General features: G+C 43.6%; 7 protein-coding genes, 3 long non-coding RNA genes and 1 other non-coding gene across 37 annotated transcripts; 5 read left to right on the top strand and 6 right to left on the bottom strand.

Moving 5' to 3' along the window:
• The first annotated feature begins 9493 nt into the window (after positions 1 to 9493).
• Positions 9494 to 36690, top strand: LOC128323114 (uncharacterized). The gene is made up of 2 exons (XR_008306174.1): positions 9494 to 10396; positions 35186 to 36690. It is a non-coding gene; the product is annotated as an uncharacterized LOC128323114 (long non-coding RNA).
• A 27459-nt stretch (positions 36691 to 64149) lies between these two features.
• Positions 64150 to 111330, bottom strand: LOC128324757 (uncharacterized). 4 transcript variants are annotated; one of them, XR_008307082.1, is made up of 5 exons: positions 111290 to 111330; positions 98798 to 98982; positions 73046 to 73178; positions 68429 to 69865; positions 64150 to 67525 (listed from the first exon to the last, which is right to left on the bottom strand). It is a non-coding gene; the product is annotated as an uncharacterized LOC128324757 (long non-coding RNA). The 4 variants fall into 4 exon arrangements; XR_008307081.1 differs by lacking the exon at positions 111290 to 111330 and adding an exon at positions 103020 to 103217; XR_008307080.1 differs by lacking the exons at positions 98798 to 98982; positions 111290 to 111330 and having other exon boundaries at positions 68429 to 68514; positions 69824 to 69865; positions 73046 to 74340.
• A 24261-nt stretch (positions 111331 to 135591) lies between these two features.
• LOC128352884 (uncharacterized) lies at positions 135592 to 142981 on the bottom strand. The gene is made up of 3 exons (XR_008320677.1): positions 142925 to 142981; positions 140308 to 140367; positions 135592 to 138117 (listed from the first exon to the last, which is right to left on the bottom strand). It is a non-coding gene; the product is annotated as an uncharacterized LOC128352884 (long non-coding RNA).
• A 173948-nt stretch (positions 142982 to 316929) lies between these two features.
• On the top strand, positions 316930 to 332151 carry LOC128325171 (zinc finger BED domain-containing protein 4-like). 6 transcript variants are annotated; one of them, XR_008307296.1, is made up of 4 exons: positions 316930 to 317178; positions 318195 to 318337; positions 328035 to 328644; positions 331053 to 332151. XR_008307296.1 is itself a non-coding variant. In XM_053250679.1 (3 exons), exon 3 carries the CDS (start codon positions 321243 to 321245, stop codon positions 323052 to 323054), a length of 1812 nt encoding a protein of 603 aa, XP_053106654.1. In that variant the 5' UTR covers positions 316930 to 317178; positions 318195 to 318313; positions 319728 to 321242; the 3' UTR covers positions 323055 to 325466. The 6 variants fall into 6 exon arrangements, 1 of the variants encoding a protein (XP_053106654.1); XR_008307294.1 differs by lacking the exon at positions 318195 to 318337; XM_053250679.1 differs by lacking the exons at positions 328035 to 328644; positions 331053 to 332151 and adding an exon at positions 319728 to 325466 and having other exon boundaries at positions 318195 to 318313.
• Positions 332152 to 343976: 11825 nt separating this feature from the next.
• Positions 343977 to 687865, top strand: RALGAPA2 (Ral GTPase activating protein catalytic subunit alpha 2). 9 transcript variants are annotated; one of them, XM_053246349.1, is made up of 41 exons: positions 343977 to 344725; positions 366699 to 366809; positions 371614 to 371663; positions 382767 to 382824; positions 395116 to 395159; positions 405695 to 405872; positions 408129 to 408244; positions 410177 to 410315; positions 414975 to 415174; positions 418279 to 418503; positions 432065 to 432238; positions 434687 to 434824; positions 436504 to 436652; positions 443311 to 443422; positions 444297 to 444534; positions 451869 to 452033; positions 457309 to 457449; positions 462928 to 463095; positions 464101 to 464195; positions 466178 to 466256; positions 466480 to 466656; positions 474129 to 474322; positions 477160 to 477258; positions 480474 to 480629; positions 510689 to 510817; positions 524785 to 524910; positions 526879 to 526937; positions 527410 to 527518; positions 528343 to 528453; positions 529737 to 529805; positions 530225 to 530362; positions 548716 to 548899; positions 553363 to 554134; positions 558813 to 558884; positions 568233 to 568356; positions 570968 to 571123; positions 594784 to 594942; positions 600920 to 601047; positions 645667 to 645788; positions 667105 to 667144; positions 682478 to 682612. In XM_053246349.1, exons 1-40 carry the CDS (start codon positions 344620 to 344622, stop codon positions 667107 to 667109), a joined length of 5775 nt encoding a protein of 1924 aa, XP_053102324.1. In that variant the 5' UTR covers positions 343977 to 344619; the 3' UTR covers positions 667110 to 667144; positions 682478 to 682612. The 9 variants fall into 9 exon arrangements, 8 of the variants coding, with proteins under 8 accessions (XP_053102324.1, XP_053102325.1, XP_053102326.1 ...); XM_053246350.1 differs by lacking the exon at positions 682478 to 682612 and adding an exon at positions 680147 to 680219; XM_053246351.1 differs by lacking the exon at positions 682478 to 682612 and adding an exon at positions 668456 to 668636.
• A 19069-nt stretch (positions 687866 to 706934) lies between these two features.
• On the bottom strand, positions 706935 to 709854 carry INSM1 (INSM transcriptional repressor 1). Its single transcript, XM_053242846.1, has one exon. The coding sequence runs from the start codon at positions 709354 to 709356 to the stop codon at positions 708016 to 708018; it is 1341 nt and encodes a 446-aa protein (XP_053098821.1). The 5' UTR covers positions 709357 to 709854; the 3' UTR covers positions 706935 to 708015.
• A 13070-nt stretch (positions 709855 to 722924) lies between these two features.
• On the bottom strand, positions 722925 to 953656 carry CFAP61 (cilia and flagella associated protein 61). 8 transcript variants are annotated; one of them, XM_053247240.1, is made up of 28 exons: positions 953067 to 953654; positions 945577 to 945751; positions 945318 to 945468; positions 940648 to 940724; positions 938698 to 938765; positions 936974 to 937094; positions 923974 to 924106; positions 908702 to 908852; positions 891902 to 891969; positions 886461 to 886577; positions 877481 to 877650; positions 873028 to 873067; positions 870239 to 870378; positions 854556 to 854682; positions 852756 to 852833; positions 851247 to 851453; positions 848946 to 849080; positions 819172 to 819299; positions 795649 to 795747; positions 784338 to 784506; positions 783712 to 783886; positions 775899 to 776191; positions 770381 to 770708; positions 763036 to 763127; positions 759649 to 759854; positions 737267 to 737395; positions 726261 to 726351; positions 722925 to 723434 (listed from the first exon to the last, which is right to left on the bottom strand). In XM_053247240.1, exons 2-28 carry the CDS (start codon positions 945741 to 945743, stop codon positions 723234 to 723236), a joined length of 3861 nt encoding a protein of 1286 aa, XP_053103215.1. In that variant the 5' UTR covers positions 945744 to 945751; positions 953067 to 953654; the 3' UTR covers positions 722925 to 723233. The 8 variants fall into 8 exon arrangements, 7 of the variants coding, with proteins under 7 accessions (XP_053103215.1, XP_053103216.1, XP_053103217.1 ...); XM_053247241.1 differs by lacking the exon at positions 953067 to 953654 and adding an exon at positions 952060 to 952191; XM_053247242.1 differs by lacking the exon at positions 795649 to 795747 and having other exon boundaries at positions 953067 to 953655.
• On the top strand, positions 953209 to 979658 carry CRNKL1 (crooked neck pre-mRNA splicing factor 1). 2 transcript variants are annotated; one of them, XM_053247251.1, is made up of 14 exons: positions 953209 to 953350; positions 957705 to 957857; positions 959517 to 959608; positions 959723 to 959881; positions 960320 to 960486; positions 961035 to 961213; positions 963407 to 963577; positions 964001 to 964192; positions 966952 to 967011; positions 967815 to 967895; positions 969197 to 969436; positions 975717 to 975818; positions 978403 to 978651; positions 979421 to 979658. In XM_053247251.1, the coding sequence occupies exons 1-14, from the start codon at positions 953303 to 953305 to the stop codon at positions 979583 to 979585; spliced, it is 2058 nt and encodes a 685-aa protein (XP_053103226.1). In that variant the 5' UTR covers positions 953209 to 953302; the 3' UTR covers positions 979586 to 979658. The 2 variants fall into 2 exon arrangements, with proteins under 2 accessions (XP_053103226.1, XP_053103227.1); XM_053247252.1 differs by lacking the exons at positions 953209 to 953350; positions 975717 to 975818; positions 978403 to 978651; positions 979421 to 979658 and adding exons at positions 953672 to 953902; positions 970192 to 970897.
• Positions 979659 to 981990: 2332 nt separating this feature from the next.
• Positions 981991 to 988439, bottom strand: NAA20 (N-alpha-acetyltransferase 20, NatB catalytic subunit). Its single transcript, XM_053247253.1, has 6 exons — positions 988305 to 988439; positions 986759 to 986783; positions 985669 to 985759; positions 984356 to 984491; positions 983574 to 983719; positions 981991 to 982341 (listed from the first exon to the last, which is right to left on the bottom strand). The coding sequence occupies exons 1-6, from the start codon at positions 988355 to 988357 to the stop codon at positions 982256 to 982258; spliced, it is 537 nt and encodes a 178-aa protein (XP_053103228.1). The 5' UTR covers positions 988358 to 988439; the 3' UTR covers positions 981991 to 982255.
• An 8174-nt stretch (positions 988440 to 996613) lies between these two features.
• RIN2 (Ras and Rab interactor 2) lies at positions 996614 to 1123367 on the bottom strand. 3 transcript variants are annotated; one of them, XM_053247249.1, is made up of 12 exons: positions 1122399 to 1123367; positions 1091376 to 1091462; positions 1057316 to 1057410; positions 1050797 to 1050989; positions 1049670 to 1049781; positions 1046483 to 1046555; positions 1044217 to 1044308; positions 1037123 to 1038253; positions 1014327 to 1014632; positions 1011661 to 1011792; positions 1006743 to 1006906; positions 996614 to 1002837 (listed from the first exon to the last, which is right to left on the bottom strand). In XM_053247249.1, the coding sequence occupies exons 2-12, from the start codon at positions 1091430 to 1091432 to the stop codon at positions 1002517 to 1002519; spliced, it is 2676 nt and encodes an 891-aa protein (XP_053103224.1). In that variant the 5' UTR covers positions 1091433 to 1091462; positions 1122399 to 1123367; the 3' UTR covers positions 996614 to 1002516. The 3 variants fall into 3 exon arrangements, with proteins under 3 accessions (XP_053103224.1, XP_053103223.1, XP_053103225.1); XM_053247248.1 differs by lacking the exons at positions 1091376 to 1091462; positions 1122399 to 1123367 and adding an exon at positions 1075011 to 1075257; XM_053247250.1 differs by lacking the exons at positions 1057316 to 1057410; positions 1091376 to 1091462; positions 1122399 to 1123367 and adding an exon at positions 1054826 to 1055422.
• Positions 1040317 to 1040394, top strand: TRNAV-UAC (transfer RNA valine (anticodon UAC)). The gene has a single exon. It is a non-coding gene; the product is annotated as a tRNA-Val (tRNA).
• Positions 1123368 to 1153433: the final 30066 nt, after the last annotated feature.

Here is a 1153433-nt window from a genome sequence, read left to right as displayed (position 1 = left end):
ACTGGTTTGAACCAGATTTGGAACAGTTGTAGTGAGTGACACATAGCAACACCTCAGTGATATAGTTTGTGATGATGTCATCCACCCCAATTCAAGATGGCAGAGGTGTGAACATTTAAGGATGAAGTGGGCTAACTTGTGAGGATGGTAATTATCAATTAAAATTATAGTGAAAGGAAAATAGGCAGATTAGTTCTTACCAGAACAACATGTTTCAAAACTAAAAAGCCCCAGATGTCATAGCCTTGTCTCTCAAGGAAGGTTCTCTAGGCCCCTGATCATCTTGGTTGCCCTCTTCTGCACTTTTTCCAGTTCTATAATTTCCTTTATGAGACATGGTGACCAGAACTGTGCACAGCACTCCAAGGTGGAGGAGGTGGAGCATTAACTCTCCAGCATTAACCCTCAAAGATAGATTTTTCATACACTTTGTTTCATTTACCATAAGAGACACTCTTATGTGTCTTAAGTGCATTTAACAGTCTGATCTCATACAGAGGTAGGTGTGCCTAAGCGAAACAAGTGAACTTAAACAACTTTTCAGACCATGCTTCTCATTGATTTTGATGGGAGAGTGAAGCATGCACTTTATTCTGGTTTTGGTTAGGGGTTGTTTTAAAAGAAAAAATGTGACCATAAGGATCTAGATTGGTTATCTAACCCCAAATAATGGTTTGGTGGTGCAGAAACAGGTTCTGTGCTCACATTCTTCAAGTAATGGATTGCTTCCTGTTTTGCAACAAACTGTAGCTTGCCACTACATCCAAACTAGAAGACTACGGTATGCAGTTGTCCTCCAAACTTGGACTATAAAAGACTTCAGTCCATAGTTTGCAATCCTGGTTTGGAGGACAAGCACAAACCATAGTTTGTTCAAATGCAATGACAAGTTATGGTTTCCTGCAAACTAGGAAGTAACAATCACAAGGGGAGAAGGGAGCATATGAGTCCAAGATTTTGTCCCTGCTGCACCAAGTCATGGCTTGGTATGACATGGAAACCAACCCTCTATTTGAATTATATGATTTACCATAGATATGCTATATCACATACTGTTTGGTTTTCTTAACAAAATACTTCCTTGTGTTGACAGAGATGTGATGTGAAAAAGTTTGTGGTTTTGTTTGTTTTTTTAAATCTCAAACTCCACCCTTGAAAAAAGATTTGACTTTTCTGATTAATGGAGCCTTTTATCCAGAAAGATAATGTGTTTCCTGAATATGGATTGCTCTTGTACAATGAGACTATCAGGACTATGAATAATAGTCAATATGATAACAGCATCAATAAATTACCCTATATATGACTAGATTATTCTCTAAAGTGTGAAGTGTCTCAAGTTCTTTGTGTTTATATTATCTGTAATTGTCTGCCACTTCTTACCAGGTTGATATAAGTGCACCAAGCTTAGTGCACCAAGGATATGAAACATAAGAAGTGCTTGGATTTAACTTGAAATTTAGCTGTAAAGTGAATGCAAAAAAGGAGAACAAGCAGTAGCCCTGTCCTTTGTGAGTCACCCCAGGCAGTATTGCACTGGAGGGCCAGGATATAAATATTTTTTTTAAATAAATAATCTCCCCCACCTCCACTTGAATTATTTATTACCTGCAGCTTTGTGTGTAGAGTCTTCCATCTGCTGCCTGGAATCCAGAAGTAAATCAGGCTCCCACCTGCAGTTTTCCTTTGGGCACCATTCTGAGCTTCTACCTTCTCTACAGCTGCTGCTAACACCAGGTCCAATTCAAGGTGCTGGTTTTGACCTTTAAAGACCTTAATGGTTTGGGACCTGGATACCTGAGGAACTGCCTGCTCCCAAAGGTTGCTGCCCACTTGACGAGGCCATATGGGGGGGCTCTACTTCAGGTGCCGACAATGAGGGAGGCTCAGCTGTCGTGCATGTGGGACAAGGCCTTCTCAGTTGTTGCCCCCAGACTCTGGAATGCTCTCCTGGTGGCCATTCGCTCCTCAATCCCCATCACAGTTTTTAGAAAGTGTGTGAAATTTTATTTTACCCAGGCTTTTATATTATTGTTCCTGTTGCTGCTGCTTTGTATCTTTTATGGTTATATTGCACTTGTTTTTAATCTTTTAATCAGATCTGTATTTTTATATTCTAGCTGATATTTGATTGTGTAATTTAATTTTTGTGTGAACTGCCTAGAGATTGTTTTTAATGAAAGGCGGTATAGAAATTTAACAATAAATAAATAGCAGAAGAACAGTCATTAGCCACCCAAAAGGGAAGAATGGGTCTTCACTCTCTCTGATTTTGTCACAATTGAGCAGGGCCTCAGTCCTGAATGCCCCCTTTTAAAGTGAAAAATATTCTCACTGAATTATGAAGGATACATCCTCAGGGCTCCAGTCTGACATTTTCTCCTCCATGCATTAGCTCATTAACCCTAAGTCAGATTGACCTTGATATGTTGCCTGTACTCAGTCGTGGCTGGACAGTAAGGGCAGGAGGGGCAGTGCCCCTCCAAACAAAAACAAACAAGCTAAAGGCTCAGACTTACCAGTAGCCAGGAAAACCTTCAGAGCAGGGAGCTTCTTTCAGCCCCTCCTCCCCTGACTGTAATTTGTTTTGGCCTTACTGGCTGGAATAGTTGCTACTCAAGCTGCTCCAGCCAATCTGATTCCTAGGGGGCTCCTCTTAGCACTGCCCCCAGGAAGAACTACAATAATGGGTTAAAATGCACTTCCTGGTTGCTTCAGGGAGTATATTTTTAATACATTTCCCCCCTTCTTCCTGGAGCCAGTGTCAGGAGGAGCTCCCTAGGAATCAGATGGAATGGAGCAGCTTGTGTAGCAGCTGTTCTAGCCAGCAAGACCAAAAGAGGGAGTTTCAGACAGGGGAGAAGGGGCTGGAGGAAACCCTCTGTTCTGGAGGATTCCCTGGCTGCTGGTAAGTGATATTTTGTTTGTTTGGTGAGAAGGAGGGAGGATGGATGCAATCCCTGCTTTCTCCTTTCTGTCCCTCTTTCTGCCTTTTGCCCTTCCTCAGGGGCATAACTATAATAGGGCAAGAAGAGACAGTTGTCTGGGGGCCCACTGCCTTGAGCCCCCCCCGAGGCAAGTCACATGACTGACTCCCCCAGCCACACACCCGCCCGGGCTTCCTTCATTTGTATTCATCCTCCAAAACTGATGTGAGTGTTAAGACTTGGAGCTACCAGAACAGCATGTCTTTCTCTAGTACCATTAAATGACTTGCATCGTCCACAATTTACAAAACAATTTTTATGCTTTTTGTTACCACTGTTCAGCTTCATTTAAGATTTCTTTACTTCATGAGCTGCGCTTCAGTGAGAGAGGGGCCCATTTTAAAATCTTGTCTCTGGGCCCACTCCAACCTTGCTACGCCCCTGCCCTTCCTTTCTGCTTTCTGCCTTTCCCCTTGCTTTTTGTCGTGGCTTTTTTGCTTTCTGCCTCCCCCCACCCCACCCCACCAAATCAGTTTTCTACTTTTGCCCTGCTTTTCTGCTCTTTCTGTTTTCCTCAAGCTAGGAGGCCTAGTGTGGAGGAAAGGGGGAAAGCCCATTGGTGTGGAGGAAGGGGGGGTAGGTTTCTGCCTCGGTGACCAGGTTCTCCCCTGCTCCTCCCCACCCCCCCGCTCCGATGCCCACCAGCCACTACTGCCTCTACTTAGAATGGAGTTTAAGTAGAAAGCTGTGCAAAGTGGTTAAAAAAAAATCTATTGGCGGATCAACTTATGTTTGAGAACTGCTGGGCCAGAGAGCAATTAACATGGGGTACAATCCAAGCAAAGTTAAGCAATTTTAGATTACATTGTTTTCAGGAGGAGAGTTAATCAATTTCTGTTAAGCATGTTTTCCATACCATCTAAAAATACCTGTAGATTATATTGCTAAACATGTCCACTCAAGACATTTTAGAATACATTTTCTGCATGAAAATTATGAAACTACTCCCCACCCCCATATACTGTATATTTAGTTTAGGGCTTTAGTGAAACAAACATAGCACAACACAGCAAAAATAACTGTGTGTATGTATGATACAGAGAGAGAGAGAGAGTATTTGCAGATTTAATTTACTTTTCTAGGGAGATAAAAAGAAAGGGGAATAGAAAAGATAATTTGCTAATCCTCTGTATCATAGGCTCTTATTCTGACCCTTATCTCCTTTTTTACATACTATTCCGACAATCAGGCTGACCTTCCAGAGAGAGATCCAGAACAGTTGCCCTGGAATATTTCCCCCCTAGAATTGGAGCATATAAGTGATGGGGGCAGGGTGTGATTTGGAATTGTGTTTCTTCTTCACACCAGTGTTTTTGAGAGCACTGTGCCTAGCTACCAAAAAAAAAGAAGCAGCGTGATTCTTCAACAAAATTGGAATCTGATCACTTTCACTCAAGCTCTGTTAACTTCTATTTTGAATTATTGCAACATGCTATTCTTTACTGTGATTTGTATAGTGAACCCTGTTTAAGACTTATATCTCCTATGTTAGATAATTTGCCTGGCCGGTCTGATGAATTTTATTTAAATTATCTTTTAACTAATGTGGACACTGATAGTATCTCTGTTGTGGCCAGGTTTTGTTATATTATTTGTAAAATATGTACTGGTTTATTGTAAATGTTTGCTGGTCAACGGCCAAATAAACTTATATCTATCTTATTGCAACATGCTGTATGGAGGCTGCTTCTGAAGATGGTCCAGAAGCTTCCACTGGTAGAGAATGCTGAGATCCAGGTAGATCAGGTGGAGAACATTCCTTTCTGGAATTTGGACATAACTGTCCTGGTTGCCTATTAGCTTCTGCAATCAATTCAAAATTCTGATGTTTCAAAGCCCTACACAGCCTGAACTTGTCTTATCTTGAGGATCACTTTCTCCCCATAAACCACCTCCTCTTCATCCTTTCAGGTCATCTGCGGAGGCACTGCTTTTGTGAAGCAAGGGTTGCAACAATCAGAATTAGATGATTTTGTCCCAAGGGGACAAGTACATATGTAGATTGATAACTAACTGGTTGAAGGACAGGAAACAGAGGATAGGACTAAATGGAGAGTTTTCACAATGAAAGTAAGTGGGTTCCCCCAGGGATCTGTACTGGGACGGGTGCTTTTTAATTTATTCATAAATGATCTAGAAGTAGGGGTAAGCAGTGAGGAGGCCAGATTTGCAGATGATACCAAACTCTTTCAGGTAGTGAAATCCAAAACAGATTTTGAGGAGCTTCAAAAGGATCTCTCCAAACTAGGGGAGTGGGCAACAAAATAGCAAATGTGGTTCAGTTTTGGCAAGTGTAAAGTGATGCACATTGGGACAAAAAAACCCCCTAAATTCAAGTATATGTTGATGGGATTTGAGCTGTCGATGACTGATCAAGAGAGGGAACTTGGGGTCGTGGTGGACAGCTGAGTGTTGACTTAATGTGCGGCAGCTGTGAAAAAGGCCAGTTCCATGCTAGAGATCATTAGGAAGGGGGTTGAAAATAAAACTGCTAATATTATAATTCCCTTATACAAAACGATGGTGCAACCACACCTGGAGTACTGTGTACAATTCTGGTCACCACATCTAAAAAAGGACATTGTATAACTGGAAAAGGTGCAGAAGAGGGCAACCAAGATGATCAGGGGCCTAGAGCACCTTTCTTGTGAGGCAAGGCTACAACACCTGGGGCTATTTAGTTTAGAAAAAAAGATGACTGCAGGGAGACATGATAGAGGTCTAGAAAATCATGCATGGAGTGGAGAAAGTGGATAGAGAGAAATGCTTCTCCCTCTCCCATAACACTAGAACCAGGGGTCATCCCATGAAATTGATTGCCAGGAAATTTAGGACCAGCAAACAGAAGTATTTTTTCACACAACGCATAACCAACTTGTGGAATTCTCTGCCACAAGATGTGGTCACAGCCAAAAACCTGGATGGCTTTAAGAGGGGTTTGGATAACTTCATGGAGGAGAGGTCTATCAATGGCTACTAGTTGGAGGGCTATAGGCTACCTCCAGCCTCAAAGGCAGGATGCCTCCCCTTGCAGGGGAGTAACAGCAGGAGGGAGAGCATGCTCTGAACTCCTGCCTGTAGGCTTCCAGTAGCATCTGGTGGGACACAGTGTGAAACAGGATGCTGGACTAGATGGTCCTTGGGCCAGGTCCAGCAGGGCTGTTCTTATGTTCTTAAATGGTTCATCTTCTAGTCCAACATCCTGTGCCACATAGAGACCAACCAAATTCTTCCAGGAAACCCACAATTCCCTTATAATCTTGGTTGCCCTTTTCTGCATCTTTTTTTTGGCTATACAATAGGTATTGTGAGACAAGGCTACCAGAACCGTATACACTATTCCAAATGTGACTGCACCATAGACTTGAATAAGGGCATTACAATATTGGAATTTTTGTTTTCTAGCTCTTTCCTAATAATCCCCAGCATGGAATTTGATCTTTTACAGCTGCCACATGCTGAGCTGATGTTTTCATTAAGCTATCCACCACAGCCCCAAGGTTTCCTGGTAAATCACTATTAGTTTAGACCACATCAGTCTATATGTGAAATTGAGGGCATGAGTTGCCCCAGTGTTCATCACTTTATACTTATGTACACTGAATTATATTTCATATGCTGTTACTCAGTTTGGAGATATCCTTTTGGAGTTCTTCAGAATCCACTCGGGTTTTCACCATCCTGAATAATTTGGTGTCATCTGGAAACTTGGCTGGTTAACTTGCTCACTCCTAACTCCAGATATTTATGAACAAATTCAATAATATTGGTCCCCCCCCAATAGCAATCCTTAGGATAACTCATTTCTTTCTTCCTTTTTTGTGAGAACTGTCCATTTACTTCTACTCTCTGCTTTTTGTTTATTAACAACTATATGTCCAGTCTTCATCACAGACATAAAGAAGTGAGATTTAAAAATGGGTAGTGGAGGGCAGGGGAGCTTCTTCCTACTAATTATCATAGGTTCAGAGACACTAGAAACAGTTACAGCTTTTATTTAATATTATCAGTTGTGGTGTGAGTTGTGACAGCATCCCTGGAAATAGGATTACCTTTTTTTTTCCTTTTTTGTGTGTGGGGCCCTTATGCCTTTGAAAGATGCTTAATTAAGAGCCAAGTCAGATGTCAGAGTCAACTGCCTGTTTGTTAAACACTTCCTTGTCCCATTCACCTATAAAATGGAGATGGGGGTCTAGTGTTTATACCAAAAGGAACGCATGGCAGAGGCCAGCAAAACCCAGCCACTTACCTCACTGCACCCTGCTGCTCCTAAGCAGTTTTTTTTCCCCCCTGGCCTAGTTCTAATACTGAAAGTGATCTGGACTGAGAGAAATTAAGTAAAGCAGTTGGGTGCAGTGAACTAAGAGGGGTGGGTTTTGCTCTCTTCTCCTACACACTCCTTTGGCTGTAAAAGTGTACACACACACACACACACACACACACACACACACACACACACACACCTGCTTTATAGGCAAACAGAGCAAGCATGTTTTTAACAAATACATGGTTCCCTGGAATTTGACAGATGATAATGATAGCCACTGTTTCCCCTGGGTTGCATCTTCACTGGGAACACTACCCCGCTCTATTTCTATTTGTCATGGACTTTTTGAGATCTGTGAGGGAAAGGGGGACAGCCCTAAATAAGAACAACTGGTTTCCTACTGCTGTTGCTGCCACTGCCGCCTTCTGTGATCTTCATGGCACCAGGTGAGGAACATCCTTGCTGAACATCCTTCCTGTGAGCATTGGAACCTACTTGTGGAGAGAGAAGGGAGGCTTGGCAAGAATACAATGCAGTGGTCCACAGCTGCAACAGACTGTACCTATTACCAGATGTGCATTAGGGTTGGGTGAATGAGTAACTGCAAAAGGTTACAGCCGTCTTCAAAAGTAGTGAAGGTATCATGAAGCAGTTGTACCAATCAATTACCCAACTGAGGATAAACAACTAAGAGTCTCATGACACCTTAAAAATTAAGACACCTGCTACAACACAGTTTTCATTAAATAATACATGTGTTAGTCTTTGAGATGCCACAGAACTCACTGTTGCTTTTGCTATAACAGGGATAACACAGCTATCTCCTCCTGCTAGAATCTGTTACCAAACAAGGATTGGAATGGTTCAGTCAAAGTCAATCATGTCTAGCCCTCCAGTAAAATCAATGAGACTTTAAGATGCTTAGCTTTAGCTAGATTATGTTCATACTTTTCTTTCTCTTCTATGAAAACATTTCCCTTTCTGTTCATGTTAATCTTGCTGCCCTATCACTTTCATTGTGTGTCTCTTGGCCTGTGTTATCCAACAAGAAAAATAACCATTTCCAATCATAGAATCTAAGAATCATTGGAAGAGATCAAGTGGATCCATTATTAATAAAACACCATCCATCACACTTTTGAATTAAAAATAAACATTCTAAACTTTCAAGATGAGATTACTTTTCAAAATGGGGTGGGATTAGATCTGTAGGACTAGGAGAAGTAAGGAGGGAGATTAAAATAAATTAATAACACTGAACATTGGTAGAACTTATTCCAAGATTCACTTTCATTATTTAGGTAATCCTTATAACAACCCTGCAAGATAGGCCAGTACTATAGCATAATACTACAGATAGGGTAGAACTGAAAAAAATACCCGAGGATCTTAGTGACCCGGCTTAGATGAGATTTTCCTGGTTGAGCTACAACAGTACCAGCTTTGATTAAATAGTTCACTAGCCCAAACTTGTTTTGATGCTGTGCTGCCATAACATTTAAGAAAAGGTGAAACTGAAACACCTACAAATGACAATCTTGTTGCTTAAGTGACAGACATATATAGTGTGTATGACTTAGTCTCCCACAACCCTCTTCTGCCATCCTTGATCACATGAGAGTCAAGAGTGACAATACTCTATGGACAGTAGACTTCACAGATGAACTGCAGTAGATGGTGTGAAGATTCTCCTCTAATCCTTACCATATGTTCTTGACTAGTGGAAATAATATCTTGTCTGCTTAGAATAAAATATCATCTGGATAGTAGTGTATTTAGTTCATACAAATATACTAGTATTATCTGCCTCTGTGTTGCACTGCATATTTTTTAATAGAGAAGAAATTCATTAAATAGACAATAAGCAAGCAACTAGCTCTCAGCCTCAAGCCTCCCCCTCCCCACTCATTTGCAATATGGAGATAATAGACCTGCCCTACTTTACACGATGTTCAAGGATTACTAGAATAATGTGTGTGAAGAGCTTTAGGCTTTACCCCTACCAACACCAAAAAGGAAGGAAGGAAGAAGAAGAACAAAAAGCTATATACATGATAAGTATTATTATCATTATTAAGAGGGCTATAAAGGGACACGTGTACAAATCCACATACTGGACCGCAGTGGGGGTGAGGGGAGGCGGGGTCCTCTCCAGCAAAAGAAGATGAACAAATTGAAAGTTACCTGTGAAGAAGGTTGGAAGAGAACAATCCAAACATTATTAAAGATAAAGGGTACAGGCAGCTCATCCATACTGTCTTGAGGTGTTAAGCAGTCTTTTGGGGCATCTGTAATCGTTTTAGCCCTGCATCATCACAAAATAATCCCGGTTTACAACAGACAGGGGAAAGACAATAAGATACACCCTCTTAAAATCTAACAGTGGATGATTAATTAAATGCCTGATGGTATAATACCAATTCTAATTCAATTATAGAGATTTTGGAAACTTCCTTTCTGGAGACCGAAAAATTTTGTGCAGCAGGGTGAAGCTGGGCTACTGGGAGTCAAGGTGGTAGGTCTATGCGCCGTGAAGGATGCTTGAGGTCGCTCGGGCAGGGCTTTCTGCTTGGTGAGACATACCCTTTGGCGAATCTTGCCCAGCCAGAGAAGCCAGCAGGGGAAATCTGGGGCCATATCCCTGGCCAGAGCAAGTACCTTTTTACTAGAAAGGAGGGAAGAAGGGACAGGACTGCGAGTGAGCACCCCTCTTTTCCTGAATTCAGCTGGGGCGTTCCGTATTTTCAGCCAAGGTGCGTTTTTATTGCGCCATCTAGCCCCTGAAAATCTGATAATCCCTGGAAAGGCAGCTTCAGGACGGGGCGCTGGAAGGGCTCAGAAATGTGTGCGCATCTATGAAGAGGAGTAGTAGTTCAGAAGTGAGACTAAGCTGGGGAATATTAGCAAGCACAATTTGAAACTTATCTAGTTATTTATTCCGCCTATGTACAAAGCGCTTTACAGAATACCGTAGGCAAAAAAGCAGGTCCCTGCCCGCAAGAGCTTACCATCTAAATTGCAACAGAATGGAGGCTAAAGAGAGGAGAGGCAAAGACAACAGGGGATGATTACGCGCAAATGCATTTACACGTATTGGGCTTTGTTTGGACTAAGGAGTTAAGCCAAAGGCTCCACAAAAGAGGTAGGTACCGCAGCCTCTCCCGCGTTTTGCATGCTGTCAGTGGAGTGGATTGTCCAAAGGGCGGGGGGGTGGTGGACCTTTGGCCCCTCTCCCCCCCCTTCTCGTTCTCCGCTCCCGCTGGGGTCGCCTTCAGGGCTCCCTGCCCTGTTCCCAAGGAGATCGCCAATGTGGTCTCGAAATGCCAGGTCAATCTTTGGCTGACATTTTGCGGAGAGCTTTGGGGATGCATGCCTTACTACAAAGACCTTCCCGAGGCTCTCCATTAGTGAGTGCAGATGAACGCCAAGAGTCTTCTGCTTCATCTTCGATGTTCAGTAAAAGATACATTTTGTTTAAAAGCAGGCAGGGAAAATTAGCCCAGACGGAGAGACAAGGGGGGAAGCAGCAATCGCAGCGTTGTGTCTCCGCAAGCAAAACTGTTTTTGCCTCCGGCTTTGATGCCCATAGCTTTCCGGGAATGGTCAAATTCGCGTTTTAATCCTTCCCGTTGAAATGGTGATTAATGGGGCGGGGGAGTGCAGCCTAGCCATAATCATTTGATGGTGCTCGTTTTCTGTTAATAAATGTTGAAGTTTAGGGTGCCACATACCGTCCCCCCTCATCGCTTTTGGTGTGCTGAGGTTATTCATTCCGGTGTGAGTTGATTCAGGTAGGTAGGTTCCTTTGCTTTTTACAGCTTCTGGTGTGATTTCTTCTCTCTGGATTGCTTTTCGTTTTGTTTCGATTTGATTTTAGTCCAACAATGTCATCATTACAAAGCGCCATGCACACTGGCGGAGCTATATACATCATCATAATAATTTTAAAAAGGTAATTCAGCTGGAACAGAGCACTTCCAATGTAAACTGACTGGCACCTCATCTAAAACCACCCCTTGGAATATAGTCCCATGCTCTTCAATGTTATTTACTCCCAGGTAGATGTGTCTTTCGGATCTCGGCCTTATTTAGATGGTAGCTGCCATTTTCTACAAACACTTCCGCTTAGAAAAAGTTGTAGGAGGAGTTCGTCTCTGTTTAAGACATTAACTTCCTGCATTAAAAGTAGTTACCTTTTCGAGATTCGCCTCCCCCCCTTTTAACTCGTACTGACAGCCTGATTTTCTTGGGAAATAAGCCCAATGGGAATCGATGGGGACCTGTTTCCAAATCCCCCTGTTTAGGATCAGGCGTAGGAAAATGAATGCTAGAATAACCAGCAACAACCCACAGCTTTCCCTAACGATGCTCAGAAGAAGGCTAAAGGAGTTTATTCCAGCTTATAGTGTGTTTTATGCTTAATAGGGATTACTTTCAAATATAAATAGGTTAGAATCCAGAGAGGGGCAAGGATAGGATATCTGAGAACAAGAGCAACTTGGCGGTGCACTTGTAGTGAGAGCTGAAAACACTTTGGAACCTCACAGGGTATATAGAATGTGAAAAGGCACCCCAGTGCCCTTGAGGGAGAAAAGTACGTCAGTGGTAAGATAATGCAGGGCACTGGATGTGGGCGCAGGCATTTAATTCATAGGGTTTAGTTTCCTCATCCACCGGTGTGGATTCTAGTTGGAAAACATGCACAAGTGACAAAGGTACCATAATAAATATATGCAGATAAATCCAAGAGTACCATCCAGCGGGAAGTTCTCCTGCACAAACGCCATTGAAATGAATGGCCGTGGAAGAAGAGCAGTTCCTATTAATGTCAATTGAGTTCATGCAGAAGGGCTTCTCTTGCACCAGCTCATTTCTCTAGTCATTGGAATTTCGAAAATTATAATTTATTTGGTGTAGGAATGTGTGTGTGTGCGGCACACACACACAGTCCATAAAAACTTTATAATATATTGTAAATCAGGCCAAAAGTGATACAACTTTTTTAGTGTGTGTGTTTATATTCCAACAGTCAGAAATGTCTGTTGACATCCACATGAGGATTCTGACAATCTTGACCTCTTTTTTTTGTAAGTTCAAAAAAGAGAAGAAATACAAGAAAATGTTGCCATATATATCTAAGTGTGACTGTCAACAGTCAACAGTGTTGCGTCTGAAAAACATACATCCAGACCCTTTCAAAATCAAACTCCCAAAGTACTCCTAGCCTGGAATCACTAAATCTCTTGCAGTGATTGCCATGATGAAAAGAAACAATATAAGGGGCTAATTATCCCAAATAAGGGAGAAAGAAACCCAAAATGGAAACTAAAAAAAATAAAATAAACATAGTTCTAAAATTCTCCGATAAGTATACTGAGGTAATTGCATGAGAAGCGTCTGAATTATTAAGAAAGTCTCTTTCTAAATATGACGTACGGATCATTAAAGTGTAATCTATAAAAACAAACACAGATTGCTGAAAATGTGGACAGCTCCTCGTTCCTCTCTAGACTAGTCAGTCACACGGGCTTGGTCCGCTGTTTTCTATAGTCCATATTTGAAAGTGTTGCCTGGAGGAGAAAAATCACTAGCAAAACAAACCTGATCTATATTCCAGTTAAGCTGAAATACTAAACTCAGAGTCTACTATTCAACTGGATTATCGTTGGAGCTGTAAATAAATATATATTTTAATAGCAGCACAAATTGAGAACCAGCGTTGTGAAACCATATACCATGATTTTGCCTAAATCGTGTATATAACTTTTAATTAGTTGTAATCACTGCATTCTTCTTTAAATTCACTGTACAAATTGCTCTGAGCTTTGTTGAGTGCCCGTGCCTGTGAGTATTGGAAAGTGCAGAGAGACATTCTGCAGAGACCAGAAAAACGCCACTATAGGAGCATTTCTTTCTCAAGCGAAAGATAAACTATTGTGCATAAAACTATTGGGTAGTGTGTGAAGCAAAGACTAGAACCATAATCTATATTTAGCTCCCCCAAACAAGCAAATAATATTCAGGTTTAAGAAGGCAGTTTGAAGCTTCTTATTCTTATTCTTCTTATTATTATATAAAAATATGAAATAAAATTCAGGATGAAGGGCCACCGGTTTGGAATTTCATATAGGAAAATGTGTTCTTATAAGGAAATACGTCTCTTCATCTTTGGATTCATTTCAACCATTCATAGTTTTTTGACCGAGTGAATTCCGTCCTCTCCAGCTTTTTGCTGGTCACAGAACAGGAAAGCATCGTATTTGTTGACAACTTTTAAATCTAAAGCGGCTTGAGAAGTTTTCAGCGAATGACAAGGGAAACTTGGGTCTCCAGTCTCCCTTTAAGTGAAATAACTATAGAACTCGTCAGATGCGTTCACCAAGAGGAAATCATACAGGCTGGGCAGAGAAGTCAGGGAATCGATTTAACTTGCTAAAATGTGGCTGGGGTCTCTTTTTGTATCATCATTATTACAGATTTTCAACCCACCGCACACGCACACTTTCTTTTCTCTCTACCTCCCCCCTTCAGCACAGCTGCAGAATGCCGTTTAAGGCCAAGATTGGGGATAATGGAAATATCATCAGGAGACAATTACCCCTTTCAGAGTATTCACTTCTCCTCACAGACACTGTTATTTCAGAAATAGGATCATTTGATTTCATATTGCACTAAATAATACCCAGCCGTCTCAAATTGCCAGCTTCTGAAAAGCCACCCCTCGGAATAAAATTGCGGGAGCCTCGCGGGTTTTTCGTTGCTCCCGCTTTTAGGCAGACTTTTAAGAGGAAAGCGCGCGCTAATCCCGCGCAAAAGGAGAGGCGCGAGCCCTTGGGCGCAATTTTTTCACCGGGAAGGCATCCTCCGGAAGCCATTTCTAGAGGAGACCTTTATAAGTGGCACATTTGCTCCCAGTAGTCTGCAGGAGGGGCCCAAAGCTATCATTTGGGCTGAAGAGAAAAAAGGCGGGAGAAAAGGAGGCTGCGGAGCGGACTGGGAGAGGCAAGCGCGCGCTGGCTCTCTCTCCCTCACTGTAACGCGCAATCCGCAATCCTCCTCCTCCTCCTCCTCGACACTTTTTCTGCGCGCGGCTCGCATTGGCCGAGAGAGAGAGAACAGAAGCCGCAAGCACACACATACCGCCGCCGGCGCAGCTGGTTGGTTTCGTCGTGCGGGTGGCGCGTGGGCGGCCTGGTAGGATTTCTCTGCCAAGAGCGTCTAGCCCGCGCTCTGTGATGTTAGGCAGGCTTGGCTGTGTCTGGCTTCGCTCGGTGGGTTCGCCTCCGCAAAGAAAGGCGCCGCCGCCGTCGGTCCTTCCTTTCCTTCCTCTCCTCCTCTCGCCGTTTCTGCTCCTTCCCTGGAAAAGGAAACATGTGCGCTTCCCCTCCCGAGACACATACGCCGCCGCCTGGGTGACATTTCTGAGGCAGATAAGCGGCGCTCAGCGACGTGCCGAATGCCCCCGCCCCGCCGCCCAGTAGATTCTTTTCCGCCTTGGCGTTGTTTCTTCTGCTCCGCCGGCGAGCCCAAACCAAGCGCAGGCAGGGTAGTTCAGAGGTGCTTCTGCCGGTTTTAGCCTCACAGACTTGTAACACTTTGTCTTAGCGTTACCCCCTGGATTACTAATTAGATGGGGAAAACAAAACAGGAAGGAAACCAGGCGTCTGGAGTGTGTGTGTGTGTGTGTGTGTGTGTGTGTTTCCCCTGCTCAAGAGGTAAAGACGAGGACGCTGCTGGCCAAGCGTTTGCAGTGACTTGAGATACTCAGGTAGTCTCCGACGTATTAGGCAATACAAAGACACTTCCCGCGGCATCCGAAACAAGCAAGCCACACTGAATCAATAGGATTTACTCCCTTGTAAGTGTGCTTAAGATGGAAGCTTTAACACGGAAATAAGTTCCACTAAAATAAATGGATATGCTTCCGAGAAGACTGATTAAGGACTACGCTAAAATACATTTGGTTCAACTGGGGATTTTTAAGGTTGCAATCCCATGAACATTTATTTGGGAGCAAATCCCACTGAACTCTTTATTGAGACTTGTTTCCTAGTAAACATGCATAGGATTCGGCTACACAGTTCCCAGTGTTTAGCTCAGCCCACGCGATCTGTTGGATTTCCTCTCTAGTCTCTACCTCCACCATGAGTCAAAGAAGTATTTTAACTAATTCCCATTGGTGTAAATGGGACAATGAATGGAGAGATTAGTACTACATGCATAGCTTTCCCACTGAAAAACAGTGATTTGAGTTCAGTCCTAAATATGTTTACCCATAAACCAAATATACTTCACATCGTTCAACTCTCTTGTCAGACCGATTTCTGGGCATTTTAATAAGGACACTGATAAACCTGAATGTGTTCAGAGAAGAGAATAAAGACTGAGAGGGACCTAAAAACCCAGTCCTATAAAAAAAAGTCGAGTATTTTTAACCAGGAGAAAAGAAGACCAAGGGGAGATATGATACTTGTCTTCAAATATATGTCACATGAAATAATTGGGCTTGTTGTGGGTTGCTCCTGAGAGCAAGATTAGAACCAAAGGGTTGAAATTACAATTAAGCAATTTGTTTCAGGCTAGACAATAGGAGGAATATCCTAACGTAAAAGCTGTTCTAGAACAGTCTGCATCATAGAGGCTGGACTCTCCTTTGCTAGAGGTTTTCAGAGACTGGACCACCATCTATCACTGATGCTGAAGCAGTGAGTGGGTTGGATTAGACAGTCTCCAAGGTCTCTTCCAACTCCATATGATTCTATTATTCTAAGTCCCACTGAACAGATTTGATTAAGTGAAGTTGGTGTTGATTCTTAGCAACCACATAGATGGTTTCTCTACAGGATAATCTCTCTTCAACTTGGCCTTTAAGGTCTCTCAGTGCTGAGAGACCTTAAGTGCTGAGAGACATTCATTGCTCTCCTAATCGAGTTCATCCACCTTGCTGCTGGTCATCCTCTTCTTCTCTTTCCTTCAACATTTCCCAGCATTATGGACTTCTCAAGGGAGCTGGGCTTTCAGATAATGCGTCCGAAGTATGATAGTTTGAGCCTGGTAATTTGTGAACAGAACAAAGCAATGAGATCATTCCTAATAAGCATGCTTAGAATTTCAACCTTCAAACTGCTTGACTTTTGCTGGATAGTACCCATGGAAGCAAGTCTTCTAGTCACAATCCAGCCATCAATAGGTCTTATTTCCAATCAAAACAGCAGTCTATTCACATATAGATGGGAATGCATCCTGTTGAACACAGGAGGACTCTGCATATCCACTTGGGTTTTACACAAGTACTCAATTGTCCTTGCTTAAATTTTGCTCTTGTATTTTCACTGCTTCCTATTAGATGGTGCTGGCTCTTGGTCTTTTTTCTAAATTCCTTTGTGAAACCATTTCCTCCCTCTTAGGGTGTTCAGTGGGATCCCTTGCCCACAAATGAAGTAATTACCATAATTTGTCACTACCCAAATTGCATATTTAGTGTCACCAGCACCAATCAGGATGCGCCTTTCTTTTCTCCCCCCACACCCGCCACAAGGGTGGGCAGGGTCTAGCCCTGCCCCAACCAATCAGAAATCAGAATCACTTACAGGCACTTGTTCTGACCAACAGCCAGCAAAGAAGGCGAGCACAATCATTTGATTTCCCAGGATCATTTTAGGCAGGCTGAGCAGACTCTTTGAAGATATTTATGCAAAATGGGAGCATGGCCTGCAAGCAAATGGAGTTCAAAACAGGTAGGAGTCCTGACTACCTTTCTCCAGAGGGAAGCCAGCTCTTTTCTCCTCACTCAGAACCACAACCAAGCCTTCAGGAGGCACTGGATTTCTCCAGAGTTTGCTGAGAGCCCTTTTCCTTTCCTTTTAAAAAATGCCACTAGCAAATCTTGGCAACATTCACAGATCTAGAGAAGCGGGGAGTGGGATATGGTGGATTTACACTTCCTCTCAGTAGTTCTTTTACTAACAAGTAAACAGCCCCCCCACCCTTCCTTCTTCTGGGACTTTAAGGAAAGCCTGTTGGTAGCTCCTTTATCTTTCTCTTACTCTCTTTCCTCTCTTGAGGATGAAAGAGAAATAGTGAGTTATGGTTTCCAAATAAAACAAGGCATTTTAACTGAAATTGCTAATTGGACAATTTCAAACTTATCTTGTCTGAAATATGTGTCTTTAATACAGAAATGCTTGTTTTTATTTTTTAAGAATTCTGAGATTATTGCTTTCTATTTATAGACAACCAACAGGCACAGTTTGGAAAGCAGGCCCGTCCAAAATAGTCAAGTAGCTCCACCACTCTATAGTCCTTATGCCAGGTTTTTTGTGGTGTTTGGTTATTTTGTGTTTTACCTTTGGGTGTGGGGAGTGGTAATAGTATTGAAAGGAGAGGTTGTCCACATAAATTCCTGGACAGGTTTGTAGCTTAATTTTCAAATCTGATAAAAGACCTCAAGTAAATGTTGCCCAGAACTGTAGGCAATTCCATACAGTTTATTCCAAGTAAAACCTAACGAACTCATTGGGGGTTACTCCCAAGTAACTGCTGTTTATATTGTGAGAAAGGGAGAAATAAGGCTTGCTTAAAAAACAAACAAACACCAAAGTATCTATGTGCATATTTGTGAGAAGAAAGGAAAGTAGTGGGCTCTGTGTGCAGCCAAATACATTGTGGTATTTTCAAGAAGAGTAAAACTTGTGTGTATGCAGGTGCTACCTGCAAAAAGACACTTAAGACTCCAACAACAACAGCTTCAGTAGATCTTGATGCTTGGTCCTCCATGGAGTGGGGAGGAGGGGGGGATGGAGGCAATGCTGATAGAAAGTATGGAGCTACTGAGGGGAAGAAGTGGCATGGGGACGAGAGAGGGCATTGCTACTTTCCACACTGGCACCCACAATTGAAGAGGCTAGGGGCATGATTCCTTCACTCACAGCCAACCAAGTGACAAATTTAGCACTAAACAGCCAGCTGCCAAGTGTTGGTTTGAATGATGGAGATTTGGGTTGAGACAAGAAAACAAGTTTACAGATTGGCAAAAACCATGGGCTGGTGATTACTCTTCCACTGATTAGGGTTGTTGAACCTGCCTACAATTAGCCCCGCCTATGGTTACCCCTGCCTCCCTCCCCTCCTTTCTGCCCCCTCCCCCAGCCCTAAGACGCAGCAGCCACCACTGCTATTCACTGTATAGTTATGGATGACCCGGCAATTCTAGTCCGTATCAGTGACTGTAAATACACATTCAGGCAGTGATTATTGTTATGAAGCACACGCATTTGAATGACCTTATGTATCATTTCATCAGTTACACCTTCTCCTAATTACTGTCTGTCCTCTGTTTTAACCATCTGCCCTGCCCATCCTGGACTAGATGTATCGGTGCCATCCTACCTAACTCTACTAAAGTAATCCATTATCCCGCAGACAACAGTGTGAGGTTGGGACGTTCCCTTCATAAGCGTTCAACTTCGAGAAATCCAACATCACTCATTGTCCTTAAGATCACTATCATTACTCTGATTCATATTAGGGTTTTATTTTCTACATCTTTGGTACCCACTTGGTCGTTTAAAGATGAGCGCAGGATCTATTTATTCATTGAATTCATTGAAGTAATTGCCACAGAAACGCGCATGTGTGCAGTTTGGTTTCTTGATTGAGTTAAGACTGATATCCCAACCTCAGCCTCCATGCTTGCGGTGGCGTGCCATACAAAATAACATTTAAAAACAGGGCCCAGGAGTTTTCTCAGGGCATCCAGGAGTTTTCCTCAAACCTCATTGGAATCAGTGAAAGTGGCTTACCTACTCTTGCTTGGTTCCGCTCAAATTAGGCTTGCTTAGGCGAATTCCCCCATGTATTGGGTTCAATGTACCACGTCTCCTATTTATTTCGGTGAGCCTTGCAAGATTTTGTCAGGTAAAATATCAGGACAAATATGGATCGTTAACCGGGTTTCCTTCAGCGTACTGGTGGCCAAGGTCTTAAGGAACTGTTTATATAAGGTAATTCTGGATATTGCTTTAGAATAACTTCCCAAAGACTACATTTTGCATCCGTTAGTGATTGATTATCAATGTCATCATTACAGATAATCATCATGACATCACTACTACACCACACTTAAATATACCCAAACACCATTTGGGAAACTATAGGTTTTAACAAGTTTATTAGGCCTGCCACTGATTAAATAATTTTAAATTGATTAATCATTTGCCTTCATCTGATTAATCAATTAATTTAAATACATTTGCACAATCAGGAAACATTAATGTAAATGCCCTTTTGAGATATTAGAGGAAGTGTGAGATAATGTTTACCATTTAGAAAACAAAAGGTATGTTTAACATTTTCTTTTTCATTCCTTAATACAACAGAACCCCAAAAGCAAAATAACATCAACAATGTCCTTATCTATGAATCCCACCTATTACAATGTGGTCTCTCCAGGTTATCAGTGTTAACAGGCTACTTCTATAAATGTTTGCTTGTAAGCAAGCCCATTTAGTTCAATGGGCTTCTTCCCAAATAAATATGCATAGGATTGTAGCCTACAACTGCAGTCCTATACACACCTGGTGCCTGAAATCAGAAGGCCTTGCTTCATAGCAGCCAAATTTAGGATTGGACTGCAGAGCTTTAAACTGATTAATCTAGAGATTAAAGTAGTTAATTCTATTCTGAATCAATCATTAGTTAAATTTAAGCAAGTCCCTTAATGGATATGCCATAAGCATTCTAACCAGACCGGGATGCGGTGAGGATGAGTAGAGGGATATTTTAAGCAAGCCTTCCGTTTTGGAGAATGCGCTTCTCTGTGAAAACTGGACATGTGAGACTGGAGACCTGTTCCAAGCGCAGATTTGCACGTTTGCACATCAGCAGGAGCTTTCCAGTTCCTTGCCAACGGGTTTGTCATAAACCCTCAGCAGACTGACAGTCTTGCTTCAAGATAATAAAAATCATCAGCCTGTCCGTTGGTCCCCGTTCTCCAATACACAGAGTATTTGGATCTAAACAAATCAGCGCCCACAATCCTGCCCACTGAGTTCAATAGGACTTGCATCCAGGTACGCCGACACTTCTTTCATTTGCACATTTATTTGAAAATAAATCCTATGGATAGGATCTCACAGTACTCTGATCTAACCTGTTTCAGAACTGGGCATCTCATCATCACATTTTAATCTTTCCTCCAACGAGCTCAGGACAGCCTACAGATAATTTTTCCACGTCCCGCCTTTATCCCCACAACAACCTTGTGAGGCGAGTTAGATTCGGCTGACTGATTAGCCAATGAGCTTCACGGTTGAGTGGAGATTTGAACCTAGGAGCCCCAGGTCCCTCCAAGGCCAACTCTCAGTCTCTTACTCCCTGGTGTTTTAAATCCACAAAGCAAGTGTAATGCATACTTGGGAATTCCTCACACTGAAGGCACCTGTGTTAAGTGAACTTGAGTATGCACTGTTGTCAATAATATAAAATGTGCCTTACTGGATCAGAACAAAGTCCCAATACTGCAGCATGATTTGCAAGCATCCAGCAGGTCCACCGGACATTAGCCAATAGCTATTGCCTACCCACCCCTGCACAATACCACTGGTTCTTAGTGCTTGGTCATTCATTTACTTACCTGAACCTGTCTATAATGACTAGGAAGGAAGGTGCATGCCTGTTTCAGCACACCAACTCTTTCCAAAGGGATACATCTTGCAGAATCAAATCTGGGTGATGAGAATTCGAGCTCAATCACATACTTGAATTACTTATTACTTAAGCTAACACGTCAGAGCGAAGGCTAGACTAGCCCGATCCTCTGCATGTTTACTCGGAAGTAAGTCCTGCACCAAAGGCTCTGAAATTCTGAATCTCCTAACTCCCTGGTGCCAGTTTCTTTTCGCGAACTAATGATGATAATAAATTAGATTGCGACAGCACTTTAGAGTGTTCTGAGGGCTTCCAGTATATTATCTTGTCGCAGACCTCCTTGCAACTACCCTGTAAGGTAGGTCAATGTTATTTCAGCATTGCCGATAGAATGCTGAGGCTGAGAAAATAGTGGCTTGCCTAAGGCCTCCTAAGGGACTTCAGGCAGAGGAGAGGTTTTAGCCGAGATTTCCAGATTTATAGCGGAGTCTATTTCCAGCTAAGTGACACCAGCTAACTACATCTAATGTTTTTTAGATTTGCATCGAGATGCAAATAACGCCTAAAGCGACAGTAAACAGGTTCGCAGGTGATTGTCAGTTCGCATTTATCTGGAGCGAGGGATACAATAAACATCTTCTTCTTCCTTGTTTTTCATTTAAAAGCCCAGGCTGACAAACGCCCGAATCTAACAGCGCTGCGGCCACATTGCATTCTCTGACCATTGCATTCTCCACGTCCTCCTGAAAGAACAAAGAAAACCACGGTAGTACTGAAATAAGAATCAAACATCTTTTAGGAAAGTCCAACCTGCACTGATATTTGATGATTCGGTGCAAGGAACTGTTTTCCCCCGCAAGACAACTGTTGATGGCAAGTGATGAGCCATTGATTTCCATTCAGCTCCTTTCCGGGTAAGGGCCTTGAAGGTCCTTTACAACGTGCTCGGGCTTTGCGATTACAACAGCAGGCGTAATCATACTCCTAGTAGTATGATTCATGTGATATCCGAGCCATTAAAAAAAAAAAAAAAAAGCAGAGGGAGCTTCTGTAAAGGGTTTGTGACAAAGCTGCAGTGCGGACAGACGTCTTTTGCTTTTATCCCCCTGAACTTGAAATAAACTACTCTGGTCCTGGCATGCTAACATCCCATTAAGCACTGGCTCACGTGCACAATAACTTGATTTCTCTACACGTGATGTCTTCTAGCTGAATGTGTTATTATGTGGTTACAACTGAAAACCACTGCGTTTGAACTGAACCGTGCTGTTAGATTTGCGATGGCTTATTCAGTCTGTCATGTATGCATGGCGAACCATGCATACATGACTTTTGCTTTCGACAAGTTTGGTTCCAACTACGTCTGTTTCGGATTCCAGCAGTGCAGCCTGATCCTGTTCTTGTTTACCCGGAAATGTCTCCTCGAGCTCAGAGAGAGTAGAAAGTGCTCATAGGATCGCAATGTCAACAAAGCACTCTTCTTTCACCAGAGTTCTATTGAAGCCAGGATAGCATACTTGAAGGCTTCCCAAGGTAAAAAAACAAATGAAAAACAACCCTCTCTGAAAGGAGAAAGTAGCAAGGGAACAGCGCCCTCTCTAGGATGCTCAGCTTCTACATTCTCAATGCTAAATATGCAAGGGAGACATACTGCAGAAGTAAGGGGATTACCTGACTTAGACTGGGAACAATTAACAAACTAAGTGTGAATATTCATCTAGATAGCAATTTACATCCAGTCTAAGTAGGGACTCATGAGTAATTTAGTCTGGTTGTCAGCCAACATCTGCTTTCTGTGCCCATTCAAGGAGTTCCCTCCCCTCTCCCCTTGCCACAGTGCGGATGAGGTTGCCCACTTCCTCTGGGTTGCCACCCCGTTTGGAATGCACTTCCTATCCACTGCCTTGAGTGGGGCATCCTTTATAGCTGGAACTATTCTTGGATATGCAAGTTGTGATCTGGGAATACTTTACCGCTAAATCAGTGTGATGTGCTTAAAACAGTGTAGGACAAACTATTTTCTGCCAAATGATATACCCGATTTGGCATCAAAGCTGAAACTGATTTATTATAATCATAAGGGTATGCCTACAATAAGATGAGACTCCCATCATAGTCTACAATATGAATGGACATTTCATCTTTATATCAATACAATATATCAAAACACACGGGTGAGGTGGTGTGAATCTACGAAATATCTACACACACAAAGGCGCGCGCAGCCATAGAGATATTTAAGATCTCCACACACGCTTATTTATCATCAGCGGCCTCTACTTGGTAGCGGAGCACACTCATGCTGATTGCATCTTGTATTAATTTGACTGGGAAGCACGTTCATTTGTGCCTCGCATTGTACCATGGCATATTTACTGCTATGGCTTGGGTTGTTTGATATTTTGGTCTCACAGCCCCAAATAACAAAAATAAAAATCTGTTTCTTTCCACCCTTTCTGTTCAGAGGGTCCCCATACTAACTTCTGCATCTGAATCACGCTCTGGCCCAGAAAGCTTCTGCCACAAATGTGTTGGTTTTCTGGAATACTTCACAGTTTTTGCTGCAACAGACTAAGCAGCTACCTCTACATTATTATTTGTCTTGGCAATGTCACTACGTCCCTTTTCTAGGACGGGTCACCTGACACACTGCCACTATGCATCGGAAGGAGACTCGCGGAAGATTCCCCACCCCCTCCCCTTTCCAGAAAAGAAAAGGGGCGGGGGGGTGCGTGTGTGATTCTTACAGCGAATAAAAAGAGAGAGGTTGGGGCAGAGACTTGGATTAACTTTCATCTGACCTGCAACCTCAGTTGAAGCGAAACATGAGGATTTAATGCCGTTTATGATGGGCATGGTAGAGCAAAAAATGCAGCCCGACCCCATCGAATTCAATGGGACTACCTCCCAACTAAGTGTATGGGATTTCAGCCTTAAACACCGTTGCTCTACCAATTTCAGTTTATGTATGTGTGACTACAGCAAAATGAGTCACTGGGAATAAACGTTGCTTAATTTTGCCTGGATCGTGCCCAACAATCCTCCCTTCTAATAAAGCGGCTATGTATGTTCATGCGGAAGTATCTCATCTTGAACCGAGTGGGGCTGACTTCCGAGTAAACAGGGTAAGATCGGGCTGCCTAGGTTCTTAGGTCGCCAGTTGTTAAGTTCGATTCTAGGCATATTTACTCGGAAATCAGTCCAAAGGATTTCAGTGGGATTTTCTCCGAAATAAAAGTGCAGCTTTAGTGGGCTGGAAAATCCAGTTTTGTTTTTTTCCTGTTTAAGGAAAGCGGTGGATCCATTTGTGAGTGTAGATGTTCACGCTGCTGAGATACTACGTTCACTTGCTTAGGAGTTAGTCCCATGGAACACAGTGCGACTGAGCTCCGAAGAAATATTTTATTTATTAATTATTTATTTGATTTATACACCGCCCTTCTGTTGCTGTGTTTTATTTTCAGAGCGCCATCATCAATCTGCACGGCTCTTGACAGAGTACCAGCACAGAGCCGTAGCTAGGGGATGGGGGGCGTTTTCGCCCCTCTCGCCGTGGCCCCTTGGAGTGAGGGAGATAATGAAGGGGTGGAGCTGGGCGGCCCTTAGGGGCCCCAACCCACCCGCTCAATTAGAGTTACACCCCTGTACCAACCAGTTGTCAAGACCTTGCCCCGAGGAGCTTACTCTCCCTCTCTTCGTGGGGCCGGCCTGCTTCTTCGGCTGCGTGGCGATCCACGTCTGTGAGCCTTCGCGACTGCGGGGCTCTTTAAGCAGGATCCTTTTCCAACAGACGCTAATCAAGTAATTTCCCCATCCCAGCCCCATCAAATTGCTCTTTAGCTGTTGAACTGTGGAGTTTTGCTCCGCTTTTCTCATGCTAATCACCCCCATTCAGCAGCTCTCTTTGAGGCTATTTGTAGTGGAATAAATCTCCTTGTTTGCCTGCCGCATGATTAATTGATATTGTAGTATAGCTTTTGTTGGGAGGGGGGGCGGCGGCTGCGGAGAGCTGAAAAGGCAGCGCAACACAGCTCGGCGAAGGCGCTGGAGAGACATCATTGCGCCGTCGAGGTCTCCCAAAGGTCGTCGTCGGAGGGAATAGACGGGTCGCATTTATTTGGTCCTATTTATTTACTCCTTATTAGAAAATGCGATAAAGGGGTGGGGGGATCAAACCAAATGCGGGGGCGGGGGGCTAACAATAAACCCATCTCTCTTTTCCCTCTTCTGGCTTACTTGATGAAAAATAGCCCTTTCCCAAAGACCGTCCTAATTGAATTTCATGCGGCCTGGGATTTATGACGCCCGTTTTCCTTAAACACACACACACACACACACACACACACACACACACACAATCAAAACAAGTGTGTGTGTGTGTGTTTGAGTTTGGGGTCGGGGGGATAGCCTAAAAGCCTTGGCCTTGGCCAATTTGCCTTTTTCGAAAAATCATTTCCCTGTGTAATAAAAAGCATCCACAATAAAAGGAGGCTGGGAAGGGGAAATAAAGAGGAAGAAGACACAGAATATTTACTTGTCATTCATTTGGAGGGTGTTGAGGGGGGGGAGTAACGGCAGGATGCAGCGGCAGGATGCAGCGGGGAGTTCTCTTAGGCAAGTCCCATTTAAATGTAGGGGAGCTGCGCAAGAGCATGTCCTGCCTTAGTAAAGCGATGGGCCGAGTTCGACGTTGCTCAGGAGGAAATGGACCCCATCAGGTCCTCAGCTCGTAGTCCCGGACGAGGCGTGCTGTTCGCCGGCTTCAGAAAGAGCCTGCGAACGTCTCTCCAACACAGATACCCGGCCCGGGTCTTGCTCATTCAGACATGCCCAAGAAATCCCGGTGGTTGTCAATGGCCGCTGTTAGTTCGTTTTTGCAGGGGAGGCGGAACGGGGAGCCGTCCAGGTTTCCTTTGGCCAGGGCTGAAGTCCTTTTAGTCCCCGCAGATGCACAACTATTTAAGCTCACTCTCGCCCAGCATCGCTTCCTCTCCGGCCACCACGGACGGAACACATCTTGCTTCCCAAACCACATAATTGCGGCTTGGCGCTTCAATTAAACAATCCCAATCTCTTGCTTCTGGCTTCATTGCAAATATTTTCCTTTTTTTAGAAGAAGGAGAAGGAGGAGAAGAAACTGTTTTCCCTTCTTTCTTCTTCCTCTGTGCAGGGTAATTGATAGGCTCTAGGAGAGGTCAGGATTAGCATAAGAATTAAGAGCAGTAAATTAATTTAATATTCCATGCACATCTTCAATTATTCCTCCAGACCTTTGTCTCCGCGGCTGGCAGCGAGAAGGTTCAGCTGCTCTTCAGCCAAACAACATCTGTGCAGTTAATAATTTGATAAATAGCTCATACAAATAGTTTCTGAATTATCTGCCAAGCCGGGACTATTCAGAGTTGAAACGTTTGGCAAGGCCTCCAGCGCGAAGGCTCGCCTGCCGCTGCGTACTAACCTCCGTTCCTGGGGTGATGTAGTTGCCCGGGCAGGCGTCTTTCTCCCGTATCTTTTCATCTTGGTAATCAGCGACTTCCAACAAAAGCCCGGGAGTGCTGGCAAGACTGTGCCAAATAATCAATGACCAGCAATTAATAACAAGGGTGGACCGTGGGCTGTTTGGGGGCTTAATTCAAGATGCTGACAGACCATGGGGGAAGGGAGGGGGAAGGCAGGTCAGTGGCGGCGGGTGCGGGTGGGAGAGAAGGAAGCGGGTCTTAAAATGCTTCTCAGGGGACTTGGGGTCCAGGCCCCATTGAAAAGAATGGAAGCAGCCTATCCAGAGCAGTCCTGGCCCGGTGAAACAATCCTGGCGGGACTGAGTGCCCCAAGTGCCGGTTATCTCAATATCCAGTCAGTGATGTTTGGGGATCGGGCCGTAGCTCAGCGACAGAACCACCACCACAACAAATACTTATATATCGCTTTTTAACAAAAGTGTCCAAAGTGAATGGATGAATAGAGAATGGATGGATGAATAAGATGGCTCCCTGTCCCCAGAGGGCTCACAATCTCAAAAGGAACGGAAGATACACACCAGCAACAGTCACTGGAGGGGAACTGTATTGGGGGTGGATAGGGCCAGTTGCTCTCCCCCTGCTAAATAAAGAGAATCGCCATAGCAAAAAGGTGCCTCTTAATCCACTTAACAGAGGTATTGGTAACAACACCTGCTTTGCCTGCAGAGGGTCCAGGGTTTAATCCCTGGCATTTTCAGGTAGGGCTGCAAAAGACCCTTACCTGAAACCTTGGAAAGCTGCTGCCAGTCAGTGTAGACAATGCTGAGCTAGATGGACCAAGGGTCTGACTCGGTGTCAGGCAGCTTCCTCTGTTCCTAAAAGAGCTATCCCATACAAAAATGAGGTCATTTCCCCTCTGCTCACCTCAAATGCAATGGATGTATGTCAAAAATAACTTATTGTGGGCGGGAAGTTCTAGACCTGAAACAGGTTACAGGAAGCTGCTTTCTGTTGAGTCCATCTAGCGCAGTGCGTACACTGACTGGCAGGGCTCTTTCCCAGTTGTTTTCCTGGAGATGCCAGGGATTGAACTGGGGAACGTTTGTAGATATTTGCTGTACCACCGAATCCCTTCCCAATTTTGTCAGCAAATTCAGTTCTGTTCAATTTGACTTAATAGAGGCTTTCCCATTAAAGGTGTTAGAAAGGTTGTTTAGAAAGGTAGCAGGATCACCAGTGACTGCTCTGGTGAATGGGCCACTGTTTATATATATTTGAGTCCTATGTAGAAATGTGACAGACCTACGGCTACCCTTTGGACCCACTGTTTACAAACCCTTTCCTCTGTACCCATCTCTCTCTCTCTGTGTGTGTATGTATATATATACAGGTGAAACTCGGAAAATTAGAATATCGTGCAAAAGTCCATTAATTTCAGCAATGCAAATTAAAAGGTGAAACTGATATATGAGACAGACGCATTACATGCAAAGCGAAGATAAGTCAAGCCTTAATTTGTTATAATTGTGATGATCATGGCGTACAGCTCATGAAAACCCCAAATCCACAATCTCAGAAAATTAGAATATTACATGGAACCAAGAAGACAAGGATTGAAGAAAAGAACAATATCGGACCTCTGAAAAGTATACAGTGTACTGTGCTTGATTGGCCAGCAAACTCGCCTGACCTGACCCCATAGAGAATCTATGGGGCATTGCCAAGAGAAGGATGAGAGACATGAGACCAAACAATGCAGAATTGCTGAAGGCCGCTAATGAAGCATCCTGGTCTTCCATAATACCTCATCAGTGCCACAGGCTGATAGCATCCATGCCACGCCGCATTGAGGCAGTAATTGCTGCAAAAGGGGCCCAGACCACGTACTGAATACATATGCATGCTTATACTTTTCAGAGGTCTGATATTGTTCTATTCTTCAATCCTTGTCTTCTTGGTTCCATGTAATATTCTAATTTTCTGAGATTGTGGATTTGGGGTTTTCATGAGCTGTACGCCATGATCATCACAATTATAACAAATTAAGGCTTGACTTATCTTGCTTTGCATGTAATGCGTCTGTCTCATATATCAGTTTCACCTTTTAATTTGCATTACTGAAATTAATGGACTTTTGCACAATATTCTAATTTTCCGAGTTTCACCTGTATGTGTGTGTGTGTGTGTGTGTGTGTGTGTAATCAATCTGCCAAGTGTGGATGGATGCATCTGACAAAATGGACTCTAGTGCCACAAAGCTCATAGAAAAGAAAAATTTAAGGTGCAATTTTTGCTTCATCCGACTAACATACCTTCCTGTCTGAAATCCACAGATGTTAATGAGCCACTGCAGATGAAACATCTGTCAAAATTTTCCTATCACCTTCAATGCCAGGCCTTGGAAAGGGCTCCCTTCACACATACACCTGTGAGATTCCAAGAACTGGGTAATCAAGTGATGAGAAAAATCAAGTGATGAGAAACCAGTCATATACGTACATATATGTATGAACTTCCCCCATTTTTACAAGGAAGTCATCCTACTTTGTGCCCCAACTACAGAAGCTACCACATGTGAGTCTTCACATTTTTCAAGGTTTCAAGACCCATATGTGGGTCTTCTTATATTTAAAGGAAAGACTATGGGTTTAGTTCCTTCACTTTCCTTCTATACTTGTTCTTCAAAATCTGTAATGCGGTTTAAGAGAGGAACTCATGGCTGGTTCACACATGCATATTCACCATTTGATAACTGCAACATCAAATGGTGGCTTGCATGTGTGAATGAGTAATCACAAATACACCATCACAGCTAAGGCTTCCATGTAACCTTCCATGGCTTGCGGAAAGGTTACCTCAAGAGTTGTCTTCTCCCACATGAACCTCCTTGGACATTAAGATCATCCTCAGAGGTTCTTCTTTCAATCCTGTTGCCTTTGGAGATGAGCCAGATGGTGACCTGAGACAGGGCTTTTTCAGCGGTGATGCTCTGATCCTGTAACATTTTCCCAAGGGAACGTTCCCCTCGCCCCCACCGGCACCAAGTTCAATGCCTTTTCAGCACCAGGCAAAGGCCTTTTGATAAGGCTTTTTAAAGAGCTGCAACTCGTTTGCTCTTTTAAGCTGGCCTGGTACTGATATGATCTGGCTGCTCTGTTAATTTTTACTGTATCATCAGTTATATAGTACTTAAGTGATATGCATGCACATTACAAGTGATGCAAACTAGCCCTTAATGAACCCTGACTCAATACATTAATATAGGCTAATTAATATTTCCATTGTGAAACCAGCAAAGAATCTTGTATATGATCTTATGAAGATTAAGTTTTATCTGACAAAAGCTTTTGTGGTCTACCGTCCACTATACTACAGATGTTCAGATGATACTACATCCAGCAATATGGCTTAGTCCATGAAAACCTATGTTACAATAAATCTGTTAGTCACTGAAGGTATCACAAGATACATTCCGCCCTACAACAAATTAACATGGCAACCCCTCCTGAAACTGTTCCATAGTAAAAGTATAATTTAAAGTATGATTTCATAGTAAATTGGGAACAATTTATCTGCAATCTTATGCCCATTTACCTAGGAGTAAGCTTCACTGAACACAGTGTGACTTGCTTCCTAGTAATTCTATACAGAATTGGACTGTAAGTACTTTTAAAGCCCATGAAGTTTAATGGAAGAGAGTTAAGCATGTGCTTAATCAGTGAGGCCCAACGCTCTTATTTTTGGCTAGATCACCTCCTGAATTTCTATTTTAATATTTTGTTTAATTCTGTGACTACATTAGATGTACACAAGAGAGCCATTTCTTTCCCTCTTAACAATGGCACTGCCTAGACAGATACTTGGAAGTCATTGAAAACTACACCAGAGTTCAGAGTAGTCTTGAATAAGAAGTAAATAAACTGGATGTCCTTGCACTTTAATGAGAACATGGTAGTGCTGATCCTTAAATGCTGGCAAACATTCTTCAAGCTAAGACCCTAATAACAAACCACTTCCCAGACCTCTTTTAAAAGATCATACTGTCAGGCATGTGGTTGAATGAGAGAAACCTAGCTTATTAGAGCTGGGTGAATATCACAAAACAAAAAATTGCCAGGAGTGTTCACTTGAATTCAGGATGATGTCCTCAATCTCTCTTTTGTATTGGCTTACTGCAGACATTTGAGGGGGGAAAGTTCTCGTTGTGCAGCTCTCAGAGAAATCAAAATTTGAGCTCTTTAGCTTGAGTGCAATATTTGGGCGAGAAGTAAGAGATTTCATGGAGAATGGGACACAGGATGACCCAACAGTGGGCTAAATCTCCCCAAAGTCCTTCTCCAAAGCCTCAGTACACAGGCAATTAAAAAAAGAGAGGAAAGGCCCTGACCTACCTCCTTACAAGCAGCCCTGACAATTTAATTCAGTTGCTTTGTCACTATAAAGTGGTAGTTATATGTGAGAGCTGAAGTCAGTTAATAAATTTTGCAGTGGGCCTGCTTTTCTAGTAATAATTGGAACTTCACTGAAGGACAATTTTAGTGAATTCCATGTTTATATTTAACAACTTCCTGACCACACTAGAACTGAATTGCAGCACATTGAGTGCCTCTGCTGAACCTGATGGAGCCTCATCCGTCTCGTTTGTCTCTACTCATATATGGTGTGTCTGTACTCAAAATTCATATATGGCGTGTCTATACTCAAAACATGTATAAAAAATGTTCATCGTTTGTCTTTTTGTTTGAAGTTTTTGATATATTTATTTAATTTATTTACTTATTTAATGAATTTGTATACTGCCTACTACTGAAGTCTCCAGGTGGTTTACAGCACAAAACAAACAAAAACAAAACAAGAATGTAACAGTTGAAACATATAAAAACCAGATTAAAATATCCATAGAAACACCAACTAACTAAAAAGCTTGACTGAAGAGATGTGACTTTAGTTGTTTCCTAAAGGCCAACAGGGATGGAGCAGTTCTAATCTCAGCAGGAAGTGTGTTCCATAGCTCTGGGGCAACTACAGAGAAGGCACGCCATTGAGTCGCCACCAGATGAGCTGGTGGCACCCTCAGACAAACCTCCCCTATAGACACCAACTTATATAGACACCAACTTATGGTAAGATATAGATACCAACTTGTGGTAATTATGTTTTTAAAAACGTTTGCCCACAATTTTACTCATAAGGAAAACAAACACATTTCTAAGTTGTAAGAAATATATTCCATACTTTAATATTCCATCTCCCATTTGGACTGTGTCCAGGGCTTCTCAACCTGTGGGTCCCCAGATGTAATTAGACTTCAACTCCCATAATTCCCAACCAAAGGCCATTGGGGCTGGGGATTATGGGAGCTGAAGTCCAATAACATCTGGGGACCCACACGTTGAGAAGCCCTGGGTATACAGTCATAACTATGAGTACCTGTTGGCAGAGCTGTCTCTGGCTTGTGTGGGACACTGTACAATGAATGCATATTTTTCCAGTTCCACCGGTGCCTGCTGCTGTGCTGCAGCATGAGGTCCTCAGAGGGCAGGGGGCCTAGGCTACCAGCCTTGTGTGCAAGGCTGAAAAGCAAATAATGGGGGAGATCTTCAGCTTCTCCTGAGTTGTATCTGGCAGCCTGTGCCTTGACAACATTGGAACACATTTGCAGAAGACCAATGAAAGTTTTATGTCTGAATTATGGAACTGCTGACTGCATCAACTGAATGTTCATCTGACTGAACTTTTGTACAATCAGTATGATGATGTTTGAAAGCAAATGAATAATTTAAAAAAACCCAATTTAGGGTATTATGCAGCTGAAGTGAAGCAAACTTAAGTCCCACTGGTTTTAATGGGAGGAAATTAAGCAGACAATAAAGTTTCCCATTGAAATCTACAGGACATAAATATGCCTAGCTTGGGTCAAATCATGCTTATGTTTAATTCCTCTAGCAAACACATTTATGACAAATTACATTACTACAACAACAACTGCCACCACCACTAATCAGCTGAAGTGTTAGAAGAAGGCACTGTTCTAGCTGGATGAGTAATTCTGTCAGTCTCTTTCCAGATAACTGAATCTGTATCTATTGCCTCAAGGGCAGTTTTAATATTGGTTTTCATCTGCCTCAAGGTCTTGTATTTCCACCTCATTCCAGAATCTGCCTCTCATGTCTTCTCTCATCCATCCTAATTATATTCCCATTTCTCTCTTTGCTCCCTTACTCATCAGGTCCTTTGAAGAAGTGCTTCTGATTGTGTCTTCTGCATCACGTTTTGTATACCTCAAATATTTTCCTTATCATGTTGTTTTGCAAAAATAAATGTTCTTTCTGCCCACGATTCACATCCATAACTAAAGGCTTGCTGAATAATTGTATTATAAAAGTAGATCTCAAGGTTTCTAGAGGTATTCTGGAGGTTAATGTCAACTTAGCTAGGCTTAAAAGGCATATATTAGCACTGTTTTGTTATGCAGTTGTCCTTAGTCATTATTGTTCTTAGAAATCTGAATTTTTTTCAAGGCCACTGAGCTTTAGAAAATGAATTGGGCAAGCACAGAACCTCCAATGTGCTGGTAGGAAGGGAAGTGGTTTTGGCGAATATACCATAAAATCCTACACTTAAGATAAATGAGAGCTACTTCTGTGTAATGGTAATTAGGACTGAAATGAAAGGACATTTTTTACACTGTCCAAAAAAATGGTGTGATGGTAATCCCCTCTTTACTGGGGATATTGGGAATTATAGTTTATTGCTTGGTGATGATGCTGATGATTCTTTGTTAGAGCCCCCTAGCGCTTCTCACAGAACTACACCCACCAGAATTATCTGGGTGAGGAATGACTATTGTGCCAGTATAAACCTACAGCATAGATAAGAGAATCCAGTGCTTCTAGCAACAGTTATGACCATGATGTAACCCCTGGCCATTCACGAAATTGAAAGAATAAAAAACAATCATATCAAAGGAGCAAATAGAAACAACAAAAACAGAGCAGAAGAAAACCAGATAAAACCACAGCAGATAATAAATTCAGCACTAAATGTAACATACCAAGCAATCTGTGCTCTGGTTGCCTGCAGGTTAGACTGTTACGTGTTTTACCTGGGCCTACTTTTGAAGACCACTTGGGAACTGTGGTTAATCCAAAACACAGCAGCTAGGTTGCTAACTGACCAGTCATTGGGAACATGTCTTGACAGTGATTAAATGGCTCCACCCAATTCATTTTGAAGCACAATCTGTCAAGCCTGTCTCTTGTCCAGAAGGTGCAGCAGCCTCAACTGGTAAAAGGCACTGTGCCACTGATACCATGAGCCTCCAGTGACAAAGCTGGCTCTATGAGCACCCCAGACTGGAATCTGATCATTTAGAGGAAGTGTAACCCATCCTGAAAAGGCTGGACACCACCTCCCTGAGCAGAAGAACCACCCACCAACAGTACTTTCATTTTTATCAAGGCTGAGCTTCAGTTATTTGAGCCTCATCCACTATATTACTGATAGCAGAAAATGGTTTCTACTGCCTCACCTGAATCAGATGTAAAAGAGATCTTCATCAGTATGATGATGACACCCTATATCAAAGTCCAGATGATTTCACTCAGTGTAATGTAAAATTTAAAAAGCAGAGGAGATCAGATGGAACCCTGTACATACAGGAGTTTCCCAGCACCACCTTTTGGAATCTCCCTCCAGATAGGACAGCAACTACTAAAACACCGTGCCCCTAGTCCCCAACTCAGACAGCCTATCCAGAAGGAGACTGTGGAATTAAACACTCTGAGAGGTCTGGGAGTATTAGCAGGATTGCACTCCCTCTGGTCTCCCATTTATCAGGACAGTTTCTTGTTCTTGTTCTTTTTAAATTTTTTATTTAAAATCACCAGACACCATTACAATACATTTATGAAAACCATCTTTAAAAAGCAAAGAAAAAAGAGTCCCAAACCTATGACTACAAAACAGTAGATATATCACACTCTGCAACGTCATTCTTGGTCATTATATCGGGACAGTTTCTGTGCCCAAACCAGGCCTGAAACCAGACTGAAATTAGGCCACTTAATCAGTCTTGCATAAGACTCTGGCTGCATGGCAATCACTTGCTTGAGCACTTTCCACAAGAGGACAATATATTCACAACCAGCCAATAGATATTGCAGTTTTCAGGACAGTGGTGACTCAAGATCTCTGTGTGCCTGTGGCAGGAGGCCAAATGTTCCCCCCACCCACCTCTGCATGCAAACTTCCCCTCTTTTTAACCAGGACCAGAAGAGCATCTTGCCATCTCACTGGTGCCCCAATAATCAGCTGCCTGAGGCAATCGCCTCACCTTGCCTCATGAAAGGGCTTCAGGGCACAAGGAGGACTTGCAAAATATACACTTCAAACATTTTTAAAGCACGTCATATACATTACCTGCTTGTGATTCTTACAACAACCTCATAAAGTAGGTTAGCAGTTAACATTCCACATATTGCAGATGGTGGGCTGAGGCTGTGTGTGTGTGTGTGTGTGTGTGTGTGTGTGTGAGAGAGAGAGAGAGAGAGAGAGAGAGAGAGAGAGAGAGAGAGAGAGTTGCTAAAAGCCACCGAGGTCTGAACCAAGACTTCTGAGCTATAGATTCTTCCCCCTCAGTGACAAAGTATGTTGCTCATTTACTGGCTGGGGGGAAGTATTCAAAGTAGTAATTTAAAAATTTATCCATTTAATCCCAGTGTCAGTCAGTATCTTTTAACTGACATTGCCTTACTCCCTTTCACCTGATTTCTACTTTGGGAGGAGATCTGAAGAGTTGTGTGTCTTTGTCCTCCTCATTCTAGAGATAAACAGAATCAGCAGAATCAATTTTCGACCTGATCTCCAGCATCTCCTCCAACATCTTGCTATTGTGGGAATAGACTGGAGGTGCCTCCATGGACTTTGGATGGTGAGAGCAGATTCATGTGTGTGACAGATTCCCATCTGCAGTCCACCTTATCTGTGTTCAGGGCCATGTGCCACTGTGTTCAGTGTTATTCCAACAATGCTGTAACTATTCTAACTTGAGATGTTTAAAAATAAAACGTTGTGTTAACATGCAATGAATAATACATTATTTATAATCTTGGCTTGTTATGGATATTATCATTTGTTATAGTATGTTACATGCTATAACATCCTATGTTACTTTATTATATAGAAAGACCTTGGTTTTGCTTTGAAAATAAACTGAACTCTCTGATTCAGATTTACCTCCCCACAAACCTATAAACTCACCATTAAAAATCAACTCTAAATTAATTCTGCTGTGGGTGCATTAAAAAAACTCATTTATTTAAATATTTTTGATTGTTTGTTTTAGAGTTCTTTTCCTTCCCTTGGATGTCTTGCAGTTATATGGATCTGTCTAGGCACTAAATGTTAGGAACATAGGCAGCAGCCATATACTAAGTCAGACCATTGGGCCATCTAGCCCAGTACTGTGTACAATACTGGCAGTGGCTTCTCCAAAGTTGCAGGCACATTTTGACCTGCATATGCAAGACAATGGTGGACAAGTGTCCCAAACTTGTTCTTTTATAGATCTTTTGCTGTTCAGACTTGCTTAGTCATTTAGAATTATACAGATTGAAAAATGTTTTTAGGGCTAAATCACATGGGCTGCTAGCCTAACTAAATTACTCCTGAGTAGTGCTATTGAAATTAAGTAGTCCTTTAGAGTAACTCCTGAGTAGCACTGTTTAGCTGCTTCCTGCCCCCTTCACTGCGTTCGCGGCAATACCAGGTGAGCAGGGGACGGAGTTGCGGGCTTAGCTCAGGAAGCAGGCATGCAGGCCTCCATACTGGTCCCCCGTCAAATGTTGTGGGTGGACCAACCAGAGAACAAGAACGCCTACATAAGCAGCCAGCTCTGTTCAGTTTGTTCTCAGTTGCTCTGCGGGCAGACACTCTCCCATCCATCCCTTGACTCAGTGAGGGGTATTCCGGTCGCCTTTTGGGGCCAAGTAGGATTTTTTTTAGTGTCAGCGGATTGGCTATGTTTGGGGACTTTTTTTTTGCCTACTTCTCACTAACTTTGTTAAGGTTGTCACTGGGTTGTTTGGTCACTTTGCAGATGAAGTGGGTCGGGGTAGGTTAATTTGTAATTATTTATAATTATTTTGCCTCGTAGTAGAGATAAGGTTCAGACAAGTTCTGAGTCTGAGCCGAATCAAAGCCTGGTCCTTTGCCCTTCTGTGGGCATACCTCCTATAAGATTGACCAACATAGGGGATACTCACATTTTAGTTCAATTCCTCATTGCAGGTTTGTAATTTATTCAATAAAGTGGTCCTAGTTTCTTCCAGCTACGTGTATCCTGTCTTTATTTGGGTCTGGGTTCACAAAACTTTACCCAGGTGTCAGCCATGATCAAGAGAATGCTTTGATGTAGCTGTGTCTCAGCTGTGGTCCCATTCTGCAGACAAATGTTGGCAAGGCGAGGTAGGTTGTACTACCATAGACAACTCTGTGAGACAAGTTGAGAGGAGAGCTGGTCCACCCTGGTTGCATATGAATGAAGTGTGAGCACTGTAAGATATTCCCCTTTGGGGATGGAGCCACTCTGGGAAGAGCAGAAGGTTTCAAGTTCTCTCCATAGCATCTCCAAGATAGGGCTGAGAGAGATTCCTGCCTGCAACCTTGGAGAAGACGCTGCCAGTCTGTGAAGACAATACTGAGCTAGATAGACCAATGGTCTGACTCAGTATATGGCAGCTTCCTATGTTCCTAAGTTGATCTGACAATAGTCAGAGGTAGACTGAGTCCAACCCAGGCAAAGTTTTCCACATTAAACGGAATCCCAGATTTTGCCCCAGAAAAGTGAAGAGTGAGCTGTCACCTAGTCAGGGTCCTCAGAGGCCCTGGGATCACCCAGTCAGGGTCCTCAGGAGCCCTGGGATCCCACTATGTCTCTTCTCTGAGGGTGGTATTTTGTGGGGCTCAGGGTTCCTCCTACTTTTTTTCATCTAAGTGCAGAATGAGTTTTGTTTGGGCAATGGTATCAAGGCAATGTGCACACATGTGCATTAAGAATGGGATCTTCTTGATTCAACTTGAGCAGGATCTAAAATTAACTGAGCGGACATTACAAAAATTACACACAAACACACACACACATACACCTTAGAGGGAACACTGCTCCAGCTCTGAAGCTTTTTCAGGTTTTGGCCGAGTGTTCATCATGCCTCCTTAGGGTCAGACGAAGAGTCACTAGCCAGGAGTCATTGCAGTTGTACCATTTTAGACCACATCTGAGAGGTCACATATTTGAACGCTCCCCTATATAAAATAATTTATATGCACACAGCATGGCAGGGAGAAGCACACTAGCAAGTTAGTTTTTAAATGTGTAGGAAGGGTGGGGGTGGGGTTCAGAGGCAATTCCATCTTTCTTAGGCCCTAATATGCAGAAGTGGGTGTGTATTTCAGGGTAGGGGTGTGCAGAACTGATTCGAATTGAACCTGGTTCAATTCAAAACAGCCTGGTTTGAGTGGTTTGAGCTTGAATAGGACCAGCCCCCAAAAGAGGGGGCTGGCCTGAGTTTGAACCAAACTGGGCACGGTTCAAATCGAACTAGTTCGGCCCGGTTTGGCCAGTTCAATTGCCTTGCTTGTAAAGGGGAATCTGGTATGGCTGGCCACAGTGAGTGTGGGAGCACCAGTGTCCTTACCGGATTCCCCTTTACAAGCAAGGAAACCAAACTGGGTCGATCCTGGCTGAACGGGTTTGACCCAGTTCGACAGCATGAACCCAACCACTACTGGTTCTAATGAACCGGTTCATGGTCCAGGCAGTCTGGTTCAAATTCAGTTAAAATTGCGGAGGGACAAGCATAAGGGAAGCTCCAAGTCCCCTCTTGTCAGTCAGCCCAGGAAGGAAGGTAAGAAACTCTTACTCTAGTAGTCTTAAATGATCCTGTTGACCAGGAATGAGGCCTCTTCAGCCTGCTCATGAGTAAAGGACTGCTTGTGAGGAAGGCCTATGCACGAGCAAGACAAAGAAGGCAGGAAATGGGCATGATTGGAGAGCCCTGTAGAAAAAGCACCAAGAACACCTGAGGAAGTAGGAGCTGTGTGACTTTCTATGGTCAAAGGGGAGGATCAAACTGGATGCAGGATATATAACTAGGATCTCTCTCTTTTTAAATGTTGGGGGTGGATAGATTTCAGACTCTGGCACAAACAGATAATCCTCCCCCTACATTTCCCTAGTTGAAATTGCACCCCAAAGCTGCACTGTGGAGAAAAACATACAGACACCCATATGGGCACCTCTGTGTCCCCCATAGATTCTCAAGATAGCAGCTTGAGGTGATTTCAACCAGGAAAAATGGCACAGGGAGGAATGGTTAACCTCCCTCCCCCAGGTTCAGTCACCATCTGAAGCTGCTCCTTGCAGATGTTTTTTGAAATAAATGTAATACATTTCCAAAGTGAGAAATTCAGTTCACAGATCTCCTGTGTCATGTCCTGTATGGTCCACAAAGGACAAGGAACTGGGTGATATCTAGGGATGTGCATAGAACTGGGTGTGTGTGCGAAGGGGTGGGGGGGTAGGACTTTAAGGGTGGGGGAAGGTGCAATTACCCCTCCCCCACCCCCCACCCCCGCTGGTGCTGGAGTTTTGTAAAATCCCTTGGGGCGGCAGCATAGTTCCTTGCCGCCCCTTCTTCTTCTTTGGCCAGAAGTGGCCAGAAGTACCAGGCGTGCATGTGTATGCTGGGCGTGCGCTTGCGCAAGTCAGACCAGCGTGTGCACCCAGTACTTCCAGCCACTTCCGGCCAAAGAAGAAGAAGGGGCAGCAGGGAGGTATGCTGCCGCCCCGAGGGATTTTACAAAACACCAGCGCTAGTGGGGGGAAAGCGGGGGGAGGGGTAAGTGCATTCTCCCCGGCCCTTAAAGTCCTACCCCCACCGAATGTTTGAACCGGCCAGTCTTCAAACTTGTTCAGAGGTCCGTAAAAGGGCCTCTGAACAGATCCGTATACATCCCTACAGGGTTGGATTGGGTCCAGAGAGGAGATTTTAAAATGCCCCCCCCCAAGTCCAAGGCCTCCGCACACCTCAAGCCCCCAGGGATTTAAGTCTGATATTTCAAAATAAGAATGCTGCCTGGAAATACATCTCACTGAATACACACACGCACACTTCACAATATATAGTGATACACATTGAGTACTATATATTTGTGCCACTTTTAATGCCTAGAACACACTAGAAACACTAATTATTAAAATGGGACCCTTGCAGCAAATTAGCAAAGGCGACTTTCAACCATGTAGTGTGAGCCTATGTATGTTTTCTCAGAATTCTGAACAAATTCAGTCAAGTTTGATTGCAGGAGGTTTTTCACATGGGGCTTTTAAAGCCCTTTAACACACATCTCCTCTGGAATGGAGGTGCTGCATTCACATGTTGGCCAGATTTACCCTGAAGTCCCTGCGAGTTATTGGGGAGCAGTTCACACGCATTTCAGGTTTTTCACTGCTCGTTAGGGTGTAGCTTGATTTATATCCACCCAGTGTTAAAACAAAACAAAACTGTTTTGCATTGGTTCTTCGGGACAACTTCAGTTTTGCAGTAAAGCCTCACAGTAAACTTGCAGGAAAGCCTGCTGAGTGTAAAAGTCCCAGGTAAGTGTGTGGAGAATTACAGTCTCAGGCAGCAAAACGAACCACATTTAGCTGGAAGTATATTTCACTGAAACCTAAAGGACTTACTAGCAAGAAGAGCATGTCTACTTAAAAATAAACTCCATTGCATTCAACTGTCTGAGATCCTACCCTGGTAAGTGCATATAGGATTGCACATGCTCAGGCATGTAAACCAAACCAAACTAATTTCTGCTCCCAGCATATTTTGCTCCCTCTAGGAGACCAGTAAGTCCCACTGAAGCAAGGAAGATAGGTGGGGAGAAATAGAGAAAAGAGCAAGAATTAGCACCATTCCTCAGGTGAAAAAGAGGGGTGGGGGGAGAATGAGGAATTTGCCTCTTCTTGGTAAAATTTTAAGATAGATGAGACATGCTGGGGCTCAAGGAGTTACGCTTGAGTTATGCCCTAGTCTGTCCAAAAAGTCATTCTCCCTGCTCCCCAATGTAGAAGTAGGGCTGGTTGTGGTCTCTCACTGTACTGAGATAAAAACCACTCTCTGCAGGTGCTCAGAAGCAGGGTCATCCCTAGTGGGGTGCAGGGCTGGGGGGCAAATCAGCATGCCCAGGGCCTCCTTAACATTTCATATCATTACACAATAATACTGACTGATGGCATACAATGTAAATAGTGTGAGTGAGGTTTTTGGACATGCCCAACCAGCTTGGCATTTCTAAAGAAAAATAAAATAAAATAAAAGCACAACACATGCTTCACAGTTCTCACTCAGACCTTCTGGGTTGCAAAACAACTTGAACATAAGTGTATTTATGAATGAATGAATGAATGAATGAATATTGTTTGTTCCAGAAGTTTTTGTAATTTTCTGCCATGAAACAAGCCACCTATAGGACTTTTTAGATAGTTAAAAAAAGCCAGCAAATTTTCCAGTCTGTTTTAAATTAAATATTTAGAGACTTCTCAGTCTCTCCCCTCATATCAAAGCCTTACAGCAAGCAAGCAGATCCCTATATAGTGGGGTGGGGGATAACTACAAAAAGGAATTCACATTCTACCTCCATTCTGGCAAAGACTGGGCTGGCTGGCCTGGGCAGAGGGTCTGCAGAGAACTGTGGTGGTAAGGGCAGCCAGCGCTGGTCACTCTGCCTGCCTGCCTCCTTCCTTCCTTCCTTGCTGCCTGCCGGCACTCGAGTTCAGGCTTCAGGGAAGCCTGCAGGGAGGCCTCTCTGGAAGCCCCACGCACCTGCCGATCAGCTGAGAGGTAGAGAGAGAAGGAGCTCTAGCAGCTTGCAGGCTGCTTAGATTGCCGGCCAGGAGGGCAAGCAGGAGAGAGGGCGAACAGGGCAAGGGGGACTGGCTGAGTAAGGGGACTTGGGGCTGGGTGGGTGGGCAATGGGGAGTCCTGAGACATGTCTCGGGGGGGGGCTTGAGGCAATGGGGCCCCCAGACAACTGTCTCCCTATGCCTGATCATAATTACGCCCATGCATCCCTAGTAATAACAACAGCCTCTCTCCAGCAGAAGCCAAATGAGCTTGGAGCTTGCCACACCTATCTTCCCCACAAAGGGAGTTTTTGTTGTTGGTTGATTGGGATTATCCCCTGCTTACTGAGCAAAGAAACACCTTTTAAAAATGGTGATTCTCAGATTCTCATCCATTTAGCTGGGGGACAGCAACTGTCCCTTTCCATTTCCCGCACAGCATCCGTCCAGTGGCTGTTGCTGGTGTCTATCTTATGTTTCTTTTTCAGATTGTGAGCCCTTTGGGGACAGGCAGTCATTTTATGTATTTATTTATATCTATGTAAACGCCTTTTGGAGCTTTTGTTGAAAAGCGGTATATAAATATTCATCGTATTCATATTTTTGTCAAAACTAGACAAACTGAAAATACTTTTTAAATCATGGTGACATTGCAAAACACAAGAATTTGAAAAAAACACATTGCAAAACACAGGAATAACTGAGGAATTTGGAACTGTTGCAAAGTAAAAAATAAAAATAATAATGTCACAGCCTACTTTGACACAGCCCAATGTAAACCTCAACCATCATATAAATATGAACACTTTTAATTCCATCCATATACTTTTCTAAATGGAACAATGTCTTCAGGAAATGTACACCAAGATGGGTTAAGTTTCCATGGATACAGCTGAATATTTCGTTAAGTTTTGTGATGGCTGACAGATGTAGTGGAAAACACTAGACAGTGTGATCTTGATTAGGTTCTTTCTGGGGAATGAATATCTATTATTATTATTTTTAAATGTACTGAATTTAAAGTTTGCAAATAGAAAAAAAGATATTCCTCTAATTCAGCATTGTACTGCACTATAGTTTAAGGATATGTTTCACAGCAATATGCTTTTTAAATTATAAATATGTTGACAATGCATATAGAAACACCAAATTCTTCAAAATATAGTTGCCTTGGGGTTACCAGTCAGGAAAAGTGGAGTATAAATCCATTAAATAAATAAAACAGATATATACTAATTTAATTGCTGTTGTGAAAACAGGCCATCAAATATAGAGGGAAGAAACAAGATTTTAAAGACTATAAGGATCAAGAAGTACTGTAATGAGCAAGGCGGGGCAGTGAAACTGAGTTTAAATAAGACTCATGTTTTTAGTCTAAGGCCTGGGTAAAGAGGAGACCAAGCAAGTGACAGGAGGGGGCTGGTTACAGTGCCAATAGAAGTTAAAATAGCCATATATCAATTTTCAATTTCAATTTACTATGGTCAATGACCAGCATAAAATGCACATCACATTTATTACACATCACATACATTAAAATATGCATTACATCTTTTTACTAGCATGTACATACAATAACCTAAAAATCAGCACTTGGACCGTTAGCATCTTACGTAATTTTAACACAATATGTACAGCAGCATCTCTCTCTTTCTGTGTGTGTGTGTGTAAATGAAGTCTAGTGAAGAGATGATGTAACTTGAGCAGAAAAGTCTGAAAAGGGGACATTTTTTCCTATCAACTTCCTCCATGAAATCTACCAGAACAGGAGACAGAAGCAAGCTGAGCCATATCTTTAGCACAACACAGGGTGTGTAACACTCTTCAGTCATCCTCATAACCTGTGATTTGCACTATCTAGCCGGAGAATGCAAGTTGTGTTCATGGGTGCCATGCAAATGCACTAATGAGTAAAACACCAGACCCTATGCGGCCAGTTTTTTCTAGTCTTCTTTACATCATTAACAAACACCTGTGTCTTATGAAGCATTATTATCTCAATTTTATAAAGGCCTAATTAAGACACAGATTGACTTGTCCACAATCATACGTTAATTACTGAAACCAGGAATAAAAACATTTCAAACTCTGCCATTTTACTTATTATTCCAGCTACTGCATAAAACTAACTGTGGCTCTGATTCACATTTGAGATTCCCTCATAAAACACAGGAAAAATTAAGTGCAAAAATCTTCAGCTATATAGTCCATCGTTATGAACAGTACTCTTTCTTTGTATGGCCAGGCTATGTACCTTATAACAATTACTTTCATTGCCTGATCAAACTTGCTGTCATGACCTCAACAGCTTTGCTTGGGAGTACAAGGTATATGACGTAGATAATTAGTGTTTAATTGAGCCTAGATGACCCAACAATCCTTTCAACTTGTCAAAATCTACCGGTACTAAAGTCCAAAACGATAGCCCCAGAGAGCCTCAAAGGAATAGCAATCTGCCGATCTTCAAATCAATCATAATTTTCAATTCTATGCAAGTCAATCTTTACAGCATTTTTTCAGCTTGGACCTGGAACTTGATTCCAGGGAGCGATAAAGTGCTTTCACCTTTCCGCTGGCAAGATTATACACTGAAAGATGTTTTTGGCCTGGGATCAGGTCTTAGACACATATTTTCACTGGGCCAGCAATATGACCCCTAGTATTCCTAAAGGAACTGAATAATGCCGGTATGTTCAATTATCCCTATAAGAAAAAGATCCGACATCAGTGTCAATGAAAAATTTCCTCACAGCAAGAAAGCAGCCCAGGGTTTACAAAAGCTGAACATGAAAAGCAAAACATAAAAAATATAACTTGGAAATAAATTGGATGTCTTTATTCCTGTGTACTCTTGATACATGTGGCATTCATAACTCTACAGACCTTTTGCTTGATTCAATCACTGTGTGGATTATTGAACATGAGTTGTTCCATTGAACAACTTGTCCACTGAGTAAAGAATTATTAGTTTTTTAAACAGTTGCAATTTAAGCAACTGAACAATTAAATAAGTTTTCATATTACCAAAACCACAATTTTTTTGTAATATGAACATAAAGTTAAATTAATGTTCGTATTACCAAATAGCAAAAATCAGTAGTTTGAGATACTAATGTGAGAAAACCTACAATCTGAAAAAAACAAAACACAAACTATCACTCCTTATTTTTAGGAGGGAAAGGCTATCAAGAGTAACATAATAGCAAAATAGCCTTACAAATAAGCAAGTGTGCCCTTGGTCCTCGGTTCCACCATATAAAATTTAAGTTCATTGATTAAAATTTGTACCTCATCAAAGAATCAGCTTTATTGATTAATCTATCAATTTAAACCTTGCTTAAAAAAAACAACCAAAATATGGTCACCCTTTGCAGAACTCATTTAACACTAATCAAAATGAAAGTTGATAATTGCAAGGTACTGGTTTACAATGAAATTTTGCGCCAAGAGATTTTGCAGCCCTCTCAGAAGTGGAGCAATATTACCTATTAACTAATGCTTGCAAGCTGTGCTCATTGCAACATTCTTAATCAAGGATTATTTTTTTAAAGTCATGGGAAACAAACATTCTAAGCTGTGCCTCTATGGGGGAATGCTCATAAAAATGTGTTTGTGCTGTCTTTTCCATGGCTACAGGTTAGAGAGCCAAGCTCATGAGATGTACACACTACACTGTAACTTGCTTTCATAAGGGGACTTAGCAATACACACATCATAAGGTGTAGGTAGAGTTTGTGTGAAAAGAAGGCCTGTATACTACAGTGTCTCCTGAGGCATTGCAATGTGTGCTCTGAGCTTTGTTTTTCCACTATGAGTGAACGGCAACCATTCAATCATATGGGGGGAAGTAAAGAGGAGCACTTGGGGATACTACTGGAGTGAGGCTAAACCTTCCCCTATTGTCCCTATTGTCCCTGTGTTGAGGGTCAGGCTTTGCTCTGTCCCTCTCAATTTCATTTTCATGCAGCTCATTTACGTTGTCCCACAAGTATCTTAAAGGTATCTAGTAAGAATTGCACCAGCCTGAATTTGCATGCCCCATCCCTTCATCTACATATATCTGCTTTGGGGTCTGTTACTCAATCGCCCTATTCACATGTCCAATCTGTGTACATTGCACATGCAATTATTCAGACAATGGCCACCTTCAGATGTAACATGAAACTGGAGTAGCAAGGGCCTCTGCTTAGAATTTGTGTATGTCTGAATGTGTGCAACTGCCGTTCCCACTGAAAACAGTTCCATGGTCTCCCTCTCCAGACTGATTTGTATCTTCAGTTTGTAGTGAGTTTTGCTACCCGTACTTCCAGGTTAGCAGTGCAAGCGTTAGGTCTGAACGTGGCACCGCAGTCTTGATGTTCGGTAACTGGAGGTTTAGGGAGGAAGCTCCTCCCTCATTCCAGCTGCTATTGGCTGCCGGGGCTGTCCTTCAGTGAAGAAAGAAGCCCAGGTAGCAAGTTCCCCCTCCCTCTCTGCAGTCTCACTGACTGCAGAGAAGGAGCTCTCCGTTATGTCCGAATTCAGATGGGAGCGCGGGCAGAGCGGGGAGTGGAACTGTGGGTCCATTGGACCTATGGTTCCATGTGAATGTGGCCATTATGTTCAAAATATGTACAATAGTACACTGCCCATCTATGCCATACACTTTAGGAGACCTGTGCCCAAGTTCACTTTTAAAATGAATGCATGTACATTCACACAAAAACATACACATGTGTACACACACCTGCATGTCCCCATAACACAATGTCTAAATAAAGCGAAAGTGATACTAGAATGTGACAAAACTCTGGAAAGACAGCTAGCTTTTATATACATAGAACGACTGCAACTAACAGCAAGCATGAGTGAGGGCAAGCAGAGGCGTATCTAGGGGAAACAGCACCAAGGGCAAGCACTGAAATTGCGCCCTCCTGTCCAAGCATCTGACACCCATCTTTCAGATAACTTTACCATAATATCATCTGAAAAATACAAGTCAGGCTTGTTAATCTTTTAATATTTCAAAAACTATTTAGCAGTGGACTTAGCCAGACCAAAAAATGCTGGAAAACTACAAATTTCAGTATGCTGGGGCTCATGAAATACCCAAATACTATGTGGAGGTGTACTTGGAAAACTAAACAGAAGTGCCTGTCGAATTCTCTGCTATGCATTGTAGCATCACCATGACATAAGTTTTAAAAATAAATGGAGAATTTGACCTTTTCCCAGATACTCTGAAAATAATTAAAGGATATGCAGAGTAAACTGTGTCACTGCTTGGAATATATTCTAGTCTTTCAGAAAGACAGTTAAAATGAGAGAAAGAAAGCAAGAAACTCCCACTGGGCCTTAATATTAAGGCTTTCACACTGATTCAAAGACAAACTCACCATTAATAGCCATAGTATTAAGACATCACATTTAACTCACTTATCACAAGAAGCAAAGTAAGAGCAAATGAATACAATCCTAGGTCATAAGCATCAGCTCAGTATTCACAAACCCTGATTCTCTGTACATAGTGCCAATCTGAATATGTGTACAGTGTCTTATATTATATTAATTTTTTAAATTTTTTTTACCTGTAGCCCCTTTGGAGGGCTTCCTAAAGGCTGTGGGGGGCGGTTGCAAAGGTTCCCCCTCCCACCACTGGCCTCTAGGGCCTTGCAGGTACCATTTGAGCATGTGCAGTGGCCATTTTTAAAAATAATTTTTTTAAAAAAAATGGCCACTGAAAACAAAATGGCCACCGCACATGCTCAAATGGCCTCTGCGATGCCTGGCATGACCTAGGGCCTGGCATGACGGTGGCCATTTTGTTTTCAGAAGCCATTTTTAATTTTTTTTTACATTTTACAAAATGGCGCCCCCCTTCAAGTGGCGCCCGGGGCACGTGCCCTGCCTGCCCTACCCTAGATACGCCCCTGAGGGCAAGGTCATTTATGCACTAATCACAGCTGAAGGTGCAGTTTCCCATTATGTGTGCTCAGCACCACACTTTTAAAAAAAGGAAACAAAATGCAGATTCCCAATTGATTTAAGTAACATACTAAAAAATGAATGCAAACGTGCATGTCCAAAACCATCCTAATTTACCTTATCAAAGATGCTGTTGGCTGTATCAGCAGCTGACTTGGAGTATTTCCTGTTGGCTACTTCACACATGCTTCCTGAACATGGAAGTATGCAGTCAAACGCAAAGACCAAACTCATGGCTGTTCATTGCACCATGTACATGGGGAGCTGATTGTTCATTGTGGCCTGCCCAAATGTGTACACAGTAAGATAGCGATGCATTGCAATTAAAGAGCACATTCTGCATGATCAGCCTATAACTGGGCAAAGAGGCACCCCCTGCTAACTGGGCAAAGAGGCACCTTTTACCTCTTTATTTAGCAGGGGGAGAGTAACTGGCCCTATCCACCCCCAGCACAGTACTTCCAGTGACTGTTGCTGGTATCTATCTTAGGTTTCTTTTTAGAATGTGAGCCCTTTGGGGACAGGGTTCCATCTTATTTGTTTGTTATCTCTCTTTGTAAACCGCTTTGAGCCATTTTTGGAAGGGCGGTATAGAAATCGAATTAATAATAATAATAATAATAATAATAATAATATTCCATGAGTATAATTTCTGTAATTCCTAGAACACCTGTAGAGTAGCTCAACACAGTTATCTTCATTTTGCAACACAAGCAGACTCAGACTGGCCCACAGAGCAAAAGGGCATATTTCCGGTGTGCCCCACCCACGGGGTGCCCCTGCGCTCCGACTCCCACCCTTAATCACTCATTCTGCTCAAAACCTGGTGCCCTCCCACATACATCCCACCACCCTCTTAGTGCCCCCAGTCCGGCCCTGAAAACAAGGGTTGAAGCTGAGAGAGAATGGCTTGCCTAAGTCCATACCAAATTCATGACAGAAGCGGAGGACTTTCCAATTCACAAAATGCATACTTAACCACTAATTAACCACCAGCTTTTAGAGGTAAAACTCTCAAAGGTATGAGTTGCTCAGGAAAAAAAATAAGGCTTAACCCCTCAAGGGACACATGTACAGCCTCTGGTTCATTCAAATGTTGTCCTCTTTGCCCCAGGGGTGTAGCAAGGTTGGAGTGGGCCCAGAGACAAGATTTTAAAATGCCCCCCCCCCTCACTGAAGCTTAGCTCATGAAGTAAAGAAATCTTAAATGAGGCTGAATAGTGGTAACAAAAAGCTTGTGTGTGTGTGTGTGTGTGTGTGTGTGTATGACCTATGTGCCACAATAGAACATCAGCCTAAATTATTTTTAAAAAGATTTTGTTAATTGTGGGTGATGCAAGTCATTTAATGGTACTAGAGAAAGACATGCTGTTCTGGTAGCTGCAGGTCTTAACATTCACATCAATTTCAGAGAATGAATACAACTGAAGGAAGCCTGGGCGGGTGCGTGGCTGGGGGAGTCAGTCATGTGACTTGTCTCGGGGGGGGGGCTCCCCAAGGCAGTGGGCCCCAGACAACTGTCTCCCCTTGCCCTATTATAGTTATGCCCCTGCTTTGCCCCCACCCCCATGCTTCAAGTGTGCTGTCGGATTTGTTTGTTTCCAGCTGCAATACGTATTCATGCCCCAACATTTGTCTGGGGAAAAAATCTGATTATACTTTTTGCTGTTACATTTTTAAAACTGCTCTGAGAAGATGGGGGATGTGGCTTCATGAGTCAGCCAATCAGCAATGCACACAGTCCTGCTTGCAGAAAGGTGGAGCCACAGCACAAGCTCCTCCTATGTGGCCTAGAGCATTGAATATTACCTTTGCAATATGGGGATGGTATTGTGTCCTATTGCATGATGTTATCATGGAAGGTGTTGTTTAGAGTGTAAGCTCTCAGTGGGCTGGAACCTGTCTTCTGCTTATGTTACTAGGGAGTAACACAAGTACAGGGATAATGTTATAAAACTCTACCACCACCAGAACCACCAACACCACTACTGGCTTCCAGTCCAAGTAAAATTAAACATGCATTTAGTAGATAGTGCAATCTTCAAGGAGTGGGGGAGCCCACAAAGGCAGAAGGGGGAAATCCATTCCCTGTGTGGTAAATTATCAAACCTTTAGAAGTAAGCAACCAGCAGCTTGGGGAGATGGTGGGGGTGGGGGTTGGTTGTTTCTCTGATTTCTTCCCTGCCAGTAAATCATTGGCCTTGCACGGCTTTTCAGGAGCTGTGCCTGAATAAAATATGACAGGTCTCTCTCGTAGGGCCGATATGTGTGGCTCTGTAACAAGTCCCATTACTCTCTCGCCATGCATACTGACTGCAAATTGTGTAGGTTATCATGAGACACCATAAAAAAAAAAAATTCCTTCCCCCAACTGATTATGAACCTCATGCATAGCAAATGACGGCACAATAACGCTCCCGATTTCCTGTAGCGGAGGTAAGAAAACAAATTTACACACTGACAGGCTAATGGATACTTTCCCAAAGAGCGGTTAGAAAGAAGTAGTAAATGGGACTGCGCTGATGCAGGGCAGCAGACCCGGTCAAGGATCAAGACACCCAGCAACATATCGGATAACACATAATTGGCAGGTCACATCCAAATGAGTGCAGCCGTGCATCATGTGGACGGCTTTTGCCAGCGATAAAGACACTTGTAAACAATTCAGTCACTGAACATGGCAATAATATGTTGATCCAGCATGTAATGAGGTGTTCCTGGAATCAATAAACTAGTCATGAAGAGCAGGGAGCAAGGTCAGTGTCTGCCTGTTTGATGACCTTTCCTTTCCAGTAAGGACATCATATACTCTGAAGAGGCCTTTTTCTCATATTGCAGGAAAGCACCCGAGTGTCAGAACTTTCATTCGCAGCAAGCAAATGAACAAGCAGGCTCTGCATGCTAATGAAGTCCAGGCTATTTCCCACCTTTTCATCTGCACATTATGCTCTTGACTTTGGAGAAGGTGGGAATTAGGTTGGACCCTGATGTCAGGCTGCCTGATGGCTCGGCTCCGGGAAAACTGGTAATTGAAGCTGATGACTGATGCGGAGGAGGCCTGAATTTGGAAATAAACAGTTTCAAGCACTGCATGTCATTTCTAGAGAGACTGCTGAGTGAATGGAAATGAGCTGTGTCCCTTGAATCTAATGCAGTTTCTCAGCAGGAAAATCGCCATCTTTTAGGCAACAATGCCCGTCATTAAGATTTAAATGTTTGGGTGATAATGTAAGGAATAGCTTCTGCTTTGACAAACAGCACTTATGTAAATTCCCTTCAATTCCAAGATCTGCATTTAATCCACACCCAAGAAGAGAGCACTGTTTTGGAAGAAGAAAAACCTCTAAATATCCTGCCTTGGAAGCAAAAGAAAACAGTGACATTATTAGCCATCTCATCAGCAGAGAATGCAGTCTTTGTACCTCAGAAAAAAGGGAACACACAGTGAGTGAGTGAGAGAGAGAGAGAGAGAGAGAAAACACTTGTTCTGTTGGGTCACAGTTTTTATTAAAATTCTTAATGCTTCTTTTTCAATCTATGCTCCATACACACTCCACACACTGATTTATGGGTAGGTATGCATATCTGGGGCCATATCTACAATGGAGCTGCTTGGACTTGCATGAGCTGAGGATCAGGCCATTGAACCTAAAGGCTACAGCAGAACACTAATCTCTGAAGACTGTTTCTTGATCCTTGAAACCTAGTGCTCTCTGACTAGGGAATGGATTATATTATCTGTCAGCTGTCTCAAAATACACACTGGAAATGTCATAAACTGTTTTTAAATCTTATCTGATCATGTGAAACTAAATCTAATGACTAGCTCCTTTATGCAGAAAAAGAGAGAGTGTAATCCTAGCCCAATTTATAATAGAGATTTGGAAATTCTCCTTCCAAGGTAACTATTATTCATGAGTGGATACTTTTTCTTCTGTAAGAACTTACTAGTATGAAAGCATTTATCTACTTGAATAATTGCCAATTAGCTGTTTTTGGCAGCCTCCAGAGTAGTGTGAGGCTTCTCTTCACAGAGGAAATTGTATGATCAGACCCTGTTAAAAGCCAGCTCCTGATAACACAGCTGACACGTGAATCCAGTATTGACATTGTGCGATTCTTGTTTTACAACAGGGTGACACCATGGACTTCTATAGAATCTAACTGGCATGAAATTAAAGTGATTACATGGTAAATTAGGCCTATAGTTGCCTGGCCAAGAGGCGCATCATTTAAGAGACTGCACACCCAGCACAGTGGGGCTAGTGAACAAAACGGTGATTTCAGTGGAAGCTGGAGCACATTCAAATGTATTGTCCGGTATTCTGAAGGTTTAATAAAGTTAAGTAGGAATTTAATTGTTAATAAGACTGGAGAAGTGCAGTGGTTTGCATTGTCATTTGCTCCATTGTCACGTTCTTTTATGTTCTGGACATCTCAGAATTTTAAATATTTTGGCCATGATCCAGCATAGAGTAAGTCAATTGAAAACAATGGCTAAAGTGTGCTTAACTCAGTGCCGGTATGCGGCCTTTGTATTTAGTTTTAGAACATCAGTGTGTGTGTTGTATAATGCAGTGGTACTGTTTATGTGGACTAGTTCATTCACTTTCATGGAAGGGCAGCCCTGCTGAAAGTGGGGAAGTCTGGATGGTGGAGGGAGCTCCATTTGTTCATCTGGAGACCTTGAATCCATGAGGAATTGGATCACAGCAACCCCAACCACTACATTTGGTGCATTTTCTAGCTGCACAAATTCTACCCCATGGTAAACCACATTGTTCCCCATTCAAGATTTATCCTTCTTTGTTATCTGCTTGTTAGTGGAATGACTATAGACCCCTGGTTCTGTCAGCATGCAAGATGCAAGCACTATGTTCAGAAGTACTGCATAAGTCATGTCAACTTTTGTTGTCATCCTGCTAGATAGATCTTTCAAGAGCAAGTATTTGACTGGGAATTTTCTGTAACAACATGTAGGTCATCCATGTATTTTCTGAGACAGAACTAAGGTCAGGTGCGAGACAGTGTGTTGTATGTACAACTATCCAGACATACACAAATTACTGTTGGAAAGTGCAAATTGACAGGAATTGGAAGTATCTCAATGAAAGCCACATATCTCATTACAGTGGATTCCAATTGCTCAAAGGATGCTCTAATAAGCTGTCAGCATTTTGCTAAAGTGGACTTATTCTACTATAGCTTTTTAAATATACACTGGCTTCTAGTTTCACAAAACAATTTTTGTTAACCTACATGTTGATAAACAAAAACTATCTAAATTCTGAAGAAGAAAAAATAAAAGTTGGTCTTAGTTGTAATCAGCACCCCGCTCCCAGTACTGTGCTCCCAATATTTTCTCTGAAATGAAAACCTGTAATGATTTCACTGAGATAGCCTTCTTTACTTATCATGAATCTATATCTTTCAAATGTATGAATCACTGAATTAAAACAGTGTTCTCCCCTGTTGAATGGAAAACAAATTTATCCAGTTTCTGAAGATGTTTGTTATGTAATTGAATATCATGCAAAAGAAGTGAAACAAATGGATATGGATCCATTCATAATGACAGTGATTCATTAAGGGGAAGCAGTGATAGTCACTTGGGGGAAATAACTGACAAGGACTACAAACCCAATCTATTAAAGTGAGAGTTTGCCACTGATTTCTGTAGGAGAAGGGAATTAAATTTACTTTTATATTTAGCAGGAAACATGAACAATAAATATCAACAGCAAACACCCCCCCTTTCATTTTGTTTGATGAGCACTGCTAAACATATAAATAAGATTTAAATGAGAAATGATGATAGAAACGCTACATCCCCCTCCTGAAAATTTTGTTAAATGTATTTTAATAAAAAAAACATTTGGGAACTCCAAAAAGAGTTGATTTTTCAGAATATATGCATATAGGATCCAAAATCCAGTGACCTCTACATGCAACATAAACATAAGTACTGTAATATAGAAGATGTCATTCTACAACCTTTACTCGCCTCAACAAGAATTTTTGAGGACATTTTAACACCTGTGTGGCATAAAACAACATTTCTCAAAAGCATACAGTAGGAATTTTTCACTTGAATAAGAGCTTGCTACCTCTGGAGTATGTTTGCGTCTGCCTCCCAAGTCCTGCAGGTTTCTGTGATGATGGTATTAGAGTTTCTGTTATGATTGTAGTGCAGTTGCCAGAAGCATATTCATTCTATACAGTAAGCCTATTGACTTTAGGAGGTCTGCTACACATCTCTTGCTTTCATTCTGGGTGAATGGACCGATAGCAACATTCAGTATTTCAGTGTGGGGAATGTGATCTTCCTATATTTATTTAAAGGCAGCAACTTATATTTTTTTAAAAACTGTGGTGCACACAGCACACTAAAAACACAATAGCAGCAGCATTGCAGCAGCAGCAATGTTAATACATGCCTTTAAACATCAAATAATAAAGATTTCATATTTAATAGTTCCCCTTTCAGATTTCAAAATCTTTTTGTTTATCTTTCATGGACTACCAGTCATTAAATGCTGTAGCTATTGGAACAGTTTGCTCTGCTATTTATTTTCCTTCAAAGAAGTTTTCAGCCACTGGGCTTTGAATTCCCACCCCCAGCCCCTGATAATTTTATACTGTTTAAGTTGTCAGATCTCTGTTTTGTTTTTGCCACATCCATATTGTAAATGGAAGCGAAATGCATTTGATATTTGCATCAGGAAAAAAAACCCACAAGTCTATACATCAGTGGGTCTTTGAGGCTTGTACTGAACAACACATATTTCAGGGCAAAATCTGTACAAGGTTTTGAATGGGAGAGCCTTTTTACTTTTGTCCATCACGTACACAAAAACCTCTTCATGGTCCCCAAACTTCATTAATAATGTCCTTCTCTATGCTAATACAATCAGAACATTATGCAGACTGTTTATATTTCTTTACAGCCTGAACAGTCTGATGACACGAATCAGCCATTAGCGATGCACATGGAGGAGTCGCCACTAATTGTGCAGAATGTAATTAGTGATTATGTAATATCTAAGCTCTTGCAACTGTCATTAATGTCCACTATTCACCAGAGATAGTTCTTACTGAATTAGAGAATGATTACTGCATGCTAAATCTACTTAATCATAAATATGCTAATTAACACTGGATGCACTTTAGCCAGTGGTTAAAAGCACTAGTCACCTCAAGGAAAAAAATTGCAGCACACCACCATCTAAATGGCATGCAATGAATTTTCCTTTAAAAGGTAAATGTAGCTAATTAAATGGTTTCGTAGAATCTAAGGCAGGACTATTGACTACTGCAACCTAAGTAAACCTCTTCTGTAATCGATATTGTTAGGTGCTAGTTAAGAGCAGAAATGTGTTCTTGCCATCCAGTTTGGGCTTAGAGGGGCAACATCTCAGCTTCTGGTGCTACACAGGGCATTTTCCAAAATCCCCATCAAATGAGGTACGGAAGAATAATGTGTTTGAAGTCAATTGTTTTGACTGTATTCTTTAGGAAACAACATACAAAACAGCTAATAAATGCATACAGATAGAACAGTCTTCCCTATAATTTTGCTCCTTCTTTTTAAAAAGATTAATTTATACGGAGTCAGATTTTAAATGCTATATACCAAATGAATAGAACAAATGCAACAATAATCCAGTTTTTGAAACCTTTCCCCAGTGCCTACATTATTTAATGTATTCTGGTTTTCTGTATAAAAAAGATATAGCTGTCATGAACCCCTAGGATAATACCAGCTTGTGATTTATGACAATTCTTCCTGCTTATATATTTTGTATAAATATAAACACTCCTGCATGTATCACACAGCACTCACTCATAATCAAAAGATGCACAGGCTATTAAAAAAAGTGTTTTCCGAGTAACATATTTAAAAATCAGCATATACAATTGAATAACTCATACAACAGCACAAAATAAGTCATTGTAACAAACATACTAGAAAGAAAATTAACAGCCCAATGAAATACCTACCATTCTTTTATCCTCAGGCAAGAATAGCAAACAAAGAGCACAACCGATCAGGAAGTTCTCTTGCGTAAGCCCCATCAAAATAAATGGGAGGTTTGAAATAGAACTTCCCAGTGGATTGTGCCCAGTATAATTCTACAGAATTGTAACCTTTAAAAAAAAAAAAAAAGTCAGGATGGGGAGAGGAGGAGAATAAGGCATGAAATAAGAAAATGCTATAATTTACTTGGGCAGATTTAACCTTTGCAGCTGAAGATGAGATTCCAAGTGTCCTTGGAATGTCTGTGGAGGTGATAAATATTCTACTGGGCTGCATAAATGGATGAGAAACTTTTCATGTCAACAAAGGCCAGAGCTTTGGCTAGTCACCTCTGCTTCTACCCACCAAGTTCATTCAGCAAGACTCAAAGGGAGGCCTAGCAACTGCCAGGACTGAACCTGTGTGTAGAACATTACAAAAGTTAAGCACTTCCACAGTCAGTAAACACCACATCTTTCATTTGAACTAGACTTCTGTGGAATTTAATGAATAACGTGCACCATGGGCCTCTCTTTGCCCCAGATATAAGCAGGTGCACCTTTTACATTCTTACACAAAGGCATCAGATTTCCATCTCCACTTGCCCTTGCTGAGCAACAGCAAAGTGAGGGTAGAGTAAGGCCCCATGCCATTACCAGTAGCATTGCACACTGAGAGTAGAGGCCGGGGCAGCTGGATGCTGCTGGCCAATCAGCAGCGGAGTGCCTGGACAGTGCTAATTCCAGCCGCCTCTGCTTCTCCCTTTTGAGAAGTGGGGCTTCTGCTTAGACACCAGTAAGAGTGTAGGTTCTCCTCTACCCCCTGAGTACTGCCTCCTGTCCCACCTCACCAGCAGTTGGAGAATGGAAGGTACAACCAATTATCTCGGCTGCCAACTTAGCAACCAGAGGAGCAATGGGAAGGCTGTGTGTTCTCCATCATAGGAGCCAACTGTAACTATCCTGTCTACAGCCTTGCCAAGCTAAAACAGCACCAGTGAGGGTGATGGAGCACAGTTGGTCATGAATGTATACGTGAGGAGTGAGGAGCATGGTCACCTGTGCTGGCCCAGCTCCTGACCTCCATGCATTCAAGAGTCCCACACCATTTGTACAAAGCTTGTGCACATACCTTGTGATTGACACATTCAATTAATCCAGGGTATGGATTGTCATTCAGAAGTCTATATATGAAGCTCTGCAAATAGGTCCTTTGAATGTGTGGAGGTCAGGCCCTGTGCCAAAGCGCATGATAACAACCCTCCTTCTATTCATTTCTACATGGATGAATTCAGGAACAGGGTTGGGGTCCACTGGGACAGTAAAAAATGGATATAGGCAAGTAGCTGGACGAGCATACAGGAGATGTGGCTTGATGGCATGGACCAGGCAACACGAAAAGCATCCTGGTGCATAAGCAAGGCAGGCAGTTTGCAGAGTGAGACCATTGGTTCATGTATTAGTCACTATCAGGGCTGATCCACTAAGCAGGGATGGGTGAGGTGACTGCATCAGGTACTGAATTGGTCACCTTCACTAACCCACTGCCTCCAGTCACCTCACCTGCCCTCCTCACCAAACGTCATCTGATGGTGGTGTACATGCATGTACGCGTGCCAGCTGCCGCCGCCACCACCTCCTCCTCGTCCTGTCTCCTGCCTTTTCAAAAAGGGTGGAGAAACAGAATGGCAGGAAGTGTCCTTAGATCACTTTCGGCTACTTTGGATGGTAAATCCTCTGCCTTTTGAAAAGGCAGGATGGGACAAGAGACAGGAGCAATGTCAGTAGCTGTTGCCACCACAACTACTAGATATGGTAAGGGGAGTTGTGGCGGGAGGGGAAAGGCATTAGGGGAACCTGGGGGTGGAGGGAATAAAGACAGGGAAGGAAGGCATCAGTGCAGTATGAGTATTGGTAGAGTTTGGGGCAAGTTCAGGTGGGGTGGAGAACCTGTTTTTCAGGAATGGGGAAGGGGATCGAGGCTGTGTGGGAAAGAGGGTAAGTAGTGGGGTTTGGGGCATTTTTGCACACTGCGGGGACAAGAGCAGCTGCTTGCCAGCTCATCTCAAATATTGTTGGAGCTTGGGCCAGGCCTAGCCACTCTGATTGACAGTGGCAATGCACTCTTCCCAGGACATGCATTCCTTCTTGGGCAGGAGTGTAGTGGAGGGGAGAGGCACAGGGACAGAGTGCCGGTACGTCTCGGCTTCTCTGGCTGTTGGGGTGGGCATGGCCATGGGGGCTGTCATGGAGAGCGCCTGCACTTCTGAATTTGCAACTACATCACTACTCTTGGGCCACCAGTGTGCTGCTTCTTTGGTAAGCTTAAGCTCTGTAATTCAAGGGCTAGATCCAGGCCTGAACCATATCACCAGACCTCACAGACCAACCCCAGTTCTTCAAGTCTTGGCCTCTGACAACTTATCTTCAATGTAAGGACTCTGCTTACTCTCCTGGCTTGTTTTCCCAATCCCCCCGTCTCCTGCTTTGTAGGAGATGGGGTACCTACCCCCCAGCACATTACCTCCAGTGACTGTTGCTGGTATCTATTTTATGTTTCTTTTTAGACTGTGAGCCCTTTGGAGACAGGGATCCATTTTATTTATTATTTCTCTATGTACACTTTGTAAACACTCCCCCGGAAGGAGCAGGTACGCAGCTTGGGGGTACTCCTGGATCCAGGCCTCACTCTGGTATATTAGGTGAAGGCTGTGGCCAGGAGTGTTTTTTATCAGCTTAGGCTGATTCGACAGCTGCGTCCATTCCTAGAGGATGACCTCAGAACAGTGGTGCACCAGCTGGTAACCTCCAGGCTTGACTACTGTAATGCGCTCTATGTGGGGCTGCCTTTGTACGTAGTTCGGAAACTTCAGTTAGTTCAAAATGCAGCAGCAAGGCTGGTCTCTGGGGCAACCCGGAGAGACCATATTATGCCTGTTTTGAAACAGCTGCACTGGCTGCCGATATGTTTCCGAGCAAAATACAAAGTGCTGGTTATTACCTTTAAAGCTCTGAACGGCTTAGGTCCAGGTTACCTTAGAGACGAGAGTGCCTTCTTCAGTCTGATCCCCACCACACACTAAGATCATCTGAGGAGGTCCGGCTTCAGTTGCCACCGGCTCGGCTCGTGGCGACTCAGAGGCGGGCCTTCTCTGTAGCTGCTCCTGGACTGTGGAATGCGCTCCCTGCAGACATCCATAATTTGAATTCTGTATTGGAATTTAGGAGCCCTAAAGACCTACCTGTTTGGCCTGGCCTTCCAGTGCTCTTAAATTGTTTTAAAGGGTCTTTAATGTATTGGGTTTTTATAAGGTTTTGAATTGTTTTATTTTTTAGCTCCTTTATTGTATTTTTAAAAAAATTATGCCCGGTCATTGATTGATTTTAACTGTTTTATGATGTTTGTGAACCACCCTGAACTATTTTGTAAGAGTGGTCTAAAAATCGAATAAATAAATAAATAAACTGCTTTGGAAACTTTTGTTGAAAAGTGGTATATGAATATTTGTTGTTGTATTCCCAGAAAGCCCTGCCTGACTTGACCTCACAGCTGCTTCTGGCCTATGTACTTATTTATCTACCCCAGTACTGCTGCCTTGATCTCAGTACCCACCTTTTCCTGACTAAGCCTTTGCTGATGGCTCCTCAGTCTCTGAACTGCCTTCTCCAGAACTTGACCTGACCTTTTTTGGATCACGGCCCTCTCCCCGATCCTGACTGGGTCAGGGACCCCTCTGAAGCCCAACAGAGACTACAAAGTTCTCCTCATATACTCTGATGTTCTCCTATGACTGTATGTGCCCTGATGTGGGAGGCTTGGGTTCCAGTCCTAATGGCTCACCTAACATTATTGTTGCCAGTAGGATACTCAAAAGGCTGGCTTTTCTTGTTGTCAGCTCAGGCATTTGATTAAAATCCTCTAAACAGGGTTTTAATCCTTACTCTTGGGAAGCCTGGACTGATGGGTACTATGTATGTATGTATGTATTTATTTATTTACATTTATATCCCGCTCTTCCTCCAAGGAGCCCAGAGCGGTGTACTACATACTTGAGTTTCTCTTTCACAACAACCCTGTGAAGTACGTTAGGCTGAGAGAGAAGTGACTGGCCCAGAGTCACCCAGCTAGTCTCACGGCTGAATGGGGATTTGAACCTGGGTCTCCCAGGTCCTAGTCTAGCACTCTAACCACTACACCACGCTGGCTCTTACCACGCTGGCTCTATGTACAAGCATATGTCATAGGGCACATGCTATGTGCTTTTCTAGCAGCCTGCTTTTGGCATTTTATATGGGAGAGGATCATGGAATTGATTTAGAGATGTCATCCCAGTGCATCTGATGTTGCTGCATACAGATTGTGCCTTCCATGCATGGCGAATGTGGGGCTTCAGTGAGCTTCATGACCGCTGGCTGGTAGCGTAGCTGCCAAGGGCTCTGTGGGCGTGGCCACTGTAGCAAAGTTGCCTCTTTTTCTAATGTGATCATGCTTTTGATTTTGCTGCTAGGACAACATAGAATTCTAACTAGATTGCACCAGGATAGGCCCTGGGGCAGGACGACAGGCCCTTTAAAAACAACCCCCTCACCCACTTTGTTCAAGGGCTGTTAATAAAAACAAACACCCCACCCATACTTCTTAAAGCCTGACCATTGAATTGCCATCTTAAAGAAGTATGGGTGGGGTGCCAGAACATGGGAGTATCACCAGAAAACATCTATGCTGAGACTCTGATGGACCTCTAAGAGAAAAGAGTGCCAGAATTGTTGGAAGTCATCGAGAATGCCCCCCTACCTGCCATTGCCATTAAAATCAGGGGCATGGATGGCACAGGCAAATAGATGGATTTAGTCTTAACAACCAGGATGGTTCAAACAAAAGAAGAGAGTCTGCATTACAGTCCAGATGTGGAAGGTGCTTCAGGTTGCTTAATATGCACACACACATGACAGGAACTGGCATAGAACTCGTACTGACAGTTCCAAAGCTGGCTTCCAGCAGTGAGTATGCATGCATTCTAGGGAATAATAATAAACAACATTTATAAAGGCCTAGGAGACGTTATCAGGTTCTTTAGGGTCCAGATTGTCATTCACAGCATCCTGCTTCATCCCAGATAAAGTACTAGGCAATCTTTTGGGAAAGTATGTTCTTAATAGGGCAAAGAAGCCAGCCTACCAGTTACTTCTGCATATTTCAACATACAGCTTGTCACTGAGATTAGTAATGCAGGGAATTTGCAATTTGTCAGCATTTGTAGTGGTACAGCAGAGTGTGGAATGGGCAGTAGTGGCCTGTGGCAAACGTATCTTTCCTAATAGGGATAGAAGACTGGCACCTGTTTTGATTAGATGTGAAAGGATTTTGCAGAAGGAACTGTTGTGTCTGTGATGGAGACTTAGTTGAGAGGAGTAGGGAACTGCAAGGACATGTGTAGTAATTGGAGGACATGCGGGTGAAAAGGTCTAGCAGAAAGTTGTAGAAGAGAGAGGTGTAGCTTAAGAACTTAATCAATGGTCCTAATACTTGCCCCCTCTATCAAAACTAGTGATTTATTCCTGTGAAAAATCATGGGCATGGCCCCTGGGCATCTATTGGTTGGAGAGTTTGGTCTTCCAACCATTTTATGTTTGACGGTTTTCATTTAGACAGTGCCTTTTGCATTTTCAAAGCAATCCACACTCTTTATCAGAACTGGTTATAATATCCCTGTAAGATACCCCTGCTAACTCAGCAAAGAGGCAACTTTGTAACGTGGTGATTCTCTTTATTTAATGGGGTGGGGGGAGTAACTGGCCCTATGGGTGGCCGCAGCACAGTACCTCCAGTGACTGTTGCTGGTGTCTAGCTTATGTTTCTTTTTAGATTGTGAGCTCTTTGGGGACAGGGATCCATCTTATTTATTTATTATTTCTCTGTGTAAGCTGCCCTGCGCCATTTTTGGAAGGGCAGTATAGAAATCGAATGAATGAATGAAAATAGATAACTATCATTACCCACCACTACTGTCCCCCTTGTAAAAGGGGAATTGAGAGACAGTGGCTTGCCTAAAGCTGTTTAGTAAACTCTTGGCTTAGGTGAGATTTTAACTAGGGGCTTCCCATTTTACCTGCTTAGCCACTTTAGTGCATACGCCTTTCACTGAACACCTTACAAGTTCCCAGATGTTTGCTAATACTAACCCTTAAAGCATAGTCCTGTGTCCCCACCACCACTCTGGGATTAAGCCTGTTGAGTTCAGCATGACTATTTACTTCTGAGTAAACTTCTGAGTAGCAAGGTTGGAGTGGGCCCAGAGACAAGATTTTAAAATGCCTCCCCACCCACTGAAGCTCAGCTCATGAAGTAAAGAAATCTTAAATGAGGCTGAATAGTGGTAACAAAAAGAAAAGCATACTAAAAGTTATTTACACACACACACACACACACACACACACACACACACACACACACCCTATGTGCCACAATTGAACATCATCCTAAATTATCTTTAAAAAGGTTTTGTAAATTGTGGACGATGCAAGTCATTTAATGGTACTAGAGAAAGACATGCTGTTCTGGTAGCTCCAGGTCTTAACACTCACATCAGTTTCAAAGGATGAATACAACTGAAGGAAGCCTGGGCGGGTGTGTGGCTGGGGGAGTCAGTCATGTGACTTGTCTCTGGGGGGCCCCCAAGGCAGTGGGCCCCCAGACAACTGTCTCCCCTTGCCTTATTATAGTTACACCCCGGGTACTCAGGAATGGGCCATAAAAGTATTTGTCGTGTTTCTAAAATTGTATCAATGCAATTGTTGTTGGTACACATGGCAAGCTCAACAAGGTCAGTTGAAGGAATTGAGCTGATACCAATGTGAGTTGAACTGCAGTCAGTCAACAATATATAGGTCACATATGCAATAGATTTTGTATTCATATTCATTTTTAATGAAAATTTCAGAAAGATTCATTGTGAGTCAGCTCAGTATGCATGAGTGACAACTACATAATCCATGGATTTAGCAGTTCCTATTTATTCACTTTCAAAAAGGAGTCATTGCACTTGAAGGAATCGTAAATGAACCCATGTCTTATTAGGTTCCTAAATAAAGACCAGATCCTGAAGCTGACTTGGGGGATTACTTTCAATCAACATGATAAATAGTATGGGACCTGACCTTGCAAATGCTTACTCACTTGAACAAGGTTCTCCAAGATCAACTCTGTGTACTTTAAACTGTCCTGGTACATGCTGGTGTTCTGTAATTATCTGCTAAGTGGAATGGTGCTGTGTTTCAGCTCTAGACATCCATATGAGGTTGTGTTCATCCATAGATCACAAAGTATTTCACATGTATCTATGGTGTGTGTGTGTGTTAAAAAAATAATTATATATATATAGAGAGAGAGAGAGCGCATCTGTTTAAAATAAGAGTTAAGCTGCTTAACATTTTCACTCATGTTCTGAAAAGGATGAAAGTTGCAAGTTAAGATGGTTACTATAACGTCTGCACTATGTAAGCAGGAAAGACTTTGTACAGTTTCATATGTTAGGCATTACAAATGAGGCTCCATGCACCCACACCAGTAGCCGCTGGTGAGCACTGGAGGAAAGGGGGCAGGAGAGAACCCAGTCACCAAGGCAGGATTCTCCCTGCTCCTGTGCTGCTCCACACCAAGCGGGCTTGGGTACTGTCATCCCTCACCAATCGCAAGGGTTCCGTTCTGGGAAAACCTCATGGTTGGCGAATTCACGGATGGAGAACCATTGAAATCAATGGCAAACAGGGAGTTAGGGGAATTGCGGTCATGAAAGGACCTCAGAGTACAGTGAAAAATGGGGGGGATCCCTCCAAGTCACCAAGAGTCAGTAAGAGGAATGAAAGGGACCCCCCAAAATGACCCCATATCCCCCCAAATGACCCCTGACCTCCCCAATGATCCCAACCCTCCAAATGACCCCCCAAATTGCAGCACCCCCCAAATTGCAAAAAAATCTCACCAACCCACAGATACTCTGGTTGCAGTTGGTGAGACCTGCCACAGTTTCCCGGTCACGGATACTGAAAACCGCAATTGGGAAATCCACGGTTGGCAAGGGAGAATAGTATTTACCCACACCTTCAAGCATGGAGGAAAAGCGAAGGGGGAAAGAAGCAGGAAAGCAGGGGCAAAAGGCAAAACACAGCAATGTTTGTGTGGGGGGGAAGAGAAGGCAGAAAGCAGAAAAGCCAAGGGCAAAAAGCAAAAGCAAAAGGCAGAAAGTGGGACAGGAGGGGGAAAGCAGAGATTACATCCCCCCCTCCCACCAAACAAAACAAGCTAGGAGAAGATCAGACTTAGTGGCATCCAGGAATGCTCCAGAGCAGAGAACCTTTTGCTCTTACTGCCTGCAGCAACTGCTACTCATGATGCTCCAGCCAGTCTGAGTCCTAAGGGCCTCCTCCTGGCATTGCCCCCAGGAAGAACTAAAATAATGGGTAAAAAAATACACTTCCTGGTTGCTTCAGGGAGTATATTTTTAACATGTCTTCCCCTTCTTCCTGGGGGCAGTGCCAGGAGGAGTGCCCTAGGAATTAGGCTGTCTGGAGCAGCTGGAGTAGTAGCTGTTCTAGCCAGTAAGAAGTTACAGGCAGGGGAGGAGGGGCTGCAGAAGGCTTCCTGCTCCGGAGGGTTCCCTGGCTGCCTTCAAGTCTGAACTTTTACTAGCTTGTTTGTTTTTGTTTGGGGGGGGGCACAGCCCCCTACTGTCTTTAATGAGCAGCTACCACTGTCCTACATCTATCTATCTATCTATCTATCTATCTATCTATCTATCTATCATATTTTCATACTGCCCAAAACCTACGCCTCTGGGAGATTTACAACAAAACAAAATTGACAACAGACAAATTACAACATTAGTTAAAAATAAATGACAGCAGCAAAGGTTAACACATTACAAAAATTTAAATTTTTAAAACAACATTTTTTTAAAAAAAGTTAAAACTATTAAAACCGTATTTAATTAAAAGCCTGGCTGAACAGATGCGTCTTTAAAGATATGTCTGACAACTTTAGAGATGGGGAGACTCTTATTTCAGCAGGGAGCGCATCCCAAAACTTCAGGAAAGCAGCGCAGGCCTGCCCCCCAAGCAGTCACCAGATGAGCCGGTGGCAACTGCAGACAGACCTCTCCGGATGATCTCAGTGGGCGGTGGGGTTTGTGACAAAGAAGACATTCTCTTAAATACCCAGGGCCCAAGCCATTTAGGGCTTTATAGGTTATAACCAGCACCTTGTATTTTGCCTGGAAACATATCGGCAGCCAGTGTAGCTCTTTCAATACGGAAATAATATGGTCTCTCCGAGATGATCCAGAGACTAACCTGGCTGCCACATTCTGGACCAACTGCAGTTTCCAGACAAAGGCAGCCCCACATAGAGCACATTGTAGTAATCTAGCCTAGAGGTTACCAGCATATGTACCACTGTTCTGATGTTATTTATCTCAAGAAATGGATGTAGCTGACATATCAGCCAAAGCTGATATGAATCTGATATGATATGAAGGCACCTCTGGCAACTGCCTCAACCTGGGACACCAGGGAGAGGCTTGGATCCAGAAGCACCCCCAGACTGCCTACCTGTTCCTTCTGGGGAAGTGTGACCCCATCCAGAACAAGCAAATCAAACTCATCTCCTGAGTTTCAACCCCGCACAATGAGTACCTCTGTCTTATCAGTCTGTTTGTTATCCCTCATCCAACCCATCACCGCCTCCAGGCAGGGATTTAGGGAGGTTATGCCCTCTCCCGATGATGTTGACATGGAGAAATAGATTTGGATGTCATCAGCAAACTGATAGCACCCAGCACCAAATTTCCTGATGATCTCTCCCAGCAGTTTCATGCAGATGTTAAACAACATTAGAGACAATACGGAGCCCTGAGGAACAGCATACAGAAGTTCAGATTTTGAAGAACAACAGTCTCCAAGAGACCTGCCCGAGAAGTAGGAGTGGGACCACTTTAGTCTTTTAAGTGAACATTGGGGTGGAAAGGGCAAACATTCAATGTGTGTGCCTTCTCCACTCACTTTCTAGAGATATACTTGGATTTCTGCCTGATGACCACTGTTTCTGCAAAATGGCGTTTTTGGGAAACACTTTAAGGCTGTTCACATGAGCAGGCTTGTGCAGCCCTACCTATACACGAGGGCTGCTTGTGTGAGGTGCCGAGAACAATGCTGACCCCAGTACTGCCCTGCTGGGTAGCCTGGGGTCCTCCCCCCTGACTTTTACTTCACATACGCCCTCTTACCTCATTCCCCAGTTGTGTGTGTGCTGCAGGCAGCCTGAGCAGACACAAAGCCTGGTGCCTAGAGTGCCCTGCTAATGGGGAAATCTCCCACTACACCACGCTCCTCACATAGTGTACTGTGGGATTTCCAGAGGCCAGGCTGCATCTTCCTGGCCTCCAGAATGCTGCACTGCTCACCACAGTGGTGCTCATCTGAGAGTGTGGTGCAGCGAGCGGGCTGGCCGCATTGCTCGTGTGGTGGAAGGCAGGAAATTCAACATGTTCACTCCTGCCTTCAACATGATCACTCCTGCCTTCCCCACTAGCCTTCTCTTGCTCCAAGAAAAGCAGGCCATGTGTATGACCTCTCTGTCTTGGAGAGGTGTGTCACGCAAAAATTCGTCAGGTGCATCTCTCTAACAAATGACTGAGGAAGATGTACATGTTGAATTTCTGCATGGACATCTCTCTCTCTAGCCAATGTTGAGCTGAAAGACAAAGTTGGGGTGCATGGAGCCTAAATTTTAAAACCAGCATATGTGAGAGCATACAAAGGCTTTACTGTTCACAGAAATTAAGGTGGCCATCTTAACTTGCCATTTCTACCTTCTTTTTTAGTATGAGTGAAAACTGTTTGCACCTTCACTCTCATCTCAAACTGAAAGAGTTTTGATCTTTTAATTTATTTGTTCCTTGAAAAAACACTAAATCATGTGATGCCTGTGTGTGTGTGTACGTGTGTTACAGTTGTACCTCTATAATTCTACAGCATTTTGTCCCATGGTCCCTCCTTAGAGTATCCTGGTGGTATGAGAGGCATTGCAAACCTGTGCAAGAAGCTTTCCAACACAGTAGCCGGGCTTAGGAGGGGCAAGGAGGCTATGCACAGGGTCTGAAGGAAATGTTCTTGGCTTCCTTCACAGGGCCTGAAGGCTAAGTTCAGCTCGGAGCCATAGGGAGCGGAGACAAGTTTGGAAAAACATGTCTGGCTCCATTCATTTACTCTTCTGGTAGCAAAAGACTCAGTCAGTTGTAAATAGGAGAGCAGGGAATGGATGAATGAAGAATTTTCCACTTTCATCTCCTTAACATTCTTTTCATCATTGAGGTTGTTGCTGAGGTAGTGAGTGGAGCAATGGGTGGACACCTCCGCTTGGGTTGTGGATGGCAATAGATGGGCAGAAGAGTAGAAAAATCTGTTCCCCCTGCTTCTCTACCCACCCATCAAACTTGTGCAGATGGAAAAATGGAGCTATGCATCTCAGTGCTGGCTGAGTTCTTAGTGGCTTCAATTGAATTCTGTGGGACAGAGCACACAGGTTTTGATCTGGGAAACTGTTGCGAGTGAGCAAAACTCATTCCTAGTTCCAGACATAGTGAATGTGCATGAAACTTGTTCGAATAATTTTGACATCGCCCAAAGTCAAATTGAATTTGGTCAAATCGATTCAAATCAATTTGAATTCGATTCTAAATCAATTTGAGCGAATTTCGTGCACATCCCTACCAGGCATGGAACTCAGGGCCATATTTAGTCCCCATCACTAGTGATGTTCTTGCATGCTAATCAATGCACTACATTGGGGATAACGTAGAGAAGGAAAAACCTACCCACCACACCTCACACTGAATGCCCAGCCATCACAGATGAGGAGTCCACAAAAGGAAGCAATATTTACATCCTGAAGACTGCTGAAGTGTTGCTGAGCAAAGAACAATGTTTCCAGTGTTTCTTCCCTCACTAAACACTCAAGACCTAGGCTCAAAAGAGAAGGAGGGAATGGGGAGCATAATTATTACTAAGCACATTTCATTTTAACCTGTTTTCCTAAACTTTACATGGCCTTTTTGTGCTGGTGTGCAGCCAGCTTCCCAGATGGTGTAAGTCTCTGGAGTTCCATTGGACAACTTTGAAGGTACATAATGCGATTTACATCACTAGTGTCTGCAAGCCCTGGTGACCTCTAGGACGCATCTTGATTCATATGCAGTGCCATCTGGGTAAACATCTCCTATTTCATCTTGTCCTAATCCACCAATGAATGAAACAAAAAGCCTGGTTAGCTTAAGCCCAAATAGGATCTTCTTTTGGCCTTTTGCATAGGCTTAACTTCAATGGTTTAAAAATCATATCAGATTCATGTTTTTTTGCCCATTGCTTGATTTAGCTAAAGAAAAACATAAAGTACTGCCTCACTTTAAGAACAGAGTTTCAAATAAACCCTTTTGGGGGGGGAGGGGGATGGGTTTGAGAATGGTGAAATTAATCATGTGGAAAAATCCACTGGAAAAGAAATTGCTCCCTTTGGCTTGACTGAGAGCCTGGCTGATCTGTAAAAGCTTTTCCATTGTCTCAGCATGCCCCCAACTGGCAGATGGGCTGAAGGAATTCAGAAAGCAACGAGCATTGTCTAGTGCTGTTCTAGACTTTACATAGAATATTTGCAAGATGTACACACAGGAAAACTACCTAAATATAAAGGCCACATTGGGCATTCTTTCTTATTATTTAATGCCAATTCCAGATTAGGATCTATTCTGGTGAAACACTAACTTCTTTTCGCATAGTTCAGAGCACCATGGTTTTCAAAGGTGTATCTCAAATTTCAGTTCTGTTTTCTTGGAAAGAAATAATCATAACCCAAAATGTATTGTTTAACTAAAGGGCATCATAGTGGAAGGACATCACATAGCAAAAGTGGGGAGGGTACAACATCAGTCCAGGCAGGACAGTGGAATAACTTCAGAATCCTGCTTCTTGTTGAGATTTTTAAAAATTCCAAAATGTAGCAGATGCAGCCCTGGCCTGGATCAGGAAAAGCTGTGCATCAACCCAGCATGAAACAAGGATTTTATGTCCCCAGATCTTGAAGGCTCAAAGCCTATCAGTATGCCTGAACATGACAAAGAGACAGGCCTAGCCAACTCACCGCACAAAATGGTGACAATAGTGCAGAGGTACTGTGAGTCCCTTAACTGAGGAAGTGTCTGTGGTCACGATGGGGCAGCTGGCCTCCTACAGAAAAGAAAAGAAAGTGGAGTGGGCTCTTATAATACGCTCAATTAGGCACCATTTAATAAGACACTGGCAAAGTGTAATGAGGTGGCAGCCATGCCTGCTTAGGCATCGGGGACTGATATTTATTTATTTATTCGATTTTTATACTGCCCTTCCGAAAAGGCTCAGGGTGGTTTAAAATTAAAAACAGAAACCATTAAAACCAATAACAATTAAAACAGAGATATAAATATTAACACCAATTTTAAAAACATCTTAAAAAACAATTAAACTAGCATAACAATTAAAACCCCCCAAATCAGGTTGGCATTAAAACAATTAAAACTAATTAAAAACTTTACAGTAAGAGATAGTTGCTGAAAAATTATGTAATCCTCCTCATAAGAAATGAGGATTTAAAAAGCAAACTCAAAGATATGAACATGTGAAAAACCTTGGGGAGAAACATGACTCCATTTTCAGTGGGCTGAATGGTGAAGTGATGCAGGTCTTTGAAACAGACATGGAGGGGGCCCACTGGCCACTACCTCCCATCCCTTGCAAGAGAACGAAGGACATTGTCATTACATAATCTAATTATGGGGTGGGTGGGTGGGTGGGTGGGTGTCTGTTCATCTGTTCCCAGATCCCCCAACTGCAAAGCATTACTGATAATGAGAAGCCAGTCCTGATGACATATCACCAAAAATCCTCCACAGGAAAAAAGGTCCTTCAAAGATCCTTCCACAGGTGCAACCAGAACTGGTGGGAACCAGAGACAGCTGTGTCTTGTTTGGCGCCTTCCTTCCCTCGCTCATTAGGATGAGCTGCTAATGTGTAAAGGACAATATATGGTTCATTCATACACAACACCAAATAAGTGGGGGACATTTCTGAAGGCATTCAAGCAGGAGATTCTTGAGATGCAAATTGAGCAAAGAGGCACCTCTTAAAAATGGTGATTCTCTTTATTTAGTAGGGGAAGTGCAACTGGCCCTATCCACCTCCAACACAGCATCCCTCCAGGGGCTGTTGCTGGCATGTTTCTTTTAAGGATTGTGAGCTCTTTGGGGACAGGGGGCCTTTCTTAATTAATTAATTAATTAATTAATTAATTAGTAAACCGCTCTGGGAACTTTTTGTTGAAAAGCAGTATTTAAATATTCACGGTATTCATATTCGAAGTGGATTCTACAATAGTTATATCAGAGATTCTAACAATCAGACATAAATAAGGCTCTCCAGAAACAGAAAGAACAGGTTCCCAAGAAAATCAGCATTCTCCTAACAATTGTAGACCTATGACTTAGCTTATGAAGAGACCCACACTGGAGATGATGTTCTACTGTTCTGCTCAATCCACTGGCATCTGCAGGGAAAGATACTTTTTGTGACTAATCATCACTCTCATAGAGCACAACAATGAGTATGCTTGCAATAGGATCCCTTCTTCTTCTCATGAGACATCTGGGTCCTGGCAGGGGGCTGCATCTTCATTGCTGAGGCAACCAAACCATGGCATTCCTCAACCCTTTACAGGGCTGAAACAACAATATCACAGTAACTGGCCACTTACAGGAAGAGCTCCTTTTCCTTTATCCTTTGTACGGATGTGCATGAACCGATCCGGCATTCAGCCAGTTCAGTGGCGGGGGGGTTACCTTTAAGGAGCAGGGAGGGTACCATTAACCACCACCCCTGCACACTGTGTTTCCCCCATTTGGATGATGCCAGAACTGGTGCTGCAGGGCTGCTGTGTACCTCCTTGCAGCCCTGTTCAGTGGCATACCAGAAGTGGCCGGTGCACATGTGCACATCACGCACGAGGACTGGTCACTTCTAGTATGCTACTGAACGAGGCTGCAAGGAGGGATGCAGCAGCCCCGCGGCACCAATTTTGGTGGCTGAACCGGCGGGGGAAACATGGCGGGAGGGTAAGGCCACTTTCCCTGCTCCTTTAATGAAACACCCCTCCCCCACCGAACTGGCCAAACACAGGAACATGCACATCCCTACTTCTTTGTGAGTGACTGTGACTGGCAGTTTGGGGTAGCGTGAGTCAGCTGGGCACTTCCAGCCTGTCCCATGAACAGAGAGTTCTAGCCAATAGGATAAAGCCAGCACTTTGATTTATGCCCAGAAAATAGGTTGGTAAAAACTGAAAGACGCCCATTGGCTGTGATTCTCTATGGGTGCAGAGTGGCCATGTGCTCAGATTTTGGCACCTCTATATATACTTTGCAATGGAAATTAGAGTGGAAAACCAGATCAGTTTTATATCAGAAGTGCCAATAAGCTAGAGGTGTGCATGAAACCGATTTTGCATTTTGTTTCAAGCTCGAAATGAAATGCAAAATTCTCAAAATATTTCATTGAAACAGCAGCCAAGACAGATGTTTCAACAAAACAAACTCAAAACGTTTCGAGAGTTTCAGTCATAGGGAACAGTGGGGAAATCGAAACACCCCATTGTTCACCATGAGTAGTTCCTAGGGACACCAAAGTGGGTTGTGCAGTAGGATATGATCCTTACTTCTTAGCATTGCAACAGCTGCCACAGCAGCACACTTAGAAGCAAGCATAGCAATAAGCTCAACTAAAGTAACTTCAGCCACATGTTGACCGAGTACACTTTGCAATGCAGATTGTAGAGCAGTGCGTGAAGAACAAGTTAATTATCACAGCAATCACCAAGAAATATTACACACACACACACACCTGCCACTGTCCATATCTTGCCACAACACTATCTCAGAAACAAAGAAACAAAACAAACCACAACTCAAGGAAGGAAGGCACCCAAGTTCTGCCTTTGTCAATCTGAGAACCAAGAAAACCACATAGTTACAGCAGCAACAGCATAGCATATTATACTCAGTGCAGACTGGAAAACCACAAAATCAAACCTTCCTTCCTTCCATCCTGCCTGCCACAGAGAGACAGCAGATGCGGTGTTGGTGGCCATTGATTGCCAGGTGGAGGGATGGCTGTCCGAGCAACTAAACCTTCACTGAGGGTTCATGGTGATTGACAATGCTCTTAACATAGTTAATGCAGCCGAGCAGCTTCAGCTTGTGTCCATTGGTTGTGTGATGCACACTCTGAACCTGGTTGTGTGGGATACGTTTGGCCTTTCTGGGGCTAAGGTCAGGCGAAGCATCCCTGCTGTAGGAGCGTGCACGGAACCGATCCGGGGCTATGTAAGAGGCCTCTGGACCGATTTGGAATTCGGCCGGTCCGGCAGGGGTAGGGTGGGGAGTGTGGCTTTAAGGGCGGGGAGGGTAGCCCTCGACTTTTACGCAAAGTTTTTGGGGCGGCAGAGTTCCTCCCTGCCACCCCTGCCCCCATCGTTGTCTGGAATGCCCCCATCGTTGTCTTGAACAAGGAGAACTTGACGCCACGGATGTGCCCATCGTGGTATGTGCCTGCTGCCGCACACCACATACGTCACAGACAACGTGTGACGTATGCGACGTGTGCGGCAGCAGGCGCATGCGTGGGACCAAGTTCTCCTTGTTCAAGACAAGGATGGGGGCATTCCAGACAACGATGGGGGCATTCCAGACAACGATGGGGGCATTCCAGACAACGATGGGGGCAGGGGCGGCAGGCAGGAATTCTGCCACCCCAAAAACTTTCCGTAAAAGTCGAGCGCTGGAAGGGGGAAAACGAGCGGCGGGAGGGGTAAGTACTACCCCCCCACCCTTAAAGCCACACTCCCCCCAGTGCCGGACCATGCCTCCGCGGTTCTGTGCACAGCCCTACCCTGCTCGAGGCACTGAGCACCAGTCTGCTACTGCCACGGCTGCTTTTGTGGGAAGGAGCCACAAGATAGCAGCTTACTTCCACTGGACCGAAAAGGGTAGGCAGATGCTCAAGAAGCAGCAGCTTGAGCTCCACCTACATGAACACCTGATCCCTCAGGATGTTCCAACCTGGTGGAACTCCACCTTTCTCTTGCTCTGGCGCCTGCAGGAGCACACACCCCAGACATCTTGAGGATTTAAAAATTCAAGCCTTAACTCTGATGGGGGTGGGGGAGAAGAAGCGTCTTTAAGGTTCAAGGCTCAAGGTTGACTCAGCCTTCCATCCTTCCGAGGTCGGTAAAATGAGTACCCAGAATGTTGGGGGCAATATGCTAAAAACCATTGTAAACCGCTTAGAGAGCTCCGGCTATAGAGCGGTATATAAATGTAAGTGCTATTGCTATTGCTATTTAAGATGGGCATTTTCAAATGGGGTCAGAGTGGTCTATTTATGCTGTGTGTGCCACACACAGTGCTCTCTATAGCACTGTAGTGCACATTCAGAAGCTAGAAAAACTAAATCCCCCCAAATAAAGAAGTGGGCTTTATTGGGGTGGGGGATTGTTCAGAGGGAAGTGAGCAACAATGGGTTAAATCTAAGGGAAGAGAAAAGGGATTACTGTGGCCTGTCTACTAACCCGCCCCTCTTTCCTACAGTGCTATGTACCTTTCTAGTATCTAATCCCTTCCCCATATTAGCCCTATTTAGAAAAATCTAACCTGACCAAGGTTGGGGTACTTACCTTCTTGTATCTTCTGCTGGAATCTGGTCAGGTGCCACCCTCAGAGGCACTTGGGCTAAGCACACTGAGACTCAACAGCTGGGGATAGGGCAGGTGGGTGCCAGGCGGGTGGGCACCCAAACCACTCACTCACCTGAAAAGGAAAAAAAGGAAAAGGCACACGGCAGCAGCAGCAAAGGTGGTGCAGCTTAGGACTGCAAAAGCAAAATATGTCAGCATTGCACCCCAGCTATTAAAGCCACTGAGGGCTGGTTACAAGAAGAAGAAAACACCCAACCACACATCAGCACCCAGTTAAAATAAGTGTGACTGCTGATACAATTAACAACAAATAGAAAAAAATAAAAATAAAATAAAATAAAAAGGAAGAGAAAGAGGATAAGCCACAGGCACTCTCTCTCCCTCTCTCCACACAGGTAGGCCCTGGTCCACCCATCTCAGTCTGTGCAGCTGAACCTTCCTTCTTTGAGAGGCACACTGTAAGGCAGCTCTCTGGCCTCCTAGTCCCTTAAATACATTTTGAATATCTCTCCTTTGGCTCCCCCTCCCTACCCCAGCCAATGGGGGCAGAGTTGCCCATGACAACACTTGATTTGGGTGGTAATAAGCCAACCAAGAAGCAAGGAGATCACAAGCCAATCGGAAGCCAATACCAGAAAACCAATCAGCAAGTTGAAAAACAGGCCTCCAAAATGGCACTCAAAACATTTTAAGCTGAAAAGGGGTTGTTTGGTTTCGAGCTTGAAATAGGCCCTTTATTCTAAGGGTGTTTTATTGCAAGCTTGAAACATTCGAAACATTTGAGCTCAAAATGTTTTGCACATCCCTACAATAAGCACTTCTAGTCAAAAGCTTTCTCCTGTAAGCAGGCCCATTTAATTGTTTATAACAATAATGTGTAACACCAGCCAATCAGCCAGAGATACAAGAGCTGCTGAGCAATAATCTCATGGGCCTGAAACCTGGGGTGGGATTACGGACTGCCTAGTCCTGCCCACTCTAAACTGCGGCCCTTAGGGTAGTTTTATTCACTTGTTTTCCTTATCATTTCCCTCTTCTTTGTGCTTTCATTTCCTTTCTCTGTTTTACATCATGAACCTTCATATCAGGGCTTTTAATACTTGCATAAATCTGTCACCCACTCAGAGTCCTTGGGAAATGGGTGTGCTATACATCTAAATAAATGCATAGCAGCAGAACAACTCCTACACACCTTATTTGTGAATAATGCTGCCAGCCTGTGGGACTACTTCAGAGAGTTCAGTGAGCAGGCATCGGCAGAGAGCATAAGCCTATAATGCCATCGAAGCATGCCGGAGATGAAATTGTAAGGAGCAAGGTCAAAGTTCAAGTGCTACCAGCACCTGAGAAGTGTGTCTATGACACAGTGATCACACACCCTGAAGTATGTCAGTGTGCATATAAAATGCTTTTTTCGGCATAATAATTATGGATGATGTTTTCATTAATGAGCTGAAACCAATGCAGGACCAGGCTCACAATTACGCAGTTTGGGAGCTTCCTTAGTGAGGCTGATTGCAACATCAATCAAAGCAATTATCAGTTGTGAGGTGGAGCCTGTCACACATTGGTTTGCCAAATTCTTCCTCAGATAATCTTAAGTGCCCTACGGCCACAAGGAGCTTTTGTTCTGATCCATCAGAGATGGAAGAAGCAGACTTGCTTGGTGCCAGAATCTTTCATGGATACCATCGTTTCAATGCAGCAGAATGTTTGGGGTTCCTCTGAGGACCATGCATTGTAAAATGTCAAAAGAGGTGGGGAGGAGCGTGCACTGAGAAGCCCTATAGCAATGGCAACAGTGCTAACCCCTGCTAACTTAGGAAAGAGGCACCTTTTAACGTGGTGATTCTCTTTATTGAGCAGGGGAGAAGTAACTGGCCCTATTCACTCCCAGCACAGGACCTCCAGTGACTGTTGCTGGTGTCTATCTGGTGTTTCATTTTAGATTGTGAGCTCTTTGGGGACAGGGAGCCATCTTATTTATTTATTATTTCTCTGTGTAAACCACCTTGAGCCATTTTTGGAAAGGCAGTATAGAAATCGGATTAACAACAACAACAACAACGACAACAACAACAGTGGGTGGGTGAGATAGGGTCAAATACTTGGAAAACTCATAGAACTGCATTTGTTGTGCATAGGTGATCAGACTATGTCAAGGCAGTGGCATATTATGACCAGTAGGAGAAGGGAACTATGAGGGCCAGTGTGTACCACCTGAGGTTAAAAAAGCGGGGTGGAGGTAGGGGCTGAGATCTGAACTCTTGCTTAACAGGATGCACTTAAATCCCAGCTAGCTGAGATTCTTCCAGCAGTCAAGGCTTAAACATGTGTGCTTGAAACAGAGCTTGCTGAGTATTGGGGAGGGGGGATTATCCACCATCCATTCCACGCCCAGTTTCATTGAAGCTGCCCTGTTCTGTTCAGGGTCAGCTGCATGGTCCTCACAAAGATCATTAGTACTCAGCAAGCACATGCAAGGAAGTGATTGTGTTATATGAAAGAAGCAAGTGGACACCTGCCTAAACAAATCTCATTTGGCTCCTGTGCACATTTTTTATTTGGAGAGGGAAGGGGACAGAAAACTGGTGGCCAGTACAGAAGCAAACTTGCTCAGCTTGGGAAGTTCCTGGCCTAAATGGGTGGCCATAGCGTCTGCTGTGGGAGCAACAATTATTACTAGGTTTCTTTCCTGTGGCTTGCATTGGGGACAGGATAAGGGGAGGCTCTTCTACAAATTATAATGGGCCTCCAGTTGTGTATGCATGCAGATCTATTATATATCTGAAGAAATTTGGTGTGTGGTTTTTTTAAGCATGTTTGTTTCTGCAAAATAAAGTCATATTTCCCAATGACCTACAGATACCAAATTTTGCATACACAACCCTGCCACTGAAATTAGCAGAATGCACAACTTTTTACACTGGAATATGTTTGAAGACATGTGTTTTTTTAAAAAAAAAAATTGGTGTTTTTTAAAGCACAACTGAATTAATCATCATATTTTAACTGTTATTGTTCTCAACAGATCCTTAATACTCAATAATCAAATCAGTAATTCCAAAATGCCACAATGCCCAAGAAAAGCAGATCTTTCTCATATTCAAATTTACTATGAGTCAAATTTATGATATGGTCATTATACCATAAAATGAATAATGTTTGAAGATGAAATCCTACAAATTTAAAACTGTTCTTTTACTTCCCTTTTGCAAGCACATTAATCTTCACCCAGAGCCATGATTTTTTACACATGAGTACAACTTTCTACTTCCAAGTGTGTATGCCACTCAAGGCACCCAAGTCCCACTCCCAAAGACTGGATGTCACCCAACATTTTCAAGCCACAGAACCCACAATAATTTAACATTTCACTCCAGGAGTGTGCAACGGTGAGCCCCACATCCCAAGCATGGCGCCTTGTGTGACTGCACGACTCACTGAGAATGTGAGCTATTAGCAAAGAAAAATTTCAAACCCATACTAATTAGGATCCATACTCCAACATCTCAGTTCTCAGCATTTCAGCTGAAAGAACACACTGTGACTGATCTGAAGGCAAACTGGTAGCTCGTCAAGCTACCTTGCTACACCCCTGCTAACTTGGCAAGAGGCACCTTTTAATGTGGTGATTCTCTTTATTTAGCAGGGGGAGAGTAACTGGTCCTATCCACCCCAGCACAGCACCTCCAGTGACTGTTGCTGGTGTCTATCTTGTGTTTCTTTTTAGATTGTGAGCCCTTTGGGGACAGGGATCCATCTTATTTATATATTATTTCTCTGTGTAAACCACCCTGAGCCATTTTTGGATGGGCGGTATAGGAATCGAATTAATAATAATAATAATAATAATAATAAATAATTTACTATGAGTCAAATTTACGATATTTTCTAACTCTCCTGATGTATTCACTTCCAATTTTTCTTTTAACTTCAGTGTGTGCGATGTCCAGGCTGATAACATCGCACACACTGAAGTTAAAAGAAAAATTGGAAGTGAATACATCAGGAGAGTTAGAAAAATCCTCAAGTCCAAACTCAACGGTGGGAACACCATACAAGCCATAAACACCTGGGCTATACCTGTTATCAGATACACTGCAGGAATTATAGACTGGACCCAGGCAGAGCTAGAGATGCTAGATCATAAGACCAGGAAAATCATGACCATCAATCATGCTCTGCACCCCCGCAGTGATGTAGATAGGCTCTACCTCCTTCGCAGCTCAGGTGGAAGAGGAATGCTGCAAGTCCATCAAACAGCAGAGGAGGAGAAAAAAGGCCTTGAAGAATATATCAAGGACAGTGAAGAAGATGCATTTAAAATGGTCAAGAACGTGAAACTATTCAACACCAATGAAAGAAAGCAGGCCTACAAGAAAGAACAAGTCAAGAACCGAGCAGAAAGATGGAGAAATAAGCCCCTGCATGGTCAATATTTGCACAATATAAGTGGAAAATCAGACATCACCAAGACCTGGCAATGGATTAAGAACGGCAACTTGAAGAAAGAAACAGAGGGTTTAATACTGGCTGCACAAGAACAGGCACTAAGAACAAATGCAATAAGAGCAAAGGTCGAAAAATCAACCACAAACAGCAAGTGCCGCCTTTGTAGGGAAGCAGATGAAACAGTGGACCACCTGATCAGCTGTTGTAAGAAGATCGCACAGACTGACTACAAACAAAGGCATGACAGAGTAGCAGGGATGATACACTGGAACATCTGCAGAAAATACAAGCTACCTGTAGCCAAGAAATGGTGGGACCATGGAATTGAAAAAGTTGAAGAAAATGAAGATGTAAAGGTATTATGGGACTTCCGACTACAAACAGACAAACATCTGCCACACAATACACCAGATATAACTGTAGTCGAGAAGAAAGAAAAACAAGTCAAAATAATCGACATAGCAATACCAGGGGATAGCAGAATAGAAGAAAAAGAAATAGAAAAAATCACAAAATACAAAGATCTACAAATTGAGATTGAAAGGCTGTGGCAGAAAAAGACTCAAATAATCCCAGTGGTAATTGGCGCTCTGGGTGCAGTTCCAAAAGACCTTGAAGAGCACCTCAACACCATAGGGGCCACAGAAATCACCATCAGCCAATTACAAAAAGCAGCTTTACTGGGAACAGCCTATATTTTGCGACGATATCTATAATAACCAACAGTATTGATGATAAAATTCAGCCATCCCAGGTCCTTGGGAAGGACTTGATGTCTGGATAAAACAAACCAGTCAACAACACCTGTCTGACTGTGTAAACAAGAAATAATAATTATTATTATTCTACAGGCCAGTCACCCACAATCATAAATCACATCTTTTGCTTGGTTTCTTGTCAACTGTCCTGGGCACAGATTTCCTGGGTACACACAATACTGTCTTCTATCCATCCAAGCCAAACACAGATGACAGTGCTTCCCTTTGAGAATGTGGTTGCATCTCTGGGGGTATAGCTGGCTTGTTGTGTCTCATAGTGCCTACATGTGTCAACCCCTTGCTCAAGAGAGCATCAGCCAGCTATCTAGAAAAATGTTATTCCTCACCACAACTCTCTAAGGGCAGGTTCAGAGGAACATTGTCCTGCACACATGAAAACCTATGGTCTGTGGCAAGAACGCACCTGCCCTGAGGTCACTGGTGGATGAACTGATGCACTCTTGGCACATCCTTTAATCGCATGAGAGGGATACTCATCTGAATCACCCTTCTACATGTGCTTCAACATGCAGCCCCAAGTTCTTGTTCCATGGCTGTACATATTGCTGCACAACTTGCAGGCCTACTTGACTTTGTTGCAGCCCTCCAGCTGGCTTCTCAAGGTAACATTCCCTGTGAGTGGGTAGGATGTTTTTGCATTACAGCACCATCATATTTTCAGTCTGTTCTTCTTTGGTTTCCTTGGCAAGGGAAGCCTAGGAAACCTAGTAGCGGCTCATCAACTGCTGGTCAGACCCAGGAATGTACAGTAGCTGTACAGCAACTCTTGCACAAACAAGGTCCAAACAAGGTAATGGTTGCCAGCTTGGCAGTAACTCTTTTCTCTTCTCTCAGTGTGGTTTGTCATCCAATCTTAAATTTCTTGTGATGTCCTCAAATCGTCCCAGCTGCATTGTGGCAGAAATAGGAGGGCCCCAAATGTTTTGCCCACAGTCCTTGCAGTGCTTCATGAATGGCATGAAACACACCAGACAGGACTAGCAGGCCAAGATACGCTTTCAGTTCTATTAGGTCAAGGTGATTCCATCAGAACATAGGAAGCTCCTTCCTACTGAGTCAGACTGTAGGTCCATCTAGAGCAGCATTGTCTAATCTGACTGGTGGTGGCTCTCCAGGAGTTCAGTCAGTATTTGGATTCCTCCTTCAAGTTTCGTAATGGTACCTGCCCCTCTCTCTCAGTCTCAGATTGAAGAGGAGGAAATTGTTTCATTCACTGCCTCCTCCTGCTGGACTAAACTTATCTTGGTCTGGCTTCTCATTGGAGGACCCAGACCCCACCTCACCATTGTGCAGTAGGTGAGTGATAGACTGGTTGTAGACCACCATTTCTACTTGTCATGTAACCCATTATCTTGGTACCTTCACTGGCAAGTAAGTAAGGTTCAGCAGACTGTTCAGTGTCACACATCCCACCTATACAGTACATCATCTTGCTCTCTCCACCTGGAACCAAGCTCCAACCCCCACCCCTTCTGGGCTACAAATCAATAGGAGAAATGGGAAAAGACCAGAGATGTACTGTGGATGGTTGATCCACTGGTGCAAGGCTTACTGAAGGTGACACTTTGTGGTCTACATAGTGGGAGGGGCTGGTTTCATCTGTCCTAACTCAGGAGCAGTGCCTCAAGCTGGTTTTGAAACAATGAAGTGGTTCCCACGATCAGTGGGAGCCACCTGGGGAGGGTTAGCAGGGAGAGCAGGCTCAGCCCGCTCTCCCTGCACACGAGCTGGCAGCCTGCTCCAGGCGGCCAAAGCGGTCACCCACATGACTGTCAGCTCCGTTATGGAGCTGGCAGGTTCTGGGAGGATCGGGGGTCACGTGGCCCCCGGAAGCTCCAGCATGCTCTGCACAAGTGCGCAGGGCATGCTGGAGAGATCCCTGAGCCGGGAGGCTGCTTTTAAGCCTCCTGGTCGGGGGTCACGCATGATTAAAAAAACCTGGTTTGTGGAGCGCTCGGCCTCCACTAGCCTGATTTTCTCCCATCGTGTGAATAGCCTATCAGCATCAGGAGGAACAAAACTGAAGTTTCCAAAGAGAAAGAGGGTGTTCTCCCCCATCCCAAATGGTTTAACATGGGCATGAGATAGAAATTACCCCACCATAGATAGTCAATTTATTTCTGCGGTGGTTTTTCTCCCAATTGACTTATAATGAGAATTTGATAGAAACCACACCACCATTCATTCCTGGGGAGGCTTTTCTCCCAACTAACTTATAATGGGAATGAGATAGAAACCACCCCACCATAGGGATTCCATTCATTTCAGGGGTGGCTTTTCTCTCAATCGACTGACTGACTGACTGACCATATTTCTATACTGCTCAAACCCTGCATCTGGTTAACTTAACATAGGAATGGGATAAAAATCACCCCACCACAGAAAGCCCATTCATTCTTGGGGTGGTTTTTCCCCCAATTGACTTATGATGGGAATTGGATAGAAACCACCCCACCACAGGGATGCCATTCATTTCTGGGGTGGCTTCCCTCCCAATGGACTTAATATGGGAATGGGATAAAAATCATCCCATCATAGGGAGTCCATTCATTTTGGGGTAGTTTTCTACCTTGTGTCATACCTCTCTCTGTATAATTCGCTAAGACATACCCGTGGCTAATCCCATGCGTGGCAGCTCTCACGAGATTTCATGAGCGAGGGAAGGGGGAAAGGAAGGGGAGTGGCCAGCAAAAGGAAGCAGCGGCAGCAGCCACTGAGAGAAAGTGCTGCCCGGTGAGAGGAAGTGAAGCAGCACCCAGGCCGGCCGCTGGGCGGCAAGAGGAAGTGAAGCAGTGGCCAAGACGTCAGCTGGGCATCAAGAGGAAGTAGCAACCAGGCCTGCCACTGGGCAGCAAGAGAAAGCACTGCCCGGCGAGAAGAAGCAAAGTGGCAGCCAGGTTGGCTTCTGGGTAGCAAGAGGAAGCACTGCTCGGCGAGTGGAAGCAGCAGCCAGGCTGGCCGGCCAGCTACCAAGAAGAAGTGGCAGCCAGGGCGGGCGGGGGGGACAAACTGGGGCTGAAGGGAGGGGAGAGAATGAACTGGGGCTGAAGGGAGAGGGGAGAATGGGAGAATTAGGGACACAGATGCTCTGCGCCAGGTCACCTAGTTTTTATTAATAACATATATATCATAACCAGGGGCGGAGCCACCATTCGGCGAACGGGTTCAAAGATCCCAGGCCGCCAATGGAAAAGGCCGCCAAAGTCCCGCGGCTCGGGCTCCAGAGGAGCCTAGAGCGAACTCCCCCCTCCCACACCCAGGCCGCTGAGAGCCCGGGCGAACTATCTGCTAGTTATTTCAGGCAGCGCAGACTGCCTGATAGAATGTTTTCCCCTTCCTCTCCTTCTCTGGAGGGAGAGAAAGGGGAAAACGTCCTATCAGGCAGCCGATACTGCCTGAAATGATGAGCTGAGAGCTTGTTCAGGCTCTCAGTAGCCCAGGCCACACACCCTTTGTGTGTGTTTCCCCTTTCACTCCCTCTAGAGAGAGAGAGGAAGGGGAAAACGTTCTATTGGGCAGTCTGCGCTGCCTGAAATAACTAGCAGATAGTTCACCCAGGCTCTCTGCGGGCCTCAACTTTGGTGGATGGCTTCCAATCCACATGGAAGTGAAACAATCCTTACTTGGACTGTCCCCTTCCCACCTACTTTCCTTGGGTTACGAACAGGGCAGAACACTTATCAAACAGAGCTTTATTTATTTATTTATTTATTACATTTTATATCCCACTCTTCCTCCAGGAGCCCAGAGTGTACTCCTCACAACAACACTCACAAGTTTCTCCTCACAACAACCCTGTGGAGTAGGTTAGGCTGAGAGAGAAGTGACTGGCCCAGAGTCACCCAGCAAGTATCATGGCTGAATGGGGATTTGAACTCGGGTCTCCCCGATCCTAGTCCAGCACTCTAACCACTACACCACGCTGGCTCTGCATCGTAATGCATCATAATGGATGCAGAATGCCAAACTGACTTAGATAGGTCCCCAAACTTTCTTCTCTCTGATAGTCTAAGGTACATAATACTTGCGGGATATCTTATACAGCTATTAGTACCTAATCACAGAAGGGCCTTTGACCTGGCTTGCTGTGATGCCCTTCCCTCAACTGTCCTAGAAGGAAGATACAGGAAGATCCCATTCCTGGGACATCTGTGCCAGCAACATCTGTGACACAGGGCGAGTTGAAACTATCAAAGATGTCCTCCTTCACCGCCTATTCTACAGAGATTTACAAAGTTACATTATTCTCCTACTACTTGACAGGGGGCCAGGATGCTCAGGCCAATCCTATGTCTCCCTATTACTCTCAGACTGTAATCCTTCCATAACATACAACATTGTCAAGTTCTGCACGGCAATGCACAGAATTCACCGGGCTCTGACCGCCAGCAAGAACTAACCCTTCAGCTATTCAGCTGTCTCAGTTTATCTTTTAATATTTTACAGACAGATTTTAGCATTGCAGCAATTTTATAGCATGCAACTTTTAACAGCATCTTATAGATGTTAGCCCTACTGTGACTCTGCAGCCCTCATGCTACTGCTTTAGCAATTTTACAGTTCCTTTTCTGCTTTCGACAGTCACTCACAGATTTTAGCCTTACAGTAATCTAATCTTAATTTTATAGTAACCTCACAGTCCTTATGCTAATAGGCATAGACTCTATCATTTTAAACTGCTTTTAATTGCTCTTAACATCACCTGTTACATGCTCTGTTTACTTTATGCTAGTCTAAGACTGTAATAAAGAATGATTGAATCCCATAGATGCAGGCTTTGGGCGGTATATAAATATGTTAGTTAAATAAATAAATAAATAAATAAATAAATAAATAAATAAATAAATGGTTGTGAAGTTACCATGGGTGTGGGTAGACCCCATCAGATAATTTGCAAGCATTCTGATGAGTTGTTCATCAGAAAGTGAGGGGGGACTAAATGCAACCACCAGCTCTTACATGAAGAATCATGGCTAGTTCAACTCTGGAAGCACACAAATGCAGCCCTTGTGAAGCCTACCCTATTGTTACCTGGATGAAGGCAAATGTGTGCATGTATATATGCATATGTATATATATGTACACATACACACAGCACATAGTCTTAGATGACAGATTACCAAGGCTATATGTTAATTGCTAACTGGAAATGAATGGATTTGTCACACAACAAAGGTATTAATTGCTTGCCAAAGCCTTATGGGACATTATGTAGATTTGTAACTGCTGCTAGAGAAATAAACTCCTGTATCATTAGATAACAAAGAAAGAAATAGGTTATTTCCTTTTTGAAAGCTTCCAATTGCCTGATGTATTTGCTCAGTAGATTATTTTCTGTCATCTCAGTTAATTGAATTTCATCCATTGCTCTTAGAATTTTTCCTTTTCATAGAAGGTTAAAAAGTTCCAAGGAGTCACATTTTTGAACCTTGTCAATTTATCGCATAAACCAACTTGAGCTGCACAAAGTGTGCTGGAGTTATGTGGAAATGGAGTAACAAAAACTATAAAATAATTGCTTTTCAGTGTCTGGGTGAAACAGTGTTCAAACAATTGTTTGTAAACCATCGCTCTGCAACATGTCACCCAACTGAGAGACTGTAACGAGTACATAAAAGACTTCCACAGATACAGCCCCATCAATAAATTTTCCTTGGGAGTTCCATAAAGGACCCTGATGTTCCATAACTTTCATTTTTATTCGTTAGAAAAACAAATTTAAAACTCAACATTATGTTAAAGTTTAGCCACAATTTGATTTATGGCACAATCTTTAGCTTTCTACCTCTCCATGAAATACTGCCCACATTGAATTATTTCCATACCTGTACAGGATCAACATGGAATTTTTCACAATATGTTTAAAACAAACAAAAACAGTTGTAAAGCTTTAGTGCAATTACAACGAGCAGAAGATGTTTAACCTGATGGCTGTGTCAAGTAACTGGAGGAAATCTTTGCTCATTTAACAAGCTCCCTTCATCCCAAAATTCTGTTTTTAAAAGAGGTGTTTTTGAGAAGAGGGTTTCAATCTTAGGTCCAATAAATGCCCAATAGGTGTATGAATCATATTTTTTGTGACACCACAGCACAGCTGACACACTGACACTGAAATAACAACATGTCAGTTAGTCAATAAAAAAGCCAGAGAAGACTGACAGATTAGTTGCTCTTATCTCCCTGAATCAGCTCATAGTGCAGACTGAACTGAAGGTCAACATCTAGTGATTCTTCTGTGGTAAGAAAGTGTCTAGAGACTATGGATTTTCTGCTATGTAAGCTGCACTGTCCCTCATTGTTGGGCGACACAGGACCAATTTCAAAACCGTCAACGTGTATTATGGAAAACCTCCCATGAACAAAACCCCACATACAACATTTGTTGACATCACTCAGTCTTAACACCTCCCCCAGCCATCTGTGGCTGACAGCAGTTCTCCGCTTCAGGCAGCAAACAAACCCAAGGTACACTCAGAAGTGTTGCTTTCTTTCACTTCGCTACCATGCAGCCAGCTAAAGCATGCATAATGTCAGATATCAGAAGGAATGTTTGAGCAGTCCAGGTACTGATTTCCCAACTATTCTACAAGTAGAGGGGCAGAGGCTGCCAAAGAGAAAGGGAGAGGGACCCTTCCCATTTCCTGGGACACAACCCATGGTTCTGGTTTTGGAGTAGAGCCCCCAACTAGAAGCATATGGATGTGCACTCTGATCATGCCATAAGACATTGGCAGAGGCCCCATTTCATACTGGAGGTGGGAGCAGAGGAGCACCTAGTTAATTTTGGAGCCTGGACATAAAGGCCTTTGGAGGCCCCCCTCCCCTGCAAATTAAGCATCATCATGCTTGGACAGCCACCACACCATCCAGAACAGACTAAAGAGGATTTGGGGGCCCCAAGTCTGGGGTAAGAGTGCCTCTGGGTGGGAAGCCAAATTCAGCAAAGGCCCCCACATGAATATAATTAAGGTTGAGAGAGAGAGAATATTGCAATTATTTATTCTCTCATAGTAACAATAATACTCAGTCCTCCCGTTCTTTTCTTTTGGAAGCAAAGGGATTCATTCCTTTAGCATTCATGCATAGTACATAAACTCAGTGGTAAAACCAGTAAATTGCATGGGCCACAGGTATTGGTGCTTCAAGGACAATGTCATTTAGTCTGAAATATGGAGGGCGAGACTGCCCCTCTATACCTAAATGGCCTGAAAGTTACCCAAGCTATGGGTTTTCCTACTGACAGCAGAAATGGGAAATCAGAAGCATAAGACATTTATACTTCTGACATCTCCACTGCTTATGCATATCTGAATCAGTTCTCCCAATCCTATATTTTGTGACTGCACACTTGTTATTACACTGGAGAACACAGTGTACCCTCTAAAATATTAAAAAGATTATGGACCATTTAAAAACATTTCACCTAGATACAGAGTAAATTCTGATGATCTCAGGTCCAATGATTCAAGCTGTTCATTAGCAGCACAACCAATGGACTTTGACAAAGGATTATTGATCCATGAAGCAAATAATCTCACCTACTGTGTAAAACAGATCTGTAGGCATGACATGGACAGACACAGAGAACAGTATGCTGTGTGTGTGTGTTTCTCTTTGGTAATGCTTAGTAGCATTTTGCTACAAAACACAGGATAATGGTATTAAATGCCTGGAATGGTAACAGTGTCAAGATTCTCTGCTTTCTTAATTTATTGAACAAATATTCCAGTTAATTTAATAAACTTAAATCAGATGGGTGACTGTTGACATTCACCAGTGTCTCTATATTTCCAGACATTCACTAAGTTTATATGTTGCCCTACTCCCATAGGACTCAGGGCAGCTTACAAGCAATAACATACACAGCAACACAATTCCATTAAAATATATCTTACTTGTCAATAGTTAGAAGATGGGGCCACAGCTCAGTGGAAGAGCGCTCTCTGGCATCTCCAGATAGGGCTGGAAGAGGCTCCTTCCTGTAACCTTGGAAAGGCACTGCCAGTCAGTGTAGACAATACTGAGCTAGACAGACCAATGGTATAAAGGCATAAAGCAGCTTCCTGTGTTCCTGTAGTCACATGTGAATGCTGACATTCACCAAATTTCAGACTGTCAGAAGTGGAGTCTGGTCACTAGGAGCCATGCGTCTAGGACCAGGACTGGGAGAGTGAGGGAAATGCCAGATTACCTGTTGAACAGTCAATTGGGGGTCAGGGGCCGAGAGCCAGGAACACACCAAAAGTCAAGCCAAGTAGCAGTCAGGAGCCAGAGGATCAGAAGAGGAGCCAGGAGTCAAGAACAAGCAAAAGATCACACCAAACAGACCATCAAGAGAAGTAACAGGACCAGTTCAAGAGTGCTGTGATATTGAGACAAGGCCTGCCTCATCCTGGAAGCCTTTTATACTTCCTGCTACAAGGAAGGACCAATGAGTGATTCCATAGGGTGGGGCCTGTCCAGGGCTTCAGAACAAACACATAACTAGGGTAGAGGGAACTCATGTTCGTCCCTCTCCTTGGCAGCCCCTCATGCACACCAGCCACACCTCCTCCATGTGATGTCATATGCAGGGAGCATGGCCAGCACACATAAGAGCCATCACAGCCCTCAAAAGCTCATTTCCCAGCTGGCTTGGCTTTGCTGCTGGCTGGATATTTTCTTCATTCTCTCCCTCACTAGGAGGGACATCACCCAGAGTATGTGTAGAAGGGCCAGCTCTGTTCTCCAGAGTTCATTCCCAGATGGCCTCATTGCTGGCTGGGTGTTAAATACTAAGCCAGCAACAAAGCCTGCTGGGAATGAGGTCAGCTGGAGCTTGTGGGGAGGGGCAAGGGGTGAGCCAGACAGCTCCCAGGAGCTTAGTGGCTCGGGTTCTTTGAGTCTGCCCAATTGTAGCTCCACCCCTGCTTCAGAAGTCTAGGAGACTGCTTGCAATGTAGTAAGTTGTCATAAAGAGCAACAGTATGCAGGGCAGGCAGAGCATGCCACAGGGCAGAGACAAGCCATCTCCTGGAGCCTCAGGGCAGGCAGAGCATGCCACAGACATTCACAGTAACACAAAATACTTGGCCATTGCATTCTTTGAAACACATTGTACAACAAATAGTCTCCAGGAATCAAAGGAGCAGCTGAATGATATCACTGTGTGTTGAAACTGGATTAGCCAAATCTCTATCCATTAAGTAATATTAAGGACTCATTTTACACCATGACATGTGAAAACAAAACAAAAAAAGAGAGACTTCCAATATGAAGTAATCAGTCATCGACATCAGTCATCGACATAGTTTCCAAACTGCGGTTGTCATGAGAAGAAGTGAAACCCAAGTAGGACTATGCAAATGAAGCGGTAGGGCTGCCTCAGTTCTGAGTGCCTCCTATTAAGTTTCTGGGGCACAATGAATAGACTTGCATGGGATAATGTTGAGAGTGTGTAGAACAGGGTTGGCGTAAATGGTGGCCATGGTACTACAGCTGGCCATGCTCTTTACGCCAGACACAGATGACAGCATCAAGGGACTGGCCAGCTTGGCCACCTCCATCCAGGGCGGTCCTTTAGTAGGGTGAATCAGGACAGATGCCCCAAGCCCCGCGCCATCGGAGCTCTGTTCCTGGTCCCTTCCCCAAGGCTGCTGCTTCCCCATCTTTTCCCCATCACACAGCACTGCCTTACATTCTAGGCAGCCTGTGATGGGATGTTAAAGTGGACAGTAGCAGTGGCTGGTGAGGGATCTCTGGTGGATCTGTACTTTTAATTCTGTAGCACAGTCTGCCTAGAAAGTAAGGTAGCGCTTTGCAACTGAGGTGAGGAAGGAGGGGCTGTCCTAGCTGTGCCAAGGGCAAAAGTGGCGGCAGGTAGCACATACATGGAGATGAGGGAGGTGACTATCACATTCTCCTGGTTCAAATTGCAGCCAGTTCTCTAGCTCCCTGTTAACTTGGCAAAGAGGCACCTTTTAACGTGGTGATTCTCTTTATTTAGCAGGGGGAGAGTAACTGGCCCTCTCCACCCCCAGCACAGTACTTCCAGTGACTGTTGCTGGTGTCTATCTTATGTTTCTTTTAGATTGTGAGCCCTTTGGAGACAGAGATCCATCTTATTTATTTATTATTTCTCTGTGTAAGCTGCCCTGAGCCATTTTTGGAAGGGCAGTATAGAAATAGAATTAATAATAATAATAAATAATAATAAATAATTACTAATAGATGGAGGGATTGCTTTCTCTCTTGCAAGCCATCCACCTAGTGAACTGTCTGCAAGCTGGGCTCATAGAGCCTGACCAAGGGCACAGAAAAAGAAAAAGAGGTGGAATGATGATGTATGTTTTGGGCGGTATACAAATATGTTAAGTAAAATAAAGTAAAATGAAATTTAAAAGTGTGTGTGTGTGTGAGGGACATGGTGTCACACCCTCGATCTCAGATAGCGAGGAGAAAGGGGAAGCTGACAGCCTTTCAGCCGCTGTGGGGGTGCCTGAGGGGCAGAGCCCGGCTGTCAGTTCCCAAGAGATGGCTGAGGAAGGTCTGGCTGATGTTTCAGAGCAGGCACAGCAGTCTGAGGCAGCAGAGACAGCAACGGACAGACTAGAAGATGATCTGTGCAGGCAACCCCCACTAACTCCACAGCAAAGGCGTGTCACAAGATGAAAAGCACAGCTGGGAACTATCAGGAGGAGTAAACGCCTCTTGCAGAGGGCTGATAAGCCTTGAATCCCTGCCAGCTGAGAGTTATCAGCTTGGACTATAAAGCACATCAACAGCTTTCTGTTAGCCACTGGAAGACAACATTTGTCAACCCTTGGGTCGTGTTACATTTCTGCAGCCCAGTTTGTATTGTGGACTATCTTCCTGGACTTCCCTTCTAGGTGGCCAGATTGCTGACACATGGCTGGGGCCATGCTCATGTTTACATTTGCTCTGGGCCCCACTCCCCCATGGGATGGCCCTGCTTCCACTCCCCCTCCCCCTAATTGTTTCACCCACCAGCCTCTGAGCGCACAGGGATGACGGTATTTGAGGCGCTGTCTCCCTCTTCTCCCACCACTCAGCAGCATCGAAGCACTTAGGGATGGGAAATCCCATCCCTGCGCGTCCAGAAGCTAGTGAGCAGTGGGAGAAGGGAAATGGGGAAGGTAGTGTGTCAGGAAAACAGTGGGCAACCAGGGGAGTAGCAGGTAGGTGAAATGATGCCCACAGGTGGCAGAGAAGGATGCCAAACTTGCTGCCTTGGGGCACAGGCACCACCTGAGACAGTCACCTCACCTCTCTTCATTAGCAAGCCACCTTAGTGTAAAACTAGAAACTGCCCTTAGAAACTACAGTCACTCCCAGGCATCGTATAGGTTCCACCCCAGAGGTGGTTGTGAGTACATCCCTTTACTTTCTCCATAAAACTGAGTGGCTGGTCAGAGGTTTGTTTGTCCATATTTGGTATGTTCTGCTGAGTAGATCATGGAACCACATCATTCTTGTATCACCTCTGCCGACCCAGAGACTGGTACCCCAATCATTGTAATTGGGTTGATATTGTCAGGTACACCAAACATACATAAAGATTCATTGTGAATATACATGCTTAAAGATATCTGAAAAGATGTCCTCCTTCCATATATACTCCTCTCAATACAATGAGAAGCAATTTGCTGGAAGGTAATACAACTTTTTCATATAGAAGACAAAATAGAAGATAAAAGTAAAAATCCAAGAGGATCCAGTTTTCAGTGGAAAGAAAACACAAGTTGATCTTAGAATATATCAATGCTAATGATACACGAAGGAGACAAAATATTAAGAAAAGTTATTGCAAGCTTAAATGAAACTCCCCACCCCAAAAACAGCATACCGCTGATTGCCTGTATATCTAAATCATGTATCCATTAAGTGACCACATGCAAAGAGCTCTTTAACTTTCTCGTCCTCCCATCATGAACAGCAGAAAAGACTTTGGCACAGCCCTCACCATATGATGCACCACTTAGGATGCACCATTCATTCATTCATTCATTGCTACATTTCTACAATGCCTTTCATTAAAACAATCTCAAGGCAGTTCACACAAAAGTTAAAACTTGCTTTGTCAACTACTCTTTGACCCCTCCCACATACTGCAAGCTGCAATAGAAATTCTGACAGAAGTAGATCTTCTTATGCACCTTAGTTGCTCACTCCTATGCATGGAGTAGAAAGTAAGACCAAGCACCTAAGGTGCTCCAAGGGCATTGCTGGGGAGGAATTCTGTCTGAATCTCTGTTCACATTGGTGGAGGAGGGGATGGAAGAGCCCTTCACCTGTGTGTTTGAGGAAGCAATTGGGGTACATAAAGGGAAGGTTCTGAGAAAGACACTGTTGCTATTCATACTGGGGAGGAGAGAGTGAAAGAGCCCTTGGCCTGTGTCTCTGAGCCTACACAGACGAAAGTAGAGCAGAAGATACGTAATGACGGTTGAGTGGGGGAGGTTTTTATGGGAATCACACTGTATACCAGATGGGAAGGTTCTGGGGCAGAATTTCCATAAAACACTTGTGTGGGGTATTCAAAGCTTTTGAGCAAGTTCCAAGTGTGATCTTATTCTCTGTACACATGCTGCCTCAGACTTCCGTGTTGCTTTCTAGCATGATTTTACCCTCTATATGCATGCCAAGCAGGAACCTCACACGATTTCCGCAGTACTGCCTGCCAGCCAGCCAGCTCTTGCATTCCGAGAGTAACCCACCTTTTCTCCCAGTCACCACCACCAAAGTGTTCAGGCTCTCAAGCCACCAGTTATATATCCCAGATGCTCAGGATCTACCCAGAATATTTAGGTAGCAGGATGCAATGCAGCTTAACTGACCACATTATAATGAATACACAGAGCTATCTAACAACTCTCATCTGGGTGTGGGGGGGATTGCATCTTGGCTCCTCATTACTTTGGAGAAGAGCACCACTCAATAATGAAAGCTGATTGCCTTACCACCAAACGATTACCCAAATGATCAGCTCCTGACTTCAGAGCTGCTTGATTTTAAACACTTTGGAAAACCAGCTCCATTTTCTGCTTTAGTGAATAACAATTCTCCACACTGGCACATTAGAATAAATAAGCTCCAATTGTATTGCATTGTTATAAAAAGTTCCCAACTATTATAAAATAGTTTCTACCAGACCAGTTTTTCTCCATAGCTAGTCAAGTGGAATGATTCCTGACAATTGTTTGTGGCAGAAGAAATGTGCTCAGCCTTCTTACTTCAATCTCCTTATCAGAAATTTCTGATTTAACAAATGCCCTACAAGCAATTTGGGTGCCTTTGTTGTTAAATGATTAGGAGGCACTGAAGTAGACAAAGGCCAAATAAGAAGCCAGAATCCCCAGCTATGGAGAAGGATAGAAGCAATGAAGCAAATCACAGTAAGATGAAATGGAAAATCTGCAAAGCAGTAGCAAAACTTCTTAAAATCTCTCTCACAACATGCATATTATTCTGTGTGCATGTCACCATATGAAGCTGCCTGTGTGTGGAGGAACGAGGCCTAGACCTCTTGGGTTTCTGTAAATAAGCCCCTGTATTGTAAAGTGTATTAATATTCCCAAACCTTTTTTTAAATAGCCCTTGTATTATGAATGAATTATATATTGCATTAATATTCCTAAAACCTCTGCATTGTTGTAAATAGGATTTCTGTGCTTGCAAATCCCTAGTATGCATGGAGAAGGTGCAGGGTCAAAAGTTCATATTTGGTTTTCTGTAGATTGACAGTTGATTTCTGAAGGGAAAAGAGATTTTTTTAAATGGAGGGAATTTTTGTTTGTTCTGATTGGCTGGGCTGAGAAACTGTTGGGGCAAAAATGTACATATACAAAGAGAGTTTGAGAGAGGAGTGTCAGTCTGCTGGAGAGAGGGAGAGCTGCAGGTTGCAGAATAAAGAGAATGAGTCCAGAGCAGTCAAAGAGAGCAGTCCAGAGGAGTCAAAAGTGAGCAGTCAACAAGAAGAAGAATCTGTCTGTAGTGGAAACAGAAGAGAAGTTGTGAAAGAAACCTAGCTGAAATAACTGGAAGAAACGATTGAGCCCCAGACCTGTGCTGAAACCAGGACAAGAAGAGACTGCCCCCCAAGCCAGAAGCTTGGGCTGGGGGCGGGGAGGGGAGGAGTACAGAGTAGGGACTAGTATAGACCAGGGTAGTGATTGTGTTTTTCCAGCTTTTTATTTGCCCTGACATGCTCTGAAAGTAATTGTTTTTAGTTTGTATTTTTTTGCTGCAGAAGTAATGTTTTAATTGAACCAATTTTTATAAAAGTAAACTTTCTTGGTATGTAAAAAATAGAGGCTTGTTGATTTGTTTCTACCCCATGCCTATAAGCCTTTCTGCACTACTGGAATTTTTTGGTTTTGGTAACTTTTGAAGGGCTGTTGTAGTGGACTCATCCATACAAAAGATCTACTTGGTGGCTGTGGCATAAGGTTTGGAGGAACAGAGAGATGTTCCTCCACACTGTGTCAAATGGTTAGTCTAGCCAAAAACTACTCTGGCAACCAGAGGTGCTCCTACCCCTGGACTTTGGTGCCGAATTCCAGGGCCTCCACATCCCCTGAGGGCCCCCAAATTCTCTTTAGTCTCCTGGGTGTTGTTGTTTGTGTCCTCAAGAACCTATGTGTTAAAAATTGATGTTTAACTTGCCGGGGGGGGGGGGAGTGGGGCTCCAAAGGCCTTTGGGTCCAAAATTACTTAGGTGGACCTCTGCTGGCAACAGTCCTCCATGTCCTTTCCTAGTCTTGATGTCCAAGATTCTTTTAGCTGGAGATTAATCCTGGAATTTTCTATATGCAGCATGTGTTATATCTTTTACATCACACTTTAGGATGGCCAAAGTAGTTCATATCACTAATCCTTACAACAATCATGCAAGGTAGGTCAATATTATCTTCCCCATATTGCATCTTGGGCTGAGCTGGCTAATTTTGAGAGGTCAGAACTCAATCATGTGCAACACAATCCTATGTAAATACTTACAAGTCATTTTAATATGTTCAATGGGGTTTACTCCCCTGTAAGTGGGCACAGAATTCCAGGAACTTGAAATATGGGGTACATATTTACACTTAGTGAGTGCACCACACAAAGTCTACATGCAAGTGTCCCACCCCATATGTATGGTTTCATGTGGGTGCCCATTTTTGTTTGCTCCCTTGCACATAGAATGGAAGCTCTTTGGTGTGTCTATGCCTTTGTGTCTCTGCACTAGTGAGTATCTCTGCCAAAGTGTCTCCATTGCTGTGATTTTTGAGAATTTTCAAATTACCACCTGATGAGGTCATTCACATGACCTTTGAGAGCGCCAGGGAAGGTGGTGGGAATAAGGCAGGATAGCACCTACTCCCCCCCCCAGACGATTCAGCATGGTCCTGAGTAGTGCAGGTCATGTGCTCACATGACTGACTGCTTTTGCAAGCCATGCGGTGTTCTGGAGGCTGGGAAAATGCGCCCTGGCCTCCAGATATCCCACAATGCACCATGTGATGAGCTGCCCTCACTGAGGGATCCTGCCATGAGTCAAGAGCTCTAGGCGCCTGGCTCTGTCTGCCGGGTAAATATTCTGGGCTATCCAGGAGTGCAGCACCGGGATTGGCCCCAATCCCAGTGCTTCATACAAGCAGCTCTACCCAGGTAGGGCTGCCCAAGCCTGGGTAGGGCTGATCACGTGGCCTCAAAGTCTCACTGATAGGCCTAGGGTAAGTGATACTGACCAACCTTCCAGGGTTATTGTAATGATTATTGATATCAGGGCTGGAAAAGATTATACAGAGCCACTATCAGTCAGAGCAGATAGTGGCTAACATACTGCACAACATTATGTGTACCTTGCAATAGAACATTCACGCTGTTGCACTAAATGCAAGAATTGCACAACTGCATTTTTAAAATTGCATTTGTGCAAGAGCGCTCTTATGCAACTGTGCACATACTATGTTGCAAGGGCACATAACATTGTGCAGTGTATCAGCCAGTATTGGGCTAGACTAAGCCACAGTGTCCTTTGATCTTTTTAGGCAGCCATACAACTATAGTTCTGGTCCTTAACCTTCTCTTTATTATGGTAGCTCCTTGTAGGTGGTGAGAACTTGGTGGTGAGAACTTCTCCCCAAGTGTGAGTTGCTGCAGTCTGTAGGGAGACTGTGGGAACAGTAGTAGCAAGAGCCAAAGCTTATGCGTCACTCCTTGAAAATCTTGGGCTCATATAAAGCCAAAAAAAGAAATAAGAAGAAAAACCCTCCCAGATTGGTCAGTAATCAATCTCTCTCTCTCTCAGAAGGGGTCATTTGAATTCACTCCAACTGTCCTTATCTACCACGGACAGTCCCTTTTTACTATATCTGTCCCTATCTTGCCTTTGGGGAAGAAATTGGGGATGCCTTTTCAAAATATGTTTAGTATACATACACACATGCATTCGCATTCTTCAGTTTCAACCCCCGCCCCCCGGCAAGTTACCATAAATTTAATCTGAGTCAGATGAATGCATCATGAATCTAGTGTGCATTATTTCTCTGTGTAAACCGCCCGGAGCCATTTTTGGAAGGGCGGTATAGAAACTGAATAAATAAATATGTCCACAAAATACCTGTGTATTGCTCTCCTCCCATCACCCTATATAACTACCTTTGCAAACAGTAAACAAATAACTGAGTTGCAATTATTCTGTAACAGATCTAACCAGTTCCATTGTGAGACTAAGCATTGTATTAAACAGCCGCCATGTGTGTTAAAAAAAACACCCCTAACTATGTTGTGATCAGTTTATATACACATCCTGTTTCAGAAGCCAGTGTAGGATAAGCTGTTAGAGAATATATGAATACATAATACAGCAGCCAGAGAAAAACCAGGCCAGGAAATCCTATACTCCAATTATGCCACCATCCTGCTTTCCTGCCGTCAGCTTAATGGTATAACATAGTTGGGATCCTATATTATTTATTTATCACATTTGTACACCACCCCATACTTTCGTCTCTGAGCGGTTAACAATACTGGTCCAACACAAGATGAGAGGAGAAAAGAGCTTAAAATATAAAAGCTAGCGGTGGATCCTACCAGCCACACTCCCAGCATCCATGGCAAGACTGCCAGAATGCACCAATCATGGGGTGGCATGCCAGTGACACTTCCAGATGGGCTAGGCATGGAAGGGGCCAATCCATGCATTGCAACAGAGACATGCTCCCACGATGTCCACACATCAGATCACAGCCCTGGGCTTGTGGAAGGGCTACCTACAGAAATCAAAAAATGACAAAGAAAGTGTGACACAAACTGGACAGCGGCAGCAGCTCATGGTTTCTGGACCTGGACACATGGCTGGTATTGGCGAGTGAATGATTGTGCCAGAATAATTGTGGTGCCACCTGAGTGCTCCAGTCCCAGACTGGATTGCTTGCTGGGGCGAGAGTGCCTTGACTGGGGACAGTAGTTTTCTCTCCCCTGTGGAGAGTTGCAGTGGGACTCTATGTGCAGTGACTGTTTACTCTGCTCCATGTGGCCAGGCTGCAATCCTAAAAATCAAAAGGCCTCATAAAAGCCAGCAGCAGCCATGATTAGACTAGAGTGTCTGCCTGGCATTCACCAAGAGACAGCATGCTTACCCTGTGTCTCCTGTGTGGGAGACATTGCTATTAGCTGCTGTGAAAGAAGGAATGATAATGTTGGTTAATCAGTTTATAGCCAGAACACATTTGATAAGTGGAAGGGAGAGAGATTTGTGGCATTTGAGGCATGTCTTCCCCTCTCACTTTGCTTACTTGTGTTCTATGCACACTTACTTGAGAGTCAGCCTCATAGAATTAGTAAGATCAGGTTGCATATGGCAAAGAAGGAAACAGACAGATTTGAGTTAGGGACACATTCTAGCAGGGAATCCTTTGGTATAAAAGAGAACATCTGCAGATGTTTTATATGGAGACACACCCTGGGTCCATTTGGTTTAGAATATATTTATTTAAAATCTTTAGGAGTGCCCAAAGTGGGTAATAATCAAAAGTTTAAATAATAATTTAACAATTACCATGATTATCTTCTCTGACTGGAACAGCTGTCCAGGGATCTGAGTAGGGGTCTTTCCCAGCCTTGCTACTCAAGATCTTTTGTCACAGGAGGACATACCAAGAATTGAACCTAGAAAAAAGCAGGTACTCTGCCACTGAGCGATGGCCTCGCCTTTCATAGTAGACTATACCCTGTATCTTAATTAGTTGCTGGCAAGGGGAGTGCCATTTGGATTTTTTGCCTCAGGCACAAAAGTGTATTGAACTGGCCCTGCTCTGTTGAAAGGCCTATGCATAGGGTCACCATCTTGTTTTCCAGGCCCTGCCTGCTACTTGAGCTTTCAACAGTGCCGTGTAGCAGGTGACACTTTTCCTGGTGAAAAGACAGTGATGGGAAGAGTGTCACCTGTTAAATGTCTGTGTGTCAAGACTGCTGTTAAGAGTCACAAAGCCAGTTAAAAAATATAAATACGGAAGGAAGGGAAGGGGTGAGGCAGCAGCCATATTTGTGCATGTCCCCCTACAGAAAGCAGATGTAAATAAGGTTGAAGGAAGGCAATCAAGTAAGGGGCAAATAACAGCAGCTCCCTCCCTGAGTCTTGGAGCACTAGTCAAGCAGCTCTTGCAGCCCAGCTGAAAATGATGGACACATCCTTATTTGTAAGTATTTAATGTTTCTTAGGAGGCACTTCTCAAAGAAATTGGTATGTAATGGCAGCACTCACTGGAAAAACAGGCCGATTAGAAAATGCACTAACTTATCTGGTATTCATTTGAAAAGTAAATGGATGCAAGCAAAGGTGAGAGTTCACTACCAATTCAAATATTTTTGCTTTAACAGGCTCTAGCACTCCTGCTTTAATTCAAGCAGAAACACAAGTATGAATAATCAAAGTGGATGATGCTCATATAAAAAAAAAAACCCTTTGTGCTTTTGCACCATTTCCAATGGCCATTGAAGCTTAATGGCACAAAATTTACATTCTTCCCTTTAATTTGTATTCCGTTCCTTCCTTCCGAGTGATGTGATTGTGATTTTTCTCTTGCCTGCCGTATTATTTTGATGCAAATGTTATGTTACGTGTTGCTCCAGTCCAATTTCCTGCCTTGCTTCAACCAGCGAACCCCCACCCCCCGCACATAGACGGGGAAATAGTGCAAAAATTGGGGTCATCGAAATAAGTTCCTCAACTCCTGCTTCTAATTAAGGAAAAACAAGGCAGGGATCTTGAAACACTCTGAAAAGCATGAAAAGGAATCATCATTATATATAAAGTTGCAAGCTGAAGGCACCATCCTCCCGCCCGCTCGCGGAATCCAAATTCTGTTTGTAATGCGCTTGGAAAGTCCCTTTGGCTGGCTTCTAATCACCCAGGGACGGGCTGCTTTATTGAGATGCATCGGGGTTTCACGCCAAAGCCTGCGAACGGAAGGCCCCGAGGGTGCCCACTGCCATGTAATGTATGCGGCAGCTAATTTAGCGTCCTGTGACTAATTTCCATTTCTTGTGCTCAGAGTTGGCTTGCTAATTACAGGGATGTTGTCTTAACATTCGTTAATTACATTTGCCTGCTTTTCTAGCAGGCAACGGAGCAAATGAAGGAGGCCGCGCGCTGTGGAGGCTCTCCAAGGCAGCAGAAGTGCCAGGAGAAGGAAGAAGAAAAAGGCGAATGGCGGCTTCACGCAGCCTCCCAAGCTTTGATCGCGGTCCGCTCCGATGTAGCCGGCCCGAAAGGGACGGTGCATAATTAGATTGACGGCCCTAATGAGGAACCGAACTGGACTATGCAGCACAGGCGTCGCAGCGCTCTGAAACTCTGGCGCTGAGCCGTGCGGCGCTCGCAAGAGAGCCTGGGTATAAAGCTCTGTGTGTGTGTGTGTGTGTGCGCGCGCGCACCCGCCCTCCGCGTCTCAGGAGCCTCTCCGGCAGCCGCAATAAAGTCCCGCTGGAGAAGCCCCGGCGGACAGCTCTTCCTTCCTGCTTGCAGCCTCCCTTTTCTAAGGCTACTCCTTTAACCTAGCGCTCTGAGCAGCCGGGTGTGGGTGGGTGTGCGCGCGCGGGCGCGCCAGCCAGAAACCACCAGTTCTTTCCTATCCATTCCCGCTATAAACCAATTGAACGAGCAGCAAGCAACACAATTCTTTTATTGGGACCAACTAAAGCCACAGTAGTAAGCTAGCTTTTGCGTCTCACAGAACTTCTCCCTTGACTCAGTGTTAAATTAAGAAGAAAGACGGGGGTGGGGGTGGGGAAGAAGTTATTGCCGAAAGGGGGCATGGCAAAGAAACTCGTCTGCAGTCTGTGGCGATCTTAAGGTTCAGGAAGTTCTTGCAGACTGATTAGCTACAAAAGATCTCAGACTGCACCAAAGCACATTGGGGCAAAGAAGCAATGGCGACTCTCCCTTAGAAATATAGTCGCGACTCTCCCTTTGAAATATAGTGGTTATATTGCTGCTTATTCGGCTCACCTTCGTGCAGAATGTTGGGTAATTTTGTGTAGCCCCTTTGCAGATGGTCCATTTCCCAAACATGCAGATTGCTCGATCAAACAGCATCTCGATCAAACAGCATCTCCTGAACTGGAAAGGGACTTGGTAAAAGCCGGAATGGAATCCAATGGGTTGAAACGACCTCTTAAAAATCAAACTGGATCCTAAAACAAGTGGGATGTGTTAGAGACACTGGATAACAATATTTTAGCACTGAAATATTTCCAATATTACACAAGGACAAAAATGGAACGTAACAGCACAGCATCCTACAGCCCAGGTTATTGCACTTTTATTAACCCCTTCACAGCTGGAACAGTGCAAAAAAACCTAATATTGCAGCATTGAAATATTTTTGATAATACACTTGTATTAAACCCTACCATGCCAAAAATGGACTGGAATGATGCAACCAGCTGAAATAGTCTGGAACGCTGGAATGGGCTGCTGGAGAATTGTAGCACTGACCTATTTCCAAGATTACACTTTTATTAATAGTTCCAATGCCAAAAATTGATTGGAATGGTGCAATGGCCTGAAAAACCCAGAATGGCCCCCAAATTGTCAAGCTGCATCCCAAAAACGGTGGAATGGGCTGCAGACACTGGAGAAGAATATTGCAGAGCTAAAATATTTCTAACCTTGCAATTTTATGAATCCCTTCAGTGCCAAAAATAGACTAGAATGGCACAATGGCCTGAAACAGCCCAGAACAGCACCTAACTGTCTTACAACCAATTTTTTTATTTTATGACAAGTGCTATATACTTTTATACGCTATGGATCTATCTACAAATAAGGAATGCATGCTTTTATAGATTTCAAAGCTCTTTAATTATTCCAAAGATATAACATATTAGTAGCTGAAGCCACATTCTTTTGTAAACATGAACCAAGGAATATAACTAGAATGTTGTCAGCAACTACTTTTTTGTGCTGAAAAAATTGTTTACTCTTAGCATTATTAAAAACAAAGCATTTCTAATTCTCTTCTGTTAGCATCACTACTAAGTTCCATCATAATGAAGGGTGTGTAAAAGAAAAGAGTGTAGCCTTCTTTTAACATTTGTTCCTTTCATCACTTATGTCAGTCACCACAGTTTGGAACATCTGTATATTCTGCAAAGCGCTTCAGTTATCTCAAGACAGGACAGATGATACCAGTCCTGATACATATCTTGGCAAAGGACTATTGTGTCCTCCTTTGGTTTTTTGCACAGTTTTCCCATTAAGCACAAGGACCAGACAGAAATTTGATGAGGACTCTTGAGGTGCATTTCTGGAAACGGCTGTCTTGAAATTGGTTCTGACTTTCCCCTTTATTTCCTACTTTGTTTTGTGCAGCTTTCCCTGTGAAAAATTTGGCTGTGGAAGAAATGATTTGTGTCTGAGCACCTCAGTAACAATCTATTGTTTTGGAGATGCAGCTTGACAACTGGGGGGCTGTTCTGGGCTGTTTCAGGCCATTGTGCCATTCCGGGCCATTTTTGGCACTGAAGGGATTAATAAAATTGTAACTGCTAACTTGGCAACGAGGCACCTTTTAACATGGTGATTCTCTTTTATTTAGCAGGGGGAGAGTAACTGGCCCTATCCACCCCCAACACTGTACCTCCAGTGACAGGCGGCTGTGGCATTCCGGTACATTTTTGGCACTGAAGGGTTCATAAAAGTGCACAATTGGAAATATTTCAGTGCTACAATATCAGCAGCAGTGTTAGCAGCCCATTCAAATGTTTTGGGAATGCAGCCTGACTGTTAGGGGGCAGTTCCGGGCTGTTTCAAGCCATTCTGACTCTGAAGGGGTTAATAAAAGTGCCATGGCCCAGGCTTTTGCACAGTGTTCCAGGCTGTTCTGGTCCATTTTGGGCTCTGAAGGGGTTAATAAAAGTGTAATATTGGAAATAAGTGCTAAAATATTGTTCTGTGATGCCTCCAACACATCCCTCTGGTTCTGGGATTCAGTTTGATTTTTAAAGGGTCTTTCCTGTTGGAGATCCAGCTCCAGATGACATCCACTTTTTGCACCAGTAATCCTAATGACCACTAGGGGCATTGGGAGCAGAGATAGATAGTTAGGGTCTCCTTCTCTTTCCTGTTCATCTCTGCCTCTATGACCCCTCTATGGATAGAATGTACTCAGGAACATCCTGGGATTGACTTTCTTCTTCTTCCGAGAATGCATCTAGCTCTCCCTCTGAGCACCATGCCTCTGTAGGTCTCTCTCTGTCCACCATGTAGCCAGTGGTTAGATGGTTAGATATAGGTCTTTCCTATCATCATTGACTTCTGAATAAAGTAGATTAGTTTAACCTTACACGGATCTCCATGCTTATCATTTACAAGCTGTTGCTCCTGTTAACTTCTGCTGTAATGGGAGTGAGTTAGCTCCTGAAATACTCTGCTGTATAAATAATTATCCCCAACAGTTCCACTTCGTTCTGGCGTGTACCAGCTTTCACCCAGACCCAACTGGAAAACTGCACTGCACTGAGGCCCTGCATACACCAGACTTTCCTCTGGAGTTTTGATTTTCCCCCTTTTGTTTTGATTTTATTCCTGACCCTGAGCTGCACATTACACAGAATGGGGCGACAGAATTCTGCACTATACCATTCAGATTGCAGGTGGTGGAGTCATATTTAGAACGCTCTCTCATGTAAAAAGCTGTCTGTATCTAGTAAATTAATACATCAAGTAAAAGCCACTTTCTCTATTTAGTTTCACATCCAGTTTATTGGAGAGTTAGAAAGAAATTTGACAGGTGACCCTTTACATGTCGTGGAGATAAGTGATGGGAAGAACTTCACCTTCTACATTTCTGTGCATGAGGCTGCTTATTAAAGACACAGGAGCAAGACTAGTTCTCCCCCACCCCCATCCCTGTTTTAGTGGAACCTAGTTTAAATTTTAGCCATTGGGGTTTTCAGCATGGGGACTCATGAGTGCCTCTGAACACGTACAGAGTGTTCTTTCCACAACACAGCATTATCACAGCCAACTCTCAAGCAGCAGGGATGAGGAATAAGAGATTTGGGGCAGAGGCTGTGTTGATTTAGGTTCCATTATCTCTTTAAAAATTAAGTTATATAACACCAGGCCTACACAACATGTGACCCACCCAGCACAACATATCCTCCAGCCATGTAATGTGATCTACCCTACCAGGTGCTTGGCAACCCTCCCTCATTTTGCAGTCCTAAACAGGCAGCAAAGTCAAGAGGTTTAGTAAGCATTGCAGGAGCGGTGAGAGAACATCAACCTCCCTCCGAGGCAGAGCCCCAAGGACTCCATCACAACCAAGACTGCCCTCTGGTCCCGGCCTAGCCCACTCTGCAGCACCTTTCCCAATGGTTATCATGGGCAGAGCTGTCCCTCACACGGGGTGCCTGGCTGGGGGTGAAGCAGCATGTGTGGGGCCTTCTTAACATTTCATATCATTACAGACTCATACTGATTGATGACATACAGTGTAAATCGTGTGAGTGAGGTTTTTGGATATGTCCAACCAGCTTGGACATATAGCACATTTCTAAAGAAAATAAAAATAAAAGCACAGCACATGCTTCACAGTTCTCACTCAGACCTTCTCTCTCTCTCTCTAGAAATATATACAGTTTGTTTATTCCAGAAGTTTTTGTATTTTCTGCCATGAAACAAGCCACTTATAGGACTTTTTGATGGGGTTTTTTAAAATTCAAAAAAATATTAAAAACCAACAATTTGTCCAATCCACTCCAATTTAAATATAATTCAATTCAATTCCTTTATTATGATCACAGACCAGCATATTTAAATATACATAGTCCTCCCCCCCTGCCTTACATCTCTGCTCAATACCAAAGCCCTATACCAAGTCATTCCAGGTGATCTAAAGACTGGGGTAGAAAGGGGGATGTTTTACACTTTTTAATGGAGGTGACAGGCAGATTCTTCCATATGGGGGTGGAATGATGGTCTAAGGGGGGGGGGGCTTCAGTTCCAGACATTTTTGTAATTTTCTGCCATGAAACAAGGACTTTTTTGTATGGAGTTAAAAAAAAATTAAAACCCAATAAATTCCCCAATCTGTTTCAAATTAAATATTCAGAGTCTTTCCAATCTGCCCTACATTTGTGCCAAATATAAAAGCCTTATGGCAACCCAATCCCTAAATATTTAAGGGAGGGGAAACAAGCACAAAAATGAAATCACATTATACCTCCATTACTAAGCCTGAGGAGTCCAACTGTTGGCAGGCAAAGGCTGAGCTGGGCAGGGCAGGGCAGAGGGTCTGCACAGAGCTGTGTTGGGCAAGAGCAACCAGCGCTGGCCACTCTGCTTCCTTCCTTCCTTGCAGCAGGCAGCAGGCAGCCTGCCTGCCAGCCAGCCAGCCCTGGAGAGCTTCAGGCTTTAGCAAAGCTCGAGAGGCCTCTCTGGAAGCCCTGCCCACCCACCAAATGGCTGAGAGGCGGAAAGGGAAGGAGCTGTAACAGCTTGCCTGGAGGGAGCCTTTCAATCGCAGGCAGGCCTGAGCTGCATGTGCGTGCACACACACACACACACACACACACACACACACACACACACACACAAACAGTCAGCTCTCAGCAGGGTTGAGTGGGGAAATATAAATTTCTGGGACTGTGAGAGAGAGCAGGGCAGGCTGCAGTGTGCCCAGAGCAGGGCCAGTGACAGCGTGGGGTTGGGGGCGATTGCCCTGGTCGCCCCACCCTAAGAACAATATTGGCCATTGGAAATTGGTGTTGCTGCTGCAGAGAAAGAGCATCCCAGGTGCAGAGAGCCAGCATCTGCCTTTGTCCTGGGCAGAGCTCTAGAGGCATACTAAAATAATCATTCCTGGAAACAAGCTTAAATAACAAAACAAAAAACTTGTAAGCCCTTTGGGGAATTTTAGAAAGTCTGCTGTAAGGCACTCTGAACCCATGGGATAGTCTGGGATGGGCCCATAGTGGGCTGCCATACATGGGTGGTGGGCAAAACAAGTCACAAGTTGTGTAGGCCTGTTGTGGGAGATGCGGATATCTAACTAGATGTGCACACAGAGCCTTAATAAAGAGGCGTGCTTTCAACCAGAAGTGTCTCTAATTTCACCCCAAACAGTTGCAGGGCCCACAATCCTGATTAGGCCTACGCCTATGGCAGAAGGTAATTTCCCCCCTCACACAGTTTCCCCACCAACAATCCTCCCAGTGGCTATTTGCAGAAAACAGTTGCTTGAGGAGCAGTCTTTAATGGGAAAGAGTTAACCTCCCCAAAAGGTGCAGTCCCAGACAGTTCTGGCCTCCTCACAGGTGTTTGGGGTTTTTTAAAAAAAGGCACTTACCATTGGAAGCATGCCTTTTTAGTGGTATGCTCCCATTTGCATGCACAACTAGTTTAACACTTAGGCCCAGATGGAGCTGCTAGCAATCACTAGTGCAGAACAAAAGTACACTACAATTACACACTGATGTGTATATGTTTCTGTTATATCTGTATGCTATTTGTACATGGCTCATCAACAGAGGCTTCTATACCATTTGAACAGACAGCCACACTCATAAACTCTCTCTCAGATTCTAGCTTTAATCTGAACTCTATTAAAAATGTTTAGGCTAATGGAGGAAAGGCAGTTAACTAAATGCAATGGAAGCAACTTGCCCAGTTTTCATGAGACTTGGCTTGAGAATGGTGCATGCACAATGGATTTTCTTTTTTCATGCATAAATACTTTCAAATGCCAAGGACAGCAGCAATAAGCAAAAGGACAGCACTGAACAATGGACATGCAAACAAACTCCTTGTATTCAAGCCCTGGGCAGAGATTTCCAGCTCCATGCTTCCTTTCACATCAAAACAAGTTGGGGGAGGGCAACAGAAAAGAAAGGCACTGCTGTTTTCAGATGGGGGACTGTACAGCTGTCATTAATAGGCCCAGACAACATTGTCCCAACAAGTGCTTCCGTTGTGGGGGAAATCACAGTTCTTCAGCACCCCAACCACTAAATAAATTATTCCTGCCTCAACAATTGTAACTATTCCTGAACCAATATTTCATGGAAACACCACCTGTGGACAGCTTTTGGATGGTACCTATGCCCTTGCTCTGAGCCACATCAGAAGTCCCTCCTACATCTACCTATGCAATTCAGAAGGTCCCTCTATTTTTAAAAAAAAATCCCCCCCCACTTTGAAAGGCTGTGATTCTTCTCTCCAGAGCTAGAATGCAAATCTCTTATAATATCCAAACATGCATAAGTGTATGCCCACACAAACACTCATTGCATTCCTTATCCTTACCATTAAATCTGTCTATCATCCAGCTCTTCTTTCTGCTCCCCCATCCATCATATATACCTATCCATGACTACTCTCCTGAGCACTGCCCAAAGGTCTCCTGCCCACCTGGGCTTATTCTCCCTTGCTGCCTCCTATGTCTAGAACTTCTTCCCAGGACACCTCTGTGATGTCACCTCTTTCTTTCCTACTTTTAAACCCTTGCTTAAAAATAACATTTTCCATGAAGCCTATCAATTAACTTCTCAGGCGCATCCCCACCAGAACTTACAATTTCATACATGTATTTGCATTTGTTCCTACTCATCCCTTGTCCTCTCAGTTACCTTGGTTTTCTCCCTCCCACTGCTGGTAATAGGAAGCACTTTGGGGGTGCAGTTTTGAAAGGCCCGAAATCTTTGTACTCACATAATTAGGATCAAGAGGTTCTGCTGCCCCATTTATAAACCAGCTTCTGACTTAGAAGCAAGTTGTTGAGCTGTTTCAGATCATGACTTGGACCGGCAGCAGCCAGCCTCAGGCAGAGGGTCTTTCCTGGGCTCTGAAGCTTGAGATCTTTTAATGAGAAATGGCAGGGATTGAACTGGGGGCCTTCTGCATGCAAGGAAGTGTGCTCTTCTACTGAGCTATGCTCCCTTGAGGTACTTTCCTGTAGCTAGAGGACGTAAAATGCCCATTTGGGTGCAATCGTTCAAGAAGCAGTTGGAGTCAGTGTAAAACTAAGAACATGACAAAATAAGAAATCTATTGTCATGTTCTGGTGTTGACTTTAAATCCAGAAATTAGGAGAAAGATACCTCTGGAAGGCAGTACAAATTGTGTGTGTGTGTGTGTGTGTGTGAACAGTTGCTGTTTTGGACTGCAAAAGCCACACTTTTTGTGACAGCCTGTCACAAAATGATAGGCTGTTCTTTGGCCTGTCATTTTGACTGCCAGGGATCAATACAAGAATCTACACTGGCACAACATTCAGGTGGTTTGTGCGTGTTAGGTGTGCTTTCTTTCAACAGAAAAGATAGTTGTTTGTAGCTTGCTGACAAATCCTCCCCCCCTGGCCCCGGGAGGAGGGGGGACATAACACAGGTAAAAGCTATTAAGCCCACTGTTCCACCAAGTACAGCTAGGCAGCATTGGCCAAGGAAATCCTGAGGAGTCACTTTAATTTGTAGCAAGATAACAATATGGACAGATATATTGACTTTCAGTTATATGGACAGTTATAGCATTCTATGACACGTAAAATTTCCATTCTTTCAATATATGCAAATCTTTTTCTTTTTCTTTTTTTTTTTAAGGGAGGGGTGTAGCATAAAATGGAAAAGTGACATCCAAACTAAGCAAGCACTAGTACTGAGAAGTGGCAGTACTCCTGATGGCTTTGACTAACTCAGCAGCAGCTATCACACAGGGGAGTGGATTTCAATGGCCTCCTCATGCAAGTGCTGGTGTGCCATAAGTTGGGAACCTTTTGGAGCACCACCACTTTTCACGTGGCAGCACCAGCACTTTCTGAGTATGGATGCTGGCCATTATTTTCAAGCATACAAACATACAGTTTGAGAAGCTAGTAGATGGTGCTTTCTTTTGGTCACTATCTAAAACATATACCATAATCCATAAATTGGAAAATGCAAATTCTGCATAGTACCGTATACCTTAACAAGGAACTGATGTCTGTACATATAGATATTTCAGATGAGGTGTAGTAGTATTTGTTTCCAAAAGGTTCCCTGTTTCCTGTATCCTTATGATTGAGAGGAAATGGTTTCACACTTGACACCATGGAAAATAATTAAGATCTAGATAACAGAACAAGAAGTTGCTGGCCAACTTTTATCATATGTGGTAACAGTGCAATAGGGCAGTTAGATTCTGGAACATGGATATACACAACAATAAATGACATTTATTGTTTATATTCATTTATTGTCAGATCCTGCATTGCATCACCTTAACTATGCAAAACCAGTGACTCCACCAAATGTACAAGGAGTAACCAGAGCAAGGTGGAGATTTGCCCCAAAATGGACAAATCAATTTAAACTAATGAGAGAGCAGTTAAACAAAATCATGGCTGTAATTAGTTTAGTAAAAGTTACAGAATATCACAGATGTAGCAATAATAATTATAAAACGACAGTCTGGAATCCTGCTGTGGTGAATATTCATAGCACTTTTGGATATCGCATTGTTATGAGCATGCAGAATCTTATATTGGAATACATAAATGCCTTGATATGTGATTTCTATATCTTTGCCTTTATGTTTTATCATTTCCAGCTTTTTGGGGTGTACGTTACACTTTTAAAAAGAAAAGAAAATAACATTCTGAAGAAGTTCATTTCCTCATGTCTATGGTCTTGAAAGCCAGTGAGCCAGGAATAAGGTTGCTATCCTAAGCATGTTGATGTGGAAACAGGCTCCACTGAAATTAATGGGATTTGCCTTCTGCATGGTCGTTTCAGGCTCCCATCCAGTGTATATTGCCAAAAACAGGCATTCATATAAGGGCATCACTTGCTCTTAAGAAATCCCCAGCTCTGGCAATGTCTCAAGATTTGCAATAATAAAAGCCTCCACCTTTTCCCATAGCCAGTTGTGCATGCCTGCCTTGCCCCCCTCATTAGCAATCTATTTGTCCCCTCTTGAAAGTCTGCTGTGAAAAACAAGTCACACTCTCAATGGGACCATTGAGCAAACACGAGGCTCTCAATGGGGCTTTGTTGGAGAGAAAGTGTGAATAGTGTCCTTTGGATCTGGAGGAACTGGCCCACACGCCCCTCGTGATCAGCAATTGTTCCTGCCTATTAATAAATCTGCTTTAGCAATGCCTCTCTTTAAGCGTGTGCGTGCGCACACACACACACACACACACACACACACACAGAGTGGCGGAGAGATTTTGTAGCTGGCCTAATATAGACTGGTTGTCCCCCCAACAGCCTTAAATACTTGAAACCAAGGGTTGCTTTCCACATGAAATGTAACAAAAGCATGTGCACTGAATATACACCATGAATTTAAAACAAAAAGGCACATGTTTATTTTATGGCAGTCATGTTGTGTTTTTTTGCTGTGTGCACTCAAGGTGATGCTGTACAGGGCTGGACAGATTTCTGTGCCCATCTGGGCAAGAGACCCAAAGTGACTTTGCCCCCTCCAGGTAAAAACCTACAGCAACCTTCCTGGGATAATAAGAGAACTGCTCTTCCCCAGGAAGATCAGTGGACTGGTTCACTTCCACAATCTTTAACCTAGCCACCAGCTGACCCTTAATCCACTATATCCCATAAAAGCAACAGGATGTATTAGGGCTTGTTCTGGATCTTCAGACAGCTATACGGCCTGGGCAGCTGTCTGCTTTTGCTGAATATGCCACAATGGTTTACATGTATTATGTATGCTTTTTCTTTCCAAAGTAGCAATATCCATGAAACACATTAGTTATGATTCAATGCAGAATCCAAGCATGCTAAAGTCTATTCAACTCATTGGAGTTAAAAGCACTTAACACTGTGTTGGACTGTGGCAATCATATGTGAAAATAGTCCCAAATCCAACTGATGCAGAAGAGGACAACCAAGATGATCAGGCGCCTGGCGCACCTTCCTTATGAGGCTAGGCTACAGTATCTGGGGCTCTTTACTTTGGAAAAGAGGCAACTAAGGGGAGACATGATTGAGGTATATAAAATTATGCATGGAATGGAGTGAGTGGAAAGAGAGAAATTTTCCTCCCTCTCTCACAACACTAGAACCAGGGGTCATCCCATGAAACTGAAGGTCAGGAAATTTAGGACTAACAGTACTTTTTCACACAGCACATAATTAATGTATGGAATTCTTTGCCATGGGATGTGGTGATGGCCACCAGCTTGGATAGCTTTAAAAGGGGCTCTGGGGGTCTTTTATCACACATCTGAGGTCTCTGGGGGCCTTTTAGTGTGGCTGGTTCTCATTACACCTCAGTAATGTGTGCTTACAAAAATTAATACTAAAACAGAGCAAAAAACATGAAGTACAAACTAATAATTAAGCAGCACAAAAACAAATAACCAGGGAGCAGTCAATAGGTTAAAAAAAAAAAAACCTGCAGAAACAGCTCAGAGATACCCAAATAGCATCTGAAAGAGTACACAGTCTTGGCCTAATGGCAACAGACCAACATAAAAGGAGGGAAGCAAACTTTCCCTAGGAGGAAGTTTGGTGCCACTTCTGAAATGCCCTGTTCTAGGTAATTCTCCATTATATTCCAGGTGGCAGAGGGACGAGAAGCAGGTGGGCATTTATGGTTAAAAAGTGGTCCTTAAGGTATCCTAAAGGTAACGTTGTGTTGTCGAGTCGGTGTCGACTCCTGGTGACCACAGAGCCATATAGTTTTCTTTGGTATAATACAGGAGGGGTTTACCATTGCCATATCCCAAACAGTATGAGATATATATAGGTGTTTACCAGCAGGGCTCTGAACCAGCAACCTCTTGCTCCCTAGGCAAGTTACTTCCCAGCTGCACCATTAGGTATCCTAGACCCATATTATTTAGAGCTATTGAACTAGGCAAACAAGCCCACTGGAAGCTAGTTTAGCTGTTTTGAAATGAGCAAATGTTCCCAGAACCCCACCACAGTAAATTTATTTTATTGTTCCATTTATAATATGGTGGGTGCATATTGAACAAATTGTAGCTTCTGAGAACCTTTCAAGGGTATGGGAAGTTATTACCAGAAGTGGTCATATCAGGTGGCCTTCTCACATGATCATTGATGATAATGGTAACTGAATAGCCTGTGAAGCAGCTATGCAAAGCAGTTCACATGCTACACAAGTATCAGATCAGGTCAAAACCAGCCTAAGACTATCACCTGCCACTTCAACCCAGTTGGTTTTGCATCAGCAAATAATCTCTCACAAATCTTAATTAAGAGAAGTTATTTAGAGCAATACCCATTCCCTAAAATAACGGCACATCTGTACACAGAAAATGTTTTGGTGATTATTATTCAGACAAAAGCATACAAAGGCACACACCAGTCTTTCATCTCTGGTTTTCACTGTAAAGACAGCACACAGCATACCTTGGTTTCCTGCCCCCATCCCACCCTTCTCGTGTTTATTGTTATTGTCAGAGATAACAATTCTCTCCTAAATCACCTTTTAAAAAAGAACCAGTAGCATCAATATAGTTGTGCTGCTTTTCACATTTTAAACATAGCTAGGAACATGATACCTCTGCCGACCTTAATGTTTATACACTGAAATAATTCATCCATTTAAAACTATTACACAGATAATCACTTCCTTGAAATCATGTCAGTACTCATCTACAATAAAAAAGATTTCTTTCAAAGGACTCTTAGGTAAATGGGCTCAGTGCTACTTTCTGTATCATGCAGGTCAATTTAATTCCGCTCTATACTCGCTACACAGCTAAACAATTGCTTTTCACAAACTAGAGAGCAGAGTAAATGCAGTTTGTAATATCCATCTAGAGGTGGCCTTGAACACTCTCCTTAATAAAAAGCTTGACACCTGAAATTCTGCCTCTTTATTCATTCTCTACCAAAGAGTTAGTCAAGATTTCAGAAAATTAATGTTGTATTAATGGTAATAAGAACCAAATGAATGGCATCAGATATTTAAAATGCCATGAATGCCATCTCTTTTCAACACTCCCCTTTGCTGCATCTCCATGTGCAGGTTTTATAAATGCTCAGCTGAATAACCTGGAAGTTTTTCACAAGGGCTTTTAAAGGCCTTTAACTTGCATCTCCTCCGGAATGGAGGAGGTACATTAACATATCAGCCAGATTTACCCCAAAATCTTTGCGAGTTATTGGGGAGCAGTTCACACACAATTCGGGTTTTTCACTGCGCATTCAAGTGTAGCCCGATTTATATCCGGGGTTTAAAAAATCCACTATTTTTGTCGTTTTTTTGGGACAACTTTGAGTTTGCAGTAAAGCCTCCCAGTAAACTCTCAGTAAAGTCTGCTGTGTGTAAAAGTCCCTGGAGGCCTAGCAATCCAGCAAGGCCCCTGGTCCCAAAAGATTTCAGACGATACATAGGAAAGCTAATCAGTTGAAAGAAAGCTGCAAGCCAGAGGAGAATTTACAGCTGGTATGTATTCATCTGTCAGGGCAGGTAGGCAACCGACTATCTGATCAGACAATTTAGCAGGGAAACTGTCACACTTACCAGCAGGTACACAGTGAGACTGAGAGTAGCACAGTCTGTACTTCAGCAACAAGTTGCACATACTAATGAGCCATGCCAGGGTAAGCAGTTTTATAGGATCGGGTGATACATTATTCATCTTTTGAGTCACCTGATTCCTTCTAAACTGGTGGTAGCAATACAATCCTCTGGCCATCCCTGGTGGTAGTGCTGAATTTAGCAGGAATAAAGAAAGTAGCTCCATTCTCTGGCAAACTGCTAGGGTGGTGCAGAGAGCACAATCCCAGAATGCCCAGTTCATGACCCCTGACACTCTATATTGCTTTAGATCAGGTGCCAAATGCATTACCTGGTGAGTGTAGGGATTATAGGACTGCGTAATCTCTGCAGAGGTTGTGGGCTGGTTCAGATGTTCTATTCATGGAGTCTGCTAGATCCAAACAGCTTTTAATTTGCCCTTTGAGAGCTTTTGGCTGAATTGGAAAGCTCTTCTGTCAATGTCCTAGGAATGTGCAAAAAGTTTCAAGCTCGGAAAGAGCTGTTTCAAGTGTTTTGAGCTCGAAACAACACACCCTTAAAATAAAGGGCCTGTTTCAAGCTCAAAATAGAATTACGCTGTTCTGAGTGAAACATTTCAACCACTATTTTGGAGGCCTGTTTTCCATTGCTGCATGGTTTTCTGGCACTGGCTTCCGATTGGCTTGCGACCCCCTTGCTTCTTGGTTGGCTTGTTATCATACAAATCAAGTGTTGTCATAAGCAAGTGTGCCCCCATTGGCTGGGGGAAGGAGGAGGGAAGGGGAAACATTTCAGTAATCCTATGTACACTTACTTGGGGGGAAGCAAGTGCTAAAGGAGTATCTGGTAGGTTCTTTGGTTTTTATGGTTCTCAGTTTGTAATTGGAAACTTAATTAAAAAAATATTTAAATGTGGTTTTAGCCTAGTATTTTAATATAACTTTTTTAACTTTATTAGTCTTATTTTACATTGTATCTTTTTTATTAATGTTGCGAGCCGCCCTGAGCAGTAGTGTATTGGAGGGGCAGGGTATAAACAATGGCAGATTAAAGAATAGGCAGTAGATGCCGCTGCCTACGGTGGCAAAATTCCCCCAGCGGCAAATCTGGGAAATGTTTAGTTAAATGTGATGACGTCTAGTTGTTGTTGTTGTTGTTTTAAACCTTTAAAATTGCCCCTGCACACAGCAGCAGCACAGCGACAAGAGCTCCTCGTGTGTACCCACCTGCCTCCTTAGGATGGTGTATGTGGCTGGCAGGATGGCAATGTGTGCAGCCACGCAGCTGCATTGGTGGTGGTCCGTTGGAAAGGGCAGGCGGTGAGTGATCTGTGCTCCTAACTCCAGCCTGCCTACCTCCCAAATGAAAGAGATCACCTGAATTTGGGCCTTTCTGCGCATGCACATGCATGCTCAAAGAGGTCCAAAATGGGGCAATCTCTTTCATTTGGGAGGTAGGTGGGCTGGAGTTAGGAGCATGAATCACTCGCCTCCTGCCCTCTCAGGACCGCCGCCAAGGCCGCTGCGCAGCTGCACACATTGCCATCCTGCCAGCCACATACACCATCCCAAGGAGGCAGGTGGGTACACACGAGGAGCTCTTTTCACCGTGCTGCTGCTGTGTGCAGCGGCAATTTTAAAGGTAGAAAAATTGATACTAAACTCCACTGCCATGCTAACTTGAAAAGGCAAGGGTAACCCTTGCCGCTCTAGGGCGGCAAATCTTTGGCTGCCTACTGGCAGCAAAGACCTTAATCTGCCCCTGGGTATAAATATTTTAGATAGATAGATAGATAGATAGATAGATAGATAGATCCCAGCAGTAAATATTCTGTATATCTAAGGTGTACAAAAATTGCACATGCTTACAAATCTCCTGATGCCAGTAGCAATACATCTGTTGCTGGTAATACCCAGCAATACAATACAGAAGCCAACTATATCACAAGCAAAAAGCAAGAACAAAAGTGCATAACTAGCTCAGCCACAGATTACACATTAAGACACATGTACAATACACTTTTAATATATACAGCAATTGTTAAGGAACTAAGGAATTGTTTTATGTTCTAGAAATGTAAAACAATTCTAGGAAAAAAACAGTCGTTGCATTTAACAGATAGGGGCAACACTGAGGATGAGAGTTCCTAGTAGCAAGGATGATCAAAGAATCCCAGACAAAATTCAAAACCCATGCTCAAGTAGGTGGCCCAAGCCACAGATCAAATGAATACATAGCAGAGAATTTAAAACGTATGCAACAAAACAGCTTCAGCTTAGGCTGATACGCCAGCTGTATCCATTTCTCAAGATAAATGACCTCAGAACAGTGGTACATATACTGGTAACCTCCAGACTTGACTTCTGCAATGTGCTGTATATGGGGCTGCCTTTGTATGTAGTCTGGAAACTGAAGTTGGCACAGAATACAGCAGCCAGGTTGGGCTCTGGGTCATCTTGGAGAGAACATATTACTCCTGTGTTGAAAGAGCTACACTGGCTGCCTATAAGTTTCTGGGCAAAATACAAGGTGCTGGTTACAACCAGGGCCGGACTGGGGACACTGAGAGGGTGGTGGAATGTATGTGGGGATGGTGCCAGGTTTTTAGCAGAATGGGTACTTAAGGGTGGGAGTATTTACTGCTGCCGAGTGCGGCGGGGCGCAGGGGCACCCTGTGGGTAAGGTGCACCAGGAATATGCCCTGTTGCCCTTTGGGCCAGTCCAACCCTGGCCCTAAACAGCTTAGGCCTTGGGTATTTAAGAGTAGGTCTTCTTCACTACAACTGCCACCCCCCTTTGAGATCATCTGGAGAAGTTTGTCTATAGTTGCCACCGGCTCGTCTGGCCGCTACTCAAGGACGGGCCTTCTCCATTGTTGCCCTGAGGCTATGGAATGTGCGCCCTGCTGAAATAAGAGCCTCCCCTTCTCTGACAACTTTTTAAAAGGCTGTTAAGACACATTTGTTCACCCAGGCTTTTGATTAGATTTACAATTTTTAATAGTTTTTAACCGATTTAACATTGTGTTAAATTGTAAATTGTTTTAATTCTATTTTAATTTGTACTGGGTTTTATTGTAAACTGCCCAGACACACAAGTTTTGGGTGGGATATAAATTTGTTAGATAGATAGATAGATAGATAGATAGATAGATAGATAGGTAGGTAGGTAGATAGATAGAAAACAGAATGCACAAGGAAGTGAGCTGGCTCTTTCCCAGATATACCCTCTCTCATACATAGGTTGTTGTGAACTATACCTGGTTTCGCACTCTGTACATGCTCAGAGGGAAAGAGGCAAAGTCACATCATACACAAACTGAGTTGGTTCTTGGAGATGGTGACCATGTAGGATCTGGGAGCGCAAACAGAGATAGAGAGAGACACACTCAGAAAGTTCAATGGGCTTTATTATAAAGAGTTGCTCATCAGGACAAAATAATCCACATTAAAAACATGTTTCCGATTCAAGGTGTAGTGTAATGTGCCTAACTAACATATGTGTGTGCATTAAATCTTCCTAAAGCCTAATACAATTCAGATACAGGCAGAAAAGGGGCGGGGAGGTCGACTGAGGGCTGGCATGGTTTGGGGGAGATTCAGGAATTAGTAGGGGGACGAGGGGAAGGGAGAAGGAGAAGGGGAAGGGATGAAGGAATTCCAGGCTTGTAGAGACAGCATATTTACCAGGAAGAGACTTGATAGCGCAGGATCTTTCAGCAGAAGGAGTGAGGCCTTTGGCAGGAGACAGGAGCATTCGCAGTTGCTCAGATCACGGCTGAGAGCCAGAGCACCATGGCTAGTCTTGACTTCTCACTACACAGTAGTGAGGAACAGACAGTTCCTGTCCATGGACAGAATTCCTGCTTGTTGCCCTGCGGCTTAGCAGCAAACTCTGGGATGGCTTGTGTGAGCAGGACTGCCAGTAGGCATAAGCACTGCTGACTCTCTGTCTAGTAGCCTCATTCTTTATAGTATATTTTCCTTTGATCTATTCAAAGAATCTATTCAAATCTCATCTTTTCCTGGGTCCTCAAAAAGGTGACAACTTGCTGCTACCTTCTGGACAATGTCTTTTAATTATTCAGGATATTGGCCAGATTAAGAGAAGTCTGAATCTCATCTTCTGTAAACTGTGCGCTTAGGAAGCGGGGGGGGGGGGGGACAAGTGTTAGTAGAAAGACTAAATCTACAGGTGTTGTCCGAGGGTGGAATTTCTATAGACAGCAACTGAATGATCCCCTTTGGGCATAGCGGAGCAATCATTGACAAAGATTAACATAGATTTTTTGCAACAGAAAAGAGGAGTTCAGCCCCTGGCCTTTTCCACAGACATTATCTGGTGGTCAGTTGCATTTTAGCATATTGATATAGCTCAGGCCCGGCCCTTTGTGTTTTCTTAAGTATCCAGTTCACAATGCAATGCTGGAATGCCTCTCCCTTCGCAGAGCAGGCAGGTCACCCAGAGTTCAGGTGTGATTTCATTTCTTAATATAAAATGAAATCAGACACAGGCCTATATTCCAGGCCTATATTCCACAAACTTCTGAGTGGTACATTACAAGGTCCGTACCCAGCACTGTCCCTTTCCATCTCTGTCATAGAGGCCCCTTCTCTCCCTCTCTCAGTCTCTCTCACACAGAGACATATCCCACTTAGCAGTTGTCTTCTATTCACTGCTCTGGAGCCCCTGCTGAGCCAAGTGCAGGAACATGAGTCAAAGCAGTGAGTGAGCCTGGCATGTGGGCACGCATTGATTGATGCCCAGCACCAGTACTCAGGACAAGTGGGCTAGACCAGGCTGCCTCTGCCACCACTGCTTTTAGCCCACTGCTGGCCCAGCTGGTATGAGACTTGGCCAGCACCACAAGAACAGCAATAGTACTGTCAGCTGCTGCCTGAAGTCAAGCTAGCTCAAGATGGAACCACTACCATGTCCTCTGACCTCTTCCCTTTGAAATTTTGCACATGGGCACTTAAACACTTCCAGCACCTCCTTTCTTCATAATATGCATGCATGCCCAAAGCATGTACATGCAAACTAAAAATAAATAATAGAGGAAAACCAGAGAAAAGGGAAAACTCCCTGCCACTCTGAGTTGCCCATTATTAACTCCCCCATCTAGCAACTGGCCAAAACAAAAAAATAACAATAAATAAATAAAAATCAAAGCATCCAGATTTGTGAAAAACTTCTTGCTTGGCAACCCTACTCCTCACTCAGTACTCCATTTTCCCAGCCCTGCTAGCTGAGGTTGAAATGATACATTGGCTGAATTCAGTTTCGTCTTACATCTGTAGTTAAATGGGGCAGAGGTTGGAACTCCATTATGTCCGAACTCGTGCAACTGCGTTTTTGAACAAAAAACTCAAAACACCTGGTTTGCCTCACCAAACTCTAATTTGACCCTTTAGTTAGCAGTAAGCTTCACCACCGAGACATCAGATTTGGCTGTCCAAGCATTACATCCAAACCCAGATGCCATAACTGCAGTTGCGTGCTGTTTTTTAAACAGCAATCATAGAGATGGCAGTGCAGACTTGCCTGAGATTGCATCCGCTCTATGCCTGTGGCTCGTCTCGCTGGCCTCCTCTCTGAGCACTAGCCCCTTCTGTCACCAATCCCAGCAACACGGATGCTGCTATGTCCCATCCCAAGCTTGTCAGCCCTTCAGGCGGCAAACTCACTCAGGGGCATCCCCTTTTCCCACTCCATCTCTTGCTCCTCCTTCCTGGCAAGCAGGAGGGAAAGGGGATGGGATGACAGGGTGGACATAAAGTGCTTTGCTCCTGAAGAATAAATGTATGTTCACAAACACAAACACTCCAGGTGGCAACATAAGCAGGGCACCCCATCACAGGACAGGAACAGATGGCTGGGGGTGTGTACTTGGGGTCAGGTTTAAAATGCAGCCCCAGCCAGGGATTCTTGAGTAGCCAATTTCTATTTTTTTCCACAAAAGGGTTGGGGAAGGCAGGGCAGCCCCTTCCCCTTGAGAGTACCTGTGCAGTCCCTAGGCTTACTTATGGGAAGTGCCGGGCAGCAGGAACAGCACTGCCGACACTGAGAAGGAAGACTCTTCATATGTGATGATGACAGATGCTGATCCCGAGCAGACCGCTCACTCACGAGAGTGTAAGACCATGGGGACACCCTCTCACAACTGATGAGAAGAACTATCTGTGGGGACAGGGCAGGGTTGTCGGCCACAATCTCTAATCATGTGTGATGCTAAAACAACCCCTTCTCCCAAGGACAGCTTTCTCACGAGAGTGTCAAGCCATGGGGACACCCCCTCAGAACTCATAAGAAGAACTGTCTGTGCAGAGTGTTTTGGAGGAATTCATGGAATACTGAGGAAAAGCAATTTGTTTAGGTTCCCTCCCTCCACTTAAAATGTAAAGGTTTAAATATCACACTCAGAATTTTTGGATGGAGTTGAATATCAATCAATCAGTAAATGAATGAATGAATGAATGATCAGGTTGTTTCCCATAGGTTCCAGGGGAATTCTAAAATTCTGAATTCTAAAATTCAGGCTTTGGTGGACCTAACAGGGAAAAGAATTACAGATCTGGAGCAGAATCATGAAGTCCTTGCTAGAGACCACTGTTGCTAGTATGTGTTTTCAAGCTGTGCAGTTATAAACTCTGTGTCCCCGCACAAACTATTATGCACATTTGCTGTGTGTACTGCAAGTATGTGTGCATGACCTTTTGTGGGTGGGGTGGGGTGGGATGAGGCACAGTGCAATGAATGTGTGTTCAAATATCTGTGGCTGTGGTGACACTGAGGATGAATGTGTGGGAACAGAACACATGAGGTTCTGGGAGATATGTAATGCCTTCCTCTCAGCATGGAAGATAAATATTGCCTTACTGGGTTGAACCAAGGTCCGTCTAACCAGTCCACTGTTATGTCTCTTAGTGTAGGCAGCCAGATGCTTTTGGACGCTGACAGGCAGGGTGTGATATAATAGCCGGGCCGCATTGCCTGCCCTCATCAGGCGGCCATCAGTGGGCTAAGGACATAAAGAAGCAGAAGAGAATGACTTCTGGCTGGAGCCTCATCCACGGATTCCCAAGAGAAGCCTGGCACGTATCCCCCTCATGGAGCGAAGTGCCCGGTTGTGCTTGCCATGCCAGAGCAGGCACACCCTTTCCCTAATCATTTCCCAACATGAAAATGGCTCCATTGTCATTACAGTGCTGAGATTGAATTCGCCTCATCAAAGCGGAGGGTGACAGGTGCCTCAATAGGCTAGTGCCAAGCGCGGAGGCAAGGAGATTAGCAGGCCACTGATATCATTATTTCCGCCTATCACAGATTCGGCAGGGAGGCAATTGTAATTTCTGGGTTTATTAGTCTGCATTCGGAGGAAAAAAACCAGCGATAAACCTCAGTGTGACAGCCAGGCATTTGTGCAGCAAGTGCTGTCATAGCGACACTTACAAAATGCCAATGCGGTTGTGTCCTCCTAATCCCCCCTAATGGAGGTTAAAGCACCGCGCAAAAAGCACTCTTATCAACGATCAGGGCACTAATTTGCATTTTTAACTTCAACACAGGAAGTAAGGAATCTTCTGTGCAGTTTGGGCAATTAATGTTACATTGGAGTAATTCAGATATCATACTCGGCAGAAATCAGTCAGGCTACCTCCACCTTCCCCATTGCCTGCAGAAATAACACGGAGAGCTGCACGGATGATGTCTGCTCCATCTCCAGTGACTCCCCAAATGCTCCATACCTAATGGGGAGCTGACTAAATGTTCTATACCTAGTAGGGAGCTGGCCACACTTCTGTTTTAACAGCCACATTTAAATCACCTCTGAACAGTCTGAAGAGCCGTGCTAGAAACTCTCAGCACAGAGAGGCAGATAGCAGAGGCGCTCTCTGCCTGATGAGCCAACGTGCAGGGCTCTGGAAGCACTTCGCCTGCTGGGCGCCGGGCAGGTACAATGTTTTGTACTGCATGACTAAAACAGGGAAGGGGAAGGGGGATGTGTGAGAAGGTTTCCATTTGCAGGCACTGGTGATGGCTTAAGGTGTCTTGGACTCTCCCTGCCCTCTCATCTGCATATTTTAAGTCAATACAAATTGTAGTAGTTACACCTATGACTGTTCTTAACGATATCCATCTCTCTCTCTCTCTCTCTCTCTCTCTCTCTCTCTCTCTCTCTCTCTCTCTCATATGTGTGTGTGGTAAACTGTTACTTTCCCCCTTTATTTAAATAAGAGACCAATTAAGATGACTGTGTAATTCAATTCTTGAGTGACTGCCAATGAATTCAATTTCTTTCAGGTCAATGAATATAATGTGAAGTCATTAACTAAAAGGTCAGGGACTGCATATAAAATATACAAACATGACACAGGCAGCCATAATTAGTACACACGTCACATGTACCGTTGTTTCGACATATGGTGTTGAAAATCTTAACAGGATTAGATGATAATAAATGTTTGGCTCTCTGTGCCTGACTGAAATTGGTTTTAAAAAATAGCCCCATGTCACATTCCCAAACCAATGACAATTCAGCAGAGTATGCAGTGCTTTTTAGTGGAGCTCCTGAAAAGCTTATCAGGAGTTTTTCAGTTAGAAGATCAGTAATAGTGGACAAGCTTCTGTGAAAGATAGCTCATCTGCCATTATCGGTCTTGTCCTACGATATGTCGCCTCTTGGGATTGTTAGGTACATTCTAGGCTCTTGCCCTGTATGGAGCATGTGCCATAGAAGGTCTCCTAAAATCTCCTGTAATGTGTAGGGTTCCATTGACAGATCTGAGAAAAGGATTCCCTAAGGGCAAAAGGTTTGAAAACTACTTTGGTGCGCAGTGAGGAAATGACTTGATTAGCAAGCCAGAGGTTGCTGGTTCGCATCCCCGCTGGTATGTTTCCCAGACTATGGGAAACACCTATATCAGGCAGCAGAGATATGGGAATGCGCTGAAAGGCATCATCTCATACTGTGCGGGTGATGGCAATGGTAAACCCCTTCTGTATTTTACCAAAAGACAACCACAGGGCTCTGTGGTCGCCAGGAGTCGGCACCGACTCGACAGCACACTTTACTCTACTTTACACAACAGCATTCTTCTTCAGTGAAAGAATGTTACATACTTTGGAGGCCCGGTTTATTTCAGATATCCCCCTTTTGGCAGTCTGAATGAGAACACAATGAAGTCCAGTTGGCAATGTCTCTCCTGTTTGGATGTGCCAGATAGCAGGCCAGCTCCAGGATTGGGGTACCCTCTGCAGGATAGTCTTTGTGAGCCCCTCTTCTCTCCCCCTCCTGGGGACAATTGGGCCCAGCCTACAACTGGAAGCTGCCAGCTGGGTAGGCCCTCAGTTCCTTACCTGTACAGGTGCTGCATCATGCATGGTCACAACATGGCACTCTCCTCTATGCCCTTTCTTCCTTTTTGTCCTTTTCAACATTGAATAAGTGAACAGCCACATATCCTCTTTCTCCTCCTTGTCTACTCAGAATTCAAAAAGAAAGATGAAAAGGTGCTTGTGGGGGTGGGGGGAGGAGAGGAGAGAGCCATGCAACAGAGGGAGGGAAGCTTGCCTGCCCAGCCACCATTGTGTGACACAAGACCCACGCACCTGCCAAATAAAGGTGAGGTCTGATACCAGCTGGTAGCTGCTGATTGGTGACTAGGCCAATCCTTCCTGTGGGGCCCCAGGGGACAAGGCTGGTGTCAGTGGTAGGCTTCTCCAGGGCACTGGGCTCCTGGCAGCTCTCTGAGAATCCAAAGGTTCTCCAACACAAGTTACATTGGTATGAATGGTCGCTGTACAAGAAAAGCTTGCACCTGGCCTGGGTTCGCCTGATAGGTTGGGTGAGAGCTATGTCTGTTGAGCTTTTAAACCTTTGGCCCTTATAAAGGGGAGCAACACTGGGGGTGCAGTCACTATCATGGCCCACCAGTGGGTGTGCCATCTGCAGGCGGCCACCTAAGGGGACTGGACTTTGGTGGCGGCCTTTGGGGGTGGGACTGAGGGATGGGGCCAAATGTTTTGTTTTGGATTCCTAAGAAGATTCCTGCTGACCACAGTATTATTGTTGCCTAGTAATTGGTTTGGCCTGGTACAGGTATGTGTCTTGGGTTGTCCAGAGATGGGGAGGCGGGAGACAACTCTGGGGCAGCTATTCCAGTGGTGGTGGGAAATTGATGAAGATATGGCACTGGCAGTTCAGCAGGCTGTTACAGGGGAAAGGAACTCTGAAATGTAATTGCTATTTCCCCTTCTAGCAAGCCTACCAGCTCTTTAGTAGGCCTACCAGCTCTTGGAGAGCAGTGCCAATTACTCACATTACTTTGTAATGTCAGGCTGGTCCAAAATAAGTCTGAGATCACCCATGACTTGATTGTGAATGAAGGAGCCAACCTGGTATGCATTACAAAGACCTGACTGGGAGAGGCTAGTGGTCCAGTTTGGTCCCAGCTTCCCCTGGTGGGATGCTCCACGGTGGAGCAGGTGAAAGGATGTGGGCGGGGAGATGGGGTAGCTGTGGTCTATAAGTATGCCATCTCCCTTACCAAGATCCTTATCAGGCAGTTTTGGCCTACATTGAATGTGTATACCTAAACCTAGGGACCAAGGATAGTCTGGGACTTCTGTAGCTGTACTCATCACCCCGCAGCCCAACAGAGTTCCTAACTGAGCTGATGGATCTGGTTGCAAAGTTGGCATTGGAGTTGTTGGTGGTGGGGGACTTCAATGTTCATTTTGGAATTGGGTTGTCAGGAGCAGCTCAAGAGTTCATAGCAGCTTAGGCAATTATGGGCCCAACTCAACTGGTCTCTGGAATGACATATGATGCTGGTCACACACTCGATTTGGACATTTGCTCTGATCAGGGTGGTGTTCCATGGGTGGGGACTCCTGTCATCTCTCCATTGTCATGGGTGGACCACCATCTGCTTATGGTAGGACTTGCAACCACAACCCACCTTTGCAGGGTGAAGGACCTATTAGGTTGAGAAGGTTATTGGATCAAGTAGGATCCCAAAAAGCCCTGGAAGGGTTTAGAATTGGCTCTGTCGATGATTCTGTCAATGCTCTGGTGCAAACATGGAATAAGGAACTCACTAAAGCAGGAGACGTAATCACTCCTAAGTGTCCTCTCTGACCTGCTTCAAAGTCAGTTCAGTGGTATTCAGAAGAACTACAGGAGTTCAAGTGGCAAGGTAGACGACTAGAACGCAAGTGGAGGAAGACTCAGAGGTGTCCAACAACTCGTCTTATAGGATTAGATTGGATCACTTTCAGTTTGAGACTCCTGAGGATGTGGACAAGCTGCTTCAGACTGTACGTCCTACAACCTATTCTCTTGACCCTTGCCCAACTTGGCTTATTTCATCTGGTAATTATATTATCAGAGAGGGTCTGGTAAATATTATAAATGTTTCTCTAAGGGAGGGCAGCATGCCTCCTTGAGGCTATTCTCACGATCGGCCAAAAGCGGGCTCCTAGTCTGCTTTTGGCCTATTGTGTGCTGCAACGGGAGCTGTGTGGCTCCTGGCAGCAAACCTCCCAAAGTACCCCTCTCCTTAGACGGGGTTAATGGAGTGAGCGCTCTGTTAGCCTCATCTATTTGAATGTATGTTGCCATGGCGCGCAGCAACACACGAGCAGACCCCTGACCGGGAGGCTGCAAGACCCCCGCAGCCCCTGCCGGTTCCGTGATGGAGCTGGCAGAAAGCCAGACTGCTTTCTGATCATCTGCGGGGACAGTGGGCTAAGCCCTCCCCGCAGACCCAGAAGAAGCTCTGCTCATTCATTGTGAGAAGAGCTTCCTTGTCTTAAGAAGGCTATTATTAGACCTTATTTGTGGAAACCTTCATTGGATCCCTAAAAGTTAGCTGATTACAGACCCGTTTCCAATCTTCCATGGTTGGCTAGGATGATTGAGTGGGTGGTGGCCTCTCATCTTCAGGCAGTTTTGGATGATACAGATTATCTAGACCTATTTCAAACCGGCTTTCAAGCAGGCTATGGGGTTGAGACTGCCTTGGTCAGCTTGATGGATGATCTCCATTTAGATACTGAAAGAGGAAATGCAACTCTGCTGATCCTTTTGGATTTCTCATCGGCTTTCAATACCATCAACCATGGTATCCTTCTGGATCGCCTGAGGGAGGTGAGATTGGTTGGCACTGTTTTACAATGGGTCTATTCCTACCTCTCTGGTAGATTCCAGATGGTGTCACTTGGAGACTGTTGTGCTGCAAAGTGGGAGTTAATGTATGGAGGTTCCATACTGTCTCCTGAAACATGAAACCGCTCGGAGAGATCATCAGGAGTTTTGGTGCAGGGTATTATCAATATGCTGATGACACCCAAATCTATTTCTTCATATGACCTCATTAGAAAATGGTATAACTTCCCTAAATGCCTGCCTGGAGGCGGTAATGGGCTGGATGAGGATAACAAACTGAATCCAAAAAAGATGGAGGTACTTACTGTGGGGGGTCTGGACCAAAGATGGCTTAGATTTGCCTGATCTGGTTGGCATTATACTCCCCCCAAAAGAACAAGTATGTAGCTTTGGAGTGCTCCTAGATCCAAAACTATTTGGTTGAGGCAGTGGCCAGGAGTGCTTTTTATCAGTTTCAACTGATATATCAGCTATGCCCATTTTGGGTGGTAAATGATCTTAAAACAGTGGTGCATATGCTGATTACTGTAATGCACTCTACTTGGGGCTGCTTTTTTACATAGTCTGAAAACTACAATTGGTACAGAATGCAGCAGCCAGACTGGTCTCTGGGACAACCCGAAGGGATCATGTAACACTGATTTTTTAAAAACTGCACAGGCTGCCAATATGTTTCCAAGCGAAAGACAAAGTGCTGAGTATTAGGTATAAAGCCCTCAATGGCTTCAGTCTAGGATACCTAAGAGAACACCTTTTTTGTCATGAACCCTGCCACCTATTAAGATCTGGGGAGGTCTAGTTATGGTTGCCACTAGCTGGTTTGGTGGTGACTCGGGACTGGGCCTTTTCTGTGGCTACCCCGGGGCTTTGGAATATGCTCCATGTCAAAATAAGAGCATCTCCATCTCTGATTGCTTTTAAAAAGACCCTCAAGACACACGTTTTCTCCGGCTTCTAATTGAAATTAAAACTGTTTGTTTTTATCTTGTGAAATTGTTTTAACTGTTTTTATTCTGTGAAATTGTGTTAATTGCTTTTTCTCAGCTTTATCATTGTTGGGTTTTAAATTGTGTACACTGCCTAGAGACACACATATCAGGTGGCATATAAATATGATAAATATTTTATCATATGGTTAATGTCTCCAATCTCCCTTGGTTGGGCAAGGTGATTGAGAGGGTGGTGGCAAACTAGCTCCAGGCAGTTTGGAAGGAAACTGATTATCTAGACTGGCCTGATGGATGACCTTTACCGGGGAATCAACAGAGGGAGAGTGACTCAGCTGGTTCTTCTGGATCTCTCGATGGCGTTTGATACCATCGACCAGGGTATCCGTCTGGATCATCTGGGGAAGGTGGGGATAGGGGGCACTGCTTTGCAGTGATTCTGCTCCTATCTCTCGGGTAGTGTCACGAACTCACTTGACAGAAGATGCTGGCCAGAAATATATGACACAATAGCCAGTAGCTCAAGTTTCAGTTTTACTGCTAAATAACCGCCCAGAGATGTAAGTTTTGGGTGGTATACAAATATGTAAAATTAAAAATAAAAATAATAATTAATAAATAGTCAGGTTAAACAGTCTCACAAGGCTTGGCAAAGAAGCACCTTTTAACATGGTGATTCTCTTTATTTAGCAGGGGTGAGTAACTGGCCCTATCCACCCCCAGCACAGTACCCTGCAGTGACTGTTGCTGGTGTCTATCTTATGTTTCTTTTTAGACTTTGAGCCCTTTGGGGAGAGGGAGCCATCTTATTTATTTATTATGTCTCTATGTAAATTTCCCTGAGCCATTTTTTGGAAGAGCGGTATAGAAATCGAATGAATGAATGAATGAATGAATGAATGAATGAATGAATGAATACAGAAGTGAGAAGCCCAAATTCCAAAGTCACAATCTCTCTGACAAAAGCCCAAAGCCGATTTGACGTGTTGTTTCCAGCAGTTTGTTCAAGGCACAGGCTGCCCAATTTATAGTCAGCAGCCACATGCACTTAATCAACACTCCACCCCCACCAACTGCCATAGAGTCAATCTGGCTCCTGCTGTCTTCTTGCCAGTCAACTACTCTGTAATTCCCTCACCTACTGATGATGTTTTTCCTATCTGCGTCCTCGAGGAGATAGTGGCCATTCAAACTCTGGCTCAGATCTTGACCCTTCTCTCCAAAGATCACCCGGCCTTGCCCTAGTCTGTCTCAATTACCTCCCCATTCACATCACAGGCCTGCTCCTCCTCAGGCACCTCCCCACTTTCTAGTAAGTTGCCTGCCCCCCCATCTCTCCAATGTCCTCAAGTGGGGGCATGACAGGTAGATTCCAGATGGTGGAGTTTGGTGACAACTGCTCCTCAAAACAGGAGCTGTTATATGGAGTCCCTCAGGGCTCCATTCTGTCACCAATACTTTTTAATATCTACATGAAACCGCTGGGTGAAGTCATCAGGAGATTTGGAGCTGGGTGTTATCAATATGCTGATGACACCCAAATCTACTTCTCCTTTTCATCTTCATCATCAGGAAATGACATTCATTCCCTAAATGTCTGCCTACAGGCGGTAATGGGCTGGATGAAGGATAATAAATTGAAACTGAATCCAAGCAAGATGGAGGTGCTCATTGTAGGGGTTCAGAATCTGAAGGATGAGTTAGATCTTCCTGTGCTGGATGGGGTTGCACTTCCCCAGAAGGAGCAGGTACACAGCTTGAGAGTACAATGTAAGTGCTATTGCTACTCCTGGACTCGGGCCTCACCCTAGTATCTCAGGTGGAGACCATGGCCAGGAGTGTTTTTTATCAGCTTCGGCTGATTCGACAGTTGCACCCATTCCTTGAAGAGGGTGACCTCAAAACAGTGGTGCATCAGCTGGTGACCTCTAGGCTTGACTATTGCAATGCGCTCTACATGGGGCTGCCCTTGTACATAGTTTGGAAACCTCAGTTAGTTTAAAATACGGCAGCCAAATTGGTCTCTGGGGAAACCTGGAGAGACCATATTATGCCTGTTATGAAACAGTTACACTGGCTGCCGATATGTTTCCGGGCAAAATACAAAGTGCTGGTTATTACCTTTAAAGCCCTGAATGGCTTAGGTCCGAGTTATCTTATAGAGCATCTTCTTCTGCACGATCTCCATCACTCATTAACGTCATCTGAGGAGGTCCTTCTTCAGTTACCACCAGCACGTCTGGTGGTGACTCAGAGGCGGGATTTCTCTGTAGCCGTTCCTGGGCTGTGGGATGCACTCCCGGCAGAAATCCGTAATCTGAGTTCATTATTGGCCTTCAGGAGAGCCCTTAAAACCTATCTGTTTGGCCTGGCCTTCCAGGGTTTTAAAACTGTTTTTAAATTGTAAATGTTTGGCCTGGTTTTCCAGGGTTTTAAAAAACTGCTTTAATTGTTTTGATTGTTAATGGTTTTATGTTGTTTTTATAGTTTTGGATTTTAACTGTTAATTAATTTTAGTTGTTTTTGTTTTAACGTAAACTGCCCTGAGCCACTTTTGAAAGGGCGGTATAGAAATGAAATGAAATGAATAAACAAACAAACCTCCATGAGATGTTGTTGTTGGCAATATACAAATATGCTAAATAAATATTATGCTAAACAGATATTGTGAACAATACACAGAAAACAAAATGGGGAAAAAATCTTTAGGAATAGCTTCAATCAGAGTTGGCATCCCTGGATACCAAAGAGGTGCACAAGTCACACATCCACAAGTTAAAGAGATGCAAGTGCACTGTAAGCCATTAGTGCCTCAAGACACAGGTTATTTGTAACCCCCCTCCCCTGTTTATATACAGCCTAGAGGTGGGCACAAAAAAGCCACAGGTAAGAGCTGTTTACGTCCTGTTGCTATCAGTGAGAGAGACCGAAGTGCATGCTTAACTCTCACTCTAAAATCAATGGGACCTAGAAGTGCTTAATGTAGGTTGGATCATGTCCACATTTTACAGCTTACTGGTCTCAGCTCAAAAAGATGTCACCAACTGTTCCCCAAGAAAGAGGAAAATGAATTTCTAGTAGCGAATTAAATTTTCGGAACATAGTTGGGCACAAAACAGTAACAAATTGTGACCGAGACAATTTGAGCATTATCAACATTAAATTGGGGGCTCCTTGCTCAAATGTGGGCATTGCAAAGTTACGGCTTTGGACAAAGTCCCAATGAGAATTCAGCCATTTTCGATTTAAGAATTTTGTTACATTGCACATCTTGGAAAAGATGCCCTCCTGGTTTGGGCAACAGCACAGAAAGAATAGTGTAATGCAGCTATTGCCTCTTACAATTTGCTGCCCTCTCACAAATTAACACCACCCACATTGCACAGCTGAAAACAAAGAAATAAAAGCCGAGACATCCATTCAAGGGAATACAGTGCTGTCAGCATGCCAGTAAATCAAAACAACAGCTAGGACAATAAATTACCATTTGTTTGGCAACACTGTTCATCCATCACTGCCTTCAGCACCAGATGACTTGGCTGACTTGTGCTTCAGCAAAGCTATAGACAAATGTTTTTGGTAGAAAAATGGGAGGACATTTTAGGAGCTGTTTCACTCTTTTTCTGATATATTATTGCTCCTGTCATCCATGTAATGTAGTAGTTAAGACACTGCTCAAATCCTACCAGTGCCACAAACTTACTATGTGGTTTTAGGCAATTCATGCTTTTTCAGCCTCTCCATCTGCAATATGGGAGTACTGTATAAAAATGCTGACCTATCCTGTAGTGTAATTGTAAGTTTTAGGGAGATAATGTAAGTACAGCATTTTGAACATCAAGGTGCTGTATAAATGTTGTTATGTTAAAGTTAATGAGACCCAGCTGAAAAATTAACTACAAGTAGCAGCCACAAAAGCAAAGAAGCCTGAACGGACATACCAAAGAGGTGGTGTGTGTGTCAGACTTCAGTATAATTGGTACTACAACAATGATCAGATTTCATAAGGCCAGAAGAGAGTTCCCTAGATGGGAGCTTCGAAGTCACTTACCTGGGCATAGCCATCAAGGCTCCACAGGCTCTACAATGACAAATTCAAGGAGGATTGGTCTACCAACAATGATTAGCCACAATATCTAATAGCTCCTCCATGTTCAGAGGCAGAGTACTAGCTGCTAAAGACAAACAATGGGGGAGGGCACTTGTCTTCATACACTGTGAACTTGCCAGTAATATCTGGGGTGGCCGCTGTTGGAAACAGGATGCTGGACTAGTAGATGGACACTTGGCCTGATCCAGCAGGGCTCTGCTTGTATTTATTTATTCATTCATTCAATTTCTATACCACCCTTCCAAAAATGGCACAGAGAAATAACAAATAAATAAGATATTTATTTGTTTATTTTATTTATAAATTTAATAACAATTATAACAATTATTTATTAATAAACAATTATAAATTGCTTATTTGTTTATTTTATTTATAAATTTCTGTGTTCTTAATGCATAGACATACTTTCCATAAATGCAGGCCTCTTCATTTTCACCAGTGTTGTGATGGTAAATCTGAATCCAGTGAACAGAACAACAGCAGCAACATATGTGATCACAGTAATCCTTTCAACAACTGTGTAAAATATGCAGAATGATGATCTTCATTAGACAGGTAGAAATGAGGCAAATCAGGCTGAAAAGTGGCTTGCTTGAGACCATTCAGAGAATCCAAGGTGATATTCGAACCAAGATCTTCCTTACTCATAGCTCGTAACCAAGTACACAAATGCAGGAGCTTTGTATGTTCATTGAAGTATTAACATTTGGGGGGAAAACCCTGGACCAGGCTACAGTTAATTAATATTATAGCCATCTTCAAAAATATATGCATAGAAGTCTAGAGCACAATAAAAAAGAGTCACCTGTTAGCCTTTCAAACATATCAGATTTAGCAGTCATCCTCATGTTATTCTTCTTCAGAACCCAATTAGTCCAGTCCTAATCTGGAATTTGAATCCCATACCCTCCAACACTTCACCAATGAAAATAGTGACATGCTTATGAATGCACAGGAGGGGGTGGGGGTGACTAAACAATTTGGGAAGAGTGGTGTACAATGTAGGGAGTGTGGTTTACAGTTTTGACAACAAGTGTGTAAAGGGGGTGTGGTTTACTGTTTTGATTCCAGATTACCAAAGCAGATCTAATTCAAGAGCAGACTCTTACACTTAAGCTATTTTAGCTTTTTAAAAAAATCTGATAGACTATGAAATCCTGCTTTTAAGGCAAGATCAAGTTTGGAGGCTACACTCTCCAGTCTACAGTCCCTGAAGCTGCTTGCTGAGATTAAATTGCAGCATGTTTGAACCAGAAATCTTATGCACTGTGGCTGGGATTTCATCTAAGGAACTACATGGGTCTGGGCCTGCTCAGTCCTCAGGCCACTTCATATGGTTGGCAGGCAGTAAAAAGCCCCAGGATTGATTAGGCCTAGTATAATTTATTTATCTATTATTTGCCAAAACATATGTGGAATCATTAGGAAAGAGATTGTAAATAAAACTGCTAGTATTATAATGCCCTCATACAAAACTATGGTGCGGCCACACCTGGAGTACTGCATACAGTTCTGGTCATCATACCTAAGAAAGGATATTATAGAACTGGAGAAGGTACATAAGAGGATAACCAAGATGATTGAGGGCCTAGAGTACCTTCATTACGAGGCAAGGCTACAACACCTGGAGCTTTTTAGTTTAGATAAAAGATGGTTGCGGGGAGACATGATAGAGGTCTATAAAATCATGCATGATGTGGAGAAAGTGGATAGAGAGAAATTTTTATCCCTCTCTCATAACACTAGAACTAGGCGTCATCCCATGAAACTGATTGACAAGAAATTTAGGACCGACAAAAGGAAGTACTTTTTCACACAACGCATAATCGACTATGGAATTTCCTGCCACAAGATGTGGTGATAGCCACCAGCCTGGATGGCTTTAAGAGAGGTTTAAATAAATTCATGTAGGACAGGTCTACCAATGGTTACTAGTCTAGGGGCTTTAGGCCACCTCCAGCCTCAGAGACAAGATGCCTCTAAATATCAGTTGCAGGGGAGTAACAGCAGGAGAGAGGGCATGTCCTCAGCTTTTGCCTATGGGCTTCCCAGAGGCATCTGGTGGGCCTTATCCAGCAAGGCTGTACTTATGTTCTTAATAACCAAGACAACTAAAAACAATACACACATTTTAAAATTACTTAAAATCAAGGTGCTGGTTATAACCAATAAAGCCCTAAACAGCTTAGGCCCTGGGTATTTCAGAGAATGCCTTCAGTGAAAACTGGTACAAATCATTTAATGCTTTGCAATTTTCCTGTCTTTCTTTAGTACTTGTGTTACACCTTTGTCATCTAACTGTCCTATTGCCTTTTTGACGGGTTTCCTGGACATTGTGTATCTTAAAGAAAATATTATTTTTTGTTCCTTTAGAATTTGTGGTCAAATCACAATCACTTTAATGTCAGTTTTGACAATGTAATTATACTTGATAATAATGTAAATGTAAAACTTCCTTAAAAGTCAAAAGAAAAATCTCTAAAAATGAGAAGATTAGTTTATCTAGGCATGTTCTCATTCACATACAGGCAAACCTTATTACTCGTGGGGGGTTTCCGTTCCTCGCATACTACCACAAGTAATGAAACCATGAGTAACAAGGCATTATGCCTATGGGGACAGGGCAGTTATGTTTCAGAATGGACCAAAAGGGTGGGGTGGGGGGGAAGGAAAAAGTAATTGAAACTGTTTACTTATTCCATGTGCTTAGGAATGCCCCCCCCATCTGCAAAATGCCCCCCAGACCTTGGAAAATCATGGGGGAAATGTTTGGTTTTTTAAAAAGAAAAAAGCCACAAAATGGCTTCTCCCGTCTCCTCCTGACAAGATGGTGGTCGGAAGTGACCTTCACAATCAGGCCTTCTAGGAACTGCAGATATGTGGGTTTTAACCCTTTCGTGTCCAAGGATAATGAAACCAGGTCTCAATTAGACAACCACAATTACGTGAAACAGCGGATATAGAGCTGGCACACATTTGTTTGTTTGAAATATATATTGCCTGACTCCAAGGCTCTAGGTGGTTCACAAAAGTAAATACAATAAATCAGAACAAAACAACCATTGAAACAATTTAGTTTAGTAACATTCACAGGTTACTAAAAGCCAGGCTAAAAGATGCATCTTAAGGGGTCTTTTAAAGGCGGGTAAAGATGTTGAATCACGAACGGCTATAGGGAGCACATTCCAGAGCTCAGGAGCGACTACAGAGAAGGCCTGTTTTCGAGTCACCGCCAGGCAAGCTGGCAGCCTCTGGAAACAGACATCGCTCGAGGACCTTAATGTATAATGAGGTTTGCCTATACATGCTGATTTTGACAGTCACCATTTTCATACCTTCAGCAATATTTACCTGTTGCACCAAATCCTCAGTATAATTTAAGATTAAATATCACTTCTTGTCAGTTCCATGACTAACTGCTTGAAGGCACAAGGACTTACTGCATTTAGAAATGTTCTCTTAAGACCACAATATATTTAACCAGACAAATTTTAGAGAAATTAAAATCGCCCACTACTACCACTTTGTAAATCTACCCCTGATTACTCTTTTGCATCTCAAAATTACCATCAGAAATTTGGTAATTTATTTATTTATATATTTGACCCATTTTTATACCGCTCCAAATACAAGTTCTCTGGGAAGTTTACAAGAAGACAATAAAAACAACCAATAAAAAGATTAAAACATTTCAACAATTAAAATTTAAAACATTAAAACTATTAAAACACAATTAAAACACAATTAAAACACTATCTAATTAAAAGCCTGGGTGAACGAATGCATCTTGAGTGCCTTTTAAAAAGTTGTAAGAGATGGGGAGGCTCTTATTTCAGCAGGAAGTGTGTTCTAAAGTCTCAGGGCAGCAATGGAGAAGGCCCGTCCCCGAGTAGCCACCAGACAAGCCGGTACCAACTGCAGATGAACCTCTCCAGATGATCTCATTATTAAGTGCTTTTATTAGTATCATAGGTAGAAATAGAAAGGTTACATGATCTCAATAGGCGGTGTGTTTCATAGCAAATAAGACATTTTCTTAAATACTCATGGCCCAAGCTGTTTAGGGCTTTATGGTTTTAACCAAAACCTTGTACTCTGCTGGGAAATGTATCGGCAGCCACTGTAGATATTTTAAGATAGGAGCGATATGATCTCTCTGAGATGACCCAGAGACCAACCTGGCTGCCGCATTCTGGACCAACTGCAGGTTCCATACTACGTACAAAGGCAGCCCCACATAGAGCGCATTGCAGTAGTCAAGTCTGGAGGTGACAAGCAGATGTGCTACTGTTCTGAGGTCATTTATCTCAAGAAACAGACACAGCTGGCGTATCAGCCAAAGCTGATAAAAGTCACCTCTGACCACTGCCTCAACCTGAGACACCGGGAAAGATTTGTGTCCAGAAGCACCCCCAGACTGTGTAACTGTTCCTTCTGGGGATGTGTGACCCCATTCAGAACTGGAAGATCATAATCATCTCCCTAGTTCCAACCCTGCACAATAAGTACCTCCGTCTTCTCTGAATTCAGCCTCAGCCTGTTACCTCTCATCCATCCCATTACTGCCTGTAGCCAGACATTTAGGGAATGAATGTCATTTCCTGATGATGAAGAGAAGAAGATTTGAGTGTCATTAGTATACTGATAACACCCTGCTCCAAATCTCCTGATGATCTTTCCCAGCGGTTTCATGTAGATGTTAAACAACATCGGAGACAATATGGAGTCCTGAGGGACACCATACCGAAGTTCAGTTTCTGAAGAACAACAGTCCCCGAGGGACACCATCTGGAATCTGCCTATGAGGTAGGAGTAGAACCACTGCGAAGCAACACCTCCCACCCCCAACCCCCTCAGACGCTCCAGAAGGATACTATGGTTGATAGTATTGAAGGCTGCTGAAAGGTCCAAAAGGACCAACAGAGTCACACTTCCTCTGTCAGTTGCCATTGGAGATCATCCATCAGGCCAACCAAGGCAGTCTCAACCTCATAGCCCACCTGAAAGCCAGTCTGAAATGGGTCTAGATAATCAGTTTCATCCAAGACTGCCTGGAGTTAGGAAGCCACCACCCTCTCAATTACCTTGCCCAGCCACGGAAGGTTGGAGACAGGCCTATAGTTGCTCAACTCTGAGGGATCCAAGGTAGGCTTCTTCAGAAGTGGTCTAATAATTGCCTCCTTAAGGCAAAAAGGCATCCTGCCCTCTCTCAAAGAAGCATTTATGATCTCTACTAGCCTTCTACAATAACCTCCCTGCCAGATAGTATTAGCCATGTCGGGCAAGGGTCAAGAGAACATGTGGTAGGCTGCATCACTCCAAGCAGCTTGTCCACATCCTCACGGGTCACAAACTGAATGGATCCAGCCTAACCACAAAAGAGGAGTTGCTGGACACCTCCAGTTCAGACACTGCAGTAATTGTGGGGTCTAAACAAAGTCAGCCAGAATACAAGAGATTTTATCCACAAAGAAATAATTAAACACGTCACAGCGGGTAATAGATGGTTCCAAACTCTGATTCAAAGGAGGAGGGACACTCAGTAGCCCTCTCAGAATCCTGAACAACTCCGCTGGACATGAACTTGCGGATGTAATACGGGCCGAAAAGAATAGCTTCTTTGCCACCTGTATTGCCAGAGAGCATAGGTCTTCAAGTGTGCTCTATGTTGTAATCTGTCGGATTCGAGTCGAGTCTTTCTCCACTTGCACTCCAGTCATCTACCTTGCCGCTTCAGCCTCTGTAGTTCTTCCGTATACTGAGGGGACAATTTTGAAGCGGGTCAGAGAGGACGCTTAGGTGCGAACATGTCTACTGCCCTGGTGAGCTTGCTATTCCAGTTCTTCACCAGGGCATCAACAGGATCACCAGCAAAGCCAACATTAAATCCCTCCAAGGCTTCTTGGAACCCTATTGGATCCAATAACCTTCTCGGGTGGACCATTCTAATGGGCCCCTCACCTCTGCGAAGGTGGGGTGTGACTGTGAGTCCCACAGGAGTCTCCACCCATGGAACATCACCCTGATCAGAGTGAAAGACTAGATCAAGCGTGTGACCTGCAATGTGTGTCGGTCCCAAGACCCTTTGGCATAAGCCCATAGTTGTCATGGCTGCTATGAACTCCTAAGCTGCCCCAGACAAATTGGCCCCAAAGTGGACATTGAATGCCATCCTACTGGTGAACCTCTGGATGTTTCATCAGTTTCAGTTTACTGATGGTGATAGTACATAAATAGCAAATATAATAATCACCTTAATTGAGCAAGGATGATGTGTACATAGAAGCAGGTTTCTGTCGTCTATCCCTTGGTGAACCATGAGTGCAAATCTGTGCTGCATGTGCTGTTCCTAAGCCTGAGAAGTCCCATCTAGCTACCAGGCATCAAAGCCAGCACTCCTAAACAAGTGATTGATGGGAACAGTAGGTGCTGAAGAGTGAGTAATGTCACTTGGCTACATGTCCAATATATGTACAGCTGGACAGCAGCCCAAAAGTAGTTCAAATACATGGTTAGTGTAGAAAAATGTAGAGATCTGACAACATTTTATTCTTCTCCGTTGTTCCTAATGTTTCCATTCATGGCATATACATTAAATGGAATTAAATGGGGGCAGCAGTTCAGTCTTTTTGTTGCATGCTTTATAATTTTTGTCTGTTACAATTCTGCTAAACATCTAGCTGTCCCTGCATCTTTGGTATTGCTGCCATCAATTTACCCATCCATTCATCTATTCTCTCTTTCAGGGGTTCTAAAATACTACATCCCAGTGTTCATATGATAGGCTACCCAATTACAACCTCCAGGGGTGTAGCTAGGGGCCTGTGTCCCGGTGGCCTCTCAGAGTGAGGGAGATAATGAAGAAAATAGGAAGAGGTGGAGCTGGGGGCCCCTCAGGAGTTGGGGCCCCCAGGTTCTTTGAATCCATCCACTCCATTATAGCTACACCCCTGACTACCTCACAGGGTGGTTGTGAGGATAAACATAACCATGTACACTGCTCTGTGCTCCTTGAAGAAAGAGCAGGATATAAATGTTTTAAAATATGATCAAGATTTTTATCAAGATTTTTATTATCATTTTATATGATCAAGATTTTTATCAAGATTTTTTATTATAAAATCAAGATTTTAACTTATCATATTATGCACCATCCATATGAACAAACAATAAAGGTCAGCCTTTACCGAAAAATCTCGGAGCTGGAGATCATCCAAGGCAGAAGTATTGCCTTCGCAGTGCAGACAAGGAAAAGCGGTATGGAATCTTGCAGTATCTTTGCCATACAAAGAAGCTGTGTGCCAACTGGGATTCAAATTCAGATTTCCCAGTCTCTTAAACATGAGAGCCCCATTCATTTGTTCACCATCCAAGGATGGATGGCAAATGCATGCATGGGATGAGCAGGAGTGTGCCAGCTAGCCATACTATCATTTTGGAGCCTGTACAAATGTTACACCAGTCCAACAGCCCCCAATGAATGCTCACACACTTATTGTGTTGTTATACCTGAAATGCGGATTTGTAGAAGGTCACTGGGCAATTTGTTTGTTTGTTTTTAAACCACCATTTTTCAAATAATGCAAGGAGCTGCTATGAACTCGTATGTCCCAATTTCACATATTCCTTTCAGACATGAAAAAGCAAATATTTAGCAATTTAAAAATCTGCACTGGATCTTGCCATCCTGTCATGACTGAAGCATGACTGGCCTACACAGAATACTCTGTGAAGCCCCAATGAGATGTTAAGCCTTTAAATAATGAAGGTACCCACAGCTTCCTTCAAAAGACCATAAAGTAGTAGGTAAAACACTTCCTCCACATCTCCTTAATTTTCTTCCTCTCAATTACAGTGCCATAACATGTGCTTTTCATTACATGTCTGCTGTACCTCTTTCATACTTCAGTAGTAGATTGGTGGTAGTTGTTCTTAGGTTACCTCCTATTCTTTATCTAAAGCAGAATGTCTGCCTCACTGCTTACTTTTGGCTGTTCTCTCCTTCTGATTTCCATGTGCAGCGTTTGGGAAGTGGGTTTTGAGAAATGAATGCAAAAGCTTCCCTGCACCTAACTATATAAAAGGGGGGAAGTGCCAGCTGCCAATAGTCTCAGAAGCTTGTATTGAAGCATTCCTATCTGAGAGGCCCCCCAGACCCACAGCTCTCCATTGGGCTGTACCACTTCAGATTGCAGGTGGGGAAAATTGCATAAATGAGTGAATGATCCCCCATATATAAATTGCCCTGGACACTGATGTCTAACATGTCAAAGAAGAGTTTTAATCTATATCCTGGCCTTAGCCCTAGCACACTCGTTTTCTATGTTTTGCTTTATAGAATTTATTTGAGTGAGTACTCATGCAATCTATCTGCTGCAGTCTGACACAATTCCATTCAAAAACACATAAGGAACCTCTTTCCCAGAAAAGCCTCCAACTGCCAAATGATATTAATATTGGGGAGCAAACAAATAGGGAGCTGCCATTTTGTATGAGAGCCCAAGTTTCTTGGGTCCTACAACTCTCTGTTGGAAAGTGATCAAACTCTGCTGCTCACTGACATTGCCTTTTGTAGAGACATTTATCTGGACAAACAATATCATCTGATGCCTATTCAGAAATTTCAATGTCTGCAGCATCTTGACCAAAGTTTAACTTTTCAAGTTAGGTGAAGATGTGCAACTGAGTTCTAGGAGTGCTTTGTATGTATTTCAGGATGGTCTTTATTTCCCCAAACCTTCATCTTTTGTTTCCTACTTTTATGACCACTTCTTTGTCCATGGAGCATTCAGTTAGCAAAGAATCCTACAATCCCTATTGACAGGCAGTTTTACTGTTTGTTAATATTTCCCACACCTTCTGAAGAGAATTCTCTTAAGGCAGCAATTTCAGACATGTTAAACAAATTAACAATACAATAATCTACTAAAACAGCAATTAAAACAAGGAGGTGGGGGCCCACCATCAGCAGAACAAACAAAACTCCACATGAGGTCAATAATTAAAACTCAAATGGCATTTTTAGAAAACAGCCTGGGGAAATAAGATTTTTGCCTGGTACTAGAAGTCACGAGAGGGAGGGAAGCCCACAACCGGGTTTCCTCAGCCAAAAAGGCCCTCCCTGTAATGGCCAAGTGCCTGACTTCAGAAGATGGAGGAACCAAGAGAAAAACCTGAGCCTCCAGCAATGATCTTAACCACTGGCAATATCTGTGAGGAAAATATGGTCTTTTGGGTACCCAGGTCCTAATCTTTAAAAGGCTTTAAAGGTAAGAAACCAAAAATATGAACTATGCTTGGAAATGGTTGGAGATATTTTAAATGAAGATGTTTCAAAACTGGCATGATGTCTCCTCAGTTTTTGCCTACTTCAAAGGCAGCACCACATATAACACATTGCAGTAATCAGCCATGGAGGTTCCCAGTCCATGGATTATTGTGGCCAGGCTATCTTTCTCCAAGAGAGACCACAGCTGATGAAAACACCTCCATGGTCAGAGAGGCCACCCACAAATCGGATCTGTCTTGTCAAGGTTGAACTTCAGCCTATTGGCCCTCATGCAGTCCATCATTGATCCCAGACACTTTTTCATCAGCTAACCTGAACCAGATGAAAATGATAAATAGGTATAATCAGTAAACTGATATTACCTCACTCCAAACCTTCAGGTAACCAGATTACTTCACCAAGCAGTTTCATATAGATGCTTAAATGCATGAGGGACAAGATGGAGCCTTGAAAGTGAGAGAAGAGCCATTATAGAATGTTGTATCCAGCCACTAATCCTGACAGCCTCTTTGGCGGGTGCTGGTGGCCTCCATCAACCTGAATGAATTGTTTACTGGGCCTATATTCAGCCAAAGCAGAATACTCTGCACAGTCTCCCTGACACATGCAGAGATGACTGTTCTCACCATGCACAGCACTGGAGCTCCTTTAAAGGAAATTGAGACTTGCATCCTTGTACCATCTTGGAAGACATGCACAGAGTGCTGGGAAATCCTCCCCAGTGCTTTCCTTCTAGAGCTCTGGAGACGGCTCCATCTCTTTCTTAAAGGGCCCTTCCAGCACCAGGAAAAGCACAAGACTGTGCAGAGGTCAGCACAGTGGGAAATGGCTCTCATGTTGAAGGTGTGTTGCCAAAGTTGCCCCCCTTTTAAAAAATAGTAAAGATAACTGGTTTAGAGAATCGAGTTGAAGCAATTGACATCTATAGATTTTGCAATTTGTTATGATTGCAGTGGATGCATATTATTACCATATTCATCAGTTATATGAAGTTATAATATGCAGTTAAGCATATTATTAGCTCAACTCATACTACAAATATTGGTGAGCGTTGTGATCCGGGATAAAAGGTAGACTCCATAATTTGCCAAAATTCTTGTAATATGCTACTAGTACTTAGGAGCGGCCAGTGCAGGCGCCGCCAGGGGTGTGTGTATGTGTGGTGAGAGGCACTTTTAAGCACAAATTAATATGTGCTTACCTCCAGCTGCAGCTGCAGCTGCAAACTGCTCTGAACAGCAGCACGCTGCCTGGCACTTCCTGCAGCAGCGGATCGGCTCCGACACGCATTTGGCTTCCGCGGAGCCCATCCCCCACCGGTGGCCAGGAGAGTGGTGGAGCCAATCCACCGCTGCATGGAATGCCAGACAGTGCACTGCTGCTTGGAGTAGTTTGCAGCTGCAGGTAAGCACCTATTAATTTGTGCTTAAAGGCGCCTCTTGTGGCTCGCCACCGCCCCCTCCCGGCGGTGCCCACACCGGCCACTCCTGCTAGTACTCCAAGATCAGTGATAAATGTGGGTGAGAAGTTTTGCAGGAAGTCCATTCATGATTAAACAGTACATCTCAAAACCCCTCAAGGGCTGGATGCTCTTTGGACACTGCTGGACAGATTTTGTGCTGTGGTTGGCTTTGTAACTAAAAGCAAATTAATAAGAATCTGGGGATGACAAATGTAAATTTTGCTCATTTTCCTCCTCTTTTATTATTAGTGGCTGACATCCAGACTAAAGTTCTGCATGTTGAAAAGGTTTTGCACACCCAATGGGGGACAATCTCCCTTCCCTCTGCAGCCTCCTGAAAATGCATCCCTAGGGGTTCCGCAACTCTCAGGGACTTATTTCTGGGCAGCACAGTGCATCATAGAGGAAAGGGGAGACCGAGGAGAATCCCTGCTCTCTTATATGCATGTGAAACCTTTTGGGCTATGTAACCTTAGTCTGGATGTCGGCCTTTGTTTGTTTTGTTTCTGGCAAATGAACAGAGAGCAAAAAGTAGAAATAAATGGACTATACTTACAATGGAAGCAAGTAAGATGTGGCGTCCCCCAAGAATCTGTATTAGGAGTGATGCTTTTTAATTTGTTCATAAATAATTTGGAGTTAGGGGTGAGTAGTGAGGTAGCCAAGTTTGTGGACAACACTAAATTATTCAGAGTGGTTTTTTTAAATACTCTTAAGTGGCATATAAATGTTGTATTAAATACGTCAACAAACAAATGATACCAATGGCAGCAATAATAAAGGCGTGGATTTTGTTTCTTCCTTCTGCAAATACCCCACTCTATCCATTATCTATCATTAAAAAAGACTTGCATTTCTCTAGCAGAGCATATTTTGCTCCTATCACAAACATACACAGGTAATAAGAGGGTACATTGATAAGCTATATCTTTGAAAGAAAAAAGAACTGCATACCACTAGGGATGTGCTCAAACCATGGTTTGAGCACATTTCAGCATTGGGGCCTAGGAGCTTTAAGAAAGAGGAGAGCAGGTCCTTACCTGCTCTCTGCTGCCCTGTGCAGTTTCCTGCTGTTTCTCACACTGGCCAACCAGATGCCCCTGGAGAGCACAGAAACAGGAACAGAAAAATTGAATAGCCCTCTCCCACTGGTGCTTCCCAGCAACTGGTATTCAGAGGCTCTGCACCCAGAAGAGGTACCATATGGTCATAATGACTAACAGCTACACTTTTCCTCCATGAATTTGTCTAATCCCATTTAACATCACTTTATTTATTTTTTATTTATTTATTTTTGCATTTTTATACCGCCTTTCGTTAAAATATAGCCCCAAGGCGGGGCTATAAACTTAAAGGCGGGGCTATAAACTCCCACTTAAAGTGTGAAGTCGATTTTGACTCCTGGCACCCACAGAGCCCTGTGGTTTTCTTTTGGTAGAATACAGGAGGGGTTTACCATTACCTCCTGCACTTTATGCGATGATGCCTTTCAGAAGCTTCCTATATCGCTGCTGCCCGATACAGTACCAGAAGGGATTCGAATCGGCAACCTTCTGCTTGTTAGTCAAGTATTTCCCTGTTGCGCCACTTATGGTGTTTTAACATCACTAGGTAGCAGTGAATTCTGTACGTTAATTAGGCACTGTGTGAATGAGTTTTTCGTTTTGTCTGTTTAGACTCTCCAGACACCTGTCAATGAGCTTATTGGGTTGGCTCTGGGTTCTAGTGTTATAGCAATAGCAATAGCAATAGCACTTACATTTATATACCGCTCTATAGCCAGAGCTCTCTAAGCGGTTTACAATGATTTTAGCATATTGCCCCCAACATTCTGGGTACTCATTTTACCGACCTCGGAAGGATGGAAGGCTGAGTCAACCTTGAGCCCCTGGTCAGGATCGAACTTGTAACCTTCTGGTTACAGGGCAGCAGTTTTACCACTGCGCCACCAGGGGCTCTTTACCACTGCACCACCAGGGGCAGGGTATAGGGCAGTTATAGGATAGCAAGAAAAACTTCTTCTTATTTAATTTGGCTACACTATGCATAATTTTATAAATCTCCATCATGTCCCCCTTCAGTCACCTTTTTCTAAACTAAAAAGCCCCAAATGCATTAGCCTCCCTTTGTAGGGAACATGCTCCCGGTCCCTGATCACGGGAGACTTACTAATGAGGCAAGGTGAGATGACAGCCTTAAGTGGCACCTGTGCCTCAGAGTGGCAAGTACTGGCATCTTGCTTCAACCCTATGGCCCATGGGTGTCACCTCGTCCGCCTGCTGCCCCCCATGCCCCCTGCTGCTTTCCCTTTAAAACCCATCCATCCCTGTGCATTCAGAAGTGACAGTGGTAGGAGAATGGGGAAGCATTGCCTTCTCTCAACAGTGTAACATCTCAGCATGCAGGGATGGATGGAAACCTCATCCATCCGTACACACTCAGAAGCTACAGCAGTGCAAGAAGGGCAAGGTGGCATGTGAGAGAGATGGGTGGAGCAGGCCCAGCCCCTTGACATCAGAGGGCATGGTGAGCAGCGCTTAAGCCAGCACTGCCCCTGATCATTTTGGTTGCCCCCTTCTTAACTGTTTCCAACTCTACAATATCCTTTTTCAGATGTGGCAACCACAATGGTACTCAATATTCCAAATGTGGCTGCACCATAGGTTTGCTTAAAGGCATTACAATATTGGAAGTTTCATTTTCAGTCTTTCTCCTAATGGTCTTTAGCATGGTGACCACCTCTTTCACAGCTGCCACACACTGGGTTGGTGTTTTCATTGAACTGTTCAGCACAACCCCAAGATCTTTCTCCTGGTTAGTCACCCCAGTTCAGACCCCCATCAGTGTATATGTGAAATTATAATTATTTGCTAGTTATTCAGCATTTCATACTTATTTACACTGAATTGCATTTGCCATTTGGTTGCCCATTCACCCAGATTAGAGAGAACCTTTTATAGCTCTTTGCAATTTGCTCTGGTTATCACCAAGGAGAAGGAGAGTTGTGCTCATGCAAGGACCCCTTCCATTTGCACAAGGACCCCTTTGAGAGAACACGTCTCCATCCACTTGCAGAAGGAGCATCCATCAATGCAAACTACTGTAACAAAGGTCTCGATGTCACCCAATCTATCCTGCTACTGTGCCCAAAGTTTTGGTGCCACCAAATCTCTAATCATATTTATCCTTCTAACTATAACTTCCACACACATGTGCCATCCAGATGAATCTGCTTAGTCCAGATTTCAGGATGTTTCAATGGGAAAGTAAAAATATAATGCATTGTACCAAAAAAGGAGATAATTTCAGATGATTCAAGAAGTGAACTAGCAAGAAAGCAAAGAATGCTTAGGGTCATTTGCAAGTCTGAACTGCGAGATAATACTCCAAACACCCTACAATATTTTTTCTTTCCAAATCAGCTGCAAACCAGAGGAAAAGAAGTGGTAATGAATGAGCACAAAGATCCTGCAGAAGTTAAACAGTTAACATTTTAAAATTACTGCAAAACTTTAAAGTGCTTTAAAAACTATGTACAAATGTAGTGTCAGAGACTAATGCTGAATGAAATGGAAGTTTCTGTTTAAATTTTTAAATATATTTTCTGTCTAGGATTATAGTTTCATCTACAAGCCCAAGTGCTTTCCCTTTAAATACCTCTATTATTCCTGTGCTGTTGCTGCTGCCCTTCTTGTTATACTGTGAGCAGCTACCACTAAAATGATACAATAGGACGAATCAATAGCACACAGATAAATCAGTGCAGTAAACTTTGTACACTCAACAAGTCCTCTTTACAGACAATTAGGGCCAAAAGATAAATATTGACACATTAGACTATTTCCTCAAATTTGTTTTTGTTGATTGCCTGAGCAATCTGATGGGGGCAAAAATCCACTTTTCTGATGGTGGAGATTGCTTGGCTAATAGAAACAAATAAAGTAAAAGCTTTTGTCCACAATGGGTTAGGCACATCTATTGTTGGGAGGTACTAATCGGATTAAATTGGCTCCTGGTTCCATTGTTAGGAGGCTAACTCATTCCAAAAAATGTTCACATCTCAAGGAGATGTGTCCTGGTTGTTTTCTCACTATTTAAATCTGATGGAAAGATATAACGGAGAGCTTAAGATTGTAACTGGGCCCGTTACATAGTAAAATGTACACACTGCAATTAAGCTCGTCCATGGAAGATAACACAAGATATGTGAACAGCTATTTCCTTGCCTCATTTTCTTCATTGATAATAGGCCGTGAAGAGTGGGTGAGTGGGGTGGGGGGCAGGGGAGACAAAGTAACAGTGGATATATAAATTTATATATGGCGCGCGCGCACACACACACACACACAGAGCTTCCTAACAGTCCTGTTGTCATTCTGTCAAAATATCATTTAAAAATGTTAATGGAGTAAGGGTAAATTGTTCCATTTTCTGTTTTGGGTTGTTTTCTATTAGCATTTTAATATATATCTGTTAAATAGTTCCCCCTAAAAGAAACAAACACATTTATGCAGGGGATAATTTTTTGTTAACCTTAATAGGCAGCAGCCTTAAATAATGTCACTCATCTTTCCATTTGGACTTGAGCCTGTGAGTCAGGAGGTGCAATTTTTTTAATTTTTTTATTTTTTGCCTACAGTCTGATAATTTTCAAAGCTATTGGCAACCTGGGAATTTTCTTTCCTTATCACTAGGGCTCAGCTAACTTCACTAACACTAATCAGAGCTGGAATCATTCATTCAAGGATTGCATGATCATGTTTTTCTTTAGCAGTGACAGCTGCCTGAGCTACATTAGCAATGCAGATGAGTCAGCCTAATAGGTTAATGCAGAACACGCGAAAATTAGGTTTAATCCCCAGTGAAATAATCTAACATTTTCACATTTCTTGATGTTAGGATAGAGACATTGGTGGTGACTCAATTAGGTGTAATGTAGATCAAAGCAAATTTACCTTCTGGCGGAACCTTCCCAATAGTTTAGACAGCCGAATATAAGGGTTCTATTTTATACTAATTGGTGAAGGCTGTAGGGGAAATTATACTAAAAGTACAGGTACAGCAAGAATTGATTTCTGGTTTAAACACAATTGAAGAATTTTGTAAATGTGTCAATGTATGCTATTTAGTAAAAAAGGAAATAAAAACTGTTTTCTGTCTGACACAGCTAGAAATATTTACATCAGTGCTTTAAAATTAACAGATTTAGAGCCGTATCCCCCCCCCCCCAACATAACCTATTTATTTAGAGAAATATCACCACTGGGGTTTGAAAAGGCCCCCTTAATTATACAGGAACCATAAAGGAGAGGGGCAGTAGTGTGTGTAGCTAATGTTTTCATTCTTGGGGAATAACATATCAAACACCCATCTCCTTCAGCTGTAAAGGGGAAAAAAAATTACAAGCCCTCCGTTGTTATATATATATATATATATATATATATATATATATATATATATATATATATATAGCCTTGACATCTTAATTCTTAATCCTTGTGTGTGGTCAAATCAGTCTACTATAGACAACCAATCAAGCAATTATTCCTAAATTATATTTGCCCAGCTCACATTGATTGGTTATTCTTTTCTTATTGAGTAAGCTCATTAATTCTGAGCAGCTTGCTTATTATGCTTTCCACATCATTTTCTTTCTGAGCCTATCTCCGCTCACCAGCCTGCTGATGTTTCAAGATGCCATACAGGGGGAAAAAAGGGCCCAGTGATCTATTGCATTGTCTCTTCCAGCAATTACAATTCACATTGCTGATTAACTTTGATGTGAAAACTAATGAGATAAGGCAAGTTATCAAGGCGGACCTGATCGTCATCTCATTTATACAGCATTTGCCATCGGTGAATGACAAAAACTAATGAAGATGTATCTGACAGCAGGCCGAGCCAAGACAGAATTTCGTTTCTCATCAGCAAGTGCTTTGCTTCTTACTCATCAGTCTATCTGAAACATGTTGAAATTAGCTTAATAATGAAAACACTTCATCTAAACGGGTGAATGTTTACATTAAAATAACTACATGATAAATAGATGTGAAAGATTTTTTATGCGCTCCTGAGTTTAAACAATAGAGTCAAAATGTTCACTTAGCATTCCTCAGACTGTGGAGTTTCCCCCCCCCCCCACCCCAGTTGCAATTTATACCTGCTACAACTCAGCTCTCCTTAGTTATATAAAATTTTGGGTCTATATTTTTCCCAATAGTAGTGCCAGTATTACTTTAATTATTTATTCCAACAAAACAGGATAAGCAGGAAATAAAAATTGTCTGAGGACTGGTTATTCCCCACCCTGCCCCACAATAGAGTGTGGAAAAATCTAGTGACTGTATTGATTTCCAGATTGGTTGTTTGTTCTTAGCCATACTATACATTTCTTAGATTATGCTAATTTTTTACCTTCTGAGTGCATGTTTAGGACAATTCTCTTTTCTTTTTCTACTCTTTTTTTAAATGTATAAAAATGTGACATTGCATAATATCCTCTGAGAGCTTACTGTGCTGATCTGTGTGTGAGACCATGGGAGTGCATATATTTGTATATAACAAAGCAATCAGACATCGGGCAATGCTAGTCATGTAAGTAAATATTATAAAATATCCAGACCAACATCTTGCTTCCAAAAGTTTGATGCAGTAATACCACCTACCATAGAACAATGTCCTAATAAAACTTAAAAGCCACCTCAGTAATTCCTGTCTTTTAATATTTGGACTTCAACATTTGGACTTCAACATCTTTATTTATGAGATGTTATTTCATATAGCTGTTATAGAGATCCCAGTATTTATATAATGGTACACATATCTGTTGCAGAGATCCCAGAATCTCTAAATACTTTCCAGCAACAATTTTGTATCTGGAACAAAAACATTATCAATATTTCTACCAGTGGTATCCTTTCCTTAGTCTGATAACAGATTGGTTTGGTTTTTTGTTTATTACTACTACTACTACTGTTGTTGTTGTTGTTGTTTTTGTCGTTAGGATTTTACCAAAGCTCACTTTTAAAATTTTTATAAATAATTTGTGTTGACATCTTTGGTTTTTAAGAGATTATATTTATTGCTATGATTTCCCTCTTTTGCCATTCCATACTGCCAAGTTCTTATGCAAAATCCACATTTCCAGTTAGAGCAATGCATATATTTGAGCGAATAAGGCAGTGCAGCAACTTTAAATACCGATCACATCCAGTGCTAGCCAAATGCCTTGATCCTAGACACATTTACCTCAAATCAACTTCAAGGAAGACTAATTCCTAGAAATGGCATTTACAGTTCTAGCTACAAATCTCAGAAGACACAGATAGTATAATAATTTAATTTTTCTACAAACCCTAAATATTAAGCTTTAAAAATAATATCTGTGTGAAAACGTAAAAAATGTGATAACAATGTTAACCTATGTTTAAACTTCTGAGTTTTAGTGCTCAGAGTCAAGAAACCTTGGGGAGGGGGTTGTAAACCAACCTGGAGATTCTTCTTGAGCTTAGAGTATCACCCTAGACAATTATTTATCATCCTTATAACAATGGAGACCTATATTTTAAGTGTGTCTGAGTTCCAAAATGAGACACAATATCCCCCCACCATCCCGCAAACTAACATTTCATTTTCAGACTGCTGAGACAAAACTGTCTGCATCTTGAGAAAGTTAAAAGAAAATCTTGTTTTAAAGCTGTGGCAACAAATTGCTACTCCAGTGCTGGATTAAATTTAAAAGCTCTTCACATGGCTGAAGATAAATCCTATATATTAGAGGAAACCATAAAAGCACTTGCTGAAGAGACAAGGCACAAGTGGAGAATTGACCCCTTACGTTTCTTTTAAATGGTCTACTAAATTTTATAATTTGTTTCAGGATGTAGGGTGAAGGCTGCATTTCCCATGCTACCCTCTCCCACCAATATTCAGAAATGTGATGCCAGAGAGTGCTTTTTAAGTAACAGAGTGAAATCTGTTTTCCACAATGCATGCACTTCATTAAATGAAAACATCCCAATGTTTTCTTTGTCAAATTAACTTCTAGGTTCACATGGGATCTATGCTCAGACTGTATTGTTTATTTAAATATTTTGTGGCAAGCTTGGGATAAGGCAGGAGACGAGTTGTGTTCAGCTTTGCTTTCTTCATACATGCACAACCTCTTTGCCCAACCTCGGCAAGTCACTATTTGATTACAGTTGTCTCGCTATTAAATTAAATGGGAATGTTATTCTTTCAATGCATATCTAAGCATAAATCTGTATGGATAATTTATCAAATATTTTCCTTACTGAGTTTTAATAGTTATTTATGCTAGCATCCATAAGTGCTGTTTCTCTTCCCTTCTTTCCATCCTCTGTCCCTCTTCTCCATCTTAATAATTACTGACAACTGAATAATTTGTGTATACCAAAAGGTCTCACCTTCATGTATTTCAGCAGTTCTGCTCAAGGAAACACAACCATAATAAGACTGACTTGAGATCCCTTCTTCACAAGGTCATTAGGCGCTAGCCTTTAAAATGTGTATGTGTGGGGGTGGGTGGGTGAAACTGTACATTATACCTAAATAATAACAAGGTTACAGCCTCATCTCCAAGAATATGGAATGTTGATTGCAAAAAGCAGCTAATCCAAGAGCAGCTTTGGAAGAAGATTGGGGGGGTGGGTGGAATTATGTATACACTTCATACTTTAAAATGCTCATTTACATATACAATGGCCAGGATTAATCCTCTGCTAATACAACTGCTTTCATATTATTTTTCCTAATTATCTTCTAAGTTTCCTGCCTAGCAGCTTTTTTTCATTTTTTCTCTTCTCTTCTGCATTTTTTTAAAAGTATCAAGTCCTTTATTATCTGACTTTTAACACTACACAACAAGTCATTACTAACCAATGCAATTTTCTTGCTTAGAAATGTGCTGAAAGGATTATGCCTTGATACTCAACTCCTTACACACAGAGTGAGAGCCCAAGTAGCTGGTAGCTTCCATTTTGATACTGAATTCAAAATGAATGATGAAAAAGAAAATGAGTTGGAATATATTGGCTGGGGTCCAAATTTTTAAAAATTGCTGATAATTAATATAACCAGCAATGTTATTGCAGAATTTCCCTGTACTCATATTTGGATCTTTTGGAAAGCTGAAGCAAATAGATCTCTAATTCCTTGTTCAAAATGACACTTAACAGAAACATGAAACTGTAGCTATATCTTAATTTTAGCATTACAAAATTGTTGAATTTAATTCCAGTTAGAAAGTAGCTGCCAAACTACTATTCTAAGAAGTCATCCTTGCAAATATATTATTAGGCAATGATTGCGGTGTGTGTGGGGGGATGTAATCCTACTGTGTATAGGGGGGAGTGTGTGTGTTTGTGTGTGTGCGTGCATGTGCAGGGGTTTTTTTTCCCCCAGGCAAGAGTAATGTTTTATTTAAAATAGTTACAGTGTGCCTTTTGATTTAGAGTTTAAAGTAAATAATATTTGTACATCTAAAACATACTCAAGACAAATGAAAAGCCTCTAGATGCTTTTGTATGAGATGTTGAAGAGCTCTACAAACTTAAAAGCACAACCTCAATTAAGCCCATCTTCATCTGGAAAAAAAAATTAGCAACTGAAAGCTGAATATATTAGATAATGCACACTTGCAGAAGAGCATTCTCTTAGGGAAAAAAATTCTTGATAACCAACCTAACGCCAGCCTAAGAGTTGCTCGATGCTAATTTTGTTTGAAACTGTCTAACTAACTCTGAATAGCTATCCATATTCAACAAAGGCATAATTAATGGCAACCTTTTCTTCCGCTTATAAGACATCATAACAAGTAGGAAAGTACAAAAAGATTTTTATAGTAACTAATTTAAGGACAAAGGGTTGACCTCTAGCATTTCATTAAATAAACTGAGTGAATAAAAGGAGACTGGCAGCATTCATCCTTGTTCAATTCAAGCAGTCGATTTCAAAATGCTAATCATAATCTGCAGATGTTGGAGGCTGATTTTTTTCCCCTTCAAATATAATTTGTTTAATTTAAGAACATCAGACATTTGAATTTTAAATAAAATCAAAACCCAATTTTAAGCACAGGCAGAAGTTATTCATGGTACAGAGAAGGTCTCCAGGTTAGCTTTCTTCCTTTCGAGTGTTTAAAATTATTATTGTAAACCATTAATTTCTTATATTATTTCTAAAACCTTTTAATGGAGAAGTTCTATTAGGAAACACACACACACACACACACGGATTACCATGCCAAGTAAGTGCCAATGTGTTTAGAACCTTATACTGAGCGGGGTGGAGGAAGCAGCTATCTAACTCAGAGATATCCCATTCAGAGATGTAGCCATAAACTTGGCCAGGCACTCCTGATTACAATCTATAATTTACTCTAAGGGCCACTTCACACATGATGTCTTTTCTACACAGAGATGTGTGCAGGGTTTTCTCCGCTCCCATACTTCTGGCACTACACAAGTGACAGCATACAGGGCTAGGCACATCTTAGTGAACCGAGATGATCTTGGTAAGAAACACTTTACGTGGCCTGAAAACTAAATACGTACAGTTGTTCCATGTTTATGAGAACTGTGTCATCACACGGTACCCTTTTATTTATTCAGTTTCTTTCTTTATATCATTTTTTCTTCTGCTTTCCCATAGCAGTGCCCAGAATGATGTCTTTTCACACTGATGGGTCTGCTACTGAGGAACCCCTGTGTAGTGTAGAAGGTTCTGAAGGAAATTCTCAGGTGCATAGTCAGCCCATGCTGAGCACTGGACAGCAGGGGCGTAAGTATAATAGGGCAAAGGGAGACAGTTGTCTGGGGGCCCACTGCCTTGGGGGGCCCCCCAGAGGCAAGTCACATGGCTGACTCCCCCAGCCACACACCCGCCCGGGCTTCCTTCAGTTGTTTTCATCCTCCGAAATTGATGTGAGTTTTAAGACCTGGAGCTCCCAGAACAGCATGTCTTTCTCTAGCACCATTAAATGACTTGCATCGTCCACAATTTACAAAACCTTAAAAAATAATAATTTAGGATTATGTTCTATTGTGGCACATAGGAGATAGAGAGATAGAGAGATAGATTTTATTATGCTTTTTGTTACCACTATTCAGCCTCATTTAAGATTTCTTTACTTCATGAGCTGAGTGAGCTTCAGTGAGCGGGGGCCCATTTTAAAATCTTGTCTCTGGGCCAACTCCAACCTTGCTACGCCCCTGCTGGACAGGCCTATCATTATCTTGTATTAACTAAGACCGCTCCTGCAGCTGTGCATTCCAGGGGAAGATCAACAGTGAGGGGAAAGCACTTCTGACATGCTCAGAGGCATTTTATTGTTACTTCACATATTCAAGAACTCAGCCTTGATATTTAAAACATATTCCTGGGCTCCTGAGCCCTGGCAGAGATTTGGGTTGCTGATTTGTTGTATTGTACTGGATAAGAAAAGACATTACCTCAGAGAGCCAGAGTAAATTGCTCATGAGTGGTCCCACTGAAATTAATGGGACAAGTTAGTCATGCTTAACATGCCTCATTAATTACAATAGAATTACTCATGAGTAATTTAGGTTTTTAGGCGTAGTCATTGGTTAGAACATAAGAACAGCCCTGCTGGATCAGGCCCAAGGCCCATCTAGTCCAGCATCCTGTTTCACACAGTAGCCCACCAAATGCCACTGGAAGCCTACAGCAGGAGTTGAGGGCATGCCCTCTCTCCTGCTGTTACTCCCCTGCAACTGGTACTCAGAGGCATTCTGCCTTTGAGGCTGGAAGTGGCCTATAGCCCTCCGAATAGAAGCCATTGATAGATCTCCATGAAGTTATCCAAATGCCTCTTAAAGCCATCCAGGTTGACAGCGTCATCAGTAGAGCACTTGCAGCTTTATATAAATCACAGTGTGCATGGACAGGATTTAATTAAACAAACTTATTTTTATATTATAGCACATATATAAATAAATGTTGATGGTTGTTTTACTAGACGTTAAAAACATGGACATGTTTTTGTTACTGAACAGGAACATGGTCAGCCTTTGAGGTTGCAGGAGCATGCAAGTACCCTGGAATGGTGTGCAGTGAGAGTCACACAGATCTTTTGCAGCATGCCCTTACGGAAACACCACACCCACACCTGCCCTATTCCATTGTGGAGATGGGGTAGTTGTCATTTGGAGGCAGGCTGGCTACTGATTGGGCAGTAGCTGCTCATTAATGTTTACATTTTATGCCTATCATCTCCTGCCTCTTAAGCTGGAGATGGGAGACGGAGGCATTCTAACACTCAGTGCAAATGTATCGGGTGAGTTACCAATTAAAGGGGAGAAAGAGCTGGCATGAATGAGGAGAAGAACAGGACTTTCTTTCTTTTTTTAAGGGTCAGAGAGGGAACTTGTCTTTCACCCCCACCCCCGGCTAGGGAACATATTGTGGGGGTGGGGAGTGGGGTGAGATGCAGAGAAGAAAATGAATTTGAGAGGAATGTGGAGTAAATGAATGTGGGGGAAGAAATCATTTTTGGAAGGAAAAATGGTTTGGGAATGAATATGGGAAGAAAACTAATCTGTAAAGTGAGGAAATAGGTACATGTCGGGGAGTGGAGTGGTAATTGGGTTTGGCCCTTGTATGTCAGACTGAGGTCCAGCTATTGCAGCATTCTGTAACAGCATTTAGCCAGATGTTTCTGGGAAGTTCACAAGCAGAACATGAAGGGAGTGGCCTTCCTCTGTTGTTTGTCCCTCGCATCCAGTATTCTAAGGTGTACTGTCTTTCTACATGGAGCGGAGGTGTCATCTGGCTAATAACCATTTATAGACTTATCCTTTATGAATTTGGCAAATCCTTTTAAAGTCAGGGCAGCAATATAGGGTGCCTCTATAGTGAAACGTGATCCAGAATCGGAATCAAAGAGAAGGTGGAGTCAACATTCTTCATATGGCAAATGCAAAAGAGAGAAATGAAACTTAAAAAAAGAGGTGAATTTTTGTTCCAATATAATTCACGAAGGCTGTTCTGTATTCTTCAAGAAACAAAAGTAGTTAGTGAATAACATACAGATTAACCCAGTATGCCTCGCTCTTCCACTTGGTGAGAGGAGAGGGGTGATTTTCAGCAACCTCTCCTTCCCTCTGCTGCTGCCTCTTAGGGGGCACTCACGGAGATAGTTCCAGGAGGCACAGGCAACAGCAGAGAAAAAGCAGGGAGGGGTTTGCTGAACATCTCCCCACCTCCCATCCCGTCTGAAGGAAAACCCTGGCATGCCAGCACAGGATTAGTCTGGATGTTGGCCTACTCTCTCTATATGTTTGCATCCTTGATCCCTCTTCTTGTTTGACAGCAACACTGAAGGAGACTGTTGTGTGACCATTCTGAAGAGTCTTCACTAGATCCTCTTGGACCTGAATAACAATCAGATGGTTTTGCATTTTCTATACTTTGCAAGGTGTTTGACTGTATGGTGGCAGCCAGAATTAGAATGGATGAGGCTGATTATCTGGATCATTAAAAAAACAAAAAACAAAACATTTCAATCCAGCTTCTGACTTGGTGTAAGAAGTGAAACTGCTTTGATCATCCTAGTGGGGATCTGTGCCAGGAAATAGATTGAGGGAACACATCCATCAAGTCATACCATTAAACATTTGGATTCAGTTCTGGTTTAGGTTCATCAGTATTTGTTTAACTCTCCAGTGCAGTTCTGGTTCAGAAACTGATTTTTAAAAGTTCAGATCCATTAACCATTTTTGAATTGATTTAGATGCATGGAGAATAATTGACTTTTATTAGAGAATATTTAGCATATGGTTTATAAAAGCAACAGTGAATAGAATTTCCCGATAAAACACGGCCGCATACTAACGAATGTGTGGTTGCAATGGTAGAAAGAATATAGCACAGTATGTGAGTTCCTATGGGTTTGGGTAGAGTCCGGTTAAAAGAGTTCAGTGAGAGGAATGTCCAAAAGGTCCAAGGGAGGGACAGATCCCAGCCTCACCTTGCGTGTGGCCAGCAGGGCCGTGCCAGTCATCTTCTGCCAACTGCAGCCTCTGGGCGTGGGTCCTTGATGGCGGAGGGTCTTCTCCAGGTCCAGGGGGTCCTCCAGGGGTGTTGTCAGCAGGAGTTCCTGGCATGGTCAGCCGCTGTGCTGGCATGGTTCATTTAGCATGCCGATATGTTATAGATCACGTTCCCGAGGTGGGAGGGGAGGTTACATACATACATACATGCAGGTCAAGACAGCCATAAGAAGATAAGTGTCCATCTGAGTTAGTCGCGAGCTGCAAGGCATCGCCAATGTATGTAAGTCCTCCGGTTCCACATGTATGTGAATCTGGACAGAGTCCAGGGTAGAGTCCAAGCCAGAAGAGCGGGGGAACCCGGTCTCAACTTGTGGGTGGGAGGTGGCACATCATCCGGGGTGTCCTCTGGGGGTTTCCAGGTGGTCTGGTATCCTCCTGCAGGGGAAAAAAGAAATCTCATTGGGCTTGTCCGCAGCTCTGGTGGAGCTCCTCCTTACCAGGGTAGGGTGGAGTGTGTGGTGGCTTGCCCCTCATGGGCGTAGCAGGGCAAGCCGTAGGTGTCTCCCATCCTCTGGGTTTTGGGAGGGCGAGCCATTTCCCCGTAGGATGTGGTGGCTTGCCCCCTGTGGGCTAGCCCCCGTGGGTGTAGTGGGGCAAGCCGTAGGTGGCTTCCCTCCTCTGGGTTTGGGAGGGTGAGCCATTTGCCCGTGGGATGTGGTGGCTTGCCCCCTGTGGTCGTAGCGGGGCAAGCCATGGGTGGCTCTCCTCCCTTGGGTTTTGGGAGGGTGAGCCGTTTCCCCCTGGGATGTGGTGGCTTGCCCCCTGTGGGCGTAGCGGGGCAAGCCATAGGTGGCTCCCCTCCTCTGGGTTTAGGAGGGCAAGCTGTTCCATTCAAACTCTCTTGCTTCCAGTATAACTCTGTAACAAGAGTACAATGACTTTTTAATTTTAAAAAAACTATTTGTTTTTGAATGTTTATAAAAGGTCTTATGAACAAAACACATATAACAGGGTAAAAAAACATGAAGATAAAACGCTAATTTTGAATTAGCATTTTAAACCTTGCATGTTTAGGGGTTCAGCTCTGGTTTACATCCAAGGCAATGAAGAGGTTTGATTGATTGATTGATTGATTGATTGATTGAATTTATATACTGCCTAGTATAAAAATCTCAAGGTGGTTCCAGTTTTAGGTTCAGTTCTGGTTCATTAAAAAAAAGGCTCATCACATCAGGTGCCTCTCCCTGAGTGTATTCCTGTTGATTCTTCAACACTTCTCAGCAGCTTTCAATACCATTGACCTTAGTGTCCATTCGGGGTGCCTCATTGGAATGGGCTGCACTGTAATTCAGTGGCTCCATTCATTCCTCAAGGGTCACTCACACAAGGTGGTGATGCTGCTTGATCCTGTAGTCGTTGGCTTACTTCTTGCTCCTGTCTACTTACATCTTGTCTCCCATGCTGCTAAACATCTACATAAACATCTGGGTGAAGACATCTGGAGATTTGGGTTGAGGAGTCATCAGTATACCTATCAATAGATACCCAGCTCTATCTCCCTTTCCCACCAAACCTGAGGGAGGCAGAGGAAGTTGAGTTGTAGCCTGAGTGCAGGTAAACAAGCAGAGACTTCAGCCAGATAAAATGACCATGCTAAACTGGTTGGGAGCAGTGCTGATCTGGAAGTAGGGATCAGTCCTGTTTGGATGGAGTTGTACTCCCTTTGTTCATTGATGCCCAGGTGGCAGTAGTGGCTGAAAATGTCTCTTTTCAGCCTTGGATGGTTCACCATTGACCACCTTCCTGGAATAAAACACATCTGGTCATAGTCATTCATTCCTTAGTAACATACAGATTGGACTATTGTAACACACTCTACATAAAGCTGACTTTGAAGAGTATTGGTAACTTCAATTAGTGCAAAAGGCAACCATCAGAGTATTAACTAAAACGTGAGACTTGCTGGAGTGTATAACACCAACCTTGTTCCAACTTCATTGAGTACCAATTTGTTTCCAGGTGAATTCAGACTGCTGTTTCTGGCCATTAAAGCCCTAAATGGCCTCAAACCAGGAAGTCAAAGCTAATCAATTCCAATATGTGCTTACCCAAACACTAAGATTAACAACTTAGCCCATTGTCTCATCTATTCTCCAAGGCATGCTGATGGGTTGGCATGATAGACAGGACCTTTTCAGGCATAGCACAATCGCTGTGGAATGTTGTCCTCCACAGAGGTGAACTTAGGTAATTTTGGAGCCTAGACCTAAAAGCCTCCCCCACACACACATTGCGCTGCCACCTCCACCACAAGATAAGCTGCAATGCACTGTTTTTTTACACTAGGGAAAGCTGGAAACTCTTTTTTTTTTTTTTTGGTAGAAGAAATTTTGAATAAGATACTTCCCACTGACCTGCAGATACCAAATTTTACACAGACAATCCTACCACTTCAATTAGCTGAATGTACTAATCACTCACCCACTCAATCACTGTTACCTATTGCTGCTCTCTGGACTGGACTGGTCTGGTGGTGGTTCTCTGTTGGTCTGGGGTGTGTGTGCACGATGGCAAGGAAGGGAGGCACCTGCTGGATGGCTGGCTCGTTGCAGGTGTTTGCCTGGCACTACTGTTTACCTGCAGTCACCGCTCAGCCCGGGGTGGGGTGGGGGTGTCTCTCCCTCACTCTCCATGGCCCTCCAGGTTCCCTTTGAAAACCTCTGATGAAGGAGAGTCCTTTCTCGCATGAGTTTCAATACACATTTCTCTTCCAGAGAGTCTGTGTTTCCGTTTTCCTTTTCCTTTTTGTTTCTTAAAAGCAAGCTCCTAATCCATTCTGCCTGAGGAAATATTAGAATGGAGATGGGAAGGGAGAGCAGATTACCAATAGTCAGGAGACCCTGCAAGTCCACTCTCTCTCTCTCTCTCTCTCTCTGGAGCTTGGTGCTCATTCGCAGCGGCTTCTGCTCGCACACTGCCTCGCCTCATGTTGCATGCAACACAAGTGCTGTGAGTCAAGTTACGTGCATCACATCACATGTGTCACGTCACTGTGACTGTGCAGGCAGTGCAGGCCCAGCCACACTTGGCTCTGAGTGGCCCACCCGCTGTGCAATAAAAGATAGGATGGGTGAGCTGCATCGGCCAGTGGGCGGACTGCATTGGTGGGTGCCTGGTGCTGGTTGCACAGCGCAGGTCCCTGGTGGGACCTCCCCCCTGTGGAAGAGGTGGGGTGGGAGTGTGGCCAGCCACCAGGAAAGAAAGCAGCGGTGATGGGTGGAATAAAATGGCGACAGCTGGGGGGGCAGCGATGGGGTGTGTGTGGGCGGGAGAGAAAATGGTAATGGGGGTGGGTGCAGGGGCGTATCTAGGGTGGGGCAGGCAGGGCACATGCCCCAGGTGCCACTTGAAGGGAGAGCGCCATTTTTTAAAATTAATTTTTTTAATGGCCACTAAAAACAAAATGGCCACCGTGCATGCTCAAATGGCCTCTGTGAGGCCCTAGGCCATGCCAGGCCTCACAGAGGCCATTTGAGCATGTGTTGTAAATTATTTTTAAAAATGGCCACCAAACATGCTCAAATGGTCCCTGTGAGGCCCTAGAGGCCAGCGGGGGGAGGGAGAACCCTTGCAGACCCTCCCCGCCACAACCTTTAGGAAACCCCCCAAAGGGGATACAGGTAAAAAAAAATTAATTTAATATAATATAAGTCACTGTACACTATTCAGACTGGTACTATGTACAGAGAATCAGGGCTTGTGCATACTAAGCTGAATCTTATAAGTTAGGATTGTATTCATTTGCTCTTACTTTGCTTCTTGTGATAAGCGAGTTAAATGTGATGTCTTAATAATATGGCTATTAATGGTGAGTTTGTCTTTGAATCAGTGTGAAATCCTTAGTATTAAGGCCCACTGAGAGTTTCTTGCTTTCTTTCTCTCATTTTAACTGTCTTTCTGAAATACTAGAATATATTCCAAGCAGTGACACAGTTCACTCTGCATATCCTTTAATTATTTTCAGAGTATCTGGGAAAAGGTCAAATTCTCCATTTATTTTTAAAACTTATGTAATAGTGATGCTACAATGCATAGTAGAGAATTAGACATGCACTTCTGTTTAGTTTTCCAAGTACACCTCCACATAGTATTTTGGTTTTTCATGAGCCCCAGCATACTGAAATTTGTAGTTTTCCAGCATTTTTTGGTCTGGCTACGTCCACTGCTAAATAGTTTTTGAAAGATTAAAAGATTAACAAGCTTGACTTGGATTTTTCAGCTGATATTATGGTAAAGATATCTGAAAGATGGGTGTCAGATGTTTGGACAGTGTTTGACAAGCAATTTCAGTGCTTGCCCTAGGTGCTATTTTCTCTAGATACGCCTCTGGGTGGGTGGCCAGTGGGGGGGGGGATGGGGATGGGCAGGTGGCCAGTGGCCAGCTAGTGAGGGAAGAAAATGGAGGCTGCAGAAAACTAGGGGCACAGATGCTCTGCGCCTGGCCCAGCTAGTTATTTATTATTTCTCTATGTAAACCGCTCTGGAATCTTTTGTTGAAAAGCAATATACAAATATTTGTACTAGTAGTAGTAGTAGTAGTAGTACTAGTATTATCTGCATTGGTTCTCAGAGAGGCTGTTGGCCTGCAGCTCTATCTAGCAAGCCCTGGGGACAAGAAGAATCAGCTACAGATGTGAGGGCTCATGGCCCTTTAAGAGGTTCACCACTGGAATTATGTATTGGCAGGATTCAGACCACTGAAAGCAACCCCCGCCCCCCAAAAGAGAGAGTGGCTCATCAGGGTCCCTCCTGCAGAACAGCATATAAGGCAGCCAGCTCATTCTACCAGGAGGAGGAAGCAGCAAATCTCTCTCTGCAGAAAGGAATACTAGAGGGCTAGAGAAAGCCGAAGGGCAGCAAGAAGCTGTAGGGCAGAAAAATGTCTCTCTGAGCCTAGAGGAAAAGAGAGAGAAAGAAAAGTAACAAACAGCTTATACACTCAAGAGTGGGTTTTAAAAAAATTAATTAATTAAACATATTTTTATATGGTTAATGCCAGAGAACAGACTGGAGCTTGCAGGAAGACTATCTGGCTTGGAGTGCAGTACAGCAACTCCAGGGAGAAAAGGAGGGGCAACCAGTGGAGTAACTAGGGAAAACGGCACCCAGGGCAAGCACTGAAATTGCGCCCCCCCGCCACCCCCCCCAACATACATCTGACTTACACACGTTTCAGAAAACTTTTATTTAAAAATTTTTTAAAATTACAAAAATTACCAATATCATACATGTGGTCAAGCTCCTATCTACCACTTCAGATTTATTTTTTTAAACTATCCAAATTGTGGGGCTATCATTAATTTGTTTGGATAGCTCAGGATAAAATGCTGGAAAATGACAAATTTCAGTATGCTGGGGCTCATGAAATCCCCAAATATTATGCGGAGTTGTACTTGGAAAAACTAAAAGAAGTGCCTGTCTAATTCTCTGCTATGCATTGTAGCATCACAATTACATAAGTTTTAAAAATAAATGGAGAATTTGACTTTTCCCAGATACTCTGAAAATAATTAAATGATATGCAGAGTAAACTGTGTCACTGCTTGGAATATATTCTAGTATTTCAGAAAGACAGTAAAAATGAGAGAAAGAGCAAGAAACTCCCAGTGGGCCTTAATACTAAGGATTTCACACTGATTCAGAGACAAACTGACCATTAATTGCCATATTATTAAGACATCACATTTAACTCACTTATCACAAGAAGCAAAGTAAGAGCAAATGGATACAATCTTAGCTCATAAACTTCAGCTCAGTATTCACAAGCCCTTATTCTCTGTACATAGTGCCAATCTGAATATGTGTACAGTGACATATTATATTAATTTTTTTAAAAAATTACCTGTAGCCCCTTCGGGGGACATCTTAAAGGCTGTGGGGGGTCTGCAAAGTTTCCCCCTCCTCCCACTGGCCTCTAGGGCCTCACAGGCACCATTTGAGCATGTGTGGTGGTCATTAAAAAAAAATTTTTTTTAAAAAAAATGGCCGCTGAAAACAAAATGGCCACTGTGCATGCTCAAATGGCCTTTGCGAGGTGTGGCATGCCCTAGGGCCTCACAGAGGCCATTTGAGCATGCCCAGTGGCCATTTTGTTTTTGGTGGCCATTTTTTAAATTATTTAATTTTAAGAAATTGCGCCCCCCCCCTTCAAGTGGCGCCCAGGGCACATGCCCCCCTGCCCCCCCTATAGATACGCCCCTGGGGGCAACAAAGGACAAGAGAAAAGAAGTAGTAACCTGTTCTGGTGGGGGATACAAGAAGCCTGCAACCCTACCAAGCTGAAGAGTGAACTGTAGCTCTGGATGTGTTAAGTGATAATAAAGAGAGAACTAACAGAACTGCAAGTGTTGCAGCTGCATTTTTTTGTTTTGCCTTGCCCCCGCCCCTCCTCCACCTGCCAGATGACATTGAATAATCCTCCTGGGAGGAAGGCGAGATAATGGAGGCATACTTCTGAATAACTAAATTAACCCTAAGTTCAGAGTTGCATCATCCTAACTGAGAAAAGGATAAACAAAGCACAAAGTGACTGATTTGTCGTATTTGATGAAATCCCAATGAAATCAGTGTGATCATAAAACTATTCCCTTGATCTAGCATGAGGCCTCTTCATAAGCAAGAGCCTGCTTATAAGTAAGGGCTGAATCATGAAGCAAGGGAACCAGGAAATGGGTGTAGCTGAAGAGATGCAGGTACACATTGGGCCCACTCAGATGACATGATTGTTAATATCCCTATAGTACTTCAGACAGATCCTGCATGAGGATCAAAACTGGTCGTTTGAAGTTGTCTGAAAAACAAGTGCTTCAGTTACTGAGGGAGTTGCAAAGAAAATATTTTTATGACCCAGTCACTGTCTTCTGAGGTTCTATGGTCTTCCATCCCTCTTCCAGAATCTTCTTCAGGTCCATGTGGCACAAACTGAGAACTTGCGTTTTGGGCGGTATAAAAAAGTTGTAAGTACACAGCAAGCTTCAAGGGTACACTTCAGCCTTGTTTGTCCTGATCTAGCTTCTGGGGCTGCAACTAACATAACCCCAAATCAGAAAACTGGGCATAGCACCAATATGCCATTCAAGACTGGAAGTGTGGGTAGAAGTTTGGAGTTAGGTCCCACTCCTGAAACTCGCTGCTCTTCAACCAACTGAGCGATGCCATAGATGATTAACTCATCAAAACCAAGAACGTGCTTTCTGTTCTTGCTGCCTGCGTGATTGCCGGACTGGGTCTTTAGTTTCAGGAATACATAAAAATGTGACTTTTCATTTTTTATTTTTTTTTGCTGTGTGTTTTAATGCACACCTTTGTTGCTTTATGACTGTTATTGTTTTTATTGCTTTTATGTTTGTCAGTAGTTTTTATTATTTTAGCTTTGGAAAGTGTCTTGTGAATGGACCTGTGGAAATATTTTGACCAGCAGCATAGCTATAACTGAGCGGATGGGTTCAAAGAACTCGGGCTCCCCAGCTCCTGAAAATGGCCATGACTTTGGTAACGTAATGGGAAATCTAAGAATAAAACTAGTTCCATGTTAGAATGATGAAGGGAAAACATTTTCCCCTTCCTTGCCCTCCACTCAGATCAGCCACTGCCCTGTCAGGGCATCTCTCAAAGGAACACTGGGAACTGTAGTTTTGAGACGAGGCAGAAAATGATCTGTCAGAGATCTGTAATCTGCCCTCAAAATTGCAGTTCTACACAACTCAATATAGTTCTTTTCACAAATGGCTATTTTTAGGAGTAGCCACCACTGTTCATGATAGCAGACTAGGGCTAAGGTGAATGTTTGCAGTGTTCAGTTTTCATCCCCAAAATGGTTGTTCAGAGGGCTGGAACTATTATTTGCTGTATATGTCGAGCCTCTTGGAATGAATAAATATTTGCTTGGTGGGGGGAGGGGACTGGTGTTCATTTAGCTCAGTATTTTCCCTAATGCACCAGACAGTCATTTATGAGAAGCCCTGTTCACAAGGGAAGATGGGGAGTTATGGGAGCCACAGGAACAGTGTTCCCTGTAACAGGGATTCCCAGATGTTGTTGTCTACAACTCCCAGAATCCCCACGCAAAAGCCATTGCAGCTGGGGATTCTGGGAGTTGTAGTCAACAACATCTGGGAATCCCTGTTAGAAGGAACACTGCACAGGAACCCGCACTCTTGGAGCTGCTGTTGAGGAAGAGACTACTGCCATTCTATTTTCAGTCATGGCTTTGGTTAAAGTCATTCACGGTTCAGCACTGCCACCAGGAGAGCACAGAATTAGCAGAGCAATGTTGTGTGAGGGTGATGACACACCAGGGAGTTATGTCACTGAGTGTTGCTCTATAGAGTCACATGGGACAATACAGCAAATCACATGAGATGCCAGTAAGTATCAACATGTACATAGCATGTACATGTATCAGCCCTGATAATGGAGAGGAGAGCTGGTCATGCTGGTCAAGCATGACTTGTCCCCTTAGCTAAGCAGGGTCTGCCCTGGTTGCATATGAATGGGAGACTTGATGTGTAAACACTGTAAGATATTCCCCCCAGGGGATAGAGCCGCTCTGGGAAGAGCAGAAGGTTTCAAGTGCCCTCCCTGGCTTCTCCACGATAGGGCTAAGAGGGATTCCTGCCTGCAACCTTGGAGAAGCAGCTGCCAGTTTGTGAAGACAATACTTAGCTAGATAGACCAATGGTCTGACTCTGTTTATTTGTTTGTTCGATTTCTATACCGCCCTTCCAAAAATGGCTCAGGACAGTTTACACAGAGAAATAACAAATAAATAAGATGGATCCCTGTCCCTAAAGGGCTCACTACCTAAAAGAAACAAGCTAGACACCAGCAACAGTCACTGGAGGTACTGTGCTGGGGGTGGATAGGGCCAGTTACTCTCCCCCTGCTAACTTGGCAAAGAGGCACCTTTTAATATGGTGATTCTCTTTATTTAGCAGGGGGAGAGTAACTGGCCCTATCCACCCCCAGCACAGTACTTCCAGTGACTGTTGCTGGTGTCTGTCTTACGTTTCTTTTTAGATTGTGAGCCTTTGGGGACTGGGAGCCATTTTGTTTATCTTATTTATTTGTTATTTCTTTGTGTGAACTGCCCTGAGCCATTTTTGGAAGGGCGGTATAGAAATCGAATAAATAAATAAATAAATAAATAAACAAACAGAATCACCACGTTAAAAGGTGCCTCTTTGCCAAGTTAGCAGGGGAGCTACATGGCAGCTTCCTATGTTCCTCTCTAACTGATTAGAGGCACCTTTTAAAATGGTGGCTCTCTTACATGTCGCAGAAGGAGAGCACCTGTCCCAGCCTAGCATAGAGCTTCCCCAGTGGCTGTGGCTGTTGACTTCTTTGCATTTAGTAGTGGAAGCTTCTATTTATGTGCTCATATTGATGTGCTCTAGTGAAGGCTCATGCAGTAAACTCCAAAGGTGCACAAACATTTCAAAAAGACCCAAAACAAAGCTGGTGTTTTTTTTTAAAAGAAGATGAAAAACAAAAAAAGCAGTAGGTACTTTGGAACAGTCCTAATGTATACAGAATGAGAGTAACTGACTGATAGTGTGCAGTATGCATAAGGGCAAATGGCATCTATACTTCCTTTGCATCTACCTTAGTAATGATCTTCAATGGATGTGTGCCTTTTATGCCCCAGTTGCAAATTATCCTTAAAATCAGCCAGGAAGCCAGTGCCAGCCCAAGCAGGGGCCTAGCAAAGTTGGAGTGGGCCCAGAGACAAGATTTTAAAATGCCCCCTCTTCACTGAAGCTCAGCTCGTGAAGTAAATAAATCTTAAATGAGGCTGAACAGTGGTAACAAAAAGCATAGTAAAAATTATATCTATATCTATACAGACACACACACATATATGTATATGTATATGTATATGTATATGTATATGTATATGTATATGTATATGTATATGTATATGTATATGTATATGTATATAACCTATGTTCCCCAATAGAACATCATCCTAAAATTTATTTTAAAGGTTTTGTAAATTGTGGGCGATGCAAGTCATTTAATGGTACTAGAGAAAGACATGCTATTCTGGTAGCTCCAGGTCTTAACACTCACATCAATTTCGGAGGATGAATACAACTGAAGGAAGCCTGGGCCAGTGCGTGGCTGGGGGAGTCAGTCATGTGAATTGCCTCTGCCCCCCCCAGGCAGTGGGCCCCCAGACAACTGTCTCCCCTTGCCCTATTATAGTTACGCCACTGAGTCCAAGTCATTTGTATGACAGGCACCCCTTTCCTTTTATTTCCTTTCTTTTATCATGCCCCTCCCCACTTCCTTCCTCCTTTCACATCTCTCCTCTTCCCTTCACTTTTAAAATTTCATTTCCACCCTCCTTATATCTGCATGAAGGAGCAAATATGAACTTAAGGATTTCCATTTGGTTCTATCGCTATTGCATGTAGTAGGGATACTAAGCAAGTCCACTTACAAGTGAGTGAGTAAGTAAGCATGTGTGACAAATCCACTGACTGAAGCGGCCCATGTCATCTGCTACGTGGCAAGGCTCACCTTGCAGGTGACAGACCAAGGTGTGCATGCAGGGTGCCAATTAATCCCCTTGAAAACACCTGATTTATATTTTACAGTTCATTTGATGCACCATGTGAATCTATTTTTGTTACGTGCTAGGAAGAATGAAAGGTGCAGAATTTTACTGAGCTACCTTGGTACAACTATCTAAATCAGATCCATTATGGCTGGCTTGATTTAGGTAACATGTAATTATTTTAAAGGAGTGAATGTTTTTGACTATCACTGCTTATATCTGAAAAACCTTTGCTGATACATTTTGGAAGGAGAATGACAAACTATAGAAAGTGAGGCAGATCAACATATTGGCATTCTTTGAAATCAAAGAGTGCCATCATGCAGTTGAGAAACAACGAGCAATTCATGCTCTAATATTAATACTAGCTTCCTAATACCACAAGGCGCTCTTCAAGGAAAGGGCTTTTAATAAAGAACAACTCCAAACTATGCACAACAAATTAATTCTGATCACATCTTTGTATCCTTTCGGAGTCAAAGCTGAAGTCCGCCCCTTCCGTCAGCTGTTGACTTTCTGAGTGTCTCAGACAGCTGTGCGTCTGTCTATAGCTCCCTCAAATGACTTGTCTTGCTCTGATTTTTTTTTTTTTTTAAATATAAGACTGCTGACTTGTAATGGGGCTTCCTGACAAAGGCTCCACTTTGAGTCGGATGTGTGCTAGGCTCCAAGCCAGGATGCAGGAGGAGATCAGGGGCCAGGACCAGGCAGTGCAATCCTCCAGAACGGCCTCTTTAAAACCATGTCACGCTCGTGTGACAACTGCTCCTCTGTGCTTGTTTGAACTGTCCCTCCCAATTAGTGGTAATAAGTGACTCTGTAAAGATGAGCAAACACAGTGCATTCATTAGCTCCCTGCCAACCTCAACCCTTTCTTTCCCCCCACCCCCACCCTCTCCCCTTCTTCATGGCCAATCAGTGCCAGAAATCCTCCAGGGGCTCTGCTCGGCTCATAGTTGGAGAAAGCTAAGCGCAGCTCGTTTGGCTTGAACAAGTGCTGGCAAAAGGCAAATTAATGACAAGAGTTGGCTTGAAATTATTTTATTCTGTCCTTCGGCTGAAGGATTGTCTTATTCTCTGAGTGAAAATATGCCCAGATCAATAAGCTGAAGCTTAAGAGCAAGAAAGGCATGCTCCAGCCCCATTTATTTAATCCACTTTTTGGTACAAAAGGAGCACATAATTTACAGGACAGGAATTGCTAAGCTGCTTCAGAGCAAGAACTAATAACAAGTTCTGGGAAGCCTGTGCAGCCATCCATCTCCTGCTTGGACTACAAGCCATTGCGTTCTCCACTCACTATCTCAGGCATGGTGAAAATGGCTCACAATGTGCCCCACAATGGACTTGCCATCTCTGTCAAACAGAGGTGAGGAGCATTGCCCAGAGTTCCAACCAAGCAGGCAACTTCAAATCATTGCTATGAGCAAAAGAAAGCACAATCAACACAAGGAGTTCAACAGAGGAGATGAACATTGGGACAACACTTTTCCATGTGCCACTTAACAGCCTATTCTTGTATTAGAAAATGCCAGTGCACTGATGAACAGAGTGCGGTTGTAGGGGTTGGACATTCCTTGAAGAAACAAAGATCCTGAAGGTTTGTGTGATTATGGGCCTCATCTAGTTATCTATTGGTGCTGGCCCAAAAAGCACACAGTTGGAGGTGCCAGTGTTGATGTGAAGAAACAGCACTTGCTTTTATGCTAGAAACAAACAATTTGCAACCCAAGATTCCAGTCTAGCATCTTTCCTGCCCCATAGCAGAGCTCCTGTGTCACTAACTTCTATTACTTCTAACTTCTGCTACTTCTAACTATGTCACTAACTTCTATTACTAACCCATCTTATGGTATCTGGATTCCTTCTATTGATCCCAAGCACAACATATAAATAGAGAGAACCTCAGGTCTGGCCTAAATTGAAAATAAATGTAAAGTGCATTAGTGCTTATGTGCACTATTGTTAGTGCATTCTGATATACACACCACCAAGCACTGGAATTCGCCATGATCTTTAACAAGTCTATTATTCACTGTCTTAAATTCCAGTGTTTGGTGGTATATAAAAGAATGTGGTGTATATATAAGAAATGAAGAATTTATTATTCATTTGAACTGCATAGCCCTTAACAGTGCTAATTTTGCAAGAATTATTGTTCCTAACTCCAAGGACATATCTATATTGAAATCAGTTTCACATCAGTTTACCTATTGTAGCTTCCTCCCAAAGAATTCTGGGAACAGTAGGTTGTTGGAGGTGCTGATAATTATCTATTACAATTTCCAGGGTTCCTGGGGAGATGGAATGACTATTGAACCACTTTAAGTCCATATTCCAGATATGCCTAGTCAGTATCCATAACTTATTCTATGTCCATGATTTTATATCATCAGTGCCTGAAGGAACTATAATATAGTTCACTGCCATTTAGTCATTATTTACTACCCTTACCCAAGTAAGAGAGGAAAGCTGATTTAGGAGAGGAGAACTGATCTTGTGGTAGCAAGGGTCTGCCCTGGTTGCATATTAATGGGAGACTTGATGTGTGAGCACTGTCAGATATTCCCCTCAGGAGATGGAGCTGCCACTCTGGGAAGAGCAGAAGGTTTCAGGTTCCCTCCCTGGCTTCTCCACGATAGGGCTGAGAGAGATTCCTGCCTGCAACCTTGGAGAAGCCGCTGCCAGTCTGTGAAGACAATATTGAGCTAGATCGACCAATGGTCTGACTCAGTATATGGTAGCTTCCTATGTTCCTGATTATGCTGGTCTATGACCAAAATAAAAACTGAACTGAACTATGTCCCTAAGTGCAGAAGAAATGTTGAATGTAAGTGGGGAAAAGAGGCACAATGCCTACACCTAGGTTAGAACATGATGACGATGGTTTTATGTATGACATTTCCACTTACAAACCACTTTACAAACATTATCACAGTAATAGACACACAATAGTCTGTACAGTAGGGCGATATTATTGCTCCGATTCTGCAGAAGGAAAGAGGGTAACTTAAGAGACTGATGAATAATGGTTTATCTAAGACCACCCAATGAGTTTGTGACTAAGGTGAGATTTGAACCACAGACTTCCCATCTCACACTCCAAGAAACAGTGCTACACCAGCACTCATGCCCCATTGTCTTTCTTACTCTCAGTTCCTTAGATATATTAGACATATTTCTTATAATGTTGTCAGTGTTGAGGGCAAAGGGTAGACCAGCCATGACAATCGAGTGGAACATGATGAGAAGGGGGCTGTTAATTCTGTTCTTGATTTCCATTATGTGCTATTAAGATGCCAGTTTCAAATTGTTTGATGGTTCTCTCTTTGGCTATATATTGATCAACAATCATCAAATGCTATTGTACATCATCATTTTTTCAATACTTGTGCATGCAGAAATCAGCATTTCAATTCTAAATATACTATGTGAAGATGCACTACAGTAACAATAATTCTCAGAGGGTTTGCACAAATGTCAGCAGAACCGTCCCTGAATCAAATTTATTGGCTGGTGGAGACCTTAACAATTTTACACAGAGACTGATAAGGCCAGCTGAGACTTCCTTTCAATACTATGTGATTTACAGCCCCTGTAGAACTCTCATTGTGTTTTTAGAATATGTAAACAGTTTCTCAGAATGAAATATAATACCATACCCAAATAGTAACATTTTCAATTTATACCATTTAATCTGAAAAATGTACATTACTTTAATTAAATAGTACCATATATATTTGTAAAAGCCTACGTACAGTTTAATTCCCACCATGACAGGCCAAAACAACATGCTTGACCTGGAATCAGACTTTTTCATGAGTAGTGGCATGTTCTGAACACAGGCCAGCTTGCAAGTTGCCAGTAAGTGAAGAAAGAGAGTGGGGAAATGGGTGAATCAGAGACCATATATAAAAGGTAGAGAAAGAGGGAGGCCAAGGAGGGCAGAGCTTTGGGACTCCCCATGGTTAGAGAGGAGCCTTGGAGGAGACAGAACAAGATAACCAGAACCCCCTTCCCTGCTACTAAGGCTAAATGGCCTTGAGGCAGCCCCCACCTGCCCTGCCCCATGCCCATTCTCATATCAGCTATCCCCATTTTAGCTATAAAGGAATATAAAGGCAAATTTCAGCAGTAAAGGGAAGTCTTTTCAGTCTGCAGCTTAGGGCTCGGGTCAGCCTACTAATACTGTCATCCTATTAGCATTCTGGTCCCCACCCCCCACCCCCAGCTTTGAATAAGATAGAACATCATTTTATATATACCATAAAACTGAAAAATAGATGCACCCATCTTTCTTTCTTTCTTTCTTTCTTTCTTTCTTTCTTTCTTTCTTTCTTTCTTTCTTTCTTTCTTTCTTTCTTTCTTTCTTTCTCCCTCCCTCCCTCCCTCCCTTTAATTGCTGATTTTTGCACACATTTTAAAAGATGTGTCATTTGCATTTTATTCGATACAATATCTGCTTCTTTATCTAATCAATTGTTGTGGTTTTCTAAGCCCCAAAGGATACAGTCTTTTGATTTTTCACCCCACATATAAACGATTTCCCAAACCTGCAGGAGAGTCATTTCAATTAGTGCAAAGCTGATCATTAGCTAACTAATAAGGACTAATTTTCTATCACAATTATTTCCTAATTAAATCCCAAACTGAGATTTCTAACCCAGATGGTCAGTGATGCTACAGATTTGTTTAAATTTCTTAGCCCAGTAACAAACTGCTAATTAGGTTTTGTAAATACATCAATTCCCTTGTGATTCAGTTAATAGTATTGCATGCTGCCAGTTTATTAGCGCATTAATTGTGACAGGCTTTACTTGGTCTGACATATAATCCACTTATCACACACTAGTACTAAAGAGATTATACATGAAATCATAAATGAAGCCTTCCCTGTAATTCAGAAGTACTGTGGTCAATGTTTGACGTCACACTTAAGGAATATTCTGTTCCTGTATTATTTCTGCAATTGCTTCAGATAGCAATTTTATCGGTTCTGTATTCTTTCTCTCTCTCCCCCCCTCCGCCAATAGATTGTTTGATGCTCCCCACTTCCCTGAGCGATAAGAAGCTCAAAGGGCACCCCTTTACAGGGTCAGCTTTGGGATGAAAGAGGACAGGGGTCTTATGAGATTCTTGTAACATCTGTTTATTTACAAATATACAAATTGATATGAGAGCAGGCAGCCACCCAAACAGGCAATTCTACCCTTGAAACAGCAGCAGTTTCCACCAAAGCAACAGCACCCCCTTGCTCCTCAAGGCTGCCCCATAAAGGGTTAAATACCCTCCCCACATGTCTCATCCACATGTCTAATCCTGATCAGGATTAGAGCGTCAGCCCTAATCCTGAGCAGGAGTGTCCAGAGCTACTAAATATAAGCACATATTGCCAAACTATGCATTTAATGTAATGTGTACTTTGGCCCTAAAACTTTTCTCTCCCCCCGCCCGCTACTTTGAACAAGAGACACAAATCCACCTCTCAAGGACACTGTACAACAACCGCACTTTCTGTACCGCCTGAACAGGACTTTGAAGAGCAACTGAAATGCTGCTGTTTTGCTCCTAAATCCCATAGGCTGTGATGTCCTATTCTGAGCCTCAAGGAGTCTCAGAATACCCTTAGTCTTCATTCAAGCATACCTGAGACAAGACCGAGACAAGGGACCCCAGCTGTGTGTTGGTATAATTGAAGAGATCTGCTTTCTCCTGGGCAGGATGAAGGATTTGGGTCTCTGAAACCAGGTACCAGTATTAGTCTAATAGACAAAGCCTAGGAAGCTCCCATCATTCAGTTCCTTCTGCTCCAGTTGAGGTGGTCTCTGTTAGAAGAGAGGATTCTAAAACATTGCTCTTAGCGCTGCAGTAACTGCTTCTGGACACTAGAGGCATGAAGAGATGTTAATAGGTCTGTCTTGGCCAGTTAAGAGTCAGTTAGAACTGTTCAGTTGTTGAAGGCTAGTGCCTTTTTGGGTAGGTTGTTCACTGGCTCTCTCTTAGTATGTGATGTTTTCATTTCTTAATACATATTGATATGTTTTTTGAACTCAACCTAATGTCTCCAGTTAATAGCCACATTTGCATATAATGTGTAACCACAGTTAAATGGGGCAGAGGTTGGAATTTGTGAACATCTGAATGTGTGAAACATCTGGATGCGGCAAAGGCTACTTGCGGTTTCCCTCGCCAAACTCCAATTTGAACCTTTGGCTTGTAGTGAATTTTGCTGCCCCAACCTGAGGTTTTGAGGCAGCAGTCTTACTTCTAAACTGCTGTTTCTGGAACTGTAACCATAGAGAGGGTGGCCCAGACCCGCCCGAGATTGAACCCGCTCCAGGCCTGTGGTGCTTCTCACTGGCCACCTCTCCAAGCACTTGCCCCACCCCCATCTACAATCTAATAAAGTAGTTGTCCAGCAACAGGTATGTCAGCATGTCCCATTCCAAGCTTCCAAGTCTGTCAAATGGGAAAGTCTTAAGGAGGCATTTCCTGCTTCCATTCTGTCCCTCTTCTGGCAGTCAGGAGAGAAAGGGGATGGGATGGCAAGACAGCCACTATGTGGTTTGTGCTCCGAAAATGAAGTGATAAATATGTATGTTCACAAGCACATGTAGTCATAGTAGCAATGTAAATTGGGCAACCCCATTAGATCACCGGGATGGCAATATATGGTAAGGCAGCAATACCCAGGGTCAGGTTTAAAGGGCAGCCCTGAACAGGAGTTCTTGAATGGCTCAGCCTCCCCTCCCTCTAAAGAGTTAACAGGGAGTGAACTCTCAGTTGACAGGCTGGTGAACTACAGGGCAGCCAATCAGTACACTAAGTGAGTGGGACCTAGAGAGTGGTTGCTGGGAATTCTGGGAACAAGAAGGGTGGTCTTTGTTGGAGAGAAGCGAGTGCAGAAAGGCTTAGTGAGGGGCAATGGAGTTTTGCTCCCTCATGGTTGAAGCCAGCGTGGAGGCTTCTCTCATGGAATAACTCTGCAAATCCATAAAAGAAAGAATTGCATGAAGCTTGATTCTCATCGGGAATTGGGTCAGTTCAAGGAAAAGGGAATTCAGTATAGGGAATAGTTTGTTTAGTCAGACTGTGTGTTAGGAACTTATTTTTCTTTGTATGTGTGTGCTTTTGCATATTACTGATACTGTTTTATTATTGTTTACCTGTAATATAATTTTAAAAAGAAACACTAGCCTATGCCCACCCTACCTAGGGCATTACAAAAGACTCTATAAACATTTAAGCGTGCCTTAAGACAACTTATTTCTGTAATCCTAATAAGTATTCTTAACTGTATCTAAAAGTTGAGAAAGCCTCAAACAGAAACAGTCTGTAGTAATTGAATAAAACTGGGTTTTAAAAAGTTCTTTTCTTTTTAGAAGCCTCTCCGAGTTGGTTTTTAATTCAGGAAAAGGCGGGGTGGGGGGCAAAGGGGGATTTTTCTGGTGCAGACATGTCCTCAAATGTTCAGCAGCTATCAGTTTTCTCACCATGTGTAGGCTTGCACGTGGAAGATTTTTGTACCTGTCCAAGAGCCAAATTAAGAGAGTTTTTCTTTCTGGGTTATCTCACCCCAAGCCCAGATAGTTTCTGTAAACAAAAGCGGTGGCAGTGGCAGCATTTTGAACCTACCGATAATACAGAATAGTTTTAGGAGAGGCCTAGCCAGGCAGCTCAGCAGGGATGATTCAGCATTTCTTTTCCTCACGTGAGCTTGCTCTGAGACAAAAGCTTTAATTCGCTACAGGCTCAGGTCTGTTTTTATTTATTTATTTATTTATTCCATAATGATGTTGGGGAAGGGGGGCTCAGCCCCTTTCCCTTGGATGAATGCATGTACTCCCTAGGCTTATTCATGAGAAGGGCAGGGCAGCAGGATCAGCATTGCCTCCAGTTAAAGGAGCAATTCTACATGTATGATGAATGACGCTGCTCCTGAGAGGATCGCTCTCTCATGAGAATGAACCTCACTCATAATGTGTGATGAAAGCCCTTCTCCCATAGTCCGCTCTCTCATGAGAGTGTTAGGCCATGGAGACAGGAATGCAGGCCCGACGGCAGTAGCTGCCCAGCTTGGTTGCTCCGCACAGGCAAGCTGCAGGCATGGGCACCCTGGCAGCACTTCTCTGTCTTGGTGACTGCCATGAAGAAGCAGTCAAACCAGGCCCTCTGCCAGCCCATCCACCCATTTGAATATGCCCATCTTTATTTTTGCCCGGAACTGACCCCACTCTCCTGGGGTCATAGATAACCAGGGCTCTCCTCTCCTGTGATTCCCCACAGCAGCAGGTCTGCATAAGCTGCAATGCTGGTCTGAACCCAGGAGATTTGAACGAGAGTAAAGATCTGTCCCCAGTCTCGATGTTTCCCCAGTCTGCCCGCCTGGCAACGTTCAGACACATGGAGTGTCAAAATCTCCTTTAGGTGTGTCAAAGTGTTCCCTGGAGAGGAGAGGGTTACTATGCATAAGTGATATCATTAACCAGAGAGAACGGGGGGCCCACTTTGAATGGCTCAACACATGAGCATGCAGTCTGATGGAAGACTGAAGGTTGTCGAGCCTAAGGTCCTGCCCAGTAGACTGGCCCGCCCTCTCATGAGAGAGATAAGCCTATGGCATCAAGCTGCCATGGGGGGCATGAGTGTGGGTTGGTCTCCATGGACGGCTTTCCCAGGGTAAGCCATCACATCCTTGGTCACAGTGGGCCAGGCCCCAGGATCCTTTGCCCTCCCTCAGGGGCGGAGCCACCATTGGGCCAACGGGTTCAAAGAACCCAGGCCACTGACCAACCAGTGGCATCAGATACGGGGGCGGTAGTTTAGCTCCCGAGCGGGGGGCTGCTCTGCCCTTCAGGAGCTAAACTAAGGCTGTTGCTGCGTTTGCAGCACCAGCCAGGAGCGGCTCTTCCCTGCAAAGGCAGGGAAGAGTCACTCCTGGCTGCGCGCTGTGAACACAGCGCCAGCCTAACTAGGTCCTTGAGGGGCCATGCGGCCCCTTCAAGAGCTAAAAGACTGGCACTGCCTTTGCAACGCAGCCCAGGAGTGGCTCTTCCCTGCAGGGAAGAGCTGCTCCTGGGCTGCGCTGCAGCGCCAGCCTTCATTTAACTGCCAAAGGGGCCGCGCGGCCCCTTTGGCAGTTGAGGGCAACTCTGTCTGCTCTGCAGTGCCGAACGGAGCCTCAAGGCTCCGTTTGGCCAGACCACGCCCCCGCGTCTGACGTCAGATGTGGGGGCGGGATTAGCGGCTGACGTCAGATGTGGGGGCGGGGTTAGTGGGGCTGCCACAGCGGCCTCACACAAGCCACCAGCGGTCCCGCTCCGCCACTGCCCTCCCTCATATACATATCTCCTCCTAGTAAGTCATCATGTTCCTTTCCCTTTCCGGAGTAACAGAAAAATAGTGCCCCTCAGCACACACACTCACACACACACACAACCCAGAGTGCTTGTGTGAGACTGTTTTGTTGCAGGGCTCTTACAAGGGTGGTAGTGCAATTGCTGTCAGAGGAAGGGCTTGCATAAGGCATTTAAAGGAATTTAAATGCCCTTTCCCTGCTGAGGGTGGGCGGTCCATCTAGGGGCGTAGCTAGGGGAGAGGGAGCCTGTGTTCATCCCTCTCTCTGGCGGCCCCCCAGAGTGTGGGAGATAATGAACCCTTTCGCTCAATTATAGCTACACTCCTGGGTCCATCCCAAAAAGGCATGATTGCACTTGGCACGCTCCCTTGAAGATCGTGGCCAAAGGCTGTGACCCTGGAGACTTCCTGGCATCGTAGCAATAGCAATAGCAATAGCACTTACATTTATATACCGCTCTATAGCCGGAGCTCTCTAAGCGGTTTACAATGATTTAGCATATTGCCCCCAACATTCTGGGTACTCATTTTACCGACCTCGGAAGGATGGAAGGCTGAGTCAACCTTGAGCCCCTGGTCAGGATTTAACTTGTAACCTTCTGGTTACAGGGCAGCAGTTTTACCACTGCGCCACCAGGGGCTCATCTTGCTTGCAGTTTGGTGATGTGAGTGCTATGGAGCTTGCTGGATGCGGCCCTGGTGGACCAGGAAGAGGGAGGAGTCCCCCCGCCCTGAAAATTGAGGTTGCCAGGCTGCAGTTTGACAGATGTCTGAAATGTGATTCATGGTTAGAAAAATTAACTGTGGGTTCAGCAACCTCCAGCTTCATGTTATGTTTGAATGTGGCCAGTCTCTTGGGCTGAACTTCTTAACCACCAGAGCATACTTTGCTATGTGAGGGCTGTAATGTTTCTCCTCACACCCTTCAACAGTCCCTTGCTCCCCAACTGCCCCCATAGAGCTAGCTAAAGACCATCTTCCTCCAACGGGATGAGAGAAGGGACAGGCACAGCCTCTCAGGCTGTGCAACATGAAAAGATTTAGCTCTTGAAAAAATCTTTTTGTTGCTCTACTTTGCTGCTTTGTTATATAGCTTTTAATGGATGGGTATGGTTTTAATGCTTTTATGTAAACCACTTTGGAAGTTCACCTAAAAATGGTGTATAAATGGAAAACATTAAAAATAATCATCATAAACTTCTTTTGAAATTCCTCGCAGTTTAAAAAACAAACTGTTACAAGTCAAGGACAACTGCTGTTCAAGGAACACAAGTTTAAAACTTCCTTGTTTGGGCACTCTTTTTAAAAAATGTGATCCTTGTGATCCAAATCTTATTATGCTCTCAATATACACAGTGCTTTAACAGCCCTGCCGGATCAGTGGCCCACCAGACGCCTCTGAGAAACCCACAGACAAGAGGTGAGGGCATGCCTCACCTCTCTCTTGCTGTTGCTCTTGTTTTTGCTCCCTTTGTGGTAGCAAGCATGAATTGTCCCCTTTGCTAAGCAGGGTCTGCCCTGGTTGCATTTTAGTGGGAGACTTCATGTGAGCACTGTAAGACATTCCCCTTAGGGGATGGGGCTGCTCTAAGAAGGATCCACGTTCCATACCTGGCATCTCCAAGCTAGGGCTGAGAGCGATTCCTGCCTGCAATCTTGGAGACGCCACTGCCAGTCAATACTGCACTAGATGGACCAATGGTCTGACTCAGTATATGTCAGCTTCCTATGTTTCTATGTTCCTAGCTGGTATTTAGAGGCATCTTGCCTCCGAGGCTGGAGATAGCCTATAGCCACCCAATTTACACCAGGACTATCTCTAGCTTTTGTGGGGCTGAAAATAGTTTGCTAGTGCATGGTTGCATGGGGAAGCAATATGGTTCCAGTCCGGTTGTAACGAGAAGATTCTGTTGCTGTGCTGCGCTGTGCAGGGCCCATAGACATGGGGCCCTGCCTGGACAACCGCCCCCAGCCCTGCTTCATGGTCTGCCTTCAGATAGCCCTGCTTGCTGCTTCACAGTCTAACTAGCAAAACAAGGGACTTAGAATCTAAATATTAATAGTTGGGGAGAAGTTGGGCTGAACTTTGGTGTTCCAATTGATAGAGGGTACTGGAGGTGATATTAGTGGTATTAGTCTTCATTGTTTCCTTCATATTACAACTGCCCCCCTTTGTATGCACAATACTGCATGTAGTGGGTGGAAAGTGGCAAGCAGTGTTTGGGGGTCAAAGGGCAGCAGGGACACTGCACTTCATCACCAGAAATGGATTGGTGGTCGTGATTCACTAATATGCCTAGCCCTGATTTCATTAGAGACATGTTCATGTTTAAAAGCCAGCAAGCGGCTCATTGTATTGTATTTTACTCACTCTCTTATTACATGCATGTTAACCTGCCACATAGAATGCATAGCTAAAGAATCTTAACTGTAATCATTCCAGTTGAGGGCCTGGAAACCAGGGACTAAACGATAGATAACTCCAAGTGGCAAGATTATGTAAACATTGCAGAGTTTTAAGGGGTGGGGGAGGGATTATATTAAAATATCAATAACTTTGATTGTATATTATACTTATGTTAAACAGAATCATAGTGGACTACGGATTAGGTGCAGAAGAATCCACTACAGTTACTACTACTACTACTACTACTACTACTACTACTACTACTAAATCTAATATAATATATCTATAATATAAAGCTGCTTGGGCCTTACTCACTCACTGACATAAAACTCCCATACCAAACCACAAAAGATAGAAACATGCTCTTTCCACAGGGAGGTTCCAGGCCCCACCCCAAAAAACTAATAATCCCAGGAAAATTCATTAATGTTCCAGAAAATGCAGGAACACTCTCCCACTGGGAAAGCAGGAAATAGGCATAGGGTGAGAACAAATTTTGGCAGTTTCCTTGAGTACTTTTACACACAGAAAGTCTGGGCTTTCTGGTACAGGAGGCATGCTTGCAAACCAAGCCCTTTGCTTTGTTGGTCACCTCTGGAATGCCTAAATGTATAGAAACTCCAGCACATTCTATGTGGTGGTCGGAAGCATGCTATAAGTGTGCAAATACTCCAAGAAATTGAAAATGTAGTAGAAGGAGGGGGAGGGGGAGGTGAGGGGAGGTCACTCACAGGAACAGCTTTTGTCATCATTTATTTTTTAAAACCCACTAGCCATAATGTCTATGGCTGGTTTTTGCAGGGTGAATTGGGGTTTGCTTTAGCCTATTTTGGTACCAGCACAAATCAAATGTCACCACTTAGTATACATTTCTTGGTGCTCTGTAGCAGGAGTATCAGGATATACAGTTAGGTTATGATGATGGAGGAGGAGGAGGAGGAGAGCAAGGAATAACACCAACACCATAATGTTGGAGGTATCTGAGCAGCAAGGAATTAGTTTATTATTAAATCCATATTTGATAAGAATAAAAGAGAACCATAGTGATATGAGGCTTTTGACCTATCCTTTCTCGGAACTGAAAACAAAAGCCATTATTTTTACATTGCTAATCATAGGCCGCGTTCAGATGTCACGAGAAACCTGAGGCAAACTCATCTCAGGTCCCCCCCCCCCATGATAGTCGGAGTCATGGTTCCAGGACCCAACCACTGCTCTGATTCCCATCCCCAGCTTCTAGATGAACCCTCGGTTGTAAGTAAGGTTAGCTTACCAAACTGAGGATCTGGAGGCTGGAGCATGTCATCTGGTTTGTGCAACTTGCCCAAACTGGAATTAGGGGAGGAAGCTCCTCCCGCTGCTTGAACTCCATTGGCTGGCGCAGCTTTCCTTCCTGGGTCCCAGAAAGCCCATGCAGCCAGTTCCTGCGCCCTTCCAGGCTTGGCGAACGCAGCTCCGGCTTGTCTGGGAGCGTGTCTGGGGACGGGGTAGAGAACCGCAGGTTCACTGAACCCATGGTTCGTAACCACGTCCGAATGGGGCAATAATGTTGTATCTGTATCCGAATTCTTTATCATAATTGTCATCCCAGGTTCAGGTGGCAGTTCTGATGCATCAGTTTCATCACTGTTGCAGCATTTGTAGCTGATGTATTCTTTCCAATTGCTTACCCTGGGCTACCATAACTGGCAATGTATAACAGATCAGAAACTTGATGTATCATAAAATTATTATTCCTGAACCTCAGATGTGTTGCTAGACAAAGGCAAACTTCCCTAAACTGACAAGAAGAAGCCTCATTAATTGTGTTTTAAAATTCCACTTGTTATGCACAGTAGGTAATAAATTCTAAGCAAAGCAGATGTTCTAATTTTTTAAAACCATTAAGTTGTGCGTCTGATACACAATGGGGAGGAGCTGTCTAGGGTGCACATAAGGCACTCCTTGAGATATGAAACATTCCCACTCTTGTACATCTGGGTCAGACTTGCATCTCCTCTCTTAGAAGATAGTTTATGAACCCAGTGAATAGCAATTTATATATAAATATACATGTAGAACATAAACACACACAACACATATGGAGAGAATAAATAACAACTGTGAATTAAATACACTAAATGAGTTTGTTAACATTATAATAAACCACAAGATCAATATCAGAGAGTGCTGGGTTGCCACTTAATGTGTCAAAATCTATTGGAGACTTTCTGCCCAAAGTATATCTGCTCCACTGTTGCAGCTGGTTAGAGAAACTAAGAAAGTGTACAGCCATGCTCCCCTCCCATTCGCCACTGACACATCCATAGCCTTGGAATGCACAGAAAGATGCTTCAGGCTGCAGTCCAATGCACACTTAATTGGGAATAAGCACGTTCTAACTCAGTGCTCCTACTTCCAAGTAAAATTGCATGGACTGTTAAGGCTGGAACTATATATTACAGCTAACAAATGTCTGCCACTGAAAGTAGTAGCCCTGTTACCATTTTGTAAAGGAAAAACACATAACAATGGCATCTCTCATTGGGTTTATTTAATTTTTTTAAACACTGTAGCAGATTAAAGCCTTTGTCTCAGAACAAGCTCATGTGAGCATGGATGAAATAAATAAATAAAATAAACCCAATGAGAGATGCCATTGGATGAGGAGATACAAATGTCCATTGGACAAGGGGATGCAAATGGACGAGGGGGTGCAAATTGGACAAGGGGGTGCAGATGTCCATTGGATGAGGGGGTGCAAATGTCCCTGGGCCTGGAGGGTCAAGGGGCCCAAAAGGCCACCGCCGCCCCACCCCTGTGCACCCCTGCACTCCCCCCACTACCATTTCCCATTTAGCCTTGGCGGTGGTGGCGACAGGCAAAATTCTCCCCCCTCCCTGGCTGGCATGTGTGGGCCTCCCCATTCTGTGGCCAGCATGCCAGCTTCTCTCACACCTGCATGCGAGCCTCCTCATTGAGTAGGGAGAGCGTTGCATTCCATGCCATCATGACATGCAACACTCTCTGTACTCAATGGGGAAGCCTAAATGGATGCAAGAGAGAAGCCGGCACACCAGCCAGAGAATAGGGAGGCCCGCATGCACCATCCGGGAAGAAGCTGGTGCACCGAGAAGCCCGCCTGCCAGCTGCCACCACAGGTAAATGGGAAGGAAGTGTGGTGGGGCAGGGCTGGAAAGTAGGGGCCGTGGCTTCAGAGCTGGGGCACATGGGGAGCCCCGAAAACAACTTTTTCCCTGGGGCACTAGGAGTTTCCCTATGCCACTGCACGTGAGGGAAAGAAACACGTGAGGTTCTTTGTTAGAAGAAGCACCTCCAGCCTAGCTTGTTCTAAAAATGAACTTCCTTCTTCCTGGTAACGGCTCTCTAGGTCCCACACAACTGGTGTGCTGATTGGCGAGCCCTGGAGTTTACCAGCCTGTCAGTCAAGACAGGGTTCACTTCTGGTTAACTCTTTAGAGGGAGGAGATGCTGATCACTACAAATACATTTATATTCCACCCAAACCTTATGTCTCTGGGTGGTTTACAATACAATACAATACCCAGTACAAATTAAAACAAAATTAAAATGTTAAAACCTAAAAATAATTAATTTAACACAATGTTAAAAACTGTAAGTCTAATTAAAAGCCTGGGTGAACAAATGTGTCTTAACCACCTTCTTAAAAGTTGTTAGAGATGGGGAGGCTCTTATTTCAGCAGGGAGCGCATTCCAAAGCCTCTGAGCAGCAACGGAGAAGACTTGTCCCTGAGTAGCCAGATGAGCCAGTGGCAATTACAGACGAACCTCTCCAGATGACCTCAATGGGTGGCGGAGCTCATGGAGAAGATGACATTATCTTAAATACCCAGGTCCTAAGCTGTTTATGGCTTTATAGGTTATAACCTATTTCGTTTTGGGTGGTATAAAAATATGTTAAATAAAATAAAATAAACCTTTAAAAAGGCAGTCAAAACACATTTGTTCACCCCGGCTTTTAATTAGATACTGTTTTAATAGTTTGATGGGTTTTAATAGTTTTATCATTGTTTTAAATTTTAAATTGTAATGTTTTAATCTTTTTACTTGTTTTTATTGTTTTGTTGTAACCGCCCAGAGACTTGCATTTTGGGCGGTATACAAATATGTTAAATAAATGGATGGATGGATGGATGTCTGGCTGGCTGGATGAATATCCAGCACCTTGTATTTTGCCCGGAAACTTATCAGTAGCCAGAATAGGAATTATATGATCTCTCCCAGATGGCCCAGAGACCAACCTGGCAGCTGCATTCTGTACCAACTGCAGTTTCCGGACTATGTACAAAGGGAGCCCCATGTAAAGCACATTGCAGTAGTCAAGTCTGGAGGTTACCAGCATAAGTACCACTGTTCTGAGGCTGTTTATCTTGACTGTTTATTAACGGACGCTGCTGGTGGCGTCTACAAGTTTCCTCACCATTATACATAGCAGTCAATGAAGTAGAGCACTGATAGGGAAAACACACAATGTATGGCATCATGAAAGGAAGGAAAGGTTGTGCCTTCAAGTCAGTGTCGACTCCTGGAGACCACAGAGCCATGTGGTTTTCTTGGAAGAATAAAGGAGGGGTTTACCATTGCCTCCCCCCATGCAGTATGAGATGATGCCTTTCAGCACCTTCCTGTATTGCTGCTGCCCAATATAGAAGTTTCCCATAGTTTGGGAAACACACCAGTGGGGATTTGAACCAACAGCCTCCTGCTCTTTCGGCAGGATACTTCCCCAATGCGCCATTAGGTGGCTGGTCATACATCACCCTTTTCTTTTGCTAGATATTCTGTGGGGGAGAGGAAGAGGAGGAGACACCACCAGGCTACGGCTTTCAGTGGTAGCCACACCTTAGCCACTAAGTGCTATTTCTGTTTAAGTCTGGTAGGGTGCTGCTAGCCAAAACACAGTTGAAAATGGGGTGTCTCTGTCCTCCAATCCAAATTTAAAATGTAATTTTCTGACTTGGGAGGTGGGCTAGACTTGCTATCCAACTTGTGACACATCAATCCAATCCCGATCTTTAAAGCACTTCTTAGACTGTCAGTCAAAAACATTATCTTCCTAGTAACAAATCAAATAAAATCATAAGAGTGTGTTAAAGGATGTCATAATCAAAGCTCTCCTGTGGCTTTGTGATATCTCACAGAGGCCATAACTTGCCTTTAAGGACACCGCCATAAAATTGCCTTGAATCAAACATGCTTAGATAGCCCAGCCAACTAATGCAGGGTCCCAAGGCATCACCTGCTGTGCATTAGAGATTATTTTTAATGACTTTCCAGTTCCATCCCACTTGCCGGAATAAGGGTGCAAAGACATTCGAATCATAGGTGGCCCTACTCAGCCACTCCAGCAAGGCATCCCTGAGCTCTTGCTGAAACGTTTGCTGCATTTTTGGTAACCAAGACAATCGCTGCTCATGCCTCACAGTTTCAACCGGTTTGCCTGCAGAACCAAATATGAATATTAAAAATGTGGGAAATGAGTGTTTCAAAATATTATGAGATTGATGTTGCACTCTCTTAGTTGCTGCTCATTCCCTCTTGTGTTCAGACAGTTGTCCCCATAGGATCTCTTTAGCCTGGCCCTTAGGATGAGGCTTCCCACAATGCTCATGGAGAAGGAGGCAGAGACAAAGAAAAAGACTGAGGAAGGGCAGGGGCTTTAAAATTATGTGGATATATCATTTTGAGCTCAAGGATACTAAGGCTGGACATGATTACCTTGATGCCTGTTGGTCCTCTGTAGCCTCATGGTTGATTTCAAACTATTCTCCGCAACCAGACATTGTCAAAGACTGTACCCCTTGAATTTCATGGCCATTTGACTTCGTTGTTCACACAGTGGCGCACCTAGGGCAAAGAGGAGCCTTCGGTGGGGCCCCCACGCCACAAGCCCCTCCCCCCATTAATTTTTTTAACCTGCTGCTGCCTCCACTGGTGCTCCTGTCTTGGGGAGGCTCCAAATGATCAGGGGGGCCTCCCCAGGGCCCCGCTGCTGCATCGCTTCTCCATGCCTGCCTTGCTGCTGCCCTGCACCCACCGCTGCCCCGCCAAGATTTGTCATCCTCACCACCAGGGCCGAGCAGAGCAGGCCTCCCCTTGGTGGTGGTGGCGGCGGCAGCAGGCTGCCTCTCCACTACCAGCAAGCAGTTGGTGCACTGGCAGCCCCACCAGCAGCAGAAGCACTTGTGGCCCTTCAGGGAGGACACGATGCCATGGTTGCGGCAGCGCACACACTTGGGCATGCAGCTCAGCTTGCGAGTCTGCTGCTCCCCAACGGCCACTGCTCTCTCCACCCCGGGGGCAGAGCTGGTCTTGTGGTAGCAAGCATGACTTGTCCCCATAGCTAAGCAGGGTCTGCCCTGGTTGCATCTGAATGGGAGACTTGATGTGTGCTGCAAGATATTCCCCTCAGGGGATGGAGCCGCTCTGGGAAGAGCAGAAGGTTTCAGGTTCCCTCCCTGGCTTCTCCAAGATAGGGCTGAGAGAGATTCCTGCCTGCAACCTTGGAGAAGCTGCTGCCAGTCTGTGAAGACAATACTGAGCTAGATGGACCTATGGTCTGACTCAGTATATGGCAGTTTCCTATGTTCCTATGGAGCAGGAGGCTGCTGCTGCTGTGCCATAGCCTGAGAACCCCGCCGGCTGACCCCTCCTCCTCCTCCTCCTCCTCCTCCTAATCTCCACCTCCCGCCCCATCCTTCTCCTCCTCCTCCTCCTCCTGCTCTTCAGCCTCCTCTCCCAGGCAGGGTTGTGGTAGCTGCTGCTGTTGCAAATATTGGCATGGCAGCAGCAGGGCAGGCATGGGGCTGCAGCTGGGAAAGTGCAAGGCAGTGATGCAGGAGGCCCTCCAGACAGAGGAGGCCACAGACCTGATCCCCAAGGCCCATGGCTAAATCCGCCTCTATGTTCACAATTATTTTCCTTTCTTTTTCTCTATACCCATATATATTATATTATATTATATTCCTGTATCTGATGAAGTTGAGCTGTATTGTATGAAAGGTTATGAAACAAGAAAGGTGCCTCAAAACTCTACTACATACTAACACAGCTACCCTTGGGGAGTGGGTTTTCTTGACTATTTGTATTGTTTTTTACTGTTGTTTCAGCTATGCTGTACGATAAGCAATAAGTTTATGCTTATTGCTTATTGTTTGCAATTGAATTTGTGTAAGCTGTCTCGAAAAAGGTAGAGTATACAGGGAGGGAGGGAGGGAGGGAGGGAGGAAGGAAGGAATTTCCAGGCTCCTTTGCTGAATTTCTAGTTTGAAAATTTGAAGGCCCTATCCTTTATATTTATGAAAACCTAAGAAAAAGCCTCCAGGCAACTGTTTAGTAAGAAGTAAACCTCCTCCCACCTTCCAGTATCTTGTCCAATTAATGCAAAGATATCCAGGTGACTGATAGACTCTTGTAAGTTATTTAATACTATTTATTTAAGTTATTTAATGACATATTATTGATTTGAATGGAACTTTATAAATCCATTACAATAATTTGTACAGAGACAGCTAACAAGATGATAATATTGCTGGTTCAATATATTAAGGCCCAGTTTACACATGCAAGAATTATGGTGTTGGTGAATCTACTAATGAGGCAAATTTAACCATGTCAGCCCATATAAGAAAAAGGAGCTGTAGGAAACTCAGAGGCCGCTATATGCCACTGTAAGGTATTACTACTGCAAGAAATTAGCACAAATTTCTACACAGTAGATGCCTCAGACAGAGAAAACCACTCTCAAAGCAGCAATGTCCGATCATATAGGAAGACGCTGCCAGATCTGAATGAATCAGCATGGTTCATTACCAGAGCTGTATGTGCCCCTCTGCCAGTGCCTGGATCCCAAACCACATCAGTAAATATCTGGGAAGGAATGTGGGATGGGCAGATCACATGGGAAATAACCACCTACGTCACCACCTCCCCCCTGATATCTGTGGCACTTTGGTGGCACTGACTTACTACATGATACATCCACCCCATTTGATTCCTTTATTCATATGCTGCCATTGTGATGCAGGATCCACTTTAAAGCACCAGAGGGCAGCTGGGAGGGCTTCCTTATGCAGAGAGCTCTACGAGAAGGGCAACCACCGAAAGTCCTGCTTCTTAGAACTGCCTTTTAAGTATCTGAAACCGAAGGCTCCATCTGATAATTTAAGCATATGGAAAGATTCATATGGGAGTAGTCGTGCCTTTAGGTACCCTAGATCCATGCTGTTTGGGGCTTGAGTGCTTTACAAGGTTGATGTATTTGTAAAGCCAGCGTGGTGTAGTGGCTAGAGTGCTGGACTAGGACCGGGGAGACCTGAGTTCAAATCCCCATTCAGCCATGAAACTAGCTGGGTGACTCTGGGCCAGTCACTTCTCTCTCAGCCTAACCTACTTCACAGGGTTGTTGTGAGGGGAAACTCAAGTATGTAGTACACCGCTCTGGGCTCCTTGGAGGAAGAGCGGGATATAAATGTAAATAACAATAATAATAACAACAGCAGCAGCAGCAACAACAACATTGACAATAAAATTCTGGCATCCCAGGTCCTTGGGAAGGACTCGATGTCTGGATAAAACAAACCAGTCAATAACACCTGTCTGACTGTGTAAAATAATAATAATAATAATAATAAAGAAAGTGCAGGAATGGGGTGAGCACTCTGATTAGAGGGGCTCAAAATGCTGCTCCTTGGCACGAGCCATTTCATGTCAGTGCTCAGATTGCTCTGCAAAATAGTCCATGAATGCATTCTCTTCCCCTCCCCTGCCAGACCACTCCTCTTCAAAGGAAAAAAAAAACCATTACAGTTGCAAAGGGGTAACCTGTGGCAGGAGGAGCCTAGCAGGCTGGACTGCTGACTGGCTGGCTCCCAATCTTGAAATAATAGTTCTGAGCATAAAAAAGAACTGTAAAGAAATGTAAACTGCAGCCATCTAATGGTGGGAACTGGTACTGCATGGTGAGAAAATCCAAGATGCATTGGGGAGAAGGAATGGCATGAATTAGCACTGGGCAAAGGGGCATATGCTCCAAATTTGGCTGGGTATCCCAAACCACTTACTTGCTTGCTGACCCCCACCACCAACCTTGTTTGGATGAAGAAGGAGCAAGTGATGGAGCAAATTAAAAATTCCATCCTCTGCCACTGAGCCTCCATCTTTGTGCTCAGGGCTAGCTTTTTTTTGGTCCACCCTCAACGGTATGCCCCCTCAATGGTTGGGGCAGTGGAACAGCCCAGGAGGAGGTGGCTGACATACAGAGCAAGGATGCACTGGTGCAGTGTGAGAGCAGCCTAACAGAACTTTGCAACAAATTGTACCAATGCAGTGGAGTGGGCACAATTTGTGACATCCTCCCCTTCCCCAGGAAGCCCTCTGTGCCACCCAAAATGATGTCCTGGAGGGCTACACAACCCTCAGGGACACATTTTCAGATGGCATAGAGGGCTTCTTGGGGAAGGCAAGGGTGAAATCCATTGCCTCTTCCCTGTCACACTGGTGCAGTTAGTTGGGAAATTCTGTTCAGCTGCTATCTCGCTGCATTGGTGTATGCTTGCACAGCAGCAAAAATGCCATGGCAGAGAGAGAGAGAGAGAGAGAGAGAGAGAGAGAGAGAGAGAGAGATATGCACAGTATCCAGAGGTGCTCTTACCCCTGGACTTCGGGGCCAAAGTCCAGGGCCTCCACAGCCCCTGGGGCTGTGGTGATGCTTAATTTGCAGGGGAGGGGGCCCCCTCCAAAGGCCTTTAGGTCCAGGCTCCAAAATTACCTAGGTGCACCTTTTACAGTAACTCTCCCCCAAATTTTATGTGATGGCAAGGCCATTGCCAGGGGCATAGCTTGGGGAGAAGGGGGTCCATGTTCACCCCTCTCCCTGGTGGCTCTTTGGAGTAAGGGAGATAATGTAGAAAATAGGGAGGGTGGAGCTGGGGGGCCCTCATGAGCTGAGGGCCCCATCTGTTCAATTACAGAAACACCCCTGGCCACTGCAAAAAGGGATTGCAAAGTGGAGGGAAATTTGAGAATAAAGTAAGTAGTGTGGGTCAGTCAGAAATCCAATCCTAATAAGACCTTGGCATGCCCTTGCCATGCCAGATATAACAAGGATATACTGGTAAGTTATGATTTCAAAAACTGGAGGATAGGGATACGTGGTACCTGTTAGATTTGGGCTGGTTAGACAAGTTCGAACCCAGACTGGATGGGCCCCCGAAAAGAGGGGGGGGCCAGTCCAGGTTCGAACCGAACCAAGCCTGGTTCGACTTCAACCAGTTCAAACCAGTTTGATAGTTAGAAAGTTGAGGAGGCTGCCATTTTGTCTGGTGTGTTTACAAGTTGTCTCCTTTGCTGATTGGTTTTCTGCCACTGCCTTCCGATTGCCTAGCGATCTCCTTCTGGTTGGCTTGTTATCATTCAAATCTGAGTGTTGCCAGGGAAACTCTGCCCCCATTGGCTGGGGGGAGAAGGATGAGGGAGCTAAAAGGAGGGAGTTTCAAAGTGTATTTAAAGCCAGACAGTGCCTGCCTGGCTTCACTCTGCCTCTGGATTCTGGAGGAAGAGAACTGCCTTGTTTTGCGGCATCGCTGCTGCCTTGCCTGACCTGCTGCTGTTGCCTGCCTCCCGGCTTTGGCTGGGCCCCTGTCCTGCCCTGCTGGGTCTGCTCTGCCTAACCCCTGCTCTGCGGCTGCTGCTGGATCACCTTGCTGTTGCAAGCTAAACCAGGGCCCAGCCAATCTGGGGTCAACTTATTCCAGACACGAAGAGAAGAAAGACGACTTCTTGTCAGAGGGAAGTATGTGGTTTTATTTTCTCAGGACTGTTTATAATATGCTTGCAGTCCTATTGCTGACTATCTGGTTTAATCTTAGATGGAGAAAGGCAGAACTTTGGGTGCCTGTCTTACCTGAGTTGTGGTGGTTGGGTTTGTTTGTGAGATAAGTTGGTGAGAAATGGACAGTGGCAGTGTGAGATTTCTTGGTAACTGCTGTGAGCACCATGTCTGGCCTTGTGCTTCGTGCACTGCTCTGGTCTGGTGACTCTGCTCTGCAATCTGGTCCAGCAAGGTGCACTATCTTAAAATGTGGCTGGACTGGAAGTTGCTCTCTGGTGGTCTGCTCTGTCTGTAATCTGCGTTGCAAGGTCAGGTGTACTCAGTCAAAATGTGGCTGAAGCTGAAGAGGTTATGCTAGTTGAGCACAGCTTATGGCTATGCTTGCAAAGGCTGCTGTTGCTGTTGCAATGGAGTCATCACTGTGAGTGTGTCAGTGTGTGAGAGAGCAACTTGTGCCAATGATGCAGCGTGGGCACCTGGCACAGTGGCTGGCAGAGTCTGGCTCAGTGATTCTTTTTTTGACTGTGTTTTGCACACCATGTGTTGTGTTCTGTGCTGGGAGATTCTCTTTTCACTTGTGTGGCGGTGCACTGTTTTGCCAATAGGGAATAAAGGGGGACACCAAAGCAGGTTGGGTGGTAGGGTATGATGGGTGCTACCTAACCCGCAAAACAATCGGGGAATTGGATTATTTTCATTCTGGATTTTTTTTCTGGATCAGTAGGTCAGCCCTAACTTAAGGGTGACCTACTGACCCAGAAAATATTCAAAAAACCATTAAAACTCACCCGATCACCTGATAGTTTTGCGGGTTGGGTGGTTGGTAGTACCCATCATGCTCTAGCACCCAACTCACTTTGGTGTCCCTGCTACCCATGGGGAATAATGGGCTTGTTCAAGTCCACCATTATACCCTATGGGTGAACTGGTTTGAATCATTTCAAATTCGAACCAAACCAGTGGTCTGTTCGATCGAACCAGTTCTTGAACCTGCAGTCTGGTTCGAATTTGAACTGTACAATGGAAATTGGTTCTGTACATATCCCTACTGGAAGAGAGTATTGGATTACTTTGGAGAACATGAAAAAGTCTAATTATCAAAATGTGGGGTTGGCTGTGGCCGTGAGCCAGGCCCTGTGTGCCTGAGCCCTGGATCTTTTAAGTACTTATCAACTCCCTGAATCAGATGCATGTTGGGTGATGGTTCATTATATGGCAAATTGAGCCAATTTATAATATCTGAAGCAACAAACACATATTTGGAGCACTTTTACCTGTTCTCTAGCCATCCTTAGAAAGAGTCTGGGTCATGGAAGCTCAGGGCTGCAGCTCTTGGCAACAAGGAAATTTCTTATTATAAGGGGGTGTCTGTTTTGTTTTGTTTTTGTCCTGGGAAGTTCTGTGGTCAACAGGTTTGTTTAGCTTTAATAGGAAATAATAGTTTTGAGTGTGCTTGGAATGGTTATGTCAAACTTTAGAGTCTACTGGTCAACATGCAAGCCTGTCTCCCTGCCTAGTAGTGAGATGGACTTTGTTCAATTAGTGCCTACTTTCATCTCATAGACTTGGAACAGAATGCATTTAATAGAATGGATGCCAATGCATTTAATAGAATGGATAGAATATGTCTCTGAAATATTCTCTTCAATTATAATTAATGCATTGGCGAATATTCTTTTCCAGGTCTAGAAAGTAGGGATGTGCACCGAACCGTGGAGCTGCAGTCCAACTCTGGTGGGGGTGGCTCTTTAAGGGTGGGGGAGGATGCACTTACCCCTCCCACCGCTTTCCCCCTGCCGGCGCTCCCCAAAATTTCCCCAAATCCATGGGGCGGCAGCATACCTCCCTGCCGCCTCTTCCCCCGTTTTTGGCTGGAAATGGGGAAGTACCATGTGTGTGTGCCCGCTGTTGCGCCCGCACGCCTGCTGTGCACATCACATGTCACGCACGCACGTCACGTGATGTGTGAGCATGATGTGTGAGTGTGACATGCGAGCGTGACATGCAACGTGCCCAGCATAATGAACCATCACCCAACATGCATCTGATTCAGGGAGTTGATAAGTACTTAAAAGATCCAGGGCTCAGGCACACAGGGCCTGGCTCAGGGCCACAGCCCTCTGAGAATGTTTGAGTACTTACAAGCAATGCCTGCAAAGCCCAGGTGACTGATGAGTCCAGTGGGAGATTGTCCATCCATTCCTGTGAAAACGTATTGGAAAGGAGACATGGTGATCTTGTAACAGCTGAGTCAATTTTTTTTACAGATATATATGCAGAGAAGATGGGAAGCAAGTATGCACACAGGCAGGCAGTGTTGCACTGCTACTGCCCTCAGATAACATGATAGTACCCTGGCAACCCTACAAAGTTAGTTTCCATCCCCAAACTCCGTCTCTTTTCTTTTACCAAAGTCATCAATCTGTCTTTCTTTCCTTTTCTGTCTTCCTTTACCACCCAGACTGGGTGCCTTTTTATAAACAAGGCAGCTTAATAGCCTATCACACATCAGTAACAAGAAAAAAGCCACTCTGTATGACCAAAGAGCATACAACATTAATGTTTGCAACACAAATTATCACTGATGCCTGTTAAAATACAAACCTGCATATAGCCCACGATCCATCTCTTTTCAGTCAGCATCCCCAGAAATGTGACACAGCCAGTAATGGTGATGAAAAAACTGAATGTTTATTATAGGAATTGTGCATAATTTTTTAACATATGTGGTCAAACATGGATTTCTCTTTGAAGGAAAGTTACAATAGTGGGTTATTAATTTTAATTCTTCTTAAATACTTCAGAACATTCTTTCTACAGTCCTGAAAAACACAACTGGATATAGCTATGCAGAAATTCTGAAAGAGGTTTTCTTAAATACCAAATTATTTCAGCAAGCATCATGTTCTTTCCTCAAATAGACGTTTTGACATATTTAAACAACTATTAAGCAACATATTGTCAGGTATCCAGTTACTAATATTAGTAGCAGATTATGCTATAAATGATGTTTTAATTCTTTAAAAGGAACTTTAACCATGAAAATCCACATAATGGTTTTCTTGGTTAAAAGAAAAAATATAGGGAGAAATTATTGTTCTCCTGAGAAGAAAGGCAGAATTCTTTGTTAGTGAAAGGCATGATTTTAATAAAAGAAAACACACAAGAAGAAAATTAAGAGATATATCTGCCCGATTTTAGACTCTGCAACTCATGCAAACCGGCAAGGCTGGTTGGACTTGACATTATTTCTTGTACAGAATTTTCTAATTCTCACAAGTTGATAAGATGGGACGATACAAAATTATCACGTATGAATAAGCTTGTATGTCAGTTGCTACCTGGCCCATGAGTTGTAGCATTGTCTTTTAACACATTTGTAAAATACACTTGCAGAGCTGCAGAATAACTGAAAGCATAGATCCTTAGCTGGTGTACAATGATATGTCATTGGGCTTACAGTATATATGGATGTTCAAGTACTGATTGCTGTGTAGTTGCTGAAGTACTTCAATGAAACAGTGTGACACTATTAAACAAACCAAGCATAAGGCCCAGTTCTTATGAACTGGGCTTTAATTCACTGGAAGTAGTGGGAGATGGAGTCTATTCTACTTCCTTTCTTGCAACAACTTGTTTTCTTACCCTCACCTGATCAGGCCCCACACATTACAGATCAGCAAACTCAGGTTTGAAGTTGCCACTGGTGAATGCCAGATAGTGTGCAATCTCATACACATTTATCTGGCAACAAGCCTTACGGCTGGCAGTGTGCTAACTTTCAAGGACCTCATATATGGAAAATTTCAACGTTTTAAATACACATTTATTTTTTTAGAAAGATACCTGCAACTATTTTTTTTAAAAAAAAGAGTGAAGGCAGTGCTAGGCAGTGATCAGTCCATGTAGTCAGCTGCCTCGGGTTAGGGAGTCTTCAGAGTCGTTCCCTGCAGGCTTGATGGACAGGGCACGTGTGGGGAAGGAGATCAGGAAAGGATGTTCACTTCTTTCCTCTCCTCACACACTGCCCCGCCCTCCTCACACACTACCCCTGCAGGGCAACTACTTTGAAGGCTTTCTGCTTCTGGACAGCTTTGACTAACTGGGCAAAATAAACACTTTTTTAATGTGGTGATTCTCTTTATTTAGCAGGGGGAGAGTAATTGACCCTATCCACCCCCTGCACAGTACCTCCAGTGACTGTCTTATGTTTCTTTTTAGATTCTGAGCACTTCGGGGATAGGGATCCATCTTATTTATTTATTACTTCTCTGTGTAAACCACTTTGGAAACGTTTGTTGAAAAGCGGTATATTTGTTGTTGTTGTTGACTACATCAACGGATCTCTGCCCATCATTCATTCATTGATTTTAGCATGCAGGTGTGTGGCCAGCCCATGATTTTTATTTTTTATTTTTAAACCATATATAAATCACATGTCCGTTTATACAGTCAAAAATAAAATTTGTCAATGTACCTTAAAAAAAAAAAAGCAAAGCTGACCCTGCCTGGAAAATTCATTTTAAGAGAAAGTCAACATGTGGCAAAGACATCCCACCAGGCTTGTCCTAATGTTTTTACTGTGAAGAAATGTGGACTAGGTTAGTTACCAACTGAGGGATAAGCAGGCAAGATAGGGTTAAGCTGCCAGAAACATACGCCTGTTATCACACATGCGCATTCACTCAAATCCAAAGTGGCTTATGGGAGAGAAGAGAAATAACTGAAGTCTTTTTCCCACACAGCCTGACATTCCCTGAAAAGAAGCATACAAACCTTGTATGGATATCTGTCAAGGAAAAATCCTCACTAAATAAAGCTGTCAGTCATCCTTGTTGGACAAAACATAGGACAGAACGGATTACATCAGTAAAACTCTAATAAAGAACTAGGGTAATACAAGTGATGCTCCAATGTTCTCACCAGTTGCACACTCATCAGACTCCTTCCTACCCCTCTTGTTGGCCTTTTAAGGAAAACTGTTCTCATCCTCTTGGCCAAAGATTAGGATTCCACTGTGGAAGCAGGAGCTATTTCTGGCTGCCTTTGTCAAGACAGACATCTTTACCTACTAACACTTTCCAGGAGCAGTGATGCTGCCCCACCATGTTCCAGAACACATGTGACTATTCCTAAGGCGCACCTACAGCTCTGGTTAACTAAGTGGTTCTTCATAGTGACTCTTCTTAGAATGGATCCCTGTGCTAGGATTGTTTTTAAAGAAGGAGTTTACTGTTGGATCTATGCAAGTCACATTGTTCTAAACTATTAAGAGATATTTTAAAAAATAACATAGCCACAACATATGCTAATAAAATACATTGCCTTTTTTGCAAGTTAGTCTTAAATACCTTCAGTGTGCCTTGCTGTGAATCCTTCAGTGTGCCTTGCTGTGAATCCCTACTCCTACCACATCCATCTCCTCCCTGCTTCCATCACTGCCTCCCTGCCTGAATCCCTTCCTCTACAATGTACCTCCAGTTAAAAAAATTCCTCGGAAGTGGAAGTGACTGTTGTCTGTCATTTTCTTTCAGTGTAGAAGATGCTTTTGAAACAAGCAGGAAGCAAAAGATCTCTCCCCTATCCCATGCTACCACAACTGGAAATTATATTCTTGGAAAAAATATTTTGTTTATTTCATGGTCTTCTACATTGAAGGAAAATGGCACAGAGTTAGAAGAAGCTCACTGGTTAACTTTTGAGGGTGTGTGTGTGTGGTGTTGTTTTTTTTTAAAATGAGGTTCATAGAATGTTTTAGAAAATTAATTATATATATATATATATATATATATATATATATATATATATATATCTATCTCTCTCTCTCTCTCTCTCAAGACTCTCAGGTACATCAGTTTTTACTGCAATATGCATTTAGCCCAGAGGTGCACAACTCAAATGCCCTGGTGGGCTGAAAGCAACTGTGACTTGGCGTGTGGGAGCCGAGGTCAATTTTTAGGGTGCAATTTTAAATTAAATTATTTAATTTAATTGGGAGCCAGCGGGGGAAGCAAGCGGGGAAAATGTAAGCCATGTGGAGGGCCCAGGAGCCAGGGGGAGGTGAGTGGCGGTGCCTTTGCTGCCACAGCAGCCACAGCATGCCACTGCTCTTGCTGCCAGCCTTTGGGATTTGAGTGGTGGCAGTGGCTGCAGGGGTGCATGGATGGTAAGACCCTTCAGAGGGAGGGCAGCCACAGCATGCAGCTCAGGTAAATAATTAATGGCGGTTGAACTGAGAGGGAAATGGCCCTGTGGGTCAAGAACAAATGACTCGCGGGCTGGATCCGGACTGTGGGCCATATGTTGAGCAGGCCTGATTTAGCCTGATATTCTTCTATTTAAGAAAAACATTCAGTGTAACAGTTTATTATAGCAATATGCTTGGTTGAAACCAACAAGACTTAAATGCAGGATTGCACCCTGATTGACTGAGTGTTGACAGTCACAGAAAGAAGATATGCTAGTGAATTTATAATAAGCAAGTATGAATGTATAACGATACATTCCATTGGTTCAGAAATCTTGACATTGTAAGATCAAAAACAAATTAATGCTTGTTTCTCATGTTTTCATTTTAAATTGCAAGAATGTCTTCTCCTGTGACATAATATGCTTTAATTGCCTACGTTTAGTCATTCAGGATGCAATCCTGCTCTAAAACAAAATATTCACAAAGTCTTGTTGATTTCCACAAAGATCAAACATGCATCGTTGAGTTCAGGACTGAAGTCTTCCCTGCATTATTTGAAAGGGCACAGCCTACCTGGAAGATTTCCTGCACAAGCCCAGCTGAAATGGTTGGGAGTTGTGCAAGAGTGCTCTTCATTTCAAAAGCAAAGCCCTTATGCAGCTCCCATTTATTTTGATGGGCTTGTACAGAAGACATTCCTGCCCATTTTCTTCGGAATTCTCACTCTTCATCTTTCTGAGGGGAAGTGTGTGCATGTGGAGCATTCGATCCTGAGGAAAATACAAATGAATGTATTTTATTTTAAAAAAAATTAAGCACCCTTGTTCTGTGAAAATATTACAACAGTTCCGCATTGCTTAATCAGGGATAATATGCATATTGCTCAGAGCGGAAGAATATGGAACACTCATGTCAATATAATTGACTGAAAACCAGCACAGATCCTTTAAAAAGTGATCACTCCCTATATTTTAATCTGATTTGTCTCCAAACCCATATTGTCTCCCTTAAATTATGTTTGAAGTGCCACTTCTGCAAGGTCATTATTAATGAACTATGAGGCTCTCATTTTGCACGGTAGACCAAAAGATACAAACACACGAAGTAACTTCAAGTTTTACCCCTGAGCTGAAAGTTAATCTAAATTCAAGAACAAAAGTATTCATATTTGTCCTTGTATGTCAAGGATTACTACTATTGAAAGTGTTTTCCATTATCTGCTTGTCACTTTCTGAGCTTCTTAATCTCTTTCTTTCTCTTATTCAATGGCTGCTCTTGCTTTCTTTCCCACTGCCAAAGTAGTCCTTTTTCCCTTCTCGGGGTGGTGTGTGTGTGTGTGTGTGTGTGCGCCTCACTCCCTTTTAATGCTTCCAAAGTTAAAAGGACTAGGCTCAGCCTGGCCACCTGGGCATAGCAATGGAGCTTACACTCAGGTCTGGCTCCCAGCCAGTTGCCAGCTGTGACATTGTATGCAAGCAACTTACTTAATTCCATGCACTGGGATTGTACTGGTTCTGTTTACAACAACCTCTTGTCCCTGCTATGTCCAAACTCAATTGTCCCCAACGTTCCTTGTTTAATACTGTTTTGCAAATTATTAAGCACTGGAAGTCTATTAATCACAGTTCATGCCCTGTGCAAGCCCACACAACGAAGGGAGAGGACGGCGAAGGCAGGATATGTTCAGATCCCTGAAAGAGCTTGGATGGTGGTCCATTCAGATCCCTAACGAGATCATTAATGCTAACTAAATACAAACCTGACCCCACGACCCCCTGGGAAATTATGTGGGACCAGTGCAAGACATTAATATGTATCCCAGCCCCCTGAATCCCTTGATAGGCTGAACGCTAAACCTGTGATCAAAAGAGGCCTAATCACTGCTCTGATTGTAGTAAACCAAGCCGGACACAGAGTTGTCTGAATCCTCAATAGCTATTGCAGTGCCACCCCCACAATCTTCCCCCTGCTTCCAGGCTTCTGCATCAGCGAATTGCAAAGAGCCCCAGCTTTTCAGTGCATTTGACACACTGTGTCTAGTTTCTGGGACCACCTGGTAGGCTCATTTTAACATGACACCAGTCCAGCACTCCCACTTCGTCCTCCACTCTCCCACACAGCCGAAAGGCAGCGGAATTCCTCAATTCACCGGCCAACTGGAATAGTTCAAATTAAAACAAACAAACAAAAAACCATAACACAGACTATGGAATAAAGGAATACGTGATTTTATTCTTTGTGGTGACACCTGGGATAAAAGAAAGAAGGGGGATGGGGAACAGGCCAGACATTGATGAGGCCCCAGCCTTTTGTAGCATAAAATGTACACCTTTTCATGTTTGTTTGCTTGCTCACTCACAGCAGTCTGCTAACCCATCCATAAAGACGAAGCATCACAAATTTTACATGAAACAGCATGACAAACCAGACTTTTCTTGCTTACTTAAAGAAGAATAAACAGTCTCTAGCATATGAATGGGCTTTGCTCCTGTTCACTCTCACTCTTCAACACCATGCTTTCACTGAAGAAAATAAGACAAGTTTTGCAACACTGTTAGTACAATAACTCTACCATTACCATTTCTCTAAGTGTTTCAACAAAAGATGGATCCTATGTTTTTAAAAAAGCAATTTTTCAAAAGCATGACAAAAATCATGCTACCATTTCTGACATCGCTAAGGCATCCTGAAGGAATTTTAGTTGCCTTATCCTGACCACAGTCCCATCTTGCCCAGGACTTGTCTAACCGGACTGGAAGTGCTGTCCAAAGGTTTTCACAGCTCTGCAACTGGAGATAGTTTTAAGTGGAGATTCCAGGGATTGAACCTGGAATTTTGTGCACGCAAAACTACACTCCACCACTGAGCTGTTTTGAACATTTCAGCATTCTAAATAAAAAGGCTGAAATCTCCCTGCTCATAGGGATGTGCAAGTCAATTCGAGTACAAAACAATATGTACCCAAATCTACCTGTTTGGGGCAATTTGTGGACTAAACAAATCACCCCTGTGCTAGCTGGCCAGATTCGGGTCCAAAACATTTCTCCATGTGATAATGGACCTCTGCACACTGACTACCTTTTGGATCAACGGTGTGCTGCATGATGGGAAAACTCACAGCCAGATCCTAGGGCTGCGTATAGAGTACCTCTTAATGGACTGAGGTCATGTGTACATTGCTAGATAAAAGGTCAACTTTAGGATTATGTAAGTATGATAATATAGCAATATATATGCACATTCACCCAACTAAGTATAACATACAATTCTATCTAAATTCCTTAAAACATAATATAAGAAAACCTTCCTGTGAATCTCACTTACATAATACAGTGAGTTCCATTAATGTGTATTTCTATTTTATAACATAGATTTAAAGCCATCATATTTTGCAGACATTTTTAGTTCTGAAGAATGATTTTGCATATTCCATTCATTGCAGTGAATGGAAACCATACACTGAAGTGTTCCTCTCTCTAATGACTTCATGAGCTTCTTCATTGTTAGTGTTTCTGGTACTTCAGGAAACAGAAGAGTTTCTACATTCTTTCCAAAAGAGGAAATAGACCACCTATGCAAAGGGTTTATGGGTAGGGCTCTTGATTAAGTGAACAAGGAAGACCACATACACATGAACTCCCCATGAGTGTCTGAGTTTTGGATGAGGTGGTATCTTTGTTTGTTTTGTTTTTAAAGTAAGGTGTGCCATCGAGTCGGTGTCAACTCCTGGCGACCACAGAGCCCTGTGGTTGTCTTTGGCAGAATACAGGAGGGGTTTACCATTGCCACACAGTATGAGATGATGCCTTTCAGCATCTTCCTATATCGCTTCTGCCCGACATAGGTGTTTCCCATAGCCTGGGAAACATACCAGTGGGGATTCAAACTGGCAACCTCTGGCTTGATAATCAAGTCATTTCCCTGCTGCACCATTAGGTGGCTTATGTTTTATCTTTAGCCCTGTTCATATTCGCAAATGGGATCCTGCATGTGTAGAGTGGGGTAGCAGATGAAATGAGCCCTATACTCGCTGACTCTTCTACATGGAGCCTATGCATATAGAAGTTGTTTGTGCATAGGCTCTGTGCAGAAAAGCAACTAAATACTTTCTGCCATGTGTTCTTTATCCCTGTTTGGTCAGCTATGTCATGTACAGGGTTTTTATGTATGTGCATGACATTATTTTGTAGTCTACAACTCTTGTAATACTGTACATTTGGAAAACCTGGTCCTCTCAAAACCTATATGCTTTTTAAGAGTCACTTTTCACTAGTGATTTCTCCATCCCATTCTAAAGAACCTGATGTTGAGTATGCTACTAGGGTTTGTTGGTTTGTTTTAAAAAACTGGGTGCATTAACCTGCTGGACAATGAAAAAGAGAACAGATGCCTTTTTCTGTCAGTCAGTCACTAAATGCCAGCCCTTATAACCTAATATCAGGGGAGAGCTACACACACCGTTTAATATATAACTAGAATATATTTTCTGCTAAAAACCATACACATTTTTGACAAACTGTCTATTATATTTAAAAGTGTTTTGTGCTGATATTAAGAATTATATTGATGCCCATGTAGAAAATATGCCCAAACTTCCTGATGTCAATAAACAAACGGTATTTAACTATTTGCTTCATTAGTACAGTAGCTGAATGCAACCATTCTTCTATTTCCAAGTTACTGTCTGCAACAAGGTCCCTCTGATGCATTCCATCTAGTACTTAGTGTTTTTCCTCTTACACTCACCTCTCTCTCACCTATACTTTAAGCACAGAGTGTAACACAATCCACTACAACTAAAGACTCAGCTGAGAGTCAGATTAAAATTATCCTCGTCTGCCCTGACCTCTTTTCTCTGCAGGTGAGAGTGTCCCCCTTCACAAGCTAAATGAAGCAGAAATGATGAAGTGTTTGTTTTCCCTGACTTTTCCTCAGCCTGTCAGTAAATTTACAGGCACGAATATGGAGTGTTAATTTAATGTTCCCACTGAGCATCTCATTGTCAACAAAGGCTTCAAACCATAGCAGAGGAAAAGGTTAGCTCATGCAGAAAATGACCCTTATGGCTTGATTGCCTTGTGGTCCAGACTAACAGCAAGTAAAAAGCGGAAGGCTTTGACTTCCAGCGCCATGCATTTGATGGTCGTAAATGAAAGCTCTCTACCTTCGCTCAAATAAAGAGACACCGGTAATGCTCACTTATTTATTATCTTTGCAGGTAATCCTTGGGAAAATAGTCCAGTCTTTGCACACTTTCACTAATTTGTCTTAAGTCAAAACATAAACCTTTCATTATCAACACCTTAAGCAAAATCATATGTCTCTCAAAACGTTATTTAAAACACCACAAATGATGGCATGGCCAGGAAATTGCTTTCTTTACCTGACTTTTTGCATCCCGGAGATCTCTGTTGTCAAGTTGCGCAGAACATCCTGCTGGAAAGAGTTAAGTTCAGATAAACAGGCAACAGGCATTTCTCCCCTTTAAGGGAGAATAAAATATTTACACAGTTGAATGTGTGTGTGTGTATGTATACACACACACACCAGGCTGGCAATCTGAAGTGTCCTTTAAAAGAAATATAAAACCCTGGTGTAATGTATGGTGCTTGGGCTGATAGGAGGGCCTTCTCTGTAACCACCACTCTTCTTTGGAGCACCCTCCCCTCCAGATTCGTTCAGCCTCCTCCTTCGTGGCTTTAAAGGCCCTTCTTAAGACCTACCTTTTTCTCCAGGCTTTTGCCCTTTAATTTTTTTCAAATGGTTGTTATTGTTATTGTTGTTGTTGTTCGCCACCTAGAGTCTTTGGAGGAGGAGGTATACAAGAAATTTTTAAAAAACAAACTCATTCAGTGTAAATCATTAGATTTTAAAAACCCATGGCTGAAATGCAAGCATAGATTTTTCCTACAGAGAAATAGCAAATATTTTATTGAGCGGGGGCAGGACTAAAATTTCATGAGGTCAAATAAATCTGGAAGATATCAGTAATATCTTTTTTACTGGTCCAACTTAAATTGGCAAGAAAGTTTAACTATGTTTCATTAAATGTGTGGCTGCTGCTGGAAAGGGCAATTGCATTTTTAATTCCCGCTGTAATTGCTACACCAATTTATCTGCATTTTGGCTTTATGTATGATGGGTTTTCCATCCCACATCACTGGCAGCTAGTAGGGGGTGGAGAAATTACAATGTCATGATGTCAGGGCATGGGTCAGTGGTCCTAGACATTACAAATAAGATGTTTGTGACTCTTTTATCTATTTCCAAAAGAGCAGGAAATGTTATCCTTATGGATGGATGACGGGAGCATCTGTGGGTGAGTGTGTAGTGCCAGCAGACTCGGGGTTGCAGAGAGATATGTATGTTTTCAAAAATTTGGGGATGGGGGCTCTAAGGGGATCAACCCCTCCACAACTGCCCCATGTTAGTTGAAGTTTTTGGGCAGAGTGTACTTAACAGACAAGCAGGAGGACAAACCTAATGGAACTCTGTGGCAAGGGGTGGGGAAAGAGGGCTTGAACAAAAAGAGCGGGAAATTTCTCAGCTTGAGGAATACTCCCTCAAGACAGTCAGAAGCACTTCTGCTTCTGGGGGAGAAAGGTATTTAAAACCCTTTTCTTTGCTCACCAGACATTTCACGATTTTGTGTTTCTGAGGGGAAAGGGGCTGGAGAAGGAGCTGGGACTGAACACCAGTGCCTCACCCCCCACAAAATAGAAAAACTAAAATTTGCATATGAAGTAAGACCCAAGTTACAGCAAGAAGTGCTGTCTGTTGCTAACGCTTGTTTTTCAATCATGCTCAGCCACAGGCTCTGATAACACATTCAGGGGAAACATGGCGACCTTTTGTTGCAGGGCCATACTTGTTAAATGTAAAACAGGCATTTTCAGTGTCTTAAAGACACATCTAGATGGGGTATTCAGTCCAGAATTGTTGCACCTTGTTCACACAGTCTTTATAGGAGGTTCAGAAGACATCATCACCCATCTGTTGTCCAGCAGCAACTCCACCCACCACTGGCACGGGGGCAGGGGGCAGGAGGCCTGCTTGGCTCAAACCCCCGGCCGTGCACATGGTGGCTAAAATTACAGAAAAGCCGCAGTTCGGTGCGGTGGGACCTCGCGGTGGCAAGGGGGACCTCATGGCAGCGGGAGCAGGGGGCTTGCAGCAGTGAGGAGAGCCTCATGGCAGTGGGGGCCTTGCAGCAGTGCGGGGGCCTTGCAGTGGGTGCGGTCCAGGTGTCAAAATCACCTAGGTGTGTCACTTATATCAACTAGGATAAAATACTGGAACTGGACTATAATATGGCAAGTAATTTTGTGGATAACACCAAGGAACAGCAATTTGTGGTACAGTTGAAGGAAGGCACTGGTAGGACAGCATTCTTAATTTGCCATAGGTCAATACATGTGCGGCCTGTTCCTTTTTCACTGGACGCTGATGGAGAAATTCCAGGGATTCTGGGTTCGTTTAATGAGCAGATACCCTCACCATCTATCAGGTTCAAGCTTTTATTTATCATGACATGCTGGGTGTCTCTCTTCCAAGTGCACACACTCAGGCTTTTGGCAAGAGTCTTTCATGCTGTTTACAGACTATAGGATTGAGTAAAGAGCCTATCAAAGGCCAGTGTTTCATGGTATACACCAATCATACTATTACAAGCAGAATAAAGTTTAGCCATTGTAGACAAGGTGAACCAGTTACAAGGCAGAAACCAGCAATAATGCACCAATCAGCTTTAACTGTGCTTATGCCTAGTCAGGCAGGGCAAGCTATGATCAACAGGTGATTACCTCTACTCAGGCAGGGCAGAATATTGTTTCCAAGAAAAGAGGCCCTTGTAATGGCAGGGTACAGAAACTAGTGACTTTTAGGGCTTATATATGTAATACAGCTAGGTGAAAGGGGATAGTGGAATTTTCCTTCATCAATGCCTGCCACATTTGGACAACATCCAGTAGACTCAGTCTCAGGAACCTCCCCACACTCAGGTACAGGAGAAGATTCCAGCCTTTCTACACCTTCTTCAGGTAAATCATAGGTTGATCTGCAGTTTTGGAAAGGTCAGGGATGGCAGGAGTAAGCTCTGGTTCATCAGGAGGGGGAAAAAGATTTGTGCATTTGGGCCAAGAGTGCCCACTATGTGCTCTGTATTTTGTAGGGGGGCATAATATAGATCAGGGATTCTCAAAGCTGGATCCCCAGATCTTATTGAACTTCAACTTCCACAATCCCCTGCCCCAGGGGCCTTTGGTTGGGGATTATGGGACTTGAAGTCCAATAACATCTGGGGACCCAACATTCAGAATCCCTGATATAGGTGATCTTCATCATCTGAAGAGTTGGAGTCAGTGTCCGACTCACTGGATCTGGGATACATACTACACTTGTGGTGTTTTGATTTCTTGTGTAATATATGAGTGATTGAAGCTTTACTCCAGTGATAAAAAGTGGCAAGGATGTAACAAATTACGATGAAGGACCCAAATGTCCCCATTGCCATTTTCCTCTCACAGTGCATACACAGGGTCATCACCTTCCCTCTGGAGCATGACATGTATTTTGTCTTCCCAATAAGCTCTCAGTTTTCCAGGGCCTCCTCTTCTAGAAATATTCCAAACTAGCACCTTGTTTCCTGGCACAAGGATAGTACCATGTACCCCCTAGTAATAAGAGTATTTTCCCTGGAGAGACATTTGAAAATCCTGTGATGCCAATTCGTATGATTACTTCATCTGTTGTTTCCATCTGTCTATATAAGTAATGTGGTTTTTTGATGAGGATTCAGTGCTTGGTGAAAACCCAAATGTAATGTCTATTAGTAAGTGTGACAATCTCCCAACAACAAATAAAAGGGAGATAATCCAGTGGCTTCATGCTGTGTACAAGTGTAGGCATGGGTCACCTTGTTAAGGTAGTCTTTCCAACTGGCCTTTTGTTTCTCTGGCAAAGTGTGCAATTCATTCTTTCTACTTGACTGTTACCTTCAGAATGATATAGTGTAGTACGGGAGGAGCTGATGTTGCAATAATGCTGAAGTCTTCTGAAAAGATGATTTTCAAATTCTGATCATGATGTAGTCATTTGGGGAAACCAAATCTCAGAATAAAATCATTGAAGATTTTGTCCGCTGCTGTCCTCCCAGACTTATTGGCAGTAGGATATGCCTGCACAAATCTCGTAAAATGATCCACCATAACTAAGATATATTTATATCCTCCTTTACTTATGTCTAAATGCAAGAAATCAAACGACACTAACTCAAAAGGCTCTGAAGTAACAATATTCATTAGTGGGGCTTTAACAGAGCGATGAGATTTCTTTTGCTTGACACAACTGCAAATGTTGGTAATATAGTGTTCAATGTCTCTCTTCATGTGAGACCAATAGAATCATTTCCTAGCCAAGGCAAAGACCTGTTTACCACCAAGATGTCCCATGTCCTCATGCAGTTCATGATATACTAGGATCTTATATATTTTTTGGTAACACAAGTTGATTCCCTGACTTGTGCTTCTGATATAATAAGCCCTCAAAGTTCATACAATCAGTGCCATTCCCATAAAACAAGATTTCCCTTAGTATGGGCAGAGTTGGTGGGCTTGTGCTCCAAATTCTTATGCCATAGGATGTAAGAAATATCTGGATCTTCTTTCTCAGCTGCTCAGAGTTCTTCCTGAGAGATGGGATGAAGTGTACAGTCCACACCTTCCTTAAAATTGTCCACAACCACTGGACTGCAGGTCACAGCTGTCACCCAAGATACAGTGCCCCTTTCCTGCCTATCTGCAGCTTGTAAAATGGCACCCACAATATCAGTAGTTGTTTCTACAGTTGTCATGTAACTGTCCATATCAATAAGCATCCTATATAATGCATTAGCTTCCACATTTAATTTTCCTGGGTGATACTTTATGCTGCAATTAAAAACAACCAGTTCTCCTACCCATCGATGAGTTGTAGCATTGAGTCTTGCAGAAGTAAAAATATGTTAATGGGCTATTGTCACTGTACACTGTGAAAGAGGGGGCATAATAAAGATAGTCTCGGAACTTGTCTGTGACTGCCCACCTCAGTCAGGGCCAGAAACTCTAGTATCCCTGAGTACATATTTTTTTTCTCCTGCTGCTGTTAATGTCCTTGACCCATATCCAGTAACACAGAGTCAGTCTTCCTTTCGTTGACAGAGAACTGCACCAAACCCTTTGTTGGAGGCATCTACATTTAAAAGAAAGAGCAATGACATATCTAAGTATGCCATTACTGGGGGTTTCACTAGGTGGTCAATCAGCTCATTCAATACATGTTGATGATGTTCAGTCCAAGTGATTGGTTGTTCCCCAATGGGCTTTGGAACTTGTTCTGCCAGGGAGCAAACTGCCAAAGTGCCAGCAAGATCCATTCTGTAACCTTCAGCAGACACCACCATCTACAGTTAGTGTACTTCTCTTTTAAAGAGATTGTACTTAGAAGCTTTGAGTTTGATGCCATATTTCTGTAGCTGCTGTAACACCCTTCTCACATTCTCCACACGTTTCTCAAATGTTCCATTGTAAACTAGGACATCATCGAAATATAGAATGCAAATGTCATCCCCAAGTCCTTCTAGGCATACACCTCTGGAAAGCTGCAGATGCAGTAGTCAATCCAAATGGGATCTGGATCCACTCATATAGCCATCACTTATATAGGGAATGATGAAAGCAGTTGGGTGTCAATTTGTTCAGTGATGTAACAAAGTGATTCTGGGAATGGACTGCCATCTGATTTTGTCTTCCTGTTCAGTTCCTGATAGTCCACACAGAGACAGATACTCCTCTTGATATCTGGACCAATGGTTCTTCAAGGTACAGGTCCTCAGGCCACAATGTAGCTGGATCTGACTCAAACATTGTAGTCAGGCTTTCCTAGTGAGGCTGTACCCAACACTTCATATATATGGACTTTTCTTTACATCCCTTTTCCCTACCTTAAGGCCACATAATTGACCAGAATTGTTGCCTCTAATGAGGTTTACTAAAGTCTCTACTTTTCCAGTGTCAGCATGTGGGACCACAAGCTTCATTCTGATGAGGAAAACTGGACGTAGGTGCTTTCCTGGTTGAACTGCTTCTATGGTGTTTTACAACCTCCTCAATAACATTGTAACCAAAGATCACTTGCTTCATTTCATGTGAACTGACAAGCATAGGAGCAGCTTTCAGTTCCAGTTCACTGTCTCTACCCTTGGCCAAACAGGTGATGCCGTCCATGTGCTGGCTCAGTGCCTAGAGGCTGTCAGGACCTGGATGGGCCAAAACAAGCTCAGGCTCAATCCCTCCAAGACTAAGTTGCTCTTGTTCAGTTTGAGATCTGGCCAATTGCCGTGTGTGAGTTTATCTCTTGATGGGGTTGCTCTTCCCTTGAGAGAGACAGTTCGTGATGTGGGGGTCCTTCTGGACTCGTGGTTCTTGCTTGAACAGCAGGTGGAGGCCATGGCCAGGGGTGCCTTTGCCCAGCTTTGGCTGTTCGCCAGTTATGGCCTTTTCTCGAGTGGCAGGCCCTGGCAACAGTAACTCATGCCTATTACCTCTCGTTTGGATTACTGTAATGTGCTCTACCTAGGGTTACCTTTGAAAAGGCCCACCTCCTTATGGGTGGCTGTAGATTTGATAGTGTCACACCTCTTTTACGGTCATTGCACTGGTAGCCTGTTCACTTCTGGGTCCAATTCAACGTGCTGGTTCTCACCTACAAAACCATAATGGACTCAACACCTGTATATCTGTATATACAATGATTTGCTATTACAAGTTTAGGTAAAGCTTTTGTACTTTATGTTTTGCTGGTTGAATGACTGTAACAGTAAAGATTTAGATTTAGATTTAGATTACAAGTCTAGTCCAACTAGAAGTGATTATTTAAAAAGAATGTACCAAATTTGGAAAGAGAAGCATCCATATACAGAAATAACAGAACAAAGGCTAGCAGACCAGAGAAGATTCATAATAAGAAATAAAGTATTCACAGAAGCTGATCTGGAAGAACTACAAAGAGCAACACAGGTTCAAGATATGGAAGAAGAATTACCAACAACTGAAGAGGTTGCTCAGGCGCAGGTGGAGGAGATGTCAGAAATAGAGGATGTCACTGTTGCTGAACTGTTTCAAAATCAAAACCAGGCAACCTCCTCTCTACTTGCACTTCAAAAACCTGAATGGTGTTTAACAGAAAAGCAACAAGAACTAAAGCAAAAAATAACAGCACATGAACCAAACAACCACCAGGGTTCGACTTCCAGCTCTAAAAATAGTTGCCAAAAAACAATTTGCTCAGGCATTAAAAGATGTCAATGCTGCACTTGCAGAAATAACAACCAATAATTTGCAAGAAACAAACCAACTAAGGTACAGTGCAGAAACAATAATAACACAAGAGATCAGATATAAGATCAGTGGACCTGTAAAAAAAGAAAGTAGTACATCACCTAAATGGAAGATTAGATTAGAAAATAAATTGCCAGGCTTAGATCAGATACTAGTAAATTGAAAGATATGAAAGACAAGAAGCTGAAGAATGAAAACACCAAACAGTATCTGATCCAAAAATACCATCTAGATTCAAGGAAAATTTGAGAAGTCATGGAAATAATAAAGCAGCAGATAAGAGCAGTGTCAAGGAAGATTAGCAGATACAAAGCCAGAATTACACAACACAGGCAGAACCTCCAATTCCAGTCGAATCAGAAATGTTTCTACCAAAGCACAGAAGGAGAAACTGCAAGAAACCTAGAAACACCAAATAAAGAAGAAACAGTGCAATTCTGGGGGAAATTATGGGACAATCCAAAAGATTATAATAAAAAAGCAGGCTGGGTAAAAGAGGTCAAAAATGCAACCCAGAAATGTAAGATCTAATAATAACACCAGAATTAATAAGTGAAAGAGCAAAGAAAATTAAAAATTGGACCACACCAGGCGATGATGAACTGCATGGCTTTTGGCTTAAACACCTAACAAGCCTTCATAATCAACTATCAAAACACTTCAATCACATTTTGCAAGGAGGTGATATTGAACAACGGTTAACAACTGGGAAAACTCATCTCATCATGAAAGACCCAGCAAAAGGTGCAGTTCCAAGTAATTATAGACAGATTAACCTGCCTGCCAACCATGTTCACATTATTAACTGGAATAATAGCAGATGAAGTGATGCAACACTTATTAACTAATAAGCAGCTTCCAGTTGAACAGAAAGGAAATTGCCCGGACACCAGAGGCACAAAAGACCAGCTGCTGATTGACAAAATGATTTCAGAAAATTGCAAGAGAAGAAAAACAAATCTAAGTGTTGCATGGATTGACTACAAGAAGGCCTTTGACTCATTGCCTCATACATGGATACTAAAATGTTTAGAAACAACTGGTGTCAGCAAAAACATTCATATTCATATATATATATATATGCAATGAGCATGTGGAATACGCAGTTAACAATCAATGGCGAGACACTTGGACAGGTTAGCATTAGAAGAAGTATTTCCCAAGGGGACTCACTAACCCCTCTGTTGTTTGTAATCGCCATGACTCCACTTTCACAAATACTAAACAAAACAGGCCTCGGATACCAAACATCTAAAACATCAAGTAAAATAAACTATCTGCTGTTCATGGATGATTTGAAGTTGTATGGAAAGTCCCATTCAGAAATCGAATCACTGCTAAACACTGTCCGTATATTCAGTAGTGATATAGCAATGGAGTTTGGACTGGGCAGGTGTGCTGCATTAATAATGAACAGAGAAAAATAACAAAAACAGAAGGAATAAAACTGCCCAATGGAAGCAACATCAAGAAACTGGAAGAGAAAGAACATTATAAATACTTGGGCATTCTCCAGGCTGATAACATCGCACATAGTTAAAAGAAAAATCGGAAGTGAATACATCAGGAGAATTAGAAAAATCCTAAAGTCCAAACTCAATGGTGGGAACACCATACAAGCCATAAACACCTGGCTATACCTGTTATCAGATACATTGCAGGAATAATAGACTGGACCCAGGCAGAGCTAGAGATGCTAGATGGTAAGACCAGGAAAATGATGACCATCAATCATGCTCTGCACCCCCGCAGTGATGTAGGTAGGCTCTACCTCCCTCGCAGCTCAGGTGGAAGAGGAATGCTGCAAGTCCATCAAACAGTAGAAGAGGAGAAAAGAGGCCTTGAAGAATATATCAAGGACAGTGAAGAAGATGCACTTAAAATGGTCAATAATGAGAAACTATTAAACACCAATGAAACAAAGAACAAGTCAAGAACCAAGCAGAAAAATGGAAAAATAAGCCACTGCATGGTCAATATTTGCACAATATAACTGAAAAATCAAACATCACCAAGACCTGGCAATGGCTTAAGAATGGCAACTTGAAGAAAGAAACAGAGGGTTTAATACTGGCTGCACAAGAACAAGCACTAAGAACAAATTCAATCAGAGCAAAGGTCGAAACATCAACAACAAACAGCGAGTGCTGCCTTTGTAAAGAAGCAGATGAAACAGTGGACCACCTAATCAGCTGTTATTGGGTTGTTATTGGTATTGTTGTTGTACATCACCTAGAGTCTTTGTAGGAGGAGGTATATAAGAAAATTTTAATAAATAAATAATAAATAAATATTTTGTACAAGGGCTGGAACATACTTTAAGCCAGAGTTTGCTTCTTGTGAGGCAAACAGCCTACCCATTAGTAGGACTAGGAAATCCAGGTGTGTTTCCTGGGGTTTTTGCACTGCTTTTGATGAGGATATAACTCCATTGCAACTTTTTCCTGGTGGTAGGATCTCATAATGTGTCTCAGTTTTGCTAGGCTGAAATCTCTTTCCCCTCCAGATAGCTTCTGAGGCCATCTGGGAAATAGCCTAAGTGCAGGGGAAATAGCCGTAATTACAGCTTCTGTGATTTCTGTCTCACTGTAACCCTTTTGGACTCTACCTTCAATCTGACAGACCAAGCTGGTGAAACTCAGTCTGTCCTTTTGCTGAGGGTTGCCTATCTGCCCATTTACTTTAAATATTTCCTCTGTTTTGGTTCCACTCTCCTCCAAAAATTGGTTTTCTCTCCAAAAAGTTTCCTCCATTTCCCCCCACCCCCACCCCTGGAACTGGTCTTCTAATAGTTTTACTTTCTCAATATATTGCTTCTGTAGTCCTTTCTCTTTAGTTACAGTTCTGAACTCCTCAATCTGATCTTTCACTTTCAATAATATGGATAGGCCCTCATTTTCTAATTCTCCTTGTTCAGCACTTTTCAAATGTTGCGCTGCACATTTGAATGAAGCAAAGTGGCTCTTGCTTGCGATCTTAGAACGACTTTGCCCAGAAATGCTCCAGGAGTCACACACTTCTTTTAACTGCTCCTCCTGCAGTTGATACAAAGTCCTTCCACCTTCATAAGCAGGCCTTCTAAATCATTACCAGCCATGATGCCTCTTCCCTGTGCAGAGGCACAAGGCCCCTCTTACTGCATTAGTCTTCAGAAATTCCCCCTTGTAGTACTTGGTCCTCCAGAACTGTATAAGCTCATCTCTTGGGGGTGAAGTCTATTAAATTCACCCTCCTAGCTGGCTCACCAAAATGTACACCACCATGCAAGGAGATTGTGGGGGGAAATCAAACCTTTATGGCTTCACAGGTCAGAAGATACTTTTACAAGCTTGTTGCTCTCTGTTAGGGATGTGCACGAACCTGTTCGGAAGCCCTTTTATGGGCCTCCGGACAGGTTTGAACACTGGGCAGTTTGAAAGGTTCAAAGGCAGAGGGCATAACTTGAAGGGCAGGGGAGGGATGCACTCCCCACCACCACCACGTTTCCCCCACCAGCGGGAGAAAAAAAACAGTCCGGCTTAAAAACTGGTCCCGCGGGGCGGCAGCATACCTCCCTGCCACCCCCTCCTCTCCGGAAGTGATTGAAAGTAGCCTGTGTGCACATCATGCGTGCATCGAGCGTGACATGCATGCACATTCCCTCCATTTGCACTTACACAGGCTACTTCCAGTCACTTCCAGTCTGAGGAGAGGATGGGGTGGCAGGGAGGTACACTGCCGCCCTGCCTGACCAGTTTTAAAGTGAGCGCTGGCAGGAGAAACGTGGGGGGGGGTGTTAAGTGCACCCTCCCCACCCTTAAAGTTATCCTCCCCTCTGAACTGGCCCCCACTGGTTCCATACACATCCCTACTCTCTGTCTAGGCTAACACTAGAACTATTCTGGAGTATCCCCCTCCCTTTCTCCAGAGTTCCAGTAGGCTTTCCTTTTTAAAGTGACAATACCATATCAACAATAAATACCAACAAAGCCTTTACGAAACTGGATTGCATTTTAATTCCTTTCACATCAACACCCTTTCCCATGTGGTAATTATTTCTCATGGTCATTGTTATGGGCAGGTCCATCCTTCTAACTTTCCTGATCACTCCTAAACTAAACCTGCCCTGTGTTGCAAAAGAAAGCTTTTGTTGGCATTAGGAAATTCAGTGTTAATACATTAGGTCCATCCTTTCGAGGTTTATTTTAAAATCTTAAAAGGTAGAACAAGAATCTTAAAAAAAAAAACACTACTTGAAGGATTTGGCTTTCAATGTTTTATCTTTACTTTGAAGGCTAAGCATGTATTTCTCTTCAGAAAGAAAGCTGAGGTTCTTGTGATCTTTCTAAACACAAGGAAAATAAAGAGGGAAATTTCCAAAGGATCCTATGGCCAATAATTAATTCACAATAGATGGTATTTGCAAGTAAGGCATGTCACTTGCCTCTTTGAATTCAAGACTAAAACCTTGAAACCTGAGACCTGGAAAACCTAGGCCACAATCTTACACAGAGTTTAGGTCTAAATTCATTTAAATAAATGGTTTTAAGCATGTCTAACTCTCTACTTCATTGCATTCTTAATAAGTAATGTTTCCTGGTGAACAAATTATATTCTGTACTTAACCACTACCATGATTTCCTTTCATTTATGGATTGCATTGTCATTTGCACTTCAGAATTATCATGCACACATTATAAACTGGATTGCATTTAGAAATACATGCTGCAATTGACAAATGTTATACACAAAACATCCTCCTTTCTTTGGTAATCATTTGCCAGTTAAATTGTCAGTGAACAGGACTCATTTTGAAAGCAGTGGTTCATTCTGTACAGTCCTTTCTTAACACAATTTTCAGCCTGCAATTTAGATGATAGGAAAATTACAACCTTTCTGAGCTATATTTTGCAATATAAATGTTATTGCAATTAAGCCAATGAGAAACCCCCACAACACACAAAGCTTCCCCCCCACACACACCTTATTATTTCCTTAAAATTCATTGGGTCAAAATGTGGAGGAAAAGGGGCAAATGAATTTACATTAGCAGAGTATGCTTGCAAATAACAATAAATCAAAATCAACAGAGAAACACAGTTGGCAGGCTAGCGTTTTGGGAATTTTAAAACAAAACAAACAAGCTATTTTCTTTGGGTATGCATGAATGAGGACAGACATTATCTGAATTTTAAAATAGGACTTGAAAGGCAGCAGAGAGCAAGGAATCCTGGCAGCTGATGAAATAAGGAAGGAAACTGCCCTTCATACAGTTCTTCACCCATACTTCCAAATTAGTTTGTGTCACCTCCTTACTCCATTTGTCTTCTTGCTTAATATTCACAATAACCCTTCATATGGATCCTAATTTCAGTAGATTGTACATTTGCTTATATCTCACTCAGATCTCTTGTTAAGACCAGTTTTTCCCTATACTGCTGCACTTAACTCCAGTTCCTTGTAGCCAAATGCATGCTAATTTATGGTCATGTATACAGAGGCGTATCTAGGGAAAATAGCGCCTAGGGCAAGCACTGAAATAGCGCCCCCTGTCCAAACATCTGACACCCATCTTTCAGATAACTTTACTATAATATCAGCTGAAAAATATAAGTCAAGCTCATTAATCTTTTAAAATTTCAAAAACTATTTAGCAGTGGACGTAGCCAGACCAAAAAATGCTGGAAAACTACAAATTTCAGTATGCTGGGGCTCATGAAATACCCAAATACTATCTGGAGGTGTACTTGGAAAACTAAACAGAAGTGCCTGTCTAATTCTCTACTATGCATCTACTAGCATCACTATTACATAAGTTTTAAAAATAAATGGAGAATTTGACTTTTCCCAGATACTCTGAAAATAATTAAAGGATATGCAGAGTAAACTGTGTCACTGCTTGGAATTTATTCTAGTATTTCAGAAAGACAGTTAAAATGAGAGAAAGAGAGCAAGAAATTCCCAGTGGGCCTTAATACTAAGGATTTCACACTGATTCAAAGACAAACTCACCATTAATAACCATATTTTTAAGACACCACATTTAACTCACTTATCATAAGAAGCAAAGTAAGAGCTTCAGCTCAGTATTCACAAGCCCTGATTCTCTGTACATAGTGCCAAACTGAATATGTGTACAGTGACTTATATTATATTAAATTATTATTTTTTACCTGTAGCCCCTTTGGGGCGCTTCCTATAGGCTGTGTGTGTGGGGGGGGTGTCTGCAAAGGTTACCCCTCCCATTGTTGGCCTCTAGGGCCTCGCAGAGACCATTTGAGCATGTGCAGTGGCTATTATTTAATGGCCACTGAAAACAAAATGGCCACCACGCATGCTCAAATGGCCTCTGCAGGCCTGGCATGACCTAGGGCCTCACAGAGGCCATTTGAACATGTGCAGTGGCCATTTTGTTTTTGGTGGCCATTTGAAAAAAAAATTAATTTTAAGAATTTGCACCCCCTTCAAGTGGTGCCCAGGGCACGTGCCCTGCCTGCCCTACCCTAGATACGCCCCTGCATGTATATAATAAGAAGCCACCTAATGGCTCAGTGGGAAATGACGTGACTAGCAAGCCAGAGGTTGCTGGTTCAAATCCCCGCAGGTACGTTTCCCAGACTATGTTTACCAGACTATGAAAAACACCTATATCGGGCAGCAGCGATATAGGAAAATGCTGAAAGGCATCATCTCATACTGCACGGGAAATGACAATGGTAAACTTCTTCTGTATTCTACCAAAGACAACCACACGACTCTGTGGTCACCAGGAGTCGACACCGATTCGACAGTGCACTTTACCTTTATATCATAATAGCTATAGAATGAGATCAAATTTTGCATTTGACATATTATTTCTAGGGGAAATGAAAGATTCAAAGACTTGACAGGTTAAAAGTGCACTCCTTTTCAGCTTTCAAATAATCCAAAATAGTTCATAATTTGCTTTCGTGTTGAAACAGCAGAGAACTTCCATATCTTCCTCTCATATTATCCTCAAAATACTTTATTTGCCTTAATCAAAGAGAAGGCTTTTCCCAAGTTCTTTGATGTTAGAATTTGGGTCGTGTGAAGGAACGAGGCCTAGACTGCTTGGATTTCTGTAAATAAGCCCCTATATTGTTATTAATATACCAAAACCTCTTCTTGTAAATAAAGGAAAAGTGTCCTGTGGAGTTGGTGTTGACTCCCGGCGACCACAGAGCCATGTGGTTGTCTTTGGTAGAATACAGGAGGGGGTTACCATTGCCATCTCCTGCCCTGATAAATGAGTTGTATTATATTATATTCCCAAAACTTCATAATTATAAATAGGATTTTGTGGTTGCAAATCTCTGTACATGGAGAAGGCTGGCAGGTCCAAAAGTTCATTCTTGTTTCACTTTTGGTTTAGCATTTTGATAGTTGTTTTTTTGGGGGGGAGGGGGAGAGATTTTTAAAAACGGAGGGAATTTTTGTTTCTTCTAACTGGATGGCTTAAAAAACTGATGGGCCAGAGAAACTCTATATTTCTCTGTATATTAGAGTGGGAGTGTTTAGGTAGGGAGTGTTTTAGAGAGTGAAGTCAACAGAGTCCTGAGAGACAGAGGCCTGAAGATGGAGAAGTCAAGAGTCTGCTGGAGAGAGTCAGAGCTGAAGGTTGAAGAAGACAGAGTCCTGGAAGTCAGTCTGCTGGAGCAGGGGCGTAACAAGGTTGGACTGGGCCCAGAGACAAGATTTTAAAATGGGCCCCCCCTCACTGAAGCTCAGCTCATGAAGTAAAGAAATCTTAAATTATTGTGGACGATGCAAGTCATATAATGGTACTAGAGAAAGACATGCTGTTCTGGTAGCTCCAGGTCTTAACACTCACATCAATTTCGGAGGATGAATACCACTGAAGGAAGCCCGGGCGGGTGTGCGGCTGGGGGAGTCAGTCATGTGATTTGCCTCTGGGGGGCCCCCCAAGGCAGTGGGCCCCCAGACAACTGTCTCCCCTTGCCCTATTATAGTTACGCCCCTGTGCTGGAGGAGAAACCAGTTGAAATCACTAAGAAGAAAAAGAAGAGCCAGGCTGGATTGAGCCCCAGACCTGTGCTGTAATCAGAACCACCCAGCAAGCTAGAAGCTGACAAGGAAACACAGCGGACTTTGGGTGGGGATCAGTATAGGGTCTGGTAAAGGTAAAGTCTGCCGTCGAGTCGGTGTCAACTCCTGGAGACCACAGAACCCTGTGGTTATCTTTGGTAGGGAGGGGTTTACCATTGCCTCCTCCATTTTTCCAGGGTCCCCCCCCACCCGCTGACCTGATCTGTCAGCTGTTTTGAATTTGAATTTATTTATTTTATGCCTGCAGAGCCCCGTTAGGTTCCACACACCGCTCGTGTGGAGAGCCTCCTTGAATGCCATTAAATTATCTTGGGCCACAGCTATATCCTTTAATTGGAGCTGCATAGAACACTGCTGACACCCACAAATATTAGTTTTGTTCTAAATTTCCCACAGGCTGGTTTTATTAACTGAGCCATGGCTCGTAACGTTCAGAGACAGTAAACAACTAGTGTTCTCATTTTGACTCCTGAATCTTTTAAAATATTTATGACTTTTAAAATAATTTCTTCTTCTTCTTCTTCTTCTTCTTCTTCTTCTTCTTCTTCTTCTTCTTCTTCTTCTTCTTCTTCTTCTTCTTCTTCTTCTTCTTCTTCTTCTTCTTCATGATGTCTCCATTTATCTCCCTTTGTGTCTTCTTTCTAGGACCTCAGCCCTTCTCTGAATTCACCCAGCAAGTCATTTCTCTCTCCCCACCCCCACCAGTCCTGAATTCCTGGTGAGGATATATTATAGAGGTGTACGTATGCATTCTAATCCTTTCCATACTATTTTCCATTGCATTCTTTATACATTGCAACTCCCTGTTTGGACCTTCTAGCAACATAAGGAAGAAGTAATTACAAAAGCTTGTAGTTTTTTTTTTAAAAAAAGTCCCTTTACAATGGATACAAAGAAGTGTCTGGAGCTATCCAGCACTCTAAAGAAACAATTATAGCATCTTTCTGAGGCAAACACACAAAAATTAGATTACCTGGCATTCTTAAAACAGAAAAAAATGGGTGCTCTGTTGCCCTATAGTTTGTAGCAATAGCAAAACACATATGAAAGAAGGCTTTCAATTATGGTTCTTTGTTTTATATCCAGGACTAGCATGCATATTCTCATACCTTTGCTGTAACAATGTTTTGTTTAAACAAATGTTTACATTAAATGTAATGACTTCCCATGGAAATATGTCAGCCACTTTGAGCACACTAGCATAGACTGTATACACAAAAAAGATCTAGGTCTGTCCATCAATCAGATAGTACGATATAAGACGGCCTCACATTTCTTTATATGCTGGCAGCTTTTATGGAGATCAGATGATCTTTGAGAACATATACCAGAACCAAAAGCAATGGGATAAATGGCTCAGATGGGCAAAATGTGTTTTTAAATGATCAGAAATCTTAATTAGTGAAATTGATTACACAGGCTGATAGCCTGACTTACTAAGAGAATGCAGAAGGACATTACACGAGCATAAAGCTGTTGCACTAGCTACTTGCACTAAGTCAGGAGCTTGCATTGCAGACTACTGCGGTACAACTGCAAGTATCTTCTTGTGGTAGCCCAACTTTGTAATACCCGCACTTTGTTAGTCAGGATGTCAACCACAGACTGGATCTTAATCTTTGTGCTTCTAGAAGTTCTAGGTCATTTGAGAATCCACTTAAATACATACAGATGTTCTCCGCAAAAGGACAAATACAAAATAGGACTATGTATGTAACTATAATTCTTTGCAGCTTTGCCCTGTGATAACAGTATTATTTGTTGTTGTTGATTGCAGGGTTTTAAAAAATCTTATCCTTCCTTTAAAGAGCTCTGGGTGGTCTTTACATTTTAGTAAAAAGTATAGAATTAGTGTGACATGACAGAAATCACTCAATGTTTAAACTGAACAAGAGATGTGATGATGAATTAATCTGGAAAATAAAGTGTATCATATCAAAATGTTTTCCAAATTGCCATGAGGATAAGGAAAGCTTTGTGAAGACAGAAATAAAGCTGGGAGAAGACTGCTAACGAGACTGCACTCCCATTATTGTAATTTACTGTGTACTCTCTCTGACACACCCAGATACAATGAACCCTGGGGACTCTATCAGTGGTGAACATACTATATTGTCACACTACTATCGATCCATCTGTCTGCTTACTTACTTGCTTTCCTAACAGTTCAGAGCCAAACTAGATGTGATACTGGTCATATAATAAGTCCTGGCATGCATACTTTGTTGCATGTTAATATGAGACCCACATCTAAATTTGGATCATGGGGGTGGTGTCGGTGAGCATTGTTCTCTCTAATTTTTTGCATCTGTGTGTGGAATGAGTTTTGTTCTGGGCAGCGGAATCAAGGCAGTGTGTGTGCACACGTACTCAGAGTGGGAACTTCCTGATTCAACCTGAGTGGGATATAAAATGAATTGAGCAGACATCCAAAAATGTGTGAGTGCATGCGCATGTGCACACCTTAGAGGGGACACTGGTGGTGAGAAACACTTGTTTAAGGAGCAAACATGAGGGCCCCAATCTGGTTTGGGACCATGGCCGGGATTGGGTTAAAGCCCTCTACCATTGTCTGGAGCTGGATTGGGTCCCTGTAGACGTGCTATGTACACAAACAAAAGCAAACATGCCAGGGCTAATGACAGGATTACTGTCATGTCTAGTTTGGCCTTTGTTTACATTTCATACTAGAATCAGTCCCATCATAAGTCAAAGAATACTGAGATACCATCATGTGATGGGACAATTCCCATTCCTTTTTTCTGAAGGGCCTCTATTGTATGTATCATCATCATCATCATCATAAGTAACAACAACACACTATTTTATTTTAATTAATTAATTAATCTATTCTATACCCTTTATACTCTCATCTCTGAAAAGGGAGAGACCAGGAGCAGAACATTAGATTATAAAAGATGTAAAGTGGATCTTTCCAAGTGGCATATTAAATATATATGTGTGAGAAATATTTGTAAGCTGTATGTTCATGAAAAAATACATACATCAGTTTTTTCATTGAAAGAAACATACCCAGTTTATTTTAATTATTGTTACTATTTTATTCAAGGAGAGATGGCCTTGAAGAATCTTCAAGTACCAACTAATGAATTGTCAACCACAGAAATAATAAAAAATATATAGCCATTGACAGATACATTGGGGAAAGCATGAACCAATCTTTTTGTAAAAGCAAATAGTTCAGCTTATTTCTGAACCAGTTCCACAGCTTCTGCTCTAGACTCCTGCCAACAATAATAGCACCATGAGGAAAACAAATAAAAACAACCCTGACAAGGAATCTTGAAAAATAAGAGACAGAAGTTGCTATAATTCTGAGTCCTTTGCATGTACTATAGATAATCACAGAATAGCTCTTGTGCACAAATTAATGCTGAGGACAAAACATATGGTGATTTGTTAGAAAGCATGTGTACTTAGGCCTTGAAGACCAGCACAGTGTACAATAATACTGCCATTAAAAAAAATCAGCAAATGGAAACTAAAAATCATTTTTCATAATTCTGTTGGACATGTTTTTATCTGAGTCCAGAGTCCAGAAAAGAATAGTTTCCTGGATATTCCATTAGCAAAATTGCTCTCATGACTGTCAGCTGGAGTCACGGGAACCACCAAAGGATAGATCAGAGCTTGGAGTCAGGACTGGGAGAACCCCACAGAAGACCAGCAGCAAGAGAGCCAACCAGAAAGCAAGATCAGGAAACATAGTGAGAGCCAAGATCAAAGCTGAAGGTCAAACCAAAGTGAGAAACAGGAACCAGGTGTGGAAGACGAGCCAAAATTGAACTGAAGCCAGGGATCAAGCCAAATGAAGCCAAGCAGGAACCAAGATCAGAAAGCACTATATTCCAAAAATCTAGGAAACACGGAAACTGAGGTAAATTCTGAGCCAAGACAGGAAGCCCTTTCATCTTCCTGTCCTGGAAGGATCCAATAAGCAGCCTGGTTGGGCAGGGTCAGACCAGGTCTGGAGCAGTGGCCCCTCTGATTTTTTTCATCTCTGTGCCGTATGAGTTCTGTTCTGGGCAGCAGTATCAAGTCTGTGTGTGTGACTTCAGAGTGGGGCCATCCTGATTCAACCTGAGCGGTATCTAAAATGAACTGAATGGGCATCCAAAAACGTGTGAGCATGCGCACAAGTGCATGCCGTAGAGAGAACAGTGGTCTGGAGTACTCCCTGCTAGGAGTGTGCAGGTTCGACTTGACCCCAGACTGAAGGTGCGTTTGGAGGTGCGTCAAGCCATTCTTTAAAACAAAAATTTTCTTCTTTTTTTAACTTACCCCCTCCGGGGGCTTCTCTGAGGTGGAGGGGTGACCATGGAGGTTCCCTCTCCCCCTCCAGCCTTCCTTTATGCAAAAATTGCCTGGTTTGGGTGGTCTTTTGCCCTTTCCGGGCCTATTCCCCCACGCGGCAGACATTTTGGAGGCTGCTGTGCATGTGTAGTGGGACCCTGCATGGCTGAGTCAGGCCACACAGGGTCCCACTGTGCATCTCGGAGAAGCCCACAGAGGGGGTATATTAATGATTTTTTTTTAATTAAGTTTGATGAACCTCCCCACACCAGACCAAATGGGGTGTTCGATGGGGGGCAAAACCAAACTGGCTTGGTTCGGGTTGGATCTGGTTTGAACTTGAACCTAACTGGGCTAGGCGGTTTTGTGCACACCTCTACTCCCTGCTCTGACAAAACTTCAGCTCAGTCCAAATGGGGCAGCACTATCAGGTTCTCACATTCCCAATCCATTTAGTTCCTATGAAATAAAAAGGAGGGTAGGGGTGACTGAAACTGTTATGTATGCCAGGGGGTTCTGTGTTGTTTAGTTGTGCTTTTGTTCCTCTGCAGCTCCTGTAATTTTTCGGGAGCTGTGTTGGGTGGAGCTTCTGCACATCCTAAGTGTATCAATAAAGAGCTCTTGTGTTGTGTGCTTCCTCCATTTTTCCTGCTACCAACACAGCAGAAACCTACAAATTATCAGGGAAACTGGGATAAACCCGCCTTGGCTTCTCCTTGGCTTTGGCATCCTCCATTCTGCCTCTAGACCCCATGCTTTTTCTTTCTCCTGACTCTGCCTCTTGCTTCAGTGGCCCCCTTTCCTCACACATACCCCTGTCTTTTCCTTTGCTTTCCCCCACTTTCTGAACATGCTTCCCCAAGTTATCCTCTCTTCTGTCCCTTTAGGCCCTGTTTTCTCCTCACTTAAGGGCCAAATCAGATAAGAAACACAAATTTATGACCGACTCCCTCAATATTTCCATTTTTCCTAAAAGCAGTTGCAGAGGATTTCAAAATTCAATGTAGTAATGCCAGGGTGTGTGTATGTTATCCCTCTATTTCCCTCGATTAAAATTGCCTCACTAGCTTCTATAATTTTGCCTTAAAATATACCTGTTTGCTTTTTGTGCACAATGACATGTTTTGCAATGGTACTTTTAAATTCTCCTTTAATGTCTGTTTTGTTGAGCAGGCAGGTGGTTCTTTTGTGACTGCAAAACTGCCGTTAGCTCCCAGGGGATGAAACATGATTAAATTGAAATTTAGACCCTTAGGTAGTTTGGCAGTCATGATTTTGTTGACCTGTCTGTATGTTGGTGCATTCTTCTATTTTTAAGAATAGAAGAATCTATTCTTCATTTTATTTCACTGGAAAAAAAGTGTATTTTTAAAAATTCTTGGGGGAGTGTGTGTGTGTGTGTGTGGATAGATAGATAGATAGATAGATAGATAGATAGATAGATAGATAGATAGATAGATAGATAGGAGAGAGAATAACATTAATTGGCATGAAAATTGATTAATGGGTTGATTGGTGCTGTCACAAATATGGTGAAGCCTAAATATCCAGTCATTCTCCCTGTAGCTTTCATGGTTTTTAGAGCGTACAGTCATTTGTGGGGGGTGAGAGTTGTTTGAGGTGGTAGGTCACAGAAGGACCAAATCTAGGCTATTACTTTCTCCCTTCCTCTGACCATTGCAGTTGTGTCTTGATCACCTGGATTCATGAAGCAGCTCAGCACCTTCCTTCCCACCAAACTATCCAACAAGGGTGATCCCAGTCGCACGGCTCACATGCCCACATGACTGGTGCTGCCGTGAGACACATGGCATTTTGGAGGCCAGGAAAATGTGTCCTGGCCTCCAGATATCTCATGAAGTACCACAGGAGCAAGATTCTCCCATGAGATGGTTGCTCTAGGTGCCAGCTCTGTGTCTGCTCAGGCTGTGTGTACCTACCTGGGTAAAAAGTAGGTGCCTAGAGTCATTTGGATGGGGTGGTATATAATTGTAACGAATAAATAATAAATACATTAAATAAAATAAAAGGGCGCTCTTGTGGCCTTCTACCCGTGTAAAAGGTCAGGTTAAATTCCCAGGCTACCCAGGGAGGCAGTGCCAGGATTGGCGCTTCACACAGGCAACCCTGCCCAGGTTATTTTCTTAGCACTTGGTAGGTTTGAATACTAGGGGAAATATGTGTCTGTAAAGCTTGCAAAGCAAAATTAAGTTGTTCTTTTCCTTCTTTTCGTCTGCTGGACTTGGGATACTTGGGGAGTTCAAACAGAAATGAATGGTGTTTCAGGATCTTTCAGTGTTCCTGATCTTAATAGGGGGGCAACAGGCAGCAAATAACAACAATGATTATTTTCAGATGTTATCACAGATCACTGTAAGTTTAGATAATTAACCTATAGAAGGGAAGGGGAGGCACAGAAGTTTTGAAAAAATCTACACACCTGAAAGAGAATAATGCTTATTACACCAGAAATGAACTTGCACTGCATTCAGACATACAATTCAGGTATCATAGCTGAAAACCACATCAGGAATCATATCAGGAGTTGGCCGAGTCAGGCTCTGGCCAAAGGCCCAGGACCATAAGAGGGCCAATGTCCCAGTCTGAGGACCCTCCCAGTGCTCAGCTCAGTTGAAAGTCCAAAGCAATCCAGCTGCTCTGACCACTGTTGTTGTTTTAAAACACACACACACACACACACACACAAAAACCAATGCAATGCACTTGTCCCATTGTTGCGCAGTTATAATGCAGCAATGGGTTGCGAACATTGCATTGTTGTTTTTAAAAAAATGGTGGTGGCCGCCATAGAACACTGCACCACTGCCGCTCTTGCCCAGCCATCAGAGGTGTCACAGGGGCCCTAATTATGATCTTTGCCCCAGAACCACCACCCCAGCCCATCACTACCTACCCAGCACCAACCCTGAGAATGGTACCCATATTTGGAGCAAAAACAAGTCTTGTGGCACCTTAAAGACTAACAAATCTATTATTATATAAACTTTCATAGATTAGAATCAATGGCATCAAATGCACGAAGTGTTATCCTCACTTGAAAGGTATATATCTATAAATGGGCTTGAAGTAAGTCAATTAATTACATTAGTGCTTTTGGATCAGGCCAAATGTGTGTATAGGATGTAAGGCATTGGAATCTTTTGCCCTGCTCCAGCAAGGGCAATTCAAGCAAAGGGTATATGGATTGCCCTTCTGGAGCCAATTTCATGTACGCCAAAGGGTGAGGCAGACAGATGGGAAAAGACACATACTGTACCTGAACATATAAATGTGATCTTCTTGTAATACATGCACAACACAAAGTAATGGCCAAGGATGCAGTCATCAGCTCGGTAACACTAATAATCTCATGTGGGTGAGTGTAACTGAATTCAAGAACCTCCTCCTATCCAACAGGTATCCTGCAGTGTCAGAACTGGTAGTACCAATAACCAGTTCAGCAGTGGAAATCCTTACATCATGTAGCGGCAGCATCTACACCCAGGGCCGGATTAAGCTAGTGTGGGGCCTGTAGCATATGTTATAAAGGGGCCCTAAATTTTAAAAAATGCACATAAATATTAAAACATAAATTATTTACTTGCATAGTAAAGTAATTCAGTTTTTTCATTTGCTGTATTTTGGAGCATGAGGACCAAGCCACAAACTCACACTTACTGCAACAACATTTATATACCGTTTTTCAATCATAATTCTCAAAGTGGTTTACATAGAAAAATAAAGAGTGGATAGATGATTCTCTGTCTCCAAAGGGCTCACACTCTAAAAAGAAAAATGTGGTAGGTACCAGCAACAGCCACTGGACGAATGCTGTGCTGGGCCTTCTCTTAAAAGGCACATTTAGCGCAAAAGGGATATTTTATCTAACATGGACCAGATAAAACAGGTAAAGTTTTAACTTTAATTCCCGGTTGGAAGCCGGGCATGCAGGGCCCTCGAAAACGTGGGGCCCATAGCAAATGCTACATTTGCTACTACGTTAATCCACCATAGTCCACACCACATGTATCTGTGCGTGAACTACTCTGTGGGAAGGCCCTGGATTGAAACAACAAAAGCTGGGATATAAATTAATCCAAGGTTCTTCCATAGACTTTATGCCTTTGGAGATTTCATATGTTGTTTTATTACTGTGTTAACTGCTGTTGTATGCTGTTTAAACTGCTGTTGCTTTTGCTCTGTTATTTGTTGTTTTTATTATTATTTTTCTTTTTTGTATGCCACTGTGTTGGTGTATTATCAAAAAGCAGTCTAGAAATTGTCTAAATAAATAAATGTACATCCTCATAATCTATAAATGTAATCAGTGCTCTCTGTTTCATGGGCTCTGTCTTATGTACAATTTTCAACTAAATTACATGTGATGGTAACTCTGACAGTACCATGGCTCGGCTGCAATGAAAGCAACTTCATAAGATGCTACTTGATCAGCTACATCTCATCTGTCATTCCATTTTTAAAAATCATACTACCAATAAAAGCAATGTGTAAAAAGCAAACGCCTTTAGGAATGGTCATATAAATTATTCTTTAATAATAATAATTAGGGCTGCAATCAGGCTCATCCATTGATCAACTAAATGGAGATCAATGATGCTATATTAATAATGATATCTGTCATTCAATAATTAATGGGAAATATTTCAATGTAGTGATTGACTAAGACTGAGCTACAGATTAGGAGAGCCCAATCTGAATCTCTCTCATTCTCAGCACACACTGCCTGCCCTTGCAACATGGGGATAATAACCTTGACTTACCTTTCAGGGCTGTTATAAGCATTGCAAAAAATGTAAATGAAGCACTTGGAACACTCTGAAGTGCTGAAAAAATGTGAAGTATTAATCAATCAATCAATCAATCAATCATTAATGTTACTTATTAATTAATAACAAAGACAATAATATATGTATATACCAATCATATGTATGTTTACTCCACTGTGTAAGCTCCACTGTGTACAATGTGATTTACTTCTAATTAAGTGCCCATAGAATTGTATCCCAAGTTGATCAATTGGTGTGGGCCAATTTTCATCAGTGAGGTTGAGTATTAAAAGTACACAAGTTTTCATTGTATAGCTCTTTAGGTTCTGATCCTGTATTTGGGAATTAAAGAGAAAATAATAAAGATGGACTCTCCTTCCAACAATGAGTTTTGTTTATTCAATTATAACAAAGCTCTCTTTAGTACAGAAAAAAGTATCTCTATTGAGTTTTTAGTTATCAGTTGATTTATATTTAATTGAGTACGGAATTAATTAAAGGGGAGATAAATAATCAATTAAATATTTGTTAATTGTTTGACAGTCATAATTGTAATTCATGAGCAATACAGGAATCTTCCCATGTAAGAACTTTGCAATAACCCAATATTCTCTTTTCAGTGTGCAGTTCTTGACTATTAGGTTTGGGTACACAGAAGCTGACATTGCAACATTATATATAGCAAATCCATATTTTTGATGAGTTCTGATAATCAAGAAAAAATCAGAATCTCTGCAAACAATTTTCACTTAAGGGCCTTCTTCTGAAGGATGTCTGTTTACTATAAGCCATGCGTTTTATTTCTTCCTCCTGTTTTGGATTATATACAATGTAGTACATTTGCAAATGTTTCAACTAAACAAATTTAGCTCCTGTTCTGCTTGACATTCCTTGTTAGATTTATTACTTTATTTCAAAAACATATTTTAATAGAGCATGCATGCCTGTTCCACAGCAGGGAATAATCACAAGGTTCCAGACTCAGCAAAAGACTCACAGATGTAGCAAAATTAATATGGGTAAGAGCAAAAAAACTGTTAATGATCAAAAAGCAGCTACTGCAGGTTCAACAACAAAGTCTAGAGGAGATAAGTCTATATGTATGCCACTATATAAAAAGTGATTATTCAGCCATTCATGGGAACTGAGCGATTGATTTCAGTAACAAAGACCCCTATCTAAATTTCAGTGTTTTCTAGAATGGGAAAATTGATTTTTAAAAATAAAAATAAATCCTTGAACATTCAATCAGGGTAAGAAACTTAATGCAGCTTTAAAAAATCTGCAATAAATTAAACATATACAAATTTATTTTGTATATTGTTGTTTTCTGAATTTAAAGTAAAACAGTGGAATTTAACAAAAGGTGAGACAGTGACCATTGACTTTCCCCTTATAATACATACTTTATTCATTAAAGAAATATTTAAATACAGAGGAATTATCATGAATTCTATAGAAAATGATAGACACTCTAGTCAAAAGGTATTTATCTAATTATTTAGTAGTGTTTAGTTTATTTTGGAAGATGTTTTTATTGTGGAAAAATAACAGTGGAAAATGAAAGACTGAAAAAGTAAGCCTACAATATATGATTATTGCAGCCTCGGATGACAAAAGTTATTTATTTATTTATTCATTCATTCATTTATTTATTTATTTTATTTCTATACCGCCCTTCCAAAAATGTCTCAGAGCGGTTTAGACAGAGAAATAATAAATAAATATAAGAAAATGGATCCCTGTCCCCAAAGGGCTCACAATCTAAAAGGACACATAAGATAGACACCAGCAACAGTCACTGGAGGTACTGTGCTGGGGGTGGATAGGGCCAGTTACTCTCCCCCTGCTAAATAAAGGGATTCACCACGCTAAAAGGTGCCTCTTTGCCAACTTATCAGTTAATTATTAACTAATAATTAAATAAATACAGTTAATAAATAAATAGTTAAATACAATGCAAGGGGGAAATTCATATTACATGTATGTTTTACATTAGCAGGAGGTAAGTAAATTATAAGATGAAAGGAAACAGGAGAGGAGAGCTGGTCTTGTGGAAGTAAGCATGACTTGTCCCCTTAGCTCAGCAGGGTCTGCCCTGGTTGCATATGAATGGGAGACTAGAAGTGTGAGCACTGTGAGATATTCCCCTCAAGGGATGGAGCCGCTCTGGGAAGAGCAGAAAGTTTCAAGTTCCACCTCTGGCTTCTCTAAGATAGGGCTGAGAGAGATTCCTGCCTGCAAACTTGGAGAAGCCGCTGCCAGTCTGTGTAGACAATACTGAGCTAGATGGACCTATGGTCTGACTCAGTATATGGCAGCTGCCTATGTTCCCATTGGGCACACTCCATATGCATTTTTAAGCTGCATTGATTCCAACAAGAGAAAGTCCATGTACTTAAATTGCCTATATTGTTTCTGTTTTATTAATGTTGTAAGCCACCGCGAGCAATAGTGCACTGAAGAAGTGGGGTATAAATATTGTTAATGAATTATAATTAAATCACTCCTCCTGATCAATCATTTCTATTCTAATTCCCATTCTTATTGCACCAGTATTTGAAGTATAATATAATCAATTATCATTAATATAGAAATTTTCCAGGGTCTGATTGTTGTATCAAACCCTGGAAAAAAGAATAGATAGGAACGATAAGGTTCTTTCCCTGTAGGACTGTAACCAGCTGCACAGGCAGCTGAAGAACATCATTACCAAGGACAGTTTAAGCAATTCTGGAAAGAATGACGCTCCATCTTATTACTTTTATTGGGATAGGATGAAGTGAGAAGATATGATGGTGTTGCAGAGTGTGTGAGCTGTGAATCAGGAAGTCCCTGTGATTCAAAACTCCTCTCAGCCACAAACTCATAAGGTGACTTGTATGGAATGACCAGAACTGTGATTCTTCCTAGGTCCCAGAGAGGACCAGGAACTCAGGTGACAGAGAGATAAATAAAGAAGCCCTCTCTTGTGAGGAGCAACTAAAATGGTGACTGGTTTTCCTCTAGCCTAAGGGCCAAACTACACTGTATGTTAATGACTGCATTATTAAGAAGTGTGCCACTTAAGACTGGCAAAGAAATTACCAGTCTGCAGCATGTGTAATCATAATGCAATTAATGCCATCTGTTATTTGGTCATTGGGCAAGTTGCTATTCTCCCATCCTTACCACCTCCAATCTGCAATATGGGGTGAATAATTCTGGGCTACTTTACAAGGTTGTAAGGACTGTACTATAATAGCCAGTAAGGATGTAATTTATGTGAAGCACAATGAATATCCAATGTCAAATATTGTTAATATCACAAATTGAATTATACACAGCAATAATGTTCACAAATCTAAAAGAATTATTAGACTTCACAAATTTCAGGCACATCACAGGCAAAGAAAGAGCTCTGGAACTTAAAAAAACACATAAGCACACACTTAACATGCTTATCTTTGTGGGCTCAACATTTTTCCTGAAAGAGTAGAAAAAAGTGTGTGTGTGTGTGTGTGTGTGTGTGTGTGTATAGTTAATCTATTATACCCCATAATGATATTATGGGGTATAATGGGTTAACTAATAATCTTATGATATTTGAAGTGAATGATAAACAAATATCTATCTATCTATCTATCTATCTATCTATCTATCTATCTATCTATCTATCAGAACATGCAACAAAAATATTTTATATCTGTGGTAAAAGTGATATGTTTGAAGGCATTGTAGATTACAATATGGAAAAATCCATTAATTAAAAAAAATTAAATTGAAAAAAATGCTTGTAGGCATGTGTGATTTGTACAATTATGTTCACACTGCTAAGCGCTGGATTTCAATTTGTTGTTATTCTGTGAGAAGTTTTCATCTTTTTTATTTTGTCTCTTCAGTATTTAATAATATTCTATTTCAAACCACAGGTCATTTCTTCTGTCTCTGATATCACCCACATTTTATAGCTCAGATGAAACTTGTTTGCATCCAAACCGCTTTTATCTTGGATTTTTGGATCTATTTATAGGCAGGGTCACCATAGTCATTTACAAGTGACAGTTCGTGTTGGCTATACAAAGCAGCTGCTACAGCTGTGTTTGCACACCTGCATGCTCAGTGCCAGTGCATTGAAGAAAAATCTTGCTTGCTAACCCATAATGCCGCCACATGAGCTAGAATATCCTATGAAAATGCCCCCAAAGCAGCAGGGGCAACGAATGAGGCAATGTGGCTTGGAATTTCCCTCTGCTGGGAGCTAGAAGAAAGGAAGGGTGGACAAATACGCTAAGGACCAACACATGAGTGTAGTCTGAAGCCTGTAATTTACATAATTATATTCTACAAGCTAGAGTCAAATACTGTCAAACCAACTCTCATCATGAGGTTTTACTATGCACTTTGGCAAATCTATAACAAATCATGCCAGTTAGAAGTGATGGTAACAGTGCTGTATGTTTAAGCAGAGATTTTCCCCAATAATGTAGAAATACTGAGAATAGGAGCATCTAATTTTAACAGCAAAAGGAGAATGTGGGTGATAAATACAGAACCACCACCCCCAACCAACTCCAGCTATTTTTGTCCTTGTTGTTTTTCTCCTCCAGCACTTTTTCTTCTCACCTCAGTTCTAATACCAGTAGTGACATACTCAGCTGAGTGAAAAGTGCTTGTGGAGAGAGGCTGTGGGGGTCTGGCCCAGAGGCGAGAGCAATGAGAATTCAGAAAAGCCATTTTATTCAATCTATCGTGTGTGGGGAAGAAGGAGAAAGGCATCACAGTAGCAGACTCTTCAACCCAGGCCGATGCTGGGTTGAGCATTGGAAAATCTATAAAAAATCATGCCATCAGACGATCCTTGGGGGATCAAACAAATCAAACAAATCATTGAAATCAAATATTTGAAATCAAACAAATCATTGTTTGAGCATCAGAAAAGAGCCTACACATATACTGTACAAGTGTATGCACATAGGCTTGCTTCTCACTTTTAAATGATCCTATTAATATAGGGTGAGGCAGAACCTGCCACCCTACCTGCCACTCTACCTGCTTGCACTTCCATTCTACTCAACGAGAACGTTTGTAAGGAGCCAGTCCTCATAATTAGCTTCTGAGCTCTTGTAGCACGACATAGCTAGGGCTTGAATAGAGTGAACGTGAATTTCAATATAACTATATATAACTATATAACTATAATTATATATATAGTGGGGAGGGAGGTTGGTTTCTAGATGCCTCTACCTGGGAACCACAGAAAACATTAATGCAAGTTGTTAGCCAAGCTCCTCTCACTGGATGTCCTCATGGGAATCTGGGGCTGGCAAAATAGCTCTTCACCTGGGACTAGAGACGCTGCAAATTTTGCATAAAGCAAAGTTTCAGGTAAATGTCCAGGAGCCTGCTTGGGAGAAACACGTGCACAACTGAGAGGAAATAAACAGAGTTTTGACAAAACTAGTGAAATTTCTCAAGAGGTTCCACATATCCTTGATAAATCCTTCCCTTCACTCACTTTTTATGATGCGTTTCTACTTTCAAAGCACAGAGCTACCTACTAATCGGAAAAATGACCATGTTAATGTACTATTGAGGCTGGTCTCACACACAGCCTAACCTGGGCTAGGGACGCCCAGCCTGGGTTAGGCTGCATGTGAGAACCACCAGGATCAGGCCCAATCCTGGCAGGCCAGCACCTCCTAGTCCGGCTTTTAAGGGGGCTCCCTTACCCTCGGCTACCTGCTTATGTGCGAGCACATGCTGCTTCCAGCTCAGCCACATACAGAGACGAGTGGCTAGGGCACCCATCTCTTGGGGGAAGCCCCCAGTGCAGTGCACATGTTATGTGCACTGAAGACAAGAAGTCCCAGCCTCAGATTAATCTGCATGGAACAGGGCTGATGGTGTGGGTGTGTGTTCCCACTGAGCAGCAAAGGATCGTCTGGGGGGAAGACAAAGTTTGGGAAGCCTTCCCCCCTGCCAGCTTGCCTGCCTGGTAGGTCATGTGAATGGCCCCATTGTATAGCAACCAGAATAAAGTGTTTTGCACAACCACGGGTCTTGCGGACAGTCTGCTTTTCTCCTTTTCCCCATATTGTTTTTCTCATGCACTGTGATGTGAATGAACATGTGCTTTTTAATCTGATTTTTTTACTTTTTAAAATGCTGCCAAATGACTGGGTCCTTCTGCTCCATGGAAACAGGGAAGCATATTTACCTTGGAAGCAATCAACCTGGAAGGTCTCCTGCACCAGCCCCACTGAAATGAATGAGAGCTGTGCAAAAGCACAGTGCTTTTGTAGTTGTTTTAGAATAGGGATGGCTACACTGTGAACCATGTCCAGCCCCCTGAAACAATCCTAATTGGCTCCTGGCAACCCTCCTAAATTTTGAACAAGGTGTGGTAATATGTATCTGATACCTTCATTCCTAGGGAAGAAATTTGTTTTCAGAAGTTGAAAGTCACAGATCTTCCGATCTTTAATGTTACATCTCTTTACAGATTTCATACGTGGAACTTCAAGAATGCCTGAGCACCACTGCCCCATAACCATGAGGCCCTTACTGGCTTTATGCTAAAGGCTTGCCACCTGAGAAGGGGCTAGGATGTATAACAAAATAGATATCTGGGCACCAGAGCACTATCTGGACAATACGGTGGCATCCAAGAATCCAGGCTGGTTACCTGTAACTATAGTTTGCACTTTCTTAACTTTTCATCAAAATGGAACATCACAGTGCACGATGTCCATGAACAGCTATGCACTTAATGTAGCAAAATATACCTACATACTCTAAATATTTCTGCCCTGTGTTGTGCCCCAGGTTAGATTCTCATAATTCTAAAATGATGATCAACAACAGCTTTTAAAAAGACAAGGAATGTTAAGCAACACCTATCTTTTGTATGCTGCGTATATTATGAAGACATAAACCAACATGCTACAGTCCTATGATCTGCCAGCTGACTTTCCAACAACAGATGTCAGCTCACTGTGGGAACACAGATCTCTTGTTATCAATGAGGCAGATGCATGAATCAGGTAGGCTTATTAGCAACTCTGTAACCATCTTAGAAGAAATTAATCAATTAGATAGGAACCCATATGTGTGGGAGAGGGACTTCTGAGATATAAAAATGGTTTTATTTTGTCAAAGCATTAAGTGATTTTTTAAAAAAGAAACACCAGAGTTGCTTTTCAGTAGATAGTAGTTGCTTTCTTCATCCCAAAATTAACAAAAAAGCAGATATATATTTTTATCAGACTAGTTACTGATGGGAAAGGAGTTTGGAAGCTTTTGAGTTACACCAAATTTTTCATCAAGAAGAAATGATGCATTGTTTTAAAAAGAGATTTTCTGTAGCCCAAACACTCATTTTAGTGGGATGTGTGTCATCTCAAAAAAAACCTCACCTCAAAGTCATGCCAAATGCCATCTCAAGACAAAGAAAAAACGGGGTTCACGGAATGAAGGAAAGGAGAGCAAAAAAAACCCTGTGAACAAAAAATAAATAAATAATAAACAGCTCTCAACACACAGTGTTGAAATGCTATCTCAAGCATTTTATCTGGCAAAAGATACTGAAATCAAGAGAACAAGCACTGTGGGCATAATTCACTAAGGACTTCTGTAGCAAAAACCCAGTTTCTTTCCATGAGATGTGTGGCACCAGGGCTAACAGGCAGAGGTGCACTTAGGTAATTTTGGAGTCTGAACCTAAAGACGTTTGGACACACGCCCCCCCCCCCCCCACTGGAGGCCGTCCCTCCTCACCACTGCAAGTTAAACATCATCCCCCTACACACACACCGTGACAAAAACAGTATTTTTAACACATGGGTTCTTGAGGGCCAAACATCTACTGAACGCACAAGTATGTAAGAAATGAATATTTATGCAAATATGTAGTAGCAGAAATATTTCAACATGCAATTGTGGAGGCCCTGGACTTCAGCCCTGAAGTCCAGGGGTAGGAGCACCACTGCTAACAGGTCCTGTAACCCTTACATCCTGATCTAGAAAAAATATATTTATCATTTTTCCTCACCAGGACAGTCTTGTGGAAATATTCACAAGACTGTGAGATTGTTCACATGACTGGGCAGGCAGGGCAGCGGGTGGGTGGTGGGGAGAGAGTCTGGTTTAACTCACCTTCCCCCAAGATGACTGCTCCAATGTTGCTGGGAGCATGGAGCGTGCTCCACAATGAAGAAGTGTGGAGCTCCGGGGGCTGGGATGGTGTGTCCCAACCTCCAGAGATCCCACAATGCACAATGTGACCCACGTGATGAACTGGAGGATTCCCACAGGAGATGTGTGCTCTAGGCACCCATATCTAAATGCAGCCCCAGCGAACATACGATCTGGTAGCCTGGGTTAAGGAAGCACTTGTTCCTTTAACCTTGGCTAACAGCCGGGCTACAAAGCAGGGCTAGGTTGCCCCACTGGGATTGGGCCCAATCCTGGTGGTTCTCACGTACAGCCTAACCCAGGCTGGGCTTCCCTAGCCTGGGTTAAGCTGTGTGTGAGAACAGCCTCTGTAACTATGAATAAGATTGCAAACTAAATGTTTACTCTCTTGCAGTGAAAAACAGAAAAATTTTCTTATGTTTCTATAAAACATAGAAACTGGTAAAGAGGTACTCTTTTAAAGGATGTCTCTCTTATATTTGGCAAGGGGAAACTAACTCTCCCAATTCAGCCCAGAATCTTTCCAGTGGCTGTTTCTGGTGTGGTGTGGTTTGGTGTATTGAGTTGTAGGGGTGTGTTTGTGTGTGCGGGAGAGAGAGAGAGAGAGAGAGAGAGAGAGAGAGAGAGAGGACCCAGGATCTGGGATCCTTCCCTTCACTTGAGGTATGAGGTGGAGAGTTCAGGAGATGAGATATGGGTCAGGATCTAGCCAGGATCCAGACCCTGAGAGACCCCTTGCTACTGGGAGAATGAGAGGAACCTGAGCCAATGGCTCCACCTCCAACTCTGAGGAGTCCCCTGATGACCTGCCAGTCATAGTGGCTGTGGCTAATCCACCCTGTCTAGATAGCAAATATAAAAGCCAACCACCTTCTAAACTTGGCTAGAGCAACCTTGTCTCGTGCTGCAGTACTCAGTTCTGTTACTTTTGCTCTGGCTGAAGTTCGGGCTCTTGGAGCTGTCTGTGGTTAGATGCTGTTGTGGAGACCCTGGTTCAGTATGGGATAGTGTGTTTAGACTGTGAACCCTTCTTAGGACTATCTTTTGGAATGTGAACCACTTGAAAATCCTTTGACTGGAAAATGGTATATAAATATTTTAAATAGCTATAACAACATCATACAGGATATTTGCACTACTGACTTAAAGTGGTTTGGTAGTTATGCCCACTTCTTAGGAAATTTTGGAAAATGTAGCTCTGCGAAGAAGGCTAGAATTCTTGAATAGAACATTCTTAGCAGTTTATCAAAGTAGAATTCCAAGGATTCTTTGGAGGAAGCTGAGAAGGTTAAAACAGTATCACACTAATATACATTTGTAGTATAGAGAGTGCCATTTAGGCCAGGATAACTTATTATTTATGTTTCACTGAAAGCACATGATTCCAACGTATGTTAAACACATACACATGATTCCTGACAACTATCAAACTATTACTTTATTTTTAAGAAACATGGAACTGAGGGAGCTGTTCCCAAGCACCTGGCTCCATTAGGGCTTAACATAGATTGGGATCAAGGACCAATTTCACTCACTACATATGTTTCATGACTAAAGTACAAATGCAAGAGGATTCCAAAGCTGAGGGTAAACTGACTCTGCTTTGAGATCGAAAGCTTTTCTGGAGTTCACACATTGAAGGAGACCAGAAAAGGTAACATACGCACATACACGTCTATGAATGAACAAGTTCTAAACTTCTTTTTGTAAATAAGATTTCATGTTGTAAATTGCCTTGCTATTCACTGTATTAAGAAAGAGTAAGTTGGGGTCAAAAGTTTGAGGCTCCTGCTCTGTAGTTCTATTTTTGAGGGAGAACAGTTTGACAGTTTGAAGTTTGGAGGGAAAGGGAGGTTTAGTTTTATTGGTTATGTTTTGAAAAATGGAGGGAACTTAAGTTGTGTTAATTGGTTTGTTTGGAGAAGGGAGGGAAATTTGTGTATATAAGGAGGCTTCTTTCAGCAGAGTTTTAGTGCAAAGTGCAGAGTCAGAAAATGAAAGTGGGAGCCTATTCCCACGATCACTAGAAAGAGGGCTAAGGGAGCCTAGCCCACTTTCTAGTGAGCATCGGAACCGCCAGGCTTGCGGGCGAGCCCGCTGGTTCCACAGCGGCTAGCCCACCTAATTCTCCCTCCCCTTAAACAAAGTTCATGGAGCGAGTGCTCCATTAACCTTTAAAAAAAAAAAAATCGTGTGCTGCCGTGGCACTAGAAGGCAACAACAAGCCTCCCAGCCTTGGGTGTCCCCCCAGAATGCCCCTTGCACTTGTGCAGGGCATCCTGGGACTTCCAGGGGCCAGGTGGCCCCTGATCCCCACAGCCCCCACCAGCTCCGTGACGGAGCCGGTAGCCGTGTGGGCGGCCTCTGGCCATCCAGGGCTTCATGACTGATCGTATGTGGGGAGAGCAGGCTAAGCCTACTCTCCCCACTGAACCCTCCCAGGCTCTACACACCGCTCATGTGTAGAGCCTCTGTCTGTTGGGAAAGGAGTTTCAAGGATACAAGTTAGAGTGCTAGAAGAAGAGTCAAAAAGAATACTGTACAGGAAGAGTCCAAGTGAAAGAACTGCTGGCAGAGAATGGAATCTCCCTGTAGAGCTAAAATCACTTACAATCAAGAAGAAACAGTCTGGGGCTAAAAACCCTAGAACTGTTAAGAGCAGGACCTGAGGCTGAACAAGGGACAAGCTGGGTTGCTGGAAAAACTGAATTGACTGTAGAGGACTCTGATTTAGGGGCCAGTGTTAGACTGGTCAGTTTGGATGAGTTTTGATCACATTTCATTTTCCTTATGCTCATTTGGTTGCTGTTTTGAACCAAACTTTTCAAAGAAACTATTGGGTTAAGCTGAGCTATTTTTAAAGTAAAAATGTAAAAACAGTAGCTTCTGTATGTTTTCTCCACCCCGCACCTAAAGCCTTTACCACTATACTAAAGTTGTATTTTGGTTTTGATACAACAAAGGTTGGAGAGGCTGCTGTAGTAGACTCAGCCATAGCCTAAAGGTCTCTTTGGTGGCAGTGGTAAAACTCAAAAGACACAGGGCCGTGACAAATGGTAGCAGCATGGTGCGATCTGTGACAACCACCACTGCCACTCTGCTGCTCTGAGGTACAGTCAGGGCCATGAGGCAACCTGAGGAAGTCATCTCAGGTGGCAAATTATCAGGTAGGTGGCAGCTGCCCATCCCTCTGCATGTGGGAAAGGTTACAGAGCAGCTCTTTGCACGTTTCATGTATTGCCTCCACAAGCCAAGCAATGGTGGGGGACAGAGAAGGAGGATGTGGTGGAGGCAGTGGCAGTGTTGGGCAGATGAGGAAATTGGAAGCGGTGGGACAGTGTTTAATGCCTCACTTCAGGTGTGGAAAGGTCTCGGACTGCGTCTGGATAGAGTTGTCAACTGACTTTTATATGTAATTGGCTGTTACTGGCCTAACAGTCTAGCAGGCAACTAGTATTCACATTGTAAAGTCAGTGGCTGATATAATGCGCAAACCTCTGTGCATATCGTAACACTATGGGTGCACAGTTACGCAAAATGCACTCTTATGCACACACCAAAATTGCACAAATGTGGTTGCTTGATAGTACGACCATTGGAAATCATGGCCATATCACATAACTGCAGTTGCATAATTTTTGCATGTTGCATTACAATGTGCACAGAAGTTTGTACAGTATGTCAATCAATAAACTTCAGAGACAGCTTGACAAATATATTCTGCTACTGATACTGACCTCCTTCATCAACCCACTATGATCTCCCCATTATCCTCCATTGGCTTTGCCCAAGGCCTACCAGATCCTGATCAGGCTATTCTCAGACTCCCTCCCAGGCTTGTCCTTTTCCAGTCCTGTTCTTCCCATCATTTGCCAGATTCTAGTAGGTCTCACCCATGACCCACTTGATTTCACAAGAGCCTGATCCCACTTTTAACAGATTTCAATGATTATGTATTTGTAACAACTAAGAAAAATAGTTTAGTTTATTTTAAAGCAAAAACAGAACTAAAATGGATGGCAATTCATTTGTTCCCATGGCCATTCATTTCAAAACAAATGGAAACGCATACAAAAGAAAGGCATTCATTTCTGTTCATGCCCCAAATGACTGCATTTGACTAGTTTGTCCAGTCTGACTCTGACATAAAACATTTTTTCACAGGAAATTGTGCTATTTAGGTCTCTTAGCTGAAACCCAGGGAGCATATCAGTAAACTGGAGGAAGATGGCCAGCACATTCTGAAAGAACACAGAAATCACTTTCTGCTTTGAGGATGTGAGCTTCAATCCTAATTCATTATTTTCCCAAATTGCTATTCTTTAATCTTACAAATAAGTATCAAAGAGGTTTTATCACAATATGGGCCTGAAGCCCAGGTCTTTTGTATGCCAACCCAATGGCTTGAATGTCCCTTATCACTCTGTTAACAGTACTACAGTTTCAAGCACCTGCTCATCTTAAAGGGAGAACCGTACAATAACAAGTTCTGTTCTCCTCAAACAACAAAATAAAATCAAGGTAGCAATCTTATGCACATTTACAAGTCCCATCAGCCCAGTTGGACTTGTTTCTGAGTAAATGTGCATGGGACTGGCTAAAAGTTAAGTGATTGTTCCTGTGGCTCAAGTGCTTATACCTTGAGAGTCAGTCTTATTTGCACTGCTGTAAATCCTTGCTGATAAACAATCAACCTATGGGTGCTACACCACTATGCAGGGCAACTGTGCATCACAAATGAGCCAATGCTCATCCGAACTGGGGATCTAAGTTGCTGAACAACATGATTGCCAGTGTAAACATACCACAGAGGTTTGCAGTATCAGAGTAGGGTATTTCTCCACCACACCATTTCTTTTGTAATGGTAATGTTATCCCTCCACAAAATCCACCTTTTCTGTGTAGCCTTTAGCACTGCCCCCTATTCTCCATTTTTCTAAAAACTAAGCCTAAGTATTCACAACTGAAATACTTGCATATTCTTTCCCTTTTTATCCCTGCCTCAGTTTCCATTCCCTTCCAATGTAGTCTACCTTGTGTCAAAGTATGAGATTGTAAGATCCTCAGGGAAGGGACCTATCGGCTCTCATATTCTGGAAAGTGCCATTCACATTGATCATGCTAAAAACTGTCTCTCACATACAACCTTCAGTGCTAATTTGCTACCTTTAAACAACATTGTGTGCATACTCATGACCTAAAATGGCATCAAAATGTAACTTGGGAAAGGTAATATTGATCTACTGTTAACAAACCTGTCTGTAGCATGCGGATTTGCTAAGAAGAACTTCCTGCAGTCTAACACATCCTCCGGCAACTCATTATAGGGCCTGCTAAAAATAGGTTTGGGTGAAAGAAACTGCATACTCTGAGAGTGAAAAAAAACTAAAATCTCAGATTTGGAAGCACTAGGATATCAGTGCTTGGTTTCAGAAACTAATCAGCACATTCCGCATTCCACCATATTTCCTTTTTGCTCAATGGAAGAAGACATGGGTAAGTAGACCTAAACATTGCACAGAAGACAAGCCCACAGTTGTGCTTTAAAAACTAAAAAAGAATGATTGCTTTTTATAAGACATAGACTTATATTTTGAAGGCTGATTAGAAAAAAACACACAGAAGCTCCATCTTTCATATAAGTTCACAGGGTAGAAGATTTGGAGGTTTTCGCTGTTAAGCAGCAGATGGAGAAGCATGGGTATCGCATTGCAATCCCAGCATGTATTCCTCTACTCTGGAAGAGGAGCAGCAGGGCTGGTGTGGAAAGCTGCCCTTTTTCAAGTTTGAAGCATTCATCCTATCCTTCCACTGACACTAAGACACTAAGAATGTGTCTCTTGCACAGAAGGAACCACAGTAAGCCCACTCCAGGCCCATCTGAAGCCACAGTTCACAGAGAATATAATTTGTGTTAATTAAAACCAACCTAGCATTGTAGGTTAAAATTGTTCCCTGGGTGGCAAAATATTTTTAATTTAAATGATATTTTTATTAACTTCATTGAAGCTGTTAGCCAGCTTAGCAGCCGCTTTAACATGTATAGTTTTCTTTTCCCACTAGATTGCCCATTAATCCTATCGAGGAATTAGCTTGGGCGGGAAAGAACAGACTAAGACAGGTAGTGCCTGGCAATTATGATCCCAGGGGCTAACAGGAATGTAAAATTCTAGGCACCTGCTAACTGGAGATTATGTTTGGCAGCTGGGTCTGAGTTTGGGTATAAGGTGCTTAAGCCCAAGTAAGAGTAGAAATCAGAGTTCTCCCCCACTTGCTGGCTACCTCTTTTCTGATCCAGATCGGGGCTCCCATGTGGCTGATGTTTACTAATAGCACACAGCCTAGGTCATTACCTTCTCCTCCCCTCCACCATACTCAGCAAGAATGAGCACACGGAAGCTTCCCAAGCTCTTAAACTGAAGTAGGCAAAGCTGGACTTACTTCCACGGTATACCCTTTTCTTCTTATTTCCATTTGCTCCATGACCCAGACTTGATGTGTGAGCACTGCAAGATATTCCCCTCAGGGGATGGAGCTGCTCTGGGAAGAGCAGAAGGTTTCAAAGTTCCCTCCCTGGCTTCTCCAAGATAGAGCTGAGAGAGATTCCTGCCTGCAACCTTTGAGAAGCCGCTGCCAGTCTGTGAAGACAATACTGAGCTAGATAGACCAATGGTCTGACTCAGTATATGGCAGTTTCCTATGTTCCTATGAGTGTCCTGTCATCGGCCTTCAAATACATTACTTCTCCAAAAAGGCCAGTTGGCACTAGATCTTGAAAGGGGAAAAGATGGTGGCAACAGCTTCTCAAAGTTCTTTGGGCTCAGGCCACTCAAGATATAAAAACCAGCACTTTGAATTGTCTTCAGAAGTTTAATATAATCATCCGTAACTTTTGAACTGATATCATATATGATGGTAAATAATGCTAAATAAGGTGTGTAGGAGATTCTAGGGTCTGGTTCTAGGGTCTGGTCTGGTCAGGCCAGATGAGTTACAAAATGCTGGATCTCTTTCAGAAACGGACATAATTTCAAAATCTCATATGAAACGAAGTCAATTTAATAGAAGGCTAAAACTCAACAGTGGCTAAAACCCTGTGACCCACTTGTGTGGCAGAAACACAACATTACATAATCATTACATATGATTGTCTCTACTGCTGCTGCTTTGTATTTTTATGGTTATATTGTGCTTGGGTTTTTAATTTTTTAAAATCAGATCTGTATTTTTATAACCTAGCTTCATATATTAATTTTGTAATTTTTATGGTCTTGTGTTAACTTTTGTGTGAACCGGCTTGAGATTGTTTTAATGAAAGGCAGTATAGAAATTTAACAATAAATAAATGTAAATCAATAAGGTTGCAGACTTATAATTGCTCTATGCAGAATAGTGTACATTTCTGCCCTATGCAGGGACTTTTCTATGAGACAATTTTCTAGCAGCACCTTAGGACACAACATTAAATGAATGGGATTTGTGTATATGTTTGAATTAATGCTATTTGTATGAGGAATGTATAAAAAGGTTGGTCATTACTGGGCATTGTGGAGAGTGTGCACATAGAATGGGAACTTGTGTATACTGTCCAGCCAACATCCCAACCTCCAGTTGACCATGAATGTGCATAATATCCAAGTGGAGAATAATGGTTAAGCAATATGTGACTATCCTGCGGATAGATGAAAGTTCTGCATATTCTGGGGACCCTAGAGAGAAATAACACATTTTCACTTCCTGCCTCTTGCTGGAAATTGATATTTTAAAGCTATTTAAATGTAAGCTGTAGGAGATCTCAAAAGTTACAATCTGCAGAAATGCAACCAATTTGCAACATATAGGCAATATGCAACCTATTTTAGGAGAATATAAAGACAATGGCGGACATCCTAAATAACAAAGCATGCATGTTAGGAGGCTCTGTGGGACTCAATGGGGGCCCACGTGCAACTCCCCCAGCCCTCCTCCATGAACCCCTTTATGCCAGTGGATCAAACTTTCAAGCTCTGCCTGCTCTCTCCAGAAGCACTCTGTAAGAAAGGAAACACATTGCTGACCCTCACTTCCAGACAACAAGCAGAGTTCAGAAGTCCAGCTTGATGCTCACTGGCACAACGGTGTGCAAGGAGGAGGATTGGGGGAGTTGTGTGTAGGCCCAATCACATCCCTGCAGAGGCTCCTAAACCATGCATTTTGTAAGAATGCAAGCCACTGAACAGTTTGATGTTCTCCTTCTTGGCAAACTTGAACATTAATAGTTCATAGATTAGTATTGTTCTTCCAGTCATATTTTCTAATTAAGTTTTCTTTCTTTTTAATTAACGTCACTTAATTGCATGGGCTGTAGTCATCTGCCAAAGGACACATAATCTGCTACCACAGCAACAAAATATTGCAGCTTGAATGTTGTATTTCAACAACAAAAGCGCTGCCTGGCAGACAGAGTTCTGGATCCCAGTCAGCAAATAAGCAATTGGTTGAATGTAAAAGACAATTAACTAGGGAGACTTTAATTCCAACACTTAGATCAGTGACCAGTGAGCAGTTTCTGCTGGAAAGATTATTGATGGTTGACGATCTGATCACATGATGCTCTGTTACATGAATTCTGGTTGTAAGTCCAAGCAGCCAGTGTGTTGTGGTGGTTAGAGTGTTGTTGAGGATAAAGGCGTGCCAAGATCACCGAGCTTCTTCAAGAAAGGGTGCTGTAAAAACTTCGTAATGAAATAGACTAGGGTTTCATTGAGCTGAGGGATACAAGTTCTCCTTTGGGGAGTAAGAGTGTGCATGCATTCAAAAGGAAATTTTATCTGAACCAGTACAAGTGACTTCTATTTGACAAAACAGAAATGAGACAACATACAGTTGTTCTTATAAGGTGTATGTTTTTATTTCTGTTGTGGAAATAGTGTCCCCACTATAGATGGAACCCTGAGGCTAAGAAGTAAGCAAAAGCAGAGCACTTTTGTATCTCAGATGGCTCCATCTCTGTTCTTGAGAGGAGATCCACTAACTTCCACACCCAGACCAAGTATTCATTTGCCATTGCAGGTGCTGCTGCATTCTGAGTATCCTTGACAAATTCAGAAACCTGAACAGAATAAATGATATTCCCATCATCTTTGTTCACAAAAGTATTTTGAACTAGCTTAAAAGGACAATAAAAATCTTTAATAAAGTCAAAATTATGGAGTTTATCCAGTTGCTTCTTGGAATCTATCCTTTAAATAAAATCTTGATAATTTGGCAGCCACATTGAGTTGGAATTTCTTCTGTGAACAGAAGACACTTCCACTCATGTGATTTTCACTAATCCTCTCTTATGTCTGCAGTCCCAGGCACCCAAAGATCCACTTCTGAGGGCTGGGGGATCTTCTGGAACAGGATGTTATGTTGCGTAGCAGACTGCAGCAGGCAGGGAGAATTATTAAAAATCTCACCTCCCTTTTGTGCAGACATGCCTTCAATTTGTGAAATTGAGTCTTTATGATGCTCTTAGACTTTGGGATGTGAGTTGCCTTGGGTGCTTTCAAAGGAAACCGGAACTTCCTATTCAAATGAATAAATAGGAAGAATTGCAGAATTGCTTTTTTCATATTCCTTGCTGTTGGCTCCCATTTACGGTACTGTTGCTCCATAAGTGGTAGAGATGGCCTTGTTTGAGGTTGCTGAGTATTAAGGATAAAAAGCCTACATTAAAATAATAAAGGCTGCCCAAGGTGTGTCTGTGTGTGTGTATGTTTAGTGTTTCGCCAGTATTTGTCACTGTCATCCACAACAAGCCCACAGCTTACCCCATGACAATTTTTAGGAATTTTAACCCTTCCCTATGTTTGACACACACCCTTATTACTAATCAATTAAGATGAAGCACTGGGAAGAGCAATGGGTGTGGGTGTGGGTGCAGATACAAGGGGTGGGGGAATGACTACTAAGGCAAAGCGCCAAGAAACAATCATAATACATGGCCTGTTTGAGCCTCACCCCTAACTTTACCGAAGGAGGCTTGCTTCTTCTGTGAGGCTACAAAAAGCAGGCAACAACAGTCAGAGAGGAAACCAAAAAGCAGGCAACAACAGTCAGAGAGGAAACCAGTCCCTGGACTAGTGTGCGGGTGGATAGTGAATATCTTGAACCAAATGATGTATCTCCTGCACCCCCTACTGGATAAAATGTTATATATATGATCCAACATTTCATGGAGGAAAACAGGTTTGCTTTTGTGTGCACTGCACCCCTATTCCCACTCTAAAAGGATCACAGCCCAAGCCTCTCCACACTGTTGCAGAGACGGAGGGTTCTCCTCAGCCTGCATTATGCTGTATTCTGTCATCCTCTAAAACCATTTGTATTGCTGTGATTAAAAAATAAAGATGTTCATTCTTTGGGGTAATTATATACTTTTTAAAAAATGTGCTGTAATGTTATTAGCTGTTCGAAAGGAACCTTGCCACCTGCAGCAAGTGAAATGGCAGCCTGTGTACCACAGGCTTAGTGGTCCACTGGCATGCTTGTGCATCAGACACAAGATGCATCCACCCCCCTCAGATAGTTAATGTCTAAGAACACCGCAGGTGAACAGGCTAAAACAAAGCTGCTCAACTTCAGATGCAGATGTTGGCCTACAACTCCCATAATCCCTGGTTATTGGCCACTGTGGCTGGAGAATATGGGAGTTGTAGTTTAAAAAACAGCTGGGGGGCCAAAGTTGAGTAGGCCTGGGCTGAAACCTGCAACTCACACTAATGCCCTTTTAAAAAGGCACCCACAAAAGACCAATTAGGGACAGTGATTTACTCAACTGGTCAGGTGCTAAAAACCAGAGCTGAAAATACTGTATTAAGCCAACATCCAGGATGATGTAGAGTTCAAAACTGTATCATCTTACTGAAATGATGACACCTGGTGGTGATGAAGTGTGTTCGTGTTTTCCTGAGATGATGACACCTGGTGGATGTTCAGTGTTTTAGTACACATCTGAACATTTCCAAACTAATGCAACGAAACCTATTACCAGACAGAAAGGAAGGCAAAGGAAACATATAGGATAGCTGACTTTGGCAGTGTAGTAGAAACCTTGCAGCATAATGGGTTTCAAAATGAACTGTAAATAGCCTAGGAAATACATCATATCCAGCAAAGCATATGGCCAAGTTCTTACCATTTTCTCTCTGTATCACCTAGGGAAGGTAGTGCACTAACGTGAATGCATTACTCTAAGTGTTCAGCTGTAGATCTCATTTTCCGAGATGACCTGAGAGGCTCTGAAAACAAATCAGATAATGCTCATAATTTAATGGAAAGAAATGAGCAATATAGCTTTGTTGGGGCTTTGGCATTCAAAGCCTTCATAAATTTCCAGAACAGATTTCCTTTTTTTGTCAGGTCATCCCATGCTGAACCAAAGTTAACATCTAAGACCCATCTAAGAACATCTAAGAAGATACTCAGTATAGTAAGTACTTCATCAAACTGCTGTCCAAATAAGAACACAAACACCGATTCCAGACAAATCCATCATATATTTGTGTGAGATTTAGTTGCAAAAGCAGAGCCTTGCAACATGGGCTGCTCCTTAGTGCTTAATCTCTAAATCGGTAATTTCTAGAAGTGAAGCCTGTATACAGCAGCCTTGGAAGGTCTTGCTGTAATCAGGGGCATCATTAGGGGGTGGCCCGTGGGGCACAGGCCTCCAGTAAATTGCTCAGAGCCCCAAATCTCATCATCAGCCACCTCCCTCCTCCATGACCTCTCCCAGAAAGGAAGTGCTGCAGTGGAGGCACCTGCGCAGAGCATGGGAGGGAGAGGGAGCTCCTAGCCTCACCTAGCTCTCTGCCGCTTCCACCTTCATAGCTGCTGCATGATATGATGTTAGATGTTATGATATTAGAGACTTTAAAAATCATACATAATTATTCTTGGAAGGGCTAGGACTGAGTTTAACTCTCAAAGGGGGGACTGTGGGCCTGGACTTTTAAAGTACTTAGCAAAATGCCTTGCTGTAATCCCAAATGTGAAATTAGGGGAAGGCACTCTCTAAATGGTTATGGTCCAAGACACCTCCTTCTTCTTTCTGTTCCAGGGTTGAGCCTTGGCAATACAACAGGTAAACTTGGGTAAATCCTAGCATCAATTGATCATTGGTCCTTGCACCAGGACAGTTCCACTAGCAGCATAGGCATCCATCAGACTTTTTCCGGTGGGTGGGAGCAAAGGCTAAAATCCTATAGCCACTTGATTCATACTATGAATCCTATACCCCCATTTAATTCAATGGGGCTGGCTTAATTGGGGGCGGGGAGCAATGGCTTCTCCCCGTGAATGCCCATGAGTAGCAGTAGGTTCTTTCAAAGGAATCTAAATGCAGAGTTGCAATCCTAATAAATAGTAATAATAATGGCTGTCATCCAGAGGAGCCTAACACAGGCACTCCTAACAGAAGTAACCACACAGTACTAGCCTCAGTGCTACTCCACCCTGAAGCATGTGCGGTCTTGTTCTTGCACAAGAGCACCATAATCCTTCTCAGGATTCTTGTGGACCTCAGAATTGCCATGGAGGGAGTTTTTATAGCATTCTTGTCTTTCCCTGACCTAGCTCTTGTTCAGCTATTTACCCTTCTTAGTTTTAAGAAGAGGACTACACAGGGAGCAGAATGAGTTAGTTTGACTCCACCCCTTTCTCCCCCCACTTCCTCTTCTTTCCTCTTTCCTCTTCTTTCCTCTCCCTCTCCTAATAATTTTCCTTTCCCCCTCTCTTTCTTAGGTGTTTCTCTTGGCATTGCCTGATGGCCATGCTCATATTCTTGCCTTCAAACTGAGGGGTCCTCTGTGATTAGTATCCTGCTCCCAATCTTCCCAGGCTTTCTGCCTTGTCTTCTGACTCCACTAAGGGTTCCCTGTTGCTTCTGGTTTTTTAGGGCAGGCCCTGTTGTGACCACCTAACAAGCGCAAATGATCTTGGTGCTTGCCCATGCTCTGGAAGTGAGGAAATATATTAGAGAGGAAATATGTCATTTGACCATCAGCTATGTGCTCCTCTCCAAAAGAATACTTCCGGAGGACAGGCAAACCCTACAAAGTATTTGCAGCCTTGTGCAGGACTGTCCATGCTTCAGGGAGAGTGCTGCAGATTAGTGCCAAGACTAGTGCTTTGTGGGCGCTTAGGCTGATCTTGATGTCAGTCACAAATAAAATAAAATAAAAATAAGAAATTGCATATTTCAAAGCATTTCACATATGTTATATTCACGATCCTTATTACAGCCTTTACAGCAGCTCAGTATTATTCTTCCAGTGTGGTAGGTATGAACCTGGGACTGACAGAATCTGGCTTGTTAAAGGACATCTAGTGTGTTCATATGCTGAGGTAAGATTTGAAGTCTGGACTGTCCAGCTCACATTCTTAGTCAGTACAGTACACCAGCCATTCACAGTGAAGACTCTTGGCATGGTAGTTCTCTCATAAATGTTAAAGTGGTCACTCAAACATTGCACTTAAAAAACAAAATTATTCAAATAAAATGCATCTGAACATCTTTAATTTTCATAATTCATCTAGTTTGCAAGAATTGCATTTTCAAGTGCTTCAGATTCTCAAGGAGTTGTGTTCCAAGGGAGGAAGAGAGAGATAATACTCATGATGATACAGAGCAGGGGACTATAGGAGCTGGGATTTCCATCTCTTTTTAATTGAACCGACCCAGTCCTCCTCCCCTAATTTTGAAGCTTGTGGCAGAAACTGACCACATTCTTTCTAGTTGTTCTCCATAACTTTATGGGTAAATAAGAAACGAGCATACAAAGAAGCATTTAGAAAATTCTTCTACAAGTTCCAAAGGCTTGAGTAAGCCAAACATAATAGCCAGAGATACATCTTCAAATACTAGTCTTGGGATCTAGTATTGGAGTATTATAGGGTAGCCAACATTTGGCTTAAAATGCTACCCTCTGTACCCCCAGCTATAACTAGGGAGTGTAGATAAGGCATATACTCTCAAATGTGGATAGATGCTAGTGGAATCTGGCTGGGTATTAGTGGAGCATAGTAAAATCTGGTGGGTCATGCACAGAACTAGAGTGTGATATGGTGGATGGGTATGGCACCAAGGCAGAATGTTCTGGATCAGGAATGGAATCTGACAGTCATGGGCAGTCTGGTGGTCCACGGGGTTAGCTGAATAACACAATGTTGCTGTTGTTTTGACTTTGAATTCTACCAGTTTTTCAGAACACTTTGTTTATTTTGTTTATTTATTTATTTCATCCTTATACTGCCATATCCAAAGGCTTTGGATGGTAGTTTACCTAACTTGTTGTTTCCCAGAACATGATTTGACTGGATGTAACACTTAAGAAACAGACTGGATAACTCTAGAGAAATGAAATGGCATTATCACTCATCATACTGGATCCCTCCTTGCTGTTGTTCTGTTACCTGTACTTCCCACCTGAAGCTCATCGACTGCATAAAAACTCTTTGAAAAACTAAGTAAAATAACACCCTGGACTTTGCTCTGTTAAGCAGGAGGCCCAAGAAAGGGAAGCACAGTGGGAGAGCAGTAAAGCACCAGCTGTCAACGGGTGGGAAAAGCAAGCTTGAAATAGAAATGACTTTGGAGCCAGGTCTGCTTCAACCTTTCAGATAAAAAACTGTAAGTAGCAAACAAATAAAGTTGTCACCGTGTGTCTCACATACACAGAGAGAGAGAGCGCGCGCGCACACACACTCTAACACTAACACTTCTAGTATTAAGGCTGTGTTACACAGCAAAAGACACAATTTTAACTTTTAGCAGAAAAATCATCCAAAGAAAAGGAGGCAGAAGAGTAATCAGGCATTCTTTTTCCCCAGTGAGTTACAGCTTGTACGCCCTGGTTGTATAAACACATTATTTAGATATAAATCCCATTTAAATCAATAGAAGCACTTCCATGTAACATGTTAGAAACTGGGGAGACAGGGTCTCATAGAGAACCCCTTGGAAAATTTTATCTGAACATCTTTTTTTAAAATCACATTATCAGCTATTTGGTTAAATAAAAGCAGAAGCTTTTGCAGTCATCTTAGTAAAAGGTTAAAAAGCAAGTAAGAAGCACATGTTGTGCTAAATCCAGGTTTTGTATCAATTCAGTTGATCATTGTTGATGTGGGAAAATAGCTTCAAGGTGATTTCTTCCCCATATGATTGAGTGGCCTTGGGCATATGCCCCCAAAGGATAATGTTGCTGTTATTAGACATGAATGTGGTAAATAGCAGACTTTCCGTATAGGGGAGGGGAAATGTGAACTTTCAGTGATTGTCTGCCCTCAAGTGGTCAGATTACTCAGTCAACTTGTAAGTTGCTGCTATCTCAGGAACCACCTTTATGAAACTGACAAGTGTGTGTGTGCGGGGGGGGGGGGACCCACAAACAAAAAAACAAAACTCCACAACAACACAGTTGATATAGTGCATGTCCCTACCATCCAGCACACAACCAAACTAGGTAATATAAATTAGCACCACTGAAGTCATAGTTCACCATCCTGCAGTTTAGATTGGTAACTTAACTCCCAAGCATGCATGTGCTGTATTTTCAGACTGCCTTTCAAATAGCTGGAGCTCTTGAATAGGTTGAAGCATAAGTGAAGGGCAATGGATGCAAGCCTTAATACACAAGTGTTTCAATTTCAAATCATACTCCTGGTAATCCATTTGGAGATGTAGAGTTGCAACAGAATTTCACAGTACTGGCAAACTTGTCCATGGTCAATTACAATTGTGTTTGCGAGTGCTAACTATAGACCAAACATTTTGCCCTCTCTCCCTTTACTTTTATGATTTCTCCTATTTATGGGTTATTGTTAATAACAGCACAAAACTGTTTTTTATTTTCTTCTGTTCACTGCCACCTTGTGGCTGTGCAGTAGAATTCCAAGCAGTGTTGGAAATTTTCAATATTCTCTTGCAAATGGAGCTCCTCACAGATGGTTTCAGCTTGCTTCATTTTAAAGGGGTTTTAATAGAAATGTACATAAATATATACACACGTATTTGATGGAAATATACACTCACACAATGTGTGTGTATTGTATACCTACAGTTTACAGCACACACACATACAATACACACACATACAATGCCAGGTTTCTCAGCTCTCCTGTTTCGTTGTCTTTTTTATGGCTAGTATTTTGGAGTTCTATGGTTTTTATTGTTTGATGGATTTTAAGGTTTTATATATAATTTTTATGGAATGTTATTGAGTGTTGACTTTTGTAAATCACCTTGATATGCTTTATGAAAGGCAATATAAAAATTGAACAATCAATACATACATCTTATCAATAAATCTTTCTTTCTTTCTTTTTTGCAGCAAATAGCAGCTTTGTGGGGAGTGATTTCTGGTGGAAAAATAAAGCATGGGAAACCCTCCCTGCCCCCATCCACTGCAACACGCACACAATACAGCAACACATAAACACTGCAGTCCTGATCTGGAGACTCCATGACTGTTTGTTTTTGTTAAAGATAGAGACTGAAGAGAAGGACTTCAGCACACCTTTTTGCAACAAGTTTGGTCCCCAGAGGATCACAAGGCCCTAGGTATAGAAGGGTTAGTTCCCTTAGAGGTATGGTTCTCAGTCTCTACCGGACTTGTGGAGATAAAGAATTTTAATTTTGAAAAGAGTACCCAATAAAAAAGACACAAATATAGGTGTTAAACATTTGGCCAGCAAAATAGACTTGATTTGATTGATACAATCAAATAATTTTTCTCATAAGGGCTGTTAAACAAAATAAGACTCTAGACTATGGTGTACATAAAGAACTTTTAAAGCCCATTGTATATATAAGAAACTTATTTACATTTGTTTCAGGTGACACACATGTGGTTATATCTGATTGATGATGGAGTTCACAATAACTCCATTTCTTTCATGAGATTGGCTCGCTCTGTTTATTTAAAAGCAAAGCATAACTTTAAAACATACAACAAATGCACAGACACCATTTGTACATGTATTTAGCACTTGCATATCCATACCTTATTGACTGGTGAGCTAACTGGGTAGCAATTTACTTAAAAATAATTTTGATTCAGGACAATGTGAGTTAGATCTTGATGTCATCTCTTTTGCTGCTACTGGAAGACACTGGTAAGCAAGTGTTCTCTTTAATTGGGAACACTTTGATATAAAAGGAGTTAATGTTCTTTTTGTTTTAAACTCAGAATACTTTTGATGTTAGACAAGATAAGACCTTACTCATTAAAGCAGGCCTGGATTGTGCATATTTGTGATTTCAATTCCTTGAGGATACCTGCTGTGCTTCTGAACATGCACATCCTAATTAATGCCTTCAAGATTACAATTGCTTTGACTAGGAAAGTTTCAAGACACTGCTGCCCTCAGTACAAGCAGATGCTTTGAAGTCACAAGGTTACTTTCATGTATTGAAGGACAAGCCAAAAAGGGAATATCCAGGTGATTTGGACATGGTTCTGCTCTTCTACATTAACTTATGCCCATGGAATCAGTGCACCTGCCTTGTAACATTTGGAGCTACCTAAAGCTACTGGCCTGTATCCAGACTAGGGTTATGATGGTATAATGCTGTTGCACTCACTTTAGGATGTTGCTCATTGATATTGTACAAAGAAAGGAAACTTTGTTCCAGTCTAGTTGACAATTAGCTGATGTTGACATGTTGCACAAACATTATACAGACTGTGTTTGTCCAAGAGAAGATCTTCCACAGGTGCTTATGCAACATTGCAGAGCACCACAAACCACCTAGAGTTGTGTATCTTCTCTCATTATGCTAGTACAACATTAGTCTGGATGTAAGCCATTCTGTGTAATCCAGCAAAAGTAAAGCGCCATTAATTCCCATGAAAGCCATTAATTGTGCACTTTGATTCTGGTGACTTCACTAGGAGACAGGCAACTCTCACAGTTAGGCAACTTTCACTGAGTTATAGGCATTGGCTGTGATCTTTTTAACATGGCTTTAAAGAGTAAGTAAAGTGTGCCGTCGAGTCTATTTTGACTCCTGGCACCCACAGAGCCCAGTGGTTTTCTTTGTTAGAATACAGGAGGGCTTTACCATTGCCTCCTCTCGTGCAGTATGAGATTATGCCTTTCAGCATCTTCCTATATCACTGCTGCCCAATATAGTACCAGCAGGGATTCATACCGGCAACCTTCTGCTTGTTAGTCAAGCATTTCCCCACTGCACCACTTAAGGTGGATATCTATATAATCTTTCCAAAACTATGCCAGCAAATATGGAGAATGGCACAATGGCCAACAGATTGGAAGAGGTCAGTCTACATACCCATATCAAAGAAAGGAGACTTAGATTGCACAAACCATTGCACAGGATCCTTAATTTCACATGCTAGCAAAATAATGCTCAGAATCATCCAATGCAGATTAGGGTCCTGCGTGGAAATGGAAATGCCAGATGTTCAAGATGGTTTCATAAAAGGCTGAGGATCAAGATATATCATTGCTGATGCACGCTGGATTATTTAGAAAGCCAAAGAACACCAAAAAGAAGTCGATATGTGCTTTATTGACTACATAAAAGCCTTCGATTGCATCGACCATGTCAAGTTGTCGAATATCCTTAGGAAAGTGGGCATCCCAGAACATCTCATTGTTCTCATGAGAAACCTATACATAGGACAGGAAGCCACAGTCCAGATGGAACATGGTTAAAAAGAGTGGTTCCATATCGGCAAAGGTGTAAGACAAGGTTGAATCCTTTCTCCTTATTTATTCAGTTTATACGCTGAACAAATACTGAGAGAAGCTGGATTGGAAGAAGATGAGCGTGATTTTAAAGTTGGAGGAAGAAACATCAATAACCTGCACTACGCTGATGACACCACTCTGATAGCTGAGAATGTGGATGATCTGCAAGCTCTAGTAATGAAAGTCAAGGGGCACAGTGAAAAAATGAGACTAGAATTAAATGTCAAGAAGACTAAACTAATGACAACAGGTACAGCAACCAGCCTCAGAATTGACAATGAAGACACTGAAGTGGTGGATAGCTTCTGCCTTTTAGGACCAACCATCAACAGTAAAGGATCCAGCAGTCAATAAATACGCTGCCGACTAGCACTTGGTAGGGTTGCAGTGAGGGACTTGGAAAAGATATTTAGATGCTGTGACATGTCTATACCTACAACGATTAGAATCGTTAAGACAATGGTTATTCCCGTGACACTCTATGGATGCGGAAGCTGGACTTTGAAGAAGCAAGATAGAAAAAGCATTGATGCTTTTGAACTTTGGTGCTGGAGTAGATTTCTGAGGATACCATGGAAAGCTGGGAAAACAAACAAATGGATCATAGAACAAATCAATCCAGAATTTTCACTCGAGACACAAATGACCAGGCTCAAACTATCATACTTGGAGCACATTATGCAACGTGCACATTCTCAGCTCCCTTGAGAAGTCCACAATTCTGGGGAAAGTTGAAGGAAAGAAAAGAGGATGACCAGCAGCAAGGTGGATGAACTCGATTACAACGGTAATGAATGCACCACTAAGAGACCTTAAATGCCAAGTTGAAGATAGATAATCTGGAGATTATCTATCTATGTGGTCACTAGGAGTCGACACCGACTTGACGGCATTTAATCAATCATTCATTTCCAAAAGAGCTAAAAATGTTATGATCCTAATGGAGGGAGAACCAGAGTGCCTGTGGGCAAGTGAGTGTAGTATATATGTCCTGTCTCTTTAAAACTAGGTTGTGTTTAGTTGGGTGTGGCTTAGCTTTCTGTTTTCTAAGGGCAAGCTGCCCAGAGTTTGTTGCAGCCTTGTCTAAATAAAGAAGGATTCTAAACCTACTTTGTCTTCTGCTCCTTCAGGCCCAAGGTCAGGCCAACAAAATGACTGGTTGTGAGTATGCCTAACAAGCTTACCAAGCGGAAGATACTACATGGTGTCAGAAGTGGGCCAGCACCTTTAGCAAGCTTGATGTATTCTGCCTAGACTTGGAGAAACATGATAATAATTGAAGTTTTTAAGCCACTTTCTGTGTTATGTTTGTCTGGCAACATGGGGGGTAATTGGAGAAGATGGGAACAAAAGTTTTGTCTGTATCTGACTGTGACTAATTAAGAGGATAAACCAGATGAGTATAAGATTGCAGTTCTTCTGCATTGATAAGGCATTGAAACTATATAACAACATGTAGGATGTTTATGTAGATTCTGCCAGGAAGACCTTAGAAGAAGCCTTGAGAGCTTTTAGAACTTATTGTGAGCCAAAGAAAAAGCCAGTGTGTGAATATTATCAATTCTGGAAGATCAAATATGTTGAAGCAGAGGGAATTGATAGTTTTGTTACCCAGTTAAGAAGTAAAGCACAAGATAGTGAGTTTGGAGCCTCAGAAGACCTGATGATAAGAGCTAAAATTGTTTTCAGTATTCCTGATTGCAAACTCAATGAAAAATTGTTAGGGCATTCAGATCTTATGCTCTCTCAAGCAATAGATGTTTGCAGTTCTCAAGCCCTTAGTCATGCACAAGCACTTGTGATGGCCACTGAGACTCTGATGCCCATGCATGTAGTAAGCCAGAAGGAAATGCAAGCCCCTTTATTGCAGAAGGCAAGGAAGCCTTCAGTAAAGTAAATAGCTTGAAGAGACAAGCTTTCAACAATGAATTATTCTTGCAACAGGTTTGGAGGCATGCATAACCCCCCAAGCTACAAGGGAGTCACCATGGTTCACTGCTGTTGCCAAAGCAGGTGTGACTGTGTCATGTAAACTTTATACTGGAGCCGAGACAAATACCATATCTCCTCTGTACCATCAAGTGTGCAGAGAGTACCAGTGGATATGATCCCGGTGGCCTTTGGGGGAGCCAGGATCAAGCCTAGGGGCACAATTACAACATGTTGCAAGGCTAGTTCTCATGACACAACTTTAACATTTTATATCACCAGAGATGATGAACCACCTTTATTAGGAAGGCAAGCCTGCATTGCACTTCATTTTGTAAGGAAAGTGCATAAAGTGACTCCTATAGAGGCCACTAAGGATGACCTGTTGAAGACATACTTTGATGTTTTTGAGGGGCTTGGTCAGTTCCCAGGATCTTTTCACATTTATGTAAATCTTCAGATACCGCCAGTGATTCATGGGTGTTGGAAGATTCCATATACTATACTATATCATATTTAAAGATACAATAGATCATCTGGATATTTCTAAGGTTATTTCTAAGGTTACAAAGCCAACATCATGGGTCAATAACCTTGTCAAAACTCAAAAAAAGGATGGCTCACTTCACCTTTGTCTTGATCCTAGAGATTTGAACAAGGCTATTAAAAGGCAACATTTCTCTATCCCAACTATAGAAGATGTACAGAGGAATTTTGCAGGAAAAAGGGTTGGGTTTTTTTTTACAATTTTAGTTGAAAAAGATGGTTATTGGCAGGTCCAGCTAGACAAAGGGGCTATACACACGATCTGCAAAAATCGGGCTAGGAGAGCCTAGCCCGATTTTTGCAGATCATAAGAACCACCAGGCTCAGCTGCAAGCCCGGTGGTTCTAGAGTGGGTAACCTGCCCAAGAACCTCTGCCCTAAAACCAGGTTTGCGGAGCAAGTGCTCTGCAAACCTGGTTTTCTAGATTGTGAGTAACCGCAGCTTGGCTTTGTGCTGCGCCTACTCATGAGGAGACCCCCGGAGGGGAGGTGAAGAGCCGTCTCCCAGCTCCAGGGGTCTCTCCAGCATGCCCTGCGCGCTCACGCAGGACATGCTTGAGCTTGTGGGGGCCAATCGGCCCCTGATCCCCCAGCCCCTGCCAGCTCCGTCATGGAACCGGCAATCGTGTGGGCAGCCGATCTGGCCGCCCAGGGCTCCCTCACCGCCCCAAACTGGGTCTCACTGATCGTGAGACCCGGCTCAAAGAGTCTTCTGAACTGTTTACATTCAATACTCCATGGGGTTGTTACCATTTTAATAGGCTACCCTTTTGAATTAAATCAGCAAGTGAAGTTTTCCGGCAGAAAAACTATGAGTGTGTTGGTGATATATTGCGGGTGCACATTACAGGTGAAACTCGGAAAATTAGAATATCGTACAAAAGTCCATTAATTTCAGTAATGCAAATTAAAAGGTGAAACTGATATATGAGACAGACGCATTACATGCAAAGCGAGATAAGTCAAGCCTTAATTTGTTATAATTGTGATGATCATGGCGTACAGCTCATGAAAACCCCAAATCCACAATCTCAGAAAATTAGAATATTACATGGAACCAAGAAGACAAGGATTGAAGAATACAACAATATCGGACCTCTGAAAAGTATACAGTGTACTGTGCTTGATTGGCCAGCAAACTCGCCTGACCTGACCCCATAGAGAACCTATGGGGCATTGCCAAGAGAAGGATGAGAGACATGAGACCAAACAATGCAGAATTGCTGAAGGCCGCTAATGAAGCATCCTGGTCTTCCATAATACCTCATCAGTGCCACAGGCTGATAGCATCCATGCCACGCCACATTGAGGCAGTAATTGCTGCAAAAGGGGCCCAAACCAAGTACTGAATACATATGCATGCTTATACTTTTCAGAGGTCCGATATGGTTCTATTCTTCAATCCTTGTCTTCTTGGTTCCATGTAATATTCTAATTTTCTGAGATTGTGGATTTGGGGTTTTCATGAGCTGTACACCATGATCATCACAATTATAACAAATTAAGGCTTGACTTATCTCGCTTTGCATGTAATGCGTCTGTCTCATATATCAGTTTCACCTTTTAATTTGCATTACTGAAATTAATGGACTTTTGCACGATATTCTAATTTTCCGAGTTTCACCTGTATAGCAGATGACATGATAATATCATCTTCAACAAAGGCAGAACATGATGCAGTTCTTAAACAGGTTTTGACATGAGCATGCCAAAGAGAGGTATAAAGTTCAATCCAACCAAAGTCCAGTATTTGGTTGATAAAGTCATTGGGACATGTTTTATCAAAAGACGGTGTGCAGCCTGATGATGACAAAGTGCAAGCAATAAGACAAATGCCTTCACCAGTAGATAAGAAGGGTTTTCAGAGACTTTTGGGGATAATACACAATATCTTTCTCAGTGTATTCCTAACAAATCGGCTCTGACAGCCCCCTTGAGTAGGGGTGTGCAAACTGGCTTGATGTTGAGCCAGTTCAACATCGAACTGGTTCGGTTCGATGGTTTGGGGTCGAACCAAACCATCCCCTGTTCGGTCCGACCCCGGACCGAACACACACCTCCCCGAATGTTTGGGGGGTTCGTGGAACTTTTTATGTAAATAATAATATTTTTTTTTACTTTATCCCCCTCTGGAGAGTTCTTGGAGGCAGTGAGGGGGCCCAAGAACTGGGGTGGCTGCTGCACTACACTTAGCAGCAGCAGCAGCAGCAGCAGCAGCAAACAAGCAGCAGTGGCAGAGGGTAAATGCCTGGCTTTTCTGGAGCACAGTGCTTGGCCAGCGGCTCCCAACCTCCCCCTGCCCTCTCCCTCTCTCTCTTTGTACGGTGAATATTTATATAATGCTTTCCAACAAAAGTTCCCAGAGAGAAACTGCTTTCGGAACTTTTGTTGCAAAGCGGTATATAAATATTCATCATATTTGTATGTAGTGCACAGACGGCTCTGCTGCAGGAGTGCTGGCGGCATCATCAGGGGGCAGGGCTTGGTGATGTCAGAGACAGGGGTGGGGCTTGGGGGGCACTGGGGACTATTTTGGCCAAGGGCACCAAAACCCTTTGAGCCGGCCCTGCCCTTGGGAGCCCTTTTACAGAAGGATGTTATTTGGCAATGGGTCTTAGTTCATCAACAAGCCTTTGATAATCTGAAGTCAGTGATTGCAATGGCCCCACTGTTTCAATATTTTTACCCTAAGGAACAATTATATGTTCAGGCAGATGCATCCAAAGATGCCTTGGGTGCATGTCTGTTTCAGAAAGACCAGCCCATTGCATATGTCTCGAGGGCCATGACCATGACTGAAAAGAATTATGCACAAATTGAGAAGGAACTCTTGGCTATTGTCTTTGCTATGAGAAAGCTTCATCAATATCTGTTTGGTGTACTGGTTCTTGTTCATTTGGACTATAAACCCTTGGAAGCCATATTTCCTAAACCCATTGGACAAGCTCCAGCTAGACTACAACGGATGCTATTGCAGCTTCAAAAATATGACATTCATATTATTATAGTATATAGTATATACTATATAGTATATACTATATTATTATAGTATATAGTATAGTATATAGTTATAGTATATAACTATATCATAGTATAGCAGATACATTGTCGAGAGCAGCTCCATCCATCTCGTCGAATGATGATGTAGATCTAGATGAGAAGGTTGTTTATGGGCTTAAAGGGACTGATCATATTGGTGACCCGTTACTCCATCAGTTGCAAGAGTGTCCTAATGTTGACCCAATTCTTCAAGGTCTTAAGGTTCAGCATTTCATTGGCTGGCCACAGAAGCAGAAACAAGTTAAGCCTGAGCTCAGAGTGTCTTGGCCCTTGAGGGATCCTTCTCCTCTCCTTGTTACTTAACTCGGCTGCATTCAACATGGGAGAGGGGCTGCTAAGTGGGATATTTGCACTTGAAGAGGGACTCAGCTTGTTACTTAACTTGGCAGAGGGGCTCACCCTGTACTGTATTACGCTGCACTTGGGTGCAGGGACTGCTGCATCTTCTTCTCACTCTGGCCTCTTGAGGGGTGGGCTCCTCACAACTCCAAATCATGTTTGTTACTAGTCATCAGGGTGGATAAAAATCAATGATTTTTTAAAAAAAAAATCAAAAAATCGGATTTTTTTTATTTAAATCAGATTTTTTTGATTTAAATTGGATTTTTTAAAATAAATTGCTTTTTAAGGAAAATATATTACCATCCAAAGGTTATTCCATCATGAAATAAAGATTAGTTTTTTAATTATGTAGAATAAGGCTGTATATGTTTAATTTTTTTGGTAAATAAATTCCATTAATCCATTCACAATGTCATGCTCTTCCAGAGGTTTTTGTAAGATTATTGGGCAGTTTCTCTGCCTACAAGATATTATCACAGATGCTTGGTTTACTTTTGCAGTTCTCAAAACTGAATTTGACTCAGCAGAGATCACATGCCTCTTCTTCACAGCAAAAATGTTATGACATGAACAGAGTTGAGAAAAAGACCTTAATCCTATTGTTCTACAAACCTATGAATACAGAATCAACCTCTTCAGTGCTAAGTTTCAAGAAGTTCAGTGAAATAGAATAGAAACAATATTTTTCTGATTGTTTGGAGTGGAATAGATCTGCACAAGAAGAAAGTGAAACTAAGTGTGAGGAGGGGCAAGCAGACAAGCAGTACAAAATGAAAGTGAAACTTTCTGAGCACAATACTGCATAGCCACAGACAGACAAGTCTTTGGATCTTTTTGTGTGTATGACCTGAGGTTTATCACATTCTTTCCTTGGAGGAAAAAACCTATAATGGCAGCAGGCCGTAAAAGAGACCCAGTTTGGCAATATTTTAATGAAGTTCCTTTACCTATCGGTAAGGCAGGCATGCGTGCAAAATGCAAACACTGCAACAAAGAAATGCAAGGCCTGGTGGCCCGAATGGGGCAACATCATGAGAAGTGCTGTGATGAAGACGACCAAAGAAACACATTTGAACAGGCAGGATCTTCAGGTTGGTAAACATTTTTATTGAATCATATAATATTTCTAAAGACTGCCTTGAACTGTCATGTTTGAGCAAAATTATATTTGTTATTATTACTGCATGTTACTGTCATTTGGTACAGTTATGAAGAAAAGCAAATATTCCTTTTGGGGCAGTGCTGTGTATAATAAGCAGAAATTGTATAAACAATAAAATAACAGCATTGACTTTTTTGTTTAGGGGAATTCATGGATTCTGGAAACTATCCACCTTCAAGATCACCATCCTCCTGTTCTACAGTTTCAGAGTTATCCATCCAGGATAGTGCTTCATTAGCATCATCATCAGACACCCACAGCCACATATCACTATCACCTAAAAGAAAGAAAAAATCTTTCCCTCCTGGAACCACCATAGATAAGTTTGTGATAAAAACTAGCAGATTAGAAAAAGAGTTAATTGATGAAAAAATTGCCCTGTTTGTTTATGCAACGAACTCTTCTTTCCGTCTGACTAAGAACCCACATTTCATTAATATGGTTCAGTCACTGAGACCAGGATACAGTCCACCCAGCAGAGCAGACGTTGCAGGGGAACTGCTGGATAAAGTGTATGACAGAGAAATGGAGCAATGTGCAACAGCTCTGGAGGGTAGAATTGTTAACCTAAGTATTGATGGGTGGAGTAATGTCCACAATGATCCTATTGTATGTGCTTGTATAACAACAGAAGAAGGGAAAGTCTTCCTTGCACAAACAACTGATACGTCAGGAAATGCACACACAGCAGAATACTTACAAGAAGTGGCAGTAAAAGCTATAATAACATGTGAACAAAAATTCAAATGTCTAGTACGCAGTTTGGTCACAGACAATGCTGCAAATGTATCCAAGATGAGAAGAAATTTAGAAGAGCAGGAAGGGAATACAAAGCTAATAACATATGGTTGCAGTGCTCATTTGCTGCACCTCTTAGCCAAAGACTTAAGTGTTCCAGAAATAAAGACTAATGTTGTTGAAATTGCTAAATACTTCCGTAACAATCACTTTGCTGCAGCAGCTCTGAAAAGGATGGGTGGAACCAAGCTAACGCTCCCACAAGATGTTAGATGGAACTCTGTGGTGGACTGTTTTGAGCAGTATATCAAGAACTGGCCTATTCTGATGACAGTTTGTGAACAAAATCGAGATAAAATAGATGGCACTGTCACGGCCAAAATCCTCAACATTGGGCTTAAGAGAAATGTCGAACATATGCTGAGCATCCTGAAACCCATCTCTGAATCTTTAAACAAAATACAGAAAAATAGCTGTTTTATTGCTGATGCTGTTGAAATTTGGAAGGAACTGAGTGAACACTTAAAAACAGAACTACACATGGACAGAATTAAATTACAAGCATTAAAAAAACGAATGGGACAAGTACTGTCTCCAGCTCATTTTTTGGCAAATATTGTCAATATCCAGTACCAGGGTCAAAACTTAAGTGCTGAGGAAGAGGAGTTAGCTATGACATGGGTATCCAGCAATCATCCATATGTAATGCCAACTATAATAAACTTCAAAGCTAAGGGGGAACCATTCAAGAAATATATGTTTGCTGAAGATATTTTAAAGAAAGTCACACCAGTGAACTGGTGGAAGTCACTTAAGCACTTGGATTTAGAGACTGTTCAAGTAATGATTTCACTTTTAACAGCAGTAGCTTCTTCTGCAGGCATTGAAAGAATATTCTCTTCCTTTGGACTCATTCATTCTAAATTGAGAAATCGTTTGGGACCCGATAAAGCAGGAAAGCTTGTTTTTCTTTTCCAGATTATGAGCAAAGAAGAAGATGAAGATGATGAGTGAGCTACAGAGGACAGTATTTAAGTTTTTCATGTGTAGGCTGGGCTGACAGTCTAAGTTTCTTAAAATATATATATTTTGTTTAGCCAAATTAGTTAACAAACATGGATGTTTGTTTAAGCAAATAACATATGCTGTAATGTTATTGTTTCAGTTGAATAAATCTATTTAAATTGTTATTATTAAGGTAATGATTATTTTTCTCCTTCCTAAGTACAACAGAAAAGTTGTCCAAATATGAATGATTAACCTATTAAACTGGGGATAAAAAAACTAATATGAAAAGTTGTTATTCTAAAAATCTTCATCTACGTGCATATTAAAGTTATACCAGCAAGAATTAGTCTTTATGTAGAAAACTATGATTTAAATCAAGCCTTACTGACTAGTGATTTAAATCGTGACTTAAATCATGAATTAAATCAGTTTGATTTAAATCAAATCCACCCTGCTAGTCATGAGATGAACAGTGCAGTTGAGCTGCATGTAACAGGGTGTATGGAGATGGATAAAAAGGCCTGTTGCAACCAAAAGCAGCAGGCAAAGCCATTCAAACAAATGAACAAGAGGAACGTGTAGCTGGTTGGGATTGGCCAAAATGAAAGGCAGAAAGAGGTCAGTTGAGACAGGCAGCTATCTGATAGTGATTATTGCATCACTCCCTCTGCTTGGCCACAGCTCTTGATTGCCTTGAGAGTGTCTCTTCTCATCCCTTTATCCTGCATATCCATGGCCAAGGATTGAAGCAGGGTCATCTTCTGCATTGTTCCACTGTTATGCCACTGTGCTACTGCTCCTTTAGTACTAGACTAAATTATTGGAATCATTTCATGTGTGGCTCTAAGCAGTGATGGAAGGAGGTATGGCATGGGTCAGACCCCCAGGAGACTACAAAGGCTCCATCATGAGCTGTGTTGCTCTGTGGAGTTCACTGTCTACCCCTTTCTCTTCTAAAAATATTGTTGTCAGCCAGACCCCCCAAAAGGTGGGCTTTTGGAAGTTGCATTTCCATAGACTTGGGGTGGTCCTCGGAAACCCATTCCCCCACATTTATCTTTGCTGTGTTCCTCCCTACTTAACTGTGGACAGTGCTCAGTGCTGCCTTCTGTGAGCTTGCTGTTAGCTTCAGTTCTTGCTTTTACATGTGGCGGCTTCTTTGCAAATCGTTTGTTCCCCTTACACAGACAATGGACTCAAGCCAACAGTGGGGCATGAATCTTTCTTCGTTGAGGAAACAGGGATAGGTTCTCCAAGCAATAGACTGTGGAGGCTGTTGACTCTAGGGCCACATTCTATCTACCCATGATGTAGCCTTTGGTGTTTTTCTGGCAAAAGGACTGTGGTCTTTGCTTGAGCTGCTATGGGATTCAAACCTCTGCCTGAAGTTATAAGCTGCTTCCCACCTGACCTGAAGATCTGCAGCATTTGAGGCACTAATGGAGGCATGGCAAACTTTTTCTGGCAGCATAGTTGTGCATTAGAACATAAGAACAGCCCTGCTGGATCAGGCCCAAGGCCCATCTAGTCCAGTATCCTGTTTCGCACAGTGGCCCACCAGATGCCGCTGGAAGATACAGGCAGGAGTTGAGGGCATTCCCTCTATCCTGCTGTTACTCCCCTGCAACTGGTACTTAGAGGCATCCTGCCTTTGAGGCTGGAGGTGGCCCACAGCCCTCCGACTAGTTGCTGTTGATAGACCTCTCCTCCATGAAGTTATCCAAACCCTTCTTAAAGCCATCCAGGTTGTTGACTGTCACCACATCTTGTGGCAGAGAATTCCACAAGTGGATTATGCATTGTGTGAAAAAGTGCTTCCATTTGAAAAAGTACTTCCATTGTGTATGAAATGGGTTGAGTTATACACCAAAGCACTCCATCCTGCTGCTGCTACTTGCTTATTGATGCCTTTCCTACAGAGGCAATAAGAAAGCATCACAGGCAGTGATGTTGGAGCTGGTGTGTGGTGATGATATTGCTAAGGTCTCTGTGGAAGAGGCTGTCACCATTGCTGTGTTGGGTCTCTTGTTGTGCTTTTGGCATTGTTGCTAGCAGAGCATAGGGTAGAAGCTAGTTATCTCAGGCTAAATTTTTCCGGACTGTCTCTTAGCCTCTGTACTTCCCCAGCTTTGCTTTATTTTATTTTATTTTATTTTTTTACATTTATATCCCACTCTTCCTCCAAGAAGCCCAGAGCCCAGGGTTGTTGTAAGGAGAAATACTTAAATTTCTCCTCACAACAACCCTGTGAAGTAGGTTAGGCTGAGAGAGAAGTGACTGGCCCAGAGTCACCCAGCAAGTATCATGGTTGAATGGGGATTTGAACTCGGGTCTCCCCGGTCCTAGTCCAGCACTCTAACCACTAGAAATAAGCAGAAATCGCCAGAATGTTGAAGATCATGGGGAAGCCTGTATACAGGAGCTGTTGAATTGGGGCAGTGTAGAAACTGAAAAATGTGAAATAATCTGTGAGGATCACCTTTGATTTGATATACACCCATACAATGCATGCAGAATTGAATAATGAAGGGGAAGGGGGCAGAGTCCATTTGCATGCTGCTTTACCACCCCTTAGGCGACAACAAAGAGATGATTCGTGGACAGTGTTGATTAAACCAGGTACCTCTCTGAGGGGACGGAAACTGGTTCCCAGCATCTGCTTCTGCTGTAATCAGCTCTCAGATCTGACAGCACTGATAAGCTGCTCAGTGGGAGAGAAGGCCTCTCTGTGAAATTGGGTTCTGTAGGAATTTAGAGATCAGGTTCTCTAAGGATAAGATACTATCCCTAATTTAAAACTCTTCCTCGAAACCTTTTGCTTAACTCCTTAATCCCCATTCTCAGCTATAAACACAGTTTAAGTACATGTAACTGTGTTTGTCCACATTCATCCGTTGCTACCCATAGCTATCCTTGCCTCCCTCGGTTGTTTCACCATTCTCTGTCTAAGGCACAAATTGCTCAATGTCCAGTTTGGTGATAAATTCTTGCTGAGGGAAGCTTCTTTTGGAGGAACCTGCTGATCTTCTCCTGCCCTCCAGACTCTCTCCACCTTTCCTGGGTAGAGCCCTGCTCGAACTAGATCCAACTTAGATTAGAATTAGGAAGAACTGGGACTAAAACAGCATGCACTGCATGTCAAGTTATTCCCGAGAAGAGATTAGACTAGAATGGATGCTGAACAGAAAACAGGGCCCTTCCACTCCGTTTGCAGTCTGCTCCCAGCCAACAATACATGCATCCTGTCCTCTCTAAGGCTGCTATCTAGTAACTCTGATGCAGCACAGTTTTATTTTTTGCCTTCAGCTTTCTGCAGTGCTCCTGCTCGCATAATTTCCCAACCATGCCTTCCACTGATTTGCTGATTAAATAGCAACATTTTAAATTAATGTTATTGAGTTGTATATACAAATATGAAACACAACATATACCATACTATCCCCCCCCGCAACGCTCCCCCTTTATAACACTTTAGATGTATACATACACAGAGGAAAGAAACAAAGAACACCCCCCACACACACACACACACTTTACAGAGGAAGAGATATGACCTACTTGATAGAAATTTCCCTTTCTCTGGTGCCATAAAAAGTGCCAATGCTTTAAGCTGATATTTCAAAAACACTAATTCAAACATGCAGATACAATAAACTCAAAGCAGCGATTTCAGTAGTCATGGAAGGTGCTATAGGTCTTTTTCTTTTTGTTTTTGGTCCCTCCTGATTTGATTAGGAAATATTTTAGAAGTTTAGTGCTCCAAACACGGTGTAAACTTCAAGTGATTCTTTTACCCCCAAGTCAAGCTGCCAGCCAAGCTTTATTGGTGGGATCCCTTACCATGCATAATACCCTCTCTCCATCAGTACCAACTCTCTTAATTACTGTTGGCCAAACTAAACTAAACTAACCCTTGCTAACTTGGCAAAGAGGCACCTTTTAACGTGGTGGTTCTCTTTATTTAGCAGGGGGAGAGTAACTGGCCCTATCTACCCCCAGCACAGTACCTCCAGTGACTGTTGCTGGTGTCTATCTTATGTTTCTTTTTAGATTGTGAGCCCTTTGGGGACAGGGTTCCGTCTTATTTGTTTGTTGTTTCTCTGTGTAAACCGCCTTGAGCCATTTTTGGGAGGGCGGTATAGAAATCGAATAAATAATAATAATAAATAAACATTATATAGGAAACCCGATATTGGCTCTTTCAACTTTTTGATTTTTACTTAAAAACTGTGTAGAAATCCAAATTTGACTGGAGCAATGGTTCTGGAGGAAGGGGTTGTTTACCCTTACCTTTATGTGTCATTTTGCTGATCTGAATTGCTCCCACAGCTGCTATTGGTCCCTCTGGGGAAAACATAGGTGCCTATATCTCCATCCTCACCCCACCCACAGTCCTAATAGCCATTTTAGATAGATAAGATAGCTCAGGAGGAATAGGTTTTTTAAAAAACCCTCCCTCGGGGGTGCTGTCTTATTCAAATTTTGAGGCCCCATAGTTGCTTCTAAATATCAATTAGGGACTAGAGACAGGGCTTTTTCAGTTGTGGCCCCTTGGCTTTGGAATGCCCTCTCTGAAGAGCTTTGCCATGCTCCCTCCTTCAGTGTTTTTTAAAAACATCTTAAAACACACCTTTTTAAGGAGGCTTTTTAATGCTCCATTTAAAAAAATTATATCTGGTAGGTTCTTTAGCTTTTTATAATTTTCAGTATTTAGCTTTTAAAATAACCTTTAATTTGAACCCAATAATGATTGTGGTTTTTAATCTGATAACTTTTTTGTTTAATTTAGTTAATTTTATTACTTTTATTGTATCTTGTATCTATTTTAAAGATTTGAGCCGCCCCGAGCAGTAGTGCACTGGAGGGGCGGGGTATAAATATTTTAAATAAATAAACAAACAATAACACCAACAACAGGGAAGATCTGATCTTGTAATATAGAGATCTGTGTATTGGTACACTGGAAATGGAAAACAGATAAACTTTTTGTATGGTAGCAGCTCCCTCTTCTGGTAACATTGAGGTATATATTACTAACTCTGTAAGGAAACATATTGGTATATACATTACAATACTACCTCCACAATGGAAACAGTCAACTACTAAACAGTCATACATCTGCGTCACTCGAACTTTAATTTTAGATAATCATGGAAGACCTTTTCTCCTCCAACAGACTTTTGAGATTTTTCGGAACTGTGAATTAGTTTTTAGATGGCATATAAGATGGCGTTCTTTTCTTCTTTTTTTGTTTTGTTGCAAATTTATTTGTATTCATATTTTATCAGGATTTTATTGTTGCTATACTACTTTGAGGGCCTTAGTGGCATGCTTTTTTGTTTTGTATTTTGATTTTTAAACCTGCACTTGTGTGTTGAAGGGTGGGATACAAATCTATTAAATAAAATTTAAGAATGATATTTTTAATGCAGGACAGGACTGATAGTTTGCACAAGTTTTAAGACACCAATTCTTCCTTCACAAAAATATAGACAATCTTGATAAGCTTTCCACTTATTACTGTACATCTGGACAATGCACCTGAAAAGATGAACAGCTCATAAAAATTATGTACCGGCAACACATAGGTCAAGCTCAACTCTGGGCAGGTCCTGACGACCAGCAGCAAGTAAGGTTAGTGTGAAACCCCCAGTTCCTGAGTGTGTGCTTCCAGTACAAGCTGCTATTTCTGCCCCTTTCATGTGGTGCAAACCCACCAATGTTGTGTTGCAAGCCACAATTTCCTCTGCCACCTGCCATCCAACATCAAATCTTGGCTACAGATGTCAAATGGTGAAGGGAAGTGTGGCTTGGTTATTCAGCATAGGCGAGTTTGCATAACACAAGGGGCAGAAGAACCAGCATGTACGTGCTGGGAACTGACAGTTTGTGCTAACCTTACTTGCTGCCGGTTATCAAAATCCACTGTCTGAGGCACCTCTCTTTCAGATGGGCCAGTAATTCTCTCAGACAGAATCTCATGGAAAATGCCCCTAGGGGGACATTAGGGTGGGAAAATGCAACATTTTATTGCAGCTCTTGCAGACATCTAATTTCAGACTTGGGTTTGAACAGATATGAGCCTTTGTGTCTGCAGTGCATCTGAAGAGTTGAAACAAGAGGAGGCATATTTGAATGAGCCAGATAATTAGGGAAGAAGAGAATCGCTATGTCCTCTCCTTCGGGTGGCCAGGACCTAATAGGGAAAAGGTAGTTGGGTTGCAAGGCAGCGTAGAGGAAGTGGGTGGCATAATTTTGGTTTCCCCCTCTTTGAGACATGCATATCTCAGAAAAATGTTAAGGGGTAAGTAAATTAAATTAAGATTACAGGCCTGAATTCCAGATCCAGCCACAACATTTATCATTTTATTGCCACAACAAAATTCAAGGGTTCTCCAGTTTTAGGTTCCTGTTGGAGCATGAAATATCAGCAGGTGGTGGACAAAACTATGAGTCCTGGATGCTTTTCTCAGCCCCTTCACAGGCTCTACTGAGGACAAAAGCTTTGATCCTAGCATGCAAGAGGGCCAAAGCTATCATAAGGAGTCCCATTCGCAGGCTCTTCTTCATTAGCAGGAACTTTTACACACATGGCTTTTAGTTCACATCTCCTCTGGAATGGAGGGTGTGAGTCCACATATCAGCTGGATTTACCCCGAAGTCACTGTGGACTATCAGGGACCATTTCAGACATGGCTCTGTTTCCCCCCCCCCCCCCAATTTATGGCTGCACATTCTGGCTTAGCCCAAGTTCTGTCTGGGATTTTTAAAAATCCTCTAATTGTGGTGTCTTTTTTGGGGGGTGGGATGACGTTTCTGGTCTGCCCTGACACTTATTTGTGATGTGTGAAGGGGCCATTGCCGATAACTGGCCTTTTTTCAAACATGCACTTTCATGATTTTTAAAATCATGAAATCATGCTGGGTGGATTTCCAGAACTCCAAGTGTCAGCAGAGGGCTCTGCTTGGCAATTTGTCTCGCTGACCTTCCATAACAGGAGTTTGACAGAATCTTTGCCCCCATGAGCTGCCTGCTCTTTTCATGGCTCTTTTTCTGAAGCTGACTGGGACAACCAGCAGGCAGGGGAGACCAATTTCCTCACTGGGAAAGAGGCAGGAAAAGAGTTAGCCGAAGCTTGATTTTGTAGGTCTGGCAAGTGTGACAACACTGAGATGAATCACCTTAGCTAATGAATTATGTCCTGGATTGCATGGAAGGAAGTCAGGCTGGAAAGCACTTAAAAGGGATCAGGACAGGTTGGGTGAAATTCTTAATAGATTTAGATAGGTCATGTTTGGACAGATACCTGGGCTTCTCCGAGGCTAGCTGGATTCCAGCAACGGGTCCTTCGTGCAATGAGCACCCCTCCTTCCCTTTCCCTTCCCCCCCTTTCTCTCTCACCTGCCTTCCTGCACCATTTGAGGAATGCAAAATGCAGGCTTCTCCTGCTGTTCCAAGCCTTCATGCTTTCCACCCCTCTGATTAACGGGGCAGGGACATGAGCAGAATGTTCTTCAGTGCAAATGCCCTGGCCACAGGATTCGTGCATGCCATTGCGACTTGTGCATAAGAACTTTCCACTGGATTGAACCTTTGAGATGGTATCCCACACTCCATGCCTATACTACTTGGGAGCTGATCCCATTGTCTGTAGTCCCAAGAAAGATGCATTCAATTGGAGTGCTCCCATTCAATTGGAGTGCTCCCATTCAATTGGAGTGCTCCCATTCGGTTTAATTGAGCTGGAGGCGGATAACTTCTCAGTAGATTGCACCCGAGGTCCAATATCTTTCTTTTTTCCAAGAGGGAGGGAGGAAAATTAGTATTCCTCAGGGTGGATTTGATTTAAATCAAACTGATTTAAATCACGATTTAAATCACGATTTAAATCACTAGCAGGGTGGATAAAAATCAAAAAAATCTGATTTAAATTTAAAAAATCCAATTTAAATAAAAAAAATCAGATTTTTTTTATTTAAATCGGATTTTTTTGATTTTTATCCACCCTGCTAGTGATTTAAATCGTGATTTAAATCAGTTTGATTTAAATCAAATCCACCCTGGTATTCCTTGCAAAAAAGAATAGAAATCCTTCTCTGGGAGCCTGCTGCAAGAGAGGTCTTACTCTATATTGGAGTAACCTCCTCTAGATGTGCTATTCTGAGTTGTAGTTATCAGATTCCCCTACCCCTAAAGAGTCAACAATGAGCGTGGTTTTTAAAGTTGGAGGAGGAAACATCAATAACGTGTGCTACGCTGATGACACCACTCTGATAGCTGAGAATGCGGATGATCTGCAAGCTCTAGTAATGAAAGTCAAGGAGCACAGTGAAAAAATGGGACTACAACTAAATGTAAATAAGACTAAACTAATGACAGCGGGTACAACAACCAGCCTCAGAATTGACAATGAAGACATTGAAGTGGTGGATAGCTTCGGCCTTTTAGGATCAACTGTCAACGGTAAAGGATCCAGCAGTCAAGAAATACGCTGCAGACCAGCACTTGGTAAGGTTGCAATGAAGGCCCTGGAAAGGATATTTAGATCATAGAACAAATAAATCCAGAATCAATCCTTTAAATTTTTCTTATTTTTATGTTAGTTCTCCTCATTTTTTAATTTCTCTTCTGTACTCCAGGGCCCCCTGGCGATTGGCTATTGTTGGAGATGCCTTTTTTACTGATGGGAGAAATGGACAGATTATTTCAACAGTGACTGGCGTTGGGAATTATAGTGGGAGGAGGAGGTTCTGTTCTTCTAAGGGGGGGAAGTCATACCACTTGAGGCGGGCTCTCTCCTTTGTCCCCTCCTCCTCTCCTTCCAGTCCTCGTGATCAGATTGTAGCCACCCATGGTCTCAGGATGCTGTTGTTTAATGCCAGATCTGTCTGTAATAAATTTCTTCCATCTTTGATCCCCTTTTAGATGAACAGGCAGATTTGGCTTGCATCACTGAGACCTGGTTAGATCCGGATGGGGGTGTTCCCCTCACTGAGATGTGTCTACCTGGCTTCTCTGTGTTTCATCATCCCCGAGGTCACGGTCGGAGAGGTGGTGTCGCGATGATTTTTAAATAAGATCTTATGTTGATCAGGGGCCCTATCCCACAGGTGACGGGGTGCGAATGTCTTTCTATAAGTCTGGGTCGACATGACAAACTTGGGCTTCTCCTGGTTTATTGACCTCCTTGTTGTCCATCTGCTACACTTTCCGAGCTCCTTGATTTGGTTTCAGGCCTGGTGATCATGACCCCTAGACTTATGGTTCTGGGGGATTTTAATCTTCCAGCTTCTGATTGGGGTCATAGATGGTTCGGGAGTTCATGAGTTCTATGGCTACCATGGGCTTGTCTCAGATCATTTCGGGCCCGACTCATGTGGGTGGACATACCTTGGACTTGGTTTATCTTTCGGGGCAATGGCAGGCAGATCTGGTCATGGAAAATATTGTCATCTCTCCCCTGCCATGGTCCGATCATTTTCTGATTAATATGCAGATTGCAGCGGCCCCCTGTCTCTACCGGGACAGCTCTACAACACGGATGGTCCACCCCAGGCACCTCATGGATCCTGTCGGATTCCAGGAGGCTCTGGGGACATTCCTTGCAATATGGTAGGCGTTTCTCCATCACAGCTCGTGAAATCTTGGAACATCGAGGCCACGAAGGAGTTAGATGAAATTGCTCCCAAGCATCCTCTTATGGTCCGTGGATCCCGGCTCCCTTGGTTCTCTGAGGAGCTTAGGGAGATGAAACAGACCAAAAGATGCTTGGAACGCCGTTGGAGGAAAGCTGGTGCCGAAGATGACCGAATACGACTACTTGCCTATATTCAGGAATATTCTAGGACGATAAGATTGGCGAAATCCCACTATTTCTCCGCTCTTATCGCATCAGCTGACTCTCGTCCAGCGGCCTTATTTCGGATTACCTGCTCCCTTCTTAGGAGAGAGGAGCCGGTAGATGTTCTATCTGGCCGCTGTGATCAATTTGCTCAGTTCTTTGCTGATAAAGTCACCCACCTTCGGCTAGAGTTGGACTGTACTTCTGTAGGATCTGATCAGATAGAGGAGATTCTGCCCTGTGATGTTATATGGGACACTTTTGAGTTGGTCGAGGATATGGACACGATTCTCTTGGGTATGGGTGCGGCAACATGTTGCTTGGACCCCTGTCCCTCCTGGCTGGTTAGAACAGCTGGTGGGAATGTTAATTTTTGGCTATGGGAGTTGGTTAACTTCTCATTACGTGAGGATTTCATACCAGCAGCCCTTAAAGAGGTGATAGTTCGCCTTCACTTGAAGAAACCCTCTCTGGACCCACCCTGATGTCCTTGACAACTATAGGCCGATCTCCAACCTCCCTTTTGTAGCGAAGGTGTTAGAGAGGGTTGTATGTGCCCAGCTTGAGAGGGTCTAAGAGGAAAATGGCTATCTTAATTCTTATCAGTCAGGTTTCAGGCCTCTGCATAGCACAGAGACAGCATTGCTTGCTCTGGTAGATGACCTTCTTCAGGACCTTGATGAGGGTCGTGTCCCTCTCCTGGTCCTTCTCGATCTCTCAGCGGCTTTTGACACTATCAATCATGCTATCCTCCTTGACTGCCTGCGTGGGTTGGTTATTGGGGGCACTGTCTTACAGTGGTTCCGTTCTTACCTTAGCGGGCATGTCCAGTCGGTATACATTGAGGACAGATGCTCTGACCCATGGCCACTCCTTTATGGAGTTCCCCAGGGTTCAGTTCTTGCCCCTGTCCTCTTTAACATCTATATGGAGCGGCTGGGTCAGGTCATTTCCCAGTTTGGGGTGAGATTTCATCAGTATGCTGATGATGCTCAGCTGTATTTGCCATCCCAGACCATTCTGGAGATGCTGTTTCTGTGCTTACTTGATGCCTGGAAGCTGTTAAGGTCTGGATGAAACGAAATAAACTCAGACTGAATCCCACCAAGACTGAACTACTTCTACTCAACCCTCGTACCGGGCAACAGCTGGATGTGAACTTTGTTTTAGATGGGGTGGCGCTGCCCCCGAAGGAGCTTGTATGTGACTTGGGGGTCCTTTTGGATTCGCACCTCCTGCTTGAACAGCAGGTGGAGGCTGCAGCCAGAAGTGCCTTTGCCCAGCTCCATCTGATTTGTCAATTATGCCCTTACCTTGATCGGCAAGCATTAATGACAGTGACCTGTGCCCTTGTTATCTCCTGCCTAGATTATTGTAATGCCCTCTATCTAGGGTTACCTTTGAGGACGATCGGAAAGCTACAATGGGTCCAGAATGCAGCGGCTCGTTTACTTATGGGTGCCAGGAAATATGACAGGGTAACACCTCTCCTGCAGTCATTGCACTGGTTGCCTATTCGCTACCAAGTTCAATTTAAGGTCCTGGTTTTGAGCTTCAAAACCTTGCGGGGTTTGGCACCTGTTTACCTACAGACCCGCCTCTCCCATCCAATTACATCCCATCTGGTCAGATGGCCCTTTTATCGGTCCCCAATTTCCGAGAGGTTCGGGGTGCTAGAACCCGTGAAAGGGCCTTCTCGGTTGCCGGCCCACTTCTCTGGAATTCCCTTCCCCTGCAGATTCGTTTGGCTCCTTCTTTGTCGATTTTTAAATCCTTATTGAAGACTTTTCTTTTTCGCCAGACTTTTAGCCTGTAGTTTATCTATTCCCCACCCCCACCCCTGTTAGTTATTTTAGTTTTATTTAGAATGTAATTTTAATGCTGTCTTGTTTTGCATGTTTTTGTACACTGCCCAGAGTCTTCAGAGTGGGTGGTATATCAAATGTTTCAAATAAATAAATAAACAAACAAATTTTCACTTGAGTCACAAATGACCAGGCTCAAACTATCATACTTCGGACACATTATGCAAAGATCCAGCTCCAAGTCTACAATGCTGGGGAGAGTTGAAGGAAAGAGAAGAAGAGGATGACCAGCAGCAAAGTGGATGGACTCAATTATGACAGCAATGAATGCACCACTGAGAGACCTTAAAGGCTAAGTGGAAGACACATCATCTGGAGAGAATCTATCTATGTGGTTGCTAAGAGTTGACACCGACTTGACAGCACTTAATCAAAGAGTTAACTGGAAGTGAACCCTGTCTTAATGGACAGGCTGGTAAACTCCAGGGCTCAGACAATCAGCATACCAGGTGGGTGGGACCTAGAGAGCTGTTGTGAGGAAGAAGGAAGTTTCTTTGTTAGAAAAGAAGCTAGGCTGGTGGTGCTCAGAGGAGGACATGTGGCCATGGAGACTGGCATTAGGAGAATGACTCTGCAGATCCTTGAAAGATAGGAGGGCAGGAAGCTTGAATTCTCATCTGGAGTTTGGTGAGTTCAAGGAAAGGAAGCCTGGGCTTTGGCTTCAGGAATATTAATTTAGGGAAAGGTTTGGTTAGTCAGACTTTGTGTTAGAAACTTTGTGTGTGTGTTTGTGTGTGCTTTTGCATAGTCCTGATACAGTTTTATTATAGTTTTCCTGCAACATAATTGAAATAAGAAACACTAGCCTATGCCCTTCCTACCTAGGGCATTGCAAAAGACTCTATAAACATTTAAATGTGCCTAAGACAAGTTATTTTTGTAATCTACTAAGTATTCTTAACTGTATCTAAGAAAGCTAGAAAGCCTCAGATGAAAGCCATCTGCAGTAATTGAATAAAACTGTTTTACTGAATTAAAAAAAAACCTGAATAAAACTGATGGCAACTCTTATTTATTTCAACTCATACACTCTGTGGTGGTTAATGGCATCTTATCTGATCTTTGGGACCCCACACTGGGGTGCCTTTTGTCACAGCTTCAGGTTGGCCTTTCCCTTGGTGCCCATCTCATTCTAACCTCTGGCAGTTGTGTGGCCCAGATGCTTTTTCCTCCTGCCAGTCAAAAGGAGATTTCCCATTAGTACAGGTAGCTGGCACCCTCCCCATTCCACTCTCTGGCTGTACCATTGTTCTCCAGATGAAGGGGTGTGAGGGGCATGGGTCGCACTCACCCACAGGTCTCAAGTGTTGTGAATTTATTTATTTATAGTTCAGTTTCTATACCGTCTTTTATAAAACCCATCCCAAGATGGTTTACAAAAATTAAAATACAATAAAACTCCATAAAAAGCACATTAAATAATTAAAATCAGGTGTCAGCACTGGAGAGCTTCCATTGACTGTTCCTTAACTGTGGGTGCCCTATAGGCCTGCCAGCCACTCTCACACCAAGGCAAAAGTAGTTGTGATAAGGCCTGTCTCCACCAAAAAGCTGGAGCACAAGTCAAAGCTGTGTAAAGGTGCTTCTGGTCGCAGCAGCCACTTGTCTACAGGAGTAATGCCAGGTCCAGGAGAACCCCCAACCCCTCCTACTTGCTATGGGCTATAACAAGGTAAAAATGGCCATCAAACAGAGGATTTTGGACACTGAGTATAAGGCTGACCTTGGCAGGACACTAGGCTTCCTGTCCTCGGAAAGACTGATTCACTGTCTCCCCTGCTGCTTACTTGACAAAGCTGACACAGAAGTAACACTAAAACTTGAATCACCTGTTCCTAACTCTGTGATGTGGTCTTGAAGGATAACATGGTCAATAGTATTAAACATTGCTGAGATGTCCAAAAGAACCAACCAGAATGCACTCCCTCTGTGCAGTTTCCAGCATAAGTTGTCCATCTGGGTGACCAAGGTAGTTTCAGTGCCAAAACACAGGTGGAAGCCAGATTGAAATGGGTCGAGATAATTCACTTCATCCAAGGCCCTCTGCAGCTGGAATACCACCACACCCTGTGTCATTCTTATATTGTTGTTCTGCCTTGTATATCTTACAAAAGATTTTAATGAAAAGGCAAAAATAGGCACAGGAACAACCCTGGTAGATTTCATGTTTTATCCAAAACTCATCTTATTAAGTTGTTGGTTAATTAGAAGCTTTGGGGTTATGTGTATTAGGGATGTACAGGTTTGATGTTCGGGAAGTTCAACGTCGAATCTGTTCGGTTCAAAGGTTCGGGGTTGAACCGAACCATTTCCTGTCCGGTCCGACACCGGACTGAACACACACACACACGAATGTTCGGAGGGTGGGGTTGTGAACATTCGTGAAGGTGTTTTAAAAAAAAAATACAAAAAAAGTGTTTTGCATTATCCCCCTCAGGGGAGTTCCTGGAGGCGGCCGGCAGGGGGGTGGGAAGATTCCCCCACCCACCCCCAGCTCTCTCTATGAGCCCATCTAGCCAGTTCGGCCGGCTCTTCGGCCGATATTTGGCCTTCTCCCCTCAGTGCGGCGGTCATTTTGGAGGCTGTGCGCCTGCGCAATTGGCCTCTGTGAGGCCTGGGCCATGCAGAGGCCAATTGTGCAGGCATGCGGCCTCAAAAATGGCCGCCACGCCGAGGGGAGAAGTCCTAAAACCAGCCAAAGAGCTGAGTGGACTATAAAGAGAGCCACAGGGGGGAAGGGGGAACCTCTGTGGACCCCCACCGCTGCTGCCTTCTCCAGGAGCTCTCCCAAGGGGGAGTAAGTTTTTTGGTTTTTGTTTTACAAAAAAAAATTGTGAACTACAACCCCCGGACCAAGCCGAGCCGGGCAGGCAGTTTCGATTGGGTGCCGGACCAAACTGGCCCAGTCAGGTTCGAATCTGGTCTGGATTTGAACCGAACTGGGCCAGCTGGTTCCATGCACATCCCTAATGTGTACTATGTCTACTCATTTACTTAACATTTCTCCATAATCATAAGCTCCAAGACATTGGTTTGTTTGTTTGTTTTAAACCTACTCCAGTCTGTCAAAGGTTTTTCTGACATCTACAAAATTTGTTGACTATTTATTTGCAAAAGGTTCCTCTAAATGTTCTGTGATTCAACTTTTCTATCTTTTCTTTATATGGAGGAATAGTTGTCTATCCCACCGCTTGCCACTGCATGTGGAGGATCCACTCTGCCGCTAGTACGAGACATGGATTTCCCTGACAATTAGCCATTTAACCACTGCCACCAAGTAGACTTTTGTGCTGAGTCTATGACAACAGCCTTTCAACCTTCTGTTGCAAAAACAAACTTTGGTAGGGTAGTTAGGCCTATAGGCTTGTGGTGGAAAAAACCAGAAGCTACAATTTTCCTTCAGATATAAACAATAAATTTTACTAATTTTACAATTAGCCATTTAACCACTGCCACCAAGTAGACTTTTGTGCTGAATCTATGACAACAGCCTTTCAACCTTCTGTTGCAAAAACAAACTTTGGTAGGGCGGTAAGGCCTATAGGCTTGTGGTGGGGAAAAACAGAAGCTACAATTTTCCTTCAGATATAACCAATAAATTTTACTTTGTAATTAGTTCAATTAAAAGTTGTTTCACAACCAAAAAACATCAACCAAAACAGCACAAGGAACAAACAAAATGTGGTCAAAAAGCATCCACTAACCTGACTTTCACTGAGCCCTTAGAGTCCTTGATGATCACTTTTAGCAACTCATAGTTCATTCTCAGATCTTGTTCTTTCCAGTCCTTAGTGATTTCCTTTCTGCAGAGATTTCACCTCTCTTCCAGTGATTTTAACAGCCCTGTGCCAGCAATTCTTCAGTTCTGCAGTCTCTCACCAGACTCCAACTTTTTCAGCGTGGGCTGCAGCTTCAACTAACTCTTGGACTCTATTCTTCAATTCCAACTCTTCTGACTTTCTCCGGGACTCTTTCTCTCAAAGCTTCCAACTCTTTCCAGCTCCAGCTTCAACTCTAATTAACTTTCTGCTAAAGCAGACTCCTATACAAGGGTGTAGCAATGCCGCCGCTGGCCTGTGCTCAGCTGCTGCCACCCACCCACAACACCCTAGCCTTGCACAGCTCAGTTTTTGAAAAGCATCAGCCAGTGCTGGGTTCCCAGTCTGGCCGAGAGCATGTCTCCCTGCCTTTACAAACAGGAAAGGCTCTCCCTGCCACCACTGCAAAGGTGGCGCTGACTCTAATTTACTCGCAAATGGGGCACACAGCCCCGCTTGCGAACCCTAGCATGCCCCCTTCACGTCTGTCATCAGACACAGGGGCATGGCTGAGGGACCCGGCATGGCCCCCAGGTGGGCCTGGGTTCTTGGGGGGTGGGAACCCTGCACAATGGTGGTTCAGCCCCTGCTTTGATATGTCCCAACAGTTAGTTTTAAACAATCTAATCCATATAACACAAAGTTCCCTCCATTTTTCAAAATGTTTCTTCCCTCCGAAACCAAACTGACAAACTTACATTTTATATGTGAAACTAAAATAATATAGCAGGCATGAACTCTTGACCCTGTCAGCATTGTTTGCAAGCATATTAATACAGAAATCCTATTTACAATAATGAAGAGGCTTGTGCATATTAATACAATTTACAATTCAATACAAGGGTTTATTTTACAAAAACCAAGAGGTTTAGGCCTCATTCTTCCACACTTTAAGATGACACATTTTAATTGCATTCCTTTTGGTAAAGAATCAACAGAAATGCACAAGGCCAGGCTGAGAACTTCAAGCAGCCTTCTTATTTTCTGTGCTCCTATTGATACATGGTATTTACTTGTTATACTATAGTTATATAGTCGGTGCTTTTTTTCTCCTTTTTTTTTTTGGAGTATTTTTATTGAAGGCTTCTGCTTAGTGTGTTTGTTCTTCACCCGGCAATCCAGATATTCAGTTATTTGATCCTGAGAGCAGCAAACTGCTGAGAAAGAAATAACACCCTGAGGCAACAGTTGATTGCTCTGCTTTCATTATACAGTGCAAAGTCCTCACACTTCTCAAGAAAGAAAGAAATCAAGGAAATCATCCATATATGTCCTGAGTAGACCCAATTTCAAGAATGTGCATCTAATAAACTCTTTTTGTGCTTCAAATGTATGTTTTTCCTAACCAGACCTATAGGAAGAAGGGGAAGATTAAACAAGATGTTCTATTTAATGAGCCATCTTTTCAAAGTAGCTTCTGACTGGACAGAATCACTGAAGCTTGGCAAACAAGTGGATAGAACACCAGTGAGCAGGAGGAAAGGTAGCCAACCCTTGGGAATGGGAAGCAGGCCCATAGCCAGCCAAAAGGTCTTCGGAGGGAATCACAAAAGTTTATTGCGGGGAGGGTTTATGGCCTTTTTAAAACAATTTGCCGCATGGGACACATATTGAAGTAGTGCAAAAGTAAACAGAAATTGCAATTTTTTGAATCACTGTCTAATAAATTCAATACAATTTAACATTTCACAGTATGTTGTGATTTCACATTTCACTCCCCCTTCTGTCTCTCAAGAATCCAAAAGCACATTTTTGCCTTTAGTAATAGATATAAAAAGAAAACTTTGGTAAATGACATTTTTCTTAATACACTATTGCAGTGTTGAACTTGAGCACAGTAGCACTTAAGGTTTAATTAAAGCATATTAAAACATCTAGAAGTTTGTTGTAATCTCAGCTGCTCCCCTCCCCTATGTGATTTATGCATGAGCTATTATAAACACAGAGCAAAAGATTTTTAAGCCGCTAGTTCATTTGAAGAAAACCATATGGGACCAGATAACCATTTTTCATATCTTGGAGTGGGTAATTACTGCTTTGGGACCTTTTTTTTTTTTTTAAGTGATGTTTGTGTATAAAGAAAGAAAGGCAGAGGCGGGAGGCTATCCAGTTAAACCAGTTTAAAATTAGCAAACACTCTTCCCCAACCCTCAAGTATTGTAAGCCATTCTGGGAGCAAGGAATATTTTCTAAAATGCCCTGCTATATATACCATTTTGAGAACTTGTTTGGTTGAAAAATGATTGAATATATTTTCAACCACCACCACCACCACAGAGCAACCAATAAACCACCCTCCACCCCGCCATACTTCCTGCTCTTTCCTTTCCACGGAGAGGGCAATGAGTCATTGCAAGTTCCAAGGGGAAGATCACATGGGTCAGGACTTTGAGGGAAGAACCAATTCATTTAAAATCATTTTTTAAAAGTTAAAAATATATTGGGTACAAACAAGGGCTGGGGGGGGGGGACACAGACACACAAAGGGAGGCTTTTAATTGGGATAGAATCTCTCTCTACACACAAACACACACACGGTTCCAAAATGTGGGGAGTAGGGAAAAAACATTGGCTTCTGAGGGGAAATCTCTCTCTCACGCACGCACGCACATGTTGTTTGTTTGACTTTCCTTTTTATTTGAGCGCAACAGACTGCTAGATTCCAGTTCCTTCACTTAGCAACTTCATTAAATTGTCGAGTGGGGGAGGAGCACAAGACAAGGAGGACCAATCAGAGGCTGCTGGTGCTGGGGCAGTGGTGATTTTTAACCCTTTGCAGCTGTTGTCCTCCTGACTGAAAAAAGAGAAATTGGGAATCACAGAGAACTTGGATTGGGAGGACTGCAGCTGGGGGGGGGGTAGATAAACTTTTTGGGTGGAATGCCACCCCCTGGCCACGGATCTGTTGGGAAGAAGTATCTTGAGTGAGGAGAGGAAGAGAAACAGAGTTACAGATATGGATACCAATGCACTCAGATGTGACCAGCTCTCAGGGGGATCACACAACATTGTCCAACTGGCTATAAAGTACAATTGAAGAAACGATGAAGCAGCAGCACACAGCCAAGAATACTGGAGGACTGGGGTGGACATTTGCACCAACTTTCTCCCCCTCCCCGTACGCTTCTACTGTGGTTACTGTAGCTTCAAACAAGAGCAAATGGGGCTCATTAAATAGCTTAGTCCGGTCTCCAGAGGAGGAAAAGTGTCTTGAATCAAACTCGATTCAAACTGCGCAGGCGTGCTGGAGTGCCTCGCAGTTCCCAAGGGCTGCTGGGCCAGATGGTCAGGCTCAGCGGCCACTCCCACCCCACAGTGGGATGCTCGGCTCACCCCCCACCCCCTGACTGCACACATGGAATCTAGAATTATTTTAAAGATCAGTGGTTTGGCAGTGGGGCGGGTGGGCAGGCAGTGGTGGCAAGAGGCAAGACAAAAACATACGCATCATATTTGGGCCCCGGGACCCCTTCCGGATTGTCAGACCCCAGTAATTTGTACCGGCTTGCTCACCCCTCTCATCGGCCCTGCATATGCTTTATGCGATGGAAGAGGATCAAGATTTTGACTTTGAGTTAACTACTGAGTCCCTTCCAGGATAGCTCCTGGTAACATGTGTTAAGATTTCTAATTTAGTCATGTCACTTAAGGCTTGGAAGGCCCCCCAGGAAATTATTTTTTACTGCTCCAGCTCATAAAGAACAGCCTTGAATGGTAGGCTCCTGTTTTAGCTTCGCTGTTCACGTATATAGATCGGACTGCACACATACCCAAAGACTGGGACACAGCTATCATAATCCCTATCTACAAAAAGGGCAAGAGGGACCTACCTGCAAACTATTGCCCTATAAGTCTCCTGAGCATTATAAGTAAGATTTATGTAAGACATTTATGCAAGATTTATGCAAGAAGCTGTTAGACTGGTTTGACTCTGAAGATATCCTTGCATCAGGACAGGCAGGTTTTAGAGCTGGCCACTCTCCTATAGTCCAGGCTCTGATTTTGCTACAGTTGGTAGAAAAATACACCTCAAGATATAAGACGGCCCATTATGTAGCATTTGTTGATTTTAAGTTTGTCTTTGATCTTACATCAAGGGAAACTTTATGGCGTAAACTGAAAGCTTTCACAGCTGATCGCTGTTTACTTCTTCTCATCTATAGTTTGTATCAGAAAACCTGTTTGAAAGTAAGGTGCTTCGAGAAGGTCATTTCTCCAAGGGAATTTTAACATATAGAGGCATGAAACAAGGTTGTATTTTAGCACCGCTCTTGTTTAACTTTTATATAAATTATCTTGTTGCCTTCTTAGTTAATTCTGATTTCCACCCTCCAAAACTGGCCTCCATACCTGTATCAATACTCCTTTATGCAGATGATGCTGAAATTCTATCCCAAACACTTATTGGCTTGAGAATGGCAATTAATGATCTTGCTCTTTATTGCAAGGAGCATGCCCTACAGATTAACTATACCACAACCAAGATCGTGAGGTTTGCAAAGTGCCCAAGGACACTGGCTTGGTCTATCGATTAGATGCAGGATTGTGCAAGTCAGTTGTTCCAAGTATTTAGGTACAGTTTTTCAATCTTCTGAGTATGTGCTTCAAAATGTGTTCATATGTCTACATCAGCCATTTTGGCTTTTTTCTACTCTAGAGAGACCTGTTTTATTCCTGCTGTAATAAGGCTGTTTGATTCCAAAGTCCTGGCTCAGCTGCTATATGTTGCCCAACTTGGTCCATACTCCAATTTCTTAGTATTGGAAGCAGTACAATCTAAATTCCTTAGGAAGTTGTTCCAAACAGCTCACGGTATCTCCAATGCCGTCTTCTCAGGGTAGAATCCAAGATTTGGCTTTCTATATTTAAGGTCTGGCTTAAGTCAAATCTCTGACCCCTGGGGCTGACACTGTGGATGCTGGTGGATAAATTAACTTCTAAATGGGAATGCTTACTTAAGCAGAAGTTGCTTGCTTATGGACTATCACTGCAAGCATTAATAGTCATGGGCTTTGATCAGGCCAGATCACCAAAGTTGCTGCTTTACCAAAGAGTATTGGATGTTGGATGGCATACTGATCAAAGCCTTATCCCAAGGGGAGTAGTGTTGGGAAATCAAATCTTTATACACCCTGCAGAAATCTTAACCAGATCACAATAGCTAGGTATTGCAGGGTGTGTACACAGGCATGGTTCAATGTACTGCACACTGCAGTGCTTGAAGGCAGATTTAACAAAGTCCTATTTTTGGAGCGATTTTACCCCTGCAACTCAGGAGCCTTTATTTATGCATTCATTCATTCATTCATTTATTTATCATTTTTAATACCACCCAAAACTTATGTCTCTGGGCGGTTTACAACAATATTGTTTCAACCATTAAAACAATAGCGCTCATGTTATTGTAGTTTTTACAGGGACATTCCTAGTGTGCATATGACTCCACATTTATCAAATCCTCCAGGCTGTTCTTAAGATTTTTACATATGTTATCTTTTATTGGATCATGATTATAAGATTTCTTATGTAGTTGCAAAGTTCTGCCTAATTGCCAGTAAAATCTGTAAGATCATGTTATGTAGTTGAATAGTCAAATATTTATATCAACTGAAGACAGTTATTATAAACTGAGTTGAGGTTCTTTTTTCTTTTTGAAGAATGTCTTTATGAATCTTACATATCTATTTCTCTCTGTATTTTTGGTGGTCAGTAACCATCGCCCAGTTTTTCTGTTTGCCTTAAAGGAATGCACACCTCTGTAGACTAGCCCATGGACTGAAACATGAGAGAGAGTTCTGTAGAACACACAGAACAGATATGACACCTCTGTATGAAAGGATCATTCTGAAATGTTTGTGAGCCAGTAATGTTAAACTGTAGTAAAGTTAAAAAATAACTGCAGAACTTTTCAAAATGTAAGATAACATAGAGAATGTCATTGCAGATACGATATGGAAAATCTTTTCACATTTTTCTGATATTACATTTTGAGTTTGGATAACATTGGGAATTAAAGATTTAGTGGCCAGACCTTCCTTCCTTCCTTCCTTCCTTTCTTGGCTGTTATGTGCCAAGTGAATGTCTGTGTTTAAATATTTAAGCTCATAATAATGAAATTTAATTTTGTAAGATTGAGCAATATTCAAAACATTTATTTCTTTTCTTATCAACTATATTTAAAGTAGTTCACACAGATTTAAATATTTAAAAAACAAAAAAGCACTAAAACAGCACAATAACTGCAGACATATATTGATTACATTAACAATAATAAGACACAATGTCAGTTAAGCAACTTTCTAATCTTTTATTTCATGTTATTTCTAAAAATATAAATAAAAACAATATTTTATTTATTTTGATTTCTTATACAATGTATAGAATGCAATTGTACAAACTATACCCAAGGCACTGGACAATTTAAAAAGCTCAAAACCAAAACACCCTTGATCTGATTGCTGATTTTTGAATATTGTTTTACATTAGCTAACTTATAATTATGTTTTGTTTCATGTTTATTTAAAGTATTTTAGCATGTTGAATTTATTTGCTTCTTGTTTGGTTTTATTATATACTGCTTTGGGCACAATATCATGGAGATCAAATTCAGCATACATGCGGGGAGAGAATCACCAAGGAAGTCTAACACAGACATTTTGAATTTCAGAAGAGGAAACTTCTCCAAAATGAGGAGTATGGTGAAAAGAAAGCTGACGGGGAAAATCAGGAGAGTCACTTCGCTCCAGAATGCATGGAGTTCACTCAAAACCACAACACTAGAAGCCCAGTTAGATTGTATACTCAAAAGGAAGAAAGGTACTACTAAGTCCAGGAGGATGCCAGCATGGCTAACAGGTACCGTCAAGGAAGCCATAAAAGGGAAGAAGACTTCCTTCCGAAATTGGAAGGCCTGTCCAAATGAAGAGAACAGAAAGGAACACAAACTCTGGCAAAAGAAATGTAAAGCAACAATAAGGGAGGCGAAAAGAGAGTCTGAGGAACATTTAACTAACAGTATCAAGGGGAATAACAGAAACTTCTTTTAATACATCAGAATCAGGAAACCTGCCAGGGAGGTGGTTGGACCATTAGACAATGAGGGAGTGAAAGGGATTAGTAAGAAGGACATGGAGGTTGCAGAGAAGCTAAATGAGTTCTTTGCATCCGTCTTCATGGCAGAGGATACTAAGCATATACCTGTTCCTGAACCAGGCTTTTTGGGGATGGAGGCTAAAGAACTGAGTCAGATAGAAGTGACAAGAAATGATGTTCTATACTGTCTGGAAAAACTGAAAACTAGCAAATTGCCATGGCTGGATGGCGTCCGTCCAAGAGTCCTCAAAGAACTCAAATGTGAAATTGCCGACCCTCTTGCTAAAATATATAACTTATCCCTACAATCAGGCTCTGTACTCTGTACTCAGGACTGGAAAGTAGCAGGGGTTATCCCATGAAATTGACTGCCAGGAAATCTAGGACCAACAAATGAAAATACTTTTTCACATAGCGCATAATCGACTTGTGGAATTCTCTGCCACAAGATGTGGTGACAGCCATCAACCTGGGTGGCTTTAAGAAGGGCTTGGAAAACTTCGTGGAGAGGTCTATCATCGGCTACTAGTTGGAGGGCTATAGGCCACCTCCAGCCTCAAAGGCAGGATGCCTCTGAGTACCAGTTGCAGGGGAGTAACGGCAGGATGGAGGGCATGGCCTCAGCTCCTGCCTGTAGGCTTCCAATGGCATCTGGTGGGCCACTGTGTGAAACAGGATGCTGGACTTATGTTCTTTAAGTTCTTATCACTGACTCAATCTCTTTTGTGAAGTGGGAGAAGGCACCTCCCGGAGCCTTATCTGTGTTCTTCCTGCTGAGTTCATTGATGCATTAGCTTGCTGCTATCTTTTGCAAAAGGAGGAGATGATGAGCGAGTTCACTCTGAGTGCAGAGTGACCTTGGCAGAGAGTTAACTTGCTTTAGTTAACTTTTGGGGTCTACTTAGGGTTTCCCAGCATAGGGAGGGCGTGCACCTGCTCCCCTTTCCAATTTGCATGCTAGGAGCCAAATCTAGGGGCGACTGGCCCACTGTCAACTAAGTGACCTGTCCCCATGTGCCATAAATGGAGAACTCATAATGCTGTGAGGCTCCTGAGCATGTAAAGAGTGAGATCTCCAAGTCTGGAGACTCAAACACAAACAAGGTTGCTCCTGGAAGCCAGCAGAAAAGCACTGCTCGCAACAAGTGAGGAACTGTGTTTCATTCTGTATCTCACTTACTTTGATAGGATAGTTTGGGCATCTAATACAACAGATGCCAGAATTATTTCCAAGGCTATCAAGACTGAAACTACTATGTAAGTTAAGTATTATACTACAAATTGAGCAAAGAGGCACCTTTTAAAAGTGGTGATTCTCTTCATTTAACAGGGGGAGAGCAACTGGTCCTATCCAATCCCAGTACAGCATCCTTCCAGTGGTTGCTTCTGGTGTCTATCCTATGTTTCTTTATTAGAGTGTGAGCCCTTTGGGGACAGGGAGCAATATAATTTATTATTTTTATATATATCTATGTAAATTTCTTTGGGAACTTTTGTTGAAAAGCAGTATATAAATTTTCATCATCCTTCGTCTTATTTATTTTACCAAACACTAATGTGTGGAGGAGGAACAGATCTCTCTCATTGCATTTCGTTTAGCTTGTAATTAGTTGACTGAGGATCTGTAAGCAGGACCTATTTAACGTTTCATTTTTAGACAGTTTCTAGTGGTTTTAGGTACTTTACAAATAATTATCTATCTATCTATCTATCTATCTATCTATCTATCTATCTATCTATCATATTTTTACTACATCCAAAACTTACGTCTCTGGGTGGTTTACAACGAGATTAAAAGTAAAACATTAATTAAAAACAAAAACAAAAAATTTAAAAGCAAGAAATTTAAAACACAATTTAAAATTTTAAAACAATATTCCAAAAACAACATTAAAACAATCAAAACAATATCATTTAAAAGTCTGTGTGAAGAAATGCATCTTTAGAGACTTTTAAAAAGATGTCAGAGATGGGGAGGCTCTTATTTCACTAGGGAGCGCATTCCAAAGCCTTGGGGCAGCAACGGAGAAGGCCCATCCCTGAGTAGCCACCACCAGATGAGCTGGTGGCAAATGCAGACGGACCTCTCCTGATGATCTCAATGTTGGAGATGAACTTCCAGTGCATCGACCTTTTGCACCAACTGTCCTAATGACCACTGGGGCATTGGGAGTAGAGACAGTGAGTCAGGGTCTCCCTATCTGTCCCTACTCTGTGACCCCTGAACTGACTCTGCAGCACTTCCTGTGCTGAGTAACAATCCTTCCTTTCTTCCTAGAGAGCAGATGGAAACATCTCTCTCTCTCTCTCTCCTTACCTATCCATTATGTTGTCCTTTACATTAGATATAGGTCTTTCCTATCTAAGTGTATTTAACCAATAAATATTTCGTATTTAGTCATACAAGGATCTCCACGTGTTTTCTCTAAATAGCTGAAATATCCAAACCATCCTCTGCTACCTACTCTGTAACTGGAGTGTGTGCTCATTCCTTAGTGCTCTGCTGTTTTACCGATTGTGGGTAAAAATCAACAACCTCTAACACTCAATGGGCGGTGGGGTTCATAACAAAGAAGGTGTTCTCTTAAAAACCCAGGGTCCAAGCTGTTTAGGGCTTTATAGGTTATGACCAACACCTTGTATTTTGTCCGGAAACATTTTGGCAGCTAGTATAACTCCTTCAATACGGGAGTAATATGGTCTCTCCTGGATGACCCAGAGACCTGCCTGGCTGCTGCATTCTGGACCAACTGTAGTTTCCAGACTACGTACAAGGGCAGCCCTACATAGAGCCCATTGCAGTAATCCAGTCTGGAGGTTACCAGCAGATGTACCACTGTTTTGAGGTCGTCTAACTCAAGAAACGGACATAGCTGGCGTATCAGCCGAAGCTGATAAAAGGCACCTCTGGCTGCTGACTTGGATCCAAAAGCACCCCTAGACTGCGTAAAATAATGCAGTTTGTGGCATATGGGTACTATCTCTTTAAGAATAAATACAGTTTATATAAGGTTTTCCTTCAGAACGGTGTGGGTGGAGTTTGTCTAGGATTCTGTCCTGGTCTTGTGTCTATAGTGTTTTCCTGATTGTTCTTGTTGAATTGCCTGTTGTAGCAAACCTAGTGTGCCAGTCACTTTTACCCCCAGAAACCTTTGAGGAAGGACATCATCCGCAAAATGAGTACACCCAAGGGACCTACAGTCATAGAAGACATCACACTGTTAGGCCTTCAGAAAGAACCTAATGGATTATTTAGGCCAGACCGCAACCTGAAAGAGAATATTTCCCCAGTTAATTTGCCATAGCCACCACAGAGCTCTCTGTGTGTAAGTATATATTTATTGCATTTTTGCCTCCATAATTAACAGAAGAAATACGTTGTAAGACGTTTTCAATTTACTCTCTCTCTCTCTCATAGGATTTCACTGCAGAACAGACAAGGATTTCTTCTCAGATGCACAAGAGATCATAACATATGTGGAGTACCAAAGTTATCAGCCTCTTGGCCATACAAGGATTCATTATAAATTCTGTAAAAGGACAAAAAATAGAACTGACGAAAGTCCCAGTCTTATGGCTTACAATTCTTACCCTTGTCTTGACAATACCTCTTTCATAATAAACTCAACTGTGAGTTCATTTTGTGATTTCTAGCCTCACATCATCGCTTTGCTGAGCAGCAAGCCACAATAATCCTAAGTAGCAGTGGAACATGATATAGTATATGAGAAAACAGTCCTTATTACTATATACGCCTCTGCCTCAGTCCACTAAGGTGCTTTATAAAGCACACCACGTACAACTGAGGTGTCTCATTTATTCTTTTCATCACCCAAGAGTTTACCCTCCAAAGGATGCTAAATTGTCTTTCTGCAGTGGCAATACTTATTGGTATTAAAGCCCAAACTATTGATGCTGCATTAATGCTGAGGTAAGACTTGAGGTTTAGTTAGTGCTAAAGTACATTTGCACTGAGCTTCACAAGAAATGGGACATGCATTTATTTGCCATGTCAGCTCTATTGCCAGGAATTTTGAACAATTCCTGACAATACAATTTATCACTTGTTTAAATTACAGTGAAGGGCAAATTCAAACATGAAGCTTCTGACATGATATAATCTTGTCATGTGATGGAGAATTTGCAAACATGTTTGCATGCATAAGGCTCCTGGTTCTGTCCCATTCCCTGGCATTTCCAGGTAGAGTTGGGAAAAATCCCTGTTTGTAACCTTGAAGAGCTACTGTCAGTCAAGGATTGCTAGCACTTCCAAGCAAGCAAGACTGCTCTGGTGCAAACTCTGAGGTAGTAGTCACATGGGAGAGAACTGTGTCACATCAGATGCTGCATGTCTGAAAGGACTTGAACAGAAATACCTGTACAATTTTGCTGCATATCTGTAATGCCTTCCTAATATTACTGGAACACCCACTATGCCAGAGGCATAGCAAGGTTGGAGTGGGCCCAGAGACGAGATTTTATAATGGGCCCCCCACCTCAGGCACGGCTCGTGAACGCGCCTCCGAGGTGGGGTGGCGGGCAGCTTCTTTAAGGTAAACGGAGCCAGTGCTCCGTGCTGCCCAGCAGCCCACACAGAGGGGAATCACCTCTGCCACTCACCTGGCTCCAGCGGAGGCAGCACGGAGCACCGGCTCCATTTACCTTAAAGAAGCCGCCCGCTGCCCCCCTGGAGGAGAGTTCACGAGCAGCACCTGCCCCACCTCACTGAAGCTCAGCTCATGAAATAAAGAAATCTTAAATGAGGCTGAATAATGGTAACAAAAAGCATAGTAAAATTTTATCTAATCTATCTATCTATCTATCTGTCTGTCTGTCTGTCTGTCTGTCTGTCTGTCTGTCTATCTATCTATCTATCCTATATGCAACAATAGAACATCATCCTAGTTTTTTGTTTTTAAGGTTTTGTAAATTGTGGACGATTCAAGTCATTTAATGGTACTAGAGAAAGACATGCTGTTCTGGTAGCTCCAGGTCTTAATACTCACATCAATTTCGGAGGATGAATACAACTGAAGGAAGCCCGGGCAGGTGCGCAGCTGGAGGAGTCAGTCATGTGGCTTACCTCTGGGGGGCCCCCAAGGACAGTGGACCCCCCAGACAACTGTCTCCCCTTGCCCTATTATAGTTACACTTGTGCACTATGCATTCAGGGGTAAATTCAGTTTCATGGCTGACCCAAGCACTTACTCACTCGAGTCTGTGTTTCCTGGTTTGTTTTCTCCAAGTAAAATGTCATACTTGTTGCCACCACCATTTTACTATTTTCAAGCTTTTGTAAAGCAAAAATGTATATATAGAGAGAGAGTATGAGAGAGTTAGTCAGTCAGAGCTGGAGCTGGAAAGAGCTGAGTTTGGAAGTTTTGAGAGAAAGAGTCCTGGAGAAAGTCAGAAGAGTTGGGATTGAAGAAGAGAGTCCAAGAGTTAGTGGAAGCTGAAGTCCAATCTGAAAAAGGTGGAGTCAGTTGGCATCTGGTGAGAGACTACAGACCTGAAGAACTGCTGGCACACGGCTGTTAAAATCTCTGGAAGAGAGGTGAAATCTCTGCAGAAAGGAAGTCACTAAGGAAGGGAAAAAACTAGACCTGAGGTTGAACTATGTGTTGCTAAAGGTGATCGTCAAGGACTCTTAGGGCTCAGTGAAAGTCAGGTTAGTGGATGCGTTTTTGACTACATTTTGTTTGTTCCTTATGCTCTTTTGGTTGATTTTTTTTGTTTTTGTACTGAACTTGTGAAATAATTTTTAATTGAACTAATTACAAAGTAAAATTTCTTGTTTATGTCTGAAGGAAAATTGTAGCTTCTGTTTACTGCACCCCAGGCCTATAGGCCTCACCAACCGGTTGTTTTTGCAACAGAAATTTGAAAGGTTGTTATGGTAGACTTCGCCTAGAGCACAAAAGTCTACTTGGTGGCAGCAGTTAAGCGGGCAATTGTCAGGGAGATCTGTGTCTTGTGTTAGCAGCTGAGCGGATCCTCCACAATGAACAGCAGCCTTCTTCTAGTGTCTTCTTTGTTGGGAAAGCATTTTTCCGCCATAGCTGCTTTGCTTCCAGCTTCCACAAAAGGGGAAATGCTCTACTAGCAGAAGCATTACTGCAGGGCATAACAGGCAGATTCAGGGGCCTAGCCCTACAGATATTTTTGAACTGAATCCATTGGAAGCTGTGCTTATCCCAAGGCAGTGTTGGTAGTGGAAGCAGCTTGAACTTGTTTTGATTCAGCCTCAGCTTTGGGGAGCAGGCAAAGATGGTAGCAAAATATTTAGGCATTAAAACATTTGTATTCACTTTTCAGTTTCACTATATAGAACCTCCAAGGTGGCTTACAATATAAATAAAACTTTTAGTTTTTATTTGTTATTATTATTGTGTTATGATCTGTGCAAGTCACTCTCAGGGTTTCATACTGAGGCAAAAGAGTGGGATACAAATGATAATATCTAATAAAAACAAAACAGTAAAATAAAGCCACATGCAGCAACCATGGCAGGCAAATAGGAGTCTGTTAGTGGCTGACATATCTAAATAACAAGAAGTTCTGGTAAGACCTAATCTGCCTACTTTCCTTTCACTATAATCTTAATTGATTACCATCTTCACAATTTAGCCTACTTCTGCCTCAAATTTTCACATATCTGCCTCAAATGTTCACATATCTTGAACTGGGGTGGATAACATCATCACAAACTATGTCATTGAGGTGTCCTATGTGTCAATACAACTTTATCAAATTTGTTCAAAATCAGTTAGGCAGTTCACAAGTTAGTCCACTTCCACCTCAAACATTCATGCATCCACCACCTTGAATTGGGGTGGATTACATCAACACAAACTACACTGTTGAGGTGCCTCTCTGTGTCCCTACAATTGTACCAAATTTGGTCCAAATATGTTCCCACTTCTAGGGGTGTGCACTGAAAATCTGGTTCAGTTCGAGTAGAACCAGACTCTAACTGAACCGGTCTGGTCTGGTTCTGTGTACACTAGAGCTGGGTTGGGCCCGGCTCGGGGGGAGGGAGAAGGAACAATCCCCCCCAAATGGAATTACCACCATTGTGGGGCTTCGGGGTGGTGGTGACACAGCCATGGGAGGGTATCCTGAAGTCTCGCCTCCTCCAGTCTCAAACTGCCCTTTTTGGGCCAGGCCTCTGTGTGCTGGCAGCAGCCATTTTGGAGGCCAGTGCACATGCACAAAGGCCTTGAAAATGGCCACCACCAGCGCACAGAGGCCCAGAATGGCCTGAAAATGGCCTGAAATTGACAGTTGGTGACTGAGGGAGGCTGTTGGAGGAGAGACCTCAGGAGACATCCCCCGTGGCCAAGGAAGCACCCCCCCCAAAGCCCCATAATGGCGGTAAATTCACCACTTTTGGGGGGGACTCCAAACTGGCTGTGGACTGGACTGATGGGGTCAGTCTGGCTGAAGGGTGAGCCCTCGAGTTGGGCCAGTTTGAGTGCGAGCCTGCTTGACCTCGAGCCGGCTCACATGTCCCTACCCACTTCAGCCTCAAACGTTCATGCATCCACCATCTTGAATTGGGTTGGATGACATAAATTATTATGTTGTTCTAGGTGATTATGTCATTTGACACCTTTTGAGGTGTCTCTATGTGCCCCTACAACTGTACCAAATTTGGTTCAAATTGATTAGGCAGTTCATAAGTTAGCCTACTTGCGCCTCAACATTCATGCATTTGCCATCTTGAACAAACTATGCCATTGAGAAGTCCCTATGTGTCCCTACAACTGTACCAACTTCGGTTCGAATTGGACCAGGTATTGTGAAGTTGATAGGGACACACACACAGAGACATGCACATGGGCACACCAACAGAAAGCTGTGTGATCTTTCCTTAAGGAAAGTAGGCTGAAAAAACCTTTTAGCTGCCATCTGAAAGTGGATAGGGATGAGGCTAGCTAGCTCTCATATTACAAAGAGCTTCATAATCTGGGTGCTATTACCAAAGGAGTCCTGTCTCTTGTGCCCACCAACCAATAATGGTGAGACACAGAGCAGCCTCTTCGATTGTGATGTGTGGAGCCAGATTCATAATTTTTAATTGATTGCTTTATTGTTGATAGTTGTATATGATTATAAGCCACTCTGAGGGCCCTTAGTGGTAGAAAATGTGGAATAAAAATGATTGTAATAAATCTGGTTTACACATAAATAGGCTGAGATAGACCTCCAGGACAGGTATCCAGGTCCAAGTTAAAACCAGCACTTTGAACAGAAGCCCAGAAACAAAGTGGAGGCCAATGAAGTTGTTGCGAGGTAGGTGTAATGTGCTTTAAAAAGCCTTTCCCAGAATATATATTATTAATAAAATCTTCTGTTACAGTAAGCAGGAATCATCCTTTCATTATATAGGCACAGTAGAGCCAGTATAGTGTAGATGAGGAGTTGGTTCTACATTGCTCTGAATATTCAGTTCAGTTCAGTTTATTGTGATCTTTGATCAAATACACAATCCAGATCAAATAAAATAAACCTTGAGGGTAGATACCAATATAAACATATACAAGCATATACACATGTAGAATTTGCTGCATAGGAGATTGAGATAAAAGAGTATAGGATAAAACAAAATTTAAAAGAAAGAAAAAGGAGGGATGATTAAAATAGACCATTTTTGATACACCGTGAGCAGATTTTAATTTAAGCCGTACAGAATTTGGCTACTGTGTGCGAGACATAAGTGTGTTTATCAGAAAGAAATAAGTTTTTATAAAATTCATCTGAATTGTCACGGTATCTAAGAAGGAGAGAAGCAATATATTTTGGAAATGGCAAGCGAGCAAGTTCTAACAAATTTGTAACCTTCCCCCCAAACCTCCATAGGATCCTATGGAGGGGGGGGGAGTTAAACATGAGTTTAAAACCACCCGCTTTCCCATTTCTTTTGTGGGTGGTAGGTAGCACCCATCATGCCCTACCACACAACCCACTTTGGTGTCCATAGAAGCTACCCATGGGGAACAATGAGGTGTTGCTGGTTTCCCCATTGTTCCCTATGGCTGAAACACATTTCAAGTTTGTTTCATCAAAACAGGTGGCTCGACCTGTTTTGGGCCGTTTGTGTTTCCTTTTCAGCCTAGGAACTACCCATGGGGAACAATGGGGGTGTTGCAGGTTTCCCCACTGTTCCTTATGGCCAGAACAAGCTGCACTCACAAAGTGCTCATGACAAGTTTTGCATTGCAATTTGCAGTGCATTTTACAACCCTGCCTTGAAAAACACTGCAGAGCAGAACAGTAGCACACAGTAACAGGGAATCTGTCCCTCCCAACACAGAACACACATTTCAAACACAGTCCAAAAATGGCCGGAAAAGAATCACTGACCCAGAATCCACTGCCAGCTACAGTGCCTGCGCTGCATAACATCATTGGCACAAGTTGCTCTCTCACACACAATTATGACTGCTTATGTTACTTCCTGGCATTGAAACAGCTGAATAAGCTTCTCATATTTCTGGCAGCCTGATTTGTACTTATAGCCAGACATGATGACAGAACATGTATATAACTTCATTGTATGCAAGTGACACATTTCTTTAGACACTGCTTCCCATCCCTAAGATTGTGTGTCAGATTTGCTATGCACTCTAGAAATTAATTAATTTGCTCCGATCTGTTCTGAGCCTGTCAGTCTTAGCAGCTGCAGCTCCCATTGTCTATGATCTGCATATCCCAAATTATGATGATGCTTGTCTCCCCCTCCCAGTGGCAACACCAGGAAAAAGGGGGGGGAGACACACAGGGAACAAAGGGCATTTATGGGTGGATGAGCTGTGTCCCACATATCATATCTCTGAAACAGAAATGGAGGGCAGGTGGGGGGACAACTACTTGTCTGATGGGCCCCTGCCCCTGTGAAGCCGGCCTTGCACCCTTCTACTGTTGGTTGGATGATATACCATGTGGGCACCTCCTGCCTGAACGTGGGACATGCCTGCAAGAACTACAGTAAGTAAGTAATACATTTATTGTTACGATCACTGGTCACAACATAACATGACATAGCAGAACATAAAATCTCTCTATATATAATTCTCTTAGACGTACCCATCGCTAATCCTATGCATGGCAGCTATTGCAAGAGTTCATGAGCGAGGGGAGGGGGAGAGGAAAGCGATAGCGGCAGAGAACATAAGGTCAACAGACAAGCCAGTGAACAGGCAGGGAGAGAAAGTGACGGCAGCGGGGTGGGGGAGAGAAAGCAGTGATGGTGGGGGAAAGAGAAAGTGGCGGCAGGGGGAAGAGAAAGTGGCAGTGGGAGGGAAGAGAGCAGTGGCGAGGGGAAGAGACCGGAAGGGGGAGGAGAGAAAATGGCGGTGGGGGAAGAGAAAGCAGTGGCAGCGGGGGAGGGGAAAGAAAGTGGCAATGGGGGGAAAGAGAAAGCAGCAGCGGCAGTGGGAAGAAAGTGTTGGGCTGGAAAACACGGCCGGCCAGAGAGAAAAATCATTGGAGGGGGGAAGAGGAGGAGGAGGGCTGAGAGCAAGCAGCCGAGAACGAGGGAGGGGGGCTGAGAATGAGGGAGAACTAGAGGCGTAGATGCTTTGCAAGCGGGCAGGCTAGTATAACATAAAAGACTAACAAGAAAGAACTCAGCATACCATAGAATTACTTAAGCAGTCTACCAATGCTACAATTAGGACAATGCTATACTAAAATCAGTGCTACAATTTAGGACAGAGCATAGCAGCTATATATTTCCTTTTGGATTTAAAAGAAAGTAAAGTGAAAGTGGTACCTTAACAGCTGACATATGGAAACACATAGGCAAGATGATAAGTCAAACATTCTGCATTTGAACCCTTAAATTTATCTATAATCTGTCCCAGCATTTTTTCTCTGATCACAGCATAGATGGGACAGTATAAAACATGGTGGATGAGCCCCTGGTGGTGCAGTGGTAAAACTGCTGCCCTGTAACCAGAAGGTTACAAGTTCGATCCTGACCAGGGGCTCAAGGTTGACTCAGCCTTCCATCCTTCCGAGGTCGGTAAAATGAGTACCCAGAATGTTGGGGGCAATATGCTAAATCATTGTAAACCGCTTAGAGAGCTCCGGCTATAAAGCGGTATATAAATGTAAGTGCTATTGCTATTGCTATTGCTATTGCTATAATATCCTCCACTTGGCCAGCACCACAGGGGCAAAGATGCTGTTCCACTGGAGGATCTCCCTTCAAGATATACCATGGATATAGTTTGGAAGCGTAACATTGTGAAAGCCTTTCTCAGTAATGCACGGGCAACATTAGCCAGATACTGTGAGAAATTTCTGTGTCTCTTATAATAGCGGCACCAGAGTGAGAACTTTGAAGACTGCACTGCAGCAGTATCTCTACTGGCAGCCCATTCAAGGAGCTGATCTCTAACATTTTCTCTGCTCTAAGATCTAAGTTCCCCCACTGAAGGCAGGGAGTAAAACTGTAGGATATAAGGAAGAAGCTTGGTCCATTGATTCCCACCCACAAAATGTGAATAACAAAATTTGACTTCATGATGTTCTGGGAGGCTGTCTTAGCTTCTTGAAATGTCTTAGCAATCCTAGAAGGACTCTAATGGAGACGGAAGGTAATCCTACCTTCATTCTTAAATAAGCAACAGGAATGCCCTGGGGCATTCTTCCTTAGAAGATCCAAAATCTTCCAAAATCTTCCTTTCCAAAATCTTCCTTAGGAAATTGTTCTGGACTATTTCCGCAAGAACTACAGGATTCTGGTACTTCTATGTCTAGAATGACACTTGTGCATGCTGTCTTAATCTCGCCCTCCCTCCCTGTTCTAGAGGAGGGCCCAGATTGTCAACACAATATTCAGATCAGACACCACTCAGTGCCAGATCAGTTCCTTAAGATTTGGCACAGATAATATTTTGATAGTTAGTCCTCTTGGCATCCACCAGGCTGGTGGCTACTGATGAATTAGCTTTTTTGGTAGTGTCCTCTAAGCTCTGGAACCAAGATAGACCTAGCAGCCTGTCCCTTTTAAGAGGGCAGTGAAAGGCATCATCTCATACTGTGCAGGAGATGGCAATGGCTTTTTCACACAACGCATAATCAAATTGTGGAATTCTCTGCCACGAGATGTGGTGACAGCCAACAACCTGGATGGCTTTAAGAGGGGTTTGGATAACTTCATGGAGGAGAGGTCTATCATCGGCTACTAGTCGGAGGGCTGTGGGCCACCTCCAGCCTCAAAGGCAGGATGCCTATAAGTACCAGTTGCAGGGGAGTAACAGCGGGAGAGAGGGCATGCCCTCAACTCCTGCCTGTGGCTTCCAGTGGCATCTGGTGGGCCACTGTGTGAAACAGGATGCTGGACTAGATGGGCCTTGGGCCTGATCCAGCAGGGCTGTTCTGGTAAACCTCTCCTATATTCTACAGAAGGAAATCACGTGATTCTGTGGTCGCCAGGAGTCAACAACGACTCAATGGCACACTTTATCTTTAAGTTTTAAGCTTGTTTAGGCAGGTTACATTTTGAATTGCCAGCTGATTGGTTTTAACTTGCATCCTCTGCTGTATTTTGTTGTTTTATGATTTGATATTGCATTTTACAGTCTTTATTCTTTGCATCTCACTTTGAGAATCTCCAGTGGAAAGTAGGATATAAATTATCTAAATAAGTAAAGTAAAAAATAATTATAACTGGTGGCAATAACTCCATGTAAGAGCATCAGGGACAAACTTGGCTTTTTTGGTTGTTTTGTTCTTGAATTTCCAGTTATACAAAAATAGGTGAACTTTCCCTAACCTTTTTGTTTTTATGCATGAGGTTTTTCAGTTTTATTGGACAGGTCATCTGCACTCAGTCATGATGAGACTGTTGAAATTTCAGAGTTTTTGATATTTTGTAAGCAACCTCCTAGTGAGCTGGATGGATTCAGCTGAGGTTTCTAAATACCTTTCCTGAATATGAAGTTTATGGACTGTCACTGTTTACAGTATGTAGATAATAAGTACAGTTATCATGAAGGACTCTGTGATAAAAAATTATATCCAGGACTTTGCTAATTCATTCTGATCCAAACAGCACATATTAAAATACTATATGTTGTTGAATCAATACAGAACCATTTATTTGATTAATAAAATAATTTCAAATGTGTTATCTTGTTTCATTGGCTACATATCCATTCCTGGGCTGAAATTAAATTGGTGTTTTTGACCTTAGTGTATTTGGGGCTGAATGCTCACCTCCATGCATATGGACTGCCTGTGCACTTACAGCTGAAAACAAGTTACAAGCGATACTTTGCTGTTTCAGTAAATTAAGAAAAATGCTGATTCCAAAAAGGAAACATAGTTCATGGTGATGACACATAGTATTGTCTGCCTATACAATGCTCCATGGTTCCATGCTTATAAAGATGTCTACTGGTGCATCTGTTGTCTCTTCCTGTCTTTACTGCAAGAACAGGAAATATTCAAGCAAAAACATAAAGCAGAAATAATTAGCTGTGTATGATAACCCCACAACCTTTCACTTGGGAAAAATCCATTCTCCCATTGACTCTTCCTTCTAGATAACAGAATAATTTAGAATATGTATATGCTGCTTTTCAACAAGTTATCAACATAGTTTATATAGCAAAGGAATAAAGAATGTGGTTACATGTTCAAGGAACTCACAATCTTAAAAAGACAAGAGACACATCAGCAAACAGTCACTGGCAGAGACTTCATGCTGGGCTAAATAGGGATAGTTACTCTCTCCCTCCTAAATTTAAGATAGCCACCACTTTAAAAGGTACCTCTTTGTCCTGTCAGCAGGAGTCAAGAAGGGGTCAGAGAAGGCAGAAAATACAGCAAGGCTGACTTTTTTGTGATATAAACAACAACAATAAACTTTATTTGTTAGCCACCCCATAACAAATTGTTCTCTGGGTAGCTCACAACAGAGGATTAAAACATGCAATAAAAACACATAACACTTTAAGTCATAAGACAAAAAAGGTGAAAAGAAAATACAAAATACAATACAAACTAATTTTAAAATAAGTCAAAAATCAGATCAAATCTGAAAATCAGAATTTAAACGGCCTGGGTGAACAAAACGGTCTTTAACTGGCACCTGAGTGAACAAAGTGATGAAGCCAGGAGAACCTAACTGGGAAGGCTATTCCATAAATGGGGTGCAACCAGTGAAAAGACCCTTTCCCTGGTAGCCATCTGCCTCACCTCGTTTGGGGCACCCAGAGGAGGGCCTCCGAAGAAGATTTTAAGGTTCGGGTTCGGACATATGGGGCAAGGTGCTTTCTCAGGTAACCCGGTCCCAACCCATTTAGGGCTTTAAAGGTTAAAACCAGCACTTTGAATTGGGCCCAGAAATGGACTGGGAGCCAGTGCAGCTGACGAAGCACTGGCATAATATGATCAAAATGTCCAGTCCCAGTTCATAATCTTGCATCCCTATTTTGTACCAGCTGCAGTTTCCAGACCGTTTTCAAAGGCAGCCCCATGTACAACACATTGCAGTAATCTAAGCGAGAGGTTACTGGACCATGAGTAATACCTTATTATTAAGAATATGAATATGCTGCTTTTCAACAAATTTCTCAAAGTGGTTTAAATAGCAAAGCTATGATACATCGCAAAGCTATTTTTTTAAAAATGGATCCCTGTTCCCAACATCTAAAACTAAATACATGGTGGAGACCAGTGACATCCATTGGAAGGATGCTGCACTAGGGATGGATAGGGACACTTGTTATGTCTCGGATAAATATAAGAGAGTAAAGGTAAAGTGTGCCGTTGAGTCAGTGTCAACTTCTGGCAGCCACAGAGCCCTGTGGTTGTCTTTGGCAGTGGCGCTCTTACTCCTGGACTTTGGGGCCAAAGTCCAGGGCCTCCACATCCCCTAGGGGCCCCCCCATCTTCTTTCGTCTGTCCTGGGTGGTGTGATCGCCACTGGATTGCACTGCACTGAGCGGCTGAGTGGGATTATGACCTGTGCCAGGTGCCTTAGAAACAGAGGCAGGGAGTGGGGAAAGAATAGGGGGATGATGCTTAATGGGCGGGGGGGGGGGCTCCAAAGGCCTTTAGGTCCAGGCTTCAAAATTACCTAGGTTCCCCTCTGGTCTTTGGTAGAATACAAGAGGGGTTTACCATTGCCATTGTCTGAGAAACAACCACCACTTAAAAGGTGTCTCTTTGCCCAGTTAGGAGGAATTTCCTCCTCTCATACCTATTTGTATCCTTGGAAAATGCTTCTTGCACAATATTTCTGTTCTGTGCCAAGATCACATGGGTGGTCTGTGACTATGAGAATGAGGGAAAAGGAAGAAGGGAACACCCACTTGCAGAATTGTACAGCTTGAGGGGCACTCAGTAGAGGAAAGTGTGGAAGTGAAGGGGGTTTGTCTTTTGGTACCTTGGTTAATGGCTCTGAGCTGTGGTGAGAATGGGGAGGAGCAATAGCTGGTTGGCATTCCCAAGGAAATGGGAATAGGTCGTCACATCTCCTGAACTTGTTAACTTGTAGAGCCATGCACCCATGTAAACTATACATGTATGCCAAACTTGAGAGAATTTACTGAAAACCAAACTTGCAAGTGTGGATAACTTGTAAGTGCGGATAACAAATGGACTACAGTGGCAAGATAATAAATCAGAAATCATCCACAATCTGATTATGGATGAAGGGGCCAACCTGGTATGTATCACAAATACTTGGTTGTGGGAGGCTGGCGGCCTAGTTTGGTCCCAGCTTCTCCTCCAGGGTACTCTGTTGATGAGCAGTGAGAGGATGCGTGCAGGGAGGTGGAGTGGCTGTCATCTATAAGAATAACATCTCTCTTACCAGAATCCCTCTTGAAGAGTCGGACCATATCAAATGTGTGTACTTATGTTTGGGGATCAGGAATAGACTGGGATTTTTGTTGGTGTACCGATCACCCCGCTGCCCAACAGAGTCCTTAATTGAGCAGACGGCCTTGATCTCAGATTTGGTATTGGAGTCTCCCAGGCTTTTGGTGGTGGGGGACTTGAATGTTTATTTCTATTTTATTTATTTATTTTTTACATTTATATCTTGCTTTTCCTCCGAGGAGCTCAGAGCACTGTACATGCTTATTTTTATCCTCACAACAACCCTGTGAGGTGTGTTAGGCTGAGAGATATATGGCTGGCCCAGAGTCACCCAGTAAGTTTCATGGTTGGATGGGGATTCGAACTTGGGTCTTCCTGGTCCTAGTCCAACATGCTGGCCCTCCTATGCTATGCTGGCTCTCCGTTCACTTCGAGACCAATTTGCCTGAGGAGGCTCAGAGTTCATAGCGGCCATGACAACTACGGGCCTATTCCAAGTGGTCTCGGGATCTACGCATGTTGCTGGACACATGCTTGATCTAGAGCCAGGTCTCATGATCAGTGAGACCCAGTTTTTATGAGTGTACGGGGAGAGCAGGCTAAGCCCGCTCTCCCTGCACATGAGCAGGGAGGGAGCCCTGGGCGGCCGGATTGGCCGCCCACACGATTGCCGGCTCTGTGACAGAGCCGGTGGGGGCTGGGGGGAGCAGGGACCAATTGGCCCCCGGAAGCTCCAGCATGCCCTGCGTGAGCGTGCAGGGCATGCTGGCAAGACCCCTGGAGCCGGGAGGCAGTTTTTCGCCTCCCCACTGGGGGTCTCCTCATGAGTCGTCATGGTGCGGAGCCGCACCGCGGCTACTCACGATCAGGAAGCCCGGGTTTGCGGAGCACTGACTCTGCAAACCCGGGCTAAGGGGAGGGCTACAAAAGCAGGCTAGCCTGTGAGCCCGGTGATTTACATGATCAGCAAAAATCGGGCTAGGCTCTCCTTGCCCGATTTTTGCTGATCGTGAGAATAGCCCCCTGGTCTTTTATTCTGTTCAGATTGATGTTCTGTGGGTGGGGACTCGCTATTGTCATGTACTGACCACCATCTGGTTAAGGTTGGACTCACAATCAAGTCCCACCCCTCAGGAGTGAGGGGCCTATTAGGATGGTCCACCTGAGGAAGTTATTGGATCCAATAGGATTCCAAGAAGCCTTGGAAGGATTTAGTGTTGGCTCTGCTGGTGATTCTGTGGATGCCCTGGTGGAGAACTGGAACAACAAACTCACCGTCAGTAGATATGATCGCTCCTAAGCACCCTCTCCAACCCGCTTAAAAATTGGCCCCTTGGTATACAGAAGGACTATGGGAGCAGAAGTGGCAAGGTAGACTACTGGAGCACTAGTGGAGAAAAACTCGACTCGAATCCAACAGATTACAACATAAGAGTGCATTTGAAGACCTATGCTCAGGCAATACATGCAAAGAAGCGATTATTTTCTGCTCATATTGCATCCGCAAGCTCACGTCCAATCAAGTTGTTTAAGGTTGTGAGAGGGCTAGTACATGCCTCTCCTCCCTTGAATAAGAATTTGGAACAATTGATTACCCATTGTGACATTTTTAATGAGTTCTTTGTGGATATAATCTCTCATATTAGGGCCAACATAGACTTAGACCCCCCACAATTATTGTAGAGTTGAATCTGGAGGTGTCCAGCAACTCCTCTTATGTGGTTAGGCTGGATCAGTTTCAGTTTGTCACTCCTGATGATGTAGATAAGATGCTTGGAATTCACTCCAACTTCGTTGGACTATTCATATCTCCTCCACAGCTGGAAGCTACTGATCTGGAAGTTGCCAGATTATGTAACTTTTACCAGCATGGATACTTTATCGACCTAGAGGCTATAGGGGAAATTCTGGATCCTCTGCACTGTACATGGCTACATCTTTTACAGAGCAGATCCATTATATCCACTCCAGAAATAACAGCACAAGTCAACAAACAAAATTCAAAGTTCTGGTTTTGGAAGCCAAATTCCAAAACTATATGAGCTGATCATAAACCACACATTTAATCCACTACCTAGCCTTAAAGTTTCTTGGTAAAATGACTTCAAACAGGAAATTAAAGATCAGGAATGGCTGAACATATGGAAATGCAAGCCAGTCCAAATGAAGGAGAACTTATTAAAAAATTTCCATCGATGGTAACTAACTCCAGTAAAATTAGCATACATCCATAAAGAACATTTTCCACTTTGCTGGCGTGGGTGTGGGATGAAGAGAACCTATTTTCATCTTTGGTGGTCCTGCCCCAAGGTCTTACACTTTTGGACAGAGGTATTCAGAGAGATGAGTAAAATCACAAATCAGAAAATAAGATTATGCCCTTCACATGGCTGAGATTGGCCAATGAGGGAAGGAGGCGGGCTGATAGGGTCCTGGCCGCCTCCATTTTCATTCAGTTGCTCTGCAGCTTGGCAGGAGGAGGGATTGCTGCTGCGAGCCCCCCTGCTGCCACGTGGACCAGCGAGCACATCTGAGCGGTGGCAGGGTGAGCATTTGGGCAGTGGGGGGAGAAGCAGCAATGAGAGGAGGAGGAACGGCAGGGCCCATACGGAACAGCTTAGACGTGGCGGTAATGAAGGGAGAAGTGGCTGGCTTGTAGCCCCTTGGTGAGATCGTTCTGTTCCATTTCCTTATCTTACACCCCCCTGCCACTCTTGCGGCCTACCTGGCTGCATGTACCTGACCCAGCCACAATTGGACCTCCTTGCTTTTCCGGTTGTGATTGCGCCTCCTGGTCTCCTGGCCATTGTGGCCTCCTAGACTCTCTTACTCTCCAGCAGTAGTCCTCTCCTGCGTGGCGATGTGGATGGGCCGGATAGGGCACCATTGTTGCCGCTGAGGCCACGGTGGCAGCGGGGAAGGGGAAGCAGCGGGTCGTCCAGGCCCTGAGTGGAAGTCCCCCCACCGCCCTATTATCCCTACCGCACGCGGTTGTTGCATGGATGACTTACTGCGGCTCAAGTTTTCAACTTCCAAAGGCTACACAGACCGATTTGTATTCTTAGATTTTAATGTGGAGTCTTTATTCTTTAGGAGTCTTTATGCTTTAAGCAGTTCATCCAGTATCAAGCTGTCTAATGTAACCATTAATCAACTGTGTGCATCTCAATTGAAACCAATTAAAAATATCACTAAATGAACAGCACATGGCAAAAGTAGCTTCAGTGTTTGAATACATTATCAGCTTTCCCCTCATTTTCATCTAAGATGTTTATTACCCTGAGAAGAAGGATGGACTTCCTTGGCCATCACATCAAACTAGTCTGGACAACTTGCATTATTTCAGCTGTAGAATCATTTTCTTTTGGTTGGGGTAGGTGGGACAGCATACTTTAGTTGTCTTAGCACTACATAACCAGATCCCCATGTATCTATCAGCCTAATCTACAGGTATCTCACGGAGTTGTGAGGATATAAAGGTAATAAATTACATTAATTAATTAAATAAGGCAAGCAGCATTTAGAATTCACTGCTATTAAAGGCAGCTACAGTTTAGTCTTGTAGGCTGACGCATATTCAAAGTCCATGTATCTCTTAATAATTGGCTCGGATTAATCCATCTCCCTCACATACAACAGGCAGAGCAATTAAGCTTCAAAACAGGAAGGCTCATGAAGTAATGGTTGACCAGGTTAGGTCCATAGTTCTTTAAAGCTGTTATTTGAGTTGGACTCAAGTGATATGTTTATGAACATAAACCAAGAACAAGTAGCCTTTGCTTTCTAGTGGAATGCATAATGAACATGTCCTAAGCTGTTGCAGAAGTACTTCAACTTGGCTGCCTTCTTCTCTGGTGCAGGTTTTCCACATAAGTGAGAGTTCTTGGGTATCTTCACAGCCTTCTGGCATGCTTCAGGAGCCATGATGTACTCTAATCCTGTGGTTAGGAGGGCATCAAGCAACGGCTCTGGGGACCTGCAATCAACTTTGTCTTCAGCCAATACTAGCGGGACTAGTTGTGGGGTGGCTTTTAGCTGGGATCCCCAACCTTTTGAGTGCAGTCCGGTCATTCTCTCTTTCGTTTGGGAGGCGCCCATGTCCTTCGCCTCTATTTTCTTCAGGCTGTGAATCTCTTGGCTGTTGTGTTCCCTTATGTGCAATATTCAGGGCTTCACCAGGACGGAAGCCAACTTCTCCGTGCATGAACCCCTCCTGGAGCAGTGGTCAGCTTAGTTTTTCATTCCATTCTCTAGCAAAGGATCCATACATGCTGTTTTGCAGTTGGTACACAAGCCTCTCTTTTCCAGGTTCTTCAAAGCCTGGGGTGGCTGCATATAGGGGTCTTCTCCCATTTCCAGGTAGGGAGGCAGGCTTGCATCCAAGTGGTCAAGGTGCTGCTTTTGGCTACTAACCTTGCCTTATAGCACAGTCCATCCACTTCTGCATTTTGTCGGGTTAAGGACCCACATGCATCCTGCAGCCTTTCTTCCAGCAGGTAGTACCACAGGGGTTGCCATGAGCAGGGTCACCCAATTTAGTGCATTCCCCGGGTTCTACGTGATCAAATTAGGGATGTGTGAAACATTTCGGGTACAAAACGTTTCGCCCCGCTTTTGTCATAGGAGAGTGCGGGTGTGGGGTGGGTAGATTGAGTAATGGTGTTTGGCTGGAGCGCTATTTGGGGTGGGGTGGGGTCAAGGAACAGCCCTTCAGGGGTTTTGCAGCCCGGAGAGCTGGGAATGGCCCCTGCTTGGGGGGTGTCTTGACTCACCAACTCAGAGTTTTGGTGGCTTGAGGGTGGGTCAGATTGCCCCCCCACCCCACACAGAGAAAAGCCTTGGGGTGACAGGAAGCCAGGACCTGGCGCCTGACTGAATCAGTATCTGGCCCTTTGCCCTGGTATGGGACGGCCATCCCTAGGAGGCAGTCCCACACGGGAGGAGTACCTGCACTCTGGTTACTTAGGTACTTCGTTGCAAGTCTTATTCTGCTATTCATTAATACAGTGGCCGTATTTTACTCTAACTATACGTGTCCTGTCTTCCTTGGGGCTGGGGGTGCAAAGGCTTTTTATAGAGTTTTTCCCCCTGCAAGGAGGGAGAAAGGAGAGAAAACTCAAATACAAAGGAGACAGTGGGAAAGGTTTCAGTGCAGAAACTAAATCAGGGGTCTCAAACTGCAGCCCTCCAGCTGTTGATGGACTGCAACTTCCATCATCCCTAGTCAAAATGGCCAATAGCCAGGAATGATGGAAACTGTATGCCAACATCTGAAGGAGGGCCTCTATTTGAGACCCCTGTTCTAGATGAAATGTGTGAATTGGGTGAAGGGCTCTATCATACAGTATTTAATTAGCTGTCTAGACATTTGTCTAGATGGCATGGTAGGGTGGGGCTGTTCAAGTTCTCAGAAATGTTCAAAACTCCTAGTTAGCTTTGTTGGAACTGGCCTCATTAGGTACATAAGGAATTCTTGCTTAACGAATTCTGCTTTCCAAATGCAGTTTACAACACCTCAAATTGGCAGGATAAAGCAGTTCTGACCCATCTAAAGGCTACTTCCCTCTTGGCACCAAATGCCCACCGATGCATGGAATTAGCCTTGCTTAGGTCAGAGGCCAGTTTCCAAGATGGGAACAGTGGTGGGGGGAGGCTGTCTGGCGATTGCTTTGGTCTAACATTTTACATTCTGAAAGGCAAGTTTATGATCTACTAGGAGCCTGGGTTTCTGTAGTGGTCCCAGAGCTCTGAAATGCACTTACTTGAGAAGTTTATGTATCTTCCTCTTTGGCTTCTTTTTGGGAACATGTTGAGACAGAGAGGGCAGACTTAAGGCTCCTGGGAGCTGGGAACTACTAGCACAAAATAGCAGCGTTGACTCAATCACAAAATGGTGGCTTGGGGAGGTGGAGCAAGTCACAGGATGGTTGCTTGCCCAAAAATTTACATTGTCAGGAAAAGGGATTTTAACATCAACACCCTTGAATTCCTGGAGCATTTTGGTGTAGGGTAGGAAGGGAACAAGAGAGGTAGCTTTGCAAGAGAAGAAATGGGAGAAATTTTCAGGAAAGTAAAAGCAACCCTGGTCACTCAAAGAGATAGAGAGATTAAACATAGTACAACTATGCCCCCATTCAGCCAGCCAATCAGATTTGCAGAATGGAAGGGAGGGAGGGAGAAGCAAACCCAAACACCTGGAGAGCTACTTCAAACAAGCCCAAGAGTAACAACAAAAATATTTATATACCACTTTTCAACAAAAGTTTCCAAAGCAGTTTACATCGAGAAATAATAAATAAAAATAAAGATGGAACTCTGTATCCAAAGGGCTCACAATCTAAAAAAAAAAAAAAGCTCTTGAGCTACCTAATGCCTGCCTCGGGTTTAAGGCATACTTGTTCTGTTGGATTTTTGAAATGGATAGGCAGTATTACACTGCAAAAGCAACAGTGACACTATAAGGCCATTCACACAATCAAAACTTGTGTTCTACCCGGTTTGGGAGCTGTGTGTTAGGGATGTACACGAACTGGTTCGGCGTTCTATTCTGAGAACGTCTAACCGGTTTGGAAACCCCACGTTCAAATTGGTTCGAACGCCGGAGTGGTGGTGGTGTTCCACTTTAAGATGCAGGGAGGGTGCCCTTATCTCCCCAGCTGTGCCTCCCCCTCTGGCGCTGCTTCAAAAAACCTCTGGTGCAGGGCGGCTGTATACCCTCTTGCCACCCCGGTCAGTGTAAAACTGGAAGTGCATGTCATGCATGTCTACTTCCGGTTTTACGCTGACTAGGGTGGCAAAAGGGTATATAGCCGCCCCTTGCCAGTGGTTTTTGAAGCAGCACCAGAGGGGCAAGTGGGGCGGGGGAGGTAAGGGCACCCTCCCCGTGCCTTAAAGAGACCTCCCCTGCCTCCCAGGTGTGCACAGAACTGGTGCTGTGCACACCCCTACAGTCTGTGCTACCCGTTTTCGGTTCTGTGTAATCAAGGTAGGAAGAAAACCTGGGTAGCATTGCCTCCTACCTTGCTTCCACACAACTGAAAATTAAAACACACAGAGCTCCCAAACACAGGTAGAAAAGTTTATGATTGTGTGAATGACCTCAATGTATGCTCACTCAGAAGTCCGCCCCACTGTGCTAATCCCACTTGCATAGGGTTGCAGCTTTACACTCTCAAAATTCAAATGATATTTATTGAATGTTTTGCACTTTATCTTATTCACTATCTTATGTGCATATGTTGAAATGTGGTTTATAAATACTGTTAATAAGTGTTTAATGTAATTAATGGGTTCCTTAGGTCTAATCCATTAGAGATAGATGACTCAACAGTCAAAAATACATGCAGATAAGCATTAACATCTGAATACATTCATGGCAACTCAGGAGCCATTTGAATATAGTATAGACATTAGCTTTTATTTTCTGGGTGCTTAGAAAACATAGCAGTCTGACTGTTACGTGCACAGATGCTACAAAACATACAGTCTTACTAAATTTACTTTTTTGGTGTTAAAAACCCTAGACAAGTTTCTCAGGATGTATCAACGTATATACTATGAACACACACACACAATGCTAATAATAGTTGTCATGCCAAGGTTAGTTTAGCACTTTCAGCCACTCAAATGGCTAAACTAACCTGGTTGTGGAGCTACTTTACTCCACCCTTTAATGTTCACGAGCAAAATTAGTTGATGCTCCAAAGTTCAATCTGAATTATCAGTTTGGCACCCGTGGTTGCCTTTTCTGTTTTTTGGAAGCAGGATAGTCAGAGAGCTCTTTCTCATGAGCAGTGAAAAGGGCTTGAGGGCGGGCTGCGGGGAAGGCTGGTTAAACTTACCTTCCCTGCAGGTGATTGCTGCGCCATTGCTGGGCACTCTCCCTGCTTGCCCAGATGATTCCCCACTGACCCAGGCAGCAGGCAAGGGCCAGAGGCCGGGATGTGTAACCCCAGCCCCTAGAAATCCCATAATACACCACACAAGTGCATGGTACATTATGGGGATCCCCCTCCCATCCCTGAGATCTCCACAGTCATAAGAACATAACAACAGCCCTGCTGGATCAGGCCCAAGGCCCATCTAGTCCAGCATCCTGTTTCACACAGTGGCCCACCAGATGCCACTGGAAGGCTACAGACAGGAGTTGAGGGCATGCCCTCTCTCCTGCTGTCAATCCCCTGAAACAGGTACTCAGGGGCATCCTGCCTCTGAAGCTGGAAGTGGCCTTTAGCCCTCCAACTAGTAACTGTTGATAGACCTCTCCTCCATGAAGTTATCCAAGCCCCTCTTAAAGCCATCCAAACTAGTAGCCAACAGCACATCTTGTGGCAGAGAATTCCACAAGTTGATTATGCGTTGTATGAAAAAGTACTTCTGTTTGTTGGAACTAAATTTCTTGGCAACCAGTTTCATGGGATGACCCCTGGTTCTAGTGTTATGTGTGTGAGAGTAATTTCTCTCTATCCACTTTCTCAACACCATGCATGATTTTATAGACCTCTATCATGTATCCACACAGTCGTCTTTTTTCTAAACTAAATAGCCCCAGTTGTTGTAGCCTTGCCTCATAAGGAAGGTGTTCTAGGCCCCTGATCATCTTGGTTGCCCTCTTCTGAACTTTTTGTATGCAGTAATCCAGGTGTGGCCACACCATAGTTTTCTATAAGGGCATTATAATATTAGCAGTTTTATTTTCAGTCCCCTTCCTAATGATCCCTAGCATGGAATTGGCCTTTTTTACAGCTGCCACACATTTAGTCGACACATTTAGATGACCCCAAGATTCCTCTCCTGGTCAGTCACCAACAGCTCAGACCCCATCAGCGTATACTTGAAGTTGGGAATTTTTGTCCCGATGTGCATCACTTTACACTTTCCATTTTGTCACCCACTCACCCAGTTTGGAGAGATCCTTTTGGAGCTCCTCACAATCTCTTTTGGATTTCACTACCCAAAAGACTTTTTGGAAGTCAAGGTATATAATATCAACTGGACTACCTTGAGCCACAAACTTGTTGACACTCTCAAAGAACTCCAAAAGGTTTGTTAGGCAAGATTTACCTTTGCAGAAACCATGCAGGTTCTCTCTCAGCAGGACCTGTTGTTCTATGTGCTTTACAATTTTGTCCTTGAGGATGCTTTCCATCAATTTGCCTGGAATAGACTTTAAGCTAACTGGCCTGTAATTTTCCAGATCACCGCTGGATCCCTTTTTGAAAATGGGTGTTACATTTGCTACTGTACTTTCCAGTCCTCCAGTACAGAGAACGATTGTAGGGATAAGTTATATATTTTTTCAAGGAGGTCGGCTATTTCACATTTGAGTTCTTTGAGGACTTGGATGGATGCCATCTGGCCCTGGTGATTTGCTAGTTGTCAATTTTTCCAGACAGTTTAGAACATCATCTCTTGTCACTTCTATCTGACTCAGTTCTTTAGCCTTCATCCCGGAAATGTCTGGCTCAGGAACAGGTATATGCTCAGTATCCTCTGCCATGAAGACGGACGCAAAGAACTCATTTAGCTACTCTGCAACCTCCATATCCTCCTTTCATTCCCTCATTGTCTAATGGTCCAAACACCTCCTTGGCAGTTTTCCTGCACCTGATATATTTAAAGAAGTTTTTTATTCCCCTTGATGCTTTTAGCTAAATGTTCCTCAAACTCTTTTTTCGTCTCCTTGATTGTCACCTTGCATTTCTTTGGCCAGAGTTTGTGTTCATTTGGACAGGCCTTCCAATTTTGGAAGGAAATCTTCTTCTCTTTTGTGGCTTCCAATCCTTGACTTTACCTGTTAGCCATACTGGCATCCTCCTGGACTTAGTGGTACCTTTCCTCCTTTTGGATATACAATCTAACTGGGCTTCTAGTATTGTGGTTTTGAGTAAACTTCGCGCATTGTGGAGTGAAGTGACTCTCCTGATTTTCTCTTTCAGCTTTCTTTTCACCATACTCCTCATTTTGGAGAGGTTTCCTCTTCTGAAATTCAAAGTGTCTGTGTTAGACTTCCTTGGTGATTCTCTCCCCACATGTATGCTGAATTTGATTGCACTATGGTCACTCTTCTCTAAAGGGTTGATGACACTGACATCATGCACTAGGTCCTGGGTATCACTCAGGATTAAGTTCAAGGTCGCCTTCTCTCTGGTTGATTCCAAGACCTTCTGTTCTAGGGCACAGTCATTCAACATATCTAGAAATTTAACATCTTTGTCATTACCTGACTGTGAATTTACCCAGTCTATGTGTGGGTGATTGAAGTTACCCATTATTACTGACCTGCCTCTCCTTGAAGCCTCCCTGATTCCCTTCTGCCAGTCACTGTTAGCATTTTGATCTGGAGGGCAATAGCACATCCCCAGTAGCACATTTCCTTTCAGGCCTTGTATTGTCACCCACAAGGTTTCTGTGGACTCTGGTCCACCTAGGTTTTCTACCTTGTTAGATTCTATCCCTTTTTAACATACAGTGCTACTGCACCTCCAAGAGGCCCCTCCCTGTCCTTCCTATAGCGTCTATATCCAAGGATAACAGTGTCCCACTGGTTCTCACTGTTCCACCATATTTCTGTTATGCCCACTATATCTACTTCTGTGTTAGCAACCAAGCATTCCAGGTTGCCCATCTTGGCTTGGAGGCTTCTGGCATTGGCATATAAGCACCTATACGCTGAATTTCTTATCTGGTGTATGCTATTTTTCTTTTGGCTCTTTGACTAGCTAGCATAGACTCCTGCCTGCTCTTTATGTGGTTCTGCTCTGTCCCATTCTATTTTATCTGAATCCTTTATAGAGATGTGCCCGGACCGGTCTGGAAGCCATTGTAAAGGCCTCCGAACCGGTCCGATCTGGTCCGGACCTGGGCGGTTCGGTTCGGGGGGGTTGCTTTAAGAGCGGGGGAGGGTTTACTTACCCCTCCTGCCGCTTTCCCGCTCTGGCCCCCGTAATTGTAGTAGTAATCGGGGCGGCAGGATACCTCCCTGCCGCCCCTTCACCCCTTTCGCTCTTCAAACCAAGCAGGAGTCCTGTGCGTGCACACGCACTTCACAGAGACCTCCCTGCCGCCCCTTCGCCCTTTCGCTATTCAAAGCATAGTAGAAGGGGCGGCAGGGAGGTCTCTGTGAAGTAGCACAGGACTCCTGCTTGGTTTGAAGAGCGAAAGGGGCGAAGGGGCGGCAGGGAGGTATCCTGCCGGCCCGATTACTACTACAATTACGGGGGCCAGAGCGGGAAAGTGGCGGGAGGGGTAAGTAAACCCTCCCCCGCTCTTAAAGCAACCGCCACCCCAGCGCCTGACTGCAGTTTGGCGGTTCCATGCACACCCCTAATCCTTTACACCCTTGCACTTTAAAGGATGGCGTCTGCCGAACCGGATACTTCCAAGCTCCTGTCGGCTGTTCCCCAGGTGTCATTTTAAAAGCTGTTCTCCAAACTTTTTTATTTTAAGCACCAGCAGTCTGGTTCCTTCTTGGTTCAAGTGCAGTCCATCCCTTTTGTACGGGCCTTGCTTGCTCCAAAATGTATCCCAGTGCCTAACAAATCTAAACCCCTCCTCCGGGCACCAATGTCTCATCCACGCATTGAGACCCCTCAGCTCTGCCTGTCTCACTGTCCCTGCACGTGGAATGGGTAGCATTTTGGAGAATGCTACCTTGGAATGCTACCTGGACTTCAATAAACAAAACCATGTACACCACTCTGAGCTCCTCGGAGGAAAAAGCGGGATATAAATGTAACAAATAAATAAAATATGCTACCTAGCAGCCTAAATCTGGCTTCCAGGACCTCCCGACTACATTTCCCCACATTGTTGGTGCTAACGTGCACTAACAACGTGGTATCTCTAAGATAGGCTGAGAGAGACTCCTTCTTGAAACCTTGGAGAAGCTGCTGCCAATCTGTGCAAACAATACTGAGCTAGATGGGCCAATGGTCTGATTTGGAATATGGCAGCTGCCTATGTTCCTACCTGCTGCCTTTGTGTTTGGAATTTTGCCATCTAATATGTTTTTTAAAATATCACAATACCCATTTTATGTACTGAAGATAATGCTGAGATACATTTCTTATTAACAACAGTGAGCTTGAGCTCTAGTAACAAAAAGGTTGTCTTCAAACTGGGGCAAACAAAAGCAGATTTTCCTTTACTTGTCCACTGCATGTAAATACTTACTTTCTGCCAAGGCATTCAAGGTAGTTTCCAATGAATACTGAAACAAATAATGAGGTCAATCACACAATCAGAAACTGTGTTCTACCCTGGTTTGGGAGCTGTGTCTCCTTTCAGTTTTCGAGTGTGTGGAAGCAAGGTAGGAGGAAAGCCTAGGTAGAAGTGATTGTATGGAAGCAAGGTAGGAGGCAATGCTGTCCAGGTTTTTCTCCTACCTTGCTTCACCACAATCACTTCTACCCAGGTTTTCCTCTTACCTTGTTTCCACACAACCAAAAACTGAGAGCACGCATAGCTCCCAAACCCGGATACAACAGTTTTTGATTGTGTGAATGACCTCAAAATTTAAAAAAGAAAACAGACTCGTCTCAGGCCACAGGTATTCTCTTCAGGAGTGTATGGCCTTAGTTTCTGGGCCTGCATTTCACATCTGCACCTTAATAATGGGATTCCGTGGGTGAGGAACAGCAAATCTGGAACAAACCAGTAATGAGTTTCAGTCTTGTGATAACTTCTAGATATGGTTCAAAAGGATTTCAATGTGTGCATGTAACTGGAACACACACACACATATGTTGCCATAAAGTTAGCATTTGCTCAAGAATTCATGTGTTGCCTATATATTTTTACATTTCTTTAAAACAGTCTATTGCTTCCCTGTTTCTGGAAATTGACACACACTTCATGTTTATTTTCTATGCAGTCGATGGCAATGTGACAAGTAAGAAATGTTCATTTTCATTTTATTCTCACACTGCTTAGAAAAATGTCACTATTTTCTCTCTGTTGGTAAATAAGGAGGCCATTCACACAATCAAAAATGGTGTTCTACACGGGTTTGAGAACTGTGTGTGCTCCAAATTTTTGATTGTGTGGCGAGGTAGGAGGAATAGCTCCCCAAGTTTTCTTCCTACTTCACTCCCACAAACCTGGGTAGAGCACAGTTTTTGATTGTATGAATGACTTCAAGTTTTAACTGGGTCTTGCCTGTATCTTCCTCAGTTGAAACATGTGTGTGTAGTCTGGAACATACTGGGTCATAGTGTTGCTGACCGCACAAATGGCACCTGTGCATGCGCAGATGCTGTGTGCATGCCAGCACCGCTCATGGGCAGTGTTCTCTCTAATTTTCTTCATCTTTGTGTGGAATGAATTTTGTTCTGGGTGGCAGTATCAAGGCAGTGTGTGGCCACTTGCATTCAGAGTGGGGCATTCCCGATTCAACCTGAGCAGGATCTAAAATTAACTGAGCAGACATAAAAAAACTTATGAGCACAAACACATGCACACGTCTTAGAGGGCACACTGCTCATGGGTTATTGGGATGAGCACCACTGCAGCACGAATCCTGGTCTCCTAAGGACCTGCTCTCTTCTTTTTTAAAGATCCCACTCGCTGCCCTTGCGCGGCGCCAGATCAGTGCACGAACCTCAGTTCATGCACATCCCTAGCAGTTAGTTTTATTTCTCTTACTAGATCTGCCTTTAAGCAATTTAGCTTGTCAGTCAATAATCCCAGTGGAGATTATAAGAGCTCCCAGCCAACCACCTCTGCTCATGGCTTCATCCAGGATAATTACTAGCTATTATGATGTCATTTTATTTACTTACTTAAATTATGTATTAGTTGTGATGTACATAAAAAAATTGAAACCAAACATTTATAACCAGCAAAACTGGTGAATAGTATCAAACCTAAAAATCCTTAACACAATGAATCAAAAATTGAAGCTAATAATCATCAATCAAAAGCCTTCTTAAAAAAGAGAAGTTTTAACTTGGCATCATTACTGATGCCCTATTTAAGTGCATCCAAGAGATTCTGACAAGTTAAGAACAAAGGAGCCCAGTTCCACTCTATTTTCAGCCCTAAAGCTATCATAAATATTTGATGTGTAAACCTTCAATGCCTAGCTGTCTACCAGATAAGACTATATATAGTGATCAGTGATTCTCCCCCGCTGCCCTTTCCCTTCTTGAGGGGAAAAAAAACCCTTCCACTTACAAACTACCCACTGATTAATATACAGGCTGCTATCACCTTTTCATCTTGACCTTCTAAGAGGCAGGCCAGAGGTTGCATTCACTACAGGGATCAGTATCTCCATGCAAATATAACATCTGACTCAACCCTCTGTCATACAACATTCCCACAGCTTTTGTGAGAAACATCTATCCAGGTGTCTAAAGGGATATTAACACAGACATAATGTCCTCATCCAGAAGGCTGTGTGCAATGTATTGCACTCTACACTCTACCTGTGGGCTTCCGCATTCACATCAGTGGAAGGAAATAGATCTGTGCCTTTTGTGTGCAGAACTACCCACTTTTTGAAGTAAATGGTGAGCTGTGTGTAAACTCTCTGTGGGACCTGTGTGGGATTGAGTACATAGGAAACTGCCATATACTGAGTCAGACCATTGGTCCATCTAGCTCAGTATTGTCTTTACAGATTGGTTGCAGGCAGAAATCTCTCTCAGCCCTATCTTGGAGAAGCCAAGGAGGGAACTTGAAACCTGCTGCTCTTCCCAGAGTAGCTCCATTCCCTGAGGGGAATATCTTACAGTGCTCACACTTCTAGTCTCCCTTTCATATGCAACCAGGGTGGACCCTGCTTAGCTAAGGGGACAAGTCATGCTTGCTATCACAAGACCAGCTCTCCTCTCCTGAGTACAACAGACTGGTATTGAGGATAACAAGAATAAGGTAGATACTGCAGAATTCAAGACCAAATTTGCTCAAATACAAAAGGATTTGACTACATTTTCAGAATAAATTAAATAATTAAAATTCAGAACTATTTTATGGAATAAAGTGGACTATAAAAATAAAAGGATTTATCCTTGGCTTTATAGACAAACTAGACATTATAAAAAACAAGTTTCATTTGCAGAATCTGAAGAAACATCTAATTTGCCTCATTAAACTACATCTTCTACACAAAACAGAACTGTTTCTCCATGTTCCAGGTCCAGCTCATCTTTTTTAGAGTCAACAAGGGAGGTACGACCCCAAAGAAGCATCCTGGCCCAAAGAGGCCAGAAACAACTCCCGGATACTTAATTGCTTTCAAACCAAGAACAAAAGGAGACTTTAATTTACAATTTATCAGATATCACTCTTTCTGAAGCACAATGTACAGAAAAGGTTCCTAAAAACCTTAGAAAGGTTTATCTTTGGTACTCACTCCTAGATATGACCCCTTATAGATGTAGATTTTTAAAACATAGATTTATAGGAGCTTTACATCTTGGGATTTTTAAAAGGATCACATTATAAGTAATATCACTTTGTATACTCCCTTTTAACCCGTTTCTACGTTTACTGCTGTTAGCGTTTTATGTCTTGCAGTACACATGTATTAAAAAAAATGGTGCTGAAAGAACTAGACTATCTTTCCGTTGTCCAATATTACTCAGTAAGAAAAATCAGCTTTAGAACAGTTGTCTAATAATCAATCCATAATCATTAAACCAGCTGATAAGGGTGGAGCCATAGTCATTCAAAATAGAAAAGATTATGAACAAGAAGTTTACCATCAATTAAGTGACTCTAGTTTTTATTCTTCATGTCCTAAGTATTCCACTTCAGATCTCAGTACTTCTGTACATCTCTCTCTGGAAGAGGGTTTATCTCAAGGGTATATCACTCATGCTGAATATGGGTACTTGTTGAATAGTGAATCCTGTGTTCCCGTTTTCCCAAGATTCACAAAAAAATATAAAATCCCTCAGGTAGACACATCATTTCTAAGTGCAAGAACCATTATCTAAGTATGTGGATTACTCTCTTAAGCCTTTTGTCACACAATTGTCATATTATATTTGAGACTCTATGGAATTTATGAATAAACCTGAACAGGTAGATAATATTCCCGATGGAGCCACTATGGCCACTCTGGATGTTTCTTCTTTATATAACAGCATTCTGTTGGATGAGGCCATGCTGGTACAGAGAATACCCTAAATCTTAGAAATGAATGTAGGCCACCTACTCTTTTCATTCTGGTATTGGCTGAAATTGTCTTAAGAACCATTTTTCCCTACAACAAATTTTTTTTTGGGGGGGGGGGAGATTAAAGGGTTCTCCCATTGCCCCAGAGGCAATTTATTTATGGGATCTTTTGATTCCAAGTATATTTATCATATCAATAATCCTTTTTCTGATCTTATTTGATTTTGGTGCCATTTCTTTGATATTTTCTTTTTTTGGAAGGGCAACTTGCAACAACTTCATGGATTTCACTCATGTCATAGACATACCATTATCTAGTTTGTTCTACAGGCTGATTTTTTCATTCTTTAGATGTGCGGTCAAAAGGTCTGGTCCACAGATATTTATGAGATTTATATACCGTCCTTCCAAAAATGGTTCAGGGCAGTTTACATCAAAAAGGATACACAACTCTCTGTATATAAAGCCCACAGATTGTAACACCATGCTCAGATATGATGACATGTCTAGACATGTCAGACATAATTTACCTTTTTTTTTTTTTTTTTGAGGGAAGAAGGCAATGGTAAACCACTCCTGTATTCTACCAAGAAAACCACATGGCTCTGTGGTTGCCAGGGGTCAACACCGACTCGACGGCACAACTTTCCTTCCCGCCTCCCTTATTTTTAAGAGTCAAACGGAAATGCTCTTTAGAATGGGATTTTCTTGCAGAATCAGACAAGTTACAGGGAGACCTTATGCACAGAGGTTACCCCCTATCAGGGGCGTAACAAGGCTGGAGTGGGCCCAGAGACAAAATTTTTAAATGGGCCCCTCGCTGATACACAGACACACACACACACACTTCACGTGTGACTTGCCTCTGGGGGGGGGGGCTTGAGGTGTGGGGGCCCCCAGGCAGCCACCTCCCCTTGCCTAATAGTAGTTATGCCCCTGCCTCCACATATAGGGCAGAGATGACCAACTATGGCTCTCCAGCTACGGTTGGACTACAGTTCCCATCAACCTCAGAGGTGCATCTGGGGATGATGGGAGTTATGGTCCAACAACAGGAGTGCCCCAGATTGGACATTCCTCTAGCAGGGCCAGATTGGACATTCCTCTAGCAGGACCCAGTTTGGGCTCACTACCAAATGAGCCGATGGTAACAGCAACCAGTCCTCTACCGATGATCTTTATGTAAAAGAAGGCACTCTCTTAAATATCCTAGGTCCAAGCTGTTCAGGGCTTTATAGGAAATAACCAACCCTTTGAATTTTGTTGGAAATGAATTGGCAGCCAGTGTAGTTCTTGTAAAATAGGAGGGATGTAGTTTCTCTGTGTAGTCCCGGAGACCAGCCTGGCTGCTGCATTCTGCACCATTGGCAGTTTCCGGACTATGTACAAAGGCAGCCCTACATAGAGTGTGCATTGCAGTAGTTAAGCCTGAATGCTATCAGGGTGCTTTCCAGACTAGCCGTTCAAAAGCGGCTAAATGCCTTGTTCAGGCAAATCGCAGTCAAAATGTAAAACCTGCATGGGGGGCAGTCTCGTGAAAACTAACAACCTGGAAAAATGACACCTTTTTAAATGCTAGATAAATGACGCCATAGCACTAAATTGCAGTGATTAAATCCGAAGCAAGGCATCCAGCATATGAATGGCACCCTGCAGTCAGCGTCTGGACTGTGGTGTCACAACACAGGAAGTGTGGAAGCACACTTCAGATATAAGTCCTGATCCCGTTTTAGGGTCTAACCTGGAAAGCACCCTGAATATGCACCACTGTTTTCAGGTCTATCTCCAGAAATGGACTTAGCTGCTTTATCAGCCAAAGCTGATAAAAAGCACTCGTGGGTGCTTTCCAGACTAAACCCTACAATGGGGTCAGGACGTATCTCAGAAGTGTGCTTCCACACTTCCTGCGTTGTGACACCGCAGTCCCTGTGTGGACAGCAGGGTGCCATTCACATTTCCAATGCCTTGTGAATTTAATCGCTGCGATATAGAGCTAGGATGTCATACATGCAGTGTTTAAAAGTTCCTGATTTGGGGGGTTGTTAGTTGCTGCGAGACTGCTCCCCCTGCTGTTTACGTTCCAAATGCAACTTGCCCGAAAGGAGGCATTTTGCTGCTGTTCTAGCAGCTAGTCCTGAAAGCAACCTGGCCATTGCCTCCATGTAATATATCCACATTAGCAAACAGGGCCACACGACCAGTGGTGAGGATGCATGATCTGGAGGTCCCTAATTTGATTCTCACTTCTGCTGTGAATTCTCTGGGTGCCTGTAGGCATATTTCCTCAGCAGGGGTGCAGTTGTAGTTGAACAAGGCACGGTGGTGGTGGGGATGTCCCTGGGCCCCTGAGGGTGGTGGATTCCACTGGCTAGGAGACAACTCACTCTTCCCCCTCCCACATCCCCAACTCACTGGCATGCTGTTGTCTCCTGATTGAAGGACATCTTCAAAAAAGAGGGCTTCCATCCAGGAGGTATTTATATTGATAGCAGGCAGATATGTTTGTTGTTTTTTTAAACTGGAGCCAGGGAAATGCACACATGCAAGTAGAAGTGAGAGAAAGGGGATGTCAAGAATGTTTTGTTTCTCTTTCTCCTCAGTTATTGTTGTTGTTGTTTAATAATAATAATAATAATAATAATAATAATAATAATAATAATAATATTTACATTTATATCCCACTCTTCCTCCAAGGAGCCCAGAGCGGTGTACTACATACTTGAGTTTCTCTTTCACAACAACCCTGTGAAGTAGGTTAGGCTGAGAGAGAAGTGACTGGCCCAGAGTCACCCAGCTAGTTTCATGGCTGAATGGGGATTTGAACTTGGGTCTCCCCGGTCCTAGTCCAGCACTTAGTCCAGCACCTAGTCCGGTCCTAGTCCAGCACTACACCACGCTGGCCCTTTCTCTGCCTTAGCCCAGCCCCGTCACAAACAGTCCTGTTATGCTACCGTATTATAGTCCAAGTTGTAAGAATCTCCTTTTCTGCTGTGTACCTGGGTTCAGGAAAACGTGAGTGTGCCAGGGAGCCCTCCCTCACTTCCTGTGGTGGTCCATGAGCCTTGGGACAGGTGGGGTGGTGGGAAAAGGAGCAGCGGACTTTAAAAATGGGGGACTCATTGCCAGCAACACCAGAAGGGTGGGCTGGCACTTGAGCCTACATTCCATACTCTCCTCTAGACCTATGCTATGCCCTCCAGCTGGCCAATGGGCATGCACAGCCACACCCCTGGCTCTCCTTGAAGACAGAGACAAATGCCAAACCCAAGGAAAGCATCTGCCCATGATTTGGAATGCTGGCTGCCAGATTTTCCAGACCATGGAAAGAAACTCCCCCAGATATAGCAACGCATAAGCCTCTGCAGACAAATACTGGACTTGGGAAGAGCACACTATGGAGCAGGTTGGCATAGTGGGTGGGTGGGGGTATCTGGTGGATACCTGTACCCTTTGTACCTGGGTGCACTGTAGCTGTGTACAGTAGCGACTGAAGAGGGCTCAAATCTTACACATGTACTCTGGTAAGTTACACCTTGGTCAATGGCTATCTATATCTATAACCCTAACCCCTGATAACTGGGCAAAGAGGCACCTTTTAGCATGGATTCTCTTTATTTAGCAGGGGGAGAGTAACTGGCCCTATCCACCCCCAGCACAGTACCTCCAGTGACTGTTGCTGGTGTCTAGCTTTTGTTTCTTTTTATATTGTGAGCCCTATGGGGACAGGGGTCCATCTTATTTGTTGGTTGTTTCTCTGTGTAAACCACCCTGAACCATTTTTTGGAGGGCCGGTATAGGAATTGAATGAATGAATGAATGAATAAATAAATAAATAAATCTATTAACCGTATAGGAAAGAAATCAGGAACAAATGAAAAATCTGCCATTTGTCATATTTTTAAAAACTGGATGTTTACATTTTAGTGTTCATAACTTGCAAGATTCCCCCTTTTTAGCCTACGTTCCAGTAGGCTTATGTGCTCACCCAGCGCGTTCTCTCTCTCTCTGTCTCTCTCTCTCTCAACTTGGCAGTGCCTGGAACAATATAAAACAAATTGAGTTCAGTTGTAGGGACCCATAGGGGGGCACCTCACCAGCGTAATTTGTGATATCAACCACCCCAGTTCAAGATGGCGGATGCGTATATGTTTGAAGTGCAAGTGAGCTAACTTATGAACTGCCCCAGATGGTATAAAGATATGATAAATAAATACAATATTTTAAAATTTGTATTTTATACTTGTGTTTCTCAATGCTTTGGGGAAACTACCTGCTTTTTAAGCAAGCCTCACTGGTCTTTTTCAAACTCTTAGTTCTCTTTCTGACATCACCCTCTATGACATCACCTAACTGTCCTTTTAACTGTCAACTGCTCAGAGGTTTCTTGGGAGTCAGTTTCTGCTCTTTCTGAAGCAGTTTCTGGGATCTGGGAGAGGAGCTGCTTCCTCTCTTCTCTGCTTTCCTCTGACAGGGTTAGCAGAACGTTTACTCTCCAGATGCAGTTAAAGGCTTCAAGGACCCCAACAGGCAACTCCTGGGCACTTTCAGCATCCTGCCAGGGGAGTCGTGCTCATCATGATGGAAGGGGCTTCTCTTCTGTGCTGTGGCCCACTTCATCCAGTGGTGAGTTTCAAGGGAGCCCTGCCCTCCCTCTACTCCCTTTGGAGGAGACTAAGGGGGTTTCTATAAAACTTGCTTTATCTGCTAATAGCGGGACCCCTGTTACCGGGCCTAGAGTTGCCTTTGAATGTCAAGACTCTTCTATTGGGCACATGGAGAGCAATTGTCTCTATTCAGTCCAGCACAGTCTCCCTTCCAGGGTCTCCCTTATGCCAAAATCAGCCCTGCTGACTGGGCAAAGAGGTACCTTTGTGGGTAGTTTTCAATTTCATATTTAGTGGTGGGGCAGGTTGGGGGGGAAGCAACTGTCCCTATTCAATGCCTTGGCTGTTGATGGTGTCATGTGTGGGGGTGTAAAGTGTGCCGTCGAGTTGGTGTCTTTGTGGTTGTCTTTGGTAGGTGTTTATCATTGCCATCCTCCGTGCAGTGTGAGACGATGCCTTTCAGCATCTCCTATATCACTGCTGCCCGATCTAGATGTTTCTCATAGTCTGGGGAATATACCAGCGGGGATTCGATCCGGCAACCTCTGGCTTGCTAGTCAAGTCATTTCCCTGCTGCTCCATTAAGTGGCTACTGTGAGTCCTTCTTGTGGCACACAGTTTGGACTTCACCCCTGCCCACTGAGCAAAGCACCACTTTGTAAAGTGGTGACTCTCTTCTATTTAGCAGGATGGGGAGCAACTGTCCCCTAATCAACTCAACATAGCATCCTTCTGGGGCTATTGCTGGTCTCTCTGCTGTGCTGCTGCATAGATTGTGTCCCAATTTCCTTCTGGACAGGGAACTCTCTTCTCATTCCTTTGGCAATGTAAATCACATTGAGAATCCTTTTTGGTTGAAAATAGCCTATCAACATTTGTAATATTTGTGGATCGTGAGTGTGACTGGAAAGAGTTACAAAGTCACACAGTCCCTCCTCCCTGCTTGTGTGCCAGGCTGCACATCACCCATTCCCGGGAACTGTGAGTTAACTGCTTACACAACTGGATGTATCTGTTTTTCCCCTCTATCTATAGAAACAGAGGCACCAAAACAGGACCATGAAAGATTTGGGGGACAAGTGGTGTTTCCTTTGATCAATCTGGTGTAAGGTCAAGATGCGTAAAGATAAAGCGGGATCCGGCAAGGAAAGAAGGTGTAGTAGTCAAGAAGAGAAGAGGTGTATCTGGGGAGGGGAGCGGGTACAAGAAAAAGAGACCCTAACTGGGTAACAGAAGGGAAAAGACATAGCTGGGTTGTGGGGTGGATGACAAGAGAAGAAAAGCCCACTGGGCAGGAACAGTCAGTGAGGGCTTGGGAGCAACCAAGCCAATGCAGTTACTTGCTTAGGAGGGATCTTTACTAGGGATGTGCATTTCGTTTCGGGCACAGATCGTTCTGTGCCCGAAACAATGAATTTTGGGTGATTCGGAGCCGATCCGAATCACCCCTGAGGACCCCCGAAATTTTCTGTGCCCGATCCGAATCACCCCGATTTCGTGAAAAAAAATTCGGGTGATTCGTACCTCTGTGGGCATGTCTGCAGCCTCCATTTTGTGGCTGCAGAATTGCCTTCTTCTTCCTCCTCCATTTTCATTCTGACAGCTCTTTGAATTTCCCGCCTTTTTTTCTCCATTGACTTCAATGCAAAAAAAATTTCCCATTCACCTCCATTGAAAATAAAAGTTCCTACCTGCAGAGGAAAATGACCAAATAAGGTTTGGATAGTAAATCACACCCTCCCATTGGCCAGGTACAGGTGGAGGTAGGGTCAAGGGTGGGGGTGATTTTTGGAGGGCTTTGCAGGAGGGTATTTAAGGGGCCACCAGTAGCCATTTTCTTCCTTTCTGCTGCCTTGCGTGGGAGAAGAGACACAAGAGAGAGATCTGCTGCCTTGCTTAGTAAGTCTTGCCTCCATTTTGATTTTGGATTTTTGTGGGTGCTGTTTTTCTGCATTTACGCCAGTGCTCTGCCTTGTTGGTTGGTTTTCTGCTTTATTTAAGCAAGTTTTTAAATAAAGAGAGAAGAGGGTGGAAATGTTTTTTTAAAGAAACCTCTGCCTTGCAGAGGTTTCCCACTGCTCATTTTTAAATCCTTGTTGGGGCTAGAAGAGGGGGAGAATTATTATTTTTTAAGGAAACCTCTTCCTTTCAGGGGCAAACCGCTTTTCAATTTTTAATCCATTTTTGGATTAAAAGAGGGTGAGATTTTTTTTAAAAAAGAAACCTCTGCCTTGCAGAGGCAAACCCTCTGCTCATTTTTTAATCCTTGTTGGGGCTAGAAGAGGGGGAGATTTTTTTTAAGGAAAGGAAACCTCTTCCTTGCAGAGCAAACCTCTTCTCATTTTTTTAAATCCTTTTTTGTGCAGAGAAGAGGAATAGATTTTAGATTTTTTTTTAAACATCTGACTGGCTGCAAGCATTGCCAGCCTGCAGCCCTTGGTGGGAAAGGAGGGGTTTTTTTCTCCTTTTGAATCCCCCACCCTATTTTTTGCCAAACCACTTTTTTTGGCAATTTTTTTCTGCGGAGAGTCACTGCTGCCTGTCCCTGCCTGCCTGCCTGCACTCCAGGCCCGCCTGTGTGACCACCAGACCAGACCCTCAGAGGTGGACGCCAGAGACCCGGCGTTGGAGAAGCCTACACCTGAGTGAGATTGGCCCAGCCATTTATATTTTACACACGCACACAACACACAGACACACGCACGTCACACACGGCGTTCTAATCTGTAGTGTTCCGTTCCTTTAACTGTGCGTTTAGGGTTTATTAATGTTTCCCTGTTTTTAGGTTTTTGGGGTTTTCACTTTTCTCTATAAGTGTTGTGTGATAGTTGTAAGATTGGGTTTTAAATAAATAGTGTTTTAAATAAATAGGGTTTTAAAGTGTTGTGATAGTTGTAAGATTGGGTTTTAAATAAATAGTGTTTTAAATAAATAGGGTTTTAAATAACTAGGGTTTGTGTGTAGCCTTCTCCGGTAGCTAGCTATTAGGAGGAGGTTCAACTGTAGAGTAGCAGTAGACTGTAAGAGTGGCCTGGCCTAGTAGTGCTGCAACTTTATATTTCTGTTGCTGCTTTCGTGTATTTTGCAGAAATATTTTTTAAGGGCCTAGTCTGCCCACTTTTCCATCTTGTTTGCCTGTGAAATTGACACAGAGATAATTTTTTGAAACATTTTTGTAACTGCGTGTTACTTTCAGACCACAGAGAGAGTAACTTTCCCCTGTGGTGGAGTGCGTTCGATACATTAGATAACAACAACACAAGTTACTTGCAACAAATAAATTCTCCAGTCCATTCCATTCAAAGTGACCAACAGTCAGAGAAAGATAATATAACTAAACTTACTTTCACTTCTACTGACTAAGTGCACTGCACACTGTGTGCGCAAGGCTCCAGCCTTAAATAACTCCTCCTGCACCTGTGCACTGCACAGCAGCTGAGCTAGTATCTTAATTTTTAATTTTTATATTTTTTTGTTGCACAGCCTGCTTCTGTTGTATCGCGCATCAAGTAACTCCCACTGTCTCCCAGTCCCTCTGTGACTGGCTGTGTCGTGATACATTCATTGCACGGCAACTTCTGACTGGGATCTTGCAGCAACAGCATTTGTGCCAACAACAACAAGCCTTAAGCAAGGAGGCATTGTAATGTCACCGGCGCCGCAGCACATCCACTGTTTTTCTGGCCCTCTAGTATACCTGCTGCCCCCTGAGACAACTACCCCTTCTTCACATTTTGAAATTTTTAAAAAAGTTTTAAAAAGCAATGGTTGGGAGGACAGCAGGAAAAGGGAGGGCGCAAGTAAGTGGGAGGCTTGTCTTCCCTACAGCTGGTCGTGGCAGGGGGCGGCAAGAGGGGCCTACTCCTCAAGTCACCCCCGGCCCTGCTTCGGCGCGCAGGCTTGACTTCTGCTCGGGTCAGCCTGGCCCTATGCCAGGGCCTGCGGCCAGGCAGGATTTAGTGGGGGGGGGCCTCCAAGATTGCCAGGGAAGAAGATCTTCCTGTGGCAGCTGAGGAGGTGGTGCTGGTGGAGGAGGTTGGCAGTCCAGCCAGATCCACCTTGCGGACCCCCCAAACGGTCACTATGGGGGTTGGTGGGGGGCTCAGTCTGGCATCTGAGGGGGCTCAGGAGGAGGGAAGATCTTCTCCTGCCCCTGGGCCTTCCCATGCCAGCGCTGAGGGCATCGGTGGTGGTATGCCCGAGAAGGAACCAGCAAAAGTTCCACCAACAAAGCGACCTCGTGTCACTGGGGAGTCTGGCAGTGTGGTCTGGGATCACTTTGAGCTTAGCCCTGGTGATCCCACCCATGCTGTGTGCACCCACTGCAAGGCACTGGTCAGCAGAGGCAGGGACCCTATGCACTTCACAACCTCGGGGCTGTGGTCGCACATGCGTCGGCGGCACCCAGGTGTGGAGACCTCTGCTGGCACTGGCAGTAGGCCTGGTGCCTCACCTGGTAGCAGAAGCAGTAGTAGTGACAGCAGCAGCAAGCGGCCAGCGGCTCCTGCCCACAGGCAGGAAAAGCTGACCGATCATCAGTGGGTGCAATCTCTTGGGAAGCGGTCTGATCGTCCAAAGCCTCATCTCGTGACTCGGGCCATTGGTGAGATGATCACTCTTGATGACCAGCCGTTCTCCATTGTCGACAATGTCGGCTTCCGGCGTCTGCTCCAGCTGCTTTCTCCGGAGTACAAGATCCCCTTAAGGACCACTTTCAGCAGGAGGGTGGTCCCCTCCCTGTACCGTGCGTGCAGGGGGGCCGTGTTGGCCAAGCTGCGTGCAGCTGGGCCAAACACCAGTGTGCATTTCACTGCGGATATCTGGACTAGCCGCAGTGGGCTGCACACTGCCTTCATGTCCCTGACAGCCCATTGGTGGGGGCATGGGGGTGAGGGGGCATCTGGCGCTGCTGGTGCTGTATCCAGCTCCTCCCATGCATGCACGCCTTCTTGGGCAGTGTTGCATGTGGAGGCGATGGACACAGACCACACTTCAGATGAGTTGGCTGCCGTCATGGAGCGGCAGGTGGGGGCGTGGCTGGCTGGGGAGCCAACCCTCCGCCGAGGCTTCGTGGTGACGGACAACGCAGCCAACATCACCAAGGCTGCTAGGTGGGTTTACGGTGTGAACATCGCTTGCGCTGCGCACACCTTGAACCTCGTAGTGAAGGGTGTGCTTGGCCTCAAGGAGGCGCCAAAGAAGGCCAAGGAGCACCAGCGTGTTCGGGGCTCTTCTAGTAGTTTAGGTCAGAATCCTGCTGCTCCCGTGGCCGCCCTGGTGGAGTGTTGCAGCCAGGTAGCGGGCCACTTCCACCGGAGTGAAAAGGCAAGGCGCCAGCTCAAGGCCAGACAGATCGAGCTGGGCCTGCCTGAACACCAAATCCCCCAGGATGTTCCTACCCGGTGGAACTCCACTTTTCTCTTGCTCCGGCGCATGCATGAGCAAGAGGGAGCACTCAACAGCCTGGGGACGCGTGGTTGCTTGGATCTGTGCAAGTCTCTCTATGATGACTGGCCGGTGATCCGCGAGCTGGTCTTAGTACTAGAGCCGTTCTATTCTGCTACGAACGACTTGTGTACTCAGACCGCCACGCTGAGCCTGGCTTTGCCCACTGCTATTCTCCTGGAAAAGGCAATGAGCGATCTCCAGACCACTCTGACCACTGGGGTTGCGATTGCCCTGGCAGGTCGGTTGAGGACTGGGGTAGTTGAGCGGCTCAAGACACCATGGGCTGCATCTGCATGGCATGTCCTGGCATGCATTTGTGACCCAAGGATGAAGGGCAGCGCTGTGCCTCCTGGCGAGCTGCCCAGGTGGAGGGACCTCCTGGTCGAACACGTGAAGCGTGAAGAGGAAAGGAGGCTAGGGATAGGTGATGCAGCAGACGACGACTAGGAGGAGGGGTCTTGGTCGCAGGCTGGCACTGCGCATCCCACCCCCAGCAGCAGCAGCAGCAGCACTGCCACCCCCCCACTTCTTCCCAGTCCAGCGGCGTGGTTTCTCTGGCAGTGGGACCAGCAGAGCAGCCAGTGCGACCTCGAACCACCACCCGGTGGCTCAGGGGCTATGCTAGTCTCATGCCGGGGAGATGGGAGGAGCCTGTCCCTCGCCCCAGCCGTGCTGAGCAGACTGTTCTGCAGTACCTGGAGGAGGCGACGGAAGACGAGGAGAGTGAGCCGTTCCCCTTTTGGGCAACGCGTTGCAAAGTCTGGCCGGACTTGGCGTCCGTTGCTGTCCGGTTTCTCTCTTGCCCGCCAACCAGCGTCTCGAGCGAGAGGTTGTTCTCCATGGCCGGGGACGTGGTGACTCCTCTGCGCTCACGCCTGGATGCTGAGTTGGTCGAGCAGCTCATCTTCTTGAAGGCCAACCTCCCCCTGCTGGGCTACCCTGAACTGGCCGTGGAGGGCGAGTGACTCGCGTCACCCCCCCCCATGCAGCGCCTCCCACGCCACGGCAGTTCATCCCGGCCAGAAGATGTGTCACAGTCCATCCCTCTAAGACCACCCTGCCACTAAAACATGCCCCTTAGTGCTGCTGGCACATCCAGACACGCATGCATACACAGGCACCGCTGCACTGTCAGCCTGGGATGGTGGACTGCCAGGTGAGTGCTCCCAGCATGAGGGAGGGGTTACCACAGATGTGGCAGAGAGAGACTACAACTCCCATTTCCCACTGTCCCGATGGCTGGCCACCATCAAGACTAGGGACAATGGGAGCTGTAGTCGCTGTCTCTGCAGAAGAAATCTGTGGTGCCCCCCCCCCGATGCTGGGAGCACCCACTTGCCCAGTGCTGAAGGCTGGGCCGTAGGGCAGCGCACCATCCATCCACAACCTCAGAGACAGGCTGCTGCATGTGCGTGTGGGGGGGGCACAGTCAGGATTGGAAGGGACATCCCTGGGGGAGAGTAGTGCCTCTGTGCAATGGGCCTGTGCCTCCTGGCGAGGGGGGCACACACACTGTCACTGAGAGGGCTTGCTGCTAATTGCTAGCTTTTGCTTGCCTGCTAAAACTGTCATCATTGCTTCCTCCCATGAACAATTGCATTGAAGCTGAAATCTAAAAAACGTCTGTCTGCTGCGTTTCTCTATGTGATGTGCTTATTTCTGATTTTGGCTTGCTGGTCAGGTGATGTTCTTTCTTAACCTTCATGCTCTCCTCTGTTCAAATCCAAATATGTGGTTTGCCTTGGTCTACTGAGCTATTAGGTTGTTGCCGCCGCCGCTGAGTGAGATGGTCTGCTCTGCTGCTGCCTGCTTTTTCTGGCCACAATGGGAGTAGTACTACTGCTGTGCCTGAAGCGGCACACACACACACACATGCACCCCCCCTCCCCTCCCCTCCCCTCCCCTCCCCTCCCCTCCCCCCAAAAAGCTGTGTCGCCAATGATGAGCTTGATGCTGGTGCAGCCCTCACACAAATGTCTGTCTCACGCAGACAGAGAGAGCACACATTGCAACCTGAGGCAACACAGCCCTTTCAGCCCTAACCCTCTTGCAGAGTGAGTGAGCAGCACACCCGCACAGTGCACACACACAGGGGAATAAAGGCATCTAGACTCCAAACTAGTGGTAATGTTGTATCATGTGATTGCACACAGTCTTTCTGCCCAGTATCTGCGGTATGCATTGGGATGCAATCCGAAAAAGCCTGCAAATTCTAGCTTGCTTTGTTGCAGAGACCTCTTTGTGGTGTGTGGTGTTGTTGTGTGATGTGGTGTGGTGTGGTGTGGCCGCGTGGGGCCTGGTAAAGGACAGGACAGGTGCAATTCACTGTGCCTGTGCGTGTGTGTGGGGAGATGTATTATGTTTCCAAATGAAGATCGGGTCATGTTTGAGAGTTGATTGACAGCATTTTATTTGAAGATTGTGCTTGCCCATACATAGATGCGGCGATCTCATGCCACAGAGTCAGACAGGAAAAGAAATGTCCAGAGACATGTGCGTGCTGCCATTCTCTTATCTGCCATCATCATCCGTTACTCTTCAAAGCTGTGTGGGCTAGGAGGGGGCAACAACAACTTGCCAAGCCTTGCTGCTCCACTTGCGGAGTGTTGTTGTCTTGCGTGCGTCCTCCACATGCTATGCGTGTTCCCTCCTGGCTGTGCCTGGCTGTTTACTGTAGTGGGCCAAAAAAGTTTGGATGAGGTGAGGTTCAGGGCAGGGCACTGTTGCTGGACTTGGAGTGGGATATGGGGCAGCAGAGTGGGGTGGGGCATGGTGGTAGTGCCTAATGGGTGTAGGCTGCCACCCCAATTTCAGGGGGGTGGGACAGAGGGCTGATTTTTTGTGAATTTCTGAAGTTTTTTGTCTTTGGGGCAGATGGGGGGGCAGAAAGTGGATCTGCCCCAAAAGAGTGGGGTGGGGTGGTGGTGCCTAATGGGTGTAGGCTCCCACCCCAATTTCAGGGGGGTGGGACAGAGGGCTGATTTTTTGTGAATTTCTGAAGTTTTTGTGTCTTTGGGGCAGATGGGGGGGCAGAAAGTGTATCTGCCCCAAAAGAGTGGGGTGGGGTGGTGGTGCCTAATGGGTGTAGGCTGCCACCCCAATTTCAGGGGGGTGGGACAAAGGGCTGATTTTTTGTGAATTTCTGAAGTTTTTGTGTCTTTGGGGCAGATGGGGGGGCAGAAAGTGGATCTGCCCCAAAAGAGTGGGGTGGGGTGGTAGTGCCTAATGGGTGTAGGCTGCCACCCCAATTTCAGGGGGATCAGACAAAGGGCTGATTTTTTGTGAATTTCTGAGGGTTTTCTTGGGTGCAGCAGAGTGCTAGATTGATTCATTCCCATACTCGTCATAGTAATAAAGGAGAGAGTGAGAGAAAGTGAGAGTGTTAGGGTCATTTAGAGTTGAGAGTACTATGCTGCTTGATGAATGAATAAATGAATCTAGCACTCTGCACCTAAGAAAACCCTCAGAAATTCACAAAAAATCAGCCCTTTCTCCCACCCCCCTGAAATTGGGGTGGCAGCCTACACCCATTAGGCACTACCACTCCACCCCACTCTTTTGGGGCAGATCCACTTTCTGCCCCCCCCATCTGCCCCAAAGACACAAAAACTTCAGAAATTCACAAAAAATCAGCCCTTTGTCCCACCCCCCTGAAATTGGGGTGGCAGCCTACACCCATTAGGCACCACCATCCCACCCCACTCTTTTGGGGCAGATCCACTTTCTGCCCCCCCATCTGCCCCAAAGACACAAAAACTTCAGAAATTCACAAAAAATCAGCCCTTTGTCCCACCCCCCTGAAATTGGGGTGGCAGCCTACACCCATTAGGCACTACCACCCCACCCCACTCTTTTGGCTCCAGGGTCCTTTTTGCTGATCCGAATCGATTCAGATTCAGATTAAATCCGAATCCGAAACGAATCGGGGGTGATTCGGGTCAGCAAAATTTGGGCACAGAACAGAACAAGGGTGATTCAGCTCGGGTCCCGAGCCGAATCATCGAAAACCCGAAATGCACACCCCTAATCTTTACAGCTTCCTCAGAAGAACCAAAAACCGCCATTTTCTCTGAGAAGAAGGGAGAAGCTCTCCTTCCTCCTGCTGTAGCCTCCTGTCTTCCCTGATAGGTCAGAAAAGGTGCCAGATAAGATATTCTGTCTTCTGGTTGTTTGGGGGCTACATGACTCGGCGTCTTCTTCTTGACCAGGAGCTCCAGGCAGCACTTGGGCTGAGCAGAAACTGGCACCTAACAGCTAGTGGGGTGGGCAGTTGGGCACCCATCCACCCAAACACTAAAAGAAAAAGCTTGCAAAATAACATAAATAAATCCTGGAGACACCTGGGGAAAAGAGAGAGGCTGGCAGGTTGGGCAACCACAGCTTACAAAAACAAAAATTGCCCAAGCACACAGCAGCAGACAGCAAGGGGCTGCCAAAGGGGAAGGTGGGGAGAACTCTCAGCATCCTTGTTATCAAAGGCACTGAGGGCTGTTACATGTCAGAAGTGGAGGGGGGGGGGAGCCACAAAGAAACAGAATTTAAACCCACAGCAGCACCCAGTTAAACCCACTACCACTAGGGCTGCTGGTACAATTTTTAAAATAATAGTAAAATAAGCAGCTGGTAAGGAAAATAAAAAGAGAGCAAGACAGACACTGGCACAGTCTCTCTGCCACCACTCTCTGCTCTGCTGCAGTCTTCCTCCTCTGATATCCTCTAAGAGTGTGGCTCTCTCTGTCGAGCAGCCCCTTAAATACACTTTGAAACTCCCTCCTTTTGGCTCCCCCTCCCTCCCCCCAGCCAGTGGGAGCACAGTGGCCCCTGACAACACTTGATTTTGTATGATGACAAGCCAACCAAGGAACAAGGAGATCACAAGCCAATTGGAAGGCAATGCCAGAAAACCAACAAGAAAGGGGAAAACACTAAAACAGCCCTCCAAAATGGCACCCACAATCGCTGCTCAAAACAGCAAACCCACTTGCCACAAAACTGGTTGGTTCTGGGTTAATCTCAAAGAAGACCCCTTTTTGTAGGGTGTTCTCTGGTGAGAATGAACTGCTTGAAATGCCCTGTTTCACAGCGAACCTTTTCCTGGGTGTTCTGCACATCCCTAGTTAAAACTAAACGTCATTAAGAAAATAAGTCATTTAAGTAGCAGGTCCACAGATGTAATGCTGAAAGTGGTGAGTGAGAGTCCTAGAAAGAGGGACAGTTTTCCCAGTGTCTAAGTACTGTAGACCTTTTCTGCTTCATCATTTCAGCTGATATGTTAAATTGTGTAAGTCTGTCCCTAATTGGTTGCTGTTTTATTTTGGTATTTGATCTTGGTTTTATTTGAGAAACTGCTTAGATTGTAATAATGGATAGTACCTAGATGTAATCAAAAGCTTTCTCTGTTTTGTCATTTTCCTACATATATGCCAGAAGGACCAGGCTGCCCATATACTACTTCCCTGCCCTGAGGAAAATCCCATTATCCACTTCAAAATGAAATTTGACACCATTGAATAGCACTAGTTCAGAAATAAGAATAGTCTATATATTAACTTTGGTATTTCAGGAGATAATGATGAGAGGCTGGCATTTCAGGAGGACCTCCCCACTTCTGCAGCCAGAACCAGGACAGTCCCACCCACCCCCTTCTGCAGCCGGAACCGGGGCTGTCCCGCACCCCCCTTCTGCAGCCGGAACCGGGGCTGTCCCACACACCCCTTCTGCAGCCAGAACCGGGGCTGTCCCGCACCCCCACTTCTGCACCCCCCCTCCAGCTCTGGGCCAGTCCTGCCTCCTTCCTGCAACTGGCCACAGTTTAGTCCTGCCCCCGCCCTTGATTTCCCTCAGGGTAGGGATTAAATGGCTCGCCAATAAACGAGGAGAACTCCTGTAGAAGTAACTACAGCCAGTGAATGCAAGAGAAATGCAGATCTCAGGAGGGTGGGGCAGCTCTAGATGGAGCATCCCAAGAGTGGAAAATGCTGTTGAGATCAACGCTATTTTACCCAAGGACTTGCCTCACTCCTGAACCATGGTTAAAGTCAGTATCAGTTACTGGTTTTGTATTTTTGTTTTTGAATTGCTCAGTTCCTTTCCCCGTTTTCCCCAATTTGGGTGCAAATTCATGGTGAACCTGATTTGGGGATGGATCCTAAGAAGTCTTGGATGTGGGTGTGTCTAGGGAACAAAGGGGCTATGCAGAAGGGATTGGCTGCATCCCAGCTCTAATTCTGTGGAGGGCTGGAGAAGACAAGAGCTGGACCAAGCCAGGATGGATGGGGAGCTTGGGAGGGGAGAGTGCCAGTGGAGGTGGGGCAGCCCTACTGGACTCCATGGGACACTGGTGTGCTGTCCTCCACTGCTTCCATTTATATATAAGGTGGGGGGTCTTAGGTTGATGGTAAGCCTTTCATTTCATATATATTTAAAATGTTTCTATCTTTTATATTCAAACTGCGCTTTGTTAGGACCCTCTGGGGTGGTGTGCAGCCCATCGGACCCCTTGCAGGGTGTGGCGCATTCTTGTAATTCATTTCAGTAGATCCCAGTTATTAATTCCAAAGTGGGACTTCCCCCAATTTCTGGGAAGATAAAGCACCCCATTCAGGGCCAGTGCAAGCACCTTTCCACTGCTGGGCGCTTTCCAGATTACAGTTACAACCTCCGTAAAATGCTTCAGCTTGGGATCGATTTGACAACGTAATGAAAGGGTGTTGCTCAAGTCTACCAGCAGGGGCAGCAGTCTTTTCTAGTTTGCCCCAAACTCCCTAAAATGGAAAAATACTGCAATTTTTTTACCATGTTTCAGGACTGTAAGAAAGCAATAAAATCCGAAAGAAGGCATTGGAAATGTGAATGACACCTTGCTGATAGCACAGAGACTGTGATGTCAATGCACAGGCAATACAGTAGCACACTTTGCAGATCCGTAGTGGCACTGTGATAAGGGTTAATCTGGAAAGCGCCCAGCCTGACCTGCGCAACTAACTCCTGGCAGCTGAACAAGCTTGAGCCTGAGTGTTTTCTTATAGGAAGCACATGGCTAAATCTCTAAACAGAAATACTACTGGCCAGGCAAAAGAAGGGGAAAGGGGTGGTGAGGGAGGGGAAGGAAGAAGGGGGGGAACCTACTTGGCAAGAGAAGGGGGGAAGTGTCTTGTGGGCGGGGGGGAGGGTACAAGAAAAAGAGAACCTCACTGGGCAACAGGAGGGGAAAGGCTCACTGGGCAGGAACAGTCAGAAGGGGCTTGAGGGGAGCAACCAAGCCCATGCAGACACTTGCTAAGAAGCAATCTGTACAGCTTCCTCAGAAGAACCACAGACAGCCATTTTCTCTGAGAAGAAGGGAGCTTGCTTCAACCCCTCCTTCCTCCTACTGCAGCCTCCTGTCTTCCCCGATTGGCCAGGGAAGATGGGAAGCCATCTTCTGATTGTTTGGGGGAGTCTGACCAGGAGCTCCAGGTGGCACTTGGGCAGAGCAGACACTGGCACTCAACAGCTGGGGGGAGGGCAGGTGGGCATCCCTCCTACCCCAAACGTCAAGCTATCCTGTCTACCCAAGCACTGCCCACCTCCCAGAGGAAAAATGTAAAAGTCAATCAATCAATCAATCAAATACAGGCTGTGGCAGTCAGCCTGGTAGTTGTTTCTCCTGGGGTGAGGGGGTGGGCAATGCTTAGGGGAGTACCGAAACAATCAGACAGGATAGCTTGACTGGCACCTCTTCTGGCCAACCATGGAAGAGAAGCAGCTACAGCCACAGGGAGAAGGGGCTAAGCAAGTTCCCTTCTCTTCAGAGAAAATGGCACTTTCGCGCTCTTCCGATTAAGCTGTAAGTTTCCCTTCCTAACAAGAGCGTTAGTTTGCGGGGGGAAGGGGGGGACACAGCCTCCATGCCCTTACTCAGCAGCCCCCAGTAAGCACAGCAGACAGCCAAAGCCAGGAGAAAAGCCACAGAGGATCTAGTGATGGCCCACCTGAGACTCTCCAGCTGTTGTTGGACTACAATTCTCATCATCCATAGCTGCTGGTGGAGGGACTACAGCTCCCATCACCCCATCATAAGAAATGGGAGCCGGGGATGATAGAAGCAGTAGTCCAATCATCTCCAGCCACCACGTATTGTGGTAGGAGGTTATTGGAACTGTAGTCCCTACAACAGCAGCGGGGGTGATGGGAGTTGTAGTCCAATGACAGCTAGAGAGCCTCAGGTTGGCCACCCCTGCAATAATTAATATAGTCTGCTGGTGCAGAACCCCATGTGTTTATGAAGAAAACCCAACACATTTTGGGCAGCAGCTCTTTGGCAGGGGACTGGATAAAGACATCAACATGAAATCAAGGTAGTTGAAACTGAGGGTCATTGAGAAAATGACATTTAAGTCATAGCAGATCCGCCAATCTGAAGCTCACACTTGTTATCTTTGCCTTCTCTCTCCATCCTACCAGCAAAGGAGCACTTCCCGGAATCCCACTTGGCATTGTTATCGAGGTAAATGCAGAGGGCGACCTCAGCCAGGTCAGTACACATCAACACTGACAAATCTCCCCTCGTGGGTGAAAGGAATTGTGTGCAGGAAGAGGTTGAGGAGATCAAGCCCGCACCAGATTCCCATTCCCTTTCTGGCTAGGTTCCCCAAAGCCTCAAGTCTATTCAAGGTGTTGGGAGAAGTCCAAAGGATCCTTCTGTGTGGAAGGGAGGATACTTCTCCATTCAGAGGAGTTTTGCCTTCACCTCTGAGGCAAAAACCACCCCCTTAACAGGGAGGCATGGTTGCACCGCAATGCTTCACCCCAGGAGTGGAAGCCACACCTTCATTTACAGAACTCCTTTCAAACTAGTTTCTATAGTTGTGGCCTGAGTTTGCAACTCTTCTCTCTGCCCCATCTCTTGATTCGGAGCCTGGGTGCAAGACCACATCTTCTCCTAGCACTGCATGCAGTGTGGGGTGCTGGTTTTTTGCATCCATTCCTGACAGGGTATAAGAAACAAGCCTGGGAAACACAGTGGACCATGCTGTGACAGCATCCTTGGTAGGGATGTTCCTGAATCGGCACATCTGAACCAGGCGAATCGTTTCGGTGCCTCTCTAATGAGGTGCCAAAATGATGTGAGCACATCCCTTATCCTCGGTCCATAGGGCCATCCAGAGGGATGAGGACATGCTAATGAAAGCAGTCCCCAACCTCTGCTGGCTTTCTGCAGGAACACCTTGGCATCCGCTCACCCCACTGGGTAACAGTGTGGGATTAGCTGGCCGCCTTTTGGGGCCGAGTAGGAATTTTCCCCATCCACCCAGATTGGCCTGGAGGTGGCTGGTTTTTTGCCTACTCTACACTGTTGCACTGGTAGGGGTTTTTGATCTGGCCCATGTTAGGAGCGGTGCCTTTAAATAGAGTAGCCCCTTGGTCACCAGCACCATGATGGCAGGTCAGAGGAGGGGATACGGTGCTGCACCCTAGGGGTGGCAGCTCCACTGTGGCTTGGCTACATTGCAGCTCTCTGTTGAAACTAGGTTAATAAAGTTATCGCCCTAGTTTTAATCCATTTCCTGTGTTGTGTCATTTATTTGGGGGTATGGGTGCAAAGGAACCTCATGACAGAGCTCTTGCAAGATGTTCTCAAGTAGGCCTGAGCAGGATCTCTAGAGCCACAAAGATAAGCTTTGCAAAGAGGCAGGATCCACAAATCCATGAGAAGCAGGATTGCTCATTCTGCCCTAGCAGCACTCTGGGAGCCAGCCCTACCCTCCAAATCCTCCAAAGAAGAGGCTGGTTCATACACTCACACAATTCAGTGGCAAAGCTCTGCATCCAGGCTGCAGGTTGAAGATGGGATTTTAAAATAATAATTTTAAGGGAACTTTCTGGGTGTGGAAACCTAGCATGTTGGGGAGAAGGATCCAACACAGGTGTGCAGACAGAGGGAAAGCTTGACGAGCAACGCATTCATTTTGTGAGTAGATACGGGTTGTTAAGTTTGGCGGTGAGGGGACAGTAAATTGTGGGGGGAACTCCTCAATTGGCTGGGGTGATGTGCACCCTTGGTTCAATGTAATCATTTCCCTAAATTGTTATCTTTCTCTGTGTGGTGACCTTTCGTGGGGAGGATCACACAAATCACACACCTGCAGCTTGAAGTGACACAGTCTTCTAAAACGTAACTGCCTGGTTTTGCTGAATGTTTAAATGGGCAAATATTATCAGAAGACTGTGAGCACTGCAGAAAGAAAGAATCTGGTGATTACTAATAGGAGCCAGCATGAATGTGTCAAGAACAAGTCATGCCAGAGTAATCTCCCCTCCTTTTTCAACGGAGTTCCTAGTTTAGTAGAGCATGGAGATGCTGCAGCCATTGTTGTGTGTCTTGATTTCTTCTACAAAGCCTTTGACACAGCCCCCACAATATCCTTTTTTTATTTCTGTGGAGGATATGGCCCAAACCTCCATTTTGTTGTACGTGTGCTTGTTCTTCATTTTGATATGTTTAAAATGGCGGCCTGACCCCCATCTCATGTTAGAGTTCCTTCTACAAAAGGTTAAGCAAACTTGGCCTTTTATCCATCTCAGGTTTGTTTTTTCTGTCTGGAGGTCATTATGTTCCATCTGGTTTGTATTTGCCATGATTGGCTAATCCAGAGGAGGTGGGCAGTTTCGGGGATAAAAAAGGAGAACTGGAACAGCTACAGCTAGGAAGCAGTAAGAGCAGTTGATTCACAAAAGCCCAATTCAGATGTTATGCTGTATGAGTGTACAGATGTGTGGTACAGATGTGACTGAGTTCCTGGATATAGTGAACCTGGATACAGGCCCTTGGTACAGAAAGGAAGTGTAATTCTGCACCTGCATTCAATGTAACATGTGAATGACAGTGCCTGTGTACAAATCTGTACCTGTGTATACTGTACACTCGTCGTACCAGTGCTGAACATCACATGTGAATGGGCCTAAAGAAGAGAGCTGAACATTGCACAGAAGAATTGGATCACTCTCAGAACAACCAGAGGAAAAGACAACAGCAAGATCAGACAAAGCAGTGCCGAGCAGAGAGACAGGCTGACTAAGAGCTGCTGGTGAGATTCTATTTGGGCCAGCATAGAATAGAAGATAATCACGGCATGTGCTTATCCCATTATCATTTTTCTCCTTACTCTTATGGTTATTGTTCTTAAAACACTACAAATGCTATTGTTTGAACTGCCCCCCCTCCTTTCAAGTAAAAACTGCACCTTTGATTCAATTCTTGAGTACTCTGTATCCCTTAGATGTCACAACACTCTACCTAGAGAGAGAGGGATGGAGAACTGGTAGGCTGTTTAGTGCAGACAGCCAGGAAAAACAAACAATTCCAATTGGCAGTGGCATATCTAGGGTGGGGCAGGCAGGGCACGTGCCCCGGGCACCACTTGAAGGGGGGAAGCCATTTTTTAAAATTAAATTTTTTAAAAAATGGCTGCTGAAAACAAAATGGCCACCACACATGCTCAAATGGCCTTAGTATATTAAGGCCCTTAATCCTTAGTATTAAGTATTGGTAGTTTCTGAAATACTAGAATATATTCCAAGCAGTGACACAGTTTACTCTGCATATCCTTTAATTATTTTCAGAGTATCTGGGAAAAGTCAAATTCTCCATTTATTTTTAAAACTTATGTAATAGTGATGCTACAATGCATAGTGCATTACTTACAATGCTTACCCCTGCTAACTGGATAAAGAGGCACCTTTTACCGTGGTGATTCTCTTTATTTAACAGAGGGAGAGTAACTGGCCCTATCCACCCCCAGCACAGTACTTCCAGTGACTGTTGCTGGTGTGTGTCCTATGTTTCTTTTTAGAATGTGAGCCCTTTGGGGACAGGGAGCCATCTTATTTGTTTTATTTCTCTTTGTAAACCGCCCTGAGCCATTTTTGGAAGGGCGGTCTAGAAATCGAATTAATAATAATAATAATAATAATAGTAGTAGTAGTAGTAGTAGAGAATTAGACAGGCACTTCTGTTTAGTTTTCCAAGTACACCTCCACATAGTATTTGTGTATTTCATAAGCCCCAGCATACTGAAATTTGTAATTTTCCAGCATTTTTTGGTCTGGCTACGTCCACTGCTAAATAGTTTTTGAAATATTAAAAGATTAATGAGCTTGACTTGTATTTTTGAGCTGATATTATGGTAAAGTTATCTGAAATATGGGTGTCAGATGTTTGGACAGGGGGCACAATTTCAGTGCTTGCCCTGGGCGCTATTTTCCCTAGATACGCCTCTGCCAATTGGTGGCAGCAATAGCAATAGCAATAGCACTTACATTTATATACCGCTTTATAGCCGGAGCTCTCTAAGTGGTTTACAATGATTTAGCATATTGCCCCCAACATTCTGGGTACTCATTTTACCGACCTCGGAAGGATGGAAGGCTGAGTCAACCTTGAGCCCCTGGTCAGGATCGAACTTGTAACCTTCTGGTTACAGGGCGGCAGTTTTACCACTGCGCCACCAGGGGCAATAAAGCTTATCAGATCACGGGGCTGGTTGCGAAGTTTCAATAGCCACTCTCCTTGCTTCTCTGCTGATGCGCAGGGAAGTTTAAAGAAGCAGCACCAAAGGCAAGAGTGGATGGAATAGCCTGTGCCTCTCACACCACTTCTTTATGTCTGGATAACCAGAAGAGGACAGAGTAGAGCCAGGAGTTGAGCAGAAGGAAACACAGGACAGCTTGCCAAACAGGTCAAATGATGGTAAGAGGGAAAGCACATGCCAACACCTGGTGAGGGACCTGGCATATAGGGGTCTGCATACCAATGCCAGAAGCCTCCGAGCCAAGATGCGTGAGCTAGAGTACTTGGTTACTAATGAAAACATAGATATAGTGGGTGTAACAGAAACCTGGTGGAGTGGTGAGAACCAGTGGGACACAATTATTCCTGGATATAAACTCTATAGAAGGGTCAGGGAGGGGAGGGTTGGGGGAGGAGTGGCACTGTATATCAAAGGGATAGATTCCAATAAGTTCGAAAACCTAGGTGGACCAGAGTCCTCCACAGAATCATTATAGCTAACATTACAAGGACTGAAAGGAAATGTGTTACTAGGGACGTGTTAACGCCCTCTGGATCAAAGCGCTGAGAGTGACCTGGAGTTGGACAAACAAGAGAGGTGTCAAAGAGAGACAGGGCAGTAATAATGGGCGACTTCAACTACCCACACATAGCCTGGGTAAATTCACATACAGGTAATGACAGAGAGTCCAGATTTCTAGATGTGCTAAATGACTGTGCCTTAGAACAGGTAGTTGCGGAACCAACCAGAGAGATGGTGACTTTGAATTTAATCCTGTGTGGTGCTCAGGATCTGGTGCGAGATGTCAGAATTGCAGAACCATTGGGTAGCAGTGACCATAGTGTGATCCAATTCAGCATATATGTGAGTGGTGAATTGTCAAGAAAGTCCAACACTGATGTGTTGGACTTCAGAAGAGGAAACTTCTCAAAAATGAGGGGAATGGTAAAAAGGAAGTTGAAAGGGAAAGTCAGGTGGGTCAAATCACTCCAGAAGGCATGGAACTAATTTAAAACCACAGTACTAGAAGCATAGTTGGAATATATAACAAGAAGGAGGAAAGGTACCACCAAGTCCAGGAGGATGCCAGCATGGTTAACAAGTCAGGGAAGCTCTAAAAGGGAAGAAGACTTCCTTCAGAAAATGGAAGTCCTGCCCAAATGAAGAAAACAGGAAGGAACATAAACTCTGGCAAAAGAAATGCAAGGACACAGTAAGTGGTGCAAAGAGAGAGTTTGAGGAGCATATAGCTAGAAGTGTCAAGGGGAATAACAAAAACTTATTTAAATATATCAGACATAGAAAACCTGCCAGGGAGGCGGTTGGACCCTCCGATGATGAGGGTGTGAAAGAGATTAGTCAGGAGGGTAAGGAGATTGCAGAGAAGCTGAATGAGTTCTTTGCATCTGTCTTCACGGCACTGACCATATACCCTCTCCAGAATTGAGTTTTTCAGGTTTAGTGGCTGAGGAATTGGGTGAATTAGATGTGACAAGGGAGGATGTTCTAAATGTTGGAAAGTTAAAGGACTTTGCGCTGTCTCTTGCCTCAGACAGTGGAGGACAGACTAGTAAGTCAGAGGGCTAGAGGGTCAAGATATTTGTCATCCCTTCTCCACTGCCCTGATGCTATCCCTTTGAAATGTAGATTGCTAATCTCAGGGGATTCAATTTCCTTCCTCCTTCTCTCTCTCTTGCTACCTGGCCGTTTACCTTGCAACATGGCAAGTCTCTTGCCCTGCACCATATGTGCAGAGAAGATGGAGAATCCATCTGCATCCACTTAGATAGATAGATTAGAGATCCTAAATCCTCACTTTCCTATCTAGAATGGAGTTCCTTAATAAATGCCTTTTATATTGATTTGAAACTATGAATTGGCTCCAAGTTACTTTACTCTCAGCACACACGCATGCCTAACTTATCTACCGCTGTGTTTGTGCCTCTGTGCACTCTGCTATATTGAGAAAGCGATTCTCTCACCACAGAGAATTTCCAACACTAAACAGTCTTAAAAAGCTAAAAATTAACAAATAGTCAGGGCCAGATGGCATCTACCCAAGAGTTCTGAAGGAACTCAAATATGAAATTGCCAATCTCCTAGCAAAAATATATAACTTATCCCTACAATCAGGCTCTGTACCAGAGGAATGGAAAGTAGCCAATGTGACTCCAATTTTCAAGAAGGGATCCAGGCAGAATCCAGGAAATTACTGGCCAGTCACCTTATCTTCAGTGCTGAGTAAATTGTTGGAAAACATACTTAAGGACAAAATGGTTAAGCATAAAGAAGAACAGGCCTTGTCGAAGGAGAACCAGCATGGCTTCTGCAAGGGAAAGTCTTGCTTCACTAGCCTTTTGGAGTTCTTTGAGAGAGTCAACAAGCATGTGGATAAAAGGTGATCTCATTGACATAGTATACTTAGACTTCCAAAAAGCTTTTGATAAAGTTCCCCATCAAAGGCTCTTGAGTAAACTTAGCAGTCATGGAATAAGGGGACAGGTTCATGTGTGGATCGGTAACTGGTTGAAGGACAGGAAACAGAGCGTAGGAATAAATGGGCAGTTTTCACAATGGAGGGAGGTAGGAAGTGGGGTCCCCCAGGGATCAATACTGGGACCAGTGCTCTTTAATTTGTTCATAAACGATCTAGATGTTCAGTGGATGACCAGTGAAGTGGCCAAATTTCCAGATGACACTAAACTATTTAGGGTAGTGAAATCCACAACAGATTGTGAGGAACTCCAAAAAGATATCTCCAAACTGGGTGAGTGGGTGACAAAGTGGCAAATTCAGTTCAATGTTGGCAAGTGTAAAGAGATGCACATTGGGGCAAAAACCCACCAACTTCACCTATATACTGATGGGATCTGAGCTGTTGGTGACTGACCAGGAAAGAGATTTTGGGATTGTGGTGGACAGCTCATTGAAAGTGCCATCTCAGTGCGTGGCAGCTGTGAGAAAAGCTAATTCCATGCTAGAAATCATTAGGAGGGGGATTGAGAAGAAAACTTCTAATATTATAATGCTCTTATACAAATCTATGGTGTGGCCACATCTTGAGTACTGTGTACAGCTTTGGTCACCATATCTTAAGAAGGATACTGTAGAACTGGAAAAGGTGCAGAAGAGGGAAACCAAAATGATCAGGGGCCTGGAGCACTTTCCTTATGAGGCAAGGCTACAGCATCTGGGGCTCTTCACCTTGGAAAAGAGGCGACTAAGGAGATACATGATCTAAGTGTATAAAATTATGCATGGAGTTGAGAGGGTAGATAGAGAGAAATTGTTCTCCCACTCTCACAACACTAGAACCAGAGTAGCCGTGACCATCATGTGATCCAATTCAACATATATGTGAGTGGAGAATTGTCAAGGAAGTCCAACACCCATGAAACTGAAGGTTGGGAAATTTAGGACAGACAAGCGGAAGTACTTTTTCACACAGTGCATAATTAATCTATGGAATTCCTTGCTATGGGATGTGGTGATAGCCAGAAGCTGTGATGGCTTTAAAAAGGGCTTAGACAGATTCATGGAGGACAGGCTACATCATATGATGAGTTCAAACAAGCTGTATACAAAAGATGTAAAATAGGACCTGAATTTTTAAGGAAAACTGCAGCCTAAACCACGGAAGTCTTATATTGAATTTGTACCCAGTTATTGCATTTGTTGAAGAAGAGTAGACACCCTGGATAAAATGGCTGAATTAATTGTGAATGCTCGATTTGATTGTCAGCAACGCCAAGAGTATAAATAAAAATAAAATATTTGGCACCAGAAGCAGTTAAAATAAAAATAAGATTTGGCACCAGAAAATAAAAATAAAAGACTTGGCAACAGAAACAGTTAGAGAGCAACTTAGCTGATCAATTGGTGCTTAATAGGGAAGAATCGTCTTTTAGATATGGCAAATCTGAGGTAAACAGAAAGTCAAACTGCTCTGGTTCAACAGAAAAACTAGTAAGTAAACAGGAAAAATCCTTTACCAATGAAAAGTTTGGGGTTCAGAAACCTTTTCTAAGGAGAAAAGACAGTGATACAAAATGCTTCAAATGTGGGGAAAGGGGGCATATGAAAGCTGATTGTTATTTTAGAAAATCTGCTCATGAAATGAAACCTGAACCACAAACAGAGATACCTCACTAAATTAGAGAGTGGTGTTCACAAGTGCAGGGTCAGCAGTATTGCTAACTGTGAGGAGGTAAATGATCATCTAAGAGAACCTATATTGGTGGGTCAGCAAACTATTTTAGAAATGATTGATACAGGCACTACTAAAGACACATTTGACTTCCTGCAAACAAATTCACTTTTCTTTTTAAAAAAGAATTCTTCTGCCAAATTTGTTTCACTTCTGGAAACACATATAGGATTGTAACTGGTATAGTTGTGTTTACTGGTTCAATCAGTATATCTTTTCTTCCACATCAACCAGCCCATATCCTGAGATCAACTTCATAGGCTTTCCGCAAAGTGCCCCCATTATCTGAGGTAGGGCAGGTGGTGACTGGAGAGAGGATCTTCTCAGCTGAATTCCACCTATGGAATTCCCTTCCCAGGGAGACTTACCTGGTGTGCATCTTATTATTCTTTTTGTGCCAGGCAAATACATGTTATTCTCCCTGATTTTTAAAATTTGAACTGCAGTTTTAATTGTTTTTTGGACATTTGTATTTTAAAATTGTAATTGCATTGCTCTGTTATTCCACAACCACCCCTTTGTAAATCACCTGGAAATTTGACTGCTTAAAAATCCCTTTAAATCCCTCTTTGTAGCTTAAAAATCTCTTTAAATAAAAGCATACATAAATACAATTTGCCATTGTGTTCTGCATTGTGTGAATAGAATTCACAGAATTCTAGTATGCCTTGGACAAGATGTGTTGGTTGCAGCAATCAAGTGGATGAATCAAGTGGCTGTGAATCTGTCCTACAAGTAACATAAAGAAAAAGAAACATGATGCTGCTGAACATAAGCAGTCTTAGGTCATGAATTAAAACAATTAGTATCCTAACAACAAAATATAATGGGGCTATTCTCATGATCAGGCAAAATCGGGCTAGGGGAGCAGGGGCATAGCAAGGTTGGAGTGGGCCCAGAGATGAGATTTTGAAATCCTCACCCCCCAAGTCCAGGGCCTCCGCACACCCCAGGCCCCCAAGGATTTAAGTCTGATATTTCAAAATAAGTATGCTGCCTAGAAATACATTTCAGTGAATACACACACACACACTTCACAATATATAGTGATATATATTGAATACTATATATTTGTGCTACTTTTAATGCCTAGAACACACTAGAAACACTAATTATTAAAATGGGACCCTCACTGCAGATTAGCAAAGGAGACTTTCAACGATGCAGGGAGAGCCTATGTATGTTTTCTTAGAATTTTGAACAAATTCAGTAAAGTTTGATGGCAGGAGGATTTTCACAGGAGGCTTTTAAAGCCCTTTAACACACATCTCCTCTGGAATGGAGGTGCTGCATTCACATGTTGGCCAGATTGAAGTCCCTGCGAGTTATTGGGGAGCAGTTCACACACAAGAAAAATAAAATAAAATAAAAGCACCACACATGCTTCACAGTTCTCACTCAGACCTTCTGGGTTGCAAAACAACTTGAGCATAAGTGCATTTATAAATGAACAAGTGTTTTTTAGCCCGTTGAAATAATGGGCACTAGTAGGGGAGAGTTGCGCCGCCGCCGCCTCCAAGAGTCCCGCCCGCCCCCGCCGTCTGTACCGTCCTCCTCTGCGCCTCGGCCAGCTTCCCCCGCCGCCTCTTCCCTCCGGCCGTCTTCGGCGTTGCGGCCAGGCCTCGGCCACGGCTCTGATGTGAATACCCGGCTCGACTTGGGTCCGCATTTTAGCCAATCAAACAGACTCAAGGGAATCAATCAGAGGCTTTATTGCTTCGCGATAGCAAGGTACCCAATGCAGCTCACGCTTCACATTGAATACAATGAGTTACAGCTAGAGATGTTCTTTTATACAAACAACAACATGAATGCAAAAAGGCCTTGGCCAGCTTCCCCCGCCGCCTCTTCCCCCCGCCTGGCTTCGCGGCGGCCGCTTCTCCTCGGCCGCCACTTCTTCTCCCGGCCATCATGGCTGCCTGGTTGCCGCGGTCATGTCTCCCTCGGCGTGTTCTGGGCATGCGCGGAGCGCATGCCCAGAACAGCCAAGGGAGACACGGACGCACGGCAGGCATTTGACACAGGCGCACACTTAGGCTTTTATTATAGAGGATGAATGAATAAATACATACAATATTGTTTATTTCAGAAGTTTTTATAATTTTCTGTCATGAAACAAGCCACTTATAGGACTTTTTAGATAGTTTTTTTTTAAGCCAGCAAATTTTCCCAGCTGTTTTAAATTAAATATTCAGAGACTTCTCTGTCTCTCCCCACTCCCTATCAAAGCTTTATGGCAAGCAGATCCCTATATATGGGTGGGTGTGTGTGACCACAAAAAGGACTTCACATTCTACCTGGCAAATGCTGGGCTGGGCAGAAGGTCTGCTGCAGAGAGCTGTGGGGGCCACTCTGCCTGCCTGCCACTGCCTGCTTCCTTCCTTCCTTGGGGCCTCCCTGCAAGCCTACTCCAGTTCAGGCTTCACTGAGGCCTACACGGAGGCCTCCCTGGAAGCCCCGCCCACCAGCTGATTGGCAGGGAGAAAAGGAGTTCTTTGCAGGCAGCTTGCCTAATGCTTAGATTGCCTGCCAGGAGAACAAGCGGGAGAGAGGGCGAACAGGGCAAGTGGCTGAGGGGACCTGGGACTGGGCAGGGGGCAATGGGGAGTCATGTGAGGTGTCTCTGGGGGGCCCCCCAAGGCAGTGGGGCCCCCAGGCAACCACCTCCCCTTGCCTAATAGTATTTACGCCCCTGCCCCCTATCAGTTACACAAGCTGGAGTTAGAGCCACTCATCAATGAGACATGTATGCATCAGAAATCTAGTTCTGATAATTGCAGCAAAGTAGTATGTACTCTTTCATTTAACCATATAGCCACCAGGCTTACAAAGGCAGTTTGGTCTCGGATATTCCTGGCTGTCAGTCTGAACCTATCATTTCCTTTAGTCATACAAGAAACATTTCTAATTGGCTTGTCTGAAGCGATACCTCCCTTTCCATAAAACAGTACATTCCAATATTTGGATCTACTCTCCCCCAAGGATGTTTTCCTTGTAGAAATTGTGTATACTGTCACTATACTATGTTGTTCATTGTTCCTGTCATTTATTTTATGTTGGTAAAACTACTAGAACTCTAAAAAAAAAGAGGATGGGTGAACATTTATCAAACATAAAAATACCAAAGCAGCATTGAGGACCTTTATTTTATAGCATCAATATAATTTCTGTATGGTCAGCAATGTATTTTTGTTGCATTCACATTTTTACTTGGTTTTACCATGGATAGCTCATTCCGTCTTAGTAATAAAGTCTTTGTACCTTGTAAACCTGCATTGTAAGGGTTGAATTAGCTTCATTGTGTGTCATTCATGACTAGCTATTTTACTAATTAGTCCATGCAACTGTGGTAATGGACAACAGATACAATATGACTTAAACAATATGACTTTTTCTTCACTGAATAGCTAAGCTGTTGTGTATTGTGCCTTGTAAACCACTGTGAGTTAGTGTTCATGTTTTACTCTTTCGTAGTTCTTGTACTTGAGTTTTATTTTTCCATATCAAACTGAGTAAAGCTGTTTTGTTTTTTGTATGTGGGCTAGTCCCCTTTACGTGTTGTGTTTATCTTGGGTTAGTCAGTTTGTTTAAATCTGCCAGTTTGTAAGAAACTATTAATGTGGTTTAGTTTAAATCTTTGCTATACTGCTATCTTAGTTTCTTAAACTATTCATTACCAGCTCTTGTCTTTGCACTTGAGGTTTATCTTGTTCCCTTTTTATAAGGTCATAATTATGCCTTATTTTTCTCTACCTTAATAGTTTTTTTTAATTCCTTCATTGTTATGTTTTACATGCTGTAATTTCCTGAAGAGTTCTACTCAAAACATGTGGGAATCAGATCTACTCTTTAATAAACTACTATCGGACCATACCTGTTTCCTTCCTATCAAGTTCTTCTACCTGCAAATAGAAGCTGGTTCAGACTGTTCAGAAAAATCCTGTTCAGGATCAAGACTGTTAAGAAAAATCTTGCCATATAAGATATTTAAACCAAATTGCATTGGATAAAGCATCTGAAGTATTTGGGTCAAAAATAGATATTTCCCACAATATAGTGGGAAGGTAAAGGAAAGGAAAGGTTCAGTGTCAACTCCTGACTACTTAACTGAATATAGCTTTATCCTGAAGTACCAATGAAATAAATGAGACCTAATTCCAAGTAAGAAAACACAGGACTGCAACTTCAGATATAATTTTGCATGTTTAATTACCAAGCACACTACAAAGTTGAAAAGAAATTTGTACACCGGCTAGAGATTTATATATCAGGCGTCATAATAATAGGATAAGCAAAGTTCAGAGACCAATTTCCCCAAGGTGTTAGGGAAAACATACATATCTAGTATGTGAAGACAGTACTGAGCTAGATAGACCAATGGTCTGACTCAGTATATGGCAGCTTCCTATGTTTCTAGCGCATATTAGCTAAAGTTTTAGATGCATTTCAGTTAAGTGCCATACATTATTTATCCATTATTATAACTGTTAAACAAGACCTTCCCTGCAGGCTCACAACCTAGGTATGCCAAAACACAATGACGGAAACAGGAAGTCTACGAATGAAACGGGCACAGCCGAAGGCCAGGACTCAGGAGAACACACAGGAGAAGCCGCCACCACCAGCACGCAAGACCTCCGCAAGCCGGCTGCCAAGACTACACCTCCGAGCATGCCCCGCGCCCACATAGTTCTAAAATGGCCGCCCTCCCAGCACCCTGGACTTTGTAGTTCTAAGAGAGACAGATGCGCTACCATCAGATGGGGCTGAAGCGAGGCGGGCATTTGTTGGTTCCTCCTTTGTGCCTTTTCCCCTTCCCGTGCCGCGAGCCTGAAAGAAGGAGATCGGGGGGACAGCCACAGCCCGCGCCTCGTTATCCCGCGCGGCGGCAAGGCCGAGAGAAGGCGGCGCTTTTGTCCCCATTCCCCCAGGCCCCAGCAGCGGGTGCTGCCCGGCCGTGGTCACCCGCCACGCCCCGCCCAGTCGCCGCGGCAGCGCCCGCCCCCTTCCCGAGGGAGCTTTCGCAGCAGCAGCCGCCTCCCCCCCCACCCCACTGAGCGCCTGTCTCAGCTCGTGTCCTCCTAGGCGGGCAGTGGTGGAAGAGGAGAGGAAGGAGGACCTTTGGCTCGCGGGGCTGCCCCCGCCCTTGCCCTTCAGACCCCGTGGCGGCGGGAGTCTTTGGCCGGGTGGGCGGTGGCGGTAGCCGCAGCAGCAGCAGCAGCAGCTCCAGCACTAATTCACATAAACCCTCAAGATGTTCTCGCGGAGGGGTCACGCCGATGTCAAGAAGTCCACGCAAAAGGCGCTGGACCCGCGGAAGGACGTCCTCACTCGCCTCAAACATCTCAAGGCACTAATGGGTGAGTGGACAGCGGAGGGAGCGGGCAAGCCTGTGACGCCTCCACCCTCGTCCTCCAGTGGGAGACCAGAGCCCGCCCGTCTTCTCGCGTGTGGGTGTAGCGGGTGAATTTATAGGGGATGGGGTCGGGCGGAGGGGCTTTCCTGGACGGCAGCTTCAGGCCCAGGGCACGGATGCTGCGGGGCGGGGGGGATCGTAACGTAGCTGAAAAGACGGAGAGGTTCGCGTGTTTGGGTCTCGCCTAGTTTTTGCCATGAGCTCGCAAGGTGTCTTTCTCTTTCTCTCCGTCTCACCCCTCCCTCCCCCGCGCCTTTGGGGATAACAAACCTGACCCATCTACAGGGCTGTTGCAAGGGGTGTGAGATTGCGCACCCCAAGTGCTTTGAATCCTCAGAAGTGTGATATGTGTGCGAAGAGAGATAATAATACATTATTCACGCTAGCAGCCAGCTTCGCCTCAGGTTGCCGCCGGCATTCCCGCTGCTGTTTCTGGCATGCCAGCAGGCTTCATGTCTGCACCTCCTCTTCTGGTCTTGCCTTTTGCCCCATCTTCACTTACCTTTTGCTCTAAAAACAACTACAAAAATCTCGTCTTTAGCCTGCCAAAGCAGGTTAGGTGAGTGGGAGGGAGGGAGGGGAACTGCTCCAAGCACGCTGTAACGGGAGGGTTGGAGGATAGGACAGAGCTAGTTCTAGGCGGAACAGAAAGAGAAGGCAGGTGTGTTCATTGCAAGCAAGGAACAAAGTGATCTGATGGTTGATACCCCCCACCCTCAACACTCAAAAAGTTGCTGTCTTCTGAAATTATTCTGTGCTAGCCTTAAAAGGGGGAGGACTTTTGTTTTTAATGATAAAGCGAGTCCTTTGTGATGTTATCTTATGTTGCTGGTAGCCTGAAGGCTTGGTAACTGTGTGGACTCTCTGGGACCTGTGTGGGATTGAACCATTATTCATAGAAACATTGTAGATTCTGAAATTGGTGCTGTCTGGGTGGTGGTGAGCTCAGCTGGGGAGAGAGGATGGCTGTTGAGTAAAATCAACATCTACTTCACCCAACTTTATCACTCTTCTGTAAATAAACAGAATACTGATCTTCCAGGAAGCTGTACAAGATAATGGCCTAGTTCTCCCTGAGTTTGGGCTGTGTCACTTTGGACTGCAGGTGGGGATCCAGATAATCACCTCCCCTGCCACCCAAATCTCTGCACATAGAAAACTAGATGTTGAGAAGGAGGCTAAGCTAGCTGTGTGTGCACATACATGGAAGAGTTTGATCTCTTGAGCCCCCACCTGCAGACTGAAGTGCAGCCCAGATACAAGTTTAGCACTTCAGTGAGAAGTAGGACAATATCTAGCTGGAGTGATTGTCACTAGTTTGCTTATTTCTGTGAGTTTATTTTAAATATTGTGTACATAGCAAATAAGGAAGAAAAGATTTATCTCTGCGTCTCTTGAAATATGCACTGTGAAGATCCTGTGATTAAATTTCATAACATCTTTTGTTCTTAGTGTATAGCTGTTTCCAAAAGTTCCAGGAAGCCCTTGATAAAAGGAACTGCTGAAGAGGAATTTCAAAGCTATGCATTATATCTTGTGGCTCCAGTTCTCTGAAAGAAGAGAACTTACTCAAATATACATTGGCTATTTTCTCTATAGGCCAAAGCATTCTAAGCTTTGAAGATGGCAATATCCTATAGCTAACTTGTTTTAAATTGTTGTTAAACCAGGAATGTACAAGCAAGTTCTTGGGTTTATAGGTAGTAATATCCCCTTAACTATCTACTGAATACATAAGGCTATATAGCAACTAGACCAAGCCAGTGATTAATTATACATGTTTCTCCATTGCTCAGAGATGGAGAAATCTTTAAACTTATATTCACTTATATTTAAACTTATATTCATAGTTATATGTGATAACTGTATGGATTTTTTAAAAAGTAGTGTTATAATGAAATATATAACACTGTATGGATTTTGTGTCTCCCAGCTCTATACATCCCAGCAAAAGTGTGAATCATGACCAAAGTAGCTATAATATTGCATTACTAAACTGGTTTAATAGATATTGATGGCCATAACTTGGTGAATTGATCCTGTCCTTTTAGTGAACTAGTTTTCACTGGTCTCAGTCATAATGTGTGAATACTATGCCCATTGTATGTACAATCTGTACAGTGTAGACATATATAGATCTATACACATGTACAGTTCTTCATACGTTCAGCACAAGTACAGCAGTACACTTCTTACGTGTAGCATGCGTTTGAGGGTTCTGTAAGCAGGTACACTTTTAAAATGAACACATGATCTGTCATTTACATAAACACATGTAAAGACTAGGGATGTGCCCAGAACCGTTTGGTGCTCCATACTAGGAGTACTGAACCAGTTCTGGCAACTGACATTTGAACCAGTTCAGATGGGGCGGGGGGTGGCTTTTTAAGGGGCAGGGAAGGCACCGCCTACCTGCCAGCGCCCCCGCCGCTCCCTCCACCAGCACTCCTCTGACAAGCGGGCTTGTGGGGCTTCAGAGTACCTCCTTGCAGCCGGGATTGGCGTCTCCACTCAAATAGCCAACACATGTGCTCACGGCACGCATGCTTCTCTCCTAAGCCCTCTGCTTGTGTGTTAGAAAATGATCCGAGGGAAGAGAGGTGACCACAAATAATGGCTGGCTAGTGAGAGAAGCATAAATTTGTGAATCCCTAGTGTAATGTCTGAATAGGGCTAATGAGTGCTCTTGTTCTTGAAAGCATATACATTTATTTTTATTGATTTCAGGCTTGGTCTGAAGCTTTTTGGTAGGGATCCTTGTTAACTGATTTAAATTAAACATAAATATTAAAACACCATTTTTGACCCATGGCACCAAATGTCAGTGAGAACATAGAGGATTTGTTTCTAAAAGATGTTCAGACTTGAGCTTTGGCAAGTTATTAGGAGAAGGGAGTTTTGTAGTCAAGGTATAACCACAGAGAATTTCTTTGTGCTCCAACTGTCCTAACCTGTTATACATTTTTGAGGGGAAGATATGTATGAACTGTATTAGTTTCTCGAATGTTTGTTCTATCTTTTCTAAAGGGACATTTTGAAAATTCTTTCCTTTTGTGGAACATTGCATGTCTTTAATAGTTTTATCTTTTTCTGGTTAATTCAAGCCAATTAACATGTACAAGTTGGGAGATTATGTAAAAGTAGAATTGCGAAATGGTCAGGCCATGTACTCAGAAAGAGAAACTGTCAGTAAAACCATACAGGAGAACAAATGCTTCCTACCTTACTCTAATGGACTAAAAAGAGGAGTAATATATGAATTTTTATTTAGAAATATGCATGGTATTGCCATGAGCATCTTGAGAAGAAAAGGTTTTGTTTCTGAGTATTGGTTTGAATTAACCATAAACATTTGAGGTATATGTAAATAGTAATTCCCACACTGTGTCTGACAAGGGAACTGTTAGTATCAGGGTTAGTAACTGTTAGTAACAAGGTTGGAGTGGATCCTGGGTCAAAGTCAAAGCGAAGATGGCCCCCTGGCCCCATTGCCACCTTTTTCAGAGAGGCATGGAGTGGGGAGCCAGGAGCAAGATGTCACCCAGCCAGTAGGTCCCCCTACATCAGGGGCCCAGGGACATTTGTTCTCCCCCCACTTTGTCCAATTGTAGCTGGACCCTTGGTTAGTATGTCTCTGACAAACAAAAAAGGTTTCTGTGAGCCCAAAATATCCACCTACTTAAGAAATTGTCCATTGTGTCCCTGCTGTGCCACCCTCTTCTGAGGGTGGGTAATTCTGTGGTGTTGGTGCATGCAGTGTGGTTGAAGTGTCATTCTAGTACACCTGATGTAGAGATGCAGCCAAATTGCTCATCCTCAGCTGTCAATTGTATATCTCCATGGGTTGTTGCTCTCCACTTGCCTTCTTCTAATCAGGATGCACACCCAGCCAGAACAGTACTATGAGGAGTGGGTTTTTCTGATGGCAAATAATTCTCATTCACACTCTAAAAGTAAACTCTTCTAGGTATGAGATTAAGTGCATTCACCTTTCAGAAACTGTATTCTTTACCTATCAGAAGTTTGGATGTCATTGATGTGAGAACTGGGATCTTTCAAGCACATTAAAATATGTACACCAATTGAAATGTGCAAATGTAAACTGACAATTTGGTTGAATTTGATTGTGATACACTTGGCATCAAGAAAAAAGATTAATAGTTTATTTAGCAGTGCCACCATTGGAACTGAACAGTAGTTGAAAAACTGGCAACAAGGTATAATCAGACTTGTGGGATAGTCATTGACGAAGTTAGGGTCAAGAAACTGACCACTGTGATTACTATCGAGACGTGCTTGAGGACCTTGAACAGATATAGACTTATGAGCAATAAAACCATGTTCTTTTTTCAAATGTGGAGGAGGTTTGGTGGAAATACTCAGGTTATGCAAACTAATGGCCTGAATAAATCCATTTTCTTGGCTACATTTGGATGATGTTAGAACAAATTTGGAAAACCCTTTTAGATGATTAGTGTAAAGTAGATGATTTTTAGTTTAGTAACCAATGTGGATCTCAAGAAATTTTTTTTGCTAGACCAGACAAACTTGTTTCTTAGCAGAGTTAACTGGTTTAGAAGAAAAAAAGAGAATGTCAGCCTTTCAGCAAAATATTTCACCTAGTCTTATTTGACACTGAAGACAGAAGCTGTCAGTTTTCTCTTACTTGTCTTGCTTCTGACATGTTTGAAAAATTCTAGTTTTCTCTAGTTTGCAGTGTGTTTGGTACACCAACATATTTTAATTTAATTTAATCTGTTTATTTACTTATAAGATTTATGTGCTGCCATTCATCATAAATGAATTCATGGTGGCTTACAAAAATCATTTTAAAAAATTGAAGTAAGACAATCTCTAAAATTGTAAAAGTAAAGCATAAAACAGTCATTAAAACAAGGCAATTACAAATAAATATATATCAAATTTGGATATAAAAACATAGTGACCTGGCTGAGAGATTTCATTTCCCATAAGGTTCCTTTGTGGTTTTCATCTCCCAAAGGGGCTCACCAGCAAAAAGGTGGTGTCTCAAAGGGACACCAGTAAATAGCCATTGGAGAGATGCTATATTGGGTCAAATAGGGACAGTTATTATCTCCTTGCTAAACATAAGAGAACCACTACTTTGAAAGTTGCCTCCTGGTACAGGTTTCGTTGATGCATAGTAATCTCCTAGAAAAGTGTCTTATAGTTCTCCCCTGTGTCTCACCCAAATGCTGTTTGGGAGCTAGCATCCTCTCCATGAAGCAAAGTGCAAACAGGAACTTGGAGTATCTACTCCATTAGTTCTTTCTTAGTCATCTTCTTAACCCAGAGGAAGTGCTATCTGCCTGCTTTTATGATAAGAGTGATGAATTATTCAGCCGGTTCTGTGTGTTCATGCAAGAACATTGAATCTTTTATCAGGGCATCTAATGGCCAGGGGTTGAACTTCAGTGTTTTGAGCAAACCTCTGTCTGTTTCTCTCTCTCACACACAATTTATTCCTGGCTCCATACTCTGCCCTCTCCATTCTCCTCCCTCCTTATCCACCCATATCATAGTACTTGCCAAAAAGTTAGAACAAAATACAATGGGAAAGACAAATTATCTAAGGTGTGACTTTTTCCTGTACAAACTACTTTTGGTAATTATTCTCATGGTGTGCAGTGACTTTGCATTCACGTATTTAAATTATTTATGTTAATAGTTAAATGTCTAGTTTTATTGTTAGCCAGCCTACTACTGTTAGGGCTGGCTAACAATTTATTTTAGCCTTTATTGTCAGTCAGTCTTACTACTGTTGTTTGACCAGGGCTTCCTGTAATTCTCCACAATTCTTTATGGGCATCATCCAGACATGTGTGAAGCACTCCAGAGTAAATCAGAAATCAACTGTTATCTTGCTGAGCTCCCCAGTCAGTCTTGGACTGGCCCACAGGGCATATTCCCGGTGCGCCCCACCCACAGGGAGCCCCTGCGCCCCACCGCACTCGGCAGCAGTGAATACTCTCACCATTCTGCTCAATACCCGGTGCCCTCCCCACATACATACCACTGCCCTCTCAGTGCCCTCAGTCTGGCTTTGTCCCCATTTACTTTATAAACTTGACCAATAGCTGATGAAAAGGACACTGCTGCAGTTATGCATACACTGTTGTTTTTTCAGTGAGTGTTTGTTTACCTGCTGGACCCTCAAGCTGATTTTTAAACTCAAGTGAGTTTAAAAAGCAGCTTTTTTGATTAATCGGGCAGCACTAATTTAGAAACTTTACATTTACTCAGTTCAGTGCATTTGAGTATCTTGGGATTGTTCCCATAGTAGCTTGCACCTGCTACAACTCATATCCTTGGTAGGTATCGATAAAACGTAGACAAATGTTTTTTCACTTAGTTGCCTACGAAGCACTGAAGCTTCTGGAAGGTAGGGGTTACTCTGTTCTTGTATCACAAGGCAAGTTGGTTGTAGCCGACTCTTCTTCAGGAAACGTTCAGTGGCTCAGTACATCAATGAATTGAGGTCAGCAGGCTTAGCCAAATGCCATGCCAGTGGAGACACCTGCATAGGTGTATTTTGGTAGTGCACACCTCTAGCCCCATTGGCCACAGAGTCATGAAAGCAGGGAGTTAAATTATACTAGAATCTTTTATTTGCACAATTAGTAACATTATTTGAATGTTTATGTTGAACCCATCTTGAATAAGGGTTTGACTAAAAAGAAATATATATTGTGCTATATCCATTGATCTAAACCAGAATTAATAATACACGTATAAAACCAATATCTGGGAGGATGTATCTATATCTTGGATTTGCCTAGATTTCTGTACTGTGCTTTCTTCAGGAGCTAGAAAAGAGCAGGCAGGATGGAAGGCTGCAAGTCATACTGTGAATAAAATAGCCTAGTGGAGGAAGCTGCTTCTTTCGCCATTCTTTGTACGTAGAAGGTCTCAGGTTCAATCCCTAGCCTCTGTAAATAGGGCTGGAAAAGATCCCTGTCCCATGGTCAGTCAGTGTAAAACATAGTGATCTAGATCAGGCATTCTCTATGTTGGGTCCCCAGATGTTGTTGGACTTCAGCTCCCATAATCCCCAGCCCCAGTGGCCTTTGGTTGGGGTTTATGAGAGTTGAAGTCCAAAAACATCTGGGGACCCAAGGTTGAGAATCCCTGATCTAGATGAACAAATGGTCTGACTTGGGATTAATATGTTCCAATTTGGTAATATGCAGCCAGTCTCTAAGAGTTGTTGGAGAGATCTTTGCTTTGATGCTTGACATAAAGACTGATGCTTGACATAAACAATTACGTAGTAATTGTTAAGGAAATAATTTCCTACCAGCTAAGCTATATTTGTGGCGGTTAGGCCTGTAGGGTTCTAGCATTACAGAGTCAAATGTCCAGCTTGTTAACTTCAAGATACTAAGGCATGGAAAGGGGTGTGCACAAAACAAATTTTGCATTCAGTTCTGAACTCAGAACTGAACTCAAAATCCACGGATTGTTCCATTGGAATAACCGAGCAAGCCGGTTGTTTTGATGGAACAACTCCATTCTGAACAGAACATTCCGAGTGCCATTTTGGATTCCAAAATGGCACTTGGAATGGGAGTGTCATAGGCATGCTATCGAGACTCCGAGGATGAGGAGGAGACAGGCAGTGTGACAGCAGAGGAGGGAGTGCAGCAGCCTCAAAGCAAGAAGTTGCAGAGGCAAATGGGACCGACTCATGGGATGTTGAAAAAGAAAATTTAAGATGTTATCTTAAATTAGCTAGTTACCTGCTTAACCTTCCCTAACATGTTCTCAAGACTGTTTTTTCACTCATTCCCTGTTTATCTTGTGTGTTAATAGCAGAATGGCCAGGAAAATGGCAAAACAGTCCTCTTATTCTCTAAATGTGTGACTACTTTGCATTTGTGTGAGTGCACATGCACATGTGTTTAAAAGATTAATTAGAGGATTTTTTAAAAAATGGAATCATTCTGATCTACCCTCAAGGGCATTTTGCATTTTGGGTACTCTGGGAAGAGCAGACACAGCTGAGAAGGTGAGGAAGCCTTTCTAAACATCTAGCCTTTTCCCCTTCAAACAAACTAACAGGAAGAGGGGAGTTTTGCAGGGGCTGTTTCTCTTTAAGGGGTAGGTCTTAGTCTCTCTATCTCTGTGTGTGTTACTTGTTAGGGTTAAGATATCACAGGGCTAGGAGTTCTTAGGGTAACCTAAAGGTAGTGTTTGCTCAGTGGTGGGGGTGGAGTCAGCTAGGGCTGGGTGAGGCCCACATTCCTTTCCTGTGACTCACATCCTGTGTGACAGTTGGAAGGCTACTCTACATATGAGGTGAAGGCCCGAGAGCATAGCGAACAGGGATAGCAAACAGGACCTAGGAGTTTTGCAGGAGTTTAGCGGGAAGTGTGCAGTGGAGCCTGGAACAAGCCCCTGCGATCACAAGGATCACAAGGAGCCTGGTGGAGAAGAGAACTTAAGTATATATCCCTCCCTCGTATCCCTCATATTCTTGGGAAAGACTGTTTGGACAGTTAAATAGTTGACCATTACAGCTGAGACCTATCCTAATAAACTATCTAATAAACGGACAATAAGCTCCCTAAATACTGTAAACAGCCAACAAAAACAGTATGAAGATAGGTCAGCAGGGGAAGGGGCACTTCCCAGTGTATTGCACAGAGTGCCACATGTACGACTATTTGCACCATGGGCAGAAGTCATGGGTGTGTGCTCGGTGCAAGGAGCTCCTGGCTCTCAGGGAACAAATCCGTTCCCTCGAGACCAAGGTGGAGGATCTGGAGAAGCTCAGAGAGGCATGTGGACGAGACCTTCGGGGATGTGATAGAGGCATCCCACTCCAGGACTGGTAGCTCCTCTGCTGTCAGTGAGAATGAAGGTCTTGGGCAAGGAGGACATCGGTCTGAGGAAGAGGGAAATGCTCCTTTAGAAGGGACCCCTTCCGTGGATGATGAGCCCATATCCTCTCGCACAGGGGATACTCCTCTGGGGGGTGGGGGCCTCCTTGTAGTGGGTGATTCAATCATTAGAGGGATAGAGAGATGGGTTTGTGACCCGCGTGTTGACTGCACGGTGACTTGCCTGCCTGATGCGAAGGTTGCGGACATTACGCAGCGTCTAGACAGGCTCCTAGGCAGTGCTGGGGAGGAGACAGCTGTCGTGGTGCACGCCGGCACCAACGATGTGGGGAAATGCAGTCGGGAGGTCCTGGAAGCCAAATTTAGGCTGATAGGTAGCATTTTGAAGTCCAGGACCCCCAAGGTAGCATTCTCAGAAATAAGTACAAGTACAGTGAGACAGACAGAGCTGAGGGGCCTCAATGCGTGGATGAGACGTTGGTGCCGGGAGGAGGGGTTTAGATTTGTTAGGCACTGGGACACATTTTGGGGCAAGCAAGGCCTGTACAAAAGGGACGGGCTGCACTTGAACCAAGATGGAACCAGACTGCTGGCGCTTAAAATCAAAAAGGTTGCAGAGCAGCTTTTAAAATGACACCTGGGGAACAGCCGATGGGAGCTGGGCAGTATCCCGTTTGGCAAAAGCCATCCTTTAAAGTGTGAGGCTGCAAAGAATTCAGATAAAACAGAAGGGGACAGAGCAGAACCGCATAAAGAACAGACGGGAGCCTGTGCCAGCAGGTCAAAGAGTCAAAAGAATAGCATTCATCAGGGGAGAGATTCAGCATATAGGTGTTTATATGCCAATGCCAGAAGCCTCCGAGCCAAGATGGGTGAGCTGGAGTGCTTGGTTGCTAACGCAGAAATAGACATAGTGGGCATAACAGAAACATGGTGGAACAGTGAGAACCGGTGGGACACTATTATCCCTGGGTATAAACTCTATAGAAAGGACAGGGAGGGGCACCATGGAGGAGGGGTAGCACTGTATGTTAAAGAAGGGATAGAATCTAACAAGCTAGAAAACCTAAGTGGACTGGAGACCTCCACAAAAACCCTGTGGGTGACTATACAAGGCCGGAAAGGAAACGTGCTACTGGGGACGTGCTATCGCCCTCCGGATCAAAATGCCGACAGTGTCTGGGAGTTGCAGGAGGAAATCAGGGAGGTGTCAAGGAGAGGCAGGGCTGTAATTATGGGTGATTTCAACTACCCACACATAGACTGGGTAAATTCACATTGAAGTCAGGACAAAAAGGTCAAATTTCTAGATACGCTGAATGACTGTGCCCTAGAACAGTTGGTCATGGAACCGACCAGAGAGAAGGTGACCTTGGATCTAATCCTGAGTTACACCCAGGACCTGGTGCGTGATGTCAGTGTTATCGACCATTTAGGGAAAGTGACCACAGTGTCATCAATTTCAGCATACATGCGGGGAGAGAATCACCAAGGATGTCTAACACAGACATTTTGAATTTCAGAAGAGGAAACTTCTCCAAAATGAGGAGTATGGTGAAAAGAAAGCTGAGGGGGAAAATCAGGAGAGTCACTTCGCTCCAGAGTGCATGGAGTTTACTCAAAACCACAATACTAGAAGCCCAGTTAGATTGTATACCCAAAAGGAGGAAAGGTACCACTAAGCCCAGGAGGATGCCAGCATGGCTAGTGGGTACCATCAAGAAAGCCATAAAAGGGAAGAAGACTTCCTTCCGAAATTGGAAGGCCTGTCCAAACAAAGAGAACAGAAAGGAACACAAACTCTGGCAAAAGAAATGCAAGGTGACAATAAGGGAGGCAAAAAGAGAGTTTGAGGAACATTTAGCCAAAAGTATCAAGGGGAATAACAAAAACTTCTTTAAGTACATCAGAAGCAGGAAACCTGCCAGGGAGGCAGCTGGACCATTAGACAATGAGGGAGCAGGGTGGATTTGATTTAAATCAAACTGATTTAATTCACGATTTAAATCACGATTTAAATCACTAGTCAGTAAGGCTTAATTTAAATCATAGTTTTCTACATAAAGACTAATTCTTGCTGGTATAACTTTAATATGCAAGTAGATGAAGATTTTTAGAATAACAACTTTTCATATTAGTTTTTTTATCCCCAGTTTAATAGGTTAATCATTCATATTTGGACAACTTTTCTGTTGTACTTAGGAAGGAGAAAAATAATCATTACCTTAATAATAACAATTTAAATAGATTTATTCAACTGAAACAATAACATTACAGCATATGTTATTTGCTTAAACAAACATCCATGTTTGTTAACTAATTTGGCTAAACAAAATATATATATTTTAAGAAACTTAGACTGTCAGCCCAGCCTACACATGAAAAACTTAAATACTGTCCTCTGTAGCTCACTCGTCATCTTCATCTTCTTCTTTGTTCATAATCTGGAAAAGAAAAACAAGCTTTCCTGCTTTATCGGGTCCCAAACGATTTCTCAATTTAGAATGAATGAGTCCAAAGGAAGAGAATATTCTTTCAACGCCTGCAGAAGAAGCTACTGCTGTTAAAAGTGAAATCATTACTTGAACAGTCTCTAAATCCAAGTGCTTAAGTGACTTCCACCAGTTCACTGGTGTGACTTTCTTTAAAATATCTTCAGCAAACATATATTTCTTGAATGGTTCCCCCTTAGCTTTGAAGTTTATTATAGTTGGCATTACAGATGGATGATTGCTGGATACCCATGTCATAGCTAACTCCTCTTCCTTAGCACTTAAGTTTTGACCCTGGTACTGGATATTGACAATATTTGCCAAAAAATGAGCTGGAGACAGTACTTGTCCCATTCGTTTTTTTAATGCTTGTAATTTAATTCTGTCCATGTGTAGTTCTGTTTTTAAGTGTTCACTCAGTTCCTTCCAAATTTCAACACCATCAGCAATAAAACAGCTATTTTTCTGTATTTTGTTTAAAGATTCAGAGATGGGTTTCAGGATGCTCAGCATATGTTCGACATTTCTCTTAAGCCCAATGTTGAGGATTTTGGCCGTGACAGTGCCATCTATTTTATCTCGATTTTGTTCACAAACTGTCATCAGAATAGGCCAGTTCTTGATATACTGCTCAAAACAGTCCACCACAGAGTTCCATCTAACATCTTGTGGGAGCGTTAGCTTGGTTCCACCCATCCTTTTCAGAGCTGCTGCAGCAAAGTGATTGTTACGGAAGTATTTAGCAATTTCAACAACATTAGTCTTTATTTCTGGAACACTTAAGTCTTTGGCTAAGAGGTGCAGCAAATGAGCACTGCAACCATATGTTATTAGCTTTGTATTCCCTTCCTGCTCTTCTAAATTTCTTCTCATCTTGGATACATTTGCAGCATTGTCTGTGACCAAACTGCGTACTAGACATTTGAATTTTTGTTCACATGTTATTATAGCTTTTACTGCCACTTCTTGTAAGTATTCTGCTGTGTGTGCATTTCCTGACGTATCAGTTGTTTGTGCAAGGAAGACTTTCCCTTCTTCTGTTGTTATACAAGCACATACAATAGGATCATTGTGGACATTACTCCACCCATCAATACTTAGGTTAACAATTCTACCCTCCAGAGCTGTTGCACATTGCTCCATTTCTCTGTCATACACTTTATCCAGCAGTTCCCCTGCAACATCTGCTCTGCTGGGTGGACTGTATCCTGGTCTCAGTGACTGAACCATATTAATGAAATGTGGGTTCTTAGTCAGACGGAAAGAAGAGTTCGTTGCATAAACAAACAGGGCAATTTTTTCATCAATTAACTCTTTTTCTAATCTGCTAGTTTTTATCACAAACTTATCTATGGTGGTTCCAGGAGGGAAAGATTTTTTCTTTCTTTTAGGTGATAGTGATATGTGGCTGTGGGTGTCTGATGATGATGCTAATGAAGCACTATCCTGGATGGATAACTCTGAAACTGTAGAACAGGAGGATGGTGATCTTGAAGGTGGATAGTTTCCAGAATCCATGAATTCCCCTAAACAAAAAAGTCAATGCTGTTATTTTATTGTTTATACAATTTCTGCTTATTATACACAGCACTGCCCCAAAAGGAATATTTGCTTTTCTTCATAACTGTACCAAATGACAGTAACATGCAGTAATAATAACAAATATAATTTTGCTCAAACATGACAGTTCAAGGCAGTCTTTAGAAATATTATATGATTCAATAAAAATGTTTACCAACCTGAAGATCCTGCCTGTTCAAATGTGTTTCTTTGGTCGTCTTCATCACAGCACTTCTCATGATGTTGCCCCATTCGGGCCACCAGGCCTTGCATTTCTTTGTTGCAGTGTTTGCATTTTGCACGCATGCCTGCCTTACCGATAGGTAAAGGAACTTCATTAAAATATTGCCAAACTGGGTCTCTTTTACGGCCTGCTGCCATTATAGGTTTTTTCCTCCAAGGAAAGAATGTGATAAACCTCAGGTCATACACACAAAAAGATCCAAAGACTTGTCTGTCTGTGGCTATGCAGTATTGTGCTCAGAAAGTTTCACTTTCATTTTGTACTGCTTGTCTGCTTGCCCCTCCCTCCTCACACTTAGTTTCACTTTCTTCTTGTGCAGATCTATTCCACTCCAAACAATCAGAAAAATATTGTTTCTATTCTATTTCACTGAACTTCTTGAAACTTAGCACTGAAGAGGTTGATTCTGTATTCATAGGTTTGTAGAACAATAGGATTAAGGTCTTTTTCTCAACTCTGTTCATGTCATAACATTTTTGCTGTGAAGAAGAGGCATGTGATCTCTGCTGAGTCAAATTCAGTTTTGAGAACTGCAAAAGTAAACCAAGCATCTGTGATAATATCTTGTAGGCAGAGAAACTGCCCAATAATCTTACAAAAACCTCTGGAAGAGCATGACATTGTGAATGGATTAATGGAATTTATTTACCAAAAAAATTAAACATATACAGCCTTATTCTACATAATTAAAAAACTAATCTTTATTTCATGATGGAATAACCTTTGGATGGTAATATATTTTCCTTAAAAAGCATTTTATTTAAAAAAATCCGATTTAAATAAAAAAAATCCGATTTTTTTGATTTTTTAAAAAAAATCATTGATTTTTATCCACCCTGTGAGGGAGTGAAAGGGATTATTAAGGAGGATATGGAGGTTGCAGAGAAGCTGAATGAGTTCTTTGCATCTGTCTTCACGGCAGAGGATACTGAGCATATACCTGCTCAGAGAGCTGAACCAGGCTCTTTAGGGATGGAGGCTAGAGAGCTGAGTCAGATAGAAGTGACAAGGGATGATGTTCTAAACTGTCTGGAAAAACTGAAAGCTAACAAACCACCAGGGTCGGATGGCATCCATCCAAGAGTCCTCAAAGAACTCAAATGTGAAATTGCCAACCTCCTTGCCAAAATATTTAACTTATCCCTGAAATCGGGCTCTGTACCAGAGTACTGGAGAGTAGCAAATGTAACACTGATTTTCAAAAAGGGATCCAGGGGCAATCCGGGAAATTACAGGCCAGTTAGCCTAACGTCCGTTCCAGGCAAATTGATGGAAAGCATCCTCAAGGATAAAATTGTGAAGCACCTAGAAGAACAGGCCCTGCTGGGAGTGAGCCAGCATGGCTTCCACAAAGGTAAATCTTGCATCACCAACCTTTTGGAGTTCTTTGAGAGTGTCAACGAGTGTGTGGATCAGGGTGATCCAGTTGACATAGCATACCTGGACTTCCAAAAAGCTTTTGACAAAGTTCCTCATCAAAGACTCCTGAGGAAACTTAGCTGTCATGGGATAAAGGGACAAATACATGTGTGGATTGCTAACTGGTTGAAAGACAGGAAACAGAGGGTAGGTATAAATGGAGAGTTTTCACAATGGAGGGAAGTAAGAAGTGGGGTCCCCCAGGGATCTGTACTGGGACTGGTGCTTTTTAATTTATTCATAAATGATCTAGAAGCAGGGGTAAGCAGCGATGTGGCCAAATTTGCAGATGATACCAAACTCTTCCGGGTAGTGAAATCCCAAACGGATTGTGAGCAGCTCCAAAAGGATCTCTCCAAACTGGGGGAGTGGGCGACAAAATGGCAAATGCGGTTCAGTGTTAGCAAGTGTAAAGTGATGCACATTGGAACGAAAAACCCCAACTTCAAGTATATGCTGATGGGATCTGAGCTGTTGGTGACGGACCAGGAGAGGGATCTTGGGGTTGTGGTGGACAGCTTGTTGAAAGTGTCGACTCAATGTGCGGCAGCTGTGAAAAAGGCAAATTCCATGCTAGGGATCATTAGAAAGGGGATTGAAAATAAAACGGCTAACATTATAATGCCCTTATACAAAACTATGGTGCGACCACACTTGGAGTACTGCGTACAATTCTGGTCACCACATCTTAAAAAGGACATTATTGAACTGGAGAAAGTACAGAAGAGGGCAACCAAGATGATCAGGGGCCTAGAGCACCTTTCTTATGGGGAAAGACTACAACACGTGGGGCTTTTTAGTTTAGAAAAAAGACAGCTGCGGAGAGACATGATAGAGGTCTATCAAATCATGCATGGTGTGGAGAAAGTGGAGAGAGAGAGATTCTTTTCCCTCTCACACAACACTAGAACCAGGGGTCACTCCATGAAATTGATTGCCAGGAGGTCTAGGACCAAAAAACGGAAGCACTTTTTCACACAATGCGTGATCCACTTGTGGAACTCTCTGCCACAGGACGTGGTGACAGCCAACAACCTGGATGGCTTTAAGAGGGGTTTGGATGACTTCATGGAGGAGAGGTCTATCAATGGCTACTAGTCAGAGGGCTGTGGGCCACCTCCAGCCTCAGGGGCAGGGTGCCTCTGAATACCAGTTGCAGGGGAGTAATGGCAGGAGAGAGGGCACGCCCTCAACTCCTGTCTGTGGCTTCCAGCTGCATCTGGTGGGCCACTGTGCGAAACAGGATGCTGGACTAGATGGGCCTTGGGCCTGACCCAGCAGGGCTGTTCTTATGTTCTTATGGGTGTGTGTGTGTGTGTGTGCTGTTTTGATCCCTTGATAATATAGGTGTTCATCTACTTGTTTGTTCAAATTAGTTTGAGTAAATTTATATTTTACAAGCTATAAATTCAGCATCATTTAAGGTGGGTCTCATGAAATAAAAAGCTTTGTCTGCTTTAAATAAAAACACACACCCTGCATTAAGAGCACTAATACATCTTGAAGGAAAGGTAGTTCAGGGCAGGGGCGTAGTGATCATTGAGCAAGGGGGGCAATTGTCCCCATACCTGGGGAGGGGTCTGGGGGACCCCAAGGCTTCCCCTCAGCCAGGGCGAACCCTTGTCCCTTCCCACACCCAGCTGGTAAGCAAAGCTCTCGCTGGCTGGGAGTGCGAGGCACGCCCCTCTCATTTCCAGCTAGCATTTCAATGAAATGTTGGTTGGGGAGGGATGGACTCCCTCCCGGGAACTAGTCCCTCCCCTGCATCTGACATCAGATGTCAGAGGAGTGGGGCAGGTGCCAAGAATGGGGCTGTCACAGCCCCGGCAGAGTTTCATTTCCCTGTCAGCGATTCCACCAACTGCTGACAGGGGAAATGAAACTCTGCTGGGGCTGTGATAGCCCCGTATTTAGCACTGTCCCCGCCCCTTGTGTCTGATGGCAGATGCAGGGTGTGTGGCTTGGGGAGTGTGCATGGCTTGCACACATGAAGCAACACCCAGGGGGCGGGGGAGCCGTTGGTCAGACTTTGCCCCCCATCTCCCACCAAGTTCCCGACACCTTTGTTTCAGGGAATTGGATATGGTAGAAAGATGAGACAGCAGAGCATATTTGTTGTAGGCTTCAGCAGTATTTACTCTTAGGGCCTGCGTGTGGGGATTTTGTCATAGAGAGCCTTGGTAAATTTTACATTCAATTTTTTTTAATGCAAATACTGTGCCATCACTTGGTCCATGGTCTTGGTGCTCTTATTAAGGTAAAGTGTGCCGTAAAGTCGATTTTGACTCCTGTTGCCCACAGAGCCCTGTGGTTTTCTTTGGTAGAATATAGGAGGGGTTTGCCATTGCCTCCTCCCATGTAGTATGAGATTATGCTTTTCAGCATCTTCCTATATTGCTGCTGCCCGATATAGTACCAGCAGGGATTCGAACCAGCAACCTTCTGCTTGTTAGTCAAGCATTTCCCCACTGTGCCACTTAAGGTGGCTGGTGCTCTTATTAGCTTGTACAAAAACCATATAGGTTGGTTTTTCTGTGTAGTAGTGTTTGACAAGCAACAAACTTTGGCTGGCCCTGGTGGCCAACAAAAACTTTGTGGCTGCCAGGACCCTGCCCCTCCTCAAAAGAACAGGGTTTTATTCCTGACATGCTGTACCTCCAGTATGCAATGTGAGATCAGGGACATTCCCTCCTTCACTCCAAGCTTTAAACTGAGGGTCTGGGCTGAGGGATAATTCCTATCTTGTGATAGCAAGCATTAATTGTCCCCTTTGCTAAGCAGGGTCTGCCCTGGTTTACATTTGAATGAGAGGCATGTGTGAGCACTGTAAGATCCCCCTTAGGGGATGGGGTTGCTCAGCGAAAAGCACCTGCATGCTTGCATGCAGAAGGTTCTAAGTTCTCCCCTTGGCATCTCCAAGATAGGGCTGAGAGATATTCCTATCTTCGAAGATGGTGCTGGGGCTCAAAAGGGCTGTGTTTCTCTTAAAGGAGCCCCACCAGCACTGGGGAAAGTGCTGCACTTTGCAGTGGGTATGGGCACCTCTGCACAGTGCCAGGGAAGCTGTGCAGCATATTTGCTTCATCTGAAGCTTTGAACAGGCCTAACAATCAATTATATAGTAAAAAAAACCCTGCCAGTTTAAGACCAGAGTTAAGGCTATTTGTCCTGAAATGTTGGCAAAGCCTCCACAGGGCCAGGGGCAGTCACTCACAGTTTACCGGGGTGGGGGTTAACGGCAAGGTTGTGATGTTGAGGCCACCGGGGTAGGTCTCAGGTCAGGGCAGAGTGAAGGCTTGAGCAGGACTACCTATGAAGGCAGATACTAGGCAGCAGCAGGGTCTGGAGCCTAGTAATGGGTGGATACAGGAGTGATTTTTAAATTTAAATCAATAAAAATTTTAAAAGGTAACCAATGTTTCAAAAAAGAAATATGTGTTTGTATTCTTCTGTGGTGCCCAGTGAAATGGACATTGATATTTTTTTGGGCTCTAACTTACCCGGTTAGTTAGTAAATTTGTCAGATTGCCATAAGGACTTCTTGAATGGTCTCATGACAGAAAAGGAACTAGTGTGGATACTGTCAAAGGACTTCAAAATAATAATCCCTGGCAGTGATTCTTGATTATCACTAGAGGGCACCCCAGTTATAGCTTTGAACAGGCTTGACAGAAGCAAAGTATAGACCACAAGCAAGATGAAATCATGGATGAGCAGTAGCTGACAAGTCCTTCTCCCAGTATGAACCCTTTGGAAAATCTCCAAGATACCCCAAACCCACTATAGTATAACAGGAGCATAGGGCTCTGCCATCTAATTTTAATCCTGGGAAGGACTTTGACAGCTGAACTAAAACCAGATTGAGACAGTTATAGAAAACCTGAATTATCTGAGGGATCCAGGGTCTACTACTATGCATTCTATCACCTTGCCAAAGAATATCATATAGGCCGATAACTTCCTAGAATTTCTGGGTCGAGGGAGCATTTGTTTCAGAAGCAGGCGAATTACTGCTTTCAAAACTGCTACCAGAAACATTTTCTATCTCTTGACAAAGGGGACCAGCCTTTCCTGGCAAGATGTAACTAGCCAAGATAGGCAGATCTGAGCAGATAACTGACTGGATATTTAACAAGCATCCTGTTGGCATCCTTGGGTGATATCCAAAATTGATCCAAGAAGTACAACAAGCAGATGTCTGTTCCAGTCCAGAAAAACGTTATGATTTTCTACAGACTGAGCACCATGCTGTGATTTTATTATTTATTTAAAACACACCACTTTTCCAATCATTTATGGTGATTGTAGGTTGGATTAGTCTGAAAGGTCATTGGGCCCAATCTCATGTTGCAGAGCAGCATAAATCACACTTAACCTGTGCATTGATCATCCCACGTGGTCTAAGCCACAGTATAGACAGGGAGAGAACCAATACACTGCAGTAAGGCATCTGAAGAGGAAATAGCTCCAGAAGATTCAGACCAGGGAACCAAGCTTTATGTTAATTGGAAAGCATAGATGTGGTTGTGGGAAACCAGAATGCAATCATCTTTCTTTTCCTTGCTCACTGAAAAGGGCTTGGATACTGCCCCTCCCCACAGGTGATAAATGTTGTGACAGTGCTGACTGATTGAGTACTATGCCTGTGATTTTTGATCCAGTGTAGGGAATTCTCAGTGCTGAATGCAGAGATCCAGCCCTGGGAATGCTTTTACAAAGCACAATTTTTGTGTGCATAGTTCCTGTTGTAGGAGGAAATGTGCCCATGGTGTTGAGCTTATGGCTTGCTTCAGACAATCCAACAAGCCAAGGTTTGGATTGTGAAGGCAAGCTAAAGGAGTGCTGAGCCCGTGTGTTCCCTCAGCTTGGGCACAGATTTGTAACGGAGGAATCCTCATTTGTTAAGCCACAGTTCTCTGTATTGTTTGAACCTGGGAACTGTGGTTTAACTGCAGTTTACAAACCAAGGCATGAAACTGGAATTAGCAAAGTGAGAAAGGTGCACACAGGCTTGGCATTTCTTTGACTTGCTTTCACAGGTTAACAAACTATGATTTGTTGGATCATCAGGACTGGAATGCATCACCCTTGCTAGGTGGGAGTGCTTAAGAGAATTCACGGAACTCACGGAACCATGAAGGAGAAAAATAAACCCAACCCATGAACAGAATGCTCACCACTCTAAATTAATAATAAAAGTAACATTGAAGTATATACTAAACTTAATGTAAAGTTTAATCAAAACAACCACTGTGTAACCAAAAACCAGTACACATGCAGTAAACTGTATGACTGGAAACATCCTATACAGAAAAATCAACCAGCCAGACATCTGTAACCAAATGTATAAACAATAAAATGCAACACACATATAAAGACGTTTAGTTATAAACTCCATTAGAGAACCCAAGGTCTTTTAGACCCCTAAAAGACCTTGAGTTCTCTAATGGAGTTTACAACTAAACATTGTTATATGTGTGTCGCATTTTATTGTTTATACATGTTGGTTACAGATGTCTGGCTGGTTGATTTTTCTGTATAGGATGTTTCCAGTCATACAGTTTACTGCATGTGTACTGGTTTTTGGTTACACAGTGGTTGTTTTGATTAAACTTTACATTAAGTTTAGTATATACTTCAATGTTACTTTTATTATTAATTTAGAGTGGTGAGCATTCTGTTCATGGCAGGGTGGATTTGATTTAAATCACTAGCAGGGTGGATAAAAATCAATGATTTTTTTTAAAAAATAAAAAAATGGATTTTTTTGATTTAAATCGGATTTTTTTGATTTTTTTTAAAAAATCATTGATTTTTATCCACCCTGCTAGTGATTTAAATCGTGATTTAAATCATGATTTAAATCAGTTTGATTTAAATCAAATCCACCCTGGTTCATGGGTTGGGTTTGTTTTTCTCCTAGATGGGAGTGCTTGGCATAAATAGAAATAACCTCTATTTATGCCAAAATAATTACACAGAATAATCACACAGAATAGCAGTACTTCTATTTATCCAGGCATCTGGGTGTCCATTTTGATGTCTGGGTAAGCCTTGAAAATAAGTTCTTAGAATTACAAACCTTTATTCACCTGCCTACACGTGTATAATCATGTAAGTTATTTATGGTATTTCAGCAACCTGAAAGAAAGAAGTTATGAGTTCTTTTCCAGTTTACAGAAGTTTCCTGCTCAGTTGCCTGGAGGAATTCTTTACTTCTCTTATTCAACCAGGCAAGTGACTGGGTCTATTAACATGAGCGCGCATGAGGTTGGGGTAGGGGTCAGGCTTCAACCTACCTTCCCGTAAACGACCGCTCTGAGCCCCTGTGGTGCGCAAGCCACTTGTTCATACAACCAGTGCTGCTGGGAGCAGGGCAGGTAAACAGAGGCCAGGACTCATTGTCCTAGCCTCCGAGAATCCCACAGTACACCGAGCTGCAGTGCACTGGGAGATTCTCCCAGGGGATGGGTGCTTTAGGTGCCTGTCTCTGTGTCACTATGAGCTGCAAGCAGCTTGTGCTGGACCACAATCCCGGGACCTGGGTTAAGGGCACGTTTGCACCCTTAACCTCGGCTAAGAACCAGGCTTTGGCACTGGGTTTAGTGCTGCAGCACCGCTGGGATCCATGCAGTTCTCACAGCCTAGGCTTGGCTGCTTATGATAACAGTCTTACGATGTACTAATTCTGGGAAAGCTGTGCGTGGCCTATAACGAAACCCAACCTTCTTATGTTTGAATAATATGATGAGGTATAAAGTTTGGACTGTAGGATCTGAAGTGATACTGCCTTCCAGGAAAAATACTAAAGGAAAGTTTGTGCCATCGAGTTGACTCCTGGCGACCACAGAGCCTTGTGGTTTTCTTGGTAGAATACAGGAGGGGTTTACCATTGCCACCTCCCATGCAGTCTGAGATGATGCCTTTCAGCATCTTCCTATATCACTGCTGCCCAGTATAGGTGTTTCCCATAGTCTGGGAAATATACTAGTGGGGATTCGAACTGACAACCTCTTGCTCCCTAGGCAAGTTGCTTCCCCGCTGTGCCATTAGGTGGCTTAGGTAACAATTATTTTATTAAGAGATTGCAAAGAGATCATGTGTCTCTCATTCTGTGGCTGCACTTCTAAATCAGTTATGTATGTTTGACTTCCAAACAATTTGAACACTTCTACCAGATCTGTAAACTAGCCATTATATCTCTTGCCACTTCTAGTATAGTATTCTCTTTCTGCTGCCTTTTATATTTTTGTGGAGATTTTAATGCTAAATGTGAATGTCGACAATACTAACCCCTTCTCACATATTTCTCTTTTTTAACAAAAAAAACTCTTTCAGATGCCGTGGATGGAAGTGAGCTTAAGCAGTTTTTTGAGATTAACTATTCTCAAATTTATTTTATCTTCTATGAAAATTTCATAACACTGGAAACTAGCTTGAAACAAAAAGGTAAGCATTTTTAGATGTATCGTTCACCCTCAAATAGTGAAAGCTTTTAAGTTGCTTATTAGTGTCCAATATGAACTTTGTTCCAGATCTAGAAAGCAACTTCTCTGTCCACACCAAATATGTTCATTAACTAAATAGACAGTTGTATGCCAAAACAAAACGCTAAGAATTTGGAAAGTTCAGCAAATCTGATATGCCTTGGTTGGATATCTTTGGTTTGCTCTCAATAATTGGCTGTCTTTGCAAGTAGTTTGACCAGGCACGTGTCCCACTTAATCAATCTAGTCTGGGAAATGCTTACATTTTAAAAGAACATGTGGGGCTATTTGTAGAAAGGGTATATAGCCTTGAGTAAGTTGAGAAGATAACAGAGCTCTCCCCCTCCCCCAGTTTTCTGACATGATGCTCTCAAGTTGTTAGAGCTTTTTGCTTTGAAAAAAGGGAGAACAATGCGTGGGTGAGATGATGGTGTTAGGAAGAAGGATTTAAGTTAATTAAGTGCTGGGAAACACTTATCTCAGAATGTTCTAAGTCTGTACAAAGGGATAGGTTCCACTTGAACTAGATTGCAACCAGACTGTTTCCACTTAATATCAAAAAGGTCAGAGAGCAGCTTTTAAACTGATTTTGTGGGAAAAACCAAGTGGGATCATCCAGTTTGCAATGCCTTGTCCTTAAGGGATCATAGTGTAAATTTTCCAGATTGCTTATGTAGGGTAAAACTTGAAAACAAGCATCTAGAAAGATGTGGGAGAAATCCTGGAGAAAATGTACGTTCAAAGGGTGTTTGGAGAGGGATACAATAATGCAGTAGGTATCTAAAAGGTGTCAAAAGCCTCCAAGTTTAGATGTCAGAGCTGAAGTGTTAGGTAAAGTGTGCAATAGAGTCGGTTTTGACTGCTGGTGACCACAGAGCCCTGTGGTTGTCTTTGGTAGAATACAGGAGGGGTTTACCATTGCCATCTCCCGTGCAGTATGAGATGATGCCTTTCAGCAACTTCCTATATTGCTGCTGCCTGATATAAGTGTTTCCCATAGTCTGGGAAACATTCCAGCGGGGATTCAAACCGGCAACCTCTGGCTTGATAATCAAGTCATTTCCCCGCTGTGCCATTAGGTGGCTGAAGTGATTAATACTTAGTACTAAATAGGCACATAGATGCAGTGAGTATATTTGAAATGGAGATACAGGTGGACCTTGTCATCCACAGAATGTCGGGAAAAAGACACCTGACCTCAGCACATGCTTTGGGCCAAGTAGAATTTTTTGGGGTCACATTTTATTGGCTCTGGTGTGGTCTTTTTTCCACCTACTTCTCACTGACTCTAATTGTTAGGTTGTCATTGTTGTATGTTTGGTCACTTTGCAGGTGAGTGCAGGTTGGGGTAGGTTGTCTAAGTTTAGTGTCTGACTGGAGGACCATTTAAAGCGAGTAGGCAAGCTGAGGGACAGCCCTTGCAGATTTTGCAGCCCTTGGGCTGGGATCTGCCCCTGCTCGGAAGCTGACACATTCAGAGTTGTGTGGCCTGGGTGGGGTAAGGGCTGGTTGGCCTCCCCTCAGCAGGGTTAAAACCTCACGGTTGTGATGACGTCCGGACTTGGCGCCGGGCTGAATCAACAGCCAATCCTTCTCCCTTTGTTGGGCAGCCCTCCTCATGAGACTGACTCACAGAGAGGGTACCCACACTCTAATTGTAAATACCTCATTGCAGGTTATTGTAATTAATTAATAAAAGTGGCACTAGTTCATCCAATCACATGTGTCGTGTTGTGGAGACTGGGTGTGCAATGAAGAATTATGCCTTGGAACAGATGGTCATGGAAGTGGAAACATAGGAGACTGCCATATACTGAGTCAGACCATTGGTCTATCTAGCTCAGTATTGTCTTCACAGACTGGTAGCGGCTTCTCCAAGGTTGCAGGCAGGAATCTCTCTCAGCCCTATCTTGGAGAAGCCAGGGAGGGAACTTGAAACTTTCTGCTCTTCTCAGAGCGGCTTCATCCCCTGAGGGGAATATCTTGCAGTGCTCACACTTCTAGTCTCCCTTTCATATGCAACCAGGGCAGACCCTGCTTAGCTATGGGGACAAGTCATGCTTGCTACCAAGTGTTGTTGACTTACCTAGAAACAAAGCCCACAGTGCATGCTATCAAATTCAATATATATGCATGGAAAATTGCCCAGAAAGTCAAGCATGGTCAGATTTAATTTCAAAAAGGAAAATTTGTAGATTGGTGCTCAACTTTATTTGTGAGTAACATCTTGTGTGAGGGTGCAGCTTGGATCAAGGTGTGGGGGTAGGGGGAATTTTACTCTTTACTTCCATGGCATTTCCCCAACAAAAATAGCATTCCTGAAGCAGCTATTTAATTCTGAAAGTGTAATTATAGTTGCTTTGCACGTGTGATGTTTGGCAGGAAAACGACATAGAAGTGAAGGGTGAAAAAACTCTCACCTACATGCTGTGGTCGTGATATGAGCTGTGCCCCCACACGCCTGCTACTTGCAAGTAAAGTTCAGCACCTAACTATTGCAGATACATTTAATTTCACATGTATCTTCGCCCTCTAAAATGAGTGGATTAGTTAATTTAAAAGAAAGTTGAAGGGGAGAGTGAAGAGAGTTGCATCTCTCCAAGGATGTTTGAAGATTATTTAAAACTCCAATTACAGATACTCAGCTGGAATGTATACCACAGATTAGGAAGCGTACCAGCTAGTCCAGGAGGATGTTAATAAGGTTAATGAGCTGAATCAAGGGAGCTACACAGGGTAAGAAAGCTTCCTTTTAAAAGCAAGTCTAGCCCAAATGGAAAGGGGGCAAGTGGGAAAGGAGCACATACTGTAGCAAAATAAATGTAAGCGAATGGGGGGGGAGTACGAGGAGCATATTGCTAAACGCTGTAAAGAGAAGTAACAAAAACTTGTTTCAATGTAAATATTAAGCTGGTCTAAGGACCATAATAAATTTACTTACTTACTATTTCAATGTTTCAAAAACATGAAACCAGACACAGGTGACAGGATCATTAGGCAACTCAATCTGCTGTAGTTTTTGTGCCTCTTAGCATATGAAATCCCAGATAAGGGTTTATAGAACCGGTTCAAATCAAACCAGGTCCAATTTGAACTGGCCTGGTTCGACTGGTTTGAGCTTGAACCGGACTGCCCCCTGTGTTTGGTCTGAACACAGACTGCCGGTCTGTGTTCAGCTCGAACCAGTTCAGCCTGGCTTGACCCAGTTCGAGGGGCTTGTAAAGGAGAATCTAGTGAGGAATCCCCTTTACAAGCAAAGGGGCCTCCTTTTCTACCTCTAAAGGGGTTAAAAGGGTGGGTGGGCAAGAGGGCACCTTACCGCCGTTGGTGGGGCGTAGTGTTCCCTCTAAGGTGTGCGAACATGTGTGCACACATAATTTTTTTTATGTCCATTCTTAATTTTAGATCCTGCTTAGGATTAATCAGGAAGGTCCCACTCTGAATATACGTGTGCACACACTGCTTTGATAGCGCTGCCCAGAACAAGCCTCATTCCGCACACAGATGAAAAAAATTAGAACCCTGGCAGGGTGGTGGCTCCTTGGCGGCCACCCCTCTAGGCCCTGATGGCACTTCTCTCAGCAGTTCAGGCTGGCAGTGGCCTGGTTCCGTCCTCTGTGCATGTGTGAAGGTCATACAAAGGGCCTCTGCGCATATGCGGATGCAGGAACTGGGCTGTCATTGGCCCATGCTGCTGCAGGGGGGAGTGCTAGAGGGGTCGCCAGGCTGCTGGCCTTAAGATGCCCTCTCGCTTGCCCTTTGAACCACGTTAGAGGTAGGAATCCTCTTTTCTTTACAAGCATAGCCCCTCAAGTTGGGCCAAACTGGTTCAGCCTCATGAACTGAACCACTGGCTGGTTCCAACAAACTAGTTCATGGACCAGCGGTTTGGTTCAAATTTGAACAGAGCTACTGAGAATGGTTCCGTGCGCACCCCTAATCCTGGCCTCTGAACTGGGGTTAGGAGTGCTTTAAATAGCAATAATCATTCAAGAAATAATAGTGATGTGAATTAGCAGGTAGTGCTGGGTTCAAGGCTTCCAGTAAATTCTGACTGATACAGGTTTTTTAAAAAAAAGCATACTTAATGTACCAACTAAATGCTTTCAAAATAAAAAAAGCATAGTTTCCTAGTCTCAGTTTTTACTGTACAGTACCTTGAGAGTGTACATACACCACAGGCATTTTAAACAGTATAAAGACTTCATTGGAGCCAACTACAGATGTGCAATCAATTTTTGAAACTGAGCTCTAATGTAGTATGGGTTGCTTGGCTTTCCAATCTAAGGGCTATTCATATCTCCAAGTTTTCTAGCCTCTGCATCTCTCTTCACACCTCCTACATGCACAGCCTCCTTTGCTCCTTCATACCCACTCTTTATTCTGTTCATCAGTCCACTTCTTCAACTGTACACCCTTCTGTTCCTAAAACAAAGCTTAGCTCAGGCCAGTTTGTAGGCTTTAAGCTGAAGTATTTTTTTTAAAAAAAATGTTCCAAGCAGAAATCTAGATTTATTACTGTGTGTTGACAGTACAACAGCTCTCCTCCATAATACTCCAGGGGCCAAGCACTTGTATAAACTATATATACACTATATACATGTGAATTCTGAATCATCATTATGAGAAACTTAGATAATTTCTGTTTATGAGCTGATTCATGACTGCACTGAATGTAAAAGCTGTAACTCCTTTGAGATTTTATTATATTGGTGCATACTACAGTCTTAATCGTTAATGACAAGAAACATTATTTTCCCCCACAGGAAATAAATCACAAAGGGAGGAGCTGGACTCTATTCTCTTTCTTTTTGAAGTAAGTTATAACATTTCAGTATTTACTCATTATAGATCTTTCACAGTGCTTACAGATATGTTCTCTTTCTAGCAAACTTTTATCTTCCCCTAATCAGCACACTGAGATTGCTTTATGAATATTTGACACTACTTGAGAAGCCATCCCTTGATCTGATAAATTGTAGGGATGTGAACAAAATGGATTTTGTGTTTTGTTTTGAGCTCGAAACAAAATGCAGACAGTGAAAATGTTCCGAGTCGAAACGTTTCACACATTCCTAGTAAATTCTGACAACTTTTGGCCAGTCTGCCATTCTTTGACAAGGTGCTCCAGAAGTGGTGGTGACCCAGCTCCAAGGATTCCTGGATGAAACAAACTGTCTTAACCCATTTCAGTCTGGCTTTCATCTTAGTTTTGGAACTGAAACTGCCTTGGTTACTCCATGCTTATGCTTGGAGCTGTGCAGAGGGAGTACATCTCTATTGGTTCTGCTGCATCTCTCAGTAACTTTTGACAACATTGACTGTGGTATCCTTCTGTCTTGTGGGGATGAAGTTAGAAGGCTGTGTGTGTGTGGTGTTCTTTTCAGTGGTTCCATTCCTTTGTTCCAGCAAGTAGTGCTGGGAGAATCATGCTGAATCATCATCATGATTCATCATGAATCATCATGGCCACTAGTTTATGGCATTCTGCAGAGTTCTGTTTGGACCCTCATGCTATTTAACATCCATATGAAACTACTGAGGGAAGTCATCCAAGGGTTTGCTGTTGGTTGCCACCAATATGCAGCTGATAAAGGTAAAGTGACCCCTCGAGTTGGTGTCAACTTCTGGCGACCACAGCCCTGTGGTTTTTCTTTGGTAGAATACTGGAGGGGTTTACATTGCCACCTCCCGCGCAGTATGAGATGATGCCTTTCAGCATCTTCCTGTATCTCTGCTGCCCAACATAGGTGCTTCCCATAGTCTGGGATACCAGTGAAAATTTGAACAGGCAGCCTCATGCTTGCTAGGCAAGTCATTTCCCGCTGCACCATTAGGTGGCTGTCATGCAGCTGATACCTAGCTTTATATAACTGTGACAGCCAGAGATGCAGTAGATGTAGTGTTTGGAGGCCCTGAGGGGTTAAATGTGGGTTAACAAACTGAAATTGAATCCAGGCAAGACAGAGGCTCTTCTGATCAGGAGAACTGCTGCTTCGGGGTTGGTGTACTAGCCTGTTCTTGATGTGATAGCACCTGCCTTGAAGGAGCAGTTCTGGAGTTTGAGAATCCTCCTTGAACCAGCATTATACCTGGATGTAGTGGTGTGCACGGAACCGCCTACTGCGGTCTGGCACTGGGGTGGAGGGGTACCTTTAAGGGCGGCGGGAGGGTTTACTTACCCCTCCCGCCGCTTTTCTGCTTGCTGCCGTAATCCTAAGTGTAATTGGGGAGGCAGGATACCTCCCTGCCGCCCCTTCCTCGATGTTGCTGGGAAAACTCCCAGCAGTCCTTTGCGCACGCAAAGGACTGCTGGGAGTTTTCCCAGCAACATCGAGGAGGGGGCGGCAGGGAGGTATCCTGCCTCCCCAATTACACTTAGGATTACGGCGGCAAGCAGAAAAGTGGCGGGAGGGGTAAGTAAACCCTCCCGCCGCCCTTAAAGGTACCCCCCCACCCGAACCGGACCGCCCAGGTCCGGACCGGTCCGGAGGCTATTTCAATGGCCTCCGGACCGGTCCGGGCCCATCCCTACCTGGATGCCCATGTGTCTGCTGTGGCTCAGTGGGTTGTTGCTCAGCTTCAATTGGTGCGCCACTTGCACCTGTTCTTGAATCAGTCGGACTGGCTAGAGCAGGGCTGCACAACTTCGGCTCTCCAGCTGTTTTTGGACTACAGCTCCCATAAACCCCAGCCACAGTGTCCAGTATCCAGGGATTATGCAAATTGTAGGCCAATGTCTGCAGGAGAACCAAAGATGTGCAGCCCTGAACTAGAGTGAGCCATGCTTTTGCGGCATCTAGGTTGGATTACTGTAATGCATTTTATGTGAGTCTGCCCATGAAGACCCTTCAGAAGCTCTCGTCCAAAATGGAACTTGACAAAGTTTAGATTCATGGACCATATAATAACCAGTCTTACAGAAGCTGCATTGCTTACCAGGAGCAATTCAAGGTACTGGTGATTGCTTTTAAAGCTCTTCATAGTTTTAAACCATGGTAGCTGAAGGATTGCCATCTCCTGCATGAATCTGACCAGAGATGGCCTCCTGCATTTGACAACCTTGCAGGGTAAGGCTTTCTCTGTTGTGGTCCCCACCCTTTGCAATGCTCTCCCAAGCAAGGCTCAGTTGGCTCCCTTTCCCCCGTTATAGTCAGCTAGTACAGGCTGTTTTATTTAGAACAATGCTGGAGGAAGAGTTGTGATGAATCTGACCGAACATGGTCTAGAGCCCATTTTAGGAACTATTCCGTGGTGGTGGGGAGGCATTGCTCCAGACATCCTCCCAGTTAATGGGGTGAACCATCTACAGCCCATTGTTATCATTTTGCATGTCACTTTGCAGATAGTTGCTCGCATTTGTGCTGGTTTGGACTTCAGGCAGTTCTGGCAGACGTGCGTCAGGTACCATCTGGTCCTATTGTGCTGGATTCTTTTCAGTTAGTGCAGCCTAGGATATGGACAAGATCCTGAACAGTGTGCGGGCAACATCATATGCTCTTCCCCTTGCCCCTCATGGCTAATAAAATCTGTCAGGGAGGATAGAGGCAGATGGTTGGAGGCTATAATTAATGTTTCATTAAGGGAGGGCAAGATACCACCATGCCTTAAGGAGGCGATAGTAAGACCATTATTGAAAAAGCCCTTCCTCAGTCCCTCCAACCTGGATAACTATAGACCTGTTTCTTATCTTCTCTTTTTGGGCAAGGTGATAAGAGCGTGTGGTGGCGTCTCAGCTGCAGGGGGATTTGGATGAAACCGATTATCTAGAAACTTTTTGTTACTCCAGCAGATGACCTACACTGGGAATTAGTTAGGGGGAGTGTGTCCCTGTTGGTTCTGTTGGACCTCTCAGTGGCATTCGATACCATTGACCATGGCATCCTTCTGGACTGCCTCTCAAGTAAGGGCCTTGGAGGCACTGCTTTGGAGTGGCTTCGGTCCTTTCTGGGGAGGGGGGGAGGATTCTAGGGGGACTACTGCTCGGCTCATTGGCTGTTGGCTTGTGGGGTCTCGCAGGGTTCGGTTTTGCCCCCATGCTGTTTAATATGTACATGAAAGTGCTGGGAGAGGTTATCTAGGATTTGGACTGAATTGTCAGCAATATGCAGATAACACTCAGCTTGTCACCTGATCCTAGGGAGTCAGTAGATGTCCTGAATCAGGGGCTGGAGGCAATGATGGGTTTGATGTGGGCTAATAAACAGATTGAATCCAGGCAAGACAGAGGTGCAGTTGGTCAGTAGGAGAGCCAACTGGGATGAGGGGATTTGACCAGTTCTGGATGGGGTTGCATTCTCCTTGTAAAAGCAGGTGCACAGCTTGGGGGTATTGCTGGACTCAGCTCTGCTCTTGGAAGCTCAGGTGGAGGCGGTGGCCAGGGGTGCCTTTTCATGGCTTCAGCTAGTGTGCCAGCTGCATCCCCAAAGAAACAAAAGCAAAGTGTGCCAAAAGTAAGGCACTTCTATATCTCTCTAGTGCCATTCAGGCACTACATAGAGCCCTTGGAAAAGGCAGCAAGGCAAAACAAATAATTTTATTTTATTTACAATATTTGTGTTTTTTCAACAGACAACTAGGTCAAAGAAGCTTACATAATAAAAATAGTTATCAAAAATCCTAATGCAAAGTTGAATTTTTTAAAAAGAACTATAGCTATTATAAAAGTAAACTCAGAAATAATTTGGGATATTAACACAAAATGATGATAGATTCAGACTAAACAAGGATTGACACAGGCATAAACATATAGCCTACCCAGTGTGGATGAGATTCTCTCTGCCATCTCACATTAGTAACGAACATATGAAGCGTAGTGCAGTGAGCCGTCTAACTCCACCTCACACTCTCAGTGTAATCACTGAAGCACAACAGGTCCTAGATACCCAGTCAAATTTGTTTTACACTCAGTTACAAATTGAGGGAGTGAGCAATCCACCCATCACTATTTAGAATATTTATTAAAAGATTTATATCCTGCACCTTCGTAAGTTCCAAGGTGGCTTACAATATTTAAAACTATTTATTTGTTTATTTGTTCAATTTTTATACCACCTTTCATTAAAACAAACTCAAGGCAGTTTACAAAACATTGAACACAGTAGACTATAAAAATTACACAATAAAAATATTAAAATGGAATATAAAAATACGAAGTGTAAAAAACATACACAATATAACCATAAGATACAAGGCAGCTGTAACAAAAAATATTCATCTAAAATCCTGGGTAAAAAGCCAAGATTTTACTTGCTTTCTAAAAATTGTGATGGACACTGAGGAGCGGATGCCCACTGGGAGAGCATTCCAGAGTCTTGGGGCAACAACTGAGAAGGCCCTGTCCTGTGTGCATGACAGCCAAGCCTCCTTCATTGTCGGCACATGGAGCAGGGCCTCCTCTGATGACACGAGGGCCGTGTCCCTCTCTTGGTCCTTTTAGATCTCTCAGCGGCTTTTGACGCTATTGATCATGCTATCCTTCTTGACTGCCTACATGGGTTGGGTATCGGGGGCACTGTTCTACAGTGGTTCCATTCATACCTTAGCGGATGTGTCCAGTCGGTATGCATTGAGGACAGGTGTTCTGACCCATGGCCACTCCTTTATGGAGGTCCCCAGGGTTCAGTTCTTACCCCTATCCTTTTTAACATCTATGTGAAGCCGCTGGGTCAGGTCATTCGCCAGTTTGGGGTGAGATTCCATCAGTACGCTGATAATACTCAGCTATATATTGCCATCCCAGACCATCCTGGGGATGCTGTTTCTGTTCTCGCTCAATGTCTGGAAGCTGTTAAGAACTGGATGACTCAAAATAAGTTCAGATTAAACCACACTAAAACTGAGCTGCTCTTATCCAGCCCTCGTAATGGTCAACAGTTGGATCTAAACCGTTTTTTAGATGGGGTGGCGCTACCCCCAAAGGAGCTTGTCCGTGACTTGGGAGTTCTTTTGGACTCGCGCCTCCTGCTTGAACAGCAGGTGGAGACTGTGGCAAGAAGTGCATTTGCCAAGCTTCATCTGGTTCACCAATAACGCCCTTATCTTGATCAGCAGGCACTAATGACAGTGACTCATGCCCTTGTTATCTCCCGCTTAGATGACTGCAACACACTTTACCTAGGGTTACCTTTGAAGACAATCGGAAAGCTTCAGTGGGTCCAGAATGCAGCGGCTTGCCTGATTATGGGTGCCAAAAGATATGATAGGGTAACACCTCTCCTGCAGTCGCTGCACTGGTTACCCATTCGCTTCCAAATTCAATTCAAAGTTCTGGTTCTTACCTTCAAGCCTTGTGGGGCTTGGCGCCTGTTTACCTACAGAATCACCTCTCCCATCCAGTTACATCCCGTCCTGTTAGATCATTTCAGATGACCCTTTTGTTGGTCCCTGATTTTCAAGAGGTTTGGAGTTCTAGGACCCACGAAAGGGCTTTTTCGGTTGCTGCCCCACTTCTTTGAAATTCTTTTCCCCTTCAGATTCATCTAGCTCCCTCTTTATTGGTCTTTAAATCCTTACTGAAGACCTTTCTTTTCTGCCGGGCATTTGCCCTGTAGTTTACTCCATTTTCTTTCCATTATCTATTCTAGTTTGTAATTTTTAGTGTAATTTTTGATTGTAGTATTTAATGTTACTTTATTTACATGTTATTGTACACCACCCGGAGTCTTTGGAGTGGGCGGTATATTAAATGCTTCTAATAAATAAATAAATGATCATCAAGCGAGCAGGCAGTCTCTCAGGTATCCAGGGCCCAAACCGTTAAGGGCTTTAAAGGTCAAAACCAGCACCTTGAATTGGTCCCAGAAACAAATTGGCACTTTGAAAGAGCTAGCCAATGTAGTTCTTTCAAAATGTTAACTTGCTAAATAGGATTAGTAAAGCTTGGTATCTGGAGTCAGAGCTAAACTGCAACCCAGCTTAGTAAACACATTTTACAAAACATTTGCATAATTACTGTACCTTTTAGAACACTTGCTCCTGTGTGAGGAATATTTGATAAAATCTCTCACATTAGCTTTCAGTATCTAAGGGGTCAGAGATAAGGAATGCTTTACATAAAAATATTTGTATAAGGGACCTATCCCTCAGCCCACATGTCTATTCTGTTAATGATGATAGACGAGGCAGTCTTTTGGGTAATGGATTGCCCGTTGATTGCTTCTGCCAGCCCACTAACTCCCCCAAACCTCATGTGGCAGCAATGGTGGCTACCATTTTCTGACCTCAGTCTCTTTACCTTTGCCTGTTCCTGGCCTTTCTGAAAACCTAGAGAAGGGAGTGAAAGAGGGAGTGTGCTGGTATAGAGTAGTACTCTGCTTTCCTTGCTTCCTTGTCCACTCCTTTCCTTTTGCATTTGGAAGGTCAGAGGCAGCCAGCATACTCCTAGGTGTTGTAAGTGGGAGGGAGACTAACAGTCTGATGGTGGGAGTGGGAAGAGGGAGCCTTGTTATTTGAGGAAGGTGGGTGCATAGTGAGCTCTGCATGCTGCATGAAAGATCTGAGAAGGGGGTGGGATTGTAGATGGGAAAACTGGTGTATGGCATGCTCTGCCACACAAAGATGTTGAAACACAAGGTATAAATGTGTTAAATACATGAACTGTATACCTGTTAACCTAATTGATTAGCAGGTAGAAATAATGGAATTGAGAGGCACAGATAGATACAAGACTGCCACAGAACTGAGCTGTCCTGAATGTCCCATGTCTATTCTTGAAACTGCTATGTGGTAGTTTTGAACACAAATAGTAGTAGATTTAACCCATTCTTATGCTGACCATGACTTGAAGTACAGTAGCTGCCACATATGAATCTTCTCATTGCAGTGAGGCAGACAAGGTTTCCTGGGGATCTAACAGAAGATAAGGATAAAAGAATAGTAGTAGTAGTGTTTACCATTTATATAGCACTTTAGGGTGCTCAAAATACTTCACATGTTATCTCAGCAGCCCTTACAACAATTGTTTATGAAGGAATCCTAGGTTCACAAGTTGTGCAGTTTTAGGAAGGCAGAACCAATCCACCTGAACTGCTGTGTAGGAGTGTGCACGGAACTGTGGAGCTGCAGTCTGGCACTGGGGTGGGGGGTTCCTTTAAGGGCGGGGGAGGGTTTACCTACCCCTCCCGCCGCTTTCCCCCATCTGGCGCCCTATTTTCTTTGGTAATTGGGGTGGCAGGATACCTCCTTGCCGCCCCTTCTCCAGGCGCTTGGCTGCAGTGCAAAAGGCTTTTAGAAGCCTTTTGGGCCTGCACGCAATTTCTTTAGAAGCTTTTAAAAAAGCCTTTTGCAGCAAAGCGTTAGAAGGGGCGGCAGGAAGATATCCTCATGCTGCTGCCCCGATTACTGAAGAAAGTTCGGGTGCGCACGTAGCCTTTTGCACTAAGCGGGGGAAGGTAAGGAAGGAAGCGGGGGAAGGTGCATTCACTGCACCGATTATTAAAGAAATTGCGTGCGGGCCCAAAAGGCTTCTAAAAGCCTTTTGGACTGCAGCCAAGCACCGGGAGAAGGGGCGGCAGGGAGGTATCCTGCCACCCCAATTACTAAAGAAAATACGGCGCCGGACGGGGCAAAGCGGCGGGAGGGGTAAGTAAACCCTCCCCCGCCCTTAAAGGAACCCCGCCCCCCATCCACCTGAATCCAAACCGCCCATGTCCGGACCGGTCCGGAGGCCTTTAGAATGGCTTCCGGACCAGTCTGGGCACATCACTACTGCTGTGGACTTGCAGTAAAGCCCTGGTGATAATGCTTCGAATAGTCCTCCTATTCCCTGGAAGAGCTAGTCGGAACACAAACTAATAACTGATGTTCAATCTGTAACGCATGCTTCCAGAGCATGGGCAGGCTATTGGAAGCATTTGCATTCTTGTGCAAATACCCCAAACCACCAGGGCTTTACTGCAAGTCCACAGTTTGCAGTAGTGCAAGTAGATCAACCAAGAGCCCACAGCAGTGTTGGTGGATCAGCTCCACCCTCCTAACACTGTGCAACTTGTGGGCTGGTTATGGAGTTGAGCAGGTGGTACTCAAATTACAGGAGGGCCAGAGAGGGCCCAACCTCATTAGCTTTTGTACTGGCCCATTAGCTACTATTCTTAGAAGGTACAGAGGGAATGTAATTTGCCTCAGATTGGAGGTTGAGTGGGCTTGTGGGTTTATTTCCCACCCCTATAACTTGAGCACTAGGGTAGAGGGCTTTGGGAATTGCCTATAGCCTCTTACTAAGTGCACTTAGCCACTGCCACACCACCATGTTGAATTAGGTTTCTTAATCTTAGGTTATAAATAGTTTTTAAACCAATAAATTTTGGCACATACAGAATTGAAGCAACCTTAAATAGCATTCTAAATTAGTAAGACTGTTTAATCAGTTCCCCTTACATGTTGAGATGCTTCTGGATTGTTCATATATTAAAAACAATATAATCTGTTAACAAGTCAGCCCCTTGTACAAGTCAAGTTACACTGCAAATTATTCTTAGTCATGTACTAGGTCTAGAGGAGAAAAGGCTACAGATAAAACTAACAGATACCCTGTTGTGTTGCTTAGTAATACCTAATTTCTATTTCAAGTGTGTTAATGGATTTCCATATAAATGTAGTAAAACACAAAAAAGAATATTCAACACTATGGGGTATCTCAGGGTATTTTGTATTTCTTTATTCTGCAAATCTGAAGAAGAGTTCATTGCAGCATATGTTTAGATTAAATCAAATTACCTTCTTATAGTTAAACACAGTGGCCATTTGTATTTATCAATTCCAAGTGCAGCAAATCAAGATTCATCCATAGATTGTGGATTTGGTATCATGGGAAACTTATATCAGGCTGTTTTCATGCAGCTTGAATGTGTATAAACTATAAATATAAGTGGTAGTGTTGGATCTTGGGGTGGGGGAAGAATTAGAGAAAAACGTCAACCTCTTTGGCTTCTGCAAAGGCAAGTGTTGCCTCACTAACCTTTTGGAGTCCTTTGAGAGTGTCAACAGGCATGTGGATAGCGGTGATCTGGTTGTCATAGTATACTTGGATTTCCAAAAGATTTTCGAGAGAGTTCCTCACCAAAGGCTCTTGAGTAAACTTGCCAGTCATGGGATAAGGGACAGATTCATGTGTGAATCGGTAACTGGTTGAAGTACAGGAAACAGAGGGTAGGAATAAATGGACATTTTTCACAATGGAGGGAAGTAGGAAGTGGGGTCCTCCAGAGATCGGTACTGGGACCAGTACTCTTTAACTTTTTCATAAATGATCTAGAAGTTAGGGTAAACAGCAATGACACTAAACTATTTAGGGTAGTGATGTCCAAAACGGATTGTGAGGAGCTGAAAAAAGATCTCTCCAAATTGGGGGAGTGGGTGACAGAATGGGAAATGCAGTTCAGTGTAAACAAGTATAAAGTGATGCAAAAAACACCAACTACACATATACGCTGGTGGGACCTGAGTTGTGGTGACTGACTAGGAGAGAGATCCTGGGGTCGTGGTGCACAGCTCATTGAGAGTGTCGACTCAGTACATGGCAGCTGTGAAAAAGGCTAATTCCATGCTAAGAGTCATTAGGAAGAGAATTGAAAATAAAAATGCTAGTATTATAATGCCTTTATACAAATCTATAGTACGGCTACATCTGGAGTACTGCATACAGCTTTGGTCGCCGTATCTTAAGAAGGATACTGTAGAACTAGAAAAGGTACAGAAGAGGGGAACCAAGATAATCAGAGGTCTGGAGCACCTTCCTTATGAGGCTAGGCTAGCATCTGGGCTCTTTACCTTGGAAAAAAGGTGACTAAGGGGAGACATGATCGAGATGTATAAAGTTATGCATGGATTGGAGAGGGTGGACAGAGAAATTTCTCTCACACAACGCTAGAACCGGGGTCATCCCATGAAACTGAAGGTTGGGAAGTACTTTTCCACACAGCACATAATTTTTCACATAATTAATCTGTAGAATTCTTTGCCAAGGGATGTGGTGGTGATCACCAGCTTGGATGGCTTTAAAAGGATTTAAAAGGACATATTCATGGAGGACAGGTCTGTCAGGCTACTAGTCTGGTGGCTGTGGGCCACCTCCAGCCTCAGACGCATGATGTCTCTCAATACAAGTTGCAGGGGAGCAGCAGCAGGAGAGAGGGCATTCTCTCAGCTCTTGTTCTGTGGGCTTCTCAGAGGCATCTGGTGAGCCACTGTATGAAACAAGATGCTGTACTAGGTAGTCCATGGGCTGTTCAGTACGGCTATTCTTGTTGTTTTTATCAAATAACAAAGCACAGAATATCTTAAAAGGAAAAGCTGATGGACCATTTGTGGTTAGATATATAATAAAAAGCAAAGCACTATCAATGTGCTCCCATGCCTAAGGCTGGAGCAGATGACAGTGTAGGAGAAGAGCATAATGCAATATCTGGCAACATACACTTAAAATCCCAGACTTCAAGACTCCAGGGGAGGATGCTTTATAGTTGTTGAGTAGCCACCATACATATCTGTCTGCGTAGCTTTGCTTTTGCCATTTACTATGCAGATTAAAGAAGTGGTTGCAGACCATAATAGGTAATGGGAAGAAATGTATGTTTTGGATATTAGTATTCAATCTATTGAAGAATTATGCAATTAATGTTTATAAATAAACAGCTCTGAAGGAAAATACACTTATATATGACATATGTATTTATAATAGCAATGGCCAGTTGTGGATAGCTTTAAACAGTGTTGTAAATGTCAGAGGTAGAATTTCTACTAAACATTGTTGTACTATAGACAAATAGGCCTTTTCCAGGTCAACAGAAAACTCAACAATGAAAGAAACTATTTGACAGTGCTGAATTGTACCCCCTATGTTTGCAATTGAGTAACAAACTGGGATACTGAGCTGCCATTCTTTCAGTATGGTATAAATACATTTTCTTGTTTCCTGTAGAGAATATTACAACTATTACCAGAAAGAATTTTCTGCCGATGGCATTTTCACAGCATAGGTAAGCTTGCATGAATATCTGGCTTTATTTTTGCTACTAATTTTTAGTTTTACTGTGAGGGATTGGCCTCAGCTGGCCCTCAGTCTATTTACTTGCTGCCACCAGTTTAAGATTTTTAGTGGTTTTTTCCTGGTTCCATTCCTAGTTGCTGAAACTTGTATCTCAAAAATAACTCAGCTGGTAGTGTGGTAAATCAATAGGGCGAGTAGCATGAGGTGGGAACAAAAGTCACTATTAAAATAGTGAAAGAAAAAATAAGTTTACTGGAAAAAATATTCAAAAATCCAAAACAGTACAGGAGCAAACAGGGGGAAATTCAGTCAGGCAAGAGTACAATGTAACTATAGAAAAAACTTGCTAGCCTTCTAAGGCCTAGCAGGTATGGATGTGCACAGATCCGCGGAGCTGTGGTCCGGCACTGGGGTGGGGGTTCCTTTAAGGGCGGGTGGAGGGTGTACTTACCTCTCCCGCCGCTTTTCCCCGGCCAGCGCACGTTTTTTAGGAAGCATTTGGGGCGGCAGGATACCTCCCTGCCGTCCTTTCCCCCTCTCGGCTGCAAAAGGCTTTAAAAAGCATTTTGCGTGTGCGCACGTTGTGCACTTCCATCATGTCTCCACGATGCGCGCGCGCAAAAGGCTTTCTGAAGCCCTTTGCAGCCGAGAGGGGGAAGGGGCAGCAGGCAGGTATCCTGCCGCCCCAAATGCTTCCTAAAAAACGCGCGCTGGTGGGGGAAAAGCGGTGGGAGGGGTAAGTACATCCTCCCCCTGCCCTTAAAGGAACCCCCACCCCGGCGTGCGAACCTCGAGACAAGAACAGCCCCAAGAACAGTCCGGTCCGGACGCCTGTAGAATGGTCTCCGGGCCAGTCTGTGCACATCACTACTAGCAGGTTCTAGTAGGCCCAGCTCCCTCATTGCTAATTCTCCAGCAGCTTCAGCCCGTCGTCCTCAGTCTTCCAATCTTCCAGCTTCTCAGCTCACACAGCAGTCTGCTTCTTCTTCTCTCCAACCCTCTTTTTATACACTTCTTCTCCCTCCCACCCCACAGAGGTGTATACCAACCGATTGTGATTATTCCTACCTCAGGCAACCAGAACCTTCTCTCTCTTCCTGGAGACAACCAATCAGATCACTAAATACATTCCCTCCAAAACCCAGCAGCAACACAACTCTTTACCTCAGACTTGGCTGTCACAGGTTGCAATCTTTTAATCCCCACAAAGCTTTATAGAACCAGAGGGAATATAGAACAAACCAATACAAATAAAATAATTTGCAAAACATAAAAGGGAAGGAGGAGCCAATCCTTCAGTTACCAAGTTGGGATGCACTCCTTTGTCTTCCACTGAAGTCCTTGTAAGACTTCCAATAGATCTTAATGGAACTATATTGTTGTCTTTTCCATCCTTTCAGTGTTGCTAAACCTAACCAATACTATTAAAACATTTGCTGGAATGTAGGTGCATCACACTTTTGTTCAAGCTAAAATGAATAGCAGCAATGTTTTGTAAGTAAGTTGTAGTTTGTTTTAATAAGTAATCCAGTTTAGTTCAAGAGCATGAGATGGTTTGGGCAAATATCTGGTCATTGCAGAGGACGTACATGTATAACCTATGTTAACTGAGCAAAGACACACCTTTGAAACTGATATTGCTCTCATATTTGGCAGGGGGAGAGCAATTGTTCCTTATTAAGTCCAGCATAGCACACTCCAGGGGCTGTTGCTGATACGTCCCTTGTGTTTATATATTGAGTGTTCTGGGTTATTTTGTGTTTATATATTGAGCGTTCTGGGTTATTATTTTTTCATTTTCCTGTGTAAACCACTTTTGAGAACTCTTTTGCTGGAAAGTTGTATGCTGCATAAATAATATTAAAACATGTATAACAGAAGCTGCTGTATTACACAGCAACATCTGTTTTTATGCCTTGGAAGGACCCTGGAGTGCCTTTGAAATAATACCTTAAGTTAAGAATAAAAGAAATGTCTCTCTGTGTATAAAATATATATCCTGAGACAATATAAAGTGGCAAGATTTTATGGTGCCTTCCTTCATTCAGGAAACCCCACCCCACTTAAGGGCAGAGAACAGCAAGAGTATCTCACACTACCTTCTCCAAACTTCAGAAGGAGTGAGAAAAATACTGCCTCTTTCAAGCTCTTTGTATGTACTAGAGAACATGTACATGCTAGTACAGTACAGGTGAAACTCAAAAAATTAGAATATTGTGCAAAAGTTCATTAATTTCAGTAATGCAAATTAAAAGGTGAAACTGATATATGAGATAGACACATTACATGCAAAGCGAGATAAGTCAAGCCTTAATTTGTTATAATTGTGATGATCATGGCGTACAGCTCATGAGAACCCCAAATCCACAATCCCAGAAAATTAGAATATTACATGAAACCAATAAAACAAGGATTGTAAATAGAACAATATCGGACCTCTGAAAAGTATAAGCATGCATATGTATTCAGTACTTGGTTTGGGCCCCTTTTTGCAGCAATTACTGCCTCAATGCGGCGTGGCATGGATGCTATCAGCCTGTGGCACTGCTGAGGTGTTATGGAAGACCAGGATGCTTCAATAGCAGCCTTCAGCTCTTCTGCATTGTTTGGTCTCATGTCTCTCATCCTTCTCTTGGCAATGCCCCATAGATTCTCTATGGGGTTCAGGTCAGGCGAGTTTGCTGGCCAATCAAGCACAGTAATCCCATGGTCACTGAACCAGGTTTTGGTACTTTTGGCAGTGTGGGCAGGTGCCAAGTCCTGCTGGAAAATGAAGTCAGCATCCCCATACAGCTCGTCTGCGGAAGGAAGCATGAAGTGCTCCAAAATCTCCTGATAGACGGCTGCGTTGACCCTGGACTTAATGAAGCACAGTGGACCAACACCAGCAGATGACATGGCTCCCCAAATCAACACAGACTGTGGAAACTTCACACTGGACTTCAAGCATCTTGCATTGTATGCCTCTCCATTCTTCCTCCAGACTCTGGGTCCTTGGTGTCCAAATGAGATGCAAAAGTTGCTCTCATCAGAAAAGAGGACTTTGGACCACTGAGCAACAGACCAGTTCTTTTTTTCTTGAGCCCAGGTAAGACGCTTCTGACGTTGTTTGTTGTTCAGGAGCGGCTTGACAAGATGAATACGACATTTGAAGCCCATGTCCAGGATCCGTCTGTGTGTTGTGGCTCTTGATACACTAACTCCAGCCTCAGTCCACTCCTTGTGAAAGTCCCCAACACTTTTGAATGGCCTTTTCCTGACAATCCTCTCCAGGCTGCGGTCATCCCTGCTGCTTGTGCACCTTTTTCTTCCACACTTTCCCCTTCCACATAACTTTCTATTAATGTGCTTTGATACAGCACTTTGGGTTCATCCAACTTCTTTTGCAATTACCTTTTGAGGCTTTCCCTCCTTATGGAGGGTGTCAGTGATGGTTTTCTGCACAACTGTCAATTCAGCAGTCTTTCCCATGATTGTGATTCCTAATGAACCAGACTGAGAGACCATTTAAAGGCTCAGGAACCCTTTGCAGGTGTTATGGATTGATTAGCTGATTGGAGTGGGACACCTGGAGCCTAGACTGTTGAACCTTTTCACAATATTCTAATTTTCTAGGATTATGGATTTGGGGTTCTCATGAGCTGTACGCCATGATCATCACAATTATAACAAATTAAGGCTTGACTTATCTCGCTTTGCATGTAATGTGTCTATCTCATATATCAGTTTCACCTTTTAATTTGCATTACTGAAATTAATGAACTTTTGCACGATATTCTAATTTTTTGAGTTTCACCTGTACATAGTGGATGCAGAGAGAGGCAAAGTCTTCTCATGATGAGATATGAAGGAGAGAAACGGAGACCTCTGTTGTTTGCCTTCTCCATCCCAGTGAAAAGAAAAATACACTTTTTCCACAAGACGACTGTGCATACCTAAGGACTTAGTGGACGGAGGAAAAGGGAGGGGTCTTCTGGCAATAACCAACAAAGGCTGGCTAATAAGCCAAGCCAACATTTGTGAACCTTTATCAAGATTAGTCTATTCTCTTCTCACTTGGCAATATTTAAACCAGTAGGGCTGAGGTTTTTCAATTAATACTCTTTCTTCGATGTGGTCTCTGTCTTCTACACATATTGGCTATGCGCCTGTGCAGAGACCTCGTCAGAATCTAACAAGCTCGATTTCTCTTTCTTTGGGCAGGAACCCACCCCCTGCTGCTATATGCGGCTGCACCACTCCTCATCCCATCAGTTTTTCTTCGTCCACGCTTCAGCAAACATCGTGGAGTCTTCAGCTCGGCAATGAATAGGATCAAAGATATCCCTTGTTTTTCTCCTGGCTTATTCTTTCCTAACCTCTTATTTCTTCTTTCTTTGATTTTCATGTAGTGATGTTTTTTCTTTGGCGTTTTTATTTGATCGGTTTCCCCTTCCTGGAGTCCCGATCCTGTCTGGGATGGAGTGTGGTGATCGGCCAGCCTTTGAAGTGTATGCTGGGCACAAATAACTTTTTAAGAAGTGTGTCCGCTGCGGATCAAAGATCCCTTCCTCCAGTACGCACACCGAGTGCCTCTTTTGCTTGGGGGAAACCCACATTGTCAAGACCTGTCCACACTGCCAGAAGTTTACAAAACAGGCTTGCAGAAATAGGGCTTCTCGCTTGCACACAGCCCTGTGGGATTTGGCTCTGTTTGTCGGAAGCCTTGTCATTAAAACAGTCATTGAAAATGGCTGCATTGATATTGTCTGACCGTGCAATGTCTGCTGCTGTGGAGACTGAAAACCAGATACCGGTATTGACACCGTTGAATGCTCGGCCTTCAATGAATTCGAGTGAAAGGGCACACTCAGAGGAAATCCCTTCATATCAGCCTCCGGCGGCACAGAAGGCCTCCCTGAACTCTCGGGATCGTTGTCGAAGATTAAGAAGAAGAAGAAGCTGAAACTACATAGACAACTGCCGGCTGGTCAGCATCTCCCTCTGATCCCCCAAAAAGAAAAAGGTGGAAGATGCCCCGATATCAGAAGCTCCTGTGCCTAAGAAGACCAAGACGCCCTCGGATCATCCAGCACAAAAGTCATCAGTATCAACGTGCCCTGGTTCATCCGTAGCGGCAGAGCGTTCAACATGACCAACAAGTGGATGCGGTCCAGCAGAGCATTGGTCGTGATGGATGAACCGATGTATGCTTCATCTGAAGAAGCAGCCTACACTCCACCCAAGCCTGAAGAAGGTGCTTCGTGGTTGCCTAGGCGAAGATCGCCCCCTCGATGGCATCGAGAAGATCGCTCCTCATCTTATCGACAGGATATTCACTGGGAAAATCGGGATCGATATCGAGTTCTTGAGTATTGATCCGCTTTATTGGAAGCGGAGTCCTCCTATGGTGCTTGGCGCTGAGATGCTGAATACCAGCTGGACTATGGATTGTACTACTCAGACTATACCCAACCCGGAAGACCCTGTGTATGGACAGCCCGTGGCAATGAGGGCTTGGAGTGAGCCCCCCTTGCATTCTGAAGGGTGGCCACATTCCTGCTCACCACATCATTCCCTGCGGGATTGAGCTGACTGAAGTGAACCACTTCTGTCGGTACCAGCGTTCCGGTGAGAGTCTGTACCAGCCCAGAGGTTGCTTTTGGACCATCCAGCTTCGGTACCAGACAATCCCAGTAGCGCACCAGGCTCCCCTTCGGGTTCGATGTCCACAACACAAGACCAGCCAGTGCCTCCGCACCCTATGTATGAGAGCGATGATAGCTCTCCAGACTCTGAGGTTATTTCCATTGGGTTGTCCCCACTTGATAGCCATTCAGACTCTAAGCCTGTCTCTCCATTGGAGGATCTCAAACTGTACACGGCCTATGTGGCCTGTATGGCTTCAGCTTTGGGTGTAAACCTGGGCAACCAACAGAAAGGTGAGCTGGACCCATATCTAGCTTGATCGATTCAGAGGCTAAGGTACCAGGTGCCTTGCCCTTAAATCTGGCCTTGTTAAAGGTCATGAAAGCCCACTGGAAAAAACCTAATACACTCTCTCAACCAAACAGATGTCTAGAGAACTTCTACAGAGTGCAGTTCCAGGATGACATGGCATTCTCGAAAATCATCCCACTCCGAATTCAGTCGTCGTGGAGGCATCCTTACAGAGGACCAGAGGCCATAGCCAGTCGACACTGAGTGATGAGGAAGGCAAGAAATTGGACTCCTTTGGGAGAAGACATTATTCAGCTTCAGTCCTGCACTTGTGTGTGGCTAATTATTAGGCCTATAATGCCCAATATAATGACTTTTTGTGGAGAAAGGTGGGTCCTTTTCTGGATCTCCTCCCGTAAGACGAGGAATCCTGCAAAGATTTCTTCAAGTGACTTAACAAGAACTTTATTCAGCCCACCATTCAGTGGAGTGTGCTGCTGAGGTGATGGCCACATCTGTGGCATTGGTCATCTGGCCTACACTGTGAGGCCTGTGCCAGGGTGGAGGACCTGCCCTTTGAAGGCTCTAGCCTCTTCTCTGAACAAAAAGTCCAGAAGCTGAGGAGCACTGCACGTTCAATGTCATAGGCTTCACCGACTTGAAAACCACAGAAAACTGACCACTGACTGTGGTCACCTCATCGGTCACAGAGGACCCCGACCCAACATCCGTCACCCTCGGAATGGTCTTTTCAGGGTAACAAGTTCCCACTCAGATACAAGTCGGGAGGCCAGCCTGGTAAGCTGGCTTTCCAGAAACAACACTTGAGTGTTCCCCCAAAGAAGCAATGACTCAGGGTGCTTTGAGACTTGCTTGGCTGCGTTCTCGGTGAGTTTGGACAAAGTGACTACAGACCAGTGGGTCCTTACGGTTATACATTTGGGCTACGCTCTGCAGTTTTGCAGGTCATGGCCTGTGTCTAGGATTATGGTGACCCCTTGCAGTTGGATCAGGAGGTTGCCGCTCTCCTGGAAAAGGATGCGATTGAAAAAGTCTCCAACCCTGACAGCCCTGGGTTTTACTCCCGATATTTCCTTGTGCCAAAGCCAGATGGCGCTCAGCGTCCCATACTAGACTTGAGGGCTCTGAACAGACATTTGGTCTACAAAAGGTTCTGGATGCTTTCAGTACCAACCGTCATGACCATCCTAGACAGGAACGTGGATGGTCTCACTGGACCTAAAGGATGTGTACTATCATGTTTCAATACGCCCTCAGCATTGGTGCTTCCTGGAGTTCCAGATAGGGGGGATCCCCTATTAATTCAAGGCCTTGGCATTTGGTCTCATGACCGCACTGAGGGTCTTTACGAAATGTCTGGTGGTGTTGTTTCTGCAGGAGCAAGGTTTACAGGTGCTGCCATAGCTAGATGATTGGCTAATTGTGGCAAGCACCGGATGGGCAATTCTGGACACCCTCGGGATCGTGATAGATACTCTACAGGAGTTGGGCTTCCAGATAAACATCAAAAAATCTCAACTGGAGCCTACCTGTCGAATTCAGTTCATTGGGCTGATATTCGACATGACCTTGGAAAAAGTCTTCCTCCCAATGGGCTGCATTGTAACTCTCCAGAGATTAGCTGCCGCTTTCCTAGCCAGGGGCCCATGTACCATGCTTTCCATATGCCTGTTGGCCACATGGCATCGAATACATACGCTCTACTTCAAGCACACCTTCAGATGCATGTCATTCAAAGATGGTTTTTGGACATGTTTAGTCCTCTTCGAGATCCAGACCATCTAGAACGCTCACCCCCTCCTTGGGTACGGGCGATGGCACAGTGGTGGACATAGTTTTGGCACTCTTTTCCAAACATCTCCAGGTTTGTTACGATGGACGGGTCGGAGCCCAGCGGGGGAGCTTACCTGGATGGGTTTCGTCTGAGTGAACATTGGTCCCCCGCGGAGCGGACTCGGCACATCAGTTATTTAGAGCTGTTGGCCATTTTCAACTCGCTCAAAGGCTTCCTGCCCCTGCTGGGGGGGGGGTCATTCGGTGCTGATACAGAAAAATACGACAGCGAAAGCCTATATCAATCGCCAGGGCAGCACGTCCTCGAGGAGCCTTCTGTTTCTGGCTCTGGACCTGTGGCATTGGTGCCTGGCACACGGGGTATCACCTCAGGCGGTCCACATCCAAGGTGTACTGAGTGTTCTTGCAGACACTCTGAGCAGGATGATTGTGGTCTCCCATGATTGGGAGCTACATCAGGGTGTTCTGAAGGGCATATTTGGGAATTGGGGAGTTCCAACTCTGGACCTGTTTGCTTCCCAGGACAATACACAGTGTGCCCTCTATTGCTCCAGGGGAGGAGAGGGCGAGAGTTCTCTGGGAGATGCCTTTGTCCGGTCTTGGATGGGCCCTCTTCAATATGTGTTTCCTCCATTTCCTCTCCTTCCGAAGGTCTTGCGCAAACTGAGGGTGGATCAGGCCAGGGCAATCCTGATAGCCCCGTGGTGGCCCAAGAGGCTTTGATTTCCGACCCTGAAGCGCATGGCGCTGGACTGGCAACGTCTACCTGTCCTGCCGAACTTGTTGTCTCAGGAACAGGGACGGGTGCTACACCCGGATGTTCAGTCCCTCCACTTGACTGCATGGCGGGTCCTGCTAACTTCTCCTTGAGACTGAAAGAGGTGTTGGTGGCTGCTAGGAAGCAATCCACGAGAAAGTTGTATGATTACGAATGGACTCGTTTCACGTCCTTTGCTTCCCTGAAGGGTTTGATGCATTTAATCCATCTGTACAACTATCTGTTGTCCTTTAAGGAGTCTGGGTCGAAACTGGCATCCCTTAAGGTATATTTGGCTGCCATTGTGGCATGTTCTCCCTCTGACCTGCCTTCTTGGAAAATCCAGTGGTTAAAAGTTTCCTGAAGGGTCTGAAACACTTGTTCCTGGATGATCCGATCATGTCGCTGACCTGGGACCTGTCTGTGGTATTGGCTGGTCTTCTACGACCGCCCTTTGAGCTCTTGACTTTGACCCTCATCTCTTGACCTGGAAGGTCACCTTTTTGGTGGCCATTACGTCCGCTAGGAGGGTAAGTGAGTTGAGGGCTGACCAACTGTACCTGCAGTTCCATAAAGACAAGGTAGTATTCAGGATGGATGTCAAATTCCTACCAAAGATGGTGTCCATGTTTCACCGCTCGTCCCCACTCATGTTACCCGTGTTCTTTCCAAATCCTTCATCGGATGTGGAGAAATGGGTACACCATTTGGATGTTCAAAGGACCTTGTCCTCCTACGTTCAGCGATCTGCTGAGTGCAGAAAGTCTCCCTCCTTTTTTCTTCTATGCGATGGGCCGCGTAAAGGGCTCCAAGTCTCTGCCTAATCTATGTCCAGGTGGATAGTCTCCAGAATTGAACTTTGTTATCAATTGGCCCATAAGCAGTTGCCTGATACTGTGAAGGCACACTCTGTTAGGTCCGTGGCGGCCTCTGTGGCCTTTGATTGTGCAGTCCTGTTGGACACTATATGTCAGGCAGCTACTTGGGCTTCACCCCATTCATTCATTCAGCATTATGCTATTGATGTTAGAGCTTGTAATGATGCTGTATTTGGCAGGAGTGTTCTGCAATCTATTTTCAGTTGATTTCGCTTGCCCTGAAATAAATTCTTTGTTGCTGTTTACATGTTGCCTCTGTTTCTTCCCTCCTTGGGTGTTTGCTTGTTATGTGCCCATATGTATAGAAGACACAACAAAGAACTACAGGTTACTCACCTCTAACGTTGGTTCTTCTAGTAGTCATCTGTGCATCTATACGCCCTCCCATCCTCTCCGCAGGGTTCGCTGAAGCTGGACTTCGTGACTGAGGGGATGAGGAATGGCGCAGCCGCATATAGTTGCTGGGGGCGGAATTCCTACCCAAAGCAGGAGAAATCGAGCTTATTAGATTCCGATGAGGCCTCTGTGTAGGCACATAGCCCATATGTGTAGAAGTACAGATGACCACTAGAAGTACAGATGACCACTAGAAGAACCAACGTTACAGGTGAGTAACCTGTGGTTATGCTTAGTTTACAGTGTATATGCAGTTTAGATAGGTTAATAAAGTAGAAATTAAGTGATTAATGGCTCATAGGATTGGTTTCTTAAACTTGAGGTGGGAGCCCTTGTGAAAGAGAGAACAAATTAATATTCTGGATCTTATGTCTACTAATCCCCCCCCCCCTTTCTAGGATGCTGTTGCAATAATAGGACTGTTGGTATAGGAAAATCTGCTAAAATATTTAGGAAGCTATTCCGTTAAATGAATAAACACAGGCCTCATTCTCACAAGCAGCAGTTGAGGTGGTAAACCTGTTTCTGAGCTGTACCATTTCAGATTGTAGATGGGAAGCTCATAATGAGAAGCTGTCTGTTACAGAAATAAGACGTTTCCTGTATATACACACATGGACAAATTTGTTGGTACACTTACAACTCATTGAAAAAGTGTTTTATGCCTCCTGAAAAGCGATTACATGAAAAGCAATTGTCCCATGTATACCTGCATGCCTTTGATATGTCATCGAGTAAAGCAAAGCAAGTGTGAAAAGAGATAAAGTATTGCTTATTCTACAAAGATATTCTAAAATGGCCTGGACACATTTGTTGGTACCCCTAGAAAAGATCATAAATAATTGGGTTAGAGTGATTTTTCAAATTAGCTGTTTTCTTTAATTAGTATCACATATGTCTCCAGTTGTACAGTCAGCCTATTGAAATAGAGAAAAGTAGTCACTCTGCCGTTTGGTATCATTGTGTGTCCCACAATGAACATGGACCAGAGAAAGCAAAGGAGAGAGTTGTCTGAGGAGATCAGAAAGAAAATGATAGACAAGCATGTTAAAGGCAAAGGCTATAAGACCATCTCTAAGCAGTTTGACGTTCCTGTGACAACAGTTGCAAATGTTATTAAGAAGTTCAAGGTCTATGGAACTGTAGCCAACCTCCCTGGACGTGGCCGCAAGAGGAAAATCGACCCCAGAATGGGCAGAAGGATAGTGAGAATGGTAGACAAAAAGCCAAGGACAACTTTCAAAGAGATACAAGCTGAATTCCAAGGTCAAGGTCCATCAATGTCTGATCTTACCATCCGTTGCTTTTTGAGTGACATTGGACTCAATGGAAGAAGACCAGGAGGACTCCACTGTTGAAAGAAAAACTTAAAAAAGCCAGACTGGAATTTGCTAAAATGCATATTGACAAGCCACAGTGCTTCTGGGAGAATTTCCTTTGGACAGATGAGACAAAACTGGAGCTTTTTGGCAAGTCACATCAGCTCTATGTCCACAGACGAAAAAATGAAGCTTTCAAAGATAAGAACACCATACCTACTGTGAAACATGGAGGAGGCTCGGTTATGTTTTGGGGCTGCTTTGCTGTGTCTGGCATGGGGTGCCTTGAGTCTGTGCAGGGAACAATGAAATCTCAAGACTGTCAAGACATTCTGGAGCGAAACATACTGCCCAGTGTCAGAAAGCTCTGTCTCAGCCGCAGGTCATGGATCCTCCAACAGAATAATGACCCAAAACACACAGCTAAAAGCACCCAAGAACGGCTAAGAACAAAACATTATTCTGAAGTGGCTTTCTATGAGCCCTGCTTTGAATCCTATCAAACATCTATGGAAAGAACTGAAACATGCAGTCTGGAGAAGGCACCCTTCAAACCTGACACAGCTGGAGCAGTTTGCTCAGGAAGAGTGGGCCAAACTACCTGTTGACAGGTGCAGAAGTCTCATGGAAAGCTACAGGAATTGCTTGTTTGCAGTGATTGCCTCTAAAGGTTGTGCATTAAAATATTAGGTTAAGGGTCCCATCATTTTTGTCCATGCCATTTTCATTTGTGTTATTATTTGAAATATTCTGTTGCATCAAAACTCTAAAGCAAAGTCTGATTTTTGTTAAATGCGGAATAAACAGTGCCAATTACTTTTGTCAGTTTCAAGTTATTTCAGAGACAATTGTGGGTTCTTCTTTTTTTGTGGAGAGGTACCAACACATTTGTCCATGTGTGTAGAAACCCAGATGTTGGGAATAAGGGTTCTGTCCTAGCTTTCCCCCTTGACATCTAGTTTTCCATGTACAGGGATTTCTGGCTTGCTTTTTTGGTACAGAGGAGCATTCCATCAGGCAAGTGCCCATCTTCAGTCTGAAACAGGTTTGATGCCTCATCTGCTGCTTTTGACAATTAGGTCTACCTTGTAAGTATATCTGGGTGTTTGCTTTTGAGTCAGCTGGTTTAGGGTTAAAGTGTTATACATTTGTTGATATATTTTGGAAAATTTCTAATATGTCTTTCCTCACTTCAGGGTCAGTTTTGAAGAAACTTTTGCACACTGGAAACTGTCTTAAGGTATTATCTTTTGTTTGCAATCCATTACTTATGTAAATACATTTTGTATATTTTTTGCTTGTTATAAGCCTATGGCTGGTTAATTCAAATCAATGTGAAATTCAGTTCTACCACCTCCACTGCTGCTTGGCCCTTGTTGCCAGGTCACACTACAGTGAAAGTAGAAATATCTCAAGGACTCTTTTCCTTGCTTGCCCATTTTCTTCATGGTAATAGTCCTTGGACATTCTTGTCTCTAGTCAATATATGTAGTTTTGCTTCAGTTCTGCTTTCTCTCTCACTCCTCTCTTCAGCTACGTCTCTGCCACCCATTGATCTTTATTGTGATTCAAAAAATGTTTCTCTAGGTCCATGCTTTTCAGGCAGTTGCTTATGTACTCTCTTATTTTAGCCATACTCTCCAGACCAGACTCCCTAACCCTCATCTTTCTGCCCATCACATATAGCTCCTCCTTGTGTTAAGTGATAGGAATTTTTAAAGACTTCCTCTCTGATTAACCCCCATTTGCCTCAATTTGCTGTGTCTTCTACCCTTTTCCTCAAGCTTCATTCTCCACCAGTCCTTTGTATTTTTCAGTCAATTCCCTGTGCTGAACCCTTTCTTCCACTCTCAGCATACCTACCTCTTTGGATCTCTTCCCATTTCTCTGCCACACCCTTTGAGGTTTTAACTAAGCTGATTGACAGCTTTCCTTTCCTTCGCAGAAGTTGTACTGCAGTTCCTTGAACAACTCAGATGACTGGTGTCAGAGCCTTCAGTATCAGAATAAATATTTTTATGCAAATGTCTGTTGTGAAAATCTAACTGCAGTTTATAGTTGTAATTGAAATATTGCTAGGAATATCCTTGAGCAAACTTGCTCCTATCTGTGGTGAAATTCAGCTCCCTATAGCAATATTTGGTACAACAGATTTTCTCTCTGCTGGTGTAGGAGGGTACCTATTGAGGGTTATCTCCACCCAAATGCTCCATAGGAAGGACTATCTCAGCAACTGCTGATTCTACTTTCACTTTATAACTAAAAAATTTATTCAGTTTTTCTCTTCCTCTGTGCTGAATTCTCCCCTGTTGGGCAGTCTTCCTCATCTTCCCATCTTCAATCCTTTCCATTCTTTAATATTAAAAAACCTCTTTAGTTTATCCTACTCTCTATTTTGCAATAGCCCCTGTCCAGCCCAGACAAGTGAATATTTTGGTTTTTCGGGCAGAAGGAAGGCAGAAGGCTTTCCCGCCCAAACACTTTGATTCTAGGAAGCTGACTGATTCAGCCTCTAGAGGGAGCACTTTGAGTGCCACTAGATCCTCATTGGTTTCAACCTTCACCTCTAACCCAGAAGAGATTTCTTCAATTACCTCAGGCTCTGGTCATGTTTCTCAGCATCACAGGCTGCTGGCACAGAGAGAGATGAGGCTATTGGCAAAAAGGATGAAGAGAACTTCTAAAGAACAGGAAAGGAGCTCAGGCTTTAGCATTCATGCCTCCTCCAGAGCACCTGCCACTGCACACTTCACTGCTGGTGTGGCCCAGGAACTCTGACAGCCAGCAAACACCAGCCTCAGAACTTCCAGCCAGGTCTGAAAAGATGCTCCCAATGCCTCTTCCAGCCCCAGCGCATCAAAGTATTTAGCTTGTTTAAGATTAATAGCTTGACTCCATAAGTATAAACCCTGCTTAATCCATGCACCTTCTTGTTGAACTTCTATATCCAGGACACGTTGCTTAACTAACTTCCTGGCTTGCTCAGTTCCTACAATATGCAAATCCTCTACAGAGAGGCCAAAAAAAGAAAATTTACTCAACACAGCTCGTTTCCAGCTAGAATTAAAACCATCATTCATAGCCAAAGAGGCTAAACCTGCCTGTCCAAAACTCAATTTTAACCAAAATTGAAAAATACAGCACCAGTATAAGGATTCCAGCCTAATAAGCCCAACTTCTCTTCTGATGACAGCATTCGGAGCACAACACGGTACCTGCAAAATGCATCTAATAAACTTAGTCTTGATAGTCTCCAGTAGGGCAAAATTACTTGCAGGTCCCAGTTGGACTCCATATAAGAGCAAAGGCAGTACTTTGGCTGTAAAAAAGTCTCACTGTCGTGGGTATAAAAGCAGCACCATGTGTAAAATGATAAGATTTGATCTTTGGGGCGATTGTGTGCTGCAATGGGAGCCACATGGTTCCCGGCAGCTAGCTGCCCTAAATACTCCCCTTAGCCGAGGTTAACGGAGCGAGCGTTCTGTTAACCTCATCTTTTTCTCGTGTGTTGCCATGGTGTGTGGCAACACACTAGTAGACCCCTGCTCAGGGGTCTCTTCAGGATGCTCCACACACTTGCCCCTGATCCCCAGAGCCGGCAGTTGTGTGGGAGGCCGATCTGGCCGCCCCAGGCTGCCTTTTAATCACCTGCAGGGAGAGTGGGCTAAGCCAGCTCTCCCCGCAAACCCCCTTACGGCTTCTCTCCCTGATCGTGAGACTCATCTCCTTGCCTTCCAGCATCTGATATCAGGAACCCATGTTCTGATCCAGGCAGACAACGCATCAGCCAAAGCACATATAAATCGCCAGGCAGGAACAGGCCGAGGTTACTTCATCAGGAGGCATCAGAGATTTTAAATGGGCAGAGAAATGCCTCACCTCCATAACAGCCCATCATGTCGGCGAGATTCTCAATATCTTGCAGACGTGAGATTCTCAATACGAAGGAGGACTGGCTGAGCCACCAGGAATTGCACCCAGCACAGTGCACCCCTCAACACACAAGTTTTCTAGTGGGTTGTTGACCAGCTGGGAAATACATGACCCTGACCTCTAATCAGTCCCCTCTGTTCCTCTCTTTGCTTTGTGTGTATTAACCCCCTTCCCCCAATCTCACTTCCCTAAGTGGAGAGATATGGGTTCTGGTTTCCCTTGAAGGAGAGATTGTTGGAGGCTTATGGTATCATTGTAATATCTGGTTTAGTCACAAATTGAATAAACAAGTTGAACATTTAATTGAACAAGTTGAGCATTTAATGGAGTTGAACCCAGAGAGAGAAGCTCTGCATGTTACAGTGCTTCAGCTTTCTTGATAGCAGATGCATTACAGACTCTCCAAAAACCCTATCTGTTTCACAACTAGTCTGCAGCTGCTGTTTCCTTACTTGTTTAAATAAACACACACACTTCTGGCTGGCAGGAGGGAGGGAGGAGGGAAGATTTACATTACACTCTTGCCTCAGCCTCTTTGTGACAAATCCAGAACTCAGCCTTAGATAGATCAGGAGAGCCAGCCAGAACGTCTGAGGCTTTCATTTCTTCTCCCCAGTGCTCTGAATAAGTGCATATTCCACCTTTTGTTGTTTAATGGATTCAGCCATCTAGGCATACTCTGAATCTCTTTTTCACAAAAGAGATTCAGAGTACAGTACAGTAAAGCGACACTTTTAGACATGCAAGTCAGAACCCATGGTTGACATGTTGTGCAGCATAGAAGGTGGAGTAAGCGCTGCTAGACATGTGCACGGTCCGGAGCAGTCCGGACCGGCACTGAAGGGGGGCCTTCCTTTTAGGGTGGGGAGGGCTTGCTTACCCCTCCCGCCTCTTTGCCCCCACCAGCGCCCGTATTTAACAGAATAACGGGGTGCTGGAAACCAGCGGCCCCCCCCGCCGGGAGCAGATTTAGCCCAAAAACTACCTAACGAGAGGAGCTACTGAACAGAGCTCCTCTCGCTAGGAAGTCCTGCAGCATACTGAAGCTTTGCGCACGCGCGCATGCGCGCGCCACAAAGGACGCCGATCGCTGGAGGCCTGGTCTACCCGCCGGGAAAAGGCCAGGTAGACCGGGCCTCTGGCGATCGGCGTCCTTTGCGGTGCGCACATGCACGCACGCGCAAAGCTTCAGTATGCTGCAGGACTTCCTAGCGAGAGGAGCTCTGTTCGGTAGCTCCTCTCATTATTTACAAAGCATCGGGTGAGGACTCGGGCGGGCGGGCGGCTGGGAGGGAGGGAGGGAGAGCTGGCGGACGGCGGCGGCGGCAGTGGTATCGGTAGTTTTTGGGCTAAATCTGCTTGCGGCGGGGGGGCGGCTGGTTTCCAGCGCCCCGTTATTCTGTTAAATACGGGTGCTGGAGGGGGGAAAGAGGTGGGAGGGGTAAGCAAGCCCTCCTGCCCTTAAAGACATACCCCCCACCCATACCCGAACCAGCCAGGACCGAACTGGTCCGGCAGTTCGGCCATTCTTTAGAATGGCTGCCGGACCGGTTCGGACACACCCCTAAGCGCTGCCCAAGCAGAGAGGCTACTGCAGAACTCAGCCAAAGGTTTGTCCTGCAACCGAGCACATGTAGTGGAGGGAGCAATTCAGAAGGGGTGTGTCACCTTTTGCTAGGCAGCTTTTGCATCATTTCAGTCTCTGTACAACACTGCTGCTTCACCAAAGCAGAGGCCAGTTTCCTCTTGGCATCAACTGCTTGTCCATACTCTGTATCCATTGTTTTCCATAGAAACCCAGAGTTTCTTAAAAGGGGGACTGAGGAGGGAAGGGACTGTTTGCTAACCATTATACAAACATTGGTGTGTAAACCTTGAATGTAGCCAGGAGAACTAAGCAAGATGCTTTATTACGATACGTTTTGCCCTCTGTTCCTCCCCACTGAAATAATTCCATATTAGAGTCCTTCAGCACAAAGGCAGGATATATTTGAACAAATAAAAGGCCAGCAATAGATCAATTTTGCATGCTTTGTTTGTTTTTTACAGAGCTTAACAAAGGTGGCAGAACAAAGGTTCCCTGTGCTAGAGCAATATGATACCAACATGTTTTCAGCCACACCAGTTTCACATGTATGGCTTGTGGTCTGAAGCAGAGACTGGTTGAGATTAGACTGTTCAGAGCCTGTTCATACTTATACAGTGTCTTCTCAAGCACTATATATAGTATTCCACTTCAGTTTCATTTTTCAGTAGCCCCCCTGCCCAATACTATAGTGTGAAAACCCACAATAGTTTAAATACTTGCTTTCACCTGCTGTAGAAACAGGATATTTCTCCCTAAAGTAATGGTGGTGCCAGCATGCTGAATATTGCAGAGTTTTGTAAAATAGGTAGAAATAGCATTCTTGGGTCCTTGGCAGATGTAGCAAACCAACTTGCAGTGCTGGTGAGGTGACTCTTGCTGTAGGAACTCCCCAACAGGTTTCAAGTAAGATAAGTCATGCTGATGTAAACAAATCCATAAATCATGTTGATGTAAACAAATCCATTAGCTTGGAATACAGAAGTAAATTGCATTTGAACAAATTTCAGATGCATAAAAAGGATCTTGTTTGTAATTTAAAGTGTGATAAGAAGCAGGGAACATAGGAAGCTGCCATATGTTGAGTCAGACCATAGGTCTATCTAGCTCAGTGTTGTCTACTCAGACTGGCAGCAGCTTCTCCAAGGTTGCAGGCAGGAATCTCTCTCAGCCCTGTCTTGGAGATGCCAGGGAGGAAACTTGGAACCTTCTACTCTTTCCAGAGCAGCTCTACCCCTGATCGGTACTCACACATCAAGTTTCCCATTCATATGCAACCAGGGCGGACCTTGCTTAGCTAAGGCGACAAGTCATGTTTGCTACCACAAGACCAGCTCTCTTCTCCTTCAATGATCTTTACAATGATCTTTACAAAGGTATCAATGATCTTTACAAAAAAGTTAGGAACAAGCAGATGCACTGTAAGCCATCTGGCATAGTCAGCTATGATTGGCATAGAGCCTGAGCATGATATGGGAATGAAGACAACACAGCAGTAAATCAAGGTTAAAAGGAGTGTTGTGGTTTGTTATACCAGCATAAGGAATGACCTAGAAATAAATAGTCTTGAGCCTTGAGTTAATTAAATGTATGATTGTACTGCTGTGTTCTTCTTTCTACCAGTGTTTGAGCAATCACTTGACTCAATTCCAGTTGTTTTCGTTGTCTTCTCTGTCAAAGTACATGTATATTCAGTGGATGTTTTTGGAATATTACGAGCTGGTGTAGGGTGCAATGGTTCCTGCATCCATTGCTACCATTTATCTTCTGTAGTTCTCTCTTATTATATATATTCCCTTTGTTAACAGGGGAATGAATGTTTTAGGCATGGGGTGTTACTTCAGTAGAGAAAGTCCAAATATTTTAAAAATAAAGAAGATTTATTATTTCACAAAGAAAGAAAAACAAACAAAAGATTGTCCTTTCCAATAAACGCACAGTTCAACTCACAAACAATTTCTGTCTGTCAGTCAGAATCGATTTCTGTCAGCTTCCTTATTGGCAGGTAACTTCCAACTGACTCTACAGCATACACCTATAGAACGTCTTCTGTCAGTCCAAGTAGCTGGCAAGAGTTGCCATGCTTAACTCCCTTAACAAGGCCTGCTCAACCTTGCCCCCCCCCCAGCTGTTTTGGGGCTACAATTCCCATAATCCCCAGCCACAGTGGCCAATAGCAAGGGATTATGGGAGTTGTAGGCCAACATCAGCAGGTCTGCCCTAGACCAAACAACATACAAACACATAAATGATTATTAACTAGTCAGTTCTTCACATAGGATAAGAAAAAAGCAGGTGTATAGTAACTGAAGCTAACCTAATTACATCATTATTGCTAGGGAGCTGAACAGTCTGCATTGCGAAGCGCTCCAGTAAAGTTTGCTTCAATTCCTCTCAAGCAGGCATCCCTAACCACAAATTGTTCTCTAATCTGTTGCCAAGAGTTATGTCCTTCACAAACCCTGTTTATCTGAATCCAAGACTAGAAAGCTCTTCCCACGATCAAGTGGGAAGGGATACTCTGTTATGCAGGGAGGAAGCTTGAAAGTGCTTACCTCCCCACAGACTATCAAACGGAACTCCTGGGTGGGTGGATTGCTCTCCCAGACAAGCGACGGCTTCGCTCGGGCACTCCTGTGCCCGGCCACAGCTCGTCCAGCAGCTCCCGGGGTCGGATGAAGGGAAGCACCACCGTATGGTGCCCCACTCCCTGGAGCACCCATAATGTACCGCACAAGTGCACGGTGCACTCCAGGAGTACCCCCACCCCCAAGTGTGTCCGCTGCGGCTTCAAGCATCTGCTGCAGACACACTTTCAGAAAAATGGGATTAGTGGAGAGCACGTTTGGCTAACCTTGTTTGTGGGGTCCTTAATCCCACAAATCTCTTAATCTCTTGCTCTGGAATTGTGCAAGATTACATATGCATGGTAATGGAAGGCGATGATGGTTTCATTTCTGTCCTGGTGACTTTGGTTTGGTTTGATTCTCATGTTACTTTCTATGGTAAAACCTCTACAAAGATATTATACCTCCATAATGTTGTTTGATAAGTATTACTTTTGGGTGTGTCTTTGGATAGTGAAAGCTTATATTTACTATAGGGGATAGATAGTTGGACTGGATTTTGCCACATCACAAACTAGTAGAACTCCCTGTTCCTTTGGAGTGCTTGAAAACAATCTAGAAGGCACTTATAGGGTTAGTTGATCTAAGTAATCCAGGAGTTGATGGCTCTACACTTGATACTCAGGTTCTGACCTATTCTGCTGGTTGTATCATTACTTAAGGTTTGAGATAGTATGCTTAGTTTTTGCATCAAAGATCCATAGGAGCCTTCCAAATACATGGACTAATCTTAGTCATAGATTTATATCTGCCAATTACATATACTGAGTTCAGATGATCCTCCATCCCTACTGTGTTTTGCTTTATTGGTAATGTGCTGCAGACTTGCATATCCATCTTTTCCTCTCTCCTACAAAGATTCATTCCTACACTATAAACATAGGCCACATTAACACAAAATGGCAAATCCTGGGTAGACAAACCCAAGGTTAACTTTTGTAACTGTGAATTGCATCACAGACATTTGTCCAACCATGGCACAGCAACCTATGATTTCAGGGCAGGGGAGCCATTCCCTGTTCCTGGTCCTCCAAGGCCACATCCCAGCAATCTCAGTAGCGCTCATGTTGCCAGACTGAGCAAGGCATCAGAACATCTGCAGGGTGGCAGCCATTGGCTATGATCTTCAAGGGGGTGTGCCGAGTGTGATTGTGCCTTTTTGGAATGGACCACCTGCCCTTGGCAGGGAGAGGACATTTAAATCACTTTAAAAGGCAGGCAAGCCCTTCTCTTGACAGCAGTTGCACCACCATCCTCATAAGAGTCCCACAGCAAAACAGTCTTGCACAAGCACAATTACTGGCAATGGGGGGATGCGGAGGGGCACTATTTTTCTGTTACTCTTCTTAGGAGAGAATATATATATGAGGGAGGGCAAAGGATCCTGGTCCACTGTGACCAAGGATGCTCTTGTGATGGCAGACCCGGGCAAAGCAGTCCAAGAACACCTAAGCATGCTCCTGTCCCCATGTCAGCTTGCCGACTGGGGATTAGCCCTCTCATGAGAGGGCCAGTCCACTGGGGAGCACCAGAGGTTTCATACACTTCAGGCCTCCATTGGACTGTACTTTCATGAGGTAGACCATCCAAATCAAGGGGTCCCCACTTGTGTACATAATAGAACTTGTACACCATGACCCTCTCCTCTCCAGGCAACCCTTTCATATTCCCAAGGAGTAGTGGCCACTCCATGTGTCCGAGTGGTACTGGGTGGGCAGACTAGGGTAACACCGGGATGAGGGATGGATCTTTACTTTCATTCAGATTTCCCAGGATTGGACCGGTGTTGCAGCATGTGCAGATTGGCCCCCACGGGGAATCATGATAGAGGAGAGCCCCCCATTATTAGTGATCCCTGGAAAGTAGGTGGCCGTACCAGGCAAAACCAAACATGGATATGTGTCAGTGGACAACTGGACTGGCAGGGGGACTGCTTGGACTGCTCCTTCACAGCAGTTGCAAGTTCTTGGGAGAGGCAGACAATGAGAAGCGCAACAGACAGAGTGGGTGCGTTTCTGGGTGAGTCTGGGCCACTCTCTCTATGATTTTGGTTCCAGAAACAGAGCGAAACCCCAGTTATGGCGGAATCTGCATTTGGACATAATGCTGCTGCCGTCAAACCTCAGACTGGAGCAGCGAAATTCACTACAAACCGAAGGTTCAAATTTGGAGCTTGGCAAGGAAAACTTCAGGTTGCTTTTGCTGCAAAATCGCAGATTCACGCATTTGGGACTATGTTAATTCCAACCTCTGCCCCATTCAACTCTGGTTTGGCATTATGTGCAAGTGGGGCCATAGTGTGCCATGACATCTGAATCATGCTAACTGGTTAGCGCTAACCTCCAAACTGTGGTTTGCAAACATTATTCAAACCATAGTTTGGAGGATAGTACAAACCATAGTTTGATTCAGGCATAATGAAAAACCCTGGTTACATAGGAAGCAGCCTTATGCCGAGTCAGACCACTGGCCCATCTAGCTCAGTATTATCTACACAGTGGTTTCTCCAAGGTTACAAGCAGGAGTCTCTCTCAGCCCTATCTTGGAGGTGCCAGGAGGGAACTTGGAACCTTCTGTATGTAAGCATGCAGATACTCTTCCCAGAGTGGCTCCATCCAGTAGGCGAAATATGTTACAGTGCTCACATTTCATATCCCATTCAAATGCAAGCTAAGGTAAACCCTGCTTAGCAAAGGGGGCAATTGATGCTTGCTTCCACAAGGTTATCATAACCTGGAAATATATTCTCCCTTCTATAGCACTTTTCATAGTGCATGATAGGGGTGTGCACGGACCAAGGTTCGTGATTCGGACTGAACCTTGGTTCCATGAACCGGTCCTGCCCAGGTCAGCCCAAATGCAATTCAAGGGCTGGTGATGATGGTGCTGTGAGGACAGGTGGTGAGTAGCACATTAAAAATTAAATAAGCAGGTCTTTACTGGCTTTATCACCACTCCAGGCAGCTTCCTACTGTGGTGGAACTGACCGCGCCACCACATCAGGAAGCTTCCTGGAGTGGTGGTAAAGCCGGTAAGGACCTGCTTATTTACTTGTAAAGGTACGGCTCGCTGGTGCCTTCCTCACCAGCCCTCGAACCACCAGACTCGAACCACAGTTGGGGTGGACTGGTTCGCAGAGCCAAGGTTCAGTCCGAATTCAGGCTGGACCATGAACCTCGGTCTGTGCACACTCTTAATGCACAATTGATCTCAAACTGGTAGGCATGCAAAAACATGTAATCTAGATATCATACAGTCAATGATATCTTGTGAGGGAACTGTAACTTGAGGTTGAACATCAATTGTCAAGTAAAATTAACCATTGATAGGAAGCAAGTAATTGATGTCATCGCACTTCATTTTATAAATATTGAACAAGCAATCAAGAAAAACAATGTAATGTGTAAAAAGGAGGAGCATAAGCACTGTCATGGCTCATTGATAAACAAGAGATATTCTGGTTTTGTGCTGTGATACCCTTTCATGTTAAGGCAATAAAAATTAAGCATTTTATCAATATAGTGAGGCAATTTCTTATTTTTTCGGTATTATACTTTCTAAATTTTGCTGGTCAATGACCGAATAAACTTATATCTATATATCTTTTCTAAAACTGTGTTTCCTTTCTAGATAAGATGTGAAGGAATCAGGTTATTTCTCCTCTGGCTGCAAGCTCTCCAGACAAATTGTGCAGAAGAGCAACTGTTAACATTTGCTTGCCTTGTACCTGGTTTCCCTGCCGTGATGTCCTCAAGAGGTCCATGTACACTGGATACCCTCCTTAGTGCTCCTCCCAGTCTGCCAGATGGTTAGATTTTGCTCTTACCAGATTTCCCCACAAATTTCTGGAGGAAAATATTACTGATGAGATATTAGTAAGGCTTCCATCCTAGCAAATAGATCTTATTTGATCACATAAATTTTAATTGATTAAATCTGCATAAATCTGCATATGAGAAAAACAGTATTTTAAAAGGAAACATACTTCTATTTTAGATAATACACACACATTATAGCAGGAATAATCTTAGAGGAGATATTCTCCCTTCTCTGTTTCATTGGAAGATCTGCTTTTTCTAAGACAGTAGAATAGTTAACACAGTCAGTAATTGGATAGGACACTTGTCTTATCCAATTTTGGAGCTCTGTGTGCCCCCAAATTTCAGCCGTGTTCGAGCAAACAAATAGGTAGGAGAAGAGGGGAGTGACTGTGTGAGAGAAGAAATAAGTAGAACAGATTTCCCTCCTACCTTGTTAAAAGTGCTGAGTATGTGAGAAAAGGATGGCACTGCCCTACCTAGCTCCTGCTGATCACCTCACATGATCACCCCCACCTAGTTGTTTGCATTTGTACCCCAATCCTCACCCCATATGTACTCCCATCCTATTATACTTGTACCCCAGACTTTCTCCAAGTTGCTTAGGGTGACACACATTGTTCTCTCCCCCTCCTGTTCTCTCCCCCTCCTGTTTAACCTTAAACAACCTGTGCGGTTGACTGACCCAAAGTCACCCAGTGAATTTCATTGCTAAGTGGGAAGATTTGAATCTAGTTCTTCCTAGTCCTAGTATCTGTAGTAGTATATAATCACTAGGAAAGGAAAAGGGACATTTTAGAAACTTCCCCTCTTGCTATATAGTAATAAAGCCCTTTAATTCAGGGCTAGCAGGAAACCCTGAATCTAGCCCTTTAGCACTACATAGCATAGCATGTGAAGTTTTTAGGGGAGTGAGAAAGCAAAAAGGTGCTTTTCCTCTCCTACATCCTGTTTCTACCCCCTTCACACCCCCAGCCATGAACCCCAAAATAGCACAACAAAGCTTATGTTCCAGGTGGGCTGGAACTCTGAACAGGAACACTCCAGGGAGAGGCTTTAGTTATTCTACAGTATTTTGTTGAAGGCCCTCAGTTGTTTTAAAAATAATTTTTAAAGTTTATTCCTCAATTATTTGGGGTACTTTTTAGTCAGTCAAAATGTTTTTAACCAGTTACCTCAATTAACTATATATTGTAGCTCTAACTTTCATACATCTTTGTAGAAAGATAGAATGTGTCAAATTGTATTCTCTCTCTAGATTAGACTATTCAGGCCAGTAGTTTTCACGGGGACTGTGCTAAATCAGGCAGACTGTTGCTGGTTGTAGTAACCATATCTTCCTGTATCCTTTTATCTCTTATTTCCCAAAATAGTTTATTTATTTAGATTAGATAGTCCTCCCTCTCATGTGGAGTATATCCTATTCCCATTCACATGCTTGATGTAAGGTGCAGTCCTTCAATGTCAATTGTGTGGCTGTTTTTTGAAGGCCATTTTGAACTGGTATCTTTGTGTAGCTTCTGAGTAGCTGGTGGTATTGCAAGCCAGTCCCACAAATATAGCACTGCTGGACTGCTCTGTTCTAGTTGATCACTAGGCTGAGTTCTAAAGTTCTGGTGCTAATTGGATATAGAGCTTGTAATGAAAAATACAGTATGTGGGTGTATATACATACACAATATTAGAGCGGGGGAGAGATGTGGTAGAAGCTTAAATGTGATCTTGGTTGTGGATGCAATATAATTAGCAAGTGCACCTATTGACAGTTAACTCTAGTGGGTGATGGACTCTTAGTCTAGTACAATTTATATTATGAATAAATTTCAGGTGCTTATGTCACTGTGTGTGAAATCTTGCACAAACTAGAAGTTATGTTAAATACAGACATCATTCTTGTGGGTGGGTGTTTTTAAAAAGTAAAATAGCAACTGCAGGGAGATGGGCTGCTTACCGAGATCTGGGCTGTGGCACACAGAAGGAGGCCTTTAACTCTTTCCTGTCAGATTCCCAAAGTTTCCATTGGCGCCACTGGAAGCTTCCCTCCCAGGGCTAATAGCTTTGGGGGTGTAATTTTCATTAGGAACAAAATGGGAAAGGGTTAAATAATCACTCCCTGTGCATCATGGTCTTGATTCTTATTTTTCCCTTCCATTGCCCCTATTTAACTTTAAAAAACCGGGAGTCCAAACTATGTGTTTCTTAATAACGAGCTTGACCCAAAGTATCCATTTCTCTTTCTGCTTTAGCAAAGATTTTTCCTGAGGAAATAGCCCCACTTTTACCACATGCTTCTGGTGAAAAGATTGCTGAGGACCCTACTTGCTACTTTCTTCAGATATTGTTAAAATATATGGTTATCCAGGTGAGCATAAATCTTGCAAATCTCTTTAATTACCATCAGTTAACTTAATCATACATTTACTTGCCACGTAGTATTTAAGAGGCACAAGCTTACAATTTCATACCATAATGCAAAACAGCCATGTTGTATGTTGTTTATGTTGTTTTTGAGGGGAATGCATCTGTAATTTGAAGCCTGGGATATTTACTGATCTGGATAGTGATCCCATGAGGGGGAAGATGGAGAGAGTGATCTGGCTGGGCTAGCAGCTGATGACACCTCCTCCTCTGCTGCCACAGGAAGAAGAGCTTCTTCCTTGACGGGAGGATCTCCTTACTACTTCTACCTCAGCTGCCATAGGTGGCTGCACTGCGGGCTTGGGGGGGGCTTTTTTTTAAGGGGACTGAGCAACAATGGGGCAAGTTGAAGGGAAGGGAAGGCAAAGATCATAGTATTACTGTGATTTGTCTAACCCAAACAAACCCCTCTTGTTCTACTACTATCTAATCCCTCCCTTCCCCTAGCTAGGCCCTATTTAAAGAACTCTAATAACCTGACCTGGGTGGGGGGAGGCTCTCACCTTCTGGTGTCTTGAGCTGGGGGCTTCTGTTCTGGTTTCTTCAGCTGGAGCCTGCCAGGTGTTGCTCTTGGAGGCACTCTGGGCCAAGCAGGCACCAGGACTCAAAAGCTGGGGGGAGGGGAGATGAGCACCAGCCAGACAACACCCATCCATCCAAACTAGCAAAACAACAACAACAACACACAGAAAATAAAAGGGAAACACAGAGTGCCTGGCAGGCTGGGCACCAGCTAGAACACACCAGTAGGCACACAGACGGCAGCAATAAAGATGCAGCTTGGGGATGCAAAAGGGAAAGGGGGGTAGCACAGCACCCCAGTTATTAAAGCCACTGGGGGCTACAAGCAAGAAGGAAAAATGCACAGAAGGGGAAAAAGTTCAAAGCAGCACCCAGTTAAAGCCACTGGGGTTGCAGGTGCAATTTTTTAAAAAATAGATGGGAGGGGGAACCAGCACAGCACCCCAGTTAAGGCCACTGGGGGCTGGCTACAAGCAGCAATAAGAAATTTAAGTTTAAAAAAATTCCAAGCAGCACCCAATTAAAGCAACTGGGGGCTGCTGATACAATTTTAAAAAAAATTAGAAAAAGAAAATAAAAACAACTGCAAATAAAAGAAATTTTTAAAAAGAGAGAGGCAGATAAGCCAGCACACATTCTCTGTGTCTTTCTCCACTCACTGGACCAGGCAGGCAGGGTTGGCCCAGACCACCACCACTCTGCTCTCGCTGCCGCCACCGCTGCTGCAGTCTTTCTCTGATTATCCTTCTCTCTTGAGGCACAAATGGATCTGTCTGTCTGCCTCCATTAGCAGCCCCTTAAATACATTTTGAAAATCTCTCCTTTGGCCTCCGCCTCCCTACTCCCTCCCCCCAGCCAATGGGAGAACCGTTGCCTATGACTACACTTGATTTGAATAATAACAAGCCAACCAAGAAGCAAGGAGTTCTGAAGCCAATCAGCAAGTGAAAAACAGCCCTCCAAATGGTGCTTGCAACTCCAGTCTTTGAGTTAGTCAAGCTTGAATCAGGGCTGATTTGATTTGAACTTGAATCAGGCCATTTATTTTAGGGGCAATTCAATTTGAGTTTGAGTCACTCGAATCACCCTGATTCAAGCTCAGATCAATTCAACTCGAATTGATTTGCACATCTCTAGTGTGTACCAATTGTTTATCAAGTCTGAATGTCCACACAGAGTGGAGTTTTCAGTGACTTTCTCTAGAGTTTCATCAGGCAATGTTTTATGTGTGTTGAATTGTTATCACCCTAGATAGGTGGTAATAGAAATGGAATTAAATAATAATGTGCATGTGAATGTTTCATTGGAGGTCTTTTTCAATTTTTGTGAAACTTCTTTCTTAATTCTGGTGAAGGCTGCAAGCTTGGAATGGAAGAATAAGGAGAACCATGATACTGGTTTTAAATTTCTCTTTGCCTTGTTCAGAAAGTATTATCTTCCGCATTTATTTCCATCTTTTACAAGACTAACCAACCTGTATAAACCTGTGCTTGGTAAGTAATTACTTCATTTTCAGTTGTTTGAATAATGTACAAAACAACCTGTGCTTGTTTTTTCTGTTTATGCTGCAGAAGAAATGTTTTAATTATCAAGGTTTAAATTTGCCTCTTTACACAAATCTGAACATATTTTCTTTTTGCCAAGCTACACATTACTCAGTTCCAACTTAACAACCTGAATCTAAACACATTCACCCTGATCCAGAAAACCATGGAAATGGCAGGTTATTCACTAGGTGACCTTAGGCAGGTCACTATTCTTTCAGTTTCAACCCCCCTCCCCCAATAATGTGGTAATGATACAATACTGACCTACTTTACAGGATTATCATCAGGTTTGAAACAATATAACGTATATGAAGCTCCTTGAATGCTGAAAATTTTATACAGATGCATAATATTATTGTCAAATATGCGTTTCAGAAATGTAGGGCCTATTTCAAGCAAAATGACACTGTTCTGCTGCTGCAAGAAGCTGCAGGCACCCATTCTAAAACAGATCCTAAAGCATTCCTACCTTAGCATGGCCTGAGAAAGGGTGCTCTGCCCCTTGGCACAGCTTTCTCCACTGTAGTAACACTTTTCATACTGCTAGTTGCTGGATGAGAGTCCCTCCCCCCACTCGCCAACTTTTGCATAACCTAGCCACCTAATGGCGCAGCAGGGAAATGTTTGACTAACAAGCAGAATTTTGCCGGTTCGAATCCCCTCTGGTACTATATTGGGCAGCAGCGATATAGGAAGATGCTGAAAGGCATCATCTCATACAGCGTGAGAGGTGGCAATGGTAAACACCCTCTGTATTCTACCAAAAGAAAAGCACAGGGCTCTGTGGGCTCCAGGAGCTGAAATCAAACTGACAGCACACTTTACCTTTATCCAGCAATGGGATGGGACACCTTGCTTATTCATACATGGCTATGTATAAGCAACTCTGTTGAATCCAGCAGAAGCTTGCTTCCAAATTTTGTTTTTGTTGTTACAGGATTTAAGGCCTGTCAGAAAGTATGCTGTGCTACTGTTTGTTGGAAGCAAGAGTTGTTTCTAACAGAATTGCACTTGGAATATGAGTTGTTCAGTCTGTTGGCAGGCTGTGGACTGCTATTGTGTTACTGACAACATGGATTGTGCTCAAAAATGTCTCAAAAGGGTGACTTCACTGTTCACAGGGCTATAAAGAAATCGCTGTCATTTTTCTGTGCTCCAGCAGGTAAAGAATTGCTAGGAGAACTGACAGTAGGGCCTGCTGGAATGCTGGTATATCCCAGGAGGATTGTTAAGAGTTCTCACTTTTTCCATTCTCAGCAGTTCCATTCTCAAGAGACATAAGTTTTGGGTGGTATATAAATATGATTTTAAAAAACCCACACAAACAGTTAATGGCAACGATTAAAAGGAATCTTATGGTGTTACTTGGGGCTGGAGCAAACTAAGGAGTATTTGTGAGAGAAGCACTTCTGAACCTGCACAGAGCCTCAGGGAACATTCTAAGCTTCTCTTCAGGATTTTTGGCTGGAGCCCTGGCCCCTTGAGCATCCATGATGTAGCATAGCTCATGCCACTCTCCTCAGTTCTTCATTGACCACTGCACCTGTAGCCCTGTTGAGAACGCTTTGTCTTTCACCTCAACCTTTCTTTGCCTGTGGAGAGAAAAGACCAAGTGAAGTTGTTTACTTTTTGTTTTTATTTTCCCTTTCCTCTAAAATAAATTTTTTGCTCTGAGTTGTGCATTTTACTTTACTTCATAGAAATTTTGTTTTGTTTTGTCTGCTTCTCCTTCACCCCCTTCTCTGGGAAAGAAGCACCTCTTCACTCAGATAGACATCTTATGGCCAACAATATTATTTTCAAGATGTGTACCTTCTAAGCTTCCCTCCATTCGTGGACATCAGCAGTGTTTTCTCTGTTTTGGTGAGGGGCATATTGTTGAATTATGCCAACATTGCCTAAAGTTTACCAAATAGGCAAGGTGAAATTGGGCCTCCTGTTTCTGAGCTCTTATAGTATGTAGGAGTGAGCATTGTCAGCTACTACACCCCCCAGCACAGAAGGAACAATCTCTGCAATCCCATTTTGAAGATATGCAGTCATCTACTGACGCTCCACCTTTGAATCCAGAACTCTCGATACTGACTGCTTTGGTACCAATAGGAAGATAGGAAGCTGTCTTATACTAAGACAGGCCTTTGATCTATCAAGCGGGTTGCAAAAGAGGCTCCTTTTTCTGCTCCTGGAAGAAGGATGTGCTGTACTTATTTCCATCCTACTACCAAGGTTTATCCAAAAGATCAAGAGAGACAAGGCATCTTACATTCTAATCTCCCTCGGTAGTCATGCAAGCTGTGGTATCCCAACCTACTGCAACTATCCTGGGGGACTAAACTATAACTTCTGTCAATCCACATCTACTTTTGTTGCACTATGGTCAAAAACTCCATCCAGACACAGCCATTTTCCACTTGGACCACTTTAAGGATACGACAATGGCTACTTTTAAACCCTGAAATGCAAACAATTTTACAAGCATCCAAAAAACCATCCACCCGCAAATAGTAGATTGCTAATTGGGTATGTTTCAATACCTTTGCAGTGGTGTGTAACACCTCCCTGTCTTTCCAGTGGCTCAGCGTGGTTCTGTGTTATCTGCACCATCATAGAGAGGCAGGTCTCGCTTTGCCCTCACTAAGGGTCCACCTGGCAGTCATACTGGCCATGTTCCATGCTTTAAAAGTCCCACTTTACCAATGAAACTGTTGAGTGGTTTTTCAAAGGTTTGGAAGGAACTCATCTGTCCATCCCTAAAAACCTTCACTTGTGGGATTTACCCATTGTCTTAACCAGTTGATGGGAAAGCTGTTCAAACCACTCATTGTCTGTTCTGTGATTGCTCTCCCTTAAAATGTCATTTTTGGTGGCTATCACTTCAGGATGCAGCATAAGAGAACCAAGAGTCCTATTCTTTAATTCTCCTAATATTCATTTCCATCCTGAAAAGATGGTACTCTGAACTTTCTTTGCAAAGTGGTTAGCAGCTTTCACGCCACATAAGACAGTGCACTACCTGTTTATTACCCATACCCTTCCTCTATTGAAGAGAGGGCACTATGCTCTCTGGATATAAAAAGAGCACTCTCCTTCTATTTGCATAGAACAGTCTCTACATCCATGTCTTTTGCCTGAGGAGTTTCTGTCTCAGATTTTTGCAGAGTTATCACATGGGCGCAACCCTCTTTGTTTGTTTGTAAAGTGTCACATTCTAATGCAATCTTTGGGCAAGTGGTCTTGCACTCATTATTTTCATAGTCAGCTGCTCCTATCATCCAGATAGGTTAGCTTGCTAATCTTCCAGGAGTGTGGAGGGCACAGAGACCATGAAGAACAGGTAGTTGTGGCACTTTGAACTGAGGTACATAGTGAGAGCCATGCTCACATTGTGAATGCTTGAGGGGTTGGGTCTTCTGCCAAAAATCTGGAGGAATTTTTTTTAGAATGTCCCTGAAGGCTCTGTGCAGGTGTAGAAGGAACCCAGAAGTGTGCAGGCACAGGTGATCACTTGAAGAAGTGCAGTTGGAGGTAAGCAACCTACAGTTTATCAACTCCTGTCTTCCTGTTGCCCCTAATCGTCCTTATGCCTTGAAGACATCAGATGACTCCTGACAGATCCCTCCTAACCCCCTTTAAAATTGCTTTCAACTCCCCTGTGGGCCCAAAACTACAGTTTGAGAACCTCTGCTCTAAGTAAATATGTTAGGGTCAGTATTTGTTTTATAGCCAGATTCTTCAAATGCTTACTTGGAAGGAGGAGAGCTGGTCTTGTGGTAACAAGCATGAATTGTCCTCTTTGCTAAGTGGGGTTTCCCCTGGTTGGCATTTGAATGGAAGACTACATGTGTGAGCTCTGTAAGATATTCCCCTTAGGGGATGGGGCTGCTCTGAGAAGAGCATCTGAGGTCCCACGTTCCCTCCCTGGCATCTCCAAGATAGGGCTGAGAGAGACTCCTGCCCACAACCTTGGGGAAGCTGCTGCCAGTCTCTGTAGACAATACTGAGCTAGATGGACCAGTGTTCCGACTCGGTAGAAGGCAGTTTCCTACATTCCTAAGCAAGTCTTACTGATGGTGTGAATTACTCCCAGTTATGTATACCTAGGATTGCACACTTTGTAACTTTTTATTGTGATATGTGTTGGCCATGGATCATAATAAAAGTTTGATTGATTGATTGGATTTTGTATCTTAAATATGCATATTCTTAGCAACACGAAGTAAAATGCTGCATGACTGACTAAACACTAATATAAAAAAATCCTAGTCATATGCTATGAATACAATGACTGACTTTTGCCAATTTGTGAAATTATTTTCTCAATTTAGTTTTATTTAGGATATACAGTGACTCTTCTTTTAAGTTTCAATGATCTTTTCTGCACATTCCGTCTGGAGGAAGAAAAACAAATCTTTGTGTTTTGTGTGTGTATAGTGTTAAATCATTATTTTTTAAAAAAATATTGGACATTGTGTAAGTATTAAAAGATATTGCTTACTCTGAGAAAGCTGATTTCATTGTTTCCACTGAGTGGAGAGGTTACGTCCTAAACTTTTGTTCATAAGGTCAGGGTTTTAGAAATTGAATTTCCTGTTTTGTGTTTTGCAGACATCCCTGGCCTCCGACCCAAACCAGCATATGTTAGTGCAACTTGTAACAATGAAAACTTTTATAGCACAAAAATACCATACATGGCTGCTCGTGTAGCCTTTATAAAATGGCTTGTAAACTTTTTTCTGGAAAAGAAGTACTTCACAGCAACACAGAATTCTAAAAATGGAGGAGAAGTCCTGCCCAGAATCATTCAAGTATGTTCTAAATTGTTCTTATATTAGTATTTCTAAAAAAGTATCAAATCAGTATTTCATAACTCAAGCAATATTAAGTAAATTGTAGTTTTTAAACGGGCTTTCAATACCATATTTCACTCATTTTAAATACTTTGTATTTTGGGATTTATTTCTAGGAATAATGATTGTCTTAAATTTTTATTTAGTAAGGGATTTTATTTTATTATTTACTCACATTTATATCCCACTTTTCCATCCATTTTCTTGATGACTTTTCCATCAAGGACTACATGGTTGTGTTTATCCTCAGAACAAGCTTGTGAGGTAGGTTAGGCTTAGAGATTACATGACTGGCCCAGAGTCACACAGTGAGTTTGAAGACTGAATGGGAATTTGAACCTGGGTCTCCTGCATTCTAACCATTACACCACCCTGGCTCTCTGATGTTTTAAATATACCTTTATAGGTGAATTTAGGCAAATGTAGCTTAAACTGGTCTAGAATACTTCCCCCCCTGTTGGTTTTTTGGAGACATGTTTGTGAGACAGTGATAGTCTTGTAACTAGATCCTAATATATAGATTCAATGTACTTTTGAGCAAACCATTTATTTATACATGGAAATATCTGAATGCTTTGTGGATACCTCCATGGCCAAGCATTTTTGTGAAAATGTGTGAAATACTAGCCAGAGTGAATGGAAGGATATAGTTAATTGTAGATTATCTGGGGCGTGATCTGTTGAATCCATTAGAATGGGTTCTGTGCTTGCGCTGAACCCATTCTAATGGATGTCAGCAGATCACTACCAGACCATCAGTTACAGGTGAGCAACATTTTTATCTGGGGCATGATCCGTTGAATTCATTAGGATGGGTTCTGTGCAGGTGCAGAACCCATTCTGATGGATGTCAACTGATCACTATCAGATCATCAGTTACAGGTGAGCAACCTGCTTTTCATAGTTGTGCTGTTTTATAGTGAGGTTGCATTATAAGAACATATTCATTACACGAGAAATAATAAAGTTTACTTCTTGGTATTGTCTCAGAAGTAATGTGTAATTTGGGAGATAATTAATTTGATAGCAACTCAAGTTCTACTCCAGTTCGTTGTTATGTCAGGATTCCCTGAACGTTAATCCAGATCTTCAAAGCAAATTTCTACAACTTTTCAATTGTCTTGTCTCCTTGGAAGTATTTTCCACGATCTAATGGCAACTTAAACTAATTTTATCCTGTTCTCTCAAGCCCAGAATTGATGGTTGAGCAAGGCTACCACTTTACTCAAGATATAAGTACAGTGAAAATGATTTGAAAGATCTCTTGTTGCCCTAATTGTGCATGTACTTCTTTAATGGCCTGGAGGAAGCTCTGAAAAAGTTGTACTGCCCATTTCTAATTTGGCAGGGGGCGGAAATGTTCACCCTACGTCAGGCAGGCACGCGCGCCTGTTGGGCACACGCGCGCCAGCTACTTCCAGCCGGAGAGCAAACAGGGTGGCAGGGACATACGCTGCCGCCACGTAGGACTTGGGAAATACTGGGCGGGCGCCAGTGGGGGAAAAGTGGAGGGAGGGGTAAGTGTACCCTCCCCTGCCCTTAAAGTGCTACCCTGCTGCCATTGAGCCACCCGCATGTGGTTCTGTGCACATCCTTACACCCTACATGTAATCCCTGCATCAGCTTTATAGCTGTGTTCATTGGGTTTTTGTAAGGTAAAGGATGAACATATATGTATTTATATATTTTCCCTGCTCCTTTCTCTACATGCAAAGGGTTCCCCATAAGGGCATAATTTCTGTTTCTTCTCCTTGCTTTGATGTGCATAGACACTTCGTCACATCATTACAGAGGAAAGGAGGCCTGTGAAAACCTATATCCATATCTAGCCCTTTCTCCTTTGTTCATTTGTTCCAAGGATTATTTTCTCTTCCTAAAGCAAAGTTCCTTACAAGTTGCATCCTATTTAGTTACTGCTAACAGTGAGTGTCAAAATGCACAAGATTTTAATGAGTGAAATACAGCTACAAAGGTCCATTGTAACATGTAACATTGGACCTCCAATTCCCAGTAGTACGCTGAGTGTCTGTGCATGCATGTTGAGAGATAGGAAAGCATGATTCTGTTATATTCCATGTTTATATAGCCTTCTGCCCAAAGATTCTGTGCCTACTCAGTAAAGGATTGTATCCTATATATTTCTCAAAATGCAAACACTCTGTCTAGTGTACAAGGGACAGGCAGGATTGGAGGTGATCCAGCATTTGTATGTATGCATGCAAGATAAGTTTTGAAATTATAACCATTGTTAGGAATGTAAAGTGTTGTGTTTAAAACAAACAAACAAACAAACAAACAAACAGACAGACAAAAAAACCCTGTAGTTGAACTGAGTACATCTGTGTACTCAGTCATCACTGATGATTGGGGCAGCTCCTATTCTCAATAGCTAAATCAACTTACTAGAGAAAAATTTGCAAGACAATACTGCCCTCTGTCCAGTCCCTTAAGGAACTACACTTTGATAGACATTGGTGCCCAGAATGGGGAAGGGGAATTGTGTTTCCACATAAAGTCACAAAGTACTGTGATGTGAACCTACACACCAAATCAGGTGCACAGCTCAAAGAGAGTAGTATTACAACCACCAGAAATGCTTTTAACCTCCAAAATATGCAACTATTCAAACTGATTGAATCCGTTTTTTATGTGCAGATAGAGCTGCTTTTGATATTTTTGACGGTTGATTTAAAAAGCTGTGGCTTTCATGGTTACTGTTTATTACTGGATATCTAATATGCATGTCTAGTGGTGAAACTGCTAAAGTAAATGTTTTAATTTCAGCTTGATTCCCTGTTCTTTTTCTGTGAACCCTCCAGAAAAAGGAAATAAGTAAATTAGAAAAATATGCATTTTACTCTCCAAAAATATTTCACTACTATGTTCTTTATCTCAAATGTTGGTTAATTTAAATTTGAGTGTGATTGTGTTGTTTGAATTTGGTTCATTTAGCAACTGTTAATTGGTAGTAATTAGAACCTGATTAAATTTTCTTATTATGGTACATACATAAATTCATAATCTCCCTTCTCTCTCCCTCCTTCTCCACCCTTATACTGAAGACGGTGGGCGGTGCAATACAAGATAAAAATCCTGAAATGGAGAACAATGTCCCATCTGATCAGGAGAAAAGCCATTCAAACAATAGCATGCTGTATGAAAGGAAGTTAAGCAATTCCAGCTTTTGTAACATCGAAGAACAACACCGTGCAGTGTATGAGATGGTGCAGCAAATTCTTTTGTCTACACGAGGTTATGTCAACTTTGTCAATGAAGTATTTCGTCAGGTAAGTATGTCTAAAGCCACCTAATGGCACAGCGGAGAAGTAACCTGGCTAGAGAGCAGGAGGCTGTTGGTTCAAATCCCCGCTGGTGTGTATTCCCAGAATATGGGGAAACTCCTATATCTGGCAGCAGTGATATAGGAAGGTGCTGGAAGGCATCATCACATACTGCGCAGGAGATGGCAATAATAATCCACCTCCCCCACCCCCAGTATTCTAACGACACCAGGAGTTGAGTAGTGTGCATGGTTCGGTTCGGGCACAATTGAAAAGACCTCCGGACTGGTTCGGCATTCCGGCGGTCCAGATGTTCAGAAGGGCGGGGGAGTCTCTCTTTAAGGGTGGTGGTGGTAGTACTTACCCCCCCCCACCGCTCTTCCCCCTCTAGCACTGGTGCTTTAAAAAATCTTCTTGGGGCGGCAGAGTTCCTCCCTGCTGCCCCTGCCCCCGTCATCGTTCGTCAAGCCTGCAACGGAGAAGAGCTAGCGGTGCGCATGCGCCCTTCGCAGCGCACATGCTCATCTCCACCGCTGGCGCGCGCATGCCACACACATGTGGTGTGCGCGCGCCAGCGGCGGAGACGAGTGTGCGGGCCGCGAAGGACGCATGCGCGCCGCTAGCTTTTCTCCGTTGCAGGCTTGACGAACGACGACGGGGGCAGGGGCGGCAGGGAGGAACTCTGCCGCTCCAAGAAGATTTTTAAAAGCACCAGCGCCAGAGGGGGAAGAGCGGCGGGGGGGTATGTACTACCCCCCCCTTAAAGAGAGACTCCCCCCAGTGCCGGACCACGCTTCTGTGGTTCCGTGCACATCCCTAGAGTTGACACCAACTTGACGGCACAACCTTTCCTTACCTTTAAGTGTCTAAGGACAAAGGATATTTCCAGACAGAGAGGTTTTTTTGTAGAAAGTTGAGTGAGCTTGTGCAATAACTGCTTGCAGAAGTTAATCTTGAGCTATCTGCACCTAGCAATTCTTGTGCTTCTTAATTCTGCTATTTTCTTTCTGCACCTAGGCAGACATTGCAGGTTGCAGCCCCTCTTTGTCCCTCCCAATTTCACCATTCCCTAAGGTGATTAATGTGTGTTTGAATAAAAAGCAACAGATTTTATTCTGTTATTTAATTTTTGTTGTTGTACAATAGCGCAGTTCTGTTTTACTGTACTTCTGGCTTACTGAAATTCTTCAGAGTTTCCCACCAACAGACAGACAGACACACCCCTCTTGAAACACCCATGGTTGCTGAGGTCTTAAACTTTTTCCTGGAATCTCACTGAATTGTTTGAAATTAATGGAGCTTGCTTCTAAGGAGGCATGCATTAATTGTCCTGCTGGGATCACCATTTCATCTCTTTTATTTATTTTTTAATCTTAAATTCCTGCAGTTTTGATTACTGCGTGCGGTTGAGTGAGAATAAGTTCTATAGTATGTGTATATATATATGTGTGTGTGTGTGTGTGTGTGTGTGTGTGTGTGTGTACAAACACTTGTGTATATATATATATAAACACTTGTGGCGGGGAACTGAATAAGGGAGTGGAGGAGGAGGAGGATTATTTGGTGTTGCAATCTTAGGAAAAGAGCATGGAGGGTGTTAAACAATAGGAAATCTCTAAAAATCTTATAGCCACTTTTTTTTTTTTTTTGGTCACAATGGAATGAAAACTGGATGCAAGGTAGACCCTTGTGAGGTCATTGTACTATAGAATTTTTTACCAAAACTCAAAGAGTTTTGATCCAGCCACATGTTAAAGTTGTGAAGTTTGACTTTTGGTCATTTAAAACAGAGGAATGAGATTAAACAATGTAGCCCACAGCCACTCCTTTGAAGTGACTAAGTCTATCTCCTAGTTCTCTGCAACACTGAATAAAGAACAATAGCAACAATCATTTGGAGGGATGCAACAGAGATGTGGGGTTGGGGTGGGGGGTTTGGAGAAAGATAGAAGGCTAAATATTGTAAACTGCCCAGACACATGAGTTTTGGGTGGTACAGATGTGAAATGAATAAAATAAATAAATAAATGGGGGAGAGGGATAAAACTTTCTTCTAGAGCAGTAGTTCCCAACCTGGGTTCCTCCAGATGTTGCTGAGCTATAACTCCCATCATTCCCAGCTACATTTTATTATGGCTGGGGATGATGGGAGTTGTAGTTCAGCAACATCTGGAGGAACCCCAGTCCGGAACCTCTGCTCTAGAGTGCTATTCTGCAAGAACAGTTAAATCAAATCAAATCAAATGGGATGAAAGATCATAATGTTGATTAACTGGTCTGGGAGAGTAAAAATGGATCACACAAAGTGAGAACTGGAAGAAAGGTGCACTCAGATGTGGAAGTGAGGGGACTTGTGGGGGTATACCCTTAGGAGCCAATCCTCCCATATATCACCACCTATTCAGGTAAGTGCTCCTCTACGGGTTGCACTGTGACCATTCACCTTTTCCTTCTTGTACAAAATTTTGCCCTGTGTATTCAAGTTAGAGGAAAATGGTATTGAAAAAAATGCTTTTACTTTTTCATGGATATGATGGTCACTTATGATTTTAAAAATAAATTAAAATCTGAAAGGGCTGTATATAATCTGAACTCCCAACAACATCACCTGTAGGGTTAGAAGTGAAGAAGGTAGAATATACTGTATATCTGGAAAGTTCCCCCAAAAGCTAATGGATTAGGATAATAGATGGAAGGAACATGGCTAGGATGCCCTCTTCTGATATACAGATGAATTATGGTCAAAACAGCAGTGCTGTGACACTTTCTTTCTTTCTTTCTTTCTTTGTGCGATTTATATATTGCTTTTCATTAAAATAATCTCAAAGCAGTTTACAAGATAATTAAAACAATGCATAATTAAAAAAATAAAAGTACAAATAATATAAATATAAAAATAATATCTCTATTTAAAAATTTAAAAACCCATTTAAAACAATAATACATAAAATGCAAAGCAGGAGCAGTAAAAACAATACTTTCATTTAAAAGCCTGGGTGAAGTGCCATATCTTTACTTGTTTCCAAAAAACTGTCATGGGGACTGAGAAGTGGATACCAGCCGGGAGAGCATTCCAAAACCTGGGAGCAATGACTGAGACGGCCCTTTCCCACTTTAAAGGTTTAGAAAATTGTTACACAGAAAAAACAGGTTGCTTACCTGTAATTGATGATCTGGTAGTGATCCATTGCATTCATAATAGTGGATTCTGTGCCTGTGCAGGATTATTCGGGCAGAATTGGTTAGCTCCTTGTGGCGCCCTGCACATGGTGCGGTTCCATTATTTTCGGCAGTTAGGCCCTTCTCTTCTCAGTTCCTTGAAGACCGTCATGAAGACATTTTTATGTTACGGTGCAATAAGTCTGTTCTCTCCCTCCTCCCTTTAACTGCAGTGAGGTAGGCTTGTTGGGTCTTATGAATACAACGGATCACTACCAGATCATCAGTTACAGGTAAGCAACCTGTTTATCTGGATCATGAACCGTTGCATTCATAATAGTGGGTGACTGACCAGCTGTCAGTTGAGTAGATGCAGAATTTAAGAAATTGTATACTGGGTAATCCTGCGTTTGTTTCTTGAGCTCCAAACCCAGAGCCTTAGCCATCTCCAATATCTGATGGTGGTAAGAACACATCTTCTCATTTGGAGATATTTGTCCTGGGGCGTATCTAGGGTAGGGCAGACAGGGCACGTGCCCTGGGCACCACTTGAAGGGGGCGCCATTTTTTAAAATTAAAAAAATGGCTGCTGAAAACAAAATAGCCACTGCGCATGCTCAAATTGCCTCTGTGAGGCCCTAGGCCATGCCAGGCCTTGCAGTGGCCATTTGAGCATGCACGGCAGCCATTTTGTTTTCAGCAGCCATTTCTAAAATATATATTTTTTTAAAAAATGGCCACCGCACATGCTCAAATGGTCCCTGAGAGGCCCTAGAGGCCAGCGGGGGGAGAGGGAACCTTTGCAGACCCCCCCCCACGGCCTTTAGGAAGCCCCCAGAAGGGGCTACAGGTATTTTTTTTAAAATTAATATAATATAAGTCACTACACATATTCAGTTTGGCACTATGTACAGAGAATCAGGGCTTGTGAATACTGAGCTGAAGCTTATGAGCTAGAATTGTATTCATTTGCTCTTACTTTGCTTCTTGTGATAAGTGAGTTAAATGTGATGTCTTAATAATATGGCTATTAATGGTGAGTTTGTATTTGAATCAGTGTGAAATCCTTAGTATTAAGGCCCACTGGGAGTTTCTTGCTCTCTTTCTCTCATTTTAACTGTCTTTCTGAAATACTAGAATATATTCCAAGCAGTGACACAGTTTACTCTGCATATCCTTTAATTATTTTCAGAGTATCTGGGAAAAGTTAAATTCTCCATTTATTTTTTAAAACTTATGTAATAGTGATGCTACAACGCATAGTAGAGAATTAGACAGGCACTTCTGTTTAGTTTTCCAAATACACCTCCACATAGTATTTGGGTACTTCATGAGCCCCAGCATACTGAAATTTGTAGTTTTCCGGCATTTTTTGGTCTGGCTACGTCCACTGCTAAATAGTTTTTGAAATATTAAAAGATTAATGAGCTTGACTTGTATTTTTGAGCTGATATTATGGTAAAGTTATCTGAAAGATGGGTGTCAGATGTTTGGACAGGGGGCGCAATTTCAGTGCTTGCCCTAGGTGCTATTTTCCCTAGATACGCCTCTGATTTGTCCCCAGTACAATCTTCACTGGTGGATCATCAGGGTGTTTGGATGACGCAGAACTTGCCGTTGAGGTATCTGATTCATAATCATCTGTTTGGCCTGTCGTTTCCTCTTGAGTGGTTGTGGTCATTTTTGGTTTGGGTGCAAATTGAGTCTGAGTTGTTGCAGAAGTTGTTGATTGTACTACCATTTGAGTAGGTTGAGTCCTTACTAGTGGATCATGAAGCTTATCCACTGTCTATGTAGCCATAGGAGTGCACTGCCTAGGGAGTGCTGGCACCTCCTGAGCTTGTGGTGTGGCCCTTTCTCTAGGTGGAGTGATCTGTGTCAACATCATATTGGTGGTTTGTCAATGGGCCTTCCAGAGCTTATATTCATAGTAATCATATGGAAGCCCCAGTGACCGAGGCTGTGTGTGTGTTCTGTTGTCTCCTCCAGCCCCAGACATTAAGCCGTGTGCCATAGTGTAATCCCTTGGCATTCTCCAAGTATGTCCAGTCACGCCCTGCACAGCAGACAACATGCTTACTGTCGTGTGTGGTTGCAGTGGATGGAATGCTGCGGAGATCAGTGTTGTCTGAAATTGAGGTCATGGAGACATCCCCGGTGTGTTTGGGAATGAGGCATCATCCAGATCCCCATCATTGTCTAAGCCCTGAGTAATAAAGCCTTGAAATGTAGAAGCAGATGGTGTGCTTTCACTGGAACCTAGGAGATGCATTAGACTTCAAGCATCTCCGGGCCCCAGAGCCTTTTCCATGTCATCGGTATGATGATCGATATTGAGGGTTACCAGCGAGTGGGAAGCAGAAGTTGTGTCCTGGTCTCTCAGTGCTGAGGGAGATGGGGATTGCGCCGTTGTCGGTGCCGGAGACAAAGACTTGATGCGGAGGCATCATCGTAGATGTTCTCCAGTGTCGTGGGGTAAATGTGTCCCCAGTGTCGGGTCCGTTTTGAGGTTGGGGTGGAGAGCCAGAGATGTTGATCCTGAGGAGAAATCCCTGATACTGTTTGCAATCCCAAAGGGGACGGTGTCAAGCAAGCCGTCTCCGATGTTGAAGTGGTCTTGGGCTTCAAGCTCTTGTCACGGTGTTTCTTAGGAGGTGGTTCGTCATTGACATTGTGCCCCTTGCGTTTCGATTTGTGCTTCCTTTGATGTACTCTCAGACGGGGGCTTAGGCTGCTTGAAGTGTAGAGCCAATGTCGGAGCTCCCATTGTCAAGGATTGAGACTGCCTCTTTGACGCAGTCCTCAACACCAATATCGACATGGTACTTGAGGTTTACGGTATGGGTGTTTCCACTGGAGACCATGGCATTGGAGTTCCTGGTCTCATTACATCCTCATATATTGCAGCCCTCAAATGGAGCGCTCGGTTCTTCTTAGTGATCTCTGTGCATCACACATGGGTTTGCGCCTGCGCAGAACCACCATTCGGAAACTTCTAGATCTTTACCATATTAGGAAAAATGAGTGAGAAGCCCAACTTCCCTATCCGACAGACTACCACACTCCCTCAGTCTTTCATTGACTGTCACAGTAGCTACACTTCTGGTTATCTTCTCCAGCTTTGCCACTGTTTTGTGAACTATTTGTTGATTACTAGGACTTGTTCCCCTATCTGTTTATTTCTTTGTTTTTTCCTGTTTATTTCCTTATATTTCCTCCTGTTCATTTTGCGTTTTGATTTATATCTGGTTATCTCCCTTTCGTTTTCCCTCACTTGGCCACTTATGGCCACAAAGGTCTCTTTTAAAAAGTGCTCGCAGTGCTCTGTGAAGCTTCCCTCCTCCGATGGACACTCCTTGTACCTGGTGTGTTTGGGAGAGGCACATCGCACGGATTTGTGTGTGATTTGCTGAGGCTTCAAGAAGCAAGCCTGTCGTATTCAGGCTGCCTGCCTTCAGGTGTACTTGTGGGAAAGGGTGCTTTCTAATAGCTTCTCTGTGGCTGGAACGTCGGATACTCTAGTGCCTGCCTCACTCTTCCCCCCTTAGTTGGGAGAGTTGGAGTTGAGAGTGGCAATGCAGGCGGCTCACGAAGCACCCATTATCCTGCACGCAGCACTGGCATTTCCCCTTGCTCCCCTTGCCCTCTTGAGACCGAACATACTGGTACCAAAGACGCCTCTCCTACCCCTTGTGGAGGCTGCGGTCCCAGCTGTTCTTCCTCCCACCACCACCAGTCTGCTGCTGAGTGAAGAGTCTTTGTTGCCAACGTCCTCTTGTGCTAAGAAAGGTCTTGTGAGACCCAAGAAGGGGTGGAGCTTATCTTCGGACCAACAGGCAAAACATTGAAGGCAGTGAAACGGACTGCTGCTCCCTTGCCCACGGGATGGAGCTTGGTGCCGATGTCAGAAGAAGAAAAAGAAGGCTAAAGGGCTGGTGCCCTCTGCCCCACCTGCAGAGCAGACGCAGGGGGGAAGGAAAAAGAAAACCAAGCACTTAAATCCTCCAGCTGTGCCTGCTTCACTTCTGCCTCTACCTGTGGACGCTAATGACCTTGACTCTAATCCTGAGACACAAGCCTCCAGAAATGACCTGATTAGCCCAACTCGACGCCTAGATCTAGGGCTTCGAGAAGTAGAAGCCCAAGTAGTTAATCTAGAAGATCTAGACAAGAGACGGAGGAGCTGCTCTCGGGGCTGGTCTTCCTCACCTAAGAGGTGTCACTATTCACCTGGGGCGCACCCTTACAAGCTATCCTCGGATGAGGATTCGTCTCAGGGAGGTGATGATCCAGATGTGTCCTATGAGGGTCCTTTTCAGCATTATCAATTCCCAAGGAGGCATTACCTGCCATTCTGTGACTACTGTGCACCTGAACACCACTATCCTTCCTTTCGTGCTCACTTACGTTATGGGTATAAGGAGGGACTGTACTTTGACTCTTATTATAAGCCTTGCGGTGCCCACCACAGGACTAGATCCCGATACAGATCGAACTCTGCATCCCCCGACTGTCCCAGATCACGCTCCAGGTCTCAACATAGATTGGATCAGCCCGATGCACCGGGGATTCCTCAGCGACCAGCACAGTCACCTGCTGTACCACTTGTAGACCAATGGGCTCCGCAGTCCCCTCCATTGCAGGTCCTTCAGCCACCACAAGTCCCTGTGCCCAAGGACCCAGGGGATTCTGCAGAGGACACCAAGGGGTCAGAGTTTGAAGTGGCACCTGATACACCGCCAGGGATGGAGGACAGTGCTCAGGAACTAGTATAGGATCCTTCAGAGGACTCCTAGCATTACATGGAACAATTGGTCTGAATGGCCACTTGGTTGGGCCTTGCTGTTCACCAACAGGCGGATCAACTAGAGGATCCCATTTTCCAGCTTAAACTGAGTCTCATGTCTCAGTGGCGTTGCCACTGATTTCAACCCTGGCCCAAGTAATCAAAGTGTCCTGGGAAAAACCAGCTTCCGTTTCTGCCACCTCCAAGAAACTAGAGAATATGTACAGGGTGCAACCCAAGGACATGGCATTCCTGACAAAGCACCCGGTTCCGAATTCAGTGGTAGTGGAATAGGCCCAATCTCGCAAACGCTCGCTTACCGCTCCGGTGGATAGGGAGGGCAGAAGGATGGACTTCCTGGGCAAGAGGGTATATTCTACAGCTAGCTTGTTAGTGCGAGTGGCAAATCAACAAGCATGTTGGGCACGTTATCAGCATTTTCTTTCAGAGAAATTGGCACCCTTTCTTCAGCAACTCCAGCAGGAACAGAAGGATGCTGCGTTCTGTTTTCTAAATGAGGGCTTCCGAGTAGTGAAGCAGCAACTGCATTCTTCAAGGCATTTTGTGGATTGTGGTTCTTGCGCCATGGCATCTGCAGTGTCCTTGCAGAGGCATGCATGGCTGCGTTCTTCTCTGTCCCAAGAGGCTAGAATGTGCATAGAAGACTTGCCATTTGACGGGCAGCAAGGACTGATGACATGCTTGAGAGGGTGCAAAAGCTACGCACAACTGCGAAGTCAATGGGGTTTTCTCAGCAGGCTTCCTCTTCCTCAGCATCGACTAGGCGTAAGCCTTGGCTACTATCAGCCTAAGCAATCCTCATATTATTCAGGGGACTCCTTTTGTCAGCAGCACCGCTTACAGCAGCGCAGAGTACCCAACTTTGGCACAACTTCGAAGACCCAGTCTGCCCTTAAATTGAGGCCATCCTTCTCCAAATGACAATGATGGCCCTCCTCGCTTACCTCTGTCTGCCTTCTGCCAAACCTGGAGCGACATAACATCAGATTCTTGGGTCCTGGCCATTGTGAGGAATGGTACAGGATAGAATTCAACTCCTTAACCCCCATTCTTGGGTATTGTTACAATACCCCCATCTCGTGCCCTGCTGGAGGAAGTTGCATCCCTCCTAAGGAAAGGGGCCATTCGAAAGGTTCACTGCAATGAGACTTTGGGCATCTATTCCCAATACTTCACAGTCCCCAAGAGGGATGGAGGTCTGAGGCCTATCCTCGACTTACGGGGTGTAAATTACTTTGTGACATACAGACGGTTTCGCATGGTGACCATCCCTATGATCCTCCATCTCCTCTTCCCAGGTGCTTGGTTCGCTTCCATCGATTTAAGGGACGCCTATTTTCATATTTCCATTGTGCCTCACCATCGCAAATATTTAAAGTTCCGTGTGGGCCCCCAAACATACCAGTAATCCGCCCTCCCCTTCAGCCTGGCCTCTGCTCTCATGTATTTACCAAATGCATGGCGGTGGTGGCAGCCCACCTTTGACTGCGGAGGGTGATGGTCTATCCATATACAGTGGTCCCTCGACTTACGAACTACTCGACATAAGTATTTTTCGAGTTACAAACGGCAGTTTTAGATCCAGTTTTAGATGTGGTTTTTTCGACTTACAAATTTTTAGATGGGGTTTCCTCGACTTACGAATTTTACATGCGGTTTCCTTGACTTGCCTGCCTGTTTACTGCCTGTTTATTCTTGAAAAGAAATGTTCCTGTGCAGTTTGCAAGCCTTACTGGGGGTCTGGGTCTTTTTTCTAGGCTCCGGAACGCATTAATCCGTTCCCAATGCATTCCTATGGGAAACCGCTTTTCGACTTACGAACTTTTCGACTTACAAATGTGCATTCGGAACGGATTAATTGCGTAAGTAGAGGGACCACTGTATAGACAACTGGCTTCTCGTAGCTCCCATAAGAAGGCAACTAGTGGGGGATATAGAATTGGCCCTTTGTCTGCTTCGGAGACTGGGACTGCAGGTCAATAAGGAAAAGTCAAAGTTAATGCCAAAACAGTCCATAGAGTTTCTAGGCACTATTTTGGACTCAAGAACCTCTCTTGCCACTCTGCCTCGACACAGGGTCATCTCAATTTTGCAAGCAGCACAAACTTTCTGCACGTTGCGGATACACAGGGCAAGGTTTGCACAGCAGCTCCTGGGCCTGATGGCATCATCTACAGTGGTGCTTCCTCAGGCTGATCTTTGGACTCTACAGGCCTGGTTCCTGGTCAGTTTCAAGCCCCAGTTTCACTCCCAACAGAGACTGCTGACAGCTCCACACAGAGTGCAGAGAGCAGCTTCCTGGTGAACAAGGGTCTCCAACCTGTCACAAGGGACACAGTTTTGGAGGCCGCCCCCCACCCTCACTATCACCACAGATGCCTCTAGCATGGTGTGGAGAGTGCACTTCAGGGACCTAAGGGTCTCTGGGCATTGGTTGAGGATAGAAAGACAACATCATATCAATTATCTGGAGCTCATGGCAATGTTCCGGGCTCTCAGGACCTTTCGACATTGGATAGCAGGGTACCCTGTACTACTTCTTATGGAAACACTATGGCTCAGTCTTATGTGAACAGACAAGGAGAGACAGCCTCTCAGTCCCTACTAAGTCTAGCGATGCAGCTGTGACTGTGGTGCCTGGATTGGAAAATTTGGCCGTTGGCACTACACATCCAAGGGAAAGTCAACACCCTAGTGGATGTGCTGAGCCACCAGAAATCCCTCTCGCACGAGTGGCATCTGGATTGGGAGATACTATGCAAAATCTTTCAGAAGTGGAGAACTCCGTGTCTGGATGTATTTGCATAAATCCGGAATACTCAGTGTGCGAGATTTTGCAGCAGAGCTGGGATGGATTCGAGGTCAGAAGGGGATGCATTCCTCCTGCATTGGGGCAGCCAGCTTCTGTATATCTTTCCCCTTTTCTTCTGATACGAAGGGTCCTCCAGAAAATAATTGAGGATGGGGTCAGATGCATCCTGATAGCGCCATGGTGGCTCAGGCAACCCTGGTTCACTAAGCTTCTCCAGCTATCACAAAGGATTTACCAGCGTCTACTGTCAGTGCCATATCTGTTGACAGGGGTCGGGGGCCATCGTCTCCACCCAGATGTGGAGTCACTACATCTAACAGCATGGTGGATACAACCACAGCTGTGTTCAGTGACCAAGTGCAAGCTGTCTTGATAGCGGCGAGAAAGCCTTCTATCCTGAGATCTTGCGCAGCCAAATGGACTTGCTTCTTGAAATTTGTGCATAGCAAGGGTTGTTCTGCAACTGAGGCTACTTTATCAATGATTTTGGAGTATCTGTTGTCTCTGAAAGACAGTGGGCTGTCATATTCTTTGTTAAAGGTTCATTTGGTATTCTACATCTGGCTTGTTCTCACACGTTAGTTAAAATATTTTTGAAAAGAATGCGCCATTTGTTTCCCCGTGCTCCCAAGTGTGCACATCCTCGGAACCTGTTACTGGTTTTGAGGCAGCTAACGAAGGCTCCCTTTGAGCCTTTAGTTACATGTGACCTGAAATTGTTATCTTTAAAAACTGTTTTTCTAACTGCAATTACTTCAGCAAAAAGAGTGAGTGAATTGAGAGCACTGCGCTCTGATTATCCCTATTTGGTGTTCCATTACAATAGGGTTGTGTTACGACCTGATGTTTCCTTTTTGCCTAAAGTTGTTTCCGAGTTTCACCTGTTGCAGGAGTTTTTCTTTACCTACCGTCTTCCCTATGCCAGCCACAGATGGGGAGCGTGTGTATCACTCTCTGGATGTCAGAAGGGCCCTTGCTTTCTTTGTAGACAGAACTCGATTGTTCTGCAGGGCAAAATCATTGTTTGTCTCATAATATTTGGATTCCTCTAAGGGTTTACCTGTTTCATCTCAGAGGATTTCTGCATGGGTCAAGGATACTATTTCCTTAGTGTATCGACTAGCCTCTGAACCCTTACCTGCCCCAGTTAGGGCGCACTCCACATGGGCAATGGTTACCTCTGTAGCGTTTTATAAGGGTCTTTCTATGGCTGATGTTTGTAAGGCCACTACATGGTCGCGTCCAACCACTTTCATCCGACATTATGCGTTGGATGTCCATTCAAAGTCTCATGCAAGATTTGGTGCCTCTGTTCTGTTTGTATTAAGAAATAAAGTTTTTTCTTGCACCCTTTCTCCTGAGATTTTTGTGTCTCTCTCCTGGGTCTAAGCTGCACCCTCCAACCAAGTTTCTTTAGTTTGCTATTATCCCATGTGTGATGCACAGAGACCATGAAGAAGAAGGGCAGGTTTCTCACCTGTAACTGTAGTTCTTCGAGTGGTCTTCTGTGTATTCACACAACCCGTCCTTCCTCCCCACTGCAGCATATATGGGTTTTATTATCTGAGATGGTCGCTCTGACTGAGGGAGTGTGGTAGTCTGTTGGATAGGGGGAGCTGGGCTTCTCGCTCTCTTTTCCTAATATGGTAACACTCTAGAAGTTTCTGAATGGTGGCTCTGCGCGGGAGCAAACCCATGTGTGAATGCATAGAAGACCACTCAAAGAACTACAGTTACAGGTGAGAACCCTGCCCTTCTTTCTTATTTGGAGCGAAAACGTCAAACAAATTTTCCAAGTAGGGGTATTATGGCCTTCGCCCAAACACAGCAAGCACAAATCATGGTCATCTGCTGATGGGAGTTTTCCCTTACAGCACTGGCACTTTTAAAAAGTATTTTTCTTCGCCATTTTTAAAAGTACTTATGTCTTAGCCAAAAGAAGCATCAGTGGCACTGTTCCCTCTAACAGGGATTCCCAGATGTTGTTCACTACAACTTCCAGCATCCTCAGCTGCAGGCTGAGGATTCTGGGAATTGTAGTCAACAACATCTAGGAATCCCTGTTAAGAGGGAACAGTGGTCGGCAGTCTGGGTCAAAGCCATTTTTTCCAATCTGTCATCTTTAGTTTAATCCGTCTAGAAATATCGTCGTCTAGTGTAACCATAGTCAAGCGGGGTAAATTACACTAAACATTTTGTCCTTTTTTTCTAGAAAATGTTCGATTCTGAGGAGCTGTGTAGCCGAGGTACTGATGCAAAGGCAGTCAGAAAAGAACTGAGGGGAGAAGCGCCTAACTGGCAAAAATAATGGAACTGCACCATGTGCAGAGAGCAGGTCTAGGTGCCACGAGGAGCTAACAAATTCTGCCCGAATGGTCCTGCACAGGCGCAGAATCCACTATTATGAATGCAATGGATCATGATCCAGATCTTTCATTGACTATAGCCCACTTCATCAGATCCCATCTGATGACATGGACTGTAGTCGTCAAAAGTGTATTGTTAGGTTATTCGTGCTTCTATCACATAATGTTCATATTATTGCATACTCTTTTTTAAAATTTAAAGTGGTTATTTGCACATTGGCTGTGTGAGTTGAAGTGGTGGGGTGCAGTGGGCCTAGACAAATATCATCTTGTGCTCGATTTTTGGTGGGGTAGATTCTGTTCTATATGATAGAAGATATAACGAAAGATGGCTGACATAATTGATCTATAATGTACTTTCAATTCCTATAAATATGCTTTATTTCCATGATGTATTAATAAAGCTTACTGTTCACATTTTAGGCTTTTTTACTACCTTCATCAGAGATATCTTTAACCGAAAAAGTAGTGAAGGTATATAGGAAGTGGATACTGCAGGAGAAGCCTGTGTTCATGGAAGAACCAGATATGAAGGAAACTGTCCAAGATGAGGATGGCATCTTGGATCATTCGACAACAGAGACAGACAGCAAACATGTATGGTGCTAGTCATTACTAAATAGGTAGAACATTTATAATGTGTATTAATTGGGATTTATAAACCATTGTATTTTGTTTATTTAGAATGTTTATATATCAATTTTCAACAACAACAAAATTACCAAGCAGTGTACATAGCAGATAAATGAAAAAATTGTTATTGTTTGCTCATGTAACAGGGGTTGAACTTTGAAGATTGCCCAATATAGCACTAATAGAATACTGCAAACATAATTCAATTTGTAAGTTTTCATCCAACCACCTGCTACTAATTGCGCACCTATTCCCCTTCTCTACCATTGCTACCCACTCCTACACACCAGGAACCTTCTGCAGCCCCATCTATTGAATTGAAAGCAGTGCTAACTAGCACTTATGGGCTTGATGATGATTATTTTTTTAAATCAACATGATCCTGTTGTCTTATGTTCAGAACACTGAAGTTTTAGGATTGAACAATTGAGATAATGTGTTGTTGCGAACAGGAAAATAACATGATTATGATTGAGGGTTTTCCTTTATTCAGCTGGAGTAATTGTGAGGCAACCTTTTAAGCTTCCTTAGGTCTCAAATGCTAACATGGTCTGGGTACCCCCTACCTTCTAAAAAGGGAAATTAAACAAGTTTAGAAGTTTTGTTGTGCAAGGAGGTGAAAGGTGACTTTGCTGATTCTCCCTGTCCTCTACAGCCCCATGAAAACCTGCTCCTGAGGGTCTCTCAACCCACATGAACAGATTTTTAGGGGGCTGCAATGAGAACAGGGAATTGATGAAAATTAGTCCTCTTCCTTTACACAATGGAACTCCTTCAGCTTGTGCAAGTCATTCTTGGGATCCAACCCCTAGTTTGGCTATAATAGTACTTTATGGGGGGGGGGTTGCACGCACACACACACACGAAAGCACAGTTGTGTTCTCAGATTTCTTAGTATTACATACAGAAAAAAATAACCAAATAACTAACATTCCACATCTGGAATATATAAATTTAGAATCTTGCCTATCACAGTTATTCAGATCTTACCTACCACATTATCAATCTGGAAGAAATACATATGTATTTGTCTGCTTTTAAATTTAATTATATGAATCTTCACCTCATTGATTTAGTGTTGAAACATGACATTTTATAATACCAGTCCGCTCTGTTTTTAGTCAAAAAAGTTCTATTAAGTGGTATTGGGACTGTCCCTTCATAGCTTTTTAAAGTGAATACTTGTAGTCCCATTTACTGAGACAGACTGGATTATTTTCTTAAATTTAGGACGTCCAAATTGTGACAGGAGCCACAATGTTGAGTACATTACCATACTGAAAATGTCAGAAGACTGCAACTAATTTGCAACTCACAACATGAACATAATTTCCCTGAAGTGCACACACAACTTCATTCAAATTTAATATATAGCCAGTGGATGGGGTGAACATCTTTAAAACCATTTATATGATGCTAATATAAGATTAGATGAAGTAAATTTTATTGAAGTTTTGCAGATGTTGTGTCAGAGATCTTTTATATGGTTTACAGCACTGAAAGTATGTATTAATTAGTGCATGTACAATCACCAAAGGAAATTATATTGTTTTAATATAATGTCCATGCAGATAGCTGCAGCATTCCAACAGAAATCTCCTGCTGTAGAATTTCTTAAGCCCAAATGTTCAAAACATATTTTCAGTTCTAAAACTGGAAGCTAATATTTTTATCTAGTTTGTACTTGCTTAAGATCTAGTCATGTTGATTGACATTCAGACTACCAAAGCTTATGCGTAAATAGCACCTTCGGGCATGCAGCAGGACTATCCCCACAGCTCTGTCAGTTCTTGTATGTGTAAGTATTTATGCAACAGAGTCAGTGGTTGCTTCTCCAGAGTGCCCTGCTTTAACCCCAAAGCCCTTTGTGGCAGCAGGAACACATTGCTGCCCTGGCTGTGTTGCACAAAAACTTGCCCTTAAGGGAATTGATGTAGTTCTGGGGGTGGACCTGATAAATGCTCAATAGTGCTGTTTCTGGGCATGCTTTGGTAGTCTGGATGTCACCCAGTGTCTCCAATTCTTAACTTATTTATGTGCATATAAGAACCAGTTTAAGTTGTCAGAGCCCTCAAATTTTTCCCTGTAGTGGGAAATGTGCATGAATGAAAGTGACAATAGTTGCACTGTCTCTAAATAACACTGATTTTATTGGAGATTACATCCTACGTGAGCATGTTCAGAATTGAAACAAGTAAAGATGATCAAGTTCTTGAAAGGTTGGAGGGCCTCACAAGCACTTTGTGGGGCGGTGGGGGGGGTGGTTGGAGGACCTCACAAATACTTTGGGAGCTGTTTCTACTTAATGAGCTTAACTATGGTATGGCTTTTCTATTTCCATGGCATTTAAATATTTTTCTTTATAAAGATATCCTATCTTAAACAATAATATTGACTAATTATTTTTGGAAGCTTTCATCTGGCCACTCTGGACATAAAAGATCCTCCAGTTGGGGAAGAACACACTCCTTCTCTAGTGCTGTTAGCAGAGGATGTATATTAGAAGATGAAAACAAGAATGTTAAAGCAGGTGTTCAAGCAACACTACAGGTAAAATATATGGAAAGAGCTGAAGATTCATACTGAACTGGGGTTTTCTATCTTCCATTATTATTGGCTTATTTGGGGGTTTGAAGGTGAATGCTTTGGGCAGTACTGAATATGCAACTTTTATTCTTTTTTGTAGTACTAATATAATAAACATAAGACAAAAACCCACATATGGAATCTGGCAACCTTAAATATAACCAAAAGGCTATAAATTTCTTGGGCCACACTTTGTTTTAAGCTACTAAAAGCATGGGTATATATAAAGTTATTTAGCTGGAAAAATATAATTACTTGGAATGGAATGGTAGTGACTGATAAAGGACACTTTTCCTGGATAGTCTTTCATCAACATACTCATCAACATACTGTTTCTTTAAAGAATGTCACCTTGATTACTTGGTACTTCCTATATGGGGACCAAAACACAAACAATTCTATATTATAATACTGTGAAATGTTTTGACATTTCTCAGTTGGAGTTCTGTTCCATAGGCTTTGAATACTAGTATGTTAATCAGCCCCACTGTTATGATTGGAATAGCACATGAAACCCATGGGGGGGGGGAGCAAACCACTGTCTCTCATTGTTTGAAACTTTCAAAATGGGCACATCAAAGCCATTCAGCCAGACTCCAAGACACTCTGTGAAAGAAAGCCCTGCAAGTGATGGGTATGGACCATCAATCAGGGTTAATGTGTATATTAGGAAACCCGATGGTTGACGAGAGCCTCTATTTTTCCTGATTGCAAATAAAATATTTCCTGACCTCTCCTTCCTGATCAAGCACCACCAAACACTTCAAGTGCTACCACCAGTAGGGAGTAATGGGAGGTTCAGAATCTGTATCAAATTAGTTTGATATTGTGTATTTTTAGTTAGTTGGCTGTTTAAAACAGTGCTTTGTAACTACCAAAAAAAAAAAAGGTAGACTATTTTTCATAAAAATGGTGCTATTGTTGACTTACTGGCTCTGTGGGGAAGTGTAAAAAGTAAAAACTGTACATGTTTTTAAAATCATAGTAAAATACTTTAAGAGAGAAAATACTTTATACATATGGAACAATCCAAGACCTGCTCAGCTTGCAGAACCGGGCACATGCAGGAACTATTGTAGAGAAATTACTTATCCTCTGTACAGGAAGCAACTTTAACTGAGAAATAAGAGACTAACAGTCTGTTATGCAGAGAGAGGGAGAACCTCTCAATTTGAATTCAAGATAGCAAGTGAGGAGGAGACAAACACAGCAACTCCACCCCCAAGCCAGTATACAGACACATTCAAATATATACAAGCATGCCCCACACAAAGAACTGACATAATGTCCATGGCATAATCCCAACAGGAACTTCCCTGATCTCTTCTAGGAAATGAAATGCTGCACAGAGAATGGTTTTGTGATTCTCCTGCAACCATGCATCCTGCAAGTCTTAAAAAAAAATGGCACTGGGTAGTCCTTTTGTTTCCTGATGGATATATTTACAGGGCCATGCTCTGTTTTGGCTTTTGCCATGAAATGATTACAAAAGTGGTGCACTGTTTGTGGGGGGAAATGGTTCTGTGGCTACACTCCCCATGTTTGAACACTACAAGTGTTTGAAGAGGGAATAATTTAACATTTGAATGTAGTTGTTGGTTACTTATCTTCACCCCCACCCCTTTCATTTATAATCTTTTAAGGTATTTTTGACAAACTCTGCAAATGTATTTTTACTGGAACCATGTACTGAAATACCTGCACTCCTGAAGGAGCACATCGATGCTTGCAAAGCAGTTCTGAGTATATTTAGGCGCATGATAATGGAACTTCCAATGAATAAAAAGACCTGGTAAGTTTTTAATGTCTCCTTCACATTTAGGTGTAATAAACAGAGCTGTGCAATAAAAATGAAGAGGGGCCTAAACTATTCTGTGTTGCACATTTCAATGTTTAAAAGTATCTATATGAATTTATAAAACTAGCAGTTTTATAAATACTTCTAGTAAAATATTGAATATGTTAAATAATATCATATTTTAGTAGTTATACACTCTCTGAAATGCAATACAAAGAAATAAGTTTAGTTGAAAATTTTATTTATGTGTTACATTTATATACCACCCTTCATCTTATGACATCAGGGTGGAGAACAACAAATTAAGAACAACAAACTAATAAAACCATCCTAAAATTTCAATAAAAATACATTAAAAATCAACAAACACAGCTACAACCAATTAGAAACCAATTGTATTTACCACTGGGATGGGAGAACAGCTACTCATTGACCAAAAGCTTGAATAAAAGAGGTAGTCTTCAGTCTCCTCCGAAAATTTTCACATGATAGTTACAATAAGCACAAGTGTTTGCAGCCCTTTTTTTAAATGAAAGAGAAAGAGTGTACTTTGCACTGCTTGATCAACAGGTTTCCTTCTCACAATAAAGGATGTGAAACCTGTATATATCCGCCTTGGTATGAACTTGGAACTCTAGATCTCAGCTAATGTATGAGCCTAGCAATGTTGGGACTGCTGACAATAATAATGGATTACTTAACTTGGCATGCTGCACAGATTTCAAATCTTACTGAGATCATAAGACTTGCAAGCTATAGCACAGAAATGCATGTAAACTAGTTACCTGCTTGTTTGTTTTAGGGAGCAGAAACCATAATATAAATATTGATAGGTTGTAGCATGAGTAGTGTTCCCCAACTCTTCCTCCCTTAGGCAGCTCTCTGAACACTCCCCCTCCTCAAAAGCCACCCCTAGTGGCCATAGATTCACAATATATGAAAATATAAGATTTCCAGAAGATAAAAGGATGAATGAGAAATTGTCTTCCATTATTGATTATGCTCACTTTAATTTGCACAAGAACAAGATTACATCTTTAATTACAGAGGGGAAAAGCTGGATGTATTACTGATTTCTCCCCTGTCCTTCTCCTACAAAATCCAAATATTTACTATATAGTTCATCATCGTGGTCTCTGTTGTTCACACTGATAGACTTCAGGCATGTACTGAAGTCCATTTGAGATCCTTCTAAAGTTCTCTCTTGTGTCTAGCTTTTTGGCATGAACTCCACCCCCGTCTGGTGACATCACGCTCTCCTTCCTTTAGTTCTTCATTGTCCACCACCGCGTTTGCAGCTCTGGCTCAAGGTTCCTTCATTTTGGCTCACTGTGAGGGGGAGAAACCTCTTCTATTACTCTTTATTTCATAGTTGTATTGTAGCTTTACCTCCTTTCTTACCAGTTACTTCTACTCTTTGGTGTTTTGCATTGATCTCTGTAGGGGTACATGGTCACTCACAACTGGGTCTTCTGCACCTGTGCAGTAAGACACGGAACACTCTTTAGCTCTGTTTAGGTGCACGCTGGCCCTTTAAGGTGTAGGGATATTGGAGCCTTCAAAGGGTGTCTGTAGTACCAGCAGTAGAGCACCTACCTCTACAGTTCCTTCTCATTCACTGCTCGCACTGCATCGGGAAGGATCTGCTCCTGTTTTCCCTCGGTTTTCTGTAAGAGATTAGAAACTGTTTTTGACTGATATCTGGTTTTGACCTTGGGCTGTTTTTCAGACTATTCTCTGCTTCTTGTTCTGGACTGTTTCTAACTCTGATTTTAGGTTTTGATCTTGGACTGTTTCTTGACTCTTTTCTGCCTGCTGTTTGGACTGTAATCTGACTCTGATTTTTAGACAGACCTTGGATTGTTTTGGATTTCACTATGTCTACCTCTAAAAGTTTCAAGTGCTGCTCAGCCTACAAAAGCACTATGCCCTCCACTGATGGGCACACTGACTGCCTAATTTGTCTGGGAGAGTCACATAACACCAGCCCCCGTAAAGTGTGTCTTTCTTTTAAGAAGAAAACATGACTGAGCTGAGACCTCTGATTAAAAGTGTCCCTGCATGAAAACATACTTAGACCGGGAACGCCAAGACCGAGCTTGCTTTCACCTCCACAAATTGCAGTGTCTGGTAGGTTGGCATCCTCTGTGTCAATCTTGACACCACGCCTTTGACAACCACACCCTCGGCGTCGGCAGACTCCTTCAAGAAGCCCTTGGATAGAGGGCGGGAAAAGCATAAACATTGGCATCACCATGATCGCACAGCATCTTTGGAGCCCCACAAAAAGAAAGAGAAGCATGGCTCCTCGGGGGCATCCAACAAGGCAAAATCGACTTTGTCTGTGTCAGCCTCAGTATTGGGATTGGTGCTGAAGGCTTCAACCTCAGTGCCGGCGAAGACACCTTCTCCGGCGTCGACGCAGCCCGCAACATCCTTTTTGCCTCACCCGGCATCAACTTCTTCGACACTGAGACCATTGACCACGGCCACTTCACTGTTGACCTGACCTCGATGCTGGAACGCACAACATCGACTGCTTCAGGGGAGACATCATTGATCCTAAAGTGCTTGACGCCAGTGGCGTTGAGTATACAAGCCTCACTGTCAGCGCCGTTGACATTGGCTCATACCCAAATTTTCACAACAGATTATCTGAATAGATCACCAGTTCGTTTGATATTGGCATCACCAATAGTGATTTCACATACATCAGTGCCAGTCCAGTCGCCACACTGTTTGTCAGAAACCCCAGCTACACCATCTCTGAATTCCCTGTCTCTTCAAATCTTACTGCACCAAAAATTTGAGCATCTTAGGTTCTGCAAACTCAACTCTTTCGGGGTCTTCCTTCAAGGGTTTCACCCTGTCGCAGGGCCTTGATGTAGAAGAGCCTGATTCTCCTATGCCAGTTCCTAAGATTCCTATAGGTGGTCTCTCCACTCAGACACCACAATGCTCTTCAGCACTACCCTTTAGGGAACACTTACATTTTTCGGCTTCGCAGGCTCAGTGTGATCCTACGGATTATTATAGTTCGCCAGGAGCTTCACCTTAGGCACAGTGAACATTCTTGTGCATGCACTCTTTATGGATCTCCAGCGCTGTCTTATGACTTTGAGTAATATCGGCTTTGGGAAATGATGTGTTTGAGGGAACCCCTACTGGATCTGGAACATGTTTTTCCTGTTGATCCATTTAAGGTACCTGCTGTTCCACCGGTGCCTTTGGGGCCTTCCACGCCATTACCGAGAGTACCACCACCGACCCCAGTTCAACTGGCCCTACCTTCTCCTAAACCCCCACATGTTTTTGGTCAGTGATTCCTGCTCCACCAACACTTCCTGAACTGGTATTTCCACCATTGGTTCCGGAGTCGCTGGCTACACCACTCCTTCCAGGTCCTCCTGATCCTCTTCCTCTGGAGCCGGATTCAGATGATGGATAATCATATGCCTCTGAGCTGGAATCAGATGTTTCAGAACTGCATGTGGGAACGTCACTGGATGATAATGTGGGTAAAAGGCCTTTGGATTCCCCATCAGAAGAAACCAAGTCTTACCATGCCCAAGTTCAAGAGATGGCTAGGGCCTTAGCCCTGGAAATCTCTCTGCCAGAAGTTATGGATCTGGATCGAGATCCGTCGACAGCCATAAGAATGGGTTCTGCGCCTGCGCAGGAATCCCTGCGGTAGCCATGCCTCAGCTTGTCGAGGCGTCCAAGCCCCGCCCACACGCAGCGCGTGCTATTTAAGAGCGGGGCTGGGCGCCATGTTCCTCAGTTCTTCTCTGACCGCCTTCGCGCGTGGACCTCGGTCTGCCGCCTCTTCGTCGGAAAGTTACCTCAGTATTCTCTTCAGAGACTATTTCTTTTTCTCGGACTGATCACTTCGTGTATGACCCTCTTTTTCTGGCTGACGGACTCCTCTAAAGTTGACAAGGAACGGCTACCGACAAACGACTGGCTTGATGCAGACTGGACTTGACTTCCCTGTCGTCGCGCTATGGCGGACGATAAAAAGTCTTTTAAGAGGTGTAAGGGTTGCGATGCAAAGCTCCCTTCCAAAGACCTCCATGAATTATGCCTTATGTGCCTGGGCGAGGAACATAATGTTTCAACTTCTGCCAGAAGTTATGGTTACGGATCCGGTATATAGGTATTTGTCAGTCTCATCTGTGGCACACCCCACGTGTGCACACCTGACCTGATGGCACCCTGACCTGATACAGCCACCGAGTGCAGATTCAGACAGTCAAATCCTACCTGAACAGAGAGGGGGGCATGGGCTCGAGAACCCTTCTCTGTCTCACTCTCAGAATCTGCTACTGGGCAGTTGTTCACGACTTAGAACTTTCAGCCATCCACATTGAAGGACGTTCAAATGCCTTAGCAGACTCCCTCAGTTGGGCATCTGTTCCAACGGTACACCGGTTCCAATGGACCCTACACCGACCAGTCCTTCTGGACGTGTTCCAATGGTGGCTTTGTCTTGCAAACCAACCCTCAGTGCTTCCGGTACTGCTCCCGAATGGGGATAGGCCATTAGTCTCTGGGCGATGCCTTCACTCTCTGCTGGAAGGGGATCGTCTTCTTCCTTTTCCCACTGATCCCTCTGATACCGAGGGCACTACACAAACTAAGGAATGAGCCCACAAAAGCCATCCTGGTGGCACCATACTGGCCACACAAAATGTGGTTTCCAGTCCTAATATCTCTGACCCAGGACAGTCCAGTACATCTCCAAAGCCTGCCGAACTCACTCTCCCAGAACAAAGGGTCTCTGTGTTACCCTGACCTGATATAGCTGCACCTGTCAGCCTGGATCCTCTCTTTGATGTAGAACCACACCTACAAGTGGCTCTGCAGGCTGCCCGGAAGCCCTCCACGTGATGAACCTATGACCACAAATGGAGGTGTTTCAAGGAATTTGAAAAATCCAAGGTTGATGACCCCTACGGGCCGTTAATCCCCTTTCTCCTAGACTGTCTATTCCACTTGAAGACAACTGGACTCTCCATATCTTCACTGAGAGTACATTTGGCAGCGCTATTGGCACAGTTTATGCTGAGGGGCAGGGAATCCCCTTTTTCAAACCGAGTGGTCAAAAGGTTTCTTAAGGGCCTGGTCAACCTGTACCCTGATGCCCCTTTCATGTTCCCCTGGTGGGACCTTCCCTTTGTGCTTACCCAGTTAGTGCAAAAACCCTTCGAGCCCCTGGCTACATGGGATCTCCATCTACTTACCTGGAAAACTGCCTGGTGGCAGTTACGTCGGCTCAACGGGTGAGCGAACTAAGGACCCTGCGAGTGGACCCCCTGTACCTATTCTTTCACTAAGATAAGGTCCAACTGGCTCCTGATGTTAACTTTCTCCCCAAAGTGGTGAGTGCCTTCCACAGGTCACAAGTTTTGTTTCTCCTGGTTTTCTTTCCAAACCCAACTTCCCAAGTGGAAAGAACACTTCACTGCCTGGATATACGCTGCTGCTTGGCTTTCTACAAGGACAGAACAGAACAAATCAGACAAATAAAGGCCCTATTTGTATCTTATGCTCCCAGGACACTAGGCTCACAGCCAGCCACACAATCTATAGCCAGGTGAGTTGTGAGTATCATCACCTGGGCCTACGAACTGATGGGTAAAGACTCGTCGAGGTCTGTCAGAGCCCACTCCACAAGAGCGATATCCATGTTCACTGTTTTTGACACAAACGTCCCGATTGATGTCATGTGTAGAGCAGCCACTTGGGCTACTCTGCACACATTCGTCACACATTACGAGTTGGACCTACGCTCCAGGTGAGATGCTGAGTTTGGGAGAGCTGTGTTGCATTCCATCTTCCAGTGACTGTGGGCCCACCGGCAGGTAGGTGAGCTTGTGATTCATCCATCAGTGTGAACAACAGAGACCACAACAATGAACAACAGTTTGCTTACCTGTCAACCAAGTTCATCTATTGGTCATCTGTTCGTTCACACACCCTTCCCTTCCTCCCCACTGCAGTCTCTTCCAGATTGGTGGACACTTGAATTGAGGGAAGGAGGGTGTGATATCACCAGGAGGGGGAAGAGCTACCACCAAAAAGCTAGACACAAGAGAGAGCTTTAGAAGGATCCTGAATGGACTTCAGCGCATGCATTCTTCAACAGATGACCACTAGATGAACTTCATTTACAGGTAAGCAACATGTTGTTCCATGTAATAGATTAGACTAAAAAAACACACACAAATATGAGTGTGTAATTTAAACACAAAATATTGCATAAAGATCACAACTGATCTTCGATGGCCCCCACATATCCCCCCTTTGTTCTACCTCCAAAATCTCTTTTTAAGAACATTGGCCCAAAACAATTCTCATCTCTGGTTTTGCTTCTGCTTTTTTCAAAAACAAGAGACACTTTTTTCTGCTAATGATTGGTTACCCCTATTGAAGAGTTCTGTGTCAGTGTTTTTATTATGTTGCCTTTTGATTATGTTGTAGTGTAAAGATCATTTTGTGAGGGCATAGGGTCACAAGATCATTTTGTGAGGGCATAGAATTAGAGAGCCGATTCCCAGCTAGATAACAAATTGGGGTTTTTAAATTTTTCATATATATAAATCATATTTCATAATTTTATTTTAAATGTGTGTGCTCTATTTTCTTCTAGGGAGCAAATGCTACAAATTCTTCTCAGGATAACAGAAGCTGTCATGCACAAACCAAAAGATAACCAAATTAAGGATATGTTTGCTCAAAGTTTAGCTGGATTGCTATTCCGGGTATGTCTCATTCTTTATAGAGGGAATGTGAAAAAGAAACCACTTATGTACTAATACACTTATTTTATAGTAGTAATTTTTAGAAAGATGAAAAGCAAAATGCAGCAGTGTGGTTGGAGATAATTGGTTTTTCCAGAATAAATTTCATGTCCTTGTCAAAAGGATATAGAATGGTTTTACTTACCGTGTTTCCCCGAAAATAAGACAGTGTCTTATATTAATTTTAGCCCCCCAAAATGCACTAGGGCATATTAGCGGTACATCAGAAATTACTGCTAGGTCTTACTTTCGGGGTAGGTCTTACTTTCGGGGAAACAGGGTAAGACTGCTAAATGACAAGAGTAGAAACTCCTGGATTTTTACAGTCATCATTCAGGAGTGATGAAAATGGCTACACTTGCTGTTTGTGGTAGAATCATAGGAACATAGGAAACTGCCATATATTGAGTCAGACCATTGGTCTATCTAGCTCAGTGTTGTCTTCACAGACTGGCTGTGGCTTCTCCGAGGTTGAAGGCAGGAATCTCTCTCAGCCCTATCTTGGAGAAGCCAGGGAGGGAACTTGAAACCTTCTGCTCTTCCCAGAGCGGCTTCATCCCCTGAGGGGAATATCTTGCAGTGCTCACACATCAAGTCTCCCATTCAGATGCAACCAGGGCAGACCCTGCATAGCTGTGGGGACAAGTCATGCTTGCTACCACAAGACCAGCTCTCCTCTCCTAAATCAAATCAAATGATACATTTGCAATATGGATTGGCATTTCTACTGTGACCGATCTTTTGTGTGTGTATTTCCTTTTCTCTAGAAATCAACAGGTTTCAAATTCTAGATGGGGAGTCATTTTGTTCCTCCTTTCTTGTCTCCCCATCACAGACTCTTATCGTGGCTTGGGTCCGAGCAAATCTGAGTGTTTATATTTCTCGAGAACTCTGGGATGAATTGCTGCGTGTACTGTCATCCCTTACTGACTGGGAAGAGCTAATAACTGAATGGGCTAACATTATGGATTCTCTAACATCTGTTTTAGCGAGAACAGTGTATGGTGTTGAAATGACCAGTTTGCCACTGGATAAGTTAAGTGAGCAAAAAGAGAAAATACAAAGAGGAAAAGGTAAATCTTGTTTCAATGACAATTGTTTCAATTGTGTGTTTTTAAACTTTTGGAGGCTTTAGGTTTGGCCGGCTGTGTCAAGGGAAAAAAGATTATTTTGTCTGTTGCCCTTTCCAAAGCCCAGCGCTCTTTGATTTCTCTAGTGTTGACCTCCGTTCTGTAAGCCAGCTATTGCTGTTACTAAGCCTACATGCTCCTACTGTTGTGCCCAGCTCCAAAAGAGAAGCATTTCAAATTCATACATTAATGAACTGGTTACCATTTTATCTTCTTTATATATAAAAGGCTTAGGTGGTGCCTGGCAAATGGTGTGTGACAAGCCCCACCCACACAGTGCTTTACCAATCGGTGGTAACGGATCAGGAACACCCTGGTGGATTTAGGCAGGGCAGTGGGAACAGGGGCTCACTTAGGTCATTTTGGCACCTGGACCACCTCAGGGGGGAAGCCCCCAGACGTGAGGTCCCCCCTTGGTGCAACCCCCCCCCAAACCTACTTTTAGAGGCCTCCTGCAGCCTCCCCACTGAACTTCCCTTAAAAAAATTTTTTTTTCAGCCACTGTGTGGCTGAGGGGTAGCTGCCAGGGGTGTGTGTGTGAGCCCAGCCGTCGTCCCCCCCCCCCCCGTGGCAGCAGCGACCACTGGAGCCTGGGTGACCTGCCATTTGGCCCAGTGTATCTAACTAACTGCGAGGTGCCCCTGTGCAGTTGTGAGAGATTGTCACAATCCTGGCTTGTGGGTGTAGGAGGAGCCCTCCCTGGACCTCAGAGGCTATCTGTCTATCTATCTATCCATCTATCTATCTATCTATCTATCTATTATTTAAGAAAATTTATACCGCCCTTCCAAAAGGCCTGGGTTCCCAAGGTCCGGGGCTTAGAGTGCCACGGATCGGGAATTCCATATGCAGATAGGAAAGAGGAGCCTGTGATGGTTAAGGTCAGTTGGAATGCAGCTATTACTGGGGGGAAGATTGTAGAGGAGAGAAGAATCTATATAAAAGGATAGTGGGCAGGGGTCTGCAAAGAGAGGGGTTGTGAGGGAGGAAAGATCCCCTTCAGGAGAGGGAGGCTGCCACTGTGCAAATTAGATGAGAAAACAAGATGAACTAGATTAGTTAACTCAGGAAGGAAGAGAGACAGAGAAAGAAAGAAAGAAAGAAAGAAAGAAAGAAAGAAAGAAAGAAAGAAAGAAAGAAAGAAAGAAGAGAGGGGAAGAAAGACAGAGAGGAAGAGTGAGCGGAGGGAGAGAGCACAAGAAGGGAGAGGAAAAGAGAAAGAAGCAACCAAGAGGGGTGAGGGGGATGGAAGCAATGTGATGGAGGAGGAGGAGCAGCAGAGGCACAGCTCAAGTGAGGGTGAGGAGCAGGAGCACAGCTCTGAGGTGAGGGGGCTGTGGCAGGGGTGAGGGGAGCAATCAAGTACTAGCACGCATATGCTTTGCGCAGGTTAAGCTAGTATGACTTAATTTTCATTCTGTAATTGGTATTATGTGACTCAGAGAAAATGAGTTCAGGAAAAAAATAGGCATATACAAAATAGTGCTTTTGAGCAGAGCCACTTTGGATTCTCCAGTATTAATAGAATTAAAAGACTTCATGCAAAATTAGGTGACTTCCAGATTTCTTGAATTTGATCAACAGCCAACTAAACCTGAAATCATCAGAATACCAATCTTAAAAGCTTTTGGAGTAAGAGTTGATTATATGTAGCCTTCATAAATACAAAAACAGGGCAGCCTCCAGGTTTCATGAGGCCTTTTGCAAACTTCTCTCTGTGGGCGCCCTCCTACCTGGGTGGGCACGATAATCACATAAGAGTTATGGACACAAAGGTGGTTTCAGGAATCATGGTAGCTCTTCCGAAGGACCCTGGGCCTTCAGCAGCTGCCCAACAACACTAATCCCTGTCACTGTCCCAGTACCAAAATACAGTATCTTCAGATTGACTGCAAGCAAATAGTGTGTATGTTACTTACCCATAAGTCTTGGAAACTTATGGCTGGAACTTATGTCAGTTCTATATCAATCAGTATGTTCAAATTAACTGCATAAAGTGAGCGAATAAATAGTTTAGCCACCTGCTGATACACCCATTGCACTTTCCTGATGCTGTAATGCTCTGTGTGCAAGCGGAAGTCCTAAACTTGAAATCTTATGTGGATTGTCATGAGTTGAGAGACTCTTCATACACCGTTGTACAAAGTGAAGTTCCTCTTTCCCTATTCTTGTCTTCCTAAAAGCTAATAGAATTTGAGTTGAGACTCTCCAGCATCTATGAGCAATTTTTCTTCTGACACATTAAAATATAAGTGAAGAGTTAACCTTATTGCATGTCCTCATTCAAGTAACTATCATTTGAAGTCTCTTAGGTTTACCCACATTTACTATATAACTCTTGAGATGAGCTATTTTCAAAAAGAACAATTCTTAGAGGACTACTGTCGATAATTGGAAAAATTCTAATGTATGGAAATCTGGGAGATCATGTAATGAGATTGGCTAAAGAATTATGCAGTTTCCAAAAGTAATTTGAAGGGCCCCCCACTTTTAAAAATTGATTTTTTATTTTATTTTGTGTTTTCAGAAGTTATCAGTTTGTATAGCTGAGAGGACTATAGCAGTTCTTTTATTAACTGTGCCATGTTTGTGTTTTCATTCTTTCTCCTCCATATATTTTGTTTTAAAATCTAGGGCTATGAAATCTAAAAGTTTTGAAGATTTTTGTTTTTGTTTTAACCAACTGATTAACATAAATAATCTTGTCGGTGTACGTGATATTTTTAAACTGGTTAATGGGTACACATTTTTTCAACAAAATAGACATGCAAATAATAATGGGCAAAGTCCACTGGGAAGTTTCCCGGAACAAACTCCATTGAAATGTATGGGAGCTATTCTTTTATATAGCTCTCATTCATTTCAGCATGATTTATGCTGGATAACTCTATGATAGATTTTTAAATTTATATTCTACCTTGGTTTTGTCATGAAAATCAAGATGGCGTACATGCGGTTCTCAAGCAGTCATCCATCCATCCATCCAGGCACTTACCAGACTTAGCCCTGCTCAGCTTCAGCAAGGTGAATATCATGTGCTCTCAGACTATGCCCTAAAACTTATAATCTCTGTAGGGATCCATGGGCCCTCACAACTGGGTTTTCTGCGCCTGTGTAGGAGGCCCGAGGAGGAATCTATAGCTCCGTTTAGGTGCTCTTCGACCCTTTAAGGCATAGTTATACCGGAGCCTACAAAGCTGGCTGTAGAGCGCCTCCCTCTTCTGTTCCTTCTTGTCCACTGTTTGTGCTGACTCGTGAAGGACCTGGCTCCTGATCCCTCATTCCTGTGAGAAAGTGAATATTGTTGTTTGGATTGTTTTCTTGGTTTTGACTTGGCCTGTTTTCTGACAACTCTTTATCTGACCTTTTCTGTGCTTGACCTGGACTGTATTTTGGACTATTCTTCTTTCTCTCGGATTTACTGTTCTATTTGGATTGTTTGACTCTGACTGTTTTTGATTACTCTCTTGGCTTGTGTTCTGGACTTGGTGTTCCGACTCTGATTTGGCTGACCTTGGATAGTTTTTTTGGACTTGGCTATCTCTGCTCCTAAAAGTTTTTAAAGATGTGTGACCTGCAGAGGCACTATGCTCTCTTCTGACGGCCATGCTGACTGCTCTATATGTTTGAGGGATAGTCATAATACCTGCAAGGTCTGTTTGTCATTTAAGAAAAAGACCCGTTTAAGCAGGGAATTATGGCTGAAGGCCTCTTTGTATTAAAATATTCTCTGTCCAGGGACTCCGAGGCTGAGCCCAACATTGCTGCTGAAATCTGAGATGTCTACCCTCTCAGCGCCTGCCTTGGCGCCGACCTGTCAACGTCCACTGCTTCTGTAAGCATGGAATTTAGAAAGCCCTTGGAAAGAGGCCGAGAGCACTCCTGAAAACACTAAGGACGACTGGCACCGCTCGTTTACGGGAGAGCTGCAAAATAAGTGTGAAAAGTGTGCTTCAACCTCGACACTGGCCTCTACGCTCTCTGTTTTGCCAAAGTTGCACTCGGTGCCAGGCTCAGTGCCTAAGCCTCTGACTTCGTCTTCTGCCAAGTCCCCGTCACCTACCATGGTGCAGCCAGCCACCTCTTTTTCTCCTCGACCTTCTTCCTCTTCCAAGTCTTTGATCAGCTTTGGTTCCCGCTCCCTCGAAGTCAAGGAACCTAAGCATTCCAGGACATCCATTGACATCAGCACGCTCAACATTGACCCCATTGGTGTCAACTCCTACTCCTCTGACTCAGAGGCGTTCTACGTCTTCAACGCCTATGCCGCATCTTTCGGTGTCGACTTCTGCTGCGAGGAGCTTTCCTCCGCTGACTTGGTGACTTTAGCCCCAATGTCGACAGCACCCATGATGTCATTGGCACCACCTGTGCCAGCTTCTCCCAGCACCACTGCAACTGCTTTCCATCTCTCACCTGTTCATTTGGGGCCGCCTTCATCCATCGTCATCTCCCATGGTTTGATGGCTGCCCAGTCACCTCTCCGCCTTTCACTGCTGCAGCCTGCTATACCTTCTCTGGACTTTCGGGCTGTGGCAAACCTACTTCAGAGGAACTGGATCACCTACTCAGCTCTGCTAGCTCAATACCCTCAGGTTCTACTTTCAAAGGCTTTACCTTGTCCCAGGGTCTTGACACTTATGAATCCAGTTCATCTCAGCCTATTCCTAAGACCTCTATAGGTAGCCCATCCTCCTCAACACTAGCTTGCCCATCAGCTGTGCCCTGGAGGGAGCACTTCCACTTTTCAGCCTCTCATGTTCCTAGGGGCCCCCTGGACTATAGCAGCTCCCCAGAGGCCTTTGACCACCACATTTGAGGGCAAGGGAGTGTTTCCGCTCACACTCTCTTTACAATTTCCCAGCATTGCCATCTGACTTCAGAGAATGTAGACTGTGGAAATCGATGTGCCTCCAGGGGGCTCTTCCAACATCTCTTACTCTGGATCCTGCTGACCCTTTTAAATGTCCTGCCACACCGGCTACCCTTTTGAGGCCTGCTTTGCCAATGCTCAGGGCCCCACCGCCTACACCCGTGCTGCCAGTATTGCCTGCGCCTGAGCTCCCATCTGTGCCTGCGCCTTCTTGAGCTCCTGCTCCTCTGGAGGCCCTTGGTCCTTCAGCCCCTGTAATACTGTCTGTGCCTGGACAGCCTGTTCCTCCTGCAGTGCCTTGCCCCAGGACTCCATTGCCTGAGGATCCTGATACTGATGGGCAGTGTTCCCTCTAATTTTTATCACCAGTGACCGGAAAGAGTTTTGTTCTGGGCAGCACTATCAAGGCAATGTGCACACATAACACTCTCTCTCTCTCTCTCTCTCTCTCTCTCTCTCTCTCTCTCTCTCTCTCTCACACACACACACACACACACACACACACACACACACACACACACAATCATTTTTTAAAAAAAAAATTCCCCAGGCCTCCCAGAAAAAAATGTGCTGCACAATTTTTTAAAACCTTTTTTTACCCCACCTCTGGTGGCCCAGGCAACCTTGTTTCCCTCCTCTCCTTTGGCTATGCACGGATGCTTACCTTCACCTTCCACCTTGACAGGACATCCTTACAAGAGACGGGGGTCTGGTCCTAAACCATGCCCTTCAGACCCTCTCACTAACAGCGTGGAGGCTGAACTTTTAGACAAGGTGCTGTTAAATGAGAGAAAGTCCTCTACGAGACAGGACTATCTATGCAAATGGAAGCGTTTCACATCCTATGCATCTGTTCGGGGCTTTGACCTGCTTCAGGCTTTGATCCGCCAAATACTTCTCTACCTCGCCTCTCTCAAGTGTTTGAGGCTCTCCAATACCTCCCTTAAGGTTCATGTCGCTGTCATCTCGGCCTGCCACCTGGTCTGGGACAGCAAGTCAGCTTTTGTTCACCCTGACACTAAACGTTTTTTGAAAGGGATTAACAACCTGTACCCCCTGGAGTGGGCACCCGTTGAGCCTTGGAGTCTATCACTTGTGCTGTCCACGCTTACAGAGTCCCCCTTTGAACCCCTGTTGTCCTCTATGAAACTGCTGTGTCTAAAGACTGCCTTCCTTGTGGCCATTATGTCTGCAAGACATGTAAATGAACTTACAACTCTGAGGGCTGATTCCCCATATACTAAATTTTACCCGGACAAGGTGGTCCTGCATCTGGATCCTGCCTTTCACCCTAAGATCGTATTTGACTTTCACATAAACCAGGACATCGTGCTGCCTACATTCTTCTGTGGCCCATCTACACTCCTTGAACGTTCGTTCTGTGCATGCCCTGGATGTCACAAGGTGTCTCCTTTATTTTTTGAACCACACTAAGTCATTCAGGCAGTCAAACAAACTATTTGTCTCTTATATGGGGACAAGTAAAGGCCTTGCCATCTCAACACAAAGATTGTCCAACTGGCTGGTGCAACTGATTTTCTTCTGTTATAAGAAGCAAGACATTCATCTGCCCTCCAGAATTCAGGTGCATTCCACTAGGTTCATGGCTACCTCAGCTGCCCACATGTCAGGCATGTGAAGGATATTTACAGGGCAGCCACCTGGTCTTCAGACCTGCCCTTTGTCCGTCTCTACACTGTGGGCTTGCGTTTTGCTTCAAAGGCCAATTTTGGTTGGGCGGTTTTAAAGAAAGTACTATAACCTCTAGAACCCATCTCCCTTTTACAGGACCTAGTCACTCACCCAGTTGTGAGGGACCATGGATCCCTACAGAGATAAACAGGTTGCTTACCTGTAACTTCTCTGTGGGGATCCATGGTCACTCACAACACCCGCCTGACCGTCCCCTCTGCTAGCTTGACATGAACTATTTACTTACCTGTGCTGCTGTGGCTCGTCTGCTGTCTTCTTTATCTCTCAATGTCGTCAGTCCCTTCGCAGCGGCCAATTCAGGAACCGAAGGCTCTGCTATCACTACGCCTTAAAGGGACAGCAAGCACCTAAATGGAGCTATATATTCTTCTGCGGGCCGCCTGTGCAGGTGCAGAAGACCCAGTTGTGAGTGACCATGGATCCCCACAGAGATCATAAGTTACAGGTAAGCAGTCTTTGTTTTTGATGGCTGTACATCCCCTGAATCAAGAACCTGCTTGCCGTTTTAACACTACAACCTTCTTTATAAATAACAACTCCAATCTAAATGATATTAAGGGGTATTTATATCGTAGATCAATCAACTAATTAATCACACTAATTGAATGCATTTGTTCATTCTAAAATATGTTCATTTGGATCATTTTAAATATATTGGAATGATATTACCTCTATATCCCTCTTCTGAAAGGTGGTATTTTGGGACCTCAGAAGACAGCTGCAGTTGGAAGATCATTTTCTTTAAGCTGGAGAAATCATCCTGAAGTTGTGGAACCAATGAGGTTCAGGAGTGCTACTACCTCAGGAGTACCAGGAGTTGAGAAAGCAAGGAATATAGTGCGCCAAAGAGCAACAGGTTAGACACAGGCAATGTAATGTTCTAACTGTCTATCAGAAAATTAAGTCTTTCGTCTTTGTTTTTATAGTAACTGGAAAACATTTTCCCCAACCTGATATTGGATCCTTCACATGTTAGCTAGTCTCTAATCATTCTGTCTGTTTTTCTCATGGCTCCCCACATATGAGCCTGCACCTGTACATCTGTGATGCAGACAGAGCCTTCTTGAGGTCTGACAGCCCTTTTCTTTGGCTTGACATGAGTAAGAGAAGGGATCAAGTTCTTTCTGGGCTAATTTTCTTTGCCAGTGTAGATTTGAGGTGCCACTAGATCTTTGCTGTTCAGGTCAAGCGGGGATGGAAATCTTTTCAGTCAGTTGGTAAATTGAGTTTCAGACTTTGAGCACCCATTCCACTGCAGGACTTCTCTACATGATGCAAAAACATTATGGTGCAACAGGTTCTTAAACTGTATCGTATGTTGGTGGGAGAGAGAAACCCTGTCCACAAGAGTACTGAGATGGGGTTCTCATATCTCTGCATAAAAGTAATTGAGGGCACATTGGGCTTTGCCTACAGCCTTCTGGCAACAGCTCCAGGCTTGCTGTTGCAAGCCAATGTAGCAGACAAAATACTATAGACAAATCTCCATGCACATCTACACATCTAATTTACCCAACAGTAGGATTACATACCTTTTTATTAGTATGTATTATTATGTATTTTTTCCGAAAGTAAAATCTTAATACAGTTTCATTAACTCACTAGTCACCATTTTATTGGTACTTGTTCATGGCTGCAGTACATAGTAAGAGAGCCAGTGCGGTGGCTAAAAGTTTAAAGTGGCCAGTTAAAAAATTGCTTGGCTATGAACTCATTAAGTTACCTCTTGCTTCAAATTGACACAAATGGACCTTTCACAAATGGACAACTTGGTATAATGCAGCCACCAAGATGACATCTTTCAGACATTCCAACACAAAGTTTACTAAGTGGCTCATTAGCAAAGGAGGCAAATCACTTGCTCATAAACCTCTTGGTACATTCTGTCTGAGGAGAGGTTGAGAAATGAAATAATGGATGAGCCTGAAGCAATGTGGGAGAGAGGTGAAGGGAAAATTCACAGCAGCAGGGAGCCTGCTCTTTGGACAATAATCACCTTGTGACTTGAGATGCAACATTTTCCAGAAATGTTGAAGCCATGAGAAGAAACATATTTGAGCCCTGCCCCCCACTCCAAGAAGCAGAAATATTAGGAAGCATTGACAAAATGACCCTTCCCCCATTTCTTCTTCCTGTGGATGGGGGAGTGCATATAAGGATCTCTCTTAGCTATACTCAATAAATACTTATGCCACAATACATTTGTTAGTCTTTAAGTTGCTTAAGACTCTTCCATGTTTTCTGCTTTAACAGATTAAGATAGCCATCTCTCTGGAATAAGTCCTAAGAGTGTTGCTAGTTTAATAATTCTGTCAAATGCAATGGCAAAAATATTATCACTAGCTTTGAATCTTGGAGGAAGAAATGTGTAGCTATATGAATTGGCTGTAACAATATTATTTAATACTACTACTTTGCATTGGTAGGACAATTGTGAGTATTCAGAGTGCTTCACATAAATTAGCTTGTAATTCTTATTAGAAGATTCTACTAAAGTAGATCCATATTTTAAGATATAGGTATAACACTGCTTGAAAAATATTTCGTTCATTCTGGAACAGAAAATGTTTCAAAGGATTTCCCCCTTCCCCAATACTTTCTCATATGCCCAGTTTTTCCATTTCAGGCTTGGATGAGCAGAATATTTCCTCCTAAAAAACCTTTTATTTCCTCCCCCAAGGCCTTCTCTCCTCTCCATGCAACCATTCATCACCCTGAATTCAAGCAAGCCTTATTGCTCCCAAAACCAGCATGAGTGAAATTCCTTTTGGACATCAAACCTCTCTGACAAAAGCTGTTTTGAGCTGCATACAAACTGCCAGCCTCACCTTTATTCACTAAAGAACCACAATAATGCCCTTCCCAAATTCAGAGTGCATGGGAAGAATTGAAATAGGAGCACTGTCTCTGTAGAGAGAGTGGGCTTTCCCAAAGCTGTACAGACCAACTGTAGCTTACCCTTTAAGCACACAACCCTTCCAGTCAATTATAGAGAATCAAAATAGTTTAAAGAGATAAGTGGTGTAGTGGGGAGTGGAACAAAACTTCTAGGGGTTGTGTGTGTGTGTTTAAAGTTACATCTACTACTAGAAGTAGATGTAACTTCTACTACATCTACATCTAGTACAGGAGAGGAGAGCTGGTCTTGTGGTAGCAAGCATGACTTGTCCCCATAGCTAAGCAGGGTCTGCCCTGGTTGCATCTGAATGGAAGACTTGATGTGTGAGCACTGCAAGATATTCCCCTCAGGGGATGAAGCCGCTCTGGGAAGAGCAGAAGGTTTCAAGTTCCCTCCCTGGCTTCTCCAAGATAGGGCTGAGAGAGATTCCTGCCTGCAACCTTGGAGAAGCCGCTGCCAGTCTGTGAAGACAATACTGAGCTAGAGAGACCAATGGTCTGACTCAGTATATGGCAGTTTCCTATGTTCCTAAGTATTTACTAAAAATTTACCAAAGTGTTCTGTATAACCTTCTGCCAGGTCTAATTGGCTCTTGGTTATGCTGATAAAATCCTCATCTGGTAGAAGACTTGCTGGATAAGAAGAGACCTTAAACCAGTCTTTTAAAAAAATTGTGTGGGTGGTTCACATCATGTTTGGGCAAAGACTAGGGGCCATAGGAAGAGCCCACCAATTCCCCCATAGGATGTCACAATAATATCTCAAATTGTGACTTCAGGAACAATCTGGAATCTCCCTCTGCAGATGCTTTTCATGCTCTTCCTTTTGTTCCTGCCCACCATCACAAATGTTCAGTTTACCACTCTGCAAGCCTTTGTTCTAGGCAGGGATGGTTCTAAACCCCTTATGCTCCAAAGCAATCATAGTATCTTTCAAGATTTGAATTCAGCAGGACTGAGAGGTAAATGTGCCCACTCATTATATTGTATTCCTTAACTCGTTTGTTCTAATGGTACCTGATTACCAGATATAGGCCCAGTTTTCTGGTACTTATCCTGGTAAATGACTGCCTTTTTTGCCTTTTAGGAGAGTTAGTGTGTTAAAATGTCTTTACTGTGCACAAAGCTGTCCTAGGGTTGTCTTGCATATAGACAAACTTTTTCTGTTTTGTTTGCCTTGTGAACCGCCCAGAGATGTGAGGTTTGGGCGGTATAAAAATATGTTAAATAAATAAATGCAGCATTAAAAGATGTGACGTGGGCCATAGCTACCAGCATTGAAATGAACACAGGCTCTTGCATCTCCGGGGCTCTGCCATCTGCCCCTTACCTTCTCTCCACTTCTGCAACTTGCTGATGCAGCCACTATTTGTCTCCTCACCTCTTCTGCTTCAGAGCCAGTTCACACAGCAGTGGAGGGATGTTCCATGGCTTTTCTTCTCACTCAAACAAGGAGTGAGCCAGCTACAAAATGGAAGGCATGCATTGCCCTGATCCTAATCTGAGTACATATATGCTCTCCATTTTGTAACCGATCGTACAGCAGCTAAGAGTTCTATGGCTTCTCTCTTTGTTCAAGTGAGGAGAGAAACCGTGGAAGTGTCACGCCCTCGATCTCAGATAGCGAGGAGGAAGGGAAGGCTGACAGCCTTTCAGCCGATGCGGGGGTGCCTGAGGGGCAGAGCCCAGCTGTCAGTTCCCAAGAGATGGCTGAGGAAGGTCCGGCTGATGTTTCGGAGCAGGCATTGCAGTCTGGGGCAGCGGAGAGAGCGAGGGACAGACTGGAGGATGAGCTGTGCGGGCAGTCCCCACTGACTCTACAGCAACTGCATGTCACAAGGCGGAGAGCACAGCTGGAAACTATCAGGAGGAGTAAATGCCTCTTGCAAAGGGCTGATAAGCCTTGAATCCCTGCCAGCTGAGAGTTATCAGCTTGGACTATAAAGCACGTCAGCAGCTTTCTGTTAGCTGCTGGAAGACAACATTTGTCAACCCTCGTGTTGACAGCTTTCAGCCCGAGCCTGATATAAAGAACTATTCCGAGCCGTGTTACGTTTCTGCAGCCCAGTTTGTATTGTGGACTATCTTCCTGGACTTCTCTTCTGGGTGGCCAGATTGCTGACAGGAACCACCACCCCTGCATCACTTTGCAAACTGGCTACTGAGCAGCAGGGATGAGGAGCAGAGGAGCAGGAGGCAAGTGGCAGGGGGAGGAGCAACTGCAGGGGTAAATTTAAAAAATAAAGTAAAAATAAAGTGAAATATTTTCACAGCACCAAAATTTAAAGAGCCTCCCATAATGTTCATTTATTGAACACAAGCCCTTGTTGTCCTTGCTACATCCCTGGATGTGATCTTATGTTTAAATGCATTTTCTCTACACTTTAATCCTTGCATTCATGTCCCTGTCTTGCTGTTTCCTTTCTACTTCAGCACTGCTTCCTCTTCACTCTCTGTACTGGATATCTTGTTTCTAAATACTCTTGTTTGCATCACTGCATTTAGTGTGTAGATTGCTCACGCACTTGAGGCATTTTGATTGTTTTACCTGAAATATATCTCAGGAAGCCTCTGATACACTTTGTTGTATCAAGCAATATTGCCACATTTTTATGGCTGGCTCCCTTCTGGCTGGGTCCCTGCTGCATGACAGGCAAAACATTCAGCAGGTCAAGCTTTTCATCACTACATCTCAATGCTAGAAAAAGCTTCAGTTGTTGAATTTCTGCTTCTCATGGAACTACTACATCAAATGTTTCTACTTGCACAAACCTACTTCTACAAATCAGGTGAGGAAAGCTTCCAATTATAGTTCTCTGTTTGAGAAAAGGGGCTTACACTTTTAATAGAAGTCATAATTAAATATGAATATAAATAGAATCTAAAAATATTTTTTATTTATTATTGGAGTTATTTGGCCTGAAAACTGATATACAAATATCTCCCAAGGCTCAGTACAACCTATCTAGTGTGAGTTTCAACAAACTGATATATTTAAACAGTAACATCTTCAGTGAATAATACATAGTCTTGTAGATTACATACCTTATTGAATTCCTGTTGCGTTATTAACTGACAATATCAGAACAATAATGTATTGGGTTCATGGGAATTCATGCTTAAGAGATTTCTCAGTTGCTTTCCTCTTTAAAAAAAAAAGCAATATCCTATTAAAACAAAATATTTCACTACTGTTTTGATTTGACTTTTGTTAATTTATTTTTTCCTGGAAGCTAAGCGAAGCCAGTCTATCAGCAACTGTGCTCATCTCTATGAGGCTTTGCCAACCACTAAAAGTGTACCTCTTCTCCTTCATACTGTGAGCTCTCTCTTACCTGGTATCTCTTATGCTTACTACTCTCACACGCTTTCAGGTATGATATTTAAAGCTGTCATGTTTCTAAATATTCTGTATTTTTGCACTACCTTACGTATAAAATTCTGAACATCAGTATTTTATAGTATTGTACTTTGGATGAAAATGGTTGTGTTATATTGAAGTTCTACCCGAAAAGCAAACATCTATAATGTAAAATGCTAGATAGTGGCACAGCAGCTTCCATTCTTCAACAGTCTTTGAGGCAAGATGACAAGGGAAGGAAAGAAAATGTTAAAGGAGTATAGGTGAGCAGAGGCTGAATGGATTTTTTTGCATCTGCCTTCTCTACAGAAGATACAGGACAAACACCTATACCTCAAATAACCGTCACAGGGAGGGAATCTGAAGAACTAAATCAAAAGTGACAAGATGATGATCTAGGGCATATTGAAAAAATTAACACCTCTGTGACCAGATGACATACTCCTTAGAGTTCTTAAAGAACTTAATTGTCAAATTACTAATCTTCTAGCAAAAAATATCCTTAAATCAGACTCTTTGCCAGAGAACTAGAAGGAAGCCTGTGTAACAGCAATTTTAAACAGGGATCCAGGGAGGATCCAGGGGAATTACAGGCTTGTTAGCTTAGTATTTGTCCCGGGTAAATTGGTGGAAAGCATAATTAAAGATAAAATAATTAAACATAAAGAAGATCAAACCTTGCTGAAGGAGAATCAGCATGGGTTCTTTGAAAGTAAATTCTGCTTTACTAAATTTGTAGACTTTTTTGAAAATGTCAGCAGCCATGTGGTTGAAGGTGATCTGGTTGACATTAGATAGATCTTATTATGGTAGTTGACCAGAAACAGTTCAAAATTAAAGTTCATAGTAGGCATATAGTCAGTACAGTCATTCTATCAAACTAACCTCATTTATTGACATTGTATACTTGGACTTTCTAAATGCTTTCGACAAAAGCCCTCATCAAAGGCGCCTGAGACCTTAGCAATCTTGGGATAAGAGGACAGGGTCCTTTTATGGATTGGTAAACTGGTTGAAGAACAGGAAGGAGATAGTAGAAATATACTGACAGTTTTAATAATGGAGGGAAATAAGAAGTGGGGTCCTCCTAGGATCTGTATTGTCGCTGGTGCTTTTTAAGCTATTTGTACATGATCTGGAGTTTCATGTAAACAGCAAAGTGGCCATGTCTATAGATGATATCAGACTATTCAGGCTGGTAAAAACCAAAACAGATTTTAAAGAGCTCCATATGGATCTCTTCAAATGGGGTGAATGGGTAACCTGATGATCCTTGACATGGTCCCAGTTGTGAATACAACTGGGATCTGTGCCTGTGCAGTACCCTTTTTGAAATGATTCATTCCAAAATGATTCATTCCGCACAGCGCTCTGGCTCTGTTCCCTTTTGAGCATGGTGATTGGAAAGGGCAGTTAGAGCATCACTATCCTTAGTTCCTTTCCCAACCACCACCCAGGTAACATTGGGTGGGGACACGGACAGTTTCTTTCTCTGGTATTTGTCAGTTTGTCACCTCAAGTTCCAGGAAAAAGTGAGAAAATGTTTTCATTGGTTTTTGCTCTCTTCACAGGGCACTTTTACTATTTGTTAATGACTGAAAAGAAAACTTATAAGAGGTGTGGGAAGTGTCAATCTGTTCTCCCCTGCTCAGATCGGCACACACTGTGCCTACTCTATTTGGGAGAAGAGCACAAAACTGATCTTTGCAACATTTGTTTATCTTTTTCAAAACAAATGAGGAAAAATAGAGAACTGTGCTTAAAAACGCTCTTTACAGTTTAGCTTTGTGCCCCTCCAGTTCTTCAGTGTTGACTCCGGCCAAAACCTCAACATTGACATAAATGCAGAAGGGAACCTTGGCCAAAACACTTCCACACTGAATATTGTTCTTCAATATTGAGGTTGGCTGGGATTTCCTAGGTCAATTACGTCCTTGACCTAGCAGTCCCAATATCAAAGGTTTTTATGTCGGGAACCTCGATGCCAATAGACTCTTTTGCGTCGGTGCCTAGGAACTAAGTCCTCTGTAACTTTGACACAAGATGCATACTCAGTATCCACAACCTATTCTAATAGGGGAGACCCTGATGACATGGTCATAGAGGTACCTAAAACACCCACATTGTCCCCTACTGCACACCACACAGAGCTACAAGGTGAACATCATAGACTTCTTCAATGGAAATCTGACCAGTCATGGCGTGGGCATGCTTTCTGCTACAGTCCCCTGCAACCTTTATCATCGCAGTGGTGTGCTCACAGCAGGGGGTATTTTTAATTTTGGAGAAGAGTCTGTTCAGTGTATTCTCTTGTCTCGCATTCTTCCTTTAGCATATGCCTGCATGGGAGCATTATGGTCAGCCTATGCGTGCCATGTGCTTTCAAGATACTGTCAGAGATGAGGAGGTCTTTATTCATCCTAGGGAGGTGTGCTCACGATTAGTGACATCACTTATGTGAACAACCAGTGGGGCACTGTGTCACAACTCTTGTGCAGTCTAACTCTGAAAATGTGGGACTAGCATATATAGTAAGGAGTTCATCCTGTAGCGATTCACTATAAGGGCACAGACAGTGCTGAAGCCAATACACTAAGCTGAGTGGTCCATCACTTGGATGCTCATGAATGCAGCCTTTCTATAGAATACCTTCAGATCATTTTCAACTTGTGGGGAATCCCAGATGTAGACTTGTTTGCCTTGGAAGACAATGCAAAATGTGCTCACTTCTGCTCAAGAGCAGGTGTAGATGCAGGATCTGTGGGAGATACTTTTCTCCTGTCATGGGGCAGGACTCTGTACTATTTTTATCCACTGCATCCACTGATTTTGCGTGTATTGAACAAGATACTGCACCATGGAATGGATTGTACCCTGATCACGCCAAACTGGCCTTGGCAGACATGGTACCTGACAATTCTGAGACTATTGAAAGGAAGGGAAAAGGCCTTGTCAGATCTTTCCATGCATGGCAGGAAAGTTCTTCATCCAGACATTCAGATGCTGATGGATCTGCGGCCAGTGAGGCCTTGTAAGAATAGATTTTATTTAATGAAAAGAAGGCTTCTACTAAGAAACTTTATGCTGCTAAATGGAAAAGGTTTTTCCTATATACAACAGTGCATTCTTTTCCCCATTCACAGCTACAGTCCTGCAAATCCATATCTATCTATCCAGTCTGAGATTGTCAGGATTATCTAACTCTTCACTTCGAGTACATTTAGCGGCAATTTCTAGCTGTCATGGTGGAGTTGACACTGGCACAGTTTTCTCTTGCTCTTTATCTAAAAATTTTCTGAAGGGGAGAATCTATATCCATCAGTCAGGAAGCCAGTCAGTCAATGGAGGTTATCTTTCGTTTTGGTAGGTCTTATGAAACGACCGTTTAAACCCCAGCTGCTACATTGCTTAAGTTCCTATCCATAAAGACGGCCTTCCTGATAGCAGTAACATCTGCACGTGGAGTTAGCGAGTTGAATGCTCTACATTCAGAAACACCCTGTGTTCGCTTCCACAAGGATAAGATTTGCGCTTTATTCCAAAAATCATACTAGTTTTCACACCAACCAGGTCATAGTGATTCACAGTATGATCTGGAGAAGTCATTACATACCTTAGATGTGTGTAGAGCCTTAGGCTTCTATCTAGATAGGACATGTCCTTTTTGAAAAGATACGGGTCTCTTTGTTTCCTATAGAGAGCATAAGAAAGGTAAAAAAATTACACGACAACGTCTGTCGCATTGGATTGTATCAGCCATAGCAGAAGCTTATAAGTGCCAGGATAAAGACCCACCTGGTGATATCAGGGCTCATTCTACTCGAGCCATAGCTTCTTCTGCTGCTATTCCTTCCGGCATGTCTATGGAAGAGTTTAAGAGAGCTGCCAGGTGGTCTTCTGAACACCTGTTTTATCAAGCACTACGCAATGGACCAACAATCCACATATGATGTTGCGTTTGGTAGGGGTGTCTTGAAGCAAATTCTAACATAGCTTACCATACAGATAAGTCCAAAGTCTGCCCACCTCCAGGGTTGAGCTTGGTAATTGCCCAGTTGTATGAATACAACCAGGATCACGTCAAAGATAAAACAGGTTGCTTAACTGTAACAGATGATCCTTGAGCGATCCAGGATATTCACACATCCCACCCATCATCACTGCTACTCTGGAGGATGGATTTTTGAGTTATATATGGCTTGTTCACTCACTTGTTTTCTCACTTACGTTATCCAGTTTTCTCAGTTACCTTATCCACTGTGTGTGTGTGTAATATCCCATTCCATGGCATAGTTACAGATTATTAAGCAGGTATACCAGTAATGATTTTAACAGTAGGGGTAGCATTTTAAAGATTTTATGAAAATTATAAAATATTAAAATAACATTGCAAACAGTAGAAAATAGCTAGTGTGACAAGCTATAAAACTTATATTATCCTATTCAGTGGAACACAGAGAGGAAACAATTCAAAACTGCAGTAACTTGAGAAAAAGTACATTGTCTGTGAGAGAGAAGGCACTTGGGACTAGGCAGCTATGTATTTAGCATGACTGAGGGAAACAAAGAACCTCCACAGAGAGAATATGATGATGGGGAGAGCCTAACCTCTTTAGGATCTACATATGGGCCCAAGGAAAAATTCACTAAGTACTCTAATATCCACAGCTTTTTACCTCATCCATTACTAGCCCCTTAAATACATTTTAAAAATCTCACCTTTGGCCTCCCCACTTCCTGCTTCCTAACCCTAACTCTCATCCTTTACATTATGGTTATATACATTATCCAAGACACTTGAGCCCCATTCAGATATTTTGAAAAGTGCTTCTGTTGCCGTGTGCAGGGGCATGAAGGGGGAGGAAGTCCCACCCCACCATGTCAATCACCCACATACTACACTGCACAGCGGGGCTTGTCTGAAGAATGAAGAGACCTAAGCTTGATGGCGGGCACATATGTGATTGCGAGGCTGGGTTGATCCAGCCTCACAATGATGGAAGTGCCCGCTATCACACTTGGGGCTCTTCCTTCTTCAGACAAGCCCCTCTGTAAGCGTGAGCAATGGGGCATGAGTGTGACTGACATGGTAGGGTGCGAGTTCCTCGTGTAGACAGCTGCAGCAGTGCAGTTTTAAACATCTGAATGGGGCTTGTGTTTTCACTATAAACTGATGAGAGGGAACACAATTTGCAGTGGAGGAAAAGTAGGCAAATTGGACTTAAACCTTTCCCTGCATGTCACTTGTGACCTGCAAATCATGACCCTTCCCATTGCTTTGCAGCAGAGAAGTGAAGACTGAGGCTCCCAGAACTATGTTTGCCAACGAACATATAGATTAATCCTAAATGATAATTAACTTTTTCAATATGTTTATTAATTGATAATGAGGGATTATTGATTATATGAATGTCACACCCCTTTATTCATGTTAGGCGCGGGCATTTGTAATTTATTTATGTTTGAAATACTTTTCTATCAATATCTATAGAAGTTGAAGAATATCCACAATCAGAAAATGGAACAGGAACTGAATACCAGCAATCAGAAAACTTAGCAGGAACCGAATATAATGGTCCATTTTTAGATCAGGAGCAATTAACTCGAAGCAGTAGCACCTCTGATATCAGAGACCAATGCAATTCTGATGTTTTTCAAGGTAATTTTGAAAAATAGGAACTATTTAAGTATATTCTTTTTAAGTGTCTTTGTGAGGAAGAATTCTATGAACTTATGGTCATGCCTATGGTCATGCCTAAGGTCCATTATGCATCAGTTGTCATGTTTTTATAGCTCTGCCCATTTTTTTTTACTATGCCTACTGTTTTGGTTGTATTATCTACAAGCAGCATCCTAGCATTTTTACAAGGAAATCTGATTTTTCATCAAAATGTTAGATATGTGACTTAAAGTAAAGATTAACAGACCTGCCAGATGTTAGTATTCTAAGCTGCAAATAAGACTGCCCTAGTGCTTCAGTGGTGTTCATTATTGAAATAAATAAATAATTAACAAAAATAACTTGTTCAGCCTATGAGGGGGGGAAAAGTAGTCTCAATTTACAAGCGTTACGAGTTTCTGCAAGGATGCCATGGAATTGGAGTTCCTTTTAAACAACTGTTTTCTTAAAAATCAATGGTCATATCACTTTAGATAATATTTCAAACCATAACAGAAGCACAACTGTACTGAATTAAAGTTAAGAATTGCCCTAAACATTTGATCTTTATTGAAAAGGAATATGGTAATTAATGTTTTAATTTGAAATTTAACCAACCTCTGCTATGGTACCAAAAATAGTTATCCCTTGAAAGTGTTCTGTCACCTTAATTTCAAAGAGGACTTAATTACTGTCAATTAGAAAAAAATCTGGTTATCTCGTTTTTAAAAATATAGGCTGTGTTTCATTTATATTTGGTTACTCTTTCCCCTTAATAATGCTTATGTAATCCAACTTTTTATACTGTTTAAGAGACTTGCCAAATATAGACATTCCCCTATAGTATTACTATGATTGCTCTGTGTGTGTGTGTGTGTGTGTGTGTGTGTGTGTGTGTTTTAGAAAGATGTTATTGTTAGTGTTGAGTTGTTAATTCTTGTATTTCTTGAATTTAGGATTTTAGTTCTTTTTTATTATTTTAAAATCTCCCTTTGCACTTCACAGTTAGAAAAACAGAGAGCTCACAAAACCTAACTTCAGATTCTAAATCTATTCAAGAAACAAAGGGAATTATGAACAAGGAAGATACATGCCAAGAAGTAAGTAAGCGTAATATGCATTGAAATCATATGTATTCCAGCAATATCTTATCTATCTATCAATCAATCAGTCTTTATTATGGTCATAGACCAGCACAGGATATAATACAGTAATACAATAAAATAGATTATGAAAATGAATGTTACATGTATCACTGAGATTGAGAGTGGTATAGCAATAAAAACGGAGGCACTAAAAAAATACAAAATATTTAAAATATACTACAAAGTGCAAACAAGGTAGCTAAAGTACATATAGACTAAAGGAAAGCATGAAACATATAATTAAAATAGTAAAGCGGCTAACTAAAATGGGTAATAGGATTTTAAAATCTGCTACATAAAATAAATAAAAAGTATATATGATACATATAATAGAAGGGCTAATATTAAAGATGATTGCATTTTATGAGTAGATAAAAGTGCATATATACTAAAAGAACTAGAAAATACTAAAAATGAAGGAAATACTAAAAATGAAGCTCTTATTTATCTATTATATATTTTGAAGAATTTGTTTGTATGTTTTTGTGTGAAATAAAGCCATTCTTCCCAATAGGGCTGTGCAAGAATCGAATTCTGCTATTCGATTAGAGATCGAATCTGCTGGCTTTGAATCTGGGTCTGTTCAATTTGTATTTGATTTGATTTGAATTCAGATTGATTCAGCTAAATTTTTTAGGGCACCAAAGTGGGTTGGCTTGCTGGGCACCATGGGTGCTACCCACAACCCAGCCCACATAGCTATTGGCCACTTGGTTGATTTTTGTAAATATTTTAAATTTTACAAGGCAGACTGACTAATTTTAAAAGGGAGACTTGGTCTACCTATTGGGTTCTATGGGTAGACCAGCTCTCCAGCAAGCCAGAGGGGGAAGAGCGGCGGAAGGGGTAAGTTCTACCCCCCCCCGCCCTTGAAGGGAGAACCCCCCCCCCTTGGTGCCGGTCTGAACCAGTCCGGACTGTGCACATCCCTACTGGAGAAATGGTCTACCAACTGGGCCTTTAGACTGGGGCATTCCAGGTCACTGACCTGGAATGACCAAGATTAAAAAAAAAAGCCAGAGATTACAGAGAAACTCACAGGGCTGGCAAATTAAAAATGGATACTTGAATCGCCGAATCAATTTAACCTCAAATCTGGTCAATACCCTCAAGAGGGATTTAATTCAAAGGTCGAATCACTCAAATTGACCATATTCGAGTCCAACCAATTCCGCCACAAATTGATTTGCAGATCCCTACTTTCCGATGAACTTACAAATATCAAATTTTGCATACAGAACCCTGCCACTTAAATTAGTTGAATGCACTACTTTTTACACTGGAATATGCTTGGGATTTATTTAAATATTATATTTAGAAGAAATTCTGAATTAATCAATAATGCATGAATGAATATTTTAAATAAGCCTGTGTTAATTTGAGATAATTTTAAAATAAAACCAATTTTATTTATTTATTTAACATAGTTTTATACCACCCAAAACTTAAGTCTTTGTGCGGTTTACAACAAGATAAAAATGAAAGTAAAACATTAGTTAAAAACAAAAACAAGTAATTTAAAAACAAGAAATTTAAAACACAACAATTTAAAATTTTAAAACAATATTCTAAAAACAACATTAAAACAATCAAAACAATATCAGTTAAAAACCTGGGTGAACAGATGTGTCTTTAAAGACTTTTAAAAAGTTGTCAGAGATGGGGAGGCTCTTATTTCACTAGGGAGTACATTCCAAAGCCTCGGGGCAGCAACGGAGAAGGCCCATCCCTGAGTAGCCACCAGATGAGCCAGTGGCAAATGCAGACGGACCTCTCCTGATGATCTCAACAGGAGGTAGGGTTCATGATGAAGAAGATGTTCCCTTAAATACCAAGGGCCCAAGGTGTTTAGGGCTTTATAGGTTATGACCAACACTTTGTATTTTGCCTGGAAACAATCTTGATCTATGATTTTTTTTTTCTTGAAATGTTTTCAGGTGGGCAATTGTCCAAATGAATTAGATTTCAGAGCAGACATGCAGCAGTCACATGGAAGTCACAAAGAAAAAGAAAAGAGTGAGTTATATGTTTATTGGTTACTTTGATGCTGGTCTTGGACTGTAACAAATAAATCTAATCTAATCTTGGTTACTTTGTTGGAGATATTTAGGGTTACTATGCTGATGTCACTAATTGTGCTTGTAATACGTACCTTATTCTCACTCTCTTAATAAATTATTATTCTTTGAAGAATCCTTTAGACTACTGAAAACATCTTTTTTTCCCCCTCCCCATGTAGGTGAAAGTGTTACTAGTGATACATCCATTGGATACAATAATGAAGTAGACATCACTTTGAGTCCCTGGCAAGTATGTGAAGAAAATAATTACATCAGCATGCCAGCTGATATTTCCGTTGACACAGATGCACAGCACTGGTTGAATTTGAGTCCGTCAGATGCTACAAATATGACAGGTATCTGTGTTCAAGAAAATGTGTGTGAATATGTTTGGGTGTGTGCACTGCTCACAGACGTCTTATATTAATTCTTGATTGCATAAGGTTTCATAAACTGCACAACCATACTCTTTGGGACAGGAGTTTGTGTTGCTTGCCCTGAGCTTACACTGATGATAAACTATAAATCTTAACAAATAAAAACTGGAGAAAAGTAAACTTGATTAGACTTTCTCTAGTCCCAGTAGCACTCTTCTACTCGAGAAAGTTAACTGGAAAAACTGCTGTCCCTTCTGCATGACAGACTTGTAGATAAAAGGAAGGATTTGACACACTTTTAATTCTTCCAAATCAATTTCCAACCCCCTCTCTGAATTTGACTCTGTCCTGTCTAGATTCACTAAGATGGTACACCCAACCTTTTAGCCAGGTTGGGAGGGCTGCAGGGAAAGGCAGGAGTGCTCCTACCTTCTCCCCAGATGATCTTTTCTTTGTAGGTCACATGGTTCACATGCCAACATGGTTGGCATCCTGGAGGCTGGGATAACACAGCTTGGCCTCCAGATGTCTCTAAATGGACTGTGTGAGGAGTGTGGTCCCTAAGGCTAACCAGTGGGGCAGTGCCAGGATCAGCTGCAATCCCAGTGCTTCACACGAGCAGCCCTACCCTGGTAAGACTGCTCGTGTGAACAGCCTCATTCTGTTCCCAGACATGGACAGCAGGAGTGGATCAAATAAGTATCCTGCTAGGAAGAAGGATAGCCACAGTGTAACTTCCCATCGCTTTCCCCATTGAGCACTTAAGAGAGGGCACTGAGAAAAAGCCTAGTACTGTGTAGAAGTCAGTACAGTGGGAGATGACTCTCACATTGAAGTTTGGGGGAGGGGGGTTGCTAAAGTGGCCCCCACTTGAAAATAGTGAAGCTGCTCTCTGGCCCGGTTCAGATATGGTTTAGTGCTACCTGAATGAACCTCATAGAGCTATGGACTCACATGCTCCCTGCTCCTCTCTTGCATGTGCAAGAGGAGGAAAATGAAAGCTTTTGCTTTCATTTTAGAACAAACTGATTTGTTGTGGTTTGTAGTTAGAAGACACCACATTTCTCTTAAATGTATATGTAGCATGGAACTGTGGGTTACATGTAACATGTAACCAAAAGCCTTCATTCTCCTACATTTGTACATGTCAGAGTGTGGAAGGGAGATTTTGTGGCTCTAGGACTAATTCCAGAATCTCTAAATCATGGTATAGTATTAACATCTTGACTAGGCCCATGTAAAGTGGTTTCTAAAGTTTGTCATAGAAATAAACTTCTTCTCCGGACTGAGTAGGAACTATATATAGAAGGTTTCTTCTGTTTGGTGGTTTATTTAATTTCCTATCTGTTTGCATTAATTTTCCTGACAAACTGTTCTTCTAGACACTTTCATAAGAAGGAATGCAATAATAGGTGAAAGCGCTCAGATATTTGGTTCTGGAGAGATTAAGGTTAGGGAAATCCTGCTCTCCCTCCCCACCCAAAAAGGCTATTTGGTGCCAATGGTAGGTTCCCTCCAGAGACAAATCTCAGCTTCACGGTGGTAAGGATTTTTATTGGGGTTATAGTACAAAGGGAAAGGTTAACCTCCTTGAATGGGCCTCCCCATGGCTACTGTTTACAACTTTTAAAACAACCACATAGATCCAACCTATCTATTTAACATAACATGTACTTTGGTCCTAAGATATAACCTTAGTACCGTAACTGTTTGTGATATGTTGTTTCTAGAGCACTAGAGGGTGCTGAATACCCATTAATCAGCCTCTGGGTTGGAGAAATTCAATAATGAATGAATACATCAGTAGAAATCTATTGAGAATCTTCAGGTTTTCCTATGTGTTCTTTTTTTTAGTAAATAACTTGTTTTAACTGTGATTAAATCAATCTATTTATTTATTTACTTACTTACTTACTTACTTACTTACTTACATACATACATTTTCTTGTATACTGCCTTCTCCAAAGACTAGGCGGTGAACAACAATAATACCAATAACAATTAATTAATTATAATTAAAGGTCAAATGCCTGGCAAAACAGGTGGGTCTTAAGAAGGCACTTAAAAGCAGCCAGGGAGGGGGCTGAACAAATCTGGGGAGGGAGTGTTCAAAAGAAGAGGGGTGGCCACAGAGAAGGCCCTCCTACGGGCCCAGGCACCACACACTACACCAAGGCCTGGGACACTAAGGAGGGCCAGCTGAGAAGGCCTCACAGGCCAGGATACAATGGGCTGAGAGAGGCGATCCTGGAGATATACAGGTGTTAAGCCCATACGGGTTTTGTAGGTAAGAACCAACACTTTGAATCGGACCTAGAAGCGAACAGGCAACCAGTTTAGCAACTGTAAAAGGGGTGTGACACTATCAAATTTATGCCACTTATAAGGAGGCGGGCCGCTGCATTCTGGACTAGCTGAAGCTTCCGAATTGTTTTCAAAGGCAATCCAAGGTAGAACACATTATGGTAAACCAAACAAGAGGTAACAAAGGCATGAGTTACTGTTGCCAGGGCCTGCTGGTCGAGAAAAGGCCGTAACTGGTGAACCCTTGGCACAGCCTCTACCTGCTGTTCAAGCAGGAACCGTGAGTCCAGAATGACCCCCTTTTACCTTTTTATATATCTGTGGCTTTTCAGACTAGGAGAAGTTGACACTCTTATTTGTGTCATGAGGTAACATCATTTGTTCTAAAATCACATTAATTCAGTTTGTGCCAAATTTCTCAGAAGTAGTATTGGGAAGAAAATGTGCTGATGTAGAGATTTATACAATTTGAGAAAAGATTATATAATATTGCATTGTAGGAATGAATTCTTCATATTTTAGTTACAAATGTTAAACATACTAGGCAACATCCAGACATGTTAGTCACGATTAAGCATCACTGAAATCAATAAGACAAGTTAGTCATAATTAATGTAAATCCTATTAATTTCAGCTGGGCTTAGTTGTTAAAGTGGGGGTTCTGATAAGCATATCGAAAACATGTTTTTTTCTGGAACTGATAGGAAGGGTCCTTTTAGAATTTTGTACTCTCAAGGACCCTTTCCTATAGGTTCTGGAATTACTGCCAATAATACCAATATGGGTACTATTGGCCCAATATGCTTATCAGATTTATCCAACTGCACAGGCCTAGGAGGGACATTTTGAAGGGTAATTGTCATCCTACCTTAAAAACATAAGGGCAGCCTTGTTGGATCAGGCCCATTCCATAGATTAATTATTCACTGTATGAAAAAGGGCTTCCTTTTGTTAGTCCTATATTTCCTGGCAATTAGTTTCATGGGATAATCCCTGGATCTGGATCATGATCCGTTGCACTTATAAAAGTGGGGTACTGTGCCTTTGCGGGACCATTTGGGCAGAATTGACTAACTCCTCTATGTGCCTTGCACATGGTGCATTCCATTGATGTGGAGAAAGCACAATTAGTTTGATTTAATCCTTTTGACTTGGACCAGATTTCACCAATCTTACTCTAAAAGTTTAAAACAAAACAAAAACAAAAACCACGAACGGAAATTTCAGCAACGACCTCAGATAATACGATGGATTAACTCGGATCGGACTTTTGATGATGACACTTGAGTATCCCTAAATTATTCTTTTATTCACTATGGATAAAAAGAAAACGTTTGAACAGTGTCTCTGCTGTAATGCGAAACTTCCCTCAGTGGATGACCACAACCTCTGTCTCCTCTGCTTAGGTGAGGAGCACAATACTTCTACTTGTGAAATATGCCTGGCTTTTTCTCACCAAAGAATAGAGCCCTACGTTTGCAGGCAGCTATCTATGATGATGTGCTACATACACACCAGCATCCCCACTTTTGATGGAAGCAGCCCAAACCCTCTTGGACATATTGCCGATTCAGATCAATGGCGGGGTTTTTACTCTAGTTATTTCCAGGCTCCAAAGCAGAATGAGGGTCTACAACCAATCATGGATCTGCAGTGGTTGAACCTTCACATGGATGTGCGCAAGTTTTGTATGATGACATTGCAAAGCATCCTTCTTCTCTTTCACACGGAGGAATGTTTTACGACATTGTATCTCCAAGATGGGTACTTCCACATAGGGATCCAAAACAACCACAGGAAGTACCTCAGGTGGGGGACCAGATCTATCACTACAATTTACTTAAATTTGGTCTAGCAATATCGCCCTGTGTGTTTACCAAATGCATGGCCATGATAATAGCACATTTTCGGTCATGAGGGCTGATGGTCTCTCCATAGCTCCACAACGTGCTCCTGGTAGAAAGACAAAGAGACAAGTTAGCTTCACATGTCTCGACAGTCCTCAGTTTGCTCGAAGACCTGAGCAAACAGATCATGATCCAGACCTGGGCATCCAGATCAATTGGACAAAATCCAGTCTGGAGCCAGTGAAACGGATAGACTACATAGGTGCAGTACTGGATGCAGAAGCACAAAGGGCTTTCCTGTCCAAGGACCACTACTTATGTATCACGGCCATAGTAGCTACCTTTGTAGCCCAGCCCAGACAAAAGGCACGGGAGATGCAAAGAGATTGCACCTCCACTGTACGTTATGCCAAACTACAACTCAGACGCCTTCCACTATGGTTTCTATCGGTATTCCAGCAGAATGTTGAATGTTGACAGTGCTCACAAGCTGCTGGCAATCCCTTATCCAGTTCTACTTTCCCTTTGGTGGTGGACAGAGGGAGGCAACGATGTCAGGTGTACCCTTCCAGGTGCCTCAACCAACAGCCTTGGTCACAACAGATGCTTCTTTGCAGGGCTGGTGATCCCACTGCGGGGATCTCAGAGTGCAAGGTTAGTGGTCTCTACACCAGCACCAACTGCACATAAACCTTTTAGAACTGCTTGCAGTCTTTCAAGCGCTAAAGTCCTTCCAGCCATTCCTGACGGGCAAAATGGTTCAGATCAATTTAGACAACACGGCAATTGTGTATTTAAACTGCCAGGATGGAATGGTGTCCCATACCCTTTGCATGCTACGCCTGCAGATTTGGAACTGGAGCATAGCACAACAGATTACATTGACAGCCATTCACATCAAAGGAGTAGAGAACACTTTAGTGGATCTCCTAAGCAGGTCATAACTCTACCAGCAACAACATGAATGTGAAGTCAACTTGGAATACCTCCAGGTGCTGTTCAGAGACTGGTGCACCCTGGAGATGGACCTGTTTGCAACATCCACGAACAAGAAGTGCTCCCAGTTTTGCTCGAGAGCCAGCATCGGCCACAACTCGAGAGGGGATGCCTTCCAATACAGTTGGGGTCAGAGATTTCTCTACATTCTCCCCACCTCCTTCACCACCACCTTTAGCTTCTTTTGAACAGGATACTGGCAAAGGTACTAGAAGAACTTGCAAATAACATATTGATTGCTCCATGATGGCCATGGCACCCATGGTTTCAGCAGGCACTCAAACTGTCACTGCCATCCTTGGAAGAGTTGCCACCATCGGCTACCTTAACACGAGGATCTCTTAATACAGGAGAGTAGGCAAATCTGCCCCCCCCCCATTTGAAAATGCTAAGCATGACTACCTGTAGGATAGGCTGCTGAATTACATACTCCTGAACGACAAGAAGAAATCAACTCATATTAACTACGACAGCAAGTGGAAGCGCTTCAGTATATATGCACAAAAACATGACATGTTGCCTCATGCTGCATCTATTTAACAAGTGTTACTGTACCTCATGGATCTGAAGCAGCAGAAGTTGGCCAGTGTTTCCATAAAAGTCCATCTGGCAGCCATTTCTGCCCACCATTCCGGCTGGGACAGAAAGTCAGTTTTCTCACACCCAGAGTCCAAAAGATCCATGAAAGGGTTGAACAAGCTCTACCCACCGATTAGGCAGCTCTCCGAACAACGGAGTCTCTCTCTTATTCTATCAGCCTTAATGGAACCCCCCTTTGAGCCTATGGCAGCAGCTCAACCTAAACTTGTGACTTTGAAAATGGCCTTTCTATTGGCCATAACATCAGCTCGGAGAGAGGGCAAACTGAATGCCCCACACATTGATGTTCCTTATACGAAGTTCCATCCAGACAAAGTAGTGCTTTGCCTGGACCCAGATTTCAAGCCTAAAATTGTTACAGACTTTCACATTAACAGTGACTTTGTCTTACCTACCTTCTTCTGGAATCACACGACGGCCCTAGAACAGTCATTACATTCCCTGGATGACCGTCGTGCACTTCTGTTCTATCTGCAACTGACCAAACCCTATAGAAAGACAAAACACCTCTTTGTAGGTTACAAAGGCAAAGTAAAGGGTTGCCACATTTCGAGACAAAGCCTTTCCCACTCGATAGTGGAATTGATCGTCATGATGTACAAATACCAGAAGGTGGAGCCTTCGAAATCTGTGTGGGCTCACTCCACTAGAGCTTATGCTACCTCCGTTGCCCACTTGGCTGGCATTAACCTCAGAGACATCTGCATGGCAGTGACTTGATCCTCTGAGCATACCTCCCTGAAGCATTACACATTGGACCTTCGCTCTGCAGCACAGGCCAATTTCAGGTGTGCTAAAAATGGTCTTAGCACTCATAAGAGTGGGTGATTAATGTGCTCTCCTGTAACTCTTGATCTGGAAGTGATCCGTTGCAATCATAAGACCCTCCCACTGGCCTCACTGCAGTATGAGAAGTGACAAATCATACATTTACAGAGCATAAAGTACAACTCACCTTGTTGGACACTACAAGCAATGACTGAGTCCAAATGTCGGTACTTCAGGAACTAAGCGCCTGCCCAAATCAACAGAATGCACCATGTGCAAGGGGCGGGGCAAGGCGGATCGAGGAACTAGTCGATTCCTCCTGAATGGTTCCACGCAGGTGCAGTACCCCATGCTTATGACTGCAACGGATCTCTTCCAGATCAAGGGTTACATGTGAGCAATGTGTTTTTTTAGTGTTGAGAGAGTATCTTTCTCAGCAACAAGAATTTATAGTAAGTAAAAATTTCCATTTTCCTTCAGGTGCTCTCCTTACTTGTTAGTAAAGCTGTAGCATGGCTTCATCCAGAATATGTTTTGTGTGTCTTGTATGAGATTTTCACACTTCAGTATGACAAGAAACAAACTGGTTTAGCCCCCAACTTGTTTGTGTCTTAAGCACACTTGTTTTGTTTTGTTTTGTTTTTTACTTCTCCTTACATAAATGAGTAGTGGTTGGGGTGGGGGGACTAAAACATTGCACTTGGAGATGCTGCAATGAGTCAAAGTACTCAATGCCCTGTACTCCTGGCACAGGGTGACCCAGCCTGCATTGCAAGGATCTTGTACAGGGGGGTAGAATGTATTTGTTCATAGAGCATACTAAGATGCAGTTTCCGCCACCTCACCTGCTTGTGCACTCTGCTGCTGTGATATATAGGCCCTTCCTTTGTTCACACTTGTGCATGTTTTAGTCATTAGTACAATTTTCTCTTCCAGACAGCAGTGAGTTCCTTGCTGATGACTGCAGTATAATTGCTGGAGGGAATCTTATAGGCTGGCATTCTGATTCTGCTGCTGTGTTATGGCGAAGAATATTGGGAATTCTTGGAGATGTGAACAATATCCAGTCTCCTAAAATACATGCCCAAGTTTTTGAATATCTCTACGAACTGTGGTACAAATTAGCAAAGGTAAGGTTGAATCTAATTTGTCTGAGAAAAGGTTAGTAGAGTAATGGTACTCGGGGCCTTGGATTTCACCTGAAGTTGGGTGTGGTAGCTCTCCCTCTAAACTCAGATATGCAGTCTGGGGGTATTCTTTGATACACATCTGGCCATAGATGCCCAGGTGGCAGCAGTGGCAAGGGTTGCCTTTGCCTATGTTCGACAGGTGCATTAAACTGTATCACACTTATCCTGCATCAGTTGCCATAGCTTCTGATTACTTTCTGGGCACAATTCAAAGTGATCGTTATTACTTTTAAAGCCCTAAACTACTTGGACCCCAAGTACCTGAACGACCATCTCTCTCCTAAATGAGCCTGCCTGTGCTTAGGAGTCATCTGAAGAGCCCTTTCTATGTGTTCTGCCTTTGTTGAGGGACATTTGGTGGGCATCTAGAGGTCCTTTTGTTAGCAGCAGGAAGGTTATGGAACCCCTTGCCTTAAGAGGCTCAGTGTGTGCCAATTGTTTTTTGCTTCCACCAACAGATGAAAACCCATCCCTTTTAAAGTGGCCTTTTGTTAGTATGAATTTCTGTATCATTTTAGTGAATGCTGCCTTCTGTGATTTTATGGTTTTTTGTTTTAGATTCTTATAAGTTGCCTTGTGCATTTTTGAAAAGTTGGGATATAAATATTTTAAATAAATAGTGTTAGCTGTGAACATAGACCAAGTAACAAGTACTTGTAGTGGCTAGAGTGTGGGACTAGGACCGGGGAAACCAGAGTTCAAATCCCCATTCAGCCATGATACTAGCTGGGTGACTCTGGGCCAGTCACTTCTCTCTCAGCCTAACCTACTTCACAGAGTTGTTGTGAGGGGAAACTTAACTATGTGCACTGGTCTGGGCTCCTTGGAGGAAGAGCGGGATATAAAATGTAAGTGAATGAATGAATGAATAAATAAATAAATAAATAACACAATTAACCATACATTCACTCTAAGCACTTTAATAACACCTCTTACATTAACCCCTTTTTTCCAAATAAGCAACAGAGCTGTAGTTAAAATTTTAACATCAATGTAGACTGGTTATGTTGAGCAAGCTGTGTCCTAAATATCTGAAATACATTTTCAATAGTCCCCCAAACATAATTGTATCCTCTCTCAAGAATTCCTTGTTGCTACAATTGTTCTATGTACTTTAAAATAGGGGGAAGAGCAATGCATGAGTGAAATGCTCAACTAATTGGATTACAATAACAAATTCCCTACCAATAAGAAATTGAAATAAACAATTACCCCAGTGTACTGTGTGTCTCCAAGTGCAGAGCTCAAGCATCAGTCTTCTGGGTACAGAACAAGCTTTTAACACAAGCCCCCTACCCCCCAGGACAGTAATTGGTGTCGGTTAACACCCTTTGTTTATGTTTCTTATGTTTCTGGCAGTCTGATTTTTTTTCTAACTGGACATGACACTGACATGTGTGTATATTAATAATACCAGATGGCAAGTGTCCTTTAGACACTGCTCCTTCTAGAGCATTGCTCCTTCTAGAGCTTTAGACACTTTTGGCGACCAGAGGCTTAACTCATTTACTCACATATATTTTGGGGCCTGTAAATCCACTCCCATTGTCCTTGGGATCTCAGTGTCCATGATTATAATGGTCCCTCTTCCCAGTTGGCTGCAACACCCTGTTGGCTCCTCCTTCCTATGAATAGGAATTGCCAGCAGAGACTAAGGGACTCTGGTACTTGTTCTTGAGAGATCAAGGTCCTCTAAAGGGGAACACACATTTCTGTCCCCCAAACTACCACATTACTACAGTTGCCTGGAAGACCTCGATATTTGCAGGGGTTCTGTTCAATGGTACAACCACGGATAGGGAAAATGGTTAAGCAACATGGATGTGGGGGGAAGCTGCGTACCATCTCAGCTGTTCCCCCTGAGTTGCGCTGTGCCCCCGAATGCCTTCAAATCAGCCAAAATTCACCATTTTTAAAAAAATGGAGCCATTTTGAGGCTCCGAAACACAACAACAACAACCCCAACCCGCAGCTACACAAGCTTGGCGTGCCCCCATACCCCGTATGCCAAGGTCGGGTGTCCTTTACCCAATCACGGATCCACGGATAACGAATCCATGGATATTGAGGTCTGCCTTTACAAGCACATGTATTCTCTCTCTCCCTCTCTCTGCGTCTCTCCCTCTCTGTGTCTCTCCATTCTAAAGGAGGGCCTAGGCTAATAGCTCCCTATTCAGAATGTTGCTTGTTCAGCTTCCACAAATGTTACAAGATTTGAATGGTCTGTATAGATACAGGGAAATGTTTTTCCTGAAACTCCCTCAAACATAACCTACAATTTAGCCTCAATTTTTTACTTGGGGCAGTGGGCTTGCTGTTCAGATTTGTGGAGGAAGGCCTAAGGGCTTGAATGAGTTACCCTTTACCCTGCTTATTCCCTAGCAGGTGAGCACTTAGTAGAACCTGTTTTATGTAGGGCTTTACAATAACTCCTCCAGTTTCAGGACCATACCTATCATAGAACAGTGATAAGAAATGGGGGAAATCTGGTCAGCAATGAGGAAGAATGTAACTAATGTTCCTTTGGCATCATATAGTGAAGGAAGAGTGTGACTGGAGTGTCACTGGTACAAATTGCTTCATTTCAGAATCTTTCCCATGTAATCAAGAGCTTTGTTGAGTTTGGGGGTTTGCAAAAGGCTGCCTGAAAAACTGTTAGAACCTATGCTTTATATTTAAAAGGGTAGCAAGAAAATTGCTATTCATTTTAATGCTTTAAGATTTTGCATGTTTTACTGATTAGTTTGGTGTTTGTTTTTATTATTGTTGGTATTTAGATAAGAGACAATCTTGCTATCAGTCTGGATAATCAGTCTACTCCCTCTCCTCCTGTTTTAATTCCACCACTCAGAATATTTGCATCATGGCTGTTCAAAGTGAGTTTGAAATTTATAATGTTAATTATGAAGCTTAATAATATTTTTTCTGTTATAGAAAGAGATATGTGTATCCATCAAATGTATTTAACTTACTCTATATTCATAGATTCTATATTCATAGACCTGGATAAACTAATTTCTCTGAATTTAGTGTAGTGATTTTGACATTGTCATAATATTCCAGACAACATTTACCCATAGAATAAAAATTACAAGGCACAATCCAGTTAAAGATAAAGGTTTATACCCTGACTGGTCAGAAAAGAGTGTTCATCAATGGTTCTTCATCAAACTGGAAGGTAGGGATGTGCACAAACTGAGGTTCATGAACTGGTTTGGTGCTGTGGGGAGGGGAGTAGGGAGCAGGATCTTTTAAAAAAGAGAGAGTGAGAGAGCAGGTCCTTACCTGCTTTCTGCTGCCACATGCAGCTTCCTGCTATGGCGCCGCTTGTCCCAAGAACCTGCACGTGGCACCAGCATTCACGTGGTGTAGACAGCAACACCTTGCTATCCATGCAAATGGCGCCTGCACATGTGTGGACACCATGTGTGTTCTGGCACCATGTGCAGGTTCTTGAGACAAGTGCCTCTGCAACATGAAGCTGCACGCTGCAGCAGAGAGAAGGTGTGGATCTGCTCTCCTTTAAAAAAAAAGATCCCGCTCCCTGCTTCCCTCTCCATGGCACTGAACCAGTGCACGAACCTCTGTTCGTGCACATCCCTACTGGAAGGAGGTGTTGAGTAAGATGCCACAGGGTTCTATCTTGGGCTTGGTACTCTTCAGCACAATCTGCCCAAGGACCTTTTGTATAGGGCAGTATATAAATGCACTAATAAACAAATAAATTCTGCACAAATGATATTTTAATTTACAAATTAATCTTTCTGCATGCCTATGAAGTCTCTGGAGTATGCAGGTATAACCAGTATTTAACCTCTTTTAAAAAGCGGTTTGTCTTAAATTCAGATTAGTCTTCAAAGCAGAGTCTGCTCCCTGTTTCTGTGACAGAGAAGGGGAAATGCCTCTTCCAAGGTGGCACCATCCAAGGTTTTTTTAATATTCTTAAGTGGGCAGCAGATTTTTATAAAGACTTTTATTATTTTTAGTATAAGGCAGGGGCGTAACTATAATGGGGCAAGGGGAGACAGTTGTCTGGGGGCCCACTGCCTTGCCCCCCCGAGGCAAGTCACATGACTGACTCCCCCAGCTGTGCACCTGCCCGGGCTTCCTTCAGTTGTATCCATCCTCCAAAATTGATGTTTTAAGACCTGGAGCTACCAGAACAGCATGTCTTTATCTAGTACCATTACATGACTTGCATCGTCCACAATTTACAAAACCTTTTAAAAAATAATTTAGGATGATGGTGTGTGTGTGTGTGTGTGTGTGTTTATTTTAATATGCTTTTTGTTACCACTATTCAGCCTCATTTAAGATTTCTTTACTTCATGAGCTGAGCTTCAGTGAGTGGGTGTGGGGGCATTTTAAAATCTTGTCTCTGGGCCCACGCCAACCTTGCCACGCCCCTGGTATAAGGAGCACCTTTTAATGAGATAAACACAATTTAATCTATAAATCTGATTGATCAACTGCATGAAAAATTGCATCCCTAATTTCTTTTGATTGCATCCCTAATATCTTTGGATGTGCCTGAATTTGATTTCCTAGAACGGTCACTTATATTCAATAGTTCTTCCTTTTGCCCCAAATTGTTTACAGTTTTTACTGAACTGCAAAACTTTAAAATAACCTCTTGAAACATATTACTTTTCATACAGAGAGGAGTAATGACCACCAGAATTAAATAAGGTTGAAAAGGTATATTTCAGCTTTGTTCTTGATTTGTGTGAGCTTCTTCAGGAACAAATACCTACCTGGGTGTAAAGGAGTGAGGTGGTGTTAACCAGTCTGTGCTGAAATGTAACTGTAAACCGCCTTCATGATTATGCTTCTCTCAAAGTGGGGGAAATTAGCTTCAAATGGGTGCAGACCATCCATTAGCTATATAGGTGGCCCTCATTATCTGCAGTCCTGGCACCCGTGATTTTATTTATCCGTGGTTGGATCATAACGACTCATTTCCGTTATTTTGGGGGCAAAAATAGGGTTATTTTCACCTATCTGCAGTTCTTGAGTAACCAGAAATGACTTCTGATGTCATTTCCTGCTGCCATTTTGTAGTGCTGAGCCATTTTGTGGCTCTTTTCTGCCCCCCCCCCAAAAAAAAACCCTCAAAAAAGAACAAACATTGGAGGATTTGGAAATCCTCCAATGAGGAGGAGCCTTTTGGAAGGGCGGTATAAATTTTTTAATAATAAATAATGGGGGGGGGGCATTGCTGGAGAGCAAGGTACTGTGTTTATTTCTTCTCCCCCCTGCTTTATCTTGTGATTTTCAGCATACTTCAGTGGGCTTAGGAACCTAACCCTCCTCCCCATCCCCATAGGGTTAAGGTCTCTTTTATTCATGGTTTCAGTATCCACAGAAATAGGCAGGGATGGAACTCCCACGAATAAAGAGGGCCTTGTGTATTAACTTTAAAGTACTTTGGGGAAATTGGTCACAGCGTGGACACAGAAAGGACAAAAGAAAATAGACACATGCCTTGAAAACAAAGAGTTGCTTTATTGAGAGATAATATAGTTACAGAAAGTAAAAGGAGGGTGGTTAAAATAGAGACCTCACTTATGACAGTCTTCCTATAACTTTGTTTGGCAGACTCTCTGGAGATGGCTCATTCACCAGGTCATAATGCTAGGAAACAGAGGTTTGAGGATGAAAGAAAGAGTAAAGCCATTTTTCATAACTACCTGCTCTAGCTGGGTTGCTCCATATAAAGCATGAATGTTGAGTATTGATTAGATTATGTTATGGGTGTTTTCTCCTGTGTGCTCTATAAACAAAAGAAAAATTTCACAAACGATTGCTAAAAGCAACCACTTGAATGGATGAGAGGGGAGATATATTGTACTCTCTGGCATTACTCACCCAGTTTCATTAACAGTGGGGAGGAAACAAGTTGAGAAGTTCAACTTAGCCTTGGGACTTCTTATCAACATATATTCATAATGGAGGAAGAGAGACAGGCATCTACTTGACAAGGTTGTCTTGAACTAATCTCTTTCCTCTTTGTGTTTTTGATATATATATTCATCTTCTGATATATTTAGTAACTACAACTGTTTTATAAAAAAACTTTGCTCTTTTTTAGGCTACAACCTTACCGGATGAATATAAAGAAGGGAAGCTATGCGCATACAAATTGATCTGTGCCATGATGACCAGGCGCCAAGATGTTGTGCCAAATCCTGACTTCCTGGTGCATTTTTATCTTGTCATGCACATTGGCTTAACTAGTAAAGATCAGGTACAAATGTGATAGTTCTGTTTTAAAATTAAATTATATTAATTTAATACACTTTCAATTTTTTTCAGTTATTGCAGGCTGACTAATCAAGATGTCTCCATTTTAAAAAAAAGACATTGTCTGATATTCTGATTATATTTATTTGAGGGAATTCCCATTGAAAATAAAAGGAATAGATGGCCATGGCTAACTTATTTTAATTTTAATAGAACTTCCTTGAGTAAATATAATCAGGATATCTCCTTTGATCTGAAATGAATTTAGACTAATATATTCTATTATCACAGTAATTTTTATTCACATGGCATTTTAGGTTAAAAAAATTAGTTCGGTCTTTTAAAATGGCTCCTATGTGATGTTTCTATCATCAGTTATTTATTATTTATTTATTTAAAATATTTATACCCCACCCCTCCAGTACACTACTGCTTGGGGCGGCTCATAACAATAAAATAGATACAATATACAATAAAATTAACCAAATTAAGTAAACAAGTTAAAAGTCAGGTTAAAAACCACAATCAGTATTAAATTTCAAATTATGTATTTTTTTATTTATAAATGTATAAATTTATTATTTATTTATAAATTAAAAGTTATTTTAAAAGTTAAAAATTGAGAATTATAAAAACTAAAGAACCTACCAGATACAACCAAAGATGGAACATTAAAAAGCCTCTTTTAAAAGATGTGTTTTAAGTTGTTTTTTAAAAACACTTAGGGAGGGAGCATGGCGAAGCTCTTTGGGGAGGGCGTTCCAAAGCCAAGGGGCCGCAACCAAAAAGGCTCTGTCTCTAGTCCCTTCCAACCGGATCTCTGTTAATGGCAGGGCCATGAGCAGGGCCTGAGACGATGAACGGAGGGCCATAAGGGAGATTGAGGTCCTACAGATACGTTTGCTTAGCCTGAACTATGACTTGCACGATGTGCAGAACTTATTCAGCCCAGAATAGCATCGATTGTCTGGTGTGATGTGGTGTGTGTGTGTGAGAGTGTGTCAATCAGTCAGTCCTTTTGGGAAAGAGAACCATTTTCTCATACTTTTTGCTATGTAAACTGCTTGTCAGACTTTTGTTAGTGAAAAGCCATTTAATAGTGGATTTTAATAATAAATAAAAATATGTTTAATTATATATTTTTATTTGTGGCAATGACCCAGGAAGCTTTATATCTAAGTAACAGCAAATAGATGAAGGTATGGTAAAGGTAAGAGCCTGGTAATAAGTGGCACAGATTAGGTAGAAGAGGGTTAATAATGCAAAAATTATGAGATCGTAGCAATTCAAGAAAAGCTTTACAGAAAAAGTTAATTGTGGGAAAGCTAGTTGAAGGAGTTGCTGGCAGAAGTATATTGACTAGAGAGAGCAATCCAATCCCAGTATTGCCAATAGTATATTAGGGAAGTGAAAGTGAGAGGGGAACTGGGGACCAAGAGCAGAGGAGCTGTTCTGAAGTGCAATGGAGGAGGAAAGGAGATAAAATAAAAATGAGTGAAGAGTTCTACAGAGCATTGGAGAGGAGAAGATCAAGATGGAGAGGAGGAAGAGCAAAAGAAAGGTTAAGTCACTGAGTCCCCTGGTTTAGATGTAAACAGAAACCATGGTCTAGGAACTGTGGGCTCACACACTCTCCTGATCTCTTTCATGCATGAGAGAAGGGAAGTGATTATTTGCACTTTGAAATAAACCATAGTTCTTCAAGTTAATACGTAATGTGGAATTGAGGAATACTTCAGCAGTGAAACTTTCTCTTCCCTACTTTTGCACATATGTGAGCCCCCAGCTTGTAAAACTGTGTTCTTGAAGTAGAAAACAGGATCCAAACACCACTCTCAGATCTGTGGCCTAGAAGTCCCATTTCCCCCTATAAATTGTAATCTACTACTATGTTTTCCTGGTGCCAGTTTTGGAGGATAAACTATTGGAGGAGATCTGGTACTCATATTTAGAGAAAACATCAGTGACAGGGAGGGCTAACTAACATTACTTTAAAAAATTGTTTCTGTGGTGCCTTGAAGAACCATATCGGGGTAGGGGGAAGAGAAGGTAGAATACTTTGGTTTCAAATTAATAAACAAAATAATGGTTTCATGTTGTGTTTAAACAAAGCCTTAGACTAGCTCTTTAGAATGTGAAATTCTAGAGAAAAAATGGTCATGAAATAGTCTATATTTTTAGGGGTGGCTCCCCATTAAGTTGAAGTGAGGTGTTGGTCTCAGGCAGTAAGTGTACAATGGGCTGCTGAGCGTGGGGCCCCTATCCCACTCATAAGAACAGCCCTGCTGGATCAGGCCCAAGGCCCATCTAGTCTAGCATCCTGTTCACACAGTAGCCCACCAAATGCCGCTAGAAGCCCACAGGCGAAAGCTGAGGGCATGTCCTCTCTCCTGCTGTTACCCCCTGTAACTGGTACTCAGAGGCATCCTGCCTTTCAGACTGGAGGTGGCCCACAGTCCTCCGACTAATAGCCATTGATAGACTTCTCCTCCATGAAGATATCCAAACCCCTCTTAAAGCCATCCAGGTTGTTGACTGTCTCATGGCAGAGAATTCCACAAGCGGATTATTGTTGTGTGAAAAAGTACCTCCGGTTCCTGGTCCTAAATTTCCTGGCAATTAATTTCATGGGATGACCCCTGGAACATAGGAACATAGGAAACTGCCATATACTGAGTCAGACCATTGGTCTATCTAGCTCAGTATTGTCTTCACAGACTGGCAGTGGCTTCTCCAAGGTTGCAGGCAGGAATCTCTCTCAGCCCTATCTTGGAGAAGCCAGGGAGGGAACTTGAAACCTTCTGCTCTTCCCAGAGTGGCTCCATCCCCTGAGGGGAATATCTTGCAGTGCTCACACATCAAGTCTATCATTCATATGCAACCAGGGCAGACTCTGCTTAGCTATGGGGACAAGTCATGCTTGCTACCACAAGACCAGCTCTCCTCTGGTTCTAGTGTTATGTGAGAGGGAGAAGAATTTCTCTCTCTCCACTTTCTCCACACCATGCATGATTTTATAGACCTCTATCATGTCTCCCCGCAGTTGTCTTTTTTCTAAATTAAATAGCCCTAGGTGTTGTAGCCTTGCCTCATAAGGAAGGTGCTCTAGGCCCCTGATCATCTTGGTTGCCCTCTTCTGCATCTTTTCCAGTTCTACAATGTCCTGTTTTAGATGTGATGACCAGAATTGTACACAGTGCTCCAGGTGTGGCCGCACCATTGTTTTGTATGAGGGCATTATAATATTAGCAGTTTTATTTTCAGTCCCCTTTCTAATGATCCCTAGCATGGAATTGGCCTTTTTCACAGCTGCCACACATTGAATCGACATTTCCAACGAGCTGTCCAACACAACCCCAAGATCCCATCAACATATACTTGAAGTTGGGGTTTTTTTGTCCCAATGTGCATCACCTTACACTTGCCAACATTGAACCATGTTTGCCATTTTGTTGCCCACTCACCCAGTTTGGAGAGATCCTTTTGGAGCTCCTCACAGTCGGTTTTGGATTTCACTATCCGAAAGAGTTTGGTATCATCTGCAAATTTGGCCACCTCGCTGGTTACCCCTGCTTCTAGATCATTTATGAATAAATTAAAAAGCACCGGTCCCAATACAGATCCCTGCGGGACCCCACTTCTTACTTCCCTCCATTGTGAAAACTCTCCATTTATACCTACCCTCTGTTTCCTTGCCTACAACCAGATAGTAATCCATACATGTACTTGTCCCCTTATCCCATGACTGCTAAGTTTCTTCAGGAGTCTTTGATGAGGAACTTTGTCAAAAGCTTTTTGGAAGTCCAGGTATACTATGTCAGCTGGATCACCTTGATCCACACACTTGTTGACACTCTCAAAGAACTCCAAAAGGTTCATGAGGCAAGATTTACCTTTGCAGAAGCCATGCCGGTTCTCTCCCAGCAGGGCCTGTTCTTTTATGTGCTTTACAATTTTATCCTTGAGGATGCTTTTCATCAATTTGCCTGGAACGGACGTTAGGCTAACTGGCCTATAATTTCCCGGATCACCCCAGGATCCCTTTTTGAAAATCGGTGTTACATTGGCTACTTTCCAGTTCTCCGGTACAGAGCCTGATTTCAGGGATAAGTTATATGTTTTAGCAAGGAGGTTGGCAATTTCACATTTGAGTTCTTTGAGGACTCTTGGATGGATGCCATCCAGCCCTGGTGATTTGCTAGTTTTCAGTTTTTCCAGACAGTTTAGAACATAATCTCTCGTCACTTCTATCTGGCTCAGTTCTTTAGCCGCCATCCCCGAAAAGCCTGGTTCAGGAACAGGTATATGTTCAGTATCCTCTGCCATGAAGACAGATGCAAAGAACTCATTTAGCTTCTTTGCAACCTCCATATCCTCCTTAATAATCCCTTTCACTCCCTCATTGTCTAATGGTCCAACTGCCTCCCTGGCAGGTTTCCTGCTTCTGATGTATTTAAAGAAGTTTTTGTTATTCCCCTTGATGCTTTTAGCTAAATGTTCCTCAAACTCTCTTTTCGCCTCCCTTATTGTCACCTTGCATTTCTTTTGCCATAGTTTGTGTTCTTTTTTGTTCTCTTCATTTGGACAGGCCTTCCAATTTCGGAAGGAAGTCTTCTTCCCTTCCTTGACTTTACCTGTTAGTCATGCTGGCATCCTCCTGCACTTAGTGGTACCTTTCTCCTTTGGGGTATACAATCTAACTGGACTTCTAGTATTGTGGTTTTGAGTAAACTCCATGCATTCTGAAGTGAAGTGACTCTCCTGATTTTCCCTGTCAGCTTTCTTTTCACCATACTCCTCATTTTGGAGAAGTTTCCTCTTCTGAAGTTCAAAGTGTCTGTGTTAGACTTCCTTGGTGATTGTCTCCCCGCACGTATGCTGAATTTGATCACACTATGGTCACTGTTCCCTAAAGGGTTGATGACACTGCTATCACACACCAGGTCCTGGGTGCCACTCAGGATTAAGTCCAAGGTTGCCTTCTCTCTGGTTGGTTCCAAGACCAACTGTTCTAGGGCACAGTCATTTAGTGTATCTAGAAATTTGACCTCTTTGTCATGACCTGACTGTGAATTTACCCAGTCTATGTGTGGGTAATTGAAGTCACTCATTATTACTGCCTTGCCTCTCCTTGACACCTCCTTGATTTCTTCCTGCAACTCCCAGTCACTCCTCTCACCATCACCCCATTTGCCCACTGCCATCTCCTGCCTCATTTTCACTACTGCTGTGATCCTCACGCTTTACTGGCTCCAACCCCAGCCACCCAACATAGTGCTCGTGGGTTGGAATCCTAGTCGTAAATAACCACCCCTCTTCCCCCTTGGGCTTTTCTAGCAGCGTCACTAGCAGTGCCACCTGTCGACCAATTCTTGCAATTGTGATTAACCCACCCTTTTTCATACTACTGTTGTGGCAACTGAATTAATCACTAAATACAACTACTGGTTTACAGCTGGTGCTGCCAAAATTAAGCAAGCTCCCTGTTTGACATGAAGCTGGAGAATAATATTGCGGAAGAAAGAGAACAAACGTCTGCTGGTCTGGATTCTGTGTACAGCCAGTCAGATCACACCAGGGAAGCCCACAGTTTATTGCAGTCTGGAACAAGAGTCCTTGGTGCACACAAATGAATCCTTCTTTTGCTCTCTCTGAGTGTATGGTTCCTCCCACCTTTCTTATACCTCTTGGTGGCAGACTTGACCACAACTTTCATTGTGTGTTGAATGTAGGATTCTGAAAGAGAGAATTGTTTTTTGCTTTTGAATTTGAAAACTCAAACATGTAAAATGTAAATATACTACTTTGTTTAAATGTAACTAATTAAGAGGTTCAAGACCATCCATTTTTTAAAAAATCAGTTATTTCATAGATCTGATCTGTTGGAATCTAAGTGTGCTTTCCTGCAAATTATAAAAAAAAATAGCTAGCTCATTTTTCTTCTTGGTTCTTGAACAAAGTACATATTAGCTAAATGTTTAGTTTGGCTCTGCACAATCTCTCCCCCCCCCCCCCCAAAAAATTAAAAAATTAAAATTTGTTCCTAAAAGGTACTGATCAGGAAAGGGACCACAGAATTACGACTTCAACTCTTTCCCCTTATAACAAGGTTGGATGAAAATTGCACAGATCACCACAACTGCTATGTGCCTCAGATGGGAAGTTTCCATTGATGCAAATGGCACTAATTCCCTCTTGAGGCAAACAGCAGTTACAGAAAATTTTGTCAGGACCACTTTTCCCTATACACCATAGTCCCAGTCTGGACCGGCACTCCATGTGACTGCTATCTTTATAATTAATTCTCTTAGCCAGCCAGCGTGGGGATGTGGCAAGGCAATGCATGCTGGTGAGGGAGGCACCTGATTGGCTGGGCGCCAGTTGGCCCAGCTGTTGTGGGGAGGGGCCATCTCAGCTGCAGCCTTGGCTGGGAGGCGGGAGGCAGCGGGGATGGACTGGCCCTGGCCTGGTGCCAGAGGTGGTGAGTGGGCTTCTATATATTTAATTCTCTTTGGACGTGCGTGCCCAGGATTTGGCAGCGGAAATCTCGTGACATGCTGCGAGAGTTCTGAAGTGAAGAGGACTGAGGAGGAGAGGGGGAAGACAGTGCCGGTGGTGGCCGGCTGGCGGGCAGAGGGGGGGGAGAGAAAGTGACGGCAGGCAGCAGGCAGGGGGGAGAGAAAGGTGGCAGCAGGTGGGGGGGAGAAAAGCCGCGGCGGCAGGCAGACGGGAGGGAGAAAAACCAGCGGTGGCAGGGCCCCTCTTGGCGCCTGCCGCGGCTCTGTTGGGGGGGAGTAACGGGAGGGGAGGAGGGATGGAGAGTGCGGGGCCGGAGGGAAGGGGAAGAGAGGAGAGACCGGGCCGGGAGGAAGAGGGAGGGGAAAACAGCCAACCCCAAAGCGCCACACAGATGCTCTGTGCGGGGTCAACTAGTATTAACTAAAACATGTGCAGGACCAAATTTTATGTAATATGTAGCTTGGTTTCCAGTCTAGGTTTGAGTAAAAGAAAGGCAGTTTTCACGAATGCTTTTGTTAAATCTCCCTCCCCCGCCCCATCAGGGGCATACATTAATTGGACAAGGGGGGGTGACAAATGTCTCTGGGATCTGGGGGCCACCATGGTGCTCCATTACCCCTCCCGCACCCAGCCAATGAACAAAATTTTCACTGGCTGGGAGCGCGAGGTACACAGCCTTGTCCTCTCCCAGTCATCACTTTATTCACCACACCAGCTGGGTGTTCTTGCTCTCCTTCATTCTGAGAACATCCACCCTTCCTGGTCCTGGCCATTCCCCCTGCATCAGCATATGTGTGACACTAACACAGGGGTCACGATGAGCAGGTGCGCATGGTCGGGGGGACAGCAGCAGCCTAACCCTGGGCCACCAGCAAGCCCTGTCTCCTGCTTTTTGTGGTGCTCTTTTTGAATTTGTTGCATAAGGAATTAAAATGTCCACCTATTCAAGAAGCATTTCTTGGAATAGGTTTTGTTTGCCATCACCTTTCTGATTTTCTAGAATCACCAATATGACCACTCCAGGAAGCATTGCCCTCACTCTAAATCAGTTTTGTTTGCCTTCAGTGACATTAGCAGATAGTCATATTTGTCTATGTAGGGTTGTGACATCACTTTGGGATTACAATTTTCTAGATGAAGGAAAGAAAGCCCTAATATAGGGAGGGAAAAGTGGTGCTGAAGTAAGAGTGTGGGAACAGCAACTACAAATGGGCATGGGGGTGGGGGAGGAGAAGATAGTGATGACGTTTTCCACAAGAAAAAGTACACAAAGCATTTTACATAGCAAAAGGAAGGAGAAAATGGTTCCATGTCCCAGAGAGGCTCACAGTCTACAGGAAATGCAAGGGAGACACCAGCAGCAGCCACTAGAGAGATGGTGAGGCGAATCCCATGACCAGGAGAAACTGGGCTAAGGGAGACGAGCCTGGTTTTTCCTGGTCGTGTGCTGCAACGGGAGCTGTGCAACTCCTGGCAGCAAACCTCCCTAAGTGCCCTTCCCCTTAAACGAGGTTAGCGGAGCGCATGCTCCTCTAACTCCGTTTTTTCTACTGTGAGTCACCATGATGTGGCTCTGCGCCACGGCAACTCAAGAGGAGACCCCCTAACTGGGAAGCTGCAACAAGCATTCTGGGGATCTCCCCAGAATGTCCTGCGCACTTGCGCGAGACATGCTGGGACTTCTTGGGGCCAGGCAGCCCCCGATCCCTGCCGCCCCTACTGGCTCAGTGACGGAGCCGGTAATCAAGTGGGCGACCAATCTGGCCGCCCAGGGCAGGCTAGCCGCTCACGTGCGGGGAGAGCTGATTTGACCCACTCTCCCTGCCAAACTCCTTACAGCTCTCTACACTGCTCGTGTGGAGAGCATCACTATGTTTTTTTAGATTGTGAGCATTTTGGGGACAGGGGACCATCTTGTTTATGTATTATTTATTTTTCTATGTAAACCGCTTTAAGAAGCGGTTGAACTTTTGTTGTAGAGCAGTATATAAATATTTGTTGGAGCTGTAGTAGTATGTTAGGTTGAGTGTCCAGAGGTAATGCTTTAGAGGGAAACATTTATTGTCCCCTGGAAGCACTATTTCCCCCAAATCAAAACAATTGGTTAGGACCTATTTTCAGACACATTTCTGCCTGCATAATGGCTACGTACTATGAATGAGCAGGATTGTAGCTTCTCACCATATCCACGGAGCATTCCTTTCCCACCGAATGGTCACCTATGGTTGTAATGTTTGCACATTGCTTATAGATTTATCATTCCTGTATAATACTGTATGTCAGTTTTCAAGCACACAATTTGGTGTGTGGTGGTGTTTTGCAGACATTATTCCCATGCATGGTTGTGGGGCAGGAAGGTGTGATCTTACTTCCCCAACACCTAAAGCTTCTAAGTGACATTTAGTTCATCCTAACAAGCCATGGGCTTTCAAATATATTGCAAAACTACAGTATCTAGTATAGATGTAGGTAGTTGTGTTTAAAAGCATCTCTGTGAAGGAGACGTACTCAAACAGCATACTCTAGATGTCAATTCATAACCTTTGGACACTGGTGTAGTTTGAAATGGTCTGTCCTGTCACCTGACATTGGGATAGATGTAAGCTCCATGTTCCACGATTCCCTCCTCTTGCTTGTCAATTGTCTATAAGATGGCCACCCCCACCTCCTATCACAGAATGCATGGTGGTCTCTCAGTTCCTGAAGATGATTCAGAGGATACATCTGTTTCTTTCTTATTGCACAAGCTATTCACTTTTTTCTTTCTTGATATACTCTAGCAACACACTTCACGGTTAAGACAGCAATCCTGTGCAACCATTGCATCAATTCATTGCACCCCCAGGCCCCAATGAAGACAGGACACGCTTAGTTGGAGTAAATAAGGCCACTTTATTATTGTACAGCGATAACAAATTTGCTACGAGGTCCCTAACTAATCAGAGTGCGGGTACTCCTCCCATATGGTGGCCCCTTCTAGTGAGGGGCATCCAACATCAGGCTGAAGGTTCAGGTCCTGATTCGGTCAGGCTCCATGTCCTGACCTCCTCTCACCGCAAGGCTTCCCCCACTGAGGGGGAGGCGACCCACCCCAAACCCAAGCCGCCAAAGCTCTGAGCCGGTGAGTCACGCCACCCCCCGAGTGGGGGCTATTCCCATTCTCTGGGCTGGCAAAACCCTGAAGGGATGTTCCTTGACCCCCCCCCCCGGTCACCCAAACTGGCCATCCAGCCAAACACTGATCCTGAATCTACCTAACCAACACACACACTCTCCTGCCAAAAGAAGTGGGGCAAACCTCTGTTTAGCCTCACTTCCCCCACCCAGCTAGCACTTCCTGAAGACCACATTGCAATTCCTGGAGGAACAATTCATTCCCCCAGTCGGAGAGATGCACTTCGTCCCCACTGTAAGTTAGTTATAAGTTTATTCGGTCATTGACCAGCAAACATTTACAATAAACCAGTACATATTTTACAAATAATATAACAAAACTTGGCCATAACAGAAATAATATCACTGTCCTCATTAATTAAAAGATAATTTAAATAAAATTCATCAGACCGGCCTGGCAAATTGTCTAACATAGAAGATAAAAGTCTTAAACAGGGTTCCCTATAAAAATCACAATAAAGAATAACATGCGAGGTGGATTCTATAACCCCTTTGCCACATGGGCAAAGACGTAAAAATAGTGGGACTCCCTTGAACCTGCCATCCAATACTGCTGTAGGAAGAACATTTAAACATGCTAAAGTGAGGGCTCGTCTAAATTTAGGGACAAGCACCACATCAAGATATTTAGCTGGTTTAAGATTAATAGCTTGACACCCTAAGTATAAACCCTGCTTGAGCCATACACCTTCTTGTTGAACTTCTGTATCCAGGACACGTTGCTTAACCGTCCCCACTGTACAGCGCTGCATCCTGCACCTGTATGTCAGGATGCTGTATAACTGCCCCGCCCAAAGCAGTGACCGCTCTCCCAACCTTCCTATTTACTTTCTTACGTGCCCTATCGAAGCACAAGGGGCCCCACTGGCCCCTCCAACTCATCCTCGGAAGCAGGTTAGACCAAACCAACCGCATATCCGGCCATTAGGCGGCTAGGCCCTGTAAATCTTTGACTGCCTGCAGAATCAGGGCCTTGCCCTGTAGCAAAGCCAGGTCATTGTCAAAGCCAGGTGAATGACCAAGACATGTGGTGTCCCCCTTGCAGCTGCATACTCATCTAGAAGTGGAAGGAAAAGGTTCCATAGCATCCCTCGGCGCCCCATCCATTCCACTTCCGCCACTCCTGCAAGGCCCAACTGGGAACCAATGTTGATCTACCAAGCCTGTTGACTGGCCCCAAACAGATAGTTTGTGCCCATAGATGAGTTCCCGCAAGGGGAAAGGGAGCCGCAGACTCTATGCAAGACAAAACAGAGTGTTACTTCTACCTGCTCTCACTGCTGCAGCGGGTATATGTAGCAGCTGTAGGCGGATGAATGCCACCTCCCCAACTCCCAGATACGGCTCTCAGGCAGCCCCGCCGCCGCAGGTGCTGGAAGGAGTGGGTATCATACGCTCTCAGGTCAAGGCCCGCCTTCCTCAAAGCCTTCTTCACCAGAGTCCAGAATTGGAAGCGTGTCAGGGGCGCCGTGTCCGCATAACGGAACAGCTGGCTGTCACCCTCCCCACACATGGCCAGGTAAGCTTGCACGGCCCATACTGGGCAAAGTCCCGGGTTAAACCCCTCGGCCAGGGTGATGGTAGCGCCCCTGCCTTTCTGGTCGTACTTTGCCCGACACAGGTACACCACCCTGTCCCTTTCCAACCAGGTGTCCTTGTACTGCAGGGCCTGGGCCAACACATCAGACCTGGAAGCGGCGACCAGCTAACTGCCTCGCACCAAAGAAGGCCACTAGGCAGGAGGCCTTAAGCAGCCGGACCTCAAAGTTGGAAAAAATATATATATTTAAAGTGTGATAGCAGCTGTTGCAGGGTTGTTGGAGCCAGGGGGACCCTTGGATCTGGGTATGAGGGGGACGCCCGCATCCATCCCTCCAGCATTTTGTGCACCCAGAATTCAGCAGTGGAGTCCATGTACCCTCCCAGTTTCGACTGGAAAGCAAGGGCTGCCCGCCTGCCCCCGATGGACCCCAGAGCCAAGCCCCATCCATCTAGGTGGATACTATAGAGCAGCACATGCTCCATCAGGAGAGGCCATAGGTCATCCAGCCCTGATGCTGCCCTGAACACGTGGAACTGACGGACTACTGCTGCATAGCACACTCTTGTGCTAGGTGCCAAGGATAGGTGAATGGCCTCCTCGACCTCTAGAATCCAAGGCTCCATAGGTGGCGGGAAAGATTTCGGGTAGCTTCCTGGCTGCTGGGGTGAGGGTTCGAAAGCGCTTCTCCTATATCCGAGACAGCACATCTGCGATGCTGTTATCCAGCCCAGGCACGTGTCGTGCAGCAAAAAGAATGTTGTGGCATAGGCATTGCAGTGTGAAGCAACGAGTTGGTCACCTGCACTGTGGCCATGTTATCACACCAGAACTGAACGGCCTGATCTTTGAAATCCCTGGCACTGCTATGACTATTGGGAAGAACTAGAGGAATGCCATATCCTCAGTCACTCCCATTCTATCCCAACCCAGGGGCCACCTGGCAGCACATCACCTCCCCCGGAAGAAGAGCCCAAAACCGTGCCCGCCTGCTGTGTCATGCAGCTCAGCCTCCAGCAAGAATTTTGAGTGCCAGAGGGAGATGCCATTGAAGTCCTTTAGGAATTCCACCCACATCCTGGCACCCTCCCTAGCTCGTGAGTCACCTGCACCCGGTGATGAGGGGCTCTAAGCCCTCTAGTAGTATCACAGAGCCTCCTGAGAAAGGCATGCCTGGGAGCAATCACCCTGCATGTGAAGTTCAAGTGTTCCACTGTGACCTGCAGCTCCCTCAAAGTGACCTTCCTGGTGTCCAACAGCTGCCCCAGGCACTGTCCAAGGCCAGGACCTTTTCTGCTGGCAACCGGCAGCACTGGACCACTTTATCTATTTCAGTTCCAAGGAAGGCCAGCTGAATAGTTGGGTCCTCAGTTTTTTCCAACGCCAGTGGTACCACCAGCTTTTGCACCAAATGATGGAAAGTGCGCATAAGGTAGTCCACCACTGAGGCTAAGCCCGACCTTTCCCACACCGCCCATTCCAGAAAGGAACTGAAACGCTCAAAGGCGGAACAGGAGATGTAACACCCCATAGGCAGGGCCCTATCCTAGTAGTAACCAACCTCAAAGGCAAAACCCATGAGGTCAACGTCATCCAGGTGAACTGGCAGAAGCCTGAAGGCTGACTTGATGTCACACTTTCCCATCGACGCGCCCCTCCCCTGCGTCCAGACCATCTCCACTGCAGCTTCAAAAGTCGTGTACTTCACAGAACATAGCTGATGGGGTATAGAATCAATCACTGATCCGTCTGCAGGGAAGGAGAGGTGATGTATCAAGCGGTATTCCCCTTTGGCCTTCTTAGGCACCACCCCCAGGGGGGATACCCTAAAGTTGGGTAAGGGCGGCTCAGGGAAGGGCCCTAGCACCCGCCCTTCCCGAACTACCTTATCGATTTTGACCCTAACAATTTGTTCTAACCCCTTCACCGATCACAAATTCTCTGCCCAACAACCTACCCTATGACCCTGATAAGGGATCCGGAACCCCCATTGGAACCCTAAATAACCTCTATCCTGCACTACCAGGTAGTGCTGCAATAACTGCAGCAGGGGGCCCAACCTTATGGGACTAGGTCCCCTATGCCGGAGCAGGGGTTCCCCCTTTCCTGGCAGCAGACCCGTCTTTTGGGCCGGTGTGAAGCCAGTGGCTCCTTGTACAGATTTTGAAGGGGTGGGGCCCCCACAAATGGTGCAGGCATGCCAAAAGCAACACTGGCAGTGTGAGCACGCTCCCAAATATGTAAATTCCCAGCAAAGCTGGCAAAACTGACCTGCTGACCCATGCATCTGGCCCCTAGTGGATGCTGTAGTGGATTTCGCTATTAAGTGTCCACTGTCAGGGTACTCCCCATTCACTGGCCAGTTGGGGCCCATGATCCTCTACCAGAGTTGTTGGTAGTGACAATCTCAAGAGAGAGCCGGGTTCATGGCCAAATGCCTTCTAAACGACACGCCAAAATGGGCTCAAGCGGGCCCGCTGAACTCTGAGAAGGCATGATATATAATGTCTAGATACTTCACCCTAGATGTTCCCCGCACTGGCTGTTTCTGCAAAACCACCCCCATGTACACCATGTACCAGACCAGCCAGTTTGACCAGTTACGGTCAACCACCTTGTACCTGAGCCTTTCTTTGTCCTTCAAGTCTCCCTTGTCCCCGTCCCTGGGTTCCGTTTCCTGGAACAACAATGAGAACATATCCACATATTCATTCCTCCAAATTTTTTCCTTAGTGGCTAGTAGCAAGTGATTGCCCAGGGGCATAGACACCTCCCCCTGCGGGTAGTGCTCAATCTTATTGTTTGTTGCTACTGATTCCTTGCCTTTGGCTGCCTGCCCTGGGTCTGCGCTAGCTGCATTATTGCCCCCTCCCCACCATTTCAGCTCCCAAGTGTAAGCTGCTGCTGCTGGGCAGCCGGTTCTACCTTCTTATTTGTTGCCCCGGTAGTCCCTGTAACACTGGGGGCCGAGTAACCTGGTCTCACTGGCCATGCCGGCATTCCCCCCACCCAGACGCTGGCCAGGTGCCCAGCCCAAGGGGGATCGCACCAACCCCAGTCAGACTCACACCGAAAGATCCTACGTCTGCGTCTAAGGTGTTCCGATTGTGCGACCCCACAGGCCTGGCAGCATCTGTCGACCCTTTCACCTCCCCCTTGTCTTTCTCCAGCACATCCAGTCTTGCCTCAATGTTCCCTGCCTTCCTTGCACCCTTTCCCCCAACTGTCTTGGACCCCCACACTGAGGGGCCATCCTCTTGGACTCCAAAGCTTCCAAGTGGGACAAGATCCTTCCCATTACCAGCTGCCCTTCATTCTCTGAACCAGAGGAGGGTTTGGGATCTCTTGGCCTTGTTGGAGGCCGCTTAGGGGCGGAGGCCTTCCCCTTGCCCTTCTCCTTGCAGGGCCCTTTCTTTGATGGCATGACTCAGTAAGTCAAGAAAAGTCAGTAAATACCCCAGTAATGCAGCTATCCCGCAATGGGATAAATGGCCCACCAGTGAGCTGACCCAATGCCACCCCACTAGTTTATCAAATACTGCAATGAATTTAATATCTGCTCCCCAATGAATTTAATGAATGCCCCGAATGATTTGCTAAATGCCCCCCTTATGAATTCAAGAAATGCCCCTTTTTGTATTTATTGAATGCCCACAATGAAATGCCCCTTCATGAATTCATTGAATGCCCACCATGCTTTTAAAAAGACTTCAAATAAATACCCAAATTGTTTATTGGATGCCCCACCCAGTGAATTTAACAAATGCCCCCCAGTAAAAATGCTCCCCACTGAATTTGGTCCATGAAATCGATCAATGCTCCCAAATCAATCAATACCCCCAATCAAATCAATCAATGCTCCCCAGTCACAAAAACCAATGCTCCCCAATCAATCAATATTGATATCACCCCGGCCCAGAAAGGCCCTTAGCTGTTCGATCCCTCGCTGCACGTCTCCCTGGCCACCATGCTGATCCCTGGTCAGCCTGGAAGCACTGGTCCCCTACTGCTTGTGATCGGCCTGCCCACGTGGCCGATCACCCTGCTCAAATCCCATGTGCGCTCCCACTTGTGATCGGCCTGCCCCACGTGGCCGATCCTGAATGCTCCGTTCTGCTTCCATTCGGCCGGGAGGAAAGCCCCCACTCGTGATCAGCCTGCCCCACGTGGCCGATCTGAGTGCTTCATCCGGCTCCCGGCTGGCCGGGAGGAAAGCCCCCACTCGCGATCAGCCTGCCCCATGTGGCCAATCACTCTTCTTCCTCCCAGACTCCCAAGGTGCAGCCAACCAGCGCTGGATGAACTGCGCTCTCCACGCTGGCCGGGAACCCCGCACGTGGTCGCTGAGGAGCGACCGAAAAGCACTCCCTCCCCTTATCCAGCTGCCAAGAGACTGAGGAAGACGGTGGCTGCCGGGCAGTCTTCTCCCCACCCCCTTTCCTGATTGGCCAGCCCTGGCCATGTGGAGGGGGGGCCAAGATGGTGGCCACTGTGCCTGCCTCAGAGGCCAGAGGCACAACCCCATCCTCCACCTCACTGCGCGGGGGCGGGGAGCAGCATTTCTGATTTGAGAAATCACATTGTCCTGTTGATGCAAAAGTTGATCAGAATTGAAGGTTCTGGAATTCTGTACTTGAAAATGTCAGTTTCTAATGTGCTAATGTCCGAGTTATTCACATATTCTGCACATTTAATTCAAAGCTGCAATACAGTTCCCAACATTTAGAATCATTGGGATATTTAGTTACTGTAACAGGTTAAATAAAGTTTTATTTAGGCTTCATGTAAGCCTCCTAGTACGAACAAAAACATAGCACAAATAAAGAATGGGAGTAGACAAGGTGTACCAGAATTAAGAACTTGAAGTTTAGATAATTTATACGAGTAACCTTAAGCTACATGCTAAAGTGGAAAGCAGAAAAAATCGTGAATCTTACGGTTATGAAGATATTAAAAAGTTCTAGAACAACAAATATAGGTTGTAGAAGAGAAACTGAACTGGGAACATAAATATAAACCAGATAATTTGCCCAGAATAACACTTCTTTCAAATATATATATGTTTAAAATACTTAATTAATTTCTTGGGTATATTTAGTAAACTGATTTGTTAGCCATTTTAAAAGTTGAGCTTGTTTGGTTACTGTTTCATTCACTGATAATTCTTAATGCTTAATAGCAACAAAATATTTTACATTGTATAACTCACTTAAGTTGTGCAAGGTTTTCTAATGTTCTAAAAAAAAACCACCTTGCTACCACAGCTGCTGCTTAATTTAGATTTATATTTATATTTTCCTTTTTAAAAGGGAAAAGATGCTAAGCTCTCCAGTGACTGAAATTTCTCCTGTTCTACATAATTAAGGGAGGAATTAATCTGTGAAAATACCAGCTTGTTCCTGGTGAGGAACAACTGAGAATCTCTCTCTAAAGACAGATGGTAGACTATCTAGTTACATATATAAATGGCAATAGTTTGAGCAAAAATAGTCAAGGGGCATTTTTCTAACTAACCTTCTGTGAACTTGAAACAATTGAGAATACTTTTAAGTGATCTTGCAACATAATTTATTTTTTTTGCCAATACTTTGACAGAATTTATAGACATACAGAGTTAATCCATTTTACTGTGGCATAAATTGGATTTTTCCCTCCCGATCTCCCATTTATGACACTACAGTGGATCATTTTGAATACAGTGCATCATTTTGCAATAGTTCATAATGGTTCTTTCTGTCCTTTTCCTTAACAGCATCAACACTAAATTATACTGCTGCAATTATGTAAACAATGGAAATGTTTCCAGAACAAATCTCTCATTTTAAATTTTCATTTTGGGTAATTGTTGAATGATTTGGAACCATAATAATCCAAAATTATTTTACACATTTATAGATCAATTATGAAGGAGGTAAAGAGGGGGGAAAAACCTGTGTAAACTGTGAACCAGTTTTTGTTGCCATCACCATGTACTTTGCTTATTGCTTGTGCCTTCCCAGTTACTGTGTACCTAGCATTCAATTAAAATGATTGATTTACTAGGCTGTAAGCTGCTGAATGCCATTTACATTTATAGAACTGCACTTTGAAGGAAAGGAAACAACCTGGTATATTTGAACTACCTGATTTTTTGCAAGCTCACTGACATAAAACAGATGTTCTCATGTTGCTCTCTTGGAAGACCAAATCTCTTCCTAATATGCCAGTTCACCATATTTCTTCATGAAATGTAGGTATTGATCATTAGGTATCTGAAACATTTGATAGAAAAAACCTGTCAAAAATATTGGATTACCTTAAAACAGTATTAGTTAGTTACATAATGACAAAATAAATTTGAGCCACAAAGAATTATCTTTGAGAAATTTGAAATTGATGATATATGGACACTATGCACTTTCAACTAGAGATGTGCACAAATCTGATTTTGCTATTTGATTTGAGCTTGAATCAAATTGCAAAATCCTCGAATTGATTTGCCGAAACAGCAGCCAATCTAGCTGTTCCGGCGAATTGATTTGAGTGATTTGGTCATAGGGAACAGTGGGGAACACAGATAACCCCAATTGTTCCCCATGGGTAGGTCCTAGAGTGGGCATGATGGGTTCTACCTACCACCCAACCCACAAAAGAAATAGGCAAGTGGGCGATTAAAAACATTATTTTAACCTTTCTCCAAAACTCCCATAGGATCCTATGGAGGTTTGGGGAAAAGGTTAACAAAATAATTTTAAATTGCCTGCTTGCCCATTTCTTTTGTGGGTTAGGTGGTAGGTAGCAACCATCACACTGTACCACCCAACCCACTTTGCTGTCCCTAGGACCTACCCATGAGGAGCACTGTAATGTTTCAAGTTCTCCATGGTTCCCTGTGGCTGAAACAAGCAGAGTACATGATTGTTGCTTCCCTGCCTTGAAAAACACTGCAAAACAGAAGCACACAGTCCCTCCCAACACGGAACACCACATTTTGTCAAACACACAGTCCAGAAAAGCCCAAAAAATTATAAATGACCCAGAATCCGCTGCCAGCCGCAGTTCCTGCACTGCAGTAACATTGGGTAACATTGCAGTAACAAGTTGTTCTCTCACACAAAATTCATGACTCCCTACAACAGCTGCCACAATAGCACCCTTAGCTGCCAGCAAGTGTAGTCATAAGCTCAACTAGAACGTCTTCAGCCACATTTTGACTGAGTACATCTTGCAATGCAGAATGCAGAGAAGACCAGAGCAATGAGTGAAGCACAAGTTAGTCTCAAGGCCAGACATGGGGCTCATCTCACAGCAAAAACCAAGAAAATATTATACACACACACCTGAGCTCCCACACTGTTTCTTGCCACAACACCATCTCACAAAGAGACCAAACCACAACTCAAAGCAGGCAGGCAGGCACCCAAGTTTTTCTTTTGTCAATCTGAGATCCAGAAAAATCAGATACTTAATAATATAGCGGCAATAGCACAACATATTATATTCAGTGCTGAGAAAAGAAAACCATAAAATCAAAATCAAGGAATTCCTTGATTCCTTCCTTCCTCCTCTCCTGATGTATTCTCTTCAAAGGCACTCTAAAGCTCTCTTTGCTTCCCTTCCCCAGTCACTTTGAAAACGTTTTGAAATTACATCTTTTTTTGTTCTCCCTCCCTCCTCCCAGACAATGGGGGCCCAGTTGCACATGACAATACTTGATTTGTATGATAACAAGACAACCAAGAAGTGAAATCTCAAGCCAGTGCCACAAAACGACTGAACGGGGGGGGGAATCCCACCAGAATGGTGCTCAGATCACTCAAATTGATAGAGCTCGAATCAGGATTGCTTCGATTTGAACTTGAATTGGGCCCCTTATTTTAGGGGTGTTTTGTTTTGAGTTTGAATCACTCAAAATGGCCCAATTTGAATGTGAGTCAATTTGCACTCGAATCAATTTGCACATCTCTACTTTCAACTCTTGGAAGCAATTAGAATAAATCTGAAAATAATTAGTCATAGTGATCCAAAAGAAAATGGGAGTATTGCATTTTGCTCAGATGTTGCTAAGCCCAGTATGGATTTGCACAACTGACTTTATCCCTCTGGAAGGTCATATTTGAAGATTTCTTGTGAGGTAGATCTAGGTGGAACTGGGTGGATCCAATGTATACTCCCCACAATTGTATTGTCTATTTACCTTCACCATGAAACTGCAAGTTAATTTTGTGTTCAGAAAAACTTGTGTTCTAATCCTGATTTCTTGTATTAAGATAATTTGGGAATGCATTCTATACAATGCATTATTTCACAATCAGTGGTGCACCTAGGTAATTTTGGTGCCTGGTCTAAAGGCCTTTGGAGCCCACCCACCCCTCTGAAGGATCCAGTATTTAAGCAACTGAATTTTCAAGCATGTGAAGATGTACAAGACCCTTTATGCTGATATACAGTGCTTTTACTTTAATGTGCCACAGGGCTCTGTCTGTTTCTTCTTGTAACACAGCAACCCTTCTGCTCTGATTATCATCCTCTTCCACCCTGTGCTGCTCCTGTGCTTTAGATGTCAGCCAGTCCTCAGCACCAGTGTTCCCTCCAATTTCTTTCATCCATGTGCAGAATGAGTTTTGTTCTGGGTAGCAGTATCAAGGCAATGTGTACACATGTTGTGTGCCACTATAGATACAAGCGCATGTGTGCACACACACAAAGTCATCACAAATACAAAAGAAACAAAAATTGTATTTTACAGGTTTTTTCCCCTTACCTCTACTTCACATTTGCATGCAAGTATATCTCAACCAACTGATGCGGAACAGATTCAGTCTTGAACAAAAAATCTCTTCATCCCATTTAACACAGATTTACTATGGAGTAAATGTATGTAAGTTTCCATAGGTGCCCCTATGAAGAGCCACTATTGTATAGGGTTGTTTTTTTAGTTTATGCAAACCAATCTTAATAATGTTTAGCCACTCCACTACTTGTTTCATAGCTAAAATGAGGAGTTCAGTCTCCTTTGTCTCCTGCATTCAGTACCCCACACAGTTTAAAGCCAGTGTGGTTTGCTGGTTAGTGTTGGAAGAGAATTGGGAAGAATTGGGTTCAAATACTTGCATACTCAGCCAGGAAGCTCAGGGGATAACCTTAAACTAGGTCTTCCGTCTCATCCTAACCCACCTCAAAGGACTGTAGTAAAAATGAAAGCAGGAAGAAATAATCATACACACAGTACCTTGAGCCACTTAAAGGAAGGGCAGGATAAAAGTGTCATGACAAAACACATGTGCAAACATACGTGTGCAAACATATTTATTCTGACTTTTAGCCACATGACTCCAATCAATTCATCCCATTCAATGCTATTTATGCCAAACAGAAAGAGAAGTCATCTACTAGCAATCAGTTTAGACAATATATACCCACTAATTTGATTTCAAATCAGACAACAGGACAGCATACATGGAGTCACCCCAGTTTCTTAGGATTTTATAATAAGTAAGCATTTAACTTAATAATAATAATAAATAACAACTTATTAATGATAAGATAATTAATGATAAGAATATGATCTTGAGGATGTACCCACCATTTTCAAGGAGAACATCAGGAACCGCTTTGAAGTTCTAGACCTCATTGATAGGGAACCAGAAGAACTGTGGAATGAAATCAAAGAAGGATGAATGTGAAAAGAGACTGCCAAAGACCAAGAAACAGAAGAAAGCAAAATGGATGTCAGAACAGGTGATGGAAATTGCCGAGAAGAGAAGACAAATTCAAGAAAGATAAAGACCTCAGGAAGAAATTTAATAGGGAATTTCAGAAAGCTGTTGGAAGAGACAAGGAACAATACTATGGCGACAGCTGTAAAGACCTTGAGGATGGAAATAGACATAGAAAAATAAGGAACGTTTTCCAAAAGATCTCTGAACTCAGAAAGAGGTTCCAACCTCAAATTGGTATGTTAAGGGATGCCGAAGGACAGATAGTAACTGATTTGGAGAAGAGCAAACAGAGATGGAAGGATATGCTGAAAATCTGTACAGCAGAGATGTCAATATCCAAGATACTCTAGAAGATATTCCCTACTTGCAAGAACCTCTAGTACGGGAAGACGAAGTTAGATCAGCACCAGTAATTCCTCTAACCAGGATTCCCAGATGTTGTTGACTACAACTCCCATAATTCCCATCAAAAGCCATTGCAGCTGGGGATTCTGGGAGTTACAGTCAACAACATCTGGCAATCCTGATTAGAGGGAACACTGATCAGCACTCCAGTCATTACCAAGTCGAAAGGCTACAGGAACTGATGTAATAGCTACAGAAATATGGTGGGCAACAGAAGAAGAATCAGTCAAGACTTTAACCAAACTATGCCAGCAAATTTGGAGAATGACACAGTGGCCAACAGATTGGAAAAAGTCTGTCTACATATCCATATCAAAGAGAGGAGACCTAACAGATTGTGCATACCATCGCACAATATCCTTAATTTCCAATGCTAGCAAAATAATGCTCAGGATCATCCAATACAGATTGGATGGAAAGGGAAATGCTGGATGTTCAAGTTGGTTTCAGAAATGGCCGAGGAACAAGAGACATCATTGCTGATGCACACTGGATAATTGAGAAAGCCAAAGAATACCAGAAAGAAGTCAATATGTGCTTTATTGACTACAGAAAAGCCTTCGATTGTGTCAACCATGTCAAGTTGCGGAATATCCTTAGGAAAATGGGTGTCCCAGAACATCTCATTGTTCTCATGAAAAACTTATACACAGGACAGGAATCCACAGTCCAGATGGAACATGGTGAAACAGACTAGTTCCAGATTGGCAAAGGAGTAAAAGGCTGTATACTTTCTCCTTATTTATTCAACTTATATGCTGAACATATACTGAGAGAAGTTGGATTGGAAGAAGATGAGCGTGGTTTTAAAGTTGGAGGAAGAAACATCAATAACCTGTGCTACACTGATGACACCACTCTGATAGCTGAGAATGTGGATGATCTGCAAGCTCTAGTAATGAAAGAGGAGCACAGTGGAAAAAATGGGACTACAATTAAATGTCAAGAAGACTAAACTAATGACAACAGGTACAACAACCAGCCTCAGAACTGATAATCAAGACATTGAAGAGGTGGATAGCTTCTGCCTTTTAGGATTGACCATCAACAGTAAAGGATCCAGCAGTCAAGAAATATGCCGCAGACTAGCACTTAGTAGGGTTGCAATGAAGGCCTTGGAAAAGATATTTAGATTCCGTGACATGCCTACACCTACAAAGATTAGAATCGTTCAGACAATGGTTGTCTCCGTGACGCTCTATGGATGCGAAGGCTGGACTTTGAAGAAGCAAGATAGAAAGAGTATTGAAGCTTTTGAACTTTGGTGCTGGAGAATACTTTTGAGGATACCATGGACAGCCAGGAAAACAAACCAATGGATCATAAAACAAATCAATCCAGAATTATTATTATTATTATTATTTAATTTTTTAAAACATTTCTATCCCGCTCTTCCTCCAAGGAGCCCAGAGCAGTGTACTACATACTTGAGTTTCTCTTTCACAAAAACCCTGTGAAGTAGGTTAGGCTGAGAGAGAAGTGACTGGCCCAGAGTCACCCAGCTAGTTTTATAGCTGAATGGGGATTTGAACTCGGGTCTCCCCGGTCCTAGTCCAGCACTCTAACCACTACACCACACTGGCTCTCTCAAATTTTCATTCGAGGCACAAATGACCAAGCTCATGCTTCGGACACATTATGCGAAAACCCAGCTCCCTTGAGAAGTCTATAATGCTGGGGAAATTGAAGGAAAAAGAAGAAGAGGATGACCAGCAGCAAGGTGGATGGACTTGATTACTACACCATGAGAGACCTTAAAGGCCAAGCTGAAGACAAATCATCCTGGAGAGAATCTATCTATGTGGTCGCAAAGAGTTGACACCCACTTGACAGCACTAATGAAGCAAGCATTTAAAGGACAGGAGAGCAGTGTTCCCTCTAAGGCTTTTGCATGTGAGCATGCACACAAGTTTTTTTTAATGTCTGCTCAGCTAGTTTTAGATCCCACCCAGGTTGAATCAGGAAGGCCCCACTCGGAAGGCACGTGCATGCACGCTGCCTTGACACTGCCACCCAGAACAAAACTAATTTCCATACACAGATGTAAAAAATTAGGGAGAACACTGCAAAAAGGCAGCTTTAAAAATCCCCATCAACTGATTTGCAGTCTTATTTCATCATTTATTCAGCAGCTTTAGCCCCTTATCAAATAGATTACTCATCCTGCAAGATCCCAGTGTTTAACACCCCTACTCCACTGAACTGCTGCCTCTGTGTCCTTCCTTTTTCCCCCTTTGTTGTTGTGCCTGGCTGGCTCCCTCTTTACTTGCTAGTTTCTTCTTCATCCTACTTTCTCTCCTTCCCTCTCCTCCATTCACCATTTCATACCTTGCTTCCACCAACCCCCACCCTGCCCTCCTTAACTACCCCTTTCTCATCTCCCTGCTTTTTTCATTTGTTTTCTCAATTTACATACATTGCACTTGTTATCTTTATGACAATGCTTACTTTTAAAAATACCAGTTGTTTTTTTTACCTTCCTCACTCTTCTTATGTCACAGTAACAATGCAGCCCACACCCACCCATTTCTCATCACCTCTCCCTCTTTTTGCATTCCCCCCCATTCCACTTGTACTTCCAATGTTGCTTACTTTAAAAAACTGGTTTTTTTCCTTTACCTTCCTCATTCCTCCCCCCTCAGTCAGTCAACTCAGCAGTAACAATCAATGAAGCCAGCAGCCTCCAGGCAGGCAGGCAGCCAACTACTCCCTCTCATCACCGCTGCTGCTGCTGTGCTCTCTTATTAGTCTCAGTCTCTCCTCTTGTCAGATGGAGGAGTGAGTCTGCGCACAGCACACAGGCCCCAGCTGGGACCTGCTGCACTGCCTGGGAGGAAGGAAGTCAGGCAAGACGCAGGCTCTGTCGCCCACCCCTGGCTCCCGCATGCCCTTCAAAGAGACATCGGGGGCTGCCTTGTGACACTTCAGGGGGACAGTTGGAGGCCCCACAACAGGTCTTGGAGCACCCCATCTTGCCTTGCCACCAGGAGAAGCCACACTAACAGAGGGAGGCAGGCAGTTTGCCTGTTGCCTTGGCCACCCTGCCCCGCAAACTGCATGAAGACAGATGGGGGCTTGTGGCATTGGCAGGGGGACATTTGGAGGCCCCCCTACCAGCCACTGAGCCACCCGCCGCCACCACCACAGAGGAGGCCTGCTTGGCTTACCCCCACCCCATCCCGGCAAAGAACGAAAACACTTTAAAGTATAAAGAAAATGGCAAAGATCGGCGGGGCAGGCTTCTGGGGGGGGGCTGCAGGACATTTGGAGCCCCCACCCTGGACACGGACCAGCTCCCAAGGTCCAGGGGAAATAATGCCTCTGTTCACAATACTTTTAATGCAATCCCACATTGTATTTTAGCAATTTTATTTTGTTTTGTTTTTAAAAGTTAGATGCCATTATAATATGGGTTCTCAGTTCATTAGAAAACTTCAGACTTTGTTGTTACTGAGGTGGTCAATCTGTGTGTGGGCTCAGACTTAGCACAGAACCTTCATTTAAGCCCAGCTCCATGTGATCTCCCTCTGCTCCAGGAGCATGTGCTTCCCATTCCCATGTCAATGTCTACTCCCTTAGGTTAACTAAGGTTGGTAACTACATCCAAGCATACTTTCTTCAGAGAACCTAAGATATTAAACCAACCCTCACATTGAGCCAGTATAGTAGTTAGAGTGTTGGACTAAGACCGGTGAGACCCAAGTTCAATTCCCCATTCAGTCATGAAACACACTGGATTACTCTGGGCCAGTCACTTCTCTCTCAGCCTAATCTACCTTGCAGGATTGGTGTGAGGAGAAACAGAACCATGTATGTTTCTGGGTTCCATGGAAGAAGAGCAGGATATAAATGTAAAATAAAATTTTAAACAATCAGATCTTGGTTTCTATGAAGAAAATACCTAAGAATAAATTGAGATTGGTGAGTTCAGACTTTGCAACCAGTCTCAGCTTATCTTGACCTAGAAAGGAAGTAGACAGTCATGTGAAGATCGAAGGAGGGATCATGCGCTCCCAGGGCTGAGAAATATTGCATGGAGCTTGGCTTCAACTAAATTTCCATGCTACATCTGCACCTGACCTGTGTCTTGACTGTTTCTTGTCAACTTATAGTTTTGGGATTCACATGATTGAAAGCTCTTCCATACAAAACAAAGATCTCCTGCACATAAAGCATTAGATGTTGGGAAGAAAGATCCTAGCCTAGTCTAGCCTTAGAACTTATAAGAATGACCCTGCTGGATTAGGCCCAAGGCCCATCCAGTCCCGCATCCTGTTTCACACAGTAGCCCACCAGATTCCTCTGAGAAGCCCACAGGCAAGAGGTGAGGGCATGCCCTATCTCATGCTGTTGTTCCCCTGCAACTGGTATTTAGAGGGATCTTGCCTCTGAGCCTGGAGATAGCCTATAACCACCAGAGTAGTAGCCATGGATATACCTGTTCTCTGTGAATCTCTCTAAGCCCCTTTTAAAGCCATCAAAGCTAGTTGCCATCACCACTCCCCATAGTGGAGAGTTTCATAGATTAATTATGCACTGTGTGAAAAAGTACTTCCTTTTGTTGGTCCTAAAATTCCCAGCCTTCAGCTTCATGGGATGACCCCGGGTTTTAGTGTTGTGAGAGAGTGTTAATGGAACTGCCCTGTGGTGATTGACGAACACCCCTAAATGCATTCAGGCTTTTGTGTGGGGAATTAGCAAACTCGGGTGGAGCAGTCCCATGTCAGAATAATTTTTGTGCAATGTTCTGGTCCCAGGGAAATGAACTGACGGAGAGGTTGGTTGAAAATAAACTAAGATTTTATTTGGGGTTTAGGGGTACAATTAAAGCAATATTATTACTAAAAACACATTACAAAGATTAACTAGACACTTGCAAAGATGCAATTAGCTTGGTTTCCTAATTAAATGACTTCCAGGCTGGCTAGAGAAAAGACTTTAGAGAAATTGGTTTTTAAATTTAAGAAATTGCAGGGATAGGGAGAGCCCAGTGAGGCACAGTGATTATCATACAACCTTGTCCTTCCTTTTAGTGGCGAGTTGACCCTTATGGCTTAGGCACAACCAAAGGACCTCTTTCCTCAGGGATAGAACCAGGCAGCAGTGGAGAACCGAAAACAGCTCAGGGGTTAGGCAGCAAGGGTAAATCCAAAAAGTGTCTGTTTTCATGCAGCCAGCTTCTCTTAGCAGCGAGGTGGGCCTTGAGGCATTTTGGCATTACCGGCTGCTCCTTCTTCCTGAGGAGGGGAATTACGGTGGATCTCAAAAGGATCCATTGTCTTTGTTTGCTGTGCTTGAGTAAAATACAATGGCATGAATGGTCAAGAACAACCTGTCTGTGGGTGCAAGGACGGTATCTGTTAGGTTGGAAGGACCCAGTAAACCAATCAGTTATTTTAATGAGAGCACCTCTGAGTTCCTATTGCCCATTAGCTCTTTTGTGATGGGGAAGGGGTTGCATTTACAGTGCCTTATCACCTGCAGAGGTGATAGAATTAGCTTGTTTGAAGCAACTGCAGAGGAGGGGAAGTAAAAGGTCAATCTTCAGACAGAGAGACCTTGAAAGTGACGTTAACTCACAAGCTAACTCAGGTCTGCTTAGACCTTCCCTAATATAGGGAAAGGCGCAAGTCTAATCCCCTTTCAGTTGGCTTGGCAGCTGTTGAATCTGGAAGCAATCATCCCATTGCCTGCTAAGTTACCTGTCCCCAATATGCCAACAAACAGGGAGCCCACAATCCCGTGAGACTCCTGAGCATGTTAAGAGTGGGAACTACAAGCCTATAGTCCCAAACATAGGCAGAGGGGCTTCTGGGAGCCCACAGAATAGCAGTGCTGGCAACAAGAGGGAGAAATATTTCTCTCTGTCCACTCGCTCTACTCCATGCATAATTTATATACCTGTATCATGTCTCCCTGTAGTTGCTTCTTTTCCAAACTAAATAGCCCCAGATGCTGTAGCCTTGCCTCATAAGGAAGGTGCTCTAGGCCCTTGATTATCTTGGTTGCCCACCTCTGAACCTTTTCCAGTTTTGTCATTCTTAAGATACGGTGATCAGGACGGCATGCAGCACTCTAAATATGACCGCACCATATATTTGTATAAGAACATTATAATGCTAGCATTTTTATGTCCAATCCCCTTCCTAATAATCTCTAGCATGGAAATTGCCTTTTTCACAGCTGCCGCTCACTGATACAAGATCTCTCTCCTGGTCAGTTAGCAACAGCTCACACATACCCCATCAGTGTATATATGATGCCTTATCCTTGACATGCTAATTTTCGGTATGTAGGAGCATGCCTTGCCTTCAATCTAGTGTAGTCAAGAACCCAGTTTTGCTACTTCAGTAAGAACTAGACATCATACTAGAAAAGGGTAAGAATCAAAAAAACTGGTGTGAAACTAGAAGGAGGTAACAAGTATTCTAGAGTGGTTTGTCTTGGCCACTGGTGGTCAGCAGTCTTATTAATGAGGGAGAGATTTCTCATCTATAGGAAGATCGATCCTACTATAGGAAAGTAGAATTCTATATTGCAAAATATAAGTACAGTTTTTATATGTAATTATTTATAGCGTTATAAAAATGCACAAATATGATGTAGTTGACTGACATCCTGATTACCAAAGCAAGGATTCAGCAGGAAGCTTCCCCACTTACACAATGTGTGCCCCTCCTGCTCAATTTTCATTGATCTTATCTGCCTCCAGAAGTGCTCTGTGCCTTCGAAATATATGTGCCTGAGGTCTGTGCAACCCTCAGAGACCTATTTTTTATAAAGCACAGAGCACTTCTGCAGGCAGAAAAGATAAGAAAAAATCACTCCCCCTGTGTGTGTGCTGCAGAAGTGGGGAAGCCTCCTGCTATATCCTCACTTCCTTCATCAGAATCTAAGACATTGTATATGGAAATAGACAAGATTAATTTGGGGGTTTGGTTCTACCTTATATCTTATGTACAATGATAGTTGGAATAGTATGAGTTGCTACATTCACAATTCTTCCTTGTCTACCTGCATTGTAAGAATAGCTTTTGGCCCTTTTGACTTAATTGTATATATTGGAACCAAAATGAGCTTTCCACATGCACTTATTTACTAGTTATCGCATATCAGCATTCATGTCTATCATCTTGGCAAAAGTTAGCTACAAAATTAATGCTATAGAATAAGCATGTCTACCCAAGTCAATTGTGTAGCAACTTGGTCCAAAAATGCATACACATTTTAGAATTATCTCAACTACTCCTTTTAACTTTTATCCCCTGTTGTTGATTAAAGACTAAAATGTGAAGCACTAACGTTTTGGGAGTTCTCATAAATGTGTCTATTTGAACCTTTTTGTTGAGATTCCAGAACCTTTTTGTTGAGATTCACAAAGAGAGTTGAAAATGCAGTTTTTCTTTTGTTTGGTCACATGGAATTAACAAAAAATACAGCAAGGTTAACAGTTAGTACTTATTAATCTTTTAAAATCTACTCTGCTGCTTTTCATGCCAAGATTCATGAGTCTTTTTATTGTAGCATATGTCAACAGAGATGTAGCCCCATCTGCTGCTACATAGCTTGTTCAGATGCTAAACTCACAGCACAATGCTTACCTCTCTCAGTAATTACAGGTGTGCTGTAAGGAGCCCAATGCATTAATCAGCCCCTTAATTATGGAAAAGGTGGGTCTTTTGTTCTGCTTTCAGAAGAGGAGTTTACCAGCCACTTTATGGGCTCCAGTATCCATCTGCTCATTCTTTTAGAATGTTTGCATTGACTAATATTGCCTTTAAAATGTATCATGGGAAGTGATTAAAGCCAGTTTGAACATTAACCCAAGTAGTGTTTTCAAAGGTAAAAATGCTGTCTGCTGTGATGCTAAATTTTTTATTTACCTTTTAAACAATATTTGTGTAAAAACATCTATGACATCAGTTTATGATAGCAAAAGCTGTGTGTTTGTAACTGTCATGCTTGAGATGTATGGAACAGCAATTTCCTATGGTCTTTTAATATCTCCTAAATTTCAAAACTCATAAGTGGCAGTGTGGGTTGGGTGGAGGTCTTTTAATCACATATTCCCTTTTTCTTAGAAAAGGGGAAGCATGGGGTCCAAAACTATGGTTTTCATTTGATTGACATATCTTACTATCAAAACTGTAGTACTTTTGTGAGACGTTGTGACATTTACCAGCACTTTCTCACATTGTGCATTTCTCACATTGTACTGCAGCCCCCATGCATGGTGTCGGCACGCACATGGCCGTCTCATGCACAGGCTGCAGGGAACTGTGCTGCAGCCACACACGGCCTTTGCTAGAGTGAGCAGCACTCTTATAATGCTAATTATTGCAATACTCAATGTGTGGAGATGTGGTTGCAAGTGTATCATGGACTGCTTTTGTCTGGTGTTTATTATTGGTGATGATAAATAGTGTCTCTCCCCAATAAACACATGCCTGCCGTTCTATGAATATTTTTCCCTCTTTAAAAATGATGTAGTTTTAGGTTGTGTACTTCACTCCAGTGCTGAAGTACATATATCCCCTTGTTCAAGGAGAGGAAATCACAACAAAAACTTCTGCCAAACAGATGAATTCTCCTGTGTAGCAAGTCTGCCTCATACAATCTATTGCGTGAGGATAGGGTAGTGCTGCTGTTGTCCTTCAGAAAAGCAGCTAATGGAACAAAATTAAGACATTTAAAAATGAAAATTTCAACTTTTTATTCTTTCAGGATATTCTGAATACAGTCATAAGGCACTGCCCCCCTTCCTTTTTCTTCCTGGGCTTACCTGGCTTCACACTACTGATAGGAGACTTCATAACAGCCGCAGCCAGAGTTCTAAGTACAAACATGTTGGAGGTAAGTATGGCAATGCTCAATATCCATGTTCCCTTGAGAGTGCACAATTGTAAGCGAGGTTCAGATTTCTGTACTCTAACAGGTGTTGGCTCATTAGTGCAATGTGAAACTGGGCTCTTGGGGCAGACACCATGGCAGCTGATGTGTGAAATTGTAGGATAAGGTGACATCCTAGTATTGCAAAGGTGTTTCATCAAAAGGACAAAGTGTGAGAAATCATATCCTCACTAATACTGCAGCATATTTGCACTTTTAAAGCAAGGCTTAGATTTCAGAATGTCATTAGGTTTGTTTTTTTAACAATAAATGAATATTGCAAATGTCCTCCCTGCCTACATGCTGTAAAGGCTGGAACAATGGCAAGTGAGAGACCATTTTTAAAAAATAAATGATTATTGCATAGTACCTTAGATGTAGTAATGGTCGCATAAAATGTTGAAAACTAAGTGATTTGAAAAGGGATGATCTTACCCCTTATTTGTGTCCAGTATAAATATGTTTTTCTGATACAATTTGAAAAAGTAACTCTGCAGGAGTGTGTTTTAATAGCAATTTTCATGGTTTCCTAAAATTGCCATTCTGATCCATAGCTTGAGATGAATAACACATTTTATTATATTCAGATAGACTTCTATTGTATGTGTTAGAAAAATAATCATATTTGTTATTGAGCAAGAACCTGTAGATCTGGATCATGATCCGTTGCAGCCATAAGAATGAGTTCTGCGCCTGCGCAGGACCATTGGGGCAGAATTGACTAGCTCCTCAAAGTGCTAAACCCCGTCTCTTGCACACAGTGCATTTCCTCAGTTTGGGTGGGCTAGTGTTTTCTCCTCAGTTCCTTTCTGACCACCATTGGGTTGGAACCTCGGACAGTGAGCTCTTCAGACCAGAACAGGTAGGAAAAAAGTAAAAAAGATTAGTTTTCAATGTGTTATTCCCCAATCCCATTATGGGGGGGAGGACTTTAAACGCTGTGTTCGCTGCAGCGCTAAACTCTCGTCAGCGGACAATCATGACTTGTGTTTACTTTGCTTGGGGAATTAACACAACACCTCCACTTGTAAAATTTGTTTAACTCTCTCTCACCAAACAAGAAAGAATAGAGCACTATGGCTGAGGGCAGCTCTTTACAATGAGGCACTCTGTCCTGGCAGCCCAATGCCTAAAGCTCCAGTCAGTGCTCCCGTGCTGTGCAGTGTTGAAGTTGATGTTGAGCATGATACTGAAGCTGCGCCAGGAACTGCCACCGCACAGTCTAAATCCTCGAGCTGGGCTTCCACTGCAAGACTACCAGCACGTTTAAAGCACCAAAGCCACCTTCGGAGTCTTCCCATCAGAAAAACCATAACGGGTGCCGCTGCACAAGAAGCTCCGGGAGAAGAGTTCGAAGACTTCCACCAAGGCTACGTCCCATGTTACTCTTTCTCTGATGGCGCTCCAGTCAGTGCCCACGATGCCTCAGTCTCATCCTGCAACCCTTGATGTCGTGATCCTGGATTGTCCATCCACCATGGATTGACACCGAGCTTCTTCTCCGTCAGCTCTGCTTACTGGGAGGTTTCACCATTTACCCATGGAGGCTCGGCTTTGTCCCTGCAGTTCTGGTGAAATCGAAACCATTGCTCATGTTTTACTGAATTGTAGCTTTTATTGGGATATTAGGCACCGTTTGATTTTACCCCTATTAATCATCAGGGTCTCCAGGGAATCTAATCAGATTCCCTAGACACCCTGATGATTTTTTAGTTAAATTTTTACTTGAAGATAATGATTCCTCTATCTCCTATATTGTAGCAAAATTCTGTTATATAGCCATTAGAGTGTGCAGCTCCCTGACTGGTTCATAAGGGAGCTCGGACGGTTTATAAGAATGCTGCGATGACGACTTGATACTGCTCCAGTCACTACTGTGATATCTGTTTTCTGTCATAGTAATCTTTGTAATGTTTGGTTTTATATTTGGTCAATGACCGTAAATAAAATTTACTTTTCTTATACCCATGGCAGCCAAATCTGCATGGCAAATCCTAGAAACTTCTGCTCCAACCTCTAAGCGTCTGGAGAATCTATATAGGATTCAGGAGGACGAGCATGATTTCCTCTTTAAGCATCCCTCCCCCAATTCAATTGTGGTGGATTGCGCATCCTCCTCCAGATCTGGGATATGACACACTACCCCAGGGGACAAAGAGGGATGTAAGTTGAACATCCTAAGACAAAAAATTTATTCCACATCATGTCTGGCGATAAAAATCGCTAATTATACGGCCTGCTTTGCCAAATATACGCATTCCCTCTGGGATGATCTCTTTCAAAAATAAGCTAACCTTTTGCCAGAGGAGTTCTTGGCAAACATCCATACTAAAGTGACACTCCTCACTCATCAGCAGTCGGCCAATGCCAAACACTTAGCAGAGACAGAGTCTCGAACCCTAGCTGGTGTTATTGCACTGAGGAGGCATGCCTGGCTATGCTCTACTGCGCTGCAGCCCAACATGAGGGACAGAGTAGAAAATTTGCCCTTCAGTGGGAAGGGTCTTTCCTGTGAGACAATGGATACCACAATGGAATCCATTAAAACATCGAAGTCAGTGGCAAAAATGTTTTCAGCACATGCCCAATCATTCACACCTAAGTACCACCCAATATGGCTGGCAGCAATATTCATATAAACAAATGGACAAGATAGACTTCTGCAAAACTTACCATTTCGGAAGAAAGCCTTTCAACCAAATGTCCAGGGCTTCACAAGCTCAGTGTCCTAAACCTGCTGATTCTAACAGCATCTTTGATCAGAGGGTCAGTCCATTGATTCACCTCATGCAAGAGTCCCTACCATCGACTTTTCTCCAAAATACCATCTTAGCTACCTCCAACATCAGGCTGGCGAGTCACGTCTTCACATGGCGCAACATAACATCAGGCCGCTGGGTCCTTCGTATAGTCCAGACAGGCTATGCCATAGAGTTCAAGATCCCAACTGGAATTCAGTGGAATCAAGTACACGCCTGCATCCCCATTACTAATGGAGGAAGTTCAGTCTCTCTTGGACAAGGGGGCGATATTGCCTGTTGGGTGGACAGATCAGTGGCGAGGTTTTTACTCAAGCAAGATGGGTTTCTTATATCAAGCGAGACAGGGCCTTGAGACTAATCATGGACCTACAGTAGCTGAACCTTCATGTGGTTGTGTGCAAATTTCGCATGGTGATGTTGCAGAGCATCCTTCCTCTTCTCCATGGGGAGGAATGGTTTGCAATTTTGGATCTCCAGAATGCGTAATTCCACATCGGGAGCCAAGCCAACCACAGACAATACCTATGGTTTATAGTGGGTCATCATGTCTACCAGTACAATGTCCTGCCATTTGGACTGGCGGTGGTGCCCCATGTATTTACAGAGTGCATGGCCGTCATAGTGGCTCACCTTCGGGCACAAGGCATAACCATTTTTCCATACCTATATGACTGGCTTTTGATAGGAAGGCAAAGAACCAAGTTAGCTTTGCAGGTCTCAACCGTCATGAGTTTACTCAAGGATCTGGGCATTCAGGTCAACTGGTCAAAGTCCAGACTAGAGCCAGCCGAGCGCATGGACTACATAGGAGCGGTCCTCGATGCACAACTGCAACATGCATTTCTGCCTGAGGAGTGCTTCCTCCACATTAAGGCGCTGATGGTTTCACTCATGGGGCAGCCCAGACAAAAAGCCCATGAAGTACGAAAACTACTACTCATGGCATTGTGCAACTCCACTGTGCACTTCACCAAACTACATCTCTGATGTCTCCAACTTTGGTTTCTCTCCATTTTTCGTCCGAATGTGGACAATGTGCAGATACTACTAACAATTCCACCACCGAGCCTGGTGTCCCTACAGTGGTGGTCAAAACAGACCAATCTGCTGTCTGGCTTCCCCTTCCAGATACCCAAACTTTCTGCATGGCTGGTGACAGATGCGTTGTTACGGGGCTGGGGAGCCCATTGCAGAGATATTCGAGTTCAAGTCCTCTGGTCTCCAAGCCAACGCCAGATTCACATCAATTTCTTGGAGCTCCTGGCAGTGTTTCAGGCTCTCAAATCCTTTCAGTCATTCCTGACCGGCAAGCACGTCCAAGTCATCCTGGACAATACCACGGCGATCTCCTACTTAAATGGTCAAGGAAGGATGGTCTCCCTCTCCCTCTGCATGCTCAGTCTGCAAATTTGGAACTGGGCCATTCCATGGCAGATAGGCCTGTTTGCAACACATCAAAGGAGTAGAAAACACCCTGGCGGGCTACCTCAACAGGTCCTCACTTTATCTGCAGCAACATGAATGGGAAGTCAACCTCCAATACCTCCATTCATTGTTCCTTGCCTGGGATACACCAGAAATCTACCTGTTTACTACACCCATTAACAGGAAGTGCCCCCAGTACTGCTCGAGGGCAGGCATTGGCCGTGACTCCAGAGGGGATGCTTTCCAGTTTGACTGGGGTTGACAGTTTCTATAGATTTTTCCACCCTTCCTAAGCAGGGTACTAGTGAAAATCCTCCAGGAGTCTGCAGACTGCATATTGATTGCACCATGGTGGGCCTGGCAGCCATGGTTTCAACAGGCACTCACACTGTTTAAGGTCGCCACAGGTATCTGCCCCAACACGAGGATCTTCTCCTACAAGAAAGCCATGCCATCCCAACCTAAAAACTCTGAACTTGACTGTGGAGGATAAGCTCTTGACTGACATCCTCCTTAATGACCGAAAGAAAACTACTCATGTAAACAACAATAGCAAATGGAAGCGGTTCAGACTTTATGCTCAAAAACACGGTTTCCTGCCTAGTGCAGCTACTTCCCGAGAAGTCTTGCTCTACCTCACATCTCTGAAGCACAGTAACCTGGCCAATGTCTCCATCAAAGTTCACCTGGCTGCTATCTCTGCTTGCCATCCTGGATGGGACAGGAAAACTGTCTTCTCCCATCCGGACTCAAAGCAATACCTTAAGGGGTTAAACAACCTTTACCCACCTATCTGGCGGCCCACTGATCAATGGAACATATCCCTCATCCTTTCAGCCCTGACAGAGCCCCCATTTGAGCCCATGGCTATGGCACCTTCAAAACTTGTGACTCTCAATATGGCCTTTTTGTTAGCCATAACATTGGCTCGCCATGTCAGCAAGCTCAATGCACTATGTATAGTTGTCCCCTATGCAAAATTCCAGGAGGACAAAGTGGTGCTTCGCATGGACTCCAAATTCAGGCCCAAAGTAGTCACTGACTTCTACATTAATAGTGACATCGTCTTACCTACTTTCTTCCGGAATCCCACGACACCTCTCAAGCACTCGCTGCATTCCCTACATGTGAGACGTGCTCTCTTCTTCTACTTGAAACTGACCAAGCCATGTAGAAAGACAAAATGACTTTTTGTGAGTTACAAGGGTGATGTAAAAAGTTGCCAAATATCAAGACAGAGGCTCTTTCACCGGATCGTGGAGTTGATTTTTTTGGCTTACAAGCACCAAAAATTGGACCCTCCTAAGACTATACAGGCCCACTCTACTAGAGCTTATGCTAATTCTGCTGCCCACATAGCAGGAATCAGGCTCAGGGACATCTGCACAGCAGCCACCTGGTACTCTGAGCATACCTTTATGTTATTGTTATTTATTCATCACATTTATATACCGCCTAAACTTTCGTCTCTGGGCGGTAATACTTTGTCAGGCATTATGCCTTGGACCTTCACTCTGCAGCTCAGGCCAACTTCAGGAGGGGTGCGCTGAAAAGGGTCTTACCTTAGCACTACACCCACCTCCAGACTGACAGCTCATTAGTCACCACTCTTATGGCTGCAATAGATCACAATCCAGATAAACAGGTTGCTCACCTGTAACCAATGATCTGGTAGTGATCCGTTGCAGTCATAAGACCATCCCATTGCAGTATACGAAGTGTCAACATGTATGTTTCCAGAGTAAGAAAGAAAGAAAAGACACTGCTTACCTTGTGGACATGTACACTAATGCCATACGACATTTGGATTCCAATGTTGGTCCTCCAGGAACTGAGGAGAAAATGCTAGCCTGCCCAAACTGAGGAAACTCACCACGTGCAAGTGGCAGGGCTAAGCATTTTGAGGAACTAGTCAATTCTGCCCAAATGGTCCCGCGCAGGCGCAGAATTCATTCTTATGACTGCAGCGGATCACTACCAGATCATTGGTTAGAGTTGAGCAACCTGTTTTATTTATAAATACTGAAAAGGCATTTAGAATCTATCTCTTGATTATTCTTTTTGTTTCTAGATATGAATTTGTTTTCTGTGTGTTATCAATAATCTGCAGGAAACTATTTAAGAAACATGACGTAAAATCTGCAGCAAACCATTTAGAACCATCAAGTTTTGCAGTTGCATAAAATGACTTTTTTCTTACGCTCCAAAAATGTGGCTTTTAGAAATTGAAAAAGAATCCAAGATAGAGTACAATATCTGTACCAACACAAATAAGTTGGGGGTCATATTTCATGCTCTACTTCACAAGTTGGGAAATATTTCATGCTCTATATCTAGGGCAAGTGGCATGTGGACTGTAACTATATACCATTCATTGGGGTTTGCCTCTTATGTATGAGTATTTTCTTCACGGCTGTAACCCTTTAATTTTATGATAACGTGACAATGGGCACTGTAAACTCATCTTTTGCTAATTCGGGATAATGGGATAACTCCACACATTTATACACAGAGGTATTGATACACATAATGCTCTTAAGATATACAGTACCTTGTCTTATGAGCTTACATGATCTGTGCTGTAGAAATTACAGAATATAATCAAAATAATTAGCATTTATATGTGGTGCTAGCATGAAGCAACAGGACCAGTTTTTGTATCCGTTCTTGTGCTAAGGAGTGTCCCATCAAGAGCCATCTCACTGAGAAACATCTTCTGCAGTAGAATTCCTCTGTTTTGATTGCCGATACGAAGCGGTCTCTCTGTTGTGCACTATCTTTGTGTGTTATCTTTTTCCCATTTCTAGTTTGGTTTGTCAGGAAAGCCAGACGGGCTAGAAGTGTTGAAATAGGAGATATTTTGTTAAGAAGCTTTAAACTGGGCCTTGAGACCCCACCATCTGGAACTAGATTTGCAAGTGGCAGCTTAGTGCTGCTCCACATGTTAAGGAAAAGATGAGCACCGCATTTCCACAGGGTATTATCCACACTTTTTCATACAGATGAAACTCGAAAAATTAGAATATCGTGCAAAAGTTCATTAATTTCAGTAATGCAAATTAAAAGGTGAAACTGATATATGAGATAGACGCATTACATGCAAAGTGAGATAAGTCAAGCCTTAATTTGTTATAATTGTGATGATCATGGCGTACAGCTCATGAGAACCCCAAATCCACAATCCCAGAAAATTAGAATATTGTGAAAAGGTTCAACAGTCTAGGCTCCAGGTGTCCCATTCCAATCAGCTAATCAATCCATAACACCTGCAAAGGGTTCCTGAGCCTTTAAATGGTCTCTCAGTCTGGTTCATTAGGAATCACAATCATGGGAAAGACTGCTGACTTGACAGTTGTGCAGAAAACCATCATTGACACCCTCCATAAGGAGGGAAAGCCTCAAAAGGTAATTGCAAAAGAAGTTGGATGTTCCCAAAGTGCTGTATCAAAGCACATTAATAGAAAGTTATGTGGAAGGGGAAAGTGTGGAAGAAAAAGGTGCACAAGCAGCAGGGATGACCGCAGCCTGGAGAGGATTGTCAGGAAAAGGCCATTCAAAAGTGTTGGGGACTTTCACAAGGGAGTGGACTGAGGCTGGAGTTAGTGCATCAAGAGCCACCACACACAGACGGATCCTGGACATGGGCTTCAAATGTCGTATTCCTCTTGTCAAGCCGCTCCTGAACAACAAACAACGTCAGAAGCGTCTTACCTGGGCTCAAGAAAAAAAGAACTGGTCTGTTGCTCAGTGGTCCAAAGTCCTCTTTTCTGATGAGAGCAACTTTTGCATCTTATTTGGAAACCAAGGACCCAGAGTCTGGAGGAAGAATGGAGTGGCACACAATGCAAGATGCTTGGAGTCCAGTGTGAAGTTTCCACAGTCTGTGTTGATTTGAGGAGCCATGTCATCTGCTGGTGTTGGTCCACTGTGCTTCATTAAGTCCAGGGTCAACGCAGCCGTCTATCAGGAGATTTTGGAGCACTTCATGCTTCCTTCCGCAGACGAGCTGTATGGGGATGCTGACTTCATTTTCCAGCAGGACTTAGTACCTGCCCACACTGCCAAAAGTACCAAAACCTGGTTCAATGACCATGGGATTACTGTGCTTGATTGGCCTGCAAACTCGCCTGACCTGAACCCCATAGAGAATCTATGGGGCATTGCCACGAGAAGGATGAGAGACATGAGACCAAACAATGCAGAAGAGCTGAAGGCTGCTATTGAAGCATCCTGGTCTTCCATAACACCTCAGCAGTGCCACAGGCTGATAGCATCCATGCCACGCCGCATTAAGGCAGTAATTGCTGCAAAAGGGGCCCAAACCAAGTACTGAATACATATGCATGCTTATACTTTTCAGAGGTCCGATATTGTTCTATTTACAATCCTTGTTTTATTGGTTTCATGTAATATTCTAATTTTCTGGGATTGTGGATTTGGGGTTCTCATGAGCTGTACACCATGATCATCACAGTTATAACAAATTAAGGCTTGACTTCTCTCGCTTTGCATGTAATGCGTCTATCTCATATATCAGTTTCACCTTTTAATTTGCATTACTGAAATTAATGAACTTTTGCACAATATTCTAATTTTTCAAGTTTCACCTGTACAATGTTCATACAGTGTTTAAAGGGCAAATGTGTTCAGACACATGGAAAGCACATCTGGGAGCCTTGGCCAATCACCATTCCCAGGCCTTGTTTTCCATATGTTTGCATTGAGCTGTCTCTTCTCCGATTAGATAGATTTGATTCAAGTTACACCTGCCTAACCTTTGATTAGAGAGAAAACAGTGGCATACTTCAGACATATGAGAATCTACCTCTTCTTGTAATGTGTCCCTCACATGGGTACAATCTGTACCACTCATGTGTAGATGATATCACCAATCTACCTATTGCTCTGCATTAGGACCCCCCCCCCCCTTTTTTTTTTAAGAGAAAAAGAAGATTAGGGAAGGTTGGAAAATTTAGGAACGACAAGAAGTACTTTTTCACACAGCACATAATTAATCTATGGAATTCTTTGCCATGGGATGTGGTGATGGCCACTAGCTTGGGTGGGTTAAAAGGGGCTTAGATAAATTCATGGAGGACAGGTCTATCAATGGCTACTTGTCTGGTGCAGTATCCCTCTAAGGCGTGCGCACATGCATGTGCTCACAGGTTTTTTGATGTCCACTCAGTTAAATTTGGATCCTGCTCAGGTTGAATCAGGAAGGCCCCACTCTGAATGCACATGCACACACACTGCCTTGATATTGCTGCCCAGAACAAAACTCATTCTGCACACAGATGAAAAAAAGTAGAGAGAACACACGTCTGGTAGCTATGGGCCACCTCCAGCCTCAGAGGCATGATGCCTCTCAATACCAGTTGCAGGGGAGCAACAGCAAGAGAGAGGGCACGCCCTCAACTCCTGCCTGTGGGCTCGCCAGAGGCATCTAGTGGGTCCCTGTGTGAAAGAGGATGCTGGACTAGATGGGCCTTGGGCCTGATCCAGCAGGGCTGTTCTTATGTTCTTATATTAATAGATCTGACTGAGCAATCTTTTCTTGGCTCAAGCCCTGATGGCCACTCAGCCACTTTATCCAGATCTCTTTCAGTTTGTTTGACACCCAAACCCCTGATAAGCCCTTGAGTGTTAAGGACCTTATGGGAAAAGTCGACAAATATCTTCGACTAGTGATAGATACCTGCTAATGATGACACCAGCGAGCATAATCTGTCTCCTGCTCTCATCCATCATAGGGAAACTGTTCTCATCTCTGCACAGCGAACCACAAAAATGTTGACCAAAAAGTGGAAAAAGAGAGAGTGCCTTCAGCAAACTCTCTTGCTCCCTATGAAGAGTCTTCCATTTTTGTGCAATTTTTGTAAACAGTGCAAAACTGTTTACAAGATGGCAGGAGGTGTGGAGGAAAAGGGAACAGATCCTCATTGGTGAGGCAACCAGCCAAACAATACCTTGCACTGGGATGCATAATCCAAATAAGAATCTGAGATGGTTATTCCTTTGCGCTGCATTTCTGCACTGCACTTTTAATGGGATGCACATTTGGATGTCAGTGTGAGAGAATATTAACCCAGTTGCCGCTGCAGTATAGATAGGTTCCTTATTCTTCTTGACACACACCCCAGACAGAAGCAGTTTAGGAGAATAATGGGTGCAAACATATAGGGAAAAGACCACATAGGCAGGCAATATAGATGTTTTTCACAAATATTTTCAAACTCCCCTGAAATATGGAGCAGAATTCAAACTTGTTCCAGTAAGAGTCTACAGATAGAAATGCTCTGGGATTTTACTTTGATTTCATTTGTCTACAGAATCTGCTATTCTGATCTGTTTTTTCCTCCATGTGAAATAGAAAGACATGCAGCTTTTCAACCTTTTTCTGCTGCTATTTTCTAGAGTGCTTGGTGAAGATACATATTTGTGTTTCTACAGGCATCTGTCTTTTTTCTGAGTCTATTGTTATGTTGCTGGCCAACCATTGATTTGTTAGGCAGATTGCTTGTTAACAGCCCAGAAAGATCAGCTGATAAAAGCTAATGGTTAGGAGTCTTCTGTCTTGTGAAATTCCTACTAAAAATGTGTGTTGCCTTCTCAGCTCAGTAGCTGGTTACTCAGAGTACTTCTCTTTTGAGAATATTAGAGTGTTTTTTGATGGTATTAGTGATGTGGGGGTGATGTGAACCAGCTGCCACACTTCTCTCACTGCATCATTTGTAGGATAATTAAATGGAGCCTTCCTCTGCTGAAGCAATCTATCTATCTATCTATCTATCTATCTATCTATCTATCTATCTATCTATCTATCTATTTCTCCTAGGTGTGCCTGGGGAAAATGCGCCCCAGCAGCCCAGCTGATTGGCTGGGCTGTGGAGGCGCCTGATTGGCTGGCACAACCAGGAGGAGGAGAATTGGCCGGCCCACGCTGGCGGGCCTGGCCTGGCGACTGGTGGTGGCCACAGATTCTAGCGAGCACAGGTGGGGGGGAGACAGAGCGAGCGAGCGAGGCGCGCGGGGGAGAGACAGAGCGAGCGAGCGAGGTGCGCGGGGAGGGGGACACAGAGCGAGCGAGAGGCGCGCGGGGGTGAGACAGAGCGAGCGAGCGAGGCGCGCGGGGCGGGGGAGACAGAGCGAGCGAGCGAGGCGCGCGGGGAGGGGGACACAGAGCGAGCGAGAGGCGCGCGGGGGTGAGACAGCGCGGGGGGGAGAGGCGCGCGGGGGTGAGACAGCGCAAGGGGGAGAGGCGCACGGGGGTGAGACAGCGCGAGCGGGAGAGGCGGTGTGGGGGGGCAGAGCGAGTGAGAGAGCTGTGGGAGGACCAGCCAAACAAATTCTCCCAACTAACCCCAAAAAGGAAGTGAACTACCGCACAGATGCTCTGTGCGGGTTCAGCTAGTTATTTATCAAAAACCAAAACATATTTCAACAACTTTTTCAGTTCCTTTGCATATGCTGGCAATACTGCAGTTATCCTGTGTGTAACACAGCACTCTGCCAAAACAATTATCTATATTAAGTATATATATTTACTTGTTGCTTTCTTCTTAGGATTTTTGTTTGGTTGTGGCAGTCTTTTAACCACTGTGTCTAGAGAAGTCCATACATTCAGCTTACCTCAGGCAAATGATTGTTTTTTGAGTTATATCAGTTGTGTATGCCTTGCTTTGTAGCATAATTTCTTCCTTCATCTTTTATTCCTCTTGTTCAGAAACATGTCTTGTAGACTTCTGGGTGCCATATGATAACTGGACCATGGTATTAGTCTGTTGCTGCAGAAGAGTCTTGTGTCACAACACAAGACTCTAGCATTTTATTTTATTTTATTTTTTCCTGCAACAGACTAAGGTGGATACCCCTCAGGAAGTTCCTCCTTCACATGGGTGAATTCTGACAATGGTCAATTTAAACTTCTCAGTCTGAAGACTGAAACTGAGCACTGCCAGGGCCATGTGGGGTCGGATCTGTAAATGGTTAGATAAGAGGTGTCAGAGATGGCATAATTCAGATCACACTGAAGTCAATGTCCAGAGCAGTAAATAAAGATTAGAGGTTCCACGGCTAGGTGCATAGTTAGGTTAGTCAGAAGTCAGTGTCCAGAACAGAGATCTGAGGGGCAAGAGGCAGCTTTGTGGTCATTGCCAGACAGATGGTCGGGTTCTCAAAGGTGGCACTACAGAAAAAGGGAAGGAAAGGCATGGCAAGGTAATGGAGTCTATGCGGCCACTATAGCAATGAGTTACTCACATTGAGGAGCCAAGCGTGAAGATAATAGGCCCTTCTTTGCTCCCCAGATCACATGGTCCAGCTGGGCTGATGTGTTGGTGGAAGAGATATGGAATAGAATTAGAGGTATACTTCATTGTAGAACCTATTTAACACAAACCCATTTACTTCAGTCAGAATCTCCTTAGAGAAGCAGAAATCTGAAATCTGGATGATTTAGCAGAGTTTGACTCCACATGCAGGGTTTGGATTGGTCTCTGATCCACTTGCCCTGCTGTAGAAAATGTTCTTGGATTTTTACAATGGCAGTGTGTAGATCATTAATCTAGTATAACTGGACATGGTCAGCCCAAAAAAATTTCATTTCCTTGCAGTGGCGGCCCATGAACGCACTTCCGGGGGGGGGGGAGGTGACACCTTTAAGAATAAATTAATTTGGTGCTCACTTCCGCCACCAGGGCACCTGAACTCTATTCGGAGCCGCAATGTGCTGCCCAGCAGCCCCTACTACGGGGAAGTGCCTCCGTCACCCACCTGGCCGCTGGCGGGGGCTTGGCTCCATGGAAGCCAGGTGAGTGGCGGAGGCGCTTCCCTGCCGTAGGGGCTGCTGGGCAGCACGTTGCAGCTCTGAACAGTGTTCAGGTGCCGCCGTGGTGAAGGTGAGCACCGAATTAATTTACTATTAATGGTGCCTCCCGTCGCCCCCCCCCGAGGCGTGTTCACGGGCTGCCGCTCGTTCCTTGGATGCAGCTTCTATAACCTGATGATTGTATTTTGTGTCAAGTGAATAACTGCAGAAATTTTAAATTCATTTATCCTACGTTTGGCAATGAATCACTTCATTCATACACAGTTCATACAAGGCTCTTTTTCATGATCATGTGCCCAGATGATCCACTGCTGCCCCAGGCAGCACAGAGTTGTGGGGGCTGAGACACGTTGTCTTGGCCCCTGGAAATCCCCTTGAGGATATCCCCCCGGCAACAGGCAGGTGCCCCTCAGTGTCTCAGCGCCAGCTGAAAGCAGCCAGCACTGACACACAGTCAGTTAAACAGGTTTAAGGGAGCACTTGCTCCCTTAACTTAGTTTAACAGCCGGGCTTCATAGCTGGATCTGCCGCCTAGGTGCCACTGGGAGCCACGCAGCTCCCGGCGGTTCTCATGGGCAGCCAAGCCCAGGCTTGGCTACCTTAGCCCTGTCTTGGCAGCTTGTAAGAACAGCCTCACAGAGTACCAATCTGCATGAAGCCTCTAATTTAAAGGCCTTAACAGCTGTCTGCCCTAGTACTGGCTGATACCATACTACATGTAGCTTTGACCAGGACTAGGGCTACATTGGCCATTGGGAATCACTGCTTATAACACCAAAAAAGCATGTATGAACTATGAACAGTTTTAATTAATGCTGCCCAAGGAGAGATGTTCATGTTATAATTATTGACAATTTTCTGTTAACTGACAAGATTACATATACGTATTTTGGGTTGTTGTTTTTTGTTTGTAGGCTCCTCGTTTAGAAGCTCATACCATTCTAGGTTCTCTGGTTTGCTTCCCTAATCTCTACCAAGAAATCTCACTATTGCAACCCATTGCTGAAGCAGAAATCATCACAGGAACTGCAGATATCAAAGTAAATGTGTGCTTGTTTGTGTGTGTTAAAAATTTATACCCTGCCTTTCTTTAAAAAGAAAGAGAAAGCTACCCCTGTTAGCTTATCTGTATTGTAACGATGTGAAGATTTAAATTTACTGTCAGTTTGAATAAAATTTAATTATTTTTTAAGTGAAGTGAATTAATTCCTGTTAACGCTAATCTGTTTTCAAGTGAAAGGGGGCTTGATTCCTTCTTACTGAAATATTGAAATTTTAAGTAGACTTAAGTTAATGGACCAGTTCAAACTTTCCTATTACTTGATACCTGATCCTTTTAACTGGAGATACCAGGGGTTGAACCTGAGACCTTCTGTATGCAAAGCATGTGCTCGGACACTGAGCTATAACCATTCTTTAGAATTCTCTCCCCCCCCCCCCCGCCCCGCAAGTCCAAAGGGTAGTCTGAACATCTGCGATAGGACCTTCTCTTGGTCATTAAATAGGGCCAACTTGTGGCTTCTCCTGGGGAAGGTCTTCTCAGACCAGATTTGTTGTTTGAGCAGGGAACACTGAAGTACCCAGATTTTTGTGACCCCAACTCATTTGTTTTTCTTCTATCCTTTCTAAACACCGCTTTCCTCTGTATACCCGTCACTAAGTATAGACACACACAAAAATTGTTGGGGCATAGGAGTTTTATAGGTCCAGCATCTCCTCCAGGCTGAGGCAGCTTCAACATAAGAAGCTGCCTTATACTGAGTTAGCCTTTTGTTCCATTTTGGTCAGTATTTGTCTACTCTGACTGTCAGTGGTTCTCTGAGATTTCAGATAGGGTGCTTCCCAGGTCCACCTGAAGATGTCAGGAATTGAACCTGGGACCCTCTACATGCAAACATGTACTCCACCACTGATATAAAGCCTTTACCCAGCTTAAGCATATCTGTGGCCCCAATGGATGGCTGTGGCATTCATCTTTTCCCACCTCTGGTCAGGAGCAGGAATATGAAGTGCCAGTTCAGCTGCTGACATGAGTCTTCATTTCCCCCCTCACAATCTCCACATTCCTGCCACTTCCTCTGTTACCAAGGATCTTGCAGCTGGCCAGGAATGTCAGATGGAAGTCATCCTGGTTACTCCATAGGGGCCAAGGAGACAGGTTCCCAAACTTTCTTCAGTTGTCATTCTAGAGATTCTAAAGGATCTGTGTAATTCTGAGGAGGTTCTGGATGCAGTGTTATATTTCAAAATATCAAAGCTGCTGCCAATATAAATCAAGATGTAAAAGGATCCTGGAGTCCCTCCAGGATGGCTTACAGAAGTACCTCAGTACCACCACCTTGATTAGACAGGTTTCATAGTTAGGAGCACTGATTGTTAACCTATGCATCTTTCAGAAAGATGTTAAAACATATTATTCATTAACACCTAAGGTACCTCCTTTGTTTTTATAGGACTCGGAGACTAGTGCTTCTCTCCTCTTGCCCCAATTCAGCTCATTTGCAAAAGCAAATTTGCTAAAGCAATTGGCATAAATTAGACATTAGGCAGGAGCTAAAGTTTTACTTGGACAGAACTGAACATCTGAGATGTTTCCTACAATAAAGATTCTCTAGATTTAAAAAACAAACAAACATCAACTCTGGGTGGTTTAAACAATGTATCAACACAGCATATTAAGGTGTGGGGAAGAGTCATCCTCAGGATATATTTGCTCATTCCGTTTAAGAGGAAATAGTCTCAGTACCTTCTGAGGTAGATCTTTTATGGAAGAGGTCTGTAATTTTAGGTTTTAGTCACTTGAGAAGTAGGACCCCGTTTTAGAATCAAGAATGGGGGGATGTTACAATGTATGCAGTGTACTTAATGAGCTTCTGCACATCAGTTGTGATCCAATGTACTTACTTCATTCTATCCGTGTTATTTTATCTCACTGCATTATATTGAATTCTTCTGCAATATGTTTGTGGGAGGGACAATGTTTATTGTTACAATTTTTGTTGTTCTAGTGTTACCTCATAAATATTCTTTTGAAGAATGCTGCAGATGAACCAAGTGAAGCTTCAAGGTAAAATGAAGAATGAAACAGAATCTGTTATCTTGGGGAAATATAAATTATGTGGAAAGGTTCTTGCCAGATGTCTTTGAGGCTGAGCAGGATGGAAATGATGTATGCTTCTGCAGCTGAGATGCAATGGGAAGTACCTGGGAAGTGGGGTACAGCCAAAATGACCTCTTTTGTCCATGCAGTGTGGGAGGAAGAGATTCTGCCTCTATCACCATGGGTACAGTGGCTTCAGCATGGCAGCTCTAGTGGAAAGCACTGGTGCAATTTCACCAAATGTAGTTGCTATCATGTCTTCAACGTTGCTGTGTTTAGGATGAGACTACAGGTTATTTCTGAGTTCACCGATAACCTGGATCCTGTGTGTTGATGCCTTTTAACAATTCAGCTGAAGACTTTCACAGGACTAAAAAATGCTGGGTGGGGTGGGGGGAGTAATATGGTTTACTGAATTACATTTTTCTTGTTTTTGAAGGTGTTTAGCTCTTTGCTGTCTTGGACTTTGGCTATGTGAAGAACTAGTGCAATGTACAAACCATTCTCAAGTAAAGAATGTGATAAATGTTTTAGGTGTGACACTGAAGGTACTAGTATGGCATGGGTCTGTTTTGATTTGACTGTATACAAAGAGTGTTTAAAATACTTACATTTTAATTAAACATAAACTATCTGGAAGATACTCAATTTCAATTACAATTTTGTGAAACATCCAAAAGAAGTCTTATTCAGGCTGCATTGGAATTAACAATTTGATTACAATAGATGACCTGAGGAAAATTACTCAGAGTAGTCCCAATGAAATTAAATTTGTCCTTTTAATTTCAATAAGACTGCTTTGAGTAATTTTCCTCATCATATTAGCCAATATTTCTCAGTTTGCATCTTTTGTTTATGAAGAAACTGGTAGAAAAAGTATGGAATTACTTGACAATTAAAAAAAATGCGTTGGGCATTTTAAAATAGCTTTAGTATAAATATACTCTCAGGAAGAGTGCACAGAATTGTTAGAAGAACTGGAACCTTCTTGGGAGCACTTAAATACTTCCCTTCTTTTTTTAAAGCATGTGTTCAAAAGAGCTATATGGTGTTCAAAAGAACTATGTAGAAGCAGCAGTGGGCTATTTCTTGGAGTCTTTCCTTCATGGAGATGACCAAATGGAGCTAGAAAATATTATTTCCATTGGGTGTAACTGGAGCCACACATTTTAAGGGGCAAGGATTGAGATTAGGTCACATTCTAACATTACATCAAACATAGACTTGAGAAAAGTATATATGAACCCATTACCCCTACACATCTGAAGGTTTATGTAAATAGGGCTAATTGCAACAAAATGTATTTACAGTTATATTCTGTATATTGCCTTTGATCTTATTCCTTATTGACTTGTTTTTTCACTCCTGACAGTTTTCTAACAAACAGATAGCCCAGGTAGCATGTGATGTCTTCCAACTGTTGACGTCTTATTGGGAAAAACTTGAGAAATACAAATCTTTTCTACCCAGAAAAATTATTGAAGTATGTTTATTTCTGAAAATATTCCTAAAAGTCTGGTATAGTGTATGTAGCTATTAACTGAGATTTAGTAACTTATCCAGAATAGTTTCTTATTGAGAACCTTATCCTCACTCCTTTTTAATGAAATAAAAACATTCCTTAGAATACACGTGTACACACAATGAATGTACTTTATTTTATCAGCATTTAGGTGATCTGTTGTAGAGGTGTGCACGGAACCGCACCTCTGTGGTCCAGCACTGGGTAGGGCGGCTCTTTAATGGCAAGGGGGCTGTACTTACCACTCCCGCCACTTTCCCCCCACCGGCGAGCCTGTTTTTTAAAGAATTTGGGGTGGCAGGGTACCTCCCTGCCACCCCTTCCCCCGTTCCTCAGCAAACGGTTTCATAAACCCTGACTGCGCACGTCGCACATGCACATCACGTCTGTGCATCACATGCGTGTGTGCGTATGTCAGATGTGTGCACGTGCAACGTATGCACATGCTTTATGCACATGTATGCAAATGCTTTAAAAAACAGGCTCACCAGCGGGGGGAAAGCGGCAGGAGGGATAAGTACACCCTCACCCTCCCTTAAAGGTCTACCTCACTCTCCAGCATCAAGCCTCCAGACCGTTCCATGCACATCCCTAATCTGTTGACTAGTAATGTATGGAGATAAAGCTATATTTAAATTGCTGATTCTGCCATCAAAGTCTGATTTTGTTAGAATGAATTATGCAGCAGATTTATATGGTATGTGCTTAATCTGAGTGGCTGACATACCACACAAGGAAACATGGGTGGTTGGAGTACTGCCATACTACTGCGACTGTGGAAACACCAGTGATGGTGTTGTGCAACAAGGCAGTTCTGCTCCATCATAAAGTTGTGCAAATGCAGTTGCAGGATGCGGCACCCATTATTTCTAATGGGCATTACATCACACAACTGCTTTTGTGCAATGGAGCAGAATTACCTTGTTGTGCAATACTGTCAGCAGTGTTTCTGCAAACACAGCAGCACAAGTGTTACCCCAACCACCTGTGGTTTCTTGCATGGTATGTCAGCCACCATTCCTTGGGCTGAAATCTGGGAAACTTTGGCAGATTCCCCCCTCCTTTCTGTTGAGCAATAGATGGGAAGGAGAAGGTGTCATGTTATTCAGAGAGATGTTCGTATATACTTTATTACAAACAAGCAATTAAATTTTCATTGAATCTTTTGAATCAAGATAATTGTTTCTTTTTTGGGAAACAAGACATTTCTGTAAATGTATCATTCTGAAATTGGTTTTACGCAGATCCTTGTTGCCACCATTGCATTTCTGTTGCCTAGTGCAGAGTACTCCTCTGTGGAAAGTGATAAAAAGGTATGTGGTGATAAATTTCTTTTTGGTGGTCCTGATATTTGGCGATTTAATCTGAAACTGTTTTGAAACACTGTCACCCTGAGCCAACAGGAAGAAGGTGTTGCCTATCTGTATTTCCCAAGCTGAAAAATTCCATCCAGGATATGGGACTGTGCAGCCATAACCTCAGTCAAATTGGCTTGAATAGCTGACAGTCAATTGTAGCTGAAAGCAGGAGGGTGCATTTGTTCCTCCTTCAACCGCAAAATAGATTATCATCTTTTCAAGCAGTTTGACGTTATATGCTCAGAGTCCCAGCAACTAGGTCAGACTGCTAACCTCAGGGAAATGTATATGCAGCACCATGTGTGTTCCTTTGTTGGATCAGGGTTTTAGAATTTTTTGAGTAGAACTAATGCGGTCTGCATATTTCTGTTTAGTTTATAGTTTCATTATTACTTTGCTTGTTGGATTGGTCTGTAACTTTACCAGTGAAAATGCTGCTGGAGCCTATACTTACTTCTAGTCTTGAGGATCAATGTTCTTCTAAAGCTCCATTGCTTGATTACATCTATAGGGTAAGTATGAAGAAACATATCTAAATACTTAATTTCTCATGCTTAATTATACTGTGTTATGAACAGAGGTATAATGAAAACAGTGATAAAGTAGGGTGTTTTAGTACAACTGGGATGTTGTCTGCTTTTGCACTGCATTTGATTAAGGGTCTGTCCACAATAAATTCCAGGCTTTCCCACAAGTTGCCAGTACGATCTGACCAACTCTACACAGAGACCTATAGGAGTTTGCTCTTCTTCCGTCCATGTTTTAATTCTCTGGCTGCATGTTTTAATGCCTGGCTCAGGGTTGCTGTCTCAACACACAAGCTGTTTGTGGCAAAAAATAATGGCTCAAGTGCCAAGACAACCTTGGAAAGGAATGCCCATTCCTGGTTGGATAAGTTGCACACTTCCAAGCCATGCCTCCTTGCCAGGCCGTGGATGGCTGCCTTTTGCTCCTGCAAGAGAAGGATGGAGTTCCACTGGATTGGAATATCCTGAGAGATCAGGTGTTTAGGTAGGTGGAGCTCAAGCTGCTTCTCCTTGAGCATCCACCTACCCTTTTCACTCTGGTGGAAGAGAGCTGCTATCTTGTGGCACCTCTTCACAAGAGCAGCTGTGGTAGCAGCAGGATGGGGCCCAGCGCCTGTAGTGGGGATGTCTTGCCTGGCAACAGCCCAAGAAGGGCCAAGTGCATCCTGCACAACCAGATTCAGGGTGTGTACCACACAACAGATGGACACAAACTGATCCTCCTTGGCTGCCTTAGTAATGTAATGAGGGAGGAGAGCTGGTCTTGTGGTAGCAAGCATGACTTGTCCCCTTAGCTAAGCAGGGTCCACCCTGGTTGCGTATGAATGGGAGACTAAACATGTGAGCACTGTAAGATAGTCCTCTTAGGGGATGGAGCCGCTCTAGGCAGAGCATCTAGGTTCCAAGTTCCCTCCCTGGCATCTCGAAGATAGGGCTGACAGGGATTCCTGCCTGCAGCCTTGGAGAAGCCACTGCCAATCTGTGTAGACAATACTGAGCTAGATGGACCAATGGTCTGACACAGTATATGGCAACTTCCTATGTCCCTATGTTCCTAACCTTGACAGCATTGTCAGTGACCATGAACCTCCAGCGAAAATTGGCTGCCCAGACATCCATACCCCCACCTGACAATCCATGGCCATGAACAGCTCACCTGCCATGTGGTCAGTTTCAAATACCTCCATATGCAACACAGCCCACTTGTACCCTGCTGCATGGGAGGGTCTGGCCATGCCACCAGCAGCAGATGTCCCCTTGCTCTCCTATTCGCGCCAATGTGCCGTGAAGGACAGGAAAGCAGCATGCCTCCCCCTGGGACTGGTCCACAGATCCACAGTGAAGTGCATGGTGGTGTCAGACACTGCTGCATGCAGCAGCCCTGGTATGGCCTCCCTGTACACCTGGTACAGGGAGGGTATCACCCGCCTGCTGAAGGTGGTGCATGAGGGGATGTTGTAGTAGGGGGCAAGCAGTCGGAGCAGCCAGCGGAAGCAGGCATTCTCCACCACCTGGAATGGCTAGCCGTCCAAAGTGATCATCTCCCCAGTGGTCCAGGTGATGAGATTGAGGCTCTGGGCAACCAAACTGCTTGCCCATGGACTGCACCCACTGCACAGGCAGCAGGTGCCTTGCTGCTAACCAAGGACACACCAAGCCTATTGCTGCCAGCAGGAGTAGGGACCCCTGGGTGATGCTTTTGCAAGTGCTGCAGCATCCCCAATGTCGCAAGACGCTTGGGATCCTCCCCCCGCCCTACTGATCTGTGTCCCACAGTGGATGCAGGCAGCATGGTGTACGTCACCAGAGCTCAAAGTGGTCAAAGTGGCAGTGCTCAAAGTGGTCCCATGCCAGGCTGCTATCGGTCCGGGACTGTTTTGATGGTGGTGGTACTGGGGCTGCTGATTTGTTATGAGGGCCACCACCACCACTGCCCTCTGTCTGGGGCTGAGAAGGTCCAGGAACCATAGGTACTTCCTGCTGCTCCTCAGTCTCAGACTGGAGCGGGGGGAGTCACACTGCTAACGGGAATTGGGGAGGATGGAGAGAGCGATCTGGCTGGGCTAGCAGCTGATGGCACCTCCTCCTCTGCTGCTGCTGCCACAGGAAGAAGAGCTTCTTCCCTGGCAGGGGAGGGCCTTCTCACTACTTCTACCTCAGCTGCCAGAGGTGGCTACGCTGTGGGACCAGGCTCTTTCGGAAAGGAGAGCCTGTGCACAACCACATCAGTTAGGACAGTGATGACTCAGGCCCTTCTTGCCATCGCCCACCACAACCAGCAGCATCATGCCTTTCTCTGCATGCCACTCTGCTTCTGGCTCTAATTCGCAACCTGCCAGACATCTTGGGGTTTAAAAAAATTTAAGCCATAACTTTAATTGTGGGGGGAGAAGAAGCACCTTTAAGGGGTGTGTGGGCACATGTTAATGGGGTGTTTTAGGGGTGTTTATGCTCTGTGTGCCACTCAGCACTATCAATAGCACTATGTTGCACTTAGAGAAGTTATATAAATTAAATCTCCCCAAATAAAGTCACAGGTTTTATTTGGGGGGTGGGGCTTTTGGGGGGGTGGACCATGCAACAGTAGGGCGAGTCTAAGAGAAGAAGGAAAAGGGCAGGGGTTACTGTAGCCTGTCTAACCCAATCGCACCCCTCTTGTCCTAGAGTCCTAATCCCTCCCTTCCCCAAACTAGGCCCTATTAAAAGAACTCTAAGATCTGGATCATGATCCGTTGCATTCATAATGAATGGGTTCTGCACCTGCACAGGGACCTCGTGGATAGATTGACTAGCTCCTCGTGACGCCCCCACCTGCCCTGCATGTGCTTAGTGTTTCTGTTATTTTCGGCAGTTGGTGCATCCTCTTACTCAGTTTCTATTTGACTGCCTATGCGTCAACACCTCGTCCCCCTAACTCCTCGGTGTCAATACATTCTTTAGACAACAAGGTGAAAAATATTGCTGGATATTATTGGTTATCGACTAAAGGACTGCTTAAACGACAATTCTAACACTTTTCACACTGAACAAGGAGAAAGAGAAAATATGGAGCATGCTGTGGACTTGTTGGGCAGCACACGACACTTGCTGGTTTTCCACCAAAGGACTGTTAACAATTCTCAAGCTTAAACGGGGGGAAACTTGGAGGAAAAATTATTCTAGGGCGTGTCACTGGCTTGCCAAAGTGGCGTGACTCTTATCTCGGAATGCCATCAAAAACAACAATGAAAATGATGTTCAAGTGCAGTGTTGAATGCAGGGCAAAGTTGTCGTCAACAGACAACCATGACACATGCTTACTTTGCTTAGGAGAGCAACATAACCCATCATCTTGTAAAATGTGTTGCTCGTTTTCCAAGCAGATGCTGAAGAATCAAGCACTTAGACTATGAGCAGCTTTATATGATGAGACACTTCGACCTCCAGCGCCGAGACCGGTCTACCCGTCGACATCGGAATCTATGTCAAGCACTGTACCATGTGCAAGGGAAACTCCTCAGTTGGAATCTGCACATATGCAGTCTAAAACCGCCAAGGAACCAGAATTTAAATGTCCAGTTATGGTGTCGAAAAAAACACCATAAATATAAGAGGCACAGACATTCTTCTGATGAGGAAGAAGAGGATACCCTGTCCAAGAAACATCATAGTAAAACGGAGTCCAAAAGGTGTACGCCTTCACCTACTTTTTTGCAAGAAGAGCAGATGTCAAGATCGAGCAACTTGCCTTCACTGTCCACAGCAGGGTTGGAAAAAGAGCAGGAGTTTTCAGTACTGACCACGGTATCGGGCAGGGTCGCTATGGCATCTACATGGTCAACACCGGGAAAAATACTGTCCACTACCAGCGTCACCAAAATGGAAAGGAGAAGAACATTACTGCTGCTTGTACACCGATGCAATCACCGTCTACAATGACACCACCGTGTAACTATGATAGGGGAGATTATGTGGGGTTTGGAGAAGAGATTTCACAGGATGATGATGTCTCCTTAGACCCCCAAGTGGCGACAACATTGTTAACAGTTAGAATTGACAAACAGCACACTACCGGGATCCACTTTTCATGGCTTTTTGAGTGGAGGGCTCGATGTTGAACACAATACCGAAGAGGGGCCTCTCTTAGTACCGAAAGCACCATCAACCTCACCAATAAGGGTGTTTCCTACACCATCAAACCCAATACGACTAATGTGAGAACTAAACAGAGATATCAAGACTCATTTCTATTTACACCAGACCAATTGCAAGTTATGCAGCGCTAACATGGAAATCACACAACAATATGTGGCCACACAGGGTTTGATACCCTCAGATACCCGTCTGGAAGCATACAATTCAAACGAATTACACATACTTGTGGGTTTAAACACAGCCCAACAGTTTTATACTCAGCTTATTATGCAGAATACTAAATATGGAAAACCCAACAAGAAAATCAGTGTAACGTACAACAGGAGGAACAAATACGGGTGTGCACAGCATCAGCACCAATCACTATGCCAACAACAGTGCAGTCTGTAACATCTATCCCTTGCCAAACAATGTCACCTCAGACACAACCAATACAACCAGAACAACCTGGAGCCCCACAACCACAGGTGCCTTCTCAACCTAGAAAGGCAGTGAGAAAAAAAGCACACCCAGTAGTGTCCATGGTGAATGATGCTGATGAGGGATGATTTATCCAGCAGACTCAATGGAGACAGATTATGGCAGAGGGGATTATCCTGCTGATCCACCAGCAGAAGTACCTCCAAAAATTTAACTATCACCCTCAGTGGAATTAAAAGCTCATCATACTCAGATAAGAGAGATGGCTGGGGCATTGGGTTTGGAATTAAAACAGCCAGAGGTAGATCTGAAAGATCCAGTATACAGTATGATGGCTAAAGAAGATCACACCCAGTGGCACTTCCCATGCTTCCTGTAATTACTAGGGCAGCATAGTAAGTATGGGAGGTTTTACAGACGTCTGCCTCGACTTAAAAAAGATAAGAAGGATTATAGAATCCAAGAAGCGGAGAATACATGCCTAGTGCACCATCCAGTACCAAACTCCTTGGTGGTTGAATGTGCTACTTCTTCAAAAGGTGGACAGCAACATACAACTCCTGCTGAAAAGGAAGGGAGAAAAACTGATGTGTTAAGAAGAAAGATATATGCCACCTCAAGATTATCTATTAAAATAGCAAAGATATGGACATCATTTATGGGACATACTTTGCCAAGATTCAACCTTAATGTCACCGGAGGAATTTCAGGAAACATTTGCACAGACCTATGAAAAAACAACAGCTGTTACAATACAGCTGCTCAGCACATTTAAACATTTAGCAGAGACTGAATCAAGAGGCATGATGACTGCAGTAACCAGGAGCGTAACGATAGGGGGGGCAGGGGGGCACGTGCCCCAGGCGCCACTTGAAGGGGGCGCCAAAATGCCTGCCCCACCCCCACCCCCAAATTTTTTTTGTAAAATTTTTTTTTATTTTTTATTTTTAAAAATTACCCCCCGCATTCCATCAGCAGTGGGGCGCCACCGGGCGGGCCCGCTGCTCACCGCTGCCGCGCAGGACCGGAGCAGGCGGCGCCCGCACCACCACCTCACTCATACAGGCGCAAGGCAAGCCAGCGCACTCGTTGCAAGATCTCTGCGTCCGGACGGGTGGCAGGGGTGGCGGGCAGCTGCTCATGCCTGCACCATGACCACATGACTACTAGCAGCAACTGCTGCTGGGCCTTCGCGTCGTCATGTGCTGTTTGGTGCTTCGTGCTGCTTTTGCCCACCACCACTACACTGCCTGCCCTGCGCTGGCTGTTGCATTCGTCTTGATTGAATCCCAGTGAGTCAAAGTAACTGTAAGTAAACTGACTGCTGCTGCCCTGATATCTCATCACCGTGTGTGTCCCGTGCGCCCCGCCTGCAACAAGTCCCTTTCCCTTCCCCCTGCCTGCCTCGCTTGCTGCCTGCCTGACTAGCTCTTGCCCCCCGGCTTTCCCCCCTTCTGAACCACGACAGACGACACAAAAGAAGAGCTGGGAGAATTTGCTCCCTAACTCAAGCGGGCTGCTCGCGCGTGCTCTCCACCACCGTCGCCTCTGCCTTCTCTCTGCTGCTGGGCGGAAAAAAGGAAATGAAGACTCGCAGACCAGAGCAATGGCTTTTGCTGCTGTTGCTGATCTTTTTTCCTTCTTTCCCCCACCCTTTATTTGCCACTGCCGCCAGCCTCACCTCCTTTCCTGCTGCTGCTTAACTTTGCATTGCTTGGAGCTTCCCTCTGCCTCAGAAGCTCTCAGAATAAGAAAAGGGTTAACTAGTCTCTGCTTGGTGGTGGGGGAAGCATCTACGATTTCGCTGCCAGACATGCCCTCCAAGCAGGAGAAGGAGCCTAATTGGTCCCCTGCTGCATTCTTGAGTTCCTGGTCACTCTGCCTTTGAATAACTCCAGGAGCGGAGCTGAATGGAAATGTCTTGCAAACTAGCTGAAGTCTCCCTTGCTTCATCTTCAAGAAACGTAAAAAAATAGAACAAAACACCTAACTGGTGTGTGTGGGTGTGTGTGTGTGTGTGTGTGTGTGTGTGAGAGAGAGAGAGAGAGAGAGAGAGAGAGAGAGAGAGAGATCTGCCACCACACATATACTTGTTGTTGAAGACTCAGTTTGTGTGTGTATGATGTACTTGCTGGTGTGTTGAGTTTACTTTGAAGACTGCTTATAGGCTACTTATAGCTCTAATCTGGTGGTCTGTGTGTTTTTAAAAATCCTCTTGTCTTGACTTGACTGTAATGGCTTTAGTTTTTGATAAGTTGCTGGTCTTGTTACTGTAGTAGCAAGCATGCATTGTCCCATTTGCAAAGCAAATGTCTTCCCTGTTCTTCATTTGAAGCATTAAATTGCTCTTGGGGTATGGCTGAAAGATTCCTGGAAAAAGTAAACTTTATTGGGGGTGGGGCAGGCTTAAACTTTTCTGGCTTCCCATACAGCGAGTGCTGCTTCTGGTATATGTGTTTACTTTGTTTTTTCCTACGGAGAGACAATTTTCTAATAAAGTCCTTCTTTACTCTTTCACATTCCTACTTCATGTATGCAGAAATCTGAAAACACTTTCCCCACAAAAAAATCACATTGTCATATTGATTCATATAAAATATGGTTCTAAAGTTAAGACAACCCCCCAATTTCTAACAGCAGACTTGGAAAAAATCTATTTTTAGATTCAGGTAAATATGTTTGCTTGTTCCTGCAGGCTTACTCCATTTTTTTCTTCTAAATTTGTATGAGACTGCTATCCAATAGTATACAAAATCCTGAATATATACATTCTAAGAGACCCCACTAACTGAGCATCTTTAAAAGTTGTGATTCTCTATATATTTAGCATGGGGAGTGCATCTGACCCTATCCAGCGCCAGCATAGCATCTGTCCAGTGGCTGTTGCTGGTGTCTACCACGTTTCTTTTCAGAGTGTGAGCCCTTTGAAGACAGAGAATCATCTGTTTATCTAGTATTTGTTTTTCTATGTAAACCATTTTGAGAATGTTGATTGAACAATTGTATATAAATATTCGCTGTAATAGTAGCTGTGTGAGTTTGTGGCTTGGTCTCCTATATTCCAAAATTCTTACTTCCCCATACCTACCAAGACACTGAAGGGCTTATAAAATTCAGAACTGGTAGACACTCCATCCCAACACACAAAATCAGCACCTCATACATTTAACTTAAAATTACCTTAAATTAAGTGTCGTTGTTCTCAGTGGAAGGACTTCCTAGTCAGCCAGTATAGCTTTTAGGCAGCTTTGAGTCCTGTGCAGCGTTTTTTCCTAAGACCTTACTGTCTTGCCACCAAAGTAAGTGTTCTGCCCTCTGAACTCAATGAGGATTCAGAAGCAGTGGAAAACTCACTCCACTCCTTTTAGTTCATTTGTACTGGTAAGGCTTTCAACTTGATTTTCTCTTGATTTTTCACCTATGCAAGTGTATATTTGAGGTTTCTATGGGGAAATGCATTATTATTCAGAAATGAAAGCTAGTTTTAAATGTTCTGGCAGTGTGAGCTAATATTATGGTAAAAGACAAGTTTTCTGAAAGATGCGTGTCAGATGTTTGGATGGGGTGGGGTGGGGGGTGCAATTTCAGCGCTTGTCCTAGGCGCCATTTTCCCTAGTTACGCCTCTGGGTGTGTGTGCGTGTGTGTGTGTAGGATCTTGATTATGGAAGTTGGCCAAGTGTCAGGATGGGACAGGTGTCTTGTGTGTGTGCTGCAGTAGTATTTAGGAACATAGGAAGCTGCCATATACTGAGTCAGACCATTGGTCTATCTAGCTCAGTATTGTCTACCCAGTCTGGCAGCGGCTTCTCCAAGGTTGCAGGCAGGAGTCTCTTGCAGCCCTATCTTGGAGATGCTGCCATGGAGGGAACTTGGGACCTAGATGCTCTTCCCAGAGTGGCTCCATCTCCTGAGGGGAATATCTTCCAGTGCTCACACTTCTAGTCTCCCATTCAAATGCAAACCAGGGTGGACCCTGCTTAGCTAAGGGGACCAGTCATGCTTGCTACCACAAGACCAGCTCTCCTCCCCCACAACATAGAAGTATATACTGCATGTTGGCATCTGATGTAGGAATCTGCTTATGGTGGGCAAACATGTGTTACGTATGCACAGTATGGGGGGCGCAATTTCAGTGCTTGCCCCGGGCGCCGTTGTCCCTAGTTACGCCTCTGGCAGTAACACTACATCACCATGCATGGTTATGCTCCACCAACTTACAACAAGTTATGTGAGAAAGGGTGGAGCATTTGCCATATGATGGTCAACAATGGAGTCTTGGGGGGAAAACAAAATATACATCAAAGACTTTTATGGCATCAGCAGCCTAAAATGCAGCTACATCCCATTATCGAACATATGTCCGACAACAACATCGTGCCACATTTAGGCAACAGGAAAGAAAAGATTTCAGAAGGCAATACCGCCCCTATCAAAGGAATAAGGGTTTTGGACCAAAAAAAAGGGGGGGGGCAGAGTGACTTTTATTAGAGAATGTTTAGCATATGGTTTACAAAAGCAACAGTGAATAGAATTTCCCGATAAAACACGGCCGCGTACTAACGAATGTGTGGTTGCAATGGTAGAGAGAATATAGCACTGTATGCGAGTTCCTACAGGTTTGGATAGAGTCCGGTTAAAAGAGTTCCATGAGAGGAATGTCCAAAAGGTCCAAGGGAGGGACAGATCCCAGCCTCACCTTGCGTGTGGCCGGCAGGGCTGTGCCAGTCATCTTCTGCCAATTGCAGCCTCTGGGCGTGGGTCCTTGATGGCGGAGGGTCTTCTCCAGGTCCAGGGGTATTGTCAGCAGGAGTTCCTGGCATGGTCAGCCTCTGTGCTGGCATGGTGTGTTTAGCATGCTAATATGTTATAGATCACGTTCCCAAGGCAGGAGGTTACATACATACATACGTCAGACACCATCAGTTTGCGCATGAGCTTGGTATAGTGCTTGCCCACACCACAGGCTTTCAGAACTGGCTCGTTGGCGGGGTCCCAGCCCCCCAGGGCCCCAATCAGCAGGGCGTGGACGGAGACCTTATAGCCTTGCTCCCTGAGTGCCTGTGCGAGTGGGGCATACTTCTGGTGTTTCTTCTCTATGGCCTGCTTTCCGGTTTTCAAAAGAGATGGTGACATCAATCATGATGATTTTCTTCTTCTCCTCATCGCGGACTACGATGTCAGGCCGTAGCTGGCTGCCTGTCCCGGGCACGGCTCGGTTGACAGAAAGTGTGCCTTTGGAGGCGGAGATGGCCTTGGCCAGGCGGTACAGTACTGTGTTGTGCCGGTGCTGTCAAGCAGCTGAGTGGGGTGGGCAGCAGCACAGCACATGGGGTGGAGTTTCATTGGGGTGGCTGCAGCGGCGGCAGCGCTTGTCTCTTGTGCCTCTTGTCTTGATTACTCCATTCAGGGGGACCACATTGAGGCAAGCGTGATGTACAAAGCGCCACTCTGCAAAGCGCGTGAAGTCACCGCGGGACATGAAATGGTTGCTGGCGTCCCACTGAGAGTTGACTTCAAACACTTTCCCCTGGTCTGGTTTCCACTTCAGGTCATTGCAATATTTTTCACAGATCATCGATCTGAAGGTGCTCTCTAAGTACCTCCTGTCCCGGGCGGCAAACATCTTCAGTTCTGGGGGGTCTCCACGGATCAGCGCCACCTTCAGCTCTCTCTCTCCTCTATCCCAGGCCCACTGGCAGCCAATGCGTTTGTGCAGCCTCCTGGTGGCATTCCTGGCGTGGGTCCAGAGAGTGGCAAAGTCTCCTCCATCACGGCCAAACTCTCCCTCCAGGCATCCGCTCAGGTATGTGGTCAGGTCTTTCTCGGAAGGATCTCTGGCCAGTCTCTTCCGTGCTACATTGTTGAGGGCACCAAGGGCCACAGACCTGACAGAAGGCATGGGTGACAACGGACAGGTCACAGAGGTCCCCCATTCTAGGTGTTCCGGTGCCTCCTTGTTTCTGGGGCATGCGGAGGATGTCATTGGTGGCTCTTGGGGAGGCTCAGCCACTTCCTTAGCATGGCTGTGATGGCCCGGTTGACCCTGTTGAGTGGTACCTTGGCGACGGCTGAGCCTCTCAGGACGAAGGAGATTCTTGGGAGCAGGAAAGTGTTCAATGCGTCGATCTTCTGCCAGGGGGTGAGCAGTGAGGCGTCGAGCTTGTTGGCGTCTGCAACGATGGCCTGGATGGGGTCTGTTTTGCTCGGAAGCCAGTGGGCATCCCTAAGTGGCGATACGTCTCTCCATCCGTGAGGCCGGCCATGCTGTCTTCCTGGATGGTGAAGCAGGTTGGCAGGACTCTGTCTCGGAGACTCCCCTTGATGTGAAGTGAGGCACATTTCCTGGCATTGAATTTGAGGCCCATCCAGTCAGCAGCGACAGAGGCGGTGTCGAGCATGGCCTGGAGCTCCTCTGGTTTCTGCGACGAGCACCAGGTCATCCGCGTAGGCCAGCACACTGACCTTCTTGTTGTAGAGACGGAAGCCCATTGGCAATGTGGAGGAAGAGTGGCTCCATGGCCAGGTTGAAGATGATGGGGCTGAGCGGGCAGCCTTGCTTGATTCCCGAACGCAAGTTGATGTCTGGGGTTTCCCCTTCTGTTGCTCGCACGGTGGTGGTGCACCCCTCGTAGAGCTCCCGGATCAGGCCCAGGAATTCCTCTGGCATGCCAAACTCTGTCAGGGTGTCAAAGATGTGGCGGTGTGGGATGGATCCAAAGGCATTGGCGAGGTCCAGCCAGGCCACAGCGCACTGCTTCCTGGAGCGGCGGACAGTGTCCAGCACCGTTTGGAGGAGGAAGTTGTGCTCATAGCATCCTTCACAGCCCATGAAGCCCTTCTGTTGCGAGCTGATGGCATTACCTGCCAGGGCCCAGTCGGTTACCCGGGCAGTAATGCAGCTGGTGTACATCTTGTAGAGGGTGCTGCACAGAGAGATGGGGCACCAGTTGCTTGGGTCGGCAGGGTCGCCCTTCTTGTGGGCCAGGACAGTCATGGCCTTCTTCCAGGCAGTGGGCATGCGTCGGAAGCCGTTGAAGATGGCGGCCAGCATACAGCCATTGAAGATGGTGGCCAGCACCAGGCAGCCTGGGTCGCGTTGCTTCAGCAGGCTGTAGCGGATGCCGTCCTTTCTGGGGGCAGTGTTCTTGGCTCTTTGCAGTCTGGTGTTAACCTCTTGTGGGGTGAAGTCCACGGTCAGGGAGGCGTGCGTCACAAGGCGAGGCAGCTGGGGCAGGTTGTCAGCACGTGGGGTGTCTCTTCAGTCATCTCTGTCGAAAAGGTTGGTGAAGTAGTGGTGCAGGTCTCCGCCAGGGATGGTGCAGAAGGGGGAGGGACCTTCTAGGACCACTCTTACAGCCTTAGCTCTATTGAAGCAGTAGAGCTTCTGGATGCGTGATGTGGCTTGGGGGTCATAGTGGCACACTCTGTTCTGCCGCCCTCTCCTGCCCTCGCAGGTCTGGGGTTGTGGCGGCAGTGGGGCTCTGGGAGCAGCATGGGTGTGCCCGCCTCCCGGCCTCTCCTGTGGTCTGGCTGCCATCGAGAGTTCTTTGGTGAGTCTCTGGACAGCCCGCTCAAGGTCCTCAAAGGTGTTGGCCTCCCGCAGCCTGTCAATCCATACGGCCTGCCAAGCTGTTGCCAGGTTATCTGCTTTTGGTTGCTGTTCATCCTCGCCATTTGCTGCTGGTGGCTCCCCCTGCTGGTTGGCTTGTGGGACCTCTGGGGCTGCTTGGGTTGCAGCTGTGTGTTGCCGCCGCTGGGGTCTGTCGGGTTCTGCTGGGCCTTGATTGGTGTCAGGTTGTTTGGAGGCCACTGGTCCTTGTGGTGAGTCGCTTGCTGGAGCTGAAGTTGTCAGTTGACTGTGTTTCTGTCCTGGAGAGGTTCCTTCCTTCCGTGGCTTGGTGCGGGCTCCGCCAGTTGGAAGTGCAGGGTTGGTGGCTTTGGCAGGCTGTGCAGAGCTGCCAGCTGCTGAACTGGGCGAGGCAGAAGTTGGAGCCTGGGGCCCAGCATTTTGGGTGTGCTGGTTCTTGCAGGCCTTTGCAGCGATGGCAGCGATGGCGGTAGATTGCCTTTTGTCTGCTATGGGGGAGGGTTTGTTGAGCCCTCGAGTTAGAGTGCCGTCAGGGTGGAGCATGGCCGTTGCTGAGCTGTGGCTTTTGGTTAGCGAGGACACAGCTGGTGGTGAGCATTTTCTCTGTGGGATACGGCTCTTCTGTTTGGTGGTGCCGGTGGGGCTTCCAGTCGAGCATGAGGGTGTCGCAGTCTGGGCCATGGGAGTTGCCGATCTGCAGGTCTGGTTACACTCATTTGCTCATTCAGGGTGTCACCTTCCTGCTGGGACAAGCTGGCTATCTCCTGTATCTTGTGTAGAGCTAGGTCGTTGCTCTTCACCAGGGAGGCCCAGGAGGCTGGTCTCGCGTCACAGGTGTTGTGGTGCAATCTTACCTGATTCAGGGATTTAAAGGCAGCATTGCAGGCAGCTCAGGTGAAGCGTATGTCACATGTATGGTGGTACTGGATGTGTCGTATCAGGCCGTGGTACTGGGTGTATCTCTGGAGGAGGTTGCAGGTCAAGCAGCTGAGGTGTCCCTTCTGCAGGTAGATCAAGACCTCCGGGTTGGGCTTTGGCTGCTCCCCTGCAGCAGTCGGCAAGTCTGTAGGGGCAGCGAATGCTCTGCTCTCTCCTTTCTCGGGTCCTCCTCTTGTCCTCCCAGGTCCAGGAGGGGCGTCTGGGGGTGGTCAAGATGTGGCCCATCTTGTGCGTGTTGCTGGCCCATTGGTGGGTGCAGAGGGTCGGGCTTCGGGGAGCCTGGCGGTTGCTCCCTGGCCCTTACCCCTGGGGGCCACTCCAGCTGGAGCTCCCTCCACAGCGCACTCCCCAGGGGGGCACTTGTGAGGGGATGCTGGGGGGCATCTCTGCTGCTGCCTCCAGGATCTTCCCCAGGATGCAAGCCTGCTGGTCTTCCTTCTTCGGAGAGAATCCTCAGCATGTGGATGGTGTTTGCTAGTTGTCTCTCTTGGCTGGAGTGCTGAGAATTATCCTGTCTCTCTCGTGCACACACCTCTCTTCCAGTGCCATCTGTCACTGCTTTCTTGCCTTCGCTATCAAAGAAATAAGGGTTTTAGACAAAAACAAAGGGCCAGAGTACTAAACTAAATAGGGACCAAAATAAACAGACCTGTTGATGGCCAGATCCATCCACTGCAATTAATACTGAGGATACTTGTAACATCTCCCAGAGCACACAACATCAGCTTTGTGATTGCCAGCAACTCCATCAAGCTGGCAAGTCATGCTCAAGCAGGGCACCACATACCGTAGGACAGATGTCTGCGAATCGAAAACCTAGTTCAACAGATCACCTTAAAACTGCAACAACCAGCAGAAGTTATACAGCGGTTGATGGGTTTGATGCCATCATGCAATGCTACAGTGTGTTAAACACATCTGTGGATGCAGGCTCTGCAGATGTGGTATCTAAGGAACATCTGCCCCAATGTAGACAGCCAACGAAAGATGCTCACACTTCCTCAGAAGGTGTTGAACTCACTGCATTGGTGGACAGTTCATTCAAATCTACAGGCTGGAGTACCATATGAGCCCTTGATCCCCACACGATAGGTGGCAACAGATGCCTCCCTGTGGGGATGGGGTGCACATTGCAACAAACATCAACTGCAAGGACAGTGGACAAGGCACCAGAAACAAATGCATATAAACTACCTCGAATTACTAGCAGTGTTTATGGCGCTGAAGGCATTCAGACCACTGCTTCAAAAGAGAGTGGTGCAAATCCATCTGGATAATACAACAGCAATAGCGTATTTGAACAGACAGGGAGGCACAGTGTCTCTCTCACTCTGTCGGCTGAGTCTGCAGATATGGGAATAGTGCATAGTTTAAGAGATTCACCCTCTAGCGATCTACATAAAAGGTGTAGAAAATGTGCTGGCGGACAGTCTCATCTATATGTTTCGTCAGAATCAACACCATGAGTGGGAACTGAAAGACACATATCTAACAAAGGTCTTCAGCCGTTGGGGTCAACCATCGATAGACTTGTTTGCAACTGCTACAAACAAAAAGTGTCAGAGATACGCTCACCTGCGGGACTCGGCAAGGTGTCATTGGGCGATGCTTTTCAGCACATATGGAACAGAGGACTCCTTTACCTGTTCCCACCACAACCATTAATAAATTGGGTCTTGGTGCAAGTTTTGAGAGATAAGATGTCAGGAATACTAGTGACTCCATAGTGGCCCAGACAGCCATGGTTTGCTCCGCTTCTCAGATTCCCGAGGGGAGTGTGCTACAGATTCCCACTCTGACCAGACTTACTGGTTTGGGATGGAGGTGTCGTACAACATCCACAAATAAAAACACTACGGATAACAGTGTGGAGGGTCGGCTGTTAGATAAGATATTACTCAATAATAGAAGGCTCTCACTGAGAAATAATTATTACAATAAATGGAAAAGATTCAAAGTGTATGCTAAACAGCATGGTTTTCCCCCAAGGAAAGCCACATTGAGACAAGTCTTGCTATACATGACAACCTTAAAAATAAAGGGGTTGGCAAATGTGTGTCTCAGAGTACATTTAGCAGCTATTTCCTCAAAGCACACAGGATGGGATGGTGCAACAGTATTCTCCCACCCAGATTGCAAGAAGTTCTTAAAGGGACTAAAGCACTTGTATCCACCAGTTAAAAAACCAATGGAGCTTATCGCTAGTATTGTCATCACTAACGGAGCACCCATTTGAGCCTATAAGGGATGCATCTTTGCAAATGAAAACTTTGAAAACAGTCCTCTTAATTGCAATTACTACAGCAAGATGTGTGAGTAAACTGACTGCACTGAGAGCAGGCAGGCCATACCACCCAATTCTTTCCGCATAAAGTAATAATGCATATGGATCCACAATTCCGGACAAAAGTGCTGATGGAATTCCATTTAAATGAAGACATAACGCTTCCTGCCTTCTTTCAAAACCTGGAAACGACACTAGAGATGGTTGTGCATTCCTTGGATATACGGCACACATTGCTGTATTATCTAGAAGCCACAAAAGACATAAGAAAAACAGATTATTCATTGCATACAAGGGAAAGGCCAAAGGGCAGCCAATATTGAGACAAAGACTCGCCCAATGGTTAGTGCAACTGATCAGGCTAGCATATAAAAAGGGTAAGGATCCCACAAGTGCCATTCGGGCACATTCCACAAGAGCATACACATCTGCTGCTCATCTATCAGGAATCTTGATGGTTGAGATCTGCAAAGCTGCAACATGGTCATCTCAACAACCAGTCATAAAACATTATGCCTTTGACCTGTGTTTGGCAAAAGAAGCAGGCTTTGGGAGGACTGTGCTAAAGCGGTGTGCTAAAGAGTGTGCTGCCATAGCTTCAGGGTCTGCTGTGCCCGCAACCGGCTGCGAAGCTGGCTAATCAGCTATTCATTATGAATGCAATGGATCACGATCCAGATAAACAGGTTCCTCACCTGTAACTTATGATCTGGAAGTGATCCATTGTATTCATAAGACCCACCCAAACCTCCCCGCAACAATAGCAAAAAAAAACCCCTTACCATACAAGGACACTGAAAGATCGTCAAACGATGGTGGTCTGCAAGAAACTGAGTAAGAGGAAGCCCCAACTGCTGAAAATAATGGAAGCACGTGTAGGGCAGGTGGCGTCACAAGGAGCTAGTCAATCTCTCCGCGAGGTCCTGTGCAGGCACCAAACCCATTCATTATGAATACAATGGATCGCTTCCAGATCATAAGTTACAGGTAAGCAACCTGTTTTTCTAAGAATCAGACCAAGGCGGGGGGGACTCTCACCTTCCAGCATCTTGAGCTGGCAGCTTCCGTTCCAGTGTCTTCAGGTGTTGCTCTTGGAGGCACTCTGCACCAAACAAACATTGGGACTCGGTAGCTCTGGGGAGGGGAGGTGGGCATCAGTTAGTTACCCACCCATCCAGACAATTAAAACACAACAAGAACCTGGAAAAGTTGGTGGAGGGGGGGGGAGTTCAAAGCAGTGCTCAGTTAAAGCCACTTGGGGCTGCTGGTACAGATTTTTTTTAAAATAGGGGGGAATTTAATACAGCACCCCCGTTGTTAAAACCATTGGGGGCTGGATACAAGTAATAATAAGAAATTCAAATTTTAAAACAAAAATTCCAAGTAGCACCCAGTTAAAGCCACTGGTGGCTGCTGGTACAATTTTTTTAAAATAGAAAAAGAAAATAAAAGCAATTGCAAATTAAAAGGATACAAAAAATAGAGAGATAGACAAGCCCACATGCACTCGCTGTCTCTCTTTCCATTCACTGAGGCAGTCAAGCCCAGACCACCACCACCAATCTCTCAGTGCTGCAGGCTCTCTTTGATGATCCTTCTCTCCTGAGGCACAAATGGCTCTGTCTCTCTGCCTCCATTAGCAGTCTCTTAGATACATTTTGAAAATCCCTTCTTTGGCCTCCCCCTCCCTGCTCCCTCCCACCAGCCAATGGGGGCACAGTTGCCCCTGACAACATGTGATTTGAATGGTAACAAGCCAACCAAGAAGCAAGGAGATCTCAAGCCAGTCGAAAGCAAGTGCCAGTAAACCAATCAGCAAGGGGAAAACAGCCATCCAAAATGACATTTGCCACTTGAATCACTTGAATCAATCCAAGCTCAAATTGATTCAAGTTATTCGAGTAACAAGCACCATTTGGGATGGCTGTTCTTCCCTTTCTGATTAGGAATCAGCAAAAGAAAAATGGCCCTCCAAAATGGCGTTCACCGCTCAAATTGATTCGAGTGATTTTAGCACAATTCGGGGCAGATTCAATTCAAACCCAGATCAGGTCCTTTATTTTAGGTGCAATTCGATTCGAGTTCAAATCACACCAATTTGAGCTCGAATCTATTAGACTCAAATAGATTTGCACATCTCTAATTAACAGTCTCCACAAAAATAATATGGTTAACATAACTGAATGCAAGAGCTGGCTAGCATGTGGCACTGCCAAAATTGTGCAAAATTGGGAAACCTCATGGTATGAGGCCAGAACCCAACCAAGTGAACTTGTCTAGACTTCTGTGCTCAGACTTCAGAGCTTTTTTCAGGCAAGAAGGGAATTAGCGGTATTCAACATTATCTCCTGTGATTAGCAGGCAGTATGATCCCAGTATCTTTTGTCTGCTTCACTTCATCCTTCAGTTTCTAACTTTCTCTCCTAGCTCTAGTTCCAGTATCTGAGCTCAGGAATCCAGGGCTGGAGAATACCCTTACAAAAGGGAATTAAGTACAGTTGTGGCCCTGATACCAGGTCCATCAATGAATGTGTGCTCAACACAAAGCTACAGCCAATTATAGTCCCTTGACAAATATTTGTTTATTATGATGTATGCAAGCATGTGTTTATTGCATCCACCCTTTATATTTTAAGGGTACTTCAATTGTGAACTAGAAGTGGATTAAACTAATTGTCCATCTTGCTCAGCATCCTACTTTGCATGATAAAGGCCAATGTTCTGCTGTGTTTCCTTATGTGTATCATTAAAAATAAAAAACCTGAAAAGACTTCTGCTTCTAACAAATATAGGCCTGAGGTTCAGGCAGCCTGCTAGAACCTGCTTGAGGTGTGCATCATGACCAGAGACTCGGGGACCGCACTGGAAAGGAGTGACAGCCCAGTCAATGGGCTGTCTGTTGAAGAATAGTCTCTGTCATGTTTTTGTTGTACTCCTTTTATTTATTGTATTCTTTTCTATTTTTCTTTCAGGTTCTGCATAGTTGTATTCATGGTTCTAACACATATACACAGCAAAGCCATTATCTTTTAAGCCTGGCAGACCTTTCCAGTGATGACTATGATCCATTTTTGCCACTAGGAAATGTCAGAAATTCTGAACCCTTGCAGTTTCAGTCTTCTGCAGATTTAAACAATTTGCTTACTGTTGCTGAAGGTAACAATTAGCTTTAGCCAACCAGAAAACATTAACAGTTCGTTAGAGCTTTCTGTATGTGAAAAATACATGTTTTGCAAGAATAATGTCTTTAGTGCACGTACTACTAAGTGTTAGCCTGTATGCTTTATATATCTGAAGGCCAAAGAGAAAAAAAATGTAAAATACTTTCAAGCGCTGAACTAAATAATCTTAAAATGTCCTGCTATCGCCTTCTATTTTTAGTCAATAAAAGTATTATTAGCTGAATAATCTAGCCAATTACTAAACAAAATGTTGCCACCCTAACAAGCAACTATCATTATTCAGTGACAATAGCTAATGTTGCCTAACATTAGTGTGGTGATAAGAAATCTGCCAATCCTGAGCGTGCAAGTCCCTACTTCTAAATTAGCAGAAGCATCCAAGTATTTGGCTCAACTATTGTTGGCTACTAAATTGTTGTGGTTTTAATTAACTACATTACCTCCTTACTTAATTTTTTCAAAGCATTACAGCTTGTTCATCTTCTCCTCATAGAACACACTGTTAGGATCCAAGCCAATAGTTGTGAAGCAAAAGACACTTCTGTGTTTAAATAATGTACATATGTGTGAGCAAGAAATGTTCAGTAAATTACATTCTTGGAGAGTGAAAAGAAGGCTCTTAAATCAGCACACGTGCTTTTTGTGTGTGAATTATTTCATACTTTTTTTAACCTGCTGTGTGATCCATTAAGTGATATGCATCAGAAAACAGGGATTCAGCTTGAACAATGACATGAACAATAGAAACTGTTGCAGAAAGAGAGCAAAAGAAGCTCTAGCTGTCTGCATATTGTTTTGGTTTATAGCAGGGGCATAACTACTATTAGGCAAGGGGAGGCGGCTGCCTGGGGGCCCCCATGCCTTGAGGGGCCCTCCAGAGGCAAGTCACATGACTATACTGTGAAGTGTGTGTGTGTGTGTGTGTGTATCAGCGAGGGGCCCATCTCAAAATTTTGTCTCTGGGCCCACTCCAGGCTTGTTACGCCCCTGGTTTATAGTTTAATATTTCTGGCACAAGACTAGGACTCTAGCTAAATGAACATCCTTCTTTTTATACAGACATAGTTCTGAATTGATACACGCCAACAGTATCAGGCTAAAAATCAGTTTCCTCACTCAAAGTAGCTATCACCACATATTTATCATAATGAAGGTAAGGGTCTGCAGATTATACAACTGAAGGAATATTTAATACACGAACTCTCCAATCTCATAGTCCATCCTTATGTAACTATCATAGAACCCAGCAGCTTGAGGCTTATATAAATTTAGGCTCAAGCTTCTGAATAAAACCCAAAGCAAGACTAAGTTTAAACTATAAAAAGTTTTATTTACAGAAAACAGAAAACACAAAATCAGGAAGGCAAAATTAAGCTGGGAAATAATATTAGTGAAAATGCATTTTAGATTTTGTTTTTTCTACCTCTCAGATTTAAAATCTGCACCACAGCCTGAGGTATGAGGTAGCCTGAGGTGGTTAACAATAAAGCTCGGTACAAAATAAAACAAAAACCAACATAAAACCAACATTGGGGCAATAACCACCTCAGTCATCAAAACCTATAGACAACAGTTATTTAAGTTTAATTGGGTTTTGAAAGACCTATCCTGGAATATGACGGTTTTCACAAGTTGCTAGAAACTGTAAAGATAACTGGTCAGATGAGCTTCTCTAGGCAAGGAATTCGATAATTAGGACACCACTACTAAGAAAACCCTAGATCTTGTGTCTGCCTGCCACATCTCAAAGGTCACCTGACTAGTTATCTTATTTATGTGTTGTTTATTTTTCTAAACCACTTTGAGAACTTTGATTGAAGAGCGGTATATAAGTCTTCGTTGTTGTTGTAGTTGTAGTAGGTGCAAGAGCAGTTGTGATAAGGTTTCCACACAGGATCTTAAAGGCAAGGAGAAGGATGTTGAGGAGATATTCCTTCAGGTAACCAAGGCTCAGACAATTTAGGATTTTAAAGGTTGAAGTCAGCCCCACATAAAGCACATTACATTCATCTAAGGAACAGGTTAAAAAATAAGACCCACATCTAAGGCTATTTCAACACTAGATTTCTCTAGAATTGACCACAGTTTATTTGTTTTTTATGGAGAATACAGATGCCATCACTCCAAGCTGTTGCAATTCGGTGTTTTCCATGTTGCTGCCTGACTTGTTCCAGGCCTAACTTGTGATCTTTTAACTTAAATGGCAATTTCAGTACCAGACTGCCAATGTGTACTGGCAAAGAACTATTGAGGCTTCTCCCTGCTATTTTAATTGATTCCTCGCCCCTTTCTTTAAAAGTAGTTTCACTTCTCATCTTCTGCCTCTTTAATTAATTGACTTCCTGTTCACTTGCATGGCCGTGGCATTCCTCACTCAGCCCTTAATCAGTCCCTTTTCTGTGCAGCAGACTTGAGTTACTGGTTTCCTTTTAGCAACCAGAGCAATTGCTCATCATTTTTTCATTATATAAGAGGGATCAAGAGTAGTGGAAAATTTGCACTGACTGGAAGAGACTAAAATAAGCAGAAATTGTTCTGGGCCAGATCAGACGTCATGTGTAAATGTGGTTAAAACCTGATTTCTGTGTGTTGTCCTCAAGCCTGAGAAGCATGCCTCAGAAGAATTCTACTTCCAAATTAGGTTAGAAACCAACTGTTATCAATACAGGAGTCAATACAAAAACTTAAGAACAGCCCTGCTGGATCAGGGCCAAGGCCCATCTAATCCAGCGTCCTGTTTCACAGAGTGGCCCACCAGATGCCACTGGAAGCCTACAGGCAGGAGTTGAGGGCATGCCCTCTCTCCTGCTGTTACTCCCCTGCAACTGGTACTCAGAGGCATCCTGCCTTTGAGGCTGGAGGTGGCCTATAGCCCTCCGACTAGTAGCCGATGATAGACCTCTCCTCCATGAAGTTATCCAAACCCCTCTTAAAGCCATCCAGGTTGTTGGCTGTCACCACATCTTGTGGCAGAGAATTCTACAAGTTGATGATGTGTTGTGTGAAAAAGTAATGTTTGTTGGTCCAAAATTTCCTGGCAATCCATTTCATGGGATGACCCCTGGTTCTAGTGTTATGTGAGAAGGAGAAAAACATTTTTCTATCCTCTTTTTCCACACCATGAATGATTTTATAGACCTCTATCATGAAAGTTTGAATAAGAGTTTAGTAGAAACTATGTTTTAAATAAACAGATGAATTTTAGAAATGTTAGAACAAACCAGCAAACCTTAGAACAGAAATAAGAGTTGAAAAAGAACATAAAGGCTCAAAGATAACTCCCAAACTCCTAATAGCTGAGAAGGCTGAAGAGTGGTGTTGTCAGCTGAAAAAAGGTGAAAACTGAATTCTGTCTTCTACAGAGAGATAATGATCCAATATCTAGGCAAAGATTGCTGTAAGACCATTGGAAAAATTAGTAAGAACAGACGGAGAGCAAGAGGGAATAGTTCAAATGTCATCAGCATAAATGACATTGCAAATAAAAAAATCAGATTACCAAGAAGAATCATATAAAGAGTGAAAAGAAGGAAACCAAGAACTGAGCTTGGGGAAATTCCAATAAGCAGTTTCTCTGGCTGCAAAGAGGAAGCTAGTAATTAAAGCACCTAGCTCAGGAAACAGGAGTTTACTAACTATGGGCCAATTCAGGAATGTGGTACAAGAAGCAAGTGCTGTAATTAAAAGACCAGAAACAAAAACTGTTTTAAAGGAAAGAGAGGCAAGGAGGAAACTACACATTAAAGGGTTTGTTGCAGGGAGGGAAAGGACCTTTACTGAATAGGACTTCTGAGTAAACCCATCAGGATTTTGTCCATAGTGATGGACACTGCTGGGTTTTTATGGGAAATATAGTGTGATAGTAAGTGCTGGTTGGGAACCACCATTTTAATTCCACTTTCTCCTGACTCCAGAAACAGTACCTCCTTGATGTTAAATTACTGTAGTATGGAAGCAACTTTGGTTAATAGTTGCAAGAAAAATATTGATCAATTTTCTGGCAATTTAGTTGTCTAAGCTAGAGAGCAAAACATGCTTTTTGACTCATGGATTTCAAACAGATATTTCCCAAATTACAATTCAACCAAGCTATCAACAGACCAAGCATTGAGATAAGTGCTAATCCCACCCCCCACCCCTGGGCTCCTCTGAAATCTAGTTTGATTCCATGAGCATCCATCATACAACCAAAATACGTTCTTGCTTATTCTTTATAGATGACCTAACCATTGGTTATTATACAAAATAAAACAGTAATGTTTAAAATAATGTATCTATTTTAAAATAGACCTTCAGCTTGTTAAAAATAAGGACTTTAATTTTGAAAAGGTAAAAGCTCTCTAAATAGACTTTTTAGTGTGACATTTATTGAATTAGGTGCATATTTTGGTTTCATTTTTCTGATTTTTTGTTTTTGTTTTTCTTAATCAATTTCAGAAAGGAGGAGGAGGAGTTTGGAGTTAATACCTTTAACTGCACGAATGATTATGGCACATCTAGTAAACAATTTGGGTCAATATCCCCTCAATGGAGGACCTGCAGTTCTTCACAGCCTTATTTGTGAGAATCACAGCAACTCTTATGTGGAATCTTCTGAACTGTCTTCTGAAGTCTTCAGAAGCCCAAACTTACAGCTCTTTGTATTTAATGACAGTACTCTTATATCTTATCTTCAGATTCCTTCAGAAAAGGTGTTAGATGATGAACTTGTAAGAACTCTCTCAGAAGTAAGAGTAATTGTAAGAGATATCTCAGGAAAGTATTCATGGGATGGTGGGCTAATGCATGGACCATTAGCTGGCTGTCTATCAAATCAAAATAAAAGAAAATCCACTGAAGTACTGGACAATCATAAACAGAATTTTGAATCTCTAATAGACTCTGTTCAAATGTATGAAGGAGAAGATGCTCTTGATAAATTGCTAGAGAGGATTAGTAACAGTAGTCCTGAGTGCCTTTTACGTCCACAGCTGCAGTTAAACGAGCCTTCACCATCACCATTTGTCATGAGCTGTGACCAGGAGAATGATATCTTAGAAGCAATAATGCAACAGAGTTGCATAGAAAATGATTATGTAAATGGATGCAGTTTGAATCTTAGTATAAAAGTTGAAAGTCAGAAGCCACCAAGGCCTGCTCAGCCCCAAGCACCATTTCATTTATGCAGACTTTTGCTAAATGACTTAGGAATGAATTCCTGGGATAAAAGGTAAATACACAAAGTTTTATATTTACTGAACTCTTAGAAATAATGCCATTGGTTGGATGTAGCAGTTATCAGTTCCCCTGCTAACTAAGTAAGAGGTACCTTTTTAAAATGGTAATTCTCTTTATTTAGCAGGGGGAGAGCAACTGGCCCTATCCATCCGCAGCACAGCATCCCTCCAGTGGCTGTTGCTGAGGTCTATCTTATGTTTCTTTTTTAGATTGTGAGCCCTTTGGGGAAAATGAGCCATTTTATTTATTCATTTATTTATTTATTTATTTATTTATTTATTTATTTGGGAACTTTTGTTGAAAAGAATATAAATATTCGTCGTATTCATATTTATATATCACATGGAGCAATTGCTTTTTTTGTCCAACAGTGGTTAGTTTTTATATCTAAACCTTTCACTGATTCAACAAACAATGGTTTATTTTGGGCAGTCAAAACATGATCTAAACCCAAGGTTTGAAGTTGGGTCATAGTAACCCAATTTCTTTATATGCAGCTTTAAAAATAGGCAAAATTTGTCTATCCGTGGTTCCTGGGTGTCACAACACGGAGCCAATTTTGCAACATGGAGCCAATTTATGGCTTTTTTTAAAAAACACACACACACACAAAAAACCACCATTCCCCAAGAATTTTTGCAAAAATTTGGAGGATTTTCAGATGGGGGTAGGCTTTGCCTGAGAACTGGAGGCCTGGAGAGCAAGGTACTATGCTTTATTCCCTTTATTTCTGCTTTTTTTAAAAACCATTTTTAAACTCAAGGAATCTAACCCCCCAGTTCCCATCGACTCAAGGTTTCATTATTCACAGTTTCCGTACTTGCACCTATAGGCAAAAATTGGAAACACTGCAAATAACAAGGGCCATCTGTATTCTGGGCCAGCTCTACCAAATGAACAGAAACAAGCTCCCATAGCACCAGAGTAATACCCCCAAAATTGATTTGGTCGTTTGTATCCTGGACATGCAAATTAGATATGCATAAATAAGGAACATGAGTTCAAGTATGGTTCGGGTTTTTATTAAGCCAAGAAGCCGTGGTGGGTTAGTCTGGTGGGGATGTGTCTGAGAGAGCGAAAAAGTGGGTATGGAGTGGGGGCAGTAATATCACGGGTAGCGGTCAGAGGGAGGTATGGCGGTGGGAGTTGGGCAGGCCGTTACAGGGGAAATCGGTCCAGGCAATTGAGGCCTGTTCCTTTTTCCGGCCCTTCTCCCAACCCTCTGACCCCAGGGAGCTCTGAGAACACTCCCTCGAGGATTAGGGTGCTGCTGCTGAATGCCAGGTCAGTTAATGCAAAAACTTCTCTCATCCACGATTTGATTGTGGATGAGCGTGCTGACCTGGTATGTGTGACGGAGACCTGGTTGGATGCGCTGGGCGGGGTTGGTCTCTCGCAGCTCTGCCCTCCAGGTTTCCAGATCGTGCAACAGCCCCGCCTCGAGGGTCGGGGAGGAGGCGTTGCAGTCATCTTTCGAGAGACCCTCCCCATTTCCAGGTGCCCGGTCAGGCAATCTCAGAATTTTGAGTGTTTGTCCTTGAGGGTGGGCCTCCGAGAAAGGCTGGGGATTCTGCTGGTGTACCGACCACCCCACTGCACTTCAGTCTCCCTACCTGAGCTGGCAGGGGTGGTCTCGGAGGTGGCCTTGGATTCCCCCAGGCTTATTGTTTTGGGGGATTTCAATGTCCACGCTGAGGCCCCCCTAGTGCGTGCAGCTCAGGATTTCATGGCCTCCATGGCAACCATGGGCCTGTCTCAATTGGTATCAGGCCCTACCCACTTGGCGGGACACACTCTGGTTCTGGTTTTTGCCAACTGGGAAATAAATGATCTGGAGGTGGGGGAATTTGAGACCACTCCCTTGTCATGGACAGATCATTATCTGGTGGGGTTTAGTTTGACTGCTCCGTCTGCCCTCTGCAGGTGTGGTGGGCCGATTAAGATGGTCTGCCCCCGGAGGCTTATGGATCCGCTTGGATTCCAGACGGCCCTCGGGGAGTTTCCAGTGTCCAGAGCTGGTGACCCTGTTGAGGCCCTGGTTGATCTCTGGAATGGAGAGATGGTCCGGGCTGTTGACACGGTTGCTCCTAAATGCCCTCTCCGGCTTAGTAGAGCCCGATCTGCTCCTTGGTTTTCCTCGGAGCTTAGGGCGATGAAGCAACTCGGGCGACGGCTGGAACGATGCTGGAGGAAGAGTCGTCATGAATCCGACCGAACACGGGCTAGAGCCCATTTTAGGGACTACTCCGTGGTGGTGGTGGGGGCGGCGAAGAAATGCTTTTTCTCTGCCTCCATTGCGTCTGCTCAGTGCAGACAAACAGAGCTGTTTCGTGTGGTAAAAACCTTGACCACACATCCCCCCAGACAATGGGGGAGGAGTCATTTACAGCTCTTTGTAATCAGTTTGCCTGACACTTTGCAGATAAAGTCGCTCGCATCTGTGTTGACCTGGACTCCAGAGTTTTGGCAGTTCCGGCAGACGTGCCTCTGGTACCATCTGGTCCCGTTGTGTTGGATTCTTTTCAGTTGGTGCGGCCTGAGGATGTGGACAAGATCCTGGGCAGTGTGCAGGCGACTTCGTGCGCTCTTGACCCTTGCCCTTCATGGCTAATAAAAGCTGCCAGGGAGGGGACAGGCAGATGGCTGGAGGTGATCGTTAATGCTTCATTAAGGGAGGGCAGGATGCCATCGTGCCTCAAGGAGGCGGTGGTAAGACCACTATTTAAAAAGCCCTCCCTTGATCCCTCCAACCTGGATAACTATAGACCTGTGTCTAACCTTCCCTTTTTGGGCAAGGTGATGGAGCGTGTGGTGGCGTCCCATCTGCAGAGGGTCTTGGATGATACAGATTATCTGGACCCTTTTCAATCTGGCTTCCGCCCCGGGTATGGGACTGAGACTGCCTTGGTCGCTCTAGTGGATGACCTACGCCGGGAACTAGACAGGGGGAGTGCGTCCCTGTTGGTTCTGCTGGACCTCTCGGCGGCGTTCGATACCATCGACCATGGTATCCTTCTGGGCCGCCTCTCAAGTATGGGAATCGGAGGCACTATGTTGCAATGGTTCCGGTCCTTTCTTGGGGGGAGGGTCCAGAAGGTGGTGCTGGGGGACTACTGCTTGACCCCGTGGCCATTGGCCTGTGGGGTCCCGCAGGGATCGGTCTTGTCCCCCATGCTGTTGAACATCTACATGAAGCTGCTGGGAGAGGTCATCCAGGGATTTGGACTGAGCTGTCAGCAATATGCGGATGACACTCAGCTCTATCTCTCCTTGTCATCTGATCCTAGGGAGGCGGTGGATGTCCTGAATTGGGGTCTGGAGGCCGTGATGGGTTGGATGTGGGCTAACAAACTGAAATTGTATCTGGATAAGACGGAGGTACTGTTGGTCAGTAGGAGAGCCAATCTGGATGAGGAGATTTTACTGGTTCTGGATGGGGTTGCACTCCCCTTGAAGGAGCAAGTACGCAGCTTGGGGGTACTACTGGACCCGACTCTGCTTTTGGAAGCTCAGGTGGAGGCGGTGGCCAGGGGTGCCTTTTCACGGCTTCAGCTAGTGCGCCAGCTGCGTCCCTTTCTCGAGAAGGCAGATCTGGCCACGGTTACCAATGCCTTAGTCACGTCACGGCTGGATTACTGTAACACGCTCTACGTGGGGCTGCCCTTGAAGAATATCCGGAAACTTCAGCTAGTGCAAAACGCGGCAGCGAGGGTTTTATCCAGAGATGCCCATTGGGAACACATCACCCCCATTTTGAAAGAGTTGCACTGGCTGCCGGTTCATTTCCGGGTCCAATTCAAGGTGCTGGTTTTGACCTTTAAAGCCCTTAACGGTTTGGGCCCGGGCTATTTGAGGGACCGCCTGCTCCCAAGGGTTGCTGCCCGCTTGACAAGGACATCTGGGGAGGCTCTGCTCTGGGTGCCGACAATGAGAGAGGCCCGGCTGTCGTGCACTCAGGACAGGGCCTTCTCTGTTGCTGCTCCTAGACTCTGGAATGCTCTCCCAGTGGCCATTCGTTCCTCGGACTCCATCACGGCTTTTAGAAAGCTTGTAAAGACTTGGCTTTTTACCCAGGTTTTTACATAATCGTTTTTACTGCTGCTTCTGTGTGTTTTTACCTGTTGTATTGTTTTTATGCTTGTTTTTATATGTTTTTATATTTTTTAGCTTGATGTTTTTATTGCTTTTTATTGTATATTTTAACTTTTGTAAACCGCCTTGGGGTTGTCTTTTAACGAAAGGTGGTATATAAATGTAAAAGAAAGAAAGAAAGAAAGCCAACATGGTAGCACCACAGGATTCAAGAATCCTCAATTGCATCAGGTGATGTTAATGGTCATCTACTATGACACCGGGGCTTTAGAACCAGTTCAGGAGTCTCAGTGTCACTCTAGGATTTATTCTGTTGTTTTCATTGTTCCAGAGTAATTTGGAGATGATGCCAAAGCATGAATTAGGGTTAGAGAAGTAGATTAGTGGCAGCTGGAGGAAACTAGGGTACATATTTTTTTTTTAAGGTAATATCTTGGTGTTTGTTTTTCTCCCCAAAATTGAGAGATATAATGCTTTGTCATACATGTACCTGTTGCCTGTTTGAAAGATTAAAGTTAATATAATGCTTATGAAACATAAGACTTTTCCATCATAACTTGTGTTCTATATATCTGTAGAAAAAGCTTTCATCTACTGAAGAAAAATTCTAAATTGTTGAGAGAACTGAAAAATTTGGACTCTAGGCAGTGGTGAGTTCTACTTCGTAAATACTTTAATCTAGACTAATGCTAATATATACATTTACAGAAGAAGGCAAAATTATTTTATGCTTATGAAAACGAATATTTTGTTTTCCTTTGATTTTAATGTTATACTTTTTATTTTTCATAACTGCCCACCTAACCTTTATGTTTATACTGTTTTATCCAGTTTAACCAGAAAAGTTAGGTGGACAGTTATGAAAAATTCTATATGAGAAAAGATTTGACCCTTGGTTTTTTGGATTGGTTTTGTGTACCAACTTGAGGAAGGTCTGGAGTTTGCCTCTGTCACAGTTTGTTGCATCAAACAGGATGAAAACCTTAAAATGTGGGATTTGATGCAACACATCTACAGGTCTGTAACCAGGGTTTGGCTGATAAATACCTACATATCTAACATCCACCCCACTCCATCACCCATAGATCAAGGGAGAAAGTCATCCCTCCATGCTGTCTATCACTAACCTTCCTCTTTCCCCTGGAAACCTTTCTCCTGGCTCTACTCTTTTCTCCTTCTCCTTCCTCTCCTCACAGATTTTAACTGGTCTCCTCACAGATCTTAACTGGTAACATCTCTGCCTGTCTCTTTTCCCTGTTCCCTTACGCAGGTGCTGTCTTGCTATCTCTCCTGCCTCCCTAACAAATGCATTAATGGTCACTAGACTTCACTGCCACAAAAACAATACAATATGGATTTTAAGGCATCATCCTGAATATCTAGGAAAATATTGGCATTTAGAAAACATTGCCTTTTCATTTAGTCTATAACACCAGACACTTGTAAAAAATTAGGAATTTGGAGAAGAGGAAGATTAAAGTAGAATTGCATGCATAATCTGCTTTAGAATGCTACAATTGAAAACTTATTGCTGGAGGTTAGGGGCTAAATCTGGTGTGTTGAACAGAATTGGGATTTTTGTAAGGGACTTTATTTTGCACTACACAAAATAAATACTAACTAAATTCAGTGATCTTTGAGGTGATCCATATTCCCCCACAAAAAGAATTCTGTGCCTGCATAGTAACCCCTGCAGAAGAATTCCATAGCTCCATGAGGCGCTCTTCCGCTTTTCTAAATCGCATGTGTGGTGCAACCGTTCATTTTGGCAGGAGAGCGCCTTCTCCTCAGTTCCTTCTTGACTGCAGCAGCATTCACCTCGAGAAGGATTTGCTCCACTTGTTTTTCAGTTCCTAAGAAAAAGAAAATTGGATCGTTTATTTTGGTTGTGAACATATAGATGGTTTCTCAGTTTCTCCTTTGGATTTCATCTCAAATTTGGTTTTCTATAGTTCATTTTACTGGCTTTCAAACAACAGACTGTTTCAGGTTTCTCTTTCGCTTTTCATTTTGGTCACTGTTCTAATGGGCTCTAAAAAAGACTTTCCAGAAGAAGTGTGCGACCTGTAGAGGAACTCTACCTTCCTCTGACAAGCATGACGAGTGCTTGATTTGCCTGGGCGAATATCACAACGTGAGATACTGCAAAACCTGTTTGTCTTTTTCCAAGCAAACCCCGCAAATCAGAGAGTGTCTAAGGCAGGGTTGTTCAGCTTCAGCCTCCTACAGATGCTGGTCTACAATTCCCATAATCCCTGGCTATTGGCCATTGTGGCTGGGGATCACTGTTCCCTCTAAGGCGCGTGGCTGCATGCCCGCTCACAAAATTCCAGCCCCCCGTACAGCTATTTTTAGCAGGCACACAGTCTCTCTGCGCTGCTGCTGCCTTTGCCCGTCACCACAACATATCAGCTCCCCACACCTGCTGGACCACCACTGCCACCTCCTCCCACCTCTGGCTCTGCCTGGATTCTGTAGCTTTCGTTGCAAGTCTCTCAAGAGTCCAAAGTTTGCTCTTGCAAGCCTTCTGAAAAGATCCACAGTCAAAGGAGGACGACTGGCAGGCAGGCAGGCAGGAGAGGTGGTGGGGGTGGGTGAGGTGGGGGTGAGGGAGGGAGAGGTGTGTAACAAAATTGTTTGTAACACAGTTCGGGGGGGGATGTGGTGGTGGCAGCAGCAGGGAACTGGGATCCTGTACGGATTATCCCAATGGAACACTATTTTGGGATGGGACTTTTTTCATGTGGGTTCAGAGTTCTGGGAGGCATCTGGCTTTTATATGGAAATTCCCTTCCCCCTCTTCCCCTTTCCCAGCTTCCTAGTAATATCCATTGTCCCAATGGGAAGTTGGAGGGGAGGTTCTGAAATCTGCAGCATGCTTTGCTAGGTTACATGGACTCAGTACGTGCTTCAGCAGGTGAGGCAATAATGACGAGGAGAGAAGAGGGAGTGGGCTTGTCTCAGAGAGAGACACCACAAATGGCATATGCCACAGGTCTTGCTGGGTTTAAAAAGTATATCTGTTGGAGAGGGACTGCGTGTGTGCGTGTGTACACACACACACTGGTGGTCTGAGGAATGGTGTGGGAGTGGGTGAGGTTGGGTGGAGTGGGATGGGATGGGAAAGGTGGGTAAAAAGATGTGTGGATAAAGAACCCTACTGGGGACAGACTGCCTGTGTGTGAGTGTGTGCACATACTGGGTTGAGGGCTGGAGGGAGTGTGATGGGGTAGGGTTGGCAAAAACCAAATAAGGTAACAAAACATTTTTAATACACAAGTTTTGTTACACACAATTCCATCCATGTAAGTTGCACCCCAAGATTCCAACCACCAAAGTTGGAGATGTTTTACAAGAAACCCAAAGATCAGTGTCCTGTTTTGGACAAATTGTAAGAGCTTCTCTACAAGTAATACATAATTACAAATACAAGTAAAAGATAGTCAGTCTTACTTAACACTCTTCTTTAATAGTACATTGTAAGAAAAAAGAAAAGAATTGCTCATCATGCAGCCAAATCATTAACCCAGAAAAAATAATAACATGGCTTCCATCCACTCTGTTTATGGGATCTGATGGCAATTACAGAGGCTTTCACAAATAAACCAATAGGCTCAAAACAAAGCTGAGAAGAGAGGGATATACCATTTGGACAAGGCAGCTGGAGCAGGACTCTCAGTAAAAAAAAAAAAAGATAGAAAGGCACACAACACCCAAAATAAATACAGTACATAACATTTTTTTAAAAAGGCTACTCCCTTACCCATCTAACACGAAGTAATAAACTACATATAAATCATGACAAACTGAAGGAAAGATGTTGTGATGGGGTTGGGGAGGAAAGAAATGGCTGTGGGGCTGAAGGATTTTTTTGTTGTTGTGGGCAGAAATGGGCAGCCAAAAATACTGGAGAACTTAGAAAGTCGCTTATAGTGTTGGTCCATAACTATCATGCTGAGTTCTATTAAATACAAGACAGAGTTCTATTAAATCACAGGCAGTCAAAATCAATTGGTCAGGGCAGGGGCTATAGATTGTTTAATATTGCCACCATTTTTAAATTGTTTAAATATTGTATTTCCACCAATGGCAAAATACCATTGCTATTAAAACAGAAGACAGATAAAGGCAATTGACCAGCTGCTTCTAATGCAAAATCAAATATATTAACATAATGAGTCAAATAAGAGGCTAACATGACTGTCTCTTTCAGCTTTAATAAATGTAGATGAAGTTGTGGGTTCATGTCTACAAAAGATCAGAAACATAGCCACACTTAGCTGAAAACAGTTATTGTGAATTAAAAACTAGGGATGTGTGAAATGATTTGGGTACAAAACTATTTGTACCCGAATCTGGCTGATTCGGGTGCTTGGAGACAAAACAAATCACCTCTATCCTCAATTGCCCAGATTTGAGTACAAAACAAATCACCCCAGATTCAGACCCAAAAAGTTTGGAGATTTGGACCACCATTTTGTGCCCAAAGTGGGTGGGATGGTAGTGCCCAATTAGTGGAAGCTACCACCCAAATTTCAAAGAAATCAGACAAAGGAGTGATTTTTAAAGAATTTCAGAAGTCTTTAAGCTTTTTCCCCATAGGGAATAATGGGGAATTTCAGCAGCCCCATAACTCCACTTTGGGGGCACTAGGGTGGCCCAGAGAGGGGTGTGGTGTAGTCCACATAGGGTGCCAACCACTCCCAAACTCATATGCCCATGGGGCACTGAGTTTTGTTGTTTCTGAGATGTTCTTCTGAGAGTAGATTCTCTGGTAGGAAATGAGAGTTGATTCAATGACAAACTTTGAATCCACTCTCATTCCTGCCAGAGAATCTACTCTCAGAAGAACACCTCAGAAACAACAAAATGTTTAGGAGTGGTTGGCACCCTATGTGCACTACACCACACCCCTCTCTGGACCACCCTGGTGCCCCCCAAGTGGAGTTATGGGGCTGTTGAAATCCCCATAATTCCTTATGGGGGAAAAGCTTAAGACACACAAACTTCAGAAATTCTTTAAAAATCACCCCTCTGTCCAATTTCTTTGAAATTTGGGTGGTAGCATCCACCCATTGGGCACTACTACCCACCTCACTCTTTTGCCCCCTGGGACCCCTTTTTTGCCCTGAATCGATTCAGATTCAGAAAATTCGGGTAGAAATCGAATCTTGCGTGATTCGGGGGGGCAGATTCGAACACAAAACAAATTAGGGGTGATTTGATTTGGGTACAAATTGAAACAAAAAAAATCAATTAGTCCACATCCCTAATAAAAACTGTTGTAGAGTCCCTGTTTGGCATGCGGACGGTCCCAGATTTCCTCCCTGGCATCTCCAGGTAAGGCTGGGAGAAATTCCTGCCTGTAACCTTGGAGGATCTGCTTCCAGTCTGTATAGACAATACTGAGCTAGGTGGTCCCCGCAAGGATATTTCAAAAATATCCTTGTTTTATTATTGCCTTGTTTTTAGACTCATGGTCTTCTTCCTATATCTTCTGCCTTGTTTTTACATCGGCTTTGTTTTAGATTCTGCCTTGTGTTTGTTATACTTCAGTGTGAAGTGAAAGAAAGTAAAAATCCAGTTTTATAAATAGAATAGAATTGTAAAAATACACTTCTTTCCTTCTGTGTGTGTGTTTGTGTTGTAGCTATAGTGGTACATAATAATGCACACGTGTGCGCACACTGCCACCCAGAACAAAACTCATTTCGCTCACTGATGAAAAAATTAGAGGGAACACTGCTGGGGATTATGGGAGTTGTAGTCCAAAAATAAGTGGGGGGCCTAAGTTGAGCAGGCCTGGTCTAAGGGCAGCCTTATATATGAGTCTACAAAGAGACTGCCGACACTGATGCCGAGATCGCCATTACCATCGACTTAGGCATTATCTATGTCGACCGATCGTTATTGGGATCGAGGTCGACACCGGAGCACTTGCTGAGCTCAGTGACTAAGGTGCCTCAACCTGTAAGAGACAGAGGGGAGACAACATTCAAGAAACTTGAGGCCACTAGCAAGGATGGTCGGCATCAAAGGAAGAGAAAACACCAAAGAGGAGACTTCCGAAGCCCCACAAGCTTGAAGCAGCGCTGAACATTGATGTTGACAAATCAGCCATCAGGATCAACTCCTTCAGCAAAAGCTTTGACCTCAAAGCAATCTCCACATACATTGTAACCATCCACTGCCCAAGGCAACCGCCAGAGCTTTCAAAACCTCCGGACTCTGCAACACCCTTGATGTCGGGCTCAACGCCTGTGTTGACTTGGGTGCCAACAACAGCCACTAAAACTACACTGGCTGTATTGACATCATAGTTGACTCTACAATCAGCGTTGATGATCACCACGCCAACATCAATGGCCAAGACACAGGAAACCCCTTTTAAAAAGGGCAATTCCAATGTGTCTCCTATTTTGATAGATTTCTCTTCAGACCTCTCTCTGTTTCGCTTGGACTATGACGATGGCTCTGACTCAAGTGGAGGATGACATCCTTCCTGAGAGACATCCCCAAAAGTGCCTGACAAATCCACAGCATCTGTGATAGGGTTTATGCTTACCACTCTATCAGGCTCTACTTTTAGAGGATTCTCCATGCACGGGCTGGATGCAGATGAATCAGAGATTGTACAAGTTCCTAAAACACTCTCAGCTTTTCCTATGAGAATAACACCTCAGTGTTCTTCCTCATTCTTCCCTGGAGGAAAAGGTACCACTATTCTGCTCCACATTACTTGTCCATGACACGACCTATGGACTATTGGAGCTCTCCAGGAGCTTTAGACCTGGGCTACATAAGAGGTTGCAGACTTTACAGGGACCTTTATTATCTCCCATCACCTGGGCTTCCATATTATTTTGACCATTACAAGATGTGGAAGTCTATGAAACAGGAGTGATCCAGAAAGGGATACTACCCCTAAAGAACAGGGGCATTCAACCATACCTGCTACTGATTCTCCCTTCAAAAGACCTAATGTACCCCCTGAAAAGCAAAAGCAAAAGTTTGGTCTGGTCATACCCACCAGACCGAACCCGATCTGCAGGTTGTTCATCACTCTCCGTGAGCAGAAAAATCATCTGAAAAAGGGAAATAATATTTTTAAAAAAAAGATTTTTAAATGCTTTTATTAGTATTATAAGTAAAAACAGATAATGTTACATCTCTGAGATTCCAGCAAACATACATGTTTGCAAACAAGATCTTATCCACCATTTAAAAAACCCATTTATAAGAAGATACAAAAATAGTAATAGTAATACTATAAGTATATATATAGAGAGAGAGAGAGAGAGAGTAAGAGATATTTAATTGATTAGCCACACCAGATCTAAATCTAGGCATCCATATGGAATTTTGGACCTCCCAGGGAACCAGCTGGATTAAGAGAGGAGAACCAACCCTGCTGCATAGGTAATATAAGTAATTCAAACCTCCGCTGTGTTCTGCAGTAAAAATACCCATCCCAAAGATGTAACTATATTCTTTAGAGAAAAGTTAAATTTCCCCCACTACCAAGTCATCCTTCATCTGATCTAAGTCCTGTGTGAATGGAGAGAAAAGAAAAAAAGAGAAGGTGGGGGGGGGAATCGAAAAGTTATTCAGAGACTTCCAAAATCCTTAATCTAATGAAAAAAGAGTAAATTTTAAAAATTTTACCGTGTTTTTCAGTACTAAATAATAATTTTCTAAATGAGAAGAAAGATTTTTAAAAGTCATAAATCTTCTAATCTTTGTCGTCCCAGCTTCTGATGGGACCACCAGAATATTCTGATGGTGAATATAATTCTCCCTCTTCCTCTGAAGGAGAATCCATTCAAATTGAAAATCCCTTGGATCCCTCGCCGGAAGATAATTTTGCTAACCCACCCTCCAATTCACCTACTGAAGAAACAAAGTCCTATAGGATAGATAGAGGTGGCTGAAATGGCAAAAGTGTTGGGCTTAGAATTAAAGGCACCAACTCAGGAAGTCAAGGATCCTGTTCATGATTTTATAGCCAGTTACTCTTCATCGTAACTGGCATCTTTGCCTATGCTGCCCATTTTGGTGCATTTGGCAAAATCATCCTGGGACACACCATCAGCCTCTTCCAACATGGTACCAACCACCCCAGCTGGCTTATGCACTAGTTAAAGAGTTGGCTCACCTAGCAGTAAATGATGTTTTCCCAACTAAGTTATAAGATGGTGCATAATGAGAGATGGTTTTTGGAATGTTGTGCAGAAAGCTGGAGATGTCCCTAGCACACAGTATCTTTCTAATAATGAAAAGATACCTTTGCCCCCAGCCATTCCCAAGTTAGCCCCTTTCTCCTGGCTGGCTTTTACTTCTTTTCTCCGTAACATTTGAGTGTGTTGGGGAAAATATATATTCACATATTGTAAAAAAATAAATAATAAAACTTATCACTATTATATTAGCAAAAGTTAAACATCTACATGGAACTGCTGGGGAAAGGTGTCAAAAGGCTTGAGCTGCAATGTCATCAGTATGCAGATGACACCCAGCAGCCTTGGCTGCATCCCAAATAAATTACTGGAATGTCCTTATGGGACTGTCCTTGAAAACTATCCAGAAGTTAGAGCTAGTGCAAAATGGTGGCAGACAGGCTTGCAGCAGGAGTTTCTGGCAGATACCACATTAGTCCCATTGTTGGAGATGTCTGGTTTCATCTACAATGACTGCCAGGTGCCATTACCATGTCTCAAACCATTAGGGCTTTAAAGGTATCAGAAACTACCTATTTCTGTATGAATCTTCCTTCTATTAAGATCTTCTGGAAGGGCTCTGCTCCACATACCAATGCCCGCAGAGATGTGGCTGCTGTGCATGCAGGACAGGACCTTCGCAGTGTCTGCATCCAAGCTCTGGAATTCCCCCTCCCCCATAGGAGGTCTGGATTGCTTCATCCCTCTCTACCTTCCAGTGGGTGGTGAAAATAAGCTTGTTCCACTGGGCATTTCGGCTAGGAGGCTTTTAAGATGGCTTTTACTTATTTATACTTTATACTTATTTATATAACTATAGTATAACTATAGTTATAGTTATAGGCTTTTACTTATTTAGAGTTTTTATGCTTGTATTTTATAGTTTTTAAATTAGATTTGTTTTATATTTTTAGCTTAATATTTTAATTGTCTTTTTTATTGTATGTTTTTAACTTTTGTAAACCGCCTTGGGGTTGTTTTTAATGAAAGGCGGTATAGAAATTCAACAATAAATAAATAAATAAATAAATAAATAAATAAATAAATAAAAAATAAGATGGCTGCTCCTTCCTACCAGTTTCTTAATTATATGTGGTGTTGTTATTTTTAATTTTAACAACTGCTCACGTTTTACTGCATTGTGAATATTACAGAGACATAAGACGCCAACAAATTGCCCTACTTTTGATTAATTTTCTGGGTCGTGGAGAGGATTTCTATTTAAACTATTTGCTCACTAATCCTAATCCGGATGTTATTCATATCGTGACCAAATATTGTTATATAATATGCCAAATGCGTATAAATGTAGTCTGATTTTATATTATCATCTTATTATTGTTATTATCATTATTATTTTAATATTGTTGTATTGCTGGTCTACGACCGAAATAAAGTTTTACATTTACATATTTTTAATTTGTTTAAATGTGTTGTTTTTGTATTGTATGCCACTTAGAGGCTCTTGAAAAAGCAGCCTATAAAGTTGAAAATACGTTTGTGAATGTGATATGGGGGAATGGCTATGGTGGTAGATTCGAATTGCTGCCCATATTAGATTTTGTAAAAACAGTAAAAAGGCAATTATTGTAACAAGATATGACATTTGACTGCCAGATATAGAGAAGCAGCCTGTTACATTTGTGGTTAATCTATTTAGCAGTACATAGCTGAAAATTAGTATCATTTGACTCTACCTATAGCTTTTTCAGCTTCTCATGCTGACAAGAATATAACCTGATATTTTTATTAATTTTACTTTGTGTTTTTTTCCCATTTTAGCCGTGAAACTCATAAGATTGCAGTATTTTATATTGCTGAAGGACAAGAAGATAAATGTTCAATATTGTCCAATCCGAAAGGAAGCCAAGCATATGAAGATTTTGTTGCTGGACTAGGTTGGGAGGTAAATGCAAAACATTTAGTTTAGAACTACTAAAATCAATCCATGCTCATGATTTAATTGCAATATTTGGGGTGATATTGTAACTTCTTGCCAGTTTATATTGGCTGTTGATCCAGAAAGAGAGGAATGGGGGTATCTGCCTATTAGGGATATGCAAATCGATTCAAGGTTGAATCAGTTTGACTCAAAGCTGGTCGATTCAAGTGATTTTACCTCAACACGAATCTGCCCAGTCATCCCAGCTAAATCTGAACTTGAATTGAATCTTCCCAGATTTGATTTGAATCAATTTGAGATTCGGGTTTTCCTCATTCATTCCCCCGATTTCCAGCTTTCTTTTTTTTTTTAAAGCTAAGCTCTAGCCCTTGTAGAAGGCTAGAGTTATGGAGCAAAATGTGCGGTTACTATTTTTGAAGCTTTGGTGTATAATGACGTTTCCTCATAATGAATCCCTATGAGGATTCATTACACACCAAAGAGTCTAAACACTTTTTTAAAAATCCTTTAAAATGAACTGAGCACACCACTGCCTTGCGGGGGGGGGGGGATTAATGGCACCCCATGTGCCACCTACCTCCCAACTCACAAGCCAGTGAGATACTCAGTTTATATTTTAGGAATTTTTGAGGTGTTTAGACTCCTTGGTGTGTAATGACTTTCCACATAATGAATCCCTTTGAGGATTGATTACACACCAAAGAGTCTAAACAATTCAAAAATGCCTAAAAAATAAACTGAGTACCTCACTGGCTTCAGTTTTCCCTCTAAGGTATGCACACAGGCTTCAGTATTCCCTCTAAGGATATCTAAGTTTTTGGATGTCCGCTCAGTTAATTTTAGATCCCACTCAGGTTGAATCAGGAAGGCCCCATTCTGAATGCATGTGCTCACACGTAGCCTTTTTTTTTTTGCCCAAAACAAAACTCATTAAGTGCACAGATGGAAAAAATTAGAGAGAACACTGACTGGCTTGTGGGTTAGAGTGGTAGTTGGCACATGGGTGCCACTGATTCTCCCTCACTCGCAAGGCACACAGTTAGTTTTTTATGAATTTTTGAATTGCATAGACTCTTCGGTGTATAATAAATCCATATAGGGATTCATTATGAGGAAAAGTCATTATACATCAAAATCTAAATACTTCAAAAATAGTGACTGCACATTTTGTTCCGTCACTTCTACACAGGCTAGAGTGTAGCTTTAAAAAAAAACAAAAACCTGAAGCTGAGGATCCAGGTTAGAGTTGCTTCAAATCCCCATTATTCCCTATGGCACAAATACAAAAAATCACTAAAAACTAAAAAGAAAAAATTATTAAAAATCAACCGAGTGCCCCTCCACCTTGAAATCTGGATTTTAGGTGGCACCCATGGGGCCCCAGTTTGGTACCTCATGGACCTTTAAAAGTGGGTTGAATTGATTCAAATCCAAATCTTATCTGATCAGTTTGCAGATTCAAGTTTGCAGATTCAACCTCAAATCCAATCACAAAAATCAATCTGTGCACATTCCTACTGCCTATCCCTATAGCATGTGGTTTGACTGCTTTACTTGAATCATGTTGAAATGGTTTGCTCTGTTGACACCATTTGAGGTGTGCCTTGTGCCCTCTGTGGTAAACAATGTATTATTTTGGTTACTGTTGGTAGTGGGGTTGATGTGTGGTGAATCCCTCTCTGTGGCTCATATGTATTATGTTTTTGAAACACTCTGCTTGAAAATATTTTTAACTGCATCAATGTAACATAATGTTAAAATAACATAATGAAAAATGCAGATCCCTCCCCTGCAGAGCTTATGATCTAAATTATACTTGTAAAAGTAAATGTCCAAAGTAAATATGCCCTTGTACAGAGGGTCCCTAAAGTATACAGCTCTAACTGTAAATTTGTATAGACATAAGCAAGAGTACAACCAAATTTGTGATATCCTAGAGGCTGTTTTGTACAGCACACTGTAAAATATTAGGAAACCTCCTTAAACAAAAAATAATATTAAGGTGCTCCTCAGAAATCTGTGCTAAATAATATTAAAATTTACTTTCAGAAAAAAAAAAACCAACACCCCACTGTTTTTGTCAGAATTGTCATCAAATGCAAACTGTAAATTATTTACATGAAAATATCTCATTGATTTAGAAAGAACTTGGGTCGAACTATGTATTACAATAAATCCAGCATTAAAAATGGGCTTAAAAGGGAAAGTGTCTCTTAAAAGCAGCAGTGGACGGAGATTAATCTGGATCAGGACCAAAGTTTATGAGGAGCACATTCCCCATGTGCTGGTTTTTGTTTTTGTTTTTGTTTTTGTTTTTGTTCTGCTGAAAATTTATTTGAAGCAGCTATTTCCACTGGAAATGTCTTTTTGCAGCAAGTAACCACTTCAGTGCTTTTGGTAAGAAAATGTCACAGGGAAAACGGTAAGCCCATCCTTGTGCACTGTGGTCCCATTTCAGACTTCCCCTTCACACAGCTGCTTTTTGACCAAAAGAGAGAGAGAGGTACTTCTGCATTTAAACCCACGCCTTAATTTGTAGTTTGACTCTTTCTTTGGGTTAAATTTGCTTCAGATTGAGAATAAATTATTTCTTCTTTGCCCTCATTTAATTAAGGTTGATCTTTCAACTCACTGTGGATTTATGGGTGGTCTGCAGCGCAATGGCAGCACGGGGCAAACAGCACCATATTATGCTACTTCTACTGTGGAAGTGATTTTCCACGTATCAACACGAATGCCATCTGACTCAGATGACTCACTGACCAAAAAGGTAAACAACATTATGTATTATGTGCACTTTAAATGTATTTGTTCTGGAGCACAAAAATGTAAAGCATCATACAAGGCAATACAACATTCTGTGTGGAACCTGGATCATGCAAATTTGGTTCAGAGCATAAATACGAATACGTATGAAATAAAATGTCACATTCCGTAAGACCTAGGACAAAAACTTGCTCTAGCAGCCTACAAAAGTCTTCCCCGCCAACACATTAAAAAAAGTCACACTATGGCCAAGTTACAAATAAGTCTTTGATAGATGGTTTGATGAGCTGCGTTTTATATTTGTTTTACTTCCAAAGACCTCCCTCCAAGTGGCTTACTTTGGTTCCTAGCTGGTCTCCTATCCAGACAGCTTACAAATCAGACCTGCTTAGCTTCAGCATTAGAACTGGGGTTTACTTTTTGGAATGCATCTGCGTGGGAAGCCATCACAAGTTTGTCAGAGATTTCATGAACACCTTCTTGGTGAAAGGATATAGCTTTTGGGAGGGTCTCAGAACCTCTCTGAATGTAGTTATTCATATCTAGTTTTTCTATGATTTTTTTTTTTAAACTAAAGCAGCTGCCAGGGAGGGTTGATTGAAATCAAAGCGATTTAAATCATTGATTTAAATCATGATTTCAATTACCAAGAAAAAATTCCCATTTAATTCATTGATTTAAATAAAGTTTCCCACTAATACTTCTTCACATATTTCTTCAACAATGGTGCAAATAAGATAATGAAAATGTGTTACTCTATAACTTAATAGAGCATTTACAACACCTAAGAGGATATATTTTGTGTAATTTTAAAGATAATTTGATTTCTACTAATTTAGGAACTATGTACTGGATCTGCCTTGGTCCATACAAACAGTAATCCTACTATCCAGTCTATTTCTGTGCACATGTGTCTTTAGTCTGCTTTGAAGCAAAAAATAGCCCAGACATTTCCAGAACCAAGAGCTGATAGTCACTGGCTTGTGCCAGGCAAACCGAAGCCATTTTCATGAGAAGAAACTGAAATGAATGCCCATGTTTGCAAACTGCTCAAGTTCAAATCAGTCTTCAGACTGATTTTAACCCTGGAAGGGAAAGAAACAACTATATGGGAAAAGAGAGATTTGTTCCTATGTGCAGCTTTGGCGTCCAGGGAAGCATTATTTAGAAGCAGAAAATTAGCAACAAGGAAAGAATGAAGGTGCCCCACACTGGCTTCCCACAGGAGATTGTAGGTTGGGCGGCTGCTTTATAGAGATATGCCAGTCAATTCAAGTTTGAATCTATTTGAGCTCGAACCAGATGTTTCAAGTGATTCAAACTCAAAACAAAATGACCTTAAAATAAAAGCCCTGATTTGAGTTTGAATCAAAATGACCCTGATTCGAGTACCATTCTGGTGCAATTTTTCCCCTTGTTGATTGGTTTTCTGTCACTGGCTTCTGATTGGCTTAAGATTTCCTAGCTTCTTGGTTGGCTTGTTATCATACTAATCAAGTGTTGTCATGGGCAAATGTGCCCCCATGGGGGGGAGGGGAGGGTGTACACAGAACCAGAAAACTTGGTTCAGTTTGAGTAGAACTGGACTCAAACCGAACCGGGTCTGGTCTAGTTCTGTGAACACTAGAGCTCAGGAGGTGGTGGTGGTTGGCGGGGGCAGAATGGGGGACAGAAAAAAATGTTTAGCAAAAAAAATGGCAGATTTACTTCCATTGCGGGGCTTTGGGGTGCTACCATGGGGGGCTCTCCTCATGTTCCCCCTCCCCCCACTGGGGGCCCCCTGGTCATTTTCAGCTCCTTTGGGGCCATTTTGGCCCGTTACAGGCCTCTCTCTGGACTGGCGGTGGCCATTTTGGAGGCTGCCATACATGCTCACTGGCCATCTGCGTCGTAACAGGCAAAAAATGGCCAGAAACAGGCCAAAAACAACTGGGGGGAGGCAGGTGGAGAGAGGGGGAACATCAGGAGATGCACCCATGGCAGCACTGCCTGAAGCCCCGGAAGGGCGGTAAGTCTGCCATTTTTATTTTTATTTTTTGGTTAAAACAAATAAAACAACAACAACCCTGAACTGGCCCCAGTCCAGCAGGTTCAGCTCAACCTCAACCCCTCAAGCCAGACCAGTTAGAATGTGAGCCAACTGAACTCCGTGCTGGCTCGCACGTCTCTAGAACAATGATGGGGGAACAAAAACTGAGGAAATTGCAAAATGTTTTCAAAGGGCCTGCTTAGGGGAGCCAGAGAGTGCCCTTATTGTGCCCTTGAAGAGGATACATCAGGAGAGGAGTAAGGAATCAAGGAAATCCTTGATTTTGATTTTGTGGTTTTATTTTCTCGGCACTGAGTATAATGTCCTGTGCTATTGCTGCTATATTATTAAGTATCTGGTTTTCCTGGATCTCAAACCCAAGGAGTACTTGGATGCCTACCTGCCTGCCTGCCTTGAGTTGTGGTTTGGTCTTTTTGTGAGATGTTGTGGTGAAAAATAGACAGTGTGGCAGGTGTGTGTGTATGTAATATTTTCTTGGTGTTTGCTATAAAATTACCCCCATGTCTGGCCTTGAGACTAACTTGTGCCTCACTCACTGCCAGTGTTCCCTCTAAGGCATGCACAGATGCATACGCACAGAAGTTTGTTGATGTCCACTCAGTTAATGTTAGATCCCACTCAGGTTGAATCAGGAAGGCCCCACTCTGAATGCACATGCACACACACTGTCTTGATACTGCTGCCCAGTACAAAATTCATTCAGTGCACACACAGATGAAACAAATTAGAGGGAACACTTCTCAGTGCTCTGCTCTGCTCTGTATTCTGCACTGCAAGGTGTACTCAGTCCAAATGTGGCTGAAGACCGTGCTGTAGTTGAGCTTGTGGCTGTGCTTGCTGCTAAGGGTGCTAATGTGGCAGCTATTGTAATGCTAGGAAGTAAGGAGTCATAATTGTGTGTGAGAGAGCAACTTGCAGCACAGGCACTGTGGCTGGCAGTGCATTCTAGGTCAATTATCCTGTTTTTGCTTTTTTGGACGGTGTTTGAAAAAATGTGAAGTGTTCTGTGTAAGGAGGAACATATTCCTTTAATTGTGCGCTTCTAATCTGCAGTGCAAGGCAGGGTCGCAAAATATATTTCAAAATGCAATGCAAAACTTGTCATGTGCACTCTGTGAGTGGTTTGTTTTGGCCATGGGGAACAAAGGGGAACTCTAAACTCTCCTAGGGAGTGCAAAGTCGGTTGGGTAGTACGACGTGATAAGTGCTACCTACCACCCAACCCACAAAAGAAATGGGCAAGTGGGTTTTTTAAAAATAAAATAAAATAAAATAACCTTTCCCCAACCCCCCCCCCCAGGATCCTATGGATGTTTGGGGGAAAGATTAATTAACAATAATAATAATCACCCGCTTGCACATTTATTCATGGGCATCTCTAATGAATTAGGTAAGAGAAAATATCAAAGGAAAACCTATTAAATGTTTTTAAAATCTGATTACCATATTGTGGTATTTGCTATCAGGAGATATTTCAGCTCAGTCACTCATTCAGAAATTGTGCTTTGTTCATTCTTCATTTCTTGTATTTATTTAGCATGGGTGAGTGGGGGAACTCACCCCCATGAGCAAAGCACCCTCCATGAAAACTTCATTCCTAGAATATGGAGGAGGCCACTAAGGGAGAGGCAACCAAATGACTGAACTGACCCTCTAGTTAAGGGTATTTGCTGTAAGATAGCCGCCAGCCAAGATTGTGGAGTTCAGAAGTGGAGAATGATAGCCAGATTGCTGGTGTAAGGCCTCCTGGCTCCTCCTGAGATGGGAATATTAAAAAAGAGCTCCACAAGACATTGAGAATGCGGAGGTAGAGAGGCAAGGTAAATTTGCAGGTTGGCAGCCAGGGTGAACTGGCTGCTGTCATTTGTGACACTAGTTTAATAATATTGGGAACCTGCCAGTGAAGGTCTGTAGGCTGGGGTGGATACCCCTTCGCTTTAGCTAGGAGCATTATGAAAGCCTTTGTGTGTTGAGACTGATCTCTTGAAAAAGTTAGAGCAAGCATAATGACCCACTGCAACAATGAGTAGCATTTAAATTAGGACTGAGACGAGATACCATTGAGTAAGGGTATGCAGTGCACCTGAGCTGTGCGTAGGGGTGTGCATGGAACTGGCTGGCCCGGTTCAGTTCGAGTCCGGACCGTATTCGAACCAGACCGGGCCAATTTGGTCTGGCACCCCCTCGCACCCCACTTCCCAGTTCAGTTTGGTCAGGGGGTTGTGAACCTTTTTTTAAAAATAAAATAAAATAATTAATTTTTTACTTATTCCCTTCAGAGGAGATGTTGGAGGCATCAGGGGAGTCCGCAGAGGTTCCTCCTCCCCCCACCGGCCCCCCTTACAGCCCAAATTGGCCCATTTGGCTGGCTCTTCAGCCCGTTCGGGCCTACCCCCTCCAGTGTGGCAGACATTTTGGAGGCCGCCACGTCTGCAGTTGGCCTCTGTGTGACCCATGACGTAGAACCTGTTTGCACATCCCTAGCTGTGGGTACCTTGGGGCCATGCTTGCCGCCTCCCTCACCCCATAGGGTGCTCACCTCCACCTTTGCTGTCGCCTGCCGCCACCAAACTGTGCTCATTCCAACTTCATGCCAGTGCAGCCCTGATCCCAGCAAGAATAGGTGACCTCTTTAAGCATGCCTGTTCTTGCTGGCAATTGGGTTGAGCAGCCAGGTAGTGGGAGGTGAGTGGCAAGCAAGTGGGGCGAGCGTTGATCCAAAGAGGAGCCATGATTCAGATTTTGCTCCTAGGCCACCTCCAACTTTGCTGCTCCACTGGACTGAGCTAAACTTTGTTTGCAGGAGGATTGCTTTTCGAAAAGGGAGGCTAGGAAGCATTGCCCACACTCTGAATTGGCTTTGTGATGTTATCACTTAGCCAGATCTAACTGACAAAGTGTCATTGACATGATATCATCATACTGACTACATTATTCCTAATTTCTGGACTTATATCAGTAGTGTGAAGCAGCTTTTTTATTGTGGTTTTAAAAAAAAATAAGCATGCCAAAGCAGCTGCAAATTGGACAGGAAACTGAAACCATGCCAAAAGCTGAACAAGGCGGAAGAAGGAGAATTTGTAGAATTGTGCCAACTTTTGGCCAGCTTTATGTTTCAGTAAAGATGTCTCAAAATCTCCTTTTTGCCAATATCCTAGCTCTGTTGCCTTAAGCAGAAATATTGCGGTATCTTCACCTGAAACTCTAATAGATGTACCCTTTGAATTTTGGCATTATAGATGAAATGTTGGTCATTCCTTTATCCCATGACATTCTAGAACCAAGATATACTTCCTATCAGATGCTCCCCATGTATTTCATCATGTCCTCTGTCATGTTAAGTTCTAGCAGGAACTTTTAAATCCCATTTATGCAAGTGTGCAATAAGCCTTATGTCGCTCACCCAGGATTTATTTGGACCACTGTAGTCCTCCACTCACTTTGTGTATGCTATGAACACAAGGCAACTTGCATGCATGATTTTTTTTTCTGAGGAAAGCTTAGAAACTATCAGCATGCCTTCCATTGCCAGCACCTAGAACATGAGGCCCTCATCCCCCGAACGCTGTAATGCTACTGAGCAGCAGGCACCTGTGCCTAAAAGTATCACTGGAAAGGGAAAGTCTCTCCATATGCTGATGAAGAAAATATTATTCCCAGTTTGGAATTCATGTATCCAAATAAATTGGTTAAATCAAAGATGCTCCATAATGTGCTGATTTCGTCCCCTCATCTTTCAGATTGGCTTTTGAGCGGACTATGGGGTTGAGACTCCCTTGGTCAGCCTGATGGATAATCTCCAGTTGGGAATTGACAGAGGGAGTGTGACACTGTTGATCCTTTTGGATCTCTTGGCAGCTTTCAATACGATCTACCATAGTGTCCTTCTGGAGCATCTGAGTGGGGCTGGTGGTGGGAGGCACTGCTTTGTGATGGTTCTGCTCCTACCTTTTCGGAAGGTTCCAGATGGTGTTCCTTGGAGACTGTTGTTATTCAGAATCTGAAATTCCGTATCATGTCCCTCCGGGCTCCATATTGTGTCTGATGTTGTTTAACATCTACATGAAACTGCTGGGAGAGATCATCAGGAAATTCTTGTGCAGGGTGTTATCAGTATGCTGATGACACCCAAATCTATTTCTCCATGTCAACATCATTGGGAGAAGGCATAACCACCCTAAATGCCTGCTTAGAGACAGTAATGGGCTGGATGAGGGATAACAAATGGAGGCTTAATCCAAATAAGATGGAGGTACTTATTGTATGAAGTTGAAACTCGAGATATGATTTTGTCTACTTGTTCTGGATAGGGTCACACTTCCCCAGAAGGAACAGGTGCGCAGTCCGGAGGTGCATCTGGATCCCTACTTCTCTCTGGTGCCCCAGGTTGAGGTAGTAGCCAGAGGCGCCTTCTATCAGCTTCAGCTGATATGCCAGCTGCATCCATTTCTTGAGATAAATGACCTCAAAATGGTGGTACATATGCTGGTAACCTCCAGACCTGCACTCTATGTGGGGCTGCCTTTGTACATAGTCTGGAAACTGCAGTTAGTATAGAATGCAGCAACCAGATTGGTGTCTGGATCATCTCGAAAAGACCATATTGCCCCTGTATTGAAAGAACTACACTGGCTACCGATAAGTTTCTGGGCAAAATGCAAGCTGCTGGTTATAAAGCCTTAAACGGCTTAGGTATTTAAGAGAAGTATTTAAGAGGAGTATTTAAGAGAAGGTCTTCTTCACCATGATTCCCACCACCCATTAAGATCATCTGGAAAGGTTTGTCTACAGTTGCCACCGGCTTGTCTGGTGGCTACTCAGGGTTGGGCCTTCTCTGTTACTGCCCCAAGGCTTTGGACTGCATTTCCTGCTGAAATAAGAGCCTCTGACAACTTTTTAAAAGTCGATCCAGACATATCTGTACACCCAGGCCTTTAATTAGATTTACTATTTTAATGTTTTTAACCTTGTTTTAAGTTTTAAGTTGTTTTAATGTTTAAATTTTAATTGTGTTTTTATTTTAAACCTCTCAGAGATGCAAGTTTTGGGCAATAGAAATGTGTTAAATAAATAAATAATTTTAAAATTACTTTTGCTTTCTTTATTAGTACTTCTTTGTTTGCTGTTGAAGCCACTCCAATCCTCTTTTGCAGCTATCAAGCCAGAGAATTAAATTTCTCTCCACCCTACCAGCTACTTCTCCTGCAAAAGAAGTTATTACATTTTTCAGAAGAAGCATGCTGCATGTTGTACCTTCACCAGGAATATACCCTGAACCACAACATACCTTCCAGCAATTCATAGATTAAAGCAGGGACACTCTTGTGTGCATATAACATCCTTATTCTTAGGCCAAAGAACATAGCTTTAGCCTTACTCCATTCCACTAATATATGTTGCAGAATGCTCTTCTCTGCCAGCTACTGCTATACTCATTTACTCTGCAATACTCTATCCCAGTGTTTCTCAACATATTTGGAGTCATGAACTCCATGTACATTATTCATGCACAGTTTCCTGGACCAGCAGTTAGTAAGGGGTTGCTCCCCTCGCCCCCAGCCCTACGGAAGTGAAATGAACCTTATCCAGCAGCGAGGACTGCCTGGTAATGAGCTCCAGAGAGCTCCCTCCGGTCCCCGCTGGCCCAAATTTTTTTGGGGTGGTGGTGATTTTTATTAGTGATGCCTCACAGACCGGTACCCAACACCTTGCAGACCAGCACTGGTCCATGGACTGGTGGTTAAGAAACACTGCTCTATCTTTTCTTGGCTTCTGGTCTGACTATAAATGTTTCCTTTTAAAAAACTTTAATATTTAATTTCACAGTAGATCTTGTCATATGTATTATAGAATAGCTGCAACTCAAACGCATTCTGCAATATTTACTATCTTTTTCAGGGTGGGGAGGGAGGGATGAATGAATGGAAGGTAAGCTCATGAACTCTAATGCACATACTGACAAACATTTTAAGGATCTTCAAATCTTCAAACTCTTCCCCCAAAAACAAAATATGGACAGTTATTTACCAGGAAGAGATATTATAGAATAGGGACAGTTGGAAAATATGACACAAATCTCGACTTCACTTCTGAGTTAAAACTCTAGCATACAACATTGTAAAACTTCTTTTCAGAAGTCTGGTGACTGTAACCACCAATTGACATTTAGAATTTCAAAAATACTATTTAATTTTTGATTCTGAAAATCTTCAGTCAAAGGTATTTGGAAGTTGAAGCCCTGCTCCCTCCCCCAGCAGTTTTAAGATTGGGGTGTGTGGGGGTGTGTGTGTACACACACACACTATTCTGGGCATAATAAAAGCAGAATGCTGAACAACTTGTTCACTCGACAAACTCAATAGCATGACAGAAGGTCATACCACCTGCTGGCTAGAAAAGCTGCCTGTAAATGTGACCATTCTGCAGCAGGCGGAATATTTTGTGACCCACAGAACAAGACAGATGTCATAGTAATACCTAATTATTAGATATTTTATTTTCAGTGAAAAATAGTTGTACCCCCCACATGTCTTATCTAAAATAAGTGGACTTAACCATGGTGAGGAATGTCACTGTGTTGCTATAACATAAAATAATTAGGCACATGTTTTCTTAACTGTTATGAGCAATGTAGTACTGCTGCATGGCATTATGTTTAGAAGTCACATTTTTGTGCTGTTCATAAAATACTAAATTATGAACATCTGTAAAATGATTGTCATTTATTAAAGATTTGAAAAAAATATTTTTATGCTACCTTTTAGAGGTCAAAGTTTAAGCAGAAGTAATAGTAGTTTTTTCTTCTTCATTCTAAACATCTTGTAGCCGCAGTCAAAATGAATCATGGAAGCAATATCCTAATAGTTCCTTGTCAAAATTGTGAGTAGCTTTAAAAAAAAAAAATAGTTGTGAAGAGCTTCTCAGTTCAGAAGCCTGGTTACAACCCCCACTGAACTCTTGCTCCTTTACTCAAGAAATTCATTAGTTATAGCTAGATTAGATTTTTAGCAGCTAATCTAACTGCTGTAGGGGTTTGCAAAGTGGAGACAGAGCTGTGCTATTGGATTTGTTCAATTCATTTGACTCCAGGACTATAATTGCACTTATGTCTTACAAGGCTTTTTATAGCCTAAGGCTGGCTGGCAGCAGAAAACAAATTGGCAGTGAATACAGTAAGAATGAAAGGGAATGAAAGGCACACATTATCAGTCTCCAGGCAGTGCTGTTCTGGCAGGAAGTTTCTTGGTTAATTTACAAATAAAACTTCGATTTTAGGATGGGCACTCTGTCAGGCAGACAATGGGGATGTCAGGACTGGCCATTACTCAGTAAAAGTAGCAGCCATGCCTACCCAAAAGCAGAAGTTCTTCAATCATACAGACAACCCCTTTCTGGAGCCAGCTGGCTCTGTAATGCAATTAGTAGGAAAAGGAGGTCAGACTATTAGGTGTGTATACCATGACCACTGTCAGCATTGGTGTGTTGCTTGACAAGCAGGGAGCAGAATAGCTAAAACAGAGTGCCTAACACTATTTAATCTAATGACATATGCAGAATGACACATGACTAGGCTCCAAACATACAATTGTTTTTGTGAGACTTGGAAAATAATAATTTTCAGTAACTGACAGATATCTTCTGGTGCACAAATGGCAGTAGAGGAAATTGTTAGGGCATGGATGACAATAGTAAAATTCAAATTAGACTCTACATTGACTTTTGTCATATGATAATTCAGTTTACGCTAACCCTGAAACATCAGGCTGCATATAGCTAAAATGTAGGTAGATTTCATTTCTACTTTTAATATTACCCACAGTTCAGAAATTAAAGGCAAAATTCAGGTGTAATGCACCTGAATGTAATGTTCACGCAACATCCCCTAGCCTCAGGTATATGCACTTCCCTCTCCCGTTTGCACAAAATGAAGGATTCTGCTTCCAATCCTGGCTTTGAACAGACCAGGATCTCTTGTTATATCTGAACCTGATTATCTTCACTGATTCTAGCCAGAGTTTCTGAATAAACAAGGATCTGAAGCTAGGATAAAATATACCCCCAAAGAACATCTTTATAAAAAATTATCAGGTAACATGAGGCAATTACTAACTATCCCTGATTTGGTATCTTAAAGCAAAGATATAAATCTGAAGATGTGCTATTTTGTTCATAAATATTACTCTAAGAGTATTTATCCTGCAATATACACATGCATTTCTTTTATTTTTAAACCCTCACAAATATCTAAAGTAATTGGTTTGTTTTTTAAACCAAGTTGCTATTTTAAGTATTAAAATGTTTGTACTGTGCTTGGAATTGAAAAACTATCTAGTATATTGCTTAAGAATGTCAGAATTTTCTTAAGCGCCACTCTCCCCAACAGATCTTTTAGACTTCTCTAAAATGTTCCATGGAGGGAGATCTTGCATCTTTCTGGGGCAATTTGTTCAATTTTTTGGCTATTCCTAAGTGGGGAAGGAGGGTTTTGGTTAACCCCCTGCGCCTAGTCTTTTCTGTTTTAATGTGAACTCTTAGTTGTCTGAATTAACTATTGATCTCTATAAGGATCCATGGTCATTCACAACGGGGTCTTCTGCGCCTGCACAGTAGGCCCGCGGAAGAATCTTTAGCTCCGTTTAGGCGCTCCGGCCGTTTAAGGTGTAGTGATATCGGAGCCGTCAAAGGTTGTCCATAGAACAGACTGTAGCATGCCTCCCTCTTCAGTTCCTTCTTATCCAATGCTCATGTTGCCTCAGAAAGGATCTGCTCCTGTTTTCCAGCATTCTTGTAAGAGATTGAGATAATTATTTTTTGATCTTTCTGGATTTGACTCGGACTATTTTTTTACTATTCTCTCTGCTTACTACTTTGGACTGTGTTTTAACTGTTAATATAATTCACTTCAGCTTGGCTTTTCTGACCTCGGACTGTTTCTGGATTTGACTGCACTTCCGTTTGGCTTAGGCATTCTGTTTCTGATTTTTTGGCTGACTCTGGACCGTATTTGGACCTGACTATATCTGCCCCAAAGAGCATTAAGCACTGTGCGACATGTAAGGGAACTATGCCCTCCTCAGATGGACACTCTGATTTGTTTGGGGGACTCCCAGAGCACCAGTGCCTGTAAAGTAGGTCTGTCTTTTAAAAAGAAGACACGGTGACTGAGCCAAGAACCTAAAGGCATCTCTGTATGAAAATATCCTTTGCCCGAGAACACCAAGACCGAGCCCATGATCGCCGCCGAAGACTAGCCTGTCGGCAACAGCGACTTTGATGCCCACACTGTCGGCATCCATGCCCTTAGGTTCGACTGACACTTTTAAGAAGCCCATGGAAAGAGAGTACTAATGGCATAAGCATAAGCATGAACACCACCGTTCTTCACCAGGAGGAGCCCCACAGAAAGAAGGAAAAACACGCTTCCTTGGGGGCACCGAACGTGGCAACTTCTGTGCTGGCTAAGTTGAACTCGGCGTCAGACTTGGCGCCAAAAGTGTCAACCATGACCTTGGTGAAAACACCCTCTTCTTCTTTAGCTCAACCTGAGACATCGTTCTCCGCTCGACCCTCGTCTTCAAAGACCACTTCTTCAACTTCGTCAGCTTCAGGACACCCAAGTTTCTCTCCATCTGCATCAATGGGCTCCCGATTTGCAGTGCCGGCTCGCTTGACATCGACTCCTCTACCCTTGGCACCGAGACATTCAACGTCATCAACGCCAATGCCACACACTTAATTGGTGCCGGCTCGTGGTCTGACTTCGACATCGTCAGTGCCCTCAACCTCCTTCCAGGCATCGATGCCAGTGACCACTATGGATCACATTGTCTGTCTCGTGTTCGCTCAGCGCTGAACACGGATACCCATACCTATAGCTTTTTACCCATAGTTATTTCTCAACTTCTACACCAGTTCAGTCACCCTCTCATTGATCGCCAGAGCATCCAGTGACACATTCTTTGGATTCTCCAGTGTTCCAAAGCTTGCTGCATCAGGCGCTGGAGCGCCTCTTGGGATCTGCGAATTTGACTCCCATCAAGCTCTGCCTTTAAAAGGTTCACCCTCTCTCAAGGACTTGATACCAAGGAACCCGAATCACCCCTGTCAATACCTAAGATACTGACTGGTAGCTCATCTACCTCCACGCGCCCGTGTCCTTTGACTTTACCCTAGAGGGAACATTTTCATTTCTCAGCTTCCCATGTTCCTCACAATCCTCTGGACTATTACAATTCCCCAGGGGCCTTTGATTCACCACACCTCTTTTGTGCCCATTTTCCACCCCCAGCATACTACCTCCAGTGACTGTGCTGGTGTCTATCTTATGTTTATTTTTAGATTGTGAGCCCTTTGGAGACAGGGACCCATCTTATTTATTTATTATTTCTCTGTGTAAACTGCTTTGGAAACATTTGTTGAAAAGCAGTATATAAATTTTTTTTGTTCTTCTTGTTCTCTATATAGCTCACCAGCTTTGCCCTATGATTTTGAGGAGTACAAACTCTGGAAGCTCGTGCATCTCAGGGGAGCTTTGCTGGATCCATTGAGTGTCCCTCCCTCTGATATTTTCAAAAAGCCTGCTGTACCGCCTGTGCCTTCAAGCCCCTCCACACCGCTGCCCAGGGCTCTGCTGCCCACACCACTGCTGCTGGTGTTGCCTGCTCCTGAGCTGCCTTCTATTCCTGCTCGTCCTTTAACACCTGCTCCTCCAGTGATTCCTGGACCAGTGTGCCTTCCACTTCCAGCATCGCCATCTTTCCCCTCACAGCCTGTTCCTAGGGATCCTCTTCCTGAGGACCCTGATTCTGATGGGGAATCCTCAACTAAGCATGACCAAACACCTGACTGAGACAGAGTCAAAAATGCTGTCATGATCCATTGTACTTCGTTGCCGTGCCTGGCTCTGATCTACACCTCTGGAAGCAGGAATGAAGGAAAAGATAGAGAATCTCCTGTTTGATAAAAGGGATTATTTTTGAAGGACACTGATGACACAATGGAAAAACTTAAGAAATTGTGCTATACTACTAAGTCATTCATGCAGTCCCAGTCATCTACTTATCAGAGGTATCATCCTAATTTCAAACAGAGTTACCAACCTAGACCTTTCCAAAATAGGGGAGGTTACTGTGGAGGTTCTAAACCATGTTCAAGATGCCCCTTCCATCAGCGTCAGAAGGGCCAACACAAATCCAAATCTCAGGAACAATCTAAGCAGTTGTTTTAATGTCTCAGACCTGGAAGTGTCTCTCCCTGTTTCCCCAGCTGGCATCCCTCTCTCTCCCTTCCTGGCATCAGATAACAACAGATGCCTGGGTGTTATGCATAGTGACCAATGGTTGTGCTACTGAATTTGACTCTGTCACCACATCCTGTGGCAGAGAGTTCCACAAGTAGATCACATGTTGTGTGAAAAAGTACTTCCGTTTGTTGGTCCTAGACCTCCTGGCAATCAATTTCATGGAGTGACCCCTGGTTCTAGTGTTGTGTGAGAGGGAAAAGAATTTCTCTCTCTCCACTATCTCCACACCATGCATGATTTTATAGACCTCTATCATGTCTCCCTGCAGTCATCTTTTTTCTAAACTAAAAAGCCCCAGGTGTTGTAGTCTTGCCTCATAAGAAAGGTGCTCTGGGCCCCTGATCATCTTGGTTGCCCTCTTCTGTACCTTCTCCAGTTCAACAATGTCCTTTTTAAGATGTGGTAACCAGAATTGTACGCAGTACTCCAAGCGTGGTCGCACCATAGTTTTGTATAAGGGCATTATAATGTTACCCGTTTTATTTTCAATCCCCTTTCTAATGATCCCTAGCATGGAATTTGCCTTTTTCACAGCTGCCGCACATTGAGTCGACACTTTCAACGAGCTGTCCACCACAACCCCAAGATCCCTCTCCTGGTCTGTCACCGACAGCTCGGATCCCATCAGCATATACTTGAAGTTGGGGTTTTTCGTCCCAGTGTGCATCACTTTACACTTGCTAACATTGAACTGCATTTGCCATTTTGTCGCCCACTCCCCCAGTTTGGAGAGATCCTTTTGGGGCTCCTCACAATCCATTTTGGATTTCACTACCCAAAAGAGTTAGGTATCATCTGCAAATTTGGCCACATCGCTGCTTACCCCTGCTTCTAGATCATTTATGAATAAATTAAAAAGCACCGGTCCCAGTACAGATCCCTGGGGAACCCCACTTCTTACTTCCCTCCATTGTGAAAACTCTCCATTTATACCTACCCTCTGTTTCCTGTCTTTCAACCAGTTAGCAATCCACACATGTACTTGTCCCCTTATCCCATGACCACTAAGTTTCCTCAGGAGTCTTTGATGAGGGACTTTGTCAAAAGCTTTTTGGAAGTCCAGGTAGAGTATGTCAACAGGATCACCTTGATCCACACACTCATTGACACTCTCAAAGAAGTCCAAAAGGTTTGGGAGGCAAGATTGACCTTTGCGGAAGCCATGCTGGCTCACTCCCAGCAGGGCCTGTTCTTCTAGGTGCTTTACAATTTTATCCTTGAGGATGCTTTCCATCAATTTGCCTGGAACGGACGTTAGGCTAACTGGCCTGTAATTTCCTGGATCACCCCTGGATCCCTTTTTGAAAATTGGTGTTACATTTGCTACTCTCCAGTCCTCTGGTACAGAGCCCGATTTGAGGGATAAGTTAAATGTTTTAGCAAGGAGGTCGGCAATTTCACATTTGAGTTCTTTGAGGACTCTTGGATGGATGCCATCCGGCCCCAGTGATTTGTTAGCTTTCAGTTTTTCCAGACACTTTAGAACATCACGCCTTGTCACTTCTATCTGACTCAGCTCTCTAGCCTCCATCCCTAAAGAGCCTGGTTCAGGAACAGGTATATGTTCAGTATCCTCTGCCATGAAGACAGATGCAAAGAACTCATTCAGCTTCTCTGCAACCTCCATATCCTCCTTAATAATCACTTTCACTCCCTCATTGTCTAATGGTCCGGCTGCCTCCCTGGCAGGTTTCCTGCTTCTGATGTAGCAGTTTTTGTTATTCCCCTTGATACTTTTGGCTAAATGTTCCTCAAACTCTCTTTTTGCCTCCCTTATTGTCACCTTGCATTTCTTTTGCCAGAGTTTGTGTTCCTTTCTGTTCTCTTCATTTGGACAGGCCTTCCAATTTCGGAAGGAAGTCTTCTTCCCTTTTATGGCTTCCTTGATGGTACCCGTTAGCCATGCTGGCATCCTCCTGGACTTAGTGGTACCTTTCCTCCTTTTGGGTATACATTCTAACTGGCCTTCTGGTATTGTGGTTTTGAGTAAACTCCATGCACGCTGGAGCGAAGTGACTCTCCTGATTTCCCCCCTCAGCTTTCTTTTCACCATACTCCTCATTTTGGAGAAGTTTCCTCATCTGAAATTCAAAACGTCTGTGTTAGACATCCTTGGTGATTCTCTCCCCGCATGTATGCTGAATTTGATGGCACTGTGGCCACTGTTCAATGACACTGACGTCACGCACCAGGTCCTGGGTGTCACTCAGAATTAGATCCAGGGTCGCCTTCTCTCTGGTTGGTTCCATGACCAACTGTTCTAGGACACAATCATTTAGCGTAACTAGAAATCTGACCTCTTTGTCCTGACCTGACTGTGAATTTACCCAGTCTATGTGTGGGTAATTGAAATCACCCATAATTACAGCCCTGCCTCTCCTTGACACCTCCCTGATTTCCTCCTGCAACTCCCAGTCACTGTCGGCATTATGATCCGGAGGGCGATAGCACGTCCCCAGTAGCACGTTCCAGTTCCGGCCCTGTATAGTCCCCACAGGGTTTCTGTGGAGGACTCCAGTCCACCTAGGTTTTCTAGATTGTTAGATTCTATCCCTTCTTTAATATACAGTGCTACCCCACCTCAAAGGTGCTCCTCCCTGTCCTTTCTATAGAGTTTATACCCAGGGATAACAGTGTCCCACTGGTTCTCACTGTTCCACCATGTTCCACCATGTTTCTGTTATGCCCACTATATCTATTTCTGTGTTAGCAACCAAGCACTCCAGCTCACCCATCTTGGCTCGGAGGCTTCTGGCATTGGCATATAAGCACCTATATGCTGAATCTCTCACCTGATGTACGGTATCTTTCTTTTGACTCTTTGACCAGCTGGCACAGTCTCCCGTCTGCTCTTTATGCAATACCGCTCTGTCCCCTTCTGTTTTATCTGAATTCTTTGCAGCCTCACACTTTAAAGGATGGCTTTTGCCAAACGAGATACTGCCCAGCTCCCATCGGCTGTTCCCCAGGTGTCATTTTAAAAGCTGCTCTGCAACCTTTTTGATTTTAAGCACCAGCAGTCTGTTTCCATCTTGGTTGAAGTGCAGCCCGTCCCTTTTGTACAGGCCTTGCTTGCCCCAAAAAGTGTCCCAGTGCCTAGCAAATCTAAACCCCTCCTCCCGGCACCAACGTCTCATCCACGCATTGAAACCCCTCAGCTCTGCCTGTCTTACTGTACTTGCGTGTGTAACAGGTAGCATTTCTGAGAATGCTACCTTGGGGGTCCTGGACTTCAATATGCTACCTATCAGCCTAAATTTGGCTTCCAGGACCTCCCGAATGCATTTCCCCAAATCGTTGGTGCCGACGTGCACCACGACAGCTGTCTCCTCCCCAGCACTGCTTAGGAGCCTGTCTAGACGCTGTGTAATGTCCGCAACCTTCGCACCAGGCAGGCAAGTCACCATGCGGTCAACACACGGGTCACAAACCCATCTCTCTATCCCTCTTATGATCAAATCACCAACTACAAGGAGGCCCCCACCCCCCAGAGGAGTATCCCCTGTGCGAGAGGATATTGGCTCATCATCCATGGAAGGGGTCCCTTCTAAAGGAGCATTTCCCTCTTCTTCAGACCGCTGTCCTCCTTGCACGAGACCTTTATTCTCCCTGACAGCAGAGGAGCTACCAGCCCTGGAGTGGGATGCCTCTATCACATCCCCGAAGGTCTCGTCCACATGCCTCTCTGTCTCTCTGAGCTTCTTCAGATCCGCCACCTTGGTCTCAAGGGAACAGATTTGTTCCCTGAGAGCCAGGAGCTCCTTGCACCGAGCACACACCCATGACTTCTGCCCATGGGGCAAATAGTCATACATGTGGCACTCTGTGCAATAAACTGGGAAGTGCCCCTTCCCCTGCTGGCCTTCTATCTTCATACTGTTTTTGTTGGCTGTTTACAGTATTTAGGGAGCTTATTGTCCGTTTATTAGATAGTTTATTAGGATAGGTCTCAGCTGTAATGGTCAACGATTTAACTGTCCAAACAGCCTTTCCCAAGAATATGAGGGAAACGAGGGAGGGATATGTACTTACGTTCTCTTCTCCACCAGGCTCCTTGTGATCGCAGGGGCTTGTTCCAGGCTCCCCCGCACACCTCCCGCTAAACTCCTGCAAAACACCTACATCCTGTTTGCTATCCCTGTTTGCTATGCACTCGGGCCTTCACCTCATATGTAGAGTAGCCTTCCAACTGTCACACAGGATGTGTGTCAAAGGAAAGGAATGTGGGGCCTCTCCCAGCCCTAGCTGACTCCACCCCCTCCAGGCAGCCACTAAGTAAACACTGGAGTTAGGTAAGAACTCCTAGCCCTGTGATATCTTAACCCTAACAAGTAACCCTAACAATTAACACAGAAAGAGAGAGAGAGAGAGACTAAGACCTACCCCTTAAAGAGAAACAGCCCCTGCAAAACTCCCCTCTTCCTGTTATTTTGTTTGAAGGGGAAAAGGCTAGATGTTTAGAAAGGCTTGCTCACCTTCTCAGCTGTGTCTGCTCTTCCCAGTGCAGACACACTGTAGTTCCATTCGCCTTTGTTCCACATATTATGCCTTACAAATGGGTTCTTTGTTCCTATTCCTTGAATCCACTGTTTGCTTTGTGTGCTTCTTTAAATGTGGTCACCAAAGTGGATGCATTACTCCAGCCAAGGACTAATGAGTGCCAAGTATAGCAGTATCCATCTAATGTCTTCCATTTGATGGCTTTTGTTAATGCACATACTGCTGACATACTAAGCTTGTGACCTACAGATCCTCTTACCAATGCAACAGTCAGTGCCTCCCCACCACCGCATTTTCTTTTCTAATAAAACGTGACTCATTTCCCCCGTTTTTCCACATCTCGGAACTGAACTCTATAATCTTCACAATTCATCAGTTTTACTTCATATTTACTAAACATAACCATGTTATGAGTATGTGCCTGTTTGTTTGTTTGTTACATTTGTACACCACCCCAAACTTCAGTCCCTGGGAAGTTTACAGCAACATAAACAAATTAAAACAGAAATTAAACCTTAAAACAGTTCAAAACCACAGGTCTAGTTAAAAGGTTTGGGTGAATAAATGTGTCTTTAGAGGATTTTTTTAAGTTGTCAGAGATGGGAAAGCTCTTATTTCATCAGGAAGCTCATTCCAGAGTCTTGTGACAGCAACAGAGAAGGCCCGTCCCTGTGTATCCACCAGATTAGATGGTGGCAACTGCAGATGAACCCTCCAGGTGATCTCAATGGGCGAGAGAGCTCATAGTGAAGAAGACGGTCTCTTAAATACCCTGGGCCTAAGCTGTTTAGGGCTTTATAAGTTACTAGTGATTTGAGGCCCGTTAAATAATGGGCGCTAGTAGAGTTGTGCGCTCCGGGCCCCCCGCCACCATTCCCCCTTCCACCACCGCCAGCCTCCATGCCGCGGCCGGTCTCCCCGGCCGGGCAAGGGCCCCAAAGTCTCCCCCCCGCCCGGTTTCGGCGGCGCCGCCAGGCCTCGGTGGCATCTCCGCCACCACCTCAGCCGGCTTCCCCCGCCGCCTCTTCCCCCCGCCCGGCTTCGGCGGCGCAGCCAGGCCTCGGCCATGGCTCCGCCGCCGCCTCGGCCGCGCCGCGCCGCATCCTCTGGCCGAGGCGGCGGCTCTGCTGCTGCCTCGGCCAGCTTCCCCCGACGCCTCTTCCCTGGCTTCACGGGGCTTCCCCGGCTTCGCAGCGGCCGCTTCTGGCCTTTCCGCGGCCGGGCAAACAGCCCAACATGGCCGCCTGGTGCTGCGCTCCGCGCATGCCCAGAACAGCCGAGGGAGACACGGACGCATGCCAGGCATTTGACACGGGCGCACACTTAGCCTTTTATTATAGAGGATAACCAGCACCTTGTATTGTGCCCGGAAACATTGGTAGCCAGTGTTTTAATATAAGAGTAATATGGTCTCTCCAAGATGACCCAGAGACCAACCTGGCTGCTGCATTCTGCACCAACTGCAGTTTCTGGACAATGTACAAAGGCAGCCCCACAGAGAGTCCATTGCAGTAGACAAGTCTGGATGTTACCAGCATATGTATCACTGTTCTGAGGTCATTTATCTCAAGAAACGGATGCAGCTGACATATCAGCCAAAGCTGATAGAAAGCACCTCTGCCTTAACCTGAGATGCCAGGGAGAGATTTGGATCTAGGAGCACTGCCATACTGCTGTTTCTTCTGGGGAAGTATGACCCCATCCAGAACTGGCAGATCAAAATTATCTCCTGAGTTCTGACTCCACACAATAAGTACCTCTGTCTTATCTGGATTCAGTCTGTTATCCCTCATCCAGCCCATGACAGCCTCCAGCCAGGCACTTAGGGAGGTTATGCCTTCTCCTGATTACGCTGACATGGAGAAATATATTTGGGTGTCATTGTCACAAGCTCACTCGACGGAAGATGCTGGCCAGAAATATATGACACAATAGCCAGTAGCTCAAGTTTCAGGTTTACTGCTAAATACTCAGGTTTAACAGTCTCACCAGGAATACAGGAGTGAGAAGCCCAAATTCCAAAGTCACAATCTCTCCAACAAAAGCTCCAAGCAGATTTGACATGTTGTTTCTAGCAATTTGTTCAAGGCACAGGCTGCCCGATTTATGGTCAGCAGTCACGTGCACTTAATCAATACTCCACCCCCACCAGCTGCCATAGATTTAATCCGGCTCCTGCTGTCTTCTCGCCAGTTGACTACTCCTCCATAATTCCCTCACCTGCTGCTGATGTTTCCCCGTCTGCATCCTAAGGAGATAGTAGCCGTTCAAACACTGGCTCAGATCCTGTCTCTTGTCTCCAAAGATCACCCGGCCCTGCTGGCCCCTCCTGCACCAAACACTCGCCCTGGCCTGTCTCAGTTACCTCCCCATTCACATCACCAGCCTGCTCCTCCTCAGGCGCCTCCTCACTTTCTAGTAAGCCGCCTGCCTCCTACTCCTCACCAATGTCCTTGAGTGGGGGCATGACAAGTCATCAGCATACTGATAACACCCTACACCAGATCTCCCGATGATCTCTCCCAGCAGTTTCATGTAGAAGTTAAAAAGCATTGGAGGCAGTATGGAGCTCTGGGGGATGCGATACTTGTTTGTTTGTTTGTTTGTTTGTTTGTTTGTTTGTTTTATTCAGTTTCTATACCGCCCTTCCAAAAATGGCTCAGGGCGGTGTACACAGAGAAATAATAAGTAAATAAGATGGATCCCTGTCCCCAAAGGGCTCACAGTCTAAAAAGAAACATGAAATAGACACCAGTAACAGTCACTGCTGGTACTGTGCTGGGAATGGATAGGGCCAGTTACTCCCCCTTTGCTAAATCAAGAGAATCACCGCGTCAAAAGGTACCTCTTTACCAAATTAATATAAAAATTTTGAAAAACAATAGTCTACAAGCGACACCATCTGGAGGTAGGAGAGGAACCACTGCAAAGCATGCCTCCCACTCTCAGCCCCCTCAAACACTCCAGAAGGATATTATGGTTGATAATATCAAAAGCTGCTGAGAGATCTAAAAGGAATAACAGTGTCACACTCCCTCTGTCGATTCCCAACTAAAGATCATCCATCAGGCTGACCAAGGCAGTCTCCACCTGATAGCCCGCTTGAAAACCAGTTTGAAATGGGTCTAGATAAATAGTTTCCTCCAAGACTGCCTGGAGCTGGAAGGCTGCCACCCTACCTTTTCCAAACACAGAAGGTTGAAGACAGGCCTATAGTTGCTTAACTCTGAGGGATCCAATCCAGGCTTCTTCAGATGAGATCTAATGATTAAAAATATGATAAATAAAAATATAATAAACAATCAGACAAATAAATAAATAAATTACTGGCTCCTTAAGACAGAAAGGCATCCTGCCCTCCCACAGAGAAGCATATATAATATCTACCAGGCCTTCTACAACAGTTCCCCTGCCAGATACTATAAGCCATGTCGGACAAGGGTCAAGAGAACAGGTGGTAGACCACACCATTCCAAGCAGCTTATCCACATCATCAGGAGTCAAAAACTGAAACTGATGCAACCTAACTACAGAATAGGAGTTGCTGGACACTTCTGCATTAAACTCCAATAATTGTGGGATCTGAATCTGTCTTCCCGAATATGGGTGATTTTATTCACAGAGCTCTCATTAAAAAGTCACTGCGGATAGTTGATGCTTCCAAATTCTGATTCATGTGAGGAGGGGCATATACTAGCCCTCTCACAACCCTAAACAGCTCCTCCAGATCTTGAGGATGCAGTACAAGAAGAAAAGAATTGTTTCTTTGCCACATGTATTGCCTGACTATAGGTCTTCAAACATGCTCTGTGTTGTAATCTAATGGATTCAAGTCAAGTCTTTCTCCACTTGCGCTCCAGTCGTCTACCCTGCCGCTTCACTTCCATAGTTCTTCCATATACCAAGGGGCCAATTTTTGAAGCGGGCCAGAGAGGATTCTTAGGAGCAATCATGTCTACTACCCTGGTGAACTCACTGTTCCAGTTGTCCACCAGGGCATCAACAGAGTCACTGGCAGAGCCCACATTAAATCCTTCCAAGGCTTCTTGGAATTCTATTGGATCCAATAACCTTCTTGGGCAGGCCATCTTAATAGGCCCCTCACCTCTACAGAGGTGGGACATGGCTGTGAGTCCAACCTTAACTAGATGGTGGTCCGTCCATGACAAAGGGAAAATCACAGGAGTCCCCCATCCATGGAACACCACCCTGATCAGAGTAAAAGACCAGATCAAGCATGTGTCCAGCAACATGCGTCAATCCTGAGATCACTTGGATTAGGCCCATAGTTGTCATGACCTCCTGAGCCACCCCAGACAAATTGGTCTCAAAGTGAACATTGAAGTCCCCCACCACCATAAGCCTGGGAGACTCCAACACCAAACCCGAGACCAAGTCTGTCAGCTGAGTTAGGGATTCTGTTGGATAGCAGGGTGATTGGTATACCAACAGTCTATCCCTGAACCCTAAACTTAAGTACACACATTTGATATGGCCCAACATTTGGATCCTGGTAAGGGAGATGTTATTATAGACCACAGCCATTACACACACACACACACACACACACACACACACACACACACACACACACACCATCTATGTCCTCTCACCTTCCCCTCAACAGACTACCCTGGAGAGAGGACCAGACTGGGCCACCAGCCTCCCACAACCAGTTCTCTGTGATACATACTAAGTCATCCCCTTCATCCATAATCAGATCGTGGGTTATTTCTGATTTATTCTGCACCAACTTGGCATTAAAAAAGAGCAAGGTGAGGCTCTGTGGGTAGCTGGCACTGCTCCCCGAGGTCAAAGAGCTGACAGGACAACCGGAAAGGGAAATCGCTATTAGATTTCTGATTTTCCCTCCCCTGTAACAGCCTGCTAATCTGCCAACATTACTTCTTCTATTCCCCACCACCACCGGAATAGCTGCCCCACAATTAATGGACAGGAGAGGAGAGCTGGTCTTGTGGTAGCAAGCATGACTTGTTCCCTTAGCTAAGCAGGGTCTGTCCTGGTTGCATATGAATGGGAGACTTGATGTGTGAGCACTGTAAGATATTCCCCTTAGGGGATGGAGCCACTCTGGGAAGAGCAGAGGGTTCCAAGTTCCCTCCCTGGCAGCATCTCCAAGATAGGGCTGAGAGAGATTCCTTTCTTGGAGAAGCCACTGCCAGTCTGTGTAGACAATACTGAGCTAGATAGACCGATGGTCTGACTCAGTATATGGCAGCTTCCTATGTTCCTGTGACAACCACCACCCCCATCTCCAGACAAACCTACACATTGTAGGCTAACTTCACCCAAGGTTGTGATTTTTTGTCCCAGCAATTTATCACTGATTCTTCAAAGCCTTCAAAATCACAACCTTCAATAGGGTTTATGGGAAAGCCATCTTCTTGACTATTAGTATTTATTTTATAGCATTTTAGAACAACTTTTATTTTATATTTATTTTCCTCTTTCAAGTTGCAGAGTAGTTAACTGTCCAAACCTGAATGTCAAGTGAGCTTTTGTGGAATTGAACCTGGCCTTCTCATATCCCAGCTCAGCCCTTTGTCAGCTGTAGTAACACACTAACTCCCAGCTTTGATTGCTGCAAGGAAATGCAATTTCTTTAGCTAGAGTCCCACAAATATTTTCAATGAAAGAAGTTCCTTAGCTGCTTTTTCTTTAGCAGAGAACAGCCAACAATTTTCTCTGTTACAGCATATTTACTGTCAGCATTGTAATTCAATTTGTCAGACATAACTCTTCAAACTGTTTTTGTCATTCTGATTAATAGCAAGCCAATTTGCCATTGCAGCTTCGTCACTTGGGAAATGATGAGGTTCATGTTGTCTGGTCTGAACACACCAGGAATTATCGCAGGGGCATTATACCAACAGATTTTGGAGATGTTTTAATTATTATTTATCCAATGAAGAATCACATGTTTTTCATAGAGATCATGAAGAAACCAGAGGTATGTTTTGTTTTTGTTTTTTTTATAATTTCATTAGGTCTATCATACCCAGTGTTTGTTATGTGATAACAGTAATGTATTGTGTGATAACAAAAATGTACAATGAAATACACTTGTGAAGATAATGGGTTAATATGTGCTGTGCATACCTGTGTTCTAAAAAACAAATGTATACTTGGTATTTATTTGCCATATACTATGGATAGCATCCAAAGGAGCATTCATGTAATGGCATGAGCACAGGGTTCTTCCCCACCCCCTCCACATAGCAGCTTTCTGCGCCCCCAGAAAAGTCATTCCTGAAAGTTCAGAGTCCTTTGGCAAAGGTATGGCTATGACACAAGAGGCTGCAAGGTGAAGAGAGGGAATGCCCAGAAACTAGGTGAAGAGATCTTCACTCATGGAAAGTGCCTCCACCCCATTCCAGGGATTCCCCACTTGAAAGCAAAACACATAAAAGTAAAACAGCAGTAAACACAAATTGAACAATTATAAAACAGCAGCATGAGCTGCACCCTTAAAATGTCTAATCTCAAAAGGCCTGGGAAATTAAAATATCTTCATCAGCCTTCGGAAAACAGAAAGAGGACAGGCAAACCTCTTAGGAAAGAACATTCCAGAGTTCCATGGCTACTATGGAAAAAACCCTGCTCCTGATATGCTATAATTTCCAAAGCTTATTTAATTAAAATATTAGGCTTCAACCATGCATCCATTTACATATACTTTATGTTCCATTGGAACCTATTAGGCATGAATATACATATTGACTGACATGTAGACTAAGGAAGCACCAGAGCTTTGTAAGGAGCTCTAGTGCTGCAGCACTGCAAACTAACACAGCTCCACTGTTGCATGGGAGGGGAGATTTTCACCAATCTCTTATTCCCCTGAAGTGCTCCATGCAACCCAGAAGTAGGGGACATAGATGACCTCACCCCCAAACAAGCGCATGCTGCATTATTCTGGAATGCTGCAGCAGCACTGATGCTTTGTTGGTCAGCCACTAAATGCAGGATGATAGCCATAGCCTTGAACTTGTGGGTCATCTTAGGCATATGTGGGCAGAACTGATCTCTCCTTGTTGCTTACCTTTTCTTGCCCCAGGCGCCTGCTGCCTTTGACTCTTCTCCACAGTGTAAAAGATGATGTTATACATCCATATGAGCCTCTTTTCCCTGTGTTCAGCTGTTGTAGTTTTTGTACAGGTTGCACAGATTTTCAGTATCTATTTATCAAAATAGCCCTATGGCACTGTTCAGTATGGGGGGAATCATGCAGCTGCCTAATGTGCTTGAATATAATGCTGGACAGGCAAATTCTGGTCAGACGTCAACTCTTTTTTTACCCTGAGGCATTGGGGCACCATGGAAAAAGAAAATGTGGTACAGATTCAAGAGCACATGATGTATAGATGACTAAAGGGCAAATGCATTCAGAACAATATGCACCAGAACTGCACTAGAACAAAGCGTAGGTGTGTTCCTCACTGCGTCTTAGTAACTTGTCAAGATATATTTCTAAAATCAGTTTTACTTTTTCCACCCCTAAGAGTCTCTACCTCCACTTCCCCCCACAAGAAAAGAACAGCGCCCAGAGATGAAAGTTTGGGCGGTATATAAATGTGATAAACAAATAAATAAAAAGTGTGTATATCACAATCTCTCAATTTATTTATTACTTACATTGAAGTAAAGGAGTAAGTGCTGAAATATTACATCAATTAAAGTTATATTTTCTTTTTCCTTAAATATTTTCTTAAAACTAGTGTTTGGAAGTATAAACATCCTTCCAAAATGTGTGATTAAGAAGAAGGAAGTCTATTCTATTTATTTATTTTAACTGATGCCTGGTGTGTTAAAATAATCCATTCTGCAGAAAGAAAAATACCAAACTGGAAAATTGGTGTTAGTCTTCCATTTAAAATACAACCATTACAATGTAATAAAATTAATCCAGACAGTTCCAGGCCAAATGTGGCTGACCTTTTGTTCACCAGCTAGTGACCCTAAAGTGAATGAAAGGGGCTTGTAGAGAAATGACTGTTTGGCTTCAGTCCCTGGTATTTAAATCGTGTTCGCTAATCAAATGAAAAAGCTGTCCTGTCTCTGTCAGGTTCAGGATGCATGGTAGCATTTGGCCTTTTTTATACATAATGTTAGCCTTTTTGTTTGCATATAAGTAGAGACACCTGGAGCAATGTTAACATTAACCAATTTACTATTAATAGCGTCATTATATAAGAATCTCTGATCAGATAGTTGTTACTTTTGTTATATTGCTACAGCATGTATTGTGTTGATTTTTTTTTTTTATCCTCCTGCTTGGCAACCAGGCAATGATTTGCAAACTTTTTTGTCTTGATTAATTAACCAATATAATTATCTGGAACTGCGATGCAGTCTTTTGCTCAACAAAGCCTATGAGAGAAAACAATAGTAAGTCTGTTAGTATGAATGCATTCCACGCGTCACAGATGCATTAAGATATTCTAAACAATGAGACGAAAAGCTGCCTCCAAAAGCGGACAAAGAATGCCATGCAGACTCTACACACTGTGCATACCGCCAGGGACACACTGAGAGTTCCCTGGGACACAGATGCCTCGTTAGATTGCAGCTAGTCATCGGAGATTAATTCTCAGCCATTTGGTACAATAATTCACTCATTCACCAGCTTTTTAAACTATATTGCTTACTGTGGGAGATAAGTCTTTGTACTCAAATGGGTTATTTAAACTTGACTATTTTTTATTGAGTACAATGGCATTAATTATTTTTGCTTAATAATTAAAATGGAACAGAAGTGGCAGTGTGAGGAATATTAATTGTTTCATGATAATCTGAGAATGCTGAAGGTCAGTGGAAGACTTTTTTCTCTGTATTTTGTTAGACTCGAATTTGTTTAAGCTTGGTATGTTTCATCTGATTATTTTTCAAAAAGCAATACCATTTTCAACACCCAAAAATGTGTTAAGTAATTTTAAGGCCTGCAACAGCCATGAAACAGGTGACGTCCACCTAAAGTCACCTGAGGATTTTCTTTCTGGAGGGTGAAATCTTTCTTCTGGAAAGGCTCTTTCTAGGTCTCCTGGGACTGGGCAGATCTTCTGTGTTGTCTGCATGACATTCAGGCAGTATCCTATCAATTTAATTTACTTAGATAGATGTATCGCCCACTGTATCCCCAAAACCTCCAAATTTATTTTCACGTATCATGTACATCAAGGTGTAAAGAAAGCAATTATTGCTGACTTTATAGTAAATTAGATTACAGCAATCAGTTTGGAAAAAAATTGAAGTGGTTCTTCTCATTGTGGAATTCCAGGTACAAACATCAAATAACCTTAAACTGATACAGACATTATCATTTTATAAATATGAGTATACATATTAACAAACTTACACCCTGATTTTGTGTTTTGCTGCTGCAAGTGCAGCAGAGCATAAAATCAAGATGCTAGTCACTTTAAACTCTTATTCCAGCACTGAGAGTTGGCCCTATACCACCCGGCAGCAACAGCCTTCAGCAATTCTGTATTGACCCAGGAAAAATTCTGACAAATGCAAGCCGATCGCCGCCTCTCTAGCGTTCCTGCTCTACAGTGGCTGAGTCGCCTCGAGCCAAGGTGCCAGTGCCCTAGGCCTTAGGCTAAGGCGGCCACACATGTGGCCGACCTGTGAGAGTCCGCACTGTTAGGGGTGGAGTGCCAATCCCAGTTGAATGCCTCAGCAACTCCACTGCAATTGGAATGTTAATAAAAGTGGCCCGTTTCACCAAAAGTAACCGTGTCTGTGTCTCCTTGGGTCTGGGTGCAAAGCTGCATTCACATGATTAAAAATGCAAGTGAGATAGATCTACTCTATTTGCCTTAACAGGCAAATACATTACCTGTACAAGCCTTATGCTCTAAGTATATGGGTTACTGAACAAAGATGGACATTGGCTCCTAATAATTAGACATTGTATCTGTCTTTAAATACAGGCTTCATGTTTTTCTTGTTTAGGAGCTGATTTAGTTGCCTCCTCTACACTAAGCATGTGTTTGTGGAAAGAAATGTTACAAATAGGCAACTTCACTTGAATGTCTCTTGGGGAGTTGGATGTTGAAAACTGATTATTTTAAAAGCATTTTAAGCTTCTGGTTTCAATATGTAATATAATTAAAGTTTAATGAACTTCTAGTGCCGTGTGTGTGTGTGTGTGTGTGTGAGAGAGAGAGAGAGAGAGAGAGAGAGCGCGCGCGCATACATGGATATTTTATGGCTGTCACTCAATTAAATAAATTTTAGTTGATAAATTTTATGAGTTCTGTTTATTATTAAATATATATATAGGTAAAAATTATATTTGGAAGCAAGAAATATACTTGCTTTGTTTTTAGATGATGCATACATGGGTTTTAGCACTCCCTAAGTGAATGAAAAGGAAGAATGCCACTTAAGATGGTGCTTGCCATCTTCATTTTTAGACATATGTTCTTTTCTTCTGCAATTATTTATCAATAATTGTGATATGTAGAAAAGAAACACTGATTAAAAAGTTATAAAATTGGATACAAACAAATAAAGTGTGTGTCTGTGTGTGTGTGTGTGTGTGTGTGTGTTTGTAAATATCATCTTCTCTTAATTGGATAGCAATTCATCAAATTGATTACTCAGTTAAATATTGCAACCACAATACATTGAGATATATGTACGCACGTGCACACACTTTCTCTCTCTCAAGAATATTCCAGTGAAACAAGCTGTTCCATGGATAATGGCTAGTGAGGCTCTTCACACAAGCAGCCCGACCCAGGCTTGGGCAGTCCTACCTCGGTAGAGATGCTTTTGTGAAGCACCAGGATTGTTGATGATCCCAGCACTGCCTCTCCAGGTAGCCCAGGGTTTTTTCACGGGCTTTTAACTGGGTACAAGGGCATAAGCACGCCTTTGTACCCAGGACCCTGTACCCAGGTCCCTGGCTGTGTGTCTGCTTGGGCTAAAGGCAGCCCAAACAGACATGGAGCCGGGTGCCTAGAGTGCCTGGCTAAGGGGGTATCCCTAAATGCACTGCACTCCTTGCACAAAGCATTTAGAGATATCCTTCAGAATGATACACTACAAGGAGCAGAACGGCTCATGTGGGTATGCAAGATGTGCATCCCACACAAGGATACAGATCAGCTGCGGGGAAGGTAATATCAATCTTGCCTTCCTACCACGCCCAGCTAAAGAGGTCGTGAGAATGACCTTAATACTACTTTCAAATCTACAAAGCAAATATTTTGTGCTCTGGTGTACCTCTCAGATCAGTCCCATTGGAACCTTGGAGGCATGCTAATGTAAAACTATGCTTCTCCCATTATCCCCAAAGCTTCATGTTAAGTCTAGCTTCCCTTTTCTATTCATTAAGCCATTTATTTGATTGTTTAATTTGAATTTATCATCTGATCCCTCCAGAGCTGAGTTCAGGAAAGAATACTGTGGTCCTCCATCCCCAAGTTCAGTACAGTACAAGTGAGTTTAGAGGAAAGGCCACATATCTTTAGTTCTGTTTCACTAATACTCTGTACACAAAAGCATAGATTAGGTAGGCATTATGGGAGCATAGAAGCATGCTTGCATGCATACTTAGAGTGCTAGTCCTAAAGTAGTAATAGCATTTTGGAATCCAAAAGCTACTTCCTGCCGTGGCCAGTTGTCTGCCATCTAAAACTAGGTCATACTAGCATCTAAAATAAGGACCTTTCTGTGTACTAGAACAATCTGAGAACACAGGCACTTATACGCAGTTGTTTAAAGTTGTGAATATACACATATTTTATTTCAAGACTTGACATATTTTGCTACTGATAACTCTGGTGGAATACAGTTGTTGCAGGAAAACCAATAATATCTAGCACTGCCCCTACATTCATTGATATATATTGATCTCAAAATATAACAAGTCTATACAAAATATAACAAGTCTATACTTTTTTTTATTTTGGCAGGTGCCATTTTTTGGTCCATTATTTGATGGAGCAATAGTGACTTCAGAACTGCTCCCAAATCTTATACGGGCCACATGCATCAATGCCAGCAGAGCTGTGAAGTCCCTTATAACTCTCTATCAGAGCTTGTATCCTTTTCTGTGAGTCTGATTTGCTTCTAGTTCAGAATTGCGAATTACATCTGTTCTTCTCTTTGAGGTAAGTTTTAACTAGATTCTTTGTGCTGAAAAACATGAAGTATCTCTTAGTAAAATCAGCATTTTAAAAAAAATCATTAATGCTTAATTTTAAACTGAACAATTTGATGTGTAAAGTACAAGGGGTACAAGAACGTAGCAATGTATTTTGCTTTGCAACTCTCCCCTCTGAACTGGAAAGGTGGCATTGATAGTGGTTAGAGTGCTGGACTGGGACCGGGGAGACCCGAGTTCAAATCCCCATTCAGCCATGAAACTAGCTGGGTGACTCTGGGCCAGTCACTTCTCTCTCAGCCCAACCTACTTCACAGGGTTGTTGTGAAAGAGAAACTCAAGTATGTAGTACACTCTGGGCTCCTTGGAGGAAGAGCAGGATATAAATGTAAAAATAACAACAACAACAACTTGAAGTAAGGAACAGAGGGTTTAATACTGGCTGCACAAGAACAGGCACTAAGAACAAATGCAATAAGAGCAAAAGTAGAAAAGTCAACAACAAACAGCAAGTGCTGCCTTTGTAAAGAAGCAGATGAAACAGTGGACCACCTAATCAGCTGTTGTAAAAAGATCGCACAGACTGACTACAAACAAAGGCATGACAAGGTAGCAGGGATGATACACTGGAACATCTGCAAAGAATACAAGCTACCTGTAGCCAAAAATTGGTGGGACCATACAATTGAAAAAGTTGAAGAAAATGAAGATGTAAAAATATTATGGGACTTCTGACTACAAACAGACAAACATCTGCCACACAATACACCAAATATAACTGTAGTCAAGAAGAAAGAAAAACACGTTAAAATAATCGACATAGCAATACCAGGGGATAGCAGAATAGAAGAAAAAGAAATAGAAAAAAATCACCAAATACAAAGATCTACAAATTGAAATTGAAATGCTGTGGCAGAAAAAGACCAAAATAATCCCAGTGGTAATTGGCACCCTGGGTGCAGTTCCAAAAGACCTTGAAGAGCACCTCAACACCATAGGGACCACAGAAATCACCATAAGCTAATTACAAAAAGCAACTTTACTGGGAACAGCCTATATTTTGCGACGATATCTATAATAACGAACAGTATTGATGATAAAATTCAGCCATCCCAGGTCCTTGGGAAGGACTCGATGTCTGGATAAAACAAACCAGTCAATAACACCTGTCTGACTGTGTAAACAAGAAATAATAATAATATGAGTAGTAGAAAGGTAGAATTCTCAAAACAGGCATACCAGTTTCATTTTACAGTACAGTCTGTAATTTTACTCTTAACCTTTTTACTATTTGTGTAATAACTTGTGTCATGTGACTTTTGCAAGTTTGATGTAGATTTGACTCAAAGTGAGAGAATACATGTTTGAAGTAGAAATCAGAATGGGGTAGGGATAACGGAAAACAAGCCCACAAGCCCATGCTCGGGACAGTTCCAGGGGACTCGAGCTGTTACATATTATTGAATGTGGCACATTGATTTTCGAAGCTTCCTCCTTGTCCTACACCCTTTTGACTGTTACAAAAGGCTTATGATAGATCTACAAAACTTGTCACCCATTTCCATAGCCCATAGTTATAACCTGATGGGACTTAGACATAGCAGTCCCAGCTATGCAGGAAAAACAAGTGGTTTATCAAACCTCTGGGCAGGGCTGCTGGTGGGTTGCGTTTGACTTGATATATCACACGATCTTTCACAGCCAATTGGACTTGGAAACCTTGACTACATTATCTGAATTTGATGGTCTCTGTCTATTACCATTGCTTGGATGAGTTTGAGTTGTTATGATGTGAAGATGTAGGCAGAACTCTTGGAACTATGCAACTGATTTCCTGGATCCTTGCATATCATGGCTGTTGGTAGTTTGCCAGGGTACTGTGAAATTAGGGTTGACCAGTGCCATCAAATCCATTATACATTTGTCCTTGAATGTACTGGTCAAAGCCCATAATAAACTTTATCATTCTATTTGTCCTTGAAGTAGTTTCAAGGAGTAGTTTCATCAAGGAACCTGGGAGAAGGCCTCTCATGAAAATACCTTCACTTGATTATTGTGATATGGACTTGATTAATGTGACATGAGCAATTATCAGTCATTATCTGACTCCTCTTTTCTGGAAAAGTGTTCATCTCCAGATGGTCTTGGATGAAACTAACATGGGTCCAGATAATCAATATAGCTTCTGGTATGGGTATGGAATGAACTTCCTGGATTGCACCATTGGACAATTTTTTTCAGAAGATGCCTATTAATTCTCCCAGACTCATTAAGGCTTTCAATGCCATCATCCAAGGTATCCTTCTAGATTACTTTTTGGGTTCTGCTTGGCAGTGGTCCTGTGCGTACAGAACCACTATGTTCAAAATAGGCTCCAAAAGGTGGTCATAGAAGTCTGCTGCTATATCGTATGGGTGTTATATTGTAGGTGTTTCAAGGTTCCATTCTGTCTTCTACATTTGGTGTCATCTGTATTCCTCGTTGTATATCTCTGTTTCCTCAAACCCTGGTGAGGCACTGAAGTTTCTGAAAAGTTTCTGGAGTCAGTAATTTATTCATTCATTCATTCATTTGATTTTTATACTGCCCTTCCAAAAATGGCTCAGGGCAGTTTACACAGAGAAATAATAAATAAATAAGATGGATCCCTGTCCCCACAGGGCTCACAATCTAAAAAGAAACATAGATAGACACCAGCAACAGTCACTGGAGGTACTGTGCTGGGGGTGAATGAGGGCCAATAAACTGAACTGTCAGTCCAGAGAAAGTGTATTGAGCAGGGAGTGGATTAACAACCTGCTTTGTGTGGTGCACACTCCCCCTAAAAGTTCAGGCTCGCAGGTGTTAAGGGTGTACCTTAACCAAGCAGTAATACTTCCTCAGAAACTTCATATAGTGCAGAATTCAGTGGCTGGACTGCTAAGTGTGGCCGGTCCTTTGAACTATACAACACCAATTTTGCACCAGCTGTGTTGGTTTCCAGTTCGTTTCAATGAGATCGCCTATTCACTAGCAGAATCCAGGCTGTAGAATGCCCTGCCCTGGGAGATCTACCTCATGCCTACTGTCTCCTGCTTCTACTGTCAAGTGAAATCTCATGTTTTAAAGTTGGCATTTGATCTATATTTATTGGTCTTGTATTTGTCACCTTTGTGATATTGCTCACTGTCTCTCATTTGCTTTGTTAATTTAAGGAAGGCTTTTTTGGATTTTATTGTTATAGTGGTTGTGAGCCTCCTTGGGCATATTTTAAATAAATAAAAGAATACTTGGAAAAACCCCAAAGATTGGAGAATGCCGGTAATAATCCCAATATTTTAAAAAGGTAACAAGGGGGATCCGACTAATTATTGCTTAGTTAGTCTATTAAGCATTGTGAGCAAGTTATATGCAAGACATTTGAATTGGAAGTTCCAAGGGTGGATAGAGGCTGAAGGAATTTTAGGGGACAAACAAGCTGGATTTAGGGATTTCCACGATAGACCACGTGCTGGTGTTGAACCATCTGATAGGTAAATACACTTATAATCCTAAATCTGCTCTATATGTGGCTTTTACCACCTTCAAAGTTGCCTTTGATTCACTCTCAAGGACTGTCTTGTAGAAAAAAATTAGAGAGACCAATGTAGATCTATGTCTGCTTCTCCTTATTAAAAAAATGTATTTACCTCAAAAATAAAATTGTTAAGCATATAGAAGAATAGGCCCTGCTGAATGAGAACAAGCATGGCTTCTGCAAAGGTAAATCTTGCCTCACCAATCTTTTGGAGTTTTTTGAGAATGTCAGCAGGCATGTGGATAAAGCTGATCCACTTGAACTTTCAATAAGCTTTGGACAAAGTTCCTCATCAAAGACTCTTGAGAAAACTTAGCGGTCATGGGATAAGCGATCAGGTTCATGTGTGGATTGTTTGCTGAATTAAGGACAGAAAACAGAGGGGTAGGTATAAATGGACAGTTCTCTAAATGGAGGGAAATAAGAAGTGGCGTCCCCAAGGATCTGTACTGGGACCAGTGCTTTTTAGTTTATTCATACATGATCTAGAAGTTGGGGTAAGTGGTGCATATTGAGGCCAAAAAACCCCAACTTCACATATACACTGATGGGGTCTGAGCTGATGGTGGTTGACCAGGAGAGAGATCTTGGGGTTGTGATGAACAGCTTGTTGAAAGCATTGATACCAGGGGCATAGCTAGGGGAGAGGGGCCTGTGTTCGCCCCCTACCTGGCAGTCCCTCAATGAGGGAGATAATGAAGAAAAAGGGAGGGGTGGAGCTCAGAGGCCCTCAGGAGCTGGTAGGCCTGGGTTCTTTCAACCTATCTGCTCAATTATAGCTACACCCCTGGTCGACACAATGTGCAGCAGCTGTGAAAAAGGCCAATTCCATGCTTGGAATAATTAGGAAGGACGTTGAAAATAAAGCTGCTAAGCATAATGCCCTTATACAAATATATGGTGTGGCTACATTTGGAGTACTGTGTACAGTTCTAAAAGAACATTGTAGAACTGGAAAAGGTGCCGAAGAGGGCAACCAAGATAATCAGGGACCTAGTGCACCTTCCTTACAAGGTAAGGCTACAGCACCAGGGGCTTTTTAGTTTAGAAAAAAGTCTGAGGGACAACATGATAGAAATCTATAAAATTATGCATGGTGTGTTGAGAGAGTGGATAGAAAGAAATTTCTCTCTCTCACACTTAACACTAGAACCAGGGGGTCATCCCTTGAAACAGACTGCCAAGAAATGTAGGACTGACAAAAGGAAGTACTTTTTCATGCAACACATAATTAACCTATGGAATTCTCTGCCATAAGATGTGCTGACAGCTAGCAGCCTGGATGTCTTTAAGAAGGACTTAGATAAATTCATGCAGGACAAGTCTATCAATGGCTACTAACTAGTCTGAGGACTATAGGTCACCTCCAGCCTGAGGTGCAAGATGCCTCTGAATACCAGTTGCAGGGGAGCAACAGCAGGAGAGAGATCATGCCCTCAGCATTCGTAACCTGTAAAAATTCATAACCTGGGAAGCCTGTGGCATCTGGTGGGCCACTGTATGTAACAGGATGCCTAGATAGGCCTTGGGCCTGATCCAACAGGGCTGTTCTTGGGAAACATTTATAGTCAGACCAGAAGCCAAGAGGGGACAGAATATTGCAGTGTAAATAGGTACAGCAGTAGCTGGGAGAGAAGAGCCTTCCGCTATGTAGAATAGTGGAATGAGGTAGGGCTCAAACTATGATCTGGTTCGTGATCCGTTGAATCCATTAGAATGGGTTCTGCGCCTGCGCGGAAGCCTCTCGGTGTCTAGTTTTACAGCTCCTCTTTGGCGTCTGCGCCCCGCCCCACGTGACCACGTGGCTATTTAAGGCGGGAGGAAGTGCAGGCACCTCAGTTCCTTTGCGACCACCGTGGGGATCGGTTCACTCGGTTTCTACAGCTCCTCGTTTGGTTCCTTAATTCTTTCAAAAGTTCTACTATCTGACTTTCTGAACTTCTGACCTGAAATTCTTATTAAATCTTTTGCCTTGCGATTCTGCTTTGCCGCCTGATTGGACTGCTGTGCTGTGAATGACCCCGGACTGCTTAACGTTTCTGCCTACTCTAAAGCGTTTTGGTTTGGAAACATTCTCCGCTCTGCTACTTGGCTTTGACTTTGGACTGACTAATAGCCACATGTTTGTGAGTAACGGACTGGCTTCTGGTTATGGATACCCCGAAGGGAAAAAAGACTTTTAAACGTTGTGAAAAATGCAAGGCAAAATTGCCCTCACAGGATGCGCATAATCTGTGTTTGCTCTGTTTGGGTGAGGCACATTTTACATCCTCCTGTAGTATTTGCCATTCATTCTCTAAACAAACCCGGAGAAATCGAGAACTCTGTTTGAGGGCTATTTACGAAGATGTTTTGGCAGTGCCTTCCTCTGCTTCAAAGAAATCTCTGGCTCATGGCTCGGGGGCCCTGGCTTCAACCCAGTCTAAAACCCCGTTGCCCGCTAAAAAAACCCATAAATCCTCAAAAAGGTCGGGTGACAAAATGGCGTCTGCCGGAGAGCCCGCCAAAAAGACGCTGAAACAATCGGCATCGGAATCAACTCCGTCGCCAAAGGCTGTCCAAGATGTGATCCTCATGTCGGTATCAAAGCCCTCGACCCATCGACACCGACGCCACACACTGGGCCCTCGACTGTCTCGGCATTGACATCAACACTAGCTGAAACCTCAACGCTGAAGCCAATCTCAACACCCAGAGACACCTCGATATTGACAGCTGGGACCGCTACGTCGACATAGATCTCGATACCGATAGAGGCGTCGACATCGAAAATTGCGGCAGCGTTTTCTCCTCCAGTCCCAGCTCTGCCACTTCTGAGTCTTCGAGACTTACAACCGGCGCCGACCCCGATACGGTCCCCCTCGACATCGGGAGAGGGAGTCCAGCCCTCAGCATTGAATACACCGACAAATATTACTTTGGTAACTCCTCAATTCCGAGCTCCCCTGACATTCGTAGTTGAAGACGCCGACCTCTCAAATAATGGAGACACTGCTTTAGCAACCCAATCTCTTCTGACAATGCTGGATTCCACAGCAAACACTCCATCTACGTTTCCAGTTGTTCCTCGGCCGGACGAAGTCACTCCACAATTGCTATCCGCTACACAATTAGCCGCAGTGGCCCCATGGCACTCCTACGGGTTCTCTCATGCAGTTTCTCTGTCTAAGGAAACTGCGTTACCTGGAGCATCGTCACCTGGAATAGCCTATGATTACGAAGAGGATCAGATTTGGCGGTGAGCCATGTCTGCCCCTACATTCCCTCAAGCTACCACCAACCTGCCAATCCGACCACTCCATAGAGGGACTACCTCTCCTCTACAAAGGCGTGTGCTGTCCACTACGTCCACGCAGACTCTGCTGTCTACATCTACGCAATCGACACAAACCATGCAACAAGTTGCTACAGTGGCAGTCTAAACGGATGACCCACCCGTACCCCTCCCTCACCATCACCAGGGGGGGCCATCACCGGGGGGGCTCCTTCTCAACACTCTCCCTCAGAGCTTGCATCGGATGACAGTCATTATGGCTCTTCTGATTTTGAGTCTGACACAGAAACGGTCGAAGTTGATCCCTTGCCTGATGTGCTCAAAGTGCGTTTTTGTAAAACGTTACAGAAAGCAGGAGACCTCACGTGTCAGCAACTGAGCACTGCAAAACACTTAGCAGAGTCGGAATCTAGGTCCATCACCACTGCAATCACCCTCCACCGTCATGCCTGGTTCCGATCTGCATCCTTACACCAAGACATGAAGGACAAGATAGAGGGTCTACCATTCGATGGGAAAGGCCTGTTCTCAGAGGAGATGGATTCAACGATGGAGAAGATGAAGAAGTCAAAATTCACAGCCAAAACAATTATGTCTTCTGCCTCGACCTTGTACCCTAACAAGCAAAAAAACTACTACCGCCCCTGTGCATCCTACAAACCACAGGAATGCCAGGACTTCCAAAAAACCTACCAACCTTACAACAAACGCCCCGGACAACAAAAGGGTAGATATACCCCTACACGATGTGGGAAACAAACCGAGGGCAACAAACAGCGACCCTGAGATACAGGACAGCCCATCGCACCCTCTCTCTCTATTGCTCTCTCAGCCTCATTATCCCTCCCAAAACATCAAGGAGGTCGACCACCCGGCTCTCTCCATCAGCCGGCCGGTTCTATTAGCCAACAACAACATCAGATTGGCGTCATGCGCAAGCGTGGCACCACATAACATCAGACCGATGAGTTTTAAAGATTGTCACGTCGGGCTATGTGATAGAGTTCAAAAAACGCCCTCTATTCAGGGGCCTCCGATTCACGAAGGCAACACCTGCCTTACTACAAGAAGTGAAAGAACTTCTACACAAAAGAGCGATAGTCCCAGTGCGATGGGCAAAACGTCGGGAAGGATTTTACTCCCGATATTTCCAAATCCCGAAGAAACATGGCAGGATAAGACCGATCATGGACCTCAGGCATCTAAACAAATTTATCCAAGTGAAGAAGTATCGAATGACAACGCTACAGGACATCCTACCGCTGCTTCATCGGGAGCGGTGGCTTGTAACGTTAGACTTAAAAGATGCCTACTTTCATATAGGGATTTGACCAACCCACCAAAAGTACCTGAGGTTCACAGTAGGAACAGCGTTGTATCAATATCAAGTCCTACCATTCGGTCTGTGCACGGCCCCGCGTGTATTCACCAAATGCATGGCGGTGGTAGTGGCTCACTTAAGGACAAAGGGCCTGAAGCTGTTTCCATACTTAGACGACTGGCTCCTTGACATCCAGAGACAAAAAAGAATTGCTTTTGCAGATTCAATACATGATAGACCTTCTTCGAGGTCTGGGGATACAAATCAACTGGACAAAGTCTCACCTGACCCCAGTATCCACCATTTCATACATTGGAGCAGTACTAGATGCAAATGTGGGGAGGGCATTCTTGCCACAAGATCGCCACCAGACCATTGCACAAATAGTTCAAGAATTTCAACTCAATCCCGTACAAGCAGCGCGTCAGATACAACAGTTAACTAGGCCTGATGGCCTCCTGCAAGTCCACGGTACAATACACCCGATTGAAAATGCGGAAGCTTCAACTGTGGTTCCTGTCCTCTTTTTGCCTATGCAGAGACAGCCCAACAATGCAACTTCGTCTGCCTCTACCAATCATACGATCCCTCTCGTGGTGGATGAGGGACTTCAATTTACTCAGAGTAATGCCTTTTCAGACGCAGACCCCATCTGTGTGGGTCACAACAGATGCTTCGCTACAAGGTTGGGGAGGCCATTGCAATTCCACCATAGCACAGGGTCTGTGGACCCGACCTCAACGCCAGTTCCACATAAACTTCCTGGAGCTATTGGCGGTGTTCCAAGCCATGAAAGCCTTCCTCCCGATGCTAAGAGGCAGGGTCATACAGCTACAGATGGACAACACTACCACCATCGCCTACCTGAACAGACAGGGAGGAACAATCTCCAGGTCATTGTGTGCCCTGAGCATTCAAATCTGGCATTGGTGTATCAAAACCAGCATCACACCAATTGCCATCTACATCAAGGGCAAGGGCAACATACTGGCGGATGGCCTCAGTCGTTCATTCTCCATGGAAACCCGACACGAATGGGAACTGAACGATGCGTACCTCCACAAGATATTCCTTCTCTGGGGTCACCCGGAACTCAACTTATTTGCTACAGCGCGGAACACAAAATGCAAGCTGTATTGTTCGAGAGCGGGCCACAACCCCCAATCCTTGGGAGATGCCTTCCAGATGGACTGGTCAACGCAGTGGACCTACATGTTCCCACCATTGCTGCTGGTGAGCAGAGTGGTAGCTCGTCTTCTGATAGGCTGTGTAAAGTGCATCCTGGTGGTGGCCCCGCCAAGCATGGTTTCCACATCTACTCAAACTAGCTACGACTTATCAGAGGCGTCCGAACCGCCCAGACCTCCTGATTCAAGAAAACGGGCGCCTTCTACATCCGGAAGTGCTCACTCTACAACTAACAGCGTGGAAGATCGACTGTTGAAACGTATCATGCTAAATCAGCGTAAACCATCTATGAGAAAGAACTATGCTAGCAAATGGAAAAGATATGCCACCTACGCTTCTCACCATGCTTTCTGCCCTAAGGAGGCCTCAGTCCGTGCGGTCCTACTCTATCTGACCTCTTTGAAGTCAGCAAAGCTATCGAACGTGTCAATCAAAGTCCACCTAGCTGCGCTTTCTTCTCGGCACCCAGGCTGGGAGGGGAAAACAGTGTTCTCCCACCCTTCATGTAAGAGCTTCTTGAAAGGCCTCACTAATCTGTACCCTCCTGTCAAAAAGCCTCTTGAGCAATGGACTATCTCGCTGGTTCTCTCTGCGCTAACTGAACCACCCTTCGAACCCATGCGTTCCACAACGTTGAAGCTGGCATCCCTCAAGACAGCTTATCTAGTGGCTATCACCACAGCTCGAAGGGTGAGTGAACTCACAGCCCTTCACATGGATGTTCCTTATGCCCGGTTCTACCCGGATAAAGTTCTTCTCCGACTGGATCTCACTTTTTTGCCAAAGATTGTGTCAGACTTCCACATCAACCAAGACATAGTACTTCCGACCTTCTTTAAGTCACCAACCACTCCGTTGGAAAAAGCTCTGCATTCCCTGGATGTCCGAAGAGCTCTTCTCTTTTACCTCTCAAAGACTAAACCTTTTCGCTCATCGAAGAAACTATTTGTCGCCTATAAGGGGGCAAACAGGGGACAAGCGTTGTCCAGGCAGAGACTGTCCCACTGGATAGTCGGAGCCATCTGTCTGGCGTATTCGCTACAGAAGGTTCAGCCGCCAAAAACCATCAAAGCGCATTCCACAAGAGCTTATGGTGCCTCGGCTGCTCATCTGTCTGGCATATCTTTTCAGGACATTTGTAAGGCAGCAACTTGGTCTTCCGAACAACCTTTTGTGAAGCACTACGCTATAGACTTACGGTCTGCTGCGGAGGCAAATTTTGGGAGAAGTGTTCTCAAAAGGGTGCTGCAATAACTCTACTGTTTCCTCCTCCTTATGGAGCTAACTAAACACCCATTCTAATGGATTCAACGGATCACAAACCAAATAAACAGGTTGCTCACCTGTAACTGATTATCTGGTAGTGATCCGTTGACATCCATTAGACCCTCCCTAACCTCTCCTCCTTGGCCTGAGAATAAGGATGTTGTATATACACAAGAGTGTCCCTGTTTTCATCTATGTAAAACAAATTCTAGAAGTCTAATTTAAAAACCTGGACACATTGAACAAATGTGTCTTAACAGCCTTTTTATAGGTTGTCAGACATGAGGAAGCTCTTATTTCAGCAGGGAGCACATTCCAAAGTCTTAGGCTGGAAGCAGAGAAGGCCCATCCCTGAGTAGCCACCAGACGAGCTGATGGCAACTACATACAGATCTCTGCAGTTAGGTTCCTTAAGCTAAAACAAGGCCAAAAAAGCAGAAATAAGAATAAAGCACAATACCTTACTTTTCAGGTCTCTAGCTCCCCAGCAAGACTTCTCAAATCTTCCAAATTTTCATGAATACTTTTTTGGGAAAACTTGGTGGGGGAGATATCACAAAATGGCTCTGTGCTGCAAAATGGTGTCTGGAAATAACACTAGAAGTAATTTTCAACCAATCAGGAACTGCGGATAGGCAAATTCCACCTATTTTTCTGACCCATGGATAGAGAAACTGGGTCTCTAAGATCCAACCACAGATATTTGAAACTGTGATCTGCAAGTCCACAGATAACGAGGGCCACTTCTATTTATATTCATTGGGAAATTCTGCAACATGAATTAAATGATACATTGTTGGATTGCATTTAAAAAGTGAGCCAATAAAGCCTAAACATCCTTTTTGAGAAAAACATTTATATTTATGTGGAACATTGTCACAGTCAATAATTTTTTTACAAACAGCATACACTGTATTTGACATGGCATCTAATTTTGTCCCAAGTCTTTGTCAAGGGGAAAAGGGTGGAGTATAAGTTGCCATTTTTAGTTTCCAGTCAGTCTCCTGCAGCCGGAACCTACAAGGCATGTTGGAATAAGAGTCAGAATTTTTCAGCAGGGCCATACTGATCTCTGTAGTGTCCTGATGAGCATTACAGTTGCTCTAATAGGTGGTGCAAAGGAGTACTGACCTTCATTTTGAACTGCAGTTTGCCTGCTACTGTAGATCAATAGCTGAGCTGTCTGTCACTGCTGTTTGCCTTCCGTTCTCACAGCGAGAACATTCTCCAGGCAGCAATCAATAGCTGTAATCTGTTCCAGCCTGTAATGACATGTGAGGCTTTTAGGGTAGTATTAACATTGGATTTTTCTGTGTGCGCTATAGATTTGCAAAGATTTACTACAATTCATAGGTACTATAAAGGCCTTAGTATATCTCATAGATGAACAGGCAATTATATGCTGTTAGTCACTTTTGGTTTAGGTTCTGCTCAGTTTCAGATCCCTTTCAGGTCATATATGTAACCTGTAGACTGCAGGTTTAAAATGTATACTGTGTGTTTTGTTTCTCTGCCTTTATCTGTATTTTCTTCTTCTTTTTCTTTTCAGTCACTTCCAATGGTGCTGAGCTTCCCACAGATCCAGAAGGGAGTGTTTTCTTAAAACCTCCTTTCATAATGGAAGTTGGCTGTGTTACACTAGCAAAAGCAGCATTTTAAGTTTTGTTGCTATAGTCAAAGACCTTCAGTATTCAGATAAGTAGACAACCTTATTAGTAAACTTGACTCCCAAAACTCTTTTTACGAAAAGAGAATTTTTGGTAGAGTGTTATAATTCCAGTAGTTCCATTACTCATAAAATTCTAGTGGCCACACCAAAAATTATTACTTTATTATTTATTTATTATATTACATTTAGAAACCACCCCATCCAAAGTTTACTATGACCAGAAAGTCACATTTACATTGGCAAATGTGTGTTCTCAGGTTACCTCCATCTAGTAATACTTTAACACTTTTTTCTGCCCAACCATTTCTTGTATCTCACCAAATCTGCAAGATATTAAATACCCATGTTGCATTATACTTTGTCAAATCATCCCATGAAACTGAAGGCTGGGAAATTTATGGAATTCTATGGAATTTATGGAATTCTATGGAATTCTCTGCCATGGGATGTGGTGATGGCCACTAGCTTGGATGGCTTTAAAAGGGACTTAGACAAATTCATGGAGGACAGGTATATCAATGGCTGTTGGTCTGGTGACGATAGGCCACCTCATAGACAATATGCTTCTAAATACCAGTTGCAAGAGAGCAAAAAGCAGGAGAGAGGGCATGCCTTCACCTCTTGCCTATGAGCTTCTCAGAGGCATCTGGTGGGTCATTATGTGAAACAGGATGCTGGACTAGATAGGCTTTGGGCCTGATCCAGCAGGGCTGTTCTTATATGCGAATGTGCCATATACACACACCACAGTGATTCAGTGGTTCCATGTGATCAGCACTACACATCTCATTGTGGAATGTAGTTGTATAGCAAATGTGTGTGTATATATGGATCCAGCACATTTATTTAATTCATTTAAAATATCTATACTCTGTCTTTCCACCACAAGGTATTCAAGGTGGTCTGTGAATCTGAATATTTCACAGAAAATCTGATCAGGAATTTCAGATCATGATTTTCAGAGGATATTTTTAATGGGATTCAAAACCACTACCTTCCTTTGTCTCCCTCTATTTGCTTGTTTCTGCTGTGGATGTTTCTTTGTGTATTATTTTCTGTTCTTGCCACTTTGACCATTTCATTCCTTTGATTCATGAACTTCATTGGCTTCCACTCATCTTCCATATTAAATTTAAAATCCTTTCTCTCATCTTCAAATAGCTTCATTCACTCGCACCCCTTTATCTTTCATCTCTTCATCTGCATGTTTGCTCCCATTCTTTCCATTCGCCTGCTCCATGTCTCTTTGTTAAGCTGTACCTCTTTTCTGATCTAGTTGTTCTTTCTCTGTTTTGGATCCATATCTTCAGATTTTTTCCCCCAAGTTGATATTCATTCTGCTATTTTTCTTCTGTTCATAATTTGTTGTTTTTATTTCCCTTAGGCCAGTAGTTCCCAACCTATGGTCCACGGACCACTTGTGGTCCACAAGAATACTTCAGGTGGTCCCTGGGGGGAAAGAAAAGATAATGTAATAATATTATAATCTCAATGGTAGGCCCACTGTAATGAGTGCAATATGTTTGTGAGTGAGCATAATAAATTAGAAATAGCTGCGTTTTTAATACTCCTTAATACATATGTTTGACTTCTATTAGGCATGGCTTATATTTAAAATGTTTAGAGTGGCTTGCTTATGTGGTGGTCCACAAAAGCGATTGATAATGATGTAGTGGTTAGCATAAAGGAAAAGGTTAAGAACCACTGCCTTAGGCTCTCAGATTGCTCTTTTATTGTTGAGCCCTTTATCTGTATTACTCACATTGCCTTTTCCTACATGTAATGTACAGGAGAACCTCATTATCTACAGATTCATTATCCGCGGATTTGCGTAGCCACAGTTGGGAAAAAGACACTTGACCTCAGCATACACAGTGAGGGTAGAGATTTCAACCTTGCATATCTGTGGGTCAGAGGTGACTGGAAATGACCACGGAGGTCATTTCCGGCCACCATTTTGTTCATGGGAGCCACAAAATGGCTACCGCCTTAAAATAAAAACAAAAACCTGCAAATTTTAGCTGTTTTTGGCCGATTTGGGGGCACAGCACAACTTGGGCGGAGCAGCAAAGCACAGTAAGAAGCTCCCACCCATGCCCCCCCCACCCAGAAAATCAGCCGGGTTTTGACAATTTCAAAGCATTTTTGGCCAACCGGGAACCTAACCCCCACGAACACATTGACTTTAATGCCACAATATTGGCGGTTTCCATATCCGCAGTACAACTGTGGAATGGAACCCCTGTCAATATCAAGATCCTCCTGTACTTTATATTTATAGACAAGGCCCGTTTATAATGGGGGGGGGAGCATTTAGCTGTAGGTGCTATGCTTTAACGTGTTTTCAGTAATGTTGGGACCAGAGACAATTTCTTCATTAATGTAACCCCAAATCATTTAGTTGTAGGTGCTGTTTTTTAAAGTATTTTTCAGTAATGTTGGGACCAGAGATAATTTAGAGATAATTTCTTTATTAATGTAATCACAAGTGTTAGCATTCTCATATAGTACTTAAGCGTATGGTTTAGTAAGTCACATAAGTTGAATCCTCCTCCAATATTATTGTCGCTGTAATAGACCCCACTACGGATGTCATGCCTGATGGCAATGTCCATCTATATGAATCCAAAGTAATGGTTTGTAATCAGAAAAAAATGGGTAGACATCACAAATAGATTGATTTAAGTCTGTGGATGCCAATTTCCAGATTAGCTAAGTCATCCTCCATCCTCCATGATGCTGCATCCTCCTGCAGCATCCATCTCATGGATCATCACACCTGCATTCATAAAATTTAGATCAGATTGTAGGTTTGAGGCAGTGTTCTCGCCTAAGGCATGCGCATGTGTATGCATTCACATTTTTTTTATGTCCACTCAGTTAATTTTAGATCACACTCAGGTCGACTCAGGAAGGCCCCAGTCTAAATTCACATGTGTGCCTTGATTGATTGATTGATTGATTGATTAAGTTGATTCTTAGCAACCACATAAATTCTCTCCAGGATGATCTGTCTTCAACTTGGCCTTTAAGGTCTCTCATTGGTACATTCTTTGCTGTCGTAACTGAGTCCATCCACCTTGCTGCTGGTCATCCTCTTCTTCTCTTTCCTCCAACTTTCCTCAGCATTATAGACTTCTCAAGGGAGCTGGGTCTTCACATAACGTGTATAAAGTATGATAGTTTGAGCCTGCTCATTTGTGCCTCGAGTGAAAATTCTGGATTGATTTGTTCTATGATCCACTTTTTTGTTTTCCTATCTTGCTTCTTCAAAGTCCAGCTTTCGCATCCATAGAGTGTTATGGGGGAAACCATTGTCTGAACAATCCTAATCTTTGTAGGTGTAGACACGTCATGGCATCTAAATATCCTTTCCAAGGCCTTCATTGCAACCCTACCAAATGTTAGTCTGTGGCGTATTTCTTGACTGCTGGATCCTTTACTGTTGACAGTCGATCCTAAAAGACAGAAGCTGTCCACCACTTCAGTGTCTTCAGTGTCAATTCTGAGGCTGGTTACTGTACCTGTTGTCATTAGTTTAGTCTTCTTGACATTTATTTCTAGTCTCATTTTTTCACTGTGCTCCTTGACCTTCATTACTAGATCTTGCAGATCATCCACATTCTCAGCTATCAGAGTGGTGTCATCAGTGTAGCGCAAGTTATTGATGTTTCTTCCTCCAACTTCCACGTTCATCTTATTCCAATCCAGCTTCTTTCAGTATATGTTCAGCATATAAATTAAATAAAGAGGGAGAAAGTAGACAGTCTTGTCTTATTCCTTTGCCGATCTGAAACCAGTATGTATCATCATGTTCCGTCTGGACTGTGTCTTCCTGTCATGTGTATAGGTTTCTCACGAGAACAATGAGATGTTCTGGGATGCCCATTTTCCTAAGGGTATTCCACAACTTGACATGATCGATGCAATCGAAGGCTTTTATGTAGTCAATAAAGCACATATTGACTTATTTCTGGTATTCTTTGGCTTTCTCAATTATCCAGCGTGCATCAGCAATGATGTCTCTTGTTCCTCGGCCTTTTCTGAAACCAGCTTGAACATCCGGCATTTCCCTTTCCACGTAGGGCTCTAATCTGTGTTGAATGAGCCTGAGCATTATTTTGCTATAATGCCTTGATACTGCTACCCGAAACAAAATTCATTCCACACACAGATGAAAAATATTAGCGAGAACAATGGTTTGGAGTCTAACAAAACCTGAAGATTCTACAAATGTGTCAGTTGCTAACAGTGTGCATTGTAGTCCTTAAGTCCATCACTTTACATTTCCAGGGCCATTGTTTGTAATCTTGTTTAGTTTCTAACAATGCATATTGGAGGGTTTTTTCATAAATGATTATAAATTTGTAGTGTATGGGGTTAAAAATTATTTTGTGTGTAACTCCAAAAACCTCACTAATACTGCTCTGGGAATGTTATCATTGATATTTACAATCCAAAGCCTATAGTTCGATATGAATGTTATGGCTGTCGTTGCCATGGTACATGAGATATATGCGACAGGAGGATTATTGCTGGTCATTTTGGAAAATGGCACCCACAGACTTACATCACCTGTTAATTATGTCTACCAAAGCTCCCCATTACAAACCATGTCTTCTGCCTCATACATGTAGGAATTGCTGTCAGGCATGACATTTCTATGGAGGTTTGTTACAGGCAAAGGACTAGAACATGTATAACCTCCACATGAATTTTATGAATTCCAGTATGTGATTTGTGATTATTCAAGTGTCCTCCACACCAAGAGCCTCTGAAAGCAGGGGTGGAGCCACCATTGTACAGAAAGGTTCAAAGAACCCAGGACACCAATGAAAAGGTTCTTGGGGGCGTGGCTCGGGCTCCAGAGAAGCCCTGAATGAACTCCCCACTCCCGGGCTTCAGAAAGTCCCAAGCGAACTCTCCCCTGTCCTTTTCAGACAGCGCTTGCTGCCTGACAGCATGTATTTCCCTTTCTCTCTCTCTTCCAGAGCCCAAGCCATGCTACTGTGCGCGTGGCATCACGCACACAGGGCGTAACAAGAGAGGCCACCGGGTGGGGCCATACACAAGCTGAACACAATATAATTAAAATGTTTCTCTTGTTGAAGTAGGTCATGAAGCCTCATTGCAAAGGTAAGGAGCTGGTGCAAGATTCATGAACTTGTTTAGAGAGCTTCTGAATGCCCTGATGCACTGCAACCACTGTGGTCGTTACTAGTCACTACCACCTCTAGGTTTAGCCACTGCAGATTAGGGATGTACATGAACTGGTTCAGAGGTCCGGCACACACACCAGCCACTTCTGGTATGACACTGACTGGGGCTGCTGACTGGGGGAGGTACGCAGCAGCCCTGCGCCAGCGTTTTTGGAGACAGTGCTGGCGGGCAGGGGATAGGCACCCTCCCTCTGCTTAAAGGTAACTCCCCCCGCCTCCTGGGAGTGCACAAACCCATTCATGTTCATGCACATCCCTACTGCAGATACTACTGGTCCTTTACCAAAACCTTACAGCTATGAAATATAGTCAGCAAATTTCTGTTGCTCACACACAGTAAATGAAGCTTTGAGCTGATAGGCTGTCAAAAAACTTGAAAGAGTCTTCAAAAACTTGAAAAAGTTATCAATACGCAGATGACACCCAAATCTATTTCCCCATATCAACTTCATTAGGAGATGCTTAACTTCTCTAAATGATTACCTAGAATGAGTAATGGTCTGGATGAAGGAGAACAAACTGAAGTTGAATCCAAACAAGATGGGAGGTACTCACTGTGGGAGGTCGGAACTTGGGAAGTGGTTTAAATCTGCCTGTTCTGGATGGGGTTACACTCCCCCTGAAAGATCAGGATTGTAGTTTGGGAGTACTTCTAGACCCAAATCTCTCCATGATATCTCAAGTTTAGGCAGTGGCCAGGAGTGCTTTTATTAGCTTCTGCTGAAATGCCAGTTACATCCATTTCTCAAGATAAACTACCTTAAAATAGTGATACACATGCTGGTAACATCCAGACTTGACTACTGCAATGTGGCTGCCTTTGTATGTTGTTTGGAAACTGCTATTGGTGCAGAATGCGGCAGCCAGGGTCTCCAGGGCTACTTGAAGAGACCACATTACAAAGTTCTGGTTATTAATTATAAAGCCCTGAATAGCTTCGGCCTGGGGAGTTTAAGAGAGCACCTTCTTCTTCATGAATCCTGCTGCCTATTAAGATCATTGGGGAAGTCTGGTTGTGGTTGCTACCAACTGGTTTGGTGATGACCCCAAACCAGGCCTTCTCTTGGATTTCCCCAGTGCTCAACAAGAGATGGGGAGATTCTTATTTCATTTGGGAGTGTGTTCCAAATGAAATCAGAATCTCCTTGTCTCTAGTTATTTTTAAACAGTTTTTGAAAACACACCTGTTTTATCAGGCTTTTAGTTTGTTTGTTTTTTGCAAATTAAATTTTTATTAATTTTGACAATATTCTTATTAACATTCACAACAAATAAACAAATACGGACTTCCCGCTCACACCTCTTTGTGAATCATCAACTATAAAATTTACCTTTGCTATAATAATAATTCAAAACATAAATTTAAACCTTACAAACACAATTTTAATCTACCCAACCTGCTATTATTACTAAATTTCAAACCCTGCTGTAAAATCCATAGTAGGAAAATAGTTATTTAGATACAACAAGAATGGTTTCCAATCTTCTTTAAAGCATTCTAGATTTTGATCTCTTATCAGTACTGTAAGTTTTGCCATCTTCGTGTATTCCAAAATTTTTATCAGCCAATCTTCTTTTGAAGGGAGTTCATTGCTCTTCCATTTCTGTGCATATATTATTCTGGCAGCCGTAGAAGCGTACATAAAAAATGTTAAATCAGTTGCAGAAAATACTCCTTGTGTTATTCCCAGCAGGAAGGATTCTGGCTTCTTAGGAAATATCATTTTAAATATTTTCTTTAACTCATTATATATTATATCCCAATAGGCCTTAGCCTTCCTACAAGTCCACCACATATGGAAAAAGGTACCTTCAGAGTGTCCACATTTCCAACATTTGTTTGAAACATTTTTATACATTAATGCCAATTTTTTGTGTGTCAAATACCATCTATACATCATTTTGTAATAATTTTCTTTTAAAGCATAACATGCTGTAAATTTTAAATCAGTTTTCCATAATTTTTCCAAGGCTGCCATTTCTATATTGCACCCCACATCTTGAGCCCACTTTACCATAGTCATTTTAACCACTTCATCTCTTGTCTCCTCCAAAAGCAAAAGCTTGTACATTTTAGAAACTAACTTTTCATCATTTTCACATAGCTCCTTCTCAAATCTCGACATCTGATCTTCAAATCCAACTTTAAGATCCTTCTTATACATTTCATTTAGCTGGTGATACTGAAACCAATCTCTAACCAAATTTTGAACTTCAGTTAAACTCTTTAACTTACAGTCCTTTTCCTGAAAATATAACAAATCCCTGTAAGTAGCCCATTGCAATTGCATATTTACTTCTTTACGTGTTAAAGCTTCAATCGGAGATAACCATAACAGAGTTTTAGGTTCCAGCCAATTTTTATATTTTAACCATACCCTCATTAAACTCCTTCTCACATAATGATTCAAAAAATCTTTATGTATTTTACTTTTTTCATACCACAAATATGAATGCCATCCAAACCTTCTATCAAATCCCTCCAAATCAAGTATTCTAGAATTTCTTAATGTTATCCATTCTTTTAACCACGTCAGACAAACAGCATCAAAATACAACCTTAAGTCTGGTAGGGTAAGACCGCCTCTTTCCTTTGCATCTGTTAAATTCTTAAAATTAATTCTTGGTCTTTTCCCTTGCCAAACAAACTTAGTTATATCCTTCTGCCATTGCTTAAAACAAGTTAAAGTGTTAATTATAGGAATAGTCTGAAAAAGAAATAACATTTTAGGCAAGACATTCATTTTCACCACTGAGATTCTTCCCATTAAAGACAAATTCATATTAGACCATCTTTGTAGATCAATTTTCACTGTATTCTATATTTTAACATAATTATTTGAGAACAACAAAGAATTGTTATTTGTCAGCCAGACCCCCAGATATTTAATTTTCTTCTCCACTTTCAACTACTTATTTCAGAAAATCTGTCCTTAGATTTCTGATCCATATTTTTAGTCAAAACCTTCATTTTAGCCTTATTTATGTAAAATCCAGCCAATTGGCCAAATTGTTGTATTTTTTCCAAGAGTCTTCCAATCTTATCCATTGGATTTTCCAAAAAGAACACAACATCATCCGCAAAAGCTCTTAGTTTATAGTCTTGCTTCCCAATTTTAGGGCCTTGTAGTTGATCATCTTCTCTAATACTTCTACAAAGCACTTCTAGGACTAATATAAAAAGCAATGGAGAAAGTGGACATCATTGTCTAGTCCCTTTTTGTATTTTACAATCGTCTGATAGTTCCCCATTTACAATAATCGTAGCATATTGCTCCGAGTAAATTGTCTTAATTGCCCTAATAAAATTATTACCAACGGCCATTACATCTAATAGTCTCCACATAAACTGCCAAGAAACATTATCAAAAGCTTTCTCTGCATCCAAAAAAATCATTGCCATCTGTTTATCATTATGTTTTTCATAATACTCCAATACATTCAAAACTGTTCTCACATTATCTCTCAATTGTCTCTTTGGCAAGAAGCCAGCTTGATCCTCATGAATAAAAAATCTTAATATAACCTTCATTCTTCTTGCCAAAATGGCGGCAAAAAGTTTGTAATCATTATTTAAGAGTGAGATTGGTCTGTAATTTTTAACCTACGTTAAATCTTGATCCGGTTTTGGGATTACAGCAATATTTGCATACTTCCAGGAGTCCGGCATAATCCCTTTTTGCAAAATGTCATTCATAGTCCATTGCAAAGGCTGTGAAAATTGATCTTTAAATGATTTGTAGTACAAAGCTGACAATCCATCAGGTCCTGGGGCCTTATTAGCCTTGCTTTGATTTATTGCTTCTGTTATTTCCATTGTTGTTATCAGAGCATTCATAATTTCTATATGTTCCTTAGAGAGTTTTGGAATATTTTTGGTCCTAAGAAATTACTCAATTTTTGTATCTTCTACTATTTTACCTTTATATAATTCTGAGTAATATTTTAAAAATTCTCCTCTTATTTCCTTACCATCATAAGAAAGCCCATTTTTTGTAAGTATTTTAGATATGTAATTATTTTTTTCCCTCCGATCTAATTTTCCAAGCCAACAACTTCCCTGGTTTATTTGCGAACTCAAATGACCTTTGCTTAGCATACTTTAAATTCCGTTCAACTTCATTTGCTACTAACATAGAGAGTTGTTGTTGTAACATTTAGATAGCTTGAGTGATTGTCTTCTTATCTTTAGCCCATAATAATTCTCTTTCCTTTTTGGAAATCTGCATCAGTAATGTCTCTTTTTTCAATCCTCTCTGCTTTTTAAAATATGCATTTTGCTGTATAAAGAAACCTCTCATAACCGCTTTACCTGCATCCCAGATTATTTTATTGTCCATTCCTTGATTTAAATTCAATTCAAAGTAATCCTTTAACTTATTTTTAGCTTTCTCCACAACATCTGATTTTTTCAATAGGTACTCATTCAATCTCCAACGAAATGAAGCCATTCCTTTCTTCTTCCATGTAAAACAAATTGGATTGTGATCCGAAAAAGTCCTAGGTAAAATATCCATTCTTTTCATACATGGCATGATAGATTTAGATGTCCAAACCATATCTATCCTTGAGTGAGATTGATATCTTTCAGAGAAGTAGGTATATTCTTTTGCATTTGAATTTTTAATTCTCCACAAATCGTAAAGATCCATGTGTTCTGCTAAATCAAAAAATGCTTTAGGGAGTTTACCTTGTAGATTCCTTTCAGATATATCAGATATATCAGATTTTCTATCCAAAGATGTAGAGACAACATCATTAAAGTCTCCCAATACAATCAAATTAACATTCGATAACTCAGCCATCTTCTGTTCCAAATAATTATAAAATTCAACTTTCTTTTCGTTAGGAGCATAAATTCCAATTATCATCGTTTTAATTCCAGAAATTAAAATCTCCACGGCTAGTATCCTACCTTCTTCATCTTTAAAAATCAACTTGGGTTCGAATTGTTGTTTAACATAAAATACTAACCCTCTCTTTTTTTTTTCTTATCTGAGGAAACAAATTCCTGTCCTAGAGCCTTGTTAACCAAAAATTTTCTATCTTGCTTTCTAATGTGTGTCTCCTGTAAACACACAATGTCCAAATTTTGTTTTTTAAGAAAATGAAAAACTCTATTTCTTTTTGCTTTAGTATTTAACCCATTAACGTTCCAAGAAAGAATCCTGTGATCTCGTGATTTGTAATCCATCTGGTCTAATTAGAATTATGTGTTGAGGGAGCTGGTTGCTCAGGAGATAAAAATTTTTTGTATTTTCGCCAAAATTCTTGCGCTTTGAGGGGCTCAGTGAATCTATTCTTCTTGCCCTTGTAAAGGAAAGACACTCCCTCAGGTATTTCCCACCTGAAATGTATTCCGTTAGCATTCAAAGCATCTGTCAAAAATTTGTAATCCTTACGTTTCCTTAGAATTCTGGATGGTATTTCTTTCAAGATTTTTATCCGTTGAGTTTCAATAGTGAGGGCTGTGACAAAATGGGCTTGTATAATCCGCTCAGTGACTGATTTTGAACTAAATTGTACCAAACAGTCCTTAACTAATTTATTCCTTGTAGCAAAATCCGAATTTATGCAAAAAGCTACCTCAATCTGCACCTCCATCTCTTCACCTGGGATTCCCAAAAGTGATGCAAGCTCCTCCCCAAGTACTTTTTTGATGTCTTGACCAGATTTTTCTGGAATACCTCTAAATCTTAGAAATCTCTCTTTTTGTCTGAGTTCCAGCAGTGCCATTTGATCTAATAATTTTTCCTTGTCATCTCTTAAGGACCCCACATCATGCTCCAAAGTATCAACCCTTGTTTTAAATTCTTTATTGTCTTGTGCTTCAATGTTTGATGTTCTATCGTTTAATGTTTGTGTATCTTGTCTGATTTGTTGTATATTTTGCTTCACTTGCAACATATCACAACTAACTTGTTGAAGGGTAGTTGTATTTGTTTCCAGTAGCTTTTTCATGGCTAATAGTGTCTGATCCAAATCTGTAGACATTTTTGCTTCCCCCAAACCGGGACTTGGAAGGGAAAGTTTCCTAGGCTGTAAATGAGTTTGTATCTGACTTTGCTGAGGGTTTTTTTTTTTTTTGCATTTTGTGTCCTTGATGTCAAGAGAGAAAGTAAAAGCCTGTGGTTATTTTCCAAATAGAAACAGTTCCACACCACAGCTCATATATCTTATCACTAACTAACAATTGGATTTTCTCACAGTAGTGTGAAACGCCTCCTTGCTTTAATTGGCCAATTTAGTGATAGACATATTCAATGGCAAACAGCAAAACGCCTCTTCCATAAACTTTCTCAAACAGCAGTGAAAAGAGAAAAAATAGTAATTCCCACTAATATACTCTTTTTAAAGCCTTAAAGCTTTTAAACATCAGTTCAGTTCTTGAATTCAAACATTTAGCAAGAAGATTGAGTTTCCCTCCTTGATTTATAATCAGAAAAACTTACAGCCACGGTTTGAGTTCTGTGTCTTTCCAGCACAAGCAGGTGAAAATCCAGCAAATTGCCCTTAATCACGTTGAAAGGTGAGCTTCTTGAACTTTAAGTAATTAATTATATCCAAACCATAGAGATTAGATGCCAGCCGGCCTCAGTCAGAAAGATTTCCGATGAAGGAGTTAGCTTGATTGGACCCAGCCCACACCGCTCAACTTAAAACAGAACTGCGTTCTTCAACACAATTCTAAATTAAGGAGCCGGCTCAGGGGGAACTGTGGGCTATCTTTATCCAAACCCTTTAATCCAGGGTGGCGTGGGGGGGTTTGAAGCCTCAAACCCCCCTTAAATCACTCCTCCTCAGTCTCCCCTGTCGGGAAGCGTGCAGCCGCGTTAGCAATCCAGCCGGAAGTCTGTCAGGCTTTTAGTTTATGACATTTTAAATTTTTGTTTATGGTCATTTTAATGTGTTTTTACATTATTTTAAAGTTTTAGATCAGTTAAAATGTGAACTGCCCTGAAATTTTATGTAGGGCAGTATAAAAATACAATAAATAAATAAAATTGAAATAAAATTGAAAGTTCAAACTGAGGCTGCCTCTCTGAAAGCTAGGGAAGAAAATTTTTATGGATGCCAGCCTTGAACTGAGGAACTTCAGGTGGTTTGGACCCTTGATTTCTTTATAAATTTCATCTTCAACCTATATAAACCGAATAGGAGCTCAAATATTTTAATTAAAATATTAATACAAAACTAAAATAATCTGCTGAGACACTTGAATTTTAACCCCACAGACGTTTCTTAAAAGAGTTTTTTAAATGTTTCTGTAAACAAGTGTATTTATGCAAAAATAGCAGTTTACCACTTTCTGCTACCTCTGACCTTCAGTTCCTTCTCAACCATCTGGGTGTCAAGTATGAGTCTCTGCAAACGATGATCAGTGGATATGTTAGCTGGTAATTATGTCCTCTCCCACTATTTAGACTGCCAGAGGAAGAAGACCAACAAGAAGGGTGTTTTGTTAAGGACATATTGATTAGAACTGCACTGAATGTTCTCCTGTTTTGATTCTCGAGTCAAATGTAGTGCTTTTGTGGAAGCAGAAACATTACCAACAAAATTATAAATTGTGCAAATATTCACCTTCCGCTTGCAATCCTGTTCTCCATCTGCTGCTTTAATACTCCCCCTTCTCCCAGAATTGTCAAGTTTTCTTCTTCCTAGTAATAGTAATATGGGCAATTCTAACCAATGAAGGGTCACATAATATGTGGAATGAAGTCAAGACATTGTTCATTTGTTTCTATCTTTCATTTTGATCACATTAAAGAGATCCCAAACAAGACATAAAAACAATTGACAATAAAACCAGAAAATAAAAAAGCAAAACAGTGATCAATTACATTACTCATTTGTAGCTGTTGTATCTATGTAATGACATCTGTGGGCAAATTTAAGTGAATTCAGAACAAGGGCAATATTTCTTGAATTGGTGAACATTTTTGCAACAATTGCTGAAAAATCCCCCAAATGAAGTGTCCTTTTCAACACCACAAATGTTTGCAAAATTCATCCCCCTTTCAGCCAAGCCCAAATATTTACCCTGTTGCACCACCCTATCTCAGGATTTACTTTGGGAACAGTTATTGTAAGCACAGTTAAGTTGAAGTGAATTCTGGAAGATGTAGAATCAACCATTTTAAAACTAAAATACAACCATGTTATTTGCTACCCTCTGGTTTTTCTTCTTTGTATTAAACAGTGTCTACATGCTGATTAAAAGGATCATCCTTTTAGACTATCTTAATTTTCAACTAAAGTAACTATGGGATAATGAGTGCAAAGTCTAATAAATATTATTTGAGGCTATAATGCTTCCATGCTAAACTAGCACTAGATCTTGCTGTTGGGTGATTGAGTGTTCTTTTATTGTGCAGCAATCATTTTTTGTCGCTTTGGGATCTAAGGCAAAACATATTTCTTAGGTATAATAACAACAAGGTTGCTCAGCTATTTAAGGTGCTCACTCTCCATAACAGAGCAAAAGGTTTTAAATGAGATCATATCAAGTAAAATGCCTTCACATTTTTGTCAGAAATTGGAGTCAGATTTGTGCATATTTAGGGTGCAGTCTAATTAATGGCAAATTATTTTGTTTATCCTGAATCACCAAATCTGGCATTATCTAAGTTATTGCTGAAGAATTAACCATGCTGATACTGTCAGACTATAAAATACAGTCAATTACATACAATTGCAGAACAAGTTTTGATTATTTGCATCTATACCTGTAAATCTTTTTATAGCTATGAAAGCTGGTTTCATAGCTGAGTTTTGTTTGATTTTTGCATAATATTTTTATTTGACCTAACCCAACTAGTTCAAATTGTGTAACGTTGAAACAAACAAAATATGCATTTGTTTCAGCCTAAGTCTTGGTTAGGGCTTTTCAAGCTCTAGAATGTACCATCGGGGGGGCGCTTAGGAAAAGGAAAGATGCATTAAGTAAACCCAGAGGAACAAATCCTGAGTTTCTTAACCAGTATTTACCAGTTCTTTAGTGGTGTGAAATAATGCTTCATAAAAGGAAAATAAAATATTCAAATGTTGGGCTGTATGTACTGGTAAAATTAGTAAATTTGATATTTTTTCCCTTTTAAGGCTTGCTTTGTGGTTTAGCTCACATATTCTCATTAACATTCTAGCTCTGTATTGCCATTGCTTCTTGGTAGCTTACCAGCTGTTCCTGCTGCTAGTTACAATGTCTGATGTGTTCAGATCACTGGGTTCCTGTACTCACCACAGAGAAGAGACAGTCTTTCCATTGGGGATATCCACGTGTCTGCCTGTCAGCTATGGCACCGAATAAAGTAATAGGTCCTCGCATGGCATATGGTGTCTGGGTTCATACAAGATGCAAAACTATTCTGCCACTAATGCACAATGACTCATAGCATTGCTAATTTTTCTAACAAAAGCCTACTTCCACACCCACACTTTTAACCCCTCAGGCTAAAAAGCCTCAGCTTTGGAAATGGAAGGAGTTAGGTTCTTGGTCAAACTGTGAACTAAATGGTATGTGAAAGATTTTGCTATAAATTTGATTAAGTGAAACAATTTACACAGAAGGAAGGTGTAATTATTTTCTGTTCCAAATCATACTTGCATGTTAAGAGATCTATAGTTTACTAATAGATTGTTCCACAGAAACTAACAGAAGTAAGTCCCTGTCATTATAGTACTCTGGAAACTAATTCTCCATAAAGTAATACGTTATTTTAATAGCTGTGTAGAAAAGTTCATTTTGGCAAATGAAGCTTTCAGCTATGTTCATGAGTTTGTACTGAATAATCTTTTTGTTTTGTTTTTAACGGTCAGCTTTAGCTGTAGTGGAACATACAAAAGTTCATGTAACTATAGCTAAAATGACGTCTGAAGCATGGGGACACTTGCTGCAAAAATCAGGCCAGCCCAGCCATATAGGCAAACTAGGCAACCACTCTGGGTTCCAAATTCCAGGGATGTATGCCTCAGCTATGTAAATGGCTGGTGGGTAAGGGAGAGCCATTGTGTGTACTTTTGGAGGAGGCACACAGAGGCAATTCTTAGCAAGGCTGGTATTAGGGGTCACCATCACTGGGCATCTTCTGAGGCCTCAGAAGCACCCACTGCTGATCCTTAAGATCATCATCTGTGCTCACAGCATTAGTGGGGTGGCAGAGCAACACTTTTGGTGTCCACTCAGGTCGGAGATAGCCCATGAAGAGCATTTTGGCAAGGGCCACTTGAAACCAGGAGCCAGCTTTGTTTAACAGCTCCTTAGTTTTTTATTTTATTTATTGTTAAATTTATATACCACCTTTCATTAAAAACAATCACAAGGGTGGCATCTCATACAATATAGGGAACAGAATAGATAACTACCTTTTTTTCCATCCGTTGCCTGAACACATAGGGCTAATTATGTGTTAGTGAGGCCTGGAGCGCTGCCCTCTGTTTGTTTGTTTGTTTGTTTGTTTGTTTGTTTATGGATTATTACTGATCCTTGCCTCGCTGCTGATCCTTAGACAGTGGACACAATAGAAACAGAGTGTACCCCACCCATGTGTCCACTGTCTGCCTCACTAGGCAACCTCTACCTGACCTGAGAACAGCATATCCACTGCAGCTACCCATGCCTCTGCTTAGGTTGCTTGTCACTCTGTCTTTTGAAAAGGCAGGTGTGGGGAGCAGATTGGCAAGAAGTGTAGAGTCAACACTTCCTGTCACTCCATTCCCAACCCCCACCATTTCAAAAGTCTGGGGAAGTGAGAGATTAATTACCTCGGCAGATGTATTAGTGATGCCACTGCCAGTTAAGGAGACTTTGTGGGGGAAGCAATAGGTGGGGGTGGGAGGGAAAGAAAGAAATGGTTTCATAGTGCACAGATGGGGCTGTGGATTGGAAAGAGGAGAGAGGTCAAGACTGTGGGAGATGAGTTAAACCAGTTGTGTAGCATGTTCTTCATGCCATGGGGATGGGGGTGACAGTGGGGCTTGGGCTGAGCCCGTGAACGCAGTTCTAAATATGAACATGAGAAAAGAACTTTTGATTATTTAACGTGCCGTTGTTGTGCTGCTCAGTTTAAGTCGAGAAACTCTGAGGGGGTTGAGGTGTCAAAATTCACCTAAAGCAGCAAAAAACAAAACAAAACTGTGGTGCTCCTGTACTAAAATAATGCCATTTTCTTCTTTTCAAATAATGTGGAACAATGTTCTAACAGCCCTTTCAGTGTGGAGTAAACTGTTATTGTTCTTATACCCATTTCCAAGCAGTATTGGTGGTAATATATTGTACTTTTCTACAACTTAGAAGATTGTTTTCAGTTTGCTTCTGATATACTTTAGAAGCTCCGAGCAAATTAGGAATACCATTGTATACTTTGTATAATAATGCTAACAGAGGATAATATGATTGCAAACGTGTGTAATACTTCATTTGTTTTTATATTGATACGTACGGGGGCAGGGGGTGGAGTGGGAAACCGGTAAATGACCTTTAACTGCTTGGAAAAATTTTCTAGCTGTTTGATTATAGTGTTGTGTTCCTAAATATGGGAGTAGAAAAGAGCTTGCCATGCTTGTCTTATATGAGCCAATTATTTCAATTTCTGTATTTTTGTTGTCAGTGTTACATTGTAAGGGATCCAGTTGCTTTTAAGGGAATAAAGGCTGGTGAGAGAGTTCGAAGACTGTAAGCAAGAAGAAGGTTTCTGAATTTTTCTAGGCCTTCTCAGATCTAGAACTGAAAGTTAGCACCTTGCGTTGTCAGGTGGCAGTATTGCTTAATATGCTGTTATCTAAAACTGGATTGCTAGGCTTCCCAACCACCAACATTAAAATGCAAACTTGGTATACGAATAAGTTCACGTTTAAAATATGAAAGTTGCCAGTTCTTGTCATTTCTGTAGTCAGTGATGTTCAGATTATTAACTACAATTGGGGAGGGGAATGTTTACTAAAATTGTCAATCTTTACACGAAGTGCAAGAAGTTGTACAAATCTGTCAAGCTTCTTTCCCAGAGGTTAGGGTGGATTGTTTTATTCCTAATTAGGTTTTGCACTGCCTGTTGTTCTTTACGTTATCACGCTTGACATGTTACAATTATTATTCAGCCCATCTTATAGGTATCTCTAATTGTGATTGATGTGTAATCATTCATTTTATTGAGCTCATTAAGGTCCGCAAACCTCTGTACAACTTAGAGTAATTAGAATCCAGATAGCTATTCCATCTGTTCCACAAGCACTGTTTAATTAATGAACTCTTAATGTGTTCTGTGCCCTATAAAAGACATGTAGTATTTTTCCAATTGTTGAATAGGACTTGCATGCCACCATCTTATAATTTTGTTGTGTGTTTTTTAAAACCCTATAGTGGCATTCCTTCTCACCTCCCACTACAAAGCAATCTTGTTGTAGTAATTACATATTTACAGTAATGATTTGGGGGACTTTATTCATATAACATATAAATACGTGTATACTTGTATTATATAAATACTTTAATCTTATTTTTGGTGTTTTAAACTTCCCAATTGCTCTTGTTCTGAATGCTAATGAAGATAAGCAATATTCCTTTTCAGTTACACACACAGAACTGTGGCTGTGATGGTGCCAGTGTTGAAAAAACAAGCATTGCTAATAAGAGAGACTACATAAATAAATATTGAATATATATATATACACACACACACACATATATATATATATATATATATATATATATATATATATATATTTCTCCTGGGTGTGCCTTCGAATGTGCATCCCAGCTGCCCAGCTGATTGACTGGGCAGCGTAGGCGCCTGATTGGCTGGCGCACCCAGGAGAATTGGCCAGCGGCGGGCCAGAAGTGACCTTCTAAGTAGGGGAAGGGACAGTCTGAAAAACTGAGACAAACAGAGATGTTATTGGTCATATTGAAAAATTAACATCACCAGGACAAGATGGCAACTACCAAAGAGTTCTTAAGAAACTTAAATGTAAAATGACTGCTCTTCTGGCCAAAATTTGTAACTTGTCCCTAAAATTAGACTCTATACCAGCAGACTGGAAAGAAGCCAGTGTAACACCCAATTTTTTAAAAAAAGTGATCCAGAGGGTATCCCATATAGAAGTGTGTGTGTGTGTGTGTGTGTGTCTATCCCATATAGAAGAACAAGCCTTGCTGAATGAAAATCAGCATGGCTTTTGCTTCACTAACCTTTTAGAATTCTTTGAGTGTCAACAGGCATGTGTGGATAGAGATCTGGTTGACACTGTATATTTGTACTTTAAAAAGACATAATTTTATTTATTTAAAATATGTCCTGCTTTTCAACCTCAGTATGCTTACCTCTGATAGCTATAATAAACAATTTCCCCTCGACCCACCCCACAAAAGGTAGCCAGCACCGCTAAAATATATAATTATCCAACCAAGCATTAAAAAACTACAGTCAATAAGTAATTTTCCTTACTATTTCAGTTGTAATAAGTGTTGACTTTGTTTTATTTAAACACATCAACCTAGGCTCTATGTGTTTATACACTTTCCAGTCCCGTTGTTGAATCTCTATTTGAACAAGTGATTAATTGTTGGCTTTAAAGAGACTGAATGTGAATTTACTCTGTTTTTTAAACTTTGAAACTGTTGCTGGTTGTGCTACAGTGGTAAAATCTCTATATTTAATTCTCCTGGGTGTGCCAGGGAAAAATGCGTCCTGGCAGCCCAGCTGATTGGCTGGGCTGCGGAGCGCCTGATTGGCTGGCGCACCCAGGAGAACAGCGGCGGTGGCCATGGCTGGGGAGCCAGGCGGGCCCAGCCGCGGAGGCGAGGCGGCGGGCCAGGCCGCGGCAGCAGGCCAGGCCGCGGCAGCGGGCCTGGCCACGGCGGGCCAGCTAGAGGCACAGATGCTCTGTGCCCGGGCCCACTAGTAAAATTTAAAACTCTAGATCAGTTGCTGATAGCTTCAGAAGGCTACAAAAACCAACAATTAATCCCATTGTCCAAATGCAACATATTTTTGCCCCAATCCATTAAGAGTGATTTGTGAGCAGAGAAAAAGTTCCTTCTTGCAGATCTCTCCTGGTAATGGCAAATGGATACTGTGCAGAAGACTGGGGAAGACCTACATCCAGCAGCCGCAGTATATATCCACTGATCAGCACTGATATGTGAGGCACCTATTTTTTTTTTAAAGAAGTAGAAGAAAGCCCTAGTGAGCACCTGGTTCCTTGAATCAAGGCCATTAAATCTAAAACATTGTAGTGTCCAATATTATATATAAAAAGATGCTATTGTGGTATATTTTAAAATTATGAAAACTGAAATTTTGGATACTGTATCTTTAGTATAAAAAATTGCCAATTTATTTGAGTAGCTGAAAGGCTGCAATATCATATCTCTGCATGGTGCTTATTTTATTGTAGGCAAAGATGGCCTTGTACTGTGCATTCCCATTTGTTTCAGAAATGGAATTCAGTGCAGTTCATGAATAGATTGTCAGAAAGATTAAAGTGTGTGCCATGCCTTCTTCTTTTTTTAAACGGAAGGAGTGCCTTTGATGTGCTAATGTTCATTTTCACTCTTTGATTCAGAAATGCCAGTAATTGTTTTACTCTGAAGATTGTCTGCTTTGTATAGGCACATTTTGCTAGCCAAATTCTTGCTCAAGATAGGGAGAATATAAATAAGTGGGTCCTAGTTAATCTTGGAATTTGGTGGCACCAAATAATGGCCAACCCATGAAAATGAGAATCAAACAACACTGGAAATGGTTGTTAAATGAAATGTTGGGTTTAATTTAATTTAAACCCATTAATTAGCACATTAATTGAATAAACAAATATATTAACTGAAATGTCAGGATCTGAAAATATAAACTGTCATATAGCATTTATTTAATGTACTGGTTGATGGTCATAACAAATAATGAAATTCCATTTGAAAGAGAAGCTGGGCATTGTCCACATTTATGTTAGTCTTTTACAATGTACAATCCACATACAAAATGTATTGTATTTCAGAAAAACTGACCAGCCTTATTAAACTTTAGCTGATCTCCAAAAAGACAACCTCTCCCTATTTTACTACAGACACATTATTCTAGGAAGAACTACTAGTCTCCCTCTTGGCAAATGGCAATCTCAAACATAGACTGTAATACCTACATTACCTCTGAGTGTGCATTAAGAGTGGGGAAATAATTTAACTTACCTTGATTATGCATTCTAGAATGGTGGGTACAAGGAGGCAGTGTGATCAATGTTGGAGCACTAGCAAGGGCAGCTCCCAACTAACCCCCATTTCTGTTTCAGAAATCTAATATGTGAGACACAGCTCACCCACCCATAAATGCACTTTGCCCCTTCTGTGCCTTCCCTCAGTTTATTTCTGGTGACCCCAGAGGACACCAGCTGAAACTAATGACTCAAATACCTCTCTAGTTGCTATAGACTTGGTTCTACTACTGATATAGCTATAACTTTTGAACAAGACAAGGTAATTAAATTATTCATATTCAGTCTGATTATATTAAAGATAGATGATAATAATCCATATTCATTTTAAATCCACATACAATTCAATCCAAAGACAGTATATCAAGACAGTAAAAAAGTTCCAAGTATAGCCAGTCTTAGCAGCAATCATTTTCAAGTCAGTATCAAATCCATCCACTGTTTCAAAGTCAACAGTCCGATTAAAAATTGCTGTATGCATTTCAACACCTGTCTTCATCGGCAGCTGTTATAAAGTTTTCCAATCAGCCTCTTCAATCCATATTCACAAAGAGTCATCCATATCTTCTTCACCCACAGAAAATATCTTCAAATAAACTTTTAAAATGCTAGAAAATTCAAGCATAATGAAAGACGAATCTTTGTATTGGAACCAGATTCAAAGCTTTGATATTACCAGAGCATGTTTTTAGCCAAAGTGTACTTGAACACTTAAGTGGGGTTCAGTTTTCCAAGACTGCTTATTGAACTAAGGACTAGGAGAGCTGGTCTTGTGGGAGCAAGCATGACTTGTCCCTCTAGCTAAGCAGGGTCCACCCTGGTTGCATATGAATGGGAGACTAGAAGTGTGAGCTCTGTAAGATATTCCTCTCTGGGGATGGAACCACTCTGGGAAGAGCATCTAGGTTCCAAGTTTCCTCCCTGGCATCTCCAAAATAGGGCTGAGATAGATTCCTGCCTGCAACTGCTGCCAGAAGCCGCTGCCAGTCTGTGTAGACAATACTGAGCTAGATAGACCAATGGTCTGACTCAGTATATGGCAGCTCCCTATGTTCCCATAAACAGAATAGCACTAATTATATTTTGGGCCCAATAAATGATTTGGGGAGCAGAGCTTCAATTTCTAGTGTTTAGGAAGATGGGCTCCCCAAAAGAGCTGTGGAAGTTTTAGAAAAGTTGGCACCAGTGGCACACCTAGCTGATTTTGGCTCCTGGACCACTGCTGCCGCTGTGAGACCCAGCCACACTGAACCGCGGCATTTCTGTAATTTTAGCCGCCATGGGTGGGGGTGAGCCGAGCAGGCCTCCCCACCCCTTGGCGGTGGGCAGAGGGGCTGCTGGACCTGTCTTTCCGGCCCAGAGGCCCTCGAAAACTGCAAGGTGCATCTGTGCACTTCAGATAGATCATCGCAAGCCTGTGATGTCATGGGCTTGCGACAATCTGTTTGAACTGCGCAGACACGCCTCACAATTTTCAAGGGACGCTTGGCCGGACGGACAGGCTCAGCGGCCGCTCCGCCTGCCCCCGCCCCCACCATGGGCGGGAAGCCTGATCGGCTCACCCCCCACACCCGCACATGGCAGCTAAAATTATAGAAAAGGTGCGGTGTGGTGCAGCAATGGAGTGGGTGCGGGGTGACGGTAAGAGACCTCCTGGTCTTTTGAGGGGCCCCCTGACCTTGGAGGCCACAGACCTGGCCCCCAAAGTCTGGAGTTAAGAACACCTCTGGTTGGCACTATATTAACACAGCCCCCTATTCTAAACAGTGGTCTTCCTTTTACTATCTCTTTGTAAGTAATTAGTTAAAATGAGAGATGGTTTTGTTTAAAAACCAGCAAAACTTGCACATGTTGTTTCACCATTTTATTTTGATTAAAATGTGAAACCTGCTTAGTTGCACTTCACTATCCTATCATAGCATAAACTCCAGAGGTTTTATCTAGAGAGTTGAACAGGTGTTTATCATCATCATCATCATCATCATCATTATTTATTCCATTGAGAGAAACATAATCAATTCGGCATATGTGCTGGGTTGAGAGATTACTCTAGAGCTAGTAAAAGTTCAATACAGAAACATTTGCTATTTTAAATGTTGAGCTGAAAATGTCTTGTTAGATCAAGTAATTGTGAAACCAATATCAATAATGGCTTGTAGGTGGAGGGCAGTTGATATTTTTGTCTTCATTTATACCTGCTACACTCTGCATGCTTGCAAGGAATATTTTAATTTAATTGATTAAATGTATAAGAGTGTACAACAATTAACAAAACTCATACTGTGTTTAATGCATAAAAGATTTTCATGGGGTACTTGTTAACTTTAGAATGACTAGCCAATGTAATTGAAGTGCAGCCACCTGGTAGGGAGGTTTTGCAGTCAGCTGCCAAAGAAGGCACAGAATCAAGAGGACCAGGTGTTCTGTTATGCCTTTCGGATCATTACAGTGGAGTAAACAGCATGGGTTCACAGTATGGCTGGGAAGCTGGAAGCTGAAATTTTGTCTTTAAAAGTGACTCTTGTCTTTTAGTTTTTTCGACTCCCTTCTTTGTTGCATGTATACACATTGTGAACCTGAATCTCTAGCTAGACTGCTTTACACAATGTAAGAGAAAGCAACACTCAACCAAAAAAGATTTCTATGCAGCCAATAGCTCCAAACGACTTAACCAACCAAGTGAGCCAATTGTTTTAGGGGAGTGATGGCCAAGTGCAGTATTCTCAGGCTGTTTTATTTTCCAGGCAGTATGGAAGCCGACAGGGCTGTAACATCCTTATTTTTAAGAATAACAACTAAACATAACAACTAAACTTATGAAACCTTTATTCTGTGCTGGTCTGTCAGTCTTTGAGAGTCAGGTAAAATTGCTTCATAGACTAGGTCTGGCCTACTGGCTGCCTCTTGTCCACTGCTGCTCTAGGGAATATACAGGTGACCCTCGTTATCTGTAGGGGTTCTGTTCTCGCCTATAGGCACGAATACGGAAACCGCAAATAACAAAACCTTGAGTCAATAGGAATTGGGGGGTTAGGTTCCTAACCAAAAAAGGGGGGTAAAAAAGCAAGGGGAGCAGAAATAAGAAGAAAAGAACAATACCTTATTCTCCAAGTCTCCAGCAATGACCCCCCTCAAATTCCAAAAATGCTTGAATATTTACCACACAAACACACACAAAGCCACAAAATGGTTCTCTGTTGGAAAATGGTGGCCAGAAATGACATCAGAAGTCATTTCTGGCCACTCAAAACTGCAGATAGGTGAATTTAACCGGTGAGGAAGAGGAAGTGAAATGTGTGAGCACTGCAAGATATTCCCCTCAGGGGATGAAGCCGCTCTGGGAAGAGCAGAAGGTTTCAAGTTCCCTCCATGGCTTCTCCAAGATAGGGCTGAGAGAGATTCCTGCCTACAACCTTGGAGAAGCCGCTGCCAGTCTGTGTAGACAATTCTGAGCTAGATAGACCAATGGTCTGACTCAGTATATGGCAGTTTCCTATGTTCCTATGTTCTAAATAAATGCACCCAGCCTGGGAATGCATTCAGGAGGGCTCCAGAAATCTCCTCCAGAGATTGAGCAACACCCACATGCGTGTGATGTCATGTGCGTGGGCCATCTCATGCGGCCTATTGGCGGCCCAGGTTCTTTGATCGCTCCCACTCAATGGCAGTTCCACCCCTGGCTTAGTTATCCCAGAAAGAAAGAGAGAGAGAGAGAGAGAGAGTGTGTGTTTGTGTGTGTGTGTGTGTGTGTGTGTGTGTGTGTGTGTGTGTGTGTGTGTACACACACATTTCAATGTTACAGTTCCTGGCTTTCATCCAGACCAAGTTACTCATGAATACTCATTGAAATTAATAAGGCAAGTTAACTTGTCCCATTAATTTCAGTAAGACTGCTTATTAGTAACTTAGTGTGAATTTGAACCAATGACTAGAGTAGCTCATCTCATTACTATAAGTGTGTGTGTGTGTGTGTGTGTGTGTGTGTGTGTGTGTGTGTGTACGCGCGCACGCATATATGAGAGAGTTACATTTGGGGAGACAGGCTGTTCCAGTCACTGGCTTACATCCACACTAAGTTAATCATAAGCAGTCATTGAAATCGATGGGACAAGTTTACTTGCCTTATTGATTTCAATAGGAGTACTCATGAATAACTTAGCCTGTTTGTAAGCCAGTAGTCTGAATGTAAATCAGTGCTAATTTTCTGAAGCTTGTCAGTCAGACTGAGGGGAGGGTTATACTGAGCTTTAGCACATAACTGTTTTTCAAAACAAAAATTATGGGACTAGCCAAGAATATTTTCATTGAAAACATATTTTCTTTGGAGAGTGACATGACACACATCATCTGACAACACAATGAGGAAGAGGCAGCCTTATGACAATAGAGCAAACTATATCATTGCAGAACATGACCAGCAGCAGCTGTACATGCACTGATTTGTCTTCACTCTGCTTTCATTCTGGAACTTTGTAGTGAAGTCACATGCAGCCTCTTTATGACAATGGGGCCCTTTCAGCCTTGCTTGAGAATCAACACCTGCTTTGCACACAGACAACATTACAGGTGCCCAAGCTCCCTTAGTAAATTGCACATCGGTGAAGTTACCATGGGAAGGTGTAGACCCCAATTTTGCTGCCTAATTGAAAATCATAGATCCAGGGGCGTAGCAAGGTTGGAGTGGGCCCAGAGACAAGATTTTAAAATGCCCCCCCCCACTGAAGCTCAGCTCATGAAGTAAAGAAATCTTAAATGAGGCTGAATAGTGGTAGCAAAAAGCATAGTTATACACACACAGACACACACACACACACATACATACATACATATATACATACATACATACAAACAACCTACCAGTATGTGCTACAATAGAACAACATCCTGAATTATATTTTAAAAGGTTTTGTAAATTGTGGACAATGCAAGTCATTTAATGATACAAGAGAAAGACATGCTGTTCTGGTAGCTCCAGGTCTTAACACTCAAATCAGTTTCGGATGACGAATACAACTGAAGGAAGCCCGGGCGGGTGCATGGCTGGGGGAGTCAGTCATGTGACTAGCCGGGGGGGGCAAGGCAGTGGACCCCCAGACAACTGTCTCTCATTGCCCTATTATAGTTATGCCCCTGCACAGATCACTCTTAAGTTCTCACTTGTAGTGACTTACTGCTTTAAGCTTATTCATTCCCTCTGCATCATAGCAAACTTTCATTTGACAAAATGTCTGTTATATTTCTGTGATCTAATAAACCTGTTTTTAAAAACTCCCCTTTTCAGAGGGGGAGGGAAACTACGTGTGTGTGTGTGTGTGTGTGTGTGTTTAATAGCTTGTTGAGGGCAAGTGATTTGTGAAGCCTCTTCAAGAGCCCCGTTACTTACCATTTGAACCAAAAATATTTTCTAGAAGCATCACAGTACATAGGAACATAGGAAGCTGCCATATACTGAGCCAGACCATTGGTCTATCTAGCTCAGTATTGTCTTCACAGACTGGCAGTGGCTTCTCCAAGGTTGCAGGCAGGAACCTCTCTCAGCCCTATCTTGGAGAAGCCAGGGAGGGAACTTGAAACCTTCTGCTCTTCCCAGAGCGGCTTCATCCCCTGTGGGGAAGATCTTACAGTGCTCACACATCAAGTCTCCCATTCATATGCAACCAGGGCAGACCCTGCTTAGCTATGGGGACAAGTCATGCTTGCTACAACAAGATCAGCTCTCCTCTCCCAGAGGCATCTGGTGGACTACTGTAGGAAACAGTGTGCTGGAGCAGATAGGCCTTGGGCCTATCTTATGTTCTTATTCCTTATGTTCTTATTGCTGGAGCACATGTATTTTATTTAGTATTGTATGGGTAGGCAGTTGTACCCATGACCAGTGTCTTTTCCAAGAACAAAATTCCTTTCACAGCTCCTGTGCTTTCTCGATATCATCATTATTATTATCCAGTTAGTATCCAGAAATCATGACACATTTAGAACAACAATGACCTCATGTCACTGCCACTCTTAGATCTTCTTGCATAGTTTTCTGGCACTTAGGGTGGAATCCCCACCACCACCCACTCGTACATGAGAGAGAGATTAAGCAGCAGCTGATCTCGTGTAAGTCCCCTCCTTGTCAGTGGTTATTCCAAAATACACTGTCAAACGAGCCTGTGGTTACAGTTGCTACCGGCTCGTTTGATGGCGACTCAGATCCGGACTTTCTCTGTGGCTGCCCCAGGGCTTTGGAATATGCTCCCTGCATAAGAGCATCTCCTTGTCTGTTTTCAAGAAGACCCTCAAGACTCTCCTGTTCTTGCAAGCTTTTAATTAGAATTAATTTTAATAATTTGTTTTAATAACTGTTTTATATTTTTATTGTGTCTTGTGTATTTCAATGTTATTAAATTTTGTACACCGCCTAGAGATGTACATATTAGGCAATATAAAAATATAAAAAATAAATAATGGCATGACAGCATATCTGCACAAGTGGAAATTCCAGCCAGTGGAGTTCCCAAGATAGGGCAGATATGTGGGTGGGACAAGAAGGAACTGACACAAAATATGGTATTCCCTCCAGATTCCAGACACACACACACCCCCAATGATGGGATAACATTACACTAACTTTGGTATAAATTAAAAAGATCATCCATTTGAGCCCAATGGAGAGCAAAATAATGCTGCCCTGCCCTCCTTTTGCCTCAAAGGGCACTGTTTCCAGCCTGCTTGTGCTTTAGAAACTCATGCACCAAATGGCACGGTGGCACTATAAGCTTAGCTAGCAGACCTGGGTGGCCAGCAAGTGGGGAAGAGCCACAAGAAGACCACCTGCACCTGAGGGATACCTGACTAACCACCAATGAATGGGAAGCCCATGAGGTGATCAACACTGTGCCATCAAGCTACAGATCTCACATCATCGGATGCCTGTAGGCTATGTATGACCTCACTACCCTGCTTGCAGTTTACATGTGCTTCATTCTCATGTGTGTATTCCTTTGCATACTAGAAGCAAACAAATCTGCATGCTGCCAGATGTTCACTGAACTTATGTTGGGCTTCAGAAAACCAAAGATAATTGGACAGAGCTGGGTCAGGGGCAAATAAAGGGACACCTTGAAAAAATATCACTGTGGCATGGTTAATAAAAACCAAATTTACAATAAGAAAAAATATCAAGGTAAAAATATAGGGCACTCTTTTTGTTTTAAGGGCTCTGTGGAAGCTGGGGATGCATGCAGTTTCACTCAAAAGATAAAAAGCTCTGATAAAGATGGAGAAGTAGAGAACTATGATGGTGATGAAAGGATCTCAAAATATTTGTCCCCAAGACAGCCTTTGTTTGCATTAAGGAATGTTATGAGCACTGCAAAAATTAAAGTAGAACACAGTTTGGACAGGGCACTACATTAAGAGTGATATGTTAGAACCAAGCACAGGAAATTTGGGTAGTGGACATACCAAGCTTACCTGCAGCCTAAATGTGATTCACTGGCAAAACCGCTCACATTCCCTGTTCACAAGCTGGTTCCCTACATTTATTAATTAAGCAGTGTAACTTGAACAATGTTGCTCCCTTTTGAGAGAGTGCAAATTATAATAGAAAGACACTGGCTGACATCTTAACAAAATGCACATAGGATCTGTGGGTATGGGAGTTTCTCAAGACTCCTCAGTACATAGCCAAAGGTGTTCCAAGTTTCTGAGTGCTTGAATTATGCTGGGCATAATCTCCTATTCAATAATATTGTTTTCTTGTCTTGTAGCTGAAAAGTGTTCAACAACTAAAGACTAGCTGATGATACATATAATTCCAATAGTCTGATTGTTCTTACCTATATTTAGAATGTAGAATGTTTGTGTGGTACAAAGAGAGCAACTAATTGTTTGTTATATTGTTTATAAAATACCATGGTATCTCTTGAGCATTATCTGATTGCACTTATACTAACCACTTACAAAATTCCCCCAAAATTTTCTGTTACAGTTGCACAGCTGTGATAGCTACCGGACTATAACCAATAAGTGTACTTTGTGTTTTGAAGTTTCATATCTAAATCACTTAAAAGAAGATTGTTTACTTGTATGATATACTTGGCTCAGTCTTCTCATAGCTGTAAAATGATGATGAAATAATATCCATAGTCTTTTCAGTCCCTTGAATTCATTAGTCCAAGAGTTTTAGACTCTTTTTGAAATATTCTGTCATATTAATGTAATGTGATATTGCTTCTCTTAGAGCTTTTTGACGTTCATAAGAGAAACTCAGCAACTTTCTCCAGCTTTTAACTTTTACATATCCTATCCTATTGGCATAAATTGTTAGGCATTCAATGATCCCTCTAAAGGATCAGACCTGCCAGATTTCAGACAAAGAGTTCTCACTGTGCCATCAAATCGGTGCCTACTCCTGGCAACCACAGAGCCGTGTGGTTGTCTTTGGTAGAATACAGTAGGGGTTTACCATTGCCTCCTCCCGTACAGTATGAGATGATGCCTTTCAGCATCTTCCTATATCGCTGCTGCCCGATAGACTGGGAAACATACCAGCAGGGATTCGAACCGGCAACCTCTTGCTCCCTAGCCAAGTTACTTCCCTGCTGCACCATTAGGTGGTGTTCTCTCTCACTGTAGAGCCAGTTTATAGTGCACACAGCTAATATAAGCGTTGCATTGACTTCAGGGCAGAATATTTGTAGGAGAGCTGCTGCAGCAGTAGTGGCAGAAAGCAGGTCATCTGAAACTGCTGCTTAATCTGCTCCTCTGTGTTGGTTCACTGGCTCCTAAGTCATCGTCGTCCCTGCCCTGGCACAAGTACTGCTGCTGCTCCTCTACTCAGACTCTGCCTAGTGCCCACTGCTGCTCAGAAGCCAATACAAAGCTTCTCCTAGTCTTGCAAATCCAACCTTAATGTGTCAAATTGTATTGATTTGGCACAGAATGCCCCCCAGAATGTGTGTGATGTTTTTTATGTACCAGACTCATTCCTGCCATGACCAATGACAGTAAAAACAGTGGATATTAACTATCCTTAGATAGAGCTCTGGATCTTAGATGTCTATTGAAATTCTCATTCCATAGTGTCATAGCATAGAGCCAGCATAGCTTAGTGGTTAAAGTGTTGGACTAAGACTGGGAAAACCCAAGTTTGAATCCCCTTTCAACCATTAAACTCACTGGGTGAGTCTCGGCCAGTCATGTATCTCTCAGCCTAACCTACCTCACAGGGGTGTTGTGAGGATAAAAATAACCAAATAACCTCTGAGCTCCTTGGTGGAAGATGGGATACAAGTGTAAAAATAAATAAATAGGGTCAGTGTTAGATATCCAAAATAATTTCTTAGCCCTTTTCTTTGCATTTCCTTCACCATCATGTTGTTATATTAAGAGACTTCAGGAAACAATTTCTTCAAACTGTCTCTGGGAATATTTTATCACATTTAAAATGCAGAGATCCATGATCTCCTTTTCCTTTAAGCATTTTAACACATCTGTGGCTTAGATCACAAGTAAAAACATGTTGAGTCACCTCACTCTACTCCTTAGTGAATTTGTCTTTCTGTTATAGAAAACACCACATAAATTAGCAGTGTTTTGAGTCTCTTATGTAGAATAGCCAAACACCAGAATTGATTGAATTAAGGAAAAGGAGAATAACAGATGCTTAGGAAACCCTTGGCCTTGCTGCTGTTAGATCTAGCTAGAAGTCCCTATCTTTTGTTAGTGTGAGGGAAGTTGGATTTTCTTTGACTAGAAACATTCCCTGTTGGTGGTTAAAGAACCTGATAGATGTATGCAGGTATCTAAGCATTTGCTGATGTTGCATCTGATGATTTCCAATGACGTTGAGATGAAGTTCCTCTCAGTATTGTGTTCCGCTCAATATTATCTCAACATTCAATGTTGTCTTCTTCTGAAATACTATCATCTTTGTTTTATTTTAACTTGAATTAATTTTATAATCTTGCTGTCTTAACATGCAGTATTCAATAAAATGCATACAAGCAGCTCCTCCATTCATTATACCATGTGCTTCTGTGTTGGATGTGAGAGGCTTCTTTAAAAAAAAAAAAAGGATGTTATTAGGCACAGCATGAAAAGAATTTCCAGTTTATCTGCCACATTTGAACTGAGCCCACAAGCAGACTGCAGACTAGAAGGACCCGAGTGGAATTGAGAATGGATGGCAGGCCCACAGAGGTTCGCAGGCTCAGGTGGTTTTCAGCCATAAGTTTAGCTTAGCTCTTCCAGTAATTTGTCACGCCTTGGTCTTCTCCTGCTGCGCCAGCACGTGCCGGCTTAGTGTCAGAAAGTCTGTGCACCAGACGGCCACTCAGGCCTAACATCCTGCTGTTCAAGACCAGCGGCTTGCTGTGTCAGTGTGGAATAGAGAGCCCTGGCAACAGCCAAGTGCTGTGCGGAATAAGTATGTCCGTAATGAGATGTGAATGGCATCAGTCAGTCCCTTTTGAATAGGTTCTAGGCGTGTGCCTCCTCTCATAGAAAGTTTGGCAGCCTATTCATTAACAAGAGGCATCAGGAATTCAGCCCATAACAGTAAAGCAGCCTAGATGAGGGACTCAGGCCAGTTGCTTGTACTGTCAGGAATGGGTTTCAAAAGCAAAAAGTAAATAGAAATGTCAGCAGGTGCATTGTATATAATACTGCCCTCATGTTTAGTACGCCACTGTGATGACCAAAAAAAAGTTTATATGAGAAGATTTTTTTCAGCCCTTTCCATGATGTCTACAGTGGGAAAGGCTTGTGGGTGTCCTCATGGAGATGGTTGTCAGAGCATTTAATATTGCCCTGTGAAGGCTTCTGTTAGGCCTTATGTGCAATATACTGCTGCTAAGATTTGGCACTTCCTTTCTGTTCAGTAGTGGTAAAGCTACATAAAGCTACGCTATTTTTACACATTTCAAATGAACTAGGAAAACTTGGAAACTTAATTTAAACTGAGTGTCAGGAAATGACATGTCATACTGCCTATTTGAGTGTTTAATTCATAAAGTCATATATGAGATACTTTAATCCATTGTAGATTTGTTCAAAATGTTATCCTGTTGTTTGAAGTGCATGATTCACCTTCAAAGAAAACAGAAGCTGCACACAAAGAGAGAGATTTGCTCTCTCCACTGTGAAAAGCTACCACAAGCAGGGGTCCTATTAAGACAGCTGGAAAGTTGCTTCAGCTTGTTACGCTTGTAAGTTTTATTGGTGACTGGTTTTTGATTATGCATTTGAATGGTGTGTGTTCCAGGTTGCCGGGTTTTAATTAAAAGGCAATACTGTTGGTTTTAGATGCTTTATTGTCAGCATAATTAAGACTGAAGTGTACATACATTCTTTGGTTTTTTGAATTAGGATACATCATGAAATAAGAAATTTTGGATGCATCAAGCAAACCTTCCAAAACACTTTAAATGTGACTTTAACATACTTAGGAATTCTGATCAGTAATGATATATAATTCTTACTTTAAATAAATTAATCATTTTTCTCATCTTTTTTCTCCTAAAGTCAGCTTATATATATTATAGTTTAAGTAAAATGTACTTCTGTTAAGTGTACTGGCTATAACACTTGTTCTTTGTAATAATTATTGTTTTCATTTATCACTTATAGAGGTCTCTCAGAATCTGTTTGGAAACCATGAGCTTAGTACTATAGCTGAAAAATACTACATTTGTGTTAATAATGCCTATTTAGCTATCAGACATATGTTAATTATTGTAGTACGTGGCTTTGACTGTATATTTTGGCAACTACTGTATGGTTTTCTTTGTAAATTGCATGGACCAAATATAAGTTTGTTTGGGTTTCTGTAATAGTGGCTATGTATACATTTCCTTAACCTGCCTCCTACAGTTATGAAGAAAGAGCTCTGTATCTTGAAGCAATAATCCAGAATCACAAAGAAGTCATGACATTTGAGGATTTTGCTGCTCAGGTCTTCTCTCCCTCTCCCAGTTACTCCCTCAGTGGATGTGGTGAGTTTCAGCACGTTGTTTTTTTGTCATGATTTTAACCACTGAGAAGCACTTGAGCAGCAGATGTACACCTGTTTTTCACTGATAAATGGTTGCAAATTTAAGAAGAGCATTCTCCCTCTGAATTAGCTAATGAATATCAAAAGGAATGATGACATTCATTTTAATTTGTTTTGCATCAGAGCTGTTCACTCAGTTCCTTTCTTCAGCTATCCTGTTAACCCCTGAATCTAGCAAGGTTAATGAACTTTCTCTCACTAATGTGCTCTGGTTCATTCAGGAGTGTGGGCTTCTTGCTGAGCTGAGAATACGTTGTGCAAAAGCTATTCGTAAACCAGTGAATACTTATCGAAAAATAGTTCCTCACAGTAGAAGCCATTGCAACTAATGCTAAATGGGGATTATGCTTCTGCAATACTAGGACCAAGGATTAACAGTGGTGGTGGGAGGGGGGATTGTAAGGATGGTGTTTTTGTCAGGCAGTCGTGTGTGTGTGTGTGTGTGTGAGAGAGAGAGAGAGAGGGGGGGGAGGGAGAGAGAATATTCTATACATTAGAGCTTTTAAAGTTAATAAGAGAGGTTTATTTTAATTATTGTGTTCTTTTAGAAAAAACTTTATGAAATGCACTCTCAAGATTCCTTGCTCTTTCTTACAATCTGAATTGAGGCAAATGCATTTCATAATATAGATTCCTTTATCCCTTGTTTATATCCATTTTGTGAAACTGAGTCTTCCTAATGATATTATGATGCTGTGTTGGATTGTTTATCTCAAATGCTGGTGAATGTTTGGGTGCATCTGTTTTCTTTCTCTTACCCTAACTGACCAACAATCTTTATATCTGAACTAAAAAAATAACAGAAATTAAATTTACTGAAATGAATCACTTTACAAATAAAATCAGACACGCATCACTGTTTAACATTGCTGGCTTTAGTCCTTGAGCTTTCTGAGCTTTGTTAAGAGATAAGAGGTATATGCATGTACTTGTATTGGTCTCCAGTAGCAGCAGGCAGAAGGCTTTGGAGATAAGCAAGCTGGCAGAAGTAAAGAGAAACCAGTGCTATTTACATAATCACACCTCTGCTTCCTGGAGAGGCGTCAAGAGACAGGAATGGCCTCTATTGATCTTTGTTGAACTGGAATACTAAACAACATTAGAAAAGCTTATAAGTAAAGCTTTGATTAATGTTTTCTCTATTTAAAAAATCTGGAGCAGCTGTGAATTTAAATTCTATACGAACAGTGCCAAATTTGGACATATTTTTCAATCTATTTATAAAGTATTATTTTATTCTATTTTTGATATTATCAAGAGATCTAGCTGGGTTCTTAATAACAAATGATAATAATAACGGGATCTTACTAAATTTTAAAATGTTCAGCTCTAATGATCTTTACTGCTTTTTTCTTTATGCTACTTTGCTATATACAGAAGTTGGGCTTCAAAAAATAAAATAAAAAAGTTGGAAAATTGGACGCAGTTCACTAGGAAGCAGCCCCACACCTTGCTGGAAATGTATACAGGAACACACCTGTAGGCTTTGCACAATTCCTTTTTGTCGTGCTGTGGTTCAAGCAGAAGGTCCCTGTGGACTGGGCCCCAACTGCCTAAACTATTTGGAAAGCATATAGCCCAGAATTAGCAGCTGTTTCTATGCTTAGCTTAAATTGTGTTTACTTGTTGATTTAAAATAGTAATAGCCCGCACTTCCATTTTAAACAAAATTTCTAAGGAGGTTTATAATTTATAGTTACAACAAATAAAAAGTATACGAATTACAGAATGACTAAAAGAACAGCACAGATCAAAAGATCAGCAACATTAAACAGATTAAAAGACGTGGGCAAATATATTGGGAGAAGAAAAAAGATCTGGGCAAATAAAAGGGCCTTTGCCTGGTGTTGGAATGACTTGAGGTTTGGCACTAGACAAAGCTTCTTGAACGGAGGTGTTTCACAAATGGGGCACCACCACTGAAACTTCCATTTTCCTTGTTGCCATCCACGTTATCCCTGAAGGGCGGGGCTCTTGGAGAAGGAACTCTGAAAATGACAGCAGCATTCTGGTAGGCTCCGGATATTTTGGGCTTAAGCAATATAGGGTTTTCAGAGCAGCAGAGTTTTCCACAAAATGTTCAGGTGCAGGTTTTGAGCCTTCCCAAATCTGGCTGTATTTAAATTCAAGGTAAGACGAGACCACTGTATATCTTAAGGGCAATCATTAATTTTTCAGCTAAACACGAGTTGCCAATGTAAAATAACGAGGTTCAGTTGCCCAGTTTAATCCAACCCTACAAAATACTCATCCAAATGTGTGTGTGTACCTTACATAAGAACAACCCTGCTGCATCAAGCCAAAGGTCTATCTAGTCCAGCATCCTGTTCCACGCAGTGGCCCCCCAGATGCCTCCAAAAAGCCCACAGGCAGGGGGTGAGGGTTTACCCTCTCTCCTGCTGTTGCTCCCCTGCAATTGGTATTTAGCGGCATCTTGCCTCTGAGGCTGGAGGTGGTTAAAGCCACCAGACTAGTAGCCATTGATAGACCTGTCCTCCATGACTTTATCTAAGCCCCTTTTAAAGCCATCAAAGCTAGTGGCTATCACCACATCCTATGGCAGAGAATTCCATAGGTTAATTATGCACTGTGTGAAAAATTAACTCCAATGCGTTCTGGAGTGTGTTTACATATATTTAACCATTGAGTGCTAAACTGCATGGTAGAGCCTGCTTACATCAGATACATGTGCAAAATTGGGGCTTTGCATAGATGCATCAAAATGTCCATGCATAAAATGCATAGATGCATCAAAATGTCATTATGACACACATTAGTTTTTAGTGCTTTCACATTTGAGGAACACTTTCCAAGCCAACAAATTTATGAATAACACTTACTTTATTCTGTATCATTTTCTGTGTGGTCATCACCATCACATATTTATGAATACACACCTTCCTTCTCCCTCCATATTTCAATTTCATGTAAATTTAGGATTTTTACTTGTAGGTTTTTTGGCCTAGTATGCTTGATCAACTAGTATTAAGAGTGGGATACAACATCACATTTCTCTTATTACATAAGCAAATCAGTATTGTAAGATGAATGATACTCAGAGAGGCGGGTCTCACGATACGTGAGACCTGCTTTTTGCAAAGCTGCAGGGAGAGCAGGCTAAGCCCGTTCTCCCCGCATACAATCGGGCAGGGAGCCCTGGGTGGCCGTATCGGCCATCCACACGATTGCCAGCTCCGTGATGGAGCCGGTGGGGGCCGGGGAGCTCGGGGGGCTGCGCGGCCCCCCCAAGCCCCAGTATGCCCTGCGCAAGCGCACAGGGCATACTGGGGAGACCCCCGGAGCCGGGAGACGGCTTTTCACCTCCCGGTTGGGTCGCTGCAGCTACTCACGATCAGGGAGCCCGGTTTTGCGGAGCACTCGCTCCACAAACCCGGGCTAAGGGCAGGGACACTTAGGCGGGTTACCCGCCTAGGAACCACCGGGCTCGCAGCCGAGCCCGGTGGTTCCCACAATCGGGGAAAATCGGGCTAGGCTTTCCTAGCCCGATTTTTTCCGATCGTGAGAATAGCCCCAGATTCTCCCCACATGGATTGAAACTAATCTGGTTAACACTAATTGAGCCAATTATCAAATCTTTGTAGCCTGAACTGAAACAAAATCAAAACACCCTCAACTGTAACTGAACTACCGCACACGCGCGCACGCGCACACACACACACACACAATGACTTAACTACAACAAAGATATGCGCATTTTGTTCTGTTTGTTTGTTTCTGTTTTTGCTTAATGGCAAACCGGCCTGATTTACAGCAGCCCAGTTGATGGTCAGACCAGTCCGTGCACACCCGTTACATACTACACATATATTGACATAGGCATATGAATGTAAGCTTTGTTTTTAATGCACCTAAAATCACTAGATGTTCTATAAACATTAAAAATAAAACAGGTACTCTCTGCAGGCTTCTAATCTTAAAAGAAGAAGAAGAAGAATTAACTAGCATTGTGCATTTGTATGATTAATGTGCTGCTAATATTCTGAGGCTTTTAACATGTATGTTGTAAAGAAATATACAATTCTGTCCCACTTTTATTGCTCTATTATGAAGCAGCAATGGTACAATGTTGTGCTGCTTTCTATGGCTCTGGTTTTTTGGGGCCAGGCTTTTATGTGCCACCTTTTGCAGAAAGCCTCAGCACAACAGCTTACAACATATTTTAAAACACACTACAATGGCCAACATCCTGACTAACGCTGCTGTTGTTCTTGCTAGTTGCAACATGTGGCATGCCTCATACATTTTGCAGAGAATTTCTGCACCTGAGCATAATTTGGAAAATCTCTGTGATTTAGAACAGTTATACAATCATTTGCATTAGTTTAATTTTGTTTATGGTATAAGCACAGCATTATCACAGCCATGATACATACTACGGGTGTGCACAGACTGGTTGCGGCAGTTCGGTCAGAATTCGGAGGGAACTGTGTTTCTTGAACCAGTTCGGTCAAACACACTGGCTGGGCCGGTCAGGTCGACAAACTGGCTCAAAACAATTCACATTCGAAACACTTGAACCGGCCTGGTTTGCAGTGGCCCAGTTCATAGTTGGACCGATCCATGCATACCCCACAACATACTGCACATATATTGACATAGGCATATGAATGTAAGCTTACAGTATTTGACAGCTTAAAACCCATACTGGAAAACATGTTTTTAAAATCTAAGTTGCAGTTGATCCCTCAAAGGGTTAATTGAAATGGGCACACTTGACTGCTGAGAGGGCTGATCTAATCACAGCCATGTCCAAGTGCATCTGTTCAGTGTGAGGTCATTCACATGCATACTAATGATTTGGAAAATAAAGCATAATGCTCCAAAAAGATAGAGCTAATGCACTTCTTTGCAGAAAAAGCAAGGTACATGCTCAAGCGAAAAATTCCATCTCGTCGTCACCAAACTTAAGGGGAGAAATGATAAAATCCATGGCAAATGTTGCTGATAAGTGGCCTGCTTAATTTTACAGCATAGTCAAGTACCAGAGCTGTTTTTATGTCATTATGGAGACCACTTTCAAGGTTCACAGAACAATCATGCATGTTTTATGTAAACATTAAATATAAACATAAAATTTGATTGCCAGGTTGCTATATTTTTGTTTAATACATAACATAAAATGTTTATTCCCTTTTTATAGAATAATAAAGCAATGAAAGAACAAACCTATTTTAGTATATCTTGCATAATAACTTTACTCTTGGGATACTTAAAGACAGTGCTGCAACCAATCTTGTTTTAAATTATTATAGCAGGTTCTTAACTTGATTTTGCAAACAAAAATAATGTTTTGTTTTGCTAGCTATATTTGTAGTCTATCAGGCAGGTGTTGAACTTATGATGCATCTTCTAGTTTTTTGTACCCTGTGCAGTATGATCTGCAAACATCCAAGCAAGTTTTCTTCAGTAGTGTAAAGGCAATATGGGTATTTGTGGCCAATCAGGAAAGTGTTTCTTGCCCTGGACCTCCCCCAGGGTTGTTTAAAAATCCTCCAGTAGAGCTGCCACCAGTCTCCTCTGTTCTCCTAACATAAAGCCTGGAGAGCCCCTGGTGGCGCAGTGGTAAAACTGCCGCCCTGTAACCAGAAGGTTACAAGTTCGATCCTGACCAGGGGCTCAAGGTTGACTCAGCCTTCCATCCCTCCAAGGTCGGTAAAATGAGTACCCAGAATGTTGGGGGCAATATGCTAAAATCATTGTAAACCGCTTAGAGAGCTCCGGCTATAGAGCGGTATATAAATGTAAGTGCTATTGCTATTGCTACAAAAACCTTTTAAAGAGCATGTAGGCCAAGCAGGCACAAAGGGAGACAGGGTGGAGCACACTTTCAGCCCATATCAAGTTTAAAACAATCAAAATCTAGTTTAAGTAGATATATAAAGCAGGACATTTTACAGGCAAATAAGGCAAAATGGTTAAAATGCACAAGTGAGGTCCCTTTCTTCCTGTCTGGTGTTAGACAGGAGGCTCAGTAGATCTTAGGACTCAAGTTGCAGTTCAGAAACCAAAAGCTTGCGTCATGGTGAAATCTGCACACTCCTAGGAGCCATGCAGAATGGTCTTAGCTAACAAAGATGAACTGACATAAAAGTAATGTTTTGAAACAGCAACCTCGAGTGTCCCTCCAATGACAACCCCCAACTCTTCTAACTTAACGCAAAAGCTGATTGTTTCCTTTATAGGGCAAAGTTTGCAAATTTAGTGTCAGTGGGGAAAGAGGTAAAACCAGCTGCTAATTAAATTATTGTGGATGGGCAAAACATCCTAGGATCCAATGGTTCAGACACTTATTTCAAAAGCTAAAAGACTTTCTCTGTAGTGGCAGGTTTTCAAACAATAGGAGCAATCATTTGCATGAAGTTCTGGTGCCTAAGAGTACTTTAAGGCTGTTCTGGTCTAAGGAGACATACGGAGATCACCTGATTCGCAACAGGCTAGTGAGAGACTTAAGAAATCCACAAAGGGACAGCAAAGCCAGGCCAAAAATGGCTTTTAGAATTGAGGGAAGTTCTGATACGAAACTTAAATGAATGTTTTGGCTGAACAAATGCCCATTCCGCTTCAGTATTTGTAGACTAGATATTATACTGGCTGCCTTTTGGGTGATAGGTTTACTTCATCTGTGGGATGAAACAGAAAACCTAATTCTGTGAACATGCCTACAAGCATGATATGACATGAACAACTGTGCAATACTTCAGTACATTGTGCATAGGTTAGAAGGCTAAACAACTTCGGTTCACATGAACACAGCCCCCTATATGCAATCATGTTGGGGCTCCACCAGGGCTTTGCATGTGGGGGAGGGGGGGAGATTCCAATAATCACCGATCACACATGATTGAAGGTTGTGCCAGGAACACACCACCATGTATTTTAATAACATTGGGACAGGCACAGTCTCAGCACTCTGACATGATTGTGCATAGGGGGGCATATTCATGTGAACTAGTCCAATATGTTGTACAAATGTACAGGTATCTGTACATGTGTTTGTGTGAATGACTGTACCTGCATTCATGTTAAGAGTGAACCTGGGTACATGCCCACTGAAATTCAGGATGCAGATAAGAAGTATGCTGCTATACCTGTGTTCAACATAACATGTGAATAACTATGCCTGTGTACAGATCTGTACCTGTGTACACTGTATATTGATTGTACAACTGCTGACTATGAAGTTTGAATAGGGCTTTGGTGTCATACAAATATAGGGAAAGTAGTCTAAGTGCCAAAGTCAGTTTTGCAGTTCCGTATGGTACTAGGGATGTGCTCGAAGCATTTTGGAGCCTCTATTTCAAGGCACTGAAACACTTTGAGCATTGTTTCAGCAGGGCAAGCAAGTCACTTTAACAGTGGTCATGTTGCCAATGATCAGAAGATAGGTAAGGCCATAGTAGCACTGGGCAAGTGCAACTGAATTTGGTGCCCGCCTCAGGCATCCAGAGGTCTTGGGCTGCCTTTGGTTCCATTGTGTACAATGAGTTCCAACAAGTGCAAGAACTTCCCTGTTCTCTTTCGTGAGGGGGGCAGAAGAATGGAGGGGAGAAACCGATCCTCAGTTTCTTGCATAGTATGTCTTGCAGTTGGTGTTTCCTGTCCCTAGATACCTCTTCCCTGACTACCTAATTCAGGAGAGTAATTACTTCCTGAACAATGTTCCCCAAAAAGGTACTTGATGATGTTTTGGTCACAGCACAGAGTTAGGCCAGAGGTGATCTAGTTGACACTGTATACTTAGGCTTCCAAGAAGCTTTTCACAAAGTCCCTCATCAAAGGCTCTTGAAATTAGAGAATTAGGGGACAGGTTCAATCATGGATTGGTAACTGACTGAAGGACAGGTAACAGTGTAGGAATAAATTGACAGATTTCACAATGGAAAGATATAAAAAGTGGAGTCCCCCATGGATCTGTATTGAGGCCAGCACTTTTTAATGTATTCATAAATGATCTAGAAATTGGAGTAAGCAGTGAGGTGGCCAAATTTTGCAGATGACACTGAACTATTTAAGGGTAGTGAAATCCAAACATATTGTGAGGAGCTTCCCAAACTAGATGAATAGGCAACAAAATGAAAATGCAGTTCAGTGTAAGTATAAAGTGATGCACAGTCAAAAATAAATAAATCACAACTTCATATATAAACTGATAGGGTCTGAGTTGTCAGTGACTGACCAGGAGAGGGATATTGGGGTTGTGTGGACAATTCATTGAAAGTGTTGACTCAGTGCTCAGCAACTATGAAAACAGCAAACTCCATGCTTGGGATAATTAGGAAGGGGATTGAAAAGAAAACTGCTAATAATTATAATGCCATTATACAAATCTAAGATGTGGCCACATTTGGAATACTGTGTACAGTTCTGGTCACCATATCTCAAAAAGGATATTATAGAACTAGAAAAGGTGCAGAAGAGGATAACCTCAATAACTGGGGATCTAGAGCACATTACTTATGAGGTAAGTCTACAAAATGTGGAGCCTCTTAGTTTAGAAAATAGGCTACAGAGGCAGTGATCTTCACTCCTTTTGTGGCAGGGGCTGCTGGTGTGTCCCCCCCACAATGCTAGAATCAATGTTCATCCCATGAAACTGTTTGCTAGACTATTTAGTACTGACAAAAGGAAATAATTTTTCACACAGTACATAATCTATGGGATTCTCTGCCACAGGATGTGTTGTTGGCTATCAACTTGTATGACTTTAAGCAGCGGGTAGACAGATTCATAGAGGACAGGTCTATCAATGGCTACTAGTCTTGATAGCTATAGGCTACCTCCAGGTTCAGAAATAAGATGCCCCTGAACATCAGTTGCAGGGGAGCAACGGCAGGAGAGGTTGATCTTTGATGTGATCCCAGTGTATTCACACCACGGGATACGCGTCTGCACAGGAGACCACTCGTGAAGATTCTAAAAGCTTCATGTGGCACTCCTGACTCCGCCCATGGCATGCATGCATCCATCAATATAGGCAGTCGGAGCACCACTGTCCTCAGTTCCTTTCTGACCGCCAACCAGTACAGACGCCTCGGAAAGTTCTTCTGCTTCGTTGGGGTTTGCCACCTCAACCATTTGGATAAGTGAGAGAGAAAAGATATACATACATATCTTCGAGAAGATAGATAAATAGATATCTTCAAGGAATATAGATATAGATATAGATATTTATTCGAGAATATTGTAGGTTTCTTGTTTGTTGGACAGTTTTCATGACAGACAGAAAGAAAAATAGTGTGGGAAATGTAACACTGCTTTCCTCTCATCAGATTGATATTCTCTGAGCCTTCTCTGTTTAGGAGAAGAACATAATACTGAAAACTGTAAGATTTGTCAGGAGTTTTCTAAACATACTCGGAAAATTAGACTTTTGAGGTTGAAGGAACGCTCTTTACAATTTGGCACTAAAACCATTATCGATGTTGAGTTCAACGGCCACCCCAGAATAGAAACCGGTTGATCCTTCAACATCCAAAAATGCGACCCCATCTGCAAAGTCCTTAAGTAAGGAAAAAACAAGGTCGACATCGACTCTGAGCCCGAAATCCAGTCACCCTTCAACACTGATGCAGGTCTCAAAGGAAAGAGCACTGAAGCCCTCTTCCCCAACCTCGAAAGAGGTTAAATCGAGAAAGGCTAAAGCTGAATTGAAATGTAGAGCTGTCTCTTTGTCCTCCACTTCGATGTCTGCTCCCCAAAAGAAGTCGAAGATGGACTCAATGTCAAATATCTTGGTGTTGGAGAAACCTTTGACATCGAAGCAGTCGATGTTGCTGAAATCTTCAAAGTCCAAACACCTGTTGACACCATTGAAGCCGAAAGAAGTACCAATATCGAACAAGTTGATGTCAAGAAATGGGTTGTCGTTGGTACCAAAATCTACGATTCCGAAGTTTAGAATTGTGATAAAGGAGGTGCGAAATGAAGGGATGTTAACACTGGATTGTCTGACAACCACTCATTCGCTGTCAGTAACGACAGAGATTCCTCCATGTAATATATTGGCACTGCCTTCAAAAGGTAACATAGCAGTGTCTCAGGGTGCATACCCTTTTTCTCCACCCCATCCAAGTATTATTTACCTCAGTGATACTGAAGATGTGGTTGAAGTTCCAAGGACCCCATCTTTCTCCTCCATCACTCATGGCTGTTTAATTCAGGATGAGAGACAAAATCTGATTAAATTGAAAACTGAAAAACCCTGGAGTGCACATTCCTACCACCCCATATGCCCTGCTTCCTAACAGTCGTATCAGGGAGGAGGTGATTGTGCCCATCAGAGCAAGCCCTATCAGACTTTCCAATCAATAACCCATCTGTCTTTTGGAGGGTTTACTCATACTGATTGTTATGTGCAACCCTTACATGTGGTGTGCTACACTGACCCAGTCAGGGATGAAGGCATCTTTTTACACCCGCATGATTTCCATCATCCCAGAGAGGTTACATATACAGTCACCTCAGGTTCAGTGTCATTCCATACGACTCAAGCTACCATGTCAATGCAAACAGATTCTGAGTCGCCCCTTGCACCAACCACTCCGTCAAACCCACAGTTTCCAGTGCAACCTGTTCCTCCAGCGTTACAGCCAGTCTTGCCAGTTGACCCTCAAAGTCCAGCTTCAGTACTCATAGAGCATATGCCACGAGGTGCCCCATCATCTGATGGGCATTCTCTCACCCCGGGGATCCTGCACCAGATTCAGACACGGACTCACAAACCCCATCAGAACCATCCCCAGTCGATGAGGTGCTTAAGAAGGCCTCTGATTCACCCAAGGAGGAATATAAGAATTATCATATCTTGATTGCCAATATGGCCAAAGACTTCAGCCTTAGCCATAAACAAGTTACTGAAAATATTGAAAACCTTGTTTATAAGTTCTTGCAAACTGCAAAAACCTCCCAACCTACTGCATTACCTATGTTACCCGTACTGCTACATGCCTCTAAACAGGCTTGGAAGAAGCTGTCTACTACAGCCCCCACTTCCAGGTGGCTTGAAATTATGTATAAAGTCCAAGAAGAAGTTTGTGAATACCTTTTTAAACACCCACAACCCAACTCGTTGGTGGTAACTATTCATCATCTTCCCACTTGGGTAAACCACATGCAGTCCCAATTGAAACAGAGGGTCGTAAGTTAGACTCCCTTGGAAGACATTTGTATTCAACTAGCACACTGGCTATGTGTATAGTCAACTACACTGCGTGTATGTCACGTTACCAACACTCTTTGTGGGAGGAGCTCGCTGAAGCCAAGCTGGAAGATGTGCAGGCAAAAATTAAGGAGATACAGATCAGATCAACTCATATTACTAGACAACAAATTAGCATGGCAAGCCATCTGATGGACTATGAGTCAAAGAACATGGCAAGTTTGATAGCCTTGTGACGTCATGCCTGGTTTCACTTCTCTACCTGTACATTGCAATATGAGACTAGGGAGAAAATTGAGAACTTACCCTTCGAGGGTGAAGGTCTCTTAACTCTGAAACTTATGATACCTTAGAGAAGTTGAAGAAATCGAAATTGACTGTGGAGTCATTTACGGTCCTAACTACTCAATCCAGCTATCAATCTAGACACAAGCCTTCCTATGTACCTAATGCTCCATACAGGAAGTACCAGTCTCAGTCAAGCCCAGTGATAAGAGAGACTTTAAGAAATCCTCAAGACCTCCAGGTATCCCCTACCAACATAGGAGAAAATCAACTGTCCAATGCTCCAAACAGGGTGAGAATTCAAAACAGAACCTTTGATAACTTGGACATTCCTGCCCAAATATCTATGATCTCCTGACATCTGGACTACTGGATACTCATAACTATGGACAAATGGGTACTTTCCATATTGTATGGCTACACCATACAATTTCATACTCACCCTTGGTTCATGAGCATAAGATCTACAACACCTACCCCCACTTTACAGGTGGAAGTAATATCCCTTTTGGAAAAAGATATGATAGAGCCTGTTCCCCCAACCATCCAAGGGAGCGGGTTCTATTCCAGATATTTCCAAGTGCCAAAGAAGGATGGAGGCATTTGTCCTATCCTGGACCTCCAAACACTCAACAAATTTGTACAGACAACCAAATTTCACATGATCTCCATTGCGTCCATGATTCAACTTCTGGCCGGAGACAGATAGTTCGTTGCCATCGATTTAAAGGACACTTACTTTCATGTCTGGATCCATCCAAAGGACAGAAAATACCTTCATTTCACGGTCAGCCCTCTAGCCTACCAATACAAAGTCCTGCCCTTTGGGCTCTTTACCACCCCGAGGGTGTTTACCAAGGTGGTGGCTGTGGGAGTCACTCATCTCCGTCACCCTGGTCTAGAACTTTTGACAGCCCAGTCCAAGGACAAACTGGAGCAGGATTTGAATACCCTTCTGCTCACTTTTGACAATTTAGGCATCATTGTGAACTACAAGTCCAAAATGGCCCCTACACAGTCCATACTGTTTATAGGAGCGTTGTTGGATAGAAACGAAGAGTTTTCCTTCCAGAAGAGTGGATGCTGAAGCTTCTGCACCACGTAAACCTGGCTCTCTTGACCCCTACGAGGACTGCACACCAGATACCAATTTTACTGGACCTTATGGCTTCATGTACCCCTGCGATAACTCATGCAAAGCTACACATTCATCCTCTGCAACTTTGGTTTTTGAGGAATTTTGATCTCCTTTATGGATCTCTGAGACAACTCCCGTGGATACTGCAAGCGGCCCGAAATTCCCTTCAGTGGTGGTCCCTTCGGGGAAATCTGAACACAGGCATCCCCTTCCAGCCATGCTTCCCTCAAATGACTGTGACTTCAGACACTTCCAGTGAAAGGTGGGGAGCTCACTATCCCACTTACAAAGTGAATGGATCTTGGGCCATCACCCAGAGGCGCCTTCACATAAATGTGCTGGAACTGCTGGGGTGCTTCCTTTGTTTGAAGGCCTTCAGACCAATATTACAAGGCAAAGTAGTACAGCTTGTGATTGACAACACTACCACCATTGTGTACGTGAACAATCAAGGGGGGGGCGCTGTCTCGCATCCCCTGTGCAGTCTGGCATTGAAGCTCTGGGACTGGTGCATTCAACATGGAATTCATCCCATTGTGATCAACATCAAAGGAGTCGACAATGTGGAAGCTTAGTTGCACTTTGTGTCACTCAGGCGCTCACAAATAGAATGTGTCCATGACCGACCTGTTACCGATATTCCGCACATGGGGGTTTCCATGAGTGGACTTATTCATGTCAGAGGAGAATGCGAGATGCAATCTGTTCCGTACAAGGGCGGGCATAGGCTCCAACTCAATGGGAGACTCTTTTCTTGTTCCATGGCTCTATATTACACATTCTCACCCTTTCCCTTGATCCCAAGAGTCCTCAACAGGATTATCCATCAAAAAACAGACTGCATTCCGATTACCCCGGGGCCCCATCAGACATGGCATCCACTGTGTTGAGACTATCCAGGGGCAGATACCGACGCCTGCAAGCCATTCCAGACCTGCTGTCCATGCATCCCGGCCAGGTTTTCATCCAGATGTCAAGATGCTGAAACTCACCACGTGGAGTATCAAATCCCTGAACCCAGTGCCCAGCTACTAGAAGAATGAGAATAAGCCTTTTCAATTAGAAGAAGCCTTCTACCCGTAAGACATATGCTGCCAAGTGGAAACATTTCACATCATATGTGGCAACACATTCTTTTTCGCCCTCAAGGGCTACCATATTACAGATATTGCAATATCTCTCTAGCCTAAAACTGGCTGGTCTCTCTAATGCATCTATTAGGATCCACCTTGCTACTATCTCCAGCTGTCATGGGGGAGTGGATGCCTCTACTACTTTCTCCTACCCCCTTTCAAAAACATGTCTTAAGGGCATGGAGAACATGTACCCACATACGAGGACCCCAGCACCACAATGGTCGCTCTCTCTGGTTCTGATGGATCTCATGCACACCCTGTTTGAACCTATGGCTACTGTCCCTCTACAATTCTTATCTTTTAAAATGGCCTTTCTTATAGCTATCACCTCGGCCAGAAAAGTGGGGAAGCTGTGTGCCTTAAGGTCTGATCACCCTTATGTCAGGCTTCATAAAGACAAAGTAGTCATGTGTATGGATATATCTTTTAATCCTAAAGTAAACACAAGTTTCCACATCAACCAGGATGTAATTCTGCCAGCATTTCCCCATAACCCACAGTCTGACTTAGAGCGGTCTCTACACACATTGGATGTCCACCGAGCATTGGCCTTCTATCTGGATAAGACTTGTTCCTTTTGTAAAGATAATAGACTTTTCATTTCCTATAGAAAGGACAAGAAAGGAATGCGAATCACTCACCAACGCTTGTCACATTAGATTGTCCAAGCCATAGTTGAGGCATACAAGTCTCAAGGCAAAAACCCACCTAAGGGTGTTAAAGCCCACTCTACGAGAGCGGTATCATCTTCGGCCGCCAATCAATCAGGAGTCTCCATGACTGAAAATCAGAGAACTGTGACTTTGTCTTTGTACCACCCCTTCATTAAGCATTACGCACTGGACATGTGGTCCTCCAAGGATGCATGTTTTGGGAGGGGTGTCTTGAAGCAAGTTTTAGCCTAACAACGCACAAGGTATGTCCAAGAAACGCTCCTCCTGTAGGAGCTTGCTAATCACCCAGTGGTGTGAATACACTGGAATCACGTCGAGGATAAACAGGTTGCTTACCTGTAAGATTATCCTTGAGTGATCCTAGGTATTCACACATCCCACCCAACCTCCGCTCTTTCTTGGAAGTTGTGCTCTGAGCAATGTCTATGTTTTTACTTACCTGTTCCCTCACTTACCTATCTATTTCCATTTACGATGGTCGCTGGCATCCAGTGGTCGTCCAGGAACCGATATAGGTGCTCCATCCATATTGATGGATGCATGTGCTTTATCAGCAGAGTCAAGAGCGCCACACGAAGCTTTTAGAATCTTCCTGATTGGTCTCGTGCGCAGGCGAGTATCCCCAGTGGTGTGAATACTAGGATCACTCAAGGATCATCTGTTATAGGTAAGCAACCTGTTTTTCCCCTGATTCATCTCCTGGTTCTTAGGCTTCTCAAAGGCATCTAGCGGGTAACCCAAATTGATCATATGGCATAAAAGTGCCATGAAGCAAGCAAAAACATGGCTAACCATAAAGTTATAAAAGTCTTTAATATAAAATAAAAGGTAGTTTATCCCAACGTGTTTCGGTCATCTTGAAATGATCTCTGAGGTGTGAGCGGGTCTCCCTTTCTGGAACTTGCAAGAAAGAATATTAAATCATCTCCCCCAAAGAAGAGCGCATTTCTGTTTCAAAACAGACTATAATGATGACTGCTTATTTTGTGGTAGCCCATGTCTTCTTTGTGGATTAGGTGCAGCCCTTTTTCTCAGACTGCACAGAGGTGCCTGTCTTTAGCTACCAACCCAAGACAATATTTTTGCTGTGAACTTTTAGCTTTTTAAATAACTTTTAATTTGGAACTTTTTTAACAAAATGTAATTTTAAATGTGGTTTTAGCCTGGTATTTTAACTTAACTTTTAATAACTTTATTAGTCTTATTTTTATTGATGTTGTGAGCTGCCCCAAGCAGTCGTGTGCTGGAGGGGTGGGTATAAATATTTTAAATAATAAATATAAATAAATAATAACTGCATATTTCCAGTCTCAACTGTTCACCCATATAACAGAGTGTGTTAGTTGATATCCCATCAACATTTACAGCAACCAAATTAATCAGCTTCAGCTGAAACATTTTGGTCACAACTTTTTTTGATGTAGCCACAGTTAGTAACACCAACAGCACAACTCGATGCATGTCTCAGTGGACTTTACTCCATTCTGAGTGTGCAAAGATTTGTAACCTATATCTTCCCCCTCACACACACTCCAATAGTCTCTCCAACTATTGTCCAACTTAGCATTTTGATGAAGAAAATATTTTTATTGCTTCTTTAGGCCCATTGAACTAGATACCATCACCTCACAGCAATTCTTATCCATCTTCTGGGTCCATGAAGGTGAATGTGTGTGATCACATACATTTCTATGGCAACAGACTGATACAAACAGAATTATGAGTTTTCAGTCTAAAGGACCAAGCAGCAGCTGCTCAAAAAAGAACAAAATGTCTTGGGGCCTTTCCAGACGATAAAAACCCTGCACTTTTCTTAATGCTTTGTTCATGCCAGCACCAGTGGCATGATTCCTGTCCCTGAGTAATGGAAGGGATGAGTAGTCTTACTGTAACAGGAGAGCAAACATATTCTTGTTTGCTGCTTTTTAATTTGAAAATAATCAGGGAAATGCAAACTCCAGTACTCTAATGGAAATTAATGTAATATATTGAGGCTATTCTCACGATTGGCCAAAAGCAGGCTACAGGAGCCTAGCCCGCTTTTGGGCGAGCGTGAGGACCACCGGGTTCTCAGGCGAGCCCAGTTTCCTCAAACTAGGTAACCCGCTTAAGTAGCCCTCTCCTTAAACGAGGTTAGCAGAGTGAGCACTCTGCAAACCCTGGCTATTTGGTCGTGTATTGCTGCGCCGCGACTCTGCACCACGGCAACAAATGAGGAGACCCCCGCTGAGAGGCTGAAACAAGCCTCCCGCCCCTGGGGAGCTCTCCAGGATGCCCCACGCACTTGCACGGGGCATCCTGGAACTTCTGAGCGCCACATGGCCCCCGATCCCCGCAGCGCCCTCCGGCTCTGTGACGGAGTCGTGTGGGTGGCTGCTCAGGGCTGCCAGTGTGCTCGTCTGCGGGGAGAGCGGGCTAAGCCCGCTCTCCCCGCTAACCCCATTCAGGCGCTTCCCACTGCTCATGAGAACAGCCTCATTGTATTTTGTTGTAACATTACATAAATAAACAAAAATTCATACAGACCACAAATTGGTGGGACATTGCAACAGATAGGTAGCCCTGCTGGCATTTAGCCCTTCTAATAAAAATGGGTGTGGAGTATTCCAGGGAGCAGGGGAACATACAGCCTATATATATATTTTAAAAAAAAAAAAAAAAGCCCTTCATACAACCATGTGGGAGGGAAGGAGAGCTCTTCCTTCTTATTAGTGACCTCACAGATACTATCCAAAGAGAATTCTGTGCCACTTGCACAGCCACATTCCATTCATCAGTTATGGTCACAAGGGACACACTAGCAGGAGCACAAGAGATGGTTTTTCCAGCAGTAAATATTGCTGGTTTTGTGCTGAGAGAATGCAGTATCCCCACAACAGAAGTGGGATCTTTAGGGGAAACATCTGGTTCCCCCACCAAAAAAGATGATCATTTTTTAAAAGCCCATATACAAATGTTTGCCAAATGGTCAGCAGAGGGAGCTGAAAATTAGAGATAACAGGGAGCTGATAAATTAGAGATTTGTTGACTCTCAACAAAATATTGCACTGTATCCTTCACCCCTACAAGAAATGCCCTTACTCCAGGCTGCAGCCAGCCTGGAGCAGGAACCTTGTTGTGCTGTTCAGGTCCTACAGACAGAGGGGAGTTTCAGGAGCGGGAAAGAAGAAAAAGGGTACCTTTTTTCTTTCCCATTCCCTCGAGGACTTTCACTGCTGTGAAATATAGAGCTAGTCAGTTGTTACTTACTTACTTGTATATCCTGCTCTTCGTCCAAAGAGCCCAGAGTGTGTTTCATGGCTGAATAGGGATTTTAACCTAATTTAACACTCTTCTAGCCACTGTATCAGGGACGTGCAGAATCATTCGCAGTTGGAATATTCCTACCGCAATTTGGGCCATTTCAAGTGTTCCAAACTTGGAATAGGATACCCTTCAAATGAAGGGCCTGTTCCGAAGCTTGGAATGGAACAACCCTGTTCCAACTCGGAGCACTCAAAACGTTCCAATTAGCATTTTGGCCTCTAGAATGGTGCTCTTCTGGACTCTGTGCATGCGTGGCAACCATTTGCGTGGACAGCACCACCACACAAATGGCTGCCGTGCGTGGGCAGAGGCCAGAAGAGCATCCCAAGCATTTTGGAGTCCAAAATCCGGGGCATTTGTGTTCCGTTCTGAGCTCAGAACAGAATGCAAATGCCATCCCATGCACATCCCTACACTATACCACGCTGGCTCTTAGCATTTATGTAGCTATATACTTTAGCTAAATGCTAAATACTTAGCATTTGTGTAGCACTTTTGAGCATTCACCACCTAATGGCGCAGCAGGGAAGCAACTTGCCTAGGGAGCAAGAGGCTGTGATTGCCAGGAGTCGACACCGACTCGACGGCACAATCTTTCCTTTCCTTTTGAGCATTCAGAACACATATTATTGTGTTGTAATCTTCACAGTGACCCTGCAAAGTAGGTAAGATTATCCCTAGATTGCAATTGTGGCTAAGAGAGTAGCTTGCCTAAGGCCACCTAATGTGATCTTCACTCTATTTTTCATGCAATGGCCAGTTCGGCACAAAACAAAAAACAAAACAAAAAAGCTTCCAGTTGAAAGAGCCATTTCCCACTGTGCTGACCTCTAACCTCTGTGCAGTGCTGTGTTTTCCCAGTTTAAAGGGACTCCTTTAAGGGAAACTGAGCCCTCTCAAACCTAAGCACCATCTTGAAAGGCATACACAGAGTAGTGGAAAGGACTATACTTCCCAATGCTCCATGCACACCTTTCAAGATGGCTTTGGAACTCAAAAAGTCTGTTTCCCTTAAAGGAGCCCCACCAGCATTGGACACAGCACGTTGGGTCAGTGGGAGCGACCACTGGCTCACAGGCCTTGCAATTAGGAACACTGACCTAGTGAGTTTATGACAGAGGTGAAGATTGAACCTGGGACTCTTTGATTCATACCTCCCTCTTTTAGCCCCCATGTTACTCTAGTGCTCATTGTATTTTATTTTAATATATTATGAGTTGCTTTGAGTGCCTAGGGATAGAGAGGCAGCATAGTTTTATTTTGGTTTTGTTTTATAACTGTCACATATGGTACTTTGCACTTTGGGAAGAAAGAATGTGCTACTGTTGCACAATCCTTAATTTTATTTAAGAATTTCTTTTAAAGCAGGATGACATGCTGCTTAATTCAAGGGTCAATGTAAATTTGTCTAATTCAAGTGGCACTCAGATAGTGAAAAGAATCCTATTTCTCTTTCATTGTTATGAATTTGTTAAACTCATTTGCAACAATAACTAAAGTACCACTGGGTGGAGTATTGAAAGCTAGTCAATAATTTGGCGGTTCTATGCCAAACTTCTTCTGCATCAGGTTAATTGCAACAACAGGCAGCAGCTGCCTGATCCATATTCCTGGAGTAGAAGACATTCTTATGCCACTCTTGGTGGGTTGTTTTAGCTACCTACTAGTTTCCTTCTAGTCACCTTTAGTGGTGCAGTTGGGAATTGCTTGACTAACAAGCAGAAGGTTGCCAGTTTGAATCCCTGCTGGTATGTTTCCCAGACTATGGGAAACACTCAGTGTTCCCTCTAAGGTGTGCACGTGTGCACGCTCACATGTTTTTTTATGTCCGCTCAGTTAATTTTAGATTCCAATCAATTTTAATCAGGAAGGCCCCATTCTGAATACCGCCTTAATACTGCCACCCGGAACAAAATTCATTCCGCACACAAATGAAAAAAATTAGAGAGAACACTGGAAACACCTATATCGGGCAGCAGCGATATAGGAAGATGCTGAAAGGCATCCTCTCATACTGCGCAGGAAGAGGCAATGGTAAACCCCTCCTGTAGTCTACCAAAGAAAACCACAGGGCTCTGTGGGCACCAGGAGTCAAAATCAACTTGATGGCACACTCTACCTTACTTTCCTTCTACATGAACATTATTTGTCCAGTGTATACCCCACTTTCTGCTCAAATAAGCCCTCAAGGCAGCTTCCAATCATCATGTATAATAAAACAAATTAAAAGCAAGATTGGGGTGGGGGAAGCAATTATGAATGGCCCATGGGCTTATTCTCTGCATGTTGATTTATGTTGAGCAAAAATCTCATCACTGCTCTCTAGAGGCTAGTATTTGGGGAACACAATGCTTCATAGTCTGGGAATCAGAGTCCAAAACACAAATAAATGTATGGCTTTTTGAAACCCTTGCTTCTTTCTTGTTACTGTCTTCAACATTCACACAACAATGAACTCAGCCAGAATGAGCCTCTTATTTAAGCCATATTTGAATATCTTCATGCATATAGTGAAAGTACATGGGGGTGGGGAGAAGGATTGCAGCATAACGTGTAGCAGCCTCTACGCAGGCCCTAGATGGCACAATCTCTGTGAACATGCAAACAGATTACACGTGCAGGGGCATAGCAAGGTTGGAGTGGGCCCTGGGACAAAAAGGGAAGGTGTGCCCCTCCCCCACACCTTTGTCAGAGAAGCACGAGGGGGAAAGCAAAGAGCGAGCTGTCACTCAGCCAGCAGACCCCCTTCCTCAGGAGCCCAGAGACATCCCCCCCCCCGCTTGTTCAATTGTAGCTATGCCCCTTTACATGTACATAAGTTCTTTCTCCTTTTTGCAGAGTCCTTGGGTGCGTACAGTTTGCACATATGCTGGGACCATACCGATGGTCTAGCAAATGCACTTAAGCCAAGGGCAGGGCTTCCTGCCATGATCCCACTCGCCTTTATAAATGTTCACTCATCTAAAGTCAGCATCTCACCAACCAAACACATTCTTAACAATTAGGCAAAAATCCATAGCTGCCACAATTTCCCACAAACATGAGGTTATGTAGGTGCCTATGAAGAACTAATATTCCCTGTACACATTAAATAAAAGTCTGTGCTTATAAAATGTAGACCATTTCACATCAAATTATGTTTAGCTCTCAGATTGTTGAAGAGTAGCAAACTGATGGAGCATAATATAAAGTTGATAATGTCAAACCATGAAGGCATTCTCCTGTGTGATATCATTTGTGGTGTGGAGGAAGAGAATGACTGCTCTATTTTTTCCAATCATGGTTTCCTACCTCTTGTTTTTCAACCAGAGTGCAGAGAAAAAAGTAATTTACCACTTACATCTCACTGTGTGATGGTGCTGATATTCATTAGTTCCATTTCCAAATGAAAAGCGCTAGAAGGACAGTTCATGTTAACTCACACAACTTGTCTTTTTCCCCCATTAGTAACTCTGTGTAAGCAGTGTGTACAAGGCTGTCATTAGAGCAGCAGGTGTGCTGTTCCCGTATTTACATGATTTTGTGTTCTTTCCCTTTAGATTAAAATATATAAAGATCTCATTACAGTAATTGAGAAAGGTAAGAGGTTGCTCACATGGCGTCATGCTCAATTTACTAACCAGATTCCTTCTGTTGCTTGCATAAAGCTGAAACAGCCCTCACTTAATCTGGGCTGGTCTCTTCCTTTTTCACTGGGTGCTGCGCTCGAATCAAGTGGCCCTGGCGATGCCCACCCCACTAAGCAGCAGTACTAAGAGTCCCGCTGCTCACTCTCTTTGCCCCTGCATGTCTAAGCTTCACTGGAAAGCCCTTTTCCCCCCTTTCTTTCTTCTGCTCCTGCTTGCTTCAGGCGGAATCTGACACCAACACCTGCCATGGTGGAAAATGTCTTTGTTGCTTTGCACTTTTGTTTGAATTGCTGCAGGGGAACCAATGGGAGTTAAGTCCATTTACTTTTTTTGTTGCCTAAGCACCATGGAATAGGATCTTGAGATGGTGCCGATAAGGAGCGGCACGTGCTGTGCTGGCCCTTTGAGTTAGCTCGGCTTAATAAGGGGCTCTTTTTCTGGGGAGGGCAGATTGCTGAGCTTGGGCCTATGAATGGAACAGCTGGGGGAGGAAAAAAGAAACAAAAGAGGGAAAACACAGGCTGCCCTGAACCTGGCAATTGGGGGTGCAGTTTTGGAGCTGGCGAGCAGGCTGGCCACACGCCAGGTGTGACCTTTGCAGTCTGCTTGGTTCTGCTTGTTTGGGTAATTTCCAGTGCAAGGCTAAAAAGGAAGGAAGCTGACCGGCAGCAGAACATTGCTGGCTGGCAGGGTTGCTGAGGCACTGAATTAACTCCTACAAAGCCAGCTCACAGATATATGGAACTGAGGCAGCTTAAAGGATAACCTGTCAAACTGCCAGCTCATCAGTTTGATGGATGATTCTCCAGTGCACCCATACATCAGCTGAAAAGTGCCCCTACCTTGTCAGTTGTGTTTCAGAGTTAGATTATTAAGCTTTTGTGGTTAACAGATATTCCTGAGGGAGAGCAAAACATTTGTGTACCAAAGGCTAATATGCATACATTAGCAATAGATTTTTAACTCATTTAGGCTCCAGGTGTTAACACATTACTTGGAAATAGTCCCGCTGAAATCAGTAGAATTTACTTCCTGGTGATGTGTTTAGGGTCAGGGTGTATGTTTACTTCCTATTATAAGAGGATAAACTGCATTGTGAAACACCTTCCTGCCATGGTGTTCACATTTGATAAGTATTATAGTAATTTAGAAGCAGGCATAAATACGTCATCACCTGTACACTGAATATTCTGACACAGTAACCTTTATTTTCACACACAGTCATTTTGTGTTCATTTGCAGCCCTTTCTTTTCTCTACAGTGAACTGGGATATGCATAAAATTCTATATTCTGTGACAAGAAGAAAATCCAAGTAATTACAACTTGTGCCAAATGGCTTGCAAGTGGAATAATTATAATATCTGTATAAAAGACTTTATCTTTTGCAGTTATTATTTGCTCATTCCACAACTGGTTTCTCCCCATCAGTCAAGACCTGTTTAGAGGGATAGTTTTGGCAGAAAAAAGTTTTGACTAATGGAATGTGCAACCTTGAAAGGTTGATGGAATTCCATGAGTGATTACAAAGGTCCAGGTGTGGTTGTTCTCTCTTACACATGCTTGCCTGTTTGCATATGCACAGCTTCTCATATGCACAGGAGTGCTCTTGTTGGATGCTTGCATGGATGTTGCTTGAGCTTGCTCATTGGAAAAAATTGTATTAATTTGACCATCTGTCATTCTGCTTGGCTGCAGGAATTTAAAATACTGCACCCTCCCTTTTTCTTTTGGGGTAAGCAAAACACCTTCCCAGTTCTATCAAAGACCCACACTTTTCATATTAAAAATATTTGCACATACAGTCATATTGTTTGCTTGCTTTACATTTTTTCTTTCCAATTGTTTGTGTAAGTAAAAATGTAAATTCCCATTTTTTCACAAGCTCCTTGGTGAGACATTAACGGAGTCCATTTTTCTTATGGGATATTTTAAACTGCCTAAACTACTTTAATATCTTTGCTTTTAATGGAGACTAGTTGCACTTGCTCTGGACATGAACTCCTCCTGAGAGATAAAGATGCAATCCTAACCTGGATTCTGTAAAGTAAGATTATTTCTTCCACTTAGCTTACTGTTAGATTTCTGTGAAGACCTTGCAATTGTGCTTTTATTGATTTTTTTAATCTGCTAAAGAACTGTAGTGCCAAAACTGACTTCCACAGATCCTTGGTAATCTAGTGTGATGCACGTACTGTGCCTTTAGACCAGATAACTCAAGAGAACATTGTTGATTGGGTTCCCTAAGTGCTGGGCCTCATTGGTGTATCCTGTAACCTACATAAGCGAGCACATCTTGTTCACTAAATGCCAGGAATGATGATTATGTACTCCTCTGAGTGGCAAGCAGCTCTTGTGTTACCACCAACCCTGCCTGAGTTTCCCCACAGCAGAGATTATACAATATGATGGACTTCAGGAAAAAATAAATAAAAGGGCTGCAGAAAAAAATATATTTCCTAACTAAAACATAAATTTGATGTATATTTCATTCTCTACCAAACTATAAAGTACATGGAAACTATAATACATGCACTTGGGTTTGATGGCCTGATGGCCCATTACAAGGAGCAAAAGCCTCTTCTGTGAGAGTGATGGATAACAATGAAATGAGAGGAGATTCCGCCCTTTTCTCACTTATATTTCTCCCCTGGAAATTGCTGCTCTATTTAAAAAAGCATTTTCCTGCATTCTCAATCCCACAAGGGGAAAGCTCCTGGGAAGACATTGCAGAGCAGGGAAAGAGTTATGTACCCTGTGCCAGTATTCTATTCCTAATTGCCCCCACCAGAAGTGATTCCCCCCCCCAAAACTTCTCCCAACACTTGAACAGTGTAATGGGGAAAGTGGCATGTAGTAATTCTCACTCTGGAGACTGGCAGCCCTGAATTAATCCCAGGATGCTGAGAGTGAATCAACAGACAGGGAAAGCTCCAGCCTGCTGCTTTAAAAGAAGCCCATCCCAGTGAGCCAAGCTACAGCAGATCCAATTCTAGGCAGCTGGTTGGAGTCTTTCTGTCTTCATCACAGCCAGGCGATCCAGTATCTGTTCAGATATCACAGGGAAGTTATGATCCTCTTTAAAGTAGAACTCTTTCCCCTGAAATCAAGCCCTTTAGTGGAGCACTAGACCTGTCCCACCTGGGATCTAATGTATATGGCATTCCTGAGACACATCCTGCAGAAATAGCCAATATGAGCGTACTTTGAATCTGCTTAATAATTCATCTCTTTGAGAGCATTTTAATGTATTGTGTGTATGAAGATTCACACTTTACAAACAAATCACTTACTATCTTTGAGCAGTCCTTTCCCCTTACTATTGTGCACTAAAATGTGAAGGATTAGATAACCCCTGTATAGGGCATTGCTGCAGCAATAGACAGGAAATATTCTTTCTGACTAGGAAAAGCCTTGGTGTGCAGAAGGTGGCACACTGAGCATTAGGCAAAACATCCCAAAGAGGGAGGCTGGGGAAGCATTGGAGATTTATGAGTGAGTGAACTGTAAATCTCTGAGCTAACTGACAAACGTGGGCGAGAAAGAGACACTATATTAACCATGGGAGACACTAGGGACACAACACCACAGGGGTGGGTGGGTGGAATGGTCAACAGTTTGGGGAAAACACCCCTTTATGGCTCAAGGAACTATAGTACCAGTAACAATGAGCAAAGATGGGCTGCCAGGCCTAGATGGGGGGATTCAGTACTTCAGCATTTCACCATGGTTTCTAAACTGCTTAAAGTCCTATGAACTGTGTGCCCCAGAAATGAAAGCAAGGTAATCTCTCTATCTGAGTGTTGAATCATATGGCTACTACTACTACACTACACTTTATCTTAGCCAAAGACTGAGAAGCAATTCATATGACTAGCTTAGATAACATTTCCATTTTCCCATGTGATAAAAAGCCACTAATATAACTGTTGCCTAATTGTGTGACACCATTATGGTAGACTTACCTTCCAAAGAGCTTTCTTTCCTCTCATCCCAGACTGACTCTCATGGTTAGCCAGCATAAGGAGAAAGTACATGGCAATTGTGATGTTACAAAAATGAACATTTGGAAAGGAGAGCTGGTCTTGTGGTAGCGAGCATGACTTGTCCCCATAGCTAAGCAGGGTCTGCCCTGGTTGCATATGAATGGGAGACTTGATGTGTGAGCACCGCAAGATATTCCCCTCAGGGGATGAAGGCACTCTGGGAAGGGCAGAAGGTGTCAAGCTCCCTCCCTGGCTTCTCCAAGATAGGGCTGAGAGAGATTCCTGCCTGCAACCTTGGAGAAGCCGCTGCCAGTCTGTGAAGACAATACTGAGCTAGATAGACCAATGGTCTGACTCAGTATATGGCAGTTTCCTATGTTCCTATGTAACATGTGATTGCGCCATGAATCATCCTGGCATTCCATAAAGATTAAAAAAGATACATAGATGAAAAGCATTTAGCTTTCATCACAACACTGAAATTTATTTGTGTTTTAATGCAATTTTAAAACTGCATTAAATGTGTAATGATGTGTTTGTAAGTAAGTAAATAAATAAATAAAGGAACTTGCACTGATAATTTGGGAGGCTTTTAGGCTCCAACAATCCACATTAGAGAATGTGGCACAGTATGTGGGACATCAGTTCAGTAGTAATATTTTTTCAGATTTTTTCAGGGGCTGGTTTCTCTTTAAGGGATAAGTCCTAGTCTGTGTGTGTGTGTTTGTAACTGCAAGGGTTAGAATTTGAAAGGGTTAGATAACTCCGGTGTTTGTTGTTTATCCCTGCAAGGGTTAGATAACTCCGGTGTTTGTTGTTTGTCCCTGCAAGGGTGAGAATTTGTAAGGGTTAGCTAACTCCAGTGTTTGTTGTTTGTCCCTGCAAGGGTTAGAATTTGCAGGGGTTAGCGAACTCCGGTGTTTGTCCCTGCAAGGGTTAGCTAACTCCAGTGTTTGTTGATTGTCCCTGCCTGGAGGGGGTGGAGTCAGCTAGAGCTGGGGGAGGCCCCACATTCCTTTGACTCACATCCTGTGTCATTTGGAAGACTACTCTCAACATAAGAGGTGTAGGGCCAAGAGCATAGCGAAAAGGACATAGGAGTTTTGCAGGAGTTTAGCGGGAAGTGTGCAGGGGAGCCTGGAACAAGCCCCAGTGATCACAAGGAGACTGGTGGAGAAGAGAATGTAAGTACAAATCCCTTCCTCATAATCTTGGGAAAGGATGCTTGGACAGTAAATACCTGTCCATTATAGCTGAGACCTATCCTTCTAATAAGCTATCTCTAAACACTGTAAACAGCCAACAAAAACAGTATGAAGATAGAAGGCCAGCAGGGGAGGGGGCACTTCCAAGTGTATTGCACAGAGTGCCACATGTATGACTATTTGCCCCATGGGCAGAAGTCATGGTTGTGTGCTTGGTGCAAGGAGATCCTGGCTCTCAGAGAGCAAGTTCGTTCCCTTGAGACCAAGTTGGCAGATCTGGAGAACCTCAGAGAGAAAGAGAGGCATGTGGATGAGACCTTCAGGGATGTGATAGAGACATCCCACTCCAGGGCTGATAGCTCCTCTGCTGTCAGAGAGAATGAGGGTCTCAGGCAAGGACGACATCGGTCTGAAGAAAAGGGAAATGCTCCTCTAGAAGGGACCCCTTACGTGGATGATGAGCCCATATCCTCTCGCATGGGATATTCCTCTGGGGGGTGGGGGCCTCCTTGTAGTGGGTGATTCGATCAATAGAGGTATAGAGAGATGGGTTTGTGACCCGCATGTTGACCTCACGGTGACTTGCCTGCCTGGTGCGAAGGTTGCGGACATCATGCAGCATCTAGATAGGCTCTTAGGCAGTGCTGGAGAGAAGACAGCTGTCGTGGTGCATGTTGGCACCAATGATGTGGGGAAATGTAGTCGTGAGGTCCTGGAAACCAAATTTAGGTTGACAGGTAGCATATTGAAGTCCAGGACCCACAAGGTAGCATTCTCAGAAATGCTACCTGTTCCATGCACATTTCAATGCGTGGATGAGACGTTGGTGCCGGGAGGAGGGGGTTTAGATTTATTAGGTTACATTTTGGGGAAGCAAGGCCTGTACAAAAGGGATGGGCTACACTTGAATCAAGATGGAACCAGACTGCTGGCGCTTAAAATTAAAATCAAAATCAAAAGGGTTGCAGAGCAGCTTTTAAAAGGACACCTGGGGAACAGCCGATAGGAGCTGGGCAGTATCCCATTCGGCAAAAGCCATCCTTTAAGGTGCGAGGGTGCAAAGGATACAGATAAAACAGAAGGGGACAGAGCGGTATTGCATAAAGAGCAGACGGGAGACTGTGCCAGCTGGTCAAAGAGTCAAAAGAAAGATACCGTACATCAGGTGAGAGATTCAGCATATAGATGCTTATATGCCAATGCCAGAAGCCTCCGAGCCAAAATGGGTGAGCTGGAGTGCTTGGTTGCTAACGCAGAAATAGATATAGTGGGCATAACAGAAACATGGTGGAACAGTGAGAACCAGTGGGACACTATTATCCCTGGATATAAACTCTATAGAAAGGACAGGGAGGGGCACCTTGGAGGTGGAGTAGCACTGTATGTTAAAGAAGGCATAGAATCTAACAAGCTAGAAAACCTGGGTGGACTGGAGTCCTCCACAGAAACCCTGTGGGTGACAATACAAGGCCTGAAAGGGAACGTGCTACTGGGGATGTGCTATCGCTCTCCTGATCAAAACGCTGACAGTGACTGGGAGTTGCAGCAGGAAATCAGGGAGGCGTCAAGGAGAGGCAGGGCTGTAACCATGGGTGACTTCAATTACCCACACATAGACTGGGTAAATTCACAGTCAGGTCAGGACAAAGAGGTCAAATTTCTAGATACGCTAAATAACTGTGCCCTAGAACACTTGGTCTTGGAACAGACCAGAGAGAATGCAACCTTGGACTTAATTCTGAGTGGCACCCAGGATCTGGTGCGAGATGTCATTGTCATCGACCCTTTAGGTAACAGTGACCATAGTGCCATCAAATTCAGCATACATGTGGAGAGAGAATCACCAAGGAAGTCTAACACAGACATTTTGAATTTCAGAAGAAGAAACTTCTCTAAAATGAGGAGTATGGTGAAAAGGAAGCTGAGGGGGGAAATCAGGAGAGTCACTTCGCTCCAGAGTGCATGGAGTTTACTCAGAACCACAGTACTAGAAGCCCAGTTAGATTGTATACCCAAAAAGAAGAAAGGTACCACTAAGTCCAGGAGGATGCCAGCATGGCTAACGGGTACCGTCAAGGAAGCCATAAAAGGGAAGAAGACTTCCTTCCGAAATTGGAAGGCCTGTCCAAATGAAGAGAACAGAAAGGAACACAAACTCTGGCAAAAGAAATGCAAGGCGACAATAAGGGAGGCGAAAAGAGAGTTTGAGGAACATTTAGCTAAAAGCATCAAGAGGAATAACAAAAACTTCTTTAAATACATCAGAAGCAGGAAACCTGCCAGGGAGGCAGTTGGACCATTAGACAATGAGGGAGTGAAAGTGATTATTAAGGAGGATATGGAGGTTGCAGAGAAGCTGAATGAGTTCTTTGCATCTGTCTTTATGGCAGAGGATACTGAACATATACCTGTTCCTGAACCGAGCCAGATAGAACTGAGCCAGATAGAAGTGACGAGAGATGATGTTCTAAACTGTCTGGAAAAACTGAAAACTAACAAATCACCAGGGCTGGATGACATCCATCCAAGAGTCCTCAAAGAACTCAAATGTGAAATTGTTGACCTCCTTGATAAAATATATAACTTATCCCTGCAGTCAGGTTCTGTACCAGAGGACTGGAGAGTAGCAAATGTAACACCGATTTTCAAAAAGGGATCCAGGGGTGATCCAGGAAATTACAGGCCGGTTAGCTTAACATCCATTCCAGGCAAATTGATGGAAAGCATCCTCAAGGATAAAACTGTAAAGCACCTAGAAGAACAGGCCCTGCTGGGAGTGAACCACCATGGGTTCCACAAAGGTAAATCTTGCCTCACAAACCTTTTGGAGTTCTTTGAGAGTGTCAACAAGTGTGTGGATCAAGGTGATCCAGTTGATATAGTATACCTGGACTTCCAAAAAGCTTTTGACAAAGTTCCTCATCAACGACTCCTGAAGAAACTTAGCGGTCATGGGATAAGGGGACAAGTACATGTGTGGATTGCTAACTGGTTGAAAGACAGGAAACAGAGGGTAGGTATAAATGGAGAGTTTTTGCAATGGAGGGAAGTAAGAAGTGGGGTCCCCCAGGGACCAGTGCTTTTTAATTTATTCATAAATGATCTAGAAGCAGAGGTAAGCAGCAAGGTGGCCAAATTTGCAGATGATACCAAACTCTTTCAGGTAGTGAAATCCATAACTGATTGTGAAGAGCTCCAAAAGGATCTCTCCAAACTGGGTGAGTGGGCGACAAAGTGGCAAATGCGGTTCGTGGTTGGCAAGTGTAAAGTGATACACATTGGGACGAAGAACCCCAACTTCAAGTATATGCTAATGGAATCTGAGCTGCCAGTGACTGACCAGGAGAGGGATCTTGGGGTCGTGGTGGACAGCTCGTTGAAAGTGTCAACTCAATGTGCGGCAGCTGTAAAAAAGGCCAATTCCATTCTAGGAATCCTTAGGAAGGGGATTGAAAATAAAACGGCTAATATTATAATACCCTTATACAAAACTATGGTGCGGCCACACCTGGAGTACTGAGTACAATTCTGGTCACCACATCTAAAAAATGACATTGTAGAACTGGAAAAGGTGCAGAAGAGGGCAACCAAGATGATCAAGGGCCTAGAGCACCTTTCTTATGAGGCTAGGCTACAACACCTGGGGGTATTTAGTTTAGAAAAAAGACGACTGCGGGGAGACATGATAGAGGTCTATAAAATCATGCATCCCTCTCCCATAACACTAGAACCAGGGGTCGTTCCATGAAATTGATTGCCAGGAAATCTAGGACCAGCATACGGAAGTACTTTTTCACACAACACATAATCAATTTGTGGAATTCTCTGCCACGAGATGTGGCGACAACCTGGATGGCTTTAAGAGGGGTTTGGATAACTTCATGTAGGAGAGGTTTATTGACGGCTACTAGTCGGAGGGCTGTAGGCTACCTCCAGCCTCAGGGGCGGGGTGCCTCTGGGTACCAGTTGCGGGGGAGTAACAGCAAGCAAGAGGGCATGCCCTCAACTCCTGACTGTGGCTTCCAGCAGCATCTGGTGGGCCACTGTGCGAAACGGGATGCCGGACTATATAGGCCTTGGGCCTGATCCAGCAGGGCTGTTTTTATGTAATAAAAATATGTATATATGAAAGAATTGCAGGGAAATGGGCAGCCTTGTTTAAAAGCACTTTACTAAGGAGAGCTGATGAAATAGCATTTGCATTTGCAAAAGTCTCTGGGGACATGACAAAGCCACAGTAGCAACAACTGTGCTTGATTGCAGCATGCATTTTTCTATTCTTTGGAGCATTGATTATAATTAAGCTAGGGAATGAGAGGAGTTGCATGTTCACTCTCTTGTGTACATGCGCACGCTCTCTCTATAAATTTGCTCTCTAGCTTTTGAGTTAAGAACATAAGAACAGCCCTGCTGGATTGGGCCCAAGTTAAACAACGGTTTCCTCATCTCTTGTCACTGAAGAGAGAAATTTAGTTCTGAATATTAGTCATAAATGCCTCTGGGATATATGATTGGGAACTTACATAAAACGGCAATATGTAACCAGACATTGCCTTATTTATGTCTTTCAAGGAACCCCAGGGTTTTACATAAAGTCCTGAAGTGAAATGTGAGGACCTGATTAATTAATAAATGTGAGCACCCCTTAATTAAACTCTGTAAATAAGGCCCATGATACAATTGTCACCTCAGAAAAACTAGCCCTCTAACACACGGTTACATAATCACTTACAAGACTATTTTAATAACTTTTAATAACTTGTTTTAATAATTTTATTCTATTGTTTTTATTGTCATTTAATTTGTGACTTTTAAATATTTTAAATTTTGTACACCGCTTAGAGATATACATATCAAGCGGTATAAAAATATGATAGATCGATAGATGCTGTCTCCCAACTTGAAATTGGTTACATGACTGAGGAGTCAATCATGGTTAAGAACACAAGAACAGCCCTGCTGGATCGGACCCAAGGCCCATCTAGTCCAGTATCCTGTTTCACACAGTGGCCCACCAGATGCCACTGGAAGCCTACAGCAGGAGTTGAGGGCATGCCCTCTCTCCTGCTGTTACTCCCCTGCAACTGGTACTCAGAGGCATCCTGCCTTTGAGGCTGGAGGTGGCACTCCAGCTAGTAGCCATTGGTAGACCTCTCCTCCATGAAGTTATCCAAGCCCCTCTTAAAGCCATCCAAGTTGTTGGCTGTCACCACATCTTGTGGCAGAGAATTCCACAAGCTGATTATGCATTGTGTGAAAAAATACTTCCATTTGCTGGTCCTAAATTTCCCAGCAATCAATTTCATGGGATGACCCCAGTTCTAGTGTCATGTGAGAGGGAGAAGAATTTCTCTCTGTCCACTTTTTCCACACCATGCATGATTTTATAGACCTCTATCATGTCTCCCCGCAGTCGTCTTTTTTTCTAAACTAAATAGCCCCAGGTGTTGTAGCCTAGCCTCATAAAAAAGGTGCTCTAGGCCCCTGATCATCTTGGTTGCCCTCTTCTGCACCTTTTCCAGTTCTACAATGTCCTTTTTCAGATGTGACCAGAATTGTACTCAGTACTCCAGGTGTGGCCGCACCATAGTTTTGTATAAGGGCATTATACAGGTGAAACTCGGAAAATTAGAATATCGTGCAAAAGTCCATTAATTTCAGTAATGCAAATTAAAAGGTGAAACTGATATATGAGACAGACGCATTACATGCAAAGTGAGATAAGTCAAGCCTTAATTTATTATAATTGTGATGATCATGGCGTACAGCTCATGAAAACCCCAAATCCACAATCTCAGAAAATTAGAATATTACATGGAACCAAGAAGACAAGGATTGAAGAATAGAACAATATCGGACCTCTGAAAAGTATACAGTATACTGTGCTTGATTGGCCTGCAAACTCGCCTGACCTGACCCCATAGAGAATCTATGGGGCATTGCCAAGAGAAGGATGAGAGACATGAGACCAAACAATGCAGAATTGCTGAAGGCCGCTAATGAAGCATCCTGGTCTTCCATAATACCTCATCAGTGCCACAGGCTGATAGCATCCATGCCACGCTGCATTGAGGCAGTAATTGCTGCAAAAGGGGCCCAGACCAAGTACTGAATACATATGCATGCTTATACTTTTCAGAGGTCTGATATTGTTCTATTCTTCAATGCTTGTCTTCTTGGTTCCATGTAATATTCTAATTTTCTGAGATTGTGGATTTGGGGTTTTCATGAGCTGTACACCATGATCATCACAGTTATAACAAATTAAGGCTTGACTTCTCTCGCTTTGCATGTAATGCGTCTGTCTCATATATCAGTTTCACCTTTTAATTTGCATTACTGAAATTAATGGACTTTTGCACGATATTCTAATTTTCCGAGTTTCACCTGTAATATTAGCCGTTTTATTTTCAATCCCCTTCCTAATGATTCCTAGCATGGAATTGGCCTTTTTCACAGCTGCCGCACATTGAGTCGACACTTTTGACTCAATTTGTGGTTAATTAAAAGAAAGGGAAAGAGCTTGTTTTACCTTGAAGTAAATGATCATAGACCAGGAGTTCCCAACCTGTGGTATTCCAGGTGTTGCTGAACTACAACGCCCATCATCCGCTGCCATAATAAATTAGAAATTCCTGCCCATAGACTATATAGCAGACAGCTGGAACCCTGTAATAAAAATGAAAGCTAAGCTTTGTGCTGTAGTCTACAGTCACTGTGCAGTGGATGAAGTGGCTATCTCCAGAGAGAAAGGCACAAGCACAGCACTCTGAGAATGGTTCCTTGAGATGCTGCACCTTTGGGGCTAGATGGATTTCCCTGAGTTGCATCTTACCAAAGCCTTTTCTTCCTGGGTACATGCTAGGAGCTGGCATCAATTTACTTTTGTACATCTGAACATGACCACTGTGCAGCTTGTACAGAAGTTGAAGGCAGCCTATACCTGGCTGATCTTTTTAAAGGCTAATTTGACTGGTCATGCTGTCTCTGTAGTCACATAGATGTAGTTGTGCTGCTCTTCTGGAAATTGCATCGTGTAGCAGCAGCTTAAGCTTCCTCCTGCTGAATTTTCTTCAAGGTAGTCTGGCATAATTGATAATGTTGCCTCCAAAACTACTCCCTGACTGTTGTCAATTATATCTTGGATATAGTTTTGTGGGGTTGTGGTAAAAGTGCCATTAGTATGTTTGCTTCAGCAAAATAATATCAGTCATGCAGAGTGGATGAGACAGGACACTTAGGATACTCATCATGAGAAGATTGCAAAAAGGTGTCAGCACACTCTTCCCAGGAACCTGAGCCAATGGACTTGGCTAACCATGCCACAGGCTTGATACAGAAGACGGGAGGTGAAGCCTACCTCGCTGTTCTCCATAAGATATATGCTATGTCGTTCCTAAGCCTCCTCTCCAACCCACTTCAAAACTGGCCCCTTGGTATACAGAGGAATTGTGGGGGCTGAAGCGGCAAGGTAGACGACTAGAGTGCAAGTGGAGAAAGACTCAACTCGAATCCAACATAGAGCATATTTGAATATCTGTGCTCAGGTGATACGTGTGGCAAAGAAGCGATTCTTTTCCACCTGTATCACGTCCACAAGTCCACGTCCAACAGAGTTGTTCAGGGTTGTGAAGGGACTAGTGTGTGCCTTTCCCCCCTTGAACCAACAATTACTTGCTGTGATGTTTTAAATGAGTTTTTTGTGGACAAAATCTCTCCACAAATTCGGGCTGACTTGGATTCAAACTCCACAATTGTTACAGTGTCTGATGCCGAGGTGTCCAGCAGCTCCTCTTACGTGATGACTCTGGATCAGTTTCAGTTTGTGACTCCTGAGGACGTGGACAAGTTGCTTGGAATGGTACGGCCTACCACCTGCTCTCTTGATCCTTACCCAACATGGCTTATACTATCTGGCAGGGAGGCTGTTGTAGAGGGCCTGGTCACAATTATAAATGCATCTCTGAGGGAGAGCAGGATGCCTCCTTGTCTTAAGGAGGCAATCATTAGACTGCTTCTGAAGAAGCCTGCCTTGGATCCCTCAGAGTTAAGCAACTACAGGCCTGTCTCCAACCTTCCATGGCTGGGCAAGTTGGTGCCCCCCCAGCTTGGAAGAAACTGATTATCTAGACCCATTTCAAACTGGTTTTCAGGTGGGCTATGGGGTGGAGACTGCCTTGGTCAGCCTGATGGATAATCTCCAATTGGGAATTGACAGAGGGAGTGTGACTCTGTTGGTCCTCTTGGATCTCTGAGCGGCCTTTGATACTATTGACCATAGTATCCTTCGGGGACATCTGAGAGGGTTGGGGGTGGTTCTGCTCCTACCTCATTGGCAGATTCCAGATGGCATCTCTCAGATTCATCAAAATCCAAACTTTTGTATGGTGTCCCTCAAGGTTCCATATTGTCTCCGATGATGTTTAACATCTGCATGAAATCATGCAGGAGATGATGATGGGAGAGATCATCATGAGATTTGGTGCAGGATATTATCAATATGCTGATGACACCCAAATCTATTTCGCCATCTCAACATTATCAGGAGAAGGCATAACCTCCCGAAATGCCTGCCTGGAGACAGTAATGGGCTGGATGAGGGATAACAAACTGAGGCTGAACCCAAATAAGATGGAGATACTTATTGTGCAGGGTTGGAACTTGGGAGACAATTTTGATCTGCCAGTTCTGGATGGGGTCATGCTCCCCCAGAAGGAACAGGTACACAGTCTGAGGGTGCTTCTGGATTTGAACCTTTCCCTGGTGTCCCAGGTTAAGGCGGTGGCCAGAGGTGCTTTTTATTGGCGTCAGCTGATACACCAGCTGTGTCCATTTCTTGAGATGAACAACCTCAAAACGATGGAACATAAGCTGGTAACCTCTAGACTGGATTACTGCAATGTGTTCTATGTGGGGCTACCTTCGTACATAGTCTGGAAACTACCGTTGGTCCAGAATGCGGCAGCCAGGTTGGTCTCTGGGTCATCTAGGAGAGACCATATTACTCCTGTGCTGAAAGAACTACACTGGCTGCCAATATGTTTCCGGGCAAAATACAAAGTGCTGGTTATTACCTTATAAAGCCCTAAACAGCTTAGGCCCTGGGTATTTAAGAGAATGCCTTCTTCACCATGAGCCCCATCACCAGTTAAGATCTTCTGGAGAGGTTCATCTGTGGTGTCCGCCAACTCGTCTGGTGGCTACTCAGGAACAGGCCTTCTCCATTGCTGCCCCTGGACTTGGGAGTACGCTCCCTGTTGATATAAGAGCCTCCCCGTCCCTGGCAACTTTTTAAAAGGCACTGAAGACACATTTATTCACCCAGGCTTTTAATTAGATTTATAGTTTTAATATTTTTAAAGTTGGGTTTTAAATTGTTTTAACGTTTGTTTAAATGATTTTAATTGTAAACTGCCCAAAGACACAAGTTTTAGGCGGTATAGAAATATGTTAAATAAATACATAAATAAATATGTGGTATTGTCACATTTATCCCAATTGCAACCACTCTGCAGGCTGCCTTCTTGCCTTTCAGTTAGTTTTGTTGATATTTTTTGTAAACTTGGGTGAATTTCTAAATATGCAATCCCCCCACATTCACTCTGATTATACCATCCTAGGAGGGCTGTATGTGTATTTCTGAATGTGTATTTCAGTTTAGCTCAATCTATGAACAACAGAAGATATGTTACTACACACACATTCCTTATGACATTAAGAGTTTGTTTTTCTGGGATCAAATTTGTATTTGATGCACTCAGATACATACAACCACAATTCATAACTGTAGAAGAGGGATAATATAGTGTAGCATAGCTACAGTCTTCATGGTGGCATAAGCAATGTTAGCAATGTAGGCTCATCTTGTCAGATGCCTGCATTCAGGCAAAATTGCTGATATTCCTGCTTGTAAAGAGAATTGCTGAAGTGCAGAAAGGACACATGAAGACAAGCTGGTCAGTTACAAATCTTGTGAAGAATCTACAATCCCAAAGATGATCTTTTATATCATTCTTAACAAATGGTGACACAGGTACAAATGCTGTTTAAAAAACACTTTTTTGTTCTGACAAGGTTTTCTTTATATTTTTTAGGCTGTCTCACTACAAGTCTGAGTGCTGATCTTACTGCCTCTGTAGGGACAGAATCAGCAGAGCAGATGTCACCCATCCTAACAGGCGCCACAAAAAACAGGCTCTCTGGGAAGCTGCGGCGCTCTTCCAGTGCTCTTGGCAAATCTTCAACTTAAAGCACTTTCAAGATTGGAAACCATTTTTGAAAACATTTCTTTGGAAATCTCTTCCATTAAATCATTTATTGTGATCAATGGAACTGTGGTAACACTGGAGACTGCATAATGAAGTATTTTTTGCTATGAAATTATGGTTCCTTAAGTTTCAAATGTAAATGTTCACATTGATCACCTGAATTATGCAATATGCATTTCACTTGATAATTTCTGCTATAGGAGCAATGATCAGGAACTCTTTCAACAAGGTTACCATTTTAGTGTGATAAGTTACTTATTTTATTCTTATTTTACTCTAGCTGCTATTGCACGTCACATGAAGCAGTTGCAGAACAATAACTGAAACACACCTAATCTTCTGATTCTGATATTCCATTATAATTAACTTTTAATATGCTAGGTGAAAGCTTATTTTCACTGTTGATGATGAAGAACTCGTTTGAGCCAGTGAAGCATTTTTGAGATCCACCAATGACAGTGGGGAAGTGAGCATGTACTTAAATCTCTCCCACTGAAGGCAATGGAACTTAACAATGTTGTAATGTGTTTCAGGATGGCTGAATTGTGCCCAGACCTTTTTTTAAAGGATGAATGCATTATTCTGCTTTTCAGTATCACTTCAAACATTCTATTTCCTTTCCATTATTTATTTCCAAAGATAGTTCTTGTGCACATAACAAAGAATCCTTTACTTTTCTGAGCTACGTATTATATAGGAAGATACTGATAATCCAAATAAAAAGCAAGAATTAGAATTAAGTTGCTTGGTTAGTTTTTTTTTTTTTTTTAATTTATTTTATGTGCAAGATGTAGGCCTGGATCCAAAAAAAATGTGAGCACTAAGAGAAAATGACTTTGTGCTGTTCCATGAACTCTTGTGCATTAGTGGAAGACTTCTTGCAGTACTGAGCCATACTATGTATGGAAGTTGTGTTACGATCCAAGAAACATGGTGAATACGGAAAATACATGTAGCATATAAACTCTCAAATAAGCCATAAAAAGGTTTTGCAAAGAATTTGCATGCAACACTCTGCTAAATAAGAAACAACCCTTCCATGAATGGAAAAGGCTTCTAGAGCTTTTGGATCCAAGCTGTACATATGCCATGTAAAATCTTACTCTGTGAAAGTTAAAGATGGCACATATTAGCATATTCAGAGAACCAGCCCAGAGTTCTTATTTCTCAATATTTTTCATCATGAACCAAAGTTAGTTACTAATTTGCAACATGATTAGCTGCTGTTGTCTGATTTAATCATGTCTAAAAGTACGTGCTACTGGATACATACAGGATGGCTAGTTAATTGGCTATCTGGGAAAATGTGGATCTACAGCCTAGCAAGGCTATTCTTGTGAAATCAGTCCAGAATAACTACATGCCCAGAACAACGTTGGTTCAGCCCTGGCATGTATTTCATGCATTCTGCAGGGTTTGAGACCATATTCAGGCTTGTACACCTTCCTCACCAGGCTTAAATTAGTGTCAACTGCAGCCTACACAATTAAATTCTTGTGGAAGTAGGCCCTGTTCTCCATGCTTTTTTATATAAAGCTACTGGGTCAGCTCATCCAGAGATCCAGCCATCTAATCCCAGGGAGGCAGTAAGAAAGCCAAGGGTTTGAAAGCAATTTTGGATGGAATGAGGGCAAACAGACTGAAATTTAATACAGACACAATGGAGGGACTAGGGGATGGAAACTCTGATTATATGGGTGGAGGAGTTTTCTGGATGGAGTAGCACCTCCCCCTAAAGGAACAAGTATGCAGCTTGGGGATGCTTTTGGATATAGTTTTGTCCCTGGATGCCCAAGTGACCACTGTGGCCAGAAGCACCTTTCACCAACTTTGGTTGGGGCACCAATGGCATCCCTACCTTGAAAGAGCAGACTTGACAACAGTTATTCATGCATATATTACATTCAGACTAGATTCCTGTAATGTGCTCTGTATGGTGCTGCTTCTGAAGACTGTTAGAAAGCTTGACTGAAAAATAGTCATAAATGCCACTGTTAGACTAATAGGAACATAGGAAGCTGCCATCTACTGAGTCAGACCATTGGTCTATCTAGCTCAGTATTGTCTTCACAGACTGGCAGCAGCTTCTCCAAGGTTGCAGGCAGGAATCTCTCTCAGCCCTATCTTGGAGAAGCCAGAGAGGGAACTTGGAACCTTCTGCCCTTCCCAGAGCGGCTCCATCCCCTGAAGGGAATATCTTTCAGTGCTCGCACATTTAGTCTCCCATTCATATGCAACCAGGGTGGACCCTGCTTAGCTAAGGGGACAAGTCATGCTTGCTACCACAAGACCAGCTCTCTTTTCTAGTAGCAGGAGCAAATTGTTGGGAACATATTACATCTATTTTGCTGTAGTTACACTGGCTTCCAGGTAGCTTGTGGGTTGAATTTAATGTGCTGATCTTGGCCTTTAATCTCCTTTACAACATGGGACCAAGTTACCTTAAGGACCACCTGCTCCTATATCAGCCTGTTGAACCTCTGCGATCTGTCACCAAAGTCCTGCTCTCTGACCCCGCCATGTATTGAGATGCTTTGGGTTGGTACCAGGAACACGAACATTTCAGTTTTTGCCCTATAATAATGGAGGAGGAGAACTAGTCTTGTGGTAGCGAGCATGAATTGCTCCCTTTGCTAAGCAGGGTCCACCCTGGGTTGCATTTGAATGGGAGACTATGTGCATAAGCACTGTAAGATATTCCCCTTAGGGAATGGGGCTGCTCTGGGAAGAGCGTCTGCATGCTTGCATGCAGAAGCTTCCATGTTCCCTCCCTGGCATCTCCAAATAGAGCTGAGAGAGACTCTTGCCTGCAACCTTGGAGAAGCTGCTGCCAGTCTGTGTAGACAATACTGAGCGTGATGGACCTATGGTCTGACTCAGTATATGGCAGCTTCCTATAGAACTCGCTGCCCACAGAGATTTGAGTGGCCCCCCTCACATTCTATTCTTAAAATAAAATTGAAGACCTTTTTTTTAATTTGTTTTAAAATACTTTCTCTATAGGAAATAAGTTGTTATTTGTATGCTCTCTCCCTGGACTTTGCCATTTTACTGCTATCGCTTTTGCTACAGCTAACTGTGATAATAGTTGCTATGCTTCTTTTCTTAATTTGTTCTTATAAGTTGCATTGAGTTTTTATGGTTGCATTTGAGTTGCATTGAGTTTTTATGGTGGGGTGGAAGCAAGACAAATATCCATAAAATAAATAGTATAGCGGCAGAGCCATCTGAAGGGGGGCAGTTCCACTCAGCCAATTCCCAGGTAAGTGAGTATAAGATTACAGCCTTCCTGCCCCGGGAAGAGTCCTTTGGATGCCCATGTGCAGTGGGGGAATGTATACAAGCCTGAACATGCCTCCTACACTCGGCTATATGTATAAATTACATGCCAGGGCTGTGTGTGAATCAGCCTTATCTTCATGCTCTGCATGTAGCTTGGAACCCTGTGTGTGGGGCCAATCATACTGGTCCTTCCCATTCAGCCATTGCCAAAACAATCATGTGGAAAGGGCCCATGCAGTTGGCCCCAGCCATCGGGCTGCAGGCTTCCAACACGAATGCAGTAGCTAGGGAAGCTCTCCCATCACTGCAGCAAGGTATGAAGCAGCCCTCTGCAAGCAGGAGCAGAGCAACTGGCCCTGTTCACCCTCAGCATAGCCTCCCTCCAGTGGCTGTGACTGACGTTGACCTTGTGTTTCTTTTTAGAGGGTAAGCTCTTTGGGGACAGGAAACCATCTTCTCATTCTTATTTTTCTATGTAAACCACTTTGAGAACTCTCTTGTTGATCAGTGGTATATAAATAGTAGTAGATTGCTTGGCTTACTAATGTTACATTTTTATGGCCATAAATTTGGTTTTGTAACACTCAGTTGGGTGTAGGGAACACTAATATAAACAGTGATTTAAATATTAAGACAAAGAGTTAATCCTTTTTTCTATTGGTGTGAAAGGAAAATCAAAAAATTATTTTGGTTTGATTTAAGTGAATGTAGAACATGCTACTTCTTGGTATGCATGACTTGGATCAAGTACATTAGTGTTATGTTGCTGAACTATGTTATATTGTGTTTTGGAGATATAAACATTATCTAAGTGTTTTGCACAGCAAAAACTATTAAGTGATTAAGGGTTTGGGGAGAATCATGCATTAAACACACACACACACACACAACCACAAAGGGAATTTGAGTTAAAATTTGTTGAAATTTGACCATCTCCCACCCCGTGTTTCCAACACATATTAAGCTTTGATGCAATAAAAGCAATGCTATTTGGGACCAATATTGTTAGTGTGGCTCTGGTGCTGCCTGTAGCACACACAGAACTTGCCCTGACACTGAAGTGGATACTAATTCATACCACTTAAGTGTATGTTTTGGAAACACAGAGTCTTGGACCAGACCCACTTTCATTATCACTGAGCTGACTTTAGTCAGCTGCTGCTTCCATGAGTTGAATGCCCTCATTACTCTTCTGATTATGTGTTAGTTGATAGTTGTTGAACTATCTTAGTGGATTGTGAGATTGGGTTGCTTGGCCAGTAAGAAGGAGGGAGAACAAACTTGTATCTTGTCCCTGTACTTGTCTTTTTGTTCTCAGGCCAGCTTTAACAGTCTATGTCTGATGTAGAACTTATTCGGTTTTCTGTTTAATACTAAAATGCAATATTAAACTGTAATATAATGTTTATCTTAACCTGAAGGGATTTTCTTCCCCTTAAAATTTGAGATATAGGCCCCAATGACAACTGTTTTTTGTTTTTAAATCTTAAACCTTGTGAGTATATTAATTTAGGGTCTGTACATTCACATTTGACATTTTTTATTTATTTGTTAAAAATGAGAGCTACTGATGGTCATATTTTAATGATATTAATATACAAAACAAGTAATAAAAATAGGTTGCAACTAGAATCAAGTAATTGTGTGAGCACCAAGGAATGTACTATTTGAGACACTCTCTCCAAATTAGACACCCAACTTATTTCTCTCAGTATGAAATTTACATTCTTCCAGCTAACTACAGGCAACATTTTAACACTACTGATGACTGTTATTTCCCTGACTGAAATGCTCATTGCTTTTTTGGGGCTATGTTTACACACCCAATTAGGAAAGCAAGCCTTGTATACTTCATAGCTCTGTGTGTATTTTTTTTTTTTTTTAATAGCTTGGAAGGAGAATGACTGAATTTAATAAAATCTGTTATTTGTACACTGGACAATCTGAGGTCATTTTCTACAACAGAATATTAGTTGTGTGTTCTTAAGCTTCCTGGTTTCAGTAGAATTAACCGCCCATGGCAGGATTACACTGACGTTTTCTTACTAAAGAACTCCGACTTCTCCCCCAGACCCGAATGATATACCCCTACTGACAAATCTGTAGTAGTATAAGATAGTGAGGCGGTTCCCACAATCAGTGGGAGCCGCCTGGGAATGGTGAGCGGGGAGAGCAAGCCCACTCTCCCCGCACACTGCTCTGAGAAGCCGCAGTGGCTGCCCACACAACTGCCGGCTCTGGCACAGACCTGGCGGGGGCTGGGGAGTTCGGGGGCTGCATGGCCTCCGGAAGCTCCAGCATGCCCTGCGCGAGTGTGCAGGGCATGCTGGAGCGACCCCCCCGAGCCAGGAGGCTGATTTTCAGCCTCCTGGTCGGGGGTCTCCTCGTGAGTAGCCATGGCGCGGAGCCGCGCTGTGGCAACTCACGAGCAGGAAAACCGTGTTTGCGGAGTGCTCCGCAAACCCGGTTTAACTGCTGGGCTATTCAAGCGGGTGACCCGCTTAAGAACCACCAGGCTCACAGCCGAGTCCGGTGGTTCTCACGATGGGTGGAAATCAGGCTAGCCTCCGCTAGCCCGATTTCCTCTGATCATGTGAATAGCCTCAGTCAGTTTTATGTCAAAAACACTATCTTAGTTACAAAGGAAACATTTTAAAACCTGATTAGACCATTCAAATTGCACTTGAAACTATTATAAAAATGAAGATGTTACCTGACAATTTTTTTCTCAGAAAATTTCTTTCTTTGCTCATTTCGAGAAATGACAAACCACAATTGACATACATAAGTCAAAGGAAACAATCTGGATTAAACTAGAAACAGTGGTCAACATATTGACTAAAAGTTAAGACTACCTCACTGTGGAATTACTGGAGAAAGGAAACTCTCAAGGAGCAAAGCAAAAGTCATCTAGTTTCCATAGTCAGCCAACTTTGTGAATTCTAACTGTGATCACCAATCATTTTTCTCAGTTGAAAGACATGATAATAAAACCATAATCTGGGTTAATCCCTAGCAATTTGGACATATCTATATACAGAATGGCTGACATCCTGACACATTTAGTCAGGATGTCAGCCATTCTGTATATAGATATGTCCAAATTGCTAGGGCGTAGGGACTACTCCAGATTATGGTTTTTATGATGTCTTTCAATTGAGAAAAATGATTGGTGATCACTTTCTCCAGTGGTCCTTGAGCGTTTCTTTTCTTCAATGGTTCTGGGGTGAGATTCTGGGGAGGTACTTTTGGAAAGTACCTCCTATTGGTGGTCAGGAAGGGTCCATTGGCAGGAACAATATCTGTGGGGGCAGGGGCTTCCCCTTATTTCCCAGACTGGCTCTGCCTGTTTAGCAGGTGGCAGGGTTCTGGCAGTGCTTGTACCTGTGCTGTTGCAACACCATTTGAATTTTACTTCTACAAAGGGGCCATTCACACAACCAGGTGGGCTGGGGAGCAGGCATGCAGGGGGAAGGCTGTATGAATCTCTACTTTTGTCTGAGATCACAGACATACGGCTCTCACTTTTAACATGCTCAAGAGTCTCACGGGATTGTGAGCCCTCTGATTGTTGGCACATGAGGACCAGTCTCTTAGCAGGAAGTGGGACAGTTACCCACAGATTTAGCAGCTGCCAAAGCCAAATTGAAAAGGAACTAGCCTTGAGCTTTTCCATATGTTTGGGAAATTGGAATGCCTAAGCAGACTTCTGAAGTTAACAACTCGCAAAGGTTAGCTTTTTGTTCAGTGTCTCTCTCTGCATGAAGATTGACACCCCAGCCCCCTTGGTCTACCTCCCTGCCATAGATGCCTCAAACAAGCTAAAAACCTATTACCTCAGCAGGGAAATCAGATAAGGCTCTGAGATGCAACTCCCCTCCTATCAGAAGAAAGCTAAGTGGGTGATAGAAACTCAAAGGTGTACTCATTAAAATACTGATTGGTTTACTAGGTTATTCTGACCTAAGAGATACCATGTTTGCATGCCCATTCACTCCCATTTACATAACAGGGTGCACTTGACCCATTCAGAACATTGTGTTGTTGTGCAGCACACAACAAACACAGACAATGGAATCTTTTGAGTTATTCAAGAAGAACAACTGCAATGTTGTCTCAGGACAAATTTTGTGCTATAATTGCCCCTGATTCCTTGAGCCAATGTACTCCATTTGGTTCCTACACCTTGGAGTCACCCACAATTTGGGCACTAGCTCTGACATTATACTCAGCCGTGCTTTGCTCTACATACCAATCATGCTTCCAGATCGGCCTTCTTGCATGGCCCGGTCTACCAAGCAAACATTGTTGCTATCAGAAGTTGGCTACTTGAGAACAGACACTTTTTGGATCTATCTCCTCTGCCTAACCCCCTTGGTTTCCCGCTACTGCCTGCTGCTTCCCGGTCCATCCCTGAGGAAAGAGGTGCAGTTTTCTGGTTAGTCTTGTAACATATTTTTAGTAGTAATATTGCTTTAATCAACTTACTTATTCCATTTCACTCCTACTCTACAATAAAACTTTCTTTGTGTTTGTACTTCAACTGCTCTATCAGTTCATTTTCCTGCAACCAAAGCTTTGCACAAACATTATTCTGACATGGAATTGCTCTACCCCAGCTTGCTAATTCACCACGCAGAACCTGAACGCAATTTTGGAGTGTTCACCAATCACCTCGGGACAGTTCTATTAGCAGTCTCCTTGGGCTGAACACAGCCCAAGGAGACACACAATCCTGGAGCCTGGGTTAATGGTATGCTGGCATCATTAACCCAGGCTAAAACCCCGGCTAGGTGGTGCTGCCCCACTGGGATTGGGCAGGGTCCTGGCGGTTCTCATGTGCAGCCTAACCCAGGCTGGGCTTCCCTAGCCTAGGTTAAGCTGTGCATGAGAACAGCCTCAATATATTTCTTTTCCAGGAGAGAGGCACCATTTGAAGTAGGGGCTTGGACTGTGGATTCATTACTCCCAAGACCTGAGGAGAAGAGCATTTCTTAGGAGACCACTCTTCCCACACTTAAGTTCTCTTCCCTTGTGAGGCTGCTGAGGGCCTACTATTTGCTCCATATTGTCTCTCCCACCTTCAAGTTGGGAGAGCAACAAAGAGGTTGCTCAGAGTGGGAAAGCAGTTGGAGCTGATGCAAAGGAGGCAGCTGAGCGTCACTACTTGCTTCACATTGAACATAAAATGTAGCCTCTCCACTGTCTTTTCCCCTGCTAACTTGACAAAGAGGCCAACGTGGTGATTCTCTTTTATTTAGCAGGGGGAGAGTAACTGGCCCTATCCACCCCCAGCACAGTACCTCCAGTGACCGTTGCTGGTGTCTATCTTATGTTTCTTTTTAGATTGTGAGCCCTTTGGGGACAGGGATCCATCTTATTTGTTTATTATTTCTCTGTTTAAACCGCCCTGAGCCATTGTTGGAAGGGTGGTATAGAAATCAAATCAAATCAAATAAATAAATAAATAAATAAATGTGGTCAGGGTCACCACCAATCCACTCTCTTTCTTTTGATCCTTTTCTGGCACACAGGCAGAGGGCTTAGGAGAGAAGCAAGTCTTCTGTCATTTGCACTGGGCTATGGAGATGGTAAGTAACAGTGGGAGCTCTCTCCTCCTGCTCAGAAAAGATTCCTGCTGTTTCTTACCTTCTCAAAATTGATCATGGAAATGATACCTCTGAGAAGGAGCTCTGTGTAGTGTTGGGTATCCTGCATACCAGAGGGCTGGGGGTACTCACCACTGGTGAGCTGGCAAGTGGATTTGTAGATGCCTGCATATGGCATGCCTTGGCCTGCAAAAACGGACTCTGTTCCCACTAAGACAATTTTAGGTCTTATAGAGGGAAGAGGAATTTTTAGACTAGCTAAGAGCTCTCTTCCTCCAGTGCAGAGACTAGAGTATTGATCATAAGAAAATGTTATTTCTGGCAATATCCAAGATTAGAACACTGATCTGGACTTGGTGGAGCTTTTGATGCTATATCAAAATTATGGTCTTCTGACAAGGAGTGTTTGTCTGGATACTGCATGGCTGTTCTCTGAGGTTCCTTCTAGCTTCCACTTTGACTTCAGAGCAAACGTGACTGCAGAATGCAGTCATAGAGGATATTTTGATATCACTATATTGGTGTCTGGTCCAACCACACTCTGTATAAAGACACCCATAGGAGATCCACAGATTGTCTGCCTCAATATTTTCAGCTAAGGAACCCACCTTCAGGAATGGGTTCATTTGAGGGCCTGATCTATAGTTTTAACCAAGAAAGCATCAACTAACTGGCATTGAGGGCAACCAGGTAAGCGGTCTGGGCCTTCAAGGAATGCACTGACAGTTCTCACCCATTTGGGCAGCATGTTGATCACCAACAGGAAGCCAGCAAAGTCAGGGAGATGTGTGTTTTAAACAAGGTGGAGATGTGTGGGTTTTTCCCCCCTTCAAAAAATCTAAATAGTAGAAATGGCAATAAACTCACCAGACTAACTTGTCTCATAAATCCTCAGCCAGTCAGATCAGATGCTCTGTTGTATGTATTTAAGCAGGTAGCATTAAGCTTCAGCTACCCAACATACAAACCACAGTCACTTGGTTCGTCTGTTTCTGCTCATGACCCACAAAGTGACTGATCATGCAGCAGAAATTGGTGTGAAGGGTACTATGTAAATCCAAGAACTGTGCTGATTTTAAAAGACAAAACAGAGCTCAAAAATTAGAATAGGTGCTCAAAAACCTCATAATGCTAAATGTTAAGTGGCTGCCACTTTGGTACCAAACTTGGTAGGGAAAGTCATTTTCTATGCATCCCCTACATCCTCTAGTTTCATACTTATGCTTCGTAGGGCTGATGGTATTGTTTCCAAAAGAATGGAACAACCTGGATGTAGCCCTTGTGTCTATATTTGCAGGTTCCAGTGTTCTTATTCTTCTAATCTACCTTCTCTAGGTTTTCAGGGTTTCTCCTTCTATGTGGCTAGAAGGAAACAGATTGCTTTCATCCGATATCCCTAGGCTGGATATCAGAAAAAAAGCAATCTATTTCCATCTAGCCACAATAATTGTAATGCAATAATTGCAATAATTAATTGTAACATGAGTAAAATCTCCTACTTGGCAAGAAACAAAATTCCTATAGAAGCCCAAGCAGGTAAAAAGGGAATGAAGTCCACTAGAGCAAGCAGGAGAGCAGATTCTCCCTCCTAAGCATTTGAGGAGTTTCCCCTCTCATTGGATTCTCATTCCTGTTACGAGGGTAGAATGCCAGCAGGGGAGGAGATGCTTCCCAGTGTATTGCACAGAGTGTTGCATGTATGACTATCTGCCTGAGGTGCAGAAGTTGCAAAGAGCTCCTGGCTCTCGTGGAACATTCCCTTGAAGCCAGAGTGGCTGACCCAGAGAAGTTCAGGGAGGCAGAGAGGTGTGTGGAGGAGATGCTCAGGGATGTGATAGAGGTATCCCACTGCCAGGCTGATGGCAGCTCTGCTGTCATGGAGAATGAGGGTCTCAGGGAAGTAGAACATCAGTCTGAGGAAGAGGGAAAAGCTCCTGTAGCAGGGACCCCTTCCTTGGGAGATGTGCCCATATCCTCTCGCACAGAGGATATTCCTCTGGGGGGGTGGGTTCCTCCTAGTCGTGGGTGATTTGATAATTAGGGACATATTGAGATGGGTCACATGTAGACCACACAGTGACTTGACTACCTCTAGATAGGCTGTTAGGCAGTGCTGGGAGGAAACAGCTGTTGTGCTGCACATCGGCACCAACGATGTTGGGAAATGCAATCGGGAGGTCCTAGAAGCCAAATTTAGGCTGCTAAGTAGCAGATTGAAGTCCAGGACCCCCTGAGTAGCATTCTCTGAAGTGTTACCTGTTCAATGCGCAGGACAGTGAGACAGGCAAGGGTCTCAATGCATGGATGAGACTGTCATGCCAGGAGGAGGGGTTTAGATTTGTTAGGCACTGGGATACATTTTGGGTTAAGCAAGGCCTGTACAAAAGGAACAGGCTGCACTTGAACCAAGATGGAACCAGACTGCTGGTGCTTAAAATCAAAAGGTGACAGAACAGCTTTTAAATGACACCTGGGGGGTTGCCGAAAGGAACTGGGTGGTATCTGCTTCAGCAAGCAAAATCCCCTAAGGTGCAGGGCTGCAAACATTTCCGATAAACCAGAAGGGGACAGAGTAGAACCAGGATTAGAGCAGACTAATAGCTTGTCAAAAAGGTCAAATAACAATAAGGGAGATCACCCACACCAACACCAGGTAAGAGACTTGGCATATACAGGTGAAACTCGGAAAATTAGAATATCGTGCAAAAGTCCATTAATTTCAGTAATGCAAATTAAAAGGTGAAACTGATATATGAGACAGACGCATTACATGCAAAGCGAGATAAGTCAAGCCTTAATTTGTTATAATTGTGATGATCATGGCGTACAGCTCATGAAAACCCCAAATCCACAATCTCAGAAAATTAGAATATTACATGGAACCAAGAAGACAAGGATTGAAGAATAGAACAATATCGGACCTCTGAAAAGTATAAGCATGCATATGTATTCAGTACTTGGTTTGGGCCCCTTTTGCAGCAATTACTGCCTCAATGTGGCGTGGCATGGATGCTATCAGCCTGTGGCACTGATGAGGTATTATGGAAGACCAGGATGCTTCATTAGCGGCCTTCAGCAATTCTGCATTGTTTGGTCTCATGTCTCTCATCCTTCTCTTGGCAATGCCCCATAGATTCTCTATGGGGTCAGGTCAGGCGAGTTTGCTGGTCAATCAAGCACAGTACACTGTATACTTTTCAGAGGTCCGATATTGTTCTATTCTTCAATCTTGGTTCCATGTAATATTCTAATTTTCTGAGATTGTGGATTTGGGGTTTTCATGAGCTGTACGCCATGATCATCACAATTATAACAAATTAAGGCTTGACTTATCTCGCTTTGCATGTAATGCATCTGTCTCATATATCAGTTTCACCTTTTAATTTGCATTACTGAAATTAATGGACTTTTGCACGATATTCTAATTTTCCGAGTTTCACCTGTAGGTGTCTATATACCAATGCCAGAAGCCTGCGAGCCAAGATGGGTGAGCTGGAGTGCTTGGTTGCTAAAGAAAACAGATATAGTGTGCATAATGGAAACGTGATGGAACGGTGAGAACCAGTGAGACACTTATTCCTGGTTACAAATTCTACAGAAAGGACGGGGTGGGGTGGGGTGAATTGAGGGCAGAGTAGCACTATATATTAAAGACAGAATGCAATAAACTAGAAAACCTAGGAGGACATAGGAACATAGGAAGCTGCCATATATTGAGTCAGACCATTGGTCTATCTAGCTCAGTATTGTCTTCACAGACTGGCAGCAGCTTCTCCAAGGTTGCAGGCAGGGATCTCTCTCAGCCCTATCTTGGAGAAGCCAGGGAGGGAACTTGGAACCTAGATGCTCTTCCCAGAGCAGCTCCATCCCCTGAGGGGAAATCTTACAGTGCTCACACTTCTAGTCTCCCTTTCAAATGCAACCAGGGCAGACCCTGCTTAGCTAAGGGGACAAGTTATGCTTGCTACCACAAGACCAGCTCTCCTCTCCACAGGAGTCCTCCACTGATTTATTATGGGTGACAATACAAGGACTGAAAGGAAATGTGTTACTAGGGTCATGCTATCACCCTCTAGATCAAAATGCTGAGAGTGACCTGGAGCTGTAGAAACAAATCAGAGAGGTGTCAAAGAGAGACAGAGCTGTAATAATGGGTGACTTCAATTACCCACACATAGACTGGGTACGTTCTCATTCAGGTAAAGACAGAGAGGACAAATTCTAGACATGCTAAATGACTGTGCCTTAGAACAGTTGGTCATGGAACCAACCACAGAGATGGCAACCTTGGACTTAATCCTGAGTGGTGCCCAGGATCTGGTGTGAGATGTCAGAATTGCAGAACCATTGGGGAATAATGACCATAGTGTGATCCAATCCAGCTTATATGCAAGTGGAGCATTGCATAGGAAGTCTAACACCTATGCACTGGACTTCAGAAGAGGAAATCTGGTAAAAGGGAACTGGTAAAAAGGAAGCTGAAAGGGAAAGTCTGAAGGATCAAATCACTCCAGAAAGCATGGAACGTATTAATAACCACAATAGAGAAGCTCAGTTGGAATGTATACTAAAAAGGAGGAAAGGTAGCACCAAGTTCAGGAGGATGCCAGCATGCCTAAGAAGCAGTGGCAGAACCTGACTGCCGGCGGCACTTGAATGGCCACGGCAACGGCCCCGCTGACCCCGCATCTGATGTCAGATGCAGGGGGCGTGGCCTGGCTCCCGAACGGAGCCTTGAGGCTCTGTTTGGGAGTTGGAGTTCAACTCCCGAAGGGGCCGAGCAGCCCCTCCGGGAGCTAAACTAAGGCTGGTGCTGCATTAAAAACTAAAAATTAACAAATCGCCAGGACCAGATGACATCCACCCAAGAGTTCTGAAAGAACTCTAATGTGAAACTGCTGGTCTCCTAGCAAAAATATGTAACTTGTCCCTACAATCGGCTCTTTACCAGAGGACTGGAAAGTAGCTAATGTGACTCCAATTTTCAAAAATGGATGGGGGCAGTGTTCTGAGAAATGATAGCTTAACTTTGGTGCCAGGTGAATTGATGGAAAGCATGCTTATGGATAAAACTGTTAAACACATAAAAGAATGGGCCTTGCTTAAGGAGAACCAGCATGGCTTTTGGAAGGGCATGTCTTGCCGCTCTAACCTTTTGGAGTTCTTTGAGAACTCCAAAAGGAGTCAACTCAAAAAGGAGAACTCCAAAAGGAGTCAAAAAGGCATGTGGATAAAGGTGATCCAGTTGACATAATATACTTGGACTTCCAAAAGGCTTTTGACAAAGTTGCCCACCAAAGCTCTTGAGTAAACTTACCAGTCATGGGATAAGGAGACAGATTCATGTGTGGATTGGTAACTGGTTGAAGGACATGAAACAGAGGGTAAGAATGAATAGACAGTTTTCACAGTGGAAGTAAGAAGTGGGGTCCCGCAGGGATCTGTAATGGGACCAGTGCTCTTTAACTTGTTCATAAATGACCTAGAAATTGAGGTAAGCAGCAAAATGGCCAAATTTGCAGATGACACTAAACTATTTGGGTTAATGAAATCAGATCCAAAGCAGATTGTGAGGAGCTCTAAAAGTATTTCTCCAAAATGAGTAAGTGGGTGACAAAATGGCAGATGTGGATCAATGTAACGAAGTGTAAAGTGATGCATACTGGGGCAAAAAAACCCAACTTCACATATAAACTGATAAATAATAAACTGATAAATAAAAAATAGAAATTTTTGAAATAAAAATAGTGGCTCACATTCTGTACAAGGCAGTACACAATACTTGTGGCAGGAGCACTGCCCATGCTGCTGGGCATGTGTAAACATAATGGATGCTGTTGCACACTAGGGCAGCACACTCCAGCATAAAGTTGCACAATGAGATGCCCATTGGAAATCATGGGCCTCTCGTTGCACAACTGTGTTTCTGCAACTTTACACTGGGGTGGTACTGCCCTGGTGCACAACAGCATCAATGGTGTTGACACACACAGCAGCAGCACAGGTGGTGCTTCTGCAACTTTACACTGGGGTGGTACTGCCCTGGTGCACAACAGCATCAATGGTGTTGACACACACAGCAGCAGCACAGGTGGTGCTCCTGCCACCCACATTGTCTTGCACATTGTGAACCATTTAAAAAAAAAAAATCCTGCCCCTCAGAGGACCAGGGCGTTTTTCACACAGCAGACTTTACCACAAGTTTACTGTGAGTTTACTTTGCTACAAGTTTACTGCAAGTTCGAAGTTGTCTTTAAAAAAACCAATGCAAAATGTGGATTCTTTTACCCTGGATATAGAGTCGGGCTACATTCTAACACACAATGAAAAATCCCAATAATATGTGAAGTACTCCCTGCAAGGACTTTGGGGTAAATCGGGTTGATACCTTAACGCACACTCTCCATTCCAGAGGAGATGCAAACTAAAAGCCCTGCGTGAGAACCGCCCAAGTGGCTCAGGAACTGAGGGTTTGGAATTCACCTGAGAGGATATGTCTTATGATGGGCACTCTAAGATGGAAGTCACTCCTATTGTCATAAAAAGAAGAAGAAGAGAGAGTTCTCTAACTAGTGAATCTCTGTCTCCTTTAAAGACACAAGGGAATGCAAGCACACAAATCCCAGCCTAAGCTGGTGAGTATTCAACCAGAATAGAAACAACATAAAAGAATTATGGAGGTCTTCGATTCCTCAATATAGGAGAGAGGTCATCCCTTGGGGAAAATGTCTAGGTTAGATGATTTGGTCCTGTGTCATGTTTAACAAAATCTTTATAATTAATTCTCTTAGCCAGCCAGCGTGGAGATGTGGCAAGGCAATGCCGTTGTGAGGAGGGGCCGTCTTGGCTGAAGCCTGGGCTGGGAGGCGGGAGGCAGTAGGAAGGACTGGCCCTGGCCTGGTGCCAGAGGGGGTGGGTGGGGAGGAGAGGGGGAAGAAAGTGCTGGCTGTGGCCGCCGGCCGACCGGAGGGTAGAGGAGGGGAGAGAGAAAGGTGGAAGGCGGGAGGCGGGCTGGGGGGAGAGAAAGGCGGGCGGCGGGCTGGGGGGAGAGAAAGGCGGGCGGGGGGAGAGAAAGGCGGGCGGGGGGAGAGAAAGGCGGGCGGGGGGAGAGAAAGGCGGGCGGGGGGAGAGAAAGGCGGGCAGGGGGAGAGAAAGGCGGGCGGGGGGAGAGAAAGGCGGGCGGCGGGCTGGGGGGAGAGAAAGGCGGGCGGGGGGAGAGAAAGGCGGGCGGGGGGAGAGAAAGGCGGGCGGGGGGAGAGAAAGGCGGGCGGGGGGAGAGAAAGGCGGGCGGGGGGAGAGAAAGGCGGGCGGGGGGAGAGAAAGGCGGGCGGCGGGCTGGGGGGAGAGAAAGGCGGGCGGCGGGCTGGGGGGAGAGAAAGGCGGGCGGCGGGCTGGGGGGAGAGAAAGGCGGGCGGGGGGAGGACAGGAGGGAATAAAAATCACAGAGGTGGGGCCCTTCTTGGCTGCCCGCCCATGGCTCTGTGTGTGGGGAGGAACAGGAGGGGAGGAGGGGAAGAGAGGAGAGACCGGGGCAGGAGGAAGAGGGAGGGGAAAACAGCCGGGCCCCAAAGCGCTGCACAGATGCTCTGTGCGGGGTTTGTTAGTTTATTATTATTTAACATATTGTATACCACCCAAAACGCAGGTCATGCTGCTCAAAGTTAGCAAAACATAAGGTTGACTGCAACAGCACTAGATCAGGGTGCTCTTTCTTCTCTAAAATCATATTAGAAGTATATGCCAAGCATCTCGAGGAATGAGATGGGATGCTGTCCCTTGATGCTACCTTGGAGCAGGCTCATAAAGATAAGTGACAGGAATCTGACCTGTAGAGGAAATAAATCCACTCTCAAATTTAACTCCTCCTTTATTTACCAGACAGGCAAATTTTCTTCTTGCAAAGTAGATCTATGGCTGTAGCTACATCTAAGGACACAGACTTGCCTACTGCTAGGGGATGTTCAACCTAAAAAAAATCCCACTGGCCATAGGTTAGACAATACACTGAAGACCGTGCACCAAAAAAAATTGATTAGCTCACCAAAGCCTGGTGGAATAAAAGAAGTCTGCACCCCTTTCTCAGAGGATGTCAGATAAAAGGTGGAGCTCCAGGGGAAAGAGTCCTCATTGTTGAGGAAATGTCCTCATTGTTGACAATTTAATCACCAAAAGGGACAGAAGATATGGTAGGACCACACTGGCAGATCCTAAAATTCAGGAGCCATCATGTAGAAAGCACTCTCTGAGATAATCAGGACCCAGTCATTTAGGGTATTAAAGGACACCTTGAATATGGGATGTGACAAGGCGCAGTGGGTAGATGGTTGTACCTTTATCATTGGATGCCTCTAGCCCTATTCAGGAGCACACTGCTGCACATGCTTACAGGGCTTGAAACAGGTCAGACGTCCCAACTTCTGCCCATCACTCACCCTCCTGGCCCGTACTTCATGCTTACCACTGCATTCATCTGAAAAGACAAATGTTGCAAGCATGATTGCACACCTTCCCGTGGTTGGGAAATCGAGGGTGAAGATTTCTTGCATGGTGGTGCACTGGGCAGGATGTCTGGTTGTAGCAGAGGAAGGGGGAAACTAGCAATTGAGTCTCACATCAGTGCAAAGCTACTTGGCACCCTATCCAGTTCAGCCACTTCTTGACATTAGGAGAGGGCTGAGTACCAAGTGTTTCAAGCTGTTAAGAGGTGGCATTCATTTAAAAAACCCTGACACTCAGAATGTCAGTGGTGCTACCCTTTGCAATGTAAACTTCCAATACTCCAGTTTAGAATAAAATATGATTGTTTAAAATCTGAGCACAGTTCTACCTTTATCGGGACAAAGCATTGAACTTGCTTTCAAGTCTCACAGAATTCTTCCTCAGGCTGCATGAGAGAGAGGCAGGGGAGAGAAAAGAAATATATATTGTTAGTAGAAGAAGACATAATAGAAGTCCTATCTGCAATGTGTATTAAGATGATTCAACTTGCACCAAAGCACACTAGGGCCAAGAAGCAATACCTACTCCCCCTTTGAAAATATGACAGCAATAGTTATTCAAAACTGTTTCTAGCACTAATCAGAATTCATAGCTCCACTGAAAGGCAGAGAGCAGACAAAGAAAGATGTGATAGTCATATTAACAAAGCTTGAGATTTGTTAACATGAGAGGAGGAGAGCTGGTCTTGAGGTAGCAAGCATGAATCTAGGATTTTATACTGAATTTTTAAATGCTAGATTTCCCTACTAACTGAGCAAAGAGGCACCTTTTAAAAGCAGTGATTCTCTTATATTTAGCAGGGGGGAGAGCAACTGGCCCTATGCTCCCCAGCACAGCATCCCTCCAGTGGCTGTTGCTGGTGTCTAACTTCTGATTATTTTTTAGATTGTAAGCCCTCTGGGGACAGGGAGGGAGCCATTTCATTCATTCATTCCTATGTAAAATGCTTTGGGAACTTTTGTTAAAAAGCAGTATATAAATATTTGTTGTGGTCTTCGTCATTGTAGATAATATAGATGAAGAGTGTCAAATACTTGCTTAACCAACAGGGAGTAAATCTGATCCAAATGAAACTGCCAGTCAAAGTGAAAGGCATGCCTGCTCTTTGCAAGCCCCTGTAAAACACACCTGGTATTCCTATTAGGAGTACTGAAACTGCATTGTTGCAAGGTTTAGTATGCACACAGTAGCCTAGCCTCTCTGCAGGGGCGTAACTACCATTAGGCAAGGGGAGGCGGCTGCCTGGGGACCCCCACGCCTCGAGGGCCCCCCCCAGAGGCAAGTCACATGTGAAGTGAGTGTGTGTGTATCAGCGAGGGGCCCATTTTAAAATTTTGTCTCTGGGCCCACTCCAGCCTCGTTACGCCCCTGCCTCTCTGCAAGCTGCATGGGCATGCTTTACAGGGGCTCTCAAGAAGTGTGCACACCTCTTGCTACTGTCAATGGTTCCATACACATGGGAGCCAAAGTTTTGCTTTATATTTAAACACAGCCATCGTGAGCTGGCTGAGATGTAGGTAGAAAATTCTTACCTATAAGAGAGAACTGGGCTGGTAAAATTCAATTTTGTGATTTTGAACATGATTCCAGAACATGAAGACTGATCAACGAATGTCTAGAAAGTTTTGTGGGCCTAACAGCGGAGTCCAAATATTCTGTTTCCCATTTGTTCATAACTCCAGAACTCTACAGAATTTCAAACACTACATTGATGATCACCAAGATGGCTCCTGCAGAAGCAACCAAGCACAGCCTGGGAGCATTAGATGGTATTAAAAGCAAGAGGGTAGGTAGTCTGAGATTTAAGTGGATGGAAGAAAGTGGTCTAAAGATTACAGGAGAGCACAATGGAGATCTGTTATGCAAATAAATACAACATTTACATTTGCCCTTATGCTTTGCATGATATAGCAAAAAAAAAAAAAAAAAAGGTTTTGTTGACACAAAACATCTAAACATTTCTACATAGCATCTCAAATTCTTGTACAGGTTGAGTATCCCTTATCCAAATGCTTGGGACCAGAAGTGTTCCGGATTTTGGACTTTTCTGGATTTTGGAATATTTGCATTCTGTAATGAGATAATTTGGGCATGGGATCCAAGTCTAAACATGAAAGGTTACTGTACACTGTTATTTTTTTTAAAGGTTTTATTTAAAGTATAAAAACAAATAATCATTGAATTTATGATAACTACAGGTAGCTGTAAATGTAATGAAAACTAATTGCGAGAAAATTTTCAACACAATAATGTTGCTGGTCATGTTAGACTCAAACATGGCATTTTAGGTGGAGATGAAATTCAGATTTCATGTGAAAATAATGTTTTGTTGGTGCTGCAGGCGCACACCTTAGTGATTTCCGGATTTTGGAGTATTCTGGATTTCGGATGTCCGGATTAGGGATACTCAACCTGTATCTGCTGAAGATGTGAACAGGTCTAAGCATATCCCACATGCCATAGAACCATATCTCCTAGAAATTTAACCATGGCATCTACAGTAGGATATTCAGGGTGGAGTCATTCAATAAACTCCATATTTGTTCCAGGCAGCCCTGTTTCTGTTCTACGTTACTTGTAAAGGAGACAAAAAGAAGTCAGTTTATCCTCTCACATAATGTCTGTCACAAAGTCCAGTAATTTTGTCACATGTCTGTTGTCTGGCTCTGAAATTATTGGGCTGGCTCCTGAATTCAAATAAAATTTGTCAAAGCCTGGTACAAGCAAATCTTGCTCATATGCTGCGATTACTCAATGAGTTGATTTGACTCTCTTCACTGAACTATGCAGTTGTGTGTATTACATCTGGTCACAGATCACGTACTAGTACGGATGTGTGAGCTGGCCCAGTTCAAAGCGGGCTTGATGTCAAACTGGCACAGCTCAACAAGTTCTGGGTCAAACCAGACTGACAAAGGCCAGTCCTAGTTCAAACCAAACCGTGCCCAATTTGAACTGAGCCAGTTTGGAGCTATACTGGTTAAAAAGGAATCCACTAGGATTCCCCTTTACCAGTACAGGGGAAGGGGGGATGTCCTAAGTATAGAGGGGGCAGGAGGGGAGTAAATCTGCACTCACAAGTACAAGCTGGGGTGCCCACAGCAGGGGCAGCTGATTCACACACACACACACACACACACACACACACACACACATACACACCGTCAGCCTTCTCGAGTAGCCAGGGCTGGCAAAGGCCCAGTCCAGGTCTTCTCTGGCCCAATTTAGACCTCTGCACACACACAGGGGCCATTTTAGTGACCTCTGTGCAAGTGCAGAGGCCATTTGCATGACCGTGCAAATGGCCTCTGTGCATGCATGGTCACTACGAATGGGCAGAGGCCCAAGTCAGGCCAGAGAAGGCCTGAACTGGGCCACTGCCAGCCCGGGCTAATTGGGGAGGCTGATGGGGTGAGGAGCCATCGCCCCTCTGTGGTCACTGCCCCCCCTGCAGCTGTGGCAGCTGGTACTTATGAGTGTAGATTTACTCCCCTCCTGCCCCCTCTATCCTTAGGGCAGCCCCCCTGCCCCTGTACTGGTAAAAGGGAATCCTCACCAGATTCCCCTTTACCAGTATAGCTCCGAGCCAGTCAAACCCTCAACTGGGCCAAAACCAAACTTGCAAAACCGGTTTTGTGCACATCCCTACCTACTAGCCTTTGGGCACTAATACAAGGCCAAAAGTACTGGCTAGGTAGAGCAGTGGTGCTTGTAAAATAAGTACATCTGACTCTACTGGAAAATATAAGCTTTTGCCTGACATCGATTCCTGAGTATGTATGCTGCACCTTACAAACAATGCAAAAAATTGTCTTGCACAGACATGAAGTATCTGACAAATGTCAAACTGTGCAGTCTTCTTTGCTTAAATTCTGAAATGCACTCTTCCAATTAAGTATTACAAAAGAATAGACTCCAGAATGTTTAAATTTGGTCATCTTTGTAATGGATGAAGTGTGCTAGGGAGGAGCTCTTGAAAACACCTTAGGAGAGTCTCAAATTTGGTGTTGGGAAAAGCATTTTCTTGCCCTTGTTGTTCTTAAAGGAACTTTGAAAATCATATTGCAATGAATGGCTTAGGGTTCTCCCATGTATGGCTATCACTTGACAATTGGCATTCAGATATGTGAAATGAATCCATGCAAAAGCATTTGTGCTGAAAGTTACCAGAACATTCTGCCTGTGATACTAAAGAAAATGGCATCTCTAAAAAGGTCAAGAAGTGCATTACTGGCAAACTAGGCAAATTACCACCCAAGAGGAAACTGTTCTAAAGTTTATCTTCTCTTCTTGGAGGGAAATAAAGCAATACTGAGCAAGAAACAATCCAGGTTGGCAAATAATAATGCTTAACTATAAGGTGGCAAATGCCACTCCCCACCCCCACCCCACAGATCCCATTCATTTGAAAGGTTCCTAGTTGGGAGGACTTCTTGCTGGATTGTGTCCAATATCTGTGTTTAATGTATGTATTTTCAAAACACACAACATGCTGTGCAGGAAGTATTGCCAAAGTAGGGGGGCATCATTTAAAGAGGGCAATCCTATTGTTACCAACCCATATTTTCCGGAGCACCTTTAACTCCGACTAGGAGGTAAAAAAAGAAACCACAAAAGGTGCAGCATTTTCTCTCTTTGAACTTAAACAGCCACCTTATGACCTTGCTGTGAACGCCATTCTCAGGATGGCATCCCAGTTGGCCAAAGAGGGAACTGTTTTCTCTGTGGTTGCCAGATCTGCTGCTGGACCCTTAAGCAGCCTCAGCGAACCCTCACCTGAGGACAATCAGCACCGGTGGCTAGATCAGAGTCCGTTTTTTCTTCCCAGGCCATGGTTTCTTTCCACACTTATCGCTGACATTTCCAGCCACCGCTTGAAGAAAGGAAGGGCGTATGGCAGGGCAAGGGCAGGGTACCTGCGTGATGACGCCTTCCCTCCTCATCCCCAGGAAGGGACAAGGGCAGCTTTGGAGGTCCATTTCAGTGGGGGAAATAGCATGAGGAGAAGGGCTAACCGGCAGCGCTATAGTCCCGCCTCGCCTTGGTTCTGAGCACATTTCTTCTCAGCTGGGGAAGCGAGAAAACCGTTTCCGGATGGAGGGATGCGATGCCATGCTTGGAGCCGCGCTCTAGGAGCCGCTTCTCTCGCACACGCTCCATTCGTAGTTGTAATGTAGACTGAAGAGAAACGTGGAGGGAAGAATGGCATTTCCTTTGGAAGGAGGAGAGACCTCTCTCCCGACACGGCAGGCTAGTTTCGCGGGGCTCCAAGCCTCTCGTCCCTATGCCTACACGGAGAGGCCCCGACATTTCTGTGGAGAAGCGCTGCTCTCACTGCGCCACGCCTTCACTCACGCGCCGCTTGCCTCCAATTGCCACGCGCCGAGGAGGAGCAGGAGCAGGTGCCGCTGCTCGCCTAGTCGTGGACCTGCTGCTGCTCACCTGTGGGGAGGCTGTGCCTGCGCTGGCCACTTTGGTGACTGCTTTCCCTATGTGTCCTATTACGAAAATGCCTTGTTCTCTCATAACTTTGACAGACCTCTAGAAGGAACCGTTTCAAGAAAAGGAAACGCTTTTTCCCTTTACGCTTTTCCCAACGGATATGGAGAGGAATCTGGTGCTGAGGCAGAACAATTGCTCACGAGGCCGACGAGGCCCCTTGATGGAGCAACTCCCGCCATTGTTCCCCGCTCCCCCTGTCAGGCAGCTCAAGCCATTTATGGCTGGCCAAATGGGACCTGTGACCCAGGACTGCCTTAGCTACGTCGTCAGAGCCCCTCGGCTGCTGTAAAGCCGAATTTGCTGAGGTGGTGACCTCTGTGGGCGAGCTCAGAGAAAGGCTAGAGGGGGCGGCGGGCCCGGGGGGCTTAGGCCAGAGAAAGAGAGCCCGCTGCCGCATTCCGTTTCCCCCAGGCACACACCCACGCTTGGGAGAAGAAGTCCCAGGACTTAAGTGAGACTTACGTCTGAGTAAACTCAAACAAAACATCATATTTGTGTCTTTCTGTGAACTCCCGCCACCCCACCAAGACGTCTCTGTGTCTCTTATCACACAGTCTTGAACACACTTACTAGCTAGTAAGCGCCACGAGGCTTCTTTCTGAGTAGTAAGCAGCATGCACTTATCCATGATATTCGTATTATAATTCCCGCCTAGCTACTCCGCCCGCCCCCCCCCCGCCCCGGGATGGGCAGCTCTCACTACCATTCCCTTCCTCGTGAAACGCGTTAGGCGGCAGCCAATGCTCCCCTCGCTTGGTAAGGCCCTAGTGAATTCCTTGAGCAGATCTTCCAAGTGTTCCAATTCTTCCAAGGAAGAATTTTCGAGCGCTACCAACAAAGCCTCCCCGCAAAAGCACTTTATGGGAAATCCGCTGAATTTACTGCTTCCCCCGCTCAGTTTATCTCCTTTAGGATATTAAATGTTCCCTTCTGTCCTCAGCTATAAATCAACAAGAGGAAGAAGAAATTGCTTGGGTGAATGCAAATGTAAACAGGGGAAACTTCGCTGGAAAGTAGCTCAGAGGCTTGTTTGGCCACAGTGGCAGGCTTTAATCTGTCTGGAAATATCTGCACTCTGGTCTGGAAGACCTAATGGAGTCACTAGGCGGAGAAATGCATTCTGCACTTGTTCCGTTGAGGTCCAGGCCTGAGCCATGACACTGGAAACAGATGCCAGAACCATCCTTTTTAAGAAGAAGCAGAAGAAGAAGCAGAAGAAGCCTTTAGGCTTAGAGCGCTGATGTTCCATCAAAACATAACCTCGGGACTCGGGAGAGAGAATCATGACCTCTATAGCATTACAGGCCGGTTCAGGATCAATTTCTCTTCTTTAAAAAATAAACATGTGATGGGAACAACATTATGATAGATGTAAACATGAAAGGAGAATGTGTGATTGAATTTGAAAATATTTTTATTTGAATAGTAAATAGTTATACAGTTAAAACAGTTCTATCGAAGCGTTCTATAAATAGCTAACAGTTAAGAAAATAATGTGTGTAGAAAAGAGATTGCATCTAAAAGTAAGCTGAGCTGTCCAAGAGCCCTCCAAGCAAGAATAAAAGGGTCGCAGTTGTATGTGTATTCTAGGTATAAAAGTTAAACCCTTTTCAACAGGTCCCTTTTTAAAAAAAGACTTAAAATGCACAGTGAAATGGCAGGAGAAAGGCGTTGGTGGGGAAGAGGCAAAGCACATCAAAATAAACACCATAATTAATAAATAACCAATAAATAACAATTACGCATAAATCAACATATACACATAGAGCGTCAACATATGGTTCTATTTCAAAAACGAATAAAAACAAAAAAAAGTTGGCATGTAATAATATTAAGGCAGCTTCTACAACATTTTTTCTGGAGACCAACAACAATAAAGTCAAGGCATTTGTGGCTATACTAACCAAAGTTTTATCTTTAAGCCGTTTGATTTTGTTCACATACAAAATAAAAGTTTTTTTAAAAAAGAAAAGGTAAAGCCAGATCCCAGCGGTTCACAAGCCATAATAAAGCTAATCAAGTAGGTAAAGTTCAGTTCATAGCCTGTGAAATGTAAAGGCATCCATCCTCATTCCTCAAGATTGACTTTGGGGAGGAGAAGTGGCGGCGAGGCAGGGGGAGAAGGAGAAGGAGAAGAGAGGGATTCTTTAAACCGACCCTTAGACTCCAGAGAAGCCCCCCGAGTGCAGTAGTGGGTGAGGGGCTGCTCCAGACTAAGGACCTTCAAGGGGGCTTAAGTGGAGACGGAGAGAGAGGCCTTGAACACCATCAGATGCACAGTGGTAGGAAAGTGGGGAGCCCGACAGGTCAGCAGCAGCGGAAGAAGGTTGTCGTTGGTTGATAAGCGGCCCCGGGACTGAGCAGGGAAGGTGGCGAGGCTGGCTGCAGAGTCCAGGGGTTCCCCTGCATCCTACGAACTGGGTCGGGGGCGGGCGCAATGGTGCTGGAGACGAAGGCACAGCTGGGCTCCCTCTAGCAGGCGGGGCGCACGGGCACCTGGAGCAAGATGACCTGTCGGTTTTCCGAAGGGTGGCACTTGTTGATGTGCCGAGTGAGGCCCGGCGAACTGTAGAAGGTAGCCGGGCAGTACTTGCACGGGAAGGCCTGGGCGGCGTGGAGCAGGCGAAGGTGGCGCTCCTGACTGCTCTTGCTGGGGAAGGTCTCGCCGCACACCGGGCACGAGTGGCACTCCCCAGGCAGGCTCAGAGGGCTGTGGCCAGCCGCCACTTCCTCGGGGCAGCCCTCTTGAGGCTGCTGTGGCAACCCGTCAGACGGCTCGTGGTGGACTGGCAAGTGCTTCCGCAGGGCGCTCTGACGGCGGAAGCGCTTGGCGCAGCGCGGGCAGGCGAACTCCTCCGCTCCGGAGCCGGCCTCCGGCTCTCCGCCGCCGCCGCTCCCGGGGCTCGGCGTATCCCGCTCACTGCCGCTGCCGCCGCTGCCTCCCTTCGTAGGCTCGTCCACGACGGCCTTGGCCTTGGCGGCGGCGGGCCCATTTGGGGGCCTGGGCTTGTGCCAACGGCGGTGCGAGGCGAGATTGGCAGGACAGCTAAAGAGCTTGTCGCACTCCGGACAGCGGTACTCGACGCGCACAATGCGCGAGCACTTGTGCTGCGCCAGCGCCAGCGGGTCCGGATAGCGCTCCTTGCACAGCTGGCAGATGAACTCGCCCAGCGGCTGCGCGCCTCCTGCTCGGGCACCGCCGGCCGAGCCCGCCTGCTGCTGCTGCTGCTGCTGCTGCTGAGGCGTCGAGGCCGGCTCTGGTGGACCCTCCTTGATGCGCAGCCCCAGCACCGGCGACGTCGTCACCTCATCCTCGAAGTGCAGTTTCCGGGCCGCCTTGGCCTTCCTGCCCTGAGGCCGCTTTGATGCGCCCTGGCTCTGCCCATGGCTGCGCGGGGGCACCGGCTGGGGCTGGCCGGTGGCGATGGCGGCGGCAGCGGCTGCCACTGCCCAGAGCTTAAGCTCTCCCCCCGGGCCCAAGAGCAGCGGGTCCGGCGCCGGAAAGGACTCGGCAGAGACAGGCGAGCCCAGGTGGAGGCTGCGCTCCTCGCTGACCGCCCGCGCAGGACTGTGTAGGGTCGCCGGAGAGGAGGCGGCCGCGGAGGGGCCTTCGGGCGTTCCGAACTGCGGCACGGCCGGTGGAACCAGCTCGGGGGGCTCCGAGGCAAAGCCTGAGGTGGGTGGTTGAGGCGGCGGCACCAACAGCAGCGCAGGGTCGCCTCTCTCCGCCACCGCCGCCGGGCAGCAGCAGCGCGTTCGGTAAGAGATGGGCGTGGGTCTGCGGCTCCTCTTCACCAGGAAGCCCCGGGGCATCCTCGGGCGGCTCCGGGAGGTGTCAAGGCGCCTGTCTGCCTGCTTCCTCCTCTTGCCTCAGCCTCGCAGCAACGGCGGCACCACCATCAATCTCTTCTTTCCTTGCTTTCTCCCTCAGCTCGGCTGGGTTTGGCCCAGCCAAAGAGAGAGAGGGGGGCCTTGGCCTCACCTCCTGGCTTTGCGCGCTCGCTCTGTGCGGCTCCCCGGGCGCCCCCGCCAGCGCGCCGCCTCCTCCTCCTCGTAGTCTTGCCCCCCCCGGTCGCCCAGCCTCGCCGCCTGCTTTTTAAGGGGGGAAGAAAGCATTGTTCGTGCCTCCTGCTCCGCCCGGAGCCAATCAGCGCTTCCCGCGGCTGCTCCCTGGGCTTTGAGGCGGGCAGAAAGGGGAGAGGCGGGTGGCTAGGTTAGGTACAGTGCAGCAGATGTACCTGAGGGGTTTGGCTCCCCCCCCCTTTTTTTAAACTTTTCCTTTTTCACGCCTTCCCCTTCTCACCCGCCCTCGCGCAAAGGCACACGCCCAGCCCCGCCTCCTTTCATGGTCTGCTGCTTTTCTATGGGAAGGCGCACGTGCCTTGCCTTTGTGTCTCTCCTCCAGGGGGGCACAAGAGCTGCCAAATGGAAATATCCATCAGCATGACAATGAGCGCCGGGGGTGGGGGGTGAGCTGAGTGTATTGGCGATTTGCGGGGTGGGGTGGGGGGGAAGAATTACCCGCGACTCCCGGGAGCAAAATGGCAACAAAGGAGGAGAATAGGCCGAAATATGCCAAAAAGCGTGTTCAAAATGCGGAAGGGCGGAGGAGGAGGAGAAATCGAGACAGTCACGAAAACCGAGGAGGCGCCAGTTGGTCAAAGGCGTTTTGGGGCTAGGAAAATGCTGAGGAAAAGAAACGCGAATCAAAGTGCAATAGGCGCGCGCATGGCCGCGCCTTAACTGCTTGTTGTCTTTCCGAAGGCAGAGGCTTGTTTTGTCGTGCCCAAGAGCTCTTTGTTCGCCCGCAGAAACCAGGTCACCACTGCGGTGCGCCTCCTCACGGAAGAGCTCTCGCGATCTCGCCTCTTCCCTCCCTGTCTCAAAGCGGGGAGCCTCACACATGCCCAGCTCCTGGAGGCTAACCAGAGATTTAGTCCCTTGGCCTGACCTCGCGCGGACTAGAATGCTGCAAACCGCGCACTAAAGTTGCTCTAGTCTTGCAGTTCCATACATTACCGGCAGCAAATCCAGGCTTGCCTTGGAGCGTGCGCTCAACCGAGAGCTGCAGCCGGTCGGGTATGAGGCGTCGCGTGCCACTAAATGACTACGAATTTTTGAAATTTCGTTTGTCTCATTCACACCTCTACAAGATTTAAACATTTCACTCTTAGGATAGGCATACTTCTAGAAATCGTGATGTGTGGCCTTTATTTAATTTCTGAATATGAGGTGCCTGGCTGGAGCCAATTCCTCTTTTCCTCTAATTCCTGATCCTCGTCGGTAGTGGAAAAATAAAAGGACGGGCAACTTACATATGCTCAGAAGTACTTGCAGAAGTCGAGCAAAAGAGATCCTCTGCCCAAGAGGCTGTCCTCTAAATCAGATTTTAAGGCACAACAGGCGCGTTAAGACTGCAGTGCGCGTCAGCACCTGAGTACGATCCAGATTTTCATCCCTACCATCCCTTCGCTTACTAGTGTTAGTGTACTTGCCCCGCTCTAAGTGGAATTAGAGATGGGAATTCGCATTCTCATACTACTTCCATTCGATATAACGTTTTGAAGTCACCACAGTCTCTGGATCAGGTCCGTTATATTATGTGTAGAGCAGAATCCTGAATCCAGGTTCCAAATAACTCACCCTGGCACAAATGAAGTTTCTCGAAGGAGTAAGATGATCTAAAAGAGCAGCTAGTCTGCTGCAGAAAGAACACCAAAGACTCTGGCAGCACCTTAAAATGCTAACCAGAGTGGCAGTAGCTTTCTGCATAGGCTGACCTGTTCTGTTCTGCAATCGCAAACCCCAGTAGGAGGAGAGGGTCCATTTCAGGAGAGATCGGAGTTTGTACACTTCAGACTAGCAGCCCGCCCTTAGTCGATTGATTCCCGCTTTCTTCCACAAAATAGGTGCCATCTAGAGGGGGGATTCTCCTGCGCAGACCTCATTTATATGGCCTGGACTTCATTTCAAAAGAGCTTGAGCAGGAGAATCCAACCCACCCACACCCTCAAAATTGTGTCCAGTGAGTTCAGGATCACTAGTTCAAAACCCACCTAATTTCAAGTCCAGATAGTTCAAAGCCCAGCTAATTCGGTGTGAGTTGGCTGGTGGTGAATCGGCCATTCTCATGTGGAGGGAGAAAGATAGGGTGGGGCGGAGGGCTACGGGGAAGCGGGTGCTCATGCATTTTAATCCAGTTCGTGCACTTTGTCTGCTTTTTGACATCTGATGCTAAATCAAGGGGTCTAATCAAGTAGCAAGTAGCAAAAAAAAAAAAATCTTTTTAAAACCCGCGAAAGAAAAGGGTTTGTCTGCCCGCTGGAGCCTCCCTGGGCCGCCCCACGCCCGCTTGCCTGTCACCTTTGTCAAGGAAATTAACCTCTTGCTATTGAAAACGAACCGCCGCCAATCTGGAGGAGCAAGAGGCGCGTGCTGCTGGGGGCTCGCCGTGGTAGTGGTGGGGGGAGGAGTATAGGGGGGGGATCTGTCTCCTCCCTTCAGACAAGGAAGAGGCTTCAGAGAGCTCAGGGATCATCCCACCAGCAAAAGTCACAGTGGGGGAAGGGGAAGGCACAGACAGCAGTCCGAGAAAACAGCTCCATAGTGCGGCCTTAGGAACAGAACCAACTTTCTCCAGATCTCCACATTTTTTGCCCGCAGACAGGGATTTGTTGAAAATTGATCCTCCATTATCTTCAAAAGGAGAAAGGAAAGATCCACAGCGCCTGCCTGCTTACTTGGAAATTGTCCTGTGTGTGCTTCCTGCGGCATCTCAAGCCCAGAGCTGTTTTTTCGCTCTGGTGCTGAAGTTAGCAAAAAAATCGATGCGGCTTCGACTGATAGTGCCTCCAGGCCAAAGAAAAACATCTACTCTTCAAGGGATGGGGGGAGCGCGCAACGCTTTGCAGTTACAGATGCAATTCATTTCTTCCCTCTAACAATAGACAGAAGATTTGTAAGAGCAGAGTTACAGACAGAAGAAGAGGGCAATACTTTTAAAACGCCCCAGCAGTTACTCATGCGGTGCACTATGTATGTTTGACCTGAAAAACACAAGAGAGAACACTGCAGAGGGAAGTTCTCCGAGGCAAACCCCCATTGACATTAATAGCCTAGTACAACTCCCATTGATTTCATCAGAGGGTCCTGCAGCAGCATAACTTCATACCGGATTGGTGACTATTTTTTTCCAACCACTGGCAAGACTGGAAGGCCAGAAAGCAGAACTTTCGGCTCTTTCTTAATTGTACAAAGAGGAAATAGATCCAGAATTCCATTTTAATCAAAGTTTGTGAATCATAATTTGGATATTGAATCCTTATATGGATTCAACAGGTCCCTTCGAAGTATCAACACACACACACCCATCAAGCGTTCTCTCTCGCTCTCTCATATTTCCCCAAACATCAACTCTCCTAATTGGAACCTAACACATGTCATTTATCAGCCACTTTATTCCGATTAATGTGAGTTCAGGAACACCACTGATGAAAAGATTTTGCCCAGCCATTTGCCTTATTGATAGATAGATTGATTGTTCAGTGTTTATACTGCCTTTTATAAAGCATCCCAAGGCGGTTTACAAGCGTTACAATACAATAAAACTTCATAAAATCAGACTTAAAATCTGTTAAACAGTAAAAATCATAAAATACACACAACCCCCCCCCCCAACGATACAAAACATAAACAAAATCAGGAAAGCTGAGAAACCTGGCAGTCCCTAAGGGGTCCGAACAAATAAAAAGGTTGTTAGTTGTTTTTTAAAGCAGCCACAGATATCAAAGAGCAGACATTCCATGGGAGAGCATTCTAGAACCTGGGGGCAACAACAGAGAAGGTCCTGTCCTGCCTGACCATTTAGCCTCTGGCAGTATCTGCACAGGGAACAAAGGCCCCTCTGGAGACTTTGTTGGGTGGGCAGAAGCCTTTGGAAGTAGACGGCCCTTCAGGTATCCAGGGCCCAAACTGTCCAGGGTTTTAAAGGTGATAACCAGCACCTTGGATTGGATCTGGAAACAAATTGGCAGCTAGAGCAGCTCTTTCAAAATAGCTGTGATATGCTCCAAGCCAACAGTCCCAGAGCACCCTGGCAGCTGTATTCTGTACCAACTGAAGTTTCCAAATATTTTTCAAGAGCAGCCCCATATAAAGTGCATTGCAATAATCCATCCAGGACCTGACTTAAGGCATGGGTAACCCTGGCCAGATCTGCCTTCCCGAAAGGGACACAGCTGGTGCACTAGAAACTGTGCAAAGGCACCCCTGGCCAACACCTCTACCTGAGCACCCAAAAGCAGAGCCAGGTCCAGCAACACCCCCAAGGTGCTCGCTTGTTCTTTCAAGGGGAGTACAACCCCATCCCCCATCTGGTTGAATTACCCTTCCCTGATTGGTTTTTCTACTGACCAACAGCACCTCCATCTTGTCTGGATTTAACCTCAGTTTGCTGACCCACATCCAGCCCATCACCGCCTTCAGCGCATCCACTGCTTCTCTAGAATCTGATGTCAGAGAAAGGTAGAGCTAAGCCTCATCTGCATATTGATGACCCTTTGGTCCAAACCTTCTCATGACTTCTACCAGTGGTTTCATGTAGATGTTAAACAGCATGGGAGACAATACTGAGCCTTGCAGGACCCCATAAGCCAAAGGCCAAGGAGTCTCCCCAAAAGGACCCGAACCACTCCAATGCACCACCCAATCCCTATACCTGAAAGGCGTCCAGAAGGATACCATGGCCAGTGGATACCATGTTAGGATACTATGCCCATCGCCCTTCAACAATGTTCAGCTGGATTTTTCTTTTTAAGCCATCCATTATTTTAAATAGTCTAGACCAGAGAGAAGGTGACTAAAGAACCTTGGATGGTACTTCATTTCTTTAAACCCTTTGAATGCAAAAAATGGAAGAGGAATTCCCCCACCGCGCAACACAGCCACACAGCAAACAAATTGCTTTCTTTAGACACAGCGGATTGAAACAGTGCTATGAATTAACCAAAGGGAATCCATTGAAAGCTATTGAGGCACTTGGATTCAAAGGATCCATTTCTTTTGTCGTTGTTGTTGCTCATGATGATGATTCCCCCTCCCTTCCTATCCTCAGCCAGCTGAAATTAATGGGAGGGACTGCTTTCAGCCGCATACGGCAAGAACGCATTGAAACTTGAAAGGTACAAGTAGTTTAAACTCATTTTCACAACAACAGAATAGAGGGAAGGAGAAGAAAAAAGAAGGAAACCCACAAGCACCCTCTTGCAAAGCAGGTGCAAGCAGCAGCAGCAGCCTCCAGCTAGGGAGGGGGCGCAGGCGCTCGGAGCTGGTGGAGGGATGAGGGAGCTACCTATCCTTTGCCTCCTTGCAGAGAAGCCGCGAGAAGCTGCAGGTCCTCCCTGGCAGCCCTTAGCGCGCCGGTCCGGAGCAGAGACTGAAAACTGTGGCTTCAGAACCGCTTTACTTGTTGAATGCAAATCTGATCTTCCTCTGTGCAGAAAAGAAGGGGTTACCCCTCTCCACCCCCCCGCCGCCTTCGAGCCCAAAAGATATTTGGGGGTACAAAAGATCCTCCGCCATCTTTTACATCTCATCCTTTAGTCTCAAGTAAACAGCCTTACTCTAAGGAAAGGCAGATCCAACACAAACTAAGCAGAATAATAACTAATTAAATAAATGGGACAAAAGTGTTTGAACTTTGGCTCCGAAACGCATCTCCAAGGAAATACTCGTTTGGAGACTGCACTTCACAACTCATTGATTTCAGAGCAGGACCATTAAAGTCAACGTGACTGCTGCAGATTAAACGGATCTGCCACGGGGTGTGCTGAACCACGTTTGTTCGTTTGGTGGTTGTGATTTTGTTAACCCATGGCAGGCATCTGTGAAGCAGGGAAAGAGGAGAGTGCCTCTGAGGTCTGAGCATACTCATAACCGGGTGCAGCGCCAAGAGCGCCTTTCCTACATCACTGGGGCATCCACTCAGAGAGCGAGAGAGAGCGGGAACTGAAAGAGAGAGGCAAAGTTAAAATGAAATCAAGCCCAATTATTAGGCTGAAGTACTTCTTAAGAAATTAAAACATATATTAATTGTAAATCCTGGGTTGTGAATCGCCCAGTGACTTGCGTCGGTATATAAATGTGTTTTAAAACACATTTATACATTTAACACATTTAAAACACTCGGGGCGGTATATAAATGTGTTTTAAAAAAATAATAATAATAGCACCACCCTTGTTTCCAGCAAGGAAGCAGCGTCAAACCTCACCCTCCCCATTCCGGGCTCCTTTCCTGAATGTGCCGTTTTTCTTTTTAATTAAAAGAATAATAATGAAGTTTCTGGCCCTTTTATTTGTGGAGATGTAAGAAAACGCGTGCAGGCAGCATTCTGCCCGATTGCTGAGCAAGAAACCTCAGCAAGAGTGCAAAGGCTGAAAGCACTGAGCCCTTCTTTGCAAAATGTCACTCACATACATTGTCTTATTAACATTTAATAAAAGCCGCGCGTTAACGTGGAATGTTCCTTGTGCTCAGATTCTAACATTCTGCGCCGATCCCCCCTCTCCCTCGCTACTACAGGTGTACCTTTAGGTTCCCTGGCCTGACCGCCACGTTTCTGGTCAAAGGTTTGGCCCGAGAGCCTGGCGGAGGCCCGCAACTTGCTCCAATGGCTCTTTTCCTCCTCCGGCCGGCAGCACCCAGCATTCCTCTCAAGTGAGAAGGGAGATCACACACGGCGGTGGTTTGCCTGGTGGTGCTCGGGAGGAGGGCTGGGGCTGTACCTCGCCACCATGTTATATCCTGTATTTTTGTTGTCGTCGTTCCATTTTGTATTTGGAAGGGACCAGTCAGAGCGATGCTCTCTCTCTCTCCTGCCTTCCTGGAGTTTGGAGTACTACATACTGAAAGCTAAAACGAGGAACAAAAAACCCTGCAGAGAGGGGCTCGGAAAGGAAAACAAAACAGGATTCCTCGAACCTTCTAAGAAAGGAAGCAAGTTTTGTGTCTAGGGGTCTGGAGAAGAATGGTGGTGGTGGTGATGGAGGGTGTCGACTCAGTTGGACGCTCTGGAGCCAGGGATCAATCTGGCGAGGCTTACATCGAGTTTTCCCTAAACCAGTTTGTACTAGTGGGGGTGCTGAAAACGTATAACGAGTCTTGGTTTGTGATGGGAACGTAAAAAACTATGTTGGCCAGAAAGCTCATTCGCATTACAAATGCCTCTCCACTATCTTACTAACATGTTCTAATGTTCTTATCTCTTCCCCTGCTAACTGGGCAAAGAGGCACCTTTGTAACGTGGTGATTCTCTTTATTTAGCAGGGGGAGAGTAACTGGTCCTATCCACCCTCAGCATAGGACTTCCAGTGACTGTTGCTGGTGTCTATCTTGTGTTTCTTTTTAGATTGTGAGCCCTTTGGGGACAGGGAGCCATCTTATTTATTTATTATTCTCTATGTAAACCGCTTTGGAAACTTTTGTTAAAAGAGGTATATAAATTGTTGTTGTTGTTGTTGTTGTTCCGGATATGCAACCGCGGGACAAGACAAAGAGGAAGGAGAGCAAATACAATTCAATATCTCAGCCATTAAATGTCTAATCGATTAGTCGTCTGACAACAGTCACAGGTAACAGAAAGAAATAGGCTCAAGGCCGTACAGTGTCTCCTGCGAGAATGGCTTTAGCAAGGTTTCTATCCTTACAACCAAGCCTTCCTTCATGGCTAAAGTTTTTGCATTTTCCAGTCCCACTTCTGTAAGGTCTAGTCAGCAGTTACGTTCGATATGAAAATAGCTCCTTGCCGCTCTCTTTCCCATACGAAGGGAGGGCTGTTTTCATACTTAAGGTTTCAAGCAGCGTTTGTTTAAATTTGTCCGTAATCTGAAGAATGTGACACTTCTATGACCTAGAATACAGATTCAAACAACTAGCTGAGGAGAGAGAAACACAACACTCAAAAGCGCTGGAAGTGAAACAAACACGCCTTTGATGTGAACTGTTTTTCCTTATCTCCCGTGCGGCTGTGAATCAGTGAATCTGCTCCAGGTCAAGGATGGTTTCACACATCGAACCGCCTTTGCCACTGAGTTTACACTCATGACGATTCTTTGGTCCACACGTGCTTGGTTCACTTGATTTCTCTACAGATATCGAATGGTCGAGAGGCACCCGATGCCAGAAGCCAACTTTGCTGATGCTACTGGGACTGGTTAGGGCGTGAGAATTTATGGACACCGCATTGAGTTGGAACTCAAGGAAGAAAGGAAGGATATGAAGATGTCCTAAATCAAGAACGCAGCAGATTTTATCTGCGGTGTTATCTCTGTGAAGATCCATTTCAGGGTCAAGAAGGCCACTTCCACATGCTGGAAATGAAACCTGACGAGTTTTGTGGTGCTCATTCTTGTGTAAGATATACAGCTAAAAACATCCTCCGCGGGACACACAAAAATGTCATGTGTGGAGTGGCCCTTCCGACCTCGGGCTCAGAGACCCAAGCTGCGCCAGGGGCTGGTGTGTATCAGCAGCAGGGGAGGGGTACTTTTGGAAGGGATCTCTCCACCCCGGCCATGGATCCTGCAGCCCCCGCCCCGCGCCCTCTCTCCACCTCGCAGGCGTGCTCCTTCCTCGGCTTTGGAAGCGCCGCTCTTGTTCCTTGCTCAGCGGAAACAATGGCCGCATTGCCTGCGAGTATTTGACCCGGGCTGAGCAGGGCCTCGGGAGAGAGGCCTTTGTGTTCGCAGGAATTAGCGATTGTTGTGTCTGCCCGAGGGACACGCGAGAGACACGCGAGCGTCCTCCCTCCGCCTGCCCCCTCCCCCGCTGCTTCTCCTTCTATTCACCTCCCAAGCTGCCTGCCCTCCCTTCCTCGTCTCCTCCCCACCCCCGCGAGCTTTGTTCTGCAATATTAGCATAAAGCTGCCATGGATCTCCCGTTTAAATAATTACACACAAAAGAATGGGGAGACATTAAAGAGTGAAAACAAGAAAAAACAAAAACCGCGAGGCAGAGAGCGAAGGAGAGAGCGCAAATATGCTCTCTCGCTTCATTTTCAACACCGGCCCCCGCTCTCACATACACATTATAGGGGCAGGCTTGGGTCTTATTCCGCAGTTTAGAAATGTGGGGAAGGGAGGCAGGTGAAAAAACACAGCCTGTTCTAGTGTTTTGTTGTTGTGCATGTGGGGTCAGGTACTCTCTTTCCCACGAAGTTTGGGGCGACAGGCTTCGCCTGATGAAAGACACGTGGTTGGAGCAACGACACAGCCGAGCAGAAGGAAAAAGGGCTTCGCGCGGTGGAAGTGTCGTAAGCGGCGGGCAGGCAGAGCAAACCCTAATACGCTGAACCCCCAACCCGCTGCAAAGTTCATTTCGATGGAGCTGGCGGAAGAGAAAGTAGTGCCGATGGATCCGACCCTCCACGGGTGTGTGTGTCCATCACCCTCTGCCCACCAAAACCATCTGACCTGGCAAGAAGCCTTAGGAAATAATCACAGCCTTTCAAAAGCTACAACCCTTAACTTGCAACTGAGTCTCTCACTGAAAATCCACAGCAAACACGCTTGGTTAAGGGCAAAGGCAGGTAAGACGCCACCTGCTTATCAGGCAGGAGAGAGGAGACGACGTGAAGGCCCCCTTCCAAAGTCCCAGCCAGCCCCTCTCCTCCTCCGCCCCCGAGCCCTTTGTCCTTCTTCGCTCCCTCGCAGGCAGAGCGTGCGTGCGTAGTGCGTCCAGGGAGCGCGTGTTTCATTTGTCCGGCGCGAGTGTATTTGCTCAGCGATGTGTGCCTTCCCCGCTCGCCTCCTTGGTTAATGAGGGAGGCCGTCGCTTCGTTGCTATTAGCATACAGCTGCGGGTCCCTCCTCCTCCTCCGCCTCCCCCCTTCTGGGCAAAGCACACTTTATCCGAACCTGACCATCGCCCCTCTCCCAACCAGAACAACGAGCAACAGCTTCTCACACACACAACCTCGGCAGCCGCTCCCCCTCCCCCCTTTCTGACGCACGCACGTCTGAATATTGATCGTGTGTTCTACATCGCCTCCTGATCCTTAGTAACTGCACATATTTTCTGTTGTTTGTTTAAGCGTGACGCGTTTTCGAGCGAGCTGCTCTTCCTGGCAGAACCCTGCTAGAAGCAGCACCCCGCCCCCCGCCGGCTCGCGAAGTGGGTTCACCCGTGCCCACCACACTTTTTCTCGGGGCAAGAATACGTTCGTTTCCGCCTGCTGGGAAATGGTTGCTGCTGCAGCCCCCCCAGCATAGGAGACTGGCTGGCCCACTGGTTGTAACCGAGCGAGGGCACGGCCCAGAGGCAGCAGCAGCCCTATCATGTCTCAAAGAAGGGCGGCATCATTTGGGTGCTATTAACAACTCGATCCTGTGCAGAGGCCGGCACGCCTAAGTCAGGCAACCAGGCTTTCAAGGGTGTGAGTGGGCGACGCCCCATTCCTGCATAAACCCCGTTCCACGGGAGCTGAGCAAATACCGCCCCCTTCTCCAAAAATTGCTCTTAAATAAAACAAGACCAGCCGTTGAACTTGGAGGAAGCCCCATCGCACCCTTTCCCACTAACCCACCCGATCCCAAAGTGTCAGAAAGGTGTTGAGCTTTGGTGGAGCTTCCAGGGGGAAGGTATCTCTTTCTACAGGTCGTTGGGGAGTACCGACGTCCCAATCTGGAATGAGGGAGTGCTCAATTGCGCTGCTATGTCTGCACTTCCTGTTGGTGTCATATGGGATTGTTGTTTAAATGGGGCTATTTACATAAACGTATGCAAGACAAACAAATGAAAACACCCAAAAGATCAGTGTAAGCAAAAAAAGGCAGGGCCCTGTTCCGAGGAGCACTCAGCACACCATAAATTTTGACAGTCAACAAATAAGGGGAGTGGGGAGGGGAGAGAGGCAAGGGCAACAACAATGTGACCAAATGCGGTGGTGTGAACAGACATCATTTGTTGGGGATAACACTAAGGGGTTATGTTCCTCAGACAAGATGGGATTTGAAGGGAGAGGTGGTCCAAAGTAGGGTATGGCACAGAAGAGCCTGTTACCTACAAGCTTAGTAAAGCTGACACCAAACAATCTTGCAGCGCCATGGAGATTTCCTCTGTGCAGATGGGCAGCCATGTCATGATAAGCCACTGTCCTGTCATACCCGCATACTCTAGAAGACTGCTGCAAATTACAGTGGAGATGGTGATTTGTCAGACACACAAAAATAATAACATATCACACTGGAGCAAAAGAGTGAGCCACAGAAGTAAGGGAGCACTGGAGAGAATTGTTTCCTGAGCATCTTTCTGAGACGGTGTATAGTTTAATTTTCCATTGACAGGCACAACCCCTTTTCTTTTTTATTTTTGCATTATTCACAATTGAGCAAAGAGAATCCCTAATCCTATAGATATTTACTTGAAAATACATTCTACTATTGGATTCAATGGAACCAGCTTCCAAGTAGATGTGTTTACTTAGGACTGACCTTAATCCCACTGAATCAGATTAAATCTATATAGCTGAATTAAGTAAACTGCGAATTGAGTTGTATGCATTTTTATAAAGAATGGCCACAATCCAGCACAGAATTAGGTATACTTAACCTCATTGATTTCAGTAGGTTTAAGCACAACCAACGCACTGATGGATTGGGCCACTGATTTTTAATTCCCAAACTGTAGAAGAGTCATCCCATTTTGAACTGTCAAGTCAGCTGATATTTATGGCCTTGCTGTGCCATTAACCCAGCCTGTTGGCACCTTTGTGAAAGACACAGAACACCTCAGAGTAATGTATTGTATTTGTGTCTTTCAACCCACCCCTGAGCCCCGGCAGCTTCTGTGTGTTCTGAGCCAGGCTAACTTTGCAATCAACACGGGAGTTCACCCTAACATAAATAGCCAAGTAGATGAGTTTGTCTCATTAGCAAAAGCATTACTGTCAGCAGAACTGCATGCCATTTCATCAAAGACCAATGTAGATGCAAGCTTGGGGTGGGGTGGGTGGGGGGCCTTATTTGAGTTCTGTAGGAAGATATAATTTTTAGTACACAATACATGTGGGTGATGCAGTTGGGTGCTAGTTCAAGGATGGCTGGCATGCTCTTCTAGCTTCTTGTCATGTAGGGAGATAAAGTTTGCATAATAGTGTGGGCATCAAAGGAGAGTAGTTCTCTACAGTTCAAAACCTCATTGCTAGTAGTACCCTAAAACAATGTAGTTGACCCCCCAAACCCCCATAGACTTATTTTTTGTTCACTTGTTTGTTTAGTGGTGATGCCCAGAAAATATAGCATGCATGAGAGCCTATCTACCATCACTCTAAAGGTAGCAAAAGTCCAGATAATTCAAGTAGCCAAGTTATTGGTTGGAGCAGAAGAGATTAGTGGTGCAAGTGGGGTGGGGAGTCTTTGCAAGTACAGATAAGCTTGATCTTGTCACTTCACTCCTCCTCTTTTGAAGCATTCCCATTTAGCACCATCCCTTCCCACCTCTGGTCATGCCTCTTTAATTAAAACAGATACACACTCATAATAAAAGTGCCTCTAGGCATGTACAGAACAACTTGCCCTCACCATTGAGAAATTGCAGCCTGTCCCTCACAATTAGAATTAAGGAGCAGGGGTCCTTTCCAGGGCAGATAGCAGGGTTCCCACACAGGGAACCTGAGCCCCCCTCAACACTTCTTAGAAAATTTGAGATAGAAAGCACTTTCTAGGTAACATTCTGAGTCCTTTTTTAAAAAAAGTTTAAAGCCTGTAGCTTTAGGTGGTGAGCAGCCATACCTCTGGAAAAGCTTATGTCAGTAGTCTGCGCCTGCACCTGCACCATCTCATACCTGCTCACTTTCATCACTTGAATAAAATGGAGATTCAATATTTTATTCAACAACTTGCTTTATTTACTTTACTTTCCCGCCTTGGGTGATTTTCTCTCTCTTATTGGCTGAGCCAGTAGCAAATTGCCCTCAATTAGACTCAGCTGCAATTGGTCAGCTGGTTGCTGAGATGCCTCTAGCAAGGGAGTTAACCCCACAGCTGCTGGGTCACTAGCCAGCACATTAGAGAATTGACCTCCCCCCCACTACAATGTACCTTCTGTCCGAGAAGACAGAGAGATACAAAGTTCGCATTTGGAGGGAACAATTAAAAAGCTAAAATGCAATATGCAAATCTCCTCAGCCATCTGTCAGGTTCTGCTTGGGAGGGAGTTTCCAGCACAGAAGAGGCCAGGCAACCACAGGGTTTAAAGGTAGCAAAGCTCTCAAGCTGAGTCACTGTTCTGAAATGGAGTCACTTGGATATTCACTGAATCACTGGAACTAAGACAAACTGTTGTTGGCATTGAAGGCCTTAGATCAGATAAACAAGACTTTATGCATCATATTACAAATATACCTTTAATTATTCATTTTTCAGAACACTCTGAAATATGTAGGAATTGTTCTCTATATCAGCTTCATGGCTTGGCTATTATTATTATTGTTATTGCTATTTTATTTTATTTTATACTGTCTTGCTGAATTACAAAATCAGAGCTATGCTCCACCTGCTGGGCTATTTAAATATGACAGATTTCATCTTGTTCACTGGGCAATCATGAGAAGTTAGAACTCCCACTGCCCCACATTTAGTTAGGCTATGCTATATTTTCAAGCAGCAAAGAGAGAGTCATATTAGTCAGCCATAACTAAACTATTCCTGGCCAGGCAAACATTGGCAAATGATAATTGTTATAGTTCAGATAATCAAGAATGCTTTTCTCCACAAGACCCCTGGAGATGCTTTGTTTGTAGCACCGTTTGAGATACGTCTTTGGCCTCTCAAGCAAGGCAAGTTCACCTTCCATTATTTGGCGAACGAGTTCTTGCATCGAAGGAAGTTCTTCTTCCTGGAAACAACAAAAGACACAAGGATAAATGTGAAGATAGTAATGAACTTGATCAGAGCACCCAGAGCAGTTTCACCATCTTATCTTCTGCCACAACTGTAAAAGTAACATGCAAAGGAAACACTGGGATTTGGGAATAGCCTCCAAAGAAATAAATGCAGCACAAGCAATGGGCAAAGTGCTGCACCAGAAAGAGGATTCGCATCTAAGGCAAAAGTCAAACTGGGATTTATTGCTTTGTGTCTTTAGCCAGAGGCTATCGGTTAAGCCTCCCTTTCACCTTCCCTTATCCCCAAAGGCCCTGACAGCTAATACAGAGAGGCAGCTGCTCACCACATTTCTTGGAAAGCAAGCAGGCAGGCAGGCAGATCCTCAAAGTGCTCCACCGGTGCATGCCCTATTAATTTCAATGGGGTTGGTGCTGGCAGAGTATTTTTGTTATCAAAGTGTAAGGAAGTCTGGTACCAGTGGAGGGGGGAAATTTATCACACAGACTCCACAACAGTGTGAAAGGACAATTTCATTCTAAGGGTGTTTTCACATGTGAAGCTTAAGCTGATCTGTAATGCAAATGGAAAACTTTAAAGCCTCTCCCTTTCTCCCCCACCCGTCCTTCCCTCCCCTCTACTCCATATCTGTTGTTGTTCCCCCTTAATGGCAAAATCTAAATGGCAAAGTCCTTGGGGCAGGGAACCATCTTATTTTGCTTATGTTACTTTGCAGAGTATCATGTTGACCAATGGTGTTAAATAAATAACAATAATATATTTGTTTTTCTCCCTGCCATGTTGTATCCCACATTAACAGCATCTACACATGGCATCAGTGAGTGCAAGAAAGACTCAGATATGCTTGGAAAGGATCTTGTTAACCCAGTCATAGCTCAGAAAATAATTTCATGCATGTCTCTGTGTGCAGGCAAATATGAATCACACCATCAGCAAACTTACAGGACTTAAGTTTAGTGACAAAATCTAACATAACTGAATGCTTTGTAGGGCAGTTTGATCCAAAAGGGTGCCAGCAACTGCATTATCAGAAACAGAGGTTGCTCAAGCATCATCTTATGTTTGGCAGCTGTCTGGCTCTGCCTCATTTGTCATTAAATGCGAAAATCCCCTAAACTACCCAATAACTGGGGCACAAGACTGAATCTAAATGGTCTGTCTGGGGCTATCCTGTTGGCCCTCAGGAACATGCTAGGAAGAGAAAGCCTTTCACATCATGCAGGTGCTGGGACGTCGTCTCTGCAACTGTTCACACAGCAGAGCTGAGTTTGAGTCCCAAGCTCCAGAACAAAGGGCCAGCAGCAGCCTTGCATTGACATGGGGTTCTTTACCCCTGATTCTGTGCTTGTGCAGCACCCTACAGGATCAGGCCATAAAGCTGTTATCACAAAGGGAAATCACCTAACAGGAGGAGGCGGACTAGGAAATTCAGGAGTGGTATATGTCAGGTGGCATTAAATCTTGTCCAGAGTGTAAAGACAAATGGCAAAGGGATTTTATAGTAACAGAAGATGACACAAAAAGACTAAGTGGGGCCACTGTGAGGGTGGACAGGCAATCAAAGACCATTTGGGGTATATTCAAGGGCTCCATGCTTCAGTTTCTAGTGTAGTGGATTACATTGAACAGGGCTGGTGCTGAAAAGAGCCCAGAAACGCATTAGGGTTGGGCAGGGCTGGTCCTACAATGAAGCAGGGTAAAGTGGGCCACTTCAGGCAGCGGACCGTGAGCCAGTTCTGATGGATGGCACAGCAGCCCAATACTAGTGCTCCCTGCATGGAGGGCCTACAGAAGAAGGCAGGCAAAATTGCCCCATGCTGCTTTTTCTCTTCCATTCTTAAAAGAAAAGGACAGAGGTAGGGGTGTGATTTTTAACAGGGTGGGGGGAGAAAGAAGAAGGAGAGGGAGGGGCATCATTTAGTGATCCACTTCAGGCAGCAAATTTCATGGACTGACACTAGGGCTGGGGAAAAGAAAATGCATCTGAGACTGAAGTAGAACAGAGGCTGAAAGCTCTTTATGCAGTCAGTTCTTCGACAGCCACAACAAATGTGATATGAATGAAAAAGAAAAAGAAAAAGGTCAACCAGGCCAAATGATTCTGATCTGAGTAAGGAAAATGAAGCAAATTGTAGCCTGTATTTCAGTTAAGTATGAGAAGGATCTATCGTCCAATGGTGAAGCACTTTGTATACAGAAAGCCCCAGGTTCAGTCTTTAATGTCTCCAATTAAAATATATCAAGGTCAAACCAGGCTCAACACTAGAAGTGTGAGTAGAGCTTCCATCCTTGATATTTCAAATTATAAGAGGAGCTGCAGAGGGCTCAAATCAGGATCAGGGCCATGGGGCACAGGGAGGGGATAGTGAAAATCTTTCCTTCATGCCATGGTCCAGATGAAAATCCTCCCCTTTGGTGTCAGTGAGAACTTCCCTCCTGAGGCTACAGCAGCTTCTCATACCCCTATGGTTGCACTTAATGTGACACAGTAGCATTAGTAATTATACCAGTTCAAATTATTTTATTAGTTACATCATCAGTTACCTAGATAATGCAGGAAGATATTAAATACTAGATAATGTAATGAAGTCTATACAAAGTTGAGATGGACGTTCCAGAAATAACAGAAGTTCTAAAAGCAAGAGGAAATTATATAGAGTAGTCTTCCCAAAGTCCACAGATAATGTTCCAGGTAATTAGATTTGCAAAAAGAATATGCAGTAAAGGAAAAGGAAAAGGAAACTTGCTGGATGATGAAGAGTGACCAGCAATAATCAAGACTTGTATAAAAAGAATACACTTGGCAGCCATTTTCTACCTGGGCAGATTCTAGGATCTGACGCAGTTCCTTCTTCAGGTCGGTAAAGCGATCGTGATAGATGACCAAGGCCCAAGGTTCCTTAAAGTAGCTGGTTAAAAAGGAAGAAATTTAGTTACCTAGAGAGCCTCTCATTAGCCACTAATAAAGTATTTACCTGCTTTTTTGCTTTTATATATTACTGTTCTGGACCCATCAGGATAGTTTGTTCATAAAATGCCTCCCATAACAGCATGGTCAATCAATTCTTTTAATGGATGTTCCTGATGTACAGCCAGCTTCAGTAATTACATTTAAAGTGGCTTAATTCAGAGCTGTGGCAAGAGCGAGTGAAGAATCCTGATTTTATCAGAATTTAAAAGCCTGAAGACCTGTGAGGAACTGTGTCTCCATTATCTGTCCTCATTTGAGAAAAGCAGATGGCAGGATTAACTGAACTCCTGCATAAACAAATTACATTTGTGTAGACAATGACACAAGTGTTGTTCATCATTAAGGTTTCTGGATTAATAAAGGGCAGAAAAACAGGCCACAACAGTGTTGCAATATGTTCCTTGCACTAGTGCACTGAAGCTAAATTGAATCTGTCATACAACAATATCCTGTGTTTCTATTCTTTCACAATAAAGAACAAAATCTATAAAAACCTATTTTCTGTGCCAATAAACATTTATGTAAGTCACCCCAGGCCTTAGGGACAAAATTTTAACACAAATTCACTTCTTCTAACCCTAGAGAAGTGAAAACATAGATTTTATTAAGGAATTAATCTACAACTGGGTGCTCAACGCAAATGATGACAACTACGTTGCTCACTGTGAAACTGTTGCTTGTGAAGGCCGGTTCAAACAATTTCTCTACTAGGGTTGAAAATCTTTGTGGTTAAACAGAACATCTGAATCATGCAGCAAAAGCAGAAGCTACAGTTTTAAAGACACCACCTCAGACCTTGTGAAGCAGGCTGAATGGCAGGATGCAAAATGCAGTTTAAGCTCAAGGTGAACCATTCGGAAATTTTGTTTGTGATAAAGACAGATGGGTCTGTACTGCACAGAAAAAAGAGTCAGAGTGTCATGTGAAGCAGTCCTAAGCTATGTTCTTCATGGTTCAACAATGTGTAGTTTGCAGACAGGTATGTAGGTACTGCAAGTGATGATGAGCAGGGGCGTAGCAAGGTTGGAATGGGCCCAGAGAGGAGATTTTAAAATGCCCCCCCCCCAAGTCCAGGGCCTCCGCACACCTCAGGCCGCCATGGATTTAAGTCTGATATTTCAAAATAAGTATGCTGCCTGGAAATACATTTCATTGAATACACACACACACACTTCACAATATATAGTGATACACATTGAGTACTATATATTTGTGCTACTTTTAATGCCTAGAACACACTAGAAATGCAGTGTGAACCTTATATTTTCTCAGAATTCTGAACAAATTCAGTAAAGTTTGATTCCAGGAGGTTTTTCACATGGGGCTTTTAAAGCCCTTTAACACACATCTCCTCTGGAATGGAGGTGCTGCATTCACATGTTGGCCAAATTTACCCTGAAGTCCCTGTGAGTTATTGGGGAGCAGTTCACATGCAATTCAGGTTTTTCACTGCTCGTTAGAGTGTAGCCTGATTTATATCCGGAGTTTTAAAAAATCCACTATTTTGTGTTGGTTCTTTGGGACAACTTCAATTTTGCAGTAAAGCCTCCCAGTAAACTTGCAGGAAAGCCTGCTGTGTGTAAAAGTCCCAGGTAAGTGTGTGGAGAATTGCAGCCTCAGGCAGCAAATCTAACCACATTTAGCTGGAAATACATTTCATTGAAACCTAAAGGACTTACTAGCAAGAAGAGCATGTCTACTTAAAAATAAACTCCATTGCATTCAACTGTCTGAGATCTTACCCTGGTAAGTGCATATAGTATAGCATATGCTCAGGGATGTAAAGCAAACCAAACTAATTTCTGCTCCCAGCATATTTTGCTCCCTCTAGGAGACCAGTAAGTCCCACTAAGATAGGTGGGGAGAAGATAGGTGGGGAGAAATAGCGAAAAGAGCAAGAATTAGCAGCATTCCTCAGGTGAAAAAGAGGGGTGGGGGGAGAATGAGGAATCTGTCTCTTCTTGGTAAAATTTTAAGATAGATGAGACATGCTGGGGCTCAAGGAGTTACAACTGAGTTATGCTCTAGTCTGTCCAAAAAGTCATTCTCCCTGCTCCCCAATGTGGAAGTAGGGCTGGTTGTGGTCTCTCACTGTACTGAGATAAAAACCACTCTCTGCAGGTTCTCAGAAGCAGGGTCATCCCTAGTGGGGTGCAGGGCTGGGGGGCAAATCAGCATGCCCAGGGCCTCCTTAACATTTCATATCATTACAGAATCATACTGACTGATGACATACAATGTAAATAGTGTGAGTGAGGTTTTTCGACATGCTCAACCAGCTTGGCATTTCTAAAGAAAAATAAAATAAAATAAAAGCACAACACATGCTTCACAGTTCTCACTCAGACCTTCTGGGTTGCAAAACAACTTGAACATCATTTATGAATGAATGAATGAATGAATGAATATAAATATAATATTGTTTGTTCCAGAAGTTTTTGTAATTCTCTGCCATGAAACAAGCCACTTATAGGACTTTTTAGATAGTTTTTTTTTTAAGCCAGAAAATTTTCCAATCTGTTTCAAATTAAATATTCAGAGACTTCTCAGTCTCCTCCCCATATCAAAGCCCTACGGCAAGCAGATCTCTATATATGGATGGGCAGGGGGAGGGACCACAAAAAGGAATTCACATTCTACCTCCATTACTGGCAAAGGCTGGGCTGGGCTGGGCAGAGGGTTTGCAGAGTACTGTGGTGGGTAAGGGCAGCCAGTGCTGGCCACATTGCCTGCCTGCCTCCTTCCTTCCTTGCTTGCTTGCTGCTCGGAGAGCTTCAGGCTTCAGCGAGGCCTACAGGAAGGCCTCTCTGGAAGCCCCGCCCACCCACCGATCAGCTGAGAGGAGGAGAGAGAAGGAGCTCTAGCAGCTCGCAGGCTGCTTAGATTGCCAGCCAGGAAAAGCAGGAGAGAGGGCAAGCAGGGTAAGGGGGACTGGCTGAGGTGCCTTGGGGCTGGGTGGGCAGGCAATGGGGAGTCATGTGACATGTCTCGGGGGGGGCTGGAGGCAGTGGGCCCTGAGACAACTGTCTCCCTTTGCCCAATTATAGTTATGCCTCTGATGATGAAACTGAGCCTTATGTTTGTATGCTTCTTCACACCTCTGTGTAGTCCAAGGCTGCACAGCCTTGGCCCTCCAGCTGCTGTTGAATGACAGCTTCCATCATCCCCACCCAGCCACAATGGCCAACAGTCAGGGATTATGGGTCTTGTAGTCCAACATCTGCAGAAAGGCCAAAGTTGTTCAGCCTGGTGTAGACCAATCAGTGGTGTCCTTAGAAAGCCCTGGAGGGGTGCGGGGCCTGGGGCAGTGCAGGGCCCTGTTCCAGCTGATGTTAATGGCAGCAACAAGAGCAGACCCAGGCAGTCAGTCTGCTTGCCCTGCCCTAAGGCTAGCCCAGGGACCACTCTATATGAATCATAGCTTGTGTGCATATATTTGTACAAGATTAACTTCCGTTCCTAGTCCTCAGCCCCGGAGGTGATACATTTGTAACACCCCATTCTTATACTTTTGCTGCCCAAGGCCCCTCACCCACTATTAGACATTGCTGAAGACTGCATTCCACTCACTGTATGCTGTGCTCGGCATAGTGCCTTAGTGTTGTGCACCCATTGACACACAAGTGTGCTAGAGACACCATGGAGCCACCTGGCCACTTGGAGACTTAATTTCTAGCCACACTGGGGAGGGAGGCGTATATCCTGAAGAATGGCAGCCTTACATGGGGGAAAACAGGCCACTCCCCAAGAGGCAAAAATAGGGTCCAAATAGGAACAGTCATTTACTAGGGGTCTGTTGAAAAGTGGTTTGTCAATATTTGTAGTAATAGTAGGGACAGATTCCAGAACATTGGAGCCTATGCATTCTCCGTGCCTCCGCCCTAGAGAAAAGCAGCGTCTCTTACACAGATGTTAAGACATGAGGAGAAGCTAAGGCTGACAACTGACTGCAACCCTCCCCCCGCCCCAGCCCCAATGCTTTTTTCATCTGGTTACTGCTGTCAGGTGGGGGTGGGGGGAAGCTGGCCATCCCCACCCTATTTCCCTTCCAAAATAACATTGTGTGTTTCATGTGCACTAGGGCCAAGAAGAGATCAGACCAAGCTCTAGGAGCTGTTTCTGGGCATGATGCATAGGCTGCAGAATTCGAGGTGGCCACTGCATGTATGCTGCCTGGAGGAGGGGACAGGCAGCAGTGGGCAGGTGGGAGTTGTCAGGAGGAGCTGGCTGACTAGCTGGCTTGTTAAAGTGAACAAACAGGCAACGAGGAATCAGAAGAGAAGAACGGGGACAGGGAGGCTGAAGACAGGCAGGCAGGCAGTGAGCAAAGTGGCAGAGGCCATACAGAACACTGTGGCAAGAGAGGTGGTTGAGCAGGCAGGTGTGAGTCCCTTCTGACCCCCTCAGAACTTCTCAGCTAGCATGGCCAACCCATAAGCAGTCCTCCTCACTAGGAGAGCCCACCATTGCCAGAGGTGCACATAGGTAATCTTGTTGCCCGGACCTGAAGGGCTTGGGAGTGCCCCTCCCTCGCAGCGAGTTAAAATTAAAAAGTTAAACCTGCATTTTTCAAAGGCCTCCTGTGGAAGGCCTCCTCAGAACAATGCCACCACTGCCCTGCAGCACCGAACTGTGGTGCCAAAAGGTCCAGGGCGGCCTCCTGCCGTCACCCCACCCAGCTGCTGCCACACAGTGCCGAACCGCGGTGCCGAAAACTTCAAGAATTCTAGTTGCCATGTGTGCGGCCGGGGTGTGTGTGTGTGGGGGGTTGAGCCGAGCAGGTGCCTCCCCACCCCCCATGGTGGCGGTTGTTCCAGTGCAGTTGGAACAGAGTGTCACAAGCCCCAGCGTCATGGGCTTGCGACACTCTATTCTAACTGCGCAGGTGCGCTGGAGCACCTTGCAGTTCTCAAGGGCCACTGGACCAAACGGTCAGGCCCAGTGGCTGCTCTCGCTCCGCCCTCTGCCATGACTACCACAGGGCGGGGGAGGGCTGCTCGGCTACCCCCCCCCACCTCCAACCTCACACATGGTGGCTAGAATTCTTGAAGTTTTACTTGCGCTGCGGTTCTACACTGTAGGGCAGTGGAGTGGGGTGGCGGCAGGAGGCCCCCCTGGACCATGGAGGCCATGGACCAGGTCCCCAAGGTCCAAGGGTAAGAACACCTCTGACCATTGCTGCTAGGCAGGGCCAGCTCAACTGCCTGCTTTCCCACTTACCTAATGCCTGGGGAAGTGGATGAATGGCAACTACACCTCAGGAATGTTGTTTAGTGAGCAGCAACAGAGCGGCAGGTAGCAGCAGCCACTCCCGCTCAGGCTAGCATCCCTGCTGCCTTTGTAGGAGTACTCCAGTTGTGTGTGTGGGTCTGAGTTTTGTCTGGGTATATGTGTGTGTGTGTGTGTGTGTGTGTGTACACATGCATACACAGGAGGAAAGATTAAAATGTTGTGTTTCCAATATGCTTAATTCTTTGATAAGAGTGTATGCATTTCCGACATCACGTTAATTCCTCGATTATACAATATATATGTGTGAATTCCTTGACCATATAGTTATGTGTGTGATTTGACTTGCAGTCTGTGACTTGTCTATCTTGAATGGCTTTTGAGACTTCTTCCATGAATTTACTGATTGTCTTTCAGAGACTGCAATCTCACAGCCAGAATAAGCGTGGTTAAAGAGTTAACCATGATTGGCAAGTGCCCTGTGCGCTCTTGTGGAGCATGTCATGCGCACCTAGAATTTCCAGGCAATCCCAGTTAAATCAGTGCAGTTAGGCAGGATTTAACTGGGATTGTTAACCACAATCATTTTGGTTGTAAGAACATGGCCAGACTAGTCTTAGCCTGCCTATTTCCAATCTGTAAAATCAGTAAATGTTTTCTAGATACTTACATCCTTGAGCATATAAAGGATGATCATATAAGGGATACGAGTCTGTGGCTTGGCTCACTCTTGAGTTACCTATTCTGTTTGTAGATTCTTTCTAATAGTAGCACATTTGTAATCTGGATTGTGTTGTGATCTATAAAGATTTGATATTGTGTGTAGACAGCAGGGGACTTGCTCTACACCTGAGATTTAACATCACATTTTACATGGACTCCATCCCTTGATGCATACAGGCCTTGCCTCATGCTTGATCCACGTATAGACATTTTGTATTTCTGAAACTAGGAATCCTAAGGGCAAACACAGGAAAAGGCATTTCTTCAGATTTGATTCAGACCATTTAAAGTTTATAGGTCAGTATCAGCACTTTGAATTGAGTCCAGAAACAGACCAGCAATCTTTGCAATTCCTTAAGAATAAGCAGTATATGTCTTTCTGGCTAACACCAGATAGACATCTAATTACTACATTCTGCATTATCATAACTTCTGGACACTCTTCAAAGGAAAGTCCACTGCCACAATCCAACCTAACTGTAATTTCTATCTATCTAATGCAGTGTGCACTAGAGCGGCACTCTCTCACACTTTGGACCTTCAGTTTTGGTGCACTTGCCAAAACAATTGCCACTGATGGTCAAAATGTATAGGTTTTCTGGGTGAACAAACTGGATTCTAATATATTGTAACCAGTGTAGAAGTGATCAGCATATGGTAATTCTAACTATGGGTGCACGCCAATGAAATCTAAGCACTTCTAAGTGCCAGGATATATACTGTATGCTATATGGTTCCTATGTTTCAAGGGAGATTTGTCTTGAGCCATTTTTGGAAGGGTGATAAATAAGTAAGTAAGTAAGTAAGTAAGTAAACTTGAAGGCTGCCTATCTGCTTAACTTAACTGTGGTACCACAAAGAAAGGTGTTTACACAACTCTAAGTGTCCATAATGCCTTCTGCTCTGGTGGAGGCTTGGTAAAGGAGGGATCCCATTAAAAGAGCATCTTTGTATTTGTGGCTCAACTCAAACAGAAGATCTTACTCATTATATTAATTACCTGCCCTCTATATATGGAACTTCATAACAGCATTTTGATGAAGTTTTTTATGCATAGGAAATGTGCATCTTCAACAGAGACAGTCTTTTGTTGGAGGATTTTGATCCATATGTTAAATACAGAGTCTCCTTATTCACTATGGCAAGAACATTGGGAATTAGAAAGCTGAATTTTAAATAATGTTCTCTAGAATATGCTTCTTACGATTTTGCTAATATTTGTTTTTATAAACCAAACTTTTAACCAGATTGATTGGCTGTTATGGTTCGTGGTTCTGTAAACTAACTTGATTTTCAATGGCCTATGATTAGGTCATTAATGAATTATATTGTTAATGCCCAGCATATATATTACATGAAATATAGGAAAATTAAAATGTTTCTATACAAAAATCAGTAAGAAGTCTATAAAGCAGAAAAACATTAAGGTCAGGCTGGGCAGTGGGCGAAGGCTGGTCCACCCAGATGAGTGATGGCTTGTTTCTGGGAGTGTGGCCCGCACTCCCAGATGAGCAGCACCATGTGCCTGCAGTGAGCAGCTCTGGAGGCCTGGACGATGTGTCCTGGCCTCTGGGGATCCCACAATGCACTGCACGACATGCTCAATGCATTGGGGGATTCCCCCAGGAGACAGGAGATCTAGGCACTCGTCTCAGTGTCTGCTGGGCCTAAACATAACTTCAGCAAACACATGATCCCGGAGCCTGGGTTAAGGGCTTGCTTGAGCCCTTAACCCTGGCTAAGAGCCCCTAAAATGGGGCTAGGTAGTGCTGCCCACCAGGATCGTGCCCAATTCCGGGGGTTGTCATGCACAGCCTAACCCAGGCTGGGCTTCCCTAGCCTGAGTTAGGCTGCGCATGAGAACAATCTCGTTGTTTCTTTCCACACTTATTTGCTAATTTACTAAATTATGAATCTTAGTCATTTTCAAGAATTTCCCTCATCAATAGATTAGTACATTTTCAGCACAAAGAAGCTGTAAAACTTTTTCTTCATTTCAAATTTGAATCCCTGTAGTTCTTAATAGTCTAGTTGCTCATGAGGAGTGCAGTCATTCATTAAAACCCAGTAATATAATACATAAAATACACGAGCCCACCCAGTATTACCTGGCTATTTATATTGATCTAAACCGCCCTGAGCCATTTTTGGAAGGGCGGTATAGAAATCAAATTATCTATATATATAATTCTCCTGGGTGTGCCCAGGAGAAATGCGTCCCGGCAGCCCAGCTGATTGGCTGGGCTGCAGGGGGCGCCTGATTGGCTGGCAGCACACCCAGGAGAATTCGCTTGCTGGACGGCTGCGGAGGCAAGGTGGTGGGCCCAGGGCTGCAGCGGTGGAGCCCAGTGAGGCGGTGGGCCCAGCAAGGTGGCGGCGGCCCCGGCCGTGAGATGGGGCGAGGCGGTGGGCCCAGAGCGATGGCGGCGGGCCAGGCCGTGGTGGCGGGGCCCAGCGAGCGGCGGGCCTGGCAAGGCGGCGGGGCCCAGCGAGGCGGCGGGGCCGGGGCCGGCCGCGGAAGCGAGGCGGCGGGACTGGCCGGGCAGCGGAGGCGAGGCAGCGGGACTGGCCGGGCTGGGCCCGGCTGCGGAGGCAAGGCGGCGGGCCTGATGGCGGCACTCTGGGGCCGGCCAGGCCCGCTGGCGACGGAGGCCGCACTCTGCCCCGCCAGAGACGGGGGGCAGGAGGAGAGAGAGAGGTAGCCTGGCCGGGCCCGGCCGCGGAAGCGAGGCGGCGGGACTGGCCGGGCCGCGGAGGCGAGGCGGCGGGACTGGCCGGGCCCAGCCGCGGAGGCGAGGCGGCGGCGGCTGCACTCGGCCCCCGCAGAGCGGCGGCGGCCGCACGGGTCAGCTAGTTATTATTATTTCTTGTTTACACAGTCAGACAGGTGTTATTGACTGGTTTGTTTTATCCAGACAACGAGTCCTTCCCAAGGACCTAGGATGGCTGGATTTTATTGTCAATGTTGTTGTTGTTGTTATAGATATCATCATCATCATCATCATCATCATCATCATCATCATCATACTAGTTCAGCTTTAATAATATGATTCAAGGTTAACATTTAATTCTAGCAGAAAAGGAAAGCTGTTACATCTTTCTTATCTCTATTATGCTGGCTCTCTTCTTCAAAAATACACACCTATTTACTTCTAATTAGGCCTCAAAGTGTACTGAGTGGCATTAGCCACATCCAGGCATGCTCACAGCCTCTCTTTTTAACAGAAAGGAAAATTGATGACAACCTTAAGGAAGTCTGCAAGATGAACCAGAGTGTGTTAAAGTGGAATCCTTTTCTATGCAAACATGCCCTGATAATGCTTTGTGGAACTACCAAATTCCACAGAGTTGCACATTGTGTTCCAACTTGGAATAAACAAGTGCTCATGTTTTGAACAGCTGTTTTACATCTAATCTTCATATTCAGCACCCATCCTTGGTTTAATATAATTCCTGAATTGCAGTGACAACCCTTTAATGCACCAGGACTTTAAAAAGATTAAAACCACTGTCCCCCTCTCCCATTAAAAATATGCCGCCCCCCATCTTGTGGGATTTGTGATGTTTTGTTCTGCAGTATTATAATTGCTTCACTGAACATTCTACCACCAGTATTTCTCTTGGGATATCTAAATTATATAAGAAGGAAACATCATGCTGTCGTTGGCAATTTGCTACTGACAGTTAAAGTATTACTGTCAGTAAAGTATTAAAGTATAATGTAAGAGTAACTTGTAGGCTCATGTGTCCAAATGGCTGATTATGAAAACTGTGTATCATCTGTTACTAGCATTGCTTTTCTGCCGGCTTCCAGGAACCCCCTCGTTTGTGTTTGAGTCTCCAAGCTTGGAGATCTCACTCTTGATATGCTGAGGAGCCTCACAGCATTGTGAGCTCTCTGTTTATGGCACATGGGGACAGATCACTTAGCTGACAGTGGGCCAGTCATCCCTAGATTTAGCTCCTAACAAGCAAATTGGAAAGGGGAGCAGATGCATGCCCTCCCTATGCTGGGATACCCTAAGTAGACCCCACAAGTTAACTAAAAACAGGTTAACTCTCTGCCAAGGTCACTCTGCACTCAGAGTGAACTGCCTCATCTCCCTTTCCTTTAGCAAAGGATAGAGACAAGCTAATGCTCCAATGAACTCAGCAGGAAGAACGCAGATAAGGCTCGTGGAGGTGCTTTCTCCCCCTTCACAAAAGAGGTTGAGTCAGCAATAAAGACCTAGGAGATGTACTCATTAAAAGTACTACCGTATTTTACGGACTATAAGACGCTACGGACTATAAGACGCACCTTAATTTTAATCCAGTTTTTCAGAGTTTTAACATATTAAACTGTTAAAACATATAAGACGCACCTGAATTTTGGCGGATATTTTTTGAGGAAAAAAGTGAGTCTTATAGTCCATAAAATACGGTAAATGGATTCTTGGACCTTTGGTCCATGTAGATTTCCTCTTCTCATGTCTATGCATTCGGTTTTCATGACAAAAGCCTTGGCATGTCTCAGCAATTCCCACATTGTTAGACGCAGGAAGAGAGACCAGCAACAATGGAACCCATGCTGGTTCCACCCAATACACCTATTCAACAACAAAGGTCAATTGGAATGTGCCCTCAAGATATGTTTTGGGGTATAAGAAGTCCGAATTTCATGATCCAATATGCTCTTTGCATACAAACTATCTTGGAGTCACCAGCTGCTGCTTGGGCGATTTACTGTTCACAGGCCACACCAGGCTGTGTTCAGTTCTTTGTACAACCTCCAGATTGACTTTCTTGCCCAGCCTGATCTGCCCAGTCTTCCTCGCTAACATTGGAAGCTGATTCCATGGAGGAAGCACCCTCATGGATTCACCTCTATCAACTAACCCCTCCAACCTTCTTGCACCCACCTTTGACCAAGCTGTCCCTGAAGAACGAGGTCCCTTGGTGGTTCCAGGAACCTTGAGATCCCTTCGTCCAGATCAGGTGATATGAACATTTGCTCCTTGCTGGGCCCAACTCTATCTCTATTCCTTTTTCTTAAATTCAAATTAGAAAATTAGAGAAAGTGTCATTCTCTAAAAAGGCTCTTTCTCTTGTCTGCCTGGGAATTTATACAATTAGGACTTCAAACTAAAACACTTCATTGCAGTTAAACATATTTTAAATAGTAATATTGCTTTAACCACACATTTATTTCCGCTGTATCCCTCCCTACCATAAATACTGAGGCTATTCACACGATTGTAGAAAATCAGGCTAGCCTCCGCTAACCCAATTTCCTACAGTCGTGAGAACCACCGGGCTCAGCTGTGAGCCTGGTGGTTCTTGAGCGGGTAACCCGCTCAAGTAGCCCGCCCCTAAAACCGGGTTTGTCGAGCAAGCACTCCAGAAACCTGGTTTTTAAAATTGTGAGTAGCTGCAGTGCGGCTCCGCGCCACAGTTACTCATGAGTAGACCCCCGGCGGGAGACTGAAAAGCAGCCTCCCAGCTTGGAGGTCTCCCCAGTATGCCCTGTGCACTTGCGCAGGGCATACTGGAGCTTCCGGGGACCGCGTGGCCCCCAAACTCCCCAGCCCCCACTGGCTCCGTAACGGAGCTGGCAATCATGTGGGCGGCTGATCTGGCTGCCAAGGGCTCCTGCCCTGATCATCTCTGGGGAGAGCAGGCTTAGCCCACACTCCCTGCTGAGCTTCCCAGACCGAGTCTCATTTATCGTGAGACCTGGCTCACTATCTTTTGATTTTGAAACTTAAATCTTGTCTCAGTCCAGTCATTTCCTGGGTCCACAACTTTGTGCAAATTAAATCTGATGTGAAACTGTCCTTTCTGAGCTAATTTCCCCACATAAGCCCAAACATAGGAACATAGGAAGCTACCATATACTGAGTCAGACCATTGGTCCATCCAGCTCAGTATTGTCTACACAGATTTAGGGGGGTTCACCAATCACCCCGGGGCAGTTTCATTAATGCACCTTCCCAGTGCCACACAGAGACGGCTGATCCTGGTGCAGCCAGTTCTGTACACTACTTGCGATTTCTAGTGCCTGGAGGGAGTGGCTGCAGAGCGAGCAGGAAGGCGTAAATGGGGCATCTGAAAAATGTAGCTCCTGCCAGCTCTTTCCCCCATGGCCCTGATGACCCTGCACACTTTCCAAGCATCTCCTTCACACCTCTTGGCTTCACCATGGTCTCTTGAAAAGTTTCCCAGAAATGGCAGTTACTGCATGGAGACAGCTGTGCTGGGTGCATCTGTCTCTGCGCAGCACTAGAGTGGTGGTACATATTTATTGGAATCTGATACTCTGGTGCACAGGCCTAGTAACTTGCTTCCAACTTCAGACAAATGGCTGAGAAAAATATGGTAGATGGCCTTAATGAATTACTTCAGGCATCAATGAGATGACAAAATAGATTGGCTGGCATCCAAACTAGCATTGTGTGGGTGCAGCCATGTTGATTCCAGACTACCATTGTACTGTTGCATGAATGGGGGAAAGGGTGATTTTCCTTGATCTTGCCTTTCCTATGAAGCCCAATGTGCACTGCAAAAATATATCCCTGAGGGTCATCTATTTCCCATACCTTGTCATGAAATTTATTCCTTTCCAAATTCTGTATCCCTTCCTCTAGTTCTCCCCCTCTTCCCCCACTGATGGTGACATTGTGATGGAGATCAGGATTATAATGAGAGCTGAAGAAGATATATACTTACAATTTATAGAAAGTATTTACAACTGTACAGAGTTCTTTATAGACACTGACTTACCCAATTAGTTAAAAGGCAAGACCTTTTACTAATTGGCCAATGCAGGGCCAGCTCAAGCATCCAAGCAGCCTGAGGAAAGCACCCAAGCCACCTGGGGCATCCCACCCCATGGCCACCTGGGATTGTCGCTGCTCCCTAACTTGCCACTTCCTGCCACCATTGCTCATAGCCATTTCCCAGTTGACTAGTGCAGTCAGTGCTAGGCAGCTGGGAAATGGTGATGGTGGCAGGGAATGCCAAGCAGCAAGGCATGTGAGGCAATGACCCTGGGTGATCACTGGATCACTGGACCCCAGGGTGCAGGCACAGTCTGAGGCCATTGCCTCACTTTGCCTCATTGGTGAGCTGCCCCTGAGCCAGTGACATGAATGGTGGGATATTATGGAGAGTTATTGTGCCTCGACGCTACTCCTTCCATATGGCTTACATTTCACTAAGTTTGCATACATTTACAGTGCAATTCAGTAACCTATGAGTCAGCAGATTCAAAGAGTGGATTCTCTGCCATAAACTGAAAAAGATGTGTTTAACCAAAGCAGAGTTTATTATTAATTATATTATTATTATTTCTTGTTTACACAGTCAGACAGGTGTTATTGACTGGTTAGTTTTATCCAGACATTGAGCTCTTCCCAAAGACCTGGGATGGCTGAATTTTATCATCAATACTGTCGGTTATTATAGATATCGTCGCAAAATATAGGCTGTTCCCAGTAAAGTTGCTTTTTGTAATTGGCTGATGGTGATTTCTGTGGCCTCTATGGTGATGAGGGGCTCTTCAAGTTGTTTTGGAATTGCACCTAGGGTGCCAATTACCACTGGGATGATTTTGGTCTTTTTCTGCCACAGCCTTTCAATTTCAATTTGTAGATCTTTGTGTTTGGTGATTTTTTTCTATTTCTTTTTCTTCTATTCTGCTATCCCCTGGTATTGCTATGTTGATTATTTTGACTTGTTTTTCTTTCTTCTCGACTACAGTGATATCTGGTGTATTGTGTGGCAGATGTTTGTCTGTTTGTAGTCGGAAGTCCCATAATATTTTTGCATCTTCATTTTCTACAACTTTTTCAATTTTATGGTCCCACCAATGTTTGGCTACAGGTAGCTTGTATTTTTTTGCAGATGTTCCAGTGTATCATCCCTGCTACCTTGTCATGCCTTTGTTTGTAGTCAGTCTGTGCGATCTTTTTACAACAGCTGATTAGGTGGTCCACTGTTTCATCTGCTTCTTTACAAAGGCGGCACTTGCTGTTTGTTGTTGACTTTTTGACTTTTGCTCTTATTGCATTCGTTCTTAGTGCCTCATTCCATTTTCAGAGGTACACCAATAATTAATTATCTGCGCTGAATGTTGTGACCATTTAATTCTCTGGACACCTATAGCCATCTCTGTATTACTGCACGCACACACGGTGTTTAACGGTCTTTTAAACTCAGAATTCAACAGGGTACAACTTAGCATAATAGGAAAGTGATCGCTTTCGGGTCTTGGTATGACTTTAAATTCAATTATTCTTTCAAGGAGATCTCGGGATGTTGCTACATAATCGATAGTTGATCGTTTGCTCCTAGAAAAGAAGGTATATTGTCCTGGATGATCACCTTTGACAGCGCCATTTAGTAGAAATAAGTCTAAGTTACTGATGGTCTGCATTAGCATACGCCCTGCATAATTGCCTACCTTATCTATAGAGATGCGCGTGAAAATATGAGGGTTAGCATCAGACATTGGGGGGCACAAAGCAATACCGTCAAAGAGCGCCAAATCATTATGATTCAATCTTGCGTTACAGTCGCCCCCCAAAATAAGTGTGGCTGATGGGTATAAAGAAATTAAATGCTTAAGATATAACTCAGCGGAATTCCACTGCAACCTAACTTGAGTACTGTCTCTCAATATGGGTAAATACACATTGACACAAATAATCTGATGGTTAGAGTATGTTATCAATATTGCCAACATCGAATTTTTATGAGGAGGCAATTTTTTAACTTTAACCTTTAGATCTGAAGAGATAAGAGTAGCCAACACACCAGAGTTTCTGACACCGCCCCCTAACACTTGGGGTAGCTGGAATCAAAAAGACATCATAGTTAGGGAGATCAAAACTATCCTTCATCCAAGTCTCCTGTAAGAATATTAGGTCATAACCAGAAATAAAGTTCACGAAATCAGGATCCGTCATTTTTTTAATGCCAGCCACTAATGTTCCAAGAAAGAAGCGTGAAATAGTCATGTGATTGTCAATTGGCATTAGTGTATTGGCATGTTGTCACGTTGTGCTCCGGGGGGTGCAGGTCTTCTACCGGAGTAAACAGGGCTGAACTCCCCTGAAAGGAATGGTCCAGTTGTGGATGTAATAAGTTTAAAGATTCGTTTACTGAATTTCTAACTGAGGTTGATGACTCTTCATGGCCATCACCACTAGGAGAAGAAGAAGCATATGGTGTTGCAAACAGATATGCAAATCTATCAAAGTGAGGGTCATCCATTAGCGCAAACCTTGTAGTTGGCCTTTGGTTGACCTTAGTCGTAAATGCATCCAGTGCCTGTTCTTGTGCAGCCAGTATTAAACCCTCTGTTTCTTTCTTCAAGTGGCCATTCTTAAGCCATTGCCAGGTCTTGGTGATGTCTGATTTCCCACTTATATTGTGCAAATATTGACCATGCAGTGGCTTGTTTTTCCATTTTTCTGCTCGGTTCTTGACTTGTTCTTTCTTGTAGGCCTGCTTTCTTTCATTGGTGTTGAATAGTTTCTCATTATTGACCATTTGAAGTGCATCTTCTTCACTGTCCTTGATACATTCTTCAAGGCCTCTTTTCTCCTCCTCTACTGTTTGATGGACTTGCAGCATTCCTCTTCCACCTGAGTTGCGGGGGAGGTACAGCCTATCTACATCACTGCGGGGGTGCAGAGCATGACTGATGGTCATTATTTTCCTGGTCTTACGATCTAGCGTCTCTAGCTCTGCCTGGGTCCAGTCTATTATTCCTGCAGTGTATCTGATAACAGGTATAGCCCAGGTGTCTATGGCTCGTATGGTGTTCCCGCCATTGAGTTCGGACTTGAGGATTTTTCTAACTCTCCTGATGTATTCACTTCCAATTTTTCTTTTAACTTCAGTGTGTGCAATGTTATCAGCCTGGAGAATGCCCAAGTATTTGTAATGTTCTTTCTCTTCCAGGTTCTTGATGTTGCTCCATTGGGCAGTTCTATTCCTTCTGTTTTTCTTATTTTTCCTCTGTTCATTGTTAATGCAGCACACCTGTCTAGTCCAAACTCCACTGCTATATTGCTACTGAATATACGGACAGTATTTAGCAGTGATTCAATTTCTGACTGGGACTTTCCATACAACTTCAGATCGTCCATGTACAGCAGATGGTTTATTTTACTTGATGTTTCAGATGTTTGGTATCCGATGCCTGTTTTGTTTAGTATTTGTGAAAGTGGAGTCATGGCGATTACAAACAACAGAGGGGATAGATAACCCCTGCTAACTGTGCAAAGAGGCACCTTTTACCATGGTGATTCTCTTTATTTAGCAGGGGGAGAGTAACTGGCCCTATCCACCCCCAGCACAGTACTTCAGTGACTGTTGCTGGTGTGTATCTTATGTTTCGTTTTAGAACGTGAGCCCTTTGGGGACAGGGAGCCATCTTATTTATTTGTTGTTTCTCTTTGTAAACCACCCTGAGCTATTTTTGGAAGGGCGGTATAGAAATTGAAATAATAATAATAATAATAATAATAATAATAATAATAATAATAGTGAGATCCCTGTGAAAATACTTCTTCTAATGTTAACCTGTCCAAGTGTCTCACCAATGATTGTTAACTGTGTACTCTACATGCTCATTGCTTTTTAAATAAATATTTGAATGTTTTTGCTGACACCAGTTGTTTCTAAACATTTTAGTATCCATGTGTGAGGCAATGAGTCGAAGGCTTTCTTGTAGTCAATCCATGCAACACTTAGATTTGTTTTTCTTCTCTTGCAATTTTCGAAAATCATTTTGTTCTTGGAACTTCGGCTGGAGGCCCGGTCTACCCGCCGGGAAGAAGCCGGGTAGACTGGGCCTCCGGCGATCAGAGGCCCGGTCTACCCGGCCTCTTCCTGGCGGGCAGACCAGGCCTCCGGCTGAAGTTCCATTAGCTGAGGAGTCCTATTGCGCGTGCGTGCGCGCCCAAGGCCCCAGTTGGCCCTGAGAATTTGGCGAGAGAGGAGCTCTGTTCGCGAGCTCCTCTCTATTTTTTGCAAACCATGTGGTGAGCACTCGGGGGGGGGCGGCGGGGGGCGGGAGGGCAGGAGGGTGGCAGTAGGTTTTTTTTGCCCCTAATCCGCTCACGGGGGGGGGGCGGCGGGGGCGGCTGGTTTCCAGCGCCCCAATTACTCTGTAAAATATGGGCGCTGGAGGGGGCAAAGAGGCGGGAGGCGTAAGCAAGCCCTCCCGCCCTTAAAGGAAGACCCCCCACCCGGACCCGGACCGGCCAAGTCCGAACCGGTCTGGAAGTTCAGAGGCCTTTAGAATGGCCTCCAGACCGGTTCGGACACACCCCTAATTTCCTTTCTGTTCAACTGGAAGCTGTTTGTTAGTTAATAAGTGTTGCATCACTTCATCTGCTATTATTCCAGTTAATAATTTGAACATGGTTAGCAGGCAGGTTATCGGTCTATAATTACTTGGAACTGCACCTTTTGCTGGGTCTTTCATGATGAGATGAGTTTTCGCAGTTGTTAGCCATTGTTCAATATCACCTCTTTGCAAAATGTGATTGAACTGTTTTGATAGTTGTTTATGAAGGCTTGTTAGGTGTTTAAGCCAAAAGCCATGCAGTTCATCGTTGCCTGGTGCAGTCCAATTTTTAATTTTCTTTGCTCTTTCACTTATTAATTCTGGTGCTATTATTAGATCTTGCATTTGTTGGTTACATTTTTTGACCTCTTTCACCCAGCCTGCTTTTTATTATAATTTATTGGATTGTCTCATAATTTTCCCCAGAATTGCACTGTTTCTTCTTTATGTGGTGTTTCGATATTTCTTGCAGTTTCTCCTTCTATGCTTTGGTAGAAACGTCTCTGATTTGACTGGAATTGAAGATTCTGCCTGTGTTGTGTAATTCTGGCTTCGTAGCTGCTAACCTTCTTTGACACTGCTGTTATTTGCTGCTTTATTATTTCCAGGACTTCTCTAATTTTCCTTGAATCTAGGTGGTATTTTTGGATCAGATACTGTTTGGTGTTTTCATTCTTCAGCTTCTTGTCTTTCATATCTTTCAATTTACTAGTATCTGAACTAAGCCTGGCGATTTTATTTTCTAATCTAATCTTCCATTTACAGGTCCACTGATCTTATATCCGAGCTCTTGTGTTGTTATTGTTGCTACACTGTACATTAGTTGGTTTGTTTCTTGCAAATTATTGGTTGTTATTTCTGCAAGTGCAGCATTGACATTTTTAATGCCTGAGCAAGTTGTCTTTTGGCAACTGTTTTTAGTGCTGGAAGTCAAACCCTGGTGGTTGTTTGGTTCATATGCTCAGTTATTTTTTGCTTTAGTTCTTGTTGCTTTTCTGTTAAATGCCATTCAGGTTTTTGAGGTGAAGGCAAAGGGGAGGTTGCCTGGTTTTGATTTTGAAACAGTTCAGTAACAGTGGCATCCTCTATTTCCAACACCTCCTCCACCTGCGCCTTAGCAACTTCCTCAGTTGGTGGTAATTCTTCTTCCATATCTTGAGCCTGTGTTGCTCTTTGCAGTTCTTCCAGCTCAACTTCTGTGAATACTTTGTTATTATGAATCTTCTCTGGTCTGCTAGCCCTTGTTCTGTTATTTCTCTATCTAGATGCTTCTCTTTTCAAATTTGGTACATTCTTTTAAAATACCCTCTTCTAGTTGGACTAGACTTGTAATAGCAGATCATTATTTCCTTGTTGGCGTTTTTCGTATATTTTTTTCGGTTAAGCGACGTTTCTTCCAGTAACCTTGCAGTCTCCAGCCCTGGTTGCTCAACTGAAGATCCTGTCCTGTTGTCCACTTGCCATCAGACGTTCAGGGACTCCAGCACCTGGCGTGGTCCTTGTTGACCGGGACGACAACCGATCCAGTATAGATTTATTAAATCTATAATTTAATTGGCATGGAATCCACATTCCTTGGGATGGAACAGAGACGTGGCAGGGGTCGAGCACAGCCACATTTTCCACCTTGTTGCTATTCATGACTCCTTCTAAGCAGCACTCCTTCCAATGCTACACTTCTCATACTCCAAGACCATAACAATATAGGTGCCAATGTGGTGTAGTGGTTAGATTGCTGGACTAGGACTGGGGAGACCCGGGTTCAAATCCCCATTCAGCCATGATACTAGCTGGGTGACTCTGGGCCAGTCACTTCTCTCTCAGCCTAACCTACTTCACAGAGTGGTTGTGAGGAGAAACCTAAGTATGTAGTACACTGCTCTGGGCTCCTTGGAGGAAGAGCGGGATATAAAATGTAAAATAATAATAACGATAATAATAATAAATAATAATAAAGTTACGTCTCACCATATTGTTGATGGGAGAGGCACTCTTCATCTGGCTTCTCTGGTGAGACCTGTCCAGCATGGTTGGACCTCTGGCATAGCTCTCACCTTCCTCAGAGCACACAAGCCCCACAACCATGCCAAGGTAGTGCCTCACTGGGGGTTATTATTAATTATTATTATTATTATTTCTTGTTTACACAGTCAGACAGGTGTTATTGACTGGTTTGTTTTATACAGACATCGAGTCCTTCCCAAGGACCTGAGATGGCTGAATTTTATTATCAATGTTGTTGCTGTTATTATTATAGATATTGTCACAGAATATAGGCTGTTCCCAGTAAATTTGTAATTTTTGTAAAAAAGCAAATAATTGCTTTTTGTAATTGGCTGATGGTGATTTCTGTGGCCCCTATGGCCACAATATTATTATTATTATCATTATTATTGTTATTATTATTATTTCACATTGATATCCTACTCTTTCTCTGCTCTTTACATTTATATCCCGCTCTTCCTTCAAGAAGCCCAGAGCAGTGTACATGGTTATGTCTATCCTCACAATAATGCTGTGAGGTAGGTAAGGCTGAGAGATATGTGACTGACCCAGAGTCACCCAGTAATTTTCATGGCTGAATGGGGATTTGAACCCTGGTCCTCCCAGTCCTAGTCCAATACTCTAGCCACTACACCACATTGGCACCTATATTGTTATGGTATTGGAGTATGGGAAGTGTAGCACTGGAAGGAGTCATGAATAGCAACAAGGTGGAAAATATGGCTGTGCTCGACCCCTGCCACGTCTCTGTTCCATCCCAAGGAATGTAGATTCCATTCCCCCTGCTAGATGATGATGATTATTATTATTTTTACATTTTCTATCCCGCTCTTCCTCCAAGGAGCCTAGAGCGGTATACTACATACTTGAGTTTCTCTTTCACAACAACCCTGTGAAGTAGGTTAGGCTGAGAGAGAAGTGACTGGCCCAGTCCCAGGTGAACTTGATGATGTTTAATGCCAAGTCTGTCAAAAATAAAAATGTGCCACTTGCATTTTATTATTGTGGGAGAGGAAGTAGACCTGACCAGATTTACCAAAATCTGGGTGGATAAGTTAAGCAAGTTGGTGTTGGCATACCTAATTCCTTCTAAGTACTTGGTCCAGCATCACTTGAGTTCACAGAGCAGGAAGTGGACTATCCTTATGTGATTTCTATGATAAGTACCAGGGGATTCTTTGATTGTACCAACTGTGTAGCTGCCCAAAGGACTCTCTATCTGAGTTTGGTGTTGGAAGTTGCCAGATTTATAAGGTTGGAGATTCCAGCATCCATGCTGCCTTGCCTGCTATTCACTCATTGCCTCTGTGGCCATGAAAGTCCCTGTTACACAGCTAACATGGATTCACTGGAATGGGATGTAAGAGTCTACCTTGAATAAGAAGCATAAGATAAGCCACACTGTTAGAATGGGTGGGATGCATTACTTTTGTGGCCCAGTTGTCACTTTTAATTTTGACATTTAACTTGAAACTTAATTTTGCAATCACAAAATCCAGCATCAGAGGGTTAAAGCCTTCATATGATGTGCAAGGCAGTGAGAAAATGTAGGGCTAGCTACAACCCCTAATTTAAAAGATAAATGGTATCTCTCTGACATGCAAATTAACTTCCAGGTGACAGCTGTTTCACTGAGCTGATTCCTGGCAATAGATATTGTGGAGGAAAAAAAATTATCCAGTTACAAAAGGATTAAGAATAGGCACTCTTCTGCCTTAAAGTGAGGAACCTGCAAATGCAAACGCAGAAAAAGAAAAAAGAAAAAAAGTGAATTTCAAATATAACTATGCAACTAACAAATTCAATTTGTTTGTGAAAGATATCTAGAGAATAGATGCATACTTGTTTCACTCATCATGTTTGTTGTATTTCCCCCTTAAATTGTTTCTAACTACCTCAAGACAGTAGGAACAGGTGCAAGAAAAATTAGATATCCGCTGGGATAGTAATAGTGCTTGCTATAAACCATAGAATACCAAAGAAGCTGATGTGATCCTTAGGAACAGACCCCTTATGAATGAGGAATGTGAGCATTTATTGCAGGTAATGATTCCTCAGATGAATTATTAGCAGAACATATTCTTTTCCTTAAAACATGCACAGTGTTTTGGCACAGGTCTTTGCCCAGGCACAAAGGATTCAATAAAGAGCTGCAAATAAGAGACTAAGGAACTTGCATGCAGTACTGTGTTTCTAGTCCTCTACCTAGCATGACTGCATCCACAATGCCATGACACCCTGTTGGGCTAGGGCTATTTCCACAGTCCTGCACAACTACACAACTATTGATACAACCTTGACACTATGTAACCAGAATATATATTTAGAGATCCATTTAGTAGAATAAGATGTAATAACAGCAACAGCATAGTTAATGGATTACTTAATACATTTTTGGACAAAACTCATAAGACAATATCACTTGGAAAAGCTAAATATTAAAATCAATCAATCAATCAATCAATGTCCAACAGCATGCAGATCAATAGTCTAATGGCACATGAATGATACTGTTACATTGCTGAAACTGATTTGACCCTACCTGTGCCTAAATTGAGAACCGTGTTATATGCAGGGGGGAAAGTGAGTTTCATAGCAACTTTATAAAATAAGGTTTCAAACCTACATACACACAAAGATGCCAGCACCTTATTGAAAACCTCTGATTACTGCACTGCCGAGCCCTACAATTATACATTTAAAATCTTTTTCTCAAAATATTCTAAAACAGCAACTATACTGAAGAATATGCATTGCAGCATATAGACACATTAAAAGGGTAATTTGATCTTACCTGTGAATTCCCAGTCACAGATAGTTGCAGTCTTTACTTTTTAGGAAAGTGCTTCCACTTAGGCAGGATTGACTAGCAATGCCAACAAGTGACTCAGGAGCTAAAAGGAAAGTCCCATCATAAAGTGGTATAACAAAATGTTGCTTACACAACTGAACTGTGAGAAAGAGAAGGAACATGAAGAGGACAGGATGGAAGGCCATCCCTAGGATTCAAGCAATCTATTACAACCCACAAAATTCTTTCATAATAATAATAATTAATATTACTATTGATTAATTGATTGATTGATGAAGTGCCGTCAAGTCGGTATCAACTTTTAGCGACTACATAGATAGATTCTCTCCAGGATGATCTGTCTTCAGCTTGGCCTTTTAGGTCTCTCAGTGCTGTCATAATCAAATCCATCCACCTTGCTGCTGGCTGTCCTCTTCTTCTCTTTCCTTCAACTTTCCCCAGCATTATGGACTTCTCAAGGGAGCAGGATCTTCGCATAATGTGTCCAAAGTATGATTGTTCGAGCCTGGTCATTTGTGCCTTGAGTGAAAATTCTGGATTGATTTGTACTATGATCAATTTGTTTGTTTTCCTGGCTGTCCATGGTATCCTCCAGCATCAAAAGTTCAAAAGTGTCAATATTTTTTCTTTCCTGCTTCTTCAAAGTCCAGCTTTCACATCCACAGAGTGTCACAGGAAAAAACATTGTCAGTAACCATTGTCACGGGGAAAACAACTGTTGGTAATTACTATCACCAACATTATATATCACTTTTCAACAAAAGTTCACAAAGCAATTTGTACAGAAAAAGAAATAAGATAGTTCCCTGTCCCCAAAGGGCTCACAATCTAAAACCAAACAAGTCCCCTTCCTTTTTCATTTTTCTGTGGGATGGGTGGGTGGATTGACCCACCCTGGTACTACTGAGAATAGGAATACACATGCAAGGCCAAACTTCATTTTCTCCAGTTGGTATCAGGGTAGGTCAGTCTTCAGTTTTGGGATGTAAAACAGCATCTCACAGGCAGACTTCCTGTATGTTCTAACAGCAATCATGAGGAAACCACACGCTCCAACACTCTCCTCCCAAAGGTGGTGGTGGCAAACAGATGACATCAATCATATGTTTTTGTGAAGTATGTTTGAAGGCCTGGGTAGCCACTTTAGACCATCATAAAGGAAGAAGGAAGTACTGCAGGTCACCAAGGTGACTGCTCTCTTAAGGAATAGACAGATTCCCACCACAGAGGTTTGACCCCTGCCTTGACAGGCCTTTTAAAAATAACATTTTTTTAGTCATCTGGCAATAGTAGAACTGAGACCTTCTGTTCTATGGAAGGCCTTTTGAACAAAGAGCCATTCCATGTGAAAACAAGATGTGGCTCATGGAAGTTGCATCACAGTCATGGATTTTCTTGAAATTTTGCAGAGACACTACATATGTTGAAATGTATCTATAACCAAAGTTGTTTAAAAATAAAAATCTCTCCCTTTCAGGACTGGGCTACACTCTTCCATAAAATAATTGATCATTTTTCTGTGAAATGCATGCTCATTCTTTTTGTCAAAAAATTAGAACTGCACAACTTAATAAAGCCAATTAAGATATTATTTTAAAGCAGAGGTGAAGCCGCCATTGGGTGAATGGGTTTAAAGAACCCGGGCCGCACCCAATCAGGGGCCGCGAGCGCGGCTCCAGACACCTCTCCCACGTCTGATGCGGGAGCGTTATTTCAGTCCCAAACGGGGCTGTGCGGCCCCATTTGGAGCTGAAATCAGCCTGTGCTGCAGTGGCAGCATGGCCGGAGCAACTCTTCCTGCCTTAAAGGCAGGGAGGGGCACTCCTGGTCCCGCTGCCAATGCAGTGGGGCCAATCGATCTCCCTCCCAAATGGGGCTGTGCAACCCTGTTTAGGAGAGAGATCGGCCTGTGCTGCTCAAAGTAGCGCAGGCCGATGCCCTTTTCAAACAGGGCCACGTGGCCCCATTTGGAAGAGAGACCACACCCCTGCATCTGACATCAGACACGGGGGCATGGCTAGCTGGGCGTGTCTGACATCAGATGCATGGGGCAGGGCCAGGGGGCCACAGCGGCGGCTGCACACGGACTACCGCCAGCCTGGCTCTGCTCCTGTTTTAAAGGCCAGTATCTATTCAAGCAATGTAGCACGCCATGAGCCAGAATATTCAGAAATACAGCAGTAATTGACATATATTTATGAAAATACCCAACTTTTCACAAATGTCCTCAGCCATTATCTCCTTGTGCCAGTGGATTTAGGAATGGCTTTGGTGATGCTGATGCATCTCCTAGTGATCAGTTCACCGAGCGCATTTCATTATATTTTTGTGCATGCATTATATTTTCAGCTGCCAAATTCCTATAAAATACAAAAATCCTTCACTTTTGTCCTCCACAATCAGCACATGTAGAACATCATGTTAAAAATATACAAATTAGGTATTTCAGATCTATTGAGCAACTCCAAAAAAGACCCCCGCAGAGCACTGCCATTTACAAAAATGTTTTTGCACTTTTTTTCCATCCATGAACCTAACCCCATTTGCCATAGGCATAATGCCTCGTTATTCACGGCTCATTATTCATGGTAGTATGTGAGGAACAGAACCCCTGAGAGTAATGAGGTTTGCCTGTATTAGATGTGTTCTGATTTCAGACCTACAGTATTTTTGCTAATAACTGGGAGCCTAGGGTACACAGCAATCTCAATGAAATGAATTGTAGTTATCAGTGTTGACATATATCAAAATAGTTTTAAAATATAATGGATTGGAAGATCAAGAAGATTTTTCTTGGTGCTGCTAAATTTATCTGAAATACCAAACGAATGCATTTCCAACATGATGTTATACATATACTGACTGTGGAGAACAAAACTGAAAGATATTTTGCATTGTACAGAATTTCAGCAACCTAAACCATCATGTATGTACAATAATATTATAATGAAATGTACTGGGTGGACCTTTGGGGACAGGGAATCATCTTATTTCTTATTTATTTTTCTATGTAAACCGCTTTGAAAACTTTTGTTGAAAATAGTAGTAGTAGTAAGTGAACCAATGTCATCAAAGTCATTCCTAAATCATTATTGAAAATTATTTTATTATTTATTGTTGAAATTATTGAAAAATTGGAGTTTCCCCCTAAATAGTTGACCTCCAATTACTGCTGTATTTCTGAACACTCTGGCATATGGCACTCTACAATTTTCAAATAAATCCTGAGCTTTAAAATGAGACTTTAATGAATGTTGTACATTGCACACATCGCACTTAAGGGCAAAATGAATGAGCACACATTTTATGGAAACATTGACCTTTATTATAGGGGAGGGCGGTGATGTCGCCAAACACTCAGGTATAGATGTTTTTTATACAATCTTGGTTATAGATACATTTCAACATATATAATACCTCTGCAAAACTTCCAGAAAATTCATGACTATGATACAACTCTCTTGTTGATTTGACATGGAACGACTCCAAAACAAAGAGGTACTCTATCCTTTTTTATGAACTTTAGTTCAGCTCACATCCAGTGTCAGACCCTCCTGACACCCAAGTTGTGCCACTGCTGGGATGAGTGATTAGGACAGAAAGCCAGCAGAATTATATTCCACACTCAGTGGAAAACAGAACTAACTTGGGGGGCGGGCAGGGGGGAAGAGAAGCAGGATCTGGATGCAAAAGCCCAGCAGAGAGAGAAAGGGAGAGTCCATCTAGCTCCAACCCAGTGCTGCCTGGAGTGAGAGACCAGGTGGGTGCTGGGGTTCCTTCTGCTGTTGCCTGCCTGCCTTTGCTTCCCCTGTGGGGCTGCAGCCTCAGGTTAACATCTGTGGGAAGTATGGGCAGGACTGTGACCAGCCCCTGAGTGACTCAGCTGTTCCTAGGGTCACCTGTTCAGTTTTGGGCTCTATAGGAAGGCTCCTTGTGGCAGTTGGCCCGCCCCCAGCGGGGTCACCACTGAAGGGGTGACACCAGAGGGGGTCGCCCCTGGGGGGGGAGCGAGGGCAAGGGCTAGAGGGCTTCTGTTTAATTAGTTTTAAGCTGTTTTAGACTTGGGTTGAAATTGTGTAATGTGTTTGGGGTCATCTGAAGATGGGGGGACAGGGGGTGCCTTTGTTGACTATGGGGCAGCCATCCCGGTGGTGGTGGGGAATAGAAGAAGTAATGTTGGCAGGACAGCGGGCCGTTCCAGGGGAAGCATAGTTAGAAATTTAATAGCGATCTCCACTTCCAGCTGTCCTGCCAGCTCTTTGACCTTGGGGAGCACTGCCAACAACCCACATAGCTTTTCCCTGCTCCTCTGTAATGCCAGGTCAGTCCAAAATAAATCTGAACTCATCCATGATTTGATCATGGATGAAGGGGCTGACCTGGTATGTATTACCGAGACTTGGTTGGGGGAGGCTAGTGGTCCAGTTTGGTCCCAGCTTCTCCCTCCAGGATATTCTGTAGAGGAGCAGGTGAGGGGACATGGGCGGGAGGTGGGGTGGCTGTGGTCTATAAGGATAACATCTCCCTTACCAGGGTCCCTGTCAGGGTATCGGACCATATTGAATGTGTGTACTTGAGTTTGGGGACCAGGGATAGATTGGGACTTCTGTTGGTGTATCGATCGCCCATTTCAAACTGGTTTTCGGGCGGGCTATGGGGTGGAGACAGCCTTGGTCGGCCTGATGGATGATCTCCAACTAGGAATTGACAGAGGAAGTGTGACTCTGTTGGTCCTTTTGGATCTCTTGGCGGCTTTCGATACTATTGACCATAGTGTCCTTCTGTATCATCTGAGGGTGTTAGGGGTGGGAGGCACTGTTTTACAGTGGCTCCACTCCTATCTCTCGGATAGATTCCAGATGGTGTCGATTGGAGACTGTTGCTCTTCAAAATCTGAGCTTAAGTATGGTGTCCCTCAAGGCTCTGTACACTCTCCAATGCTTTTTAACATCTACATGAAACCACTGGAAGAGATCATCAGGGGATTTGGAGCTGGGTGTTACCAGTATGCTGATGACACCCAGATCTACTTCTCTATGTCAACTTCTTCAGGAGCTGGCATATCCTTCCTAAATGCCTGTCTGGAAGCAGTAATGGGCTGGATGAGGGAGAATAAACTGAAGCTGAATCCAGATAAGACGGAGGTACTTATTGTGCGGGGTCAGAACTCTAGAGACGATTTTGATCTGCCTGTTCTAGATGGGGTCACACTTCCCCAAAAGGAACAGGTTCGCAGTCTGGGAGTACTTCTGGATTCACACCTCTCCCTGGTTTCTCAGGTTGAGGCGGTGGCCAGGGGTGCTTTCTATCAGCTCCGGCTGATACGCCGCCAGCTGTGCCCGTTTCTCAAGTTCAATGACCTCAAAACTGTGGTACATCTGCTCGTAACCTCCAGACCTCACTTTTGTAATGCGTTCTACGTGGGGCTGCCTTTGTACGTAGTCCGGAAACTTCAGTTGGTTCAGAATACGGCAGCCAGGTTGGTCTCTGGGTCATCTCGGAGAGACCATGTTACTCCTTTACTGATGGAGTTACACTGGCTGCCAATAGGTTTCCGGACAAAATGCAAGGTGCTAGTTATAACTTACAAAGCCCTAAACGGCTTAGGCCCTGGGTATCTAAGAGAGCGACTTCTTCGTTATGAGCCCCACTGCCCATTGAGGTCATCTGAGGAGGTCCATCTCCAGTTACCGCCAACTCATTTGGTGGCTACACAGAGATGGGCCTTCTCGGTCACTGCCCCAAGATTGTGGAATGTGCTCCCTGCTGATATACGATCCTCCCCATCAAAAAACACCTGAAAACCCTTCTTTTCACTCAAGCTTTCTCAGCTTCCTAAATTGTGGGGGTTTTAATTTCTGGTTTATTTTAAAATTCAAAACCCGATTTCGGGGTTTTTAATCACTGTAATTGTTTTAAAATGTTTTTAAATTGTTAATTGTTATATTGTTTGTTTTAATTTGTTTTAGCTCTTTACTGTTTTAGTAGTGTGTTTTGATTATAAACCGCCCTGAGCCATTTTGGAAGGGAGGTATACAAATCAAATAAATAAATAATAAAAAATAATAAATAATAAAACTACTTTTTCCTTATGAAAAAATAGAAAGTTCTTTTAAAGAAATGGGGCATTTAGCTCAAAGCCTTTATGGGCTAAAGTGACAGCTGAGGAAAACAGCTTTAAGCATTAACTGTTAAGGGGCAGGTGGCCATAGAGCTCTGTAACAATGAGGGCCGGTGAGCCCTGGTGCAGCAAACTCACTGCTGCCACTGGTGAGGCAGGCTCAGCACCCAACCCAGCATCCTGCACACCCCGCCCCTGCTGTTCAGCTGGCTGATGGGCATGTGTGGCAGCCATTTACGGGGTCAACTGTGCTGACTCTGTAAATGGCTGCTGTGCATACCCATTGGCCAGCTGAGTGATGGGGGCATGGCCTGGCCAAGCATGGGAAATGCTGGGTTGGGTGGTAGGTACACTGTTCTTAAAGTCCTCAGTTCCCTTCCTCACTGCTCCTCCTATGCCCCAGGGCTCAGCAGCCACCACTGCTCTGCAAGTCTGCTCTTCTACCACTGCTCTTCTCATCATCAGGAGAAGGCATGACCTCCCCAGATGCCTGCCTGGAGGCAGTGATAGACTGGATGAGAGATAACGAACTGAGACTGATTGAATCCAGATATGATAGAGGCATTTATTGTGCGGGGTCGGAACTTGGGAGATAAATTTGATCTGCATGTTCTGGATGGGGTCATACTTCCCCAGAAGGGACACGTATGCAGTCTAGGGGTGCTTCTGGACACAAACTTCTCACTGGTGTCCCAGGTTGAAGCGGTGGCCAGAGGTGCCTTTTATCAGCTTCAGCTGATACGCCAGCTACATCTGTTTCTTGAGATAAATGACATCAGAACAGTAGTACATCTGCTGGTCACCTCCAGACTTGACTACTGCAATGTACTCTATGTGGGGCTGCCTTTGTACATAGTCTGGAAACTGCAGTTGGTCCAGAATGTGGCAGTCAGGTTGGTCTCTGGGTCATCTCAGAGACACCATATCATTCCTATCTTAAAAGATCTACACTGGTTGCCAACAAGTTTCTGGACAAAATACAAGGTTTTGGTTATAACCTATAAAGCCCTGAACAGCTTGGGCCCTGGGTATTTAAGAGAATGTCTTCTTCACTATAAACCACACTACCCATTGGGATAATCAGGAGAGGTTTGTCTGCAGTTGCCACCAGCTCGTCTGGTGGCTACTCAGGGACAGGCATTCTCCATTGCTGCCCAGAGGCTTTGGAACACGCTTCCTGCTGAAATAAGAGCCTCCCCATCTCTTACAACTTTTAAAAAGGCAGTCAAGACTTTTAATTGTGTGGATAAAGGCAATCCTGTTGACATATACTTAGACTTCCAAAAAGCGTTTGACAAAGTTCCTCATCAAAGACTCCTGAGGAAACTTAGCAGTCATGGGAAAAGGGGACAAGTACATGTGTGGATTGCTAACTGGTTGAAAGACAGGAAACAGAGGGTAGGGATAAATGAAGAGTTTTCACAATGGAGGGAAGTAAGAAGTGGGGTCCCTCAGGGATCTATATTGGGACCAGTGCTTTTTAATTTATTCATAAATGATCTAGAAGTAGGGGTAAGCAGCGAGGTGGCCAAGTTTGTAGATGATACCAAACTCTTTAGGGTAGTGAAATCCAAAATGGATTGTGAGGAGTTCCAAAAGGATCTCTCCAAACTGGGTGAATGGGCGACAAAGTGGCAAATGCAGTTCAATGTTGGCAAGTGTAAAGTGATGCACATTGGGATGAAAAACTCCAACTTCAAGTATACGCTGTTGGGGTCTGAGCTGTTGGTGACTGACCAGGAAAGAGATCTTGGGGTTGTGGTGGACAGCTCATTGAAAGTGTCGACTCAATGTGCGGCAGCTGTGAAAAGGGCCAATTCCATGCTAGTGATCATTAGGAAGGGGATTGAAAATAAAACGGCTAATATTATAATGCCCTTATACAAAACGATGGTGCGGCCACACCTGGAGTAATGAGTACAATACTGGTCACCACATCTAAAAAAGGACATTGTAGAACTGGAAAAGGTGCAGAAGAGGGCAACCAAGATGATCAGGGGCCTAGAGCACCTTTCTTATGAGGCAAGGCTACAACACCTCGGGCTATTTAGTTTAGAAAAAAGACGACTACAGGGAGACATGATAGAGGTCTATAAAATCATGCATGGTGTGGAGAAAGTGGATAGAGAGAAATTCTTCTCTCTCTCACATAACACTAGAACCAGGGGTCATCCCATAAAATTGATTGCCAGGAAATTTAGGACCAACAAACGAAACTACTTTTCACACAATGCATAATCAACTTGTGGAATTGTCCGCCACAAGATGTGGTGACAGCCAACAACCTGGATGGCTTTAAGAGGGGTTTGGATAACTTCATGGAGGAGAGGTCTATCATCGGCTACTAGTCAGAGGGCTATAGGTTACCTCCAGCCTCATAGGCAGGATGCCTCTGGGTACCAGTTGCAGGGGAGTAACAGCAGGAGAGAGGGCATGCGCTCAATTTCTGTCTGTAGGCTTCCAGCAGCATCTGGTGGGCCATTGTGTGAAACAGAATGCTGGACTAGATGGGCCTTGGGCCTGATCCAGCAGGGCTGTTCTTATGTTCTAATTAGATATAATTTTTTAATAGTTTGATGGTTTTAATCATTTTATTGTTTTAAATTTTCATATATATATATATATATATATATATATATATATATATATATTCACATACTAGTGGTTTTGTAGCCCGTTGAATAACGGGTGCTAGGGGAGCTCTGCGCTCCAGACCACCGCCGCCATTACCCCTCCCGCCCGCGGCTCTGGCCGGGCCCGCCACTCACCACCGCCCGCGGCTCCGGCCGGGCCCGCCACCCACCGCCACCCGCGGCTCTGGCCTGGTCCACCGCTGCCCGGGCCCACTGCCGCATTGTCTTCTCCGCCGCCTCGTCCGGCGGCCATCCTGGGCGGCCAGAAGTGGCCGCCCCGAAGAAGCCGGGTAAGCAGCAGCATGGCCAGGCCTCGGCCATGGCTCTGCCGCCTCCTTGGCCGCGCCTCGGCCAGTGTCCCCCGCCGCCACTTACCCGGCTTCTTCGGGGCGGCCGCTTCTGGCCGCCCAAGATGGCCGCCGGGTACTGGCGGTCCTGGCTCCCTGGCTCTGTTCTGGCTATGCGCTTCGCGCATGCCCAGAAGAGGCCAGGGAGGCACGGACACACGCTTGGTGTCCGTCCACGGATGGACACCAAGCGTTTTATAGATAAGGATATATACACACACACACACACACACACACACACACACACACATATATATATATATATATATATATATATATATATATATATATATATATATAAATCTCTCTCTCTCTCTCTCTCTCTCTCTCTCTCTCTCTCTATATATATATATATATATAAAGTTGCTGATAGTGCATAAATTCCCAACATGGTATCATAATGTGGAGCTATCAGTGGATTGACAAGTGATATTCCCTGAGAGAAACAATTGACATGTTTCACTGACATGAAGCTTGGGTCCAGGGTACTTAAGAGAGCGCCTTCTTTGTCATGAACCCTGTCGCCTATTGAGATCATCTGGAGAGGTCCGGGTTATGGTTGCTACCGGTTCATTTGATGGTGATTCAGAACCAGGCCTTCTCTGTGGCTACCCCGGGGCTTTGCAATATACTCCCTGTTAGGATAGGAGCATCTCCATCTCTGTTTACTTTTAGGAAGACCCTCAAGACACACCTGTTATCTCAGGCTTTTAACTGAAATTAATTTTTAACTGTTTGTTTTTAACCCATGAAATTGTTTTAACATTTTTAATTCTGTAAAATTGTTTAAATTGTTTTTACTCTATTTGGCATTTGTTGTTTTAAATTCCACCCTTTGTTTCTGTACTATTTTGATTATTCTGGCCATTAGTCCAAGGAGAGGAAAGATGTAAAACAATCCTGCTGGCAAGTCCCACATTAATGCTTCCTCCATTTCAAGATTTGGTAAGAGTCAACCTCCAGGCATTCAGGATCTGGGACCTGTTGCAGCTCCTGCTCCTGTTGAAATTCTCCTGTCAGTTCAAGTGGGCCAGAAGCAAGTGCATAGTAAAAATGAGAACTATAAAGCCCTTCTTGAATATTATTAGGATAGATGGGCCAAACAGCACTGGGCTAAACCGCAAGGCCCAGTGCTGGAAATGCCAGCTGCCATTGGCAAAATGAAGTTATTTCCTGTGAGGAGGACATATCAGAACATGCAAGAATGACTCTGAAAGGTCTGTTGATGCCAGGCAATTGTTGGTTTTTAATGATGTCAGTGTTTCCATGCAAAAATGTTGTTTGTTTATGCTGCAGCTGAGCCATTTCAGGTCATGGCTCAGACAGCTCAGTTTTCCTTTGGCATGATAAAAAAGAAAAGAAAAAGGTCATATCCAGGTGTGTAGTTGATTCCAAGGAACAAGTTCAATTGACCTTATGTCCAAAGGTGTGCAATGGCCGAGAGGATCATATCATATCTGTCTGAATCCCTAACCTATGGGGATGACACAAATGTGTTCCTGTGTATGTGTTTGGACATAGTCTTTTGACAGAGGCTGACAAACTTCAGCATTAGTAAGCTATCAGGACTGCTGTGCTAATAAAAGGCAGCCCTGTGGCTGTTGTGGAGACAGGCTATTGTGAAATGCCTTAAAACAGTACACAGGCACTTCTTCAGTGCTATTTCGATTGGAAACACAATGCCCACATGCTGTTTTAAGGAGTTTCACAACAGTCACCCCCGCAACAACCCTGGGGCTGCCTTTTACACATGCAGCAGTCCTGGCAGCTTGCTAATGCTGAGGTTTTACCATGTAGAATGTTGGCTGCTATTTCTAGAACCTGCAAGTCTGTAGCTGAAGTTTGCCAAATCCTCAAATAACTGAAAGAGTCCTCTTATTCTGGGCTTGGTATTCTTGCTAGTCAACCCTGTGTGTGATCAAGAGGAGGCACTTTTCCAAAAGTGAAGGCTGCCTCATCTTACTGTCATTAGAGAATAAACCAAATCAAGATGGACAATTTGTTACAATATATAACATATCCTACCTATAGAGATTTGTGATCAGTCCTTCTCTCCAGCGAGAACAAAGATTATTAAGAAGTCGTTCATGCTGTCCAAATAAACACAGGTAGTTGGAGACAGGAATGGCCTTCTTTGAAAGGCAAGTAATAGTTTCTATCATACTGTACTGGTTGACATGTATTCTGAAGTAACTCCCCTTTTGTGCATCTCCTGTGGTGATTGCCATCCCCTGTGAAAATTAAGAAAATTGCTGTGATAGAAGAGGAAAAAACAAAGCGACATGGCCATATAATTAGAGGTTAGCTAGTATTGAGGTGTTTTACAACACCACTGAACAGAGGCAGGCCTTTCATGAGGGTAAGGTGGTGGTGGATTTTTTGGGTGTCCGCAGGGCAGCAAGATGCACCCTGCATCATCTGCCCCCCTCGTCATTCACTCCATTGCTATGGGACCAGCTGTTTCCCAAGAGGTGGCACAGCCACCACTTGGCAAAGAGGCACTTCAAGATGGCCCTCCTCCTCCTGCTCTGTGAAAAGTAAGCAAACAGAGCAGAAGGAAGTGTACTGAGGCCTGCAGAGTGCTAACCTAGAGCATCTCTGTGGAGACACTCTAGACAAGCACTCTGCTCCACAGTCAAGGAGAGGAGAGAGAGGGAACACAGACATGTCAAATTAGATAGGAGGGTGGAAGGAGAGTTATGTATGAGAAAGTGGAGATGTAATGCATCTAGATAGGGGAAGGTGATCAGGAAGGTATCTGCAGTTTAGAGGAAACAATTGCACTGTGCATGTTTTGAAGGGTGTGGTGGGGAAAACTTTGGCTCGTGTTTCACATACCACAGGAGGAGGTAACATATTGCTTTTCCATATCAGGTGCCACAGGGGCTAGGGCCAGTGGCATAGCCACTATTGACCAAGAGCATGCAGTGCATCTGTACCATGGGTGCCCTCAGGTCCTGGGGGCAATGCTTGCTGCCTCCCCTTCCCCGCTAGGGTGCTCCATCTTCATGCCCCGCCCCACCACCACTGTGTCACTGAGCTGTGCCTGCCCCTAATTCTGCTTTGCACAGGATTGTTCTCACTGGCAGTTGGAGTGAGTCTAGCCTAATGGGCAAGTGGTGAGGGGCGAGCGGCAAGGGAAAAAAGGAGGTGATCTGTGAGTAAGGGGTTCCACTTTGCTTTTGCCCCTGGGCTGCTATCAACTTTACTTTGCTACTGGCTTGGGCTGCCACTGCACTGGATATCTAGGAAGCATTTTTTACACATCTATAATTGTAAGGTTTTAATACTGCCTTTCAAAAAAAAAAATGAATCTCAAGGCAGCTTACAAAACATTTAAAACAATATAAAACTATTCAACAGTTAAGCAATAAAAATATTACATTGAAATATAACAATACAAATCTAATTAAAATTTAAAACATTTAGAAATTTAAAACAAACATTTAAAAATTTAAAACATACACAATAAGACCATAAAATACAGAGCAGCAGCAATGAAAGCCACATTCATATAAAAGCCAGGATAAAAAGCCAAGATTTCACTTGCTTTCTAAAAACTGTGATTGAGATTGAGGAGCGGATGCCCACTGGGAGAGCATTCCAAAGCCTGGGGACAGTAACTGAGAAGGCCCTGTCCTGCGTCCTGCCTCACTCATTGTCGGCACATGAAGCAGAGCCCCCTCCGGTGTCTTTGTCAAGTGGGCAGAAACCCTTTGGAATAGGCAGTCCCTCAGATATCCAAGGCACAAACCCTTAAGGGCTTTAGAGGTCAAAATGATTCCCTTGTGTGGGTTATACTCAAAAGACTACACATTTAGGAGTCTTGCTACGAGATGCCAAACTAGTTTTCATGACATTTTAAGTGTTTGCACTTTTCACAGAATTATAGGATTTCAGAGTTGGAAGGGATCTTGGTGATATCTAGTCCAATCCCCTGCTCAGTGCAGAGACATGCTACAGCATTCATGACAGATGGCCATCTAGCCTCTGTCTGAAAGGCTGTAATGAAGGCGAGCCCAGTCCACCACTGTGTGAGGTGGAACAAACAGCTTCCACAGTTAGGGAATTCTTCCTGAGGTCTAACCTGAATCTACTTCCTTGAAATTTCAACCCATTTGTGCTAGTCCTGACCTCAGAAGCAACAGAGAACAAGTCTGCTCCTTCCTCTGGGTAAAAGGCCTTAGGTTATTGGAAGATTTCTCCCTTTAGTCTTCTCTTATCCAGGATAAACATACCCAGCTCCTTCAGCCATTCTTTATAGTACTTGATTTTCACATCCCTTATCAAGTTTGTTGCCCTCCTCTGAACGTATTCCAGTTTCTCAACGTCCTTCTTATAATGCAGTGCCCAGAACTGGGCACAGGGGTGTGCATGAAACCAGCTGGCCTGGTTCAGTTCAAGTCCAAACTAGACCCAGACCAGACAGGGCCAGTTCAGTCCGGCACCCTTTTTGACACCCCCCCCCCGCCCCAAGTTCAGTTCAGTTCAGGTTCACGAGTTTTTTCTGTTAAATATTTTCTTTTCTTTTTATTTTTTAACTTACCCTCTCCAGGGGGCTTCTCCGAGGCTGCATGCGTGGGGTTGTGTGTGTGTCTCTGGAGGTTCCCCCTCCCCTTGCGGGCCTCCATTATGTCTCAAATCAACCTGTTTGGGTGGTCTTTGGCCCATTCTGGGCCTCACCCCCATCGTGGTGGCCATTTTGAAGGCCACCGCACATGCCCAATGGGCCTCTGCATGGCTGGGCCATGACCCAGGCCACACAGAGGCCCATTGGGCATGCACAGAGGTCTCCAAAATGGCCATGAGAACAGGGGCGAGGCCTGGAACAGGCCAGAGATTGCCAGAACAGGGCGATTTGAGGCATAATGGAGGCCCAGAGGGGGAGGGGGAGCTTCCAGAGACCCCTCATGGCCTCAGAGAAGGCCTACCCAGAGGGGCTAAGTACAATTTTTTTTTAACAGAAAAAGCTCGCAAACCCGCCCGAATGCCCGGGGGGTTCGATGTCAAGTCAAGCTACGGGGGTGTGTGTGTGTGTGGCTCAACATCGAGCCATCGAACCAGTTTGCACATCCCTATGAGTATTCCAGGAGAAGTCTGACCAGTGCAGAAAAGCATGGAACTCTTACTTCTTGTGAAGTAAGCTGTTAAAGTCTTGTGACTTTGTTAGCAAAAAGGAAACAATCTGAGCACTTGTTAATATGCTCAGAGACTGAAACTGAAGTGACAAATTACATCATACTCAGTATGCCATTAGGGGTACACTGCATTTACTGTGAAAGTGACAAGTGGACTTTCTTACTAGATATGCATAAGTTTTCTAGCAAACAAAAATCGTAAGTACCCTCAAGATTTTTGCAGTACCAGTCATATAGGCTCGCTTTATATCACTCATGGATGTTTAATACTTACATAATTAGGTTGTGTTTCTTGTACAGCCAAGCGAGTGGGAATTCCAGGTTTAAAAATGTGCACATAGTTATATCTTCCAGGGAGAACACCACCTACCAGAAGCAATGAGTGTGTTATTCAAGTCTATATTAGTGCAGTCAGCATATATGACAGCTAATTTGTCAGCCTAAAGAAGAATTAGATATGACACTCTCTCTTTCAAAATATTTGCTGTATATGTAGTAAGTAAATCCTTTAGTATGTCTTTGACAAGATGCAATACAAGATAGTGATACTATAATGCCAGATGTCATGTAACAATAGGGAGTATAAACCATATATATAACGGTATAATACGTAATAACAGTAGAACAATAAGGAACTTACATCTCAAAAATAATGATAGACTAAAATATACTCAAGTGAAACCGTCTGTGCACAGAGACTAATTAAATTCATTAGCACATAGGCAACATATATACTATACTATATAACAATTCTGTTGCGACTGGGAGAATATTGAATGTTACTTTATTGCTATTCCATAAAATTTATAATTTCATTTGAGTTACATAGTTAAACTGAAGCAATTCTTCTGACTTCAATTGAATTTATCAAGGAGTGCAAAAAAGAGTACACAGAAAGCACTTGGTTTTCTGAAAGATCAGAAATAGGAGTGTCAAAATGATGAGATGAAGCAGCAGCATTCAGGCTCTTTTCTTATTCCTTGGTGAGAATGAAGCATTGGTTACTCACCGTGAAGGCTTCTTCTGGTTGCTGCTGTCAAGGCATCTCATGAAGATGGGTTATCCCTGTCACGTGCTCCTAGGCAGGACTATGCAAATTAGTTTAGAAAGGCAGTCCTATATAGCTCTGACGGGGATAACCCCGCCCCAGTTCTTCTAGGCCGAGTGAACCAGTAGTACGAGAAAGTTATGCAGAGAATAATACAAGAGAGAAGAAACACATATACATGTCCCTACGCCCTGCAAGGATCAGATGTGTGTGGGAGCGTATAACCTGGTCCCAGGAGGGTTCTTCCCCTAGAGAGGAAAGCGAGCCACAAGGGTGGGCTGAGATGCCTTGACAGCAGCAACCAGAAGAAGCCTTCTCGGTGAGTAACCAATGCTTCATTCTCGGTTGGTGCTGTCAAGGCATCTCATGAAGATGGGACTTACCAAAGCAAACTTCCCAAGTCAGGGAGGGATAACGCTGCTCATTCCTGGGGAAGAACCCTCTGGAGTGCTCTCCTACCGAATGCCGCTTGGGCAGCGGCGTATGTATCCAGTTTATAATGTTTTATAAAGGTGGATGGACTCTTCCATACCGCTGCCTTACAAATCTCCTGTACTGAAGCGTTAGTGGAGAAGGCGGCCGAGGCGGCTGCCGACCTGGTGGAGTGTGCCCAAATATTGGCCGGAGGAGGGACCTTTTGTGTCTCATAAACTAAGGTAATGCATGCTCTAATCCATTTAGCAATAGTTCTTGCTGATACCGCCTCTCCCATAGAGGTGGGCAGGTAAGAGACAAACATAGATTTGGTCTTACGAAAACTGGCCGTGCGTTTTATGTAGCATCTCAAGCATCTACGTAAATCCAGCTTGTGCCACAGTTTCTCTCTGGGGTGCTTCGGATGCGGGCAGAATGAAGGAAGAAAGATGTCTTGTGATGCATGGAAATGAGATATCACCTTTGGTTGGAAAAAGGGGTCCGGAATCAGCCTGACCGAGTCCTCAGAGAAGACGCAGAACGACTTGTGGACTGAGAGCACTCTCAGCTCGGAAACTCTTCTAGCAGAGGTGAGTGCCACCAAGAAGGCCAACTTCTGAAACAAGAGGCGTAGTGGTATGGTACGGATCAGTTCGAAAGGAGGGCCTTGTAATGCTTGAAGCACCAAATTCAGATCCCATGAGGGGAAACGATGTATCACTGGGGGAGACAATAGGGTGGCCCCCCTGAGAAACCTTTTTAGGAGAGAATGATACTGTGAGTTAGCCTTCCCCTTCAACATTGGCAATAATGCGGCAGCTTGCCTCTTGAGGGTGTTGGGCTTCAGTCCTTTATCAAGCCCATCCTGGAGGAATTGTAGGAGATGTAGTGGAGTCGCCTCGTCACTAGGGAGTTTTTTCCTGTGGAGCCAACGCAGAAACATCCTCCATGTATACTGGTAGATTCGATTAGTGGAATTTTTCCTAGAAGCCAGGATGGTTTCAGTCACTTTGGGGGGAAGTCCCTGCGCTCGCAATCGGATCCGCTCAGTCTCCAGGCGGCTAGTTGAAACCAGCCCAGATTGGGATGGTGAACTGGCCCCTGGAGAAGAAGGTCTGGGCTCGTGGCGAGGTGCCAAGGCTGGTCTATTGCCATGCCTACGAGGTCCGTGAACCAGTGACGTCTGGGCCAGAACGGGGCCACCATGACGACCTCTGCTCTCAGATTCCGTATCCTGCGGAGTACTCTGGTCAGAAGTGGTATCGGGGGGAAGGCATACAGGAGCCCCTGAGGCCATCTGCAAGACAGGGCATCCGTTCCCCATGCTGCACGACAGTGGAACCTGGTGATGAATATCTCTGTCTTTGCGTTGAGGGGAGTGGCGGACAAGTCTGCTTGTGGCCGCCCCCACTTGTATGCCAACTGATCGAACACTTCCGTGTTGAGGGACCACTCCCCCGGGAGGAGGTCCTCCCTGCTCAACCAATCCGCTACTGAGTTCAGATCTCCCTTGACATGGTGAGCTGTGATGGAATTGAGGTGCTTCTCGGCCCAAGATAGGAGGAGGACTGATTCCTGGAACAGAGAACGCGATCGAGTTCCTCCCTGTCTGTTTACGTGTGCCTTGGCTGTGGTGTTGTCCGTTTTCACTAAGACATCTTTCCCCTCGACCAGGGGTTGGAAATGTAAGAGGGCCAGACGGATAGCTCTCAGCTCGAGCCAGTTTATAGAATGGGATCTTTCTAGGCTCTCCCATCGTCCTTGGACTGAGTGTTGTAGGCAGTGTGCCCCCCAGCCTCTGTTGCTTGCGTCTGTTGTGATAATGAGTTTCGGAAGTTCGAGGAAGCACTTGCCTGTTTGGAGATTCCGAGACCTGGTCCACCAGGTCAGGGACATTTTCACCTGCGGAGGTGGAATGACTAGGATGTTGCGCCTCGTGGTTATGCACACTTGGAATTTCAGGAGGTACCATTGGAGGACCCGAAGGTGTAGCCTTGCCCACGGGACCGCTTCCAGCGTTGACACCATTAGTCCCAGGAGTCGAGCCAAGGACAGTAGAGGCGACTTCAGCCTCGCCAGGACGTCCCTTGTTTCTGATGTAAGCACCTGGGCTCTGTCTTCCGGGAGGAAGACCTTGCACGATAGAGTGTCGATTATTACCCCGAGGTGGCGAATTCTCTGCGTCGGGGAGAGGTGACTCTTTTCTATGTTGATTAGAAAACCGTGTTGATTCAGTGTTGTCATGGTCCTTTCCAGAACCCTTACTGCTGAATCCCAGGACTCCGATTTTAGGAGTAGATCGTCGAGGTACCCCACTATGTGTACCCCCTGAATACGAAGTAGAGCGAGGACCGGGGCGAGGATCTTGGTGAACGTCCTGGGTGCAGAGGCGAGGCCGAAGGGGAGGGCCTTGAATTGATAGTCCAGCCCTGCGTATTTGAAGCGGAGTAGCGGCCTGCTGTCGGGATGTATGGGAATGTGTAGATAGGCCTCCCGTAAATCTATTGATGACAGAAAGTCTCCTTGCTGCAGAGATTCTAAAATGGAGCGGAGGGACTCCATGCGAAACTTGCGTGTTCTGACGAAGGAGTTCAAATATTTTAGGTCTAGAACTGCTCTGCGGGACCCGTCCTTTTTGGGTACCGTAAACAGGATGGAGTAGACTCCCCTCCCCTCCTGCCCCCTGGGAACAAGCTCTATGGCTCCGATGTCTCGCAGGTGTAGGATAGCCATGGACATTTCCGCGTGCTTTGAAGCGGAGTGAGAGCGGGGAGTAGGGAAAAATCGTGGACAAGGGGAGGAGCCCAGCTCGATCCTGTAACCGAAACGAATGACCTCCAGAGCCCATGCATCCGATATATCGCGTAGCCATGTTGGAAGGAAGTAGGATAGGCGACCCCCCAGGCTGAGGAAGTCTGTGTCAGAACTGATTCTTTGCCTGAGGTTTCCCCTGGCTGCCGGGGTTGCGGAAGTTGGGGTTCCTGCTGGTGAATCGCTGGCGGGGCCAGGAGGATCTGGAGCCGCGGAAGTCTCTGTCTCTGCCCCTAAAGGCGGGGGCGAAAGGCACGAAAAGGCTGTTGGTAGCTTCTTCTGAAAGCTGGTTTATCGGGCTTCCTGGGGGCCGACGGCATGGTTTTCTTTTTATCTTTCGATTCGATTAGTATGTTCTCTAGGGCTGAATCGCCGAAGAGCTTAGACCCCTCGTAAGGCAGAGCACATAGGTTGTTCTTGGATACGGAGTCTGCTTGCCACGCCTTCAGCCAGAGATGCCTTCTACCGACCACTGAAGCCGCCGAGGATCTTGCCGAGTAACGTATAGTGTCGAGGGAAGTATCGGCGATGAGTGCCTGTGCTCGCTGTAGTTTCAACAGCTGCTGTCTTAGGTGAGTAGATTCCGGTGGAGTCTCGTCGATGAGGTCGTTGATCCACAGAAGACTGGCCCTGGCCGTCATGGAGGCCACTGCAGCTGATCGTGTAGCCAGTGAGGCGTTGTCGTGGACCCGTCGGAATGAGAACTCCGCCTTCTTATCGGATGGTTCTTTGAGGAACCCTTCCCCATCTCTCGGTACCAGGGATCCGCTGCTTAGTTGTGAAATAGGAGCATCGGTGGTCGGCGTTTGGAGGAGTGTGGTAGGTTCTTGTTGGAACGTGTAGAATCTAGTGGAAGAGTTGGAAGCTTTTTTCGGGACACTCGGCGCCGCCCATTCTGACTTGATAACTTCTGAAAAATAGGTGGGCATGGGTAAGGGAAGCTCTCAAGGCTGTGGCTTGGGAAAGACCAGATCGCCCTTGGAATTTTGGCCTGGTTCAGGCGTGGGCTTAGCCTGTAGACCAATGGTAGTTAACACTTTGGTCATGAGGGGGTTAAAATCTTCCGGGGAGAAAAGGCGTTGGGAAGATTGTGCTTGCTCGATCTCCTCTGCCCCTGACCAGTCTCCCTCATCTCTCTCTAGTCCCTGGTCACCCTCGCAGGCCATATCAGCTCCCCTGATATCAGCTGTGGTGTCTTCCGCCTCCTCCTCCAGAAGGGGGGGTGGAATATGTGGAGCTTTATTTCCTACTGGGCGGATGTCATTTGCCGTGGGGTCCCCAGATTCTTGCCCAGATCCCTCAGATGAGTGTACTGAGGTAATGACCCTAGCAGTCTTTTTATGCTTTTTATGCCTCTTTGTATGTTTCCTTCTGCGCTTGGACCTCCTAGGGGAGGGGGAGGAGGAAGAGGAGGAGGATTCCTCATCAGAAGAGGAAGATGATTTTGTGGGCCTCTTAGAGCGTTTACGCTTGTTATACTCCCTCAGCAGACCCAGGGACTCTTTCATTGTCGATTTAAACCAATTTTGCCATTCCGTGGGCATTTGGGAAGGCATAGGCAGATTAGCTACCGATTCCGATAGGGGGGAACCCTCCCGCCCCTCCGATCGGGGCACTCTCGCTGTAATACTAGCTGAGGATGTAGAAGGAGCAGCCGAAGCCGTTCCCGCCATTTCTGGTGCAGCGCCATCTAGTGGCTGTAGAGCGTCGCTAGTGGAGGCGGCCATTTTAGGTAGAGAGCACAAGGCCTGGATCTCTGCTTGTGTGGGGGGGGGGGGGTTGGGGATCGGTCTAACCCTTCTCGCCCTGATGGCCTCGTTTAATGCGCCGAACGTAGGCTCAACTAGATTAAAGTCGCCTGCGAGGGCCGCACTACGTGTAAAGCGCCTCGGGCGATTTAAGCTCTCTCCGGCCTCCGTTCTTCCCGAAGGGGCGATCGAACGCAGGAATGCTCCCACTGCCTGCCCGGACAGAACAGAGTCAGCCGGGGCCGGGGCAGGGAGGACAATTGTGCACTGAACTGTGGCGATTGGGCTGGGTTGGGGTGCTGGATCGCCAAGTTTTCTAGTGTGCCCCGGGAAACGCTCAGACGGATGCCCAGCGGGCACTAGCACATGCAATAACCTCCTCCTACTTTCTGAGCCCCTGGAGGGATCTCCCATAAAAATCTAATTGACAAAGGAGAGGGGGGAGGAGGGGAAGGGGCTAACCGGGGGGGGCCAACAAACCAAGGTTGGAGTGAAAGGCGCTGAAAAGTACTGACGGGGCTTTTTTTTTTTTTTTAAATATATATCTGGAGAGAGAAAGTACACGAAACAATAGGAACCACGGGGGAAAAGTAAGGAGCAGAAGCAATACAGGCCTGAACTGGACGAGCCGAGGAACACAGCCTGCCAGGAGCAACAGGACTAGAAGAACTGGGGCGGGGTTATCCCCGTCAGAGCTATATAGGACTGCCTTTCTAAACTAATTTACATAGTCCTGCCTAGGAGCACGTGACAGGGATAACCCATCTTCATGAGATGCCTTGACAGCACCAACCGAGAAAGAAAGATCTTCAGAGCTGCTTCATGCATGGCATTTTCCTTAAGGGGAGATTGGGATTAGGCCTCAAGATCCTGTGCTCCCTTCCTTCAACTGTGCTCCCTTCCTTCAACTGTGCCCAACAATTCTCTATGTGGACAGTAGTCCATATGGGGAGATCACATTGTTGTTGGATGCAGGTTCTAGTATTTAGTGGATACAAGGTTTATGGCCCAACTATCATGTCATCCAGAGAGGTGGCACCATGTAATTTATTTTAATAAATTCTATCCTGCCTTTCCATATGGCTTACAATGAACACAGAATACACTGTAAAAACAAAAACCCACACAGGTTCCAGTCTCTCCTTAGCAAAAATCCTGGGGGCAACAGGTCCTCAGATTGGACAAATATGACCATGAATTTCCAGTGTAAATTTCACCATAAAATATGTATCAGGAAGAGAACCATATCATTTCACATACATGTAGTATTGCATTTCCTATACATGTGGTAATGGTGACAAAGCATGTAGCATTAGGCATTTACTGTATGTCAGCTGTCTATGAGAGAAAATGTAACATAGGAGAAAATCGGTTCCTCCTGACATTGAAATGTAGGAATAGTACCTTCGCCAAACTATATTTTATACTCATAAACATGATTAGAATTTCTTCACTTCATGACATTTCATCATGCTTCAGCAAGATATAATAAAGAGATCCAAGAAATGCTAGAAGATGAAAAAGTAACAATTTTATTTTATTTATTAATTTAACATATTTATATGCTACCCAAAACCTGCATCTTATTTCTGGCCCACCTTGACTTTTGCATCCCTTGTATATAGGAATGAGTCTATCCATATCTTCTGGTGGTTCAAAAACTGGCTCCAGAGTTGGATCAAAAAGATTTAGCATGGTTGCAGCAAGCTGGAAACCAATCTCCTTTGAGTTGAAATTGCTGTGTGTCCATTCATTGGCATAGTATATGTTGGAGAACTTAGTTAACGGACCTGCAGCTCTGATGGCCACATCATTAGTATGGAAGTTGGTATCAATCACAAGCCTTCCATCATATACAAGACATGCATCATTCACTGCCTTGAAGGTCTCATAATCCACTCTTTTGTGGGTAAAGTTAAAAAATGCCTATAAATAAGGTAAGTCATTAGTTATTCCAGAATACAACATCATATAGTACAAGTCTATTTGGTACAGTTGTGGAATCTGTTTTATTAGGCAAGCCAATACTTTAATTTAATGGAAATTAACACTTTGAAGCAAGATTTATTTAACTTAAGCACTGTATTTTTAAAAGTTAGTCATAGATATGGTCAAATAATTGACAATTAAAACTTTCATTCTCCAGAATTACATTTGCACATTTTCCTACGTTACTGAAAGCAGAAAGTATTCCTACCAATTGTTCAAGCTAGCTAATTTGTAAATATTTAGAAACAACAAAATAACTGCAGATCTTAAAGAAACTTTGTACAATGTTGATTTTAATGAGCTATAAGTCTCATTGATTCCAATGTGGGAAAATTAAGCACTTTCTTAGAACTCTCCCAAATGCAACAAATGCAATTAATAAATGTTTCACTTTACAGCTAAATTCACAGATAAATTGCAGGGGACTGTGGGGAAGTAATTTGCCTAAGGAGCAAGAGGTTGTTGGTTCAAATCCCCACCGTTACGTTTTCCAGACTATGGGAAACACCTATATTGGACAGCAGTGATATAGGAAGATGCTGAAAGGCATAATCTCATACTGTGCGGGAGATGGCAATGGTAAACTCCTCCTATCAAAGAAAACCACATGGCTCTGTGGTCATCAGGAGTCGACACTGACTAGATGGCACAATTTTTACTGGGAGGAAGTTCCCATTTGCAGCTATAAATGTTTCACTTTAGCTGGATTCACATCATCACAGGGGACTTTGGGAGGAAGCTCCCACTAGCAGATGGGACAGCCAAGAGGAGATGGCAATAGATTACTTTCTTCACTGAGTAATTTTGCTGCTGTCATCACACCTTAGAATGCTTCAGGAATCAGCAGTAAGTCGTTTGAGAACCCAAGGGTCCTTGACAACTACCAAGGGTGCTAACCCTTTTGCTGGCCCTGATTCGATCACACACACATTTATTTAGTTACTAGAGCTGGGATAAGGAATGAAGAAGAAAAGCCATTTTTAACACACACAAAAACTGCACAGCATGCAGCTGAACATCTCTGGAGGAGATGAGAGGTGAGGAGGGAGGTGAGGATCAATCATAAAATTCATCCTCTTCTCCCCATCTGCCATTTATACACTTTATCTGTTGCATCCACTCAAATTCTAATAATCCTTAGTGCCTCTTCTCTGCTTTTGCTGCTTGCTTCCAGCAACATGGCACCCACACACTCTCCCTCTCCAAATCTAATTTCTATTCACTGTCTACTCCCCTCCCTGCTTTCCTTCTCTTATTTTCTTTGAAATTATTGCTGCACCATCCAGACAGCAGTTGCCTCTTCATCTTTTCCTCTCTTGGTCTCGCTACCTTCTTATCCTCACTGAAACCTGGCTCCACCCCTCCAACACTGATACTATTGCTTAGGGTAGTGCACACACACACACAAAATGTGGTTCAGTTCGAATTTGAATCAATGTGAACCAAACCACATTGCTCCGAACTGGTTTGGTCAAACCGACCAGGAGGTCCAGTCCATTTGCTCAAACCAGTTTGGCAGTTCGGGTGGCCAATATACTTGTAAAGGGGAATCTGGTGAGGATTCCCCTTTACAGGTACAGGGGTGGGGGACTCTGCTAAAGGTAAGGGGTGGCCGGGAATGGGCAGCGAGAGATGTAATAAGCTCCTTACCCGGCTGGCACAGAGGCTGGCACCGCCACTTGCCACTTCTCACCCTCCTGGCACAGCCCCAAGTGTGCTCCCTCCTCCTTTACCAAATCACCAACTCAGTAATGGCTCGGCAAAGGAGGGGGGAGCGTGCTTGTGGGGGAGCCAAGAGGGTGAGTGGTGGTGCCGGCAGCTGCAGTGGCTGGGTGAGGAGGTTTTTTTTACCTCTTTCACTGCCCCTGCCTGGCCAACTCCTACCGTTGCGGAACTGGTTTGCTCAAACTGGGTCTGGCTCGGTTCAGTCATGGACCACAATCAAACTTACAAACCGGACTAGTTCAAGACGAACCGGTTCTACTACGAACTGTCCCTGCACACTCCTATCATTGCTGCCCTTTCCTTTGGAGGTCTGTCTTTCTCATATACAAGTCACTCTAAATGTCATGATAGTGGTGGCCTTTCCAGTTCCTGCTAGCTCCAGCCATTGTCCACCGCTCATCACACTGCTTCTCTATCTTTGAAATTAATTCTTTAAGATACTACTCCTCTCTATACCCGCTCTCTGTTACTGTTTATTGTCCTCCTGGCCACCTCTCAAACTTCATTTCACATATGAATACTTGGTTCACCTTCTTCCCCTCTAACAACCCTTCTGTCTTTCTCCTTGGTGATTTCAACATTAATGTGGATCCCTCAGATCCAGATGTTTTCTGTCTTTTCTCACTAGCCTCCTCCTTAAATATCTGGCTTTGAAGGGACTCCACAATATGCTGCCTTGGCCATTTTCTTGATCTTTTCTTCATGAGGAAGTGCACTGCCTCTGACCTCATTGCTCGGAAAATCTCCATCAGATTATCACCTTATTTCCTTCAAAACTGCACACAGCCCACTTTCCTCAAGTGCTACTTCATGTTCCTTTTGTGACCTCCAGAAAATTGATCCAAGGTCTTTTCTAATGTGATGTCCTCTCCTCTTTCCTCGTTACTCTGCAATTTCCACCTTTAATTTATCCCTGTCCTCAAGTTTTGGCAGTTTGCTAGCCCTGGGTTCTTCCATCTTTGTTCATGCACTCATTCAACTGAATGCCTTTGAAGGAGAACTAAAGAGTTGGGCAACTACATTCATTATAAACTCATTGGGCACATTTGATGCAACATGGAACCTGGCTGCATGTTAGCATTTCTGGTTTGGTTTTTTGTCCAAATGCACCTCTCAAATTGAACCAAGATTCAGTTTGGCCCAATAAAGCAACCTTTATAACCAAGGTTTGTAGCTGGCTTGTTTGTTTTAATTGTTCTTTAATTCATTATTGTGTTGTGTCCGAACTGACCCTGGTGGTTTATTGTATTTTAACACCAATAACCCACAGGTTCTACAATTCTTTGCAAACTGAAAGGGAAGGAGTGGGAACTTTAAAGGGTTTGGGCTGTCGAACAAAACATTAAACACAGACCACCTTGTTTCTCTCCCAAATGCTTCATTTCTGTTCCCCGCCACCTCTGTGTTCACCTTCATTGCTGGCCCCTGCTGGTTGTTTGTGGAGGCTGGTGCTTGCTGTTTTGGGCTCTCTGTTCCAATGCCCTGATTTGGTATTGGGCTGCATGCACACCTCTCATTTAATATCCAACTTGCAAAGCACTGGGAAGTTGGGTCACCTCTCTCATGGTTTGAATGAGGATGGAGGCGACAAAACACCTTAACGTTGCACTTGTTGGATACAGAGCAGTATCCAGGTCTCCAGGGTAACCTGGAGTAACCACATTACTCCTATTTTAAAAACACTGCACTGCCTGCTGATATGTTTCCAGGTGAAATACAAAGTGCTGGTTATTACCTATGAAGCCCTAAACAGGCCCAGGGTATCTAAGAAAAAAACCTCCTTCTGCATGATCCCCACTGCTGGGGAGGTCTGCCTGTAGTTGCTGCCAGCTTGTTTGGCAGTGATTCAGGATCAAACTTTCTCTATAGCAGTCTCTGTGCTTTGGAATGCACTCCCTGCTGAATTAAGAGCTTTGACATCTCTGACAACTTTTTAAAAAACATTGAAGATGTTCCTGTTTAACCAGGAACATAGGAAGCTTCCATATACTGAGTCAGACCATTGGTCCATCTAGCTTAGTATTGTCTACACAGACTGGCAGCCGCTTCTCCAAGGTTGCAGGCAGGACTCTATCTCAGCCCTATCTTAGAGATGCCAGGGAGGGAACTTGAAACCTTCTGCTCTTCCCAGAGTGGCTCCATCCTCTGAGGGGAATATCTGACAATGCTCACATGTGGTCTCCCATTCAAATGCAACCACAGCAGACCCTGCTTAGCTAGGGGGACAAGTCATGCTTGCTGCCACAAGGCCAGCTTTCCTCTCTGGCTTTGGTTAGGTCTTAAACCAGGCTTTGGTTAGACCTTAAACTCTTTGAATTGATTGAATATTTCTGAAGATTTCAACTGTTAATTTATTAGGTTTAATTGTTTTAATTATTTATGTAAACCACCATGAGACTTTAATGTTTTTGGTGGTATACAAATGTGATAAACAAACAAACAAACAAACAAACAAACAAACAAACAAGCATTTAGTCTATTATCACTAAATCACACCACTTTCCCCTTTACAATATTGCAAGAATACAGCCACTCCTCTCTGCCTTTTCAGTGAAAAATCCAGTTCAGGTCTTGGTCATCTCTTGCCTTGACTACTGCAAATGTCTCCTCTCTGGTCTTATCCTGGATCCAGCACAATGCCCTTGTCCTTAGCTTCAGAGCCCTCCACAGCTTTGCACCTTCACATTTCTTATTCCCCATTATAGTCCTGCCCATTACTTTTTATCCTGCTTCATCCCCCTCAATGTGTAAATGAAGCAATGGCATACTTTCCCGTATTAACCTCTGCCTCTTCCCCCCTTCCCTCCCTCTGTTGTCTGTGTCACTAATTAGATGATAAGCCCCTAAAAGCAGGGTCCAGTTCTCTTGTGCCACATACATGGATGAAACTATATTATATAAAATACTTGACATATTGCACAAGGGAATGGGGATGGCTTGAGCACTGCCCGCACCCCTGCAGGCACCTCTGATGAGGCTGTGCCACAGGACAGGAGTCCTCCATGTACGCAGCTGCACGACATGATGCCTATTATTTCTAATGGGCATCATGTCATGCAACTGTGAGAGTGGCCCCCAAACAGCAACTGTCTCATTAAAAACCAGAACCCCATGACAATTCAGCACAGCAATACTTTTGATTAAAAATGCTATTTTTTAAAAAAATCAAAAAATCTGTATTTTAAAAATTGAACACAACCAAGCATTGGAGAAGATGCAACTGACTGTCATAGGCACAATCCAGCAGGGAGTGCTCTTGCACAACTTCCATTTATTTCAGTGGGCCTTGTGCAGGAGAATTGCTCACTAGATTGTGCTCTGTGCCCTTTCCAGTCCTATAATTTTTTGCTGACCTTTGTCTGGATGATGAGAAATTGTAACACAGCAAAGGCATATACTTACTGAACACTGCAATCTAAATGGCTTTGTCTTAGTAGTGAAAGATGCATGTGTGATTGGGTCCGGGTGGTCGCCATCATTCCACTGAGCCAGCAGACTATCATGATATTCAGTCACACCAGCCCTGGACAACGCTTTCTGGACAGCTTCTTCTATTGCATTGTTATTAAGAGAAGTAATATTGGAGCGCAACGGAGGATGCACAAGGTGTATTCGGCAGCCAGTAATTCCTAATGATAAGAGGGCCTCTATGGTGGTGTAAATGTCAATTGTATTCCCATAGACAATAACATTCCCTGCAGAGAGGAAAAAAGGGACAAAAATAATTTAAGACATATAATAAAAACCTTATTAGTGGAACTCGCATGATAATAATACTGAACTGATCTGCGACCCTCTTGTTGCTCTGATGATAGGAAGCAAACAATGTTACCTAGCAACAGTAGCTAAGATAATTTAGTGAAGAATCTACAGAATACAGCCCACAAAGTAGCGGACACTTAACAGAGAAGTAGGACATCAATTATGCCCCCAGATTTTGAAACCCTTTGGAATGAGAACCTCTAGAAAAAGCTCTTTTATCGTGTTCCCCACCACCACCAGCCCTCCATCTTTTGTTTGGCTAGAGCACTTTCAAATCAAAATAAAAGAACCTGCAGAAGAGATGGAGGAAAATGGAGGTGGGGTGGTGGGGAGAGAGCACAGCCATCAGAACTCACTCACAGAGATTTTCTCTTCTCTTTCTACAAGCAGGGAAACATGTGTGTCTCTTACATAATTGCTCTCTCCCCGCACATTTCCTCCTTTTCCTCAAAGAAATCTTTGAGAAATTTCCTCTTGGACTTTAGGTTCAGAAGATTCTGGGACCTTCTAAGCAAATGAATTTGGTTTGAAATTATTATTGGGTAACTCACTACCTGAGGGCCAGATCACAACACCCATCTGTTTCTGAAGGGGAAAAAAGGCGAAAGAGCTTTGAATTGATATATCTATTGTAACAATATTTTCCTTCCAAAATGGTTTGCCTTTGTCCAGTCCAAGCTGAAAGCAATTTAAAAAAAGAAAAGAAAAGAAAAGTCACTTTCAAGAACGAAATGTGACTTATTTTATAACCTGAACTTAACATGTAGGTCAAATTTGCATGTAATGTGAAACCATAAGTTGATGAACCCGCAGTTTCAATTTTAAACCATAAATTGCATCACAGACATTCGTCCAACTGCAGTTCGGCAGCCTCTGGATTCAGGCCAGGGTGGCCCCTCCCTGCTCCTGGCCGCTGAGGCCATATCCCAGCAAGCTCCATAGCTAGAGACTGTGGGCAAAGCATCAGCACATCACCAAAGCAGGTGCGATTGGCCACGATTTTGAAGCGGGCATGCTGAGCACAATCATGCCTTTTATAAACGGTCCACACTCACTTGGCATAGGAAGGGAATTTAAATGCCATGCCATGCCAGTGCTTCTTCTGACAGCGATTGATTCACCCACCTCCTAACAGCCCTGCAACAAAACTGTCTCACACAAGCGAGAGGGGGGGGGAGTCTCGGCGGGGGGACACACACACACCATTTCCCTGTTACTCAGGGAAGGGAACATGATGACTTCCTAGGAGGGGATATGTATATGAGGATCCTGGGAGGTCTGTCCTCCCGCAACCTAGGATACTCTTGCAAGGGCTTACCCCAGCAAAGCAATCCATGCAGAATAAACCACACTCCTACTCTGTTGGCAGCTTACTGCCAGTGGACTAGCACTCCCACAAGAAGGCCAATCTAGAGGGGAGGACCATTGGGACAAGCACCCTAGGTCTTCCATCAGATTGCACGCTCATGAGTTGAGCAAAACCAACTAAGCCCCCCCCCCACCTGTGTGGGGCCCCCACTCTCTCTGGTAAAAGATAGAACTTTTGCACTGCAAACCCTTCCTCCCATGGGAAGCTTTGCATGGATTCAAAGGATATTGTGACACTCCAAGTCTCAGAGCCTAGCTGTGTGTGCAGACAGGGGAAACACTGGGTGCGGGGACAGAACTTTATTCCCTTTCAAAATTCCCAGGTGTGGACTATTGTTGCACCATATGCAGATCTGCCACTGTGGGGAATCGCAGGAGAGGGGAGCTCCGATTTCCAGCAATTCTAGGAAAGCGGGGTCGTCATTTTGGGGCACAAGCAGGGGTGTATATGTCCACATGGACATACGGGCTGGCAGGGGGAATGCTGTGACAGCTACCTGGCAGCAGTCGCCAAGACAGGGAGAGCAGGGATACCTTGCCATGGTATCCTTCCAAGCAGGTTTCCTGCACAGAGCAACCTGACTCAATATAGAGCCTCCATGGCCTCAGAGGTGCACCTAGGTAATTTTGGAGCTTGGTTCTAAAGGCCTTTGGAGCCCCTCCCCCTGCAAGTTAAGCATCATTCCCCTACACACACACACACCGTGACACATGCAGTATTTTTTAACACGTGGGTTCTTGTGGGCACAAACAGCAACTGAACTCACAAGAATGTAAGACTATACAGCAAGTGCAAATATGCATTAGCAGAATCATTTCAACATGCAGCAGCATGGTGACCACATCACCTGGGACAGACTAAAGAGGTCCTGTACTTCCAACCAGAAGTCTAGGGGTAAGAGCACCTCTGCATGGCCTGACATTCTCATGAGAAAGCTGTATGTGGGAGAAGGAGTTGTTTTGTTGTCTAAATTACTATGTGGCCCTAGTTTGTCACTACAAATATGCTAAGAAACAGAATATGGTAAGGCACATTAAGCTTAAAGTTCCAAATTATGTGTAAATTCCCAGGCAGGCTAGAGAGGTACTTTAAGATAGAGGGGCAAGATTTCAGAAAAAAGAGAAAGGTATAGGTTCAGTCCTGAAGAAGCCAGGCTATATCACCTGTCCTGAAGAGGGGAACACCAAGGTGGTCTACTGGAGTTTCTTGTTGCAGTCTGATGGGGTCCAGAGTGGGAGGCACAAGGAAACACTGAAATGTTTCACAGTGGGTATCCCAGGTGTAAAATACACAAGGAAGCACATTGGGTCATGGAGTTAGGGATACTTATATCCCAAAATGTGCCTGGAGGACACGTTTCATTTGCCCTGCTCTGCTGAATAAGGGAGTCCAGACAACCTTTTTTTGGAATGCATTGTGTCTGGGTGGGAATGTGTGTGAATCGCCTATGGCATTCAAGGCTGATCATGAGGACAACTGGAGTGTGGAGGTGCGTTTAAAGAATATCCTGTGCTGGGAAGTCTTCCTAATAATTCTATCAAGAGTTTCGATGGGCACCTCTTCAAAGTTACATCACCGATTCATCCCTATTGTAATGGAGTCTGCTGCCTTGTAATGGAGTCTTCCTTGCCTTCCTGGCCTGAGTGCTTCGTTAACAACAGGTGCTATCTCTCTTGCAAGAGGAAGAGGAGAGTTTAGATTTCATTCCAAGGTTGAAATGATCTTAGATGCCAGACACTTGCAGCAGCTAGTTCTGGGAGTCTGCTTAGCTGGGCACCCCTCACAGAATGATGGAATCTGATCTAATCCTCTTTCTAATTTGTGGGGCTTGCAGCCAAATCTAGGGGCAACCAGTCCACTGCCAACTAAACAACTTGTCCCCATGTATAACATAGACTGGGAGCTCACATTGCGGTGCAGCACCTGAGCAGAGCAAAAGTGCAATCTTCAAGCCTGGAGATGCAGTTGCAACCAGGGAGGCTTCTGGGAGCGAGCAGAATAAGCTCAGCTGGTAACACCATTACCATCACATATGAAAAATACCCCTTCTCAGTGTTGGCAATGCTGTTCCTGCTGCCTGGCCCTTCTCATGAGTAAGCTTAGGGAGCGCAAACATCCCCAAAGGGGAAGGGGCTGAGCCCCTCCTTCCCCAACCTTTTTGTGCAAAAAATAGAAATTGGCTGTCCATAATCCCTGATTTGGGTTGCCTTTTAAACCTGACCCAGGGAACACCACCACCCCGGCCATGTTCCCGTCTCAGTGCTGTAATAAGGTTACCCTGCTTATGTTGCCTCCTGGAGTGCTTGTGAACATAAATAATTGTTGCTTTATTCTTGGGGAGCCAAGCACTTACTACCCATCCTGTCATCCTGTCCCCTTTCCCCCCTAGATAAAAGGAGTGAGGAGCAAGGGGCAGAACATGGAGAGGGAATGCCTCTGTGCTACTTTGCTGCTTGACAGGCTGACACATTGGGGATGGGACGTGGCTGCGTCCCTGTTGCTGGGGAACTGCATAGCTGCATCGGAGACAGGAAGGGCAAGGCTGCTGCTTGGAGAGGTGGCCAACAAGAAGCACCACAGGCATGGAGCTGGCACAGTCCCAAGTGGGTCTGCACCGCCATCTCTATGATTTGAGGTTTCAAATATCTCACGGAACTGTGGTTATGGCACCATCTACGTTCAGACTTAACACTTAGGTGGCTGAACCTCTGGTCTCGGCAGCGAACCTTACCGCAAACAGAAGATTCAAACTGGATTTTGGTAAGGCAAATTGCAGGTTGCATTCAGCTTGAAACCGCAGTTGCATGAATTTGGACATAACGGAGTTACAACCTCTGCCCTGTTTAACTCCAGTTTCACATTACGGCCACAGTAAAACGTCAGAGCAAGATTGGAATTTCATGTACAGTAGTGGTAAATAATGCCGACCATGAGCAAAAGGAACAGCATCTGAACAAGGATGTAGCAATGTTGAAGTGGGCCCTGGGACAAAAAGTGAAGATTTCCTACAACTAGGAAATCATTTCCTTCAACTAGAGATGTACGTATCAGGCGATATGGAAATATGATAAACAAACAAACAGTAAGATGAGCCTCTGCCCCTTGCCACCTTCTTCAGAGGGGCACAGGGGGGTAAACAAAGCATAAGCTGTCACCCCATTAGCAGGGCCCCCCAGGGATACAAGGGCATTTGCCCCCCCTGTTCAAATGTGCTTATGCCCCTGCATTTGAATTATGATCCAGATCAGAGTACTACTAAATTGAGCTGCCAAATTAAAAAGTGACATGTCAAAGAAGGGCCCAGCAACTATAGTGTAAAGCATAACATTTCTGCATACAGAACCAAAGGAATGAAAGGCCATCAAGTCCAATTGCTTGATGCAAAGCAGGCCCATCTCCATGCAACATCAACTCAGGCAGTCTTGAGTTCAGAGTACTATAAGTGAAATGTGTACATGCTGCAGAGCAAATGGGACTAGTAGACTATTCAAGCAAGTCAAGAAGAAAATATTGGGGTGAGCAGAAGGATCCCTTCCTGATTGCTCTTCCCAAAGGAAATCTGATTTAGATGCATGGTATCCAATAACCTTTTCTATTTATGGCTCCTTCTGATGCTCCAAAAGAAGTGGAAGGTTGGAACCCAAGCTCTTAGTGAGGAACAACAAAAAAGAACACTCTCATTTGAATTCCCATGGACCAGAATGCACACATAAAAACAAAAATCAAAAGGAATTATGCCATTAATAGGTATACATTTGTTAATAATCTTTTTGTAAATACTGGTTCTTGTATCCAGAGACTTCTTTAATTCACAATAACAGTTTCTTTTGAATAAGTCCTTTGTTTTTCAATGCAAACTAGAATTTACCTTTATCTGACAATGAACAGCAAAAACATTAAAGGAAATAATGTTCTCCCTGTGACCTCAAGAAATCATGTTTTCTATAAGCACTGTATGTATGTTCACTGGATAGTCATTACAAAAATAACTATATCAGTCTAATAGATGCCTATAATTCCCCTAAATACGCTTTAACTACATGAAGATATATCTGTGAAAAACATAATATTATTCCAAGTAACAGCAACCATAAACAAAATCCATTAAAGTGGATTTATCATTTAATATTAGATACTCATGTCCTATTGCTTAGAATTTTAATTCATTTCCTACAACTAGGAATAGAAACTTTAATGACCTTAGTACAATCTGAATTCGTAGGCTTGCAAAGATCACATTAAAAAGAAAGGACATTAGGAACTGCAGTAGCTGTACTTCATGATTTATATATGTAATCCCAAAGCTATGGCATTCTTACAAACATGTTTTTAATAGGGCCGTAAACTGAATGAGGGTAAACAGGAAGATTAAGTGATCTGTTTGGGAGTATTGCTCCTTATGTCCACCTGTTTAGTTTTATTGAAAATGAATGATAACTTATGAGTTACTATTATATCAGAGCTATTTCTTTTGTGTGGTTTTTTTAGTATTTACAAAAAAACCCCACCACTCAAAATATTAATAAAAAGAAAGATCATAATACTACTGTAGCCGAATTCAAAACTTAGATACTATAGCAATAGCAATAGCAATAGCACTTACATTTATATACTGCTTTATAGCCGGAGCTCTCTAAGCGGTTTACAATGATTTAGCATATTGCCCCCAACATTCTGGGTACTCAAAGTCACACATAAATTAACACAGAGGCAATAGTGAGTCTAGATTCCCATACCTGCCAACATGTCCCTATTTTCCCATTCACCTCAATGAGAAAATAGAGACATGTTGGCAGGTATGGATTCCAACCATGGAAGTCACTTTAATGGGAGCAGAAAAACATTCTGGAGTGGATCAACACATAACAGTTTGGATCCAAAGTGACACATGAATGAGGAAAATAGGGAAAGGGTTGCATATGATGTATACTGTCAGTCAAGACTCCACACTGCTGCTCAGGGCGGAAGTCACAGCACCAGGAGGTATAAACAGTAGTTTTCTCTTTAAGAAAAAAGGGGGGAAATGCACACACACAAACATACAACACAGAGAAAAATGAAGAAAATATTCCATAGGTCCTATAGCTTTTTGCAGCAAAAGCAATGAATTCTGGTGGCACTATAAAGACGAACACATTTATTGTATTATTATGTGCTGTAATTATTATATAAATAATTATAACCAGTATGACATTAGTACCACCTCAACCCTGATATATGTTTTCAACGCTTAAACTCAGTTTTGGAATATATGAAGTAAAAACAGATTAAAGTGTCCTTTAGAACATATAAGGTTTCTATATTTCCCTCATCAGTGGATACAGAGAGTACCCATGTATAAGGAATGAGGTGAAAGGCCTTCCAGACTGCAGGACTTTTTTTCTGCTGTTCATCCACAAAAGGTAGGGGCACAGTGGGATCCCTTTCCATATACACAGAGTGCAAGAAACATGAGCAAATTCATTGTTCTGCCTTTTACATGTGGAAACCCACATGGCATCCCCCCTTGTATGGGTAATGAAATTCCATGTGGATTAGTTGAAACAAGCTCAAATGTTGAAGCAGTGCAAATAGCCAGTTTGTCCTTGTAAGCAGCTATGTGCACCTCCCTAATGAAGGGGAAAATGCATATCCACATCAACATAATGGGCATGGTACAGGTTACACATGGTGCCTTTTGTATGCTCGTGTCTCTGGACTAAGACCAATAGCATTTTAAAAAAATCTGCCATAGTAGAATTTCCAGAGGTTTTTTTAATTTCAAAAATACATTTCCCCAATGAAATAATATAATTTGTTAATTAATGATTAAAGCCAGACCCTGCTCTCAAGGCTCTCATTTCATGTCATAAAATAATTATAGATAATTAATATCTCCATCCTTTCTTCCAAGCAAAAAATATGAATGTCTCTAAAATTGACAAGAAGTTGCAAATTAATTCAAAACAAATCATGGCAGATGAAACATTTTGTGAGGATTAATTAGACAATAATTATATGCGGGAAATAGAGACACACTGTGCCAAAAAATACATCAACTCCCCTCCCAAGACCCACTAATACAGTGGTTAGTAAAATCCTTACCTGATGTAAAAACAACTTTTTCTTTTAGCCACTTCATTGCCACTAAGGAGTCTTCATCATCACAAAGAACAAAAAGATTGGAAGGCACTATTCCTGTGTATTTTTTATTACAATTTTCTAAGCTCTCTCTGTTGGTGAATAGTTTTTTGATATCTGCACCACTAGGACTTGGGACCTGTATTAATAGACAATATCACTGATGAATAAAATTTGCCATACAAATATTTCAGCGAAACCCATTTTCTCACAGGTGCCATTTATTTATTTATTTAAAAGTATAGCCTTCATTTCTATCAAAACAGATCTCCATAGTGGCTAACAGCATTATTAAAACAATGCCTTACAATAAAACATGTAGCAACCTAACTATAATAAATCCAGCAGTCCATCTGAAAAATAAAGGAGGACAGAAGCTAATCAAGTGTCACCAAAGGCCTGAGTAAATAAATTGTATTGATCATAATAGGTGCCCTAACAAATGAAGCTGTGCAGGGACTTCCAAAGTCTAGGTACCTCCACAAAAAGGCCCTCTCTTCTGTGGCCACCCAGGCCACATTTGAAGGAAGGGCCTCAGTAGATTGTAGCCATGCACACCTGTTTTTCATCCATTGAGTTTTCAGTCTCACCTGATATTGTTGGCCAGTGCAAAGAATAAGATGATCATATGGAATTTTTCTCCCCTTGGAAACTATTACATGCTTTGCAGATCTGTCTATGCCAATCATTTTTCCAACCACAACATTAACCCACGAACAAAGCGACATCAGTGCATATTCATCATCATTCATACAGTGGCTGTGAAGAAAGTAGAAGTGACATTTTAACAGCTGACTGCAAACATTAATTAGACACCTGATGAAGCTGGTTAAAGTCCCATAAAGAATCTAGTCCTCTTCTCTACAGAGAATTTACTGAAGTCAACAGTAAGATATTATTCGGTATAAAAAACCTATTAACAAACAATATCTTCTAAAGTAAAACAATTCCACTTTGTACTGGGCCACATTGCAAAATAAATTCTAAAGCCAAGATATCAAGACACACCTGAAAGCTGATTTACTCTTTATCCAGCAGTTGTGCTTGCTGCAGTCTGGTTTTGGCTTAAGGCCCAAACCCAGCTGCTGGTGGCTGGGGCTGCTCTGTGGGAAGCCGGCAGAGGTAGGGAGAGCTACCATCACCACTGGCCCTTCCCCTTGGCCGCTGCCGCCAGTGGGGCTTGTAAATACTAATTGACTCCCCTCCCGCTCGCTCTATCCTTCGGGAAGCCCCCAGCCCCTTTACTGATAAAGGGGGATTTTCACCAGATTCCCCTTTACCAGTAGAGCTCTGGACTGATTTGAACTGTTTCAGTGGTTGAACTGGACCGGGTCCAGTTCAATTGGAACCGAAAATGAGTTGGACCCAACCAGCAAAGCCAGTTTTGTGCACATCTCTTGTGCAACATGGAGAGAAGCTAGTTGCAAATCTGAAGTGAACATGAATGTTTTATGGATTCTTCTAAGTATTTTGCGGTGCAGTACATAACGTAAATTTTGAACTGGTGACACCTGTTGTAAACTAGGGATATGCACAAATCAATTTTTTTTATTCTATTTGTGGCCAAATCAAATCACCCCTGATTTGTTTTGTATCCAAATCTACCGCCTACAAATCACCCCAGATTCAATTTGTATTTGCTTTGATTCAATTTGGATTTGGACCAATTCGGATCACTTAACAAGGTCCTAGGGGCACCAAATTTGGATGGTGGGTAGTCCCCAAGGGTGACTCCTACCACCCAAATTTCAAGGCAGTTGGACACTTGGTTGATTTTTAATGAATTTTAAAAGTTTTTACTAATTTGGAACATTTCCGCCATAGGAAACAATGGGGATTTGAAGTTGCCATATCCTAACCCTAACACGGATCCCCAGCTTTCTTTCTTTCTTTCTTTCTTTCTTTCTTTCTTTCTTTCTTTCTTTCTTAAAGCTAAGCTCTAGCCCTTGTAGAAGTGGAGTGATGGAGCAAAATGTGCAGTCATTATTTTTCAAGTGTTTGGATTCTTTGGTTGTATAACAACTGTTCCTCATAATGAATCCCTATGAGGATTCATTGCACACCTTCATTTCTTCTGTTCATTTTGACTGTCACTGGACAGTGCCAACTGTCAACTGCCATGTGCCAACCACACTTCCCCACCTGCAAGGCAGTGGGGTACTCGTTTAAATTTTTAGGAATATTGAAATGTTTAGATTCTTTGGTGTCTATAACTTTTCCTCATAATGAATCCCTATGAGGGTTCATTATACGCCTTCATTTCTTCTGTTCAATTTTACTATTATTGGACAGTGCAAACTGTCAACCGCCATGTGTCAACCACACCCACCCCACCCCTGCACACACACACTGGGGTACTCAGTTTATTTTAAAGCTATTCTTGAAGTGTTTAGATTCTTTGGTGTCTTCATTACACACTTTCATTTCTTCTGTTCATTTTGGGATTCATGGCATCCCATGTTCCAACTATCATCAGGAGACATGTCATGATGAAAGCCCCTCAATAGGCTGTGCAGCCTAAATGCTAAAAGTCCCTCTCTTCAACCTCTCCAAATCTGAAGTGAATAATCAGTTCACCAGTAATCACCAAAAGGTTTTTTCTTCCCAATTTGGCTTGCCACATAGGATTGTTAATGCTGTTGATATGCCAAAGGAAGTATATACCTAGAGTATACAAATAAATAAATAAATAGTCTACCAGATGTTGTTGACTGGATTTGGTACTTTAAAGTATTTGGTAATTTAATTAAAGAAGAATTAAAGATATTCATCTTCTGTTACATGGCATGCTGTGAAGAATGGCCACAAGAAAAATATTTAAAAATATATTTAAACAGTAGACTATGATGTTATTATTGTACTGTGTGAAGTCTGTCATATTCCCAGCCTGGAAGAATTAATGATAGAGTATGGCACTGGGTCACACCTTCAGTATCTATTGTGCTTTTCTACATTTGCACCTTTGTAGAGGTGTGACTTGCTTCCCTTCTTCTATGCCTTCAGAGGATGTGATGCAATACCTTCCTTTTTTGACATAGGGAAGAAAACTGCATGAAAACATTGACTTCTTTTTGAGATTCTGCTTTCCAAGAACAGTCCAGTGTTCAGACAATTCTGTCACCAGAATGCCCTCCATTTTCTTTAATTCAATGCCTTGTATTGCTAATGTATCATCCAGTTAGGCTCTACAGCCTACTGAGGAACTTTTACAATAACATTGTTGGGCCATTTTGGAAAGTGCCCTCTACAGGTCACTGCTTGCATGTGAGAGTTTGTTTTCTGGTGGATTAAAAAACTTCTATATGCATACAACATCCACCTGCAATATGTCGCTGGTAGTTGGAATATAGGAAGCTGCCATATACCGAGTCAGACCATTGGTCCATTTAGCTCAGTATTGTCTACACAGACTGGCAGCAGCTTCTCCAAGGTTGCAGGCAGGAATTTCTCTCAACCCTATCTTGGAGATTCCAGGGCGAAAACTTAGAATTTTCTGCATGCAAGCCAGACAAGTGTGACAGGGAACTGTGTCAATAAGGGCTCTTTAGCATGGGTCCACCATGTGTCATCACTTTAAAAATGGACAGTGTTTACCATTGCAAAGCGTGAATCTTAGCTCTTTTAAAAAACCAAACAGTTATTACAGTAATCCTAAATAGATTTAGTGTTAATTTCAGGTATAAAAGATATCTATAACATGTCTGTAAGATCAGTATTATTTGTTATGGCCAGATTCAGGCAATCATCTCTTCCTTTCTTCTGCACCTTCCTGTCACATCTGTCAGGCATGCCTGTCCTATCAGACATCCATGAACAGATGTAGTGTTTGAATACACCATATTATGTGCATAAAATCCAATGCACATAGGCCTGAATCACACTACAGAGCTCCTGCATATAATCCAGCAATTGACTATATAACATATTAATGCACGCCCTATTCAAATGTTACACTTGCACATGGATATCCAATGGTCTCAAAGTGGGTGTCAGTGTGTTGGGCGGGAAGGAAGAGATGGGATTCCCTCACTTACCCCACCACATATTAGACAGAAATCAGGGTAAACATATCATCTGAACTAGGCTTTTATCTGTTTCCAGAGGTAACCACCCAGAGACGAAAGTTTGGGGCGGTGTACAAATTTGACAAACAAACAAACAAACAAACAAACAAACAAACAAACAATGCATTATTGATATATTTTATAAAAATAGAAGAGAATCCCAAATAGGAGAGGTTTTCTGCCTGTGTTAAATATTTGTTTTTTTCTTGTTATGGAGTGACCAGCCAGTTCTCCCACTAAAGAGTAAATCAGAAATGAACCCTGTCCTGAATGACAGGCTGGTGAACTCCAGGGCTCAGCCAATCAGCACACCAGGTGGGTGGGACCTAGAGAGCCATGAGGATGAAGAGAAGGTTCATTTGTAAGAAGAACAAGGCTGGGGGTGAGAGCAGGACGTGTGGCCATGGAGTTTGGCTGCAGAAGGATGGCTGAGGACCTTGGAAGATAGGTCTGCAGGGGTTTGATTCTCAACCAGGGTTTTGGTGAGTTCAAGACAAAGGAAGCCAGGGCTTTGGCTTCAGGAAATTTAGCCTAGAGAAAGTTAGTTTAGTCAGACTTTGCATCTTTCAAACAGACTTGAAACAGACTTTCATTTTTGTGTGTGTGTGTGTTTTGCATATTCCTGATACTGGTCCATTATTGTTTATCTGTAACGAAACACTAGCCTTCGCCCATCTAGCCAGGGCGTTGCAAAAGACCTTTTGCTTTTATGCTTTTAAGCTTTTAAAAGTGCTTTTGTATTTTCCTACATCCCTGTTCCTTGCAACTGGGATGCTTTTTGAAGTATTCTTGTAACCGCTGAGTATTTTTACCTGTAACTAAAAGCTCAGACATAAAAGCTGAGATATAGCAATGACTGTACTTGAGTACAAGGAAGTCAGTGACTGACTAATATCAAGTAGATTTCGTGGACAACCCTTTAACATGACAGTTCTTCAAGTCTATGCTTGAACTTCCTCTTCAAGAAGAGGAAGTTGATGAGTTTTATGCTCAAGTTCAGTCTGAAACTGACAGAACATGCAAGCAAGATGTGCTGGTGGTGGTTGGAGACTGGAATGCCAAAGTTGGAAATAGTAAGGAAGAAAATACAGTTGGACTGTATGGCCTAGGGAACAGAAATGAAGCAGGAGAACAACTTATTCGTTTTTGCCAGTCCAATTATCTCTTCATTGCTAATACATTTTTCATACAACCAAAGCCTATATACATGGACTTCACCAGATGGAGTGCAAAGAAATCAAATTGATTACATTATTGGTGCAAGGAGGTGGAAGAGCTCAGTTATAACAGCAAAAACATGGTTGGGGGCCGATTGTGGAACAGATCACAAACTGCTCATGTGCAAGTTCCAAGTCAAGCTAAAATAGAGAAACAAATCTATTCAGCTTCCACAATATGGTGTTGATAATGTACCCACCATTTTCAAGGAAAACATCAGAAACCGCTTTAAAGTTCTGAACCTCATTGATAGGGAACCAGAGGAACTGTGGAATGATATTAAATAAGTTGTTAAGGACAAATGTGAAAAGACCCCTGCTAACTTGGCAAAGAGGCACCTTTTAATGTGGTGATTCTCTTTTATTTAGCAGGGGGAAAGTAACTGGCCCTATCCACCCCCAGCACAGTACCTCCAGTGACTATTGCTGGTGTATATCTTATGTTTCTTTTTAGACTGTGAGCCCTTTGGGGACAGGGATCCATCTTATTTATGTATTATTCTCTGTGTAAACCGCCCTGAGCCATTTTTGGAAGGGAGATATAGAAACCAACCAGCCAGACAAATAAATAAATAAATAAATAAATAAATAAATAAATAAATAAATAAGACTACCAAAGACCAAGAAACAGAAGAAAGCAAAATGGATGTCAGAACAGAGGGTGGAAATTGCCAAGAACAGGAGAGAAGCCAAAATAAAAAAAGATAAAGACCTCAGGAAGGAACTTAATAGGGAATTTCAGAAAGCTGTTAGAAGAGATATGGGGCAGTATTGCAATGACATCTGTCAAGACCTTGAGGATGGAAATAGACAAGGAAAAACAAGGCAAGTTTTCCAAAAGATCTCTGAACTCAGAAGGACCAACCTCAAATTGGTATGTTAAAGGATGCCAAAGGACAGATAGTAACTGATTTAGAGAAGATCAAACAGAGATGGAAGGAGTATACTGAAAATCTCAGCTTTTAAAAACTTGTTTTTAAATTGTTCTGATTATTTAATTGTTGTTTTATGATGTTTTTAATTGTTAATCATTGTTTTTATGCTTTATAATTTTTGTTTTACTTATTAACTGATTTTAATGGTGTTTTAATGTAAACCGCCCTGAGCCTTTTGGAAGGGCGGTATAAAAGTTTTAATAATAAATAAATAAATAAATAAAATAAATAAAATCTGTACAGCAGGGAGTCAACATCCAAGATGCTCTAGAAGATATTCCCTACTTACAAGAACCTCTAGTACAGGAAGATGAAGTTGGATCAGCACTCCGGTCATTACCAAGTTGGAAGGATACAGGACTTGATGGAATAGCTACAGAAATATGGCAAGCAACAGAAGAAGAATCAGTCACGGCTCTAACAAAACTATGCCAGCGAATCTGGAGAACAACACAGTGGCCAACAGATTTGAAGAGGTCAGTCTACATACCCATACTGAAGAAAGGAGATTTAACAGATTGCACAAACCATCGCACAATATCCTTAATTCCACATGCTAGCAAAATAATGCTCAGGATCATCCAACGCAGATTAGAGCCCTACATGGAAAGGGAAATGCCGGATGTTCAAGATGGTTTCAGAAAAGACGGAGGAACATGAGACATCATTGCTGATTCACGCTGGATAATTGAGAAAGCCAAATCATACCAAAAAGAAGTCATTATGTGCTTTATTGACTACAGAAAAGCCTTTGATTGCATTGACCATGTCAGGTTGTGGAATATCCTTAGGAAAATGGGTGTCCCAGAACATCTCATTGTTCTCATGAGAAACCTATACACAGGACAGGAAGCCACAGTCCAGACAGAACATGATGAAACAGACTGGTTCCAGATCAGCAAAGGAATAAGACAAGGCTGTATACTTTCTCCTTATTTATTCAATTTATATGCTGAACATATACTGAGAGGCTGAATTGGAAGATGAGCATGGTTTTAAAGTTGGAGGAAGAAACATCAATAACTTGCACTATGCTGATGACTCCACTCTGATAGTTGAGAATGTGGATGATCTGCAAGTTTTAGTAATGAAAGTCAAGGAGCACCGTGAAAAAATGCGACAATGACTAAATGTCAAGAAGACTAAACTAATGACAACAGGTACAGCAATCAGCCTCAAAATTGATAATGAAGACAATGAAGTGGTGGATAGTTTCTGCCTTTTAGAATCGACCATCAACAGTAAAGGATCCAGCAGTCAAGAAATATGCCACAGATTAGCACTTGGTAGGGTTGCAATGAAGGCCATGGAAAGGATATTTAGATGCCATGATGAGTCTATATCTACAAAGATTAGAATCGTTTGGACAATGGTTTTCCCCATGACACTCTATGGATATGAAAGCTGGACTTTGAAGAAGCAGGATAGAAAAAGTATTGCTGCTTTTGAACTTTGGTGCTGAAGAAGACTTTTGAGGATACCATGGACAGCCAGGAAACCAAAAAAATGCATCATAGAACTAATCAATCCAGAATTTTCACTCAAGGCACAAATGACCAGGATCAAACTATCTTACTTTGGCACATTATGAGAAGACACAGCTCCCCTGAGAAGTCCATAATGCTGGGAAAAGTTGAAGGAAAGAGAAGAAGATGATGACCAGCAGCAAGGTGGATGGACTCGATTACAACAGCAATGGATGCACCACTGAGAGACCTTGAAGGCTAAGTGGAAGACACATCATCCTGGAGAGAATCTATCTATGTCGTCGCCAAGAGTTGACACTGACTTGATGGCAAGTAATCAATCAATCAATCAATCAATCAATCAATCAATCAATCAATCAAATGCTGAGGGAGCCTTAGACCGAAGCAGTCTGCAGCAACTGAATAAAGCTTTTTCTTTCTTTTTGTTCTTTGCATTTTACAAGCCTTTCTGAGTGATTCTTTTGGCTCAGGAGAAAGGGGAGGCTAAAAGGGTTTTTTCTCTCTGACATGCCTCAGGCTGGGTCATCAGCTGTCAGTTTGCTCACCATGTGTAGGCTTGCACATGGAGGATTTTTGAGTATTTCCCCCATAGCAAAAGAAGGAGAGTTTCCCTGGGATTTGCACCCCAAGCCCAGGGAGGGTCAAACTCTGAAATGAAGGGGTGTTGGTGGCGGCAGCCATTTTTGAAACTACCAGTGATACCGGAATGTTTAGGGAACAGCCTTGCTAGGGAAGCGCAGAAGGGATGATTCAGCATCTTTCTTCCCTCACATGTGCTTGCTCTGAGACAAAGACTCTTAATCTGCTACCCAAGCCCCTTGTTGAGTCAAAAGGGGCTTACATGAAGGAAGGACTTTCAACTCACAGCTTAAGGCAAGGAAAATAATCAGTTCATGCAGTTGCTTTCTTTCTGTTATATCATCAAACATCAGTTATTACCACATTCTGAAAACTGAATCTTTAAGAATAGTTATTAATAATTTCTTCTCACAGTTTTATTGTTTAAACAAGACGTACAGAGGCATTATCTGAAGATGACAGTCAATTATCATCAAAATGCATTTGCACTAAGGGAGCAATACTGGAAATGTCCCTCTAGACAGTGTGAATCAGTTAAGAAGATTCAGATTAGCAACAGATGCTACACTGAGGGAAGCTAACTATTGCCTTATAACCCATCCATTTACTGGAGATATGAACATATCCTCCAGCATTTTCTATATTAACAGAAGAACACTCATTTTTGCTTGGAATGCCTATATCTTCACAAGCCGTGGTGGCCCAAGACCTCATTGCACTGGAGGCAGGATGCCAAATGCTGCTCCCCTTGTTTCTTGAAGTGGTAGCAAAACCCACTGCTGCTTGATTTTGTGTGCATGCCTGCACATATGTACACATTCACCATTCTCCTTCCTCATCCTTTCCAGCAGCAATAGTCACTGTGATGCACAGTGCACATGTCCTCATTCCAAATTTGCCACTGGTATGATAATGAGAAAGGGGAGAAAGCATAAGAGGAAATGAGAAAAGGGCATTAGATTACTGTGCAGGTTACCCCAGAGATCAACCTGGCTGCTACATTTTGCACCAGCTGCAGTTTCCAGATTGTGTATAAGAGCAGCCCAATAGAGGGTGCATTGCAGTCATCAAATCTGGTGATTACCAGCATATGTATAACTGCTTTAAGGTTGTTTCAAATAATGGACACAACTGGGGTATCAGTGATAAAAAGCAGTCCTGGTCACTGCCTCAATCTGAGATACTAGAGAGAGGTTTGGGTCCAGAAGTACTTCCAGACTGTTATTCTGAGGGGAGTGAAACCCCATACAAATCAGGCAGATCTAAACGATCTCTTGAGTTATGAGCCCCCATCATAAGTACCTCCATCTTATTTGGATTCATTCTCAGTGTATTATCTTTCATCTAGCTCATTACTGCCTGTGATTATCTCTCCCAGCGATTTCATGTAGATATTAAAAAGCATAGGAAACAGTATGGAGCCCTGCAGAACTCCATACAGAGGCTCTCACTTTGAAGAGCAAGTGTCTCCAAGTGACATCAACTGGAATCTGCCTGAGAGACAGGAGTGGAACCACTGTAAAGCAGTGACTTCCCTTCCCAACTACCTCAGATAATCCAGAAGGAACAATGGTCAATGGTACTGAAGGCCACCAAGAGATCCAAAAGGACCAACAGAGTCACCTTCCCTCTGTTGATTCCCAATTGGAGATAATTCATCATGCCAACCAAGGTAACCTCAACCCCATAGCCCAATGAAAGTCAATTTGAAATGGGTCCAGATAATCGGTTTCCTCCAAGATTTCCTGGAGTTTTCTTTTTATCACCTTGCCCAACCATGAGACGTTGGAGATATGCCTGTAGTTGCATAACTCTGAGGGATTCAGTGTAAGTTTCTTCAGAAGTGGTCTAATAATTGCCTCCTTAAGATAAGGAGGCATCCTACTCTTCCTCAGAGAAGCATTTATGATGTTAATCAGAACTTCTCTAATAACGTCACCGCCAGATAATATAAGTCATGTTTGTCAAAGGTCAAGAGAACAAGTGGTAGGTCACACCACTCCAAGCAGCTTGTTGGCTTATAATCTTCTGGATAATGGCTTATACTATCTTCAGGAGTCACAGACTGAAACTGATCCATTTTAACCATACAAGATGAGTTACTGGACACCCTCACAATTGACTCTTCAGCAATTGTAGTATCCAGGTCAGCCCAAACACAAGAGATAGTATCTGCAAAAAATTCACTAAAAGCATCATAGTAGGTAACTGATGGTTCCAAGTTCAAATGTGAGGAAGATGGGGCCTGTGTTAGCTATCTCACAACCCTAGACAACTCTGCTGGATGTGAGCTTGCAGATGCAATATGTGCAGAAAGGAACTACTCCTTTTCTGCTTTTATTGACATAGCATAGGCCTTGAAATTGGCTCTATGTTGTATACTTTCAGATTCAAGTTGAGTCTTTCTCCACTTGCACTCCAGCCCTCTACCTTGCTGCTTCAACTCCCATAATTATTCTGTGTACCATGGGCTAGTTTTAAAGTGGGTCAGACATGTCTACTGTCCTAGTGAATATGGGTGTGAATGAATACATTTTTGTGATTCGATTTGAGCTTGAATCATATCGCAAAAACTTGAATTGGTTCACCAAAAACAGTTGGTTTGGCTGGCTGTCTAGATGAATCAACCTTGAATCACTCAAATCAATTCAAGTGATTCAACCACTATTCTGAGGACCATTTCTCTGGGCAGAATGGGCCTCAAAATGGGATTCAAATCACCCAAATCAATTCAGGTTGAATCAGGGGCGATTCTCCTTGAACCCAAATTGGGCCCCTCTATTTTGAGGGCAATTTGATTTGGGAATTTGGGAATTACCCCCGATTCAACCTGAATTAATTTGAGGTCTAAAAGAATTGAGCACCCCTACTAGTGAATTTTCTATTCCAAGTCTTCACCAAAGCATCAACAGAATCACCAACAGAACCAACTCTAAAGACTTCCATGGCTATTTGGAATCCTGTTGGATCTGATAAGCTTCTTGAGCAGACCATCCTAACAGATCCATCAACCATGCAGAGGTGAGTTGCAGATGTGAATCAAACCCTTAACCAGATGGTAGTCCATCCATGACAATGAGGAAATCAGAGAAGCCCACACCCACAGACCACCACCCTGATCAGAGCAAAATATTAATTGATTATGTGACCACTTGGGATAGGTCCAAAGTTGTCATGGCCGCTATGAACTACTGAGGCACTTCTGACAAATTTATCCCAAAATGACATTGATGTTACCCACCACCATTAGTCTAGAAAACTCCAATGCCAATCCTGCGACCGTCAGCTCAGTTAGGGACTCTGTTGGGCAGCAAGATATTCAGTACACCAACACAAGTCCCAGTCTATCCCTGGTCTCCAGACTTAAGTATACATGTTTGATACAGGAAGTTTATATGGCAAAATAAGGATTGTGAACTGGCAGGGAAAGATACAAGAAAATTAGGACCATTTGAAAACAGGGACTATATATATATATATATATATATATATATATATAGCCAAACATTAGACATCTCCCTAGCACACAATGCCCAGCTCCACCATACAACACTGCATAATCTCAAAAGAATGTTAACATTTTAGTCTCTTTGGCATTACTAAAGATGTTTAAACAAACCTGGTAATTAAAAATCTTTTATGTAGATTGTTTGACACATCTTTCCCTGGAAGTCCATGAGTTGAAATCAAGGTAAGGTTATTAAATTTCAGGTGTGGACTAAAGGAGGAAAACAAAAACATTAAAATATTAGCTACAAAATTAGCAGAAACCTTCTGGGGCTTAGCTTATGTTCATATTTAGTACTCATAAACAACTTAATTTCTTCTCTATTAATGAATTATTGGTTGTCCAGCATTTGGTTATAGATCTTATCCAATCATTCAAAAGATAAAGGCTTATGCCTTACCACTGAGGTCTTTAGTAATTCTGTTGACTTTCACAAATGTCAACAGAAGTTTGAAGGTAAGTGCACATTTACTTATTTTTTGGCATTTATACACCACTTTTCAGGCAAACCTCCCAAAGCCATTTACATAGGGGCATTAAAATGATGAGCATCAATAAAAGCCTGTACAACAAAGCAGCAAAGAAGAGCAACAAAAACATTCTAAGAGCCAAATCTTTACATGTTGCACTCTTAAATCAGGTGATCTGATGGCCTGTGTCTGTCTCTCCTTTGCTCAGCAAGATGGTGGTAGTTGGGGGAGGGAGGGGCCACCTCTGCTGGAACATAAGAAGCTAAGTGTTGGCAGCTCCCCAGACTATGTATCTCTCCTCTCCTTCCCTCAGAGCAAGATCTTGCAGTGTTTTGCAAAGAAGCCTCCCAGGGGAGGTGGCCCTTCCTTTATTTAACCCCACCTCTCTCACATATTAAAGCTTTAAGCATAAAGTGCTATACACTCTTATGCCACAGTCTGCAGTAGCTTTGTGGTGACAGTAAGGGCAGGAGGGGCCAGCTCAGGAGGCGCTATTATCATTGACACATCTTTACAGAACCAACTGCTAAGTGAATTCCTGATCCTGATCTGGAAATTCAGCTACTGAATTAAAAGAAATAGGGTGATGTATAATTGAAGGGTCTTCTCATCTTCACTGAAGAGTACCAGGCCTGTGAGATCACCATCTGCCACCAGCTTCTTCCCATCACTCTTATATATGGAGTCATGGTACTGAGTTTTAGATTAAAGGGAGCAGCAGTTTCTCAAACAGGAGATGATACCAAGGGAGAACCAATCATTGTAGTTGCAGACTGTACGGCTAGAGGGAATTCTAGAGAATGTGGTCTGCTCAAAATTGGGTGATGACAGAACAAATGATTGTATAGCACAAACTGTTAAGTCCGTGGGTCATACACAAACTGGACAAAATCCTCAGTAACAGGTTCTTTATTAACAGAGACCTAATAAAAGTGAAACAACAACAGAAGCCCCCTGGAGGCTTGGCTTGGCAGAGTATACACTACATTCCTCCCCCCCACCCAACCCTCCAAATAATAAATCCTAAAACACAAAACATTAACAATTAGCATGTTGGAATTGAGAACAGGAAGAATATAGCTAAAGATTGCCTGTCAGGCAGTTTTCTCATGAAAGCAGGATAATACTAGGTCAGTACATCTGAGAGTTCAGCTGCACCCTCTGGGGATGGGTGTGAAACTGCAATTTTTGAAGAAGGTTACGAGTCTACACAAACTGGATGAAGGACTCATGGCTCAACCAGGAGAGAACACTGGCTCTCGAGCATCAAGGACATCAGGTGAGCCTTCCAAATGTGGTGTCTGCAGAGTCCAAGGGGACAGTGGTAGTATACAGTTTTGTAGTGAAACTGTGGCTCTGATCTGTTTGATGTGGAGGTGCCAGATGACATCAGGCGCAATTGAGACATTGTAAGAATACAGTCCTCTCACAGCCTGAATGGTACTTGGAATCCACTTGACAATACCATAGTAGGCCTGAACAAAAACAGGTTGGCCTACATACAGTTCCCATACCCTGGAATGCTCCTTTTACTTTATCTGGTTGGTTAGTTTGTTGAGAACTGCACAGGTCAGGCTTCAAAAAGTCCAGATGAGATTGGAGGTTGTGACTCAGAAACAAACTGGCAGGTGTTTGGTTTGTTGAACTATGTACAGCATTCCTCTATGCCAGTAGAAAATTAGCCAGTTTAACAGATAAAGAGCCTGGCTGGTCCTCTGCAGCTCATAAGGTATGATTCATAGTTTGGATTAAGCATTCTGCCAACCCATTTTAGCTGGGTGATAAGGTGCAGAAGTAACATGTTTGATCCCATTTTGCTTCTGAAAGGATTGGAATTCTGTAGAAACAAATCAAGGTCCATTGTCTGGAACCAGGTGTATAGGCAGTCTAAAAAAAAGACTTTTTTTCTATTTCTAGGGGGAAAAGGGCTCCAGGTAACATGGACAATAATTGCAGAAGTTATGGATGAATACAAAACACCTCAGGCTATTTGGAATAGCCATCCACCACCTCCAAAAATTGGGAACCACAAAGGGTCCTGCAATGTCCAAATGAATGCATTCCAAAGGTGTCACAGGCCAATTCCATGGGTGAAGGGGTGTCAGCCCAGTCATATTCTGAACCTTCTGGCAACCAGAGCAGTCTTTAGTGAAGTGTTCAATTTGGCCAGCTAAGCCTGGCCATCAGACATAACTCCAGGCCATAGTCTTCATCCTAACCGCACCAAGGTGTCCACCATGTAATTCCTCCAGTCAGGGTTGTAATTTTGTAGGTATTATTACTTTACGACCCCACATCAAACAGCCATGGGAAAGCATTATTTTATGCCTTTGGTGATAAAAGGGTTATAAGTGCTCTCCAGGATTCACCTTCCAACCCCTTAAAGTATCATCACAGACTTCCAACAGTACACAATCTCAGACTGTTTCTCAACATAACACTGATAATGTGATTGGCAAGATGTTCATTTGTGTCATAATGAACACTTCCACAGCAGAGAGCCTGTCCCAATGGTTGCTGCCTTCCTCTACATCCTGCAATGTCAATCATGACAGGCCATCCACATTGCAATTTTGAGCTGTTCCTTTGAACTTAACATAATACATTTGAGCTCCAAAATACAATGCCCAATGCTGAATATGGGCTGCTGCCATTTCCAGAATACCCTTCATAGGATGGAAAATGGACAGCAGAGGTTTGTGGTCTGTAACCAAGGTAAACTTCCTGACATAAAGGTAATGTCCACATTTCTTAACTCCCTAGATTAAGGCCGAAGCTTCTTGATCTATTTGAGAATAGTTGTGTTCTTCCAGACTTAATGATCTGCAGGCGAAAGCTATGGGTCACTCCGTGTTATCAGACATGACATGGGAGAAGATAACTCCAAGGCCATACATGAACGCATCACAAGCCAGATTAATATCAAGTTCAGGACTGTAGTGAGTCAACACTTGTTCTGATGTAACAAGTCACTGGACTCTTGAAATGCCTGTTCACATTGTTCAGACAAGTCCCAATGCTTTCTCTTCTGAAGCAATTGATTCAAGGGTTAAAATACAGTCACCAGATTTGGCAGGAATTTGTGGTAATAGTTCACAAACCCAATAAATGACTGAACCTGTGAGATGTTCTCTGGATGCAGTACTCCTAATACAGCTTTTATTTTGTCGGGTGATTTGTATAGCCCTTCTGCATCAGTAATATAACCACAGTACATGACTTTGAAGAATTTGAAGAACTTGCATTTATCACGATTCACGCTCAGTCCATATTCTTCCAGTCTTTTTATGGCTTGTGCCAGATTCTTTAGATGATCCTCATCACTGGATCGTGTTACAATGGTCATCAAGTAGCACCTCCAGCAGGTATGTCTGGCAGTGTTGATCCATAGCCCTCTGCAACATCACAGGTGCTGATGTAGTGCTCACTCACTACAAACACCAGGCGATTGTACTGGAACAGTCCTTTCTCCGGGTTGATGGTCAAAAATTTCCTATGTGCTTCCTCCACTTCCATTTGTAGATAAGCCTGTGCTAGATCCAGTTGACTAAATTTCGTTCCACTAGCTAATGATAAAAATATATCTTCAATATGAGTCAAGGAATAATGTTCAAGTCCCAACATAGGATTGATGGTCATTTTGAAGTCACCACAAATCTGTATTGAGCCATTCTTCTTCATGTTATAGAAATAGAAATTGAATGAATGAATGAATGAATGAATGAATGAATAATAATAATTAATGATGTTGGGAACAATTGGTGTACCCCACTCACTCCAATCAACCTTAGTCAATATGCCCATGGTTTCAAGTCTTTCAAGTTCTTTTGCTACAGCATTCTTAATAGCAAGTGGAATCCATCAAGCTTTTAAGAATTTTGGCTGGGCTCCCTCCACCAAAATGATGCTGGCCTTAATATTCTTTAGCCAATCAATACCCTGCTCAAAAACCAAGGAAGAAGTAGGCAAAAGGGTGTCCAGCTGTGCCTGCGCATCAGTTCTCTGAGGCATTCAAAGAGTCTTGATGGATTTCTGGTCTAATTGGATTGCCCATAACCAACTGCAGCCAAATAGTGCAACCACCCCCCGCTCCCTCCATGGAAACAGCATATAGATTTAAATTTTGAGACTGGCCATTATACTAAACTGCCACAGAATTCATTCGAAGGGGCTGTTAGTTTTTGTCCCATGTATGTTTTTAGTTTGATGGCTGTTGAACGCATGTGTACATTGTTGAATTTATTTTCATACTCCTTCTGAGGAATAACAGACACAGTCAAGCTGCTCCATCTGAAGTTCTTTGCCCTCTATTGGGGAGTGGGGTGATCCATATGGGCTCTGTATCTTCATCTTGAAAAGAGGCAATCTGTACACACGCAATACTTAAAAGCAGCTAACTCTTCTTCACTGCTATCATCATTGCCCTCTAGTACCCATAATTTATTTATTTATTTATATTTATTTTTACATTTTATATCCCGCTCTTCCTCCAAGGAGCCCAGAGCGGTGTACTACATACTTAAGTTTCTCCTCACAACAACCCTGTTAGTCTGAGAGAGAAGTGACTGGCCCAGAGTCACCCAGCAAGTCTCATGGCTGAATGGGGATTTGAACTCAGGTCTCCCCGGTGCTAGTCCAGCACTCTAACCACTATACCACACTGGCTCCCAAATGCCAAATGCCAAAATAGCTGCTCTGATGATGCTGTACATCACTGTTGCTTGCTGTAATGTTGTTGGGCCTTACTATTGCTTCTATGTGATGTGGCAGACTAACACACTGATTGCACATGCCTCTTTTTTTCTCACATTGCCAGCATGTCACATTTTGGAGGTGGCAGTTAACAGTCTTATGTCCCGGCTTGCCACAATACCCACATTTTCCCTTGGGTTCCATTTTGCCTTTTTGACTTGGAGTGTAATATATGGGATGATTGTGAGGCTCACTCATACTCACAGCTTGCAACTCCTGTGACTTACGGGAGTTCATCATTCCATGGATGAGGCTATTTCTAAGGCTTTTTAAAAAGGTAAAATCAGATTATGTCAAGAAGTGATTCTGAATGTTTCCATCTCTGAGACCACAAACCAGCTGATCTTGCAGAACCATTTGCAAAGTGTCTCCAAAGTTCCAGGATTCTGCCAGTCTCTGTAATGCAGTAGCATCAGCCACAATGGTTCCCCCCACATGTTGATTCATTTGGGGAAGCAAAAAGTTCAGCAATCTCCAAGGGCTTAGGTGAAAAATGGTCCTGTAACAACTTCACCAGTTCAGCAAAGGACCCAGGCAATTGGGCATGTGTAGCGGCCTCCCAAATGGCCACTGTGACGAGGGTGGGGCCCAGAACGGGCCAAAGACTGCCCAAACAGGGCGATTTGAGGCATAATGGAGGGCCGCGTGGGGGAGACCCTCAGAAACCCCCTGTGGCCTCAGAGAAGTCCCCTAGAAGGGGTAAGTAAAAACAAATTCAAAACATTTTTTAAAAAGAAAAGCTCGTGAAACACCCCGCCCAACGGCCGGGGTGTGTGTGTGTTGTTGGTCCGATATCGAACCGAACCAGGGTGGTTCGGTTCGACATAGGACCGCCAAACCAAATAGGTTCTATGTCGAACATGTTCAACATTGGACCTGTTTGCACATCCCTACCTCACATGCCTGCCTTCACTGCCTACAAGGGGCCATTCCATTAACTGACTGCAAAAAGACCTTGTTGGGCCTAGTCCTCTGTAAGGCCTCTGGGCCTAAATAACCAACAACAGCTCCTCACTTGTGGATTTTTCCAGTGCAAAATAGCAGCAGTTCTGCCATCCCAGGAGGATTCCATCCTCATTGCCACTGTTAAAGCCCTGATTCTCTGTACATAGTGCCAATCTGAATATGTGTACAGTGTCTTATACTATATTTTTTTAAAATTATTTTTACCCGTAGCCCCTTTGGGGGGCTTCCTAAAGGCTGGGGGGGTTGCAAAGGTTCCCCCTCACCCCGCTGGCCTCTAGGGCCTCACAGGGACCATTTGAGCATGTGCAGTGGTCGTTTTTAAAAATAATCTTTTTTTTAAAGGCCACTGAAAACAAAATGGCCACCGTGCATGCTCAAATGGCCTCTGCAAAGCCTGGCATGACCTAGGGCCTCACAGAGGCCATTTGAGCATGCACGGTGGGCATTTTGTTTTTGGCAGCCATTTTTTTTAAAAAAAATTAATTTTACAAAATGGCACCCCCCTTCAAGTGGCGCCCGGGGCATATGCCCTGCCTGCCCTACCCTAGATACGCCCCTGGTGTGTGATGCACAAAGACCACTAATGATCTGTTAGTGAACTTCTTACTTGAAGATAAAGACTCTAGTGTCTCTTATTCAGTGGTGAAATTCTGCTATATTGCTGGTAGAATTTGGATCACTCTGGTGTGTGGTGGGACTGGTGAGATTGTTTGAATGTATTTCTTGATTGTGCTGCCGTTTTATTTATTTGCTGGTCAATTGACTGAATAAAGATGACTGACATCCCCGCCCCCCATTTTGTAGAGTCAGACTGAAGGCAGATGTAACATTTTAAGTGATCACTTGCGGTTCTTCACTTTCCACACAAATCTGGCTTTGCAAAACCTTTCTTTCATAGTATGTTAAGAGTAAGCATTTCTCATCCTCAAAGGACTCCATACCTTGATTTTCTGTAGGAATCACTGTCTGGATTTTGTCTCCTGACTGGAATGAGACAAATTTAGAGCAGTTACAGATGCAGAGGTGCAACAAACAGCTTCTTTGAGAATGGGTAATTCTGTTGAGTCTTTCCATTGGGAATGAAAGGAATATTCAGTTTCACCTGATGCAGGGTAGATCCATTTGGAAGGAGGCAACGGCATAACAGTGAATTACAGAGAAGTGTAGGAGGCAGACTCCTCTTTGCATGGTCATTTTGGCCTCATGGTAGCCCTTAATTATTTAATTAAATCTCTGGGACATGCTAGCAATTCTCTCACAGAATATTAGTGTGCTTTTGCACAAAATTTAGGAATTACTGCCTTATAGCAATGGAATTATTTTTCTTTGGGAATCAATTCAATACCAAGAAAACAGTGATTTAAACATATTGGCTGATATCCTGATTAATGAAGTGCATGGGTCACAAGGGACTGTGGGGTCATGACTGAGGCTCATGCGCAGTTCCCCCAGTCCATTTACATGTGCACTGTTGCAGAAGCAGGCAAAATGTTCACACTCTGTCTGTGCTTTGGAAGCACTCTAAAAGAGAGGAAACACATCACTGATCCTCAGTAATGTGTTTCCTCTCTTCCACAGCACTGGTAGAGTGAGGACATTTTGCTCACTTGCATGACAGCACACATGTAGAGGGACTGGGAGAGTTACACACAAACCCCAGTCACATCCCTGAAGTCCCTTTGTTACCTGTGCACTTTGTTAGTCAGGATGTCAGTCACTAGCTTTAGATTCCTCATTGCCCATCTTTTTAAAAAACCATGTTTTTTCACTGTAAAAAGGAGAAAAGCACTGAAAAAATTGTATTGCTCATCAGCTAATAGAATTGCTTCTGTTTGTAAAGAATGCTAAATGCCTTGTGCTGTACAAGCAAAGGGCACCCTTTGGGTAGAAAAAAAAGGCTTCAAGTTAAGAGCTCAACCCAATGAAGCATTAAACAAGTGCACCTGCATTATCGAAGCAAATAATTCCAGCAGGGATTCCTGTTGCTGTGGTTACAAAAAGGGAAGAACAGCTCAAAGATACTTGTAAAGCGGGAGGGATTAGAGTATCTAGGGAAATAAGTAAAAGGTATTGGGTTTCATTGCCTGGTTCTAGAGGACAGCTACAAAAGGAGGTTTCAGTGACCTTGAAATAAAAAGGGTCATGTTGCCAATTTATTGGGGGTATGATAAAAGAAGCACAAGAAACTTAAATGATTACTGTTTTATATGCTTTTCACTAATGGCAAATAAGTCAGATCTTATCTGCTTTTGCTGATTCTTAAGAATGGAAGAAGAACTAAAAACACAGATGTACCAGTTACAAAAGCAGCCACTTTTCAGCAGCATTCAAATATGTTTCCATTGTCAGAATGTTGTGAGCATTTACAATTAGTTCTTTTTCATAACAATTAGGAGACAAACATCCCAGAGAACGATCTCTAAAGGCACATGATGCAGCAACTTTGCTGCTAGGCCTGATTAATGTCTAACATATGAACATAAAAAGAGTCCTGCTGAATCTGGCCAAAGCATCTGCTAGTCAGGCATCCTGTTTCCTACACTGGCCAAACAGATGACTCTGGGAAGCCCACAAGTAGGAGACGGAGACATTTTCTCTCCCCACTGTTGGTCCTCCACATAGTACCTTGGAACCTGGAGGTAGCATATAGCCATCAAGACCAGTAGCCATTGATAGACTTGTCTTCCATGAATTTGTCTAATCCCCTTTTAAAGTAATCTAACCTAGTGATTAGTGATATGTTTGTCTCGGATTCAGCACGTTTAAACTAACTTCTTGCAGATGTGATTCTATATGCTAGTTCCAAGTTGCTACCTTTGCATTATTGTCTTAGAGATTTATATTTACTAAGTCTTTCTCTAAATTGTAGAGGTCTAGTCTTATTCTATATGCTTTATTTATTGATGTAACGGCAGATAGAATTTTTAAGATTATTATTTTTAACTGTATTTTAAGGTTTCTCCCCCATTCTTTTTGTGTTATGTTATGCTTATGTTATATTTGATGTTTTTTGCTCTGTTTTAATGTTACATTATGTTTTATGTTATGACCAGTGGTTACAACAATAAACAAATTTACTTACTAGTGGCCATCACCACAGCTTGTGGCAACAGATCCCATAGATTAATTATGCTTTGTGTTAAGAAGTATCCACATCTGGATGGGACGTTGCCTGGGGAACTTCTATAAATGTTTGAGTTTCATAGAAGAAAGGCAGGATATACATTTAAAAAAAATAACAGTAAGTGGGAAATGTCACAAATTTTTAATTTTTATCTGTAGCTCTCAAAGCTGGGTGGTAGAGTGCTGACAGTGCTGGTGTAGAATGAATGCCACATTTTTGTGCACATGCAACCCTTGGGACCTTCATTCATTCATTCATTCATTCATTCATTCATTCATTCGATTTCTATACTGCCCTTCCAAAAAATGGCTGAGGGCAGTTTACATAGAGAAATAATAAATAAATAAGGTGGATCCCTGTCCCCAAAGGGCTCACAATCTAAAAAGAAACATCAGATAGGCACCAGCAACAGTCACTGGAAGTACTGTGCTGGGGTGAGTAGGGCCAGTTACTCTCCCCCTGCTCAACAAAGAGAATCACCACGTTAAAAAGATGCCTCTTGCCAAGTTAGCAGGGGTTCAGCCTCCACGGAGTCAGCGAGAAGGACTTCAGAGCATGGTGGAAGACTTGACCTCCTTCTCTCATGAGGAGATCCCGATGATGCGGAAGGTGACAGTGAGAGCCTTTGCACAGCCAGAAAAGAGCCAGAAATTAGGGTTGTCGGAGACACCAGGGGCACACCAGAATGCATTGAGTGTGCTCCTGGAGGATCTTTCCTATTAACATGGACAACAATGGGATGGGAGGAAAAGATAATAAAGCCTGCCCTGACAATGCAGTTGGAAAGCGTCTCCTATTGATCCCTTGCCAAGGCCCGCTATAGAGCAGAACATAGAGCACTTAATATTATCCACCATGGCAAATAAGTACACAGTGGGTGTAGCCCATGAGTCAAAGAGGTCTGACAAAACAGTGTCATTAACCTCCCACTCATGGAGGGTAGAGAAGGAGACGTCCCGACTAAGGGAGTCAGCAAGACTATTATCTTCTCCCTTGATATGGATGGCCATAGGCGTGATACCATAACGTAAGCACCAGTCCCAGAGTTGTAGGGCAAGGTTGTTCAGGGATCTAGATACGGTACGTCCTTGGTGGTTCAAGTAGGTAATGGCCATAGTGTTATCAATATACACCTGAACCACCTGACCTGGATGATGGTAAAAATGCCTTAAAGGCTAGGAAGACAGCCAGGAGCTCTAGAAAATTAATGTGGAGTTCCTGTTTCTGAGGGTTCCATAGGCCTTGAGAATTTAAAGTCCCACAGTGGACACCCTAACCCTGCATGGATGCATCAGTAGTGACCAATACCGTAGGGTTCAACATTTGAAAAGGAGTTCATTGTGTCAGGAAGTCCGGCCGAGACCATCACAAAATGTCTTGCAGGATATTATCTGGGACAACTAACCACTTGTTTTGGCTGTCCAGAGTCGGCTGGAAGGCAGACAGCAGCCAGAGCTGGAGCCTCCTCATCCTGAGGTGTGCGTTTTCCACTGTTGTACAAGAAACCATCAGGCCCAACAAGCACTGAATGTAACGAATTCGTTGCCTGGGGGCAGACTGGAAGGTGACCACCATGGAGGAAATGGCCTGTATGCGTTCTGCAGGTAAGTATGCACGTTTCTTGCCTGCATCCAGGACTGCCCCAATGTACTAGAGGGTACGCTGGGGAGTCAGGACCATTTTTTTCAGATTGACAGTGAGCCCCAGATCTGCCAGAAGAGAGAGAGTAAGTTGCAAGTTGAACAGTAGAGTCAATTTCTCTTTTGCTATAAAAAGCCAGTCATCCAGAAAGGATAATAATAATAATAATAATAATAATAATAATAATAATAATAATAATAATAATAATAATTCAATTTCTATTTTCGATTTCTAGAAGACTGACACACCTTGGACACGGAGGAAAGCAATGACAGCTGCCAAGAAGTGGCAGTGCTGTGGGCATATAAATATGTGGAAATAGGTGTCTTTTAAGTCTAAAGACACAAACCATTCCTCCTCCCACAGGAGTGGCAAAATTGACTGTAGGAAAATAATGGAATTTATAAGTTCGGACAAATTTGTTCAGTTCTTTCAAGTTCAGGATGGGGTGGAGCCCACTATCATGCTTGGGGACCTATAAGTATCTGGAATAGAACCCAACATGCACGGAGGAAGTTGGAACTGGTTCTGTGGCATCCTTCTGGAACAGAGCAGCTACCTCTTCTTCAAGGATAGGAGTTACATGGGTGTATTTTATGCCTGCATGGGTAGGAAGGGAGTCAAATTCGATAGCACAGCTGTCGCACACTATGCATAACACCCAGATGTCTGTTGTTATGCGACACTAATAGGTAGATAAGGGGCGAGACAGATGTCAGCTGAGGGAAGGGGTAGAGACACTTCCAGGTCCAAAGCATTAAAAGGACTGCTTTGGTTGCTCTTGGGATTTCACTTTCTGTTGACCCTTTGAACGCTGGTGGAATGGCTGCATGGAATATTGGCTAGATCTACTGCAGTAAGCACCTCTACCTTGGGAAGGTCGGGGTTAGTATCTTTGTTTATAGGAAGGCTGATACCTTTGATGATATGAAGATGACGACTGAGACTGAGCAAAGGTTTTGGCCGTAAAACACTGCTTTATTTTAGCTTTTCCATGGTATTGTCTGTATCTTTTGAGAACAATCTTTCCCCATCAAAGGGAATATTCTCTATTTTCTCTTTCATTCCTGGCTCCAGCATTGTAGGACGGAGCCAAGCATATCAGTGAGGAGCAATCAACCCAGCCAGCACTTTCGATTCAGTCTCAGTAAGATGTCTGGTGGTACTGAGCTGCTGCCTCATGAGGACCGCCAACTTTGAGAGGGTTGCTAGAAACCTGCCCTTGAAAGGTCAGGTAGAGAGGCTGCCTCTTCCTTCATGTTGTCCCATGAACCGACTTAAACAGGAAGGGGCAACAGGCTTCCTGAACTCGATATAGGTTCTCCAGTTTTTTGCAAGGTAATGTATCAGTCACTGGAGCCGACCAGGCAGTCTTAGCAGCTGCCACCAGGGATGGTAGCATTGGAAGAGCCATGGGGTGTGTCACAGAGGAGGTTGACAAATAACTATACTGTGACTGTAACTTCTGGTGTAGGAATTTCAAGGCCTAAGGCCCTAGCCGTCTCTTGGGCCTGGGCTCAATATGACTTGGTTTCTTCTGACAGGGAATCAGAAGGCCTACTGCCCACGTTTTCATTGGGCAAGGTTCCCAGATGAATCTCCAACACAGCCAACTCAGGATCAGAGGCATACGAAATTCCCCATCCGAGTCAAGATCCAAGGGAAGAGGGTCAGTAGGAGCCAGGAGTGAGGGAAGAGACAGAGACTCTGGTACCAATGGAGAGAATATTGGTTCAGGTAGTATTGGAGAAGTGGGAGACACTGGGCGAGCAAGTGCATGTGGAGGTTCAGGAGCTGGTATGACCGGCAGTATCAGGGTGGGCGGTGGAGCCCTCGGCATTGGAGTGTGGGGTTTCGAAAGCACTGGTGGAACAACGAGCTTCTTAAAAGGGTCCACAGGAAGAACATTCAGTGGATCAGGCAAAGTTCCCCTAAGGTGCATGGTCTTCCATAATTTATAGTCCTCAAAATCATAAGGAAGGGCCAGAGAACTATAAAGAGAGTGGGGACAAAAATGTTCACTCAGCCTAAAGTGTGGTGAGTCAAAAACCCCTGAAGAGCTATAATAATCCAGAGGATCACAGTGAGCACGCGAAGCAAAAAAATGAAAGCGCTCTCTAAAAGGTAATCCTGAGGGGCATTGTGGTGTTAAAGTGGACAACCGATCCGTTGGTGTCCTCAGATAGGAGAATCAGGTTCTTCAACATCAAGACCCTTCAAGAGAGAGTGAACCCCATAAAAGTAGAGTCTGAAGGAGTTGAGTTTGCAGAACCTACTAGACGTTCAAGTTCCTGGCACAACAAAATTTGGAGAGCTGGTGAATCCAAGCTGATGAACAATGTGATGGAGACTGGACTGGCGTTGTTGTATGGGAGATCACTATTGGTGATGATGGAGTAGAACGGACAGGAGAAAGTCCAAATGTAAGTTTGGAGAGTTTGGAGCCTGTATCGTCATTGATGGTGCCAATGGTGCCGGGGACGAAAGATTAGTTGGTGTAGAAGAAGTTTGTGTCACCAATGCTGGTGCCGCTGAATGCCTCGGAGCTGAGGATGTTTCTTTCGACGTCGGTATAGTCGACGTTGAGTGCATTGGTGCTGGAGGTCAAGGTCCTATCGACGTTGAGGGAGCCAAACTCAAAGGTCTCGACGTCAACGAGGTGGGTGCCACAGGTCAAGGTGAAATGGATGCAGCAGGCTGCACCATCGCCGGAGAAGGCGTTTTTGCTGGCACTAGGGTGGAAACTTTCAGCACCAATCCCAATGCCAAGGCAGATGCAAACATGGCTGATGATCCCGAGGAGCTGATGACCCCGAGGAGCCATGCTTCTCCTTTCTCCTGTGGGGCTCAGTAGATACCGAACGGTCACCATCATGTTTGCACCCTCTCTCTATAGGCTTCTTAAAAGAGTCAGTCAATGTTGAGAGCATGGATGTTGAGGGTGCAGGTTCCGAGACTGATGCCAAGGGCACCAACCTACTAGACGCCGCGGCTTGTGGTGGTGAAAGCAGGCTTGGTCTTGGCATTCCTGGTTGGAGTATATTCTCATACAAGGACGCTTTTAATCAAAGTTCACTACTCAGTCGTGTTTTCTTTTTAAAGGAGAGACACACTTTACAAGTGCTTGTGTTGTGGGAGTCCCCCAAACAAATCAGGCAGTCAGAATGTCCATCTGAGATGGCATAGTGCCTTTACAAGCTGAGCAATGCTTGAAACTTTTAGGGGCAGACATAGCTCAATCCAAAACAGTCCTTGGTCAACCAAAAATCAAAGAGAAAACGCCAAAACAGAGGGGAGTTGTAAGCCAGGTCCAGTAACAGTCTGAGTCAGAATACCAAATTAGAAAACAGTCCAGAATGATAAGAGAAGAGTAGTCAGAAAAACAATCCAAGTCAAAGCCAAATATCAAGTGAAAGAACAATCTTTAAATCTCTTATAGGAAACCGAGGGAAAACAGGAGCAGATTCTCCCCAAGGCAGTGTGAGCAGTGGATGAGAGGGAACTGAAGAGGGAGGCACTCTACTGCTGGAGCTATAGGCCCCCTTTCAAGGCTCCGATATCACTACGCCTTAAAGGGACAGTGAGTGCCTAAATGGAGCTAAAGATTCTTCCGTGGCTTACTGCACAGGCGCAGAAGACCCAGTTGTGAGTGACCATGGAGCCCTACAGAGATCCACAGGCTAGGATGATTTGATTTATGCTTTCAAAGATTCGAATTTAAAACTAATTCATACCCATTTTAATGTTGACATTAGGATATATATCAATATTATAATACTATTCTGTGGAAGACTGCTGCAAAGGATACTTTGCAGACCCAGTTGTGAGTGACCATGGAGACCTACAGAGATCCATAGGCTAGGATGATTTGATTTATGCTTTCAAAGATTCGAATTTAAAACTAATTCATACCCATTTTAACGTTGACATTAGGATATATATCAATATTATACTACTATTCTGTGGAAGACTGCTGCAAAGGATACTTTGTTAGTGCCTATCTTTCGCCATTGGTTATACCTAACATTTATCATGCATACCATTCATTGTAACTGTGATTTCACAACAAGGCAAGACAGAACATGCCCTATTTATCACTGTCCCAACACTGATCTTCTCCACTTGCTCTAAATGATGCAAGGAGACAATGCCTGAATGATGCTGCTCCAGTAACACTGAACACACAGCAAACCACTGCATTGTTTTGCCTCGGTATTATTTTCCCTCAGTATGGAAAAAACAGTGAGGGGGGAAAGGACACATATTTCAGCCAATTCATGTGGCAAAAGGCAGATAGCATAAAACAATAACAATTACTAAAACATTCATTACATGTTAGCCCTGTGATCAGCAAGTAAGCACTAACTATTTAATTAGTCAACTAATTAGTGGCAGGCAACATGGAAGGCTCCTGACATTCTCAGACAAATGTAAAGATAAAAAGCCTAATTAAACAGCAAGCATTATGCTAGCTACTGCCAAACAGGACAGCTGTGCAGGATATTGTATAATACTGGGCTGCCAGATAACAGGACTTGTAGCTGTTCCGTCACAAGTAGGGCTTTTGAAGCATACCATTTCTAAGCCATTTTTAGACCACTTAACAGGTCCAAAGGAAGGGAAAAGGGGGAAACCACTAATTTTAAATGGGAAATAAGGCATTAAAAATGCAATAGCAAGGCAACACTGTTCACTGTGGATGGACCATGTTCCCCTACAGTAAACTTAGAAGTTCATTCTTAGAGGCCTAGTCCTTTCCTGATCATGAGTTTCATGGTTATTGGTGGTGGGGAGAAAGCTGACAATTTAAATATGCATATGTCAGTCACAGCTGATGGCACTGCAATTATATGTTGTCAGTTAAACAAACATACATTTCATTTCATTTCATTTCTTTATTTCTTTACTTGCCACATTTGTATACTGCCCAAAACTTGCATCTCTTGCATTTTGAATTTGGGAACAAAAATGAAAGTTTTAATAAACTCAAAATGTGAACACGGTTCCTTTTCCTGGAACCATGGTGCATCACCTTCATGAACATACAGATACATCTTGAGCAAGCTAAACAATGCTGCAACTCTGAGCACTATAGCCTTGAAACTACAAGCCCTGAGTCTTCAGGGCTGCAGAGGCCATAACAGTAATGGGACATTGTAAGGTAGTCTTCCTTCTATAATCAAAGTAGCATGAAAGGAAAAAAGAAAATATGGTTTAAAGAAAAGCCCCTTGCTTGATCTATTAAGAATATTCTTTGATGATGATGCTGATGATGATGATGATGCTCATCCTTCTGCCTACTCTACAGAAGAAAAATACGCATTCGTGAAAAATCTAAGAAGGTATTCAACTGCATGTGCATTATTAAGGAATAGTCTTTAGCCTGTTTCCATGTTCAGCTAGTAAGATGATATGCTACTCTAGCCTGCACAGATTTCTGCCACACATGGATTTGCCAAAAACCATCGAATGGTTAACATCACAACAAAAATTTAAAAGGTACAAGCTTATATCTTCCAAGCAGAAAGTTTTTTTTTAAAAAAAACATTTCAGGTTTACGTATTTTCAAAACTCCAATCACAGTAATTGGCATGCCTGAAAATGAATTATATTGTCTGCTCCAGTGTTAACAGCTGATGTAAAATAATTAGGCAGGAAGAATAATGAGGAGAAAGCCACTTCCTTTTTAAAGATTAGAAGGTTTTAAATTGATTCTATTTTTATCATGTCTCTTCTGCAAGAAGATCAAGAAGAAATGGGTAGTCTTAAAACAACTTTGTGTTAATATTTTAAGTCATAGGAACATAGGAAGCTGCCTTATAACAACACAAGTCAGACCTTTGGCCAACCTAGCTCAGTATTGTCTACACAGACTGGCAGCAGCTTCTCCAAGGTTGCAGGCAGGAGTCTCTCTCAGCCCTATCTTGGAGATGCCAGGGAGGGAACTTGGAACCTTCTGCATGCAAGCATGCAGTTGTTCTCCCAGAGTGGCCCCATCCCCTATCTTACAGAACAAACACATGTAGTCTCCCATTCAAATGCAAGCCAGGGTGGACCCTGCTTAGCAAAGGGGTGATTCATGCTTGCTACCACAAAACCTGGGGTGGGGGGAAAGCTAGCAATCCAATACCCCCCCTCCCTGGGAGTACACCCCACTGAATCCAATGGGAACTGGCTCAATCTGCTCCCCCCTCCCCCCGCCGAACACCCATGGCTACAGTGTAATATGCTCTTGGTAACATTGTGTTAGATCTATAAATGCATGTGAATGGCATCTTCTGCTCATGGAAGACTGTTCTACACTCGGTGCTAGTGCGTTGTGTTAGAAAAGTGAAGCTAAATTCAAAGATGTTCTGCTTGCACAAGAGATTGCAAAAGCATAAGAACTATTGTGAAATCCAGCTAGTTTAACACTGTGCAAACTCTTCTGCTAGTGTAGGAGCATTTGCACAGCCACCCAGTGGCTGCTTTCAAGGCCAGCCTGTCTATATAGCCGACCTAGGCAGTCACCTAGGGCATGAAGTTCTAAGGGGCACAGGCAGGGCTGGCTCAAAGCTCAAGGTGCCATAGGCAAAACCTGCCCGGACACCTCCCACTGCCCCTGTCACTCCTGGCCACAGCCTCCACCATGGTTAAAAGCTGCAGAGGTGGTGGGCAGTACGGTGCATGACTAAAAGTGAACTGTGAAGTGTGACCTTGTATGGGTGGCAACAATCCCTATTCCTTGCCTTCCAAATTCCTTTTTCTCCAACCTTTTCTACAACACTTATTTTTTATATTGGCAAACACAACTGAATACATAGTAGCATGACTATATGTAAATATACATATGACCTTCATATAAGTAATGCCCAGGGGCGTACCTATGATAGGGCAAGGGGAGACAGTTGTCTGGGGGCCCACACCCACTGCCTTGAGGGACCCCCAGATGCAAATCACATGACTGACTCCCACAGCTGCGCACCCACCTGGGCTTCCTTCAGTTGTATCCATCCTCCAAAACTGATGTGAGTGTTAAGACCTGGAGCTACCAGAACAGCATGTCTTTCTCTAGTACCATTACATGATTTGCATCATCCACAATTTACAAAGCAGCCTAATTTGAGCTGAGCTTCAGTGAGGGGGGGCCCATTTTAAAATCTTGTCTCTGGGCCCACTCCAACCTTGCTACACCCCTGGTAATGCCTCATGTAATAAGCCTACATAATATAGTAGCTTTTGTTTTAAATTTTTAATCAGATTTGTTTAATATTTTTTCCACGTAATATTTTAATTGTGTCTTTTCCCCCATCTTACGTTTAAATTTTTTGCTGTAAACCGCCTTGGGATTGCTTTAATGAAAGGTGGTATATAAATTTAACAATCAATCAATCAATCAATCAATCAATCAATAGATTTGAGACATTAAACAAAATTGAATGATATAATAATGCTTGCACTTTCTGAAAAGTATGTATAGCTAAAACCACAAAATATATAGCAGATATACAAAGCGTAGCTTTTTGTTCTCTGGTTCCTTTTCAGCTTTTGTTCTGATTTTATTCATAATTGGGCAGCTCTGACTTGGCATTTTAATACTACTTGGCATTTTAATAGCTTTATACTGACCTTTAGCAAAAATACATATGAAAAGCGATTTAAAAATAATCATTTAAAAAGTGAACAAAGGGAAAGTGAAATAGGAAAGGGTGACAATAAAATAGTTCCCCAAAATGGAAACATTTCCCACTCTGATTTAGGGACACCGCGTGTATCTGAGTGCTACCACTGCACATGGGATCCAATTATAAGGGGACTGCTCATAAAATGTGTGACGAAAGTGAAGAGGAAGAAAAATTGTGACAAACAGAAAGATGGGGCATGGTAATGGGGCAAAATGAGAAACGGGGTTCTGGTTTTGTCTTTAAAAAGCCTAAAAAGGCCTCACCCTGGTATCTCAGGTGGAGGCCATGGCCAGGAGTGCTTTCTATCAACTTCGGCTGATTCGAAAGCTGCGCCCATTCCTCAAAGAGGATGACCTCAAAACAGTGGTAACCTCAAAACAGCTGGTAACCTCCCGGCTTGACTACTGCAATGCGCTCTACGTGGGGCTGCCTTTGTACGTAGTCCGGAAACTTCAGTTAGTTCAGAATATGGCAGCCAGGTTGGTCTCTGGGGCAACCCGGAGAGACCATATGATGCCTGTTTTGAAACAGTTACACTGGCTGCCAATATGTTTCCGGGCAAAATACAAAGTGCTGGTTATTACCTTTAAAGCCCTGAAAGGCTTGGGTCCGAGATATCTTAGAGAGCGCCTTCTTCGGTCTGATCCCCACCGCATGTTAAGGTCATCTGGGGAGGTCCGTCTCCAGTTGCCACTGGCTCGTTTGGTGGCGACTCAGAGACGGGCCTTCTCTGTAGCTGCTCCTGGGCTGTGGAATGCACTCCCTAAGAACTAAGATAATTCATAATCTTAGTTCTTTAATGACTTTCAAGAGAGCCCTTAAAACTCATCTGTTTGGCCTGGCCTTTCAGGGTTTTTAATTAGTTTTAATTGTTTTAATGTTAACCTGGTTTTCAGGGTTTAAATTGTTTTGATAGTTTAATTGTTTTTTTAAAATGTTTTTAAATTGGTGTTTATATTTGTATTTCTGTTTTAATTGTTTTTAATGATCTCTGTTTTTTAATTGTAAACCACCCTGAGCCAGCTTGGAAGGGCGGTATAAAAACCGAACAAACAAACAAACAAACAAACAAACAAACAAATAGTGCAATCACACATGACAGGGCAGCCACACTTGCCCTTCATATATCTGCCCCATCCAAATCTAAAGTTGTGAGCAGTTATTTAATTTGTACCTTTTCCCATCCCCAGCTACTCTGTGGACACTTTCTTGCTATCCATCTCTAATACCAGAAATGAACTCACTGCGAAGAAACAGGTCTGAAGCAACAAACTATAGGGAGGTAAGGTGTGTGTGTGGGGGGGGGGCAGAGGCGTAACTAGGGAAAACGGTGCCCGGGGCAAGCACTGAAATGGCACCCCCCCACGTGCCCCCCCGCCACTCCCCCCAACATACTACATTATACTTAGGTTTTTCCTCACAAGCGCCCACCGCTGCCGCCAAGCCAGGCCACTGACTGGCTGCCAGGCGCCAGCAAAGCAATGGGGGGGGGTGCAGGCAGTGCGGAAGGGACCGCTCGTGGGGAAGGGGGCACCGATGTGCTCCCTTGACTGCTGCAGCGCTGCTGCACTGAGCAGGAAACATTTGTATTAACAAAAAATTTAATTTTTTTTTTAAAAAAATTGGTCATGGCGGCGCCCCCCATGTGACCAGAAAAGATGGCGCCCGGGGCACGTGCCCCCCCTGCCCCCCCTATAGTTACGCCTCTGGGGGGGGGCTGCAGCTCCCCCTTCATCTTCATGCACATTTTGTTGTGAATATTAGACCCCTGTTATCCACTTTATATGTTAACAAGATAGATATGTGAACAAATAACTGTGGCTGTCTTTATAACATTTAGTCAGGCCCATACAAACTAAAATAGTAGAGGTTATTTTATTTCCTCAGGCTTTTGTCCAAATAACATCACAACCCTCTGCTAATTTTGCTCTCTTTGTGTGTTTTGTCGTGCTGGTTTTGGTTTTGTTTGGTCTGCTTTTTTTGGCTTATTATTGCATTATAATATTTCTTAAACTCTTGCAAGTCGCCTTGATCACATACATTGGAAAAGTGGTGTAAGCATATTTTAAATAAATATTTTAAAAGTGGCCCTCAGAGTGAGGGACTCGCTTTTGATTTGAGATGGAGCTCCACAGATGTATCCTCATTCCATGCACTGTCCACCACACCTCATGAGGCAGACATGTTTGCCTAGGATACAGTGGTGCTTCACCGGTGTTTCAGACTAAACAGACTAAAAATGGTGAATATGCACTTCTTAAAACAGCCATGTACATATGTCTGGGATTCCTGTCAGTGGGGCACCATCAAAAAATGGAGGGAGGACAAAAGGGGCAAAGTGCATATCTGAGTGGGTGAGCTGTCTAAATAAGGTTTCTGAAATAGAAATGGGAGGGCAAGTGGGGGGCAACTACTTTCCCAAGGGGCACTTGCCCTCACATCTGGAGCCACTCTTGGGTTCCCTAATGCATATGCATAGATATTTAAAGTTGAGTGTATTTACTTGTTTATTTAGAAAGTAACCACACTCTCCAAGTTTGGGGTTGGAAATATGATGTTTCAGTGTTTCCCTTTTTGCCTAGGGAGTCAATTCCAGAAGGTGGTGCAGGAAGCCTACTCTTCACCTCCATGGCATTGATGCTATGGGGTTCCCTCAGGGTTCTATCTTGTCCCTCACGCTCTTCAACAACTCCACAAAGCTGCTGGAAGAGGTCATCTGAGGATATGGGCTGCTGTGTCATCCCTATACTGATGACATGAAACTCTACCTCTTTTGTATGTCTGACCAGGTGATGTGGTGAAAGTACTGAATTTGTGTCTGGACTGGTAATGGGTTGGATGGTCAATAAACTAAAGCTCAGTACCAATAAAATGGAGATACTGGGGTTCACCTGCTCAGGATGGTGGTATTCAATCTGTTCTGGATGGGACTGCACTCCCTCTAGAAGTGGAGGTTAGGAATTTGGGAGTGCTCCTAGATCCGGGTTTGTTATTAGAGGGCCAAGTGTCCTTGGTGGCATCATGTAATGCCTGCCATCAGTTAAATCTTCTCCTGGAGAGAGACATCTTGTCACAATTAACCATGGGCTTCTAGAATTGACGACTGAATGTGCTAAGTGCAGGGCTTTCTTTGAAGACTGTTAAGAAATGGAATTTCCTACAAACTGCAGCTGCTAGGATACTAACTGGGACTGGATAATGGAAATATTTCTCACCAGTATTTTAAGAGCTCACTGGTCCATTTCCAAGCACAATTCAAAGTGCAGGTATTGATCTTTAAACTTAAAGCCAAATATGGCTTCGGACCTGGGCAGTGGCGTAGCCAGCAGAAGGGAGGTCCATGTCCCTCCCACTGACAGTCACCTGGCAGCCCCCGTGAAGTCACACGGAAGGTGGTGTGGCCCAATAGCTGGAGGGCCCACCCCAGCCCTCCTGATCACATTTCCATCCAGCGTTTGCAGCTGAATGCATTTATTTCCTTCTCTCTCTCTCATTGGAAGGAGAGAAAGGGAAATAAATGCAGCCAGCCATCAAACATGGGCTGGAAAAGAGCTCGGGAGAGCTCAAACGGGCTCACTGGAGGCCAGGCCACACCTCCTTTGTGCATGACAGCATGCATAAGGAGGGCACTGGTGGCCCTTTTCATTGACAAGCCCAGGTTCTTTGAACCCTACTGCACAATGGTGGCTTTGCCCCTGAACGTGGGTACCCAAACAAACAATTGCTCCCCAATCAATCTATCTGTGCAATGAGATTGTCTTCAGCAGCTCTTCTCCAGATGCTCCCACCATCTGGGGTAAAGTGGATAGCAACCTTTTTAGCTGTGATGCCCTATTTGTGGAATTCCATCCCCAAAGAGGCTTGCCCTATGCCTACAATCCTATCCTTTTGATGCCAGACAATCAAAAGATTGGAGAGGAGAGCTGATCTTGTGGTAGCAAGCATGACTTGTCCCCTTAGCTAAGCAGGGTCTGCCCTGGTTGCATATGAATGGGAGACTTGATGTGTGAGCACTGTAAGATATTCCCCTTAAGGGGTGGAGCCGCTCTGGGAAGAGCATCTAGGTTCCAAGTTCCTTCCCTGGCATCTCCAAGATAGGGCTGAGAGCTTCCTGCCTGCAACCTTGGAGAAGTCGCTGCCAGTCTGTATAGACAATACTGAGCTAGATGGACCTATGGTCTGACTCAGTATATGGCAGCTTCCTATATCTATATGATCCTAAAAGGATGGCATATTCTCCCAGGTCTTTGAAGGTATTAATCATGTTTCTTTGAACATTGTTATGGTGACTGATTTATGTTTTTACTGCCATGAGAAACTAGTTGAATGGTAGCATATAAATAATTTAATAAACCAGATTAAATTAAAAATTAGATGAAGTACAAGAATCAAAACAAGACACAGGGCCATGCTCTTAAGCTTACAAGTGCAAAGACTAATCACACAAAGGACAGGAACAGAGAGAAAAGGTAGAGGAGAGGGATCTATTTGAGAATGCCAGGATGAAGAGGTGAGCGAGGCTTTTAAATGTCAGAAAGATCTTGCTGGTTTTCCGGAGGAGCTGCAACCTCTCAGCAGCCCCAGTCTGGTAACTGGGACTCTCATCTCAATAGCCACAGGGCACCTTTCCTACAAGTAAGGGGGAAGCAAGTACTCTGCAGTTCTTGGTCCTCTGGCCTATGTTCCCTGCAATGAGCACGTGGGGCCATGCTAATCTTCCCCTTATTCTTCCCCTTAAGAGTCATCAGGACAATGACTCTTCATCATTGTCCTGATGGAAGGAGGAGGCTTTCCATGATTCATGTGGACATTGCAGGAAACACCAGTGCACCTGAAACAAACGTGTTTGGCACATTCAGCATGGAGCCAGCCAGAGTTGTCTTCAGTACTGGAGAGAAGAGGAGATGGGGACAGGAGTCTTTATCTGAGCACACCAAAGTTCCCAGAGCTTCAACAAATCAGAAAAACTGATAGGCCCTTCCACTGTAGAATAAGGTAGAGAAAAAAACAAACGTACCAAAATGCAAGCGTTTCCAGGAAGGAGATTCCAACGTTAGATGCCCCAACAACTACAATTCTAGCATTGACGGACACCTTGGGCTCCAGAGACAATTTCCGATTAAAGTGATTCAGTGCATATTTTGCCTGTAAAAGAATTTTTTTTAAAGCAGCCATCAAAATATTGAGAATGATTTAACATATTTCTAATAATATTACAAATGCAAGTATAACACAAACCACAGGCCAACCTTGTGGTTTGGCTTGTGGCAACAAGTGATAGAGCCTTCCCTCTAGTGGTGGCTATATTATGGAGGCTTCTATGGTACCCACACTGCAATTGTTTGACAAGACCTTTCTATTCCACCAGGGATTTGAACTGGATTGATAGTTGGACAATCTGGTATTTTTGTCATTTTCTCACAGCTGCTTCTGCTGTCTGTTTTCCTGTTACTGTTCTGTTATTCTTGCTGTGATATGTTTATTCATTTGCTGTGTTTTAACTGCAAGCCACTTTGATGGTCAAAACTGGGTGGGAAAGTGGCCTATAAATGCTATAGATAAATAATAAGTTCACTAAAATGGGTCTCAACCACCCATTGAAAGCTTCAACTTTTAATCTAAGGGATGGAGCACACTGCACTCTCTATGGGGTTGTCACCAAGTTCCTTACAAGTGTATGAATGGTGAAATGGACTAAACAGCTTGAAACTTCACTCCTAAGGGAAAAGGGGAAAGATAGGGCAGAGCAGAATAAGCATGACTGAAAACATTGCATTATTTTTTCTGCTTTTTAATAGATGGTTTCATGCAGATATATGAATATAAACATATACTTCTCTTCCTGTACTACAAAGAAAACTATGAAAGTTCTTAAAAAGGGCCCTGGGCATGAAGTGAGGGAAGCATGTTCTCACAGTCACTATCTAATAGGTACCTACACTGATCAGACATATATATCTATAGCAGCCGTGCTAGTTGTGCTAATGGAAGCTATTTGCGGCTTTTCTTGAAAGCTCTACAAAGTCCTACAAAACTGGTTTGACCAGAGACCATGGCAACAGAGAAAAAAATGAACATATGTACTGCTGAATTGAAGACCTTTCAGTCTCCAAGTCTCTGAACAATTATAATCCATACACGCCTAAAAGACACCACTTCAAGAAGTTGCAGAATCCTGCCCAGATTTAAATAGAGTACATAAGAGTGGTAGAGCAAATAGTTCCAGTTGTCAAAGAGCTTATGAATTCTTTGCCAGGGGTGTTGAACATTCATTTTCATTAGCCAACATCCTGACTAATGGTGCATTCATGCTTCTAGCAAAAGCATGTGCATAGAGCTAGCCCCTGAGCTTCCAAAGCAAGGGTGCTCTTGCACAAGAGTGCCAGGGGCGTAACTATAAGAGGGCAAGGGGAGACAGTTGTCTGGGGGCCCACTGCCTTGGGGGCCCCCCAGAGGCGTCACATGACTGACCCCCCAGCTGTGCACCCGCCCGAGCTGCCTTCAGTTGTATTTATCATCCGAAGTTGATGTGAGTGTTAAGACCTGGAGCTATCAGAACAGCATGTCTTTCTCTAGTACCATTAAATGACTTGCATCGTCCACAATTTACAAAACCTTTAAAAAAATAATTTAGGATGCTGTTCTATTGTGGCACATAGGAGATATATGTATATGTGTGTATATATCTATTATATTAATTCTCCTGGGTGTGCCTTGGAATGTGTGTCCCAGAGCCCAGCTGATTGGCTGGGCGGAGGACGTGCCTGATTGGCTGAGGTGCACCCAGGAGGATTGGTTGCGAGGCAGCGGCCCGGCCATGGAGGCAAGGCCCAGGAGGGGGGAAAGAAAGGGGGGGCAGAAGTGGCACTGGGGAGGAGAGGTGGCTGGTCCCAGAAGCAGAGACTGGGGCAGAAGGAGGGGGAGAGGTAACCGCCAGCACCAAAGAGCACACAGATGCTCTGTGAGGGGTCGGCTAGTCTATATATCTATATCTATAAATTTTTACTCTGCTTTTTTTGTTACCACTATTCAGCCTCATTTAAGATTTCTTCACTTCATGAGCTGCGCTTCAGTGAGGGGGAGGCATTTTAAAATCTTGTCTCTGGGCCCACTCCAACCTTGCAATGCCACTGAAGAGCGCAATGATTTTTACCACTCTCCCCTTGCTCCAGAAGTGCTTTTTAACAGTGGAAACACTTACCTGAGAGCCATGCAGCCCAAAGGTGTGTTTTTGTGGGTCAAAGAGTATTTCTAGAGGAAAGCAAAGATCATGGCACTCTTGTGAAAGAACACCCTTATTTTGGAAGTGCGGGAGCTAGCACCACACACCTGCATGTGTCAGAAACACATGTGCACTGTTAGTAAGGATGTTAAGCATTGCTTATTCATTATATCAATGTGAGCATCTAAACATTATTGCATATATACCATCTCAACACTTTGTATTTCTGCAAGATTTTGACTTAATGCTATAAGCCAGGGGGACCTTTGCTAATGCTAAGCTTTATGCAGTTGCAAGTCCCTGCCTGCAACAGAGCAGCACAACTAGTATATTGGCTTTGGCAAGTGGTGTGTTTGCACCCAGACCAACAAAGACACGCAACACGTAGTATGGGGTTGTATATGGGCCACAACTTTATTGTTCACACAGAAAATAACGGGAGGATTGGCGCTCAACACACCCCTTGCAGTGTGGAAGCTTACTATTCACTGGTCCCAGAGAATTTCCTATGAAGAACGGGCGAAACATCTTGACTCCGGCCAGCATCATCCCTGTGGTGACTGCTGCCATCTTAGCAGACCTTTGTCAAAGCTGCCTGCCTGGATCTCACCCCCTTCAAGCTGTGAAGGCCCTTTAAAGAGGGTGAAACCCTGCAGGAAGGAGTTACTCCAGGGCCAGTGCTCCTTGAGCCGTGAAGCCTCTTAGGACTGCCAAGGACGACTCCTGAGTCCTGATGTCAAAGGCTTGCTTTAAGGTGCTCACCAAAACTGTACTGTCCCATCTTACCGGACTGCACCTGCCACTGTGACTGTGTAAGGAACTCGCCTGCTAACTAACTAAGGGTAACAGTGAGAGGTAGGCGGAACCCCCCTCCCCAGCAACTGCTAATCTGCGGGGGGGGGATTCCTACGCAGCCCCCGGCAAAGAGCGACCAGTAAAGACCTTCACTGCACCCAGGGACGGGAGGGCGTGTCTTTGCAGGCAGTCTGGGACAAAGCAGCTGCGCACCGGAAATACCAGTGCAAGTGGCTGCATTCTGCCCTACTGCGATTAAAAAGAGAGAGATAAACTAACACTAGCTCAAAGTCTGCCTAGAAGTCCGCCTAGATGTTATAAGGGATAGAAGCAGCTACTGTGTAGTAAGGGAGAGAGTCTGCACATGTTCAAAAGGCACTTTATTCCTGCTCAAGAGGTTTCCAGCAGGCTCAGGGACCTCCTCAAATGAAGCCCTTCGTTTACCCTTAAAAAGAGTCCTGCCAGTGTGATATAGCACTAAAGTAAAGTAAAGTGTGCCATTAAGTCGGTGTCGACTCCTGGCGCCCACAGAGCCCTGTGGTTGTCTTTGGTAGAATACAGGAGGGGTTTAGCATTGCCATCTCCCGCAAAGTATGAGATGATGCCTTTCAGCATCTTCCTATATCGCTGCTGCCTGATATAGGTGTTTCCTATAGTCTGGGAACAATACCAGTGGGGATTCGAACCAGCAACCTCTGGCTTGCTAGTCAAGTCATTTCCCCGCTGTGCCGCATCATACAGCCTTTACAATGCTTTACAGGGAGTCATTTGTTGCTTTTTGCAGGCCAAGGCCAATCCCCCTGCATTCTCCAATTGCTTTCTAGCACTGCTATAGCCCAAGGGGCAGAGAAGATGATCTGTTTGCTACGACTGGCTTAATAGCTTAGCTCTGCAATCAGATCAAACAACTCGCAACAGTTTGGATTTGCAAGCAGTCAATCAACTTGCAAGAGCCTTTTGGATGAGCCATACCATTAGAATCCTTTGCACGTAAACAAAAGATCAGGGGCAGGTTTGCTAATGAGGCGACTGCCTCCGGTGGTGTCTGCACCTTGGGGCAGTGAGTAGAGTTGTCTCACCTCACGGGCACTGCCTCACTTACCTGCTGCCCACTGCCTTCTCAGTGTGTCATCTCACCCTTTTCCCTTCTCTTGCTGCTCACCAGCTTCTGGACATACGGGGATGGGATTTCTCTTTTCTTTTGCTGCTCACCAGTGTCTGGGTGTACATGGTTGGGATTTTAAAATCCTATCCCCACACACTCAGAAGCCACACCAGAAGGGAGAAGGGGTTGGAGGTGGCCCAGCTGATCCAGCCCCTTGACGCTCGCGTCTTCATCAGGGGGGCACAGCCAGTGTAAGGGCTGTGGCTGGTGGCAGCACCTCAGGAGGTACCAGCATTTAAGCTAGCACTGGGTGAGAGTCACACACCACCACCAGCTGACTGTTCCGTGTTTCTGTTCTGTTCATGTTACATGACAGCAAGCCCAGAGAAATATCAAATTAAAATTAAAGCTTGCATTTTAAAAAGTACACAACTGGCTAACTCCCCCCGCCCCACACACCCATTGCCTCTCCAAACACCTTACAATTTCTTTGATCTTAATGAGATGGGATATCAGGAAAGCTTTGCTGGCACTTTTCCTGACAAAACACTTAATTATGTTAGTCTATACACATTTTCGATGCCAGAGACTACCTTATTCACATGTGCACTAGAGAAAGAAAACAGCACCATTCAGAAGTATCAGGCAATCTTGTTTTTGTAAAGTTCTGTATTTTCATTAACTAGAAGCAATCTAAATGATCAGAACTAGAGGGGGACGTCTTTAGTTTAATTTTTCTGTGCCAGTAATAGTCAACAAGGTAGTAATTTAACATGTCAGTTACAATGGGACATAAAACCCACGCTGCTGTAGCTCAATGAAATAGGGACATTTGGAGAAAAACTTTACGTATCCCATGGAAATTTGAAATGCAGAATGAAGAGCACCTTTCACACATTACCATTGCTGTGGGCAACAGCAATGTTACATCAGTATTTCCTGCAGGAAACAGTCCAGAGCAGATATCATATGTGTATCCGTCTCAACACCCATGTATATTCCTAGATGCAAACACATGCATGTGAGCCATCCACATTTTGCATATTTGCTGTGGTGAATGCCAGTATAACACTGGCGTTGTTCACAGAAAAAAACAGTGTATGGACCTCTCCTGCATTTGAAACTGGATTTAGCTGCTGACTTACTCCACTGGCCTCACTAAAAATTTCTTGGAAGTACAGAATCTAAATAGACAAAATATATTCCTATAGATAGCAATGTGCACTCTAAAGAATTCTTCTTCCTTTACTCCCCATCCCAATACTTGATATATGGTCTTCCTCTGATAATTTTTTGCAGTGCAATAATGACATCCAGTGGCCAATGTCAGTTAAGAGTAATTTGAGTTGTAGTATTTCTAAAAATGCCCTCAGCACATTCTTAGATTTCTGCTTAAACCTTATGCTCAATAGGTAGTATTCAAACTAAGTTAGTCAAACTAAGTTCTATTGATCTAGTTCTATATTATGCTTTATATAAAAAGCAGGTTTCTCCAGTGATTTACAGAAACGGGTCAAGATAACTCTGGGGAGCACCCAGACTAGTAGTAGTTAGTCATGACTAACCACATTGAGCTCAGTGAGACAAGACTGACTACCAAGTCCCATTAATTTCAATGGCTGACATTCAAAGCAATATTCTGAGGACAAAGCAGGAACCACATCTTTGTAACTGGAGGCGGTTCTTAATGCAGCTAGAGGCTTTCTGAGGAGTCATGACAAAATGTATAGGGAGGAGGGAGCAATTTTCACAGATCAAACTGGCCTTCAGAAATATGTCCCTGAGGGCTGTGTGACCCTCAGGGACATATTTCTGGAAGGCACAGATCATTTCTGGAGGCTGGGGAGTTTAGCAAATAAAAGCACCCCTCCTTCCCCATGTGTGCTTGCCCCACTGTCTGGACAGTCTCTGGCTGTGAGGAAGCAGCCTCTCACATCCTCTGTACATACCTCTGGACTGCCTTTCCACCAAATGAAAGCAAGCTGGGAACCAAGGAGATTAACATTGTTGCCAGGAGAGGTACAAAGTCCTTCCAAATTTTTCCTGATGTGTGTGTCACATTTAGGCCAGAAGACACACATAATGTGAAACCGGAGTTTGCCAAACCTGCGGTTAACTTTTGTAACCATAAATCGCATCACAGACATTCATCCAACTCTCCGATTTCAGGCAGGGGAGCCCCTCCCTCTTCCTTGTCTGCCAAGGCTTTATCCCAGCAAGCTCCGTAGCGCTAGTGTCACCAGACTGTGGGTAAGGCATCAGCATGTCAGCAGGGCAGCAGTCATCACCCAAAGGGGAATTTGCCACTCCATGTGTCCAGGCAGTCCTGGGTGGGCAGACCAGGGAAACACTGGGACAGGGAATAGATCCTTACTCTCTTTCAAATTTCTTAGGTTTGGACCTGCGTTGTGGCATATGCAAATCAGCTGCCACAGTGTATCAGTGCCGCAAAGGGGAACCCTGATTATCAGTGACCCCAGGAGAATGGGGTTGCCATTGCAGGCAAAAATAAAGATGGATATGTTCCAATGGGTGGCCAAACTGGCAGAGGACCTGCTTGGACTGTTTATTCACGGCAGTCACCAGGACAGGGAGAGTTGCTGGGATACTTGTCGCCACAGTTTGTTTGTGCTGAGCAACTAGGCTGGGAGGCAACTGCTATATGGCCCGCATGCATGTATCCATGGTCTAACACTCTCATGAGAGAGCGATCCATGGGAGAAGGGCTGTCATTGCACATTATTAGCAATTCTGCCTGATCCCCTGGTCTCCCCAGATGGTTCTTCTCATGAGTTGTGAATGGGTAACCCCATGGCCTTCCACTATCATGAGAGAACAATAACCTTGGAAGCAGCATTCATCATCATCACAGAGGAGGAATCACCACTGTCACTTGTGGTAGCAAGAATGACTTGTCCCCTTTGCTAAGCAGGGTCTGCCCTGATTGCATATGAATGGGAGACTATATGTGAGCACTGTAAGATGTTCCCCTTAAGGAATGGAGCAGCTCTGGGAAGAGCATCATGCAGAAGGTTCTAAGTTCCCTCCCTGGCACCTCCAAGAAAGAGCTGAAAGAGATTCTTGCCTGCAACCTTGGAGAAGCCGCTGCTAGTCTGTGTAGACAATACTGAGCTAGATGAACCAATGGTCTGACTCGGTATATGGCAGCTTCCCATGTTCCTATGCTGCCCCTGCTAGACAGTTCTTCTTATGAATAAGCCTAGTTAACCCAAGGGGAAGGGGATGAGCACATGTTAACCCAAGGGGAAGAGGCTGGGCCTTCCTTCCCCAACTTTATTGTACAAAAAATAGAACAGAGCCATTCAAGAATTCCTCGGTGGGGCTTTCTTTTAAACCCAACCCTGGGTATCAATGCCCTGCCATATGTTATCTTTCCAGCAATGTAACTGGGCTGCCCAGTTTATGGTGCCCCCATGACTGCATGTGATTGTGAACATACTTCTTAATCAATTCATTTTTAGGAAGCAAAACACGTAGTGCCTGTCTTGCCATCCCATCCCTTTTCTCTCCTAATTGCCCAGAGGGAGGAAGAAGAGACATGGTGGAAAGTGGGTATCTCCCCCATGTGACTTTTCCATTTGACAGGCTTGGAAGCTTGGGATGTGGCAGCATCTCTATTGCCAGGCAATGGCCTGAGTAGCTTGGAGACAAGGGGCAGGGTAAGTACTCAGAGAGGTGGCCATTGAGAAGTGTGGCAGGCATGGAGCAGACGCGTTCCTGGGTAGCTCTGGGCTGCCCTCTCTATGATTTCAGGTTCGAGAAACAGTATGAAACCGTAGTTATGGTGGCATCTGTGTTCAGATGTAATGTTGCTGCCTCCAAACTCAGGTTGGAGTGGTGAAACTCGCTACAAACCAAAGGTTCAAACTGGAGTTTGGAGAGGGAAACAACAACTTGATTTTGTAATGAGATCATGGTTTGATGCATTCAGCCGTACAGGAATTCCAACCTCTGCCCCCTTTAACTGCAGTTTCGCATTACATGCTAATGGGGCCAGAGTGTGAGACCCTGCCTACTCCTAATCAGTTTGATGAATGAATTAAAAATAGGTATACCCTGTCTCTCTAGAGTCTGCAGAGGCTTAAAACATTAATTCAATGTAACAGTTCATTACAGGAGGTCGTGTACCCCACTTCCATTATGTGTGTGCCAAGGGGTTTTTTTTTAGGATCAATGTGAAAAGATTCTATTTCTATAGTTTTCAGCCCTCACTCCCATTTATTTATTTATTACATTTTTATACCGCTCAAAACTTTCGTTTCTGGGTGGTTTACAATTAAAATAATTTAAAACATCAAATCACTTAACAATTAAAATCATTAAAAACATTAAAAAATTTAAAACATTTAAAACCCAGTATTAATTTTTTTTTAAAAAAAGAACCATAGACCTAATTAAAAGCCAGGGTGAATAAAGGCATCTTCAGTGCATTTTTAAAAGTTGCCAGAGATGGTGAGGCTCTTATCTCAACAGGGAGCATGTTCCAAAGCTCTGGGGCAGCAGCAGAGAAGGCCCGTCCCCGAGTAGCCATCATACAGGCCAGTGGCAACTGCAGATGGACCTCTCCTGATTATCTCAATGGGCGGTAGGGTTCATAACGAAGAAGAAATTCTCTTAAATACCTAGGGCCCAAGCCATTTAGGGCTTTATAGGTTATAAAAAGCACCTTGTATTTTGCCCGGAAACTTATCAGCAGCCAGTGTAGATATTTCAATACAGGAGTAATATGGTCTCTCCTAGATGACCCAGAGACCAACCCGGTTGCTACATTCTGAACCAGCTGTAGTTTCCGGACTACACACAAGGGCAGCCCCACATAGAGCGTGTTACAGTAATCCAGTCTGGAGGTTACCAGCAGATGTACCACTGTTTTGAGGTCATCTATTTCAAGAAATGGATGCAGCTGGCATATCAGCTGAAGCTGATAGAAGGCACTTCTGGCCACTGCCTCACCCTGGGACACCAAGGAGAGACTTGGATCCAGAAGCACCCCTAGACTGCCTACCTGTTCCTTCTGGGGAAATGTGACCCCATCCAGAACAGGGAGATCAAAATCGTCTCTCGAGTTCTGACCCCGCACAATGAGTACCTCCGTCTTATCTGGATTCAGTCTCAGTTTGTTATCCCTCATCTAGCACATTACTGCCTCCAGGCAGGCATTTAGGGAGGTGATGCCCTCTCCTAATGATGCTGACATGGAGAAATAGATTTGGGTGTCAGCATACTGATAGCACCCTGCACCAAATCTCCTGATGATCTCTCCCAGTGGTTTCATGTAGATGTTAAACAACATCGGAGACAATACGAAGCCCTGAGAGACACCATACAAAAGTTCAGATTTTGAAGAACAACAGTCCCCAAGGGACACTATCTGGAATCTGCCCGAGAAGTAGGAGCGAAACCACCACAAAGCAGTGCCTCCCACTCCCAACCCCCTCAGATGCTCCAGAAGGATACTATAGTTGACAGTATCGAAAGTTGCTGAGAGTTCCAACAGGACCAACAGAGTCACACTTCCTCTGTCAATTCCCAGTTGGAGATCATCCATCAGGCTGACCAAGGCAGTCTCCACCCACAAGGCAGTCTTCACATTATGCTGATGAACAGAATATGCAGCAGTACATTTCCTAACCACATTCTATATTTTAGGGCACCTGTATCCAGGCTGACTTTTAAAATGAATGCATCATTCACACAAAAAGTACATGTGCACAGACACTTGTATGTTGGTACAATGCAATGTCTGAATAGGACTTGTATTCAACTATTTCCTAACACCAAATAATATAGCTATTCCAATAGCACAATACCAAGCTCTAGGGAGTTAAAAAAAGGCAGATGGGGTCGACTGTGCTGCTTTTTAAAAAAAAAATATATATATATCAGGATAGATTACTACATATGTTCCCAGACATCAGGTATCACACTTGATTAATCAACAATAAATGTCACCTTGTTTATTTTGCCTCATTATTGAATAAAACAGTAATAATTAACAATATGCAATACTGCAAGATCTGTTATCATTGATTGCAGAGAGTGAGCCTTGTGTTGAATTGAGCCTAGAGCCACCTGTCAAATTGCTTCCACCTGGGAGGGCAGTGTTCCTTCTTACTTTTCAGTATTTCCCAGATGCTGACAACACAAGCATTTCTGATGTGAAATGGAGGGATTGTTTTTGCATGTGGTTAGTCAATTTGATCAAGAATAATTCACTTCACTTCCATTAAAAATGTGTACACAGTACTTAAAGAAACATGCATATCATTTCACATATTCATCAGTGTACCACACAATATATATTGTATGCATCAGTACAGCTAACATCTCTGGTATTAACTCATTTCTTTCTCTAATTAGTGTTATTTATATCAGAAACAAGGGTATTATCAGTGCTCCATTTTATTATAGGCCTGATCCATATTAACTTGACCGAATAAATTTATCTTATCTATTAACTTTTGGGCTTGCTTTTTAAGGATAAACAATGAAACTCAAATTTCAGAATGAGTCTTGCTCCTAAAAGTGCTTTTGTGAAATTAATGGGAGAATGACAAAAGCACAGTAACTCATGACAATGAACTTGCACAGAAAGATTTCCTAGTGGAATGTGCCTTAAGAAAATAATGGGATAATTATTAATGGGATAATAATGGGAAAATAAAGATATAAGTTGCAAATGCAAAATGAGAAGAGGCAGAAATATTCAGTGTCTGCTTTGTTAAGGAGCTGTACTAACATTATGCCTAGCACATGGATACTGATTACAATGGCATCCCTGTGGAGACCTCCCTGCCATCATGTCTAAGGATACTCATGTAACACATCCTCTTCTTGTGCGTTTTCCTGTCCGCTCCAACAGAAAACAGACCCAGAGCAGGGATTCTTATGACAGAATACTTTGTTGTGCTCTGTGCACTCTCAGAAATAATGGCAGGGAGGACGGGTTTTCCGTGACATCTCCATGGAAGGCATAGTGGACAGAGTGTTGAACTTTGGACGGGAAGATCTGGGAACAAATCTCCACTCAGCCACAAAGCACACTGAGGTTAGCCATTGTCTCTCAGCTTAACCTACTACACAAGGCTGTTGTGAGCATAAAAGAGGGAAAATGTCATACACGCTGCCTTGAGCTCCTTGGAGAAAGGCAGAGATGAAAATGTAATAAATAAAATAAATACATGTTGCTCCAAGCTGTAGAACTACATTAATATGAGCAATAAGGGAGTGTGTGTGAATGTGTGAAGTGGAGGAGAGGCGAGCTGGTCTTGTGATGGCAAGCATGAATTGTCTCCTTTGCTAAGCAGAGTCACCCTAGTGTGCATTTGGATGAGCGACTATATGTGCTTACCATCTCCTGTGAGATATTCTCCTTAGGGGATTGAGCTGTAGTTCAGTGGTAAAGCATCTGCTTGCATGTAGAATGCCCCAGGTTCACTCCCTGGCATCTCCAGGTAGGGCTGGGGAAGACTCCTTCCTGAAACATTGGAGAGCTGCTGCCAGTCAGTGTAGACAATATTCAGCTAGATGGATGGATGGTCTGACTCAGTACAAGGCAGCTTCTAATGTTTCTGTTTTATGTGTGGACATGTCCATTATGGATTGAGTGAATTATTGTAAGGTTTATTCTTGAATCAAATATTATGGGATTCATTCCATCTAATTTCCTTTCAAATATTCGCTTGTGGAATCAAATTCAAGATGAATGTATACATATGGTGCTATCAATATAGAAATAGCAATATATTTATGTATTATTTAAATACCAATTTATGTTTTCAGAATAAATTTTATGTGGAACAGCCATATCAAAGACCAATCATCTGCTAATTCTGTTTCTATACTATCCCTCTGAGATTCTACACTTCCGAATATGCCTGTTGGATCCTGCCAAATGTTATTAAGGTCACCTTCCATTTTACCGTAGAGACATGAAAAACAGGCTGCACTTCAGATATGGCAGAAGTACAAATAAAAGAGGAGAGAGAGAGAGAGAGAGAGAGAGAGAGAGAGAGAGAGAGAGAGAGAGAGAAACTCAAGAGAAAGAGCAAGCAAGCATTGGTTGGACAAACTCTGCTATATTCCTCTTGTACAGGCATGTGTCAGAAATACTGGAGTATGGTGGCTGCTAGGACTGCCTGGCTCCAAGTCAGTGGAACACAGAACAGACCACAGAATTCACTAGTAGCATGCAATTATTCCTACGTGCTCCAGGCAAAGAGTGTGGTACTGTATAGTATACAAGACAGTACTGATGCTTTGGCACATCCAAGAAATGACAGGAGATATAGCCTATTAGGTAGCAGAATATGGCACCAAGCCTTTTTGAGTTTGTTTTGCTTTGTGCCAATTGGCTTCAAGATGGCAGCAGGAGGTCAGTCTGCTGACAAGCACGCAATATTGTAACCATGGAAACCATGCAAGTGAGTCACTTCACAGCTCTCTCTGGGTTGTAATACAGGAGAGCTGCTCTGTATTTCTATATATCCACATCAAACAGAGATATTAAAGTGCCGACTCTCCTATGTATTTTCTGAGCAACATAAGAACATAACAAGAGCCCTGCTGGATCAGGCACAAGGCCCATCTAGTCCAGCATCCTGTTTCACGCAGTGGCCCCCCAGATGCCTCTGAAAAGCCACAGGCAAGAGGTCAAGGCATGCCCTCCCTCCTGCGGTTGCTCCCCTGAAACTGGTATTCAGAGGCATCTTGCCTCTGAGGCTGGAGGTGTCCTATAACTACCGGAAAAGTAGCTATTGATAGACCTGTCCTCTGTGAATTTGTCTAAGCCCCTCTTAAAGCCATCCAAGCTAGTGACCAACACCACATCCTGTGGCAGATAATTCCATAGATTAATTACGTGTGTGAAAACGTATTTCCTTTTGTCAGTCTTAAAATTCCCAGTCTTCAGTTTCATGGGATGACCGCTGGCTCCAGTGTTGAGAGAGAGAGGGAGAAAAATTTCTGTCCACTCTCTACTCTGTGCATAATTTATCATGTTGTTTGCTGAGTTTCAGCTCATAGTGGGACAGGATGGCTTTGTGTATCCCTTGGGAAACCTTCAGAAATTCCTTGAGGCACTAGTATCCCCTGCTGGGAACCATTGGCTGCATTCACACATAACAAACTGGAGTTAAACGTGGCCGAGGTTAGAAGTCCAGTATTCCCAAACACGTGAAACCACAGTTACGGACCGAAAGCGACCTCCGGTTTCCCTTGCCAAACTCCAAATCAAACCTTTGGTTATTTCAAAGGTTTGCTGCCAACATCTGAGGTTTGGCCACCAAGGCATTACGTTCGACTCCTGGCTCAGCCATGACCACAGTTTTTGCAATGATTTCCAAACCGCAATCATGGAGGTGGCAATGCAGACCCACCCCACTTGAGGACGTGGCTGCTGCAAGCCTTCAGCACTTCTCGCTGGCAGCCTCTAAAAGAACAGCCCCGCCCCTCTTGTCAGCGATGCAGCTATGGAATGGCCAAGCTACAGGGATGCTGCAATGCTCCATCCAGGACTTGTCAGCCTGTCAAGCTGCCCAGGTCTTGGTGACTGCCTCCAAACTGCTGTCAAACCCTGCACCTCACCAGCCTATCTGCCCCAAGGCCACTGGAAACCGGGGATCTCCCTCTCAGGAATCCCCATGTTGGGAGATCTGCATACGGTGCACAGCCGGACCAAGCCTGGGAACTTTGAATGGGTTTAAAGGTCCGTGCCAGACCCCTGTGTCTACACCATGCACGTAAATGGAGTGGGGGGGGGGCATTGTTCTGGGAATAGTTTAAAAGGCAGTCTACAGCAGGGATTCCTGAGCAGCCAAGTTCTGTTCTTCTCACACAAAGGATAGGGAAGGGTCCCTATTGGGGGGGTCTTGCTCCCCAGGCTTATGATCAAAGCCGGTCACTGGGGTTGGTATGGGTAAGCTGAAATCCTTCTTCAAAAATATGGCCGCACTGCCGTGTTTGGGGCACTGGGTCCAAGCTGCCACGGAAATGTGCCCCTGCCAGCCCGTTCACCCATATTGACATGTGCATCCATACCAAGACATGGGAACACCCCCATACAACTAGAGAGAAAGACCATCAGAGGGAAATGGAGAGAATTGCCAAGCAAAATCTCTAATCATGTGTGACTATAGAACAACCCCTTCTCCCACAGACACCTCCCTCATGAGAGTGTCGGGCATGGAGGCTCTAGCGCCTTTCCCTAACTGAAATTCTAATGTTTTAAATATGTTTTTATCTTCTGAGATCGTTTTTTTACTTGTTTTGTGAATTTTAACTTTTGCATTCGCTATGTTTTAACTTTGTACACCACCTAGAGATGTCTATATCAAGCGGTATAGAAATACGATAAACAATAAATAGAGCCAAGTTGCCATGTGGAGGGGTGCCCATGGCAACTTGGGGACTGGGTCCAAGCTGCCATGGAAATGTGCCCCTGCCAGCCCGTTCACCCATATTGACATGTGCATCCATGCCAGTGCCACGTAACATCCACCCTGCTGTCCCAGTGTGGCTGGAGAACGGGGGCTCCTCTCTCCCACGATTCCCTGTGCTAGCAGGTCTGCATACAGCATGACACCAGACTGGAACCTTGGATTCTGAATGGGTTTTAAGGTCTGTCCAAAACTTTCAAAATTTGATCTTTGAACATCCCATAACATTCAGATTTTATATGGAAAATAATAATCATACACAAATAAACAACAACGGTGGGATACATGGGAAGAGTTATTTGTGGCTTACTTGTAATGTCTTCGGGGTAATATTGAGTAGTGCTGTTTGAGGAACAATATTTATCTTCCCTTTCCAAACAGCACACACACTCAGCAGGATATCAACTTGCACAATGCTTTGTAAAAGGTTAAAGAAGAAAGAATCAGCTTTGCAAGCCAGAATGAACATTCCACCTTATGGCAAACAACATTAACACCTGTATACTACTGACATCATCCTTTCAAAGAGAAGATAGGTCACCTTAGTTTTAAATTTCACACATGCACATAAGTGGTAAACATTCAGAGCATTCTTGTTAATGATGCCATCTGGTGCCTCCCCATAATTGTGTAATGCTTAGGCTTCCAAACAAGATGTAATGGCAGCAACACACAAAACCCACTGACATTTACAGTGAGGAAATTTATGATTAGCCATCAGCTCAGAACAAATGTGTTTGCATGCTGCTAGTGCTATAAAATCATCACCTACATGGGACAACTGATGGTAGAATAAATAATGGATTTTCATCCATGCATGTTCTACAAGTCATTAACAATTTGTTACTCATGCACAATAGAATCTTAAGCAACAGTTGCTTATTGGAAAATCCATTTCTACTTCTTTGTTAAATTAAACCATAAAAATTAAACTGAACTTATTTCTATATGATCTCATGTGCAGTCTCATGGAACGACTTTTTGTTCCTTCTTCACTTTAAGGTTGCACTCGTATTACAGAATAAATCCCATTGAACTTAGCAGAGCTTACTTCTGAGTAAACATGCTTAGAATCACACTGTACATAGATGAATTCTTATAGGGATGGGGCTGTAAGTCAGTGATGGAGCATCTGCGTTGCATGAGGAAGGTCCCAGTTTCAATCTCTGGCATCTGCAGGCAGGGCTGGGAAAAGCTCCTGCCCGAAATCCTGGAGAGCCACGGCCAGTCAGTGTGGACAACACTGAGCTAGACAGACCAATGGTCTGATTCAGTCTAGGGCAGCTTCTTCTATGATGGGGTTGAGCTGAAACTACTTGCCCCATTTCAGTTTCATTTTTATGAGTGTTGACAAGCATCATCTATTTTTATTTCTGACTTCCTAGCAAACTCTAGGATTTGCAAAACAAAAACAAACAAACAAACAAACAAACAAAACCCCCACAATCTCTCTCTCTCTCTCTCTGGGGAAAAATGTTATCTATATCTATAATCTATATCTATATCTATCTATCTATGAATTCCCTCTTAGTGCCATTTTCATTATTTTTCTCCCTCATTGCTCACATTCAGGTAGCATTCTCACAACCTCTTTTCTGGTCCTGGAGGTTAGCCAGTATTGGCAGAGGGAAACAGAAAAGCGATTCACACATACCCCCATCTCCCCAAGTTGGCAAGCAGCATCCTATGGCACTTGTTCCACAGGCAATGGACATGGCCACTGTCACATGAGCGACCAGGTCTCTATGCTGGCATTTGTCAGTAAAGTGTGGGGCTACTGGCTATGGCACACTCTGCTGTAGCTTGAAGGGGCAGGAATGCGGATGGTGGGGTGAGTGTGGGTTGGGGCATGCAGCTATGGGTGATATGGTATGTGGCCAGGCAGTCTGCAGCCAAAGATGTTCTGGCTCCATGGACATGGAGTGGAGGCAGAGGGCCAGAGTGTCAGTGGGCAAGGTCTGCTCTGAGCAGGGGTGTCTACGATAGACATGGAGGTGAGGGCATGGCACATACTGCATGCAGGTAACCAGGATCAGTGACAGGAGTGGCTTCACTCAATCAGGGGATCTTGGTCAAGGTGTCCAGAGTTTCATTTAAATGCTCACTGGCTGGGCTTTCCCTCCCAGCCCAGTTAGTGTTTCAATGAAACACTGACTGGAGAGGAGGGGGCATGCCTCACGTTTCATTCACCAGCTGGGTGGGGGGGGGCAAGGAGGTGCTGTGGCAGCCCACCAAGACCACAGCAGTTGAGGGACAGTTGTCCCCCCTTGCTCCATTGTCCCCACACCCCTTTCTACAGGGGAGCAAGGTAAAGCATAAGCAGCAGGCTGAGAACTTGGCAACAATGTTGCTTCAGCAAGGTTTTGAAGGGGAAGTGTGGCGCCTGGCCACGCTCCTCTGTGACAGACGGGTGTGGCCAGGCACCACACTTAAAGTACCTGTGCCTTATTCTGTAATTGTTGGCTGCGACAGAGCCAAAGCATTGGTGCTGGGACTGGTGTGGCTTCTGCCTCCTCTTATGAACAAGAAGAGAAAGAAGAGGGCAACGGGGGCAGGGCATCCTCAGGTTGAACAGGAGGTGAGGGAGATATAGGGTCCTCTCCTCTGAGTCCTGGAGGGCATCCTCAGGCTGAAAAGGGGGTTCAAGGGATATAGGATCCCCTCAGATCTGGATTGGGGGCACCTCACAGACTTCTTCCACCTCTGCATCATCGGACTCTGTCTCAGGGTCTGCCTCAGATGAAGATGAATTAGACTCATGAATCATGACAACTAACCAAGATCTGATCCTAGATTAAATATCCCGGTTAACTCCATGGAATTTAGCTGGGATTCCCACCACATGCTGGCTCACACAATCACACCAATGTTGGTCAACTCCATTTAATCAGGATTAATATGATCATGAGAACCTGGCCACACTTGCCTTCACAACTATTTAATCTAAATGGTTATGGCAAACCATGTGATACTTGTCAACAATTTCAGAAGACAGAATCTGATGGATGATGTCATAGATCTGTTTTTTGTTTGTTTTTTTAAATCACATTGGTTGCCAAACCACTTCGTGTGGGCATTTGAGTCCAAGGGCAGTGAATGCAAAGATGAAGAAGGAAATTGTACTAAGCAGCAATCAAGGAACAAAAGGGCAACAAACAGCATTAAAACAATAGCAATGTTTGGTGAGATTTGGTCATGGGCTCCTTGAGAGGATTGCTGGTCTTGTGGTAGCGAGCATGCTTGAAGATAGCCTGAGCTGTCAACCCACAATCTGTATTATAGGGAATCAGCACACACAGATAATAGACAGTGTCACGGAGATTCATTTGTTGACAATCTATATGAGATGTCTGACATGGAGTGGTTGGTGCACATGTGTATTATGGTCCAAGAGAAAAAACATGTGTATGCTAAGGTGAAAGAGTAGCAGTGGGAAAATGACTTGATTAGCAAGCCAGAGGTTGCCAGTTCGAATCCCTGCTGGTATGTTTCCCAGACTATGGGAAACACCTATATCAGGCAGCAGTGATATATGAAGATGCTAAAAGGCATTATCTCATACTGCATGGGGGGAGGCAATGGTAAACCCCTCCTGTATCCTACCAAAGACAACCACAGGGCTCTGTGGTCGCCAGGAATCAACATCGACTTGACGGCACACTTTACCTAAGAAGTGAAACACAGAGGAAAGCACAGTAGGGGTGTGCTAGCTGGCTCGGTTCCATCCGGGCTTGAAGTCAAACCAGCTTGGCTCAATGGGTTCAGGGTCGAGCCGTACCAGCCTCAGCTGGTCTGAATTCAAACCAAGCCAGCTCAGAGCTCTCCTGGTAAAAGGGAATCCAGTGAGGATTCCCCTTTACCAGTAATGGGCAGGGGGGTTCCCTAAACCTCAAGGGGAGGGGAGGGAGCTGTTGAGTACTTATAAGTATTAGCGCGAGAGCTGTTGGAAAGTTAAAGGACTTTGTGCTGTCTCTTGCCTCAGACAGTGGAGGACAGACTAGTAAGTCAGAGGGCTAGAGGGTCAAGATATTTGTCATCCCTTCTCCACTGCTCTGATGCTATCCCTTTGAAATGTAGATTGCTAATCTCAGGGGATTCAACTTCCTTCCTCCTTCTCTCTCTTGCTACCTGGCTGCCTACCTTGCAACATTGCAAGGTTCTCTCCCTGCACCATTTGTGCAGAGAGGATGCAGAATCCATCTGCATCCACTTAGATAGATAGATTAGAGATCCTAAATCCTCACTTTCCTATCTAGAATGGAGTTCCTTAATAAATGCCTTTTATATTGATTTGAAACTAGCAATTGGCTCCAAGTTACTTTACTCTCAGCACACACGCATGCCTAACTAATCTACCACTGTGTCGTGCCTCTGTGCACTCTGCTATATTGAGAAAGGGATTCTCTCACCACAGAGAATTTCCAACAAGAGCAGCTGTGGTGGTGGTGGGGACAGGCCGCCCCCAGAGTAGCCCAGGCTGGCGGTGACCCAGTTCAGGCCTTCTTTTGCCTGGTTCAGGCATCTGTGCATGCCTGGGGCCCATTTTAGTGGCTTCCGCACATGCGCAGAGGTAAATAAAATGGTCCCCGTGCATGTGCAGAGGCCTGAACCATGCTGAACTAGGCCCAAACCAGGCCACTGATGGCCCAGAGTTAGGTTACTCTGGGGGAGGCTGGGGGCGGGAGCCACCACTGCCCTTGCGGCCCACCCGAGCTGCTAGTACTTGTAAGTACTAAATGATTCCCCTTCCTTCCCTTTTAGGTTTAGGGAACCCCACCCCCACCCCCACCCCTTTATTGCTAAAGAGGAATCCTCAGTAGATCCCCTGAACAGTTCTGAACTGGTTTGGTAATCAACTGGACTGGCAGTTGAACCAGAACCAAAACCAAGAAAGGCCAGGTCATTTCAAATCTGGTTCAGATTCGAACCAAACTGGTTCTGTGCACATCTCTAAAGCACAAGCATGGCTTTTCATTTGCTTTGAGGTCTGCAAAAGCCGACCCCCCACAACATTCAAATCAGACACCATTGTATAATCACTCTTAGCCATTTCCTGAGACTCTCAAAGCCCAATTCTCCATAGCCTGAAATCATCTAATACACTCCTGCATTGCTTCACTGTCTCCTCCAGGCAGAAATCTCATTGAATCAGCCTTCAGGATCCCTTTAAGCCCAGAGGCAAACAGGATACCTCCGAGATAAAGTTTAGAATATCAAGGTCAATTTCCCTCCTTCCCATCCTTCCCTAAATCCAATTTGAATCACGCTGACTGGCAAATATCATTTTTAAAATACCTTTTGATTTTTCAATCCCAACTGTTTGTTTTTAATTTTGACTTTTGTCCTATATATGAAATGTTCCCAGATAATTAGAAACTAGGGATTCTCTCTGAGATCCTGGAATCCACCCTATAAAGTGTGCCCACTGGCCCCAGTAGTACCCCTTGGGCAGAAGTCCAAGGGGTGTTTCGAGTTTCCCCATTGTTCCCTATGGCTGAATCAAGCTGCACTCATAGAGTGCAATGCATTTTGCAACCCTGCCTTGAAAACATTGTAGAAGCACAAAGTAAAAGGGAGTCTGTCCCTCCCAACACAGAACACACATTTCAAACAAAGTCCAAATGGCCAAAAAAGAATAACTGACCCAGGATCTGCTACCAGTCACAGTGCCTGAGCTGCAGTAACATCATTGTTACTCTCTCTCACACACAATTATGACTCTTTACGTTCCTAGCATTGTGACAGCTGCCACAGCAGCACCCTTACTTAGCAGCAAGCATAGCCATAAGTTTAACTAGAGCAATGTCAGCCACATATTGACTGTAATGCAGCCACAATCTGCATTACACCTTGCAATACAGATTGCAGAGCATGGAGTGAAACACAAGTTAGTCTTAAGGCCAGACATGGAGCTCATCACAGCAATCACCAAGAAATCTCTCTCTCTCTCTCTCTCTCTCTCTCTCTCTCTCTCTCTCTCTCTCACACACACACACACACACACACACACACACACACACACACACACACACACTTGCCACTGTCCATTTCTTGCCACAACACTATCTCACAAACAAACCAAACTGCAATGCAAGAAAGGCAGGCATCCAAGTTCTGCTTCTGTCAATCTGAGATCCAGGAAAACCAGATAGTTACAGCAGTAATAGCATAGAATATTATATCCGATGCTGAGAAAACCACAAACCCAAACTTTTCTTGATTCTTTCCTCCTCTCCTGATGTATGCTCTTCAAGAAAGGCACACTATAAGGGCTCTCTCTGCTTTCCAGTCCCTTTGAATGCATTTTGAAATTCCCTCATTCTGTATTCCCACCTCCCTCTGCCTTCCCTCCAGCCAATGGGGCTCAGTTGCAAATGACAACACTTATTTCATATGCTAACAAGCCAACCAGGAAGCAAGGAGATGGTTACCCAATGGAAAGCCTGTGCCACAAAACCAATCAGCAAGAGAAAAACAGTCCTCCAAAATGGAGTTCAGAATGTAAAAACGTTTCAATCGATACGTTGTTTTGTTTTGAGCATGAAGGGCTTTATTTAGGAACATAGGAACATAGGAAACTGCCATATACTGAGTCAGACCATTGGTCTATCTAGCTCAGTATTGGCTTCGCAGACTGGCAGCGGCTTCTCCAAGGTTGCAGGCAGGAATCTCTCTCAGCCCTATCTCTCAGCCAGGGAGGGAACTTGAAACCTTCTGCTCTTCCCAGAGCGGCTTCATCCCCTGAGGGGAAGATCTTGCAGTGCTCACACATCAAGTCTCCCATTCAGATGCAATCAGGGCAGACCCTGCTTAGCTATGGGGACAAGTCATGCTTGCTACCACAAGACCAGCTCTCCTCTCCTTGCCCTTATTTGAAGGGCATTTTGTTTCTAGCTTGAAACACTCAAAATGACCCATTTTGAATCTTGCAGGGGGATAGGGGAGGTAAAAGGCCTCTAGGTGCAGGCTCCAACATTACCTAGATGCATCTCTGACTGGCCTCTCCTCAGATGCATAATATTTGGGATTTATTCCCAAGATTGCTGCCCTTTATTGCTCCCCAGCATCATTCCCCAAGAATTCTGACTACTTGTGGTAATCTAGTCTGGCCCCCATGGTTTTCCTCCCCCTGGTGTCACTCCGTACATGCTCTGTTCTTTCCTACAAGCTCCTGACAAACCCTAGCCACTCTAGGGACCCGGGTTTGCCCAGATTCAATTTCTAGCCTCCCCTGCTGTCCTTCTGGTCCTCTGCACCAACCCTTCTTGCTTATGTGCCCAATTTCTCTCTGATACTTCTCGTCTTGTCTTCCCCTTGTTTGCTCCCTTTCTTCCTTCCCTCATAGACTGCATGAAGTATAAGCACACATATAGCCAGCACATATACATAACTCTAGGACATACATAAAACTCTAGCACATACATAAAAAGGAGCCCCTGGTGGCGCAGTGGTAAAACTGCCGCCCTGTAACCAGAAGGTTACAAGTTCGATCCTGACCAGGGGCTCAAGGTTGACTCAGCCTTCCATCCTTCCAAGGTCGGTAAAATGAATACCCAGAATGTTGGGGGCAATATGCTAAATCATTGTAAACCGCTTAGAGAGCTCCGGCTATAGAGCGGTATATAAATGTAAGTGCTATTGCTATTGCTATATAAAAATATATTTATTTAATCAGACAGGTAAACAAAAGTGCAGACTAAGCAATAGTGCCTAGACACGTGTTTCATCTTAAGTGTCTATTGTTACGTGGGAATGCCCCACATGGCAAAATCATTAAAGCCTCATTCTCTGTATTCAATAAAATATTATTTTAATTCAGATCCTGAGGTATATGTGTCAATTCTGGTGGGAGGACAGCTTGTTCTATAACCAGGCCTTGATCCCATAAGAGGGGTAACCAGCCCCCTTTGTAACAGGGCAGTTAGGAGGCGTATGGATAGGCAAATGGGGTAATGGTGACAGCTCTAGATTCCACATTGATAGCAGTTCTACACTGCCACCAGAGCATCTTACAGGTTGGGCTGGTAAACTCAAATGGCACAGGCTCTGCAGTAGCCACTCCCATTCGAGAACAGTTGACAGTCCACCATAATCCATATTGTGGTTAATTGGTGGACTGCAAACAATATTCTACCTGCCCTAGATTAGAAAATGCAAGTGTATCTTTCATGAAGCATTACCAAGCTAAATAAGTTTTCAATAATATAATAATAGTAGTAGTAGTAGTAGTAGTAGTAGTAGTAGTAGTAGTAGTTTTCTGCAGCCTTTTTGTGAGTGGCAGGAGAAACAAGAATCCCAAAGTAGGTAAAAAAACCTGACAGCTTGAGAGCAAGCAAGAAATAATAAAGCATGAACAATGGATGGTCAGAAACAAGAAGTAATTCAACAGACATATGACATTTTTATTCTGCATCATAGAACAGTTATTCTTGTTAATTCACCTATTCAAGGCTTATATTCATAATTACATAATTACACAAAACAGATGGATAGCAGAATGCTTCCAGATGGTGAGAAAGCAAACAAGTTGATAATATATAACTGTTTAAGATATAATTATAAAAAATAATTATAGTTCCTTGCTCTCAAGCTAATTATACACACGGCATAAAAATAACACTCTTGAAAGATGTTCTAGTTAAACCAGAACATTTTTCACATTGTATATATCAGGTTTTAAATGACAGGTGTTCAAAAGGATTAATCTGTGGAAAACAGCAAGGGCCTTTAGGGACCTTCCTGCATGACATGGGCACCTGCTAAGGAACCTATGAAAGACTCCAACCTATCACCATATTTTATAGAGGGCTGTTGGTAAACACTCCCCCTCCACACACTTCTAAGGAGTATCCTGTGATCACCTTTATTCTTTTTTCAAACTATTTTAAGGTTTCCTAAGATAATTCTTTCCTTCTGGACCCAAACTTGGCTGTATCTGGCTATGTTATGCCAATGCAGACAAAGGAAAGAACGATTGACAGGTCTGTTGATTTGGAAAGCTAGAAATATTCGTTAGGCTACAGCAAATAGCCAAATAGCCATGATTTTCACTCTGGAATGCAAAAACTACACAGATGTAATTGAAGATAAGCACCCCAAATATAGCAACAAGTTTCTGAACAGTTACTGCAAATCCATAGTAGTAAGTAATGCAATTAAACTAATTGCACAGATAGAAGAAGGATGGACAAGAGTCTGGCACTATGCACAATAGCAATCTGGTAAATACTGGAATGGGGAATGATGATGAGAATTATCCCAACTTTTTGCACTATAAAAACATTTGCTTGGATCCAAACTAGCAATTTAGAAAATCCTGCTCTCAACAAAATTGTGTATCTGCTTTTGTGGATAAGTGTTCCAAACATGCAATGCCACTTTTTGGTGAGGTGTAAATATGCATGGAAATAACTGTAGAGATTTAGCATACACCTACCACTAGGAATTTGCAAAATATCCCTGTGGAGTATAAGAACCAATCTATCTGTGTCAGGAAGAAACATATATCATGAAAGTTGAAGGATCATAACACACTAAGCATACAGAGATATTAGGGGAGTCCCTAAACAGCAAACACAACATAATAATGATTTAAAAGCAGATTGAGAACCAAATCTATTTTTTCACAGAGCATAGAGGGATCTCCTATCGCAAACACTAACAGCACAGTGCAGCCTGTGCAAGGTGTCCATCACAATTTTTATATACAGTATCCTATATATCTTAAAATGTCAGAGGCTGGGAGAGGCCATCAGAGATCGAGCATATTATTTGCCCCTTTATTTGCAGGGCTGCTATTAAAACTCCTGCAACATTTCTACAATGCCACTTCTTACAGGCAAAGAACTGGGTGTGATGGACCAATAGACTGATCTCATACAACAATTCTTACAACAACTGAGAACAAGGTGGTGAGGTAACAAGTAAAGATATGGGATAAAACATAGGAGGCAAGTGAATAGGGACCAGAGAGAATATTAAAGATGTAGTCAGGACAGGTGGTGAAGGATGTGTGGGGCAGGGGTGTGTGAGATGATTTGGAGGCAAATTCCACTAAGAGGTTCTACTGTGCATGTTTCACTGAAGTGACAGGAACTGTATGAGTAGATTATGCCCTTGGGCAGTAGTAGTACTGGCATTGTGTGATGGGTAATCCAGGAATTGGTGGGAGGAGAGAGAAACAAGCTGGGAAGCAGCAGATAAGAGACACAAGAAGGAGTGGTGGAGGTGATTAGAACAACAGATGGAACTGTGTTTGTGTGTGCATTTGTGCCTATATGTGGGGGATGCAATCAAGGCATACATACATTATTATTTATTTATAGATCATTGGTCTTTTCCACTGCAATGGGTCACAATAGGTGCCATTATAAAGAATACATTGCTGTTCTGAAAGATTATGAACTAAACAGAATAAGGGATTTTGGGACGAAGGTAATAAGACTGGGAATTATTTTTTACCATAAAACACATAGAGACTATCTTAAGAAAGGCAGGAGTATGTGGAAGTTGACCTTACTTTTGCCTTGCACAGGCTTACTTCCTTACTTAATGAAGGAATGGAGAGTGAGCACAGGAAAAGCAGAAAGAGAGTTGTGTTAGAAAAATGTAAAGGTTTTGAAGAGGTATTTAAAAGGTATCAGAAAGCAGTGATAGATGAGAAGAGGGTAAGCAACTACAAGGGTGAGTTTGCTGTATAGGGGACTGGAGAGAGAGAGTGGTGAATAGTGCTGGAGGGGAAATCCCGAAGGATAAAAAGGAGTAATTTAAAAACATGATCCATATGGCTGAGGCAGACTCTGAAATCTTTTTAGCTATGTGAAGTTTGTGAAACCCAGAATCTACAAAACAATTATTAAAATCTTTGTGAACCGCCTAGAGCCTTTGGAGTCAGGTGGTATATAAAATAAATAAATAAATGATACTGTGATATAGGAGAACCTCGGTATTCGTGGATCCTGCATCTGCGGATTCGCGCATCCATGTTCAGGTAATGGACACCCAACCTCTGTATACATGGTTAAAAATGGGGGGAGGGTTAAACCTGCATATCCATGGGTCAGGAGTGACTGGAAATGACCTCGGAGGTAATTTCCAGTTGCAAGTTTGAAAAGAGCCATTTTGTGGCGCGTTTTGCCAAAAAATGGGGGGGGGGGAATCCATGATTTTTGGTCAATTTCTGACTCTTGTGGGGCACTGCAGCACTGCTGGGGACCCATGGAGCATGGTAGAGAACTTTACTGTGCTATTTCTATTTTTTTCTTGCTGTTTTTTGGCTACTTCCCTCCTCCTAAGGAATCTAACCCCCATGATGTCATTGCCCCAATCACTCAGTATTCATGGCACTAGCTGGGAATGGAACCTCCACGAATACCAAGGTTTTCCTGAATACAATATTTGCTCTTGGTGACAGTCAGCTGAAATTAATAATAATATGTTCACAATGAACCTTATGCAATATGCAAGTAAGTATACACAGCCAATTGTCAGTCATGAAATATACCTTGACATATTTCTTTCCTTTGTTACTTCAAAGTAATGAAAACACGCTCAGATGTTTTTTAACGCTCAGATGTTTTTTAAAATCAGCATGCGGCATCACTACAATAGCTGAGGAATTAATAAATATACGAACTAAGAAGTAGGTCTGCCGACCAGTCAAGTCATTTTGCATAGATTACACTCACAGGAAAGCTCAAGAAATTAGATATGTCTAATTTTAATTAGATATATCTAATTTTAATGAAAAAATTAATTTTTCATTAATGTGCTTGCAAAAGGGAAGTAAAAGAACAGTTTGACATTTGTAGGATTTCAACTTCAAACATTATTAATTTTATTGAATAATGACCATATATGTTAAATTTGAATCATAATAAATGTGAATCTGAGAAAACTGCACAATTCCCTCAGCAGTGGGGCTCAGCCATGGTGGTCCCGATCTATAAAAGAGGCAATAGGGAGGATCCCTTTAATTACAGGCCAATTAGCCTTTTGAATATAATAAGTAAATTGTACGCCAAACATCTGTGTGTAAAACTTTGCTCTTGGATGGAGGAGGAGCATATAATCCATGATGAGCAAGCAGGTTTTAGACCGAATAGATCGGTTATGGACCATTGCTTAATTTTACAACAACTTGTGGACAAACAAGTTAGGGTCCATAAAAGACCACTGTTCACCACTTTTGTGGACCTTAAAATGGCCTTTGACTCAATTTCAAGGAGTTTACTATGGACTAAATTGGCTAGTACATCTATAGATCAAAGTCTTTTATTATTGCTCATCAAGCTCCATGAGAACTCCTCTTTAAGAGTACGTTTAGACACTGCCGGCAATTTAACCAATTCAATTCCAACAGAGAAAGGTGTGTGGCAAGGGTGTGTGTTGGCCCCTTATTTATTCAATCTTTACATTAACAATCTGATTAAACGGCTGCAAAATGTTGATATCCACGCACCTAAATTAGCCAACAAAAAGATCCCGATCCTGATGTACGCGGATGACGCGGTTATTTTATCTCAAACCAGGGTCGGGCTCAAAAGAGCTTTAGATGTTCTAACATCATATTGCCAAGAGGAACACTTGAAGATCAATTATAACAAATCTAAAATTATGTGCTTTAAAAATAAATCTAAAATTATGTGCTTTAAAAATAAACCAAGGAAATTTACATGGACCTTGGATGGACATAAATTAGAACAGGTCAATCAAATAAAATATCTTGGGGTGGTTTTTCAACAAAATGCTGGGAAAGCGGCACATATGAGAATGGTAGCTGACTCAGCAAAATGCAGTGTGGTGGCAATTAACAGATTTTTCAGAACGCAGGGAACAGGTTCCATTCCTGCGGCTTAAAAACTATATTTGGCAAAGGTTATCCCTCAGCTGTTGTACGGGATCCAATTGGGACCTTATGAGAACTTTGATATGCTTGAAAGAATTCAATCCGGTTTCTTGAGAGCTATCTTTGGGACTACAAGATGCACCGCAAATGTAATACTGTGTATGGAGGCCGGCCTCATAAAGATCGAATCTCGTGCCTGGCTATTAATCATTTACTTTTGGTTGAGAGTCCACCTATGCCCGGTGGGCCTAATTCCTCAGTTTCTATCGTTAAACCCACAACCTCAGTGGTGCACTGTAGTTAGTAAAAAGCTTGCTGCTCTAGGAATAGACCCTGAACAACTGCTGGAGTTAGACTTGGGAAATGCTAAAAGAATAGTAAAACAGCGTTTGACAGATACTGAATTGCAAAATAACTGGGCCTCTTTGACAGAATTCTATAAAGGAGTAAGAACTAGATGGGATCTTTCACCAGCAAATTATTTGTCCCATATTACACTCAGCAAATTCCGGTGGGCATTTACAAGGGCAAGAACAAATTCTTTTCCCTCTGCACTATTAGCCGGGAGATACAATGGTGTTCCCCTGGAAGAACGCTTCTGCAGATGCGGCAGTGGGGAAATAGAATCTATTGAGCATATTCTATTATCCTGTAAAATACATAGACAATCAAGGGAGCACTTAATTCTACCTCTGGTCTGTAAACAGACAGACCGATCTGCTGAACTACTTGTTAAATTCTTACTCTCTGATGAAAATGTTTTTAATTTTAACTCTGTAGCCAAATTTTGTTATATTGCTTTTAAGATGTATAATGAGAACCTATAGAGTTTTTATAAATTGTTCTGCTATTTGTATGCATGGATTGTTTGGTCTAGGACCATAAATAAAACTTGACTTGACTTGTGAATCTGAGAAAGATCTTCTGCTTCTCTTGGACATGATGTTGTTTTTGAATTATTGATCTGATAATTGAGAATTACAAATCTGTTGAGAACAATAACAGTTAAAATATGATAATTATCTGTAACAGTTAAAATATGATAATACATTTTTAAAAGCTTTCACTGAGCACATTCTGGTGTAAAAGGTAGTGTGCATTCAGCTAATTTCAGTTGCAGGATTGTTCATGCAAAATTTGGTATCTGTAGGTTATCGGGAAGTATGATATTCAGAATTTCTTTTTTTCAGAAAACACCACCAAAAATTATGTGAACCTTTCAGTGAGCAAATTCTGGTGTGAAAATTATTCAGATCTTTCAGCAAGCATATTCTGGTGTAAAAGGTGCATCCAGCTAATTTCAGTGGCAGGGTTGTGTATGCAAAATTCGGTATCTGTAGGTCATTGGGAAGTATGACTCTTTCGCACAAACAAATCCACAAACTCTTCAACTTAATTAATAGATTATATATTTAAAATATTGCTTTATGCAGCCACATATATGAGTTCACTTTAAGGTTCTATCCTGTGAAGGATAAATCTGTGTGCAAAAATAGTTTCTATGAAGAGGGCTACCTCCTTTGCATGTGCAAGAAGCAACTGTGGGAGACTCCCACAAAATCTCTCACATCTAATAACCACAAGAACAAACCCCAATTTATGGCTCTGTATGTACAACAGAAGGTACTCCTACTGCATGCATTCTGCACCCCCATCACACACCATTCCACCTATTCAGGAAGCACATTTAAGAAGGGACTAGACAAATTCACGGAGGGTAAGTCCATTAACAACTATTAGTCATGATGTCGAAATGGTACCTCCAAGTTCAGAGGCAACATTCCATTAAATGCAAACAGGGCTGGGGTAGTAACAGCAAGAGCGGGCTACTGAGTTCAAGCTTGACTGTGGTGTTCCCAGAAGCATCTAGTTGGCCACTATGGGAAAAAGCAAGCTAAACTAGATGAACCTCAGTTGTCATAAGATTCAGCAGAGCTATTTTGTGACCACAATCCAAATGCCACATCCCCCTGATTGCAGCTAACTGGTTTGACAGGAGAAAGGGGTAGGGATGGGGAATCATAAATTTAGGACTGATTTGTTCTTTCTCCTTATGAAAGAACAAATTGCTGGATAAAATAATATGATAAAACATCCATATTGTGCCTCTGGTAATTTTAAATATTGAAATTATTAACTATCATATATTTCGAACAACATCAGGGGTGCTGCTTGTAATCCTCAATTTGAAATGCATGTTAAGAAAAGGATACAACCCAGCATGACACTGTAAGGGCATGAACATCAGGTTCAAGGTAATTAAGAAGCAGCCCACCAACATTAAGACAGTAATGTCGTCCCATCTGCCAAAGCCTACATTTAGCTGGAGCTATGCCTTTTGCTTGCTGCTGCTTCTGTTACCCACCTGATCCTCAGAGACCTGCTTTGATGGAGCATTTATGCCAAGTTTTTCCAGAGGATAGACAATCTGTCGTCTTGGTCGCACGGGAACCATGTAATGAAGGGCAGATGTCAGGGAATGGGCACAGGGATTCTGAAACTGAAAGACAACAAGCTATATTTTAGCACACAGAATGTCAGAAAAGTGCATCACAGATGTCTGCAGCAGTGCTTTGTGAATACAAGAATTCTTTATCCCCTTGATTAAATCCAAGAGAAATATCAGCAAAGAAGTAAACACACTCAGAGCAGAGGAATGGATTGCAGCTAATTCCCGACACTAATGAAGATAATTATGAGAGTAATTATATTACTATCTCAGTGGGAATGACAGACAAACAAGTGGTTTGGTTTATGGGATTTTGCAGCACAAGTAGCTTCCCCAGGTGGATATTTTCCTTCACTGTGATTATGAATCATCTTCTTCTGACCCCCATTAAGCAATGTTACATGCTTACTGTTCACCTCTCATTGTTTGGCAAAAGAGGGGTTAAAATGCATATGGAACACATCTGAACAAAAATGTCACTTTCATCCAAATGATCAAATTGCATAAACATGAAGAAAAAAATCCTCATGTTTTCATAAATACCAGAGCTAGATAAAAACACCTTTATTCTGCCACAAGAAGTTCATTATAATAGTCTGCATTTAACCAACACAGCAGGAGAGAAATAAGAAACACAGAACAGTAATGCAAGGCAAGGAACACTGACATATTTCCAAGTCTTTGTTGTGTTCAGAAATGAATTTGTTGTGTTCAGAAATTAAAAAACAACAACGGATTTCAGCACAGCCTGTTGCAGTGACATCAGACTGCTGCTGGACTTCAAACTCTGGTAGGGAGGAGGGTGAGAGTAACGGGAGGGCAGAGCAGTCTTTAACTACCTTTGCTAAAATGCTCTGGATTTAAAATGGAAAGTGAGTCCTGTCAGTTACTTTGTTTCTAGGCAAAAATGAAAGAGATGATAGAAGGCACACTTTACCTTTCGATGGCACACTTTACCTTTACACACACACACACACACACACAGGCATTTTAAAACAGAAATCCTTTTATAATACATTTAGATGAGCACCAAACATGGCATTCTATTGACTTTGTAATGTTACATAAACAGATATATAGGTATAACAGATAAGATAATATTTGTTTGTTTGTTTGTTTGATGCATTTGTATACTGCCCAAAAGAGTGTCTCTACAGGACATTTTCCAGTATGACTCTTGGGATTTAAATTTTTTAGAAATCACACATATTTGACAGAATAAACTTGCCAATATTAGAGAACAGGGGCATAGCTGCAACTGAACAGAGGGACAAATGTCCCAGGGCCCTTGAGGGAGGGGAGCTGCTAGATGAGTGAGAGCTTGCTGTTCACTTTCTTTTTTGTGCCTGTCTAAAGAAGAAGGTGGGGTGAAGGGACAGGGGTCCATTATCACTTTTTGTCTGAGGGCCCATTCCAACACTGCTATGCCCCTGTTACAGAATGTATTTTGGGAACTGAGAAGTCATTCAGCTCAATGAGCACTGGAAAGTTCCTGGGTTGTTGTCTATTGCATAGCATGCTGAAGCTTTGAATGCAGACTGGCTCTTAATGAAGACCTCCTGAAACAGGTCAAGTTACTTACTACCCATTAAGCCTCTATATTTTTTCATGTCATATTTAATTCCTGTGGGCTTTTTCATGGTTGGAATCTTATCTCATCAATTATTTTGATCATTGATATAAATTGTCTACATTATGTATATTGTATGGACTAAATCTACATACTCTATGAAAGAGAAATAAACTTAAGAAGAAAAAACATAAAAATCAGTCACCCTGCTTTTATTTGATGACCTTGCAAAGACTAAATATCTATGCATTGGCTTTTTTCTTCTTCATTTGAGGGCTATTTTTTGCTCTTGTCTGGATCCATCCAGGTTTAGGCAGTTTGTTTAGGCAGGGAGGAGAGCTGGTCTTGTGGTAGCAAGCATGACTTGTCCCCATAGCTAAGCAGGGTCTGCCCTGGTTGCATCTGAATGGGAGACTTGATGTGTGAGCACTGCAAGATCTTCCCCTCAGGGGATGAAGCCGCTCTGGGAAGAGCAGAAGGTTTCAAGTTCCCTCCCTGGCTTCTCCAAGATAGGGCTGAGAGAGATTCCTGCCTGCAACCTTGGAGAAGCCGCTGCCAGTCTGTGAAGACAATACTGAGCTAGATAGACCAATGGTCTGACTCAATATATGGCAGTTTCCTATGTTCTATTTATATTTATATTTTACCTTTCCTTCTTCAGACTGGGGATAAATAGGGTAATAGAGACAAGACTTGTCAGCCAGCCGAAGTATCTCCTTCATAAAATGTTTAGCGTAATGATGAAAGATTGGATTTAGAGCAAAATGGTATAAATGACCATGTTCTTCCTTCTGGTAATGACTGAAATAAATAAAGTCTTCAATGTTGTAGTGTGAGCGAATATATTCAATATCCTGAAAAACATGTCAGAAATATAGGGATTAAGAAAAAGAGCCGAACTTCTGTGTTGAAACAGGTATATTGTAAATCTTTGCACTCTTTTGTTCACAAAGAAAGATGGACAACCACCACCAAGAAGTAAATTCACCAGGAAGCATTCTTGTGCAAGCCCTAATGCCGTGGGTTGTGCTCTAAAACCAGAACCCTAAATATCAAAGCATACCAGTAGGTCTGTTAGCAATATTTACACACTGGTTAACATACAGGCTAATGAAGTGTACATGCAGTTAATGTGCATGTGTGCCCCTCCCCAAAGCATATGCATGTTAACTGCAAGTGTGCTTTGTTAATCTGGATGTCAGTCACTGTATTTGAAAATGCCTAATGGTTAGTTACAACTGTGGATCCATCCTCATCACTAAATTACAGGAAGCCTTGACTTTGTTGGAACCAATTAATTTGGTTCTAACTTTAGTGTGATTTGTATCATTGCAGACTCAAAACTATATAGTTTCCCGCACAGGAAATAAAAACTTACCAAGGAATTGCCCAGAAGATAACTCTCCATTCAGAACATGGGTCCTGTTATGTCCTTTCTAAGAATAAAACCTTTACTATCATGCAACAGGCAAGTTTATTATTTAATTTCCAAACAGAGTTGGATACTAATGGATCCATAACCTACCTTGAGTCTATATTCTTGCTGACATACTGTGCAGTGAAATATAGGCAGTTGGAGCACTGCCCATGCTGCTGCATCTGTGTGAATACTGCCAACTGCATTGCAAAATAGGGCTGTTCTGTTCCATTGTACAGTTGCACAAATCCAGTTGCGCGATGCAAATGTGACATCCACTATTTCCATTGGAAATAGTGGATGTCACATTTGCAACTGCATTTATGACACTTTACAATGGAGCAGAACAGCCCACAACACCATTGGTGGCATTTATACAGACTCAGCAATGTAGGCAGTGCTCCAAGTGCTCATGTTTCACTGCGCAGAACCTCAGCAACTAACCACATTTATAACACTATTTTTAATCTACAGCCTCATGTTGTTAGGCGATGCACATTTTTCTTCCATTTCTCTAAGGATGTTTCAAACATTATTCATGCTCTCTCACATACACACTTATATTCAAGACTGTATCCAAGAAGAGTGTATCTTCTCTCACTCTGGGGAGAAGTGGATGACCAAACTGAGATATCTTATGTTTATTTGCACACAGGATCTCCCCTGATGCTGGGAACAATTTAGTGTGGCACTCTTCAAATCAAACAGGGAAGGCAGAACTGCAAAAATGAATATATACCATTTCATTCCTGATAATCGATATTCCAACTATTTGATTCAAAACTTCTGCTACAAATGCCTGAACTGGTGTCCCATCCTGAAAAATAAAGTGGAAGAGTCAATATGCACTCTTTCATTCCAATAATTGGCTTGTGGTCTTTACTACAATTCTTGTCTTCCCTTCTCACAGAGCACACATTCCCTCAGACACCCATCCATATAAGATGCCAAAAGTCTTTTGTTTCAAAAGACAGTCTGAGGCACCTTTAAGTTTTATTAATGCATTGTGGCTTAAACTTTTATGACCTAGAGCTCACTTTGACAGATGGATAAAAAAGCAGGATGCTCCCATGGACTAGGAGCTGTGGCTGACCTTATACCACTAGACTGGGCAATCCTGTCAGGGAGAGGTGAAGGATCCACATCAGAGAGAAGGATGCCTGAAGCCACAGTGTTAGGACCAAGAAAACCAGTGCAATAGCCTGAACTAGGAGCCTTGCCCCCATGATGTAGAAGGGTGAAGTTGGTCAGGCAGACAGATCAAGACATAGTCAGGCAGTTGAGTATTTAAGGGTTACACAGGAGCAGCCTGTGGTGGAAGCAGAGAAGGAGGGTCTGGCCCTTCAGCAGGAGACAACTCAACACTTGAGAAAACAAGGAAGGAGGGCTCACTTGAAGGCTCCTATATAGAGGGCCTCCACATAGGATAAGCTAGGAGGCAAACAGTGAATGAGGGCTATGAAGTTAAACAAGTCTTCATTAACCCATCGAGATGGGCTTGAATGTATGCAGAGCTGAATAAAGCTGACTTGAAACCAAAACATATACCGATGAGCCTGTGGGGCCTGTTTAATGTGTAATGACTTGCCTAGGGAGACAAAGCATCTACAGCATCTGATGAAACGGTCTCTGCCTCACAAAAGGCACAGTGGGGAAATGCTTGACTAACAAGCAGAAGGTTGCCAGTTCGAATCCCCGCAGCTACTATATTGGGCAGCAGTGATATAGGAAGATGCTGAAAGGCATCACCTCATACTGCGTAGGAGGAGGCAATGATAAACCTCTCCTGTATTCTACCAAAGAAAACCACAGGGCTCTGTGGGCGCCAGGAGTCGAAACTGACTTGACGGCACACTTTACCTTTTATCTTTACATGTGTTACTGTATCACTGCACTCTTTGCTGCTGTTTTTCCACAATGCAAACTCTATTACTGTGTGGGTTATACAAATTCATTGATTCCCCCTGTGACACCATTCTTTCACGGTAAGGGAGGCTATGGGGTTCCTAGATCTTTTAAGGTGGAAGAGTTTAAGACCAGGTTCTTCCTTTCTTAGACCATCAGCCACTTTGTCTCCCAGCATTTATGAAAGGGAAGAATTATATGGGATCATATACAGAGAAGAGCACTAAGTCACAATACTCTGCACACTTCCTGTGGCTACTGAGGTATATTGATTGATCCAGAAACAGTCTTTGATTCAGCTCTGCACTTATAGCTAGCATACTGCCTAGAATTCCTCTGAACATGGACTATTGCTCTTCCATCCTATCGGCTGGTGCCATGTGCCACCTTGTGGGGACATGCCAGAAAAACAACAACGTAAGCCTGAGTATGGCATTTGAAGTGTGGCAGCATCTCACTATCCATTACCTGCCATACTGGGCTACCAACGTACTGTATACAGATCTAGTATAGCAAAACATTCAAACTCCATGTTTTCGAAAGAGCCTGGCATGCATTAGCCCCTTCCAAATTCCACAAACCCACAATGTAAAGTGTAAACAGAAGCAATATAAATTACAATGCAACAACTTACTGGATCTCTCCGTGCTGATATATAGTTACTTAAGTCATCCAATATACTTCTGTTCAAGTCCAGAGTTTTGATTAACACTTCAATAGCAGGGACATCACTAGATTTTGCTGCTCTTACAAGAAAAGACCTGTTAGAAAAAAATAAACACATACACAATATATGTGGTGAACAACAGTTTATATTCAAGGTGCTGATTTTGACCTTTAAAGCCCTTAAAGGTTTGGGTCCGGGATACCTGAGGGACTGCCTGCTCCCAAGGCTTGCTGCCTGCTTGACAAGGTCATCTGAGGGGGCTCTGCTCCGGGTGCCGACAATGAGGGGGGCTCGGTTGTCGTGCACGCAGGACAGGGCCTTCTCTGTTGCTGCCCCCAGACTCTGGAATGCTCTCCCGGTGGCTATTTGCTCCTCAGTCTCCATCACAGCTTTTAGAAAGCATGTTAAATCGTGGCTTTTAACCCAGGCTTTTATTTGATTGTCTCTGCTGCTGCTCTTTGTACTCTGTATTGCTTTTATGCTTTTTAATTTTTAATCAGATTAGTTTTATATTTTTAGCTTAATATTTTAATTGTGTCTTTTTTACAAACTTATTTTTAAATTTAGCTGTAAACCGCCTTGGGATTGTTTTAATGAATAGCGGTATATAAATTTAACAATCCATCAACCAATAAAACTTGTTTCCAATCCCAGGCTTAAATATCCAGATATGTCTATGTTACTTTCATAGTAGATTATCATACTCCAGAGGTATTCTATGGTTTTGGTATAGCATTCTCACACGGCAATGAAATCAAACTGTGGATATATATACAGTAAATATCTGAATATTTGTTCAAAGGCAAATTCAAAGAAATTGCATCTTATGCTCAGCTACGCTACATATTCATAAAGTATCAAACAACTTATAAGTTTGACTTATATCATTTGATACCAATAAGTGTCATGGCTTTCCCAAAGGAATCCTGGCAATTGTAGCTTGATGTAGCTGCTGAGAAGTCTGTTAGAAATCTTTAGCTCCCCCACAGAACTAGAGCTTCCAGGGAAGGGAGGAATAACTGTTAAACTTGTCTGAGGCTGCACCATAGATAATACAAAATTTGTGTCAGTCTTCAATAGCTGATAAGAAGGGCAGAGTAAGAACTCCAGTTTCCTCTTGTTTGTTTATTAAGGTTTTTCAACTGAAGAACCAAAACGGAAAATCTTATTTGTCTGTATTTTCCCCTCACATTTATATAGGTATCCTGCCTTTCTAGAAAAATAAAGCAAAAATAAGCATACATTCTTAGCTAACAAAGAAAAAAATACAATACAAAGAACAACAAACAATTAAAACTATGTATGCCACAATTAAAACACCCTATACTGAGACAACAGTCGGCTGATATAGTCAGCACATGTCAAGTGTACAGCATCTCTGCCTCATGGGACATTTTTTTGGAAATATACAAGTAATATTCCATGAGAGTTCTATAGCCACCTGAGAGTTCTATAGTCACTCCATCCCACATAATCTCAAACTTGCTCAGAATGAGATTGGGCAGAACCTGAATCCATACGAGAAGGCAATCTGTTTGACAGTTATTGTGGATGCATATCCAGTACAGCCCTTTCAAATTCTGGCAGGACACTGTGCAAAGCAGAATGCAGTATGCATCTATTGCTTTGCAGTGGCATTTCTGGTCCACACAAGGGCACGGCTTCCTGGAAAACTGTATGTTGACTAGGATCCAGGCTGGTTTCGAAGGCAAAGGAAAGGCAGGACAATTCTTTCACAAATTCTCCAAACTCTGCTCACGTGTGCAAGTGCTTTGGTGTTCTGCTCTAGCTCTCTTGCTGCTACCAATGAAGTGGGATCTCTTTTCCCCCTGGTACAGCTGTTCTGTACACCAGGGACTGGAATAACTTTGTTCTTTAAAGTATCCCTCTGGGTTTTGTGTTGCAGCTCGCTACTTGAGAGAAAAAGCTTCCTTGCTGCAGCATGTACACTTGGGGGGGAGGGATGCAAGACAGGGGATTTGGAACACTGGTGATGCTGTGGCCTTGTTGCCACACCCATGCCAGATTTATGTTGAGCGGACAGTTTGATGCCTCTATTAACATCTGCTCTGACTGGGAGTTCTCAGTCTTGTTCCTTCACTCCCCCTCATGGAAGACCCAGCTGGATCCCTCTCAGCTTTTTGAAAGCTGTTTGCAGACTTTCTTCATCTCCTTTTGCTTCCAGTTTCATCAGCAGATTATTAATGGGCTTGCCATACAACGAATATGACTTCCCAGGAAAGGCCCCAGGCCAAGCAAATCCAGACGATGAAGGCCGTTCCTGTCTGATAACCACCTTCTCCTCAGACCCCTATCATGCCTGAGAAGACTGCATCCTGCCTGCCTTACAAAAATATGACACTCACCCCAGCAACTCACAACTCCTTTCACAGAGAAGAGATTCTCTTTACTTACAGAGGGTCTGTTCTCTATGAAAAGAAGTTGCAAAAGGGAAAAAGAAATATTTACAAGGTCTGATTCTACCTTCCAGAAACACAAAACACAGGGAGTATCTTGTACATACAATTAATTACAAAAACCAATTTTGAAATTAGTAAAATAACACCTGCGAATTGGGCACCTGCTTTTGAAAAACCAAACTCATTATGAAGTGATAGACTAGGAGAAAATATCTGTAGCCTCTGTACGTTCATTGTGCCCCTGGGAAGAACCAACTTACTCTAGAAACCCAATTCATCTGATGTCCAGAGGCAAGAGCACTATCATTATGATGCTTTACAGTCAAAATGGAAGAATATCTATTAAGCATTTCAGCCTGCGCCTTGCCATTATGATTTTTCATCCCTTCTTATTAAGTAGCAGGCCTTCGTGTTGCATTTGCCATCTCTGGCTTTTGTGTAAGGATTTTCTCCTTTACAACCTTTGCTAATCAGTCTTACACTTAGAGCCTTTGCCTTTATCTTTCTGACTTTGCACTTTCATGTCTCCTCAGTCCTCCTATGCACTTCTGGTGAGTTTGCTTTTCATCCATTTTATGCAACTCATTTTCTATTCACATGCCTTTTAAAACCTCATAGTGCAAAAACGCTGCATCGATCTTTGCTTTTTATATTTTTTCCCCTTCAGAAAAGGATTATTAGGGGCTTGACACTGGCTTTTATGTTACTCAGAATTTTTCCATTATTGCTTAGTTTTCTGTTCACGCTTACATCTTACTAAGAAGCTGTATTTTGCAATTGAGAGTCTTCAGATAAAAACAACTGGTCTGGTTCTTCACACCCACTCTGACTCTTGCTTATAATACCTTCATTTTTCATGTAAAGGTGCATCTTGCTTAGAGTATATATCCCCTCGTTGGAGGATGCTGTTATCTAAGACAGGAACAGGTCAGCTGACACCTATATAGAAGGATTTTATCTCTGGGGTATGTACAGGATGTGGAAGAAATATCAGGTAGGAAAGAAGTCAGAAATACTAGAGTTCAAAAGCAGAACCTCCAGTTCAGAAATTCTTTGAGGTCTGGCCTGTACAACTTGTGAATCTCTAAGTTAAATGCAGACCACAACTCTGTAAATAAGTCCGTCGTGGGAAACCCCCAGGTGCTGAATATATTTTGGAGGTATGAAGTTTTTTTCTCCCACTCGTGCCTCTGGTTGTAATCCATAATTATGTGGAGTGCAATTGGGTAGATGACCTGGCAAATGCACCAATTCCATATTCTTTGAGCAAGGAGGCATAATGATATGGAGACCGTCCCCCCCTTGGAGACTGACGTAGGCAATCACCGTCGTGTTGTCCAATGTTATTTGGACCACCGACCGTCGCAACTGTGGCTGGAATGCCTTCAAAGCGAGGAACACTGCCATCAGTTCTAGGTAGTTGATATGTTGCCTGATCTGGAAACACGTCCATCTCCCTTGGACACAATGGCCGTCGCAATGCGCACCCCAGCCCAACAATGACGCATCCGTTGTTACCCAGCGGCTTGGAGCTAATGGTTCAAATGGTACACCTTGTGTCAGATTGTTGGTTTCCATCCATCAATGCAACCCCTCCAAAACCACCTGCGGGATTTCTAAGCGCATGTTTTGGCTGTCCACATTGGGACGGAAGTTGCGCAGGTACCAGTGCTGCAACGTGTGCATACGCAACTGTGTGTAGAGGACTGTTGTGGCACAGGAGGCCATTAGGCCCAACAGTTTCTGAATCTGCACTGCTGGCTGTTGCGGGTTTTGCATAAACCTCCGAATGAGCAAATATATTTGCTGAATGCGCTCTTGAGGTAAACATGTTCTCTTTTTCCTGAAATCCAACATTGCACCTATGAAATTTATTTGTTTCCCGGGGACAAGGTTCGATTTTTTCCAATTGATATTGATCCCCAGATCTTTGAGTAGGTGGACCATGCATTGAATCTGTTCGAATAGCAATTCTCTGTCGTGGCTCACCAGGAGCCAGTCGTCCAAGTACGGATAGACCATCAGCCCCTGTGTCCTCAGGTAGGCCACCACCACTGCTACCACCTTGGTGAATACCCGTGGCACCGTTGAGAGACCAAAGGGTAGAACCTGATATTGGTATATTTGATCCCCCACTGTGAAGCACAGATATTTGCAGTGATTTTCTTGGATGCCGACATGAAAGTAAGCATCCTTCAGATCTAAGGTCGCCGCCCAAGTTCCCCGGGCTAAGAAGGGAAGAATAGCTTGTAAAGTTGTCATTCTGAATTTTGTGGTCTGGATATAATCGTTGAGACCCCGAAGGTCCATTATTGCCCTGATTCTGCCATCTTTCTTTGGAACCTGAAAATACCAGGAATAATAACCCGTCAGCCTGTCCTGCCACTGCACCTGAACAATCGCTTCCTTCTCTAACAGCACCTTCACTTCCTCCTGCAGTATCTCTGTGGCTGCTGTGAATCTCAAACCAGAGAATGGCGTCATTAAATTTCCACTGAAGTTCCCCTGGAGTCATGGACATAGAGTCTTGTAACAAGGAGTCCCACAGCAGGTGACTATAACGCGCCATACACATAGCATAGTTTGCAATACGTATTGCTAGGCTAGCCGTGGTGTAGATTTTTCTACCCATAACATCAATTTTACGTCCCTCTTTATCCCCAGGGGTTGTATGACGTCATCCCCCCTGAGATGTTGACGCACAGTCCACAACTAGCAAATTAGGAGCCGGATGATGCAAAAGGTAGGTATTCTCTTCCTCACTTATTCTGTATAAATTCTCTAAACACCTAGAAGTGGGAGTAGAGACGTGCAAGGCCTCCCATGCTGCCTTGGCTGCCTTACTAATTGCAGGTATCATATTAAGGGCCACCGGATGGGACGCTTTAGACTTGCCCATCATGTTGTATACTGGGTCTACAACATCAGCGTCTGGGGATTTCAGATCCATCCCCAAGGCCTCAGCAATATCCAGTATAAGGGCATGATATGCCTTTAACTCCTCTGTAGGAGAGGTAGACAGCCTTGATGGCACGTCAGATGGTGGATCAGACCTCCTGCTGATGTTGTCAGAATCCGAACCCGTCGAAGTATCCTCCAGCAGGTCACAGTCACCCAGTGAAGAGGGTGGCTCTGAAGGCGGGGGAGTGGCTTTCCGCTTCCTTTTGTCCCCAGGTTTCTCAGGTAGTTGAACATGTATCTGTGGATGCTGGGCTGTTGCTACCAGCATCTGAACATGTAGTTGTGGTATTTGAGGTGGATCTGCCTATAGTGGCTGCACATGTAATTGCGGTAGTTGGGGCGAAGGCGCCAAGGGTAGCTAGGGCGGAGCCGCCAATGGTTGTTCAACAGGTTGCTCCATCCACAATGCTGGATGAGGCACACAAAGATGCAACTGCTCCTGCACCTGCTCAGGCATTTGCCTGGCTCTCCACTGTAAAAATTCCACATAGTCATGTGGCAACGTGAGCCGAAAACTTCAGGCATGCTCAGGCTGCCTCGGCAATAAATAAGTCGCTTGCTGATCCACATGCGTTAAGGCCATCAAAGACTGAGCTACCGCAACTTCCAACGTTTTAGATGTCGAAAGATGTTGAGGTTCAAGGAGGCAGCGATGCTGAAGACTGAATCAATGTTGTGGCTGGCTTCGATGTCGAAGGTTGCATCGGCATGGATGGGTCCATCAATGTCGAAGAATGGAACAATGGTTCTTGTCCGCTCAAAAACTGCCAAGCACGCAAAGGTGAGCAAGAAGGAGTCTTAGGCGGATGTCTAGGCTCATCTTCCTCGACATCGAGTCCTGCACTCAGGAAACCCTGAAAGGTCGATCCTGATAGCGTACTCGAAGCCGAGCCCATCAGATCCCTCAGGTCAGTGTAATGCTCTCCCTCTTGCGCCTGTACATCCAGTGTTCTAGGGGTCGCAGGAGATTGGATCGGGGTCTGAGCTGGAGACAGCAAATGAGGCACTCTTCCAGTCAATATCGGAGTCTTCGATATTGACGAGGTGGGTTGGTCCTGGCCAACCGATGTCGATATAGGAGTCGGAAGCTGCGCCACTGTTGACATGGAGGGGGTCCTCGACATTGAGCACACACCAGGAGTCACAGACGCCTCAGAGCTCTGGGGAGCAAAAGAGGCAGACTTGTCCGAGTCACCTTCAAAAGTCTGTGCTGCCGCCGGGGAAGGGGTGCGGTGCCTCTTTACAGGAGGTGCCTCTGAACCCCCGGGTGCCACCTTCTCTAGACGCTCACGGTCCTTATGCTTGTGTTCCTTTCTTGAAACATCCTTTGGTTTCTTGAAACCATTTTCGCCCGATTTCAACGCAGTTTTAGACTGCTGGGGTGCAGTTCCGCGGAAATCCTGCTGCGCCTTTGGTGCCGCAGAAGTCTATTCCGAAGGCACCTTTGACGTTTTAGCACTCGATGTCGACTTTGACATCAACCTCGAAGTCAGTGAAGTATCAGGGCGTGGCATTGGGGGGCGAAGTGCCTCATCATATAGCGCAGCCTGAAGCCACAATGCCCTATTCTGCCTAATTTGTTTTGAAAAAGAGCAACAAACCTTACAGGCTGTGGTACTGTGCTCCTCTCCTAGGCACATTAGACAAGCCTCGTGATAGTCTGTCGAGGGAAGTTTCGCATGGCATTTTATACGCTGCTTAAATGTTCTTTTAACTTCCATCGTATCACAAGATAACGATCACTCTCAACCACAACTAGTCCGTTATTCTAAGCCAGTCAATTTTCCAATCAGAGGTCAAACGCCAATATAGGAAAACGATCTTTCGCCAGAGCCGGTCCATGACACAAATCCAGTCAGTTAGCTGATCCGAGTAAAAATTCAGAAATATCAGTCAAGCCAAGTCCGTAAAGCAAAACTTGAAGTCCGTTGTACAAGTCCGTTACCTAAACCAATTTTATCGATCAAGAAATCTAGTTCCAAGGAGCTTCAGCTATGAGGTTTGAACGCTAAGGCAGTCAAAGAGAAACTGGAAAATGGACGCCCCAACTGCCTCTTTAATGACTTCGCACAGCACGTTCAGGAGGGAGGGGTTGTCACAAGGAGCTAATCAATCAGCCTGCGAGGTCCCTGCGCAGGCGAAGAACCCATTCCTTATGACCACAATGGATCAATATCCAGATCCTCCAGTTCAGAAATTCTTCGAGGTCTGGCCTGTACAACTTGTGAATCTCTAAGTTAAATGCAGTCCACCAACTCTGTATAGCGGCCTATAAAGAGCTTGATAAATCTTCTGGTTTTGCTATTTGCTTGGGAGTGCAAAAACAAAGGACTGCCAAGTATCTGGAAGGTTAGTGATCTTCATCTGACTTGGTGGTCACAGACTGTAGACATCTCTTTTATCACTTGCTGTGGGTGCCTTCAGTTTTCTGGTTTCCCCTTCAAATCAGTTTTGCAGCTCCAATATTATGCAATACCCCCAAACATTCAAAGTCTAGTCATACTACTTGTCCACATGCCCCATGATAGAAAAAATAGAAACAAATTGTTCATCAGATGCAGAGTATGTCTGCCACCTTGTTCCCTTCCTTTCTTTTGTCCATCAACTGCACTCTGGAACACTGTTGAGTTAGTGGTACAAGTGGAGTAACCTCTCCCTCAGTAGAACTATCAAGACCATAACAGGACAGCCTTCAATAGTTAGTGCTGTCTATAATAAAAAAGGCAATTGCCTGGATAGATCAGAATACATAAATGCTCAGCTTGCTATCAACTGAAGCCTAGGAAACTTGTAAGATAGACAACGTGAACATGGCTCCAGGGGCATAACAGGCAGTGTCCTAATATGTTCAAAGAACATGAGCCCTCTGCACGCAGGGCTCTCATGGCCCCCTAAAAACCACTCACCTGTTGCCCCTCCCCACTGCCACCACCTGCCCACCACCCAGAGGCGTATCTAGGGAAAATAGCGCCTAGGGCAAACATTGAAATTGCGCCCCCTGTCCAAGCATCTGACACCCATCTTTCACATAACTTTACCATAATATCAGCTGAAAAATAAAAGTCAAGCTCATTAATCTTTTAAAATTTCAAAAACTATTTAGCAGTGGACTTAGTCAGACCAAAAAATGCTGGAAAACTACAAATTTCAGTATGTGGGGGCTCATGAAATACCCAAATACTATGTGGAGGTGTACTTGGAAAACTAAACAGAAGTGCCTGTCTTATTCTCTACTATGCATTGTAGCATCACCATTACATAAGTTTTAAAAATCAATGGAGAATTTGACTTTTCCCACATACTCTGTAAATAATTAAAGGATATGCAGAGTAAACTGTGTCACTGCTTGGAATATATTCTAGTATTTCAGAAAGACAGTTAAAATGAGAGAAAGAGAGCAAGAAACTCCCAGTGGGCCTTAATATTAAGGGTTTCACACTGATTCAAAGACAAACTCACCATTAATAACCATATTTTTTAAGACACCACATTTAACTCACTTATCATAAGAAGCAAACTAAGAGCAAATGAATACAATCCTAGCTCATAAGCTTCAGCTCGGTATTCACAAGCCCTGATTCTCTGTACATAGTGCCAATCTGAATATGTGTACAGTGTCTTATACTATATATTTATTATTATTATTATTTTTACCCGTAGCCCCTTTGGGGGGCTTCCTAAAGGCTGGGGGGGTTGCAAAGATTCCCCCTCACCCCGCTGGCCTCTAGGGCCTCACAGGGACCATTTGAGCATGTGCCGTGGCCGTTTTTAAAAATAATCTTGTTTTTTAAAAAAGGCCACTGAAAACAAAATGGCCATCGCGCATGCTCAAATTGCCTCTGCAAAGCCTGGCATGACCTAGAGCCTCACAGAGGCCATTTGAGCATGCATGGTGGCCATTTTGTTTTTGGCAGCCATTTTTTAAAAAATCAATTTTACAAAATGGCGCCACCCTTCAAGTGGCGCCCAGGGCATGTCCCCTGCCTGCCCTACCCCTAGATACACCCCTGCCACCACCTCCCTCTGCCGCCTCCTCCTCCATGTTGCCCCTACCGCTGGCTCTGACATAGTGTAAAGAAACAGTCCAGCGTACACCTGGTGAGCAATTCAAAAGCTGGATGGGAATGGCAGTGAGTGCACATGCACCCTAATATCAGGGCACATTTGTGCCCACTGCCATTCAAGAATCGCTTGCCGGGTGCACACTTGCCCCGGTGCCCGTCGCCATTTATTGAACCGCTTGCTGAGTACATGCTGGACTGTTCCTTACACTATGTCAGAGCCAGCGGCAGAGTCCCAAGGTCAGAGCCAGGGGCAGCACAGAGGAGAAAGAAGAGGTGGCGGCAGCAGCAACGGTTTTGTGGGGTCCTGCTGTAGAGGGGGGCTTTGTATTGGCAGTGACAGTGGTCAACACTCAAAATTAAAGTGTAAAAAAAAATGTGCCACCGACAAAAGGGGGGAGGGCCCCCCTGTTCATTTATTAAACACAGGCCCTCACTGGCCTTCTTACACCACTGCATGGGCATAGTTCTAGACCAAGAGCCAGCAGTCTTTCAAAAGTGATGTGCCAAGTCTTCACTTTAATTTAAGGTTTAACATGCCAGTAGATGAGAAGGTCTCTTCCTAATTAAACAAGGTCTCTATATCTAATTAAACTATTGCTGTATATAAAGTGAATATGTTTTAGAAATGCTTAATAAACAATTTAAAATTAATTATAATACAGATATTAGCAGTTTAGTGTGACCCTTGCCCCTGCCACTCTCCAAGGCTGGAGGGGGTGGTCACAGGGGCTGCTGCTGCTGCTCCCACTGCAGGATGAGGAAGAAGAAGGGACCCAGTCCACCACCTGTGCCATCACTCTTCCTCCACCAGCACCAACAATATGTTCTAACTTCCTGACATTGGCAGCAATGGTGGCAGCACTGAGCCCCTACTCTGCTCCACACATCCTCCCTTCATGCTGATGACATGAAGCAGGAAGGGAGGATGGAGTAGAACAAGTGCTTGATGTTGCCATCGCTGCTGCTGCTGCTGCTGCTGAGGAAGCAGAGTATACCAATGGCATTCACCCTACCCTAAAGATAAGCCTGATTGAACTAGCTGTGTGTCACTGAAAACCATTTCATATGTCATTTTTGGCATGTATGCCATAGCTTGCCGACCTGTTCCAGACAGAACTCTGTGAGAAAATTAGATGTGTCACAGGTCCAGCCAGTCCTCGTGGACAACCTAATAAGAAATCAAAGTCTGACACTTCCAGACTCTGCATGCAGAGATGCTTAAACCAATGGCCATTTTACAATCTACTTTTTAAATTGACAGACAATTATAGAGCTATCCACATAACACACTGCACAGATTTATTCAAACAACAATCTGTATTGTCCAGAAAGGAACCTGTGAAGGTGTCCTTAGAGTTTTCCAAAGAAACTGGACAGAGAGGATCCATGCCTGCACTTGCCAATTAATTTAAGATTATTTGAGCACTCCTGATGCAAATGGGTTGTGCAAGTTGCTAAGAAAAAAGCATTACTTAGGTTTTAAGAGGACTATCTGAAGAGTTTGTTCATAGCATTACTAGTAAGAAATTACAGTTAAACAAAAAGTTCTGGTAAAAACTAATCTGCCTACTGTAATCTTAATTGATAATTACCATCTTCACAAGTTAGCCCACTTGGGCCTCACATGTTCACACATCTGCCATCTTGAACTGGGGTAGATGATATCATTACAAACTATACCGTATGTGTTACTACAACTATACTAAATTTGGTTCAAATTGGTTTCCATTTCCGTCTCAAATGTACACGTGTTTGCCATCTTTATTTTATTTTATTTTATTTATTTGTTAGATTTTTATATCGCCTTTCATTAAAATAATCTCAAGGTGGTTTGCAAAACATTTAAAGCAATATAAAACTATAAAACAGTTACACAATAAACATATTAAACTGGAATATAAAAATACAAATCTAATTAAAAGTTTTAAAAAACTTAAACAATAACACTATAAAATGCTGAGCAGCAGCAATAAAAACAACACTCATATAAAAGCTTGGGTAAAAAGCCAGGATTTCACTTGCTTTCTAAAAGCTGTGATGGAGACTGAGGAGTGGATGCCTGCCAAGAGAGCATTCCAAAGTCTGGGGGCAATAACTGAGAAGGCCCTGCCTCCGTGCCTGATAGCCAAGCCTCTCTTATTGTTGGCATGCAAAGCAGAGCCCCCTCCGATGACTTTTTCAAGTGGGCAGAAAGCCAAGGATGGAGTAGGCGGTCCCTCCGATACCCAGGGCCCAAATCATTAAGGGCCTTAAAGGTCAAAACCGGAAACAAATTGGCAACCAATGTAGCTCTTTCAAAATGGCTGTAATATGATTCCAGCAGGAAGCTCTGGATAAAATCCTAGCTGCTGCATTTTGTACTAGCTGCAGTTTCCGAATATTCTTCAAGGGCAGCCCCATGTAGAGTGCATTACAGTAATCCAGCCATGACATGACTAAGATGGTGAATTGGGTTGCATGACATCATCACAAACTATGCCGTTGAGATGTCCTTATATGTCCCTACAACTGTACCAAATCTGGTTGACATTGGTCAAATTTCCTTAAGGAAAGTGTGCTAAAAATCTATGAACTTATTTGGTGCTCTTAAGCAAGCTGCTATCAGTTTGCATCTTCAGTATGGGTTGTTTTGCAGCACTGCTGTAAGAATTATTGAGAAGATGCATAAAAATGCTTTGAACATTCCCAAGCACTATTTATTATGATGACAGGAGGCTAGGAAACAGTGGTTTACCTAAAGCCACCCAGTGAATACATACCTGAGGCTAGATCTTAACTCCAGACTGCATGTCTGTCTTTTAAGGGAAGAGGAGCAGCCAGGGAGGAAACAAGGTGTCAGAAGGAGCCTTTGTTGTAGTACATGTGGCAACTACTATTCAGACGAAAAAAGCACTCTGTGTTTACCCAAATGTAAGCACATATGCAGTGCTGCTGCCAGGTTTGTGGGGGCGTTTGCAGGCTCCTTGGTGCTGGTGAGAGGGCAACTGTTCTGGTGAACACCATTATTTTAAAAAATCTATAATGCAGTGCTCCCACTCCTGCTGTTGTAGCACTGGATGCAATGGCTGGGACATTGCATCATAGGTAAAGGAAGATGGTGGCTGCAAGAGTGGCTGCCAAAGAGCCTTCTGTGCTGCCACCACCGCTGCTAAGGTAAGCCATCATATAAGTTTGGGGGAGGCTTACCTGTGTAATCCTCCCCAGAACCCTGGAATGCTTCACAGTGGCTGCCATCTTTTCTCACCAAAGGGATTGGCCTTGGACCCCGAGCTGGCTTGACCCCCGGCATTGGGGCTGCATATGTGTACAGAGCCTCTATGTAACAGAAATCTGCTTCAGTGGGGTTAGCCCATGCCAATTTTGTCTACTAGGTTTTCCTGAGCAGCAACAGAGGCAGCCACAGCCTGAGGCAAGCTGCAAGATTCCACGTCACCCCGCTCCACTAGTATTTAGAAGGGCACAGTTTCAAGTTGAGTAGAGTAAATTGCTTCTTGGCAGCCTCCTCTTGTCAAAGTGGCCACCTTTCATGGCTGGCAAGAGGGCTAGGTAATGATAAGAATTTGCTAGCAAGATGCTTATTCTCCTTAACTCCCATTTCCAAGCCTCTCAAAGATTAGGTGGGAATATCCCTATCTAGGGATGTACACAAAACGTGATTTGGAATCCATGCATGGAGGCCATATGCGTGCCAACATTGCATGGGGGCAGTTGGGGGAGAGCGCTGCTGGCACATGAACCTGAGGGGAACACCGTGATTACGGAAGAGGTAGCGTGCAATGGAGGAGCAGGTATGGACTTGTTCTCCTCTGTGTTGAAGGGGATGTGTAATCCCTCCATTTTAAAGGGATGTGCAGTGATTCAGACTTCAAATCATGTTTTGTGCACATTCCTTTGCCTATCTTACCTATGTGAGACTCTGGAAGGTCACTCACTGCACAAGGAGGAAAACTTCTCTCCCATATGGCACCTCTCCCAAATGCTTTTGCAAGGCTCTGATGGGAAGCTCCCAATCCCAGCCTTGTAAGGCTCTGAAAAGGCACCGCATGAGGAGGGAAGGCTATCAGAAACCTCCCCTCCCCTGTATGGTGCCTTTGTAGAAGTCTTACAAAAGCTTTCCCCATATGGTGTTTGCAGCAGCACCCACAGCCATTCCAATTTCTTGCTGTGACCCCCCTTCCCTCTGCTTGTTCAAAAGGCTGAGAGCAAGGGAGCTAGAACAGCAAGAAGTGATAATACTTCCCCACCCTCAGCCTTTTGAACAGGCAGAGGCCAGGAGGATGGGGAAGGAGAGAAGGCCAAGAGCAGCTGCTATATGTCTGGGGTGGCAATAACAGTGATGGATTGGGTGGGGTCGCAGGCAGCAGCAGGAGCAGAAGTGCTCTAACCCTCAGGCCTTAGGGACCCAGTCCATGGAGCCAGCGTGGTGTAGTGGTTAGAGTGCTGGACTAGGACCGGGGAGACCCGAGTTCAAATCCCCATTCAGCCATGAAACTAGCTGGGGGACTCTGGGCCAGTCACTTCTCTCTCAGCCTAACCTACTTCACAGGGTTGTTGTGAGGAGAAACTCAAGTATGTAGTACACTGCTCTGGGCTCTTTGGAGGAAGAGCGGGATATAAATGTAATAATAATAATAATAATAATGGGCTCCAAGGCCCAGGGGGGCCTCCTGCTTCCTGCCGCCACCCCACCCCATCCCATGTCCCATGGCATCGAATACTTCAAGAATTCAAGCCACCACGTGCATGGCTAGGGCGGGTGGGGCGGGGGTGAGCCGAGCAGGCCTCCCCCACCCTCATGGTGGCATTGGTGGTTGGAGCGGGAGTAGGAGCGGCCGCTGGGCCTGACCGTTCAGCCTAGTGGCCCTTGAGAACTGTGAAGAAGCTCTGGTGTGCCTACACAATTAGAATAGAGTGTCACAAGCTGGAGCTTCCTCGCAGTTCTCAAGGGCCGCTGGGCCAAACAGTCAGGCCCAGTGGCTGCTCCTACTCCATTCACCGATACAGCCACCACGGGGATGGAGGAGGCTTGCTCAGCTCACCCCCATGCCCCCTGGCCACGCACATGGCGGCTTCAATTCTTGAAGTGTTCGGCAAGTTAATTTTAACTCATGGTGGAGGGAGGGCCTCTGAAGCTCTTCAGGTCCGGGCACCAAAACTGCCTAGGTGCACCCCTGATCAGGGCTGCTGGGGCAGTCAATTCATTGCCTCTGCCATTACCTGAAACAATCGCCTCGCCTCACCTCATTAGGAAGGTGTCCCTGAGCAGCAAGCTAGTTGACTCAGGAAGTTTTTCTTACCTCCCCTCTGATGCTGTTTTAGCATTTGGTGAAATCTATTCTGTTTTGTTATGTTCATACATAACATACATTTTGTTATGTTGAATGACTCCTCGTCTGTGTTAATCCTGCTACTTTCTCTTGTTAATTTGCCAGTGAGGCGATTCTCACGATAGGGCAAAATCGGGCTAAGGGAGCCTAGCCCAATTTCGCCCACGCATGAGAACCACCGGGCTTGCAGCCGAGCCCAGTCTCACCAAAGTGGGTAACCTGCTTAACTCACCCTCCCCTAAGCCCAGGTTAGCGGAGCGAGTGCTCCACTAACCTGGGCTATCAGATTGTGTGTTGTGGGGGCGCAACTCTGCACCACAGCAACTCACGAGTAGACCCCCGACCGGGAGGCTAAAAAGCAGCCTCCCAGTTCGGGGGTCTCTCCCGCATGCCCTGAGCACTTGCGCAGGGCATGCTGGAACCTCCGAGGGCTGCACGGCCCGCGATCCCCGCAGCCCCCGCCAGCTCCATGACAGAGCCGGCAGTTGTGTGGGCGGCTGATCCGGCCGCCCAGAGCTCTGTGAGTGCTCATCTGCGTGGAGAGCGGGCTAAGCCCACTCTCCCAGCTTAACCCTGTCCGGCAGTTCCCACTGGTCGTGGGAACCGCCTCAGTGGGTTTTTTTTGTTTTATTGCGTGAGTTTGGCTTGTTTCAAGCTTTAGTTCATTGCTAGCTGCCATGGTGATCTCTTTTGAGACTGAATGGCTAGATATAAATATTTCTAATAAAATATATAAAACCTATATCTAACCATATGTTATCTGCTTATTTCGTCCAGTAGGTACATAAACAATTAATTAATTAATTACAAATTAAAACAAAGTATTCAGTTATGCTTCTTCAGGATTTGTTGTAGTAGTAGTAACATCTGACACTAACTTGAGCAATCCCGAACGGTGGAACACATAAAGTTCTTGGTCCAGTGTACAGTTGCTAAAGGGAACAATCCGAACAAAGTTCTGGATCAGTTGAAATTCTGGCACCATATGTGGCACTGAGATGATGCAGAAGTCTCTGTCCTGGGGTAGGGGTGGGGGGATAATACAACAGTAGCTTATAAAAATCATATACAAACTGTTTAAGAAAATAGTTCAGATGGAAAGAAAGGGGAAAAATTATATACTAAATATAACACACAGGCTTGGATTCAGAGAAGCACATGGAGGTCTTTCTACCTCTGTTGCAGCTTCTAAGGGTTGGACTAAGGATTACTTCAGTATCAAGGTCTGCCTGGTCCTAGTGTACAATGTTGTATAATCCCCAGGGGCGTAACAAGGCTGGAGTGGGCCCAGAGACAACATTTTAAAATGGGCCCCTCGCTGATACACACACACACTTCACATGTGACTTGCCTCTGGGGGGGCCCCTCGAGGCGTGGAGGCCCCCAGGCAGCCGCCTCCCCTTGCCTAATAGTACTTACGCCCCTGATAATCCCCATCATTTTACTTGGCTTCAACTCTTGACTTTTGTTCCTAACCTTGGTTTGTCTGCTCAGTTTCAATGCTAGCTTTGGTTTCAACTCTCATCTTGGTTCCTGAAACTGTTTGTCTGCTTGGCTTCAAACGGTATTGGTTTCAACTCTTGTCCTGTTTCCCAGTTAGTCTGTTTGGCCCTCCTGGTCCTGACTTAAGACTCCACTCAGTGGTGGCTGCCCACAGTCACCTCCAACACACAGTTCCCAGAATGGAGAACTCCCTGCTGGATTGAGTTCTAGGTAAACACTAGTACCACATTTCCCACAGATTATGGAATTCCCATGCAAATTAAAGATTCAGACACATTTATGCAAAACTAATCTTTTGTAAGAAATATAATCATTACCTATGACCAAACATTTTATAAGGTAGTAAGAACTATCTAAAAAGACTGAAGTTGAAAACCAGTATTGCAGGAGACATAGATAATTTCTGGTATAATTTATACAAGAGCATTGCACATAAGTAAACCCAGCGAAGTTTTTTGTTGTTTTCTACAATAACTATGCACTCTTGAATGTAGGGGTGTGCACGGAACCATTCTCAGTGATTTGGTTTGAATACTGAATTTGAACTGAACCGCCAGTCGGTGAGCCAGTTCATTAGGACAGGCCCAGAGGTTCAGTTCGTGCAGTTGAACCGGGTCAAACCAGTTTGGCCCTGTTCAAGGGGCTATGCTTGTAAAGGGGAATCCAACTATAACAAACAAAGGGGATTCCTACTTCTAAAGGGGTTCAAGGGGCAGGTGGGGGTGGGCAAGAGTGCACCTTACAGGTGGTAGCACAGCAGCAGCAGCAGCATTGTCATTAGTGGCTTCTTGGCTGTGGCCCTCTAAGTCCAGCTGGCGCTCCCCCGCAGCAGGACAGTCTGGCAACAGCCTGGTTCCGGCCTCTGGCATGTGCAAAGGCAATTTGCATGACCTGTGCACATGTACGGTGGCTGGAACTGGCCTGCCGCCAGCCCGTACTACCGCGCAGGAGTGCTGGCAGGGACTACAGGTGCCAATGCTGCTTCACCACCACCAGTAAGGTGACCTCTTGCCTATACCCGCCTGCCTTTTGAAACCCTTTAGAGGCAGGAATCCCCTTTGCTTGTAAAGGGGAATCCTCACTGGACTCACCCCTAGGTCTGGGTTGAACCAGTTCAATCTGAACCAGGCCTGATTCAGTTTGAACTCGAATGGAGCCCAGGCCTGTTCAAGCTTGAACCGGTCAAACTGGGCCGGTTCAAATCGAACCTGGTTCTGCACATCCCTACTTAAAAGCAGGATCTGTGGCTGAATATACTATGCAGGCTTTCGGCTATTAAGCAGCCTTTCTATATTTGTTCTGAATATTTCGGCACTGAGAATCACATATTTTACCTTGCATTTTAACTAACATTTTGTCTTGTGCCTGAAATTCTGCAATATTTTTTTTAATGTGGAAGCAAAAGCCATGCAAAATTTCATTCTTTATTTTGCTTGCACAGCTGTATTTGTATTTTGTTTTGAATAATTTAGATTTTTGAGTTCTATTTGTTGCTTTTTATCATAGAATGAGGAAAGATGCTTTAAAATACAGCTGGAGGGGGGCAATGAAGAAAGTAAAAATACAAAACTGTGAGACCATTCACCCTCAGCTATTAAACTGTTACCCGGTTCCATAAATGCTCACATATTTTCAAGGTTTATTCAACAGAGGTTTATATGAAGACTGATTGCAAGCCACCTTATGTTTCCAATACACCCAGAAAGAGAAGTAGAATATAATTGCTAAAATAAATATAAGATTTCCCACAGCAGCCCAGAACTCTTGCATGTGTATTCAACATTGTGCATGAATGCCCCAAAGCTGTTCTTGGTCTCAGGGGAGATGGCAGTTATGTAGGGGATGGGGAAGAAACAGGAAGCAGGCATTGGACTGGAGGCAGCCAGGACAGGGAAGATTTCCTGGAAGTTCAGTCAGATGCCTTGAAGCTTAGTTTAGAAGAAAAAGGAGACTGGGTATGGAAAATAATCTCTGTATGAGGAATGGGAGGGAGCCCTGGATCAAAAATCTTGCACTCCCTTCTGGGTCCTTTCTTGAAACCCTGCCACAAGCCCCTCAGCAAATCCTTATAGATACCCTTAAAACCACTGGGCTATTCTTTCCCCTAGAAAGCATGTTTGCTGAACACTGGCTTGTTTAATGTGGCTGTATTGCACATACTTACTGGGAAAAGGTTGAACACAAATTTCATGAAATCCAATGACCTGCAAATAAAACAAAAGAATTTTACAAAATCCTGGCATTTTCAGTGTACAGTAGTATATATCTACCCTGTCCCATTGCTACCTTGTTCAAAAAACAGGCAGCACTTACCAACTGCAAAGATATAGGCTATAGAGCGGCTCCACACATAATGATGCCTAAGGTTGCTGCAAACCGCCACAGCCCTGGGAGTAATGGGAGCCCTACATCTGCTCTTGGCAATGATATGCCAAGATCGGGCATGATGTCTGAACCCACCCATCTTGGTTTATCCTGCCCTACTGCAGCATGAAACTAGACATTTGACATGAGGGACAGATGTCTAATTCTGTGCTGTAAATGGGCAGGATATGCTGAGATTGGTAGATTCATATGACATGTCTAATCTGAACATATTGTTGCCATGACCGGAATTAGGGCTCCTGGGCACTCCCAAAGCTGCAGTGGCTCGCAGCAACCGTAGGTGCCTCATTATATGAGAAGCTACCCATTGTTTACAGCAGAATGCACAATAAGACACCAAACTCTATTCTTTCCTCAGATCAATGGGGAAAGATCACAATAATTCATTGACATATAACATAAAATGTATTTTGCTTACAAAATTTATTCCAGTTGTGTCATTTGCTGTTTCGCCTAATTTAACTGGTATTTTGACAAGAGTTACTATGGTAAATAGCAAAACAAGCTTTCCCCCCCATGGAACATGCCCCCAAGACATAGTCAGAGCAGGTAGCAATAGCAATAGCACTTACATTTATATACCGCTCTATAGCCGGAGCTCTCTAAGCGGTTTACAATGATTTAGCATATTGCCCCCCAACATTCTGGGTAGGGGGACAGACACTTCAAAGAAGATAATCCCCTATTAAAAGGCCCACTGGTGCACCATTTTACAAGTAGGGACACAACTTGAAACAGCAAACTGATATACTCTGTGACAAGTAAATAGTTGTGATTCTTCCCTCTCGTGCCTCCTCTCTGGCTTGTGTACACATGTGTGCTGCATAAGCATGTACAGCAAAGAACAAATGAGATTCAAGAGTGACAGGGACAAATCAAATATCAACTCTGGAGGTAAGGGGCCAGTTGGGAACTGCTAAAGCATTTCTTACTGCGCAATTAGGTCCAGGAATATATTTCTGGATAGGCAAGTGGTCTTGTTGGCCAGACGTTTTATCAGATCTGACAGCTAGGCCTTATCTGGAAATAAGGGATTTGGCAACCATTCACAATGGTTTTGTTACTTCTAGGCTTTGCTAATATAAATGCAGGGTATTCAAAAACTCCAGCTATTGCAGACTGTGTGGCCCACTACTTGAAGGGGTTCAGGCAAAGCCTTATACTGTAAAAACAACAGTTGTTGCCAACCAGCTTTCAGTTATGAAGGGTATTCACATGTGCAGCCTAACCCAGGCTAGGGCAGCCCATCCTGGGTTAGGCTGTGTTTGTGAAGTGCAAGAATCCAAGTGGATCTTGGCACTGCCTACCTGCCTGACCCAGCTTTTTACTTCAGCCTTTATTTGAGGTTAAGGGCGCAAGCCCGAGCAGACACAGAGACAGGTGCCTAGAGAGCCAATCACATGGGTGTATCCTCCAATGACTGTGCTCATCACACAGTGCATTTTGGGATACATGGAGGCTGGGACACATCGCTCTGCACTTCCCACCACTGTTGCGGGATCATTCTGGGGGAAGGTAACTTTTGCACAGCCTCCACACACACCCCTCCGGCTACCCAGGAAACATGGGTCTGCACTTCCCTCCACCGTTGCAGGATCGTCTGGGGGAGGGGGAAGGTAAGTTTTGCACAGTCTTCCCTGTTGTTGCCCACCCTCAGTTGCGTGGATAACCTTTATATCTACTGTTTCATGGTCTAGGTCCAGCCAGCCTAATAAGTTGCCTCTCTCACATGGCTGTAGCATGGCTGGAGTGAGTCCTGGGACAAAAAGTGAGGATGGACCTCTAACCCCTTCCCCCCCCCCCCACCTCCCAGTTTCTTCTTCAGAGACGTGGGGGGCGAAGAGGAAAAAAGCAAGATGTTGGTCAACTGGCAGGCCTCCTCTCCCTCAGGAACCCAGGGACATTTGTCTCCTACCCCACCCACACTTGTTCAATTATAGCTAGACCCTTGCTCTCCCTGGGAACTTCCACATTTGTTAAATATATCCATGCTACTGGATATGCACTGTCTAAACTCCCTTATTGAGGGAATTACCATCCATTAGGGTTAAGAGCAGGAGTTCTCTGTGATAGTCTTGCACTTAAGGAAATCTTCACCCAGAGAAGTCTGGCTTTGCTTGACATTAGTGACCTCTAGAAAGGTTTTCAAAAGCTTTCTTTGAAGAAAAAGCTTTTCATCAGTCCTCTGCTCAGTAATTTATTTTACTGAACTTTCAGTATTTCAGAATCTCGGTATTTAATACTAAAGGAAATATGGTTAGTTTAAGTTAAATATAGGTTCATGAGAAAATATGGTTTTAACAGAAGTTCCCAACAGTTTAACATTGACTGAGGCAATATGATTAAATGATTTTAAACCTACCATCTATATTTCTGTGGGGAAAAATGATACTGGCCAGAACACCAAAAGCTGCTGAAAATTTGTGGTAGCCCCTCCCTCCCACAAATAATACCACAGCAGTGGCAAGATCTGGGGTCAGACAGAACTACTGTCTTGAGAGCCAGCGTGGTGTAGTGGTTAGAGTATTGGACTAGGACCGGGGAGACCCGAGTTCAAATCCCCATTCAGCCATGATACTAGCTGGGTGACTCTGGGCCAGTCACTTCTCCCTCAGCCTAACCTACTTCACAGGGTTGTTGTGAGGAGAAACTCAAGTATGTAGTACACCGCTCTGGGATCCTTGGAGGAAGAGTGGGATATAAATGTAATAAATAATAATAATAATAATAATAATAATAATAATAATACTATAGAACTACTACGTAGTTCTGTCTGGCCCCAGATATTCATCAAAGGACCAACAGCTACCAAGGGCTCCCTTTTGTACTGCTGGGGAACGGCATTACCTTCACTTTTGCAATAACATCAGTCAGAGAAGATTAGCCTGGCCTCAAATTGATATGAAAATCTGTTTTAAAAACTCAACTCTGTGCTGGCCTGCCATTCCCAAACATACACAAAACATTAATTGTATGGGGTTCACACCAAAACTACAAACTATCCACTGGAATCCAAATAAAAAACTAAACCAACTTTTAAAGAATATTTCTAGAATTAATAATAAAATATTAAACAAACACTATAACGCAAAAGTTTTGTCTCACACAATAAATATTCATCCTCTAAATTCAAAAATACAGTCCATGCAATGTAACAGAGAAAGACGAAATGACAAACAGTTTTCACTGCTTCAGAAAAAGCCAAAAAGTAGATTCTCCCTTGATAAAGCAGTTTTCAAAATATCTGAAGATCCTCTCATGAAAGTAGAAGGTCAGGAGTGAAATTCTACATGATTGTAGAAGCTGCCAAGAATGTCTCAAGATCTTCTCATGGGAGTAGAAGGCCAAAAGCCAGTAGGAGAAAGGTTATGTAACAGAATAGTAGAAGCTACTAAACACGTTTCAGCCCAATCAGGTATTCTTTAGTGGCACAATGTTCAAGTTGTAATGTCCTCACTGGATCTTATTAAACCAGCCAAAGTAGCCCCCAGTATGAAATTAACTAAATCTGTAACACTTGAACAAATATCAGACATAGTATGGAGTGATAGTCCATACTGAGACTATTCACACAAGCAGCCCAAATAAGACTAGCGTATGCCCTCAACCCCAGGTTCAGGATTGTGTGTGTGCTCAAGCTTCTCTAGGGTAGCTTCTCTAGGCACCTGACCAAATCCTCCAATGCACTGCGCTGCTCTTGCAGTGCATTATGGGATTCTTGGAGACTTCTTTTTCTGGCCTCCAGTGGTCTGTGCTGCTTGGAGAAGTGTGGCTTGTGTGGGCACATGACAGTGTGCTGAAGAGGAGATCATTGATAGTCTGTAGGGGAGGAAGGTTCATCCCTGCCTTCCCTGCCATCTGCTCCTCTCATGGTTGTGTGTATGACCTTAATATGTCTGATACTTGTTCCAGTGTTACAGATTTAGTTAACTGCATACTGGGAGCTACTTTGGCTAGTTTAGTAAGATCCAGTGAATGGTGGCATTAGAGGGCTTTGCAGAAAATTGGTACTGCTCTATTTGGGTTTTTCATTTGTATATTTTTAATATTAGATTGTTTTATCATGTAAGCTGCCTTGAAGACCCCAACTGGGTCAAAAAGCAGGATATAAATATTACAAACAAACAAACATATGCATCCACCCAGTGAGCTAAAAAGAACAGGAAAATAATCATATAGCCTCACTGTTGCTTTTAACCTGTTATGATATATAGTTTCTGTACCGCACTTGCCTGGTTTCATGTTTCTCATCAATACAAAACAGTTGAATACAAAAAGCATTTACTTCTCCTCTGTACACAGGATGGAAAAGTTCTCTATCAGGAATCTCAGTGGCTTTCCAATCCATGCTTCTGTCTCTGCCTAAGGGCAATTCTGATGAAGATGTAGCAAGTGTTTTTTCCTGCATGAAGAAGGAACAAATATACAAATAAGAACAAACTACTGCAAAACCTTCCAAAACTTAGTGGCTGACATCCAGACTAAATTACTCCTGAGTAGTAATATTGAAATTAAGTATTCCTTTAGAGTAACTCCTGAATAGTACTATGGAGTAACTTATTCCGGATGTCAGCCATTATCTTTTTATAATAGCAGAATACTGTATAAGAAAAATAGGCTTCTACTGTTTTACTTTGAAGAGTAATGCGAAGCATTTTACACACAAGAAAAATATTCATTTGGTTAAGATCATTATAGATTTGGGTCAACGTACACATTACACAGAGTTCCGTATATAACTTCCCCCCAAAATAATCCATACCAAAAGAGGTTGCTCTCCAGTAACTATTGATCTGGTAGAGATACGTCAACATCCATAAGAATGGGTACTGCACCTGTGCAGGATCCTCATGGTAGAATGCCGCAGCTCAATGAGGTGACTGAGCCATGCCGACACACCGACAGAGTGCTATTTAAAGGCAGGCCAGGCGCCATGTTCTTCAGTTCATGGAGGATGATCATCCAGAATCAGGTGAGTTCATCATAGAAGGAGAATAGCATGCATACTCAATATGCACATAGCATAGCACTATTGCAGAGGAGTGGTTCGGGATGGTCCTATGGATGTTGACGGATCTTTACCAGATCAATATTTACAGGTGAGCAACCTGTTTATCTGGATTGAGATCTGTCGAGATCCATAAGAAAGGGTGTTTAGCTAGCTCCCAAGAGGAGGAGGGTGCAGTAACGCTTCTCCTGAAGCTCACCTCAGCAGCAGAATGCATATCTATGGCATAATGCTTGACGAAAGGTAACTTAGTGGACCAAGTTGCTGCATTACAGATATTTGTGAATGGTATCCCTGATAGGTGGGCAGTTGATTAAGCGTAGGCACAGGTAGAGTGGGCCTTGATTGCTTCAGGCAGTTCCACATTCTGTGACTTGTAGGTTAGCATAAGAAGTTCAACCAGCCATCTGGACATACTTTGTCTGGAAATGCAGGAGCCTCTTACAGATAGGGGTGAGTCCAAACCGATCCGGCGGCCATTCTAAAGAATGGCCGAACTGCCGGACCGGTTCGGCCCTTGCTGGTCCGGGTCCGGGTGGGCGGTATTGCTTTAAGGGAGGGAGGGCTTGCTTACCCCTCACGCCTCTTTGCCCCTTCCAGCACCCGTATTTAACAGACTAACGGGGTGCTGGAAACCAGCCGCCCCCGCCGCGAGCAGATTTACCCACCAAAACTACCAATACCCCTGCCGCCGCCGCCGCCCGCCAGCCCTCCCTCCCTCCCAGCTGCCCGCCCACCCGCCCGAGGACTCACCCGATGCTTTAGAAAAAACGAGAGGAGCTACCGGACGGAGCTCCTCTCGCTACGAAGGCCTGTTGCATACTGAAGGCGCTTTGCACGCGCACGCATGCGCGCGCCACAAAGGACACCGATCACCGGAGGCCCGGTCTACCCGCTGGGAAAAGGCCAGGTAGACCGGGCCTCCAATCGCCGGAGGCCCAGTCTACCCGGCCCGGCAGGTAGACCGGGCCTCCGGCGATCGGCGTCCTTTGCGGCACGCACATGTGCGCGCGCGCAAAGCGCCTTCAGTATGCAGCAGGCCTTCGTAGCGAGAGGAGCTCCGTCCGGTAGCTCCTCTCGTTTTTTCTAAAGCATCGGGTGAGTCCTCGGGCGGGCGGGCGGGCAGCTGGGAGGGAGGGAGGGAGGGCTGGCGGGCGACGGCGGCGGCGGCAGGGGTATTGGTAGTTTTGGTGGGTAAATCTGCTCGCGGCGGGGGGGGGCGGTGGCGGGGGCGGCTGGTTTCCAGCGCCCCGTTAGTCTGTTAAATACGGGCGCTGGAAGGGGCAAAGAGGCGGGAGGGGTAAGCAAGCCCTCCCCGCCCTTAAAGAAAGGCCCCCCTTTGGTGCCGGTCCGGACTGCTCCGTACCGTGCACAGCCCTACTTACAGAGTCCTTTTATGCCACAAATAAATGCTTGTTGGATCTGAAGTCATTAGTGCAGTCCAGGTAATATAAAAGTGCCATCCGTACATCCAAGGAGTGAATTGCAGGTTCTAAAGGTATAGATGGATCCCTGAAGAACATAGGGAGAACAATGTCCTGGTTGAGGTGGAAGTCAGACACTACCTTGGGTAAAAAATCCGGGTCCATACGCATTAGCACTTTTCCAGGATAGATTCTGGTGTATGGAGAATCAATCCACAATGCTGTCAATTCACTAACGCATTTGGCCATAGTTATGGCAAGCAAGAAGGCAAATGAGGTCTCGGTTAAAGCCAAAAGGATCAAGGATAAGCCCCATGGTTCGACAGGTGTGCGAATGGGCGGATACACATTTATAAGGCCTTTCAGGAAAGCTTTACTATCTGGGTGTGAAAAGAGAGTCTTCCCCTCACAGCCCGAATGTTTTGAAGAGAGTGCTGCTAGATGTACCTTTAAAGATACATTAGCCAACCCGTGTGATTTTAGATTAATCAAGTAGAGGAGCACATCTTTGATTGTGTCTTGACTAGATTGAAACCCATGTGTCCTTGCATAAGTTTTGAAACGAAGTCACTTACTAAGGTAATTTTGTCTAGTGGAAGACTTCCTTTAGTTAAGTAGGATTTTATTCAAAAGCCGATGTGCCATGCTGTTAGACGGAAAGTGAGAATGTCTGGGTGCAGGACGTTGCCATGGCCTAGTGCCAGGAGATCTATCTCTAGTGGTAGTCTCTGGTAGTGGTTTGCTGACAGTATGAGTACCTGTGGAAACCATGGTAGCCTTGGCCACCATGGAGTCACCAGGATACACGATGTAGGAGCAGTCAGAAGGCAGGAAACCACTCGGCTGATCAGTGGTCATGGCGGAAACATATACGGGATTTCCTGCTGTCAGTCCAATTGGAAGGTGTCCCCCCAGTGATCTCGGGTCGTGACCTACCCTGGAGCAGAAACGAGTGCACTTCATGTTCTCCGAGGTGGCAAAGAGATCTATTGTTGGTGTTATCCAACCCGTGAAGAGAGGTGAAATATAATCTGTCTCGATTTTCCATTCAAGGTGTTGTTGATGTGGGAAATTTCAACTTAAGTCATCTACCAGGATGTTGTCCAGGCCTTTTATGTGGATGGCTATTGGGCAGACCTGATGCCTGATGCATCAATGCCATAGTTGTAGGCTGAGTGCACAAAGAGACCGGGACACTGTCCCTCCCTGACGGTTGATGTAGGCTAGTGCAGTGGTATTGTTTAACTGCACGTGTACGATTCTTCTCTGTAGAAGGAGCAAGAAGTCTTTCATTGCTTTGAAGACAGCCAGCAGTTCCAGGAAACTGATATAAAACTGTGCTTCAGGAGGTGCCCAATTGCCCAGAATCTGATGGTCCCTGCAGTGGGCCCCCCAACCTAGCAGAGAAGGGTCCATTGTTAACCAGAAAAAGGGAGTCAGTATCTGAAAAGGAACCCCTTCCAAAAGATTCTTGCCCGTTAACTACCAGGTAAGTGAGCGTAGAATCTTATCTGGTATCACTAGACACAGGTGTTGGTTGTCCACATTTGGGCAGAAGACTGACAGAAACCAAAGTTGTAACTTGCGCATTTTTAAGCAGAGATACCACACCACTGTGTTGGAGGATGAAGTCAGCCCCAGGAGCCTTCAAATTCATTTGGCAGGTTGAGATGGGTGTTATTGGAAATGGAGTACCAGGTCCGTTATGCACTGGAAGTGCTCCCGAGGTAAGTATGCTTTCCTGGCCCTTGTGTCCAGCACTGCTCCAATGTAGTTGATGACACAAACCAGTTCCAGTTTGGACTTTTTCCAATTGACTTGGATTCCCAAGTCTTGGAGGAGAAATAAAGCGTACTTTGTCTGAGAACATAATTCTTCTCTGTCCCTGGAAGTCAATAGCCAGTTGTTTAAAAATGAATAGACCAAGATATTCTGGGTCAGTAGGCAGGCCACAACTACAGCCATGCATTTGGTAAAAACCCTGAGCGCAGTGGCAAGTCTGAAGAGTAAGACCGTGTATTGGTTTCCTACAGCAAACCTCAGATATTTCCTGCATTGTGACCTGATGCCAATGTGGAAATACGCATCTTTGAGATCCAGCGCCACAAGCCAGTTCTCCGGATATAGAAGAGGCAAGATCTCTTGTAACACTATCATGCAGAATTTCCACACATGGACAAGTTTGTTCAGGTGGCGCAGATCCATGATGGGTCGAATTCCGCCACCCCTCTTTGGGATCAGAAAGTAGGGAGAGTAAAAACCTTCCCCCACTTTGTATCCACTGTACCAGGGCGATAGCCCCTTTTGCTAACAGCTCCTTCACTTCTTCCAACAATCCCTGGGGGCTGAATGAACCATCTCCGTAAACTTTGGAATTGTATTGAATTCTATTGCATATCCCAAAGATATAATCTTCAGGACCAAGCGGTCCGATGTTATGTGGTGCCATGCAAGGGCATGGCGTGCCAGCCTGATGTTGGTTGCTGGTAAGAGTGTAGAGTTTGAGAGTCTGGTGTTGTCCCTTGCATGCCAAGATGTTAAAAATCCCGGTGGTGGGAAGGAAGAGGAGTGTTGTGGTGACAATGGGAGGATTTGAACCTCTAAGATGCTTTTGAGGCTCTACTTGTTTTGTATGTTGGGACTGATTAGATTTCCCTTTGCTCTGATAAACGTGCTTGTGATAAGAACGATACTGCTTCCTAAAGTCACGGCGCTCTTGCTGTCTGAATGCGGGCTTTTGTCTTGAAGAAGAACAATATTTCAAGCCATAGGAAGAGGTTGATGTTGAAGCAGTGAAAGATTTGTCAGTAAACTTCGACTTTTTCATTTTCTCCATGGTAGAGTCGGTGCCCACCGCTGAAGAGGCCCTTACCGTCAAAAGGAAAGCCTACAATTTTGTCTTTCATGTTGCCCAGTAGATTGGTGGAGCAAAGCAAGGCGTGTCTCCTCAGAGAGACTGAAGCAGCCAAGGAACGTGATTCCAACTCAGCCAGGTGTTTGGCAGTACTCAACTGCTGGTGAGTAAGTGCTGCTGATTTATTCAGTGTCTTTTGGAATTCTTTCTTAAATTCTTCTGGGGAGAGGGCATCCAGATCATTTTGAAGAGCTTCCCATATGCATGGTTATATTTAGCAGTGCAAGACAAATGGTTTGCTATCTTTATGGATAGGCACAAGGTGGAGTAGATTTTTCTACCCCAAATACCCATTGTTCTCCCCTCTTTGTCTGCAGGTGTGGCACCGATCTGTCTTAGAAGAGGAGGTGGTGCAGTTGATAACAAGGGAGTTTGGAGTGGGATGCTTTAGAAAGTACTCATTGTCTTTCTCCTGAATCAGATATAAACTTTCTAGACATTTAGAAGTAGGGGTTGTAGTATGGATGACCTCCCAAGCACATTTAGCAGCCCTAGAAATGACCGGGAGAACTGTAAGCATCACAGGTTGAGATGACTGAGATTTTATCATAAAATTATAAACAGGGTCATCTACAGTGGCTAGCTCAGACTTGAGATCAAGTCCCAGAGCTTCTGCCATTTCCCTAACGTGATGGTGAGAAGACTTCATTTTTTCATTAGGCAAAACATGTATGGCCGGAGACATGTCGGTAGTAAGATCAGCCAAGTCTTCTGAATCTTCAGGGTCGGACTCGAAGTCAGAAGAGCTGTGACACAGATCATCTAGACCCATTTCAGACTGTGTTATGGGGTGGAGACTGCCTTGGTCAGCCTGATGGACGATCTCCAAATGGGAATTGACAAAGGAAGTGTGACTCTGTTGGTCCTTTTGGAGCTCTTGGCGGCTTTTCGGTACTATTGACCATTGTATCCTTCTGGAGTGTCTGAGGGACTGGGTGGGAGGCACTGCTTTGCAATGGTTCCACTCCTACCTCTCGGGCAGATTCTAGATGGTTTCCCTTGGAGACCGTTCTTCTAAATCTGAACTTTCCTATGGTGTCCCTCAGGGCTCTGTATTGTCTCCGATGTTGTTTAACATCTACATGAAACCGCTGGGAGAGATCATCAGCTGGCCACAAAGTTTTAAATAAAGAAGAGATTTGTTTCTTTTCATATGGATCCTCTAAGATTCAAAGTTATAGCATTTTAAAATATTTTTACAATTAGAAGATAGAAATGTGGTTATTTTAAACTTGGAAGTTGGACAGTCTCATTAACTACGAAGCTTAAGCTCGCTGTCATGTGCATTTGTAAAACAAAAGACCAGAGGGTTTTTGTTTTGTTTTTAAAAAATGTTGGCTTGTTTTTTAAAAGTTCGTTTTGGGGGGATATGACATAAACACAGATTTTAGGAAGTAACGTCTTTATAAAATGCTAACATATTTGGATGCTTGGCAATTTTTTACAGCAAAATAAGCTGGAAAATAGAATTAGAAAGGGGAAAATAGTTCTAGTTTGGACACAGAATTGACTAATACAGGCAGTGTTAATAACTCCAGAAGTGAGACATGGTAAAAGAAGAGATTTATATTTGAAGCATACAAGTACAACATCTGTTTGAACATGAGATGTGAGGATATTAAAACAGGCTGGATCACTTCTATGGAACACTACACAGACTGAAAAGATGAGTGGGCAATTATCACCTAAAATTAGATGGTGACAGAAAGAATTAAGTTAAGATGGATTCAGAATCCTGGCACAAAAGAAGAAAAGATGCCAAACACAGTCACAGTGATGAACTGGCACTACATTTGATGGCAAGCCAGTCTTTCCCAGAATTTAATCCAATTATCTCTCCATATGCTTAAGGCAAAAGTCAGAAACAAATCTGTTACAGTCAGAATATTATAAAATATATGTACTAAATGCAGCAGAACACAAGGAGACAAATTATAAATTATGCCCACTAAAACAACACAAGGATATTGCCTGATATGAAAAGGAAATGACAGAGTAGACACATAAAGAAATCAAGCCATTTGTTGCAGACAATTTAGTTGCAGTAGTACAATGGTACATTAAGTGCATGTGTAAATTTATGAGACAAGGCTTTTACCTCTGAATCTGAGACCAAAAATATGCAAGGAAAAATATGCCTCTGAAATGGAAAAGCGGAAAGAGCAAGAAATGCCAAGAACAGATACCAATGTTCTCAGCATTTGATGTGTGTTTCCAGATACGTTTTCCCTTGATATTTTACAGTGGTTACAGCGATGACATGTACTGGACAAACAGAAACTTGAATCTCCTGTAATATATGAAGCAGCCAAAAGATAAAGTGGGTGGAGGAAAGAGATGTAACTGGATTAACAAAAAATAGGAGCAATACAGAGGAGAATAGGTGAGAAACGCAAAAAGGTATAGCACAAACTAAAGAAATTGAGAGCAAAGCGATCATAGAAAATAATGATAATGGCTGACATCTAATCTAAACTATGCCGATGCACCATGTCATGTGTGAGAGGGATGCAATTTCCAGGGATCTCTTTCTTCCCTTTGCAGGTGTCTGTTCTCCTTAAACTATGTCCCTGAGGGTAGGGGACCTGTCATTATGAGCCCCGAACATTCTATTGCTCATAAAATCAAAAGTATCCATTCAGTCCCCATGAAATTCTGCACACATCAATTAGGACAAGAGACACTACTCTAGGGATGTGCACGAAACGCGTTCGAATGCCGAATCGCAGCACATCCCCTGCTCCTTTAACATGAGGACAGCAGGTCCATACGCGCTCCTCCCCCACTCACCACCATTTCCTTAATTGTGGTGCTCCCCCCAGTTATCTTGGAGTGCCAGCAGCGCTCTCCGTCAGCTGCCTCTACGCGACGCCAGCATGCACATGGCCTCCAAACATACGAATACTGATTCAATAGAAAGACTTATGTTCCTCCCTTTTTTTTTACTGCTCCTTATAGCCTTATAGTCTGGCTGTTATCCAGTTTTATTACTTAGGCTTTTATGTATTTCTGTCTTCTCAAGTCTTTTAATCTTTTTACATCCATTTTTATGCCCTTCATGAACTTTTATTACTTTTCAGGCTTTTATGCCCTCATGCTTCTGGTGTACTTTCTACTATTTTTAGTATTACTAGTCGATCCCGCACAGACCATCTGTGTGACCATCTTTGGGGCCGGTGGTTACCTCTCCCCCACCCATTCTGCCCCAGTCTTTGCTTCTGGGCCCAGCCACCTCTCCTCCCCACTGCCACTTCTGCCCCCCGCCACTTTCTTTTCCCCCTCCTGAGCCTTGCCTCCGCAGCCCGGCTGGGCCCGCCACCTCTGGCCTTCATGGCTGGGCTGCCGCCGTGGCAACCAATCCTCCTGGGTGCACCTCAGCCAATCAGCTGGGCTCTGGGATGCACATTCCAAGGCACACCCAGGAGAATTAATATTATAGATTATGTACCTTAAGCATCATTCCATATGTAATCACTTTTAACATGTAATCACCCTTATACTTTATGCTGGTCAATGACCATAAAAAAGACTGATCGATTGATTGAATTATATAATGATCCATGGAACTCAGTGGCAATGGGTACCTATGAAATCTAGTGGGATGCATATGGCACAATTCTGCTCTCAACTGCCTATAATTCTATTAGTTTCCCAACCAGAACTGAAGAATAACTCTCTACAGTGCTATTGTTAAATGAAGACATCCAGTAGCAGTGGTAACGGAACATATTAAAAACATGTTGACAAAAATAATTGTGGCTGACATCCTAACTAAAATTACTAGAGGAAGTTCTGTTCAGTAAGTTAGTCTGGATGTCAGTCACTGTCAATTAATATTTCATTAATTTAAATGGCTCACACCTTACCTCTGATATTTTATGAAGAATACTTCCTGTTTTGGATGGTACTCCAATAGTGGCTGAACTTGCTACTGCAGTAGTAACTGAACTCTTGGAAAGAAAGCTTCCACTTCTGTTATCTTCCTGTAAAAATACAAATAAAACAATATTAGGTGTTTTAGTAAACACCAATGAATATCTATATACTTATTTCTTGTAGACGGGCCATGCATGGCGACGTGGTAGGAAGGCAGCGATTGGCTGAGTTTGCAAGCAGAAGCACCTGGTTGGGCAGTGGAGATTCCCTATGCAGATAAGGAGGATGGGCCTGTGATGGTTAAGTCAGTTGGAATGCAGCTCTTACTGGTCGGAAGATGTTCTGGATATAAAAGGATAGCAGGCAGGGGTCTGCAAAAAGACAGGTCGTGAGGGAGGAAAGAGCCCCTTCAGGAGACGGAGGATGTCGTTGTGTAAATGAACAAAATCTGTTAACTCAGGGAGGGAGGAAGAAAAATCATGAAAGGGGGGGGAAGAGTGGAGAAGAGCGAGTGGAGGAGAGAGAAAGAGAAAAAGAAGGGAGAGGAAAGAGAGACAGAAGGAAGGGCAAGGGACGGGCCTGAGCTTGTCAGCAGCCTGAGGGGAATGAGTGGCCATGGCAGCACTGGCAGCAAGGAAAGGTCCAGGCAACCACTGCTGCTGTTTGGGGCTACTGAGGCCATTGTCACAGGGAGGCAGTCAGGCAAGGGATGGGCCTGGGCCTGTCAGCAGCCTGAGGGGAATGAGTGGCCATGGTGGTGGCAGCAGCAGCGAGGAATGCTTTAGAGCGGGCAAGAGTTCCAGCATTGAAGCGGAGAGAAATAATGACAGCGGTCAGGATGCAGAAGTGGAGGGCCGGCAGGTGAAGCCCCTCCGGCCAGAAGAGGTGGGTGGATGGCAGGCGAAGCCCCACCGGCCAGGAAGAGGAGGCGGTGGCGGGGAGAAATGATGGTGGTGGTGAGGAGGTGGGCAGTCGGCGGGCAAAGCCCTACCAGCTGGGAGGAGAAGGTGGGAGGCGGTGGTGGGATGGCCTGGCCCTGGCCCACCCAATGGGGAGAGCTGCGGGGGGGAGAGCAGGAGAGCTGCGGGGGGAGAGCGAGCGAGCGGCTGGGGGGAGAGCGAGCGAGCGAGCGGCGGGGGGAGAGCAAGAGAGCGAGCGAGCGGCTGGGAAGAGCGAGAGAGCGAGCAAGTGGCTGGGAAGAGCGAGAGAGCAAGCAAGTGGCTGGGAAGAGTGAGCGAGCGGCAGGGGGAGAGTGAGCGAGCGGCGGGGGAGAGCGAGCGAGCAGCGGGGGAGAGCGAGCGAGCGAGCGGCGGGGCTAGAGCAAGCGAGCGAGCTACGGGAGGGAGAGCAAGCTGCCGGGGATGTCACAGGCTCAGTACACAACTGCACAGATGCTCTGTGCGGGGTCAGCTAGTATTCTTGTATTCCTTGGATATACCAGTAGTATGCTTTGAATATGGTACTTTCATCACATAAATTTAAATACTGAGCAATATGACACATGCTATAGGAAGTAAGGAACAGGAAGTAAGGAACAGAGGCAGGTTTCTGGAATTTGGGAGTGGGGAGGGATATTCAACATAGCTGCTTCTGTGTGTTTTTACCTGCCGTATTGTTTTTATGCTAGTATTTTATAAATTTTAAATTTGGTCTGTTTTTATATATTTTTTAGCTTAATATTTTTATTGTCTTTTATTGTATGTTTTAACTTTTGTAAACCGCCTTGGGGTTGTCTTTTAACGAAAGGCGGTATATAAATGCAACAATAAATAGCACATGCTAACACAGGCTTCAACAGAAGACAGACATTTTTCTCAGTCTCAGACTGACAAGCTGGAAGCTTTGGCTATAGGCACCATGAACAGTCCACATCAAAAGCTCCCCCCCCCATCTTTATCGTATCACAAAAACACACCACTATAACTGTCTTACGGAGAGAACAAATGTTTCATATAATACAAATAGAAAACGTTATAATGGAAGCAATTCACCTGTGCATCTGTAATTCACCAAGTTTAACAGATGCATGCACCCCCTGCATGCACCCCCTTTATCTGAGGCCCTCTGATAGCACACAGGAGGCTACAGCCCTCTTTGCTCTGGCTTCATCCTTGTGTAATTTCTTTCCTTGGGAGATCTGGTTAGCACCTTCTCTCCTAGTCTTTTGAAGACTCATCTGTTTAGACTGGCAATCCTCACTACAGGTTGGTGGTTTAAAATTGGTTCCATCTCTAATTTATCGAGCATTTTAATTGTTTTTGTAGTTATGGTATTGATACATTTTAATCTTAAATGTCATAAGTTTACCTTGGGTAGAACATTCTAACACAAATGCATGTCGGTGTGATATTAAAAGAGAGGTATATTTCTACAGTGACATCTGGAACACTAGGTGGTGCGAGGTGTGAAGCTGAGACATTGCTGTCCCTCCCAAGTGCCTCAACTTTTGCAGCTACTGAGAATAACAGAGCAGGGAGCCAGTTCTATCTCAGTCCAGAGTCAGTTCCTAGATCTACCAGGCTGAACATGCCTCCAATATTCTTCTGGGTGCCCCAGATTTCCATTTGCTTCCCTACAACCTTCTGTTGAGTATGGAGCTGCAGCAGTAGCAGCCATCCACAGAGCCCTTGCTGAATGAGGTAGGAAGGGGGCAAGGTTCATTCTTCTGTTTCCTCTCTCCAGCAAGCCAGTCCCTCAATTCACCCCCACCCCACCAGCAGAGGCGTATCTAGGGAAAATAGCGCCTAGGGCAAGCACTGAAATTGCGCCCCTTGTCCAAACATCTGACACCCATCTTTCACATAACTTTACTATAATATCAGCTGAAAAATATAAGTCAAGCTCATTAATCTTTTAAAATTTCAAAAACTATTTAGCAGTGGACGTAGCCAGACCAAAAAATGCTGGAAAACTACAAATTGCAGTATGCTGGGGCTCATGAAATACCCAAATACTATGTGGAGGTGTACTTGGAAAACTAAACAGAAGTGCCTGTCTAATTCTCTACTAGGCATCTACTAGCATCACTATTCTATAAGTTTTAAAAATAAATGGAGAATTTGACTTTTCCCAGATACTCTGAAAATAATTAAAGGATATGCAGAGTAAACTGTGTCACTGCTAGGAATATATTCTAGTATTTCAGAAAGACAGTTAAAATGAGAGAAAGAGAGCAAGAAACTCCCAGTGGGCCTTAATACTAAGGATTTCACACTGATTCAAAGACAAACTCACCATTAATAGCCATATTATTAAGACACCACATTTAACTCACTTATCATAAGAAGCAAAGTAAGAGCAAATGAATACAATCCTAGCTCATAAGCTTCAGCTCGGTATTCACAAGCCCTGATTCTCTGTACATAGTGCCAAACTGAATATGTGTACAGTGACTTATATTATATTAATTTTTTTTTAACCTGTAGCCCCTTTGGGGTGCTTCCTATAGGCTGGGGGGGGGGGTCTGCAAAGGTTACCCCTCCCACTGCTGGCTTCTAGGGCCTCGCAGAGACCATTTGAGCATGCGCAGTGGCCATTTTTAAAAATAATTGTGGTTTTTTTAATGGCCGCTGGAAACAAAATGGCCACCACACATGCTCAAATAGCCTCTTCGAGGTCTGGCATAGCCTAGGGCCTCACAGAGGCCATTTGAGCATGTGCAGTGGCCATTTTGTTTTTGGTGGCCATTTTAAAAAAAAAATTAAGAATTTGCACCCCCCTTCCAAGTGGCGCCCAGGGCACGTGCCCTGCCTGCTCTACCCTAGATACGCCCCTGCCCACCAGTGCCACAGCACCCATGTTTCTGCTGATTGCTCCGTTCATGAGCTGTTCTTGGGAGTGGGAGAGAGCTGCAGCCTCCTGTGTGGATAATGAGGTCAACCTTGGAAGCAGCAGAGAAAAAGAAATTAAAGCAGAGAAGGCTGAACAGAGCATCCCTTCCTCCTGCCAGGCCTGCCTTCTCTCCGCAGTAGTAGCCTAGTGTCCCCCTCCTGTAGTTCCAGTCTTGTGCTCCTCTCCTGCTCGGCATTTGAACTCAGTTGCACAGTGAGGGAGCCACAAGAAGCAGGGATGGGAGGTAGAAGCTGGCTGCTGGGCTTGTCCCCCTCAAGGAAACTAAAGTATTAAAAAAAATTGTATCTGTCTGTTTTGTGTGTGTGTGATCCTGTCATTTAGAAGCCACTGCGTGATTCTCTCTTTCCCCCACTTGAACCATGTCTAGCAATGGTAACTAGTCTGGTGGCTATAGGCCATCTCCAGCCTCAGAGGCAAGATGCCTCTAAATACCAGTTGCAGGGGAGTAACAGCAGGAGAGACGGCATGCCCTCACCTCTTACTAGTGTGCTTCTCAGAGGCATCTGGTGGGTCACTATGTGAAACAGGATGATGGACTGGATGGGCCTTGGGCTTGCTCCAGCAAGGCTGTTCTTAACATTCTTATATGTGTGAGATCCCCCTACCCCTGCTCAAAAGCCTGTGTGTGTGTGTGTGTGTGTGTGTGTGTGTGTGTGTGTGTGTGTGTGATTGAAAGCCTGTGCCCGTCCCCGCCCGCCAGACACCTCTTGTCTGTATGAGTTTGAAAGCCTGTGTGAGATTCCCTCTCAACTGGAGAGAGTTTCTCCCTCCCTCTGCTTGGAACAAAAAAGAGAGAAAAATGTTTCCAGAACATTATGAAGTGTCAATAAGGATAAATCAAAGCAGTAAAAACTTGCAACCGACCCACCCCAATAATCAGATCCAAAGGTGCTTAATTGTTGTGGATTGTACTCAGAGGTTGACATCCAGACTAACCCTGTGCTGCTTCACCACAACTTTCTGAGGGTTGGGGGACATTCACTGTCACAGTTTCAGTAGGCATGGGCAATAACAGAGGGAAGGTAGGGGATCACTGAAAATAGTGCCCGCTCCCCGTGCAATAGAAAACCCTGGTGCATTGGCACGGGATAGTCAGCCAGTGTCTATTGTCACAGTTTTTCATAGGTTTCTATTTGTTCAGAAATAGTATATATTAAAGTTAAAGTTGTGCCCTTGAGTCGATGTCAATTCCTGGAGACCACAGAGCCATGTGGTTTTCTTTGGTAGAATACAGGAGGGGTTTATCATTGCCCCCTCCCGCGCAGTGTCAGATGATGCCTTTCATCACCTTCCTATATCGTGGCTGCCTGATATAAGTGTATCCCATATTCTGGGAAACATACCAGTGGGGATTCGAACCAGCAATAACTTGCTCACTAGGCAAGTCATTTCCCCGCTGAGCCATTAGGTGGCTATATATTAAGACATGAATATTTAAACAAAATTGAAACATGTTTTCCATCATCAGTTTGTGAATATTGTTGACCACTGTTTAGATGGCACTCTGCTATAAAAGTCACCATTTGTTCACCAGCTAGGATATTTTCTTTTCAGTCCAATGAATTGTTTTCTGTATTACCTGTTTATCTGAATCTTTGGCATCAGTAACTTCAGCTTTTTGACTTGTTTGGCTGCTGCTTTCTTCAACTGAACAAGGGAAGGAAAAGGAAAGGGAGAATAAAAATAAAAGCATCAAAATGGAGTCAATGACAAAAATTAAAGCACTATTTAATGGTTTATTTCAATATTGAATGGTTTATTATTGAGTTTTTATTCTGACTTCTAATTTATCCAAGTGTTGATAGCAAAGTTACTTTATGTTGAAATCTGGCTACCCTTCACCCTCTATATTTATTTTATTTATTTATTTAATACACTTCTATACCGCCCAAAACTCACGTTTCTGGACGGTTTTACAACAAACAAACAAAAAGCTAAAACATTAGTTAAAATAAATGACAACAAAGAACTTAAAACAGTAGTGCCCCCCCCTTCTCTATAAAGTGCCCCCCCCTATAAAGTGACCCTGGCTATAAAATATGTTTGGCTGGAGGGGGAAAAGGGAAGATTAATAATATATCCCAGCCTTTTAAGTGGGAAGCTTTGCCTTTGGACTCCAAATTGGAAACCCTCTATGATTCTTTCAACAACCATGGAATATCATTTGTTGACTCTGCTTGAATATGGATCCTCAAGCACATCTAAACCAAAGTAATCCATGGGTTGGCAGTGGGCTTCAATTCCCTAGTTTAAGGCATGGTATGTAATAGTGCACTCACATTTTTAGTATCCCCATTAAGATGTTGAAGCAACTGGTTTAAGGCAATAAATTTTCTAAAATGTTTTGCACCAAAAAGCTCTAATTGCTCTACATATTCCACTCCTATTGCTCTCTGTCAGCTGGCTAAAAATAAAGCTATAAAGTTCACTGGATGGTCTTGAGAATGAAGTCTTTGTCAGCTCACCAGCATCACAGTAATAGCTGGGAGCCTAAAATGCCAATTTTTAATCTGAGTTCTTTGGAGGAAGGGGGGATACAAATGTAACAAATATATCTAGATATTTATTTCTCCTAGGTGTACCTGTCGCTAATCCCATGTGTGGCAGCTCTTGTGAGAGTTCGCGAGCAGCTGCCAGACTAGCGATGGGGATGAAAATATGGATGAGGAGGAGGCGGCTGCTGCGGGCCAGCCACTGGGAGCAGGTGGCAGCGGGCTGCTCCCGCTTGTAGGAGGCCAGCGGGAGCAGGTGGCGGCCTGGCTTCTGGGAGCAGCAGGCGCAGCAGGCCAGCCCAGCCACCAGGAATTGGCAGGCAGGTGGGTGGAGGTGGCAAGCTGGCTTTCCAGCCAGCCAGCCCGCCAGCCAGAAAGCACCAGGTGGGGGGGCAGGAAAAGCAGGCTGCTACCACCAGCCAGAAACCGCGTGTGGGTGCGGGGGGGGGGGGAGAAGTGGGCGGGGCGAAGAAGCAGGCCAGTAAAGGTGCAGATGCTCTGCGCTCGGCCCAGCTAGTAATAATATAATCTGTGGTATTATTGAGTTCTAAAGAAGAAAGAAATACTCAGCTGTATTCTTAAGCCCCTTTCCTCTGGACCAAGCTATATATTTTGTTAACTGTACCATGCCTCAGTTTCCTTTGGTAAATCGTAGCTGGACAGAGCATCCCCTGATATCAGGACCATGGCAGGGGAAGGCTGTAGGTATGGGTGTCCACAGGACATTATTTGGAGGACGGCAAAGACTGCAATTCTATAAGTCTTACTTACCTGGGAGTAAGCCACATTGAACTCAAAAGGGTGGACTCAATTGGCTCAATCCGTCCCCACATCCAGATGCCTATGGCAATAGGCCTGGATGCCCATGGCAATAGCCAGCATAGGTTAGTGGTTAGAGTGTTGGACTAGGACCGGGAAGACCCAAGTTTGAATCCCCAATCAACCATGAAACTCACTGGGTGACTCTGGGCCAGTCATGTATCTCTCAGCCTAATCTACCTCACAGGGTTGTTGTGAGGGTAAAAATAAGCATGTACACTGCTCTGAGCTCCTCAGAGCGGGATAGAAATGTAATAATTGTAATGTAATAAATAAATAAATAATAGGGGGGCTTTACCCTATCACATGCCATGATATAAACCAGTTCAGCTTCCCCTGACATGGCTGCTAGTTGCAATGGGGAATAGTTCCCTTTGACAAGAATGTGAGGGGTTTTTCTTAGCAAATAATAATCAGGGTCCTGATCCAGATCAGATCTGTAGTGAGGAGTAAGAGTACTACATTATGAGGGCCTGATCCAGCTGTTATTTACCAAATAAAAGTAACACACATCAGGGCCAATGATACATTTAACGTCACCTTAGTTTTGAATTCCTCAATTCATCTACGGTAGTTATTCCCCCTTATAATTATGACAACAGCACTCTTTTTTTCTGTTTTCCCCTTTGGCTCTTTTTTCTCTCATATTTATAGTTTTCATTTGTCAGCCAGCCATTTCAACAGAATGCAGCAGATTAATATATCATACAATATCATTTTTACAGCATTAAGCTTCAGAAAATTTGTCCCAGTGTTTGTGACCACATGTGAAAAACTAGTTGTACAGAACAGAACTTTATTACGGTCATAGACCAATATACAAGAAATACAAACAATGCATCATGTAAATAAAATTTAAAAAGAAGAGAGAAATATATAAACTACTTATGAAATGCATTGCTAAAGATCAGGTCGGGTTTTGCAGATTATAAAACAAAACCTGGCCACTATATTAATAATTTTTTCATCTGAGTTAAGTAATAAAACTTCAAATAAAATTCATCAGAGTGTCCTAAAAACTTAGACAATAAGGGGGAGATTAATCTCAAGTGGGTTTCCTTAAAAACATCACAATGTAAAACTGAATGTGTATTGGTCTCCACGTGGCCAGAACTTCAAGAGCAGAGGTGGGCAAAGGACACTACAGAATTGATATAAAAATTGAACAACATGGGAGCTAATAAACAACCTTGACGGACCCCCCCTACAAGAGGATATGGCAGCTGACAAAGCCCCAGATGCAGTATAGCACACTTTCAGCAGGGCACCATTATAAAGGGAAATTATCAGAAGTAGCAGTCTCCTGTCTATTCCCATAATTTCTGCCAAAGCCTCTTCCGTAAAATTAAATAAAAGGCAGATTTAAGGTCAATAAAGGCTGCGTAAAGCCCATGAGCTGGCTTGGTGGAATATTTCTCAGAAATAAATTGAAGGATAAGGGCATGATCCAAGGTTGAGCGACCAGTCCGAAAACCAGCCTGCTCCTGGGCTAAAATACTGCCTTCATTAATCCAGTCCATGAGTTTAAGGAGGAGGTGTTTAGCATAAATCTTACTAATGACACTTAACAGACTGATTGGACGATAATTATTTGGATCATCCCCATTGCCTTTTTTATAAATAGGGATGATTATGGCTATACCCCAGTCATGAGGGATTTTAGCCGTCCAATCTATATATGTAAAGAGAGAGGCAAGAAGGGCAACCCCCCAGTCAAGATTAGCCCGGACTGCATCAATAATAATAAAGTTGTGGTCTGGGGCCTTGCCACAAGGGAAAGAAGAGATAAGCTTATCAATTTCAGAGAATGATACTGGGTCCCAACTAGGAAGTTCAGAACTATGTAATTCTTTTAAACATTCACATTATCGTCAGTGCCCGGAGCCTCTTTATACAAAGAGCGGTAGTGTGCTTCCCATTAGTTGTATTATAGAACCTAGCCCTTTTCTCATGTTCTGGTTCATACATTCAATCAGCACATAAATAAGAGTAGAATTGTGACCACTAGCCCTACCCAAAACATCCATACACTGGGCAGAACAGTATAAGCATTTAGGGCCTGTATGAGTGGCCTGGGTTTCTGATTGCATATACAACTGCACACGTGTTAGGGATGTGCATGACCTGAGGTCTGCACAATGGTTCAGTGCTGGGTGCCGAGGGGAGCAACAAGCAGGATCTTTTGGGGAAAAAGAGAGCAGGTCCTTACCTGGGTTTCTGATTGCATATACAACTGCACACGTGTTAGGGATGTGCATGACCTGAGGTCTGCACAATGGTTCAGTGCTGGGTGCCGAGGGGAGCAACAAGCAGGATCTTTTGGGGAAAAGGAGAGCAGGTCCTTACCTGCTCTCTGCCACTGGATGCATCTTCCTGCTGCTGCGGTGCTTGCCCCAAGTACCTGCGCATGGCACCAGCATGCACATGGCATCTGTGCATGCAAGAGCACCATTTGTGTGGTCAGCATGGTGTTGCTGACCACACAAATGGCATCTGCACATGCATGGATGCAATGTGCATGCTGCCACTGTGCGCAGGTACTTGGGACAAGCACCACCACAGCAGGGACCTGCATGCTGTGGCAGAGAGCAGGTAAGGACCTGATCTCTCTCTCTTTTTTAAAAAAGATCTTGCTTGGCGTTCCCACCCTGCGGAACCAAACCAGTGCACAAACCTCAGTTTGTGCATGTACCTAACATATACAGTCCTTGTACATGTTTTTCTGCAACTCAGTTTTAGTTACAAGAAGCCACATTGGTTTCAATGCCTTGAATTAAGAAATTATATAAACATTTCAATTAGAACTCATTCCTCTGGGCATGAAATATTTATTTTAACCATTAAAATACCAGGGATTGTTGTCAGATCTTAATCAGTTAGTTTTAACAGAAGATCCAGGAAGTGGAAACAACTTTAACACAGAGAGAAATGATTCAGCAAGTTAGGTTCAGCAATTACAGAACCATACTTCTCAGGTAAAGCAGCAAATTCCATGTGAACCAATGTAAAATAAAACTACTATTAAATACTTTATGGTTGACATCTAACACAAAATAAAAAAGCAAGATATATGAAATAATAGCTTTGCTTGTAGCAAGTAATATGCTTCCTGGGTAATTTATCTACAATAAATTATTTGCTTCTGTGGTGAACATGTCTCATAATGATTTTTTTTATTTAGAATCAAGAAGGATAGAATGACTACTTACAAAATACTGCTAGATACCAAAGTAATGTTATTTGAACTCATTAATTGAATTATACCATAAATACAATAAATCATTAATTTCCAATCTTTTAACTGCTGTGAAATTTATAGTAGAAAAAATTGGAAGGAGTCCAAAACTTCACATGGGCAAGCAACAGATTAGTGGAATGAATCTGGCAAATAGTTCAGTGTCTGGGTTCAGCTCATGCAATGTGGGTTATGGCTGTAGAACTGGGAAGCTTTCCTAATCAATCCAACTGGGTTAATGGAAATTTCAGTCTATCATACAAACATGCTGTTTCTAATCCATCATCATCCATTTAAACACAGATTCATTACTATGGTTTATAAGATACATTAATGCAGGCATGAATACTTGAACCTATTCCTATATTTTACTTATGATTAAAAAGAGACCTTAATCAACATAATCTGAAGAGATTTCTGTGCTAGATGAACTAATACTGTGGAGTGGGGGTGGGAGAAGAATCAGTAGGACTAAAAAGCCAATTCAATGTGAACGCTATGACAACCCTATGGCAAATAATTCGTACTCTATTAGAATGGCTATAACTACTAATTTCCATTTCTGTATAGAGCAACAACCAAATTACTGTAATTATTGTGAACCATAAGTGGCATGTCAACATTACTTCAAAATGGATTTTTATGTTTATTATAGTTTAGTATTACATATCAAAGGAAAAACAGTAACTCAGTAAAACATGAGTTAAAGGAAGCTAATCAACTTTTATGAAGGCTCTTATTTGTAAAAGCAATTTTGAATTAGATGATCTGTCAAATAATTGTCACATTTTCTAATGGTGCGAAGTTTCCTATATGCTGGAATAATCAGAGAACATAGGAACATAGGAGACTGCCATATACTGAGTCAGACCATTGGTCTATCTAGCTCAGTATTGTCTTCACAGACTGGCAGTGGCTTCTCCAAGGTTGCAGGCAGGAATCTCTCTCAGCCCTATCTTGGAGAAGCCAGGGAGGGAACTTGAAACCTTCTGCTCTTCCCAGAGCGGCTTCATCCCCTGAGGGGAATATCTTGCAGTGCTCACACATCAAGTCTCCCATTCAGATGCAACCAGGGCAGACCCTGCTTAGCTATGGGGACAAGTCATGCTTGCTACCACAAGACCAGCTCTCCTCTTACAATGGAAATATTTATTTATTTATTTATTTGATTTCTATACCGCCCTTCCAAAAATGGCTTAGGGTGGTTTACACAGAGAAATAATAAATAGATAAGATAAATAAATAAGATTGGCCTCACTATGTATCACTGGCTGCTCAAATCTGCATAACAAATCCCACATGGTAGAGTAAAATCTAGCCAGCTTCCTTGGGTATGTAATCTTGATTGACTGATATTAGTAGGAGGACTTCATTAAAATCAAGACTAGCAAAATAAAAACCTCTCCAACAGCAGGGCAATTTCAATTCCATCCAGCCCCAGGATTCTACTACATTAGGCCTACTGACTAGTTCTGTAGCTATTCAATTAAGCTATTCACACATGCAGGCAAAACTGGGCTGAAGAAGCCCAGCCCATTTTTGCCTGTGCATGTGTACCACTGGGATCGTGCCCGATCCTGGCAACACTTTGGTGGCAAACTCTCTCAAGAGCCATGCTCTTAAACAGGGTTAGGACAGTGAGCGCTCTCCTACCCTGTTTTACTGAACATCTGCCACCCTCCTTACCTTTAAGGATCAGAGAGGGTGCTATTACCTCACCCCCACACACCACATTTTCCCTGCTGGTGCTGTGCTTAAAAATGGTCCCACAAGGCAGCAGTGTACCTCCTTGATGCCCCAGTGCTCATCAGATCGGAAGTGCCCAACGCGTGTGTGTGTGTGCAACATGTGCGTCATGCACATGCGCAACAGGCATTTCTGGTCTGATATGCACCGCCCTGCAGGACTGTTTTTAAGCACAGTGCCACCCCAAAGGACCATTTTTAAGCACAGCATTGGTGGGGGAAACTCAGTGGGGGGTAAGAGCACCCTCCCTGCTCCTTAAATATACCCCCCCATCAAACCGGCTGAACCACTGGACCTTTGAACCGGTTCGGAGGTCGGTCAAATGGCCTCTGAACCATTTTGTGCATATTTTTACTGGAAAGTAGGCTAAAAATACCTCATTGATATAGCCTCATGGTTGATAACTGCAAATATTTAAATATTTCAAATTACATAAACAATATAGATATCTGGATTTAAGATCTGAAAGCTATGGAGAAATAGCGGGGGGAAAGCTGTTGGTTTTTTTAAAAAGACTACTCTAGTCATGGAACTCCACAGTTCAGGGCAATACTACTCCACTCAATGTCACCTGCCACAGATTACTAATACGGATGATCAATTTGGTAAATGTGGGGATGCATTCACCACAAATTAGAATGCATGGAAGTTTAAAAAAAAATCAAACCATTTGCATCAATACAGATGACCAGGCAGCCATGTGATAGGAAACCTTACCACATGGTAAACTGGTTGTCTGTATCCACTCACTGTTGGCTGATACCAGGCTGCTTTCTCCTCAGACTATTGAACCTGTTTGGGGGCCTCAAAAATTGACTACTGCAATTGACTACTATTCATCATGAGGTTGTCCCTGAATATCACTCAGAAGCTGCAGCTAATTTGAAGTGTGGCTGTCTGCCTCCTTTCAGGTATGAACTGCCAGTACTACAGAAGATTGTCACAGCTGCACTGGCTACCAGGCATAACTCAAGAGCTGATGCTGACTTTCAAAGTGTATTTTTAAGATATCCTAGAAAAAGATACGAGTATTGAAATGTGTCAGGAGGAATAAATTTTGTTTTGCAGCTGCTTTTGCTTTTGTTGTCAAGGTTGAAGTAGACCCTGGGCCCCTGCCCTCCTGCCTTCCTCTTCTCTTTCCCCCACCCTTATAACTTTGCTGCAGAACTGCAAGGATATGGCAGGGCCATCTCTAGTTTTTGTGGGGCCCAGGGTGAGAATAGTTTGCAGGGGCCTCTCTGATGAATTAATACTGCTTTAAGAAAAAGGTTTATGCCAAACAAGATTTACTACGTTTGGCCACCCCAGTTACCCGACACAACAGAGAGCCAATGTGGTATAATGACTGGAGAACAGGGGCATAGCAAGGTTGGAGTGGGCCCAGAGACAAGATTTTAAAATGGCCCCTCCCTCACTGAAGCTCAGTTCCTGAAGTAAAGAAATTTGTAAATTGTGGACGATTCAAGTCATTTAATGGTACTAGAGAAAGACATGCTGTTCTGGTAGCTCCAGGTCTTAACACTCATCAATTTCGGAGGATGAATACAACTGAAGGAAGCCCAGGAGGGTGTGCGGCTGGGGGAGTCAGTCATGTGACTTGCCTCGGGGGGGGCCAAGGCAGTGGGCCCCCAGACAACTGTCTCCCCTTGCCCTGTTATAGTTACGCCCCTGCTGGAGAATAAGAATGGGACTGGGAGACTTGGGTTCAAATGCTTCCCCACTCAGCCATAAAACTCACTGTGTGACTCTCTCCTCCTAACCTGCCACACAGAATTGTTGTGACGTAAACTGGGGAGGAAGAACCATGTATACTACTACCCTGAGCTCCCTGGAGGAAGAGCAGGATAGAAGTGTCATAATAAAATACATGTATATATGCATACATATGTTGACTTCTAGCCACATGCACTCCAGTCCTAAGCCTGTAAACTTGGAAGCAAATTCAAAAGGGTATATTTAAAAATGACAATCACAGCAGCGAGCAGCCCAGTTTGATCCCCTCAATGAACCACATTTTGAAGCCAAATGCACAAATATCACACAGATTTTATTATCACCACATGAAGTTATAATGTATGTCAAGTGGAAGGGAAAGCCACCAACTTGCAATCAGTTTAGATCTATATATTCACCAATCTGATTTCAAATGGGACAACAGAATGGCATATGTGAAATTATCCCATTTTCTTAGGATTTAAGGATAAGCAAGGAGAGAATGATAGCTTTTTAAAATAAATTCCCAAGATCTGATTTTCAATGTCTTATTTTGATTAAACTAGCCAATCCTGCACAGAGCATCTGTGCGCTCTTTGGGGCCGGCGGTTACCTCTCCCCCCGCTCGCCCCAGTCTCCGCTTCCGGGCCCAGCCGCTTCTCCTCCCCATCGCCACTTCTGCCCCTGCACTTTCTTTCCCCGCTCTTGGGCCTTGCCACCATAGCCGGGCCGGGCTAGCTACCGCCTCTGGCCTCCGCGACCAGGCCCGCCGCCGTGGTGACCAATCTTCCTGGGTGCGCCTTAGCCAATCAGCTGGGCTCTGGACATACATTCCAAGGCACACCTAGGAGAATTAATATAATAGATTATTGTTTCTAAGGACTACAAAATCATGTAATTTTGGTGGGGCAGGGAGAAAATGCTTAATTCTCTGTTTTGCACTTTGTATACCTTTGCAAAGAGTGAAGTCAGTTTCAGGAATTGGGGGCTATTTTATGCCACTGTACACTTATTAAAAAACAGACAATATGTAAACATGTGACGAAGTCCCCAACTTACACGTGGCTTTTGCTTCAAAAGTTTGTGAATCAGATGTTCATAACTCAGAATGCATATAGCTCCCAAGAGTGACTACTTGTTTGAATGTGTGGGTTCGTGTTTGTATGTTAGGGACTTCTTTAATGTAATATGTTATGGAACACTCTTTGTATGTATGGATGTTTGTAAGTTGGATGTTTGTAACACACACACTGCATAAATGCCAAACTATTCAACGTGAAACTAGTTAGCAGTTACTTTTGTATAGAGTACCTTTGGAAACTAGAAACTAGAAATATATAATAAATATAAATAAAGTGGTATATAAATATTTGTTGTAATAGCAGCAAAAACAGGTTGCTTACCTGTAACTGATGATCTGGTAGAGATCCGTCGATATCCATAAGAATGGGTTCTGCGCCTGCGCAGGAGTCACGCGGTAGCCATGCCTGAGCTTGTCGAAGCGCCGAAGCCACGCCCCCACGCTGAGCGTTCTATATAAGGCGTGTCTTTGGCGCGAAGTCCCTCAGTTCTTGGACGACCGCCGTGGAGGACGACCATCCAGAAGACGAAGGTGAGTTCATCCAAGGTAAGTGCTCAATAAAGGACGTTGCAAAGGGCTGCACACCGCAATGCACATAAAGGTAGTCCTACTGCAGAGGGGAGGTCGGGAGGGTCTTATGGATATCGACGGATCTCTACCAGATCATCAGTTACAGGTAAGCAACCTGTTTATCTGGATCGAGATCCGTCGATACCCATAAGAATGGGTGTCTAGCGAGCTCCAAAAAAGGAGGAGGGGAGCAGTAGGAATTAAGGCAGCACCCTTTTCAAGATGCTTCTCCCGAATGAAGCCTCTGCAGCAGAACGTACATCTATGGCATAGTGTTTGATAAATGGGGACTCAGAGGACCATGTAGCTGCTTTGCAGATGTCCGTGAAAGAAACCCCTGCTAGGTGTGCAGCCGAGGAAGCGTGGGCTCTAATGGAGTGGGCCCGTATAGCTTCTGGAGGTGCTTTGTTTTGTAGTTTGTATGTGAACAATATCACCTGCACCAACCATCTCGACAGTCGTTGTCTGGAGACTGGGGAACCTTTGGAAGAGCCCTGGTAAGACACGAAGAGACATTTGGAGGCTCTAAAGTCTTGTGTTCTGGACATATAGAACAGCAGAGCACGGCGTACATCCATAGTGTGCAAGGATCTCTCCAAGGAAGTGGAAGGAAGTCTGAAAAACATAGGCAGGATTATATCCTGATTGAGGTGGAAGGAAGACACTACTTTGGGTAAAAAAGAAGGATCCAGACGCATTCGGACTTTGTCTGGATAAAAGATAGTATAAGGGGAGTCTACTCTGAGTGCTGTGAGTTCACTGACTCGTCTAGCAGTAGTAATTGCTATCAAAAAAGCAGTCTTCCAGGAGACCAGTTTCAATGAACATGTGGCCATGGGCTCGAAAGGAGGCTGAGTGAGGGATGAAAGAACCAGAGATAGGCTCCATGGTTCTACAGGAGGATTAACTGGCGGGTACACATTCGAGAGACCTTTTAGAAAGGCCTTACTCAACGGATGGGAAAACAAAGTCTTTCCATCACTGCCCGGGTGTTGTGCGGAGAGGGCAGCCAGATGGACCTTAAGGGAGACATTTGCAAGACCTTGAGTTTTTAGTATCGTTAGGTAACGTAAGACTTCCTTGATCGAAGCCTGCTTGGGTAAGAACCCTCTAGACCTTGCATATATTTTAAAACGGTGCCATTTGCTCTGATAATTCTTACGAGTGGATGCCTTCCGTTGGTTGAGCAAAATTCGTCTTAGGAGAGTATCCGCCAGGCGGTCAGATGAAGGGTGAGTACGTCTGGGTGCAAGATCTGGCCGTCGTCTTGTGTCAGCAGATCTAGGCGCTGAGGTAAGTGGTGGTAACAGTTCTTGGACAGTCTGCGTAGCCGCGGAAACCAAGGTTGTCTTGGCCACCAAGGGGTAATCAAGATCCCGTCGGTCGGTTGAGACAGCAGACGTGCCACTACCCTGGGTATCAGCTCCGGGACACCGTTCCGCCCTGACGGTTGATGTATGCTTGTGCAGTTGTGTTGTCGAGCTGGACTTGAACAATCTGGCCTTGTATGATTGGAAGAAAAGCTCGCAGAGCCAGAAAAACTGCTAGTAGCTCTAGGAAATTTATGTGTAGTAGGGCTTGTTGAGGAGACCACCTGCCTTGGATCTTGTGCCCGTTGCAATGTGCACCCCAATCCTGTAGAGATGCATCTGTGGTCAGCCAGACAGTAGGGGAGGGATTTTGAAAGGGGACCCCACTGAGCAGATTGTTTCGGCGCGTCCACCACGTTAGAGAACGAAGGACTTGAGGAGGCATTAGTAAGCGTTTGTCTTGATTGTCCCTGCATGGGTGAAAGACAGAAAGAAACCATAGTTGAAGCTTGCGCATTTTTAGGCGAGCGAAGTGTATAATCGCATTGCACGAAGCCATCAGCCCTAAAAGGCGTTGGACGGCAAGGGCTGGTTGGGTTGGTTGTTGCTGGAAGAGACGAATCAGGTCTCCAATACAGTTGAACCTGTCCTCTGGTAAGAACGCTTTCTGCACTCTGGTGTCCAAAACTGCTCCTATGTAGGAGATAACCGGAACCGGTTGTAGATGTGACTTTTTCCAATTGATTTGAACACCTAGGTCGTGGAGAAGATCTATCACATAACGGATATGCGAAAGTAACTCTTCTTTGGTCTTTGCTGCCAGAAGCCAGTCGTCTAGGTATGGATAGATAGCAATCCCTCTGGTATGTAGGTGTGCAATCACCACAGCCATGCATTTTGTAAAGACCCTCGGTGCGGTAGACAGTCCGAAGGGCAATACATTGTATTGGTACACTTCCCGTCTGACGGTGAAACGTAAGTACTTTCGGTGGCAAGGTCGAATACTTATATGAAAATAGGCGTCCTTGAGGTCCAGCGTTGCAAGCCACTCTTCTCCCTGAAGGAGAGGTAGGATGTGCTGTAACGCCATCATGCGGAATTTTCGGACGTGAATGAATTTGTTCAGGCGACGGAGATCCATAATGGGTCGTATACCCCCATCCCGTTTGGGAATTTGGAAGTAACGGGAGTAGAACCCGTCTAGCCTGTCTGCCCATGACACCGGGGATATTGCCCCTTTGCAAAGAAGATCCTTCACCTCTTCCCTCAGGAGATCCGATGCAGGAGTGAGCTTCATCCCCATAAAACGAGGAATGGTCTTGAATTCGAGTGCATAGCCTGAGCTCACAATCTTCAGGACCCATTTGTCTGATGTTATGTGGTGCCATGCGGGGACATGGCTGGCCAGCCTGATGGTTGGCTGGGACAGAATAGTCGGTGGTGAGGACGGTACCCGCGCTGGCTGGGAAAGGGAGAGAGGAGGAGGTGTCAATGGGCAATTGCAATTTTCAAAGACGCTTTTGGTTGTCCTGCGTCTTGGAACGCTGGGGTTGAGAAGCTTTATGCCTCTGCTGGTAGGCTCGCTTTTGATATGGGGTATATGGCTTTCTGAAATCCCGGCGATCTTGGGTTCGATAGTTGGGCCTGTATTTTCCATAATTGGGTCGGTATCTTGATGACTGCCCGGAGGATGATTGGGCAGCAGTGAAGGTTTTTGCCGTGAACTTGGATTTTTTTAACTGTTCCATTGTGGCGTCTGTGGTGGTGCTGAAAAGACCGGAGCCATCGAAAGGGAGGCCTTCGATCTTTTCTTTCATGTCCATCTGGAGATTAGTGGACCGCAACCAAGCATGCCTGCGTAGAGTGATAGCTGCTGTCATGGCCCTGGACTCACTTTCCGCTAGGTGTTTAGAAATGCTTAGCTGGCGACGAGTCAAATCCCCAGTGTTTTCCAAAGTCTGGCGGAACTTAGCCCTAAACTCATGTATAGGCAAAGATTCCAGGTCTTTTTCCAAAAGTTCCCAGAGGCCATGTGTGTATTTGGCCGTGCAGGCCGCATAGTTGGCCACTTTGATCGAAAGGCACGAAGTCGAATACACCTTCCTGCCTAAAAGGTCTAGTTTTCTGCCCTCTTTATCCGGAGGAACTGTATGGCGTTTGCCTGACTTAGAAGAAGTGGCGCAATCAATAACAAGAGAATTGGGCGCCGGATGCTTCAACAAATATTCATTGTCCTTATCTTGTACCCGGTAGAGGCTCTCAAGTTTCTTGGAAGTTGGCGTGGAGGTGTGGAGTACTTCCCAAGCGCACTTAGCCGCCCTAGTGATCACTGGTAGCATAGGGAGTGCCACTGGAGCGGTAGATTGAGACTGAAGCATAAAGTTGTATACCGGATCATCTATTGTCGCCAAAGGAGAGCGAATGTCCAGCCCCAGGGAATCCGCCATCGCACGAATGTGCTTGTGGTAAGCTTTTAGCTCATCATTCGGAGATACATACGTGGGTGGAGCCACATCCACTGGAGGATCCGCAATATTACTGTCCTCATCCGAATCCGACTCAAAATCGGACGAACCATAATGTTCAGAGGGGGAGCAAGGAGACGGTTCATTTCCATTAGTTTGAGCAATGGTTTGTGTCTCTTCAGTGCTGACAGATGAGTGTGGCAGGACATCTGTCTGAATGGAGGCAGATCTTGTGCTCATAGGAAAAGTCTGTGAAGCACGGTGAAATAGTTCTGGGCACTGCGTCTGGGTAGATACAGTAGACACAGAACGCAGTGGCAATCGTTGAGACCCGGTGTCATCAAACACATATGGTTCTCCAGGTGAAGTTGTACCCATGGGATCCTGGGGGTATTCACAGGTGTGCCATGTTAGCGGGGAGCGTCCTTGGCTGGCGGATTGAGGTCTGGAGGAGTGTGCTGTGGAGACTGAAGGTTGAGATGGGCCTGCATCTGTTGGCAAGAAACCCTTAAAGGTAGAGGTTGTCCGTCTACTCGACGTTGAGTCCAATAGCGAAAGCAGTGAGCGAGTCGCTGATGGTAGAATATCCTCGGCATCGATGTCTATGATCTCGAAAGCAGGAGGTGGGCAGCGTGGCGTCACCTGAGAAGTGAGGACCGGGGTGTGCAGTACAGTATCTCGAAGACCGACCGACGGTGTAGATGGCGAAGCCGAGTGTAGTGGGGTCGGAGCTGGCGATAGAGCTCGAGCAATCGGCATCGAAATCGACGTCGAGGCAAGCACCGGTTGAACAGCAGGAGTCAATATCGAGGCAACTGTCGATGCTGAAGGAGCCGTCGACATCGAAGGATTTGTCGGCATCGACTGAGCTGTCGACATCGAGGGAGCAGGTAGCGCCGACTGATCAGTCGTCATTGGTGGCACTGCAGTGGTCGATGGAATCCCAGATGTTGATGGTAAAGCTGACGACTTCGATACTCTTGGTGGAGATGGAGTACGAGGAGGCAGGTCTGGGGATCTTCGACGTTTTCTAGGTGGAGAACTATGCCGATCTGTGTTTCGACGCCCAGAAGGAGAGTCGTTACGTCCACTTGAACGAAGATCCGGTCTCGATGGGGAAGACGAAGAAGATGTACACGGCGTCGATGTTGACTTTACCGGTTTCGATGTCGATGTGGATAACTTGGATACACGCGAAGGAGCTGGAGATTCCTTCGACTTAGAATGTTTCTTCGGCATCGAAGTAGGCTTCGAAGAATCAACTTTCTTCGATGCTGAGGAAGACTTTCGGTGGCGGCTCGACGTTGATGGAGGTGCCGACTCCGCCCTCGGGGGCAATTTTGAAGACGAAGTTGATGTCGAGGGACGAGGAGTACCCGGAGTGGAGGGGCTCAGAACCTCGTCATAAATAGCGGCCCGAAGGCGTAGCGCTCGGTTTTTTCTCGTTTGCTTCGAGAAAGAGAGGCAAATCTTGCAGGAGGCGACATTATGTTCCTCACCGAGGCATAATAAGCAAAGGTCGTGAAGGTCCTTGGAGGGGAGTTTCGCCCTGCAGCCTTCACACCATTTAAAAGATCTTTTCTCCTCAGTCATATTCACACTCGTAGTGGAGTCCGTTCCGAGGTCGAAGAGCCGGGATCGTCGTCAGTCAGTCCGCGTCGAGAACCGGGAAAACCGAGAAGTCAGTCCGAGTCAAATTCCAAACAAAAGTCGCTTTCCAGTCCGTCGTCAAAACCAAAAATCAGTCAGTAAAGGATGAACTCGTTCTTAATGTAGAGAGGAACTTTTCCAACAACTGAGGTGGCAGACCGAGGTCCAAACGCAAAGGCGGTCGGAAAAGAACTGAGGGACTTCGCGCCAAAGACACGCCTTATATAGAACGCTCAGCGTGGGGGCGTGGCTTCGGCGCTTCGACAAGCTCAGGCATGGCTACCGCGTGACTCCTGCGCAGGCGCAGAACCCATTCTTATGGGTATCGACGGATCTCGATCCAGATTAATAAGATGGCCCTTGTTATCCTCAGGGGTTCTGTTTCCACCAATTAAGGTGAATGTGGAAAAAATGAATAATGAAATCGCAACTCTATGGGGATTGAGGGGTTAGCTTCGGGGGGGAGGAGCCTTTAAAAGCCTAAAAAGTGTGAAGAGGGAGACCCATGAAATTGATTGCTAAGAAATCTAGGACCAACAAATGGAAGTACCCTTTCACACAATGCATAATCAACTTGTGGAATTCTCTGCCACAAGATGTGGTGACAGCCAACAACCTGGATGGCTTTAAGAGGGGTTTGGATAACTTCATGGAGGAGAAGTCTATCATTGGCTATTAGTTGGAGGGCTATATGTTACTTCCAGCCTCAAAGGCAGGATGCCTCTGAGTACCAGTTGCAGGGGAGTAACAGCAGGAGAGAGGGCATGCCCTCAATTCCTGCCTGTGGCTCCCAGCAGCATCTGGTGGGCCACTGTGTGAAACAGGATGTTGGACTAGATGGGCCTTGGGCCTGATCCAGTAGGGCTGTTCTTATGTTCTTAACTGCACAGTACCATGCTCTCCAGGGCTGCAGAGCTCCAGAAATGCCCTCAAAAATCCCCAAATTAGCTGAATTTTCAGTTAATGTTTTTAAAGTAAGCCTCAAAATGGCTCTGGTCTCTAAAATGACACCCGGAAGTGACACCGGAAGTCATTTCCAGCCACTCCGCAACTGCAAATAGGTGAATTTTAGCCTATTTTAACATAGGATAAAGAAACTGGGTCTCTGGGACTCATCCGCAGATACTCAAAACTGCAGCTGCCAGAACCATGGGTGACAAGGACCAAATAGAAAATGACCTGGTACAATGCTTTTTTCAAAGTATTGTGCTGAATTATGTTCAAGCTGTTTCTGAAGGTATATGATAATGCTCATGTCAACGCATTTAACGAAGTCTAATAAAAATGTGTATGTTCACCTGAGACAGTTGTCTCTTCTGGTGGTTTAAGAATGTCTTCTGGGTGTGGTTTACAGAGTCCATGGAAAGGCCCCAAATCAAAGCAGTCATGAAGCAGCTGTATATTCACTTCAGAGCATACACTCATGAAGCCTACTGCCTTGCCACCATCCTGAAACAGCAACATAAAAAGGTTGTCAACCTCTTTTAAAAATCACAAAATGACTAAAACTTAAGCTAGACATCAAAGGTCACCATTTCTGTCAGATTACTACCAATAAAAAAAATCTCAAAATCACACCTATTAGTTCCCATGGGTTTCTAAAATTATGTTTATTTTATTTGGCTTTCAGAAACAACACAAAAGCAGTACAATATCACAAATACAAAACATCTGTAAGTTGCAAACAATGAACAACAATGAACAATGGAGAGCAAAAAGGCATTATTCATGTCTTTGGATTTGAAGTAGGTGACTGATACTGTATCTCAAGGATGGAGTCTAGCAATGGCGGTTGATAGTGGAGAGGGTGCTCAGTTTATGTGGGAGCTGGTGATTATATTCAATGAGACTACTTTATTTTTATTTATTTATTTTTATCCAATGGGGCTACATTCTGATTTCTTGGTTAACTATGTTGCCTATTTCTGGGGGAAAACCAGACCCAAAAGGCATGAGTCCATGGGCATAGCCACTAAAAGCGGAAATAGGTGCCCCTCTCTCACCACATGTATTCCAACAAAGCGGATAGTGTTTCTTGGTTATATGAGCTAATCTTGAGGGTGTGAGGTACCACCTATGATAAAATTCTAGAAGGTTTTCCTGTATTTGAGCAGAGGAGGAGGAAGAAGTAGTTGCTTTTAAAGTCCTTATTTTGTTTCAATATTCATAGCAAATAGATTGCGTTAAGTCATTCTCCCAGGACAGCTTTACGCCTATCAGAGGATTTGGTGATTGATCAATTAAAATTAAATATAGTTTAGAGATTAATGCTTATGGGAGAGAGACGTCTCTAGAACAGGGGTAGGCAACGTGTGACTCTCCATCTTGCTGAACTACAGCTCCCATCATCCCCAGCTGTAGCTGGGGATGATGGGAGTTGTAATTCAGCAATATCTGGAGAGCCGCATATTGCCTACCCCTGCTCTAGACTTATGACTTCAAATTTTATAAGCTCTCTGCTTACGGAATGAACAGACTGTGGGATGGCCCAGAAAGGAAAAGATTTGCAATAATTTGAGCCAATTAAGATTGTGCTCAGCCTGCCTTTCCTTTAGTGACTCTGGTGGAATTAAGGCACTTTTGTGATAAAATCCTTTGAGTCCAACTTGTATGGGATGTGTCGAAATGGTTGCTCGAGGACTACCAAGTACTAGTGGTGTGCATGGAACCAGCGCCTGCCACTTTGAAGGTGGTGGGGAATCTCTTTAAGGACAGGGGGTGGGGAGAGTGCTTTTAAAATGATCCCTTTTAAAACGGTCCAGTGGGGTGATGGTGTGCGCAAGCGCAGCGGCAACTTCCAGTCACCTCCGGTCTGAGGAGGCATCAGGGCAGCAAGGAGGCACAGTCTGTTTTAAAAGGCAGTGCTGGCGGGGGAAATGTGGCAGGAGGTGTAAAAGCACCCTCCCCCATCCTTAAAGAGATCCTCCCTTCAAACTGCCGGTCTTTTGAACCGGTTTGGAGGCCTATAAAAGGCCTCCGAACCGGTTCCATGCACATCCCTACCAAGTACCTTGCAGAGCTCTGAATAGCCTTACACAGAGACAAGCAGGGGTGTAACTACTATTAGGCAAGGGGAGGCAGTCGTCTTGGGGTCCCACTGCCTCGAGGGCCCCCCAGAGGTACATCACATGACTCCCCACCCGCCCATGTTGCACCTCCTATGAATTATGTTGAGTCTCTTGGAGATCGGCAGGAGCAGAGAGTAAAAAAACTAGATTCAATGTGAACTAGATATTCACCGTATTCATAATGGGGATGTGAGTGTGAGTGCACTATATATTGTGAAATGTATGTGTATATCAGCGAGGGGCCCATTTTAAAATCTTGTCTCTGGGCCTCCTCCAACCTTGCTACACCCCTGGGGACAAGCGTGGAGGTGAAGTGGCAGGTATTTTTGGCATCTTCTTCAAATATGCAAAGCAGACATTTAAAAGGGATCGTTCAATGTTTTGGTGTTATTGCAAAGCTCTGGACAGTGTGGTAAGCTCTTTAATAAATTTATATAATGAGAAGATACTTCTAATGAGAACCAAATCTTGGCTTCTGCATCATCTGAGAGCCAAATAACATTTCATAACTGGAAGGCTTTGTAATAAGCTCTGAGATTTGAAATTCCTAAACCAACTGTGGAGGTTGTGATTAAGTCTCAGTTTCTTATTTGCATGGATGAAGGCCAGTAGGATTTCCTGCCATCATCATATAACATGTGGAGGGATTAAAAAAAAAGTTGGGAGAACCTAAAACAGGAAGAGGAGCTTAGGCAGAAGAAACATTTTGGTGGCTGCTATAGTACAACCCAACCAAGGTAAGTATTTTGCCCCTTTTCCTTATTTTTTGTTTTATGGTTTTAATTACTAGAGTATAGTTTAATTTGTTCAGCTGTGAGATGTTTTGTAAAATCTTGACTGCCAGGTACCAAACTGAAGTGGGAAAGTTTGGAATGCTTCTTAAATTGTTCTGTTGCCTGTAGAGCAATATTTTTGCCGAGCAACTTTGATTTTAGATCATTGATACAGAAGCTGGCTACTCCTTTAAAAACCGCTAGTTCTCTTTGAATTATTGAAATTGACTGCAATGGGTCCAAAAGGATTAGAATTATATTGCCTGCATAATGACTGACTACATGTTTTTCCCATTAACGACTAGGCCCTTAACATGTGCATTTTCCCTAATTGCTTGAGTTAGAGGTTCCACTGTGAGCACAAAGAGTTGTGACAAAAGGGGGCTGCCTTGTTTATTTTCTCTGTTAATAGAAAACTCATCAGAGTCCCTAAAATTGAGCCTAATAGCAGTCTTAAATTTGCTAACTGATGAATAAAGTTTACAAAAGTATCTCCCATCTGATATTTTTCAACCAGTTTGATAAAGAATGGCCATTGCAACTGATCAAGTGCCTTAAATGTGTCCAAAGCAAGAATTACCAGGTTTAAATTGCTGTGAGAGAAAGTTTAACATTCTTTTTATAGGATTGGCTTTTTGCCTCCTTTTGATAAAAACCTGCCTGGTCTGCTTTGACACAATGAGAGATTAAGTTATTTTGTCACCTTGCAAGTCAAGTTGTGAAAACGTTGACATTCTCTTTCAAAAGCTATAGGTCTGTAAGACTACAGATTTCTTATAGAGATTTGGTTTTAAAATCAGGCACAATTTAGTAAGACCACGAGTCAGGAATTTTATTACCCTGAAGAAGTGAATTGAAAAGAAGCTGTAAATTAGGAACAATAGTGTGTGCAACTTATATATTTTGTAAAATAGAGCAGTGATTCTGTCTGGGGTCCAGGGATTTGTGAGTTCTTAAGTCTTTATGGATTAAAAAAATATTTGCCTCTGAGAAGGGTTGATTTAAAAGTGTTCTATACTCATCAGCTATAGGTGAGAATTTAGATTTATTCAGAAACCTTGTCAAGGTTCATTCGCCCTGGAAATAAAGTTTAGAACAAAACTGCACAAAGGATTTGGAGATTTCTTTGGTAGCAACACGTTTTGCACCTAATTCAGTTTTAAGGTATCTTATTTTGTTTTGATAGGCCCTTTTAAAAAAGTCATTAGTAAGTAATTTGAAACTTTTTTATTCCCATGTATATTATTCCCATAGAACGTTTATCTTGTTGAAAGCCATTGTGGCTGGGGATGATGGGAGTTGTAGTCCAGCAGCATCTGGGAACCCAAGGTTGAGAACCCCTGCTCTAGTTCCTCTCTTTTCTGTAACAATTTTCTGTATTTTTTTAACCAAGATATTTATATAATCTTTCCAATTGATCAATATCTTTCTGAACGGATGTCTAAGGGCTAGTCTAAGGGATAGGGTGGTTATTTTTTAAGTAGGAAAAAAACCTTTAATACATCCCCTCTGAAGATGGCCTTAATTGCATCCCAGATAATGGCTGTAGATGTTTCTGAGGTAGAATTAAAATTAATATATTGTGTAATTACATTTTGGAGCTTCTCAAGCAACTTTCTGCTTGTCAAGTAAGTTAGGGTTTAGGTGCCAAACTGGAAACAAGGGCTGAGGATTATTCTGTTCTAAGGTGACCATTACTAGAGCATGGTTAGAGATTCCTATGGAACCAAACTTTAGCAGAAATTATATTAAGTTTGAATGAATGGGATAGTAAAATGTAGTCTAATCTCAAATAACTTTTGAAGTGAGGAAAGATGTGAATTTTTAAATGATGGGGTTACAAACTCTCCAAGTACTGAAGAGAGAGAATTGATTTAGGAATTTACTTAGTAGGGAAGGTCTCAAGCTTTGAGGAGCAAAAGCACAGGGGCTTTTGCTTGGAAGAAATCTACGACCCAGTTTAAGTTCCCTGCCTTCTGAGTATAATTTCACCTTTGCTAAACTAGGTTAATTTAGATAATGTAGATTGTAGGAAATGTCCCTGGTTTGGGCAGTAAATGGAGGTGATTGTGTAACTAGAGTCTATGATTTCTCCTTTGATGCATATAAAACAACTATTTGGGTCTTTCTTAATTATAGGGTTGTTCTATGGTAGAACAAGAAGAAAGTACAGCAACTGCCCTTGCTATAGTGGATCCTGCGGCGATAAATTGTTGACCTCTAGGTAAATTTATCTTTTACGCTTTGTCCCCAACCATGAGTTTCCTGTAAAAGCAAAATCACAGGGTTTTCCTTAAGAAAATACCTGAGAGCTTAACCCCATTCCCCAACCCTCTTATACTGTAAGATATTATTTTCAGCTTAGACCCCATATTTTACCAAGAAGAAAAGCTTTACTCATTTTTCTGCTGGAAAGCATATCTAATTCAACCTTAACACAAACCAAACTGCTAAACTATATTGGGGGGTGGGGGGAGAAACAGCTTAGATGTGAAACTGGGGCTTTAGGGAACACATTGCCACAGGTATTCTCCTGCTCAGATAATAATAGCCCAGTTGCCAGCCCAACTGAGGAATAAGGCATTGGAGGAGAGGTAAATCTAGGAGATTAATCCAATTCTCTATACCCCAGTCAACGCAGAGGTAAGTAAAATATCAAAGAGTTATTTACTGACAGCCATCAGAGTATGTTACAAAACAAGTCTATCATTCTGCGGAGTGGTCATCCAAGTGGGGTAAGCATGAGAGGGTAGAAGAATTTAAATTTATCAGGAAAAAATGTTGACCAATTCCTTCTTAGTGGTTACCATGTAAGGTTTGCCTTCATGTTAGATAAGCAAACGAAATGGGAATCCCTATTCCCAAGTTGTATTTTAGCATCTTGGTCATGAAAGGATGGAGGATTCATCTTGGAGGTTTAGCAGTGTCTCCAGGCTAAGATCTTGAAATACTGAGACAGCTGAATTTTGAAACTTAATGGAGGAAAGGGTACACAGCTCAGATAATTTTTTAAAAAACAAGAATCAGTTGAAGCAGACAATAACGCCTCTGGGTCTGTTAAAGTCAGTCAATTTAGGAGCAAAAGCCCTATAAACTGTTTCACTGTATGTAGCTGGAGGTTTAGCAGGAGATAGTTAAGCTATATTGTTAAGAAGGAGGGGATATCATGCATTTCCTCCAATTCTTTAAATGTCTGTTGGCCTCTCTGCCTTAAATTCCAGTGGCAACCACAATTTTCTAAATCCTCCACTTTTAATTGTAATTCCAGGATAGATTTACAAAGTTTTTGTATGGTGGCTTCTTGTGCTATTCTTATATTAAGGGCTTTGTTTGCCATCTCAGTAATAGTGTCCAGTTTATTTGGAGATTAAACCTCCAAAGGTTTAATGCTGCCCTGTCATTCTTCCATTAATTCCTGTTTAAACAATCTGAACTGCTCAACCATTTTGTCAAACACAGAAGATTGAAGTGAGGGTGTAAATTGTGATGAGTCAAGAGAGCTTTTTGAAAGTTTTGGTGGTTTAGACGCTATGTTGTCATTATCACTGAGCAGCAATGAAATGCCCTGAAGCATTTCTCTACCTGTATTTCAACTTTTTGTGCCTCATTCAATGAATTTTGTCTTTGAGATCACTGTTTATTTAATGATTGAGTGCAGCACTCTAGAATTAGACAGATGGTATATTGGTTTCTATGATAATGCTGTTTTGTCATGCTTAAAAAATCTCATAAGGATTGGGGGTCAGAAAATTGGCTCACATCTGTTAGTATTCCATTTTAAAATCTGTGATTCAAAATTTCTAACTTGAGGGAAACTTTCAACACTGACTTTTCTGCCACAGAACCCCTGAATGCTGCCAAAGATTATTTGGCATGTACAAGGGCATACATTCAGTTTATGCAGGCCATGGGCCAGGTCAGTTGGATCTTACTATTGCCCCCATAAACTGAAAGTACAGCCTGAAAACACATGCAACACCTCCTATGACTGAACATTGCAGAGGAAAACTGGCAGTAATAGGAAAGCTGTCTTGCCAGATAATCTTGTTCATCAATCTTCTCATTTGAGGAGTTAGTCTTAACAAGCTTTGCAACATACCAAAGCTTCCCCAGAATCCATTCTAAAAACTAGTGGCCAACATTCAGACTAATAACACAGTGGCAGAAGAGCGTTTTCCACTACACTAGGGAGAGAGGAGCAATTTTTGCCAATCTCATCTTCCTTCTGCAGCTGCTGTGCCTTTCAAAAACATGTCCTTGAGGATCCCACAACCCTAAGAGACATATTTTCAGCAGACACAGGGAAAATCTCACACCACCTTGCATGACAGAAAACACTCTTCCATCAATGCATTGTTAGTCTGGATATAGGGCACAGTTTTAATAATATTTGATCAACTGAGTTGTTCTACCCTGGCTAATTTAAATGTGGCTGATCTTATGGATATAAATTTTTCCGTCTGTTTAGACATATTTATCTGTTTATTGAGCATATAACAGCAAGATATATGCTCAAAAAAGAAAGTTGATACCCTTTCCTTCAAACAGACTGTGATTTGATTTTGCCACTTGTAGGCATAATAAAATAGGCATTCTCTGCAAACACAGATAAAGGAGCCCTTTTAGAAAACTGCCTGCTTGCATTCCATTAAATCACAGTTTCTCAACCACCGGTCCCTGGACCGCTGCCGGTCCCCGAAGGGTTGAGTGCCAGTCCCTGACTGGGAGTCAAACCCCCCCCCCCCAACAACTGCAATCAAGGCACTCACTTCCTCAATTTTGCACATGGCACGGAAGAGGAAGAGTATCACGGAGGCGTGGGACCCTTCTTGTGCCTTGCCTCCATGTGCTGCTGAGATCTTCCTACAGCTATCTTATTCCCTATCTTTACAGCTTCAAACTGTATGCAGCGCAGGGGCATCAAGGAAAAAGTATGACATTGGGTGCCACTTGAAGGGTTGCTGGTTCTTGCATGCTCATTGTTTGCAGCCAAAGGTTGATTGATTGAAACCCAGCTGCCTGTTGCGACCGAGGTGCCTTAAGAGGGAACGCTGTTTCCCTTTTGCATCGGTGGGGTGTTGTGGTCCCTCGGTCCCCTGTAACCCCCTGGTCTGCACTGCTGGTGGAAGACGGCAGTCCCCTTTGTGACCTCACCAGGGGGTGGAACCTCTGGCTGGGATCATGCCGCAGTGAGGGCTAAATGGTGGAGGGAGGGAGGAGGGCTGCCTTGGCTTGGGCTTTGCAGAAAGGGAGTGCAGGTGGACCTTCCTCAGGGGAGGGGAAGCAAGCATGCATACCAAGGAAGGCGGTGGCGTAGTACGGGGAAGAGGCAAGATACCATTTTGTGCGTTCATGCAAGAGGGTCATTGGATGAATGGCACTGGAATGAAGTGATCCTGGGGATTTGATACCCAGCACGGTTCGTGTCTGATCCAAACCGATTTAAAACCAGCTGCCTGTTGCGGCCAAGGCACCTTGAGAGGAAACGCCATTTCCCTCTTGCATTGGTGGGGTGTTGTAGTCCCTCGGCCCCCTATAACCCCTGGTCTACACCGCCGATGGAAGACGGCGGTCCCCTTTATGACCTCGCTGGGTGCAGGGGACAACCTCTGGCCGGGATCATGCCGCGGTGAGGGCTAAGCAGAGGAGGGAGGGAGGAGGGCTGCCTTGGCTCGCCTCGCTGTTATGCGCGGGCAGCATGTGGGACCACGTGAGCTGCGTGGCTCCAAAGGCAGGCTGGTGTGATTGGCGCATGCAGGGGAGTTGGGAGGGGGGCACAGAAGCACGCATTGTGAGAGAGGATGGGGAAACACCTGCTATACTCTGGTGCGCAAGCACAGTGGTGGCAGCTCTTGGATCCAGGCGACCTTCCGAGCATGGTCCGGTGCACCATTGCCTCACCCACCCTGAACAGTGTCTCGTCTCCCCAGTGAGGAAAATGAGGCATCCACCACTACAACGCTCCACGCCCTCCGCCATCTCAGAATCACCCCCTTCCCTTTAATGCCAGGTCCCCACCGCTCTTCTTCACATTTTCTTTCACTGATTAAAAAAACCCCATTCCCAACACCTGCCATGTAACCATTTTTAAGGCGTTTTGGAGGAGCTGCACGGGTTTCATTAGGTCCACCTCACAAAGTGCACATCTAAGAGCAGGATCCAGATCAAGCCAGGTGATCATGACTAAGCAGCATTGACACAAATGAGAGATGACTAAATTAATTTCAGTGGGTGGTCCTGACTGACGTCGTCTGGATCCGGCCCTGCGACTACACAACTCCTGCTAAAACTCCACCTCCATCATGAGAGGGTTAAACTGTAGATTTCCGGCTCTACTGAACTTGCCCAGCTCTCCTCTCATCACCTCCTTTTTGCTTTGCTTGACATCCAGCCTGATGAAGCGTTTTGGGGAATTCAAAAGGTTGCTTGTGTGTTGTTTTCATTGGCCCCATGTAGCTTTTGAATTTTTCTAATGGCCCAATATCCCCTCTCCATTGAGTAATCACACAAGCACCCCCACACCCCACACATACTGAAGACATACTGGAGACAAATTTGTTCACCCAGGCTTTTAGATTCAGGGGTTCTCAACCTTGGGTACCCAGATGTTGGTGGACTTCAACTCCCATAATCCCCAGCCATAATGGCCAAATGCCATTGTGGCTGGGGGTTATGGGAGTTTAACTGAGGGAACCAAGGTTGAGAACCCCTAATATTCCATGTTTAAATTTTGGGCAGTATAGAAGTCAGATAGATAGATAGATAGATAGATAGATAGATAGATAGATAACCTTGAAACCCCTTTTCTAACTGCTGGTTCGGGAAACTGCGCATGAAGAATGTAGCGGTCCTTAAAACTCTGCACGAAGAATTTAATGGTCCTTGACTCCAAAAAGGTTGAGAAACACTGCATTAAATGAATGGCCTGAGGTCTGTGATGAAATACTGCTTAAATTATGCTCAAAATACCAGAATCATTTGAAGATTTTTATCTTTTTTACATCAACCCAAATGAAAGGTTTTGTGAACTGTGAAATTAGCCTACAAATTAGCTCACTTATTTGTGACTTCAGCTGATCATAACAAAGGTATTTATGCTACTTCTGCTGTTTAGATTCCTGTTCCTGGAGGTATATATACTTAGGCTTCAAAACTCCCTTCTCATCGAGGAATATGATCCTCCCCTACCTCAAAGTGATGAAAAGAAATATCTCTGATTTGAAAATAACGTTCCCCCCATTATTCATCTTTGCTTCTTCCACCCTCCAAGGCTGGTTTGAGGTTTCTGGAGCCCTTGGTACATGAGTGCCAAGGGGGCCCTTCCTCTATTAGGAGATAATTTTTATGGTAGAGTTGCAGCAGTGACACCTTCTCCCCCTCAGGGAATGGGAGCTGTTGTCACTATGTCCCCCATTTGCTAGTGGGCTGGGGGAAAGAGTAGCTGCTCAGAGGTCTCATGGCAGTGGTTTCCCCTCCTCATTGATGAACATGATTATCTCCTTTCCTTCTTCCTCTGGGAGGAGGTCTATTTGCAGATGGGAAAGGTGGAAAGAGGCAGCAGTGTCCCAAGTCTCTTGCAATGATGCTATTCCTATTGGTAGATGGAGAAATGTTGTTGCTGTTTGTGAGTTGAAAGGAGGTAGGAAAAAGCAGTGACATTGCCTCCTCCTAGCACCACTCATGTGAGCACTGGGGTCTCAAGGTCAGTGCCTAGCTCGGCCAATCCCCAATGCCACCCCTGATATGTTCCTTTTTATATCTCCCCTACTGTCAAAATTCAGATTGTAAGCTCTTTAGTGTAGCAGTCTTTTTTTTTTTGCTTGTTATTTTTATTCTGTAAAACATGTGAACATTGATAGTCCTATATTCCTAATCTATAGATAATAGACATTCAACAACAACAACAACAAATATTCAAACACTGCTCCAATGCACCAGTGTTTTCTGTCACATGAGGGGCACCAGTGGCAGCCGGTAAGTTCAGCACTAGTGCGGCTGTGAGAATTACCTTTAAAAACTGTACCCCTTTAAAAAGGTACCATTCCAGGGGCATAATTGCCATTGGGCAAGGGGAGACAAATGTTTCTAGGCCCACAGGGCCTGGAGGGCCCCCCAAGGCCCCTCAGCCAGTACCCCTTGCCTTGCCCCTCTCCTGCTCTGGCCAGGGGAGCAAAGCAGCCTGTCAATGGCTGCAGCCCCTTAAGTCTCCACCTCTCAGCTGTTTGGTGGGTGGGCGAGGCTTCCAGACAGGCCTCTGTGCAGGCCTCCCTTAAGCCAGAACTTGAGTGCCGGCAGGAAGGAAGGAAGGAGGGAGGGAGGCAGGGTGGCCAGCGCTGGCTGCCCTTGCACACCACAGCTCTGCCCAGCTTTTTACTCCTCAGGCTTAGCAATGGAGGTAGGATGTAATTTTCTTTTTGTGGTTATTCCTCCCCCCCCTCAGATATTTAGGGATTGCTTGCCATAGTTTCAATATAAGGTGGGGGGATGTAGGGCAGATTGAAATGACTCTGAATATTTAATTCAAAGACTGAGGAATGCTGGTTTTAATTCAGAGACTGAAGAATTTGCTGGTTTAATTTTTTTTTAAATTAAATTTTTTTAAAAAAAGTAGTTCCACCCTGATATGGAAGAATCTGCCCCTTGCCTTCATAAAAAACAACAACAACCCCATTTCAGCCCCAGCCTTTAGATCACCTGGAATGACTGGGCATAATTTTTAAAATTAAAAAACCATCACAAAAGTCCTATAAGTGGCTTGTTTCATGACAAAAAATTACAAAGTCCTTTAGGTTTCAGTGAAATGTACTTCCAGCTAAATGTGGTTAGATTTGCTGCCTGAAGCTGCAATTCTCTACACACTTACCTGGAAGCAAACTGTACTGAATTTGTTAGGATTTATGAGAAAACATACATAGGATCGCATTGCATGGTTGAAAGTCTCATTTGTTAATCAGCAGTGAGGGGCCCATTTTAAAATCTCGTCTCCAGGCCCACTCCAACCTTGCTACGCCCCTGTACCCTTCCAGGCTTTTTATTACAGGTTCATAGAATAGAGTGTAATCCCATCGAGAACAGGCAGATCTAAACCATCTCTTGGGTCTTGAACCCCCACAATCGGTACCTCTGTCTTATTTGGATTCAACTTCAGTTTGTTATCCCTAATCTAGCCTATTACTGCTCCCAGGAATGCATTTAGGGAAGTTATGCCATTTCTTGAAGAAGCTGATAGGGAGAAATAGATTTGGGCATCATCAGCATATTGATAACACGTTGCACCAAATCTCCTGATAATCTCTCCCTACAGTTTGATGTAGATGTTAAGGAGCACTGGAGACAGTATAGAGCAGGGATGGGGAACCTTGGCACTGCTGCAGATGTTGGCCTACAATTCCCATAATCCCTAGCTATTGGCCTCTGTGGCTGGGGATTATGGGAGTTGTAGTCCAAAAACAGCTGGAGTGCCAAGGTTCCCCATCCCTGGTATAGAGCCTTGTGGAACTCCATACAGTAACTTACAGAGCGACAGTCTCCAAATAACATCATCTGGAATTTACCAGAGCGGTAAGAATGGAACCACTATAAAACAGTGCCACCTAATACCACCTCCCTCAAGTGACCCAGAAAGATACCATGGTCAATGGTATTGAAAGCCACCGAGAGATCCAAAAGGAGTGTGTAGAGTCATACTTGCTCTGTCAATACCTAACTGGAGATAATCCATCAGGCCAACCAAGGCAGTCTCAACCTCATAGCCCGCTCTAAAGCAGGTTTGACATGTTTCTAGATAATGTTTCCTCCAGGACTTTCTGGAGCTGAGAAGCCACCACCCTCTCAATCATCTTGCCCAAACATGGGAGATTAGAGATGGGCCTGTAGTTGCCTAACTCTGAGGGATCCAATGTAGGTTTTTTCAATTATGGTCTAATGATAGCCTCCTTAAGACAAGGAGGCATCCTACCCTCCCTCAGAGAAGCATTTATGATGTTTTAACCAGACTCTTACCAATAATCTGATTGTTAGATAAAATAAGCCAAGTTGGGCAAGGGTCAAGAGAGCAGGTGGTGGGACACACAGTCCAAAACAGCTTGTCCACATTCTCAGGAGTCACAAACCGAAAGTGATCCAGTTTGAACACATAAGAGGAATTGCTAGATACCTCCATAACAGACTCTGCCCTAATAGTAAAATACAGTTTGGCCTGAATAAGAGAGATTTTGTCCATATAACATATAATTATACATTTAATTATAACATATGATCCAACATTTTAATGTATTTGCATCATTCATTTCAGGAATATCAGTGTACCCATTTTAATATCAATTACCATACATGGATTGTTGAGTAACAACCTCCATATTTGCTTCAGATATCATATAATGTAATGAGGTGCTTCCCTTAGTGAAAAACCAGTTGATTCTGTGTGTGTGTCTCCAATGCTAGATTTTTTCTAAAATTAAACTAGAATAATAAATAATGTCAACACAATCCTAAACATGTTTATTCAGAAGAAACGTTCTGGGCAGGATCCCCTCAATTAACTCAATGTGATTTACAGTCAAGTAAATGTGTTAGGATCGGGGTGTAACATTCATTTAGCACAGGGATCCTCAACAGGGGGTACTAGTAACCTAGGGGTACTTTAAGGGCTGCAAGGGAATACTCAGTGCTCTCCTGCCTTATTCATTCATTCATTCATTTCGTTTCATGTCTATACCACCCAAAACTTGCGTCTCTGGAGAGCTCTGCAGAGTTCTTGCCACACTGCAGCCATACAATTAGTTTCCCATCTGAGGATTGCCAGTTTAAAGCTGACATGTCTTCAGTGATGTGCCCACTGTAGGAGGAGAGGGAGAAGCTCCTCCTCTGCTCCTGACGGGCTGGCTATGTGCTGAAGCTCAGCATACCCTTTCCCTCAGCTTGACTGACAGGCTCCAGAAAACCAGCACTCCCACTGAAATTAAAGGGACAAGTAAGCGTCTTATTTCTTTCAATAAGAGTGCTTATGAGAGACTTGGTGTAGATGTGAGCCAGTGACTTTAGAAGTCTGTCTCCCTAAATGTAACACATACATGTTTGTTTTTACGTATATATGTGTACACAAACACAGAAGTTACAAATAAGACAGGCTACTCCAGTCACTGGCTTACATCTAGATTAATTTACTCATAAGCAGTCTTACTGAAATGAATATGACAACTTGTCCCATTAATTTCAATGGGAATACTCATGAGTAACTTAATATGGGTGTAAGTGAGTGACTAGACTAGCCAATCTCATAACTGTAATATTTAAACTTGTGTACACATACTTTCTATAGGGTACCTGAGTTGATTTCTACAGGATACCTGAGCCGAAGGTTTGCAGCAGAAGAGGGACACTTGTTTAAAAAGATTGGGAACCCCTGATTTAGCACACATGACATTAGAAAGAACTTTCCTTGCTTAGCATCATACAAACTTTACTGACAAGTAGTAGTAGATGAAAATAGCCTGCCAAGTAATTTCCTCATGCTCTAAAAACAAATATTTGTTGTAAAGAACTGGATTGACACAGCTGTCTAATAATGGCATCCACACTTCAATAAAAATAAAAATACATATAGTCCTCGCCCCTTGTTTGCTTAGCTGAACAAAGCTGGAGTCCTGTGGTTGCCTGGCTCCTACATAATTTTAGGCTCAAGGCTCAGCAGAGGCTGATTAAACAATCCATCTGCCATATGTGCACAAAGAAGTTGCCAGTTTCATGCTTTGCAGGGCAGAGTGACATCTATTTTGGACCACATGGCAGTGCGTTCCTAATCTACAGCAGCGTTGATGAGGCTATGAAGTACTGAAATGCATTTTGCTGGGATTGACTGAATATTGTCAGACAGGGACACAATATTTATAAGATAAGTTTTTACAAATGTTTTTCTGCACTGAATGATTCATGGTTTACAACCTGATTTCAAATTACAATGATATCATTTAAACATTTTAACAAAACATTTCACTACAAACTTCAAGACTACCATTTCTTTACACACACACACACACACACACACACACACACACACACACACACACACACACACACACCATACTTCAATCTCTTAACCTTAGCTTATGGGTGGAGATCACCTACTCCTGATCTTTTCTAAAACTCAAATCTCCAACTATTAGAGACCATCTCTTAACTAATAATTCCCATAGACACACACCAACTGGCCATTCTCGGCAATTAACAAGCAATTTCCCTAATGAAGTGATAGTCTCCCAATTGTTTCTGAAGTATCTGGAATGGATCCTGGCCACTTTCCTCCATGCAGGTACAGAGATAATAATTTAAAAACCCACTGGTTTTCTTATAAAAAATATAATTCATTACTAGCTGGCCCGGGCTCAGAGCATCTACTCCTCTTGTTCTCCCTTTCTCGGCCCCCCTCCGACTTTCTTTCCCGCCGGCCTGGCCACCGCTTTCTCTCCCGGCTGGCCGGTCTAGTTGCTTTCTCTTCTTGCCTGCCTGCGGGCCTGACCACCACTTTTTCTCCCTGCCCACCCACCGGCCTGGCCGCCTCTTTCTCTCCCTATCCTCCGGCCTGGCCATTCACTTTATCTTCTCCGCTGTCGCTTTCCTCTCCCCCTCCCCCGCTTGTGGACTCTGCAAGAGCTGCCACACATGGGATTAGCAATGGGTATGTCTAAGAGAATTATATATATAGATTCTTATTGCTTATCAAAGGCTCACCTCACAAACTACAGCAAGATTATCTTCATCTTGTGCTTCAATTAGTTCAGCAAGAAAGTACTCTCCATAGGTTTCTCTCAAAGTATCATTGTGGCACATGAAGATAGGCGTGAGATCATCATGGTCTTCTACCCTATAAATAAGATGATTGGCATCCTTCTGTTAATATATCCCATAAAAAGAAAATGTTTAAGAAATGACAGGTAGCATGTCTGGTGTGCAGAAGACTATGCCTTAAATGGAGCCAGCGTGGTGTAGTGGTTAGAGTGCTGGACTAGGACCGGGGAGACCCGAGTTCAAATCCCCATTCAGCCATAAAACTAGCTGGGTGACTCTGGGCCAGTCACTTCTCTCTCAGCCTAACCTACTTCACAGGGTTGTTGTGAAAGAGAAACTCAAGTATGTAGTACACCGCTCTGGGCTCCTTGGAGGAGGAGCGGGATATAAATGTAAAATAATAATAATTAAATAATAATAATAAATTAGGATAGAGGACTAGATATCTTGAGATACGTACAGGATAAAAGGATTTTGTGATTATCTGTTGCTTTACTTTACTTTTCTTGAATTTTATTACTTTTCTTTTTAAAAGTATTATAACGAAAAAGACCTCACAATAGTACATTCACATTTCATTTTAAATAAAACAATGATTAGGGGCATACATCATCACTGAATTTATCATTCCAAAAATATACAAAAAGTGACCATTTCTTAATAAATTAAGAAATGTCTCTAGCTCTTTATATAATAAGTTGTGATTATATAATTTATATAATTATAATTATATAATTCATAATATATAAGACTATATAATTTATATAACCTGATTGTCTCTAGCTCTTTATATAATAAGTTGTGTCATCAAAGCGATATCCCATATCCCATGCTGCTATGGAGATCCTTGCTGTTGATAATCATTTCAACATCATCTTTTAGATAATTCAATAGAATTATCAGAACAATATCAATTGCCAATATTGCTTGATTTTGCAACGTCCAAATGATATGTAAATAATCTGCATGTAGTTCTCCACATCGCCAGCACCTTTCATGAGGTAAATTATATAATATTTTCCATTTATATGGTGTTAAATATGTTTGATGTAATGTTTTCAAATAATTCTCTTTTAAATTCATAGAAATAAAGTTTCTTACCACTTATTCTCCTATCCATTTTCATATTTCATCTGAGACTAGACATTTTAAATCTGTTTCTCATTTATTTTGGAAGGAAGATTGTCCATTGCAAAAAAGGTAAACAAGCATAGCATATAATTTGCCAATCAACCCCTCATTAGTTTTTGAAAATAGCAGCAATTCAAGTTTAGTTGGATATCTGAGTGATCCATATTACTTAAGACTAGAATTGCATGTCTTATTTGAAAGAGTTGGTACATTTTGGAGGAATACAGTCTCATCTAATCCTACATTTGTTCAGATGGAACAATCACCCTGTCTTTCACAAGATCTTTTAAAGTTCCCATGCTTTCCAACCAATTAATATTAGGTGAATTTCATCCATTCTTTCCTCCTCCCATCCTTGGTACCAACCCCCCCCCCAACTGCGTCTCTAGTTCTCCCTCATTCTCGCGCCCCCTCCTTCTTTCTCTCCCTCCGGCCTGGCCACCGGAATGGATGAAACTTGTGCCTCAAAGGTCTGTGTGTCCAGCATCTTGAATTAGGATCGATGACATCATCACAATCTATGCTGTTGAGTTGTCCCTTTGTTTCCCTACAGCTGTAGCAAATTTGATTCAAATCTGTTAAGCAGTTCACAAGTTAGCCCACTTGCGCCTCAAAGGTTTACACATCCGCATTCTTGGATCGGGGTGGATGACACCATCACAAACTACGCTGTTGAGGTGTCCCTATGTGTCCCTACAATTGTACCTGATTTGGTTCATATTGGTCCAGGCATTGCGAAGCTGATGTGAGGAGGGGGACACGGACACACGGACACACGGACACGGACACACACAAACACAAACACACACACACACACAATGCTGGGTGATCTCATAAGCCTACTGGAAAGTAGGCTAAAAAAAATGATTTCAACCAAAGTAGTAACATCAACTTGGCACTTCCAGCATTTTAATTAAGGGCCAACTCATTAAATCCCCCCCCCAAATCATTTTAAAACAAAATTATTAACAGAGTCAATTTATCTATCCTCCTCTCTCAACTGGTAAAGGTAAAGTATGCCGTCAAGTCGATTTCAACTCCTGGCATCCACAGAGCCATGTGGTTTTCTTTGGTAAAATACAGGAGGGGTTTACCATTGCCATCTCCCACGCAGGATGAGATAATGCCTTTCAGCATCTTCCTATATCGCTGCTGTCCAATATAGGTGTTTCCCATAGTTTGGGAAACATACCAGTGGGGATTCGAACCAGCAACCTTCTGCTTGTTAGTCAAGCATTTCAAAGTTGTTCTTCATTCATTAAAACACAGATCACTCACTAACTCAAACATGTCAGGTTAACTCCAACACTGAGGGGTACAGACATAATAGGAAACCATACTTTTCTGCTACAAAATGAGCATGGGAGAGTTCCATGCTCTGCTTGCATGGCTGAGAATCCTGGTTTCCTTAAATCACAGTTCCACAGCTTGTGTGAAGCCAGGAACTGTCATTTAATTCTGGCTTCCAAACCAGGATATGAATCCAGCTTTAACCTCTGGTTTCACATCTCGGTTTGGAAGCCAGAGATAAACCACATTTGCCCTGGTTTTTTTTTTTTTTTTAAAGGGAATTAAACACCACAGTTCCACACTTGAGGCAAGGAGATAAAGGAAAGCAGGAACCTGCAACCCCACGACTATCTAGGCCTCTTTGATGTAGTGAGGCCATTTGCAACCCAGCCGGCAAAGCGTGCGGACAGCAGGGAGTTCTCCTGCCGCCCACTCTCTAAAGTTTAAAGTTCTTTAGAGAGCGGGCGGCGGGAGAACTCCCTGCCGTCTGCTCGCTTTGCCAGCTGGGTTGCAAATGGCTTTGCAAATGGCTGGGTTGCAAATGGCTTTTTCGCGCGCGAAAGACTTCCTAGAAGCCATTTGCAACTCAGCGGCAAAGCGAACGGGGACGGCAGGAGAGTTCTCCTGCCAACCCCTTGAGATGGGGAGATATTTGGCAAGAAGGGGGCGGCAGGGGACATTTGGAAAGCTGCAGGGGGCGGCCGCCAGCCGAGGGGGCTTAGCTTGAAGGGGGCGGCAGGGACTGGGAGCGATCCTGCCGCCCCGTTACGTATAGGAATGGAGGAGCCCGAGCCGCACCAGTGGAGATTGAAGCCGGCGGCACCCTGCCGCCCGATTACTACAAGAATTATGGTTACTATGATGGAAGGGGTGAGTAAAGCCCCCCCTGTTTTTATTGGAACCCCCCACCCCAGTGCTGGACCGGTTCCATGCACACCCCTACGGGGGGGGGGGGTAGTGCAGAGGCCAAACAGTAGCACCTGATACTGGTAAATTGAGTTGTCCACCATGAATCTCAGATATTTCCTGTATGTTTGTTTGATCCCTAAGTGAAAATAAGTATCCAGGAGGTCTAACATTGCAAGCCACCATTCCTGATGCAAAAGCAGCAGAATGTCCTGCAACGTTGTCATTCAATACTTTTCCACATGTACGAACTTGTCCAGATGTCTCAGGTACATTATAGGCCATTTTCCGCCATCCCTTTGGGAGATTTGAAAGTAGCGAGAGTAGAAACCATCCTGCCTCTGTGCCCACCACACCGGGACAATTGCTTTTTTGTTCAATAATTCCTGTACCTCTCTCTGTAGGGCTGGAGTTGCCCTCGTAAAGCACACCCCTTTGTAGTTTGCTTGTGTCTTGAATTCTATGGTGTAGCCCGTAAAGACTATCTGCAACACCCACCAATCCAACGTTATGTGGCGTCATGCAGGGTGGGGCATGGCTTGCCAGTTTTATGTTACTAGCTAAAGATGTTATTTGTGCCTGATTGATGTTGTAGGCAGCCAGGTTCAGAGCTACGGCATTGGGGTAGGCTCCCGTCTGGTAGAAGCCAGAGTCCTCCGATGTTGAGTGGTGCGATGGGCTGTTGTTACCCTCAAAGATGCTGTTTCTGCGCCATTTATTGCGCTGGCCCTGATTGCTCTTGTTCTTTGATTGATAGTTTCTTTTATTATGTGGCTGGTAGGTCTTTTTGAAATCTCTCCTATCCTGTTGCTTGTAGTTGTAACGTGGCTGGTTGTAGGACTTACTTTGCTGCATAGGAGGTTGAAGGTGTTGCCGTAAAGGTTTTAGCTGTAAACTTTGACTTCTTAAGCTTTTCCACTGTAGAGTCCGTCTGTTCAGAGAAGAGACCATTTCCATCAAAGGGGAGCCCCTCTATTTTATCTTTCATATCACACTGAAGGGAGGCTGATCTGAGCCATGCATGACACCTCAAAGCGATTGTGGCAGCCATGGCCACTCCGACTCAGCTAAGTGTTTAACTGTACTCAGCTGCTGGTGGGTTACAGCTGTTGATTTTTCCATTGTCTATTAAAAAAAGGTTTTTAACTCTTCTGTAGTAAGTTTATCCATGCCCTGTTCCAAGCTGACCCAGAAGCAGTGATTGCATTTCGCCATGCAGGCTGAGTAATTGGCTGTTTTCATGGACAGGCAGGCTGTAGAATAGATCTTTCTCCTGAGCACATCTAATTTCCTGCCTTCCTTGTTTGCAGGCGTTGTATGTTGCCAGCCCAATCTCAAAGAAGTGGCACAGTCTATTACTACAGAATTGGGCAGTGGGTGCTTAAGCAGGTACGTATTTTTAGCTTCTTTCACATTGTAGAGGTCCTCTAATCTCTTTGATGTAGGTGTGGAAGCATGAATTCCCCTCCCCCTTGCACTGCGCAGTTTTAGATATTACAGGGAGAACAGGTAAGGCAAATGGCTGTACTGACAATGCTTTGGCCATAAAATGGTAGACAGGGTCATCAATGGTAGCTGTTTGTGTCTTGAGATTCAGCCCCAATGCCTCCACCATCTCTTTTATTTGTACAGTATACGGTAGGCCTTTATCTCCTCTGTAAGGGATACATGTGAAGGCATGGAAACATCCGGTGAGGGATCTTGATCAACTGTTGATCAAGATAACTTCCAGATGGAGCTGGTAATTGTATGCTAGTCCCAGGGAATCCTGTCCAAAACCACACGGGTGGGTAGATGATGGATTTTGGTGCGAGAGAACCACATATGTGCCTACTGGTCGTAGTGGCTAGATGCACTGCTGTAAGTGCATAACACATAGGCAGGTGCTTCTGAGTAGTAGCTGACTCCAACTCTTCAAGTTCTGCATGAGAGTTATGCTCTACAGACTGTGGGAATCCCCTGTCGATGTAGACGGGGTAGTGTTATTGGAGTTCAACACTGAGAGCAGAGATTGTGCTGTGTTGGGGTCCAAAGCTCCAGTCTCCTTGATATCATCAGTGTCAGCATCGTTGATCTCGAAAGTGTCCGGGGCCCAACAACGCGGAGTAACTTGTTCTGTCAGAATTGGTGTATTTGGTGCAGAGTGTACGTCTCACATTGTCGGTGTCGACAGCAATCTTATTGGAGTTGTTAATGGTAAAAAAAATGTCGCTCTTGGTACCAAGGCAGACCTCGACACCATAGGAGTCGCTGGCCTCTGCGTCAAAGGCCTCGAGATCGACGAAGGTAGAACTGGAGCAGGAGTCAAAGTGGAGTGCATTGAAGTTGATGCCGACACCTTCGACACCAATGCTCTCGATGTCAAAGAAAACTCCTTCACTGCCAATGTCAAGTCCAAGCTTGGTGCCAATGGCTTCGACACCAATGTTGTGACTACATCCTGTGCTGTCGATGGGGAGAGAGTATCCTCCAATGTTGATGACTTCTGCCATTTTGTCTCCATGTCGCTTTGGTGGTTTCAGAGACTTAAAAACAGGCGCTGAGGGTTTAGACTGAGCCGAAGTCTCAGCCCTTGGGCCAGAAGACTTAGCAGATGAGCTTACCCCCTCCTTAGATGGACCCAGGGGACTTAAAACATCGTCATATAGAGCAGCCCTCAAATGAATCTCCCTGGTGCAGATTTGCTTTGAAAACAATTGGCAAACTTTGCACGAGGAGGTATTGTGGGCTTCTCCAAGACAAATTAAGCATAGGGCATGACCATCTTGCGATGGAAGCTTGTTTTTGCACTCGGCACATCGTTTAAAAGTTTTTTTGCCCAATTTCTTCTCAGTTTGTTTAGGAGTATCCATAGCCATCATCTGTTAAAGTCAGTCCAAAGTTATCCAATCTATCCATAGTCATAGTCAATAGCAGTCCAAAGTCAATTCCCAGTAAATCAGTCCAGGTTTTTGTTTTTAACTTTTCCTCTGGAACTCACAAAAAAGAGGAACCTGAACGAGGAGACACAGAGACCAAGTGACTGATTGCAATGGCGGTTGCAAAGGAACTTAAGTGATGGTGTTTGTTTCCGCCATAAATAGCCATGTGGTAACATGGGGTGGGGCAAAAGCACCACAAGGAGCTGTGGTAGTCCACACTGAGAGGCTTCTGCACAGGCACAGAACCCATTTCTAACGGATTCAATGGATCACGAACCAGATCTCAGGGTTTCATTTGAAACAGAGCTCAAAACAGGTCAGTTTTAAAATTTGCTTTCAAACACCAGACTCAGCTCTGTAGAGTTGTCCCTCACCAACCATGAGGGTTGCGTTCCTGGAAACCTTTGCAGTTGGAGAATTCACGGTTAACAAGGCATTGACATGAATGGGAAACAGGGAGTTAGGGAACCGCAATTGGGAAAGTACCTGAAAAAAATAGAAAAAATCCCCCCTGACCACCAGAAATGATCCCCTGATCCCCCCCAAATCACCCCAAACCATCCAAAATTGCTCCCTGATCCCTGAAATTACCCCCTGGCCCAGGAAATTCCTCCCCCAAACCACCCAATTTTTTGAAAGGCGCCAAACTGTGGATACGGGTCACGGTTGGTGAGGGTGGTGATAATTTCCCAGTCGCAAATACTCAAATCCGCGATTGGGAAACCCATGATTGATGAGGGACGACTGTAAAACAAAACAGAGTTTCTATGAGCATGTACAAAATGCCTTTCCTTCAGCAATGACTAGTCAATATAAGCCTTTTCCCATCCTGCCACACGTGAAAACATGTGCATGTCACGTATACACACGAACATGTGTACATACAGTACAAACATAGACTGGCTTTCAGGTCATATTGGTTGAACTCCAGGAAAGTTGGCACATCTCAACTTAGAAATTAAACACTGCCTTTTCCTATCATCTCTTTTTCTTAACAGTTTGATCCTATCATCTATTGTGCAAGTAGCTTGTTTTTAAAATTTAAAAACGATTTAATATTTTTATACTGCTCACTATCAAAATCTCTAGGTGGTTTACAATGACAAAAAAATGAAAAAATTAACACATTTAAAACATATATAAAATTAATAGTTAAAACAATCAATAGAATTCAACTAAACCATCCACTAAAAATTACAACTAAACTGCTTGACTGAAGAGATGTGTCTTCAGCTGTTTCCTAAAAGCCATCAGAGATGGAGCAGCTCTGATCTCAGCAGGAAGTGTGTTCCACAGCCCTGGGACAACTAGATAGAAGCCTCATCTTTTGAGTTGCCACCAGACGAGCCGGTGGCACCCTCATACGAACCTCCCCTGATGATGTTAATAGGCAGCAGAGTTCATAACAAAGAAGGTGTTCTCTTAAATACCCTGGGTTCTATCTGTTAAGGGCTTTATAGGTGTTAACCAGCACTTTATGTTTTGCCCAGAAAACTACTGGCAGCCACTGTAGTTCTCTGTAGTTCACACATAGACTGGGTAAATTCACAGTCAGGTAATGACAAAGAGGTCAAATTTCTAGAGACGTTGAATAACTGTGCCCTAGAACAGTTGGTCTTGGAACCAAACAGAGAGAAGGCAACCTTGGACTTAATCCTGAATGGCACCCAGGAGGACCTGGTGCGTGATGTTAGTGTCATTGACTCTTTAGGGAACAGTGACCATAGTGCGATCAAATTCAGCATACATACAGGGAGAGAATCACCAAGGATGTCTAACACAGACACTTTGAATTTCAGAAGAGGAAACTTCTCTAAAATGAGGAGCATGGTGAAAAGAAAGCTGAAAGGGAAAATCAGGAGAGTCACTTTGCTCCAGAATGCATGGAGTTTACTCAAAACCATAATACTAGAAGCCCAGTTAGACTGTATACCCAAAGGGAGGAAAGGTACCACTAAGTGCAGGAGGATGCCAGCATGGCTAACAGGTAAAGTCAAGGAGGACATGAAGAATTTCTTCCAAAATTGGAAGGCCTGTCCAAATGAAGAGTACAAAAAGGAACACAAACTATGGCAAAAGAAATGCAAAGTGACAATAAGGGAGGCGAAATGAGAGTTTGAGGAACATTTAGCTAAAAGCATCAAGGGCAATAACAAAAACCTCTTTAAATACATCAGATGCAGGAAATCTGCTAGGGAGGCAGTTGGACCATTAGACGATGAGGGAGTGAAAGGGATTATTAAGGAGGATATGGAGGTTGCAGAGAAGCTAAATGAGTTCTTTGCATCTGTCTTCATGGCAGAGAATATTGAATGTCTGACTCCCAGGGAATGAGGTGGGCTCCTAGCCCTTCTTGAACTCTAGAATGACTAGAGCACCCCCATCAAGGTCAGCCTCAGGAACACCCAGGGGAGGAGGTTAGCTTGTCACCTGAGTCCTCCTCCTGGCTTGCTGCATTCAGCCAGTTCCCTCTCTTGGAGAATTCCTGGCTCCCATACTTAGAAGCAGCTCCTCAACATTAGCTGCCTTGTCTTAAATACCCCAGTGCAGAGATGACAGGACTTAAAGCTTACTTTCAGCCCCGCCCCCCTTCCTGACCTTGCTTCCTGTTTCCTGCCACACCCAACCTAGCTGTCTCCCTAGAGCTGTTTCCTACAGCTCTCCCTGCCTTGCCCTCTCAACCCTACTGGGATCCAACTAGCTTGTGCCCTTCTCATCCCTACTGCCCCCTAAAGGGAACAAAAGCCTCAGAGAAGGGATGCCACACCCATCTCCAGACTCCATGGGGCCACCCAGGTAACATGGCATCCTGACACTGAGCATATACCATATATATATGCCTCTGAATACCAGTTGCAGGGGAATAACAGCAGGAGAGAGGGCATATCCTCAGCTCCTGCCTGTAGGCTTCCAGTGGCATCTGGTGGGCCATTATGTGAAACAGGGTGCTGGACTAGATGGGCCTTGGGCCTGATCCAGCAGGGCTGTTCTTACATTCTTTCAAAACAGGAGTGATATGGTTTCTTCAGGACAACCCGGAGACCAATCTGGTGGCAGCATTCTACACCAATTGCAGTTTCTGGACTATGTACAGAGACAGCCCCACATATAGTGAATTGTTGTAGTCAAGCCTGGAGGTGACCAGCATGAATACCACTTTCTTAAATAATGCTCTTCCAGGAAAGGGCACAGTTGGCATATCAGCCAAAACTGATAAAAAGCACTCCTGGCCACCACCTTCACCTGAGATATGAGAGAGAGAGAGAGAGAGAGATGGGTCCAGAAGAACTCCCAAACTGTGAACCTGTTCCTTCTAGGGGAGTGTAAACCCATCTAGATCCAGTAGATCTATCCCATCTCCTGAATTGTGGCTTGCTACAGTGAGCACCTCCATCTTGTTTGGACTCAGCTTCTGTTTGTTATCCCTCATCCAGACCATTACCACCTCCAGGCAGTCATTTAGGGAAGTTATGCATTACCTGATGAAGCTGACATGGAGAAATAGATTTGCACCCTGCACCAAATCCCCTGGTGATCTCTCTCAACAGTTTTATGTAGATATTAAAAAGCATTGGAGACAAAATGGAGCCCTGAGGAACACCATATAAAAGCTCTCACATGATATATTTTGAAGAATGCGTTGGTATGTTTGCTTGTATATTTGTTTGATTGATTGTGCGAAATAAATCATACTTCCCAATGACCTACAGATGCCAAATTTTACATGAACAATCCTGCCACTTAAATTAGCAGCACTACCTTTTACCCTGAAATATGCTCAGTGATTTTTTTAATGTAGTTTTTTGAAGAAATTCTGAATATCATGCTTCCCAATTACTTAGACATACCAAATTTTGAGCACTCCTGCCACTTACATTAGCTGAATGCACAGCTTTTAACACTGAAATATACTTGGGGATGTGCTTAAATTACATTTTGTATGCTTTTAGCAGAAATTCTTAATTATCATATTTTTAACCATCATTGTGCTCAACATATTGTTAACACTCAATAATCAGATTCCATAACAATATCATGCATTTAAAGCATTTAAAACTGTTATGTAACTTCCCTTTTGTAAGCACTTTAATAAAAAATTATATTACTTGAACATTCCTAGAAGTATAATCTCCACAAAATGACTTTGCCCGGTCAACAATGGGCCTCACCTACTAGTCATATATAAAGATGCTTGGTTTGCACTTGATCATTTGCTCATGGGAATATCACAACTGTTAGGGTATTTCCATAACATACAGAAATCAGAAATATGATACACACACAATCCAAGACATTCTGACTCCTGGGGATCCGAAAATAATTTTCAAAACAGGTGATCTGCAGGACTCCTCATAAAAGCAGACAACATTTCAGTGGAGAGTAAGCCAAGCCAAGGCAAGCACAGAACAGAGGGGTGTGGAATTCCCCCTTGACATACCTGAACCAGCCTTACGTTGGGAGAAGGGCTTTCACACTGGCAGCTAGGAACCTCTCGCCACTTGAACAAGCTGTACTTACAAGTCAGCCTCTTTTAAAGAATATTTTACCTCCAGAACTATGAATGGCTATATTTCTAAATGTAAAAACACATTCAAGAAGAAGTTCATTTTAAAAGCTGAACCCACTGGATAAAATTAAATATCTACCATGTATAGTACACACATTGGAACATAGGAAGCTGCCATATACTGAGTGAGACCATTGGTCTATCTAGCTCAATATTGTCTTCACAGACTGGCAGTGGCTTCTCCAAGGCTGCAGGCAGGAGTCTCTCTCAGCCCTATCTTGGAGAATATATTATCAGGGAGGGAACTTGAAACTTTCTGCTCTTCCCAGAGTGGCTCCATCCCCTGAAGGGAATATCTTACAGTGTTAAAAACTTCTAGCCTCCCATTCAAATGCAACCAGGGTGAACCCTGCTTAGCTAAGGGGACAAATCATGCTTCCTACCACAAGACAAGCTCTCCTCTCACATAAATATGATACGATTATTTAGAACACAGCTCACAGATATATTAATATAGCACAGTTGTAATGGAACTCCGCAGATGTTATTCAGAGCTGTAAACACTCTGATCATGAAAAATAGGGGCTTTCTGAACACAGGGAACAGCATGGGAAAGCTGGGGATTCCCTCCCCACAATCAAACTGGCACGGTATCAAGATGGTTGTAGCCCAACAAATGTTGCTGTGTAATGCAGTGGTATACCAATGCTGCTGTTAAGTCCTTGTTGTTTAAGGACAGGCTTATTTGCGCTGACCATAGCCCAAAGATGGAGGTTCTTGCGCTTTTCACATACTGGCGATGTTTTCAGGGACTCTGAGCAATGTAAAAGAACTTCTCTAGCAGAGTGCCGCTGGCTTTCACATTGTCTTAGCATCTCTAGGTAGGAGCATGAAGGAAGGAAGAAAAGAAAAAGGAGCAAGAGGTGGAGGAGCACTCCCAATTCCAGCCATCAAATTGACATTGTAATAGCGAATGTTTTATTAAACTGAACGCTGGTAAACAAATAAAAAAACAAATTTAACCAGTCCCTCGCCCCAGATAGCTTATCAGTGTTGCTGTAGGCAGAGTTCTTCCGGTTATTTATTACTATTATTATTTTACATTTTTCCCATTTAAAAGAGATTATTTTCTACTAGCATGAGGATGACCTCTAGTGGTCAAGCAATAATTGTAGTTCTTCCATTTTGTTACTCCCAGCAAGTCGTTGAAAACATAATGCAATTCAACAAATTAACAATTATTTATTATTTATTTAAAATATTTATACCCTGCCCCTCCAGTACACTACTGCTCAGGACAGCTCACAATAATAAGAGAGACACAGATACAAGAGAAGTAATAAAATTAACTCAATTTAAAAAGTTATATTCAATTCAGAAATCTTTCAGATTTTGCAAAACCTCCAAATTCTGCCATGAACATAACATTATCAAAGATCTTTTCTTTATTGATTAGCCACCATGGGCATAACAAATGCTTTATAAAAATTATGAAACACTTGGAACTTGGAGAGAACCTACAAGAGGATTTAGTTGTGCCACTTCAGATTGCTGATAGAGGCTCACATGGATTAAAAATGTGAGCCTCCATAAACAAACAAGCAAACAAAAAACTAGATAACAATCATAGGGAGAAGGCTAGGACGGAACTCTTCTCCTTCACACCTGGTTTTCTATGTGAAAGGAATTAGTTGTACAGAGAAATATGCAATAATGTGAGTTCTCCTTTTCAGTTTGAAATGATACCACACAGGAATAGTATGGTCACTACAGTGAGAACTACAGAGGCACAGGAGATCAGGTGCAAGGGATCAGAGTACATCTCAGCAACGTTAGAATGAGATCTCATAAAATACCCTCAGTGTCTTTGCTTGCATATTACAATACAAAATAACATTCCAATTAGACAGTGATTAAACATTAGGAAATAGTTCAAGAATAAAAATTCAGCAGGAAAATTATCCAACTAAGAATCACAGAGATTACTGACAAAAGAAAGTAACAGGAGCAAAAATGCAATTTAGAAATAAACAAAAATCATGTATGATCTTTCAATAAAGTGTTAATAACAAATCTCTCTCTCTCTCTCTCTCTCACGTAAATGTGAGTGAATTAGAAATCCAGAAATGAAGGGGAAGGAAGAAGATTAAGCTACTATAAAGATAATAGGCAGATGCAGAACTATTACCTGGCTATGCGGATATGAAGCTGGGGACAAAACTGGTGCCTGTGACACACATACAGATTATAGTCCGTATCTGAATCTTGTACATGTTTCACTTGTTCAAAAGCAGCTGACAAATCTGTACCTAAGGAAAGCAAAATTACATTCAAAATAATACAAGATTTGCAATGAATCTCTTCACTCTCTAGTCAACATGTTGCAATAAACATTGGGCAGAATCCAGACTAAAACAGCACAAGGGGAATATAGCATTTTGAATAGAATCCAAGTTGCCTATATTTTAAAATTATATGCTCACGTTCAGAGAACAGATTATATTTTTATGAATTTATACTCTTGTTTTGAAAAATGTACATTGGTGTTTCCAGTTCTACCATACTGGAATTCATCTTTCACATCTGCAAAATTAATGCCATGTATTATCAGTGTAGTTTTAAGATCTTTAACATCCCATGAAGGAATAGGACTGTAGCTCAGTGACAGAGCATCTGCTTTGCATGCAGAAGGTCCCAGCTTCAATCCCTGGCAGCATCTCCAGACAGGGCCGGGAAAGACTCCTGCCTGAAACTTTGGAGAGTTGCTACCGGTCGATGATACTGAGCTGGATGGACCAGTGGTCTGATAAAGCAGCTCTTTCTATTCCTAAGATCCATACCTATTTTTCTTATAATCCATTTTGTTCAGAAGAATTTAATTTTATGACAATACCTAAATATATTCTAAGAAATGTGTTGGTGGTTTAGAACTAAAGCCTTTTTCATACATTCAAGAATAGTACTGCTGTAACTGTGTACTGTGGCACAAATGGGTCAGAAGTCCCGCCCCTGACCCATCAATCACAGCCCTGCAGCTCATGCTTACAGGCACATTTGCATGAAGAGGGAAGCACCCTGGATTGAGGCTGGGGCAATTCAGCCTCGCAATCATGAAAGCACCCACCATCACAGATATGGTACTTCCCCATTCATACAAATACACCTGTAAGCATGAGAGATGTGAGGTGGGGTGGGGTGAGGTGGGACATTCGACCTGTTTATGCCACTATACACGGTTACACTAGTTCAAGAGAAGCAGAGCTTCTCTTGAACATATGAACAGGGCTTAAGTCTTGCACAAATATAATTATGACGACGAAAGGACAGTTTTTCAACTACATTAACATGGCCATGAACTAATCATGATGATACTTACTATATAGCCTAATCATGTATAGGGAAATGGTATAGTGGCAAAGAGTGTAAACACTGGGCTGGAAAGTACCCATTTAGGATCTTTCATCTCAGTCACGTTCTGCTTCACTTGCATAGTATAGGTTGCGGTTTTACTGCCAATCTACATGTTACTTGTAGCTGCACAATTCTTTTTCTCAATTATTTTTTGAAAAGGAAGAAGCATGCATGCATTTTTTCCCCATTTGGGTAAGAAAAATGCTGGGGAGGGACAGATTTTGAGCAGACAAATAGTTGGCAAGAAAAGTTTTCGACAGTCCTCTTCCACCCCCAGCCCAGCCTATTCTCTCTCAAGATTCCAGCTTCCTGGGGGTGCTTTTCCTTAAAAAAACACGCTATTGGGAAAAGAAATATGCAGCTACACATAACATGTAGTGTGACCCTTAGATGTCCTGGCACAAGCCTGTGTTTAGGCAGCAACATCTAAAGAAGAACCATAGTATCAGCCAGTCTGTGGTTTTTAAACATTTCAGTCAATGAAATTAAACAAATTCTTACCTAAATTCTCTTGAGATGGTATGAAAAGAAGTATATAATGCAGCTCTGGTACAGTTTTAAAGACAGTCCTGGATAAAACAAAATATATATTATATTCATTTTTTTAAAATCCAGTTTCTCTCTTGTCTCATCCTTTGATGTGGTACAGTTTCTTTTTTAAGCAGGTTTTTGAAATAGGAAATTAAAAGGTGCCAGATGAGGGCTTATGAGAATCATAAAATGTGTGAGGGCTATATCATTCCCCCGACGAAGGTCATAAAACTGATCTGATCTCTGGATGAAGTGACATGCTTAACCAATTATGCATGTTTAATTATACTTTCCAAATCTATTACTTTCTCATCTAACTGTGGGCCTATCTACACAGAGCATAAAATGTGTTAGGTAAATCCTGCTTCCTGATCCTAACTCCAGTCAAGTTCACCTGACCAGATCAATGGGTTTTACCAAACAGATCTTCAACATCTTGTAGAAAAATGCCCCACAGCTTATCAAAAAACATCACAGCATTGCTGGGAATGCACAAAAATCCAATTGAAGTCTTATTTGTGCATATTAAAAGCAGGACTGCAAGAGTTAACACAAAAGTTAAGTGGATATGCCTTTCTGCTTGCAAAAGGCATCTTTGGATCCAATCCATAGTTTTGTTAGAAAAGGATCTTTGTAGATCCTTTATAGGATCTGTATAGATCAGTACTGATCTATAGTTCAGTACTGACTATAGGCAAGACCGGCCTTAGGGTGGGTGAGCTGGGCAGTTGCCCAGAGCGCCTACCTGTAACAGACACCGAGCTGAAGCTTGGTGACTTGCTGTTTGCAGTGAACTAGGGAGAAAGAGGGAAGAAGACTGAAGAAGGAGCAGCAGAAGGCCTGTGAGACTTCAGTGGGATCCCAGAACTGAAGCAGGAAAGCACTGGCAGCAAAGCAGCAAATTACTGAGAAGCTGCTTTTGGGTCCTTTACATATAATTGCTGGGAAAGCCAGGGAGCAGGCGAGCCTATTACACTACTAAGAGGCTGTTCGCACAAGCAGCCCTACCTGAGCACCAGGATTGGCACTGCCCTCCCAGGCAGCCTGGGAATTTTACCCGCCCGCCTACAGGGTAGAAGGGTGTGAATGCACCCTTTTACTCAGGTACAGAGTCTTGTGAATGCTCGGGCTACATGCAGCCCGACACAGAGCCAGGTGCCTAGAGCGCCCGACTCATGGTCCCTCAATGCATTGTGCTCGTCGTGCGGTGCATTCAGAGATATCTGGAGGCTGTAACACATTTTCTCAGCCTCTAGAATGCCGTGCAGCTTGCAAAAGCGCCAGTCATGCGGGCACATGAGCCATGTAGCCTGAGATCATGCCAAATTCTCTGGGGAGAAAGTAGGTGATATCCTGCCTTCCCCACTCCCCAGCGCTCTCAAAGGTCATTTGAATGACCTTTCAAAGCTCTCAAAGGTCATTTGAATGAAGTTTTGCAACCCTATGTAAAGCATAATTCGACTGATAAACTAACTATGGGGAGGTGCCAAAGGTTTTCCTCATCCAAGGTGCTATTTCTCCTAGGGCCAGCCCTGATTGGAGATTGATTCCCATATTTTGCTTTGACCTTGTTGTTTTAATTCAGGCTGACTATTTTTTTTTTTTTAAATCAATGGAGACTGAAATCAAACTAGTTAACCAGTCTGAATTCAAAACTAGTTAGCAAGGCAGCAAGAATCCTAAATTAAACGATTAACCACTGAATTCAAAATTTAAATCAGGTTAGCAAGAAAAGTCATCCTGATTTGAACAAATTCCCCTCCCCTCAAAGTGTTCTTTGTGGGGACTTGAGGATATTCAAAGGGAAGTAAGCATAAGTTAACTACATGCCTATGAGCTTTTTGATTTTAAAATTTCAGTATTTCAGTCAATGAGAATATCCAGAGATTTCACTATGCATACAGAGAAATATCAACTTACTTCATAATTTCTTTGGAACAGTCAGCTGCACATTCATTTCTTGCCATAAACAGATGCATAAATAGTGTGTTTAAAGGCTGTGAATAAAAGGTACAAAACAAAATTCAATACAGCACAGCTTCATATAATGAAGTAAAACTTAAATATTATAAAGCCTAGGCATTTGTTATGTAAAAGCTTTGTAACTACGTATCCTATTATATTTCCAAAGGACTAATTCATCAGATAAATTGACTTATTTCCATAGGTACCAGAATCAGATATGTGTATTACTTGAGCTAAGTCAGACAAAGAACTGCTACTACTACAAATATTTATATACCACTTTTCAACAAAAGTTCCCAAGTGGTTTACATAGATATAAACAAACAAAGAAAGAAACAAAGAAACAAACAAGAAGAAGCATAAGATAGATACCAGCGAGCGACAGACACTGGAGGGATGCTGTGCTGGGGTTAGGTAGGGCCAGTTGCTCCCCCCCCCTACTAAATAAAGAGAATCATCACTATTAAAAGGTGCCTTTTTGTTCAGTTGGCAGCTGCAAGCTAAAATTCCACAGGAGTTCCAATGTAGACACAGAGCTCCTGAAAATAGTGTACTGCTCACTTCAGCACTGGGGACAGCTCATACTCACACACAAAAACTGCTGGATAAGGGCTATGCTTAGAGTGGACATTAAACTGCAAACAAGCATGAGATGTTTGAATGTGATGTGCAAAGCAAGGGTGAAAATTCCCGGGGGAGAAGCAGCAGGAGGAAATCTAACCCTTCCTCACCCACATTCTTCTTCTGCATTCTTATCCACCCACCTACTGCCTCTTTTTCCCAAGTTTGGATTCTAGATGAGGTTTCCCAGTTTTGTCGAGAAAATGTGGCTGAAATGAGGAGTTGAAGGGAAAGATTATGCACATCCACAGTTTCTTCCTATAAATCCTCACCTTTGTCCCTGCATAATGGAGGAAAACTGAATATCTAGGTTGTCACTAAAATATTTAATTTAAGAATAGATTACCAAAACCTCAGGAAAGAAATGGGTGAACTCCCTCCTCCACCGCCCCTCTATATGGAACGTTACCCATTTCGTCCATTTTTTTCTGAGGTTTTGATTATCTATATTTAAATTCAAAAAGTTCATTTAAGGAAAAACGTGGCATTTACAGAGACAGGTTGATAGGGGAATTAAGGATGGTACTGTATTGGTCCTTGTTGCACCAAAACCTAAATTAATTTTATGAAGCAAGAAAAAGAATCCATAAACAATGTAAATACAATACAAACTGATTTCATTCACAGTTTTTCATATGTTTAAATTGTTCCAAATGCTAATAAATCTTTACACCAGTTCATATGTTCCACCGCATTAGAAGTATGGAACAGGAGCTCCATGCAAGAGGCTGCTTCAGAATTCAAAAAGATCAGTGCTGAGCAGCCAAACACATGTGGAGGGGAAGAGGTTGTTGCTGATCTCTCCTCCCTCTAAAAGTGTTGTTTGGTTACCAGAAATATGTCCCTCTCCCTCTCTGTGCCTATTTGACCACTCAGCAACAATCTCACTATACTCCAAAGCAGCCTCTTGCAGGGATGCAGCTTCTGTCCCATAATTCTAAAGCTATGGAACATATGAGCCAGTCTGAAGATTTATTAGCATTTGAAATAATTCCAACATATGACAAACTGTGAATGAAGTCAGTTTGTATTCATCTTCATATAAATTGTTTAATGCATATCTATCTATATACTTAATTCTCACTAGATGTGTGGAGATGCGTGGCAGAAATCACATGCATGACGGAACTCTCATGAGAGTTCTGCACACATGTGACGAGATGGCCTGGCAGCGGGCAAAGCCCCGCTGGCCTGAGGAGGCAGCCGGCCGGCAGACGAAGCCCCACCAGCCTGAGGAAGAGGACAGCTGGCGAGGAGGAGGGCGGCTGGTGGGCAAAGCCCTGCCAGCCTGAGGAGAAGGTCAGCCAGCGGGTGAAGGCCACTGTGAGGAGGAGGTGGGAGGCAGCGGTCGAACGGCCTGGCCCTGGCCTGCTGAGGGGAGGAGGAGGTGGCGGCGGGCCCTGGACTTGCTGCCAGGAGGAGGGTGGAGAAAGTAGAGGGGGGGCAGAGGCGGATGGTGGAGAAAGCTGGCCATGCCAGAGTGGGGGGTGGGAACGGCTGGGCCCAACTAGCTCACAGATGCTCTGTGCAGGGTCAGCTAATAAATATTATATTTCAATAATATTATATATTATAAATGTATAATGCTGTGAAACATGTGAGTTGCTATCTTAACACACTGTCTGTTCATAACTAAGTTAATGTACAGTCATAGAATATTCAAAGCAGTAGAAGGCCCTGCTCCATATGCCACTTCTGTCTGAAATGCAATTGCTTGTTATACAAGATAGAAACTTCTCAGTGGGGCACCCTCATTTTGGAACTCTCTCTTTCAGGAAACTCAATTACTAACTCCTTCCCTTTTAACCTTTCAGGGGGCTGAAAACCACCTTGTTTAGATGGACCTTCACCTGGATCAGTTTTTGTAGACCTGAACAACTGATTTTATCTGGATCCACTGGTGCATTTGTGTTGTTATCCTGCTCATTTAATGATTTTTTTGTGTTTTGATTGTATTTGTAAATGTAATTATTTGCAAAAAAAATTAATCTTATTTTAATTAATCAATCAATCAATTAATTGCATACAATCTGTGAGAGTGAGGCACAGAGCCTTCTCCTTGGTCAGGGATCACCTCCCTGACCTGCTTTCATTGACAAGTGAAAACTCCCTTGTTGAGGAAAGCCTTTTTTTCCTAAGGAGTGAGCATTAGTCTGTATTGCTGCTCTTTGCTTTTAGTGATATGAAGAGTTTAGTCATTTTGTGTCAGAATGGTATTTTCACTGTCATTTTTGTAAGTTATTTTATTGTATTGTGCTGTAATGTTTTTAAGCATTTTGTTTTATATTGCATGTTGCTTTGAGTACATTGTCAGAAAAATTGTTACAAAACATTATTTTAATATCTTACATTAAATATTCATATACTGAGTAAATAAACATATCCATCTATTGGATCCTGGGTCTTTGTTCTTTTCTCTTCTTTTTCAAATATATAAATAGCTGTTTCCATCACAGCAAGACTTTTTCCTGGAAGCAAAGCCCCACTTCTTCTTCTTGCATTTGAATGAATTTCCAGCTTCCAAAACAGGACAAGGACTAAAGCCTAGAGCCACTGTAGTAGTAAGGGGTGGGGTGGGGGAAATCACTCTGAGAATATTACCTCAGCATATGTTTTATACTGTTTTTATCGTGTTTTATGTATTTTAACCTGTGATTTTAATTTTGGGATTTGTATAATGCCTAGAGATTTACATATCAGGCGGTATAAAAATATGATTAATAATAATAATTTTCTACCCAGCCGAACTCAGCATTGTACCTGCTAGACAGATTTGAAAGCCTGCCTTCAAATGTGTAATAAGTGAAGCAGCCACATGTAAGTCAACCTCTGACTGTTCTGAATCCTGAAGGCCCCTCTCGTTCCCACCAAGACAAGCACAGAAAGCTAAAGCAGATTGCACAGCTGCTGGTCAGCTTTCTGTGTCTATTGTTTTATTTCTGGCTTATCTTATCTCTCCTAGCAACTATTTGCTTCTACTCCTTCCCACTACCAATCCCTAGGGGAAATTAGTTGCTTAAGGAGAGATAAGATAAGCACAGATAAAGAGCAGATGGAGAAAGATGACCAGCTGCTCTATTTTTATTTATTTATTTATTTATTTATTTGATTTATATACCGCCCTTCCAAAAATGGCTCAGGGCGGTTTACAATTAAAACAAACTTGTAAAACAATGAAAAGCTAAAACAAATTAAAAACAATAACACAACAATTAACAATTTAAAAACATTTAAAAACAAGAATTAAACATTGTCCCCAGACCCCAGCTCAAGAAGACACGTAGACTTAATATGGATGAAAAGGGCCACAACTTTATTAACTATTACACAGGCATGGCAGACTGGAACACCAGGTGATTAATCACCCTTAGAGAACAGTGCAGGCTAATAGAAGCAGGTCAGAACTCTGAAGTCCTACCCATCACCCTACTGGGCGATGTACCCACTATAACCCACTTCTGCCTCCAGCTTTCTCTACCTGTTAAGGGGGCCTTTGGAATTCTCAACAGTCAAGACACTGGCTTGCATACAGCTATTTTTTCTTGTGATTTATGCAACAGACAGGATCCAAGATGTAGTATGAAAGGAACTTCTTTTTAAACCTGCAGTTTTACACATTTTCCCCAGCTTGGGTAGAGAGGAAATAGGAAGCTGCTATATACTGAGTCACACCACTAGAACATCTGGCTCAGTATTGTCTATTCTGACTGGCAGTGACTCTCCATAGCTTTGGGCAGAAATTTTTCTCAGCCCTAGAGATGTCAGGGATTGAACCTGGGACCTTATTCTAGTCTAGATGCTAAGCAGATGCTCTACCACTGAGCTACAGACCTGTCCAATATGAGTTTACATCTATCTACGTTCAAGTCCGGTGACAAAGTACGGAGCACTTTCTCAGAAACCAAAGCCAACAGCACAGGCATTCTCTGGCATGATGTAGAGGTTAGAGTATCAAAAACCTTTCTGAATATTTTTTTCAAGGAAGAAAAAGGCTCCCTACTTACTGTACATCTGTTTTGAGCATAGTTTTCTTCCAAATACTCCTCCCAATGAGCCTGATCAACAATATCCCAGTTGGGGTAGTCCAGAAATACAGCATGGGCAACAGTTACATTCTTCTGATTTGTTAATGTCACGGCAAGATTGGCCTTTTCTCTGTAAGACATTAAGAAAAATAACTTTTGTAATGTAATGAAAATACCCAAAAAATATTCCAGGACTGACTTTAGATATACTTTAAATATTTGCAATGGTGTTACTTACAAAAGATAGATGACGTTGATTCTACCAAACAATGTTTCTGTAATAAAATTTATGCGACTGACAATATTAGGAATATCATAGGATTCTGTTCTTCTAGCACTGAATATGACAGAAGATGGTGCTTCAGATGATGCTGTTGCAGGTGATACAGGTGATAGTGAAGACATTGCATATCCTACAATAAGCACAGAAAGAGTATTCCCAACTCTACAAATGAACAACTTAGAGTAAAGGCATCATAGAGAATAACATCAATGTGTACAAACGTCAATTATTCTTGCAACTCGATACTTAACACATTCACCTAGAAATAAGTCTAGCTGATTAGAATTACATACTTCCACAAATTTAGGCTCAGCCTACAAGCCAGCCATTATGTGTGGTCACCACCAACCCCCTCTCTTCCATCAGACCCCTTTCTGACACAAGCAGATAGCTTAGGAGAGAAATGAGTCTTCTGTCATTTGCACTGAGATATGGAGACAGTAAGAAACAGTGGGAGTTCTCTCCTACTGCTCAGAAAAGATTCTTGCTGTTTCTTGCCCTCAAAAATGGCAGTGCAAATGAGACCTCTGGGGTGGAGATCTGTTCGGTGCCAATTGTCCTGCTCACCAGAGGGCTGGGGGCACTCGCCACTGGTGAGCTGGCAAGTAGATCTATAGATGCCTGACTATAAACACAGAATGATTCTATACCATTTTTAGGTGGGTAGTCATGTTACTCTGCTGCAGCAAAGAGTCTTGTGGCACAAACTTTCATGGACTACAAATTATAACAGTACATTGTATTTTACCTGAGGGATAGAAAACCAAATTGTAAACAGTGGAGTCAAATGGTCAGGAAACGCAGGAAGCCCAGTCTTTGACCACTCAATTTAAAGCTTCTTTAATGCTTATCTAAGCATGGCAACAAGTAACTCAGGTAGTGGAATGTTGATTCATATTTTGCATGCTCCTCTCATAAAAAATTTCTTGCATGTTGTAAACTAGCATAGTTTTGTAAGTGCATTTACTAATAAAAGAGAGACAAGGTTTCAAAAAACAAATCAGTTTCATTTCTTGATATATTTCCCTACATATTTTCCTAAGTAGGGAAAATATTAAAGGAAACGCAATTTGCAGGTATTGCTCACGGAAGAAAATGTGCTAAGTTTCATGAAATGTAGTGGCAACAAGATTTTCTCTCTGATGTGCTATTTTACTTCATGCAGGGATTTTCTTAAGAGAGCAACATTTTATAAAAGAAACCCTCCCCCATTTGCAGACTGAAGTAATAGTGTCCTGAATAGGGATGTGTATGAATATCGATCCGTGCACAGGTTCGAATATGAACTGGTTCATGGTTCTGCGAACTAGTTTGTGCTGGTTTGGCCCAATCACAAATTGGTTTGGTGGTTTGAGGGCAGTGTCAGGGGTGACGATGAGCACACCTTTAAAAGTGAGTAGAGCATGTCCTTACCTGTGTGCTACCCACTGCTCCATGCAGCTTCCAGCTGCTGTGGTGCTCCCCCCAAAAGCCTGTGCGGTGGCATAGCACTGGCACGCACATGGCCTCTGAGCAAGCACGGAAGTCATTTGCGTGATCAGCAGCACCATGCTGACCACAAAAATGGCTTCTGTGCATGCACAGATGCCTTATGTATACCGTGGCACCACAGCGGCAAGCAGGCTGCTGGGGGGAGTGTCACAGCAGCAGGAAGATGCATGGAGTGGTGGCACCTGCTCTATTCACTTTTAAAGGTGCCACACAGCATCACCCCTGGCGCCACCCTCGAACCGCCAAACTGGTTCGTGGTTGGGCCGAAATGGCACGAACCGGTTCACAGAACCACAAACTGGTTCATATTCGAACCTGAGGACAGACCGAGGTCCATGCACATCTCTAATCCTGAATTGTACTATATCATTATTGTATATTGTGTAGAATGGACTAAGCAGGATCTACACATGCAGCCAAATGAGGAGATATAAGGCAGCAATAGAATGGACTGTGCTACTTCCAAGTGCGGCTGAGATCACATTGTTAATACTCTTCTTAAAAAAAGAAGACACCATCTGCCCCCAGAGTGAGAGACTGCGTGCCTGCCTGTTTGCTTCTCCTGCTGCCCCCCTATTTATTATCTGCCCCCCAGGACTGGCTGCTGTGCTGAGGTGAGGCCCTGCGGGATTGGGGCCCGGGTGACTTGGCAGTTTCCTGGATTCCATCTGCCTAGAGCTGCCTGCTCAGGGCTATATAGGGTGCTGCCAGAGTCGGTGGGGTTGCCACCGAAGGCGTGACAGCAAGGGGACAGCAAGGGCGAGGGCCAGGTCTCCTGGCCCAGGTATTTGTATGTGGGGGGCATTTAATAGTGGGGCTTCTGTTTTAATTAGTCCTGGGTGAGATAGTTTTAGAATGTGTCTGGGCTTACCTGGAGATAGGGAGACAGGGGGCGTGTCCACTAACTGTGGGGCAGCCATTCCGGTGGTGGTGGGGAACAGAAGAAGTAACGTTGGCAGGTCAGCAGGCCGTTACAGGGGAAGAGGACTTGGAAATCTAATAGCCGTTTTCCCTTCCGGATGTCCTGCCAGCTCTTCGACCTTGGGGAGCAGTGCCAACCACCCTTGGAACCTCACCTTGCTCCTCTGTAATGCCAGGTCGGTCCAGAACAAATCAGAAACCATCCATGATTTGATTCTGGATGAAGGTGCCAACCTGGTATGTATTACAGAGACTTGGCTGGGGGAAGCTGGGGGCCCAGTGTGGTCCCAACTTCTTCCTCCAGGGTACTCTGTTGAGAAGCGGGCGAGGGACCGTGGGTGGGGATGTGGAGTGGCTGCGGTCTATAAGAATAACCTTTCCGTTACCAGGATCCCTGTCAGCGTGTCAGCCCATATTGAATGTGTGTACTTAAGTCTCGGGACCAGGGATAGACTGGGTCTTCTGTTGGTGTACCAATCACCCCACTGCTCAACAGAGTCCCTAACTGAGCCGACGGACTTAGTCTCAGACTTGGTGCTGGAGTCCCCCAGGCTTGTGGTGCTGGGGGACTTCATGTTCACTTTGGGACCAATTTATCCGGGGCGGCTCAGGAGTTCATAGTGGCCATGACGACTATGGGCCTATCTCAAGTGGTCTCAGGGCCGACGCACATTGCTGGCCACACACTTGATTTGGTCTTTCACTCTGATCAGGGTGGTGTTTCATGAGTGGGGAATCCTGTGATTTCCCCATTGTCATGGACGGACCACCATCTGGTTAAGGTTGGACTCACAATCACTTCCCACCTTCGCAGGGGCAAGGGACCTATTGGGATGGTCCGCCCAAGAAGGTTATTGGATCCAACAGGATTTCAAGAAGGTTTGGAGGGATTTAGTGTTGGCTCTGCCACTGATCCTGTTGATGCCCTGGTGGAGAATTGGAACAGCAAACTCAATGGAGTAGTATACATGATTGCTCCTAAGCATCCTCTCCGACCCGCTTCAAAATTGGCCCCTTGGTATACGGAAGAACTATACGGGCTGAAGCAGCGAGGTAGGCGACTGGAGCGTATGTGGAGAAAGACTTGGCTTGAATCTGACAGATTGCAACATAGAGCTCATTTGAAGACCTATGCTCTGGCGACACATGCGGCAAAGAAGCAATTCTTTTCTGCCCGTATTGCATCTGCAAGTTCATGTCCGGCGGAGTTGTTCAGGGCTGCGAGAGGGCTAGTATCAGCCTTGAATCAGAATCTGGAACCATCTATTACCCACTGTGATGTGTTTAATGAATTCTTTGTGGATAAAATCTCTTGTATTTGGGCCGACTCAGATGCCATCTCCACAACTACTTCAGTGTCTGATGTGGAGATGTCCAGTGACTCCTCTTGTGTGATTAGGTTGGGTCAGTTCCAATTTGTGACTTCTGAGGATGTGGACAAGTTGATTGGAACGGTGTGGCCTACCACCTGTTCTCTTGACCCTTGCCAAACATGGCTTATATTATCTGGCAGGGGGGTTGTCGTAGAAGGCGGGCAGAGATTATAAATGCTTCTCTGAGGGAAGGAAGGATGCCTCCTTGTCTTAAGGGGGCAATTATTAGATTGCTTCTGACAAAGCCTACCTTGGATCCCTCAGAGTTGAGCAACTACAGGCCTGTCTCCAACCTTCTGTGGCTGGGCAAGGTAATTGAGAGGGTGGTGGCCTCCCAGCTCCAGACAGTCTTGAGGAGACTGATTATCTTGACCCATTTCAAACAGGCTTTCAGGCTGGCTATGGGGTGGAGACTGCCTTGGTCGGCCTGATGGATGATCTCCACCTGGGAATTGACAGAGGAAGTGTGACTCTGTGGTCCTTTTGGACCTCTCGGAGGCTTTCGATACTATCGACCATAGTATCCTTCTGGAGCGACTGAGGGGGTTGGAAGTTGGAGGCACTGCTTTAGGGTGGTTCCGCTCCTACCTTTTGGGCAGGTTCCAGATGGTGTCCCTTGGAGACTGCTGTTCTTCAAAATCTGAACTTTTGTATGGTGTGCCTCAGGGCTCCATATTGTCTCCGATGTTATTTAACATCTACATGAAACCACTGGGAGAGATCATCAGGAGATTTGGCGCAGGGTGCTATCAGTATGCTGATGACACCCAAATCTATTTCTCCATGTCAGAATCATCAGGAGAGGGCATAACCTCCCTAAATGCCTGCCTGGAGTCAGTGATGGGCTGGATGAGGGATAACAAACTGAGACTGAATCCAGATAAGACAGAGGTACTCATTGTGTGGGGCTGGAACTCGGGAGATGATTTTGATCTGCCTGTTCTGGATGGGGTCACACTTCCCCAGAAGGAACAGGTATGCAGTCTAGGGGTGCTTCTGGATCCAAACCTCTCCCTGGTCTATCAGGTTGAGGCAGTGGCCAGAAGTGCCTTCTAACAGCTTCAGCTGATACGCCAGCTGCATCCATTTCTTGAGAAGAATGACCTCAGAACAGTGGTACATCTGCTGGTAACCTCCAGACTGGATTACTGCAATGCGCTCTATGTGGGGCTGCCCTTGTATGTAGTCCAGAAACTACAGTTGGTCCAGAATGCAGCAGCCGGGTTGGTCTCAGGGCAGAGGCGTATCTAGGGGAAATAGCGCCCAGAGCAAGCACTGAAAGTGCACCCCCTGTCCAAACATCTGACACCCAGCTTTCAGATAACTTTACCATAATATCAGCTCAAAAATACAAGTCAAGCTCGTTAATCTTTTAATATTTCAAAAATTATTTAGCAGTGGGCGTAGCCAGACCAAAAAATTCTGGAAAACTATGAATTTCAGTATGCTGGGGCTCATGAAATACCCAAATACTATGTGGAGGTGTACTTGGAAAACCAAACAGAAGTGCCTGTCTAATTCTCTACTATGCATTGTAGCATAGCTATTACATAAGTTTTTAAAATCAAATGGAGAATTTGACTTTTCCCAGATACTCTGGAACTAATTAAAGGATATGTAGAGTAAACTGTGTCTCTGCTTGGAATATATTCTAGTCTTTCAGAAAGACAGTTAAAATGAGAGAAATAAACTCCCAGTGGGCCTTAATACTAAGGATTTCACACTGATTCAAAGACAAACTCACCATTAATAGCCGTATTATTAAGACATCACATTTAACTCACTTATCACAAGAAGCAAAGTAAGAGCAAATGAATACAATCCTAGCTCATAGGCTTCAGCTCAGTATTCACAAGCCCTGATTCTCTGTACATAGTGACAAACTAAATACAGTGATGTGTGTGTGTGTGTGTGTGTGTGTGTATAAAACACCTGTAGCCCCTTTGGGGGGGCTTCCTAAAGGCCATGTGTGTGGGGGTCTGCAAAGGTTCCCCCTACCCCCACTGGCTTCTAGGGCCTCGCAGGGACCATTTGAGCATGTGCGGTGGCTGTTTTTAATAATAATTTTTTTAAAAAAAAAGACCGCTGAAAACAAAATGGTCGCCGCACATGCTCAAATGGCCTCTGCAAGGCCTGGCCTGGCCTAGGGCCTCACAGAGGCCATTTGAGCATGCACTGTGGCCATTTTGTTTTTGGCAGCCATTTTTTCAATTTTTCAATTTTTCAGAATGGCGCCCCCCTTCAAGTGGCACCCGGGGCACGTGCCCTGCCTGCCCCACCCTAGATACGGCCCTGTCTCTGGGTCATCTCAGAGAGTCCATATAACTCCTGTACTGCTACACTAGCTGCCGATATGTTTGTGGGCAAAACACAAGGTGTTGGTTATAACCCATAAAGCCCTAAACAGCTTGGGCCCTGGGTATTTAAGAGAACATCTTCTTCCTCATGAACCCTACCAGCCACTGAGATCATCTGGAGAGATCCATCTGCATTTGCCACCAGCTCGTCTGGTGGCCACTCAGGGAAGGGCCTTCTCCGTGGCTGCGCCGAGGCTTTGGAATGTGCTCCCTAGCAGGGGAGTGCACAGAACCGCGGAGCTGCGGTCCGGCACTGGGGTGGGGGGTTCCATTAAGGGCAGGGGGGCTTTACTTACCCCTCCTGCGCTTTCCACCTTTGGTGCCGTAATTATTGTAAAAATCCTGGCAGCAGGATCCCTCGCCGCCCGCTTCAATCGACGACGATGGCTCCTCCGTGGTAAAAAAAATCGGGCGGCAGGATACTTCCCTGCCGCCCCCTTGAAGACCCTGCTGCGGCCGCCCCCCTTGAAGCCCCCTGCCGCCCCCTTAAATCTCACCCCGGACCCGACCGCTCGCTCTCTAGAAGCGGGCGGGTGGCAGGGGAATGTCCTCCCTCCCCCTTCCCTGCCGTCTGCAAAAGTCTTTAGGAAGCCTTCTGCACGTGCGCGCGCAGAAGGCTTCCTAAAGACTTTTGCAGCCCGGCAGGGAAGGGGGCGGGAGGACATCCCCCTGCTGCCCGTTTCCCTGCCGGACTTGTAGATGCCTGATGATACAGAAACAAAGGAAAAAGATGTAAAGTGTTTCTTTTGGACTTCCCAGGGGCTCTTTCCTCCATTGAGGATGCAATCAAATGCGAAGGCCACAGTGGCACTGTGGGTGGGGCTGATGAGGTGCAGCAGGACTGAACAGCTGAGAGGTAGCGAAGGGTCTCTAGGCTTCCAAGAACATAGGAGGAGCCCTGTTGCTAAGGGTTCTGCATTCTGTTTCTGGGACCAGCCAGATGCTTCAAGAAGTCCACAACTAGTTCTCCCCCAGTCTTTATCCCCAGCATTTGGAATTGAGAGGTAGACTGCCTCTGATCATGGAGCTTCTGTTTAGGCATATCAGGGATGAAACAGCCAGTGTTAAATCTATTCTCCATACATTTGCCTACATCTCCTCCATTTTTAGTCCAATGGCCATTACCATCCCCTGTGACAATGAATTCTAGAACTTAATTATAACTAATTAGCTGAAGCGGGATGGGGGGTGGGGAGTACTATATTTGGTCCTAAATCTAAACCATCAATTTCATGGGGATTTTTGTAATTACCACGAAGCGACACTGGAAGAAGACAGCACGGGCTGCCTTTCGAGGGCTCACCTTGTCAGGGGCAGCCGCCCCGCCCCCCGCGTTGGGCTCCGGAAAAACTCGATCTAGGCTGGGAGATGCAGAGCTCAGCTGACAGCTCCGGATCCCGCTGAACTGGGAGGGACGCCCTTCGTCGTTGCTATGGTGATGAGTGGGGCGGCCTTCCGCAGCGCGCGGCATGCTGGGCGGTTAAAGGTCAAGTAAGGAGGGGGCGGAGTTCGGTATTGCTGTTCAGAGCAGGCGAAAAGATGGCGTCTACGGCAGCCGGGAAGCAGCGAATACCCAAAGTGGCGAAGGTGGGAAAGGGAAAGCGAAGTGGTCTGCGAGGTGTTTGAAGGGAAAGAGGGAGGATAGCGCTAGTAGCCCAGCTCTGTGCGCGCCTACTCGCTTCTAACTTGTGGAGCTCAGTCAGTGGGACTTTGCTTCCCAGCGCATGAGCAAATGCCTTCCAAGTATGGGGCTGGCTCCTGTTCCTTTGCAAGAGGCATCTTGGTGCGTGTTTCCTCGCAAGTAAGCCCCGCTGAGTTCAGTGGGGCTGGGTTCCTAATAAGTGTGCTTCTGGACTGGAGTCCGCTTTTGAGTGAACATGCACGAGATCGGACACTTGCTTAGGTGGGGCTTCCTTCCGATGAGTAAACATGCATAGGGTCGCGTTAACACAGCTTAGAGGAGAAATTTCAGCAGACTCCGCTCTTCGTGGAAGGAAGGGGTGGGAAATGCCTGACCTCCTGAGGTTTCTTCTCATACGACGCCACGCAGCTATTAAAAGGAACAGGAGCCCTCTCTTCCTTTGTAGTTTGTTACCCTGGGAAGTTGAAATAAAAGACGGAGTTTCCTCTTTGCTGGAGGTATGGCTGCCACAGTTTTATCTAACAAAGTAAAGACTGTCCAGCCATTCAGTATCCTATTGTGCAAAATGAATAGCACAACAAAAATTTTACTGTAGCCACAGTAAAACTATGGGCATTTAGTTCCACTTTGAAAATTATCTTCATTATTAAATACAGATTAAACGTGGCCTCATCTGGCAACATTGCATCAAAGTATATGAGATCAAAGAGATCTAGATGGCAATGTAAGGTCCATACTGATTGTATTAATCTATCCTAGTGGTTATGACACTAGACCTATCCAGTTGTTATGCTGTACATGCACTCAGATGGCTATACGTACATGCATGTTTCTGTGCAAATGACCGTGCTTGCATTCATTTAAAAAGTGAGCCTGGGTGCAGGCCCCCTGAAGTACAGCATACAAACAGGAAGTGTACTGCTATACCTGCGTTGAATGTAATGTGTGAATAACTGTCTGAACTGATGAATGCCAGCCACAATGCGATGAGGATGGGGTCATAGGAACATAGGAAGCTGCCATATACTGAGTCAGACCATTGGTCTATCTAGTTCAGTATTGTCTTCACAGACTGGCAGAGACTTCTCCAAGGTTGCAGGGAGGAATCTCTCTCAGCCCTATCTTGGAGATGCCAGGGAGGGAACTTAGAACTTTCTGCTCTTCCCAGAGTGGCTCCATCCCCTGAGGGGAATATCTTGCAGTGCTCACACATCAAGTCTCCCATTCATATGCAACCAGGGCAGACCCTGCTTAGCTAAGGGGACAAGTCGTGCTTGCTACCACAAGACCAGTTCTCCTCTCTTGGGTCGCACCAAGAGCACGGCCACCCTGCTGTCACTGGAGGGTGTCCTTGTTTAAGGGTTTTGGAGTGTGTGTAGAGGAGTGATTCAGATTAATGCCCTACTCACATGATTAATGGATGCCACAACAGCATGTCATGACATCCCCCAGTGACAAGGTGGGTGTGCTCTTGGCACTACCCTGTCCTGCCTGTGTGTTGTGACTGGTGGTCATCTGAACCAGACAACTATGTACGTGTGTACACCATAAACAGATTGTACATGTGTTGAACAGAATGTGAATAGGGCTACTGTGACTTATCATTCAAGTAAAATTTATTGTTACCCATAGGATTTTGTTTCTTGTTAAAATAATACATGAGAACAAAATTGTGTATAAACTCTCTCTATAAACAGCTTCTTCTGTTTTTTGTGGATAGAGCCCCCCCACAAATAGTAATAATTACAAATATTGTGAATAGAAACCCAGAAATGGTTTGCAAAAAGCTTTTGACAAAGTTCCCCACCAAAGGCTCTTCAGTAAACTTAGCAGTCATGGGATAAGGGGACAGGTTCAATTGTGGATTGGTAACTAGTTGAAGGACAGGAAACAGAGGGTAGGAATAAATGGACAGTTTTCACAATGGAGGAAAGTAAGAAGTGGGGTTCCCTAGGGATTGGTACTGGGACCAGAGTTCCTTCACTTGTTCATAAATGATCTAGAAGTTGGGGTAGCCAGCAAAGTGGCCAGACTTGCAGATGACACTAAACTATTTAGGGTAGTGAAATTAAAAAAAAAAAACAGATTGTGAGAAGCTCCAAAAAGATCTCTCCAAATGGGGAGTGGGCAACATGGTTACATAAGAACAACCCTGCTGGATCAGGCCCAAGGGCCATCTAGTCCAGAATCCTGTTTCTCACAGTGGCTGACCAGATACCACAGGAAGCCTACAGGCAGGAGTTGAGAACATGCCCTCTCCTGCTGTTACTCCCCTGCAGCTGGTATTCAGAGGCATCCTGCTTTTGAGGCTGCAGGTGGCCTATAGCCCTACGACTAGTAGCTGTTGATAGACCTCTCCTCCGTGAAGTTATCCAAACCCCTCTTAAAACCATCCAGGTTGTTTGCCATTTTGCCATTTTGTGCCGCGCCCCCCCCCCCCCCCCCCGGTTTGGAGAGATCCGTATAGAGCTTGTTGCAATCTGTTTTGGATTTCACTACCCTAAATAGTTTGGTATCATCTGCAAATTTTACCACCTCGCTGCTTACTCAAACTTCTAGATCATTTATGAATAAAATAAAAAGCACTGGTCTGTGTACAGATCCCTGAGAGACCCCTCTTCTTACTTCCCTCCATTGTGAAAACTCTCCATTTATACTTACCCTCCATTTCCTGTCCTTCACTTAGCAGTCCACACATTGTACTTGTCCTCTTATCCCATGACTGCTAAGTTTTCTCAAGAGTCTTGGTTCAAGTGCAGCCTGTCCCTTTTGTACAGGCTTTGCTTGCCCCAAAATGTATTCCAGTGCCTAAAAAATCTAAATCCCTCCTCCAAGCACCAACATCTCATCCACATGTTAAGACTCCTCAGCTCTTTCTGTCTCACTGAACCTGCAAGTGGAACAGGTAGCATTTCTGAGAATGCTACCTTGGGAGTCCTGAACTTCAGTATGCTACCTATCAGCCTAAATTTGGCTTCCAAGACTTCCCAACTACATCTCCCCACATCTTTGGTGCTGACGTGCACCATGACAGCTGGCTCCTCTCCAGCACTGCCTAACAGCCTATCTAGATGCCACATGATGTCCGCAACCTTCGCACCAGGCAGGCAGGCAGGTCACCGTGCGGTCAACATGCGGATCACAGACCCATCTCTCTATAACTAATGATCGAATCACCCACTACAAGGATGCCCCCACTCCCCGGAAGAGTGCGATTGGATATAGGCTTGTCATCCATGGAAGGGGTCCCTTCTAAGGGAACATTTCCCTCTTCCTCAGACTGACGTCCTCTTTCCCCAAAAACTTCATTCTCCCTGACAGTAGAGGAGCTCAGTTCCCAATGGCAGCAAGCCCGAGTGACCGCAGATTTGGACTTCAGCAGTCTAAAACCACATTGGCAGTTCACTCTTTTGTTTAGAAAAATCTAACCGCAAGGTCCCTGCGCAGGCGCAGAACCCATTCCTTATGATTGCAACGAATCACGATCCAGGGGTCATCCCATGAAACCGAGAGAATTTAGGGGCCGACAAAAGGAAGTACCTTTTTACACAGCACATAATTAATCTCAGAAATTCTCTTCCACAGGATGTGATGGCCACTAACTTGGATGGCTTTAAAAGGTGCTTAGACAAATTGATGGAGTACAGGTATATTAGTAGCTACTAGTCTGGTGGCTATAGGCTGCCTCCAACCTCAGAGGCAAGATGCCTCTGAATACCACTTGCCAGGGAGCAACAGCTGGAGAGAGGGCATGCCCTCACCACTTGCCTGTGGTCTTCTCAGAGGCATCTGGTGGGCTTCTGTGTGAAACAGATGGCTGGACTATATAGGCCTTAGGCCTGATCTAGCAGGGCTGTTCTTATGTACGTGACAAGAACCAAGACTGTCAACTTCAAATAATACCTTCATATCTATGGCTCTCTCTGGAAGGGCTGGATGGTTTGACATTTCTATTATACACAATTATGTTATTATTAATGTAGTTATAATAATACAGAAGATAGAGCAGCACTGAACATCTATAATGTTCATTAGTATCTTCTGTTGTACATAGTACAGTTAGTTGGGAAGTTCTGTTAGGCTGATCTGTCACTTTATAGTTGTTCTGCATCCTGCAATTGTAAACACACTTAATAAGAGTTAAGCCCCATTTAACACAGTGGAGCTTACTTCCAGGTAAACATGTACAGAATTGCACTGTACATGCACTTTATAGTTTTTCATAGTTAGTGTTGAGTGAAGTTTCTAAAATACATAGTTACAAAAAATTGTTGGTTTTCTCTCTCGCCCATCCTTTAGGTGAAGAACAAAGCTCCAGCAGAAGTACAGATCACAGCAGAGCAGCTCTTAAGAGAAGCAAAAGAGAGGGAACTTGAGCTTCTTCCCCCACCACCCCAGCAGAAGATCACAGATGAAGAAGAGCTAAATGATTACAAGCTCCGAAAAAGAAAAGTAAGTGCATGGTAAACATAATGCATTGCTAATGGTGGTAATGCTTCAGATTTTATATAACCCTATTTCAAAATATGTGATGTTCAAAGCGTTTCATACACATTCTTAAAATTCTTACAGCAACCCTGTACATAGGGGGAAAGTGAGTCAGAAAATTGGTCCATCTAGCTCAGACTTGACTACACTGATCAGCAGCAGCTGTATATAAACTTAATTTTATTTATTTAGTTGATTCCTATCTCACCTCTCAATCCAGAAGTACGTCCAAAGCAAAACTGTATTTTAGATAATTAAATTAGGTCTGTCTGTACCCTTTCTGACATTGCTCGGGGGTTGCATAACTTTGTTCACCACAAAACCCAGTTCTAATTAGATTATTATGGCTTTTTTGTTTTGTTAATGGTTAAATAAGGTATGCTGGGGCTAGGCACTTGAGTTCAAGACCAGTGCCTTGAACTGTACCCAGAAGGCTAGAGGAGAACAGTATGGGTGCTGTAGCACTGATGAAATATGCTCTTGGTGGTTCACATGTTCAGTGGCAAGCAATAATATTCTTCAAAAGGTGCTGCTTTGAAGCAGAACAGGAGAATCCCGCTATTCGTGGGGGTTCTGTTCTGTGGGGTGGAGGGGGCTGTTGATAGCGAATCCGTGAATAACGGGGCATTAGGGCAATGGGTTAGGTTCCCAGACACCAAAAATCATGGGTTTTGCCCCATCCCCCCCCCAATGACCCCTCCTCCAGGTGCCCTAACATGCTGCAGAGTCGCCCACGGCACCCAAAATTGGCCCAAAATCACAGGGTTTGCCCCATTTTTGAGCTATAAAATGACTCCCAATCTCTCCAGCAGTCAAAATGGCAGCTGGAAATGACCTCCGAGGTAATTTCTGGCCACCTGTGGATACACGGATTTAACCCTTCCCTGTCTGTCCCCCGCATATACTGAGGTTGGGTGCTAATTATCCGACGACGGATACGCAGAACCACAAGTGCTGGACCCGCGATTAATGAGGTCCCCCTGTACTCAGAGGCAGAATGCGCATGGAGCACATGGCAATATACAAGTATTGAGCTTGCAAGACATGAAATACATTGGCAGTTTTGCATATGAAGAAAAATGTCACAGCCTTCATACTAGACAGATATTAAGCATCTTTAATTGACTTAGCAATATGTAACCTGACCCCATAGAGACTTGAATAAACCCCATAAACACATTGAATTAGAATATTGAAGTGCCATTTATCTTCACATTTAGCAGGAGGTGAAAAGTGACACATTGGGTTTAAAGTAAAAACCCAATCTAAAGTAATAAACTTGTGTTTGGCCTGCCCCACTTCAGAGTACAGGAGTGCTGAATGCTCCTGTATTTAAAGAAAAAGACCTCCATGTGGAAATCTGGATGTTGGAGAGAAGGATTCTAGCTTGGTTGTCTCCCTGGCATACTAGTTTTCTATATTTTCTAGCTTGCTATAAAGGGCAATATAATAAAACAGTTCCTGGACTGTACCGCTTGAGAATCCAAGGGCCACTTTAAAAAATATTTTTCCATGAACAAAATCCCTGCACACACAATGTCAAATTATTTATTTGTTTCTCTTTGGATTATAGAGTGGAATCACTCTTTCTTTTAAAAAGTGAAATATAACTTTTCTCCCTAGACCTTTGAAGATAACATAAGAAAAAATCGGACGGTTATTAGTAACTGGATCAAGTACGCACAATGGGAGGAAAGCCTCAAAGAAATACAAAGGTAATTGTCTGAAGGCTTATTCTCATTTCCATCAGCTGTGTGAACAACTAATAGTGCCTGTTTCCTTTTGTTTGTACTGAACGCACATTAATTTCAGGATTATTTTGCTCTCAGGGCTCGTTCCATTTACGAGCGTGCTCTCGATGTGGACTACCGAAATGTCACCCTTTGGTTGAAGTATGCCGAGATGGAAATGAAGAATCGCCAAGTGAATCATGCTCGAAATATCTGGGATCGTGCTATCACTACACTACCAAGAGTCAACCAGTTCTGGTAAACTAAGCATCTTTTGCCATATCCCAAGCATCAGCAAAACATAGTATATTTCTTTTTGCATGTCTATGTTTTTGAACTTTGAAGAGTTAAACAAGATTGTTTTATTGAAAAGTGCAGGGGTTGTCCTGAAGATTGTAAGGTTTCTGAGAAAAGGTTGCAGATGCATCTCTGTGTTGCATAGCAATAGATTGATCTACTTATATTGGAAGATCACCAGAGTTCCAGAGAAGAATCTGGGCTTAGTCTGCTAAATATTATATGCAGACCCACAAAATACAGCAGTGTGCATGATTTAGAAATAAATAACAAGTAAGTAAGTACTTAAGTCATAACTGACATATGACTACTTGCTTTAAAAAACAAAACAAAACCCTGTTATTTTTTCATCTGGAAGGTAGTGTTCAATCTCTTCTTGCATTGCTTTTTTTTTTTAAGGTACAAATATACTTACATGGAAGAAATGTTGGGAAATGTTGCTGGAGCCCGCCAGGTGTTTGAGCGCTGGATGGAATGGCAGCCAGAAGAACAATCTTGGCATTCCTACATTAACTTTGAGCTCCGATACAAGGAAGTGGACAGAGCACGCTCTATTTATGAGAGATATATCCTTTTGAGAACTCTTCAGTTTCAACTGAATGTTTGGGCCATGCTTTGCTTCTTTTTTTTTAGTAATGTAATTTTTAAAAATCTTGATTATGAGTAACCTGCTTGTACTTGAGTTGAGAATCACACAATGGTGAAAAATTGTTTATTATAGTAATATTAGTCACAAGAGAGGGCCATGTGTGGAAGCAGGCTTTTGTGTGGGCTTCCTTCTGTATCAGGAAGGACAGGGATGTTGGAAACCTATTCAGCATGTTGGACTTTGTCCCTCCAGTGTCATCAGCTTGATCAAGGCTGGCTTTTAAAAAAGAAATCTCTTTGTATTTACTAATCTTGCAAAAATCTCAGACTTCTAGCCTGAAAGTCTTTGTGTTCCTTTGGAAAAGCAAGATGTCTCTGTCTCCTTAATGTTTGTTTTATACAGCTTTTTATTGTTCCCACATAATGCATTAGTAGATGGATATATAGATTTTTATTACAGTCTCTGACCAGCAAAAATGTGTTATGTTTGAAAATAGACGACATGACATTCCTTAACATCTTCCACTTGTCATTGTGCATCCTGATGTTAAGAACTGGATCAAATATGCCCGTTTTGAAGAAAAGCATAGTTACTTTGCTCATGCGCGGAAAGTCTTTGAACGAGCGGTGGAATTCTTCGGAGAAGAACATATGGATGAACATCTGTATGTAGCTTTTGCCAAATTTGAAGAGAATCAGAAAGAGGTAAAATTCTGCCTGTTAGTAAATTCAGCTTGCATTTTACAGTCCTCATTAGTTCCTGGCAAAACTGTCCTTTCCCATTACAAAGCTGATTTGGAACTCTCAGCCAAGCATCCCATCCCATCCCATCTGTATTTTAGTTTGCTGTGTACAGGTGTAGTAGCTGTTGTCATGAGGTGGATTTGATATCCTGAAGAGGATATGTTCCATTTTCAGATTTTCTAGTTATTGGGATGATGTGTGAACTGAATTCCACCTTCCTGTTACCTGAACAAGTGTCTGGTAACAGAATATAAAAGCCAGGGGAATTATTTTTCCCCTTTCTAAGGGCAGGTAAAGACCAGTTGGGATGGGTATTGGATTCAGAGAGAAAAACAAAATATTTATTTTAAATATAGATACATACCTACTAACATGTCCCTATTTTCCCATTCAGGTGAATGGGGAAATAGGGACATGTTGGCAGTAGATAGCCCACCTCTCAGTTTAATGTAAAGCAATAGTAAATTTAAATCGCATTGGACATGATTCAGCCAAAGTTAAGTGCCTTTTAAATTCATTGGCTGACATCTTGACTAAATTTACTTGAAGATGTCCCACTGAAATTAAAAGGACCAGGTAGGCATGCCAACTTATCCTTTTTAATTTCAATGGGACTTCCTCAAGTAAATTTAGTCAAGGCATCAGCCAGTGATTTCAAGGGGAGAGCTTGTTTAAATCTCTTCCACTGAAACCTTTTTTACTTGAATGTGCTTCGCTATGGATCGTATCTATTGTGTAGAAATTGACATCTTCCCATACCTGCTTAAACCCAGTTTTGAAGTTATTTATTTTTTATTGTTAAATTTATATACCGCCTTTCATTAAAAACAATCCCAAGTTACCTCAGAAACTTCAAGATATTATGGGGGAGAGAATTAAAGAATATCAATTTTTGTCCCCTGTCAAAATTAACTCCCCCACCCCACCCAACTGCAATCTTAAAGTTAAGCCATTATGGAATTATGTCTATTTAATCCAATTGAAGTCAGTGTTGAGCCATGTAATCTTACTTTAAATTAGTATATATAAATCTGGCCATAATATTTAGCTTTTCAATCTTTTGCCTAAGACATCTGTCCTAATATAAACTTCTATTGGACATCAGACCTTGATTTCAGTGGAACATACTTCCAATAAATAAATAAAAGTAAGAAAGTCTCTTAAGTACTCTGTTTGCTTTCTGACAAAACAATTGGAGAGGAGAGCTGGTCTTGTAGCAAGCATGACTTGTCCCCATAGCTAAGCAGGGTCTGCCCTGGTTGCATCTGAATGGGAGACTTGATGTGTGAGCACTGCAAGATATTCCCCTCAGGGGATGAAGCCGCTCTGGGAAGAGCAGAAGGTTTCAAGTTCCCTCCCTGGCTTCTCCAAGATAGGGCTGAGAGAGATTCCTGCCTGCAACCTTGGAGAAGCTGCTGCCAGTCTGTGAAGACGATATTGAGCTAGATAGACCAATGGTCTGACTCAGTATATGGCAGTTTCCTATGTTCCTATGTTGAGTCTTGTTACTGAAGGGCAGATTTTAAGGTTTGTTTGTTTGTTTGTTTGTTTGTTTTTTAAAAGAGAAACAGATATCATGTTGGGCCAGCTAGATGTGTAAAAACTGAGAGAGATAAATCTTTGAGCAAAAATACTCTTGTTCCAGGCCTAGGCTGATAATTGTCTCATTGGCATTTGTTGCTCTTTAGAACAAGTAGATAGACTTGAGTGGGCATATTCTTTCAAGTATTTTTTAAAATTCTTACAGAGTTTCATATTTTTATTTATTTATTTAAGAGAACAAGTAGATAGACATTACTTTGAAAAATGGCCAAGGGTTTTTGCAGGTTATCTATTAAATGGTCCTAATACTCTCTTGGTCCATGTCTCCTAGTACTGTGGACTCTGACTGATTTTCAAGGGTTTCAAGCAGAGGTATTTTTCAGCACCTGCTCCCTATCCTTTAAATGGATTGAACCTGGCACCTTCTGCATGCAAAGTGTGTGTTTTTTTTAATTGAGCTCCTACACAGAGGAGACTGACAAAAAAAAAAACACAAAACACCAGCCCACTATGATGCAAGTGAAAATGTATCCTCCTGAGAATACAGTTTGAGATCACTAAACAGACCATTTAGAAGGTGTTTGCTTCCTAAACTTCCTTTTTCCCCCCCAGTTTGAAAGGGTGAGAGTAATCTACAAATATGCCCTGGATAGAATCCCAAAGCATGAGGCCCAGGAGCTCTTCAAAAATTACACTATTTTTGAAAAGAAGTTTGGGGACCGGAGAGGCATAGAAGATATTATTGTCAGCAAGCGGAGATTCCAGTATGAAGAAGAAGTGAAGGTGAGTGCCACTGTGGAGGTTTACAGCCATGGCTGTATGCAGGCTGCATTTCCACTGCAGCACAGAATTGGATACAAAATACCAACTTGCAGAGAATTTCAGCTTTCATTTAAAAGAGAAAGGTTTCTAGCTCTTAAGAGTTTGAAGTGCGTGGGCAATGGTGAAATCTCCACAGCCAGAGTGAACAGTTATTGTCCCTTTATATTTCAGTAACTCCCTGTCTTTCATCATGTAAAAGCCTTAGCTGCTCAAAATTACAGAAATGGGATACAGTACTGCTAGTTACTTAAACTGAATGCTAAAACACAAAAAACAAAACCCAGAACTCAAAATGCCAGTTATTTTCCTGGTTTTAAGTAAAAACTATAGGACCACATGTGCTAGGCTTATCTTTCTGAAGCTCTTCCCTATCCTTCCTCAAAGGCTAATCCACATAATTATGATGCCTGGTTTGATTACTTGAGACTTGTGGAAAGTGATGCAGATTCTGATGCTGCACGTGAAGTTTATGAAAGAGCAATTGCCAATGTTCCTCCAATTCAAGAAAAGAGACACTGGAAGAGATACATCTATCTGTGGATCAATTATGCACTATATGAAGAACTAGAGGCAAAGGTAAAAGACAATAACTCTGGAATCTTTGCTCATTCCTCTGATTATATGAGTGTTAGCAAACAAGGGTAGCACATAACAGAAATGCAAACAAAATACAGCTACAGGAAGTGCTATAAAATAATGTGGAAAAGAACTTTTAAGTATAATGATTAGAAAAATAGTTCTAATACAACTAATAGAGAAATAATTAATACATAAAAGCCAATACAAACTGTCAATTGTGTAATACAGTATACCATAAAGAATAATAATGGATAATTAAGAATAATCCAGACAAACGTGTAGCACTGAACTTCACCTATCATTTAATCTTTCGCATGTGTCTTCATGACTGATATAAACACACCACTGTGATTCCATGAGTCACAAAATACAACGGTTAATCTTAGAAATTCTGTATTAGTAAACAGCTGCTAACCTGCTTTGCATTAGCTGTACAATCAGCTTGTACATCATTATTATTATTATTTTATTATATTAAAATGATGATGAATATTTATACACTGTTTTCAAAAACAAAAAAGTTTTCAAAGTGGTTTACATTTAAAAGGGGGGAAAAGGATGGCTCCCTGTCCCCAAAGGACTCTCAGTGTACAAAGAAACATAAGGTAGAAAACAGGAACAACCACTGGAGAGGTGCTATGCTGGGGTTGGATAGGGCCAGTTGCTCTTCCCCTGATAAATATAAGAGAATTGCCACTTTGAAAGGTGCTTCTTTGCTCTGTTAATAGGAGTATATGCATCTTTCTATGTCTACCTGAAATGTATGTTCATATATATATAGAAGTAGAAAAAAGCCCAGCTAAGTTAATCATTTCATCGTGTGTGTTTTCCACATGCAGTAAAACTACCAGCCAGAAGCAAATCTTCCTTGGTCTGGTACAGTTTCATGGAATAAGATAGATTTATAGCTAGAACTCCCAGCTTTTCTACATCCTAGCCAATAACTTTATTATATTCTAATTACAAAACGCACCATTTGATAATACCTTTATCACGACTAACCAAATGACACAAAACCTTCAGCAAGCTTTCAGGTTCTCCAGAACTCTTAATCAGGCTGGATGTTAAGAAAAGCAAGAGGAGGATACGTAGAGCTAGGCATAATGTGATAGCCCTAAGAGCCTGCATGTATAACCATCTTAAGATGTAGTACAGGTGGAGTTAAGCAGATACATGTTGACTAGCTATGCAGGGTGTTGGATATGTTCTCAGGCTGCTCTCAGGGATAGGGATAGGGATATGGGCCTCCGAACCGGTTCGAACGGCAGGTGGTTCCGCCAGTTCGAAGGTGAGGGGTGCATCTTTAAGGGTGGGGGAGGGTGCACTTACCTATCCCTCTGCTTTCCCCCCACTGGTGCTTTGTTTTCTTAAAAGTCCATGGGGCGACAGCATACCTCCCTGCTGCCCCGTTGCCCCCTTTACCAGAAGTAACCGGAAGTATCCGACGTGCCTGCACACAGCGGGTGCGTGCACACGATGGGCACAGGCACATCAGATACTTCCAATTACTTCTGGTAAAGGGGGCAACGGGGTGGCAGGGATGTATGCTGCTGCCCTGATGGACTTTAAGAAAACGGAGCACCGGCGAGGGGAAAGCAGAGGAAGGGGTAAGTGCATCCTCTTCCACCCTTAAAGATGCATCACCTGCTTTTGAACCACCCCTGCCCGGTTCTGTGCACATCCCTACTCGGGGTTCCCTGAATGCACTCCCTGAGTGCAGCCTGAGGTGAAGAAGGGACTATTATGCCCATTCCTCCATTCTGAGAAAATGTCAAGTCAAAAAATCCTTTGAGAAATATGGTAGTCTTTACATTTTAATAACGCTGTAAGTTAATTTTGGGTTGTTTACTTTAGGTTGCTTACATTGCAGAGAGTCAATAGAAGTCAAATTAGTGTATTAGTATTAATACTAATATTATTATAGTATTGCATTGATATTAATAAAGAATTCTAGAGCATTTAAAGTCCCCAAAATCACAATTCTAGTTACAGTCACAGGCTGACATCCAGACTAAATGTGCTAGCTGAAAAACATTCCCTGCAAACAACAGGGGATGGGCAATTTTTATGATGTCTGCTTCTATTTGCAGCCCACTGTGCCTCCCAAAAATATGTCTGTGAGGAACTCACAACCCTTGGAGACATATTTTCAGGAGGCACAGTGGGCTGAATTTGTGCACATAGAATGTTTTTCAGGTCTCGGCTGCAATTAATTAAAACTTGGTTTCCAAACATCTTGGCTTACCTAGGAATCTTGAACAGTAAAGTCCCTTATTTGATAAATCTTAATGTTCCATGAACCTACTGGAATTTTTTTGTTTTTTTTAAATTTGATGTCTTTTTGTAAAATCTTGATAGCTGCTCATCTTTCAGATGTCTGGGAGGAAAATGCTGGAAGGAACGGGGGGAAATCTCTTCAGGCATAGGAAGCTGCATAGCAAAACGTAAAAAGCTGGGGTTGGGGGAAATGAACAAATGGGGGGTGGTTAGTAGTAGATGGAGTCAAATGATGGAAGCAAAAAAGGAGAATAAGAAGAATACATGTGTGAGAGAGAAGGCCAGTGGTGGAAACCCTTAAGTGCAGAGACTAAGTGTTTGCATTGGGAAGACAGAATAAAAGTTGAAGAAGAAGATGGTGTAAATATCCTTGGGAGCAAGACATTGTGTCTTGCAGGGGCATCTTGAATTATAATTGCCTGGAAGCCAAATTGTAGGTTTTCTTTTCACAGTATAACAGAGAATGTCTTGCCTCTTAGGATCCAGAGCGGACAAGACAAGTATATCAAGCATGTGTTGAACTCATTCCTCACAAAAAGGTATGAATTCTGTTTTATGGCTATAGACAGTATTAAGGGTATATTCAGATGATCATGTACATACATTTGTGTAAAGAGCAGTGACAGAGGGAGGCCAGCAGCGGCCCGTGTTTGGCCGCCACTGTGGCCCCCCTCGCCCCACCACCTGCGTCTGATGTTGGTGTTTAGCTACACCCCCTGCATCTGACATCAGACGTGGGGACGTGGTTTAGATCCTGAATGGGGCCGTGCGACCCCATTCAGGAGTTAAATTGACCAGTGCTGCGTTTGCAGCGTGGCCAGGAGTGGCTCTTGTTGATTTAATTCCCAAACAGCGCTTGTTGATTTAATTCCCAAACAGGGTCATGTGGCCCCGTTCGGGAGCAAAACCATGCCCCCAGCGTATGACGTCAGATGCGGGGAGCATGTTGGGGGCTGTGAGGGGCAGCCCGGGTTCTTTGAACTCTGTTGCCCAATGGTGGCTCCGACCCTGGTAAAGAGTCATTTCTACTTCAGTCTGTCTGGGTTCAATGAAATACAGAAATATTGGCCCTGATCCAATTAAGCTTAATCATAACAGAGAAGCACTGTAATCCATAGAAGAAGCTGGTTGCATCCAACTTAAGTCCCAGTTCTTTCAGTGGGACATAGTTCCATCCTATACGCAACTCAGAAGTAAATTCTACTGTGTTCATTGGGATTTGCTGCCTGGTAAGTGGACATAGGATTGCTGCCTTAGTCACAACTTATTGTATTTGACTGGAGGCATTGTTCTTAAATTCATCAAACTAAATTCTTAAGCCAAATCTTTATTGCCCTTTCAGTTTACATTTGCCAAAATATGGCTGCTCTATGCTCAGTTTGAAATAAGGCAGAAGAATCTCCATCTTGCCAGACGAGCATTGGTAAGATAAAGTTTCTTTCCTTTTTGTCTGATCTCTCTTTTAATGAATCTTTGAAACATATCTATAGATCTGCATATAGATCTCTATAGATCTGGGAGAGCCCAAGTGATGATAGTTTTTCCAACAGAACAAATTACTACACTCTGGCAACAGTTTGCTTCCATGTGGATTGGTATCTGTTCTCCAGCATTAGTGGGGCTAGGCCCATTGGGAAGGAGAATAGTCTTTATCCTTCCTGATAAATTGACTTAGTCGCTAGGATTGCTACATGCCTAGTTTGCTTTCTTAATTGAGTTCTAGAAAGGGGGAATTAAACAGCTAGACCCAATCAGCATTTGGAGCACCCCACTCTAATTTGGTTTTTTGCATATAAGGAAGTGTCTTGACACCACCATTGGCCCTGGTGCCACCTCTTTCTGTGTGGTGCCAGGGGTTCTATCTCTGCTATGCTCCCCTAAAGATCATTTGCCTCTGTTCCTCTCATGCACTTGTGGCTGGGTCTAACATTACTTTATGGCCTATTTAGTGTATGTAAAGTGGGATCAGAATCTCTCCCTTCTGTTTCCTGATGATATTTCCCCTCACCAGATAGCAGCTGTAGTTCTCAAGACATGGTCATCTTATAGCGAGGGTAATTTATAATAGGAGCACCTTATCACATGAAAATTAAAAGATTTCATTGATAGCATCTACTTCCATGTCTTCATCTGTTGAAGCCCCAGGCCAGAAGTGCCTACAGAATCAGTAGGAGAGTCCAAAAATGGGAGTGAGCATCTGACCTTGAGCATACTCAATGCCATCTTCTTTATATTTAATTCTCTAAGACATACCCGTGGCAAATCCTATGCATGGCAGCTCCCACGAGAGTTCGGAGAGCTGCTGGATAGCCACGGGAGGGGTGGGAGAAAGAAATTGGTGGTGGCAGCTGGCCAGAAAGCAGCAGCAGCGACAGCTGGGAGAAGAAGCCGGCGGGCAGGAGAGAGAACAAGCCAGTGCCTTGTCAGCCAGAAAGCGGGTGTGTGTGTGTGTGGCGGACAGGAGAAGAAGCCCACCAGAAGGGGGTGGGTGGGAGAAGAAGCCGGTGCCCAGAAAATGGTGGCGGGCAGGCGGGGGAAGAAGGTGGCGCTAGGTGGGTGGGCCAGCCAGAGGCACAGATGCTCTGTGCCCAGCCCAGCTAGTTTTCAATAATGTCTGATCTTTAAATTCTTTAATACTATGTAAGTAATGAACATGCCTCAAAAAGCAGGTTTGTGTGTACATGCTCTTTTTGACAAGCTTTGAGCAGTTTCTGGTTTTTGCAGGGAACTTCCATAGGTAAGTGTCCAAAGAACAAACTGTTTAAAGGCTACATTGAATTGGAGCTGCAGCTGCGGGAGTTTGATCGTTGCCGGAAACTTTATGAGAAATTTCTGGAGTTTGCACCAGAAAACTGCACATCATGGATCAAATTTGCTGAGTTAGAAACCATTCTTGGTGATACTGACAGAGCAAGAGCTCTATACGAGTTGGCTATTGGTCAGCCACGACTAGACATGCCAGAGGTAAGAGCAGATCAGAGATGTTCTCGGTTGAGTGTACTGTGCTATGTAACATATGACATAAAGGAAATGGAGCATTGGTTCACTTACTGTGAAGGCTTCTTCTGGTTGCTGGAGTCAAGGACATCTCTATGGATTATCCCTCTCACATGCTCCAAGTCCAGTTTTGATTAGCTAAAAGGAAAACACACGCCTACTCGAGCTGGAAGGGGATAGCCCCACCCTGGTTCTTTTAGGCTGAGTTATGAAAGGTGTTATGACGATTTGTCATGCTAGAAGGAAAAAAGAAACCAGGGAAAACTCATAACACATAGCAGTAAGGACAAAACCTGAACAAGCACAGTGAATTTGAAGTGCTATAGAAAATGTCCAACCAGAAAAAAAACTTGCATATTATTTCACAGTATATACAAGGCTTTTGCCATCTCTTGCTGCAAAACAGAAAAAGGACTGCTGATAAGATGGTCTACCAGAAATGAGAAGAGCACCAAGATATCCTTGACTCCAGCAACCAGAAGAAGCCTTCATGGTAAGTGAACCAATGTTCCATTCTCAGTTGCTGGGGTCAAGGACATCTCTATGGGACATACCACAGCTTGTGAGTCACCTAGGGAGGGAGTGTCCTTGTCTATTCCTGGGGAAGCACCTGCTGCAGCACTCTTCTTCCGAATGCTGCTTGTGCTGAGGCATAGGTGTCCATTTTGTAATGCCTTCAACTTTTAAAGGTTGAAGGTAGCTTCCATGTTGCTGCCTTGCAGATTTCTTGCATCGGGGCATTTGTGGAAAAAGCGGCCGAGGTTGCTGCTGATCTTGTAGAAAGAGTACAAGTGTTCGTCGGGGGACAGAGATGTTGCGTCTCATAAGCCAGCGCTACACAGACCCTAATCCATCTTGCAGTGGTCAAAGAAGTCACTGTTCTCCCCACAGTATCAGGAAGGAAGGACACAAACATTGAATCCATTGTTCTGAAAGATGCTGACCTCTTTATATATCCCTTAATGCCACAATGCACATCCAACATGTGCCACCTTTTCTCAGTCGCATGCACGGGATGTGGACAAAAGGAAAGGAGAAAGACGTCCTGTGACTGATAAAACAAAGAAGTCACCTTATTACATACAAAAGGATCCTGAATAAGGCGAACAGAATCTTGTTGGAATATACAATACGATTTATGAACAGAAAGGGCCTGCAATTCCGACACTCTTATCACAGACGTGACCACTATCAGAAATGCCAATTTAAAAGACAAAATTCATATTGGAATGGATTTTAGGGGTTCAAAAGGTGGAGACTGTAGTGCCTTCAGCACTGTATGTAAATTCCAATTGGGAAAGCAGTGTATTGTCGGTGGAGAGACAAGGGTGGCTCCTCAGAGTAACCTCTTTAGGTGAGGATGTGCATGTGTATACTTTGCCAAAGTGCCTAAAATGAGGCCCACTAATAAAACTGCTTGCCTCTTAAGTGTGTTTGGCTTCAGGCCCTTCTCTAAGCCTTCCTGGAGGAACTGCTGGAAGTAGCAATGCTTCACCCCACTGAATCGAATGGCGTGCTGCCCATCTTTAAAAAGCTCTCCACGTACACTGGCAAACCCAATTTGTTGCCAAGATAGTATCCAACACCCTATCTGAATAACCCTGCTGACTCAGTATTCGCTTCTCAGTTTCCATGCGGCAAGTCGCAACCAGCCTGGGTTGGGATGGTGCTCCAGGCCCTGTACAAGTAAGTCTGGTGTTACCAGCAGGAAACATGGTTCCGTTGTTGATAGATGCAGAAATTCCACTAGCCACGACCTTCTGGGCCAAAATGGAGCCACCAGAATTACATCTGCCTGTAGAAGACATATCCTTCTCAACACCCTTGCTAGCAGAGGAGTTGGCGGAAATAGTAAAGAAGCCCCATTGGCCACTGCACAGACAGTGCGTCTATGTCTTCCACGTCCCTGCAGGGGAACTGGGATGTGAACCTTGGTAGCTGTGTATTCTGTGGAGTTGCAAACAAGTCCATAACTGGCATTCCCCATATCTGAGTCAATTGTAGGAAGACCTCTTGGTTTAGGGAGCATTTGCCCGGCATCGAGTCCTCCCAACTCAGCCAATCTGCCAGCTGATTGAGGTCCCCCTTGACATGATGCGCTAATATGGACATCAGATTACTTTCCGGCCAAGTCAGCAATGGGACCTCTTCTGCATGCAGGGATCTGGATCTTATTCTGCCTTGCCAATTCACATGAGTTTTGGTGGCTATGTTGTCCGTCTTTATCAGAATGTGAGCATTTCATAACGGTTGTTGAAATATGCTCAGTGCCAAGCAAATGGCCCTCAGCTCCAACCAATTGATGCTGTAGCTCTTTTTCTGCTCTGACCACCTTCCCTATGCTGAGAGCTGTTGGCAGTGCACACCTCATCCCCTGGTGCTGGCGTCTGTTGTGACTATCACCTTTGGCGGGTCCAAGAACTACTTACCCTTCAATAGATTTTTGTGGTATCAACCAGCATAGCTGGTGAGGCAGGTGTAGTTAGGGATGTGCACGAACCGGTTCGAAGGCCATTCTAAAGGCCTCCAAACTGGTTGGAACGCAGCGTCAACTTGAAGTTCGAAGCCGGCGGGGGTTCCTCTTTAAGTGCGGGGGAGGGTGCACTTACCCCTCCCGCCGCTTTCCCCCCACCGGCGCTCCGATTTTTGCAAAGTCCATGGGGCGGCAGTGTACCTCCCTGCTGCCCCTTCCTTCATTCGTGGCCGGAAGTATTGTGTGCACGCGTGCCCGGTACTTCCGGCCAAGAACAGGGTAAGGGGCGGCATGGAGGTACGCTACCACCCCATGGACTTTGCAAAAAACAGAGTGCCGGCAGCGGAAAAGTGGCAGGAGGGGTAAGTGCACCCTCCCCCGGCCTTAAAGAGGCACCCCCCATCAGCTTCAAACCACGCCTCCGTGGTTCTGTGCACACCCCTAGGTGTAGTAGCAAGTGTCACTTCCTGGCAGTGTCTGACTGATATGGAAGAAGGAACCATTGCATCTCTCAGGTGGAACCTTGACCAGGGAACAGCCTCCAAGGTCATCACCATCAGGCCAAAGATCCTCACAAGTGTCAGCAGTAGAAGTGCAGGAGCTGATAGCTCCACCCTTATTTCTGTTACAATAGCCTGGAACCTATCCTGAGGGAGAAACAGTTGGTCTCACATGTTATCAATCACGACTCCTAAATGTTGAAGTCTGTGAGATGAAACCATTTGACTTTTTACAAGGTTTATGAGGAACCCATGTTCCTGTAATGTCCGAAGTGTTGTTTTCAGGTCCCTTTTTGCTGTCATTCTTGAATGTGATTGGTCCAACAGGTTGTCTAAATATGCAAATATCCAGATTCCCTGAAAGAATCCGGTTGGCGGAGGTAGGCCATCAGCGGTGCCAGTACCTTTGTAAAGACCCGAGGGGCCAGTGATAGTCCAGATGGAAGTGCGGCATATTGGTAATGCCTTCTAGCATACTCAAACCAGTGAAGGTGGCTGCTGCTGCAATGAATCAGTATATGTAAGCATGCCTCCTTCAGGTCTATCGAAGATAGGAAGTCTAGGTGGAGCAGCACCTCTGCCGCTGATCGGAGTGATTCCATCCTGAATCTTTCCCGCTTGACACATCTGTTTAAATATTTCAGATCTAGAACAGCCCTTTTTGACCTGTCCTTTTTGGGAACAGTGAACAAGGTAAAATAGTTGCCTCTTGCCTCCTTACAGTGAGGCACCGTTTCAACTGCTCCTATGTCCACCAGATGTTGAATGGCCTTTTTGATCTCAATGTGTTTTGTAGAAGAGTGAGAGCAGCGAGTTGGAAGGAACCTGTGAGAGGGAGGGGCATCCAATTCTATCTTGTACCCCTTCTGCTCTATGCTGAGGACCCACTTGTCTGTTACAGAAGCCTCCCACACATGAAAAAACTCCCACAGGTGCCACCCCCCAACCTGGAGAGTTCTGAGTCATTGCTGCTGCTTGGTTTGATTGAAGGGTTGTCTGGTATTGCCGTAGTTCCTGGAGGGAAAACGCTGGTGATTTCAAGATCCCTGTTGTGCTCTGAAGTCCCTATCCCAGCCCCAGAAGGAGGGCTAGAAATTCCGAAAGGCCTGAAAAGGTTTTTTGAAACCCAGCCTATCGAGCTTGCAGATGGCATCATCTCACCCTTTGATTCAACTAAAATGTCTTTCAGAGCAGAATCACCAAAAAGCTTTGTGCTGTCATAAGGTACAGCAGGTTATTTCTAGAGGTGGACTCCACCTGCCAGCTCTTAAGCCACAGGTGCCGTCTGCCCACTACAGAAGTGGCAGATGCTCTGGATGAGAACCTAATAGAGTCCAAAGTGGCATCCACCACAAAGGCCTGAGCCTTCTGGATCTTGACCAGCTGCTGTCTCATTTTTACAGGGTCAGCAGGCAGGTCACTAAGTAAATAATCTACCCGCAATATAGTTGCCCTAGCAACCATGGAAGCTGCTGCTGAGGAATGGGTAGCTATGGAGGAAATATCATGCACTTTTCTCAGGGCAAATTCAGCTTTTTCATCTGAGGGATCCTTTAGGGTGACCTCTCCGGCCCTTGGCACCAAAGGACCTGATATTAATTGTATGACTTGTGCATCTGTGTTTGGTGTTTTTAATAAATCCGATGGTTCCTGCTGGAACGAGTAATATCGATTCACAATAGCCACTGGCTTTCTATTGGTTGCTGGAAGAAGCCATTCCTATTTAATTGCTACGGTGAAAACCTTGGGCATTGGCAATAACATGTCCTTGAGTTTTGCTTTAGGAAAAATGAGGTCGACGGAGTTGACTGAGTCGCCTCTGAGGTTACTTTCAATTGCAGGCCAATAGTGGCTAACACTCTTGTCATGAGAGGATTAAAGTATTCAGACACAAAAAGGCACTGTAAGACATTGCCCTGGTCTGGGTCCCTCTCCTCCCCACCCCGCCGGCAACCATTCTCCTTCCTCATCTGGGACAGTGTCAGGATCCTGATTTCCACCATCTGCCCCATCTGGCTCCCCCTCGGGATCAGGGTCGAAGGGTCTTTTTGGGGAGCTGGGCTGGATGGATCAGAAGAGGTTGTGTCCTCAGATGAAGAGGGGACCCTCTTTCACTTCCTTGATTTTCTGCTCTTTTTAAAAGGTCTGATCTGCTGAATAGTATCCACTATGGCATTTTTAAGCCATGCCTGCCACTCCAGGGGAACTGTCTTGAGTAAGCTGGGACCTGCGGTGGGCTACTCTCCCCAAGGGGAGAGCTCACCAGTCTTGTCTTCTGTCCCTGGTCCTGGGCTGCTTTCGTGGCCCTTGGCGGGGGGGGCTCTCCTTTTTTGGTGCCATTTTTGCCCACTCACACCACCATGGAGCTTTTTGCTGCCATGCTGGCCATCACTGATGTTCCCCAAGCCCTCAACTCTGCAGAGGTGGGGGGAGGCTCTGCAAGTGGTACATCGCTGCCTGATTTAGCCTGGCTGAAAATAGGTAGGGCACACCCAAAGTCCCTGACTTTCTGGTCGTCTCGCCACTCCCTGATGCACACTGGGGCATTTTGCTGTGAGTCTCACGGCCTGCAGACAGGAGACTTGTGTCATCGCCGCTTGGCCCGGGGAGCTGTTAAGCAGCCAGTGCCGATGCTTGAGGTGGGGGCAATCCAGGTGCTCTGGTTGCTCTAGGGAAACCACTCTGGCCGTTACCCCTGGCACCAGTATCATCCTGAACCCTCCTGCAGGCTCCATAACAGTGGAAAGTAGGGAAAAGAACATGGGGAGAGAGGAAAAGGGCTTGAATTTTAAAGGAGACTTCTTAAAATAGGAATAACAAGTAGAGAATAATAGTAAAGAGAAAATGAAAGCAAGAAAGGGAAATAGAAAAGGATTAGCAAAATAGAATCAGAAGAGAAATTTGTGAGGCTGCCTGGAGCAAGGCTATTCCTCTCTGGCTCAAGTTAGCGCGTGTTTTCCTTTTAGCTAATCAAAACTGTCCTGCCTGGGAGCACTTGAGGGGGATAACCTATAGAGATGTCCTTGACCCCAGCAACTGAGAATATGTTATGTTCTACTAACAAGAAGGTAAAGCATGCAGTTCAGCTTTGCTACACACTGACACAAGATGCAGTCTAAGTCTTTCCTCTGCTATGGCTGACCTGACACACAAATCTTGTTCTCTGTACATGTCGGCTTTGCTGCGTTAGATGCATATTTATATGGATTGCTTGTGACACTTGCTTTGAAAAAAACTGTTCTGAATCTTTAAATCTGGCTTATCTTTTCCCTAGGTTCTTTGGAAATCTTACATTGACTTTGAAATTGAACAAGAAGAATATGAGAACACCAGAAATCTTTATCGACGATTGCTCCAGCGTACACAGCATGTCAAGGTATGTGACTGGAGAGGCTGTTGTAGAGACTGGTTCTCTACAATACACAAAATGCACAACTTGAAATTTAAATAAATCCCAAAGTGACAAGACTGGCTGACATGATACACAGTCCTAATGGGGCAAAGAGGGTATTTCAGAGCTGCTGCTGTGGGCATGGAAGCAGTGGCAGTGCTAAAGATGCTGGTTGTGCTACCTGTACTCCTGTAGTTTCACCCATTTGTCACAATGGGAGAAACTGCAGTAACACTGGTAGCACAGTTGGCATGCTCCCTAGCAGCACCACTGCCTCCATGACCCACAGAAGCAGCTCCGCAATACTCTCATTCCCATTAGTACTGCTGATCATGTCAGTCACTATACCAGGCCTGTTTGACTTAGGCCCTCCTGCAGATGTTGGCCTACAACTCCCATAATCCCTGGCTATTGGCCACTATGGTTGGGGATTATGGGAGTTGTAATCCAGAAACAGCCACAGTTGAGTAGGCCTGCACGATACTGTAGACATTCTTACAAGAGCGTGTCACTAATATAGATTTGCTTAGCAAATGGATGTCGTCTAAATAGAACTTCCTTTAAAAATGTGACATTAAGATCAAGCGTCATTGTAGACCAAGCGTATCAAACCTATGAACAAGGGGCCTTATCAGCTCCTTTAGTAGAACCCAGTGAGGCCCACAGCAGTCCCACCATACTTCAGCCAAATTGTTCATCTTAATGGCTAAGAAGCTATATATATCCTTTGAAGAGCTAATAAAGCAACTCACTTGGTGTCCTTGACTTGCATTATCTGCAGGGCTAGGATAGCAGAAGCAGCCCTGCAGACAGAGAGAGAGAGACAGACTGGAGCCTAAGTGCATTCCAGTCTTCCTCCACACATCAGAGTAGGCGGTGAGCAAGATTTTTTGCTTCTTTCCCCTCTCTCCAGATCGAGATTCCACATGCAGGATCTGTGGCCCTCAGGGACAGCTTCTGCATGTGGAATTTTGCTCTGGAGAGAGCAGCAAAAATCATGCTCTCCTCCTACTCCCATGTGTGGAGGAAGAATGGAGTGCATGTAAGCTCCAGTCTTTTTGCATCTCAGCAGGGCTACTTCTATTGTCCTAGCCCCACGGAGGATGTAAGACAAAATGTTCATTCTCTGGATTTTTTTAAAAAAACAGATGTGGTCAAAAGTGCAGAAACATTTTCTCCCTTTTCCAGTTTACTATCTAGTAGAAATGGAATTGATGACTTCACACTGGAATTTGAGAAGAATTGACAGGGAGCAGGGATTTGAAAGTATTGTGAGCAGAGAACTTGATTTCCATCACTTGAGTCTGAGACTTCTGGTTTAGGGCCTAGCTATACTGAAGACTTGTTCCTTGACCTTCAGCTTGATGTGTCCGTCTGCTCTGACACCACCCACCATAATCTCTTTCTCTGGTGGGCAATTCAGTCTTTGTGATGACAGGCCCCATATTACTATTATTTTTACATTTATATCCCGCTCTTCCTCCAAGGAGCCCAGAGCGGTATACTACATACTTGAGTTTCTCTTTCACAACAACCCTGTGAAGTAGGTTAGGCTGAGAGAAAAGTGACTGGCCCAGAGTCACCCAGCAAGTCTCATGGCTGAATGGGGATTTGAACTCGGATCTCCCCGGTCCTAGTCCAGCACTCTAACCACTACACCATGCTGGCTCGCTCACTCTCATAGTGTGAGACTAGCTCCTTTTGTCCTCTGTCTTGTTCCTCCCTTATTGTTTTTAAATGTCTCCAAAGTAGGTAAAGAAGATAACATGAGATCAGGAAAGCTAATAGTGAATCTGCTATAAAAAGCACCTGTGGAGTAGAAGAGACTTTGGGGTGGCATCAGCATGCACATGGCATCCACGTTGCTGACCATGCAAATGCCATGTGGATGCTGATGCTGCACAGGGATTCTTGGGACATGCGCCACCCCAGCAGGAAGCTGCATAGGATGGCGGAGAGCAGGTAAGGATCTTCTCTCCTCTTTCTTAAAGCTCCTGGGCCGTGCTCCTGAAATCTGCTTGAACTGTGGTTCATGCACATCCCCTCCCCGAAGTCTCTTCTACTTCACAGGTGCTTTTTAGCTGATTCACTATTAGCTTTCCTGATCTCATTTTATTTTCTTTACCTCAATTTTTAAAAAATGACTTTATGACACTTGTTTCTAGAGCACTTTGAGAGACACTTAAGTCAGCAGCTGATTATGTTCCCATTACTAATTAATGAAAAGGCTATTTAAATGTAATTCAGTGCTCTTTTCAAAAAAGCTTAGAGCAAATCCAACACTGTTTGGTATTTGGGCCTTTGCAAATAAGTATTTAGAACATATCTCAGGAGTGAAATAGTCTTGACCGTTCTGACAGGCAATCTGTAGAGTTTATACTTTTCTCTTTTCAGGAGATGTTCATTCAGTACCATGTGTACAGCTACATGAGTAGTTGATTTCAATTTCGGAGATGGTGTTATATGTGGACACATTTCTAAGTCAAGAAAGGAGGAGAGTATTGCAGCTCTGGTGTCCTATTTCCAATATGTAATCTGCCATGTATGAAATGCCTTTGTTTTACTCTAGGTATGGATCAGTTTTGCTCAGTTTGAGCTCTCAGCAGGGAAAGAAGACAGCTTATCACGATGCCAGCAAGTATATGAAGAGGCTAATAAAACAATGAGGAATTGTGAGGAGAAGGAGGAGAGGCTTATGCTTCTGGAATCTTGGAGAAACTTTGAAGAGGAGTTTGGAACAGAATCCAGCAAAGAGAGGGTAGACAAACTTATGCCAGAGAAAGTCAAGAAGAGGAGAAAACTTAAAGCTGAAGATGGGGTAAGAGCACAAGCTGGAGAGCCAGGCTCCCATGAGTGTATTATGTGGTATTTTGGAAATTAGAACTGGATAAGGTAGAAATGTCACTGTAGTATGTGGGCATGAATGTAACAAAACATACAGTTTCCCCCCACTGTGCATTCACTCAATCAATTAAATTGGGCAGCAGACAGATAAGCAACACTGTGTGTATAAACTGGCCCCAACACTATACTGAGACAATCAGCAGAATCTAGTAGTAAAACTTTTCTTAGTCTGTGCTATTATAGGCATGTGTGAACCCCATAATTATATTTTGGTTTAATTTGTAAACATCTTCATAAATATAATAAAAATAATAAAACAGGGATTTTTATGCTATAGATACATTAACACGATGTATGTTCTAATGGAGTCGTAAAGCCTGACACTTTTAAAAAAACCCAGCGGCTATCTTCTAACTCTGCTGCAACCCTGTAATAGAGCCTTACAGCACCATTAGTGCATGCATTATGTCAGACATTGCTATTAAAGCTCCTACTTGCCTTTCTTTCCAACATGCTAATTTTTCTATGTGTAGCAGGAGGAAGCACTCAAACATGTGACACCCTAACCTTTAGCCTACAGTGATCCTTAGTTATACTGCTTGAAAACTGAAACTTTAGATTTTCTCCAGAACAATTTGTCCAAAAGCTTGTGTGGATACACCATGGAGATTGAGAAAATAAGCATGTTTAAGTACTGGAGAGCCTCAAGCTTGCCTCTGATCATGTTCTCTTTTTCTTTTCAGTCTGATGCTGGCTGGGAAGAGTACTATGATTACATCTTCCCAGAGGATGCTGCTAACCAGCCCAACCTTAAACTGCTTGCGATGGCTAAACTCTGGAAGAAACAGCAACAAGATGATGATTCTGAAAAAGATCCAGACAAAGATGTTGATGAAAGCAGTCCCTAATACTTCCCTTAAATTCCTCTGTTTTGTATATTTTTGCTTTTGTATACAATAAATATTTCCTCTCAATTGGAAATTGTTGGAATAGGAGAGATCATGCTGTCCCATGAGCCACTGGAAGCTATTGAAAATATAACCATTGCTTTTGGCTATTTAAAAAGGATTAACAGACCATGTGCAAAAGTAGCAACATTTCAGTAAGCATACAAATATTTGTTAATATATTTGTACTATCTCTATAAAACTATGTTGCAAAATTGAAGCAGCAATTTGTTACACTTAAATTGTGTAATCTGTTTTAAGAACAATCTTCCTCAAGGACAATAGATGAGTAATGTATATGAAAATTAGATGTTAAAGTGAAGCAAAATGGCAAGATTGGCAATTGCTACCTTTCAGATAACAGATGCAAGGCTGGTTCAAATGATACTGCCCTAGCAGACAAACATCTCAGCATCCTCCTGGCATGACCTTGATTACATGTGCTACAATTACTTGTTTAAACAAGTATTTACTGCATGTGTAGGGCCATTTGGATGAACAACTGTTGTACATGTTTAAGAGATGTACCAGGACATCTGTGCTGCTGGCATGGCCCCTCTTTCTTCACATGTGCTGGCCAGTATTCCTTGAACCGACCCATACTTGACATGTTACACAAACAACTAAGACTGTTAACAATTGTATCACCCTTTGTCTTGTAGCATCCACATTCCAGTAGCATAGAGTGAATTTAAAGCAGGATTCAAATCAGATTTCCCATTGGTATTTCATAAACTGGTTACTCTAACCACCAAAATGTGTTAGTTTACAGCCAAGCAAAGCGTTTGGAATATCTAGGAAGATATAGTTTTAGTAACTTCACTAATTTAAAAAAAAATGTATGGTGAACTACTTAATAGTCAACAATCCAAAATTTCTGCAGCTCATGTCTTTGTTTAAAAGCAAGTATAGACCCAACTTTCCAGAATCAAGGGTTAGTTACTGCAAGACAGTTTACTTTTGTAATTTCTACTTACATTTTCCCTGCCCTTTCTCTGAATTGCTCTGGATGGCACGCATGATTCTCCCAACCCATTTTAAATCCTCACACTAATCTTGTGAGGAGATTAGGAAGAGAGATGGTGACTACCCAGCACACAAGATCTGTGGTTCAGGACTGAGACTGGAGCACTACAGAGTGAGTGTGAGTGTCTGTAGTCTGCTTTTGTGTTTCCCATCTATTCTCGAGTAATCACCCGAGTGCAGTTGTGGCACGATGGGAAGAATGGCTGTGTGTCTAATAGCTTACCACTGAGTCAAGTGTTTATATAACTGCCCTCTTTTGCATTTGTATGCATAGAAACAATAAAGCCTGAGTCTCTTTCTGGCTTCTCTGAGCAGGTCCACATGCTAGTCACTTGCTGCTGCACTAAGAAGCAACTACTGTCAAGGAAAGCGAAGAGTTAAAGAAAATATTCCTAGCAGTATACAGTGGTCCCTCGACTTACGAAGCACTCGACATCCGAAGATTTCGACATACGAACGACAAAAAATACCGGAAGTCGTTGCCGGTTTAGATGTGGCTTCCTCGACCTACGAATTTTTAGATGCAGTTTCCTCGACTTACGAGTGTTCCAGACCTCCGTGGATGCGCTTTTCGACTTACGAAAATTCCGACCTACGAACGTGCGTTCGGATCGGATTATCTTCGTAAGTCGAGGGACTACTGTACAGTTAATATTGTATGCCACTCTTTGGTATTACTGCAAAATAGTTTAATATACAAGAAAAGGCCAGTTGTAGTCTGTATGTATGTATACATCCAAAGAGCTTGGAAAAACTAAGAGGTTACATTTTTCCTCACAACAAGCCTGTGAGGTTGGTTAGGCTGAGAGAGAAGTGACTAGCCCAGAGTCATGGCCGAATGGGGAGTTGGACCCTGGTCTCCCTAGCTCTAGCCTATTTGTCCATTATGTCTAATAATTTGACTGAAACTCAGTAAAGGTGGATATTTAAACATGTGGCGGGTGGGGGCAGAAAATAGGACTCCTTGCACATTCAACTATAAAACAGGAGTTGGCAGTTTTCTCCACAGAACATGACAGCAGAAATAGTCTATCAGCACCAGAAAATATAGACAACTAGATTTTACAGAACTAGATTTGCACGTCTTTGCTGGTTTAATTTTATTCCATGTTTAATTTAAGGCTCTAACTCTCAAAGCATGGGCTGACATACTGCACAATGTTACATATGGTGGAGCATAATGGCTGCACTGCCACGCAATCCATCTACACAATTTTTGAACATGTACAACTGTGCAAATATTCCATCCCATCATGTGTGTAATATTGCACAGTACATCAGCCATGAAAAAGACTAACAGTGATGCCCAGGCCCACTAGGAACAAATGATATTTCCTCTATTGAATTTTTAGTAGTAGTTTAATACACCTGAGGTTTTATTTATTTGTAGTTTAAAAATTAAATGGCAAATATTTCAATCGCAACTCTGTTTTTGCTTAAGGATTTCACCTAAAAATGAAGGCTTTCCTTCAAATCCACATACTTTTCATTGCTCCAAGACTGTCAATTACATTCGAAATAATTGCTACAGTATTCTTTGAAAGTGTTCCCAGCTGTCTACAGATGTTATTTTCATTATATTGCATAAATAACCATAGCTTAAGCTTATTCAATGTCTTCTGGCCTAACAGGATGAGGTAATGGTACAATTGATTTCTTCTCTGTATCTCTGGACAGGGCTTTCCTCATATCTGTGAACACAAACACAGCGTATTTGCAACTTAATACACAATATAGGTTCTTATGAAGACTGTAATACAAGATTTTATGTTGCAAGATAAATGCGAACAAATTGTCAACATCCCTAAACTGAAACAGTACATGCTTAGATCACTTACCTTATCTCCAGTGAATTTTCTATACTATTTGAAAGCAGGAAAATTTGAGCAAGTCAGATCCAAAGACTTGCAAGGAAATTGTACAAAGGCACTTGTGCACAATTGGGGATCACTGATGCTGGTGCCACAAGTGAACAGAAACCAATGGTATTATGCCTGATCTGACATTTTTTGGTACAAAGGGGCATACAAACAGTTTGAGGAACATAGGAAGCTGCCTTATACTGAGTCAGTCTACTGGTCCATCTAGCTCAGTATTGTTTACACAGACTGGCAGCAGCTTCTCCAAGGTTGCAAGTAGGAGTCTCCCTCAGCCCCATCTTGGAGATGCCAGGGAGTGAACTTGGAATTTTCTGCATGCAAGTGCTCTCCCCAGAGCGGCCCCAACTTCCTGTGAACATAATCACTTCCCAGCTACCAATAAAACTGGCATGCTTGAGTTTTGTCTTCTGTGCCTCTACGTTCCAGTTACCAATACTAGCAACTGGAAAATGATCCAGCTAAAACTAAGCACTTAAGTGCCTACTTCTTTTAAGCAAGAGTTGCATGCTTGAAAATCCTTTTGATATCAATGGGAGAGGTTTATTATTTATAGGAACATAGCAGCCCTGCTGGATCAGGTCCAAGCCCTATTTAGTCCAGCATCCTGTTTCACACTGTGGCCCATCAGATGTCTCTGTGCCCACAGGCAAAAGATGAAGGCATGCCCTGTCTCATGATAATCATATAATAATCATGTTGCTCCCCTACAAATGGTATTCAGAGGCACCATGTCTCTGAGCCTGGAGGCAGCCTTTAGCCATCAAGACTAATAGCTTTTGATAAACTTGTTCTTCATACATTTGTCTAAGCCCCTTTTAAAGCCATCCAAACTGGTGGCTATCACCACATCCTATGGCAGAGAATTATTTCGCTTGATTATACCCTTATTCTGGTTGATAAGTGTAGAGAAGTTAACCAGTTTCTCTATTTATATTTATATTTATTTATAGCAAAGCACAGAGTTTCAACCCCACAGGAATTTATCAGATCACATTTGTCTGAAAGGCAAACCACCTTCCATTTCTAAAAACCCAAACACTTACCATAAGCATCTTCATCGGGCTCCCCATTGCTCGCCGAGTAGTATTCTAGCACTGTTCTGTACACACTGTAGCCTAATTGCTTGTACATATTCACTGCAACCTGATTTGACACTCTTACAAAGAGATCCACAAAAAATCCACCCTTCCTTCATAAAGGAAAAAAAATGGCACAATGAGAAAACAGAACAAGATTTATGTTACATAACACATATATAAAAGGCTACTTAAAAATCTATATAGTCCTAAGTACTGAGGAACCTGGAAAGATATTTTGCATTAAATCATCTAGCTCAGTTCAATCATCATGACCAATCATGGTTGAGGCTACGACCCTAAACATTCTTATGAGAGTGTAAGCCTCATTGAACTCTGAGACTTACTTCTGAGTAAGCATGCATAGTATCATGCTGCATTTAAGCTTAGCAAGAGTTTAGTGTATTGTGTAAATTTCCCTTTCAGAAAGATATTCTTAGTCTCATGATTATCTGACCTTGGTCAAACACTATGAAGTGACAGGCAGTCAAGCTGACCGGCATCTCAACTCTATCCAAAATGGAAAAAAGCTTTCATTATAAAGCACATCTGACTTCAAAAGTGCTCCTTGAGTTCCTTCTTTATAGCCTCCCTCCTATGTACTTTGTCATAAGTTCCTTATGGCAAGGCCTTCAACTACTCCCGCTAAAGAAGCAACAGAAATTTCAATAGACCAATACATCACTGAAGCAGGAATGTTTGCTTGCAGATTAGCGATCAAGAACCTTCAGTCTCGTAACATGTCTTACCTTTCTGATATTTCCTCAAGTAGTTCCATCAGTTTAGCAGCTAAACCCAGCCGACGAAATTCCGGTGCAACAGAGAGCGCAGTAACATGACCATGCCACTCTTCTCTGGCGACTGAACCTTCTGCTTTCCCCATGACTGCATGCACAGGATAGAACTGAATAAGCAAATTTGGACTAGCATACAACTTTCCCACAAAAATGTTACTACTGACCAGTGGCGGCCCATGAACGTGCTGCTGCAGGGGTGGCACCTTTAAGAGTAAATGAATTGGGTGCTTACCTCCGCTCCCGCCGCACATGAATGCTGTTCAGCGAAGCAGCGTGCTGCCCAGCAGCCCCTGCGGTGGGGAATCGCCTCTGCCACTCACCTGACTGCTGGCGGGGGCTTGGCTCTGTGGAAGCCAGATGAGTGGTGGAGGAGATTCCCCTGACACAGGGGCTGCTGGGCGGCACGCTGCTCCGCCAAACAGTGTCCAAGTGTGGCAGGAGCGGAGGTAAGCACCCAATTCATTTACTCTTAAAGGTGCCTCCCGCCACCCCAGTTCACGGGCCGCCACTGCTACTGACATATCTAAAAAGGCTCATTTCCGATGCTAAGTTCATAGTTAGCTATCAGAGCCTTTACAGTGTAAAGAACATTTTAAAAGGCTTCACTACAGAACTGGGCCACTTGGATAGGTCTCATATTAGAACAGGGGTCGGCAATGTCCTGCTCTCCAGCTGTTACGGAACTACAACCCCCATCAACCCCAGTCAGAATTTATTACAACTGGGGATGATGGGAACTGGTAGATAACCAACAGCTGGAGAGCCAAGGTTGCCTACCCCCGTATTAGATGCTAGAGAACAGGATTATATGGATTCCAGGATTCCTCACAAGCACATAATTCAGTACTGGCCACCAGACTTGAAAGCCTCAGCTTTCATTAAGATAAAGATATTTCTAGCTCCTATAGTTGCTAAAATGGACCCGAAAGAGCCTAAGCAATGTCAGGTACAATCTTGAGCAGGGTTTCCAGTGGTTGGGGAGCAGGGCTTCAGTTCAGTACCCTGGCTGAGTCTCCTTACCAGCCTCCTATCACTTCCAGATTATACAAAATCAGCAAAAGGCATGCAGTTATGTGACCATAAACAAGATCAGAGGAAATATGAACGGTGGCTTGTGAGTCCCAGGACAGAGATATTATCAACAAAGGTAAGTTTATTTATGTGAAGTAAGTTCCACTGAAGTCAATGGGGTTACTTCCAAGTAATTAATTTAAGGATGAAGCAAAAGGCTGTAACTGAGGAACAAGAGAGAATATTCTACTTACTGTAACCCATCAGCTCTCCACCAGGTGCTTCTGCAACAATAAAATACTCTGGCCAATGAGCTAAGTATTGTAAGTAAAATGGAATTCCATACTATGGAATATTGTATGTTAAGAAAAGTCTTTTTTTAAAATATACAAGGGTGTTTTCTATACCACAGTAAGAAATTAAAATAACTGCTGGCACTTGATTGTAAAATCTTAGGCTATTGTTTGAATCTGAGCGAATAACCCCACCCATACTGACTACACAACAAGCAAAATCAGTGTCACTTTATAACTTCAGCTGTCTCATGTAACAGCATTTTTCTAAACTTCACCTATCTGTATTTTAGGAAATGTAAATGTAGCAACTAAAAATGTGAGAGCTGGAAAGTCTAGTTCAAATCTCACCTCAGCCATGAACTCACTGTAGGTGGCTGTACCCCTCAGCCTTCCCATCTGCAATATGGAGATAACAGATAGTACTTACCTACCCTACAAAGTGATTGTTATGATTACAAGGCAATCATTATGTGAAACACTTCAAGCACTCAGAACAGTGTTCCCTCTAACAGGAATTCCCAGATGTTGTTGACCACAACTCCCATAATCCCCAGCCAAAGGCCACTGCAGCTGGGGATGCTGGGAGTTGTAGTGAATATCTGGGTATCCCTGTTAGAGGGAACACTGACTCAGAAGTGCTATAAAAATAACTATGGTAAAATGTAACACTCTATGTGTGTTTTGTAAACTGCTTCAGACACTGATCAGTTGAGCAGTGTGTGTGTGTGTGTGTGTGTGTGTGTGTGTGTGTGTGTGTGTGTGTGTATAATCTCAACATAAAATAAATTGTTGCTGCAGGACAATAGTAAGATGTGTCAATTAAGGAGTCTTTCAAGACAGTTTTATATATTTTTATGATGTACCCCTACAAACATTTGTGTATGAATGCAATTTTTTTTGCAAACATTTGCATGACAATAGCAAGGCATGGGGATTAGCTGCAGCTCCTTGAGAAACATATGTCCAATAGCAAACATGGATGTATAACATGTGGAGGCTCTTGCCTACTACTATCAGCATTTTCCTGGCTTAAGATTTCAAAGGATACAGTCTCTGTGAGAGGGTCCAAGTTTCTGTGGGAAACAAGAACAGTCATTTTAACTTTTTTTTTTTTTAAATGAAGAATCTTGAGTCTGATATGGCTCTCAGTTAGGACTGGGAAAGAAGCAATCCTTTCACCCTTTCCTGCTCTAAATTCCATAATCCAATTTGACAAGCCTGCCAACAGTCAAGAGATGTTGGCTCTGTTCACCAGACAAATTTTTTTTTTACTTGTCAAACTATGTTGGTACATTACTCGTCATGATTTTTCACTCATCACAGACAAGGAGACCAATGGATTTTCTGAGTCCTATGTGGAATGTACTTCTTTTCTTTCCAAAAGTTCCTGCAGTGCTCAGCAGAGGAGAGATGCTCCTTTGAAGCAAAGTATCTCAGAATCAGCCAGAACTATGGTTCCAAACTTCCTTTCCTGCCTTTAACAGCAGCTTGACATAAAGAAGTTAACAAGTGATTGGCTCTGAGCAATGACAACCTTCATCTCCCGATTTGTGTGCATCAAGCCAACATTAAGAACACAAGGGTATGCCAGATAGCATCTTCTAGTTAGTTAGCTGGCAAGTCTAGGCAGAACTCAAATCCCAACCCTTATGAGAGAACTTGGGGGCAGGGGCAGGAAGTAGGGAAAGAGAACATACACCTAGTGGCAAGGTCACCACTTAATTTCTGGCACTGTAATCCTGCATTTTTAACAGCAGCCCAACACACATAAGTTTAGTAGGTGAAATCTTCCCTGGCATAGATATAAAGTAGGGAAGAAAGCAGCAGCACGGGAGTGGGGACGTTTTTTGTTTTCTCTAAAGTGTCAGTGTTGTTCACAAACTGGTATGAATCTATCAAGGATGACGTTATATCTACTGCTTCAGGAGGATTACCATCTTTCTTTATTGTTCCCCATCAGGGGACTCTGGTGCTTTTTAACAAGTACTTGGCAGGCTGAAATCCAACAAGATCCCAGCACAAAACTCAGTTGTGGCAAAAGTTTCACCTGTTGAGTTTCTCACTATCATATGCTCTCCAACATTTCACATATGAAAACAAATTTATTCTTACACGTGTGTAAATCCCCGTTCTCACACAAAGGATCATTGCTGGAATGCCTTCACTCCTGCCACGTACACATGGACAGAGACTCATTTACATTTGCTTTAGGAATTTCAAATTTTCTCTAAGTGGGCCTAGAAAGGTCCTATAATACACTACAAACAGTTCACTCAAAAATGCCTACACCAGCTGTGGTGTGTGAAACGACACACTATGCCTACAGCCATGCACATTTCACTTACATGCACATGCATGACATTATACCTCCACCACACAAAACGGTTGAAAACCTGCAGAACGGCAACTCAGCACTGACAACCAAACTCTTAGAGCCATCCCCAAAATCTCCCCAGAAGGCAAAATCAAGGGAACAACTGGCCAGGGACAAGGACCATAAAACAGAGACTACAGTACTCCTAATGAATAGCGACAGTTGGCGCAGCCCGTCCTATACCCTCCCGAGTTGACAAGGACCAGTAGGGCCTCCTCACATATTATTGAAGCGGAAGAGGTCGTTACAGGTAAAAGCCCGCAGCGAAGTCATGGTTTATCCACGAGAGCGCGTTTCACCGACACCGAAACGACCCGGAACGACTTCCTTTTAGTCCCTACCCTTATATTGGGTCACTTCCGCTCAAGCGGTTGCCGGGCAACTGCGGAGATAGTGTAAGAATTAACATCGAGCGTCATGGAACCGCGCTCCCTTGCGTCAGCACGCTGTATAAATAGCTCCTAGAGGTAAACATACCGGAACGAAGACAAAAACGCTAGAGTAGTTTCTGCCGGTACAAGTTACTGTATTGTTTGGGACTTGTAGTGTTAGAAGGGTAAAGCGTTTGCATTCTGCTGGGCGCTGGCTTTGGATTAGGTTAGGTTGGGTTGAGGAGGGAACGATACAAGCGGCCATTTAACCAGATTTATTTTTGCTAGCTTGAGGTACCTTTGTATTGGGGATATCTTTTGCTCTACCGCCTGTTTTCAACATGGTTGAATTCAGAAATTTTGGGCATGGCGCCGCCGCTGTTAGCACGAGGTCTGCTGAATGACCGTGTTCGTGACATGCTCTTAGGTTATTGTTATCCTGTTCGCATATGATAAATATGTGTCGTGTAACAGTGGCCATCTGTATCTGTGAGGCTGTATTTCGCCAATACAGAGTTTGAATAAGTGATAGTTGTTCTTAAAGCTTTGGTCAGGAGGTGGTTGTATTTGGTTTGTATGCTTGTTTGCCATTTTTATTCTTCTCTTCCTCCAAGGAACCCAGAGGAGCACATGGTTATATTTATTTGGTATGTAAGTCGCATGTAGATGTAACAGAGGATAGTCGTAACCCTCCCCCGCCAATCTGGACTACACTACAGGATAGTAAATAGTAAACTATAATCTCTCAGCACCCTGACCCCAATATGTAATAAATATGAGAATGACATTGGACTATGTTGGGTTGCTGTAAACCTTTCACAGCTCCACACCCCGCCCCCCTACATAATAGGGATAATAGTTGGACTGGATTTGCTTTGCAATTGCACTGGAATTTTATTTTTAAAATGTGTAACTTAAGAAGAGTACATGTCCTCACACAAAACTTGTCCCTGCAAAATTACATTTGTCTTGCTTTTGTTGGGGCTACACTAAAGTTTTTGGTGCTCCATTGTTTCCTAAGAGCAGTTGTCATTTTTACCCATTTGATCAGGTAGAAAAGCAACAACTCTACAAGGTCTGACCTAGTTGTGCTCATTTACTATTAAGCTCAATGCTAATAGGCAAGGGTGTTCAATGTATCTAGAACAACTGCTTGTTGAAGAACTTGCTGCAGAAGCCTGAGCCAAACCATACTTGCCCTGAAGCAAGTCCCATTTTGCTCACAGAGACAATCCCAAGTAAATGAGCACAGAACTGCTGACAAGTTCCACTGACTAAGTTCAATGGGCAGGGGTGAGGTGAGGCGATCATCTCAGGCAGCAGATTATTGGGATGCCAACAGGTCGGCAAGATACCCCCTGTTACTGTCATCAGAGGAACAATTTGGCACGAACCTGACCCTTGTAAGCTTTTCAAGAGACACATCTCTTTATACTCCTTGCAAAGCTTGCAAGAAACATGAGGAAAGAAAAGAAGGTTACTACTGGCAACCTATCCTCCCAGTCCCCTGCACCACTTTCAAAGTTTGTGGGGATCAGTTTTTAAAGGGGGCTAGCCCCAGCAGCATTTGGCACCTTGCCCCAGCACCACAATACTTTGCCCCCTCCCCATCAGCGGGACTTACATCCAGTTATTGGGTGTAACACCCAAACAAAGTTGTGGCCAGATCCTATGCATATTTACTCAGAAGTGAGTCCCACTCATTTCTGTCTATTTATTTTTACACTTCTATCCCACTCTTCCTTCGAGGAGCTCAGAGCAGTGTACATGGTTATTTTTATCCTCACAACAACCCTGTGAGGTAGGTTAGGCTGAGAGAAACTTGACTAGCCCAGAGAGTTTCATGGTTGAATGGGGATTCAAACTTGGGTCTTCCCAGTTCTAGTCCAGCACTAACCTCTCTGCTATGCTGGCTCTCTTTATTGCCTTACACAAACTAATATTTTGCCACACTCTCCAATTATGTCTTATAGTATGCTGAGCAGCATAAAAAGAGCACATGTTAAATTATCAACTGTTGTCCAAAATATTATTTTCTCATTTTAAGTTACAGTGTCTGCCCTTTCTTTACTTCCTCTTCTTTACCATTATGCCCATGTTCCAGCACCAATGGAAACATAGGTGACTTTGGAAATATGAACCCAGCTGATGAGCTGCTACACTGAGTATATATCTTCCAAACGTGCAGACAGCATTGCTCTTTAAAATACCTTTACATCACTGAGGCTAGCAGCCTTGCACCACGCATGGTTGCTTAGATCACCGCTATGGTTGCGCTGGCCTTGCAGCCCAATCATACCTAAACATAGAAGCGTAGCATTTTAGAGTTGAGCGGGCTGCTGCTCAGTGCACAAATCTGCTATGTGCTTCTGTGTCACATAGAACAGGGATTCCAAACCTATGGTACTCCAGAGGTTGCTGAACTACAACTCCCATCACCCCCAGTTACAATTTATTGTGGCTGTGGGTGATGGGAGTTGTAGTTCAACAGCAGTGGCAGGTTGGGAGCCCCTGACATAGAAGATGGAGTCCTCTCCTGTGTGACCTCTGAGACAGATGGCTGTCTAGGCTTCATGTGAGAACTGCAAGCGAAGAAGAGCCCACCTTTGCATGCAGCAGACTATTCCATTGTCAAACAGTTCTTGCCGTTGGGAAATACTAATTTGAGCCAGTCGATCTGCTTTGTAATTTCAGCCCGCTGGTTCTAGTCTTGCCCTCGGAAGCAACAGAGAGCAAGTCCTCTCCATCTTCAATGTGACAGCCTTTCAGATATTTGCAGACTGCTCTCATATCTCCTCTTCTAGGCTAAACCTACCCATCTCCCTCTACCGTTCCTCATAGGACAGTTTCGAGATGCTCATCATGCACATCTCTCGAATGTGTGTCAATATGACTTAGTTATGTCCACTTGAAACAGACCGTTTTAAGTCAAACATTTTGACGTTGAAACATTTTGCCTAAATGAGAGTGTCAGTTTACTTGGCTACAAGTCCCATTGATTTCAAGGAAATTGCAAGGATTAGAATATTACCAATATACATGTATATTGCTTTGGCCTCTTTCCTAACACTGAATCTGCTCAGGAAGCCCCCCCCCCCCAGCCCCTAACAGAGGCAATGCCTTGGCTGCTGTCTTTCCAAGAGTTACCTGGCTGAGGACAGATATGTCATGGCAGAGCCAAAGTACCAGATGTAGGTGTGATGTGTGGGCAAGAGATATGGGAGGTTCCCCTGCTTTCCTCCCATAATCAGAGAGAAGGCTGGTCACTTCAATCGAAGTACAGCAGGTTACACATTGCAGTTTCCCAGGAGCACAGAGGAAAATCTAAGTTACATGAAACTAGAAAAGCTTCAATCCTGAATATGATTTAAGAAGAGAAACTTTCTGTAACTAATATAAATGGGATCTAATTCTTGAAACATCTAGGGAAGTACATATGTAACAGTTTACAGAAAGTTGGGAGTGTTTATCTCAAACATTTTCATCTTTGGCTCATAAACTTGTAAAATGTAGATTTTGTTTGCTTGTTTTGTAGTTTTAGTATGAGCATGGACCTAGTGAACTTATTCTTTTAAAATAAAAATCCACATTGTGTGTTTATATTTTTCTTGACCTCTGGTAAATAACCTCTTACTGACCACACCACCTATAATATTTAGTCTTTCTTCCTTTCTCTGGTCTGTGATTGAAATAAAGACCACTACCTACCTATAGTGAATGAGAGGGGAAGAAAACCCCTGTGTTGTAATGTATTTCATCCTGGAGAAGTACTCCTGAGAGTTGGAACTTTTGGCCCATAGTCACACAGGGAAGTTACCTGAAGGAAGGAATCTAGGGTAATGGGAAAATGCCACAGCCACCTAAACAGGAGGGATAAGTTACATGCCTGGGCATTTAACCAGCATTAACTCTTAGTATCCCCCATGGACAGCCAGGAAAACTAACAAATGGATCATAGAACAAATCAATCCAGAATTTTCACTCAAGGCACAAATGACCAGGCTCAAACTATCATATTTTGGATACATTATGCAAAAACCCAGCTCCCTTGAGAAGTCCATAATGCTGGGAAAAGTTGAAAGAAAGAGAAGAGGACGACCAGCAGCAAGGTGGATGGACTCGATTACAATAGCAATGAATGCAACCCTGAGAGACCTTAAAGGCCAAGTTGAAGACTGATCATCCTGGAGAGAATCTATCCTGGTGGCACTTCATCAATCAATCAATCTCCCATGCTGATAGCAGAGAGAATACTAATCTTTGGATATAGAGCAAACCAGGAGTCTGAGGGAAATGTGTTTGGTCTTTAAGAAAGCCTGGACAGGGATGGGAGGAAAATCCAACTAATTGAGACTAGTTTCGATTAGCAACCTAAGATTTTGACTGTCTGGAACTTCTCACAGCAGATGAAATAAGCACATACAGCCCATTTCATCAGACTAAAGAATACACTTCTGCATACCTAACTAATACACTTCTGCAAGTCTTTGGGCGGTTTGTTGTAAGCCGCCCAGAGACTTGTGTTTTGGGCGATATACAAGTATGTTAAATAAATAAATAACAAAATGTTGGGAATCTTCCAAGTATGTAGAAACCATTGCCTTATATTGAGGTGCTCCCATTTCACTTCCAGATTGAGAGATGTGAGATTATTCATATCTGATAGAGGAGATGACGAACAGCAACAACAAAATGCAATTCTTCATGTGAATGATAAGCAGCAAAGAATAGCCAACTATCCTAATTTATATTTAAATCTAGATTGGACTACCAGATAAAAGCACAATTCTCTGAGGTGCTTGTGCTGCTATGAACAACTATCTCCTTATTGGCCAGATCTGTTGGAGAGGAGGAAGGAGTTCCAGGACTTTGTCAAAGCATATATATATTTGCAGGTTAAATCCAGCCAGGTGGCAACCATACCATTGTCTTCCTAACAGGCTAGCTAGGTGACAACTCTTGCCATACTCTCAAAGTCATGATCATGTTTGCGGGGAGAAAGGTCACTTCATCTCATACCAAAGGGCTTTCTACAGCCTCAGTATCAGCCTCAGTATCAGTAAAGAGTATCAGCATTGTGATAGCAGTGTGCTTCTGGTGTGCCTTTATGGAATGATGTATGTTCTGCTCCATGTTCAGAGATTGTGTGCTTTCTGAATTCCAGATTTCAGGGAACTAACAACAAGGGAAAACTATTGCCTTCATGTGCTGCTTATAAGCCTCCCAGAAACATCTGGATGGCCAACAGAATGTTCAGCAGCTAGTTTTTCTGCCTGTCAGTTTTGACTTTGCCCAACAAAACAAAACAGGATAGGCGATACAAAACATGCCATGTGACTCTTCTTCTCTTGGGCAAACAAGACCCATCAAGGAAAGCTCTTCTGTGCAGTGAATGGCTTGGTTAATCAGGCTCTTTTCATCCTGGGGTCTATGTGCTATGATTAATTTCCTACCTACTTTGTAAGGGGAAATATATCATTGTCCTTATTCACCCTAACACAGCATTCCTTCCAGTCACTCTTGCCAGGGTCTCCCTTGTTTTTATTTAACACATTTTATACAACCCCATATGCAAGTCCCTGGAGTGTAGGCCCTTTCTAAACAGGGAACCAGCTCCTCATTCCTTTTGCTGAACTGCTGCTGTTTTGATGATGGCTTTTTTACTGTTGAAAAGCAGTAGATACATATTTTTAATAATAATAATTTAGATCAGTTCAGGGCTACATATTTTATAACTTGCAGCCTCATTTTCTACATGCTTATTCAGAAGCCTCACTGAGTTCAATGGGACTTACTCCCAAATAAGCATGTTCAGGATTCCAGCTATTGAGTTCTCAAAGGCTCAGCTGAAAAAGGTCCCGCTGATATTGCCCCAAGACATAGCATGATGAGTGGGTATGCTCAGAGGTATGCAGGCCAACTGCTAGGTTGCGACTCAGTCCCCCTTGCCTGATCAGCCTTTGGTGTTGGGGGTTCTCAACGGTTCGCTCAGGGATTGAAAGGCAGTGGCTGGTTTTTTAAAAAAATATCCAAATCTTTTGCTGCTGTTATAATTCACTCTATAACCAGACCTTTATAATGAAAGGTGTTGACCACTTGATCCTAACACCAGTCCATCCTGCCACAGATAACATTGGTTTACATAGGGGCTGGAAAAAGGTAGTGCAGCTTGGTTCTGCTGCCTGTCAGACTTCAACAGTTGTCTATTCTCTACACAACTTCTCATCAACAGATTTCCATCTTTTAAAAGCCCTGCTGGATCAGGCCAAAGGCCTATCTAGTACAGCATCCTGCTTCATGCAGTGGCCAAAAGCTACATCAGGGAAGCCCATATATAAGGGGGGGAGGGAAGAGAGAACCACCCCTCCTATTGGTGCTCCCTTGCACCTGGTGTTCAGGGGCATGCCCCCTCTGATCCTTTTGGAAATATACAACTAGTCAAGCTACTAGCCATTGACAGCTCTATCCTCCATGCATTTGTCTAATTCCTTTGGAAAACCATCTAGATGGATGATCATCATATCTGGTGGCAGCTAATTCCATAGCTTAACTAACTAGTGTGTAAAGAAGAAACTTGCTTTTGTCTGCCCTGAATTTCCCAGCATTTGGCTTCAATGAAAGGAGGGAGGGAGGAAAACTTATCTCTGTCCATTTACCCATGTAAATGGGTAGTTTACTGCCCCACCCCCAGTTAAGTACCAGTTTGGTGCGGGGGATAATAATCAAGATCAGAACTATGATGGCACATGGGGAGTGTGTATTGAACCCTTCCTCACCACACTATGGCCTTGACAAAAACTACACCTCCACAAGTAGCACCAGCAGTGGAATGTGAAGAAACCTCAAGGATCTGTTAACACTCCAAATGCCTTATTTGCATTGTGCTACATCATTTGTTCTATACTTGAGAAAAACAGGGTAGATATTGTATAAATGGGCAGCATGGATGTATGTTAATGTACTGAAGATTCTATCTCAGGAAAGGACCAAGAATTGCACAGATACCAGCTTCCTTGTGCTGAATTATGAAACTCGTATCACAGCTGTCTCGTAGATTAAAATCAGCCTCTACGACATTAAGCAAATGCAGCATGGTCTAAGATAGCATCTTCTCTCTGCAACATCTATTTTGAGAAATTAGCCTCCTCCTGGTTTCTTATATGGACATACAAAGCTGCTTTTTACCTAGTCAGACCCTTAGGCCATCTACGTAAGTAGGCCAACTAGCAGCAACTCTCCAGGTTTCAGATTGGAGTCTTTCCCAGCCCTAAGTGGAGATGTCAGGGAGTGAATCTGAGACCTGCTTGGAAAGCATGTGCTCTGCCACTAAACTACAATCCTTTCCCCTGGTGGCTACATATTAGCTTGTAGTTCTCAACATCAGGACAAGCTGTAAGCCTAGTCTGCCATCGTGCAAGCAATACCACACTTATTCCATAATTTATAGGTTTTTGCACTCTCTTAACTGGCACTGGCTAGGGGACTAAATGGAACCGCACCCTACTGCAGCATAGCCATCAGTGGTTTCTGCTTGCCATTGAGATGTAGCGGATTTCAGTGTTGGGCCCCACTGCTCTGTAGGGCCAAACTAGGTGTTATGGAGGCAGCCACATCTTACTCACATATACAGAGGAATAAGGAAGTAGGGCCTACCCTTAACATGAAAAGAGGCATGTAGGTGAGAGGAAACTGAACCCTTCTGCAATCTATCAACCTAGCAGTTTTCTTCAAACCCAGCTCAAATACTGGAAGTGAGCCAGGCTGGGAGGAACATGCCTGCAGTGATACGCCATGGTGAGGCGAGGCAGGAGAGAGGCTCTCTCTCACACACAATCCTTTTGATGTCATAATTAGGCCCCAACTTCTGCTTTATATATGGTGGCGGCAGACAAGTGATCAGTCAAACCTGGCTGCGACTGCCACTTCTAGTTTCACCTTCTCAGTCAAACCTATTTCCTTGGAGGGGTACTGTGAAGATAAGCAAGGTGCCCATGTGCACGTCATTCTGAGTTCCTTGGAGGAAAGGCATGATATAGATAAAAAGCAGATATCTATTTTGAAATACCAGCATGTGTGCAAGATGCATTTCAAGCATTCACTTCAAAGTCAAATTAAAGAACATTTTCAGAATAAAGTTGCAACAGGAATTTGAAATCACTCAGCTAGTAAATTCTTTTTAATTAAACTGAAATTTAATTTACAAATAGAGGCACTACAAATGTTTGCTTAAAATACCACAATCTTAATGTAAGAATATTATAAAAAAGGAAGTCTCCACAATAGGACCCAAAAAACCATTTTCAGCCATGAAAAAAGGCACTGTGCAAGATCCAACCACAGCTAAGAGTTACACGCCTTTGATGTATTTACATAGGAGAGATTTAAGCACATGTTTAACTCTGTTGATAATAAGTGGGTTTTAAAGGTGCTTAACATTTGGCTGGACTGTGCCCATTCTTATTTATGTCTTGCAATTCTAAAACCACAACCCTATGAGAAAGCTCACTTAAAGCACTGGCACTTACTTCTGTGTAAGTATCTGATCATTCTGTATATACTACATTTCTAGTAAGTCCTCCCTAAAAGTTAGTCATGTCTTCCTTTTGTAGCTGGATCTTCTTTGCTCTCACATCTTTGCTCACCATTTGCCATCTTCAAATTTAAAAAATCTAGTTTAATACTTAAGCAGATATTGGCTTCTGCAAAGATAAAAACTGCTTTTCATTTCATGTATATACTTCAAAATTGCTGTCAGGAATAGTGACAGATAAAATGCTTTTATAGAAAAAGAAATATAAATGAATGACTTGTTAAACAACATGCGACTACGAACAGAAGGGAAAGTAATCATGAATTTGTGTGTGCTTGTTTTGGTCCTGTTCCTCTGCAGTCCACCATTTTCAGACACAGTTTTTATACAGCCGTCTCCCTCCTCATCCCTACTTTCTCCACTGCATCGTAGCTGCCCAACAAACCTGAGATGGGAGTTGATTTGGAGGTAGTGGCATTTCAAACATAGCTCAAATAGTTGTGGAGCAAGATTAGCCAGCAGGACACTCCTAATCTCTCTCTAAAGTAGCTTTTTTCTTTTAATTTGCTAAGTAAAAACACATGAATTAGGCGCTGGTTCTGAGCAGTTTCAGTTGTTTTGTTCAGTCTGTGAGGAGCAAAGTTTAGCAGTAGGCAGGAGCATAGTCAAAATTGTCTGATCATTCTAAATCGGGATTAATTCAAGGCCAAGATGTTTCTTTAAAGGGAAAAGGGTGCAAAGTGCCTCCTTTAAAAGATACCTTGAGTCTGTGCCAGCTTCCATCTTATTCTGCTGCTCTTTACCCTCTTCCCAGTCCACCATTTCAAACAAACTTTCATTTTTACTGAAGAATCCCCAAACACGTCCAGGTTTTCTTCTACCTAGCATTTTACATAGTTGGATATTTCTTCTCAAAGACTTGTCTGCACAACCAAGTAAAACCAGTCCTACTTGTTGTGGCTAGGGTTGCCATCTCTTCACTGAAACTATTCCTGGAGATTCCCCCCCCACACACACACACACCCCACACACTATCAAGCTATTACAGTTTCCAGGACTGCATTCAATAAGCACCTGGAGATTGATGCCAATTCCTGAAGACCCAGGCCAATCTTGGAGTTGGCAACCCCAGCTGTGGTGTAAGCTGTTTCAGGAGATATGCACAAATCTTCTTAAACCAGGTCTAAAGTAGCGAGTTGCTGTTCTCCAGGGAACAGAGTAACAGAGTGCTTTTGCCCACTGTGAGCTGTTGTGCTGCTGTCTACAGCAGGCCTGCACAACATAAGGCCCGGGGGCTGGATTCGGCCCGCAGTGACTATTTTACTGGCCCCCAGGTACCCTGCAGCAACACAGGAGCGGGAAACTGCTTTATAGTGCCATCCTGTGCATGCTTTCTTAGAACTATGCTCCACTGGTGTGCCATGTAACTCCCATGTTACTCCCCTATAAGTATACCTAGCATTGCAGCCTGAAAGCAGAAAGAATTTAGGGAGAGGATAGGATTTGGCATTTGTTTGGGGCTGGCATGCACTCCAGGGGCCCCACTGATTGAGCAGGGACAGGACCTATTTTCTGGCCACTACCCTTGGTTGAAACTATGGGTCCATTGACAGGGGGGATAGATTCACAAGTTTTAATTTTAATGTAATAATATGCTAAAAATTGACCTCGGCCCCTGCACGCCAAGTTGTAGATGGTTCCGGCCCACCAGGGCATTTGAGTTGTGCAACCCTGGTCTACAGAGACTGTTGCTAGTCTAAACATACCAGAAGCTATTGGCACAAGGGAACAGCAACTAATGCTCAAAGTCTCAGAACAAACAAGGACCTCGTTGTGAGACATTTCCGACCTCACTTTAAGTGCCGGGACTACTGTCTTTAGGGAAGGTAATGCCCAGAAGTGCCCTCACTTCCATATACCATCTGCTACAGTACAGATGGGATGAGGTGGTAGCAGTACAATACAGAATAGCTCCTGCAGGTTTGGCACCAACTAGTAATAAATTCCTAATTTATTAGGAATTATTAGCCTAGGAGCATTTTCACATATTAAGCAGTTTGCTCCACAGAGAATCGCAGCTAAGTCTGGCTCCCTGTTTGATATAGGCTACATGTTTGCAAACAGAAGTGTCCCCCCCCCGCCCATTTGTTTGCACTTAAAACATCTTAGGTTACACCTAAAAAATTAAATGTGAACTTGAAAATACAAGGCGGAGCGGGAGGGCGGAGTTTACAAATGCATGTTCATTGTTGCAGCATGTGTACATAAGTTATGATAGTTTGAACACAACAGGCAAAACTGTCATAACACCTCCAGTCAAGACAATGCTTTTCAACATATTCAGCTGCCAGTTACTAAGTGACAGGGTTGTAAAGGTGTGAAGCACCTTTGTAAAAGCGCTTTGATAGTTGTAAAGGTGTGACATCTCAGCTGACAGCAAACCTACAGAAGCTGGACGATATCATACTTTCAAAAGATGTATGGCTAGGTCTTACAGACAGAAGACACTGATGGCTATTTAGGCACAGATGACTTTAACGTGCGTGCGCACACACGTACACTCGCACCCACTAGTTACAGTAAAGTAGTACAAGGTATTATGTGCAAAAACTATCACTTTATCATTTACAAAATGAAATACAACATAAACACATGTCAGGGTGGCAGATATGTGGCAAATCAACAAAAACTACATATCATTACATACAGAATTGACTTGCAGAGGCAGACAATTATCTTCACAATCCTGGAGCATTCACATGATTTGGAAAACACTTTAACTGTTCAGATTGGCAAGATTCTTGAAAATCGTGCATCTCAGTGATACAATACTTACTGAGATCCAGGATTTAAAAAATCTATTACACAATTATCTGAATTGGGGGGGGGGGGTTGGTACCACCATTTAACAGTTAATCTGGACAACTGTATCTAGTGGATAATATATTAGAGCAGAGCTGCACAAGTTAGGCTATCCTGCATATGTTGGACAACAGCTCCCATCATCCCTGGGTATTGGCTACTGTGGCTGGGGATGATGGGAGTTATAGTCCAAAAACAGCTGGAGGGCCCAAGTTGTGCAGCCCTGTATTAGAGGATAATGGTTCAGTCGTAACCTACTGGGACAGGAGAAGTGTCTCCACTTGCATTTCCTTCCACACACTCTCCCCTGCTTCCTCTGGGTTCCAGGGACTACCACAGCTAGGTGCAGGTGGTAGGGAGAATGGACTGCTTTTTTGGAAGAACTGGTTCAAAGTCTCGTTCAGGATATACAAATTTGCCATCTTTAAGGCTGAAAAGAAATTTCTCACCATGTCACTGGATGTCTACCATGTTTCTGCTCTTGGATTTTATTTTTTTATTTTTTGAATTTTTAAGAGGCCAAGGCTCTCACATCTCAAAGGCCTGTGGTGTGTCATGCACTTTCTAATCTGCACACATTCAATTTCCTTTTCCAGCAGCCCAGTTCTATGCATGTTTAAACAGAAGTCAGTCCAAATGAGTTCAGTAGGTTTTACTGCCTGGTAAGTGTGGTTAGGATTGCATTCTAAGACCTGGACCACATGCAATAAGAGCCCCTGGTGGCGCAGTGGTAGAACTGCCGCCCTGTAACCAGAAGGTTACAAGTTCGATCCTGACCAGGGGCTCAAGGTTGACTCAGCCTTCCATCCTTCCGAGGTCGGTAAAATGAGTACCCAGAATGTTGGGGGCAATATGCTACATCATTGTAAACTGCTTAGAGAGCTCCGGCTATAAAGCGGTATATAAAAAATGTAAGTGCTATGTGCAGCTGAATATGGTAGAATCCTGAGGTGACTGGAGGGAAGTGTATCACTACAGGCTACAAGTGAGGAGTGCCATTTCAGAATGCTTCCTCATGTAACAAACACTTCAAGTAAAAAACCTAAAAAACCTCCAACTACCAACAAATTGGGGAGAACACAGGAGGGAATGGACTGGACTGGACTAGCTTTCCACTTGAAAGGTTTTTTTGTTTTTTTAATGTAAATGAGCTTTCAAAAACACAGTTGCACACCTGCAGTTGGAAATAGTACAATCCATCTCATTTGGATCCATGCACTGACCAGGCACAAGGTTTGGGTTTTCTGGTGCCTTTAGAAAGGGAAACTTACCATTTGTAACACAATACCTTTGAAAACTACATTTGCCTTTTCAGCCACAATCAAACATGTTTGATGTTGCTTGCTTCAGTATGTATAAAACCATGAATGCACCAATTCATTTTCCTGCTGTTTTAACACAGCAGATGTCAAATCAATTTACATACTTATAATACCTTAAACAATTAAATGAATTCCTTCACAAGCCCCTTCACCCATATTCTGCAAGTAGCCTGAACCAGCAGACTAGAGATATCTTCACAAAACCATATTTTTTAAATTTGTAATGACTGTCACCTAGCTTCAATTCCAAAATGTCCAACAGGAAACAGAATCTGCATTCTGCACACACACATATACAATGAACTATCAGAAGGACACAAAAAACTGTCCAGCTTTTCCCATTCCTTGATTTCAAGTCTGTGTATAACAAGTTGCTTAATGTGCATTAAGGAGCAACTAAATTGTGCTAAGTGATCTTGAATACATCCCAACACATTTCATTCCTAAAGCAGGTTAAGCTCACTCATTACCCTCTACATTGTTTTCTTTCAAATCTCTCGTCACATTTATCTGTCCATTCAAGAGTACAGTCTATAAACAGTAACCCAGAAAATAGTACGTCAGGTTTGTAGAATGCTTTGTCAAATGGACGTATTGCTTACAGAATCATATCTTTTAAAAAAAAAAGTTTTATATTTTTAAAACCCCAATAAATCAGGGTAAAAAAAAGCAAACCCTCACCCCACAAAATTGTTCAATGCAATACTCTAAAACCAGCAAGAGATTTATTTTTGTATATGTATGTTTAAAAAAATCACATGCATAATTATATAATATTTTATAGTTTAAAAAAATATTTTAAGAACCAATCATTTCAGTTTACCTGCAACTGCTATAAAATTTCTGTGAAATACTTAAAAAAAATGTTGCCTTCAGTAAAATAATAATTTAAATCTATTTTAGAGAAGGCTGTTACCATCCATATAACAGAGTTTATTGATGCCCTGCATCGGACAGTATTGCATATGTACGCTGGTAAAATGGTCAGCCCACCAGCAAGTAGGTCTGGCCATCAATATACTTAACTGAAAGATAGTGCTTGAACCAAGGATTAGAGTAAAATGTTGAGCAGACCTGCAGATGGACATAGTGCAGTATATTTGAGCAGAACTGCGATCCATTAAGTTCAGCTCCATTGGCTGTATGCTCTCACGCCACTGTGATACAGACTGTACAACTGGCCAGATTATTATATACATATTTTTACAGTCAGTGATAATGGCTTTTGTTCACGTTCTTATTGGGCATTTGGTTTAGAGCCCTGAAGACCATGTAATTTCAAAAAGTCAGTCAGCATGCTAAGAATGCCTTCAGCAACTTAAAACACAGCAACAAAAAGCATCAGCTTTATGAAGCGTGGTCACTGTTGTCGTTTTGAAAAATGGCCCCATAAGGGTCACTGTTGATGCGCTTATAGACAAAATGGAAGACCTGGGGCTGTGGTCGACTGTGCAATTCAGCTTTGATTTTTTGAGGATAGGTGTCTTCTGTCAGTTGCTGCCAGGTGTCATCGATAAAAAGGAAGAGGCTATAGTCATCGGGATTATCTACTTTAAACTTCTCAGCACAGAGCCGACACACATCCTCTGTAGTAATATATGGTCTCACTAGCAACGTTTTCCCTGTGCAACCACTGTTTACTTCCTGGAATGCAACTCGAAGATAGTTCTGTGGAGTGAAAAAAACCAGGGTATATAAATAAAAATCACATTCAAGATCTCAGCAAAAGACCACGACCTACTTACATCTGTTTTGTGGATCTCAAACTTATTTTGCATCACTGAAATTAGCTGTAACTTTTCCTGCTGCTATGTCAGTCAATGGTCTTCCAACATAGGAAGCTACCTTATACTGAGTCAGACCATGCATTGGTCCCTCTAGCTCCATATTGTCTATCCTGACTGGCAACAGGTCTCCAAGGTTCCAGGAAGAAGTCTTTCCTAGCCCTTCCTGGAGATGCTCAGCATTGAACCTGGGGCATTCTACATGAGAAGCAAATGCTCTACCACTGGGCTACAGTCCTCCTATCCTCAAGGAGGAAACCAGTAATGGTAGCTAAGCTTCCCAAGAGACCGCTTGCCCACTACTATTGGTGTCCCCTCCGCAACAGATAACAGTGGAAACGTATTGTGTGTGCTGTAAAGTGCACTTAATTCACGTAGTGGTGAGACCGATAGGCTTTTCCAGTGCCATGTGTGAATCGAGTGTACATTAGAAAATGAACCAGAATCCTTTGCAACATGCAAGGGTTCCATGACAGACAAACTGATATAGTGCGTGTTCCTTGAAGGCACAATGTCTGAAATCCATAGCTGCAGGAAAATAACCTCAGAGCCAATTCACATGACCTCTTCATGCAGTCAGATGTGTGATGATTGACTGAATCCTTATGCATCTTGCCCCTGTGGTAAAGGACTCGTCTAATGGCTCTGACATTTCTTCTGCTTACTTATCAACATATCAGGTGGCTTATACATTTTCTAAGTCATCTTATTGAAGGTAAACAGCATGTTAGATGAGCAACAGAGCTATTGCTCAACTACTTCACTATGTGGCCAGGTTGAACTCACTGAGCTGACACTTGGCCGCATGTAGAGGGTGCCAAGATGTCACTAAGTTTTCTCTGAGGAGCAGTCATAATGCTAAGAAACTTCTATTATCAAAAAGGTTGATACGACATGCAGCAGCGTTCAGGAGGGAAAATGATATAAGGTCCAGGGAAGAGCATAAATATCACTTCTATACGCAGAACTCTCAGGCCAGGAATAACACACAGACTGTTTCTGCTTGATCTTGGACAGAAGGCCATTGACACAAATGGGACTTCATCTGCAACATTACTAATGTGAACAGCACACTTTGCAATTGTTCAGAACCAATGCTTTTAAGGTGTTTTTTTAATGTACTGTATTAACAAAGTGGCTTCAACAAGATATTCCTTGTATGACAAGGAAGCTCAGAAAATTCTCTCTGCAAGGCGATTTATGCACCTTTTGCAGAGTCCAGTTTGAGTACCAGAGTAAGCGGTGCTCATTCTATGCAAGGACTGTTGGAACTTTCTTGTCATACCATTCCTGTTTTCTGTTTTACATGTGATTGATTTCTATATTTCACCCATACAATACAGAGATCAGAGAGAACCTAGTGAATTCTTGCTATGTTTTATCCCTATCAGTTATTCCCATGTTTCTTGCATGTTCATTCTGCAAGGACATTTCTCCCTTTTTTGCACTTTGTACAAGTGCCATTTATTCCATACTAAGATGACATTTTTCTCTTTTAATTAAATAATTGAAAAGTGGTAACAGATTACTTATTTAAAAATCACATATTAATGTAAGAGGAAAAAAGCATCTCACAGCAAGATATGAAGGAAGGAGATTCAAAGAAAGAAAAGGAGGAAGAGGATAGGAAGAGAAGAAAATAGAAATGAGGAAGGAAGAGAGAGAGGAAGGACAGAATATGCTTGTTGGAACACAGTTTGTCCAGCTACATGGAATGAGTCACTAGAGGGAGGGACTAGGTCAAATATAGGCCAACATGTACATTCAGGATGTAACAACCCAAAACTGATTCTTAAGTGGGGGAAACAGCATACAAGTTTATTTTTGCTTAGAAGGCCTCCAGATGATAAAATTGCAGTCCAAAATATTGGCGGTTTCTGGCCATGACACTATTTATCTTATTTATTTATTATTTTTCTGGGTAAACCGCCCTGAGCCATTTTTGGAAGGGTGGTATAGAAATCAAATGAATGAATGAATGAATAAAACATAAATTTCAGCTAACAATACCCATTATCACAATGTATAAACTGCCTCTGAAGCAAGTTTAATTCAAACTATTATTAGCAGGCTAACACACCTATACCAAGATGAGAGATGTAACGTCAGAAGTGTGAGAAGATATCCTGCCCTTCAGGGACAAACACATCTGGTGCTACTTCAGTAGAAAACCTCCAGGATGTGAGTCTATTTTTCCCTTAGAGTCAGCAGAGAACCTTCAAAGAGCAGCAGTTGAAAGATCCTCAGCAACAGCAGATGCAACACCTGAAGCCTCAGAAGTGGACATTTTCCATCCTGAACCCCGCAACCCCCAAGAAAGAGCCTTTTATCACTCTGCATTGTCTTTTGCTTTTAAGTTGTGTAATTTAATTGTGCCTTAATGTCCACTGCCTTGGGCACCTCTTGTCTAGTGGAAACGTGAGACATAAAAACAAACTATTTAAAGAGGAACATGTTCTCAGAGTGCCTTGAAAAAAGCAGCTGTCCACCACTACTCTGTAAGATCTCTCTGCAAAAAAAGGAACCACTGAGATTCTGCAGTCACACCAACAATACTTGATGTTTAAAATTATTAAAGACTCCTCAAGGGATTGCAGGTTGCAATGCATGGGGATTATCTCAAAAACCCTATGAAACAGGTTACATCAAGTGAGTGATTTGTCAAAGGCCATTCACTGAAGGCCACATTAAGGGAGGGTGACAGCTGTGTGTTTGTTTCCTTATGTTCTTCCCACACATATGCAAATTGAGGGCTGGAGAGATTCTGCTTTCTCAAGGAAAGGAGAACAAGGAAATGTTCCATACTTCTGCACCACACATTTGGTTGCTTTAGGCACTTTCCCTACTTCTTGGTTCACTCCCTGCATCAAAGGGGAAGCAGGACAGAGAGGAAGTGAGGCATGGGAGAAAGGGGGGGTGGGGTTCAGTGTGACTCTCCTGCACACTTTTAAAAAACATGTGTCCATTAAAGATGGACACTGCTTCTCAAACATCCTGCTTTATAGGCGGATGAGGTGGGCACAGGATGCCCCCTGTTGCATCTAGTTCTGTCCTGAGCTTCACAGACGATGGGGAATTTGAACCAACGTCACTCAAAGTAGTCCAAATCCAACACTCTACCTACTGTACCACACTGGCTCTCTGATTTGTACAGATCACAGCTGCACCAAAAAAAATCATCATCTGGAACAACGCTGGCATGAGGGGTTGGCCAGCTCAGGAGAGCTTAGAGCCTATGACCACCTGAAGCCCTGGTAGAAAAGAAAGGGTGGCTACTAGTGCGGCTGCCAAGAAGGGCTCCAAACTGCTGCCACTACTGCTAACATTAGCCTCTCCCAAATTCTTAGCAGTGGCAGAAGGCAGAGCACCTTTGGCAGTCATGTTGGTGGCTGCTGTTTTCCTTTACCAGTTTTGCAATGCCCCTTCATTGAGTCAGAAGACACAGCAATGGGAGCATTACAGAACATAAAAATATGCCAGCTGCCTGAGCAGAGCTGCTGCTAAAGTAAGCCCCATGGGCTTGCAGGAGGCTTATCTTTATGGTGGCAGCGGTGGCGGCCTAGGGTGCTTTTTGGCTGCCACATTTCCTTACCCATAATGCAATGCCTCACCCCATTGCCGTGTCCAGTGATGCCATGGGGAGGGCAGAAGCATTGTATTAGTGGTAAAAGAGGAAAAAGAGCTGCCAATGCAGCTGTACCACTCCCCTGGCCAAAGGGCCCACAAAGGCATACAGCTGAGGGGCCCCATGTTCTAGCACCAACGTTGTATGGAAGACACAAACTGTACCTGAAAATCATCAACAGACGGGATTGTTCTGTTTGTTGTCCTCCGCTTATGCCACTGCCGGAGGGTATCTCGGGCTTCTGAACACAACAACCGGGCTGCTTGTTCTTCCTGGAAATTCTTGATTAAAGAAAGCGCTCCATATGCACTTGTCAAATAGTAGCCCCCTGCGAAGAAGGTCGAGAGAAGAGTGTTATGAACACAAAACCACCCAACAGCTTGGTTAAAAGTGAAGAAAGAAGCAATGAACAGAAGAGGATTGTTGGCTAGCATTCTGATGAATGAAGCACACGTGTTAGGAGGCTCTGCAGGGATGTGCCAAAAGCCTTCACACAACTCCCCAGGTTCTTCCCTACATGTGCTGTTGCTTAAGGGGCTAATACTTCTGAGCGTTGCTAAAACTCTGAAAGTGCTCTGAAAGAACAGAAAAACATTGCTGACCTGCACCAACATGTTTCTGCTCTTCTAGAGTGCTGGGAAAAGTTGAAGGAAAGAGAAGAAGAGGACAACCAGCAGCAAGCTGGATGGATTCGATTATGACAGCAATGAATGCACCACTGAGAGACCTTAAAGGCCAAGCTGAAGACAAATCATCCTGGAGAGAATCTATCGATGTGGTCACTAAGAGCTGACACTGACTTGACAGCACTTAATCAATCAATCAAACAAATCAATCAGAGTGCGAGCAATGCTTGAAAGTAGTAGTGCTCTTGCACAAGAGCGGAAGTGCAGCAAGACTTGGGGAGTTGCATGAGCACTCCTGGTGCATTCCCACAGACCCTTCTAAGGCATGTACTTCATTAGCAAGGAGGTCAGTCATCGTGTCCACAGTTTTCCTAGACAGACAAGACCAGTCTGTTATCTAATATTCAGTACTAGTGGACACTACTGTAATAAACTGTGCCTGGTCTATTTCTGGTTGGGAGGCAGAAGCGGTTTAGAGAATGGAACATGGAGCTAAGTGGAAGGAGGACTTCCTGAGAGATCAAAGGCAGGGAGATTTGGTCAGTCAGCTCAAGCATGGTGAGGGAAAGAGGTGGGTAGGTAGTAGGGATGTGCAGAATGTTTTGCCAATGAAAGGTCGTTTTCAAGTGTTTCAAGCTCAGAACAGAACCTCTTAAAAGGGGGCCTGTCTTGAGCTCAGAGCAGAGCCATCTCTGTTTCGATCGAAACATTTTGACATTCTGAGAACCATTCTGGAGGCCTGTTTTTCCCTTGCTGATTGGTTTTCTGGCACTAGCTTCCAATTGGCTTGCGATCTTGTTGCTTCTTTGTTGGCTTGTTAGCAAACAAATCAAGTATTGCCATGGGCAACTGTGCCCCCATTGGTTAGGGGGAGGGAGGGAGGGAACACAAACGCCTCTGAGGCTGGAGGTGCCCACAGTCACCAGACTAGTAGCCAGTGATAGACCTTCTTTGAGTTGCGGTTTGTTTTGTTTGTGAGATAGCGTTGTGGCAAGAAATTGACCGTGGCAGGTGTGTGTAGTGTGTGTGTGTGTGTGTGTGTGTGTGTGTGTGTGTGAGAGAGAGAGAGAGAGAGAGAGAGAGAGAGAGAGAGAGAGAGAGAGAGAGAGAGAGAGAGATTTCTTGGTGAGATATTTCTGTGATGAGCTCCATGTCCAGCCTTGACACTAACTTGTGCTTCACTCACTGCTCTGGTCTGCTCTGTAATCTGCATTGCAAGGTGTACTCAGTCAAAGTGTGGCTGAAGTTGCTCAAGTTGAGTTTATGGCTATGCTCGCTGCTAAGTAAGGGTGTTGCTGTGGCAGCTGTTGCAATGCTAGGAATGTAAGGAGTCATAATTATGTGTGAGAGAGCAACTTGTGCCAATGATGTTACTGCAGCTGGCTGTGGATTCTAGGCCAGTGATACTTTTTTGGCCATTTTTGGACTGTGTTTGAAATGTGTGTTCTATGTTGGGAGGGACAGATTCCCTTTTACTGTGTGCTACTACAATGTTTTTCAAGGCAGGGTTTCAAAATGCACTGCAAAACGTTTGTGCAGTGCACTCTGAATGCAGCTGGTTCCAGCCATATGGAACAATGGGGGAACCCAAAACATCCCATTGTTCCCCATGGGTAGCTCCTAAGGAGACCAAAATGGGTGGTGTGGTAGGACATGATGGGAGCTACCTACCACCCAACCCATAAAAGAAATGGACTTCCCTTACAAAATCCTCATCATTGGCAGCTTTGCAATGCACAGCTACAGGAAAGCATCACGGAACTCTCAGATCATATGAGGCAACAGTGAGGTTCAGATGACATGGTCAATCATGCTTAAAAATGCCTCTGAATTCTCTGCAATGCGGAATTCTGTGGCAGCGAAACTGATGCAGAAAATAGGGTTGAGATGTTCACTGAGAACTTTCACCTTGAAATTAGTGTGTGTGGGTGGAGTTCAGGATGCATGCAAGATTTAACAGGGCTGCAGAAGTTCTGCTGCTGGCTGCTGTCTTTTAAAACAAAAACCAAAAACACACCACCCCAAGCTCCTGTCATCATATAGTGTTCCTCTGACAGTAGCTCCTGCATTAATTTTTTTTAAACTCTACTGTATGTGATGACATTGCATCATTTTGGTGTCTTTGGAGCAAAAAAAAAGGGGGGGGGAGTGGGGAGAGCTGCCAGATAGTGACTACCGGGAGGAATGCTGCTATGGCCCTGGTGTATTTCACCTCTACTCCCCCAAATACCTTGAATTTCACCAACTGCAAGTGGGGTGGCCATTTAGTCTCTGCCTTAATAGGGAGGGTTCCTCACAGACCAAAGGTTTGAAAAACAGTTATTGCAATCACCAGCACGGACAGTTAAGAGTTGCTCTCTTCTCCTGGTTTTGCAGCCCTTTATCCACAATGGACATTAACAAAGATCACAAAGATCAGTAACACCACAGTATTGCTTTAACAGTCTCTCCATGGTGGTCCTATGCTCTGGTGCTCTACACATCTTTCAGTACCATTATACTCAATGCTCTCCCACATTAAATGGAATTCTGTCCCCCACCCCCACAATTTCTGGGAAAAGGAAATGAAATTTGTTATAACCAGTGTACACACAGGAAAGTCTGATGCAGTTTGGAAGTCAAGAGAACATCAACGTCCAGCTGTTTGGCCAGAAGCCTGGCCAAGTTTGATTTTGTTTTGCTCTTGGAAAGAGAAGTTCCTTGCCAGATTGAATGTCTTCAGCAATCTTTTGCTGTCAGCTGTCCAGGAGGGGAGGGACTTCTAGAATATCTCATTGTTCCAGGCTTATGGTGAGCCAAACAACCACAGATGCAGGGGAAAATTGAGAATAATCTTACTGCGTTCTTTATAATGGGAGACAAATTCCAGACCCTTCGTGTGTGTGTGTGTGTGTGTGTTTGTGTTTAAAGTCACCCAAAGTGATTGAAAGCCACTCTTTCTCAAAAAGCCTGCCTGTAGTCAAGGGGAATTTCTAAGAATAGACTGATTGACATATTACCTTCTCTGGCAGTAGTTAACCTAATATTTTACAATAGGCACATGGCAGGAGGAGTATGTTTTGAGTTGCACTGGGAAGTCAGGAACTGTGGAACCTCCCCAACCCATGCTTCTTTTGATTCAAAGACGAGATACAAAAATCAGAAAATTGATACAAAGATCAAAAATAGTAACATGTAAGTACCTTAAGAGGAGTAAAAGTGAGGGCTAGTATAGTGCAGTACTAAGATACCAAGCTAAAAACCAGAATGTCTTCCATTCAGATCCTGCCTCTGCTGTAGGCACCCTCTCTCAGCCTCAGCATCCCCGCCTCCACCATTTGCAATATGGGGATACTGCTACTAGTCCACTTTACAGAGCTTTTGTAAAGATTACTGAGATACTGGATGTGAATCACTCAAAACACCAGGTTGCTATTTAAATGACGTGTGTTATTTATTAATGCAGATGTTTTGCTAATGTTCTTCAGTTCCACTCACTCCTTACCAAAGTGTTGGAAGGAACTTTGTGCTTAACATATAGAGGATGTTTGATTGCAATATAGAAAAGGAGTGGCACAATCTGAATGTACACTTTAATACAGGCTTCCCCAACCTGCAGCCCTCCAGATGTTGCCGAACTACAATTCCTATCACCTCCAGCTACAACTTATTGTGGCTGGGATGATAGGAATTGTAGTTCAGCAACATCTGGAGGGCCACAGGTTGGGGAAGCCTGCTTTAATACATTAGTCCACTGTATGGAACTGGTCTACATTGTTGGAAGTTGTTCATGATTAATGCCATGAAGAAATGAGTCAGCTCTACCTGCAGGGAAATGTCTTTATTTCTGAAAAAACTATCACTTAGAACATTAGCTAGATATCATGTCCAGCACAAACCTACAAAATACCAATATACATCTAAAGAAGACTTGTTGCAACCTCCTGGTCTCTGAAGAAAAACAGCTTTGTAGCACAGGTGAGTTATTCTTGAGGCTTCTAAAAGCCAGTTTCAAAAAAGTTAAAACTATCCATGTTGCCTGAATATGGTACAACTGTATTTAATAAGAGAGATTTTCACACCCCTTTTGAGACCCCACCTTAGGATACATGGCCGGGTCTAAGATTCCAGTCTGAACTAGTTAAGCCACACTGAATCCAAATTGCTGCTCAGGAAACATAAACACACTCATCACCATCCAAATTGTTGTGCCAAGTCCCAATTTCTGACTTCCAGGATTAAGAGAATGCATATTCATGGATAAAAGCTCCCTCCTCGCACTCTTCACACAGTCAGGGACACAAGACTTATTATCTTGTTTGGCTGGGGTTATCTTTGTTTTGTTTGTAGGAATTACTTAGTAAGTGATTGGCAACATGTTATAGGCTTTGGGATTCCTTTAAAAGCTCTATGCAGACAAGCTATCAGTAGTCACATTCCTGGGGAGAGTCATCCACAAAGCTTCAAGGGCATTTACCTTCTCCATGTAGCAAAGATGGGTCCAGCAGCTCCATCATATACTCAATTTCAGCATCTAGCTCCAGCATGTCACACTGAGCCACAACATAAGTCAGCACTGGCAAAAAATCATCAGCCCCATACATTCTCCCTTGATGAGGGGTGAGGAAGTGGGGGAGACAGAACATAAGCATTATTTTCTTACTGCTTTCCTTTTTTAAAAACAACAACTGCTGTTTCAATTCAAAGGTATACTTTTATGTCCATGGCAAGAGAACATCATTTGAGGTAGGCATTATTTATCACTGCACATAAGAACATACTTGAAGTTGGGGTTTTTTGTCCCAATGTGCATCATTTTACACTTGCTAACACTGAACTGCATTTGCCATTTTTTCGCCCACTCCCCCAGTTTGGAGAGATCCTTTTGGAGCTGCTCACAATCCGTTTTGGATTTCACTACCCGGAAGAGTTTGGTATCATCTGCAAATTTGGCCACATCGCTGCTTACCCCTGCTTCTAGATCATTTATGAATAAATTAAAAAGCACCGGTCCCAGTACAGATCCCTGGGGGACCCCACTTCTTACTACCCTCCATTGTGAAAACTCTCCATTTATACCTACCCTCTGTTTCCTGTCTTTCAACCAGTTAGCAATCCACACATGTACTTGTCCCCTTATCCCATGACCGCTAAGTTTCCTCAGGAGTCTTTGATGAGGAACTTTGTCAAAAGCTTTTTGGAAGTCCAGGCAGACTATGTCAACTGGATCACCTTGATCCACACACTCGTTGACACTCTCAAAGAAGTCCAAAAGGTTTGTGAGGCAAGATTCACCTTTGCGGAAGCCATGCTGGCTCACTCCCAGCAGGGCCTGTTCTTCTAGGTGCTTTACAATTTTATCCTTGAGGATGCTTTCCATCAATTTGCCTGGAACGGACGTTAGGCTAACCTGCCTGTAATTTTCCGGATCGCCCCTGGATCCCTTTTTGAAAATTGGTGTTACATTTGCTACTCTCCAGTCCTCTGGTACAGAGCCCGATTTCAGGGATAAGTTAAATATTTTAGCAAGTGCTGTAAAACTGCTGTAAAATTAAACTGAGGTGTGTAAGAGCTAGAGGGGTAATAACTGTAAGTCCAAAAGAACTGACAGGATATGGACCCCCATATCAAACCTTGCATATGTCCTCAATATTGACAAACAAGGAAGCCCAAAACTTAAATGTGGGGCCAAACATGTCTACCTTCTGTACAAATACTGAAGCAGCCTGGATCCAGCAGCTGCTGGTGCAACCATCTATGTCAGACCAGCAACTAGAAGTTCTTGTGAAACTCTTGTCCAAGACAGTTCACCCACCCTCCTGAACCTACTGCTGGTGAATGTGTGGGTGTGTGCACGTATGCACATGATTCTGAACTACTACAAGGTCATGTAGAAACACCTGTGTCCCAGTCATGATTCATGATTAGCCCTACCTAGGGCATGTCCTGAACTATGAGCAGGTACAAGCCCACACTAGTTCTTGGGAGTACTGTAGATACTTTGATGGCTCAGCCCATTATTTCAAATTATTGAGCTCACCTTTCAAAGCAAATGTGGGATGATCTCTGCCTCCAGCAAGAGAAAAATGATGACACCACATTTCTCATTGTTCTACATAATGAAAAAATGTACTGCAAGGGGCAGTTTCTTGCAATTAGAAGTCTGGGTTTTATCAAAAACTTGCAGGATAAAAATAGCAGACTCCCAACCACCACCAGTTAAACTAACCTGCCTTTCTCAAAGGATTTTGTTGAGTCCTGCTGCTTAACGGCCTTATTGTGCAGTGAGGGTTTCTCATAATATTAGGTTTATAAACTTTTACCCGGTGAAGCTGGCCTTTCACGAACTCTTTGCTAGATGTATGCAAGGACAGCAGGAAACAACAGGTATTTGGACACCTTCTAACCCTGGCTAGTTTTCCAGCATCCAACTAGTCTTTCCTACTTTATTGTTTTTATAGTACCTTCAATATTCTGGATGCTAATACAAGAACAGCAGCTCTGTAGTCATATTTATTGTATTGATGACCATGCTTCCCTGCAACAAACAAGGAAGTAGGGCTGCATTCTTTACTTCCATGTGTAATGCAGGGCAATCTGGCAAGTCAAACATATATGTACCATTGACAACCAACAGTGTCACATGCTTGTTTTGCCATTTAAACTCTGATGCTGTTTGTGCAATAATTTAAAACTAAGTGTGGCTTTAGTATCAGAGGCCATTTTCTAAACTACAGCAATACATACCCCATGCACTGTTTCAACGCAGACCAAACACTAACTATGTTTATTGCTTCCAGAAATAACCACAAAAAGGAATCCAAGGTGTGCCTGTGGGTAGCTAGCCTCCCTATTGCTCCTTCCAACACAGCCATACATAGAGCTTCATTTTGACAAAAATCTGTTATACTCATAAGTCACTGTACCATGCTAGGAGCAGGACAGGTTGGAAACAAACAACACTAAGGCTCTCTGAAGAAAGTCGCATCAGATTATAAAATTCCAGAGATAAAATGAAAATGAGGGATTTGTAACTGCTGAAGACACCATTTTTAAAAGTTCTCATTTCCTCTCCCTCTCCCTCCCCAGAAGCATCCCTGGCTTCAACAGCTCAGAGCTCTTTGATCAGGAGTCAGCACTCACCTGTATTGTTCTCCATTACTGTGTAAATCAGTTTGCAGACTCTTAGCAACAGCATGACTTTCTTTTCGGGTGAGTACATTTTCTGCATGGCCATGAATTTGACTTTAATCTTTTCAACATCCACAAAATCTGGTGTCTGGACAAACACCCCCAGCTCCTGAGGATTCCTCTGTCGTACAAGCTGAAGGTTCTCTTTCAGTTGTTTCCAAGAACCATCAGCTGTGTGGAACTCCTTCAGCATCACCTCAATGTGATCCTTGAGAGGTTTCAGGATGCACTTGTGCATGGCTTTCTCCAACACTACATCTGCAAAGAGACAGGCAAGCTCAGCTCACTATTTGGCAAAGTAATTCAATTTATGCTTTCCCAAGAGAGAAAAAGAATGGAACTGGATAAAAAGGCCAGAATATTCATTCAATTCGATTTCCACAGAAATCAATTTTAGTATATGTGCTGATGAAGCAAACACAATCTTAATGGCAAAAACGGTTTCCAGATGCATTTTTAACAGGGGGGAGACACAACCCAGAATCTCTTTTGCAGATACTAGGCTTCCTTATCATTGGCCTAACAAATATAAATCTCAGAAAGGTAGCTAGAACAGTGGGGAAGAGAGATTAAGTCAATGGCAATAGCATTGCACAATAAAATATATCAAAGTTAAAAATTAATACTATCTTCCAAACTAGTTTTGGATAGATACAGCAAAAACAAAAACAAAAAGTCTCAGTATAGTGGTTTTCCTACCCCACAGAGAGCACAGATGTGCTACACTATGTGCAGCAGGCGTAGTGTGAATGCATGCCCACTCTTCTCATTACAGAAGTACCTCTCTGTAGTAGCCAGTGTTCCCTCTAAGGCACAGGCACGCTCAAAAATTTTTTCATGTCCACTCAATTTTAGATCCTGCTCAGGTTGGATCAAGAAGGCTCCATTCCGAATGCACATGTGCACACACTGCCTTGATACTGCTGCCCAGAATAAAACTCACTCTGCACACAGATGAAAAAAATTAGAAAGAACACGGGTAGTAGCACAATATTCCATAGAAAGTGGTTGATGAGTTATTTCACCTGTAAGTAAGCTGGCTCGTTTACACCATGCGGGTATTCCGCTTCCACCCAGGGGATACCTTCAAGCTGAGGAGCTCTCTCCTACCTCGTGTGTTCTCTATTATCTGTTTGCTGCTTCAGGTTCTCAGCTTCTGTAAATGCCTTCAGCAGGCATGCAAAATGGAGCACTGAGGATGGTGTTACACCAAAACATTTGCTCAGTTTTGTTTTAGCTTACATGTTCTGTGTATAAATCTGTAAGTTATTTCATTATTTTTTATGCATTAATGAGGTCATTTTGAGGTTTGCCTTTAAATAATTATATGTTTACATTTACATACAACCCACTTCTTTTCCATTGATGTCCCCATTATTTTACAAAATGAGCACAGGTGTGGAGAGTCATCAAATCCCATATTTTCAGGCCCCAAAACATGCTTTTCTCTTCCCCACAAAAAGGGTTTTTCCTTCACAAGACCCAGGAGGCCTTTTCCTTCCCCTCCCTCCCACCTTTTGACGCGAAGGAACTCAGGTTGCACTGCCTCTGAGGAGAACGCAGGAATCTGGCCCTTCTTCCCAGTCTCTGTCCTCTTCCAGAAGTCACCTAATAATGGGGCTGGTGGTGAGCTGCAGGCTAGAGGGACTCCAACAACCGGGGTCATGTGCCACTGACCCCCTCGGAAACCAAAGTCTAGTCCATTGTGGCTGGGTGTGGGGCTGGACACTTTCCTGCTGCCCTGCCACTGCCTGAGAGGGATGAGCCAGCAGGTTCAGCAAGGTGGAGGTTGCCACCCGTGTCCGCAAGCCCCTGCGCCTGCCCACTTGTCACAAGCCACATTCGCCTGCCTGCCTGCAGTTCTCTCTCTTCCTTCCAATGAGTCTGGTGCAACCACCTGAGCCTGGAAATGCAGAGGCCGGAGTCTTGACTGGGAGGGGAGAGTGTGCACCCACTCCTGCGGCTCTGCTGCCTGTGCTCCGCCCACAGTTCAATTCACTGAGTGGGAGACTCAAAGCTTTTCTCCCCCCTCCCCACTCCTGTGAAAAGAAGCATGGCTGGACAGGAAGGGAGAGAGAGAGAGGGGCCTGGGGGAATGTGAGGCTCAGGGCGATCACCCTGGTCACCCCGCCCTAAGGACGGCCCTGCAGGTGTGTATGGAGTAACATGAAAGCATGAGGAGATCCTGGTTCTTAGGGTCTTCTGTTGTGCATCCCAAACACAGAAGTAGGGGTGTGGAGACGGGGAGCTCACCATATGACCAGTGCTGAAAATATTCTCCCCCAGTCTTATCCACAACAATAATTTATGCATTTGACCTTGATCCTCTAAACCTGCAACAAACAGTAAATGGCCCATGTCCTCACTCATGGCACTGACCACCTCTGCTATCCTCCTGGAAATTGCACACATCCAAGGAAAAGGCCAAAGAAACACTTGACCCTTAACACTGGGCAGCATGTGCGAGTTGGCATTTTTTGGGTGGCTTATTGGTATCTTGGTTTATTGTTTACATGCAAAGTTTTGCTTACCAAAAGTTTTATTTTGTAAATGGATAATTGTTGCACACCATTTACAGAAATGTATATGCACATAATACTTTGTTCGTACTGCACAAAAAAGCAAAACAAAAATATGCACTGGCAGTCAGTGCATGATTACAGGCGTTTCAGAGTTGCCTTTAATTATTATTTTTTAAAAAAATAACTGTTGTAAACAGCTGCTTTTGTTTTGACAATATGGGCCTAAACTTCCTTCCTTCCTCCTCCCACATAAAAACTGCCTCCATAGCTGGGATCTGTGGACCCAAAGCAACATTGTTTCACAGATGCTCGACTATGCACAATACACAGTCAATATTTGTAACTTTGAACTCATGTGTATACCCCAGAGATAACTATAGCTGAGAAGCATTATCAGTTGTGCAATGCTACATTTTTTCAGTGCCTGACACCTCCCTCCAAATCCCAGCTCAATTTTTTGTCCATCTCTCAGCTAGGAAAGGGGCACTCTGTCTCCTGGTCCCATCAGTGCAACACGCATGAGAACAGACTTTCACCTTTCAAAGAGATATAGGGATTGTTCTAGGCACTTTAAAACCAGTATTTTTTCCATAGGTGTTATGTAATCTTTGGAACAGCAACTGATGGACTTTAAACGAAGCTACAGGGCTGACGGATTATTCTCCTTCCTTTTGGCATGCTTGGCCCTGGCCTAGACTGATGTCGAGAGGGGCACTCAGGATGTGATACAAGATGTACTGAAAATGCTGTCAAACAGCTCAGGAGCAGTGGTCACATACTCTCAAACTCACCATATATGTACATAGGAAGGTGCCCAGAAAGAACACCACAAGACTCATTTCATTTCAAAAGAAGAGTGACTTCACTAAAATAAGCAAATTTGTTAAAGGGATGAGTCAGGATTTCTTCAGGATGCTTGGAATTTATTTAAAACGACTATAATAGAAACTCAGTTAAAGTGTATACCACAGATTGTGAAAGGTACAATGCATGTCCGAGGGGATTCAAACATAGGAAGCTGCCATATACTGAGTCAGACCATTGGTCCACCTAGCTCAGTATTGTCTACTACAAAGACTGGCAGCGGCTTCTCCAAGGTTGCAGGCAGGAATCTCTCTCAGCCCAATCTTGGAGATGCCAGGGAGGGAACCTGGAACCTAGATGCTCTTCCCAGAGTGGCTCCATCCCCTAAGGGGAATATCTTACATGTAGTCTCCCATTCCTATGCAACCAGGGTGGACCCTGCTTAGCTAAGGGGACAAGTCATGCTTGCTACCACAAGATGAGCTCTCCTCCCTCCTCCCTATTTAACAGAGTTAATAGGTTAAATAGAGTCAAAAAAGATATGAGGCAACAAGGCCTTTTTTAAGAAGTGGGAAATCCTGGCCAAAAGGGGGGGGGGGACCCAGAAAGTGAGAAACCTGGCAAAACAAATGTAAGCTGACAACAGAGCAAGCAAACAAGAAATAAAAGGTGCATATTGATAAATACATGAAAACTAATGATGTGTTTTAGGATACTAGAAGGAGAACACTAGCCAGGAAAATGGTTGGTATGAAATGTTTACTGAAGGAAGATAGGGAGGATGAAATGAAGCTAAATTATTTGCATCAGTCTTTTTCATTGAGGAAAATTCTAGACAGATATTTACATCTCAATCCATACCACCACCACCACCACCCGGTGGGGGGGGGGGGGGAACCATGAAGAATAAAAGGAGAAATTCTATGCAAAATGTACACTGGCTGGGGAGAAATCCCCTACACTAGCATATCTTCGCTTATGCTACTGCCAGAAACCCTCCACCAGGGGGAAAAAAACATTATAGGCATGGTGGTTTATCTTTACTACTGATGGAATTGTGTCCCCCCCCCCCATTTTATATCCCGCTCTTCCTCCAAGGAGCCCAGAGCAGTGTACTACAAACTGAAGTTTCTCCTCACAACCACCCTGTGAAGTAGGTTAGGCTGAGAGAGAAGTGACTGGCCTAGAGTCACCCAGCTAGTATCATGGCTGAATGGGGATTTGAACTCGGGTCTCCCCGGTCCTAGTCCAGCACTCTAACCACTACACCACGCTGGCTCCACACTACACCACGCGGGCTCCTGCACAAATTCTGCTGGTGGAGGAGCAGATAAGGACCTGCTATCCTCACTTTTAAAGGTGCTGCTCACTGCTCCATCTGGTGCCACCCTCCACTAGTTGAATCGGTTTGGCAGCCCCACAAACTAGTTCATCTTTGAATCTCTGCACGAATTTCGATCCATGCACATCCCTACCCTAAACTCCCCCAGGCTGACGTAACATTACATCAACTACAGAACTTGTACAAGTCACACATTTCCTATTGAACTCAATGGAGAGCCAAAAGACACTGCCATTCCTGCTTCAGTCACACACAGCATGATGGTGCATGTGATTCAGATAACCCTGCAGCCGATCACAGCACACTCACCTCCGCACATAACCCCTGACACATACCCTGTCATCTGATTTAGGGCTATACACCTTGGGGCTATATTTCTCTGGCCTCATGCTGAGTGCACAAGGTGGAATGACAACTATGGAGAAAAGGCGCTTTGCCTAAAGAGAGAGCACAAACTGGCTGGATGACGGCTTCCTCCTTGCTCTCCCCACTCTGAAGGAGGGGGTGAGCAGCCATAGCAGGGGCAGGAGCCAGGCTTCACTTTGGTTCCCGGGCCCAATCCAGCCTGGCAACACCTCTACCATGGCAGCTACCTCCCTTCTCTGTTCGCAGAGACTGGCGGGGGTGGCCAGGGAGTGCTGCTGCTGCTGGGAGCCAGTTCAAAAGGAATCGGGCTAGAGATGTGCTCAGCAAAGGCACTGAAGAAGCAGCCCAAGAATTAAGCCCCCGCCCTGCTCAAAATCCAAGGAAAGGCAGGGCAGGAAGCAGCCACAGGCTTGCCAGAGCTCTCCTCCTTCCCAAGCAGGCGGTGGCTGCTCCGGGTGGGTGCCACAAGGTCTCCAACAGGCAGGAAGTGGGCCAGCCAACCGGCCTTCCCGCAGGCAGGGGAGCCCCTTCCTGGCGTGCAAAGGGCCTTGCTGTGCATCCCACCTCCAGAGGCTCCCAACAGTTTGCCCGCTTTCATGCTCACTTCCAGGCTAGAAAAGTACCCAGAGCCGCTTTGCTCCCAAGTGACAGATGTGCTGGAGGGGTTGGCTGGCGCGAGGCCACTGCCAAAGAAGCCCCAGGGCAGTGCCTGGCTCACGGGTGGTAGACTGCGGCGGTGGCAACAGAACCGTCTGCTGCTGACTAGGGCCACACCACCCCCGGCCGCTGGAGGATGGGGCTCTCCTTCCCAGGCATGCTCCCGCCCCCGACACCTTGCAGCTGTGAGAGAGGGAGCCCTTCGCACCCTGCGAGGGGATGCGGGGATGTGCTCCGTGCCAGGAGAGTGCGGGGCCCTAAAAATGCGGGGCCCATAGCATATGCTAGGTTAATCCAGCACTGGACAGATGAGGCAGTCAAGGGGAGGGGGCAGGATGTATGATAAGGCCTGCTGGAGCAGTGACCAATGGCAGAGACAGACCTTCTATGGGTAGATGGGGGGTGGCTACCTAGTGTGACAGATCTTTGGAGTGCTAGTGGGGTGGCAAAATGCCCTCTACCACCCTGAGCAGCTCATCTGCCTCCTGCCACTATGACCAGTATTTCCCAGTTCTCCCTGCCTTTTGAAAGGCTAGGGGATGGGGAACAGAATGAGTGGAAGTGTGGATCAGGAGTCTCTGTAGCAGGCTTTCAAAGGCGGCTCGAGGGAATGAGAAAGGAAAGGTGTGGGAGAAGGAGAATCTATTGAAAGAAGGGTGGGAAAACTGAATAAAGAAGGGAGAGGTTGTGTGTATGTGTGTGGTGTGGGGAAGAAACAGCTCCCTGTTATTCTCTTTAGGAACATAGGAACATAGGAAGCTGCCTTATACTGAATCAGACCATTGGTCCATCTAGCTCAGTATTCTCATCACAGACTGGCAGCAGCTACTCCAAGGTTAGAGGCAGGAATCTCTCTCTATTCTCTCTCTATTCTCCCCTATTTTGGAGAAGCCAAGGAGGGAACTTGAAACCTTCTGCTCTTCCCAGAGTGGCTCCATCCCCTGAGGGCAATATCTTGCAGTGCTCAAACTTCTAGCCTCCCTTTCATATGCAACCAGGGTGGACCCTGCTTAGCTAAGGAAACAAGTCATGCTTGCTACCACAAGACTCCTCTCTTTGCATTGAAAAGGGAAATGGCAGGTTCAGGAGCTGATGAGAGAAGAGAAAAATGGAAGGAGAGTGGACGAGAATTGGGCATGTGACCAGAGGAGTCTGCCTGCTGTCAGTCTCTGGTCAATGCCTGCCCATTTGAAAGCCTGCTGCAGGCTTGTAATGTGGGGTGTGGGGTGACACAGATAGGTTGCCAGGAAGCAACTTGCTCTCCTTGACTAGCCCTCCCTTTTAAATCCTGCAGGGCAGCAGGGCTGGTCATGATGGGGGTGGGGGGATGTATGAGGTGAGGCCTTGCACCTGGAGCCACTCATGATGAGCAGATCCATGCAAATGCGGGCAGAGTTGTGGCTAGGATAGCTGATGCAAAAAGGCAACATATGAAGTGAAGGTTCAAAGATCTCCTCTGCAATGAAGCTCATTGCATGGCATTGGGTCAACCACACCCTCCCTCCCACACAAATACATTCATTCATTCTCTCTCTCTCTCTCTCTCTCTGAGGAAGAGTGGGATAGGAATGTTAAGTTAAACAACAACAACATTCTGACTGCCAAATCTCAAAAGGATAATATAGACCAGGAAATGGTACAGAAAAGGCAACATAAAAATGATCAAGTGTTTGAAGCACTTTTTCTATGAGGAAAAACTAAAGGAGTTGGGGCTTTTTAGGTTTGTTTGTTTTTTGTTGGGGGCAGGAGGATCACTGAAGGGGATAAGACAGAACTTTATAAAATTATGAATTTTCATAAGGGCACAACATTCACACACACAATTGAACAAGATTGTGATAGTGGTGTCTACTTCCTTCACACACCAGTGGAGAGTGAGACAAGGGAATGAAAGCATTACACACAAAATGCCCACCAATCGTACACACACCCATTTGTCCCTAGGTCTTTTGTGAGGTCAATTACTTAACCCTCATCTGGATTTTGGGATAGATTTCTACCCGCAACTGCGTAAATGTGCTTAAACAAGCAAACCACTACACTCCCAGTGCTGCCCTTGTTATCACACTCTTACCTACACTTTGGTATACCATATATCCACAAGTATGGTCCCTTACCAGTTATGATATTTATGTTATTAATAAAAATATGACAGAAGATAGAAACAACTCCAAAATGATTAGACTCCCTATGGTGGAGTGGTTTCTATCCCATTTCCATATTAAGCCATTTGGGGCAAGAGAGAACACTTTGTTTCTCTTTGGAAACTTCAGTTTCGTTTCCCCTTGCAAGCTCAATTTCCCTTGAAAGATGACCGTGTCTGAAAAATAATCTGATGAAACCTGTCCCTCCTACAATGTCACACCTAGTGTTTGGAGCAAGTCAATCATTCAGAAGCATATGACCTTGCAGAAGCAGGGATTTTAGCCACCAGAACAAAAGCTAAAAGGAACACAACAGCAGGAACCACAACATGTTAACTTTAGTAAAACTGACAACTGGAGGCACTCTTACCCCCAGACCTTGGGGTGCCAGTCCGTGGCCTCCAATGTCGGGGAAGCCGCTCCAAATGTTCAGCAGGACCTCCCGCCACCAACCCACTGCTGCCCCACCACTCCGATCTTTGTCTTGTAGCTGCCATGTGTGCGGCTGGGGGGTGAGCTGAGCAGGGGTGAGCTGGTGGCTACAAATGACAAAGATTGGTGGTTTGGCGTGGTGGTGGCAGGCTCGGTCCTCCAGGACATTTGGAGCCCCACCCCCCAATTCAGGTTTCTTCTTTCTCTTTCTCTTTTTTAAACTTTAAAATTTTTAGGGGGGGCCTTGTGGCGGTGGACGGACTCCAAAGCCCTTCAGGTCCGGGCGTGAAACTTACCTAGGTGTGATACTGCTGGCAACAGTGTATCAACCATCTATACTACATATTTGGTCTTCTTCCATTTCTCCTAGTGGGACACAGCCCCCCAAAAGAGCTGCCATAGCATCATCATCAATTTTATTACAGCCATTGGCCAGCAGAAATAGAAATAACAAACGTATCCAATACAACAATACTAAAACACAATAAAACAAAATACTGTCATTCATTAAAAAAATAGTTTAAAAAGCATAAACAGCTCCCACAGTTAAGCACTTAATTGAGACCTTAACCTAATGGCAATATAAAAGTATTCTGCTACAATTTTTGTAATCTCAGAATTTACATCCGCAAGACAGTAATATATATAAAAACGCTCGCACCTCCCAGGAAATTTGAGTAACAAAGGGGAAATACGTTCTTCTCTAGCATCCCAGTACAAAGAACAATATAGTAGAACATGGGTTTACAGTTTCCAGGAGGCCAGCACCACAAGGGCAAAAAACCATAGCAGATTGGTCTTTAGCAAACCTCCATTCCAAAAGAGAAGAGGGCAACACATTTAATCAAGTCCGAGCAAATGAGACCCGAAATTTAGAAAAGTGCAATGTTGTTAAGTAATTGGCACCTCTATCTCCCCTAGGTGGCAAAATTCCAAAATGCAGAGGGGAACAAATCCTGTTGGGCAAAGACATTAATTCCTGAAGTTCAGTGTCATGCAACCGGAGAAATAGTATTTCCTTCACCTTATTGCATTACCAAGTGAGAAGTTCAAAAGGAGAAAGGCCCAGTTGCATTATTTTGTTATTTACATATGTTAGCCAAAGGTTGGTTTAAGAATCCACCCATGAGTATTGAAAAAAAGAGAATTCCTGAATCTCTGAGCAGTGTTTACACCATCTGGCAAAGGTAAGCTCTCAGACTTTACAAGCTATGGAGAAAGACCCAGATTCCAAGCATAGAACAGAGTATGACATGCACCTAGGCACTGCAAGGATTGCTCTTAAAAAAATAGACTGTACTCTCTCCAGTTTAGCTGACTCTCCCTGGATCCATAGCGGGACTCCAAAAAGTAATTGGGCCACAATCTTAGCACAGAATGCCTGAAGAGCCATGGGAACAAACTGACTCCCTTTAGAATAATAAAAATGCAAAAAGGCACTGAGAGTATTACGGGCTATATGAATTGAAGACAGCCTATGGGCATTCCAATTAAGACTATATTGAAATATTATACCTAGATATTTATAGCTGTAAACCTGCTCAATGCGATTCTGATTTATTACCCATTTGTATAATTTCCTGGATTTTGAAAAAACCAGGACCTTTTTTAAAAATAATAAACTGTTAGTTTGTTATCATTACAGTAGCCGGCAAAAGCGCGCAACAGTCTTTGCAGACCTAATCTGGACTGAGATAGCACAGCTGCGTCATCGGCGTAGAGTAAAACAGGCACTCATATATTAGCCAGCTTCGGAGAATGGGAATTCACCTTCTCCAGAAATGGTACCAAATCATTCATAAAGAGATTAAACAGAGTCGGGGCCAAGACGCAGCCCTGTCTGACCCCATGAGTAGAGGGAATTGGATCAGTTAGGGCCCCATTGGTAGCATATCTGACCCACAACGAGGAATTAGAATAAAGCTGCATCATCAAAAATAGCAATCTCTTATCTATTGTTGTTTTTGCAAGTTTGGACCACAATAGATATCTGGAGACAGAATCAAACGCAGATTTTAAGTCAATAAAGGCCACAAAAAATTTGCAATTGGGGCCGCTAGAGTATTTCTTTGCTAGATGGTACAAGATCATGCAGTGATCGAGGGTAGAGCGACCTGCTCTAAAGCCCGCTTGTTCAATCTCGAGAATTTGATTTTCTGAAGCTGCCATAGCTCTGATGTTATCACATGTTCATCTGATCCTGCCCTTGGAGGATTGTGGTGGGGAAATAACTATTTTCCCAGTGAACAGCTGGCTGATGCTCTCCTGTGCAAGGAGTTGACCTATGTAGGCACTATGAAACACAACAAGCCAGACACACACACCCCACTCCAGAGCTGCAACCATATTCACAAAGGGAACCATTGTCATCGGCATTTGGCTAGGAGTGACAGAAGATGTAGGTTTTGGATGGATACAAGAAATGTGTGCCCAAGGATAATTCATTTTTCTTAGTTAACAACACGTTGTGTATGAAAAGAATGGATATTTTGCCCAGAACTTTTTCAGACCATAATGCAATTTGTTTCACATGGAAGAAGACGGGAACGGTATATTTTCGCTGGAGACTGAATACTTGCTGAAAAAAGCGGAAATTGTGGAGAAAGCCAAAAGGAAGTTAAAGGATTATTTTGAACAACTCACATTCTCAGTGAATTGTGCAGTCATACCTGGGGTATAGTGGGGTGGGGTACCACCATTGCACTTTCCTGAAGTGAAATGTTAAATTATTGTAGGTTCTGTGGTCTGGAAAACTTGAGACCCATCCAATGTAACCAATGGGGCTACTAGGAAGCCCTACTCATGAGTAAAAAACATGACTCAGGGTGAGGGTTAAATGTGTTCACATACAGTACATCCACAGCACAGCAGCACAGACAATGGCTAGAGAGGTCTCAAACACCACAGCCCAAGTTTTGTTCTTTTCTTTTGTGGAGTTATTTGATTCTGGGAGTAAAGGGACAAAACCTCTATTTTTCTAAAAATCCATATGCTCTCTCTTTTAATTTGATCTCTCTGTTACCTTAGTACCTTAAAGTTTATCCTGTGCTGACTTTGCCTTCACAAAGAGATGGATATGGATATGGCCTGATCCTAAACAAATTTACTGGGAAGGAAGTCCCAGGTAGTATGCTTCAGGCTGCAACCTTGAAATATTTTGATTAGCACACAAAAAAAATTAGTTAGACAGGCAGTAATAGTAATCTTAGATCATGTTTAATTAAGTCAAGTGACTTAATTAAAACTCTCTTTAGACCTACCATTAGACACTTTGAAGTGGAAAGAGGAAGTACTTTGATCGGGTGAGTAGTTTCCCTGTGACTTCTGGAATGTCCATCTGCATCCTGTACATGACATTCTTTTGCAATATTTTGAAGCAAAATAACATTTTGTGTGTGTGTGTGTGTGGTGGGGAGAAGTGATTTATCATTAAGGAGACCTATTTCATCTCTTCACAGTCTGAGCATTCAGCTGCCAACTAACTTTCTCACTGTATTATACTATCTTAAACCTCACTCAAAGGCACTACAGACTCATATAACAACAGAACTGGATAGTTGCCATAATTTTCCTTTTTTAAAAGAAGCATTTTAAGTCTAGTGATTCTCTTTCATATTTCTCAGTTCCCATATAGATTGTTCCTGAATTTCAGATTTAATGTGGATCGTCAATTACTTAAGCCAAAAGGTACATAATAAGAACATAAGAAAAGCCCTGCTGGATCAGGCCCAAGGCCTATCTAGTCCAGCATCCTGCTTCACACAGTGGCCCACTAGATCCCTCTGCGAAGCCCACAGGCAAGAGGTCAGGGCATGCCCTCTCCTGCTGTTGCTCCCCTGCAACTGATATTTAGAGGCATCTTGCCTCTTAGGCTGGAGGTGGCCTATAGCCCTCAGACTAGTAGCCATTGATAAACCTGTCCATTAGTCCAGACTAGTAGCCATTCATCGATTGATAGATAGATCAATTCATCTGTCTGTCTGTCTGGCAAGCCCCTGTCCTGCTTGAGCTGTGATCAATGAAAACACAGAGGCAGGGCTTGCCACGTGCATGGAGATGGCAGCAGGGATACAGCTGATAGGGCACAGTGCTGGTTCTTCTGTGGAGAGAAAGAGAGTGGAAAGGATGGCAAAAGCTTCTTCCGTGGGCCTCCCTGCCTCCCAAATGACAGGTTGGGCCATTTCCAGACCATTTCGGGGCTCTCTGTCCATGTGCACAGAGAGCCCAGAAATGGCCAGAAAATGGCCCAACCTATCATTTGGGAGGCAGGGAGGCCCACGGAAGAAGCTTTTGCCACCATCCTGGATGGCAGGGGGTGGCTTAAGGTGTGTGGGGGGGAGGCAGGGCACGGGGCCGGATCGGCCAGTGGGGATCAGAGAACTAGCGCACAGATGTTCTGTCCTGGCCCAGCTATTAAGAATGATTACTGTAGCTGTTCTAAGTTTTTATGAAAAAGTATTTCAGACTCCTCCACTGAGTAGGGAGTTGGACTAGAAGACCTCCTCCAAGGTACTACTTTCCAACTCTGACATTCTAGGACAGTTTGGCTGAAAAGTGGAGAACTGAAAGCATCCCCTATTGGTTGATAAGATTAGGACACCACTGGGCAGTGGTGCTGCTAGTGAGGCTAGAGAGATTGCCATGGACTTTCACTGTCTCTTATGTGTTTATGGAAAGCTCTGCCATCAGTAAAATCTTGTCAGTATCAAGCAACTATTTACAGAACATACCAACGGCCCCTTCCCCGCTCCCTAACACCCCCATGCCTTGCTTTCTGGACATCATTTTCCGGAAAGAGGTCTAGAGATTTACACCTTAATTCTACCCACAGCTAGACAGCTACTAATCCTATTTGATACATATGATTTCAGCCTTAGTAAAGGTAAAGTTGTGCCGTCAAGTTGGTGTCAACTCCTAGCGACCACAGAACCTTAGTTTTTATCTTAAACTGTGTTTATGTTCTATTCTATTTCCTTGTTGTGCTGGTCATAGACTGTAATAAACCTTGAACTGAACACAGAGCCTTAGTAGTCACACTAAAATTAAAACTGCTTGCCTGTGGAAGGGTAGCATTATCAGACTAACAGTTTAGTAGCCAGTTTTTCATTCCATGCAATTCTTGGTACAAGATCCTACCAGGGGTGGGAGGAGGAGGAGGTTAGATGTCATTTCTGGGAACATACATAAAGGAATATCTTCTAGATGTGCTAGTCTGCAGCTTGGAGACAATTAAGAAAAACAAGGGAGCAGCAAAACATGCAACTCCACCCCCTTTCATTCTTGATAGTCACATAAACAGTAATACCTGCACATGAACCAAACCTCAGTCATTAACTGGGGAGGACAACACAAGCACTTATTCTTCCTCTTCCTGTCAGGGGCAGCCCTTCCATGCAGTGACTTGAAGTGGGTGGCACAGAGCAGTTTACTGCCAGTGATAAGTTTTGAGGCATCCCACCAGCCCTCTCACTTACCAGGGCACTGGACAGTACCAGTGCTGCCACAGTAAAAGGAGAGATGCTACTCCCCATTCACCTCTCTTCCACTTCCTCTTCTAACACCACCCCCCGCCCATATCTCCTTTTCAAATTCTGTATCAAAGGAGGAGGAGCAGCTACATGCCCACCTGCTGGCTGGGAGCAACAAATAACCATCGTTGCACTGCCAGATCAGGGGCCAAATGGGAGAGGAATTGGCACCCATTTCAGGTGCTAGAAGATCTTGGGCCATCCTTGCTTCCTGTGCACATGTCTGTCAGTGTATCGCTTCCCCTGGTGTTTCCTTTAACTCAGATCTAGAAATCATCCACACTTCTGGAGACTCTCCTCTACCTTTTGGCTCCCCACCAGTCTACCTGCTATACATTCCTAGAGTTCCTGGTATACCAGGTAGGGAAAGGGGGGAGAAGAGTTCCTCTAATTCCCAATTTTCCATCCAAGGACTGCAGCCGTCTCATCACTGAGGGCAAGTTTCTGCACCCTGTAATGTGACAGCAAATCAATAAAGAAAGGCAAGAGAAACAGCAGAAGTCCAACTCAATAACCATAGCTGAAGAAACAGAGCCACCTTTCTATCCTATTAAAGAATGCAACTACCACCTTAAAGTGCTAACAATATATTGGTTTCTGCCAAATCAGAAAGATCAAGCTCAAGGAATGAGATGGTGAAAGCCCAACTCAACAACTGGGGCATCATTATAGGAGCAGACCAGTGATGTCATAACCATGTAGGGCAACAGGGGGGTGCTTTCAGTCTCTCTAGTTTTTAACAAATTTTAAAGTACTTTTTAATGAAAACTGTAATAGCTTCAGCAAACAATCTTTGTTCTACTTCTTGACAATGCTATAGATGCAACATTGAATTCTGAGATTTAGCAACAATCCTTATTGTGGGCTACAAGGCTGCTGCTGAAAATACTGTTGAGCCCAAACTGCGTACAAACTGGCCATAATTTGTACAAAAGCAATTACTGCAGCATATTCTGTGTCAGTAAGTGTGTAGGCATCATGTTTACAATGTTATGGCACCTTTTAGCCTTGTTTGGTTTAACAGTTTATTAAGCACATATCTCAAATAAATAGAGCTGGTGTAGTGTATTGTACAAAATTATCTAACTCCCTAGTTCAAATCTTGCCTTTGCCATGAACTCACTGTGAGACAACTTTTCTCTTCATCTCTGTTCCCCCCGCTGTCATCTGCAATATGGGGATAATATGCACCAACTTTACAGGGAAGTGTTAAGGATCACATCAAGATAAAAATATGGGAAGCTCTTACGAACACTCAAAGGTGCCACACAATTACAAGAAAGTATTTTTATTCGTGCATATTACTGCATGGATGCTACTAAGTTATCACACACACACACAACACCTTATAGATTCCCTGGTACTCTATACTGATATTCACACACACACACACACACACACACACACACACACACACACACACACACACTCTCTCCAGCAGCTGCAGTCGGGCTACCATCTCATCACATGCAACTGCTAGTTACACTAACTGTTCTTCATACAGCAGTATGCCCACATCCATAGTGTGAACTGGTCTGTTCAGAAGCTCACCATGATCAGGAATGTAATTTTTCAAATATAATTACTTAGATTCATAGCCCATCCTGTGCCTAGAGGATTGTCTCACTGGCACCTTGTGATGTTGCCAACTAGACATTTATGGCAATATGTAAAGTTTAAATAGTACGTTGCTTATGCAGCATTTTTCAAATCAGCATCATACTTAACAACATATATACATATACATAAAACAGATACATGGGTGCTCACTTTCTCATTTAGTTTTCATCCAGGAAACTAAGAATGAAGTCACTGTGAGAAGCTCTAAAGTATGGGATGGATGTTTACCTCTCTTTAGAGAAATGGACATCAATTGACTATCAGTCAATTGATATTTTCTTTACTTCTCACTTCATAAAACCTTAAGATTTTTAAAGTTATCAGAACTGGATCTCCGGCAGATGAATTCTATATTATAATTTCTACTGTTCAGTACTTGTTGGAAAAATGTTTCATTAACAATATTGACCAACATGTTCCGCAGCATTTCAAGGGCAGAGCAAAAGCTGCACCCTTGCAGAGACTCCTCTGAGGAGCTCAGCCAAAGGTGAGAGTATTTGTCTGGGTGGGGGGAAAAGACTTGCAGTTCTCTCCTCCCTCCAAAAGTCCTATTTGGCTTCCTGAAATATGTCTCTGAGGGCTGTGTGACCTCTCTGTGCCAGAATGATGCAGCAGCTGTGCTCTCAAAGGCTGTTCTATCTCTTGAGCAGGGCTCCCTTCAGTCTCCTCATACAGCAGCATTCAATGGACCTTTATGGTCCAGAGAAATCAGAAACAAATCTGCACCAGACAACTATAAACATAAGGAAGGCAGTGAGGGGTTGTGCAATGAATGCTTTTGGCAAAGTCAACCTGATCTAAGATGGAAGGTCAAATTTTCCTCCACCAGCAAATTATGAAAATGGCAGTGTTATATTCATCTGTTTCCAGCTCTCCCAGAAATAATCTCTCAGATCACCATGTCACGAATATCTCACTATATTTATAAAATATATAAATAGTGTGGTCTTCCCCCCGCCCCCACTAATGAAAGATATCAGAAGTAAATTTAAGCACTTGCTCCTCATGCCAGCTAAAGAAAGCAGCAGGAAGAGGCACCAAACAAGACCTGGGCCTCAATAAGAAAACCCAGTTTGGCTACTGCTGGGCTTTAAATTTAGATTTCACCCTCACCCTACTGATACACTGTACACTATCGATATAAACAGTAAAATTGGGGTGGAAGACCAGTTGGGAGGGGGAAAAAGAAAAGAGAGAGTAGAAATTAGAAGGTTAATTAAGCAATGGTAGTTTGTTGTTTGGACAAGTTGCTTTCAAGTTGCTTGCTGGAGTAAAAGCTAACCAAAACTCTGCTTGATCCATACAGTGGAAGCAACAGCCATGGAAGGTTTACTTCCCAGAGATCTATAGTGGCAGGGCCAGCCTGACAATAAGCCCATAAGAGACTGCCTAGGGTACAAACATTCAAAGGGCACTGCTAGGCAATAGCAAGGCAATCAGCCATTTGTGACTGGGACAAAAGGTCCCAGGTTCAATCTCTGGCATCACCAGGCAGGGCTCAAAAAACCCATCTGAAACCCTGGGGAGCCCCTGCCAACCTATAGGCAACATGGAGATAGATGATCCGTGATCTAATTCAGTATAATGCAGCTTGTGCTATGTCCTTTTCCTCTCTCCACCCCAGGCTATTCATATACTGAAGTTGCACTCATGTAGCGCTTGTCCTTTAGAAGGGACATGTGGCACTATTTTACTTCGCATGCAAGATGGTGGAGCAGCACTGTAAGCACGTGTGCATTGAACTTGGGTCACCAGATCCCACAGAGTTTAGGTGGTAGTGGCTGTTGCTACTAACTGGAAGGGGGAAAATCAGTCAGCATCCCTGCAGAGCATTCCCATTTGCTTCCTGTGCATCAGTTGGCTCAGAGGAGGAAAGAAGCAGAAGATGGCCCTAAGACAAGCAACCTGCACACAGGTGGTTGAGAGTCTGAACAGCAAGGAGTCGTTGATTAGCAGGAGAAAGGGGGCCTGCAAGAATCAACTTCCCACTGGGATCCAGGCAGGGTGAATAAAAATCAATGATTTAAAAAAAAATCAGATTTTTTAATATTTAAATCAGTTTTTATTTAAATCAGATTTTTTAAAAAATAAGATCTTTTCTGAGGAGAAAAAAAATCTATCTAAATATAGTTTTCTATTTAAGATACATTATAGTTCAAAGGTTATTCATCATGAAATCATGATTAGTTTTTAATTATGTCACATGAGGCTGTATATATGCAATGTTTAAATTTTTTGGTAAATGAATTCCATTAATCCATTCACAATGTCATGCTTTTCCAGAGGTTTCTGTAAAATTATTTTGGGCAATTTTTCTATCTAGAAGAGGACCAAAAATGAAACCTTCATCTGGTTGTAAATATTTAGATTATACCAGCAAGAATGAGTCCTTATGTAAAAAACCATGATTTAGTCTTACTGACCGACTAGTGATTTAAACTGATTTGATTTACGGTAAATAAAATCTCCCTTGGCAGTAGAGCACATGCGGGGAGGGGTGGTGGCGTCTGGTGCAGGTGAGCATAGGAGATGAGCAATTAACCCTGTGAGAACTCCTTCCCTTCCCAACTTAGGGCATGCAAGTATTAGGGATGAGGGGGCCATGCATGTGTGCTTGTGATCTAGTTCTCTGGGCTTCAGACTGCACACAAGGGACTTGACATGACTGGATGTTCCTCCATATGTATGTGTGTGTACACATGCACATCAGATACACAGACCCCAAACCCCTCTATGTGATGGAAGCATTTTTAATGCAAGAGAAGTCAACCATGTGAGCCCCCACCCCACAGTAGTCTCAAGTGGTACCAGTTTATCACCTCATTGGGAACTGGGCCTAGAAACAGATCAAGATCAAGAGAGGCTTGTGCATAAGCCTAATGTACTTCTGTATGATTTTCACACAAGATGCTTTGAATCCTAACCATAGTCTGTTGTTTTCAGGAGAGTGAACATGAAGCAAAGTCACTCTAACATAATTAAGGGCTCTAGCTGATAAAGAGGCGTTGGTTGAGAGACAAGTTGCAAACATGCCTTTACTTTATCAGGGCAAATGAGAAAAGCCAGAACTGCACCTAGAATTCATCCATCACTAAGAAAGAAAGCATGACCACAATATTCTGCCTTATCTGCACAAAAGAGACTCCCATCAACCCCATTAAATGACTAGCTGAGGTCATATCCTCACAGCAGCCTCCCATATGCTTGGAGAGGAGAGGGGTTTTTTTCCCCCAGGTTGAAAGCCAGCCTGCACTTATTCTGCATCCCCCTGCATCTGTGTTGTGGATAAGAATGGGAGTTCAGGCTGGAGTGGCACCTGTTGGATTGTGGGAGGGAGATGAGTGTTGGCCCCATATCTGCTGCCCTTCAAAATTGCTGGGCAGACATGCCCTGAGAAATCCATTGAGATTATGCAAGAATTTCTGACTAACCCAAAATCTATAACACTTAACTGTGTACTATCAGAGATCTAAAAGCTGGAGCACCATAGTGACTAAGAGTGTGAGCTGGCAAGTCTCTTGTTCAAATCTCATCACTGTCATGAACTTAACAGGTGACCTTAGATATGCTACTCTCAATCAGTGCCCTCCCTTCATGTTTAGAGCAGGGATAACAAAAAATAGCCCTTATTTATTGTTAGCTGTATATACTGCCTTTCATAAAATTATCCCAGTGGTATATAAATACTATTTATTATCTTAACAACAAATTAAGGCTATTTATTACCTTATAAATATTTCACTAAACTTATATAGTTGGGTTATTGTAAGGATAGGGAGGTTTTCTCATTATGTCCATAGCATTGCAACAGCTGCACACAGCAGCACCCTTACTTAGCAGCAAGCATAGCCATAAACTCAATTAGAGCAATTTCAGCCACATTTTGACTGAGTACACCTTGCAATGCAGATTGCATAGCAGAATAGAGCACTGAGTGAAGTACAAGTTAGTCTCAAGGCCATAAATGGAACTCATCACAGAAATCAAATCTTTCTCACACACACACACTGCCCCTGTCCATTTCTCACCACAACACTATCTCACAAACAAATCAAACTACAACTCAAGGAAGGAAGGCACCCAAGTTTGTCAATCTGAGGTCCAGCAAGATTGTTATTACAGCAATAGCACAGCATATTATACTTGGTACTGGTGGGGGGGGGGGACACCCCAAACCTTCCTTGATTCCTTCCTCCTCTCCTGATGTATCCTCTTCAAGAGAGGCACATTATAAGGGCTCTCTCTGCCTCCCAGTCAGAGAGACATTTTGAAATTCCCTCCTTTTGTGTTCCCCCCTCCATTTTCCACAGTTGCCCATGATAAAACTTGATTTATATACTAACAAGCTCACCAAGAAGCAAGGAGATTGCAAGCCAATCAGAAGCCCCTGAAAAAAAAAAGCAGCAGGGGAAAAGCAGGCCTCCAAAATGGCACTCAGAATGTTGTAACATTTCGATTGAAATGAGGTTGTTTTGAAAGGGCTCAAAAAAGGCCCTTTATTTGAAGGGCATTTTGTTTTGTGCTTGAAACACTTGAAAAGGCCCATTTTGAGTTGAAACGTTTCAACTCTGAACATTTTGCACATCCCTAGTCCTGATAGCTATATGCTACTTCCCGATTCAGAGGCAGTATACTTCTGTATACCAGCTGCTGGAAGGAAATTGCAAAGGAGAACTTGTTTCTTTCCTGTCCTATTTGTGGGTCCTCCAGAGGCATCTGGCTGTCCAGTTGGAAACTTATAACACTGTGTGTAGCCAATTTTGTGCAGCCGCATGTAGGATTAGTTGGTTTAAGTTTTCGGTATTATTATGAAGACCCTGATATTATGTTTTGTACTATTTGTATCATCTTTATTGTGTTCTGTACCTTTTTGTTGGGTCAATGACTGTAATAAAGTATGTAATAAAGTATAACATAAACATAATATAAACATAACATATTTAAAGCAAACCTAGATCAGGAGGAATTATGATATTATAAGTGAAGTTATAGGCTGCCACAAGCAACAAAATGAAACATCATATTTTAACCTGGAAAGGAAAGCACACAACAGTCTATATACGTCTACCTTTTATCTGCCACAGACAGGGTAAAGTGGCAAAATACAAAGTGTAGAAAATGGATTCAGCTAGTCTTTGTTCTGTTGTCTGTACCAGATGACTCAATTTGCCAGCTATATAGATCTGTGCTTAAATCAGCAACATCTGATGTTTCTGCTCTGCTGTGGTTACTTGCAAACCTCAAGTCTGGTGAGGGCAGCAAAATGGTTCAAAAGCAAGGTTTCTGTTTGCTTAAACTGCTTCTCAGCATAAACTGCTTCTCAGCATAAATAAAGATTGCTCATGGGCCATCAACTGTCAGCTAAACTCACCCAGCTAACACACAATGCTGTGCTCACACAGTCATTAACATACGAAGAACAAAGAACATTATTTTAGATAGCCACCAAAGCAAACATAGCTGAAACCACACCACACCCTTGCAGTAAGCAGTAAAAGCCAAACACAAATACATCACAAGAAAACTTTGACTTTTCTTTATGGAATGTAAAGAGAGCATGGTGCTGAAACACAAGGGCAATGTTTTGGAACCTGAAGAATACTCTACACACAGTGGTATGTTTCATATTAAACCATGGCACTATATGGAGTTTAGGGGAAAAAGTAATCACAGGATGTTATTTCCCTGGCAATGTATTCATTAATGCTGGATCAACAATGAGTCAGACATAAGGAAATAGCTACTCAATTCAGGACATGCCAAAGTTTCAATACTAAAATATTTAACCATTCCCAGAGAAAGCAGTGCACAGCCAGTGCTGCATATGAATTCCTGCACTGGACACCCAACAAAATAAGAGAAAACTAAGGCGGAGGAAAACAGCTTAGTAAAATGAGCTCACAAGGAAAGTATTTTGCCCAAGGGAACTTTATTATGAACACAGCTTTCAAGCCCCCCCTTTTTTTTAAAGTTACGGTGGTTTTTTTTACTGGTGCCATTTAGACACATGAAGATGGGCAGAGAGCTAATTTCTTTAATCCTGAGGAGCTAACCTGCACAGTGACACCACCCTTCTAAAAGGCTTATAGATGCAACAGATAAATGAACAAGTCCTGAGAGAACTCTCTGCCTTCTCTCTCTTTCCTTTTCATAAGATGTCTTAGCCTCCTGGAACCCAAAGGCAAAACAACAGAGTGGCATTAAATCTGTGTTTGCAAGATGCTTGATTTTAGCAGCTGCAATATGTGGTTAAAATACATGCCACTAGGTATAAAACCTGACCCTATGGATATTTATTCAGAAGTGCCAGCTGATATAATGGTTCTTTATTTCCCTGAACCGAAGACTAGGATTTTTTCTAAGTTACTTGGTGTTAGAAGGCAGGGGGTCATCTTAAATTCAAAGTCCCCTTCCTTTCAAGTAAATACAGTATAGCTTGTATTTAACCTATTTTTTTAAAAGGAATTGTCTTAAATTCAAAGTCATCTTCTGTTTGGGTAAATACGGTATTTACTCTCAAGTGAGCTGCAGCCTAATTCTGTTGTGATCTTTCTGTCAACTCTAGAGTTCTAGGGTATCATTATTTATTTCTGAATCAAAGCTTATGTATGCATAACATAATTGCAGGCCCTATCCACCCCCAGCACAGTACCTCCAGTGACTGTTGCTGGTGTCTATCTTATGTTTCTTTTTAGTTTGTGAGCCCTTTGGGGACAGGGATCTATCTTGTTCATTTATTATTTCTCTGTGTAAACTGCCCTGAGCCATTTTTGGAAGGGCGTACTGAAATTATTATTAATTTATTATTATTTACATTTTATATCCCGCTCTTCCTCCAAGGAGCCCAGAGTGGTGTACTACATACTTGAGTTTCTCTTTCACAACAACCCTGTGAAGTAGGTTAGGCTGAGAGAGAAGTGACTGGCCCAGAGTCACCCAGCAAGTCTCATGGCTGAATGGGGATTTTGAACTCAGGTCTCAAATCAAATAAATAAATAACTGCATTCATCCCTTGTTATCCTTGCACCCAACCACTACTGTATAGAATGTAAACCTTTTGAAGCACAGACACATCTTTTGCTTATGCTGCTCTTTAATACACCATGTGCACTGGCAGTATTACATTTTTTTAAAAAAAATACTGCATTTCCCCCAAACTTTCTCCTTTTATTCCCCTGAAATAACCCAGAGAAGAAACTCGTGCTGTTCGACTACTAAGCAGAAAAGCAGCTCCTTCAGACTTGCCAAGAAACTACAGCCACTGGGACAGAATAAATGATTGCTTTCATGTTTGACAAGTGCTACAAGGCACACAAGCCACACAGCTGCTTACCTATTTGGTCTTCTGGAATCAGAGATTCAATGGGGGGATCCAGTTCAGAGCTCTGAGACAAGTAGCTCTTGACTTGGGTCATAAACTGCCGAATAGTCTGAAGCATGTCTGTGCTGGAGACGTGGCACTCCTTGTTCTCCTGCAGAAAGCTCACATAGTCCTGAACCAGGCACCCAAAATAGGTGCGCTTGTCTCGAGACATTTCTGCTATTTTCTTGATCATCCTTTTCTCTGGGGTCATGAAGGAACTGAAAACTCCACTCACTTTCCGCAGCTGGGATTTCACAATCTTGGGAAGCACAAATGAACTGGTCCTCTTCTTCTTGGGCTTCAAGGGGGGTGCCATGCTCTCCTGATCACTTTCCCCTTCATACTCCTCCAAGCTGCTGTTAGTATCACCATCATAAGCAAAGAGTGGCATACTCCGGTCAAAATCCAAAGAGTCTGAGGAGGATGTTGAAAGACTCATGTCGCTTAGTCTCTGCCTGCCTCCATTCCACGGCACTTGTGACTCAGAGCCTGCAACCAAGCTCTTTTTGTTGCCTGCTAAATTGTGCGGAGGCAGGGCTCCACCTGGAATGCTAGCAGCTTCTGACCCATGCACAGAGCTGTGGCTTGGTCGAGTTACTACTGAGCTCTTTGTACTGCTCTCTGCTTCTAAAGTGAGTGCCTTTTTCTTCAGACGAGGTGGTGGGATAGGAGTTGGCCTCTGCTGCAATGAATCCAAGTCCCAGTGTTTGTTGTGGTTGACAGTTTCTGGCAGACTTGCCTGGTTTATAGTCCTGGACAGCTGAGGGCTTGCAAGGCGGCTATGAATAGAAGGTGGGGGAGGCCTGGGTGGGGGAGAGCGTGATCCCTCTGGGCCATTCACATCTTGAGTTCTTGGGCACTGCCTTTTCAGATTTCCACTGACATCCTGGCTATGCACTTTCAAGAAGAGAGGGTTAATGAAACACAGCGCTCCATTGGTCTGGCTGCACTCCAGTTCTGAAGGCGTTCTGGTTCTTATAGAATGGATTCCATTTATGAGGCAGAGCTGCTGGGAGCCTTTATAAATGCTGTCTGAAAGCAGAGGCTTCTTACGGGGTGAGGGATTTTGCAGTCTGTTGTTAGCTGGAGAGCTCCAAAAATCTGAAAGTCATTATTTAGACATAAGAATGCAAATATTATGCAGCTGGCACTCAGAACACTCTGCTCAACAACATTTGCTCCCAGACAAAGAGCTCCCCAATTTCCCCTAGAGGGCCAGCCAGAGACGTTTTGGAGCCTCCCTCTCAAACACTAACTTTAGGTTCAACTCAGCGGGAAGTCCTGCTGCACAAGCCTCACTTCATTTCAATGGGGCTTCCTCAAGAGAAATTTATCCTGGACTGGGCCATGCTAGTTAAGATCTGTCGGTTTCTCACTCTAACCCAAATTTGCTACCTAGAATCACCCCCTGACTTTCAGCAGGACACCTATGTTTGCTGTGGAAGAAAACATAGATACACCCACATGGGGTACCTAATTGGGGCTGTGATACTAGGGAAGGATCGATTTAGCGCTCCCCTGTGCACCATTTCCCAAGTCTGGTACCTATGTGGTACCTAATAATAGCTGAGGAGGACGACAATTCAGACTGGGAAGATGATGCAGGGTTAAACTGCTCCTCCCCAGTGCCATAACCTCAATTGGGTTTGCTGCTTACACGATTGCTTTTACCTTTGGAAGCAGGCAGGGGGAGGGGGGGAAAGAGGATGATGCAGTCTTTGAATGTCACAAAAATTCAAAGGGTACAAGATGGGCGATCTGGCTTTTACACAGGTAGAAATGGACATTTCAAAATAGACATTTGGAAAATGTGCAAGGTGGTTTAAGTTCCCAGAATGCCAAGCACCACAATATGAAAAACTCTTAAAAGCTCTTGGCAAAAAAGAAAGAAAGAAAGAAAGAAAGAAAGAAAGAAAGAAAGAAAGAAAGAAAGAAAGAAAGAAAAAGCCATATTACTAGTTACTGTAACTACCCAAGTAAGTCCTAGTCCCAACTATATAATCTGCACTGGAGTTATGAACATGATTTTTCAGGATTGTTTTGAAATCCTTCTATTTGGGGAAGCCACAGCAGCCTTTCGCCCCTCCCCCAGGGTACCCCCCCTTGCCCCACTCAGCTGGTGAACAAAGAGCTCAGTGGCTGGGAGTGCAAGGCACAGACCCTCCCCTGCTCCCAGCCAGTGCTTCATTTTCTTTCTTTCCCTCACTCCAAAGAAAGCACCCAGCCAACAAACCAACAGCTGCGAGTGGGTAAGGGGACATGAGCCCCACCCCTTCCTGTTGCTGGCCATGCCCCCTATGGCAGAATGCACCTGATGTCAGCTCAGTGGGTGTAGCTAATGTGGGTGAGCAGCAGTCTGTCCCAAGCCCACCACACCCCTACCCCAGGATCAAAATTCACACCTCGTTCCCTAGTGCCTGGACCCTTCACTATGACCGGAGGCATGGAGAACTGAGCAAAGCAACAGAGGCAGCAGTTGTGGAGTGACACTGCGGAAGGTCCTCCTGCAAGAGGCATGCATAACCCCCTCCTTGCTGCAGAGCGGCCTGAAGCGTTTTGCTGCCTGAAGTAGGAGCCAATCCATAATTTAGCCAATGTGTGCAGAGCACATGGGCGGCCATGAGGAGCTGGGAGAGGGGTGCACTGTGCTTCTTCAAGTGCTAATAGAGCTCAACCACCATTCACCTCTGCAGCCCCCCACCCACCTACGGCTTGCCTTCTCTCAGCTGCTAACCTACCAGTGCCACTGCTGCTGGCTTGCCTCCCTTTGCTGGTCACCACACAGTCTAATGCGGTTGTTATCCCAGTGCCTGTTTTCACTGGGATGGGCTCAGGCTGGGGAGGTGGCATCATTATGCCACATCACTGATGGCAATAGCAGCAGTGAGTAAGCAGCTGGGGCTGCAGTGCTGAATGGTGGGGGCCGGGCTGCCAAGGTGAGCAGCAGCAAAAGTGAGTGAGAGGCGGAGTGCAGGCCACAGAGGTGAGCAGTTGGTGGGCAGCTGTGGAGGTGAGTGGCAGTGAGTGGTGGCAGCAACAGCGAGTGAGCAGCCAAACAGGCCAAAGAGGCGAAAAATGGGTAAACAATGCCCCCCTCCCCTCCCCAAACTAGCAATTACTTCCATTAAAATCATCCAATTCCTTCCTTCTAATCTCTCCCCTTTGGGGATGGGGCCATAGTTCAGTGATAGAACATCTGCTTTACATGCAGAAGGTCCCAGGTTCAATCCCTGGCATCCCCACATAGGGTTGGGAAAGATTTCTGCCTAAAACCGCGGAGAAGCTGCTGTCAGTCAGCTTACAGAGCTAGATAGTCGAAGACAGCTTCTGGACCAGATAGGCCTTGGGCCTCATCCAGCTGGGCTGTTCTTATAAAGGAAGCGGATGAGGAAAAGCAATGTGGTGCCACATTGCTTTCCTTACTTGGCACTTTGATGGTAGTGCCAGCCTTGCAGTCTTTTGATCAACAGATCAAGACTTTTGACTGTTGGTTTATTGGGGTTTTTGATGGTTTTTAAAAATGATTTTTTAAAATGATTTATTTTAACTTAACTATGTTAGACATTATTTTAAAAAACAAACATTGAGAAGTGATTAATTAAAATAAACACGCAAGGAAGCAGCGTCAGCTGCTGGGATTTCAGACAAAAGCAGTGCTCCAGCTAGCTCCTTACTATTTCTAATCTCCAAAAAACTGCAGTTTAACAGCAGCTACCTTTCAAGCTGTGGTTGAGGGCTCCAGGCAATAAAATCCTCCTAAGCCTGTACTCATATAGCAGTGTAAGGGTCCTCACTTGCCATTTTCATCATTACATACTATGGAACACAAATGTGGAAGAAAGAGGGCTACAGCAATTTGGGGACGGAGTATTAATCCACATCAGCCCCTACAATCCAGTCTCATATTTGTAGTGTGGATTGTTGTTAGCAGAGGGGAGGCAAAGGGAGCAAGAATTTCACCTCAGCCTTTCAAAAGAACAAACTTAAATCTTTCACTCAAGAGCAGAGATAAGGAATTCTTCCTTATGCAACCAATTGCTATGATTTAATTTTCTCTCTGTGTTATCAGCAGAATAGCTGCTGTTGTGGGTTCTAATCTACATTTAAGCATTATCACTAAAGGATTTTTACCATATCCTTCTGGTTTTCTAGTTCCTCTTTCCTTCATTCCCCACCCCACTTTGTTTTCCTTTTATTTTTACCTATGAATTTCTCCATCTTTGGACCATTCTTGTTTTCTAGAAGTTTTACACTTTCTCTTTCCCCTGTAGTGCTGCTGTTTAATAACTTAGCAAAACCAATCAATAAAGTACTAAATTAAAAGTAATGTGGAAATGCCTCCCTCATGTTCTGACGAAGCCTTACATGACCAATATTTCCTCCATAAAGCTCAACCACCAGTAAATTCTGTGTATATACACTTGTATGTATAGGACCAGAGTGACTCTACAGAGACAACATGAAACAGCTTGGAATATCTGCATATCACACCTTGGCACATGTTAACTGCAGGTTTCAAAAAAGATTTGAAGTTCAGAAAACAACTGTGGGATGTCTAGGGAACCAAACAAGAACTTAAAAAAAACAAAAAACCCCAATAAAACTCAGCAGACCACTACCACAGGACACACATCAATGGATGCGTCTGAACTGTTCGTATGTCCAAATAACTAGAGATTAAAGGTGACTGGAGAAGGAATATAACCCATTGTATTCTTGCTACAATTTCTGCAGAGCACATTTTAAAAAGCAAGTTTATGCAAACACACACATAGAAGTGTGGAGCTAACTGAATTCTCAATGATCAGCTGAATTAAATTTTCCAGGAAATTGGTTTTAGAACCCTATATAGGTTTCTAAAGCTACTTGCCTCTCTTTATGACTAACAAAATCAGAACAGCTTACAAGAAATAGCAGAATAATTGTGCAAATGTGTTGAATCTGCATAATTTATTCAGGATTCAGATTCTCTTGGTACAGGATTTAGACTGTCTAACTACAGAACTTTATCTTTTTAATGCTGAGAACACACAGCCTTAGATATAAAGGAAGATCGTGCACATAAATAAAACACAGATTTGAAATTATGACAGAGAAGCCATAAAAATACTACAGATGTTTCAGAAAGATTCAAAATGGACAAATTCCTCCGTTTCCATTCAGCAGTTAGTGTGCAAGAAAGGACAGAGCACAAACCTCCTCAATTAAATCCACCATGCCCTTTTTTGGGAATTGGCCAGATCAGGACCCCAGCTCTTTAGGGAGAGCTCATTTTAAACTCTGATTTAATTTAGTGAATAAGCTTTTATAAGTTGCCTGCTCAGCCACAGCAAGAATAGTCAGAGTAAACACTTTGTTAAATAAATTATCAAGGCAGGGGGGGGGAGTAACCCCTCACTTCTTATAAATGTCCTTTGTAACAAATGCACAATACAATCCTATTTCTGAGAAATGACAACAAACAAGGTGGCAGGTCAACAGAGCTCAGTCTGAAAGTGTATCAGCCCAGATGTCCCCACAAGACATCTCCTGATGGATGGGCAGAGTGCAACCTGTTTGTTTTTTTTCATACCCACCACTCTGTGAACACAGACTTCCCTGCTCCTGAGTGGTATGGGAGAACCTGATACTGTAGCATAAGAGCAGGTTAGTAAATGTGGGCCTAATCAATGCCTGAAAGGAGGATTTCAGAGTCCTACCACCCTGCCAACTATCAGCCACTCCTAAATTTTCCAGTGAAGAATGGGACACAAGACAGTGGCAGCCAGTGAGGGTGGTGGCAGTGGCGGTGGCAAAAGGAACCTATAACAGACTTAACCGGCGAGAATAGACTTGACCTGAATGCTGTGGGGAGCAGCAGTGCCCTGCCTAGTATTCTATAGCATTTATCTGGCCACCACTGTGCAGAATACCAGCTGGAGCACTGCTGCTTCCCACAGCATTCAGGTGCCAGCAATATCTCCGGTTAAGTCTGTTACAGGTATATAATAGTCTATTACATGCTGCCTCCAGCCCCACGCCCCCCCCCTCACTGGCCGCAACCAATACAAGAATATATAAAAATCAACAAATTTGCCAATGAAACACCCTAGTTATATACCACCCTTCCAAAAATGGCTCTATACAGAAAAATAATGAATAAATATGGTTAGGAAAATATGTCCTCTGAGAATCAGTGTGGTAAAGCAGAAAGAATGTTGGCCTTTTTCAGAAACCCAAGTTCAAATCTTTGCACAGGCATAAAGCTCACCAGCTGATCTTGGGCTCCTCACTATATTGCAGCCTAACCTGCTTTATAGAGCTGTTGCAGGGGCGGATGGATGGGATGTGATAACCCCAAATGCACCACCCCGAGCTCACTGGGGAAAGGACAGACAACACATGAAAAAATTCTAATAAAAACTGTAGCTGGCTGCTGGAGCTCATAATACCAGCCAAGAATGGTGGGAGTGGGCAGTGCAAAACAAAGTTATGACTCTCTCGTTGTCTATAATGCCGGCTTGGCCTTTGAACTGCAGCCAGTGACAAGAGAGAACAGCATGGCAGTCTGCAGCAATTAGGATAGGAGGCCAGAAGCTTCAGGCCCACCGGTCAAATCCAGCTCAAGGGATGCTCAAGTATGTAGTACACCGTTCTGGGCTCCTTGGAGGAAGAGTGGGATATAAATGTAAAAATAAATACAATAAATAAATAAATAAAAATGCTGACCAGCCTTCCCGTTTCTAACCTAGAGTCAAAAGAAGTGTGGAGAAAGTGGGAGCTGTGGCAACACAGTGTTGGCAAACCTTGGGGAGAGAGTTGCTGGCCTAGCATTCCTCACTTTCTCCTTAAAGTGGCTCTCCACAGACGCTAGTTACAACCATTGTTCTAAGATATTCATGCCAGTTTAAGAGCACTCTGAAAAAGTCCCTCATGCTTGGAAAACAATGTAACGCCTTCTCATCTTCACCTTGATTAAACGCTGTAATTTGGACACCGTTATGTTAAAATGATGCTGTTGCATTTGATAACTTTCTGCTGAAGTGGGACAAATTCCCTTCAGCCAAACCAACAGGCATACTTACTCAGTCCCAGCTGAGCCACCTTTTCGAGTTCAGCCTCTGTCGCTGCTGTTGCAATAGCATGAGGCAACTTCAAGGTGAAAGGCAAGACATCCCTTGTTTGGAAATTAAGAATAATAGTGTCAACTTGCTTTGCACTTGCATATTTTAAAGTTCCTCTCCATCCTAACATAAGCAATTATTCTAGACATGTGTGCTTCATTTAGAATTAAATTTTCTTCCATGCTTCCTCTTATTTCAGTGCTAGATTCTCTACTGGATAGTCAAAAGTACATAGATCTGATTATTGAGTTACCCTTCTTTAAAAATTGAAGCTATCAACCTGCAATTCTGTAAGAAGCTTGCACAAAATGAAACTGGCATTTAGTAGACTATTCCACTTGTGCAGGCCACATCTGGATTACAATTAGGCACTTGACATCCTGAGAAGCTCAGAAGTCGATCAGAAGACCAAAGGCTCATCCACATGATCAGAACCTGGATAGGAGACACATCCTAGCCAAGTTTGGGAGCTGCATGCGCTCCTTTTTCTCTTCATGTGTGAGTTACAAATAAAGGAGGAGGCAGGGAGCTTGATTGTTTGCTAAGCCCCAGCTAGGTAGGATGGTTTCCCCTCCTACCTTGTTCTGAAGCTGGCAACAGTAAGATGTGCTTGTCTTACCCAGCTGGGGCTTAGCACACGATCATGCTTCCAACCTCCTACTTTGTTTTTAACTCACATATGATCAGGAAACAGGAATGCGTGCAGCTCCCAAACTTTAGTAGGACATCTCCTTCTCCTACCCAAGTTCTGATCAGGTGAACAAGCCTTAATTCAGTGGCAGAGAGCATGCCTTATATGTAGAAGGTCTCAAGCTCAATTTCCAGCACTTCTAATTGAAAAGAATCTCAGCTTGCATGGCTGGAAAATACTTCTGAATGTGATCTTGGAGACCTGCTACCAGTCCTGGGCTAGACAGGCCAATGGTCAGATACCATGCAAGGCAGCTGCATGTGCTCATATGCTGATTTTTTTAAAATAAAAGAAAAGGCACACTTTCAGAACTGGGCAAGGGATTAGACATTTTGGCAATTTATGTTTAAGAAGAGCAGTCCACAGGTTGAGCAGTAACACAGCTGGGAAAATTGGCGAGGTGTCAGTACCACAGCAAACATGGCAAACCACATTATGTGGCTTAAGCATAATGCAGTACTTTACCCTGATAGCAATTATGGAATGTTTCTCATGTACAACTTAGCTGTACAGCACAGAATCATTTTGACAGCTACACCTATTATATTCTAGGAAGTCCAGTACCCTTAGCCCAGAATAAATTTAACTTGGTTTTAGGATTGAAGTAAAGATAATGGTACTAGATGTAGCCCCATCCCTTTATTATATATTTATAAACTGCCCTTTCTCCAAGGAGCTCAACTATATATGGCTGTATCGTCACAACAACTCCGTGAGGTAGACTTTAGGTTAGGCTAAAAAACAAAGTTTGGTACATAGCAACTCAACAAATTTCATGGTTCAGTGGGAAGCATGAACACGATTTCCCCTGGTCCAGGTCCAACACTCTATTCACCATACTACACTGAATCTCCAAGAAGGAAACCTCAAGAGATTCAACCCAACTTAATGCATGATAAAGATTGGGTTTTTTAAAAAAAAATCTGGGGTGTTTTGGTGTGTTTGCTTGTAGTAAGCTTCCCCCCCTGTTGTTTTTTAGGGTTCCTGAAGACACTGGTGAAAGGGAACGCACAAATGTGAAGATAATATCCATCACAGGAGTGAATTACCTTTAATTATGCCTCCAATTTTCCTCAGCTTTCTGACTCAGTAGTGACTAAAGATAAATGGGCATTTATCTTGTGCACAACACATTCTTATAAGGATAATTATTACTTATTAAGTACTTAATGTTCTATGAAGTGCCATGCAAAGAATGAAAGATAGGTCCTTGCCAGAACAATTTACAATTTTATAGACATAACACAAATGGAATGATGGATGAAAGAGGCAAAAAAGTACATTCAGATATCTCCACTTTTAAAATGACCAGACTCAATGGACAATGATGGGGTCTGTTTCAGGATGGCAAAAAGCTGAATGGTAGTTTGACCAAGGCAGGCCAACAGAGAAGGTATAGCTATCTCTCCCTCTTCTTCTGACAGCGGCCAGGTTTAGCAGCAATTTACAATGGCTCTGGAGATTTTTATTCTCTGAGTATATATAAAAGCAGTCATAAACTCAGTTTTAAGGCTATTTAAGCAAATTCAGCCTTACCTGCTAATACAGTAGAAAGCAATGAGCCTGAATAAGTCAGCAAAGCTTATTCCAGAGCCTTCCAAGGAAAAGGCTGCAAAGCAAGAGAAAACTAGCTTAGTTGCTCAATACATCTTCTTAGAAACATCATTAAATGTGCTTTTCACATAATAATCAACCCACAACAAACTGCCATTTGTAATTTTTAAAAAATCTGGAATGTCTGAGCCCAAGTTCTGTAGCAATAAGCTCTTTTTAAAAAGAATATGCTAAACATGTGTCTTCATACCTACCTAAAAGTGGTCACAAAATCTGGATTGCACAACAGGCCAGTAACAGTTGACACATTCTGAACCCAGTTAGCATTCATTAGCAAATACAATTTCTTCTGTAAAAATTACTTGCTCTTTTCAACACAAGCTTGTTCAGGGGCTCAGGTGTACATCAAGATGACTTTTAAACAGTTAGGCTATTATGTTCTAATAAGCAATCATTCTTTTCCAGAAGTCTAAAAAAATATTACTTTAAGTTGACAAAAATGAAAGGCAAAATTTATTTAAATTCCTATTAACGGCTAAATTTACATGTACAGATAACTGGCTGTTTTTACCATCATTATTAGAGATGTGCAAATCCTGTCTCTTTATTGTTGTAGGCTTTTCCAGTTCTCTGCTTAATGGTTTCAGCTGTCTTGAGGATGGGGTCATAGATCAACAACAGAGCATCTGCTCTGCATGCAGAAGGTCCTGAGTTCCCAGGGAAAGACTCCTGCCTGAAACCTTAGAGAGTCACTGCCAGTCAGTGTAGGCAATACTGAGCCAGATGGACCAATGGTCTGACTCTCTTCCATTCAAGGCACCTTCTATGCAGAGTGCCTTGAATGGTTTCAGATATCCATATTCTGCAGAGTGTCTTGGGTATCCTCAATTTTAGAAACTGTGGGTATAAATCAAATGCATATCAGAATCCATATCTGAGTGCAGATGCTCCTTTTTACATTCAGTGGTATCAAATATGGATGTGTATCTGAATGTGGATATTGTCTTCTGCCTTCAAGGTATGTGCATTTAAATGTGTATCCCTATTTCTAAACCCCTGAATAGTTTGCACAAGGAGTTTGTGCAACTGAGTGATTGATTAAGTGCCGTCAAGTCTGTGTCAACTCCTAGCGACCACATAGATAGATTCTCTCAGGATGATCTGTCTTCAACTTGGCCTTTATGGTCTCTCAGTGGTGCATTAATTGCTTTTGTAATCAAGTCCATCCACTTTGCTGCTAGTCATTCTCTTCTTCTCTTTCCTTCAACTTTCACCAGCATTATGGACTTCTCAAGGGAGCTGGGTTCTCACATAATGTGTCCAAAGTATGATAGTTTGAGCCTGGTCATTTGTGCCTCGAGTGAAAGTTCTGGATTGATTTGTTCTATGAGCCATTTGTTTGTTTTCCTGGCTGTCCATGGTATCCTCAAAAATCTTCTCCAGCACCAAAATTCAAAAGCGTCAATACATTTTCTATCTTGCTTCTTCAAAGTCCAGCTTTCGCATTCATAGAGTGTCACAGGGAAAACCATTTTCTGAATGATTCGAATCTGCGTAGGTATAGACACGTCATGGCATCTAAAAATCCTTCCCGAGGCATTCATTGCAAACTTACCAAGAGCTAGTCTGCAACAATGCCACCTGCTTCAGTCTTTGAAAGTAAGGGCAAAGCCTGTACCCTGATACAAGTATGTGGTTTACAACTGACATACTTTCAAGTTACTGGCCATATGATGTACAAGGCAGCAGTAGTGTTTCTAACTGGTCAATACTGATGTGCATGCGGAAACGGTAAGAGCACAGTTGCACAGCTCCTTAAAACAGCATGCCTACACTTGCACAGTGCTACTTATATTGAAAACAATATAAGTAGCACTGCACAAGTGCAGGTGCACTGTTTTAAGTACCTGTGCAATGCTCATGCACAACATCACCAGGGTTGCCTTCCATGTGCACAGCAGCGCAAGCCAATCAGGAATACTGGTGTTGCAACAAGTGAGGCACTATTTAACAGGCTGAAGGCTGAACAGTAAGCTGCCTTAGGCCTCGCCATTTCCTGTGGCAATCTCATAGACAAAGTAACTGAGTAGCCCCCAAGTAGCCCCGTGGGCACTTTTGAAATCCTGAGAAGGGGTGGTCTGCACCTCCACAAAATGGCTTCTGAGGGGGCAGGATCAGTGTGAATTGTCTTTGCAGACTGTATAATTTCCATTTAACTGCTTCAGAAAGAAAACCCATGTTAGTCACATTCTGGACACAATGACAAAAGGCCACAGGAAATCCTTTATAGCACTTTGACCCAGAAAGCTGGACAGACTCTGGTTGCTGGATCAACTCAAAATTGTTTCTAAATTTGTTGAAGGTCCTAGCATCAAATAATTCCTCAGCAACGCAGAGATAACTATGTGATAGAGTGTTAGTATTTCCTACTTAGACAAGTCAACAAAATATGTATTTTCCCCCCACATGAAGCCCAGAGCATTCCCATTATGGATGGAGAAGGCATGTTTCTGGAAGAAATATTTGGACTCAAAAATAAAATTTAAAGATCACATTAACGCCTATTTTCTAGAAAGGTCTTCCCAACTAACTCTCAGTGCCCAACATCCATATTAATGCTGTGTGTTTGCAGCACAAGCAGTATGCAAAGAGCAGGCGCTCATGCATGGCCGGTGGGGTGGGGATTTTTGCTGATCTCTCCCTCCCCCAGAAGCACTCTGTGCACCCTGCAATTAAGTCCCCAAGCACTTTTTGGGGCAAGTGGAGATTGGTGAAAAATGTACCCACAAACAAACAAACAAACAAACAAACGACTAAAAATTAAGTAGGTGAGACAACAAGACATATTGTTATGGCAGTCTAGATGAGGGATTCTCAACGTTGGGTCCTCAGAGGTTATTGGACTTCAACTCCCATAATTCCCAGCCAAAGGCCACTGGGGCAGAGGATTATGGGAGTTGAAGTCCAATAAAATCTGGAGACCCACCGTTAAGAACCCCTGGTCTAGAAGATAAGCTTAACTATCTTAAGTTTACAGCAGTTCAGCCTTATGCATTATAATGAATATCACTTGGTCACTGACTCAACTGATCTCACTAGAAATCATAGCCAATCATGTGGGGAATTTTTCTGTTCATGTCAAGAACAGAAAGTCAAGAAAAGTACTTACTATACGTGCTCTCTTTTATTGCAAACTCTTTGAGGCATGATCCAAAATCATTTGGTAGACGAAGAGATAGGACTTTCTTTTGCATTCTTGTGGATTTCCTAACAAGGAACGTCTATTGAGATAAAAAGAAATGGTAAAAAAAAAAAAAGTAATATCTTTTTAAAAACCTGTATTAGCATTGTTTTGAAGAATCATCATTCTGGTCTACTATTTCAGGTGACCTCCAGCTCAAGTAATCACCTAGAAATTCAAAGAGAGGCCAACAACATACAAGAGCCACACATGCTATGAAGCCAAATATTTGATTAAGTGAACTGTTTCCTGGTTAAAATTACCCAATCTGTAATGTACAAGAGCATTACCAAATTCCTCATTCTATCTTCAGCTTCCGCCCACTCTGTCTTGTGAGATACATATAAAAGATTAAAGCAAAGGGGTTTATAACTGCCTATATTCTTTGTCCAGTGGTAATTACTGATCAACATTAAACACAGAGAACTTGGTCTCTGGTCAACAAACTGCTTCTCTATTGTGCTATTCCATGAAGTTCTGGATCAGCGCATGAACTGCCCACAGCTGGGGTTATGGGTTCAAATCCCACCTTTCCCATGTTGGAAGCCAGAATTTGCCCTTTCCTCTTTTGGTGAGGGCCCATAACCCAGTGACAGAGCACATGCATTGCACAGAGAAAGTGTCAAGTTCAATTCCCAGTATTTCCAGTTAAGAGGTCTTGGGCAAAAGGCAGGAAAAGCCTCCTGCTTCAGATCCAGAAGATCTACTGCCAATCAGAGGAGATAGTAGAAGGACCAATGTCCTACCAGTCTAGAAGGACCAATGTCCTGCCATAGTATAAGGCAAATTCATAAGGTGTGTGGACAACAGAATTGCATGGGTCCTTCACAGCCAACTGGCCCATCATGATTCTCACACAAAATGGAGCGTACCACAAGGAAGTGGTCCCTATGCCACTGGTGTGTGCATGCACACGTGTATGTGCATGTGAAAGAGACACAAACAGAATTAATCTGGGCCAGTTTCATGATCTCTGAAAAAGAATCCACTCTTGGCCAATCAAAGAAGGTGTGCCCAAAATATATGTTCAAAATATATGAAAAAATGTGTCTTACTCCAGGAGGTTCAGACTGCAGAATTTCCACTGCTTCCGTATCATTCAAGCCAAGCTGTAACCAGACAGGGTGCGTATGAAGAAGTTTATCTAGGATACTAAGCTTATTGGGAAGGCTGTCATATCCAGAATCTCGTGGGAAGCTTTTAAAATCTTTTTGATCCAGACACATATTGTCCATGTCTTTCTTTAAGCTATGGACAACAGAAAAAAAGAAAGAAATATTAAAACCAGAATTTAAAATCTGCAAGAACCTGCAAGAAATTAATGCTTTTGAGACAAGGTATTCTTTCAATATTAACCATTTAGCACAGGGATTCTCAGACTTGAGTCCTATCATCCTCAACCTTCCTCAACTCCTATCATCCTCAACCTTCAGCCATTATGGCACGAGATGATGGGAGCTGTAATCCAACAACATCTGAGGATCCAAGTTTGAGAACCTCTGCTTTAACAACATACCCTGTAAAGAAATAACACTTCCTAGTACACTTACACATGAAGCTGCCCACTTTATGCATAGTAGATAAATGCATACATTTATCTAAATATGATCATATGCTATCCAGGACTAGTCAAACTGAATATTTAAGGCTGTGTTCAAGATATAATAGGAACTTGAGCCATCTCCTTTAGTGTAAAAATACTACTGAGCAATGCCTTTCAGAGCCATTGTGGTACTTCACACAATGGCAGTGTTGTGCGGGGACAGTCCCCAGTTAAGGATCTTATGCAGCAAGAAACTGGAGACCTGGATTTGTGTTAAAATACTATTCATGTAACTTTTAATTAAGTGTTCAGGATAACAGCAATGCAAGCAGCTCAGATATTAAGATTAATAAGAAAAATAAGATTTTAGAAATAATAGTGCATGAACTCAGTCATTCTTACATTCATATACTCACTCATTCACTAACTAACTTGGACTGGCCAAGTCCAAAGTCAGTAGGCACTGGGGTGGGACGGGTGTCAATGGGTGTTGTCATGGGGCAGAGAAGCAGCTGTAATACAGGCCCCAAGTTTCAGATGGTCACTTCTCTGTCTTGGGCTGGGTCACTTTTATAGCTGAACTGTGGGTAACATATCATCCTGGCATCTCTCCTTCATCCAGGGGTAGTCATTTAATAGACAGCCTCTCCCCGATAGGCTTTCACCATCATCACTCACTCCCAGGAGAGCATCATCTTACCTTTATGATGAGGGTAAGGGACTAGCCCCCCTCAGCATGGCCTCTTCTGTCCATTATTGCGGCAAACTGTCTATTATCACTCATCACAAGCTCACTCACACAGATGTTTCCTTTTTGTGGTCCAATATACTCTTAGATTGTTATACTTGTTAGATTGTTATAACAAATTGCAAGTGACAGAAACCGTTCTTGTGAAACTCAGCATTAAGTCACCAGACAAGACAAGACAAGAGCCATTTTATAATGTTGCAGATCTTAAGCGCTTGACATTGGCCCTTCCATTTTGCCTTAAGCCAAAGTTCACAAATACAAGGCCGTTTTACCCAAACTATGAAAAACAGCAGGTGGTACTTGCCATCGTGGCCGTATGGCACTGCTCTGCCTGGCCTGGCCCTGAAGAAGTAAGGCATATAGAACACAGAAGGCTAGAGCAGCAGTGCACTGGTGACATCATGTAGCTGTGCAACATTCTGGTGCTTCAAAAGATACACAAGTTGGGCAAGGAGGGCATGGAAGGAAGGAGAGACTGGGAGATGGCAGCAGCAACTAGAGAAGTCGCTCTCTCACTGTACGGACAACTGTGAGGCAAGCTGCCCACTCAGCTACCTCTGGTGGCAGTGGTGCCCACAAAGGAGGTACTCTCAAAAAGAAGAGGTTGAAAAGCCATGCTACAGAGGGTGGCAACTGCCACCTTGAGTTGTTTGTGTGCTTAGCTAGTGCATGCTGCTGGCCATGCTTGGAGACAGTGCGGAGCCAGATTAATCTCCTGTCAACCGTTGTGGTCCTATGCTGTTGCTACTGTACTGCAAGCCCCATGCACACATACCTGTATCATTATTTACCATTCCAGTCTTTCTATGTAGTTAAATAAGTAGTTGCTTCCAAAAGCTCAAACTATAAGCCAGGAGATCTCTTAAGAAGCCACAACCAACACTGCTTTCATGTTTACAATGCAATAGTGCATAGGACAGCGTTCTCCATGGCAAGGCCTGGGAAGCAATGGTGACCCAGTGACTCTAAGTGCAACTCCCTGACTAATTGTTTGTTCAACCTGTTGAAAGCTTTGGCTGAAGCCAAATAGCTTGCACAGCACCCCTGGCACCACAGAGAGGCAACCATTCCTACTGCACAGTGCTGAACTTTTGGTCAGCATTGGGGAGGCTCCTTTAAGAGAAAAAGAGCCCTCTCGAGCCCCAGAACCATCTTGGAAGGTGCACACAGTGTGCCGGGAAGTATAGTCCTTTCCAGGACTTTTGCTGTAGAGCCCTGTGTGGAAAATGCTGGAAAGGACTACACTTCCTAGAGCTCCATGTGCACCTTATAACATGGCACCGGGGCTTTACAGGGCTCAGTTTGTTGTTGTTTTTTAAAGAGGGCTCCCCAGCGTTGAGAAAGCACAGCACTCTGTGGAGGTCAGCATGGTGGGAAATGGCTCTCACACATTAGTAATGCCTGCTTGAAGATTCTTGGCACAGGTCAAGGCCAGACCTTGAAGATATAGGGGGTTGTTTTTTTGGTCCCTTATCGGTTTTTTAAGTAATCTCCACCAATGTCTCCACTACCTCCAGGAAAGAACAGCTGTTTCTTGCAGAGAGATTCCTGACCTTGCACAGAAATGTAGCTATAGCAGAAGAATTCTGCAGCTGGTAACAATATTTACTTTACTAGACTTGTTCACTATATGGACACATGAACATGCCATATACCAAGTCAGACCACTCACCTGTGGAGGTGACCCCCGGGAGTATGTCTCCTATCTCACATGGCTGTGAGACGGACAGAAGGGATAGCCAGACACACATTGTTTGCAAACAAGGATCTGTTCACACAGCACTAAGATGCAGTTGTTTCTTGAATACAGAACAATGTATACATAGGCAAGAAGATGTTATCTAAATCCTTCCAATACTGAACTAACCCTTGTTGAGAGCAAGTGTTCCTATCTTAAGGGAGTCTGCATGCTATAGTAGTCAGAGTGTTGGATTAGGACTGGAGAGATCCAGGTTCAAATCCCTGCTCAGCCATAAAGAACACTGGGTAACTGTGGGCCATCCACTCTCTCTTAGACTAAAATGAGGATAAAATAAGGCTGGGAAGAATAATGTATGCTTCCCTGAACTACATGTAAGAAGGTTGGAACAGAAATGCAATTAACTACCACTACATAAACTAAATTAAAGCTGTCTGGTGATTTGAGCTGTAGTGGGAAGCTACTGTAATAGGTCAAGTGCGAGCCAGAGGGATCCCTAGTTCAACCTTTAGAACTGCAACCATCTCTATTCAATCTAGCACAACATCCTTCCTAGTGGCTGTTTGCTGGTGCCTCCTTTGTACCTCTTTATTTTTAAAAGACTGACACCCACCCTGCCTTTGGAACAAGGAACTACCTTCTCTTTTGCTATGTAAACGACTTTGTGATTTATTTTTTGGTTATTGAAAAGTGATGCGTGTGTATGTGTACACACACACACACACACACACACACACACACACACATTCTAGTATTAAAAGGGACAGCAGATATTCTGCACATTTTCAAATAACTGGCACACATGTTAAAAGCTGTAATTTTGTTAGATGTCATTGTTTTGAAAGCAATTTAAAAACAAAGCCATTGATTCATTGTATGCTCTCTTTTTGAAGCTTCAAATGCTGTGTTCAGGGGTTTCCCTGCTCCTCCATGGAGTACAAAGAGCTATGTGTTTATTCCATTCTTTAAAAAGGAAAACAAACTATACTCTCATTGTTATAAAGCTCTAGTTTTCTTCCACACCTATCACAAGCTTTTACATATGCAGTATGTGATGGGACAGAATTTACATCTGCAGATATAAACCTTACTTTCAGAATTAAAAGCATCCTGCAGCTTGTGTTGGAAGCAGCTGTTACAGAACTCATCTAGGAATGCAGAAATTAGACTCTGGACAAGAACCCTGTGAATTTAAGAGGCATGTTGACAAGCTGTCCTTGAGGTCATGAGCAAAAAGGTATTAACTCTCAGGTGTAGCTCTTAGTTCTACCAGTCACAATGGACTCATTAAGTGATTTCACAATGAAGGATTGTATAGCATTGCAGCAATGCGAAAACAGAGTACATAACTAGAAGACTCATTGCTTATGCTCTTGCAGGTGACTTGAGGCAGGCACAGAGATACCTTAGCTTGACAGCTGATCTAGGCTTAGATACAGGAAGGCATTTAACATTATAGGAAAAGGAAAATTATTTCAGAATAAGACAACCACCATCAAGTAGCCACTTATGTCTCATAGGCAAAATTAATGCCCTACTGTCAGCAGTCTATGCACTGCTCATGTTTGGTCACCCTTTTCAGCAGAACAATGATTCATAAGTCCCAGCACAGACTACTTGGTGGGAAAGTTGGTAGCACCAAGGCTTTTATGTCCCTTTCCTGTTCTGTTGCAAGAAATACAGCAAAGCTCTGCTTCATCTCAGATTGGATAATTTCATACGTGACCAAAGAGGCGTGGGAACAGTTTCCACACAATTGGGTCCCATGCCGCACCAGTAATGTCTGTGCAAAAACCATTTGGATGATGAGGTTGATTCTGCTAGTAGGGTAAGTAACCATATCTTCCACCTGTGGTCAAGTCCCATGCCATATACAGATGTTACCAGTGTGACCCATCTGCATGGAAGTAGCTCCCACACTGCAGTGAAGGTATGGTCTTCAGTCCGCACTAAGCACAGAAATGACCAGCACTCTTCCCATCCCTGATGATTCACTGCTTCTGTTAAGTCAGAGAATAAAGGCTCTTATTGGGCAAGCCAAATACCAGAGAAGTCAATAAGAATCCTTGCTTATATCGCCATGCCATGGAAAGGGAGTCAGGGTGAGGAAGAATTTGTTAGAGTCCATTAGAATTTGAGAGTAGAAATCAGACAGACAGTCCAGACTGTATGGTAGTGGAGCCACGGAGCGGTGGCTAAATAGGAGGGGGAATTTACCTGAGGCAGCAAAGTAAGCCTCTCCCAATAACTCTGCTCCTTTGATGTCTCAAGATGTTTTGAGAGGAAAGGTCAGCAGAAGGTGGATGATAAAATAATTTAATTCAGGATAAGGCCTTTGCCCCTGTTAAGGAGACTGGGTCAGACAGACTGTTTGTGCTCAGTTGGTTTCCTCACTCATTGTCCTCACTCAAGGACAATGGAGAGTAGTACTGGTGGAGTGTGCATATGTGATTTATTTGGGAAAGGGTTGTAGCTCAGTGGCTGAGCACATTCCTTGCATGCAGAAGGTCCTGGGTTCAATCTCTGAGATATTCCGATAAGGCTGGCTGGGAGAGACCCCTGTCTGAAGAGTCACTATCAATTAGTACGGATGATAGGGATCTAGATGGACCAAGGGTTTGACTTCATATCCCTACCATTTTAGCCAAATCTTAGCCTCATAATTGCCCTTTATAAACAGCAACTAAGGGAGTATTCACAAAAGGTAAGCAGGCTAGGGCCCCTCTATAATTTGAGCACTGAAAATGGAAATACTTCAGTTAAAAAATTTTTGAATTGATTTTCAAATCACTAGAATCTCACAGTTCTTTCTCAAAGAGACAGAGTTTAAACACAAATTGTATCTCAAAGCTGGTTTAAATTGTGTAGTGGGTGTTTTCCCTTGTGTAATTCACAAGATCTCCCCACTCTTTATTGCCTTCAAATATATTATTATTAAAATGCACATACTTTTTCTAATTTTAAATATTTAGTGCCATATTCAAGTTGCAATCACTCAATAACCCAAACTGAAAACTATTGAAATTTCCTACAAAGATTCCACATTGTGGCTGACTTGCAGAGCAACAGTCTGAGGACCCTCAGGGACGTATTTCTAAAAGGTAAAGAGCACTTCTGGGGGCAGAGGAGGTCAGCAAAGCACTCCCTCCTTCCCCAACATGCAGGCTCTCCTGCTCAAGAAGCCTCTGGCTGCACGGCCACAACCCCTTTCTGTAAGGACACAGCTCTTGCTATGACCGTGGACTACTACTCTAGATATCAGGCACTCTTCTTAAACTTTTCTCACGCTGTTCATGGTACACTTATACCATGTATAGTATAGCTATATTTCAGGAAATCCTCACTTACAGGAAGCTGAAAACGCACGGAAAGCTAACACTCACATACATACATCACCAGCCATTGCCACAGGCAAACTTCTTTAAAACTTAATGAAAGCACAAAACATTATTTCTAATTGTAGAACTAAAGACAAATGAGCATGAGGGAATAACAGACCTTCCTAATGCAGCACAACCACCCCACAAATACCTGCCATACCCAGTGTTATTATGTAGAGATAACTTAGAGATATAGTTTACCTTTGTAAACTGGTAGGTCCATCTTCCAGCATCAGATCTGTCTGTACCATTTCTTGTTTCAGTTCTCCGATTTCTGAAGCAATTGTGTCAATCAGCTAGAAGAAGAGGGGGAAATAGTATGACATCAAGCAAGTGGAAGAGGTGTGGAAATAAAAGGGTGGACCAGATGAGTCAACTCAAGATTGCAACTCTTTTCTCCCCTCCAGTCTGGACTTCCCCTTTTCCCCCCTCCCAGGAAGGCTTTTAATAGCTCCTGGGATATACAAGACAGGAAAATGGGCACCGATTACAACCTGGGGGTATTTAAGAAATTCCATTTTATTAGTAGCTGAATTAAATATCAACACACCCTTCGCATCAATAAGACCATCTTAAAACAAACAAACAAACAATTGTGAGCCTCTAAGAAAGTAAACCATTTTCTCATAGCATTTGTTATGCTGTTGGCATCCCTTAATATTTCCAGGCACTAAAAGGTATTCTGGAGCACCAGTAGAATTGGATATGACATATGAGATGGCAGTTATTCTTATTCTCTCTCTCTCTCTCTCTCTCTCTCTCTCTCTCTCTCTCTCTCTCTCACACACACACACACACACACACACACCTAAATTTATGCCAGTAAAAAGAAAACCAAACCAAAACAAAAAACTGGACCATATTGCTTTGTTAACAAAACCCTCAATGTCCTCTAGGTCAGTACATATAATATTATATAGAGGAACACTGGGGAAAGCTGCAGGTTTGCCAGAAATTGGACTGGGTCAATTTCTGGTAGACCATCTGATGTCTGCTATGTGCTGGGATCCTTGTAAAGGATGCAGTGGTGCCATTAGTCTGAGACCCTGGTGTGTAGGTCTGAGGCCTCACCACCCTGCTCTCCTGGAGGACCCCAGAATGTCTGCCAATGCCCCACCAGTGCTTGCTCCACCTGATGATCAGCTGTTCAGTGGGTGGGCAGGGCTTATGGAGGCCACTTTGCCTCCCTAGTGCTCTCCAGTGAGGGCTGCCAGGCTGCCTGTAGGCAGCAGAGATGGAAAGAGGCAGAGCAGCTAGCACTGGCTGCCCCAGGCCAGACCACTGAGCACACCCTCTGCCCCGCTGCCTTGCAGTGTGCTGAGCCCGTGCCTATTTTGACCTCTGAGCCAGAAATTGAAAGTATGGGGCTTGTGTGGGTTATTCTCCCTTCACTATAATTTTGGATTGGATTGGCATCGGGCTTTGATATTGGGCATAGATGTAGGGCTGGGTGGGGGTGGAGGGCTCTGTTTATTTAATCTGAAGCAGATTGGTTAGTCCAATGATCTTCAATACTTTTTTTAAGTTTGAAAACTTTTTAGAAGTCCTATAAGTGGTTGTTTCATGGCAGAAAATTGCAAAAACTGCAACTGAAGCCACCCCCACGTTGAATCAATCCTGTGATTTTTAATGAACTTCTGCCTACTGCAATACAGTTGCCAGAAATCATTATCTATCAATTGAATACTTCACACCTCGTGAAAGTGTAATTAGACTGTTAACATGTAAACATGCAAACACACAATTTAAAAAAAAATAATAAATGCACTATGCTCAAGATGATTTGTGATCCAGAAGGGCTGCATGAGAACTGACGCAAGGGACATGTGCTGTGGTCTTAATTTTTTTCCTTACAAATGCACTATTTGTCCAAGCTGGTTTATGATCCAGATATGTGTTTGAACTGTGGAGCAAGGAACACTTGTATTGTCCCAGTTGATTTGTGAATGATCAAGAAGCTGTGTGAATTCATTGGGGAATGTGTCTTCCCCCCCCTTCTCCAAACAAATGCATTCTGTCCCAGACATCTGGGTTTGTGGTGAATGATCACTTATATGAATCCATTGGGATTGTGATGAAATGGTACAGAACTACTTTTATTTAAATTGGCTTAGAACCTTTTGGGGCTGTCAATCATAAGAGGCAGTTAGAAAGTAACAGAAGTTGGAAGTGAACTTCAGTTACAGTGGGAATTTGGATCTGGGTAGGAATAGTCTCAAGGAGGAGTTGTTCTGAGACTCAAAGGATAAGACAGTCTAAAAAATAAAGGAATGGGTTATTAGGACAGTCGGTAATAAAGACTAGATTGTGAAGTACAGTTCTAGGAAGGAACTAGGTTCAAAGGTGAAAAATCTTACATGTTGTATGTAAAGTAACGAAGTCCCATGAGAAGTTCAAATCATCAGCTATGTAACCAGCAAGATTTCAACCTTACTAACCTGTAGTGAAACACACTTCAGATATCATTAAATAAATATTCTTGTTTTGTTTTAAAGTACATCTGACTGAGTGGTTTCTGTAACAACTCCTCCTCGTGTCTGCAAAGTCATGTTATCAGGGTAAAGGAAACAACAGATTTACAGAGGCTTCATCGTATAATTGGTGACAGCGAAAATATAAATACACTTATACAAGCCAAAGTAACATCCAAGGTGGAAAAAAAGGGGAAGATAAATTTAACACACATCCTTGACTCAGACCAAATGCCGCAGGGGAATGCATAGTTGTTGTGTTTTTTTTGTGGGTTTTTTTGCAAATACACTCTGTCCCAGACTTGTGGGTTTGTGGAGACTCACCACCAAGGTGTGTGGATTCTTTGGGGATAAAATCAGTTGTAGCAGATTTTAGTCTCTTCCTCCCCACCCCCGCCCAATACACTCTGGCCCAGACCTGTGGGTTTGTGGTGAATGATCAACGTGGTGTGTAAATCTTTCAGCTGTTCGGCAGGTGGGAGGGGCTGGTTGAGGCATAGCGCTCTGTGAACTGCCTGCCCGTGCCAATGCGAAGCTCTTTCTCCCATGTGCATAGATGCACTAATTTCTTTAATTTTATTTATTTATATTTTTAACATTTATATCCTGCTTTTCTTCCAAGGAATCCAGAGATGCACTAATTTGGTACATGGTTATGTTTGTCCTCACAACAACCCTGTGAGGTAAGTTAGGTCAGGCTGAGAGATATGTGACTGGCCCAGAGTCATCCAGTGAGTTTCATGGCTGAATGGGGATTTGAACTCAGGTCTCCCTGGTCCTAGTCTAACACTCTAAACACTACCCCACACTGGCTCACTCCAGTGGGTTTAGTATACACTCAAGAATGCTGTGTGAATCCATGGGAGAGGGGAGAGTGAGGAGGGGATGTAGGAAGCTGCCATATACTGAGTCAGACCATTGGTCCATCTAGCTCAGTATTGTCTACACAGATTGGCAGCAGCTTGTCCAAGGTTGCAGGCAGGAATGTCTCTCAGCCATATGTTGGAAATACCAGAGAGGGAACTTGGAACCTTCTGCATGCAAGCATGCAGTTACTCTTCCCAGAGCAGCCACATCTCCTAAGTGGAATATCTTACAGTGCTCACATGTTGTGTCTCATTCAAATGCCACCAGGGCAGACCCTGGTTAGCCAAGGGGACAATGCATACTTGCTACTACACTGTGTGCGCACACACACACAGAGACATGAACATACATATGCGTGTGCACAAGCACATGCATGGGGGAGAAGATGTTTATTTCGCAAGGGAGCCCCCATAAGCCCATTAGGTCCAGGCTAAAAAATTACCTAGCTGCACTCCTGAAAGGAGGCTGGATGAAGTCGACTTTAGTTTGATCCAGCAACGTAGTTATTATGTACTTTTTAAAAAGAGAGCATATGCTGGATTACATAATGCAAATTAGTTATACCTTAAGGTCAAAAGTTCCAACGTATGCATTCTTGCATTGTTAATTTAAAACAAAAATCAGTGCATCACAGGGATGGTGGGGGAAGAACAGACCACTAATGCTTGAAGTCATCCGACCTCTGCATAACAATGTAGAGCTATAATGGTTTTCATTACATAAAATTATCCTGCTTATAAGTGACTTGACATAAGATAACACTATGCACAATAAAGTGATATCAAAAAATAAAGTGCAACAGGAGGGGGATACTGTAGCCAGACTGCATGTCTCAAGGCAGAGCTCTTTCTTGCAAGAAAGGGTGGACCATGTTATATCTTACCCATGGTGTGACACAACTTGTCACTGTATGGGCAAAGGCCAGAGAACCTGAAGGCAATGCCTCTACGGATGTTCTTCACCTATAAACCCATGAGCTCTACTACTGATTGTTTCCTGAGCCTTTCAATACATGTGCCCTCTGCTGGACACAAAGGCACATTAGGCATTCTGTGTTACTAAGCAATGGATTTACGATACAGAGTCATGACCGTCAGGGAGGGGAAGGAGAGATTTTATGCTTCAGGATCCCTTAGTGTACACAGCAACACACTATACCTCCCATGGAATTCTTACAAACAGAGGCCACTGTACAGAGCTGCAGCAGATTTTGTTCCCACTGCAAAGTTGTTCCCAAGTGCTAAGATTAATTTCCCCCATAGAAATGAAATGCACCATGTAATTATATGTCCATGTGGAGACCCATATTCACTTCCCATTCATTTTTCAATTTAAAAATTTATCTGTAGCTAGGTATTTTGTGCATGCATACCCACACCAACTTTTTAACTACCCCGTGTGCACCCCACCATGCTGAACCTCCATATTGTTTGGGTTTTTTTAATTTCAGCTGCCGTGAAACCGAGGGGTAGCTGCTGAGAGGTGAGCCCAGCGGTTCTCCCCCTTCCCCGGTGGCAGCAGCCAGGGCAATGTTGGGGCTGTCCGTTTGGCCCAGCGTGTCTCTCAACTGTGCAGGCATGCCACACAGTTAGAAAGAGACGCTGAGCCGAACGGACAGGCCCAACATTGCCCTGGCTGCTGCCACCGGGGAAGGGGGAGAACTGCTAGGCTCACCCCTTGGCTGTGAGGTGGCTGAAATAAAAAAACAAGTTATTCTAGTAAGAACTAATCAGCCTACGTTCCTTTCACTGTCGCTACAACTGGACTAAGTTTGGTTCAAATCGAGGTCCACAAGTTAGATCTCTTGCACCGCAAATGTTCATGCATCTGCCATCTTGGATAGGGGTGGGTGACATCATTATAAACTACACCACTGCAGCCGCCATCTTGAATGGGAGTGGATGACATCATCACACACCACACTATTAGGGCATCCCTATGTGTCCCTACAGCAGTAGCAAATTTGGTTCAAATCAGTTAGTTGGTTCGCAAGTTAGCCCACTTAGAAACATAGGAAACTGCCATTTACTAAGTCAGACCATTGGTCTATCTAGCTCAGTATTGTCTTCACAGACTGGCAGTGGCTTCTCCAAGGTTGCAGGCAGGAATCTCTCTCAGCCCTATCTTGGAGATGCCAGGGAAGGATGCTAACTTGAAACCTTCTGCTCTTCCCAGAGCGGCTTCATCCCGAGAGGAATAACTTGCAGTGCTCACACATCAAGTCTTGCACCTCAAAAGTTTATGCACCTGCCATCTTGAATGACATCATCACAAACTATGCTGCTGAAGTGTCCCTACAACTGTACCCGATTTGGTTCATATTGGTCCTGGCATTGCAAAGCTGATAGTGGGGGGACACAGGGATGGACATACACACGGAGACACACACAGAAAGCCGAGTGATCTCATAAGCCTACTGGAAAGTAAGCTAAAAATGGAAGTTCAGCATGGCAGGACCACCCCACAAATTAAGTTTCGGGGCACGTTGTGGCGGGGGCAGTCTGGGCACCAAAATTGCCTAGGTAATTCTGCTGGGGGTGGATACAGGGTGGTAATTCTCTGTATCCACCCCAGGAATGATGCTGCATACTGGGATTGACATCAGAGGTCAGGTATATCTTGAAGTGGCTGCACCTATACAGCAACACGCTTTGCTTCCCATGGAGTCCTTGCAAACAGACTATGAATACACCACAAAACATAGCAGTTAAAAATAGGTTTGTTTTTTTAATGGGGGAGGCACCTGAAAATTGAGAGATATGAATAAAGAGTCTGAAAGTGGACCCCCATTCAAATTCTGGCCCATCGGTTTTGAGACAAATAGAACCCAAACACAGCATGTCCCATTTGGTTCAGGTCCCATTCATTTCACAAAGCAAATGCACACCCCTGATGTCTGGAGTGAGAGGCTGGTTTTGCCATCTCACAACTGCATCCCACACTAAAGACAGCTGAGCATGGGCAAAACCCATATCATTCAGATGAGAGCAGCCATCTGAATTGCCATACCCTGCCCCCAACAACTGTCTATTTCCCCATTCTATGTTCCATTTCTTGATGTGATGCCAGAGTATAATGGAATCTTGGGGTTTCAAAAGCACATCTCTCACAGCTCTGTCCACTAGAGGGATCCACACCACATGTTCTGAACTGATGATCAACAGTAACTACAAACTTTTTCTAAGCAAACTATCATCACCACTACAACCACAGTTCAGAAATACAGGTTAAAATGTCAAATCAGTATTTGTATAATCTATAATAAAACACTGATTTGACATCATTTTTGTTTTCCTTGTGCACTTGATACCAAGCAGAAGTCTAGTTTGATATACGTGGTGTTTCCCACTACACATACAAATAAAGTGTATATCTGGAGTAACACCACATTCCAAGGAACACATATAAAACAGGCTACTGTGAGTAATGTACCAAGAGTGGAACCACACGTTTTCAAATGAAATTACATTATTTCCACATTTTCAGATGAAATTAGCTCACCCTTTTTGCTATGAACAAATAATAATAATCCTATATCCACTCAGAGGCACTCTAACCCCTGGACTTTGGGGCCCCGGTCCATGGCCTCCAAGGTGCGGGGGGGGGGAGGGCCTCCGGCAGCCACCCCGTGCACACCCCACCATGCTGAACCTCCGTTTTGTTTTTTAATTTCAGCTGCTGCACAGCTGATGGAGAAATTCCGGGAATTCTGGGTTTGTTTAATGAGCAGAGACCCTCACCGTCCATCAGGTTCAAGTTTTATTGATCATAGGGATGGGTCCGGACCGGTCCGGAGGCCATTGTAAAAGCCTCCAGACCATCCAGACCTGGCCGGTTCAGTCCGGGTGGAGGGAATTCCTTTAAGGGCGGGGAGGGTTTACTTACCCCTCCCGCCACTTGTCCCCCTCCAGCGCTCGTATTTATTGTAAGAATTGGGGCAGCAGGATACCTCCCTGCCGCCCCTTGCTCCTCCGCAATGCAAAAGGCTCCGGCAAACCTTTTACGCACACGCATGTCGCGCACGAGCTTCACGTCTCCCCGACGCCGTAGGCTCGTTCTACCCGGCCTCGGCCCCTGCTGGCAGGTAGACCGGGCCTCCGGCGGCCAGAGGCCCGGTCTACCCGCCGGGACGAGGCCGGGTAGACCGGGCCTCCGGTGTTGGGGAGACATGAAGCTCACGCGCGAGGTGCACATGCGCAAAAGGCCTTTTGCAATTAGGGGTTCCGTGCACACCCCTAATTGATCACAGCATGCCAGGTGTCTTCCAAGAACACACACACAGGCTTTTGGCAAGAGCCTTTTATACTGTTTACTTACAGGCTATAGGATTGAGTACAGAGCCTATCAGAGGCCAAAGTTTCATAGTATACACCAATCATACTAGTACAAGCAGAATAAAGCTTATCCATTGGTAGACAAGGTGAACCAATAACAGGGCAGAAACAAACAATACTGCACCAATCAGCTTTAGTTATGCTTATACTTAGTCAGGGAAGGGCAAGCTATGGTCAACAGGTGTCTACCTCTGTTAGAGTATTGTTTCCAAGAAAAGAGGCCCTTGTAACAGCTGGATGCAGAAACTTGTGACCTTTAGGACTTATGTAGGTTACTCACCGATGAAAGGGGATAATGGAATTTTCCTTCATCAGTCCACCCTTTGTGGCTTCATGTGGATACATTAAGCCTCACGCCTTCCAAAATCATTCTTAAAGGTTTGCTCTTCCAGCCTGTGCAGTTTGATTTATAACAAACTGCACAGGCTGGTAGAGCAAACCTTTAAGAATGATTTTGGACTTGCATGTTTGAGCATCTAGGAGAAGCATACTGGGAGGCGGAGTGTACCACTGCATCAAGCATTTTATCAGCATTATTAAGATTGCCATGCAGATTACTATAGCCAAATATACTGCTAATATTTTCTTTCCCAGAACTCCTATATCAGGCAACTAGGAGTTTAACCAAGTTCAAGATTCCCGGAGTTGTCTGGAGATACATAAGCCACTTGCTGAGTCTTCTAGATATGGTCAAGAGTCTCATCATAGTTATCAGGCACATAGACACAACATTCTTTCCTATCAGGACACAGACACCTCCTTCGGAGACCAGGACATAATCCAGGCCCAGGTGGTTCTGGAGTGTCATTTGTCTGATCTTCCTTTGTTCCCAGGCCAGAGAAAGCAGGGCTTTGCCTATCTCACTGGCCAAGACGTCCACTACAGCCTGGAGCCTAATAACCACTCCTCCAACTCTAGCCACCCTTACTGGAGGGAGAAATGACCATCCTATGGCAGCTGATACCCTCCTGCTATCCACTATGTCCTTAGCTGTATGCAGGTCCCGTGTATTTTGGCTCTCTCCCTTGGAGATTTGAGCTCTTACTCTGACGGCAGGCCATAGCTGGGCCATGTAACATCTTCCGTTCCAGTGGGGTGGGGGCAAGGCTCTGTAGGCTTGATTATCACACTCATAGTGGCCTGCTAGGGCCACCCACCCTTTTTTGCGGTGCTGTTTGATGGTAATACCATGAAACAGAATAGCGGGAGGGAGTTATATTATGCACATAGGAGTCATTTATGGTGGCCCCATTTTTTACCAAAGTAACTTCACATGTGCTGTTTCCCCAATTGTGGACTGGTGCCATTGCACTGGAAACAGAACTCTCCCTCTTTGGGCACAATATACAGGAATGAGTTGATCTCTGCATGTCTGTCTGTCCAAGTTAGGTTCCTCCTATTCCCCTAAGTGGCATAATTATAATCTGATAGCTTGGAGGCATTCAAAGGGATGGGGACCATGGGCAGACACCCCCCCACCCACAGAGCATGAATGGGCGTGTGGTGACACACCCAGCAATCTGTCTTATTTAGGGTCTTGGCTATTTTGTAGGAGAGTTTGACAACCCCATTTTCTCTGTAGGTTGTGAGTGCACAAACAGCACCACTAAACAGTCCCAATATCATCAGAATCTTCATGTTGGAGGTTACGCTGGTCACACGGTTGCCAGTCCTCCTTCTGGTCTGTATCCTTCTGGATGGGGGCACGCACCTTTCTTCAGTGGGATGCATGAGTTCAGGTAGTCTTTCCTTCACACTTGACTGCTTTTTGGGGGTCATTAACAACACCTGGAAAGGACCCGTCCACCTGGGGGCCAGACAATTTCCTGAGCTTGAATTTCCTGACCAGGACCCAGTCTCCAGGATGTAAGGAATGGCTGGCCTTGGTACTCAGTAGTATGTGAGACTCTTTCACCTGTGAGTGGAGAGACTTCAGTCTTTTTAGTTAGAATTCACACAGCAGCTTACTAGACCTTGGTCGAGCTGGACCAAGCTGTCCTGTGCTGCCTTTACTCTGAGTTCAATTCCCACCATTAGGGGCCTTCCTATGACTAAGGCCCTGGTGGCGCAGTGGTAAAACTGCTGCCCTGTAACCAGAAGGTTACAAGTTCGATCCTGACCAGGGGCTCAAGGTTGACTCAGCCTTCCATCCTTCCGAGGTCGGTAAAATGAGTACCCAGAATGTTGGGGGCAATATGCTAAATCATTGTAAACCGCTTAGAGAGCTTCGGCTATAGAGCGGTATATAAATGTAAGTGCTATTGCTATTGCTATTGCTAAGGCCATGGTTCCTATTAGGAGTGTTTTTGAGAGAAAGGAGCCAGTATCCTCGACAGTTGTAGCCAGCCTGGCTTTCAGGTCCAAGTTCCCTCTTTCCACATAGGCTGAATACTCAGGATGATAACATGGTGCAGAATTAGCAGACGCACTGGGCCTCAATGCTGGCGAAGGGAGCAAACCAAAATTGTGTTACAATCACCCCTTCGTTCAATCAATACAATCACCTCTTTGTTCATATGGGACCCCTGGTGTGCCATATGAACAAAATGCTGAACTAGGGCACGCGGAGCCACAGAACAGACATCAGGATGGTACCAGGTGCCATCTGGGGCAGTAATACAGCCAGTGCGCACCCAGAGGTGGTGTTCCCCTGGGGAAATGGCCCGCTGTAGAAAGGACAGTTCAGAAGAAGGGAGCTCTAGGAGCACAGCAGCCAATATTATTTGGTTCAGAGGGCCCTTAAGGGCTGCAGACCTAGTTGCTTAATCTGCACACCAGTTTCATTTCACAACAGGAGAATTAGAGAAGGTGTGAGCATGACAGTGTACAACAGCAAGAGCAGAAGGGAGCAGCATGGCTTCCAGGAGTGCAGCAACTAGCTGTGCATGAGAGACGGGTGTGCCTGAGGCGGTAAGAAAATGCTGTTTCCACCAAAGTACCCCAAACAAGTGGCAAACCCGCAAAGCATACCTTGAATACACTGTACACTGTGGCTCTGGTTCCAGAGGCCAGGGTTCAGGTGCATGTCCAGCTCAGCTGGCTGTGTGCTAGAAATAGGGTTGCCATATTCTGGCTCTCTAAATCCAGGTACTTAAGTATTAAGCACTGTGCAACTTCAACCATGGAATTTCCAGAAACTTTGATCCTGTAAAGCACTTTCCGGTTTTAACACGTGGGTTTAAAACAGAAAATAGGCACAAGCCAGCAAAGGTGAGTTCCATCGCAACGCTTTCAGTGAGGCTTAGTTGTGACTGAACTGTGTCTGAACTTTGCCCAATTTTTTTAAAGTGATCTGTTACTTTACTCTACAGATGCTAATTTTGTCTCCTGAACAGCAGATTACTTGCCAACTATACAAGCACCCTCCAATATGCAACATTGCTTAAAGAGAAGCAATATTTCTTTAGGCAAATACTCTTTAAAAAAAATCAACCACAACATAAGATCTTAAAACCAAGTGAAGGTCTAAGCCTGCATATTAGGACATGCAGTCCAACCCAATGAATAAATTAAGTCCCACTGAATTCATTGGGGCTCACTCCAACACAGTGTTCCAAAGGCAAGAAGCAAGCATGTGTAGCGAGGTGTTGCTGCCCAGTTTTCTCTAAGAATCACCCCATGTGGGGTTCACCTCCTTATCCTCATGTGGCCATTTGGATACCCCACTATGACATGTGGGGAAAGATGGGCTTTGTAAGCAGGTAATACTAGGAAAGGCATTTTGTTGATCACTGCTTATTATAATATTTCCTACACCAGGTAATATCTTGAGATGCATTGCAGGCAGTTGCCTAATCCTTCTGCAAACTTCACCCAACATCTCCCTTCCACCCATTAGCATTGCAATACACTAATTAACAAAGAGAATGGATAGAAGCTTCCTTTTATTTATTTATTTATTTATTTATTTATTTATTTATTTATGAAACTTTTATACCGCCCTTCCAAAAGGCTCAGGGCGGTTTACATTAAAACACCATTAAAATCAGTAATAATTAAAACAAAAATAATAAAGCATAAAAACAATAATTAATTAAAAACATTGTAAAACAACAATTAAACAATCAGAAGAATTTAAAAACAAGTTTTTAAAAGCTGATAAGCCTGGTTGAAGAGATGTGTTTTCAGGTGTTTTTTGAAAATTGCCAGAGATAGGGAGGATCGTATCTCAGCAGGGAGCACATTCCACAATCTTGGGGCAGTGACCGAGAAGGCCCGTCTCTGTGTAGCCACCAAACGAGTTGGCGGCAACTGGAGATGGACCTCCTCAAGTGATCTCAATGGGCGGTGGGGCTCATAGCGAAGAAGACGCTCTCTTAAATACCCAGGGCCTAAGCCGTTTAGGGCTTTATAAGTTATAACTAGCACTTTGTATTTTGCCCAGAAACCTATTGGCAGCCAGTGTAACTCCATCAACAAAGGAGTAATGTGGTCTCTCCGAGATGACCCAGAGACCAACCTGGCTGCCGCATTCTGAACCAACTGAAGTTTCCAGACTACATACAAAGGCAGCCCCACACAGAGCGCATTACAGAAGTCAAGTCTGGAGGTTACCAACAAATGTACCACTGTTTTGAGGTCATTGATCTTGAGAAACGGACACAGCTGGCGTATCAGCCGAAGCTGATAGAAAGCACCCCTGGCCACTACTTCAACCTGAGAAACCAAGGAGAGATGTTGATCCAGAAGTACTCCCAGACTGCGAACCTGTTCCTTTTGGGGAAGTGTGACCCCGTCTAGAACAGGCAGATCAAAATCATCTCTAGAGTTCCGACCCCGCACAATAAGTACCTCTGTCTTACCTGGATTCAGCTTCAGTTTTTTTCTCCCTCATCCAGCCCATTACTGCTTCCAGGCTGGCATTTAGGGAGGATATGTCAACTCCTGAAGAAGCTGACATGGAGAAGTAGATCTGGGTGTCATCAGCAGACTGGTAACACCCAGCTCCAAATCCCCTGATGATCTCTCCCAGCGGTTTCATGTAGATGTTAAAAAGAATTGGAGAAAGTATGGAGCCTTGAGGGACACCATACTTAAGCTCAGATTTTGAAGAGCAACAGTCTCCAATCGACACCATCTGGAATCTGTCCGAGAGGTAGGAGCGGAACCACTGTAAAACGGTGCCTCCCACCCCCAACACCCTCAGACGTTCCAGAAGGATACTATGGTCGATAGTATCGAAAGCCGCTGAGAGATCCAAGAGGACCAACAGAGTCACACTTCCTCTGTCCATTGCCAATTGGAGATCATCCTTCAGGCCGACCAAGGCAGTCTCCACCCCGTAGCCCGCTCGAAAGCCAGTTTGAAATGGGTCCAGATAATCAGTTTCCTCCAAGACCGCCTGGAGCTGAGAGGCCATCACCCTCTCAATTAACTTGCCCAGCCATGGGAAATTGGAAACAGGCCTATAATTGCTTAACTCTGAGGGATCGAACGCAGGCTTCTTTAGAAGAGGTCTAATAATTGTCTCCTTAAGACAAGGAGACATCCTGCCCTCCCTCAGAGAAGCATTTATGATTTCTACCAGGCCACCTACAACAGCCTCCCTGCTAGATCGAACAAGCCATGTTGGACAAGGGTCAAGAGGACAAGTGGTAGGCCTCACCGCTCCAAGCAGCTTGTCCACATCATCAGGAGTCACAAACTGAAATTGATCCAGTCGAATCGTACAAGAGGACTTGTCAGACACCTCCAGTTCAGACATCAAATTAATTGTGGAGTCTCCATCTAAGTCGGCCCGAATCCGAGAGATTTTGTCTGCGAAAAATTAATTAAACACACCACAGCAGGTAACTGATGCTTCCATATTCTGGTTCAAGGGAGAGGGGGCAGATACTAGTCCCCTCACAATCCTGAACAACTCCGCCGGACGTGAACTCGCAGAGGCAATACGGGCAGAAAAGAACCGCTTCTTTGCCGCATGTATCGCCTGAGCATAGATCTTTAAATGTGCTCCATGTCTTAATCTGTCGGATTCGAGTCGGGTTTTTCTCCACTTGTGCTCCAGTCACCTACCTTGCCGCTTCAGCCCCCGTAGATCTTCCGTAAACCAAACCAATTTTGAAGCAGGTCGGGGGGATGCTTAGGAGCAATCGTGTCTACTGCCCTGGTGAGCAAGTTGTTCCAGTTCTTAACTAGGGCATCAACAGGATCACCAGCAGAGCCAACACTGAATCCCTCTAAGGCTTCTTGGAATCCTACCGGATCCAGTAACCTCTTCGGGCGGACCATTCTAATAGGCCCCTCGCCCCTGCGAAAGTGGAAAGCAGTTGTAAGTCCAACCTTAACCAGATAGTGGTCCGTCCATGACAACGGGGAGCTCGTAGGAGTCCCCACCCACGGAACACCACCCTGATCAGAATAAAAGACCAAATCAAGCATGTGACCTGCAATATGCGTTGATCCAGAGACCGCTTGGGATAGGCCCATAGTCGTCATGGCCGCTATGAACTCCTGAGCTGCCCCAGACAAATTGGTCCCAAAATGAACATTGAAGTCCCGCAGCACCAAAAGTCTGGGAGACTCCAACGCAAGTTCCGCGACCAGGTCCGTGAGCTCAGTAAGGGATTCCGTTGGGCAGCGGGGCGATCGGTACACCAACAGAAGTCCCAATCTATCCCTGGTCCCCAAACTCAAGTACACACATTCAATATGGTCCAATACCCTGACAGGGACCCTGGTAAGGGAGATGTTATCCTTATAGACGACAGCCACTCTACCTCCCCGCCCATGTCCCCTCACCTGCTCCTCTACAGAATATCCTGGAGGGAGAAGCTGGGACCAACCTGGGCCACTAGCCTCCCCCAACCAAGTCTCAGTAATACACATCAGGTCGGCCCCTTCATCCATGATCAAATCATGGAAGAGTTCAGATTTATTTTGGACCGACCTGGCATTGCAGAGGAGCAAGGTAAGGTTATGTGGGATGTTGGCAGTGCTCCCCGAGGTCAAAGAGCTGTCCCCGAGGTCAGACAGCTGGAAAGGGGGACAGCTATTAGATTTCTGACCACCCTCCCCCTGGAACAGCCTGCTGACCTGCCGTTTCTTCTTCTATTCCCCACCACCACCACTGGAATAGCTGCCCCACATTCAACGAAGGCACTCCCTGACTCTCCATCTCCAGACAAACCCACACACATTGCAACTTCAACCCAACCTCAGCACAACTTAAAACTGATTAAACAGAAGCCCCACTGTTGAATGCCTCCCTCTATACAAATGGTTGGACAAAGTGTCCAGCCCTCGCCCTCGTTTCTCCCCCAAAGGGGCGACCCCCTTTGGTGTCACCCCTTTGGTGGCGGGCCCGCCACCACCGGCAGTCTTCCTATATAGGCTGAGCAGCAAGCTCAGCAGGTGGAACCAAGAAAAACCGCCCACTCACCCTTACAGCCCCAGTCCTGCAAAGCCTCTCCGCAAGCAGTCCTGGGGGGAGGCAGATGGCAACCAGAGAGGGCAGAAGAGAAGAGGTAGCCAGGCAGGCACCCCAGTCTCACACCCTGGGGAAGATGGTATCCTCTTCTCCCCCTCTCCAGCAGGCTTCTTCTCAACTCTCTACAAAATGCAACTAGAATTTGTGAAAAGGGACACTCAAATAACAAACAGACTACACAAAAGGCTGAGATGGTTATGTGCTGGGAACCTTCAGGATCTTAAAGCACAGAAGCAACAGCAGAGATAAGGACTGGCCTGGGAGGGCGAATGGGTGGAAGGAGGCCCTGCTCCTCCTCCCAGCTCATGTTCCTGTCGCACAGCACACAGAATCAACAGGGCAGATGGGAGCAGCTTCCTTTCTTAGCTCTCCCAGCCAGCTGCAGAGGAAGAGATAACAAATCAGGGGCTGCACGAAATTCTGGGCCACATGGCAATGCTAGCTAGAAAGGGCTGAGAGGGCAACAGCTTCCAGATCAGCAAACTCAGTGACAATAGCATAAGCAAGACACAGACTGCTTGATTTCTGAGGCAGGACCCTTCCACAAACAGTACTTCATCTGTATTGACCAGGGATGGAGCGATAAGGCCTGGACAAGGGGCGAGATGCTACATGGACTTCTTGAACTCAAAGGGAATCAATGACCAGCTGGATTCTCCCCTCACCTCAGCTGGGAGTGGGTATCAAGAAATAAATGGGAAGCGTTTGCCAGGTTTGGCAGCAATCTTCACAGACATGACAGTTCACAGCTTTCCTACCTCATAGGGGTGTGAAAAGCCCACAAAGAGGCTGGTACGCATTGCGGCGCCTCTGGTTGGACACGTGGAGGATCAGCAAGGCGCACCTCCATCGTTAATGCCATATTGAGCTGTGAGGCCAGATCAGTAGGAATATATTCACATGCACTCCATCTGGAGTGCAATAAATGGTAGTTTTTAATTTGCATAGTAGATCCCTTCCGAAGAGGTTTACAAGAGTGGTGTCACTTAACAAAAAAGCATGATCACAAGTAAGGGGACCCACTTGCACAGAAGTGGGGTGTGGGACTGGATGGGGTATCACTACTCCACCCATTTCCACAGCATTTACAACCTGTACAGATGGAGCCAGGGCAGCCATGTCCTCCATGTGCCAGGTAGACCAGGTTGCACCTGTATCCACTAACAGAAGTATTTCCCTTTTCCCTATTTCACATGATACAAAGGGATCAGATTGGTCAACAGTAAGCAAAGAAGCAGACAAAGTATCATAGTTGCAGACGTTACCCAAACCCTCTTCCCCGACCAGCAGGTCCTGAATACCGTTGAGTTTGAAGATGGTGGCTGCCTTATTGCCAGGAAGAGTTAGGGTCTGGGTACAAGCAAGGCCCTGGGCAGTTAGGGTACCGTTCCTCTGTGTGCAGTCAAGCCAGAAAAAACATCCTGGATATAAGTCTAGGGTGATAGGAAGCTGCCTAATTTATTTGGTGGAGATCTCAGAACTGTACAGTGAATTTCTGTCTCCTTCTGGCTGGCGTTCCCTGTGGCATGTAGACAGCAGCTAGGTCTGGATGTAGGGCCTTACACAAAGTTGCCAGGGTGACATCCTTTAATGGGGGGGGGGTGTTAACTGCTCTACAACAGCTCTGATTTCTTTGTTGAGCGCTATGGTGGCAGTGGACAATGTTGGATGCTGTCCAGAAGCTGTCTCACACGACTTAGTCTTAGCATGGGTCACCAAAGCAGGATCTTCCCAGGACTGGGCATCTGTGACAGCCAAGGCTTTCTGCTGTGGGTTGACAGGTAGGGCCAGTGGCGGAGGTGGAAATCATCCCTCTAACAAATCATCTCCCATACTAGGGTGTATTTTTCAGAGCATGATGGGGAGGGAGAGAAGGATACAAGGCAGCAGTATAAAGTGGGGCAGATGTGGGGGAGATGTGGGGGGGGGGGGGAGGGAAGAAGGGTTGCCAGGCAGGCATTCCTGGGGCGCCTTTTCAGGCTGTCTGAGGAATACCCACTTCATCAACCCATCGTCCCACTGATACCATGCATCCATCTGGCCCGGTTTATTGTCCTCTGGATTGTTCTGGAGATACATTAAGATCTCTCAAGTCAAAACTGCCTTCCTTCAGGAATTGCAGTCAAGGACCCACTTAGAAACATATTCAACTAACCTTTGCCCATAATTGCAACACATATAAACTACAGGAGTGTCACCCAAAGTGCACTAAAACTGACCTGAACCTCTTATCTCTACTAACCTGGACCTAGGTGCCTTTTCCTGAGACAGAAGGGGCAGGAATGAGTTTAAAATGCAGGGCATCCCCTGCCCAGAAACACAAGAGGTGAGGGAGACATGGTAGTGGTCTGCCACCCCAGCTACATACCCTGAGTAGAGATGGACCTTTTCCCCTGTTTTTCACGCAGAAAACTTCAGCCACATTAGCAACCCACTGAAGCACACCAGCATGGATATCCCCACTTTCCATCTGAGACACTTCCGGTCACAGCTGTGAGGCTTGCAGAAGGCTCATGGCATCTTGAGATAATCACATGGGTAGTTCTGGTCAACGGTTTATTCAATCACACGTGTACCAGGGCACAGCAAACAACCTAGTGCTGCGGGTAGCCCTGGGTGGCACAGGACGGACAAAAAGGGAAATTTGCACTTAAACATTCATTCTGCCTACCCTGTCCACCCTTTCCTGGGTGGTGTTCTAATTTTGAACCAGCTCTCACCTGCTAATGGCCAAGACCAACTTGGTCAAATTGCTTGAGGTTGGACCCTCCATGGATAGCAAAAATGGCACTTACAGCTGAAGGGTGTGTCCCTTCAGAGTTCTGGTTCCTCCCACTTCTGACAGCAAATTGATGGAGAAATTCTGGGAATTCTGGGTTCATTTAATGAGCAGAGACCAACACCATCCATCAGGTTCAAGCTTTATTGATCACAGCATGCCAGGTGTCTCTCTTCTAAAAGCACACGCTTAGGCTTTTGGCAAGAGCCTTTTATACTGATTACTTACAGGCTATAGGATTGAGTACAGAGCCTATCAGGGGCCAAGGTTTCATGGTATATACACCAATCATACTAGTACAAGCAGAATAAAGCTTAGCCACTGGTAGAGAAGGTGAACCAATTACAGGGCAGAAACCAGCAATAATGCACCAATCAGCTTTAGTTATGCTTATAACTAGTCAGGGCAGGGCAAGCTGAAGTCAACATGTGTCTATCTCTACTCAAGTGGGGCAGAGTATTGTTTCCAAGAAAAGGGGCCCTTGTAACAGCTGTGAGCAGAAACATGCGACCTTTAGGACTCATGTAGGCTACTTATAAAGCCTACTCTGGGAAAAGCAGAAGCAGCTTGAGATGAGCAAGCTTTTCTAAATAGAATATTTAGCCTTTCCCCCCTTCAAACTAACTAACAAGAGGAGGGGAGATTTTGAGGGTCTGGTTTCTCTTTAATGGATAAGTAGTCTCTCTGTGTGTGTCTCATTTGCCAGGGCTAGCATTTATTTATTATTATTATTTATTAGATTTCTATACTGCCCTTCCAAAAATGGCTCAGGATGGTTTACACAGAAAAAATAATAAATAAGATGGATCCCTGTCCCCAAAGGGCTCACAATCTAAAAAGAAACATAAGACACACATCAGCAACAGTCACTGGAGGTACTGTGCTGGGGGTGGATAGGGCCAGTTTCTCTCCCCCTGCTAAATAAAAGAGACTCACCATGTTAAAAGGTGCCTTTTTGCCAAGTTAGCAGGGATTGCCAAGTTATCAGGGGCTAGCAAAATCCATTGTTTTTGTTTGTCCCTGCCTGGAGGGGATAGAGTCACCTAGTGCTGGGGTAGGCCCCACATTCCTTTGACCCAGGTCTCAGTTTGAAGCCTTCTCTCTACATAAGAGGTGAAGGCCCGAGAGCATAGCAAACAGGGATAGCAAATAGGACATTGGAGTTTTGCAGGAGTTTAGTGGGAAGTATGTAGGGGAGCCTGGAACATGCCTGTGATCACAAGAAGCCCGGTGGAGAAGAGAGGGTAAGTACAAATCCCTCCCTCATATTCTTGAGAAAGGCTGTTTGGACAGTTAAATAGCTGACCATTACAGCTGAGACCTATCCTTCTAATAAACTATCTCTAAATACTGTAAACAGCCAACAAAACCAGTGTGAAGATAGAAAGTCAGAAGGGGAGGGGGCACTTCCCAGTGTACTGCACAGAGTGCCACATTCCACAAGATTGTGGAATGCGCTCCCTGCTGAGATACGATCCTCCCCATCTCTGGCAATTTTTAAAAAACACCTGAAAACTCATCTTTTCGCCCAAGCTTTCTCAGCTTTTTAAATTTTTTAGGTTTTAATCTCTGGTTTCTTTTAAGTTTTTAATTCTTTAAGTTTAATTCTTTTAAGTTTTTGTATTTGTTTTTAACTTGTTTTATGCTATTGTTAACCACCCAGAGACGAAAGTTGGGGCAGTGTACAAATTTGATAAATAAATCAATAAAATGTATGACTATTTGCCCCATGGGAGAAAGTCATTAGTGTGTGCTCGGTGCAAGGAGCTCTTGGCTCTCAGGGAACAAGAGGCATGCGGACGAGACCTTCAGGGACGTGGTAGAGGCATCCCACTCCAGGGCTGATAGCTCCTCTGCTGTCAGGGAGAATGAAGGTCTCGGGCAAGGAGGACATCGGTCTGAGGAAGAGGGAAATGCTCCTTTAGAAGGGACCCCTTTTGTGGAAGATGAGCCCATGTCCTCTTGTGCAGGGGATACTCCTCTGGGGGGTGGGGGCCTCCTTGTAGTGGGTGACTCTAATGATAATTAGAGGTATAGAGAGATGGATTTGTGACCCGTGTGTTGACCGCACAGTGACTTGCCAGGCCTGGTGCGAAGGTTGTGGACATCACACAGCATCTAGATAGGCTCTTAGGCAGTGCTGTGAGAGAACCAGCATGGCTTCTGCAAAGGTAAATCTTGCCGCACGTAACTTTTGGCATTCTTTGAGAGTGTAAACAAGTGTGTGGATAAGGGTGATCCAGTTGACATAGTATACCTGGACTTCCAAAAAGCTTTTGACAAAGTTCCTCATCAAAGACTCTTGAGAAAACTTAGCAGTCTTGGGATAAGGGGACAAGTACATATGTGGATTGCTAACTCGTTGAAAGACATGAAATAGAGGGTAGGTATAAATAGAGAGTTTTCACAATGGAGGGAAGTAAGAAGTGGGGTCCCCCAGGGATCTGTATTAGGACCAGTGCTTTTTAATTTATTCATAAATGATCTAGAAGTAGGGGTAAGCAGCGAGGTGGCCAAATTTGCAGATGATACCAAACTCTTTTGGGTAGTGAAATCCAAAATGCATTGTGAGGAGTTCCAAAAGGATCTCTCCAAACTGGGAGAGTGGGTGACAAAATGGCAAATGCGGTTCAGTGTTGGCAAGTGTAAAGTGATGCACATTGGGACGAAAAACCCCAACTTCAAGTATATGCTGATGGGATCTGAGCTGCCAGTGACTGACCAGGAGAGGGATCTTGGGGTCGTGGTGGATAGCTCGTTGAAAGTGTCGACTCAATGTGTGGCAGCTGTGAAAAAGGCCAATTCCATGCTAGTGATCATTAGGAAGGGGGTTGAAAATAAAACTGCTAATATTATAGTGCCTTTATACAAAACTATGGTGTGGCCACACTTCGAGTACTGCGTACAATTCTGGTCACCACATCTAAAAAAGGACATTGTAGAATTGGAAAAGGTGCAGAAGAGGACAACCAAGATGATCAGGGACCTAGAGCACTTTTCTTATGAGGAAAGGCTACAACACCTGGGGCTATTTAGTTTAGAAAAAAGACGACTGCAGGGAAACATGATAGAGGTCTCTAAAATCATGCATGGTGTGGAGAAAGTGGATAGAGAGAAATTCTTCTCCCTCTCCCATAACACTAGAACCAGGGGTCATCCCATGAAATTGATTGCCAGGAAATCTAGGATCAACCAACGGAAGTACTTTTTCACACAACGCATAATCCACTTGTGGAATTCTCTGCCACAAGATGTGGTGACAGCCAACAACCTGGATGGCTTTAAGAGGGGTAGTCGGAGGGCTATAGGCCACCTCCAGCCCTCAAAGGCAGGATGCCTCTGAGTACCAGTTGCAGGAGAGTAACAGAAGGAGAGAGGGCATGCCCTCAACTCCTGCCTGTGGCTTCCAGCAGCATCTGGTGGGTCACTGTGTGAAACAGGATGCTGGACTAGATAAGCCTGAGCCTGATCCAGCAGGGCTGTTCTTATGTTCTTACTCACAGGTGAAAGAGGATAGTGGAATTTTCCTTCATCACAGGGAAGTTCAGCATATTTGTGTAGATTAGGCAAGGCCAACTATCACTAACTCTAAAGGCACAGTAAACTGAAAACTGCAAGTAGTGGAGCAGATAGTGGATGGTATTGTTTTCCTACAAGCATGAAAATTGGCATGAATGCCATGTAAATCACAATTATTAATATATTTTATTTTTATTTTATGGAATTAAGCATCATTATTTGCAACAGAACACTTTTTGTGAACTGGAACTAATATCTGAATCATAATGCGGCAGCAAGGCTGGTCTCCGGGGCAACCCGGAGAGACCATATTATGCCTGTTTTGAAACAGCTGCACTGGATGCCGATATGTTTCCGGGCAAAATACAAAGTGCTGGTTATTACCTTTAAAGCCCTGAAAGGCTTAGGTCCAGGTTACCTTAGAGAGCGCCTTCTTCGGTCTGATCCCCACCGCACGCTAAGATCATCTGAGAACGTCCGGCTCCAGTTGTCACCAGCTCATCTGGTGGCGACTCAGAGGCGGGCCTTCTCTGTAGCTGCTCCTGTACTGTGGAATGCGCTCCCTGTAGACCTGGCCTTCCAGTGCTCTTAAATTGTTTTAAAGGGTCTTTGATGTTTGTGAACCACCCTGAGCTATTTTGTAAGGGCGGTCTATAAATCAAATAAATAATTACTAATGTAATATTACATATTACAGTGATTATATTACTACTAGTATTTTTAAGCCCGTTATAATAACGGGCGCTAGCCTTCTTTTCCCCCTTTAAGTGTTCTTCATCTCTTTTCCCCTGTTTTTGTGTTTGTGTGTGTCCCTATTTTTTTTTGTCTCCTGACTGTCTGTCTCTCTTTCTCTCTCTCTTTCTCTCTCTCTCCTTGTTTGCCTTCCCTCTCAACAAAGTCTGGTGCTCTCCGTTGAAGCGGTGACCGTTAGTCTGCTTGGCTGCTGCGCGCTGCCGTTATTTATTCAGCCTGCTTTCCCGCCCTTGGCTGGTTGGGGTGGGGGGGGGAGTTTTCTGACACAGTGATTGGTTGTCCGGGGAGAGGGAGAAGGAATGGTGGCTGCTTTCTGCTCCATGGGTTGGGCTGACAGGGGATTTTTGAAGTGCATGTGAAACTGTTCCTTTTTTTTTTTTTTGGCCCAGACATGGGTGGCCATGAATCTACCGATTCCCTCTGTGACAGTCGCCGCTGCCGACCGTCCTCCCAACCTCCCAGCTGCCCAATTTCTCCATTCCTGCTCTGGCCTGGGTGATCTTTAAACATAATCATAGCAGGAGAGAGGAGCTCGCTAGCAGAGCTCCTCTCTCTGCAAAGCCTCTTCCCAAACTGGCGCTTTGGGCGCAAAGGACGCCTATTGCGTCCTTTGCGTCCATAGCGGCAGTATGGGCAGAGGCTTTGCACAGAGAGGAGCTCTGTTTGCGAGCTCCTCTCTCCTTCTCTGAATATGCATTTTTCCGGGTAAGGAGAACTCGGGCATCTGGGAGGGAGGGAGGGCAGTCGGCGGCGGCGGCAGCCGCGGCGGCAAATTCATGGGCCAATTTGGCCCTTAATAATGTGGGGGGGAGCGGGAATGGAGGAATCGGGCAGCTGGGAGGGCGGGAGGGCGGTCGGTGGCGGCGTCCGCGGCGGGAATTGCATGGGCCAATTTGGCCCTTAATAATGTGGGGGGGAGCGGGAATGGAGGAATTGGGGAGCTAGGAGGGCGGCGGCGGCTGTCTCAGAGGGTAGTGGCAATTCAGACTATTTTGGGCAACGTGGCGGCCGTATCTTTCTTGGCGGTTCTGGGTATGCGCTCCGCGCATGCCCAGAACTGCTGAGAAAGACACGGGCAGCACAGGCGCACACTCTAGGGAATTATTATAGAGGATATGGTTCAACTTAACTAGTTATACAAGTTACAAGCATAGGTATAATATATGGCAAAGTACAGAAATAGTGGGGTGGGGAGAGAACCTTAATGGTTTCATGAAATAAAAAGGAAAGACATTGGATAGCTTTCTAATTCAAGCATGTGCAGCTACACAGTCCAGTGCAGTTGAGACCACTTTTGAAACATTTATACCTTCCTTTGCAGTCAGCTTTGCAGGCACATTTAGTAATTTCTTTGCAGCATTCCATGACAGGTGGAAGTGTTGTCCAAAGGATTTTCCATGTACCTTGCTGTTTTTTCCATCCCCATTCAACAGGACTCTATGTTTGGTTTGCATGCAGTTGTGATACGCAGCCCACTTTGAGTGCAATAAGAGGAAATCCTTAGTTGGCAGAATATCAAAATATGATCTCTATTTCCTTGCAAAAAGTTAGTCTTGTATCATTCACATGCATAGCTGTGCTACCTCTGTTATACATGATTACCACAAACCTCTCTAAGATGTGGAGATCTTGGTCTTCAATCACTGCCAGACACGGACTCCATTTTATAAACACACTGGACACATCATCAAATACATTCCATGCATGCCACACAGACTTCTTGCCTTTGCCACAAAATGATGATAGGGTATCACACCCAGTAAATAAGTGAAAGGGTAGTCCACTAATTTTTTTCAGGTCCTAGTGAGTGTGCGATTTTGTGGACAGGAATCCATCAGTACTTTGCATGCCTCCCAGGAGAAACCCACATGGTCTAAAAGCCAAGCTCCTTGAGTGATGCAGAACTGATGTGACAATGACAATGATGTCTTGTGTTAGGTGTGCATGGAACCGGTTTGGCTGGTTCAGTTCAAATCCAAATTGGATTCAAACCAACCTGGCCCAGTCCAATGTCCCCCTGAACTGAGTCTGGTTCAACAATCAAACCAGGCTGAACCAGTTTGGGGGTTATACTTGTGTAAAGGGGAATCCAGTGAGGTTCCCCGATTACAAGAACAGGGGGTGGGGGACCCTTTCAGGGGTAAGGGGTGGGCGGGTGGGGGCGGGAAGCAAGTCAGCAAGCTGCTTATCTGGCTGGGGTGGGTGCCAGTGCTGCCGCTCACAGCTGTTCGCCCTCCTGGCAGCCCCAAGCAGCGCACTCCCCCCTCTTTTACCAAACCACCAGCTGCGTAAGCAGCAGTGTTCCCTCTAAGGCATGCACATGTGTTCATGCTCACAAGTTTTCTGATGTCCGCTCAGTTAAATTTAGTTCCCATTGAGGTTCCGTTCTGGAAGGCTCCATTCTGAATGGATATGCTCACACACTACCTTGATACTGCCGCTCAGAACAAAACGCATTCTGCACACAAATGAAAAAGATGAGAAACACACTGGTAAGCAACTTACTTATTTGCTCATCACCACACCTGACTCCCCTATTGTGCTGAATCAGTTTGCCTGAACCAGGCCTGGTTCGGTTTGATCCACGAGCGGACAAACTGGCCCCAGTTCAAGGCAAAACATTTTGGCACGAACTGCTCATGCACACCCCTAGGCTGCATCATTTGCTTTGATTAAAACATTCTTGCAATCCAGTGTTACTGCATTTTTGACATGGACAAATGTGTGTCAGTCTCTTCATGTAAGCAGGGGAGCCAAATTATCTTGGCAGATATTTTGGTTACTTAAGACATTTTCTCCTTCGGTTACAAAAATTGTTTTGTCGGTGCTGAATCCTGCTGTCTTGTCTGCTAAAAAGTGGGAAAGCACATTCTTGTTGCTAGAATCTCTTAAGAAGCTTCTCCAGTCCTTCCGTGCTGTGTTGCTTCCTGCTACCCTTCTCCTGAGACCTTTGCCTTGGGTACACTTTGTCTCTGTTTTCAGGTTCGCCCACAAATACAGTATTGCATCTTTTTTACTTTCTACTGTATGCCTGCAGTTCAGGAAGAAACTCGGCATAGTTATCATCAAAAGGTAATACCTGTTTTCTGTGGTGGTAAGGTATTCACCAGTGCTGACCCATCTACTATGCTGGTATCTGCTTCAAGGATTTTGATCAATTGAGATTTCTCACAGGTGTGAAGAAATTGTCACTGAGTGTGCTACATACTGAAAAAATTATACTGAAAAAATTATTGCAGCTACATCTGTCTGTTCTGACATGAGATAATGATCTTTCATTGCAGCCTGTGGAGCAACAACCTGCTGTTCGAAGAAACACAACTTGTTTTTCTTAACTGGATGGATAGAAGAAGTTTCCATCTTCATAGTCTAGTCCTAGCATGAATGGCTTGAACTGTTCTTTACCTTTGTTGTAGTGTGTAAAAAAATCATGCCCACACAACCGCGATCTGCGATATCTGTGGAGAACAAGTAGGTCTGTTGATGATTATGTAAAGGTTGCCCCATTTCCAGGATAACATTATTGAGCTTACACTCTATCAGAGAATACTTGTTGAGCTCATCCACAGTCTTTGTAGTGACTGCTGCTTTTCACTAAATCTTTGCTACCTGAAAGTCTCATATTCAATCACTAGATGGCTCATCTCATGTCCAGCAGTCATCCATTGCCCATTTGTTGATGGATGCTTAGTAATCCCAATTGCTCCTCCATCACTCTTGACTTTAATTTCCTGCTCATGTGCTTGATTAAGTGGCAGAGCTGAGTATTTCCTCTCAGATTTGTGAACCCCAAAACTGCCTTTGTGAAAGTGCTCAGCTACCTGTGAGTATAGGGTTTTTTAATGAGATCATGTCTCTGAAGTGGATAAGAATCCAATGGGAATAGTTGGTTCTTGTTAGCCAATTTTTTTTAATCAATTCAGATAATGCCTCATGGTGCAGAACAAAGTTTGCTTCTCTAAATGACCAAATAAGGTTGAGGATGGTCAGTTCTATACCAAGTATCAGATACCAGAACTGAAATTGTGGACTTTCAAGTTTACACTTCTCACATCATGTTTCAAAGGCCATGATACAGCCTATCGTACCCTCAGGATAATACTGGCTATATGTTCTGTTCAAAAGTGTACACTAACTGCATGCTATGATCTGATGCACTTGTCATGTTTTTGCTACATTTGAGGCTGTCAGAAATGAATCTGCAGTACCAGATGACACTATGCCTGCTACGACAAGGGCTGCAACCTAACCAATGTCTTGCAGCAAATTTCCAATTGATTTCAATGCAACCATTTCAATATGTAACCCTCCAAACATGACAAACTTGTCCTCTCCATATGATCTGGGCATTGCCACTGGATTTGTTTGGCAATAGCAAAGAGCAATTTGTCAGCAGCCATTATAGGAGTTTGTCTTGGGATTAAGAGTTCAACTGTCTCCTGTATCTTATTCAAAACATGTTTTAAACTAGCTACTGAATGGGCCTGCTCACGTAGCAGAGGAAGTAGTGATTGTTGAGTGGTGTGAGGAGAAACATTCAAACCCCCACAGTCAGTGTATGCTCTGGTGGTCAGCCCAAGAGATTATCTGGAGATGTAAAGTTGAGTTCAAAAAACAAATAATGATTTATTAAGAAACTAAAACATCACAGACTGAAAGAGAGCCATCGAACAACATACACAAACAGGCACTAGCCTTCAACAACAACTGAACAGTTCTAACTGACCCTTAACTCAACAAGTTGTTGTGCCATTGAGTCAGTGTCGACTCCTGGCGACCACAGAGCCATGTGGTTTTCTTTGATAGAATACAGGAGGAGTTTACCATTGCCATCTCCTGCACAGTATGAGATAATACCTTTCAGCATCTTCCTATATTGCTGCTGCCCGACATAGGTGTTTCTCAAAGTTTGGGAAACATACCAGTGGGGATTTGAACCAGCAACCTCTTGCTCCCTAGGCAAGTTACTTCCCCGGTGCGCCATTAGGTGGCGCAAGACAGAGCTATTAATCAAATCAAATCTCTTTATTTCGGTCAGCAACCAGCATGAGATTAAAACAATTGTAGAAGAGAAGACAATCAAACTTCTACTACAAACAATAAAACCAAATAAATTTTAAAAGACAGACCTATTAACATCTCATCATGCCTCTAGTGGCCAGAAGAGGTTACTACAGCTGTAAACCCCTGGAGACCGGTAGAGGGCAGTATATAAATGTATTAAATATACAATAAATACACAAATAAATAAGAGCAATGCTTTAGAATTCCCCCTAACACTCCTCCTTCTTATTGCTCAAGCACTGATCAACAGCTCCCATAATCTCTCACAATGCAATAAAATTATCTCTTAGATGTGCTCACAAAACCATTGCCAACATCTTCTCCATTGGGCAGTATTTCAACTCCATGAGACCCTTTTCTTGTACCTTATATACATAATGGTATTTTGTATCAATATGCTTTGCTCTGGATTTTATCTTTTCCATTTGTGAAAGCAAAATACAACTTTGATTGCACTCAACAATTCAGTTGGTTTTGGTTCATCAGCTCCAAAGTCTTGCAACCATGTGTGTATCCATGCCATTTCCTGACAAACCTGAGCGAGTATTACATATTCCGCTTCCGTAGAGGGAAGAGCAACAGTATTTTGCTTTTGACTGCACCAATTAAACGCTCCACCTCCATAAAATAACAGGTATCCACTTGTGGATTTAGGATCTCTTCTGTCTTCTACCCAGTCTGCATTCACATAATCCACTTGTCTAGGATTACTATTTGCTGGCAATCTCACTTTTAGATTATCTGTACCTTAAGGTGCCTACCCAGTCTTTTAACTGCAATGCAGTCAGTTTTGGTGGGTGTACTCACTTTCCTGCTTAAAATTCCCACAGCTCCAGCAATGTCTGGTCTTGTTACTGTGGCAATATACAGAAGTTGCCCAATTGTTTTCCCATTGTCTGGAAGAAGCTCGCTGCTTACATCTTGCTCAAAGTAATTCACTTCAATTGGAGTGCTGACTTCCTTGGCATCTATAATATCTAGACATTCTAAGAAGTCTTTTATCTTTTGTTTCTGATTAAGAAAACAACCTCCATCTTGTTTTCTTTCTATTTGTATTCCAAGATAATATGAAATGTTCCCCAATTGCTTTACTTCTATTTTTTGTTTAAATGCTTTACATCACCATTGTCTCTGCTTTGACATCAATTAAATAATCAACATGTTAGTATGTAAGTTCATCTATTATTTCTAAACCTTGAATATAGACAAGAGTCAGCTTTTACTTGAATAAAACCTTGTTTAACCAACAACTGATTTAGCTTTGTATTCCAGGCTCCTGCTGCTAGCTTTGGACCACAAATATTCTTTTGGAGCTTACACACAAGTTCCTCCTTATCAGGTTCCTTGAATCCTGGCACTTGCTCCATGTGAGTGTCATCCTTTAATATCACCATGCCCTTAGTATCACCATGCCAAAATGCAATTTTGACATTTTCCTCGCTGCTGCGATGCAGAGCAGCATTCTTATAGAAGAGTGTTTTACTAGTGGGGCAAATGTTTAATCATAAGCCTCACCATATTTCTGAGAATAGAAAAAGCAAGCTACTAGCTTTGCTTTATAGCGACTGACATCTCCTTCTGCATAATGCTTTACTTTGAAAACCCATTTGCAACATATAGACTTTCTGGTAGGTTCTTTAGTTTTTATAATTCTCAATTTCCAGCTTTTAAAATTTTAATTTGAAACATAATTCTGATTGTGGTTTTAGCCTGACTTTTAACTTGTTTAGTTAATTTGGTTAAATTTTATGACTTTTATTTTACATTGTTCCTATTTTATTGTTGTGAGCCACCCTGAGCAGTAGTGTACTTGGGGGCGGGGGGGGGTGCTCTCTAAGGTAGCCTGAACCCAAGCTGTTCAGGGCTTTGAAGGTAATAACCAGCACTTTGTATTTTGCTCAGAAACGTATCAGCAACCAGTGCAACTGTTTTAGAACAAGCATAATATGGTCTCTCCAGTGACCCCAAAGACCAGCCGGGCTGCCGCATTTTGAACTAACTGAAGTTTCTGAACTACTTACAAAGGCAGCCCCACATAGAGAGCATTGCAATAGTCAAGCCAGCACAGGAAGATCTAACTCATCCCTCAAATTCCAATCCTACACAATGAGCTTGCTTGGATTCAGCTTCAATTTGTTATCCCTCATTCAGCCCATTAGTGCCTGCAGGCAGATTTACACATTTATACATTTTTGTTGTTGCAAAATCAAGTATTCTATATCCTTTACATCCTGGTGCAAAGCCAACTAATATCCCTTCCTCACACAGTTGAATTTGGTTCTTTAGACTATCACGTAGACATCTGCTTTTGAGCCAAAAACTCTAACATGCTCCATATTAAGCTTCTTCCCATACCACAATTCAAATTGTGTGACCTTTATAAATTTAGTAGGCAATCTGTTTTGTTGAGAAGTAGCAGTCATAATTGTCTCTCCCCAAAATTTACTGTGTTAACTGACCAAGAAAGACCTATTAACTTCTCATCATGCCTCTAGTGGCCAGAAGAGGTTACTGCGGTGCTAAGAGCAATGCTTTAGAATTCTCACTTCTAACAGTGATATAATGCTGATTTCAAACTGTTTACTTCTTTCTCTGTGCTGCAGGCAACACTGTCTACCTCTTCCAGGAGGCTTATCTTCTCTAGCCATTCTGTGTCCATATGTAGGATGTCCCTGCAGAGTGACAAGCCACATAACACTACAGGACAGGAAGATATCACTTTAGGAGGAGTTGATGAGGAGTTGACCAGCTTACTTTGGACAGTAAGCTGGTCTGGTATCAAGGAGTTCATAAACCTTCTTTGCTTTGCATCTTGAAGTTATTGTGACTCTCATGCATCACCTTTACAATTTACAGCCGCCCAGAGACGTAAGTTTGGGCGGGGTATGAATTTAATAAATACATAAATAAAAATAAATAAGTAAATTGGTGCCTGGGTGTGTGAGGTAAAGTGCATAGGATTTTTTGGGTGCCTAAGGTTACTTTCTAAAACCATAAACATATTACAACATATATACCAAATCTCAGGTTTGTATTACAATGTGAACGATTCTGATATTACATTTTATATGTTCATTATTAGCCGCTGTATTGGATTTTTGGTGCAACCCTCCCTCCCTGTTTTCTGGGAAAAGGAGTATCTGAAAATATTTCTGCCAAATCTCATGCTTGTAGGATTATTTTAATGATTCAGCTTATTTTGGGCATTTATCTGCTCCACTAAAGGCAGGGGTAACAAGAATCAGAGCAGTGGCCTTTCCGCTTGCTATTTCTGGCATGAGGGAGCTTTTCACCTGAACTGGAGACTGCGAATGAGACCTTGGGAACTTTTGGGAGGGCTGGGAGGTTGTGAATGGGATGCAGGATTGCCATGAGGATGCAAATGGAATGAGAGGCCAGAAATGGGCTCCAGACCGGCCCCCACAGGCAGTTGGAAGAGAGGCTTGGAGGAAGAAGGAGTCCCCGTTGCTGCCTCCACCACAATCCCTGCTTCTGCAGCCGCCTCTGCAGAGATTTGAAAAGGCAAAATATGCCACTGCCTCATATGCAATCCCTGCTGTTCCAGCCACCGCTGCTGTCATCTGTGGCAATTTTAGAAGGTAAAAATGTGCCACCTCTGCCACAATCCCACCGCTTCCAACAGCAATTTTAAAGGGTAAAATGCTGACTCCTTTCCCCTTCCTCCCTCCAACCCAAGCCCTTTACTTGTAAAGGGGAATCTTGCTAGATTCCCCTTTACAAGTATGGCCGTGGCCGAACCCTGACCCATGGATACACAAGTCTTTCTCCACCCCTAACCCCTGCATATGTTGAGGTTGGGCACCTATTCGGACCAGGGATAAACAAAACCGCGAGTGCTGAAACTGCAGATAACGAGGTTTGCCCATCCTGGGATTTGAGCTCCTGTCCCAAAGAGAAGCCTTGAGTTCAGTTTAAAACAACACTGGGTCCATAACACAACATTTACTCCCCCAATAAGCACATACACAAGAATAGTACAATGAAGTCATGCTTGAACTTTGGCTAGATACCCAACATATATGACAGACTTGTAAAGGGTAGTCTCTTATTCCTGCATCCGAAAGACATCTTGTAAGGGAACCAATTGTGCCTGTTCTTGCTTGCCTGTATTAGTAGCACTGCAAGGTTAGACTCTCTTATCAAAATCATGCTTAGTTTTTAACAGCCACCTGCAAAGGTTTTGCCACCTTTGGATTGCACCAATACTTCTCTGTGTTCTATTATGGGGGGGAAACAAATTTTAAAATGACACATTGAGGTTGTACATATGGCCCTTTACTGAAGCAAGGAGGGCAGGTGTGAAGTCAGAATAGCACCTACCTTTCCCCAAGACAATCTCTCCTATCCTTCTGGCCACACAGCTTGTACACCCACATGAACCACTGTCCCAGGAGCCACGCGGCCATCTGGAGGCTGGGAAAGCTCAGCCTGGCCTCCAGAAATCCCTAAATGCACCACGCGAGAAGCACATTGCATTGATGGCTTCTCCCTTGGGGAGGGGCCTGCTCACGCCCTCCCCCAAGTAAAAGCCAGGGCAAAAACCCTGGTCATCAGCTGCGCAGGCCTGGACAGGGCTGCTCATGTGAACAGCCTCCTTATATTGCATGTTACTGGACAATGTAAACTATGTTTTGTCTCACAGTAGCAAAGTTTCTCTCTCTCTCCAGTGGCCTGCATCCACTTTGGCATCTTAGTCATTTCCTTCCTATTTCAAAACAACCAAAGCACATTTATTTTTTAAAAGCCACCTTGTTCCAATACTTGGCAGACAACCAACATCATCAGCATAACTTAAGAGTTTCTGCTTGTGGGCTTTCCCTAAAAGCTGTGTAGTATCAGAGTATTTTAAGTATCACAGCAACCTGTCACTGCTTTGGGATATAAAATCGGGAATTTATTTTTAGCATTCTGTCTCTAACGCCAACAGCATATAAAGTTGAATTCTCATTAGAAAATAAGTGGCAGAGCAGAGGAATAAACAATTCAAATAATTGTAGATGAGGTATCAACAAGCAAAGCCAGGATCACTCAGTTAACTTAAACAGAAAGACTGAAATAGGAAATGGAAACTAGTTATTGTTACAGAGCAAGTGTAGAAATGGAATTAAACATCATCACTGAAGTGAAGAGGAGGTGTGGTTAAAATGTGGACAAGAACTGATATTATACTGTCAAAGCGCATCACAGACAGAGCATAAACTTAGAACAGCTCCACACTTTGCATGGCAGGCATGTGGTTTGCTTTGTATACGCCAGTGTTTCATGCAGTATGGATAACACACACCTTCATACACACATCGAGATCTTGACCTAACCCAGGTTCTCAGACATGTGTACATGGATGTTTAAAGACATGTGTTCTGTCTTTCTTTCAGTATGTTTCTGTAAACACTGGTGCAAGATCAGTGTATGTGAAGTACTAAGTAAAGATTGAATCTGCCTAGCAAACTCCCTAGGGGTAAAAAAATAATGCAAGAATTGTCTCATTGTTTTTCTCTTGCCTTCCTATTATCAATTAGCTTAAGAAACAGTTTTAGATTGTAGGTTCCTCAGAGCACGCATCTGTTTGTTTGCTACTCTGTAGAATACCATGTTAACTGGCAGTACTATATAATTAACATCCACCTAGAGCCCTTGAAAATACTTTCATAAGTTTTACTCACACAATCACGCCCCCCACCACCACAAGGGAATTTTCAGTATGTCACTCCACACTTCCCATTATCTTGATGCTGTGATATTTTGCTCCATCACTTCACTACTGGAGGAGAGAAATCTAGGTTTTGATTTCCAGCCCAACTCTACCACCAGTACAGCACATGGTACCCATTTCCTGCCCCTGCTGAGACAGTGGTGATGGTGGTGAGGCAAGGATAGGAAGCAGACACAGGCAGTGACCCAGACTCAGTCCAGAAACCTCAATGTGTTTACAGTCTGCGACCTACAGTTTTTCCTGCATGAGAGGAATGAACTGAATGCCTGAACAGCACTGCCCTACTGGCCAAACAAGGGAGCTGGTTTCAATCACCACAGCATAAGCCACTATTTCATAGCTGAAGTGGATTTAACCAAACTTGTGGTATTAAGCATGAAACCATTTAACCAATTAAAACTTCTATAAGGAGATGCTATATCATGTTTTAATATTTTATACACAACTTATGCCAATTAGTACGGTCTTGTAAATATATATAACTGACTTCTTAAATGTTGTTAACTTTTTACCGTAGCTTGGCCGAGCTCCATTCACAAATATGTTATGCATTGAACAAATTAAAGGCTTATTTTTCCTTTGTTTCAGATCAGAAAGCTAGTTCTAAATTTTAAAAAATGCACTAGACTGGTGAGATCACCTGCCTCAGAACAAAATCTACAGTAAGTCAGCAGCTCACACATAATTTCAAAGTTAAATTATGAATGCCCAAAATCAGAAAAGGTTTCAACACAAATTAAAAGCTTTCTAGGAACTCATTTTTAATCTTAGAAATTTAAGCTCTGTGTGTCTGTGTGTGTGTGTGTGTGTGTGTCTGTGTGTGTGTGTGTGTTCGTTCGTGTGTGCATGTGCACATGTACTCATACACAATGTGTACAGTTGCATTCTAACCTACTGGCTGTCATGAATAGCATGGATATATCTGCCCATTAAAAAAATACTTCTTTCAACACACACAACTGGAATATCTAGATTTCAGTGAAATCCAGAATCAAATGGATAGAATGAAATGTCAGAGTAGCACAGTGTTTACAAATGCAGATTTAACTTTCTCTTTACCAAAAAGGCCACAGCTTTCCACAGCATTGGATCAAAGAAAAGTGCATGACTTTGTTTATATTAGTCTGTTAAATTACAAATGCCTGAACTACAGAAAAACAGATTTCAGCTGTTCAAAAGCCAGGTTTCTTTATAGCAACTTTTGTCAACATTCTGAGGGTTGACAAAGTAATTAGCAGTAAACTGGCAAGGCTCACATTTCAAAGCAAAACAGATCTCTGTAATCAAAGTAAATAATAGTTTTTCAGTTACCTTAAAAAAACTTCCTCTCTCATTCGGACACTGGGTTTCCATGGTTAAAGTTGACATTTTCTCCGGGAAAACTCCACTGAGCTCCTCCTAGAAGCAGAGACATTTTTAATGGTTAGTCCAGTCTGTAGGAAATTCCTTTCTAAGCCACAGGAACAGTCACAACAACAGTTTTGCCAAGATCTTTTCCCGTCAACAACACAGTGCCATTTATATCCTACCATAGCTTTTAACACATCCTTTTGGTCTATTATTTCCTTTGAATTGCACTTAAAGACAGTGTTATTGGCATTTTCCCCTCATCACAAATGATCCCCCAAATTGCTTCTGGTGGATTTTAGCAGGCTCATTAAAAAAGAATGCAAAGGAATAATGCTTGCTTTGTTTGCTTGACCTCAGCCTGAAGTACACACAGAGCAAATAATGGGAGGTGTGGAATGGGGGATCACCACAATCCTCCACCTATGATTACAGATCTAATGTGTTATCCTGGAAAACTACACAAGGAAAGGGGCATAAAGTATCCTTTATTCAGAGGGATAAAAGAAATTCCTGCCCTAGTAGAATGCAACAACACAGATGCACACTAACCTCACAATTTACTTTCATCATCAAGCTCAGTTCTCTGACTATTAAAGAGGAATTCCTCTGAGCATATATGGAGTACTTTCTCTCTACTCATGCATCAGCCACAACTACAATTCTGGGGTCAGAGCTAAAACAAAGGTTAGAGTGAGAGCCATCACTCAGCATACTCCCTCTGTCAATACCTAATTGAAGTTCATCCATCAGGCTGACCAATGCAGTCTCAACCCCTAGCCCCCCTGAAAGTCAGTTTGAAATTGATCTAAAGTAGACAATCTGTCTCCTCCAAGACTGCCTGGAACTGAGAGGCCACCACCTGCTCAATTACCTTACCCAACCATGGAAGGTTGTGGATGGGTATATAACTGACTAACTCAGAGGGATCCAATAAAGGTTTCTTCAAGTATGGTCTAATGATAGCCTCCTTAAGGCAAGAAGGCATCCTGCCCTCCCTCAAAGAAGCAGTTATATTTGCCAGTCCCTCTCGGATGGTGCAATTGCCAGATGGAATAAGATGCTGGGCAAGGGTCAAGAGAACAGGTTAGAAGGTGTACTGTCTGATGCAGCTTGTCTACATCCTCATTTGTCACAAACCGAAAGTGATCTAATCTAAACCCATAAGAGGAGTTGCTGGACTCCTCCATAGTTGACTCTGTAATAAACGTGGAATGTGGTTCAGCTCAAATGTGAGAGATTTCATCTGCAAAAAAAATTAAAGACATCTCAGCAGCTAACTGATGGTTCCAAATTCAAATTCAAGGGGGAATAGCCCTTGAATACTATATAGATAGTACTGAATACACATACTAGCCCTTTCACAACCCTAGACAACTCCGTGGGACATGAACTTGTGGACACAATGCAGGAAGCAAAGAACTAACCTACCTCACAGGGTTCTAACCTACCTCACTATGTACCCTGCTCTGGGCTCCTTAGAGGAAGAACGGACTATAAATGAAATAAATAAATAAATAAGAATATTGGCCAAAGCATAGATCTTCAAATGTGTTCTATGTGGTGATCTGTTGGATTCGCACCCAGTCTTTCTCCACTTGCTCTCTAGTTATCCACCTTGCTGCTTCAAATCCTAGGTTGGAGACGACACTTAGAAGCAATTATGTCTACTGCTTACGTAAGCTCATTGCTCCCGGTTTGCACCAGTGCATTGATGAAATCATTATAGAACCAACTTAAAACCCTTCCAAGGAGCCTTGGAATCCTATGGGATCCAATAACACTCCTGGGCAGACCAATCTAATGGGCCCTTCACCCCTGAAGAAATAAGTTGTGATTGCAAGTCCTCCCTTAGCCAGATGGTGGTCCGTTCATGATAATGGGGAAATCACAGAAGTCCCAACCCATGGAACACCACCCTGATCAGAACAAAATACCGAGTCAAGTATGTGACTAGAATCATGTGCAGATCCAGAGACCACTTGGGATACGACCATAGTTCCATGCCATGCGATCCTGAGCTGAACTTGACCAGCCAGTCCCAAAGTGAACATTGACATCTCCAACCACCAACAATCTGGGCAACTCCAATGCGAACTCTGCAACCAGGTCCGTAAGCTCAGTTAGGGACTCTGTTGGGCAGCGGGGTGATCAGTACACCAACAGAAGTCCCAATCTAATCCTCTCATTTGGCAAAATGTATGGATAGATAGGGCAAATATTTGAAAATCCTACTTTCTTCATATGAAAGAACAGATATATTCTCAATTAACATTCTTAATTTGTTTCTATCACTTGCACTTAAGATTCTACACTTTTCTGTTTACTCTTTCATATTTTTCAGCAGCAGTCAATTCAACAGTGGTTAAGGGAATGAGCTAACAACCAGGAAGTCTCCAGTTCAAATCTCACCTCAAATCCCCATTCAGCCATGATACTAGCTGGGTGACTCTGGGCCAGTCACTTCTCTCTCAGCCTAGCCTACTTCACAGGGTTGTTGTGAAAGAGAAACTTAAGTATGTAATACACTGCTCTGGGCTCCTTGGAGGAAGAGCGGGATATAAATGTAATAATAATAATTAATAACAACCTGTACTTGCAATAGGTTAATATCACCTCCCTATTTTACAAGTTTATTGCAAGGATTACTAAGGTAATGTAGAGATACCAATACATTTGTTTTAATTTATTAAGGAGCAAGGATAAAACATCAGTTTCTTTACCTGTGATCCAACAATACTTTCCGGGAAACTTCCTTATTTCAACTAATATAATTGCAGAGCCCTACTGAAAAGGCTACATTTCATATCAAGTTCACATATCTTTGAGTTGTTTAAAATCACATTTTTTTAAATCTGGACTTTGGCAAACTTCTCTTCTTTTGACATTATTTCTTTTTCAGAAGTGAGTCAAGAGTCCAATTCAAGCAGGCCAAGGATACAGCTACACAGAGGATTACATTGAAATGGAGGAGCCAAAATACAGGAACTGTCTAGTGCCAGTACTTAATAGATCTCTTAACTCAAATGTTGCATTGTGTTAGTCCAGCTGAAGCCACAAACAAAGTACGGGATTTGTATGGTGGTAGGGGAGGAAGGAAAAAAGTCCCCACTTCCGTAAGTGCTGTAGAAAGAGATTCTGTTCGTTCTCACAGGGTGGAACAGGACAGTCCGTACAGGCTTACTGGAGGCAAAGCACAGCACAAAGCAACACAGCAGAAGCTTGTTGCTTACGTGGCTTTGTGTGCATTTTATGGACTCTTCTCTAAACAGATTTTTAGAAGTCCTTTGACGAGGAGAATGATTGTCAAATCATTCAGGCATGCATCTTCTGGTCATACTGGTCAGGTTTCAGATATAACAGAAAACCGTGGTTTTCCATTATGTCTGAATTCAGCCACTCCTTTTGGATTTTACTGCCTTGGTTAGATTATCACACAATGTGCTGTGTATGAAGACTGCTCAGAAACTTGATTTGATTCAAAACATAATAAAGAACCATTATCAAGAACCTGTGAGACAGAACATGTTTTACCAATGCTATAAAGTCTGCACTAGCTGTCCATTTGTTTCTAAGCACAATTCGGAGTACTGGTTTTGGTCTTCACAGCTCTAATGGCTTAGGATCTGGGTATTTGAAGGACTGCCTGCTCTCCTAGGAGCCTGCCCATCATCTTAGGTCACATGAGGATCTATTCTAGCTGCCTTCATATTTGGGGCAAGGTGAGTAAGTGGTAGCTGGGGACAGCCCCTTCTCTATGATGGCACCCATCTGTAAAATTCCCTCCCCACAGACATTCACTTGGAACCAATTCTTTTTCCTTTCAAGTGTCAAATCAAGACAAGACATTTTTATTCATCTTAGCCTGATATAGTACTGCTTCTGCTGTTTGATATTAAGTGTCAGTTTTTATTTTATTTGGTGTTTTAAAAAACATACTTTTTACTTTAAAGACAGAGTACATGTTTAAATAAATGAAATTCAGTCTCTTAGTTTCTCTCCATTTGTATTACAGTATGTGACCTTAGGTGGGGAAACCAGTGGTTGGTATGACTGGACACCTGCTGAGGCTCAAACTGAAGATTGCCCCAGCAACCCATACATCACTGCTGGGGTGACCTCCCATTGGGATGGATGCTCTTCTACTATACAAGAATTCAGATGACTGGGCTTCCTCCCTCGGAAGGGAGGTGGTGGCAGAAGCCCTAGCAGCAACAGTACTATGGAGAAAGAGCCCACCAGCAGGTTTCTTGCCCAAGGTGACGGGGACTGCTATAAATCCTTTGCCTAGGGCCACCAAAACCTAGGAGCTATGTGACCTGAATAGGAATATACACTGTAACACACACACATAGCAGCAGCAGCAGTTCAGGAGCCAAGGCTGTGCCAAACAATGTGCAGCTGCTGCTGGTTCCTGGAAGCCCCGATTGCACCTCTTTCTCCCTTCCCACACTGCCTGCAGGCTACCCATTTGTCTGGTAGAAATGCACAGGCTGGTCAATGATTAACCAGCGTGCACAGCTCTACTCCACGTGGTGGTGTTTCCACAACTGGCATAAATACAGTTCTTCCTTGTGATGTGCTCAGTTTTAGTCTTCAATGAGTAAGCATTTAGAGCTTTGAGGTGGTATGTAGGTAATAGATTCTGTTTTACACAAAATTATATTCTTACATAATTGAGCATTATCATTTGGATTATAAGGTGATTTTATGAATATATATTTCGATAAAAGGCTGGGGCTAGAATGATGGTCAGCTTACATTTGGTAACAATTGGGCTCTTCTTAGTTATGCTGGTACTTCAATGATAAGTATATAGATTGTGATATACAGATTCCAAAAAAATGATTCTAAGATATTCATGGCAGCTTCATACTGTCATGACAGTATCATTTTTGACATGTGTGTGTTCTATAGGTATGACATTGGTTGGATGATTGAAAGGCTTTTATCTTCATTACAAGCAAGCATTTAGAAGGCCAAGACATCTTTTATAAAGGAATTTAGTGGTTTGAGAATAGTAGATACACTGATTGAAACATCTGATTCACTTGATGAAGTCATTTTCAAAATGGCTGTAGTATTTATTTGGATTATTTCATAGTAGATTTATCTCTGTGGCTTTAGATTTATTTATGTATGTATCTTTTGTTTGTGAATATATTAATGCATATTCACATATCTGTTATTTTTACATGTATATAGCAATTTAAATTGTTCTTATATAGGATCAATATTATTTGAGTTTTTACTTTCATAGAGTTGAACTATTAGTATTGGTCTGTTGGTCTGTTTTTATAGTGTCTTCATACTGTTGATCATGACAGGTTCTTTCTCCACTCTAACATTTTATTACAATACATCAGCATCTGACTCTGCCTGCCGCCCCCACTCCTCCACAGCAAGGCAAAGTGACAGGTGCAGACTTTTGAAACCATTGTTTTAAAAAGGAAAATAAAATATCAGTTAATTTATCTGAGAGATATGACACTGAAAACAACTTGATTTATTTATCACATTTATATACTGCCCCATATAAGATCTCTGTGAGATTTATGCAGAGGGTATGACTTGTGCTACAAGTTCTAAGATACACATGTAAGCTTTTCAAATACAAATTCAAATGGAGGGAGGCTTACAAATGTAAAGATCCCAAGAAATATGTTAACTTTTCTACTGAGTGGCCATATGTTTTCTGACCACAGCACAACCTTAAGAGTTCGCGTTACCTATGCAGGATGCTACTACTCTGGAAAGCTAAAGGAGAACAAAGGCACTGTTAAGCATCTTTTAAAAACACTCTTTAGGACCAGAGTAGCTTAATATAAGTAAGCCACCATTATTGCTGCTGTTGTACACTGTATTATTTTGAATGCTAAAATAGGGAAATGTTTAAAGGCAGAATGCCACTGTTCACGTTCTTCCTTCCTGAAAGCAAAAATCTCTCTTTGGGTATGATACCAAATCTGGTATAATGTATCTCACTACAGCCCTGGTTGAAAGGAGTATTGGGACAAGAAAACAGGCCGTTACTTGACTAAGAGGATGACTTTTGGGCTTGTTTGTCTGCATAGCAGTGCCTGGAAGATCAGCAAATGGAGAGAAGCCACAGTTCAGGGGCAGAGCACATGTTTTGATATGTAGGTCAAGTTTGATCCTGGCATCTAGTTAGGAAGGATCTTAGGTGCCATGGCTGAGAAGGCCTCTGTCTGAGACTCTGGAAAGCTGCTGCCTTTCAGATCTGACAACACAGGATGAAATGGTAGTCAGACTCTGTACAAAGCAGATCACACAGACGCAGTCTTGCCAAATGCAGAGGCGTATCTAGGGAAAATAGCGCCTAGGGCAAACACTGAAATTGCGCCCCCTGTCCAAACATCTGACACCCATCTTTCAGATAACTTCACCATAATATCAGCTCAAAAATACAAGTCAAGCTTGTTAATCTTTTAATATTTAAAAAACTATTTAGCAGTGGACGTAGCCTGACCAAAAAATGCTGGAAAACTACAAATTTCCGTATTCTGGGGCTCATGAAATACCCAAATACTATGTGGAGGTGTACTTGGAAAACTAAACAGAAGTGCCTGTATAATTCTCTACTATGTATTGTAGCATCACCATTACATAAGTTTTAAAAATCAATGGAGAATTTGACTTTTCCCAGATACTCTGAAAATAATTAAAGGATATGCAGAGTAAACTGTGTCACTGCTTGGAATATATTCTAGTATTTCAGAAAGACATCTAAAATGAGAGAAAGAGAGCAAGAAACTCCAAGTGGGCCTTAATAATACGGATTTCACACTGATTCAGAGACAAACTCACCATTAATAACCATATTATTAAGACATCACACTTAACTCACTTATCACAAGAAGCAAAGTAAGAGCAAATGAATACAATCCTAGCTCATAAACTTCAGCTCATTATTCACAAGCCCTGATTCTCTGTACATAGTGCCAATCTGAATATGTGTACAGTGTCTTATATTATATTAATTTTTTTAAAAAAAAATTACCTGTAGCCCCTTCAGGGGGCTTCCTAAAGGCTGTGGGGGGTCTGCCCTCCTCCCGCTGGCCTCTAGGGCCTCGCAGGGACCAATTGAGCATGTGCGGTAGCCATTTTTTAAAATAATCTTTTTTTAAAAAAATGGCCGCTGAAAACAAAATGGCCACTGTGCATGCTCAAATGACCTCTGCAAGGCCTGGCATGGCCTAGGGCCTCACAGAGGTCATCTGAGCATACACAGTGGCCATTTTGTTTTTGGCAGGTTTTTTAAAAAAAATTTAAATCTACAAAATGGCGCCCCACTTCAAGTGGCGCCCGGGGCACGTGCCCTGCCTGCCCAACCCTAGATACGCCCCTGGCCAAATGCACCCTGAAAATGACACAGCTCACCTCTTGGTAAGAGGTAGGCTACCACATAGCATGCAACTTTTCATATTTACTGCACATGCATGCAACCGCACTACCCTACCCTTGTGAAATACTTTCATAAGCATGGGTGTGCTATGACAGGGGTGGTCTTGGTAGTAGCTTCAGAGGTAGCACTGGGTTCCCCCTTATTGTCTTGGGGAACTTCAACGTCCATGCTAAGGCCACCCTAGTAGGGACAGGTGGCTCAGGACTTCATGGCCGCCATGGCAAACATGGGACTATCTCAACTGGTATTGGGCGCTACCCACTTTGGAACTGGTTTTTGCTGAACAGGGAATGAATGATCTGGAGGTGGGGGAATTTGAGATAACTCCCTTGTCATGGACAGATCATTATCTGGTGGGGTTCAGATTGACGGCTCCATCTACCTTCTGTAGGGATGGGAGACCAATTAGAATGGTCCAGCCCCAGAGGGGTATGGATCAATTTGGTTTCCAGACAGCCCTCAGAGAGTTTCCAGTGTCCAGAGCTGGTAACTCTGTCAAGGCCCTGTTGAATCTCTGGAATGTGGAGAATGTCCAGACTATTGACATGGTCGCTCCTAAACGCCCTCTCTGGCTTGGTGGAGCCCATTCTGCTCCTTGGTTTTCTGAGGAGCTTAGGGCAATGAAACAACTTGGACAACAGCTGGAACAATGCTAGAGGAAGAGTTGTGATAAATCCAAACAAACACGGGCTAAAACCCATTTTCAGGACTACTCCATGGTGGTGGGGGTGGCAAAGAAACATTTTATCTTACTCCTTTGCATCTGCTCGGTGTAGGCCACTGGAGTTATTGCTTCACACATCCTCCTGTGTAATGAGGGATGAACAATCTATAGCCCGCTGTGATCAGTTTGCATGCCACTTTGCAGATAAAGTCACTTGTATTCGTGCCGATTTGGACTCCAGCATTTTGGCAGTTCCGGCAGATGTGCCTTGGGTACTATCTGATTCTATTGTGTTGGATTATTTTCAGTTCATGCAGCCTGAGGATGTGGACAAGATCCTGGGCAGTGTGCAGGAGATGCCGTGTGCTCTAGTTCCTTGCTCTTCATGGCTAATAAAATCTGCCAGGGAGGATATGGGCAGGTGGATAGAGACTATAATCAATGCTTCATTAAGAGCAGGATGCCATCATGCCTCAAGGAGGTGGTAGTGAGACCACTATTTTAAAAAGTTCTCCCTTGACTCCTCCAACCTGAACAATTACAGACCTGTTTCTAACCTTCCCTTTTTGGGCAAAGTGGTGGAGCCACTTTGAGACTTGGGTGATACATATGATCTAGATCCCTTTCAATCTGACTTCCATCCTGGATATGGGACTGAAACTGCCTTGGTCGCCCTAGTGGATGACCTATGCTGGGAGCCTGACAGGGGGAGTGCATCCCTGTTGGTTCTGCTGGACTTCTTAGCGGCATTTGATACCATCGACCATGGTATCCTTCTGGACCGCCTCTCAAGTATGGGGATTGGAGGCACTACTTTGGAGTGGCATCGGTCCGTTCTTGGGGGAAGAGTCCAGAAGGTAGTATTAGGGAACTACTACTTGGCTCCTTAGCCATTGGCTTGTGGGGTTCAGAGGGTTCCATTTTGTCCCCCACGCTGTTCAACATCTACATGAAACCACTGGGAGAGGTCATCCGGGGATGGACCAAGTTGTCAGCAATATGCAGATAACACTCAGCTCTATCTCTCCTTATCACCTGATCTTAGGGAGGCAGTGGATGACCTGAATCATGGCTGGAGGCCATGATGGGCTGAATGAAGGTGAGTACACTTAGACTGGATTTAATCTCAGTTTACTAGCCCACATCCAGACAAAACGGAGGTGCTGTTGGTCAGTAGGAGAGCCAATCAGGATGGAAGGATTCGACTGGTTCTAGATGGGGTTGCATTCCCCTTGAAAGAGCAGGTGCACAGCTTGGGAGTACTACTGGACCTAGTCTACTTTTGGTTGTTCAGGTGGTGGCAGTGGCCAGAAGTGCCTTTGCACTGCTTCAGCTAGTGCGTCAGCTGCATCCCTTTCTTGATAAGGCAGATCTGGCTACAGTTATCCTCACCTTAGTCATGTCACGGCTGGATTACTATAACACACTCTACATGGGGCTGCCCTTGAAGAATATTCAGAAACTGCATATAGTGCAAGGCAGCTAGGATTTTATCCTGAGCTGCCTGCTGGAATCATAGTACACTCATTTTGAAAGAGCTGCACTGCTACCAATTTGTTTCTGTGCCCAATTCAAGGTGCTGGTTTTGAATTAATTAAATGACAGCTCGAGCTTTACAGCAAAAATGACTCTGCTGCCATTTTTGAGGCACCTTCCAATTCTGACAATTTGGGCCCAAAAGGCAAGCTTGAAGTTGGGTGGCAACCCTTCATTATAGGTTTACTTGATGCCTAACCGTGGTTAACTATTGCTGAGTGCAATATCTGAATGTAGAAATTACCACTTATGACTGGCTGGCAAACCAGAATCAGAAACATAGTTTGAAGTAAACTGCGGTCTGCTTTAGCATGATATTTGACAATCAGTCAGTCATGTTTATTTACGGTCATAGACCAAAATTTAAGGCATACATAATAATACACATATGATTATTTTATCTCATATTATTATCATCTCATCCTAATCAGCAGTTTCCAGTTTACATAATCTGGTTTACCATCTGTTGTCTAGCATTCTTAGCTGCCTCACAAAACTTAGCAACTTTAATTGTTACTTCCTCCTCCTGATCTGAGAGCAGATAGTTGATGTAGAATGTCCTGGAAATCAGCCAGTAATGAGGAAATATAACGAGAATGATATCTGACAATAAACCATAGCTAAGGCTCCACCTCAAAAGGCCACTACACATAGACACTGCCATGCCAAGAGAACAGAAAATGAAAACTGATAATGAACTCTGAAATATTGTTTGTTCATTCAGAAGCTCAAATCATGCTCTGGCATGAGGTCATAATCTTGGCACATCTTGCAAGAAGTATTACCCTTAATTAAGATAAACTAATTCTGGTTTCTCAAAGATTCTGTACGATTACTTTCACTGTATTCCCAATCTTTACACTTTCAGTAACTCTAAGATGTCTGCCTAACTGTGCTTGCATTGAAATTGCCCCATAAGTTTTAGTTGGATCATGTTTAGGCAAAGGCAGGCAGCTTTTAAAAAATATAATAGCTTTGACATGTATACATCTAACACTCCCCTTGGGCATAAAAAGGCAGCAATTCCCCCTGCTTCCAATTTTTGCTGCTTAGATTTCAAGAAGCCACATGAAATTATTCCAAAATGTATACAAAAACATGCAAATAGTTCGGCTTTCCCTCTATGATCTGGTTGTTTTCTGTTGCTGGCTAATTTAATTGCACGTCGACCTAAACCAATAAATACTTTGCTAATCTTGATTGGTTTTTCTTAAACCATAGGCAATTGCTACTTTATTGTCAATAAACTGGCATAAACACAGCAACTTCCTGCTCATATGCCACAATTTGCAGATTACTAGTATGACCAGATAACGCACCCCGCCCCTTTTAAAGTTAGATTACAAAAAAATCATATCCAGAAGGAAAAGTTCAGTATAAACAGAAGAAGGTGCATCACAGCTAGTTCTCAGGTCAAAAAAGGATCCCATTGTTGTCTGGGCACTAGAAAGCACCTTCTCCCTTGGTACACATATGGACTTCATATTCACACATGTGCCACCCATAAGCCCCTAGAGTTGAACTTACAGTGATATACCTGTAAGTATACCTTAGGATCCTTTTGTATAAATGATCATGAATCTATAATATAAAGCTGCCTGGCCTCACTCACTGCCTGCCTGCCATGCAACTCCCAGACCACACCACAAAAGATAGGAACATGTGATTTTCACAGGTAGGTTCCAGACCTTGCCCAGACTACCAAAAAAAAAATCCCAAACCCCAGAAAAATGCATTAATGTCCTAGAAAATCTGGAAACACTCTCATTGGCAAACATAGGGAATAAGAACTCAGCGGCCTTCAATACCATCAACCATGATATCCTTCTGGAGTGCTTAAGTGGGATGGACCTTGGGGGCATTGTTCTTCAGTGGTTCCAGTCCTATCTCACTGGGCAATTCCAGTCGGTGTCAATGGGGGGGTGAGTGTTCTGGGCCCTGGCCCCTTTCCACAGGGCTCAGTCCTTCCTCCCATTCTTTTTAACATCTACATGAAGCCACTGGGGTCATCTGCCAGTTTGGGGTAAGTTTTCATCAATATGCGGATGATACTCAGCTTTATAGCTCTACCCTTGGCCAAACTGGTGATGCCGTCCATGTGCTGGCTCAGTGCCTAGAGACGGTCAGGACTTGGATGGTCCAAAACAAGCTCAGGCTCAATCCCTCCAAGACCAAGTTGCTCAGTTTGCGACCTCGCCAATTGCTGTGTGTGAGTTTATCTCTTGATGGGGTTGCGCTTCCCTTGAGAGAGACAGTTTGTCATCTGGGAGGGGGGGGTTTCCTTCTGGACTCGCGGCTCCTGCTTGAACAGCAGGTGGAGGCCATGGCCAGGGGTTCCTGTGCCCAGCTTCGGCTGGTTCACCAGTTACGGCCTTTTCTCAACCAGCAGGCCCTGGCAACAGTAACTCATGCTTTTGTTACCTCCTATTTGGATTACTGTAATGCGCTCTACCTAGAATTGCCTCTGAAAACGATTTGGAAGCTTCAGCTAGTCCAGAATGCAGTGGCCGATCTCCTCATGGGTGGCCATAGATTTGATAGTGTCACATCTCTTTTATGCTCGCTGCACTGGTTGCCTGTTTGCTTCCGGGTCCAATTCAAAGTGCTGGTTCTCACTTACAAAACCCTTACGGGCTTAGCACCTGCTTATTTCCGGGATCGCCTCTCTCGGCTAGTTGTATCCCGTCCCGTGAAGTCTTTTCAGCTGGCCCTCCTTGGTGTCTCAGGCCCTGGTGTAGCGTGTGGTGCTTGGCCCATAGGAGGGCCTTCTCTGTGGCCGCCCCTCTTCTTTGCAACACTCTTCCCCCCAGATTTGTTCAGCTCCCTCCCTAGCTGCTTTTAAGGCCCTTTTAAAACCTACCTGTTTCGCCAGGCGTTTGCCCTTTAATTAATTAATTAATTAATTAATTGTTATTTGTTATTGGTATGGTTGTTGTCCACCACCTAGAGACTTTGGAGGAGGCGGTATATAAGAAAAATTTAATTAATAAATAAACTCATAGAAAGCAAAAGACTACAGTCACAAAGAGCTAAAATGCTCATATGCTTTCAAACTACAAGCACTCACTGACTCATTCACTGCCTGCCATGAAACTCCCAGACCAAACCACAAAAGACAGAAGCGCACCATTTTCTCAGGTAGGTTCCAGACTTTGGCCGCATTACCACAAATATCCTAAACCACAGAAAAATCCATTAATGTCTGGGGAAATGCCGAACAACTCTCCTATTGGAAAGCATAGGGAGACAAAGACCTCATGGACAAAGACTAGAGTTAAAGAGAGAAAATATGTTCATATGCTTGCAAACTACAAGCCCTACCAATCACTGTTCCCTCTAACAGGGATTCCCAGATGTTCTTCACTACAACTCCCAGCATCTCCTGCTGCTGTGGCCTTTGGTTGGGGATTCTGGGAGTTGTAATCAACATCTGAGAATCACTATTAGAGGGAACACTGCTACTGATACCATAAAATATCCATGAATATGAACCAGTCACTTCCATTATAAGATAGCCCAAGTAACTTTCAAAAGCTGAAGTGACTCCTCCTATGTCATGCCCAGGGCTGAACGCATGAATGTCACAAGCAACTATAAAAGTCTAGCTCCCAACTTGCCTCCCATTTTAGCAGAAACCAGAACTAAATGCCAGCAGTTCACTCACTCACATTCATCTGTTAGCTTCTTTGTATACTATGATGCATGCTTTCAAAGCTGTAGTTAGTTTCTCTGATAGGTGCATTGAATACACTGTGACTCATTACTTTAAGCATAAGCACAAAGGAACACACATCTATTAAATCACTTACAGAAACTGGAATCATGAATAGTTTCTTCCTTGCTTCAGAAGGAGACTGTTTTTACAGTGCCAGTTAATTCTGTTGTGGGAATCTGCAAGCTTTTATGCAACACAAAACCTTTGATTAGGTAGATTCTGCTTTCATGTACATGGGGAAAGACAGGAAACCAAATTCATCCAGTCTAAAAAGAGCATTTCTATTCTTGCCACTGCTGTAAATGCCACTACACTGACTTGATGTTTCACAAAAGTTGCTATTCAGCACACAGAGGAGGCAAGGCAGGACTAGGTAGAAAGGAAAAGGACATCCTCTAAAGGCATTGAAGCCAGCATAGCACAAATTTTCTGAACAGAGACCTGTTCACGTGATAGATGTGTAATAAAACAGATCTGTCTCTTTTGGGTCTCACAAAATATCTTGGCAATATCACTGAATATCACATAGGCCAAGTTCAGACACAACAAACCCAGTGCTCTAGGCTTGGGAACATATCACTGACATGTGTGTTCCCTTCCTTCATTTCCTGATTTTCTCCATTCATAGTTTGCCAAGGCACAAGCTGGCAAACTTTGATAAGCACTGCCCCCCAACTATGGATTGCATACTCACTTGAAACCACGGGCATAGCTAGGGGAGAGGGGGCCCGTGTTCATCCCTCTCTCTGGCGGCCCACCAAAGTGAGGGAGAGAATAAAGAAGATAGGGAGGGGTGGAGCTGGAGGGCCCTCAGGAGCTGGGAGCCCGTGTTCTTTGAACCCTTTTGCTCAATTATAGCTACGCCCCTGCTTGAAACCATGCTTTAAAATAACCTCTGCTAACTGAGAAAAAAAGGCACCTTTTAAAGTGGTAACTTTCTTATTTTTATCATGGGGAGAGCACCCAAACCTATTCAGCATAGCGCCTCTCCAATGGCTGTTTGCTAGTGTTTCTTTAATGAGGTGTTTAAAAAAAAAAAGACACATTCTCTGTCCCTCAAACCTTTTGCTATGTGAACTGTTTTGTGCACTTCCTCCTAGCCTTTTGCTGGAAAGCAGATAAAGTAATGAGGTTGGTTTGGAGGTGAGGGGCTAGGAAACTGCAAATTTGTGTCAACACTGCATTTTGGAAAGGAGAGATGACTCTCCAACTTTATAGAAGATGAAGTAAACCCAACTCAACAAGCCACACAAATCTCAATGCATGGAGGGGTGGATTTAAAATAGCATTTGCCACAAATTCTCTGTGGGTACCCATCTTACACCAATCTCATATGCACAATTATGTACTGGTAGCATTAGTCCAGAATTTGTTTACTAACCATCTATCTGGGATTGCCAGTAAAAGTAACTGGCTATTTGCATATGTTCCTCCCTTCAAAGAAGTGCCAATATAACGCCATTAGCAAAGATTAGGCAGAATCAAATAGCAATCTGTCAAATAAAGCATATGGACCTTACCTCCAGCAAGGAGAAAAAAGAATGGCAGTGCTCCATTAAATACCAAAGCACATGCGTACACACACAAGAGATATTTTGTGAAGCCCCAAAGATTCTGCCCTCCGAGAAAAAAAGGCTGTTCCCTCCTTGGAGGTTTTTCTGGCTTGTCTAATGGGCAAGTCATAAATAACTTGGATTTTTTAAAAAAAGTTTTTATGTACCTAAAGGTAGGCCTTTGTCAATCAAACTTTAAAGGGGAGAGCCATGTTGTTAAAGGTGCCTCCTGACCAAAAAGCGACCAAATGTGGTTCTGCCTTTTTATCTCCCCCAGCCCCTGCTCATCAGTCCACTCAGTTCCAGGACTCTATGGTAGTGCCCCCCCCTTCTCCTGCTTTTATTTCATTGTGAGCTCCAATAGATGCCATAATGGTGTGAGTCTTTCCAGCTTCTCCCCTTAACCATTACACCCGACATCTTTGCTTATAGTTATTGTAATTTTTAAAACACTTTTATTAAACCATTCTGGCAAACTTCACAATACCTGTACAGTTATTTCAATCTAATTAAGTTAAAATAACCCCTGATAACTTGGCAAAGAGGCACCTTTTAACATGGTGATTCTCTTTTATTTAGCAGGGGGAGAGTAACTGGCCCTATCCACCCCCAGCACAACATCCCTCCAGTGACTGTTGCTGGTGTCTATCTGATGTTTCTTTTTAGATTGTGAACCCTTTGGGGACAGGGAGCCATCTTATTTATTTATTATTTCTCTGTGTAAACCGCCCTGAGCCATTTTTGGAATGGCGGTATAGAAATAGGATAGATAGATATTTAATTCTTTTCATACAGAAAGTTTAACACAACTCAGGTTAAGAGAATCTGGGCTCTCTAGGACAAGCTACAAAACAGAATATGGCTACTTCAAGAGCAAGCTCACCATCAACTGTGGAATGGGGTGGAGGAGGAAATATTGTGCCGCCAAGTCAGTGTCGACTCCTGGCGATCACACAGCCATGTGGTTTTCTTGGTAGAATACAGGAGTGGTTTACCATTGGCTTCTCCCATGCAGTATGAGATGATGCCTTTTAGCACCTTCCTATATCGCTGCTGCCTGATATAGGAGTTTCCCATATTCTGGGAAACACACCAGTGGGGATTCGAACCAACAACCTCCTGCTCTCTAGGCAGGTTGCTTCCCCACTGCGCCATCAGGTGGCCAACTGTGGAATAAGGATGTGCAAACTTATCCTCCATTACACGTGTATCAGAGCCAGTTTATATTTACTAAAGTGACAAAAGAGGTGAAGCAGAACCTAAAGATCTCAACCCTGGACAAATCTGTGGCACCTAGATGGTTTCTCAAGCTCATTTATCTCCCCTCTGAGAACACTCACAAGTCCCACTTCTCATGTACTGTTCTCATGTTACCTGAATCCAAGACTAGGGTTTCCCCCAAGTTCTTTAACTTAAATGCAAGGTCCTCTTTCTTTGGGGTAAGTAAGAGTATAACCTGTATTTAGCCTCTGTTTTTTAAGGGACTTATCTTAAATTCATTCATCTTGTATTCGGGTAAATATTTTAAAACCAGAAATAGGGAAAGAAGTCCCTTTTGCACATTTAAATTCACTCTCTCAAGAGTGTGTGTGTGTGTGTGTGTGTGTGTGTGTGTGTGTGTGTGTGTGTGTGCACGCACACAGTATAGTTAAGATGAGGAGCATTTTCAACATGCCTTTTGCTGGTTTGAAAAACATAAATCTAGTGATAGAGTAATTACTGATTGAAATCCCCATAATAACAGGGAAAATAATTAAGGGAAAGTTAGTCTGCCCACTGAAAATTCTGAATCCAAATTTGGGAGGGGCAAGTCCTGGCAATTTCTAGAGAGTGACTTCCTGGTTCTGAACATAGGTGCCTGATAAAGACAGTCACTTGTATAGTTAAACATCCATTCCTCCTCCCTCCCGTTCTGTCCTTTTTGTTATCTCCCTCTGCCTCCTTTCTCTCACACCCACCAAAGTGGGGGAAGCAGAGGCCCTCAGCAAAGCTTGGAATAAATTACTAGAAAGCAAGTCCATTGATTCCACTGGAGCTTATTTCTGAGTACACACGTATTAATTGTTAATTGATTTTAATTGTTTTTGTTTTGATGTAAACTGCCCTGAGCCATTTTTGGAAGGGTGGTATATAAATCAAATCAAGGAATCAGGACAAGCAGAGATCCCAGGCAAGAATGTGGGTTCCCTTTTTTTCCTTCCTCCCAGCCCCTCAGCAAAGCACAGAAGGGGGAAACTCCATTTATTTCTCCGTGGCTAACTTCTGAGTAAAAATGTAAAAGATTGGGATCAAAGACCAATGTTCCCTCTAACAGGTATTCCCAGATTTTGTTGACTACAACTCCCATAATCTTCAAGCAAAAGCCATGCAGTTGAGGGTCCTGGGAGTTGTAGTCAACAGCATCTGGGAATCCCTGTTAGAGTTTAACACTGCCAGGGATCCCATGCTAGGAACTTCTGAAGGAGGAACCTCAAGGAAATCCTCAAGACCATTCCCACCCAGCACCAAGTAACCATAATTCTGGTATAGACTGATCTTGAACATGGAAGTTCTATATCAGAGCCAAACTTCCACACTTTGCCTTGGTCTTTCAGTTGGACATTGGCTGGGAAAGGATGCATCCAGGCAGACATTTAACAGGTGAAGTTTACCTAATCACTTCCTGGAGATGCCCCTGATAATTTCTGCCTGATGCATCTCTAATCAAGGCAAAATGTGGGTGCATGGAGCCTCATTTCTAAAGCCATCATCATATACCAGACTGTACAGTCTTTGCACTTATATGACACAGAAGTTAAGATGGGCACCTTAGCTTTCAATTTCCATTCTTTTTAGCATACAAGTGAAAAACTAAAGCAGCTTCACTCTCATCTTAAACTGAAGGATAATTCTGATGGGCAGATATAGGGTATAAACGGAGAAAATGTGAAAAGATACATACCAAAACTGTATAGAGAAAAAAAGAAAAGGAAATAAAATTGTTTTAAGCTCCCTTGGAAGCCAAACTCTTTCTCCTCAGCTCATCTATGCCTTTGGTTTAGAAACCAGAAAAGCATACCTCTGTTTATAGCATCAGCAGCCATCCCATTCACAACCACTGCAGTTCTGGTTACTCAAGTTTGCAAAGCCATAATTTCCCCCTTATTCCTTAGCTCAGCAATCCCCTTCACAGAGAGTGCCTGCCTTTTCTCTCAATGCCCAGCACAACGGAACTACAAAAGAGCATACAAACGATATAAGATCTGCTTTTTGAGCATATAAAACACTAAGTGGTCCCCCTGGGGTTCCAAAAGGTAAGAAACCCTAGAGAATGCCAAGACTTATGACTTCCACAGAGAAGCAGACTACCCTTTTGAAACGGTAAGAGGAGGTTTTGCAAAAATGGACAAACTCAACTATTACTAGAGCAACATATTATATTGCTGTCTATCCACCCATCAAATCTGATGCTATGGACATAGTACTCCAGCCCCTTCCCCCCACCAATCCAAATAACTTCATATGCCGTCCCCTCCCAAGCTAGATCCTGGGCTTAGGTGTGGTAGCAAGGCAGTGCATCACTGATACATTAACTCTCTTCCCACCTGCCAGGAAGACATGAAGGGTGTAAGTGTGTGCATGCAAGAGGGAACTTGTATACTGCAAGGACTCCTGAGGTATGTTGCACAGGGACACACATTGCACACCTCATGGGACCTCTACAAATGAAGGCTGCTCCACCCAGCGGCAGAGGTGGATAAGAGCTCTCACCACAGTATTGTCCCCAAGTGTAGTACTTTACTTCTTCCCAACAGGAATAAATGGCAATCATTTGCAAGTGGGTGCATTTTGGGACAGCAGTGGGGTTGGGAGCTAAATCTGCTACCCACCATAGGTGGCTCCAGGCACTGTATCAAGCGGCACAACTTCATGCTAGGTTCTGTTTCTCATTCACAGCAAAGTGCATTGGAACATGTGCGGGACAAATGTTGGACCCAGTTTTTAGACATGCTGATGCCTTCTAGCAGGGTTTTCACCTTTTTTTTTTTTTAGTGTGCTCCTCCTGTCACAAACCTTCAGCTCAGGTCTCCTAGAGAGGGGTGTCTATTTTTTATTGGTGTATAGCTTCTTGGCTTGTGTGTGTTTAAATGCACACCTACTTCATTACAGAGATGCACATTCATCCACATGCATAAAAACAGTTATCTTAATAGCAACCTTCACAACTTCCAATGAAATCAAAGGAGTGTATGGCTAAACAGAAGGTTTTAGGATTGCTTTGTGAGAGCTGCTGCAGTGCGACAATAATTTGGGTACTTTGAAACCTTGTCCCCACATATAGCAAATACCAAGAGTTATTCATTAACAACTCAGAGCAAGCATTTAGCAAACCAGGCAAAAGTAGATGAGAAAGACAAGTGAAGTGCAAACAATAAATTTGAAGAAAGTTTACTGTATTCAGCAAAAACGAACAAGTGTGTCAAGCTGCTACACTGGGAAAATCACAAGTCATGAAAGATAAAGCATGTAGGTAGAAACACCCAGGATCAAGTTTCCCACTCAAATAACAGATCAGCGCCAAAAGATAAAGATGAACGATCACTGTTCATGAAGAGGACAATGTTTAAAAGGTACAGTATTCCATATAGGAATGGGATAAGAAACTCCTCATCTGGTTTAAGACAGGCAAGGAAAGGTATTCCATGTTATACAAGTCCCACCAATCCTTCCCACCCGACCCCACTCATTGTAACAATGGGCTTTTTGCTAGCATAGCATATTTGACAATTTTTGGCTAGTCATAGGATGCTGCCATATACTGAGTCAGACCATTGGTCTATATAGCCCAGTACTACCCCTGCTAACTGGGCAAAAGAGGCACCTTTTACCACACTGATTCTCTTTATTTAGCAGGGGGAGAATAACTGGCCCTATCCACCCCCAGCACAGTACCTCCAGTGCCTGTTGCTGGTGTCTGTCTTATCTTTCTTTTAGATTGTGAGCCCTTTGGGGACAGGGAGCCATCTTATTTATTTATTTTTTCTCTGTGTAAACCACCCTGAGCCATTTTTGGAAGGGCGGTATAGAAATCGCATTATTATTTATTTCTTGTTTACACAGTCAGACAGGTGTTATTGACTGGTTTGTTTTATCCAGACATCGAGTCCTTCCCAAGGACCTGGGATGCCAGAATTTTATCATCAATACTGTTGGTTATTATAGATATCGTCGCAAAATATAGGCTGTTCCCAGTAAAGTTGCTTTTTGTAATTGGCTGATGGTGATTTCGGTGGCCCCTATGGTGTTGAGGTGCTCTTCAAGGTCTTTTGGAACTGCACCTAGGGCACCAATTACCACTGGGATTATTTTGGTCTTTTTCTGCCACAGCCTTTCAATTTCAGTTTGTAGATCTTTGTATTTTGTGATTTTTTCTATTTCTTTTTCTTCTATTCTGCTATCCCCTGGTATTGCTATGTCGATTATTTTGACTTGTTTTTCTTTCTTCTCGACTACAGTTATATCTGGTGTATTGTGTGGCAGATGTTTGTCTGTTTGTAGTCGGAAGTCCCATAATATTTTTACATCTTCATTTTCTTCAACTTTTTCAATTTTATGGTCCCACCAATTTTTGGCTACAGGTAGCTTGTATTTTTTGCAAATGTTCCAGTGTATCATCCCTGCTACCTTGTCATGCCTTTGTTTGTAGTCAGTCTGTGCGATCTTTTTACAACAGCTGATTAGGTGGTCCACTGTTTCATCTGCTTCTTTACAAAGGCGGCACTTGCTGTTTGTTGTGGATTTTTCGACTTTTGCTCTTATTGCATTTGTTCTTAGTGCCTGTTCTTGCGCAGCCAGTATTAAACCCTCTGTTTCTTTCTTCAAGTAACCATTCTTAAGCCATTGCCAGGTCTTGGTGATGTCTGATTTTCCACTTATATTGTGCAAATATTGACCATGCAGGGGCTTATTTTTCCATTTTTCTGCTCGGTTCTTGACTTGTTCTTTCTTGTAGGCCTGCTTTCTTTCATTGGTGTTGAATAGTTTCTTGTTATTGACCAATTTAAGTGCATCTTCTTCACTATCCTTGATATATTCTTCAAGGCCTCTTTTTTCCTCCTCTACTGTTTGATGGACTTGCAGCATTCTTCTTCCACCTGAGCTGCGAGGCAGGTATAGCCGATCGACATCACTGCAGGGGTGCAGAGCATGACTGATGGTCATTATTTTCCTGGTCTTACGATCCAGCGTCTCTAGCTCTGCCTGGGTCCAGTCTATTATTCCTGCACTGTATCTGTTAACAGGTATAGCCCAGGTGTTTATGGCTTGTATGGTGTTCCCGCCATTGAGTTGAGGATTTTTCTAACTCTCCTGATGTATTCACTTCCAATTTTTCTTTTAACTTCAGTGTGTGAGATGTTATCAGCCTGGAGAATGCCCAAGTATTTGTAATATTCTTTCTCTTCCAGGTTCTTGATGTTGCTTCAATTGGGCAGTTCTATTCCTTCTGTTTTTCTTATTTTTCCTCTGTTCATTATTAATGCAGCACACTTGTCTAGTCCAAACTCCATTGCTATATCGCTACTGAATATACGGACAGTGTTTAGCAGTGATTCAATTTCTGACTAGGACTTTCCATACAATTTCAGATCGTCCATGTACAGCAGATGGTTGATTTTACTTGATGTTTTAGATGTTTGGTATCCGAGGCCTGTTTTGTTTAGTATTTGTGAAAGTGGGGTCATGACGATTACAAACAACAGAGGGGATAGTGAGTCCCCTTGGAAAATACCTCTTCTAATGCTAACCTTTCCAAGTGTCTCACCATTGATTGTTAACTGTGTACTCCACATGCTCATTGCTTTTTTTATAAATATCTGAATGTTTTTGCTGACACCAGTTGTTTCTAAACATTTTAGTATCCATGTGTGAGGCAATGAATCGAAGGCTTTCTTGTAGTCAATCCATGCAACAGTTAGATTTGTTTTTCTTCTCTTGCAGTTTTCTAAAATCATTTTGTCAATCAGCAGCTGGTCTTTTGTGCCTCTGGTGTTTGGGCAATTTCCTTTCTGTTCAACTGGAAGCTGTTTGTTAGTTAATAAGTGTTGCATCGTTTCATCTGCTATTATTCCAGTTAATAATTTGAACATGGTTGGCAGGCAGGTGATCGGCCTATAATTACTTGGAACTGCACCTTTTGCTGGGTCTTTCATGATGAGATGAGTTTTCCCAGTTGTTAGCCACTGTTCAACATCACCGCCTTGCAAAATGTGATTGAACTGTTTTGATAGTGGTTTATGAAGGCTTTTTAGGTGTTTAAGCCAAAAGCCATGCAGTTCATCATCGCCTGGCGCAGTCCAATTTTTAATTTTCTTTGTTCTTTCACTTATTAGTTCTGGTGTTATTATTAGATCTTGCATTTGTTGGTTACATTTTTTGACCTCTTTCATCCAGCCTGCTTTTTTATTATAATCTATTGGATTGTCCCATAATTTCCCCCAGAACTGCACTGTTTCTTCTTTATTTGGTGTTTCTACGTTTCTTGCAGTTTCTCCTTCTATACTTTGGTAGAAACGTCTCTGATTTGACTGGAATTGGAGATTCTGCTTGTTTTGTGTAATTCTGGCTTTGTATCTGCTAATCTTCTTTGACACTGCTATTATTTGCTGCTTTATTATTTCCAGGACTTCACTAATTTTCCTTGAATCTAGGTGGTATTTTTGGATCAGATACTGTTTGGTGTTTTCATTCTTCAGCTTCTTGTCTTTCATATCTTTCAATTTACTAGCATCTGATCTAAGCCTGGAGATTTTATTTTCTAATCTAATCTTCCATTTAGGTGATGTACTGCTTTCTTTTTTGACAGGTCCACTGATCTTATATCCGAGCTCTTGTGTTGTTATTGTTGCTGCACTGTACATTAGTTGGTTTGTTTCTTGCAAATTATTGGTTGTTATTTCTGCAAGTGCAGCATTGACATCTTTTAATGCCTGAGCAAGTTGTTTTTTGGCAACTGTTTTTAGAGCTGGAAGTCGAACTCTGGTGGTTGTTTGGTTCATGTGCTCAGTTATTTTTTGCTTTAGTTCTTGTTGCTTTTCTGTTAAACGGCATTTGGGTTTTTGAGGTGAAGGCAAAGGGGCGGTTGCCTGGTTTTGATTTTGAAACAGTTCAGCAACAGTGGCATCCTCGATTTCTGACACCTCCTCCACCTGCGCCTGAGCAACTTCTTCAGTTGGTGGTAATTCTTTTTCCATATCTTGAGCCTGTGTTGCTCCTTGCAGTTCTTCCAGCTCAACTCCTGTGAATACTTTATTTCTTATTATTAATCTTCTCTGGTCTGCTAGCCTTTGTTCTGTTATTTCTCTATCTGGATGCTTCTCTTTCCAAATTTGGTACATTCTTTTAAAATAACCTTTTCTAGTTGGACTAGACTTGTAATAGCAGATCATTATTTGCTTGTTGGCATTTTTCGTATATTTTTTTCGGTTAAGCGACGTTTCTTCCAGTAACTTTGCTGTCTCCAGCCCTGGTTGCTCAACTGAAGATCCTGAGTCCTGTTGCCCACTTGCCACCAGATGTCCAGGGACTATAGCACCTGGCGCGGTCCTTGTTGACCCGGGCGATGACCCGGTATAGATTTATTAAAGCTACGTCTCACCATATTGTTGATGGGAGAGGCACTCTTTGTCTGGCTCCTCTGGTGAGACCTGTCCAGTATGGTTGGACCTCTGGCATAGCTCTCACCTTCCTCAGAGCACACGAGCCCCACAACCACGCCAAGGTAGTGCCTCACTGGGGGGCATTATTATTATTATTACTACTACTACTACTACCTTCACAGACTGGCAGTGGCTTCTCCAAAGTTGCAGGCAGGAATCTCTCTCAGCCCCATAATTGTGCTTTGGCAACGTATTGTATGCTTTGGTAGTTTGTTGGTTCAATAAAAAAATCTTGTCCTATTTTGGAGAAGCCAGGAAGGGAACTTGAAACCTTCTGCTGTTCCCAGAGCAGCTCCATCCTGAGGGGAATATCTTGCAGTGCTCACACATCAAGTCTCCCATTCATATGCAACCAGGGTGGACCCTGCTTAGCTAAGGGGACAAGTCATGCTTGCTACCACAAGACCAGCTCTCCTCCAATTGTCCCAAAACTAATTTCAAAAATATCAATTACAGTATTTTTTTACTAATCTCAAGTCAGCTCAGAGTTAGGGCCATCATGCTGAAAGCAGGAAAGTTACATCTCCCTTTTGCTGCTTAAATTTTCCTAATCTCATGCCTTAACTGAGATTTCTGCCCCTATATTTCACAGCAGTACCACTAAAAAAAGGCAGTATCTGGACCATACAGTCACTCACCTCAGGTAGATTGGCAGAGGGGAGGGAGGGTGGGGTTCTGAGCAAACATAAGCACCACACCCTACAAAGGAACTGTGGACTGGCCTCCCTATGAGGCCCCAGTAGTAAGTATTTACACAGACATACTCAATACATTATGAATCTCAGGGCTTTACAGTTCTAAGGAAATTACTCTCTTGGCAGTGGCGTGCAGGGCTGGGCACAGTTGTGATGGTGTTGGCAGCTCTGCTAGTTTGACAGGTCTGCAAGGAATGCATACCCTGCTGTTAAGGCAACTGCCTGCTGACTATCACTTTTTAAAAGTGTACTTTCATATGCTTGCAGCTTACAATCTTGCCTCCCTTGTAGGATACAATGGCTCATTATTCATGTTAGGGTAATGGCAAGCACCTATTCATGGGGAAAGACCATTCATCCTATTACCAGAGTGCCCCTTGTTATAACACGAGAGGTAAGCTGGTCTTGTGGCAGCAAGCATGACTTGTCCCCTTAGCTAAGCAGGGTCCACCCTGGTTTGCATTTGAATGGGAGACTACATGTGTGAGCACTGTAAGATATTCCCCTTAGGGGATGGAGCCACTCTGTAAAGAGCAGCTAGGTTCCAAGTTCCCTCCTCCCTGGCAGCATCTCCAAGATAGGGCTGAGAGAGATTCCTGCCTGCAACCTTGGAGAAGCCGCTGCCAGTGTGAAGACAATACTGAGCTAGACAGACCAATGGTCTGACTCAGTATATGGCAGCTTTCTATGTTCCTGTGTAACTGGCCCTTATGCTATGGTAGCATGGAGAATCACACATTAGTGGTATCATCTGCTTGGGCAACAAAGCTATGCAGAAGTGCCTCTATTAGACATCCTTAAACCACTGCATCCTGTTTGCTCACAGATCTAGCACAAACTCCTCATCCTTGTCCTTGCTTTCCTTGCATCTCCAAAGGTCTCCTGTTTCCTTAAACAAATCTACCCATTTGCCTTTTGGTGTCTTTTATGTCTAGAATTTCCTCCCAGAACACCTACATGACATCATCTCTCTCTTCCAGCTCCAATCCTCTATGACATCCCTGTCCATGACCTTTGCTCCTCCAGATCCACCTCCCACATCCATTAAAAGGCCTCCTGCTTCCTTAATCGGCAACTCCATTCATTCTCCTTGGCCACTTCTTATGCTTAGAACTTCCTTCCAGAACTTCCACATGATGCCCCCATCTCTTCCTTCAATTACTTTCTCAAAACCATTTTTAATGAAGCATTGGGCTTAGCCTCTTAGTCCTCATCCCTAAGAAACTACTAATTGAACTAAACACAGATTCTTCTTGTTTAAAGTCCCTACCCATTTCCCCTCCTTCCTTCAGCTGCCTCCCTTGTCAAATTTTAAACCATAAATTTCTTAGGGCAGTGGCCTGTGCTCTTGTTTGCTACATTAGAAAAGCACTACTTACTCTCTCTCTCTGATGATGCTATACCAGTGGTTCCCAAACTGGGAGCCTCTAGTTGTTGCTGAACTACAACTCCCATCAGCCCCAGCTACAACATCTGGAGGCTCCCAGTTTGGGAACCACTGTGCTATACAAACAAGAATATTACTGATATCTCATATTGAAGTGGACATCAAGGCACAAGCTATGTTAAGGCTTGTACTGTGAAGGCAATTCCAAACCAATAAAATTGCCATGAAGCTTCTGTGCACTTGCCTTTATTGTTCCATGGAGAACACTTGCTGCATATTCACAGTCCAATTCAAAAACACGAACAACTTACTTTCTGGCCAGAGGTCAAAATCATATTCCTCACCTACAACAATCAAGGCCAAACATGAATTTTTTGATGCCTATGACTGCAGTATCTGTAGCCGTGCTTCCATTTATTATTACACTAGTAGAAGGCCCAGCAGCCACCTAACGGCTCAGTGGGGAAGCAACCTGCCTAGAGAGCAGGAGGCTGTTGGTTCGAATCCCCGCTGGTGTGTTTCCCAGAATATGGGAAACTCCTATATCGGGCAGCAGCAATATAGGAAGGTGCTGAAAGACATTATCTCATACTGCATGGGAGATGGCAATGGTAAACCACTCCTGTATTCTACCAAGAAAACCACATGGCTCTGTGATCGCCAGGAGTTGACACTGACTCAACAGGACAATCAGCATTGTGTGCGCACATTGAGGGAGGGCTTAAGGCATATTGCAACTTTCTCAGGCAGTGTCCCCTCTAAGATACATACATGCGCACTCACAAGTTTGTTGATGTCCATTCAGTTAATTTTAGATCCTGCTCAGATTGAATCAGGAAGGCCGCATTCTGAATATACGTGCGCACACACTGCCTTGATACTGCCTCTCCGAACAAAACTCATTCCACACAAATGAAAAAAATAAGAGAACACTGGCCCCAAGCACGCTCCCTTCTTTTTATAAAATGAGAAGGGAGCATGTGCTTGGGGTTGCCAGGAGGGCAAGTGGCAGAGCTGGCAGCCACACCGGCAAGCACATCTCTTGCTGCCCCCTGCCCAGCTGCCCCTTACCTTCCAAAGGACCCCCACCCCACTGTACTTGTAAAGGGGAATCTTCACCAGATTCTCCTTTACAAGTATATCCCCCCCAAACTGGTTTGACCCAGTTTGATGGCCAAACCAGACCTGGAACCAGACTGGTTCAGATCTGGTTTGGATTCAGACCAAGCCAGCCAAACTAGTTCTGTGCACACCCCTATTATCAGTTCACACAGGATGATGGCAAGACCCCAAAGGGCTCATTAGTATCCTATATGAACCAAGACTGCATCTTAGAATATGCTCCAGAATCATTCATTCGGTCATGGACAAAATTTGCATTATGGTTCATCCTTGTGAATTCTTGCATTGCCAAGATTTTTCCATCTCCACACAACATGCACCAGTTGTCACTTCCCATCATCCCAAGATCCAGCAATAAATTACAGCTTGCTGTCAATCCAATTAAGCCACTTCTTATGGGTTGTATCCAAAGGAGGCTGCCACGAGTAAGTCCCAACAAAATTAATGGAACTTTTAACTAGTTCCATTTCTTTCAACAGGACTGTGTCATGCAATCTAACTTTCTTTAGATGCAACCCTATGTTTCTTCACTCTTTGAATTGCCTGACCACATGCAACTGAACAGGATACACATCTGCCAAAGCACTTTCTTTCACTTACATGGTCAGCCCCACCCCGCCTAAAAAACCCCACTGTTCCCCATATTTCCCTTCTGGAGTTCACTCCAAGATAATTTTTTACCTGCAATGGCAGAAATAACAAGGAAGTACTCTCCAACATCTTGTATGGCAACAGAAGTGAACAACAACAACATACATACATACATATTACGGGGAAGGGTGTGCAGCTTTTGGACAAGATCAAAAACCCAGATCAGTTGACCTCCCAAAAGAGGTTCAGGGCTTTAAAGAAGTAACAGACTGGCAAACAATATGCATTGCTCACAAATGAACTGGCAGGGCAGATTTTATTTATTTTATTTATTTTTTACATTTATATCCTGCTCTTCCTCCAAGGAGCCCAGAGCGGTGTACTACATACTTGAGTTTCTCTTTCACAACAACCCTGTGAAGTAGGTTAGGCTGAGAGAGAAGTGACTGGCCCAGAGTCACCCAGCTAGTTTTATGGCTGAATGGGGATTTGAACTCGGTTCTCCCCGTTCCTAGTCCAGCACTCTAACCACTACACCACGCTGGCAGATCAAACAATTAACAGAAAATATGACAGCAGGGAAAGGAGGTGTGGAGAGTTGGCCACAGAGGAATATCACACTATCCCAAGCAGCTGTATGTGAAAAACCTATAGAATTTACATTGTAAGTTAGTATGGAAATATCAGGTCAATTATAGATCTGATGCACCAACAAGGATTGCAATAGTGTTCGACTAGCTTTCTTCCCCCCCATCCCCAACATCTCTCTTTAATCCTCACCACTTTGATGCAAACAAGATGTTGATGATTGTCAGAAGTATTAATGATTTAAGATGTGTGCAACATGCTGGTAAGTAATAACTGAAATCCAAATGCAAAATAATACTTAGATATTGCTTCTGAATAAAGGTTGTGCCGTTGAGTCGGTGTCGACTCCTGGAGACCACAGAGCCATGTGGTTTTCTTGGCAGAATACAGGGGTGGTTTACCATTCCCCACTTCCACCCCCGCGCAGTATGAGATGATGCCTTTCAGCACCCTCCTATAGCAGTTTCCCATATTCTGGGAAACACACCAGCAGGGATTCGAACCAACAGCCTCCTGCTCTCTAGGCAGGTTGCTTCCCCATTGCGCCATTAGGTGGCAGGTGGCATCTCTTCTGCATGCACCAGTCTAAACGTGTGCAATGTCTGCATGCTGCTGCCAACTGCCCTCAAGTCAGTACAGTACTCATGTAAATGACCAGCATACTTAGCCCAAGAACACATATAAGTGCTCCCTTGCCACGAATGTCCATACAAAGAAAAAAATTTCAGCAGCAGTCATATGTCTGCTGAACAGCATTCAATAAAATAATTTACAACATTCATTCCATGATTTCTAAATCCCAACTCAAATATTCAGTTAATGATCACAATAATAATGAGCCAGCATAGTGTACTGTTTAGAGTGCTGGACTAGGACCGGGGAGATCTGAGTTCAAATCCCCATTCAGCCATGAGACTTGCTGGGTGACTCTGGGCCAGTCACTTCTCTTTCAGCCTAACCTACTTCACAGTGTTGTTGTGAGGAGAAACGTAAGTATGTAGTACACTGCTCTGGGCTCTTTGGAGGAAGAGAGGGATATAAAATGTAATAAATAAATAAATAAATAAATAAAAACAACCCAGTGATAAAAGAGATGCAAAACATTGTTTTGTGTGTGTTATACACATTCTGCATCATAGAATCTGAATGATTTACTAATTGTTTCATTACATATTTTCACCACATTAGATAAGCACTGTGAAAGTTATTCCAGGAAATTGGAGCTGACAGTTAAAATGGGTGGATGGCCTAAACTTTTAAGACCGCTTAACCCAAACTAAAAATAAAATAGCTGTAGCAAAATGCCACAAAAACATTTGGTCCAAGGTCTCAGTAAACTTATTGGAATTGTCTGAGATAAAATCATCTATAACCCAGGAAATAAACTAACATGAACAATAATATCAATAAGATTTTATTTATTTATTATTTTATTTTTTACATTTATATCCCACTCTTCCTCCAAGGAGCCCAGAGCGGTGTACTACATACTTGAGTTTCTCCTCACAACAACCCTGTGAAGTAGGTTAGGCTGAGAGAGAAGCGACTGGCCCAGACTCACCCAGCTAGTATCATGGCTGAATGGGGATTTGAACTCGGGTCAACTGTTCTTTAAGACAACTGTTTACGCAGTTATCTTAAAGAAAATTGAGCTTAGTACCTTTGCTGCATTAGGATAAGGCAAGAAGAATTCTGGGCTTAATTTCCAAAGTGAGAAGTGAATGTCAGAGTGCAGCCTACTTAGAAAAAACTCCTCACCTAAAGTCTCTATCTCCCACAGCTTAGGGACGTGGAACTGCTAATAGTTATTCAAGTGGTGAAAGGAAGATATTCTGGAAACACTCAGGGGAACCTTTTTTTTTTTTTAATAACCCCCCTTGGTCAAATCAAACCCTCCTCCTGTCACTCCATGTAGCAGAGCCACATTCAGAATCATTTTTTCTAGACCATAGGTTATCAAGACCACCAGTCCCAGCTGACAGCTGTTCCTATGCACTTTCTCCCACTTCAGACATCAAGACCCCATCTCCTGCTTTCTGTCTCATCAAGCCCAAGAAGCAGCCTTATGATAGGAAAAGCTGAGACAGCCACTCCAGTCAGTGGATCATGAGCACCATTAGGGAGGCAGAGTGGAAAACAGACAGATCATTCTGCACTGTAGACACAAATAATCATAGTTCTACACAAGATCATGGCCTTGGATACAGAGTCAACACAAGTAAAGTACTGGGGCCAGGTTACACACAGGCACCCACTTCTACATTAAGATTACTCTCAGAGCCCCTTCACCCAGTGCGCACAGTGCCTGCACAAAGAAGACAAACAAACAAATATTCGATGGTGCTTAATTAACTCTTTCCTTCTTGCTGCAGTTATTCATATCCAATCCGGACTTTCCTGACTATCCAAAAGCCTGAAAGGAAGTGAGAAGGAATTACGCAAACAGACTTGTTCAGCGATGCTTTCCAAGACTTTGTGAAAGAGTCAGCTGAAGAGCAAGGCAAATTAAGCACACCCACGCTCCTTGCTTATCCCCCAGGTCAACTTGAGGGGCAAAGACAGCAAGGGCAGTTGCGGGGTGGGGGGGGGGGAAGAGTCCCTCCCCAAAAGTGGCTTACCCCCCATTTCTGTTTCAGAAATCTAATATGTGGGACACAGCTTGCCCGCCCGTAAATGCACGTTGCCCCTTCTGTGCACCCCCACCCAGGCGACATTCCAGGTGTCCTGCAACATTCCAGGCCCATTTCCTGCCTCTGAGAACAAAACTCTCGAAGCGCAGTTGTGTTTTGTTTGCACACTTTCAAAAGTTACATCTGTCTTCCCCCGAAACTACCTTGCGGGTCAAGACATCACTGAGGAGCCTGTGTCTCCCCCTCCTCACTCTCAACCTTTCCCCAAACGTTTTCCTGCCTGGAGGAATTCGCGCCCTCGGAGGCACGTCGCCTCTTCCTTTCGCCTCCCTCCTCCTCCTCCTCCGGGTCTGCCCGGACAGATACCTGCGTGCCGTGCCTTACCTTTCAGAGAGCTGCGAAGGAGCCTGCAAGGAGAGCAGCAGCAGGAGAAAGGGCAGCACGGACCAAAGGAGGCAGCCCCGAAGAACGCGCCGTGCCAGGAAGAACGAGAAGCAGGCGGGCCAGCCGAGCTTTGTTTCGGACTCGGCCGGCCTACCGCCCCCGCCTCGTCCCTCAGGAGCAGCGGCGCTTCGGCCGACCTCTTGGGGCGGAGCGGCCGGCTCACAAAAGCTCCCCCCACAGAGGACAACGCAGTGTGCACAGTTGGTCTCCGCCGGCAGCTGGAATCCTGGCCGGGCAGGGAGTGTTTCGGAAAGGAAGAGGAAGTCCCGCTCGGGTCGAGGAGGGCTTGGAGCAAGGGCGGGGGGAGGCAGCAGGCAGGCAGCGGCCAGGTTAGCCGTGGCGGAACGCCGAGAGGGCTGGCAGCTTTCTTGGCGCTTTGTTGCAGGCTGCACTGGGCAACTTACAGGTGCTTGGCGGGGCCTCGCTTCAGCTCAGAGACCTGGAATCCATGCCAGGACAGCGGCCGTGGGACATCGCAGAGAGTTCCTCTGAGGATGGCCAGAGTATCCCTCCTTCCTCTAAAGCCAGTCAGTCGCATCTGAGACGGGATTTGTTGCGCGCCAGAAAGAAAACCCGTGTTTTGTAAGCATAGGTTCGTTGCCAGTTCAATCGTGCGACGGAGCAAGGAGTGCCTCTGTGGACGTTCAGAGTGCTGCTTTCCCCTCACCACAGCCAGTTCTCCCACATTCCTCTGGGACAGAGCTTGTTGAGCAGAACCGAAAGCCACTGTTTCTTTCTTGTTTTGCCGTGCGGCTGTGTAGGGTAGAGACGCTTAGGCTCTGCGTGCAAGAAGCGATGCGAATCGCTCTTCCCTCCTTGTTTCCACGTTGCTGCTCTTTGAAGAGGGCCAGGCGAATGCGTTGCTCCCGTTTGCAATTGGACTCTCCTCCTCGCTCCCTGCCGCTTCCGAACAGCTGCTGGATGGGCGGGGGGCGAGGGGCGGCGGATAAAACATGAAAGGGAAACGTGAGAGAGTTTGTTGCTTAGCACGCAGGAGGGCTGCGCAGGGCAGGCGGATTCCCTAAAGCGAGGGGGAAGGCGGAGGAGGAGCCGGTGGCGTGGACCTGCTGAAGCTGGTTTGCCCACTTGTTGCCACTGGAATGAGAGGAGAAACAGCCTTTGGGGCCTAGCCCTACATTTTGGTGTATTTAGCAGCAGCGGCGGCATAAGAATTTGGTTTTTATTGATGTGTTTGTACTCCCTCGTAATTTTTACACTAAAAGCAGCTAGAACTATAATCTTGCGATGTTTAAAAATGCAAGCAATTTCTGATTTAAAGCATCAGCTGCTACTGCAAGTCTGTGTGCCCCTTCTTGAAAGAGTAAATGCCATTGCCATTAATGAGTGGGACTTATTTTTGAGTATAAGCCACCTAATGGCGCAGTGGGGAAATGGCTAACAAGCCAGAAGTTGCCGGTTCAAATCTCCGCTGGTATGTTCCCTAAACCAGGGATTCTCAGCAGGGGTCCCCAGATGTAATTGGACTTCAACTCCCATAATTCCCAACCAAAAGCCATGGGGATTATGGGAGTTGAAGTCCAATAACATCTGGGGACCCACACGTTGAGAAACCCTAGACAATGGGGAAAATGCCTATATTGGGCAGCAGCTATACAGAAAGATACTCCGCGGGAGATGGTAATGGTAAACCCCTCCTGTATTCTACCAAAGACAACCACAGGGCTCTGTGGTCATCAGGAGTCGACACTAACTTGACGGCACACTTTACCTTTACCTTTATTTCTGACTAAACGTGTAGGATTGGGCAGTAACTAAAACTCCCTTAAGTAGCAAGTACGCTTACCTTTATGCTACCAGCCACATTAACCCTTCTCAAAAGCTAGTTTAGAATACCAGGGCCTAAATTACACTTGGGGATAGTTTAATTACTATTCTGGGTGAAAAGAATGTTAACAGTCTGGGTAAACTGTTAATTTGATGAAGCATTATCCACTATGGCTTATGTTTATTACAGGATTTATTTAACACATTAGCAACAGTTTTTCACAATTGCATTGCTATTTAACAGAAATGTTAAGGGTTTCATGCACTATTCAAGAACTTCACAGATGTGGAAGTGCTGTTAGATGTGCAACCCTCCTGCTAGGTGGGCACCTTTTTAACGGGGTAGCTCTAACATTTAGCAGGGTGTCTTCTGGATTATGAGCTTTGCACCTGTAGAAGTGTTGCAAGGTGTGACAGAATGGTACAGCAGTTTCAAACAGTGAGTAAAGGATTATTCAATGCTTTATGGTAGGCTGGTGGCCGTTCATATTGCTGTCCACTACGACGTGGTTTCCAGGTGGAGGGTGTCCATAATCTTCTTGAACTACATTATCTGCCCGTTCCTGCCCCATTTTGGGTGACTGGGGTTGCGGAGGGGACACAGTGACATTAAAAAAAAAAAAAATCTCATCTCCCTTGTGCAAAACTGTCAGGAGGAGGAAGTGCCATTCAAAAACAAAAATTTAATTCCAGGGTTGCACCCTTGCACAAGCGCTACAGCAAAAAAACCAACAACAAAAAACCAATGGTGGGGGAAGTGCCCTCCAAAAAGAGAATTTAGTTGCAGCATTGTACCCTCGCACAAGTGATCCAACAAAACAAACAACAAAAAATGGCCAAGAGGGCCCCTAGGTAAACATCAGGGGAGTTGGGGATTGGATGGATTTTGAACAAGAGGGTCACAGTGGGGGAGTCAAGGCAGCTGTCCCCCTTGCTTTGCCCCCCAAAAGTGGTGAGCAATGCAAGCCCTGGCAGAGCCTCTTGGCTCTTAAGGCTCTGCCCACCTGCTGCTCCCCCTTCACAGAGTGTAAAAAAAAAGGAAAGGAAAAAAAGATAAGATAAAAAGAGATTAATAAAATCAAAGTGGGAAGAAATAATATGAACAGATGCCGCCCCCCCCCCGAACCGTCCACACCATGCCACTTACACCGGGGCAACATCGTTGTAATCCTCCTACAACAGAAAAATACTGCTACTTTTCTGAAACACAGATGCAACACAGCAATAAAACCCAAAATAGGACATCAGAAATATGGACAGCACTTCTTTGCAAGTGATGTTGGATCGCAAGCAGTACAGAAGCACAATTAACGGACACGTTGCGATACTTGCAGCGTGTAATGCGGAAAGCACCCAGGAGAGCAAATGCCCCTGTTCAACTCAGCATAATGTCTCTCCCAGTGGCTGTTGCTAATGTCTACCTTGGGTTGATCCTTCTGCACATATGTCCATCTTCTCATTTCTTTTGCTATATCCAAACATTTATTTATTGTGGCTGGAAAGTATGTGTGTGTATACACACTTATGGTGACAAACATGTTATAAATAAAATAGCAAATGTATTGTGGCATAAGCTTTGGGGGCCCATATATCTGACAAAGTGAGCACTGGCCTGAAAAAGCTTATGTCACAATGCATTTGTTAGTCTTGGGCCTACTTGGACTATTAATTGCTTTACAATGTAGCAAGTTTCACATTTGTTTCTTCTTCTATAAATTTTGAAGGGGTTTACAGTACCCAAGTTGCTAAAGAATACAGCACATAACAACCACCTAGTTCTAGAAGATTGGCAGGAATTTAAAGTGACCCAAATCAGAGGAGAGGAATCGCCATCCTTCTTCCAACTCTTGTAACATACCTGGAAAAAATGTAATACAGATTTTGGAAATAAATGTTATATGGCATAATTTTTTATCAATTTTGGTAGGGATGTGCCTGAAATGTGATTCCACACCCAAATCGTGGACACATCCCTTTAAAAACGAGGGCTTACACAGCCCCTTTAATATGGAGGGGAGCAGGTCCATACCTGCTCCTCCTCTGATCGCCGCCATTACTGTAATCCTTGCGCTCCCCCCAGCTGTGCCTGCACATTGGTGGGACATCTCCCAGCTGCCCCTGCATGACAGGGGCAGCTGGGGAATCTCCCCAGCCCCTTCGGGATTGGTATGGCTGGTCCGGTTTTAGGATTCCCAAACTAAGGATTCCCATTTACAAACAAAGGGGGATTCCCTAAGGGCGGGGAAGGAGGGAAACTTACCTTCCTGGCGGCAGCGGGATGACAGCGGTGGGGGACTCCTCTAAACTTCCCACCGGCCTCCCCATTAGCAGCCCGGGTTGGCAGCTACGGCCCGGTTCGGGCCTCCATGCAGTAATTGCACAGGGGGCCTCCACGCACGTAAGGAGACCATTAGAATAGATAGCCTAGTAGCTCTCTTGTGCAAGAGTACCAGGCTGTCTATTCTAATGGCCTCCATACGTGCACAGAGGTCCGCTGCGTGCTCAGCAGTTAATACACGGAGGCCTGAGCCAGGCCGCAGCCATCAGCTCGGGCTGCTATGGGGGAGGGGGGCGGTTAGAGGAGCCTCTGCTGCCATCATCCCACCGGTGCCAGGAAGGTAAGTTCCCCCCTCGGGCTCTCCTTTGGGAATCACCCTTTGCTTGTAAAGGGGAATCCTCAGCAGATTCCCCTTTACAAGCATTGCCCCGAACCAGTCCAGACTGGTTCTATTTGAGCCAAGGCCAAGCCGGTTCAACCTCAGACCAGCTCCCCACTGGGGGGGGGGGCAGGCTGGTCCAACTTAAATCAGTTTGCACACCCCTAGATTATATCTGTAGAAATTATTTTTCCTGATTTGCACTTCGTAGTATTCTGTATCATTTATTCTCCTTCTAAGGTACAGAAGCTCTAGATCACAGTTTCTCAACCGCCGATCCCCGGACCGCTGCCGGTCCCCAGGGGGTTGAGTGCCGGTCCCTGCAAGTCCTTTAACACCCCTTCCTTTTCAAGCATGCCAGTCCTTTAACACCCTGGAGATTAGCTCCCTGGAGCTAATCTTTAACCAGGCAGCCTTCGCTGCAGGGCTCTGTCTTCCGCCGGAGTCCCAGACAGCCTTTTCTCACTCCCAGCTAATCTCTCCAGTCTCTTTGATGAGAGGAGATAGCGAGAGCGAGTGACGTCACTGGTATGCAGCCGGTGAAACACACGAGGCAGGTAGCAGGGCGAGTGAGAGGGAGTGCTTGGCTTGGCTGGAGTGCTGCATGCATAAACTCTGTTCTGAACTTCTGCATGCATAAACTCTGTTCTGAACTACTACAGAGGAGGAACAGAGGAAGGCAGGCAGGCAAAAGATAAGAAAACAAACAAAAGTAAGCAACAGTGCTGATCAAATGAAAAAAGAAGGGAAAGATAAGAAGAATGAAAGGGGTGGGGGTGAGGGGCGGGCTGATCATGTACTGACTCAACAAAAGGGGATGAAGATCAAATAAAATGGGATTTTTAAAAGCAAGCATACAGGAGAGAACAAGTACAATCTGTGTGAACTGAGAAATAAACATGCAGGCAGGAGAGAGAACTAGTGCAATGTGTGTGAACTGAGAAAACCAGTGGAAAAAAGAGATCACGAGAAAGGGGATGGAGTGGGGGCTGGGTGTAGCAAGGTATGAAATGAGGAGAGAGAAGGAGGGAAAGAAGGATGAAGAAGAGACCCACTAAAAGTCTTCCCACTCATGTGTGGGTACATAGTACTCCCCCCTCCCTTAAACCTCTGCCTAAAAATCATTACAGTTGTAAAAACCTGGATATATATGAATGTGTGGTATGAAGGGTTAAATCTCCCACCCCATTCCCTGTGGTTTACTTTCCTAATGTGGATGCCATATTGATGTGTAAAGTTCATTACCATAACATTACCTTTTCAAGGTAATGAGTGTTTTAGTTCTGAGTGTACTGCTTGGAGGTTTTTTGGATGATGTTTGGTTACAGACTTCCAGTATGATATGAGATGTCATGTTTTAAGCTTCCTATCAATTAAGTTGATAAGTTGGTTTTATGGTAGCAAACATGCATTGTCCCATTTGCTAAGGAGAGCAAGGGCAGTGATTACCAAATGGAGAGGAGGAAATCTGGAGGGGGAGTACTGTGTGTGTAAGAGAGAGTACTATTTTAAAAGCAATATTAAATTACTATTTTTATGCATTTAAGAAGCAAGATATTATGTATACAGGAACTTGACACAAGTTCCTGCCTGCATGTTTATATGCAAAATAGATAGATGAGGAGTAAGAAAAAACAGAATTGGAAGAATGGAGTGTAAGGTTGCAACCTATTTTTAAAATATGGTAATGTTAAATCTGGACTGGACAAATCTCAGGTGCCAGGGAGCCATGATGTCTCATCCTTTCCTCCCTCCCCCTTTTGAGCCAGAACTTCAAAAGTTAAATATTGATTAAATTCATTTTCATTAATTTCACTTTGATTTAATTGATTGATTAAGTGTTATTTTAATAATCAGCACCCTAAAAATTGACCTCGGCCCCCATGAGCCAAGTCACGGTCAGTTTTGGCCCATCAGGACATTTGAGTGGTGAACACCTGTGAACGCCTGTACTAACAGATAAACTTGAAACCCCTTTGCTAACTACTGGTCTGGGACTAGAAACTGCACACAAAAAATGTAGCGGTCCTTGAAACTCTGCATGACGAATTTAGCGGTCCTTGACTCCAAAAAGGTTGAGAAACACTGGTTCTAGACCCATTTCAAACTGGCTTTTGGGCGGGCTGTGGGGTGAAGACTGCCTTGGTCAGCCTGATGGATCATCTTCAATTGAGAATTGAGAGAGGGAGTGTGACTCTGTTGATCCTTTTGAGTGGCTTTTGATACTGTTGACCATAGTATCCTTTTGGAACATCTGAGGGGACTGGGGGTGGGAGGTACTGCTTTGCAGTGGTTCCGCTCCTACCTCACGGGCAGATTCCAGATGGTGTCTCTTGGAGACTGTTGTTCTTCAAAATCTGAACTTTCCTATGGTGTCCCTCAGGGCTCCATATTGTCTCTGACGGTTTAAAATCTACATGAAACCGCTGGGAGAGATCATCAGGAGATTTGGCGCAGGGTGTTATCAGTATGCTGATGACACCCAAATCTATTTCTCCATGTCAACATCATTGGGAAAAGGAATAACCTCCCTGAATGCCTGCCTGGAGGCAGTAATGGGCTGGATGAGGGATAACAAACTGAGGCTGAATAAGATAAGATAAGACTTATTATGCGGGGTCGGAACTCAGGAGACAATTTTGATCTGCTGGTTCTGGATAGGGTCACGCTCTCTGGAAGGAACAGGTGCGCAGTCTGGGGGTGCTTCTGGATCCGAACCTCTCCCTAGTGTCCCAGGTTGAGGCAGTGGCCAGAGGTGCTTTTTATCAGCTTCGGCTGATACGCCAGTTGCATCCGTTTCTTGAGATGAACAACCTCAAAATGGTAGTACATCTGCTGGTAACCTCTAGTCTGGATTACTGTAATGCGCTCTATGTGGGGCTGCCTTTGTATGTAGTCCAGAAACTGCAGTTCGTTCAGAATGTGGCAGCCAGGTTGGTCTCTGGGTCATCTAGGAGTGACCGTATTAGTCCTGTGTTGAAAGAGCTACACTGGCTGCCAATACGTTTCCAGGAAAAATATATGGTGCTGGTTATTACCTATAAAGCCCTAAACAGCTTAGGCCCTGGATATTTAAGAGAACATCTTATTTGCCATGAGCCCCACCGGCTGCTAAGATCATCTGGAGAGGTTTGTCTGCAGGTGCCGCCAACTCGTTTGGCAGCTACTCGGGAACAGGCCTTCTCCGCTGCAGCCCCTAGAATTTGGAATGTGCTCCCTCTTGAGATAAGGGCCTCACCATTTCTAGCAACATTTTAAAAGGCACTGAAGATGCATTTATTCACCCTGGCTTTTAATTAGATCAATGGTTCATTCATATATATATATATATATATATATATATATATATATATATATACACATACATACATATACAGTGGTCCCTCTGCTTACGAAATTAATCCGTTCCGAATGCACATTTGTAAGTCGAAAAGTTCGTAAGTCGAAAAGCGGTTTCCCATAGGAATGCATTGGGAACGGATTAATGCGTTCCGGAGCCTAGAAAAAAGACCCAGACCCCCAGTAAGGCTTGCAAACTGCACAGGAACATTTCTTTTCAAGAATAAACAGGCAGTAAACAGGCAGGCAAGTCAAGGAAACCGCATGTAAAATTTGTAAGTCGAGGAAACCCCATCTAAAAATTTGTAAGTCGAGGAAACCCCATCTAAAAATTTGTAAGTCGAAAAAAACGCATCTAAAACCGGATCTAAAACTGCCATTTGTAACTCGAAAAATACTTATGTTGAGTAGTTCGTAAGTCGAGGGACCACTGTATATATATATATATGGGTTTTAAATGTTTTAAAATTTTTAATGTTTTAAATATTTTTAATTGTTAAGTGATTTGATGTTTTAAATTATTTTTATTGTAAACTGCCCAGAGACACAAGTTGTGGGCGGTATAGAAATGTAATACATACATACATATATATACATACATACGTACATACTACTCATCTACATTGCTGGGTAACTCTGGGCCAGTCTAACCTACCTAACAGGGCTTTTGTGAAGATGAAAGGAAAGGCACTGTATGTTAAAGATGGGATAGAATCTAACAAGCTAGAAAACCTAGGAAGACCTGGAGTGCTCCATTAACCTTGTTTTTGCAATTATCAGCTGACACAATCGGGGGAGTGGAGACACCAGGAAAGCACTGAGCACAGTGGAGCTCCCCTTCCCCCAGAGTTCCCTGGTGAGCCATAGCCGGGCACAGGAGGATCCAAGCAAAGCCTCTGCTCATCTGAGTAGCTAATCCAGCCCACCAGCAACAAGCGACTGAAAGGAATATCCCTGCTAACTTGGCAAAGAGGCACCTTTTAACGTGGTGATTCTCTTTATATAGCAACGGGAGAATAACTGGCCCTATCCACCCCCAGCACAGTACCTCCAGTGACTGTTGCTGGTGTCTATCTTTTGTTTCTTTTTAGATTCTGAGCCCTTTGGGGACAGGGATCCATCTTGTTCATTTATTATTTCTCTGTGTAAACCGCCCTGAGCCATTTTTGGAAGGGCGCTATAGAAATTGAATAAATAAAATAAATAAGCAGCTGCTCATATGCAGGGAGAGAAGGCTAAGCCCACTCTCCCCGCCCAAACCCATGGAGCTCTACACTTTGCTTGTGTGTAGAGCTTCATGGAGTCATCAAAGAGAGACAGAGCTGTAATAATGGGTGACTTCAATTACCCAAACATAGGCTGGGTAAAGTATAGAGAGTATACATGTGCACTAACTGAGCTGCTCAGGGACAGAGGCTAAAGAACTGAGTCAGATAGAGGCGACGAGAGATGAAATTCTAATCTGTCTGAAAAAAATAGTAATTAAATTGCAAGGGCCGGATAGTATCCACCTGAGAGTCCTTAAAGAACTCTAATGTGAAATTACTGACCTCCTTGCAAAAATATGTAATTTACTAGCCAACCCGCACAGAGCATCTGTGCTCTCTTTGGGGCCGGCTGTATCGCCCTCCCTCCCTTCTGCCCCACACTCTTGCCCTCCCCACTGCCCCACTCCCTCTTGCTCCCCCATCCCACTCTCTCTTACCCTCCCCCTCCCCCCTGCCCCACTCTCTCTTGCCCTCCCTCTCCTCCCGCTCTCTTGCCCTCCTCCCTCTGCATTTTATTTTATAGTACTTACCAGGCAGCGGCCGCCGTTCCTCCTCCCGGGCGGTGAACACGGAAGTCCCGCTGCCTGGTTCCCTCCCACCCCAGCCTCCCACAGGCACCTGGCCTCGGCGGCCGGTCCCACCGCCGCCTGGCCGTGAGCCGCCTCCGCAGCTGGGCCCAGCACCTCTGCAGCCTGGCCCGCCACCAGGCTGAGTGCCGCCTTTGCAGCCGGGCCCACCGGGCCCACTTCCGCTGCTTGCTGGCCTCTGCAGCCGGCCTCTTTGAAGCCACCTACCTCTCCCCCCACCCCCACCTTCTGGCCCAGGCTGCTGGGCCGAGTTCTACCGCTGTGGCCAGGCCCACCACCGCCAGCGTGGTGTAGTGGTTAGAGTGCTGGACTAGGCCCAGGGAGACCCGAGTTCAAATCCCCATTCAGCCATGATACTAGCTGGGTGACTCTGGGCCAGTTGCTTCTCTCTCAGCCTAACCTACTTCACAGGGTTGTTGTGAGGAGAAACATAAGTATGTAGTACACTACTCTGGGCTCCTTGGAGGAAGAGTGGGATATAAATGTAAGAATAATAAAAAAATAATAAATCCAAAGCTGGGAGAGGTAGAGTGGGGCAAAGTTCATACCAAGGAAATGTGAACACATATATTAGAAAAAGTGTGAAATATTTTAAATGTCTCATTTTGAACTCAGACACATTCCAGAACATATCCAGTACCCTGAACAAACAAGGAAGAAAAGCTAAAATTTGTAAACTGCACATTCAAAATACTGCAATTTGCTCATCAGCTATTGTTGGCAGGTGTGTTTGAGTGAGTATGTGTATGTCCATGTGTGAAGCACCACCTTCCCTGGTGCACCTATGACAATAAAAGATGGGACAACATAAGATATATTTTGTGCCTGTATCAAATGGTCTTTACAACGCAGTCCAATGAAAACCACATGCAACTGTAACATGAAGTACAAATAGATTTGGAGAAATAGGATTTGGAGAGATAGGAAATGGGCCCATTCAAATTAATTGTGAATGTGAACACAAATTTTGATGGATGGGTGAAGAGTTAGCAAAACTAGAGGTTTGCAACTGGAGGAAAGAAAGGTAAGGAAGACACCCTTCCTGTGATGTGGAGACAGAATTATTTCCGCTTGCAATACTCAGCAACTGATTTACACAGTACTCCTTTCTTTATTTAATAGCTTTTTTAATGTATTACACAGGTCTCTGGTTGTACAATTGAAATTAAGCAATATAAATAAAAAAATTAATGTATTTGTTATGCATTAACTTAGAACTGATTTTTTATTTCACATGCATGCTTTATGGCATTTACTGCTGACACATGGGCTCTAGCCACCACACTGCACTCTTCCCAACTCAGCAAGCTCCCAGAATTCTTCAACTTCAAAACTGTTTTGATTGAAAATTCCTAGCCAACTCTCACAGAACAGTGTTCGCTGGTTGCCTCAGGGACCTTCTTAGACCATAAGCCAGACCCACAAATTTTAGTCATCAGTACCAGCTCAAGGGACAAATGCACATTGTGATTTTTGGTAACGTATTTCCCATGTTACCAAATAAATACGTTTTTATTTATTGGTAACGTATTTCCCACGGTAACGTATTTCCCATGGAAAATAGAGCTGTTGTACTTACAGCTCTCTCTGTGTTATCACCCCTTCCTTAGCCCTACACTCAAACAATTAGGGTAAAATTGCAGTCACTTTTGCACATAGGAAAGGGTCAGGGTCAGGGTTAGAGTCAGTAACAATGAACAAAATGTAATAGCTCAATGGAGTAATCTTGGGAGGATGGTCTTGCCAACAGTCATTTCCATTCCTCTGGCAACACTGATAAAATTTTATAGTAGTGTTTGTGTTTTAAAAACTTTTAAAAGCTTTTAAAACACCATTGTAAATTTGGCAGCCGCACGCCCGATGGACAGGACAATAAAAGCATGATAAGACATTGAAAGTAGGGGTGTCGCTAGGTAATTTTGGACTCTGGACATAATTGCCTGACAGAGTCATGAGTGCTCAGAGGAATGCAGCCATCATAGGCTAAGAGTACTTTACTGTGTAACAGGAAGAGGCAAGTTCAACAAAGGTACAGGCAGGGAGAAGTAGGGGTGTGTCTGAACCGGTCCGGAGGCCATTCTAAAGGCCTCCGGACTGCCGGACCGGTTCGTACCGGGCTGGTTCGGGTCCGGGTGGGGGGTATTTCTTTAAGGGCGGGAGGGCTTGCTTACCCCTCCCGCCTCTTTGCCCCCACCAGAGGCCGTATTTAACAGAGTAACAGGGGCGCTGGAAACCAGCCGCCCCCGCCGCCCCCCCCGCCCTGCCGCGAGCAGATTAAGGGAACTACCACTGCCGCCGCTGTCGCCCGCCCGCCAGCCCTCCCTCCCTCCCAGCCGCCCGCCCGCCCGAGTCCTCACCCGATGGCTGCTTTAACCAAAGAGAGGAGCTTGCGAACAGAGCGCCTCTTGCTTTGAAGTCCTGCAGGCGACTGAAGGAGGCAGGCTTTGCGCGCACGCATGCGCGCGCCACAAAGCACGCCGATCGCCGGAGGCCCAGTCTACCCGCCGGGAAAATCGGAGGCCCGGTCTACCCGGCCTTGGAGGCCCACCTTTTCCCGGCGCGTAGACCGGGCCTCCGGCGATCGGTGTGCTTTGCGGCGCGCGCATGCGCGCGTGCAAAGCCTGCCTCCTTCAGTCGCCTGCAGGACTTCAAAGCGAGAGGAGCTCTGTTCGCGAGCTCCTCTCTTTGGTTAAAGCAGCCATCAGGTGAGGACTCAGGCGGGCGGGCGGCTGGGCGGGCGGCTGGGAGGGAGGGAGGGCTGGCGGGCGGGTGACAGCGGCGGCAGTGGTAGTTCCTTTAATCTGCTCGCGGCGGGGCGGCGGGGGCGGCTGGTTTCCAGCGCCCCCGTTACTCTGTTAAATACGGCCTCTGGCGGGGGCAAAGAGGCGGGAGGGGTAAGCAAGCCCTCCCCGCCCTAAAACGAAGGCCCCCCTTCGGTGCCCGTCCGGACTGCTCCGGACCGTGCACATCCCTAGGGAGAAGGAAGGGACTCTGCCCCCAATTAATATCACCACTAGGAAATGCTAGTGCCACCTACTGGCTGTACATATTACAACAACATTTGCACACAGTACATATTACAACAACATTGGCCCCCTTCTTACTTCCTGGTAATTTCAATCCATTCATTCTAGTCCTGCCCTCAGGAGCAACAGAAATAATAAGAAATAAAGTATTCACAGAAGTTGAGCTGGAGGAACTGCAAAGAGCAACACAGGCTCAAGATATGTAAGAAGAATTACCACCAACTGAAGAAGTTGCTCAGGCGCAGGTGGAGGAGATGTTGGAAAGAGAGGATGCCACTGTTGCTGAACTGTTTCAAAATCAAAACCAGGCAACCCCTCCTTTGCCTTCACCTCAAAAACCTGAATGCCGTTTAACAGAAAAGCAACAAGAACTAAAGCAAAAAATAACTGAGCACATGAACCAAACAATACTTCCAGCTCTTAAAATAGTTGCCAAAAAACAACTTGCTCAGGCATTAAAAGATGTCAATGCTGCACTTGCAGAAATAACAATCAATAATTCGCAAGAAACAAACCAACTCACGTACAGTGCGGCAACAATAACAACACAAGAACTCGGATATAAGATCAGTGGACCTGTAAAAAAAGCAAGTCGTACATCACCTAAATGGAAGATTAGATTAGAAAATAAAATCACCAGGCTTAGATCAGATGCTAGTAAATTGAAAGATATGAAAGACAAGAAGCTGAAGAATGAAAACAACAAACAGTATCTGATCCAATCAATGGCGAGACACTTGGACAGGTTAGCATTAGAAGAGGTATTTTCCAAGGGGACTCATTATCCCTTCTGTTGTTTGTAATCGCCATGATTCCACTTTCTCAAATACTAAACAAAACAGGCCTCGGATACAAAACATCTAAAACATCAAGTAAAATAAACTATCTGCTGTACATGGACGATCTGAAGTTGTATGGAAAGTCCCAATCAGAAATCAAATCACTGCTAAACATTGTCTTACATTCAGTAGCGATATAGCAATGGAGTTTGGACTAGATAAGTGTGCTGCATTAATAATGAACAGAGGAAAAATAACAAAAAAAGAAGGAATAGAACTGCCCAATGGAAGCAACATTAAGAACCTGGAAGAAAAAGTATTACAAATACTTGGGTATTCTCCAGGCTGATAACATTACACACACTGAAGTTAAAAGAAAAATTGGAAGTGAATACATCAGGAGAGTTAGAAAAATCCTCAAGTCCAAACTCAATGGTGGGAACCCCATACAAGCCATAAACACCTGGGCTATACCTATTATCAGATACAGTGCAAGAATAATAGACTGGACCCAGGCAGAGCTAGAGACGCTAGATCGTAAGACCAGGAAAATAATGACCATCAGTCATGCTCTGCACCCCTGCAGTGATGTTGATAGGCTATACCTCCCTCGCAGCTCAGGTGGAAGAGGAATGCTGCAAGTCCATCAAACAGCAGAGGAGGAGAATAGAGGCCTTGAAGAATATATAAAGGACAGTGAAGAAGATGCACTTAAAATGGTCAAGAACAAGAAACTATTCAACACCAATGAAACAAAGCAGGCTTACAAGAAAGAACAAGTCAAGAACTGAGCAGAAAAATTGAAAAATAAGCCACTGCATGGTCAATATTTGCACCCCATAGTTTTAAACTGTGTTCTTGAGTAAAAACATAATACACTAATCAAATCAGGACACAGCTTGGTAGAAAAGACAGGCTGGTCAAAACAAACCTGGCTGGAGCAGCAGCAGCAGAAGCTGGGATGACTCTGGAGGTCCCAGCAGGCAGGAGGTAGCAAATTCAGTTAGCTGTGTTGGGCACACACATGTGCAGACACCATGCAGCACTCACCATTCCCCAGCACTACAATGCCTGCCCTTTTGAACCTAGGCTTCCTGAGCTGAGAGAGGAGCTGCAATTGGAGGGCAGGCAGAGAAGACCTAGCAGGCCCAGAGGCAGAAGCTCACATGTCCAGCACTCTGCCTCAGCCTGTCCGGCCCATCTGCTGAACAGCTGATGGGGGTGGGGAGGAATATCAGCCTGGCGCCTGTGCCTGGTCAACCTCATTGGTGGGGAGGAGAGCTGGTCTTGTGGGAGCAAGCATGACTTGTCCCCTTAGCTAAGCAGAGCCTGCCCTGGTTGCATATGAATGGGAGACTAGAAGTGTGAGCACTGTAAGAAATTCCCCTCAGGGGATGGAGCTGCTCTGGGAAGAGCAGAAGGTTTCAAATTTCCTCCCTGGCATCTCCAAGATAGGGCTGAGAGATATTCCTGCCTGCAACCTTGGAGAAGCCGCTGCCAGTCTGTGTGGACAATACTGAGCTAGATGGACCAATGGTCTGACTCAGTGTATAGCAGCTTCCTGTGTTCCTATGTGGGTGCCAGTCTGCCATCAAGGAGAAGGCAGCACAGAGTGGTGGCATGCTTCCCAGAGCCCATGCCAGCACAGAGAGCAGATTCCTGGTGTCATTGATCCCCCCCTCCCCCTGTGAAAATGGGGTTCAGGACTTGGGCCCCAAGGTCCGGGCCCAGCGGTGCCTCTGATAAAATATTATAATGCTATCACCCATGTCCCATTGCTAGGAGTGTAGACCTCGTCAAAAACCACAATGAGCATTTGTCCCCCAGGTGATACCAACCTCCCCAGAGGGGTCATGTAGTATCTGTAGGACAGCGAATGTGCTTGTACAGTTAATTCTAGAACCTGTAGTTCAGAGAGCTGTATTGTTCCTATGTGATATGCTGTTGAGCATTTGCTTGTGCAAAGTGATGCTTACAGCTATTCAAATAATTTTAAAGTGAAATTTCATAAATGCTTTCCTGGCATGACAAATGGTGTCACCAGGGCCATGATTTGATTCTGAGAAGCAGTGAACAATATCTAAACAAGAAACAAGCAACTGGGGCTGCAGTTTGATCTCCATCGCTCCCAATTTAAGGACTCCCTTATGCACCTTAGTCACTTTCTCTTGCACAAGCTGAGAAGCCAGCAAATGGCTCTTTGAGCCCCTCAATGTGAAAAGCAGCAGACACTTTAGCAGAGTTCCCCTTTCAGGTGCTGACTTCCTTACACAAGCCAAGACACAAGCAGACATTCCAAATCCACAATTCACGCTTCTCTTTTCTTCAAGACTCACCAAAGCCTGAGCCAGTATGTCTTTGGGAAGTGGTATAAGACATCTTCTTCAAACTAGTTGGTGTTGGCCAGGAGTAAATGCATTGTTACCCAGCAGTCCTTTCGGCTGGGCAGGCTATAAGACCACATAAATAAGAGGAAAATTAGGAGTCAGTGGGCAGAGACAATGCCACTGGGCACTTCCGCTATTCCTCAATTCAATATTCAGATCCTGGGGCGGGGGGGGGGGGGGGGAATGAGTTGCCAATGTATCTAAACTGATTTTTTTTTTGGCCCTTATTTTTTATTTTAAAATTTTAAGCCAATATGTGTTTCACTTCTTGAGAATCACATTATGAAATTGTTGTAGTAGCCCAGTGTTAACGGTGCTGTTTGCACTGTCAACTTAGTAAGCAGAGAAAAGTGTTTATTCAGAAACGTATTGTTGTAGTCGGATACATCACTAAATCAAATGACAGAACATTGAAAGCAATTCTTAATGCTTTTTCTGATATGTTCAGAGATAATAATGCTGTCCATTGTTTACAATTGTAACACTTTTTTAAAACACAGGTATACAGATTTCTGGATTTCATGTAACCAGCAAACAGAAAAATGCATGCTTTTATTTCTGTAAAACATGTAACTGACACAAGCAAGTGGAACAGCTCTGCAGACTAGAAAGACTCTACAATAAATTGTAAAAACATACATACAGAAGAAACCTCAGAACTCATAAATACTTATACAAATATGACAAAATCATTTTAACTTATTTTTGAAAAAATATTAAATGTTTTTTCTGCAGCTCCACCAGTTGAACATTTCAAAACCATTTCAGGAAATGGTATTCTAAATAAAACATTTATTATACAAACCTTTATTTGTTTCAGCTGGTGGGTCCCAGCCGTTAGAAGTTAACTGTTATGTTACATTCTATGTGCATTATGATGCTTACACTTGATTTCATCTACAATTTTCCTGATATCTTGCTGTGACAACACTGAGTCTTCAGTTTATGTGTTACAAGCTAACATCATAAGAACATGATTTGATTTCGAAGATGCTCCAGAACGTCATATTTATTGCTGCGCTTCTGGAAGCTTTGAGGTAAGTACCAGAACACAGAAAGGCAGGAGAGAATTCAGTAACTAAAAAATATGTAGCTTTCTTTTAGCTATTTTTGGAAAGGAATAGAATGCCTAGGATTTCAGCCAATAGTATAAAACCAGGCCTGCTCAACTTGTGACCCATCAAGGCAAATGTGATTCACCAGGGGCTTGATAAACTTACTTGTTTGGCTGTGTGTGCACTGTGTAAAGTCCCTCCAAGTAAGGTGCTATTCATGGCTGGTGAGCTACATTTGGCTTGATGAGCCAAAGGTTTTGTATGGCGTGGATTCTAGTCATAGAAGCAAGAGCACGGGCCTGTTCTCATGACCAAAAACGGAGTAGGAGGAGCATCCAGCCAGGCTCCCAAACCCACACATGCTCCTGAGAGTCAGTCGTGTGCTGGCAAAAATCTAGGTAGGAGGAGGGGAAAGTGATTGTGTGCCAGTCACAGTCTGGGTAGGACAGCACTGGACGTGCTTTTCTTCCACCCTTGATACAATGCTGGGGTAAACTAGGTTGGTTGACCACTGATGTCCGACCCAGATTGTGGCTAACACACCATCACTTTCCCCTCCTCCCACCTCCATTTTTGCCAACATCTGGCTGGTTCATGGGAGCGCGCACAGGACTTGGAGCCTGGCTCCTCCTTCCCACCTTTTGGTCATGAGAATGGGCTTTACATATTTCCAAAACCCCTGTCTCTTCCACCCTGCTAGGGCTGGATTTCCAGAAGAGCTCTGGCTTGCACTTTGGTACCAATCTCAAAGGCCCACAGCTAAACCTCTTCTGGCCTCGGAGCCCACGGCAGCTCCGTGGACTGCAGGAGTGCCTGTGCCACAAGAGTGATGCTCTTGAAGAGCTTTGAAAATTCATCCTGAAGTGTTAGTATGACCTGTGGCTAAAAGGCAAGTGGGAAGGGCCACAAACTATTGGTGATGGATTGGCAGCATGCAGAGCTCTCACATGTTGAGGAAAAGTTTTGTGCCTCAGAACTCTTCACCATACATGTGCTCTTCTTACATACCTCTGCCCCAGGAGAATCCCAGTGTCAAATTGGCTGTGCTATATGAATATCTGAAGTTATTTTCTTGGCCAAAAAGTATAATTCAGTCATCCACTGCTTTGCAGTACCCAACAAAATCTAGTTTCTATATTGAGAGCATAAGAACTGCTGTACTGTATTAGATCAAAGTCCATCTGGCCTAGCCTTCTCTTTCTAACAGCAGTAAGCCAGATGCCCTGAGACACAAAGAGGGTGTGCAAATGATAGATTTTCCCCATTGTTTGTCCCTAGCTTTTAGCATATTCAAGTAGTAGTACGAATATGATGAATATTCGCATAGTACTGTATACCATCTCTCTACACAGAGATTCCATATAGCTATTATGGCTAATAGCTGTTGATAGACAAATCCTCAAGCAATCTTTTCAAGCCATCATCACATCATATCATGGTGGATGTTATAGATTTCCTAAATAAAACCATATTTAAGATTCATTTGGAATGTTTTGGAAACACTAACAGAACCAACTATTAACCACAAAACTGTGACTTCTTATCTAGACTTCCTGTTGTCAATGGGCCATAGTCTTCCTTCTTTCAGTGCCTCTTTTTATTGCTCTGGCTGTAGTCTCTCAACAAGGATGCAAACTCTGTTTAAAAGCATACAAAGCTTCTTTAAGCTGCCTCCGTAGGGCAATGATAGTGTTCAGTAAGGACTAGGTCCAAAGGAGTCTTCTTGAGTAGAAGATTATCACAGTCTTGCTTCCTGCACTGTGCTGTCAGTGGCCTTACTGATGCATGTGCAGTTTATAATAATCAAGATGAAGTACTCTTAAAGGTGAAAGAAAAAAATGGCTTGATGGTTTGTTACACACGCAGTCAAAAAAATCCACAAGAAGATTCTTTTAGGCACATCCCACTGAAGTGAATGGGATCTGCCCAAGAGCACAGTTTTGCTCTTCCCACATGAAGACTTTTTGATGGGTTGTACACCACATTTTTAGTTCTTTGCCCCTCTTTACCCCATAATCAAACAAAGAACGTACTACTGAAAAACCTAATTCATAGTCTATGAGGATCATATGTTACTGTAAACATCTAACATTACTTCAGAGAAATCACTACAAAACTACAGTTTCCAGAATGAAGAAGTTGCTTAACATTCATAATGAACCATCTTTTCAATGAAGCTGTTTCACTCAGTTGCTTTCCACATGTGTTGTGCAAAACATGCCTGGAAGCATTTTAAAGTTATTGCACAGCAGTCCTGTCACCACATCACTGGGGCTGCCTTTGAAGTTGCTTAGCAGCCCTGATGTGTCCTTCAGATTGATGAGAGACTGCATGTCATGTAGCCTACTCCCCCGCCCCATTTTTCTACACTCCAACACAAAGCTTCATGTCCATTTGGATGCACAGAGACCCCGAGTCTCTGTACATACAATATACACAGTATATAAAGATTTCCCTATTCACTTTAGTAGTGAGTTCAGCTTCTTGCTTACAGAATCATGTTTCAGGTCTGTCCCTGCACTAAAATGAATGGGGAAGACATTACTTACAGATACATGGACTCGGAGTGCTTAGCTTTTCATCAGAGGGGCACATTGGGGATGATTTATTCATGTTCTTAATAGTTGGGCATCACAGCACACAAATGTCCAGTGTTATGTGTGGGGAGTACAAATCCTCTGCTTGTGGCTGGGTGGGGAGCACAAGAAATTGGCACCTGCTGCTATGCTACTGCCCAAGTAGCAGCATCCTTTTGAGACTGGAGATGGATTGGAAGGTGGCCGAGGAATGGAATCCACAACCACCATATGTATTTCTAGTTCATCAACAGCTGCAGGAGGAGAGGTGACAGCAAGTAAAGCCCATATATACATCTTCAACAGCTTTCAACTCATTAAAAAAAAAAACTATAATAAATTTGCAAGTGATGACATGGTAGTTGGGGTGAGGAAGAAGTAGACTGAAGTCTTTAAAAATGTATTTATGGACAAGAGTCCTTTCCTGCCATTCCATATGCAAATAAGAAAATATAATCCCACCACATTTAAGGAATGTTCTAAGGGATATCAAATCTTTCTCCTCTGTTTTGCATACAGATCCTAAGAGTGAATTGAAATGGCTTTATTCTGTTTCTTAAAAAATGAACCTCAGAAAACATAGGAAAATAATTGCTCTAAAAACATTCTATTGTTTCTTTTATTGTTCCACTTTTATTGAAATACTAGGGATCACAAGGAAGGCCTGCGGGACTAGAGATGTGTGACTCTTTGATGCCTTGTATAAACATTTACATGCACACATATACATACCAGTGAAACCTGAGCCATTACAGTACCTTGTGCTGCATATAAAAAAGAGCCAAGGTACAATCAGTATGCACCATAGAGAGGTGTGCCAGCTCTAGACTGCATTTGTATATATGGTTATGAGAGCATATGAGTGTAAATGGCAATACAATAAATTGATTTAGACCAGTTTATAATCTCATACAAACGATGCTCCAGGGTACAGGGCACCAGGAAGCTCTTCTGCACAACGCCCATGGCAATGAGCTCTTGAGCACCGCCTGTTGACTTCAGTGGTGCTTGTGCAGCAGAACTTCCTGGCAGATTGTGCCCAAAGTATTTAAACAGCTCTAATTGTAGGCTTTGATTCTGGAAAGTACAGAAGCAGATGGCGCATTCAGAGTGCGGTTCTTACCGAACAAAAGCAAACAACCAAACGGAAGTATCCACTTACACACCCTTACAGAATAAGGATTGCTTCCCTGATATAAGAGTTATATTCGCAATTAAAAATAAATAAAATAAATAAATAATATGAATAATTCTTTAGGCCACGGCACACAATTTAAAACTTCCCTTACATTCAAAGAAACAAAATTTCAGTTCAGCAATAATACTAAGGATAGAATGCTACAAAAGTTACAAAGATCTGCCCAATTAGATCCAATATATTATATACACAACTGGTGCACTATATCATCATCAACTTCCTGATACAAATATGAAAAACTAGCAATTATTATATTTTATGCTTATAAATATGAGCAATTATCTTTTAAATGATTTGCTGGTCAATGACTGAATAAACTTATTTCTCTTTTAAATGACTGACAGCTGGTATGTTGTCAGCAGTCACAACTAATTTCCTTTCCTGTTCAGATGGCAGCCAGCTACCACGGGGGGAGGGGGAGCCTCATATAATACATCGTATATAAGGTAAAAACCTGAATATAAATCTGTTTCTTAATTTTTAAAAAATAAGGACAGAAATGTGTCCAGCTATCTCTATGCACAACTGAATTCCTTTAGTGAATAGCAGGTTAATATGGAATTTTCTATCTTTAAGAACATGTAGGTACTCAGGAAAACCATAAATATCCAAATGGTAAAGGTGCACTCTACCAAAAGTGTTTTCTTCTTTTAAAAAGGTGCCCCCCCCTCGCCAATTTCACATAGCAAACAGAATATTAATTATCCATATAAGATTTATTTTATCTAAGCCTAGTGCAAACTCTACTTTGAAAATATAATTTTCTCCCTGGGGATATCTAATAATGTGAAAATACAAACAGTTATTTTCTCACATCTCAATGGGTATGTATTCAACTAGCAGAATTCCTGAAACAAACAGATTAATTCCACATGCCTTGCACTTTTCTGTAAAACCAGAAGCTACTCTCATGCAATGTCAGTGCAAGGCAGCACATTGTTGATCTATAGGAAGACCAAAGGGGACACACTGTGGCAGTAAATGTTTGTGCTTCTACAACAACAAACCCCATCTATAAGCAATGGGCTCTGTAGGAGATAATCAACGTTACTGTCACTTAGATAACTACAAGCAGATGAATCCCTGCATTATAACAGGGGAGAAAGGGGCTCTGCATTCCTCACACAGAGTGGATTGGATGGGATGGGAAAATCCATCCTTTCTGGCCTTTACCTTGTCCTCCCTACCCCAGAAGACCTCCACCATCAAACCCACTTCAAATTGGGTTGATGTGCTATTGAATGTATTAACTTACAAGCCGAACACAAACCAGAGTACCACTGATTATTTTCAATGGGATTTAGGCCTGGTCTACACATGCAGTAGAATGAGGTGGGAATGAAGAGGTAGAATAGAGCAAAGGTAGAGGAATCACATCATTTCATGTCCTTCTGTTTAAAAAACCAAACCAAACCCCTCCTTGTTAATTAAAATCTAATTAAACCTCGTGGTCTAGCATAGAACATTTCTCTCTGCTATGCTAAGGTCTTTCCATTTGTACATGGAACGACATTCAAAAATTGCATCTTTCACCTCCAGTCTGATACAATTTATTCTACTTCCTCATTCAGTTGCATGTGTAGATCAAGTCTCAAGGCTGGCTCTCCTTTACCAGATCACATCCCTGTGCGCTCTCTCTCTCTCTCTCTGTGTGTGTGTGTGTGTGTGTGTGTGAGAGAGATGTGTGTGTGAAGGACTGCTCAGTTGGCCCACCAGAATAAGATTATTGCTTAGTATCAACATGTATTATTACCAAATAATAAATAGACCATATATAATGAATTCCACCTCTCATTTGTGAAAGGCATGGACTCTCCTAGCTTTTCACAATGGTAGGGCTTTAATTCTGAGTGAGTCCATGCCAACAGATTGGCTATAAGCCACTTTTTACCCTGTTAAGATGTCACATTGTAAAAGATGGATCAATTAAAATGAGTTCCTGGAGGCTGCAGCTGTAATTCCTGAGACTGATTTATGAGCAATTCAGCAATGAATTACCTTCAGTAATAATTTTTAATGAACCAGAACTACTTTCATATGTTACTTTTTAAAAGGACAGCAGTGACTATGGGTGTCGCCTAGGAGCTGGGTCATGCAGCTTGTGCATGTAGGCTGTATTCATACTTTACATTTCTAAGTGTACACTTAAAACATCATAGGCACCTTAAATGTATCATGACAGAAGACGCCTGAAGAAGCCAACCTGAAAAATAAACCTGAACATCTGCAGTTCACTCACATGTTCTATTGAACTGAGTGTCACAATGGGGATTACATCTTTTTGTAACACACTTCTCTCACTGAGTAGGAAATAAATGCATCAGGGCCACAGGGATAGAAAACAGCAACTTGTAACATGTCATAATTTTTACCGTACATTTATTTAACACCCTGCCCCCAGCGGAGAAGAGGACCCTGGGGGTATTAGTACCATTATTGCCTTCTTCTTGAGGAAGACATCTATTATATATTTTGAAGAACTGGTTGGTTGGTTGGTGCGAAATAAAGTCATACTTCCTGATGACCTACAAATACCAAATCTTGCATACACAATCCTGCCACTGAAATTAGCTAAATGCACTACTTTTTACACTGGAATATGCTTGGTGAACATTAAAACAGTGTTCTTTGTATTTTAAAGAAGAAATTCTGAATATCATACTTCCCAGTTACCTACAGATACCAAATTTTGCATGAACAATTCTGCCACTTAAATTAACTGAATGCATTACTTTTTACACCAGAATATGCTGGGGGAAGGATTAAATGTTTGTTTTTAATTATTTTTTTAGAAGGAATTCTGGATATAAGCATCATATTTTGTTATTGTTCTCAACAGATTAACACTCAATAATCAGATAAAAAATTCCAAAATGACATCATGACAAAAGGATCTTTCTCAGATTCAAATTTACTATAATTCAAATTTCCCTTATATGGTAATTAGTCAATAAAATGAATAGTGTTTTAAACTGAAATCCTACAAATTTCAAACTGTTCTTTTACTTCACTTTTGCAAGCACATTACTTTAAAAAAATTACATATACTTGAACTTTCCTATAAGTGTAAGTTCCGCAAAATGACTTTGCCTGGTTAACGATGGGCATTACCTGGTCAGAAGAGGGTACTTAGAAGAAGTGCTACACTGTCATATTTATTGTAAATTTATCCCTAAACCAAAGGAAGGGGAAGACTCCTTCCTTTGGTCTATGCTCATTTGATATCCCTGTTGGCTTTATTCCAGGTCCATTCCAATTCTCTGCATGAGTGATGATGCCAATAGTCACCTCTATTACAAAATAACTGAAGTCCTTGGCTAAGCACCAAAGAACTGTGAAACTCATTCCCTGATCATCTAGTGGGATAATCAACATGTGTATTTCCTTGCCAATTCCTGCAGAGAATTCTGCACATGAATTTTTACCATAGAAAGCAGACCTATTGAGGTGCTGAAAAATATATTAACAAAGAAAGCCATTTCATCGTCATTTATACCTTTCTGATACTGAAACACATTAAACACACTGGGGCCAGGGGATGGTAGTCAGTGGCTAACATCTTGACTAATGAATATCCAGCACACTGCAGAACAGCACAGCTTAGCTGGTTGCACAAGGGGGCAATTTTCACTGATCTCCCCCACCCTGGGAAGCACTCTGCAACCTGGAAGTGAGTCCCTGAGGGCTGTGAAACTCTCAGGGACCCATTTCTGGGGGCAGAAGAGATTGGTGAAAATTGCCCCCTTGCCCCACAGTGTGAGCATGTTGCCTTTGTTGGGAAGACAGCAACAGTATATGCAAATTGCCAGCACTTCATTAGAAGTACAGGATCTTCATTAGGATGTCAGCTGCTGTGTTACCATTTGGTATCATAATCTAGCATATGAAGAACACATTCAACTCAGCTGAAAACAGGCTAGGCCAACTCATGTTTAGGACACAAAGGAGATAGGCCAAAAAAATTACTGATGCTCACTAGCTATTTGAGAACATGTTAACAGACTTCCAAAATGTATAGCTAAATGAGTGGGCCTAGCCAACATTTAGCATGATGATGTGAATGTGCATCAGATGCACAACATGGAACTGGCTGGCTATATCTTTTGGTGATATCCAGGATCCACTATATGTTATGTACAACTAGCTGCATGTAGCTAGAGATGGATTCAGACCAGGGTTTTGTTTTGTTTTGTGGTCATTTTGCATGACATGAATACAAGGCATATTGGCAACCAGGTAATAAGTGGGAAGACAAATTTGGATCCATCTATTCCAGAGCAGGCATAGCGCCCCCCCCCCCATTAAATTAATAAAAAAAAGTGAATAAATTTTCAGATATCTAGTGGATATACACTAAATTAATCAATATTTTCAGCTTCATTTAGGGAAAAGCCCAGAGCAGGACCCACTCAACTCTAATAAGAATATAATATAGTCCCAATGCAAAAGACACTAAAACCATATGGAAGCAAATGTCCCAGACAGCCTTTATAAATTATACAGCCTGATCTGCAAGAAGAGGAACTACTACATGTTTTTTACAGCCTTGCTTTGCTGCTCTTCTGCAAGGAAGAAGAAGAAATTCAAGATTTATCTTGAAAGTTAGTGATGTTTTAAAAAGGCCTAATAGATCCTGTTAATGTGCACAATCTTGTGGGATATGCTTCAGAACCTAGCATTTATTTTGCTTTCTTTGTAATTTATGAGTAAATGAATGCGGGACCTTAACATTGTTCAGTGCCTGAAGGAGAAAATGTGCATGGTACCCCGCCCCTTCACCATTAAGTGGCTTAGAGTGCTCTGGAACGTTTTCCTGCACAACCTCCTATTCATTTTAGTGGCTGTAGGAAAGCTTCTTAGAGCATTGTGCCCTATGGGTCAGGGATTTCTGTCCTCCACTCTGCTACTGTTAATGGCGCCAACATTTCTGCTTGAAGAGGAAGCCTCAGTTCACCTACTGACTGGGCCACTTCTCAGAAGCCAAATTCTGGTTGAATCTACACATGCACATCATGTGATATAGAGAAGACTGTTGTGATTCAGGCTGCAGATAAAGGGTACCCTTGTTAATGCTCCCCCACATAAAAAAATACCCTCTAGCAAATATAAAACTTGCATGACAGAGAGGAAGATTCTAGCCCAATCTCCCTTCTCTACTAGTTTACTTACAAGGAAGTTCTTAGGGTTCTTTTTCATGATACAGGTATAATTCAGATATTTGACCACTTGCAGTCTGAAGAGTTGTAGTTCTGTAGGGCACTGTGTGTGTGCAGTGGACCTGTCTCACACCTGTTCTGATGTCTGACCACCTCTGCCACCATTGCTACTGAAAGCTTGGCAGACTGAGCTCTGTGCTTTGAGGGTGCCATCTTAGGCTTCAGTAGCAGCCTCCCTCGACACTTGTGAACGGTACCCATAAGGGCCAAAATCTGTAGGCCATGGGCTTGCCCCTCAGTCTAGTCAATTTGTTTCTTGGGTGAGGAATACTGTCTAGCTTCCTGCTTTCTCTCCTTGATTGCTGCTCTAAAATTTGATCACTACCTGGTTTGGCTATGCACCAAGGAAACCTTCTGGCTTTCCTGACCCTTGGTTGGTGCCTTTGAACTAAATCCTTGTCTGTTTTAGAACACAACTTCCTTGGGCTCAATTAGACCAATAGTCAGATGAGCTTCCCCCAGTCTTGGAACATAACCACCTTTGTTGAGGTTTGACAAGTCCATTCCACCACACCAGGACTTTTACTTTATTCCTGCTTCATTCTGCTGCATGTATAATCAGCTTCAATCATACACTGCCCAGATCATACGTTCATATTGATACAAAATCCTGCCTTTTTAGAAACTAAACATTTTTCTATATTAGAGACATTTGTTCATTAAAAGCAGTTTAAAAGGAAAAAGTATTAATTATCATGTATTACTGTAATGAAATTTCAGGTTCAAATGTGATGCTTTCATCTGAACAGCAATTATTTTCCATAACTACAAAAAAACTATCAGAATATTCCAGAAGAGCATCAAACCACATTCTGTTTGATTAAGTCCGCTACTTACAGTTTATTTGGCCGATTATTAGACTAAGGCTGCAATCCTGCTAATACGCTCTACTCAAATCCTAAGGTAGGAAAGGTCTCAATGAAGAATGCAGCAGGGCTGGTAATAGCAGATGCTACTGCCTTGCACCACAGCAACGTCTCACACCCAATTCTCTCCTAGTCCAGATTAATTTTCTGGGTGTTCAGTTAATGCTCTAATCTATTCAATTTTGGATTATTTCTGGACTGGACTGGGATGTATGTCCATTTCTGAATCTCTGCACCTGGCAATAGTAGCTGTTCTTGATATGGTAGTTCTAAACCAAATAATTCTTCCTGAGTAATAGTTTTGGCCAGTTCATGAAGCCAGTACAGCACCACAGCCTTTGAGACTGCGGTAGTGCAGCAGTCTGAAGGCCTACTTGCTAGCATTTGCAGTGGTTTAAACAATTGGGGGTGGAGATATTCTTAAATAAAATATTTAATTTTTCTTAGAAGTTTGCATATTTCAAGTTGGCACAAATGTCTTGTTCCATCCATCAAAAAAGAAATGCAAAGCATGTAAGTGTAACTACTCACTACATATCTTGGGATACAGAGTCATGGGAGGGTGAGGGTGGAAGCAGCAAATTAAAAACAAATAAATTCAGCCACAACCAAACTCTAGTGAATTTTTGTTAGAAATTGTATGTTCATTTATATTTGTTTTATAATCCACCCCACCCCCAGCATTCTCTTTGGTAGCAGTAAACACTGCCTTTCCACTACTTTTTGAGACCTTGTAAGCACACCCAAGGAAAGTAGAGCTGACCTTGCTGCTCAGCCTACGCAAAAATAAATTCAAAACTGATTCTGCCAAGGAATCTGTCACAGGGGACCAAGACTTTCCAATAGAGAATCTATGTTTAAAACATTGTTTAGTTTTCTATAATAGTTTGAAGTAGGAGCCAAGATGAAAAGTGTGGAAACATTTTCTTGTGCATGGGGATTACTGTTATGTGTCTGCGTTTGCATGCAGTGATTCCATGGCTGTAACTGTTAGCAAGGCCATTCAATGGCAAAACGTTACTTTGAGAACATATTTTTTTTAATACCCAAACTGCTTACAACCTGCTTGGGAAGATTATTCTATTAACCTTAGCTTGGAAACAATGTCAGCTTGCTCACCAAGGAAACTTCTGCAGTCCAGTCTGTTCCATTATGGTTACTTTCAGTGAATAATAACAAAAAATGTCTTGATTGTAGTTGAAAAGACAACAAAAACTGGAGTGCTGACCATTAATAATGAAAATGATTCCATTTTGGCTCAGCTCTGCATAAATCTAATTAATTTCAATAGGGCTTATGTACAAGTAAGACTTAGGACTGAATACCTAATAATGGATGAACACAAACCACCAAATATCAAGTGGTAATTTACTATATCTGTGCAACCACTTAGAATGGATTACCTGTATGGTTCTACCAAGCAGTGAGAACTTACCACACTTCACCTCTGATATGGGGAAGTAGGGGGAATGGGGAAAATTTCTTCACCATCTTTGCAGGATAATACAAAGAACCAGTCAACTAGACTAGAATTAGAGTCTAATTCAGACATGATATTGTATGAATGTACATATGTCTGTACACTCATACATGTTTTTGGCTAAATGACTGTACCTGCTTTCATTTAAAAAGTGAACCTAGGTACAGTCCCTTCAAAGGAAGTTTACTGCTGTACCTATGTTCAGCATAACATGTGAATCACTTTACCTGTATACAGTTCTGTAACTGTCTACAATATACAATGATTGTACAAAATGTCTGAGTAGGGCTATAAGTTCTGTTTAATAGCAATGAATATATGACAACACTTAATGACTAATGTAGTGGAATAATTCACTATGTCACTGTATATTCATAAAACTATATTATTGCTAGATTGTTGCATGGGTGTGACAAAGTGTTCTTTTCTTCATGTTTCTGTACTGCAATCTATCTATCTATCTATCTATCTATCTATCTATCTATCTATCTATCTATCTATCTATCGAAGTAGGGCTAGAGTAGTAATAAGCACACTATCGTAAATTACCACTTGGCAAATGGTCACTTGTATTCATCCAGTGTTCTGATTTCTGTTAGGATGTTTGGTAAATCTTACCAACACTTGTTTGTATCAACAGTAAGTCCAATACATATAATCATCATGAGTTGAGTGGATTCCTGCAAAGCTGAACAGGTATTGTGAGAATACATTGTCATATACCTTGTTTGCAACTCAAATCAACATTGACTTCCCCACCATAAAACAAACAAAAACTGGGTGATGCAAGGCATGGTGAAGCAATTTCATTCTCTCACACACATATTTCACCATGTACTGAATTCTGCCTTGATCCGCACTGTCAATGTCTACAAAGCCTGAATGGGAAACTTCATGGCCTGAGGCTGACACTAGGCTAGTAAAATACCTGGGACTGTGTATTCTCATTTCTCAGAGCACTCTTTAGATACAGAAGGTAATATAATCATGCAACATCAAAACCTGTCATTGGTAGAGAATATCTAGCCTCTGGATTGGCCAAGCCTGATATGTACACTAAGATGGGGATGTAAATTCCGGACACCATGTGTGAGCTGACACTGTGTGGGGCTTCTATGGATGCATGCTGCCTCAGCAGGAAGCTGCATGAGTGGCAGAGGGCAGGTAACGACCTGTTCTCCTCTTTCTTAAAGCTCCCCACCCCGCTCCAAAAATGTGCTCGAACCGTGGTTCATGCACATCCGTACACTAAGAGCCTTTTGTGCTTGTCTGGTCTACAAAGTAGACCATTTGCTTGTTGCACTTCAGGCTCCAAATCTAGCTCCTGACCTCAGAAACTCAGGGTGGGAGAACACTGATCCCAGGTCTAACTCTGAGTATGTTCACCTATGGTCCTAACCTGGCCCTGACACACTCAATCCACATAAATGTACATGTTCTGCTGGTAATGCACTTTCAACACTATAGAACAACTACAATATTTGATTCCCTCCAAAATGAAAGATCCCTTCAATGCAGTAAATGCAGTGTTGTACTGGGGGTAGATAAAAGCTATTTCATAGAAATAGATCTAACTGGCTCCACTGGAGCTGCACTACAAATACGTGAAAGAGGTCCTGATTTGACTGGTCCAGATGTTGAACGGTTTTCCAAACACAATCTACTGTGCAATAAAGGAAGGATTAACAGAAAGACTTAAAAATCTATAAGTACATTTTTGGGTGCTAAAATAATTTGATTAAAGAAAATGTGTTGATGGCCACTACTACTAATAAAAATCACCACCAAGAAAGCACAACAGAGATAGCAAAAGAAATGCTTTTAAAATACTCAGAACCTTCTCATAGGTTCATCAATTGGAAGATCAGTTATGGTGGACAAACATCCCTGAAAGACACTGGCCTGGTTCAGAAATAATGTGAAACCATGATTTAATGCTACAAGAATTCAGATAAGTGTGGGCTCACATGCCCTCCTTTTCCTCTCCTCTGCGTACAAGAGGAAGAGAACAAAAGTTTCCACTTTCTCTCTTGAACAAACCACAGTTCCCTGTTATGTTTGAACCCAGGGAACTGTCGTTTGTTCTAAATATGCTTAGTGAAAACAAACCAGGACCAAACTTTTGGAAAGCAGTGGGATAAACCAGGAGAACTGCAGTTGTTCAAAAGCAAAAGTTTTCAATCTACTTCTCTTACACACAAAGGAGGATAGGGAAAGGCTGACTCAGGCTGTGTTCTCATGACCCACATGATCGGAGTTAAAGGGTAAAGTACAATAGGTGAGCCAGGTGCGCCCCCATGGACATGAGAACCCACAGTTTAGTGCCAACTGTAGTCCCACCGCTGTGGTTAACTAGGATTAAACTACGATTGGTAACTATGATCAGATTGTAGTTACCATTAGTAGTTTAATCCTAGTTAACTGTGGCAGCAGGACTATGATTGGCACTAAAGAGTGGGCTCTCACATCACACTCCACACGAGTGTGCCTGGCTTGCCTATCGTAGTTAACTATGATTGTGTGGGTTGTGAGAACATGGCCTAATGTTTGAGGCTCATTCTTATAGTGCTAAACCATGGCTTAGCATTACATCTGAACTGGGCCAGTGTCTACAGCACTACTGATCTTTCTCTGCAATCCACAGCTGCAAGGGAATGTTGGGTGTATTGCAGAGTGCAACTTCACTTGAGACCTAAAAGGCCTAGCTGGTTTCCTGTGTGAACCATACCATTTGAATACCATAGTATATGCTGTAG

Source organism: Hemicordylus capensis, chromosome 4 (genome assembly GCF_027244095.1).
Source record: "Hemicordylus capensis ecotype Gifberg chromosome 4, rHemCap1.1.pri, whole genome shotgun sequence".
NCBI classification, from domain to species: Eukaryota; Metazoa; Chordata; class Lepidosauria; order Squamata; family Cordylidae; genus Hemicordylus; species Hemicordylus capensis.
This window is presented reverse-complemented; position numbering and strand designations above follow the sequence as displayed.

Coding starts and splice junctions, on each gene's coding strand:
- LOC128325171 (XM_053250679.1), top strand. CDS start 321,243: ATGGGGGTTGGTGGGGGGCTCAGTCTGGCATCTGAGGGGGCTCAGGAG.
- RALGAPA2 (XM_053246346.1), top strand. CDS start 344,620: ATGTTCTCGCGGAGGGGTCACGCCGATGTCAAGAAGTCCACGCAAAAG. Junction 344,726..366,698: donor ACATCTCAAGGCACTAATGG/GTGAGTGGACAG, acceptor AAACTCTTTCAG/ATGCCGTGGATGGAAGTGAG. Junction 466,257..466,479: donor TCACAAAGAAAAAGAAAAGA/GTGAGTTATATG, acceptor CTCCCCATGTAG/GTGAAAGTGTTACTAGTGAT.
- INSM1 (XM_053242846.1), bottom strand. CDS start 709,356: ATGCCCCGGGGCTTCCTGGTGAAGAGGAGCCGCAGACCCACGCCCATC.
- CFAP61 (XM_053247240.1), bottom strand. CDS start 945,743: ATGTCTTCACTATCACCTGTATCACCTGCAACAGCATCATCTGAAGCA. Junction 908,853..923,973: donor ATCTTGCTGTAGTTTGTGAG/GTGAGCCTTTGA, acceptor TTGCTGTTTCAG/GATGGTGGCAAGGCAGTAGG. Junction 795,748..819,171: donor CTGGAAACGCTTGCATTTTG/GTACGTTTGTTT, acceptor TTCCTCCTTTAG/TCCACACCTGAAATTTAATA.
- CRNKL1 (XM_053247251.1), top strand. CDS start 953,303: ATGGCGTCTACGGCAGCCGGGAAGCAGCGAATACCCAAAGTGGCGAAG. Junction 957,858..959,516: donor ACAAGCTCCGAAAAAGAAAA/GTAAGTGCATGG, acceptor TTTTCTCCCTAG/ACCTTTGAAGATAACATAAG. Junction 960,487..961,034: donor ACGCTCTATTTATGAGAGAT/ATATCCTTTTGA, acceptor AACATCTTCCAC/TTGTCATTGTGCATCCTGAT.
- NAA20 (XM_053247253.1), bottom strand. CDS start 988,357: ATGACTTCGCTGCGGGCTTTTACCTGTAACGACCTCTTCCGCTTCAAT. Junction 986,784..988,304: donor CTCTTCCGCTTCAATAATAT/GTGAGGAGGCCC, acceptor TGTTTCCCACAG/AAACTTGGACCCTCTCACAG. Junction 982,342..983,573: donor GCCCGATGAAGATGCTTATG/GTAAGTGTTTGG, acceptor TTGTGTTCACAG/ATATGAGGAAAGCCCTGTCC.
- RIN2 (XM_053247248.1), bottom strand. CDS start 1,075,097: ATGAACCCAGAATTCCCAGAATTTCTCCATCAATTTGCTGTCAGAAGT. Junction 1,038,254..1,044,216: donor GGTGGCTCAGCTGGGACTGA/GTAAGTATGCCT, acceptor AATGACTTTCAG/ATTTTTGGAGCTCTCCAGCT. Junction 1,002,838..1,006,742: donor CGTCTGTTGATGATTTTCAG/GTACAGTTTGTG, acceptor TTCACTCCACAG/AACTATCTTCGAGTTGCATT.